Genomic DNA, 1,087,383 nt, shown 5'->3' with positions numbered 1-1,087,383 from the left:
TTTAAAAAAACTTGGCTTTATAATAGACATAAATAAAATGTTGCATATTTTCTCATATGTCAGTATTTCCTGAGTGTTTTCCTGTGCAGTACATGTTCTTTGAACATGTCCTATTATATATTCCTTCATTATGAATGACTCATAATGATTTAACACTGCACCTATTATTGGGTGTTCGGCTTGTATTTATCTTTTATTGTTAATGGTAGGCATACTTATATCTTTATTTTCTTATCCAATAATCTACTTAGGATTAATTCCTTGAAGAGGAATTGCAGAGTTAAAAGCTTTGATTGTTTTTATCTTTAATGTTCTTGATATACACTAACAGATCGCCCTCCAGGAAGGTCTTGTCAATTTAAATACCGGCTCTTAGGCCTGCTTCTTTGAAAATTCTCCCAAAAATGAACGATATTTTTACTAATTTTTTTTTTTTTACTATATGATGGGTGAAAATGTTATTTACTCTTCTTTTCCATTTTGTTTCTTTGGATAATAAGAAGTTGAACATTGACTTTCTTGTGTTTTTTTTCTTATTTACATCTATTTTGTATGTTAATTCTTTATATTCTGTTCTTTTTTTTCTATTAGATTCTTAAGGCTTTTCTTTCTTTTCATTTTTGTTAGACCTCAGCTACAGAGGATTGAGTTAAATAATATCCTCTTTTCATGGAAATTATCAGCATCATTCCCTTTTATCCTGATTCCTGATTCCCATTTTCCTCTCCCGCTGCCCCACGACACACAAATGCAAGCTTCCAAGCTTCCTAGTGTGTTCAGTGAATACTCTTTCAGTTATACGAGTTCTTGTTAAGTGTGTGTTATTGTAAACATGCATTTTCAATTTATATAAATCAAATGGTACTGTGTATTACATTTAATTCTTCTTATTTTCATTTAGTGCTCAATAGCCACATGTGGTTAGTGGCTACCATATTGGACTGTGTAGATTTAGAACATATTCATTATTGCAGAAAGTTCCATTGGAGAAAACTATTCTAGATATTAGATGCAGATCAATTTTAGACCTTGAGATGTCTTCTCCTATTCTGTCATGTGTCTGCTAAATTTGCTGATTATTCCTGTATTGTATAGAAATCTCCAAGTTTGATGTAAATACATTTATTGTTTGCCTTATGATTTGTGCTTTGCAAATTTTGTTTAAGAAGTCTTTTCCCACCCTAGATCACCAGTATACTCTGTTATGTTACCTTCCATTAATTTTTATAGTTTCTTCCCTTTTACATTTAGGTTTTTGGTCTGTTGAAGTTCACCTTTGTTATTTGGTGTTAGGTAGAAATCTAGTTTTATTTTTTTCCATACGTGAATAAGTTTCACTAACATTGTCTGTTTTAAAATCTATGTCTTTTCTTCATTGATTAGTGGTGCTATTTTTATTATGTATAAGTTCCCATGAGTGTATGGATCTGTTTCTAAACTCTCTCTTCTGTTTCATTGGTCTAGTTATTTGTTCTTCACAATTCATACTTTTTATTATTGACATTGTTCTATGTCTTAGTATCTGACAGGACACGTCCTGTTTTTATACTCTTCTTTTTAAAGGGTTGACCTATCTATGGACATTTATTCTTCCAGATAAATTTTAGAATAAATTTATTTAGTTTATCTAAAAGAAAACTGGACGTTTGAATGAGATTTAATTGGATTTAGGTGAATTAAGTCTAACTCAAAAAACTTTGACATCTTGGAAAATTAAATCAGCCTGTTTTAAACCATATATTTATATAATCATCTGTGTCCTTTACTGGCATTTAGAAGCTTCCCCCACCCCAGAGATATTGTATATTCTGGTTCAGTTAGTCCCCATATATTTTATTGTTTTATTTCCGTAGATTGTATCTCCTTTTAAATTTTTCTAGTTGATTATTGCTGCTACAGAGAAATGCTATGGCTTTTGTAAGTTGATCTTATAAGTGGAAACCATGCAAAAGCTTATCCATTCTTATAGTTTGTTGATTTGTAAAAACTCTTAATTTATTAAAAGTGTTTTGCTATCTGTAGGTCATATTTATTAGAAGTGTTTTCCAGTTTGTTATTTGACTTAGAATTTTATTTATGATGTATTTTTACACTTCTAAGTTTTAAATTTATCAGGTAGCAAATTCTGTTAATGCTATTTTGTCATTTTTATCAATTAATTTATGCTATTTGTCAAAAGGAAGTGTATTTTCCTTTTTTTCTTCAGTACTAGCAATCTGTTTTATTGTTTCCCCAAAATATAGAGTTCTTCACGGAATGCCAAAGTAGACAGAAAGTGTGTAGCACTTTTGATCCACTAGAGGCCAACACTTGCTTGAAAGAAACTGGCATGCTTTCCTAAATCTCCTATTTTTTTCCTCTCTGAATGGGAAGAAACTGGCTGAAAAAAAGCCTTACAGAAAATAACTAATTTCTATTTAAATTAGATGTCTAGAAATGCTATAGAAAGAAGAATCTGGACAAAAAGAAAAGGCTATTTTCAAAGACAATAAGTTATATAAAGAGGATTCAAAGCAACAAAGCTGTTTTTAGTGGAAAAAAAATGAAAGCAGAAAATCCAAATAAAACAGTTTAAAATGTTTTAAAAATTTAACTTAGAAGAAAGAGAAAACTAAAATAGAAATAAAAAAGGTCCAGCTTCTACTCAAAATACACATTTAGTGTCATTAAATAAGAAGTAGGTGACAAGAGGCTGGGCGCGGTGGCTCACACCTGTAATCCCAACACTTTGGGTGGCCAAGGCAGATGGATCACAAGGTTAAGAGATCGAGACCATCCTGGCCAACATGGTGAAACCCTGTCTCCACTAAAAATACAAACAATTAGCAGGGCGTGGTGGCGGGCGCCTGTAGTCCCAGCTACTCGGGAGGCTGAGGCAGGAGAATCACTTGAACCTGGGAAGTGGAGGTTGCAGTGAGCCGAGATTGTGCCACTGCACTCCAGCCTGGGTGACAGAGCGAGACTCCATAAAAAAACAAACAAACAAACAAAAAGTAGGTGACAAGAAACAGCAGACAATAGTGGCTTTTTCTCCCTTTTCCTCTTTGCTCTGAAAAACCAGGAGATGGGGCTAACCTGCCTCCCATTCTGTAGGGTTCCTGCACAGATAACTGGGTGAAAAACAATTCCCAAACTGAAAAAAATCCATTGTTTTAATTCCAGTGAGGTGATCTGTAGGAAATAACCACGCTGGCTTACAAGCAGACATTGAAAGGTGGTTCTTCTCTGAGGCTTATTCTTAAAATCATGTTTATCACTCAAAAGCAGACATATCTACAGAGGGAGGGATGAAGAGGAGGGAAAGAAGGAAGGAGGGAAGGAGGAAGGGTGGGCCAATACCAAGACTGCAATTCTCTTATCTATGAAAACATAAAGAATTGCGAAAAACGGTTCTTTACATATAGACAGAGGTGCTTATAATTTAGAGCTGGAAAAAAATGATCAAGATTAAATGACAGCCCACATGCAAAACACTATAAAAAGCAAGGTACTATTATTATTATTACAAAGGTGCATCTGCCAGCGGGGATCTTGGCTTCTGGGTGCCCTTTCATAAGTAGGGCAGCTACGTCATATCATATATGAAAGCCTATGCTATACAAAGAAGTTATTTTTACATCAATCGAAATAAATGCATAAAAGATTTACGTTTGCATTGAAGACAAGGTAAAATTTTTAAAAATCAATGGGAACGCATCTTAGACATGCCAAGTTATATTATAAAGAACTTCCAAATGAATATGTTTTCTGCTGGCTTTTGATTTAATACCTATAAAAACTGAGTACATACAGTAGGAAGGGCACATTTACAAGGATGGACTGAAAAATACCATATGTTATTTCACAAAGTTTCGTTAACTTTTAATGAATTAAATTTATTTTCATTTATAAGAAGTATGTGCACAAGATAGAAAATGCACACACAGCTAAGGGGTTTCATTGGAAAGCACTCTGCTCTCCTAAACCCATTCCCATTCCCTCATCTACCAGTGTCACCATCCACAGTTAATTGTCATTGCCACTTTCTTACCATCGGTATGTCTGAATTTTTTTTTTTTTTTACAGAAATGCTAGTATGCCATACAAATTGTTCCACATCTTGCCTTAAAATGCCACACCATCACCAATAACCACTTAACATAATATGGTTTGCTCTTCATCTCAGGTCAGTTAGGTCAGAAGGAGGTATGCTTTATTCTAAGTTACACAGTATTCCACCAGATGAATGTATCATCGTTGATTTGTCTAGTCTCCTACTGAAAGACATTTAGATTATTTTCAGCCCTTGGCTATAAAAAACAATAATCCAGTGATTTTCTGTGTACTTCTATTTTCTTTGTGGAAATATGATTTAGGAATGGAAACCTAGAAGAGAAATTGATGGGTCAAAGGTATGAGTGTTTTTTTGTTTGTTTGCCTGTTTTTGTTTGTTTTTTTGTAGTCAGCTATTTAATTAGGTTCTTAAGGCATTTAGAATGCCAATTTGTGAGGATAAATTCCATTTGTCCGGGCAAACACAGATGGCAGGTAGACCTGATGCTGAGGAATAGCTTTGGTTTTTCGTAAAATGTGTGAGTCCACAGCTTTCTGATCAATCTTGCACTGCTCTGTAATCTTGTATTTCTCTTTTTCTGTGTTGAAGATCTCACCTTCCTGGTCTGAACTTCCACAGCTTCTTCTTGAAGTAAGCATCACTAAGATGTTCTGGGATTTTTACATTGCTGATATCAATTTTGGTTGAAGTCGCAATGACAAATTTCTGGTATTTTCTTCATAGAGGAACTCGATTGAGGGCCAGAGGTCCAGTCACAAGTAATAAGCCACTAGCCAGCTGCTTCAGGAAAACCACCCTCTTGCCCCTGTGGCCTCCAGTGAGGAGGATCAGAATGGTCCCCGGGGTAATGCTGGCTCGCAGTTTTCTCACGTGCTGACTGAAGGGTTTGTTGCCATGGCTCAGCAGCTTTCCAGGCACATCTTCAGTAGGATAATATCTAGGCATTTTGCGAAGTTTAACCACCCGGGTACCACCGTTCTTGTCACCACCAACTGGTTTTGTAACAGTTGCAAAAACCTTCTCCTTCTTTTTCTTTTCAACCTTGGATTTAGCGGCTGAGTACTTCCTCTTATACGTGGCCTTTCTGGAATACACGGCAGGTCAGGAATACCTGCCAATTCCTCTGACAAGGACAGGATTGCACTGCAATGGGGCTTCCCCTTCTTGGGCTTTTTAGTCTTGAGGTGACCCTTTTTCACCACCAGCATCAGCCTTCTTGGCTTTGGGTTTCTTCTCTTTGGTATCTGGCTTCTCAATTGTTTCACCTGCTGTCTTGTAAGATGGGAAAGAGAGTTTGTGTGTGTGTGTGTGTGTGTGTGTGTGTGTGTGTGTCTGGCTTCTCAATTGTTTCATCTGCTGTCTTGTAAGATGGGAAAGAGAGGGGTGTGTGTGTGTGTGATGGAGTTTTGCTCTTGTTGCCCAGGCTGGAGTGCAATGACATGATCTCGGCTCACTGCAACCTCTGCCTCCAACCGATTCTCCTGCCTCAGCCTCCTGAGTAGCTGGGATTACAGGCGCCCACAACTATGCCCAGCTAATTTTTGTATTTTCAGTAGAGACGGGGTTTCACCATCTTGGCCAGGCTGGTCTCAAACTCCTGACCTCAGGTAATCTGCCCGCCTCGGCCTCCCAAAGTGCTGGGATTACAGGCATGAGCCACCACGCCTGGCCTGGTATGAGCATTTTAATGTGTATAGATACTGCCAAAATGGCCCTTCCCTGGGATAGTACCAGTCTGTATTCCCAAGGGGAATGCCTTTCCCACCACATTCTCCCCAAGATTGCTTTTAATCAAATATTTTGTTCTTTTCCAATCTGATAGGAGAAAAAAAAAGAATCTTGTGGTTTTAATTTGCATTTCTCCTATTGTGGGTAAAAGTTTGACATCTTTCTGTTTTAAAACTATTTGTATTTTCTGTGAATGGATTATCGTGCTTTTGCCCATTTTCCTGTTTACCTATTTTGATTGTAAAACTTACAAAAAGTATTTGTAGATCCTTATGTAACATAGAAATTAGCCCATTGTCTGTTTTATGTGGTATAAAAATTATTTTCCTGAGTTTATTAGCAGGAATTTAAACATTTTAAGTAGCCAATTTTTATTTTACTTTTAAATCTTTGATGCAGCTAAAATTCATTTTGATGTAAGAAATGATGAATTTCTTGATATGTATGAGGTTGATATCTAGAATTATTTTCCTTCTCCAGATGGTTCCTCAATAATATCCAATTTAGGTCTTGACAGTTCTTCTTTCCCATTGATTTGAAGGGGCCATTTCTGATAATCTGCCTTCCTATATGCATGTACGTCTGTCTAGACTCTTTTGTTAATTGGTTGTTTTTTTTTTTGGCGATGGAGTCTCACTCTGTTGCCCAGGCTGGAGTGCAGTTGCACGATCTTGGCCCATTGCAGCCTCAGCCTGCGGGGCTCAAGTGATCCTCCTGCCTCAGCACTTCCCAATAGCTGGGATTACAGACACGCAACACCACGCCCAGCTAATTTTTTTTGTATTTTTAGTTGGCCAGGCTGGTCTTGAACTCCTGGCCTCAGGTGATCTGCCTGCATAGGCCTCCCAAAGTGCTGGGATTACAGGTGTGAGCCACTGTGTCCAGCCTGTTGATTGGTCTTTATATCTATTGATACACTAGACATTTTGGCTACTATTGCTTTATAATATGTTTAACTTTCGAGAGGACTAGTACCCCCTTTTTTAGAATATTTTTTTCTGAAAATCATAAATATTATTATTATTCTCCTATGAACTTTAAAACAGCTTACATTAAAAGGTTTGTTCTTATTTTTAGTGATCACTTAAAATGTATATATTAGTTTAGGGAGGATGTTTGTCATTATATAATAATACTAAGACTCCTGCATCAAAACCCAATTAAGTTCTTTTTAAGTCTTGTTTATCTCTGTTTACATTTTTATTTTATTTCGAGACGGAGTCTTGCTCTGATGTCTGAAGTGCAGTGACACGATCTCAGCTCACTGTAACCTCTGCCTCCCGGGTTCAAGTGATTCTCTTGCCTTAGCCTCTGAGTAGCTGGGACTACAGTCCTGTGCCACCATGCCGGGCTAATTTTTGTATTTTTAGTAGAGATGGGGTTTCACCATGTCGACCAGGCTGGTCTTGAACACCTGACCTCAGGTGATCCCCTTGACTCAGCCTCCCAAAGTGCTGGGATTATAGGCATGAGCCACCGTACCCAGACTCTCACTTTACCTTTTTAAATTAAAAAAACAAAATTATGAAGATTTTAAAATTTTATACAGGATTAAAATTATTTAATACAGATCTTGCATGTTTATTGTTAAATATATTCCTAAGAATATTTTAATCACTGTTATGTACATCTTTTGTTAAATTATATTTATCATTTGATTGTTGTTTGTATATTGGAAAGCTACTACTTTATTTTACACTAACTTTTTACCTAGCCAGTTTACTGATTTTTTTTTCTTGTTTATAATGCTTTTGAGTTACTTCTCTTGGGATTTCCAGGTATTACAGTCACATCATGTGATAATAATAGCATTTAAAACTTTTTCTGTCTTCATTTTTAGGAAGTAAGAATATACTAAGAGTAAAGTTGCAAAACTTATCTTTGTTGTACATAGAACCATTATTTACAGAGTAAAGTTGCAAAACTTATCTTTGTTGTACATAGAACCATTATTTACAGAATAAACATCTGGAATACAGAGTAAAGGTTGGGTATATATTAAAATAGTAAGGGTTGGGGGTGAGGAAAAGAGGGGAGAGAGAGAGAGAGAGAGAGAGAGAGGGAGATTATCAGAAAAAAAGAATAATGAGCTCTTGGCAGTTATTAAGAAAATTACCTGGGTGATAAAATAATCTGTACAACAAACCTCCATGACACAAGTTTACCTATGTAACAAACTTGCACTTCTACCCCTAAACTTAAAAGTTAAAAAAAACCAAGAGATTAATATCTAGAATACGTTAAAAAGGAAAATTAGAAAACCTAGTTAAGAGTCAAATACATATAATGAACATGAACGTTATGGATATTAACATCTGTTAAATCTTTCATATGATGGCACCTACATTGAACTTCCAGGCTAAAATCTTAAAATTGTGACTGAGATGATCAATCAAGTTATGTGGGCACGTCCTTTAAGCCCACGGCTGCAGCAGCTCAGGAGAACAGAGGACCCCTTCCCCCTCTTGCTGCCAGCAAATGCTGCTGCTAATGGACAGTGATCACGCTTGCCTGCTTCTGATTTCTCCTCAGCCGGAGATGAAAGAACTCTCACTGTCTCTTAATAAAAGGAAGGGAAAAAAAGGTATGAGAGCACCACTGGATTTAATAGAATATGACTCAGTAATGAACTGACTGTCAGCAAAAGATGACAAACCTTCTGCTATTGTCAAGGTGGAGAACGCTGAGCATGTCATCACTGTTGGGAAGAGTCACCTTCTAATGGGCCAGGCAGTTTGCCTCACTCTGTTGGAGGCCCCTCCTAACTCAGCTGGCTTGCTTTACACTGGTATTGCATTGGCAGGCTGCCTGCTCCCCCCATCCAAAAGTGTTTTACATTCCATTCATGTTTTGCTTCCAAATTTATTTTTACATTTCTAAAAAATTGGATGCTAAATATGTCTATTTATGTGCTAAATTCATTTTATGTGCATTTAAGCTTTTCTGTTAGTCAGTCCAATAAATTCTCCTGCCCTCTTTTTATTCATTTTGAAGTAGAAATAGAGATAACCAACCAGACAGAAGACAGACAGATACCAGTGATAGAGTTTTAGTTACATAAATTATCCTTGTTTGCAGATAACATGGTCTTATATATAGAAAGCTCCAAAGATTCCACTAAAAAAATGAGTTAAAACTAATATACAAATTCAACCAAGTTGCAGGATATAAAATTTACATACAAAATCAGTGACATTTCTATACACTAATATCTAAGAAAGAAATCAAGAAAACTACCCCATTTACAATAGACTTGTCCTTTTCACTTTAACAACCCATCTTGACTTTTGATGTCAGTACATGTAAATGGAACTCACTCTTTTTTTTTCTTTATTTCTTTTTTATTTCAGGATCAACCAGGTATGGAACTCACTCTTTTAATGACTTACAGTGTCTGCATTATGTACCATAATTTAATTAACCACTCCCTTACTGATGAAAATTAGGGTTGTTCTGGCAAAAATTTATTGCACTATATTTAACTCCCTTTATTTATTAATTTTTTTTTTTTGGAGATGAGTTCTGCTCTTGTTATCCAGGCCAGAGTGCGGGGCGAGGTCTTGGCTCACTGCAACTTCCACCTCCCAGGTTCAAGCGATTCTCCTGCCTCAGCCTCCCAAGTAGCTGGGATTACAGGCACCCACCACCATGCCTGGCTAATTTTGTATTTTAGTAGAGTTAGGGTTTCATCATGTAGGCCAGGCTGGTCTCGAACTCCTTACCTCAGGGGATCAACCTGCCTCGGCCTCCCGAAGTGCTGGGATTACAGGTGTGAACCACAGCGCCCAGCCTTAACTCCCTTTAACTTAGGAAAGTAACCAGAATTGAGAATGAGGACAGTAATGCCAGAATTTGAATTTCCCCCAGCCAGAGCAAGAACATGTCACAGTAGAGCAGGATTCACCCTGTGGCAGTTGGATTGGGAGCTCTGGTAAGGGCCATGCGTGTTTGGCTTTGACAGCTTTGGTGACTGGTTTGACACAAGAGGCCTGGAGAGAAGCCACAGTACTTGGTTTGGAACTTCAAGCTGTCAGGTTTCGTAGCTGCAACACTGGAACAAGATGACAAAACTGGTCACATTTATTTTCATAACCCTGAAATACTGGCACTAATGCTGACATGACTAGCAGTATTTTATGAAAAGATACCATCAGCATGGTGCCATCATTTTCCACACTTTGTTCTGAGAAAATAATGAACCTGAGAGACAGCCAGACCAAGGACTGTTGTTCTTCTGCCCTGCCAGCCTAAATCTCTCTAAAAAGGATAAATTGGTGAATAAGTTAAAATAAATTATCTTAGGAGAGAACAGTCTATCTTTAAGAAAATGAATTTGGTGCTCTCAGGAAATAAGAGAAGAACCAGTAATCTGGAAATTTCTTCGTCTTTTCTTCCCCTCTTCTCCCTAATACTTCTGTCCTTCTACATTTTCCTTAAGGCCTTTTCCTCACCCACTACCCCCACAACAGTCAAATTGCATTTGAGATTTCTGGAAATTGATTAGACTAAAACTGACTCTGGGGAAAATAAAAATACTATAAATAAAAAAAGAGGCCAGGTGCAGTGGCTCACGCTTGTAATCCCAGCACTTTGGGAGGCCGAGATGGGCAGATCACCTGAGGTCAGGAGTTCAAAACCACCCTAGCCACCGTGGTGAAACCCCGTCTCTACTGAAAATACTAAATTTAGCCAGGCGCAGCGGTGGGTGCCTGTAACCCCAGCTACTCAGGAGGCTGAGGCAGGAGAATCACTTGAATCCAGAGGCGGAGTTTTCAGTGAGCCGAGATCGCATCACTGCACTCCAACCTGGATGACAGAGCAAGACTCCATCTCAAAAGAAAAAAAAAAAAAACACAAATGCTCAGTGATATGGTTTGGCTGTCCCTTCTGAATCTTATGTTGAAATGTGATCCCCAGTGTTGGAGGTGGGACTTCAGTGTTTGGGTCACGGAGGCAGATCCTTCATGAGTGGCTTGGTGGCATCCCCATGGTAATGAGTGGGTTCTTGCTCTGGTAGTTCACCTGAGACCTGATTGTTTAAAAGAGCCCAGAACCTCCCTCCCTCGCTTGCTCTCTCAGCATTTAATATGCCTGCTCTCCCTTCACCTTCCACCATGATTGGAAGCTTCCGGAGGCCCACTAGAAGCAGATGCTGGCACCCTTCTTCCTATATAGTCTTCAAAACTGTGAGCCAAAATAAACCTCTCTTCTTTATAAATCACCTAGTCTCAGGTATTCCTTTATAACAAAGAAAATGGACTAACACACTCAGTCTTACTAGTCATTTAGGAAACTGGAATTAATGCCAGATAACATTTTGAACAAGTTTTAAAAGGGAAGTGGTGTAGTCAGAATGCTTTCTATTTAAAAGCAGCTTAATTTGATATGAAATTTAAATGTGGTATATAACTCTCTGAATATATATCATAATGCACATAATTCAGAGTTTAGATTTTTAAATACCAAAATAATGGCACTACATCAAGAAAAATACCAAAAGAATACTTGGTTCTTTAAAAATAGCATCATATTCTGGAATACCAGAATACCACAAGACTACATTTCAATCATTTGTTAAGTCAAGGTTGCAAAGACTAACAGGCAGATTAGCAGTGTGAAACACCAAGCTGGCAACTGGAGGAAACCCAGGAGATGGGACTAAGTTGCCCAGGATAGTGAAAAGGGCCTGGGTTTGGAGTCAGAAGACCTGGGTTTGAAGTTCTGAGTTTCACTTTCTTTTACTCACTATGGCCATTGGATTTTGGCCAGGTTCTTCCAATCTCATGTGGCCTTATTTTCTTCAATACAATGAGCATAGTAGTATTGCTCTGCTTATCCCCCAGGGCTGTTGTAAGATAATATAAATAAAATATTGCTAATAAAAGCTATAAAGAGGAGATCCTAGGGTCTAAGGATAGAATTATCCTTTATTTAAACATGTTAATGTTGGAAAAGAAACATCATTTGATTTTGCTCTCAAACACTGCATAAAGGATGCTCTGCTACCACATCGCTCTTTCTTGAATATTCCCTTACTTCTATTTAGATATAAATTGAGAGAAAATTTTGAGCTACAGAATGAGAAGTGTCCTCCTTCACTAACCGTGCTAACTGGTATGTTTCATGAATATCATTTTCAATTTCTAGCCATTGTCATCTCCATTTAGAAGGAAGTGTTCTGAATTTTTTCTAAAAAAATAGCTTTTTTTTTTTTTTTTTTTTTGAGACAGTCTTGCTCTTGTCACCCAGGCTGGAGTGCAATGGCACGATCTTGGCTTACTGCAACCTCCGCCTCCCATGTTCAAGCAATTCTCCTGCCTCAGCCTCCCATGTAGCTGGGATTACAGGCGCCTGCCACCATGCCTGGCTAAAAAATAGCTTTTTATACCAGTGTTTGAAGTTAAAGGTCTAGTTTTGTTTAATATATACACTGTGGGTTCTCCTTCCATTATTTCGAAGCAAACCTCATACATCATCTCAATGCAACCTTTGAATGTGATGTTTGATTTGAATTGTCATGGATTCCTGGGTATCTGTTGGCTTTATACCCTGTGGCTGATCCTAGGTCCTTACCCCTCTCCCACATCCCCACCTCCTGTCCCTTCCCTTCATCTTGAAGTTTCACTGGGCATAGAAGCCTTGTGTGGTTTGTTTGCTTGGAAAGGGAGGTGGGCTATTTTCTAGCTGTCACCCTGCCTCATTCTTGTTTGGTCCTGCCTTGTTTTGCCCTCTCCCTCCATCTTTGAGCTGTGGCTCCAGGAGTGCCTCTACCCCTTGCTGGTATTTATCTTCCCTGAGCTGGATTCTCACCCTCTTGAAGGGACAGTGGCTTGGACTTGACCTTCTAAGCTTTCCTGACTTTTGCTTCTTCAGGCCGGTCACAACCTAGTTCCAGCCCCTCAAATCCCAGCTCCTGGTGCCACTGGTTTACTGTCGCCTCAGTAAAGAGGAGAAAAGTACATGTGAATATGTGACTGCTTTCTCCCGCGCTGGGCCATCACTTCTCTTTCACTGGCTTCTTGACGTGTCCTCTGATGGCGTGCTTCCGGGCAGACTCACTCAGTCCAAAACTTCATGTCGAAGTCATAGTTTGAGCCAGGAAAAAGGCAGGAAGTATCCTTTTCTATCTGTGTTAAATGCTGCCATCCTTTCATTTAGCCTTTGCTCTCAGTTTTCTACAGTACTTTTAGGTCAGCAGCTCTTCCTCTTGACTTGCTTTTCAGAATCCATGCAGCCTCCTTTACCCAGCAACTGTAAGGAGGAACTGAGGGAGCATGACTCCCTGGGGCTAGGGTGGGAGACAATTTGAGTGACACTGGGTGTGTAGCATTAAAAAATGTCTCTCACAGATCCGCTGGCCTCTCCATTCCTGGAATGCCCTAGACCCTCTTTCACCTGGGTGAGTGGCTTCCTGATACACTATACAGTGTTAAGGGGAGGAAGGACTGTTATTTCCCAACTGTCCTGGAAGGGCTGTTTTGCCTTTAGAACCAGCCATTAGCCCCAAGACATCCAATCCTTGTCTTATTTTTGAGGCTAGGCCAATAAGCAAACAAAAGGGCCACCAGGCCTATCCCCACTTACCGCATCACATTACAGGCCCTGCCTTGCTAAGGGTCTTCAGCCGTACTGTGGACTTTGATGATCCAGAAGTGGCTACAGTGAAGATTGAGTGAACTGAATGCAAATTTAGGAGGCCTAAGATGTAGCTCCATTTTTGCCTTTCCCATTCAGCTAGTAATGGTTCTTTTCATTTAAACTCTGATAGAGAGGTAGTGATTCTTTCCTAGGAAGGTATCAGCATACACATAAGAGTAAATTTTATTTTTATTTTTATTTTTATTTATTATTTATTTTGAGACAAAGTCTCTGTTACTCAGGTTGGAATGTAGTGGCATGATCATGGCTCACTGCAGCCTCCATCTCCCAGGCTCAAGTGATCCTCTCATCTCAGCCTCCCAAGTAGCTGACACTATAGGCACACCACCACGCCTGCCTAATTGATTTACTTTTATTTTTTGTAGAGATAGATTCTCACTTTGTTGCCCAGACTGCTCTCGAACTCCTCAGCTCAAGCGATCCTCTTGCCTTGGCCTCCCAAAGTTCTGGGATTACAGGCATGAGCTACCACACCTGGCCCAGAATAAATTTTCTATGTGTGACTATTTTCCTTCCCCCTCTCAATTCTGTGTTTAGATTCTCTTCGAATAAACTTTTCATCTTATTCTATTATGGATTACAGTTAGGTGTGCCTTTGAACTGAATCAGTATTCATGGGAGAAATGATTTTCTCCCCAGGCAGAGTGCTATGTGGGTTTGTTTCTGTTTTTCAAAACACATCTGAAGCTGTTCCTACCTTATGACTTAGAGTCTCAGAATTCTAATTGGTGATGCAAAAAGAATATTATCAGTTGCCCAACCTGTTTTTAATTTTCTCTTTGCTATTGCAAGAGTGGAAGAAATGTGAGAAGAATGAATATGGGCAAAAAATTGACAGTTGCTGGGATGTGAGGTTTGTTTTTTTCTCTCTTTCTGGTTAGGCTAGTTGTGTTCACTTGGCAAAGGGCAGCATAGAATGGAGAAGAAGGATGGGGAAAATGTTAGAATATATTTTGTATATAACATTTGCAAGGTAAGAACAAAGTCGTGTGAATGCCTATGTGCAAAGAAGGTGAAAGATACAAATGCAGATATGTATGTATATATTTATATTTATTTAGACACATAAATATACATTAAACAAATATTTATACATATATTGCTAAGCATTTCTACATGCACTATTTAATCTGATCTTCATTGAAAACCCTAAGATGCAGGTATTAGTATAATTTTCATATTGTAGGTGAGTCAACTTGTGCACAGAGAACTTAAATAACTTTCCAAAAACCAGGTATGGTCAGAGCCAGAATTTATTTATTTTTTTTTTTTTGAGACAGAGTCTCGAAAAGGCTGGAGTGCAGTGGCATGATCTTGGCTCACTGCAACCTCTGCCTCCCGGGTTCAAGCAATTCTCCTGCCTCAGCCTCCTGAATAGTTGGGACTACAGGTGTGCGCCACCATACCTGTCTAATTTTTGTATCTTTTAGTAGAGACGGGGTTTCACCATATTGGCTGGGCTGGTCTCAAACTCCTGACCATGTGACCCGCCTGCCTCAGCCTCCCAAAGTGCTGGGATTACAGGCATGACCCACTGCACCCGGCCCGGAGCCAGAATTGTAATCTGGAGAGGCTAATTCTAGACCTTGTGTTCTTTACCACAAAGAAAGTCTGATTTAGCTCTGTGGATGGTGAGGATTGAGAGGTCAGGGAATTTCCTTGAGGATTCAGCACCACTTGAAGTAAGTGTGGGTGGCTAGTATGGTCTTCAGATGAGAGTAGATCCACTTGGTCAGTCCCCTCTAGAAAAACCTATGGAAGAACCAGAGACAGTCCTGGAAACTCAGATCTAAAACAAATTCTGGTTCTCACTTGAATTGGCCTGGCCATTTGAACAGAAGAGAGAGTCTATCAATTGGACTGTTTTGTGGACACCATAAAATCGTCACATGGCACTGGTAAGTATGAAGCATGTATTTTTTCTATTGGTCTGATTTCTGATCCAGTTTTACAAATAACCACTGGCAGTATTCCTTACCATTCTGCTCTTCACAAGAACATAAAGTAGTAAAATTAATAAACCCCTTTATTTTAACTCTTGCTTCAGCATATAATTTTCCCCATATGCGGCCAGCTATCTATAAGATGCGCCTAATATCAAGATCCTTTATTTCACATTGTAAAAATCTTTCGTTTTTGCCTTCTTCCAAATGTGTATCTCTTTTTATCTAGGAATAATTAAGTCAGGATGGCAGAACAATAATATTTACAGGCAGTGAACAGAAATGCAGAAGTGGAATTTACTAGCCAAACACTGCATCTGAGTCATTATGCCACAAATAAATTATGTGCATGCATGAGCAATACATAAACTTATTCGTTCAATTTGTTCTGACATCATAAGACATTTTAAGGAAATGTTAGAGACTTTTAGCTCATTTCTATTCATTGAAAAATTGTATTTAGCCACCTGTGCCTCTGTGCTTTCTTCCAGTCTATGGCCTTTTTTTGTAGAAAAAAAAAATTCTAAAAATAGATATGGCATTCCTTTTAAAATCAAATGCCTTCTTCAAAGAAGTTGCCGTAATAGAAATAGTAAGTAGTACAGATGGTATAGCTGTAAATTAAAGTTTATTCTGACTTAGATACCACATGCAATCATCTATTATTTAATAATAGAAAAATGGGGACTGGGACTGGTTATATAAACATGAATCCTTTTAGTTGATCCCTTTCATCTCTACCTATCTGTATTTCTAAATCTTGCAGACCCTGTATGCGTTGTTTTTGTCTTCCTGTTTTTAATGTCATGTGAATTTCCTATAAAAATTGCAGAATTGTTTTCATTCAGCTTAAGACAAATATTTTTTTCTTTCTGAATCCTATACAGATGATGCCTGTAACTGGCAAGAAGAGGCATATATTTGTTACAGGTGGAACGTTTCCCATGCCCATGTGGTACTTGTACTGACTTCCATCATCGCACCTCTAACATGTTGTTGCCCATATCTGATTCTATCTTTGTTTCCTTTCTCAGGCAATAAGTACCTGAAGGGCAGAGACCATCTTTTTTGTTTTTTCCTGTGTATTTCTAGTTTTTCATGCAATATTTCTCGAGAAAATTAATGTCCCATCCCATTCCTTACCTAGTTATTTATACATTGAGAAAAAAACTGATGTCTCTAAGAAAAATATAAATGTAAGCAACTCATAAATAGGTAAGTTAACATTTTGGGGCATCCACAGTATATTACTACTGATAGTTAAAGGAGGTATAAAGAAAACACTAGACATGGTCCCTTTCTTTATGGTACTTCTAGACTATGAAAAGAGAGGGCTCAAAAGCACATGTGTACACAATGTACGAGTATCTATTTACCAAAATAAGTACAGTCATCCTGTACACAAATACAAGCCATACAAATGCAGTCTATTTCACGATTAAGTAGGCAATATTTGTATCATGTGTTATTCCTGAGATATTTTGAATCCCAGCTAGATTTTCTACTGCTACCTAGCAAACTTCTAGCCATTTTCCCCCAACTATCCAGCAGTTATATGTTTAGTAGATGAAACATATCTTCAGTGTTAACCTATAACATAATTCAGAAGGTGTATCCACTATAAAATATAATAAATATTTTCAGTGTCAAATAAAAATAATGTATGGGATATCAGATTCTCTCTACCCTACTTACTAAGATAGCTTGGCTAATTGCAATCTGACCTGAATTCAAAGCTTTTCCTTCCTTACCATTGCTCCCAAGAGCTTATAAATTATTCTGCTCTGTTCTTTCTGTGTTTTCTTTTTCAGCTCTTTCCTCAACACACACACACACACACACACACACACACACACACACTTCACTTACTTTCCCACTCCATTCTCTCACCTAACTTTACTGTGCCTTATCCTTTCTTTTCAGCCTTTTGAAGTATCAGATAGTCTGACAAACTAATCCTTCTGTATGTGTTCACAGGACAGGGATGAAGGTTCTATGTAAAGGCATGTATCAATTTCAACACTTAGGCATCCAGAAACAGCGTTTTCATTGGATGATCCAGTAGGGTGCTATTCAGGGATAATTTTTCAGGTAGCAGTCTGGTGGAGGAACCCCTCAAATGCCACTGTGGAAGATTATTTTCTTAACATATAGGTAGGGTTGAATATCTGGATTCAGGAATGACATGATTGATTTGATACTGGAAGACTTAACAGGCTGGAATAATACTGAACAGCTTTATAAATAGGAACATCCATTTATTTGATTGATGAGAACTGTGCTTACTGCAGACACCATTCACATGCATTGTGACTGAGGCCCTCTTGTCTTGACTGTATCCTGACAGGGTGTCTGACTAGTCATTTCAACAGGTGATTTTTTTGCTGACAAAGAGCACATTCTCAGTTATCCATGAGATGTCTGTCATCGGCTTTTCTTTTATGGTCAGGGAGGTCGAGTGAGGTCCAAATTCAGACCTCAAGGTCTGCCATGTCATAGAGCCTTAGGCTTGGAACTCACCTCACAGATCGTGCAATAAAACCGTAGTCCACGTGGGACCACCTCTACAACCCTTCTCCTTGAACACTAATAATCTGCCAACCAGAGACCAGAATATAACAGCAAGGAATATTTCCTCTCGGTTTCAGTAGAGCCTAATATGCTTCTTTGATCAAGATAAGTATTAACACATCATCTTTCACAAGATGATTTGTCTGTGTACTAATATGTCATGGAGAAGTTATGGTTGCATTATTTGTTCGTCAAATTTACAGTTACCTGTTATATATGTTTCTATTGTTTCATGTAGTTTTCTGAATATAACACTTATGGTTTTCAGTATTACATTTCAAATCTAAAATTATTGGTTTAGAATACATTTATTGGTTTGGTACCTGTGTAAATTTCAGTTGCCATATACGTATTTATTTCAAGGTAACTAAATACATGCTTCTATTAAATATTTTAAGATTTTCGCTTAGGTTGAAAGGAAAGGGAGAGAAACATCTCTAATTGGCTGGTACCATAGGCACTGTATGTACCTTAATTTATTTAATCTTCCCATAAACTTGGGAGGAATATTTTGTTCTGAGGATATCCACAGGGAAACTGACTCTTGCAAAGGCTGAGTAATGTGCTCAGTCACACGGCTAGCAAAGGAGCCACTCAGGATTTGAAGCCAGGTCGTTCCAACTTTGTTCTCTCTACTATCTGATGCTTCTTCTTTCAGTACTTTATGGTATTCGGCATCTCCACTGTGCACAGACTTTCTGGGAACCTCTGTTTAACAATTCTTTTGATGAGAAAAAGGAAGGCTGCCACCTCCACCTCTGTTCCAAAACAAAAGGAAGAAAAAAAGAACCCACTCTCTGCATCTTATCTGCCCATCACTCTTGCAATCCCGTATCTTTCTTTCTGTTTATGGTAGAACAGCTTGGAGGAGTTGATATCTCTGCTTCCTCACCTCCTGTTGCTCCTCCTGGGTCCCTGCAGCTTACTTTTGCTCCCACCACTCGCTTTTTAGGTCACTCCACTCCTCTTAGTTCTCAGAACTTAAAGGACAGCTTTCTGCTCTTACATATTTGACCTTGGAAAATTAACAAGTGTTAACCATTCATTCCTTCTTGAAACCCGCTCTTTCCTCATCCCTGTGAGTTATTGTCTCTCTGGTTCTCTTTTTGCCCAACACCTGTCTTGCCCACACTCATCCCCAGGCTTTTTCACTACCTCTTTTTGTTTCATCTTTTCCTTGCATGTCAGAAATTTCTTAGAGTTTTCTGCCCTATCACTTTCCCCACTTCTCTTTTTCTCATTTTATTCCATGTATGTCAGAAATTTCTTAGAGTTTTCTGCCCTATCACTTTCCCCACTTCTCTTTTTCTCATTTTATTCCATGTATTTTCTCTGTGTCAGAAATTTCTTTTCCTTGCATGTCAGAAATTTCTTAGAGTTTTCTGCCCTATCACTTTCCCCACTTCTCTTTTTCTCATTTTATTCCATGTATTTTCTCTATGACGTCCTGCCCTTGCCAGTCTCAACTCGCTAAATATATCTGCAGTTCCAGACTTCATTTGAAAGTACATCTCAGTGTGTGTCTCAAGACACCACATTCCCAACCCACTAGCCCCCTTCCCATTGCCTTGCTCAGTACCCATTGCCTTACTCAGCACCCTCCCCAAGCCCCCAAACAGTTGATTGCTGTGTATGAGGCAATAATATAATACTTTCAGATTCCTCCTTTATGACTTCATGTATTATGATGATTTATTTACACATCTTCACCTTCTGTGGTTGATTAGCTACAAAAAAGCTCATGTTCAATGTTTATAATAGTTTCTTCCACTTTAGCATAGTTTCTGGCCTAAAGTAGTTCAGTGAATGTTTATTGAATAAGTGACTAATACTGCAGATAGGTCTTTACAGAATCAGTTGAATCATCGTGGAACAAATCTGGAAGCACAATAATAAAGCTCTCCTTTCCAGCTCAGTTTTCTGTGATCCATGAAGATAACCTGAATTCCTGAGATGAAAATATGGGTCACCTTTGTTGAATATTTAAGTATGTCACTGAGGAACATTGCTCAGTTGTTGACAGAAGTTGGTCTCAAGATCTCATCCCAATGACAAAAGTTAAATAAGCTTAGCTTTGACCACAATGACTCCATACCAAAGCCCACCAGAACACAGTAGAACATTGTAACTCAGGTCCATTAGTTCAGTCCCAGTGCTCAAGCATACTGACGTAGAACTGTAAGGTTATGACAAATGTGATTCATTCCCCAAGTTCCCTTGTCGAGTTTTTTATTTTTTATTATTATTTTTTGATTTATCATGATTTTAGTAATAAGAAATGGAGTAAAGGCATTGCAGAAGCCTTCATTCCAGCTTTGCCATCCATGACACCCGCGTTTTCTCTTCTCAACCCTGAATTCATGCTTATAATTTATCCCCAGTAGATTTGACTCAGTCTATATGGCATCACTTTGGTGAGAAAGCTCTTAGACCTTAGGAGTAGCCTTAAAGATTTATATTTCTTTACAACCCCATTTGTCAAACAAAAGTCTGACTATTATAGAGACGTTTTTCTTAGTCCTTTTTTTTTTTTTTTTTTTGAGATGGAGTTTCACTCTTGTTGCCCAGGCTGGAGTGCAATGGCGTGATCTTGGCTCACTGCAACCTCCTCTTCCTGGGTTCAAGCAATTCTCCTGTCTCGGCCCCTTGAGTAGCTGGGATTATAGGTGCCTGCCATGACGCCCAGCTAATTTTTGTATTTTTGGTAGAGACAGGGTTTCACCATGTTGGTCAGGCTGATCTCAAACTCCTGATCTCAAGTGATCCACCCACCTCAGCCTCCCATAGTGCTAGGATTACAGGCGTGAGCCACAGCACCCGGCCTTCCTTAGTCTTTTACGCAATACAACTGAATTGGATAAGATATAATTGAGCGGGTATTTCTCGCTATAGTCAATCCGTCAATAAGCACAGATTAAGCTCTTAGAGTGAGCAAGGCATTACATTAACACAGTAGATAATCAAATGAAGAAAAAATGTGATTGTTGTTTTTTAGAACGTCTGCATGTTGACTCATTTAGAATTTGATCGCATGTTAGGTAATAAGCTAAGTTGGTCCTAACCACCTAAAGCTGTCTGCACATCATAACCCCCTTGATATCTTTAATGTAATAAAGATGCACTAGCACCACACCAGACACAGCTGAATCAGCGTTTTTAGAGGATTGGGCCTGAAAATACGTATTGTGTTTTTAAAAAACCCAGTTCTCAGCTGGTTCTAATGCAGCCAATGGAATCACTGGTTCAGATTTTATCTTGGTAAAATCCTGTTGAGATAGTTGGATACGGCAAAACCAAAAGAACCACGTTAATTTATGTCTACATTTTTAGTGACCCAATTTTTAGAAATTTAGGCAAATTTGTAGTTTATAATTTTGGAAAGTAAAACCTCAGAGAAAAGAAAAATGTAAGTGCATTTATTTTATCCTAAATGCAATGTCTGTTTTTTTCTTATGTGATTTATATACAATTTGCTTGTTATACTGGAGTCATTCATGATTCAGTTTTGCCAATGAGTGCTAATAGGAAGAGCATCTGGCATATTGGAATAGAATTAGTTATAGCAATCATGAAATTAAAATCAAATAACAAATATTATCAAGTGCCTACTGTGTACCAGGCATAGCGTACAAATCACAAAAAAATTTTTAAGCGGAAATGAGCCATTTAAAAAGTGACACCATGGAAAAGCAATGATTTATAAGTAGTAGCATAATATCGGAGTGATTATCATAATCCCTCTGATTCAATCAAGGGCAAATGGAATTAAGTCTGTAGTATTCAAGCTAATACCATTGATTTTGGTGTTATTAATTTTATTTCTTTACTATTCATCAAAATGAACTTCAAAGATCTTCTAGAGATGCATACATTTAGCACGGTGTTCATTAGTTTTCAGTACTCAGTGCGATGGTTAATTTTAATATGTCAACTGGACTGGACTAAGGGATACCCAGATAACTAGGAAACCATTATTTCTGGGTATATCTATGGGCGAGTTTTCTTAAGAAATTAGCATTTGAATCAGTAGACTAAGTAAAGATCACCCACACCAATGTGAATTGACATTTTTCAATCCTTTGAGGGCTGATATAGAACAAAAATGCAGAAGAAGGGCAATTCCCTCTCTGCTTGAACTGGGACATCAGCACTCCTAGCTCATGGACCTTTGGTCTCTTAATTGGGACTTATACCATTGCCCTTAGTGATCTCAGGCCTCCAAAGCTGGATGGGAACTACACCAGTAGCTTTCCTGGGTTTCCAGCTCACAGATGCAGATTCTCAGCTTCCATAATTGCATGAACCAATCTGTCATAATAAATCTCTTTCCATAGGACCTTTGGGATTCTGTTTCTCAGGAGAACCCTGGTTAATACACTTAGGAAAGTAAATTTACTGAGTTCCAAGGCAGCTAAGATAATATTGAGGTGGAATAGTAAAGAATTGAAGGTCAGAATGCTGATCCATGACAATTAACCCAGGAGCAAAATTTAAATTACTCCTTTGGCCAGAGATGAGGTATGGGGAGGGGTAGAGGAATAAGAGGAATAAATGAGTTGATTTTGGTATAAGTCATGCTGTGTGGGGGAAATAGAGGGAGTGTCTTTAAAGGAGGGTTAAAGAAAATGATATTTGGAATTCACGATGGCATTCTATACTGATGTTCTAGAATCTAGAAAGATATGGTACTCTTTGAAATAGATGGGGTAGGGGAAGAAATTGGAAAGGGGTGAGACTTTGATATTTTAAGTGTCTGAAAGCAGATTAACTTTCTCCCTCTTCAGTATCAATCAACAGACAATTTTGATATTTTAATTGAGAAAAATTTAGAAGTTTCATAACCCTTCCTATATTTTTAAAGAGTAGATAAATTGCATGGTTAGGTTTTCAACATAGCAGCCCAAACTCCAGAAAATTCTTATGTAATAACAAATATATCTAAAGGAAACTTACTCCTAGAAACATAATAAAATATTTATTTTGGGGTATTTTCTAATGGTTGCATATTTATTATAGCCCTCCTAAGTGACTTAGTAATAACACATTCTCCTTTATTGATTATATGTCTTTCAAAATAATTCAGGGGGATTGCATTAACAAAGAAGAATTCATTGTGTTATGACAAATGTTATTCATTCCCCAAGTTCTTTTTTTTTTTTTTTTGGCTTATCATATTAGTAATGAAAAGGTTTTGAAATCTTATCCGTTTACTCTGTATGCTTATTTATGTTGAAATATCTGAGTTTATTTTTGAAAACTCTTGAGGTTTTATGAGTCTCATTTTGTAAAGAGACTTCTTATTACTTCTTCAGTGGCAAGTAAACACTTGCCACTGAAATCTTTTTTTTTTTTCGGTTGAGACAGAGTTTCACTCTGTCACCCAGGCTGGAGTGCAATGGTGCGATCTCGGCTCGCTGCAACCTCCGCCTCCCGGGTTCAAGGGATTCTCACGTCCCAGCCTCCCAAGTAGCTGAGATTACAGGGTTATGTATGCCATCACACCTGGATATTTTTGTATTTTCAGTAGAGATGGGGTTTCACCATGTTGGTCAGACTGGTCTGGAACCCCTGACCTCAAGTGATCCGCTCTCCTTGGCCTCCAAAAGTGCTAGGATTACAGGCGTGAGCCACTGCACCCAGCCCTACCACTGAAATTTGGATTTTCAAGTAGACTTTCTTTTATTTTGGTTGTACTTTATAAAAAATGGGTCAGCTTTGAGAGAAGCTGACACAATCATTCATGAAAGGAAGCTTATTCAGACACGATCATTCATGAAAAGAAGCTGGAAACTTAGAATAAAATTTGGAAAAAAAATTGTGGTTTTTGGTGTAGTGGCTGGCATCTGTAATCCCAGCACTTTTGGATTCAGAGGCAGCAGGATTGCTTGAGGCCAAGAGTTCAAGACCAGACTGGGGGCAACACAGTGAGACCTTATCTCTAAAAAAAAAAAAAAAAAGAAGAAATCCAGATAATGTTTAGGGCAGTTAAACTACTCTGTATGATACTATAATGGTGGATACATGTTCTCATACATTGGTGCAAACCCATAGAATGTACAACACCAAGAGTGAACCCTAATGTATGCTGTGGACTCTGGGTGATAATGATGCATCAATATAGGTTCATCAGTCATAACAAATGTACACTCTGGTGGGGGATGTTTATGATAATGGGGGCTATGCATGTGTGGGGGTAGGAGTAAATGGAAAAATCTCTGTACTTCCTCTGCTCTATTTTGCTGTGAACCTATAACTGCTCTGAAAAATAAAGCCTATTAAAATGTGTGTATATATAAATATATACGTACTCATCCATCCATATAAACCTTATCCCCAAAAAACTATGTTAATTTACAAAAGTGCGTGTAATACAAAAGAATATAATAAATTACTTGTGCAATCTGGGCCAGAGGAATATCTGTGCAAGAATGTAAAACATAATCGTGTTCTAAAAGCATTGCTGAGGGGAAGATACGAATTTGGCTCTGCATTTTCTAAGTTTTCAGAGAAAAGAGGAAACAACATCCAGTTATAGTAATTATGGTGTCCACAAGATCAAAGCAGATTAGTTCTCTAGACAAAGCACAACATTTCTTAACCCTGAGACCCAAGGGAGGATTCTTGAGTTTTTGTGAAGACTCTGAGTTGGCCAGGTGGGGTGGCTCGTGTCTGTAATCCCAGCACTTTGGGAGGCCGAGGCAGCAGGGTCACTTGAGGACAGGCGTTTGAGACCACCCTCAGCAACAAAGTGAGATTCTGCTTCTACAAAATAAAAAAATTACCCAGGCATGGTAGCCCGTCCCCTTAGTCCCAGGCTTGGGAGCAGAGGCAGAAGGATTGTTTGAGCCCAGCAGGCTGCAGTAAGCTATGATGGTGCCACTGCACCCCAGGCTGAGCAACAAAGTGAGACCTTGTTTCAAAAAATAATAATAATAATTTTTAAAAAGACTGAGTGATCTAGGGATGGTGTAATCACCATTGTATCCCTGTATTAAGTAAAACAGCAGGTTCTGTTTGGCTGTTTATTACAATGTCCTTCAATTTAGGTTCAACAAAGCTGAAGTAAAATTTAGTAAATGTAGTTCAATGAGTTACCAAAATAAGATAATCCGAGTATTCAGCTTTCAAACAGAATAATATGATTCAAGAGACAAACCACACTGAATTGCCTTTCCCATATGTTGAATTGTTCTATTAAGGAATGAAATGAGAAAAATTGTTATAATAGAAAGCTACAAAGAAGAATAACATAAGAAATAGCCTCCTGTATGCTGTACAAAATTATAGCTTTGTTTCGTCCTTCTGTCACTGTAATAATAAATACCTCCCTGAAAGAAAGCAAAAGCCATTGAGAAGATAATGAATAAGGATGTTCTCCATAATATGGAGCTCACCACAGGCATCAAACTCCAAAGACCCAATATTGTACTTTTTTTCTATGTGTTATTTAACACTTGGTAATCAATTTGGCTGCTGATAACATAGCTTTTGAAGAGGTGACTGGTAGGCATATTCAGTTTTTGGTTAGCCTAGGAAAGGGGGAACAGGCAGGGGAGCTGAAGAGGCTGGGAGTTCTATAGCCCTCATTACAGGTGGTGGATGTGTTGCTGAGTTAAAAGACTGTCTACCGGGCGTGGTGGCTCATGCCTGTAATCCCAGTGCTTTGGTTGGCTGAGGCAGGTGGATCACCTGAGGTCAGGAGTTCAAGACCAGCCTGGCCAACATGGTGAAACCCCGTCTCCACTAAAAATACAAAAAATTAGCTGGGCATGGTGGTAGGCGCCTGTAATCCCAGCTACTCGGGAGGCTGAGGCAGGAGAATCACTTGAACCTGGGAGGTGGAGGTTGCAGTGAGCCAAGATCACACCATTTGCACTCCAGCCTGGGCAAAAAGGGTGAAACTCTGTCTCAAAAACAACGACAACAAAAAAAAGATGGTCATTAGTAACTCAGATTGTCTCTCTGTTCTTCCCTCTCCACTGCCTTTACTCACCACAAAAATACAGTGTAAATGGCTAACTAGTGACACACAAATAATTTCATTTCCCGTTTCTTCAACCGTAATGCAATGGTTATAGGACAAAAGTCATGCGACAGGACAGCTCTAAATGAGCAGCCACACCATACCACATACAAGAAAAAAACACATGAGATCAGTACATCACTTTGTGGTTTTTAAGACACTGAGGTAAACAGGGTGGGTGACACTCCTATTTCCAGATAAGAAAACTGAGGATCAGGAAGTTTAAGTAACTTCTCTGCTGTCACACAGCTTGCGAGTCAGAACAGGCTGGACAATGAACAGTGATGTCCTAATTCCAGGCCTGGTGATGTTCCCGCTACATCACGTATATCTAGCTGCCATTCTGCTGATAATTACAGGTGCCTACTCTATGCAGGCACTGTTCTAGACCTTGGAGACATAGCGCATGACCTAACTAGAGTTCCTACTCTCAGAGAGCTTGTCTTCTAGGGAGGAGTAACAGATAAGAAGAAAAATAAGTAAATGATGTTATGGACTGGTGCTAAGTACTATAAAGGACAAGTAAGAAGGACGGAAAGCTTATGGGTGCATGTGAAGAGGCAGGTGTGGAAGGTGCCGTTTCAAATAGAGATGGTCACATAAGGATTCTCTTATAAGGTGACATTTGAACAGAGATCTGAAGGAAGTGGAGAAGTGCCCTGGGGGAAAATGTTCTTGTTTTATACCAGATATGCCGGCCAAAGTATATAACTTGTCTTTTCTGATACCTGGCTTACATTGAAAGTACATGCTTTGTCCTATATAGTTTAGACTTTTTTTTGTCTCATGTAAAAATTATCATTGGTGATTATTATCAATTGGTAATTATTATGAACTGTTGCCAGCTTGGTGGGAGTAAAATCTGGTAGACTAAATCTAATTATGTCATCCTAAAATATAATAAGATATGGCAGAAAATATTGAGGCCACACACAGACAGGTGGGTGGGCTTGGCCTCAAAATTGGGCTGAATTAAATAGCAGATGGGGTTTCAGGATATTATAGAATAAAGATAGCCAGGGTTTTATGGCCAATATTGAATCCGCTGCTAGATTTAATTCAGTAACTCAATTTCATCAGATTTCTAAAAGTATACAATTTCCCTGCTTTCAAAAGGTTTATAATGTAGTTTCGCTGAAAACAAAAGAACAAAGCAAAGCACTCAAACATATAAATAAATTAAATAACACAAGGTGTATAGCCAAGGTTCATTGTCCAGCCTGTTCCAACTCACAAGCTGTGTGACAGCAGATAAATTACTTAATCTTCACTGGGAACTAGGAGACTCTTGGCCGCTCTGTTCAAGCACTCAGGGTCTGGTTAATATTTATTCCTTATTTCGCCCCAGTATTAAAAAATAATATCCCTTATTCTGTAGTCTTGAATTTCTCTGTTACACAGAGGTACCCAGTGATGACATGCACCTCCTTTGGTCTTAAAATATTTGACCCTCTCCTTCACCCTCCTAGTTCAGTACTTCTTAACCCTGGCAGTAAGTGAGGAGCCCTCACCTGGAGAGATTAAAACAGTAACAACAAAAATGATGCCTATACCTCTTCCCTGAGATTGAAATGTAACTCTAATCCCCGGCCCCCATTAGTTTTTTCCTGCTGCTATAAAAAATAACACAATCTTAATGGCTTAATAAAACATGAACTTATTATCCTAGAATTCTCGAGGCCAGAAGTCTGAAATGATTGTCCTGGGGCTAAACTCAGGGTATGGGCAGGACCACGTTCCTGCTGGAGGCTCCAGGGAGAATCTGTTTTCTTGCTTCTCCAGCTTTAGAGGGAGCCCACATTCCTGTGTGGTTTCTCCTAGCTTCAAAGCACCTCACTCCAACCCTTCCTTCTGTCACCAAATCTCTATTGATTGACTTTAACTCTCTCCTCCTTCTCAACACTTTTGGGATTACCTTGGGCTCACCTGACTAATCCAGGATAATCTCCCCACCTCAAAATGCTTAATTTAATCAATCTGCAAAGCCCCCTTTTCCGTGTGAGGTAAATGCACAGATTCTGGGGATTAGATGTAGACATATTTGGGAGAAATTATTCTGTACATCCCCTCACCCCCCCTCCCCCCAACACACAGGAAGTGTGATTTTGTGAAATTTCTCCTTGTGATTCCAGTGTTCAGCTATTTGAGAATCATTGCCTTCGTTGATATGCAGCATCTATACAATTTTTATGTTTTTCTTATCTATTGATGCGAGAGGACATAATACTAACAACAACATTAAGAATAATGATAATGGCAAGCACTTGACTACTGCTTCCTATGGGTAGGACATCTAGCATTTTTAATATATTAACTCATTTAATCTTCACAACAACTATGTGTATTAAGTACCACTCAAATGCCAAGAGGAATGAAATGTCACATGACATTTTTTGCCTGGCCCCAAACCAGTCCAGTTTAGGACATCACCAAGTAACTCTTTAGCAGCCTTCATCCTTCTCTCATAGCTCATTATTTAGAAATGAAACACAAAATTAATAGGAGAAACTAGTGTATTTTTTTAAAGGCACAACATGCAGTAATTCTAAACATCAGGTCATGAGAGCAGTTTTGTTCTATTTTTAATGCTTGTAACATGTAGTTTTGAGTTTTTTTTTTAACTTTCATTGGTAAATATAGCATAGCTACAGATAATTGAACAAAACACAGATGTAAAGCTTTATTTATCATCACCAAGGGAACATCACTGTAGCCATCAGCAAGTCAAGAAACAGAATGTTCCCAGTGGCCAGGAGGCCTCTTCCATGCCCCTTGTTTACCAATCAGTTTCCGTCAGAGGAAACAGTGAGGGCTGCTACAGAATGTGGGATTTCTTATGAGGGTTTCACCTTACACAATCGTGGTGGCTTGGTGAACAGTTTATATACAGCTGTTGCTTCTGGGTCTTATGCTGGCTCTGAAATGAGCAGGGCAGGCAATCTGGCCCAGAAGTTGGAAAAGCTGAAGAAGAAGGTCTTGGGTAGTTGTAAGAGCAGAGATTGCCTCATTCCCAAGTGATTCAGGAAATTGGGGACAACATCCACTAAATGCAACAGTACTTTGCACCTGCCTTTTGTGCACAAAAACACATGGCTGCTATTTCACTTCTGCCTTCTGTATTATACCGAGGTTCAGGTAGCCTATGCTAACTTAGAATTGCATGGAAGAAAATTCTGGATAAAATAGTTAGTTACAGCTAAGCTAAGTGGACACAGTACAAATCTACCATACCGCCTCCCAATAGCTACATTTTCCTTCTGCTGAAAAGATAACCACTATCCCAATTCTTATTTATTATTATATTTTTTGAGACAGAGTTTCAGTCTTGTCGCCCAGGCTGGAGTGCGGTGGTGCAATCTCGGCTCTCTGCAACCTCCGCCTCCCAGGTTCAGGCGATTCTCCTGCCTCAGCCTCCTGAGTAGCTGGGATTACAGGCACCTGACACCACGTCTGGCTAATTTTTGTGTTTTTAGTAGAGATGGGGTTTCACCACGTTGGCCAGGCTGGCCTCGAACTCCTGACCTCAGGTGATCCACCCACCTCAGCCTCCCAAAGTGCTGGGATTACAGGCATGAGCCACCATGCCCAGCCTTATCGCAATTCTTATGGAAACCACTTCCTTGTGGTTTCTTCCATCTCTTTCTTTCTTTCTTTCTTTTCTTTCTTTTCTTTTCTTTCTTTCTTTTTCTTTCTTTCTTTGTTTCTCTCTCTCTCTCCACCTCCCTCTCTCTCTCTTTCTTTCTCTCTCTCTCCCCCTCCCTCCCTCTCTCTTTCTCTCTCTCTCTTTCTCTTTCTTTCTTTCTTTTCTTTCTTATATAATGCGTAATTATTTATTCCTAAACACTTTAGTTTAGTTTTCTATTTTTTAAAAAATTTAAGTGGAATCCCTTAGTTTGGGATAATTTTTGTCTGGCTTCTGTTCAACACTGTATTTTTGAGATTCACCCATGTTTTATGCATAATTAATTTATTCATTTTTATTGTATTCTGTTATATGAATATACCAAGAGTTATTTAGCCATTCCACCACTGGTGGACATTGAGATTGTTTCCAGTTCTGAGCTGTTGTGAATAATGTGGCTAGAAACATTCTCTTACATGTCTCTTCGTATACATGTGCACATATTTCTGTTAGATATACACCAAGGAGTGGAACTGCTGAGTCACAGAATGTTTGTTTGTCAATGTTAGTAGATAATATCAAAGTGTTTCCCAAAATGACTCAACCAATTTACACGTCCACCAGAGGTCCACAAGAATTGCTGTTGTTGCACATCCTTGCTGACATTTGGTATTGTTGGTCCTTTTAATTTAAGTAATTCTGAGGGTTTTCTAGTGGTATAGTGTGTGTGTGTGTGTGTGTGTGTGTGTGTGTGTGTAATTTTTTTAACAGATTTTATTTTTTAGAACAATTTTAGTGCATAGCCTTTCCCAATATCAGCATCTCCTACCAGAGTGATATATTTGTTACAAGTGATGAACCTACACTGACACGTCTTTATTATCCAAAGTCCATAGTCTCTATGTTTAGGTTCACACTTGGTGTTGTACATTCTGAATTTGGACATGTATGAAATATATGTATTCACCATTGTAGTGTGATGTGGAGTAGTTTCACTGCCCTAAAAATCTGTGCTTCACCTATTCATCACTCCCTCACTCCCTAACTTCTGGCTACCATTGATCTTTTGACTGTTTCCATACCTTTTGCCTTTTCCAGAATGCCATATAGTTGGAATCATACAGTATGCAGCCTTTTCAGAGTGGCTTCTTTCACTTACTTATGTGCATTTACATTTCCTCCCATCTTTTTATGGCTTGATAGTTCATTTCTTTTTAGTGAAGAGTAATATTTCATTGTCTGGTTGTACTAGTTTATCTATTCACCTACTGAAGGACATTTTTGTTGCTTCCAAATTATGGCAGTTATGGATAAAGCTGCTATAAACATCAGCATGCAGGTTTTTGTGTGGACATAAGTTTTCAGCTCTTTTGGGTAAATAACAAGAAGTGTAATTGCTGTATCATATGGTAAGAGTATGTTTAGTTTTATTTAAAAAACTGCCAAGCTGTCTTCCAAAGTGGTTGTGCCATTTTGCATTCCCAGCAGCAATGAATGAGAGTTCTTGTTGCTTCACATCCCCACCAGCATTTGGTGGTATCCTCGTTCTGGATTTTGGTCCTTCTAATACATGTATAGTGGTTTCTCATTGTTTTAATTAGTATTTCATTGATGACATAGGATGTTGAGCATCTTTTCATATGCTTGTTTGCCAACTGTATATCTTCCTTGATGAGATGTCTGTTAAAGTCTTTGGCTCATTTTAAAATTGAGTTGTTTGTGTTCTTACTGTTGGGTTTTTTGTTTGTTTGTTTGCTTTGAAACAGAGTCACACTCTGTCATCCAGGCTGGAGTGCAGTGGTGCGATCTCAGCTCACTGCCACTGTAATTTTCACCTCCTACGTTCAAGTGATTCTCCTGCCTCAGCCTCCCAAGTAGCTGGGACTACAGGGACGCTCCACCATGCCCCGCTAATTTTTGTATTTTTAGTAGAGACGGGGTTTCACCATGTTGGCCAGGCTGGATTCGAATGCCTGACCTCAGGCAATCTGCCCAGCTTGGCCTCCCAAAGTGCTGAGATTACAGGTGTGAGCCACCACGCCTGGCCTACTGTCGAATTTTATTATTTATGTTTATTTATTTTGAGGCAGAGTCTTGCTCGGTTGCCCAGGCTGGAGTGTAGCGGTGCAATCTTGGCTCACTGTCACTGCAACCTCTGTCTTCCAGGTTCAAGCAGTTCTCCTGCCTCAGCCTCCCGAGTAGCTGGGACTACAGGCATGTGTCACCATGACTGATAATTTTTGTATTTTTAGTAGAGATGGGGTCACCATGTTGGCCAGGCTGGTCTGGAACTTCTGGCCTTAAGTGATCCACCCATCTTGGCCTCCTAAAGTGCTGGGATTACAGGCCTGAGCCACCATGCCTGGCACTGTAGAGTTTTAATAGTTCTTCTTATATATTAGATAACAGTTCTTTATCAGATGTGTCTTTTGCAAACATTTTCTCCCAGTCTTTGTCTTGTCTTTTCATTCTCTTGACAGTGTCTCTTACAGAGCAGATAATTTTAATCTTAATGAAGTGCAGTTTACAAAGCCAGGCATGGTGGCTTATGCCTATAATCTTAGCATTTTGGAAGGCTGAGGTGGACGGATTGCCTGAGCTCAGGAGTTTGAGACCAGCCTGGGCAACATGGCGAAACCCTGTCTCTACTAAAATGCAAACAAGTAGCAGGGTGTGGTGGCATGTGCCTGTAGTCCCAGCTACTTAGGAGGCTGAGGCACGAGAATTGCTTGAACCTAGGAAGTGGAGGTTGCAGTGAGCAGAGATTGTGCAATTGCACTCCAGCCAGGCGACACAGCAAGACTCTGTCTCCAAAAAAAAAAAAAAAAAAAAAGAGAGAGAGAGGCTCTATTTATGAGGTGAACTTTATCAATTCCTTATTTCATAGATTGTGTCTTTGGTGTTGTATCTAAAACATCATTACCAAATTGAAGGAAATTTAAAATTTCTCCTATGTTACCTTCTAGGAGTTTTACAGTTTTACATCATACATTTAGGCTTATAATCCATTTTGAGCTAATTTTTGGGAAGGATGTAAGGTTGCTTCTGAATTCATTTTTTGCACGTGGATGTCCAGTTGTTCCAGCAGCATGTGTGGAAGTGTATCTTTTTCTCCATTGTGTTATCTTTGCTCCTTTGTCAAAGATCAGTTGACTGTATTTATGTGGGTCTGGTGCTGGGCTCTCTATTCTGTCCCATTGATCTATTTCTTATGTCTGTTGCCAGTACCACACTGTCTTGATCACGATAGCTTTATACTAAGTCTTGATATCAGTCCCCCAACTTTATTCTTCTTCTTCAACATTGTGTTTGCTATTCTGTGTCTTTTGCTTCTCCATATTAGCTTTAGAATCAGTTCCTCAATATCCCCAAAGTAATTTTCTGGGGTTTTGGTTGGGATTGCATTGAATTTTTAGATCAAGTTGGGAAAAACTGACATCTTGATGATATTGAATCTTCTTACCCATGAACATGGAATATTTCTCCTTTATTTAGTTACTTGATTTCTTTCATCAGAGTTTTGGGGTTTTCCTCATATAGTTCTTCTACATATTTTGTTAGGTTTTTGCCTAAGTATTGTGTTTTTAATTTCAATTCCACGTGTTCATTGCTGGTAAATAGGGAAGCAATTGACTTTTGTGTATTAATCTTGCATTCAACAACCTTGGGTATAATTGATTATTAATCCCAGGAGGGTATTTTTTGTTTTTGGTTGAATCTTTCATCTAATATGGTTCTGATTAGCATTACCTTGATTACTATTAAGAAAGTTGAGCATTTTTTAATATATGTATTGACTATTTGCATAACCTCTTCTCTGAAGTGTTAGTTCATGGTTTTTTTTTTTTTTTTTTGCCTATCCTACTGGATTGCCTTGATTTTTCTTATTGATTTGTTGGAGTTCTTTATATATTTTAGATATAAGTCCTTTCTTAGTTACAGGTAATGAAAATCTCTGCCATTCTACAGCTTGCCTTTTTTCTTTCTTAATAGTCTCTCTTTGGTAAACAGGAATTTTAAACTGTAATATAATTCAATTTACCTATCTTTTCTTTTGTACTCAGTGCTTCAAGAGATCTTGTAGCTTCTGTTTTTGCCTTCTTGAAACCATCAGATCATTATGTGAAGAATTGTGGTCTCGCCTCTTTGTGTTTTTGTTTTGTTTTGTTTTGTGTTTGAGACAGGATTTCGCTCCCTCACTCAGGCTGGTGTGCAGCGGTGCGATCTCAGCTCACTGCAGCCTTGACACCCCAGGCCCAAGTGATCTTTCCACCTCAGCATCTCCAGTAGCTGGAACTACAGGCCTGTGCCACCACACCCAGCTAATTTGTGTATTTACTGTAGAGACAGAGTTTTGCTATGTTGCCTAGGCTGGTCTCAAACTTCTGCGCTCAAGTGATCCTTCCACCTCAGCCTCCCCAAGTTCTGGAATTACAGACTGTAATCTGGCCCCTTGGCTCTTTGGAGATGAGAGATCACACAGAAAGAGAAGTCCAGCCAGTAGTCAGCATCAAACACAAGGAGGCCGTCTTAGACCATTTAGACACTCACTGCAGTTGTGTGAGTGGCACCAGGTGAGACCAGAAGAAATGCCCCGGTGGAGCCAGCCCACATTGCTGACCCACAGAGTCATGAGCAAATACATGATTGCTGTTGCGAGCCACTCAATTTTTTTTCATTGTTTGTTATGCAGCAATAGATGACTAGTATAGAAAGAACTTACATCTTTACAATATTGAATCCTCAAAGCCATGAACATAAATATACCTTTGCATTTATACAGAGTTCCTCAAAGTTTTCTCTAAAATGTTATATTGATTTCTTCATTAAACTTTTTTCCCTCCTCTCTTTTAGTATGGAAAAAAATGAAAACACTCAGAGAATTTGAAAGAGTTCTTTAATGAATACCTGTATTCCTACCACCTAGATTCCATAATTAATGTGGTTTTAGATATGCTCTAACACATATCCATCTATCAGTCCATCCCTCTATCCATTAGTTCATCTTATTTTTTTGATTCATTTCAAAGTAAGTGGAAGACACTAGTAATCCTATTAGCATGCATATCAATGAGAATATTAGTTTACAATTCTTAATTTTTTGAAAAAATTCACATACAACGAAATGCAGAAATATCATCCAATAAATTTTGAAATGCACACCTAGCTGTATAACCCAAACTTTATTAAGATAACATTACCATTCACCCCAGAAAGTTCTTTCATACCCCTTCTAAATCTCTAAATCTCTCTGTGATATTTGCCCTCTCTTCCAGAGGCCACCATTGTTTTAATTTTTTAAACTGAGTGTTAGTCTTTCCTGTTGTAGAATTTTATAAACGTGGAATCATACAACATGTATTCTTTCTGTAAAGTTTTTTTGACTTAACATATTCTTGAGATTGGTCTATGTTAATGCATGCATTAGCATTTTATTCCCTTTAATTGCTGAGGATTCCATTGTCCTACCCTACCATAGTTTGTTTAGTCATTCTTCTGTTGTGGAAACTAGGCTTTTTCCTTTTTTGAGTTATTATTAATAACTTTATAAAACTTTTATAAAGATTCTTGTTTATTTTCTTAAAGTGTATTTTAATATTAATATGGCTATATTGATTTTCTTTAGGTTAGTTTTTGCATCATACATCTTTTTTCATTCTTTTATCTTTAAGAGTTTGGTGTCCTTGTATGTTAGATGTGTTTCTTGTAAACAACATATAGTTGGATTTTGTTTTTTTAATCCATTCTGACAACCTTTTAAACTTGCATACTTTAACCTATTAAAGGTTTCATAATTATTGATATATTTAAGGTTAAATCTACCATGTTACTATGCTTTTTCTATTTCTATGACCCATTTTTCTTCCTTTCTTTGCCGTCTTTTATATTTATCTGGAGTCAGGTCTGGACTACATAGAAATAATTTCTGACTTTGAGAAACTTAGGACATTTTCTTCCAGATAATATTTCTCTAAATGAAGAAGACAAACATCTAGAGATCTGACTGGTACATTTTTCTTTTTAATAATTCTTTTTGTACAACACATAGCATGACTTGAAAGTGCCTTTTACTGCACATGTTCTGACAGTCATTCTTGCTGTGGAGTAAGGTGACCAATGGGAGGAAGTGGAAAGCTAAACATTGATAACCATATTATTTTAGACCTACTAATGCTGTTGATTTCATTTGTTTTCTTATGTGTCAGTTTGCTGACAGTAAATAAGAAACACCGCCTAAACTTCTGGCTGCTTGCTGCTTGCTTGGTATTCAGAGTTAAGGTCACCAGAACTCCCTAAGCAATCTTTCCCATCAATAGGATGGCCTGACACCAGAGATGACTGATAGTGTCTGGTGGTTTCTCCCTCTCATCCTGAAATAAAGAGCAGGTATCATCCAAACGTTGCCATTTTATGTGCAGCAGCCATTTCTGATTTTTTCTCCTTACTTGGGTATAGCTGGGAAGAAGGAAGAAGCCAGATTTATTTGTGGGACTAAATTTTTTTTCAAACTTCTTCTTCGTGGTGCCTGTGAAATAAAGAGCATGTCAGTTAGTAACTGGCATTCTACTGACAAACACAATTTTCCAGAGTCAAGGTGTATTGCTAATTTACATAGAGATTTTAATCCTCCTAGAAAAAAAATGAATAGTTATTTACTTAACAATCCTATGTGACTTCAGGATAAAAGTATGTTAAATTAGGAGGTGGGGCTCCTGAAGGATGCGGTGGACAAGCAGAAGCTGAAGAGCTACTTAACTGGGCAGTTATCCATTCTAGGACTCAGCTGCACAGTGTGGAAAGGGTTGGGTCAAAACAAAACAAAACAAGACTTGGTTAATTAATAATTAATATTGTATATGTGCTGCTGAAGCGAGCACAATTAATAATTAATTAATATTGCAGATTAATAACATCAGAGTCGGTTGGCTCACAGGAAAATAAAATCAAGTGATTATCAGTCACACAAATGAGGAATAAAAGTTTGGTTTTTGTTGTGTTCTGCTTTGTTTTGAGACAGGGTCTTGCTCTGTCACCCAGGCTGGAGTGCAGTGGCACCATCACAGCCCACTGCAGCCTCAACCTCCTGGGCTCAAGCAATCCTCCCATCTTAGCCTCCCGAGTAACTGGGACCACAGGCATGTGTCACCACGTCCAGCTAATAAAAGTTTGTTTTGCATTGATTATTTTTGGAAGAAATAGGTATAAAAATTTAAACTAATTTGGTTTAAAAATTCATATCAGTTATGTTCAACCAATATTCACAATACATGTCAATTTGATTTTATGGTCTATTATGGGGATAAAGAAAGAAAGAAGAAAAAGGGAAGAGGAGATGTAGAGAGTTATAAGGAAAGGGAGAAGAGTGAGCTCCTAAGGTCAAGATTCAACCACTTACGGATCCTTTAAGCTTGGACATTAAGAGGTCACATGAGTACTCCTCTTTCTCCCACAGACAAGGTAGGAGGCTTAGCTCCCTGGATCAACCTGCTAAACCCCAGCAGAGGGAACTTTCCAAGCTGCACAGATCTTTCTTTTATTTTCTCTTTTTCTTTTTCCACTTGTTTTAAAGGCTAATTCACTATTTCATTCAGCAAATGTTTCTGCAGTGTCTCTTATGTTCCAGACATTGGCACTGCAGCAGAGAGTAAGTTAGGCAAAGTTTCTGCCTTCATGGATCTTACATTCTAGTGGGATAAAGGCAATAAAAATGACTTTTTAGGGGAAAAATTAAGCTATATGAAAAATAATTTTGGAAAAAATGGATTTTTATATGATACAATGTCATGTAGTGATCAGAGCTATGAAAAAAATTACATCAGTGAGGAGACTGAAAAAGATGGGAAGGGTGGGGCTCTCTAGTGTTCATTAATTGTTAATTCTCATAAGGTTATTCTGACCAGGAGAGACCTAGCAGCTCACCCATCACTGAATTATACCGCATTGCATTTAAGTGTCCAGGCTTTGAAGTTAAGTGACTGGATTTATCCCAGCTCTATGACTTGCTTTTTTGGAATCTCAGAGGAATTACTTATCCTCTGTGTTTCAGTTTTCTTAACTGTAACAGGAGGATGATCATTGCAACATATCTCAAAGTGTTGTTGCAAAGATGAAATGAAAGAGTACATAGCAAATGCACAATATCATACTGGGCAACATTGATTTGAAAATAAAGATTTGCTGTTGTCATTAGAAATATTACTGAGTTACAGTTTATATATTCTTTTCACCTAAAATAAAATTGTGATAATTTTTCTGTCATTAAATACTTTTTTTTTTTTTTGAGACAGAGTTTCATTCTGTCATCCAGGCTGAGATGCTTTGGCACGATCTTGGCTCACTGCAACGTCCACTTTCCAGGCTCAAGCGATCCTCCCACCTCTCCCAAGCAGCTGGGACTACAGGTGTGCACCACCACACCCGGCTAATTTTTGTATTTTTTTTTTTTTTTTTTTTTGGAGAGACAAAGTCTCACTGTGTTTCCCAGACTGGTCTCAAACTCCTGGGTTCAATCAGTTCAACTGCCTCAGCCTCCCAAAGTGCTGGGATTACAGGCATGAGCCACTGAGCCTGGCCTGTCATTAAATACTTTGGAAAAACTATGGAGTATGTTTTCACATATACCATCTTTCACTTAGACATTTTTGCATGATTGGACATGTTTCCACAATTTTGAAAATGGGTTACACTTTCCAAAGTTCACTTTCTTCCCTTCTCTTCCTACATTTAAACTGAAAAGGAAATACAAACTCATGTTCTGATTTATCTTTTGTTGTACCATGGTTAATATTTTATAATGTGTTGTTTAATTCTAAAGAGACGTATAAATGATTTAAAGAAGTTCATATTCAGAATTAGCATTTCTATATTTAAAAATAGTAAGTCAAAATAGACTAAGATATCTGTTATTGAACCTTTTACTCAAAGGACTTTCTTCCAACTGTACTGTAAGTTCCTTAATCTATAAATGGATTCCTGGTGCCCAGAACAGTGCAGGGGACATGATGAATATTTTAAGGTATTCCATAAATATTTGTTTCATAAAAGTGAAATTTCTCCCCCTGAATTTCTGAGGTCGTTTTATGCCCACCATTTTGGAAGTATTTTTATGAAACGAGGCATTTGGTGTCTAACTACTGATTTTATGTGATCCACTGTTTTTCCATTTAGGCTCTTTGGAGTTCTAAAATTGTAGACAGTTAACATAGTGGTGCTTTAATCTATCCCAGTTTCCAGATTTTGTCATCTTACTAAGTGCACAATTGGTCTTAATTGTATATTGGAAACCAATTTTGACCTCCTGGCCACACTTAACTATTTCTTTTAGTAAACCAGAAGAGAGTTTTATGTGAGGATTTTTCAATTTAAGCAAATTAAGGCACCTATTTTCTATAAACAAATGAAGACATCTATTCTTTTTGTCTTTCTGGTGTGATCGACGATCTATCAGAGTGATTAAGAGAAAATAAAGGATTTGTCAGAACATCAGGTTATTTAGACATCTTAAAAATGTCTTTGTGTTTGGATAAATAATTTATCATTCTTTATGATCTCTAATAAAATTAATTATAGTAGAGTCAAATTCTGGTTATTGGAGTGTAGATTAGTCTTTATGTAGATTAACTGTGAATAATTTTTCATTCCATATTGTCTTCCCCCTGGTACCTAAGACATATTTGGCCATCTTCTTTCTGTCACTTAGTATTTACTTAAAGAATGCAAAGTATATTTAACATCAGATGAGATAAAATTTAAATAAGAGTGCAAATAGACATAAAATGCATGAATTATAAAACCTAATGCACAGAGTCGTGCAGAAAAAAATACAAATACTTTATTACCTTTAGTTTTGGATTTTTTTTTTCATTTCCAGGTCTCTAGACAAGGTTTTGGATTATTTATACAACTGTGTTTCATCAGTTACATAAAACAATTAAAAGTAAATGATATTTTTTAACAGAAAACTCTTCTAATGCCAAAAATTCTTAAATAATTGTCAGAGTTGATGATGAACAGAAATTATTCATATTCTCATTAAGTGCACAAGCTAACATTATTATGGCAAAGTTTTCAATATTAATTAAAGCAGCTTTGAATATTGTTGTTGTTGTCAGTATTTGTTATGTATTACTGAGTTAGGCACAATCAATAAACGCCAACTCCTTTTTAATTTTAATCTGACTTCATGGAAAGGAGACTTATAAAAAATTACCATGTGCTATATCTTCCTCCTAAATGTTTGATCTATTTTAATGACTGGATAAATGGCCACAGGTTAAGTTAGGCCCCTGAGAGCTTCTAGAACTAGTAGGAGAGTGATAGGTTATATAGTGATAGCTGTGTAGGCTATCATGGTTTCATTGAATGAGCTTGGAGTCAGAGTAGGTATCAGCTTATCACTTCATTTGTATGTGATCTTTGGTAAGCCACTTGACCTTACTTTAGACTCCATTTTTTCCCCAGCTCTAAGAGAGTCTAATATTTTCTTTGTTCTTATTGTGAAAATCAAATGAATCATTTATAAAATCACTGCAAACTCTAAAGCATTGCATGTTAGTTATTTTTATTAATACTGTAGAAAAATTCTTGCAGCTAAGACAGAAACTGACCTCATGGCTTTACTCTGTAGGTACAACCAAATTAAGACACAAGGATGGTTATACAGCCCTCCTCTATGTCGTGTCAAATCTCCTAGTTTCTAAAACAGCTCAGTGAATTTCAGTCATAAAGGTCTAGATAAGCTTCATTAGCTCAGGCTTATTGATCTTATTTGATTTTTCTCTTTCTCTGTCCAGCAAATTCATGATTTTCATCTCACTGAGCTAAAACACACACATCTGGAATATTCATAAAAAATATGAACTGAGGCCGGGCACAGTGGCTTATGCCTGTAATCCTAACACTTTGGGAGGCCGAGGTGGGTGGATCACCTGAGGTCAGGAGTTCGAGACCAGCCTGGCCAACAAGGCGAAACCCCATCTCTACTAAAAAAATACAAAATTAGCTGGACACAGTGGCGCATGCCTGTAATCCCAGCTACTTAGGAGGCTGAGGCAGAAGAATCATTTGAACCTGGTAGGCGGAGGTTGCAGTGAGCTGAGATCGTGCCATTGCACTCCAGCCTGGGCAACAAGAGGGAAACTCCGCCTCAAGAAAAAAAAAAAAAAGTATGAACTGAAATGATTTTAGGTTCAGAATGTTTCTGAAAGCAGAGACATATTTTTAAAAAAACAAACAGAAATAGGATACACTGAAATTGGAGTTAACGGTGGAATTAGTACTAACTTACTTTTTCACGTTGAACATGACCTCCCTTCTTCTTTCCTGTAATGCCATCTGAAGAGTCCTTTTGGGCTTCTACGCCAATCAGTGGAAGAAATCTTAGACTAGTGGGGCTTGATATCTGGAAGCCATAAATTAGTCAGTGAGACACACTCAAAGTGATTACTTCTGTAATATGAATTCAGGAGTTGGGATGAGGAGTGAGAAGGCCCAGCTGCTTCAAAATACACACCCCCCTTCTTCCCAGTTGCTCAGCATTAAATCTTTATTTTATTTTATTTTTTATTTTTAAAATAGAGACAGGGCCCCATTATGTTGCCCAGGCTGGTCTCAAATTTCTGGGCTCAAGCAGTCCCCTTGCCTCTGCCTCCCAAAATCCCAGGGTTACAGGTGTGAGACACTGCATTCCGTCTACCTCTTAGAAATTCACTACTAAATCTTGATAGTTCACCCTTTAGCATCATCTGTTAGCTTAAGTATTTGATACCTGTTACAACATGTTCTTAGGAAAGATAACATCTAAGATATAAGTTAATTTGAAATATTTGGTCTCTGGCTTATTATTTCTTGGGTTAATTAATTAGTTGTCTAACAAAGGTTACCTGGGGTGGAGACTTGAAGGATGAGTAGGGATTTTGAGGGAAACAAGAAATGAATGAATTCTGGGCAGGGGGGCAGCACGGGCACAGTTTCAGAGGTATTAGAGAGACCAGTGATGCTTAGGGCACGGAAAGTAATTTCATGTGGTTGGAATATAGGCAGAGTATGAGGAAAAGGTGGTGAAAAAAGAGGGTGGATCCTGGAGGTTTTATAAGCCAAGCAAGGGCATTTGGATTTTACCCTGTAGTTGACAAGCCAACAGAGTAACGTTCAAAATAACCACCACGTGGTATGGCAGAGACAAGGGACCCGGTCATTGACACACACAGTCCAAGACTTTTCTGGGACTGCACATGATACGTTTTTGGAAGCAACGGTCCAACTGACTGTATGATTTTCTCCAACCTTGCTTGGTAGCCCAGGGTCAGGAATGAGATGGCAGATTCTCTACTGTTCTGTGACCCCTCTACTCCTAGAAACTCCAACTCACACTGTATATAGGCAGAGAGCCGAAAACAATCCCTGCCTCTCTGTTTTCAGTCACGAAACCTTCCAAGGGATATCTTCGAATCTGCAAAACAAAGGGATGAATGTTTAATGAAAGGGGCACATCCTATCACTGGTAAAATACCTGGGTTCAAATCCTGACTCTGTCACTTATTAGATGTGTGATCTTAAGGGACTTCCCTGTTACCTAGTTATGAGAATCAAATAAATAATATGTATAGCAAGGTGCTATTCAATTGTAAGATTTAGTACCACTGTGTCATCATTCATGGTCACAATACATCAAAAAAGAAATTAACAGAAGAGGTGAATAGATAAATATTACATAATTGAAAATGAAAAGGAATGGACAAAACAAGACTGCTGGTGAAAATCAGAGTCCTAAGGGAAAGGCATTTTAATTTAACTTTAGCATTCAACCTTTGTTGTTTTACCAACCAACTGAGGTAAAAAGAGAATAAAGCGGCCGGGCACGGTGGCTCATGCCTGTAATCCCAGCACTTTCAGAGGCCGAGGCGGGCAGATCACGAGGTCAAAAGATTGAGACCATCCTGGCCAACATGGTGAAACCCCGTCTCTACTAAAAATATAAAAATTAGCTGGGCGTGGTGGCAGGTGCCTGTAGTCCCAGCTACTTGGGAGGCTGAGGCAGAAGAATCACTTGAACCTAGGAGGCGGAGGTTGCAATGAGCCGAGATCACAGCACTGCACTCCAGCCTGGATGACAGAGCAAGACTCTGTCTCAAAAAAAAAAAAAAAAAAAAAACAGTAAAGCTTAAAATATGTGGGGCATTCAATTATTTCATTTCAAGGGCTCTAAAACTCATTCTAAAGATTTCTCCAAATTTACTTAGTGTTTCAGTTAAGTTACTTAAAAAATGATTTCTTATCTCTAAATTGAAAGAGAATGTTAAAAGTGAATTCCAATCTTTATTTCTAGGTTGTACTATTTTAGTCCTATTCAACAAAATTGAGTATCTGTTACAGGTTATGCATGTATCTTTGCTCATAAAGAGCTTATGATTTAGTGATAGGGATGGGAAGTAGAGGTAAATATACAAATAATTCTTTTTTTCTTTTTTTTTTTTTGAGACAGAGTTTTGCTCTTGTTGCCCAGGCTGGAGTGCAATGGCGTGATCTCAGCTCACTGCAACCTCTGCCTCCTGAGTTCAAGGGATTCTCCTGCCTCAGCCTCCCAAGTAGCTGGGATTACAGGCGCCTGCCACCATGCCCAGCTAATTTTTGTATTTTTAATAGAGACAGGTTTCACCATGATGGCCAGGCTGGTCTCGAACTCCTGACTTCAGGTGATCCACCCGCCTCAGCCTCCCAAAGTGTTGAGATTATAGGCGTGAGCCACCACACCCAGCTGAATAATTCTATTTTAATGTAGAACACGATAATATAACATGTTATGAGACATGAAGCAGGGAGACATGGAGCCTTTGGCGAAAGTGGAGCTAATGTTTATTGAGAAACTAAAATGTACCTGGTATGTATTTTCTCATTTAATTCTCACAAAAACCCTTTGAAGGATTTTCAAATGAGGAAAGAAAGAACGAACTTATCTAAAATTAAACCTAAGTCTGTTAGGCTCCACACCCTGTGGCTTCCCTCCTTAGCACCCTGTCTTCAGGGAAAAGAAGGTACCTGAGCTCCATTTGGACAGAAAGGTAAAGTTTTTGAAAATTGTTTCATTTGAAAAGAATTGAAGATTAAATATTTATTAAATATGAGGTAGATACTGTTAAAGAATAATGATATACTGAACATTCAGGACATACTGGACATTTGTGGATCTTCTGCCTGTTTTACAAATTGGAACAACACCCCCAACTTTGAAGGTAGATACTGTTAAAGAATAATGACATACTGAACATTCAGTGGACACTTGTGGATCTGCTGCCGTGTTTTACAAACTGGAACAACACCCCCAACTTTGAGCTCTGTATGTGAAGCTCTCCCTCACCTCACTCCTGCTCATCTACCCTCAGACATAAATAGCAATCCAGAATTTTGTGTTTTTAATTCTCTTGCTTTTGTTTATATAATTTTACCTTATACATGTTTCTTGCTCAAACAACATTTTGTTTTGTTTTGCCTATTTTTGACTGTTACATAAATGAAATTGTTATGGATATACTTATGCAAAATTGTTCTCATTCAATAGTTGCTTCAAACCATCATTCCTGTAGATGAGCGTTTCTCTCATTCATTTATTTTCACAGGTCTATAGTATTCCAGTTTATGAATATGTCATAATTGATTTGCCCATTATCCTGTTGATGAGCACTTAGGCTGCTTTCAGGGATTTGCTATTGCAAACTGCACTTCTCTGAGCATTCTCGTACCTGTCTCCTAAGGAGATGTTCAAGTTTCCCTAAGGTATACATTTAATAGGATAGGCCTATTTTCATCTTTACTAGATAATGCCACATTACTTTCCACAGTGGTTCTACCAATTTACACCACTACCATCAGCAGATTAGTGTTCTGATTGTGCCACAAAACACCAACCCTTGATATTTTCAGACTTTTTGGTATTTGTCAATCTGGCTTCTGTGGAGGAAGGGCTCCTATGGAGTCCTCCTCTGCCATCTTGCTCAGCCACTTTATTTTAAACCATTTTGTGGAATCGTCTCTTTTTTCCTCACTGATTTTAGGAGTTCTTTCCATATCCTGTATACTGACCTTTGTTAATTTTTATTTTATTTTTATTTATTTATTTATTTTTTGAGACAGAGTCTCACTCTGTCGCCAAGGTTGGAGTGCAGTGGCACGATCTCAGCTTACTGCAACCTCCATCTCCTGGGTTCAAGAGATTCTCCTGCCTCAGCCTCCTGAGTAGCTGGGACTACAGGTGCACACCACCACGTCCCACTGATTTTTTGTATTTTTAGTAGAGACAGGGTTTCACCATGTTAGTCAGGATGGTCTCGATCTCCTGACCTCGTGATCTGCCCACCTCGGCCTCCCACAATGCTGGGATTACAGGCGTGAGCCACCGCACCCGGCCCCTGTATACTAACCTTCCTATGTATTACAAAGGTAGGGTGGACTTGGACAGATGGAAGAGGTTATAGATATGGCAAGGACATCCCGGGGAACTAAATTGTAGGGCAGAAGACAGACAGGAATGCTCAGGAAACAGTAATTAGTGTGATTTGTAGAGGGTGGGGTAACTGTAGGTTGGTAATGGGAGATACATTTAGAAAGGTTCTTTTGGTTTATTTTGTGGAAAACCTTGAGGAAATCAATTTTATTAATGCTAGACCTTAGCTTAAAGAATCATTTTATATCTGTTCTCTAGAAGTGTTAAAATTAGAAATAGAATGAACAGCAGTACACTTTTCTCTCTTAATTCTGCACTGAAGAAAAACATGTCTGTCTGTGAAAGGTAGAAGAACAGCTACCAAAGATGTCCACATCCTTTTCTCCTACTTCCTAACTTGTGAATATATTGCTTTACTTGGCGAAAGAGACTTTGCAGATATGATTCATGTTAAGAACCTTGAGACAAGCATATTATGCTGTGTTATCTAGATAAGCCAAGTCTAATCACTTTAATCTTTCGTTGTTTTTTCTTTTTTTTTTTCCCCCAGACAGGGTCTCACTCTTTCGCCCAAGCTAGAGTGAAGTGGTGGGATCATAGCTCACTGTAACCTCAAATTCCTGGGCTCAAGGGGTCCTCCCACCTCAGCCTCCCAACTAGCTAGGACGACAGGTGGACTGTCACCATGCCCCGCTACTTTTAAAACAATTTTTTAATAGAGACATAGTCTCACTATGTTGCCTAGACTGGTCTTGAACTCCTGGACTCTAGGGATCTTTCCACCTTGATCTCCCAATGTGATGGGTTTACAGGCCACTGTGCCCGGCCCACATAAATATTTAAAAGCAGATAATTTTTCATGCTGGGTCAGAGGGCTGTGTGACCACATGGTCAGAGAGGGGACAAATTTCTGGCTTTTTGTTTGTTTTTTTTGAGAGGGAGTCTCGCTATGTTGCCAAGGCTGGAGTGCAGCGGCACGATCTCAGCTCACTGCAACCCCTGCCTCCTGGGTTCAAGCGATTCTCATGCCTCAGCCTCCTGAGTAGCTGGGACTACAGGCGCTTATCACCATGCCTGGCAGATTTTTTACTTTTAATAGAGATGGAGTTTCGCCATGTTGATCAGGCTGGTCTCAAACTCCTGACCTCAGGTGATCCACACACCTCGGCCTCCCAAAAGTTCTGAGATTACAGAGGTAAGCCACCATGTCTGGCCCATTGCTGGCTTTGAAGATGAAGGAAGGGAGCCACAAAGCTAAGGAATACGGTCTTCTCTCTTACAACCTTCAGAAAGAAACTCAGCTCAGGTGACACCTCAGTATAGCCCCCATGTAGAACTTTTGGCCTCCAAAATTGGGAGATAATTAATTTGTATTGTTTAAGCCACCAAGTTTATAGTAATTTGTAATACCATCAATAAAAAATTAATATGTTATATTACTGGACATATTTGAATTCAGAAAAACAAAAGCAAAGGTTTTGTTGTTGTTGCCATTTCTTTTTTTTTTTTTTTTTTAAGCTACCTTAGGAGAAGAAAGAGACTTGAAAAACTTGAAATCCTGTTCCACTTCAAAGGCCTTGGGAGGTGTGCGTTTGAAAAGTAGAGACACTGAGCTCATTTTTCTCCATCTGCATATAAAGATACAAGAATAAGTACATACCCATACCTTTTATTCTCTGCCAACTAAACAAAGATCCATTATGTCCTTCTCTGGTGCCCACATTTCTTGGTTCCTATGGCATCAGTCCCAATGACAGTATCTCTACACTCAACTCTTATACCAGTTGGTTTCCCAAATATTCCTCTATAGAAACCACAGCAACTCCTACTCAACCAGAACATTCCATTTATTTATTTTTATATTTTTTGAGACAGGGTCTCGCTCTGTCACCCAGTATGGAGTGTAGTAGTGCAATCTCGGCTCACTGCAACCTCTGCCTCCCAGGTTCAAGCAATTCTTGTGCCTCAGCCTCCCAAGTAGCTGGGATTACAGGTGCACGTCACCACGCCCGGCTAATTTTTATATTTTTAGTAAAGATGGGGTTTCGCCATGTTGGCCAGGCTGGTCTCGAACTCCTGACCTCAAGTGATCTGCCTGCCTCAGCCTCCTAAAGTGCTGGGATTACAGGCCTGAGCCACCATGACCGGCCATTTCATGTATTTAAATTCACTAATAGCCCTTGGGGAGTGGGAGGGGAAACTCTATATTAGGAACTAGGAAACCGCTTTTACAAGACCAGTGCTTGACTTCCATATGATTCAAGGAGGCTTCCCTTATAGTCAAAACTTAATTATGTATATATTTAGAAAGTCATAACTATTTTTTTTAACTTTTATTTAAGTTCAGTGGTACATGTGCAGGTTTGTTATTTCGGTAAACTTGTGTCATGGGGGTTTGTTACACAGATATTTCATCACCCAGGTATTAAGTCTAGTACCCATTAATTATTTTTCCTGATCCTCTCCCTCCTCCCACCCTCCACCCTCAAGTAGGCCCCAGTGTAGTGTATGTTGTTCCCCTCTGTGTGTCCACTTGTTCTCATCATTTAGCTCCCACTTATAAGTGAGAACATGCAGTATTAGGTTTTCTGTTCCTGCATTAGTTTGCTAAGGATAATAGCCTCCAGCTCCATTCATGTTCCTGCAAAGGATATGATCTCATTCTTTTTTATGGGTGCATAGTATTTCGTGGTGTATATGTACCACACTTTCTTTATCCAGTCTACCACTGATGCATACCTAGGTTGATTCCATGTCTTTGCTATTGTGAATAGTGCTGCAATGAACATACACATGCATGTATCTTTTTAGTAGAATGATTTATATTCCTTTGGATACATACCAAGTAATGAGATTGCTGGGTTGAATGATATTTCTGTTTAACATTTTCAAAAGACAAGAAATACTATGTCCTGAGATGAAGTCATTCTACAGAAGAAGGCCCATTTTGCTACAGATAAGCCATAATTATTGAGCAATAACAACATAACATGAGCACGTGTCCTACGCTAAAGCTGTCCTGTATGTACCATGCCCTTTCATGCTTCTGTGTCTACCATTCACATCTGCTCCCTCTGCTTGTGATATTCTCCATTAGTCATTCTTTATTAGTTCCATAAATATCTTTTGAGTGCCTGCTGTGTGGTGAGCACTGAGCTATGAACTGTTTTATACAAAGATGTATAAAACAAGGTCCTGGTCTTCAAGGAACTCACAGTATAGAGAAGAAGATGCATATGGACAAATTAGAATCCTGTCTTAAGTACTAGGATATATGAACATTCAAGGCTAAGCAATTGCCCAAAGTAAAACTGAGAAACTTTGCTTGGTAAACTTTACTGCATCTTGAAGCTTGGCTTACTACACCACCTCTTCCATCTCAGCCAGCCTCTTCTCCAGTGCTCCTTACTGGCCAGCCAAAGTAGTCCTTGAACACTCTGATGGGGTCACCTGGAACCCTTCTTGATTGTTTTCAAATTGTTCCTGCTTTGATCCAAATCCTGTGTGGCTTCTGATTTTTAGCTTCAATTCCTATTTAGAACCCTTCTACCATCTTTTGAATTAGGTAATGACATTGGGTCTTTCCAGCCTTGAGTGCACTTGGGATTTCCCTGAAGGACTTTACTTTTGATATCCCTCTCTGATTCTTTCCATTTGGACTCATCTTCCGTGGCTCCCTTAGTGCTGGTCTGTGAGATGTAACCAGTCCAGGCAGGTCTGGTCCCCTGAAGGCTGGACATTTTGACATTCACCATCTAGGGTTGAGCTGCACTGATATTGAAAACTCAAGAGTACTGATCTTTTCCATTATGACAAAGGATGTCTAAAACCAGGATTGAAGATTGTAAAAGTGGAAAATAGCTTCTCTCTCACATTCTGTACTCTATCCTTCCTCCCCTATGCCTTTAAGCATGGTCAAATTTCCCCCACTAACAAGTTATTGCACCTTTGGTCTTCTTTGGTTAAATCCTATTTGCCCTTCTGTTACTGTCTTAAGAATCAGATGTTCCCAGAAGTACTACCAATTATAGCTTTGTTTACATACATTTCCCTTCCACTGGATTACAAAATTATTGAAAAGTTCTGGACCTCTTGCCTTGAATTCTCCATCTCAAGGACAGTGCCACAGCATCTCAACAGTTTGATTCTTGTATGCTTATCTAAAGAAGAGCTAATGGTCTTACTTTTCCCGGTCAAATATCAGAGGATATTCATATTTTTGCTTCTCTGTGAACTTGCTTTCTTCTTTTATTTCTATGGGATATTCAGTAACATCACAAGGCAAAATGAAATCTCTTGTCTGTGATAATTCAAAGAGCCTTCGCTGTCCAAAATATCCACAATAATGTCCATTGAGGGCATGCCAGAGCCTGAGGGAAGGAAAAGGAAGGGAGGAAAAAGTAACTGGAAAATTTGGTCAAAGTTATTCTGTTCATTAGATCGTTTATGTAAATTAGCGCTGGTCCATCAAGGATTTTTTTACTTGGGTTCAAGACCCTTTCTATGAAATACTGTGGAGCTAATCATAATGTAAACTTTTTTTTTTTTTTTTTGAGATGGAGTTTTGCTCTTGTTGCCCAGGCTAGAGTGCAATGGCATGATCTCGACTCACTGCAACCTCTGCCTCCTAGGTTCAAGTGATTCTCCTGCCTCAGCTTCCCGAGTAGCTGAGATTACAGAAGCCCACCACCATACTTGGCTAATTCTTGTATTTTTAGTAGAGACGGGGTTTCACCACTTTGGCCAGGCTGGTCTTGAACTCCTGACCTTATGTGATCTGCCCGCCTTGGCCTCCCAAACTGCTGGGATTATAGGCATGAGCCACCATGTCCGGCCAACATTTTTTTTTTTTTTTTTTGAGGAGTCTCGCTCTGTCGCCCAGGCTGTAGTGCAGTGGTGCCATCTCGGCTCACTGCAAGCTCCGCCTCCTGGGTTCATGCCATTCTCCTGCCTCAGCCTCCCGAGTAGCTGGGACTACAGGCGTCCACCACCATGCCCAGCTACTTTTTTTTTTTTTTTTGTATTTTTAGTAGAGATGGGGTTTCACCGTGTTAGCCAGGATGGTCTCAATCTCCTGACCTCGTGATCCACCCGCCTCGGGCTCCCAAAGTGCTGGGATTACAGGTGTGAGCCACCGTGCCTGGCCTCCAGCCAACATTTTTATCAGTTAGACTGTAGTCTGCAAACTTTTTGGGAAATATTAGTTTGAATCTGTACTTATGACACCCATTTGTCAAAGCCAGAAAACAAATGGGCAGTGTTATTTCAGGATAATAAAACTGCATTTGGTTGCTAAGGGTAATGGCCTCTAGCTCCATCCATGTCCCTGCAAGAGACATGATCTTGTTCTTTTTTATGGCTGCTTAGTATTCCATGTTGTGTGTATACCACATTTGCTTTCTTTCTATTTTCTTTTGGGAAAATAACACTGCCCGTTCAAGCTAATCAGAACACTTGTTAACTAACAGTGTATTCATTGAATTAGGCCTTAGAATGGGCTGTATCTCAGCTGGCTACTTTTCAAATCAGCATCAACCAAACTTAAGGGAGGAGGGATCTCATGCTGCTTTTACTATTATCAAATTCTCCTCAACCTCCATCCACAGCTGCTACTATTGTGCAAATACCCTGCTAATTTTTACAACTGAGTTCTGAAAGAGGATGGCAAGAGAAGGGACTCGTTATCCATATGCCTTGTTTCACTATCACTTCACTCCAAGAGGTCCCTCTAAATAGCCCATGTGGTTTAAAGTAATACAGAGTATTATTAGCAGGAGTGTGTGCCCTAGGCCATATGGGAACATAAAATAGTATTTGGAAGATCTTCCTTTTATTTATTGATTTCAACCTCAGAGTGGCAAATGATGGCAATCATCATCATGAGCCCTGCAGCAATGACCTAAAAGGAGGAGGGCAAGCAAGCTAAAGAAACTAAGAGTAGATTCTGCAAAGTCTGAATAGCCTCCCACCTCAGAGAGGTAGATGTTGAGAAGGAGGCAGAAACAGAGGTATCTATTTGGGACTTCTCCCACTTGACAGTGTCCTGGGGAATTAACATGAGCATCTTCTATCCCTTCCATGTATTAATTCTCCAGCATTATAAAAATGTCATGGCCTGGCCAGAACCTTTACCAAAGAGAAATAGACCAGCCCTTTAATAGTAAAATTTAGAAGGGTGAGGGGCTAACTTCGGAACAATTCTAAATTTATTCTGCTTTAGGCAGGACTGAAGAGACTGTAGTCTCCTTGTTTCCTGCTATGCATGGAGCTCTCCCAAATAACTAATCCTGCTTCCCAGCTTGATTTCCTGGGCCTCAGATACAGAACCTTAGCTACCTTGAGCCCCACTTTGCCTCCCTGAACTTCTGTCTACAGACTGATCACCTGTCCTGCATCCCAGAGTTCAGCCTCAATTATGTTTGTTTCATATTTAAAAATCTCATCTTTTTGACAAGCAAGATTTAGAACGTTGAAACTGCCTAACTCTTTAGAGAGTGGCAGTGAGTATTAGCAAAGGGACATGGCTTGGTTATGAAGACAGTTGTGTTCTGAGGTAGCTATTAATAGATGTAAGCACTTTGAACTGAGTATCTAGGGAGATTTTCACTGTAAGAAATCATAAAATTAATTTCTCCATGCCAAGGATAACTGGAGTGAGCAGTGCTATGGCGTGAATGTTTTTGTCCACCTGCCAAATTCATATGTTGAAACTTAATCCCCGAAGTGGTGATATTGATGTGAAATGGGACATGCTTAGGTCACAAGGGCTCAGTCTTCATGAATGGAATTAGTGTCTTTTAAAAAGAGGCCCGAGGGAGCTTGTTTGCCTCTTTCACCATGTAAGGACACAGCTAGAGGGCATCATTTATGAAGCAGAGAGCAAGACCTCAGTAGACGCTGAATCTGCCAGCGCCTTGATCTTGCACATCCCAGACTTCAGAACAGTGAGCAATAAATTTCTGTTGTTTATAAATTACCCAGTCTAAGGTATTTTGTTACAGCTGCCTGAACAGACCAAGACAAGCAAGGAATACCTTACAACAACAGTGGCATGTACATATGTGGTTGTGCCATGTGTGTGCGTCTGTGTGTGTGTTACAAACTCAAATGAACACTTCTGCTCATAGGTAGCTGAAAATAAGCTGGAGCAGAGACCAAGGGACTGAGTTGTTAAAAACATCTATAATAATGACATTTAATGTTCTTACTCTTTCCTGCAAATAAAACAGCAGATGTCCTTTCTTTTTTTTTTTTTTTTTTTTTTTCAGACAGAGTCTCACTCTGTCGCCCAGGCTGGAGTGCAGTGGCGTGATCTCGGCTCACTACAATCTCCGCCTCCCAGGTTCAAGTGATTCTTTTGCCTCAGCCTCCCAAGTAGCTGGGATTACAGGCTCATGCCACCACGCCCGGCTAATTTTTGTATTCGCAGTAGAGACAGGGTTTCACCATGTTGGTTAGGCTGGTCTCCAACTCCTGACCTCGTGATCCACCCGCCTCGGCCTCCCAAAGTGCTGGGATTACAGGCGTGAGCCACCACACCCAGCCCAGATGTCCTTTCTTACAGAGGAAGTAACTCTGACCTTTTGCCTCCAAATAGGACCTTACTCCCAAAGATTCATCTTGAATTCAACGTTCTAAAGCTCTTTATCCTTCCACATTCTAAACATTTTCCTCTTTTAGAGCCCTGTATCTTAATGAGTGGTTCTAACATTCACCTAGTTGCATAAACCAGGTGTCATTCTTGACATTTATCACTTACCTCCCCTTTGAGTTAAAGTTCACGTCTTCTTGATTTTGCCTTCTGGATAGCTATCATCAAATCTAAACCACTTATTTCCAGGCTGTTACCACTCCTCTAATCCAAGCCACTACATTCACCCTGGACTTCAAACCGGTCTCTTTGCTCCCACTTTTGCTGCCCTGCAATCTATTCCCCACCCATTACCTTCCAAAAATATAAATCAGGTCATATTACTCCCCCACGTAAAATTCTGTGCAGTGGCTATTTCTTTCAGGGGAAGGATCCAAATTCTTACCAGTGCCTCCTGGACACTGTGTGGCTTTGGTCTGTCTAACTCACTAGCCTCAAGCCCACACAGTTAGCTAGGCTGTCTTGAATTTCAGTCCAGCAACTTTTATGCAGCATAAAATATTCCTTCCTTTTGGTTTTGATTCCATTGAAATTCCCTAATATACTTCAAAGCCTCTCTACCTCTCTTAATCTTACCTAACTTCATTCTTTTAAGCGGATAATTCATTACCATGATTTTAAGACATTTCAATATGCAGAAATTTGTTTCTAGAAATGCCATGACATTTCCTTTCTTTCTCTTTATATGTGTATGTGTCTTTAGCATTTTGTGTATAGGTACTTAGCATTATCTAGGTAATTGATAACAATAGGCTTTGCAAAATCCATCACAGAGTCAATGACATAATTAGCTTACCCACTTTTCTCAGCATCAATTGCTCTTTTCTATTACTTTTCTATGACTTCTGATTCTGAGCCCCCCTCTATGACTTGGGTCTAACTCTCCGAGATAGCTATCTTGCTTAATTCTTTGAAGTAATTCTACAAAAAAAACTTCACTTTTATCAAAAGCATTTGTGATACCTTTTAATATAGATGAATGTGACATCTCATGTCCTTGGTCATGAAAGAGAACTCCAAATCAGTGGCCATCTTTTCAAAGTCCTTTTGTGTCATCTATTTACTTATTTATTTAAATCAGTTTACCAAGATTGCATTTGAACTATATACTTCAACTTTAGCTTAAAATCCTTTACCTCTCATGCTCACAGTACTGAATTCACAGTATGATGCCATCTTGGCCTACCTTACTGAGCCATCGATGGAGGCAGTAAGTACCACTTGTTTTTCTTCTACATAGATTACTTGAATAATTTCCAAAGAATGAGCACGCCAGGAAAGCAGCTGCTTGAATTTCTAGATAGCAAAAACAAGGCATATTCCTCGGAATAACTATATGCTAGTAAAAATGTAATCTTCAACAAAATCATTTCTCATTGAGCCAAGCTTATGAGTGGAAGATGTAGACATCTGTGCTAGATGATTAAGTCCTTGCCCCCAATTAGCTCTTCTCTTGCTTGTTGGGGTACAAGAAGTCCTGTTTTTAAAGACTTATTAATTCATACATCTCCCTGGGAGAGGAAGTATCTTATGTCTCTGGCAATTTATCATGTAACTGAGAATTAGCGATTCATTTAATTGATGATTAGCAGATGACTAGAGGAAAGAGATGCTTTAGGAGAAGGTTGGAGGGGGACTGAAAGTAAATATAATCAAGAATAGAAGGAAACAGAGCTGGAAGGTAAAAGCTAAAGGGGAGATTGGCAAAAAGACTTTTCCTGTGTTCAGATTTTATCTAGAGATAGAACTGGCTGTTTTGTTCTTTTGGGGGGAGTATGGGGTGGGAGATACATGCTATAAGTAGTTGATGAAAAGAATAAAACTCAGCTTCATTCTCTTTCAAAAACATCATGAATCATCTGTCACAGGAGTAGAAAAGAAAAAAATCATGAGGCTTCATTGTTTATGTTTCTTCAGGGTGTGGCTATCCTCAAGTTTAGGGCCTCTCGTGGGCCTCGGGAGACCTTCCTGAATTGTGTGAACTAGAGTTGTTAAGTGGAGAGCTTGCTCTGCACTCACACCCCCTGTGAGTATATTCCCTCTTTATCACTGATAAACCCGGACTGACACCTTACTTTGTCCTGGGTCATTTACCTAGAAGTGTAATGTGATGACAGTCCTGGCAGTTTAGAGTTCTCCTGCGAGTCTTCTATTTATTTAGGCTTTAACAAAGGGTAGGCGCAATTCCGCCTAAATTTGTTGGCCTTCTGACTCAATTCCCTCTGGTTATTTTTAGAGAGCCAAAGTAAAATCTGGACTCCTAGTTCTTTTTTCTTCTTTTGAGACAGAGTCTCGCTCTGTTGCCAGGCTGCAGTGCGGTGGCGCGATCTCGGCTCACTGCAACCTCTGCCTCCTGGCTTCAGGTGATTCTCCTGCCTCAGCCTCCCGAGTAGCTGTGACTACCGGCACGTGCCGCCACGCCCAGCTAATTTTTTTTGTATTTTTAGTAGAGACGGGGTTTCACCATGTTGGCCAGGATGGTCTTAATTTCTTGACCTCGTGATCTGCCTGCCTCAGCCTCCCAAAGTGCTGGGATTACAGGCGTGAGCCACCGTGTCTGGCCTACTTCTTATTGTCTCAAAGCTATTCAAGAATATCTGGTCATCCAAGGTTTCTTTCTCTGCCTTAGGATGGCATTCTCTAACACTGACTGTATTTATAGTAAGATATACATTTTGCTTCATGACTCCATGAACATATACATATACTTGCACATGTGTCTGAAACAAGTTTCACAAAAGGATACTTCACCTATGTGAAATGTACATCAATATGATCTATTCTGTTCTACTGCATTGCATTCCATTCTCTTCTATTTTTATAAAAATACTGGTTACAACTAATTTAATTGATTTCATGACCCCTTAATGGATTGAAATCCGCAATTAGAAACTAAGATTGTCCTTTCTGTATGTGTGTATATGTAATTATATGTGTGGTCTCTCTTTCTGTGGAGAGGTTTCGACTTATCTTTCAGAATGTCTGTATACCATGGAACTTCTTTTTTATCAGTAATATCGGGAGAGAACAAGATTAACCTTTTTTTCTAGACTGACCTATTAGGTATTCATTGCAGTTGTAATCTATAGCCGGACCTGGTTTAAGCATTGGTATTTGTTGATCTATGTAATAATGAGGCATTTTATAGCCAGGTTCTATGGTTCTGTTGTATATTTATAAATAGGCAGCCATGTACAAATGGTATGATTCCATTGTCTGAGTACAGAAAAGGTTGAAATGAAGTTGAATATGAAAGAATTTAAAATAAGTTACTAAAGATTCTCTAATTTTAAATTTGTGAAAATGCTTTAAAATTATTTCTACTAATTTTGTAACTCAATATTATTCTATAACTTTGTTTTGAAGATTTTCTCTAAAGTTTGAAAGATCTCAGTTGTTAGTTTATAGCAATTCCATTTGCGAAACTGTAGGCTTTGAATGACATTTTATCTGTTAAAATTAATAATACAATATAATAATCATCAGCAGTAGGATAAAACAATTACATAACTTTTCACCTATATATGGTTCAAGCATACGGTTTGTTTTTGTTCAGCTTGCAGCATGTCTTCGTTACAAGCAATTTATAGTTACTGGTAAATGAAACTTCGTGTTTCTCAAGTTGTTTGAACCTTGCTGTTTTTCATTTGTTAGCATAAGTATTATATACGGAAAGAGTATTGGATTAGCAATCAGAACCCCGACCCTGGCCCTGACTTCATCACTGTCTATGTGCTCCTTGGCAAGCTATTCTCTGATTTACCCTCTGCAGGTGGAGATAGTCAAACTAAAGTTGAATACCGAAACCTTAAAAGAGTTAGAATAGATTCTCTGAAACAAAAAGAAAACTCCACTAATCAAATGAAACAATATTTGAAACAATAACTATTCTGAGACACTCTGCAAGGAATCAAATCCTAATCAACATAAACCCCTTGTTAATACTTGTGATCCAAAAAAAAGTATCTATTTAAGCTAATATTTAGCTTTTGATTTGATGTGTTAAAGAAAAATAGGGCTATGCTAAAATAGCTGTTCCTTGGTATAATATTTTAAAAAATAGAATAAAATGTGCTTTAATGTTAGGAAGAATTTAGACTAGAAATAAGAAAAAAATTCTTAAATGGTTCTGCACTAGGTTTGCAAGGAAGGTTATGGAATATCTTATAAAGGATAAGATATAGAAACTGACTGTGGAGGACTGTATAATCTATGAACTTTTTCTAACTCTGGGTTGCTATATGAATTCTCACAAATAAGTCAAAACATGAAGACGATGCAAAGTGACCAGTGGCTGGCATACTTACTCCCTCTCCCTCACTTACTTCTTGATCCCTTTTCACCAGCAGACCACTGCAATTTGTCATGTAGCTCAAATTTCAATAGTATATGTGCCTTGACAACAGAGAGTCTTGTATTTCTATCCTTTATGGTGTCTAGCACAGAGAAATGCTCAATAAATATATGCTGACTCATAAATTAAAGTGGAAAACTGAAGTTCTTACCTTTTCATCATGAGGTGGATCCAGGAAAGAGCTAATATTGCAAAGGATAACATGTCCTTCTGTATAAAATTTAAACATTGGAATCTTTAATTAGATATCATGTTATCTAAATCAATACTATCCAAAAGTTATTTTGATTTAGGTATTTATAATGCTGAATAAAACAGAACCTGAGAAAACAGAAATGAAAGCAGAAATTTCATATTCATTTTTATTTATTTATTTATTTATTTGAGATGGAGTCTCGCTTTGTAGCCCAGAATGGAGTGCAAAGGCATGATCTCAGCTCACTGCAACCTCTGCCTCCTGGGTTCAAGCAATTCTTCTGCCTCAGCCTCCTGAGTAGCTGGGATTACAGGTGCCTGCCACCACGCCCGGCTAATTTTTTTTTGTATTTTTAGTAGAGACAGGGTTTCACCATGTTGGACAAGCTGGTCTTGAACTCCTGACCTCAGATGATCCACCCGCCTTGGCCTCCTAAAGTGCTGGGATTACAGGCATGGGCCTCCACACCTGGCCCATATTCATTTTTATGTGTAGAAATTATTTTGTTTCTGTCTTGGTAAGTCTTAATGAGATTGCTTCACCCACTTAGAGTTCTTTTAGAGATCAGGGTAGTGGAAATGAATATACCACCAAACAGAGTCCAAACTCTTACAGAGATACTCAGCCTACAATTTAAATGATAGTTACAAAAACTACATATCAAAGAGCAACAATGACTACACCTCAACTTTTAAACTATTTAAACTGCAGGAAAACAAAGGTATAAAAAAGAGTCTTGAAAGAAGCCAGATGGAGGAAAAAAAAATGAACACAAACATAAGAATGACATCAAACTTCTTATCAAAAGCAACGCAAGCAAGAAGAGTGGAGTGAAATATTTAACATGTTGAGAGAAAAAACCGACCAACCTAGAATTCTGTACTTTGCAAAATTAACCTTCAAAAGTAAAGGAGAAATAAAGACTTTCTCAGACAAACAAAAATTGAGATAATTTGTCACTAATAGGCCTGCCTTTCAAGAAATGTTAAAAGAAGTTCAGAAAAAAGAAAAATGATATAGGTTTAAAAAAACTCATATCTACATAAGGAAACTAAGAAGACAAGGAATAAGCAAAGATAAAATAAAAACTTTATTTTTGTTAATTGATCTACCGGATAATGGTTTGTTAAAAATAATGATAGCAACAATGTATTTGATAATTATAACTCATAAATACTTGAAATGAATGATAGTAATTATACAGGAGATAAAAGAGAGACATTAGGAATACTTTGGTATTATAAGATACAAAGTGGCATAATATTACTTGAAAATAGGCACAGGCTAATTGTGAATATATATTATTAACTCTAGGGCAACCACTAAAAAATGTTTAAAAGGAAGTATAATAAATATGCTAAGAAAGGAGAGAAGATAGAATCACACAAAATGCTCAATTAAAATTGCAAAAGGCAGAAAAAGACTGGAAGACAAAAACAGGAATAAAGAGCCAGGGCAACAAATTAAGAATAGTAACAAATATGGTAGATACTAATTCAACTATGTCAATAATCAATTACTTTAGATGCCAACAATCTAAATACACCAGTTAAAACAAAGAGAGTGTCAGAGTGAATTTAAAAACATGAGCCACTGTATGTTGTGTATAAAAACCTACTTTAAATATAGATACATATAGATTAAAAGCAAAGGAGTAGAAAAAGATATACCACGCTAACACTAATCAAAAGAAAGCAAGTGTAGCTGTATTAATTTCAGACAGAGCAGACTTCAGAGTGATAAAACTTATCAGGGATAAACAGAGGGCATTACCTAATGATAAAAGGGTCAATTCTCCAAGAAGATTTGACCATCCTTAATGTGTATGTCCCTAATAACAGATATCAAAATACTTATAGGACAGCAAGTTGAAATAGATGAATCCATTATTATAGTTATAGACTTCAACACCCCTCTATGAAAAATGGGCAGACCAAGCAGGCAGAAAATCATTAAGGATATAGTTCAGATCAATGGCACCATCAATAAACTGAATATAATTCACATCTATAGATTACTTCATACACACACATTCAGAACACACATTCCTCTGAAGATCATGTAGACATTCCCCAAGATAGATCATGTTCTGGGCCACAGAACGCACCTGAACAACTTTAAGAGACATCATACAATGTATGTTTTCAGACCACAATGGAATTAAAGTAGAAACCAGTAACAGAAAGACAACTGGAAAATCCCCAAGTACTTGGAGATTAGGTAGAATATTTATAAATTCTTTGGGTCAAAGAATAAATCTCAAGGGAAATTTAAAAGTATTTTGTATTAAATAAAGGTGAGGCCAAGCATGGTGGCTCATTCCTGTAATCCCAGCATGTTGGGAGGCTGAGGTGGGTGGATCACCTGAGGTCAGGAGTTCGAAACCAGCCTGGCCAACATGGTGAAACCCTGCCTCTAGTAAAAATACAAAAATTAGCTGGCCGTGGTGTCAGGTGCCTGTAATCCCAGCTACTTGGGAGGCTGAGGTGGGAAAATTGCTTGAACCTGGGAGGCGAAGATTGGGGTGAGCTGAGATTGTGCCACTGCACTCCAACCTGAGCAATAGAGCGAGACTCTGTTTTAATTAAAAAAAAAAAAAAGGTGAAATTACAACTTATCAAAATTTGTGGTATGCAGCGAGAGCATTGCTCACATGGAAACTTATAGCATTCAATGCATACATTAGAAAGGAAGAAAGATCTAAAATCAACAATCTAAGCTTCTACTTTAGGAAAATAGAAAAAGAAGTAAGACCTGTCTCTACAGGAAAAAAAAAGCATACACCTGTAGTCTTAGCTACTCAGGAGGCTGAGGTGGAAGGATCACTTGCAGGAGTTGGAGATTACAGTGAGCTATGAGCACACCACTGCACTCCAGCCTGGGCCACAGAGTCAGACCTTGTCTCTCTTCTTTCTTTCTAAAGGCAACAACTAATGATGTAATGATGCCTGAGGGTGTCTGATTTAATCTAGTGAATAGATAGCAGCCCTCAAAGAAGTTCTTTTAACATCTACTGAGGCAGAGAAAAAGGAAGCCTAATAGAATCTAGGAGCAGTCCACTTTAGTTATAATGTAGATGAGGATAGATTGGATCCCAAACCCACTCTATTTTCTGGATCACAAACAGAAACCACAAATTTCAGGATGAGAATGGGCTATATGATAGTAAAGTATTCTAGGCATAGGCAAAGAGAGGACTAACCCTAATAGAGGTCGGTGCTGGGAATTCTATAGTTTCAAATTTTAGTTCTCTGTATTTGTCAGAAAAGGCTTGCCACATACTAGGCAAAGTTAATGCAAGAATAAGCAGGCTATTTTTAGAAAGCAACAAAATTTGACTGATCTTAACTTTCTCTACAAGTTTTCTGTAAAAAGAATTAGTGTCTATATAAATTATACAGATTGATAGATAAGCGAAAATCAGAAGTATAAGAATATCCTAATGTAAAAGGATTGGTGGTAAGCAAAAAACAAACAAAACCCAAAAAACTCCAGGAAAAACAGGGATAACCTTAAATAAATGTAAATTTATTTATAATGCTATATACAAATATAGACAATTATTATCAATAAGGTCCAGACGACTCAATTGACAGTACGAAATGGTTTGTTGTAACTTTTTTATAAAATAAATTTTGAGGCTGGGCATGGTGGCTCATGCCTGTAATCCCAGTGCTTTGGGAAGCTGAGGTGGGCAGATCACACGAGGTCAGGAGTTCAAGACCAGCCTGGCCAACATAGCAAAACCCCATCTCTACTAAAAATACAAAAATTAGCTGGGCGTGGTGGTGCATGCCTGTAGTCCCAGCTACTCGGGAGGCTGAGGCAGAAGAATTGCTTGAACCTAGGAGGCAGAGGTTGCAGTGAGCCAGGATTGCACTACTGCACTCCAGCCTGGGCAACAGGGATAGACTCTGTCTCAAATTTAAAAAAGAAAAAAAAATTAAAACAAATTTTGAAATGAGAAAAATGTTTATAAAAGAGAATATGAAAACTTAAGTATGAAAATTAAGTAAATTTGAAATGTAAGCATTTAAGCAGATTTAATCTAGATGCAAATCTTACAGTTGCATTAGCAAAACAACAACAAGCAAAGGGGTAGATATGGAGAAAAGAGAAAGTGAAAGGGGGCTAAGCTTTTTGTTTTAACTGAAAATATGCTGTTTTATTCTAATTCTAACTAATTGTTTTGACAAACTTGAAGATAAACACTAGTAAAATAAAACTTTTTACACATGCATGTGCATTCACATACACACATAATCTTTCAAAGTATAGGAGAAAGGAAAGCAAAGAAAATTTAGGATTAATTCAGACGACAGAAGAGAAGCATAAAGGAAGAATGGAAGAAAGAATTTTGTTAGAAAGACTGACCATATTAATTATAATAAATATAAAAAATAAAGTCCCCTACTGAGAAAAAATCATTCATTTTTTTTCTCTAATTTATGGCATGATTTCCTTTAATAATTAAGATTAATGCAACATACACTTTCAATGTGAAAAATTAAAACTATATTTTTTCCAAAAAAGTAAGATACACAGATGGGTAGACACATACACATTTTAAAGACAGAAGGAGGGCAATGCCTTGCCCTAAGTGAAGAGCTAGGAATGAAGCAGGTTCTCCTGACACTCATTTATTCTGTTTATTCAGCAGGCTATTTATAACACTTTCTCAGGCTTGAGCATACCTCTTAGTCTCTCTTTTGTTTCACCATATACCATGTATTTTTCCTAAAGCCATTTTTATATCAGGTAAGCTATTAAGACACCTGTCACTGAATGTCTAAGAGTAATGACTCACCCACATTTCCAGCCAGTAGTATCCTCGTACATGAATCAGTATACAGCGATGTCAGAGAAATGGCAGAATGTTTTGTGAAAGGTAGCATATCTTTCAGTAGTCTTCCCTAAATAAAGTATAATGCAAATAAAACTTTTTCTTTGCTAGTAAGTCTTATAAAATCTTAATATTGAAATTGATTTTTCTATGTAAATAATGCATCTCAAGAATTATCTCTACTACTGAACCACGATTCCCCTGTTTGTAATGAAAATAATTTTAAACTATCCATAGGGACTTATTTCCTTGAAATTAAATATACTAAAGGTATGGACAACTGTTAATTAGAAGCATCTAGACTCTTGAGTATTATATACTGTTCTACACTTGGGATTGTTTTTGCATATCCCATGACCCTTTTCATGCAATTCCTCAGACTTTCTTTCCGATTACATATTTTCTTTTTATTTCTTTTTTTTAATTTAACTCAAACAGGCATTGACATATTTTCTTTTTAAACAAACATTTTTTTCAGAAGGGAGACACACTTTTAAGTGTATGTCAGTTGTTTTAAACAGAAATATTTGCCTCTTCAGAAATATTTATTTTTTAATACTGGTGCAAGACAAAGAATTGTTAAGAGATTTAAATTCAAACAGGTTGTTTTTCAGCGCTCAGTATAAGCCAGCACTGGGAAAGACTTTAACACGTATTATCTTGCTTAGAGAATAAACATCATCAACATCAAAGCTTGTGAAGAGTTTGAATTTGCTACTCCTTTCCTTAGACTGCTTGGACATAATCTCTTCTCCTCCTATTTCTTTTACTCTTTCATTTCTGTATTAGAAAGAAAAAGGGCATTGTTCTAATACCAAGATTATCTCAAGGAAAGTTATTATTAGAATACTTTGTATTTTCAAACCAGGGTTGTTTTCACGAATAAGCTAGGATCTACTGGTACACTTAGAGTTTTATCTGGCAGAAAGCCATGCGGTTCCGTGTTGTTGGATCCCATTATCTGCCACACAAAACTGTTTTGTGTTCTGAGTTTCTGTGTAGGAAGGAGCCTTATCACAAGCGAGGTCACCTCCTCTGTTTTTCTAAGGATTTCATTTTCTTCACCCTCAGGCTACTCAAGATCCTTCCTTTCATCATCTTCTGTCCTCTTAATTCCACCCTAAATCATTTTAAATCTTCTGGTAAATGAAAGTTGTGTTTTTCTTTGTGAAATATTGAAGAACACTCAATACGATGCAATACCTTCTTTCAACTGTTTGGTAAACTAACAATTTATTGTATACTCAACATTTCAGTGTTCTCACATTCTTTTACTCTAATACACCATTAATATCCTTTAATATTATTTAAATATCCAGTAAGATATTTAGTGGCATATATTTGTAGCTCAATTTAAAAGAAAGATTTGAATATTTTGAATGTATGAACCCATCAAAACTAATGCCCTCGGTCGGGCACAGTGGCTCACGCCTGTAATCGCAGCACTTTGGGAGGCCGAGGCTGGCGGATCACGAGGTCAGGAGTTTGAGACCAGCCTGGCCAACATGGTGAAACCCCGTCTCTACTAAAAATACAAAAATTAGCTGGGTGTGCTGGCACACGCCTATAGCCTCAGCTACTCGAAGGCCGAGGCAGAAGAATCGCTTGAACCGAGGGGTGGAGGTTGCGGTGAGCTGAGATCACGCCACTGCACTCCAGCCTGGGTGACAGAGAGAGACTCCATCTTAAAAAAACAAACAAACAAACAACTAATGCCCTCCTCTCCCCAAATAAAAGAATTATAAGCAGGCTCAATAGATTTTTCTAGTAAATCTTCATGCCGGATTCACCTTTCCTGCTTCTATTAGGGACATAAGGGATGAGACTGAAGCAGTGTGCCAAAGGTGAAGACCTTCCCAGAAATTCCAACTGTGAGGCTTGCATGACCAGTTGAACATTCTTTTCTCAATACGGGTATCTATCTGTATGCAGGTATCTATCCCAGTATGGGTATCTGTCTGTAATGTGTTTGATAGAAAAGTAGAAGAGCTTCCAAAAAGAGAGACATATTTGAAATAGCTAAGTTAGCAGTTTTGATGATTTGATCTTTTGAATTACAAAACCCTTCTCTCGTAAAGTTTGGATAGCGTTATCAATAAACAGGCTGCAAGATCAGCAATTTGGCTAGAAAGTTGAAAAAATATTATAATTGGATGCCATATGGAAGAACACTAAGATTCATTTAATGATTCTTTTTATCTTTCCCATTCTTTCCTATTCCCAGACTTGCTGGGTTCCATTACCTCCAGAGTCCACAAGCGGAGGTGTCCATCCTCATGAGCAGTGACAAGGATAGGTGGCTGGGCTTCTGGTAAATTGGCAATTCCAGGGTGTTTTTTGTCCATTGGCTGTTGCTTTCCCACCATTACATCTGTTTGTTCACCTATTCGAGAAATTAATGAACTATCATGAGGCCAGGCGTGGTGGCTCACACCTGTAATCCCAGCACTTTGGGAGGCCAAGGCAGGTGGATCACTTGAGGTCAGGAGTTCCAGATCAGCCTGGCCAACATGGTGAAACCCCGTCTCTACTAAAAATACAAAAATTAGCCAGGTGTGGTGGTGGGCGCCTGTAATCCCAGCTACTTGGGAGGCTGAGGCAGGAGAATTGCTTGAACCCAGGAGGCAGAGGTTGCAGTGAGCTGAGATGGCACTACTACACTCCAGCCTGGGGGACAGAGTGAAACTCTGTCTCAAAAAAAAAAAAAAAAAAAAAAAAAAAAAGGATCTATCTTGGAATTTGCAATACTTGGAATTCCAAATTTTTATGGAATGTAAAACACAAGGCAGACAAGAAAATAGCAAAAGCCACACATTATTTTTTCCTTTTCTTTTTTTTTTTTTTCACCCAGAGAATTTCAGTCAGGGCAAAGGACAGAAAAAACATTAAAAAATTGAATCCTGGATCACTGAAAAAATATAAAACGTTTATTTTGATCATATTGCAAAAGCTTCTATACTATACATAACAGCTCACACAAGGTATTTATTCATAAATCTTATACATACAGAATGGTGTATAAATGCAGTATAAGTTTTAGAAAAATGGCTAGAGACTAAGAAGTTCAGTAATATTCTGGATTCTTAAAACCTAGAATTAGTATTTAAGAAGGCATCATCATAATGAAAATTCTGCCATTTAGACTACTGAATCCCATAGCACCTCAATGTTTGGTTCCAAAAAGAATATATATATATATATATATATATATATATATATATATATATATGTATGTATGTATGTATATGTATGTATATATGTATATGTGTGTATGTATGTATATATGTATATGTGTGTGGGTATGTGTGTGTATATTATATATACGTATATAATGAATATATATGAATGTATATGAATATATATAATGAATTTATATATTAAGGAATATATATATTCATTAAGAATACTCTGTCACCTAAATGCCCTCTTGCAAAGGAGTTGCTTTATTATAAAGAAGAGAGGTGATTTCATACTGACCTTTAACCTCACTGTCATGTATGCTTTGCTTGCTTCCCTGAATTATGGGAGGAAAAGAGAAAAGACTTCCATGACATTGTAAGAAAATGAGATATACTGGGTGATTAAATTCTCCAGATAGTTGAATTTTCATTTCTAAGCATTACTTTTAAAATTATACTTTAATTTTTTTTTGAAAAAAATGTATTGCAGAGATTTTCATGTCCAGAAATAGAGAATTTATAACACAACATTCTTCTAGCAGTTGAGGTACCAGCATAATAACGAGAGTAATTAAAAATGCCTGATGCATGCTCGGTTCCTGGTTGACATGATCTCTAATTGTATTCACAACCATGCAACTTCATCTTTATTATTCCCTTTTTACTGAAACAGAAACAGAAACTCAGATTAAGTGGCAGCTCTAAAGCTAATCAGATAATAAAAGAAGGACTTGGGTTCAAGTACAATCTGTCTGGCTTTTGCTTCCATGTAAGTTTATTCTTTCCAGTATGCTGGTGATTTAAAAACAATTTTTGCAGTGACAACTTTCCTTCAAACACAGTTCTAACTAGAAATGTAAAGCATAAAAATATATAAAATTGGAACTGAGAACAGTTTGAAAACCACTGCATTACAGTACCTGCTGTCTCTTCTCCCTGTGACATATGTACTTTTTAGCAAAAGAGTACTTACATTTTAGCAAAAGAGATGGTCTAAAATTACTTACTTTTTAAGTATCAAAATAACATGCATAATTTATTTTATTTGTGATTGTATATTGATTATTCACAAATGCAAAAACTTTGAAAAAATATATAAAAATTGAAAAATATATAAAATTGAAAAAACAATTTAGACATTGCATTTTTTGCAAAACAATGCGTTTTTACATATAAGCATGCACACACAGAATTCTTCCACTGTTACCTTCTATCAAAGGAGGGGCTCAAATGTGCTCAATAGCACTATTTTTGAACCAACATTGAGTATGACAGGAAGACAGACCCTGTCTGTGTCTTGCTTACCTTACTGCTCTGTGGACCTTTGCTGGATTCACACTGGGATGAAGAACATATGGAATCCTGACTTGATCTCCTATAAGGGGAGTGGGGAAGCCCACAGGTAAAACTTTAAGATATGCTACCATACTCAAAGGGTGTGCTTCTCTGCTTTAATTTCAGCTGATTGCTTCTTTCATCATCTGTGGATACTGAGCCACTCAGGAAACAAATCATGCCTTATATTCTGTGTAATAAATGTTGACCAGTATGATATTGGTGGAGACTCTTGGGGAGCCTCAGCAAATAAGGTTTATTGCTCCCTTTGTCAGAAAATAAAAGTCTTGCCTATCCCACTGCAAAGGCTAGATTTAGTCCCAGAGGCTCTTACACTGAAATGGCAAGGGGTGGGGTGGTGGTGGGGGGACCTTACAAGCCTGTCTAACTTCCTGCTTGACAATGTCTAGTTCTCACCAGATCCTAGTCTGTGGCACTCCACTGAAACCGGCTGAAAAGTGGCTTAAGGTCTGGTGCAGATGTCTACAGAATAAGTCCTCAAAATATTCTCAGAACAGTTTTGATGAAATTTCATGCCAAGGGGTAGGGAAGGGGTTACATTCTGGCTCACCTCTGGGTGACCCCAAACCAGCACAGAAGCTTCTGATTTCTCTCCAAAGCTATGTGTGGCATTATCTATTGCCTGCAAACCAGAGCTCTTATGCAAATATAAATAGGAAAAAAGGGATTTTTTCTTAAATCCCTTGCTCTTTCAGAAATGGATGACAATTGCTCAGTTATAGTGGATGGTGGATGAAACCTCCTGCCATATGACCTTCCATACTTGCCTTGCAAGTCCTTCCTTCTGTTTCACACCTGTGTCAGATTTTGGCGAAAAGTAAAGCCAAGTGATCATTTTCCATCTCTGCTATGTGATAAAGGGTGCTGTGAGGCTGACATGGTGAGGGGACCACACAGCACTTTAAATCCCTGAGGAGAACCTCACCTCCAAAATGACAGTTATGGGAAGAAAGCGGAAGCCACGTGTCAACCCAACTGATGTCTTTTTTCAGTGGTCCCTTCTTTAATGCTGGGATGAAGTAAACTCTTTCTATTACTTTCAATGGCAAAAACCACAATTAATTTTGCATCAACCTAATGTATCAGCCACCTAAGTCCCAGACAGTATTACTGGTTCAGTAAGTAACGAGTTACCTTGCACATTCAGGGGTACGAAAGAGGAACAGTATGTCATTAATTTTAAAGTGCTTGGGATGCAAGTCAGGGTTTACAGTGAAGCAATCTTCAGGTCGGTACCTAGAAGTAAGTATACATTTATATGAGAAAAAATTCACAAATTATGGAGCTTACAGTACTAAGATTGTATATCCTCTGCAGAGCTAGGCAATTCCTCAAATGCTAATATTATTGAACATGAAAAGAAAATGCAAGGAAGTAGAGTTTGAACATAGCTTTTTTAGCAAGGTTCTGTTAAATCATGATCCTCAACGGTTTAAAAGTCTTTTAATTCAACTAACCTGTCTAATCTTCCTACCTTTAGATCAGAGAATGGACTTCTACAAAATCCTATGGAAAAAACTCTATTTTATTTTACTTTTAGAGATGGGGGCCAACTATGTTGCCCAGACTGGTCTTGAACTCCTGGGCTCAAGCGATCCTCCTGCCTCAGCCTCCCAAAGTGCTGGGATTACTGATGGGAGCCACCACGCCGGGCTGGTTTCATACAGTTTAAATAATAGAGTTCTAATATTTTTTAAATAAGTGGAGTAATAAATTTGAATAAAATATTATTACCCTTAAAGAGCTTATAATGGAGTGGAGAAGAACAGGTAGTCCAGTGAGGACCCTGCTCTTGCTGCTCCAGTCTCCTGTTGACCCAGATTCCAAGGTCAACACTGAACTTTGTAGGCACCATCCTAGGAACAGGGGAATAGTCCCTAAATGCCTGCACTGAAACATCATGCCTGGCTCTTAAAGCTGCATTTAACATTCATTATAGCAAATAGACCTTACAGCAAAATTTCCCCTGTTTCTTCAGTGGAAATTACTTCTGCAAGAGATGAAGGGGCCTCCTGGAAAGTGAACCCAAGCTCAAAAGAGAAGTCTACAAGCTTGATGACTTGTTGAACTCAAATTTTTTAAGAGATTTCTGTTGTGCAGATGAGCTGAATCATGAAGTGGATTATTAATTAGCAAGAATAATATTAAGTCTGGGCTCAAAAAGCCTGAGGCTTAGAGTGGGAAGAGAAGAGTTATTTCCTCTGACTGGTGAAGGGGTCTTAGGTGAAGTTTGTGGTAGACAAAGAGATGGACTCTACTGCAAATATGGAAACCATTTTCAGTTTCAGAACTTTTAAACCTGGGCCTAAATGACCTTCCACAGATCTGTGCTAAATCATATGTTTTGCAAAATACTGCACTGATTATAAATCAATTGTCTTATATAATCATCTGCCTATAGGAAAGGGACACTGTGTATGACCCACACTATACTTGGTTGTTTTCCTCTGATTGGATGTTGGATATGCATGCATCCCTTGGCAAAATAACAAGGCACTTTAACAAGGAGGATCTTCACCTTTAAAGTGGGATTATTATCACGGGTGTTGCCCCCCTCTTTAGGCTGTGGCATCAAGATAATGGTCTTCTTAGTCTATCTGATTTCCCTTCTTAGGAAAGAGTCATACACAAGCTGACACAGCGTGAAAGCATTAGCAAGAAGGAGGGGAAGTTTGCAGTGCAGACAGGTGTAGGTATCAAGTGGCAGGTAGACAATGTGTGAGAAAAGGCTGGGGGCATGGGCTGAAGTGAAGGAACAGAAGGATGACAGGAATTCCAGGGGCAGGATCCAGGAGTATGTGGACTGAGGTGCAGAAAGGGGGGTCTGCAGAAACAGCTATTTCAATTAAAGGTTCAAAGAGAAGAAATCCATAGTCCAAGCAATAAATGATTATTTCCTTTCAAAAACTGGCTAAAAGAAATGACTCAGGCTTGGATGGGAAGGAGCAGGCAGACCAGCAGTATGTTAAGAAGTGTAAAGAGAGAGGCAGACATTTCTTTTGTATTTTCCTCTCCTTTTCTCCTGTCCTTTCCAATTCTCCCTTCTCTCCTCTTTTATATCTCTTCCCGTCCCCCAAATGCTTAGATAAACTTGATTTTATTTTCATTTATTATTAAGGTTCTTGGCCATCTTGTATCTGTAAGTAAAATTTTCCAAACCCCCTTGCCATAGGGTGGCCACACATGGCCCTTGCACACGTTCCAATTACACAGCTGGGGAGAACTTATTACTTACAATCCATCCAAACAAATCATTCAGTGTTACTTTAGTTCCTTCTCAACAAATGCAAAAAAAAAAAAACATTGAGAAGTGGATGGTATGGGGAGGGTAAGATCTTGGCCATAGTCCAGGGTAAATCTAATTGGTTGAGAGGAATAATTGCATCTACAACATTGGCCCTTGTTAGCCCCAATCTGTAATAAATCAGACGTGTTGAGGTGGTGAATGAGAAGGATATGCTACCCAGGAGTCTTCTCACCATGTGACTTTGGTGGCTGAGTAGATGGTGGTGGCACTGGGGATACAGGAAGGGGAGAAGTTTGGGAGCGGGGAGTAGGTTGGGAAGATGTTTCAGGCATGTAGGGCTTTGAGGGTCTTGGTAACAATCAGATGAAAATTGCCAATAGGCAATTGGTTATGTGTGTTTGAAGCTCTAGAGAGATTAGTTTGAAGTTGTTATGTATTTTAATTATTTGTTGAGGTCATAAATTTGGGCAAGATCACACATGAAAAGCATATACTAGTTGAGAATAGTAAAGATCAAAGCTCTTGGGAATATAGATGCTTACAGTTCACCTTACTTATATCATCCTGGGATTTAGACACTTAGAACACAGTCCATTCATGAATATAACTTCCAGGAACGCCTGCCTTGAAAGTTATCACCATTTTTATGTATTGCTTTTTTGTCCCCTGAGGTTTTTTTTTTTTTTTTTATACTGAGTTTCACTCACTCTGTCACCCAGGATGTAGTGCGGTGGTGTGATCTCAGCTCACTGCTACCTCCACCTCCCAGGTTCAAGCAATTCTCATGCCTCACCCTCTCCATTAGATAGGATTACAGGCAGGCGCCACTGCGCCCTGCTACTTTTTGTATTTTTAGTAGAGACAGGGTTTCACCATGTTGGTAAGGCTGATCTCGAACTCCTGGCCTTAAGTGATCCTCCTCCCAAAGTTCTGGGTTTACAGACCTGAGCCACCGCGCCCAGCCCTTCCCTGAGTGTTGCATGCTACTGAGCCCTTCTGCAGTAAAGCTTTTACATTGTTTAAGGATAATACACAACTTACACTTTTTTGACAGTAGACGTCACAAAATTCCATAAGATGATCACACCATTTAAGGTTCCAGCTGCTATCAAATTATATCCTTCTACTTGTAGTAAATCAATGCAGTTCACTCGTAATAAATCCATGGTGGGATTCTGAAGAACGAAGGAAACAGAACACCATAAATATAGTATTCATGATTCGCGGTGCAAACGCCATGTGTACACTTTGTAATTGTCATCAACTTAAAACAAAATGCCTTATTATATATATTTTTAATATCAGAGCATGAAATTTAGTAAAATCTTATTTTTCTTGCACTAAAATTTTTAACTGGCAGAATTCATTAGATCAACAAATATATACTCTTCCTGTTTACTGGCTGCTTTTTCTCAGCCTTATTTATTCTTTCTTCCCAACTTTCTTCCCGTCTTCCTCTTCCCTTCAAACTTGTTGAAAGAATATTCTACGTTCGTCGTTTCCACTTACCAACTTTTCTTTCACTCAGCAAATTTCATTGGCTTCTGCTTCATAACACCCTGTGATAGCTATTTATCATTAAGATCTTTTTCAATTGTCTTGCCTCAAATATTTGTTAGATATCTACTATGTTAGATATTTGGAATACAAAGTCAAGTAGGACATCTGTGATCTGGAGAAACATAATACTTTAAAGTACTCAAAGTGTTGATTACAGTGCAATGTGAAAGTGCTGTATCGGAGGGAGGCACGCATGTAACTTGACAGGATCATAGAAGAGTGACATTTAAATAAGAGGAGAGGTCTATTACCACTGTCAATTACCACTCTCAGTTGCTCTCCCCTTCCTGAAACTCCTTACTCTCCTGACGTCCTTGACTCCAGGCTTTGCTGGTTTTGCTGTGTCTCTGCGACTTTTCTTTTTCTGTTTCCTACTTGGTACCCTCTTGCTCTGCCAGTCTTTTAAATATTAATATTTTTGGGGTTTATCTCAAATACATTTTTTTTCAACTGTTTCTGAGGAATCTCAGATTATGTTTCAAATATCTCAATGCTAGTGACCTAATTATCTAGTCCAGTCCTCTCCTACAAGCTTCAGGCTTATATATTTAATTACTTAGACATTTTACAGGTATCTCAATGTTAATATATGTAACTTATCACCTCCTTTAGGCATGTTTCTTTGCTCTATTCTTTTTTTTTTTTCAGAGACAGATCTCCCTCTGTTGCCCAGACTGGAGTACAGTGGAATGATCACAGCTTACTGCAGCCTCGACTTCCTGGGCTCAAGCGATCCTCCCACCTTGGGCTCTGGAGTAGCTGGGACCACAGGTGGGTGCTACCATGCCTGGCTAATGTTTTGATTTTTTTTGTAGAGACAAGGTCTCACTATGTTGCCAGGCTGGTCTCAAATTCCTGAGCTCAAGTAATCCACCTACTTCAGCCTCCCAAAGTTCTGGGATTATAGGCATGAGCCATAGTGCCCAGTCCTCTATTCTTTATTTCATTGGTTAGCGCTATTTTTCAGTTCATCATTCAAGTTAGAAATCCTGGAACTGTCCTTCTTTCCTTCCTTTCTTTCAGTGCCCTCCTCTCCCAACTGCATGGTGTAATTGCAAGTTATGCTACTTTTACTGCCTAGATATTTTCTGAAACCAGAACATTTTCTTCTGCACCATCTCCATTGTCATGACCTTATATCTTTTATTATTTTATCATTGTAAATTTCTTTAGAGACAGAATCTTGATCTGTCACTCAAGCTGGTCTGCAGTGGTGCAATCATAGCTCACTACAACCTCGAACTCCTGGGCTCAAGCACTCCTCCCACCACAGCCTCCCAAATAGCTTGACTGAAGGTGCACGCCGCTGCACCCAAATAATTTTTTTAAATTTTTAAAAATTTTTTTGTAGAGATGGGGCCTATGTTGCCCAGGCTGGCCTCGAACTCCTGGCCTCAAGTGATCCTCTCACCTTGGCCTCCCAAAATGCTGAGATTACAGGTGTGAGCCACTGAGCCTGGTCATCCTTATATCTTTTAACTAAAACAGGAAGTAGCCTGTTGCCTGAATCTTCTGCCTTTAGTCCTGTCCCTGTCAAATCTGTCATCCAGGCAGCATCAAAGATGAGCTGCCCACAGCACAAATCTGATCGTGTCATTTCTCATTTAAAGCCCTTCCATGGCCTTCCATTTGTTATAGGATGCTCAAGCTCCTTATTCTTGTAAGCATGGTCTGGTCCCTACCTATTTGTTTGTCTTCATTTTTAACTACTCCCAGTATTACTCCAGCCACACTGAGATACTTGTAGTTATCCTTCACAAACCATGCAATATTTTACCTCCATTATTTCGTTCACATTACCTCTTCCACTTGAGATTCACTGTCTTTTCACTATCCTCTAGAAACTGCCTATCTGAGCCAAGCTAACTCCTGATAGTTCTTTAGCTATAATTCAGCAATTATCCTCTTCAAAAACCTCCCCGTCTCCCCAGCCCTCCAGGATCTCTGCTGTACTTCTACAGTGCAGGTACTATACCTCATTAATCTTGACATTCCCAGTGCTAAGAACAGTGCATGATACGGTGGCAGGTATTCAATAAAAAGTGCTTCTAAATAAAAGAGTTTTAGGGAGAGGATTTCCATGCACAATCAAATTTTTTTCCTAATTGACTTTTGCAAACTTTTCTTTGAGACTGAGTCTTGCTCTGTTGCCAAGGCTGGAGTGCAATGGCATGATCTCAGCTCACTGCATCCTCCACCTTCCAGGTTCAAGTGATTCTCATGCCTCAGCCTCCCCCGTAGCTAGGATTACAGGCGTACGCCACCATACCTGGCTAACTTTTGTATTTTTATTAAGGATGAGGTTTCGCTGGCCAGGCTGGTCTGGAACTCCTGACCTCAAGTTATCTGCCCGCCTTGGCCTCCCAAAGTGCCGGGATTACAGGTGTGAGCCACTGTGCCTGGCCGACTTTTGCAAACTTTCAATCTATAATTTTAAAGTCTGTTGCAAAAAGGAAGTGCTATAATGATAATTATGATAACTACAAAAAATAAAGATTCAAAATTGGAGATAATTTACATTTACATTAAAAGCCTACAAGGCACTTTATTGTGTTTCAATAGTTTATAATTTATCACCATAGTTTTTCTTTTTTTTTTAAGCAATCATTTTTTGGTACCTACACAATTATTTGTTAACTGCCTGGTTCTGACTCACTGTGCAGTCATCTTCTTTCTGTTTTTATTAGCTATAAATAAGATTTCATATATCAAATACATATAATTGAACCTAGTGTTTCCAATTATATGTAGAGTTGAAAAGGGAAGTAGGCTAGAATTGGTCTACGAGGACATGCATTTTGTTCTGTCTTTTGTGCATATTACATGATAACGTTATTATGACATAGTCACTGTGTATATTGATTTTAAAGGGCTTTTAGCTAAGAATAAAACCTACTTATCATTTAAACTAGCAATGAATGACATTCAAATTGCAGTTCCAAACTGACATTTGTTTCAATATGAGGAAAACTAATACAGTATGTTTCCGTTCTATGACAAAATAATTGTTTCCAAATTCCATAAACCAGCTATATTATTATTCTATTTTTTTTTTTTTGCAAGGAAGCTTTATGGTTAATAATAATAAAAAAGGAAATAAATTATATTATGGTTGTTTTGCTAATGTCAGGGAGAAAAAAACTGAAGACTTTTCTCAATTGCTCCTGCTGTAACTTGCAGTTTTCTTCCATTCTTTAGTGTCTGACCACTTATCTCTCTAAAAGCTGAAAAGTGCAAAAGGTTTGATTAGAGTACTATAATATTAGAGTAAATCAAAAAAGTTAGTGAAGATCCTCGTTAAAAAAACAATTGGTTTAAATTTTTATGGGAACAAAAAGGTACAGTTTTCTTATTCTCTATTCTTCAGCCTCAAACATATGCCCCAAACACTTCATCCCTCAGACATGCACACATGCGCCTGCCTTGTTGAGGAGGTGTAAGCATATCACAAAAATAGCTTTCTGAAGAGATGTTAAATTAAGTTGTTGAATTCAACATATACAGCTACTTTACTCAGAAAAAAAAAAGATTCCTTTCAAAATATTACTGCTCATTGAAAATGCACCCAGGAGCTCTGATGGAGATGTACAACGTGAATGTTGTTTTCATGCCGGTGAATACAGTATTCCTTCTGCAGCCCGTGGATCAAGGGGAAATTTTGACCTTCAAGTCTTATTATTTAAGAAATACATTTTGTAAGGCTATAGCTGCCATAGATAGTGGTTCCTATGATAAATCTGGTTGCTCAAAGTAAATTGAAAACTTTCCAGAAAGAATTCACTATTCTAGATGCCATTAAGACATTTGTGATTCATGGGAGGAGGTCAAAATAGCAACATGGACAGGAATTTGGAAGAAGAGGATTCTAACCCTCAAAGATATTTGGAAGGGTTCAAGACTTCAGTGGAGAAAGTGACTGAAGATGTAGAAATAGCAAGAGAACTAGAATTAGAAGCGAAGCGTAACTTGCTGCAATCTCACGATAAAACTTGAATGGATGAGGAGTTGCTTCTCATGGATGAGCAAAGAAAGTTGTTTCTTGAGATGGAATCTGCTGTGAACATTGCTGAAATGACAACAAAGGACTTAGGATATTACCTAAACTTAGATGATTGGGCAGAGGCAGGGTTTAAGAGAATTAACACCAATTTTTGAAAGAAATTTTACTGTGGGTAAAATGCTATCAGCATCACATGCTACCGAGAAATTTTTCAAAAAGGACTAATATCCATAATATATCTTCCTAATTATCTATATATACATATATATATATTTCTAATGTATCTAATATACAACAAACTTTTAAAACATTAGAAGGAAAAGAACAACAACATAGATAGAAAAATTGACAAAAAATATGAACAAATAGTCCATATGTGTATTAAAAAGATGCTCCACTCACTCATTATAAGATAAATGCAAATTAAAGTATACCAAATTATATTTTAACAAGAAGGGTAAGTTTGGGGCTATATTAAAGGTCATAGAATGGTTGTTCATTTTTTTCTGGCCAATTATTATTTCACTATTTTTACATCATGTAATTTTAACTAGATTTTTCAATGTCAGTTAATAAAATTCCAACTTTCTCTTTTCATAGGTTTTTATCTTTTTAAAAGTCTTCTCATTTTGCTCTCACTTGTTCAAGTATAAAGGCACTTGTTTTGATTTCTCATCTACATTTGAAAAAGTTCAAAAGTTTTGACTATAATATACACTGCTGGCAAGGCTGTGGGGAAATAGGCAGTCTCACATATTAGTGGCAGTGCAGAGCTGTGTAACTTCTGTGAAGGGGAGTTTGATAATGTCTAGGATGATTGTATTAGCATTTACTTTTTGACCCAGCAACCAATCCCTCTTCTTGGAATCTATCCCAAAGACACACTGTCAAAAATGGAAACTAGCCGGGCGTGGTGGTGGGCGCCTGTAATCCCAGCTACTCGGGAGGCTGAGGCAGGAGAATGGCATGAACCCAAGAGGCGGAGCTTGCAGTGAGCCGGGATAGCGCCACTGCAGTCCAGCTTGGGCGAAAGAGTGAGACTCCGTCTCAAAAAAAAAAAAAAAAAAAAAAAATGGAAACCCACTATATATATATATAAAATAAAGTATATATATATTTTGTAAAGTATATGTATATACTTTAATTTGCATTTATCTTATAATGAGTGAGTGGAGCATCTTGCTAATACATGCTTGGACTATTTCTTCATATCTTTTGTCAATTTTCTATCTAAGTTGTTCTTTTCCTTCTAATGTTTTAAAAGTTTGCTGTATATTAGATATTAGGAAGATATATTATGGATATTAGTCCTTTTGTGATATAAGTTCCACATATTTTTTCCAGCTTCTTATTAGTGTTTTCATTTTGTGTATGGCCTTCTTTGCCATGGCAATGCTAAGTTCTGGGAAGCTGGGTGTAGATGAGGCTTCCGGTTATCAGGAACTACTTCTTGGAATAATCGTAAGTCTTTTTCATATAAATATAAATATATATATATATATGGCTATTTGTTGCAGCACTACTTTTAATTGGAAAAGATTAAAAACAACCCAAATGGCCACCTACAGGGGACTAGTTGAATAAACAATGGTACATCTATTCACATGAAATACTATAGCATTTTCAAAAAGAAAAATGAAATACATGTACACCCATGTTCATGGCAGCATTCTATTAATAGCAAAAAAGTGAAAGCAACCCAAGTATCCATTGATGGATGAATGGGTAAACAACATGTGTTCTATGCAAACAATGGAATAATGTTCAGCCTTTAAAAGGAAGGACGCTGTGACATACGCTACACATAGATGAATCTTCAGGACATCACGCTAAGTGAAACAAACCAGTCACAAAAGAGAAATACCATATGTTTCTGCTTATATGAGATCCTCAGTGTAAGTTCGTAGAGATGGAAATTAGAATGCTGGTTGCCAGGAGCTGGAGAGAAGGGGAAATAGGGAGTTATTGTTTAATAAATAGAGATTCAGTTTTGCAAGATGAAAGCATCTGGAGATGGATGGTGATGAAGGTTGTGCAACAATGTGAATATACTTAATGTCCCTAACTGTGCACCTAAAAATAGTCTAAGTGGTAAATATTACTTTACGTGTATGTTACCACAATTTAAAAAAAAAGAAAGGTGAAGATCTCTATATACTGCTTATAATGGTCTCCAGAATAGATTATTAAATAAAGCAAGGAATACAAGGATGTAAATAATATTCTATCATTTGCTTAAGAAGGTAGAGAGGGAGCCAAGTATTTGATTATATTTTTTAAAAAGAGCATGGAAACATAAACCAAAAACTTAAAAACAAAAAGAACTATAGGTTAAGAAGGGAACAAGGTGGAAAGGACAGGAATACAATAGACTTTGTTCTGTAGCTCAGAATAGAACTTGTTTTGTAATTTGATCTTAGAAATATATAAATGTTTTACACAACAATAAAACAAAACTGAATTTTAAGAACACAATACATTTTAAAAATGAAGCAAACTTAACTGTATATAGAGTTGGTGGTACAAGGAATTATTTTAAGCAATTTTAAAGCACAGTAATTTGACAGTACATTCCACATGCTATATACCCTAAGGACAAAAAGAACTGCAAAAAAAGGAAGATTTTGAGCTGTGTCAGGTATCATGTTCCTAGTAATTTTATTGTTTTCTGAAACTAGAATATAATGTAATGTACAATGATAGCACATAAAATGACATAACCTGTATATTATATAGAAGAATACATTATATAAATAATAGCATAAAGCAAATAAGTAATGATGCTTGTATCATTAGAAATCAAAATTTTCCGAGAGAAAGATATAAAATAAAATAAAATTAGTAAAAGCCATATAACCTTACATTTGAATTGGGAATATCAGTGCAAAATAGTAGTGCATTTTCTCTTAATGTTTTTTCTTAGCTGTCTATTGAAAAAGTCTAAAAATAAGAACCAACCTACTGGTAGTGGTTTTTTAAAATACTATTTCCCACTAAAAAGAAGTAGAATATATTGGAGAAACAGTGGATTTTAGATCTGGAAAGAAATGTACAAGATGAGCCTGGATCATCTTGTCATACCTGGAAGCTATCCAGAATGTCTGAGGTCACATCAGAGGAACTCAGGAGCCTGAAGAGGCTCCAACCAGTTTCAGATGGGACAGTTTGGGCATCAATAATAATAGTAGCAAATTAAATTGACTGAAACACATCAAGAGCATTTAAATTTGTGAGTCAATAATGATATTAAGTAAACAAAATTCACAGACCACCTTTGGAAGATGCTAGGAAACCTATTCTTCACTTTAAAATTGATAAATATAAGGAGCAAATCATCAATTAGTTTGCTTTTCTATATAAACTGTACCTCAGTGTAACCAAATATTTGGTAAAGGAGAGGTTTTCTTTACACACGTTCCAGTAATAAATGAAGCAGAAAGGCAGTATGGTGACTTTGAATGAAAATAATAGGCCTAGGTAGTGATCATCAATGGCTGCTGAGATACAAAAAAAAAAAAGACAACTGGTCATTATGAGAATCTTGATGGAATACAGGACAGCACCTATGAAGGTGTCTTGCTAAAGAAAAAAAAAAATCAATGTTGTAGTCAATTAAGCCACCAGATTTAACTACCAGATTGCAGGAAGTACAGCGGAACTTCTTAAATAACACCATGAGGGTGCAATCAGCAAAATCCAGAAAGTGGAAAACTATGGCGTCAACTGTCCAGTTTCTTCAGGACATAAATTGCAAGGAGAGAAAAAAAAGATATTTAACAGGTTTTTCCAACCAAATGCAACAAATAAACCTTGTTTGGATCTTGGTTGTTGAAACCAACCATAAGAAAGAAATTATAAGGATATCTGGAAAATTTGAACACTGAATGAATATGTGATGAGATTAACAACTTCTTACAAATTATTTTTAATATATTTTAGAAAATAATGGTATTATTTTTGAAATAGTCATTATTGTTTAGAGATATATACTGAAATATAAAGGGATGAAATGACACAATGTTTGAGATTTGCTTCAAAATCCATTGGTGGGCCAGGCACGGTGTCTTATGCCTGTAATTCCAGCGTTCTGGGGGGCTGAGGCAGGAGGGTCACTTGAGCCCAGGTGTTGGTAGCATGGGCAACAGAGCAGAACCCTGTCTCAAAAAAAAAAAAAAAAAAAAAACAAATCCATTGGTGGTGGTCGTGGTGAAGAGGTGGAAATAAGGAGTAAGTTTGGTCATATACAGAAAGTTCTCGAAGCTGAGTGATAACACATAGAAGCTCTTTGTATTATTTTCTGTACCTTTATATATGTTTGTAAATTTCCATAACAAAAAGCAAAAGTTAAAAAGAAACCAAGAGAGGAAACTTACATCAGTAGGTTGAGAAAAGTTCCTCTCAACTATCAACTCGACATCTGGGAAAGGAATAGCCATGTTCCTGTCTCTAGTAGACATTCTCAGATGCACAGCATGTTTCCCATCTTGTAGGAAAGGCACAACATCAGGCAGCTCCCAGATCACCATGAGGTAGATATCATCTTCCTTACCCTTTAACAGAAATCCAGTGAGTGCATGAAAAGTTCAATTATTTTATTTTGAACTGTTTTAAAGAGATAGAGAAAATAGAACCTACAATGATGTATCTACCATCTAGCTTTACCAAATCTTCAGCCCCATCTATTCCTTGCTTATTAATATAATTCCTCTTTCTTCCCTCCCTAGAGTAACCAGTAATGTGAATATGATGTTAGTCATGAAAGTTTTAATATTTCTACATATACATACATATACTTTCTACATATATATATGATAGTGCTTTCAGACTTTAAGCCATTTTATGAATGCTGTCCAACTGTATGGATTCTTCTTCAACTTTCTTATTTCACTCAATAGGATGTTTTTGAGATTTATACAAGTTATTTCATGGAACTCCAGTTCATTTATTTTTAACTGCTTTATCGTGTAATATAAACATACTACAATTTATTTGTCCATTCCCCTACTGACGGATGTTCAGGATGCCAATTTGGTACTGCTTTCCTTTACAGACAGGTGGCACAGTTTCTAGAGCATGTATCTGGGGTAAAATGACCTAACTATAAGATATGCATATCTTCAACTTTTCTAGCTATCACCAAACCACTTCTCTAGGTAGTGTTTAGCTATGTTCACTCTCACCAGGAGTAGAGGAGAGTTTCCCTTTCTTCATATTCTTGCTAACACTTGGTATTATTTTATTTTCTTAGTTGTTTTGCCCGATGAATATGAAATGGGACCCTTTAATTTTTAATACCCTTTCAAATAGGAAGACAGGAAGTCAAATTGTCTCTGTTTGCAGATGACACGATTCTATATTTAGAAAACCCCATCATTTCAGCCCAAAATCTCCTTAAGCAACTTCAGCAAAGTCTCAGGATACAAAATAAATGTGCAAAAATCACAAGCATTCCTATACACCAGCAATAGACAAACAGAGAACCAAATCATGAGTGAAGTCCCATTCACAGTTACTACGAAGAGAATAAAATATGTAGGAATACAACTTACAAGGGATGTGAAGGACCTCTTCAAGGAGAACTATAAACCACTGCTCAAGGAAATAAGAGAGGACACAAACAAATGGAAAAACATCCCATGCTCATGGATAGGAAGATCAATATCGTGAAAATGGCCATACTAACCAAAATAATTTATAGATTCAATGTTATCCCCATCAAACTACCATTGACTTTCTTCACAGAATTAGAAACAACTACTTTAAATTTCATATGGAACCAAAAAAGAGCCCGTATAGCCATGAAAATCCTAAGCAAAAAGAACAAAGCTGGAGGCATCACACTCCCTGACTTTGAACTATACTACAAGGCTACAGTAACTAAAACAGCATGGTACTAGTACCAAAACAGACATATAGACCAATGGATCAGAACAGAGGCCTCAGGAATAATGCCACACATCTACAACCATCTGATCTTTGACAAACCTGACAAAAACAAGCAATGGGGAAAGGATTCCCTATTTAATAAATGGTGCTGGGAAAACTGGCTAGCCATATATGCAGAAAACTGAAACTGGACCCCTTCCTTACACCTTATACAAAAATTAATTCAAGATGGATTAAAGACTTAAATGTAAGACCTAAAACCATAAAAACCCTAGAAGAAAACCTAGGCAATACCATTCAGGACATAGGCATGGGCAAAGACTTCATGACTAAAACACCAAAAGCAATGGCAACAAAAGCCAAAATTGACAAATAAGATCTAATTAAACTAAAGAGCTTCTGCACAGCAAAAGAAACTATCATCAGAGTGAACAGGCAATCTACAGAATGGGAGAAAATTTTGCAATCTATCTGACAAAGGGGTAATATGCAGAATCTACAAAGAACTTAAACAAATTTACAAGAAAAAAACAACCCCATTAACAAGTGGGTGAAGGATATGAACAGACACTTCTCAAAAGAAGACATTTATGCAGCCAACAAACATGAAAAAAAGCTCATCATCACTGGTCGTTAGAGAAATGCAAATCAAAACCAAAAAGAGACACCATCTCATGCCAGTTAGATGGCAATCATTAAAAAGTCAGGAAACAACAGATGCTGGAGAGGATATGGAGAAATAGGAATGCTTTTACACTGTTGGTGGGAGTGTAAACTAGTTCAACCATTGTGGAAGACAGTGTGGCAATTCCTCAGGGATCTAGAACCAGAAATACCATTAGACCCAGCAATCCTATTACTTGGTATATACCCAAAGGATTATAAATCATTCTACCATAAAGACACATGCACACCTATCTTTATTGCAGCACTATTCACAATAGCAAAGACTTGGAACCAACCTAAATGCCCATCAATGATAGACTGGATAAAGAAACTGTGGCACATATACAACATGGAATACTGTGCAGCCATAAAAAAAGAATGAGTTCATGTCCTTTGCAGGGTTATGGATGAAGCTGGAAACCATTATTCTCAGCAAACAACACAGGAACAGAAAACCAAACACCGCATGTTCCCACTCATAAGTGGGAGTTGAACAATGAGAACACACAGACACAGGGAGGGGAACATCACACACTGGGGCCTGTCAGGGGGTGGGGGGCTAGGGGAGCAATGGTGTTAGGAGAAATGGCTAATGTAGATGACGGGTTGATGGGTGCAGCAAACCACCATGGCACGTGTATACCTGTGTAACAAACCTGCACGGGCCAGGCAAGGTGGCTGACGCCTGTAATTCCAGCACTTTGGGAGGCTGAGGCCAGCAGATCACGAGGTCAAGAGATTGAGACTATCCTGGCCAACATGGTGAAACCCTGTCTCTACTAAAAATACAAAAATTAGCTGGGCATGGTAGCATGTGCCTGTAGTCCCAGCTACTCGGGAGGCTGAGGCAGGAGAATCGCTTGAACCCAGGAGGCAGAGATTGCAATGAGCCATGATCATGCCACTGCACTCCAGCCTGGTGACAGAGCGAGACTCCATCTCAAAAAAAAAAAAAAAAAAGAAAAAGAAAAAAAGGAAAAAAAACCCTGCACGTTCTGCACATGTATCCCAGACCTCAAAGTATATAAAAAAAGATACTAAATATGAAAACTATTTACCACTATTAAAAAAATTTAAAAAACAATAAAACTAATTTTTAAACATATTAGTTAAATTAATCATATTTCCCTGAGTGTTGTGAGTTGAACATTTTTTCATGTGTCTGCGAGCCATCTGGATTTCCTTACCTGTCCTTTGTTCATTTTTCTAATCTGTGGAGTTTTTTTTCTGCATTTTGGGGGTTTCTTTATATATCCTGGTTCCTAACCCTTCTTCAGTTAGCTAGAGTGCAATGGTCTTTTCACGGTCTGTGACTTGTCTTTTCACTTTGTTTTTTTAGACAAGCTTTTATTTTTAATTTGAATGTAATAATGATACCTTTGCCATATCCCATCTGTGGATGTGGTATATCTCTCCATTTATTCAGATTTTTTTCACATCCTTTAAGATTTATTTCCACAAAACTTTTGCATGGTTCTTGCTACGTTTATTTTAGGTACCTTATACTTTTGTTTGCTATTGTGATGTGATCATTTATTCCACCTGTACTATCTTTATGTTTTCTTTCGTGAGTGTGTGTGACAGTGCCTTGCTCTGTCGCCCAGTCGGGAGTGTAGTGGTGCTATTTTGGCTCACTGCAATCTCTGCCTTCCAGGCTCAGGTGATCCTCCCACCTCAGTCTCCCAGGTAGGTGGGACTACAGGCATGCACCACTACACCCGGCTAATTTTTGTATTTTTTGTAGAGATGGAGTTTTGCCATATTGGCCAGGATGGTCTTGAACTCCTGGCCTCAAGCAATCTGCCTGCCTTGGCCTTCCAAACTGCTGAGATTACAGGCGTGAGCCACCATGCTGGGCCATATTTATATTTTCTAACTGGTTATTATTGATGAGAGGCCATTAATTTTTAATTTTTGAATTGTTATATGAGAATAAAAGTCAAAATTTTAAGGTCAATTATTTTGCTTGCAGAACAGGACTCTTTCTATGTTGAAAAGCAGCTATGGAAAAGTGGAGAGAATATTGGTCTAGGAGTGAAGACAGCCAGTTTCTAGTCTTAGTTCTTGTGGGACCTCGGGCAAGGTACATACCTTCTTTGGCCCTATTTTTCTTATTTGCAAAATGAGGGCTTTAGCTAGTTGATGGATAAAAGTCCTTCCATTTTTTAAAGCTTTGATTTTAGGTGTTGCCCTAAGGCCTCTGTTACTTCATATCCATGTTAATTTAAAAGTATGGGCCCATAGTACTCCTACGTACTGGTGGATTCTTTGTTTACAGTTTGTGCCATTGTGGGATAGAAGGAATGAATCTCAGCAATATCTCAAGAGTGACCAGATATTGACACTGAGTAATAGCTTAGTTAGATTTATGTGCCCACCTGGTGGTATGAGTTATTGACAGTGGTTTGTTTTTTGTGTGTGTGTCTTTTTGAGACAGAGTCTTGCTCTGTCGCCCAGGCTGGAGTGCAGTGGTGCAATTTTGGCTCACTGCAGCCTTGACTTCCCAGGATCAAGCAATTCTCCCACCTCAGCTCCCCAAGTAGCTGAGACTACAGGTGTGTGACACCATGCCTGGCTAATTTTTACATTTTTTGGTAGAGATGGTGTCTCACTATGTTGCCCAGGCTGGTCTCAAACTCCTAACCTCAAGCTATCCTCCTGCCTTGGCCTCCCAAAGTGCTGAGATCACAGGCATGAGCCACTATATCCAGCCCAACAGTGGTTTTTAATAGGTTTAACCGGTTTCAATGGAACCTCCTATGACAGTGGCTCTCAGACTTTCTGAATTCACAGAGCAGCAGAATTTACAAAACACCTTTTGAAGATTGACCTAGAGTTACCAACATTCAATTTTACCAAGTGAGGACATGAGGGAGAAGGAGATGGGAAACTCTACTACCATTATTTTATGAAAAGAAAGGCTATAGTAATATAAAACAGTAGGAAAGATATAATCTTAAAATTTAAATGAAGTAAAAGTAGCTTTGTGAAAAGTTACCCTTATTTTCTACATTTCATCTCTAATTGGTGAAATCTTTTATGTTATATTGGAATTGGCTGGTAGGTCTTTAGGAATTGATTAGGAAAACAGCAGTTCATATAATGCTAAGAGCATTATTATGTTAATTGCTTCATAAAGAAAGATCATTTACTTTAAAGGACACAGAAATACAGCTATATGAGTAGATTCATAAAGCACTGTGGTTAAAAGGAAGGGAAGTAAGTGGGTCTTTAGAATTTGAATGATTTTGGGGTCAATTAATCATCTTCCTGGAACCCCCATAGTGCTTTGTTTATCATGTTAGAACAGTAATCTCTCACCAACCTATGGTTTTGTCAACAATGGCTTGGGGGCAAATTTTTCTCAAATTTGCCAAAGGTTTCATATAGGCAGAATGCAATTCTATCCCCTTAAAACTGAGATTATGAGAAGAATTGTTGTTTTCTTCTCTTGTTTTCTATGAAGTTGTATTAATAGACCAGTCAATTTACGGTCTGCCCTCTTGTTACGTGGCTAGGAAATCATGCCCAGAATATTCAGCACAGTGATGATTTGTGCCCAGAGCGGGCAGTTGCACAAGGGTTTTTCTGAGACTTGAGAAAATAAAACCAAGAACAGAAGCATAAGAGAGATATTATATTTAAGCCGTTAAGGACTGTCTGAACACATTTAAAAGTACATGATACTTTGGAGACCCTTCTCAGCTCATAATGCATCAGCGATGTTTCCTGAATAACTGAATGTGATCACTGAAGCAGGTTTTGGCTTTTTGGTTTTGTGGAGCCGGGATGGGGGTGTTTGTTTTTTTGTTTTTGTTTTTGTTTTTAAGGCAGCTGGGAATCTAGGAAGATAGAGAGATAGAGGTTGGGTTTATCTTTCCTCCATTCCACTCTCAGCTCCAACTTCCACCTGCCCACCTTCCAGTTTCTGGGCAAACAGAGAAATGGGGTTTGGAATTTAGGGAAAGAAATTTATTATAAAGCTTGTTCCCTTTTTAGTTGGAAAAAAAATGGCCTGGCTACCAGATTAGTCTGACAACCATCCCACCATACAAGCTTCTGAGACACTTTGTGAAAGCACTCACAACACTTGTAGTAGGTGGATCACTGCCCCCTTATTAAATTATGCATTTCATGGTGAAAGGGAATATCCTTCTGGAACATGGCAAATATTTGGTAACTGGTCATTGAAAAAAATGAATGAATGAAAGTATTCTAGAAAATAAGTATGTAAATCAAATTATTTTATTTCAAATAGGCAGATATAATAATAAAGTAAATAATAGTAATACACTAATAATAATAAGTAAATAAGGATACTTTCAACATTATATTATAAAGCTGCCCGCTCCAACATTAATAAAAGTTCTCCAAATACCCCTCATAAATGTACTATTGTCTACTTTAGAAGAGGTTCTTTCTCTATTTATTTTTAAAATTATTTTAATCCTTAATGAGCACCTACTCTGGGCATGGCCAAGAATACAAATATAAATAAGAGAGGTTTTCAGTTCCTACCAAGATCAATCTGCAGGTTCTAAATGCAGAACCAGAATAATCAATGTGAAAAATGCTACAGTAGAACTAAAAACAATTTTGGTGAGTGAATAGTTCCATGCTACTTTTTGCAGCCCTTAAAAAAGGAGCATTTGTGACAACAGACATTGTCTGGTAGGAAGGGCATCCTGATGAACAATGGCACTTTGTAAAGCAAAAGTCAACATTTCGTTCATTGTAGAGTGTATTATTACTAAGAAATTCCTTTCTACAGTGCCATTTTGGATTACTCAGACAAGAGAAGAGTATATTACATCAGGCAGGTTTTTCACTCCTTTTTCCCCATTCTTAGGTCATCAGTTATCTTAAGCTGGTGCTTCATGATTGCTGTGCTATACAAGACTTTTCTTTTCTGATCTTAGCTTTCAAAAGGGTAAAGGCAATGAGTTCTTGAGTTCGAGGTGATGGGGTGAGATCCGCTCAATAGCCAGGATAAATGATCTAGTCTTCATTATAAATTTGAAGAGGGCATTAGCATTCCCAGGTGGTAATAGAGTCATAGGAAAAATAAATTAGCCTACCTCAATCCTCCCCAAACAGCCCTGAGCAGATTGCGTCATTAACCTTAAAATAAACAAAGCGATTTTGGTGACAAACTGGAAAAGTGACTTGAGCATTCCTGAATGCATTATGGGTTATAAGGGACAGAGCCTGCTGGAAAGCAGTTCTGCCAGTGAATTATTCCCATATGAGCGTATAAAGCATGTCAGAGGTGGCAGCTGAGTATAAATTTAGCCTTCCTGACACCTGCCTTAGGAGACCCTGACTAACCCTTCAGCGGAAGCTTGATGGGCAGCATGCCGTGGCTGGGCAGCGATTGTTTTTTGCTCTTTGCCTAAACCTGGGCAAAGTTAATGAGGAGCATCACGGGAAGGCTGAGGATAAATACCATCTTCAGCTGGCTACCAAGAGCGGGGTTACATGGTGGGGATTATCCACTGACTCATTTGATTTTCCCAAAAAGGGCACCTGCAGTACGAGTATGAAGTGGGATTGTAAACCTGGATCATTTTGATAGTCCCGTTGCGCTCCAAGGCCAGGACCAGCTGCTGGTGTTTTTCTTGGGCTTTGAGGAAAATGAGGCGTCGTAGGCAGTGCTCGTCCTCCTTCCAGTCTTTCCCCTCCGGCAACACCTTCATCTCCTGCCCACTGCCAAAGTCCCAGATTCTGACTGTTCCTGAGCATACAGAGAAAAAGACTATGTGGGTAAAAATGACTTAGAGAAAGCTTGGCTTTTCGCTCAGAGAAAATTCATCCGATCGAAAGCTTTCTGCCAACAATTTATCCTATATTTATTCCCTACTCAGATGGGTGAGTCTTCCCAGGCTTGCTGTGCATGAAATTTATTCCTTTATGCCTTGATTTGTCACAGGCTGAAAAAAATAAATAAATAAACAGGACCAGGCAACGCCTTGAAATCTACCCTCAGGCTCTCCTACTAAGCTTTTGCTCTAAAGTGAGTCTCTTCTGTTGTTATTCTCCCAACGCTTCTCAGTGTGCTAAACACCCAGTCCCGAACATGGGAATATTCGCTACCATGCCACGACTATTATTCACAGTGAAAGATCATTCCAGTAATCTGTCACATTTCCTAATGTGCTGACATGTTTTAGGACTTTAGCTCTTATTAGATAATAAAAAGTTGGAGGGAATCCCAGCCGGTAAGAAACTGCCAAGCTTGGAGTGGTTTTGTTGGTTACGTGGGAGGAAAGTGAAAGAAAAGTGTCGAGTGTTTTTCTTTTCTTTTCTTTTCTTTTTCTTTCTTTCTTTCTTTTTTTTTTTTTTAAGACAAGAGTCTCACTCTGTCACCCAGGCTGGAGTGCAGTGGCGATCTCGGCTCACTGCAAGCTCCGCCTCCTGGGTTCACACCATTCTCCTGCCTCAGCCTCCAGAGTAGCTGGGACTGCAGGCGCCCACCACCACACCCGGCTAATTTTTCTGTATTTCCAGTAGATACGAGGTTTCACCATGTTAGCCAGGATGGTCTCGATCTCCTGACCTCATGATCTGCCCTCCTCGGCCTCCCAAAGTGCTGGGATTACAGGCAGGAGCCACCGTGCCCGGCCAAGTGTTTTTCTTACACTTAAAATTATACTTTCTGTTTGAAACCTAAACCTCAACGTGATGGTGTTTGGAGATCATTAGGTCATGGGGGTAGAACCCTCATGAATGGGATTAGTGCCTTTATAAAAAAGGCCCCAAATTGAGATCTGCTGTGGCTCAGACAAAAAAAGAAAAGTAAGTAACAAAATGGGCCCCAAGGATCTGCCTTGCCCCTTTGTCATGTGAGAACACAATGAGAAGGCACCATCTATAAACCAGGAGGCGGGCCCTTGCCAGACACCAGATCTGCCAGCGCCTTGATCTCGAACTTCCCAGCCTCCGGAACTGAGAGAAATCAATTTCTGTTGTTGAAAAACCCCCAGTCCTCCTGCCCTGAGTGGTAAGGCATGTCAAATGGTCTGAGCCCAGGAGGTTTTCCTATCTCCCCTCAAGAGGTAGAGAAGAATTTGCTCAGCTTTTTCTCCCTTACAATAGGTCTTCATCTACAGTATCAGCAGGAGGGTTTGCTGCCCTTCCCTCAGTGGCTTAGGCTTTTGCTTTGTCGGTAAGACGGATGCTGGTGGGACTTTCTGTGGCTCCACAGTGTTGGCTGTTCCTCTCCCCAACATCTGCACCATGAGGGAGGCCAGCACTGTGTGACATGTGACGAGCTCTGTGAGGAGCATGGGAATGGACGCACAGTCCCTTTGTGTTTCTGGCTTTTAGAAGCGCTGTACTCTCATGCTATCCTACACTCAGATCTCAGCAATTCTTACAAATTTGACTACATTCTCACCCACCTGAATGCCAGCCCAATTTCCTTCTCATCACTGCCCTAGGTAAGACAGTAATTGTGTCCTGCCTTCCGCGGAAGTGCCTGTCTTTCCCAGGAAGTCTTTCCTTCCTGTGTCTTTCCTTCGATTTCAGGCTATTTGCCTGCAACATCGATTCTCGCATAGGTTCAAGAAAAGTTCTGATTTCATAGATCAGCTTGCTTTTTTTCTAGATGTCAGTATGGGCCCAACACTCTTTCCATCTTATTACATACCAAGGAGACACTGTCAGCTCCAATTCTGATAGTGCTTAAAGCATTTTAATTAATCTGATACACGACATTTGAGACCTCAACTAATGTACAAATTTAAAGATTTGTATCAGTGTTTCAGTGTTTGGCAAAATTTGTTAACTTTCTACATTATTTTGAACTTTGAAAAATAAAAAGAAACAGAAAGTTGCAAAAATAGTAGAGTCCTGTGTACCTTTTCCCAACTTCCCCCATTGCTTACAGCCCATGTGACTACGGTATAATCCTAAAACAAGCAAATTGACATTAGAAAATCCCATTAACTAGACTACAGACCTTGTCCAGATTTTACCAGTTTTTTACGTGCACTCGTGTGTGTATGCGTTTAGTTCTTCACAATTTTACCGTATGTATAAATTTGCACAACCAATATACAGAAATGTTCCATCAATCCACAGGAACTTCCTTGTGCTAACCTTCATAGTCACCACCACCCCCGCCGTCACTATTTGGTAATCACTAAGCTGTTCTGTTTTACTTATCTAAAAGTTTGTCATTTTGAAGACATCTTACTTTGTTATTTTAAGAATGTTATTGGCTGGGTGCGGTGGCTCACGCCTGTAATCCCAGCACTTTGGGATGCCAAAGCGGGCAGATCATTTGAGGTCAGGAGTTCCGAGACCAGCCTGGGCAACATAGCAAAACCCTGTCTCTACTAAAAATACAAAAATTAGCTGGGCATGGTGGCAGGCATCTGTAGTCCCAGCTACTCAGAAGGCTGAGGCAGGAGAATCACTTGAACCCAGGAGGCGGAGGTTGCAGTGAGCCGAGACCCTGCGCCCCTGCACTCCAGCCTGGGTGACAAAGCAAGACTCCATCACAAAAAAAAAAAAAAGAACTGAAATGGAATACGTGACCTTTTAAGATTGGCTTTTGTCTTTTGTTAGTGCCTTTCAGATTCATTCAAACTGATGCAAATATAACTAGCTTGTTTCTTTGTATTACTTGTAATAACTACAGTATTCCACTGTATTGTTCTACTGCAGTTTGTCTAACCAGTCATCTGTTGAAAATTTTTTTTTTTTCAGTTTTTGGTTATTATCAATAAATCTGCTATAAACTTTTTTTTTTAAAACACCACCCACTCTATGGTATTCCGTTGTAGCAGCTCAAATGGATGGAGACACTTTCTTTATTGTTAACTTCATTCATTTGCTTTGGGGGACCTGGAAGAAGGGGCCAGAGGGATGATAAACAGTACAGTTGTGGAATGCCTATTTCTAGGTCATTGCTCAGAGTAGAGAATTCTCTTCTCACATGAGCTTTTATAGTGGTCACCTCAGATTCAGACTCCAGTGAACCACAGGTCTTTTCCTCTCCTCCTTTAACCCTACCCCATTTCTTATCCCTCAGCTCGAATCCTGCTCGACACCCAGAGTGTTTTCACTGCACTATTTTCCTTCCCCTACACCAGGTTCTCCCCATCAGCAACACTCACACCCCCAGTATTTGTTGGAACATCATTAAACATTGATTAAATACTCCCTATATACCCAGCACTGTGGTAGGAGCTGGGGATATTTAATGAATAATCATAGTGCCTACCCTCAAGGACTCTGTGGCATTATAGGAAAACAGTCACACAAACAATTAAAAGACATTATCGTGTTCTCATACATTGCTGGGTTATGCAGAGGACAATCTCCTTGTCCAGATTTCCTGCTACCTTGGGACTTGGGCAGTCAGATTTAGTGGAGCTGAGAGCAGAGAGACGTACTCCTCAGCTTTTCCCAGGTGATGGGTGGGTAGTAATGCGAGGAGACCAGTGGCTTGTGGTTTGAACTTCTCTGGGAGTCAGAATCTCACTTCCCAGGGTGTCCTGGATCTCTGTCAATTTAACAGAGAGGGCTTGGCACAGTGGCTCACTCCTGTAATCCCAGCAACTCGGGAGGCCAAGGAGGGAGGATCACTTGAAGCCAGGACTTTAAGACCAGCCTGGGCAACACAGTGAGACTCTGACTCCAAATAAATAAACACAATAAAATAAATTTAACGTATGTACCTTTGAGGAGGACAAACTCAATATCTGAAAGAATTCTAGGTTCTAGAACTAACAATGTAAAATATGGCTTGCTTGCATATAAACAATACTATTGTCAGTCATATATTGAATTGCTTAATGCTTCTGCCTGATAATAATTGTGTACATTGCTCAGAATCTCAACAACCACATTTCATGTCTATGCAGGGTGTGCTTATGGAACAGTTAAGACTGCTTTCTCAAGAACCGATCCACGTGAAGGGCAGTTGCATTTATTCATACCCCATCAACTCAGCATTCATGATTTTATTTCACGTGCTGTTGTCATCTGCTCACACTTTTAAAAGTGAGACTTTCACACATCAGGATGCTCACTCGAGTCATCAACTGGCTTATGCGTATAGGCCTAGGGTAAATATATTCAGAGTAGCTCATGCAATCGGTCATATGGTCTAGATAAAGCAGTTCTTTCATTTAGTATGTCGTGAGTGGGGTGAAAGGCAGGGCAGTCTGTAGCTCTTCAGTTCCTGGAAGTCCTACCAGTGCTCCATAGCGTAAGGCACACCAAACGGCCTAGCCCAACCTGGGCCTGGCATCCTCTCAAGTTTGGCATGGAACATGCCCTCACGAAGGCTAGACATATGAACAATGCCAATATAGAATTCCAATATAGGAGTAATGTGACAAAGTTGGCTGGATGTTTTGTCTGGTCCAGAAATCTACTGTCGGTAAAATTATTGTTAGCAAGCACTGAATCTGATGTCTGTCTCTTGGCTGATGGTACCCAAAAGTGGAAAGATAGGATGAGTCAGTGCAACACAGATTAGATGAGATGTCATATGCAAAAGACTTCTGCAAACTGTTAAAGCAACTATGTAAATGCAATGTGAGGAATTATTTTTAACATCATATCAAGACATTGATGCCTGTTAGATAAGGGACTCTACCACTATTCACCCAGGCACAGGAATTTCACTGGCACCCAGACATAGTCCAGCCTGCTTCATGCTCTCCTTCTACCCTAAAGAACGAAAGAGTTTTTGGCGGAAATTCTCAGGACACTAAAGCAGGGACGCCACATTCTGGATGTTAGTCTGACCATTATACGCTCCTGTGGCAAAAAGAAATCCACTTTCATCGACAGCTGCAGAAGTCACTTCAGTATTGAAACCATGAGGTTCTAAAATCTGGTATACTTGGAGCCCAGTCTCGAGTTCCCATACCTATGGGAAAGAACGAAAATATCAAGTAATCCGTTTGAAGAAGCCCTTCAATTCTCATCAGAATTACACCATATTCAAAACAGCCTCAAAAATGGAACTCTGTACATCTAACACATTTCCTAGCGCTCTGCCCTGAATGTTGGTTTTATCAAAGAAAGTTCTAAAAGATAAAGTGCATTTAATAGTTACTGTGTCTGCTGCAAATGTAGGGGCTGAGACAGGCAGGGACTCTATTCCAGGCAGCCCCTGGCCATGGAAGAAGTGGTCAGTTGGTACTGTAAGCCTGAAGCAAGGTTAGAAATGGAACAATTGCAAGCTCAGCAGACAAAAGAAATATGAACTGGATTTATTCCCTGGTGACACTCATCCTAGTTATCCAGGGATCATGGGACAGGATCTGTGGTTAATAGCATGGGACCTGAGAGAAGAACCCTGAGGAAAGAGCTCACCGACCTTTCCTAGGAATGTTCTGACTAGAGACATGGGCCCAGTGAGAGAGAGAATGGGAGGGAGAGACACATACACAAAGAGAAAGAGAGAGACAGAGAGAAAGAGACTGACCTCAGAGGAGGCCATCTGTGTAATTAGGATGGGTGTAATCAGAAATTCTAGAGACATGTCAAGACTCAAGAGTCATCATTATCTCTCTCTGGAAACACAGTAGAGGCCTTAGACCTGCAGATTTTCTGTCTAAGTCTCTCCTTCATGGAGTTGCCATGTTCAGATGTAAATTGCACTGCCAGTTAGTGACAGCACTGAACTGGCAACACAGAATGATTGCACTCTAGGTATTGTGGCGGAGAGGACAGCATATGCAAAGTGCCAGGGGTGAGAAAGTTCATCTTTCCTCCAGGAAATGGAAAGCAAGCCACTTTAGCTGGGTAAGAGGGGGAGTGCGGAGGGGATGGAGCTGATGAGATAGTCTGGGGGCCTGATAATGAAGGGCCACTTGCCGGGAAGTGGTAGAGCTGGGATTTGAGTGAAGTCAGTCTGGCCCTAGAGTCCGTACTTTTAACCTCTGCGTGTCCCTGATTATAGACAGGGTTCTTAAGGGAGAAAGAGAAATGTGGGTCATTGCATGAATGGGTCTCAGGGGTCACCCATCTCCTGGCCTGCAGTGTGATCCCTCTCCAACCAACCTGGCATGAAAACTCACCTTCATGTGGTCCTCCCACTCTTTTTTCCCACACAGGGATGACATTTTCCCCATAAGAGGTGACTGCACAAAATACTGATTGCACAAAAGCAGGACAGGTTTCAGCTTTCGTTTTCCTCTACCTCTCTCTTTAGGCATTACCAGAAATGCACTAATACAATGAACTCAGGAGATTCTCACTTGAGAAAATCTCCAGCAAACGATCACAGAAGTCAGAGACTGAGAGGTAATTTGAAGGGTCCCCAGAGGAATGCTGTCTGCTAGTCCACACGTCTCCTTTTGGAGGGCATGCATGAAATGAAAGGACCAACACCTGAAGCAAACACCTCCAGCCATCACTGCCGGATGACTTCAGTGGCCGTAATGATGGACACGGTTAGCATGGCCAGGACCCCTGGCCTCTAGGAAATGCTGTGATGGCCGTGTTATGGGAAAGGGGTCCTGATCCAGACTCCCAAGAGAGGGTTCTTGGATCTCACACAAGAAAGAATTCAAGGCAAGTCCACAGAGTAAAGCGAAAGCAAGTTTATGAAGAAAGGAAAGGAACAAAGAATGGCTACTCCATAAACAACCCCTTAGGGCTGCTGGTTGCCCATTTTTATGGTTACTTCTTGATGACATGCTAAACAAGGGGTGAATTATTCATGCCTCCCCTATTTAGACAATGTAGGGTAACTTCCCGACGTTGCCATGACATTTGTAAACTGTCATGGTGCTGGTGGGAGTGTAGCAGTGAGGATGACCAGAGGTCACTCTCGTCGCCATCTTGGTTTTGGTGGGTTTTGGCTGGCTTCTTTACTGCAACTCGTTTTATCAGCAAGGTCTTTATGACCTGTATCTTGTGCCAACCTCCTGTCTCACTCTGTGACTTAGAATGCCTAACCATCTGGGAATGCAGCCCAGTAGCTCTCAGCCTCATTTTACCCAGCCTCATTCAAGATGGAGTTGCTGTGGTTCAAATGCCTCTGGCAGCTGGGCTGGAGGAAATGCAGCAGAAAGGGCATGGGTGCTTACATCAGAAAAACTTGGGTTCATATTCCAGCCGTCATGCTTATGCCAGCTATGTTGCTTGATCTCTCTAAGCCCTGATTTCCTCATCTTTAAAATAAAAACTCTTTATCTGTTCACAGAGAACTGTTGTGAAGATTAAAGCAGATCACAGAGACTTAAAGCTCTTGGTACGTATTCTGAATCTACAGGGGTTACAGTAAACACCTATAAATTTATTCCCCTTCCTTCTTAACATAAATCCTCTTCCCGTACTCCTTTAAAAAAATCAAAATGCAGACTAGTTCTGTCTTCTTGATATATTTCCTTTAAAATTCCTATTTTGATTGTGAAAACTAGCTGTGTTTATTCAATTGAGCATGTGGGTTGATGGCAAGCAGTCTGAACTGGCTTAATTAAAACGCTTGTTTTTCACGTACTCATGGAAGCTTAAAAATCATTCTAATGTATGGTCTCATCGTATGTGCCGCTACATTTGCTTAATCACTCAATGATTTATTTTAAGAACAGAAAATTATATCTGCATTGCCTTTTTTTCTGTTTGAAAAGCCAATAGGTACTTACCCTAATTATGGATTCAGAGCAGATAGTGAGTACTTGATGAAAATATTTGTTGTAAAGCATGACATTGATTTCTCGTTCATGAGTGTGAGGAACCTGTTTTGTATCTTGTATCATCCTAGTCAAAGGATACATGTCCATAACACTAGATCCTGGAACAGAAGTAAGAATCTCATAAATATGCAATATTAGAAGTTTCTAATCACAAAGGGTTTCAGCCAAGCAGTTGGGTTTGGAAACAGCCAAACAGTGAGATTAGCAATATCAATCAATGCCTAGGAAATGTAATGAGGTGAGAATATTTTCATTTATTCTAGAACATTTTTGACAGATAAAGCACATACGATTCAGCCACAGAAAAGCATTCATTTTGGACTGGATTATTTTTCAAGTGCAGGCCATTTGGACTTCATTGATATCCTTTTTAGTGAACCTCATTTTCCTATATTTCATAGTCCACTTCTCTCTTTTATTGTGCCTGCAGCATGCCTCTCCATCTGTTGCACAGCAATAGTGGTGATGACCAGCTTTCTGCTGAAGGTTAGCCTCCTCTTAGTGGTGGAAATTTATTGTTAGAGAGCCCCTTTCAACCAATAAATTGATAAAGCACTCTGTAAACATGGTCTTATTAAATGTAACAAATGAGAATGATCACAAGCCAGTGCTTGCAACATCAATATAAAAATAAGATTAATTTCTAAATCACCACTGTAAAGTAGAAGTAGATGAGGAGCAGGTATGCTTTACTTGCATTTTTCTAAGTATGATATAAGTATCAAAATTAACTGCAGCTCTGTTTTAGTGTAATGTCTAGAAATATTAATAAGAATCTCAATTAGCCGGGCATGGTGGTGGGTGCCTGTAATCCCAGCTACTCGAGAGGCTGAGGCAGGAGAATCACTTGAACCCCGGAGGGAGGTTGCAGTGAGCCGAGGTCATGCCATTGCACTCTAGCCTGGGCGACAGAGCGAGACTCCTTCTCAAAAAAATAAAAATTAAGATTAAAAAAAAAAAAAGAATCTCAGAGCATTCCTGTGGCTCAAGCAAAACTGAAATTTCTTCCTGATTTTATCGATGTAAAGATTAAGTTAATAAGGCAGATTTTGCATTGAGTTTCTCAAGTTTCTCCAAAGAATTCTCAACTTTAGGAGAAGTTTCTACAGGAGTTACTAAACACTCTCTGAAGTGTTTAAATTTTAAGATAAAACCTGTTCATGTGTAAATACGGACTGAGATGGCTCATCTGGTTGTATTTCTCAGTTCAGATACCTTAACATGGAAATGTGAGCAGAATATGGTAACCAGATAGTCAAATCATACTTGGACCTTTTGGTAGATCCTTTTCATTACAGTGACAGTAACTGACTTCATTCAGAATGGACGTCAACAAATCTTGATATGCTTATGGAAAACTGGCAATCTTCTACTTTTTGGCTAGTTACACTGCTGCTATAGAAATGATGCAGTGCTGAGAAAGAATGTGGAGTCCAGAGTTAGAAGCTCTGATATTGAATCTCAGTTCTATGTTTTAACCTTGTGTCCTGCCACTAGTCAGCTGGGCTGTTTGAGATTCAGTTTCTCCATTTATAAAATAGAAAAAATAATTACTACCTCATATGGTGGCTGTGCAGATCAAATGAAAAAAATAGATGATTGTAATGGTAGTTGTCTTAATAAAAGTAATAATGATAACAACAGTGACAGCAGCAACAAAATACAAAGCATTTCTAGAACGTGGTGCTACTGTCATTGGGATTTAGAGGACTGATGGTTGCTTCATTTGAATCAAAGAATGAATTAAAATCCTAGACATAAGCTTCATGTAATTCTGATGTCAAGTTCATGGTTGCAGTAAGTGTCTGCAGTTTTGGTGATTGAACAATACACAGAGCTTTATATTTTTGCAAACAGAGGTGCTATCAGAATGATACAAAATTGGGAAGAAATCTTGATTTTTCTGTCTTCTTTTTCTTTTTCTTCTTTGCCTTACTATTTGAGTCCTTAGTGACTATGATGATAAATGGGATGGAAATGCTAAGCCTAGTAATCAAATATGCAAATTGGGGCACTGAGAGAAAATTTGCTTATAGTCATTATTATGTTCCTTTTAGAGGAGGTAAAACAGAGAATAGGTGTTTACAACTAAAACTAAGTCCTGTTTTATAATGTGGAAAGTTCTTTATCAAGTATGAAGTGCTAGTTCACTCCTAATCCAGGAAATAAAAACACTGAATGTCAAAAATAATTACATTCTCCACCAGCAGAGATAGCACCAACCTCTTCCCTGCCTTAATTAATCCCACAGGAACTCAGAGCAGCTGGCCAGTGGGAAAATGCTTAGGAAATTCACTCATTTTGGCTTCTAGAAGGAGGACCTACTATTAATATAATGCATTTTTATCCTGAAGCCTAAAGGTATGCATATAAAAAGTGCTCAACCTAGATGTCTAGCAGGGCCCCTTGTTTCTTTAGTAGGCATGTCTTTCTAAGAGGCCACAAGAAAAATCAGCAACAAATCTGTTGGCATCAGCACTGGGACTCTATCCTCACTCTCCATTGGTCTTCGTCGAGAGGCAAAGGCTGGTGAAGGTGTCAGCACTTTTCCTACTGAGTAGTGACTCGTTATCAGAATGGCATGGGCCCAAATTTCCTCACTGCAGAAAAGGGGCATTGACTCGGTACGCTGGTGCAGCCGCTGTAAAATAGGATCATATTCCTGCTCCAGAGTCAAAACAGAGCTGTGTGTGGGAGCTGGATTTGCCCTATACATAGCAACAAGTTACATACATCCCACTTCTTTGCTTAGCCCAGGCATTTCTTCCTAGGTCCAAGAACTTAAAGCAATAACCTGGTGTTTTCAGATTATTAAAACTATCCTTTCAGGGAGGAATGATAACTATAGAATTACTCAAATAGAACTTTCTTCCTAGGTTCAAGAACTTAAAGCAATAACCAACCTGGTATTTTCAGAAAAGTGCAGTTACACATTTCAATCATCCAGCCACAGAAATATATAGGAAAGAGCAGAATTGAATTAAATATCTACTGTCACGAATCATGGTTTGATAAATTACCCTTCTAGTTTTGTTTTCCTTGTAGTTAGTGCTCAAGTGCTAGTTTAAAAAAAGGTTAAAAATCAAGACATGAGTTTCGTTTGACATTAATTGGGTACACTTACCCGTAATAAGCATGCCATGATTGGCATCATATATCATAGAGTAAATCTGCATGTCTCCTGGTCCTCCCTGGCTGTCATGGAAGACTTGTAATAGTGAAAGAGTTTGTATATCCCACACCCGGAAAACCTGGAAGAATAACAAACACAGTTTACCACTATTTATACTCACCTTTCTCACCCAAGATATTTAGGTGAAGCATTTTCAGTTTGAAATACACTCTTATAAACTTATACCAAAGTATTACTTATATGATAAGCATGCATTTGCTAAGCTCCAATTTAGTTCTGGGTTGGATTATTGTTCATTAATATCAGAGGAAAATAGCAGCAGTGATTACTTTGCTTAAAGGTATACCTTTAGGAATTGGATTTTTTCTATCATTATAGGGAAGGAACATAGTATTTATTACTCTTTAAGAATGTGGAGGAATAATAAAAGATCATGACTTACTGTTGAATTAAAGTCACATTTCTCTTTGTATTATGGATGAGAAAATAGGGAGAAGACATATTTTACGTGGAAGCTTTCAAATTGCTCTCTTATGACGATGGGAACATCTTACTAAGTGAAGTTACTAAAAACCTCCCTCTCCATTTGCCCAGATATGTAAGAATTATAAAAGCAGTTTTTAGGGATGGTATAGACACACTAGGAGTATGAGAATATAGGTTTTTCAAACTATCCTTTGAGGGAGGAAAGATAACTATATAATTACTCAAATAGAACTTAAGTTGATATCAGAGAATAGAAAGAACAATGAAGTACAAATTCTGCAAAACTAGGTTAAGTCTGTGATCTGAAAGAACTGGTCTTAGCCTCTTCACTATTCTGCTTTTTTAGTAGGTTAGTGGTGTTATTGAATTTCAGAAATAAGTGTTGATTGATCAATAATTACATTTCTTCAGTTGTAGAAGCTGGGGGGAAATTACATTTTCTAGCTCTACGTCAGCCCTTAAATAATATTTTCATGTTATAGTAAATTTATTAACCTATTAATTTGGAGTATTTGTTGAGTAAATGGGTGACCATTAACAGAACTACATGTAAAACTTCAGTAAGTAGTTTAGTTAAGAGAGCTACTAACTTCTAATTTGAGGCACTTATAATTGAGTTCATTATAAGTTAATTAGGTTCAAATCTTCACTATTGCTAAGGCAAGTTAGTCCTCATATGTAAGAACACAAAGTTGTCTGGGTCCCGTGACTTGGAGAACATTGGTGAGGAGCTTTTGCTCAAATGTAAACCCTCTGTAGGCTAGTATTATCAGAACTTGTACCATTGAAATTTATTTTCTTTGTTCTAGTGAAAATGCCAATTTTGGAGGAGTAGATAGAACATTGAGCCTTTTCAGCCTTTTGTATCATAAAGTAAACAAGTATAATGGATTATATGAATTTCAATCCAGAGCATAGAATGAGAGACAAGTAGAGGAAGAGACACAAAAGTGGATTCAAGGAATTCACCAAAAAATGTGTTTCTATGCAAACTGTTTTTTATTTTATTGCCTTGGCTAAGGTATGTTCATGGTGGGCAGTCTTTCTGCTGTATGTATATACACTCTGAATTGTAACTGACAAAAAGAACAAGAGACTAGGCAAAGGAGGATTAGGGTTTCAATTCTAGTTCATCACTTAAACTCCTTGAGTCTCAGTTTTCTTGTTTCTTGAATGGCCATGATGACATCAGCACCATTCACCTTATTTAATTGATGTGATTATGTTTTGAAATCTGTGATGTTCTCTATAGAGTTATTATGTTTGCTTTTGCCTTCTTTCTCTTCTTCATTGTGCAGTTCTTCGGGTCTTTCCTGTATGTTTTAGAGAAGTGGCAGTTGCTGGGCTGTGGGAGGCACAAAAACCTTCTGCGTCATACTGCTCCTACCCTCTAGGGTTTTTTGCTGCCCCTCTCCCTATATGCCTTCTTTGCTACTGTCATACCGAAGTGTTTTGCATTTCCAAAAACCTTCTTATTCTGGTCTCTGTGCATTCACACAAACTCTTCCTTTCATCTGCAATTTCCTCTCAAAGGCCTTCTCTATCTAGCTAACTCCTACTCTTTTTTTTTTTTTTTTTTAAACTCTTCCATAAAGAGAACTAAAGAGTTCAGGTCAGAATAGTGCTAAAAGTTTTTGCTTTGATGAACTATTTCTTCTCCAAACACACAGAAAATATATCTTCAAAAAAGCAAAAAGAAACAGCAGGGCTCCAAAGCAAGATATATATCTCCCTAGATCCAAACAAGAGAGAAGCATAAAGCAATGAATGGGCTGAAGCCTGAGACCTGGGTGCTTGGTCTGGAGCAGGCAGTGGCAGCAGAGCAGCTTCTGCAGACAGACAGGACCAGAAGACCTCCATGCCTGGGCTCCACAGCAGAGGTAGCAGCATGTCCTCCAATTCAGAAAAGCAACAGGCTGTGCTCTGTCCTTATGTGGATGTGTAGCTTTTTCAAAGATATGAGACCAGTGAGGGTAGGGCACATCACTTTTTGACCAGGAACTAAAGCAAGGTAACCTCTGGCTCAGGGACGAGAACTATTTCTGAACTGGGACCTGAAGAACCAGGTAGAGGAAAGTGTAGATTGGAAGGAGTGAGCATATAGACACACACACACACACACACACACACACACACACAGAGAGAGAGAGAGAGAGAGAGAGAGAGAGAGATAGAAAGAGAAGGACAGGCTGGGAGCAGTGGCTCACCGAGGCAGGCGGATCACTTGAGGTCAGGAGTTGGAGACCAGCCTGGCCAACATGGTAAAACTCTGTTTCTACTAAAAATACAAAAATTAGTCGAGCATGATGGTGCACGCCTGTAATCCCAGCTACTCAGGAGGCTGAGACAGGAGAATCGCTTGAACCCAGGAGGTGGAAGTTGCAGTGAGCCAAGATCGCACTACAGCACTCTAGCCTGGATGACAAAGCGAGATTCCGTATCAAAAAAAAAAAAAAAAAAAGAGAGAGAGAGAGAGAGACAGAGAACTAAATATTAAAAGGAGACTATACTTTTTAGAAAAATATAGGAGAGGAGGGTATCTTCAAGAACTTCGGAGTTGGAAGAGATTTCTTAAATAAGCACAAAAAGCATAAGCCATAAAAACTTTAAAAATTAAAATTAAAAACTTCCGTTCAACCAAAGCAACAACACAAAGACACAAAGTGTAGAAACTACTCAAATGTTCATTGGCCAAGTTAGACAAATAATATGCGCTGCGTTCATACAACAGGATTCCATCAGCATTTAAAACAAATGAACTAGAGCTATATGTAACAACATGAATAAATATCAAAACAGAGTGTTGAGGGAAAAACTGCAGTGGGGTATATTCATTGTAATATTTACACTATAAATATTATATAAAACATGCAAAATAAAACTATATCAGGGACACTTGCACTAATGCTGTAAAAACATGGTGCTGGTTAAAAATTAACAAAAACTCAAAAAAATTAATCTTTAAACAACTTTCGTTGCACTCCCTTCCAATTAGATGCTCTTTCTCTAGATGCCCATGATATAGACATGTGCTGCTTAAGGACAGGGGTATGTTCTGAGAAATGTGTCCTTAGGTGATTTTGTCATTGTGTGAACATCATAGAGTATACTTACACAAACCTAGCTGGTATAGCTTACCATACACCTAGGCTATATGGTATAGTTATATGATCACCATCATATATGCAGTCCATCGTTGACAGAAACGTGGTTATGCAGCATATGACAGTATCTGTCTATATTAATAGCAATTAGCAATTATAATATGATGACTCATTCGGTGGCCTTCTCTACTAGACTATAACTCTCGGGGGAAGAACCACAGCCTATTTGACTCTTTTTTTTCCCAATGTCTTATGTATTCTGTTTAGCTTGATTGGTTAGTCAGTTTTTGGTCATATTCTCTGTCTTGGTCAAATAGGAATTTATATGGCTTCGCATTGTACAGACAATACATTTTAAATTTAATAAATCAATTAATAAATAGGACAGCCTCAGAAAACTAATCTATTTACTTTATTCTTAGGTGTTCACAATATATTAGTTGCTTTGGGGAAAGACAGTAGTGATATTTGTGAAGCCCAAATATCTGAGAGAGGTTAATTCAGAAAGTTTATTTTGCCAAGGTTGAGGACACACGCCCATGACATAGCCTCACTCAGGGGGTCCTCACGACATGTACCCAAGGTGGTCGGGGCACAGCTTGGTTTTATACATTTTAGGGAGACATGAGATATCAATTAATATATGTAAGATGTACATTGGTTAAGTCCGGAAAGGCAGGACAGCTCAAGCAGGAAGGAGGCTTCCAGGACACAGGTAGGTAAGAGACACAGGTTGCATTCTTTTAAGTTTCTGATGAGCCTTTCCTGGGAGGGCAATCAGATATGCATTTATCTCAGTGAGCAGAGGGATGACTTTGCATAGAATGGGAGGCAAGTTTGCCCTAAGCAGTTCCCAGATTGACTTTTCCCTTTAGCTTAGTGATTTTCAGCCCCCCAAGGCTTACTTTCCCTTCACGTATTAATTAAGCTCTAGTCTTCTTTCACTTATTCCCCTAGAGGTTGTCAGTGTTCTTATGACAGGTATTAGTGATGCAAAGCTTGGGAGGACAGAAGTGGAGCCAGGTCAGCACTGAGGGGGTTTAGGAAGAAAACAAAGGGCAGAACATGGCAGAAGCAGACTAAGTTGGTATAAAAGGAGACTGAGTGGCTTTACGACAGAGATATGTTGTTAAGACTTGTAGAGAAAATCAAGGAGGACAGGTGGCTTCTACTAAAGAGGCCAGGGCAGAATGGAACATTCATAAGTTATAAATTAAATATTATATACATATATGTATATAAGTAATAAATTAAATATTATATTCATATAATATGTGCATATATGTATATATGCATTATGTATAATATATGAATTATATGCATATAAACTGAAATTATTTTAAAAATTTATCTTCTAGTAGCAGTAAAAATAATAATGATGATTCTCTTCTCTTCTCTTTTCTTTTCTTTTTTTTGAGACAGAGTTTTGCTCTTGTCGCCCAGGCTGGAGTGCAATGGCATGATCTCGGCTCACTGCAACCTCCATCTCCCGGGTTCAAGCAATTCTCCAGCCTGAGCTTCCCGAGTAGCTGGTATTACAGGCACCTGCCACCACACCCAGCTAATTTTTGTAGTTTTAGTAGAGACGAGGTTTCACCATGTTGGCCAGGCTAGTCTTAAACTCCTGACTTCAGGTGATCCATCCACCTTGGCCCCCCAAAGTGCTGGGATTACAGGTGTGAGCCACCGTGCCTGGCCAATAATGATTTTCAGATAAATTGGGAATGGAGTGAGATGGAGGGATTTTTTTAACAATGGGAAAAACATTCAACTATAAGGTTGATTAAGTGTTTTGAGGGTAATTTGTAATTGAAGTCACTTATCACAAAATATCAAAGAAAAGGACAAGAGAAAGACTTCTGGAGCCTTTTGTAAGAATTAATAAATAATGATGAAGTAGAAGAAGTTTGAAAATATATACATGTGTGTACCCGAAGTGAGGGTTGTTTTGATTCAACTGTATTTCCCGGCATTTCTTCCTGCAAACTTTATGCCAATTATTATTGTCCAAATGTATTAATAAAGTATCTGGGTTTTGTTTTTTGTTTTTTTGTTTTTTTGGTTTTTTTTTTGACAGAGTTTCACTCTTGTTGCCCAGGCTGGAGTGCAATGGCACCATTTCAGCTCACTGCAACCTCTGCCTCTCAGGTTCAAGTGATTCTCCTGCCTCAGCCTCCCAAGTAGCTGGGATTACAGGAGCCCGCCACCACGCCTGGCTAATTTTTGTATTTTTAGTAGAGACGGGGTTTCACCATGTTGGCCAGGCTGGTCTCAAACTCCTGACTTCAAGTTATCCACCCACCTCAGCCTCCCAAAGTGTTGGGATTACAGGTGTGAGCCACTGCGCCCAGCCAGGTATCTGTTTTTTGATGGGTGTTTATTATAGAGTGACTAGAGCAGAATGTCTGATTTATAAGAAGATACAACATTAACAAGCCATACAAAATTCATTATACATCAAATAATTACAAAATTCTAGCCTAGGTGTTACAGATACAAAGATTAATAGAAGCCCTGTTGTTCTTGAGTAGATCTAAGTCTTGCCAGGAGAGTAGATAGATGACAAATAGATAGATAGATAGATAGATACTGCATTGTAAGAAACACTTGAATAGAAGTTTGAGCATTATTCCATAATGAAAATTGTACCAGTAGAAATCTTTAGAATTAGAATCACAGTATCATTTAGATAGAGCAAGGGGTCTGGGGAATTCACCATTTTCTGATTGTAAAGGAAAGTCAGAATTTGGCCTGCCTTTCTAATTTTACCCAACGGCTACAAGAGGCTAATGAGATTTTTAGTCCCCAAATAAATCAAATCAGGGTCACTCAATTGATTACATGATTTTACCTTAAGGAGCCTGAAGATATATGAGATTATGAAACTCTTTTGAGTGTTAACATAGTACTACATACAAATGGTACATTTGAAAATCAGGGTATGTATGACAGTATGACAGTACAGTATAAATGGCAGGCACTCAACACTGTTTAGGAAATTCAATGCTAAATGTATTTATTAAGTTCTTACACATTACTTAATAAGAAAAAATATTTTTAGCACTGTATGTAGAACTAAACCTATTAATTTTATCATCTTGTTTTCACATTTTTCCTGTGTGATAACTGGCAAATAGAAAATGAAGACATCCAGCATGTCTTTAAAAATTAACTTTTTAATTACCAAACTAATGTACCTAGTACACAGATTCAAACAGTACAAAAACGAAAGTCCTCCTCCCCACCTACCACTTAACTCTGGACTCCTCAGTCCCACTCCTTAGGTAATAATTGTTGGAAGATACCACCTCAGGAGGCAGACTATCTCAGTTGAATCCTGATTCACGTCCAATAACTGTGTGCACTTGGGCAAATCTCTTGACTTCTCTGAGCCTTAGTTATCACACTTGTAGTTATCACACAGTACCTATCTCAACCTATCTCATAGGGTCGTTATGAACGTTAAATGAGTTCATACATATAAAGAGCTTACATCTATGTTAGGACATATTTATGTACTTAGATTTATCTCATTTTTTTTTTTTTAAGAGACGAGGTATCTCTATGTTGCCCAGGTTGGTCTTGAACTCCTGAGCTCAAGTGATCCTCCCGCTTCAGCCTCCTGCATAGCTGGGACTGCAGGCATGCACCACTGTACCTGGCTTTGTCTCATTTTTTAATGGCTGAATAGTATTCTGTTTGTGAATGCTCCATAATTTATTGTAATTAGTTCCCTGTTCATATGTATTATATTTCTTTATTTTCTTTTATTAAAGCAGTAGTGAACCTCTTTGCACATATATTTTTGTAAAGTACACTGGCTTTGTAAAGCAATATAGATATAACTGAATGATAAATTCCTACAAATAGAATGTTTGTGTCAAAGGTTGTGAATATTTTGAGTTTTGAGAGATATACCAGATCAACCTTGCCTTTTGAGAAGATTACAGGCAGTTTGATAACTTCCTGATTTCAAGTTGCACAATCAAGTTCAATTTTCCCAGTCCAATTTACCAGGAAAATTGAACTTGATGTCTATGTCATTCCTAGGTTTGGTCATCAAAGATTTGGGGCAGCTATGCTTTATTTACTCAACTAGATTTTTAGCTTCTTTTTGACAAAGATTACATCAAAATATAAATAGGCACAGAGCCTAATGCACTCTCAAGCATTTAGCAGGGGGTCATATATTGGTTGACATATTAATGCAGTAGAAAGTTGGGATTCCTAGTTGTACAGCCCTGAGACACAGTTTACCAGCCAAGAAACAATGCAAGGGAACCACATTTTGTGAGAGATAAAAGGTTAATGTCAATAGAATACCCAGATAGTTACCTTAGGGAGGCTGTAGTGAATATGTGTATGTGTGTGTGCAAGGGGTCTGAAAGCTGGTAGAGGTGTCTAGAGAAAGTCTAGAGGATAAAATAAAGACACTCAGAAACGCAATAAAAATTACAAAGGAAAGAGTCCCAAAGGGCAACAATCACAAACAGCCTGCCTCATCTTAAGCAAATGTGCAATCATAGCTAAGAGCTCCTGGTTATAGAAGTGTGATAGCCACACTCAGAAGGAAGCCTTATATAGGGACTGCTTCCTGGTCTTGGTAGGCATGTTTGCTCCCAGGACTCAGAGCTATCCACAGGGTCTTCCTTTGAAGGTTGTCAAGGAGCTGTCCTGGGTGATGAACTAAAGAAAAAGCAACAAGACCTGCACATAAGCAAAAAGTATTGCAAGTTGAGAACTGAATTCCAAAGCATGTGCCCTCACCCCTTTTTTCTTAGTTTTTATTTTTTCTTCCTAGATGGCCACTCACATTTTATGTTTTATAATACATAGTATATTTGTCTTCCCCAGAAAATTTTCCTACAGTCACTCAGGAAAGTTTTGAAACAAGTCTTACTCTTAAGAATGTTGCAAACAGTTTACTCAAAAGGGAATGTTCCAAGCCACAGAATGAGGACAAAAGGTAGTAAAATATGAAGGCAGTGAAACCAGGTTCTCAATCATGGATGTTTCCAATTATCAAAGAAACAAGAAAAGTATTTGAACTTGCATCATTTATGATAATCCCATACAAACAGAAAGCACAAGGAACTAAAGCAAGGAAAGATTTCAAATTTTTAAAACTTGAAGGTAACATTTTAAAAGGTTAGTTTTTCTATCTCCAGGTTTATTTCAAATTTACACATTTCTCACTCACCAAAAGGAAAAAAAACTCAATTTTTATCTTAGTGAAGGCTTTGGGCATGACATGATATTTCACTTAGATGTAAAGGATATATAGGATGTCTGGGAATGGGAGGAGAATTGTTTCAGACAAAGACGGGAATGCACAAAGCCTTTGGAGAAGAATTTGGTAAGGCTTGGAATTTCTGAAGCCAAACAAAGCTGAAAAGATATTCTTGTTCCAGACCCTAGAGAACCTTAAGAACTAGAAAAAATAATCTGAACTTTATTTGTAAGGCATGAGGGGCCTTTGAATATATGTGAGAAGGCAATGACAAGGTTATAAATGGGTTGGAGGAGGATCAACATGGCAGTACAATATCTGGATGGTTTGGGGAGAGAAGAAACTGAAGATAAGAGGTCTACAAGTGCTTTCTAATGGGCCACCTGCAACTGGGAGCCCCTTGGTGGATGGGTCTGAACTAAGGCCATGACTCTGGGAAGAAGAATGAGGTAATTTACAGGAGACACATTTCAGAGACTTCAAACTGACCAGTGGCAAGGCTTACAGAGATAGAAGGATCAAAGGTGACTTTGAAGTTGGATTATGGCTCTCTGGGAAACAAATGATACCATTAACAGTTAGAGGAAAATCAGAAGTAAGGAAGAGAAGACTTGAAGTAGAAAATAAATTCAGTTTTAGGTAGGCAGAATTTTTTTTAAAGATAACTGCCTTTGAAGATATGCACACTCACAATCTAGTCAAACTGCCTTTTCTCAGGTTTCTACATACCACTTCCAAAGTGAAAATGTACGAAAATTAGCAACTTTTACATACATTTGTAATCTGTTATAAATCATCAAAGTATGTAAATTTCTCCCCTTCATAGAAAAAAAAAAAGAAGAAGAGAATCAGCCTTTTGGTCAATAGAACTGTGCTTGAGAAGGTTTCCAACCATTGCTCCCATTGGTTTTGCTGATGAAATGAAAGTAAGTGAAGATTATATTTGTCTCTGCATTTTTCAACATTCGTCAGTTCTTCTTCAGGTGTAATAGATGTGGCACATCTGTTCAATACTTGGGCTCTGTGACTAGACATACAATTTTAGCAGTTGGGGAAGAAAGTAATATCCTGGTGGAAAGACTGCAAAATTAGGAGAAAGAATAAAAATCTTGCTATTTTAAGAGCTTAGGAAAAGGCATGTAGTGGGCACACAACTATGCATGGCGATTTATATGCTTTCTGCTTAATGTGATGAAAGCTAATTTATATGAAAGAGTTTGAAGGGATGTTGTCTGTTCCCTTTTCTGTAAATAATAATATAGCTTCAATAAAAAAACCAAAAACATGTATGTGCCTAGTTTGCTTTTTTTTTCTTCTTCTTCTTTTCTGAGACTGAGTCTCGCTCTATTGCCCAGGCTGGAGTGCAGTGGTGCAATCTCGGCTCTCTGCAACCTCCACCTCCCAGGTTCAAGCGATTCTCCTGCCTCAGCCTCCCAAGTAGCTGGGGTTACAGGTGCCTACCACCATGCCAGGCTAATTTTTGTAGTTTTAGTAGTGACAGGGTTCCACCATGTTGGCCAGGCTGATCTCGAACTCCTAACCTCAAATAATCCACCCACCTCAGCCTCCCAAAGTGCTGGGATTACAGGCATGAACTGCGGCACCCAGCCCAGTTTGCTCTTCTTTCTGCCTAAATTGCCCTTTTCCTTTTCCTAGATCTTCACGGGGCTGGTTCCCCTGATCATTCAGGCTTCAGCTTTTATGTCACCTCCTCAGAGGTGAGATTCAATCACACTGCACCACTATGTTTTCTATTTCTTTTCTTCTTCTTTTTCTTTGTTTTTGTAGAGATGGGGTCTTGCTATTTTGCCTAGGCTGGTTTTGAACTCCTGGCCTCAAGCAATCCTCCTGGCTCAACCTCCCAAAGTGCTGGGATTACAGGTTTGAGCCATTACACCCAGCCCTGTGTTTCCTATTTCTTACCATACTTATCATACTGTTTTCTTATGTACTTGTTACTTTGCTTGTTTGTCTGTCTCTTCCCCTAGCATGTCAACTTTCTCATTGCAGGGCCCTGGTCCTCCTTGTTCAATGCTTTGTCCCTAGAACTCAGAACTCAGAACAGTATCTAACACAATAGACACTCAATAAATAAATAAGTATTTGTTAAATAACCAAATGAATGACCTCCTTTCATCTTTATAATGGCCCTCTGGGCTAAACATTCCTACATTTACAGATGAAGAAACCAAATGGAAAGATATTAAGTAATTTTCCCAAGTGGTGCTACTGAGATGCATGAATGAGTATCATCTTAATACACTCATTACATTTAAAAGAAATAGGAAAGATTCTCTCTTCTGTCTCTTCATCTCTGAGCATGAATGATCTCAACTTTTGCTAGAAAGATATCTTATTTCTCTTTAAATTATCTGTAGGAGACTCCAGGTCTCAATCGTAACATGTTTTTAGTTTTAGTGTCTCAAAACCTTCACTGTCTTTCCAGTACTACTTAAAAAAATTAAAATTTCCTAAGCTGGGCACGGTGGCTCACACCTGTAATCCCAGCACTTTGGGAGGCTGAGGCAGGTGGATAACCTGAGGTCAGGAGTTCAAGACCAGCCTGGACAACATGACGAAACCCTGTCTCTACTAAAAATACAAAAATGAGCTGGGCATGGTGGCAGGAGCCTGTAATCCCAGCTACTTGGGAGGCTGAGGCAGGAGAATAGCTTGAACCTGGGAGGCAGAGGTTGCAGTGAGCTGAGATGGTGCCATTGCACTCCAGCCTGGACAACAAGAATGAAACTTCGTCTCAAAAAAAAAAACTTTGTCCTTATTACAAAGTAATGTATATTTACTATTTAAAAAAACAAAGAGAAAACAAAAGAAAAAAATCCATCCATGTATATCCACAATCTTGTTAGCCTCACTAAAACATCTTGCTATTAATCATTTCCAATAACATATGATAGACACGTTATGTTTTAAAATTGATTTAAAATTGATTACTTACATATTATTGTATTTTATATATTATTTAGATATTTTCATATGACTATTCATTTACATAATGTTGAATGTCTATGTGATATTTCTATTGTATATGAGGATACAGCATAATTTACTTAATCAAAGCCTTTTTTTCCTCTTGAATTTTACTTTATTGGTACATCACCCTAATTATCTCTCTTTTTCAACTGCAATATTGAAGTGTAATCTACTTACCTTAAAACTCACCCGCTTTTAGTGTAAGGTTCTGTGAGTTTTAGTCAATTTAAATAGTTGTGCAACCATTATCATAATCTCTTTTTTTAAAGATGGTGTCTCACTATGTTGCCCAGGCTGGTCTTGAACTCCTGGGCTCAAGCGATCCTCCCACCTTGACCTCCCAAAGTGCCAGGATTACAAGCATGAGCCACTACATGCAGTCCCTTGCTCTTTTTTTAAAAATTAATTTTATTAATGTATTTTTTAACCCTATATAGCCAAATTATTATCACCTCAATATATAATCAATATAAAAACGATTGGCCCAGTGCCATGGCTCAGGCCTATACTAGTGCTTTGAGGCAGGAGGCTCACTTGAGCCCAGAAGTTCGGGCAACATAGCAAGACCCCATCTCTACCAAAAATTTAAAAATTAGCAAATTAGACAGACCTAAAAAAAAAAAAAGAGAGCTCTCTACAAAAAATAAAAATAATTAGCTTCGTACGGTGGCCCCCACCTGTAGTCCCAGCTACTGGGGAGGCTGAGGTGGGAGGATCCCTCGAGCCCAGTAGGTCAAGACAGCAGAGAGCCCCGAGGCTGCAATGAGCCCCATTGCACCATGCCATTGTACTCTAGCCCGGACGACAGAGCAAGATCCTGTCTCAAAAAATTGAGAGTTTTTTTTTTGGAGTGGGGGGATAGTGAATCTTTGGAGTCTTGTGTATTTTACACTCACAGCGGACCTCAATTCGGACTAGCCATGTTTTAAAAATTTGTGGCTACCATATTGGCAGGTGAGGGCTGCTGGCCTGCTGGGGAATCCTGCAGGTCAGGTCACGTCCTCAGTTGTGAACTGGAGGAGGCAGGTGCCGGGTGCATTTTCCTCTCTAGCCTGGGAGGAACCCCTCAAAGGTCCTTAGAGTCTTTCCCTTGTGGTTGCACATGGCAAGCATGGGCTCCAGGGAGATTCGCATAGTTCCGTGAGCATGGAGGGAACGACTGGGCCTTGGAGATCCCGATTGCTTCCATCGAAGGGTTTTGCATCGGGTAGAGGGTGTATGAGGGGTAGGGGGTGTACGAGGAGGGAGGTGCGGGGCTGGGGGACGTGGAGGGAAAGCAACCGGGTTTTTTTCTTTCCCTTCCCTTCCCTCTTTCATTTCCTTTCTGTATTTCCTGTTTCCTCCCTATTTTCTTGTTTTTCTTTTTTCCTTCTTAAATCAATATAAGCAATAGTGCATTGAGCATCCTTTAATACAGATCTTTGCACACTCATCTAGCTATTTTATTAGAACAAATACGCAGGAAGTTTTTGCCAGTTTTATTTCCACCCAGCAGTATGTAAACCTGTCTGTGTTCTTAAACCTTTGCCCTTCACTCCACTTTCTTTCCCCTACTGACTTGCTAAAGATTTTTGGTATTTGTTCAAGGATATTTTTCCAATTTCTCTGCTTTTTATTGCATTTTTGCCCCCTGCCCCTGCTGTCTGCCTTTAACTTTGTTTATGAGTATAGGGAGGCAGGCTGAGGAAGGGCAAATATGGGATTGACCACACTTCGGCACTAGATAGCTCTGTGACCTTGTGTAAGTGATTTAGATGTCATTTTCCCTGACGTGTGTAAAATGGGGAGAATTACTTTATAGGGTTGTTATTAGCATCAATGAGTTGCATATGTAAAATACTTAGCACAGCGCCTGGCACTTAAGCACTCAATAAATGGTAGTTATTATAATTTACAGAAAGTTTGAATGTTTATTTAGTCATATTTACTTTCTCCTTAGTCATAGGTGCTATGCTTAGGAATTACCCAAAAGTTATAAGACTATTCACCTATATTTTCTTCTGGAAATCTAGAATTTCTATGGTTTTGTATTTTAAATTTAAAATCTTTAATTCATATGTAATGTATTGTGCTGTATATTATGAAATCATGATCTGATTACATCTTTCTTTCTTTATGGCTAATCAGTTTTCCCAACACTTATTGAACAAACCATCCTTTGCTCACATATTTGAAACATTATTTCTGTCCTATACAAAATTCCCACATAGACATAAACTAATTCCTGCATTTTCTCCTTTGCTTCATAGATGTGATTATTTCTGCATTGACTATTGCTCTGTTTTATTTATTTTGGCTTTATGATATGCTTTAATATTGGACAGGGAAAGTGCCATCTCATAATTATATCTTCCAAAGTTTCTAGGATATTCCTATATACCAGTATTTTTACATTAACTTTAAACTTGGCAAGCTGACACTTAAGTAATTCTGACTAGCAATAAATAAATATATTAAACTGATGGAGAATATCTTACAGCACAATATTTCCATGTAGGAACATAGTATGTCCCTTAATTTGTGTTCTTAAACACAGTAAAACTTCATAGTTATCTTAATGTTAGTAGTGAATATTGCCTGTTAAGTTTATTCCTAATATTGCATATTTTTTACTCTTGTGAATGCTATCTCTTTGACCTTTTTTCCTCACTAATTATTGTTCTTATATAGACATTTATTTATTTATTTCCTTATTTATTTTTTAGAAATTTTTATTTTATCTTATTTTTAGGTTGCCATTGCAACTAGCCACCTTATGGAATTTATCTATTCCTACACTGAAAGTTGATTGTATTGATCTCTTTTCAAGCAGGTAATCCCATTATTTGCAAATATAATTCAGTCTCTGAATTCTAATATTTATAACTTTTTTTTTGTTTTATTACATTGGTTAGAATGTTTCAAACACTGTTTAATAACAGAAATCCTCATTTTTTTCCTAATGTTCCTATCTATTGAAAGGCCCCTTATGTTTTACTTTTGAGGGTAAAATTTGCCATCTTTTCAATATTGTTTTTCTTTTACACTTGTTTTTAAACGTGTTCTTACTTATGCTATAATCAATAGAAAGAGAGAACATTGGCTTATCATTTCCTTTTCCATACTGACAATATTTTTCTCAATGATTCAATGACTATCATTTATTTCAGTCAAAAATTGTATCATCCCTATGCCTTCCAACAGATAATTTTCCGGAAAAAACTAGTTTTGTTTTGTTATTTTCTTTTTGTTACCTTTGCAGAGGAAAGGCTGACGACATGTTGATCTTTTTCATTGGTTACGATCTCGGCGATACTGAACATGTGTCCTACAAGTTTCCCTACTGGCTTGGTGCTGATATTGGGGTGCCACAACCGGATGACCTTATCATCTCCTGAAAAGGAGGACAGGGAAAGATTGTTGGTTTTCTGAGGTGGTCAGAGTTTCAAATGTATCTCTCACTGTATCATACCCGTATCTTTCTTCGAACAGCAAATCACAGTCCGTTTCTGGCAGGATGCATTATTCTGTGATTGATGTGCTAAGGGGCTGGCCTTGGTTTGGATCTGCTGCTTCTTGTGAAGGCTGTTTTGTAAAGACTGTATTTACATACACAAATGTGAATTCTCATAAATATTTTATGAGTTCTTTTCTTGACTCAATCCTTTCCTATACTTTGATGCATTAATGTATTATTTATACTTTATTTACTTCCAAAGATATTTAAGGCAGCTGTTCTTTTGTTTTCATTCTTAAATTATGCAAACATTATAATAATGAAAGAAATCAAGGACAGAGGAAACTGCACTTAATCTTCACCATTATAACAAATCAACTGTTGTCATTTTTCCGTCTTCCCTTCTAGCATGTATTCATAGGCATATATAATTTATGTGTAGTTACTACCATAGAATAAATATGGTTTTTTAATTGCTAAAAATCATAGAAGGGCATAATTTTTATAAAAATGTCTTTTCCTCCATAATCTCTAACTCCCTGTGGGAAATCACTGTTAACTTTTTAAAAATATAAATTAGATATATTTCTAGATACATATTTATACCCACTACTTTTTTTTATTTAGGAAAGGCCACGAGCTCATGCCCGCATAATTATCCTTTTAGTTACTATTTCAGAATTTCTTAACCCCTTGTCCATTGATTAGTCCACTAATTCTAGTTTTTTACTTTATTCAGCAATACTGCAACGAATGGTTATTGTACTTCTGTGGTCTTTTTTTCCTTTTGGATTATTTACTGTGGATAAAGTCCCAAGTGTGGTATCATTATGTTACAGGCTATATACATTTTTATCACTTTTAAACATATTGCTAGCTTACTTTCCAAAATGGCTGTACTAAATCCCAAGGCCATCAATGATATATTCTGTCAGTTTCATTAAATTCTGGCCAGCACATGAATATTGTCATGATTTAAAATGTTTGCTATGTTAATAGTTCTAAATGATACCTTATTTTTAATTACATTTTATGATAGCTAATGCCGTTGGGTATTTTTTCCCAAATATATCTGCTAATTGTATCTTCTTCGTCTGTAAATTTTTTGACTATATCCTTTAGCCATGATCTATTGGAATTTTGACAGCACTGAAAATAAAAGTTGAACCAAGAATGTATTATCATATGTACACACACACACACACACAGTTTTATGAAAAAACTGGCTGCATTTTCACCAAAACCATATCCTCTCTTCCTGGATACACATTTCCAGGCTCCTTTGCAGTTAGGCGTGGTCAGATTACTGAGTTTTCGCCAGTGAATTCTGAGAGCTGATTTTAAACTTTACATTTTCATTGTGTCTGACCCATTCACATTTTGGGAGTTATTTTTTACAGTAGCCAGCATTACTTAAACAAATGTGCAGCTGTAATCTAATTATGTTTCCAAAAAGAATAAAAACTGTAATCATTTACAAAACATAGAATATTTTTAAGATATTAAATTTTATATTTCACAAATAGTTCTTTAAATGTCATCCTGGAAACTGAGTCATAAAAACATCAAAGAACTTCAAACTGGGATCCTAGAAGTTGCATAATCCAACTTTCTTATCTCACAAAAGAAAGAAACTAACTCCCAAAGATTAAGTAATTTTAATTGAATGATTTAATTTAATTATTTAAATGTGATTTGTACATCTGAGAAAATGGAATTGAGTTAGTAATACAACAAAGCATGCCTAAGCACCTTACATATTACCAAGGACCTTTAGGCTACTAGACAAAAAGGCTGTATAAAGGCGTTATAACCTAAGTTATAATTTATGTATAACCTAAATTATTAACAGTCATAATTTACATATAAAAAGCCTAAAATTCAAAATAGTCATTTTACATTCTTCACAGAATTAGAAGAAACTATTTTAAAATTTAAGTGGAACCAAAAAAGAGCCTGAACAGCAAAGACAGTCCTAAGCAAAAAGAACGAAGCTGACGGCATCACACTATCCCACTTCAAACTATACTACAAAGCTCCTGTGACCAAAACAGCATGGTACTGGTACGAAAAGAGACACATAGACCAATGGAACATAATAGAGATCTCAGAAATAAAACCACACATCTACAACCAGCTGATTGTCAACAAACCTGACCAAAACAAGCAATGGGGAAAGGATTCCCTATTTAATAAATGGTGCTGGGAGAACTGGCTAGCCACATGCAGAAAACTGAAATTGGTCTCTTTTCTTACACCTTATACAAAAATTAACTCAAGATGGTTTAAAGACTTGAATGTAAACCCCAAAACCATAAAAGACCTAGAAGAAAATCTAGGCAATACCATTCAGGACATAGGCATGGGCAAAGACTTCATGACAAAAACACCAAAGGCAATGGCAACAAAAGCAAAAATTGACAAATGGGATCTAATTAAGGAGCTTCTGCACAGCAAAAGAAACTATCATCAGAGTGGACAGACAACCTACAGAATGGGAGAAAATTTTTGCAATCTATCCATCTGACTAACATCTAATATCCAGAGTCTATAGGAACTTAAACAAATTTACTAGAACAAAAACTACCCCATTAAAAAGTGAACAAAAGACATGAACAGATACTCCTGAAAAGAAGACATTTATGCGGCCAAAAAACATATTAAAAAAACTCAACATCGTTGGTCATTGGAGAAATGCAAATCAAAACCACAATGAGATACCATCTCATGCCAGTGAGAATGGTGATTATTAAAAAGTCCAGAAACAAGAGATGCTGGCAAAGTTGCGGAGAAAAAGAAATGCTTTTACAGTGTTGGTGGGAGTGTAAATTAGTTCAACCACTGTGGAAGGCAGTGTAGCGATTCCTCAAATATCTAGGGACAGAAATACCATTTGACCCAGCAATCCCATTACTGGGTATATACCCAAAGGAATACAAATCATTCTATTATAAAGATACATGGCTGCGTATCTTAATTGCAACACTATTCACAATAGCAAAGACATGGAATCAACCCAAACACCCATCGATGATAGATGGGATAAAGAAAATATGGTACATATACACCATGAAATACTGTGCAGCCATAAAAAGGAACAAGATCATGTCCTTTGCAAGGATGTGGATGGAGCTGGAAGCCGTTATCCTCAGCAAACTAACACAGGAACAGAAAACCAAACACTGTATGTTCTCACTTATAAGTGGGAGCTGAACCTTGAGAATGGACACATGGACTCACGGTGGGGAACAACTCACATTCACTGGGTGGTGAGGAAGAGAGAGGATCAGGAAGAATAGCTAATGGATGCTGGACTTAATATCCAGGTGATAGGTTGATCTGTACAGCAAACCACCATGGCACATGTTTACCTATGTAACAAACCTGCACATCCTTCACATGTACCCTGGAACTTAAAATAAATTTGAAGGAAAAAAAGAAAATAAATAAATTTTTAAAACCCAAAATAGTAATTCTAGTTAATCTGATATTATATATTGGGCCACCCATTAGGATGTATTTCCTGATGTATATTGGATTTTTATTTTGATAGATTATCCACACTGAAAGGGCATGTCAGGTATGGAGGGATAATTAGGTGACTTGTTAGTTGGGTATTTATAAACCAGGCAAATTTGATAGATGCTTCCATAATTCTATGATTATTTTATTGGGCCTCATGAAAAAGCATAGTATTTTTCTCTACCTTTTTTCTCTTCTTCGAGTATCCCAATCCATCCATCAAGTCTCAGCATAGCTTTTCCTCCAGTAATATTCCAGAATACTTCCATATTCTTCAAACCTGAGTGCCCTACCTATGTGCCTCCTTCATCCCCATCATCCTTCATAGTTAATTATTTGTCTGGACCACTATTAGACTCCAGGTGCCTTGAGGACAGGACTTGTTGTTGTTTACTGTCACATATAATCTATAGTAAGAATTCAAAAGATATTTTTTGAACCACTTCAATAACTTCATTGTTGGGATGATGAATCACAGCTCAGAGGTTTAACTATCAAGTCCCCAAAGAGGGGAAAAACATGTATTCAAACAAAAAAATGGATCTTCATTGAATGTTCATCTAATTTTTTTGGAAGGTCATTTGTTCATTTCAGAGGCTCTCACTTCTTGGAGTGTTATTAAAGGCAGGCTGAAAAAAACTCATTGCATAGCTGATGGTTTCCATTTCTTAAGAATTGCAATTGAGTGAATTCATTCCCTCCCAAATTTATATATTGAAGCCCTAGCCCCAACACGATGGTGTTTGGAAATGGGGGGCCTTTGGGAGATAATTAGGTTCCAATGAGGTAATGAAGGCGGGCCCTCATGATGGGATTAATGTCCTTATTAGAAGAGACACCAGCTCCTGCTGCCCCAACCCACCCTCTCTCCCCTCTCTCTCCCTGCCATTTGAGAACATGGAGAGAAGGCAGATGTCTACAAGCCAGGAAGAGAGCTCTCGCCAGAAACTGACAATGCTGGCACCTTGATCCTGCACTTCTAGCCTCCAGAAAATTTCTGTTGCTTAAACCTTTCTGCTTATGGTATTTTGTTAAGGCAGCTCAAGTTGGCTAAAACATCAAACAAGATATTGGAGGGGTTGTGGTTAATGAGGAAATGGAATATTTTCTTAAATTTCAAACTTTCATGCTGCCCTTATTAACAGCAAGAGAGAAAAATCTCTTGAGAAGCTAACTGTGCACTTAGAAATTTTTTTAAATCTATGCTCCCCCTTCTCTTCTGATACCTTTGTGCCCTTAGTATTTTGCAAGATGTGAAGGATACAAAGAAATTCTAGATATTGTTCCTGCCCAAGGTCTACTTTTTCAGAAGACCCAGGTTTACACCCTTTTAGACTTAGTTTGGTTATTACTCTCCGCAGCGCCTTCCCTAATCACCTTCCTCTGCCCTAAACGGAGTTCAGACTCCTTCTTCTGTGTTTTTACTGTGCTTTCTTCAGCTTTCTTTTACAGCACTCATAATTGTCTGTTTACCTATCTGTTTACCCATTATCTGGTGAGCCTAGTAGTTCTCATTGATAGCAGTGTTTGGCAAGTAGTAAGTGCTTAATACATGTTTGCTAAGTAAATGAGTTGGCTTGTAGAGTCACTCATGAAGTGGTTAAGGACACGTATTTTGAGCGAATCATATTTGATTTGAAACCTGGCTCTACCCCTTAACTAGCTTTATGACTTTGAGTAAGTTGCTTTGCCTCTCTGCATCTGAGTTTTCTTACCTATAAAATGAGGATAAATGGAAGTTAACATCATAGTTTTATTGTGAAGATTGAGTGGAGTTGTAAATGTGTAACTGAACAGTTTCTGGACCGTAAACTAACAATTACTATTACTATTATTCTAAGTTCCTACAATGCATTTAGATTATATTTAGGGGAGAGGAACTGATACACAGATATATGAAATATGATCCCTGCTCTTGAGAGTTCACAATCTAGTAGTAGCAATAAGGTAAGGAGATATAGAGGGTAAACAACTATTTGTAAAGAGTATGTCAAATCTGAAGATAGGTCTTTATACTATAAATATTATGGCTCATAAAGAGTTAATTCCCTGTTTTTTTGTTGCTTTCTATTTTTTCTTTCTTTTTTTTTTCTTTTCTGCGTGTGTGAAGCCAGAATTTAGATAAAAGTCACATATCAAAGAGAGGATTTTCTTTCCTTTAGCAGATTCTTCTCTCAGTTGGGTGAGTCACTTCATCTAAGTGCATCACTCTTGATGAGATGAGCGGGCTTAGTTCACACAAAAAAGCAGGAGAGAGATAGCATCTAGTAAACCAGATTTCTGTGGTCCAGGAAGAACACAGGGCTGAGTGGGTGCAAAGAGAACTGATTCAGTCTCAGCTCTGCCAGCTAACTAGTTGTGCGACTTGTCTGGGGTCTCGATTTCCTCATGTAAAATTATAATCTTCAAGGCTCCATCCAGCTCTAAAATTTCATGATTATGTGCTCCGGAGGGAGACATCACTACAGTGAAAGCAGAGGGCAATCTGGAATTTTCATAGGTAGTAAGAAACTCACCAGATATTCAGTTACATGATTCAAACTGACTAATTCCAATAATGCAGTATCTTGACTGCATTTGCTTTTCATTGGGAATTGTCAAGATGTGTCATGCTATTCAGACATGTTCAGAACCTAAGCCTTGCACCCATAGGTGATCTTACATCATGTTGGTGGGACATCCCCTGAAATGGGCATTATCATTCCTGGATGATGAGGCTGGCAATAGGCTATATCCCCAGAAGAAAATCTATGACTTGTATATCACACGAAGAAGAATGCAATAGAGATCTGCCACCTGAGAAATATCTAGGCCTCTTAAACTAATGGCTTTGTCCGTTATTCGTTGTGAAGAAAATCCAATCTTTTGGAGGTTCCCTATTGCCTACTCCACAGATGTCCTCCAGCTCTGCTTGCTTTCGTTGCTTGGAATGGAATCATATGTGGTGGCTTTGTGGAGGCAGAATTAGCAGAAAGGGACAGATGCGAAGCTCTCAAAGCCTATACTATTTCATCTGTATTATTATCACCATCGCCATCATCATCATCATCATCATCATCATATGTTGATTCATGCTATACTTTGTAGTTACCTATAAACTTGTCTTACACTATTAGGCTTTAAATGTTCGCAGGTTAGGAATACAACCTGACCTTTATAAGGTTAATAGCCTAGTCTATAGCAATTGTGCAGAAAATATTTGTTGAACAAAACATGAAAAAAATGCATGCAGAGCCCCCAAAATATCTTTTTGGGAGGTAATTGTGTTCCTACTCTGAATCTTCCATACTAAGAACTTAATTCCTAAAAGGCTAGTGCAAACACTGTTCAGCAAAAATATTCTTGATGGTCACCAAAATAATGCTCAGGAAATTTTTAGGTTTTCTTGGTAAACACTCTGTCCTGGTTTGGCTTTTTTTTTTTTCCTGCAAAAGCTTGTGCTTTTTTGAAGCTCATCAAATGTCCCTGCACATTTAACACATTCAGCTATGCCTAGCAAAGCTGCTTTTATTGTATATTTTGAGTCGTCAGCGGGTACATACCGTACATTTAGCAATGGTGCTTGGCTGAGTCACTAATCAACAAGAGTACTCTCCTGAGAAAAATGTGTTTTCAGTTACTGGGAATTTGCATTTTCTACTAATAGAGGCTCCATAACTGTGACAATTCAATAAATTATGCATGATGAAAAGTATTAGTTGCTTGTCGGTCATACTACTAAGTGTTTTCTTCCCTTGGTGAGAGAGCTAGAAAACCTATAATAAACACGTTTTCAAGCTGTAGATGAGGGTCTTATAATATAATGAACACTGAGGTTAATGAGAGTCAAATGACTTAATCCAAAAACACTGAAGTGGTTTAAGTCCTAAAACTTTACCAAACACATTTTTCCCCCAGAAATGATTAAAATACTAAGATTACAAAGCCTATAAAAACTGGTCAGTTCTTAACATTTTGTATTCTTTTGTGTGTGAGGGCAAAGAGCTGTGAAGAGGAGTTGGTTAAGATTAATGTGACAGCATAATGTGACAATCAGATTTTAGAATCAAATTTCACATTAGCCATATATTTACGTACTGCTTTTTCAAAGGGTTTCATGTGCAGGGTTTGCATTGAAAGAGGAAGAGGGCTAATATTTTTGCCTAACTAAAGACATGCAACGGCGACAGGAGGATTCATTGCAGTTTGATTCTCAAACATGTTTGCTGCTTTATCTCTCACACCAAGGGGCTCTCCCTCCCTCATCTCTTGCATCCTCCTTCTGATGTGTGATCCAAACCAAAAACTGTGCCCATTTCCGTTGGAAGTAATAAGCCAAGACAGTCATTAACTCAGGAAGGAGCAATGGGGATCAAGCAGTTGGGATATAAGTAACCCACGTCTTTTTCTGAAAGTATCCCACTTCTTTTTCTGATTCTAGCATTTGTTTCTTGATGTCTTCTAGACTTCAGTATGGAGATCTTTAAATAACTGTAATTAGTTTGGTTGAGAGACTTGGATTCCTGTTTTTCTTAGAATCATCACTACCAAGTATCAAGAAACTTGCTCCCTACCCAAGCCATGACTCCCACACACTTCTTTACAGACTTCTTATCCATATGCCTTCCTTTCTTTTCTTCATGTCCTCACTTGAGTCTTAGAGGTTTGTGGACAATTAATGTTTTGGTATTTCTGAGTGCACAAAGCTGTAATTATATATTGAGTAGCATCTAATTGGCAAACTGGGTTCCAAATTTTCCAAAGGACATTTTTAGTTTATCTCCCTGTGAACAGGCAGTTCTTTAAAAAATAGAATCACAGTATTTTAGGCTCAGAGGGATCTTGAAATGTATTTAGTCCCACTTCCTCATTTTCACCAGATAAGGAAAATGAGCAAAAGGGAGCAATTAAGTGATTGCTGAAAAATCAGAGTTGGTGATTGGCCAGGCGATGGCTAAACCCAGCTATTCTAACTTCTAGTGCATTGTTTTTATTTGTTGTGCTTGCCAATAGGCTACTATATTATCTTTGTAATACTGTTGGAACCATAAGCTAATTTCAGTTTAGTGTTATAGAAGGCCCAGAGCTGAGCATAGATTTAAATATAAATTTTGAATGCACAGTGTACTTGAAAAAAAAATTAACTTTATGCCCTTAGGGGAGATTCCCCAGCCATGAAATAGGAGCTCAGCTGTCTTTATATTTAGCAATATAGGCACTTCAGGGATTAGGCAGGACACTTTAGATAGGAAACCAAACCGCCTGCTGTGTATGTTTGAGAGTGAGAAATTTGAAAAAATCTTATGATAGACAGAGCCAATAGCACTTACTCATTAAACATCATGGCTCCTTTAATAGATATTTTTGCTGTAAACTCTTTTGCCAATGATGTATTTATTGATTTTTTTCTTGATGACAGAGTTTTCTTCTTTTTTAAAAAAATATTTATTGTTTCTTCCCTTTTTAAAGTTTGGGTTTGCAATGTAGGCCACTTTCTTGATGTTTGTTTGTGTTTCTGTTTTGCTCATTTAAGTCTTGCAAGCCTACATGCCTTCTGTCTTTTACAAGGCCACCCTGGCCTCCTTGAGGAACCTCTGGGAGCTCATCTTCTCCCAGATCCAGGTAGCCTAGGGAGCCCTGACATCATTCATCTCCAACCAGATCTTTTCCTGTCACCAAAAGGAATCTTCTCTTGAATGTCCAATCAACACTTGACATTTAAGTTCACAATTGAGCTTTCTTTTGTTCTTCTTCCCCAGGTAAGCACCCACTTCCTAATTTCTGTACAACTATCAACACAATTGCTACTCTTTCATTTCTCCCACCATACAAACGTGGAGCTGGTTGATTTCTCTTACTAATCCCCAAAAGCATTGCATCTCCAAGTCTTATGAATAATTAATTTCCCATGTCTTTGAGGTCGAGTCTTTCTTTTTTTAAATAATAGCACCTACAGTAATTCAGACCCTCTCCATCTGACTCATGTCTTCTCTAACAGTCTCCTAACTAGAATCGCAAATTTCATTTTATCCCAACAAAACCTCCACCTTTGCCAAAGTGATTTTGCCAATGTGTTTAAACAGAGAGGATTAATATTTATTGAGAACCTATTATGCACCAAGCATAAATTATCTCAATCAATCTCAAACACCATCCTATGAAGTAGGCATCCTTCCTCCCTCCCTCCCTCCCTCCCTTCCTTGCTTTTTCTCTTTCTTTCTTTCTTTTTTCTTTCCGTTCCTTCTTTCTTTCCCTTCCTTTCTTTCCTTCCTTCCTTTCCTTCCTTTCTTTCCTTCCCTTCCTTCCTTCCCTTCCTTCCCTTCCTCCCTCCCTCCCTTCCTTCCTTCCTTTCCTTCCCTTCCTCCCTCCCTCTGTCCCTCCCTCCCTCCCTCCCTTCCTTCCTTCCTTCGTCCTTTCTTTTTGAGACAGGGTCTTGCTCTGTCATCCAGGATGGAGTGCAGTGGCACAGTCACGGCTCACTGCAGCCTCAACATCCTGGGTTCCAGCAATACTCACACCTCAGCCTCTCTAGTAGCTAGGGCTACAGGTACACACCAAATGCTCAGCTAATTTTTAATTTTTTTTTTTTGTAGAGACAAGGTCTTACTGTATTGCCCAGGCTAGTCTTGAGCTCCTGGGCTCAAGCGATCCTCCTGTCTCAGCCTCCCAAAGTGCCGGGATTATTGGTGCGAGCCACTGCGCCTGTCCAGGTGTTATTTTCTTATTGTTTGTATTATTAATAACAAATTTGTATTGAGGACTTTGAATTAGTTTAGTTTTGTTGCTATTGTTGTTGTTGTTGTTTTGAGACAGGCTCTTGCTGTTGCCTAGGCTGGAGTGCAGTAGCACAAACATGGCTCACTGCAGCCTCAACCTCCTGGGCTCACGTGATCCTCTGCCTCAGCCTCTTGAGTAGCTGAGACTAGCAGTCTTTTCATGTTGCCTAGGGCAGTCTTGAACTCCTAGGCTCAAGCAATCCTCCTGCCTCGGCCTCCCAAAGTGCTGAGATTACAGGTGTAAACCATGGAGCCCAGTCAGTTTAATTCCTATAATAACATTATGGGTAGGTACTATTATCAACTCCACTTACAAATGAGATTGGAGCTTAAAGGAATGAATAGCCTGCCCACCACACAGCTCGCAAGTGAGAGAGCCAGGAGTTGTACCCATACAGTCTGACTCCAGGGCCCAGGCTCAAGGCCATCCTATGGATATTAAAACCCCAGTATTATAAATAAGGAGTCTGAGTCTCAAAGATCATTTCAGTCCCCTACCTTCCCCCGACAAAACTTATTGTGTTACCTTTTTCCTTCCTCTTAGCAGATAACCTTTTTTGTTATTTTCTACCTAACCTATCCCTTAAATGTTGGTATTCTTCAAGATTGTCTTCCTGGTCTTCTCATCTGTTAACTCTAAACCATTGGCTCTTGACCTTTTTGGTCATGATCTCCTCTGGAGGATTTGATGAAATTTTGAAATTTTTCTCCAGAAAAAGGCACACGCACACACATAAGTGCCGGGGGCTCCAGGTCTCCTGGGAGACCTAGGAACTCATGCTCTCACACATAAAATAAGCTCCAGATGGATTAAAGCTCTAAAGGTAAAACAGAAAACAAAACAGTAAGAACAAATTCTAGTAAAATACAGGAAAATTTCTCTCACACACTCTTGGGCTGAAGAAGGCTTTTCTAAGTATGTTATCAAATCCAGACGCCAGAAAGAAAAAGACAAACAGATTTGACTTGATACAAATTTGTAAATTCCCTAATGTGTTCTTCCTAGCACCAAAACTCGAAGAGAACGATGTTTGCAAAGTAGAAAACCCCTATGTAATGTGAACCGCCCTCTCACCTCCAGTGACAATCACATTTGCCTTAACACAGTAGCAAAAAGTGTTGGCTCCTCTTGGCATGGAAAACTCTCTGACAGGCCTGGAAAACACAAATTAGATGGAAAACATATATATTTTTCTTTATCAAGTTAATTCTGACTTATAAATAGATTATGTTTGATAGGCTCATTTCTAAGTTGGTTGTAAATCCATTTGCCCCCAGGCCGTATTACAAGTAATGATTAAGTCGTAATTAACAGTAAGAATCTACTTACTCCATTATGTGGTGATATTCGCGTAGTACTTTGTATTGTTCCTGTTTAAAAGAAAATCCAGCCCTCCATGCTGGGTTTGTGGTTTTGCTTGTGGTGAGGATGGGCCGACCTGTTATAAGGTCTTAATCCGGAAAGGGTATTGGGTGGTTAAGTGAGTCTGTTGGGTAGCACATAATGCCAGGAACCCTTTTGGACACTTCTCCTTTGCTCACCAGCCACATCCAATCTGCTGTCAAGTCCTGTTAATTTTTCCTCTGAAATATACCTGAAATCTGACCACTTCTTCCCACTCCCACTGCAGTATCTTGGTTGAACTCTCCATCCTCTCTCACCAGAACTACTGCAATAAACTGGTAATTTCTCTGCTTCTACTATTTTTTTTTTTTTTTTGAGACAAGGTCTCGTTTTGTCACCCAGGCTGGAGTGCAGTGGCACAATCTTGGCTCACTGTAACCTCTGTCTCCCAGGTTCAAGCAATTTTCCTGCCTCAGCCTCCTGAGTAGCTGGGATTACAGGCATGTGCCACCACACCCAGGTAATTTTTGTATTTTTAGCAGAGATAGTGTTTAACCATGTTGGACAGGCTGGTCTCAAACTCCCGACCTCAGGTGATCCACCTGCTTCAGCCTCCCAAAGTGCAGGGACTACAGGCGTGAGCCACGCGCCTGGCCTGCTTCCACTATTGCCCATTCTTCTTTCCTCATTCCCAACCCAAATCCCATTGTCGTGCTGCAGACAGAGTGACCCTTGTAAAATATGAATTAGATCACATCACTTCTCTCCTGTGGCTCCCTGGTGCTCTAAGAAGACTTCATTTCTTTTACCTGGCTGGCCTGGCCCTGAGTGATCCCTATCGCCCTTCCAGGCTCACCCCATGCCCTCCTCTTGCCCCTGTGCTGGATTCTACTCCAGCTATACTCTCTCATCAGCCTCCCTTCTGGACATACTGAGCTCTTTCTGTCCTCAAGAGCTTTTGCACAGGCCAAAGATGTTTGTCTCCCAGACCCCAGCCCCACTAACAACCATCCTCCTTTGGGTGTCAGCTTAAATGTAACTTTCTTAGGCCTTTCTGGGACATCACCCTCCCACCCTCCCACCCATCTCCACCAGTGAAACTCTGTCTTTTGTCTTATTCTCCCTTAAAGCATGTAGCATCTACCATATATTCATATGTATGTTTCGGGTGTTAGTATCTGTGAATGGTATTGTGCCATGGTTAAAAAAGCTCAAGCTTGAGTGACAACGTGTGGGCTTCCATCCTGGCTCCATCACCGTGCTTCAATTTCCTCACTTAGTAGACGAGACAATGGACAATAATAATACCAACCTCAGAGATTAGCAACAACTGAAAGCTGTTACTTCCATTGATCAGATGGGGTAACAGGAAGAAACAGGGTTATTGGAAAACAGGGGCCACCCAGAAGAAGCCTAGACAAGAAGCCCAGACAAGGAGGTCTGGGAGGAGGCACTTGCAGAACTGAGACACACAAGCAGGGAAGGGGCAGGGAAGGAGAAACCTGGCCTTGTTGCTGTGTATGTACATGTTTTTCTTTTTTTTTTTCTTTTCTTTTTTAAAAATACAAAGGGTAGCATATACCATTCTGTTCATTGCTTTTTCACTTAATAACGTATTTTGAAGAGCTGTCTAAATCGTATTTTAAAACTGTTCTTTTTTTTTATTGCCACCAAATACTCCTTTGTATTACTAAATTAGCACTTATTTAATTTCTGAGGGGAACCCGCCTGTCTCAAATTTCCTGTGATTACAAATAATATTGTAATAAACAGTATCTTGTGAAAGGGCTATTTTTGTATATATAAGTATTTCCATTTTAGTATATATATGAATTTCTAGAAATAGTATTGCAAGTCAAAAGGTATGTGTATTTATAATTTTGAAAGATACTGCAGTTCCTTTTTATTTCTCTTTACCCTCTGGACTATACTTTTTACAGTGTATCTCTTTACAAAAACTGGGGCTCACAAAGCCTAACTTTCTTTCTTTCTTTAGTAGAGACAGAGTCTCACTCTGTTACCCAGGCTGGAGTGCAATGGCATGACCATAGCTCACTGCAGCCTCAAACTGTTGGACTCAAGCGATCCTCCTGCCTCAACCTCCCAAGTAGCTGGAACCATAGTATGAGCCCCTGCACCTGGCCAAAGCCTAACTTTAAGGTAGTTTATATTTTGGAGTTGTGTTTGAGATATTGAACCTAAGGGGTAATAACCAGAAATATCTTGCATTGCAATTATTACCCTAGACCTCGGGCAAGAATGAATTCTTGCCACAGCTGCCCAACTATTGAACTTTCATATTTCTCAATATGAAGGAAATGGATGCAAATTAAACAAAAGCCCATAGAGTGCTCAGAGCACAGTCACAAAATCAATGAGACAGCATGGAAATAAAGTCTGAACTGCAAACTTTAGGAGGATGCAGATTTATGATTTAGCTGAAACATATCTTATTAGTTTAATGTCAGAAAAAGATGTGAAAAAAAGAGTTTGCTCAACTAAATTTGAGCATCACAAAGGAGAGATCCATACTCAGCAGTTCAGGCATTCATCTGAGTCTATACTGGATACCATGGGTCATATGTAGCTTTTCCAATTAAATTACTTTATTCTTCCTTAAGCCTAAAGTAAATAGTTATCCTTAGACCTGTATATACAACTTTATCAACATCTTAACTTTACCTAGGTCAGAATGCTCAAGACCTTAGTGCAGTCGTTCCAAAATCTGATTGTGCATCAGAATCACTTTGGATATTAAAAAAGAAATTCCTAGGCTGGGTGCAGTGGCTCACGCTTGTCATCCAAATACTTTGGGAGGCCGAGGTAGGAGGATCGCTTGAGCCTGGGAATTCCAGACCAGCCTGGGCAAATGGTGAAACCCAATCCTTAAAAAAAAAAACAAAAAAACAAAAAAAAAAACCATGGACCTCAGCCCTAACTTGATAAATCAGACTCTCCAAGGGTGGAGTCATAAATGTCTATTAAATTATTTCTTAAAGGCTGGGTGCAGTGGCTCATGCCTGTAATCCCAGCACTTTGGGAGGCCAAGGCGGGCGGATCATGTGAGGTCAGGAGGTCGAGACCAGCCTGGCCAACATGGTGAAACCCTGTCTCTAGTAAAAACACAAAAATTAGCCAGGCATGGTGGTGTATGCGTGTCATCCCAGCTACTCAGAAGGCTGAGACAGGAGCTGCTGGACCCTTGAAGGGGAAGTTCCAGTGAGCTGAAATTGTGCCACTGCACTCTGGCCTGGGGAAGTCTGTCTCAAAAAATAAAAAATTCTTACAATTATTTTTCATGCACACCACTGACATTTATTTGTAAATTATGTTCATATATTACTGAATTAAAATTATATAAACATCATAAAACAGACAACAATAAAATAATGAGATAATAATTTAAAGGAAAGAAAACTTCTAGAGTTTTCTACCCCCATTTGATGGATCATCTTGCATACCCCCTGGAGTATATTCGCCCTGCTTTGCAGACCTCACAGGACATGGGCTGTCTCCTGATACAGTTTCAAGAAAGAACAAGCACTCTTTGGCTCTTCTTATGAGAGCCCCAGTAAAAAGAAGAGGTGGGATGGGCAGACTTCTATAGGGCCCTGCCATAAAGTGGATGGAGCAGGACAGGGCCGACTGGTAAAGTTGACTTAGAATATACTGTGGACGTGAGGTCAGGAGACCTAGATTCTGGCTGTGTTCTGTTGCTAAATATATGACTTTAGAAAAGTCACTTAATCTTGCTGAGCTACAGTGTCTCCACTTATGAAATCAAGGGTTGACTATGACCTAAATAGTTTCTTCCATTCTTAAAATCTTAGATATTGTCCTTCCCCTATACCTGCAGCTGGGGCAGGGGTCATGCAGGGCAACTGTGCAGCCTTTGTGGATGGCGTCCCAGAGCTGTGGGGGGCACAGCCTGCACAGCCTATCGCAGTGGTCCCTGGTTGGGGTAGACATACATGAATAAGCACTCTCATAATTCATCATACTTTCTGAGCAGCAATGCACCTAGATGAGGAGGAAGAACCAAAATCAGAACAGGCTGGTGGGTGGTGAGAGATCTTGATTTCTGGATTCTTTGAAGGTTGCTGGCTATAAAATTTTGTATTGGAAAGGCTTAGGCTTGTAATATGTTTGAAAAGTTCTGCTGTGTCTAAGATTGCTAAAAAAATTAGTTTTTCATATCAAAGAATGTCTAGGGCTCATAAGGGAGTTAAGGAGAGAGGACAGTTGACTCTAAGTGTACTCCAAAAGGGAAATACTCAAGGTAGGAAAGTTGCCAGGGGCAGCAAAGCCTATGAAGGAAGTAGAGTTTTTAGGGCTTACTCAGTGGGTCCTCAGTCAGTGAGTCAACAACATTTATGAGTGCCAGCTGTACGCCCAACACTGCCCTAGGGGATAGATACATCAGTGAACTACAAGAACAGAGGTGAGAGTGTCCATCAGTTGAGGGTCACAAACTCAAAGTCTGCAGCAGCCAGGCAGGTAAACTAGCTGGGAGAAGGGGTTGGGTATGACACCACAGGGAGAAGGGGGGCTGTGGTGAACTGAGAGTGCATGCCTGTGAAAAGGGGGAGCCCGGGCCCAGAGCCAGCCAACATGCACAACAGGAAAGGCAGGTTCACCACAACAAGCAAAGATCAAAAAAATAAGTGATCCCCCAAACACATTTTGTAGCTGCATTTGGCTAACAGGCTACCAGTTTGCAGGAATAGCTCTCATATTTTTTGAAATAGACACTACAATTAAAAATCAATTATTTAAATAAAATTTGTTAAAATACCTTGATGAGTGAGAACAATCACCTGAAAAAATTTGATTTTTAAAAATTTAATAAAAAATAATGCAAAATAACCAAATTCACTGCTAGATAGAAAGCTTTACTAAATGGAAGAGCAGGTAGTATTATCTCTATGTGAAAGAATACTTCTAAAATATTTAAAACAGTTTTTTGAACTAATTTAAATCTACTTTGTAAGTAGTTATCCTTCTATCAAATGCAAAGTTCATAAAAGGAGTCTCAATTTAGTAACATAAATCAAAAGTCAGTATTTAGGCTTTTGAAAATGCTTAAATGTCCCAGATGAGAAGTAGTTAAGTTCTAACTGATGACTCATTTACAGGTTTGCCAGTGACATACTTTGTCACCATAGCTGCTTGGCTGAATGAACTGAACTGGATGTAGTACAAACCAGGAAGGGCATTATTTTCTTTTACCCTGTCTTATCTTGTCACCTCGCCCCAACAGCAAATCTTCTTGGGCCAATTCCCATTAGGATGGCTCCAGCGAAGCTACCTTCTGTGGCCCAAAGGGAATTCACAGGATGCTGGACAGTATCAGTGTGAATGCAGCCTTGCCACTCTGTGGCGGGTTCCTCCAGCCAGGGTCGACCTGATCCTTAGGCACAGCTGGCACAAGGCCTGGAGCCCAAAGTACTTTTAGGGGCCCGTGGAAATATTCTAGTTGCACTTAAAATCAGAAGGCAAAAATAAAAGCTTAGGGTCATAGGACATTAGAATTTTTAGGGCCCATGAAAACATACTAAATTTTTCCTAAGACAGAAGAAAAATGTTGAAGACATAAAAGTATATGAAAAATAATGTGTAAGATTGATAGTATTATGGTGGGAGGGACCTATAAAGGCAAAAATGCCCAGGGCCGGGAAAGTCAGACTGTGGCCCAGCCTGCAGCCTTCAGAATTCTCCATGAGGGCCAGGCATGGTGGCTCGCACCTGTAATCTCAGCACTTTGGGAGGCCAAGGTGGGAGGATCATTTGAAGCCAAGAGTCTGAGACCAGTCTGGGCAACATAACAAGACCCCATCTCTACCAAAATTAAGAAAAATTAGCCGGGCGTGTTGGCACACATCTGTATCTGCAGCCACTCAGGAGGCTGAGGCAGGAGGATTGCTTGATCCCAGGAACTCGAAGGTGCAATGAGCTATAATCATGCCCCTGCCCTCCAGTCCAGGTGACGGGGTAACATTAAGACCTTGTATCTTTTATTATTATTATTATTATTATTATTATTATTATTATTTATTTATTTATTTTTTTAGAGACAGAGTCTTGCTCTATCGCCCAGGCTGGAGTGCAGTGGCGCGATCTCGGCTCACTGCAAGCTCCGCCTCCCGGGTTCACGCCATTCTCCTGCCTCAGCCTCCCGAGTAGCTGGGACTACAGGCGCCCGCCACCATGCCCTGCTATTTTTTTTGTATTTTCAGTAGAGACGGGGTTTCACCGTGTTAGCCGGGATGGTCTCGATCTCCTGACCTCATGATCCGCCCTCCTTGGCCTCCCAAAGTGCTGGGATTACAGGCGTGAGCCACCCCGCCCGGCCAAGACCTTGTCTCTAAAAAGAAAAAAAATAAATTCTCCATGAGGAAGCGAGTAGTGGTCATCGCGTACATGTGTCACATGTCAAGCTTGCCCAAGGTGAGCCTGTGAGTTCTGAGCCTCAGCAACTAGCTACTGGGGAGCTAGATGCGTTTCCCCACTTTAGGCTCTTCTGGAGTAGATCTTCCTGGACCTGTCAGCACTTGCTTTGTAGCACCAGAAGCTCTCGCCCCAACCGCCACTCCCATTTTGGGGAAGGCAGACAAAATAACCCTGCATTCCCCCATTGGCCCACAACCAGGTACCTTAATCCCTCTTTTCAATTATTTTTGAATTGCTGGTTGTATCATATTCACATTTGCTGGCAAGGGATGATGGTGTAAAGGTCATGGGTCTAGAGCAATCCTCTCCAGTAATTCTTGAGGATGGTCTACTATACCTCTCTTTAGAATGGCATTAGCTGAAATTCTAAGACAGCAGGAAAAGAGCCATTTAATACCCTATTAACTGATTATGAGCAAATCTAACAACCTTTTTACTTAAATTTCTCAGCATGTGGAATTGTGTTCATACTTCCCATTTTAAAAATTTCAGTTTCTTAAGGATATTTGCCCTTTAGATGTAATTACTCTATTTTCCTATAAAAAATAATGATAGGAGCCCACATAATTAAATGAATTACAAATGAGTGAACTGTGCCTTTAAATAAAACTTCTTTCAAGTAGAAAGGCTCATATAATTGATGTCAATTTGGAAAATGAAAGATGGCCTGCTTTCCAGTATTTCATGTTCATATTCAGCTGCATATCCTTTGAAAAATTGCTTTTTCATTCTGTTATTAGAAGTATCTTACTCTAACCAGCATGCATAAAAAATCAAACATTTTGTGAGAAATCTATCATGATAATATTAACCAGCATTTCGATAGCACTTTAAGAGTGAAGAGCGTTTTTTCATATACTTTCCAGTGCATTGAGATATCAGTTTGGTGTTTGGACTTGAGCCCAGGTCCACCACACTATGCTCCCTTCTCAGGATGGCAGGGGTGAGGTTGGGAAGGAAGGAGACTGTCCTCTTGGCCAGGACACCTTAGTGAGCCCCACCTGTAAACACCACCCATAGCAGAGTGGCACCAGACTCACAGTTTCGTGTACAATGTGGGCCCATGATGTTCATTAATAACAAGATAAAATGTAGATACCATGTGATATGGTTAGGCTTTGTGTCCCCACCCAAATCTCATCTTGAATTGTAATCCCCAAGTATTGAGGAAGGAACCTAGTGGGAGGTGATTGGTTCATGGGGGCGGCTTCTCCCGTGTTGTTCTTGTGTTAGTGAGTGAGTTCTCATGAGATCTGATGATTTTATAAGTGTTTGGCAAGTTCCTCTTTTGCTCACTTTTCTCTCTCCTGCCATCATGTGAAGAAGGTCCTTGCTTCCCTTTCACCTTCCGCCATGATTGTAAGTTTCCTGAAGCCTCCCCAGCCATGTGGAACTGTGAGTCAATTAACCTCTTTCCTTTACAAATTATTGAGTCTCAGATAGTATCTTTATAGCAGTGTGAAAATGGATTAATACACAACGGTTCTTTGAATATAGAAGGCTCCCAATAAATAATTGTTTGAATATCCTTAAGGGACAAATACCTGATTAACAATAACCACTTCCCGGAGTCACACAGAATAGAAATGTATTGATTCTGGGAAGTTCATTCTGACTTTTTCCCTGATCCCCCTGAAATGATAGCAATTTTAAAGAGAAACATTTTCTGACAGTTTCTTCAAAACAGAAAAAAAAAAAAAACTTTTTGATAGAGTCCCCTATCAAAAGTCCCTGGCTGAATTACCACATGCTTCATCTCAGACTTTTCTCCTGTTGTTCCATGAATTAATGAGCGTGATGCAGGGAGAGAAGCAGAGTCATCAGGTAGAAGGTAAAGGGGTGACTTTTTTCAGGGGGCATGTGTTACACGATAGGGGTTGTTCACTGAATGGAAGGCAATGCTGCAGACGGGAAGCATCCCAGGGGAACTGTGTGATTGCTAAAGAAGCAGGGCTACTGAGTCAGCAGAGTCCCTCGATATTTTCTCCCGGTGACGGTGAGGTAGTTGGTGGGGAATGAGGGCAGGAAACAAGGAATAAGGCATTTCTCTTTTCTCCTTTATGATATAAGAGGAAAGAAATTTCAGAATGCCTCAGGTAAGGCATTTTTAAAAAGTGGCCCTAACTCTGTATTACTGCCTCTTATTGATCCATATTGTGCCCATTCCCAAGGGGCAAGGGAGGGTGCAATAGAAAATTCTACATCAGACATTGGCAAAATTTTTCCATAAAGAATAAGATAACAAATATTGTAGATTTTGCCATAAAGTCTCTGTTGTCAGAACTACTCAACTCTGCCACTGTAGCATGAAAACAATCATAGATAACACAAATAAGTATGGCTGTGATTCCCTTACAGCTCTATTCATGACCAGTGAAATTTAAATTTCATATCAATTTTATGGGTCATAAGATATTATTCTTTTTTAAAACTTTTGTTTCAGTCATTGAACAATGTAAAAACCATTCTTAGTTTGCAGATGTTATAAAAACAGGTGACTCATTGGATCTGGCCTTGGGCTACAGTTTGCTAATCCCTGCTCTAGATGCAGGAACAGGAAGCTTAAACCAGTGCACAAACTAATCTATGATAGTTTCATCTCTTCTCCTTTGTATTCAAGTTCTTTCTTTTTTTTTTTTTCCTTTAAATTTTTTCAGTATCTTTCTTAGGGGAACAAGAAAAGGAGCCAACATTTATTGAGTACTTTGTGTCAGGCATTAAACAAGGCACTTTACGTGAGTTAACTTAAGTAATTTTTATAAGACTATCATGTAGGTATATTCATTACCATTTAAAGATGGGGAAACTGAGGTAAGAAGAACTAATGGTAAAGTGTTCAATGGTCACAGGGTTAGTGAGTGCTAGGACAGAAACCAGTTCTGTCTCCACAGCAACCTTACCAAGGGCAACTATACTCTTTCTAATATGATAATCTGCCTCTGAGTTGGGTAAATAATAAAAAGTAATGCTGAGTAGTTAGTTGCATATCTCTTGGAAACTGTCAAGCTATCAAAGGGTTTGAAGGTTCAGCTTATGTCTTGCAACAGGCAACATGCTTTACATGGCATAATTAATTGCAGATGTTTATTTTCTTGCTAGTACAGAACTCCATTTGTGAAATTACCATACAAAATTACAAACAGAATGGTAATCACTTCTGAATGGAAATTTTTTTGAGAGGATTTTTTTCCTGTCTTCTTGGGAGCTATTGGCTCCCAATTTAACAGCTGGCCAATTATGTATTGTATAAATGCAGCTTTATCTGGCTCAACTTAAGATTCATTATAGGAAATTACAAAAATAGAAACATGTTGAGTCTAGAGATGGAATGGACCCAATTCTCAGTCTATTGAGATGACTCTACAATGGCAGTGGCTGCTCAGGAAAACATGATTACACTACCTCACTTGAGAAACCTCTTCAGCTTCTAGATTTAGGAGTGTGGCCCAAGTGAGGAAGTAGTTGAAAAGCTCATCTAGATGAACAGATCAATGACCACTGTTTGCTGAGGTTGTCATTACTACTCAACTGACTTCCTGACTTCTTCTCAGACGAATACATTACCAACCAAATTCCAGGAAGCCCAGAACTGGGCTCAAAGACAAACTCCTGACTATTGCAAAGTAGATGTTGTTCAGAGCAAAGATCAGATTGCACTGGTTAATCAGAAAAGTAAAACCTTCTAGATAATCTAAGTGTTCACAATGACTGAGTACCAAACCTGTGGAACACGATGGAGAGTAGGAACTTAATGCCCCTACAATACCATTACGTAACTTACAAATATTTACAAATATGCATTTTGAAAAAAACATATAAACAACAAAAAATTGCTTTAAACCCAAAGAATGGCTCTGTGTGTGTGAGTGTGTGTGTGTGTGTGCGCGCATGTGCACGCATGTGTATGTGTGTGTAAATGGAATGGCGTGAATTAAGAGAAGGAGATTGTGAAAATGTGCGTAACTCAACTTTGCTCTTGAGGTTACTCCCCGCAAAAGGTATTATATTTGATTAAATCATGCTAGTTGAAGGGCATATTTTTCTTGTCAAAAAGAAGACGATGTCCAGTCTTTATATAAAAAAATATTACTATCTCATTTAAAACCTAACACAAACTTCACAACCTGATTGACAGATCCTAATGCTTGAACAAAGGGAATGTTGGCATCATCATAATTGGTTCCCAGAGGAAAATATGAGTGCCTTTCCTTTTCTCTGGTGTTGGGGTATTTATTATTTTCATGGATTTTGACAGCACACGGAAATCAAAGTCTTCTTTAAAAGTCCATTCTTCAGGAAAGCTTAAATGACTGTAAGCAAATAATAATACTTTCCATTTGTATAGCATTTTACAATTTCCAGAGCACCTTCACCATCTCAGCTTATTTGACCATCACAAAAATCCTGTGAGATAAGAAAGTTAGTGCTATTTCCATTCATAAAGGAGGTTATTGAGGTTCAAATAACTTCAGTAACATGCCCAAGACCACATGGCCAACAAATAAGTTGGCAAAGGTTACATTAGAATTCTTTTGCTCCCTTGAAGCAAGTGAGCAAAGTGCTCCCTTACTCACTTATATTCTATTATAGTAAATAGTGCCATGTAAACTGTCCTCCCAGCCAGAAGCCTGACAGTCACCTGTTCTCAAACATTCTTCCTCTAGATATTTGTATGATTTGATCTTCACCACATTCATATCTCTGCTCAAATGTTGTCTCTTCAGAGCAGTCTCTCCTGACCATCCTGTCAAATGGTCAAGGGCAAGCTCAAAGGAGGGAGACCAATTGAGGAAGATATGACAATACTACTTTAGAAGAGAAATGGTGAGCGCTTGGGCTTAACCAGTGGAAGTAGGGACAGAGAGAGAACAGATATTCTTGCACAACTTACAAGAATTGGTGGCCTACTGGATGAGAAGAATAAAGGAGAGGGAGGAATCTGTTTTTGGTCTAAAATAGGTACGCAATAAATATGTTAAGGATAAAAAAAAAAGAAACAGATTCCTCCCTCTCCTTTATTCTTCTCATCCACTAGGCCACCAATTCTTGTAAGTTGTGCAAGAATATCTGTTCTCTCTCTGTCCCTACTTCCACTGGTTAAGCCCAAGCGCTCATCATTTCTCTTCTAAAGTAGTATTGTCATATCTTCATCAATTGGTCTCCCTCCTTTGAGCTTGCCCTTCCCCAATCCATTCTCCGCTCTGCTGTTAGGGTGATCTGCTGTCAAAAACATTTTTTTACTCTCTTGTTTAAAGCATTCGATGGCTTCCGATAGCTTTCAGGTTAAAATCCCAACTCTTTAGCATGGTATGCAGGTCTTTTCATGCTTGGATTGTCTAGCCTCATCTTTCCCAACTCTTCTCTCACTCAGTTCTCCAATTATATTGAACCATTTGCAATTTTGAGAACTCACCATCTTCTCTTTCTCTTCCATATCTTTGTGAATACCACTTCTGTATTGTGTCTATTTATCCACTCTGCTACCTCTCAGTTGTTTTGCCTGACTAAGTTTTACCAATTCTTCAAAACTCGGCATTTGTGACATCTTCAGGAAGCCTTCCTCAGTTCCCCCCACCCACCCCTACAATCCTATCCTAAGATGTTCTAAGCACTCCTGTCATACCCCTCTCTTACATCTGTATCATGGCACTTATCACCCTCTGTGGGAATTCATTCATTTGTTTTCTCCTTCATTACATATGAGGTCGACAACCTAGTCTTATTCATCTTTAAATTCCTAGCACCTAGTACAGTGTCTTAAATTTAGTAATTCATCAATAAGTATTTGCTAAGTAAATACATATTCAGATGGCTGCTGTAGAGTTTCTTCTGGAATTATTTCTGTAGTTTTGCCCAAATAATGGAGTAATCAGAAAGTGAATGTTGCATGTATTGGTAACCCTCACCAATCTTAGTGTCTTATAAAGACACATCTTTCAACATAATTAAGATGCAATAAATAAAAATTGAGGCATGTGATATGGTTTGGCTGTGTCCCCACCCAAATCTCATCTTGAATTGTAGCTCCCATAATCCTCACATGTCATAGGAGGGACCCTGTGGGAGATAATTGAATCATGGGGGCAGTTACCCTCATGCTGTTCTTGGGATAGTGCATGAGTTCTCATGAGATTTGATGGTTTCATAAAGGCCTTTTCCCTCAGTTTTCTCATTCTTCTCTTTCCTGCCACCAAGTGAAGAAGGACGTGTTTGCTTCCCCTTCCACCACGATGGTATGTTTCCTGAACCCTTTGCAGCCCTGCAGAACTGTGAGTCAATTAAACCTCTTTCCTTTATAAATTACCCAGTCTTGGGTATGTCCTTGTAGCAGCGGGAGAATGGACTAATACAGCATGAAAAGGGTATCTAACCTATCTTGGAAGAAAGGTGCTGAGGAGTGGTCAGGAAAATTCCCTGGAGTAGGTACCATCTGATCCTTAAAGATTTCTGGAGGTTGGGGGACAGAAAGAAGAGGAAGAATGGGGAGGGTATTTCAGGCTCAAAATATGTACAAAGTTCCAGCATGGGGGTTTCAAGGAAGCAGCAAGCAGTTCAGATTTACAGGAAGCTAAGTACAAGGCAGTGAAGGGCACTGAAGGGGATGAGGTGAGGAGTATGCTGGGCGCCAGATCATGGAAGTGCTGTGGGGAGGGGACAGAGAACTGTGAAAAGTATTGAGATGTTTGGATGTCATCTTCAGGAGAATACCCTGGAAGATTAATGAACAATCGTTTTGACAGGGATAATATTGAGGCAAGAGGGCAGTTGGAGATAAGGGCCAGGAGAGTGAAAGGAATAGAGATAAAGAAGACAGGACAGATGCCATGAGTGGTTATGAGGCAATATGGACAAATTTGGTGATTACTGGTTTGTGGGAATCAAGGAAGAAAAGAGAATCATGTGAGGTGACAGGTTTCCAGCTAGAGTGATGGATGGACCATAGTGCCACCAAGCAAAATACAAAATGCTATAGAAGGTATATATTTTAAAGTGGGGGAAGTTAAGCTCAGATATGATCATATGAGTCTGAGGGACTATGAGATATCCAAGTGCAGATATTGAGCAAGAAGAAGTCCCAAATTCAAGATAGCTTGGGTTTCATTAGTACATAGGTATCAGTGTATTGAAGAATACAACTATCACCCAAGAAGAGGATAGAATGTAAGAAGAAAAGTTGGCTAAGGACCTGATGCTAGAGAATGCCACCATTAAGAGAAGGCATGAAAAGAAGAATCACAAGAAAAAAGAACCAACAGTAAGATACTGGGAGACAACTCTGGCTTCCCAGAAACCAGGCGAATAGTTTCAGGGTGGGTGAGATCAGTAAGGCTGAATGTCCTGAGGCTTTCTGATTCCACAGAGTAGATAGGGAAGAAGCTACATTAGAGAGAATTATGGAGGGAATGAATAACATCAAGGAACTGGAGGCAGTGAATGCAGAGTACTCTTCTCGGAAGTTAAAATAAGAAGGAAAGAAAATGTATAGTGTGATTGTTAGGAGGAAAATGTAGGTCAAAGGAAGGGTTACTCATATCGACAGAGACTTGAGCATTATAGTTTGAAAATAAGAGTTTTAAGCTGGGCATGGTGGCTCCTGCCTGTAGTTCCAGCTAGCCTGTTCGACGCTGGGGGAGTGAGCTATGATTGCACCACTGCACTCCAGTCAGGGTGACACAGTGAGACCCTGTGTCTAAAAATAGAGAAAGAAAATAAGGAGACAGTGGAAGAGCTGAGACAGCAAGATCCTGGAGAAGATGGAAGGAGTTGAGCATAAGGTCACCAATGGAAGGTTTGATACTTTAACCTCTGAAACAAAAAGAAAAGAAGAATAGGTACGGCCAGAGATAATTTTGAAAGGTATGATGTGTTGAAGAATTCCCCTTGAGGCTCCAGGTTTTTCATCATGTAGGAGGACAGGATATCAGTGAAGAGTGAAAGGGGCAGAAGTCTGGAATAGTCACTGGAGAAAATGAGACAGGAAGTAGAGCAAAGGCATGTAAAGGGATTAGGAGTCTAGGCTAAGGGCTCTGCTAACAGAAGGGTTGGGGTTCTGCAATCAGATGCAGTGAGCAGATAGGGTGTAAGGCCAAGAAAATGCTGGTGAGATATTATCTCAGATGAATAACCTGGGGTCTAGGTCAATAGGAAGGGAAGAAAGTAGAGGAGAGGGCTGACAAAATTTGAGATAATGAAGAGATCAAGGTGTCAGAGGCATTTGAACCAGAGCAAATCCATCTTGAATAGGGGCTGGGTAAAATAAGGCTGAGTCCTGCTGGGCTACATTTACAGAAGCTTAGGCATTCTTAGTCACAGGATGAGATAGAAGGTCAACACAAGATACAGGTCCCAAAGACCTTGCTCATAAAACAGGTTGCAGTAAAGAAGCCGGCCAAATCCCACCAAACCCAAGATGGCCATGAGAGTGACCTCTGGTCATCCTCACTGCTCATTATACGCAAATTATAATGCAGTAGCAGGCTAAGAGACACTCCCACCAGTGCCATGACGGTTTGCAAACACCAGGACAATGTCAGGAAGTTACCCTCTATGGTCTAAAAAAGGGAGAAACCCTCAGTTCCAGGAATTGCTCACCCCTCTCCCAGAAAACTCAGAAATAATCCACCCTTTGTTTACCATATAATTAAGGAGTAACTATACGTGTATTCAGTCAAGCAGCCCATGTCACTGCCTGGCTTATGGAGTAGCCATTCTTTTATTCCTTTACTTTCTTAATAAATTTGCTTTGACTTTACTCTATGGACTCGCCCCCAAATTCTTTTTTGCGTGAGGTCCAAGAACCTTTTTTGGGGGTCAGGATCAGGATCCCTTTCCAATAACAAAGATATCTGAGACTTCAGTGAGGTCATTGAGTAGCTGTAGTGGGAGTTAGAGTGTTCAAGAGCTGATAAGATAAAAGAGGAGGTCAGAGAAAGGAACTTTCTCTGAAGAGAACTTTTTCTGAAAGAAAAAAATCCAGGTGCTGTAAGTTAGGGTCTTATCAGTGTTATTCAGACTAATGCTTTTTTTTTTTTTTTTTTTTTTTTTTTTGATACTGGGTCTCATTCCATTCCACAGGCTGGAGTACAGTGGTGTGCTCATCACTCACTGCAGCCTCGACCTCCCAGGCTAAAGTGATCCTCCCATCTCAGCCTCCCAAGTAGCTGGGACCACAGGCGCATGCCACCATACCTGGCTAATTTTTAACTTATTTGTAGCGACAGGATCTCCCTATGTTGCCCAGGCTGGTCTTGAACTCCTGGGCTCGAGTGATTCTCCCACCTTGGCCTCCCAAAGTGCTGGGATTACAGGCTTAGCCACTATGTCTGGTCTCAGAATAATGCCTTGATTTCTATTTTATAATCTTAGCATTGGCAATAGGCAATTAAATGCACCAGTATAAAGATACTCTTTAAGAAAGTAGAAATAAGCCACTTCATCCCTCCAAATGCAGACTTGGTATGTTTATTGTGGCTGTTATAACATTTCTCGTTGATGAAATCACTGCCAAGTTTATTTTTATAGTCCTCTAAGTAAGATTTCTTGTTCTTATCTTTTTAGGCTTGCTGAGAACTATCGTTTATTACTCCCTTTTCTTAACTTCTACTGTGCCTATAATTCTAAACCATTCAACTGATCTTTGATATATCGTGCTTTGCATTGATAATTATCATCCCATGTAATGATGTGCTGGTAAATGTGTAATATTCAGCTGCAGCCAGGGAAAGCAGGGTGGGTCGACTGATTTTTAGAGTTTGCTGTTTTCCATGCTATAAATATGGTAGCATGGCTGCTTCCAAATTACCAATGTGACATCTCTAAACATGGAGTTAGGAAAAAAAACATATAGTTGTGCGCCATTGTACTGTGTAGTATTTTCTGAGGATATTTTTTTAAAAACCCTCAAGAACACAGACAATGGTAAATTGTAATAAATAAAAAAGAAGTGACGTATTTTGAGTATTTACTGCCTTTGTTCTTTATATAATTGAACTACTAGCTTATATAATTCAATTTTGAATGATGTCAGTGATTGTTTGTTTGTTTGTTTGATTGTTTTTGGCTTAGGTTTGACATCCCAAGATGACAATGTTTAACAACAGGCTTGCCTAATTCCTGAAATTTTAACAATCAACTCTCATAAGCTAATATGAACTGACTTCAACATACCACTGACTTTATGTCTGTATGTTTTATCTTACCACTTAAATTTTAAGCATGTAGAGGCAGGGGTCGTGGCTTAGATATATTTGTATTGTCCATAGTGCTTATCCCATAGTGACTTACTAAATATTTGTTGGATAACAGATATATTTCTGGACTAAAAGCTATATATGACCTGTATAAGTTTCTGGTTGCTACATTAGTTGCTGTAATCACCCTGGTAAATGTGCTGGAAATGTTTGCCCTGGTAAAATGGAGGCTATAGATTTGTGTATCTTGGAAATGAACATGTTTTCTCTGGATGTTGAAGTAGAATATGTCTTCTGTAGGACTACAAGGGCATATCAATCTGCATACGTTTTCACAGTGTTCCTTTATGGTTATGAATGTATCACGAATTGCCAGCATAGTATATAATCAAATTGGATATAAACTTGCATCTATTTCTTAATTAAATGTTTCAGAAATGCACTCCTTTAAAATGCAAGAGTATAATCACTAGCAGTTAATTATATTACAGAAACTAAATGAAACTATGCAATTAATTATGCCATATAAATGATATTTGTGGAATCCAATCTGGTGTCAAGAAATGAAACTGTTTTTAATGTGCTGTGAAGGGTTTTTAATTTGTCTTTCAGTGCAATATGTTATACAGCAAAATAAACATTTCGTCCTTTCTAAATGAGTGAAAAAAAAGTATCTTTCATGAAGTCTACAATTTTCAAGAAAATCACATCTTAGAAAAAGTCACATCTTAGAGATGTGATATGCTGTTCTTCCATTAAATTTCTAATTCTGTTATTTCATTGCTTAAATTTAAAACCTCAGAATTTAAAGGAATTCTAAGTCTGTATATGCAGAGGCTATTTTTTGTGACTCTTTTTTTTTTGTATGAATTTCATTTAAACAGCTCAAGAGCACCTAAAGGACATCATGCATTTTGTTAGGGGGACAGGCTACTCACCATTTTTCCTAGTACTACTTTTAGTTGTTCTCTAAATGTAAAGGTGGGGAAGGAGACCAAGTTCTATAGCTAACAATCAATCTCCTTTCGACTCACCCATTTTTTAGATTAAAAAGCTGAAATTCAGAAAAATTTATTAGGGTTTTGAAAATAAATTTTTAAGAATGGAATTAAATCACCAGAGAAGGGTTATATGTTTTAACCAATCTTTTTTTTAGATAGGTTTATGCTCATCCTTAAGGCTAAATCCGAATAATATGGCTGTTGTTGTTGCAACAAGTCAGATTCTTGTTTGTAGCTCAGCACATTTTTAAACTAGATTTTATTTTTCAGAACAGTTTTAGATTCACAGCAGAACTGAGGGGAAGGCACAGAGATTTCCCACATACTCCCTGTCCCCACACATGCACAGTCTCTCCCGAAATCAAAATCCCACACCACAGTGCTACATTGGTTATAATAATGGACACAAGATTATAAACCAAAGTCCATAGTTTACATTAGGGTTCACAATTGGTGTTGTACACTCCATAGGTTTTGATACATGTGTAATGACATTATCCCCCATTACAGTATCATACAAAGTAGTTTCAGTGCCCTAAAATTCTCTATGCTCCCTCCCTCCCCTCAAAGCCCTGGAAACCACTGATCTTTTTACTGTCTCCACAGTTTTACATTTTCCAGAATGTCGTATAATTGGAATCATACAGTATGTAGCCTTTTCAGTTTGGCTTCTTTAACTTAGTAATATGCATTTAAGGGTCCTCCATGTCTTTTTATGGCTTGATAGCTCATTTCCTTTTAGCACTGACTAATATTCCATCATCTGGATTACCAGAGTCTGTGTATCCATTCAGCTACTGAAGATTTCTTTGTTGCCCCCAAGTTTTGGCAATAATGAATAAAGCTGCTATGAACATCCATGTACAGATTTTTGTGTGAATATACGTTTTCAACTTCTTTGGGTAAATACCAAGTAGTATGACTGCTGGATCATGTAGTAAGGGTATGTTTCATTTTCTTAAGAAACGGTCAAGCGGAATTCTAAAGTCACTGCACCATTTTGCATTCCCATCAGCAATGAATGAGAGTCCCTTTTGCTCCACACCCCACCAGCATTTGGTGGTGTTAGTGTTCTGGATTTTGACCACTCTAATATGTATGTACTGGTATCTTATTTTAATTTACATTTCCTTCATGACTTAAAGTGTTTTGCATCCTTTCTTATGCTTATTTCCCATCTGTGTATCTTAGTATTTATTCAGATCTTTTGTTTATTTTTCAATTGGGTTGTTGGTTTACTTATTATAAAGTTGAAATAATTTTTTGTATATTTTGGATAACAGTCCTTTATCAGATATGTCTTTTGCAAATACTTCCTTCCAGTCTGTGTCTTGTCTTCTCATTCTCTTGGCAGAGTCTTTTGCAGAGCAGAAGGTTTCAATTTTAATGAAGTACAGCTCATCAATTATTTCTTTGTTCTAGAACCATTTGTTAAAAAGAATATCTTGCTCCATTGTATTCCCTTTGCTCCTTTGTCAAAGATCTGTTGACTATATTTATGTGGGTCTATTTCTGCTTTGTTGATCTATTTTTTCCATTGTTTTACAATACCGCACTATCTTTATTACTATAGCTTTATGTCTTGACTTGTCAGTCCTATGATTTGTTTCTTCCTCTTCATTATTGTGATGAATACTCAAGACCTTTTGCTTTTCCATATAAATGTTAAAATGAACTTGTCAAGATTCACAAAATAACTTCCTGAATTTTGGGTGAGATCGCATTGACTCTACATATCAAGTTGGGAAAAACTGGTATCTTGACAATAGTGAGTCTTCTATTCATGAACGTGGAATATCTCTTCATTTAATTCCTTGATTTCTTTAATTGGAGTTTTGTGGTTGTCCTCATTTGGATCTTGCATATTTTGTTAGACTTATACCTAAGTATTTCATTCTCAAATGCGAATGTAGATGGCATTGTGTTTCTTTTTTTTTTTTTTATTTTTTTATTTTTTTGAGATGGAGTCTTGCTCTGTTGCCCAGGCTGGAATGCAATGGCACAATCTCGGCTTACGGCAACCTCTGCCTCCTGGGTTCAAGCAATTCTCCCACCTCAGTCTCCCAAGTAGCTGAGATTATAGGCACCCACCATCATGCCTGGCTAATTTCTGTATTTTTGTAGAGACAGGGTTTCACCATGTTGGCCAGGCTGGTCTTGAACTCCTGAGCACAGGTGATCTGCCCGCCTTGGCCCCCCAAAGTGCTGGGATTACAGGCATGAGCCACTGTGCCCAGCCTATGTTTTTAATTTAAAATGCCACTTGTTAATTGTTAGGATATAGGAAAGTTATTGACTTGTATATAATAACCTTGTATTGTGCAAACATGCTATACCTGATCTTAGTGGGAAAACTGTCCAGTACTATAGATGATGTTAACTGGAGGTTTTTTGTAGATGTTTTTTACAAGTTGATGATGTTCCCTCTATTCCTACTTTGCTAAGTGTTTTTATAGTAACTCCTGTTTTCTTTTGATAAGTGTTAGCATGGTATATCTTACCCTATCCCTGTACTTTTAATCTATATGTGCCATTATATTTAAAGTGGGTTTCTTATAGACAACATAGAGTTAGGTCTTGTTTTGTGATCACTCTGACAATCTCTGTCTCTTAACTACTGTATTTAGACCATTGACTTTTAAAGTAATTATTGACATAGTTGGATTAATATCTACTATATTTGTTATTGTTTTCTATTAATTGCTGCTTTTCTTTGTTTCTATTTTTGTCTTTTACTCTTTTTCTGCCTTTTGTGTTTTAAAATAAACACTTTACATGATTTCATTTTCTCTATTTTCTTAGAATATAAGTTACACATTTTTTAAAAAACAATTTTTCGTGGTTGACCTATCATTTGCAATATACATTTACAACTAATCCAAGTCCACTTTCAAGTAACACTGTACTACACAGGCAGTACAAGTATATTAAAATAAACAAAAATCCTAATTCCTTCCATTATTTGTATTATTGCTGTCATTTATTTTGCTTACACATAGCAAATATACCATATATACATACATATATGTTTATATGTGTATATATTGTGTATATAATTGAATACATTGCTGTCATTATTATTTGAACAAATTATCTGTTAGAAAAGTTAAGAATAACAAAAATAACAATTTTTATTTTACCTTTACTTTTTCTTCCTCTGATGCTGTTCTTTTCTTTATATAGATGCAAGTTTCTGACTTACGGCTTTTCTTTCTCTCTGAAGAACTTCTTTTACCCTTTCTTGAAAAGCAGGTATACTGATAGCATATTTCCTCAATTTCTGTTTGTCCGAGAAAGTTTTATTTCTCCTTCACTTTTAAAGGCTAATTTCACGGTATACAGAATTCTAGGCTGGTAGGTCTTCTAACACTTTAAATATTTCACTCAACTGTTCTTGCTTATGATTTCTGAGGAAAAATCACAAGTAATTCTTGTCTTTGCTTTTCTACAGATAAGTTGTTTTTTTCCCCTCTGGCTCATTTCAAGTTTTTGTTTTTTTTTTGACAGAGTCTCCCTCTGTCGCCCAGGGTGGAGTGCAGTGGTGTGATCTCGGCTCACTACAACCTCCGCCTCCCAGGTTTAAGCAATTCTCCTGCCTCAGCCTCCTGAGTAGCTGGGATTACAGGTGTGCGCCACCATGCCCAGCTAATTTTTGTATTTTTAGTAGAGACGGGGTTTTACCATGTTGGTCAGGCTGATCTCTAACTCCTGACCTTGTGATGCACCCACCTTGGCCTCCCAAAGTCCTGGGATTACAGGTGTGAGCCACTGCGCCCAGCCAGTTTTTTTCTTTATGTTTACTTTTCTGCTGTTTGAACATGATATGCCTAGGTATAGTTATTTTTTGGCATTTATCCTTCTTGGTGCTTTCTGATATTACTGGATCTGGGGTTTGGTGTCTCATTTTAATTTGTGGACATTCTTAGTCATTACTTCAAATGTACCTTTTCTTCCTTTCTCCCTTTCTTCTTCTGGTGTTCTCATCACACATATGTTACACTTTTCACAGTTGCCCACAGTTTTTGGATATCCTATGGTTTTTTTTGTTTTGTTTTGTTTTTTCAGTTTTTTTCCTCTTTGCTTTCTGTTTTTGAATCTTCTATAAATTCTTTCCTCAGCTACGTCCGGTATACTAATGAGCCCATCAAAGGCGTTACTCATTTCTATCAGTGTTTTTGATCTTTAGAACTTTTTATTCTTAGAATTTTCATCTCTCTGTTTACAATGCCCGTCTGTTCTTGTCTGCTGCCTGCTTTATCCGAGCCCTTAGCCTGTTAATTGTAGTTGTCTTACATTCCCATTCTGATAATTCCAACCTCCTTGCCATGTCTGCATCTGATTCTGATGCTTGTTCTGTCTCTTGGAGTTGTAGTTTTTGCCTCATTAATTTTGATGCTCTGTTGTTAGGTGCATCTGCATTAAGGATTGTCAGAGCATCTTTAAGAATTGACCCCTTTATCATTATGTAATGCCCTTCTTTATCCCTGACAATTTTCCTTGCACTGATATCTGTTCTATATAAAACTAGCATAGCTTCTTCTGCTTTCTTTTGATAAGTTTTAGCATAGTATATCTTTCTGCATCTTTTTATTTTTAGCCTATATGTGTCTTTATATTTAAAGTGTGTTTCTCATAGACAGCATATAGTTGGGTCTTGTTTTTTTGATCACTCTGACAATCTGTTTTGTGCCTTTTAGTATGCCTTGTAATTTTTTTCTTGATAGCTGGACATGATTTACTGGGTAAAGGGAACTGCTATAAATAGGCCATTAGTAACATGTCAGTAAGCTGTGGGGGAAGGTGAATCCTGTGAGTAAGTCTCCTTCTTTTGATGAGCCTGTGTGTCTGGATTGCGAATTTCACAAGTGCTTGTCAGTCTTCCTCACCCTCCCTCTTAGGTGCGACCAGAGGTTAGAGTGGATGTTTTCCTTCCCTCTGTGAGTTATTCCCTGACAAAGTTCCAATAGCTTAGACTCTGATAACATAGTTTCTCTTGAGGGCATACCTTGGAAAGAACAACATGTTCTGGCACGTTTCAAAATGGTGCCTTTTCCTTCCCCTCCGCCAGAAGTAAGAGAGAATTTTTCACTGATACTCACTTTAAGAATCTGTTGAACTCCTGGAAGTAAAACTCACAAAAGCATAGGGGCCCCTATGACTGGGCACCCCTGGAATTTTTAACTCTAAAATTGTCCATGCTGAGCACTTGTCCATTACAATTTAGGTTTTCCTGCCCTATACTGGTTATTCAGGGGGTTCCTGCCCATGAATTTCTGCTCCAGTAAGTTGTGATTCCCAGTGTTTGCCCCTCTGTCTCTCCAATGTGGGGGCAACAAAACTGCCTTGTGACCTTACTTCTCTGATGGATCTAAGAAAAATTATTTATTTTTTAGTTTGTTACATTTTTACTTGTTAGGATGGAATGGCAACTTCCAAGCTCTTTACATGCCAGACTGGAAGGCAGCCAGGAGTCTCGATGAGCTTTTCTGAGACATCTTTATTAGGGTATGTAATACCCCAATAGGTATCATAACATTTGCATATCATAAAATTCACTCATTGTAAGCGTACAACTCAATAATTTTTAGTAAATTTAGAGAATTGTGTAACAATCAACAGTCGCCACAATAAGTTTAGAACATTTTCATCACCCAAGAAAGTCCCCTTGTGCCCATGTGGGATCCCTGCTTCTACCACCAGTCCTAGGCAACCACTGATGTACTTTCTGTGTCTATAAATGTGCCCTTTTTTTGATATTACATATAGATGGAATCATACCATATGCAGTCTTTTTGTCTGGCGTCTGTTATTCAGCTTAATGTTTTTGATATTCATTCATGTTGTAGCATACATCTCAATGCAATTTTAAAACCCCAAATTAAGATACAATATCGGTTTTCTAGTTATTAATACATATTTAACCAGATTGAAAATAAGACAATATTCAAATGAACCTTTCTATGAGGATGCCAACTTGTATATTACACATGAAACATGATTACTGGTCTACAGATCATACTCACAAGCTCTTGGTTAGCCAACTGACCTGTAAGAATGATTTTAAAATTATAAAATTTTACCAACAGAACTATATTTTGAAATATGTTATAGATGCACTCGTATTGATTAATTTCAGTAGATGATAGAAATAAACAACAAATGGGCACAGTTGATGTTAGGACACGTCATGTTCAAATTTGCATAAGTGGCTTCAATTTCTTCCTGAGAAATCTAATTAACCTTCCCAAACAAATGGAATAGTTAATGTCCGATTTTTTTAAAGCCAGTTTGAAAGTTTCAAAGCTGTCATGGTTTTATCATTGTAAAAAGCTTGAAATTCACAGACTGTTCATGTATATAAATTACTATACTTACAAATTATCCTCGAGTCTCTTCAAGGATTCCAAAACTAATGAATGATTACTGTCTAAGGAGCAGGATCCAAAACAATTTAGGGCTGAAATATATCTAATTTTCATAACCCAGTCATTATGTAGCTTCCTTTTAACACTGGGGATTAAGAAAAGGCAGGGGAGATTTATGTTAGACACACAAACGTATAATATGTTTCTATTCAGCAATTTACTTTGACTGTAACTGAATTGTACTAAACCCAAATGTAGAATACAGCCCAATGCATTATAACACCTTTTTTTTTTTTTTTTTAGATGGAGTCTTGCTCTCTCGCCTAGGCTGGAGTGTGCAGTGGTGCGATCTCGGCTCACTGCAACCTCTGCCTCCTGGGTTCAAGCAATTCTCTTGCCTCAGCCTCCCGAGTAACTGGGATTACAGGTGTGCACCTCCATGCCCAGCTAATTTTGTATTTTTAGTAGAGACGGGGTTTCATAATGTTGGCTAGGCTGGTCTCGAACTCCTGACCTCAGGTGATCTGCCTGCCTCGGCCTCCCAAAGTACTGGGGTTACAGGCATGAGCCATTGCACCTGGCCCACTTTTAACTGTTTATTTATAATCAAGCATACTTAAAATGGAAAAGTAACTTTAAAAGACTCTTCAAAATTTGAGCTGTGAATTCAGAATTAAAAGAACAATCTAGAAGAATCCCAATTCAATAATGGCACTATTGATTTTATTTTACTAGAAAATTTCTAATGATCCAAATGGAGCAGTATGCTTCATATTCTTTTATATCTTATTTGAATCAATCCATCTGAAAATATATTTTCCATTAGTACTTTTCAAACTGAAGTACTGGGCAATGTAAAATCTGAGATCACTGGTGAAGCTGAGTGGGGGATAGTGATAATATTCCTTGTCAGAGTGTTGGCCATCAGTTCACAAAACATTTGAATGTGGGGCTTAAGGTTACAGACAAAACCTCTGCCTCAAAATTCTGTCTTCATGGTGTTATATTTACCAATATTTAATGGCTTATTTGTCTCCTCATTCACATCTATTGAACACCTACTGCATCCCAGGTACTAAGGACACAAGGATGATTAAGGTAAAAATTCTTGTCACCAAGTTGCTTAAATTCTAGTTGAGGAATAGAAATGTTTACAGCTCAAGGCATGAAAGTTCTACAATATGACATTAAACAGAGTGGGGAGGGAGCTTTCTATTCTCATGCCAGATATGTTTGAACTCTGGATCCTGGCTACTTCTTTCTTTAATTTGTATAATGGTTTGCATATCAGTGTTTACTACCCCCATATCCACCCATTCAACAAGAATGAATTCTGTGGATGTCAGCTGCAGGAAAACTTGTATGATAGCTCCAGAATTTAATTAACTCTTTGGCCTTAATACTTGTCATTCTGGTGAGGTTTGAAGATCTCTTGGTGTAAGAAAATGCCGCAACACTCAGCCTATATATACACCGTAGTCTTGAATGATTTAAATCATCTGCATGATTAAATCATCTACATGAATATAATAACCACAAGAACCAACATGAATTAGCATTCATTTAACTGTACCCAGATTCCTTAACTTCCTCAGACTTCTAAATCTCATTTTTCACATATCTATCTAATGAAAACAGGGATTGGGATTGAAAAATGAGCCATGGAATTTTCTGACAGGTGGCACACATATTAATAAAAAGCAGATTCATGTCTCAGCATCTATTCTAAAAGCCTAGCATAACTAGAATGAAATGCTTAATAGTATATAGAGCAGCACATCACAGATTGGGGAAGTCCTCCATCAGGTCTAATTCTTTGTTGGGACTAAGTAATACTGCTTATATGTGAAGGATGGAAAATGGAGCCAGTAAATTTTATTGTACCATTCTTAGGGCTCCAGCAATGGGACTAGTCTTAATTCCACGTAGTATCAGTTGTAATGAGCTTTTAATTGCATATTCTAACTCTGGGATAAAGTATTTGTTACATAATAACAAAGTATAATCCATTTTTTAATGTCTTTATAAGGAAAAAATGTTCATTGTACAAAATTTAGAAAACAAATAAAATTTTAAAAATCACCTCTTTGAAGTCCTATAGAAATTATTTATTAAAGTTTTGGATACTTATACTCAATATTTTTCTAAGTAGAAATACACACACATATACACATTTATAAGACTGGATTCATATATACATAAAAAATTAATTAAATTAAAATTTTTTTATCCCCCAAATTCATCTGTTGAAAGATAAATAATTTTTACTTGACATTATGTCATAAACACTTTTCATGCCATTAAATATTTTTTAAAACAATTAAATGGGTGCATGACATATGGTTATACTATGATTTACTGAACATCCTTGAAATCTGAATGTATTTTAGGTGTCAGACAAAAAATGTATTTTATATATAAATATATATCATTTATGTTTATATTATATATTTATATATCTGAATTATTTATGTAAATGATTAATATCTAAAGTAACCATTCCCCTTTTATTGGACACTAGATAATTTACCATCAGAAATAATGCTGTGGGCCAGGCACGGTGGCTCAAGCCTATAATACCAGCACTTTGGGAGGCCGAGGCGGGCAGATCACAAAGTCAGGAGTTTGAGACCAGCCTGACCAACATGGTGAAACCCCGTTGCTACTAAAAATACAAAAATTAGCCTGGCGTTGGTGGCACGTGCCTGTAATCTCAGCTACTCAGGAGGCTGAGGCAGGAGAATCGCTTGAACCCGGGAGGCGGAGGTTGCAGGGAGCCGAGACTGCGCCACTGAACTCCAGCCTGGGCGACAGAGTGAGACTCTGTCAAAACAGGAAAGAAAGGCAAGGCAAGGCGAAGCTGTGATAACCATACTGATATTTTTGAAGATAGGGATACCAAGTCCCAATGTATTAATGGTTATGAAGGCACTTGATGCAGCTTCCGAAATTCTTTCCAGAAAGGTGGATCCAACTCATACTTTTACCACCAACTAATGTGAGAATGCCCAGCTCACAGCGTCTTCCCCATTTTTAATCATTTCTGATTTTATAAGTGAAAAATTGTATCTGATTTTAACTTGTACTTCTATGATAAATAAGGAAGACCATTTAATATAAAATTTAGGTTTTTCGGCTAATAAAAGTAATACATACCTTTCTCAAAAACTTTAAAGACATTGCAATTATAAGGAAGATGATAATTATCAGTTGGGGATAACTATTGTTAGCATTTTTTTCTGATGATCACTTTGAAATGTTTGTTGACCATTTGTACTGTGTGCACATGTTTGTGAATTACATGTTCATGACCTTTGCTCATTTTTCTCTTGGAGGATTATATCTTTTAATTGAACTCTAAGACCTGTTAAAAATATCAACCCATTGTCTGTCATATTTGTCACAAATATTTATTCCAGTTTGCTTTTAAAATACTAGCTTTTGATGTCCAGAGGTTTTATTTTGTATATAGTCAAATCTATCAAACTTTTTCTTTGAATTCTATATCCATTGCTTTTATATTTAGAACTTTTCCTATCTTCAAGTGCTAGTAACTAGTCACATGTATCTTTTATAGTTTTTTTCACGATTTAATTTTTTCATTTAACTTTTCAATCTACTCAAGTACCTGTAAGTTTTAGTTGTCAATAGCACTTAAATTAGGAGCTATTACACTGATGGTTTCTTGAGGCCAGAAGCATTTCACTCTGTGTGTGTGTGTGTGTGTGTGTGTGTGTGTGTATACATGAACAATGACTATAATTAATTGTTTATATTACTTTAATTTTGTCTTAATTTCTTATTTTCTGTAATTTAAATCTCATTTTTCACTTTGTACCATAAAGCTTACTTGCAAAAGACTATAATTATTAAAAGAATTAAATTAACTGTATGATACTCTTACCTTTTAAAGTTCTTTGAGTCTAAGACCTGATTTTGTAATTTTCTTTTGGATTTTGCCTGCTTTATTCCAAAGTCATCACTGTTGACTGTGAATCTGTTCACAAAACCCCCATCATCCCCCAAGAGGATGTCATCTCGGCAGAGATGGTCAGGCAAAGGCACCACACACACACACAGGAGGCAGTGATCCATTGGTTTTATGACAAAATAATTTTCCTAGAAACAGAAAAATGACTTTAATGAATTATTACTTTGCTCTGTTCAATAAATATTTCCCCTATTATTTGACAAAAATTTCACTTTCCGCTGTTTCTTATTGTAGATACACCTATCTTATAAGATAATTTGAGAAAAAAACCAGTTAACCAAATAAAAGTTACAGAACACTCGCTGTGAGCCCAACATTGTTATTTTGGGTGTTTTGTGGAGAAAGGAGTAGAGTGCCTACCCCTGGGCCAATAAGTAATGAGATTTTTCTGATGCGTGACTGTAAATGGCCTTTTTTTGGATTTATAAGAAAACATTAAAGTAAGCATAACAAGGTTCAGGTGTTACCAGACTGTTGACATTAAACTGGGTGGCAAACAGGAAAATCAAATATCAAAGTCCCAAGGAGTCACCAGAAGAAAAAATATCCTACCATCCAAGTTTATTCAGAAATATTTAGCATTTGTCAAGCTTATTTTGTACTATTGAATGGGGCCACTAAGCTATACAGCTATTGCTCTTCCAGGATTCAGTCTCTATAAATTTGTTCAGTCAACAAACATTTATCTATATATTTCCTTCTGTGTGCCAAGAACTATTGCAGCACGACTGTGCAATGATGTACAAGACAGTTTCTGACTTTGTAGAGCTACTATTCTGGTAGAAGTGCATTTAAGGAAATAAATTATAGTGCTCTGATACACAGTGACTGAAAAGGCCACATCAGGTCCCATGGCCAGAGAAAGTAACATTTGATCTGGGACCTGAATTGATTGAGAGGAAGATTAAGAGGAGGTTGAGAGGAAGGAGTCTAGCAGGAGAGTGAAATCATTCTTCACTGAACTAGAAAAAAAATCCTAAAATTCATATGGAGCCAAAAGAGAGCCTGCATAGGCAAAGCAAGACTAAGCAAAAAGAACAAATCTGGAGGCATCACACTATCTGATTTCAAACTATACTATAAGGCCATAGTCACCAAAATAGCATGGTACTGGTATAAAAATAGGCACATAGACCAATGGAACAGAATAGAGAACTCAGAAATAAATCCAAATACTTAACAGCCAACTTATCTTCAACAACGCAGACAAAAACATTAAGTGGGAAAAGGACACCCTATTCAACAAATGGTGCTGGGATAATTGGCTAGCCACATGTAGGAGAATGAAACTGGATCCTCATCCCTCACCTTATACAAAAATCAACTCAAGATGGATCAAGGACTTAAATCTAAGACCTGAAACTATAAAAATTCTAGAAGATAACATTGGAAAAACCTTTCTAGACATTGGCTTAGGCAAGGATTTCATGACCAAGAATCCAAGAGCAAATGCAATAAAAAGAAAGATAAATAGCTGGGACTTAATTAAGCTAAAGAGCTTTTGCACGGCAAAAAGAAGCCAGCAGAGTAAACAGACAACCCACAGAGTGGGAGAAAATCTTCACAATCTACATCTGACAAAGGACTAATATCCAGAATCTACAAGGAACTCAAACAAATTAGCGAGAAAAAAAACAAACAATCTCATCAAAAAGTGGGCTAAGGACATGAGTAGACAGTTCTCAAAAGAAGATATACAAATGGCCAACAAAAATATGGAAAAAAATGATCAGCGTCAAATTAATGATCAGGAAAATGCAAATCAAAACCACAATATGATACCATCTTACTCCTGAAAGAATGGCCATAATCAAAAACCCAAAAAATAATAGACGTTGGTGTGGATGCAGTGAAAAGGGAACACTTCTACACTGCTGGTGGGAATGTAAACTAGTACAACCACTGTGGAAAACAGTATGGAGATTCCTTAAAGAACTAAAAGTAGAACTACCATTTGATCCAGCATTCCCACTACTGGATATCTACCCAGAGGAAAAGAACTCCTTATATATAAAAGCTACTCGCTCACTCATGTTTATAGCAGCACAATTCGCAATTGCAAAAATGTGAAACCAACCCAAATGCCCATCAATCAATGAGTGGATAAAGAAACTGTGGTATATACATATACAATGGAATACTACTTAGCCATAAAAAGGGATGAATTAATGGCATTCACAGCAACCTGGATGGGATTGGAGACTATTATTGTAAGTGAAGTAACTCAGGAATGGAAAACCAAACATCATATATTCTCACTCATAAGAGGGAGCTAAGCTTTGAGGATGCAAAGGCATAAAAATGACACAATGGACTTTGGGGACTCTGGGGAAAAGGGTGGGAAGGGGGTAAGGGATAAATGACTACAAATTGGGTTCAGTACATACTGCTTGGGAGATGGGTGCACCAAAATCTCACAAATCGCCACTAAAGAGCTTACTCATGTAACCAAATACCACCTGTTCCCCCCAAACCTATGGAAATAAAAAAATTTAAACAATTTTTAAAGAGAGAGAGAGAGAGAGAGAAGAGGCTGTAGAGCCTTGTCCTGGCCAAGACAGGAGGGGAGGGGGTGTCAAATGCAAGGATATTTTGCCTTCAGAGAGAGGACGAAAGTAAGGATGTGGTTTCCAGTTAAATCTGTAGGTGACAGCACTGGAATTTGAAAGAGGACAAGTCTGATAGTAGACTCAGTTTTTGCAGGAAAATAGAGTGCAAGTCCATCTACTAGAGGGAGAAGCCTGAGAAGAATACTGAAATTGTGGATGACTTACAAGAAATGGGCCAGTGAGCTGGTTAGAGCCAGAAAGAGATTGATGGAAGCTACTGCAGACCCGAAGTTCATAATTGTGCCAAATAGCACTGTTTAGTTTTTTTCAGCAGTGCTTAGCCACTGTGAAGGAGCAGAGAAGGGCTAGGGCATCCCTCCAGGTTGAAGGACAAAGATCGAAGAGAATGAAGGGTGAGGCTGACCAGTTCAGATGATACCCCCAGAGGGTGTAGGCAAGAAGGGAAGAAGAGAAGAGTTGACGGAGAGTGAAGACTGGAACATGATGTTTTCAAGGAACTAAAGGCTTCTATGGGATTGAAAAGCAAGAGTGAAAACAGAACAGCATGAGGAGAAGAGGTAATGATCAAAGTTCAGGATCTTGGAGTTTAGGGGTTTGGAAATTAATAAAACCTGGTCTATAACACAGCACATAATAAAGTACGTTGACCAACAAGCTGCTGTCTTTAAAATTATTCTGGCATCACTAGTTGGTTACAACATTATGAACAAATAGCAAAAGAAGGTTAGTTTTTTACCAAGGCTAGGAACAAGAAAGGCATGAAGGAAGGTTAATTTATTTCTTAATCCTCCATGTCCTTCAAAGTCAGTCTGCTTCCTGAAGACATTTTTAAATAACCTCGGTGCTCAGTGATCTCACCCTCCCTGAGTCCCCGTTGCACCATATAATTTGCTGTATCATCATATTATATATTATGTTTATTCATGAGGAACTTCAAGACTGAGTTTTGTTTGAGTGCAGAGAACATAATCCTTACTTCTAAGTGTCTGCAAATGCCCAATAAATACTGTAGATTGGTTAAGCAGTAACATCTCAGCCACTGAAGGGCTGCCTCATTAGATGTTTTTGCCGGACTTAGACATTTGATTTTAGTAATTTTCTTACCTAATGAAGCTGGACTCGGGAGAAAAGACTTGAACTTGATAACATGAGTATACCCAAAGAAAGATAATACTTGGATTCAGAGAAGGGTATAAAAGAAGAAAGGAATTACCCCCTCTCTCAAAAACAACCCAACCGCCACTGAACTAAATATACACTAAATGAAAAGAATAGTCCCTTTTAATTAGAGAGTATACATGCTGAACTTGATCTAAGAGATTACTTACTTAAATCCTCTCATTTTATAGATGAAGAAACTGATGTTCAATAGAGAAAGTGGATTGCTCATATCGTACCACTACTGAAAAGACAATCTCATTTCTTTGAGTATTTCTCTTGGCACAATACCTGGCTGCTCCCTTGAGCTTTATAATCCCAGACAATAATGGTCCTTTCGGTTGTGGCTACGATTCGTTTCAGCTGCAAGAGGTAATCACACCCTGTAATCCAGGAGGTGTCCTGATAGAAAAGCAGAGAATTGGGGGATATAATGCATTTCCTTCAATGACCTGGTGATGGTCACCAAAGAGCAGGTTAGTCACACTAAAAGCTCCATTTTGCTGCCTTATTACAGAGAAGCCTTGCAGTACATCCTGTCTGAGTGTCTGGGATACAGGCTCCCATCTTTTCCCCTTTCACCCTTACCCTGAGTTTCTCAGTACTATCAGCTGGAGAATGATTCAGTTAGCGATAGGATTGCTCCCTGGAAGCACACAGCAGTTGGTGGAGCATCTTTGTGCACTATTCACTGCTGTGAGACTGCTTCTTCACATGGGCAGTAGGAGACTAGATTTAGGGCACTGATTAAGCGAGCTCTCGAGCCCTGTCCCCATGCTAGAAAACAAAGACCTTAGTAATTACCTGGTCCATGATAAGTGGAGCCCAAGGAGAATTTCTTGTGTCCTACCTAAAGACACCAAGCTGGCATGGCTAGGATTTGTAATATCAACAACACACTCCTGAACAGAAACAGAAGCTTCCATTTATGACTGCTGCATGCATTTCAGGCATGGCCTCTAACTTTCTGTAAAACCTGTTAGAAATTCCAGTGTTGGCTTTTTTTTTTTTTTTTTTTTTTTTTTTCAGTTTAAGAAATGGAGGTTCAGAAGTTTACAGAGAATCCAGACTCCTTTGCCAGGCAGCATGGCACCCTTCTTTGTAGTTCAGGGTATTCAGTGCATGCAAGCAATGAAAAAGTCCAGCATTCTCCCAGCTCTCGTAAATCCATAATGAGATTCTGCAAGCAAGTCACTGTAGCTTTACAACATCTGCTGCAATTACTATTCCGATTAATGATGTGGATTAAATAAATCACAAAATTGTACTCAAACTTTTAATGTTATTTTCAACTTTAAAATAAAAATATTTTCTAACTATTTCCATGGGCCACCTCCTTATTCTTACAACTTAGGTTGTGTCCATTCTTTACATTCTCCAACAGCAGATGCTCAGAAAAACTCAGAAGCTTTTAAATTGAAGCTTCCAAGGAGTAACCAGTTTCCAAGCAATTCTCTGCAGTCAGTTTAACTCCGGAAAGCAAGACCTGGGTCCTCTTTGCTGTTGCTCAAGGCTTAGGTTTGATCCTAGTCAGTAAACATAAATTTATAATATATGAAACATATACCCAGAGCCTATTCAGTACTTCATTGAGATTTTAATTAATTGTGAAGGAAACATCATCATAGCCCTAACTTTGACTTAATTAGGAATTTTTAAAGTGTACTTACTGTAACATTGGTGCTGGTCTGAACTCTCATCTATGAACAAAGGAAGAGAATAATGAAACCTAGTTGGCACTACCATTAAAGATGAGAATGCTGACTCTAAAACAACACAGTATCTTCTTGGTTTAATCTCAGTTGTCATTCTGCCTTCCATAAGTCTCCTCCCTGTTTCTCCTTCTGAAACATCTAGCTCTGTGGAATAATGCACACTGTTTGCTGTGAGCAAGGCTTATACCTCTGTGGCTCATTGTTAAACCTGGTGACTGTGCTGTTAACACTTCACTAATCATTGTCTTCCTTCTTTATGCAAACTACATCATATTTTTTTTAGTTGTTTGGAGCAACATTTGATGCCAAAAAAATAGGAATGCAAAATAATCTAACAGCAATGGCAAGAGTAGTTACATGAATGCTAAATAGATCAATATTTAATAGAGTGATGGAGAAAAACTACCATTGTTTTGTTTAAAGTTATCTCTCCAAGTTGAGACTTAAAAGAACATTTTACCCAGTGGGCCTCCTCTTTTATTCAGTAAGCACCTATTGAGTGAATATCATGCATTGGGTACTATACCAGTTAAGAACCACAGATTTATCCCATGCAGAGAGCTACTGTATATATGAGCAGCCTTTCATACTCTTGTGGCATGGAAATTGCTCCCAAGATGAAGGCAAGTAGTTGAAGTATTTCACTGACCTTGTTTCTTTTACATGCTCAGATGGCCTTGAGAAGTATCTAGGAAACAGCGGCCCAGAAGAAACGGATTATGTGAAATAGAGAAAGTAGATCAGAGAGATCACTAAAGCTGTTAGTCATGGCTACCCACAGACTGTCTTTCATCTGAAGAGTTCAAAAAGGCTTTTCTAACCCGGGACTGACTTCTAGGTGGAAAAAATACATCGCTGTAAGAAAACCGGTGAGTAGCAGAACAGAACACCTGTGGTTTCTGTTTCTCTTTCTCTATATATATCTTTAATGGAAGTCACCTGTTTAAAGTCCTCTCAGCTTCTTTAAAAGTTTCATAATCCTTACAGATATATTTTGAATTTTTAATTTCTTACTTTGGTAAGATACTAAAAATTTACTTTTATTAATAGCATTTAATGTTTATATCACCAAGAAAATCCTGAACTATATTTATTGTACTTCAGATAGAGCCTAAATTATGAATTAATCCAAGATATTTTGAGTTGTTAATGGCTACCTTTGAATAAATTACTCCTGTGACCTACACTTCCAGCTTAACTTTTTTCACATGATGTGTCATATTTGTAAGGCTTGCAACAATCAAAACAATATTATTCCTGCTGTATTAAATCTTAAAATAATTAATTTTGGGCTGGGCATGGCTCACTCCTGTAATCCCAGCAATTTGGGAGGCCATGAGGTGGGAGGATGGCTTGAGACCATGAGTTCAAGACTAGTCTGGACAACACAGCGAGACCCTGTTTCTACAAAAAAAAAAAAAAAAAACCATTAATTTTTTAGCCATTTTTTCCTCCAGTTACATTATCTTATAAAAAACATATGTGTTTGCACGTTTGTGAGTATACACGTGCCCATCTGTAAGCTTTTGTGTGTATGTGCATGTTTGTAAAGCATCTCTGGAAATGTGATAATGCCGCCTGACTTATTTCACATCATTCTGAATGTTTTAGTATGCACATAATTATTTTCCTTCTCCTATTATTTTCTAGATACCATCTTAGTTCTGTTTTTGAGGTAATAAAGGTAACAAAAGAGAAGGGGAATAATGCACCAAGAGAAAAAGATCAAGAAGGTTTTTATATATAAATGAGGCAAATTCATTTTTGTTTTCACATTATTTGTTTATTATAGCAATGGCCAATATTTGCTGAGGAACTCTAATGATGCTAAGCACTTCATGAGTATTAACTCACTTAAACAGCAAGAAAGAAGGTCTATGATTCGGGATGAGGAACCAGGGCATGCAGATATTAAATAACACGCACAGCTGTAAGTGTTAGTGCGAGGCTGGAGCCCAGACTCCACGCCCACACTCTGCATCCCTCACTGCACCACCTCCAGGGCCCACACAGCCCCCTCCTCTGACAGAATCTGGCTGTCTGTGACTTCAACTTCTGAAAGATTTCCTGAGCTGGAGATTACTGAAGAACTGAAAATTATGATAAAATTTTAATCACATAATGATTATTTCAAAGGTATTTTACTTGCATAAAGCTTGTTTCTAGTTGGAAATGAACTAATCATTAGGATTTTTAAAATAATTAACACCAAAGATTCATCTTTTATTTTCATAGCAAAATATTATGTAGGGTATATTGTAACATATTCCATTAAAGTGAAAGTCCAAAATTACAAATTTAGAAATGACATTGATAACAGCAAAGCCTTACATTCATGTAGGAATTTATTGCTCATAAAGTGTTTCTACACTCATTCTCTCATTTGACCCTCACTACAATCCTTTGAGGGAGGACAGGTTTTATTGTCCTCATTCTACAGATGTAAAAAAAGAGATGTGAAAGATATGTAAGTGGCTCACTAAGCTCCCTACTTAATGACATAATTAGTAAAACAGTAGGGCGAGAATTTGAGCAATTCATTTTTATTTCAAGTCCAAAGTTCCTGATGGGACCTTTTATTAATCACTTGGCTTGTCAGTGTTTCTGATTTTAACTGAGATATTATCCAGGATCATCTTTTAATTGTGTTGATGCCACATGGTTCCATATGACACCCTGAGGAACAATGCCAAATGCAGTCACCAGTTTCAAAGAATTGCCACAGAGCACAGCAATCTCCTCATTACTAAATATTTGGATTTATTTTTTGGAATAACTCTAAAATATAATTTATGGTTTCCGCTGTACCTGATACATATGCATAATGCAGAGACAAACCAAAAAAGAGAAAAGGAAGGGAGGAGGGAAGAAGAGAGGAGGGGAGGAGGAGAGAGAGGAAGGGAGGAAGGGAGGGAGGAAGGAAGGAGGGAGGAAGGAGGGAGGAAGGAAGAAGGGAGGGAGGAAGGGAGGGAAGTTGGGAGGAAGGAAAGAAGGAAGGAGGGTGGGAGGTAGGGAAGAAGGAAGGAAGAAGGGAGGGAAGGAGGGAAGGAGGGAGGGAGGAAGGAAGGAGGGAGGGAGGAAGGATGAAGGGAGGGAGGCAGGAAGGAGGAAGGGAGAAAAGGAAGGAAAGAAGAAGGAGGGAGGGAAGGAAGAAGAAAGGAAGGAAGAGAGGGAGGGAGAAAGGGAGGAAAGAAGGAAAGAAAAAGAAGGGAGGAGAGAGGAAGGAAGGAGGGAGGGAGGAAGGAAAGAAGGAAGGAAGGAATAAGAGGAAGGAAATAAAAGCAAGAAGGAAAGAAAGAAAGGAGGGAGGGAGGAAGGAAAGAAGGAAGGAAGGGAGGGAGGGAGGGGGGGAGAAATCCAAGCTTTTAAATTACCTGGTTATTGTAAAATGAGTCATTCAGTTAAAAAAAGAAAAAGAAATTACCTGGTTATTAAAAACTGTTATTAATCCTTTCTGAGTAGCTGTTATTAGTAAATCCAGGTGAGGTATCTTGACAATGCTCTTAATCACATCTCGTCTTCTACTACCTGTCAACAGCATAATATTCATTTCAACTTTCAGCAGTAAAGGTGCTGAAACTCATTTGTTAGATTTGTTTTTTTAAAAAATGATATGGCCAGGGCACAAGTGGCTCACTCCTGTAATCCCAGAATTTTGAGAGGCTAAGGAAGGTGGATTGCTCAAGTCCAGGAGTTCAAGACCAGCCTGGGCAGCATGACAAAGTCCATCTCTACCAAAAACACAAAATTAGCTGAATGTGATGGGTCATGCCTATAGTCCCAGTTCCTCGGGAGGCTGAGGTGGGAGGATCTCTGGAGCCAGGAGGTTGAGGTGCAGTGAGTTGTGATTGCACCACTGCACTCCAGCCTGGGTGACAGAGCGAGACCCTGTCTCAAAAAAAAAAAAAAAGAAAAGAAAAAAAAAGATAAACAGCCAGCTTTTTTGCTAGAAAGCCCCAAGTTACTTAAAAATTAAAGTAGAATAAAACCTAAAACCCGGCAACCATTGTGTTTTAATGATCCTCAGAGATACTAATTTGCATATATAGAGCTTTCTAACTAAATGTGGTACATTAATTCCCAGAGAAAAGGCAAGACACACACCCACCCACCCCCTACACACACACGTGCATGTGCATATTTCACAGAGAACACGTTTTCTAAACATCGTTTGGAGTCATTTCTTTTTTGAGATATTTCACATCTTTTAGGACTCCTTTCTTTGAATTCTCACCATTGTGGTTTACGCATGATAAAAACTTAATACCATCTCAGGCTTTTCAATATAAAAGAATGAAACTAGGACTGTCATTAAGACTTAAAAAAATGTGCATTTTGAAAAAAAAAGACTAGCTAGACACTTTTATGTTTCTATGGCCATGCACTGAATGATAAAGCCATATATATAGAATTTCTTCCAGGGCACTTAATTTTTATAATTGCAAACTCTTAGGAAAGAAAGGCAAGTGAACAGGTGTCATACCCTAGTATTACCACCCTCATCCGTGTATCTCAACAGAGAAGATATTGCCCCCCAAAGGGGTACAAATTAGTTCTTGGAGGGAACATGAATCCATTTTACTCTTTTTGTGCAGAAAGCACAGATACGCATGTAGTATATAATTGGATACACTTAGTAATTAATACCTGAGGCATTAAAATGGCATGGAGCAGGATAAGGCAGAGGGGAAGGCAATTAGGAACAGAAAGTCTAAAAAGGCTCCTTAGGGTTCAGTAATTTAAAAAAAAAGATGGAGAAACACTGCCCTATTGCAAGCCACCATCATTCTCTCTGCTTCCACCCCTTCCACACTACAGACTATTTTTTTTTAAATTTTATTACTATACTTTAAGTTTTAGGGTACATGTGCACAATGTGCAGGTTTGTTACGTATGTATACATGTGCCATGTTGGTGTGCTGCACCCATTAACTCGTCATTTAGCATTAGGTGTATCTCCTAATGCTATCCCTCCCCCCACCCCACAACAGTCCCTGGTGTGTGATGTTCCCCTTCCTGTGTCCATGTGTCCTCATTGTTCAGTTCCCACCTATGAGTGAGAACATGCGGTGTTTGGTTTTTTGTCCTTGCGATAGTTTGCTGAGAATGATGGTTTCCAGCTTCATCCACGTCCCTACAAAGGACATGAACTAGTACAGACTATTTTAAATGCAGAAGCTGGAAAAGAATATAAAGGATAACTCAGGTGACTCCCTCCTCTATCCACAGCCCCCTTGTAGCTTTGTGCCTCATTCAGAAGTCTTCAGCATGTCATACAAGTCCCAGTACACCTGTCCCCACTCCCATCGTTGCTTCTCCAACCTTAGCTCCCACCACTCTCCCCACTACCTGAAATGCATGGTTTGCTCTCTCACTTTCTACAGATCTTTTTCACCTTCCCAGTGGGGACTTCCCTGACCACCCCATCAACCACCATGCTCCCATCCTCAAACCACCTTCTCCTTCCCACATTCCTGCTTTATTTTCCCCACAACCTGCTTTTTGTCCTATAGTGTGTATTACCATCTGACATACTGTATATTTTACTTGTTTAATTTTTGCTATTGTCTGCCTCTCCCTATTGGAATGTAAACTCCATGAGGTCAGGGATTTGTGTCTGTTTGTTCACCGCTCTGTCTCTAGCATTTAGAAAGGTGTCTGGCCTACATAGTAGACTTTAGCAAATATTTGTTGAGTGATAAATGAATTACAGAATGCAACTGCCATCTAGAAAAATACTTGCAAAGCCCTAACATAGACTGCCAGCCACACTTCTCCCCTGCTCTGGGGCCCCTCCTTAGCTCAGTGTGGTGGCAGCAGGGACAGCCCTTTTGTGTCTGTGTGTGTGTGTGTGTTTTCTTTTTCTTTTTCTTTTTTTTTCTAGTTCCCATGGCCAGAAGCCAGGCTCTGTTGAGGTCAGTGGTTGGACTAAGAAAGAGTCAAGGATGAAGGTGGGTTTGGCTCACAAAGCCTTCCAGGTGCTTTGTTTGTTTGTTTGTTTGAGACAGAGTCTCTGTCACCCAGGCTGGAGTGCAGTGGTGGCATCTAAGCTCACTGCAATCTCCACCTCTGGAGTTCAAGTGATTCTTCTGCCTCAGCCTCCCGAGTAGCTGGGACTACAGGTGCACACCACCATGGCTGGCTAATTTTTGTATTTTTAGTAGAGACAGGGTTTCATTATGTTGGCCAGGCTGGTCTCGAACTCCTGACCTCAGGTGATCCATCCCCCCTTGACCTCCTCAAAGTGCCAGGATTACAGGCATGACCCACTGTGCCCAGACTCCCGGTACTTTTTTAAGAGACATCACATTTGACCTTCATCTCAGAATATGAGAGGAAATGCTGGAAGACAGGAGTAGGTTTGAAAGTTTGTCTTCCCTCTTCCTGACCTCCTCCCACCATGGAGGGAAGAAGGAGAAGAAACCCCAAGGTGTTAAGAGTGGAGAGGGATGGGAGGTCCTGGGTCCCAGGCTCAAAGTTGAAAATGAAGAACACATACATTAGAGACTTCCCAGACTGGGACAGTGCCCATCCATGACTGGCCCAAGCTCTCAAGAGATGTCAGGTTAAACATCTTTAAGATAATCCCGGGTAGATGAGAGTGAATAGAAGAGTCATGTTTAGTGAAAACTCAAAAAGTTAATTTTAAGAATAGTTTAAAAGAAACATGACTTCTTTTACTGGAGCATGCATTATTGTGACATCATTGCAGAGAGGTTTAACTGGAAGTCTGAGCCTTTTCAGGAAAATGTGAATTTTCTTCCATCACATTCTCTATTTAGTGTCCTTCAAAGAAATTATAATATTTCCATTTCAACAGTAGTAGAGTTTCTTCTGATACTGCATATGAAACTCTCACCACCCCCGACACCTAGTGATAAAGTATTGAACAAATACATAAAATGAAAAGTGATTCTATGGAAAATATAGTTCCAGTATTCTTGAGGAAAATATTAAAACTCATACTAATTTGGAAGAGAAAATTAAAATGTCACCTGAAATTAAAATTCGCCTTTTTCTAGACACAAAGAAAACCAAATTTTCTTCATCCAACTGGGAAGCAATAGGATCTTCTTCAGAGGAGAAGTATCCAAAGATCTGAAATCCCAAACAGCACATATAAATATGCAGCATGCCTCAGAATTAGCTATAAAGTAGCAGATCTCATGTTGGCTGAATTTAAAGCTAGTTAGGATTAACAGCCAGCACCCTGCTTTGTGAATGTCAGGGGGTTCCCTATACCAGGAGACAGTTTAATACAGCAGTCCCCAACCTTCTTGACACCAGGCACCAGTTTCATGGAAGACACTTTTTCCACGGACCAGGGCAGGGGATGCTTTCGGGATGAAACTCTTCCACCTCAGATCATCAGGCACTAGATTCTCATAAGGAGCATGCAATCTAGATCCCTTGCATACACAGTTCACAACAGGGCTGACGCTTCTGTGAGGATCTAGTGCCACTGCTGATCTGAGAGGAGGCGGAGCTCAGGCAGTGATGCTCTCTCCCCCACTGATCACCTCCTGCTGTGCGGCCCAGTTCCTAACAGTCCATGGACTGGTGGGGTTGAGGACCCCTGGTTTAATATATTCAACAAACTGTATACTGATAATGCATGATTTTTGAGCGGTTACTGATTTTTCTTTTCAATAGAACTGACACTCAGACTGATAGATCTATTCGGAGCTGGCACTTACTTGGAAATCAAATCAGTCCTCATCATGCAGGGCCCCAGCTAAGAACTTTGACACTGACTTTGGCCACTCTCAAATGACTGTCTTACCCATTTTCCATGAATTTTTCAGGGCTAGATTTTTTTTTTCTTTATCCCTGTTGGGGGAGTTTTTATGCCTGTTGGTGGGAACTTAAGAGTTGCTTTAAGTGTTCCAAATCCTACTCTGTAGGCATTGCGTGAGAATAAATTACCATGAAAAAAAAATTGTGAGGAAGAAAAGAGTTCTTATTTGTGAATAAACTGTCGAATTATATAACTCTGAAAAATGAAGAAAATAAGATAGCTGTTCTTTGTCTTATTAACCAACAGAAATAAAATTCTTATAAATTAATGAGCGAACTTAAAAATAATTATGTATTTAAATTTTGAAATTAATAAAATGCTTATAAAAGTTATATAATTAGTATATCAGTATTTCTCATAAAGTTGAATGCACGAAATGAACTGAGGAATCCTTTTGAAATTTCACTGTGCATACTAGCCACCCGGATATCTTGTTAAAATGCAGATTTGGCTTCAGTAGGTCTGGAGTGGGTCTGAGAATCTGCATTTCTAACAAGCTTTTCATGAGAGACTACTTTGAGTTTAAAGGAACTAGTGACTAAATGACTGAACTGGAAATAAATCAAAACCAGCAATGTGCCATTTTGTTTTAATAATATTGATTTAGATGCTAGATGATGGCTTAACATTATATTAATATTTTAATATATGTCCTGTCATCAGTTGCTTCACAAATGTTACTACTTCTTCATGTACATTCCCCCACATTCAAACCTCCCAACATACAATTGCCCTAATTATTCCCCACAGTTAGATTCCCTTCTGTGGGAAAATCAGGCTCATCGAGACTTGCTTGTATTTTCCCTTTTTCCCACCAGCAAAATTAGCACTCAATAAAAGCTTATTATCTTCTCAGAAATCATTGCTCATTTTTTATGGGTACAAAACCCTCTAGGTTTAATATCTAATTCCCTCTGAAGGACTGAGAAAAGAAAAGGAAAATTAATAGATCTATGTTGGAGTGGACAGGAAGGTTTTGTTACTGCAATCTTTGTCATCATTAATTTATGCATTATTCAGTTAACAATTATGTATCAATCTGTACCTCAGCCCTATATCATTCGAACCCACAATACCGCTTCATGGCAAAGAGCATGTGCTGTGGAGTCAGGTGGTCCAGGGTCAGGGTTCAGACTGTACAATGAATTGATAGTCATTACTTGGAAAAATACCTTCACCTTCTGAAGTCTTAACTTCCTCATCAGTAGAATAAAAGAACAAACCTTTGAATTTTGTTTTCGTTTTGTTTTGTTGAGGTTTAAATGACATAATGGATGGCATCAGGTCATGTCAAAATGAGCATTTTGCAGTGTGCCCGGCATATAGTAATCGTTTTAAAACATTAGCTATTGTTATCGTTGGAAAGCCTACATTGAGAAGGCCTCATGGGAGAGAAAAATAAATGATATGTTAATCCAGACCACAGCCTCTAATGAGAACAGTAGGCTGTCTTTAAGGGTATTTTTTTTTTTTTTTGACGGAGTCTTGCCCTGTCACCCAGGCTGGAGTGCAGTGGTGTGATCTCGACTCACTGCAACCTCCGCCTCCTGTGTTCAAGCAATTCTCCTGCCCGAGTAGCTGGAACCATAGGCCTGTGCCATCATGCCTGGCTAATTTTTGTATTTTTAGTAGAGATGGAGTTTCACCATATTGGCCATGCTGGTCTTGACCTCCTGACCCTGTGATCTGCCCACCTCAGCCTCCCAAAGTGCTGGGATTACAGGTGTGAGCCACCACACCTGGCCAAGGGTAGTATTTTAAAACCATCAGTCCACTAAAGGATGAGACTGTTTTTTTCTAAGATTAGTCAGGTGGGCACTTCGGTAAATTGATAGTGTATGAAACTTTGCTGGGAAAGTTATATGACTCCTACAGACAATCAGACCCTGAGAGGGAAATTCCTTCCTAACCTGTCATTTCCCTGTGGTTAGTGCTTCCTTTCTCACCCAGTTTAGAATTGGTGGTCTGTCACCTCAATCATATATTTCCACAATCCTGCCACCACACCCAGCTAATTTTTGTATTTTTAGTAGAGATGAGGTTTCACCCTATTGGCCAGGCTGGTCTCGAACTCCTGACCTCGTGATCCGCCCCCCTCGGCCTCCCAAAGTGCTGGGATTACAGGCGTGAGCTGCCGCGCCCAGCTCAAAGGGTGTCTTCTTTTACTTTCCCCAGAATCTTCAACATCTTTCTTTCTACTGACTTTTCCTTTCAGCATTCAGACAAGTACAGATCTCTCCCATCTTAAAAACAAAAATACAAAAACACCTTCCGAAGTCAATTACAGATAATACAGTAAACCTGCGTCCTATTTTTGCTTTTGTCTTCTCTAGCTTCCTTCTCCAAGTGCTGCACCTCCTTACATTGCTGTTGAGTTTGAATTCCTCTTCTAGCTACATTTTGTTTTCTGTTGGTTGTAACAACAGACATACGTTTATTGAACTTTGACACTTTTCCTCTATGAATTAGTTTTCTATTGCTGCTGAAACAAATTACAACAGTAGCAATTTAAAACAACAATGGTTTCCACTTATTGGCTGTCAGTTCAGTAGGTTTGAAGTCCAGTATGGCTCTCATTTTCCTAATATGAAGGTGTCAGTAGAGATGCATTCTTTGCTGGAGACTTTCAGGAAAGAATCTACTTCCAAGCTCATTGGGATTGTTGGTCTGAAGGCCTGTTCTGAGCTGGCTGTCAGCTTGTACTGCCCTTAGCTCCTAGAGGTCTCTATCTAGTCCTAGTACATGGGCCCTCCTATGTCTCAGCAACAGCAATGGAACTTCAAGTCCCCCATCATGCTTGGAATCTCTTCTTTCTTCCTCTTCTGTTTCTAAGGACTCATATGAGGAGTTTGAACCCACCTAGATAATCCAGGATAATTTTCTTATATTAAGGTTAACTGATTAGTACCTTAATTCCATCTCCAAAGCTCCTTCCCAGCAGTGTCTATGTTCATGTTTGATGGAATAACCAGGGGACAGGAATCTTGGGGAAGACGGGCACCTTCAGAATTCCGCCAGTCACACCCTCATTTTATAAACACAACTTGGTACAATTTAAAGGACTTACGCAAAGTAGACAATTGATAAACATTGGCAGCAAATTTAACCTCAGAGAATAGTGTGAAATAATAATTTTCAGAGAATGTGTAATGATAATGGTGATGATGATTCTTTGTTTCTACATTAATGAATTCCAATGTTTATCAGAGATGGGAGAACTCCACACCATACATGCTATCATCTAATTTGAAATTATGTCTCCTACGTCAATGATACCCATACTCAAAGAGCAATTTACAGACAGTCGTTTAACTTTATTTTAATTTTTGTGGGGATAGTGCCAAGGCATCAGGTGTCTAAGAACAGATGTGAAGAAATTCAGGAGCAATGTCCTATGCAAGGAAGTATTCAGTGCTTCAGGAATTGGTCATGGGTCCAAATCTTGGTTCTACTGTCTACTAGTCACATGACCTCAAGCAAGATCCTTAGTTTCTCTGTACTTGAGTCTTTCCCGTGTGTAAAATAAGGATAATCAGTAATAATCCCCATGTTATGCTCTGTTGTAAGGATTAACTGAGGAAGTGCATGATTAGATTGCTTAGTAATGAGAAAGATTAGCAAGTACTTAGATTGCACCAAGTCCCCAGTAGGAGCTCAATCAATGTCAACATTTCAGTAACTGTAATTCCTGATTTTTCCAGAGACAGTACAGGAAACAGAATTCAAGTATCTTCCTCGCTAATTTAAAACTGTGCACTAAGCATTTTTGTTACTTACCCAAACAACACATCAGCTATGCATTTTAGCATGCATATATTTGATAACCACATCTACATGTAGGTAGATGGCAGACTGTGGACATATGCTCTTACGACAATAATAAATTTTGTTACTTTCACTTGTAAATAACACACTATTACAATGCTTACCAAAAAATAACTTCCAAAGGATACGAAAAATATCAAATTACTTGAATTTATTGAGAAAAATTTGGGTATTATACCAGATAAACTCCTTCAGAAGCAACAGTGAAAGTTTTGCATTTTGAAAGGAAATGTCTCAAGCAAATAATGCTGTTAAAGAGCAGCAAATACCCGTTTCTCCTGTGATGAGCCATAGCCTCTACGATCTCAAATTTCTCTTTCGACCTTTTCAGTTTCAGTGTAGTAATGTTGCCTGTGACAAGATTTGAGTATTTTATCACTTATATATATATTATGACTATTAGAGTGTTAATTTTATTTTAACTATGCTATTTAAAAGTCTTGCTCCATGCTTTAAGTGATTCATTTTTAACTTCATTTTTATCTGATTATATAAGGAACATATGTTCATTGTAGAACATATGGAGAAAATAAAAAAGCCAATAGAAGAAAATAAAAACCTGCATGCAGCTTATTTTTTAACCTATCCTGGAACATTCTTTTAACATTTTTGAAGTTAGCAAATATAATTTTAGATTTATAATAATACACTTTAAATTCACTTTTGGGAGGGAACATAATTATAGGCATTCCATATGGTGTGGTATGCCTCTTCTTTGGATTAATTTGTAGTGTGCTCCTAAAAAAATGTGTTTATAAGTTGCCCACTGGAAACCCAGACTAACATGACATTGTAAGAAAAGTAGACTGTGTCTGCACCAGACTTTTCCATTAACTAGCTTTATAAACTTAAGGCAGTCATATTTCTTTTGATCTCTTTACATTAAATTTTTTTCATTATAAATTGAAGGAGCAGGTCTAGATAATGTTTAGGTGAGTTATAAGATTTCATTATTCTATGAATTTCAAATTCTCCGAGTGTCTTTGCATCAAAAAATCTTGAAAAAGAAGGTGAAACTTTTGTGGCATTGCTACCACAAAGAGATTTATATTTGGAACAAGATTGGTATGTCTGTGCCTGAGTTTAAAAGAATAAATCGTGTTTTTATTACCTGATAAGATTAATATCAACTGATTAAGAAAACACTAGGTAATCCATACTGAAATGAAGTTAGTCTCCTCGAATTGAATTTCCATTTTACAGATGATGGATCTGAAGCCCAGAAAGTTTAGCTCACATGGCTTGAAATAGAAATGCCCCTTAGGAGCACTGACACAAATAATTTGTGAGAAAAATGACAGGACAATAAAAGAAGAACATTCCTGCCCCATTTTTTTTTAAATCTCAAGTCATTCTTTATATACATACAGTGTGCCAGAAGCTGGCCATGAGTTTTTCTATTAAACTTGCATACGATTTATAGGAACCCAAGTGATGTAACAGAATAATGTCATATGTTTTGTTTTTTTAAAGTCTTCTTCTTCTCTCTCCTTCTCCTTCTCCTTCTTCTTCTTCATAGAGACAGGGTCTTACCATGTTGCCCAGCCTGGTCTCAAACTCCTGGGCTCAAGCAATCCTCCTGCCTTGGCCTCTCAAAGTGCTGGGATTATAGGCATTAGACACCGCACCTGGCCCCAGGATAATGTCACATGAACTTACTACATAAAGAGGGAGAAAAATCTCAGTCCCAAGACCAAAACAGACTTTCTGTCCAGCTTTAGATAAGTCAATTAACCTTTTTGTGATTTTTCTCATCTTTATCATTTCAATAATGTATCCTCCATAATCTACATTGCGTGGCTATTGTGAAGATTAAATGAGAACCTGAAAAGAACGTGCTTGAATAAAAGAAGACATTTTACAAATGAAGGAAGATTATGATGTTCTAGCTAGAAAGGGAAAGAGGAGCAGATGTCAGAGACAATGAGGCTTGATTTCCTCATCTGTAAAACAAACAAAAAAAAATCTGATTTACTTTAGTATTTCATTCAGAGACCAAATTCTCAGTTACTGTAGAATTCCATGTAAATGGATTTATCACAGAGTGCTTTGTCTCATTTGTTGGCATTTATGGGCTATCTTTAGAGCGTTGCTTTTCTGAATCTAAGTGTGTAATAAAATATGAACAGACTTTTCTAATTTCCAAATGTTCATAATTTTTTTATATTGACGTGAAACATTGGTTAGACACACATTTTCATATTTTAAGTGGCCCAAAATGATTGCATTAGAAATTCATGCATATAAACCACTGAGTGTTTGAGAAATATTCATAAGAAAATAGAGAACAGTGAGAAAACCTGATTCTCAAAATCACATCTATCCCAAGTTTAATGACATTGCATTCAAGTTACCGATCTATGGGGGAATATCCGCAGGGTTTACAAAGTGTGATAGAGATTAGATCCTGGAACAAAAAACAAAACAATGCATTCATGTTGTACACTTACACAATTTAGGAAAAAAACAATCATTTCTGTGTGGCTGCAGAGTAGCTGACTGTTTCACCCTTCATTTGATTTCTCAAAAATCTTTGGGTGGCTAAGAGCTCTTGTTAAATACATTTATGTCTTCTACTTTATTGAATCAGTATATCTAGAAAAAAAAACAAAAACAAAAAGCAACAAAAAAAATAGCTATGATTCCATCTGCAGTGTTGCTTTTAGGCCCAGGCCAAGGGGCCTATGTCTTCAGAGTGGTGCTGTCCAGTTGAACTTTCTGCAATGATGGACATATTCTGTAATCTGTCCTGTATAATACAATAGCCCCTAGCCACATGTGAACATCAAGCACTTGAAATGTAACTAGTGCAACTGTGGAGCTGAATTTCTAATTTAATTTAAATGTAAATAGCACATGTGGCTAGTGGCCACTTTGTCGGACAGCACAGCTTTGGAAGGCCCCACTCTAGTTTTTTCTGTGGAAGCTAATGGGCCATCGTCTACCAGGGGTCCATAACAATGCTTTTAAACTATGCCCTAGATTCTTCGAACCCCAGAATTCTCTCCCCAAAGGGGCCAAGTCTACTTTCAGGCCTGTGAAGCCTCTTATCCACCATATGAGGGTGGGTTGCACACCACTGGTGTGTACACCTCTAGTTCTGAGGGGGTGGCCAAGGGATAGTGTTTGTGGAGGTGAAGGTATGGAAGAGCTTAGACATGTGGGCCGGGGTGCCCATATGTGAGCACATGGCCCCTCATGATGTAAGATGGAGCCAGTAATGGCAAAAGAAGGGACGGGGGTCAGGGCCAGCTCTCCCCTTGTCTTCACATTTCCGTGTGAAACAGCAAGGAGCCTGAGATTAAACTTTAAGTCAATTCGGGAACAGTTGGTATCTTTACAAACTAAGCCTCTCAATTATTATTCTGCTGTCTTTTTTCAATAGAGTTATCCCATGATACTTTCTCCTATTTGTTGCTTTTGTGAGTGGAATCTTTTTATTTCCTAGTTAGTTTTGGTGAGAGAGAGGGGTGGTTATTGCTGGTGTTCATGGAAATTATTGATTCTTCCATGTATCTTTTATGAACTCTTTTGAACCCTCTCAGTTCTAATAGTTTGCCATATAATTCTATTGGATATTCTTGGTAGAATATCCACAAATAATGAGAATTTTGTATTTTTAAATAATTGATTACATATCAATTCCATTTCTTGCCCTTTTCCCTTCTGTTTGCATTGCTTACAACCTCCAATAAAGTGTCGAAGATTAGTGGTGAATAGGCATCCTTTTCTCGTTCTTGATTTTAATGGGGTTGTGTCCAGTATTTCAGCAATAAATATGATCCTTGCTCAAATATGTTTCTGGTAAGTCTCTATGGTGGACCTATTCTAAAATGTCCTCCTCTTCCCTCCCAGACACACAAGTCACACTTTTGTATAATCTCTATCCCTTAAATATGGTGGAAACTGTGACTTACTTCTAACTAAGAGAATATGACAAATATGATGAGCTGTTTCTCCCATGATTATGTTACATTATATAAAATTTCCTCTTATCAGACTATGGAGGGAAAAATTCTCCTGCTGGCCTTGAAAATGCAAAGTTGTGAACTGCCAGTATAGAGGGCCACACGGTGGGGGCTGCAGGCAGCTTCTAGGACAAGAGGGACGCTTGCAGCCTCCAGTCAACAAGAAGCTGAGGCCTTGAGACTTACAACGGCAAGGCATTGAATTCTGCCAACAACCTGAATGAGCTTAGGAGCAGATTCTTCCCTAGCAGAGCTTCCAAATGAGAACCCAGCTTTGCCAACACCTTGATTGCAGCTTTATGATACCCCGAGCAGAGGGACCCAGTGAAGCTGTCCCAGACTCCTGATCCATGCAAACTATGATATATATTTCTTCTCATTGCTAAATTTATGATAATTTAGTACAGTAGCAGTAGAATCCTAATGCAGTCAGTTTCCTTTCTCAAATTAATGGAATTTTCTATTATTTCTATTCCGCTAGATTGTTTTTCTTTTTAAAGCAAGGATGGCTATTGAATTCTTATTAGACATCTTTTTTTACTTTTAATTTTACTTTAAGGTTGGAAGTCTGCAAACATTTTTCGAAAAGGGCTAGGTAGTAAATATTTTAGGCCTGCAGGCCATTCAGCCTCTATCAAAACTATGTAATTCTCCTATTGTAGCACAGAAGCAACCGTGGCCAGTTTGTGAATGAGTGAGCATTGCTGTGTTCCAGTAAACTTTATTCACAACAAAGGTGGCTGTCTATCCAGATTTGGCCCATAGGCCTTAGTTTGCTGACCTTGGATTGACATTAGCATATTATTTTTTCTCCCCTGACTTGTTAAATGAAGTACGTTTCTGGCTTTTCTAATATTGAACCACCTTTACTTTGCTGGGGTAAATTGTACTTGAATCCTGCACTGCAGGATTCAACTTGTTAACATTTTATTTAGGAGTTTAGAATTTATATTTATGAGTAAAATTGTCTTATAGTTCCCTGACATTTTGTCTATGTTCAATTCAGTGTTATTTTAGCTTCATAAAGTGAGCTGGATAGCTTTTCAGCTTTTCCTACATTATAGAAACATGCATACAACATGGGAATTAAATATTCCTCAAAGACTTTGTAGAAACTTTTTTCATTTGCAATTTTTTCCTAAAATTAATTAATTTGTTTTTTATTTGGGTGATGTGGGGGATTTGGCTATCTTTTATTTTAGGCTTCTAATTTATTATATCATAATTTATTAATATTTTCTTTTTAGCCTAATGTGGTCAATTTTGAGATGGCTCCATATATATTTGAGAGAGATGTATTTTTCCTGTGTCTTAGGTTTAAATTCTCCTTATACATATCCATCGGCTTATAAAATGTGGTATTCAAATCCCTTAGATTCTTACTTTTTCTTTTGTCTACTATTTCTATTTTTTTTTTAAAGAACCAGATAATTTATAAAAATTATTTAATTTCTCTGTATGGATATGTGTAATTTTTTTAAGAATAAATACCATGGTGATCAGAAAACAACTCAGGGAATATAACAGGTAGTCAATTGTAGCCTCTTCTCTTATATTAATAATTTGGATGCACTGAAAATTTGTGTACATTGAACCCATTGAAAAGAAATATCTCATATAAAGTGAAATGACGACCATTAAAATCTTGGTTGTTGTTAGAGGCATGTATAGCTCTTCCTACTGGCAGCTTGGTCTGAAAGGATTTAAGAGTTGTTTATTAATAATACAGCTAAATAGTTACCTACTTTACCCACTTTCATTTGTGGGCAGTGGCCATGTCCTAATGGGTGTAGGTATTGAAACTGACACATGCACGTTGTGGTTCAACCCCTGTGGCAGTAACACTTTGTTTTAATTATTTATTCCAAACTTAGAAAAATAATACCTGGATTTCATATTATGAACATGAAATGAGTCTACCTCACACCAGTCTGCAGATGCATCCGTGTTGTTGCACAGTTTCCTGTAAAAGCGTTTCACATCTTGATTCTTCACATCTGGACCAAAGAGCTTCTGTACCGATGCATAAAACTTGTCATAACCAATTGCATCTGCATTGAAAAAAGTACAGTCCATTTTCATCAAATTCCAAGGACTACCTTTTGTATTTCAGCTACATTTTTTATTTCCTCACCTTGTATTTTCTTTTCTCAATCTATAAAAACCAGATATATTTGCATTTTAAAGACCTTGTCTTTGCACAATCCTAAGCAAAAAGAACAAAGCTGGAGGCATCACACTACCTGACTTCAAACTATACTATAAGGCTGGAGTAACCCAAAGCATGGTACTGGTAGAAGAACACACACTCAGACCAATGGAACAGAATAGAGAACCCAAAAATAAGACTGCACACCTACAACGATCTGATTTTCTACAAACCTGACAAAAACAAGCAATGGGGAAAGGATTCCCTATTTAACAAATGGTGCTGGGAGGAGAGGACTGGATAGCCACGTGTAGGAAATTGAAACTGGACCCCTTCCTTATACCATTTACAAAAATCAACTCAGGATGGATTAAAGACTTAAATGTAAAACCCAAAACTATAAAAACTCTAGAAGAAAATCTAGGCAATTCCATTCAGGACAGAGTCACAGACAAAGATTTCATGATGAAGATACCAAAAGCAATTGCAACAAAAGCAAAAATTGACAAATGGGATCTAATTAAACTTAAGAGCTTCTGCACAGCAAAAGAAACTATCATCGGAGTGAACAGACAACCTACAGAAGGGAGAAAATTTTTGCAATCTATCCATCTGACAAAGGTCTAATATCCAGCATCTACAAGGAACTTAAGCAAATTTACAAGAAAAAAATGAACAACCTCATTAAAAGTGGGCAAAGGACATGAACGAACACTTCTCAGAGAAGACATTCATGTGGCCAACAAATATATGAAAAAAAGCTCATCATCACTGGTCATTACACAAATGCAAATCAAAATCACAATGAGATAATATCTTATACCAGTCAGAATGGCTACTATTGAAAAGTCAAAATACAACAGATGCTGGCGAGGTTGGGGAGAAAAAGGAAGGCTTTTACACTGTTGATGGAAGTGTAAATTAGTTCAACGATTGTGGAAGACAGTGTGGTGATTCCTCAAAGACCTAGAGGCAGAAATACCATTTGACCCAGCAATCCCATTACTGAGTATATACCCAAAGGAATAAAAATCATTCTATTATAAAGATACATGCATGCATATGCTCATTGCAGCACTGTTCCCAATAGCAAAGATATGGAATCAATACAAATGCCCATCAATGATAGACTGGATAAAGAAAATGTGGTATATATACACCATGGAATACTATGCAGCCATAAAAAGGAATGAGATCATGTCCTTTGCAGGGACATGCGTGGATCTGGAGGCCATTATCTTTAGCAAACTAACGCAGGAACAGAAAACCAAATACCACATGTTCTCACTTGTATGTAGGAGCTGAATGATGAGAACACAAGGACACATGGTGGCTAAAAACACCCAGTGGGGCCTGTCATAGGGTTGTGGGGGTGTGGAGGGAGAGCATGAGGAAGAATAGCTAATGGATATTGGGCTTGATACCTGGTGATGGGATGATCTGTGCAGCAAACTACCATGGCACATGTTTACCTATGTAACAGACCTGCACATCCTGCACACGTACCCCTGAACTTAAAAAAAAAAAAAAGATCTTGTGTTTACAAACATAATCAGTCCTTTGGCTAAAATATTACTAAATAAGAAGAAAATATTTTACTGTGGTGTTTGATACATTCTCTGTGGTTTCTGTTTAAGATATTTTAGGAGTTTTGTTCAGGAATGCAAAAATTCAAGAATGAATTGCCTTTTTCCTGTTGTAAAAAGTTTCACCATTGGAGTCTTTGGTAGAATTCATCTTGAGCGGAAGGTGGAAGTGAGCAAACAGCAATTCTTTTTTTTTTTTTTTTTTTTGAGACAGGATCTTGCTCTGTCACTCAGGCTGGAGTGCAGTGGCACAATCATGACTCACTGCAGCTTTTACCTCCCAGGATCAAGTGATCCTCCCAGCTCAACCCCCCAAGTAGCTGGGACTACAGGCACCCACCACCACACCCACCTAATATTTTATTTTTTGCAGAGACAGGGTCTCACTATGTTACAGCCCAGGCTGGTCTCAGACTCCTAGCTTCAAGCGATCCTCCCACTTCAGCCTCCCAAAGTGCTGGGATTACAGATGTGAGCCACTGTGCCTGGTGAGCAATTCTTAACTGGTTCTTAAACTCTATGTAAACACATACACACACACACACACACACACACACACACCATTGCTTGAATCTTGATTTTGTCAAATTTCGTAATTCCCTGGGGTAAGACTATTGAATCTAAGGACAAGAAGGAATTAGATGTGAGGCTTTCTCAAACTGTATAGACAAGATCAGATGGTTTTATTTAGTTAAAAATATGAGTATCTGTTATGTGTAAGAACTGAGCCAGACATTGGGCTTAGAATAGAAAATTAGATAAGCAAGATCCCTGCCCTCAGGGAGCTTATATTATAGCAGGAAATCAGAAAAGTATCAAGTGAACAAACTATTTACAGATTGTGACAGGCAAGGCTAATTAATAAAGATAGACATTACATCAGTGGTTACCTGTGTATAAGGTGAAAAGCAGTATTGCTGCAAAAGGCATGAGGGAACTTTCTGGGATGCTAGAAATGTTCCCTGTCTTGATCTGGATGGTGGCTAAAGGTGTGTTTACCAAGGTTCAAGTTTACAGAGCTACCTCCTTCAGAAGAGTACATTTTATGGGCTTTATTATATGTATGTCAAGCTCAGTAACGAAGTTAAAATAAACAAGTTGTTGTAGAATAAGCACAAAAAAGGAAAGCAGTAGGGAGCTGTGATAAAATTGTATGGTGGTGGCAGGTAGGGGTAGACCTCAGGGAAGGCCTCTTTAAGGAGGTGGGTAAAAGAATTAAGCTGAGACCTGATGAGCAAAAAAAGGGTCAGCCACATAGAAAGCTAGACAAGAGCCTTTTAGGCAGAGGCTGATCAACACGAAGGCCTGTGGCTGCACAGGCTTGGCATGTTCCAAGAAGGTCAGTAGGTATGAGGTACCTACAGTGAGGACTGCGGAAAATGCTGTGAGGTGAGACCAGGGGCGAAGGAGGGCAGAGCTAGAGTCAGAAGCGGGTATTTTATTTTAAGCATGATGGTAAGATGTCTTTGGGGTGTTTTATGGGGTGAAATGATATAATATGCCCTTAAAAAATTTTAAAGCACACTTGCTGCTGCTAGGAGGCCAGATGGAAAGACGTAAAACTAGTGGAGGGCAATTGCACTAGTGTAGGCTTCAGAAAATGGAGGTTTGGGCCAGGGTAACACTGAGGGTGACTGCACATCCTGGGCTGCCATGGAAAGTCTCGTTTATGCCTCTTTTTAAAATTATTAATAACATTCCCTTTCAGTCTTGAAAGTGTCCCCAGTTGGATGGTAAGTGGCACCCTAGAATACAGGCACCCTAGAGATAGTAGTGGAGATGGTAATATATGGTTGGAAGTAGTAGAATTGTAAAGATATGCTAGTGGGTTGGAAGTTTTGGGGGCAGAAGTGGTAAGCAAAGGAAAGGCAGGAATCTAGAGCAGTGGTTCTTATGCAGGGGAGATTTTGCACCTCACCTCCATCCCCAGACAGACACACACACACACACACACACACACACACACACACACACAACATTTGGCAAAGACTTGAGACATTTTTGACTGTCACAACTAGGAGTAGGTGTGCTACTGGCATCTAGTGAGTAGAGGCCAAGGACGCTGCTTAACATCCTACAATGCACAAGACAGCCCCCACCCTAGGCCCCCAACTCCACACACGCACACATATACAAATAATTATTTAGCCAAAACATCAGTAGTGCCAAGGTTAAGATACCTGGTTCTAGAATGACACTCAGGTTTCCAGTTTCAAAACTCAGCAAATGTTGATCTATTTACCAAAAGCAAGGCAATGGGAAGAAGATTGTTGGGGAAAATAAAGCACTCTATTTTGGTAATATTGAGTCAGAAATTCTCATGAGGCATCTGAACAGTTCCTTAGCTGTTTTATATTTATTTACACCAACTGCTACAAGATATGAGTTTCATTGTAAATATCACTGGATGAGGATAATGAGACTTTCTTTGTCCTGGGATAAAATTAATTCCCCCAGGTCACTCACAAGATCTAAGAGCATTACTTTTGAACAAATTCCTTCAATCTACTTGATATCATTTCTGAGGCAGACCCTGTTCCATTAAAAACATTCTCTCTAGTTCTTAGTTCCTTGCCTGTAATAGTGAGAGGGAGACCTTATTTTCCAATATTGGTTAATAAATATGAATTTGTGCCAGACATTATTAACAGCCTGACAAAAGTGAAGATGACATTTCTGCCTTCTCCTCACTCTTTCTTAGGCCGCCCCGTGATAGAAGGTAACTTGTCTAGCAGTATGCAGTTTTCATCAAATCTTGAAAACTATAGAGAAAGGAAATTTTCAGTGTGGCTTTGTGATTGCAAGTTTCTTAATGAGAGCAAGGTCAACTTGTGCATTTAGAACACATTGAAGGAGTACCTTCTGGACACCAGGCCCTGTGCCAGCCTGAGGTTCACAAAGCCTTCAAAACAACCACAGGCCAATGGTGGAGGATAAGGGGCAGGAACGAATGAACACATTAATATCAACTTTAGCAGGTTAAATGAAGCAGGTAAATTCCCCGAGATGGCAATAAAGTGCATGAACAGTGCTGAGGATGGCTTTGCTTAGGGAAAGTTCAGAAGTTTTTACAAAGAGGTGACATTTGATTTGGGTCTTGAAAGATGAGGAAGAGTTTACAGGCATCAAAAAAAAAAAAAGAAAAGAAAAAAAGGCACTCCATATTGGGGAATGACATGCGCAAAATCAGAGTCATTAAGAGCATGTTTGGAAATGCCAAGAAGTTTGTTTTAGGGCAGAAGGTGCATGAAGGGAAATGCCAGGAGTTGAGACTGAAAAGCTGGGCTGAGGCAAGCTGTGAATGACCTTGCATGCTTTGTTAGTATATGTGGATTTTAGAGGTGAGCTAATAAACCAGGAATATGGCACATTGATAATTTTTAAAATGAAAAACTCTTGGCAGAAGTATAGAGAAATGATTAACTTGGCAAAAAGACTATTTTTTGGGGGGTGAGGGGGGACAGAGTCTCTCTCTGTAGCCCAGGCTGGAGTGCAGTGGTGCGATCTTGGCTCACTGCAACCTCTGCCTCCCGGGTCCTGGTTCAAGCAATTCTCCTGGCTTAGCCTCCCGAGTAGCTGGGACTACAGGCACACGTCACCATGCCCAGCTAATTTTTGTATTTTTAGTAGAGACAGGGTTTCATCATGTTGGCAAGGCTGGTCTTGAACTCCTGACTTCGTGATCCGCCCACCTTGGCCTCCCAAAGTGCTGAGATTATAGGCGTGAGCCACCGCGCCTGGCCAAGAAGACTATTACAGTAATAGGCTGTTGTAATAAGCCAAGAGATAGATACCATGACATAGTGAAAGGTTACAGAGTTTGAGTATCCATTATCCAAAATACTTCGAACTAGAAGTGTTTCAGATTATGGATTTTTTTCAGATTTTGGGATATTTACATATACTGTACATAGTGAGATATCTTGGGAATAGGACACAAGTTTAAACACAAAATTTATTTACACTTAATATACACCCCTTATACATATAGCCTGGAGGTAATTTTATACAATAGTTTTAATAATTCTGTGCATGAAACAAAGTTTGTATGCATTGAATCATCAGAAAGCAAATATTAATATGCCCCTATCTCATGTCAGCTCTCAAAAAGTTTTGAATTTTGGAGCATTTTAGATTTTGGATTTTGGGATCAGGGATGCTCAGCCTATACAGCCTATACCAAGATATCTGGCTTAGGAAACTAGTTAGATGGTAGCTATGCTCTAAGACTGAGAGAGAACACAGTAGGCAAAGCTCAAGGAGAAAAAGAAGCAAAGAAAGAATTGAGATGGGAAAAATAAGAATGATGTGATGAAAGACGCAGGATAAGGAAGTTTCTTGAAGCAGAGGCAGCTAACAGTGTTAATCTAGTGCAATGGCCAAGTAGGCTGGAAAATGAAAACAATTTATTGAATTTGGCAACTATATTAGCTTATCACATAGCTTGGTTAGAGCATTTTCAGCAAAGTGATCAGAGAAGCCAGACCTGAGTAGATTGAAAGTTAAGTGGTGATATTGTCAGGAAATTCAGTGGAGAAGGAAAGGAGAGGCATACAGTGGTAGCTTAAAGAAAAGAGAAAGTCAAGGTCATGATGCTTGAGTATATTTTTAGACTGAGAGGACAAATCCAGTAGAAAAGGAGATTTTGAAGCTGCTGCAGCAAACTGATAGCTTTGAAGGGGAGGAGAAATAGAAAGGACAGCTGCTGCTTTCAGTGATTCAGAAGTGGAAAAGGGGGGTTTGAGAGAATTCTTGTCTTTTGACCTTGCTTTCTTTTATGACGTAGAAAACTTGGCTGAGAGAAGCAGACATCCCATAGAGAATTCAGAAAAAGTGTCAAGGGTTTGAAAAACCAATTAGAGAGAGGTAAAACAAACTGACTAGGAAAAAATGCAAGTTTTGTTGAGTAGTTTAGAAGGCCCAGTCAAGTTCCCAATCACCGAAAAAGCATATCCAAAAGGTCCAAGTCTTAGCTTTAACACTTAGAAGTTGGGTGACTTTGGCCGGGCACGGTGGCTCACACCTGTAATCCCAGCACTTTGGGAGGCCATGGCAGGTGGATCACCTGAGGTCAAGAGTTCAAGACCAGCCTGGCCAACATGGTGAAACCCCGTCTCTACTAAAAATACAAAAAATTAGCCGGGTGTGGTGGTGGGTGCCTGTAATCCCAGCTACTTGGGAGGCTGAGGCAGGAGAATCACTTGAACCTGGGAGGCAGAGGTTGCAGAGAGCCGAGATCGCACCATTTCACTCCAGCCTGGGCAATAGGAATGAAACTCCGTCTCAGAAAAAAAAAAAAAAAGAAAAGAAAAGAAAAGAATTTGGGTAACTTGGGCAAATGATTTATCTTCAGCTCCCATTTTTTCCACAAATAAAATGAACATAATGACATTGATTAACATGACTATAAATTATTAAATACTATTCAATTAATACCAGCTTGGGTTTGAACACCCAAAGTCAAGATTTTCACTTACAAATTACTATGCAGCCTGGCACACTCAGAGGCTGGCTATACTATCCCTTTAGCAATTATATGGGCTCTGCTCCTTTCATTGCAACAGCAGGGTTTGTTCTGTTAGTCTTTCACTCTGCCATGTAGCTTTATTTTTCACAGCTGTCCTCAATACGCCAAAGCTGTACACTACACCACTCCCCTTGAATCTTGTCTATGCACTGGCATCTCTGCTGCAAATCCTCCTGTAAGACCACTGTCCACCATATTCTCCTTAGCTTGCATCCTCAAGATCATTCCTGCCTAGAGATATGGAGAGTGGCCAAGACAATGGAATCATGGTGAGGCAGGAAGCTGCACTTCTTATGAAAGTCTTTATGGTCTCATGATATCTTTAGGCTAAGAAAAAGCAGTGCTATACATTACTGAGCATCCCAGGTCAACCAGTGAGCCATCAAATGGCAGCGTCTACAGAAGAACACTGGACGTCATTTAATCCAATCCCATAGTTTTACAATTGAAGCAACTTCGGTTCAGAGAAGTAAAAAAAAAAAACAAAAACAAAAACAAAACAAAACAAAAGCTTCCTCATGTCCGCTTTGTTATTTAGGGACAGAGAAAGAACAAGAACTGAGGTCTTCATCCCCTTTCAGCACCCATTCTTTCACATTAAGCTCTGATGCTTCTCTCTGATGGCTTAAAACATTTTCCAGTTCTAACCAACAGACCCAATTGGACTATCGTGTAATCACTGATCTTACCTTCTTTATGGATAAATAAGCCTGCTCTTTCATCTCTTTTCTGGGCTGCTGTTTGTTCAACCAATTTTTCAAACCTGTTCAAAGCCTTTTTGAAATTGCTCATCTGAAGTGCCATGTTGAGACGCTTTTCCTTCCTGATATCCATAGGGACATAGGGGATCTTTTACTTCTGTACAGAAAGAATACTGCAAGTTTACCAATTTGGAAAACTTTCCAGTTGTTACAGTGCCTCCCTGCTGTCTCAGTTTTTGCCCTAGGTCTAATTCCTTTGATCTTAAAATCCCATAGTGCGGGTAGGAGTAAGAGTTGCCACTAGGATGTTAGCAGGGAGGAAAGCTGATTTAGGTCTGATGCATTTCATACAGACAAACATTTCAGTAAAAATCCTGACCTCACAATGTCATCAGTGTCCTTCATAGGGTCCTCATTGCATCATAATATCTCTGTAACATCCTACTTCCTTCATAAGGAGGAGATTGAGATATTTTTTTCCCCACAGACTGTGTGTGTGTGTGCGCGTGCACATGTGTGTGTTGTGTATACTGCTTGAGAGGGAAAAGGAATGAGTAAATAACAAGTAAGAAAACTGGGTAATACTTTCTCCCTCGTGTATCTCTTCTCACCTCAAACCTTTTGCCTTCCTCACAATACCGCGGAAAGTAAAGTTTGGCCAGGCACGGCGGCTCATTCTTGTAATCCCAGCACTTTGGGAGGCCGAGGTGGGTGGACCACCTGAGGTCAGGAGTTCAAGACCAGCCTGGCCAACATGGTGAAACCCCCGTCTCTACTAAAAATACAAAAATTAGCTGGATGTGGTGGCGGGCACCTGTGATCTCAGCTACTCAGGAGGCTGAGGCAAGAGAATCACTTGAACCTGGGAGTCAGAGGTTACAGTGAGTTGAGATCACACCACTGCACTCCAACCTGGGTGACAGAGTGAGACTTCCTCTCAAAAAAAAAAAAAAGTAATATTCACACTTATTCTTGCCACTGTACTGGATATGGAAATTCGAACTTCTAAAGATGAAATGTATTTCAGCACCTGTCATTTCTACCACAAACATTTTTAGAGGTCATAGGGAATACAAATGCTCTTCTTCCTTTGTGCATTGTCCTTCGATTGAAATAATAAAGTGAGCCAAGGATAAGGAAGGAGTGGCTTCTGATTATGAGGACAGCTTTTCAAGGTAAGAGGTCAGATGAATTAGAAGAGGCCTTTCTGCACATCTCCTTCCCAGTCATTGCAATCTCCAATCCGACTTAGTCCAAATGCTATTGACTCCGGTTTTCCAATTTTCAACTTTTTATGGGAAGGAGAAGTTGTTTAATGTTTCTCAACAATTAGTTAACTTCCTATGGCTTAGGTGAGTTAGATAAATTTCCTACCCCTTGGTAGTCCATCTTTTAAAACATTCTTCAAGAACTTGCATTCAGAGATGAAGCAGATGGCATTTCAGAGCACCTCCAATTCCAGTACTGTCTTCTTGGTGTCCACCTCTAACTATCTGTTAGGAGAGCGCAGTAAGATTTTATTTAAAGAAAAATCCCCCAACCCCATTTGTTTCTCCTCCTTTTTCCTTTAAAGCTTTCAAACCACTGTACAGTGATGTCTGGAGAACCACTCTTCCTACAATTCTAATGCATTCACCATTAATTCATCTAGGAAATATTTACTGAATACACACTTCATGCTAGAGGCTGTTTTAGACACTAAGGATACAGCAGTGAATAAAATAGCTTCTCAAGTTTATAGACTAATGCAGAAGACAGACAAACAAATAAATAATGTATCAGTGAGCAATTGTGCTACGAAGAGAGAGGAATTTTGTGTGTATTAGGGTGGGGGTAAAAATCAAAGTAAAAGAGGTAGGGAGATCAGGGAATTCCCCATTAATAGAAAGATTTCTGGGCAGAAACCTGAAAGAAGTGAGGTAGCAAGTCATGTGGATAAATGGTAGAAGGATGTTCTAGGGACAGCAGGCGTAAAGTCCTGAGATTGGTGTGTGCTTCACATATCTGAGAAACGACAGAGGCCAGTGTGACTGAGGTGGTGTGGGATGAGAGAGAGAGGTAGAGAGAGAAGGCAAGAGAGTCAGGGGGTGGCATCCAGATCACGTAGGATCTTATTGGCTGTTTTAGGACTTTGGCTTTTACTCTGAGATGGGATGTTTTTGAGCAGAACAGTGACATGATCTGACGTGCATTTGAAAAGAATCATTCCAGCTGCTTTGCGGAGAATAAACTGAAAGGGAGAGAGGGTAGAAGCCGGGAAGGCAGTTAAGTGGAAATTTCAGTAATGCAAGTAAGAGATGACAGTGGTTGAGATTAGGGCACTAGTGACGGAGGTTGTGCGAAGTGGTCAGATTGTGTGAAGGTAGATGTGACAGGTGTGCTAATAGATCAGATGGGGGTATGAGAGCAAGAGAAGGATCAGGGACAACTCCAGGGATCCTGGCCCTAAGAAATCAAAAGGATGGAATTATAATTTCCTATGTTTGGGAGGGAGGAATCCAATAGAAGGAGCAGATTGTGGGGAGTGGGGGAAATTAGGATTCAGTTCAGGATATGTTAAGTTTGAGAATTCTATTAGATAAACAATTGTGGATGTTGAATAACCAGACGTAAGAATCCAGGGTTCAGGGGAGAGCTTGGGAGTCATCAGCATTCAGACGGCATTGTATTTAAAGCCATTAGGCTGGATGAGATCACCTGGGAATCAATGCAGATAAAGAAGAAGGCAAGGTGAGGATCAAACCCTGAGCATGCCAGTGTTGGGAGGGCAGAGTGATCAAGAAGAACCACTGAGTAAATAGGAGTGGCTAGTGAGGTACAAGGAGAACCAAGAGAAAGGATCATCCTAGAAGCCAAGAAGAAAAGCTGTTTTGAAAAGGAAAGAGCCACTGGATGGATAATCCAGTTTATTCAATAAAGAAATTGCATAGGAAGACAAAAGGAAGGAGGAGGGGAGCTATAGATTAAAAAGGACTTTAAAGAAACACCATCCAACCACAGTGTGTGGACTGTATTTAGATCTTGACTCAACAACCAAACTTAAAAAGAGTTTAAAATACATGAGACAATTGGAAATTGGAACGCCAAGTAGATATTTGATGATAATAATAAATTATTGTTCATTGTTTAGATTTAATAATTATATTTTATGTTATATTGTTTGTCTTAGTCCATTCCTGCTGCTATAACAAAATGCCTTGGACTGGATAATTTATCAACAACAGAAATTTCTCCCAGTTCTGAAGGCTGGGAAGTCCAAAATCAAGGCTCCAGCAGATTCTGTATCTAGTGAGGGCCTGTTCCTCATAGATGGTGCCTTTTAGGTGTCCTCATATGGTGGAAGGGACAAACAGGTCCCCTCAAGCCCTGTCATGAAGGCACTAATCCCATTTATGGGGGTGAAACCCTCATGACCTAATGACCTCCGAAAGGTTCCAACTCTTAGTACCATCACCTTGGAGTTAGGTTTCAACATATGAATTTCGGGGGGACATAAACGTTTGGACCATAGCACTGTTATTTATGTGATGTTGTATTTTAGAACCAGATACTGAAATATCTATGGATAAGCATTAAAGTATGAAGGAGCAGTCAACCTTGCCAAGTACTGCTGAGGGCCTACGTAAGATGAGGACTGAAAATTAACCATTGGAACGTGGATGCTAGTGACCTTGAGAAAGCCTACCTCAGTGGAATGGTGGGCTAAACAGAGTAGGAGGAGGAGACGTGTTGATAGTAGGTATAAATGCACATTATGGCAGAAGCTTTTGGGAACATCTTTGCTGTTATATGCAGGAGCAAGTCACAGCTATTATGGTCATTTATAGAGCTACCGGATGCATTTGTGCTTATATTTTCTCGGTTGCGGAAATGATGTGGCCACAGATTTAAAGAACATTGAAAATCACTCATGTTCCTACACTCTTACAAAACTATTAATTTTAGAAAATTGCCTTCTAAGCCCAGACCACATACTTTGATAATTTTAGTTTCAACAGAACTATGCACATTATTTAAATTTTAATGTACAACTTCATAAACCTGTCCCTGTGTTTCTAATGTCCTTCATAAGTGTATATTTTTCTTTAATACCTATTTTTCTCAATGAAGTATTTTGCTATTTTATTATTTTTTACATATAAATGACCATGAAAGGCAGTCATTTTAAAGAGCCAGAGGCAAACACACACCTAGCTGTGTAAACAAAGAAATGATATTGGCACTGTCAGAAAAAGACTCTAGAAAAAAGCAGGTGGAATAATTGCTGTGAGTTAGTTTGGCTTCAGCTTCCATGAATGTTATAAGGGCCCGTATGAGGAAGGAGTGCTACCATGACACAAGGCCCATGGTTGGGTCCTCAGCTGGTCTGTTGTGTAGGCCTGGTACCAGTCATCTGGCAGAAATGCTATTGGAGCAATAGGTTGCTCTGGATTTTCTGCTTCTGGGTTCATGATGGCCAACTCCAGTTTCCAGGATAAATCAATGAAGAACTCCTTTGCGGTGAAATGAGTATACTCAGCTAATGCCTATGGCAGGGGACAAAGAGGTAGGCAGGAGCTTCAACAGTACATGGCCCTTGGTGACCAGGTACTGTTAAGAATCTGGGCAAGGCTCACCCTTACATTTTCAGAATAAAAAGATGACACAAGAGCAGAAGCCATCTTGGTGACCACACTCCTCAACACGGCTGTCTCTTGAGTCATATCCCTGCAGTCTGGACTGATGCCTTATACACACAGGGGCATGGCTGTCCTGCTACCATCCCCCTTCATCATCATTTTGAGAATTCCCTCATCCTCAAGCTTATATACTATGTCTTTCCTCACCATGATTTATTCCCTCATTTTGGTGACTCATATTCAGAAATAGGGCCTGGAAGATAGATATGTTTTTGATAGTTGCATATCTGAAAACATCCTGATCTTTCCTTGCACTTTGTTGATATTTGGTTGGGTACAGAATTTTAGGTTGGAAATTATTTTCTTTAAATATTTTGAAGATATTACTCCATTGTCTTTTTGCTTCTAGTGTTGCTGTTAGAAGGACTGTATTCTGATCAGCTTCCGTTGCTGATTATAAGCTATTCTGATCCCTGATGCTTTGTCCATAGCTTGTTTTAATCTTCCTCCCTCAGGAAACTTATAAATGTTCTCTTTGACCCCAGTGTACCAAACTTCCACTATAATGGGTGTTGGTGTGGAGATATATATATATATGTAAATTAATCATAACTTCACTAACCAGTTTCTTCTGGAAATTGTTTACTCTTCCCTACCTCCTCTGTCATGTAAACTGCATTTTTTTTTTTTAAGACGGAGTCCTGCTCTGTCACCCAGGCTGGAGTGCAGTGGCGCGATCTCGGCTCACTGCAAGCTCCACCTCCTGGGTTCACGCCATTCTCCCGCCTCAGCCTCCTGAGTAGCTGGGACTACAGGTGCCTGCTACCACGCCCGGCTAATTTTTTCTGTAGAGACGGGGTTTCACCATGTTAGCCAGGATGGTCTCGATCTCCTGACCTCGTGATCCGTCCGCCTCAGCCTCCCAAAGTGCTGGGATTACAGGTATGAGTCACTGTGCCCAGCCATAAACTCCATTTTTTAACAGCAATGTAACAAGTGAGATTTTATTTTAAAAACAAATGTATGTATTTGGGGGTTGAGTGGATGTGGACAGATACACAGTTTATGTATTAAGCTGATCCCTACATCTCACCCATCTGAGGAGCTGTATGCACCAGGAGCATTGACATTCAGAAACTTAAGGCATGCTAGATTCTCCTTTTTTTAAAAAAAAGTTCAAGCACATCCACTAAATTGCATTTCCTAAGGTAGGAAAAGTGCATACATGTTTCACAAGATTTTCAGTAAGGGCTCTTCTGCTGCTCACCAGAGACCAAGGTTAGAGGGGCCAGGGAAGAATGTGTCTCAACCCTGGGAAAAGGAATGCTTGATGGAAGTTCCCTCTCTGTTGTCCCCTTATGATGCAGAAGGCTAGGGGTTATCAGTTTCCAAACAAGAATGTCAAATGAAACGTGTCTCCATTCCTCGCTCCCCTATACTTTGCAAAGGACTTCCTTGGAATATAGGTATTGTGATAATTTAATGTTCCAATGTAAGAGGGTGTTTAGAGGGTTTTAAATGAACCTCTTTCTGTCTAAAGGACAGGCTAGACGGCCCACGCGGGAGGATGTGTGCAGTCACTGGGAACCAGTTCCGCAAGCATTAGCTCCTGCTCACCTTCAAACTATTTAAGAGAAGGCAACGAGTTCATTAGGAGCTCAAGGATATCCTTAATGAGCACTTCCACAGAGAGAGTGTTCAGCATGGAGGAGCCATGACATCTCCCCATTTCTTTCCATCCCAGGGGCACTGACAGGGAGAGTCTGGGGCTGGCCAGCTCTCTGCAGCAGACCACTTCCAGAATTTGGCAGGGCAAAAGATGCATACATATGTACAGAGGAACAGACGCTAGACTCTCAGTAGAGGGGCCAGACTGGGTCAGCTTGGGAGGGTCCCCAAGCAGGGTCAGAGAGTGAGATCCCAGCAGACAGCTACTAAAGGCATTGCCTCTGTCGAGAGAGTTGTGTGAGAAAGATGCCAGAGATCTCAATTTCTCTAGAGAACCTGAAAATCATCCTAGAAGAGAAAAACCCAACATTTAAAACTTGCTACAACCAGAGAGCACTAATATCAATTATTTTTAAAAGACAAAGTTGCAATCTGTTGCCCAGGCTGGATTGCTGTCTCCTGGGTTCAAGTGATTCTTCTGACTCAGCCTCCTGAGTAGCTGGGATTACAGGTGCATGCCACCTCACCTGGCTAATTTTCATATTTTTAGTAGAGATAGGATTTCACCATGTTGGCCAGGCTGGTCTCGAACTCCTGACCTCAAGTGATCTGCCCATCTCGGCCTCCCAAAGTGCTGGGATTACAGGCGTGAGCCACCGTGCCTGGCAGAGAGCACCAATATCAGACTACAACTTAACCAATCAAGGAAGATTTTTTTTCCCTCACAATCTCAAAGGGGCCCAGAGCAGCATCTACAGGTAGCGAGCGGATCAAGAAAATGGGGGAAGCTAAAGTTGTTTTCCTTCTCACCTCCACCCTCACAGAAGTTCTCCAGGCCTGAGGCTGGCTGTATCTTGGAGGGTGTGGACAAGCGAGTTTTCCGTGAGTTTTAGCTTTTCAGCATTACAATGTGCTGGCCTTGATGTCAACTGCAAGGGAGCAGAAAAGCTTTGGAAGCTGCCAAAATTCCATCTAAGGGCAGGAAGGAGCAAATGGTCAGAAAACATTTGAAATGAGTAGGGAGAACAAGCTGCTTTTTGGTTGCAGCATACTGAGTTCAGCTTGCTTCCTCAACTGGTTATAGTAGTTTATTTCTCCCACTCTGAGAGAGTGAAATGCAGGCACAATTTGCACATGCTTTTTTCTTTTTTTAAAAAAAAAAGTGGTAAAATATACATAACATAAAATTTTCCTTTCTAACCATTTTTAAGTATACCATTCAGTGGCATTGTGTACATTTACAATCTTGTGCAACCATTACTACTATTCGTCTCCAGAATTTTTTCGTCATCTTAAACAGAAACTCTCTACCCATTAAACACTAACTTCTTATTCTTCCCTCTTCTCAGCTTCTGGTAACCACCATTCTACTTTCTGTCTCTGTGAATTTGCCTGTTATAGGTACCTCATATCATTGGGATCATATAATATTTGTCCTTTTGTGTTTGGCTTATTTCCCTTATCGTAATGTTTTCAAGGTTCATCCATGTTGTAGCATGTACTAGAATTTCATTTCTTTTAAAATATGGCTGTATAATATTCCATTGTATGTATATATCACATTCCATGTATCATTCATCTGTTGATGGGCATTTGAGTTGTTTCTATTTTTTGGCTATTTTGAATAATCCTATTATGAACATAAGTATACAAATACCTGTTTGAGTCCCTGCTTTCAATTCTTTTGTGTATATACCTAGGAATAGGATTGCTAGATCATATGGCAATTTTTTTTGTTTTGAGACAGGGTCTCACTCTCTTGCCCAGGGTGGAGCGCAGTGACACGATCACAGCTCACTGCAACCTCAAACTCCTGGGCTCAAGGGATCCTTCTGCCTCAGCCTCCTGAATAGTTGGGTGAGACTACAGGTATGTGCCACCACACCCAGCTAATTTTTTATTTTTTTCTGAAGAGATGGGGTCTTACTATGTTGCCCAGGCTGGTCATTGTACTCTTGGCCTCAAGTGATCATCCTGCTTAAGCTTCCCAAAGCACTGGGATTACAGGAATGAGCTCACAATAATTCTATGTTTAACTTTTTGTGGAACTACCAAATTGTCTTCCACAGGAGCCACACCATTTCACATTCCCATCAGCAGTACGACAGGGTTCTAATTTCTACACATCTCCACACAAAAACCAACACTTGTTTTTGTGTTTTGTTTTGTTTTTTGATGATAGCCCTTCTAGTAGGTGTGAAGTGGTATGTCATTGTGGCTTTGATTTGCATTTCCCTAATGACTAATCACAGTAAGTTTCCTTCCATGTGCTTTTAGGCCATTAGTATATTTTTGGAGTAATGTCTACTCAGATCCTTTGCCTATTTCTGAATTGGGTTGTGTGGAGTTTTTTGTTGTTGAGTTGTAGGGGGTCTTTATAATATTGATGCCTTATCAGATATATGACTTGCAAGTATTTCTCCCATTTGCTGTGCTGTCTTTTCACTCTTTTGATAGTGCCCTTTGATGCATAACAGTTTTTAATTTTGATAAAGTCCAATTTAGCTATTTTTCTCCTGTTGCCTGTGCTTTTGGTGTCATACCCAAGAAGTTTTCTTCTAAAAGTTTTATAGTTTTAGCTTTTACATATAGGTCTCCAATCAATTTTGAGTTAATTTTTATATATGATATAATGTAAGGCTCCAACTTCATTCATTTGCACATGGATATGCAGTTTTCCCAGCATCATTTGTTGAAAAGACTGTCCTTTCCTCCTTTCCCCATTGAATGGCCTTGGCATCCTTGTCAAAAATCAATGGACCATATATGTAAGAGTTTATATCTTGGCTCTCTATTCTATTCCATTGGTCTACATGTTTGTCCTTATGCTGTGTATTAGGCTGTTCTTGCACTGCTGTAAATACCTGAGACTGGGTAATTTATAAAGAAAAGCGATTTAATTGGCTCACAGTTCTGCAGGCTGTACAGGAAGCATGGTGTTGGCATCTACTCAGCTTCTGGGGAGGCCTCAGGGAGCTTTTACTCATGGTGGAAGGCAAAGTGAGAGCAGGCATCTCACATGGCGACAACCAGATAGGGAGAGAGAGAGAGAGAGAGTGGGATGGCGGAGTTGCCACACACTTTTAGATGACCAGAGCTCACTTATCACAAAGGGGATGGCCCAGGCCATTCATGAGGGATCCGCCCCCTATGACCAAAACACCTACCACTAGGACCCACCTCTAATATTGGGGATTATATTTCAACATGAGATTTGGGTGGGGACAAACATCCAAACTATATCATGCTGGTGTTTTTCATTTGTTTGTTTTTTGTTTTTTTTTTTAATAAAAGATTGTAGTGTTCTGCCATTATCCTGTCATTACATAATTCTAAAATTAAAAAAGAAACATATATCCTTATCATTGCCTGTTTCTGTCAAGCTCAATAAATGTCCTTAATGGTTCATAGTATTGTAAAATTACTGTGTCAAAAATGCTTAAGCATTTGTCAAAGGCCTCTTACTCCTCCTTTGCATTCACTGCTAGTAGGCATTGCCCTGGACTTTACTCTGATTGAGTAAAAGCCAAAGTCCTTTTATTGAAATGGCCAAGGTCCTGCATATTCTGGCCATTCACTGCACACCCACCTGACTGGCTGCATTTCCCGATTCTCATTCTTGCTTCCTTATTGTTCCTCCAACATACCAATACAGTACTCCTGCCCATAACCACCTTGTCTAAATAACAACCTTGACAGAGCAGGTGCATCACCATCATGGACAAGCACTGCCATTTTAAAGTTCCCCTTGATCAAAAACCACCTAAATCCAAACAGCATCAGCCTAATGGCTAAGGTCAGCATGACCATACACCACAAATGACATCTCCGACCAGAAACATTCCAACCCTAAGATAAACCCCTCCCTGACCAGAGACATGCGAGCCCCGAGATAACCTCCCCTCCGACAGAGACATTCCAACTTGGCAATAAACTTCTTCTCCAAACAGAAACATTCCACGCCTGTGATAAGCTCTCTCACTCTAAAATCCTTAAATACTCTTAGTCTGTAAGAGAGTGCTCCTGACCGAAATCGGCCAGAAGCCCCTCTTAGGTTTATTCTTCCAAATAACACTGTCTGACTGTTGAGCTGCTATTAGTGTTTCTTTCCTCTTTCTTTAACTCTTACAAACTCCTTGCCCCATCTCCCATAGCTCCTGGCTCAACCTCCTGAGTAGCTGGGACCACAGACATGTACCATCTTGCCTGGCTAATTTTCTATTTTTTGAAGAGTTAGGGGGCAGTTCTCACTTTGTTGCCCAGGCTGGTCTTGAACTCCTGGGCTTAAGAAATCCTACTGCCTCGGCCTCCCAAAGTGCTGGGGTTACAGGAATGAGCCACCACGCCTGACCCCTATTTCTTCATGGCATTTGTCAGTGGCTGACACCCTACGTATTTATCTAATTTTTGTTTGTTCTCCCAACACGACTGGAATGTGAGCTTTATAAGGGCAATGACTCAGCAATGAAGAATGAATAGGAAAAAATATAGCGAGTTCTTTATTCATTCATTCAAATTACTATTTATTGAGAACTTACTGTAGACTAGACACAGAAAACACTTTCGACATTAAACATATAGAACTTGTTAAATAGTTATGTTTTGTTCAGTGGTTGTACAAATCTAAAATTAACAATTAAAAGTGTGTGTGTGTTTTTTAAGGGGTGGGTGGGTAGGAAGTCTCACAGATGGCGAGTCCAGAGCAGAAGCCTTGAAGGAAAATCAAGGTGTCAAAGGCAGAGCACACTGCCCCTTAGCTATTGCTCAGTGCACCAGGGTGGAGAGCTGCTGCCAGCCTATTAGATCCTCTCTCCAGGGAATTCAGAATGTGGATTGATCCAAGCTAGTCATTCCCTACTGATCTTTCAAACAGAGGTGAGGCACGCCCGTATGGAGAGCAGTTTCTTTAGCTTGCACAAACCCTGTGTTCGTCACCAGTGTCCAGGACAGGCTGCAGGTGTGGCTGGGGACTGTGATCTTCTTGTAGGGCCTCCTTAGGGATTGTGCAACCACAAAGGCAGAAGCAGCTCTTGCAGAGTGTGATGACGTTCACAACCTATATTTGACTTGTACTATATTCTCATCACTACAGGAGAAGAGGCCCAATGGGAAATGTGTGCTGTTCTAAATATAGCACCTGCCTCCTATACCTGCTAGATTTAGGTTGAATCTTTCACTGCCTGTGAAGGACTTTAGCAGGCCTCAGTGACCGGAAAGATCTACCCACGCTTTCAAGCACAGGAAGGACGGTATTGGAAGGCCTTGGGGTCCAGCCCAGGGCTTAAAGTCAGTTCCATTGGAATGCCATTTTCAGAGAGTTTTCATCCCAGACTCTCCAAGGGTGGCAGGCTCTTGTATCAGCCCTGGGACATGTGTCCTCTAGCAGTCAGGTAGTTAGGCAGGCACCTGTCTATCAATTTGTTGTTTTTCTTCTCAGTTTTCCGGTAAGACTACCCCGAGCTCTTCAATGTTTTCTTTGCTTTTGTTTACATTGAGTGTATGACGCGGGATGGGCTTCGTAGGCTGGTTGTGGGTTATTACAGCTTCCCAGGAAGGGGAGAAACCCAATTCTTGCCAGCACGTGGTGGGCGCAGGCGCTCATAAATACTTAGGAATAAATGAATGTATAAGTGAGTGCATGAATGGGTGAGTGGACACGAAGCTTTCAAGGTGGGTGCAGGGAGGTGGGGGTGTGAAGAGCCATCGAGGCTACCCTGCGGCCCTGGCCCCCAGGCTATCCCGCGACGCGCGTCCACGCCGACCAGCGGAAGGTGCCCAGCCAGTGGGGGCGGGGCGAGCTAGCCGCGAGGACGCGCCCGCGGGGGGGCGGGGCTAAGAGGACGCGCCGGGAGCAGCGGAGCGACGAGGACAGGCCGCGGGGAGGGGCGGGGCCACGGGGGGTGCGCCGGGCGGAAGGGGCGGGAAGAGGGCGGGCCCGGCGCGCGGTAGCGCGGGCCCCTCAGTGCACAATGGCTAGAGCAGGCGGCGGAGCCCCAACCCCACCCAGTGCGGAGCGCGCCGCGAGCCCCGCCGCAAGCTGAGCGCCTCCGCCCGCCAGGCGCGCCGGCGCCGGGCCATGTACTCGGGGAACCGCAGCGGCGGCCACGGCTACTGGGACGGCGGCGGGGCCGCGGGCGCTGAGGGGCCGGCGCCGGCGGGGACACTGAGCCCCGCGCCCCTCTTCAGCCCCGGCACCTACGAGCGCCTGGCGCTGCTGCTGGGCTCCATTGGGCTGCTGGGCGTCGGCAACAACCTGCTGGTGCTCGTCCTCTACTACAAGTTCCAGCGGCTCCGCACTCCCACTCACCTCCTCCTGGTCAACATCAGCCTCAGCGACCTGCTGGTGTCCCTCTTCGGGGTCACCTTTACCTTCGTGTCCTGCCTGAGGAACGGCTGGGTGTGGGACACCGTGGGCTGCGTGTGGGACGGGTTTAGCGGCAGCCTCTTCGGTGAGTTGGACTGGGAGAAGGCAGCCTCCCCTCTGCAAACTTCCACTCCCCACCCCGCTGCCCGCTCCGTGCGTCCGCCCCCCAGCCCGCCCCGCACCGCTTCCCGCTCGGCCCCGCGCCCCCCGCCCTACACCGCCCCGCTCCCCGCTCGCCTCCTCAACGCTGCCCGACCCCAGCCGCATGGCGGGTGCCTTCCTCTTCCTCCGTCCCCTCCCGCCCCACGCTGTCCAGGACTCCATTCCTGTGGTCTCTCATCTGCCCCCCACGTTGACCCCAAACCCCGGCCCGCCTCCTTTCTTATTTGTTTTTACCTCCTAAGATCACTCAACAAGGCACGAAACCACGGCTTTTTACACTTTGAGGAAAGAGACGAGGGCCTGTAGAGTCAAGAGATTCAAGAAAAAAAGTGATTAACTCGTGAAAGTTGGAGGGAGTGATGAGATTAGATTCATGTACTACTATTTGTTTCCTAAAATGAGAGTAGAAAACCAAAATAACAATGTGTAAAAAAAAATTCTCATTAGTACTTGTAAACCTTTGAATGCTTTCTAGGGAATGAGACAGTTTCATTCAGGTCCTCAGAATGCAAATTGGCATGTGCCCTGTAAGCTGTTTTTACTATTTTCCGTCTTATAGATGGGTTCCAGCACACCAGAATCTTGGGTGAGATTACAAATGGCTCAGCCAATACCATCTCAGGTGAACAAATACTGTAATTAGCTCTGCAATCGGTAGATTTCATTAAAGTAGAACTTCATTGTTGAAGATGTATTTCGACAGTACTCTTATTATGGAAGATTTAAGTTTCACTGAGACATGATGTTTTGAAGGATGATCAACAACTCAGCAAATCATTGAAGGAAGCGTAGAAAGGAAATTATTTTTTTGTGTGCCTCAGGAATTTCATTTGTAGGGAGATTTGAAATAGAAATGTGTATTTCTCAAGGCTTAAAGTTCCTTTTTTAAATCCTGAAATCCATTGATACTTTATTGCTTTAATCTTGGTAGGTTTGGGAGAACAAAAATCTTTGTAGAATTATCAAAAATATTTTCTTATTCAGTAACCTCTATGCTATGACAAACCCAAATATTATATTTGTAATGATTCATTTTTTGGCGTTTTGAAGGAAATAAGAAAATAGATTTTATTTGATTGCTTCAGAGGTTATAATATTTTCCTCCCCGCCCCTCATAAGCTTTAATCTGATAATTTCATTTGAACAAACATTTGAAATTTAGGGAGGGGACTGCAAGTGTATGTAGGCTGTGGTATGGACGACTATGGGATTACACTCCTTATATTAATTGTAAAATACCTATCAGGCAGTTTCTTCGGCAATGCTAAGAAGGTTATTCAAGCCCAAGCCTAAAGTATCATCAGTAGTGTTCTCCAGGGTAGTCAACAGGTGTTTGTTCACAGACATCAAAGTTCTTTTTTCCTTGAAGTGCCTTTTCTGTGCTGGAAAATTCTGTTTTCGTGCCCGGGAGTTTGAACACAAGGGTGTACTGAGTTCTTTATAAGTGCTAGCTGTCATCCACCCTCTTCCTCACCTCTTTCCTCTGCTGATCCCACCCTCCTGTGTCTCCTGGTCACTTCTCCCTTCCTGTTTTTCTTCTTCACCATCCCTCCTAGGGTCCCAGCCCAGTGATTTTCTAAGTTCACTTAGATTTTTGCCTGAGGGCTGCCCTATTTTTCAGGGCATTTAGTGCTTTCAACCATGACTTTCTCCCTGTTTTTAATGTAGAGGTGGAAACCCTGAGATAAGAGATTCCGAGACTTAAGCCCTGGGGGGCAAGTTAGTAGTGAAGTTACTATAGAGTTTAAAAAGTTTTTAGCGAAGATGATTTCTTTGCCTGGAGTAAATTCCGGAGTTTGTGCTTCTAGATCCAGGTTAAGGATGAAGAAAAGGAGGGCACTTCCTGAGTTATCCCTGAGCAAGAACTACCTAACAGTGGAGTATTGAAGGGGAGGAAGTTAAAAATGAGGGAAGTAGCTTCTTGATGCAGAGGCTTTTGGAGAGGCTTGCCCTATCTGTTGGAAAGACCATTGGTCTGATGGCACAAGAGTGGATCCTGTTCCTTATCCTGCGACTCATGCATTGTGCGGGCTTTCTCAAGTCACTTAATCTCTCCAGCTATCAGTTCTCTCATCTCTATTATTGGGTAATTCAGCTTAATGCTCTGTAAGGCCATCCTACTTGCTTTGCATTTTGATGACCCCTTTGATATCTGTAGGTTAGAACGTGCCTGATCTTAGCGCTTATTGATTGTGTCTTCTGCTCCTACTCCTACCCTGAGCCCTGTCTTTCTAAGCCAAGAAGCAGCATGTACTATGGTTACACCTCTTCAGATACCATCATAGATTCAGTCTCCATCTTCACACCCTGCTGGAAGAAGCAGAATAAGTAATTCAGACATACTTATATTTATACTTGAGTGGGCCAGGCAACTGCTGCATTCTGTACTTAGTTCCTGGCTTCTTAGGGAATGCCAAAAATGAGTGGAATCCTTGATATTTTTGAGACAGAGGCTTTGACTAGACAGGACTGTTAGGATTGCCATTTTAGTTAAACTAAAGGTGTGTGCCCTATGCAATTTAATCTAAGTTCCAATTGAATGGCTTGTTTTTCCAGTATCCAGGATTATTAGTCATCTTGGGCTAGACAGGTACAGCTTGTACTGATTTATATTTCAGTAGGTTTAACAGTAGTGAAAACCAGAGCTCAAAACTGTGCAATGATGAATATTAGAAAGTTTAGCAGTATTGTTGCTTTAGCCTAAAGACTTTCAGGTGAGTATGCTCTTCAGCACCTTGGCCTTTCTACCTCTGGCCACACAGGGCATCACACAGATGTCTTCCGCACATGGAATGTAACCAGCATTATGCTCAAAGTTAACAGGAGAACCTTATTATTTTTTTTTTTTTAAACTTCCCCTTCAAAAATAAGAACAAACAGTGTTAGTCTTGGCAGAGGATGTTTAGATAGACCTTTTGCTTGGGATGCAGAGATTCAGGGTTGCAGAGACAGTGGCGAAATGCAAACATCACTGTATTCAAATGTTAGAAGTAGGTATTATTTATGTTAAGATATTTTAATATGAAATCAGAAGTTTTCCTTTTTTACTTACACTTACACACTTTTTTCCTTTATTACTTATATGCATGTGTACATTCATATAATATTTTTAATACATTTTCCTCCTCAGGGCTATTATGAGCCTAAATATTTTTAAATGGCCAGTTGTTTTACTGAATTAATCCTTTTGTAATAATCTGACTAGTAATTGAGTAGAAATAGTCTCATGTTGCTACCATGAGATCCTAAGGGTGGTTGTGGCATGGAAAGGTCTTATATTCAGCTGTTCTGGAATCACACATAGACTGTAATGGCCACAGAAATATTTTGAATCATGGCAGTATGCACATAGTTTATAATCTGTTTCTATAAACAGTGGAGCCATGCGTTCCTTTTAGTCTAAGCTCACAGCTGTGTATAGATTTATTCACATGATAGTTTTCTTAAAAGCTAAAGTTAGAGAATTGTATTATGTTATTTCTTCTTTATTTTTGTGGAACATTATGTTCATTCTCTATTACTATGTTGCCTGATTCTTGGGAGGGCTGTTATATCTCTATTGTCCATTCTCAAGAAATTAGAAAATATGTGAGAAAGCATTTAAGACATGCTTTAGTAGAGGTTTATGTCCAAATAAGATGTCACACTCCAATGGATTGTCATTGTTGCATGAAATTATTTTTCTCTTATATTGTTTACAATGTATTCTTTCTTGAATTTTCTTCTTTCAGAGAAGAGTTCCAGTCACAAATGCATATATGATGCATTTTGACATTTACTGCTAAGATGAAATGCAGAAATGAAACCACACATCCATTTTAGTATTCTCAGATGTGATTAGATGTACTTGCTCATGTTTTTATGCTACTGACTTATAAGAAAAAAAATATTTTAAAAGGGTAACCGTTAAACAGCTAGGACCTGCAACTTCAGTGCTTCTGGGATAACTGGAACATCAGAAGGACAGATTTTATTACAGCATAATCACACCTCATTTCTTTCATCAGCAGTTGTCACCAGACGCTGTTACTTCCTAAAATGGCGGACAATCTTCCCACAGAGTTTGATGTGGTTATAATAGGGACAGGTTTGCCCGAATCCATCCTTGCAGCTGCATGTTCAAGAAGTGGTCAGAGGGTTCTGCATATTGATTCAAGAAGCTACTATGGAGGAAACTGGGCTAGTTTCAGCTTTTCAGGATTGCTATCCTGGTTGAAGGAGTATCAGCAAAACAATGACATTGGGGAAGAAAGTACTGTTGTATGGCAGGACCTGATCCATGAAACAGAAGAAGCCATCACTCTTCGCAAGAAGGATGAAACTATTCAACACACAGAAGCTTTTTGCTACGCCAGTCAGGATATGGAGGACAACGTTGAAGAGATTGGTGCTCTGCAGAAAAATCCTTCTTTGGGGGTGTCTAATACCTTCACTGAAGTTCTGGATTCTGCATTACCTGAAGAAAGCCAGTTATCGTATTTTAATAGCGACGAAATGCCTGCAAAACACACTCAGAAAAGTGATACAGAGATTTCACTAGAAGTAACTGATGTAGAGGAATCAGTGGAGAAGGAAAAGTATTGTGGAGATAAAACTTGTATGCACACAGTTTCAGATAAAGATGGAGATAAAGATGAAAGCAAATCTACAGTAGAAGATAAGGCCGATGAACCAATTAGAAATAGGATTACTTACTCTCAAATAGTTAAAGAAGGCAGGAGGTTTAATATTGATTTGGTGTCAAAACTGCTGTATTCTCAAGGATTGCTAATTGATCTTTTAATCAAATCAGATGTTAGTCGTTATGTAGAATTTAAAAATGTCACTAGGATTCTTGCATTTCGGGAAGGAAAGGTAGAACAAGTTCCTTGTTCCAGAGCAGATGTCTTTAATAGCAAGGAACTCACCATGGTTGAAAAGAGGATGCTAATGAAATTTCTCACATTTTGTTTAGAGTATGAACAACATCCTGATGAATACCAAGCTTTCAGGCAGTGTTCATTTTCAGAATACTTAAAAACTAAAAAACTAACTCCCAACCTTCAACATTTTGTACTGCACTCAATTGCAATGACATCAGAATCATCTTGCACTACAATAGATGGTCTTAACGCAACTAAAAACTTCCTTCAGTGTCTCGGACGGTTTGGCAACACCCCCTTTTTATTTCCCTTGTATGGCCAAGGAGAAATTCCCCAGGGTTTCTGTAGGATGTGTGCAGTTTTTGGTGGAATCTATTGTCTTCGTCATAAAGTACAATGCTTTGTAGTCGACAAAGAATCTGGACGATGTAAAGCAATTATAGATCACTTTGGTCAAAGAATAAATGCTAAATATTTTATTGTGGAAGACAGTTACCTTTCTGAGGAAACATGCTCAAATGTGCAGTATAAGCAGATCTCTAGGGCAGTACTCATTACAGATCAGTCTATACTAAAGACAGATTTAGATCAGCAGACTTCCATTCTGATAGTTCCTCCAGCAGAGCCAGGAGCTTGTGCTGTACGGGTCACAGAATTATGTTCTTCAACCATGACATGCATGAAGGACACCTATCTGGTACATTTGACATGTTCATCTTCTAAAACAGCAAGAGAAGACTTAGAATCAGTGGTGAAGAAATTATTCACTCCGTATACTGAAACAGAAATAAACGAGGAAGAACTTACAAAGCCAAGACTCTTGTGGGCTCTTTATTTTAATATGAGAGATTCCTCGGGAATCAGCAGAAGCTCGTATAATGGCTTGCCTTCCAATGTTTATGTCTGCTCTGGGCCTGACTGTGGCCTGGGAAATGAGCATGCTGTCAAGCAAGCTGAAACACTTTTCCAGGAGATCTTTCCAACTGAAGAATTCTGCCCTCCACCTCCAAATCCAGAAGACATTATCTTTGATGGTGATGATAAGCAGCCAGAGGCTCCTGGAACCAATAATGTAGTAATGGCCAAACTAGAATCCTCTGAGGAAAGCAAAAACCTAGAAAGCCCAGAGAAGCACCTTCAAAATTAGAAAAGAGCAATCTCGAAATGCTGTTTTGGACCTCCTTCATGGCATCAGAATTTTCTCATTTAAAGGACAGTTTCCCATATGAGTAATTAGAAGTGGTTATATATGATGAATGCTATGCAGATGTTGTCTTTAACTCTCAGACATTCAGCATTGAATATCTTTGTTAACCTATCAATGAGTGATTTATTGATTATTGAACATTTTGTTTAGAATGGGCTATATGACCCAGAATCTTAAAACAGAGTTAGCTTTATTTTAGTATTGGGTATATATGTAAGGGTTCCATATTAGCAACTCAGCTTAAAGGTAATGTATTTGCTAATGATCTTCAGATTTTATCTTTGTCTACAGAACAATTAGTAATACCCAAGTAATATTTTAATTACTTTTGCAGCTGTTACAGTTGCTGCGGCCTGTTCGAATAGTGAAACATACACAAATGGTAAATTATGTGGATCTTTTGCATATAATATAAATGTATAGACATGGTGGTAGGAATAGCAACTAATACAAATGCCAATATGATAATAAAATACATTTGTCTATAATCGTTTAAAGATTAGCTTTGCATGATCCTTTATGCACTGTGAAGGTCTGAAGTTTATAATACTCACTTGACCCTTGTAACTGATGAGGCAATGATGCCACCACAGTATTCTAATTTACAAAAAGAATTGGAGTTCAATTAGTGGTTGTAAAGCTCATTTTGGGGAGGTTGATTGCAAAGGAAATTTGAAAGATAAGATTTATTCTTATTTAATACTTCAGAAAATTTCTGCAGAGCCCTGCCCTGGCACTTAAAATAGCTTCCAATAAGTAACTTAGACCAAAAGGAAAAATGAAGTGCCCCAGGAGAAGATACTTCAGAAGGGCTGTTCTGAAATTCCTAAGGAGGAATTCTTAGGAATTCCTAAGGAGAAACAGAGTGAGGCCTTTTTAACCTGAGATTACAGATACTTATAAAACCCTCTATAAATAGATTACCCAAGGTTTTTCAGTGAGAATGAAACATACCACCTTGTTGGCTCTACCACTTTAATTAATATCACTATAACATAACTGATAGGAATGAATCAAAGGAGGATTTACCATGCCCTTTCGGTTGTGTCCCACTTAACAAATTGTGAAGTAACAATTTTCTGTAATCTCTCTTGCCTCTTAGCTGTTATCCAGAGTATAGAAACTTTTTTTCTCCCAGAGCCACCCAACGTCATAAAACTGGTAGTACTCTAATGGTGAAAACCTGTGGAGCTGTCAGAAGACATGAACTTGCTTTTCCTCTAGTCCAGTTTCCATTCTTCAGTCAGAGTATGATGATCCCTGTGACAGTTTTTGCTCTGAAATAGTATTTATCATGTGTTTGGTACCTAGTATTATGCTTTCTCATGACAGTTTCTCAACAATCCTGTGAGGCAAATTCGCATGTACCCTCTGTATTAGTGTGTTCTCATGCTGTTGATAAAGACACACCTGAGATGGTAATTTGTAAAGAAAAAGGTTTAATGGACTCACAGTTCCATGTGGCTGGGGAGGCCTCACAATCATGGTGGAAGGTGAAAGGCACGTCTTACATGGCGGTGGACAAGAGAGAATGAGAACTAAGTGAAAAGGGAAACCCTTTTAAAACCATCAGATATCGTGAGACTTATTTACTACCATGAGAACAGTATGGGGGAAACAACTCCATGATTCAGTTATCTCCCACCAGGTTCCTCCCACAACACGTGGGAATTATAGGAGCTACAATTCAAGATGAGATTTGAGTGGGAACACAGCCAAACCATATCACCTTCAAAGAAGAAATAAGAGAATTATTAGTAATTTGCTCAGAATCTGGTATGTGGAAGAGCCAACATGGGGACCCAGCCTTTTGTGATTCTAAAACCTTTGATCTTTCTACTAACATTCACTGTTAGAGAGTGTAGGCGCTGCAGGAGAAAGAGAAAGTGCCCACGAAAATTAGTCTAGCATTGCCGGGGGTAAAAAGCACACACTGGTCCTGCAGCTTATTGAATCAGAGAAATGTGAAGATAAGATGAACTAAACAAACATATTTTAGAGCATGGATCTCGAAGCAGAATTTGGCTAAATTTTAACAAAATGTTCTTCAGTAACACATCTCATGATCTGAAGATTGTGTTACAAAAAATATTATCAGGCCAAAATTTGTTCGGAATACACTAATTTTTGCTCCTCTATATGTGAGGAAAATGAGACTAGACAGATTTAAGTAATTGACAACTTACTTAAAGTAGCAAAGTCATGGATTGTATTGACTTTTAAAAATATAGTAAAAGTCATATTTAAACTTTATCCTAAAGTTTAAATCTAACAGAACAACTGAAATACTTGAAATAGACCTATAAAATAGTAATTAAAATGAGAAATACATAAGATGATAAATAAAATGAAGGTGAAGGTATTCCAGATCTACCGAAAAGATTTTCAGTATCACAGATTATTCATAAGAAATTGAGAAAAGGAACAATCAGAAGTTGCAAAAGATGGTATAGCCGAATATAATGGAAATAGGAAAAATTAGTCGAAAATAAAGGTTGATTTAGAAATGAAGAAAATGAATATATTTCTTAATACAAAATAAGTGGGAAATGAGAAGTTATACCAATAAAAAGCATTTAAAAATTTAGGGGATATTGTAACCCAGTATAATTTTCTGACAGGTTGGACTTTGACCCTAATGGACTTACTGGTGAACTTTTTCAAATGTTTAAATAATGTCTATCCATGTATCATGAAGGACAGTATGCTTCAAATTGTCTTTTGAGGCAGACATGTTCTCAGTACTAAAAGACATTTTTAGAAGGATTTTATTCTCAACAGATGCAAAATGCAAAATAAAATATTGGCAAACAATACAGCAACAAATAATTTACTATCACTCAGGATTATAAGGCTGGTGTTAAGCAGAACAGCCATTAAATCAGCATCAAAAGAACAAATAGTAAAATCCAAAGTATTAATTACAGATAACTTTTCAAAAATTCATCATTCACCCTTGATTTAATTATTTCTCTGGCAATGATTTAATAGACTTCTCGGAGTCTGTTAAGTACTTAAACCAAGAACTACCATTATTCCTACTGGGAAAACATAAACATTTCTCAAGTGGAAAGTAAACAGTGTTGGCACTATTTTTATATATGGTTAAAGAGACCTGTCATTGCAATAAAAGCCAGCATTCACAAAATGAGGAAGATAAGGAAAGTAGCATAAATATTTTCTATTAACATGGCTTTACAACTGCTAAAACTTATAGTATAAAAATGTACTAACAAAGACTAATTCAAGAAGTTGCAGGATACACAATTTTTAAAAATCTCATTTCTACATCTTAGCAGTGACAAACTGCAATTTAAAAAGTGTGTTTGGTTATTAATATATATGAGACTTTTAAAGAAAGTTATATAACTACATAGAGATAAATTAAGAAAGATGCCTAAATAGAAGCAAGTTTAAAGAGCTATATTTTTAAACATGAACAAACTCCCATGGGAGCCATGCCAGTGTAGTGGAAAAGTAGTACATGGGGAGATGGGGAGTTTTTTTGAAAACCAGAATTACAGTTCTCATTTCACTACTTACCAGTTGTATACTCTTGGGAAAGTCACTCCTAGTATCTATTTCACCATCTACAGAAGAGAAATACTTCACAGAATTATTGTGGGGATTAAGTTAGATAATGTGTTTTAAAATATAAAGCTACATCCAAAGAAATGCCAATATGTGACATTAGTATGAAATTTACTACAGTTCCATTTAACATTCCAACTGGTTGCTGTGTGGAATATGGCATAATTGTAATAAATTATTTAGGAAAGCAAGCAAAGATGTAAGTTTTTTTAATTTAGGGGGAAAAAATGGGAGCCTTGCTCTCCAAATCCTTAAAACATGCTATTAAGCAACCTTTCTGAATATTCTGTGGTGCCAAGTAGAAAGTTTAACTGAAATTAATAAGCCAATGGAAAGAAAGAAATATTAATAACTGCTGGTGGAAAGACTAGCTAGATGTCAGTGTGGAAAGATTAGATCCACTTTACATGTGATATTCCAAATGAATTAAAATGTTAAGTATAAAAAGAAAAATACTACAAGTCTCACACCAATAGTGGTATAAAGGAACTTCATGGCAATTGGCAAGGTAGATCAACTAAGAGAAAAAGTTTTAAATGTGTAGTAAATAGGAAAAAGACAAAACAAGATGGAATTTAAAAGAAGCTATTTGCATTACACATGGATGCACTCAGTTTTTGTAAAACTATATGCATATCCATAAGGGTTTGTACTCTTAGGCAAATTTATAAAGCGATCGTGTATAAATGATATAAAAAATCAATTTGAATGGTATTCAAATTTCCTAATATTAAAAATGCAACTTTGACTTAGTTCATGCTATTGTATTAGCAAAACTGTTTTAATTGCATGTGTCCTTATAGCAGCAGCATTGTGTATTAGTAGCCTTTTAAGAGAACTGTGTAGAAGACTATAAAAAGGGCTTTATAACTGATCTTTTGACATACTCACTTTGAGTGGCATATGCCCAGGAAAATATTTAAAAGAAAGAAAAGCTATTTGTACAAAGTTTTCTAGCAGTTCCACTCAGATAACTTTAAGGGGGAAAAAAGCCCAACGATTGGAAATGGTTAAGTAAATTTTGGTGTATTGCTAGTGCTATCACAGAATGTTATATAGCCATTCAATAATATTGATATATGTCAAATTGTATGCAAAAAAGTGAGATTCAAAAATGTTAATAAGAACATAAATTGTGTTTACTGATACATGTGAAAATTTAGGTCTACATTGAAAAGAATCAGAAGATAACATGTAATTCAGTTTAACATTAGGGGTTCTTTATTTTTCTTCTGTTAAATATTGATGTATGCAATAAAAAATAAAAGATTAATTGGTAAAGTGGTTTACTGAACTGGTGAGAAAATTACTGATTTCTTAGAAGTTTCTAAAATTCTATTTTAAATTAAAATATACATTTCTAGGTGTTAAAGTCAAAAAAGATCATCTTCAGATATGTGTGGCAGAAAGTTTTACAAATCTTGGTGGGGAGGAATTCTTGGTCAAGATGGACTTCATAATTTATTTTTTCTTAGTTGATCACCATTAAGGAATAGTAATAGAAATATTAGTAATACATTCTAGGACATCAGCATGAAGACGTCATATACTAATTAAAGTATGCCCCTAAATGCAAACATGTCACTTGGGAATCTTAAAAACCGTGGAGATGAAAGTTGGATTCATAGATGTGACCGAACCTGGTTTGCAGAGAGACCTGTGCGAAGGCCAGATCTTGGGGGACTGAGGATGCGACAGACCCTTTCTTCCAGTCAGCGTGAGAGATCCAAATCAAGGTGATTTAATTTAATAAGCATCCATTGAACACCTACTGTGGGTTATGAATTGGCATTATTCTGGGAAATTAGAGATACAAAAATAAGTGCTCTGTACCTGACAAACATTCTGTTGGAATGTTTTCCTTAAGGTAAGGTACCTTTTACCTTAATGAGCATTTAAAACATTTTTTACCCGTCTCACTCCCCACTGTAACTAGCACTTCCTGTTTCCTGGCAAAAGAAAAAACAAAACAGAAGTCTCTGCCTTGTGCACGGCATCCCTTTTAAAAGGTGCCAAAACTCACTACACAGTTGAAAACAGGTGGCTTAAAGGTTAAAAGCCGAATCGTTTAACACTCTCCGAAGTCTATTTCGGATGACATTCAGTGAGTTAAGTTTTTCACATTAATCAGAAACTTTTTCTTTTGCCTGGGGAAGGAGCCAAGAGGAGCTCTAGGGGATTGGGTCTAGAAGCCCAGGACATCAAGGGCTTAGGGAGAGGAAGTATAAAGAAATTCGATCATAAAGTTTCAATACCAAGAAATTCTGATTAAGATTAATTTTATTTGCCTTCATCTTGATGGATCAAGTGAAAGTCATGCTCCTGTTGCGTAAAGGTGGCTGCTTCCTCTGAAAATTTTCAGATTTTTATTTTAGTATTTTTACCTTCATTATAAAGAGGTATTTGTAGTGTAGTTCATTTCCTTTTAACCAGCAACCAAATGTATTCACATTTCAACAGCAGGGGGCACAGTACTTCCAGCTTTCTGTAAGGCACGAACAGTACAAAAGCTGAGTGATTCACCTGAAAGAATTTGGCTATAACAAAAATATATGACAACAGTTCTGCTCCAGCACTTGTAGGAATACTTTTCTCTTGACAACTACATTTTCTTATGTGATCCTCAGGACAACTGTGTAAGGTAAGAAAGGGCAGGTATTTATACCAGTTTCTTTGTAGATAAAACCTGGAGGAGTTAAGTGACTTGCCTGGACTCTCCTACTTTGTATTGAGACCCATTAATGAGAAATGAAATGCTACTGTTTCGCTTTGCTTGCATCTCAAGAGTGATTTATTACATGTAAGAATATGTAACACATAAAGCACTATTTAAAAAGTGGTGGCTTCTGGAACTTTAGATTGGCTTTTCAACAAATAGCGAAATAATCCTATAAATTACAGTTTTTATAATTATAATAAAATGGGCCAACTCCGATTGAAAGAGAAGGGAGTTAAGTTCACTCCTGAAATCAGAAAAACGATCTCTTTATTCTGATATGTCGAGCTTAAAATCTTTATATATAATACCTTCATTGGTCCCTGCTGATGTCCTATGATTCTTGGCATTTGCTTGTTGCTAAATATATATTTAATTCTAATACACTCTGGACAACTATTTAATATTAAGGCATACACATCAGAGGAATGACTGGATTCAGAGGTGCAGGGTTGACAAAGTGTAGCAGGAAGATGAATACCTGATTATAATTCAGTCAGAATGAGATACATATTTAGGCATTTTATAGTTTAATCCTTGAGGATACTAGTACAGTGTGTTTTATGCCATTTCTTTTTATTATACATCATATAATTAAAGCCCTTGAGTTCTCTATTGCTGCTCATTTGAGACTCTTACTTGTTCCGTATTCATCTCTGACATAAAAGTAAATATTACCCAGTATGGGGAAACTTTATTTTTTATCATTACTATAAGTTAATTTTACTATATTTGTAAGTTAAGTTTACAGTTAAAGCTTGTGTAACCATTGCAGTATTTTACCAGCTTTAAAGGAAAAATTTGGGGGAATGTATGGCTGAGGAGGTGCTTGGAGTCTTGTTTTTAGGCAATTAATAATACAGTTAATTTCCTAAAATGATTTAAGTGAAGTATTATGGAGAAATGAGCTGTACATTGTTCTGTTCTCATTTTATAAATACATAACATTGGTAATGACCCCTGCTGTTGAAACATAAGTACCAACCAGATAGAAAAGTAAAAAGCAAAAGATGAGAATTGCACTGGAAATAGTTTGTCAGGAGATTGTAATCTCCTTTCAAACAAAGACTATGTGTATGGTACCTCTGCATTCCCTGGAATTGCTTACATTTCACAGGTACCCCCCCGCAACGATTTGCTAATTGAAAGACCAGCTAGCAGTTTCCAGTGGCTCTTTTCTTCCATGTCATCCTCTTGCCTTCACACTGTTCTAGGTTCCAACCTGAGGAACAGAGGACCACTAGGACCCATCTCTGGTAAAATATATCGCAATCATAGTCCTGGCTTCTTGTATTATTAGTACAGATCATTAGTTTTAGGGTAAGCCTATATGAGTCAATAAAGCTACTTAAAAATAGTACACATTTAGATATAAGAGGTTCCATCTAAATAATTTTGCTAATTTTCTCCCATTAAGGCAGTGATTTTTAAACCAGAGTGTTTGGCCTTTTATTGGCAAAGTCTGGAGACATTCTGGTTTTCACATCTGGGAATCAGATGCTACTGTCATTCAGTGGGTAGAGGGCTGGGGTGTTGTTCAACATTCTGCAATGCAGGTCAGCTCCCTCATAACAAAGAATTATCCAGCCCCAAATATCGATAAGCGCCAAGTTGAGAAAAACTGCACTAGAGCAAGTGTTGAATATTCATAAGGAGTCTGCTTTCTTCCTCAGGTTTTCTGACCCCTATCAGTGCTTCTTCAACAGGGTCATTGTTGATAGGAACTGCTGTCTTTGCTGCTCCCATATAGATCCCCCAGTTCCCCGCTACCTTCCCTCGCCAATCTTCACAGTGGCTTCCTTCTGGTGGTTTATTATAACACAGATTCCAAAACAAAAGTTTTGAATATGAGAGAATATTTTTCATCCTGCCCCAGTTTGGTATAGGTTTGAAATTTGCAATTTTTGGTATTTTTAAAATAATTTTATCCAGAAATACCGTTCCTCTGCAAAGCAATTATATTAATAGAAATGAGAGGTAATCTTTCTATGCATGGCAACTACCTCAAAATCAATGTAAAAACATTTTAGCATACTGTTTTTGGAAGGGGTGCTATTCACTTGACAGACTATTGGCAAATTAATCAAATTACACATATATAACAATAGTATGGCTTCGGAGAAGCCTATTCAAGACTAAATAAACCATCCATAATTGTACACACATTTGCACTCACTGGTGGTTCACCAAGCAATGAGATAGGCAGCAGCTTGGCATTTTATAGATGGGTGTTAACTATAGAAAATACTTAATTGCAATGGAATGAGTCAGTATGCTTAATGCAGATAAGAACTTTAACTAGACACTGCCAAGTGAAGCATAGGGTTCATTACAATGTAATATTTATTGAGCATGAACCGTGTCCCAGTTTCTGTGCTAGACTCTGGGATACAGAGATGAAATTGTAACTAACACTTAGCACTAACTGGATGCCAATGGTTGCTATATTTATTTTATGTTATCCTCATAAAAACCTAGTTGGGTAGGTATTTTATTATCCCCATTTGCAGATGGGTAAATAGACAATGTGAAGACAAAGAGCTTGACCAAGATCACACAGCTGGTAAGTGGTAGAAGTGGGCTTCAAACCCAGGCAGTTTGATTCCATAACCCCCAAGCTTGGTGCACATGCTATAGTGAGATGTGATGTGGTGCCTTCAGAGGTGTCCAGTGAAGTCCAGGAACACTGGTAACTGCTTCTGTGCCATGAACTGTTCTGATTTCTTCACACGTTTTATCTCAATTTTTAAAGCAGCTCTGTGAGGTAGGTATTAATGTTTCCATATGTAGATGAGAAATAAGGCTCAGTAACTCTCTGAAAGTCAGAATCTGTAAGTACTGGAACGCTCAAGCCATTGGGCCTGACATTGATGCACAATTAACCACCATATTAATCAGGCTGTGATCATTTCTGCAGTATATAAACAGAGTAGTCCTGCTAGGGAAATCTAGGAATGCTTCAAAAAAGAAAAGGTGTTTCTGCTTGGCCCTTATGGTTGAGAAGGATTTCCATGGGCTGATATGAGGAACAACACCCCATGTAGGAAGAATAGCAGAAACAGGCATGGAGGCATTGACACAGTCTGCATGGCTGGAGCATGGAGTGCCTGACCTGGCATCGGGAGGCAGGACAGGTGAAAGAGGGTCCACAGTGTCTGGAGCGTAGAGTGCCTGGCCTGGCGTGGAGAGGCAGGACAGGTGAAAGAGGGTCCACAGTGTCTGGAGCATAGAGTGCCTGGCCTGGCGTGGAGAGGCAGGACAGGTGGAAGAGGGTCCACAGTGTCTGGAGCATAGAGTGCCTGGCCTGGCGTGGGGAGGCAGGACAGGTGGAAGAGGGTCCACAGTGCCTGGAGCATAGAGTGCCTGGCCTGGCATGGAGAGGCAGGACAGGTGGAAGAGGGTCCACAGTGCCTGGAGCATAGAGTGCCTGGCCTGGCGTGGAGAGGCAGGACAGGTGGAAGAGGGTCCAGTGTCTGTAACCTTGAATAGCTTGCTAAGATTTGGGGGCTTTTATTCAGCGGATGAGGTACTGTGGAAAGTTTTTCTTGATAAGACTTATGTTTCAAAGGTTAGCCTGGTGACAGTGGAGAGGAGGCTGGGAAAAAGATGTGGATACTGGAGGCAAGGAGAAAGAATGTGATAAGGCCTGGATAGGGCAGAGCAAAGGGAATGAAAGAGGCAGAGAACAATTTGAAGACAGAAATACAGGATTTGGAAAATGTCTACATTACAAGTTAGGTAGAGAGGGAAAGAAATCGAGAATGTCTAAAATTTCAGTTTTGGTGTCTGAATGTATGTAATTCATTTAACTGGAAACAGGGTTTGAGGAAAAGCAAATGGATTTAGTTTTGGTCATACAGGGTGATCAGTAGATGGCTCTGGAAGGTCTTGGAGGGCTTTGTATGCCATTCTAAGGAATTCTGACTACTTTATCCTAGTGGAGAAGCACCTAATGGTATTAAATAAGGAAACAGATTGCATTTGCTTATCTTTGTGTCCATATGGAAGATGAATCGAGGAGAGGCAAGAATGGAGAAGGGTGATCAGACAGAAAGCTATTAAAACAGTTTGGCAAGAGCTGGTGAGAGTCTGAATTAGGGCAATAGTAGTCAGGACAACAAAGGACAGATTTGAGAACTGTTGAGATAAATTAGCCTGACTTAGTGATTGAGTGAATGAGAGTACTGCAAAAATGGAAGAGAAATCAGAAGAAAATTAATAGCTGTGGACTTGGTAATGCAAACATGGTGCCCTGCCTGATTTGGCATAGTAACTCCCACCCCTGGATTAGTCCTGAGCCAGAAAGAGTTTTTTTTGTTTGTTTTTTTTGTTTTTTGTTTTTTGTTTTTTTAAGATTTCTAGGTATAGACTCTTTAAAAAAAACAAACTTCCTGGGCTTCTGAAAGCTCAGGGATTTGAGTCAGAGCGTGCCAGTACTTTGATTGCCAGGGAGTCTGTCCAAATACAAAGAAACTAAGCCAGTGATGGGAGGAGAGAGCCAAAGCCCTGATGACATTGCTTCAGGCCTCTGGATGATGCGGCCCATATATTTCTACTGGACACTATGCTCGAAGCCAGTGCCACTTTGGACTTACCAGTTACATAAGATTACCCACTTACTTGCTCCTTAAAGGGAAAAAACATGCGGTATAGAAATAGCACATGATGCAGAAGAGAGAAGTGTTATAGAAGCCAAGAGGAATTTCAACAAGAGCGTGGGCCAAAGTGTTACCATTGCAAAGAGGCTGGGTGAAACCAATGTTTTAGCAATTGATTTATCAATTGTTGAAATTCTAGAACAATGGTTTTAAACTAAAGAGTGCTAATGAATTGAATGGGCACCTCTTTAAAATGTGGATCACCAGGCAGCACTCCTGCATTCTGGGCCAGTAGGTACACAGAGGACTATTGTAATCGATTGTTGGGTGGGTGGTGGGTTGTCATGCATTGTGACATAAATAAGAGGGAATCAAACAAGTATCAGATGATATGGTAGTGAGATTTAATTTCTCTTCTGGTGAGTATTTTGGCAAGTTATAAGAAAGCATTAAAATTTTGCACACCTTCTTACCTAACAATTATATTGTCAAGAATTTAACCTAAGGAGATAATCATGAATGCATATAAATATATAGCTACACTGATTATAATGTCCATAGCTAACACTTAGTGTGTAACATATGCCAAGTACTGTGATAAGAGCTTTATGCATATTAATGAACTCTATTTTTGTCTCAACTCCATGAGGTAGTTAGATATATCAGTACTCCATTTTACATTTAGAAAATTAAAGCACCAGGAGATTAATTTGTTCAAGGTCACACAAAAAGTGGAGGATATGAAACCTAAACCAGTGCCCTTGATCACTATGTCTCACTCTCTCTCCCCACAGCACTGTTAGGAGAGTGAAACATTGAAAGAAATTCAAAAGTCCACAGTTTGAAGCCTGAGAGAGCACATATTCCAGAAATCAACATACCACCAAGCAAATCATTCAGGACCTACACCCTGGAAACACTCTTTACCCTGCCTCTCCCCAGAAGTTGATCAGAACTGATCCCATAGTACCTCACATCCCTGCGAAAATCAGTTGATGCCAGAAGGGAAAACCTTTCCAGTTGGCCATGCCTGGGCTCACATCTCTTTATGACCCATTATACTTATTGATCTGTTCCAATCCTGAGCTTCCACTGGATCCTCCCTTCATGAGCCGTACACTCCCCTATAACTTCAACATCTTTGAACATTTCTCTACCTCCTTCCTTTAACTTAACCCTGGCTGCCCCCAAGAACCCTACTTTCCCACCTGTCCCAGCTGTGTTTTCCTTAACACCAGGTATACCCCAGTACCAGGTAGTAGAATAGGTGACTCATTAAATATCACTGCTGCTTCTGAGGCATTACTCCCTCATTCTATAAAACCCTTTGCTTCATCAACACTCTCCCAAGGTGAGGTTGCAAAATTGAACTCACATTTGTCACACAGATGTGCAGGGAATATAAAACTTTAGCTGTCACCTCTTGTTCACAGCCTTAACTCTCCTTTCTGGATCATTCCCATCAGTTGACAAGTCGAGTCACCATCCCCAGTTGTCCCTTGACTTATGACTGTCTGTATTCTTTCTTCAAAGAGCCAGTCTTCTGATTGTCTACTACTTGCACCTCCATATCCTCAGTGAATTTTATTTTGTAATTTACTTAAAAGCTTTTAAATACAGAAAAATGCAAATAATAATACAATAAGGGTCCATGTATCTACTACCCATTGAGCAAAGACTGGTATTTCTATATTTGTTTTTATCTAAAGAATTAAAATATTGCAGATAAAATTCACACTTATGTATTTCCTCCATTCCATTTTACCTCCTTTCCCCAGAGGTCACCAACAGGGATTTAAGGTGAATCCAAGCAGTGCTTCCATCCTTTTGTTCACAGTTTATTTACACATTTTTCCCTTTTGATGGAGGTCCATTTCCTGTTTTTCACTATAATATAATAAACAATGCTTCAGAGTATATCTTTATAACATTTCTTCCTGCCCAATATGCACAGAGTTTCTCTAGGGTCATGCTGTCTAATATGATAACTACTAGTCACATGTGTCTCTTGAGCTCTTGAAATGTAGCTAGTTTATACTGAGATGTAAGTGTAAAATATTAATTATATTTCCAAGACTTCGTATGAGAAAAATATAAAATATCTCAATAATTTTATATTGATTAAAAATTGAAATAATATTTTGCATATATTAATGTGTTAGTTCAAGCTGCTATAACAAAATACCCTAAAGTGGGTGGCTTGTAAACACAGAAATTTATATTTCACAGTTCCAGAGGTTGGAAGTCTGAGATCAGGGTACCAGCAGGTTGGGTTCTGGTGAGGGCCCTCTTCCAGGTTAGTGTGCTTACTTGTGTTATCCTCACATGGCAGAAAGAGAACCAGAGTTAGCTCTGTGGCCTCTTACAACAGCACTAATTCCATTCACCAGGGCTCTGCCTTCATGGCCTAATCACCTTCCAAAGATGTCACCTCATACCATCACTCTGAGGGTTAGGGTTTCAGCACATGCATTTGGGGGGCCACAAACATCCAGTCCATACCAGTTGGGTAAAATAAAATATGTTATTAAAGTTAATTGCATCTGTTTCTTTTTACCTTTTAAAAATTTAAATGTTTGTGGCTCACATTATATTTCTACTGAACAATGCTGCTCTAGGGTTTATAATTAAACCTGAAATTGCTAGGCATGTACATGCTGGGCAAATTTTCAGATTGATTATTTTCAACTTCCCTCAGTCCCTCCCCTTTATTTAACACCCCCACCCCCAACCCTGCCCCACCCTGTATTCCCCAGTACTTGGTGAACTTTCCTCTGTCTGGGCTCCTCTGGCACTTAACATCTGTATGTCTCATTTGGCATTTCAAATACGCAATTTTGTATTTTACTTTGTTCTTTCATATTGCGTTTTCCCCTTTACATCAAGGACCATATTTTATGACTTTGCTTCTCCAGAACTAAACTCAGGGCCCTATACGTTAGAGCAACTCAAACATTTAAAGAAGATTTAGACACACCGGCCTGGTGACTGTCTGCTGTTAGGCTGTGATTTGTCCTGGAACACTTTTATCTGATTTACTTAGAATATGCCACAAGTTTCTTGTACAGCCAGGCTTCTGCTTTCCATAATGTGAGAGAATTCCCTAAGAAGTAACATCAGTCTGTTTCATGATGAAACTGCCCATGTCTCCCCAACAAGCTTCTCACTTCGTGATGGGTCTGGAGTCTAGGGAACTGGTGAGGCCAGGGTGAACCTCAAGGGCATTTAGTTAGATTTTCAAGAGCTTTTCATATGACATCACTTTCAGCCATTTTATGATATGCTGTGTCAGGTTCTATAAAATATGGCATTATTATAGTTTATTGGACTATAAGAAGCAGCAGAATTGCAAAAGACAAGGAGATAGGTAAAGAGGGATAAAAGCTAGAAATGAGTAAAGTACAGAAATCAGAACTGCCTGTATAAGCTAGAAAAGATGCCCTTTCCTCAGGGCTGGCTCAGCCTGGCACCCGGACATCGGTACTGACTCTCTCAACTAGGGAGCCTTGTGCATAGTATTACCTTTAGTGTCCCGTGCAGTACTGTTTTGTGAAATGTTAACGCAAATGAATGGTTCAGTTCTTATGTTGGGGCAATTTCCAAATTCCTAATATGCAGCCACTGAGCAGCAGATGGGGACAAAGGCAAGCAAGTTTTAGAGCCCAGTATGAAACAACCAGAAGGTTTTCCTGAAAGTTCTCAAGTTCCAAAGGATGAAGGAGTGTTGATGTAGAAAGATCCGTGAAGAATGAAGGGTTTCACACATAAAAGGCACCATAGCACTGAATTGTAAGTATGTACTGTCTCCTTGCCTGGAGTGATCCTTAATTATATCTGAAATATATATATATATATATAAACTAGCCTGCCCACTGGAGGCTTGAGGCATATCTCTTTATTCTCTATTTCTTAAAGATGTAGAAGAATTCTTAGATAAGATGAAATAAGCAAAAATAAATAAATACAAAAGTGGGTGTGCCAAAAAAAAAAAAAAGATACAATGAGAAAAGAAGAAAGCCTTAAACCTGGCATATACATGAAAGTCTTCTCATTGAACAGAACCATTCCATAGAACATTAAGGTCCTTAAATATATTCCCAATTCTGTGCTGCTGCCTGCACAAAGAGACACAGAACGATGGCGGTGTTGCTCTGCTGAAAACGATGGAGGTCAGCACGGACCAGAAATGGGCTGGCTGCGGAATCCATCAGAGACAGGAGAGAGGGCCACCCCTCTGCGCTGCACCTCTTGGTGTGGGATTGAGACTGAAGGCTTCAGAGGCATCTGGAGTGGTTTCTTGTGCTCCTGCACCAGTGATGGGAATTGAGGAAAACCTGGGAATTGAGCAAATAGTGATAGAGATTATATTAAAGGAAATCTGATTTTAATCTTGACCCATCGTTCTGAAAGTCAGGATCATCAGTGGTAACTTTGAAACTTACAGATATTCACGTTCTGTCCTAAGCCTACTGGATCAAGTATTTTCAAGGGCAGAGCCTAGGAATCAGCATTTTAAACCATCTCCTCAGGAGTTTCGTATGTAGCTATTTCAAAAGCTGGCATTTGGAAACAGCATTCTTATTAAAGGAAAGAGACATGCTGCTCTGATCCAGAAGGTGTTAAATTGAACATCAAAGAGATGAGTTAAATTCATGTTAACCCCAATTTGACAGTGTGGAAGAGAAGCTTGAAATAGTAGAATGTGAATGGGTCTGGGAACTAGCCTTGTTCTAACACCTACTTTGTGGTCTTGGGGAAAATATCTCATATTTCTAAAGTTTCCTTCTCCCACCTTCTTTTTTTTATTTTTATTTATTTATTTTTTTTAGTTCTTCATTACTTGACATTCTCAGATCAGGATGACTAAGACTTCCAAGGAAATGAGATTTTTCTTGCCTGTCCAGATTGTTCCACACTGGTCACCAATATGGGTTTTGCTTTATACTCCAACGCCTCCACCTCACAAGTTTGTTTACAACTTAAAGCATTTTGCCCAAACATAGAACTGCACAGGCTATATAGCAATTATGTTTTTCCTTAGCACGTTATATATGACAAGCTTCTTCTCTCATTCTTCTCATATGGTCCTGAGGTATCACATCACATTTTCTGGTTGATTAATTACTCACACACAATTACAGTGGAGCGTGTGATATTCATTCTTGAGAGAAGAGTCGCACTCGCCCTCTGTGTTTCCGTGCTCTCCATTTGCATCAGCAGCAGGGTAATAGAAAATGACTTAAATGGAATCAGTGTTGTTATCACCCGCTCTAAAACCTAAACCCTGAGCTCCCTTGAGAGCTTTGTAAATTATAAATGATGGAATGAAGATTTAATTCAGTGCCTCTGAGATTCCCTCATATTTTTCATTTGCTCTTCTGGGATATCGGATTTTTTTCATTTGCTGTCAGGTTAATAATCTAGGAAGGAACACTTAGAAACTAGACTCATCATTGCAGGTCACAGAGCTATTCCACAATTTATTCATGTGTTGAATGTTTTCATAGAATTAAAAAGACCTCAAGCTTCGCCATTGCTGAGAAACAACTTGCTTTGTGTAATCTTTTTGGGGAAAATCCAAATAGAGCTCCACACTAGCAGTCAGAAGGTCTGGGTTCTCATTCAAATAGAACCTTCCTAGTCTTGTGACCTTAGGCTAGTCACGGATATCAGCCCCTTTTCTCACACTCTCATCAAATGGGGACGATGAGACTTTCCTGCCTGACATGTCTGGAAAGATCTAATTAGAAAAATACATTAAAAAGTACTTTGAAAATTATAAAATATCATATGAAATAAAGTTATTATAATGTATTATTTTGATTAGAGAATAAGAGATGATAAATCCAACAGGATTGTCATTTGACTTTATAACACTCATAAAAATGAATATTTTATAGATTTTTTAATAGCCAAAAATTATCATGTAAGGACTGTCAAATCATATTTTGAGTTGAAAAAGTGATCCTTTAGGTAAAAAACAGCAGGGAGTTGGCCTTGTTTTACATTCTTCTGACCTGTGTATTGCTAGTTCCCTGAGGGAAAAAAAAATTTTTCATTGAAATGTCAACTGTGGCTATTTCTAAGCAACATTTCACCTGAGTGTTTGGTTAATTACAGGGATGACCATGTTTACTCCAGGATTTTTCCTTGTTATTTGGAAAGAAACATGGTCATGTGTATATAACTTTTATCAGCAGCAAATACATAATAATCCCTTGTACTATTCTCGGTGCCAAAATGATGTCAAAATACAAAGACATACTTAAGTATGTCATACTTAAGTTTACAATTTAATTGGAGAGGTAAGACATAAGTACACAGAATTGTACCAAAATATAGTAAGTAGGAAATAGCAGCCATGAAGATAGTCTGTTTGTGTTGTGGACGGACAGAGTGAGGTATGCACTAAGGAAGTTATAAATGGTGAAAGAGAAGGTTGACTAGGTAGTGCAAGAAATACACAGAGTTTCTTAATAGCCAGCATGCTATGCGAAGGGAGCTTTGCAGGTCATTATTCCAGAAAGGGCTTTGTGAAAGTAATAAGATGATTATCTTAGCACACGTTCCCCGCATATAAAGCCTAAGGCAAAGCATATATGCTAATGCTTTATTGGGGATCATAATCCCAGGGAATCAAAAGTAAGGGAATAGAGGAAGAGGCAGGGAAAGGAGGAGGCCAAATCTTAGAGAGAGGATGCACCACCGAGTTGGCCACGATTGGTCACTGGGTCTTGCAGGACATCTTCAGAGAGACCACCTGATACTAACGCAGCTTGAAACAACCCATGGCATGACAGGAGAGTGCAAGCAATCTAATCTCTGGCTTCTTCCTGTCTCTTGGCCATTGGTCCAACTCTGCTCCATGAGATGTTAATGTCCGTTTGCCTCTAGGTTGGATCAGCCAGCTTCAGGCAGCCACTAGGGAAGCCAGAGCCTCCATGGGTCCAGTGCAGCAAGGCACTATCTGCATGCAGGTATGCAATGGTGGTGACAGTGGCAGCAGCTGAAGCTTTGTAACTATAGTCATAGAGCCACCGCTGCTGGGAAGCAAGGCAAATAGGGCACACAGTTGGGAGTAGGAGCTTGTGAGTGGAGTCACGGAGATCTGGGATGGCACACGAATAGAGTCCAGTCAATGATTAATCTGGTATGTGGTGCCCAGGAGGATGACAAAGGCTGTACAAACAAAAGAAATTTAGTCATAGATGGCTGACAGCAGTCATTTACGGAATATGAACCTGCACTAGAATAGTGGGAATGGTATGAGGCACAGAAATGAATTTAGAAATGTTTCCTAAGAAAGGCTTTCTGTTGGTTTTAAAAGCAAATACGAGATAGGGGATAGAGGAATGGGAAAACTAAGCAAAACAATGTGTTCCTAAAGTGGATCAGAGTCTGATGCAGTTTTCTTGAGCATACTGTGGTAGGTTATCATAAAACCTAGATTGCTGTGTTCACGAAATAATTTTAAGTGTTGGAAACAAAGCGTATGCCTCCCATTTTATCTGTGGTACCACACTTCACACTTTTATTCTATGAGTGCAGTTGATTTAGGATTAGAATTTAGAATTCTCAGTTCCTGTTAAGTGCTTTCATCCAACTGTTTTTTTTTTTTTTTTTTTAGACTTTGGCCCCACTGTGCTTATGTTTGTTATTCTTCTGAACCTTAATTAATTCCACAGAGAAGTTACTTTATATTCAAACTTTTTTCCCACTCAGCCCATAGACTCTGGTCATACTGGATATTTCTTGGGTCTCTTAGTGTAATAATGATCCTTTTTTGCATTGTTAACCATCTTGTTCAATATCCTTTCCTGACGAGCAGAGGCATAAGTGTGGAAAAAGTTCTAATGAGGTCCTATTCCAAGATAGGGCTCTCCTTTTCCTTGGTTATGGTTTGTGGAGTTTAAGCAATTACTGGGGGGAAACAAACGCCTAAAGCTTTGTCAAATCAGAGGCAAGTCAAAAAGTCTAAGGCTAGGATATCTGTCCAAACGGGACTATAGGCAGAAAAGCCTAAGGCTAGGATATCTGTCCAAATGGGACTATGGGCAGAAAAGCCTAAGGCTAGGATATCTGTCCGAATGGGACTGTAGGCAGAAAAGCCTAAGGCTAGGATATCTGTCCAAATGGGACTATAGGCAGAAAAGAAGCCAAGTTTGAAGCCAGAATGGTCAGAGAACAAGGGGAGCTGATATTAAAAGAACCAAAGATAACAGAGGGGAGGTAAGCCTGGCACGATTTCCAAGCTACTGCACAGGTGCCCAGCGTAGCCTAGGAGGAGATGCTTATGGTGAAAAATGTCCGTATGTTTTAACAACTATGGCAACTATTTGCCCCGTGTACCCTATTTTTTAAAAAGTCACTAAATTTAATAGAAAAAAAATGCAATGCATGTGAAATACCAGTGAAGGATAGCATGAGTGAGCACAATGGAAACAACAGTGCAGCATTTTAAACTGTGAGCAGCTAGCCACAGACCACAGCATGTGGCCTGCCTCATTCAATCGTTCTCTTCTGGTAGTTCACTGGCCCTCTCTTAAGGGGCCTCTCAGTTTTAAATGCACTGCAAGCATTTGGGTAGCTATGACACACAATGGTCAGAAATACATTTCTATATAAGTTGATTACCTGAAATCATAATTTTTTTTTTTAATTTTGAGACGGAGTCTCACTCTGTTGCCCAGGCTGGAGTGCATTGGCATGATCTCGGCTGACTGCAACCTCCACCTCATGGATTCCAGCGATTCTCCTGCTTCAGCCTCCCAAGTAGCTGGGACTACAGGTGCGCACCACCAAGCCTGGCTAATTTTTGTATTTTTAGTAGAAACAGGGTTTCACCATGTTGGCCAGGCTGGTCTCAAACTCCTGACCTCAGGTGATCTGCCTGCCTTGGCCTCCCAAAGTGCTGGGATTACAGGCATGAGCCACCACACCGGACCTGAAATCTTAATTTTTTAACCCACAGAAAGGGTTTTAATTTTGATGTTGTGCTGGGTTTCCTTTGAAACTGAGTCATTGTGCACGAAATATGAAGACTACTGAACATGAAAATTTAATAGAATGCAGTTTCCACATCCTGATGTGGAAAACATGTATAATAAAAACCAACTACCACTTTGGTTGTTCTAGCAAACTGCTTTTATTGGTCAAATGGAAATCACTCATTCTAACAGCTGAGAGATATTATTCAAATGAAGGTAGTCTTTCATTTTCTCTAAAATTCTTCAATTTAAGAATATTGAGTTTAAAAAAATGACTTCTTCTGATATCAAAGTTAGACATGGTTACAGAACATACGTAGCAGACAATGGATTAAATATGCTTTCTATAGAGACTCTACATCACTAATATAAAATTTTTGATAATTCTCAAAGAAGAATTAGAAAACAAGTATAGCACAGCATGGACTTTGGAAGCAGACTGTGTGATTCGAGTCTTGGCTCTTTTATTTTTTAGCTTGTGACCTTGGCAAATGACTAAACCATTATTGCCTCAGTTTCTTCATCTGTAAAATGGGAATCGTAATTATAATTCCTACATGTCTCACAGAGTTGTTATGAAGATTAAGTGAGATAACACAGGCAAACTGCTTAGAACAGTCCCTGACTCATAGTAAGTACTCTCTATAAGTGTTAGTGGGCTGAAATTACTATTGTTAATTAAATAAAAAGGAGGAAGGAAACTTTCTCAACAAATAAGCAATATAAACAAGATTTCAAAGAAGAATTGGTTACTTGCTTAAAAGAACAAACTTTTTCAAGCATATTAAATGTACTGGTTTTCTTTAATATTGTTTCATATGACTAGATATTATAGGAGCAACAGGATGGTATGCCCGCTGCACGGTAACAGCCATGATTGAGTGGGTGCTGAGCGATGAGATGGAGGAGACCCTAAAATTCATCTCCCTGAGGAGATCTGGGTTGGGATTTTTAAGGGGACCATGAGGAGAAAGAGGATGGGAATTGGGGTCATTGATTGGTTGGGTTACGGAGGATGAAATCATCAGGATGTGGAAACTGCATTCTTTGGTGAGTCAGCTTCTCGTGGGATCCTTCAGGCAAGCTGATGTCAGTAGTTTCACTGGTACGTAGGACCTGAAAGAATATCTCAAATGGAAAACTTAACATTATATAATGTTCAAGCTGTTATCCATAGAGCAGTTAAGGGGAACTATAATTTTGTCACAGGGTCTACGTGATTCTGGGACAAGAGGCAAACAGCTATGAGGAAGCAGGTCAGAGAGCAAGCTGACCTCATAATCCATGCTGAATGTACCACAGGCTTGGTTTATTTTACATTCCCCTTGTCCTTTTTTCCTTGATTAATTTTATAAAGCTTCTAGGGATGGTCTCATAAAGACCACTACTTAGTAAAGTAGTATCTTTATTAAGCAATCTTCGTAGAGTTTTGTTTCCATTACTATCTGTGAACAAAAATAGTTAAACTGCATCTTTTTAAATTTCTACAAATTGATATATTTTTGAGTGAGCAAAATTTTCATTAATTTGAGAAAAATGCATCCACTTAGTTTGGAAGATTTTACTGTGTGCTCATTCACCCAGCCAACTCTGAAGACCACAAGACAGGTATTTACAGTTGCCCCATTTTATAGGTAGAGAATTTGAAACACAGTCCATCCAGATATTGTTCAAAATGATCCAGAGAATCTATGATGACATAAGTTATCCCCTAATCATCTTCACTTCCAAATTTACTTCTCTCCCATTTCTTTTCTAAGTCAATGCAACATCAGCTATTAATTATAACAAACCAGTAACCCAAGACTTGCTTTGATTCTTCTTCATTCATTCCCACAGCCAACAAAGATTAACTTCCTTAAATATGGTGGACCTTCCTCGTCTCTCCTTCCCTAGTGCCACTGCATCAGTTTCATTCCTTATCACAGTAACCATATTTCTCCACTAGGTTTCCCTAGAACCAGGCTTGGCTCACAATCCATTTTCCTCATTGCAGCCCAAGGGAACTTCCCATAAGGAAAACCTCCAAAAGCAAAATCAAAAGAAAATAAAATTCTCTAGAATTGTATTGTAATGGAAGTGAACAAAAACAGCTTAATGGCTCCTCAGAGCCCTCGGGACACATTCCAAGCTCCACGCATGGCATTTAAGGGTTTTCTAGGAGAGTCCTTAGTCTTTTCATTCTCTGTTTAGAACTCCGTCCTACCATTTTGAATTATTTGCAGGCACCTAAATGGTGCAAGCTCTGTCAGATCTCCATGTATTTACATAAGCTGTTTTCTCTTCCTGGAATAGGATAAGAGGATTGGCTGTCACTTCACTTCCCCATCATTTTTTTTTTTTTTTTTTTGGCCTTGTTAAAGTGTGCTTAATCTTTAAGACTCACTCAGGTGGTACCTGCTTCCCACAGAAAATACCCTGAGTTGGGTGTTCCTCCTCCCACTATAGGCAGAGTTTCTCCTTCTACCTCCTTCTCTGGATTATGTGCTCCTTGAAGGCATGGGTTTCGTCATAGTAACCTTTTCATACAACAGATAAGGATTGACAGGTCTCGGTCATGGCCTTTTTTGAAGCACGCTCTTCTGTTTAGTGTGAACTTGCTTACCCCAGTCTAGATACTTGAACTATAAATAAGCTATTCAATGTGGCCATCTAGTGGCCAAAGTGAGAAAATAACTGTATTATTGGGTAGTTGTATATTGATAAACACACCTTGTATTAATATTTAAGCTCCAGAGTTGTATTGATATTTAACCTCCAGAGCCCTGTCCACTCCCATGCCTTCCACCCACTTTCTACTACTTAAAGCAATTTAGCTCCAAGATATTCAACTATTCAGTAATAATAATAATACCTTACGCATTACCACTTTACTAAACATGTATATTCTCATTTAATACAGCCACACACCCACACGATGAGACAGCATTTTGGTACTATTATCTCAGTTTTACTGGTGAGCAAATTGAGATTCTGGGATGTTAATTAATTTTCCCATGGTCACAGAGTAATTATGTGAAAAAAAATGAAATTGATCTGAAGTCAGACGACATTCATTAGGTAATATGGAGAAAACTGGAATTGAATACAGGACTTTTGGCCTCAAACATATGTCTCTATTACTGAATTTATCACATTGTTTTATAGTAGTTTACTTCTCTGTTTATAATTCATCTTTTTTTCTTATTGTCTAGCACAGTGCCTGACACACAGTATGTGTATGACATGTGTTTGTTGATAAATATTGCAAATGAGTGTATAATCATTAAGTTATACCGGAAAGAACTATTTGACTCAAACTGATGCACAGAGTAGACATTTAAATATATATTTTCACTTCTGTGCTTTTATACATACTGTATCCTTGGCCTTGAAATATCCTCACTCTTGTCAACTTGATAAAATTCTCCTGTTCATCAATTCAAATGTTGCTTTCCCTTAAAACCTTCCCCAGTGTTTCCCCAGGCAGAGATAAGTACTTCCTCCATTGCATTCTCCAGCTCCCCGACACAGCTTTGTTTAACTCTTATCACATTCCTGTAATTGTTTGTTTACACATCTGTCTTCTCCAGACTGTGAGATCTTTGGCAGCAATTCAGGCAGAAGGAACAGCAGTATCAAAGCTGCCAGCTCTGAGTGAACATGCCGGGCAGTTTGCAGCCTGGGCATGGTGTGTATCCCGTTGCAGCAAGCTTAGGCAAAGCCTAATGATATGCCAACGAGATTTGATTTTACAGACCGCTGTCTTCAAAACCGCTGGGGGGTACATAAGCCCTTTCCAATGGTTCCAATTTTGAAATGTTTATATTACACAATTCTTTAAACTTAAGACAAAAAATGTAGATGTCACAGTTTAAATATGGTTGTATACATAGTTTTTCAAAATTCTATTAGGGAAAACAGTAAGAAAAAGATGGACTATCCCTGCTGTGGACCATGGACAGCCATGGAAGGCAGATCAGCTTTGCGCCATCCCCTGTAGTGACTGACCTTCCCACCTCTTGGTCCTGGCTCCACACCCCAGAGTCCAAGGCACTCTTGCAATAATTCAAGGAGGCTTCAGCTAGAAATGCCCATTTCATTCCTTTCTGTTCCTTAACACCTATTCCATCTTTTATGACCCAACTTAAGCTTTATCTCTGAATGAAGCCAGTAGTCCACTGGGATTTTACTTTTTCTGGTTTGTTTTTGCACCATAACTTTGACATATGATCACATATCATCTTACATTGTTCTGTAATGTTGTGTGTGATATAAAAATACAGTATTGCAGTCTTCTTGAGGGTAGGACCACATGTCTCTGGTTTCTCCAAAAGACCTACTCAGCACAGTGATAGGCACATACCTGATCCATCTGCAGCTTTGCAGCGAAGGCACAGACATCACTTTACCACTGGTAGAATTTGTGGAGAGGTAGAAGTCACCCTTTAGTGGCGGCAGGTGGTATTAAGACAAAATCACAGGATTTGGAGTAAGTCTTGGGTTCTCAAAACTGTCTCCACCACCTGTTGGTGGAGACATCAATTCCTTAACCCTTGGAGCCACAGACCTTCTTTCCAAAAGAGTGCATATCATATGTGGAGTGATGATCATGGGACCTGGTGCATAACCGGCACCCAGTTTGCAGCACTCATCATTCCCATTGCTTTTCAGTGTTCACGGAAATGGATGCACCATTTGAAGTAGAATTTGGTTGTCTTCCTCATATCTGCTCATGTACCATGTAGTTTTTATTTGCGTTAATAAGGCTCAACATCAGTTAAAGGTCTAAAGTAGTTGTAAGACAGTCCTTTCATTCTTATCCTCCTGGTGGAGTGTTGTGGGAATCAAATAAAATACAGCAATTAATTCCAACTCAAGACCAAAATTTGTTAGTAAATAAAGCATTGATGGGAGAAGGGCTGCATATTTTGCAAGGAAGATGTAGATTAGATCATTTCAGTTGGGTTACCCTCGAAGACTAAGTCAGTCTGACTCATGCTGCCACTCAGTTATATGCTCATGCTATCAGGGAGGACTTGGGAAATACAAGGTTTGCTAGATCTGTACTAACATGTCATGGTACATAACAGCTGAAATCAGGCACCTGAAACTCATTGTGCTTGCTAAGACACAGGCTTGATCAAAAACGATATTAGTAAATGTTAAAGTCTCTTTGACCAAAATAACCAGAAGGAAAGTGTTACTAACCTCTTGCACCCTGACTTATCACAAGGCTGGGATTTTTCATACTTCAGCTCTGAGTGCAATGGGTCTTTTCCTGACAGCCTGCCAATAGCAGCTGCGTCCCTTTCTGTGTCCTTCCCACCATGCCTCACATTATCCTCTATCCCTGCACTCTCTATTCTTCATAGCACTGCACTGATTTGCTTGTTTGATTTGTTTTTTTATTGTCTCTCTTACCCACTGGACCTTAAGGCCATGAGGGTTGGTTTCACTCACCTCTTTATATTTATTTTCTAGCACAGTGACTGAAACATCACAAGCAATAAGTAATGACTAAATGAATGAATGAATATATGAACATGATATGCTCATACCAGCTTATTTTACCAGCTTATTGCTTTCACCATAAGAACTCATTTATTCCTCTCTAAGGTACATTGAAATTTACTAATTTACAACAGTGCAATTATTTGTACTGAGTTTTCTTGCCTATGAAAGACTAAATCGTATTCAATGTAAATCAACTAAAAGTTGAGTGCCAAACTATGTTTTAACACATAAAGGCAGTTATAAAAGTAAATACCATTATACTTAATAAGAAAGTTTGTAAACTACGTAAAACCAACAGTATTTCATTAGCGTCAACTTATGTCATTTTCTTTAGGTTTTTAGATTTTTTTTTCTAGGAATCTAATCAGGTAAAGAAAGGATAATATCACTTTTTAGATAAAAATTTAATAAGGTAAAAATAGACTTCTGAATATGAAAGTCATCTACCTTGATACTTTCATTGTCCCAATAATCACTACTGTGATTTGAATTAAATCCATTATTTGCTATATTTGCTATTATATCATTACTTTCTTTCTTTTTCTTTCCTTTTCCCTTCCTTCCTTTCTTCCTTCCTTCCCTCCTTTCTCTTTCTTTCTTCCTTCCTTCCTTCCCTCCTTTCTCTTCCTCTTTCTTTCTCTTCCTTCCTTCCTTCCCTCCTTTCTCTCTTTCTTCCTTTTTCTTTCTTTCTTTCTTCTTTCTTCTTTCTTCCTTTTTCTTTTTCTTCCTTCCTTCCCTCCTTTCTCTCTTTCTTCCTTTCTTTCTTTCTTTTCTTTCTTTCTTTCTTCCTTCCTTCCTTCCTTCTTGCTCTCTGTCTGTCTGTCTGTCTGTCTTTTGATGGAGTCTTGCTCCATCGCCCAGGCTGGAGTGCAGTGGCACAATCTCAGCTCACTGCAACCTCTGTCTCCGAGGTTCAAGCAGTTCTCCTGTCTCAGCCTCCGAGTAGCTGGGATTACAGATGCATGCCACCATGCCTGTCTAATTTTTGTATTTTTAGTAGAGACAGGTTTTCACCACGTTGGCCAGGCTGGTCTTGAACTCCTGACCTCAGGTGGTCTGCCCACCTCAGCCTCCCAAAGTGTTGAGATTATAGGTGTGAGCCACCACGCCCAGCCTTATACCATTATTCTCTGAAGTATTTTCTTCCACTTGATTCCAAAACCCAATCTTCTTCCGGTCACTTGAGTATTTAGTAAATTTCGCTTATTAATTCAAAGAACATTTATTGGATGCCATGTGTGTGAGACACTGGGAATAATATTGCTCCCCACCCTCCAACTCCCACAGAAGAACAAACCTGTCATGGTATAAATGAATATTAACTATGTTATACCAATTGCTTTCTGAGTCCAGCACCTCTGTATTTCATTCTTATTAATTGCAGAATCGTGAAATGTTAAAATATGAAGGGATTTTCAATTTTATGAAAACAAAAAGAGATTGTTTGATTTGCTGAAAGTTACAGAGCTATTTCGTGGGGAGCTGGGACTTGCCTCCAGGCCTCTTAACCCGTTTGCCACCCACACCCTTTTCTCCCTTACTTCTCAGGAGACCAGTCTTATTTTCATTCTTCATTTGAACTGCTTTTCTTTCAGTCTCTCTGCGTCCACTCATTCAACAAATATTTATGCTCCAGGAAGCTCACGATTTTATTGTCTTCCCCACATCTGTTCATACACCTTGTGGTTTTTACTTCAGTTCATGTAATCACTCGCTATTCCTTAGGCAGGTTAGAAACCTCCAAGTTATTTTATTTATTTTATTTATTTATTTATTTATTTATTTATTTATTTATTTATTTTGAATCAGAGTCTCACTCTTGTTGCCCAGGCTGGAGTGCAATGGCACGAACTCGGCTCACTGCAACCTCCACCTCCCTGGTTCATACAATTTTCCTGCCTCAGCCTCCCAAGTAGCCAGGATTACAGGCTTCTGCCACCGCGCCCAGCTAATATTTTGTATTTTTAGTAGAGACAGGGTTTCGCCATGTTGGCCAGGCTGGTCTTAAACCCCTGACCTCAGGTGATCCACCCGCCTCGGCCTCTCAAAGTGCTGAGATTACAGGTATAAGCCACCGTGCCCAGCCAAAAACCTCAAAGTTACTTTTAACTCCTCTCGCCCCTCACGCCTCACATTCGATAAGCAGATAGATTCTGTTGATACCAGTTGCTAAATGTTTCTGGAATCCAGACTTTGTTGTTCATGCCTTTTAATGTCATCCTAGCTGAGGTCCCATCATGTCTTGCCTGCTGTTGCAATAGCCTTCAAGTTGGTTTCCATGGCCTCCAATCGTGTTTTACATTCTCTACTACTGCCAGAATGAGCATTCACTACTGAAGAAAAAGGAGGAGGAGGAAAAGGGGAATCTAATGATGTAAAAGGACAAGAGAGTAACAGATTCATAATTTACTATTTCATAGAGGAAAAGGTTAAAAAATAAAAAAAATTAAAATAACACAAACGTTAGCTAGAAGTTAAAAGCCTTTGTCAATGTGGCTCTCTCTAAATTTCTCTTTCCATCTCCTGTGAGCCCTGACATCTTTGAATCATCGTTTATAGACCCCTTGGTGTCCTTTTACGTCTCCATGCTCTGGTACATATTTCTTCACTCTTCCTGGAATGTGTTTCTGCCTTGTGTGCAAATGCTTCCCTTTCTGTGTCTCCAATCCATTGTGTGGCAGTGGGAGCATTCACACATTGCATGGTCATTGTCAGTGTTTACACACGTACATTCCCTTCAGACATCTAGAGTTCTGTCTCTTAGTCACCATGGGCCATCCACTGCACAGTGCCTGGCACATAGTAGGTGCTTGTTAAGTGAGTACCTTACTCTCTGAAGGTGACAGAGAAATATACAAACAGTATCATTAAAGCGGACTTGTTGCAAAATAGCGGTACACGTGAAGACCATGCAAGCCCAGAAGACCCCCTGACCCCTGTCAGCAATCCTTGTGTGTGAACAGTTTGTATGCTGACATCTGCTGGTAGTACGCAGGTTACGGCAGTCCTCTGCATCATTTTACTGCTACTTCATTCAGCTTGAGCTTTTGCAACCCCCTTTGACTTTACCTCTAATAGCTGAGTCAGAGACAGCCAAGAGAAGGTAAACTAAAAGAGACACTTGCTCTAGTGACTCTCCCTTACTCGTTCTGGAATTTCTCTTCAGGAGAAAGTTTAATACAATAGGGGCATCTTTGGGGTGGGGCTGATTTAGGGCTTTTAATTTTTGTCTAATCTTTTTTTAATCTGCATGGCATTTTCCATTTTATTTTATTTTATTTTTTTTTTTTTTGAGATAAGGTCTGGCTCTGTTGCCCAGGCTGGTGTGCAGTGGCGCAATCTCAGCTCACTGCAACCTCGACCTCTCTGGGCTCAAGCAACCCTCCTGCCTCAGCCTCCTGAGTAGCTGGGACCACAGGCGTATGGCACCACATCTGGCTAATTTTTGTATCTTTTGTAAAGACAGGGCTTGCCATGTTGTCCAGGCTGGTCTTGAACTCCTAGGCTCAAGCAATCCTCCCACCTCAGCCTCCCAAAGTGTTAGGATTACAGGCGTGAGCCACTGACTGCCCTTCTGTGGTTCCTTTTATGGATAACTATTTTCAGTATAATTTCCTTGGGACTATAGACACTATTACTCTTGGCTTTGAGAGCACTCTATCGATCTCAGATACTCTGTAAGGTATTTCCAGTGGAGAATGTATCACGTCTCTTATGCCCGGTTTCCCCCTGCACCATGCTATACTTTTCCACTTTCTCTTCTTGCAGGGATTGTTTCCATTGCCACCCTAACCGTGCTGGCCTATGAACGTTACATTCGCGTGGTCCATGCCAGAGTGATCAATTTTTCCTGGGCCTGGAGGGCCATTACCTACATCTGGCTCTACTCACTGGCGTGGGCAGGAGCACCTCTCCTGGGATGGAACAGGTACATCCTGGACGTACACGGACTAGGCTGCACTGTGGACTGGAAATCCAAGGATGCCAACGATTCCTCCTTTGTGCTTTTCTTATTTCTTGGCTGCCTGGTGGTGCCCCTGGGTGTCATAGCCCATTGCTATGGCCATATTCTATATTCCATTCGAATGGTGAGTTGAAGACTACAGATGCCCCCCTCCCAAACCACATCCAGGGTAGAAAATTTTGTCTGGAAAATAATGAAAGTCTTCCTATGTCATCAGTAGTTGCCCAGAGGTAGAGCAGTTCTAGGGGACTTCCCATCTGGTTGAATTTTATGCTATGAGTCACTCTCTGGAAAGATCAATGCGGAATAGCATTTACTCTCTCTACATCCCTCTCTCAACCAAAAGAAGGAAAGAAAAATCTTCTGACTGACAAAATCAGCAACCAAAAAACCCTACATTATCCAACACTCTTAAAATTTAAGAATTTAAAAGAGGGAACTCCACACTTCCCATAACTTTGTTTATTCAGAGGTCATATGAATTTGACTAGAGAACAGCACAGATGTTTTGTTTGGCGATCACACCAGAGTCATAAAGGGTAAGAACTGACCACAAACAATTTCACGTTGGGTGCCAACAAGAACTTTCCAGTTTGAACTCAAACCCAGTGTGGAACAGGCTCCACTTCCCAGTCTCTAGCTTTGGCCATGGATGTTTCCTTCCTCATTCACTGATTCTTCCAACTCTATTCTCTGCTTCTGTCTCTAGTCTCTTGCTCACTCCGTCAAACCCTTCTAACTTTCACCTTTTTAAAAAATCGGACTTAGCTACATGCATCACTTTAAATCATTTGTTTCTACATTCTTTACATATGCCAACTTTGTTAAAGACAAAATCCCTAGATCAGTTCAATCATCTATTTTCTCTATGCCTGTAGTCAAACTGCAAGGAGGAGCTGGAAAAAAAAAAACAAAACACATCTGTCTACACTTAGATGTCCTCTCAGCCTTGTTCTACCAACCTTTCTATCCCTGTATGTGTGGTCTACTGTCTCCACACTGTGACTATTACACAGACTCATTTCTCATTTTAATTTCTCACCCTACTGTCTCCTCTCATTCTTATCAAGTAAGTCTGCTTCTGATTTATCGGACCAAACAAAGCCATTATCAAGGGTTCCTTTGACTCCTTACCTCTCTTTACACAAACCACTGATTCTTAGGACTCTCTCTTCAGTTACAGGGCGACAGGAGAGGTCTCCCAGGACCAACTCGATTCTGTATTCTGATTGCTCCCCCACCCCCTTCCATGCCCCAGAGACACTTCTTAATAATTTTCTCTTTCCCTTGTATCTTCACACTCTCCCTTACCACTGGCCCTTTCCCTTTAGCATATTACCAGGCTATTTTGTTTTTAATCACAATCTACTCTCAGCTCCCTCTAGCTATCACTTTATTTTTCTCCATTTTGTCACTGCTAACTCAAAGAACCATTGGTGACTCTTGGTGCCACAATGTCACTCACTAAGCATTCATTTACCTGATATTTATTGAGCATATCAAATATGCCAATTTCTTGCTGTTATAGACTGAATGTTTGTGTCCCTCTCAGATTCCTACGTGGAATCTCTAACCACCGATGTGACAGTATTTGGGGATGGGGCCTTGGGAGGTAATTAGGGTCAGAGGAGGTCATGAGGATGGGGCTCTGGTCTGATGGGATTAGGGGATTAGTGTCCTTGTAAGAAGAGACACCAGAAAGCTTGCTCTTTCTCTCTCTCTCTCTATCTCTATCTCTCTCTCTCTGTCTCTCTTTCTGTCTTCCCACGAGTGCATAAATAAGAGAACATGGAAGCACACAGTGAGATAACAGTCAAGAGAGGAGGCCTCAGAATGATACCTACCTTGCCAGCTACTCTACCTGGGACTTCCCAGCCTCCAGAACTGTGAGAAATACATTTCTGTTGTAGTTCAGGGAGTTGGTAGTTTAGTAAGTTTATCTAGCATTCATTCCTCAACTTAAGGCAAACTTGTGACTCCTTCCTCTACCGCACTGCCACTAATACAGCCCTCATTTCAGGTCATTGATGAGCTCCCAGATATGTGATCCCATGGACACATTTTTATTCCTTTCTAGCATCCTCAGCGTTTGAGACTATTGCCAACTTCTACTTTCTTGTGGTGGTCTCCTGCCATCGATTCTAGGGCGCCTTTCTCTGCTGTCTTTGTTGCTGACTCTCTGGCGCCATCTTCTTATCTCTTCCAAGGGCTTCTCTTCTTTGGGCCTCCCCAGCATCCTATGTTTAGCTCTTGTCCCATGCTACACACTGGCCTTGGGTGGTCTTTCATACTGCCAGGATTTCTCCTTCTGACACAAGCTTGATAACATCTCCATTTCCAGTTCAGGTCTTTCTTCCAGCCTCTAACAGATCCTCGTAGTCAATTGCCTCTTGAACACCTCCACTTGGATGGTCCACAGACTCATCAAATTTAACAAATATAAAGATTAATTTGTCATATTTTCCCTAAAATCTTCTGCTCGTCTATTTGCTTTCTCATTGAATAGTCATCATTCCTAGATACCAAGACCAGAAATTAGGGAGTAATCTTTGACTATGTGTCATCCATGTCTCCCCCAACACACAACTATTGATCAGTTCTTATCCATGCCACTTACATGTTTTTTTGTTTCGTTTTGTTTCTGTTTGTTTGTTTGTTTTGTTTTGTTTTGTTTTTTGAGACGAAGTTTTACTCTTATTGCCCAGGCTGGAGTGCAATGGCAGAATCTCGGCTCACTGCAACCTCCGCCTCACAGGTTCAAGCAATTCTCCTGCCTCAGCCTCCTGAGTAGCTGGGATTACAGGTGCCCACCACCATGCCTGGCTAATTTTTAAAATATTTTTAGTAGAGATGGGGTTTCACCATGTTGGCCAGGCTGGTTTCGAACTCCTGACCTCATGATCTGCCCGCCTTGGCCTCCCAAAGTGCTAGGATTACAGGTGTGAGCCACTGCTCCTAGCCCTATATTTTTTGGTATATCCATTTTTTCCTCTCCCACTGCCACAGACTCAGTTAAAAAAAAAAAACTTAGTTCTCCTTTTTAAAATTTTTGCTTTCCTCTATTCCATTCTTTACACACTGCCATCAGAGTAGTTGTTCTCAAGTATTACCTTCAGAAGTTCCACTGTCTTTGTGACTCAAAATAAAGCCCCTGGGTGTGGCCGGCAGGTCCTGTATGGCATCTCCTGTCTACCTGTCCAGCCTCATTTCTTGACACTCCTGTCTTCTTGCCACCTCATGATGCGGCCAATGGTAATATTTCTTGTTTTCAGAAACTGACTTTTTATTTTGCCTCTTGTCTTAGCACACTTTCTTTCTCTGGAACATTCTGTCTCTCCTCCTTACTTGACTAATTCCTCCTTCCCTCACAAGGCTAACAGCACGATTTTCTTGCTCTAACCCACCCTCAGAACCAGTTTCCCATCCTGTGTACTACCATATCCTCCCTGTTTACCTCCCTCATGGCTTCTACCCGCTCAGTGTGCATCATCCTCACCAAATAGTGAATTCCTCAAGAGCAGAGACTGGGTCTTATGTATTTTCTCACCTGTGACTGGAACAGTGTCTGCATGTAGTAGGTAATCAGTGACTATTTTTGGAATGAGTTACAAGCAGAGGGCATAGAAAGGGGAAGACAGGAGAAGGGGTGAAAGTGTGAAGAGATTTGACTTTAGCTGCTATCTAAACAGAGAGCTCACTGCAAGTAATTTGCCTCCGTTTCCTTATTCAGAGAGAGGTGACTCATAACAACGATGGAGACATAGCTACACACTTGAGAATGAAGATTCACAGTGAAATTCTTTGAAAATCTACAGATGTCTTGGATTAAGGAGCACTAGGCACCAGCCATTTATACAGCCAGAGAACAATCTGATAGAGAATTCTGAAGAATTTGTCTTAGCTGGTTCATTCTTTAGGACAAATTTGTGCCTGTGCCAATCATTTCAAAATTGCTTCATCCATAGCAATTTTGAAAACTATCCTCAAATGATTGAATAAAGAGGGTAAGACATGAAATCGAGTTTTTTATTTGGAAAATATTTAATGAGCAGAATGAAGGAATAGAAAGTAATGAAAGAAAGAGGCCTGAAAAAGATAAATAAAAAATAATCATGAAAACTTCACATATATAAACCCAAATAATCTAAAACATTAGTCAATATCTTCTCCTTATCCCAAAGAGGAACTGGGGATGTATAGACAAACATTTATTTAAATTAATTTCCCCAGCATGCATGTAATTCCAAGATGGATAAATGAGTGTTCTCCTTTGATAAATGGCGAGAGGGGATAAAGACTGACCTGCCCAGAAAATGGTACAGATAAAACGATTGGACCTAAATACTGGAGGTTTGGGAGGCAGATAACTGAGATGTGGTTATGTTGCTTGTTAATTGAAACTCTGAAGAGTCAATAATGATTCCAGATATCCTATAGTATCATAAATGTACATATACATACAAGTGTGTTAGTCTCATATCTAGTTCAAATATAAATAAGTATTTAACCTCAAAAACAACCCCACAAAGTCATACGTGTGGAAATGGAACTCAAGTTCTGTTAATTCTCATAGGTTTTTTTGCTTTACCTCCTTTCTTGTTTACTCTTAGAGGAGGTTGTTGACTTGCTCAATATCACACTGCGAGCAAAAGTGGTTAATCTGGGATATAAACTTAGATCTTCTAATTCCAAATCTAGACCTTTTATCAAAACCCCACAGCCTTCCTATAAACTAGGGAAGCTCCCCCAAAATGATGTTTTGAAAATAGAAAAATATTCTATCCCATTAAATAAAACAGTTTCTTTTAAAATAGAATTGCACACACAGAATAGTAGTATTCGGTTGGTGCAAAAGTAATTGCGGTTTTTGCCGTTAAAGGTAAACCTTTAAAGGTAACCTTTTTTAAAGGTAAATTATTTACCTTTCTGCACACCAAAAATATGTTCCTAAATAAAAATAGTTATCTCTGAACATTGTAATAAGTTATATGAATTTTACTACAAAAATACAAATACTTTATATATTGATTTTTTAAAGTAATTGGCATAGTGGTAAAGGAATATTATTTACCTTTAAATAAGGTGACCTTCAAAGGTTTACCTTTAATGGCAAAAACCACAATTACTTTTGCACCAAACTAATACCAGAAATTTAATACCCACTTTTCCCTGCACATAGTCTCTCTACCCTAAAAAAATCAATGATTTAAATTTTTCCTATTTCTCTCTATTCTTTGCTAATCTGAATACATGATTTTGATAAGAATATAATTTCTTAAATATAATTTTGGATATCAGTAATTTGAGAATTTTAATTAAAATATATTTCTAAATAATCTAAGCACATGTTCTAAATGATTTCTTTGGAAATTCTTTCTCTTAATTTTTATGATAATGCTAGAACCAAAAGGTACACTTAGAGTTCATTGAAATGCAGTAAATTTCCAGGCATAAAGTAATCAATACTAAGTATTAACTATATGCTAACTACTTAAAAAATCAATATATAGAGTATTTGTATTTTTGTAGTATAATTCATATAACTTATTACAATGTTTAGAGAGAACTATTTTGATTTAGGAACACATTTTTGGTGTGCAGAAATATTCTTTGCCTGTGTATTATTATGACACATATATAATAATAGGAGAAACAGCAAAAAGAAACATATTCAAGAAACTCAAAGAACTTTCAGGCTGTACATCATTACTCCTCCATCCCTTTAATGGGAACAGACTGCGAGTAGACAGGCTGGTTTTAGAGGAAGGAGTTGTTTTACCAAGTGCTGTTCTCTGCAAGTGATCCCCTAATGAAGCCAATCACAAACAAATTTCTCCTGAAATTCTACTTTACAGTCATTAGCAGTGAATTGAAAAGCTGGTTTTCAGTAAGAATTCACTTGGGAATTAAGTGCTCATCAAGGCCAGCTGCAGGCTTAATCATGCAGAACACCTGACATGACATGGGTGTGCAGTCTGATTTGAGAACTGGAGGACTAACACTCTATAGAGTTTCCAGGATCACAGGGAAATTCTTTGCATTTTATCGTGACTCTCTCAGGCTGTCTTTTAGAGACTTGAAGATCTAGGCAAAATAATGTTATTCTTATTAAGTAAATAAGAGAACGTCAAAAAAAACACTGAAGGATGTAGGAGGCTCTGTAGCTCAACCACCCTATGTTGTAAGTGGGGAGACTGAGGCCCGGCAAGGTTAAAGCTGGACTCAGCTATGAGTCTTGGATCAGAAGTCAGCCTGCCAAGGTGCCATTCAGTTCTCTTTCCATTTAGGTGGGGCCAAGAATGGTGTCTGAATATCTGTTATAAAAACAACAAAAGAAACCCTTCTTTTGTTTTTTAAGCCCTTTCCTTTCTTTCTCCTTTCTGCAGCTTCGTTGTGTGGAAGATCTTCAGACAATTCAAGTGATCAAGATTTTAAAATATGAAAAGAAACTGGCCAAAATGTGCTTTTTAATGATATTCACCTTCCTGGTCTGTTGGATGCCTTATATCGTGATCTGCTTCTTGGTGGTTAATGGTCATGGTCACCTGGTCACTCCAACAATATCTATTGTTTCGTACCTCTTTGCTAAATCGAACACTGTATACAATCCAGTGATTTATGTCTTCATGATCAGAAAGGTAAGCTTTGCAATTAACTGATTGTTTTCACCCTGGGCATAGAGTTGGAAATGACAGTGTAATACTTTTACAGAGGTGATTCAGAGTCGCTTCAATTAAAAAAAAAACAAGAATTTTTTAGGAATTAAAGGGATCTGGAAGAAATGTAGAATATTTCCAAAGAAAATCATAACAATTCTAAGAACTACCCATAGGGATTCACACTTGTTAGGTAGAATTCTAGTAAAACTAATATTTAATTCATCAGAAAATAGTTTATGCCTAGTAATAACAGCTACAATGTTAATAATACATTTAAAATTCCTACTGTACCAAGCAAGTTACAAGCAAGTCACAAACAAGTTACAAGCCAGTTTACAAAACTCCACAAAATAGGCACTAATATTATTCCTTGTTTTATTTATGGGTTATGAATAAGTTCAGAGAAGTTAAATAACTTGCCCAATCCAGGAAGTATTGGTGCCAGGATTTGAACCTAGTTTGCTCAAATCCCCAAATCCAGTGCTTATAACTCCTCACTTGGGGTTATAGATACTTGTAGCAATTGGCCTGGGTTGTTATTCACATGCCACAGCAAATGTCTAGCCTAAATTAATTTGGTTCAAGAAACTTCCTGGGCCTGGTGTGGTGGCTCAAGCCAGTAAACCCAGCACTTGGGCATGCTGAGGCAGAAGGATTGCTTGAGCTAAGAGTTCAAGACCAACCTGGGCAACATAATGAGATGCCCCGCTCTCTCAAAAAAAAAAAAGAAAAAATTAGCTGGGCATGGTGGCATGTGCCTTAGTCGCAGCTACTCAGGGGCCTGAGATGAAAGGATCTCTTGAGCCCAGGAGGTCAAGGCTGCAGTGACCCACTATCGCACCAGTGCATTCCAGCCTGGGCGACAGAGCGAGACCCTGTCTCAAAAAGAAGAGGAACTTCCTTATCATCTGTTTCTGTAGTTGAAAGGTTTTGACTTGATGGCTATGAGTCATGGCTAGGAGAGCCCACAAAATGATTATTATAAAGCTGAGCCTCTACGTTTCAGAGAATTTAAAAGTTAAAGATAATGCTTAATTACTCCATTGGAATTTTAAAGATAACAGGTCATAATAATAACAGGCAATAATAATCACTGTGACTTCTAATGCTCAAGAATGTGGAAGAAGAGGGCACTTTTGTAATAACCTTATTATGTTCAGTGCTAAATCTCTCTGCCTCTTATTTTGCCTTTCCTTCTCTTTGAGTATTATTGGCTTACACTCTCCATAAACTCACTTTCACCTGCCTTAATCTCCTCTCACTGACAGTGTTTCTTTCCCTGTTTTGTTGCCTTCAATTGGTCTATTTCCTTTAACCCAGAGATTTTAAACTTGGAGTCCATAGGACCTAAACATTCCTTGAGTTGGCCTCAGAAGAGCCACTGAAACCCTGGAAATTGTTTATAACAATTTTTTAGTATGCACACATATGAATTTTTCTAGTGAGATGGTTTATAACTTTAATTTTCTATCAGAGGTTAAGATATTTTAGGGACCACCCTCTCAACAGACAAAATTAAAATACATTAACTAACAATTATTTGTTGCACTCTTTCTCTCAGCCAATGGGCTATAAATTAGTGCTTCTAGAACTTTAATGTGCATACACCACACCTGGAAATCTTGTAATAAATGAATATTCTCCTTCAGTATGTATGGTTGCCCAATATTCTGCATGTCTAACAAGCTCCCACATGGTCCTGATGTTTCTGGTTCCTAAGGGCATACTTTAAACAGGAAGTCTAAAAGATACAAACAAAAACAAATAAATAAAAACAACGGTCCTTGTCCTCAAAGAGCTTACCATTTATATGGAAAAACGTTTTTTGGCATACATACTCTATTTAACCTTTACAGTAATGTATCTTTAACACTTAACCAAACAATGGTTTAGTGAATAAAGTCTCAAACAAATATTTTTATTTTTTAAATTTTTGAATCAGATAGAAAAAATAAATATTTTTAAATGTGAGTATAAACTGAATGCTAACTTGCATAAGATTGGAGCTCAAGACATTATCAGGCAGTGTTTGCTGTAAAACAAAACAAAACAAAAAACAAACAAAAAAGACAGAAATCAATGTAGCTATTTATTATATTTTTAATTGGTATTTCCTAATCTGAGAAAGTCCATATATTCAACATTTATTTCGCTCTAAATAATGGGATAACAATTACATTAACTTTTGATTTATGTTTTACTGGTCATGATGGACCGACTACTATAACAAGCAACCCCAACATTTCAGTGAATTAATACAGAGTTTATTGCTCATTTCAGGTCACAGTTCAGTCTAATAATGTATTGGGTGGAGGAGATGGGATCTGTCCTATGCAGTCATTTAGGAATCTAGGTTCCTTCCATTGTGTGATATTATGATCTTTAGGCGTTGGCCTCCCAGGTTCTTGTAGAGAGGAACAGCAGAGAGGAGAAGCGGAAAGGAGGCCAAGAAATATTATTCGATGTTGTACCCAGGACACGGAGAAGAACAATGTTTGTTGATGACATTAGTGCTGTCTGCTATAGTATTTTTTTCCCCAACTGATTAGTAATTTCGATAGAAAAAAAAAATTCTTCACCTAATTAAAGAGACATTAGCAAGTACACCAGGCTGTAAACTCTGCCAGGAAGAGCCTTATCTGTTTTTGATGCTTATAGTAAAAAGTCTCTAATTATAGCACAGTGGCTGTCACCTAGTAGATGCCCACTGAATATTTGTGGACTAACTTAATGTTCAAAATCTCTTAATAGTTGTACCTGCCCTCATAGAAAGTGTGTGCAGATTGAAGCTTGGAGGATTACAAGGTATTGAAATGGTCCTACATATTCCGGTTAATAAGAATTAGAATGAATAAAAGACATAAAGCTCTGGGGTGATTTAGGTAGATCTGAGCATGACCACATAACCCCACATCCACACCTGCTAACAAACAAAAAACAACTTAAATTCAGCTCAACTGATTTCCTCGAATGTTAATCCAGATTAGTGCCCAACTTTTACTTAATATTCCACTTTATTTTTTCTCTGCCCAGTTTCGAAGATCCCTTTTGCAGCTTCTGTGCCTCCGACTGCTGAGGTGCCAGAGGCCTGCTAAAGACCTACCAGCAGCTGGAAGTGAAATGCAGATCAGACCCATTGTGATGTCACAGAAAGATGGGGACAGGCCAAAGAAAAAAGTGACTTTCAACTCTTCTTCCATCATTTTTATCATCACCAGTGATGAATCACTGTCAGTTGACGACAGCGACAAAACCAATGGGTCCAAAGTTGATGTAATCCAAGTTCGTCCTTTGTAGGAATGAAGAATGGCAACGAAAGATGGGGCCTTAAATTGGATGCCACTTTTGGACTTTCATCATAAGAAGTGTCTGGAATACCCGTTCTATGTAATATCAACAGAACCTTGTGGTCCAGCAGGAAATCCGAATTGCCCATATGCTCTTGGGCCTCAGGAAGAGGTTGAACAAAAACAAATTCTTTTAATTCAACGGGTGCTTTACATAATGAAAAAACCACTTGTGGCACACGATGGGCATCTAACATCATCATCTTCTAATGTGTTGGAGATTTTCATTTCAAATATATTTTTTAAATTACTCTATTTTCCAAAACACGTAATGCATTTTTCTCGAAAATACCTTACTGTAAAAATAACTGTCGCGTACACATGTGTGAAGTAGCTAGAACATACTGAATTTTTTTTGTACTGTTGGACTCTATTCAGTGTCATGTCCTATATCTGATCAAGTTATCAAGGAGATAATTCTAGAATGAAAAAGAAAATCCTCTTGTTGGAAACAAAAGACGTTTTATATGTGCAGTATGACAAAGAGGAGTTTCAGAGACAACTTTGAATCCTTGTCAGCCTGGAGACCAGCACCAGAGGAATCTACAAGGCAAACTCCCATATATTTGCTTCCCCCAAATTGCTGCCCCTACAGACTCAAAGCTCTTTTTCTTTGTTTTGTTGTTTCTCTAAAAATTTACTGTTCTTTGTCGATGCTATATAAGCCAGGGAGTTCTAAGACGCCAGCTCTTTGAGATTTGCTCATTCCCCTGTATTTCCCACATATATATTACATATACCCGCTAATAAATTTATGTTTGTTTTTCTCTTGTCAATCTGTCTTTTGTTATAGGGGCCCCAGCCAAGGAACCTAAAGTGGGTAGAAGGAAAAATTATTTTTTCTTTCCCTACAAACTGAACATGGATTATTAGAACTCAAGGTTTTCATTGACAATATAGAAAAGAAACACTGAATCATTTTATTTTATTGCCCAATTTTTATTTCTTATATGACTCTAGTGTTTCATCTTCATAATTAATCATGTTTGAAGGATTTCTGAGTGACTCAGCAGCCTGTTAAAGAAGGATGAACCAAAGAAAACATTTCACTAAATGTGCTTTTAAAAATCAAGTGTATTGCTGGTTCTGCTGCAGTATGTAGTCGAAGAATAAATTAGTAAATTGCTTCTGAGGGTCTGAAATTGAATAAAGTAATGGCTTTGTATTTCTATAAAAGTTGTCTCCCCTTGTTTCCTTTCCATTCTGGCACATGTAGACATTTAATTTATGAATAAAACCCTTTCCTGTCCTTCACTTAGTATGATATTAATAGCCTTTTTCTTATCTTTAGAGGGTAACTCTGGGCTGGCAGCGGTGGCTCACAACTCTAATCCCTGTACTTTGGGAGGCTGAGGTGGGCAGATCACATGAGGCCAGGAGTTTGAGACTGGCCTGGGCAGCATGGCAAGACCCGGTCTCTACTGAAAAATACCATGGTAGCCCCAGCTATTTGGGAGGCTGAAGTGGGAGGATTGCTTGAGCCCAGGAGGCAGAGGTTGCAGTGAACCCAGATCTCACCACTGCACTCCAGCCTGGTCAACAGAGTGAGACCTGATCTCTAAATACATAAATAAATAGAGATAGATAGATAGATAGATAGATAGATAGATAGATAGATAGATGATAGATAGATAGATAGATGATAGATAGATAGACGATAAACAGATAGATGATAATACTTATATTTGAAGGTGGGAAAATAAAATGAGTTCATTTTGTAAGTCTCTGGAACTCCCCTGAATTCCTTATTTCCATTTCTGGTTTTATCTAGTAAGTCTGAGCCCTGTGGTTAGGTAAGTTCCATTCACGTAATGAAAAGTGCAGTTAACATGCTAGTTAAGTTGTGATTTTTAGTCCTAGGTGTTGAGTCAATGCTGTTGCGAGTCCTATTGTGTCTTTTAAAGAAAAGGCATGATTACTGTCTTCCCTGAGGCATCTAGGGCCTTACTTTCAGAGAAGTGAAGGATCTTAGTCATTGCACTTTTATAGTTAGAATGACTCAACCTGAGTGTGTGTAATGTAGGGAAGCTGCATGTTTCATCTTTTAAAATGCACCCCCCAACCAGTAATTGCAATTAACATACAGAGATACTCTACATTCAGTTTAATTATAAGCAGAACACTATCTTCCACTAGTGAATCAAATATGGCAATGGAAACATTTTTTTCATGCTTAATTTTGGTCACAGAGAAATCATGCATTTGCTACCACAAAACCTTTCTATCACCTGCTAATGAGATTGGAAATTTGTTCTAGGGAGTCCACGGCCTTTGCGGGGAAACATGTTGTATTCCGGAAGTGAGCTATCCAGTTCCATGGTCTTCTCAAGCGGAGGAAAGATCGTGGTGACATGTAGTGTATAAGTAGGTAGGTACTGCTGATGGCTATCAGTGATCCCAAGAAAAAGAGTCCTTTGTTTATCACCTGTAAGACAGCAAGAACTCTCATTTCATTTGTCCAGAGATTAAAATCTGAAAATAGACTTCATTTTTTAACAACAAAGGGGTAAACAATGTCCTCTTTGTTCTTTAACCTGAAACAACAATTTACTTGCATGACCACCAGATCAGGAACTGATAAGATCAAGATAAAGTCAAGGATTGGGAGCCTCCCTTCTCCCTCTCTCCCAGGAAACTCATGAATCCAGGTCTTCTGTATGAAAAAAATTTAGCAGTCAGCTTTTGTCCAGCCATTAAAAAACCTTTGCAGTTTAGAAAAAGAGCTGTGAATTCTTAGAAGAGTACTGCTGTGCTGGGGCCACACATCATTCATTCCTTCTCAGAAGCTTCCCAAAAGTCTCCAGGAGAAGAGTGGTGGCCTGGTGGCCTCTGTGACTAAGACTTATGTGGAGACTAAACACCAGCTGTAAACAGTGGCCTGAGGCTCATTCCAGCCTGAGTCAGGTGCTTTCCCATGGCATCCTGGCCTATTTCTTTTCTTTTTTTTTTTTTGACAGAGAAATCTACTTGAATACTCACATGTAAAAGTTACACATCACAAGAGATTGGACAGTAGCTTAGCATAACTAACATAGCTATAGTGAAAATCATTTTTATAAAAAATAATCTAGATGTGGTCATCAGAATTTTTGGTCTGCTTAAGTTAATGTTTGAAGATTGACTTTTATCCCTCCTTGAAGGATTTGCCTGGCCTATTTCTATCCCCGCACTTACTGTCCTGCATTCTAACTGCCTGCTGGTATCTTTTCCCCTTTTAGACTTTCAGCTCCTTAAGGGTGGGGGCCCTGTTTTATTCATCTTGCACAGATAAACCTTGATTTCTTCCAATCCATTCTCCATATAGACATCTTTCTAAAATCCATACCTGAGTCTGCTGGCCTCCCTGGGCTCCCTGTTTCTCTCAAGATAATACTCCAGGTGTTTAAAGCCCCGCCTCCACCCTCTGACCATTCTCACACACTGTGCTGCCTTCCAGCTCCACTGAAATATGTTTCTCATGTGTCTTCCGCCTTCCCCTGTCCTGGCCCCTCCTGTTCTCCTCGGGGGCAGTTTATCTCTCTCCAGTGCCACTGTCTGTATCCCCTACTAGCCTCTGAGCTTTGTGAAAGGTGTGAACTGGTCATGTTCATCACCATGCCAGCTCAGTGCTATCTATGTACCAAATAAAACTGTCTGTTGAATAAATGACGTTGTAAAATCCCCAAAGTGGAAGACTAGGGAATCAGAATTCCTTCCATTTAATGGCTTCTCTAGGCCAACTGCCCAAAATGGATGTATTATAGCATTCCATTGGAATAGATCTTTTAAAAGTGATTCAGTTCTGTCTAATTTTACAAATTAAACTCATAAGAATATTGCATGAAGCAAAAATCAAGAACAGTACATCTTGCTAAAATAAAGTAAAAAGTTGAGAAATATTAGCATCAGTTTCTATCTTGAGATTCTTCCCTTCAAAAGCTCTCTTTGCCACCTCCTTGTAATGTTTTTCAGTAAGCACTGTTCCCTCTCTGTACTCAGGACAGTTTCTGTTTGGAAGGCAAACAGTTGGTGTCTGTCCCATTATTTCTGTATTTGTTGGAAACAAACATAATCATAATACTATGACATTTCAAAACACCACATTAAAAAATAAATAAAATGTAACTGTTCCAACCTTTTTTTGCCAATGCCAACGCTGCACAGCCTCATGGTATCTTATTCTGGAAAAAGTGACCTGCAGGGAAGTTTAAAAAGTATTCTTGTGTATTCTTTAACAGCTAAACAGAAAATCAAAATGAGGAAAAGTCTTCAGTCCAGACCTTACCATTGTATAGAGAGGGATAAAGGTCGATGGCATAATCGCATGAAGAAATCTCTCCATGTTCTTCTGAAAAATGAACCAGCTTGAGTTGACATGTGCTCGCATCTGCAATAATGACAGTCTTAAAGAACGCTTTTGAACAAATACAGCTATTTCTCACTGCGACTTAGTATTATTCTTCATTCCCACTCATCGCAATGCCAAACACAAAGTAGTCAAATAATTTTTTGTTTCCATAATGTCATTCCCAATCCATTTTGGTAAATGTCGGTCATATAGGACGTTGCCTCGAAAATGTACAGCAATTACACGAAACCTGCTAGGGAAGTTTATTTTGCTCAGGGTTCAATAGAGGAAGTCAATTTCAGCAGAGGGTTTGTTTAACCAGAACTGCAGGCAATCTGTGAGCTCAAAGATTTGTCTAATTTTCTGTTGCTTCCTGGTTGTTTTGTAATATTGCTTACGGCAAAAAGAGATTGTTTAAAGCTATGTTTGTCTGGACCTACTCTTTCTTTTAGGACAGATACTGTGTCGTAGCCATCCCGTTTTTAAAGGAGAAGACAAGATACATCAATAAAGCCTACAATATCTTGTAGGTTATCCTCTACCACATCTGATGCAATTTTGCTCAAGCTGAAGTCCAGTTTCTTTCTGTCTTCAGGAGAGATGGCAAATAGCTGGTCACTCTGCTTTAAATTTATCTTGTAAATCCTTTCATTTTATTATTTTAAAACTATAATCACAATCACTTACCATGAGCTTTACATGTGACTGGTTCAAAATGGAATTAATATGTTTTTTTTTCAAAGTACTAATCTTCCTGAACATGAATTTCTTTTTGGTATTATGCATTTTTTTTTAGTGCATAAGTTTCCAAAGGATAATCAATGCTACTCTAAATATGCAAGTTATAATGTTATGAGTGAAAAGGCCATTCAACATTTCTTAGATTTTCTAAATATGTTGACACATCTGAAAGTTGTATTTTCATTAAAGTAACATATTGCTAAATGTCTAAGATAAAAGCATGTGAATTATCAGAGGTTTTGTTACCTCCTAAACGTCCTTAAAGTGTAGATAGAGATAATGTGTATTGGTCATTGCCACTGGCCAGAGTCACAATCCACCCAAGTCTAAGGAATGCTATGTGTGTGTGTGTTTTCTTATCTGTAGGTATTCTTATATAGCATGCATGAGATGGGGGCTGAAGCAAAGAAAAAGAAAAGAACACTTGTTAGAATATCAGTGAACCATCTCATGGAATAAAGCCAAACCTTCTCACTCACCTCTATGTAATTGTACATGGATAGGTCTGAAATCGCGTGATCATCTGGGATTCTCAATCTTGAGAACACAGGAAGACACAAACCTGTAAGTTAAATAATACATCTTTCCAAAACCTTCTATAAAAATGTGCTGAACTCTACACAGGTCAAATTAAATGGTACGTTCACTACCAATGCTCTCGCTAATTTTTTTAAACTATAAATAACCATTCTGTATAACCAACAATCTATGACTATTGACAATACACAGAGCATTTCCTGTTGTGATTAAATAAAAATTACAACAAAATTAATCTATATTATTGCTTTATCTTTGTTCTCTAGTGCCCCAAACCAGCGTTGACAGTGTGTTCTTATGCATAAACCCTCTATCAACCTCCAACGTCATGTGTAAACCAGTCACGCGAGCACAAGGAAAGGAGGAAACAAAATATCTCTGGCTCCTGAGCATCTGAGAGAGATGACTGGGAAATAACCAAAAAAAAAAAAAAAAAAAAAAAAGAAAAAAAAGATGAGAAAATTTGTCCTGGAATTCTATGATCTCTTCAGACCCAGGCACCAGTATTCTTGGACTTTCTAAAACACCACAGCAAACATATACTATGAACTTACTTTACGGTAGGCTTTTTTTTTCTTTTTAAAACTTTATAGAAATTATTCAGTGTTCACAACTCTGAAGTTGAGAGTATCATCCCCACTTTATAGATGAAAAAGAACGGAGGCTTTAGAAAGATGAAGTGATTTGCTCAAGATCACACAGTTAATAAGTTGGCAAGTCAGGACTTGAAACTGGGTGTAAGTTTAAGGCCAGTTCTCTAGTCTATCCTTTACCTGAAACAAGTGTAAAATCAGAGGTGGCCTTTGAAAGCACGTGATGCTGGGAAGTAGGAAAAGGTTATCCAGTTCTTAGGCTGTTGTTTGTGCCTTCTTTTATATATGTAATATACAAACCCTCCATCCACCTCCATGGTCATGTGCAAACCAATCACATCAGGACTAGGAAGGAAGGGCGGGAACAAAATGCCTCTGGCTCCTCAGTATTTGACAGAGATAACTGAAAAATAATGAAAAAAAAAAAAGGAATTTATGCCGGGCATGGTGGCTCACGCCTATAATCCCAGCACTTTGGGAGGCAGAGGTGGGTGGATCACTTGAGGTCAGGAGTTCGAGACCAGCCTGGCCAACATGACGAAACCCCGTCTCTACTAAAAATACAAAAATTAGCTGGGTGTGGTGGTGTATGCCTGTAATCCCAGCTACTCTGGAGGCTGAGGCAGGAGAGGAGGCGGAGGTTGCAGTGAGCCAAGACTGAGGCCACTGAACTTCAGCCTGGGCGATGGAGTGACTCCATCTCAAAAAAAAAAGTATTAGATGCAATCTTTGATAGGGCAAAAAACACTGGAGCTTCTAAGTGTTTCTGAGGATGTGTTGTAGGGTGACTGTCCCCAACCCTCGGTCCATGGCCTGTTAGGAACTGGGCCGCACAGCAGGATGTGAGTGGCAGTTGAGATGGCATTACCGCCCAAGCTCCGCCTCCTGTCAGATCAGCAGTGGCATTAGTTTCTCATAGGAGCGTGAACCCTATTGTGAACTGCACAGGCGAGACATCTAGCTTGCACGCTCCTTATGAGAATCCAACTAACGCCTGAAGATCAGAGCAGGAACAGTTTCATCCTGAAACCATCTCCCCCCACCCCCTGTCTGTGGAAACACTGTCTTCCGTGAAACCCGTCCCTGGTGCCAAAACGTTGGGACTGTTGCTAGGAGGCGCAGGCAGAGGGTGTTACCTAGGCTGAAAAGGGAGAGAAAGCAGCCTATTTCTGCCAAGCACGGGTACTCTGAGCTTTAATCTCTGAGTGAATCACTTCATGGACCTCCACATAGAAACTTCAAAAGAAACTATGTTTCTTTTTCTGGGTGTTAGTTGTTGCTATGGGAAAACGGTGGCATAGACTATTAGTAGAAAAATATGTAATCCTGGGGAGATAATATACATTATACATCACAGGTTTGTGATCATTGAGGATCAGAAATAAGCCCACAATTAGTCAGAAGAGCTAGTACATGTCCAGTTGAGAAATTGACCTTACTTACTAAGGTCGTTACTGAATTTATCCATTAACTCATCAAATACCAAGCAGTCTTCAAAGCCCTGAAACAAGAAAAAAAAAGAGAAATAAGAAACTAGAAATAATAAAAAAGAAACCCTTATTATTGATTTTGAATAGATATTCCATTGGTGAAGATAATTCATACACTGTTTATTCTCAACTAGTACATAGCAGTTGAGTTGTCACATGGTATTGAATTATGGTTAAAAATGACCATCGGGCCTGGACGTGATGGCTCACACCTGTAATCCCAGCACTTTGGGAGGCCGAGGTGAGCGGATCGCTTGAGCTCAGGAGTTTGAGATCAGCCTGGGCAACATGATGAGACCCCATATCTACTAAAAATACAAAATAATAGCTGGATGTGGTGGTGTGTGCCTGTGGTCCCAGCTACTCGGGAGGCTGAGGTGAGAGGACCACTTGAACCTGGGAGATGGAGGTTGCAGTGAGCCGAGATCGCTCCACTGCACTCCAGCCTGGGTGACAGAGCGAGACCCTGTCTCAAAAAAAAAAAAAAAAAAAAAAAAAGACCATAGACTTCATGCTTGGCAGTGTTATCTTTGTCCAATTTACATATATATGATACAGTGATCTGAAATTCGACCAAGATTTTACATTACTGTTTTAATTTTGATAGATTCCATTACTTCTTTGAGAAGAAGAAATCATTATATTGCTCTACCATAAGTTTTAGAATTATATTTAAACTCATTCAAGTCTTTAAGATTCATATTTAGAGCAATTTAATGATAGGATAAAACTACTTATTAATTTAGTTCCTATAACTCAAGATTAAAGCAATATTAAGAAGTCCACAAAATTAGTAATGTACTATACTAAATACAGAGAGGATGGAGAATTGAAAACAATGTTTCCTGTTTCCTAGGAATTCAAGCTACAGCTTTAGAGGTAGTATAAAGATTTTTTTTCTTTTTGGTTTTTTTTTTTGTTCTTTTTTTTTTATTTTAGATGGAGTCTTGCTCTGTTGTTCAGGTTGGAGTGCAGCACAATCTCGGCTCACTTCAATCTCCACCTGTTAGGTTCAAATGATTCTCCTTCCTCAGCCTCCCAAGTAGCCAGGATTACAGGCGTGCACCACCACGCCCAGCTAATTTTTGTATTTTTATAGAGATGGCATTTCACCACATTGGCCAGACTGGTCTCAAACTCTTGACCTCAAGTGATCTGCCTGGCTTGGCCTCCCAAAGTGCTGGGATTACAAGCGTGAGCCACTGTGCCCGGCCTTAAGATATTTTTTAAATAAAATATTTTTCACATCAATTATAAAGATTACATCTGAAACAAGCAGATTTATTTGTCAAATCAATTATATAGTCTCAATACTATAGAAGTGAGAGATACCATATGGGGCTGAGATAATAGTTTTATATTCTTTTGTTTAAGTTAATTCATTTACTCTTCACAACTCTCTGAGGTAGACATTATTAAAATTCCAATTTAATTTAATTTAATTATTAATTAATTAATTTTGAAATGCAGTCTCGGTCTGTCACCCAGGCAGGAGTGCAGTGGCACAATCTCGGCTCACTGCAACCTCCACCTGCCAGGTTCAAGCGATTCTCCTGCCTTAGCCTCCCAAGTAGTTGGGACTACAGGAACCCACCACCACACCTAGCTAATTTTTTTTGTATTTTCAGTAGAGACGGGGTTTCACCATGTTGACCAGGCTGGCCTCAACCTCCTGACCTCAAGTGATCCACCTGTCTCGGTCTCCCAAAGTGCTGGGATTACAGGCGTGAGCCACCACACCTGGCCTAAAATTCCAGTTTTATGGATAAGAAAGTAAAGATAAGGTAAGTAAATTGCACAAGAATATATTTGCAGTAAATTCTGGAGCCAGGATTTAAAACTAAGTATTCTAATGTCAGGTCCTGGGCACTTATCCACTGTGCTACAGTTAATGTCTTATGTTTTTATAAAACAATATGTTTACCACTGCTTCATGGAGAATATAATTGATTAGATTCAAAAGCTATTTTTACTTGGAATATATGCCAATGACCAAAATAATATATGATTAATGATTATGAAGCTATTAGTGCACACACACACACAAATTAGGATTCCTTGAAATGAATGTTCAACTTTTAAACGCTATTTCTTTTCTGAATTCTTTTTCTGGCCAAAATAGTAACATTTCCATGAAGGCAGTAGTGTTCAACATCTAATCAGCTCATAGTTTTACTCAACCTTGTCAATCAGGTTTTGCTTTCCTTTGGAAAGAAAAAGTAGAAAAGAAAGAGATCCTTGAGGAATCGCCACACTGTCTTCCACAATGGTTGAACTAGTTTACACTCCCACCAACAGTGTGAAAGTGTTCCTATTTCTCCACATCTTCTCCAGCACCTGTTGTTTCCTGACTTTTTAACAATCACCTTTCTAACTGGTGTGAGATGGTATCTCATTGTGGTTTTGATTTGCATTTCTCTGATGACCAGTGATGATGAGTTGCAAGGACAGAAAACCAAACACCTCATGTTCTCACTCATAGGTGGGAATTGAACAATGAGAACACATGGACACAGGAAGGGGAACATCACACACCGGGGGCTGTCATGGGGTTGGGGGATGGGGGAGGGATAGCATTAGGAGAAATACCTAATGTAAATTACTAGTTAATGGGTGCAGCACACCAACATGGCCCATGTATACATATGTAACAAACCTGCACATTGTGCACCTGTACCCTAGAACTTAAAGTATAATAAAAAAAGAAAAATAAATAAGTAAATGAGATAAATGTTTATTATTTTCTTTCTTTGAGGCTAATGTTACATATTTATGCATAGTGCCTAGAAAAAATATATTTAAAAAATTAAGTCTTGAATTGCTGATAGCCAAGTTTCCAAATTTTGAGCTATTGGTACATTTTTTCTAACTGAACAGAATACTATATGGTCAGCCACATATACCCAAGTTCTGGATATATGGACTCAGTCAAGTTTTGATTGGAAGTATTTTTTAAAAAACAATAAAAATAATGCAACAAAAAAGAATACAAATAAAAATACAGTATAACAATTATATACATGACATTTATATTGTATTAGGTATATGTATTATAAGTAATCTATAGATGATTTTAAGTACCTGAGACCCTCTTCTTCAACTCCAGGCAGTGCAGCTTGGGGAAAAACTCCCTTCACTTGGGGAAAGGAGAAGAAAAAGTATAGAGGTCTTTGTCTTACTAGTTAGTTAGGTACCAGCTAAGCCACAATAAAATAAAGCACCAAGTAGTTTCCTGAAGCCCCTGATTCCAGGTCTTAGCTCCTGGATGGCATTTCTATACCCACCCTGGGGCAGAAGGGAATTTTCTGCCTTGAAGGCAATGACTGAGTCCTGGCAGGGTTCACCACCTGCTAACTAAAGAGCCCTTGGGCCTTGAATAAACATCAGTGGTAGCCAGGCAGTAGTCACCATGGGCATTAGGCAAGACACAGTACTGTGTTAGCTTCAGGTATGACCCAGCACAGTGCCAGCTGTGGTGGCCACAGGAGTGCTTGTGTCACTCCTCCCCCAACTCCAGGCAGCCTAGCATGGGGAGAAAAACTCCTTGTGGTTCAAGGAACAAAAGAGAAGAGACTGAGATACTTTGCCTAGTAACCCAAGGAATTCTCCCTTTAGGACAATGCTTCATTTAGAAGCACCATTGTGCCTCTAGGACTTGGCAAGAGTTGTAGCATTCCTGGGCTTAGGGCACCTCCTAGTACTGATACAGCTGCAGTGACCATAAACTTAGACCGCAACACTCATTCCCCTTGGAATACCTGGAAAGCTATTTCAAGAAGGACAGGTACAAACAAGCCAAGAATGTGAAGACAAAATAGACAAAATAGACACCTAATTCTTCAACACCCAGATATCAACAAACATCCACAAGCATCAAGAACACCCAAGGAACATGACCTTACCAAACGAACTAAATAAGGCACCAGTGACCAATCCTGGAGTGACAAAGATATATGACCTTTCAAATAGAGAATTCAAAATACTCGTCTTGCAGAAGTTCAACAAACATCAAGATAATACAGAGAAGGAATTCAGAATTGTATCAGATAAATTTAACAAAGAGATTGAAATAATTTTTAAAAATCAAGCAGACATTTTGGAGCTGAAAAATTCAATTGAAAAATGCATCAGAGTCTCTCAACAGCAGAATTGATCAAACAGAAGAAAAAATTAGTGAGCTGGAAGACAGGCTATATAAAAATACAGTCAGAGGGAAACAATAAGAATAAAAAAGAATTAAGCATACATATAAGATCCAGGAAATAGCCTGACAAGGGCAAATCTAATAGTTGTTGGCCTTAAAGAGAACATATATAGAGAGAGACATAAGGGTAGAAAGTTTATTCAAAGAAATAATAATGAAAACTTCCCAAACCTAGAGAAAGATATGAATATCCAGCTACAAGAAGATCATAAAACACTAAACAGATTCAAGCCAAATAAGGCTACATCAAAGCATATATTAATGGAACTCTCAAAGGTCAAGGATAAAGAAAGGATCCTGAAAGCAACAAGTAAAAATAAGCAAATAACATAAAAGGAGCTCCAATATGTCTGGCAGCAGACTTTGCAGCAGAAACCTTTAGGACAAAAGAGAATGGATTGGCATATTCAAAGTGCTAAAGGAATAAAAGCTTCCAATTTAGAATATTGTATGCAGCAAAATTATTCTACAAACATGAAGGAGAAATATGTTCACAGACAAACAAAACCTGAGAGATTTCATCAACACCAGATCCGTCTTACAAGAAATACTCAAGGGAGATCTTCAATATGAAAGAAAAGGATGTTAACAAATGAGAAAAAAAATCACCTGAAGGTATCTAATTCACTGGTAATAGTAAGTATACAGACAAATACAGTATACTATTAACACTGTAACTGCAGTATGTACATATCTTTAGTAGAAGGACCAAAAGACACATTTATCAAAAATAATAATTACAAGAACTTTTTAGAGACAGTATAAAAAGATATATATAGAGACAACAAAATGTCAAAATGCCAGGGGGATGGAGTTAAAGTGTAGAGTTGTTTAGTTTTCTCTTTGCTTGTTTGTCTTTTCTTTTCTTTTCTCTTTTTTTCTTCTTTCTTTCTTTTTCTTTGTAATCCGGGTTAAGTTGTCATCAGTTTAAAATACTTGGTTGTAAGATGTTATTTGCAAGCCTCATGGTAACCACAAAACAAAAACCTATGATAGGTACACAAAAAATAATAAGCAAAAACTTAAAACATACTACCAGAGAATATCACTTTTACACAAAGGAAAACAAGAAGGAAGAAAGAAGAAGAGGACCAACAAAACAACCAGAAAAGAAGTAACTGTATGGCAGCAGTAAGTCCATACCTATCATTAGTAATACTGAAACTAAATGGAATAAATTCCCTAATAAAAATACATAGAGCAGTTGGATGTATAAAAAGATAAGACTCAACTATATGCTGCCTACAAGAAATTCACATCACCTATAAAGACACACATCGACTGAAAATAAAAGGATGGAAAAAGATATTCCAAGCAAATGGAAATCATAAAAGAGCAGGAGTTGCTATACTTATATGAGACAAAATGGATTTCAAGACAAAAACTCTAAAGACAAACAAATGAGTTCATTATATAATGACAAAAAGGTCAATTTGGTAAGAGAATATAATAGTAAATATCTATGCATCCAACACAGGAGCACCCAGATATAGAAAGCAAATATTATTAGAACTAAAGACAGTGATAGACCCCAATACAATAATAGCTGGGTACTTAACACCCCAGTTTCACCTTTGGACAGATCATCAAGACATAAAATAAAGAAAAAGTATGTAAGAAATGGACCTAATATGTATTTACAGAACATATTATCCAAAAAAGGCAGAATACATGTTCTTTTCCTTAGCACATGAAACATCCTCAAAGATAGGTTGTATGTTAGGTCACAAAAAAAATCTCAAAAAATTTTTAAAAATTGAAATCACATCAAGTATCTTTTCTGACCACAGTGAGATGAAACTAGAAATAAATAACAAGAGAAACTTTGTAAATTATACAAACACATGGAAATTAAACAATATGCTCCTGAATGACCACTGGGTCAATGAAGAAATTGACCAATAAGGGAATTTAAAGATTTCTTGAAACAAATGAAAATGGAAACAGAACATACCAAAACCTGTGGGACACAGCCAAAGCAGTACTAAAGTTGAAGTGTATAGCAATAAATACCTACATCAAAAAAGTAGAAAAACTTCAAATAAACAACCTAACAATTGTATCCTAAAGAGCTATAAAAGCAAGAGCAAACTGAATCCAAAATTAGTTGAAGAAAGAAAAAATCTTTCCCCCTAAGACAGTGAATTGGAGGCAATGTTAGCATGCCTCTCCCACTTGGGAAGATAAAATGTGGTGTAGAGATATGTAGAGATATATGTAGAGACTATGTAGAGATACACACTGTGAACTTTTTTCCAGGAGGCAACACAGGAACTTAACAGGAAAACGGAAGGAAACCATAAGACCCTTTAAAAGAAGAGATAGGCTGCTGCAACCTATACTATAAGCCATGTGAAAAATTGTTAAGTCCTCAAAGTGTGAGAGGGTGAGAGCCTGCCTCCAGGATATAAATCCCCACTGGGGAACCTGGCAATCCAGTCCATGGGGGAAGGCGTTAACCCTACCAAGCACTGGAACTGATTTAGTGAGCAGTGGGAAATATAAAAGCAGGAGCAGCAGCTGGAAGAGACTTTTGGACATTCCCGGTCTCCAGTACAAACCAAGGGAGGTTATTCCTGATTCTACATTACTGGGAACCTCATGGAAGTCTGCAAGCTAACTCAGGCAGCAGTCACAGGTTGAGAGAAGCTCCCAACTAAAATCTGTGATATAATCTCGAGCAGGGTTGAACTCTCTTGGCCAGAACTGGGAGGTGAATGGGAAGTGTGCTACAGCCACGAGTGCAGAAGCTGGGTGCCCTGGATTTGTGGGTGGACTGGGAGGGGAGTGGCCTGAAAGTCACCAGTTGCTGTCTCTGAGGAGAAGGCTTATGGCCTAGGACAGTTTTGAGTGTAGACTTCCTGGAGCTTAGCTAGCTGTTGCTAGCAGAACACTGTGGGTGTAAGACCTGCCTTGCCAAGTGCATGGAAGCTGGGTGGAGCTTACTGCCGCCTGCTACTCCCTAATTGCTGGGCAAACTCTTCAGTGAAGCAGAGGCAGTTGTCCTCATCCCTGAAGCGTTACCTTAGTGGCCAGAAAACTGTCTCCTGGCCCCCACAGGGAATGCTGCTTGCATGGACCTGCCCAGCACAACTCTGACCTGGCTTCACCCCTCCACCTACCCTGGTAGCTTAACACAAAAGACAGAAACTTTTGGGAGCTTTATAACCCTGCCCATCACGTAAGAAACCAGAGTACCTCCCCTAGGTAACATAAGGCAAGCAGAAATCCCACTGCTACCACCAAACCTGGTGCTCTTTTGCAAGTACAACCACCTGGCAGAAGCCAACTGACACAGTCCATTACAGACAGCATCTGCAGGTAGAATAACCTGCACTCAGGAAGGAGAAAATTTGTGTATGACCTCAGCTATCACTGTGATATGGTTTGGCTGTGTCCCCACCCAAATCTCATCTTGAATTGTATCTCCCATAATTCCCATGTGTTGTGGGAGGGACCTGGTGGGACATAATTGAATCATGGGGGCAATTTCCCTCATACAATTCTCGTGGTAGTGAATAAGTCTCATGAGATCTGATGGTTTTATAAGGGAAAACCCTTTCACTTGGCTCTCACTCTTCTCTTGTCTGCTACCATGTGAGAAGGGCCTTTCACCTTCCACCATAATTGTGAGGCCTCCCTAGCCACATGAAACTGTGCATCCATCAAACCTCTCTTTCTTTATAAATTACCCAATCTTGGGTATGTCTTTATCAGCAGCATGAAAACAGATTAATACACACCATTACCTACACCACCCTGGCTAACCAGGAAGTTCTAAGTCTGTCCACATAACCAGTTAATTACTCCTACAACCAGCATTTGAAATAGCCAACACACTAAGCCTATTTATAGCCAAGGAATCACAGAGTCTATGTCACTCCCCTCCATCTGAGCTGGTACTGGTACCCACTGCTGGAAGACTTAAGGGCAGGTCACATTACTGGATCCCTTGCAGACATTCCCCACAGTGGCCTCAAGTGTGGCAGCTCCACTGTGTTGCTGGACCTAGAGGAGCAACAGCATTCACAGTAGTCTAGCTCTCAGGGACTCCTATTCCCAGGGGAAAGAGGAGTGTACCACATCAATGAAACATGCCATGGGACAAAAGAATCTGGAGAGCAGGACTTGAGTCCCACATCTTTCTGCTGGTGGGAAGTTTATTTCATCAGAGTCATGTTTGCAGTGCTGGGCTCAGCAAGAAAAGTCTGCAGTTCTAACCCAATAGTCAAGCAGCGCTGGTGCTCATGAAGAGTCTTGGAGAAGAGGACTTGTTTTCCTCCTCATCCACCACTGCAAACACAGTGGGAATGGGGCTTCTCCCATGGAAGTTTGGTAAGGGTGGCCTATAGACAGCCATTCAGGAACACTTCAGGGTGACTGCCGCCCCACATGAGGGAGCACCCCTCAGGCTCAGGCTTGCACAAGAGGGAGAGTCACAACTCCTCTCTACTTGGAACATCAACATTCCTGCAGATGGAAAGAGGTGCCTGTCTGATCTGAATAGCCAGAACACTGGGTCAGGGATGTATCTGGGAGGTGGATCACTTTCCAGTTGGCCTGGCAGGGGAGGCCAGAAGGAAAAGGGGAGAGGTGGCTCCCACCGTTTCCCCTGAAAAGACTTCAGTGTGTTTCACTGAGAGCTCCCCCAACCACCTCTGTCAAGGCTGGGGCCTCTGACCAACATTTCATATTGCATTTACCCACCTGCTTTAGCCATAAATAGTTTCTGCCCAGGGATACCTTCTCTACTGGCCTGAAACCTGAGCTATTCAACTCAGTAAATAAAATACTGGGGAAAAAATAAATAAATAAAAAAGTGCACATCATGGGAAACGAGATGAGCCTCAAAATATCTCTACCATTCCAACCCCATAGGAGACCGTGAACTTGTACACACACCAAGCACATTGCTACTACAACCAGCATCTGAGAAAGCCAGTCATCAAACAAAGACTCTCCATAACCAAGGAACCCACAGAGTCTTCAACTCTGAAAGCACCAAGAGCCGAATTAGGCTACAATAAACTATAAACATTAAAATCACATCCTTAACAGGGTAAAAAGGAAATTAAAGAAAAACACAGTTGAATCAAAAATAAATTTAAAAATAATTAGAAGAAATAGCCTACCCAAATTAGAAGGAACCAGAAAAATAATTCCGGTAATATGACAAAACAGGGTTCTATAACAACCCCAAAAGATCACACTGGCTTTCCAGCAATGGATCCATACCAAGATGAAATCTTTGAAATACCAGATAAAGATGTCAAAACATTATTAAGTTACTCAAGAACATGCCAGAGAAAGGTGAAAAACAACATGAAGAAATTTAAAACATTCAGAATATGAATGAAAAATTTCCTAAAGAGATAGATATTTTACAGAAAAAACAATCAGAATTTCTAGAAATGGAAGACACATTTAAGGAATTACAAAATGCAGTGGAACATTTTAACAACAGGCTAGAGAAAGCAGAAGAAAGAATTTCAGAGCTCAAAGACAAGGCTTTTGAATTAACCCAATCAGACAAAATAAAGAAAATATAATCAAAAGAAATGAACAAAGCCTCAAAGAAATATGGGATTATGTAAAATGGCCAAATCTAAGAATAATTGATGTTCCTGAGGGAGAAAAGAAAGTAAAAAGTTTGGAAACTAATTTGAGGGAATACTTTTCTGACCCTGCTACAGATTGAGATATGCAAATACAAGAAGCTCAAAGAAGTCCTGGGAGATTCATTACAAAAAGAACATCACCAAGGTGTATGTTATCAAGCTATCTAAAGTCAACATGAAGGAAATAATTCTAAGAGCAGTGAGACAAAAGCATCAGGTAACTTATAAAGGAAAACTAATGCAGACTTCTCAGCAGAAATCTTACAAGTCAGCAAGGACTGGGGTCCTGTCTTCAGCCTCCTTAAACAGAATAACTGTCACCCAAGAATTTTATATCCAGCAAAACTTAGTTTCATAAATGAAGGAGAGATAAAGGCATTTTCAGACAAATGCTGAGGGAATTTTTTACTACCTAATGAGCCTTACAAGAAATGCTAAAAGGAGCTCTAAATCTTGAAACAAAAGGTTGATATGCACAAGTATAGAAACTCTTGAAAATGTAAAACTCACAGAGCCTACAAAACATAACACAATGAAGAAAACAAAGTATCTAGGTAACAATTAACATGATGACTGAAACAGCACCTCACATCTCAATACTAATGCTGAACGTAAATTGTCGAAATGCTCCTCTTAAAAAATATAGATTGTCAGAATGGATAAAAACATCAGAAACCAAGTGTCTGCTGTCTTCAAGAGACTCACCTAACACATAGGACTCACACAAACTCAAGGTAGAGGGGTGTAAAAAGATACTCCATGCAAATGGAAACTGAAAGCAAGCAGGGGTAGCTATTATATCAGATAAAACAGACTTTAAAACAACAGTTAAAAAAAAAAAAAGACAAAGAAGGCCATTACAAAATGATAAAAGGATTGATCCCACAAGTAGATATTACAATCCTAAACTTATAGGCACCTAACACTGGAGCTCTTAAATTTATAAAACAATTAGTACCAAATCTAAGAAATTAGGTAGAAAGCAACACAGTAATAGTGGGGACTTTAACACTCCATTGAGACAGAAGTCTCAATGATCTGTCTAGTGCTGTCAATGGAATTAACCACATTCTAGAAAATATAGATCTAACAGATATTTACAGAACATTCTATCCAAGAACTGCAGAATGTACATTCTTCTCATCAGCACATGGAACATTCTTCAAGATAAACCATATGGTAGGTCATAAAACAAGTCTCAATAAATTTTAAAACATCAAAATCATATCCAGTTATCTTCTCAGCCCACAGTGGAAAATTAAACTCAAGATTAATTCCAAAAGGAAATCTCTAAACTATACAAATACATGGAAATTAAACAATCTTCTCTTGAATGATTTTGGGGTTAACAATGAAATCAAGATGGAAATTTCAAAATCCTTTGAAATGAATGATAATAGTGACACAACATATCAAAACCTCTGGGTTACAGCAAAAACAATCCTAAAAGGAAAGTTTATAGCATTAAATGCCTACATCAAAAAGTTCAAAAACATCACAAATTGACAACATCATGTGACACCTCAAGGAACTAGAGACACAAGAACAAACTAAACCCAAAGTCAGCAGAAGAAAAGAAATAAACAAAGATCGGAGGAGAACTAAATGAATTTGAAACAAAAAATACAAAAGATCAACAAGACAAAAAGTTGATTCTTTGAAAAGACAATCAAAATCAATAGATCATTAGCTAGTTTAACCAAGAAAATATAAGAGAAGATTCAAACAAGCTCAATTAGAAATGAAACTGGAGACATTACAATGGACACCACAAAAATACAAAAGATCTTTTGAGACTACTAGGAACACCTTTTTGCATACATACTGGAAAACCTAGAGGAAATGGATAAATTTCTAGACATGTACAAAACTTCTAGATTAAATAAGGAAGAAATAGAAACCTTGAATGGACCAATAACAAGCAGTGAGATTAAATCAGTAATCGAAACAATTGTCAACAAAAAATAAAAGCCCAGGACCAGAAGGACTCACAGTTGCATTTTACCAGACATTCAAAGAATTGGTGCCAATCCTACTGAAACTATTCCAAAAGATTGAGACAGAGGGAATTCTCCCTAACTCATTCTATGAAGCCAGTATCATCCTGATACCAAAACAAGGAGAAGACATAACAAAGAAAGAAAACTACCAACAAACATCCCTGATGAACATCAGTGCAAAATCCTCAGCAACATACTAGCTAACCAAATCCAACAGCACATCAAAAAGATAATACACTATGTTCAAGTGGATTTCATCCTAGGGATACAGGAATGGTTTAACATATGTAAGTCAATAAATGTGATACATCACATAAACAGAATTAAAAAAAAAACCATATGATCATCTCTACAGTTGCAGAAAAAGCATTCTATAAAATCCAGAATCACTTTATGATGAAAACCTTCAACAAACTAGGCATAGAAGGGACTAACCTCAAAATAATAAAAGCCATATATGATGAATCCACAGCCAACATCATACTGAATGGGGAAAATCTGAAGAATTCCCCTTCAGAACTGAAACAAGGCAAGGATGCCCATTTTCATCACTTTTATTCAACATAGTTCTGGAAGTCCTAGAGAAAGTAATCAGGCAGGAGAAGGAAATGAAGGACATCCAAATTGACAAAAAGGAAGTCCAAAGATCAATGTTTGCTGATGATATGTTTGTATACTTAGAAAACCCTAAAGACTCATTCAAAAGACTCCCAGATTTTATAAATGAATTCATTAAAGACTCAGGTTATAAAATCAATGTACAAAAATCAGTAGCGTTGCTATACACTGACAACAACCAAACTGAGAATCAAATGAAGAGCTTACTCCCTTTTATCACAGCTGCAAAATAAAATAAAATACCTAGGAATATACTTAACCAAGGAGGTGAAAGATCCCTAAAAAGAGAGCTACAAAACACTGCTGAAAGAAATCATAGATGACACAAACAAATGGAAACCCATTCCAAGTTCATGGATTGGAAGATACAATATTGTTAATATGACCATACTACCCAAAAGCAATATACAGATTCAATGTAATTCCTATCAAAATACCAACATCGCTTTTCACAGAATTAGAAAAAAACAAAAACAATTCTAAGGCTCATAGGGGACAAAAAATGAGCCCAAATAGCAAAAAGAACAAATCTGGAGGCATCACATTACTGGACCTTAAATTATACTACAAGGCTATAGTTACTAAAATAGGATGGTATTGATATACAAGTAGACAGATAGACCAATGGAACAGAATAGATAACCCAGAAATAAAGCCAAGTACGTACAACCAACTGATCTTCAATAAAGCATACAAAAACATAAATTGAGGCAAGGACACCCTATTTAATAAATGGTGCTGGGAAAACTGGATAGCCACATGTAGAAGAATGAAACTGAATCCCTGTCTCTCACTTTACACAAAAATAAACTCAAGATGGATAAAAGACTTAAACCTAAGACCTGAAACCATAAAAATTCTAGAATATAACCTAGGAGAAACTCCTCTGGACATTGGCCTAGGCAAAGAATTCATGGCTAAGACTCCTAAAGCAAATGCAACTAAAACAGAAATAAATAAATGGGTTGGGCGCAGTAGCTCAGGCCTGTAATCCTAGGACTTTGGGAGGCCAAGGTGGGCAGATCCCTTGAGCACAGCAGGTCGAAACCAGCCTGGGCAACAGGGCAAAACGTCTCTACAAAAATTAGCAAAAAATACAAACTGTACAAAAATACAAACAATACCAATACCAAAAAAGACACTTGCATGTGTATATTTATTGTAGGACAATTCTCTATTGTAAAGATATGGAACCAACCTAAGTGTCCCTTGACCAATGAGTGCATAAAGAAAATGTGGTATATATACACCATGGAATACTACTCAACCGTAAAAAAGTATGAAATAATATTTTTGCAGCAACTTGGATGGAGCTGGAGCCCAATATTTTAAGTGAAATGACTCAAGAATAGAAAATCAAATACTGTATGTTCTCACTTATAAGTGGGAGCTAAATTATGAGTACAGAAACGCAGAGTAATATAATGGGCTTTGGTGACTCAGAATGGTGAACGAGAGGGGAGTGAGTGACAAAAAACTATATTGGGTACAGTGTACTCTACTCAGGTCACAGATGCACTAAAATCTCAGACTTCACCACTATATAATTTGTTAATGTAACCAAAAAACACTTGTACCCCAAAAGCTATTGAAATAAAATATATACATTAATTTAAAAAGAAAATAATCTCAATAGGAATTTTTTAAAGTTTCTTTAAAAAATAATAAAGATCAGAGCAAAAATGAACTTGAGGCTAAAATATAATACAAAAGATCAATGAAACAAAAAGTTGGTTTTTTAAAAAATAAACAAAATCAACAAACCTTTAGCTAGACACAGAAAAGGGAGAGAAGACTCAAATAAATAAAATCAGAGGTCAAAATGGAGACACTGATACCACAGAAACTCAAAGGATCATTAGAGACTATTATGAGCAACTACATGCTAATACATTTGAAAATCTAGAAGAAATGAATAAAGTCCTAGACACATACCAACTTACCAAGATTGAATCATAAAGAAATTCCACCATTAACAAGTAACAAGATAGAAGCAGTAACAAAAAGTTTCCCATCAAAGAAAAGCCCAGGACCTGATGGGTTCATTGCTGAATTCTACAAAACATTTAAAAAGGAACTAATATTGCCCGGGCGTGGTGGCTCATGCCTGTAATCTCAGCACTTTGGAAGGCTGAGGTGGGCAGATCACAAGGTCAAGTGATCGAGACCATCCTGGCCAACATGGTGAAACCACATCTCTACTAAAAATCCAAAAATAAGCTGGGCATAGTGGCACGTGCCTGTAGTCCCAGCTACTGGGGAGGCTGTGGCAGGAAAATCGCTTAAACCCGGGAGGTGGAGGTTGCAGTCGGCAGAGATTGCACCACTGCACTCCAGCCTGGCAACAGAGCGAGACTCCATCTCAAAAAAAAAAAAAAAAAAAAAGGAACTAATATAAATCCTACTCAAATTATTCCAAAACATTGAGGAGGAATACTTCCAAACTAATTCTAAGAGGCCAGCCTTACCATAATACCAAAACTAGACAAAGACGTAACAAAAAAAGGAAACTGCATGCCAATATCTCTGATAAACATAGATGCAAAGATTATCAACAAAATGCAAGCAAACCAAATTCAATAACACATTAAAAATCAGTCATTATGATTAAGCAGGATTCATCCCAGGGTAGCAAGGATGGTTCAACAAATACAAATCAATAAAAGTGATACCTCATATCAACAGAATGAAAGACAAAAACCATATGATCATTTCAATTGATGCTGAAAAAGCATTCTGTAGAATTCAACATCCCTTCATGATAAAAATTCTCAAAAAACTGGGTATAGAAGGAATATATCTCAACATGATAAAAGCTGTATATGACAACACCACAGCTAGTATCATACAAAATGAGGAAAAACTGAAAATCTTTCCTTTCCTCTAAAATATGGAACAAGACAAGAACAACCATTTTCACCATTTTTATGCAATGTAGTACTGGAAGTCCTAGCCAGAGCATTTAGACAAGAGAAAGAAATAAAGAACATCCAAATTGGAAAGGAAGAAGTCAAATTATCCTAGTTTGCAGAAAATATGACCTTATGTTTTACAAAAACCTAAAGACTCCACCAAAAACACTATTAGAACTGATAAACAAATTTAGTAAAGTTACAGGATACAAAATCAACATACAAAAATAAATAGCAATTCTATATGCCAAGAGTAAACAATCTGAAAAAGAAACCAGGAAGGTAATCTCATTTACAATAATTACAAATAAAGTAAGATATCTGGGAATTAACCAGAGAAGTGAAAGATCTCTACAATGAAAACTATAAAACGTTGATGAAAGAAATTGAAGAGGACACAAAAAAAGGAAAGATATTCCATGCTCATGGATTAGAAGGATCAATATTGTTAAAATGTCCATATTACCCAAGGCAATCTACAGACTTAATGCAATACCTATAAAAATACCAGTGTCATTCTTCACAGAAATAGAAAGAATAATCCTAAAATGTATATGAAATCACCAAAGACACAGAATAGCCAAAGCCATCCTGAGCAAAAAGAACAAAACTGGAGGCATCACATTACCTGACTTCAAATTATACTACAAAACTAAAGTAACCAAAACATCATGGTACGGGCATAGAGACAGACACATTGACCAATGGAACAGAATAGAGAACCCAGTAATATATCCACATTCAATTTTAGCATTGACTCAATTTTAGCAAAGGTGCCAAGAACATACACATTGGGGAAAAGACAGTCTCTTCAATAAATGGTGCTGGGAAAACTAGATATCCATATGCTGAAGAATGAAACTAGACCACTATCTTTCACCATATACAAAAATAAAATGAAAGTGGATTAAAGACAAATCTAAGAGTGGAAACTATGAAACTAGCAGAGGAAAACATTGAAGAAACAGTCCAAGACAGTGGTCTGGGCAAAAATTTTCTAAGTAAGACCTCAAAAACACAGGCAGCCAAAGCAAAAAACAGACACATAGACCTTTGGAACAGAATAGAGAACTCAGAAATAAATAGGACAAATGGGATCATATCAAGCTAAAAAAAAGTTTCTGCAAAGCAAAAGAAACAATTAACAAAGTGAAGAGACAACCCACAGAACAAAGTAAAATATTTGCAAACTACCCATCTGACAAGGGATTAATAATCAGAATATATAAGAAGCTCAAACTCAGTCAGAAGATAACGAATAATCCAATTTAAAAATGGATGTTTTAAAATTGATAATATCTGAGTCGGCATTTCTCAAAGAAGATAATACCTGATTATTAAAATAATAAAATAATAAAAATAATATCTGAGTAGGCATTTCTCAAAAGAAGACATACAAATGGCCAGTGGGTATATGAAAAATTGCTAAACTTCACTAATTATCAGAGAAATGCAAATCAAATATACAATGATATTATCTCACTTCAGTTATAATGGCTTTGATCTGAAAGACAAGTGATAACGAATGCTGGTGAGAATGTGGACAGAGGGGAACTCTCGTTTGGTGGGAGTATAAATTAGTACAACCACTATGGAAAACAGCATGGAGGTTCCTCAACAAACTAAAAATAAAACTGCCATATATGGCAGCAATCCCACTGCTGGGTAAATATGCAAAAAGAAAGAACATCAGTATATTGAAGAGATATCTGCACTCCCATGTTTATTGCAGCACTATTCACAATAGCAAAGATATGGAATCAACCTAAGTGTCCATCAATGGATGAATGGATAAGGAAAATGTAGTACATATTCACAATGGAATATTATTCAGCTATAAAAAAAGAATGAAATGCCATCATTTGCAACAACATGGATGGAACCAGAAGACGTTAGTGAAATAAACCAGGCACATAAAGAAAATTATCACATTCTTTTTTACTCATATGAGGGAGCTATAAAAATTAAACTTATGGAGATAGAATGATGCTCCCCAGAGACTGGGAATGGTAGTAGGGTGGAAGTGTAAAGTGGAGATAGTTAATGGATACAAAAATAGTTAGATAGAATGAATAAGATCTAGTATTTGGCATCACAATAGGGTGAATGTGGTTAACAATAATTTATTATATATTTTAAAATCACTAAAAGAGAGGAATTTGGGGTGTTTCTAATACAAAGAAATGATAAATGCTTGAGGTGACAGATACCCTAATTACCCTGATATGGTCATATACATTGTATTCCTGAATCAAAATATTGCATGTATCACATAAATATATAAAACTAGTATATATCCATAATAATTAAAAAATTTTAAAAAATTAGATGTAAAAATGGATACGGGAGATTCTCTGTAGGTTATATACAAAAACTATGCCATTTTACAACAGGGACATGAGCATCCATGGATTTTTGTATCCACAGGGGTCCTGGAGCTGATCCCTTGGTGATACCAAGGGATGAGTGCGCTATGCTTTCTGCTTTTTTCTACTATGGATTACTGGATTGATTAAACCAAATTCTGATTAGAGTGATCAATCTAGCTACACAGCTGGTATGATTGCTGAATTGATTGTGCTTTCAGGGATTATGTGGGGATAGTCTTAGACATATTTTTTACGTAAGACTTGTTAGCTGAGACTGACCCAGAAGTATTTGAGGGACTTACCTAGGGAAAAAGAACTTACCGCATTCATTCCTTGCCCAAAAAACGGCACTATAGCATGAGCTGCATCTCCCAGCAGTACACAGTGAGATTTAAAGTGAAATGAAGAGCACTTTACAGATATCATGGGCTGGGCAGGCAACAGGAAGAAATCTTGCACTAGGAGTTTCCTTCAAAGGAAAATAATCCGAATATAAAGACATCAAATTAGGTATTAAATCCTGCTAAATTCTTTCAGGTTTACTAAATTAACTATCACGAAGTTTTGTTGAAAAACAAGAATGCCAAGAAGAAAACAGAAAAGGGAAAAACTGAAGTTTTTCCAGTCCTAAAATTCCATTATTCTAATTACCTTCTTGGTCTGCAACAATGTTAATCACATTAAAAATAAAAGTTTGGCTGCATTTGAATAATTTAAGTATTTCTGTATCATATATTATTAAAACTTTGTTATCATGCACCTGGGCCATGAGATTTTCAAATGCAGCAGTGTATTTTAGGTTTCCATAAAAAATTGAGCAAATGCTACTGTGCATTTGATTAGAAGACAATAAACCAAAATTGAAATTAATGTGAATCTTTATGTATTTGGAAATAGATAACAGTAATAAAACTAGCATTTGGGGGATGGGAATAATTTGTTCAAGTGGTACAAACTTTAAGTTAGACAGGAAGAATAAATTCAAGAGATTTATTGTACAACATGGTGCTTATAATAAAAAACAAACAAAAACCCTAATATTTGTAAAGCATCTGTAGAAGAGTTGAGGAAGCTCTAAGTAGACAAATGGTACCTAGCCTCAAGAATCTTAAATCTGGCTGGAAAGGCAAAAGATAGCCATGAAACCAGTTTGAAAGTACACAAGGTCTAATTCTGGTGTGCAGAGATTTATCTTCACAGCTGGAGAAGGTGGGATCCATAGAGACTAAATTAGTCTTCAGGGAAGGAAGTGACTAGCAATTTTTAAAAGACCTGCTATGGGCCAGCAGTGGGTTATCCCTTTTACATAATTAGCTCATTTAATTTTCACAAATGCCCCATGGTAGATACCCATTTTAAAGGTGAAACTCAGGGAGGTAAGGGGAAGAAGCAGTGTGAAAATCTTGCTCTGCTATAGACTGAATGTTTATGCTCCCCTAACATTCCTATATTGGAATCCTAATCTCCAATGTGATGGTATTTGGAGATGGGGCCTTTGGGTGGTGATTAGGTCTTGGGAGTGGACCCCCCATTAGTGGGATTAGTGCTTTTATAAAAGGGACCCCAGAGAGATCCCATGCCCCTTCCAGCATGTGAAGACACAGTAAAAAGACTGTCATCTATGAACCAAGAAGTGGGGCGTCACCAGACACCGAATCTGCTAGTGCCTTGATCTTACACTTCTCAGCCTTTAGAACTGCGAGCAATACATTTCTGTCATGTATAAGCCACCGAGTCTATGGTAGTTTTATTATGGCTCACTGAACTGACTAAGGCATGCTCTCTGTAGCATTGCGCTGCCTTCATGAAGACATCATTGGAGGTGTCTAGAGAGACAACTTAATATGCGCTAAGCCTTGTGCTGAATGATTTATAGACACGATCTCATTTAGTCCTCATGACAACCCTTTGGGATAGGTTCTATTATTTATCAACCTTTTCCCACGAGTGGAATATGGGAAAGCTTACGTGTCTAGTAAGTGTAGGATCCAAGATCTGAGGCTGCCGGATGTATCTGCTGTGCCAAAGATTTGTGTATCTACCAGTAGAAAAAAGTTCAGCCAGTTCCTGTGGCACGCCAAGCCCCAAGGAGCCTGAGGAGCCTGCATAAGATGCCCAAAAGCCTCGGGACATTGGTGGCTCATCTTTCCCGGAGGAACTGGCCACGTCAAGGGTGTTTTTCAGAATTCCTGCTCACAGCACAATATCCACTTAGACTTTTGCTCTAATGTAGGTTTCTGTCCAGGTTACTGCATGATCCATCGTGTTTAACCCAAACTGAAATCAGGTGCATAACCTTTATTTGAATTTGGAATAATTAAAACAAATGGAGCAAAAGGCACATCTTGCAACTTACTCTCCAATTAGAGGGATGGCATCCGGAAAGTATTTCTGGAAGAAATCTACCACATCATTACTGGTTAGAAGTTTTTCAAACTCTTCAAAGGGCATGAACAAAGTACATGTGAATGATTTGTTCTGTGAGAAGAAGAGAAACAGAGTGAAAGGGGATGGGGGCCAAGTGACGCTGGCACTAGGTGGCTCCTGAAATCACAAGACTTCTTGCTGTGACCAGGGAGCTTTTGGAAGGAATGTCCAAGCAGACAGGAAAGGCACTGTCACTTTGTTCCCCTGCTCCCAAAGAAAAGCTCTGCAAAGTCCCAGGGGTGCTCTCCAGCTTCTTTGATTATTCGGACAATTTCTATATTGTAAACTCTCCATTTTCACACAGCAAATACTACACTCTTTTTTCTTTTTCTTTTTGAGATAGAGTCTCACTCTGTTGCCCAGGCCGGAGTGCTGTGGGGCAATCTCAGCTCACCGCAACCTCTGCCTCCCAGGTTCAAGCGATTCTCCTGCCTTAGCCTCCTGAGTAGCTGGGACTACAGGCACCCACCACCACACCCGGCTAATTTTTTGTATTTTTAGTAAAGACAGAGTTTCTCCATGTTGGGCAGGTTGGTCTGGAACTCCTGACCTCAGGTGATCCACCCACCTCGGCCTCCCAAAGTGCTGGGATTACAGGCATGAGCCACCACGCCCAGCCTACAGTCTTTAAATTACTAATAGGTTGGTTAGATTTGACATCTCTTTTTCTTCCTTTTAGGATTGTATTACTAGGCCCTGGACCCCAGGACAGATACCAACAGAAACAAAAAAGACCCCAACCAGAGAAACAGCTATATCTACCTAGGAAAAAAGTCTCTAGGGTCTAATGAAAGAAAAGCCATGCTCTCTTTTTTTTTGAAACAGGGTCTTGCTTTGTTGTCCAGGCTGGAATGCAATGGGATGATCACGGCTTACTGCAGCCTCCATCTTCGGGGCTCAAGCAATCCTCCCACCTCAGCCTCCTGAGTAGTTGGGGATGCACGTGTCACCATGCCTGGCATTTTTTTTTTTTTTTTTTTTTTAGTAGAGGCAAGGTCTTGCTATGTTGGCCACATCAGTCTTGAACTCCTGAGCTCAAGCAATCCTCCCGCTTTGGCCTCCCAAAGTGCTGGTATTACAGGTGTGAGCCGCTGCGCCCATCCCCATGCTCTCTTTTGATAATGCGTATTCCAATGTACTACAGACCTTAAAGGCTGAATCACTTCCTGATAGATAACCTAAATCTCTTTGGCTTTACTGGAAGGGCTGTTTCCTCCTAAATTGTCTTTAGTGGAGATGACAGGCACCACCACACATAAACTCTTGTTATCCATTCATGTAAGTTAAATCTCCTTTCCAAAGTAAATAATTGGAAATCCTTCAGATTTTTCCTCAGTAATCCCAAAGTTTCAAAGCTATAATCACTAAATGGATTAAACAATGAAGAGATCAATTAGGTAGATACATTCTAAGTACAAATGTAAGTAATAAACAACATTAATTACAAATGCAAAATTACAGTTGATAAAAAATTCTATACTACCATGTTAGGAAGTGCAATCATCATAAAGGTATTTCTAGGCCAAATATGCAGATAATTAGGTTCCATGGCATACTGCAGAAAAAAGAATATATGATTGATTAGTGCATTCATATAGCAAACCTATAAAACGGACTCAGCTTTATAATAGTTTCCACAGTAATTAAAACCAGTAGCATCTACACGATGATACGCACATCTATTGCTACATAAAATAGAAGTTGTCTTAGAAAACACTTTGTGTTCTGTCTTTATAAACTCAACCTTAGGTAGGTTTTTGATACCAGGTATATTTCAAGATTTCAGAATACGTGCGTGTGTGTGTATATGTAAGGAAAAAGACAGAGAGAACATCTTATGTTCTCAAATCTTGAATCATAGCTGGTATAATTATACCTGGTATATATGTACACACACATGCACATATCTAGATGTGTACATGTGTGTATATGCACACATATATAATGTATGCACATACATTATATATTTATATATATATTTTTTACTTTATCTTTTGCCTTATTTCAGAACTTATCTATACTGGACAAAAAGGTCTTACATTTAAATTTCATGAGCCAAACCAAAATTTTAGAAACAAGCTTCTTATCGTTTGTTTCCTATAACATAAATAATAGAGAAGAGTCTTATCTCTTTAGTGGGTCCTCTGTAATTACTATTAATACAATAACAGCCTGAATAAGTATTAATTGCTTGGGTAGATCAATTGACCCAAAGACCCAAGTGACGCACATTTTTGAAGGTTCCCAGGGGTATTATATACATAGAAATATGCAATCAACTTTCCAATTATTTCATATTTGTATTATTTTCTACAGATGTTTTGAGAGCACCTTCCATGTATAGCTTACAGAGTAAGAATACCAAAAAAACAGCATAGTCTTGGAGCTAACATTTTTACACTGTATCATAGTTATTTGTGTCTTAGGTGAAGGGACTGTGTCTTCCTTGTTTTTTTAGCCTCAGACTCCCAAAGAAAGCCCAACACACAGACACAGAAATGAGTACGTGCATAACTCTTGACCTTACAGTGCAGTCCAATAGGCAAGAGGAATACATATGAAAAGCAATTACTTCGCTTTAACAGTAATACTAGTGGTAGAAAGCCATTTACCCAATCTCTTGCCCCCAACTCCAACCATCAGAAGAGTGCAAGTGTCTATTTCACACATTACATGAAGAACAAAAGAAAAAAAAGACACAAAGAAAAATAGAGAAAGTCTCATAAGCTTGTTTTTGGACCATGTCAAAATGCTCCCATGTCTGAGTCACATTGCCATGCCTAAACAATGTTCTTAAAAGAGTGGAGACATTTTTTAAAACCATCAATTATTACTATTTATTATGTATACCTAGAAAATAAAGGGCTTTCTTAAATCTACTTTAGCAAGCACAGTTCTTCTTAAGTCTGGAACAATTTTTCAACAGAATTCTGTTATCCTATATCCAGAGTTATCAGATTCTGGGCCATGAGAGCAGAAGCTATCTGAAAACCAGTACAATAAGCACTAAAAAATTAGCGAATACATTTTGACCATGAGGATGAAACAGAAAGGTAATGAAATGTGAAAATATGGATTTTACTGGCTGATATTTAGTATTTAACAACACTATCCCATATTGACTAGCTGTTTTACCCTTGTCTGGATTTAAGAGGATAGATTAAATCAGCATCTTAAAAATGTATGCTTTATATGCAAATCAAGTATTTAATGTTGTTTGCATATCCATACTTATAAGCCAATATCCTTATTGTTTCTGTTAGCAATTTTTTCTTAACAAGTTCCTACACTTATTTGCTTATGACAACATGAAAACATTACATACCACTTATTTGCCTCCAGTCACATATGGTTTAACCAGGAAATGAGAAAAACACAATAGAAATCACTTTACAACAATTTTCTAGTCATTTTATTTAATAACTATTATTTGATTTAATCATGGTTATAAGAACTCTGGATTGTCAGTATACTGAAGGATTCATCATCAACCTGTTTTTTTCTCCCAAGAGAACATAGACAAACGATATTATTTAAATCCTTTATGTGTTTCCAGTAAGAGGGTTGTAACTTCTCCCTTCCCTTCCCTTCCCTTCCCGTCTCCTTCCTTCCTTCCTTCCTTCTTTCCTTCCTTCCTTCCTTCCTTCCTTCCTTCCTTCCTTCCTTCCTTCCTTCCTTCTTTCCTTCCTTCCTTCCTTCTTTCAAGACAGGATTGGGCTATGTTGCTCAGGATAGAGTGCATTGGCATGATCTCGGCTCACTGCAGCCTTGACCTCCTGGGCTCAAGCAATCCTTCCACCTCAGCCTCACGAGTAGCTGGGACCACAGGCGTGTGCCACATCCCTGGCTAATTTTTGTATTTTTTACAGAGACAGAGTCTCCCTATGTGGCCCAGGTTGGTCTTGATATCTTGGGTTCAAGCGATCCTCCTGCCTTGGCCTCCCAAATTGCTGGGATTACAGGCATGAGCCACTGTGCCCAGACTGCTCCTTTCTTTTTCACTCCAGAAAGCATATCAAACAAGGAAGGACTGAGAATCGTGCTGTTAAAAAGATACCCATGCATCCCATTTATTCTTCATTACAAAGTTCTTGTGATAGGCCTCAAAATGGATCAAGACATGCTGCTGAGAACCACTGCACTAGAATACGCATTCGCGCTCATGGAGCAAGGGTTGTGGGAAGGGGTTGAAAAAGGGCAAGGACTTACATCTCCGTTCTTAGGTGGAATAGTCAACTCCATGTACCCATGAGGAATGTACTGCTGACTGTAATCAAAGCGAGGTTTCTTCATCAGGTGAGATCTGACAGTTGAATAGGCTCCATCACATCCTACAATGAGGTCACAAGTGACATCTTTGGGAACTTTGTCAGATCTGAAAAATAGAACAAAACATCCAAAAGAAAAATATGTCTAGTGGTGAAAATGATGATGTACCTCTGGGTATGAGAAGTAGTGGCTCCATAGATAACTTAGAAAGCTCACTTTCACATGTTTGACTTGGAGCTTTGAGTTAATAGATGTAACATTTAGATGAAAACACTTGTCCCAGTCATAAGTTTGCTTATGAGAATAGCACAACACCATATTGATTAATAAAGACTTGGTAGGCCACAGAAGTGTGACAGGATTTGAGATTTCTGCATGAAGGAGGAGAATCTTGAAAACAGGGCAAGTGTTCCAAGTGTACGAATGAATGTATGAACAACCACAGGATTTTCTAAGAACAATACATTTGTCTTGAGCACAGGTATTAGAAGAAAAGCTTAAGAAAAGAATACAAGGTAGGGAGAGAAAGGAAGGGGAAAAGAAGAGAATCTTGAATGTCAAGATAAAAGATTTTAAAACATTATTCTGGCAAAAGGGAAACTGAAATTATCTATTAGGGGAATGATGTATGAAGAGTTGCAATTTAAGAAAACTTCCTTGGCAGTTTGAAGAGAAGGCCGAATGCCAAAGGGAGCAGAAAACAGGGATGAGGTGATGGCAACACATTATATTACATGTGCAGGAATGAGAGCCGGAAGTACTGTCCTGCAGCTAGAAGGAGGAAGACAGACTCTGAAGCCAGTAGAAAGTAGGATAGACTGGGGAGTGTTATAGATTTAATGGGAGAGGACAGGGGAAAGAACACATCATGAATGATTCAAATTATTCAGGCATTAGTTCTGGGGAAGTCAGGAATGGGATGTGATTTGGGAGAAGTAGGTGATCAAGGTTTTAGATATGTTTGAGATAATGGCAAGATGTTCCAGCAAGGATGTTTGATGAGAAGTTAACATAAATTGATTTGAGCTTCTATAAGGATTTAGAATGAAGAAAGAGGCTTGGACTGGAAATGTTCATCTTAGAGATGTGGTTGTTGAACCCATGAGCGTGGATCCATAGCATATCGCAAGAGTGGGATATGAGGCTTGGAACCTTAGAGGAAATAGAATCATCCAAGGAAAGGCAGAGAAATAGCACCTGGAAAGAGAACAGGAGGAGAGCAGTGGAGGGTCACGTATATTTGAGAGAGGAGAGAGTTTGAAGCACATTAGAGTCACCAGTGTGGAATACAGTACAGTAGGAAGGTGAGCAAGTGTGAGAATTAAGAATTATTGGCATTGGTGTTCAGATGGCCATCAGGGCCTATTTGCAATCTAAAATTCCTTGAATCTAGAAACTATTTGGATGATCCTTTCAATAATCTTTTAACTCTTTCAAAAGAGCCAAAGAACAAAGTTTGCAGATACAATTCTCCACTCCCAGCTTTCACCTCTGAAGTCCAAAACCTGACCCGTAGTTACCCAAGCACTGTGATCATTCCTTCCTCTGGATTACATTTCAACAGCCTGTGGTTAAAGTGCATTTTCACATTGGGGTATTTCTCAGCAGCTGAGGAAATGGAGAAAGAGGCAAACAGAAATGAAATCTCAATTCTTACTTCACTTAATCAAATTGAAATAGTAATTGTTTTCTGGGAACAGTATGGTAGAGAATTTTATTCATAACAATGTAAAAATAAGTTCACTTAAATGGTAATTTGACAACTGTTTGGTAACTATTTCAGTATAATTTGGTAGTAAAACAGATGAATAAAAATCAATTATCCTCATCTCAAAAAGAAAACATCCAACTGATTCCATTGTGCAAACTCTTGCATTGCTGTAATTATTAGCACCCTGGGAAAGAAGCAAGCATCACATATTTCAGAAGTCGCCTCTAATCCGAGGCTTTGTTGTGACTGGAAATATTCAGTCAAACTCCTTTCCTCATATTACGCATGTCTCTATATCTCTTTTTAGCTAGTTTTCTGGAATTCTGATTGAAGTTGTCACAAATAGAGATTGTTGATTTTAAATCTCTTTGAAATCAAACACTGGAATAGTTAGGGGGAAAATGAGTAAGAAGCTTTGAAACCTCTCAATAAACTGAAACAAATTATTTTCGTAATTTTCTGTTTTGCCTGCTAGCACTCTAGAGAATTGAGTGAATTTCAATTTATGAACTATTAATTATGCCCTTGTTACAACAGTAAAATGTGATTTTGTCCCTATTAATGCTCATGTATTCATCTATAAATATAGCCTATTTATTGTTCTTAAAGGTATAAATCAGAATACAGGTGTTAGAGCTGGAATAGACTTCAGAGATGATTTAGTTCAAAATCCTTCATCTTAAAAAAGGAGTAACTAAGATTCTGGAAGTAAAGGTAAAATGCCTGAGATCACACAAAGTGAAAAAATTAAGGACCAAACTCATCAAGTTGTACACATTAATTATGTACAGTTTTTATATGTCAAAAACGTAAATAAAAAGAATGTTGAATTTGAAAAAAATGGGGAAAATAAGGCAGGAGTTCTATTCCTGCCTGTACTTATCTCCTCTCTTCATCTCAATCTTGTCTTATTTTACTCTTTTTTGTTTCAGTTTGATTTGGGGTTTGAAGATTTTAACTTTCTTGCAAAATCTGAGAGACCCTAAACCAAAGAAATTCATCTATGTAGAAGAAGTAGTTTGGCAAATAACTTTGAAGTAATCAGAATTGACCTGATATACTAAGGATATATTTTAGAAACATAACATGTGTTTGTGAAAAAAACTTTTAAAAAATTATGTTTATTTTTTACATAAGTATATAGTATTTTGCATCCTAAATAATTTTTTGTAGAACGTTACTCCTGGGATATACTCCCTAAAAAAACTGTTCCATTGCCAAAGACTAGAGTAATGCTGAATACTCTGTCTTGGGCTATGCTGCCCTGGTGTCCAGCCACAGGTAGTGTTTGAGTACTTGGAGTGTGGCTATCCTAAATTGAGATGTGTTGCCTGTATGGGATTTTGGCAAATTAGAACAAGTATATATAAAAAGAATGACAGTGAATAACTTTCTGATATTGATTACATATTGAAATAATATTTTGGATATATTAGGTTAAAATATCTTTTTTTTTTTTTTGAGACAGAGTTTCACTCTTGTCGCCCAGGATGGAGTGCAATGGCATGATCTCAGCTCACTGCAGCCTCCGCCTCCAGGATTCCAGAGATTCTCCTGAGTAACTGGGATTACAGGCGCCCACCAACACGCCCAGCTAATTTTTATATTTTTAGTAGAGATAGGGTTTCACCATGTTCACCAGGCTGGTCTCCAACTCCTGGCCTCAGGTGATCCACCCCCTTCGGCCTCCCAAAGTGCTGGGATTACAGGTGTGAGCCACTGCGCCTGGCCTAGGTTAAAATATCTTATTAAACATAACACCACCTGCTGCTTTTTTTTTTTTTTAACATGGTTAGCATAAATTGGAAAAGTATACACGTGCCTGGTATTTGTGGCCACATGTTGGACTGTGCTGCTCTGGAAGATCCACAATGCAGACCAAGAATATAATAAAAGCCCTGAGAAGTACTATAAGAAAAAAGACTGAAAACTTGTTTGATGCAAGGTTTGTCAGACTTATTTGGCCACACATCCTTTGTCTGTTTGCTTTGGCTTAATAATTATTAACATCTCACAGAATAGCAGATGAACCGTGAAACAATCCCGCATGAAATGCCGACGTAGGGAAATCATGTAGCAACAATGTTTTCAGAGAGGAGTTTGTGCAGTTAGGGAGAAATGAGAATTTACAATTGATTAAATGTGTGGAATGAAAACCTCCCACATTTGATGCCTCGTAAAGAAAGAATGAACTTTATATGCCCAACAAAGTTTAAGAGTGAAGAGATTCAGCGTTCATTTTATTGATGTATTTATGGCATTTATGAAATTGTGTGCCATGCAGCACATTCCTAGTGAAAGACAATTTGGGGAACTTCTGGTGTGTACACCAAGATTGTACCTTTCCCATGTTTTAAGTTCCTTAGTATTAGCAGATGTTTTATATATAATATTGGAGGCAGAAGTCATAATAATTAAAAGCATGGGCTTTGGAATAAACAGACTCAGATTTAAATCCAGATTCTACCACTTACTAACAGTGTGATCCAAGCTCTCTAAGCCTCCATTTCACCATCTATAAAACGGAAATAAAAGTAATTTCCCCCTCATAGAGTTGTTGAAAGGGTTATGCAAATCTATGCATGTAAAACACTTAAGATACAGCTTGGTGCTTCGATGAATGTTTGCTATTAGTTTTATCTTGATAGATTGAGAGGATTTTTGAAAGACAGTGTCATAGGTCTGCTGTACTGCTTTTTGTAAAAGCTGTTTTGTGGAGTTTTCTTGTTGTTGTTTTGTTTTGATTTTTTAGAGTTGATGTCTTGCTCTGTGGACCAGGGCTGGAATGCAGTGATGCAATTATACTCCTGGGCTCGAGCCATCCTCCCTCCTCAGCCTACCAAGGTGCTGGGATTACAGATGTGAGCCACCGCACCCGGCTGGTTCATTTGCTTTCTTGAGATCAACCTGAATATACCTAGCAAACTGGCTCCACTCCACCCATCTATCCATCCAAAAGGCAGTCTGACAAATATAACTAAGGAAATACAATTAATAATAATACTAAACCCTCTTTCTTGTATCTGGTGAATCAACTAAAGTGAAATTCCTCATAGGCCTCCTCCTCCCAGTTGAATCCCATTACGTTCAATTACATTCAGTAGATATATTGAGGAGATTGTGGAGAAACAAAGATAAATCATGTACAGTCTCTGTTTAAAAATCAGAGTCTACTGGGCTCCATCACGAGGGACTAGTTTAAAAGATAGTAGAAATATTAAGTGGCATGCTTTGCTGGGAATAAATCCGTTGAATGCAAATGCTGAAGGGAGGAAAAGCAACTACAGTGTAGGCTTAGACTTAGTAAGGGATACATGGTGTGTGACTGGATCAACTACGCAAACCACAAATTTAATTTGTAATCCAGTGGCTTTTCCATGAACACGTAGGCTTTTTTTAGTTACACAAATTCACAACTTCAGGGTTCTATTTACACCTTTCTCTTTCTCAACTTTCTATATCCCCTATCTCTCGATTTGTTCTCTTACAAATATCATGAATCTACACTCTACTCTCCAGCCACATTACTATAGCTTTATTCTTGGGCCCTTCTGTGCCCAGAGATTATGGAAATGCCTTGAAGATTGCAACCCTTTCTCAGTCTTCACACTATGGCTTTTCATCTCTCTAAAAGACAAATCTTTATTATTATTATTATTATTATTATTTTATTGGGACTGAGTCTCGCTCTGTCAGCCAGGCTGGAGGGCAGTGGCATGATCTCGGCTCACTGCAACCTCCGCCTCCTGGGTTCAAGCAATTCTCCTGCCTCAGCCTCCCGAGTAGCTGGGATTACCGGCATGTGCCACCACGCTCAGCTAATTTTTTTTTTCTTTTTGTATTTTTAGTAGATACAGGGTTTCACCATATTGGCCAGGCTGGTCTCAAACTCCTGACCTTGTGATCCGCCTGCCTCGGCCTCCCAATGTGCTGGGATTACAGGCGTGAGCCACCACGCCTGGCCCAAAAGGCAAATCTAATTGTGTCACTTTGCAAATTGTTTGAGTTTATCTGTCGTTCCATTAGAGTGTGAGTTCTTCATCAGCGTGAACACTCATTCACTCAGTGCCTAGGAGACCATAGGGATTCAGTATATGTTGAACAAATGATTTCAATTCAGAGAATTGTCAGTGAAGTGGGTGCTAGCACCTGTAATCCCAGCTACTCTGGAGTCTGAGGTGGGAGAATCACTTGAGCCAGGAGTTCAAGACCAACCTGGACAACATAGAAAGACTCTGCCTTTAAAAAAAATGTAAAAAAATTGGTCGTATGTGGTAGCATGTGCCTGTAGTCCCAGCTTCTCGGGTGGCCAAGGTGGGAAGATAGCTTGAGCACAGGATTTCGAAGTTACAGTGAGCCATGATTGCACCATGGCACATCAGTCTGGGTGACAGCAAGACTTCGTCTCTAAAAACTTTAGGCAATTGATATTTTCAAGAAGGACTTCATTTATTTATTTCTTTTTTTGAGACAGGGTCTCACTCTGTTGCCCAGGCTGGGAGTGCAGTGGCACAATCACATCACTCATATCTCACTGTAGCCTCGACCTCCCTGGCTCAAGTGATCCTTCCACCTCAGGCTCTTGAGTAGCTGGGACTATAGGTACACGCTTCTACACCCAGCTAATTTTTTATTCTTTGTAGTGATAGCGTCTCTCCATGTTGCCCAGGCGGGTCTCAAATTCCTGGACTCAAGCGATCCTGGCCTCAGCCTTTCAGAGTGCTGGGATTACAGGCATGAGCTATCAGACCTAGCTTCAAGAAGGACTTTGTAGTGTACATAGTCTTGCTCTTCATAACCCATAAAAAGGAGCAGCAAACAAATCCAATAAATCATATGACAAGATTAGTGTCATGTGCTTTACTCAAAATGACAACTGATGAATCAAACATTAGACTTACCAGTCAATAGATCCTTGTTTAGATTTTCTCTGCTTACAGAAAGAATATACTGCAAGAAAAGTAGAGTAGATACTGTTTGTTTCTGGTGAATGGACAAATATAATTCTAAGTTATTCACTCAGCAATAAAACATATTTATTATTTAGCAGAGGGTTGCAAGCTTAGTTTTATAACCATTTCGCTAAGTGACCTTTGATTTTTTTGTTAAAAAAGATCACTTTAAACAAACACATATAATACAATATCCAAGTTTACACTTAGGCTTTTTCAAAGTTTAATACTTTAAAAATCAAATCCTTCTCTTGTAGCTAAAATATAATTTTCATCAAGAGAGTTCTGTTTTAAAAACAAATCATAAATGTAATATTTTCAGCTTAGGTCTCCAAATTTAGCTCTTAGAAAAACTTCAGTCATGACAGTATCACTAGAATCAAAGTGCTATTTCCTGAAGAGACAACTTTGAAGGATTTCATTTCAATGTAAAAAGTGTGTGTGTGTGCACGCGTGTGTGTGTGTGTTGGTTGTGGCAGGGATGAAGATTGATAGGAATAGGACCAGTCCTTGCATGGAACATGTGTTGGTTGTTTCTGACTTTATAGGACAATTCAGCAAAGCTGACCCTCCCTTGAGGCAAGGTAGACACAGCGCCTATGGGCGTACAATACTTTTTTTTTTTTTTGAAACAGAGTCTTGCTCTGTTGCCCAGGTTGGAGTGCAATGGTGAGATCTCAGCTCACTGCAACCTCCACCTTCCAGGTTCAAGTGATTCTCCTGCCTCAGCTTCCCAACTAGCTGGGATTACAGGTGCCTGCCACCACACTCAGCTAATTTTTTTTTTTTTTTTGTATTTTTAGTAGAAATGGGGTTTTGCCATGTTGGCCAGCCTGGTCTCGAACTTCTAACCTCAGGTGATCCACCGACCTTGGCCACCCAAAGTGCTGGGATTACAGGGATGAGCCACAGCGCCCGGCCACTTTTTTCCTCCTGACTTAAAAATAAACTAAAATCAAAACATTTTTATGGACTCTTAAACGTATTGTAAAAATGTTTTGATTTTAGTTTATTTTTAAATCAGGAGGAAAAAAGTGGCCAGGCATGGTGGCTTATCCCTGTAATCCCAGCACTTTGTGAGGCTGAGGCAAGCTGATCACTTGAGGTCAGGAGTTTAAGACCAGCCTGGCCAACATGGCGAAACCCCGTCTCTACTAAAAATACAAAAACAAGCCGGGTCTGGTGGCGCGTGCCTGTAGTCACAGGAAGCTGAGGCAGGACTGCTTGAACCCGAGAGGCCTAAGTTGCAGTGAGCCGAGATCACATTACTGCACTTCAGCCTGGATGACAGAGTGAGTGAGACTCTGTCTAGAAAGAAAGAAGGGAGGAAGGAAGGAAGGAAGGAAGGAAGGAAGGAAGGAAGGAAGGAAGGAAGGAAGGAAAGAAAAGTATTATGTAATAAAAAATATGTAATAATAAATCTGGCCTGGATTTTATTAATCTTTATACCAATGAACCCATAAAATCTAATTTTTAATATTTATCCTTTTTCTAGAAAAGGAGCCCATGGAGGCCAAAGTGCCCACCTGGGGCCCATTAAAGTCATAATGCAAGCTGGTAATTCAGGGTGAATCTATTCTTTAAAACTTTAAAGCATATAATTTTCCAAATTATGGGACATAACAAATATTTTTAACACATATACACTAATTTATAAATCTTCACCTCATCCAAAAGTAGAAGTATACATTGGCAGCTAAATCTATACTTGGTGTAAAAATAACTTGGTCAGTGGCAATGACTGAAGAGGAAATTCTGGTCTTTGTATAATTTAAAATGAACAGAAACATCTTCATTCTCTGCCTCAAAGCTAGGTTATTAATAGACTGTATTTCAACAGAAATCAAACTTGCTATTTAAATTATGTTAGGAAACATTCAAATTATAAAGCTTTTTTAATTTTTAATTTTTTAAAAAATTTTTGAGACAGGGTCTTGCTGTTCCCCAGGCTGGAGTGTAGTGGTGTGATCATGGCTCACTGCAGCCTCAACCTCCCGGGCTCAAGCGATCTTCCCACCTTAAGTCTCCCAAGTTGCTGGGAGTACAGGCCCATGCCACCATGCCCGGCTAATTTTTAAATTTTTTTATAGAAACAGGGTCTTGCCATGTTGCCCAGGCTGGTTTTGAACTCCTGGGCTCAAGCAATCCACCTACCTTGGCCTCCCAAAGTTCTGGGATTACAGGTGTCAGCCACTGTGCTTGGCCCAAATTATGAAGATTAATTTACATGGGGAAAATATTTTCTTTCCACATCAGTCATCTGGGAACTGATAGACTTGTCATCCCTGCAGGAACACCAGAATGTCCCTTTCTAGTCTACTCCATATCTTTGGACAGTATTATATCATAACCAAATATTTGAGTCGTTCCCATCAAGTCTTACTTCTCCAATATTTAATTCTACAAGATTGATCTGATGAAGAATAAATAAGAATAAACAAGTCAAGCGCTATAAAGTGGCCTCTGTAACCAAAAAGATAATAGTAAAACCTAAAAAAGGTTAGATATATCCTTTGGAGATCTGTAAGACATTAGTTGTAGTACTGACTACCTCAGACATATTAGAAAAAAAGTTTATTTTATCTATTCTCAATACCTTCAAATGAGAATGTTTTCTACTAAGGGGGAGCCATTTCTCTATTTTGAGCATAAGAGGTTAGGTTAGGATTAAGAACTGAGGAGCTCTGACCTGCTCTGTATATTAGAGAATATTTTGACAGTTTCCAGGGCAATTTGGGGAGAAGATGGGAGGACCCAGCAAGACAAGAAGAATCTGGACATCACATTGGAGAAAGTTCAAAAGAAAAAACAGCTGAAGGAGGGAGGCCAGGGAAGGGAGTCAGAAAGGATTTTGGAGGTCAAAATTTGCAGATTAGAGATTTCTAAATTATCGCCCGTGCCATCCACAACGAGGTCTCTTCATGACCCGTAGGTCTTCAGCAGACCCATGCATCTTTTGAGTGAGTGTTGTCTGTGGGAATTGGTGGAGGAGATATATTTCAAATCCGGACCACCATGGTACACGGCCAATACCAGGTGAGAGGGAGTGGGGTACCAAGAGGCAAAGGAGGCCAAGAGAAGGTGGGCTCCCGGGGATGTGAAGAAATCCCGGAGTCATGGGAATGGCTTTGTGCTCCCACAGGCTGTGGAACTGACCAGGTAAAGCAATTTTATGCAGTTCTTAAAGGGCAAGGAGGCCGCCATATTTGACTGAGATATAAAAGTGACGATAAAGAAAAACTGAAGTATGTGGGGCCCCTATAAATTTTGCATAAACTGAGTTCTTAAGAATTGAGAAGTAGCAGGAATGATGCGGGAGGGGCCGTTTCCTCCTTGTAATGCATTGAAGGCCGCAAAAAGGGAACTCACACCAACGCTTTCACTCTCTTGGGGAATGTATGCACGCTCTTTCTCTCTCTCTCTCTCTCTCTCTCACACACACTCACACTCACACACACACAGACAAGGTGGTGGGGTGATGGTGTCATCTCCAAGTCCCTCTCCTCATTTAGCTTTTCTGATATTTGAACCGTATCTTATCTATGGATACATTACTGGTTCAGTCTCTGAAGCGGGGGCGGCTATGATGACTTGGCCTTCCTCAGGACATTCCTTGTTAATACAAGTGAACAGTGAGACGATTACGTTGATTTCACTCTCAACTCAGTGAAAGAAGTAAACACCCGGAAGCTCGTTAGAAACGTAGAACCTCCGCCTCCACCCCAGTCCTAATGAATCAGACTGCATTTTAACAGGATCCCGGGTGAGTATGAGAAGCACAGGTCTAGTTTCAATGAGAGCTCTGCTGAGGGTCAGAGACTTAGAAGAATATGAATTCTCACTCAGACGCTGCACTTCATAAAAGGAGGCATGGCTGGATAAAAATAAAGGAAGTTGGAGTTTTTCTGTTGTCGATGGATGTTTGGTGCATTCATTCTCTCTCAAGAAACAGAATCAGAAGGTCTAATTAGATAAAATACAAATACATATTTCCCCCTGTTCTGTGTGTTACTGTGTGAAAGATAGGGAAAGCACAGAGCAGGATAATGAGTCTCCTTTCATAAACTCTCCATCTTCATCTGGCCTCTGTTCTTTTAGAAATCATGTAGTACTCAAAGCATTTCTGGATCATTCCATACATTCTATTATAAGCCCAATTTTGAGCAAGAGGGTGAGTTAGGGAAGGGCAACAACATCATGAAACCTTCTAGATTGTTCTTGTACATTATGCTTGACGACAAATAAGATAGTCATCTTCTCTACCTAATTGAAAAGGAGAAAAGAAGGAAAGGCTGTCCCAGGTAGCAGGGCAGCGCAAAGGCAAGAAATGACACAATAAGAGCAGTAACAGCTAATTCTTCCTGAATGTTTATTCTGGGCTGGGGCTTGTTTTGAGCATCTCCTCTGAATAAACTTGCCAACTAGTATCTGTATTCCTGGGGTCTAGACTGAGCCAAGCAATGTCAGAGATAGGGCTGGAGAGAGAGGGGCCATCAAACAAGAGGCAAGTTCCAGACTTTGACTTCCTTATAATCAATGCACAATGATCTCCGGGGTAAACCTACCTGAGACTTTGTCCCATAGGGAATTGCAGACTTTTTTCCTGAAAGAGAGTGGATCATTCTTGCTCTCATGGGAATACCTTGGGATACAATCTGAAATGAAACCAGAAATATTGACTTCAATGACAGTAACATGGCATTATGCAAGAAAGATAGAAGTTGATTTTTAAATGTAATTTCATATATTCTCCAAGAAATTTTAAAAATTGTGAAAGACCATAGAAGCCCAACGTGGTAGAAACTCCTTCAATGAAAATGGTGATCCTGAAGCTTTTAGTTTGTTTTTTTAATCTTAGATCTTAGAACCGGCTTAAAATTTATCTGATCTAAATCGAATATCACAGATTGAGGGAAGTGATTTGTTGTTACAGAGGTTAAGTGATTTTCTCATCATGACAAAAAGGGAGATTATGAGGAGTAAAACCCAGGGTTCCTAACATTCAATGCAAAGTGTTTTCTTACACATGACTGCTGCTATCTGGGAGAAAATAATAGGAATGCAAATAGCACTCATATTTGCTAGTACTGTCAGCTCAAAGACACATTGTCACTGAAAGTAGTATCAAGAAAAATACATCTATCATGTCTGTTTATATTACCAAGCTAACATAGACAGTGAAAAGTTCTACAACATTAAGCTCACATGATGAAAATCTACTACAGGCCCACCATTCTTTATCCAAACCCATGGGGCCTGATGGTTTCAGAATTCAGAATTTTTCAATTTTAGAAAGTAGTGTAGTACACATATGCTGGATATCACATAAACCCGCCCCATAATCAAACACAAAATTTCTGTAGCAAAACATATTTATGCTAAATGAGATTTTTAAAAGACTACAAAGAGTCTCATGTCAAGTCAGATTTTGCTACTCAATGAGTGATGAGAAGCTTTCTATTTTCAGAGTCTTTTTGGAGTATAGAATTGTAGATAAGATATTACGGGCCTGTGCAATTGAAAAAAAAAAGGAATCTGGCTCCTTTTATCCTGGATGCCATCTTGACTCTCACTTTCTACAGGCAGTGACGCACCATCCTGTTGAGAACCCAATATCAGAAGCAATCATCCGGTTGCAGGGTCCTCCTCGGGTGCCTCGAGTGTCCAATGTTCACCCTCTTGCCAAATTTCGAATTTTAAAAGCTTTAGTAGAATGAGTTTTCATGCAGAGATTCTTGGTATTAAATGGTACTTTTTAAGCCAGGATGAAATCAAACCATGCAATTGTTGAAAAATACCAGGTATTATCTTCTGTAAGAAAGATACATTAAGTACCTGATCTTCCAGGCCAACAGCTTTCAAGGCTTGTCGTCCTCTATGAGAAAGGGCTAAGTTAATGCTTCTTCCACGTGTGAAGGTAGCCACTCGAGTATCTGAGACATTGGAAGCAGACTCCATGTTACGCACACTTTATATCCTAGCTCAGGATGAGCAAAATTACTGCATCTGAACAACTGGTTCATTCGGAACCACATTAAAGAACTTCTTAACTCTTCTAAAGAAAATGCTAATAGCAGTAACTTTATATTAAATTAAATTTAGATAGTTGGTGTTTTTTTTTAAACAAAACTAGTTTTTTTAAGAAAAGCGTTTTATTAAAGAAACTTTTTAAGTTCAGAAAATCTAAAGAAAAGTCAAAGAATTAGAACCACATCCTGCAATTCTTTTTCTTTCTTTCTATCTTTCTTTCCTTCTATCTTTCTTTCTTTCTTTTCATCTTTCTTTCTTGCTCTTTCTCTCTTTCTTTCTTGCTCTTTCTCCTTTCTTTCTTTCTTCCTTCCTTTCTTTCTTTCTTTCTTTCTTTCTTTCTTTCTTTCTTTCTTTCTTTCTTTCTTTCTTTCTTTCTTCCTTTTCTTTCTCTCTCTCTCTCTTTCTCTCTCTTTCTTTGGGTCTTGCCCTTTCACCCAGGCTGGAGCACAGTGGCATGATCTCGCCTCACTGCAACCTCCGCCTCCTGGGTCCAAGCAATCCTCCTACCACACACCACCACACCAGGCTAATTTTTGTATTTTTTGTAGAGATGGGGTTTTGCCATGTTGCCCAGGCTGGTCTCAAACTCCCGGCCTCAAGCGATCCATGTGCCCTGGCCTCCCAAAGTGCCAGGAGCCACCGTGCCCAGCGTTCATCCTGCTTTTTTCACCATGGACGTACCTTCCCTAGCTTCATATACATCAATCTGGAAATTCCTCTTTGCAAGAAAGCATGCTTGTAATGAGCCAACCTAGAAATTAAAAAAAAATTAAATATTTATCTGATTCCACAAATATAGGGAATTTTTAGCAGCAAAATGAAACATCATGTGAGGCTATGTTTTACTAGCCTCACATTGTGTGTGGTCATATTTTACCAGCCTCATTTATCACATTGATTTACTCAATTTCTGCTGAAAAGTATCAGTGGCAAAAATAGCAATATTTATTCAAGATTAAGTAATATGATTTTAGAAGTAGTTTTTTTTTTTTTTACTTTTTTATAGTGAGGTAATTTTCAAACAGAAAGAACATAAAACATATATATCTTACAGAATAATTAGAAAGCAATTCTTTATAGCCTTATATCCCTTATAACCACTACTTTGGTCAAAAAGTAGAATAGCGTCATTCCTCCAAAACTCCCCCCACCTCCTCCCCAGTTACAGTCCTCTTCCTCTCACATAGACGTAAACATTATTCTGACTTCTGTGATAACCCATTCTTGCTTTTTTACATTTTAGCCTTTAGGTATACATATTTCTAAGCAATATACTTTAATTTTACCCATTAAAAATTTTTTAAGTTTTTTTGTAGAGATGGGGTCTCACTATGTTGCCCAGTCTGGTCTCAAACTCCTGGGCTCAAGTGATTCTCCCACCTTGGCCTCTCAAAGTGCTAGAATTATAGGCATGAGCCACTGTGCCCCGCCATTTACCCATTTTTTAAAACCCTATAGTTAGAATCACACTGTGTGTGTGTGTGTGTGTGTTTTGTTTGTTTTTGCATCTTGCTTCTCTAAGGCAACATTGTGGGATTCATTTATATGGTTACATGTAAACTTAAGGTCATCTTTTTTTTTGTTTCTATATGATTCTTCATTAAATGAAAGATCACAGATTATCTGCCCTACTGTCAAAGGACACTTGAGTTGTTTCTGGTCTGGGAATATGTTAACAATGCTTCAAATAACATTTGTGTGTGTGTGCAGGAATTCTGGTACATATATGATAACTTTTTTTCAAGGGTTCTATACATGGAAGTGGAATATCTGGTCAAAAGTTTATGTACCGTCACTTTTCTGATGCCAAACTGTTTCAAGAGTTGGTTGTAACACCAGCAGCTTCTGAAAATTTATCTTTGCCAGCACTTGATGTTCTCAAACTTTTCATTATTGTGGAGTGGGAGGGTGGGAGCTGGTAAGTTGGAGAGGAATGTAGTTTTACTTTGCATATGCTTAATTACTAAAGAAGTTGAGCACTTTTTTTTTTTTTTTTGAGACAGAGTCTCGCTCTGTCACCCAGGCTGGAGTGCAGTGAGCACTTTTTCATATATTGATTGGCTGTTTGGATCTCCTCTTTCACCAAGTGTCTGTTTAGATCTTTTGCCCATTTTCTATTGGGTTGCCTATCTTTTTTCTTTTCTTTCTTTTTCTTTTGTTTAGTTGTTCATAGAGTCTGAATATAGAGTCTTTGTCATTTTTAAACATTAAAAATATCTTCCATTCTGTGTCTTGCTTCTTAAATGCTATAGTCTATTTTGAGTATGAGAAGCTGTTTATTTTAATGTAACCATATTCACCAATCTTTTATTTTATTATTAATGCAATTACAATAGTCATTTTATTTTTAATGCAATTACAAATGTCTTGTTCAAGAGATCTTTGCCTATTCTGAGATCATGAAGAATTTTTTCTGATCTCTTGTCTTTTTAAAGCTTTAGAGTGTTGCCCTACCAGTAGCTTTATATAGGCTGTGGTAGTTTACTACCTCATCACTGGCAACCTGTATTTGGTAAAGTCATCTGTATATAATTATCACACTTGAATTTTCAACAATAGTCAATACCGTTAACTAAACCTTCTGGAAACATTAACCTTCTCTCATTTTCTGGTTTTCTTCATACGTCTCTGGCCAGTCCCACTTTTCCTCTTTCACCATTGCAAAGACGGACAAATATTGGAGTTTCTCAAATCTCCATCCAAGTCTGTCTTCTCCATCCATGATGATGTGAAAATGTATATTTCCTATCCAGATCTGTTTTTTGAGCTCATGCATGCAAATGTTTAAGTGATACAGCTTCTTGTATGTCTCAAAGCACCTCAAAATCAACAGATCCGAATTGAAACTTGCGATCATCGCCTCCCATCTCATCAATTCTCTCCACATATTCCCTATGTAAGTGAATGATATGCCATCCATCCAGTTGCTCAAACTAGAAAGCTAGGAGTCACCGTCTCTCCTTGATACTCCATTCCCAGTTCTGCCAGTTCTACCTTACAATGTTTTTCCATCTACCCATCTCTTTTCATTTTCACCTTTCTGCCTCTAGTTATTGGAATCATTATGCTTAACTAATATCAAATTTTCTGTGTATTCTACCAGCATTCATTTTGCCTCTTTCCAATTTATTTTCCACAAGCAGTAATTTAGGGTGATGGTGTAATAGGTCATTTGAACTAATACCTCTACTGAGAGGAAAAGGAGACGCAGAGAGATGACCTGGCATTTGGAGCCATGCCTACAGGCATCTACAAATGCAAGAGAGGCTGAGGACTTCAGTAGAATTTTTGACAGACTCATGAAACTAGAAGTACAAAATTTGGAGTCTGGGACACTCCCGCACCCCTTGCTCAGGAGGGCAGGTTCTGATAAACCCCTTATGTTTTAGATCAGGACCCTAAACAGGTACATCCCAGGAGAAGGGCAAACTGGAAGGAAACCAATGATCCAAGGGCCTGTCTGGAAATCATCTCTAGTCCTGATCAGATTGCATTAATTTTTGATTGCTGGTAATCACAGCCACCCAACAGAAACAAACATAAATCCTCTCTGGAAAAAAAATGACATCACCATAAGCCTCAGATTTTCCCCACATTTTAAAATATACAAATCTGATCATGTCACCCTTCTGCCCCAGCCTTGCTATCCTTCTTTTAGCCATTGTATTTGCCATGCTGCCCCTTGCTGAGGGGTTTAGCGTGTATTATATCCATGGCCAGAAGTGTTATCTTTCTTCTTTACATAGTAAACTTCCTTTCATCCTCCAGGTCTCCACTCAGCTTCACTCTCTAAAAAAAGATTTCCTGGGCCACCCTACCTCAAATCCTGCAATTATGAGTTCTCACAGTGCTTTGAACTTTATCTTTGGGGTAAATTGCATCCTTCCAACTTCATATGTTCAAGTCCTAACCCCCAGTACTGTAAGAATGTGACATTATTTGGAGATAGGATCTTAATATAGGTAATCAAGTTAAGATGATATCATTAGGGTGGGCCTTAGTCCAATATGACTTGTGTCTTTATAAAAAGGGGAATCAGACACGCATTGAGGAAAGATGATGTGAAGAGACACAGAGAGAAGACTTCCATCTACAAGCCATGGAGAGGGACCCGGAACAGATCTTTCCCTCACAGCTCTCGGAAGGAACCAACCCTGCCGACACCTTGATTTTGGACTTCTAGCACCAGAACTGTGAGACAAGACATTTCTGTTTCTTAAGCTACCTGGTTTGTGGTGATTTATTTATTTTGGCAAGCCTAGCAAACTAATACAAAGAGCTTACAACAACAGAAAATTTACATCTTTAGAGTGATTCTATAATCAATATCTGTCTGTCCTTCTAAGCTATCAACAGGTTTTGCTCACCATTTTATTCCTAGCATCTACCATTGTGTTTGTAACATAGTAAGTGCTTCATATATATTTGTTCAGTGTATAAATAATGGTAGAGATTACATTTTTAAGTAAAGTTTGTAACCAAGTGAAGCCAAAATTTATTGAGCCCCTACTAAATATAACTTAATCTGCTAAATTTTAGGGACTCAAAGGTTACCAAGATAAGTCCTTGTGCCCAGTAAACACCCTATTTAGTAAAAAGAGACAAAGGTATAAATGTATCAATGTTTAATGAACCACTTTTGAGTATGGAGGCCCACTTCTTACATTAAAAATTTGCAGATTCTTTTATATTATTTGAATTTCTAACATGGATTGTTTAAAAATATATAATAAATTTAGTCACAAATCATCTACATATACTTTAAAAATAATTATGTGTTTAAGTCATATAATTTTATCCTACTTACTCAAAATTTTGTATGCATGTTATTTCACAGACCCCTTGCAAAATAGCCCTGGGCTCACAGGTAAAAATCAATGTAAAAAACAAAAAGAATAAGTCAAGTTCTAGAAAACACACATGAAAAAGATTAATTTTTTCTTGACAAATGTGGCAAATTGTATTTTTCAAAGATGGTCATGATGATATCCTTTATCCTACATGCTCTTCTCCAGTGTGATCTTGATACTCCTTCATCAACACATGGGGTTTATTTCTACAATCTCTTAAATCTAGAAGGGCCTGTGGTAGCTTTGACCAAAAAAATGCAGTAGAAGTTACCCTTGAGCCATTTCCAAGCGTAGTCCTTAACTTGTCCAGAAGCTTCTGCTTCTTTCTTTTAGGAAGTCAATTATCACAAAAGACAACAGGTCGTGAGAGTTGGAATGAAGACACAGGAGGTTCATTTATTAGATTGGTGCAAAAGGAATCACGGTTTTTACCGTTAACCACAATTACTTTTGCATCAACCTAATAGAAATGAGTCTCTCTTACTGAGAAAACAGGTAGGGAGAAAGGCAAGTAGGACACTAAAGCCACAATCTAAACAACAAGTGATCAGTGAAAATCTAATGTAGGGAAATGGCCTAAAAGGAGAGATCCTGGGATTCAGAAGCAAGAAATCCATTCATCCATCTCCTAAAAATTCAACCACAGTAAAGGAGCTACAATATATAATGCTGCAAACAAAGCTCTCAGTGACTGTGTTGGAATAGGATCAGCTCTAAGCCAATGATGGGCCAATGGTCTGGTTGCATGGGTTTGTTACGTTCTTTTTCTTTGATGAAAATTGATTCCAGGATCTCAGAGGAGGAGGGCTGACCAAGGTGGAGATTCTGCCTCAATACTTCTAAGGTTGGCAGATGCCAATTCATACCTTTCCAACGCTTACGTGTTTGCCAACTGAACATGTATTAATTGTTTTTATGGGAGAATAAGGGATCTCGGGTAGTGTGGGCACATTAAGATTAAATCTAACTTAGGCTCATGAAAATATTAAGTGCTAGAGAAGATGAGGCCTAATGGGATCTCCTACACATTGCTTGTAATTATCTTTTCAAGTTGGATATTCACATATTGAACAAACCAGCAATTCCTCTTAAAGGCATATACACAGGAGAAACTTTTGCTATATGTATATTGGGTGACATGTGCCAGGTTGTTCAGTGTAGTGCCTTTCATAACTAAAATAGACAAACAAAAAAGCGGGGAATAGCCCGAATGACTATCAGAGTGGAATGAACGAACACATTATGGCATATTCACACAGTGAGATATGATATGAATATATTAGCAAGACTATAAGTGAAAAAATAAGACTCAGATAATTTTATACTGCATGATACAAAATGAAAACAATCAGAACTAAACTATAGACATATGCAAATACATAGTTTTTGAAACACATAAGTAGTATTCATATGTACGTGTATACATGAGATAAATATGTAAATAATATAGGATAAAACTATATATAAAGAGGCAAGGGAGTGACAAATAAGACTTGGCATAATGCTTCTAATGGGTGGGGGACGAGTACAGAGTTGATGAAGTCACTGGCACTCTGTCACTTCTTGTGTTGAGTAGTAGATTCATGGCCGCTTATTGTTATTATTATTAATAAACAAACAAACAAGGAAGTAAAAGTGTTTTCTCCAAGACCAGTCATAATACTGTGTAAGGAAATAGATCTCGTATAAATATGACCGCAATTCTGTGTAACGGAGGTTCAAATAAATTTAAAGAAAAAATACAATAGTAGGTGTTACGTCGGTTCAGCCAGAAGGGGTAGTAATGGGCGTGGCTAACAATATAGCTTTCAGACTGTAATTTTCTTTCCCCTCTCACTTTCTGTAAAAAGTGCTTAATTGGGAATAACTGCCAGTGCCATCTTGAGTTGTTAAGCTGGCAGGAAGGACTAAGACAGAAATATATAAGTGGAAAGAAAATGTGGTGTGTAAAGCATGCTAAGCGCACCACACACTCTTGGTTAAGGCACAGCTGGGTTCCTGAGCATAAATAGTGAAGGAGGACAGCACAGGAGAGAAGAAATTGGGCAGGGTTAGACAGCTGGGAGAAACAAAACTATTTTTTGATTCTGGTTCTGAGGGTAAAGCCTTAATAGAGACAGGACTGTTCCCAGTAAGGACATGAACAATTATGAAAAGTTTCTGTATTTGTTTCGAAGCACCAAACGTTCACGATAGTGAGATGTTTGCTCACAAAATAATTTTGCAAATTAAACATTTTTATGAATAACCAGTCTAACCTGTTTGTGTGTACAAGACTTTGAGGACATTCCTTGGTTACATAATTATGGATTTACCCAATGTATCATTATCTCGCTTCTCCACTTTCTTCTGTCTCGTCATACTTCCTTATTTACAGGTCATGTGCTGTATAGGGATGCCTAACCTACCACTTAAAAATATTATTTGAATATTTCCTTTCTATAAATGTTGAGGTATGCTTCTCCAGTCTTCCGTTGCTGAGCTTTTCTGTCAGTTCCCATGTGACCCCTCTAACAGCAATTGTTCAAGTAGCCAATGATCATGAGAAAACTGTAAACCATTTAAATTTATAAATGTTGACCCTTGAATCTTACATTGAACTGATAAGCAACAAAAAAATAAAAAGAAAGAAGGAAAGGGAAAAACTGTGATCCTATTAGGAAGAGGAAACAGGATTATAAAAATTCCGTACATTTTATGTCTTTTGATATAATATATTTGAAATTAATCTGATAGTGCAATATTAAACATTTGTCAACTACTTTTGACTTAATGAAGCGTATAACACCTTCCCTAATCCTTAAGAATCATGAATGTTTCTGAGTTTTCTGTCTATCTAACTTTTAAAAAGCTTGTTAATAGTGTTGAAATCCATATTTGGTCATGAAACTATAGTTTGACGTCTCAAGATTTTGATCTTTGGGTATATCAATGCAATGAGAAGAATCAGACTGTTAACTCTACTTACAATGCAATAAGCACATCAGTGTCTTCATACTTTGTTAGTAAATATTACATCTTCCAGAATTGCATATGTTATGCCAAATATTGTTTTATTATTTAATCCTTACCCTGAGTTCTCTAATCTGTGTCATCTGGAATTGATCTCTAAAGCCAAGCAGTGGTCTTGATTTTCCCTCTTATGAGAAGGTGAATGATGCACATTCCTGAGTGCTCTTAAGAAAATTTATGACTTTTACTCTAGTCTTGATCTTCGTCCTGAACTCCATCTGTGACTACTGAACCTGTCTATAGGCATCTCCCTCTCAACATAGCTAAAAGTTGACTTATTCCCATTCCTCAGCCCTCTCATTCTCCTTCTTCTGTATTCTGTATTCCATAAACTTTCTTCCTCCTTATATATTTCATATCTTAGAGAATAGCAATTGCATTCACTAATTCACCCAACCAGGGTAGCTCGGTGAATATTTAACACCCCTCTCTACCTACCAGTATACATGAAGCTAGGCAATACGTCCTATTGATTGTTCCTCTTCAGTCTCTCTCACAGCAGATCTTCTGCTACCCACAGCTCTGTCCTTACATGGGGCCCTCATTAGCTTTTACCAGGCTACTGCAACCGTTTTCTAATAACCCTCTTTCCCCAGTCTGTATGCATTCAATCTGTACTCTGCACTAGAACTAGTCATCTTCTTTTTATTTTCTTTTTAGACAGGGTCTTGTTCTGTCACCCAGGCAGGCATGCAAGGCTGAGATCATAGTTCACTGCAACCTTGAACTCCTGGGTTCAAGTGATCTCCTGCCTTGGCCTCCCAAGTAGCTGTGATTACAGGTGTGCTGCTATGCCTGGCTAATTTTTTTAATTTTTGTAGAGACAGGATCTTGCTATGTTGCCAAGGCTGGTCTCAAACCCCTGGGTTCATGTGATCCTTCTGCCTCGGCCCCCCAAACAGCTGAGATTATAGGCATGAACCATCATGCCCAATCACTAATTATCTTCTAAATAAGATGTTGAATGATTATTTTTGTCTTACAGTTGTTTATTAGCTCCTTATCTTTTCAGGAAAAAATTCCAAATTTTCAATATGACATAATGGATTCTTACATGTGATCCCAACCTCTTTCTCCAGTTCATTATGCACTATTCTCATGCACTATCTCATGCACTATTCTCTTGCACCATCTGTAATAGGCATACTAAATTTACTATATGTTTTCTGAATATGCCATGCACTTTTATTCTTCCATGCCTTTGAATACTATCCTTCCCTGCCTTATATTCAGTTTTTGGAAAATGCCTACCTTTCCTTTAAGACTCATATCCTCAGTGTAGTTTTTCCTGATACCTCTACTCCTCCAAAAGACTTGTTTGCCTTTTCTTCTGTAATTATATATATATATGTATATAGATGTGTTTTAATGTCTCAAGTACATTGAATTATTTATTTATAGTCTTGTCTGACTTCCACCAGGCAGTAAATTCCCAGAGAGGAATAATATTTGCATGGCTTGTATTTTGTCTTTTTATCTCTGATATAAACCACAAATTCTAATGAATTAGAAAATACAGGTAAATGTGAAGAAAAAAATAATTCCTCACAATTTTACCACCAATGGCAACCAATATTAACATTTTCTATGTATATAAAATACATGATATTTCTTTTCAAAATGGTAACAGGTTGTATATTTTCTTTCATAATTTCTTTCAAAAAATGAAAAGTGTACTCTAAATACATTTCCACGTCAAAAGATGTCTGAAGTAAAAGCATTTAATACTTGCATTACATTTGATTGTAGGCAGTGTGCTTATATTTGGATATTCAAGTTATTTTAATTCTTTAGCATTATAGACAATTGTATGACGCATACACGTTTCTTTTGATAAAATCTCACTAATGAAATGGCCCACCAAAGGGCAATTTTGAATAAAAGGGATTGAAACACTGGCCAATTCCGAGCTCCACACCCTCCTTCTACCTGCCCCGTTGGCTCCTGGGCCTTATTACTAGTGGGGGAATGGAGTAAGGATAACAGGGGAATGAGAAAACAAAGAGGGAAAGAAGAGAGTCTGAAGTGAGCTGCGGAGAGAATATTGATGGTCTAGAGCGTAAGAGGAGCCTGCTCAATCTTCCTTTGTCTTGCTTTTGGAATAACTGCAAAGCACACGAAAGAGATTCAGATTGACTGGGGCAATATCATTTCAGAAGGTTTTGTTGGGAGTTTTGAATACACTCCAGATTTGATGTTTTTGAGAGCCTACATTAGATTCTATTTGCTTTTAATTTCTCATTGGCTGAAGGACAGTTGTTACTCTGAATGCAATGCCATGCTTAGGCCAACTTCAAGGGTGAAGTAGCTATTGCTGCTTTCTGGAATTTTTTTGAGACGGAGTCTCACTCCGTTGCCCAGACTGGAATGCAGTGGCACGATCTCAGCTCACTGAAACCTTTGCCTCCCAGGTTCAAGCAATTCTCCTGCCTCAGCCTCCCGAATAACTGGGACTACAGGCACACACTGCCATGCCTGGCTAATTTTTTTGTGTTTCAGTAGAGATGGGGTTTCACTGTGTTACCCAGACTGGTCTCGAACTCTTGAGCTCAGGCAATCCACCCACCTCGGACTCCCAAAGTGCTAGGATTACAGGCCTGAGCCACCGTGCCCAGCCAAATCCCCACTATTTTTAAGACTACAGATGTGTATATTTTCAAGTTGTTTTCCAGGAAAAAAATACCGGCTTAGATTACCATCAACAGTGTATGAGGGTGCTCTTTTTCTTTGAGTAGACAGATAGAGGACTAGACGAATGCATGAGTGAATATGGACAGAAGGGAAATAATCTGAGAGTATTTGGGAGGAGGATGCGCCAAATGAGAAGGAATGAAAGACACACTCTTTGTAGGCACTTAACAAAGTCTGGAGCTGTCTAAAGTTGTTGGTTCCATTCCAGATACTTCCCACCAGATAGCAAATGAAGGAATCTCTGAGGGATGAATTCCCTGAGGTGAGAGTGGGATTTATGAGGCACAGCCACAAAGAAATCCATTCCACCTCTGTTTTTAGAAGGTGCTAGATATGGGCCACTAATGAGAGTTTTTCATATTTAAGAAGGCTCAGAGCCTATGAAATAGAAAACTGAAACCCAGGTCTAACATGGTGAGGCCCACCAAACAGCCTGCCTTGCTTGCTTTTTATTGCTTACTTCTAGTTGATCTCAAAGCCCATATAGCTAAAAGTCATGTAGCCAAACAATATACATCTAATCTGTCACTAGCTTCCTTATAGACAACGTCTCTGGCATGTATGTCACTATGGTAATAGTTGCTTAAAGTTTTTGTTTTTGTTTTTGTTTTCAGGAACTAGGTGTTCTTACCCAAGTTAAACTACTTGAAAGAGACCACCAACCCTCTTTCTACCTTGCCCATTGACTCCTGGGCCTTATTACTATGGAGTAAGGATAATAGGAGAATGAGAAAGCAGATAGAAGAAGGAAAGAAGAGAGTTGCAGGCCCTTCAACTGGGCCTGCACAAATGCCCAAGAAGTGACTTTCTGATACCAGAAGGCCAAAAACCTCACCTTCACAGCATGCTAATGCCACCATTTTCTGAACATGTGTCCTATGAAGAGTCATGAACCTTGATTATGCATGCTCAGACCACCTATTCATTTTTCCCCACTGCTAATCACCTTCCCCACACCTTAGACCACCCTGCTTCTTTACCCCATAAATATCTCTAAGCCCTATCTTTGGAGAGGTGGATTTGAAAGCTGTTCTTCCATCTCCTTGCTGGGCTGTCCTGTGAATAAAATCTTCTCTTTACTGCAAAACTTGTTGATATGGTTTGGTTGTGTCCCCACCCAAATCTCATCTTGAATTGTAGCTTCCATAATCCTCATGTGTTGTGGGAGGGACCCAGCGGTAGGTAATTGAATCATGGGATTGGGTCTTTCCCATGCTGTTCTCGTGATAGTGAATGAGTCTCATGAAATCTGATGATTTTATAAAGGAGAGTTCCCCTGCATGCCGTCTCTTGCCTGCCACCATGTAAGACATGCCTTTTGCCTTTCACCATCATCATGAGACCTCCCCAGTCACGTGGAACTGAGTCCATTAAACCTCTTTTTCTTTATAAATTGCCCAGTCTCAGGTAGGTCTTTATCAGCAACATGAAAACGGATTAATACACTTGTTATCTCAGTAACTGACTTACTGCATGCTGGGCAGAACAAGCCTAGTTTGGTATCAAAACAAGAGTAGAGCAAATAGAGCTTAGTTTATTTTCACATTGATAAAATAATAACAATAAAGGTTAACAGTAATTATGTCTTTTTCATGGTATAGCTCATTAATATTTGCAAAAAATATAAAGTATGCACTTGAATCAAATTCTGTGTAGACCTCAACCCAGGATTATAAGCCATTTGATGGTTCATATGCACTGAGGACGTTTACTTCAGGGAAAGTGAAAATTCTGGGTGACATTTGATTTCTTTTTTTAGAAAGGAGTAGGTTGAGAACAAAGCTAGAGATCTGTGAGCGAGAAAGTGTGAAAAAGAAGCAGTAGAATTTTAGTGTTAAAAGACTAGCAATCTAGTTTTAGTCCAAGAGGAAGAAACTGAGACCCATAGGGTAAGATTTCCTGAGTGTCCAGCTGGTTGCAAACTCTGCTATTCCCAGTCCCCTCAATGAATAATGTTTTTTCCATCCCATGAAGCTGAGTGAAGAGTAAGTGGTGAGGTGGAAAAATCCTAAGAAGAACAGAACAGAAACACCATTTGGGGACAGTTTGGCATCAAGACCATTTTGAGCCTATAAATCCATGACAGGATTTAACATCTATAGCTGTGAGACATAAACTCTCATAGAGTCAAGGTCAAGTTGCCTCAAAAGCAATTTCATCAGCAGAGGCCACTGACTTGACTTGAATTCCAGGGGGCAGGGCACAATTATCAACAATAAGTCAAAATACGTACAAATCTCCTCACCCTCTAAATACTACTAAATGGAGAACTTTCCTGGGTCAAACATAGGGAGAGTAGATCACAAAGCTCTCTACAGTGGGGTTTCTTTTTTGCAGAAAGGAACAGAAGAAATATTTGAATGATATCCTAAAATACATCTCCAAAATACATGCTAGAATAGTGGACATACATTGCAACAGCAGGAGTCAGCTGAGACTGGAATGCTTAATAGCCCTCTTACCAAGGCTCTTGGCTTCAGTCAAAAAATGGTGTCTTGAGTAGCTTTAGCTGTCACTGAAATGGTGCCTTTTTGCTCTGATCACTTTCGTCATACCTGTAAACACTGAAAACAGTTATCAAAAGCAGTATTTTCTGAGTCTTAAGGACTGAATTCAGATGTGGATTAAGGACACTTGTTTAGCTTAGATGGCCTTTGTTTACTTCTCTGGCTTGTCTACTTCTCTCTCACTTCATAAAGAAAAGAAAACATATCACTCTAACATGAAGTAAGGCAGTTTGTATGGCAGTTTTTTTGTAATGCAGGTTTTTTTTGAAATGATGTGCTAGAATTGAAAAGCTACACTGTAGAACTCCTTCCAGCATGCAAAATTGAGATTATTTTCCAAATCCTTTTTTAAGTTACTCATTGAAAGGACTACATTCCTCATGACATAATTGTGTTAAAAAAAAAACTCTTTAAAAATTTCCCATAACTTCTAAAGGAGTGATTCTCCACTTTGTTCTGAAATCAAACTCATGCACAGAAAATATTTTAGTGTGGCTCACATTATAAGGCACTGGGAAACCTTTATAAAGGTAGCAGGAGCCAAAGATAAAATAATCTTTAGATCTACGAAGTAAAAAGCTTCTATGGGGAATAAACTATGCATAACAAAATTTTAATAGAAGGCAGCATTTGATAATGACAAACAAAGCCCTGTGGGCATTTAAAGAGAGGAGAAGCCTTCACAGGTTGATTGTCCTGCAGTTACCTTCTGGAACTAGCAGGAGGTAATCCCATTGGCTGGAGAAGGGATGGGGGAGTTGTAATTCACACAAGGAGGAAAATATCAGTCAATACAGGGGTCTTTCTAAATATTTAGGTCAATGTTCTTGAAATGCTATTTTAACATCTTTTCCCACTTGTTTTTCAATATTTAAACTTTACCTGGTTTATGATTATGGTTTAGTTTCTTTTACCTTTTGTTTCTCATTAGGAGTTTTTTTACTGGTTTGTTGATCTCTTTGACTGAACATGTCTTCAAAGAAAGGAAATCAACTGGTTTAACCCAATATCAGATGATCACTACATCAGAGCAAGAATAACTTCTCAGGGTGACTTTTCATTAGGCAAGTTTACTAGACATGGTAAGCTACCACTGATAAGAATTGAGGGAAGTTCACTATATTTTTTGGATGTCTAAGTAAAGGTTCTCAACTCTCATTTTTTTTTCTAGGGGCCAGGGGAGAGCCTTTAATGTGTTAGACAGTATAAGGTACTGGGATATGGTTTATGGAAAGGAGGAGGTAGGAAGGGAGGGTGGAAAAAAAAACAGAAGAAGATGGGCAAAAATGTAATCTTGTCCTCTATGTAAAGACATTAACCTTCTTGAATTGCTCTATTTAGTCAATACTTTTAAAAATAATTTTCTCAATATTCAAACATGCATCTGTTATTATTTTTTCACCTTTATATCATTAAGTTTTCTCATTCCTCTCATTTATTCATCCACCCAATACATAATGTTAGGCATAATTACAGCCTCTGGAATACATTGGTTAATAAGAGTTTATATCCTAGTTGGAGTAGATATCTAAGAAACAGGTTAAAAAAAAAAACCCAAAGTGTGTAATTTCCGATACTGGTAGATAAGATTAACAAATAAAAAGGGAAAGGGGTGAAGCCAGAAAGGCAGATAGGCTTAGTTCAGACAAGACCTTTGGTAAAGAGTTTGGGTTTTATTTTATTTGTAATGGGAGATCATTGGAAGATTTTAAGCAGGGGATGATAATGATCAGACTCATGTTTTAGAAGGGTGTTTCTGGCTGTGGTGTGTAGTATGGACTATAAGGGAAAAGGAGTTAAAGCTGGGAGACTAATTTGGAGCTTGTTGCAGGAATAAGGATGGCGGATGATAATGGCTTGGGCCAGGATGGTTGTAATGGCTAGAATTTAAATGTATTTTGGATATAGAGCCTCAAGGCTTACTGATGGAGTGAAAGAAGAATAAGCGTTTGCACAAAATGACAATAGGAATCAAACATGATGCGTAAGCATGGACTTGAACAATAGGATGGATAGAATTCTTTTGCAGAGGAATTTTAGTTGCTCCCTAATACGCAAGTAGTAATTTTTGTCTCCTATTTTCCAGCATATGTATGACGTGGTTACATGATGACAATCTCATGTTATTCAGGGAGAAATCCATGGATGACACCCACATTTTTATGCCCCCCAAAACCATATATACAATCACATATTTGTTATCTCTCCCTTGGATTTCTAAGAGACAATTTTTAAAATGAGACATCACTGCTGCCACCTTAGTCCAAGTCTTGAGCTAACGTAACAGCCTCCTAACTGGTCTATCTTGTCATCTTAAAATGTTCCTAGTCATTCTCCACATAATGGTCCAAGGGACCTTTTAAAATCACAACTTAATTTCCTGCCTAAAATCCTCCAATAGTTTCCCATTGTAATTTGAACAAAATCTGATCTTCTTGCCTGGACCTCTAAGATCCTACAAGATCTGGTCTGTCAGCTTTTCTGGCCTCATCAGCTACTCTTCTCTGGCCTCAGGCAGTTCCTGCCTTTCTTTCTGCTCCTTGAACTTGGGCAGCTCATTATTGCCTGAGGGTTTCTCTTCCTGCTGTTCCCTCTGCCTGAAATGCTCTTTCTCAAGATCTTCACGTAGTTAGTTCTATCTGATCATTCAGGTCTCTGGTCACATGTCCCTTCAGCAGAGCAGCTGTCCCTGACCACATTCTAAACAGGTACTCCCAAAGATACTCTCTACAGCACTACCCTGTTTTCGTTTCTTTCATAGTGCTTCTCTTTAACTGAAATTGTCTTATTTGTTTTCTTCTTCCTTGTCTTTTTCTTCTCTGGAATTCTCACCCTCGCATCCCTACTACCTAAAACAATATTGGTACATAGTAATCAGATTTTGTTGAACACATGAATTCTCATTTTGTGCAACATTTTGATAGGACAGATTGGACACAAGCCTAGTATGAAGCAGTGACGACACATGTCCCAACCAGTGACCAACACATCATGTGATAGCATTTCTAAATGAAAATTTAGAATCAGAAATATTAAAAGAACTGTTCTAGCACTTTGGGGAAAAGACACTAAGGAAGGCAGAACAAAAGACAGCATATACTGTATAAATACATGTGTGGCATAAAATATACCATCTATATTCAGCCTAGAACAGTGTTACGCCCTCAATAAATTTTTTGTTGAGTGGATATATGAATAATTAATGAAAAGTCTCCAAATGATTTGACCAAAGGTGATAGGGAAATGATTTAACCTTGACTAACTGGGATGTTTGTATTCTGAAACAGAAATTCTGCTGAGATGGGAAAAAGCAAAGTTGAATCGGAGCAGACCCATGTTAAACAGAACTACCTTTGGCACCATAACTATGAAAGCAGAGAGTGACCTCTCCTTCCGTCTTGTTAGGTATGGGGGAAGCCCCAGCACCTTTACGTCACGTGCTCAGTGAGAGGTGAACACCTCACTCCACTGTCTTAGGTGCTCCACTGGAAGAGTCAAGTAAGTCAGGCGACCACATAAATCTTATTCCCAATTACTCATATAACTAGTGAACATTCAACATGATACTTTGACGTTAGCTTCATGTTTCTTGACCCTTTTATTCTCATTAGACAGCATTAACTGAGTTATTAAACAAAGCGGAACAAATGTTTTTATTAAAATGAATATTGAGACTAATTCCTGTTCCTAAAAACATAGCCAATTTGGGGATAAAATCAAATTCAATTTGCATTATTTTTGCTTTTTAACAAATCCTAAACCAAAATGATGAGGGAAAACAGAAACCTTTGTATTTAATGGCTATAAAATACCTTTCCTGAAAAAGAACAGATTAAAACTCATACTATATTAAATCTATGAAAATAAAAATATTAAAAAAATAAACAAAATAGCTGTATTTAAATATCAGAGTTTTCACAAGAAAATTAACAATTTGCAGAAGTGACGAATAATAATCATTACGAGTAATAATAGTTAATATAATACCACCAACAATAGTAATCCATCTGAAAATTCTTACCAAGCCACCACCAATGACAGCTACTTTTTTCCTTTGAATGACAGATGAGTCCATAACTGCTGAAGTATTTTTCACAATTATTGTTGCTTCTGTCACTGAGTGACACTGATTTCTGTGTCTCCTACACACTGATTTCTCTGAGTTTTTATACTGCCCCAAGCCTAGTGCATTCATGAGCCAGCGGCAATGTTTAGTCAGGGCTAATTTCCCTTGACAGTATTAACCCATTAGTTGGCCAAAGTACAATCAGCTCAGCTCTAAGAAAAAATAAATCCATTACAATAACCAAATTTTTTAAAAAATCCATCCAATTGGAGACACTCTATTTTTTCTATCTTCTGTGTAAGACACAGAAATTTTTAAGCAGTCTTGTGGCTTTTCTTCTTCTTTTTCTACAGCATATATTCTTAGTTTCGTTTTCATTCATGATTAACCATGAATGGAGCCCTTCTCATCTGAAGTCCAAAAACATCTTATACCTCCCTTAGAGAGTAAGATGACATGGTTTCATAATTCATCTGTGGATCATTTTTGTGGTTAAGACCAATCAAAAATTTCATCTAAAGGGTCCTCATGGATTGTTTTTAACAGGCTCTACCAGGGAAAATTCTCTGCAAGGTCTTAATATTCTCCCGATCAACATTTTGAATTGTGTAACTGACCATACTTCCCCTTTTTTTTTTCAGCCCAGATGCTAGAAAATTTAGAATCTAATTTTAGAATCGAAAATTTAGAGTCTAATTACCACTAGGGGAGATGACTGACACAACGCTTCTGTAAACTCATTCCCGACTTCATATTATCTATTCACTTTTTTGTCTTTTTCACTCCGTTTTAAATGTTATACTTTTGTGCATGATTTGCGAATGGCAATTGTTTTCTGGAACATGATGTGGTGTAATGTAAAATAAGAACATAAATGAAGTTGTTTCTTCACTTCCTGTTAAGCACATAAAGAATTCAGAACGTTTTTTTCCCTGGTTAGGAACTAGAGTTAAATGGCATTCAATAGTGACCCCTTGTGGATAAGCATGATTAGGTATTTTATTTATTTTGAATAGGTAATACATTAACATGGCATGAAATTAAAGACACAAAAGAGTACACGGTGAATAGTAATCCTGCTAACCTTGACCCTTGGCCACCTATTCCTCCTGCCCAAAGACAACAACTGTTTTGGTGTGTGGGTTACCGTATTCTTCTACACGTTGATTATGTCTTTCTTGTTCTTCCTCTCTCTCCTTTTCTCTCTCTCTTTCTCTCACTCTCTCATTCCCTTCCTTCCTTTCTTTTTAAACATACATTTAAAAACTTTTTCCACATCATATTTCTCACTTTACAACATATAGCTTGAGAATTCTTCAATATCAATATGTAGAGAATATGTATCAATTCCTCAGTATCAATATGTATCATTGTTAAAAAATCTTTTAAAAATTATGAACTATAACACAAATGAACAGTATAATAAGTTACTGTAAAGCAAGTATCCATGTAACTACCATTTAGGTGCAGAGAGAGAATATTGCCAGAATCCCAGAAGTCTAACGTGCCCCCTGTTAATCACCCCTCCTTCGTAGAGGTAACTGCCATACCAACTTTCTTTGCTTTTATGTATAATTGTACCATGATAGATGCATCCCTAAAATAGTTTAGTGTTGACTTTTTTGAACTTTCCTATAAATGAACTTATACTGTTTATTTTTTTACAACTTGCTTCTTTTTCTCAATATTATATCTCTTAAGATCCATTTGTGTTGTTGCATGTTTTTCCAGTTCATTCATTTTTATCGTCATTTATTATTTGTCCATTGTGCTGTTGATGGACATTTGGGGTGTTTCCAAATTTTTAATATCATGAATAATGGTGTTGCCATAAACACTCTTGTGTATACAATGTCATGTACATATGTATGAGTATCTCTAGGTTTCATATGCTGTTTATGCTTTTTTGTTTGTTTTTTGTTTTTTGGGTTTTTTTGAGATGGAGTCTCACTCTGTCACCCAGGCTGGAGTGCAATGGTGCAATCTCGGCTCACTGCAACCTCTGCCTCCCAGGTTCAACTGATTCTCCTGCCTCAGCCTCCCGAGTAGCTGGGATTACAGGTGCCTGCTACCACGCCTAGCTAATTTTTGTATTTTTTCAGTAGAGATGGGGTTTCACCATGTTGACTAGGCTGGTCTTGAACTCGGCCTCAAGTGGTCCACCCGCCTCAGCCTCCCAAAGTGCTGGAATTACAGATGTGAGTGACTGCGCCCAGCCATGTTTATGCATATTTTTAACCTTTCTGAATAAACGAAAGTTACATTCCAAAGTAGTGCATTAGCTTTTACTTAACACAATGTGTAAAATTTGTCTTCTGCTGTATCCTCACCAATGTATGTATTGCCAAGAATTTTTAATTTTTGCCAGTCTGGTAGATGTGCTTTATATTTCAGTGTTCTTTTAATTTGCAGTCCTTTGATTATCAGTGAAGTTGAGCACATTTTTACCTGTTCATTCACAACTTCTTTTTCTTCTTCTGTATAGGTAGTGTTAATTTTTGGGGGGGGAGGGTGGGAATTTTTTTTTCCTTTTTTGAGTCCCATTGCATATGAACTTTAGTACTTAGATATGTCACAAATAACATTTCATTCACTCTGTGGCTTGCCTTTTTGCTTTCCTAGTGGTGTCTTTTGATGAAAGAATATTCTTCATTTAATACATTCTTTTCCCTTGTGGTTAGAGTTTTTCATGTCATGTTTTATCACTTTTTTTGTATAATCTTGAGGTCATGAGGATATTCTTCCATGTTGACTTCTAAAATAGTTATAATTTACCTTTCATTTTTAGGTCTATGATCAACATGGAGTTAGTTTTTTTGTTTTTGGAATGCTGTGATATAGATGTCAAAATTTTATTTGTTTTCCAAATGAATACCCAATATTCCCTGTACCAATAAATGAAAAGACTTTCCTTTTCCCGCATTGCCTTTGGTGTAGGTCCAGTGTTCATATATGTGTGGGTCTCGTTCCAGGTTTCTATTCTATTTCATTCCATATAGTCTATACTGCCCATACTATACCTACTAATGCCAGTTCCAAAGCCAAATTACAATAGCTTTAATACAATCCTTAATATCTTCATCAATTCACCCACCTTGTCCTTCATTAATAATGTATTGACTATTCTTGGTGCTTTGTATTTCCATCTGTTTTAGAATCAGCCTGTTAATTCCATTTTAAAAATCCCTAAAATAAAAATATGGTTGGGATTTTTGACTGGGATTGCTTCGAAGTTATACATCTATCTGGAAAGAATAACTATTTTGACTACTGCGTCTTTCCATTCAGAATATGATATGCCCCTCCCCACCATCTGTTTGTCATCTCCAAGGCTTACAAAGTTATATTCTTTCCCTGTAGAGGTTTGATCCCCTATTATTATGTTTAGGTAATTGATTTTTTAAATTTTATTGTAAATAATATCTTTCATTTCATTTTCTACTATTAATAGTATTTAGAAACACATTATTTTCCATTTTGTGAGCTTGTATGCAGCAGCATTGCAAAAGTTATTAATTCTATTGATTTTGTCTGTAGATTTTTTGATTTTTCTTTTCACCCAATCGCAATGACAGTCCCTTCCTTCCTTCTTTCCTTCCTTCCTTCATTCCTTTTTGTCTTTCTTTCCTGTTGACTGAATGGTGGATTTTTCTCTTCACCACAATCATGGTAGTTTCTCTCTCTCTCTCTCTCTCTCTCTCTCTCTCTCTCTCTCTCTCTCTCTCTCTCTCTCCCCCTGCTACTGACTGATTGAATGATTCTTTCCATGCTGGCTAGTACCTCCAGTACAGGGTGGAATACAGGTTTATTTCTTAAGTTCCAAATGCATGGCACATCCTAGTTTTCTTATTGTTATTGGTTTTTAGCAAAATTCCAGTGAGGCCAGCTAATATGTGCTATAGATTTTCAAACATGTGAAACGGGTTAAGACTCATTGTATGGCCATAAAGTGGTAAATTTGTGTAAATGCTTTGTGTGTACTTGAAATATATATATATTCAAGTATTTCAGAATATATATATATTATATATATATATATTCTGAAATTAATGTATATATTTTCCTATACATATCCATTAGGTCAAGTTTATTAATCATGTGTTCAAAACTTTTGTATTCTCGCTAACTTTTGGTATGCTTGTTTTGTCAATTACTGAAAAAGGTTATGTTAAATAATCTCACGCTGTGATTGGTATTTGTCTGTTTCTTCAGCATTTCTATCTATATGGAACAATCCACATTTAAAGCTGCTATCCATTACTGGTAAACTAAAGCTTTTATTATTATGAAGCAAATAATTATTTTTGCCTTAAACTTTATTTGATAGTACTATTAGCTTTTATATTTAGGTTAGCATTTACATATTATATCATTTCCAACCTTTTGGTTTCAACTTTCTTTTATTCTTATGTGGCCTTTGTAAACAGCATTCTGTTGAACGTTTTAAAATCCAGTCTAGTCTTTAATCTTTATCTTTTAACTTGAGTCTTCGGCTTTCTGTCGTTTCACTAAGATGTATCTACATAAAAATTTATTTTTATAGATCCTAGCAGGAAATCATTGGGTTGCTTAATAGAGATTGGTTTCTTCCCTTGTCTCTTATCCTTTAATCTGTATTTTCATTGCTTGTCCTTTTGTGCTTCGCTATGGATAGTTATGTTAATGCATTATGTATTTTAATGTATTATTGAATTTCCCAATTCTTTTTTCTACTGTCTAGTCAGCTGATAAACTCATCCATTATGCTCTTAACTTTGATTATTGCAATTTTTTAGTTCTGGAATTTTTATTTTATTTTTCATATGTACCACAATATTTTTAGTTTCCAGCACCCTTGCCAAAATCCTCAAGTTTATGTTTATTACTTAACATAATAAACATGAATGTCTTACGGTCTGTGTCTGATAATTTCTACTGTGGCTTTGTTTTGATGGTTATTTATCGTTTGTAGACACTTATGTTATCTAATTTCCCTGTGAGCATTTTAAGCTTTGAGTGCTCAAAATGGTAGTTGAAAAAAAAAAAAAACCTACTTGTAAGTAGTTTGAGGCTTCAGGCATCAGTGTATTGCTTTAGAGAAGATTAATTTTGCTTCTGCCTTGTGCTTATGGGTGATTCAGCACTCACTCCGTATGCAATATCAGTGAGGTCTGTCTTAGGAATAGCTGTTCCTTTGGTATCTACATAGCCCATATGGGATAAAACTAGAGATCGTTGTGCTACTTGCTCTCTTTAAGCCTAGAAGTTCAAAACCCTTTTCCACAACACATGACACATTTCATTTTCAATGTTATTCATCTAAAAGATGAACTCTCATGGAAGTACTAATATTAGCAGTTTGGGCACAGATAAGATAGCCTGAAGTTTACATACAATTCTCTGCTTAATAGCTAGAAACTTACCCTTTTTCTTTGACTCAAAGAAGCACACATATTAATACTATATTATCTGAGTAAAAACGTATTGCACCTGCTTTACTTATTTTTAAAATAATTTTCAAATTTTGATACTTTAACTCCTATGTATAACAAATTGTGACCCACCTCACAAATAATCTGGCTAAAACAGTGTTTTATGACATTAAAACTGACTATAAAGATGCTGATAACTATTGTTCTATGATGTTTCTACATCTCTTATTAGGCGGGTCAAATAACTCTCCACTTATGGGCCAAAAAATTATGTCAAGTCAATAGTTGAGATAAAAGAAATTAATTATTAATCATGAAGTCTGTGCAGCATGTAAACAACATGCTAATAGACTGATAAGTAATGATTATTATTACTTTTATAGTAAGTCCCAGTTTTCTCAGTTCATTCTTAGAATAGATAATTTTGTTATTACCTCTCAGAAATGTCCTCAATTTCTGTTATAGGGAGAGTCAGTAATAAATGACTGTTTCTCCAAAAAAGTGACAATTTTCATATCTCATGTTGCTTTTATTTTTTTTGACAATCCAAACTAAATGAAACTTAAATTGATAGATATATTTTATTTTTTAACTTTATTTTATCTTAATTTAACTTTTAGGTTCAAGGATACATCTGCAGGTTTGCTATTTGGGTAAACTTGTGTCACAGGGGTTTGTTGTACAGATTATTTCATCACTCAGGTACTAAACCTAGTACCCAATAGCTATTTTTTCTGAACCTCTCCCTCCTCCCATCCTCCACGTTCAAGTAGGCCTCAGTGTCTGTTGTCCCCTTCTTTGTATCCGTGTGTTCTCATAATTTAGGTCCCACTTATAAGTGAGAACATGCAGTATTTGATTTTCTGTTCCTACGTTAGTTTGCTAAGGATAATGGCCTCCAGCTCTATCCATGTTCCTGCAAAGGACATGAGCTCATGCTTTTTTATGGATGCACCGTATTCCATGGTGTACATGCACCATATTTTCTTTATCCAATCTGCCACTGATGGGTTGATTCCATGTCTCTGGATAGCTACATTTTATAATAACATCTGAATAATTTGGATTTGATGATCTTTGAGTTGGAAGAGGAAGGAAGAGGTAATAAACTTTTGTATAAGATTAGGCAGGAGAAAACAGATCTGAGTAGAATGATCCAGTTGATGACTTTTAGAAATTGTAGGATAACATGAGAGTCCAGAGTGCCTGAAAGAGAAAGGGCAGCAAAAGCTTGAAAAAAGCTTAACTATTATAAACTTACAATTTTGACCATGGCTACTTATCCCTCTGTTCTTCCTAAAAGTCAGGTAGAAAGCATTGTGTTGGAGGAGCCTCAGGAAGGTTCAAGATCACAATCACTCCTTTCTCTGGATGATGTCCTTGAGGGAGAGAAGAACTGATAGACTAGCTTCCCCCATTCTCTGAGCCTGAAGAACTTGAGACTGTAGGATAAGTAGGGATTTATAGAGCAATTTGTGTCAATAGCAGTAAGCAATTCATCCTTGTTGGGATTCAGCTATTTGTTAATCCCTAAAACTGGTACTTTTACAATAGAATGACTCCAAGAGGAGAATACCTTACATCAGACACTGAATATTTCCACTTTACACATATTTATATATTTAACAAATCAGCATTATTGGAAATAATAAACATTTATGAAAAGAAATTAAAATTTAGCAAAGGATTAATTAAAACAATATTTACTCCGATGTTTTCATCATTCTCAGACTGTTGAAATTGACAGAATTATCTCCCTTTGACGACATCAGCTTGCTCAACAATTGTTTATTCGTTTAACCAAGCCCTTTGTACTTGCAGCTGTCTGCCTAGAATACTCTTCTATCATTGTATAGCTGGCTCTCATTGCTTAGTTCTCAGCTCAGATACAATATCCTTAGCTTGATCACCTTATCTAAAAGAAGCAACCTCTCAATCATTCTCTAAACATCTTGTTTCCTTTATTGTGTTCACTATTCTAGGAAACTACCAGGCTTATTAGTTTACTTGTTTTATTAAACAAATATATATTGGTGAAAGTAAAAAGAGAGGAAAGTGAATGGATTCAAGATATAAGTTTGTGTTAAATGACCAGGATCTGCTGGTAAATTTGGCATAGTGTACGCATATGTTTGGGAAATGGAGGCAGAGTTCAGGAATCAAGGAAGACTTGCAGGTTTCTAGCTTGACTAACTGGTAGTAGTTTACTGAGCATGAAAGACTAGGGCGGGGTGCCAACTAAGATTTATCATTTAGGTATATTAAGTTTGAGATGTGAGTATTGAGTTAGATAGAGATACTAAGCACACAGTTGGAAATGTAAATCTGGAGCTTGGAGAAACCTAGGTTGGAAAAATAAGTTTGGCACCATCAGTATATCAACATAAAGATGGTACTGAAAATCATGGGAATGAAGATTTCACCTATGGAAAGATAACTGATTGAGAAGATAGTTAAGAAAGGGAATAGCATGCATAATTCAATAACATTTACATAAAAATTTAAACTGCACAAAACAACTGTACAAATTTTACAAGAATACATCTAAACAAAAGGATACAAAATAAACACATTATAATAGTTTTCTAGGGGTTTGAAAGGAGAAAGGGTATAGGAGAATAAGAAGCTAAGTGAAGCTAAGCTATGAGGACTCAAAGTCATAAGAACCATATAATGGACTTTGGGGACTCAGGGGGAAGGATGGGAGGGGGTGAAGGATGAAAAACTTAAACATTGGGTACAGTGTACACTGCTTAGGTGATGGGTGCAACAAAATCTCAGAAATCACCACTAAAAAACTTATCCATGTAGTCAAAAGCCACCTGTTTCCCCAAAACTATTGAAATCAAAAAAGAGAGTAAAAATATGAATAGAAAATAGGAATAGAAATGAAATATTTAAATAAAATAAGAATGGATCTTATACTCCATAACATGTCATAAGGTCAGTGTATTTACTCAACACTCTGTACCTGAGGTCCCACTATATTTTTAAAAATGAATTAAAGAGGAAAGACTATTTAGGAGTGAGCCCTGAGGCCCTTCCCTATTTATAAGTGAAAATCTGTCAAAGAACAGTGTGAAGGAATAGGTAGTGAAACAAAGTGGAAGTTTGGGAGAGGGAAATACGGAGACTTTGATATTTCAAAGAGCGAGAAAGAGGTATTTCCAAGGAGAAGGGGTGTCAATTGTGTCAATGCTGCTGCAAACATAGGAAACTAATTGTTCATTGTATTTGCACCTTGCAGGTCACTGGTGACCCTGGAAAGGGCAGTATGAATGGAGTGACATGTACTGAAGGCAGATTGTAATAGGATGAAGAAAGAATGAGAAGTGAAGTGAAGATGGTGATCAAATATGTCCTGGAAATGAGGAGGGAGTTGAAGTGGGATGCAAAGTCAGAGCAGCTTTTGTTTGTTTTTAACATGAGAGCTGAGACAGCAAAGTTACAGTATTAACTTATTCTATGGGTCAATTAAGAGAAATAACCAGACAAAGTAAGAAAAAGAGTGGGTAGTGTCTCTGAGGGGTAATGGAATCCAGCACATTGAGGAATTGAAGTTTTTCTGGAGAATGGAGAGAGAGGTTGGTTAACTTTCTGAGTTGGTAATTTTAGTGTTTTGCAAAGTTTCTGTACGTGCACTTAGTCTTAGGAATAAAAAAGTTCTGCAAGACATCCAACCTAAACAGTCATCACCCTTGCTACCTCTCCGCCACTTATCCTTGCACAGAGGCATCCCTTCCAGTTCCTGGGTATATACTTCCACATCTCTAAAGATTACCTCTTGGTTTTTATTTCTGTCTGTCCAGTTTATGGTTTTAGGTATTAGATCATGACTTCTCACTACTGAAGACGAAGATTAATGTTTTTTTTTTCACCGTGTCTGAATCTCTCCAAACTTCTACATTCTTTCCATCTCCCCATCCTTTCAGTATAGTTACATCAACATTTCAGTTAGATCAATATTCAACGTTTGATTTATTATAACTATGGCCATTCAAATTTGATAATGATTATTTTCCCTTTTCTGCAAAATACAACTATCTTTATTTGTCAGTTTAATAACTGTCATGCTTTTTCCCTTTGGTTACTTTTCTAAGACTTATAAATGTAACCCTCAAACTCTCCCCCAATCAGCTAAATTCCTTCTCAGTATATTCAAGGCATTAGCAATTTTATCTTTTTGAGTAAATCTATTCCAGAGGCTGTGACCTGCTTCCATCTGAGATGGTTGCTCTCTAAGGTAAGTGCACAGCTGTCATAGCCTCCTCCAGGCAATATGCCACATCTGTCTCTTGTGTCGAAGACCCTATTTTCTAAGTCCATAATTTCCTCTTCCTTTGTTTACTCCTAGTTACGGTGGAGCACTTACTTGAGGCGTTTTCTTGAAAAGTGTAGATAAGAAGTAAATTTTTTGACATCTTGATCATGTGAAAACATTTTAATTCTCTTCACACACTTGATTTCTCTGGGTATAGAATATAAAGTTGGAAATAATTTTCCGTTAACAATTTGAAGACATCATTCAACTGCTGTCTGGCTTCCGATATTGTTGTTGTGAAGTCTAAGGATTTCTAATCCTTTGCTTATTTATTTTTCTCTCTGAAAGATTCCAGTCTCTTCTCTTTGCCCTTGGTATTCTAACATTTCTTGTTGACATAACTCATTCTGGCTAGTTCATATCTGCTAGTTCTACAATATATTTTTCTGAATTTATTTTTTTAAGGTTTATTCCATTTTTTCCTAATGTTTCCCCTACATTATTCACATGTTGGACATACTGAACTGTTTCTCTAATTTTATTTACTTCTTTTATTTTCCTTCTCTTTGAATATTTGCTCTACTTTCTGGGAGACTTTTATGGGTGTATCTTGCAAATTTTCTGTTAAGCTTCCTCTAGGAAACCCACTGGTAATCTCCCAGGCTGGGAGGTATCCTAAATTAGAATTTGCAAAAGTCTTTAGTTTGAATAAGGAGAACATTTTGATTGATACAATTTGAACCTCGCAATCAATTTTGTCAGCCAGGTGTTGAGATTTAGAACACAGGCAAGAGAAAACCATTGCACTTTTCCCTTGTCCCTCAGCAGGACACCAATCACATCCCCTACCTTAAACAGAAAGCAAAGTAAAACAAACAAGAACAAACCAGGCAAGCATCAACAAGAAGAAAGCAGGTCAATATTATTATCAGACAAGTCCAAAGTTAAAAAAAAAAAACCCAAACTCTAAGCAAAGTAAAAACATTATTTCAAATAGATAACATAAGTCATTCTAAAATGAAGATATCTAGCCTTTATTAAAGGCTTTATGTACGTTTTATTACGAATTAATAAAAATAAATTAGCTAAGTTAATATTTCCTAAATTTTAGTCATTTATATAGCATCTTCATATTATACTGAATATTTTACTTCAAATAAAATGAATAATTAAAAATGGAACTTCATATTACTACTGCAGATAGAAAATCAGTTTCACTAATAAATCGAAGTAAAACACACAAATAAATATGTGGATGTTCCTGGGCATCAATTTTTCTCTTCTATGTACAGGAATAATAATAGGACCTATCTCATAGGGTTGTTTTTGAGTGTTCCAAGAATTAATACATATAAAGTGCTTTGAAAAATTCTAGAACATAATATGTGTCATAGGTAATTTTTAAAAGGGATTAAAATAACCTATTTATAAAAAGGCTATTAATTTGGGTTTTGAAAAGTTAAACTGTATGGTAGAAATAAGAGACATGCTCGAAACAAAAATGAAACAAAAAATAAAATAAAATGAGAAATATACAGCAGGCAAATAATAGCCAATATGAAATTGGTAGAGAAATATCAATATTAAAAAAAGTTTAAAAGGACAAGCAACAATAACAATAAAGAGGGGCACCACACAATGAAGAAAGAGATGATCTATGAAGAAATGATAAACATATGTTCATTAAATAATTTTGTGTAATAGCAAAGAAAAATGTTCTTTATTAAGAAACTGGATAAATAAAATATTTCATATTCATGTGATCCAATATGATTAATTTTAAAAGATCATGGCTATATCTTAAAAGCATAGAGTTCAATTATGCAACAGTAAAACTTTAAAGTAAAATATTAAAACCATTGTTTGTATATTAGTGTATGAAGCAAAAAATACACAGAACTGAAAGGATGCATCAAAATAATGATATACACAATAATGATACCTGCTGGGAAGGAGGAGAACAAAAACAAAACGTCATTCCATTATTAGCAATGTTTTAAAGAATTTGCATTCAGTTTTCTAGTGTGTTTTGATTGTAGTTCAACTATTACAATCTCATTTGAATTTTTATATTTTAAATATGTGTCAAATTTATAAGTCACAAAATAACATAATGTTACCAAAAGGTTTGGCAAGTTTGTAAGTTTGACTCATAAATTTGGCTTTGCAGGTTCTGGACTTTTGATTTTAAGAACATCCGATCGCTCTCTCTTTACTGTCATCTGGTTCCAAGCAATAGAAAAGAGAAAAGATAAAACTGTGGTTCAGATGCAATTTTATATCAATTCCTGCTTTTCTGTAATCAACTATTATATTAAAACAATATGCCTTTAATTTGAAAATGTATAAATTAGCTATGCAAAAAACTGGGAGAACGATATACAAATAATAAAAATTCCGAGGTTCCCTATAATTGTGTACGTCTTCCACAATACATTAAAAAAAAAAAAAGAGTTCTGAGGGTATAGGCTAAGAAGAGAAAGGAAACGGTAGCGATCTCAAAATGATAAGTTAAAAGAAATAAGTAAGTAGCTTATTTTTCAGTTGTGGGATTATGAATAATTACTATTTCATTATCTACACTTTGCTGCACTTCCCAAAATTTCTACACAGAAGATACAATCTGGAAGAAATGAAGAAAGATTTCAGTAGTAAGAACGTGTAATGAGTGATTACATGATAAATAAAACAATAAATATTTCTTTCTAGGATATTTCACCAACCAAACACGACCTGATTCACCAACTAATACTCCCGCCTTCTAACAGCCACACGTAAAAATCAGACCGGCTCCAAGAATAACCTGAGCCTCCTTTCCCATAATTCCCTTCTTTCTAGTTTCCCATGAATCCGAAGGCCTTACACCCCACACTACTACTAGAAAGTTAACCCGCCCCCTCATTCTTTACTGGTCATTCACGATTGGTCCTGCCCCACCTGTCGGTGTGAGGCTGTTGATTGGATAAGAGCGGAGGCCGGTGGGCGGAACGGTTTCTGACAACCGGCGTGGAGGCGTGGCCACAGCCGCCCAGAAATTCTACCCAAGCTCCCTCAGCACCATGTACCGAGCACTTCGGCTCCTCGCGCGCTCGCGTCCCCTCGTGCGGGCTCCAGCCGCAGCCTTAGCTTCGGCTCCCGGCTTGGGTGGCGCGGCCGTGCCCTCGTTTTGGCCTCCGAACGCGGCTCGAATGGTGAGCGCAGGCCGCCATCCCCCGGCCTCCCCGCAGTGACCTTCAGCCCTCCTGCCTGCCGGCCTGGGCGCCCGCGACTTGGCGGGAGAGATTCCCCGGGCGTCCGGGCCGCGCCAGACTCTGGGCTTAGCGCCCGTGCCGGCGTGGCGGGCCTCCCGGCCTCGGGACGCCTCTTCCGGCGCAGGGATGGAGCCGCAGCCCGGGAGAGCGCTTGGGGAGGGACGGGGGCTGTCAGAGAGGGTCCTACTGGGCCCGCTCCCGGCGCCTCCTCGGAGCCGTCCGTGGCGGGCCGAGGCCGGGGCGTTTTGAGGTAACTTCGCTGCTGCTGGCGCGCAGGCCCCCAGCCCCGGGGCGCTGCCCTCAAGGACAGTGCCGGCGTGGGCGGAGGGTGCTGGGAGAGGGGCAGCTCCCGCACCGTCCTGCCCCATAGCTGGGCCTTGCTGGCCGGACACTGGCCGCCTGTGCATCTAGTGGTTTCTGAACTGTGGTTTGTTTCGCCAAGGGGCACTGCACTGCTTTCAGGCCCTCCAGGTGGGGTAGAAGGTTCTTCGAAGATTTTACTTCCTTTGAAATTGCATGCTCAGTTTGTTAGGCTGACTATGGTTTCCCCCGTAATTGTTGTAAAACTCTTCAATTCCGAATACCGCGGGCATAGTGTTCTGAAGCATGTTTGAGCAGATTGGCTAGGAGCTGAATCGGTACTTTTTATTCAGAAAGCCAGCTAAGAACTTAAAGATCCAAGTTCAGGTTATGACATGCTTACGTAAGTCATTTTGCTCTTTAGAGTGTCATCTTTAGGAATGCAGGCTTTTAAAAAGCTTTAAATACATATGTATATTGTTAGGAAACGTTTGAGAAATGATAGTTGAAGAGTTACAGTTCTGCACTGGTGTAGCATGAGGTTTGCAATCTAAGAGATGTGATTTCAAATCCGTATGCAAAGTTGAAATACTTACAGCTACTCAGCAAAACTGCACATGTGAAAATACCATGTAGCGAGTGCTCATTAAATAAGTGCCCCATCTAGGGTATTTCAAAGGGCCAGTACTTTTTCTGGACTCTAAACTTCAAGATAATTTGATTGGGTCACTATACCTACGATATACAACTATACTACAGAATCAGAGATGTTTTGTATTCCTCGAACTCCCTGCTCGAATAATTTTAGGGCATTTTAAAACCTTTACATATTTTTAAATTTATTTATTGTTTATTTAGTGTTTTGTAAAGGGAAGCAGACTGGAGAACTTCTGAATCTATCCTGTTGATGCAAATGTCAAAAAATAGCAGCACTACTTTGCTCTTAGAATTGTAATGTTAGCTAAAATCAGATGGAGGTAGTTTTTGTTTTTTCTAGTTCTGGTACTTTTTGCCCTCTAACCATTCTCAGGTCCAAAATCTCTGTTGGTTTTGTTAAAAGTTCTTCCTGTTGCTAATGTTGAGAATTTCACATAACCCTTGATGCCCTAAGGTACCTTTTATTTAAAAGAACACATACAAATTCATTCAATAGAAAGATACTGTTTATTGAGTGCCTTCCACTTACCAGGCCCTGTAAATAAGACAGTCCCTATGGGGATAGGGTTTTACAGGCAGTGTTTTATTCTTGTCTTTAGTGGAGATTAAATAAGCAAAGCAGTTAAATAAGCAAATAAATCACACATGAATAATTAGTGTGATCATTGATTATTAAAAATGCATTAAAAAGTGCATTGAGAATGAGAATATTTAACAGGCAGACCAACTGTGATACTGACTTGGTAGCATGATGGCATATATATAGTGTTTATATATGTAAATAATGTTTATACATTTCTTATATAAATGAATATACATATGTAATATATGTGAATAATGTTTATATATAAATAATGTTTATAAATTTCAAATAATCATTCTTAGACCGTTTTCAAAAGTTCCCAGTAAAATAAGCATTAAACTAAGTACATTGAATTGGCCAAATCTTGACCAGTAATAAGCATACTCTTGAAATGGAAAAGATTACTATTTGTATTTCAAAGTCTTTATGTTTATCACCAGCATAGTATATTAGTTCTACAGTCTGTCTTTAAAGCCTGAATTAATAAGTTTGTGTGACAAAGAGCTCTCAAGGAAAGACCTGAAAGTGAGGAAGAGAATGAGAATCCAAATAGTATTTTTTTGTCTTTGTGATACTTATTCAGGTTTCTTTCTCTTTAACAGCTGATAAGATGCGATTACTTTTGATCCTGGGTTTCTTTTCAACTTGTAATAGTGTTGTATTCTTGTCTTTAGGCAAGCCAAAATTCCTTCCGGATAGAATATGATACCTTTGGTGAACTAAAGGTGCCAAATGATAAGTATTATGGCGCCCAGACCGTGAGATCTACGATGAACTTTAAGATTGGAGGTGTGACAGAACGCATGCCAGTAAGTGGCATTTGTGGAAATGTTGGCTATTTTGGATGAAGTAGGCTGTATTCATGAGTCACTTTACTTTATAAATATTTTTCAGAGTTAAAATGTAAAGTTATTAGAAAAGATGGCTTCGTGAGTAATAAGAGGTTCTCTTTCACTAAAATGTTAAAGAACTTTTTGAAGTTTTAGCATGCTATTATTTTGAGCCATCGCTTTGAATATTTTGGATTTTTTAAAATTTAAGGCCGGGCACGGTGGCTTATGCCTGTAATCCCAGAACTTTGGGAGGCCAAGGTGGGCAGATCACGAGGTCAAGAGATCGAGACCATCCTGGCCAACATGGTGAAACTCTGTCTCTACTAAAAATACAAAAATTAGCCGGGCACGGTGGCGCGCGCCTGTAGTCCCAATTACTCTGGAGGCTGAGACAGGAGAATTGCTTGAACCCGGGAGGCGGAGGTTGCAGTGAGCTGAGATCGCACCACTGCACTCCAGCCTGGCGACAGAGTGAGACTCCGTCTCAAAAAAAAAAAAATTAATTTAATTTTAAGTTCCGGGATACACATGCAGGATATGCAGTTTTGTTGCATAGGTAAATGTGTGCCATGGTGGTTTGCTGCACCTCTCAACCCATCACCTAGATATTAAAACCCGGCATTAGCTATTTTTTCTGCTGCTCCCCCTCCGCCCACAGGCCCCTGTGTGCTTTGTTCCCCTCCTTGTGTCCATATGTTCTCATTGTTCAGCTCCCACTTACAAGTGAGAACATGCGGGTTTGGTTTTCTGTTCCTCTGTTAGTATGCTGAGGGTCACAGCTTCTAGCTCCATCCATATCTCTGCAAAGGACATGATCTCATTCTTTTTTATGGTTGCATAATATTCCATGGTGGATATATACAACTTTTTCTTTATCCTTTATTGATGGACATTTGGGTTGATTTCATGTCTTTGCTATTGTGAATAGTTATTTTGGATTTTTATTTGGCAGAACTAAATGATTGTCTTTTCACTCTTGCTGGGTATTTACAGATTTTTACTAGGGTTCTACAGTTTGTAAATATTTTTATTTCAATACTCATTCTTTTTTCCCCCACTAATTTAAAACTGAGATTTTTTAAAATTACACTTTGTATTTTGGTTTCAGTTTCCTAAAAAGTGTATAGTACACAAACACATCAAAGTATTACTCTTAACCATGTCTGACATATAATAGATAATATATAAGTATTTATTCAATTCCATATGAATGATTAAATGATGAGAAAACTTTCTACCACATTCAATTAAATTTAAGATGCCATTAATTAGAAGATGCACCAATAGGCACCACTAAGAAAGAAAAATGCTACCAATTAAGGTTGTGACTTACCATTGATTACAAGATACATCTTGATTTCAGAGATGTTAAAGTGTGAAAAGAATTGAGAAATGCATAACATATTCTACGGGAGCCCAACCGGAGTATGAAAAATAGTCAATGCAGGATAGGCTAGTAAGCCTAGAAGTAGATAGGCTTCATCCTGTGAGATATTGTTTAACACTTATCTTATAAATATGCTTTTATTTTCAATAATTTTAAGTCATTCCTAAGCCTTCAAGACTGCCTCTTGACAGGTATATAGAACTTTACAACAGGCAGCTGAATCTTTGATGAGAATATCTTTGTCATTGCCATCTACAGCCTTCTTGGTGGTGAGGTAAACATAGTTTGACTACGTGGTTAGGTGAAAAAGGGTAGTGACCAATCCTAAAATAATCTCATATTATTCAACTCCAGAGACTAAGGAGGAGGTCAGCCCCAGCTAGTGTTGGTGGGAGTGAGCATGGCTGCCGTTTTCATTGATCTGTGTCACCAGCATGTTTTGTGGTTCTGGTGGGGCATGGTTCCTGCTGCTGCTGCTCCAGAGACAGCACAGCCATTGGGATTGCACACCTGTGAAAGGCAGACACCTGGGGTCTCGATTTTGTCATACTTTCTGAACTTTATTATGTGTAAAACAGTCTGTATGTACTCTAAACTGAGTAGTATGATTAAACTCAACCCTTTTTACTTGAGGTCCAGAGGAAAACAAAGCTAAAAAGATTATGAACATCTAATGTGAATAAATTAAGAATAAAGTGACCTGTCTTTTCTCTCTAGTGATACATTTTGCCATTTTATGGTGTTCGTTGAACCTCTTTCTGCTGTGAATGACCCTTTTTTATTTTTATGGTCCATAAACACTGGGGGTCATTCACTCCATTCAGATGGCCAGCGTTGATTGGCATTCACCTTTGCCCTTGGTAGTGGTTCAGCCCACTACCTCAGTGTTTGTTACTGTGGAGATTTAAATTCCCATTTGTTTTTGTGTTTAAAGTTTTTAAGTTTCTAATCCTGTGTGCCATCTGTCCTCATTTCGTTTGAGTCAAACGTTTCTAATGTTTTAATTTTAGTTACTTAAAATTGAAATTTCAAATTTTCTGGTTTTCCTTTTCTATTTGACCCTCAGCTTATACTTACTCTGGTCCAGGTTTATGTTTTTAATGTGTCTTATTTCTTACTTTTCTTGGCTTTTTCTACTTTGATTCCAGAGATAGCAGGTTCTCTCTTATACATTCATCATTCTCTTCCTTTCTTCCCTTTCTCCCTTCTACTCTTTCCCCATTCAAACCTGGTGTGGGATCTATACAACAATCTGTATTATTAATTTTGACAAGAACTCACAATTCACTTGTCTTATAAAAACTAGGTTTTCATTTCAGTTTATCCTTTTCAAGCTTGGTGAGGTGATTTGGGATAGACAATGAAAATATCTGCATTAATGGGGTTTTATATATATCGGAAGCTGTCACCTTTAGGTCTGGAGAATCTTGGGTTTAAAAAAATAATTCTTCTGAGAGAAATGTCCAGGGAGTTACTGAGTATTAAGGCTTTACTAGCTAAGTAGAATAGATTGCTTTTTGGCCTTGGGGTGAAATGATAACCCAGTCAGTCACTGGTAGTCTCATACTGATTGGCAGTTAAATATATCCCTTATTTATTTATTTTTTTAAGAGGGGAAGGAAACAATTATAATGTAACGTGGGATCCAGTAAGAGAAAATAATGGTTCTTGCTGGTGAAAAGATTGAGTACTAAATTTGTTTTTATTTATAGTATATGAAATAAACACATATAATTTATTGTGTGTATTTGTGCATAGGATTGTATTCGTGTGAATATGTGTGTATATGTATGTGGGAGACGTACACACATATATATATGAAGAGTCAATGTATTTGTTTTTATTTGGTTCCTTAAACAAATAGATCTATGATAATGTTGATTCTTGGTTCATGAATTCCTGTCTATAATCTTTCTCTATAACCGAAACATTTTAGAGCTATAGTGTTACTGTTTTATTGTTATTGTTTTATGTATAGCTTTTGCATCTGCCAAAATAATAAACTTCCATGCTTAAGTAAAATTGTAAATTTGAAATATTTTTCTGATTAATTTTAGACCCCAGTTATTAAAGCTTTTGGCATCTTGAAGCGAGCGGCCGCTGAAGTAAACCAGGATTATGGTCTTGATCCAAAGATTGCTAATGCAATAATGAAGGCAGCAGATGAGGTAGGAGGTGATAAGTGTGTTTGCTTAATAACCTCAGACCCATGCCATACTCTGGATGACGATATGCTCTGGCAGAAGGAAAGGGGAACTGTGAATTCTTGAATTAATGAATTTCAGGGGAGGGTGGTAGCATTATTTTTAGTGGTGATATTAATATGGTGCTTAAAACGTTACATTGTGACAAAATTTCTGGATGATTTTATACCTTTTGTTTTTAAGCCTTTTGACTTTCCTTAATTTATATAGTTTTAAGAAAATTTTTTGAAAAGATATCATTTGAACTTTACTTGATTTTTTATTTTATATATAAATCTTTTTAAAACCAGTTGATTATTTGATAATGCATATTGAGAATGTAATTTTACTAATATGCTAATAACATTGTCTTAAAGAAGCAATCAGAGGTAACAGAACTGTATATATAGTGTTGTTAATTACAGCACTATTTATAATAATGAAAACAAATTAGACAATGCGTAACTATAACAGCTACTTATATAAATTATATTTATATGGTAAATTATAGAAAATTACTTTTTTGAAGATTGGCATGCACAAAGCCTAGCCTATGAGAAATAGGGAGGAAAGTTTGCAAAAATATATGTATTTTACGATCCTAATTTTGTTTAGGAAAAAATGAACAGAAAGTGTGTGTTTCTCATATACACACACACACACACACACACACACACCCTCATTGCATGAGATAGAGACTGGGGATGCCAACATGCTAATAGTCATAATTACTGAGCAATAGAACTATAGTGACTGTTTTACTTTTCTCAGTTCTCAAAATTTTCTACACTAATCACATATTTTTATATAACCAGAAAAAAGTTTTATTTTAAAGTGGACCAGTTGTTCAAGGTAATAGATTTCTCAAGTGCATTCTGATTTTTTAAGCTAAAATCATTCCAGAAGATTGTTAACCACCCATATTTTACAAAGCACACCATCCAAAAACTAACACATAAGCTGGATGTATAAAAATACAACAAAAATAGGGGCAAATCTGGGCAGCGTTTATTTCTACATTTGGTGATTACTGCTCATTGGACATCTGTGCAATGAAGTAGCTATTAGTGAACTCACATTTTCAAGTTACTAGCTCATTAGCATGCTGACTCTGGCAATAACATCTGTTGGATATTCCTGCTGAGCACCAGCAACAAATATATCTAGAGACTAAACGTATTTGCCAGCCTTAACAGGTGGTCCTCTGTTAGAGGAGGCTGTGGGAGAGAGATAAGAAAGATACCTTTGATTCCCTTTTCATTTGAAACCAGTGAATTGTCATACCATTCACTATAGATAATATTTCACTTTTTAAAGTATCTGTGGTTGGAGCAAGTGATGCTTCAGAAGCTTAGATATGTGGGTCAACTGTATTCAAACTCTGTGGCATAATCAGCATTATTATTTCCTTTTTTAAAATACATTTTTAACATTTTTTCTGCAGGTAGCTGAAGGTAAATTAAATGATCATTTTCCTCTCGTGGTATGGCAGACTGGATCAGGAACTCAGACAAATATGAATGTAAATGAAGTCATTAGCAATAGAGCAATTGAAATGTTAGGAGGTGAACTTGGCAGCAAGATACCTGTGCATCCCAACGATCATGTTAATAAAAGCCAGGTCAGTATGTGAGCTTTGCTGTTTTTTGGTTATAAATTGAAAAGCATACCTGAGATTGTTCTTGTAAAACAAGCATTCACTTTTTGACAAGAAGTGTTCATTATTTAATGGATAAGGCTTCTTATGGTTCTTATTTCTTGAAGGAATCTTGGTTTTATGTTTCAATCCTTATAAAAATTATTTTTAGGACACCTGAATTTAGTGTATGTATTTTTTTATTGTTTAAAACTCTATTTTGAAATAATTTTAGATTTATAAGAGAATTGCAAAGATAGTTCAAATAGTTTCTATATCCCTTCACTCAGCTTCCCTTATTGTTAACATCTTATGTAACCATGGTACATTTATCAAAACTAAGAAATTAACATAGATACAGTACTCTTAGCTAAACAACAGACTTTAAAAAAAAAACAAAAAACTGAGGCTTTCCTCAGTTTTTCCACTCATGTTCTTTTTCAGGATCCAATCAATGCTATACATTACATTTAGTCACATGTCCCCTTGGTTTCTTCTAATCTGTGACAGTTTCTTGGTCTTTTGCGATTGTCTCAGTCCTTTGGGGCTGCAGTAATAAAATACAATAGACTGACTGGCTTATAAACAATAGAAGAAGTTAATTTGTCACAGTTCTGGCAGCTAGAAGTCCGAGGTCAGGCCACTGGCCAATTCATTGGCTTGGTGGGGGCCCACTTTTTGGTTTGTAGATGGCCATCTTTTCTGTGTCCTCACATGGTAGAAGGGACAAGGGAGCTCTCTGGGGTCTCTTCGTAAGGACACTAATTCCGTTCATGAGAGCTTTGCCCTATGAACTAATCACCTTGCAAAGGCCGCATCTCCTAATACTATTACCCTAGGGGTTAGGATTTCACATAGCAGTGACCTTGACACTTTGAAAGCAGTGGTCAGGTATTTTGTAGAATGTCCCTCAATTCTGGTGTGTCTGACGTTTTCTCATTAGATTGAGACTTTTGAATTTTTGAGAAAACTATCACAGAAATAAAGGGCCCTTCTCATTGCATCATATCAGGGGTTCATGATAGCAACATGACTTTTACTGGTGATGTTAACCTTAATCACTTGGTTAAGCTGGTACTTGCCAGGTTTCTCCATGGTAAAATTATAATTTTTCCTCTTCTATACCCTGTTCATTAGAAATAGGTCACTAAACCCTGCCTGCATTCCAGGCACTGTATTTCAGTTTCTAGAGGGAGGAGTATCAAAAAGTTTTTGGGCTTACATTAAAATCACTGTAGTAATTAATAGCGCGCTACCTTGAGGCTAGGCAAACATCTTCTTTTTCCTTAAACTTTTTCCTACTATTTTTAGCATTCATCAGGGAATCTTATCTACAGCAATTACTTCCATGGTGTTTTAATAGTGATTTTCAGTTTTCTTTATTCATTCTACACTTGTTAGTTGAATTTTTCTGCAAGGAAGATTTGTTCTCTCTGTCCCATTTATTTATTTATTCAGTTATTTGGGTATATCAGTATGGACTGATGGTTATTTATTTTATTCTTCAGGTTATGATCCCATACTTTTGTTTATATTGTTGCTTAAATTCTTTCAGCTCTGGGAACCCAATTCATTTGGCTCTTGTGTCCTTTTAGGCATGCCACCATCCTTTTACTTTTCTGAAGTGTGTTCCGACTTCCTGGTACTTTAAGATGCTCCAAGCTCATTGTCTTGTATTGTTTCTGCCCCAGCCCTAGAAACAGCCATTTTTCAAGGAACTGTTGGAGAATTCTTATTGGAAAATGATATTTAGAAACTGAGATCTGGGTGCTAAGTATAATTTAATATATTTTTAAGTAGTAAGGAAGAAGTGTTTTTAATACACGTTCATTGTATAAGGGATTTTCCCAATCTAATACTTGCCTTTATGAATTTATGTTCTATATATACTGAAGTCTGAAGTCTGCCTCAGAAAGGTAGAGTTATAGATGAAACGTGATTGGCTACATGTTGATAATTATGTAAACTATTTGAATTCAGGTGACAGGTACATAAGTGTTTATTATACCATTCATCCTACTTCTTTCGTAAGTACTTTATATTTTGCATAGTAAACGTCAAAATATATAAATAATGTATCTTTTTAAATGACAGTATACTTTTATATATATCTGTGTGTGTGCATGCGTGTGTGTGTGTGTGTGTGTGTGTGTGTGTGTGTGTGTGTGTGTGTTTAGAGATTGTGCTTCACTCTGTCACCCAGGCTGGAGTGCAGTAGAGTGAGCATAGCTCACTGCAGCCTGGAAATGCTGAGCTCCAGGGATCCTCATGCCTTAGCTTCCTGAGCAAGTGGGACCATAGGCATGCACCGCCATGCCTGGCTAACTTTAAAAATGTTTTCAGAGACAGGGTATTGCTCTGTGTTGCCCAGGCTGGTCTTAAACTCCTGGCCTCAATTGATCCTCCTGCCTCAGCCTCTGAAAGTGCTGAGGTTATAGGCATGAGCCACTGCACCCAGCTTGATATTATGTTTTAAAAGTACAGGGTCAACAGTTGAGGAAAGAGCACTGAGTATATACTACCTGGCTAGGTCTCAGGTTTGCCAGTTGCTAAATATTTTGGCATTTATACAGTCTCTTTGAGGGCTTGGCTTTCCTATTTTTAAAGTGGTAATCTACCTCACAGAATTTTTCTAAACTTAATAAAGAGCTGTTTATGAAAGACTGTATGCACTGTATAATTGTAAGATATTCAATTATAAGATTTTATAAGAATATATAATTCAATAATTGATGTAATTTGATATAATTATAAGATATTCAACTACATTGAAGATACTACTGCTGTCTTCAAGTGCAGTTGTTAACTATACTTCTCTGTATTTTGCTGTCATTTATTAGCAGGCAGATATAATACGTAATACATAATATAATACATAATATATTATATAATACATAATATAATATAATACGTAATACATATATAATACATAATACATTCAGTATACTTAATGTGTATAATACAGTTCTGAGTATGTGTTAGAAACCAGGATGCTGCTTATTTGATTCTATAATAACTCACCTATGACATGCCACACATACATGTAACTGAGCTGGGTTTTGAGTAGTTAGTTGGAGAGTTTTTTAATTGAGAAGTTTAATTCAGAAGTTTGTTTTTGTTGCCTCTGATTTAACATTTTATATTTCTTTTGAAAAATTTCCAACAGAGCTCAAATGATACTTTTCCCACAGCAATGCACATTGCTGCTGCAATAGAAGTTCATGAAGTACTGTTACCAGGACTACAGAAGTTACATGATGCTCTTGATGCAAAATCCAAAGAGTTTGCACAGATCATCAAGATTGGACGTACTCATACTCAGGATGCTGTTCCACTTACTCTTGGGCAGGTATAGGAGTTTGACTAATTTGATTCAATTTAGAGCTTGGTACAAATGGCCAATGTGTCATCCTTGAAATCTGACTAGCTTAAAAGGCCAAATTTGTAACCGGAAACTTCAGTGACAGAGGTTGTTCTGTTCAACCAATCAGTAATTTTCATTGACATCCACTTAGAAGAAAAGCAGAGTATACTGGCTATAAGTCAGATTCAGTCAGACTGCTCGGGTTCAAATCTTAGCTTTGCTGTGTACAAGCTATGGGACCATAGGAAAGTCATTTAGCCTTTCTGTGCCTCAGTTTTCTGAGCTACAAAATGAGGAAAATAATTTCCCTTTCATAGGATAGTTGTGAAGCTCTAGTAAGTTGATTTATGTAGAGTGCTTAGAAGCATGCCTGGCACACAGTAAGTACCCATTCATGTTAGCTACCATCATCACCACCGTCATCGCTGTCATCTCCATCAGTATCATCATGGTTTTTCTTTTGTCTTTCTTACCTAAATTAGTAGGTTATTTAAAATTTAATCTCAAAGTGATTAAATAAGGTAGATCTTTTTAAGATGGATCTGGCCGCATGTGAAGGAGATACTACTCTCTTCTCCAAGATATTAGAAAGTATTTTCATGTTTCTTTTTCAATGCCTTAAGGAATATCTAATAGTATACATTGTGAAGGAAATGTAAGGAAATACAGGGAATGACTTTTGTCTTAGTAAACTCACACTCCAATTGGGGTAGCTTAATTTCCTTATGGAAGGAATGAGGAAAACTTGAAATGAGTAATTGAAAAACAAATGATGGGACTAAATTGAACTCACTGGATTGAGTTGCTTCTTAAGGCTGTGTCTCATTTCTCTTTGCATCATTAGTACTTAGGACCATGCATAATTTCTAAGGAGGAACAGTATGTATGTTTTGAAACTTTTGAATATTTCTCAAGTTTCTAATTTTAACCTTTTTTTGGTGTTGAAAACTACAATACTAAATACCATTTGGGCCATGACTCAGCCTCCTGTGTAAAATCATCATTCTTCCTGTTAAGACAGAAAATTACATTTTTCTGTTTGACTTTATCAGAAGCATTTATACTTGCTTTTATTGGGATTGTCTTTTGAGTTCGTGCATTGTTCCCTGTCAAAGTGTATTTTATAAGTGAATCTATCTAGTGTGTTTGTGTGTGTGTGTATACATACAGTCATGTGTTGCTTAGCAATGGGGGTATGTTCTGAAAAATGCATCCTTAGGCAATTTCATAGTTATGTGAACATCACAGAGTATACTCACACAAACCTAGATGGTATAGCCTTCTATACACCTAGGCTATATGGCATAGCCTTTTCCTCCTAGGCTACAAATCTGTGCAGCATGTTACTGCATTGGATACAATAGGCAATCGTAACACAATGGTAAGTATTTGTGTATCTAAACATATCTAAATGTAGAAAAGGTACAGTAAAAATACGGTTTTATAATCTTAGGGTCCCACTGTTTATGTGATCTTTCGTTGGCTGAAACATCATTATGTGGTGCGTGACTGTATATGAGTGATGTTATATCAGATGCATCAGGTCTACCTATAATGAGTTATATCTTTTGAAATGTTTTCTTTAGAACAGTATGGCATCCTGTCACTTATGGTTTTTTAGTGTTTTCAGGCAGGAAAAAAGGATAGATTTAGTGTAACCATGTATCTTGGTTTGTCCAGTTAACTCCCAGTGTATGCCTTTTGTTTCTGCATGACTATTAATAGAGCCCTTTCTGTGTTCAAAACATAAATTCTGTGGTTGCTTTAATTAAGGCATGTCAAAATTTGGAACCAGTGTTGACATTGGCACATTGATGCTATGATCTGACTCTACCGTTACCTCCTATTCTTTTTGGAAGGTCCTTCAATGCAAACTGTTACCTTCCTGTGCTATTCAGTGAGTCATTAGCTTCCCAAGTCTCTGTAGAATGTCTTCATATTTCCTGGTAGGTTTATACACTGAAATTGTATGGAGAATATTTCTATGTTTGCATTTTTTTGGGGGAGATGAGTTACTATTTTTTCTTACACCAAAGTTGTCTGAGGCATCCCAAAAAATAAGAAATCACTTCAGTTTCTTTAGTAGACTGCAAGTAAACCAATAATTTAGTGTAGTAAAGTTGTTCTTTTTAAAGTGTATTTCCTGTGCTGTTTTTCTTTGCTTCCTATTAAAAGACTAGATTATAATAAATAGGCTGCATGTTATCAGTGGCATTGTCGTACCTTATGGTTCTATAAACCCTCATCCTTCCCTATACTTTGCTCATCATAAGATTTGAAGTAGTATAAATAAAACTTGATTAGCTTGTAATTTAGTATTCTGAAAGGTATTTTTAAAAATTTCTATTTAATGCAGTTAGAGTAACTTGTAAGCTATTAGGAATTACTTATTCTTACCTTAATTTTCTTTTCTTTTCAGGAATTTAGTGGTTATGTTCAACAAGTAAAATATGCAATGACAAGAATAAAAGCTGCCATGCCAAGAATCTATGAGCTCGCAGCTGGAGGCACTGCTGTTGGTACAGGTTTAAATACTAGAATTGGCTTTGCAGAAAAGGTTGCTGCAAAAGTGGCTGCACTTACAGGTTAGTGATCACGTGAATTATTTCTCATTTTCATTTCTCATTATACGTGGTCTGTACATTTTCTGAGTGTTCCTGTCTTGAATTCTTGTGAATTTAAAGTTAGAAATGATATTTTTCCATCAAACATGTGTTTTAAGTATATTTCTGAAGTTATAATGTTAATTATTTGCCTTTTAAAAAATGTTCCATGTAGGAGTTTATACAGCATGCCATTAAAATCTACCAGTGTTAGCTTTGTTTACTAGTTAGTTTTCAATTAATTTCCCTTTAAAGTTTTGAATAGCAGTTTTCAAAATAGGCAGAAAAAACTGAGTGTTGAGTAAGTTATTTGAATAGTAAATATGTTGTAGACAGACTTAATTTCTTTTTTTTCCTATTATGTCATGCTGTGATAATTCTTTGAATTATTGACCTTTTTGAACCATGTCTTTCCTTTAGTAGAGAGAGTATTATACTTTAGATAATGATAACTATTATTAGGGCCAAGTTGTCATCTTCAGAAAACTCTCATTAAGATGTAGATGTTACCAGACGGTTAGGGTAGAGATAATTATACACTGCACATGATAGCTTACCAGCTGATTTGTCTTTAAACCATATTTTAATAGAAAAGAACTCTACTTTTAGGGTTTGGCAAATGTAGATTTATAAAATTTTTAACATGGGGGTTAACTGAGAACATCTAACTCATTTTAGCACACTGTTTTTATAGGGGATCTTGTGGGCTCCTGGCTAGGGGAGAGGATGAAGCACAGTAAAGTGGACAAAGAAACTTTAAAAAATTGTATTAGGGGCCGGACATGGGGGCTCACACCTGTAATCCTAGCACTTTGGGAGGCCAAGATGGGCAGATCACTTGAGGTCAGGAGTTCGAGACCAGCCTGGTCAACATGGCGAAACCCTGTCTCTAGTAAAAATTTAAAAAAATTAGCCGGGCATGGTGGCGGGCGCCTGTAACCCCAGCTACTTGGGAGGCTGAGGCAGGAGAATTGCTGGAACCCTGGAGGAGGAGGTTGCAATGAGCCAAGATCGTACCACTGCCCTCCAGCCTGGCTAAAAAAGCAAGACTCTGTCTCAAAAAAAAAAAAAAGAAAAAAGGTATTAGGAAAGGAGTGTGGTATAAACCAGAATGAATTCCCATATACTTTTTACTCAAGCATAGTCAGGCATCATATACGTGTGTTTGCAGTAGGATTGTGTTTTTTCTTTCAGTACATTTATCATACTTGTTATTTCATCTTTTTAAAATGTAGTGCCTGGCTAAGCACAGTGGAATTACACTCCTGTAATTCCAGCACTTCAGGAGACCAAGGTGGGTGGATCGCTAGAGCCTAGGAGTTTGAGACCAGCCTGGGCAACATGGCGAAACCCCATCTCTACTAAAAATTAAAGAATTAGCTGGGCGTGGTGGTGTGCACCTGTAGTCTTAGCTACTCTGGAGGCTGAGGTGGGAGGATTGCCTGAGCCATGGAGGTTGAGGCTACAGTGAGCTGTGATTGAGCCACACTGCACTCCAGCCTGGGCAGCAGAGTGAGACCCTGTCTGAAAAAACTTAAAAAATGTAATACCAGATTCTTTCTACTCCTTTAGGACTTCTTTTAAAAATGTAGACAAAATTTGAGTCTTAAGTAAACATTTTTTTCTGAAGTAAAATTTTTATTTTTTCGTATATTGGAACTTTCTGTTTCACTTGCTAATGGTAGAAAAATGTTTAGTTTAACTTGTTCACCCATCTAGGATATTTTTCTTTTCTTTAGGCTTGCCTTTTGTCACTGCTCCGAATAAATTTGAAGCTCTGGCTGCTCATGACGCTCTGGTTGAGCTCAGTGGAGCCATGAACACTACTGCCTGCAGTCTGATGAAGATAGCAAATGATATTCGATTTTTGGGTTCTGGTCCTCGGTCAGGTCTGGGAGAATTGATCTTGCCTGAAAATGAACCAGGAAGCAGTATCATGCCAGGTAATCACATAGCTAGTAAATGTTGGAGCTAAAACTTGACTAGGTCCTAGGCATTCTTAGCTATGGACCATGTCTCTCTTTGTTTAAAGTTATCCCGCAGCTGGATGCGCAAGGCGCACTGTTCCAGCATGTCTGTGGTCCTCTGGTCAGGACTGCTGGGCACGTCACCTGACAAGATAGGAAGAAAGAATCTGACTTAGCAGCAAGTATTTCGAATCCCACATTAGAAAATGTAGAGCAGGCTGTTAAAGTGATCAGCGCGGGTTGAATAAAAAGAAGTCATACCAAACTTCACTTATTTCATTTTTTGCATTCCGTTATATGCCTGTTAGATATAGCAAGTGACACAACAGTGTATGTCTGGATTTCAGCAAGTCATTTGATAGATTCGCATGATAGTCATTGATTCCAGTGGAGAAGCGTGGGCAGTGCTGGCAGATGAATGTAGCTGGGTGAACAGTGACATTTCAGAAGTGACTAATGAAGTGACTTCAGTCTAGAAGAATATATTGGTAACAAGCTGAAGGGCTCTGCCCTTCAACACTTTACTGGTGACTGAGGGTGAAGGAAGAGAATACATGCTAATCATATTAACAGTTAACAAAGTTGGGATAGCAATACTATGGATGACAGAACTGAGATCCATAAAGGCCACTGTAGCTTGGGCTAAAACTGACAATGTAACTTTTAATAGTGAGAAAGGCCTGACTCTAGATTTTTATGGAAATTATGGATCTGTAGAATAAGAAGAGATGAAATTTTGTTTTAAAGTACTTCATGTTGAAGAATGACATAAAGGTTTAGTTGATTGCAAATCCAGGGTGATTGCCAAAAGAAAGAGAACTGGGGGAGTCACAGATAAAGGCAATAATCCACCCAATAATCTTTCCAGTGTGTTAACTTGTACTGGTCAGAGGAATCTGGGTTGTTTGATTCAAACTTGGAGCTTGTCCAAGGAGTGTGAGCAGGGTAGTGGGGTTCCAGAGACTCGTGATAAATAGGAAAATTTTAGCTTAGCATCACCTTCCCCTAGGAAGCCTCCCATGTGTTAGTGAAGGGTCGCTTTTATAAGTGTTCTGATAGCAGCATACACTACTCTGTATTTACCCCTTATAATTGCCAGCTCTTTCTCCCTAGCCTCCAAGTTCTGCGAGGGCAGGGCCTGCATCTTTCTTATTCAGTGTTGTATATTGAGTGCCTGGCTCCATAAATATGTATAGAATGAATGAAAATCATGAAGGTGGAGAACTATATTTAATGTGTAGTTGTGGCTACTCGTTAGCCTTTGAATGATTCATTTTGTGGCTACCCATCCCACCTTCCTTGGTTGGTTTGTTTCATTAAATTACACTGATGGTTGGGCCTTGCTTTATTGTATATCTTACTCTATTTAGTGAAATTAGATTTCTTTATTCTCCTGATTATTTGCATAAATTTAGTCTTTACTCTGTCATTGGTGGTTTTCTTGAAGGCAAGGTGAACCCTACTCAGTGTGAAGCAATGACCATGGTTGCAGCCCAAGTCATGGGGAACCATGTTGCTGTCACTGTCGGAGGCAGCAATGGACATTTTGAGTTGAATGTTTTCAAGCCAATGATGGTAAGCTTTAAATCTGATTTTTAATGTTTTTTGACCAAAGGCTTATTATCTTGGTTTTGTATTTCATAAAGACTTCTAGTGATTCCACATTGGGTAGTTGGGTGACATAAGTAGCAGTTGGAAGTCAAGCATTTATTAAGTTACCAGAATAATCCTAGATAATAGAAATTAGTTGACTTTTAACCTAAGCAATTTGATGTTTTTTTTAATAGCCCGTTTAAGAAAAATAAAATGCCTCCCTACAAGCCTGTCTCCTTCTCATGCTGCTGCTTTCTTCTTCAAATTCAGTCTTCTTGGAAGGATAGCACATACTCACTTTCATTTATGCTGTAGTCACCACAGCCCAGCATGGCCCCCTCCACGCTTGAATTATTCTCCCATTCATTGGTGACTACCTCAGTCCAGCTGGCATTGCGCAGTTAGTTCTTCCCTTACTAATAGTTGATGTTGACTGTCCCTCCTTGAAACATTCTTCATCCCTGCTTTCTTGAACATTTTTTCACCAGTTCTTCTTCTGCCCCCTGTCAGACTTCGTTTCATTGTCTGGCTTTACCTTTCCACATACTTGAAAACATTGTGTCCACCCAAACCGTTCTTTTTCTTTCGTCTTTACGAAGATCGATAGATGCATCGCGCCATTTCTCATCAGTTTCCTCAGCTGCAGATAGTGGAGCTGTTGCCATAATTTAGAGTCCTTCATTTGGACAAAGTGTTATAGCTAAAGTAGAGTAGGGGCTTACTTTCTCTTGGAATCTCTTCTAAATTCTAATTTTAATTTTATAAGAATATGCAAATGACAAATATGGAGTATATTTAATATATTCACTAAATATTTATTGAGTACCATTTTCTATCAGGCACTGTACTGGATGCATAATAGAGATAGAGCAATGAAAAGACAGATTTCTTGCTCTCATGGAATGTATATCCTAGTGGTAAATAAAAACACAGGCCAGAGCAGAACTCAGACTGTTAAAATTTTGCTCTCAGGTCAGATTCCAAACAGTTAACACGAGATACCCAGCATTTATAGGTGCATAACAATAAATGCCTTGTTAATCTTTTTAAAATTTTATTTTTAATGTAAAATAAAGATAATCAATATTTGCCTTATTACAAGGTCATTAGTAGCAAATTAAAACTTAGATTATATGTCTTAGAGTCCATTGTTGGAAGTCTAGTTTTCAGACCGGAGTTTTAGACCAGAGGATATTAGGATTTGGATATATCTTAATAAATATTGGAAATGTTGCCAACAAAGCCAAAACAAACTAATTGATTTTATACTGTTTTTTAATATTATATGAAAAGTTATTTTACAGTGACTGGAGTATTCGTTAAAGCATAGAAAACCTAGAAATTTGGTGATCATTAGATTTTGCCCTGACTTTACTAATTGCCTCACACTCATACTGAACTTTCGAACCTCTGCATCTTTGCTCCTCTTCCTTCTGCGTGGAAGATTCTTTTTCCTTCTCTGGCCAAGTCCTCTCCATAAAATAGGATTTCACCAGTTCCGACAACTGGAGTTAATTTCTCTTTCTCTATGGTCTCTAACACTTCAGACCTCTGTTTTAAATACTTGCTATGGGCTATTTTGTGTTTTAGTCATTTGTATTTATGTCTTTTTCACCTTTTTTAGATTTCTGTGCCTTCAAATGTTCATGCTTTCTTTCACATTTGTTTCCTTGGTTATAGTGCCTTAAAATTTGTAGAAGATCTATATGTTTATTGAATTGTATATTTACTGTCAACCAGAAAATAATATGTTATTGGACAAAAAACATGTTGCCTTAGTAATGTCTCTCTCTCTCTCTCTCTCTCTCTCTCTCTCTCTCTCACTCACTCAAAGATTAAAAATGTGTTACACTCAGCCAGGCTGCTGGGGGATGCTTCAGTTTCCTTTACAGAAAACTGCGTGGTGGGAATCCAGGCCAATACAGAAAGGATCAACAAGCTGATGAATGAGTCTCTAATGTTGGTGACAGCTCTCAATCCTCATATAGGTAAGTGTTTAAGGAATAATAATATCATTTTGAATGCAAAATTAAAAAGCTAAACCATTTTTAAGAGACAAGTGGATCAGTGTTTGAGAACAGCAAATTTCTTTTGAATATGGTTTTAGTAAAATCTCAAAATATTTGAAATTGTGTGGAAAGGTACTATATAACTTGTATGGTGTCATAGTTCTTTCAAAACTAGATCTATTATGCCTCATTTTATTTGAAATGTATCGAGAAGTAGTAGTTCAAACTTATTTTGATTTTAATGGAATTCAGACGCCAAATATTCTATGCAGACCATTGGGGAAGGTTATTTGTAAGACCTTCAGTGGGTAATGTCACTAGGTGGCACTGCTGATTAGCAACATTGAATGAACTCATTTTTCTACCTTCCCTAGATCTCTACAATGCTTTAATTTTGTTGTTTTATTCAATTCAGAAATGGAAAGTTACAATTAAAAGAAAAAGTTTATGTATTCATTGCTTATAGTGAAAGGGAGGAAGGAAAATGCAAATATTTTGTCTAAAACCATGCTATTGTATTATAAGTCTTTTTTGGAACTGTAAATATTTCATTATGTAGAATCAAACATACAGATTTGGGTAGTAGACTGACCATAGAGATCTCCATTAAATAAACTGTTTACACTTTTGTAGATTTTGAGGCATTATGTTGCATTATATTATGATGTGTTAAAAGCCTTTTACCCATTCTTCCTTTCTGCTAAGCAGAGGTTAATATATTTTCTGCCTTTCTGTTATAGAACAAGTTATGATTCACTTATTTGGCATAATATGGCTACTGCTTCTTCTATAATCTTGAACTTTCAAGGCAAATTTTATATTCCTGGTTTCACATCAAGCTATAATTACAGTTTTTTAAAATTAGAGCTCATTTGACTCTTTTAGGTAGCTCTGAGCCCAGTATGATATCAGTTTTTTGGTGTGGCATTGAGATTGGTAATAATGTTTGATCCATTTAAAATTATGGTACATCAACTACATCTGGAAAAACACAAAGGGGAACCCAGAGGCTCGTGTGAGCAGTTTTCATCAGATCTTTACTTCAGAATGTGTTACCAAAACTTTAAATTAGAGGTGTCTCCTAAAGTTGAATGATTGGCAAATCTTTATTGGAATCAACTTATTGTGACATAAAAAGAATTGTTAGAGGCCATATGAGAATGAGATGGGTCAACACCACCTCACTAGTTGACTTGGTGTGAGCCTTACAACCCTCTGAATCATGGGTTCCCTATATTCTCATTATGTACCAGGCTGGTTGCCAATAGTGTCTTGTTGGACTTGACAGCTGAAATGCTTAGACTTTAAAGCCATTATTAAAATAAAAGTACTGGATATATATTGATCTCAAGAGTTTAACATGCAAATTCTTTCTCAAAGCATTTCTGCTTTAAGAAAGATGCCCTTTTCAGTAAATGGCATCAATAAATGCCCTTTCAGATCAATAAATGCCCTTTTCAACATATTTAGCATTCACAAATTCAGTTAAGTAATAAAAGTAACTATGCCCATGCTTTCTTTTATAGCTGATTAATAATTGCATATTGACACATGCCATCTTATTGATGATGTATACTGCCTCAGCAAGCTTCTTCCTTTTGGTCATATTTCTCTGATCTTGTTTTTTTTCTCCCGCATTGGTTTCATTTTCATTCCTGCTTTTTCTTCTTGACATATATATATATATATATATATATATATATATATATATATATATATATGTTAAGACAGCTTGCAGAACTGCCCTGCCCCCACTTTTATTAATTTGAAAAGCAAATAACTCTGAAGTAAACAGTATGCCTGTGATCTTTTGTGCAGTCTGTATTTCTGCCCAGACTCCCTATTTGTGTCCCTGTAATGTCTGGGAGGAGGCCAGGGTATAGAAGCCATTGCAGTGGAGAGCCACATAGAGAAGAGCCATTGGAAGCAGCTCTGGAGGCACCCCTCCCCAGGCCCTGCCTGCGCCTGCCTCACTGCGAGGACTTCTCCCCTCTCAGAGCCACTCACCACAGTTGCCAGACGTGCAGTGCTTTATTTTCTGCTGGACTGGAGCATTTAGCTTGTTAATGTTTCTTTAGAAAGATAATTGTTTCTAGTTAAACATGTTGTTTGAAAAATATACCCAGATGTATATTTTTATGTCGTGGTGCTATAATTTCTACTTTTTTCCCCTTCAAAATATCTAAGTTACTGGAAAATTTCAACTTAGGAACAAATCTGTTGGAGAAAGTGAGGTATGTTTAAGTGTTTATTTCTTAAGGAAAGTAAATGTTCTACATAAAAAATGATTATTGAGATAATCACTGTTAACTAATTTAAAAACAAAAAATGTCATTTAAGAGGCCCATATAGCATCAATATCAAGTAAACAATTATGTCACCTTTTGCTTTAGGAAACCAAATATCACTGCTAACCCATATGTCGTCTTTTTATTTTTTCTTCAGGGTATGACAAGGCAGCAAAGATTGCTAAGACAGCACACAAAAATGGATCAACCTTAAAGGAAACTGCTATCGAACTTGGCTATCTCACAGCAGAGCAGTTTGACGAATGGGTAAAACCTAAGGACATGCTGGGTCCAAAGTGATTTACATAAATTTATAATGAAAATAAACATGTATAAAATTTAAAAAAACAGACTCCCATTTCTTAAAAACGGATAAGTTTGAAAGGAAACTGCTATTGAACTTAAGCATCTCTAGCAGAGCAATTTGATCAGTATATAAAACCCTAGGATGTGCTAGGTCTAAGATGGATTAAACAAGTATAAAATAAAATACATTTATAAAATAAAAAGGAAAACAGACTTAAATTTTCTCCTATGTTAATTGACTTGTATTATAGTTGAATCTATGATATTTGTGCATGTTGTCTTTGTGACTTCATAAGTTACCAATTTCTAAAGGGTTTTAATTTTGGAGGTTATTGGTGGTTTAAAAAATTGCCCGATTATATCTTATTATCTCATTCCCAAACTATGTCCTTAGCCATCTTTTATTTTCCTTTGATTTGGAGACACAGTGACCAAGCCCTTTTGAGTGGGGATGTGTATATGTGTGTGTGTGTGTGCACGCACGTGTGTGTGTGTGATAGAATAGGTTAAGAAAATTGGGACATACATATCCTGTGTGTTAAACACACACCTATCCCTCCAACCTTGTTTCTGTTACCACAGAGGGACCAGATCAAGGCCAGGCATGGTGGGTCAGGGACACCGACTTTAGGAGACTGCGCTTTGGGAAACTGAGGCAGAAAGATCATTTGAGCCTAGGAGTTTGAGACCAGCCTGGGCAGCATAATGAGATCCCTATCTCTACAAAAAATAAAACAAAAATTAGGCAGGCTTGGTAGTGTGTGCCTGTAATCCCAGCTACTCAGGAAGCTAAGGTGGTAGGATTCCTTGAGCCCAGGAAGTTGAGGCTGCAGTGAGCCAAGATTGCACCCCTACACTCCAGCCTAGGTGACAGAGTGAGACCCTGTCTCAAAAGAAAAAAAACAACAAAAAGACTGGGTTAAGAATTACAGGACAAGGGTTAGAAAGATAAAGGGAGCAGGCAGGAAGATGGGAAGGAAAGGAAAGATGTCCTGAAAGTGAGTCTTGTTCATCATCTCAAGTGCTGAGATTCTTCAGCAGAAATTCATTTGAAACAACCTTAGGGGATTTTGAATTAGCAGTTATAGGGAGATGCAGAATAGGGTGACCCAAATCCAAAGCTAAGGAATGTATTTAAAATAGAGCCAACCTCTACTATGCAGGGAGTCGGAACAGGCATTTGTTCTATTTTTTCTTCTACCTCGTGTAATAAATAACAGGATCATAAGAGGAACTCTCATTAACTAAAACATCTCATCTGTAAGTATTACTCTATCAGGTACATTTTAAAAAATGGGATATTTACCCCCTAATATTCTTGGGAAATCAGTCACATTAACACCAACTCCTCTGTCGTAGTTTGAAGTAGTTGCTTTATATAGAATTTAAAAGCGTAATTTAAAAAGTTCTAGAAACATTGTGATGAAAGATGAAATTTATATTTTTCTAATTTCTTAAGCGTGAATGGTCACTATTAAAAGGCTGTTCAAACTTTAAAAACTGAACTATAGAGAACCTATAGGATCTACTTTTTAGCTCATGCAATACTGTTTCTGCCAGTGTTTTTCAGAGGGCGATGCGATGATGCTTGTGTAGCTTGCTTTAAAACAAAGCATGCTTTCCGTTGGCACATTCTGTTTGGTTTTTTTTAGAAAAAGATTTTTATTGGAAAATAAAATCAATTAGACTGCATAGCTATGCCTGGACCCCGACAACCAAACTGGCAACTGATCTGTAGTTGTGAAACAGTTTATCCACTATGATGCTGAATGTTTTGCCTTAGCAGGCATTCTCAGTCTAAATAGGCTGTCATTTGAGGGTCACGAGAGACACAGTGACTTATGTAATAAAGATTATGGCAGATCAAGTTCCTAGCCTCAGACAGTCTTTGCACAGCTGTCTGATGTATCCCAGCATATTATAGGGCATCATGGAATCCTTTGAGTTGGCAGTCATCTTTGTGTGATGTTAGTGAAGTGAAACCGCTTTATGATGCAATCTAAATAAGGCTTGTAGAATTCCCTGTTGGAGGGTTGTTCCGAAAGTCAACTTCCATGTTTTTTCGCTAGGGGCAATTTTGTCTCCCAGGGGACATTTGGCAATGTCTGGAGACATGTTTGGTTGTCATCACAGAGGAGGGGGGTGCTACTGGCTCTAATTGGGCAGAAGCCAGAGATGCCGCTAAATGTTAATGCACAGGAGAGCCCCTCCGCCCACAACAAAGACTTTTCTGGCTCAAGATGTCAATAATGCCAAGATTGAGAAACTTAGAACCAAAAAGTATGTCTCTGTAAATGCTCGCCATTCAGTTAGGCTTCACTCCTTGTAGGGAGAGTAGGGACAGGGGGAGTGTCCTGGAGTTGCTGTGACTTTATTCATTGAAATTCTAAGGTGTCTTAGAAATGAGCAAGAACAAGAAAGTGAAGTATTAGCTGATCATGGTGCTCATGTCTTAGAATGACTTACTCCCAGCAGGTTTGTGCCAGATCAACTCCATGGGGGTCAACGCCTTGCAAAAATGTCATGCTAGAGATGGAGACAAAGATAATTCATGCATCCCTGTAAGCAAACCTGAAGGACCAGGGGCTTTCTTGAGCAGACAGATTTCAAAGGGGGAAAGTCCTGGGATTTATGAATGAACTGCTTGGTCTGGGACTACACCCAACTCAACACACAAGTAGCAGGGAATTCATAGAAAGCCACCAGTCAAATTTACTCTTTCTTTTAATGGTTCAGTTTGGTAACAAAAAAAAAAAGAAGGAAAAAACATACATACATATATACATACACACAAAATTTTTTGAGAATATTTCATTCTCAAGATTATGCTTTTGTGCATGGCTATGTTTTACTTTTCTCTTCTTCCTCCTCAGTGTCCTTTTGGTCTTTGCAGCAGAAAGAAATCTGGGAGAGACAAATGTAATAATAGAAAAAGGGTGGTATTATAAAGACGAGATTAAAACTGGTAAAGTGAATTATTTTTCTTTTTGGAGTAAATTTATTGAATTGGCCACTCAGCAATTAATTTTTGAGCAATTGATGTAGAGCTTCCACATGCAATCTGGGTCAGGAGAAAGAAACTGCTAATTATCGTCTGCCATTTATGATGTTAAGAAGCAGAGCGCTGAGGTCATCTGTGTCAAGCCAGGTAGGTGAGAGACCCTTGTATTGGTATCTTCTGATCATCCTGGAGATACCTGCTGACATTTCACCTTGCTTTTCAGGGCTTTCCCCAAAAGACTAACATTAGGCTCCCAGCCACAGGCCAGGGTGCTCAGACAGGTACCACAACAGCTCGTTCCATCCCCGCTGTTGTTTCAGCATCAAATGTAAGCTTACGGAACCAGAGCATGAGAAGCCCTGGGTCCTTACGGTTAAGAGATAGAAGAGAATGAGATATGGCTCCTATAGCAAACATTGCTCTGTCATAGATGAGCCTTCTCTTAAGAACTTGGGGTCATGCATGCTTAATTGGGCCTTAATCAGGTGAGGAAGTGACTTTAGAAAGCCGAGTTCTTGATGAGAGCTGCATGTTTTCATCAGTAACCCAGGGCGATTCATTATATCAAGACTTTTAGACACAGGTGAGATTTGAAGGTGAAAAGAATGGCCAAGGAAGAGGCAGAAGGGAGATGAGAGATAACCACTGAAGGAGAAAGACGTGGCCATGGAGGTTAAATTGGAGTGGCTCATATTCTAGATGCTAAGGGAAGACAGGGAAAAAGCTGGTTGATTGGCTAATCCCAGCACTTTGGGAGGCTGAGGTGGGAGAATCGCTTGAGCCTAGGAGTTCAAGACCAGCCTGGGCAACATCTCCATTTGTAGAGACCCCATCTCTACAAATTATTTTAAAAATTAGCCGGGCATGGTGGCTCATGCCTGTGGTCCCAGCCACTTGGGAAGCTGAGGCAGGAGGATTGCCTGAGCCTGGGAGGTCAAGGCTGTAGAGAGGCATGATCATAACACTGCACCGCAACCCAGGCAACAGAATGAGTGAGACTGTCTCAGAAAATAAAAACAAAAGCTGGTAGACCCAGTGGACTTAAATTCCACCTCTGCTGCCTACTAGTTATGATTTGGGGCACCACTTTAGGCCTATAAACCTGTTTCCTTGTCCTCACAACAGAGCTATGGGTACATATTTCATACTCATATTCCTAAGTTCCTATGTATATCTAAAGTACCCAGCACAATGCCTGCCCCAGTTAGCTTTCTAATTCCCTGGAGACAGTGGGCAAAATTGCTAAATGCTAAATTGATTTTAAGAGGGTGAAACAGGTAAAATGGGATTAGGCCATTTTTTTTTTCTTCAAGAAGAGACTATATAATTCTTCAAGAATTATATTACTTAACGATATAATTTATCATCCAACCTTGAAGCCTTTGAAGAATAAAAAAGAATAAAATAATTCAAGTTGTATAATTTTTGAAACTTACTGACCAAAAAATTGGTTTTATCACATTAGTGGTGCTCTAAATAGTGCTACTCAAAAGCTAATTTCAAAAATAATTATCTCCAGGTTGAGGTGGGAGGGTTGCTTGAGCCCAGGAGTTGGAGGCTGCAGTGAGCTATGATCATGTCACTGCACTCCAACCTGGGTGACAGAGGGAGACCTTGTCTCTAACAACAAAAAACACCAGTTTTCTCTCCAGTAGGGTCTTAATATTTTCACTTCTTCCATAAAACTGCCTACAATCTTCTTTAAGTTGCCTTTATGGTTAATAAATGTAAAATGTTGATATTTTCAGTGAACTCCTCTGTAGACTACAATATTTTTAATTGGGCAATTAGTCTCTCTACAGTTGCTGATGTACCGGAAAACCTCAGAGAAAATTCTACTAAATGAAAGATACTTTCAATACCATTTTTTGTACTGAAATGTATTAATAACTTAATATTTTCTTTTTGCTTCCACTCAGACTAACTTAATTTGATGACTAAAAAAAAAAAAAAAAAAAAAACCCAGAACTTGTTAAATAAAGTGTTCCTATTTACGGTTAATTTGCCATATTGAAATGCTGCAAAATTGTAAGGCTTCTCAAGTGATTCTATTCCAATAGAGAATACAAATTTGCACAACATTGTAAGTCAGAATTTCATCAAATAATTTTTCTCAAATGTGGAGATTTTTCAAGTTAAATCTCATGCATGATTTGACCTCTCACCATTTACTTTGTTCGGTTCTTGTTTTTGTTGAGACAGATTTCAATGTCTTCCTGTTGGCAAGCTTTTTCTCAATCATTGCAATTGAAATTTAAGAGACAAAAAACCCTGAAATTTTGGTGCTACACTTGTTAAATACCTAGATTAAAGATTTCCAACTGTATTAGTTTCCTGTGGCTACCATACACATCACCACAAATTTGATGGCTTAAAACAACAGAAATTTATTATCTCACAGTCCCGGAGGCCAAAAGGCTGAAATCAGTTGCACAGGGCTGGTGCTTGCGGCAGTCCTTCACCCATGGGTATATCACTCCAGTCTCTGATCTCATGGTCACATTGCCTCCTCCTCTTCTGCTTGTGTCAGATTTTCCTCTGTCTCCCTTATAAGAACAAGGACACATGTGATGGCATTTAGGGTCCACTAGGATAATATAGGACAATTGCCCAGTCTCAAGATCCTTAATCACATCTGTGAAGCCCTTTTTGGCCATATAAAGTAACGTTCACAATTTTTAGGAGTTACGACTTATATATCTTTGACAGCCATTATTTGGTCTGATACACTAAATATTAAACAAATTACTGCTGGGCACAGTGGCTCACGTCTGTAATCCTAGCACTTTGGAAGGCCGAGGCGGGTGGATTGCCTGAGTTCAGGAGTTCGAGACCAGCCTGGGCAACATGGTGAAACCCCATCTCTACTAAAATACAAAAAATTACTTGGGCAAGGTGGTGTGCACCTGTAGTCAGCTACTTGGGAGGCTGAGACACAAGAATTGCTTGAACCCAGGAGGCAGAAGTTGCAGTGAGCCGAGATTGCACCACTGTACTCCAGTCTGGGCAACAGAGCGAGACTCTGTCTCAAAAAAAAAAAAAAAAAAAAAAAAAACCCACAAAACGAAAGTTTAGAAGATACATTCACAAAACGAAAGTTTAGAAGATACATTCACGAAACTATTCCACTGTAGGATGCTTAAGATGATTTATGAAGTAATTCTAAAAGCTGGAGGAAATGTGTGTACCACCAACCTATTTTGTTTTTGACATCAGCTTTATCACAAAGCTTTTTGATTCAGTTACTCTAAAATTGTATATAAAAATAGTGATACACGTTGACAAAGACAGTCTCTATTTCAATTGGGAAAATATCACAGCTTGTTTGAATTGTGTTTGGACCACAACCAGTTCCAAATACACTTTTGTTCCACCGGCTTCTTAATTTAGTAAAAACATTGCTTTTACAACAACTGTGTGCTCCACCAAAATAAGTCTCTGTATTACTTCTATATCAAATTACTTTATCTTCAGTATCTTCAGTGTTGAAGTTTTTAATAGAACTTAACAATAACATGCACGATATTGTTTCACCTTCAACACCTCAACAAAAATAACTTCCAGATATTACTGGAAATAATTGACTTTCTATTTGAAACGTGATGACTGATATAAAGATGGCATTATTTAACTCTTCTACTGATGAGTAAAACATGAATTAGACCATGAACAGGACATGTATTTATAGTCTAAAAGCTGACATAAAAAGCCAGAGCCTCGCCTTGTTTGACCCTGGCTGGGAATGTGCACATCAAATGGCCCACATTTTTTGCCACTCTGTGCATGTTCACAAATGACTGCAAAAGCACCAGAAGTACTGATTTTGGGGTAACATTTTTGTGAGTAAGTGAATTAGCAAATATGGAATCTGCGAATTTTGATGATTGATTGTATTACTGAGCTCTTTTCGAAGAAACAGGTATAAATTGATGGTGCTACTAGCAATTGTATGAGGATTCTTTTTCAGCCAACAATTATCATTGTCATTTCAAAAAATTGCTGAACTAAAATTTTAAGTACCTTATGGTTTTATTTGAATTTCTTTGATTAATATCATAGTGACAAATTATTTACATATTTATCAGTCATTTGTTTTTCTATAAATTTCCTGTTCCTTAACTTTATTTTTCTCTTAGGATGTTAGTGTTTTTATATGCATTTGAATGAATTTCGTATGTATGAAGTTCATAGACCCTATGACATATTTCATGTAAATATTTTTTTCCCAGTTTTCTGTTTGCCTTATAACTGGGTGTGCAGAATGTTTTGGCATGCAGAAAATTTGCATTTTTCGTAGCATTCTCAAATCCATCAAATTTTTCCTTCAGCTCTTTCATGATATTTGGAAAGAAAGGAAAGAGGCAGGTCTTTAGCTTGAAGGACTAGGAAAGTCCAGGAAAGTTTTACTCCTGCTTATTTTCCCTCTTCCTTTCCTTTCTTCCTTCCTTTCTTCCTTCTCTTCCTTTTTTAAAAAGATACTAAACCCTGAACTTTTTACTGATAAAGAGACTTGAAGTGAAAATACACCGAAGATAGAAGAGAAGGGATGTTTGATGGAGTATGTCCCAGAAGAAACAAGAATGATTACCACAGAGAGCTTAACTTCAATTCAGCAAGAAGAGCTTAACTTCAATTCAGCAAGAAGCATGACTTTTATTTTAAACTGGGGATGCTGAAGTAAGGAGCAATGAAGTGACCTAAGGATAGGTATTTTATTATCTTCTGTGCCTCAGAGGGCCTGGAGTGTGGAGGGTGCTCAACAGTTCTTCAGTAGCTGACATTTGGAGGCATAGCTGGGATCATAATCAAGAACTCTTCTTGGGAGGCTGAGGCAGGAGAATCGCTTGAACCTGGGAGGGGGAGGTTGCAGTGAGCTGAGATCGTGCCACTGCACTCCAGCCTGGGTGACAGAGTAAGACTCTGTCTCAAAACAAACAAAAAACCTCTCTTATTACACCTTTTTTTCTTTTTTTTTTAATGTACTACAATGAACTTTTAGCTTATTTGAGTACCATGCCTTACCAGTATACATTTGAAAGAGTATTTTTCTGATTGAAACAACATAATAATAGATAGGTACACCTTTAGCCCAGTGATATGAAGAGTCTTGGTCTCTATTGTTATCTCCTAAAATTTTCTTTGGAAATCAAGAATGAAAGGAGAACACTTCTATTTAGGCCATGTCTGCTCAATGGCAGAAAGTTAACTGCCTTTCCTGTCAGAAACTAACTTAAAGGACTTTAATTTTGTGCTGAAAACTGTATTGAAGAATGAATTGCCGAGAAAACCGCAACCCAGAATTCTTGTGGATCAAGCCAGATTGACTTATCATACCACCCAACGCTTTGTGGTGTACAGGGAGGATACTTGTTTGAATAAAACTTGTATGTTCTTGTGATTGTCAAACCAACCAGCGAAGGTGATAGAAATGGTCGCCTTCTCACAATAGTAGCTAAAGATGTGTTAATTTTTTTTTTTTTTTGAGACGGAGTCTCGCTCTGTCGCTCAGGCTAGAGTGTAGTGGCGTGATCTCGGCTCACTGCAACTCCGCCTCCCAGGTTCAAGCAATTCCCCTGCCTCAGCCTCCCAAGTAGCTGGGATTACAGGTGCATGCCACCATGCCCAGCTAATTTTTATGTTTTTAGTACAGATGGGGTTTCACCATGTTGGTCATGCTGGTCTTGCACTCCTGACCTCGTGATCCAAGATGTGTTAATTTTAGTTAGAACTACTTCAAATACATTTCACAGTTTTTACAAGATGGAAAGTGCTTTACCAGAAAGTATCTCAATAGAGGATTGGTTTTTGTTTGCTTTTTAAAACATTGATGCATTAATCAAGAAAATTGTCAGGGTAACTTACAAATTTTTGATTTTTGATGATACAGCTATATATGGTTTCATTTGGTATGTGAGTAGACACACAAAACAAAAATACAGGTTTAGAGTTACACCTTGTAGTCATCTTTTTAGGGGGAAGGAAAAATTAAACCAAGAACATTTCTTACACCAAAATAATCTCAAATGAAATTAGATGAATTTTCATTATACTTGGGATGAGATGACAATAAACTAAATCCTTCTGATTTTGTTATTTTTGGTTATATTTATAATTATCATTAGTTAGATTCAATTTATTCAGCGTATTTTCTGGCATCCATTTCTATTAAAGATTAAGAATGCTGCTTCAAGGACTGAATTATGTATCTTGCCAAAATGTAATTTTGATTATAATATTTATCTTGTATATCCAATGACAGATATATTTGAATAAAAAGCACCTGTAACAGTAATTCTCACCCTAGTTGTTGGAGAGCAACACACTAGAATCTCTTTGGGAACTTTTAAAACGTTGATGCTCAGCTTCACTTGTCATGAATTAAGTCAGAATTTCTGAGGGGAGGGACCAGCTACTGGCATTTTTATAAAAAGCTCCCCAAGTGATTTTTATGTGGTGTAGCCAGGACTGGGAACCAGAAATCTGTGTAACACAATGGTAATTTTTTAATACATAAATTAGCAGTTCACTATATTCAAGATAAAATGGTAACCATTTTTGGTACATCTCATAAATGTACATCGTATCATTCTTGTTATGAAGCTATTTAGATCATCTGGGCAGAATTTCACATCATCAGTCTCTTCTGTTCTTTTAAGCTCTCTAGTTATTTCTCCATTATTTCCTTGAAGTCTTAAAAAAACTTTGATTATTAAGAAGGAAAAACTTCATTGCCATTTTATCTTAATAATCAAACATTTGTTTCAAAAGTGATTTTCCTGTATCACTAACAGTCTTGTGGTGAGAATAGTAAGATCATAATTTCCTGGAGTTTTGTGTTATTTTCCCCAAAATAATAAAGCCCTCCTTCAACATACATACTGTTAGCAAATATTCTCTACTAACATTCTGATTTTAATGTAAGCAATATTTGACTTTATACTTTCATAATCATTAGATGTAATTTTATTGATTATTCATCAGTATCCCTTTCAACATTCCCCAATCCTAAATAAGCATGCATTTCAGAAAATTATCCTAACTGTATAAGTTCAAAGACTAAACTACAATAAATATATCACATAAGATTTCCTATTCTGTATAACTGTCCTTGGCATTGAACTTCCTGCCTATGACTTTAGGATATACTAAGAAGTCTAGGAAGACAACCTGAGCTGAAAACTAGGGTGTGTGTTTGTGTCTGGGTTGCTTTCATTAAATTATGGAACATTTCTCTTTCTCAATTTGTTTGAACTGAAAAACTGGATTAAAGACTTCCCATCACCTAACTTCAGGTTTTTTTTCCCAGCCAAAAGACTAGTACCTTAGTGTTTGCCTCACTGACCAACCACTTTTTAAATTTTGATTCATTTTATTAAACTTTTTATTTTGACCTATTTTCGACATACAGAAAAGTTGGAAAAATTGTATGAAAAATTCGTTTATGTCTCACCAGCTTACTTACCCTTATATGAACATCTTACATAACGATAGCACAATGGTCAAGAACAGAAAACTAACATCAGTATAATATTAATTATAGATGTTTTTCCAAATTTCACCAATTTTTCCATTATCCTTTCTCTGTTGCAAGATCCCACCTGGGATCCCACATTGCATTTAGTTAATTCTCCTTAGTCTCTTCCTGTCTGTAACAGTTTTTCAGCCCTTGGTTATCTTTTATCACTTGACACTTATGAAGAGTATTGATCTGTTGTTTTGTTTTAGAGATGAGGTCTTGCTGTGGTGCCCAGGCTGGAGTTCAGTGACCAGTCACAGGTGTGATCATAGCTCACTGCAGCCTCAAACTCCTGGCCTCAAGACATCTTCCTGCCTCAGCCTCCCAAGTGGCTGGGACCACAGAGTGCAACATGCCTGGCTGGATCATTTGTTCTATAGAATGTCTGCCAATTTGAATTATTCTGATACTTTCTCATAATTGGAATGAAGTTATGGATTTTTGGCAAGAATACCACAGAAATGATGTTGTGGTGTCCTCAGGGCATCATACTAAGGGGTTGATAATCTCTGTGTCTTATTATTGATATTTACTTTGATTGCTTTGGTTAAGTGGGTGTCTGCCATGTTTTTTACTATAAAGTTACCATTTTTCCCTTTGTAGTTAGTATGTATCTTAGGGAAATATGTTGAAACTATGCAAAATCTATTCTCAAACTTTCAGCCACAAATTTTTGCATCCATGAGAGTACCTTATCTGTCTGTGACAGTTACTATTGTGGTGGTTGCCTAATGGCGATTATGGTTTTTTATCTAATACATTTATTTAAATTCTACTATGAGGAAGAGCCATTTCTTTCCCTGTTTGTTCACTTATTTTATTATTTATAACAATTTGGAACCATAGATATTTATTTTATTCTATGTGTTCAGTACTACCATTATTTACTTTGTGACTCAATTTGCTCTAACATTAGCCAGTCAAGTGGGTCCTTGTGCTTAAACAAGCCTTAATTATTTTTTGTTTTTATTGATTTATTTTTTAGTGTTTCCTTTATTTTCTGGGACCACAAGATGTTCTTTACTTTCTACTCCTATGACCTCCAAACATTTCCAAAATAGGACTGATCCCATGAGGCACTCTATTAACTTTGAAGTGGTAAGCTAATGAGTTCATGTGACTGGTAGTATCTACTCTGTGAATTAGTTCTCTTCTGTGTAGCAAGCTACACAATTGTCAAATAAGAATCACCTGTGCCTATTACTGTTACATACTAGTCGTGGCTGAATATTTGCCAAATACCACGCACAAATGAAAAACAATAAGCTGACTTCATGCTTTTGCTTGGGGAATTGTATGTATGTTGTGTGTGTCTTCAAACGAATCAAGGAAATTTTAGATTGTTGTAGATGCTTCGAGGGATATGGGGGCTGATTTTTTAAAAAGCAATACATGACCACAAGGTGGCAATAGCACAGATGAGCTTTATTTGCCTTTGACAGGTTTGCATGCAGGAGAAGTCCCTCAGAGCAGGAGAAGTCCCTCAGAGCATGAGGTCTTCCGGAGTTTAAAGTACGGGAAGCCACCACTCAGAAAGAGTGGAGGGCAAGGGGACTTCCAGGGAAGAGGGAAATTTGATAGAGGGCTATGTGTCTAGGTAACATCATTAGCAGCATGGCAAGAGTGACTCAGACAGCTCCAAAGGGCAGCAGCAGCTTGGGGTCTTTAGGGCCCAGAACTTATCTATTGCTAGCAGATGTTTGGTGCAGTTTTACTGAGTACACAATACAGACAGGCTCTAAGTGGCTACAAATATGCTTATTTAGACTATCTGCTTGTTTGGACCGATCTAACAATTGGATGTGTAAAAATTTGAGTTTGGAGCTGTCAGATTTTTGAGTTAGCGGGTCTCTGCCTGCAGTGAAGAAATAAACAATCTAGGGCCCCATACACAGATGCCATTGTTGACTCATTTATATAACATTCATAAAGTAGCACTATGATTTTTCATGCTACATCAACTCTCAGTTTCAGGAATGTAATGAATGATTATTAAAGGTGAGCTGCATGGCTGAGCAGCTTGTCAATCTTGATTTACACAGTAAGAATGATACATTATTAGCATAGGACTATTATAGAAGTAAGAACTTAAAACCTGCGTTACAATTCTATTCCTCCCACCATTTGGGCATCCAGTGAGAAGCTGAAGATGGCATGCAAATCCTGATAATCTACTCACTCCATATCCAAGGGGACTTGGGGAGAATCTGAGGTGGCACCTGTGGTGGAGTGGACAATGTTGGACTTGGAGTTCAAAGTCATCTCCAGATCCTGATACTGTTGTTTGCTTGTCCCATGACCCATAGGTAGAGGATTTAATTCTGTAAAAGCAGTCTTCTCTGCAAAATGGGAATAGAACTGTCTAACTCACATGGTTATTGTTGGTGCTAGAACAACACCAACAACATTACATCCTGAGTCCCAGAACATAAATGCTACCCCGAATGAACTTTTATAGACTGTTTATAGTCCATGTGATGACATAATAGATGATCTCCCTACCTGATGTGACTGGAATGGTATGGAGACAGCCACTCTGCAATGTTGACTCAAAGATCCACTACATTATAATGCTCCAAGAAGATAAGGAACACATGTATTTTGTCTACTTCTGAATATCCAAGATTTTACCGGGTACCTGACATACAGTAAGTACTATATAAAGACATTATTTGAACAACTTCTTTGAGAAAACCTCAATTGAATGCATTTATGGAAAATAAGTTCTAGATATCTATGTACAACATTGTGCCTAGAGTCAGCAATGCTATGCTGTGCACTTGAAAATTTGTTAAGAGGATAGATCTCATGTTAAGTGTTCTCATGAAACAATCCCTGATAAATGCAAATATCTATTAAATAATTAATGTCTTGGTTCATAATAATCAATCAAATTAACTTCACTTAGCAGTATCCTAAGGGAATGGGGCATAATTTTGATGAAAGGAGGTTTAGAGCATGGGATATTGTTGAGTAAGGAGAGCATGGCTAAAGTGCTGGGGCAGGTGGTCGCCAAACAGCCAGTAGGGAGTCAGAAGAGGTTAAATGCACTGGGAGGGAAACACTCAAACCTAAGAGAGGGCTTATGAATATGGTCACTTAAAACAAACACGGACAACTTCCTAAGGATGAGTTCTGTGCCTATACAACTTTTCATGTAAATGAAGCTCTATCTTGCTGGGGATAATATATGATGGAATTAATTGTATCTTGGACATGGTTCGTGTTTCCTAGAGGTGCTATAGAAAAGGATAGACACGTCCAGGCGCAGTGGCTCACGGCTGTAATCCCAGCACTTTGGGAGGCCGAGGGGGGCGGATCACGAGGTCAGGAGATCGAGACCATCCTGGCTAACATGGTGAAAGCCCGTCTCTACTAAAAAAATACAAAAAATTAGCTGGGCGTGGTGGCAGGCGCCTGTAATCCCAGCTACATGGGAGGCTGAGGCAGGAGAATGGCGTGAACCCGGGAGGCGGAGCTTGCAGTGAGCCGAGATCGTGCCACTGCACTCCAGTCTGGGCGACAGAGCCAGACTCCGTCTCAAAGGAAAAAAAAAAAATGAGAAAGGGATAGACACCCATTTTTGCAGACTCCACAAGCCAGTTATCTCTGAAGGCTGGACAGTCTGTGGACAGCTGCTGTGTGCAGACAGCAGCACAGGAAAAGGAAGACAGAGGAGAGGGAGTAGAGGATGGTAAGTGACAGACACATGGATCCAGGGAAGAAGAAGAGAAGCAGTGAAAAGAGAGATAAAGAGGAAAATGAGACATCCGCAATGCTGAGAGTTGATGTCATTTGTTTCCAGAGCTCCTAATCGACTCAAAAACTTCTCGGTATAGGCCAAAATCCTCATGACACTTTTTTTTCCCCTATCTTTCCTACTCACAAATCTCAACATTTGTCTTTGAAAGGTACTCATCTACTTCTCAAATATTGTACTTACAGATAGAAGTCTTCAGAACCTGCATACTATTTTGTGTCTCAGCCACCAAAAAAAAAAAAAAAAAAAATTATGGAGAGTAATTGGGCAAATTGAGGGTATGAACGCCAGAAGAAACAATGTATTTTGACAAGAAAAATTGGTTGGCAAACGTTAAGGTTTTTATGAGTAATCACAATGATTCTTTAAGTAATTATAATTTGTTCCACACTCTGTCACAGTTGTTTTGATTGTGGCTTTTTATTAGTGAATAAAGTTATTTAGTTGTCCTTATTTTTAGGAATAGATTCACAGTATTGAAATATTTCAAATACCAATGATGTTAAATTTCTTGAATATTTTCCCTTTCTACTGTCTGATGAGTCATTGGACTATCATTCTGTCCCAAGAACATTATAGTGACACCAGTCTTAGTCACAAAATCATTACTGTCATAAAGTGGGGGGGCAGGATATGGGAAGAAATCTACACAATGAGACAAACCTGGCTTAATCTTACAGTTGCAATTATTACCCACATTTTTAAAGCAAACTTATCTTGAAGTAAATTTTCAAATTTCCCAATACTAAATTGCCCTGTCATTAGCCTGTCTCCAGATGAATGAAGTCTTGGGGCTGCAGGGATAAGTAGTTTAGATGCTGTGGTTTCATAATTGAATTTTCTTTTTATAAGCATGGAGAATGAGGATTAGGAGTATTATTCTGCAGGAACTGAGTGCAGCCATTGATGTAAACCCAGATGTGCTCTGTTGTACCATAGAAACATAAAGATAGAGCACCTCTGCAGTCTATGTGGTTAAATCCCTAGCTGAAGTATAAAACTCATAATAATAATGCTCTTATAAACTTTCATATGGAGGAGACAGACACTGAATATTTGTTGATTAGTAAGGCATTTGCATTGGTAAAGCGTTGCATACTGTTGAAAAGTCTAAATAAAAGATCTGTTTTCAAATATAAATAAATAAAATAGTTCATGTGTAAGAAGATAGGATAGGTAAGAAATGATATATGTAAGAAATACGATAAATAATCAAAAGTTCTTGTGTAAGAATTAAAGCAGGTAGCTTTCCTAGTGATATTACAACACATCAAACTATAATACAATACTGTGACTTTCACTTTTCAGTGTGACAACGAATTACAGGTGGAACAACACATAGAACTGACTGTTTTTTTCACTATTTCACAGAACTGGGATGGCCGAGGATTTGATAATGGGTAAGAAAGATGACCTGAATGGTCAATGCTGTAAACTTGTCTCCTTTACTAATAAACAAATTCAAACTCAGAGAAACTGGTGAATAATATCTATGCTATTTAACAAACATTCTTTCAACAATTAGTATTTAGTCTTTACTTTGTCTTTGGCTTTCCATTAGGCCTAAGGTTCAAAAGATAAAAGAGACAGCCTCGATGTAAAGTCTAAATGATTGATCAGGGAATTATGGGACACAAAAACAGTGATGGGAAAATATTCTTGGCAAAGAATACACTAATAGTCATTTTCACAGTTCCCTGCAGCATCTCTATTTACTCATAGGTAAAATTGTTGTTTGGAAAAATCCTCAAATAGATCATCCTTCTGCTGGACCCACATTTAACTGTTCAAAATAACTAATCTTTGTTGGCTTTATTAAACTATCAAGTATCAAAATTCCACAACTTTTCAGCAGAGCCTGTTGCTTCCATCTTTTTTGTACAGGGATTATTTTCTTATTTCTCTCTGAATTGTTTTGGTGATCTAAGGTCATTTACTCTGACTTTGTCACTAGGCAATATCTTCTGCTGGCACAGAAAATCATTCTTAAGGAAACTTCTCTTTCTTCTTATCAGTCAAAATGTGCTTCCTTTAATCTTTTACTTCAGGCCTATTTTTCATCATGCTGTCTTTCCCTGGAAATTTTCCTTTATTTGAGCGGGGCAGGTGGTAGGCACAGAAGCCAGTCATACTTGCTTTAAAATTGACCCAACCATTACTAAGAATAGCATTCATTGATGAACAACAACTATTAAATGCCTGTTCTGTGGCAGGCACTGTGCTAGGGACTGGGTCTGCACACACAAATTATATATGATCCCTGTTCTTGGGTCTAGTGGTCTAGAAAAGGTGACCAATAATCAGAAAAACGTGCAAAAGAAGTGTGATAAGGCATTGTTGAGTGTCATAAAGAATATGGAAGGTTGAAGGTAGGCACACATCGAGGGGCCAATTTTGGGTGGTGTTTATCAGGGCTTCATGGGAGTAGTGACTCTTGGGCTTATTGGAGTTTGAAAAGGTGGGCAGAAAATGAGTGGGACAAAGTATCACCTGTCCATATCTCGCTATCCATTTGTAGAACTTTTTAGATATGCATAGAAGACAAGACAAGTTTATTTTCCCCTCAATTGTTCGAAATTTATTGCCTTATCTATGTGCAATTTGGTGAACGTCCACGTGCACTTGAAAAAAAAAAGCAGTGTGGTGATTCCTCAAAGAATGAAAAACAGAATTACCATTTGACCCAGCAATCCCATTATTGGATACATATCCCCTAAAATACAAATCATTCTACCAGAAAGCCACTTGCATGAGTATGTTCATGGTAGCACTATTCATAATAGCAAAGACCTAGAATCAACCTAAATTCCTATCAATGATACACTGGATAAAGAAAATGTGGTACATAAACACCATGGAATATTATGCGGCCATAAAAAAGAATGAGATCATCCATCTCTATCCTTTGCAACAAATGGAGCTGGAGGCCATTATCCTAAGTAAACTAATGCAGGAACAGAAAACAAAATATTGCACGTTCTGACTTATAAATGGGAGCTAAACGACAAGAACACATAGACACAGAGGGGAACAACAGATGCTAGGGTCTATTTGAGGGTGGAGGGTGTGAGGAGAAACAGGATCAGATGAAATGCCTATCAGGTACTATGCTTAGTACGTGGATGAGGAAATAATCTATATATCAAACCCCCATAATGCAAGTTTACCTATATACCATACCTAAGGCACATGTACCCCTGAACCTTAAGTAAAAGTTAAAAGAAAAAAAAACTTTAAAAAGTGTATTCTACTGTAATCGGATGTAGTGTTCTGGAAATGTTAGTCAGGTCAAGTTGGTTAATAACAGTATTCGGACCTTTTATAGCCTTACAAATACTTTCATCTATTCTTGTCTACTTTATTTGTTCAAGATTTTAGTTTCCAACTTTGATTATGAATTTATTTCTTCCTTTAGTTTTCTCAATTTTTTTCCTCATAAGTGTTTAAACTATATTATTATGTGCATTAGAGTTGTATGTCTGCTTGATGAATTTCTCCTTTGCTTATTATCAAACATCCCATTTATCTCCTGTAATATTCTTTGTCTTGAAGTCTATTCCAGCTTTCTTATTTTCTGCATGGTATATTTTTTTCCATTCTTATACCTTCTAACTTATTTGTATTATTTGATTCAAAGAGCATCTCTTGTAGGCAACATATAGATGCATCATCCTTTTTTGAATTAGATGCTCTCTGCCTTTACATTAGTGTTTTAGTTCACTTATACGCATTGTAACTTTTGATATGGCATGGTTTAATTCTTCCATCTCACTGTTTTTTAAATTTCTCTTTTCTGTTTCTTGTTCCTCTGTTTTTCATTTCTCGTGTGCTTTTGGATTGTTTGGATATTTTAGCATCTCATGGTATTTCTTCTGCTGACTTGTTACCTATGTCTCTTCCTGTGTTTGTAATGGCTGCTCTGGGGCTAATAATATGCATCTTTAATCTATCAAAGTCTCTTTAGAATCAATATCTAACACTTCACACTTCACACCTGACACTTCCTACTTCATATTGCTCATTTCTAACCTCACTTCTATCACTATGCACTTCCCATTTTTCACTTCCCAAATAAAGCAACCTTAGAAGAGTGTAACTCAATGTAATTTCCCTATGCTTCATGCTGTGTCTTAAATTTTCCTTCTACATATATTATAAATCTCACCTGGATATAAACAGTGAATTGCCTTTTAAGAAATTGTCTTTTAAGAGAATAAGGAAACAGCTTTTTGTGATATTAATCAATCTATTGACTATGACTGGCACTTTCCTTTATTTCCTGTAGATTTAACTTTTTAATCTTCTATCATTTCTTTTCAGTCTCAAGAACATTCTTTAGCATTTCTTGTAAGTCTCTTGGTGATGAATTTTTTCAGCATTTGTTTATCTGAAAATGTGTTTATTTTACCTTCAATTTTGAGGTTTTTTTTTTGACAGAGTCTTGCTCTGTTACCCAGGCTGGAGTGGAGGGGTGCAATCATGGTTCACTGCAGGCTTGACCTCCTGGGCTCAAGTGATCCCCCCACCTCACCCTCCCAAGTAGCTGGGACTACAGGCGCATGCCACCACGCTTGGCTAATTTTTCTTTTCTTTTCTTTTTTCTTTGCTTTTTGTAAAGATGAGGTTTCATTCTGTTGCCCAGGCTGGTCTTGAACTCCTGGGCTCAAGAGATCTGCCTGTCTCTGCCTCCCAAAGTGCTGCAATTACAGGCATGAGCTACCACACCTGGCCAATATTTTTTATGGTTATAGAATTCTGAGTTAGCATCTATTTCTTCTGGTACCTATTTAAAGTGTACAATTGAATAGTTTCCTCCTTCCTGATGCCTAGTCCTTTTTTGTATATGTGGTTAGCAAATATTTTTTCCCAATGTGTAGCGTATCTTCTCATCCTCTAAATATGGTCTTTAGCACAGCAAAAGTTTTAACTTTTGATGAAGCCCAATTTATAAAGGATTCTTTTTATGAGTTGTGCTTCTTTATGAGTTGTGCTTGTGTCAAATCCAAGCACACTTTGCCTAGCGCTAGATCCCAATTCCAATGATATTCTCTTATTTTTAAAATATTTTTATCGTTTATGTTTTACATTTAAATCTATGGTTTATTTTGAGTTAATTTTTTTTTTTTTTTTTTTTTGGAGATGGAGTCTCGCTGTGTCGCCCATGCTGGAGTGCAGTGGCATGATCTCGGCTCACTGCAAGCTCCTCCTCCCGGGTTCACATCATTCTCCTGCCTCAGCCTCCTGAGTAGCTGGGACTACAGGCACCCACCACCACGCCCAGCTAATTTTTTTTGTATTTTTAGAACTGACGGGGTTTCACCATGTTAGCCAGGATGGTCTCGATCTCCTGACCTCGTGATCTGCCCGCCTGGGCCTCCCAAAGTACTGGGATTACAGGCGTGAGCCACCGTGCCTGGTCGAGTTAATTTTTGTACAAGTTGTGAGGTTTAGCTTAAGGTTCTTATTTTTGCTTATATATGTTCAATGTTCAATTGCTTTAGCACCATTTGTAGGACAGACTGTCCATTTGAACTGCCTTAACACCTTTGTCAAAAATCAGTTGAGCTTGTTTTCATGGGTCTATTTATGGGTTCTCTATTCTGTTCCATTGATCTATGTGTCTTTCCTTCCATGAATACCATACTGCCTTGTTTACTGTAGGTATCTTGTAAGGTTTAATATCAGGTAGAATGGCTCCTCCTACCTTACTCTTCTTTGTCTAGATTGTTTTAGCTACTCCAGAGTGTGTGACCTCTCATATAAATTTTATTTTATTTTGTTTTATATATTTATTAATTAATTTATTTGAGATAGAGTTTCACTCTTGCTGCCCAGTCAGGAGTGCAATGACGCGATCTTGGCTCACTGCAACCTCCACTTCCAGGGTTCAAGCGATTCTCTTGCCTCAGCCTCCTGAGTAGCTGGGACTACAGGCGCCCCCCACCACACCCAGCTAATTTTTTTGTATTTTTAGTAGAGACAGGGTTTCACCATGTTGGCCAGACTGGTCTTGAACTCCTGATCTCAGGTGATCTGCCCACTTCAGCCTCCCAAATTGCTGGGATTACAGGAATGAGCCACTGTGCCAAACCTCATATAAATTTTAGAATAAATTTTTCTCTGTGCACAAAAAACTTTACTGGGATTTTATAAAAATTGCATTAAATCTATAGATAAATTTAGGCAGAATTGATATATTTACTGTTTTCTTCTAATGCTTGGAGTTGGTATATCTCTACATTTATTAAAGTGTTCTTTGATGTCTTTCATCAACATCTTTACATCATGAGATCCTGCACATGTTTTGGTAAATGTAAACTTAAGTATTTCATTTTCGTTGGAATCAATTGTAAATAGTATTTTGTTTGTAGTTTCAGTTTCTGCATGTTCATTGTTAGCATGTAAAATGTGATTGATATTTGTGTGTGTATGTGTTGATCTTGTCTTCTGTAACCTTGCTGAACGTGTTCTATTTTGAACATGATGAGTATAAGGGTTTTGGGGAAATTCAGGTGTAGACGTTTTACAGAAAATTAGATATGTGTAAGCTTGATGCTTGGTCAGGGTTGGGGAGAGAGATTTGAGGATCAGTCATGTGTAGGTGGTAACAAAAAACAAAAAAAGTGGAAGAGGTTGCCGGGAGATTGCACCAGGAGAAAAGAGAAGCCCAGAGCTTCCTGGGAGCACAGGCATCAGAGAGGCAGGTCAGAGGAGCCAGCAAAGGAGCTGATAGAGACCAGAGAGGAGTGGAAGAACACTGAGAAAAAGTGGCATCTTAGAAAGCAAATGGAAAGAGGGTTTTAAGAGAAAGGAATTTTCAACAGTATTGGATTCGTCAGAAAGTATATGTATTAGTCTGTTCTCACACTGCTAATAAAGACATACCTGAGACTGGGTAATTTATAAAGGAAAGACATTTCATGGACTCACAGTTCCACATGGCTGGGGAGGCCTCACAATCAAGGCAGAAGTCAAAGGAGGAGCAAAGTCACGTCTTGCATGGAAACAGGCAAGAGAGAGAGCATGTGCAGGGGAACTCTCCTTTATAAAACCATCAGATCTCGTGAGACTTATTCATTATCATGAGAACAACATGGTAAAGACCCCACCCTCATGATTCAGTTACCTCCCACCAGGTCCCTTCCACGACACGTGGGTATTACAGGAGCTACAATATGAGATTTGGGTGGGGACACAGCCAAACCTTATCAGTGTAGACTTAAAATATTAGCACTTAATATAGTTTATTGAATTTGACAAATATGACCTTAAATGACCCCAGAAAACGCAGTTTCAGTGTGCATGTGAGTGTGGCAGATGTGGGTAGAGTAGAAACAATAAGCCATTATTTTGAGGACCTTAGTTGCCAAAGGAAGGAAAGTGATAGGGCAGGAACACAATTTAGCATGGGCTAAAAAGAGAATATGGTGAGACGTGAGCATAGTGTTCTTACAGGGAAGGAACCAACCAGTGGATACTGAATGGATAAATACAGAAAGATGGGAGTCAGATAGGGAGGGAAATGGGAGAAGGAGGACTGTTATGGGGAGACAGGCAGGAAATATGAGGGCAAAGATCAAGAAGGAGGAAGGAGACAGGAAGGAGAGGAGGAAGAGGTGGAGAAAGTAAAGGGAGATGGCAGGCAGAGTAACTGATGACTAATGGAGATGCAAGGGTGACTGTTCAAAAGCTCAGCAGAGGAATAACCCTTGGAAAAACCCTTTCTCTGTGATTAGTGCAAAAGTGGTTGGGCTGGATGCAGAATAGGCAAATTTGTTTCGATGAGTATGAAAAACTGTGGAATTTCTCACCTGCTAAAGTGAAAGAATTATCTCTGTGAAAGAGGCATCTTGGTCATGAGGCTCTGGGGCTGCCCTGGGGAAATTGGTTTGAGAAGAGTGGCAAAATTTTAGAAAACTTGCTGAGGAGGATGGGAAAAGGACAAAATAGGAGAAGCCAAATATTTCGGAGGAGTAATGACAGCCCAAGTGAGGTTGAGTTCCATGATTCTACTGTGGCACTGATATGAACGATGCACAGTGCAGTGAAGGAGATGCTTTTCTTGAGCCGAGGTTGTAAGATAGGGTAACATCGTGGGGCTGGGTGATTCAGCCATGTGAGTGGTGATCGTGGTGGTTGGGGTGGTGGTGATGGGTTGTTGGTTGTTGGTGGTGATGGTGGTGTTTTTCATTTTTAAAGAAATTTTGTTGGTGGTATTAGACAACAGTTGCCAGTTATTGGTAGTAATGATCATAAAAGAGTTGCTGATTACACAAAATGTGTAAGGTGGTTGGAGTCAACAAGATTAATGAATTCAGTTAGATAATAAGGTGACTAAGTAAACCAATTGCATCCGTTCTGCACAGCTAATAAAGAATAGCCAGGCTTTGTGCTCTCAATTTCTAGGCTAACTTTGATCCCAGAGAGCTAAAACAGTCTTTCTGTGGACAAAAGCCTAACAAAGAAAAGCAGAGAGGTGGGACTAAACCATCCTAAAGATGAATCTTATACAGATCCTTGTTTTCCAAGATCTAGACCTCTTAAAGAATTAATATAGTTTGTCCCAGAGGAGAGGGGTTCGAGGCTTGCTTCTTAGGGGGAAGAAGATGGAAGGGCCCCCACCAACTCAGAGATTGCCAGATCTGAAGACTTAGGTCAAAGAGAAGGGTGACAGGACCCAGAAAGTACATAGGCAACTCGGTCAGCTTAGCTATAGTCTCTGGAGCTCTGGTAAGAATTCCAGTGGCTGAGCTTGGCACAGGGAAATGAAGCCAGAGGGGCAAGGAAGAGGCAACTGCCTTAGGATGAAGGCCAGTGCACGCCATCATTTTTCTGAGCTTCACTTTAAAAAAAGAAAATTAAATAGTAAAATATCTACTATAATTTCTGTTGTTTTACTTGCTTTTAATTACCTTTCATAAATAATTGAAATAATCTCAGACAATATTACTCACATAGTCATATTTGATACATAATATTTTGATTCATGGGTATTCGAAGCTGCCTAAGAAATAAGCCATATGTCCTTAGTTTTATTTTATAACCAAGAAATATGTGTAAAATGAAACCCCAGCTCATCCCTGACCTCCATCTGCATCTGCAGGGTTGGTGGTGGGAAGGAGGTGATATATGCACTTTCACTTTGCTCCATCAAACAGGAGGTCCACATTCCCACCCCCGTATCTGCAGACTGGTGGTGTCAGATGTCTAGGTTAACATTACTTTGGGCTTTGAAATAATCTTATTTTTGGTATTATATTGTTGCAATATTTTAGTTTTAGGTGGATTAAGAAGTATGGCCTGTGTTATTAAGAAATTTATGTATGTAGATTTTTCTATTTTATTAGAATTAACATTTTAATTTACTAATGAGCTTTAGAAACTGTTAAAATAAAAGTCTTCATCAAAACGCTACAAAGAACAGTTAGTGCTATTCTATGTAAATTGCACATAGAGAGATTGAAAAAGACCCCCAAAGACAGGCTATCTAGAAAAAAACTCGCCATTTAATCCAATTAAACAATTAGTTCACTTGATCAGTTTTCATTGTTTTTCAGGAAATTGGCTGAACCTGACAACTGCTTTGGCCTTTTTGTAGATATACCATTATGACGTATAAGATGGAACTTTCTACCTGTTTATCTGCATGCACATCTCAAAATTCTTTCCATTTTTGTGTAGAGATAAATTGTTAATGAGCAAGTATTGTTTTACTTAGTTCTGATTATTAAGGTTAGCAGATAAAGTTGGAGGGAGGAAAATAAGTTATCTGACCGGTTAAGTCTCTACTTAATATTATAAGAAGTTTTTTGATGCTTGAGAAAATCTTATCTAAATCAATATAATTTTACAGTAGAGAAAACAGAAATTTTTAAAATTTAGATATTTTTATTTGTAATGGAAATTTCTGATTCTGATAAAAATTATTTACAGATTTTTATTTGTGAGTGATTTATACCATTTTGTGAATTATTTAAAATGTTTTTACTTACCCTGAAAAATTTGAAAATTAAAAATATATAGAACTGTAAACATTCAACCATAAGAAAACAAACAACCCAACTAAAAAGTGGGCAAAGGCCTGGACAGACACCTCAACAAAGAAGATACACGGATGGAAAGTTATGAAAAGATGCTCAACATCATATAGTACCATCATTAGGGAATCACAAACTGAAACAACAATGAGATACCACTGCATACCTATTAGAATGGTGGAAATACAAAACATTGACACAACAGATGCTGGTAAGGATGTGGAGCAACAGGAACTCTGATTCATTGCTGGTGGAAATGCAGAATGGCACAGCCACTTTGGAAGACAGTTTGCCAGTTTCTTACAAAGCTAAACATAACTATTTCCACGTGGTCCACTAATTGCACTCTTTCATGTTTATCCAAATCAATTGAAAACTTATGTCTACACAAAAGTCTGCACACAAATGTACACAGCAGCTTTATTCCTAATTTCCAAAAATTGGAAACAACCAAGATGTCCTTCAATAGGATACACAAACTCTGGTACATCTATGCAATGGAATATTATTTAATGACAAAAAGAAATGAGCTATCAAGGGATGCAAAGAGGCGGGACAATCTTAAGTGCACATTGCTAAGTAAAAGAAGCCAGTCTGAAAATACCACATACTATATGAATCCAACTATATGTCATTCTGGAAAAGGCTGAACTATGAAGACAGTAAAAGGATCAGTGGTTTCCCAGGATTTGTGGGGAGGAAGGGACAAATAGGCTGAGCACAAGTGTATTTTTATGGAGTGAGACTACTGTATATGACACTGTAGTGGTGGATACAGGACATCTTTAAAAACCCATAGAATGTATAGCACCAAGAGTGAACTGTAATGTAAACTATGGACTTTAATGATAATATATCAACATTAGCTCATCAATTGTAACAAATATACCACACTAATGCACCATGTTAATTAGGGCAAACAATGGGCATGGGAGAGAGGGGTATATGGAAACTCTGTACTTTCTGCTTATTTTTTCTGTAAAATTAAAATTGCTCTAAAAATAGAGCAGTTTAATATTTTAATTAAAAATATAGATAAATTCATGGAATATAAATGGATTATATTAATGGATTTTCACAAAGTAAATACTATAGAATCATTAACTATAGACTAAGCTTAATATAGAAGACTTACTATAGAATAAGCAACTAATTAAAGGAGGTGATCAAAGCTATTGAGCTTGGCATGGTTCTTGATATCCACGGAGAGTAAGAATAAAATATCTTGGCCAGGCGCAGTGGCTCACCCCTGTAATCCCAGCACTTTGGGAGGCCGAGGTGAGTGGATCACCTGAGATCAGGAGTTTGAGACCAGCCTGACCAATATGGTGAAACCCCATCTCTACTAAAAATACAAAAATTAGCCGGGTGTGGTGGCGGGTGCCTGTAATCCCAGCTACTCTGGAAGCTGAGACAGGAGAATCACTTGAACCTGGGAGGCGGAGGTTGCAGTGAGCCGAGACTGTGCCACTGCACTCCAGCCTGGGTGACAGAGGGAGACTCCGTCTGGGGAGAAAAAAAAAAAAAAAAGAATAAAATACCTTGCCTGGATAAGCTTCCAATTTATTTAGGAACAATGAAAATTTTTATTACCACATCTTCTCAATTCTAAGATTTAAAAATATATTTTTTAAGATTAAAAGTATATACATTTACAATTAAAAATATATTATTTAGCATGTCTACAATCGTATGCATTTTACAATCAATGGCATTTTATAATTGGCAACTTTTTTTTCTTAGTGGTACATAAAATATATGACATCCTGGAATTCAATAAAATATGTCTGCTTCTTGTAGTCTCTTAGAAGCGAGCTTTCTCTTCCAACTTAAAGAGAGCTGTTCAAAGATCTGGGAGAGCAGGCTCCTAGTCTTGGCTCTCTCATTAACTGGGTATTGACCCTGGCCATGGCCATTAACTGTTCTGATTCCAAGTTTCATTATCTGTAAAATGGTAGAAGTTAAAAAATCCCTTAGGTTCTCACTAACTCAACATTTGAATCTAGGCCACCTTGGTAGAATAGGGCAGGGAAGGTACTGGGGTAATACAAATGAAATTGAATTGCTCTTCTCTCTCTGTGAAGCACCTGGGCTGTTTCCAAATAGAAAATGCAGCTTAGTGATTGTTGTGAGCAAGAAATGTCCCAGCCAAGCTTAGTGAGGAAATAGCAGCAGAATTGCAGGACTTGGGCTCTGCAATCGCACATTTTATATATTTGGCACCACCTCGGACTTTCATATGAATAGAAACCAAAGACTTTTTAGTTTTTGAAAGTAAAATGCTTCAGATTTGATTTGCCTCTGAATTATACTTAGGAATATGGGAAAATTAGCTAAATCTCCAAGACACCCTCCAACCCTCCATCTGCCTGCTCACCCCCGTGCCTCCTCAACACCTTCTGTGCGCCTATTCCAGCAGCAGTGCCCACTGGCTTTTGTTCTATGGGCATCTCCCCAAGGCTCCAGTCTCTGCATACAGGTCTGTAAGCCACAAACTACCTTCACCACGCAAAGCCACTGTAGACTTTATCCTTCTGAATACTCCATGTAAGCTTGTGAATTACACTCCAAACACAACACAGTAGCTAATGTCATAAGCCAGTGAGCCACATTTAGGGCTGATTTTGAAAGCCTGGGTTTTATGTTTCCAATAGTTGTGATTCGTGAGCAAATTAATAGACCCAGAAGGGCTGCTAATCTTTGCTTCTTGCCTGTATGAGCATGTTGTTAATAACGTAACTATATTATTTGTTAATGATAATCATGTATTTTGTTATGGTAATGAACGATTGTTCTTTCAGATGAACTCCACAAGGTCATTAGTTTAGTCTTTAATTTTGCCTAAATCTGTTCATTAAGTGGCCAGAGTTATCTCTACAAATCAATCAGTTCACCCATCACTGAAACCTAACAGCTGTCTCTGTGACACAGAACTGTTGTTTACTTTGCTGAGATGCTGTCTCCCCACAGTTCTGGCCAGAAATGAAGATGAGTAACATAATGAATAGGCATCAAAAGAGGAAATTTAGGACAATTTAAATTATACCATTTTTGCTTTGCTGAATTGCCCACGTATTGTGTGACACAAAAATTAATACGTGATTTAAAATACCAAAGACATGAAAGCCTGCCATTTGCTTTCTTATCGGAACTTGAGGATAGATACACAGATTTGCCTTCTTCTTCAGCTTATTATTATTATTTTTATAAATCTCATGCTTATGACTATCTTGGTTTTTGGAGGACAATAGATATTGAGGAAAGCTATTTATTTATTATTTCTACTTTCAGATCTCCCACACTCCTAGCCCTTGACAGTTTAAACAGATAAAATATGATCACTCACTTCTCTCTAATTTTCATTCTTTCTTTCCCATCATCTGGTCCATATCCATAATTACTCCCTTAGAATCAGATAATTACAGAGATTTCAATAAGCATGTCATGATATTTGTGCATTCACAACAACCCAAATCAATTTGATAACAGCATGCAATAAATAGGTTAAGCATCAACTAGTAAACTGACTACCAGAATTGCTTCTCCAAGTTTTTTTTCTAGCATGCTTGCACTGAGTAAAATACATAGAAATTACTTTTCAGCAAGGTGGTGGCATGAGGGAAAAAATATTCTTGTTTCTCCTCTCAAATTTTCCCTTAAATGACCAGTAAAATATGCAAATATATTTTTAAAACAGCTGAAAACTAGAGATGAATATCATCCATGCACTATACATTTTGGTTTGGAGGAAAGCTAACCTGATTGTCTGCTTTTCAGAGATCAGAATGTTAAGGAAGTCAGTGAGAAGAAAGCCTTGAAGAGTTCCCTGACAAGTTAGAAAGTTCAAGAACTGGAGGCAGAATTGGGCCCTGAGGCTTTAAGCTCCCTCTTAACATTTCCCACCAACAATATTTGGACTCCACTAGTAAGCCCATAGGTCCCTCATTTACTGCTGTTTTATGGGGCCTAGGAAGTAGAGAGCAGATATAGTTCAAATTTGCTCCTTAAAACTCAGGAGACTACGAGGAGAAAAATGGCAGGGACTTCTCTCTAGTGACCTGAGAATATTGGTGGCATAGACAAATGTGCACTAAAGGAGAATCTATCATTAATGTTCTCTATTCCATGCCGCAGGCTATTAGATAATGAAAATGGTTTGAGTCTGTAGACTGTCCAGTAAATAGTTTGGACTGGGACTGAAATAATTCATCCTAATTCCTGTTTGACTCAAAATTTCACCATGAGATGAGTTAAACTGAAATATTGTAGGATCTATGAAAATATGCAGTTCACATAAAATGGATCACTGAAAAATAATTATATCCACTGCCTTCTTCTGAAGAAGAGTGTCTGCCTGATTGAGAAAAGAAATTCTGACTCCTAACAAAATGATGAACTCATTGCATGTATGGTTTTACAATAAGTATTGGTGGAGTGAAGATGTGTTTAGGACAGGAAGGATTACATGGAGATGAAAAACACAAATATTGAAAAACAAAAGGTGGTTAGAACATAGGCAAACTAAAAACTATGAATTTATTAATTATAGATAATAGGGAGAGAAACCAAGTTAGTCTTCCATCTCTGATGTAAGAATTAGGAAAAAAAAAAACTATAGAACCTCTGAGGCAGAAACAGTTTCCAAATCACAGTCTATATAGCAGTATGTGAAAAAGACAAGAGCATAGACATTGTTTTCAAAGAGAAAGGAGGCAAAATGTATGATAACTGGCCTAACTTAAACATATCATTTTGACAGTGTAAATGGATTACATTCCATGACTACAGAAAAATTTTCAAATTGGTTAAAAACAAAACCAAATAGCCCCAAATCCCATACTATATTGCTTATAAGAAATAAACCTAAAATAAGGAAAATGAGCTGTTAAAGAAGGTCACAGATTTATTAGATGAACACAACATTTTAAACAGCAGGGACTTTGATATTAGTATACCTATATTCATCCTTTTTAGTACTATTCATTCATTTTCATTATTACGTACCTCCTATGTGCCAGGCAATTTTCTAGGTGCTGGGGATATAACTGAATGAAACAGAGCAAGTTGCAACTCTAATTGAGCTTGCTTTAATGGAGAGATATTAAACAAATAATTACATAATATAAAGTTAAATAATGATACATGCTACAAAGAAAACTAAAAGAGAGAGGGACTGAAGCCAGCTGTTTCAGAAGTGTATGCTTCTCTGAGGACATGACATTTGTTCAGGGACCTGAATGGAATGAAGAAGAGCCGTGTAGTTACTTGGGGTTGCTTCAGCGATGCTCTAGAATTTTACTTCTCAAAGTATGGTCTGTGGTATGTTTGTTCCAGTTAGTGGTGAGGAGGTTGCAATTTCCTCAGAACGCAAACCAGCTCCATCATGAAGGACACTGTTCACTGCAGCTGACATTTTTCTCTTTTATTGCAAGACTTTCTTGACGAAGGAAGCACTGTGTTCATTTGCACTCTGGCTCTTGCTCTTTTTTTGTTTGTTTGTTTGTTTGTTTGTTTTTTGAGACAAAGTCTCGCTCTGTCACCCAGGCTGGAGTGCAGTGGCGCGATCTCGGCTCACTGCAACCTCCGCCTCCTGGGTTCAAGCGATTCTCCTGCCTCCGCCTCCCGAGTAGCTGGGACTACAGGCATGTGCCACCATGCGCGACTAATTTTTTTTTGTATTTTTAGTAGAGACGGGGTTTCACCACATTGGCCACGCTGCTCTTGAACTCCTGACCTCGTGATCCTCCCACCTCGGCTTCCCAAAATACTGGGATTACAGGCATGAGCCACCATGCACGGCCTGGCTCTTGCTTTTCATCTGGTTGCACTTTGAGTAACTCTGATAGACAGAGGGAACAAAGCGCAAAAGCTTGAGGCAAAAGCATAGTCAGCATATCAGGCAAAACAGATCAAGTAGACAAAGTTAATAATATTTGGCTTAACAATAGTCAATCATTAATGAAATAATCGTTTGACTTAGTTAATTGTCTTAATTGTGTAAATAATTAGAAAGAGTCCTTTCAGAGATATTAACATCAAAAATCTGTAAAGATCTCCCTCCCAAAGTCACAACTTCTCTCTCTCTCTCACCTCTCTAATTTCCAACTAGAAATCTCCACTTTGATGTGTAATAAACATGAAAAGCATAATGTGCTCCAAACTCAAGTCCTGATTCTGACCTCCACACCCTGCCCTTCCACACGGTCCTGGTCACCATCTTGGTCCTGGTCACCATCTTCCCTTGCACATATTGTTGCCGTAGATTCCCAAATGGACTCTGTGCTTCTGTCCTTGGTCTTTCCCTAGCCTATTCTCCACACAGAATCAAGAGTAGATCTTTTAAAATGTTATTCAGATCATAGCACTACTACTTAAAACGCTTGTTAGTTTTCCATCTCATTCAGAGTAAAAGCTGAAGTCTTTACGATAGCCCACAAGCCCTGCGTGACCTAGAACACACTGCCTCTCTGATTTTATCTCATATCCCGTGCTTACTATCTTCCAGCCACATCGGCCTCTTTGCTCTTTTGTGAACACCCTGAACGCACATCTCAGGGGCTTTGCGCTTGTTAGTGGTCTCCATGACTGCTTTTAGGTCTGATATGTTTTGGATCTGTGTCCCTGCCCAAATCTCATGTCGAATTGTAATCTCCAACGTTGGAGGTAGGGCCTGGTGGAAGATGATTATCCAATCATGGGGGCAGTTTCTCCTGAATGGTTTAACACCTTCCCCCTTGGTGCTGTTCCTATGATAGTGAGTGAATTCCTGTGAAAGCTGGTTGTTTAAAAGTGTGTAGCACTTCTCCCTCCCTCTCTCTCTTCCTTCTGCTCTGGCCATGTAAGATGTGCCTGCTTCCCCTTTGCTTTCCACCATGATTGTAAGTTTCCTGAGGCCTCCCCAGAAGCAAAAGCCACCATGCTTCCTGTACAGCCTGCAGAACTGTGAGCCAATTAAACCTCTTTTCTTTATAAATTGCCCAGTCTCAGGTATTTCTTTATAGCAGTGCAAGAACAGACTAATACAAGGTCTATGGTGTTCACGAAATCTTATCTGATTACCATATTTACAATACCAACTCATCCCCAAGCCCAGATACCTCTTCTTACAGTGGTGCCCCCTTACCCACTAAGGGTTTTGGTTTCCATAATTTCAGTTACCTGCAGTCAACTGTGGTCTGAAAATAGTAAATGAAAAATTTTAGAAATAAATAATTCAGGCCAGGCGCAGTGGCTCACACCTGTAATCCCAGTACTTTGGGAGGCCAAGGCAGGTAGATTGCTTGAGCTCATGATTTCGAGACCAGCTTGGGCAACATGGCAAAACCCTGTCTCTACAAAAAATACAAAAATTAGCCTTGTGTGGTGGCATGCACCTGTAGTCCCACCTACTTGGGCCAGGTCTGAGGTGGGAGGATTGCTTGAGCCTGGAAGGTTGACGCTGCAGTGAGCCGAGATTATGCCAGTGTACTCCAGCCTGGGCAACAGAGCAAGACCCTGTCACAACAAAGAAAGAAGAAATAAACAATGCATAAGTTTTAAATTTTGTGCCGTTCTGTGCAGCATGATGAAACTCACACTTTTCTGCTTTGTCCCCCCAGGATGTGAATCATCCCTTTGTCCAGCGTGTTCATGATGTCTATGTTACCTGTCCATTAGTCACTTCATCGTTGTCCGGGTTGTCAGACTGATTTCACCTTATTGTAGTGATTGTGGTAAGTTATCCTTATTTTACTTCATGATGTCCCCAAATGCAACAGTAGTGATGCTGACAATCAGGACATGCCAAAGAGAAGCCATACGTTGCTTCCATTAAGTGAAAAAGTGAAAGTCTTCGACTTAAGGAAAGAAAATAAATTGTGGCTGGGCATGGTGGCTCACGCCTGTAATCCCACCACTTTGGGAGGCCTAGGCGGGTGGATCACTTGAGGTCAGGAGTTCGAGACCAGCCTGACCAACATGGAGAAACCCCGTCTCTACTAAAAATACAAAATTAGCCAGGCGTGGTGGTGCATGCCTGTAATCCCAGCTACTCGGGTGGCTGAGGCAGGAGAATCACTTTAGCCCGGGAGGTGGAGGTTGCAGTGAGCCAAGATCGCGCCATTGCACTCCAGCCTGGCAACAAAAGTGAAACTCCATCTCAAAAAAAAAAAAAAAAAGAAGAAAAGAGAAAAAGGTAATTGTATGGTAAATCTTATCAAGTTTATCATATATTAAACTTATCACAGGTACATATGTGTAGGAGAAAACAGAATATATATATATAGGGCTCAACACTATCCACAGTTTCGGGCATCCACTGTGGGTCTTGGAATGTATCCACCGTGGATAGGGGGCACTAGTGTACTTTGCTTTACTTTTCTCCAAAGCACTTCATATAATTTGACATTTATTTTCTCCTTATCTGTCTCCCACCCACTCCCCTAATAGGGTAATGGTTCATGGAAGAGAAAGCTTGTTCTTATTTTATCTCCAGCACGAAGAGTGAGTTCGATATATATTGATATGTGGGTATTTGTTTAATAGATGAATACAAGAATAAAATCATACTTAGAATTCTAAGACTAAAGATAGAATAAAATGTGTAGCTTTCCTCTGTCAAGTGAAGAAACAAATCTGGACTTAAGTCAAGAGACAGTCCATTCATAAATTCTATTGCAAAAGGAAGAGGGTCACTATTGCCTTAAGGAGAATGCTCTGACCATAGCCTCCGCAGGTGTCTCAAAGCTCAGGCAGGAAAGGGATTCTCTTTTTTTTTTTTTTTTTTTTTGAGACAGAGTCCTACTCTGTCGCCCAGGCTGGAGTGCAGTGGCGCAATCTTGGCTCACTGCAACCTCTGACTCCCACATTCAAGTGATTCTCCTGCCTCAGTCTCCCAGCTAGCTGGGTTTACAGGCACACACAACCACGCCTGGCTAAATTTTTTTGTATTTTTAGTAGAAACGGGGTTTCGCCATGTTAGCCAGGTTGGTCTTGAACTCCTGACCTCAGGTGATCCACCCACCTGGGCCTCCCAAAGTGTTGAGAGTACAGGCATGAGCCACTGCACCCGGCTAAGGGCTTCTCTTTTTATGTGAAGGAGTAGAGAATACTAGAGAGGAGTGGCTGTGCGGGAGTGGGATGAGCAGGTGGTGTGAACAGACAATTTGAACAGGGAAGGATCACTGAGGAGAGATGTTCTGTGTTTTAGTGCTTGCTTAAGCTCAGGGGCCAGCCAAAGTTCAAAGGCCTGGGGAGGGAGAGAAGCCTCATTAAGTTTGAACAAGTTAAGTTGATGAGCAGTTTGTTCAGATTAGTCAGTGAGGACCAAAGAATGAAAATTTGGAGGGTTGGCTTAGTCTGTTCAAGCTGCCATAACAAAATACCATAGACTAGGTGGCTTATAAACAACAAAAACTCATTGCTCACAGTGCTGGAGGCTGTGAAGTCCAAGATCAAGGCATCTGTAGGATTGGTTTCTGGTGAGGGCCAGCTTTCTCATGGACAGCACCTTCTTGCTGTATCCTCACATGTCTTAAGGAGCAAGGCAGCTCTCTGGGGCCTTTTTAAATCACTGATTCCATACATAAGAGCTCCAATCTTATGACCTAACCACCTCCCAAGGCCCCACTTCCTGATACCATCACCTCGGGGGTTAGGATTTCAACATATGAATTTGGAAGGACACAAACTTTCAGACCCTAGGAGGGGTTGTGTCTGGCTTCGTCATAGGTTCTCAAGGAGCTCATCCATGAGTCTTCCCCAAGTCACATGGGGAAGGGTGGCTCTCTGCCTGGAACACAAAAGGACAGGGAGGATTTCTTGACCATTACTGTTTTCCACATTGTCAGCCCATAGGGGGTCGGTCACAGTGAGGTCATACACCAACTTCAAGACTGGAGAATGGCAGCTGTGGGGACCATCACTGAGCTGTTTCTTCTGCCGCAATGTGTTGCCAACAACAGACTTCACAAAGAGATCATTCCCCATCAACCCATTCACATGTCTCTTAACTGTCAGCTTTATGTCCTCCATCTGCTGTCAGTGTGCCTCCATCTGCTGTCCAGCTCACAGAATCTTGAATCTCATGTTTTCACTGTTCCTCTGGGTCATTGAAACAGAGAGAGATTAAAGGTGGTTCAATAGGGAAAGTCAGAATGTATGGTTCTTACTTTATTCACTGTTCTGCCAACCAACATAATATGATATTACTAGACATGAAACAGAAATGATTTCAGTTATAAATAATTTACTATCCTCAAAGAAGGTTAGAATTAAGTTGGTTATATTTTCTTTCATTTAAATAGCTTGCTCTGGGAGCCTGTTATGTTTCCTAGACTTACTCTGGTACTGAATTCCAGTATTCCGTAGATCTTATTAAATACATAAATCTTGTTTATTCTAAGGCACTGCTTTATATGAACAAACCACCTCAAGTTCTTACTCTGATTTTAAAGGACAAGAACTTTGGGGAATACTAGAATATATTGGTCTTACCTGGAAAATGCTAACATTTGTAGCAGAAGGGCCTCAGAGAGCCCACACTCAGCAACCCAGATAATGTCCAAGTTCTCTGTTTATAGAGAAAAATCTCAGGGTACTAGCCCTAGGAACATTTTTTCCCAGGTGTCCCTGTGATAATCCTAAGGTATGAAGAAATGTAAGGTAGTCCCACAAAACAAAGGTTAAATTGAAATGGTTTCATACTCTAGCACTGAAAATAACTGTTTTTCAACAAACTGTAAGAAATAGTGCCTTACATTTGTCTGGAACTTATACTTTACAATATGCTTTTAAATATACCATGTCATTAAATTTCACAACAATTTGGCAAGAAAGAAATGATAATCTCCATTTTGTTGATGAGTAATAAAAGCTATTATCTATTTCACACTTACTTCTTGCCAGGCACCATGGTGAGCACTCATTTGATCCTTGCAACACTCTTATGACGTATGTGCTATCATTGTCCTTGTAATACATACATTGAAAGTGAGGCTCAGGAAATTTGAAGATTTTGCCTAAGGTTAGGCAATAAGTAAGTAACAGAGTAGAAATTTGAACACGTTTTTCCAACTCATAATGCTCTAAACCAGTGGTCTTCACACTATTTTGGCCACACAATTTTTAAATTATCTATGTACCACTGTATTACCATGTACATTAACATATATAGAAAAATAGCATTAAAAAAGAGAACAAGATAAAAATGCAAATAGAAATATAAGTTATTTCTTCTCATACTCTAATAGAATATCTTCTACATCCAATAAACTTAATCTTGCTGATGACTCTTCAAAGTTATTACCCTCTATGGACTGTGCAAATGGCAACCAAATTTCAACTTGAGTTTTGGAGGGAACATTCAAACCATAGCACTCTTCACAGTCTGAGGATGATATTATTGTTGAGAGGGGTAGGTCTTTGAAACCAGGCTTGGGATTCTAGCCAAGCGCGTGATATGGAATGTGATATAGAATGTGGTGGTTTGAGGCTGACCAAGAGGCAGTAGAATGGCATTGGAAAGGACCTGGAGTTATCAGAGGAGAGTGGAGGGTCTCACTGAATCGTTTATTGATTGTGTGATTATGGACAAGTTGCCAAGACACAATGGGCTTTGGTGTCCTAATCTGTACCACGTTAAGAGGTGAGACCATAAAGAGGTGATTAGGCAGATCCCCTCAAGAATGAATTAATGCCATTATTATGGGAGCAGGTTAATTGTCATGGGAGTGGGTTCCCCATAAATGGGTGAGTTGGCCCAATTTTCTCTCTCTTGCAAGTCTTGCAAGCTTGCTTCTTCCTTCCATTCTTCTGGTATAGGATGACACTTGACAGATGTCAGCATCATGCTCTTGGACTTCTAGCCTCCAGAACTGTGAGCCAAATACACTTTTTTTTTAATTACTCAGTCTGTGGTATTCTGTTATAGCAGTAGAAAATGGACTAAGAAAGAGTATGAGAAATGAGTGCTCTAGCTATTGTAATTGTTTGGATGAATCAGGTCCAAATCCTCTTTAATCTCAATTTTTCTTGACAGAGAACATCTGCTCTTATTGGACAATTTTTACCACCCCCGGCTCACTTGGTGCCATAGAGGGCTGCCTGTTTTGAACAATTCAACTTAGATGTATTTTCTTTTCTCTTTTTCTTTCTTTCTTTCTTTCTTTTTTTTTTTTTTTTTTTGAGACAGAGTTTCACTCTTGTCATACATGCTGGAGTGCAATGGTGAGATCTTGGCTCACTGCAACCTCCACCTCCCGGGTTCAAGAGATTCTCCTGCCTCAGCCTCCTGAGTAGCTGGGATTACCAGTGCCTGCCACCATGCTCAGTTAATTTTTGTATTTTTAGTAGAGACAGAGTTTCACCACTTTGCCCAGGCTGGTCTTGAACTCCTGATCTCAGGTTATCTTCCTGCCTCAGCCTCCAAAGTGTTGGGATTACAGTTGTGAGCCACCATGCCCAGCCTATTTTCTTTACTAGAGTTTGCATTTGACTGTACTCACATTTGGTGTCTGGACACTCCAAAATTTAATATTTATCACTTTACTTGGGGTTTGTTTTATTTTTTGCTAACTTCCAATGATTCTGTGAGTTCACTTTAATATGAACAATACAAACTGCTGCTCTAATCATTTATAAATTCAAACAATGTGATTGTGCCAGACATCGTAGATATCCTCACCATACAAGATTTATTATGTCTGGCCCTGAGTGCTTACCTGTTTTGTGGTCAAAGGTAGCACAGTAAGGTTGCCAGGATGGTGAAGTCTCCGTGTGTGGGATGAGATGGAGTTGGAAGCCTGGTATAGTGTTTCTCCCAGAAGGGAATATGAGCCTGAACAAGTAATGTCTTATCACTAAGTGTCCTCAGCAAGAGTCCTCCAGGGACTACTGTGCAAACACAGAAAAGGGAAAGTGAATCCCAAAGGTACAGGACTCTGGAAAGCCACCAAGGGGAGTAATAGCTTTATTGAGCGTTTCATTCCAGGGACGCAAAACCTTTACCTTTAAGAGTTATATCGAAACTCCCCAACCCTAGCCATTTATTTTATAAAAAGCAGTTCACTTTCACCAAATAGAGTACGAGACAGTTTACAACAGAAATCATATCACCATTTCTTCCACTTTGTTTGCTTCAAAGAGAAGCCTATCAAGGACAAGGAAGTCAGTGCTGTTACTAAATAATTTGATTTGATTTGATCTTACTTGTTAAGCAGACATGTATGAAGCAGGCATGCATGAAATCAGCTGCATTACAACCCCAGAAGTGGTTTTGCATTCACTGTATTGAAGTTCACACAAAGCACAGCATTGAACTCCCTGATCTCATCTACTTGAGACTGATACTGAGACTTCAGGTGGACCAGACACATCATATAAGGATAAAAATAAGTATCTGGCATCAATCTGGAATAGGACTGGGGTCTCTGGGTGGCTAGACTGATGCTCTCCCCATTTGGCAGCACTGCCCTCCTGTAGGGCATTATGACTGGATCACTTTTGAAAGATGTGTCAGGGGTCCTTCGGTGATGAAGGATCTTTAATAGGAATGACAAAGACTAGATACCTCATTTAGCTTCTTTAAGTGATCTCTGAGGGAAGCTAGAGAAAAGGTTCTTAAAAGCTGCCACACCTCTGTAGCCCAGAAAGGAAATTTTCATATTTACTTCTTTAGAGAAACCAACTCCAGTCATCTACAGTGCTTTCTTTCTTTCTGACCCTTGGAAAAAATGTTATTTGCCACGTTTTAGCTCATACTGCTGGCCTAAGTGATAATGAACACAAGATAATATGTGATCTCCCTGAACAGTGTCTGAGATAGTATCCACCCTCCCTTGCTTTATTTCCCCCTGAACTTTGCAGCTGATATATTGTCTTTATATGCCTCTGCTTGTTTTCTGTCTCCCAGTGGGATATAAGTGCCTCAACAGCAGGGCCCTGGTCTAGCTTATCAGCTGTTGTGTTCTCAGCATAGAACCCTGCATGGCCTGGAAATTGTTGGTTGGTTGAACAAATAAGCAAAGCAACAGACGAACAGATGAATACCTTGCACAAAGGCTAATTCTATTAAATTCTTACCAAGGAGGTCTTACCAACAACATATAGCCAAGGTCATCACATGTCATTTTGCTTAGAGTTGCAGATTCCAAGAATCTTACAAAACAAAAAACAACAACACAAAAAAACCCTTTGTTTAAGACAATCAAAGATTGCCTTTCACAAACCAGAGCTAGTATAAATGTCCTTCCTGCACCTGAGGACATTTATTTGCATGCATATAACACTGTGTAGGCCCTTTTTAGTATTGTCAGAGTGATCCTGAATCCACAGAATGACCTTCCCATGTTCTGGATTTCAAGGCTCCCCAGGAAGAGTCACTTTTATCTGGATGACAGTGTGTTCAGCGCAGTAGCATCCCAGGTTTTCCAGAAAGCCCTTCAGGAAAAACTGTTTCCATCATGTTTTAAGCAAGTGCTTTTTTAGCCATGAAATGAAGACCTACCTCATGCTCCTTCAAGTAATTGCATGTATATGGAGGAAGGAGTGGTGGTTGTTGTGATAATATATACACAGGGGAGCTCAGGGGTATCTGGACAGCCAAGCCTGGAAAGCGGTGGTTCCGTGTTGAAGGCAACTGCAACAGCAAAGTGGTGAATTTGCTCAGATAGTCTCAGTGGCTTGGCACATGCCTGCTTCTCATGCATCTCTATTAGCACTCTCTCAATTATAGATCTTTATATGGATCTTGAGATAGGTGTCTTCTATCTACCTTATAGTTTCTGCTTATTCGTTGTTTGTGTTACCACGTAACTCCAGCTCACACAGGTTTCTCATGACCCCTCCAGCCTCTACAACAGAACCTTTTCATGAAAATGCAGCGGCTCCTAGCATAACTTTGTTTCATTTTAACATTGGAAGAAAAAAATAGATTCCCATCTGGGGCCACTCTCTGTGGAGTTTACACATTCTCCGCTTGTCTGTATGGGTTTGCTCTGGATACTCGCATTTCCTCTCACATCGTGGAGTGGAACGGTGTGTTTATGTGGTCCCAGTGTGAGTGAGAGTGGGTGTGTGTGTGTGACTGTACCCTGCAATGGGATGGTGTCCTGTCCTGAGCTGGTTCTGGCCTTGAGTCCTGAGCTGCTGGGATGGGCTTCACAGCCACCCATGACCCTGAACTGGAATGAATGGGTTGGAAAATGAGTAAATGAGTAAACATAAGTCATTGCCAAAGAAAAATGTGTAAAGTATACAATAATCATACAAAGGCACAACAATAAAGGATGCAGCAATAAAGCACTCAGTGAGCCGCCATATGTGATTGTTGGTTTTTTAAGCCACGTGGTGACTGGGGGTGCTCCTTATGATTTCAGCTGTGAAAACATTTATTCCTTGATTGAAACTACCTATGGTTGCCTTCACTCACTGATTCCAGAAATTGGGTAAATAATTATCTTACCTGTTTTTATTGATCTTTCTTAAATGTATGTGTAGCTCTCATTTATTTCAAGGTTTAATATTAGAAGTATTTTCAGTCTTTTGTTAGAGGTTTGGTAATGTTTTTGTGACCAGAAAAGTCACAGAAACTTAACTCTTTTTTTATATTAATTAGCCTATGGTAAAATTGGTTTCATTATCATTTTGCTTAAAGTCAGTTTCCAAGAACCTATCCACTACATTAATTGAGGACTTACTATGTACAAACTAAAATTAAAAGGCTTAATTATTCCTCTTGAAAATAAGAAAAGAGATTTTCCTCTCTTCCTTTTTCTTTAAGCATTTACCTTAGAAAACTTCTAGTTGTAAGTATTTTCTTCTCCCTTTGAAATGTATTTAAATCCTTTTGAAGATTAGGTAGGACTTTCCTCAGCTTTGTTATCCTGGAATGTCTTTCCCAAGGACCTGGCAGCCATCTCTTTGAAATGTAAACATCAAAGGACTTAGCACCCCCATCTCCCAGTTTCTGTGTCAGGGTAGAAGTCTGACTTCAGTGAGTATCTTGCTCCAAGTTGCAAAACTGCCTCCCAATATAAGACATGAGAAGTTGGTTTCTTCCTTTGGATAAAGCCAATTAGCTAATACAGGTGGTCAGCCCCATGCCTAGGTAAAGTTAGGATGAACTTTGTGTGACAGTTGGTGCTGTCAAGTCCTCTTATTTGAAGACTAGTTATTGCTTACCTTGAAAACACATACGTAATGGCTATATAAAAATGTGAGATTTCTTTCTGTCTTTGCAATCTCCTAGTGGTGCACATTACATTCTGGTTTAATGCTATTAAATAAAATTTATGGAAGGCTGTAGGTTTAGATTGAGCTTCTGCACTGGGCCTCAACAGACCAAACCAAAATGGAGTCATTCACGCTAAGTGCCACATAATCAAACAAGAGATTCACAGCAACCAGTCAGAAAGGGCTCAGCCAACCTGAGCCAGCACTATAGGAAAGAATGAAAGTAACCTAAAGTAACCTGATGTTAACCAATCCACTTTTCTGTATTATTGTTTCCTTATTCTGCAAGATAGCACCTTACAAAAACCAACTGTTCCACCTTACCCAACAGAGCTTCCTCTATTTTTAGATAGGATGCTGCCTGATTCATGAATTGCTAATAAAAGCCAATTCAATCTTTAAACTAAATTTGTTGAAGTTCTGTTTTTTGCCAATACTTATTCAATAATAAAAGTGCTATTTTTTCCCCCTTCAACTATCTTTAGGGAGAAGATTTCTCGGTAGGGAGAAAGTTTTCTTTTTAATTACATTTTCCCAAATACCTATCACATTTATTTTCTGTGGCTACCTGACTGTTTCCTTTTTCTTCATTCAGATTCTGTGGAGAAAGACTCTTATTGGACAGCTCTCCTTTTTGAGCAAGGTTTTCAATCTATAAACTGGCTGCCAGTGGATGAAGTACCCTGTCCCTCTCCCTGTCCAATGTGTGAGGCCAGAGGTGAAGCAGGATCTTCTGTATTGTACATGGTGCTAAAGACTACTCACTAGTAGGTATTGTGTTGTGAGCTAAGTGACTCTCTATATGATACTTTTGAACATTTATGGAAAAATAAGGAATATAGTGATGCTGGTTGGTTGCTCCTAATGTTACTGGATATGTGGTGGAAAAAAAAGAAATGAGTTCAGTTCAGGGAGTTGAATTCCCAGGTGAAGAATCACAAATGACCTAAGAGCTTCCAGGTGTGCCCTGAAGGACAACCTTATCTCCAATAGTTACAGGGCTGAAAATGCTGAAAGCTGAATGCAGAACCTCATCTGATGATTGGCTAAATTACAGCACAAGTTGAAATCCCAGCTTCCCAGGGTGTCTACTGTTAAAGTGAGGGCATTGATTGCGAAAGAATGGGATCCATAATTTGAGATGGGGCCATGTGGGAAGACCCTGATGAACCTGGAGTTACTGAGCCCCTAAATTCTGATGAACCTTCTTTGCCAGAGGGAGATGTCTCCCCAGCCCCAGTAGAAGAGGCCTCCCCAGCCCTACTGACAGCAGCCTCCCCAGTGTCAGAGGTATTGGCCTGTCCACCTCTGTCTGAGGGGTTTAACCCTGCATTGCTTGAGAAAATGGTAAGGGCCTCCCCTGAGAGAACTGCCATGCAAGACAATTCTGATTCTCCGCAGGACTCACCATGACCACTCCTCTTTGCTTCTAGACCTATGACTGGACTCAAGTCCCAGCAGGGCCCTAAAGGTGAGGTACAAAGTATGACCCATAACAGGGCGCACTGAATTCCAAAACAACTACTTGAGGTTATTAGTTCATACAAGCAGAAATCCAGGAAACATGTATGGGAATTATGGATGTGGAACATATGTGGGAATTAAGGGTGTGGAAAAATGGTAGAAGGAACATAAAATTGGATCAGGCTGAATTTATTGATATGGGCTCAGTAAGCAGAGATTCTGCATTCAATATTGTGGCTTGGCAGAAAGGGCTCTAACTGGTAGGGTGAAGCAAAGATGAAAAGATGGTCCACCATAAATGAATTGGAAATGCCTGACCTCCCTTAGTTTAATAGAGAGGAAGAAATTCAAAGGCTTAAGGAGATTGGAAGATTGGAGTGGATTTGTCATTTACCTTACTCACCTATGCTGAAAGGGTCCAGAAGACATACCTTTCACCAATACTTTGAGAAATACTTTGAATAAATAAATAAATAAATGTTGAGGAGATACCCAGCATCTTTGTCAAGCTTTGTGGTTGCTCTTTTTTGTAGGCTCCACCTCACAATAGGAACCACAGTCATTCGACTGGAAAACCTAAATGCAATGGGATTTTCTAGATCCCATTTTTTTTCTCCAGTTCTGGAATGCATAATTAAAATAGACATATTTAGCAGGCAGAAGTCCTCTATTCATCCCCTGACCTGTGAAGTGAGGGCTATTATGATAGAAAAAGCCAAATGGAAGTCATTAGAACTACCTCTACTTAGAAAAATAACAAATCAGAAGCAATTCTAGATCCCAGAATATGGCAGGAATCAAGTGATGGTAGTGGCACTTAACCACCAAAGGCAAAGTGGGCATGGTTATTATAATGAACAGCAGAGTCAAAGCAGCAACCAGAATAGTCTGACTCCAGGAGACGTATGGTGTTGGCTAGTTAATCATGATGTTTCTCAAAGTGAAATAGATAGGAAGCCTACCAAATTCTTAATTGATCTGTATAAGCAGAACATTTCTAGGCCAAAAAACAAAAGTCTAACTCAAATCATAAAAACAGAGAGATGTGGCCCCTCAATCAATTCCCAGATGAGCCAGTTTACAGACCTGGAACCTTATGAGTGAAGGGGATGTTAGGACCCCTGGAAGAACCACAGCATAATACTAAAAATTTATACTGTTAAATCTTTCTCCTATCCTTCTTCAAAGGGACCTATGGCCTTTTACAAGGATAACTGTACACTGGGGAAAAGCAAATAATCAGACCTTTTGGGTCTACTGGACGCTGGATTTGTCTATCCACTGATTACAGGAGACCTAAAACATCACAGTGGTCTTCTCATTAGAGTAGGGGCTTGTGGAAGTCAGATGATCAATAAAGTTTTAGCTCAGATTTGTCTCACAGTGAGTCCAATGGGTCCTTGAACCTATCCTGTGTTTTTCTTTTTCTCCAGTTCTGGAATGCATAATTAAAATAGACATATTTAGTAGCAGGCAGAATTCCTCCATTCAGTCTCTGACCTGTGAAGTGAGGGCTATTATGATAGAAAAGGCCAAATTGAAGTCATTAGAACTACCTCTACTTAGAAAAATAGCAAATCAGAAGCAATTCTACATGCAGAAATTAGTGCTACTCTCAGAAACTTAAAAGATGCAGGCATGGTGATTTCCACCATATCTCCATTCAACTATCCTGTTTGGCCCATGATAGACAGGTCTTGGAGAAAGACAGTGGATTATCATAAACCTAACCAAGTGGTGACTCCAATTGCAGATTCTGTACCAGATATGGTTCCATTTATTGAGAAAATCAACTATCTCCTGGCACTGATATGCAGCTATTGATCTGGGAAATGGCTTTTTCATCATCCCTGTCCATGGGAACTAGCAGAAGGGACCAGAAAAGCAGTTTGCTTTTAGTTGGCAAGGCCAGCAACATACTTTCACTCTCCTACCTCAAGGGTATGTCAACTCTACAGTTCTATGTCATAATTTAGTTTTCATGGATCTTGATCACCTTTCTCTCCCACAAGATATCACACTGGCCCATTACATTAATCACATTTTGCTGATTGGACCTGGTGAATGAGAATTAGCAACCACTCTAGACTTAACGATAAGACCTTTAAGTGTCAGAAGTTGGGAAATAAATCTGACAAAAATTCAAGGGCTTTCTAACTCAATGCAATTTCTATGTGTCCAATGGTGTGGGGCATGTGGAGATATCCTTTCTAAGGTGAAGGTTAAATTGTTGCATCTGGCACCACCTGCAACCAAGGAAGAGACACAGCACATATTGGGCCTCTTTGGATTTTGGAGGCATCATATTCCACATTTGGGTGTGTTTTGCTGAGCCGTTTACAAAACGACCTGAAAAGCTTCTAGTTTTGACTGCAGCCTAGAACAAAGCAAGGCTCTGCAATAGGTCCAGGTTACTGTGCAAGTTGCTCTGTTACTTGAGTCATAAGATTTAACATATCCAATAGTGCTTGATATATTAGTGGTGAACTGAGATGCTGTTTGAAGCCTTTGGCAGGTCCATATAAGTGTATTGGAGTGCAGGCCTTTAGGATTTTGGAGCAAGTCCCTGCTATCTTCTGCAAATAACTACTTCTTTTTTTCTTGAGAGACAGTTCTTGGCCTGCTACTGGGCATCAGTAGAATCTGAATGTTCAACAGTGTGGCACCAAGTTACCATGTGACCTGAGCTGCCCATAATAAACTGGGTGTTATCTGACCACCAAGCTGTAAAGTTAGGCATGCACGCAGCACTTCATCATCAATGGAAGTGGTATATATGTGATCCAGCTCTAACAGTCTCTGAAGGCATAAGTAACTTACATGAAGAAGTTGCCCAATTGCCCATGGTCCTCCCTTCTGCTACACTGCTTTCTCTCTCCCAGACTGTACCTATGGCTTCATGGAGAGTTCCCTATGATCAGTTGGCAGAGGAAGAGAAGAATTAGGCCTGGTTTACAGATGTTTCTGCATGATATGCAGCACCACTCAGAAGTGTACAGCTGTAGCACTACAACCACTCTCTGGGACATCCCTGAAAGACAGTCATGAAGGGAACTCCCCACAGTGGACAAAAATTCGGTCAGTGTACCTGGTTTTTCCCTTTGCTTAGAGGGAGAAATGGCAAGATGTGTGATTAAATACTTATGTATAGGCTGTAGCCAATGGTTGTTTGGCCGGATGGTCAGGAACTCGGAAGGAAAGTAATTGGAAAATTGGTGACAAATAAATTTAGGAGACAGAAATGTGGATAGACATCTCCAAATCAGCAAAACTTGTGAAGATATTTATGTTTCATGTGAATGATCACCAAAAGGTGACCACAGCAGAGGAGAACTTTAATAATCAAGTAGATATGATGACCCTTTCTGTGAATGCCACTCAGCCTCTTTCCCCAGCCACTCCTGTCATTGCCCAATGGGTTCATGACCAAAGTTTCCGTGGTGGCAGACATGGAGGTTTTTTACAGGATCAGAAACATGGACTTTCACTCACCAAGGCTGACCTAGCTATGGTCACTGCTAAAGGTCCAATCTGCCAGTAGCAGAGACCAACACTGAGCCTCCAATATGGCACCATCCCTAGGTGATCAGCCAGCTACCTGGAGTCATGTTTATTACATTGCTGGCCTGCTTCCATTATGAAAGGGCCAGTGTTTTTTTCGGAAATAGATACTTCTCTTTGCCTTCCCTGTACACAGTGCTTTTGCCAAAACTACCATCTGTGGACTTACAGAATGCTTTATCCACTATCATGGCATTCCACACAGCGTTGCGTGTGATTAAGGAACTCACTCCACAGCAAAAGAAGTGCAGCAATAAATGCACGCTCATGTAATTCACTAGTTTAACCATGTTCTCCACTATTCTGAAGCAGATGGCTTGATAAAATGCTGCAATACCTTTGTGAAGAGTCAGTTATAGTGCCAGTTAGGTGGCAATACCTTGAGTGCTGGGGCAAGGTTCTCTGTGCTCTAAGTCAGTGTCCAATATTTGGTGTTGTCTCTTCCATAGACTGGATTCATGGGTCAAAGAATCAAAGGGTGGAAATGGAAGTAAAACCACCCACCATTACCCTTAGTGACCAGCTAGCAAAATTGTTGCTTCCCATTCCTATGACTTTATACTGTGCCGGCCTAAAGGTCTCTAGTTGTGAGGGAGAAATGCTTTCACCAGGAGACATTATGATGATTCCATTGAACTGAAAGTTAAGACTGCTGCCCAGTCAGTTTGGGCTCCTTCTGGTTTTGAGTCAACAGGTAAAGAATGGAAGTATGGTATTGACTGAGGTGATTGATTCAGACCACCAAGAGGAATTGGACTATTATTCCATAATGGAGACAGAGAAGAGTATGTCCAGAAAACAGGAGATCCTTCAGGTATCTTTTAGTGTCACCATGCGCTGCGATTATGGTTAATATAAAACTATAACAACTCAATGACCAGGACTCAAGGGCTACTAATGACCAGGCCCTTCAGATTTGGATCACCCTGCCAGGTGAAAAACCATGACCAGCTGAGGTGTTTGCTGAAGGCAAAGGGAATACAGAATGAATAGTAGAAGAAGGTATTTATAAATACCAGCTAAGAATAAGTGACCAGTTACAAAAATGAGGGCTATAACTGCCATGAGTATTTTCTCCTTGTTTTGTAATGAATATATTTGTGTGGATATATACATGTATATATATATATAATATTTGAATATATATGGAATATATATTATATATTTATAAATCAATTTATATATAAGCAAATATTTTTCACTCTCTTATTCCCTTATGTAACATAAGATGCATTGACTTTATATCATAGTATTTAAGTATTATTAATCTTACATAGAAGTAAAGTTATAAGATATCAAGGGGAAGAGTTAACATCACTCAAATACTTTACCTCCTCTTCTGGGGAAGGGATTAGTGTGTTTTCAGTTGTATGCAGGATAGTTGTATCACGTTAGGCAAAATTATGACCCTGTTAGTGTCTTTAATTGAAGATTAAGTATGGTTTAAAAAGATGTGTATGAGTTGATTGATAAGAGGTGGAATTGTGGTGGTCATTTTATGTGTCAACTTGACTGGACTAGGGGATGCCCAGGTAGCTGGTAGAACATAATTTCTAGGTGTGTTTGTGAAGGTGTTTCCAGAAAAGATTAGCATTTGAATCAGACTGAGTATAGAAGATCACCCTCACCAATGTGAGTAGGTACCATCCAATTTATTGAGAACACAAATAGAACAAAACTTCAGAAGAATGCATTTTCTCTTTCCTTATGGAGCCGAGACATTAATCTCTCTTCTTTTTTTCTTCTTGCTCTGTCACCCAGACTGGAGTGCAGTGGCGCAACCTCAGTTCACTGCAACCTCTGCCTCTTGGGTTCATTCTTGTGGCTCATCCTCCCAAGTAGCTGGGACTACAGGCACACACCACCATATCTAGCTAATTTTTGTATTTTTAGTAGAGACAGGGTTTCACCATGTTGGTCAGGCTGGTCTCAAACTCCTGACCTCGATGGATCTGCCGGCCTCAGCCACCCAAAGTGCTGGGATTACAGGTGTGAGCCACTGCACCTGGCCTATTCATTTTCTGTTAACATGAGTGTTCCTGGTTCTTGGGCCTTTAGACTCAGATCAGGAATTATACCATCAGTACCTCCATTCTTGGGCCTTTGAACTCAGACTAAATTACATTATTGGCTTTGTTTGCTGGCTTGCAGACATCAGATTCTGGAACTTCTTGGCCTCCATTGTCCCATGAGCCAATTCCTATATTAACTCTCTCTCTCTCTCAACTCTAGAGAGAGAGTCTGTTTCTGTGGAGAATTCTTGCTAATGCAGCATTTTAAGAATTTAAACACGATCATGCTTCTGTAGCAGAAAATCCTGAGATTCTTTCCTTTGATGGCAGAGATTCAAAGTAGTTCGGTTCCACTGCACAGCTGTGACCACTGGGCTTTGTGAAGTCTCTCTCTCTAGAGAAACTTCATGCAGTTTCACAAAATTACTTTTGTCCTCAGGATGGAGGTTTATTGGTTCTCTGCACAACTGAGAAATCATCCCTTTTGGACTATGGAGAGTCTTGATTAGCCCTTCCAAATTAGTTTTTCCTTCTTCTGTTCAAAGTTTTAATCAGTACAGTTTGCCAGACATAAGGCAATATATCCAGAAAGTAGAATGCCACAAGTCTTTGCAGATAGCCATTTCCCAGAGAGCATATAATTTCTCACTTCATCTTATAAAGGAAAATGGTGGAGGAATGGAAACAAACATGTATTTAGACTTACTATGTTCCTGGTCCTTTGTGAGGGGTTTCATATGGAATATTTCACTGAATATCAGCAACACTTTTATGATGTAGATGACATTTTGGAAAGGCCACTTGAAGCCCAAAGAGACAGAATAACTTGCCCAAAGGTAACATTGTATGAAGTGATGAGACCTGGATTTGAATCTAGCTCTGATTCCAAATGGTTGCTTTTTGTATTACAGCTGGTTGCTGTCTACTCTCCTCCAATTAGGCTTGAGCTAAAACCAGGACTGGAATGATGCTAAATTCATGAGATTAATGTTAATGCAGTAGAATCACTCCTTTGCTATCTACAGGAGGAGATAGTATTAGTCTGTTCTCACACTGCTAATAAAGACATACCTGAGACTAGGTAATTTATACAGGAAGGAGGTTTGATTGACTCACAGTTCCACATGGCTGGGGAAGCCTCACAGTCATGGCAGAAGGTGAATGAGGAGCAAAGTCACATCTTACATGACAGCAGGCAAGACAGCTTGTGCAGGGGAACTCCCATTTATAAAACCATCAGATCTCATGAGACTTATTCATTACCGTGAGAACGGTATGGGGAAAACCACCCCCATGATTCAATTATCTCTACCTGGTCCCACACTTGACACATGGGAATTATTACAATTCAAGGTGAGATTTGGGTAGGGACACAGCCAAACTATATCACCCAGTATAAACCACCCAGCTCTAGTTTTGCTTCTGTGATGGAGAAACTATTTTCAAAAATTCCTCTGGGTGTATATTCTCCCATATTAATACATTTTTTATTTTTACTCTCTCTCTCTGTAGTCTTTTCTACCATTAAAGCAAATCAGTGACATTTATTGTCATAGTGAAAGGCAGATAGATATATCTGAAGTCCATAGGGCAGGAGAGAAAAAGGTGATACCTGGGAATATCACTTCTGGACAGGAAGGGGAAGTAGAAATTCTTCCTCGGTTATAGGGCAGGGACTGGATCCTTCAGCAACCAGGTATTCAGCCCTCAGGAGTTATATACCAAGCTGAGGAGGACAGGAACCAGTGAGAAGAAACAGAGGCTCTTCTACAATGCTGAGAGACTCCATAAATTTCCATGTGCACTCACATCTATAGGGAAAGATAAGGAAGACAGACAGTTTGGAGGAAAGAAACACTATAGGTAAGAAGTTAAAACTTAGATTGTGAGATATGAAATGCTATTTACCAGAAAAAATAAAATTACCTTATACAGGAAAATTCCAAGATTTCTTACCAGCTGCTATAAGTGAGGATAGAGCCTCCAGATTAGGACGAGAGAAATTATAGAAAGAGGAAAAGTCTACATTTGTAACACATCCTTCATTTATAGTGTATTAATTTTAGATAATGCTGTGCTTTCATAACTCATTCTTTTGAGTTATTAATAATGGCTCCTCTTAAAATACAAAGAGATTTTATGGGAGGCATTGAATGTAAAGCTATGCTAAGTATCAAGACCATGATATGAATCAGGTTATTGTGGCTCATTTCATGTACCTAGAAAGACCTGCAAGGATACGGAAGATACTGATATCATAGTGTCATGGTCTGTGGGGTAAATCCCTGATGAGAGAAGACAGGACTAGGAAAAACTCTGTTTTATAGAAACCTAAGTCAAGGCCCAAAAAGTGGACACCTGGGCCTTGGGTGCTTGGGAAAGGCTGCAGAGAGGACAAGGAAAGGTGTGCCAGGAGGTGGGGTTTGGGGAGGGACCCGCGAGCAAAATTCTCCTTAGCTCATCATGATATTGCAAAAATGTGTGAATTTTGGCTCCAGACAAATCTGAGATTAGATTCTCCCTGGCCACTGGTGCCTGGTGCCTTTGGACAAACTCATCTGCATAAAGGGACAGCATTGCTGGAGGATGTTGTGAGAATTAAATGAGAAAACATTTGTTAAATGCCCAACACTATGCTTGTCACATGGTAGCTACTGTGCCCATAACTGTAGATTTAATGTCTGAAAGTGAGGGCTACACTAATTTGCTCTGGAGGTTTCCCTGAGCAGATGGCAAATAAGAAGTGTCAGAAAATGAATGATATACTCTATGTCACGGGTGGCCCAGAAGCATGTGGTGGCACGTGTGGTTTATATCTCTTTATGAGTGTTCTGAGTCACTCTGAACCCAAGTGACAGCTGTGTGTAAGCAATTACTGCTGGCAGGCTTACTGGTCTAGAAAGCCAAACAGCAACAACAATGCCCACCCCCCAACTAAAAAAAAAAAACTTCCCAAATCTCATTACCATTAGGACTTGTTAGCTGTGTACCTTTCTGTAAAGATGATTTGATTTGTGGCTCCTCCAGCTGATTTAACTATGGCTTTGCCAGTCTGTCATTTCTATTAAGTTAGAGCAAAAATCTTTCAAGTGTCAGCCAGGGGAATCCATCTGGAGTTCTGCAGGTCCTGGCAGCACTAAGAGGGAGAAAAGAGGAATGCATGCTTTCTTCCTGAGACTGTGACTTAGTCCACTGGTGTTGCTGTAACAAAATACCTGAGACTGGGTAAGTTATAAAGAACAGAAATTGATTTCTCACAGTTCTGGAGGCTGGGAAGTTCAAGGTCACGGTGCCTGCATTCAGTTCTGGTGAGGGTGGCTCTCTGCTTCCAAGATGGTGCTTTGTTGCTGCGTATGGCAGAAGGAAAAAAGAGACCTAAGTTAGTTTCCTCCATCCCGGTTACAAGGCACTAATCCGTCCGTGAGAGCAGATCCTTCATGACTCAATCACTTCCCCATAGGCCCCATCTTTTAATACTACAACAACGAGGACTACATTTTACCACAAATTTTGAAAGACAGGCAAATTCAAACCATAGCATTCTGCCCCAGTCTCCCCTAAATTTGTGTCCTTCTCACATGTGAAATACATTCATTCCATTCCAATAGCCCCCCAAATCTTTACTTATTCCAGCATCAACTTAAAACTCTATGTCCAAATTCTAAACTAAATATCATCTAAAATATCATCCAAAATATCATCTAAATCAGGTACAGATGAAACTTGTGGTATGATTTCTTTAATTCAAATTCCTTCTCCAGCTGTGAGCCTGTGAAATAAAGCAAGGTACTTTTAATATACAGTAGCGGGACAGGCATCAGATAGACATTCCCATTCTAAGAAAAAGTAACAGAAAGGCAGAAAGGGGTAATAGGTCCTGAGTAAGTCTAAAACGCAACAAGGCAAACAACATTCAATCTTGAGGCCTGAGAATAATATTCTTTGACTCCACGTCCCTTATTCCAGACACACTGGGGCAGGGGTTGGGTCCCCAAGACTCCAGGGGATCCTACTCCCGTGGATTGTCTGAGCTCAGCTCATGCTGAAGCTGTTATGGGTTAGAGTCAAGTGGCTGTGGCTCCCCAAGGCTGTCACTGAACACTGGTGGCCCTACATGTCTCAGATGTCACAGGTCACTCCAACCTCATGCCTCTGCTGGGCATTGCTCTGGTGGGAATTTTCAGTGGCAGTCTTCTCCTGGTAGAAGTTCTCTGCCTATTCTCCAAGGCTCTCCAAGGCATCTTTTGAAACCTAGATGGAGGTAGCCATGCTTCCACAGCTCATGAACTCTGTGTGCCTGCAGAGTTAGCATCTCATGGATGCCACCATGTAATACAGCTTGTACCCTCCTGAGTGGCTTGAGCAACAGCTAGGGCAGCCAAGAAATGCTGCACCAGAATGCAGGGAGCAGAGATTTGAGGTGGCCCTGGGCAGTGAGGCCACAGGCACCTTGGTCCCTCTTTTGAAACTGTTCTGCCCACAAGGCCATGGCACTTTGGGCCTGTGACAGTAGGGTATCCACAAAGATTTCAGAAATGCCTTTGGGATCATTCTTTCATTGTCTCGGTGAATAGCGCCTGGCTTCCTTCTATCCATACTAACCTCCATTTCAAACAGTTGCTTAGCCACATCCTTAATATTCACTCCAAAACACACTTTCTCATTCTTTACGTGGCCAGGCTGAGAATTTTCCAAATCTTTAAGTTGTGTTTCCATTTTGATAATAAATTCCATCTTTAATTAAGTTCTCTCTTTTTACATTTTTCTATAAGTAGTCAAGAGAAGCCATGCAGCACTCAGAGTGGTTTGTTGAGAGACTTTTCATCAAATATTCCAGTTCATTGTCCTCAGGTTCTGCCTTCCACAGAGTACCAGGACATGGATAAAATTCAGCCAGGTTATTTGCCACTTTATAACAAGAATGGCCTTTCCTTCAGTTTCCTATAAGATATTCCTCATTTTCAAATAAAACCTCAGCAGAATGGACTTTACAGTCCATATTTCTACCAACATTCTGATCATGACCACTTAGAAAATCTCTAAGAAGATTTAGGCTCTTCCTACAGCTCTCTTCTTCTAAGCCATCATTAGAATTGCCCTTCATTCACAACAATCTAGGCTTTTTCTAGCACGCACCTCCAAACTCTTTCAGCCTGTAGGCATTACCCACTTTCAAAGCTGCTCCTCATTTCCAGGTGTTTGCTAGATAACACCCCACTTCTGGTACGAGTATCTGTCTTGGTCACACATTCAAACCACAGAACTGTGATTTACTCTTCTATCAGAACCCTTTGTTCTACCACTTATTTCCTGTTTAGAAGTGAAAGAAATAGACCAGACTGGAATGTAAACTTCGAGTTTATGAGAAAGGGTGATTTGGATTTTCTTCTTGTGCATATGTAACCCAAATATCTCTGACTCTCTGTGCATTTACATTTGCTGTTGCTCTTGCCAGCACCTGATTTAGGTAAAGTTTTAGCTGTTGTCCCAGCCTAACTGCCCATCTCTTCTGTCCACTGCATACTCCCCCACCCCCTACCCCTATTTATGTCTCAAAGCAGTCAGAGTACTGGAATTTTTTTTTTTAAGTTCGAAGGAGGAAATTGAAGAGGACATTGCACACAATATTCCGCTTTTGCTCTTTATTTAAAGGTGTTTTCCACATGGCAGTTGCACTATTTCTTTCTCTTTTCATTGTTCCTCTTCCTTACCATAAACCTCCTACTCATTCACTTGAGACCATGAACTCCAAGTTTTCCTCTCTCTTCTACATCAAACTCCCCAAGTACTAGCATGTACACCTAGAAAAGAGCACTTCTAGCATGCCTTGGTTTCTCTTATAAGTGTATTTTAAATTTTTTATTTATATTATTCTATGTAATAAATGCTAATCAAATTAGAAAGAGAAAATAGGCAGCTATGTGATAAATACAGACCAATATAAACTGCTGGAAAAGCCTACCATCTATGTTAGAAAAGTGCTTGCAAAAATAAATGCTGTTTTGAGTGGAAAATGCAGCTCTATAAAGGAATCACTTCTCAGTTAAAGGATCAGAGTTGAACGTTGCCAAGGTTGGGTCTTGGGATGAATACACCCAGAGGAGAAGCCTGTCCTTCAGGCCAAGGCATGCACACATTTCAACTTCCAGGAGAATTGACTGATTGATATGGTGAGGGGACAGGAATAGAAGCTTGATACTATTGCCTCAAGTCTGGACAACTCTGTGGTGCCATTCATATGCCTGTCTGCCCATGGCATCAGGCTGGGTTTACACTTTAGGTGAAACTACAACTTTACTGAACTTCTTTCCTCTGCCCAATCCTTTGTCTCTCATTTCTTTAGAGGGTCCTTTTGAGGAGGATCCCACAATAAATCACAGCACAAGAGTCCCCATCTCAGACTTTTGGGAAACACAATGTAAGACACTCGCTGTGGTATATGCAGAGTGATGGAGTGGTCAGCCAGCTGGGCTGTGACTTATTGGTCAGTGGTCAGATCCTTGCAATTTTTCCCTGTGGTTGTGGTTTTTACTACTAGATTGATGGTTATATGTGGTATATTGCAAAAATGACCACCACTTTCTCTCTTTACTTCATGAGATGGCATCTACTTGTCTATTTATTGAGTTTGGACTGGCCAAGTGACTTGTTTTAACTAATGAGACATTAGCAAACAAGGAAGTTGGGAAAAGCATGCGCACATCGAGCTTGCTCTTTTGCTGTTCTTGGAATCCAGAGCTACTATGTGAGGCTAACCTGCTGGATGAGAGGCACAAGCCCATTATCCCCATTGTCTCCAGAAGCAAAGCTGTTCAACTAAACAGCACTGTACCTTAGATACATGAGGAAGCTGATATCAGCAGAACCATGCAGTCCAAATTGCTGACCCATAGAATCATGAGCTAAATGAATGTTTATTATATTAAACCACTAAATTTTGTTTGTTAGGTAGAATATGCTGATTGATACAGTATAATAAATTGTGATGGATCATATTGTTTTATGCATTTTTGCAGATAGCTACTTTAGGCTCAAATTGCTGCCATGCAAATATATGGAGCATGATGTATGCATTAAAAATATAAGTGTGCACACACACACACACACACACATATATGCTGCAAAAATGTCTTTTTAAATCAATGTGTTTTCTTGATATTTAGACAGATAAATGTTGGAATTACCACTAACTTACCTACTTAGGTAAACAACTTATACGGCAGAATGAAGGAAAAAAATCTTACATTTATTGAGTGCTTTCTGAGTGTTAGGAGTCCCCATCTTAGACTTCTGGGAAACACAGTCTAAGACACTTGCTGTGGCATATGCATAGTGATTGAGTGGTCAGCTGGGCTGTGACTTACGGGTCAGTGGTCACATTCATGTAATCCTTCCTTTGTGGTTGTGGTTTTTACTACTAGATTGATGGTTACATATGGTGTATTGCAAAAATGACCACCACTTTTCGAGACACCATCACTTGTGATGGTGAATGACTTCTTGCGAGATCTGGATGTTTAAAAGTGTGAAGCACCTTGCTCTCTCTTGCTCCTGCTTTTGCCATGTGGCATGCCTGCTCCCCCTTATCCTTCTGCCATGATATGATTTGGATCTGAGTCCCCGTCCAAATCTCATGTCAAATTGGAATCCCCAATGTTGGAGGTGGGGCCTGGTGGGAGGCGATTAGATCATTGGGGCAGTTTCTCATGGTTTAACACCATTTTCCTTGGTGCTGTCATCATGATAGTGATGAAATTTGGCTGTTTAGAAGTGTGTACCACCACACACCCCCTTCCTTCTGCTCCAGTCATGTGAAGTGCTGGCTCTCCCTTTGCCTTCACCATGATTGTAAGTTTCCTGAGGCCTCCCCAGAAGCCAAGCAGATGCTGCCATGCTTCATGGACAGCCTGCAGAACTGTGAGCCAATGAAACCTCTTTTCTTTATAAATTATTCAGTTTCAGGTATTTTTTACAGCAATGTGAGAACAGAATAATATATGCCATGACTGTAAATTTCCTGACGCCTCCTCAGAAGCCAAGCAGATGTCAGCATTATGCTTCCTGTATAGTCTACAGAACCACGAGTCAATTAAAACTCTTTTTTTAATAAATTACTCAGTCTCAGGTATTTCTTTATAGCAATGCAAGAATGGCTTAATACACATGGTCAGTGAGTTATATCTATTTTTACAAAAGAGGAAACTAATGCTCAGAGAAGGAATGTAATTTGCCCAAGGTGTAGATAGCAGATGGATTTGAAGGTAAGTTTGCTTGAATTCAAAGACTATCATCAGGTACCTCCTGGAAATGTAGGCTTCTTGTCACACTATGTACCTTTCAAAACACTATGGTTGGACAAATCTATGCATACGATTTAATATTCTTTTAATCTTGGCCTCCAAGTCTTATATGGAGCTTCAGATCCATAAGAAATTTCTGAGCAATTATTATTTCCACATTTCAGTTTAGAACAGCATTTCCCAGTCTTTATATTAGGGGACAGACTTCTAAATTTTCAAATATGCCTTTCAGTCCTCTGTCTTCTAAACTATATCCTCCAGCATAAACTACATCCTCAATAAAACCTATTACATTTTATACAAATATTTCTTCTGCACCTCTTTGTGTCAGTCTGTGTCCTAAGCTCTGGAGAGGCGAAGAAGAATAAAATAGTCTATTCTTTCAAGGAGCTCACATTTTAGTGAAGACAAAAAATATACACGTAATTTTTTAAAACCACACACAACTCATAAATGAAATATGGAAGTGTTAAATGGAATACTAAAACTAGTCTGGTGAATGAAGGGGTAAAGTGATCAGAAAGTTTTCTTGGAGGAGGCAATATCTAAACTAAGTCTCAAAGGAGTTCACCTGGCTGGGTGGGGTTGAGTGGGGTTGAGTGAGTACAGTAGACAAGGGTCAATAAATACTATAATGTATAACCTCTCAAAGTTCAGTAGCCAACATAGTAAAAGTTTATTTGTTGTTCATGTTAGAGTTTGATGCAGAGGTTTCTGTTGAGAGGATGGGTGTGAGACTCTGTCCCTAAAGTCATCAAGAGATCAAGGCTGACAGTTGGTCTGCATCTTCGACACAGACACCTTCTGATGTCTCATTGACATCCAGTAGGGAGAGAAGACAGGATGTAGAGGGCACATGTGCATCTTAACCTCTTCCCTATGCATCACTTCCTTGAAGGCTGCATTGGTGAGCCTAACCACATGGCCTGACCGTGAGGATGGGGACTTTGTTTTGCTAACTGCTATATTCCCCACAAAAGGAGCAGTAAACACATTAAGTGCACAAGAAATGTTTGTCAAATTTATCTGTGATTGAATGTATCTTCACACTGTCAGTACAGCGCCCACCACACAGTGCCATTCTATAAATTTTCGTAGAAATATAGTTTTCTATCTTTTCTTTTTACCTATGTTAAATCTTATTAAATTGTACTAAAAATCTAACACACTGGAATATATGAACTTCTCAGTTATGAACCCAAGAACTATGACAGCTTAGAAAAATTCTGGGAAATATTTGTTTGTATGGGCACCAAAGTGGAACTGTAGCTCTATCAGCAATAGAATCCTTCCTTCTCTCTCTTCCTCCCTCCCTCCCTCCCCACCGTTCTTTCTCTCTCTTCCTCCTTTCCTTTCTTCCATTTCTATAGACCTGAACATATTCCATAGTGCTTCTGTCCTATGTGTTTGGGGGAATACAGAGATTTGCTGGACACAACTTTTGCTTTACAGAAGGAATCTAGACACATCACCGAGAACAAGAACACAAGGCAAGCAGTGACAAACACCACATTAGAGACACAGATAGAACCACCTGCTTGCCTAGTCTATGTGGCTGAAGAGGGGCTGGCTCTAAAACACCTCCCACATCAGCTGTACCTTTTCCCCATCTGGAGTATCGGGTACACCTACAGTTCAGGTGCCACACTCCACTTCTAGTTCCAGTGAGAAGAAAGTGGCAGAGGAGATGACTGGGTGAAAGCCTTCTACAGGCAAAGCCATAATTTTCACATCAACATCATATGCTTCCCAAGGGATGTTTCTTGTCATCAATATGTATCTGAAAGCAATACTTCTCATGAACCACCTTCTTGGTTGCCAGGCCCAAGGATTAGAATTGCACATATCAGAAGGACAATTTTCACTCCCTTTAAAAAGCAAATTAACTATAATGCATATAAATAGCTGTTCCCACAGAGGCAGCTGAGTTTGGAGGACATAGTACCAGCAGGGGTTATTGATATTTTTATGTGATCAGGAAAACTGCCTTAAACAAACATTGCTTCCTAGTGAGATATTCATCAGTAAAGCCGTCATGTCAAAAAGGCCCAAGTTCTCAAGAACCTTGTATTACATGTTTCATGCGCGTCCATGTGAAGAGACCACCAAACAGGCTTTGTGTGAGCAGTAAACCTTTTAATCACCTGGGCGCAGGCGGGCTGAGTCTGAAAAGAGAGTCAGCAAAGGGAGATAGGGGTGGGGCCGTTTTATAGGATTTGGGTAGGTAAAGGAAAAAGGGGGGTTGTTCTCTGGCGGGCAGGAGTGGGGGGTCACAAGGTACTCAGTGGGAGAGGTTTTGAGCCAGGATGAGCCAGGAGAAGGAATTTCACAAGACAATGCCATCAGTTAAGGCAGGAACAGGCCATTTTCACTTCTTTTGTGGTGGAATGTCATCAGTTAAGGCAGGAACCGGCCATCTGGATGTGTACGTGCAGGTCATAGGGGATATGATGGCTTAACTTGGACTCAGAGGCCTGACATTCCTGTCTTCTTATATTAATAAGAAAAATAAAATGAGATAGTGGTAAAGTGTTGGGACGGCAAAAATTTGGGGGGATGGTATGGAGAGATAATGGGCGATGTTTCTCAGGACTGCTTCGAGCAGGATTAGGGGCAGCATGGGAACCTAGAGTGGGAGAGATTAAGCTGAAGGAAGATTTTGTGGAAAGGGGTGATATTGTGGGACTGTTAGAAGAAACATTTGTCATTTAGAATTATTGGTGATGGCCTGGATACAGTTTTGTATGAAATGAAAAACTAAACAGAATAAGAGAAGGAGAAAAACAGGTATTAAAGGACTAAGAATTGGGAGGAACCAGGACATCTAATTAGAGAGTGCCTAAGGAGGTTCAGCATAGCCTTGCCAGCAAAGATTATTTATTTACTTTAAGAGTTAAGAGTGGTGGTTTGGGGATAGCACCAGGAGATATCAGCTGTGACAGCTTGGAGAAACAGTGTAAACTGGCAGTGTAAACAAGAGCAGGGCATGTATGAGTAGTTGAGAATGGTGAATAGGAGTATGACTAGACAGAAGACAGTAGGGATGACAAGTTTTTTGGGACAAAGTCCAAGTTGGTCTGGTGTCTGGAAAGAGACTACGACCTAAGAAAAAGGAGCATCTATACGGGAGCTCAAGTGGGCTGTACCTTGTAGCATTCTGAGGACAGGCCTGAATTCTGAGAAGGGAAAGTGGTAAAAATATTGTCCATTCCTTTTTAAGTTGGTGGCTGAGCTTGGTGAGGTGTGTTTTTAAAAGACCTTTAGTCTGTTCTACTTTTCCTGAAGACCGAGGACTGTAAGGGATATAAAGGTTTCAGTGAATACCAAGAGCCTGAAAAACTGCTGGGCTGATTTGACTAATAAAGGCTGGTCTGTTGTCAGACTGTATAGAGGTGGGAAGGCTAAACTGAGGAATTATGTCTGACAGAAGGGAAGAAATGACTGCGGTGGCCTTCTCAGACCCTGTAGAAAAGGCCTCTACCTATCCAGTGAAAGTGTCTACTTAGACTAAGAGGTATTTTAGTTTTTCTGACTCAGGGCATGTTGAGTAAAGCTAATTTGCCAGTCCTGGGCGGGGGCAAATCCCCGAGCTTGATGTGTAGGGAAGGGAGGGGGCCTGAATAATCCCTGAGGAGTAGTAGAATAGCAGATGGAACACTGAGAAGTTATTTCCTTGAGGATAGATTTCTACGATGGAAAGGAAATGAGAGGTTTTAAGAGGCGGGCTAGTGACTTGTACTATAGCATAGCTTGCCTTTGCTGGTGTGTGGCGATTAGGCCTGGTGGAACTGCCATCAATAAATCAAGCGTGATCAGGGTGAAGAACAGGGAAGAAGGAAATGTGGGGAAATGGGGTGAACGTCAGGTGGATCAGAGAGATGCAGTCATGAGGGTCAGGTGTGGTATCAGGAATAATGTGGGAGGCCGGATTGAAGTCCGGGCCAGGAGCAATGGTAATTGTGGGAGACTCAACAAAGAGTGGGTACAGCTGAAGGAGCCAGGAAGCAGAAAGTATATGCATCAGGTGTGAGGAAGAAAATAGATTAAGGAAATTACGAGAGCTGTAGAGAGTGAGTTGAGCATAGTTTGTGATTTTAAGGGCCTCTAGAAGTATTAGGGCGGCAGCAGCCACTGCACGGAGACATAATGGCCAGCTTAAAACAGTAAGGTCAAGTTGTTTGGACAAAAAGGCTACAGGACGTGATCCCGGTCCTTGTGTAAGAATTCCGACTGCACAACCCTGCACTTCAGCTGTGTGTAATGGAAAGGGTTGGGATGAGTTAGGGAGAGCTAGGATGGGGGCAGTCTCTAAAGCTGTCTTCAAGGAACGGAAAGAGGAGTGGGGAAAGGATTTAGGATCTATGGGGTCAGCTAAGTTTCCTTTTGTGAGTTTACATAATGGTTTTTTTAGGATGGCAAAACCAGGTATCCAAAGGTGAAAGTATCCAACCATGCCCAGGAAGGAAAGGAGTTGTTGTTTTGTAGAAGGGATTGGGGTTTGAGAGATTAGTCGGACATGATCAGCAGGGAGAGCACGTGTGTTTTTATGAGAATTATGCTGAGATAGGTAACAGATAAGGAAGAAATTTCGGCTTGACTGAAGTAATGGGGGCTGTCTGTGAAGCTTTGTGGCAGTACAGCCCAGGTAATTTGCTGAGCCTGATGGGTGTCAGGGTCAGTCCAAGTGAAAGTGAAGAGAGGCTGGGATGAAGGGTGCAAAGGAATAGTAAAGAAAGCAGGTTTGAGATCCAGAATAGAATAATGGATTGTGGAGGGAGGTATTGAGGATAGGGCAATATATGGGTTTGGCACCATGGGGTGGATAGGCAAAACAATTTGGTTGATAAGGCATAGATCCTGAACTCACTTGTAAGGTTTGTCTGGTTTCAGGACAGGTAAAATGGGGGAATTGTAAGGAGAGTTTATAGGCTTTAAAAGGCCATGCTGTAGCAGGTGAGTGATAACAGGCTTTAATCCTTTCAAAGCATGCTGTGGGATGGGATATTGGCATTGAGCGGGGGTAAGGGTGATTAGGTTTTAATGAGATGGTAAGGGGTGCATGATCAGTAGCCAAGGAGGGAGTAGGGTATCCTATACTTGTGGGTTAAGGTGGGGGGATACAAGAGGAGGACGCAAAGGAGGCTTTGGATTGGGAAGAAGGGCGGCAATGAGATGTAGCTGTAATCCAGGAATAGTCAGGGAAGCAGATAATTTAGTTAAAGTGTCTCGGCCTAATAAGGGAACTGGGCAGGTGGGGATAACTAAAAGGAGTGCTTAAAAGAGTATTGTCTAAGTTGGCACCAGAGTTGGGGAGTTTTAAGAGGTTTAGAAGCCTGGCTGTCAATACCCACAACAGTTATGGAGGCAAGGGAAACAGGCCCTTGAAAAGAAGGTAATGTGGAGTGAGTAGCCTCTGTATTAAGAAGGGGATGGACTTACCCTCCACTGTGAGAGTTACCTAAAGCTCGGCGTCCATGATGGTCTACGGGGCTTCTGAGGCAATCGGGCAGCGTCAGTCTTCAGCTGCTAAGCCGAGAAGATCTGGGAAGAAGTCAGTCAGAGAGCCTTGGGCCAGAGTTCCAGGGGCTCTGGGAGTGGATGCCAGGTGAGTTGAACAGTCCGATTTCCAGTGGGGTCCTGCACAGATGGGACATGGCTTAGGAGCAATCCTGGGCTGCGGGCATTCCTTGGCCTGGTGGCCAGATTTCTGGCACTTGTAGCGGCGTTCTGGGGGAACGCCTGGCCACTGCGGTTTAGGCGTTTGGAAGTTCTTGTGTGCTGGAGATGTGGCTGGGGTTTGTCTCACAGTGGAGGCAAGGAATTGCAACTCAGAAATATGTTGCTACTTGGCTGCCTCTACTCTATTATTGCACACCTTGAAGGCGAGGTTAATTAAGTCCTGTTGTGGGGTTTGAGGGCTGGAATTTAATTTTTGGAGTTTTATTTAATGTCGGGAGCAGATTGGGTAATAAAATGTATATTGAGAATAAGACGGCCTTTTGAGTTTTTAGGGTCTAGGGCTATAAAGCATCTCAGGGTTGCTGCCAAACAAGCCATGAACTGGGCTGGATTTTTATATTTGATGAAAAAGAGCCTAAACGCTGTCTGATTTGGGATAAAGAAAAAGGAGCATTAACCTTGACTATGCCTTTAGCTCCAGCCACCTTTTTAAGAGTAAATTGCTGGGCAGGTGGGGGAGGGCTAGTCATGGAATGAAACTGTAAGCCGGACCGGGTATGAGGAGGGGAGATGATAAAAGGATTATAGAGTGGAGGAGTGGAGGCTGAGGAAAAATTGGGACCTGGCTCGGCCTGGCGAGGAGGGGAGAGGTCAGATGGGTGTGTAGAAAAGGAAGATTAGAAAGACTCGGCGATGCTTGGGGTTGGGACTGAGGGGACAGGCGGGAGGGAAAGAAGGAAGATTTGGGACAAGTTGCATTGGGAACAGAGACTAGGGAGGGACTGATGTGTAAAAGAATGCCTGGACGTCAGGCACCTCAGACCATTTGCCCATTTTACAACAAGAATTATTTAGATCTTGTAGGATGGAAAAAATGGAAGTGCCGTTTTCTGGCTATTTGAAACCACTGTTGAGTTTGTATTGGGGTCAAGCAGCATTGTAGAAGAAAATAAGGCATTTAGGCTTTAGGTCAGGTGTGAGTTGAAGAGGTTTTAAGTTCTTGAGAACACAGGCTAAGGGAGAAGAAGGAGGAATGGAGGGTGGAAGGTTGCCCATAGTGAAGGAAGCAAGCCCAGAGAAAAGAGAGAGTAGAGACACGGAGGGAAGGGGTTCGGGGGTTCTTACCCTCCAGAAAAGTGGGAAAGGGGTCGGGGTGTGGAAATAACGTGTTGGGGCACAGAGATAGGATGTCAGGGCATGGAAATAAGGGATTGGGGCACAGAGATAAGAGATTGGGGTGTGGAAATTAGGGATCGGGGTGCAGAGATAGGAGGTTGGGGCATGGAAATAAGGGATTGGGGTACAGAGATAAGAGGTTGGGGCATGGAATAAGGGATTGGGGCACAGAGATAAGAGATTGGGGTGCAGAAATAAGGGATTGGGGGTTCTTGCCCCCTAGAAAAGCGGGACTTGCTGCTAAGGGTGAAGGAGAAGGGGTTGAGGGGTTCTTGTCCCTCCCCCAGAAAAGCAGAGAAGGGGTAGAGACACGGAGAGAAGGGGTTGGGGTACTTGCCCCTCCTCCAGAAAAGCGGGTCTTGCCGCTAAGGGTGAAGGACCAAGGCAGGCATCCCTGTGTGGTCTGACACCTCTGAAACATGGGTGAATAATCAGAGAGGCGTCCCTGCAATGATTAAACACCAAGGGAAGGCTGCCTTCCCAGTCCGTGACCAGCACCGGGGTTTTGGGTCCATGGATAAAATGTGTCTCCTTTGTCTCTACCAGAAAATGAAAGGAATTGAAATTAAGAGAAGGGAGAGATTGAAGTGTGGCACCAAGATTGAAAAGAGAAAGCAGTTGAGGGATAGTGAGGGAGGTTGGAGAGGAGAGTAAAAAGAGGCCGCTTACCAGATTTGAAATTGGTGAGATGTTTCTTGGGCTGGTCGGTCTGAGGACCTGAGGTTGTAGGTGGATCTTTCTCACAGAGCAAAGAGAAGGAGGACAGGGGATTGATCTCCCATGGGAGGTCCCCTGATCCGAGTCACGGTACCAAATTTCATGTGGGTCTGTGTGAAGAGACCACCAAACAGGCTTTGTGTGAGCAATAAAGCTTTTAATCACCTGGGTGCAAGTGGGCTGAGTCCGAAAAGAGAGTCAGCAAAGGGAGATAGGGGTGGCGCTGTTTTATAGGACTTGGGTAGGTAAAGGAAAAAGGGGGGTGGCTCTCTGGCGGGCAGGAGTTGGGGGTCACAAGGTATTCAGTGGGGGAGCTTTTGAGCCAGGATGAGCCAGGAGAAGGAATTTCACAAGACAATGTCATCAGTTAAGGCAGGAACAGGCCATTTTCACTTCTTTTGTGGTGGAATGTCATCAGTTAAGGCAGGAACCGGCCATCTGGATGTATACGTGCAGGTCACAGGGGATATGATGACTTAGCTTGGGCTCAGAGGCCTGACACATGGATCATGAAATTCTTCAGTAACTTGAGGAATATGATGTACTTGTAGTTCTGGGAATTTATACTCTGTAACAAGTAGTACAGGGCCCATTTATGGTTCCCAAGAGCACCAAGGTTAATGTCAAGTTAATGTCATTAGAAATAAATAAACAAGACTCCCACATTTATTTTTTATGAATAAAGGCAATTTCATCAGTAAGGCAATAAGGACAGAAAACGTATCTCGCTGACGTATTAGTTGAGTGGTTGTCTGCATTTTTAATTTCAAAGAAACTCAGAAAGAACATGGAATATCTTGAATTTTGATTATTCAGATAGCTGTAGAGGAGCCAAAACTCCACCTCCATCCTCTTTGGGTTCTGACTGGACCCTAAAGTTCAATCGATATAGACAGATTAACAGGAGAAAAGCATACAAATTTATTTAATACAAGTTTTACATGGCACAGAAGCCCTCATAAGGAAACGAAGACCCCAAAAAGCATCCAGAGTCACTCACTTGTATACTGAATTGGACAACGAACACTGTTGCAAAATGTAATAAGGCAAAGGGGCTTCGGCTAGGGTAGTTAATTGGGTAAAGAAGCGACTAAGAAGATAAGGGTTAGTTTAACAAGGTCAGCTTGTGGAGCTCTCTCTTGGCTTCAACTTTCTGTTCTCGATGATAAGAGCGTTGCTTTTATAGGGAGCTCATCTTTCACATGGGAATGCTTCCTCCTGCTTTTAAGAAACACAAAAATGGTCAGAGAGATTTTTTTGCACCTACTGTTTTTTAAATACCTTGAACAGCAATAATCATGATGCCAGAGCAGCATATTTTGGGGATGGCATATTCTTAACTCCTTCATCACCAAGAACTACATTGCAAGCATTTCAAAGAGGATCTTCATTGTTTTCATCTCTAGCCTCTGTCTACTCTTCCAACTGAGTTGTTTGACTTCTATTTTTATGATGTTGTTGTTTTCACTACGTGAGTCAAATTATTGGTGTCACTCATGAAAAGCCATCTAAATGGCATTTATTTACTTTAATGCTGATAGGAAATACAAATAGTAATCTGGCTGAAAAGAAATGTGTCTGTTTTCCTGCAAACTGCTGTATAATAATGGTCAGTTGGGAGGCAATGGGTAAACTGCAGTCATTCCTTCAAGAAACCCAACCTGCCTTCCATGGACCTACTTAGCAAAAGCAGTAAGAGCTGCCCATTCCTTGAACCTGTGTCTCCTGTGACTCTAAGATAATTCTTCCTGGAACTTGTTTCTCGGTTGTACTCTAATCCGGGGTACTGTTGAGATGCCCCTGAAGGTTCCTTAATAAACAGTCCAAAGGGACTCATTTTATTAGGATTAGAAAGTGAATCTACATTTAGGAGCCAGGCTAAATAATGACAAACATTCAGAGTCATATTTTTCATTTATTAGAATGACAACATTCTAGGTTATGTGGTGATTCAGAGATCTGAATCTGAATTTCCATTCTGCCACTTAACAGCTGTCTGACTTTGGACGTCTTGCTAAACTGCTCTGGGTTTCATTCAGGTGCTGACTTTTAAAGTAAAAATAAGAATGTTTTCCTTTTTGACTTCAAAGTATTTTTTATGATAAGAAATAAGATAACGAATGTAAAAATGACATTTAAGCTATAAAAAGCTATAAACTATTATTAAGATAATCCAATAAATAGGGTGCATGTATTATTGCTTATGTTTACATCTGTGTGGTGATAAATCCTATCTGCTCTATATTTTTAAAATAACTAAGACTAGAGAAAACAAACAACAATAACTTTTTGTCCCCATTATTTTTAGCTCCAGAAGTATGTTGATTTGGAAGCAAATCAACTTGATGCTTATTAGATCTCAATGACTGCTTGCTGTGTTAAAGTGGCTTGGGATAAAACTTGAGTTAATACTACTCAAGATTTCTCTTCCTCTCAAGAAAGAGAAGATGATCATTTTCAGAGACTGCACATTTGGAGACAATGTCTTGCCTCTTCATTAAAAGTTTGGACAAAATTTTCATGGACTTTGTGTTCAGAAAGCACAGACGTACAGACATTATGAGGGCAAATAAGTGTCTTTCACTGAAGAGAGCCTTTAGTGTGTCTCAATAAACTTCCTCAGTAAATTAATTTATTAACATTAATATTTAGATTCCTACATGAGATCAACAAACTGACTTTTTAAAAAATGAAAAGAATCAAATTTGGTCTACATTCCTCCAAATGATGAATTTTACTAGCTTTTAGTTACTGAAGTAACCAGTTTTGGGGTATCAGATAACTTCAGTCAGAATATAAATTTGGTAGAGCAAAGATCTGGCTCTTGATAAAGTAGGATAAACAAAGATACAAGCTCTTTAAAAAGAGGTCATTATATCCAGAGGATACTTGCATTCATATGTTTCTCACAGTGCTATTTACAATATCAAAAATATAGAATCAACCTAAGGGTTCATCAACCATCAACGGATGACTGGGAAAAAAATGTCATATAGGTGGCTGACAAGATGGCCGTATAGGAACAGATCTGGTCTGCAGCTCCCAGCAAGATCAACGCAGAAGGCAGATGATTTCTGCATTTCCAACTGAGGTACCTGGCTCATTTAATCAGGACTCGTTAGACAGTGGGTGCAGCCCCCAGAGGGTGAGCCAAAGCAAACCCAGGAAGTGCAAGGGGTTGGGGAACTCCCTCCCCTGGCCAAGGGAAGCCATGAGGGACTGTGCCATGAGGAACAATGCATTCCAGCCCAGATACTATGCTTTTGCCATGGTCTTTGCAACCTGCAGACCAGCAGATTCCCTCGGGTGCCTACACCACCAGAGCCCTGGGTTTCAAGCACAAAACTGGGCAGCCGTTTGGGCAGACACCAAGCTAGCTGCAGGAGTTTTTTTTTCATACCTCAGTGGCACCTGGAATGGGAGACAGAACCATTCACTGCCTTGGAAAGGGGATTGAAGCCTGGGAGCCAAGTGGTCTAGCTCAATGGATCCCACCCTGATGGAGCCCAGCAAACTAAGATCCACTGGCTTGAAATTCTCGCTGCCAGCATAGCAGTCTGAAGTTGACCTGGGACACTTGAGCTAGGTGGGGGGAGGGGCATCTGCCATTACTGAAGCTTGAATAGGCGGTTTTCCCCTCACAGTGTAAACAAAGCTGCCAGGAGGTTCAAACTGGGTGGAGCCCACCAGCTCAGCAAAGCTGCTGTAGCCAGACTGGCTTTCTAGGTTCCTCCTCTCTGGGAAGAGCATCTCTGAAAGAAAGACAGCAGCCCCAGTCAGGGGCTTATAGATAAAACTTCCATCTTCCTGGGACAGAGCACCTGGCGGCTGTGGGCACAACTTCAGCAGACTTAAAGGCTCCTGCCTGCTGGCTCTGAAGAGAGCAGCAGATCTCCCAGCACAGCGCTCGAGCTCTGCTAAGGGACAGACTGCCTCCTCAAGTGGGACCCTGACCCCCATGCCTCCTGACTGGGAGACAACTCCCAGCAGGAGTCGACAGACACCTCATACAGGAGAGCTCTGGCTGGTATCTGGCAGGTGCCCTTCTGGAACGAAGTTTCCAGAGGAAGGAACAGGCAGCAATCTTTGCTGTTCTGCAGCCTCCGCTGGTGATACCCAGGCAAACAGGGTCTGGAATGGACCTCCAGCAAACTCCAGCAGGCCTGCAGCAGAGAGGCCTGACTGTTAGAAGGAAAACTAACAAACAGAAAGGAATAGCATCAACATCAACAAAAAGGACGTTCACACAAAAACACCATCTGAAGATCACCAACATCAAAGACCAAAGGTAGATAAATCCATGAAGATGAGGAAAACCCAGCTCAAAAAGGCTGAAAATTCCAAAAACCGAACGCCTCTTCTACTCCAAAGGATTACAACTCATTGCCAGCAAGGGAACAAAACTGGATGGAGAATGAGTTTGACGAATTGACAGAAGTAGGCTTCAGCAGGTGGGTAATCAGAAACTCCTCTGAGCTAAAGGAGCATGTTCTAACCCAATGCAAGGAAGCTAGGAACCTTGAAAAAAGGTTAGAGAAATTGCTAACTAGAATAACCAGAATAGAGAAGAACATAAATAACCTGATGGAGCTGAAAAACACAGCACGAGAACTTCGTGAAGTATGCACAAGTATCAATAGCTGAATTGATCAAGTGGAAGAAAGAATATCAGAGATTGAAGATCAACTGAATGAAATAAAGTGTGAAGGTAAGATTAGAGAAAAAAGTGAAAAAGAACAAACAAAACCTCCAAGAAATATGGGAACTATGTGAAAAGGAGAACCTATGTTTGGTTGGTGTAACTTAAAGTGATGGGGAGAATGGAACCAAGTTGGAAAACAGTCTTCAAGATATTATCCAGGAGAACTTCCCCAACCTAGCAAGACAGGCCAACATTCAATTCGGGAAATACAAAGAACACCACAAAGATACTTCTTGAGAGGAGCAACCCCAAGACACATAATCATCAGATTCGCCAAGGTTGAAATGAAGGAAAAAATGTTAAGGGCAGCCAGAGAGAAAGGTCAGGTTACCCACAAAGGGAAGCCCATCAGACTAACAGTGGATCTCTCTGCAGAAACCCTACAAGCCAGAAGAGAGTGGGGGCCAATATTCAACATTCTTAAAGAAAATAATTTTCAACTCAGAATTTCATATCCTGCCAAACTAAGCTTAGTAAGCAAAGGAGAAATAAAATCCTTTACAGACAAGCAAATGCTGAGAGATTTTGTCACCACCAGGCCTGCCTTACAAGAGCACCCAAAGGAAGCACTAAATACAGAAAGGAAAAACTGGTACCAGCCACTGTAAAAACATAACAAATTGTAAAGACCATTGACACTATGAAGAAACTGCAACAACTAATGGGCAAAATAACCAGCTAGCATCATAATGAAAGGATCAAATTCACACATAACAATACTAACCTTAAATGTAAACAGACTAAATGCCCCAAGTAAAAGACACAGACTGGCAAATGGGATAAAGAGTCAAGACCCATCAGTGTGTTGTATTCAGGAGACCCATTTCATGTGCAAAGACACACATTGGTTCAAAATAAATGGATGGAGGAAGATTTACCAAGCAAATGAAAAAAAAAAAAAAAAAAAAGCAGGGGTTGCAATCCTAATCTCTGATAAAACAGACTTTAAACCAACAAAGGTCAAAAAAGACAAAGAAGGCCATTACATAATGGTAAAGGGATCAATGCAACAAGAAGAGCTACCTATCCTAAATATATATGCACCCAACACAGGAGCACCCAGATTCATAAAGCAAGTTCTTAGAGACCTACAAAGAGACCAAGACTCCCACACAATAAAAGTGGGAGATTTTAACACCCCACTGTCAACATTAGACAGATAAACAAGTCAAAAAATTAACAAGGATATTCAGGACCTGAACTCAGCTCTGGACCAAGCAGACCTAAGAGACATCTACAGAACTCTCCACCCTAAATCAACAGAATATACATTCTTCTCAGCACCACATCACACTTATTCTAAAATTGACCACATAATTGGAAGTAAAACACTCCTCAGCAAATGAAAAGAGGGGAAACCATAACAAAGTCTCTCAGATCACAGTGCAATCAAATTAGAACTCAGTATTAACTCACCCAAAACCTCACAACTACGTGGAAACTGAACAACCTGCTCCTGAATGACTACTGGGTAAATAACGAAATTAAGGCAGGAATAAGTAAGTTCTTTGAAACCAATGAGAACAAAGACACAACATACAAGAATCTCTGGGACACAGCTAAAGCAGTGTTTAGAGGGAAATTTATAGAACTAAATGCCCACGGGAGAAAGTGAGAAAGATCTAAAATTGACACCCTAACATCACAATTAAAAGAACTAGAGAAGCAAGAGCAAACTAATTCAAAAACTAGCAGAAGACAAGAAATAACTAAGATCAGAGCAGAACTGAAGGAGATAGAGACACAAAAAATGCTTCAAAAAAATCAATGAATCCAGGAGCTGTTTTTTTGAAAAGATTAACAAAATAGATAGACCACTAGCCAGACTAATAAAGAAGAAAAGAGGGAAGAATCAAATAGATGCAATAAAAAATAAAGGGGATATCACCATTGATCCCACAGAAATACAAACTACCATCAGAGAATACTATAAACCCCCCTACACAAATAAACTAGAAAATCTAGAAGAAATGGATAAATTCCTGGACACCTACAGCCTCCCAAGACTAAACCAGGAAGAAGTCGGATCCCCAAATAGACTAATAACAGTTCTGAAATTGAGGCAGTAATTAATAGCCTACCAACAAGCCCAGGACCAGATGGATTTACAGCCGAATTCTACTGTAGGTAAAAAGAGGAGCTGGTACCATTCCTTCTGAAACTATTCCAAACAATAGAAAAAGAGAGACTCCTCCCTAACTCATTTTATGAGACCAGCATTATCCTGACACTAAAACCTGGCAGAGACACAACAAAAAAAGAAAATATCCAGCCAATATCCCTGAAGAACATCAATGCGAAAATCCTCAGTAAAATACTGGCAAACAGAATCCAGGAGCACATCAAAAAGCTTATCTATCACGATCAAGTCAGCTTCATCCCTTGGATGCAAGGCTGGTTCAACCTACACAAATCAATAAATCACATAAACAGAACCAATGACAAAACCACATGATTATCTCAATAGATACAGAAAAGGCCTTCAATAAAATTCAACATCCCTTTATGCTAGAAACTCTCAATAAACTAGGTATTGATGGGACGTATCTCAAAATAATAAGAGCTATTTATGACAAAACCACAACGAATATCATACTGAATGGGCAAAACCTGGAAGCATTCCATTTGAAAACCAGTACAAGGCAAGGATGCCCTCTCTCACCACTCCTATTTAACATAGTATTGGAAGTTCTGGCCAGAGCAATCAGGCAAGATAAAGAAATAAAGCATATTCAAATAGGAAGAGAGGAAGTCAAATTGTCTCTGTTTGCAGATGACATGATTGTATATTTAGAAAACCCCATTGTCTCAGCCCCAAATCCCCTTAAGCTGGCAAGCAACTTTGGAACAGTCTCAGGATACAAAATCAATGTGCAAAAATCACAAACATTCCTTTACACCAATAATAGACAAACAGAGAGCCAAATCATGAGTGAACTCCCATTCACAATTGCTACAAAGAGAACAAAATACCTAGGAATAAAACTTACAAGGGATGTGAAGGACCTCTTCAAGGAGAACTACAAACAACTGCTCATGGAAATAAGAGAGGACACAAACAAATGGAAATACATTCCATGCTTATGGAAAGGAAGAATCAATATCCTGAAAATGGCCATACTGTTCAAAGTAATTTATAGATTCAATGCTATCCCCATCAAGCTACTATTGACTTCTTCACAGAATTAGAAAAAACTACTTTAAATTTCACACGGAACCAAAAAAGAGCCTGTATAGCCAAGACAGTCCTAAGCAAAAAGAATAAAGCTGGAGGCATCACACTACTTGACTTCAAACTCTACTACAAGGCTACAGTAACCAAAACAGCATGGTACTGGTACCAAAACAGAGATATAGACCAATGGAATAGAACAGAGGCCTCAGAAATAATGCCACACATCTACGACCATCTGATCTTTGACAAACCTGACAAAAACAAGCAATGGGGAAAGGTTTCCCTATTTAATAAATGGTGCTGGGAAGACTGGCTAGCCATATGCAGACAACTGAAACTGGATCCCTTCGTTACACCTTATACAAAAATTAACTCAAGATGGATTAAAGACTTAAATGTAAGACCTAAAACCATAAAAACCCTAGAAGAAAACCTAGGCAATACCATTCAGGACATAGGTCCTGGCAAAGACTTCATGACTAATTCACCAAAAGCAATGGCAACAAAAACCAAAATTGACAAATTGTATCTAATTAAGCTAAAGAGCTTCTGCACAGCAAAAGAAACTATCATCAGAGTGAACAGGCAACCTACAGAATGGGAGAAGATTTTTGCAATCTATCCATCTGACAAAGGGCTAATATGCAGAATCTACAAGAAACTTAAACAAATTTACAAGAAGAAAACCCCGTCAAAAAGTGGGTGAAGGATATGAACAGACACTTCTCTAAAGAAGATATTTATGTGGCCAAGAAACATATGAAAAAAAAGCTCATCATCACTGGTCATTACAGAAATGCAAATCAAATCCACTATGAGATACTATCTCATTTCAATTAGAATGGTGATCATTAAAAGGTCAGGAAACAACAGATACTGGAGAGGATGTGGAGAAATAGGTAAGTTTGTACACTGTTGGTGGGAGTGTAAATTAGTTCAACCATTGTGGAAGACAGTGTGGCAATTCCTCAAGGATCTAGAATCAGAAATACCATTTGACCTAACAATTCCATTACTGGGTATATACCCAAAGGATTATAAATCATTCTACTATAAAGACACATGCACGTGTATGTTTATTGCAGCACTATTCACAATAGCAAAGACTTGGAACCAACCCAAATGCCCATCAATGATAGACTGGATAAAGAAAATGTGGCACATATATCCCATGGAATACTATGCAGCCATAAAAAAGGATGGGTTCATATCCTTTGCGGGGACATGGATGAAGCTGGAAACCATCATTCTCAGCAAACTAACATAGGAACAGAAAACCAAACACTGCATGTTCTCAGTCATAAGCGGGAGTTGAACATTGAGAACACATGGACACAGGGAAGGGAACATCACACACCGGGGCCTGTCAGGGGATGGTGGGCTAGAGGAGGGATAACATTAGGAGAAATACCTGATGTAGATGACGGGTTGATGGGTGCAGCAAACCACCATGGCACGTGTATACCTATGTAACAAACCTGCACGTTCTGCACATGTATCCCATAACTTAAAGTATATTTTTAAAAAGTGCTTTTTGGTGCCCAAGGTCCGGAGGCGGCCGAGGTGGCAGGTGACTGGCATATCAGCACTGCCCCGTGTGTGCACACACCTGGCCGGGCTGTCAGTGCTGGGGCACGGCCCCAACCCTGCTCCGAGATCCAGGCAGGCGCCGGCAGTGGGGAGAGGCTAGGCAGCAGGAGCAGATACAAGCCTGCAAGGGCAAGGGGGTCCCCTGGGCCCCCGAGGGTGCAGAGTGCAGAGACTCCCGGGTCCTGCACCTGGGAGGGTGGGCTCCCACCTGCTCCGTGGAGCATTCAGGCAGCTCTGGTCAAGTCTCCTCACAGCCTGGGGCAGGGGCTCCAGGTCCTCACTGCACCCGGGTGGCACCTGGGGAAGGGATGATGTCGCCACAAATTCTTCCTGTGGCCCCGGCACTCGGGGATGGCCCGGGGCTTTCTCTCACCCTGCTAGCGACCCTGCCCAGTGGGAAAGCCTCCGGAGTAGATTGCGGGCCCCAGGCCCAGCCTTCGAGAGCGTCAGGCTCAGCGATCACTCCGATGCGGGGCAGAACCTGCAGTCCCGCGCAGAGCCTCCTCCCTCCCGAGGCGCAGGAACACGGTGCCATCGGCCGGGTGGGCGCGGTGGCCTGGCCGCCGGCTGGGTCCCCGAAGCGGGTGCCGCTTCCTCTTCCTGCCTCTGCGCCGAAGCCCGGCCCCAGCTCCTGGTCCCAGGCCTGGCCCCCCACACTCCGTGTGCAAGTGCGGCACCGCCCCAGGCCCGGCTCCCGCTGAAGTCCCCTGGAGGCCCGCCCCTCCCTCCGTGCTCGACTGCCCTGCTACCCCGCCGGCAGGTGCCTCAGCCCGGCCCCATCACTGCAGCCCCCAGGGCGGCGGGCTCCGGAGACGGTCTGCTCCCTCCGTGCACCCTCCCTGCAGCGGCGGCGGGCGACAACGGTGGCAAGTGGCCAGAGTCCGGAGTGGAGAAGGCCTGGAGGGGTGGGTGGGGAGTCCCGCTAGGTGGGATCCACCCTGCTGCAGGAGGGTGGGGGAGGTGTAGTCAGCTGCCTTGGGGACACGGCGCACAGGGGACGCGTGGCACAGGGCTCCCACTGCCGCCACTGCTGCTCCCACAGCGGCTCCTGCCGCCACCGCTTGTACCTTTCCGCTGCAGCCGGCGCGATGGCAGCGGCCGCTCAGGACTGCCTGCTGCTGCCGTATCAATATGACCCAGTCATTTCACTTCTAGGTGTCTAGAAGGGAAACGAAAGTACTTTTTCACAAAAAGACATTAATGTTTCTAGCAGCATTATTCATAATAGCCAAAAACTGGAAACAAATGTACAGTAGTGGTTAACTAGATAAACAAATCGAGCATAATTTTACAATGAGAGATTATTTGGCAATGACAGAACAACTAATACATGCCATGAAAATGATGAGCCTCAGATACAGGCTAAATTAAAAAGGCATGTGGAAAATGGGAACTATTGCATGATTGCGTTCATATAAAATGTCCCCCAAAGGCAAATATATAGAGACGGAAGGCAGATCAGTGGTTACCTGGGTATGTAGTCAAAAGGGGTATTGACTCCAAATGAACACAGGGAACTTTTAGGTAGATGATACAAACGTTCTAAAATCAGATTTTTGTGATGGCTGTACAACTATACATTTACTAAAAATCGTTAAATTCTGCAGTGCAGTGGGTGAATTTTATGGTACGTAAATTCTGCCTCAATAAAGTTATATATACATTAAAAAAACAGTAAGGGTAGTGGGTGAGGCAGAATAGATGGAACAAAATTGACATTGTATTTGCAGTTGCTGAAGCTGGCTGATTTATGACAGGGCCCATCCTACTAATTCTCCTACATTTATGCATGCCTGAATATTTTCATAATGAAAAAGTTTATTAGAATTTAATGCTAAAACAAAATCGATAAAACAAAAGCATTGGGCTTGGTGGCTCACACCTGTAATCTCAGCACTTTGGTAAATTAAGGCAGAGGAATCGCTTGAGCCCAGGAGTTTGCCACCAGCCTGGCAATACAGTGAAACCCCATCTCTATATTAAAAAAAAAAATTAGCCGGGTATCATGGCACGCACCTATGATCCCAGCTACTCTGGAGGCTGAGGCAGAAGGATCAGTGAGCTCAGGTGTTAGAGGCTGCAGTGAGCTGTGATCGCACTACTGCACTCCAGCCTAGGTGACAGAGTAAGACCCTGTCTCAAAACCAAACAACAACAACAGCAAAACAACCACATGAGCCTGACTTTCCACACTGCTGCTGTCTGAAGCGTAACTACCTCTCTTTAAAGAGACGCAATAGCAGCCCTCGAGTGTCTCATGAGATAAATCAACCATGAATTAACAAAGCCAATTCAATTTCACGGATTTTGATTGAGCATCAGCGATAGGCAGGGTTTTGTCTTGATGCTTTACATGTTTTTATTTCTTCATTTCTTCATTGGTTGAAGCAGATATTCATGTTGTGTTTAAAATTTGGTGATTTTTGCTCTTTTTCTCTGAACTTTTATTATTGTCAATAGCATAAATTTAGAAACACTCTGTTCTCTCTCTCTCTCTAGATTATCTACCCTTCCCGTATTTTGTCTGTAAATAATAGAAAATTTCACCTCTGTAATTCAAAACATCTAATGACTAAGTAAAATACTTTGTGATGTGGTAAGATAATTAGGTTTTGGAAAAAGTAATGAGTCCCATGAAGTGATGTCCAGTAGAGGCAGTAATTCATTGCTACCCTCTAACAACAAGGTCTCACTTTGTAAAGCTGATTTACTCTATCTTAAGAGGACCTGGGTGAATTCTGCCCATCAAAGGGCAATATACTCACTGAAGTAGCCAGTCCTAATTCTTGCTTCACCTATTTGAAAATCTTGAATGGAATAGAAAGAATGAGAAACAGTTTTAGAATGTTTTATATTACCTGCTGCCTGTGAAAATAGAATCACCTATAATAAGACACTTGGGATATTGCATGCATAGACTTCATAGAGATAATGTATTTGGGGAAGGTGGTTAGAACCAAGGGAAGGCTAAATTATTTCTCTTGACAGTCCCTATTGATTACCTGGCCCCAAATGGTAGTAACTTCTGGAATTTAGGAAAAATGTCAGAAAAATTAACATAAATTAAACATACTAACTCTGTATAACCAAACATAAAAGATAAAATTATGAAAGCTTCCAAAAGCTTATAAAAGGCATGGGAGAATCTCTGAAACATTTATCAAAAAAAGCTCAGGTGTTCCTGAAATTTCCACCCCTCTTACAGTACCTGTCAAAGAACAGGAGATTAGAACTGAATGTTGAATTTATCAGCATTAACAAAGACTAATGTAAGATAAACTGTTAGCCTATTAATGATGTTATGCCTCAGGCTATAACAATATACAAGTATTGTGATATGTTTAATCAAGGACAAAGAAAATTAAAGAGTGTGTGTGTGTGTGCGTATGTGTGTGTGTGTGTGTGTGTGTGTATCTAGTGACTAAAAAAAAGACACCATCCCTAAGAGATATGAGAATTTATGTTACTAGAAAAGTGGACTACATAGTAAAGTAGGAAAAATATTCAGGTTACCTCACAACCTACATGAAATGTCCTCCAAGACTCTCTTAATCTCTTTGCTTTATTTCGCCAAATAACCATCTGATTATTTAATCTGTATGGAAAAATCTTCTAACTTAGAAGGTACCAGGCAACACATACAAGCACATTGGTCATTGAAAAGACAACTTCCATTAAAAATTAAAATTGAAATTCTGCTTTGTAGATCAGTGTTTGTTCTCAATTTAGCCAGCATTAGTTGTGTGACCTTGAGAAAACCAATTCCCTGTGAAGAAAATCAATTTTTTCCCTTGTACAATTACAACATGAAATTCAGTCAGTATTCCCCCAACAGTCCCTCTCAGAACAAAAGTCTTAGCAAAGTGCCCAATCTATTAGAACAACTGGACATCCACCTGCAGTAGTGTGACTATTCTGTAACTATTCTATATGATATTGTAATGGTAAATACATGTTATTATGTAACTGACAGAACCCATAGAATGTACAACCCAAAGAGTGAACCCTAAACTATGAAATTTTAGTTAATAATAATGCATCAATCTTGGCTCATCAATTGTAACAAATGTACCACACTAATGCAAAATGTTAATAATAGGGGGAAGCTAGCGGTGGTGGAATGTGAAGAAGATATATGAGGCTGGGTGCGGTAGCTCACGCCTGTAATCCCAGTACTTTGGGAGGCTGAGGCGGGCAGATCATTTGAGGTCAGGAGTTTGAGACCAGCCTGGCCAACATAGTGAAACCCCATCTCTACTAAAAATACAAAAATTAGCCTGGCAGTAGTGGCACGCACCTGTAATCCCAGCTACTCAGGAGGCTGAGGCAGGAGAATCACTTGAGCCTGGGAGGTGGAGGTTGCAGTGAACGGAGATCGCACCACTGCACTCCAGTTGGGGGTGACAGAGTGAGACCTGCCTCAAAAAAAAAAAAAAGAAGAAGAAGAAGATATATGAGAACTCTGTTTTGTCCAAACTTTCTGTAAATCTAAAACTCCACATACACACACTATTAATTTTTTTTAAAGGTGCTCAATGTAAAAAGGATTTTATGGCCAAGTAATTTTTGGAGACGCTTCCTATAGTTTGTGATTTTCTTTGTGATTCATAGAGAATAGTAGTTATGACTGGAAAATTCTGCAGTAAAAAAGTATGCTTAATATTATTTATTCTAGCATTTCCTAAACTTATCTGGTCATGGACATTTTTCCCCCAAGGGAAAATGATTAACATCCTGGGGAACCAGTGTTTCAGGAGCATTCTTAAGATTCTTTCCAAATCTGGAAGTCTGGTTTTGTCTGTATCATGAACTTCTTTAGTAGAAATCAGACATCTCCAAATGATTCTATGGAATCAAAATGAGAGCCAGACTGTAGGCCCCAGTGGCTCCAGGAGAGCATAGTGGTGCCGTGTGAACTGTATTAGTCTGTTTTCACGCTGCTGATAAAGACGTACCTGAGACTGGGCAATTTAAAAAAGAAAGAGGTTTAATGGACTCACAGTTCCACGTGGCTGGGGAGGCCTCACAATCATGGCAGAAAGTGAAAGACACGTCTCACATGGTGGCAACCAAAAGAAGAGAGCTTGCATGGGGAAACTCCCCTTTATAAAACCATCAGATCTCGTGAGACTTATTCACTAACCTGAGAACAACATGGGAAAGACCTACCCCTATGATTCAATTACCTTTCACTGGCTCCCTTCCACAACAATGGGAATTGTTGGAACTACAATTCAGGATGAGATTTGGGTGGGGACACAGCCAAACCGTATCGTGAGCCCTACCTTTTCAGCTTGTCAGTGTCTAGTTTTACCACCTTTGAGAGCAAATTTCATAAATGCCTTTAAGAGAACTTAACAGGTCAGTTACTTATTAAAATATGAAAGATGTCATATTCATATCTAAGGTAAAGAAATCTAGTAGCAGTCCACATATCCCATTGGTTTTTTAAAAATTTCAGGGAATTTCTCAGTCAAAATCACTCCTAATGGGGAAGTTGAGAGGTCAAAGTTGGTGCTGCTGCTTGCATGAAAGGTGGGCAGCACGGCTGTGCCTCTTGAGAGCATTTGCTCAATAAACACTCATTTACTGACTTGCTGTTGATTGTTCATTGTGTTCATGTAAACAGTGAAGGGCTGGATTAAACTTACGCTAACACATTTTTTCACTTCAATGTTTATTCTGGCTTCAGAGTATGTAGTAATACTCCCTCTGACTCGAGGAAGAGGAGAAGTAATATTCCCCAGTCCTGCCTCTTCCCCTCCGCCACCCCCGCCCACAATTTTCCCAAGCTGAAAGCTTCCTTTAGAAATATCAGAAGAGTGTCAGTCAAGGCAAAAGTCCCCAGGTGTCCAGAGAAGGCCCTGGCATGACCACGGTGGCTTCTGTTCATTCTGTGCAGGACTTTTTTTTTTTTTTTTTTTTTTGAGACGGAGTCTTGCTCTGTCACCCAGGCTAGAGTGCAGTGGTGCGATCTCAGTTCACTGCAACCTCCGCCTCCCGGGTTCAAGCGATTCTCCTGCCTCAGCCTCCCGAGTAGCTGGGATTACAGGTGCCTGCCACTGCGCCTGGCTAATTTTTGTATTTTTAGTAGAGATGGAGTTTCACCATGTTGGCCAGGCTGGTCTCAAACTCCTGACCTCAGGTAATCCGTCCACCTCAGCCTCCCAAAGTGCCAGGATTACAGGTGTGAGCCACTGCAGCCAGCCTCTGTGCAGGACTTTTAAGGGACTTCCAGAAGCACCTTATGGCATCCTATCCTTTCAGTCCAGCTGCAGGACATAGCCACTTGGCCACTGGCAATGGCCTTCACCAAGTCCATGTTCCCTCTAGCCATTTCCAACCTTCTTGTGCTTGATCTCTTTATCTTGCTAATCCTTTGATTTAGTACTTGGCTTTTGACTCCAGGTTCAGGCTGTTTTCGCTTTGATGACATGTTGACTTAGGTGTCCATGGTTCTCACCCTCCAGCACTCTCCACTGGCATCTTGTCCATGCCTGGTCTTGACTCCATCCACCATAATCATGGGTAAGAGGTGCTCTTTTCGTTTATCCTCATTCTAAAGTATGCCCACTGGCCAGGGCCTCCGGCAAAGAACTAGAAAATATTTGATACCTGCCTCGTCACCTTTCCCCCAGTCTCCTGCACAATTTCCTGTGTGGAGAGGTTTAGGGATCCACTATGGAGCTTTGCAAATTGAAGCCTGACAGGGGCTGAGAGACAAAAGGAGAAACTCACAGTTATCATGTGCCTGTTGCACCAAAAGCTGTGCTTGTTTTTCATTGAATACTTATAACACCGCCGTTTCACAAAGGAGATAACTGAAGCTCACAGAAATTGACTTAAGTCTTCCATAGCTAGCAAGGGGCAGGACTACAATTTGAACATCACTGTAGTTGATTCCCAAGCCTATTTCTTCTCTCTCTATCTCAGTGCCTCGTTAGAATGCTTAATTCTAACATATAGACATGTGGTCCAAAGTATAGAGAAGCAAATATAATTAAACTTACGTTTCACATTATTTTTGTTACCACTTAATAAATGATCATGAATATTGGGCATATTCTTTCCTTTCCTCATTCATTCACTCAACAAATATCTATTGAGTAACTACTAACTATACGTCAGGCACTGTTCTAAGACCTTAGAATACCTCAATGAAAAGCATGGCAGAAATGCCTGCAAAGCTCCCATTCTAGTGTGTGAGGAATAGAAAATAAGCAATAAACACAATAATAAAAAAGAAAATTGTATAGTATATTGAAAGGTGATAAATGGACTGGAGAGAAGAAATAGGGCAGAGAAGGGTGTGGGTTAGGAGGTGATTCTATTTCTAAACAGAGTGGTGATTGAGAAGATGTCATTTGAACAAAGACTTGGTGGAAGACTTCCCAAGGACATTGGTGTGACTGGAGGAGAGTGAGCCATGTGTGCTAGGGGGAGGGACGGGGAGTAATACAGAGACACCAGCCTGTGAAGGCCATTGAAAGGGCTTTTTCTTTTACTTTACTAAAATAGGGAGCCATGAAGTGTGCTTGAGCAAAAGAGTGATGGATGTAATTTAAAAGGATTGCTGCACTGAGAACAAACTGAGATTGTCTGAACATCTAATTTATGGTTGCACATTCACTGTATCTCATTAGGTTAAGATTAGAGAGAATTTAACAAGATCAAGATAATGGCAAAAGTTCATTATGCTGAGATGGGCCACGGAGAAGAGCTGGCTGTAAGTTAAGCCTGGAATTAATGTAGTGATGGATGTAGGATCCAAGGAAAAGAACAGTAATTAGGAAAGAAAAGTATGGCCTCTGATTGGGGAATCTCAATTTATAAGCTCAGCCTGTCTTTTCAGTTTGATTTCCCGGATGCACATCTCTCTTTTCTCCAACTTGTGGAAAGATTTCAGCTTAAGAAATGAAATTTTCTCTAAAGATTTCATTTTTAGTTACACATTTAAATTCCAATATAAGTGACCAAAAAGAATACCACTTTGGGCCCAATTCATATTTTCTAAGCAGATGCCATTAGTTACATGAAAGTCTTTCAATATCTGCTGATTGATTCTCTTGTAGTCACTGTTTTCCTTCTCTTTTCACTTAACTAGTTTCACTTAAAGAATCCGACATAAGATGAATAGAATCGCTTTCCAAATAAATCTGAGAATTTTCTCTCTTGTCCTCTTTCGATCATACCGGTTCCCTTTCCTCCAACTTAGAATTCAGAGAGTGAAATAAGAGATGTTTCTCTCTTGAATAGCCAGACGTGTTGCTTTGATGCTAGTTTCCCTCTTATTTAAATGATGAATCTTGTTTATATTTATTAAATATAAATTAAAATATATTTAATGAGCACCCATTACATTTAAATCACCACGCTGAAGATTGAAGTATGAACATGAGCCAGGGATTGTGACACGCGTTATAGTCCCAGCTACTTGTGAGGCTGAGGGAAGAGGATTGCTTCAGCTCAGGAGTTCAAGGCCAGCCTGAGCAACAGAGAAAAAAGCCATCAAAAAAAAAAAAAGAAAAGAAAAAGAAAAGAAATATGAACATTGGCAGGCATACCCTCTGAGTTCAAAGAGCTCAAAAGCCAGTAGTAATCTCACGCCAGTGGGAACTTTGTCACTGGACTCTAGTTAAAGGGATTTTCTTTTTTTTTTTTTTTTTTTTTTTTAAATTTATTTTTTTATTGATAATTCTTGGGTGTTTCTCACAGAGGGGGATTTGGCAGGGTCATGGGACAATAGTGGAGGGAAGGTCAGCAGATAAACAAGTGAACAAAGGTCTCTGGTTTTCCTAGGCAGAGGACCCTGCGGCCTTCCGCAGTGTTTGTGTCCCTGATTACTTGAGATTAGGGATTGGTGATGACTCTTAACGAGCATGCTGCCTTCAAGCATCTGTTTAACAAAGCACATCTTGCACCGCCCTTAATCCATTTAACCCTGAGTGGACACAGCACATGTTTCAGAGAGCACAGGGTTGGGGGTAAGGTCACAGATCAACAGGATCCCAAGGCAGAAGAATTTTTCTTAGTGCAGAACAAAATGAAAAGTCTCCCATGTCTACTTCTTTCTACACAGACACGGCAACCATCCGATTTCTCAATCTTTTCCCCACCTTTCCCGCCTTTCTATTCCACAAAGCCGCCATTGTCATCCTGGCCCGTTCTCAATGAGCTGTTGGGCACACCTCCCAGACGGGGTGGTGGCCGGGCAGAGGCGCTCCTCACTTCCCAGTAGTTAAAGGGATTTTCTAATTATTCAACCTATAGCACGGTCCTGCAGAATTAACTGAATATGAAAGGAGCATTAACCACCTCTCCTTATTGCACTGGTATTAAGGAATAGGTGAAATAAGACTTTTGAAATATTTCCATGTCTAGATACATTATTGCTTGGAGTCACCTTTCACTCTTGGTGACTTTTCGTGACTTTTTTTTAACAAGATCATCCTGATCTTGTAAAATCCTACTAGAGTTTCAACTTGCAGGACTATCTTATATATTTGAATGATTTACGAATAAACCCAGTACATACAAATCCATATTTAAGTAATAATTCAATAACTAATCATTCATTTTTCCAAAAGATTCATAAATGAATACTCTGAGACAAGATCTTCTTAAGCATTAAAAAATACGATTCAACCCTTTAAATATTCATAGTGGACACACTCCTCTCTAGGGATACAGGTATTAGAGAGAGGTATAGTTATACCTGGGATATAGTATTAACTCCTATTAGCTCTGCAAGGTGAAAAGATAACAGCATTAAAATTGAAGATTCTATGAATATAAAATCTGTATCACAGAGACTGAAGGCAGTGCATTGTATCATATAGAGGAAGACAAGGAGAAATTCATTGTCCTTCCTCAAGGGCACACTGCGAAGAAAAAGGAGCTGTACTTTTCCACTTCCTCCAACAAAAGGGACAGCTTTTAGATGATACTGTATTTTCTTAAGGTCTCTCCTATTTTCTGTGATTGTGTTCATTTTTGTGTGTGAAATAGTTAAACATACTTGTGGTAAATGTTACTTATACATAATTTTATCTATTTGCATCTATTTTCTCTCTGTCTTTTTCTATAGATATCTCTTTGTGTATATATACAGCATAAAAACTCTGTTCAAGATATGTATTTTACCCAAAAATCTATCCATTTCTAATTCTAGCCCGCTCTGCAATCTAGTGTTGTAACGCATAAATCACTTCAAAAGTGAAAGAGGATTATGGGTCTCTTCCACTTTTCCATATATCATATTTTAGGCCACTTCAACAAATGAAATGGCAAAGTCACTGTTGCTGTCCTAGAGACTGCAGGAAATAAACACACCATGTACGGGCATGCACACACACACACACATGCACACACACACACACACACACACACACCCCTCTGCCTTCTTCAAGTTTATCATCAATTGATGAGACAAAAACTAAATACGTGATCTAATCACTTGACAAGGCCAGATTCAGATAAAGCTGCTCTGTCTGCAAAAAAAAACAGAAGACACAGGGCACAGCAGGTGAGAGCAGGTGCCTGGATGTCTTGGTATTTCCAAGTAGCAACACCCTCAAACCAATTTTATCACTAGTGTCCAGAAGCAGACACTTCCCTTTCTTCTTTTTCATGCTTTTACTTCATTTGGAAGGAAAGAACCCTGCCTAGCTCCTCCTCTGAAAGATCCACCGGCAAGTCCAGGTGTCTGCGGAGCTAGTGCCCCTCAGGTGTCTGTGTCTTCAACACACTTGGCTCTAGGGCCCTTGCAAACAACATGACTCAGCCCTGAATAAAGGTATGCCTCCCTGCAGACTTCCAGCCCCACTTGGACCCCTCAGGGTGTGAGAGGTCACGAAATGCTCACAATGCATCAACTTCATTTATCCCATGAATGCCATACATCATCTTTTAATTGAAGGGAATTGTAGGGGAAAAACATTAACAAAATATTTAAACTGAGAGAGTGCCTCATTTTCAAAGAGAGCAGGTGTCACAATTTTAGAGGACCTGGTCTCTCAGCCTCCACCAACGGCACTGCTGAATGGGTCCCCAAGGTGATGCAAGTGAAAAAACCCATTTGACTTACCTGTAAGAATCCCATCAACCACCTCAGTCAGTCATCTCTTTCCCATCCCCAGGAGCTACTTAGGTCCTGAAGCTATGATCTTACTGTGGTGATTTAGTGGCCTGAAGGAGCATTTGACAGTGATGACACAGCCTTGGCTCTGAGATGAAGCATATGGCTCGGGAGAGCCTGACTCATTATTTTCTGATAATGTTTACATGTTAAACTGTCAACTCAGATCTAAAATATCACATGTTCTGTGGTGGCATCTGCATGTGGCTGTGACTCAGTACTGGAGCTGTGGCTCCGTACCAAGACAACCAGAAGGACACATCTGGTTACCACATTGGAACAACTATGCCACAGCTGTGCCATGGCTACAGGCACCTGGACTTGCACTGTAGTTCTCCTTTTGGTCCTCTGTGGTGCAGTTTTACCTCAATAATAGATTAAATGATTAAAGTGATTAAATAATAAAAAGAACCAACTTCTGTGTCACTCGGATCTAGGTTCAAATCTCAGCTCCACAACTTAGCAAATGTGAGAACCTGAGCAAAGTACCTAGGCTCTGAGCCTCAATTTACTCATCAGTAAAATGGGGATGATAATATACCCATATCTTATCATATACCCATGTATATCATAGTTGTGTCCCATATCAATATTGTGAGGAATAAATTAGATCATGTACCCAAGCTATTCTTCATGGACAATATCATGATTGGAGTGTAAGAAATGATGGAATTATCAGTGGCAAATCTGCATTCAAACACCTTTCTGTGAGCTGCGTTATAGGGCACTGTATTCCGGCAGATTTACTTAGTAGCTGCAGCTGAATGCATTATACCTGAAGTGGACTTTCTACCTGAAAGAGGATGCAGCAAATAAGATTCAAAAATGTGGAATTGGCTGAGTGGAAGAGGTGGGGCTTTGGATAGTGAGGTCTCAGGTATTTCAGGCTGCAAATCTGGTGACCCTTCTTATGTGGTGGCCGAACATTTGGTCAGATTGTCACCCGCTGTTCTTTGGGATACAGACCATGTGCCGTGGCAGCTTTGCTATTAGGATAAATAGTGGAAAAAAATTCAGAACCCTGGCATATGGCTATAGATTTTTTTTTTTTTTTCTGAAGGAGTGGTCTGTACTTCGATCCAAGTTAGCCAGTCTGCAAGAGGAAATGAGAGATCAATGCTTTACCTGTGGCCTGCATTCTAAATTCACTGACAATCCTATATTTTGGGTACTGCTGAGTTTTAAAAAAGAAATTTATTCCTACTAAACTGAGCAGGCAAGGACAGTGACAGGAAGCCTGGAGCCTTCATAGATTGGTAACTTAAGACTTTTCCATCCAGGCTCTTTGGATTTCTTTAGACAAATGCACAGTGGTATTACACTTGCTATCTCTCCATCATTATTTTGAATGACCTCAAGGCATTGGCCATTAAGCTATGGAACAGAGGACCGGGAACAACCCAGAGATCAGTAGGTGTATTAGTTTGTTCTCACGCTGCTAATAAAGACATACCCAGGACTGGGTAATTTATAAATAAAGGAGATTTAATGGATTCACACAGTTCTACATGGCTGGGGAGGCCTCACAATCATGGCAGAAGGCAAAGGAGAAGCAAAGTCACATCTTAAATGGTGGCAGGAAAGAGAGCGTGTGCAGGGGAACTCCCACTTATAAAACCACCAGATCTCGTGAGACTTATTCACTATCACGAGAACAACAAGGGAAATCCTGCCCTCATGATTCAGTTACCTCCCACCGGGTCCCTCCCACAACGTGTGGGGATTATGGGAGCTACAGTATAAGATGACATTTGGATGGGGACACAGCCAAACCATATCAGAAGGTAAAGGAAAGGAATCTTCTAGCTAAATACCATATCTAAGTGAAATCTTTGTCTGTGGTTATTCACATATGGAATTAATTGAGAAATTATTCCAACACTGGAAATTCTGTAAACTTTTGAGGACATTGTATTGCCGGAGGCTAATAAGAGCCTGTCATTGTTAAACCTCTAAGGTTATTCCTTTCCTCAAATTAAGACCAATAGGAAGTGGGCCAAAAATATCTGTGGCTTCAAAGGAAGTGATCTTCTATAATACCCATTTCATATGTGGCCATGGATGAAAAGAGACAAGGAATAATCTCCCCAGAAGCAGGACGGGAGGATGCCAGAATGGGTAACCGAGGACAGCACCTCTGACAGAACACAGGAGTCCTGAGTTTTCCTGCCTGGCGGTGTTTGGTGTTGACTTTGGCACTGTCTCTCCTATGTGACTTCCATTGTTCTCCTTTCTGAATAGGGGTTAGTATTGCTCCTGATTAAATATTAAATAATGGTTGAAAAGGAGCAGGGTAAGTGCATTATTAGTAGGTGCAGCCAGGTAGCCAGGTAGCATTTGCTTCATTTACCTGTCCTTCATCCTTTCTCTCTTCTTTTCCTTCTTTTTTTTTCTGTTCTGGAATTAAAATTTGCTTGGGTGCAGAGTAGTCATCCTGGAGATCATTAAAACAGAAACCACAAGCTAAGGATGATGGAGGAGAAGCAAGCTAGAAAGAATCTGGTTCCAGATGACTTCCTTGAGCAGTTTCATCAGCTCTGGACTGACTCGCAACTTCTAGATTCCTTGCCATCTAAAACATGTTTAGTTCCCTGAAGTTGAATTTTTGTGTAAATACTTGTTCGTGACCAAATTCTAACAAACCGTGGCTTGGTTGCCAAGTAAAATCAGAGGTCGTGGAAAAGAGAAGAAGGTCAAATATTCTTATTTTGGGAAGCAGTAACTGAATTGGTGGAGATGGCAGTGTGGTAGTCCAGGAGGCAAATGTGAGGTTTAGAAGGTAGAGGGTATGGTGCCTAGACAAGTTGAGGAGGCAGAAGAATGTGACCGTGTCTGGGGTCAAAATGGCAATTCAGAGGCAGGAACAATGGTCAAAAGGATAGATAAGGCAAAGGAGGGGGCAGCAATGCTCTCTTAGCTAAAAGACCCTCAGGGCAGACTAGGACCTGTCTCCAGCAAGACACACTCTACTTTAGCTCAGCTTCATTCTAGCAAACATCCCTTAGTGCAGGTTGGCAACCGTAGATGGAAGAAGCAGAAGTACAACTCCCTCACCTTCCTGGTATCCTGTGTAGAAGCATGTCTGAGTTGATGTGCAGCTGATCATATCACGGGCCTCGTGTTCTGTCTTTTTACTGAACAAGCACGAGAACAGTCATTCATAGTGATGAACCATCTGGGTTTAGGCTTGGGTGCCTGCTGTTGAGAGGAGCCGTCTGGGTATGCATTTGTTTCTCACTTCTGGTAAATTAGAGAAAAGTTAGGCTTAGGGATTCAGGGAAGCCACTATCCAGGCCTCCAAAATCACCCACAGTTAAACCTGTTTGGCTCTTCTCAGCCTGGGAAGCCATTTATTTGTCTTTCATACATTTTTTGATTTGCTAGTTGCATTTCTGTTGATCAGATGCACTATTAGGAATAGAGTCTCTTTGCCTAATGAAGCTATAATGAAATTCTAGTCAAGAAAAGCAACAGCATCTTAGTTACCTACATAAATATCTGAATCATTTTGTTGGTCTCTCTAATGTTTCCTGATTTCTGTTCTTGCATTTTAAGAAGCTGCAGAGAAAGAAGCCCTCTCAGACATAGCAGTCATCCCAGCCTCAAGTGGACCTAAATTTGGAATGCCTGAAATTGAAAGCTCCGATAATGGATTTGCTCAAATCAAGGAGAATAAAGTCCTTCCTCCTGGCACGAATAAAAATGGTCGCAACTTTAATTTAAGTGGCATGCACTGGATTTTGTAATTTTCCACCCCTCTTTAATCTACTGGAAAGAAAACACAAAATGATGTAAGAAAATGGGAAAATCTGCCCATTGATATTACATCACCCTTTTGCTTCTGTATTAGCCACAGTTCTCTAGAGAAACAGAACCGATAGGATATAGACATATAGGGAGACATATATATATATATAGAGAGAGATAATGTAGACATATAGATGTCATATATGTCATAAATATATAAATACATATGAATATTTTTAAATTTGATGAACATATTAATTAAAATATTTTAAATTTTAGATACATATATATATATAGAGAGAGAGAGAGAGAGAGAGATTGAGATTTATTGTAGAAAATTGGCTCACACAATTAAGCTGGAGGGCGAAGAGAGCCAATGACATAGTTCCGTCTGAAATCCAAGTCTCAAAACCCAGGAAGAGCCAATGTTTTAATTCAAGTCCAAAAAACAGGAGGAAATCAATGTCCCAGCTTGAAGGCAGTTAGTCAGAAGGAGTTCCCCCATACTCAACTTTCTCGTTCTATTCAAACCTTCAACTAACTGGATGAGGCCCATTCACGTAAGGGAGGGCTGTCTGCTTTACTCGGTCCACTGTAAACGTTCACTGCATGCAGAAACAGCCTCACAGACACACCCAGAATAAAGTTCAACTAAATATCTGGCCACCTCATGGCCCAGTCAAGTTGATACATAAAATTAACCATCACACCTTAAGTGAGATTAAAAGGTAGATGTTTATAGCCTAGATCTAGCTCAGAGGTCAGTGTTTTCAAAAATTTTTTTAAATTACTTGTTGTCAAACCAGTGGATCAGAGACTACCAGGAACACATCTGTAGTGAAAAAAAAAAATAGTTTTACTTATATTGTTTCAGAAAGAGTGGTCTCACTTTGGGGAAACCCCAGGAGCATTTCAGGAGGGAGTTGTTAAAGGGGTCTTTTAGCGTTGGGGCTTATGTTAGATGATTTGAGGAGGGATTAGGACACGGAGACTAGTATTAGATTTCAGACCGCTAAGAAGGTAGGAGGTGAATCAGACCACCTCCTTCCCATAGCAAGTCTGGGATCATATATGTACTGATTCTTAATTTTTCTACTCACTTTATCTATTATTTCTTGTTAATCAGCCCAAACTTCTATCTTTACAAAACGTTTTTGGCCGGGCGCGGTGGCTCACGCCTGTAATTCCAGCACTTTGGGAGGCCGAGGCGGGTGGATTACGAGATCAGGAGATGGAGACCATCCTGGCTAACACGGTGAAACCCCGTCTCTACTAAAAATACAAAAAATTAGCCGGGCGAGGTGGCGGGTGCCTGTAGTCCCAGCTACTCAAGAGGCTGAGGCAGGAGAATGGCGTGAACCCGGGAGGCGGAGCTTGCAGTGAGCCGAGATCGCGCCACTACACTCCAGCCTGGGCGACAGAGCGAGACTCAGTCAAAAAAAAAAAAAAAAAAAAAAAGTTTTTAGGACAAACCCTTCTATACTTTCCAAGATACATTGTATCTTCCTTTACTTATACTAAGAAGGTAGGTCAATGCAGAGATAGGGTATCTGAATGAGTTTTATCTAAGAGGCGAGAGTATTAAAGTGGGTTTAGAGGTATTGTTATAGAAGCAGTATCCACTCACACTGGTGATGTTAGTCAGAAGAGGGGGATATTGAGTCATGTTTGTGTCACAGGGTGGCCTTATCTGTCTTTCTCTAAACGTAACTATGGAGTGAACTTATCTTTGTGTTGTTTTGAGCATTATTTGTGATCTTTTGGGAACATTGTTATCTGGTTGTCAGCAGAGCCACTTTTCACTTTCTCATTACCAACATTTAAAAATCGAGAGAATTTTGCCTAAAATATGGACTTGTCTTCTCTTGAAAACATTTAAAATATTGGGCTATGTTGGGCTTTTATTTCCAGATGATTCTAATAGGCTATCTCATCTCCAGTTTGTCCTAGATCTTACCCACTTATTATTATTTGATACCAGACGTACTCTGTTCTTTTATGATATCTTCCTGGCATTTGTAGACATACGCATTTTCAATCTCTGGTGTAGCTGATGAGTTAATCATAGATTTGGAATGGCCTGGGCCTTTCCAATTATTAAAAATGTTCACTTTTCATAATTTCTTCACAGTTATTGAAATGAAAGCATTTACCATCATTTAACTAAATCATTATACATTAAATTTTGGTCTATCTTACTTGGGGAAAGTAAAATGAAACCTCAAAACATCATATATCATATTTCAATTGACCGATCAGTCTATAAGTGGCTCAGCTGATTTACGTTAAATTTAAACGATAGTAAACTAAAATACTCCTTGTCTCTTTCTAGCTAAACCTCATAGAATGTCTATAACTTGTCTATCAGTGGGACTCTTTAGTATGAGTGACAGAATAATCTCACTCAAACTAGCTTAAACCAAAATAATTTATTCACTTTCATAACTGGAAAGCTAAGGGTAAGATTCATCTGTACAATTTGATTCAGGCACATAAATAGAGCCATCTCTGAATGTGATCTTTTCTATCTCTTATCTGGTCTCTATTATGTTGGTTTTAGTCTCAAGCTTTGCATGGAAGTGGCATGGCTCCCAAAATCTACATTCTTACATGCTTAACAGCCGTGGAAAGAAAGACTTCTCTTTTACGAAGTGAGTGAAGGAATGTTCTTGGTCTGAATATTATTGGTCCAATTTGGCTAAGATGTTCATCCTTGAAGTAATCATCTTGCAAATAATAGAATATAACAATTGTCTCAGCTCTGTTTCTTACACCTGGTCCTGGAACTGCAGGTGGTCAGCCCCACCCACTGATACAGCAGTGGATCTCAAAACAAAAGCTAGAGTACTAGTAATGGAAAAAGGTGAATGGCAGGAGAGAACTTCAAACAATAAATATTCGGAAGTCTCATGCAATAAATATCTATTGAAACTTGATAAGGTCACCACCTTTTAAGGATCTGATCTTCATTTTGATAGGTTCAGAAACAGTATTTGCAGAGATGATCACGCCGTTGGTTCTAAATCCCTGTAAACCTATTGGAAACTGATTTGTATATTTGCCTCAGGCTTCCTAGGAAGCAGACTCTGAAATAGAGACTTGTGTGCAAGAAATTTATTGAAGAGTTCTCTCAACACATTTGCAGAGGAGTGAAGAAAGTAAGAGTGGGAAGAAAAAAAGTTTGAATGTAATGAAGTCACCAAAAAAGGTCTTTAGCTGGTGTTACAGGAAGCTCTGGAGCAAGGATGCTCTTTTATATATGGGGGCTAAGCAATTATATTCTTCTCTTAGCTGTAGGTTTCCCAGAAAAGAGGTGGGAAGGGTGACTCTCTTCCGATAAAAGAAAATCCCAAAGAATGACTTAGCTGGGAGATGCCAGCTGTCAACATTCCTGGCAACTGGGAGAATGATTGCTTTGGTTTTGCTGTGGAGGGCAGGTCTTGGTAGCATGCCATAGCATCCACTGCAATAATGTGTGACTCCATCCCAGACATGTAACTGGTAAGGGAAAACAAATACTGCTGGGTGCAGTTGCTCACGCCTATAATCTTAGCACTTTGGGAGGCCAAGGTGGGAGGATCGCTTGAGCCCTGGAGTTTGAGATCAGCCTGGGCAACACAGTAAGACCCCATCTCTAAAAAAAAAAAAAAAAATAGCCAAGTGTGGTGGCGCATGCCTGTAGTCCCAGCTACTCGAAAGATGGAGAGGTGGGAGGATCACTTGAGCCTAGGAGGTCGAGGCTACAGTGAGCCGTGATTGGTCCACTGCACTCCAGCCTGAGTGACAGAGAAAGACCTTGTCTCAAAAGAAACAAAGAAAAGAAAAGAAATACTTATGTCAGTTCATCAGATAATGCTATTCAAAGAATGAAAGTCTTTCCTGGAGAATAAAATAACTATCAAAAACTCACTTGGTGAGTAAGGCAGTAGAATAGAGTGGAGCATGTGCTTTAAAGGAGCTATCTCCCTATAGTCGTGGAATGTCTTTGCCTCCACCACATAAATACACCTGGCCATTAGGCAGAGCAGAAAGCTCACATCATGTGGAGGTGAATCAGACCACCTTCATCCCACAGCAAGTCTGGGATCACGTATGTACTGATTCTTAATTTTTCTACTCACTTTATCTAGTACTTCTTGTTAATCACCTGAAACTTCTATCTTTACAAAATGTTCTCGTGACAAACCTTCTATACTTTACAAGATACATCTTATCTTCCTTTACTTATACTAATGGAATGCCTTTCTCTTTAGGAAGGCAACTGAGGGGTTTCTCACAAAGCTTTAAGAAGCACCCCCTTCTCATCAGCCACACTGACAAATTAAGTCTCACTTTGTCTAGCTAATTCATCTGTTTATGTGAATTCCTTTTAGTCCAGCCAAAGACTCATTGCAACCCTGTCTTCCCACTCATGTGATCTCATGAAATTATCCAACCTTTCAAATTTCAATGTTCTCATCTGTAAAATGAAGTTTTATAGAACATAGTCTTTAAGACGGCTTCTAGAATTCTAGGATCCTAACGTTCTACGATCCTTTCTCTTTCATTTATTTGTGATAAAAATGAAACAAATCCAGTGATTCATATGATCACTGGATCCATATAATCACAGTATTCAAATGTTCTGTCAGTCAGGGGCTCTTCAGGAGACAGAACAGAAAATTCAAATCTCTGCTAGCACACAGATATCAGTGGTAATGTACAAATACAGAGTCCCAACAACATAGTTATAACTGGATCAATTACCCTGTTTACAAATTTCAGGTAGATAAACCACTTGTGTATTTCTTATAAAATCTGTAAATTCTATTGGAAAATTAATTTGATCCTCCAAACTGAGGCCATTTCTTAATGCCAACAATACGTCACATGTCTTTCATGTCACAGGCAAAGTAATTTATGATTTATAGAAATAGGTTGTTGGCTGTTATGAATCAGAGACTCAAGTGCTAACTCTATCTGGCCCTGTTCTAAATGTTTTATGTGTATAATCTTACTTAACCCTTATAACAACTCTAAATTTACAAATGAGTAAACTAAAGCACAGATTAAATGATTTTCCCAAGATCCTAAGCGGTAGAGTTGGAATTCAAACCCAGGAATTCCAACTCCAGAAACTATTTGCTAAACTTCTTCATAGAGCTACGCCAAAATTGAGTCATGAAACTATTTATTTCTCTTCCTAAATAAGAGACAAAAAGAGAATGATAGTATATATTGTTAGAATACCAGAAATATATTTTCACACTCATTATATGTAAATGAAAATTTATCTTGTAATTTTCTTTTTGTAAACAATTTTCATCTTTCTAATATGTATACACTCAAACCTTATGATATATACATTACAAAGATAGTTTGATGTCTGGGTATCTCTTCACTTTTTGAAAGTTGCACAATCTTTAGTTTTTAAGTTCTCAATTCAATTTACCCATCTCATCACTTCTATGAATGTATTAATGAACTTGCCAAAAATCAGCAGTATCTGCAATATATTAGACACTGCTGAATGGTAGAAATACAAAAGCAAACATAACACATCCTCTTCCATCAAAGAGCTCATCGTTCAGTAGAGGATGCAGACAAATAAGTAATTACAATCTAATGGGATGAACACTATTATATTATAGCTGTATGTACATGTTGCTATGAGACCACAACTATTAGATCTAACTCTGCTTGAAGTGGGATGTAGGCAGACAGAAAAGATTTCACACAGTAAATATTTAGTGGGTACCTACTGTGTTCCAGATACTATGCAGAGGGCTGTAAGTACAGTAAAGATGAGATGGCCCTGAGAGAGCTTATCATCCATAAAAGATAAGGAGGGGTTTGTTAGATAGACTTTGGCTAGTGACATTCCTAGCAATGGAATAATAATGTGCTGAGATAGGAGACATGAATTTGTTCAGAAAACTCCAATAATTTCAGTGCACCTGGGAGAGGGGCAGAAGGTGAAAATAAAAAGATAGGAGGAGGCTAAATTACAAAAATTCCTGAATGAGTGAATGAGGTACTATAAGAGATAAAGAGCATTTGAAGTATTTTATTTTGGGTTGTAATGTAATCAAATTTTTATTTTATGAAGATAATTCTAGCATCTGTGGAAACGGATTACAGACAAATTAGAAACTATTATATATGTTAATTTTTGAGTTAAGAATTTGGACTAAGGCATGAGCAGTGGAGGGAAATTTCAAGAGATCTTCTAGAAGTAGAATTAAAGAGACTTGGTGTCCAACATATGGGAGGAGATCACAAATGAAGGCTGAAGGTGATTCTTGGGGTTTCTAGGTAATTAGTGGTACCACTAATAAAGACAATGGAATTAATTAAAGACAAGAGAATACAGGACCAGGTAGGTTTGGTGTGGAGGAGAAAACAATTATGTTTTGTACATATCAAACTTGAAGTACCTGCTAGATATTATAATGCCAGAAAGTAGTTGGATGCATGGATCTGAAACTCAGGAAGCTGGAGCTGAGATATATAGATTTATAACACATCAACAAGAAGACTGAAGAAAGGAGGAGATTGGGATTACTCAGGGAGAGTGTTTAGAAATTTTAGAGGGAGACTAGCATGGTGCCTGGGGTACACCAACATTTTGAACGTTATTGGGCAAAGCAGACCAATGGGAAAGACAGGCAGGTAAAAAGAGTAGCATTTTAAAGACAAGAGGAGGAAGTGTTTTAGACAGGAGAGTGTGGGACAATAATGTCAACAGTTGCAGAGAAGTGAAGTAAAATAAAAACAAGAAGTAGTTTTTAGATTCAGTACCTTGATGATTGAAATAGTTTTCAGCATGGATAGGAAGATACATTTTAAAAGCCAGGTGGATTGAGGAATGAATAAAAGATGAACAAAGGGTGTGTGTAGGTTGACTTTTCCAGAAGCTTGGTGTCTTAGTCCCTTTTGTGCTGCTATAACAGAATATCACAGACTGGGTAATTTATAGTGAACAAAATCTTGTTGGCTTACAGTTCTGGAGGCTGGGAAGTCTGAGATCAAGGCACCAGCAGGTCTGCCAACTCTGATTCCAAGATAGTGCCTCCAATGCTACATCCTCCAGAGGGGAGGAAAGCTTCGCTTTCACATGGCAGAAGATGAAAATGCAAACAGAGAAAGGGGGCTAAACTCACAGGGCTGAACTCACACTTTTTAAAGGGTATTAAGACAGCAGAGCCCTCATGGGCTGATCACTTAAAGGTTCCACCTTTTAATACTGTTGGAATGAAAACTAAATTTCTACTTGAGTTTTGGAGGGGAGAAACATTCAAGCCAAAGCACTTGGCTATTAAGAATAAAGACAGGCTAGCTAGAGGCGCTCTCACGGCAGAAGGCTAACATTTTTTTAGTTTGTTTGTTTGCTTTGTTAATTTTGTTACAGGTGGGGAAGAAGTGAGCATGTTTGTATACAGACAGGGTAAAGCCATGGAGAGCAAGTTCCTAAGAGTTTGTGAGAAGATTTACGGAGCAGAAACAAAATGGAGACAGGAGATACTGAAATGTAAAGAATAGCCGGAGGAAATAGCTCTCTGGTTCTCAAGCCTGGCTGTGCATTAGATGCATTTGGAAAACTTTCACGGAACAACAATGCTGAGACCCTGCTCTCGGCCAATGAAATCAAAATTGTTGTGAATGGGACCCAGGCATGAATATTCTCTAAAAGTTCTCCAGATGACTTCAGTATATAGCTAGAACTTCCTCAAACAAATAAGACGTATCTAACCTTATCAGCAATGTTGATGGGTGAGGAATATTTTCGAGGCTAGAATATCAGGAAAGGAGATTGAGATGACCCACTTCCAATTCTGGGCCTTTATTTTTATATTTCTTCCTGGCATCTGACAAATTACAGAAGTAAGATGCAGTGAACTTGAAATGAGTCCAGAGAGGTACAACAGTGGTGACCAAAAAGGTGCAAGTGTTAGTCCGTTAGGGTCCAGATTTCAAGAAATTGAATTAATTTGTCCAGATGAGAAGACTGAAGAGGCATTTAATTACAGCCATTGAGGAGTGAAAAGATTTTGTCAAGGGAAGTAGAACATCTGTTCACCCTATTCAATGAGGCCAGGACAAAGGGGAAATGACTTATAATTCAGCAAGATGCTAATTAAATACTAAAAATCTCTGGTCATGTATATGAGCTTTGAAGTGATGGGAAGTATGTCTGAAGATATTTTCTTTAGAAAATACAGACAATGTAGATATGGAAATGGATTAAGTGAATTCTAGAAATCTTTTTGATCCTTTGGAAAGCTTTTATATTGACATTATCTCACAAACTTCCTATCTTTTCTGTGAGAAAAATGACAGGCTCTAATTCCTTCAACACATTCCACCAACACACACACACACACACACACACACACACACACAGAAAGGAAGCTAAAACCAAACCAAATGACTGATATTTAAGATTTATATCAGTTATGAATATATTTGCTTATAGGGCAGCAAAATATGTGACTCCAGTTGATATGGTTTGGATTTGTGTCCTCACCCAAATCTTATGTCTAATTGTAATCCCCAATATCGGAGGAGGGGCCTGGTGGGGGGTGATGGATTTCTCTCTTGCTGTTGTCATAATAGTGAGTGAGTTCTCATGAGATCTGCTTGTTTAAAAGTGTGTAGCTCCTCCCGCTTCGCTCTCTTCCTCCTGCTCCACCCACGGAGGATGAATCTCCTTCCCCTTGGCCTTCCGCCATGCCTCCTCAGCCATGCTTCCTGTACAGCCTGCAGAACCGTGAGCCAATTAAACCTCTTTTCTTTGTAAATTACCCAGTCTCAGGTAGTTCTTTGTAGCAATGCAAGAATGGACTAATACACCAGTGAATTAACACATAAAAGTTTTTCACACAATAAGATCATTGAAGGTAAGTAGCTGTTAGTGTTGGCTCAATGGCTCAGCAATGGCAAGACCAGAAACCTCTGTGACTTATTTGGCATTTATCCTTCCTCCCCATGTTCATTTCTGGGTTGCAAGATGGCCATTCCACCTCTTGGTGTCAACCCACTTTCAAAGCTAGGAGAGAAAAGGACAAGGGCCTCTCTTCAGGCTGCAACTTTTCTCCTTTAGGAGAAAAACAAAAGCCTCTCAAAACCTCCCTCAGGCTTCCGCTAAGGGCTCCCTGGCAGAGACTTATGGTTGCTTATGCAACATTTATTTTCCCACAGTCTCCAATAAGAACCCAAGTTTATTTGGGGTGTCACTGTGCTTAACATAGTGACTACATTTTCAGCTATCTTTGTGTCTAGGGGTTGTCAATGACATGGCATGGAACTTCTTGAGTGTGGCTCTCAGGAAAGTTCCTTAGGAGCTGGCTGGAACACAGCTTTCTTGTCCTTCAGTTGTTATTCCCTGTCCCAGTCCCCGAGTCCTTCCTGTAATGTGGTATCATGGCTGGGGCCCCAGCTGACTTCCTTTTTTTTTTTTTGAGACAGTTTTGCACTTGTTGCCCAGGCTGGAGTACAGTGGCGTGATCTCCACTCACTGCAACCTCTGCCTCCTGGGTTCAAGTGATTCTCTAGCCTCAGCCTCCCGAGTAGCTAGGATTACAAGCGCCCACCACCACACCCGGGTAATTTTGTATTTTTAGTAGAGATAGGATTTCACTATGTTGGCCAGGCTGGTCTCAAACTCCTGACCTCAGGTGATCAGCCTGCCTTGGCCTCCCAAAATGTTGGGATTACAGGTGTGAGCCACTGCTCCCAGCCGAGATTTTCTTACTCAGTCACAGGAAGTGGGGGATCACCAGAGTGGTCTCTTTCACTTTCTGGCAGAATATTGAGCAGAAATGGCTCCTCGGGCAACCCCATTCCAAAGAGAAATAGATAAGCAGGTGTCTGGATGGCACATTCACAGTTTTTTATCCCATGCTCACCACCCTTGGTTGGCGAGTGAGAGGCCAGAGGTGACTCACTGCAGAGCTCCCTTCACAAGGAGGGAGGCACCAAGAGCAGGGGAGAAGCATTCGTTCACTAACCTCTCGAGTTTTTTATTTTCTAAACCCACAAGGCTTAAAAACTCAGTGCATGAATGACCATCTCCAGGAAGAAAATCAGTGGCTTTTTAGGACACTTGTGTTCTCAGCACTGTCCCTTTGTGCATCCTCTTAGGATCATGGGTGGACAGTTTATTATTTAACTTCAAAGGAGTTTGAAATGAACCAGAACAAATCGTTAATCAAATTAGTTCTAAACCCACATTCTAAGGCAGAAAATCCATTCCCTATTCTGTATTCTATTTCCTGCTCTACTTGCTACTCCAAACCATGCCCAGCCATATCTTCAAACAGACTTTCGAAGTTCTGCAGTAAGACTGGATGACAACATTATCACACTTTAATGACAAAATGTCAACAAAGGGATGTCTTACGTATGGATATAACTTCCCTTCCATTATCACATTTGCAGGGCATAGTTAAAGCTGATAGATTCCTTTCCCTTGCCCTGATAAGTGAAAAACCAAGAAAATAAAAGCCAAAAGTCCCTTTTCCCCAACCACTTATGCTGCTCTGCCTCAGCTAGATGGGCTTCAGGCGAGGTTGGGACAGCCGCGGCAGCTGTAAGCCAACTTGTCTCTTACTGAACTCAGTCCTTTAAAGCCTCAGAAACTACATTAGTTTTACATCAGTTCTTCGATGTACCTACTTATTAAAGAGGACAAAAAGCTAATAATAATAGTAATATCTAGTCACTAATTCTGTTCTAGACATTTTTCTATGTATTATGCTATTTAGCTATAACTACATTAACTCTTTATGTAGTGTTATTCTCATTTTTGATGAAAAAAAAATTGAAGCCTGGAAATTAAGGAACTTGCCCAAGATGCTTCAGCTGGTTTAGGAACAAGCCAAGACATAAGTGCAGGAAGTTCCGAAGTCCACTCTTCTGCTGCCCATCTCCAAATTTAGAAACAAGAATCCCCAATTCGGAGAAGAGTTAATCCAGACAAAATTATTTTCTGAGAACTCCATTCTCAGCATTGTCTAAGACCAGGGAAAATGCTCAACAGTTTCTAAAGAAAAGCAGGTAGGTGGAGGAAACAATTTCAAATTTTGCCCTTTTCATACATCCCAGTTGTTTAGAGCCCAAACTGGTAAATTTAAACTGAGTTGGAAGAAATTACCCATCAAGTGTTTAATTTTGGTCCAAGGCATTTACCATGACTGAAGTTGGGACAGATAGACCTCCGTGCATGCCATTTTTCTCTCTCAGGGGGAGTAGCATTTGAGGCATTGCTACATTTATGCAAAGTTGAGCAATTTGCCAGGGTGACCGTCAAGTAACCAGGTCTTATCTGAAGTGCTTTTATTACTATTTTGCCTATTCCCTAGGTCTTCATTTTCATTTCATTTTGGAAGCCCATGGTTTTGAGCATAATGCTGACCTAGGGGTGGGCTCTTCTCAGTGGTCTGGCCTCATTGGGGTGTCTCTGGTCACTCATCACATGCTGCTGCCACTCCTCTCTCTATGGAGTTAAGTCTGTGAATCCCACCTGCCGTGCAACAGTTTTTCCTCATCCCCTGTCTTTCATTTCCACTGGAGAATAAATGGCTCAGCAGCTGCTGTAGATGATTTCAAAGTTCTGGAGTGTAACAAGGACCAAATTTTCTGCTGTGTTGCTTCAATAACCCAGGCTCTAAGTAGCACTTCCTTCTGCTATGCCTTTTCTTGCAGGAGTGGGAGACAGCTCTGGCATTTCTCGTTTCTTTTTACAACCAATCCACTGTTTCTGTAATGGTTTAACTTACTGCTTTAATCTGTCCCTTTCTTTCTCTAAAACTCACAGGCCCCTCTTAGCATAGAAAGTACCTGAATGCCCCTCAGATAACTACACCTCCTTGAAATTCATTCAGCAACTCTTCAAGTATTTTAAAACTTTAGCCTTTGGACAAGCTACATGTATTCAAGGCTATCCATTCCTGCTTTAATGGAGATAGAATTTATCGGTTATTTTAGTGCAGTAATGCAGAACTAGGAAGGTACTAATTATCTCAAACAGTGTGTGACATTCTTAAAAAACACTCACAGCCCCCTTTTAGCATAGAAAGTATCTGAATGCCCCCAAGATGACTACACCTCCTTGAAATTCATTCAGCAACTCTTCAAGTATTTCAAAACATTAGCCTTTGGACAAGCTAAGTATATTCAAGGCTATCCAATGAGCAAAATCATTCAAGTTTGCTCCTTGGTCCAGAAAACAGGTTAGAATATGGGCAGCCAGATCTTGCATTTTTCACCTAGGTTTGACATTCATCATTTAAAGGCAAGTTCTCCCTCATGTCTTGAGCATACCTGGAGTGCAGCTGCCTCAAAATTTAAAAAAACAATCATTATCATTTTTTTGCCTACCAATGCCTTAACAGGCTGAGTATGTAAAGGTTCTCTTTATCCTAAAATGGAATCCTTACCTCAGCTACAACTGCTTAGAAAAATCATACCTTCTAGTTTAAGGTCAAGCTGCGGTGACTAACACCCCACAGCACACAGTATTTTTCCTGAGGCATTTGTACTGTTTTTCCAAAGCTCTCGTACTTGCAGCTCTGTCTCTATAGAGACAGCCGCTCACTGTGGACAAAGTTGCCATAAGCTGATGTGAACCACCAAGGTGAAAAGTCCCATATGGCTGTGCCTGAAGCCTAAAGCTTCTACTTTGGTAAGGTCAGCTGAAAGCTAAATAAATACCGAGTTGTAGGCAAGAGCTGTGCGGCTCAAGGTAGCCTCTCTAGGTTGTCAACGTCAAAGCTATGTGCTTACTGAAGTCTAAATTCCTGTATCCTGGCCTAAAGTAAAGACTCACCATGTGGTATTTCAGTCTCAGTCTCAGATTTCTGGCCCAGCATGATGGATACTGAACACAGTATTTTCTCTCCTGTCCAATTGAGAACCAATTAAACCAATTGAGAGGGGAAAAAATAGGGTCTATGGGAAACACATATCAGTTTTGTGAAGCTATTATTTATAATATGGCATAAACCTGTGGCCTTCTAATAATGAGTTACAGCAACTTTTGCCTTTACAAACCATGCTGGTCCACTGCAGTTCCCACCCATAAATCAAAACAGACAGACCTCTGTCACCATGTGGCAGGAAGTAGTGGAAATTCCTGGCTCCTACAAACAGTCAGAACTCAAAGAAAAAGGAAAGAGGGAGGGGCTGGTGCAAACAGCTTCCTTATGTCCCAAACTCACCAATTAAATGAAGGGACTTTTCCTTTTTTGGGAAGGAGTGAGTGTTACACCAAGGAAACCCCTTCCCAGGGGAAGGAAATATTAGGCTCAGACAATTAGGTAACATGTGCAAGATCGTAGCATTAGGTAGTATTAATGCTGGAATCTGAATCTGGGCTGAACAACTCCAAAGCCACTGCACACTGAGGCCTCTAAGAAATAGCTAATCACCATCTCCTTTGTACAGCTCTGTTTCTTGCAGATACCACTCTTACTACACCTGTTATGGCACTCTGCTATAGTTGTTCCTGACATGGCTCACTATCCTACCAGGAAGAGACTGTGACTTTATCATCTTGGTATCTCCAATCCTGCAATAGTGCATGACACGTAGTAAGAATTCAATACAGGCTTGTTGAGCCCAACTAGAGTGAACTATTGTCTTTAGAAGAAACTCATGATTGTTCTGTTCTTGGAATCACTGAATAACAAATTATCCCCCAAAGTAGAAGCTTAAAATAACCATTCTATTTTCCTTATGATTTTGTGAGTCAATAATTCTGGAAGAGTGAGGTGAGGCTGTTCTTGCTTGAAGTCTCTTTTTTTTTTTTTTTTTTGAGACGGAGTCTCGATCTGTTACCCAGCCTGGAGTGCAGTGGTGAGATCTCGGCTCACTGCAAGCTCTGCCTCCCGGATTCATGCTTTTCTCCTGCCTCAGCCTCCCGAGTAGCTGGGACTACAGGCACCCGCTGCCACGCCCGGCTAATTTTTTGTATTTTTAGTACAGACAGGGTTTCGCCGTGTTAGTCAGGATGGTCTCGATCTCCTGACCTTGGGATCCACCCACCTCGGCCTCCCAAAGTGCTGGGATTACAGGTGTGAGCCACCGCACCTGGCCTGAAGTCTCTTGGGTAATTGTAGTCCGATGTTGACTACGGTCATCTGAGGGCTTGACTGGGATGGCCATCCAAGATGGTGCTCTCACGTGGCTGGCAGTTGATACTCTGTAGGATGGATGGAATCAGCTGGAACTGTCAACAGATTGCTGCCTCTTCAGCCTGGTGTTCTCCACGTAGCCAGACATCATCCGTGGTGGCTGGTGTTCCCCAGCAAGCATCTCAAGAGAACCAGGAGGAAACTGCAAGGCTTTTTCTGGCCTGGCACTAAAGGTCACACAACCTTGGAAGTCACTTCCACTGCATTTTATTGATATGAGTTAGTCACTAAGATCAGCCCAGATTCAAGATGAGAAGAGATAGCCCCTACCTTTCGATTAGAGCAATGTCAACAAATCTGTGGACAAGGTTTGAAATTCCCACATGACCTTTCCCATCAATTTTACTGCCTTCTCTCTCCCTTGCCCCCTTATAGGCAATCCATAATTTATACCCCTTGTGTTCCATTCCTCTTTTAACTGATAAATGAACTTTTTCTTAACTAATTCAGTGAATGCTGACGAACGAATATGTTGCTTCTCTAAAGCAAAATGTTAGAGAGGACTTTCAGAACTCAAAGAACAGCTTGAATAGTTCTTAATTTTTAAGAACAATGCTTTGTGAATAACATGTGTTTGAAAAGACAAGCTGACAGAACTGAAATCACACAGGATGTAGCTAACTACATGTAGAAATATCAAAATATGGGGATTATGTCCTAAGTACACAGAATTATACAAAGTTGGGCCCTAGAATATCAAATGCAATTGAACAATTGCCAGCTTTAATGGAGATAGAATTTATGGGTTATTTTAATGCAGTAATGCAGACCCAGGAAGGTACTAATGATCTCAAACAGTGTGTGACATTCTCAAAAAACATATTTTAACTTGAAAAATATATGCCCTGTGATACTCTTCAGAAGAGAAAACTCTGGCGGGGGGGCGCACAGAAAGAGAATGATATTTGAGATCACTATGATGGTTTGTTTAGGTTGTTTGCTGATCAGGAGCAAAGGAGACTAGGACTGAGATCATACTCAGTGAAAGGAGCAAGATGCTATTTTGGAAAGTGGAAAAAGTAACATATTTTAATGTAAAATGGGTGTCTATAAACGTTCCATTTTCGGCAATGTATCAGAGACTATCTCTATATAAAACTTCCTAGTAGAAAACTAATAAAAGTATACAAAACATCTGTTTCAGGGAATTTTTTTTTTTTTTTTAGACAGAGTCTCTCTCTGTCTACCAGGCTGGAGTGCAGTGGCGAGATCTCAGCTCACTACAACCTCCACCTCCCAGGTTCAAGTGATTCTGATGCCTCAGCCTCCCAAGTAGCTGGGATTACAGGCATGTGCCACCACGCCCCGCTACTTTTTGTATTTTTAGTAGAGATGAGGTTTCACCATCTTGGCCAGGCTGGTCTCGAACTCCTGGTCTTGAGTGATCTGCCCACGGTGGCCTCCCAAAGTGCTGGGATTACAGGCGTGATCCACCATGCCCAGCCTTGTTTTGGGGAAACGTTTTTGGTTGAAATATTATCTATATGCAAAAAAGTTCAACAACTGTAAATCTATTGCTCTAAAACTTTTACAATTGGTATTTTGAATATAATACCATGATCAAGAATATGATTGACATCCTTGAAGGCTCTCTCGTGCCTCTTTCAAGCTACTGTTCCCCCAAAAGTTTGCTACCATTCTGACTCCTATAGCCAGAAGTCAGTTTAACTTGCTTTTGATCTTTATATGTGAGAATGTTGTAGTATGAGCCCTACTGTGTTTGGCTTCTTTTGTACATGTTGTGAAGTACAACGTTAATGTATTTATTTTCACTGTTGTATAATATTGTAATGAATGAACATGCTTCCCATTATTTTTTCGTACTATTGTTGATAGGTTTTTTGGATTCTTTCGAATTTAGGACAGTGGTTTTCTTTTCAATTTAGGACAGTGGGATGATTTTCCTGCCCCAAGGGGATATTTGGCAATGTCTGGAAACAAGTTTGGTTGTAATGACTGGGGGAGGCTACTGGAATCTAGTGAATAGAGGCCAACGATGATGCCAATCATCCTATAAAGCACAGGAAATCCCCCACAACAAAAATTATTCAATCCAATGTGTCAATAGTGCTGTGGTTGAGAAACCTAGTTTAGGACAATTCCAGCAATCCTACCACAAACACCGTTGTATGTGTTTTTTGGTGAATTATATGTGCATTTCTCTTGGATGCATACTTAGAAATATAATTTCTGGGTAATAGAATAGGCACATGTTCAGCTTTAGAATATATGGCCAAACAGTTTTCCCAAAAGATTTTACCATTTTACACTCACCACCACTGGTATAGGAGGGTTTCAGTTGCCCTACATCCATCCAACCCAACTTATGAATTTTGGCACTCTGGTGGTTGTATAGTCATATCTCTTTGTGATTTAATTTTCATTTTCATGATGACAAATGATGATGAACACTTTTTCATATGATTACTGGCCATTTAAATATCTCCTTTTGTGAAATGCCTATTCAAGTATTTAGCCCAATTTTCTGCAGGGTTGTTTGATGTTTGCTTATTAATTTGCAGGATTTATTTATACATTTTTTATGTGTCCAGACCCAAGACTTCTCTCTCCACGTCACAATGTGCCCATAGATATGCAACCTGGAAGTGCAAGGAGCTGCCACCTTTTTGGGTAAAAATTTGACCACTGGGGGACAGGAATTGATGGATTAATAGTTACCCTTTTTATCCCACCCTGGACAAACATTCTGAAAGCCTGTTATATGTTTACACAGCCAGTCCTATTGAATTGAGCAACCAGTCACCCATATCAGAGGCCAATTCAATAATTTATCCTTAAACTTCAAAATGAAACATCTTTCTAGACTTTCCTGATAAATGATCTGTTCAGATTCAGAGTTTGGGATACCACAAAACTACAGGTGCTGTTTTAAGCTGATCTTGATGGATCATTTAAACAACAAAGTTCTTGTCTCTCTGAGAAGAGGTCTCAAGAAATCCAACTATGTCACAACCTTTGAGGGAATATAATGTTAATATTTGGAAGGAATGGATGCTAGTGATTATCTTGCCTGCCTGCAATGTTCATGTCAGAAGCTCTCTTACACCTGTCTGCCTCTGGAACTCAGCTTATCCCAGGTTGAATTGCTCTAAACAACATACAATATTTCGTAAATAAAGAGCCCAACTTCGTTCACCTCTAATTTCCATGCATTAACAGATAACTTTAAGTATGTATTTGCTATATTTATAACACTGTGCTAAAACCTTTATATATAGATCAGCAAATCCTCACACACAAAATAGTAAGTCTATTATTAGCTCCATTTGACAGGTGAGAAAATTGCACATAGCAGTTTAGTAACTCACCCAAGATTACGTAGCTCAAGTGTGTTGAAACACATTTGTGGGTTTTTGGTTCAAAATTCCTGTTTGATTAACTGCAAAGTTCCACTGCTTCACTTTGATCATAGTTCTCAATCCAAACATCATATATTGGTTGCCGATAGCACGTGACATAATTTCAAGTCCCTTGATATCACCACTGTGTTGTTCCTTAAGGCTGCTTCTCAGTGTTTTCCTATTGATGAGGAGGAGGAGGAGGAAGAAGAAGAGGAGGAGAAGGACAATGAATCACCTAGTTTGGCTTCCCTTATAAAATACAAAGTAGGTAAACTCTGGGGAAAAAAATGTCATCCTGTCCACTTCGAGAGGAACAGATGGCTCAAGCTTATAAGGAGCTAGGCAAACACAACTAGGAAACTGGAGCCTGGTCCTAAGCATACAGTGGGCTAATAAAAGAAAACAAACATTTAGTAACCAGCGCTGAATGAGATAACAAGAAAAATAACCACAACTATAATCACAGGGCTTTAAGCAAGCCAGGGGGAGCACAAAGGGAATGTCATCCATATAACACAGTGGTTGCCTTCCTATTTTCTCATCCTGAGAATGTTTAATTTCTGCTTTATTCTTAGTGACTGACTCAATGAAGGCAGAGATTAAAGTGGAAAGACCATGGGCTTTGGGGCTGCACATACTTGAGTTTAAAATCAGAATTTGCCACTTACCAGCTGTATGTCTTTGGGGACATTGCTTGATCTCTGAGGCTCAATTTTCTCATCAGGAAAATGAGATTGATAGAACAGCGTCTTTCAGGGATTTTGTGAATGTAGGTGTCTGGGATGGGTTTTCTGAGAAACATGATGAGATGGCAATTTGCATGTAAGAGTTTTATTGAGCTGTTCTCAATATTGACACCTTCAAGGGGAGGGGAAAATTAAGACTTGTTATGCAGTGACAGTGGAAACCTCCTCTGACGCTGTAAGAGCTCTGGAGATTAGATGAGTCCTCAGGATAATCCTGCCTATGGCCAAGCCTTTATGCTTTTCCACCATGGACCAGACATTGGATGTGAGCTGCTTCCAGGGAGGCCGTGTGACCTTGGGCTGGGTGGCTCTCCTTAGCTTAAGCAGATTCCCTGAGAGCTGATTCCCCAAGGGCTTGGAGAATGAGTGCTTCAGTTGTGAAGGTGGATCTGGGCAGTGCCCCACAGTGTCCACTAGAGCAGGTATGCCCCCCACCGCATGATTCAATAGATAACTCCTTACCTTACCTCTCCTTCCCACAGCCTTGTGCTTTTCCTTAAGATGTTGCAATTGGACTTCAAGCTGCCACTGTCAGGGTCCACCCTTGGCTTCCTCTGTCTTCCTGGTCCCAGTCCCAGCTCCCTTTTCTGCTAGTCTTTCAGGCAAGACCCAGCCAGTCAGTTCAGAGACTTTGAGAGTTTCCTGAAAGCTACCAGCTTTTTGAGCTCAGGTTCTAGAGTTATTTATCTTGGACATCTCTGTCCATTACTATGCATCTCTGCTTAGTCTAGATACTGGAGCTTAATCTCCAAATGTGAATCTGGCTCAGATCTGAAAAATTGCGAATCGCCAGACAGCTCAGGTAGAAGCCGACAAAGGAAGCCCCATTGAAATTGTTGGTATGGAGGTCAGGGCTTTTCCCATGATGGGTGGGTGGGAATAATTAGCTAGCTGCCATACAGTGCTTCCCACGTAGCCTGGAGGATGATTGAATTTTATTTTGTATGATATGCAAACCCTTCCAAAGCATCAGTGCTGGCTTTGATTGGTAGCAGCTAATATTTATTGAGCCCTAGTCATGGGTCACATGCTGGGCTAAGTGGTCCATGTGGATTATGCCACCTTGTTCTCGCTGCAACCTGATGAGGCTCCCACATGGAGGGCTGTATTTTCTCCATTTTGTAACTGAGAAAACTGAAGCTTTGAAATGATTTATTTATTAAGGGTCAATGTACTTTGAATCCAGGCAGTATGACTCTCAACATCTATGCATAAATTATGGTCTAAGGCATTGGGAGAGGTGCAGAATCCATACCTGCTCCCTTAGATCCAGGAATGACCCCTTTGTGTTAAGGAGGAGCCATGGGGTTTGTAGTGGATTGAATAGTGTACACCCAAATTTATGTCCATCTGAAACCTTAGAGTGTGATCTAATTGGAAATAGGGTATTTGCAGATATGATTTAAGATGAAGTCATCCAGGATGTAGGGTGAGCCCCAAATCCAGTGACTGGTGCTCTTAAAAGATTCGTGGAGGACACAGAGAAATAGACAGGAGGGAAGGTCATGTGACGATAAAGGCAGAGGCTGGAGTGATGCAGCCACAAGCTAAGAGAGGCCTGGGACCACCAGAAGCTGAAAACAGAGTTCTTCCCTAAAGACCAGAAAACGTATGGCCCTGCTTAGCCTTGGATTTCAGACTTCTATGTTCCAGAACTGTGCAAGAATAAGTTTCTGTGGGCTTAAACCACCATATTTGCAGTCATTTGTTATGGCAGACTTCGGAAATGAATAATAAGGTAAATAGAAATGGCTAAACTGGGAACCATTGGCTTTCTGGTTCTCAGGGCCAATTTTTTTCTATAAAATGAAGCTTTCAGTCTACATGACCTCGAGGAGCCCTTCACCTTTGATCCTAAATCATGCCATTCCCTAATACAATCTTGGTGACAGCTATTCTGTTTGTCACATTCATTAAGACCAGGCAGTTACCCAGCTCCTACATATGCCTTTTTAAAATGGCTTTTCTGCCACAAAAATCTTAAATAAAATGCAGTATAAAGTGACTTCAATTTTGAAAGTACCCTTCATTTGTTCTTGCCGTTTGTTCACCTCCTGAGCCAGGCACTTGGAGCACAAATGACAGCATCAGAGGTTAATGCGAGCATTTATATTTGCCTGAATTAGTCATTTTTTCCCCAATGGCCTGTGTCAGTAATGTCTAGGCCCTAGAGAGAACGTGTCTCTCAGAAGTGGAGGATCACATTAATCACCTGAAAAAGGCTGAAAAAGTGCAGCACTTTTTACAGCAGAGACAATGCCTGTGTGATTGGTTTCCTTTAAACTTTCAAAAGACAAGGCTGGGACTAACATCTTCTCATCATGGAAACAGCAAGTTGAAACAATATAAAGTAGATTTTTACCCCTAAAATTCTTTGCTCCTCGGTCATTTCAAAACTGGATCTAGTCATGGATCATGTTCCTTCCCTTTGGAGAGCCTTTCAAGATGCCCATGGCGGAATCCTAAAGACAACAGGAAGTTGAAGCCAAGAAAGGTTAATTAACTTGCTCAAGTTCACCCAGACAAAAAGTAAAGGAGCTAGATCCAAACTTAATGAGGTCTGACTCCAAATCTCTGTCTCCCAGGCTGGAGTGCCGTGGCGCGATCTCAGCTCACTGCAAGCTCCGCCTCCCGGGTTCACGCCATTCTCCTGTCTCAGCCTCCGGAGTAGCTGGGATTACAGGTGCCCGCCACCAAGCCCGGCTAATTTTTTGTATTTTTAGTAGAGACAGGGTTTCACTGTGTTAGCCAGGCTGGTTTTGATCTCCTGACCTTGTGATCCTCCCGCCTCGGCCTCCCAAAGTGCTGGGATTTCAGGCGTGAGCCACCGCACCCGGCCCAAAGTGTGGGTTCTTAATCCCTACCCTACTTCCACGGTGTCTCCATTCACAGAATGGAGTAGCTGGAAGTAAGAACAAAGAAAATGAAACCAGTCAAGAGACTGTTGTAATTGTTATATTGTTTATTGCAAAAAAATTCACACTGGATTAAGGTAGGAGTAGCACTGTAGAGGCAGTGGATTGCAAAATTAGGAAGACAGAAGTTAGATATGGAAATGAATTTGATGTAGAAGATGCAGGAGATAGAGGGCTGAGATAGATGACACCTACATCGTGTCTTGGTAAATGAGTATATGATGGTGGTAGTCACTTAGATAAGGAACACAGGAGGAGGGATATGTTTGGGTACAGATGGTGGATTCAGTTTTGGACATGCCAATTGTATCTCTATTCCTGTGGAGGTGTTCGGTAGACAGTTGTCTAAATGGTAAATGTATTAATCCCTCCTGTTTTTGCATTTCTTCAGATTTGCTTGGTTACTCCCACCTTCCAAGCACTTGGCCACTTGCTTGGTGGACAGCCGCAACTGTTGCCACCCTGACTGTCAACAATACTTGCAGCCTCAGCTACTTCTAGAGAAGACCAGGCTCTCGCATGTTCCATCATCCCCAGCACAGAGAAAGTCACTGCAGTTCTAGCCTCCAGATCTGGCCTAAATGGAACCAGTGGCTCTGGCCCCTCCCATCACTTCTGGTCTCATAAAGAGCCACCCTGGGAGATAAGCTGTCCAGTCTCCCAAATCCTGGAACACAGTGAAGTAAACATTCTATGTGGTGAAATTTCACTGATAAAAGACAAAAGATGGAGAGAGGCAGTAGATCTATTTTCCTTTCTTCTTCACTATTGACTGTTTCACAGCACAGTGATGCCAGCATTCTGCCTGGAGACATCCTGTGTGAGAGAACAAAAGAGCTGCCCTTTCCTGGAGGCTGTAGCCAACTTCGATGTGTAAAACTTAATATTTGTTTCCCCTATTTTTCTTTTCCTTTCATTCTAGATTCCTGGATCGTGCCTCCTACCTAAACAAAGCATTAGCTTACAGCTTTTTCCTTTGATTCTGTTTTCCAGGGAACTTAGGTTATGACAATTTGTACAAGGAGTGGCTCCAGAAAGCAGATTCTCAGCATGGGGTTTTGAGAGTGGTTTTCCTATCTGTCTAAAGGGAATAAAAAGCTGGAGTAAGTGTGATGGCAAAACCCCTCTGGCATAGAGAACATGATACATACTAAAGCTTTCACATTTGTTTAATTGGGCAAGGTGCAGGTGAAAGGGAAGGAGATGAGAGATCAAGTGGGCACCACACTAGATTGATATAAGGGCAGGAATAATGGTAAGAGTTGTGGTATGGGGTGAGTATTTTTGACAGTACTGAAGATCTTACAAAAATATAAAAAACAGTAAGTCTAGAGTAGTTAACTGCCAACTTAAGGAATACTGTACAGTTAGAGATTTCTGTGGCAGCTTTAAAGGAAAATATTGTCATCTGCAGCCTGAGGGCATGCTCTGTTGAAATTTCAGATTTATGATCTGATTATAAGTGTGGCTGAATTGCAAAGGAGGCTGAATGCATAGCTTTGACACTTTACTATGTCAAAGTCAAGGCCCTGATGGGAAAATAGTAGACCCCAAGACCTGGCATGGAGACACTGGGAAGTGTCTCCTATACCATACCTATAATCTCATACCTATAAATTAACTCCAAGTCGTTCTGGCAGGAAAAGCAACTTTCTTCCCCTTGCCAAAGAAGAATAGATTTTCCTTGACTGGAAACTGTACAAAACCTGATATAAATGAGGTCACTTGCAATATGATGTTAGGTCCCAAGCTCCACTCTCTCGACATCTCATTGACTTCAGGCCAATAAACGGGGTCAGACTTTAGCACAGCCTGAGCAAGGAAATACAACCTCTGTTTCAGGAAAAAAAGTAGCCAAAATATGCCAAAGGAATTGCAGGGCAAGACTAACATGGACCAGTAGAAAGTGGGAGAATATGTGTGAAAGGGAATACTGAGAGTGTTAGACTTGGGTGGTGAGCATGCTGGAGCATGATGAATAGAGATGAGTTTATTGACACGGGAAGGACTCACCCATGGCTTGGGATTTAATATTTTGCTCTGGAAAGACACGTGTGTAGGATATAAACCTGGTGAAGATTCATGAGCCTGGCATATTTATGAAATTAAGCTAGAACACCTGCCTGAAACTGGGTCTTAAATTTTGTTGGAACAACTTGAAGCATGGACATGGCAATGGGCTAGAATTAATAGGATGGAGATGCCAGAATCTCCTTGGCCTAAGATTGAGGAAAGAGTCAGATGGCTCATGAATGTGGAGTGTTAGGATGGATTTGTATGTAAAACCCAAAACCTACCACTTGGCAGTTTCCCAAGGAAAGTCTGGAGGCTCCTTTCACCAAGGCAATCAAGAATGTGCTGGCGAAGGAGGGGAGGAACCAGGGTCTTTCCAAACCTTGGTGGTGCTTTCTTCTGAGGCCAGGCTTGAGAGTGGAAGATGCTGGCATGGAACTGGCTTCCTTTCTATCAATGGGTGTGATAGGTTTCTGGAAAGTCAGAGACCATGTTTAGCATTTAACTCCCAGAAGTGAAGTAAATATATGTATTAATTATATATTGCTAAATGCATTTATTCTAATGGTTTGTGAATTCATTTGTATTTACATATATAATCACATTGTCTGTACATAATGAGAGGCATATTCCTTCCTTTCTCATCCTTATGTATATATTTTTTCTTTTTGTTGCCTTATTGCTTTGACTTGGACCTTTCTTACAAGGGTAATGTCTTCATCTCACTTGTGATCTTAGAAGAAAATATTTTGATATTTCATAATTAACTATGATGTTTGCTGTAGATTTTTTGTAGGTGTATCTTTTCAGGTTGAAGGAAGTTCCTTCTCTTCCTAGTTCGCTGAGTTCTTCTTATTATTATTACTATTATCATCATTATTATTCATGGATGTTGGCATTTTAATTAGTTTTCTGACTTTACCAAAATCATTTAATTTTTCTTTTTTCTGTTAATGTAGTGAATTATCTTGATTGCTTTTTGAATTTCAAAACACCTTTACATTCCTGTAATAAACCCAATGTTTTTGTGATATATTTTTGTTTCGTATCACTGGACTTTATTTTCCTATTTTGTTTAAGATTTGATATCTAGGCCAGGCATGGTGACTCACGGCTCTAATCCCAGCACTTTGAGAGGCCAGCACGGGTGGGTCACCTGAGGCCAGGAGTTCAAAATCATCCTGGCCAACATGGTGAAACCCTGTCTCTACTAAAAATACAAAAAAATTAGCCAGGTGTGGTGGCAGGTGCCTGTAATCCCAGCTACTCAGGAGGCTGAGGCAGGAGAATCGCTTGAACCTGGGAGGCAGAGGTTGCAGTAAGCTGAGATTGTACTACCACACTCCAGCCTGGATGAGAGAGCGAGAGTCCGTCTCAAAAAAAAAAAAAAAAAAAAAAAAAAGATTTGTTATCTATCCATGAGAAACACTGACCCTAACTTTCCTTTCTAGTAATGTCTTTGTCAGATTTTGGTATTCAGTTAATGCTGACCTCAAAAAAGTGGGGGGGAGGGGGTATTTTCCTTTTATTCTAATCTCTGAAAGGTTTGGTGTGAGATTGGCATTATTATGGCAATCCATATTTATGCCTTAAATATGGCATATCCATATTTGATGAAGTTTGGCTGTGTCCCCACCCAAATTTTATCTTGAATTCCCACATGTTGCGGGAAGGACCCCTTGGGAAGTAATTGAATATGGGGTCAGGTCTTTCCCATGCTGTTCTCATGATAGTGAATAAGTCTCACGAGATCTGTTGATTTTTAAAAATGGAGGTATCCCTGCACAAGCTACCATCCATGTATATGTGACTTGCTCTCCTTGTCTTCTGCCATAATTGTGAGGATTCCCCAGCCACATGGAACTGTAAGTCCAGTTAAACCTTTTTCCCCAGCCACATGGAACTGTACATCCAGTTAAATCTTTTTCCTTTGTAAATTGCTCAGTCTCAGGTATCAGCAGTGTGAAAATGGACTAATAGAATAAGGATATTTGAAAAACATCATCAATAAAACCATCTACATCTGTGTATTTCTTCTGAGAAAAATTTTAATAACGAGTTCAATTTTAGTAATGGTTTTATGATTGTGGCTGTTATTTTCCAAGGACTGTTTTCAATTCATTGTCAAATTTATTAGGTTTAAACTGTTAATAATATACTATTATTTTATTGTCTATAAGATCTTTAGTAATGTTTTCTTTTTTATTCCTGATATTGGTAATTCATGTTTTGTCTCCTTTTTCTTTTTTCCTTTTGCATCGGTCTTACTAGAGGCTCTCCAGGTTTTTTGTTTTGTTTTGTTTTGTTTTGTTTCCAAGACAGAGTGTCATTCTGTCACCAAGGCTGGAGTGCAGTGGCAGGATCTTGGCTCACTGCAACCTTCACCTCCCGGGTTCAAGTGATTCTCCTACCTCAGCCTCCTGAGTAGCTGGGACTACAGGTGTGCACAACCACGCCTGACTAATTTTTGTATTTTTGGTAGAGATGGGGTTTTGCCATGTTGGCCAGGCTGGTCTCAAACTCCTGGCCTCAAGCCAATCCTCCTGCCTCAGCCTCTCAAAGTGCTGGGATTACACGCACGAGCCACCATGCCTGGCCAGACCCTGTAGTTTGAATTGTATTTTCTTTCTGTTGTACATTGGATTTCATTTTATCGATTTTAGCTCTTAAATTAATTAATTAATTTTGAGACAGGGTCTCTTTCTGTCACCCAGGCTGGAGTGCAGTGGTGAAATCATGGCTCACTGCAGCCTCAACCTTCCAGATCAAGTGATCCTCCCACCCCAGCCTCCCAAGTCGCTGGGACCACAGGAGCATGCCACCATGCCTAGCTAACTTTTTGTATTTTTTTTTAGAGATGGGTTTTTGTCATATTGCCCAGGCTGGTCTTGAACTCCTGGGCTCAAGTCATCCTCCTGCCTTGACCTCCCAAAGTATTGGGATTACAGGCTTGAGCCACCACACCCAGCCTATTTATTATTTATTTGTTTTGATTTGTTATTTTTTCTATTTATTGTAATAAATTCTTAGATTGTTTTCTGGCTTTGTTTTTTGGTATATTTAAATACACATGTATTTAATGTATATTTAAATACATATATTTAGATCTACATATTTTCCTTCTGCAGGCACTGTTTCTGCTTTATCTCACAAGTTTTGTCGTGTTCTATTTTCATTGAAGTTAAATTCAGAATATTTTCTGATATTCATTTTAATTTCTTTTTTGAATTATATGTTATTTAGAAGTATGTTGATTGATAGTCTTAATATTTGGAGATTTCCAGCTGTCTTTTTAAAAATGACTTTTATCTTTATTGTATAATTACAGAAATAATCTCAATTATTTCAGTTTTTTTGAAATGTGCCAAGACTTGCTTTCTGATGCAGCATATGAAGAGTTTTGGTAAATGCATATGTGTATTCTCTCATTCTTGAGTATGGTGTTATCTGTATGTGAAGCATGTAATGTTCACATTTTCCATATTGTTAATATTATTTTATTTCTTAATTCTAGCACTTATAAAAAGGAATGTGTTAAAATCTCCCAATTTGATTAAGGATTTCCATATTTAGTTTAACTGTCCTTTATTGTAATGTGTTTGTGTGGTTTTGATGTTAGAGTAATGCTGGTCTCATAGAATGAGTTAGGAAGTATTCCTCTGCTTCTATTTTTTTGGGCTATATTGTAGATAATCAATAGCACCTATTTTTTAAATATATTGTAGAATTTACTGGTCAAACTATAGGGGCTTGGTTGCACTCTATTTGGAGGGTTATATATTGTTGATTCAACTTCATTAATAAATACAAGCCTATTCTGCCTGTAATCCCAGCACTTTGGGAGGCCAAGGCAGGCAGATCATGAGGTCAGGAGACTGAGACCATACTGGCTAACACAGTGAAACCCTGTCTCTACTAAAAATACAAAAAATTAGCTGGGTGTGGTGGCAGGCGCCTGTAGTCCCAGCTGCTCGGGAGGCTGAGGCAGGAGAATGGTGTTAACCTGGGAGGCAGAGCTTGCAGTGAGCCGAGATCGTGCCACTACACTTCAGCCTGGGTGACAGAGCGAGACTCCATCTCAAAAAAATAATAAATAAATAAATAAATAAATAAATAAATAAATAAAATAAATACAGGCCTATTCAGATGATCTATTTCTTCTTGTATGAGTTTTAGTAAATTGTTTCTTTCAAATAATTGTTTCATTTGTGGGCTTTGAATTGTTCATAATATTCCTTTATTATCTTTTTAAAATATTTGTGGCATCAGTAGTGATGGTCCCCCTTTCATTTCTGATATTAGAAATTTGTGTCCTCTCTTTTTGTGGTTAGCTTGGTTAGAAGTTTTTCAATTTTACTGATCTTTTCAAAGAACCAGCTTTGGTTTTGTTGTTTTTCTCTATTAATTTCCCATTTTCGATTTCACTGATTTCTGCTTTGATACTTACTATTTTTCTTCTGCTTACTTTGGATTTAATATGCTCTCCTTTTTCTTATTTCCCAAAGTGAAAACTTAGATAATGATTTTTAGATCTTCTTTTCTAGTACGTACATTCAGTGCTATAAATTTTCCTCTAATCCCTGCTTTTACTGCATTCCACAAATGGTGATGATTTGCATTCTCATTCTCGCTTAGTCCAAAATACCTTTAAACTTCTCTTGAGGGATTTTCTTTGGCCTGTGTGTTATTTATAAGCGGGTTGTTTAACTTCCAAATATTTTGGGATTTTCTAGCTCCCATTCTGTTATTTTCATTGTGGTCTGAAAGAATACTTTGGGTAATTTCTATTCTTTTAAATTTGGGAAGGTGTGTTTTATGGACCAGGATGTGATCTACTTTGGTGAATGTCCCACATGAGCTTGAAAAGAATGTGTATCTGCTGTTGTTGGATGAAATATTCTGTAAACATCAATTAGATCCAGTTGATTGATGATGTTGTTTGGTTCAACTCCATTCTTATTAATTTTCTGCCTGCTGGATCTGTTATTTATGGGTAGAAGGGTAGAAAAGTTGCAACTATAATAATGGACTTTTCTATTTCTCCTTGCTATTCTATCAGTTTTTGTTTTATGCTGTTTGATGCTGTCTTGATAGGTGCATATATATTAAGAATTTTTATGTCTTCTTGGAGAAGAGAAGAAAACATAAGAGTATCATTATGTGATGCTTCCCTTTATCCCTGATAATTTTCCTTGCTCTGAAAACTACTTTGTCTGAAATTAATATAGCTACTCCAGTTTTTTTGATTTGTGTTAATACAGTATATCTTTTTCCATCCCTTTTTCATTGTACTCTACAAGTATCTTCCATCCTTTTCTGTATTTCCTATTCATTTTCATCTCAGTGTTTTTATTTGATTATTTTCTGTAGATATGTCTTTCAGTTCAGTAATCTTGCCTTCTGCCATGTTAAAACTGCTGTTAACACCCCTGTTAAAATTCTTAATTTTATTTTATTGATCTGTTATAAAATGTAATTTTTAAATAAACTACAATTCTCTGAAAGAAGTCTTCATCTTTTAATCCATTTTCTCCATATGCCTATGTTCTTGCACATGCTAGTTACTTTCAAATCCTTGTTTGCTAATTTACTATCTCGATGGCTTTTGGATCTGTTTATTGTCTTTTTTACCTCTCTTGGCTTACAATCATATGTTCTTGTCTCTTGGCATGCTTAGTAAATGTTTTTACTTAAAGGTAGACGTTATATATATAAAAAAAAATTATAGAGGCTCCAGTTAATAATATTTCTCCAGAGGCATTATCTTTTCTCTCTGCTGGGCATATACAGAGGGGCTTGTAATTTAACCCCAGAAGCTGTGCTGAATCAAAATATGTTTTATTTATTTATTTTTCCCACATATGCATGTTTTACTTTTTGAAAGGTTCTGTCTTCCTTTGGTTCATCTACAATCCTGGGATATATTGTTAGTGTTTTCTTCTGTTCACTGAGGGTCTTACCCTCGGCAAATCCTGAACTCAAATTTTTATATCAATATCACAGTAGGACTGCAGAAAGCAATGCTTTGCATTTAGGATGACTTCTGCTGAGTTGTATAGCCTCCCAAGTCATGCAGCTTCAGAAATAGGCAGATTCTTTAGAGAGAACAATGGCTCTCCCCCAGGATCAACCCTCTACTCTTCCTTTTTCACTGGAATGTTGCCTCCTTAAATTTCCAATTATATCTCTTCAGTCCTGTGAGACTTTCACACTCTCTGGTTTCTGTCCTCCAGCTGTGGCCCTCCGCCTGGGAAAAGTTCACATTCTCAGCCTCTTAGTTTGCAAGTAGAGTTGACAAACATCCTCAGTTGCAAAGTAAAGCTGCCAAACATCAGCTTACCTTTCTGCAGTTTTTTTACTTTCCAGAATCTTGGTTTCTTTAATGTCTGCTCGTTTTGTTACTGGAAAGGGCTCCCAATCCAGACCCTGAGACAGGGTTCTTGGATCTTATGCAAGAAAAAATTTGAGGCGAGTCCACAGAGTAAAGTGAAAGCAAGTTTATTAAGAAAGTAAATGAATATCCTGGCTAACATGGTGGAACCCCGTCTCTACTAAAAATACAAAAAAATTAGCCAGGCCTGGTGGCGGAAGCCTGTAGTCCCAGCTACTCGGGAGGCTGAGGCAGTAGAATGGAGTGAACCCAGGAGGCGGAGCTTGCAATCAGCCAAGATGGCGCCACTGCACTCCAGTCTGGGTGACAGAGCGAGACTCCGTCTCCAAAAACAAAGAGACAAACAAACAAAAGAAAATAAATGAATAAAAGAATGGCTACTCCATAGGCAGAGCAGCCTCAAAGGCTGCTGGCTGTCCATTTTTGTGATTGTTTCTTGATTATATACAAGAAATAAAAATAATAAATAATAAACAAGGTGTGGATTATTCATGATTCCCCTTTTTAGACCATATAGGGTAACTTCCTGACGTTGCCATGGCAGTTACCATGGCGTTACCATGGCAGTTGCCATGGTAAACTGTCATGGCACTGGTAGGAGTGTAGCAGTGAGGATGACCAGAGGTCACTCTCGTCACCATCTTGGTTTTGGTGGATTTTGGCGGGCTTCTTTCCTGCAACCTGTTTTATCAGCAAGGTCTTTATGAGCTGTTATCTTGTGGCAACCTCCTGTCTCATCCTGTGACTTAGAATGCCTTAACCATCTGGGAATGCAGCCCAGTAGGTCTCAGCCTTATTTTATCCAGCCCCTATTCAAGATGGAGTTCTTCCTCTTCTAACGCCTCTGACACTTTGGCAACTAGACAGTTGCCATTAAGTATTTTGAAAATTTTATTGCATTTTTCTAGTAATTCTCATAGGTACTATGAGTCTGCTGCAAACTGCTCTATCTAATGTGGCAACAGAAATCCAGGTTATCCTTGTTTGAAGTGAAAAATGTCCATCTAGGATGTTTTCAAGAAGAACTTTGTGTTTCATAAGGACCAAGAAAGCACACTTGAGCATGAAAATGGTGAAGTAGTTCACTTAAGAAAGGAAAGTGATCTCAGACTCTGAGTCCAAGGAAAACTGTTTTGAGTGAAAAGAGAAAGAGCTACATAACCCATGGACTAGATATTAAAATACTGTAAATTTTAATAACACCAAATGAATGACATGAAACTTCAAAACTTGTAATAGCCTCATTATTTTTGCTTGTATTATGAAACCCCTTTGAAATATAAGAATAAGTGTTGTTTAAATGTGTAGAACTCCTTTGGACTATCGATAAAGGAGGGGATCCCACAAGACAGGGTGAAGGATCAGGCAGGAAATATTAATGATCTCATCCTATTGAGTCCTTTGGGACATGGGGGTAGCAGTAGAATGTTACTTCAGAGAAGTGGCAAGAATCCAACTGGAGAAGCCTCCCATTAGGAGAGCTCACTTAGGTTTCCTGCTGCTCCATAGGTAATGCCTTTTAAGAGTGTTTATCTTATAAAGACATTTACAGGTAAGGTAGTGCAAAGGAAAACTTCTGTGATGATGGAATTTTTGGTACTCTGTAGCCCTTCAAATTTCTCTTGGTATATGTAAGGCTAGCTTTGCTCACTGGTCTTGAGAATTTGTGTTTTTGGTTACATATGGGAGTGGGAGATGGATCTGATTTGATGCCATGACTGACACCTGCTCTTCTCCTAGATGGAAAGAAGTGAATTTATGGTCCCTTGCTTCTCTTCCATTTCCCTTCACCAGTGGAAACTCTCTTTTCTGGTTTCCTTCACCAGGAAAAAGTATAGTCCTAAATGACCGAAATAGCTCTCAGTGTCAGATTAATGGATGATTTTAATGCCATTGCCTTGAGAAAAACAATTTCCAGCTTTTAAGATATGAGTAAATGAGAGAGCTACTGGAGATTGGTGTTGGGGTTGGGGGGTAGGTGGAGGGGAAACTCAGCATGATTGAAGTCCATTTGTAGATTTAAAATTCTTGTTGCTGAATGTATAAGCCTAAAAGTTACTCAGAAGCAATCCCAGGCCGGGCGTGGTGGCTCACGCCTGTAGTCCCAGCACTTGGGGAGGCTGAGGTAGGCAGATCATAAGGTCAGGAGTTCAAGATCAGCCTGACCAACATGGTGAAACCCTGTCTCTACTAAAAATACAAACATTAGCCAGGCATGGTGGCATGCATCTGTAATCCCAGCTACTCAGGGGCTGAGGCAGGAGAATAGCTTGAACCCGGGAGGCAGAGGTTGCGGTGAACTAAGATCGTGCCACTGCACTCCAGCCTGGGAAACAGAGCAAGACTCCGTCAAAAAAAAGAGACAATCCCAATATTCAGAATTCATTATCAGCTGCTGCCTAGCGTATCAAATGCATACATTCCACTGGTTTCCATTGGTTCCATTGTTTTCCACTGAATTTTTGTTAATGATTTTATGGTAGTTTCTGGGAAACCTGAAGGCAAAAAAAATTGTGAGGCAAACTCATTATTACTCCAAGAAAAATACCTCAACATTCTCATCTTGTGAAAGTAGCTTAGTGAAATTATCTTCTTACAACTAGACCACAGGATAAATACTTCTGAAATTTTGTAGGTTGACTTCAGCTCTCTGTACCTTAGTTAAAATAAATTTTGTGGTAATTTATTTCCAATCACTTAGTTATCAATAGAATTTTAAAAATGATTTGAGATGACTACTTTCTTAAAATTTATCTAAAACTCCCATTTATTTAACAATTGAAGATAGTAGGCCAAAAATAGTTAAACGGCTTACCAAAAGATACACAGCTGGTTTGTGATTGGTGGAGAGGCTGGGAACCAGAAAGCTGTGTTTGGGGTTTTCCACTCTATATCACCTGGCCTGTGACACCAGCTCTCGGGTGGCTACATAAGTTTCTACCTCTTCTGTCAGCTTTTTGTTATTCCCTAATGTTATGTTCTTAATAGCCTCTTGGACTAATTCTGCCATATGCTGTAAGTGACTCAAATTGATAACACTATTTTATTCAGAAGAATTCCTAGAGATGATACCTTGTTGTATAATTTTTTGAAGAAATAATCTGCTCTCATATTTAATAATTTGCAACAAAACACGTGGAAAACTGTCCTGTGAAGATATTCCATGCCACCCTGTCACTCGCTGAGCTACCCAATTCACTTCCCTATGGGCTACCTGTGTTATTAGATTCTCATGTAGCTTTGCAAAGGTATTTTACGAATATACAAGGAAAAAAATTTTATAAATTCTTTTAATGCCCTTTTTAGTAACAACTTTTATTGTGACAATAAAGACCTCCAATGTCAATGTCTGATACCAAGGTACTTTTGCTCATGGGTCTGTGGATTGACTGTGGCTCTGCTGGGTCCAGTGGGAATCAGCTGGGCTCAGTTGTGTTCAAGTCAGGTCTACTCCACCTGTTTTTTCTGGGATCCAAACTGAAGGAGCAACAGCTACGTGGTCATGCTCATCTCATAACAGATGGTGAGAGTGCCCTAGGGACTAGCAAACACACATGCTGCTTCTAAATTCTTTCCTTGCAATTAGCACACTCTCATTTCTACTTGCATGTCATTGCTTAAAGCAGATCACATGGCCCAGTCAAGAGTTAATGGGGTAGAGAAGCATATTCCTCCCACAGCGTAGTTGGAGGAGTGACTATTTGATGGCTAATGATGCTGATTATTAACCTAGTATGGGCTTACAAACTATATACTCTGTACTTTTATTTAACATATCTTGGAGATAGTTGTCTGTTAGTACATAAACACTTAAAATTTTTAAATAACTGTACAGTATTTCATTTTATGGATGTCTATGATGTAACTAATCAGTTCTCTATTGACGGACATTTTGATCATATCTAGCACTTCGCTATTACAAATATTACTGCAATGAGTAATATCATACACATATCATTTTGCATAAATGCAAGTTCTATCTGCAAAATAAATTCCTTGAAGTTGAATTGTTGGCTCCAAAGACAAATATTTAATTTTGCTAAATATTGCAAATTTCTTCTCTATAGACATTGTATCCTTACACATCTCCAATAGCAGTATGGGAAAGGGCTTATATCACCACATTTTTGCCAACTCTCTGTGTTACCCAGCTTTGAATCTTTTCCAATCTGGTGGAAAATAACATAGTGTTGATGTTGTCACTCTTATTATTTTGTTTTGTTTTTTAACCACAGTTATGTTGGCATATAATTCACTTATCATAAAATTTACCCTTTCTAACACGTACATCTCAGTAGGTCTTAGAATATCCACAGTATGGGCAACCATCACCACAATAAATTACACAGCACTTTCATCACCCCAGAAGTAATCCTGTACTCATATTAGTCATTTTTCCTTCTCGCTCCCCCTATCCCTCAGCAGCCATGAATCTACTTTTGTCTCTAAGAATTTGCAGAGTCTGGAGATGTCATCATAATTGGAATGAAATATCATGGGTTTTTTCACTTTGCATACTGTTTTCAAGGTTCATCTATTGAATCTCATCGTGGCATGTATCAGTACTTTATTCCTTTATGTTACTAATTTTTCATTATATGAACATAGAGCATTTTATTTCTTCATTCATCAATTGGTGGACACAGGTTGTTTCCACTTTTTGGCTATTATGGATAATGCTTCTCTGAACATCTGTAAACAAGTTTATGTGGACATACACTTTCATTTCTCTTGGATAGATACCTAGATGTGGAATTCTGGGTCATTTGTTAATTCCATGTCCAACAATTTGAAGAACCAATGCACCGTATTCCAGAGTGGAAACACAATTTTACAATCGCTCAGCAATATATTAAGGTTCCAGTTTTTTCACATCTTCACCAATACTTTTTAATTTCAGACATCCTAGATGATGCAAAGTTATCTCACAGTGGCTTTGATTTGCATTTCTCTAGACCTAACCATTTTCATATCTTTCCACGTGCTTATTGGCCATTGACATAGCTTCTTTGGCAAATACCTACTCCTCACTTTTTAGTTGAATTATTTGTCTTTTCATTGTTTAATTGTAAAAGTTGTCTTATATTCTTTTTTGTTTGTTTGTTTGAGATGGAGTCTCGCTCTGTTGCCCAGGCTGGAGTGTAGTGGCACCATTTCAGCTCACTGCAACCTCTGCCTCCCAGGTTCAAGCAATTCTTGTGCCTCAGCCTCCCAAGTAGCTGGGATTACAGGCATGCGCCCCCACACCTGGCTAACTTTTGTACTTTTAGTAGAGACGGGGTTTCGCCATGTTGACCAGGCTAGTCTCAAACTCCTGACCTCAAGTGATCCTCCTGCCTTGGCCTCCCCAAGTGCTGGGAGTACAGGTGTAAGCCACCACACCTGGCCTGTTTATCTATTGTTGATAGCAATCCCTTATCAGATACATGATTTTGAAACATTGTCTTTCATTGTGTGAGTTGTCTTTGTTGAAGAAACCGTTTTTTTCCCAGTGAATGGTCTTGGTTCCCTGGCCAAAAATCAATTGGCCATAGGGATATAGGTTTTGTTTTGGACTCTCAACTCTAATTCCTTCATCTATGTGTTTATCCTTATGCCCTTGCCATGCTGTCTTCATTTCTGTAGCTTTGTAGGAAGGTTAAAATACAGAAGTGTGAGTCCTCCAACTTTGTTTCTCTTTTTCAAGATTGTTTTGGATATTCTGGGCCCCTTGAATTTCAATATGAATTTTAAGATCAACTTGTAAATTTCTCCACAAAAGGCAGCTGGGATTTTGATAGGAATTGTGTTGAATCTATAGTCAGTGTAGTTTTAAACTGTATCTATTTATGAATTAGGTAGAACACATTTTTAAGGCCATTTGCTTTTCTTTTTCTAAACTAAGAACTTATATATATTTGGCTCTTTTCTTGTGGGTGTCAGTTCCAGTTCTGTTCTTGTACCACTCAAATTATGTTTGGAAACAAGACTAGAGGGATGGGCATGTTTCATAATTATATTGGAATATTGACTCATATACACTTTTCTCCACGATCCCCTCAAAAGGATTGGGTGCACTGGTGTTATGATAGAGAATATTTGAAACAACCAGACCTAAGCAATTAACCTGAATTAACAGGAAAAAGAAATTCTAAACTCTTTTTTTCCCTCTCCTCAGAAGACAAAGTGGTATTTATTGAAATCTCCATCGATTGAAAAATGTTCCAAAATAAGTTTCCTTAAAATAGCCAGACAACTCATCCTTGAAAGAAAGTCATTTCACAAGATTTACCAATTTATTCTTAATGTATATTTTTCTATCAGTATTTTTTTTCTTCAGATGTTTTATTTCCCTGTTCTTCATGCAGATAATTTGTAGAATTCTTGTCTTCCCTGTTTTGAAAGAATTTTCTTTAGTTTTGTGTGTGTTGTCTCTCTCTTTCTCTTATATAATATAAGCTTACAATTATTTATGCTTCTCTTGTATTATCCAATTTTCTACCTCTAATTTATAGGTCTTAAATTTAGCCCGGTCATGTCGCTTGGAAGAAAATAGCTTAGGTATATAGCCATGCCTTGGTTAGAGAAACAAATAGCTTCTGGATGTGTCAATGCCAGCAAATGAAGTGTCACCACAAGGGCATCCAATGACAGACAGGGACCACTTTCTTAATCCATTTTGTGTTGCTATAAAGGAATACCTGAGACTGGATCATTTATTTTAAAAAAGAAGTTTATTTGGCTCATGGTTCTGCAGACTATGCAGGAAGCATGGCATAGGAATCTGCTTCTGGGGAGGGCCTCAGGCTTCTTTCACTCATGGCAGGAGGTGGTGAGCTGGTGTGTGCAGAGATCACATGACAAGAGGGGAAGCAAGAGAGAAGGAGGAGGTCCAGGCTCTTCTTAACAACTACCTCTCTGGGGGAACTAATAGTGAATTCGTTCATCCCCATAACCCAGGGAAGGCATTAATCTTTCATGAGGGATTCATACCCAGGACCCAAACACCTCCCATTAAGCCCCACCTGTAACACTGGGGATGAAATTTCAACATGAGGTTTGGGAGTGACAAATAGCCAAGTTATAGCAGCCATCTTGCATACTGATCAAGGGTCAGTGGTCAGTGATTTTGCTGCTCTCTCATCTATGGTAGGAATAAGATTATAAATACAGGCCTTTGAGGGTTTTTGTTCAAAATATGAAGACCTCTTATTCTATTCACCTGGGGTGCTGAAAGGGCCCATTTTCATTCACTCCAAATTGGCTCTCCATGCCAGTGGCCATTATTCAATTCTTGATCACTGAAGGGCTCTGTAGATTGCTAAATGGCTCTGACTGTCCTTGATAATGCATTAGAGAAATGAAAAAGGCAGTGGCATTACAGCATAATTAAATTCAACTCATGAGCAAGGTAAGATGACCATGCTTTTTAAGCAAGTTTGCTCTAAGAGCCTGCTGCTGTCTCTTCAAATCTGTCCCTGGGAGCAGCTCATGTTTTACATCTGTCCAGTCTCTCTTACCTCTTTAACATGTGTTGTCCTGGATGGTGTCCCATCATGATTTTTGGTGACAGGCACAGTCTTGCGGAACATGGCTAAAGACCCACCCCTTGGGATATGCCATAAGGAAAAAAGTCATACATTACAGAGCTTAAATGTGGCATTTCTGCTGGAGAATGGTATGAATGAAATTTTGTTCATTTTTATTTAACATCTTTCTTCTAAAGAGGCCAAAGGAGGCCAGCTTTATACATGTCACTGTGAATCATCTCAGCATCACTCAGAAGTGGTACCGAATTCAGAAAAGCATTTTAATGGTGCTCTTGGCACCACTGGCAGAGAGTACTGATATTTGGCATTTCTGGGTAACCATGTTCTCTAGGCATTTTCCGTTTAATAGTTTCAGAGAAAAAGAGTTACTTCAGGTATGGCTGCAGCTATTTTTTCAAGAAATTGAGGAAAGAGAGGAACTAACCTCTGCATAGGTCCTCTCGTGTGCCAGACACTGTGCTAGATGATCAACAGGTATTATCGCATTTGATCCCATGACAGTCCTGTGAGGTAGGTTTTATTATTCCCCCCTATTTAAAATAAGAAAACTGAGGGTCAGTGAGATTAAGATCACACAGCTCTGACACGATGACAGAAGTGGGCTCTGAGTCCTGGTCCAACTCACAGGCTGAACCCCCTCTTCCACACTCACTATCCCACCCTCATGGAGGCTGAATGAAGAGTCTAACTCAGGATACCCAAAAGGTGGCATAAGGTTTGGCTGGCCCAAGAGACTCCTGTTCCGTACAATCACACTTCTATTATATGCCAAAGGGCCTGTTTTCCCCTGTAAGGTTTTAGAAAATGCTTTTCAATAACTTTATGTTTTCTAGAACAAAGGCTATTTATTTCTCACACTCCTAGCCAAGTTCACAGGAAATGGGTCTTTTGTCAGAAGAGGCTAACCATGACAGAAGCCCCTGTTATAAGTGAGATTGCCATGGATCACTTGCGGATGGTATTTTTGAGCCATTTCACTTTTTACAAATGGATCCCAGACTAGAATGTTCATTCAAGGACAAGCTGTGCTTTCTGCTGCTCTGTAAGCATGAGCAGAGAATGGGAGTAGGAGAGAGCAATACAGGAGTAGCTGAGGTCAAAACAGAAGACAGAAAGTCAAGGGTGTCTTGGAAATTGTCTTGGAAATTGATGGCTGTAGCACGTCAGCTTCATTGATGGTGCTGGGACTGAGCCATCACAGCTGCCAGAGCTGGAAGAGAGCTCAGAGATCACCCCGCATAATCTATTCATTTCTCAGATGGAAAAATTGAGCCATTGGAGATAAAGTGACTTGCCCAAAGTTAGGCAATTAAGACTCCCCACTTCTAGTCCAATGCCCTTTTCATGACACCACAATTATTTCAAGGTTGTGGAATGGTAAATGGCTTATAATTTTTCTATTTTCAATCTAATATATGATCTATTTTACATATATCATTTTTACTAATGTGAAATTTTCTTGAGCAAGAAATAAATTCTTTTATTTTAAGCCAGTGAGATTTTGAGGTTTGTCTGTCATCATAACATTACCTGCCTGTCCTAAATAATGCATGTGCCTATTGAGATGATTATGTACTTTTTCCTCCCTTAATGTATTTATTATATTACAATATAAGATTTTCTGATGTTGAGTTATCCTTGCATTCTTGAGATAGCCTTTATATTATGGCGTAGGAATATATATATATGATGTATTTGATATATATATGTATATATGTTACACTTAATTAACTAATATTTCATCTATTTTTGACTCTAAGATTACAAGTGAGGTTGGTCTATCATTTGCTTTTTTGTCCTGTTCTTGTCCCGTTTTGATATTCTGATATTCTAGATTCATAAATTGGCTAATTTTTCCTCATTTTCTATTCTCTGAAACAGATTGCTTAAGATAGAGATGGCGTATTCCTTGAGTTTTGAGCAAAGGGGAATTGTAGCATAGAATGAAGTTGGAGAGGTGAGGAGAAGCCAGATAATTTAGGGTCTTGAAGGCCACCATAAAAATTTCAGATTTTATTCTAAGGTCATTGGGAATCTATTGAAGGATTTAAGCCGCTGAACAGCATTATGCTCTTTTATGTACTTTAAATACAGTCATACATTGCTTAATGATAGTGATATGTTCTGAGAAATGCATTGTTAGGTGATTTTGTCGTTGTGCAAGCATCATAGAATGTACTTACGCAAACCTAAATGGTACAGTCTACTACACACCTAGGCTTTATGGAATAGCCTATTGCTCCTAGGCTACAAACCTGTACAGCATGTTACTCTCCTGAATACTGTAGGCAATTGTAACACAACAGTAAGTTTTTGTGTATCTAATCATAGAAAAGTTACAGTAAAACTATGGTATTATAATCTAATGGGACCACTGTCATACATGCAGTCTGTCGTTGACCAAAATATCATTGTATCACTGTGTCCATTACCTGAAGAATGCATTAAGGTGTTTAACAATGAAAGCAGAAATATTTAGAAGACTACTTAAGCAGTCAAGTTAAGAGATGACAGTGGCTTGGGCTAAGAGGTGACGGAGGAGGTAGGAGAATTGAATTGTCTTGATGTGATATTTATTTAAATATATATTGACAAGATTTGTTAATGGATTATATAAAAGAGTAAGGAAAAGGGAGAGATTACAGTTTGCTGGAATGAAACCTAGGCTTTCACCTGTGTAACTGGGTAGAGAATGTCCTAATTGCTTATGTGGAGAATTCTAGAAAAGGAATAATTTTGGGAGTGTAGGTAGATAAACCAGTAGTTCTATTTCGGAACTGAATAAATAGAAATGGCTATTAAAGGAAATTTGAGTTTGGAGCTCAGGAGAGAAATCAGGATATCATAGGTCTATTGATGGCATTGAAAGCCATGGAAGTGGATGAGATCACCAAAGGAGAGAGGTGAGACAGAGAAGAGGTCCCTGGGGCAGGAAAAGAAGTGAGCCAACAAGAGATAGAGCTTATCCTCCACAGGACTTGAGTTGTTCTCTGGTGTTCCTATTTGGAGTCTGGATGATTCTCCACGTACTTGGGCTGTGAGCATTCAGAAACTTGTTAATTTTGTTAGGCACAATGTTGGTGCTTAATAAGTAAAGGTTTGATTGATTCATAAAAAATACTGTTATTTCTGGGGCACATGCTTTGGAATCAGCAGGAGCTCTTATAGACAACTTCCCTGGCCTCTCTCTCTCTCTCTGCAGTGGCTCAACGGGGAGATGTCAGGTCCTCTTCCCTTAAGTATATCCTGGCCTAAATGTTCTGCTTGTGGTCAAGGTAGAATTGTGTCATCCATGTTTGGGAGTCCATATCATGCTTGTAAGGGGTGGGGAATTGGGTATTCAACAGGACTGCATCTGGTACACATCACATACAAGTCCCATGAGGGAGAGGCAGCCTCAGGCCAGGACAAATCTGAAGGCCTTGAATATCATATCCCTCGCCCAGGGCAGGGATTGTTAATCAGTCTCAATATTCCTTCTGCTGATCTTTCGGGTGCTTTCAGCTCTTTCTCAACACAAAGTATTCTGGTTGGCTGAACCAAAACAAAAGCAAAAGCTTTTTTGTCAATCAGGGAATAGACAGATGTTGGATTTAAGAGCTGGGGTGTTTGGGAGAGTTCAGTGGTATGTGTTTAGCTGCTCAAAATGATCAAAAGATATACCTCCAGGGTTTTGGTGTGCTGCAGGGTTGAATCCCAGGCTAGCCTAAGAACCTTGAAAAAATCTTGAGAAGATATCTTGTCTTCCAAATGTCTTGTTAATGGGTTGGTTCTATTGGTCAAAGATAAATAACACTGATTTTTATACCTTGAAAAATTAGCCCTGGAATTACTCATGATAAGAAAAAAAAGTATTTTCTGAAAGTCTAATATTTAAGGATATTGGAAAACACCACCTGTGTCAAGAAGATTGAAAGCTGCAGAATGGTTGGATAAAGTACAATAAGAGAAAACTTACACAGTGCAGATAGAAACTCAAGTTCCTAAGCTCTTTACCACAGATTGTGTGTAGCCTTTCAATTACAGAGTTACGTGTTGGTGGTGACTTCTTATAAAATGCAAAGTTGATGGACATAATTAACTAATTCAAGAACGAGTTCCTAAATGTTTTTCTATAAATTTCAGAATTCTACAAATTAAGTAATTTAAATAAACATTTTCATTCCTTCCTCTTTTTTTCTTTTTGCTATTTGTTTCTTTTTAAAAGCAAGTGTTAGGTTTGTAGAAATTCGGTAGTGCTAATTCTTGATTAACTGGAAGAGCTCAGAAATATTTATAAGTAGAAATGATGGAGAATCAAATACATGGAGAATAAAATAACTATAAATGAGTTCTTGTCTTGGCATGAACAGACACCCTCTTACCCTAAACAAGACAGACTTTGCATCTTCTGAGGAACTTCAAGGTGCTGACCAGCAGATACATTTAAGACACCATGTGACAAAGACCTACCTCGTGATAGGTAATCCATGATAACACATACTAAATGTTTCTTGGTGTGCAGTGAAGGCTAAAGCAGCTTTTCTCATAGTCACACTTCAGCAATGACCACCATAGCCCCTTCTGTCTCTCCAATGTTCCAAGCTCAATAAGTCCCCTCTGCAACAGAGGTCTTCCCTGATACTACCATAACTCAAAATGAACTCAATGAGGGAATTTATTCTTGGTATCAGTTATCTGTCATTTTTCCTACTTCACGCCAATCTTGTCCCAATTTACATTAAAATCATATTCTAAGTCCTCTTGGGAAAATGGTAGCATTCAGTTTTCTTTTTCTTTTTTGTTTGAGACAGAGTCTCTCTCTGCAGCCCAGGCTGGAGTGCAGTGGTGCGATCTCGTTCACTGCTACCTCTGCCTCCTGGGTCCTGGTTCAAGCAATTCTCCTGCCTCAGCCTCATGAGTAGCTGGGATTACAGGCACACGCCACCATGCCCAGCTAATTTTTGTATTTTTAGTAGAGGCGGGGTTTCACCATGTTGGCCAGGCTGGTCTTGAACTCCTGACCTCGTGATCCACCTGCCTTGGCCTCCCAAAGTGCTGGGATTACAGGTATGAGCCACCGCGCCCGGCTGGTAGCATTCAGTTTTCAAATGATTTCCTCGTATGTCATCTCATTTTGTAGTCAAAGAATATAAGAATTGGAAGTAACTTTTGTGGGCACCTAGACAAGCATCATTAGTGTAAGAACATCCCCTATGCAACTTTTCAAACTGGGGCCATTCAACTTCCCTCAGACACCTTCACCGATGTGCAGTTCACTCTTCAACTAAGGCCACTTTGAACTGCCCTAATTGTTAGAAAGTACTTCCTTCTGTTGAACTGAAATCTGTCTGCCTTAAACTTTTATCTATTAAATTTAAATTTGTCCTGTGGGGCTTGGCTGTTATGTTTGATTCTTTTCCCACAGAAGAGTCTTTTAATGTTTTAAGAAAATGATTGCAAATCACCCAAGTCTTCTCTTTCAGGGACAAAATGTCTTTTATTTCTTCCAGTCATCAGAGTGACTTTGAGCACCTTTGCCATCCTTATTGCTTTCCTTCAGCTTCATCAAGACACTCTTTCAGTGAATACCTACTTTGCTCCTGCTGTGTGCCTGGCACTGATCTAGGCACTGAGTGTACAAGAAAGGTGCAATAAGTAGTGGAAACAGGACAAAATCTCTATGCTCCTGGATCTTACATCACCGAGGTGGGGTCAGAGCATACATGAAGGATTTATAACCTTGGCATGTGCCATCCAGGATGTTCTAGACATGTCTGCACAAAGCATTGATGGGCCCATTTTCTAACACCTCCATTCATTTCGTCGGTACTTCTCCATCACTATATTTCTAGAAATGCAATTTGTGCTTATATTATCTTTTTTTGGTAGATGTGTGCTCTTTTTGAACAATATAGAGTTTGCTCTCAACCACAAACAAAAACCCAGTATCTTTTGTCATTCAAACTGATGTTCAGTTATATTTTCTCCATGCTGTTTAGTGCTAACCCAGCCCTCTCTGTTTGTCTTAGTTCCAGCTGCTATAACAAAATACCATAGAGTGGGTGGTTTATAGACAACAAATATTTATTTATCACAATTCTCGGGGCTGGGAAGTCCAAGATCAGGCTGATAGCATATCCAGTGACTGGTGAGGGCCCAATGCCTGGTTCATAGATGACCATCTTTTTGCTATGTTGTCATGTGGTAGAAAGGTTGCAAGGGAGCTCTCTGGGGTCTGTTTTATAAGAGCACTAATCTCATTCATGAAGTTACCACCCTCATGACCTACTTACCTCCCAAAGGCCCCATCTCCTAATACCATCACTTTGGGAATTAAGATTTCAACATATACTTTCTGTAAGGATACAACATTCAGACCATTGCACCCACCGAAGTATAAGTCTTAATATTTATTCTTGCTAAATTTCATCTTACTTGTTTCAGCTCATCTTTTCAGCCTGCGCAGATCTTCCTGGGTCCCCATGCCATTAGCTCTTCCTCATAGCTTTGTGCCACTTATACATCTGATTGACCACGTGAGTTCACTGTGCCCAGGCCCAGATAGGACAGGGGCATTCTGAGGGCAGTGCTTCGAGTCCTCCTCATGGACCTGCCTTTCTAGTGTGTCCTGCTCAGTTCATCAGTGCTCTTTTTGCCAGTCTCACTCAGCCTGTTATGAGTCCAATGAACTGTTACTCAACCCTGTTTTACCAGTATATTTTCAAAGCTAAAGCAAAATGTCCTGTCAAGTGCCTTGCTGAATAATATGTATTGCCTTAATATAACCCTCATTTGACAGTTTAGAGACCATATTTAAAGAGGAAACGAGGCTAGTCTGAGATGAGGTGTGACTGGTGAACATTCAGAGTGGCTCATTGTTCACCACTTTTCTGTTTAAGGGTTTAAAACTCATCCAATTACTGATTGGTTAAAGCTCATACTTCCTGGCTGGGCACAGTGGCTCATGCCTGTAATCCTATCACTTTGGGAGGCCAAAGCAGGTGGATCGCCTGAGCTCAGGAGTTTGAGACCAGCCAGGGCAACACGGCAAAACTCTGTCTCTACTAAAATACAAAAAATTAGCTGGGCATGGCAGCATGTGCCTGTAATCCCAGCTACTAGGGAGGCTGAGGCAGGAGAATTGCTAGAACCTGCGAGGTGGAGGTTGCAGTGAGCCAGGATTGCGCCACTGCACTCCAGCTTGGGTGACAGAATGAGAGTCAGCCTCAAAAAAAAAAAAAAAAAAAGAGGCTCAAACTTCCCAGCATAGGCTGTAGGTTCTGCATAATCTGTCCACAAGCTATAGACCACCTTCATTTCCATCCTCCAATCCCCATATGTCACTTCTTCTCTTTGAAATCAGCCATGCCAAAATTTTGCAGTCCATCAAGCCTTTGCCTTTATTCATGCTTCTGTGATTTGGCACATGTTATTCCACCTACCTGAAATGCTGCTGTGCTCTTCCTCCTTGTAGTCCATCTGGAAGATCCCTGATCAATTTTTAAAGACCCTGCCAAAATGTCCCCTTTTCATGGAAAATGTGCTTTCCTAACACTTTGTATGCACCTGAACTTAACACATTGCACTACAGTGATTTATAGATCTGTCTCTCCTACCTGCCTCTGCCATGGGAAAGGTCCATTCATTCATCATCAAAGACTACCATGATGCTTGGTGTGGTGCGGGAGCTCAGTAAACATTTGTTGAATTTTATTATAGAATTTTCCCATGGATAGGTTCTGGGCACCAATCCAGTTTGTGCATTCATGTTCTCCCTCATTTCAGGCAAATTGACTCTATTTTGCTATCTTTTTTCTCCACCATGCTTTAAAAATTGCTTAGGATTTCATTTCCAAATTCTCTCAGTGCCAATGGCTGGGACTGCTCTGATTCTGGTGATGAACACCATCGAGCACCCTTTTACAATTTCTTCCCTTATTTGGGGTCTCAGTTGCCTCTGAGAGAGTTGCCTCTTCTCACATAATGTGAAGAGCACCATATCTCAATATAAAGACTAGGGTTTTAGGTCCTGGCTCTAATTCTGTCTCAGTGTGTAACCTGGAGGAAGTAAATTCACTTCACTAAAGCCCAATTTCTTCATTGTAATTTGAGGGTAATCCCCTTCATTTTTATATTTTATTATTCTAATTATGTCTTCTATCATCTTCAATTTAGACTGTCCTCCTTGGCTAGGAATTTGGAAACCAAATAGGAGATTAGTTCCTCTGCGGTTTTTCACGTCAGGGGAAATGACTCCTGTCGTCCAGCTGCTGGAGCTCTGCTCCCATAAGCTGCCTGGTAAGAGCCCCAGGTATGGCCTGTTCTGCTATGCCTTGCCCTCCTATGGGGACACTGCTTCTCTCATCTCTCATGGTGTCATTCGGATCCAGTCATCTGGCCTGTTTCTACACTCTGGACACCAAACACGACTTGCTGGATGGACTGTTTTCCATCATTGTAGCTACAGCTGCTCCCAATATCTGCTCCACAGAATTGGTGGTTAATTTCTAGGCCACTGCATCTCTCGATATGGGCAACATGACTACTGCCAGACCGTCTTTCCAAATATTTAATTTGCCTTGGAATAAAAAGATTTTCACAGCAGAGCAAGACAAGGCAGATAATACAAATTTTGTTTTATGGCTAAGGAAACAGGCTTCAAGTGGTCAAATTACTCGCCCAATGCTACCTCGATTTTAAGCAGTGGAGACAGGTTAAAGCTCAGACATTTTGACACCTTCTCTAGTGGTGTTCCATCATGTCAAAAGGGCAGGAACAAAGTTTCAACATTTTCGGTATTCCTTCACAAACATTATACCACAACTCATTCATAATATGTGCTCAATTAGGCCGGGCACGGTGGCTCACACCTGTAATCCCAGCACTTTGGGAGGCCAAGGTGGGCGGATCACCTGAGGTTGGGAGTTCGAGGCCAGCCTGACCAACATGGAGAAACCCCCATCTCTACTAAAAATACGGAAGTAGCCAGCGTGGTGGCGCATGCCTGTAATCCCAGCTACTCAGGAGGCTGAAGCAGGAGAATTGCTTGAACCTGGGAGGCAGAGGTTGCGTTGAGCCAAGATCATGCCATTGCACTCCAGCCTGGGCAACAAGAGTGAAACTCTGTCTCAAAAAAAAAAAATAAGAAAGAAAGAAAGAAAGAAAGAAAGAAAGAAAGAAAGAAAGAAAGAAAGAAAGAAAGAAAGAAAGAAAATGTGCTCAATTAATTTGCCAGTTAATTAAAAAGAATATGACATTTTAAAATTGGGTAATTTTGGAAATACTCCAGATCAGAATTTAAACATGTCAACTGGAATGAGCGAGGAATAAACTCATGAAGAAGACAAATCTTAATTTTTACTTCTTTTTTCTTTATCAACTCTCTGACATTAGTATGGAATTTCTAATTAGAAGAAAAATGGCCACGAACTGGACAAAAGGATAGTAAAAGCGAAGAATAATTCATTAATGAGGATATTGTGCTGTAAATAATTGAGAGTTGATTACAAAAAAGAAGCTATTTCTTTAAAACTTGTCATTTGGGGTAAGATTTCCCAAACTATTTTGCTTTATTCCATGCTGCTTATATCAATCTTAACTCAATTATCTCATACAATTCCAATGTAGTATTGTGAACACTATAATCCCTTTAACATTGTTCTCATCTCTGTACTTGCCCCTGTGTCACTTATAATTCTTTCGCACAATAAAACCTCAAATTAATAAAGTGCTTCTCTTAGAAAATCAAAATGCTTTCTCCACGTTACCATTTAATTACGTCTCAAAGCATTCCTCTGTGAAGTGGGTGTGTGTTAGGAAGAGGAATTAGTCTTTCTCATTATGACACATAGGAAACAGCTTGGAAGAGCAGATCATTTCCATCCACAGGGAAACCTGACGCTAATTCAGTTCAGTTCGAGGTTGTTGACTGGGTTCTTCCAGTATACCCAGTTTTCAAACAGAATCATGCTAATGGACTCAATCACCCAGTAACTCAGCACATAATTACTGGATACCTATATATCAGAATTTATATATATTCTGATATATACTATATATCAGAGTTTGTTCTAGACGTTGAGGATATAGCAGTGTGAACAGAAGAAGAAAAATCTATGACCTTATGGAACTCAAATTTTTCTAGGAGACAGACATCAAACATAGATAAATTGTACAGTATGTTAGAAGGAGACACATGCTCTGAAAGGCAAGTAAATCAGTGTAAGGAGGAAGCAGAGTACAGGGAAGGTACATGGTTTTCTATAAAGTGGATAGAGTAGCCCTCACTGAGAGGATGCCATTGGAGTAAAGCAAGAGCATTCAAAGCAGAGGGATCAGCCAGTGCAAATGCCTGGAGGTGGCAGCATGCTTGGAATGTTTACAGAATCCAGGAGGGCAGTGTGGCTGGAACAGAGTAAATAAGACGGAAAGGGGCACAAATTGAGGTCAGATGTGGCAGAGAGTGCTCCAGAAGTGCCTCTTTCGCATTTTAAAGACATCTTGCCCTTTATGCAACATGGAGTGTTTTGGAGGATTTTAAGTAGAGAAGGGCCGTGATCACGCTGGCAGCTATGTTGAGAACAGACATAGGTGGGAAGGGATGCAAGCGGAGACCAGTTAGAAGGTTACTGCCTTCAACCAAGAGAGATTCAATGGTGCCTCAAAGCAGGGAGGAAGCAGAGGAGATGTTGTGCAGTGACCAGATTCTGGATACAGCTTCTAGGTAGACCCGGTGGGACTCACTGATGGAACTCCATGTGAGCTGTGAGAGAAAGGAAGGACTCTCATCTTCTGAATGAGACTGGTTGCTCCTTGAGGACAAAAATCACCTGTTATATTTCTTTATGATCTTTGTAGAAACCTAAGAAGGCTTCATGCACAATAAATCCATGACTAAGTTTTTGTTAAATGAAAAAAGGAGGGAAAAAGCAGGTCTATATCAATAGATTTGGGGTTCCTATATCCATAATGATTTGCAAAAATAGACACTATTTCCTGTATTTCCACAAAATCTTAAAAACTGACTATTTTTCCCAAGGTAACGCTACTGAAGCTAAAAAAAATCTTGAAATGTCTTTGTTTGGGCTGGAATTCATTACCTTGATGAGGTAACAGGTCTTTTATCTGCTATTTAGAAGTTCTGCCTGGCATGTAAAATGGATGTATTATTACCATTTAATTTGTTTGACAAAAATATTAATAAAATACAAGGCTTACAAGAAAAATAGTAAAATGTTTTGGATATAATGATTGAGAACCACATATTCACACGGTTTTTAAAGAAAGGACCCCCCCCCCACAAAAAAACTACTCCACAATATCTATACTTTCTTTTTTATTCTTGTTTACAACATAAAGGACTCCATTATCTAGAAAGAAAGCACAAAAGAGAACATGTTGAATCTTATGATGGGTTTTTGGAGACGACCTAGTCTAATTCACTAAGTTTATATTTGAAAAATACAAGTCGTAGAAACGTTAAGGTGATAGACATAATTTTGTTTCCAATATACAGTAACACAAATTCTGAGTAGTCTAATGAGGACTAACAAATAACAGTAGAAAAATTGTGAAATATGCTATTTCTTGAACCTTCCTTCTTCATGTTTGCTTGGCAACAGTAATTAGACACGAACAATCTTGAGTCATAACTGCCCAGAGAGCACGGTGAGAGGTAGGTGTGTGGAAGGATGGCAGATGAGGGAGAAAATAGAATGAGAGGCACCTTGATGGGAGAACTCTAGCTTTTTTAAACTCATACTGTTGCTAGGAGGCATTTGTGCATAATTTTTCACAGGGCTTTACAGTCAGACACAGGCATATTTGAGTCAAGACTCTGATATTTAGAAGGTGTGCGATCATGGCCAAGTTTCCTAACTAGGACATTGGTGTCTTACATACCTTATAGGGAAGTTTTGTCAGCTATGGTAAGACTATTTTTAATATGGTTAGAGACAGCAGGAATTCAATACATGATGTTTTTATTACTAGTAATTTTCCTAATGGGTTTCAGCATTTCTTCCCTTTGTGTCTGAATAGAAACTCCTTCACCCTTCATATAGTAGATATCCTGCTAGTCCTTGAAGAGCCCGGTTTGAATGTCAATCTCTCCTTCAGTAGTTCATACACTGTCATTCAGTTTTTCACTTACATGCAGCTATTTGTCTCAAGATCTTATCTACCTAAGTTGGATTTCTTGTAGAATAGTGAAAAGAACCCAGAAGTCTTGGATTTGAGCTCTGCCAGCCACTCTTTCATGAAAGTGGAACCATTATGAATATAATGGAATCAGGGATGTATTATGAGAACTTACACAATTGTTGAGAAGGTTATTTTCCAGAAGAAGGAATTCACAGATCTGAGGAAAGTCACTATTGGGTTTCCTGAGGTCCTTGTGTGTATGGGCAAGTCAGAACTTCCAGGGGAATCTGGGAGGCCTGCCACATCCAGGAGGGGGACCCTGAAAGAAAGCTGGAAGAATACTCGGTGAAAAGCTTTTGTCTTTGCCTGGCTACTGCCTCTTTGGATCCATGTTAAGGCCCTTGTGATGGGTGTGTGGCTACTGTTGATCAGCTGTGCTGGAAATTTGGAAGATCTGGGTGTGAAGTGGGGGAGGGCCAGGACATGCTAGAACCCTCCAGGTGTCTGCATGTGTTGTCACAGCAAACTACAAAGACCTTGAGAGAGGAATAGATACTGTTTCACTCTGTTTCCCAAATCTTGCAAGAATTCGTCTTTGGGCCAACCGTACTTACATGCATACACTTACATGCATACGGGCAAGAGGATCCTGAGAAACATTGTTCCAGCTAATGCAGTCGATAGAGTACAAACCACCACTGCCACTTCTTGGCTATGTTGGTTGTATTGGGAAGTTGACCCAACCTTTCTGATCCTCTCCTTCCTCATTGTTGTATTGATGTAAATGAGATAACTATTATAACTATAGGGTCATTAGTAAGAATTAAATAAGATAATGCAAAAAAATCCATTACAAAATACATAGCTGGATGCAGTGGCTCATGCCTGTAATCCCAGCATTTTGGGAGGCCAAGGTGGGCGAATGACCTGGGATCACGAGTTCGAGACCAGCCTGGCCAACATCTCTACTAAAAATACAAAAATTGGCCAGGCATGGTGGCACGTGCCTGTAATCCCAGCTATTCAGGAGGCTGAGGCAGGAGAATCACTTGAACCTGGGAGGCAGAGGTTGCAGTGAGCAGAGACTGCACCACTGCCCTCCAGCCTGGGTGACAGAGCAAGACTTCATCTCAAAAAAAAATACAATTGCAAAATACAAAAGAACCTATCAGATTACTGTTACTAGATACATCCATTCATTTCATTAATGTATGTTTATTGTGCATCTACTATGCACCAGCAACTATACTATGCCTAGGATCTGAGGCAGTGACAATATCCTTGCTATCTTCAAGCTGAATCAGGCATAATTAGATATTCAAGTGGAGATGTAAAGTGAGCATTTGACAGACTGGATTTCAGGGGATAGATCCTGGTTAAAAATATACACTTGGAAGTTATTAGTGTTTAATAATGAAATACTAAAATGTATGAGCCTGAATTGGGTCACTTTAGGTACAGTGCATGTAAATTGAGAGGAGAAGAGGCTTAATGACTAAGATCCAAGATGCTTCAGAATTTGGGGGTCAAAAAGACAAAGAGGAACAAGCAATGAGAGTGAGAAAAAGCAGCCAGTAATGCAGAAAGAGAAATAATAGAGAGTGGTGTCCGGGTTAATTTATGCTGAAAAGTCAATTCATATGACAATTGAGAATTGACCATCAGCTTAGCACCATGGAGGTCATTTGCCAAAGTGGAACAGGTTCAACATGGAATGGAAAGATTTTGGCATAAAGGGAAGAAGGAAAATAGGGTGGCAATAAGTGGAAAGGGTGTCAAGAGATATTATATATATGTATGTTTATGTGTGTGTATAATTTATATATATAAATTAAATAGAGCCAATTATATATATGATAAATAGAGCTATATATATATATAGGCTCTCTATATATAGAGCTTGGGTACAGCTTCCTATGAGGATGGAAACTTTACCCAGAGATGCAAAGGAGGAGGAAGACTGCTTCCTTCAGGCGGTTCTCTCTTAAGAGGAAAATGGTCAAACTGAGTGAGCATACCCAGTTGTATTTGCAAATTTATTAATCCAAGTCATGCAAGTCACATCAACTTCTCAGGAGCAGACTGAACAAGAGGGAAGAGAGAGGGGTTAAAGGAGGGATAAGTAGATTTCAGCGAGAGCAAAAACGTTAAAGAAATATTTCGAGAAGTCGAAAACGAAGAGAATTTTGCTGAAGAAGATTCTAAGTTCCAGAGGCTACAGTGGAAAGATGTGGGGAGTTGGAGTGGGAGACAGGTCAGACTAGAGTGTGTGTAGTTTGGGACAATGATATTTCTCCTGTAGTACTTGGAACAGGGGCTAGGTTAGATAAATATTTGTTCCTTGAGAGAAACCTGACAAGACCTGCATGGGGCTGGGGTAATACATTGGTCCACATGGACCCCTGTTTGAGTAGAAGTGTTATCTCCAATAAGGTCTAGTCTGCTTAGACCAAGGGGTCAGGAAAGGCTGACCTTGATTATCTTCTCCTTCTGTCCCTCCCTCTCCTCCACACCTGGCCCAGTAGAGGAAGGAAAACTAGATTTACAGCTGATCTTGATTATCTTCTCCTTCTCTCCCTCCCTCTCCTCCACAGCTGGCCCAGGAGAGGAAGGAAAACTAGATTTACAGCGGCCCAGCCCTTCCCCCTGAAAGCCAGAGGCACAGGTTGCTTTACTACCACCGAGACAAAAGTGATCTGTCTCCTTTATGTCATTCTAATCCTTACAGAAGAATTTGTGGCAGCAGTACGAAGACTATAGCTAGGAGGATCAGCACCTCAGAAGCTCTTTGAAAATTGCTAGAGGATGAGGGCAGTGGGCAAGAGGAAAGTTCCTCTGAGCACCTTCTGTTAAAAGGAGAAGCCAGGCCTTGGGGATGTTCCTTCAGTTTCACAAGTGGCAAGATTTTCACCTCCGGTTGGCAGCTTTCAAATCGTTTCCCATTTCTCCAACTTAGGAAGAAGCTGTGAAAACCGCAGGCAAACGGGGATGAATGATTCATTTGGTCCTGGCCATTTCCTTCATTCCTAGGGTGTCTCAATATCTCTCTACTCTGTTATTTAAGCATAATAATAATAATAATAATAATAATAATAATAATAATAATAATAATAATAAATCATCTGCTTCCCTGGGACTTTCAGCGGAGTCGTTAGGCACGTGATGAAACCTTGGTTTGCACGGGGCTCCATCCATCCATTCATCCGTGCATCCGTCCGTCCATCTGTCCATCCATTCACTAGACCACCCACCCACCTACCACCCACCCACCCATCGCACAGCCTTCCTCCCTTTCCGGCTTACACTGGGCGTTAAACTCCGGTCTCTCCAGGCCTCCGGCGCACGTACACACGCGCGGGCGAGCGGGCGGGGTGTGCGGGAGCGCGGGCTGGCCGCGCCGGGGGCAGGACTACAGCCTCCCGAGGGGCGCGAGGGCGGGAGGCCGGGGAGGCCCGGGAGGCCCGGGCGGTGTGGCGGCGGCCGAGCCGAGCCCATCCGAGCCGGCACCTTCGGACGCCCCTGTCCCACGTGACTGTCCCCTCCTCCCTCCTCCCAGTCGCGCGCACGGGCCGGGCGTCTCGACTCCCGCGCGCGCTCGGCTGGTCCCAGTCCCCGGGAGAAGAAGCGGAGGAGGGAGAGAGCCAGCGAGGCGGCCCAGGGGAGCGGGCGCGAGTGGCGGCTGCCGGAGCCGCCTGTGCACGGGCGGCGGCGAGGCGAGGGTGGCGGTCGCCTGAGCAGCTAGAGCCGGGGCGGCGCGGAATCCGCATCCGCCGCGAGTGTGATGAAGCTACCCTGCCTCGCTGCTCCGCTTGCCGCCAGCTGACACCGCCTGCACCCAGCCCGCCCGGGAGGGGAGACGCCGCGGGGCCGTGACCTTGGCGGAGGAGGTAAATAGGGAAGGCGGGCGGGGAGGAGGCAGCGCCACCCAGAGCCCTCCCGGCCCCCGGCCCGCACCCAGCCCTCGCTCTGCGCAGCGGGAGCGTCCGCGGGCGCAGGGCGGCCGCCCCCGGGAGCCCCGCGCCGGGGCTGGGCTACGGGCGCCGCGCGCACCCCGCGGTCCACGGTGCTGAAACTGCTGCCCGGCTCCGGCGGCCGCCGCGGCGCGGGGCACAGGCTCGCCTGCCATTTGCTGCTGCCGTGAGAGCGAGCAAGGGGAGCAGGGGCTTGCCTGTTTTCTCCTCTTTGGCTGGTTGCTCTGGAGGCTTCTGCAGTTAGGCTTTTACCCACGGTGACCCGGGTAAAATGGCCTGAAGGCTTGACCTCCCACTAGTTCTTGTTGCCGGGACATATTCTGGTGTCTTCTTGCAAAAATTAGGCAGGATTACCTCCGGACTTCCGAAGCGAAGTGGGGAGAAAGGAGAGCAGCCGGTGGCTGGCAGCGCAGGCAGGTGAAAGTAGGCGAAGCATATACTCCGGCTCTGTGTGGGAGACCCGGGGGAATAGAGAGGAAGCCCGTGCGCTGGAGAATGACACCGGGAATGGGCCTCTCTGATGGGCTGCAGGTGGGGACACTAGACAGATACCTAGGAGAAAGTGTGCTAACCCGCCCCCCACTCCCCCACCGCATCCCCCAGGTGTTGCCTTTCCACCCTTTGGGGAAAACATCACCAAGTTCAGATGCAAGTATTGGGAGAGAAGAGAACTCTGTACTAGGAAAATGCTACCCACGAGTTTTTAGGGTGAGCATCAAACACTTCTCAAAATGAGTATCCAGAAAATGAAGTCAGCTAAAACAATAACCAAATGGCTATTTCTACCTGGAAGATTGTAATTTCTTACAATTCCTTGAGGTTATTGTAGGTGTCAACTCACTTTTTAAAAAATCCATGTCCTGTGTCACTTTCTCCAGCCAGCCCCAGTTTGTAAGAACGCGCCATGTGGGGTGGGTGCTGTGAATGATGATGATGAATCAGGGGAGTCCCACTGGGATCTCACTGAAGTCTCTCTGACCCTTTGCAGGGCACACTGATAATTCTTGTATCTTGAGAGTGGACCAAGTTTTGGGTGACATGGCCCAGGGGAATAATTATGGGCAGACCAGCAACGGGGTGGCCGATGAATCACCCAACATGCTGGTGTACAGAAAGGTAAGAATGTCTTCAGTTTCTTGGAAAACGGGAAACTTCCGGCTTTCTCGATTTTTTTCCCCCTCTAGATCAGAGTATGTATCAACTTTGTGGCCTTGTGGATTTCCCAGATCATCAGTGATTATGTACTATATACGTGAAAGTGATCTGACATTCTCAAATGATGCATATGTGGGGAAACACACTGAAGTAAATGAGGCCTCCTCACGTGTTCCCTGCTGGTTTTGAATAGATTATTCTGTCCTGAGCAATGACAGCACGTTTGGGCATTCCAGATATTTTGGTTGTTATACACATGATTTAGTAGCATCCGTAATAATTTTAGAAGCTTTTTCTTATACCCCCTTTAAACATTTAGGTTATAATAATGATATAAGCATATCACATTTTAGAAATAAAAGTAGACCACTTTGCAATTTTGTGGCAAGAGAGACTGTGTCTGTGTAAATGTATGTGGTTTACTAATTTCGTTCTTGACTAAACAATTCTAGTCTTTTTTTGTCTTAGCCTAAATTATTTTTTACTTTCTGTTACTTTTATGACTTGGGGTATTTATGGGTATTTATATTCTAGTGCCGTATGCCTATTAAATCATTAAATAATATTTATCTTGCAGAGTTGCTTTTTTTTGGCCACAAATAGATTTGACAGCCTTATACATTTAATAGCAATGCTACTGGCAACAAACTTTTAGACACTGAGCAACCATAATAAAGATGCGTTTAACTATTACATGTGCTTTTGAGTGATTGCTTAGGCAGCTTCACTCTGGTTATCATCAACAATCTTACTAAAATTAAGGATGCAGTGTTCTTCTGCCCCAATCATTTTTATTGCATTTTATAGATGATTTTTTGAGTATATTATCTGGAGTGCTTATTGGGCAATATTTCTTTAGTTAACACTAACAATGGTAAAAAGGAAGTCATGCTTTGAAACACCCCAAAATTGTTAAAGGCTTTAATTAGAGAAAAGCCCATTGAAGAGTTCAAGATGTTTGCATTTCTTTCTTTTTCAGCAAGGGGATCAGAGCTGATTATGAATAAAGATGAAAGACTATGTGCTACTTTAACCTGCACTAAATCAAAACTTTTCATCCGTGTAGCCCAGAATCATTAAAAGGTAGTGATGAATATGTGTTTGAGGGAATATTGCTATGGCTTTAATGGAAAGATGCACAGGCGTCCTGGTACAATGCTAGCTGTTTTATTCTCTAGCCTGGGCGAACAGTACTATACTGTGTACCTATGAATGCATTTATATGTGTCTGAGATAAAACAGTATGATGGGAAAGATAAATCAGAACTTAGCTTTCTATGTTAGTCTTAAAGCATTCCAACTGCATAAATCAGGAAAATAATCTACTTGAGTTTAAATTATTAGTATTGTATTTTTAAGTTAATTGAAATAACTGGATACCTGTCTATTCTATTTAGAGTTGGTTTTGAGAAGAAATATTTTGGGGGGAGTTCGGTGGTTTCAAATAAGTCATAATATTTTGTGTTTGGTAAGACTCTGAGTATTGTAATATGCAAGCTGTGAGAATTTTGAATTCTATCTTATGGGTGTATACAATGTGAAGAGTTAGACTTTTGGTTGGAAAATTATAGTAGTAAGCTATTTCCGTTAGGCTAAACAATTGTATTCCCTCTCTGTTTCCCTTTAAAAGATTAAGGACTGAGTAGATTGGACACCTAATAGTTATCTTCATTAGAAATAAACTAAATATGCAGCAACTAGTGTGTGTCATTCAGTCAGTTATTATGAGAACAAAAAAAGAAAAAATAAGAAGACAGGGCTTTCAGAAATAGTTATTTGACTGTTTAGTGTACCTGAGCCTCATATTGGTAATTTTGGGTTTACTCTACACAGTGTTGTATAGCATCGAATCGCCATTAATTTTACTTTTAAGTTAACAGACTGTAATGATTTCAGGAAGAGAATGTACTACCTCATTTTTTAAAGCATGATTATTTTGTTGATTAAGCTGGGAACTGCTTGTGCTACTCATTTTTCCCTTCTTTTATTAGCTTTTTGCTTATTATTAGTGACCACATATAACTTACTTGTCAAAGAAAGATTTTCTTGATAAGGCATTATTGGAAAAAGTAACTCCTTTCAGTACATTTTACTCTTAATGCTTACCTATGGATTGTCTGTCTATTCTTGTATTCTCTGAGCATATGTTTTTTGTTTTTCTTTGTGATAGAAATAACAATATATAAATAATATCAGATAATGTATAAAGAGACACAGCGTCCTTGCTTATCATTTGCTAGTTATCAGGTCAAATGGTCTTTATCTGTGTGTAGACATAGATCGTGACATCACATATTTCGTGTGTCCATTATGCTTCTATTTTTTCTATCTTATATGGGCTTTCCATTCAATATCTTCTCAGTAGAGGCCAAATTTCAATGTGAAGAACAACACAATAATTGGAGAGGGGTGTTGGTTGAATATGTGTGTTAGGATATTTCAACTGCTCTGCCTTCATAAAGGAATAAACACTAGATTACAATGCTTATTAATTAGGAAGTCAATCGAAGACTTAGAAAAAAAGTTCAGTTCCAATAGGACATTGCTTAGTAACAGTGGAGAGAAAGGATAGAGAAATTGCTGTTCTATTGACTCATGCCCATTTCCCCTTCTACTTCACTATTGAAGCATCGTTCTTGAAAGTGTGTTCTGAACTGGGAATATTCGTGGTGTTTTCCCTCCTCATGACACCTCCTGTTTACTTATTGCATATGACTCTGATGATTTACACACACTCAAGATATGTATGTGCTGTTTCCATTTTATCTTCATAGGCTATTGGTTTCCAAAGTGGAATACACAGAAAAGCTGGGATGTGTAAATTTCTTGTGTGTGTTTGATGTTTCTCTCGTTATCACTATCCTCATACAAATTACAGGAGTTCCTCCAAATCACAGAAAGATTCCAGGGATCTGTTTTCCATGGAGAAGTCCATAGGAATCTTATGGAAAAAATGTACAGCGGATAAAACTCTGATTGTTAAGGTAGAGTGGATATCACCCTATTGAAGGGTACAGGTGATGGTAATGTTGCTTCATGATCCGGATTAGGGTTGGTACTTGCAAGTCAGTCTTGGATGTTGGCCAGTAGGTTTTTGGCATAATACAGGGAATCTCAGTAGAGTTCATTTGATGTCAGAGACACATTTTAAAAATCCTTATAGGCAAATTATTTGCCTTATCAGTTCTTCTGTTTAGAGTGCTGTCTTTTTCATAAGCAGATGATTAAATTACAATGGCTGTGGTGTTTTATGTACTTGAGGGTGTCTTGTTTAAAAACACATAAAATTATGAGGCTTGACTGCTTTTATTCCTGGCACTTTTTAGGCCTCCTTCAGTCAGGCCCCTAACTAGATTAGAACTAGTAGTAATCAACTGCCTTAGGAAGAAGAGACCCAACTAACTCCAAGAGGTGTTGGATTCAGATCAGCTTCTTGAAGAATCTGTAGAGGTGACAAGTCAAAACTCAGTGTTATTTGGTGTTGATGGATCTTAAACACTACCCCCGTTTTTGGTCGGCTTTAGACAAAACTCTCCTTTGTGGGGGCAGCACTGGCCGTAAAGAACAACTGAGTACAGGGAGAGACACTCCAAATTTGGTGTCTGGCCAGCATGCTGTCCACTAGACAGTATACATCACTTTCAGTCCAGCAGCTGACATTCCTGCATTTGAAAAACAAAATTTCTAGGTCACCTTGGGGCCAGAGCTTCAAATTGGCTGGAATGCTGGCTTCTCACTAGCAAGACTCCTCAAAATGCCCAATAATTTCTGATATTATTGCAGCTATCATTTATGCTCAAGCTGTCAGAAAAGAAAATGAAAATGTTTTCCTCATTCATTATCTTACTGCAGTAAACATGGTTTTGGAAATAGCAGACTTACCAAGTTCACTGTTCCTCACCCCTCTCCCCCTTCCCCTCACCTTTCTCCTATGCCCATTCTCTCCTCCATTCTCCTGTGCTGTCCCTTCATCCTTATATAGTCTCTTGCTTTGCATTCGTTTGTTTTTATTTTTTCTTTTCAAACCTGACTTAAAGTTGAGGACATAATTTGCACTGTTTATTTAGTTGTAAAGGAGGAAACAATGCCTTTTGGAGAAGAGAATAGATGCCAGCCTTGTTACTTGTGAAGCTCAGGTACCTGAATAAATCTTTCACATATGGTATCATATGGTGGTACTGGCAAAAGGTTGTTATTTTAGGGTTAAGATTGCTCCATTCTATTTTTTTTTTTTTTAAATAAAGTCAGGGTATTGCTCTGTTGACCAGGCTGGAGTGCAGTGGTGCAATCATAGCTCACTTTAACCTTGAACTCCTAGGCTCAAGCTATCCTCCCACCTCAGCCTCCCAAGTAGCTGGGACTACAGGTGGGTGCCATGATGCCTGTATAATTTTTTTGTTTTTTCTAGAGATGGGGTCTCACTATGTTGCCCAGGGTGGTCTTGAATTCCTAGGCTCAAGCCATCCTTCCGCCTCAGCCTCCCATACTGCTGAGATTACAGGGGTGAGCCACAGTGCCCAGCCGTGACTGCTCCATTCTTGAAGAGCAAGACAAGACCACTGGCTTTTCTTATATGAAGTCACAGTGAGAGCTATCACCCAACCAGGAAGAGTACTTACGCTGATTGGCTTGATCTAAGCATTGTCTTTGAAAGCTACTTCTGAAGTCAGCCTGTTTTATGAGAGGAGACATACTTGCCAGAGAGAGGAGTGGCTTGATTTCTTCTCTGGAAGAGACTGGGCCACAGATATTACTGGTCTCTTAGCATTGAGCTAGCTGACATATTCTACATTAACTCAGTGGGTTTGTCAGTGCAGGACTGCCCATCTGGTCAACGCTGAGGGTGTCGATGTTTCTCGCCGAAATCCCCGTCGTGAAAAATAATCTTTGGCTTTTTTTTTTTTTTTTTTTTTTTTTTGAGATGGGGTCTCATTGTATTGGCCAGACTGGTCTTGAACTCTTGGGCTCAAGTGAACCTCCTGCTTTAGCCTTCTGAGTAGCTGGGAGTATAGGTATGCACCACCGTGCCCAGTTGATCTTTAACATTTTTGAACCTTAGTTTTCTTAATCCGTCTGGGTTTACTACATGTTAGCAGAGTGAGGAATATATACAAGGGACAACAAGACAAAGACGCACTAGAAAAGGAAGGAATGTTTGTAAAAGATCATTATGAAAGGCATGGTCCTTTTAAGCCCTCAGATTTCTAAATTAAGGGCTCAGATGGGAGGCAGGCACTGAGAGAAGGATCTTGCCATTTCTGAAAAATTTTTAAATGGAGTGTCTTTTGTAAATCAGATTATTTGAAAGAAACTTTCTGGACCAAAGGATGTTGTCTACCCTAAACATATTCAGATCTGTTTTTATCTCAGTGATACTAATACTGACATGTACCCTGAGATAAGATAGGACCATCATTGATATTTCCATGATGATATTTCTTGATGAGAAGTAGATAGAAGGATTTTATGAGTAATCATTTAATGATGAATTTTGGATAATAATTGAGTTTAGAGCAGGAGAGTCTTCCAGGGTTGAGCTCTTTCCTTGCCAGTTGTTGTTTGTCAGTGCTACTTGTGGGATTATGAGAAGGATTTGTGGCCTGAATTTTATTTCTTTTATTTCCCACTTCCAATCTCCCTGAATCTAATTGATCAGAGGAAAGTGCAAATGTGCAAAAGAGAAGCCCTCGAGGGATTTTATTACCTTCTAATAGCCTCTGTGGTTCTAGTGAGTGATGGAAAGCAGGGTATTTTTAGGAAGTGTGGGTGACAGAATGTGATCACTGCAGAGAATGTGGAAATACTTTGAATTTGGACAGTTTAGTGACTTTAATGTTAAGTCTCTTTGAAAACAAGATTGTGGAAAACGAGCAACACAAATAATTGGCCCTTGCTTTCCACTTCATGACAGTGATAAGGAGGCATATGGATGTCAGGGTTACTCAGGCTTCTATCCTACAAAATATCAACCCAATTATAAAATAATTGTAGATGATAGAGTGGGTGCCCAGTTCCGTAGGAAACAAAGGCCCACTTCTTTCTGCCATTTGCCCACAGCCATGCAAATTTAACTTGGCTTCTTTTTAATGCCCTTTGTCTTGTGTCTAATTAACAAAAGTCTCAGGACATTGGAACACTAACAGGCAATCATGAACTCAATTCCAGCTCCACTGAAATTGCCACCTGGTCTAGACTAGAAAATATTTTGGCTGAGTGGCCTATCTGGAAAGATACATTGTTGTTTTGTCGTCTGGAAAAATATATAGGAAATGGCAGTTTTGTGAAATTAGCTGGGTTCCTAAAAAGTTTGAGAGTCTTCTTTGGTCCTTTCTGGTGATTGACAAGTAAAAGTTTTCTTAAGGAGACAATGGGTGGAAATGGAGGAAGCATGTGCACTAGAATTGGGAAGTCTTGGTTTTAAATCTCAGCTCTGCCACTGTTTAGTTGTGTGGCTGTGGTTTGGTGACCTAACTTCTTTCACTGCAGTTTTTTAATCTATAAAGTGATAAAAAAATAAAAAATGTTTTAATGTTTTCTTCATAGAGCTGTTTGATGCTAGAATGGGATAGCCTGGGGAAAATGTCTTGCATAGAACCTAGTATATATTAGGTTTCCAATACATGCCTGCTAGTATAATTAATATTATTATCATTTTATCTTATTACTATTCTTCAACAAAAATTATTAAACACCCGATATATGCCAGGTGGGGTACCCTATGTTACCATATTTTTTGATAATGAAAGAAAAGTGAATGTTTCCACTACCTCCAGTCATATTTTTCTGGTAAGATAAAGAGGAGGCTTCTGTAGGATGCATTGGTAATACCATTTTTATGATACTTAAAATGTCCCGTCTTACATTGTTTAGCCCTATCTAGACAGCTTCCTCTACTCATTAATGGGAAAGTCTTTGGCATCTTGTCTTATATATCTTGGCAGTCTGCACAGTTCCTTGGGTATTATGCAAACTATATAAAGCCTTAGAATCCAGGAATTTCAGAGGTGAAAGGAAACTCAGAGTTAATCTACTTTTTCATTTTGCAGATTATGAAATTTAGGATCAGAGAAGTAACACAATTTGCCTGAAGTCACGCAGCTTGAATTCAGGTCTTTATTTATTTGTCTTTCTATGGCCTCTCTTTCTTTCTCTGTCAATAAATCCACTAAGACTTTGTGTTTGTAATTTAGTGTCAGTGAATAATCAGCATCCTGGTTGCTTCATGGGCATCGTGGATTATACCAGGATATCTAGTCAACCCCTCTAAATAGATTAGATGCTTTTTTTTCTCTGACCTGTAGTTTAGCTCTTGGAACCCCAGGAACGATAAGATTGGGAACTTAGTCTGACCTATTCTGGTGGTCGTTCTGTTCATATCTGATCTTAGCTGGAAGTCCTGGATTTGATGCTCTATGGCGATGCTGTCCAATAGAACTTTCTATCATGACCGAAATGTTCTATATGCTCACTGCCTGATATAGTAGCCACTAGCCACGTGAGGTAACTGAACACCTGAAATGTGGTGAGTGTTATTGAGGACCTGGATTTTAAATTGTAATTAATTTTAATTAATTCAAATTTAACTTTAAATGGTCTTGGTGGCTAGTGTCCATTGGATTGGACAGCACAGTGGCAGGAAGTAAAGGACTTTGAACAAATAGCATCAAGTCCAAGACAAGAGATAAAACAATATGCTATACTTAAACAGTTGCATACAGTGCTTAAAACAAAGTAGAGTTCAACAAATTATTTTTTTTTCAAGAGAATACAACAGAACTTTTAAAGGAAGACCATAGACCATGGCCTCGTAAGGGAATGGTAGATATAATGGTAAATGACACTGATTATTTACTTGGTTTATGACTTTTTTTCTCTTTTTTTGAAACTTTCAGTGGTCTGAAGTGAGTGACTCTCCTAACATCAGATGACATAGGTTGTCTTTCAGTAAGACAAAGGCCTGCATGTACCATGAATGTACTGTGCAGGGTGTTTATGGGGCCTCAGATGATTTGCTGATGTTGAAAGTATTTCAATTCATCTCTATTTCATAGCATCTCAGAGATGTATCACAGCCACTCCAATTCCTAACAAGACTGAGCAAAAACCAGAAGCTTCTGGGTAAAAGGGATTTAAAGTGTTTAGAACCCTTTCTGAGAATTTTAAATTGAGGTATAAAAGGTATAAAAGGAATCTATTTTTTATAATCTCTCTTCTCTTGTCTAAGTCTCTGAACTTTTAAAGGAGGGTGATAGCCCATGCAGAGTAGTAGTCATGAAGGGTCAAAGGACCGCGAGTCAGAAGAGCTGGATGTGAATTCTCACCCCACCCCTGAGTAGCTATGCAAGCTTGGGCAAGTGTCTCAACTTCCCTTAGTGTCCTTGCAAAAGCCATCTTTGCAAAACACTTCCTGACCAAGTCTTCCTCTGCTTGCTGTGTGTCCCCAAGGCTGTAGATCATTTAGAAGCCCAGTTGACATGATTTCCTCCATTTACTCATTGGTAGAAGATGTCAAGAACAATACAAATCTACATGACCTTCATTGTCCACACAAAGCTCTCCATGTCAGCCAAACTGGTTTCATAGAAATTTTTTCCTCTAGTACAGAAATCTGTGGACATTTTTTCATTGTTAATGCTTAAGATGGTGTATGCCAAGGGATTTTGAAGAAAATTTGGTACCATGTAGAGAGAATAGATTCATACTAATATGGCTATTAACACATAATTAATATTATTACAATGTTTTTTCTCTTTGAACTTTTCTAGGTGCATTCGCTCTGGAAATCAATGTCATTTGTCACTGGTTCTAAATTTTATATTTGGTATTTTGTTTTTAGGCTTTTGGTTGATTGTTAATTATTGAGTGTTTACTTACTGTGTGCCAGGTCCATTATGTATATGACTTGTTTTCTTTAAAATAATCTTCCATATTGGTTATTAGTATTCTATTTTTCTAAAAATAAAAAGCTGAAAGGCAACTTACGCAGACTGAGTGACCTCCCAAGACTAGTGGCAGAACTGTCGAGCTCTGTGAGGCTGGAAACACCTGTTTTTCACTGCAGTGTCTCAGGACCTAGAACAATGGCACAAAATAGGTGTCCTCGAATATTGGTTGCATAGATGCATGAATGAATGAATAAAATAGTGAATGAATGCCTGGTCCAAAGTCCCTACTCTTGCCTCTTTACTGTGTTGCTCTCTAGATAAATGAGTGAATGGACAGGACATTCGAATTCAAGTCCATTCATTACATATGCATTGGCCTTGGCTGTGTATGGGGCAGCTATGTGTATGGTAAGTGCTGAAGATAGAGTTTTGGACAGTGCAGATAGGTCTGAACCATCGCGGAGCTTATTTACCATGGCAAACACAGATGCCAAGCACCTCATCATAGGATGATTAATACCATGAAAGAGGAAGAACTGACTGATATAAATTATTTATTTTTGGTTTTCTGGTTTCTAAAATAAATACTATGTTAACCTCTATTTTCTGTTGACAGTTTTTTTTATCAAATTTTATTTTTATTGCTCTCTGATAGCAAATAATGTAATAGAAACACCTATTTTAAGTATGTTTTACATTTGTATTGAAACTCTGCAAGTTGAAAAATAGAAACATTTAAGTATTTATTTTATTTTATTTTTGAGACGGACTCTCGCTCCATCACCAGACTGGAGTGCAGTGGCGTGATCTCGGCTCACTGCAATCTCTGCCTCCTGGGTCAAGTGATTCTCCTGCCTCAGCCTCCCGAGTAGCTGGGGTTACAGGCGCGCACCACCATGCCTGGCTTATTTTTTGTATTTTAGTAGAGGTGGGGTTTCACCGTGTTGGCCAGGATGGTCTCAATCTCCTGGCCTTGTGATCCACCCACCTCGGCCTCCCAAAGTGCTGGGATTACAGGTGCGCCTGGCCTTAAGTATTAAATTTTTTATTGTGATTTGTTGCTTCTTTGATTTGGAAATTGGAATTTGTGATTTTTTCTTCTCCAAGATGCCATACCAGGCCTTGCAGTTTATATTGCAATAGTCTCTAATTCAATGTATCTTTTAAGTAGGAGCAATATTCATTTTACTCACTTTTATAATAGAAAAATAGGCGTTGAGAAATGTAGTTATTTCCAGATAAATATACAATCATGTTAATATGTTGGTTTTTACCTTTATAAAAACTCTTCTCAGGGAATTCTAGTATTCCACCTTCATGATTACATTTTAGTTTTCAATACAGTATCATGTCGTAGTTCACTGACTACCTTTTTAAACTTTTATTTTAGGTTCTGGGGTACATGTGCAGGTTTGATATATAGGTAAACCCATATCATGGGGGTTTGTTGTACAGATTATTTCTTCACTCGGGTATTAAGCATAGTTATAACCCAATAGTTATTTTTCCTGATCCTCTCCTCTCTCCCATCCTCCACCCTCCGATAGGCCTCAATGTGTGTTGTTCCCTTCTATGTGTCCATGTGTTCTCATCATTTAGCTCCTACTTATAAGTAAGAACATGCAGTGTTTGGTTTTCTGTTGCTGCATTAGTGTGCTGAGGATCATGGCCTCCAGCTACTTCCATGTTCCCACAAAAGACATGATCTTGTTCTTTGTTGTGGCTGCATAGCATTCCATGATGTGTATGTACCACATTTTTCTTTATCCAGTCTGTTATTAATGGGCATTTATGTTAATTCCATGTCTTTGTTATTGTGAACAGTGCTGCAATGAGCATTCGCATGCATCTGTCTTCATAATCGAATAATTTATATTCCTCTGCGAATCTGAGTGCCTAGCACAGTGCCCAAGGTTTAACAGCCTCTGACACTTAGTAGGTGCTCAGTAAATGAACTAAATTGACCTAAGCTAATGTTGAAACTCCTCAGGGATTTACTGTGACAGATGAGGCAAAGGTATTGATCATATCCCTTAAAAAACAAAATACCTCTTTTCATAGGTTCTCAATCAGGCTTTTCTAATTCTGGCAACTCAGGATTGTTGAGGCTGTCTAAATTGGCTAGCAGGAAAGAAGAAAAAAATACCCTCGTAATTCAAGAAATGTACTTGTTAAGCTGAAGGGCTTGTAGCCAGACTGTCTGGGTTAAAATGCACTTAACGTGAATCCAGTTACTTTACCTCTGTGAGTCTGAATTTCCACATCTGTAAAGTGGTATATTGTTAGTATTATGTGAACAGTGCATGTAAAGCTTGTATAAATAACAGTTCTTCAGTGTATGTGAACTGTTCATTGTAATTGTCCAGAAAAGGGACATGGATTTTCCTACCAATGGAAGTGATGACATCTAAGGAATATTTTCTTTTAAAAATTTTCTTTACCTTATTTTAGAATTCACTGCTCTTCAGTGGCTTGATATTTTGTTTAAAACTGTTGTATATGGTAAATATAAAGCAACATTTACAATTTTTCATTGTGGCATAGTTCAAACGAATACAAGAGTGGAGGAAATAATATAAAGAACCTTCATGCACACATCACATAGTGTCAACAATGATTCACCACAGGTAAATCTTGTTTCATTTCTACTTCCCCACTTCCTCTATGCCCCAGTTGATTATTTTGAAGCAAATCCCGTATATCATTTAGGATATAAATTTTTTTAGTTTGTACATAAGGCACTTTTAAAGAAGATAAAGGTATATAAAAAGGTAAATAAAATTACTCTGTTATTTGTCTTGGATCCTTAGGTAAGGGACACCTCTTACTCAACGTGCTTTAATTTCTTTTCATATTTACACAAAGAAGTCTTCTTTACTTTTTCTTTTTTTTGTTTTTCTATTGTGGTAAAAATATATATCATAAAATGTACCATTTTAGCTATATTTAAGTGCACAGTTTAATGACAGTAAGTACACTTCACATTGTTGTGCGACCATTATCACCATCCATCTCTAGAACTTAATCTTCCCAATCTGAAACTCCGCACCTGTTGGACAATAATTTCCCATTCCCCTACCAGTCCCATTGCAATCACCATTTGACTTTCTGTCCCTATGAAATAAACTGCTCTAGGTACCTCATATAAGCAGAAACATGTAGTATTTATTCTTTTTTGACTGGCTTATTTCACTTGTATTATATGTGACTGGCTTATTTCCATAGCATAACGTCCTCAAGGTTCATCCATGTTGTAACATGTGCCAGAATTTTCTCCTTTTTAAAGGCTGAATAATATTCCTTTGAATGTATTTACTGCATTTTGTTTATTCATTCATTTAACAATGGGCAGTTGGGTTACTGCTACCTTTGACTATTGTATATAATAGTGCAGTGAACATGGATATACAAATATCTGTGTGGAGTCTCTGCTGTCAGTTCTTTTGGTATACACCCAAAAGTGGGATTGCTGGATCACCTGGTAATTGTACTTTTAATTTTTTTTTTTTTTTTGAGACACAGTCTCGCTCTGTCGCCCAGGCTGGAGTGCAGTGGTGCAATCTCAGCTCACTGCAAGCTCCACCTCCCGGGTTCACGCCATTCTCCTGCCTCAGCCTCCCGAGTAGCTGGGGCTACAGGTGCGCACCACCATGCCTGACTAATTTTTTGTATTTTTAGTAGAGACGGGGTTTCACCGTGTTAGCCAGGATGGTCTCGATCTCCTGACCTCGTCATCCTCCTGCCTCTGCCTCCGAAAGTGCTGAGATTCCAGGTGTGAGCCACCGCACCTGGCCTATACTTTTAATTTTTTGAGGAACTGCCATACCGTGTTCTCTAGTGGCTGCACCATTTGACATCTCCACCAGCAGGACACAGAGGTTCCAATTTCTCCACATGCTCACCAACACTTGTTATTTTCCATTTCTTTGGTAATAGTCATCCTAATGGGTGTGAAGTGGTATCTCATTGTGATTTTGATTCACATTTCCCTAATGATGGAGCATCTTTTCAAGTGCTCACTGGCATTTATATATATTCTTCGGACAATCTATCAGCTTTAAAAGGCAGGTCGGATTGTCCGCACTTTAGGAAGGGCTTTGGCCTATGGACTATACAACCACTAAGATTTCTGTCTAACCAAAACTCTGTTGTTTTTGTTGAAACTTCTGAGCTAGCTTTTTGATCATGGGGAGGTTTTTAAAGTCTGTGTAAATTTTGTAATTGCTTTTTACATTTACTTATTAGCTCACTATCCGCTGAGGAAAGATGAACTGAGCTCCAAAGGCTAATTTGTAATTTCATTAGCAATTGAAATAATCTCATGGAGGTTTTTTCTCTTCTTGTAGCACCATTTGACCTTATTAGAGTGACTGATGTTACTTTCATTTACTGAGATCTCCTTCATTCCACTGGACGTTAAAATAGCACGTGCTAAATCTCTGCCTGGGGGTAATATTTTTAGCTGCTGGTGTGCTGATGGGCCTAATATTTTCCTATTCCTGCCTTTATAGTGAGATTTTTATGATATTCGCTCTTTCTCATAGGACTGTTATTTCTAGCTGACTAATATCCAGGCAGTATAAGACTTGAAGAGTACCAGAGACCAGGTGTGGTGGTTCATGCCTGTAATCCCAGCACTTTGGAAGGCTGAGGTGGACAGATTTCTTGAGGTCAGGAGTTTGAGACCAGCCTGGCCAACATGGTGAAACCCCATCTTTACTAAAAATACAAAATTAGACAGGTGTGGTGGTACGGGCCTGTAATTTCAGCCACTCCGGAGGGTGAAGCAGAAGAACTGCTTGAACCAGGGTGGCAGAGGTTGCAGTGAGCTGAGATTGCACCACTGCACTCCAGCCTGGGTGACAGTGAGACCCTGTCTCAAAAAAAAAAAAAAAAAAAAAAAAGAGTTGAAGAGTGTCTACTTGTACCTGTGTGGATTTGAATCCAGGCTCTCTCGCTAACCAGCTGTATAAATTGGTCAAGTTACTAAACCTCTTCAAGGCTCACGTTCCCTGTCTGCAAACTGGGGTAATAATAGTACCTGCGTCTTAGAGTTGCTATGGTGATTAAATGAGCAAAGACTTAGTACAGGGCCTGGCACACAATAATGCACAGTGTTAGCCGTTGTTACTGGGTTGGTCTGTTTCCTTGTCTTCCTCTCTTTCTCTCTTTCCCTCTCTCCTTCCTTCCTTTTTACTTCCTTTCTTCCTTCCTTTTCCTTCTTCTCCTTCTCCTTTTCCATCATTTTCAATCCTAATAGTTTAAAGGACTAGCAGCATGTAACTCCCTGTAGCCTTTTACACTGAACATTTTAGTTTTAGTAAATATGACAAATTATGTTTTTCATTTTACCAAGTATTTTTACATGTACGTATATATATTCCCATTTATATGTGAAAACCTGTGGACTTGTTATTAATTATTTTCACTTTACAGATGATTTTTATGGAGGCTAAGTGACTTTTCCACAACACACCGAGTAAGTTGCAGACCTGGGACTCACATTGTTCAAGATAATCTTGGACAAGTCAGTTTCTCTCTCTGAGCCTCCATGGGAAGTAGGGATAATAATTTCTGCTTCACGATGGTGTTGTAAGGATCAAATTCAATGACAGAAGAAACCAAACCATTTCTACGATTTCGTGATTGTGTAAATGGGGTGGAATATCTCCATGAGCTTCTGTGTTTTAATGTGGAAAATCAGGATCACACAAAAATAGGGCTTGATGTCCTCCAAACGATGGTTAAATTTGAACAGTTTCTCCTACTGAATAATGCTGCCTAGATGGTGCCTCCCGTTTCAGAGATTTCCCTGGCAGTCCCATCCTGTAAGAGGATTTCTATCTCCCTGCTAAAATATCCTCTTTGCCTTTTGTTTTCTTTGTGTGTAACTCCTTCTGTCACTAGTGTTTTTGCTCTTGCCTTCATCTCTCTCTCCTTTACTTTCTTACTTCTCCTATTTTCCTCCAAATTCAGCCTCTACTTCTCTGAGTCACTATCTAGTATTTTCTTTTTCTTCTAATTTATTTTTCTTTTATCTTCTTTCCATTTGAATGTTTCTCTTATCTTTTGCTTATTCTTATCTTTCCATCCTTAGTTTTCAGGGTTTTAGTTTGAATGAAACCTCAATAATTGACCCTTTTGGGTGATGATAGTGATGAAGCGTAATTAAGAAAAATACTAAGATAATAGTACAGTGAAAATAAATTCAGTTTTAGTTGTTTTAGACCTATGAAATAACTGTTTTTGGAGTTTTCGGATGGGGCAAGCTACCCATATCTCCTGAAGAATCTTATAAATTCTTTAAGGAATATCCCAGATGCTCTCAGAATTATTTTATTATTATTATTTTATTTCTTTGGCTTTGTTTAGTCTCCCCATCCTTTTATTCCCAATGCACTTAAGTTTGGACAGCATTAGTGACTATACAGCATTCCCTCTATTCTGAGGGTAAGAAGAGAGATGTATTTGATTATAACCAAAAAAGTTACCATTCACTTGGTTTTGTGTGAAAAGATTATTACAACCAGCTCTCTCCTTTCACCTGATATCTTAGTCTCAGGCAATTATGCATTCTTTTCATAATATTTCTTTTAATCGATGTGGTGTGGCTTAGTATTAAGTTTTAGTATAGATCATTAGGGATGGGAATTTGAATGGATTCCAACAAAAGAAGTTTATCTGTTGGAAATAGGTTCTAACTCTCCTCATTAACTAGAATTATCTACATCCTTAAAACACATGTGATGGTCTTGCCCTGAAAGTTTATCAGAAACAAATTAATTTACTTGCTCTGTATTGATTTGACTCAAAGCTCACTGTCAATTTATGAAACTGTGATAAACCTTTCTGTCCTTGGTATTTTTTCCCTCTTTTTCTGTAGTAATGGCACTAACCATTTATCTAGGAACATGGCCATCAGAATAAAGATTATAGCTCCCAGGCTCCTACACTGCTAGGCATGGCAAGATAATATATTCCAGCCAATGGGATGCAAACAGCTGGGATGTAATATTCAGAAAGCGCTCTTAAAAAAAGGGCATGCACCTTTCTTGTTTTTCTTTTGTTTTTCTTGCAGGCCAGAATGCAATCATCTTGGCCAGGAGATACAAGCTGAGAGTTTATGACGGTAGAACAACAATGGTCCCTGATGATTACAGGGTCACCATACCTGACCTGCCTACATAAACTTCTTTGCTACAGAAAAATTAGCTTATACTTTCTTTAAGATATTACAATCTGTGTTTTCTGTCACTTGCATCCAAACTGAATTTTAACCAATTCAACAGCCATAGCCAGTGCCTTTTAAGAACAATCTATTTGCTCTCTAGGAATAAATCTAGTCCTTTAAACAACTTAACAGCGAGACTCTGACTTTGATTATGCATATGGTTCAATTTAATGTAGCAAACATTTATTGAATAATTATTATATGCAAGGCCTATTCACAGTAGCAAAGACATGGAATCAACCCAAATGCCCATCAGTGATAGACTGGATAAAGAAAGTGTGGTGTGTATACACCATGGAATACTACGCAGCCTTAAAAAGGAAAGAGATCATGTCGTTTGCAGGGGCATGGATAGAGCTGGAAGCCATCAATCTCAGCAGACTAACATAGGAACAGAAAACTAAACACTGCATGTTCTCACTTATAAGTGGGACTGAACAATGAGAACAGATGGACACAGGGAGGGGAACGACACGCACTGGGGCCTGTTGGGGTTGGGGGGCAGAGAGCATCAGGATAAATAGCTAATGCATGTTGGGCTTAATACCTAGGTGATGAGTTGATAGGTGCGGCAAACCACCATGACACACGTTCACCTATGTAACAAATCTGCACATCCTGCATGTGTATCACAGAACTTAAAAAAAATTAATATGTGCAAGGCAATTTGCTAAAAGTGGCTGGGGATAAGGAATCAGTGATGATGATAATATGTTCTTTATCAGAGTACTGTACAGTCTCAAGATTGAAGGGTAAACAGATTTACAAGTAATTTCCAGTATACATATATATATTTAATATATAAGATATAAACATATATTTGTATATAATATACTATATATTATCTCTTATAACAACTTCATAAAATTAATAGGATAGTTATTCAAGTTTTTAAAATTGCCATTTTCCTACAGTGAAAGCCTGGAAAGGTTGTCATTTGCCCATGTCAAAGAATAAATGCAAATGAAAATGTTCTGATTCATTATACTGCCAGCTCAGTATGCTAGGGGTAAGAAGAAACATTTTTTTAAAATATTTGAGCTTATTTTCTTACCCTGGAAATTGGTTCCTCATGTGACAGGTTCTGTAGCTGAAGAATCTTTTCTTGTAATGTCTTTGCTTGCTTGGAAGTTTAGCTGATTTAAAAATGGAATGCTTTTACATAATAAAGCAAAAGCTGCTTAAAGTTGTAGAGATAGGCCAGTACTGGATAGATTTATTTCAATGCTATATTGGATACACTATTTTATGTTTAGAATCATTTGGTTTAGCATATTTATGAAAAGTAGTATGAATTTCCCCCCTCGGTACTATCTTTGGTGGAAATTGTACATTCTTAACCATGGAGATGAGTTCCTCCTGAGTTGGATTTTAACAGAGTCAAATAAGCACATCAATTTGTGGCACCTCAATATATAAAAAATAGCTACACAACAAAGCAAAATATGAGCATTCTTGCCATCACATAATGCATGTATTCCTTTTAAAAATCTCACATTCTGAAAAATCACTCACTAAAAATAACTGACGTTTTGAGGAAAATAGAATTGGAACAGATTACTCAAAACATTTTAAACACTCAAAACATTTAATGTTATAATTAAACACTAACCAAAACAATAGTGAGCTTATGGAAAATACTAGCACAATTATAAGAACATGTTAATGTCCCTGCAAATAAATAATCCAGTAAATAAAAGAGTTTACCTTTCAAATTGAAGGGGAAGGTAGGTTGGTGGAAGAGTATGTACGGAAGTACTGAGTTGCCTGAGTTATGAAAATGAAGTCAGAGGAGCATTGGCACCAGAATTTGCAGGTGGAGGAGCAGTGACAGGCTTAGTATAAAACGGTTCTGGCTCCTTCTTGAGTGTTTGCTTGTGTGTTTTGTGCATTGAAGTGTGCAATAAATACTTTGGAAACCGTGCATTTAGTGAGATGGAGCCAAGAGGAAGAGCGTGGTATAATGGGCCGCACATTCAGTACTGTATCTCTGCATGACTTGTCCATCCTCCTAGCTGTGTGTACTTTGTGTTGAGCTGCTGTGTCTTGGTGGCACAACATACAGTATGCTAAGAAAAATTGTGCAGGAACCAGTGGGGCTTCCATGTTAGACTGCAGTGATTCCCTGATTTCCCAATTGTGTGGGGTCTAATTCTTGCTACAGCAATATACTCTGGTAGAACACACTGTCCATTAAATGATTGTTCAACTTCTGGTTGTTCAACTGGAGAGGCCGTTTGAGTCAGGGCAAGAAACAAAATGAGTATGTTTGAACTAAGGATGATACAAGGACAAGAGGCATGAACAATGGAGTACAGAATGGTGGAAAAGAGAAAAGAAATGTTTTGAGAACCCATCTTATGCCAAATTTTATTTTGTTTGATTTTCCTAACAGTCCAGTAAGGTGAGTGTCATCTCTCCATGCTACAAATGAGGAAAATGAGGCCTAGAAAGTGTAAGGATTTTACCCAAGATCACACAGATGGAAAATGGTGGTGTCAAGATTTGAAATCTAGCCTGCCTAACTCCACATCTTGTTTTTCTCTAAACTATACCAAGCTACTTCCCTACTGGGTTGGAATATGGATTCTGAAGCCCATGTGTTTAAGGCAGTGAGAGACCACTCTGTGGCTTTGTGAACTTGAGTGAGTCTTTTAAACTCTCTGAGCCTCTTTATCTTCACATATGAAGGTGCCAGGAATATCCTATTCCAGAGGATTATTGTGATAACTGTGATAAGTTACATGCAATTGTTTCATAAATGTTAAAATGTTATGCAAGCAATAAGGCGTTTTATTTTCCCTCCACAAAACTTCCACTTCTTCACATTAAAAATGATAATAAATAACCTTGAAGATTACAGGGTTAATCATTCATATAGTCCTAAGAAAGAAAAGAGTTTCTGGAATGGGACAAAGATGTTTGGTTCCAAAACAGAGTGCATCTGTGTGTTAAGAAAGCCGAAGGAGGAAGCATGAGTTACAGCTGCAGACACTGTTGAAATGTAACCATAAAACCAAACAGGTGGTGAGTCATTCAATCCTGTCCTAGGGTTTCTGCAGAAGCAATAATATTTCTGTCTGGATTCCTATGTTTTAGGGATTATCCTTCTCTTAGTTTCTACTTCCTCCCCTTCTTTCACATACATCCTATGATTGAATATTTCAAAATCTTAAGAATGTGTGGAGGTGGCATGCTCTGCAAATATATTTTGTAAGATCTAGGTGGTCATATGGTCACATAGGTGGGGCTCAGGAAGACTTAGTGCTAAATGAAGTCTGATGATGCCTCTTAGAAGTTGGACACTCTCTGCAGCATTTCCTTTCTTAGTTCTACTGGGACATGTGGCTCTAAAGCGAATCTGATGTGCCATCAAAATATTTTAGCCTCTCTACTCCTCAGATAATTTTGGTTATACCAAGGCTATGTAGAAAAAGTGGTCTGGGATAAGAATCTTGCTACTAGTACTTATCTTTAAAAAAAGTCTTCTTCATAAAAAATGTTGGATGCTATAAAAAAAAGGAAAAAGAAGAAGAAGAAGCAATCATAATCACACTACTCTAACATAACAACTCTAAAATATTTGATTAGTTCTTTTATATAGTGAAACACACACTCATATCAGCAGTGTATCAGTAGTGGTGCACTAGAGCCAGTTTAGACAGTTTTTAATATCTCCCTGAATCCACAACCCCATATTGATGTTGAAAAATTGAAATTAGCCATGGTTGGAGTATTTGTATCATGGGAAGTGGCAAATGCTGTAAATCAAGGCTTCTCCTGCAGCCCCTGGAAAACTGGTTGATGAAGAGCATCTACCAGCACATCACTCTGCGTGTGTGTGTGTGTGTGTGTTTTAAAATCTTTTGAGCTCTTTAAGAACAGGATCTTTTTGTGATTTTTGTGTGTTCCAATAGGACCTAACACATCACTTGATAAATTTAGTGGATATTTATTAAATGCCTGACAGATTAAAGAATGTATGAAGGAAGAAAGGGTTAGAATTCTGGATAACATTTTAACAACAGATTTGATACATTGGTTGACTAATATTTTATGAATAAGTAGTTCCTCAAACCCAGAGAAAAGTGGCAGTTTTGCAGTTTGCTGTGGAACTTGTTGAATTAATAGAAATTGTTTTTTCTCCAATTCCAGAATCATTAAACATCCATTGAATTGCCCACAGAGTGGAAAGTACATAGAACTAATCCAAAGATCCTGGTCCCGACATTATTACTAGGGGCTTGATTTGGACAATCTGTTGAATCTTAATTCTTACATTTGTGAAATGTGCATGTATCTCTGTGTGTGAAAGGGGTATAGTGGATGTAAGGATCATGCTAGCTCCTCAAGATACCATTTAGGGTGCTGGAATAACTTCCTCCTCTCCCCCTATAACTTAGGAAATACAATTCATCTGTCAAGGTTACAGACTCCCCTTTACAAGTGGGATCAGTCTGCAGTTTTTTGCTGTGCTGTTTTGATTTTACTTGGTTTAGCCCCACTTATTAGTGTGGAGATTGGAATAATCAATGTGCAGGAAATTAATTGCCCCATGGATATTATTTTTGATTGTTCAGAACATTAAACTGGCAGAACCCAGTGCCCTTGCCTGCTGATTGTTAATGACTTCTAATATGTCATAATTTAATGATGCTTGCAGAAATAAATATTTGGTTTATTCTGTAGTGTAACACAATTAATGATTCTTGAAGGGATTCTATAACTAGAATTACTGATGGGACCTTTTGCCAAGAGATGCTCTTTTTTTTCTATTTTTTTTCTTGCAATTTCTTTGGTAAAGGTAAGGAATGGTCACCGCATTCAAAGGAAAGTGAAAAATCCATGGATATTTTTATGTTACTTTAGAAAACTGCAGTATAGAAAGAGAACTTCATGAATTGAGTGGTTACTACTGTTTTGGAGGAGTTTTACTGGATAGTCCCTTCCCACTGTATTGCCCTGCAAGGTAAAAAGAACTTTCCAACTAACAGCCTTTCACTGTGGAATGGGCCCCTGCGGGATATTAGGTTTCCTCTTCTGAGAGGTGGACTGGCTCAGAGGCCCTGAGCATTTGAGGCTGGGGGGAGTATCACTGAGATGATCAAAGAATCCCATGTTGTGGAATGATCTTTATGACCCAGCCAATCCCAGGACCGTGGTACCGAGAGTTTCCCCATCCCCATTGCTCTCCAGCAACAAGAAAGTGCAAGCCTGAGGATGAATCTTGCTATTTCAACCACCGGCCTTGTGATTAGTGGAAATCTTGATTACTCTTTATGGGAAAAAGATTTTTAACTTTTTAGTTAACCACGATCTTCATAACTTCAGTGCAGAAGCTAAGAATTGTGAAAAAGCTTTTACTCTTCTTGTCCATTATCTGTTTATCCTAGGTAGAGTTTTAATATCTAGTTTACCTTTTTGGGGAAGCGACGGAGTACTAAAATACTTTCAAGAGTATACATATATACATATACATATACATATATGTATGTATATACTATATATATGTATATACAGATCAATATATTAATCTGGTTTGACATCACAGCACCAATGTTTATAAAACTATAATATTATAATTGCTATTACAATAATATTAATTACTATTTGTAAGGAAGTCATCTAACTTTCACAGAAACTTATTAACATACGGAAATACAAAGGATCATTTTTCTGTTAAGAAGAGACAACTAAGATGCAAAAATAAAGAGAAAAGCTTTGTACTGGAGAAGATATCTAAAGCTAAAAATTGCTTTTTAATAATCTTGCTAATAGAGTATATTATCTATATAAATAGTTTTAATATCCTTAATGAAAATAAGAAAATACAGTGAATTCCCTTAATTCGCTGTAAAATTGTTGAGATTTCAGTCAAACCATGACCATTATGTGTAGTAAAAGAGTGCCGTATCTAAGACTTACACAGTGTTTTGGATTTTACATAGTGTTTCCAGAGATATTATTTCCTTTTAGTCCTCACAGCAGTCCTCATTGTATATGGTAGATGAGGAATATCAGTTACAGACTTAGCCAAGATTATAAACATGGAAACATGAACCCAATTTTCTAACTCACAAAGTAGTTCTTGTCCCAGCTGAAGTCTCTTCTTATCCGCCTGGCCTTATCTAGATGTCATTTTGAATACATCTGTTCTAACAGACTTGAAATAAAAATTGGAATGACCCAAATGGGACATATCTAGTTACTGCTAGATTCCCCATGGCAGATTTCCACATGTGAACTTTCTCTCATTTAAACAATCCCATCTCACAACAGAGTGTTACTCTATCAAAACCAGTAGTCTAGCAGGGCTTGAGAGGAAAGTGGTAGAGAAAGCTAAGGGAGGCAAATGACAATATTGTAGCAGTCGATGCCTTTAAGGAGCACCTGGGTCTGGCTCTCTATTGATCTGCTTTTGAAGTCTGTTCTAAACTACAACAGCTGCTTTTCCTGTCCCTGAAAGACCCTTCAAAAACAAAATAAGACCTTGTATTTGTTATCCCTTTCCCTCCAGGTGGGGAGTGAATTGAGACAGAGTGGAGGGCTCAGCCCGACATCACTGTTCATCATTGTGAAATAAAACTGTCCATCCCTTGCAGGTGGCAGGGAAAACAAAGGCTGCTGGGGAAATGGTCCTGTTCATTGTTCATTACCTGTTCAATGTCAGACACCCTCCTAGGTGGTTCTGAAGGTGGAATTCTAATTTTTTTTCTTCCTTCTGTTCATGTCAAATTGCATGCAGAATTGAGAGGCTTTACTGTATTGACAATACTAAACTCGCCAAAGAAGGTGAAGCTGCCAGTAAGTTTCTGCTTTTGGTTTGCTTACAGATATGCAGATGGGAGATATAAAACACAATCAAGTTTTCCTAACAGCTTTCCACAATTAATTAGGTTTTCTCTAAAAAGGAAATGTTTCGTTGTGTTAGATACTTCATGGACTCTTAGATGGTGAAGGGGCCGCGGAAGTTGTCTCATTCAGTCCTCCCTCTCCCGCATGCCAGAATTTTCTCCCTCTCTATGACTTCTTTTAGTGGGAAGGAGTCCACATCTTCAGGAGGAAGTCTTGGTTGGACACCTCAAACGATTATAAATTAGTTCCTTACATTAATATAAAATCTATTTTTCTGGCATTCTTTCCCATGGTTCTAATGTACATTTCTGGATTTACATAGGATATCTAATCTCCTTTCACACAAGATCACGTCACCTACACCAAAACATCAATCATGGCCTCCCTAAGCCTTCTCTTTTCCAGGATTAATGTTTCTGTTTCATTTAATCATATGTCACATGATGTGGTTTGCAGATCCATTATCCTTCCTGTGGGCCTCCTCTAGACAGCCCCTAACTGGCTGATGCTTCACTTAACTCCAGTCCTGTGCTTACGATTTCCATTACTGTTCCTTGCATGATTACTTTTAAAAACTACACGGTGCTCTTTGGAATAAATGTTTGAAAGTCAACCTCATAAAAATGTAAAGACTGTAACAGAGGTCGAGGGGGCAGTGGCTGGAAAGGAAATTCAGCAATGGAAGTAGCCAAAGTACAATTTTGGAAACTCGATTGTTCTCTTAGTCCATTACAAATTAAACATTCCCAGGCCAGCAGGTTTCCTCCTGTATCTGCTGAAATCCCTCAGCATGTTATTGATGCTTCTCTAGTGACACTGATATTTTTCGTCTCTGCATTACCATACATCTTTCTGCTGTGAATGAATGAATAATCACCTTACGCCTCCCTAACTCTGGATATCTGAATAGAAGCTGTATTGCTCATTTTGCTTCTCTCTGAAACATTCCTGGTCAAATTTCCAGCTGACAGTAAAATTGTCAAGAGCTCTACCCCTGAAGAGTGGCTTATTTACATTCCTCCTGTTAGAAATACTGCATTAGGTGTAACTAGTAAGTAAATACAGAACTAGAGTAACAAACACAATTGCTAAATCTCAAGTCTAAACTTTGTCTCACAGTATGCAAGTGAATAAGTAATAATAATAATATAATATCAATGGCAGCAACATAATAGTGAAACTATATTGTACCTTTATCATATGTGAGTCACTATGCTAAGCACTTTACATATACTATATATTAATAACTTAATCCTTAAACTACTCACAGATTTGGAGAAGTTAAGGAACATGCCAAAGCTAAGTTGCATGTAGCAGAGCCAGGATTCAAACCTAGATTTTTTTTAAGTCCATTCTTTCAATCATTATATTATAATACTTTAAATTTAATAGATTCTAAGTAAATTTTGACTAGCATTTCTTCTTCCTCAAAATGAAGTTCAGAGGTTTTGCAGACCTTGTGGTTACTTCCAGTTCAATAATCAGCAGCACAATGGGTGAGTGGAAATACCCTCTTTCTTAAATTAGACTTTCTTCCATTTTTGATAGAGAGGATCTGAAGTTGGCAGCATCTTTAAAGTGCCTCTTTAGTTGGCTTTTGACATTTGCTGGAACAAAGAGTTTAAATAAATAGAAGGAAAATTCTACTGAAGAACACATTTAATATAGGAATCATGGAAAAGTCAAGCTAAATAGAGATGTACTAATGGACCAATGAAAATCAATGTTACATGTAAATACAAACAGGGTTTTTAAAAATAGATTTAGGGGGTATGTGTGCAGGTTTGTTACATGAGTATATTGCATAATGCTGTGGTTTGGACTTTTATTGAAAGCATCACTCAAATAGTGAACATAGTACCCAATAGGTAGTTTTTCAACCCTTGCCCCTGACACCTCCCTCCCTGCTGTTGGAGTCCCCAGAGTCTGTTGAGAAACAGCGTTTTATTTTGCTGTGTGGTGTGGAAGAATATATGCCTTTAGATTCTAGGGTGGAAGAGAGTTTCCATAAACAAATATAGCTATAGGGGTAGCTTGACTAATAGAGTGTACAGTGGAACTTTTACAACCCACTTTCTGGATACTCTAATTCTGTTAATGCATGAGTGTTTTCAAGAGCTTCATTGTTTTATTGTCCCCGTTACACTTTCAGGTCACACTGAGCTTGCAGTCAAAGGGAGACTTCAGGTTTGTTTCAGATAAGCTTCTGTATAACTGGTATGTCTTCAAGTGATGGGTTATTTAAACCCACACACTGGCTTTATACATAAATCTACTTAATTACATGTTATTAAATTCAATTTGGCTTTTCATCATGTTGTTTTTTGAATCTGATAGATCATGTGGTATATTCCCTTTCACCCTCAGATGTGTGACATCTACCACTAATAGCAGGTCATATCAGATGAGAGAGTTATGGGCCCTCACTTGAGTTAGCAATTGCCATCAAGGGCCGGGCGGGGTGGCTCACGCCTGTAATCCCAGCACTTTGGGAGGCTGAGGCGGGTGGATCACGAGGTCAGGAGATCGAGACCATCCTGGCTAACACAGTGAAACCCCGTCTCTGCTAAAAATACAAAAAATTATCCGAGTGTGGTGCCGGGCACCTGTAGTCCCAGCTACTCGAGAGGCTGAGGCAGGAGAATGGCTTGAACCTAGGAGGCAGAGCTTGCAGTGAGCCAAGATTGCGCCACCCACTCCAGCCTGGGCGATAGAGCGAGACTCCATCTCAAAAACAAAAAACAAAAAACAAACAAACAAAAAAAAAACAAAGAAAAATTGCCATCAAGTTTTTATTGACTTATTGATTAGCACTTGCTGCTATACAATGGGAAAGCCTAGTTATAAACCATCATGTATGTTTTATATCTATGATCCATCCACCAGCAGCACACAAGAAACATTGTCAAATGTTTCCAGGATTTCACCTAAGTTCCTAGAGCTAAAAAAAATCTTCCTTTTACCTGGTACTGAGGACAGCACCACATTATCCAGCACTTAAGGACCCAAGAGAACCTGTTTCTTAAGTGGTTATTGACAATTAGGCACTTTATGGTCATTATGGAATAACATTAAAGGGAACGTATGGTATTCTGATATCACCGAGCCCTTTGTAGAGGATTAGCGCTTCATTGCATTATCACAAGAAGAACTCTTTTGTGTAGGGTAATGCTGGAAGGAGACAGGTTTTATTACCATCAATATTAATATTAGTGATGGGTATCCCATCTCTGAAGACTCCCAGGCAGTATAACTGGGCTCTAAAGCATTTGGAAATTTTAAACTCCGTAAGCAACCAACTGACTATTGTACATGTTCTGATCTTATTGACAGAATGCTTTTCTTCCCACTCAAACAGACTTTTCTCACTTTTCTAATGATAGTATCTTTGTATCCTGTCAAAGTAAATATGCAAAATTTCTGTAATTCTCTTAATACTTATTGGTTGTAACTCACTAGTATCTTGGGCATGGAAGGTTTTGGTGTGGATACAAGTTCAGTCAACCCCTGAAAACAGTAGGGGATAAATGAGATCTCGAAGTTGGAAATGAGGAAGGATAGACTGAATGTTATTGGCATTTTACAGATATGAAGCTTTTTATTAGATGGAAACCTACCAAGTGCATAACAGCAATGGTTATTTTCACTCCTTTATGTTGCCCATATGGAAAATGAAAGAAAACATTATTTGTGACGGTGAGTGGTAATGACTTCCATTTCACATTTATTGTTGATTTCTAGATACAAGTTTGTGCATAGGTATTGCAGAGAAGAAAAAAAAAATCATGCTATCCCTGGTAGACCAGTTGCCTGAGCATCAACTTTGTTTCCAGAGTATTTTCATAAATGAAATGACCCCACTGTAGATTTATTTGGGGGTAGGGATAATAAGATAGCATTTTCTGACATGTTTCTATAGAGACACAAGCCTTAAGAAACTGTGTTACAAGAAGACAGTGTAAGGTATTAGAGCAAGCATCCCAGATAGTAGCCATGCCTAGGAGATAAAAAACCATGCTGGAGTCCCTAGCTGTCAGTCACCAAAACAGACAGCCATGATACCAGCTGGTCATGGGAAGGTGAAAATTAGAGGAGTGAGCAGGCAGAAGGTGAAAATTTAGACAGGTTAAATTAACCTGGTCAAAGTGCTGGCCATCAGAGTATGGTTATGTGAGTTTGCATTGGCACAAAGACTTGATTTCCAGTCCACTAGGACAGATATGAATCCCATGTTAGGAGTGGAGCTGGGCCTGTAGTTTCTTGTAGCTAAGCAGCTGTACTGTGGCTGAAAGTGGACAAGTGAGCAGTGTTCTTCTCAAAAGTCCACAGCATCACAAAAGTGTAAGGCATGCAGTGGACCAGGTCTTCCTTTATTTTACATATGTGGAGATAAAACTTTCTAGAAGCTAAATGATTGGAACAAGGTTACTAGCCAGTGGCAAAGCCCTGACTCCAAATACAATCCCTTACCACATATCAAAAAAATGTGAACAGGAATAGATTCCTATGAAAAACTTGGGTGAGACCTTTTTTTTAAACAGTCCTTAAGAGCATCCACCTCTAGCAAAATCTACATTCCAAATTTTCCTGTAACAATCCTGACTTCATAAAAATTTTCCAAAAAGCCATTAAATCTAAAATCAAATGTAATTTAATATGTACATAAATTGTACTCTTTTATAAAAACAAACTTCCAAATTCATATATTATTTTTCAAGCCATATGTTATTTCTGCTTTGAAAATATGGTTACTTTATTTTACAGTCTGTACTAGAATGTGGTAGCTGTACTCTAAGAAGCCTTTTTCTATCAAAAATTGAGTTTTAAGCATAATTATTGTATTGGGAAAAAGGATAATTTAGATCTGTAATTATAGCTATTTTTCCTGTAGGAATTTCAATAATAAGAGTTTAAAAAACATCTGTAAATGTATAGTCATAAAACCTTAACATACCTACATACGTTTATTCTTGATTATTTCTAACTTTTGCTCTGGATTAATGGCTTTTCTTTTCTTTCCACCATGAAAACTATTATCAGTGTAGCATTCTTTCACATTCTTATCACATTTGGCAATGAATGATACAGGCTCTCAGACAGATGTATTGTGGGGATCTAGTTCTTGATGCTGCTACTTCTGTCATTATAATAATGACACATGATGGAGCTCAAGTAACAACTGATGTCCCTATACTTGGTTGAATTATGAAAACTTATGCTGTTGGCTTTTCTTCTTGCCTGTTATGTATTATTTAATAAGGAATCCCATAATAACATGTTTTTACTCTTTAGGCTATTTAGTTCATTGCCTTCATCATTGCAATATGAAAACATTCATAATAAACAGTTTTATGAAGTTTATTTCAGGTGCTATATTTCCTATAGGCATGTGTCCTTAAACACCAGGAGGTTCAGAAGTTGATATCTATGGCCTGCCTCTAACAGAGTATAAGGGCCTACATGGCAGGTATTCTAATTTCTAATTACCTACCTGTACCTATGGCTTGATCTTAGTCTGTGTGTTTCTTTCTTTCTTTCTTTCCTTTCTTTCTTTCTTTCTTTCTTTCTTTCTTTCTTTCTTTCTTTCTTTCTTTCTTTCTTTCTTTCTCTTCCTTCCTTCCTTCCTTCTTCCTTCCTTTCCCCTCCCTCCCTTCCTTCCTTCCTTCCTTCCTTCCTTCCTTCCTTCCTTCCTTCTTCCTGCCTTTCTTCTCTCTCTCTCTCTCTCTTCCTTCCTTCCTGCTTATTTCTCTCTCTCTTTCTTAATTTTTTTTCTCTTTTTTTGACAGTGTCTCACTCTGTCACCCAGGCTGGGGAGCTGTTCCATGATCTCAGCTCACCGCAGCCTCAACCTCCTGGGCTCAAGTGATCCTCTCACGTCAGGCTCCTGAGTAGTTGGGACTACAGGTGTGTGCCAGATGGGTTTCAACATGTTGCCCAGGCTGGCCTTGAGCTCCAGAGCTCAAGCGACCTGCCCACCTTTGCCTCCCAAAGTGCTAGGACTACAGGTGTGATCCATCACACCTGGCTTAATCCTACTTTTTCTACTGTTATTTTTGATTCTCTGAAATTTACTAATTGTTGACATTTAATGTGTCTTTCTAATTGGTGTTCCATGTTTTTAAAAGATAAAACATAGGGCAAATAATAATGTAGGTAAATATTAAACACAGTTTTTAAAGAACAAGGTGAAGTACAGACAATAAATAGACACACAATTTGGTAATGCTGTTGTAGACAGGCCTACTGATACACGGAGAAACAAAGAAAGCAGGTGGTATAGCTGGAGGATTCTCTACCTTTAATAAGCTGATGTGAAAATTGAAGAGGAGGTTATTTAGAGCAAGAAGGTAGCCTATGGTTTATCCAATTCTTTCTGGAGGATCTTGAGAGGAAGCCAGGTTAACAGTGGTCATCCTTTGCATCTCACTAAGGAGCTGGTGTACGTACGCAACCAGGGTCCCAGGAGGAAACTGCTGAGGGATTTCTTCTGTCCCTCAGTATTTTCCAATTAGTAGTGAAACCGGAGATGAAGTTCCTAGAGACACCTCTGTTTGAGTACACATCCTAGGCGGGGGAATGTGAGTGCTTTGGAAAGTATTATGACTTTCCTGGGGAAGCTGAAAGCCACTGGGAAAGTGACCTTTGCTGGGTGAAGCAACAAAGAGCTTACTTTGTTTTATCAGTAGATCCGATCACTCTGTATTTTAGTTTATTTAACAGGGTAGCCTCTTGAGTAGAGAGCAGAGGAGCATAGTGAAAAAAAAGAAAAAATGTAACGGTTGTTCCAAGTCATCCTGTTTGCCTGGAGAAGTGAGAAAAATTACATTTTCCTGTAAGAGACTTACAGATATTTTATTCTATTTCCTCCTCCTCTTCCTCCTCCCTTCCCCTCTGTATGTGTCTCAATATTTGATGATAACTGAAAAAAAGGAGAATAGTTTGTGATCAGAATGTTGTCCTAAAACATGAGAGATGCATGCACAACAAGTATCAGATCTAAAATCCCTGCATGATGTCATGGAGTCTGCCAAATGGTCTCTGTATAAAAGTTGCCAATAACCCAAATGGAGTGAGAACCTCTTGCCAACAGACACGTTTCTCCTTTCCTAGTGAAAGTCAGTAGAGATTTATTTGAAAGCAGGTTTAAGTGTGTGCACCTGTGACTGGCAGTGTGTTAGGCATACATGAAAGATGCCTCTCATATCATCAATATGAGTACCCTTTTTACCGTCCTATGGTCATTTTTCATTTTTATGTTTATAGCTTAGCGTGAGTAACTGTGGAGAGCCAAACTGCAGATTCAATAGCAAAATAGTACCTGGCCTATGAGTTCTGTGTAACTAATAGGCACAAGGATCCTCTGCTAGTTTGGATCACTGTGATCGCTCAATAAGAATTCATTGAAAAGGGTTTCAGTGCCTCCCCCTTATATCTAATTTCATCTTTTTGTGCTCAAGAGCACCAACTTATTAGGAAAGTTTTTCACCTTGAACTAGAGAAAATCTTTGTTGTTTAAATAATTGGGTTTCCCCCGTAGCAACAGGATTCTATTTTATCTCCTTAGAGTCAGGTCGTGGATGGGAACATGGAGGAATTAAAATACATCCTATGGAATAGTTTCAAATGTGTTTACCAACAATTTTCCCATATCAGGGTTACCTTGTTTATGAACTTCACAATTATTTTTTATCACTGTTTATTTAAAATATAGCTACTGCTTTTTTGGAAAGATGTGTCCATAGCTTTATAGTAGAATGTGATGTCTTTTAATAGAAATACAGAATACTCTATGACCAAGGAAAAGAAAATCATTAGGTCAGAGTATAAAGATAAGAGGCATTTTATTAAGAAAGAGCTTTTGAACTGAACCTTAAGACTTAGGCCAAAAACTTGTGTCTTTATCCAGACCTGTAAGTCAGAAAAAGATCCTGGGCAAGGAAAAAAGCCAGAGAAAATGAATAGATATGAGGAAGGACCATGAAAAGCTGGTAGGGATGAGTAGGGGATGAATTGAGGAACTGAGATCAGACTGTAAAAAGTTGCCATGGTCATTCTAAGGAAATCTGGTCTTTATTCAGCAGACAGTGGTGTGTTCCAGAAGAGTATTTAATTAGAGGTGACTGTGAATTAGAAGTTTTTCTTCTGATGCAATGCAAAAAGGGTACACGTATTAGAAGACAGAAAGTTCAATGATGAGGCCCTCATAAAGTCTCCATGAAGGGAATGAGTGCATGAGTTATACTTTTTGCAGAGAAAATGGATTATACATGAGATTTAGAATCAATTGTGGTGGTAGGAAGAAAAATAAAGAATCTAGGTTTTAAGTAAAAAGTTGCTTTTTTTTTTGTTTTTTTTGCTTTTATATATTTTTCTTTCATCCCAAACTGTCTCCAAGGCAAAACATCTAAGGTTTAAAATCTTAACTATAATAGTCTACCTATTTCTTAAGTGAACAAGCTGGTAATAAGTAAATAGAGTTAGTTTAAATTTAAAGCTAATTTATTTCTCTATTGAGCTACTATGCCCGTGTGGAAAAGGAAATTATCATCATTGTTGTCACCATCATGCTCCTGATCATCGTCTAACATTGGAGCCGTCTGTGCTAACCACTACACATTCATCATCTCACGCATTTCTCATAACAACCCTTTGAGGCATTGCTATTATATCCATTTTAAACATGATAAATTGGAGACTAAGAGAGACTAAATAACTTGCTTAGGGCCACAGAGGTAATAAATGACAGAGCTGGGCTTCAGTCTCAGGCAGACTGGGCTTTTAAAAATTACCATTTGCCTAGGCCTTTTTGTCACAGGGCCTATCAGTAGGTTAAATTATATTATTATGACTTCTGTGTCTGTCCAAATAATTTAGGTACATTGTGACTCTGTGGAATTGGAGTTGGGTTGCATTTCAGGATAGATGTGAGTCTGCAGGTTGACTGGAATCAGAACCTCAGGGTATCAGGACCTCGGACAGCTCTCGCGTCTGTTCTCCGTTGGCAGCTCTGCTTCTCTCCAGGCATCTTCATCTGCCTGTTTTCTACTGATTAGCTTTCCCCCTCTACTTTGTCTCTTGGACTCGTTCATATCATTGACTTACAGTAGTTCATTCTTCTGATTTCCTAGTCCAGAGTTTTGAGATTCAAATCTGATTGCCCAGTTTATCCTTTAATACTTGGGCAGAGGTTTGCCACTGGCTTGTGTGTGCATGGGCTGATTCTGACTGAAGATTTACTTCTTATTCCTACAACGGGGTCAGGGAGGAAGGAGAAGACTGCAGTTGTAAGCCTCCTCCTCTTAGGCCTCCACAGGCGCTGACAGGCGCCTCTCTAGCTTAAAGGAAGTAGACTGTATCTTGCAAACATACATCACAATTTAAATGAAAAAAATTGTCACAACATTCATTGGTATTTAAAACATTGCATATTATTTAGAACTTGATATATTCATTGGCACTTATAGCCACAAAAACATATTATCAAGAAATTTTCTATTATCACAAAATCAGATGCCTTCATGTTTTCTCTCTTATTTTTAAGGGAAAATATCAAAGCAGTTTGGGGAGTTTGCAGTGTATGATAATAAATATGATATTTAAACGATGAAACTAAATGGTGAAAATCTCTTGTTTTTTATTTTCTGCCTTAATAAGATTTATATTTGTGTTTTTTACTGTTAGTAGAATTTAGAAATTATTTTATTTCCTGGCCCTACCAATTTGATTTGTGTCCTTCAGAGTATTCTTAGATTACAGTATAAAAATTCAAAGTCTGAGCAATATTCATGATCCTATTTTTATTTGTCCTTTATGTGAGAATTCATGAATTACAGTACCTGTATTTTACATTTTGTTAAAAAAAATCTTGTGGAAAAGGTAAGGCTATTGGTGATATGACTGTATAGCACTTAAGCACTCCATGATCTAAAAGTATTTCCAAACTAACATCTTCAGTAGTAACCATGTTGGTACTTATCATTCTATGCCATAGGACCCTCAAATTTTCTGACATTGGAACTTAAAGAATCTCTGAGGGGTGGCTTAGCATCAAGGCCCAGGTTACACATGAGAGACAACACATGCAGTAGATAATTGAATTCAGGGTGGCAGATATGCTAAACCCCTGCTTTTCTTGAATTTATGTAAGTAGGATATTCAAACATCAGATTTTTAATACTCTTTCTTTATATGAGAATCAAATAAGTGGCAGATAAGCTGCTATTAGAGATTAACTGGCTAAAACAACTTTTAGTATCAGTTAAAGAGTGAATATATAGTCAACCAATATCTTGCAACCTCTGAATCTATCAAATAATGGTAGTCGATATGTGTGATTATGTGGAGAAATGAAATAATCCTGAGATGCCTTCTGAATCATTTTGTAAAAAGATTCAGCCACTCACTTATAGGTGTGGTGTTGTACACCTAGTATGTGCTAACAACAGTTACTTATAAAGGTGAGCAAGGTGAGGTTTACTTACAAAGGTGAGCAAGATGTGGTAGAGGTGGCAAGAGACATGTATGCCAGCAGAGTGAGAACGTAGAGGACAGAGACATTGCTCTCAGGTGGGATAATCTAGACAGGCTTCAGAGAGGAGGGCTTCTGATGAGTTAGGTTTGAATAGGTGAAATGGGAGGAAGGTTAGTCAAGTGGGAAAAACCGTGAGAGGGCAGACATGGAGGTGGAAGAGTTCTCTGAATGCTCAGAGAACAACACAGAGTCTCTTGGGGATGGAGCGTAGATTTTGCAAGGGACATGTGGTTAATCAACAATGAAGGCAGATTGGAGCCAGTTTGTGAGGAGCTTGAATTCTAGAACGGCGGTTTGGACTTTATTCCACAACTAATGAGTGAGAATTATACACTGTCAATCAGTGCCACATTTTTGAGCGCTGATTGAGCTATGTTTTTAGAAGTCTATCTGGCTACTATGTATATAATAGATTATAGAAGGTTATTTAGAATTATGGTTATTAGATCTAGGTGCAGTTTATTCTTTAAGGTTCATAGTAAATATATAACATATGTCTTAATTCTCAGACATAATTGAAGGAACCATAACCTCCCATCTTCATGTTGTTCTGCACAAATGATAGTGTTCTATGGTTTGAGAAAGAGAAGTTTGGAAGATGTGGAAGCTGAAATAGTTAAAAAAATCTTTTAATCTGCATGAAGATTTTTCAGTGTGCCTTTGGAAAGTGAATCTGATGTGCTCACCCAATCTCGTTATCTGTGGGAGTGCATAGAGCCCGAGTGAGGTGGAAGGGGGATCGAGTTTGAATCCGCCTGGGGACTCCAAATTGCTTGAAAACAGAAAGCTGTGAGGATAAAAAAAACTGCTTGTGCTTTTTGGTTCTTCTGTAGAGAGACCATTTTATTTTTCAGTGCATTTCTTTGGAAGATAGGAAGAGCAATAAAGTTCAAATTTGAGATATCTAAAAGTGACTTTGTTAGTCCACAACAATGGAATCCTAAAGAACACTTCTCTGTCATGATACAATTTAAGAAGAAATTTATACTACCTACTCGCCCCACCCCAGCTACAAACTGAATTTGGGAAATAATACTTTCACACCAGTTTTAAAAGTTTATAAATCTTCATAAAATTATCTTTTCCAATTCTATACTTTCTGTAGTGAGTGATAGTCAGTGTGTCTTCCAATATTCCAGTGGGAATCATTGTTAATAACAGCAGATTTTGTTATTTTTTATGCCCATTCTAATCACATAACATTGGGTATTTACATTGATGATATTAGGCAATTGTCCAGTGCAGCCTTTATTAAGCTTTGTATTGTAAATACAACTACATTTTAGTTTAACACAGTGTTGGAACCAAGAAGGCTTGTCCCCACACCCCACAGCACCCCTTTTTGTTCCTGCTACAGAAAGTGCATGCTTCAACACTGCACTTAATAACACTACTGCAACTGTGGATTTGCCTGACTATTCCTGTTAGTCTCAGTTTGTTGAGGAAAGAAGCACTGTTCCTCCTTTCCATGTTCTAGTGCCTAACACCAAACCTGGCACTTACAATGCCATCAGTTAATGCTTATTGAATGATACTATTTAATTAAATGTATAGATTGAATTTATGTAGATAACATTCACCCTTTTTAGGGTGTCAAGACACCTAGTTTGTTTTTACTACTCGAGTCAAACAGCCAGTCACTTAAGTGAGAGAAAACAAAAAGGTCAACCATTTGTTTAAGTTATGGGAGTGTCAAAGTTGCTTATCCATTCATTCATTTCTTTATTCAGAAGGCACTGTGCTTTGTTAAATCACTTTCCACAGTTATTATAGTGTGATAGTGCTTACTGTTGATAAATTCATTGAGGGATCTCTCCGAAGGATGAGCATTTATATTGTAGTGGAGAACTCAGAAAGTGTTCCTGGGGAAGGTTTTGAAGGAAAACTCATAGTTACATGAGGAACATAGAGCAAGGGGCCTAATATATCAGCAACAGCACCTATTAGGGCACAGAGTTGGAATTAGCATGATGCTTCAGGGAACTACAAGTAATTCAGCATGGCTGGGAAAACACAGGGAGAGTAGTTAGCTTCTTTGGGACATTTTCAAACTTTTTTTCTTTTCTTTACGTGGAGTCTCGCTCTGTTGCCCAGGCTGGAGTGCAGTGGCACAATCTCAGCTCACTGCAACCTCCGCCTCCCGGGTTCAAGTGATTCTCCTGCCTCAGCCTCCTGAGTAGCTGGGATTAAAGGCGCACACCACCAGGCCCAGCTAATTTTTGCATTTTTAGTAGAGACGGGGTTTCATCATGTTGGTCAGGCTGGTCTCGAACTCCTGACCTCGTGATCTGCCCGCCTCAGCCTCCCAAAGTGCTGGGATTACAGGCGAGAGCCACTGCGCCCGGCCTTCGAACTTTTTAAAAACAAAAATTAAATTATAAAACATTTTCTAGAATATGTTTAATGAGTGAAGTGAGATATGATTATGTTATCTTTTTAAAATTTATGTTTTTAAAAATAAACTTTTGGGTCAGGCATGGTGGTTCATGCCTGTAATCCCAGCATTTTGGGACGCTGAGGCAGGAGGATCACTTAAGGCCAGGAATTTGACGTTACGGTGAACTATGATGGTGCCACTGAACTCCAGCCTGGGTGACAAAGTAAGACCCTGACTCTAAACATAATAATATTTTTAATAAAATTTTATTTCTCTATCCCAGGAGTATTTCACAATCATTATGTAAACTTGGAAACATCACCTTTAATCCCTCCAGTTAAAGGCACTACCACCATTAATATTTTGTTGCATTTTCTTAGGGTATTTTTATACCAACATTTAATAGGCACCATTAACAGTAAAATCTATATTCTTGTATTTTTCTTTTATATTAGCATTTCATGTTTACATTTCATGGATGTATAACATGGGAAAATCAGTCAAGTCACATTTTTGTAATAAATCATGATTTAATGGCTTTTATTGTAGAAAGGGAGTAGAAAGCTAACATTTATTGACACCCCATGAAGATTTTTATATTAAATATTATCAGCCAACCAAGTTAAAGATGCCAGAGGCAACCATACTACAGTGTCCAGAGGGTAAGAAATGGTTATGGTGCTATCACATCTGTATGGATTTCAAGTTGAGCTTAGGTTGTTCATTTAATCATTTTAACAATCTGGTGAAACATTTGAAAAATCACACATGATCCACCTGTCTTCCTGAGGAGTAATTGATGGATCAGTATCCTTCGTTTGATCATCTTTTTCTGCTTTTTTGTTAAAAAAAAATTAAGTGTCGTGCATTTTTAAAGGGCTAAGTCCAGGAAGCCTTTTGTAAATGAAGCAAATCGAATATGTATTGCTTTATAATGATTAAAATATAAATGTTGATCATTTTTGCTTATAAAACAATAGCTCTACATTGAAAATTCTCAGGATAGTCTGGGCATGGTGGATTATGCCTGTAATCCCAGTACTTTGGGAAGCCGAGGCAGGTGGATCACCTGAGGTCGGGAGTTCGAGACCAGCCTGACCAACATGGAGAAGCCCTGTCTCTACTAAAAATACAACAACAACAACAAAAATAAGAAATTAGCCAGGTATGGTGGCACATGCCTGTAATCCCAGCTACTCGGGAGGCTGAGGCGGGAGAATCGCTTGAACCCAGGAGGCAGAGGTTGTGGTGAGCCAAGATTGCACCATTGCACTCCAGCCTGGGCAACAAGAGTGAAACTCTGTCTGGGAAAAAAAAAAAGAAAAAAGAAAGAAATTTCTCAGGATAGAAGCCTTTTAGATGCTGGCAAGGGCATATATGCACATAGAATACTTTAAAATGATGTCAAATATAAGAAATGACTTTTTACAGTGGAGAGCTCTTTGATGTCATCTACGTGATAGATTCCAACCAAGTCTCATTTTATATTTAATGTGAAATATTATAGATGTCTATAATTTTACCATTATCTTAAAAACTGAGATACTTCCATTAGTGTGTGATTGCTGGATTCCAGTATTGACCAAACAATTTTAATCTTTTGTCTATATATGTCTTTACTTGCCCATTTCTATCAGAATGATTACTCTCTGGTTAGGACCTCCTGAGTGACAGGGGATATGTCTGTAACACGTAGACAAATGTATTATTCAAGGAGTAAGTATTATGCTCAGCCTCTCAGTTGAGAAGGTGAAGTGAGTGAGGGGCACCAAGATGGCAGGAGATGGTTTTCCTGTGGAAAACCCAAGACAGGATATTGTTTATGTGGAAAAGCCAAGGCCTTGAAAGGAAATCTCGGAAGAACTGGGAAGGCGTATGATTCAGTGTTTACTGCCAAATGTTATCTTCTGCTTTGGCAAAGGAGATGATGATATTATTGTCCCTGTAAGATATATTTAGAACCTAAAAATATATCCAACAGCAGCAACTGATGAGTGGCCAAGAAGCTGAAGTCTGAAACCTTGATAATCCAAAAAGATACATCTAATGATGTCAGCAACAGAGATGTTTATTCCATGATATTTTCAAAGGGTGCATACTTTTGATGTGCAGATAACCACTGATGATCTTTCCTCCCCAAATTCATTACTGGAATCCCGGGTGGCTGGGAGTGGAGTCCTGATTGCCATGGGTTCTCAGTGAGACCTTGAGAAGCCTGCCTCAGGATTTGGGGTTTGATTCAGCTGAAGAGTTGACAGTAGCTTCCTTTGTGCACATAGGGAGACGTAAGAAAAGAGGAATGCAGAAAGTAAGGGTAAGGTCCTTTCCCCATATTTGGCTCCAAATAATTCTAACAAGTTGTTTTCTGGAGACCAAGCTACAATGGTGTGCTGGAGCTGGCTTGTAGTATTTCACAGGAGCCAATTGCTAAATTCTCAGGAATTCACATGTTGGCTGTTAAACAGTATATATTAACTATTCAATTATATAAACTTATAGTTCATTAAATTATATTAAATGGAAGCAATACTCAAAACTTGTAACTTTCTAGTTTTTTACTCCATTTACAATTATCTGTGCTTTTGAGGTTGTTTACATCTTGTAAATAAACTGCTCATTTCTTCCCATCTCTGGGCTCCATATCAAACATTGGAAGCTTGAAATCAGCTTCCAAACGTGCAAATACTTTTGTTTGTATTTACCCCAGGGAAATCAGCAAACACTACAAATCAGTGCTTGATTGATTATTTTATTAGCTGTCAAGACTTCAGAAAGTGATGGAGAAAATGTTAACATTGCAAATATAAACTTAAAAGTGCATTAATGCCTTTCACTATTACATATTACTTTACATAATAGTAAACACATATATTATTCTGTATCTGAAAACTATTAAATGATCTGATTCAGCAACAAAAAAGTGGCTCACATCATTGATAAACAAATGGAATTTTGACATTCATCTTCTGAAAAATTGAAGAAAAGGGGACACTTCTAAACTCAGTTTATGAGGCCAGCATTAACCCAATACAAAAACTAGATAAAGATATAACAAAAAAAGAAAACTACAGGCCAATATCTATGATAAATATGGATGCAAAAATTCTCAAAACAATACTAGTAAACCGTCTTCACCAGGTCATTAAAAGGATCATACACCAGGACCAAGTGGGATTTGTCGTTGGGATGCAAGAATGCCTCACCACATGTTTGGTATTGTGAAATACTTACATTTGGTCTTCCATCAGTCTCCTGAATACAGCTCCTCAAATCCGGGAATCTCCAAAGTATTAAGTATCTCTTTATGCTAATGAGTTGACTGATTACTGGCTACCCTATGTAGCTTCAGGATGTGGGGACTGGTCACTGGAAAGACCAAGGCATGATTAGAAGGTAGGGACTTTCAGCCCCATCCTTGCTCCCCCACCTCCAGGGAGAGGAGAAGGGCTAAAGGTTGAGCTGGTCTTCAGTGGCCGGTGATTTAGTCAATCATGACTGTGTAACAGCACTCTCCCCAAACCCCCAAAACCTGGGTTCAGAGAGAGGTGAACACTTGGAGGTTCCTGGAGGGTGGCATGCCTGCAGAGGGCATGGAAACACTATCTCTAGGTAGATAGTGGCAGGACTGTACTGGAGGACAGCTAGTGTCTGCTCAAGAATTGATTGCTTGCTTGATGTGTGGGGAAGAACCCCCCGCAATGAGTGTCAGAAGCATGTTATGAAAGTAGAGTAGGAGAAACTAAGTTTGTTTTTCTACTTCTGTACCACGTGCAGATCAATTAATGTGATTCAGTATATCAACAAATGAAGGAAAAAAATCACACAGTCATCTCAAAAGATACAGAGAAAGCATTTTACAAAATGTAACAACCTTTATTGATAAAAATGCCTAATAATATATGTGTAGAAAGAATTTACTTCAACATAATGAAGGCTGTATATGAAAAGGGCACAGCTGACATCACACTCAATGGTAAAAAACTGAAAGCTTTTTCTCTAAGATCAGAAAAAAAGACGAGGATGCCTACTGTTGACACTTCTATTCAGCATAGCACTAGAAGTCCTAGCCAGGGCAGTTAGGCTAGAAAAGGAAATACGATGCATCCAAATCAGAAAACAAGGAGTAAAATTCTCTCTTTTCACAGATGACATGACCTTATATGTAGAAGATCCCAGAGACTTCACAAAAATTGTTAGAACTTGGAGCAGGAAAATCAGTAAGTGGGAGTTGTTGGTTTTATGGAATGTATTTAGCTAAAATTAGTAAAAAGTAATAACATTAGAGACTACATTCAAATGTTTAGTACCACAAGAAAGTGGCTTGGTTATCACTATCTTTTTTTAATCATCAAATTTTTTAAATGTATTTTCCCCCTATTCTGAAATTGCAAGGCTATAGGGATTAGCTATTATCAGATATCAGACAGTTGTTGACAGGAGAGCACGGCTGGGGAAGATGCAAGGTGTAGGAGGTCCACTTTAATTACAAAAAACAAAAACTGACCACTATTCAACTTCAAATAATTCAAGCTGAAGCTTCCCTTTTCATTCTTAGGTTGATCTTTGGCTGTTATTAAGACTGTCTTGATTTCTGGCACTCCTCTCTCCCTCAGCCCCAAGTCAGTTCTTGCCATTTTCTGCATCTCAAAAAAAAAAAAAAAAAAAAAAAAAAAGAAGAAGAAGAAAAAAAAAAAGCTTCTACTGTTTCATTGTTTGAATAAAACACCTTGAAGCTATTCTTGATGCCATCCTTTTTCTTACTCTGTCTTCAACATCAATAAGTTCCCCGGGCTCTAACTTTAAAATATATCTTGACTCTACTCACTTTAAACCATTTCTACTGCTACTACTATCAGTTTTTGCACAGACTATTGCAAAGGGCTCCCAAGTGGCTCTCATAGTTCCTACCTTCTATCTATTCCCTACAGTACAGTGAAAATAATCTTTTAAACATTTGAGTTAGCTCATGCTACAGCCTACACAAAATTATCAGTGAATTCCCCTTCCTTTGGCCTACAAATTCCGATGGTGTCTGGGCCCGACCACAGCTCTACTTCTTTTACCAAATCCCCTGCAAGAAAGGGAATTTATATATTTCTGATTCCCACTGCGCTCTACTTTTGTTCATAACATTTATTACTTTCTAACATTATATATAATTTATGTATTATAGGCATAGCTTGGATATATTGCAGGTTTGGTTCCAGATCACCTTGATAAATGAATATGACAATAAAGCGAGCCACACAAATTCTTTGGTTTCTGAGTGCATATAAAAGTTAAGTTTATACCACACTGTAGTCTAATAAGTGTCAAAGAACATTATGGCTAAAAAAACAAGGTACATACCTTAACTTAGAAATTCTTTATTGCTAAAAATTGTTCACAATTGTCTGTGCCTTCAGCAAATCTTTTTCCTTGGGGAGGATCTTGCCTCAATGTTGATGGCTGTTGACTGATGAGGGTGGTAGTTGCTGAAGGTTGGAGTGGCTGTGGCAATTTCTTCAAATAAACGACAGTGAAGTGAGCCGCATTGATTGACTCTTTCTTTCACGAAAGATTTCTCCATTGCATGTTATGCTGTTTGAGAGCATTTTATCCACAGAAGGACTTCGAAGATTGAAGTCAATTCTGTCAGGCCCTACTACGCTTTATTAACTATGCTTATGTAATATTTTAAATCCTTTCTTGTCATTTCAAAAATGTTCATAGCGTCTTCACTAGGAGTAGATTCCATCTCAAAAAACCACTTTTTTTTGCACATTCATAAGAAGCAAGTCCTCATCTGTTCAAGTTTTTTCATGAGATTACAACAATTTAGTCACATCTTCAGCCTCCACTTAAAATCCAAGTTCTCTTGCTATTTCTACCACATCTGCAGTGACTTCCACCGCTGAAGGCTTGAACTCCTTTAAGTCACCCATGAGGGTTGGAATCAACTTCATGCAAACTTCTGTTAATATTGTTATTTTGACCTCTTCCTATGAATTATGAAAGTTCTTAATGACATCTAGAATGGTGAATCCTTTCCAGAAGGTTTTCAATTTTTTTTGCTAGATCCATCAGAGAAATCACTATCTACATGGATAGATGTTATTATACATCTGTCTAGGTATAGACTTACAAAATGTATTTTGTTTTTAACTTGTAAGACTTAAAGTAGAAACTACTCCTCGATCCATGGGCTGCAGAATAGATGTTGTGTTAGCATGAAAACAACGTTAATCTTTTCATAGATCTTCATCAGAGCTCTTGGGTGACTGTGAGCATTGCCTGGGCCTTGTTGCTCCATTGATAGAGCACAGGCAGAGTGGATTTAGCATAATTCTTAAGAGTCCTAGGATTTTTGGAATGGTCAATGAGCATTGGCATAAACTTAAAGTCACCAGCGGCATTAGCCTCTACCAAGAGAGTCAGCCTGTCCTTTGAAGCTTTGAAGCCAGGCAATGACATCTCCTCTCTAGCTATGAAAGTCCTAAATGGCATCTTTTTCCAACAGAAGGCTGTTTCATCTACAAGGAAAATCTATTATTTAGTGTAACTACCTTCATCAATTCTCTTGGCTAGATCTTTTGGAAAACTTACTGCAGCTTCTTCATCAGCATTTGCTGCTTCACTTTGTACTTTTATGTTACGGAGATGGCTTCTTTCCTTAAACCTCATGAACCAACCTCTGCTAGCTATCAAATTTTCTCCTGTGACTTCCTCACCTCTCAGCCTTCATAGGATTGAAGAGAGTTAGGGCCTTGTTCTGGATTAGGGTTTGGCTTATGAGAATGTTGTGGCGGGTTTGATCATCTATCCAGACCACAAAAACTTTCTCCATATCAGCAATAAGGCCGTTTCACTCTCTTATCATTCGTGTGTTCACTGGAGTAGCACTTTTAATTTTCTTCAATAACTTTTCCTTTGCGTTTGCAACTTGGCTGACTGTTTGGCTTATCTTAGCTTTCTACATGCCTCTCTCATGAAGCTTCATGCTTCTGGCTTTTGATTCCAAGTGAGAAATGTGTGACTCTTCCTTTTACTTAACACTTAGAGGCCATGGTAGCATTATTAATTGGCCTAAATTTAATGTTGTTGTGTCTCAGGGAATAGAGGGGCCCGAGGAGTGGGAGAGACACAGGGCAACGGCTGGTTGGTGGAGCAGTCAGAACACATACAACATTCATGGATGAAGTTCACCATTTTAAAGGGGTGTGGGTTTTGGTACCCTAAAACAATTACAATAGTAACATCAAAGATCACTGATCACAGATCACCATCACAGATATCATAATAATGCAAACAAGTTTGAAACACTGTGGGAAGAATTACCAAAATTTGACACAGAGACACAGAGTGAGCACCTGTTGTTGGGAAAATGGCACTGATGGCCTTGCTCAGTGCGGAGTTGTCACAAACTTTCAGTTTATAAAAAATGCAATATCTACAAAGTGCATTAAAGCAAGCACAAGGCCTGTATATGTATCAATGTGCCATTGTTTGTAGTCTGTTTCTCTCACTAGAATGTAAGTTGCGTGAAGACAGTGACCTTTTTGTGTTTTGTTCACCAGTGCATCTCCAGTGCCTAGAATGGGGCCTGACACATTACAAATGTGCAATAAATATTTACTGAGTGAATCAAGATTGGAAATGAAAATCTGATGAATGATTGGAGAATGAAAGTAAAATCTCCCTGTATTTGGTAATCTACTGGTTATTGATCTTAATTTCCTAATCAAATGTCCTTTGTGAGGTTCAAATAATATGCTGAGGAAGACAGAGGTGTGATGAAATTCATGTCTGAAGTCATTGATTTTTCAAACCATCAAATGTTCATCTATTTGCTGATAAAAGGAGAGAAGCTCAGAGCTGCGCTGAGGTGTTTCTTCCGTGTATATACTCCTTTTAAGTAGCAGGAACAAAGAGAACCAGTTGATTTTCATGTAATTATTTTGGGGTTTTGTTTTCCAATTTGGGGACACATATCATGATACAGTCAGTTCTGCTATAATGCTCATTTGAAAACACAAATTTGTTCCAACACAATTGATATCTTAGGGAGCAATTCTCATGCAATGTGAATTTCGTGATTGTTTATGCATAGTTTCATTTGTGAGTGAATGAAAAAAACTGCACCCAGCTGAATTGAGCCCTATAGAAATATATAAAACGCCCATTTCTCAAACATCTACCAGCTACCTCACAGTTCAGGCCTTGGATATGAGCATAACACCTCCTACTGGCATGACAGCTCTCCAGCTTCAGACAATCCTCTTTCTACCACTTTCCAATAACTCACAAGCTTTAGCTCTTCCGGTGCTCACTTCCATGAGCCAACTTTCAGGTCTTTGTCAGGATAGAAACAATGTATTGTCTTGAAAATACAAAACTATTGTAGTATGTATGTATTTCTTAGCCAATTAACTAGTGAAACACTGTGCTGCCGTTTTTATTAGGTTCCTATCTTTGTTTTTTATGTGGCACAGATAAAATTTTTAGAGCGTTGCACCCTGTTTCTTTTCTCTTAAGCTCTGTGGTTTTTATTGCTCAATTTTCTGTGGTGTGTGATTTTCAGGAATGCCTAAGTTGTTATAGAAAAACAAATTGTGTTTTCAAAAGGTGCTAACAAAATATCTAACAGTAGCAATACTTTTAATTGTCTTATGCTTTTCAACCTATAGTTTCAGTTTTATCTCATTTTAAATTTTTATAACTGCTTTGAGGAAGATATTTTATAAGCGAGGAATCAAAAGATGACAAAAGATGAAAACCTTGTTGGTCAAAAATTAGTCCGTGTCAGAACCATAGTCAGATCCAGTCCTCTGTCTTCCATTGCATTCCACCAACTCCAGGGATCGAGATGAAAGGATCCTGGCTAATTTCTTTGACCACTGTCTTGCAAATGTGCATTGTGTAGCCTTCTTTGGGGAAAAATATTCCTGATAGCCAAGTGAACCCCTTTGATTGAATAGTGAATTTTAAAAAGCAAGGCAAGGATCTTAAATTAAGAATTTAAAAATTGCTGGTTAACAACACATTTAACAGGAAGTAGGACAGTTCTGAATTGGGTAAGAGAAGCATTTAAGGCTGAGAATGATTCACTCATCAGTCACTGCTATAAGCTCCTTTACATGGGCAGTCATTGACTCCCTGGTAATTTTATGATACCCATCATATTGTTCTGGATTTTCATCACTTCCGTGACTGTCGTGGGCAGTACATTGTTTAAAAAAAAAAAAAAAGACATAGTCCTGTCTTCTTGTGTTGCATATATTTTCTTCCTCTGTCTCACCACACACGCTCACTCACACACAGACACACAGACACACACACTCTCACACACACACACTCACACACACAGACACACATACACTCTCACACACACAGACACACAAACACACTCACACGCACACTCATACACACACACACACTCTCACACCTTCGTCTCTAGGTCTTCATATACACTGTTTCCTGAGATAAATGTACGTAACAGAACATGGTAGACTTGACTACATTAGAAGACAGGGTGCTACTTCAGTCAATTTCTCAAGTTCTTGACTTTTTTTCATAAAGAGAAAGATGACCACAAATATTGGTTTATTGTCTTCTTGTAATGAAAGTTTGACTGGAGAAAATGACCTTTTAGACATCTAGAAGTAGCAAACATGTTGTCTTCCTGGGCAGTATACCTTATTGTAATGGAATATTGCTTACGAAACAGGATTAATGTCGTTTTTGAGCTGACACATTTCTTATCCTGCTCTGGAATGCTGTCTTGTGAATAGCACCGACCATAGTGTTCCAATGCCACTCACTAGGGTTATTCAGGATACTCTGCCAGTTTGACACATTGATTCTTTTACATGAAATTAAAAGGAATCTGGGCACTGTGTCATAAGCTGTTGAACGAAGGCAATCATGGTGATTCTTGAATCTGTGCTACTTCAACGCGTGTGTTAAGTGCAATGCTGTAAAGTGAGATTAATTCTAACATTTGCATTTTGCCTTGCCTCCTATGCCAGAGAAGCAAATGTCACAATCTGCATTCCTTTCCTAAATTTTCAGTAAACCAGGACTCCTTTACAGGAAAAGGTACTGCAAAGTATAACATTATAACACAATGTTCCTCAGACCTTTACATTCTACCAAGTTTACACAGAGCATTCTAGTAACACCTTAAAGGATGACTTTATTGTCTATATCTTTCCTGTCGAGTGGCAAATGTCAGATGCCTGGAATCTTAACACCAGATGCCACGGCACTTGAAGAATTTCTTTTGGTAGTGAACTTTCTTTACAGCAGCCTACAATATGGCCAGGGCAATTGGGTGATTTCTGTTTCTCATAGACACCTTATGTTGTTTATTCTTGTCATTTTCTTTTTCTTTTTCCTTTTTTTTTTTTTTTTTTGAGTTGGAGTTTCGCTCTTGTTGCCCAGGCTGGAGTGCAATGGTGTGATCTCTGCTCACTGCTACCTCTGCCTCCCGGGTTCAAGCAATTCTCATGCCTCAGCCTCCCGGGTAGCTGGGATTACAAGCGCCTGCCACCACGCCCGGCTAATTTTGTATTTTTAGTAGAGACAGGGTTTCACCACATTGACCAGATTGGTCTCGAACTCCTGACCTCAGGTGATCCACCCACCTCGGCCTCCCAAAGTGCTGGGATTACAGGTGTGAGCCACCGCGCCTGGACTTATTCTTGTCATTTTCTAAAGATGACTTGCATTCCTTGAAAATTAAAGGAGAGGTTATTGTGAGAGATGCAAAGAAAATACCATGACCAGTTTGTGTGTTCCTCTTTTGGCCATGTGTTCACTCATGAATACCACTCTCACGTAGCTGATCGCTGTCCTCGGTTTAGAGAAGATGACAGAGGGCAAAAAGACAAGGGAGACCTGATGTGCTAAGAAGTGAGTTCCTGCAATTTTTTAAAAAATTCAAACATTTTGGGGGGAAAAACTGTGCATTAGCTGGCTTTCTATTAATGAATCCTCCTTTCTTTTCTTTGCTGAACCAAGTGTCTTTTCTGTGTATATTAAGCTAAGAGGGCCCCCCGCACAGTAGACTCACTGTAAGTACTTGCAGCATGAATCAATGAACAGGCCTGGAGAGCGTGCTGGAAAAAGCAGCCAGACTCATGGTAAAATCTACTAGATTAAGAGCACTTGTATCCAGGCCATGACAGAAACTGCGAAGAACACTCAGCAGCTGTCTAGCCCAAGCCTGCTGAAGTATTCACACAGCTGGGCACAGTCTTCTCTGGGTCTCTCAGGTAATAGACCAGCTGATAAAAGACTGTTTGCTCTGGTTCTCTGTCAGGCTTGTTGCTGTCACCTTGCAGAGCAGATGCTTCTCCCAGGTGCTTAATCCATATCCGTGTCAAAACACAAAATTGCCCCCATGCTTCCTAACAATTGACAACTTAAATAACATGGCAGTATTTGGAATAGAATTGTTTTAGGCTGATATTTTTGGTGGTTCTAGGCTAAATACCAAAACGTAATCATGACTACTTCTATTCTCAATGGACTGTACGGGATTTGATTGAGAGAACAGGCTGGCCCTATTTCTCCATTCTGGTCACTGTGCCCTGGCCTGCAGGCTAAAGAAAACACTCAATGTCCCCCTCATTCCCCCCACATTCTCTCTATCTCCCTAGCAACAGCAAAGCCTGGCATCATTGCCTGAAACGGGCCCTTAAAAAAGAATAAAGATCATTGTCTCCAGAGTTATACCTAATTTCCCCTTGGTAAGGCTGTTTGCATCCAAATGCACAAACATTTTAAGTATAAAATCATAAGAATGAAGTCAGTCGATGGAGTGAGGTGAAGAGCTGAGTATCAACACATGACCGAAATCCTCATTAAACACATTTCCTTATTGTCTTCTATTTCTGTACCCTGAGGCGATGTGACTTTGGCTGAGGACACCCACCCAATGTTATGGAGCTTGGGACTAACCACTTCTCTGGGAAGACATCTCATTCATTCATTCATTCATTCAGTCATTCATTCAAAAGTATTGACTTAGCATCTGTTGTGTGTCAGATACTGCAGGTGCTGGGCGATACATCAGAGAAACAATGCTCTTACTCCTGTCAAATTTCTATTTAATGGTGGAGACGTTCGTGTGTTGACCTGATTTATAAATAGGGCCTATTAAAAGGCCCGTCGTAGAATGGGTGATCAATAATCAGTATCCTCTTTTTATCTTCTCTTTACCTAGATTTTAATTTTCTAAAGGATACCTGTGTATTTTAGTTGGTTTGAATGAATACCTAAAGCTTTTTTAACAGTTTGTTGAGATCGCTCAGTGAATTAATAAATAGATTTAAAGGGCCTACTCACTGCTTTTACTAAGTGGGAAGTACCAGGATAATTGATGCACTCAAAAAAGCCTGATTTTAAAAAATATAATATGCATTTGTTATTTCTCTGCCATGACAGTGGTTACATTGAACTCCTGTTAGATTCTTCTTCATTGTGGAACTATTAATAGGCGCATGAATTTAGTAAGTTTTTCTTCAAACACTTAAATTCATTAGGAGGGAGTAGAAAGAGAGCATTTTCAGGGCCCACTCATAGTATTTTAGATGGTCTCAGGATCCTCTCTGTAAATGACTCATTCAGTAAATTGCAAATAGAGATTGGGCGGGAACAAGAGCATTTTGTATGGTCATATTTATACAAAAGCTGGAAAAATATCTAAACCATGGGAAATACAATAGAATCTTTCAATAAAAATCTATTCAAACAAAACACATTCAACAGGTGAACAAATACTGATTTGCCTGCAAGTACTTTTCTTTCATTTTTACACTCTTTCTCCCTTGCAAACTATCTCATTACCTGGTTGTTAGTGTGATTTGAAAGAAAATACTGGGACGCCATTCACATAACATGTTTTGCCAGTTAACCGCTTCTGTTCCAAACTAGGCATCTAGGGTGTTGTGTGTATGTGAGTGGATAGATGTGTGTATGTGTGTGCACACAGGAGGGTGTGTTCATGTGTGAGGATGTGTGTGTAAAGGTGTGTGCGTATGTGTGCGAGTGTGGGGACGTGTGCATAAGTGTGTGAGGGTATGTGTATAAGGGTGTATGTGTGTGTAAGAGTGTGTGCATGTGTTGGGTGGACATGTATTTGTGTGTGAAAGGGTACGTGCATGTGTGTGGACATGTGCGTATATATGCCTGTGAAGGTGTGTGTGTAAGGGTTTGTACGTGTGTGGACATATGTGTATGTGTGTAAGGGTGTGTGCATGTGTGTGGACGTGTGTACATGGCCATGTGAGGGTGTTTGTGTAACAATGTGTGCGTGTGTGTGTGAGTGGACGTGTGCATATGTGCCTGTGTGGGGGTGTGTGTAAAGGGTGTATGGACGTGTGTGCATGTGAGGGTGTGTGTAAGGGTGTAAGGGTGTGTGCGTGTGTGTGGACATGTGTGTATATGTACATGTGAGGATGTGTGTAAGGGTGTGGACATGGGTATATATGTACATGTGAGGGTATGTGTGTAAGGGTGTGTGTGTATGTGTGTGGACATGTGTGCTTATGTGTGTGAGGGTGTGTAGTAGTGTGTGCTTGTGTTGTGTGGACCTGTGTGTGTATTTGTGCATGGGAGGGTGTGTGAATGTGTGTGGACGTGTGTGAGTGTGTGTGTGTGTGTGTGTGAAAAAGAGATGAGAGAAAGAATATAGCTACTCATGGTTTCTTGGAAAATATATTAACCATTAACCTCTCTTCTCGTTATTCTGATGTGAATTCCATGCTTCAGCCCCCATAAACCTTTCCAAATTCATGTCTACTGGCTACTCTCTACTTTAGAGAAAGTCACTTCCCCTTTCTACACCTTTTTCCTTCTACAAAAGAGAAGGTGGGTCCTCTGCGGCGGCCCTCGGAGAGCAACAGCCATGGTCCTGCACTACCCCATGGCCGTGGGCCTCAACAAAGGCCACAAGGTGACCAAGAACGTGAGGAAACCAAGGCACAGCCAAGCGGGCGCCTCAGCAAACACCAAAATCGCGCAAGACATGCCCCGAGAGGTGTGTGGCTTTGTCCCATAGAGCGGTGTGCTGTGGAGTTGCTCAAGCTCTCCCAGGACAAACAGGCCCTCAAGTTCATCAGGAAAAGGGTGGGGGGCACACTTCCCCCCCAAGAGAAAGTGAGAGAGCCTGTGCAATGTCCCGGCCCCGCCCTGAGGAAAGCAGCTGCCAGGGACTGAGCCCCTTCCCCCTTGCATAAGAAAACCTTTGCAGAAAAAAAAAAAAAAAAGATGGGAAGAGTAGTTTGTTGGAAAACCTTCATGGCCCACCCAGCTGTAAGATTATGCTCTTCTTTTTATAAGTGTCTCAGGGGAAACGTGTCCTCCGATTCTCTGCATCCCTTCCCTAAGAAGCTGACATGCTTATTAGCAACAGTGGCGTCGCTGATGCCTGAACCCACGAGGGCATGGGTGACCGACGACATTAAACTCCATCTAGAAACTGGAGATTCAATATGATGTGGAGTTCAGAATTTGTGTTTTTCTGAATGTGTTTCTCCATCGACTTGTTTTCTATTCAAAAGTTAGAGAAAACTAATCAGTGGCGTTAGAAGCACTGGAAAAGAAAATACATTTGTAAATTATTTCATAAAAACTTGGGAACGGAAATTAGCCAGTGAAAGCAGTTAAAAACTCGTAAAAGAATCTACCTGAGAAAATATGAGATGTCTTCAAAGAAATGAAGCATGTACCATTTAAAAACAGATGGTCTGAAAATTTTAAAACCTTGAAATAATATAGTAGCTGAAGTTTCTTGTCAAATTAGGTTGTTAAATAATACAACAGCTTTTTTTGACAGCTCAAGAGAGGGTTACAACAGATTATAATTACTACAATTAGTAATTGTGATTTAATCATGAACAACCTAAATATAGGCAATAATAGAGTGCTGATGAAAATGTGTTAAGTAGGTCTTTAACATGATAATCTCATGACTTCCTCAAACATCACATATGTGCAAATATATTTTTTCTTAGACTTCTTTACTTTTTCTTTATTTTTAAGCCAGCGCAGTAACTATCATTAATGTCCACTGCTGTCTTTCAAAAGTACATAACTGGAATTTTAAACTAACTGCCTATTTAGCATTAAGTATATAACTCAGAGCTTTGTTAAGACAAGAAACCTGTATGATCAGTTCTCTTCACAACACCCGCTCCCGGCCCCTACCTCACCCTCCTGCTGAGTGATTTGCTTTTATACCCAGCTGTAGCACCCAGAGCCCAAATTCCCATCTCAGCTATGATAAAACCTATTAACCATCAGGAACCTACTGAGCCACTTGCAAGTGGAAAAATCTATAACTCCAGTACACTCACAACTGCTGTTGGCTGTGCGTCAACTCAGTCCTTGGACTTCCCTACTTGCTTCTCTCTACTTCCAGAGTTATACTCTGGTTTTAGCCGTGACCATGGCTCTCCCAGGTAGCCATAACACCCTCCTAGATTATTTCTCTATTTTCACACTTGCGAACTTGCCTCTAGAGTCTTTTCTACCACAGCAATCAGAGTGATCCTGTTAAAATATAAATTAGGCACAGGCTTGTAGTCCTAGTTACTCGGGAGTCTGAGCCAGGGAGAATAGAGAATGACTTAAGCTCAGAAGTTTGAGCCCGGGCTGGGCAACGTAGCAAAATCTCATCTCTCAAAAAATTAATAAAATAAAGTGTAAATTAGCCAAATGATTGATTAATATAAATTTCTCTTATAGATGTATTTAAAATAGTAAATGAAGAATAAGTGATAGAATGCAAAATATTATCATTTTGAAAGAATCATCAGTAGGCTATTATTACTACAAAAATGAAACACAACCAGCATGACAGTTCCTTCTGATGGACGTGCACCACCTGCACCTATGAAGAAGTCTTGCCCCCCAAAATAAATCCTGCATCTTAGCAAGCCACTAAATCTAATGACCAATTTATAGGAAACAGAGGAACATGTTAAATGAAACCATAGGCATACAATTAGCAATTGCAGACTGTGAAGAACTCCACAGGGCAAACAACCCAGTTCCCTTAACAACAATAAAAACAAATGCCAGAAAAAAGAGAGATGTTGGGGATCCTATGGATTCAAAGAGATTTAAGGGATATCAAACAGTCACAGAGTATAGATTTTATTTTGATCACTATTCAGACATACAAACTGAAAAAAAGGTTTACCAAAGAAATATGACCATTGTGTAGAGTAGACATCTAATGGTATTAAGTAAGCATTGTTAATCTTCTACGTGTGAGTCAGAGGTGTGATGGTGCATTAGTCCATTCTTGCAGTGCTGTAAAGAACTACTTGAGACTGGGTAATTCACCTAGAAAAAGAGGTTTAATTGACTCACAGTTCTGCAGACTATACAGGAAGTATGGCTAGGGAGGCCTCAGGAAACTTACAATCATGGCCGAAGGGGAAGGAGGAGCAGGCACATCTTACATGGCTGGAGAAGGAGGAAGAGAGAGCAGTGGGAGGTGCTGCACATTTTTAAACTACCAGATTTCATGGGGACTCACTCATTATCACAAGAACAGCAAGGGGGAAATCCACCCCCATGGACCAATCACCTCCCACCAGGCTCCTTTTACAACACTGGGGATTACAATTTGACATGAACTTTGGGCAGGGACGCAAATCCAAACCATATCAGATAGTAAAGAATTAACAATTTTATTACTAGAAATAAAAGCCCTGCTGTTAGTATTTGTGGATTTTCATGGTGTATACACTCCCTTCATGGTTAATTTCAAGCCACGTTCATGAAGTCATGGGTCCGTGAGTGGGAAGAGTGGCATACACAGTTTCTCTTTGGCTGAGCAGGTATGAGCTGATTTAACCGCTACCGGACGTGATAATAGTATTACAGTGGTGTTAAAAAAGAAAGAAAGAAAGAAAGAAAAGAATGCCTGTCTTTTAGAGATCCCTACTGAAATACTTATGGTTGAAAAGACATGACGTCAGAAGATTTCTTCAAAATGATTTGGGGTGAGGGTAGGGTAGAGAGTGTAAATGAAACAGTAATGACCATGAATCAGTAATTTTGAGACTGAATCATACGTACACTAGAGTATACTATCATTTTTCTCTACTTTGCTCATGTTTAAAATTTTGTATGATAAGAAAAATTTTTCAAAGTAATTTGTTTTACTGAAAATTCCCAAGGTGCTCCCTATCTGAGTAGAAGCCAAAGTTTTTTGTTTGTTTGTTTGTTTGTTTTGAGACAGAGTCTCGCTCTGTTGCCCAGGCTGGAGTGCAGTGGCGTGATCTTGGCTCACTGCAAGCTCCGCCTCCCGGGTTCAGGCCATTCTCCTGCCTCAGCCTCCCAAGTAGCTGGGACTACAGGCGCCTGCAACCATGCCTGGCTAATTTTTTGTATTTTTAGTAGAAACGGGGTTTCACTGTGTTACCCAGGATGGTCTCGATCTCCTGACCTCATGATCCACCCACCTCGGCCTCCCAAAGTGCTGGGATTACAGGCGTAAGCCACCGCGCCCGGCCGGCCGAAGCCAAAGTTTTAAGATGCCTGCAGCTGATCCTCCCCCTTCACTTTGTTCCACTCACCCTCCTGCTGTTCCTGCAATGTGCTAGGCCTGCTCTCACCTCAGGGCCTCTACGCTGGCTGCTGTCTCTGCTCAGAATACTTTCCCCCAGATAAACCATGAATATTACTTCCTCACTTTCTTCAAGTCTTTGCTCAGATGTCAACTTCCTAATAAGGGCCCCATTTAATGTCCCATTCTGCCCACAGCTCTGGCCCAGAACTCCTGATCCACAGTGCTGATGATTTTCTAACATATTTGACATCTATGAATGTCATAGTATTTTTCTTCTTTACTCGATACTTCTGATATATCATTTGCACTAACTACTACATTTAAAGTATATTTTTGGAAGACTGAGCTGTTGGAAATGCCTTTTAGAATTGATAAAGGTAATGCACATTGCTTTAGATTCTATTCAAAAGGTCAGCATAAGCTTGTTTCTACACTTAAGTGCAGAGGTAGAAAACTTTTAAGAGATTACACTATTGTAAGTATCTTAAAATTGATAAGTTTCAAGAGGAAAAAGAATTATAGTTAGATCAGTTTACTTCCAAAATAACTTTGCCATTATTTTAATAAATTCACAATTTTTAATGAGGATGCTGGTTCTTTTGAATTGTGGCACACTTGCAGAATGTCTCTCACTCCATTTCCCCATTGTCCTTCAGCAAACACTTACACAACTTAACATGCTGCTCTCTCTACCAGTTCATCTTGACCTCCATAACCCTTAACCATCATCCCTAAATATTCAGGGTAACATGCTGTGAAAACTTCAATCAAGAATAAATCTCCTTACTTTGTGGACTTTCAAGCAAACACTGATGATTCTATTTGAACCCCTCAGTGTCATGACCTAAGCAGGGAATTTGAGAACTCGTTTGATGCTTTTACATATATGTAGTTAAGGTGCATGGGTGTAAATGCTGATTAAATTATCCAGTCATTGCATTACTTTACATTTCCACACAGCTTTCTTTGCTCTAGCATGTATTTGCTATGAGCTATTTCAGTGACCCAGGAATAGTAGCTCTGCAGGGTAGAATGTGAAAACCATGGCTGGTTCATTGATTAAATCAAATCACAACTAACTCATCATTGAAGACCTTGTTTTTATTCTGTTGTGCAAGATTCAGTGGGACTTGGGCTTTGGCATAGATATGGCTAAAAGGAAAGGCCTGGCAAATAAGAATATGAAAAGGTGCTTGACATATATCTCACTAGGGAATTACAAATTAAACTAACAATGAAATACCATTAACACCTATTAGAATGGCCAAACTCCAAAACACTGACAACGCTGAATGTTGGCAAGAATGTAGAGTAACAGTAACTCTCATTCATTGTTGGTGGAAATGCAAAATGGTACAGCCACTTTGGAAGAAAACTTGGCAGTTTCTTACAAAAGTAAACATACTCTTACTGTACAGTCAAGACATTACAATCCTTGGTATAACCCACATGAGCTGGAAACATGTCCACACAAAAACCTGTGCACAAGTGTTTATAGCAGCTTTGTTCATAATTGCTAAAACTTGGAAGTAACCAAAATGTCTTTTAGTGGGTGAATAGATAAACTGTGGTACCTCCAGACAATGGAATATTATTCAATGCTAAAATGAAATGAGCTGTCAAGCTATGGAAAGACGTGGAAGAACCTTAAATGCATGCTAAGTGAAAGAAGTCTATCTGAAAAGTCTACATACTATGTGATTCCAACTATTTGACATTCTGGAAAAGGCAAAACTATGGAGATGGTGAAAAGATTAGTGGTTGCTAAGGCTTAAGAAGAGTGGGAGGGATAAATAGATGGAACACAGGATTTGATTTTTGATATTTGATACCCTAATGGTGGATATATGTCATTATAAATTTGTCCAAACCCATAGAATATATAACACCAAGAGTGAACCCTAGCGTAAACTATGAACTTCGGGTGATTATGATGTAGCGATGTAGGTTTGTTGATTGTAATAAATGTACCACTTAGATGCAGGGTGTTGATAGTGGGGTAGGTTGGGGAGGGGACAAGGATTATATGGAAACTGTACTTTCCACTTAATTTTGCTGTGAACCTAAAACTGCCCAAAAAATTGTCTTTTTTTTTTTGAGACATGGTCTTGCTCTATCACCCAGGTTGGAGTGCAGTGGCGTGATCACGGCTCACTGCAACTTTGAAAACCTGGGTTCAGGCGATCTTCCCACCCCAGCCTCCCGAGTGGCTGGTATTACAAGTGTGTACCATCACTCCTGGCTAATTTTTACTTTTTTTTTTTTTTTTTTTTTTTGGAGAAACGAGGTATCTGTGTGTTACCTAGGCTCCTGGACTCAAGCAGTCTTCCCACCATGACCTCCCAAAGGATTACAGACATGAGCAACTGTGCCCAGCCTTTTTTTTTTTTTAAAGGCCTAATAAAACTGGGACGAGAGTACCTAAATGATGCTTTAATGTGACAGTTAAGGACTAAAATGAAAGACTTCTCCATCGTGCTCATATGTAATCGTACCAGGTTGTTATCTATTGATTTGCAAATAGAAGCATAAATAGATTTCAAAAATGAAAATTAACACTATATTTTGAAATTTACAGTGGATTAGATTTCATAGTCTTTTCTGTTTCTTGCAAAAGATGCTGGATATGTAGTGATACTCATTTCAAATCATTTCTGAAATATCTAGTTGCCATAGCAGCCAAAGCTGATGATGAAATTTCTATACAAAGCTCTCAGAAATGAGATTTGCTAAGAAAGTCTTTTGAATTGTTCAAGATAGTTGGCTTTTTCCTATCTCACCTTCAAAACATTTTTTTACTTCTAAGTTCTCTACATTTATTCTAGCACTAAAACTGTAGTATTTTTAGAGCTAAGAAAATGTATGAATCATCTAGGAGGCACACAAGATATGGTCAGTGTATGATAACAGGAGGGAATAATGGAAACACGGATCTTCCTGGACATTGTGAGGACTATTAGCAAGCCTAGAAATGTCAGAGTGAGAAAGGGAAACTTGAAAGTTTTCAGAATTGTACTGGCTCAGATTCGTTAGCCCTGTGTCTGCTTAAATATGTATTATTTCTTTGTGATTGATTCTATATTTAAGCTTGTACATAGTAGCGTTAAAATTAAAGTGGGTGAGCAGAGTTCCTCATGTCTGCAGAGATTACTTTGCCAGCTCTGGGCTTCCCTGGGGATGCAGTTTTGCAGCCTCTTGTTCTTTAGGTGCTAAATTATGTGACGGCACATGTGTTTCCAGACATAGCACGCGCAGCTCAATTGACCTTGTTACATTTGTTTTTGTATTTTTTTTCTCTAGAAGCTTATCTTGAGATAGTCAAAATACTGTGGAAAAAAATAAAATAAAAACACTGGACACTGATCTTAGTCCAGGAGATGCTGGAAGAGCGTTGACTTTACTGATATTGCCACTGCCGATTAATGGCCAGCATGGATCGCCTGTGACTTGTGCTGCTCAAGTGTTTACTTAATGCTTGACATATATAGAAAGAATAAGACTTATTTGGGGAGGATTCATTGTGAGATGCTTCTCTGGTCTACTCTGTAGGCTCCAGAATTTTCTCTAAAGTTGTATCTTGGTTTGCATTTAGACTAAGCATCTCTATAATCATACCCGAGGGTACAGATAATTCTTTTAGTTCAATGAAGCAATGGTAGAAGGTGTCGTCAGGGAATGTAGTGTCAGAAGGCGTGATTTAGTTGAAAAGATAAAGTAGAGAAGGGCTTCCTGAAGTGGTTATGTGTAGGCTGGGGACCTGAAGAACTAGTAGATGTCAGTCAGGAAAATCCCAGTTTGGATTAAGGCACTTTATTTCAATCTTTCAGACATAATACAAGTTCCAGCAAAGTCTTCACACAGATTACTACTTTGGCTTGGAATACTGGTCTCCTCCTAGCTTCTAATTAATTCTTTCTGTGATTAGTTAATATCTGTCTTCTCTGGTGACCCTCAATCAAGGGATTCATTTTTTAAAAAACCATCCTGGGTTTTAGTAGTTGGGCGTTGTGATTCTTCTTTTGTATCTCACTGGTCACTGTCCAACTAACTTTTTCTTTGAGGGGAGCAGTTTAAGGTTCTTGTAGCAGATTTAATGGGAAATGAATGGGACTTGGCTTGAAGATCTTCCTGTGCCACTTGAGTTCCCTTTAATAAATGATTTTGGTGGTTTTCTCACTGACTTTTAAAAAAAGTATTAATATATTGATTTGCCAATTTGAATGATGCACACCTGTGTTCTGGTATTTAGTTTCGATCTAGTGGTGATTAAACTTTGCAACATACTAGAGGATGCCCAGGTCATTTGGTGCCTTCAGACCGAAGCCAGTGTGTGGACATGCTGCCATTTTGAGGCAGGTTGTTTGATTTTACTTTCTTTGCTGCGTTTCTTTAGAAAACGATTGAATACTTAGCTCTCAGGATTAAGATTTTAAAAAATACTGTAACTACTTAAATCATCCAGTTATTGAAGACTGGATTAATGGGAGACTTGAGGGTTTATAAACTCAAGAGCTACCTATGGTTCAGCACAGAAATTGTTTTCATGTAGATCTCATGGCAACCCCAAGCTTCGTTATGTCATTCTTCCGAGCATTGGCCAATTACACTGTTGGGTTTTTGCCTGATGCCGATCCGCTGGTGACATGGCCTGTCTTATTTGCTTAATAAATTTCTAACTTTCTGAAATGAAATTTGTAGGATCACAGAGCTTATTATGGATTTTCCCCGCCCCATCCCCTTACAGTAATGCTGAAGAATCAAAGCTGCATCCAATCTGGATATAAAGAAAGCCAATTAATTATATTCCTATATCTCATTACAGCAATTCACATCTTCTCCCCACATAGGTGGGACACTCATCATATCTTCTTCATATTCAGTCTACTCACCTTCACCTGATTCTGTAATGGTGCTGCTATCCTTCTGAGGATTTATTCTTATAATGTATGTTTTCTTTCCATCCATTCTTCCATAAATTCATTCCACCAGCATCCATTGAGCTCATTCTATGGGCCAGACCCTGATTTAAGTTCTGGGGATACAGCAGTTCATTACATGCACAAAAATCACTTTCTTTATGGAGTTCACATTGGAAAGACATGAGGCAATGGATGAGACAAATAAGTAAAATATACTTAGGGGCCAACAGGGACATGAACAAGACCCAGCAAGTTTGTCTTTACAGGAATATTTTAGGTGTGAAAAGTTTCCTCTTTAGTATTAAGGAAGAGTCAGTTTGATAAAGGAGCTGCGAAAATTGTGACTTAAAAAAAAAAAACCCAGCTAATTAAAACAAATTCAATTGGACTTGATAACCATTTATTTTTAATTCAGGAAGCTAGGAATGAATTTGTGTCTCCTGCCTGCTACCTTACTGCATGACAGATTTCATCATTCCAGTAATTATAGAAAATATCTCAAATCAGACAGTGCTTGCAGGCACCTGCAGCCAGACTGAGTCCCACACAGCAGTGTCTGAAAGAACAACTTCATTTCCATGCAGGCCACAGACTAGAATGTAGTTAGTGCTGGGCAGAGTTAAAGTACAACAGTTGCTCTGTTGGTTGCTGTGGTGGTGGCCTCAAACCATTAGCACTCAAGAGATGAACGTCTTCCGTCCATGTGGACAAAGGAGGAATGACTTGACACTTAGGATATTGGACTCCAGATGTGTTTTTAAAATGGTAGTTCCCACAGGAAAGTGTCTATTGCAATGACATTGGACATGTTGATTTTATTTCTTATTTTTTACTTAAAATTTTTTTATGTCACTTGAGCGCCTAATCACTATTTCCAGTAGCGACTTGTCAGTGTGCAGCCTCTTTGAACTTTGCATAACATTTCACATCAAGGGTGACTCTCTTGTTGGTGTTTGTTTCCTACTCTGCAGTGTTGAAATATGCACTCCTCTTTCTGTTTGCTGCTTCTGGCTGTGTCAGCGGCTACTTCTTTTCTGTAGTGTGGTCCTCTGGTATCTTCTCCTATCTTCTCTTTCTGTCTTATGTGCATCCCTTCTTCCCCTTCTTCCTCCTCCTCCCTCTCCTGCTCTTCCTTTCCTGGTCTCCTCCTTTATTATCTGACCACCTCTCCTGTCTATACAGATAATTCCCAAATCCACACCACCAGCCCAGGCTTCTCTCTTAAGTTGCAACTTCTCAGAATCTTCTCAAGATACTCCATGGACACTTTAAGCTCAACATGTTCGAAATAAGCTGCACATATTCTTCCTCCAACTTTTGTGACTAATATTGATCTCTGATTCATCACCCAGAATCTAGCCTTCAAAGCCTTCTTCAGTCCTGTCTTCTCCCAGGCGGTTTATACCCAACCATTGGCTGAGTCTTGTACTCAACACTCACATCTACCATGTCCTCTCTTTTGTCACTGAGACCACATAGTCAGGCTGACACTGCTTGACACTTGGACTATCACAATAGCCACTCACCTCTAATCCATTTAATTTTAGATGCCATTTGCCGACTCCGGAATCTCTAGAAAGACAGCTCCAACAACAGCCCTTTCTAATTCAAAATATGTGCTACAGACAGAAGAAAATCTCTGCCCCTAAACATGGCATTCAAGGCCCTTTCTTTGCTCTCACACATCCCAGTTCTCCAACGCCTTTAGGACGTGGCCTGTGTTTTCTTACCGACTTGTCTTTTGGGACATTTCACCTTTGCTTTGAAGGCTCTTATCCTCAGACTCCATTATTAATGTCTGTATATTTGTAAACATATCTTTTTTTTTTCTTCTTTTTTTGAGACAGAGTCTTGCTCTGTCACCCAGGCTGGAGTGCAGAGGCCCGATCTCGGCTCACTGCAACCTCCACCTCTCAGGTTCAAATGATTCTCCTGCCTCATCCTCCCAAGTAGCTGGGATTTCAGGCATGCACCACCATGCCTGGCTAATTTTTGTATTTTTTTTTTTAGTAGAGACGGGGTTTCATCATGTTCGTCAGGCTGGTCTTGAACTCCTGACCTTGTGATCCGCCCGCCTTGGCCTCCCAAAGTGCTGGGATTACAGGCGTGAGCCACCGCACCCGGCCGCAAACATATCTATTTTTAATAAAACATTACAAGTTTTAAATTATGAAAGTAACTTCACAGAAAGGTTGGAAGAAAATAGAAAAATAGTAGGAAGGAACTAAAATTCTTACATAATCACATCACTCAGTTAGAGGAACTATTATTTCACCTCCGTTTATTTTTGCTGATTTATAGTCATACATTGCTGAAAACCAGAGTATGTTCTGAGAAGTGCACCTATAGGTGATTTCTCTTCTCTCACCACTATTTGTTTCTTTAGTTGACTAACACCATAGCGTGTACTTACACAAACCTAGATGGTGTAGCCTCCTACACACCTGGACTTTATGGTATAGCCTGCTCCTAGGCTACAAACCTGGAAGCGTATTGCTCTCTTGAATACTATAGGCAGTTGTAACACCATGGTAAGTATTTGTGTATCCAAACATAGAAAAGGTACAGTAAAAATATGGTATAGAAGAGGAAAAAAATGGTACACCCATATAGGGCACTTGCCATGAATGGAGCTTGCAGGCCTGGGAGTTGCTCTGGGTGAGTCAGTGAGTGAGTAGTGAGTGAATGTGAAGGTCTAGGACATTACTGTACCCTAGGGTAGACTTTATAAACCCTGCACTTAGGCGATACTAAATTTATTTTTAAAATTTCCTTTTCTTCAATAATAAATTAACCTTAGCTTACTGTAGCTTTTGACTTTTACATTTTTTAAAATTATTTTATTGTATGTTTTATTTTACTTTAAGTTCTGGGATACATGTGCAGAATGTGCAGGTTTGTTACATAAGTATACATGTGCCATGGTGGTTTGCTGCACCTGTCAACCCATCGTCTAGGTTTTAAGCCCCCATGCATTAGGTATTTGTTCTTGCCCCCCACCCCCGACAGGTCCCAGTGTGTGATGTTCCCCTCCCTGTGTCCATGTGTTCTCATTGTTCAACTCCTACTTATGAGTGAGAACATGTGGTGTTTGGTTTTCTGTTCCTGTGGTAGTTTGCTGAGAATGATGGCTTCCAGCTTCATCCGTGTCCCAGCAAAGGACATGAACTCATTCTTTTTTATGTCTGCATAGTATTCCATGGTGTGTATGTGCCACATTTTCTTTATCCAGTCTATCACCGATGGGGATTTGGGTTGCTTCCAAGTGTTTGCTATGGTAAATAGTGCTGCAATAAACATACAAGTGCATGTGTCTTTATAGTAGAATGATTTATATCCTTTAGGTATATATCCAGCAATGGGATTGCTGGGTCAAATGGTATTTCTGGTTCTAGATCCTTGAGGAATCGCCACACTGTCTTCCACAATGGTTGAACTAATTTACACTCCCACCAACACTGTAAACGTGTTCCTATTTCTCCACAGCCTTGCCAGCATCTGTTGTTACCAGACTTTTTAATGATGGCCATTCTAACTGGTGTGAGACGGTGTCTCATTGTGGTTTTGATGTGCATTTCTCTAATGACCAGTGATGATGAGCATTTTTAAATTTCTTAACTTTTTGACTCTTCTTTACAAAAATATTTTCTTTTTTATATTCTTATTCTATAAGCCTTTTTGTGCTTTAATTTTTTTTACTTTAAAAACTTTTTTTATTAAAAACTAAGACACAAATGCAGCCTTAGCCTCAGCGTACACAGGGTCAGGATCATCCATATCACTGTTTCCACCTCCACAAAGGTCTTCAGAGGCAGTAATAGGCATGGAGCTGTCATCTCCTATGACAACAATGCCTTCTGGAATACCTCCTGAAGGAACTTCCCGAAGCTGTTTTATAATTAACTTATTATATACTTCTACTTACGTAAGTAAAAATACACTCTAAATAATGATAAAAAGTATAGTATAGTAAATACATAAACCAGTAACATAGTCATTATCATTAGTAAGTATTATGTACTGTATGTAATTGTATGTGCTACACTTTTTCAACTAGCAGCTTAGTGTGTTTGTTTACAACAATGAGTAATGCATTGTGCTACAACTTTATGACTGCTACAGTGTTGCTAGGCGATAGGAAATTTTCAGCTCCATTATAATCTCATGAAACCATTGTCATATCTGCAGTCCACCGTTGACTGAAATGTTGTTAAGCAATTGATGACTTTATATGTACCGCATGTGCAAAGTTTTGTAAAGTTGATATATACAGCTTTTGCACCCAGCTCTTTTCACTTCATATTACATTCTACAAATTTTCTGATGCGTTTAATGGTATTTGAGAACATGAGTGAACATCTGCAAAATATATGAATGCATTGTAATTTATTTGAACTCTTCTGATTTGTGTCGTAAATAATTTTAAAGAGCTATACTTTTCCTCTACATTTTCAGAATAATTGTTTCTGTGCTATCTTTTTAAGACTCATGGTTTCCTTCTTCCCTCCCTTTCTCCCTTCTCTTTATTTCCTCTTTATTTTTGGGGGGAAGAGGAATGTTCACGACAGATTAGGCTGCTTGGCCATAGTAGAGTAAATGGCTTGTGCACAGATCTACCTACTGTTAACCTGAGTGCTCACAGTGTTTTCCTAGGAGGTGGTGCTGTGAACAGCCTAAGCTCTGTGTTCTGTACTCTTCTGTTGGATTTATGAGATCCTCTTTTATCCCAACTATTTGTCTCTCTGGTTGACTAAATGACTAAGTACGTGAAAACCACAACTCCCAATCTCCACTGCTACCAGGGATCTTCTCCAAAGCCCACTACACTACACAAGCCGCCCTATTGCTTGTTGAGATTGTGTCCCTTTCCCGGGAGTAGTTTATTTCCTAAATGATCCCCTTTGAGTCCTCTCTTTTTATTTTGCACTAAGCTGCTAGTTGAATAAAAGTGTAGCACATACAATTACATACAGTACATAATACTTAATAATGATAATGACTATGTTACTGGTTTATGTATTTACTATACTATAGTTTTTATCATTATTTAGAGTGTATTTTTACTTATGTAAGTAGAAGTATGTAATAAGTTAGTTATAAAACAGCGTCAGGAAGGTCCTTCAGGAGGTATTCCAGAAGAAGGTATTGTTGTCACAGGAGACGACAGCTCCATGCATATTACCGCCTCTGAAGACCTTCCAGTAGGACAAGACATGGAGGTGGAAACAGTGATATGGATGATCTGGACCCTGTGTAGGCCGAGGCTAAGGCTGCATCTGTCTCTTAGTTTTTAAGGGAATTAGTCTCTGTAGAAGGAATAGTATGGATTAAAGAGGCCATGACACAGTTTCTGGCTTGTTCGGTGATTGTACTACAGATGGAAAGCTCCTAGTGCTTTGGTTAAAATGTTGGGAATTCTGGCTGGGCATGGTGGCTCACGCCTGTAATCCCAGCACTTTGAGGCTGAGGCGGGTGGATCACCTGAGGTCAGGAGTTCGAGACCAGCCTGCCCAACATGGCAAAACCCTGTCTCTACAAAAAATACAAAAAGCCGGGCGTGGTGGCAGGCACCTGTAGTCTCAGCTACTCGGGAGGCTGAGGCAGGAGAATCACTTGAACCTGGGACACAGAGGTTTCAGTGAGCCGAGATCATGCCACTGCACTCCAGCCTGGGCAACAAGAGCAAAACTCCATCTCAAAAAAGCAAAAAAAAAAAAAAAAAGCTGGGAATTCTCTGAGCCAGAAAGGGAAAGATAAGGCTTGCCCCTACCTTCCCTTCAGTAGGCAACATTGCCCCATTTTATATTAATAGTATATCTGGACAATATACTGTTTTCCACCCTAGTTGTCATCCTCAATGTAGCTCTAAAAGTTGGTGACCAGTGAAAATTCCTCTAAGGATTTTTAAACCAGAGTATCATCTGCCTTAACTTCTGTCTTCTCCTGTGTTTACATGTGTATTGTAACTGTGAGTCTTACTTAGGAAATAAAAACCACACATTGACAAGGTCCCTACCAATTCTCTGAGACCCATTTAAAATGGTCTCTTCATGAAGTTGATCCTGATGTCCTCAGGGAACTTGGCACATGGTCTTCCTCCTTTGTGTTCTTATATCACCTGGATTCATTCTGCTCTCAAAATGTATATCCTGCCTGGCTTTGTCTGTGTTTATTTTATCCTCTTTACCAGTCTAAGTTCCTTAAGGACAGAAAAGTGTCTTGTTTCTCTTATCATTTGCCCAGTAGAAATCCTTTAAATCAAGAAAAGAGGTGGGGCACGTGGAAACAAAATGTGAGTGTTCACTCTGCAATAGGCTGTGTGCCTGACACTTTACCGGTGCCATTTTATGCTGCCATTGTATCATGGTTAATTGCATACATACATACAAATCTTGTAAGTTGTAATGCCATATTAAAAAGTAGAGTTCGTATTTACAGGTGTTTGTAAATGACAAGTTTGAAATCTGTCTCGCCATTTCATGAGATATTTGCTGTCAACTCTGTTGACAGTTGAGAAAATTGAGATTTGGAGAGTTTATGGTAATTTGTCCAAACTTACATAGCTACAGAGTGACAAAACTAATATCCAAACCCATGCCAAACTAATTTTAGTCTTTTAGCTATACTTCCACCTGATCTCTCTGCTTTGTTAATTTATGCTAGAGTGTTCAGTTAACGTGCAGTTGAGAGGATCATTTATTATTCTAGGCGAGTTCATTCTCTTATTTAATCAAGAAGCAACCTAACTTGAAATGAGAACAGGACACAATTTCCTTTCTACTTAGCATAAAGAAAAATGAAACGAATGATTTTTATTTTGTACTCTGAGATAGTGGGATGATGGGAGAGATAAACGGATCACATATAACCATGCTAAATTTCTAAGTCATTGCTGTATTTTGGTAAGCTTTTGTCAGAAAAGTTATTCATATATTTTAAAAATTCAATCTGTTAGCTAGTAGACTATGTCTGAAGGAAATATGCACACGTTCTTTGGAATGTCTCTTAATTTCCAAATCATCTGAATCACACATTTTGGCATCAGCTGCTGCTGTTTTTCCTCCTGATCATCTTGCCTATAGCAGTTCTGGGTGAGGCACTATTAAATATGTACTCCCTAAATTACAAACTTCTCATTTACAAACACCTGTACATATAAACCCTACTTTCTAACATGACATTTGAATTTAAAGGGAGATTTGCATGCATGTATACCACTAACCAGTATATAAAAATACTGACATAGAAAGTGTAGTACTGCTTTAGCCTTTGCCTCAATTCTGATGATCTCTGTCTTAGAGCAATAAGAAAGTTTGCAACAGAAGATTCACTCTAAGCTAGAATGAGTGATGGAACCAAGACTTTCCTCTTCCGCACTAGGCACTAGGTGATGCTGTGGACCACATGCTTCTGCTTGCCCTCATCTCCATCTTTCCTCTTCTCACTCAGGTAGCAGCAGGCAGTCATGCTCTCCCTCCATCTTCCCTCGTACCACTTCCCACCTCTCTTCAAGCACCAATTGTTTGAGAGTCTGTGAGGAGACCTCTCATGTGCCCAAGAGATTGAGGTGAGGAGGGTTTCTTCAACTTAGGATCAGTGCTCAGGAACTCATGTGCTTTCTAAATATACCTTGTAGTTCCTTTGTAAATATTTGTTTGGTGAGTGAACCAAGTGTACCTTTTCGTTAAGCATTTATTTAACAACTATGTTATAGAATTGGAAGTTCCGTAAATTCTCATACAAAATTGAATGAGAAAACTTCCTCAAGATATGTAGAACCTGATTTTTGGTTGGGGCACACAAGTAGATACATCAGCTGTTACTATAAAATGTGGTGAGCACTATCGGAGAAGCATGGACATGCTATTCAGGGAGCACAAAGGGGAGACCACTAAATCAAGGTTGTGGATCAAGGGGAGTTTCCCAGATGACTGGATAATTGCACTAAATTTGAATAATGAGTGGGCATTTGCTAGATAAAGCAGGTCTGCAGGGCAGAAAGAGGGGAAACTGTGCTTAGGGACCTACAAATAGTTTGAATTGACTGAAGAAGAGAGAGTGTTGGACACTGAGGCATGATGGAGAGGCAGGAGCTGGATCACAGAAGGCTTGTGTGCTAAGCATCTCATTGAAAGGCTGACTTGCATTGTCCCAGGTATGGGGGCTGCTCCAAGAAGAGCATTCCTTACTGGAGGCAAAGGTTAGTATCGTGACTTACTTTGCATTTTAAGCCTTGTACAGCCAAAACAGCAGTAGTGGTAACAAAAGCCTGGGCATTTGCAGAGACTGAATGGATTTATATAATCACTGAGCAGGCGAGTCGTTTTGGTTTAGGCTGATGTCAGAAAATGTGGTCACTGGGAGGGATCCTTGTGATAATCATGTTCCAGGAAGGCTTAGTTCCTGCTGGAGCAGGTAGGGAACATTTCTGTGGCCAGAATCTCTCATTGAACATGGAACACAAAAGCTTGAGTTTGAGGAGGAGTCCTATTCTGCAAGTCCTCAATTTCTTGACCAGAGGCTTTGGGCAGGGCACGATGAAGACAATTTCCAACTTTCCAGAAATGAATTTATTTCTTTACAGGATTGCAATTGTTAGGCGCCCTCAGTTTGAAAATGGAAGTAGACCTTGTGGCCTCCCTTACTTTTGCTTCCAGACAGATAACCGTGGGCTCTGCAGCAAAGCACCTTTTTCCATCTGGGGTGTCTGGGGATCAGAGAGAAGGTTCCCTTTACTCACCATGTTGTATAGTAACAGCGCCCCGTACTTCAGCACATTTATCAGATTTGGGTGGAACTTGGAGGACTTGCTGAACTCTTCAGACTACTCATGTCCTCCAGAAATCCTTCTCTGAGGAACAATAACAGGCATACTTGGTCTCCATACCCACTCGGAGATGAAGGAGCCTGAACTAGATATGTGAGAAAGAACGGAAGCTCTGGAGTAGCACAGAGCTGGAGTCGAATCCTGAATCTTCTCATCACAAGCCACGTGATCTCAGGCAACTTGCTTTACCTCACTTAGCCCATGTTTCACGTGTGTAAAATAGAGACACTACCAGCCTCATGGCTGATGAAACATCAAGTTCTTGGCCACGTGAAACATATCTGCCAATGTTCATTTCTTATGCATTGCCAAAAACTTCACAATTTTTGTGTTGTGGAAATTCTCACTATTTGTCGTAAGGTTCTACATCAAATAAAATGTTAATTGATTTGCTACAAGGTGTCCCCAATTTTCTAGGACACCTTGAAAGAAAAAGAATCTTCTGTCTGATCCCCAGTTAGTCCAGATGGGAAAATTACTTTGTGGCAGAGCCCAAGGTTACCTGTCAGCAAGCTAAAGTAAGGGAAGTTATAATGTATACCTCCATTTTCAATAATTTGTCCAGTGTCATATATTTTTATTTTTTCATTAGAAAATATGGCCCCTGCATTTGCCCAAGCCTGACAGTTATTTGCTTTAGAAAAGGGCAAGATCTTGATTCCTCATAATGTATATGATATTTACTTAGAAGTCCCTCTGTCGTGTGTGTGTGTGTGTATGTGTGTGTTTGAATGTGTGTGTGTGAAGTAGGTATCTATAGAATTAAGGATAACCAGAGAGGTCTTCCTTTGCCTAAGACCATTACACGAGGCAGGACAGCTTGTGGGTTACAAAAAAATAAAACCGGGAAAAGTAGATCCAGGGCGTGTTAGTCTGTTTTCACACTGCTAATAAAGACATACCTGAGGCTGGGTAATTTATAAAGGAAAGAGGTTTAATTGACTCACAGTTCCACATGGCTGGGGAAGCCTCATAATCATGGCAGAAGACAAAGGAGGAGCAAAGTCACGTCTTAAGTGACAGCAGGCAAGAGAGAGCTTGTGTAGGGGAACTCCGCTTTATAAAACCATCAGATCTCGTGAGACTTATTCACTATCACAAGAACAGCACAGGAAAGACCCGCCTCCATGATTCAATCACCTCCCACTGGGTCCCTCCCACAACACATGGGAATTATGGGAGCTACAATTCAAGATGAGATTTGGGTGGGGACACAGCCAAACCATATCACAGGGATTTAAATGTCATAAACTCTACTGATGACCTCATTGCCACTTGTCAATTACACCCTCAGAAATGGTTTCTACTTTTACTGAAGTTCATTATGTTAAAGGGCAGACTGCCTTTGGAGCTGAGACTCCTGACACATCATGACTTTTCTCAGCATTGATCAGTTTAGAATAATTTTGTGATGTCTATATTTGTCATTGTCCATGGGCTTTTTAAATACTGCAGCTAGTTGTACTTTGAGATTTAAGGACCGATTATTTCCTTATGACACACAGAAATCTATATTCTGCAGGCTTTCACAAAAGTATGTTCAGACAGAGTCTTTGCAGGGATTTGGCCCTGAAATCTAGATGTCCCTTGTTGATTGTAGTGTGTGGTGTAGGCCACCAGACAGAATAAGAGGGCTGCAAGTGGCATGTTTATGGGGCTGTGAAGTCACTTTAATGATATTCCTCTTCCTTGAGCAGTGTGGCATAACCAGAGACTTCTGGAAAATTACTATAGTTGGGCTGGCAGCAGCAAGCCACAGGGTGCTGGCACTTGTTCAGAAAGCCCAAAAGACCTGAGAGAAAAACCCTAGTTTGGGCCAAATGGAAAGGAGAAGGAGGAGTTCCGAGGTTGAATCAGACTGATTCCTGGGGAGGTAGGTTTGATATAATCTCTTTGTTATGGAACAGGCAGATAGTTTGTGCAGTCAGGCTTGTTGGTGGGATGACACCACTGTTCACTTCCTTCTCTTCCCCCATCCCCATTTTTTTGGGGGTGGGAATTCTTAGCGGTGTTTCTGAACTAGGTTTAGATGGAAGGAACGGAAGTGGCGTGTATGTGTAATAATAAGAAACGATCTCTCATCCCTTTATCAGACAGAGCTGAAGAAGGGAGTCAGTGTGTAGGATGTCATATGTAGTAGTTTTCTAGTCTCAGGTTTGTCACGAAGAAGCAGTGTAACATTGTCCAAGTCACTTAGTTCTCTTATCACCAGCAAAATGGTCCCTAAAGGCTCTTTCCATCTCAATGCTTCTGTGGCTTTTGATGTAGTAGAACATTACAGAATTGGTGAAGTCTTATTGAAAGTGATGGAGGTGACTTGGGCTAAAGGCTGAGAGAATGGAAGAGACTTAAAGAAGATCCCTTGAAAGAATGATTACCTTGTAGATAATGCAGCAAGAAGTTGGCAGAAAATAAAAAGTGTTGAATTCAAAAGGATGTGATTAATAAACACAGGGACGATGATTACATTCATGGCTCTCATTTTGAGGTTATTATGCGCACTCATGATGGATTTTCAAAAATAAGGGATGTGATTGATCATGACTGATCATTTTTATGCTTATAACCCTGCACCTTTAAAACTAGGTATATACTTGTGGGTAAGAAGTGGGGAAAAGATGGGGCGTGTAACCTGAGGACTATGTTCCACAGAGGGCACTCTCAACTATTGTACAATAATCGGGAGTCCAGCCCTGCAGGGAGAGACCAACCAAGACAAATGAGGAGCTTCGTTGTGAACATTTATTACTTGAAAACAGTTCTAGTATACTGTTTGAAAGCACTGACTCTGGAGGCTGACTTCTTGGGTTTGAAACCTGGCTTTGCTGCTGTTAGCATGTCACCATAGACAAGCTACTTAACTTCTCTGTAACTCAGTTTCCTCAAATGTAAAATTGAGACCTTAATAATACTACTTTAAAAGGTTATTGTGAGAATTAAATGAGTAAGTGTAAAATATCTAAGACAGACTCTTGTTTCCAAGAAGATGGAGTAGGAATAGCGTCCTCTATTAGATCCTCTAATTACAATAAAAAACTGTATATATTGCATAAAACAAATGTAGGGAGGCCATGAAAGAAGAAGAGAACAAGGCAGATTAGCTGGGGACTCAGGACATGAGGAATAACATGCTAATGAGTTCCCTGTGTTTTTTTCCACTCATATCCCATATTTGGAGTAGAAGAAACCCACAACCCAGCAATGCCAATGGGCACAGACAAGACAAGTCCCCAACAAAAGCCTGGTCTCTCTAGTCAAAGCCCTGGAAAAAGGGCAGCATAGAAAGACAGATACTTGGCCGGGCGCGGTGGCTCACACCTGTAATCCCAGCACTTTGGGAGGCTGAGGCGGGTGGATCACGAAGTCAGGAGATCGAGACCATCCTGGCAAATATGGTGAAACCCCGTCTCTACTAAAAATATAAAAAATTAGCTGGGCATTGTGGTGGGTGCCTGTAGTCTCAGCTACTTGGGAGGCTGAGGCAGGAGAATGATGTGAACCCGGGAGGCGGAGCTTGCACTGAGCTGAGATCGTGCCACTGCACTCCAGCCTGGGCGACAGAGGGAGACTCCATCTCAAAAACAAAAACAAACAAACAAAAAAAAACAAAGAAAGACAGAAACTTTTGGATAATAACCACTTTACTCCAGCCAAACACTACAGAAAAAACTGTAGCATCACTCCCACCCATATCAGCAAAGGCTGAGTGGGGAGGCTAGACTTCTACCTTCACAAGCTATAATGGGGTTCCCCAGCACTCTCACTAGGGTGATGTCAGAGAGGCCAAGTAGGGAGCTGGGACTTTTGTTCCTGTCACTGGCATTGAGACTTCCTTCACTTTCCACCACAATGTCAGTAGAGACCATGTGGATAGCTGGACTTGAATCTCCACCTGACAGTAGCAAGGTGCCCCATTCTCTCTCCTTGTCAGAGAAAAGTCAGGACTTTCACCATTGTTCCTGGGGTGTTACTTAGTGGAGAGTCAGGACTTTATTGCCAGGTTAAGGAGGACATCACCACTCTGGTATCATTGAACACCAGGTAGGGAACCAGAACAACCCCCCCTGCCAAACACTCCCCCCACCCCTAGGTGGCATTGGAGGCCATGTTGCAAAACTAGACTTCTACCTCCAACTGGTAGTCATGGGGTGGTTCCTCTTCTCTTCCCTGCCAAAGAAGTATTAGAAAAGCCAACTAATACATAAGGTTCAAATAAGTTTCAAAGTTTCATAACATATGACCAGAAAAATTCTGGGTTTCAACTGAAAATCACTTATATGGAGGACAAGAAAGATCTCAAAAAGAATGAGAAAAGACCATCAATAGATGCCAACACCAAGGTAACAAAGATGCTAAAATTATCTGACAAAGATTTTAAAGGAGCCATGAAAAAAATGATTCAATAAGCAATGCAAACACACTTGAAACAAATGAGAAAATAGAAAGCCTCAGTAAATAAATACAAAGTCTTATCAAAGAAATATAAGGTACAAAAAAGAACCAAATGTAAGTCTAAGGACTAAAAAATACAATAACCAAAGAAAAGCTCAGTGGATTGGCTCATCAGTGGAATGAAGAAGGCACAGGAAAGAATTGGTGAACTGGAAGATAGAACAATAGAAGTTACCCAATCTGAAAAATAGGAAATAGACTGAAATTAAATAGGAAGACTTAGAGATCTGTGGGACTACAATTAAAGATCTAACATTTATGTCATTAGAGTCCTGTAAGGAGGAAAATAAAGAGGTTGGATAGAAAAACACTCAAAGAAATAATGACTGAAAAATTCACGAATTTGGCAAAAGACTTAAACCTACAGATTCAAGAAGCTGAGTGAACTTCACACAGAAGAAACCCAAAGAAATTGATGTCAAACAAACCATAATTAAACTTATGAATATTAAAGAAAAAATCTTAAAAATTTTCATTAAAAAGTGACATCTTACCTACTGGGGGAAAAATTAGATTTTTCATCAGAAACATTGGAAGCCAGAAGGAAATGACACATTTTTTAAGTGCTAAAAGAAAAGAATTGACAACTCAGAACACTATATCCAGCAAAAATATTATTCAGGAATGAAGGAGGAATCAAGACATTCTCAAATGGAGGAAAACTAATAGAATATACTGCCAGCAGACCTGCTGTAAGAGAATGGCTGAATGAAATTCTCTAAACAGAAAGGAAGTGATAGAAGACAGAACCTTGGAACATGAAAAAGGAGCAAAGACTATAGTAAGTGAAAGTATTGTTAAATACAATAACCTTTCCTTCTCCTCTTGAGTTTTCTACATATGTTTGACAGTTGAAGCAAAAACTACAGCACTGTCTGATGTGGCTCTAAATATATATAAAGGACATATTTAAGACAGCTTTTTATAAAAAGGACAGGATAAAAGGACATGAAGGGAGGTAAGATTTCTGTACTTCACTCAAACTGGTAAAATGATGACACTAGTAGATTGTCATAAATTATGTACATATAATGTAAAAACTAAAGCAACAGTATTACTTCTATAAAGAACCGACTTCAAATATAATGATAAGCAGATAGGAGGTGAAGGATGGAAAATGAAATTTTATACACATATTAGTTAAAGGAAACAAAGGAGTTGTTTAGAAAGCTAAAGAGGAAAAAGCTCGTGATTCTATCAATCTATACAAAAGAAGCATGTGACAAAATTTAACACCCATTTATGATAAAAAACTCTCAAGAAACTAGGAATAGAAGTGAACTTCTTCAACTTAATAAAGGACATTTACAGAAACCCTACAGCTAGCATTATTATTAATGGTGAAAGACTGAATGCTTTTCCCCTAATGTTGGGAACAAGGCAACTATGTCTATCCTTACCACTTTTATTCAACAGAGTGCTTGAGGTTTTAGCCAGTGCAATAAGATAAGAAAAAGAAAGGACATTTCGATCAGAAAGGAAGAGATCCTTATTTGCAGATGACGTGATTGTCTATGTAGAAAATTCCAAGAAATATACATAAAAACTCTTAGAACTAACGAATGAGTCCAGCAAGGTCACGGAACCCAAAGAAGAAACCCAAGATACACATCCAAAAATCAATTTTATTTCTATATTATAGTAATGAATGTGAGGACACCAAAATTAAAGATACATACCACTTACAATTGTCTTTTTTAGCAACATGGATGCAGCTGGAGGCCATTATCCTAAGCAAATTAATACAGGAACAGAAAAGAAAATACTGCATATTCTCCTTTATAAGTGGGAGCTAAACATGGTGTATGCATGGGCATAAAGATGGGAATGATAGACACTGGGCACTGGGGACTCCTAGGGGAGGAGGATGGGAGAGAGACAAGGACTGAAAACCTACTTACAGGGTACTGTGCTCACTACTCGGGTGACAGGATCATTTGTACACCAAACCTCAGCACACATAATTTATCGATGTAACAGACTTGCACATGTACTCCTTGAGGGAAAACAAAAGAAAATATGAGTACAGCTATTGACTCTCACAAAACTTAACTACTAATAGACCAGAAGTTTTACTGATAACATAAGTAGTTGAACGTTTAACTAAATATATGGAGAGACATGCCATGTTCGTGGATTGGTTGAGAACATAGTAACGATGTCAATTCTTGCCAAGCTGACATGTAAGTTGAATGCAATTCATAACATAAATAGTTGATTAAAGCATATTTTGTATATATAATACATATTATATTCTTATGATAAAGTAAGCTAGAGAAAAGGAAATGTTACTAAGAAAATCTTAAGAAAAAGTACATTTACAGTGCCATGCTGTATATATCAATGCCTTAAGTTTATGTTGTCTGTTTACAAGATGAATTGTCTGTTTGAAATGGTTGGCAACTGCAGCTGCAGGCCTCAATCTATGGTACATATCAAGCAACTCACATGACTTTTCTCTGCTTCTTGGGAGCACTTCTGGCATCACTAGTGATATTTCATGTGGGTCCCATGGTGTTATTCAGCGTTTACGGTTTGCACTAAACATGATGAAAAATACCCAAGAACCAGAAACTATCACTTTTTGCTGTGATAGGCAATTTACTGGAGAGACGAACTGGCTGTGTGGGGACAAAGAGCGTTTTAAGTGGATACTCACAACACTTGAGCTCACCACAATAGCAACAGAAGGTGGCTACAAAATTATCACAGCAGTACAGTATGGAGTACAGTTGATTTTATGCAATTATAATTTAATACTGCATCTTTAAGTTTGTTTACATTTCTTTTGACTGAAAATGGTGCCACGTACCATCTGTAAGTGTTTGTGTGGGCAAATTTTGATAAATTTCAACTTTTTAATAGACTTGTGTATATTTTATGGTAGTAAGTGTTAAAGTAGACTAGTATCTACATATATTTTATGCATTTATGGCATACCTAACTTTTTCTTATTTTTTTTTATATTTCTAGACTATGTGGTTCATCTGTGAGCTTTGAAATTGTCACAGATCTCTAACAAACTTTGTAGTATATTTATTGAAAAAATCTGCATATAAATGGACCTGAATAGTTAAAAACCTTGTGTTTCAAGAGTCAGCTGTAGTTTGGCAGTTTCTTACAAAAGTAAACTTGCAACTATCATTTTGTCCTTTAGGCATTTAGCCCAGAGAACTGAAGACATATATCCACAAAAAGTCTTGCACACATGCCAGGTGCAGTGGCTTATGCTTGTAATCCCTCCCAGCACTTTGGGAAGCTGAGGCAGGAAGATTCCTTGAGCCCAGGAGTTCCAGACCAGCCTGGGCAACACAGTGAAATCCTGTCTCTATCAAACAAACAAACAAAAATAGCCGAGCATGGTGATGTACACCTGTAGTCCCAGCTACTCAGGAGGCTGAGGCAGGAGGATTGCTTTAGCATGGGAGGTCCAGGCTGCAGTGAGCTGTGATTGCACCACTGCACTGCAGTCTACGTGACAGAGCAAGACCCTGTCTCAAAAAACAAAGACCAAAAACTTGTACACAAATGTGTGGCAGCTTTACTGGCAGTAGTTCTGTGTTCATTTGCTAGAACTACTTAAACAAAGTACAGCAGACTGGGTGGCTTAATTAACAGAAATGTATTGCCTCATAGTTTTGGAGACTAGAAACCTGAGATTGAGGTATCAGCAGGCCATGAGGAAGAATGTGTTCCATTCCCCTCTTCTGGCCTCTGGAGGGATCCGGCAATCACGGGCATTCCTTGGCTTGTAGGTGCATCACCATGATCTCTGCCTTCATTTTCATATGACATTTTCCCTGTGTGCCCACCTGTGTCCAAATTTCCCCTTTTTATATGGACACCAGTCACATTGGATTAGAGGCCCACCCAACTACAGTATGACATTATCTCAACTAATGATACAAGCAACAACTCTATTTCCAAGTAAGATCTTGTTCTGAGGTGATCTCTCAGAGAAACTGGGAATCAGAACTTCACCGTGTAAATTCTTGGTGCACAACTCAACCCACAAAAAACCCCAAACTGGAAAGAATTAAGATGTTCTTCCACAGGGGATTGGTTAAATACACTGTGGTACCTCCTTCCCATAGAATACCACTAGCTATAAAAAGGGATAAACTGTTGATACACACAGCAGCCTGGGTGAATCTCTAGAAAGTTGGGCTGAGTGAAAAAACTAATCTCAGAAGTTTACATATCATATAATTCTATATTTGTGTAAAATTCCTGAAATTTCAAAATTATAGAAACAGAAAGCAGATTAGTGGTTTTTAGGACTGATGTAGGGGATGAAGTAGAGGAAGGTGAGTAAGGTGATAAAAAAGGCAATAAATGGGATCTTTGTAGTAATGGAAAAATTCTCTTCACTATGCCAATTTCAGCATCCTGGTTGTGATATTTTACTATACTTTTGCAAGATGTTAGCATTGGAAGAGGTTGGCTAGAGTACAAATGCTCCCTCTGTATCATATCTTATAGCTGCATGCCAATCTATGGTTATGTCACAATAAAGTTTTAATACAAAAAATATATAGGACATAGGTACATGATACATAGCTAAGTGCTCAGCAGATGTTATTATTATCTTTGTTAGAAGACTATTTTTGTCATACAATTTCAACACTGAGCATGTTTACACAAAATACGTTTGTTCTTTACTTTCCCTCAAAGAACATAGAAACAGTAGGAAAATCAAGGGGAACCCATTCTTCACTGTAACTGAGCTCTGCCCCTCTTTCTGAGTCCTGAATGATGCTCTGTGAGCTCTCTTGGATACTGAAAGGAGTAAAATCTTTTTTCCTAATTCTTTTCCGTGTTCTCCAGTGTATTACTATGTAATTATATTATGTTACATTATAAAGTTATATGTTATATTATATATATTATATATGTTATGAAGAATTTATGAGATCTTGCTGCCTTTCACACTGCCTTTCACATTGTCTTCAATGGCGAAGGAACCACTTAAAGTGGCACTTAACTATGGGGAAGGTGTGTATATGGTTGGAAGTCCCCAAATGAATAGTTGTGGGTATGTGTTCCTTTTATGGTGGAGTAAAGGGATCCTGCTTCCATTCTTTTCTCCAGAAAATAAGGAGATTAGAAACAGGAAACATAAGATTTATTTTCAGTGGAACTAGAAGGTGTGTGCCATCCTAAATGTCAGTGTCTGAACAGGAGTGGACAAGTGCAGTGAAAGAAGTCAAAAGGAGGTGTGCAGAGATGCCGAGTCAGGATGCGCCACGTGGCAGTTCGTAGACAAAGCCAACAGAACGTAGATCTTCAATGCTAGCGGCGCAACAGGAGGGGCAAAACAACCACCCATTGTTGGGAGCAGTGGTGAGGTGTGTGGGCTGGTGGAAAAGGGATACTCAGTGGGTTTGGGTGAATGAGAAAGGACACAGCCATTGCCATAGTTGTGAGCTCTGTGGTGAAGGAGGATCTGCCCTTGAGCCTCCTGTAGCTGCCTTCACCCAACTCTGCACCGCAAAGAACCTCACTAACAACAACAATGGCTGCGCCTGAAACAACTCACTTCGTGCAAAGACAAGTGATAAATTGAGTGGTGGGGTAGGGTGAGGAGAACAAAGAACAGGTCCTGCAGGGAAGTAATGTAGAATAGATTAGAAAAAACAAAAATAAATGGCAGATAGAAAACGTGCATCTAAAAAATCTTCCCAATGCAAAATATCTGTGTTTAAAATACTGGCTTATGTTCATTTTTTAAAGAAAGCAATAATTTCCAGAAAACAAAAACTTAAGCCATGAATATAAGAGGTCATGAAAAATGTGGTGAAGCAATGGAAGAAGATTAAACATGAGCTGATCAAGCTCAGGCAATAAGTAGAAGAAAAAAATACGAACATCAAATATAAAGTCCTGTTTGGAAATAACCCAAGGGAAATTAAAGATTATTGAAAATATGGCAGGAAGCATCGCTGTGACGGCACTGAGAACAGCGGGCAAAACAAAGACAACATGAGCAAAGAGTTAAAATGAGTTTTTCAATGGTAAATATGGAAGACAAAGTGAATCGACAAACAGATATTTGCTATTCCTGAAGAAGAGAATCAAATAACAAAATGGAGAAAAACTAAAGATGCAACTCAGTAAAACTTTACAGAACCAGAAGATTCATAAAAGGTTTCAAATAAATGACTAAGTCTCTTTCAGAATTATTGGTAGGTTTTGCCTCAGCTACTAGACCTCTACTAAACAAATGCATCTTTCTTCTACTGGTTTGATTTCTTCTGTTGCTGTATCTCTTTGAGTAATGTACGCACAAGTGATGGTTAGAGACGAGTGAAAAGTCACAGCTAAAATATCCCCTGGGATGGCAATGCTTACACCCTGGCTTGTTCAAAGTGCATGCTTGATTTTTTTTTTTTTTTGAGATGGAGTCTCGTTTTATCGCCCAGGCTGGAGTGCAGTGGCGTGATCTCGGCTGACTGCAAGCTCCACCTCCTGGGTTCACACCATTCTCCTGCCACAGCCTCCTGAGTAGCTGGGACTACAGGCGCCCATCACTACGCCCGGCTAATTTTTTGTATTTTTAGTAGAGACAGGGTTTCACCATGTTAGCCAGGATGGTCTCGATCTCCTGACCACGTGATCCGCCCGCCTCGGCCTCCCAAAGTGCTGGGATTACAGGCGTGAGCCACCACGCCTGGCCTGCATGCTTGATTGTGAGTGCCAAACTAATGTTTACATAAAGATCAAAATACAGATATATATTGCGGTAAACTTATTTGACTTCAAAAATTGAAAAAATAATTCATTGGGCATAACAAGACGAAAAAGATGAGCCCAGCCTTTGGTCTTTCAAGAGAATTATGTAGAGCAGAAATAGAAGAAATTGGAGCAATGCATACAATAGGAGAGTACATAGCTATTTTAAAAATGTAGCAACGCTAACAGGAGTGATCTGGAATGTATTTTAAGTAAAGATATATTTTAAGTAAAAAACAGTAGGATGCTATTTTGTATGCACATCTTAGGATGCATTTTAAAAGCTGACGATGGACATTGTCTCTGGGCAGAGGTACGAAGGATACCTGAATCAATCAATCCATTTTTTTCTCTCTTCCTTTCTCTCTCTCTTTTATTTTTAACTGTCGCCTGTACTATTAAAATTAAAAAGAACGAAAAGAAATAAAATAGACTTGTTTATTCAAGAAAAATTCTTTACTGGAGGCTGGAAATTCACCATTAGTTTTGGTCTATGATTTTATTCACTGCTTTTCATTTTAAGATGTAAATACTTGTATGCCAGGTAGTACATTTTAAGTCCCTTGGGAGAGAAGGAACATTCCATTCTTTTGTTTTTCTTCAAAATACTTTTATCAGAGAAGATGCTCAATACACCCTGATTGTCTGGACGTTGACTAAGCTAAAATGAAGCAACAAAAGAGGATGCTTGCAGTGATTCATAGTGTTGCTTGAGTATGCAAATCGTAGCAGATTGTCATCGTTGCTCCTTAAACCCATTTAGCAAAATGAGACAGGGAATTGAGAATTGGAAATAAAACTATCACTTCTAAGCCATTTCCTACTCTTCTTTAAGAACTATATTTTTTCTTTTTGGCTAGGAAGATATATCTCTGCCTATGAATGGTTGTCTAGAATCATATTAACCTCTCAGGCTTTATCGAGAGCTAAATATACTAATGGCAAGAGTTGCTCCATGTTAATTGTGTTTAGGCTGAACCCTTGATAGACTGTTTTGATCGTTGATCTGTATTAGGACATTGGACGAATGAGGTCCCAAGGTTCCTCTGAGCTCTGATCCATTCTGAGCTGATCTCCTAAAGTCTGACTCATACTTCAGTTATTTCCAGGTTCTTTAGGACAAAGCTCACTGTAACCTCTATGTTGCCACTACCAACACAAACGTTAAGAACAGAAAAAAGCTTTAATAGGAGGCAGGTGATAAATATAATTGGATGCCCTAGTATCTCTGATACAATCACATACTCTCTCATCTGTTAGCATGGCACTTTACAGCTGTGATTTAACCCACGCAAGCCTGTATAAGGTACCTAGTTAGATTCATTAGAAGCTCCAAATAAATGACTGAGTCTTCATCAGAATTATTGTTAGGTTTTGCCTCAGCTGCCAGACCTCTATTAAACAAATAAACCTTTCTTTTACTGGTTTGATTTCTTTGGTTGCTGTATCTCTTTGAGTAATGTTCACGCAAGTGATGGTTAGAGATGAGTGAATAGTTGCATCTAAACTGTCTCCTGGAATGGCAATGCTTGCAGCCTGCCTTGTTAAAAGAGCTTGCTTGATTCTCTCCCAGCTGTTGTTCAAAATAGGGCTCTGTGGAATCATTAGAAAAAGAAGTTCCTTGACATGCTTATATGAATAAATATCCTGCCTGCCCTTAACTCCTGTTTTCCCATCTGAGTCCACTAGTAAAGATCTACCAGTTGATCTTAATTGCTATGAGAGAGAGAAGGACGGCCTCAAGGGTCACCAACGTTTCCTACCATAGAGGATTCTAAAGAATCAAGTCATAGGATCCTACCATAGGATGCCAAAAGGAAGCCAAGGCGACCAAGTCTAAGAACGTCTAAACAAGTATCCTGTTAGGGGTGTGCTATAGTGTATATTTTTATGGATGAAAATGACTCATTGCACAAACTGTTCCTACTAAATATTACCTTTCCTCGGAGTGAAAAAATAGACAACTTTCTTAGCTCATAATCTAAATTAGTAGGTACTCCACCATGTTTTATCAGCCTCAGGTCAAAGCATTATTGCTGGACTGTGGCTATTAATATGTGGCTGTGGCCACATCTGAAGTGTTTTCTTAATAATCCACTTTTCCCCCAACCAGAGCTGAACAGGGGCCAGCTATATTCAGGCTTTATGGGGAGGGATGTCTCCAAAATTGCTTTGCTGAACCAGCCTTGGCTTGCTTGTGGTATTTGATGCCATAAGTGCACTTATAGTACACTGACTGTTCTGACCCTGTTCCTCATTTCTGTCAGTTAAACCAAGTAGCTATTCAGATAATATAGAATCATGTTTACTCTACCAAAGTTAATTTGAATAATCAGTCCGTCCTGGATAAGGAAATATCTCGTCAGTACTCTGGTCGTGATGTTATCTGAAAGCACATGTTTAAAAGGGAGATGTTACAGATAATTCAGTCTAATTTCTCAGGCTGATATGAACCAGGGAAAACCTAGATTTGCAGTTTTCCATAGTCAATCATGAGATTGGGAGGAAACACTGAGTGTAACCACAGGGCATTTCCATGGGCCGTAATGAGGTTTTACTAGTAATATAATTGTATTCATTTTAAACCTGGAAAAGTCGTGAATAGTGAACCAGTTCTACTCTTCCATTAAAAATTTGTTTTAACTTAATTTGTGTGTTTTCCACTTAAATACATTAGAGTTTACTTTTCCTGCCTCAGCTAATGTCATAATTATATCTGCATAGATTATATTATTTTTCTTCATCTGCACAATTCAGATAGGCATCAGTGTTATAAGATCGTAATAAATAATATTAGTTCCATGTACATAGTTGTGTTAGAGTGGCAGCATTACTATAAATTACTTTAAAAATTCTTTTATTTGTATAATCTTTGCCTCTTCAAAAAATTCTGGGCATATTTAGGTTTAACTAATCTTTTACCAGTTAGGTGTCTGGTTAATACTACCAATTAGGTGTCTAGTTAATATCACTGTTCTCTTTTTACATATCCAACAAAAAATTTATTGAGTGACTACCAAGTACTAGTACCAGTACAAATGCTGAAAATATAAAGATGACAAAGATGTGGTGGGAACTTTTCTATCTGGATAGATGTAGGAAGTACAAGAGACTATCACTTCCACTCTAACCTTAATATCAAGCCAGACACTCTACAGCATTGTAACATCTCAAACCCATCAGAGCTGAGTATGCAAAAAGAGACAATTAACTAATTTCCAGAAAGTGGCAAGACATTTCCATGAGAGAAGAGATCCACAGTTGCTTTTATTCTTGGTGGACTAATAGGAGAAGAGAAACCAGCCCAACTTTTGGTGGCTGCATATGAGCTGGCAGGAAGGATTAGAATCTCAAGGAGCTCCAGACACAAAAGTCTGCATCTGTCTGCCCACTCTTTTCCAGGGACCTTCACTAAATGCACAGGGTACAGTGCCAAATGATGGAATCAGAGCAGCTTTGCTGAACTAATTTACCCTGAGATATGAGGGACTTTTTTTAAGGACAAGGCAGAGGGCTGCTGAAGTCTAGGGGTAGAGCAGGAGAGAGGAAAGAAATCCCTTTGAGGCACTTTAGGCCTCACCAAGTACACTGCAGAAGTCCTATGAGGGCTAGAGTTGGGCAGGAAAGCTGAGAATAATTCCACCAAAGTAATATTGGTCTTCACAGAACACACCATAGAGACCCTAAAGGCTGGCAGTCAGACAGTAATGCTAAGAGAGAGCACTACTTGGAGGCACACAAAGCTAGAAGTGGTACTAGACCAAAACCAAGCAAACAAACAAAACAAACAAATGAACAAAAAACAATTCCCTGAGAACTCCATCTCCCTCAAAAAAAAAAGCTAACAGATGGACTGACAAGTAGATAGAGATTTCCAGAGCTTAGAAGTTTGGTGGCTGGGCTGTTAAGGAGAACAATATTTTCAGAGTCTTGACAATGTGCAGATACCCAATCTTGCTAAAGAGAAAGTCCTATCATGTCTTCAAACTTATAGTTAGTGGTCAACTGAATCTAACTAAAGCTAGACTAAGTTCAGACACATCTCAGCTGCAGATTAGCTAACTCAGCCTTGAGAGAAGAAGGAGTGTATCCTTTGGGGGGGGGGGTTCATTATTATTTACTTTAGTCTGTAATAATACTTTACCTATAATATCTGAACCACAATAAAAATTGATGAATTATGTGAAGAAACATAAAGTCAAGAGAGAAAATAGTCAACAGAAGCAGACCAAGGAATGGACCAGATGGAATTATTGGACAGATTACACACACACAGACACACACACATACATATGTATATATGTTAAAGATCAGCAGAAAAATGGACAATGAAAAAGTGAAAAAGTAAAGGAAATCTTAGAGAGATAGAAATGATAGAGAATCAAACAGCTGTGCTGGAAAAAAAAGTACAATATCAGAAATGGAGAATTTTTTTGATGGGTTTAATAGCAAACATGGCATAGCAGAGGAAGGGATTAGTAAATTTGAACAAGTGAATAGAAATTATCCAATTTGCAAAATAGAGAGGAAAAGAGTGAAAAAATGAAAAAGGCTACTTGAGACCTGTGGATAATATCAAATTATCTAATCACAGGTAACTGGAGTCTAGAAGAGAGGAAAATGGGAGTTGAGAAGAAAGAAATATTTGGAGAGATATTAAACTTAAAGACCTCAACCACTGGAAAAACAGCTAGAGGGAGCCTGGATACAGATGGGGCTAGGAACTTCTTTTCAGATTGGCTGTTCAAGGAAAGCACATATGAGATGCCATAATTTGAGCAGAAATCAAAAGCCATGACAAAATATAGTTGAAGGCACTCTAGGCTTAAGAAACAAGTGTAAAAGCCCTAAATTGGTAGTAATCCTGGCATGTTTGAGGACAGCAGGAAGCTGGGGAGGGGGAAGCTGTAGGAAATAATTTGGGGAGGTCTGCAGGAGTGAGATCATATGTGACCTTGGGTAGGCCATTATAAGAAATTCTAGTAGTCAGGCCGGGCACAGTGGCTCACGCCTGTAATCCCAGCACTTTGGGAGGCCGAGGTGGGTGGATCACGAGGTCAGGAGATCAAGACCACCCTGGCTAACACGGTGAAACCCCATCTCTACTAAAAATACAAAAAATTAGCCAGGCGTGGTGGCGGGTGCCTGTAGTCCCAGCTACTTGGAAGGCTGAGGCAGGAGAATGGCGTGAACCCGGGAGGCGGAGGTTGCAGTGAGCTGAGATTGCGCCACTGCACTCCAGCCTGTGCGACAGAGTGAGACTCCATCTCAAAAAATAAAAATAAAAAAAAAAAAAAAGAAATTCTAGTAGTCAGGGTTCTCCAGAGAAACAGAACCAATAGTGTGTCTACACACACACACACACACACACACACACACACACACACACACACACACGTTATAAAGATTTGGCTTGTGTGATTGTGGAGGTTAAGTCCCATAATCTGCTATCTGCAAGCTGGAGGCCAGGGAAGTTGGTGGTGTAATTAGTCTGATTCCAGAGTCCTGAGAACCAGAAATGATGCTGGTGTAAATCCCACTCCAAGGCCAATGTCCTAGCTCAAGCACTCCAGCAGAGAGAGAATCCTTACTTCTTCCACCTTTCTGTTCTGTTCAGGCCCTCAACAGGTTGGATAAGCCACACCCACAGTGGGATGGGCAGTCTGCTTTACTCAGTCCACCATTCAAATGCTAATTTCTTCCAGAAAGCCTCTCACAGACACACCCAAAAATAATGTTTAACCAGATACCTGGGCACTCCTGTGAAACAGTCAAGTTGACATGTAAAATGAACCGTCACAGAAGTGTTGGAGGAATCCTGCTATGGGAGGCCACTGGAAAGCCTTAATGCATTTAATGGGAATTGTTTGAAGTATGGAGCATCCAGATAAATTTTCACATTTGATTTCCTTTTGTAAAAAAATGTTGAGGCATAAAAATTTCAGTTCAGTACAGATTTTTTACTGGTCCTCATGTGACACCAGTCTCCCCCGTCAAGTATGTCAGGAAACTTGGAGGTCATTCTTGGGTGAGGATCATATTACATAATACTTTAAGGGTGATAAGATCTGTTCAAGATTTTGAACTGTTTAGCTCCACATTATAAAGGAGACGTTTTAGCCACGTAAGTTCCCGCCAATAGAAAATACTCAGGTTCACATTCCACACAGGTCGGCAATGATGAATGCTTTCGCCACTGCAGCGATACTTAAAGTAGGGCCCGTGCAGAAATTAAAAGGGATGGGACCTGGAATCCCAGCACTTTGGGAGGCTGAGACGGGCGGATCACGAGGTCAGGAGATTGAGACCATCCTGGCTAACACGGTGAAACCCCATCTCTACTAAAAATACAAAAAATTAGCGGGCGTGGTGGTGGGCTCCTGTAGCCCCAGCTACTGGGGAGGCTGAGGCAGGAGAATGGTGTGAACCCGGGAGGCGGAACTTGCAGTGAACCAAGATGGCGCCAACTGGACTCCAGCCTGGGCGACAGAGCGAGACTCCGTCTCAAGAAAAAAAAAAAGGGGGGGGGGTTTATTTCTATGAACACTGCTTCATAGTCATTCTACATGTCAGGTCCTCTGTGTTTCTCATGACATAGGGCAACAACCTCCCCTGGAGAGAGAAAAGAAAACTTACTAGAGCTCCAGTTGGTGCTTATTTTCTTTAAACGAAGACAGATACTTGATCTCTGAATTACAAGTACAATTTCCAAGGACATCAGGATGGAGAAAACCGCTTCAGTTTTTGTGTCAGCCATGGGAATATGGCTTAAATTTTGTCTTGTTAAAAAAAGAAGTTTAAGTAAGTAGATTTAAGATAAAAGTTTTATCCTTGTAGGATTTGCAATGCAAGGAACAAAATGACCTCAAGATCATTAAAAGAGAGTATTTCTGCATCCCAAGGTAAATGGAAGGAATGTATTTCTATTGGTTCTTGGGTCCAATTTTAAAATATAGTGTTAGTCAGACCAAGGGCATGAGCTTGCTTGTATCCTAGACCGAGAGCCCCACTCCACCTGGACTAACTGAAGTTCAATAGGAATTGGCCCCATGGGAGAGGAAAAGCCACTCTAAGCTTAGGATTAGTGAGAGGATCAGGGATGCAGGGGCCAGCATTGATAAATGGAGCCAGTGGAGGCGGGCAGAGCTGGCACCAGGTCTTTCAGAGGGGTGAGGCTGAAGCAGAGTTCTAAAGGAAAAGAGGTGGATTAACTAAGATTTTGTGATACTCAAGGTCCCTGAGTTTATTCTTAAAAACATATATCTGCTCCTGTGCTATCCAACTCATTTCACTTACCAGTAGAGGCACTGCCAAAAGTAATGAGGTTCAGGAAGAGTGAGCTACAGTTATTTCAGCCTCATAATGCCCTATGTTTGCCAACCAATTTTGAGTGCACAGTCCTAAATGGCTACACTATGTACAATGCTGAAGGACTTGCTCTTGTGTTGTTCAGACAGCAGTGTACAATTACACTTGAAAATTCATAGATTAGGTTGTGGAAAACCAATACATCGAATTGAGAATACCTATGATGCATTTAGTTAGAGGAAATGTATTTATGGTTCAAAGAGTAGCAGATCGCCCACTCATCAGTGGAATCACCTTTCTTTCTTTTTCGATTTCTTCCCTTTTCAATTTGTCTCCTTCTTTTTCAATTTTCCTGACTTAATCTTTTCTCATCCCTTTTCCCTGCTTTCTAAATCTTACCAGGAGCATATGGACACACAAGCTGAATGCACACTTCTGGCAGTTATTCTTGGAAAATGCTTTGGCAAACTGTGTGATGATTGTATTACTGCTCTTACCACCTGGAAGAATCTATTATGATAAAAACATGTGATTGGGCAGGAGGCCTTGCTCGAGGGCCCTCTGGGATGGACGGAACGTGGGCTTGAACCCAGTGCTCTTCCAGGTTTATTTTTACTTGCTGGCATGCTCCAGGTATTGCTGTAGGCATCCGCCAGGAGGCGTCTACCCACGTTTCCACAAAAGGGAGCCTTGGACTAGAGCTTATGCCACCTCCACAGCCCTCCTATCGTGTTCAGCCAAGGCGTCTAGGCTGGTTACAAAAGAGATTTTTTTAAAAAGAGACCCACGAGTCTGTCAACTCTTCCATACTTCTTAAACTGTTAAAACTAATCTGGGAGCATGAGATAGTTGATCTGAGTTGGGAAAAGAAAAAATGATATAAGTGATCAATATCACTCTGTATAATTAATCAGAATCTCTAGAATAACTACTGAAGAAATTCATTATGCACGTACTAAACCAATAAATGAGGAATCACATTTGTAAAGTAACAGTACAGGTTTCTAGTTAAACATGGGGCATTGGGCATGTGGCTTCTCTCTGCCCCCTTCCACAAGTCCATGTAAATGCCAGTAAAAGACAGAAAAGACAAGGTCAATAGTGAAGAGGTGAGGAGTCAGGAGTGGGCTAGAGGTGTCCACACATTTTTGGAATATGTAGGGGTTGGAGGAGTGGAGACTGATCCAGCGGAGGGACAAAGCTGAACTCAGTGTCTGCAGGTATCATTGAGCAGCAACTGTTAGAGTCCCATAATGACACATGACTGGGGGCTCTAGATACCACAGAGAGCAAGGATAACACGAGGCAAAATTGCAAGAAAATCTTCACATGTGGCATTTACATCCCCACTTTCCCTCTCGTATCTCCTAGCTTCAGGAAACCACACCTACCCTTTGCTTCTAGAAGAGTTTAGAACTTTGTAACTGGAGAAACAGTTGGAAGAACTCAGACCTCAGGGAGCCCAAGCACCCTGCAGGGCAGTAGCCCACCCCAGGGAACATTGGCCCATATCTAGAGACATTTTTCATTGGCACAACTTGGGGGGTGCTCCTGGCGTGTAGTGGGTAGAGGCCAGAGATCTGCTAAACGTCCTACGATGCACCGAACAGTCTCCCACAGGGCTAGAGCCCAGGATGCCAATAGTGCCGAGGTTGAGAAACCCTGTTCTAGGGTGAAGAGACAGACAGGGCTGAATGCAGGAGAGGAAGCTGAAGTCTACGCACTGAATTATGGAAGCCTCAGCTCTCTTCCTGGCTCTGCTCCCAGAATGCTGAATGGCAGGTGGGCTTGGGCAGTTCTTTTCCACCAGAAAGCAGAAAAGTCCTCTAGACAGTGACTTTGGGTGTGTCCCAATAAAAAAGCTCTCACTGCCCAGTCATCCAACCTTAAGGTCCACCAGCTAGCAAGACCCCTAGTGTGCTCAACGGTCCGGTCAGCTTTTTAATGGCTTTGTTTTAAACACGAATGACAAGAAATACAAATGTTTTAGAAACATTCTAGAATCAGACATTTTAGAACAACCTCTAAAAGGAAAGGCATATTCTAAAATAAACCAACTGAAGTTAAATTTTCAGAAGTGTAAACAGGGAAATTAAAAAGTATAGAAAAAAAGAATGCTTCAAAAACCTCGTAGTTAATATCCTTGGAGAGATAACGGAAGATTCCATTGATTCTATGCTAAAGAGAGAAATCAGAGGACAGGATAGTGCTATGTGAAATTAAAAATATGTGTGCTAAAAAAATACATAGAAGAATTTAACAATAAAGTTGAAATTGCCTGGAGAGTAAAATAAAAGGCAAAGAAATTGATGAGAGTAGAGAAAAGATGTGAAAATGGGGGGCTCTAGCATGTGATCACTGGAAGTTCTACGTATAGAGAGAGATAATAAGGGGGAGAAATCAGTGGAAACAATGCAAGAATAATTCCTCAAACCAAAGAATATGCACTTCCAGAGGGAAAGGTCTGCCAAGTAGCCAGCCCCAAAAATTGAAAGAGAGAGAAAAAAAGGCAAATTATTGTGAATTTTTAGAACATCGAAGAGAAAAAATAAGTCCAAACAAAGCACTGGAAATAGGAATGGGCTCCAGCTTCTCTGCAGCATCCTGGTACCCTAGAAGGCAACGGAGTAGTCCCTTCGGAGTCCTGAAGAGCAAAGGAGTAATCAGGTGCAGTCATCTAAAGTAGGATTCTACACTTACTCAGACCCCTCCATGCAAGGTGAGGAAGGAACAAAGACATCTCAGGCAGCCAGGAGCACCTAAATCTACCTTGTATGCATCCTTTTTTGAGGAAGACGCTGGGAAGTGGGAGAAACTGAGAGAGACGGAGCTAGGATCCTGAAGTAAGACACCCAATCTCACGGCACATCTGAGGACAGGTACAGACCACCTGTGGTTAGAAGGCAGAGGTCTCCAGGAAAGAAAAATGAATCTGAATGATTTCCGGATTTGTAGGACTAGTAAAGCACTGGTTTTAACTCGGGCAGACCCAGACTTTACTTGCTTAATCACGGTACATACAGAGGCCAAATGTCTGAATTATAGGATTGGTCTTGTAAGTACAATCCTAGATCCAGAATCCGAGGAGGTTTTAGGGAAAGGAAGAAAAAGAATTTGCCTTGATTTTTTTGTCACATTTTTGTATCCAAAAGGAAAATTTACACTCTGTAAAATAAAACTGCATTCTTCACTAGGTTCCTGAAGTTTCTATCCAATGCTTAGCAAGTTTTAGGTGTGCCACAAGTAAATGTTAGTTGAATGAATGAATATTTCAAATATGGATCTTAGTCCTACAAAGTGTGGAAGACTACGGAAGACCTCCCAGAAATCTTTATAAAATACATTGAGGAAAGGTAATACAAGTGGAATAGGCCTGGCCCCAAATGGAAAAGCTCAAGCAGTGAATGTGTTCTATAGAGACTAAGAACTGGATAGAGATTTTAAATTAAAGGAAATAGAATGGAGAGATTTAGCCAATTATGGAACCAAGATAATCCTGATAAAAGCCACTTTCAAAAATTAAAGAATGGAATAAGTGTGTGATCTTGGCAATACCGAACTCCATGATCTTAGGGGGGTTAGCTAACAGATTTAATGAGGCACCCAATTATTTTGAAAATCACAAAAACCTGGCATGATGCCAGAGCTACACATAGAAGCTGCAAAATAGTTTTAAAAATAGGTGAATAACAGTCTTGAAAATTTGGTGTTAATCCTTGGAAAAATAACATGATTAAAATGAGATGAAAATGGCAAGTGGCCCTCGTTCTGATTTTTTTGTGACTCACAATTCCCCTTGAGCTCTTCTAAAACTTCCTGGACAGATCAGCTCTATTCAGCCTCTGGAAACAAGTCTGTCTTGAATGCTAAAAAGCAGGGAGGCCAGGCGCGGTGGCTTATGCCTGTAATCCCAGCACTTTGGGAGGCCGAGGTAGGTGGATCACCTGAGGTCGGGAGTTCGAGACCAGCCTGACCAACATGGAGAAACCCCATCTCTACTAAAAATACAAAATTAGCTGGGCATGGTGGTATATGCCTGTAATCCCAGCTACTCGGGAGGCTGAGGCAGGAGAATTGCTTGAACCCGGGAGGCGGAGGTTGCGTTGAGCCGAGATTGCGCCGTTGCATTCCAGCCTGGGCAACAAGAGCAAAACTCTGTCTAAAAAAAAAAAAAAAAAAAAAAAAAAGGACGAGGAAAAGGGCAGTAACTTGAGATCAGGGTGACTTGGCTGCTAATATTTTATCCCATGATTCAATCTGAGTAATCAAAGTTCTGTTTTTTTCCTTAGATTGAGCATCTATTGACTCATTTGTATCTGCCCTCTGTGGCTCAGTCTTTGTCTGGATAATTGGTCCAACTCCTTCCTTTAGTTTGCTTGTCTGACCTATGTAAACTTTGGAGCCCTGTCCCCAGCCCCAGCCGTCTTGCCTGGAGGCTGCATCCTGTGGTTAGATGTGGATCTCATAAGACTGCCTCTGGCTACCTACACCTCCTGTGGCTGTCCTCCACCTGCCTACAGAAAAACCTTCCTCTGTATCTTCTTGGTCTCTCTGTTGCCTTGCACTCACTTGGAGGCCATTTACCTTATTATTTTCTATATACTCAGAATCAACTGCGTGTGTCAAGTTGACCCATGAACAAGTTTGTTTTGATTGCCTTCTCTGCATCCCATTGGTTGAAGGAGGGAGGGATTATGGAGATGGCCGAGTAAATGGCACCTGCCGCTGGACAGATAACATTGACAGCAGTTTATTAATCACATACATTCACAGCCTACAGGAGGAGGCCACTGCAGGAACAGCCACACAAAGGCTGCACTTGGGAACACGGTGAACAATCAGGGGATGTGGGAGGTAGGCTTTGTAGTAACAAGAGGTTGAACCCTGGTTCCATGGGAGAATGTGACTGGCTTATTTGAATAACTCCATGGGCTGGAAGGGAACTGAAGGCCGCCACTCAGAGAAAAGCAGAAACTGGGCCTGCACTTCTTAATAAGGAGGGTTGTTTGGCTCCAGGATCTATGGGAGCCCCATGGAGGGGGAAACTTGCAGTTAGGCCGCTGGAGGATCTCCTGTTTTTTCCAAGATGTCAAGGCACATATCATATTGAGGCTTCATTTTAGGCCTTCATACCACAGGTCCTCCCTCTATCTCCTGACCTGTTGGTGTGTTTATGTCTGTCTCTTCCTTTTCTGCTCCAACCACTGCATTTAGCCTTCTATCTCTTACTGCATCATGGGGCAGAGTCAATCCACACCAACTGCACTGATCTATTTAGCATTAAAAGATCATGTAGCTTACTGGAGACTTCATAATTATTCACCTGAATACATTCATTTCATAGCTGAGGAAGCTGAGGTTATTGAATGCCCTGAGCCCAGTCACATAGCTAGTTATGAGCAGAAAGAGTGTTCTTGAAAACATGACGTTCAGGGTTTTTTATCAATACATAGAATTAATGTCTTTTTTTTTTCTTTGAGACAGGGTCTCACTCTGTTGCCCAGGCTGGAGTGCAGAGGCACTGTCTCAGCTCACTGCAACCTCCGCCTCCCAGGTTCAAGTGATCCTCCTGTTTCAGCCTCCAAGTAGCTGGGATTGCAGGTGCACGCCACCACAGCCAGCTAATTTTTGTATCTTTAGTAGAGATGGGCTTTCACCATGTTGGCCAGGCTGGTCTTGAACTCCTGACCTCAAATTATCTGCCCACCTTGGCCTCCCAAAGTGCTGGAATTACAGGCATGAGTCACTGCGCCTGGCCTAATGTCATATTTTTAAAAGGAGATATGTTCTTGTGAGAAATTTGTTCAAATTATTTGGAAATTTAAAAAATACTCAAACATAAGTTAGAATATTAATTGCTCAGTGAATAGTGCTATATACTGGATGAGGTTTTAAGAGCTCTAGTAAGTCAGGGTGGTGCACGGTGGTTACTATTAAGCAACATGAACAACTTCTGGATTATCAATTATTTCTTATAATTTGGAAATGACAGTGATTTCCCTACCTTCTATTTAAAACCACAGAGGCGCCATTTATTTGAATAATCACTGGCATGAAGTTCTGTGACTTCTGAGTAGTTCCTGCTGTGTTTCCAGGGATATAAGAGCACCCAGGCCTGGTTCCCTCTTTCTGGTCCCCAGAGTTTGCAATGTCAGGATATGCAACAATTTGGTAAATGTAAGGTTCATGAGGCCGGCATTTTGGACTCTTTTTTAAAAATTTGATTATTTTTAAAGTTGACACATTGTAATTGTACATATTTATGGGATCCAATTTGATGTTTTCATGCATATAAATTGTGTATAATGATCAAGTCAGGGTACTTAGCATGTCTGTCACCTCATACATTTATCATTTATTATCTGCTATAACCTTAGTACTTTGCATATGCCAGGCACCCTGTAAATAAATGCCTGCTGAATAATGAATGCAATAAGTACTGGTTTCCACACAGGTCCACCTGTTGCCAAAATAAGCCAGAGAAGCTCCAGAGACGAGCCCTGTTGGTTTTATCCACCATGCTATAGTTGTACCCTTTGGAGCGACTGCAGTTCAAAATATAAGTTCCTAACCGGGCACTACATGTTCCCCAGAGACAGGGCTGTTGGCTGAAAGCAGATTGATGGAGTTGTAGGAAGTGTGCCCATTATAAGCTATTGATAATATTTTATTTTATATATATATATATTTTTCTTTTGAGATGGAGTCTGGCTCTGTCACCCAGGCTGGGGTGCAGTGGCGAGATCTCGGGTCACTGCAACCTCTACCTTCCGGTTTCAAGCAATTCTCCTGCCTCAGCCTCCTGAGTAGCTGGGATTACAGGTACATGCCACCATGCCCGGCTAATTTTTGTTTTTGTTTGTTTGTTTTGTTTTGAGACAGAGTTTTGCTCTTTCGCCCAGGCTGGAGTGCAGTGGTGTGATCTCGGCTCACTGCAACCTCAGCCTTCTGGTTTGAAGGGATTCTCTTGCCCTAGCCTCCAGAGTAGCTGGGATTACAGGTGTCCGCCACCATGCCTGGCTAATTTTTGTATTTTTAGTAGAGACGGCGTTTCACCATGTTGGCCAGGCTGCTCTCGAACTCCTGACCTCGTGATCCACCCGCCTCGGCCTCCCAAAGTGCTGGAATTACAGGCATGAATCACCACGCCTGGCTGATAATATTTTAAATAGATGAGGTATTGTGATATTTTCTTAGTGAAATGCAGGTAGAAACACCAAAAGCAGAGACTACCCGTAACCATGACTCTTTTGAAGAAGTGCAGTATCTCTGTTTAGAAATTGGGAAATAAACACTTAGGGAGTCTTCACAAAATTTTAAACTCTGCGATTTTATAATTATGTTGCTACGAACAATAGTAACAATGTGAGATGTGGCCACAATTCTGAACTATTGATGCAGAGGTTAAGCTAATTTTCCATTTTGCTTCAAAGCTCACAAACAAATCTCTCTTCCCACATAACTGTGCATTAAGGACAGGTGAAACAACTTTCTCATGAGGCTTATTGAGATTGTTGATAGTGCCCATGAACTTCTGGCATCTTTTTTCTTGAAAGCTGTTGCTGCCTTGGATATGATGCTATGAAGATGAAATATTCCTTTACTTGATTGACAGTGAGATACTTTGCAATTCTCATCCAAATGTCACAGAATGCCTTGGTCCCCACCAGCTGAAATGGGACCCTACCTATTTTAAGAACTGCAACAATGGCGTATTAGCTGTAGAGACATGGATCTCTTCTGTAGCCTCTGCAGTATTTGGGACCCATACAGAGAGGCCTTCTTCTCTTCCTTGCCTGGCACACTGTGAATCGCCAAGACCTTGCAAGGGGGAATGGGGAATGGGGTAGGGTGGAACAGTCCCAGCCTTTCATGTGAGGGTCTGAAATTGAGACTTTGAGGACATACATATGAGTTGTGTCTTCCTGTTGATAAAAATTTCATTTCACTTAAAAAAATCCTTTTTTCTACCTGTTCTTAAAAAATGAACAAACAAAAAATCTGTTTTTCCTGGGCCACTCACAAAGTATATATGTAATACATATTTATTATTATTTTAATCTCAATCAGCAAATTTCCCCCATTTTTCTATCTACAACCAACCATAAAAAATCCGGGGAAATACATTTTTTATTTCTTGCTTTACTAATCATCATGGTTTTCTTCAGCTCTAGTATCACCAGATGAATATATATGGGTTTTTTGGTTAAAATTAACATTATGGCTCCTGATCCTTATTTAGCATCTGTCTTCTTGGTATGAAGGGGTAGAATATGATAGTAGGGCTGGAATGATTGGGGTGACTATCTAAATCATTGCCCTCATTTTTTTTTTTTTTTTTTTTTGAGACAGAGTCTCACCCTGTCGCCCAGGCTGGAGTGCAATGGCACGATCTCGGCTCACTGCAACCTCCACCTCCCGAGTTCAAGTGATTCCCCTGCCTCAGCCTCCCGAGTAGCTGAGACTACAGGCACGTGCCACCACACCGGGCTAATTTTCTTTTTTTTTTATTTTTTAGTAGAGACTGGGTTTCTCCCATGTTGGCCAGGATGGTCTCAGTCTCCTGACCTTGTGATCTACCTGCCTCGGCCTCCCAAAGTGTCATTGCCCTCATTTTTAAGAAGAGCAACTTAAAATGTAGCAAGAGCTGAAACTAGAGCACAGGGCTTCTAGTCCCAGCTGCATGCACTTCTGTTCCCAGCCGCATCCACTTACCAAGACACTCCGAGGCTACTGCTTCTGGGGATGACTTGAGGCACCAGCAGGGCCCTCTTCCCCAGTGCCTGTCCTAATCTGTGAGAACAGCAATCCTTTGAGGTTCGAAGAAGCCTTTTGTTAAAAACACTGCCTTTTGTTTGTTTTTTTTTGTTTGTTTTGTTTTGTTTTAATTTTTTTTTAATTATTATACTTTAAGTTTTAGGGTACATGTGCACATTGTGCAGGTTAGTTACATACGTATACATGTGCCATGCTGGTGTGCTGCACCCACTAACTCGTCATCTAGCATTAGGTATATCTCCCAATGCTATCCCTTCCCCCTCCCCCCACCCCACAACAGTCCCCAGAGTGTGATGTTCCTCTTCCTGTGTCCATGAAAAAACTGTCTTAGGGAGGAGTCTCACCTTAAGTCTGTTTTAACCAACTCCTTAGATATCTGCTAGCACCTTCCCAGGATTTAGCAGAATGAGACAAAGGATGGATTTGGGTTTTAGAGGCTAGAGCAGTAGGATGGAAAACATGGGCATTAGTGTGATATGCTCTTGCCATTCACAATTTTCTTTAATCTTCACAATAAGCATGTGTACTTGTAAAGTAGATAATATTACCCTTATAGTAAAGGTGAGTTCAAGATTCAGTGAAGGTAAATGCCTTATCCAAGGTCTACACACAAAAACTGAGAAACAAATATGTGAAAAAAAGCAACTGAATCACACCTTACTCTTTTTCCTTATCTTCACCTGAGCTAAATTTATTTAGAATTTTAAAGCACAAATTGGCTGCCCTGTGTAAAGCAGGTGTGCCAGTTTGAAGACAGGTATGGCTTTTTCATGTAATAGCAAGTATTTGATATACCCAATATAGTAAATGGAGGTGAGGTTACATTAAATGATGATTCAGCCACTGAGCAGGTATTTAGGGCTGCCTTGACTGTGCCCGACAGAAGCTAGGATCACAAGAATACTATTGAGGATCAGTCTCTATCTTCAAGTGACCTACTGTGTACTTGGGAGAGTTCCCTACGAGAAGCAATAAAGTAATTGATAGGACAATTGTGGCTTAGCCTGTGAGTGTTGTAGGAGCTCAAAGAAGAGTGAGATCAATAGAGACAGTGGTTAGAAGAGTTCCATGGTGAAGGCAAGACTTTCTGAGACGAAGCAGTAAGAATTTGGGTGGGTATAGGACAAATTCCATATGGATGGCAGACAGTGTGGTGTAGCTAAAGAATATAGGACTGGAAGGTAAATGACTTTCATTCATTCTGGTCTTGACGATTCAACAAATTAATTATGGGGATAAAAACCAACATTTTAATCTCTAGGCTAGATTCTGAAATGAAGAAATAAGCCTAGATGGTCACTAAGGTCCCTTTTACTACTAATATTTTATAATTTTAAACTGTGCCAATTAAGTATAGTGGCATCAGTTGAGGCTGGAACATGTCATGAGAACCAATGATGCAGTGACAGATGCAGGTGGCACAGGGACCTTGTGTCCTGCAGGCTTTGTCCTGGACATGTTCTTGAGCATCAAAACATATTGTTGTTGCTGTTAGATTGGTATTTTAATTATATATATATATATATATTTTTTTTTTTTTTTTTTGAGACGGAGTTTCGCTCTTGTTGTCCAGGCTGGAGTGCGATGGCGCAATCTCAGCTCACCGCAATCTCCATCTCCCAGGTTCTAGTGATTCTCCTGCCTTAGCCTCCCGAGTAGCTGAGATTACAGGCATGCACCACCACGCTTGACTAATTTTGTATTTTTAGTAGAGGGTTTCTCCATGTTGGTCAGGCTGGTCTCGAACTACCGATCTCAGGTGATCCACCCGCCTCAGCCTCCCAAAGTGCTGGGATTACAGGTGTGAGCCACTGCGCCTGGCCAGTAATACATAATTTGTTCCTAATTTTGTTCTTTGTGGTGTCTTTTTGGCCCTTATACTTATCATACCTTTATATGCCACACCCAAAGGTCCATTAACTAGTGAACTTCTTGAAGATAGGATAATGCCTAATCAATACCACGGCTAGTATAGTGCCACATTATTTGCTGCTTGATAAATATTTGCCAGAGAAAATTGAACGGATGTTCATGTGCTTGTCAATTTTTTGGAACATGAGAAAGTTGTAGTAGTATTTGAAATTGATGCTATTAACTGGAAGTATGGGGAGTGAGCGAAGAAGTGAAAGGTGGTCTTTCCATTGTGGGAAAGGGAGGGGCAGGAACTGGGGCGCATACCTGTATCTCTCTACAATTTTCCTGCTTGTGAAGTATGGCCCCCTGCTGTAATTGACATTGTTACACCAGTATTCCTAGTTATATGAAGAAATTTAAAAGCAAAGGTGTAACTTTTAGGCTGATTGTCTGTTGTCTTTGAAGCCTGCAGGATAATACTCTGTGAATTATCACGTTGCTAGGCAAAGTTCGTTGGCGTAGAAAAGTTTCCTTGTATTTTGCCTCCCGTAGAAGACCATCTGAATAGTTTTTCCCTCCTGAATTTTTGCTTGTTAAAATTCAGGCTTCAGTGATGTTCACAGAGTTTCTAGCCCAAATCAGTTCAATTAGAACCTGCAAGGGTGTCTGTTCCTTGTTAGGACTCTAAGTGGTCTGACTTGTGTGACCTTGGTCTTTACTAATAGAAGCATAGAATAAGAACAAGCTGTGGCCACCTGGGAAAGGATGTTACATTTTATGATTTCCTCCTTTTATCTACTTAATTCTGTTCCTTTAAAGACCTTGGTATGCGTGCATGACTCCTGAAAGCTTGATGTAGCTCCCAATAAATATGTAACCGAATTAATTGCTTTTGAAAAGGTCACCAGTAGCTTTAAACATTATAAATTATGAGATTCAATAAGTTCTGCCAATAAAAATCCCTCTATTACTTCTCGTTCCTGAAATGTGTAAGACCTTTAGTCTAGAATGGTTTTCTCATTTCTCTCCCATTCACGTCCCATGTCAATTTGTTTTATCTACATTAAGTCTAGGTCTCTTTCCTCATTTCCCCAGGGGAAATGGGTTTCACTGAGATTATTGAAGTGCTGCAATTAATTCCATTTCCATAAGAGAAGGGAAATCTTTCCAGCTTCCATAAATCTAAATGAATGTGATGAAATAAAAAAAGAAATAAACTTCTTGCCAATCCAGAATACTATATATAAGAATTATCAGAGATAGTCTCATTACATAGTCAATAGACTTTTCTTTACTCTGAGGTTTTCAGGAGAGCTAAGTTTTTAGGAGGTTGGAATTCATAGTGTCTACATACTATATTATAATACCTTTATACTATATGAGTATCTTTACATAATTTACATCATTCTACCTGCATTGTGTTATAGATTTTAAATCTTCAATGACAATAAAGGAACTATATAGTCTATGTCGTGTTTGGTCTTGTAGAGTGAAAAGTGAATTCTAATTCTAGCAAACACTTTCTGCATGAAATACAGTGAAGCATTTCAGTTCTCTGTGCCTCTGGTTCCTTATCTATGAGGCAATGTAGACCACATTTTTTTTCCTTTGTGTGTGCTTGCAAGGAGGGTAGGAGAATGAGAGGTGAGAAAAGAGAAGGTGGAGAAAGAATCTCCTTACCATTGGCCTTCTGAATTAAAACTTGATGTTTTACTCACACTTTGGACAGAATTTAATTCCCCAAAGGGAAATGTATTGTTTCCCCTTAAATTAGATAAAAACATTTTGGGCACAGTGTTGCAAATTTTTTCAAATTTTTATTTCATTGACTGGTTAATTTTGGCACAATCTAGGTTGGTTTAAGTTTTTTGGAAAGTATTCCTAAGTGTCTGTTAGGAGACAGTGATTTCTATGGTTTAAATGTTTATGTCCCTCCAAAATTTATGTTGAAACTTGATCCCCAATATGATAATATTAAGAAGTAGGGCCTTTAGGTGGTGAGTAGATCATGAAGGCCCTACCCTTATGAATGGCATTAATTTTCTTATAAAAGGGTTTGGGGGACTCTGTCAGAGAATACAGAAAGAGGTGACATCTATGAAGTAGAGATCATACCCTCAACAGACACTGAATCTGCTGGCACCTTGATCTCGGACTTCCCACCATCCAGGACTATGAGAAATAAGTTCCTGTTGCTTATAAATTATCCGGTTTCAGATACTTTGTTATAGCAGCCCAAATGGACTAAGACAGTAGTCTTAGAAAAGCAATGTGTGTGTGTATATATGTACACTGTATATATACACAATATATATAGTGTATACACACACACACATATATACACATATATATACAATATGTATATATAGATACACACACGTGTGTGTGTGTGTGTGTGTGTGTGTGTGTGTGTGTATTTCTAGTGGTAGTTTAAGAATAACTGGGGTCTTGGCCTACGGGAGAAGTTGACAAATATCCTTGCTATGGACTGAACATTTGTGCCTCCCCAAAACTCATGTGTTAAAATGAGATGATATTAAGAAGTAGGGTCTTTGGGAGGTAAATTGATCATGAGTGTGAAGCCCTCCTGGTTGGGATTAGTGCCCCTATAAGAAGAGACACAAGACCTTGTTCTCACTCCCTGTGCTCTCCACCACGTGAAGACACAGCGAGAATGCAGTCATTGGCCAGCTAGGAAGGGGCCCCTCACCACACACCAGATATGGCAACACCTTGATCTTGGATTTCCAGCCTTCAAAACTGTGAGACATAAATTTCTGTTGTGTCAGCCACCCAGTCTATGGTATTCTTGTTATGGCAACCTGACCTGAGTATGACAGTTGCTTGAAGAAATTGTAAATAAGTGACCAACAGGAATACCTCACAGTTATGGTGGATCCTCATCCTCAATGATTGACAGTGAAGTGTTTCTGTGGATATCAGCTGGTTGGTACTTTTCTGTGCAGGATCACTCTTTGAAATCATGCCAGGTGTTGACAAACATTTTTTTCAGAGCATAGTCTTTTTAATAATTTCCAAAAAGATCTTTTGAGAGGGAATTTAAATTTTTACAACCACCCAGAGCCTTTTAAAAAATGTATAATTTTAAATTATGCATAAATTTTAAAATATTGACACCCTAATTTTCTATATCCTCTTACATAAATAAGAAATTGATGGTTCAGTCTTGCTGAAATGAATTTGTTTTATTGGGGGAGGTGTGGCTAGAGAATTACAGAACAGGGATTCCCAATTAGTTAACTGGTATCTTAAAAGATCTTGAAACTTTCCCTCATCTATGTGCAGTTTTATTATTGTTCCAGATCTCTCTTCTTTTTAGTTTGTCATTTTCAAGGACTTCTCAGTCTTATTTCTTTCTTTACCGCTGGTGTCCCAAAATTTCCGGAAACATAGATTATTTTCATAAACATATTGTGGAGCCCCAGTCAGAATTTCTGGTTTCTCTTGCTAAGGGAATTACCTAAGTTCTCTTTGAAATGCATGTTTACTTAGTGAACACCCATTTGGGAGTTTTAGAAAAGCACATCGCGGTAGGAACCACCATATTTCCAGTCGAATATGAATTCAGAATTCTCTGAATTCCAGTTGAATACGAATGCAGAATTCAGAATTCCAGTTGCATATGAATGCAGAATTCTCTCCACATTTATCTAAAGAAGGAAGCACATTGCAGATCTCTCAGGAATCAAGCCCTGTCTGCTTCAACCAGGATGGTGGGCTCCCTAAATGCTGACAGCAGTTTCTCTTTACCCCCCTCACTTGGTTTAAATGTAGCAATTGTTGTCATTCTTGTGTTCCCTCAAGTTCAGGCCTGCTCATTTTTCTGTGTGAGCTTAGAATGCCTTTTGTTTAGGTAGGATTTCCTGTCATGGACAATCAGTTCCTAGAATTCTATTTGGTCCTGGTTAAACAACATTGTGTAAAAGCCATGGGTATCACTAACTACACCTGTCAATGATGAGTTGGAAGGATTTTAGGTGATGATTAATGCCAGTCTCTCTTCTATAAAACCTGGTTTCAGGATTGAAACATTATAGATAGGCTCTCATTCCCAGGAGAAGCTCAAAATACATTTATTTATACCTCATAAATTAGGACTCAGCTGATTCAGAACTGGCGATAGTCTGCTTGTACTATTTCACATTTATCACTCAGATGAATTAAAAAACAATAGTTGCCCACTAGTAATGACATAATCAGGATCAGAGAATGGTGTTCACTTATTTAAAAGAATAGTATGAACTTTAGCAAGCTAGTTTCTGAGATTATATATCTTCAGGGTTAGAAAGGACTTCAACAGTCATCTTCTATTCTCCATGAGGCCTATGTTTCTCCATCTGTAGAAGGATAGTTGGTTGGATGGGATACTTGCCCAGTTCTGAAATTCTGTGATGCTATGTAGTGGGTGTTTCAGCATAGAGTTGGTGACTTTTGGCATCAGCCTCAGGAATAAATTAAATATTTCTTGGGAAATGTCAGAAGTGTTGATATCTAGCACTTTCCAGGTGGTAAAATCCCAGACAATGTGGTTTTTACTATATCATTATAGATTTGCAATTTACTCAGTTAAACATTATTCTGAGAATAAATAGTTGACATCTTGTAACTTATTCATAAGAATTATACAATTGAAACCTCAAAAAAAATCTTTCTATGGACTGAATGTTTGTGTCTCCTCCAAAATTTATATGTTGAAACCGTTATCCCCGAGGTGATGTTATTTGGAGGTAAGACCTTTGGAAGGTAATTGAGTTTGGATGAGGTCATGGGATTAGTATCCTTAGAAGATGAAGGAACCAGAGCTCTTTGTCTGTCCAGCATGTGAGGGCACCACAAGAAGACGCCATTTGCAAACCAGGAAGAGCCATGATGGCACCTTGACCTTGGACTTTCCAGCCTCCAGAACCGTGAAAAATAAATTTTGTTGTTTAAGCCACCCAGTCTGTGGTATTCTAGCATCCCAATCTGACTAAATCACAGCTCAAGAAAATTTCTTCTCTGTGAATTCCATTGTTCACAAACATGACCTTGCCACATCTTCAAACTACTCCCATATTCTTCTAACCCCTTTACAGCATGGCTTCACCACTAATTTCTTTCTTTCTTTTTTTTTTTTTTTTTTGAGATGGAGTCTTGCTCTGTTGCCCAGGCTGGGTGCAGTGGCGCCATCTTGGCTCACTGCAAGCCCCACCTCCCGGGTTTGTGCCATTCTCCTGCCTCAGTCTTCCCAGTAGCTGGGACTACAGGCGCCCACCACTACATCCAACTAATTTTTTGTATTTTTAGTGGAGATGGTGTTTCATCGTGTTAGCCAGGATTTTACCACTAATTTCTTAACAGAATCTATCACCATCAAAACCAATAACCTCTGCCTACTGCTCTCCTCCTCAATTTCTTCACCACATTGAACACTGTCCTTCTAGAATGGGACATTCCATTCCTAGAATCATGATTTCTTAGTCTGTCTCTGACTGCTCTTTTTCTGTCTCTTTGACAGAAATAAGAAGAGCCTCCTCTACTTCCAGCTTCTAAATCATTAGTTGAATACCAGGGAAAAGGGAGGGGACTGTAAATCAGAAACCCTGGGGGAACTTTTCAACATTGTTCTCAAGCCCATGCAGCATGAGTCAGAATTATGGAAGGAGAGAAATGTGTGGTTGGCCCATGTGTACAGCTGACACAACGGTGGGCATAAAGTACCAAATAATAATTCTACTGCCTGCTGTCATTTAATGGAGGGTCAGAGGGAGAGCTATTTCATCGTTGCCTCTTGCACAGTTAGGGATCCATTTTCATTTCCACTTCAAGGAGGGAGTGACTCTTCCTGTCAAATGGAATTGAAATTCTCCCTTTTATCATCAGAATACTCCAAAGAAGCTTCATGTCACAGAGATCTATGGCCACCTGGGAGCCCTCAAGAAGGAAGAAGTGGGCACACGTTTACAGCAAACTACGTAGAATAAAACCCCACAGTATGGAGGTTTAAGCCAGACCAAAACCAGTCTTCTATCCCCACTGGCTTTTATTTCTCACCTCTCTTAGTGAGAAGACACATAAACAGACTGACATCATAATCTACTGCTTGTCTCCTACTAATAGCATGCTACATGTCGATAATCTGGGGAAATGATAATGGTTCTCATCCAATCTGTCAACAGTATTATGTGTCTTCATAAATTCTGGAGTTAAACTGCATAGGCATAGCATCAAGAATAGGGTAGAAACCTTCTTGATAGTTGATATGTGGCTGCTCAGACTAGGAAGAAAATATGTAATCACTGTAGAACTCTGTCTCAAGGCACACTTCTGACCTAGGGTGCTATGTATTACATTGGCTTTCCCCAAATATCTGGAAAGTCTAGCATCTTCAGAGGATGAGTACTGCTAACTTCTCAGCAAGACAGCAAATCTTAGAAGCAAGTCCGAGGATAAGGGGGGCAGTGTGCTTTGGGGAGATATGGATGACTAGATCTTCTGCCTCCAGGCCTGTGCAAAGCAACCTCCCCTTCCTTAAAAATGCACCACACTACTTCTGCCTAGAGGAGGTGAAAATGCCATAATACCTACCCGCAAAAGACTTACTCTTAATTTATTTGTAAAAGCTATGTGTGGTTGCATGTGGGTGGAGGGAGTCCTGAGGCTTAGCAACATTCAGGCAGGAGACCTGAGGATGGTCTCAAGGCCTCCTCTCCCTCTGAATTCTATGGTCCTCCAGGAAAAAGGGCATCACATCATAGAATTTCTCTACAGGTTACTTGGGAAACCGAGAATACACTGGGCTGTGTGTGACATGTTGCCCAAATATAGTGATGTTTCTCAAAGAAAGAAAACCACATGTATTTGTTGCAGGGTGTGGGAGGGTGTCAGCTCAGGGGCAAGGTGAGTTATTGAGAACTATGGGCTCTGGCTCATGGTAGTGAGTTCTTCTTTCATCATCTGTTTCAGTTGCTTTTACAGTTATCAAGAAAGAAAGTCAAGGTCCGGCGCTGTGGCTCACGCCTGTAATCCCAACACTTTGGGAGGCCAAGGCAGGTAGATCACCTGAGGTCAAGAGTTCAAGACCAGCCTGGTCAACATGGCGAAACCCCATCTCTACTAAAAATACAAACATTAGCCAGGAGTGGTGGTGGGCGCCTGTAATCCCAGCTACTTGGGAGGCTGAGGCAGGAGAATTGCTTGAACCTGGGAGGTGGAGGTTGCAGTGAGCCGAGGTCACACCATTGCACTCCAGCCTGGGTGACAGAGTGAGACTCTGTCTCAAAAAAAAAAAAGAAAAAGAAAGAAAGAAAAAGCCAAAAGCTGGCCTCTTCTTGGCCTCTGCTTATGAGGGACTATAAGTCACGCTTGGACTCCGAGGCTCCGCAGCCCCACCATGCAAATCTGTGTGTGGCTGCGGAGGGCTGTTTTACTCTTTACAGAGCTCCAAAGTGATTTACCTGAGAGTGGCAAAAGGATTTCCTTCAAATGATCTAAAAGTTTGGACCTTGAGTACACATTCTTGAAAAAATCCCAGCCAGGCGTGGTGGCTCACACCTGTAATCTCAGCAATTTGGGAGGCTGAGGTGGGCAGATCACCTGAGGTCAGGAGTTCAAGACCAGCCTGGTGAAGGTGATGAAACCCCGTCTCTACTAAAAGTACAAAAATTAGCTGGGCGTGGTGGCAAGCGCTTGTAATCCCAGCTGCTCGGGAGGTTGAGGCAGGAGAATTGCTTGAACCTGGGAGAAGGAGGTTGCAGTGAGCCAAGCTCGCGCCATTGCACTCCAGCCTGGGCAATCGAGCAGGACTCCATCTGGAAAAAAAAAAGAAAAGAAAGAAAGAAAAGAAAAAAGAAAAAATCCAAAGCACTTAACTGGTAGGACCTTCTTCACTCCAGGCAAACTTCAAGTGCTTAACTCTCACACTGCTTTCCTTCTTTACTTTTCTTCCTCACAATCATATTTTCTCTACAGTGAGTACATAATAGTAAGACATTTTGGGAGAGTTTCTTGTCTTGCTAAACTGCAACAATAAAGCAAGACATCTGAGCAATCATGTCTTTGAAGCCCGGGCTTCAAAGTTAAAGGCTTCAGGTACTTTTTCATTAGCACCAAACACAAAAATTAGTTAAAAGCATCCAGGAGTTAATTTGTATCTATGCCACTGGTAGTATTTTCTCAGTATCAAAATAGTTATTTGAATAATGCCTCCAAAATATTTTAAAAGTGTGTAGATACTTTCAAAAGGTTCACGATTTAATGCGAAAACAGAAGGTTTGAAAATATGCCGTGAAAGATGGCTTTGACCTGTTTTTATTTGGGATCAACAGATATCAGTTTCCATCAATTAAGGACACTTACTGAGCACCAATGCTAAGTGTTAGGGATTTAAAGATGAGCAAGGCATAGTCCCTACTTTTTAAATGAGCAGAGGAGACAAACACATAAATAACAAATACAGCAGAACCACTCACTATTCGGAGGGGCTTCCAGAGAGCCACAGGGCTTAGCCTTATCATCTGTTGAACTTCTTATGGTACCAATATTTCTTGGTTTATACAGGTTTTCTCCTGTTTAGTTATCAGATTTTATATTTGTTACTTGACAAATGACAGGAACCATTGACAGGTGTGCAAACACTCCTTAAACAGTCATTTGTCAAGAGGCCTAGTGCAATAAAGAATAAAGGCACAGTGCTTACCTGAGTATGGATGACTCATGCAAGCGAAAGGCCTGCAGACCCAATAGGAGGAGTAAGAGAGAAAGGCATGGCCTGTGCTATTTTCCCTGGTATTCTTCTGCAATCAACAACATTTATTCTCACATTTTAAAGTGCTTTTGTTACTTTGCAGAAGGTGAGTGTCCAAAAAAAAAAAAATCCCACAATATTAACAGGTTTACATTGGCGACTCCTAGTATTTATTCAGGATGCTGTTTTGCAGTTCATAAGCTGCAAATGGAATAGTATAAATGAAGAATCGATTACACAATTGAACCATAAATGCTTGTGCCCTGTTTCACTAGTGTAAGATTTAAGTTTACTCTGATTCCTCCCCCTCGATAAAATTCTCTGTCTTTCCTTTTAAAAATGATTTAGATATTAAATATTAAATAGAAAAGGATATACTAAAATACATATATGCTGTATAGAATAACACTTTGATAACATTCTGTGTACTCACCATCAAGATTAAGAAATACAACTTTGTGGCCCTCCCAAGGTTATTGCTTTCCCCATCCTGTAAAAAGCTCATTATGAATTTTATTATGAACTTTGTATTTATAATTTCCTAATTCTTCTGTATAGTCTTAACACATATATTTGCTTTCTCAAACAACATGTGATTGGTTTTACATATTTCTTAATGTAATATTGATAGGATAATACTATATATATTCCTTTTTTAAAATGTAACTGTTATGTTTATGAGTCAATTCATTGTTAACTGCCACATGAAATTCCAAAATTTTTTTCTGTATAAATATGCCACCATTTTTCTATCTTCTCAAGTGATAAGGAAAATGTTCTGGTGTCTTTCTGTTACAAGCAGCAGTACTAGAAGCATCCTTGTGTATATTTCCTTGTTCACTTGTCCAAGAGTTTCTAAGACATACTTAGAAAGAGATTGCTAGATCATAATGAATGCATATGTTCAGAAGAGGTGATATGATTAGTATGTCAGTGCTCCCCCAAAAGATCTATAGATTCATTGCAATCTCAATTGAAATCTCAGCAGGCTTTTTCGTAGAACCTGACAAATTGATTATAAAATTTATATGGAAATGAAAAAGGTCTGGAATTGCCAAAATAATTTTGAAAACAGACGTCAAAGTTAAGGAATTTATACTACTGATTTCAGGACTTATTGTAAAGTAAGCAAAACAGTGTAGTATTGGCATAAAAATAGACCAATATTTCAAGGGAACAGTAGTCTAGAAATAGATGACATATATGAGCAATGACTTTTGACAAAATGCTAGGACAATTCAATGGGGAAAGGATAAATTAGGTATAGTCAAATGCCAAAAAAAAAAAAATCTTGACCTTTACCATAAACCACATACAAAAATTGACTCAAAGTGAATCATATAGTGAAAATCGAAACCTGAAACTATAAAACTATAGAAGAAAATCTTAGAGTCCTTAGGTTTCACAAAGTTTTCCTGCATGCAACATGAAAAGCACAATCTATAAACCAAAAAAAATCAATAAGTTATACCTCACGAAAATTAGAAACTTTTGCTCTGTGGAAGACCCTGTGAAGAGGATGAAAAGACAAGATATAGATTGGGAGAAAATCTTTTCAAAATACATATCCAACAAAGCACTTGTATATAGACTATACAAATGACAACACAATTTAGTTAAAAACAGGGCGAAATGTTTTCAGACAAATATGAAATCCAGTGAGCGAAGAGGAAAAAATAATCTGTACAACCAAGAAATACTGGTAGCAAGTTCGTCGAATGATAAGCTTGAGCCTTGTGGCCATGTTAAAGGTCCTCTGAATAGTGAGAGGTTTTGCTGTATTTATTACTTACATGTCTGCCTTCTCCACTCATCCGAAAAGGAGGGATATGCCTTGCTCGTGTTTGAATCCCTAACATTTAGTATTGGTGCTCAAAGTAGATTGTGACACTTTAAGGATGCATATGTTCACTCTAGGAATGAATTTAAAAATACAAAGAGATGTAGCTTAAAATGCAGTGGAGGAGATAGAAGAAATTTTAAAAAAAATACTGCTTCACACAAAAGAACACAGGAAATGAGGAAGAGATAAGGGACAAAGTAACGAAGATCAGAGATGCCAAATATTAAAAAAGCCAGCAAGATGGGAGACTGAACCACAGTCATATCAATACTTACATTAAATGTAAACGACCAAAATATATTTTTCCAAAAGGCAGAGATTATTTGATTATATATATATGTATATATATATACATATGTATGTATGTATATATACATATATATACGTATATATATATATGTATATATATCTACAACAGGACCCAGCCATAGGATTCTGCACATATATAATTTAAATATAAAGATGCACAGCAATTAAAAAATTGAAAGTAAATTCATGGAAAAATACACATCATTGCAAACACTAACCACAAGAAGGTGCACATGGTTGTATAAATATCAAAATAGGCTTCAAGACAAGAAGTCTTATTAGACATAAAAAGGGTAAAATCATAATGATTCGCAATCCTAAATGTTTATGCACCTAATAACATACCTTCAGTATCCATGAAGCAAAAAGTGACAGAAAGGGAGAAAGATATACCTTCACAAAGATATTTGGACATTTTAACATTCTTCTCTCAGTAATTTACAGAACAAGTGATGGACCATTAGTGAAGATACAGAAAACTCAAGAAACACTATCCATCAGCTTGACCATATAGAGAGTTATTTACATCATCCAATTACTGCAGATTACATACTCATTTTATGTGTACGTGAAGCATTTATCAGGAAAGCCTACATGCTGGGTCATAAAACAAATCTACCAATACAAGACATTAATACATTCATTTTTAATTCCATCATGAGGACATATATCTTATAATTATTTTCTTAATCTTTCTAAGAGTATTTAGAGATTTAGCATCACTATACCTATTTTTTTTTTTAGTTGAGAAAAGGAACCTTGGTTAGTCCCCAGGTTATTCTAGTTAAATCCAATCTGCATCTCCTTGGTGGCCATGCATACCACCTGTATGATTGCATTGCATTAAGAAAGTTGTTACAAAGCCTTACTACCCTTTGACCCTCCGTGGCTAGTTATCCCTGGCATTATTGGTAAAGAACAACAGCATGCAACCATCTCTTTCAACCTGTGGGGGAAAGAGAGATCAGACTCCCCTCAGTCTCTCGTCTCCACCTTGCAAGAAATACCCACAGGTGTGGAGCGGCAGGCCCCCTTCATCAACCAAATAATTTACATACACAGAACTACTTTCTTCCTACGATTTCAACTCCAGGCTCATTTAAAAGCCATTACTTCCAAATAATAATAGCATTGTAATTCACAATGTGTAAATGAGGAAGTAGAACTTGGTGCTACTGTAAAACCAATCGAGTTATTCAAATTAAAGGCTTGATTCAAGGATACCCTTATTCTTTCGTTTGTAAATAATTATTAAGTCTTTCTGACATGATAGGTCCTTGTTTTGAAAGAGCTTATAGCCTACAGAAGGAGACAGACAAATGTGCCAGGTGTGTCTCATTTTTAGATAAAATGAGAACATATTCCCTTTTAAAGAACATATGTACAATGGTCCCAGCCTCCCTCCTGCTTGAATGCAGTAATTTTAGTCTTTTGCAAAATTTTCTTTCTGTGTATTTCTGGGAGTTTCTAGGAGATGGTAACTGTTAAACTAATTCCTTCCCTTGCTGCTGTGTTCCTCAGCTAGCCAGCACTCTCAGTTCTGCGCAAGGGCCACAGCTGACGTTCATGTATCCCCTACTTCCTGAAATGGCTCCCTTTGGACTGCTACTGCTCTCCCCCATGATGTTTCATCCAAGCATGGGCCTCTAATTCTACAAGATTTACAGTGTGTTCAATAATAGAAAAAAAAACAACAAAGAGGACAATTTATAATAGCAACTAGATATGGTAACTATTAAAGCCAACATACCCAGACCCTTAGCTTCTGGCCTAATGCCTTATTGCAGAATCCACTTTGCCTACCCCCGAAGGACTACTCACAGGTAGATAGTACTCAATCGAAATCCAGAGCCATGCTTCCTCTAAGTCTCTTAGGAGGAAGCTGTGTTCTTTTCATCTTCAGTTTTTTCTAGTTTAACACATGCCTTCTTAAACTTCGTATTAGTACTGGAATGGATCTCTCCATTGGAACACAGACAGTAAAAATATCTACTTCCTTTGGAAGGAATTTTACCTTCTACCCGCAGGGACATGGTCTGGTCCCAGGATTTCAATTTCACAACCATGCTCTATCACGGTTCACTACCTTAGTAGTGAAGCATTGGTATATATATGACAAGTGGAAAAAGACAGATAGATTTATCAGTCCAGGTTTCCTTCCCTTCTATAATTATATCTCACCCTCAAGCAGACTCTGTGGCCTACATACCTTTCCTGCTATTTTTGGATTTTGGGGGGAATGTCAATTTCTGATTGCCTTTGAGATAGCTTGCCCAGTCTTCATCCACACCCCATCATCACAGACACACACACGTTTCGGTTTTTTATTTATTTATTTTTGAGACAGAGTCTCGCTCTGTCCCCCAGGCTGGAGGGCAGTGGCGTGGTCTCAGCTCATTGCAAGCTCCACCTCCCAGGTTCACGCCATTCTCCTGCCTCAGCCTTCCGAGTAGCTGGGACTACAGGCGCCCGCCACCACGCCTGGCTAATTTTTTGTGTTTTTAGTAGAGACGGGGTTTCACCATGTTAGCCAGGATGGTCTTGATCTCCTGACCTCATGATCCACCCACCTCGGCCTCCCAAAGTGCTGGGATTACAGGCATGAGCCACCGCGTCCTGCCTGTTTGTTTGTTTTTTGAGGTGGAGTCTCGCTGTGTTGCCCAGGCTGGAGTGCAGTGGCACCATCTCAGCTTACCGCAACCTCTGCCTCCCAGATTCAAGTAATTCTCCTGCCTCAGCCTCCCGAGTAGCTAGGATTACAGGCACTTGCCACTACGCCTGGCTAATTTTTGTATTTTTAGTCGAGATGGGGTTTCACCATGTTGGTCAGGCTGGTCTTGAACTCCTGACCTCATGATCTGCCCACCTCGACCTCCCAAAGTGCTGGGATTATAGGCGTGAGCCACTGTGCCAGGCCTGAACACACACACGTTTTCTTTTTTTTTTTTTTTATAAGGAAAAGAGGTTTAATTGGCATATGGTTCTGCAGGCTGTGCAAGCTTCTGCTTCTGGGGAGGCATCACCAAAACTTACAATCATGGTGGAAGGCGAAGGGGAAGTGAGCACACTTACACGGCAGGAGCAAGAGGAGGGGGGTGTGGGGAGGTGCTATACACTTTTAAACAAGCAGATCTCTTGAGAACTCTGTCATAAGACAGCACTAGGGGGATAGTGCGAAACCATAAGAAAGCATCCTCATGATCCAATCACCTCCCACCAGGCCCCTCCTCCAATACTGGGGATTATAATTTGATGTGAGATTTGGGTGGGGACACAAATCCAAATTATATCACCTTGCATTTTTACAGTTCTTAAGTCCAACTTTCTTTCTTTTTTATTATTATTTAAGTTTTAGGGTACATGTGCACAACGTGCAGGTTAGTTACATATGTATACATGTGCCATGCTGGTGTGCTGCACCCATTAACTCGTCATTTAACATTAGGTATATCTCCTAATGCTATCCCTCCCCCCTCCCCCCAACCTACAACAGGCCCTGGTGTGTGATGTTCCCCTTCCTGTGTCCATATGTTCTCATTGTTCAATTCCCACCTATGAGTGAGAACATGCGGTGCTTGGTTTTTTTGTCCTTGCGATAGTTTGCTGAGAATAATGGTTTCCAGCTTCATCCATGTCCCTACAAAGGACATGAACTCATCATTTTTTATGGCTGCATAGTATTCCATGGTGTATATGTGCCACATTTTCTTAATCCAGTCTATCATTGTTGGACATTTGGCTTGGTTCCAAGTCTTTGCTATTGTGAATAGTGCCACAATAAACATATGTGTGCGTGTGTCTTTAGAGCAGCATGATTTATAATCCTTTGCGTATATACCCAGTAATGGGATTTCTGGGTCAAATGGTATTTCTAGTTCTAGATCCTTGAGGAATCGCCACACTGACTTCCACAATGGTTGAACTAGTTTACAGTCCCACCAATAGTGTAAAAGTGTTCCTATTTCTCCACATCCTCTCCAGCACCTGTTGTTTCCTGACTTTTTAATGATCGCCATTCTAACTGGTGAGATGATATCTCACTGTGGTTTTGATTTGCATTTCTCTGATGGCCAGTGGTGATGAGCATTTTTTCATGTGTCTTTTGGCTGCATAAATGTCTTCTTTTGAGAAGTGCCTGTTCATATCCTTTGCCCACTTTTTGGTGGGGTTGTTTGTTTTTTTCTTGTAAATTTGTTTGAGTTCATTGTAGATTCTGGATATTAGCCCTTTGTCAGATGAGTAGATTGCAAAAATTTTCTCCCATTCTGTAGGTTGCCTGTTCACTCTGATGGTAGTTTCTTTTGCTGTGTACACACACACACACATTTTCTAAGAAAATAATAATATGTACCTGGATAGGTCAGTTTAAGTTCATACTTGGAAAGGGAATCTTGCTCTAAAGAAAATAATATATAGGCATTTCACTGCCCGCTAGAAAGGATCTCTTTTTTGTCACCTTGCTCCACTACTTTTAGCTTCTAACACCTGTGTACCCTGAAAAATCTCTGCTATATATTTGCATATCTCATGGTCCTTCTGAAAAAAAATGTTCTTTGAATAATGAAATGATCTGTCTGGAAGGCAAAATCAAGTGTTTACTTCTTGCAATAGAAATTTTCTCTGCTGGATGCTCCAGGATGACTAGGTTTTCAGGTTGCTGCCTTCCCATTAAAATAAGGTGACCACTTTCCTTCGTTTCTATTTGTGTGTTTAGTAGGTATCTGAAACATAATGTGGCCAAAATAGAACTTTTTATTCCTTCTCTCTCCAAATTTCCTTTATCCCTCTGTACCCTATTTTGTTAAAGGGCAGCTGCAAGGATTTAGTTGCTCAAGTAAAAGCCTATGAATCTTCTTTGATCCATCTCTTTCCCTTCATGCCTCTTTTCCCCTCCTTGCAAGCATTAATTTTTGTCTTGTTGGCTGCACACAAAATATATCCCAAATTCATCCATTTCTCTCCCCCATAGTCATGTGATCCTTTCATTCTTGCAATAAATCCTCTTACTGGTCTCTTTGCTTTCATTCTTCTATTTCCCAGCCTGAGTTTTTAAGTAGAATTCAAATCATATCACTTTCCTGCTCAAAACTCAAACACAGTTTTCTATAGCACTTAGAATAATGTCTAGATTGCTTTCCATGGCCTACAAAATTCTATATGATGAAGAAAGAATTCTTCATTCCTGGTGACTTTTTGGCTCTGGACGGAGAGGAGGTGTCAAGATTAAATATCTGACATGCAATGTGACATGAAATGTTCAAGATAGTTCAGGTGACACTCATCAATTCTGCTTCTTCAGTTAAATGTGAAATGCAGGCTGCTGGTTAATTCACGTTCTAGAGAATAAAGAGAGAAATCAAAGTTGGGTTGGGGATAAGAGTGGGAGAGGAGAAAAACAAAAGACACACACAAAAACAAAAGCAAATGCAATAAAAACAGAGATAAATAGATGGGACTTAATTAAACTAAAAAAATCTGCCCAGCAGAAGAAATAATCAGCAGTATAAACAGACAACCCACAGAGTGGGAGAAAATCTTCATAATCTATACATCTGACAAAGGACTAATATCCAGAATGTACAAGGAACTCCAAAAATCAGGAAGAAAAAACAAACAATCTCATCAAAAAGTGAACTAAGGACATGAATAGACAATTCTCAAAAGAAGATGTGAAAATGGCCAAGAAACATATGAAAAAAATCCTCAACATCACTAATGATCAGGGAAATACAAATCAGAGCCACCGTGTGATACCACCTTACTCCTTCTGCAAGAATGGCCATAATCAGAAAATCAAAAAATAATAGATGTTGGCAGGGATGTGGTAAAAAGGGAAACCTTCTACACTACTGGTGGGAATGTAAACCAGTACAACCACTATGGAAAACAGTGTGGAGATTCCTTAAAGAACTAAAAGTAGAACTACCATTGAATCCAGCAATCCTACTACTGCTTATCTACCCAGAGGAAAAGAAGTCATTATACGAGAAAGATACTTGTACACACATGTTTATAGCAGCACAGTTCACAACTGCAAAAAATGTGGAACCAACCCAAATGCCTATCAATCAACAAGTGGATAAAGAAATTGTATCTATCTATCTATCTATCTATCTATCTATCTATCTATCTATCTACTCATCCATAGAAAGGAACGGAATAATGGCATTTGCAGCAGCAGCAACCTGGATGGTATTGGAGACCATATTCTAAATAAAGTAACTGAGGGATGGAAAGCCGAACATTGTGTGTTCTTACTTATAAGTGGGAGCTAAGCTATAAGGACGCAAAGGCCTAAGAATGATACAGTGGACTTTGGGGACTCAGGGGAAAGGGTGGGGGGCAGTAGGGGATAAAAGACTACAAATTGGGTTCAGTGTATACTGCTTGGGTGATGGGTGCACCAAAATGTCATGAATCACCACTAAAGAACTTACTCATGTAACCAAATACCACCTGTTTCCCAAAACCTATGAAAATCAAAATTAAAAATTAAAAAAAAAAACACAAAAAGAGAGTGAAAGAGTAGCAAATGGTTTTACTAAAGTTCAGAAAAGAAATTTCAAAAAGCGAACACAGTATTACTTGTAAGAAAACAAAATAGGTTAGATTCACCTGCTGCTTCTTAAATGGTAATCATGTAAAAGAAAAGGCCTCATAGAAACATGGCCAGTGCTGGTCCATTAATGTGCACAGACACATGTATACATGTGTCCCTCTATCTGAGTCATTGGTAGCAAAGTTGGGAGTGTCGGGATCTCCCATGGCTCATGCCACCTGCCAGGTGAAGAGAATACTTTGAGGTCACAAAATCCCCAAGGTGTTTTGTGAAGTGTGACACAGCTCTGGTTACTATTCCATGTGATCATCACACACTACCAGGAGGCAGAAGGTGAAGGTCAAAGCAGCTTCCTTGGAAAGGGGGCAGCTCCACAGACACGTGCTGCCTTTGCTCTGTGGTGTTTAAGCCCGTGGAACATGGAGATGAAACGGAAAACAGCACAAAACAATTTATGCCCCAAGAAATCTTGAGCCCAATTTATTTTTTAAGGCATTGCTAGCACTAGTTGGTGCAAAAGTAATTGTGGTTTTTGTCATTACTTTTCATTGCAAAAACCACAATTACATTTGCACCAACCTAATAGTAGTCATAGAAAAATGACAACTTCTACTTAGAATCAGAAGGCCAGAAGTTGGGCAAGAGGTCCAAGAAGGCCTGCTTCTTGTAGTGGAATTGTCAAATGGAAACATTCTGCTCCTGTTGGGTAAATATGTCTGTGTTGAGACCCCACCCCTCTAGTGGTGGTTTCCTCACTCTCTGGAGAAAAGCAGGGGGTCTCACTGCAGAAGACCTGGAGGGCAGCAAACAGGCAGTTCTAGCCGATGAGGAGGGTTGGGAGGGTGAACCTGGGCTGTTCTCTTCTTAATTAGCTCTGGCCTGCCGAGGAGAGCAAATGAACTCTCTGTGATGAAGAAGCAGCAGCAGCTGTCAGAAAGAACCTAAAGGCATCTTGATGTCAGGTTGTCCTGAAGCCTGGGAGGCCAACATCAGTCCTCAGAAGAGTGCAAAATATGAGCAGAAAGGGCTCAGGGAGTAGGGCAGGGATTTATTTACTTTAATATTTGCTCCCCGATCCTAGCCGTTTACCTATATTTTTAATGTTATAATTTAAAACTATATGTCATAAAACACTGTAGTTTAATTGCTCCATGTTATGATTAACATTATGATGTAATAATTTCACTGTTTAATGTTATGATTGAATGATTATATTTTTAATTATACATACAATTTCTAACTATATGTATATGATGAAGTATATGCACACAACACCAACATGTACACATGCATTGGGCAGCCTCATGTTTCTATGAGGTTTACTCTTTTACACGTTCACTACCTTAGAAGCGGCAACCTAGTTTGATCTAATCTAACAGGTTTCATTTTTTACAAGTAATGTTTCTACACCCACACACATACATATTTATAAGTGTAATATTTGTGGCCATTTTTAAAGGATAAACTTTCCAGCTCCATCAAACCTATCTACTGCTGACGTCCAGTGCTGGACAGATCCACGTGAGTCTAACTGAGTCGTTGCTTCTTCCCGTCAGCAGGGTGCCTAGACTGCAGGATCAGCCCACTGAGTTATTAAGAACAAACATGTCATGCTTCTCATTCTGCCTGGGTGCCCACCGAGGGACTTGCCTGTGTCAGTGTCCATCAGATGACTCAGCTGTTTTTACCATGCAGCTTTTTCCTTCTAAAACACTTTGGTTTCAGTGTTCTCTTGGCCATCTGTCTCACACTGAGTAAGTCATTTCACCTTTCCAGGACTCCTGTTTATCCTCTGTGACATGATGAGACTGGACTATTTGACCTCCTGGACCCCTGGGACACTGACAGTCTCTGTTTCTATAATGTCTATCTGACTCCTCAAGCTACAGGGGTCCCTGCGTATAATCCATTTATTCTCCTTGAGCCACTTCTGTTTTATGAATAGCTTGACCAAGTGACCTAGTGGTCTTCACTTCTGCTGTGTATTTGCTGAACTGCAGGCAAAGAAGTCATCGATGGCCCTCTAGTTCTCTGCACGCTGCCTAGCTTTTCTGTGGTATAAGATCTTCTATAGTCCTTATTTGCAGATTGCTGGTCCATTCTCCAGAATTTCTGACTCAGGAGATCTGAGATGAAGCCTGATCATTTGCATTTCTGACATGTCCCGTTTGCTGCTGTCGCCACTGTTCCCTTGAGAACCTTGAGAACCACGGATCTAGACTGAGAATGGGAGGCAGTTCATCCCTGGTAAGGAGTGGAGAGTAAAAAAGATGAAGGCACACAAGACCATGGCGTGCTTGGGGTATGACACAGTTCATTTGTCCAGAGTACATGTCCCAAATTGAGCAAGTAACAAGAAAAGAGTCAGATTATAGACGGCTAAAAAGTTTGGACTTTATCCTGAAAGGCTGTATCTAAGCATTTGAGTGAAGGGGGGACATGATGAGATTTGTGATTTACAAAGACTGCTCTGCATGTAAGGTGGAGAGCATGCTGGATGGGATCCACATTGGACCAGGACACTGACCAGCAGATGCCATCATCTAGATTAGAACCAAAGAGGTTAATAGCAGGGAACCAATGCATGGCAATGTGGATTAAGAGTTAGAGAGAGGGATGGCCGGGCGCGGTGGCTCACACCTGTAATCCCAGCACTTTGTGAGGCCGTGGGAGGCAGGTCACGAGGTCCGGAGATCGAGAACATCCTGGCTAACATGATGAAACCCGTCTCTACTAAAAATACACAAAATTAGCCGGGCGTGGTGGCACACACCTGTAGTCCCAGCTGCTCAGAAGGCTGAGGCAGGAGAATAGCTTGAACCCGGGAGGCGGAGGTTGCAGTGAGCCGAGATCGCACCAGGGCACTCCAGCCTGGGCAACAGAGCGAGACTGTATCTCAAAAAAAAAAAAAAAAAAAAGAGAGAGAGGCAATAGCTATTTGGAGACTCATTGGCCAATTAAATATTGAAGGAAAATTTTTAAATGTTTTATAACAAATCAAAAAGTTCATCAGGCTCTTTAGTGTCATATTACCATATTATCTTTCCATCTTTGATTCTTCTAGACATTATACATATATTTGCTTTGTGAAATTCTTAATTATCTTTTTATTTTTCATATTGTTTCTTCCCGGATCATTCAATAGATTTAGTAGCTTGTATTTAAGAGAGGGTTAGTAGCTTAGTAGCCGGGCCTGGTGACACACATGTGTAATCCTAGCCACTCAGGAGGCCGAGGCAGGAGGATCACTTGACCCCAGGAGTTCGAGGCTACGGTGAGCTATAATTGTACCACTGCACTCCAGCCCTGGGTGACAGAGTGAAACTCCTCTAAAAATTTTAAAAGAAAAAAGAGAGAGAGGGTGAGTAAAGTTGCTGCAAAGGAAAATAGTATATATAAAAATTCTTGGGGCAATTGTGTATGTAATAAAGGTGTTGTTGATGTCTGTTTTGGTGGCACAGTGTAGCTTGTTCCTAAATAGTTGGTCCTCGGTTAGCAGGACTCAGATGGTGGGTTGCAAGCAAGGCCAAGTCATAGTCACAAAAGCATTATCTATACAAGGTCATAGTATCTGTAGGCAGAAGTTGCAGCCACTATTACTTCCTTTTATTTCTTTTTCTTCTCCTCCCCAAATTTCTATATGCATGTACACACACACATGCCCAGTATAAAAGACTGTCTGGGTCGGTCAGCCCTAGGCACTCCCAATCTGAGCTTCTACAATACCTGCACAACACTTCCTCACAGCACTTTGCATGCTTCACTGTTGTTTCTCTGGTGTGTCTGCCTCCCTATCTAGCCTGTGAGGCCTTTGAGGGAAGGAATTCTTACGAGAGAGGAGCAGAGGAAGCAAGTGATCACTCAGCTTCAGGGCTTAGTCCCAGCGACGGTCTTGGCGGATGGAGTTTTAGACTCACGCTGAGAGACGGTTTGTTTCAGGATATCTGCAAAATCCCTGATAAATCTGGTTTTGCCTCAGTCGGAATTCTCAGAGGAACCCAAGAAAAGATTTCTTTCCCAAAGGATTCTACAACACAGTAAAAAGCTGCACTGACAGCTTTCCTGGCTCAAATTATACTCGAACGGTGGTGTCTGGAGGCTTTATCCTGTCCTAACCTTTCCTCGAAGGCAATATTCAGAAGTGCACTGCATAAACCAGGTACAGGCGGAACTGCTCTGCTTCCCTGGCCACGCCCCTTTCTTCTTCTGGTGAAGGGTGTGTTTCTCAACATTGTTTTAAAAGTCTTATTTTTTTAAATTAAATGGCTTAATTTTAAAAATTAAGTCCTTCAGTAAAACTTTTACAATTTATCTTCCTATCAAGGAAGTCTGGTGGAATCTCAGTTTCTGTGGTTAATTTTTTTTTTAAGTGTAAAATATGCTTGTTAATATACGTGCTCCTCTAGACATTCTGGTGCGGACTCCTAAGGAGTTTCTGGCCCCATAGCTGGAGTTTGAAATAACTCACTGCTCATGGTATATGGTCCAGTGCACAAAGTCCTCAGCCAGCCAGACCCTGTGGCCTTGCCTAGGACCATTTTTATGATCATTCATCTGAGCAAGGGTGGATGTGAGCTGAGACCCTACATTTTATTATTTCTCAGATATGTTCCCTGAAAACAAATTAGTTTTGAATTAACTATTCTGACCTGGGATTAAGAATTTTGTGTTCCAGAAGTCACGTGTAATTCTTACATGTTTTAGTAATATGGCAAAAAGTCATTAAGCTTCTATTGTTTGTTGTCCTTATAAATGGATTATTGGCTAATTTTAAAAAATATTTTCTTTTCTTCCTTCTCTGGCTTGCACAATCACCTTTGACTCAGCATTTGTCTGTGCAATTAAACCATTTTCTCCGAAGACCATTAACAAGGGCTCGCTGTACATTTCCCTTGTCGTGCTCTTCATGGATAATGCTACATAACAGACTAAAATGGGCAAAGCAATGCTGTTGGGAAGAAAGAAGATTGCTTTACTTTGTAATATTAACAAAGCATAGGTTTTACTCCTAGAATGTACACACATTGAAGATCAGATGGATATTTTTTTTATAGATCCTAGAATTATGTTGAGTCCTTGATCCATGGAAAGTTTTCTTTCTGCTCAATACTATATTCAAGTTGTAACCTTTCTCGGCTGCAAGTTTAATTCAAGCTCATATTGCTTCTTTATCGAACTTGGGTGTGGCAATAAAACTGGAAACTTTCACTTGGGTTTGATTTGTCCTAGAATCTTTATATTCTGTCAGATTAAACCATGCTTAGCACAAGTTTGACTTAGCTTGTGGTTTCGAGGCAAATCATGTGAGTCATTTAATAAGACAGAAGGTCTTTCCTGTCCATAACCAATGTGTTTATATATTAAAAATATAAAATCAAGAAATAAACACCATACTATACATGTGATGGGTGCGCGGAAGTCCTTAGGGTCAAGCTGCAGGGTGTTAACAGGAGATATTAGCATCCGTGGAAGATTTAACTAGGTCATTCAGTATCTGTCAATTTGCTTTATGGCTAACTCTACACACTGAAAGAGAAAAACCTTGAATTGCGAAATTGCATGTCGTATAATATTCCTGGATGCATTTTGCTTTTTATTAGTTTCCAGATAAAAATACAAGGTGGTTTCTCATTTCTCTAAGTGCTTACATGTATGTACTCATCTTCCTTTACGGTATTCATGCATTCAGTTATTTGTTTCTAAAATATGGGGGGCGGAGGTCGTCATTTGCTCAGTGATATCATAGAAGACTCAGGCACTTGGTAACTTTCTCTTAAGTATTCTCAAAAGTTTGGCTTTCAGTTCTCTCCTTGTCATCTCATGGTCTCAAACTGCAGACTTTAAAAACATGTGAACAAATAAAATGCATATAAAAACAGAAAATGAGAGGAAGCCAGGAAAGCCAGAGAGCTAACTCTTACTCTCTCCTCTCCTCTGTCTCTGTCTGTCTTTCTCTCTCTCTCTCTCTCTCTCTCAAAGTGCATCTCCTAGGGGTTCACCCTTGTATCTCACTCCCTATATTAGGTTGAGGGAAATGGGAATGAGAAAATTGGTGCCTAGGCTTCTCATCAGCCACTGTTCTGGGAAGCAGATTCAGTAAGCAAAAATAATGGTGGAAAGGAGTGAAGAGAGAGAGAGAGAGAGAAAGAGAAGGAAAGGAAAGGAAGGGAGAGAGAGAAGGAAAGAGAGAAAGAGAGAGAGAAAGAAAGAGAGAGAGAAAGAGAAAGAAAGAGAGAATGAGAAAAAAGAAAAAAGAGAGAAAAGGGAAAGGAAGAAAGAAAAATAAAGGAAGAAAGAAAGAGAAAGAAAAGAAAAGAAAAAGAAGCATTCTACAATCAGAATGAAAAACAGAACAATAACCGTTGTTGGAGTTTATTCATTCATTCCGTCAGCTAAATCAGTATGAGCTCTGTAGCTGATGTTGCCATGGAAACCAGGCAGGAACAGAGCTGCCTGGTTCCTGCCTGTTCCAGGCTTTGGATCCTGTAAATTCTAAGATTTTAAAAGGATTTTTGCTTATGTTAGTTAGTCTGCTCTTGACAACCAAAGGCACTCTAACTGATTCTGAGAGTACCAAGTTGGAAGTTAGATTATCTGGGTTCTGACATCAGATCTGCCATTCAATGTTTGTGTGGCCTGGAATTAGTTGTGTCACCTCTCTGAACATCAGCTTTTTCATCTGTGGAATCAAAATTGTTTAATTGCTTGAACCCCATTGTTACTATCAGTTTTATGATTTTGTGAGATCTATTATTATAGTCAATTACAGGCCTTCTGTCTCTTGACTATCCATGGAATCATTGTATAAATTTGCTTTTCCTTCTACATGAAAAACCAAACATCTTATTAACATCATGATGAATAAATTAGAATAGAAATTAGATTTAAAAAGCTGAGAGGCCTTTGAAGGCCAAATTGTATGCCTAAAATGTTAAGATTTTATTATCCTGGAAAGAGATTTGGTAACCATGTGGAGCAGGATGGATTTGAAGGTAATATTCCATAAAGCTTTTTTTCCTTTTTTTTTTTAACTTTTGCTATCCTTTTGCAGTAAATTAGCAAACATTAATTAAGTAACTACTATGTGTTTGGCACAGCACCAGGTACTGAAGATGCAATAGGATGTGGTATAAACCTCTTTCGACTAAGTCTGGCAACAGTTAAGAGAGACCCAAGGAAATAACAGCCTAAAGCAGGGAGAATTGTGTGTCTTTCTCATGGAAAGCCCAGAAGTAGGCAGACCAGGGTGGGATATGGAGACCCAGGCTCCCCTCCTATTGTTGCTTTGCCCCATGTGGGTCTCTGTTCCCACAGTCACTTCACTTCATCCACTCAGGGTGGCTGGTCTAGCCTCATTTAGCAGATCTGGTTTAACTGGCAAGAAGGAGAAAAAAAAAAAGAAAAAAAGAAAAAGAAAAACAAGATATGCATTGGCTGTTTTTGAGGGAAGGTTTCTGGGAGCTGCCCGATGAGCTTCTCTCACTGGATGCAAGATAATCGTACCACTGCATTTAATGGCAAGCGGGGCCAGAAATATGGTCTTTATTTCTTTTGCTTTATGCCTAGCAAAAAATTAGGGGTTCTATTGTTTTGGAAAGAGAAGATGGATATCGATAAACAACTGGCAGGTTTTGCTATACATGGTGACACAGGTTTCTCAAGATGAACATGTAAGTAGTTAGTTAAAATTTAGTATAGTTTAAAATTTGGTATAGAAATGACAGTGTCCATGCACACATGCGTTCCCCAGTGTATGCAGCGTAGCGCAAGTAGAGAGAAAACGGGAAAGGCTTCTAGGATGAGGTAATGCATAAACTGAGACTTGAGGTTGAAATTAAATTTAAGTAAAAACATCATAAGGTTGCAGGGTACTGTCGAAAGTTCAGTGCTCACGATTAAAGAAATGCAAATCAAAGCCAAAGTGAGATATAATCTTATCCCAGTTAAAATAAAAAGATAGGGAATGACAGATGGTGGTGAGGATGTGGAGAAAGGGGAACCCTCATACGTTGCTAGTAGGAATGTAAATTAGTACAGCCACTGTGGAAAACAGTATGGAGTTTCCTTAAAAAAAAAAAAAAAAACTAAACTAAAAAATAGAACTACCGTATGATCCAGCAATCCCACTACTAAGTATATATCCAAAAGAAATGACATCAGTATATTGAAGCGATATCCTCACTCACATGTACTTTGCAGCAGTGCTCACAATAGCCAAAATGTGGAGTCAATCTAAGTGTTCATCAATGGGTGAAAGGATAAGAAAAATGTGGTAGATGTACACAATGGAATATTACCCAACCATAAAAAAAGCATGAAATCCTGTCCTTTGCAGCAACTTGGATAGAACTAGAGGTCATTATGTTAAGGGAAGTGAGTCAGGCACAGAAAGACAAATATCCCATGATTTCAGTCATATGTGAGACTGTGAGAGCTAGCGAGTGGATCTCATGAAGATAGAGAGTAGTGTGGTGGCTACCAGAGGCTGCGAATGGCAGTGTGGAGGAGGGAAGAGAAGTTGATTAATGGGTACAGATACACAGCTTGAAAGAAGACATAACACCTGGTGTTCCGTAGATCAGTAAATTTACTAGAGTTAATATTAGCTGATTGGACATTTCAAAATAACTAGAAGATAATAATTTGAATGTCCCTAGCATAAAGAAATGATAAATAATTAAGGTGACGGATATCCAAGTTACCTTGATTTGATTATGTAAATGTATGAAATTATCACATGGACATCTAACATGTATCAATTTTTAGAAGTTCAGTGCTAGGGAAACATACATTCTGACTTACGGGTGCTGGGGAGTGATGCTGGAGTAGCAGGTGGGGACTATATTATGGAACCCTTTTCATGTCACCATATGATTCCTGTAAAAAGATTATAAGATTTTTTTTATATAAGCCAATGACCTACAAAACTACAATAATTTAATCCTGTATGCTAGCAATGGACAATATAACAATAAAAATAGCATCAAAAAGTACAAAGCACTTAGGAATAAATGTAAGAAAAGAAGTGCAAGAAGTACACACTGAAAACTACAAACATGGATGTGAAAAATTAAAGATCTACAGAAATGGAGAGACATTACGTGTTCACAGATAGGAAGATTCTATGTAGTTAAGACTGTCGTTCTGCAGTGGATCTGCAGATTCAACCCAATCCCTATCTAAGCTCCCCCCAGGCCTTTTTTTTTTTTTCCAGAAATTGACAAACTGCTCCTAAAATATATATGGAAATGGAAATGACCTAGAACAGCCAAGCAACTTTGAAAAAGAAGAAAGTTAGCGGATTTACACCACTCATTTCAAAATTTATGACCAGCCTACATTTATCAGGCAATGTGGTTTTGGCTTAATAGACATATAAGCCCAGTGCAGTGGCTCACACCAGTAATCCCAACACTTTGTGAGGCTGAGACAGGAGGATTGCTTGAAGCCAGGAGTTTGAGACCAGCCTGGGCAATAAAATGAGATCCCTTCTCTCCAAAAAAAAATATATGTATTTAAAAATTAGCTGAATTAGCTGAGTACAGTGTCTCAAGCCTGTGGTCCCAGCTACTCAGGAGGCTGAAGTGGGAGGATCACTTAAGCCCAGGAGTCCAAGGGTGCAGTGAGCTATTGTCTCACCACTGCACTCTGGCATCTCAAAAGAGAGAGAGAAAGAGAGAGAGAGAGAGAGAATAGACATATACAACAATGGAACAGAATTAAGAGATCCCAAAATAAGCCTTTATATGTATGGTCAGTTGGTTTTCAACATAGGTGTAAAGGCAATTCAAAGGGGGTAAGCATTGTTTTCTAAACAAATAGTGCTGGGACAATTATATATCCATACAAAAAGCAGCGAATTTAAATCCTTACCTTACACTATACATAAAATTACCTCAAAATGAATAATAGAACTAAACAGAGGAGCAAAAGTTATAAAACGTCTAAAAGAAAACATGGTAGAAAATTTTTCTGATCTTGAGTTAGGCAATGAGTTTTTAGATGTAACACCAAAACCACAATCTATAAAAGAAACATTGATAAACTGAACTTTGTCAAAATTAAAACCTTTTGCTTTTCAAAAGATACTGTTAAGAAAACAGCCAAGCCATATCTTGAGAGGAAATATTTGCAAATCATTTATCTGATAAAGACATGTATTCAGAATGCACAGAGGGATCTTACAACTCAATAAGACAAATGATTAATTAGAAAATGGGAAAAGAGGCCAGGCATGGTGGCTCACGCCTGTAATCCCAGCACTTTGAGAGACCAAGGTGGGTGGATCGCTTGAGGTCAGGAGTTCGAGACCAGCCTGCCCAACATGGCAAAACCCTGTCTCTACTAAAAATACAAAAATTAGCCAGGCGTGGTGGTGCGTGCCTATAGAGTTTGAGACCAGCCTGCCCAACATGGCAAAACCCTGTCTCCTAAAAATACAAAAATTAGCCAGGCATGGTTAATCAAAATGTGATCTTACCACTAGAGTTCCAGAAAATCATTAAGAGGAAGACACTCCACATTTATAAAGATATTGTTATAATAAATAAATTTTTTATTAGAACTAGAGGGGGTACTATTAATTTTTATCAAATAGACTATTCTATGTCATCAAAAGCCATAAATAGAGGCTCTTTCATTTGTAAAATGAAAAAACAGTGGCAGAGTCCTCCCCAGCTAGCTTCAAGGAGTGTTTATATCATCTCTTGCCCAGTTTCACAGTATATTGTATGAACAAATTAATCAACTAGAAGTCATTTCAGATCTAGTTTCATCAAAGGCAACTTGAGAACATTTTGGCCTGAAGAAAAGGAGAAAAGGGTGGAGAACTTAGGGAGGAGGGATTTCTAGACTAGTCAAGGGAAACAGGAGGGAGTACGACCAACAACCAAAAGAGTTATCATGATCAGAGGTAAAACTTGAAAAGATGAGGAAATATAAATTTATAAAGCACTAACTTGCATCTTGATGTCCACTACAATGTCCCTCTCAGTAGACAAATTTGCTCTCTCCTTCTTAGAGCACCATGAGGGGTCCAGAAGCAATATGGGGACAACCAAAGTGTCTGTTTCCTTCCCAAGCTTCCTGCCTCCTCCCGATCTACAAGCACACCTAAGACTGCAGCTGTACTCACGGTCCTAGGACAGAACACTAGGGTGAAGGGGGCCTGGTCCCAGCCTTCTTCCTGTCCTCTCTTTCCCTGCGTCATTGTACTTAATGATTCAGAAAATGCTCAGGCATTGTACAGGCCTTGAGGTTAATGTTTTTGCTCACTCAGAGCACAGAACTGTGAGTCAAAGTGGGCTCCATTGTTGATGGGCCCCATGGCATACCCAGCAACTGTTAGTAGAAAAATTAGTTTTTGTGCCCTGGCCGGGTGCGGTGGCTCATGATAGTAATCCCAGAACTTTGGGAGGCTAAGGTGGGCAGATCAGTTGAGGTCAGGAGTTCAGGACCAGACTGACTAACATGGCGAAACCCTCTCTCTACTAAAAATACAAAAATTAGTCAGGCGTGGTGGCACACACCTGTAGTCCCAGCTACTCAGGAGGCTGAGGCACAAGAATCACTTGAACCTGGGAGGCGGAGTTTTCAGTGAGCCGAGATCACACCACTGCACTTCAGCCTGGGCTATGGAGTAAGACTCTGTCTCAAATAAATAAATAAATAAATAAAAATTAGTTTTTGTGCCCCAAATTCATCATGTTTTCTGATTATATGGACTCATATTAAGTAGGAATTTCCAAGAAGTATAAGGCAAGGTTAGAAAAGTCAGATTTATATTAGAAGGACAGAATTATTCAGTGAAAAAAAAAAACTTAAATATAAATTGATGGAAGTCATTGGTTTTGTGAACTGATGGACTCCTCCTCTTGTAGCCAGAAGCTGACTGTGGTGCAGTAGCCCTTCACGCTGAACTTCCGAGGTTATCTGTTTCCTGTTACAGATCCTCAACAATATATTTTAACACAGTCAATCTCTATGGTTTTAAGGTAGGAGGCCAAGCCCATTGCTATTCTTTATGTTCAGTCTTTATCTTCATAGATAAGTTTTATGAATGTTCAAGATTTGCACTAGCAAAATGATTTTAAAATAGTTCTGATCATTTCCCGGAAGTTTCTCCTTCACTCTCCCCTGACGGTGTGGCCGATTTCCCAGACCAGTCAAGTTCATTTCGGATGATAAACTGATAAGATGCATATTTCCCTGGGGGAGGAAAGAAGGAAGTGGACTACTACACCGTTAGAAAAAAGCTCTTTCAATATTTTATTAAACCATCTCTGGTATAACCCCATTTCTGTCTCTTCAAATATTTAGAGCAGCTCAATTAGCTTGAGAAGGCGGTTTCGGAGAGCTTTCAGCTAATTCATGGCCACAGACAGATGGCACCGGATGACTGGAGTGTGGAGGAAGTCTACCCTCTAAATGAGGGCGAGGAGATGTGGAAGCTACACGCGTGAGGACTCTTGGCAAGAACGTAGCTTGTGGCTGCCAAGAATTCAAAGGTCAGAGAAGAGGTTTAGAGATTTCACTACCGTGGGAAGTTTCCCATCGTCTGCTTCCTCGATTCATTTTCTGAGAGGTGTTCTAGCTGCAAAGTGCTGGCATATACCTGCAGTATGAGGGGACTTTTTCTTGGGGAGCAAGGTCTGAACCAGAAGTCCGTGGGCCATCTGTTCTGGCTTTATCAGAAAGTTGGAATGAGGGAAGCAGAGGAGAATTATATCTGAAATCTTTTTAAAGTACCAGGCATTGCATTTTCCAAATTTGTTTTTTAAAACCCCACAAGTTAGGTATGGTTTTTCCTTCTTTTTTTTTTTTTTAATTTTTTATTTTGATCTAATTTTAGACTTACAAAAAGTTGCAAAAATAGTGCAGAGGTTTCCTATTTACCCCTCACTCAGCTGCTGCTGCTATTAGCATTTTATGTAATCATAGTTGAATAATCAAAACCAGGTAATTAACGTTAGTACGATCCTATTAAACTACAAGCCTGTTCCAAATTTCATTGTTTTATTCATATTTTTCTTTCTCTGTTTTCTTTCTATTTAAAGATAGGGGCAACCAGGCATAAAGTAAACTTACCTCAGGGATATAATCAGCCCAGATCTGATGCCAAAGCATGTGATTTTTTTTTTTAACTACCCCGTGCTTGATCTAATATTTTGGAAAGAGCTTCAGACTCCAGCACTCTTCAGGAAATCTAAGTTCTTTTCCTGGATCTGCCTTTATTAACTGTGCATCTGGATCCAAGTCATTTTTCTATGAAACTCAGTGTCCTCACATGTACTTTTATGATCATTTTATTGCTGCATTTATAAGATTCTACTTATGATTCTATCATCTAGTTGGGTTTATCTCTCTGTACCTTGGGTTTCTTATCTGTTCAGCGGGCTCAATGCCCATAGTAGTCTTTATAGATAGATAATATAACATTTATTTCAGTCATTTTTTTTATGTGTAACAAACTCCTTTTAACCTAGTGGATTTTATCTATATTTATGTGATTTTGTTGTGCGTACCGTTTCTGTGTGTTAGCAATTTAGACAGGGCATGTTATTTCAGCTCCATGATTTCTAGGGGCTCAGGTGGAAACGTAAATGGCTGGGAGGAGATCACTTCTACAATGATTTCCTCATTCACGTGTTTTGGCATTGTGGCCGGGGTGGACAGAACGCTGGGCTCACCTGATACTCTATTGACTAGAGCATCAACATGTGGCCTTTTCAAAATAGCAGCGTCAGGCTAGTCAGTCACCTCCATGGTCAGTGGCTTCCCCAGAGCCAGTGTCCCAAGAGAATCAAGCACAAGCCCCATGGCTTTTCTGGCATAGCCTGAGAAGTCACTCAGTGTCACTTTCACCACCACCTCCTGTTGGCTACCAGCAACTCATAAGGTAGCCTAGATCTGAAGAGGGAGGCAAGTTAGAGTTCCCTTCTTGATGGAGGAATGGCAAGGTCACATTGGAGAAGGGCCGGTGGGATGAGAAAGATTGAGGGGGAACACCTACCTTCAGAAAACACAATATGCTGCAACACTAAGTAAAATCATGATAAGGAGTCCCCAGCCAAATAGAATATTCCCTCAGGGTACCTTCACTTCTGTTTGTTAAGGCTTTTTCTTTTTTTCTGGAGGTGACACAAGGTCTTGCTGTGTTACCTAGGAGTACGGTGTAATGTAGTGGAGCAATCATGGCTCACTCTCTGCAGCCTCAGCCTCCTGGGCTCAAGCAAACCTCCCATCTCAGCTTCTAGGACTACAGGTGCACACCACCATGCCCAGCTAATTGTTCTATTTTTTTTTTTTTTTTTTTGGTAGAGACAGAGTCTCACTGTGTGTCCCAGGCTGGCTTTGAACTTCTGAATTCAAACCATCCTCCCATCTGAGCCTCTCAAAGCGCTAGGATTATAGGTGTGAGCCTATTCGCTCTTGAAAGCAAATAAAACTTTGTCCTGGGCTTTCAGGCTCCGTACCAATTGCCTGCCGCCTCAGAGACTTTACCTCTCCCTCTAATTGTTGCCATAGGCTTTTTACCTGTAGATGGATTCCATTACATTCCAGTATTCAGCACTCCCAGCCTTTGTCACTTCCAAGCTGGACAACCTGAGCAATCTCTTTAATCTCTATGAACCTCTCACTGTAGGCATGAGACAGTCAGGATCCTACAGCCCCCTACAACTCTCATTTTCTCTCAGTGCACGTGTGCACGTGGGTGTATCCTGTACAAGGGTCTTATTTTGCTATGGTAGATTCCTCCTTTTCCCCTCTTGACATAAGTGAATTTTAAGGTCCTTGGAGTTCCTCATCAGAGCCAGCCAACCTTCGTATTGTCAGTTCATAATTATTGCTGCTTCAGATCCCAAGTGTGCCTTCTGAAAGCAAAAACCACACATATTTTTATACATTTTAAGGTCCGAATAAGTAACATAAAAAGATGATGAGAATTTTTAATGAAAGCATCAGAGAAAAAAAGAGGGGAGTACCTATTTTCAATTACAATGTAGTTTCTGAAACTTCAGACTTCAGAATTTAAAAAAGCAAAGCCAAAACACCTGTGTGGAGAATAATTTGATAACATAAAGAATTTGGGAAATAGTTATTTCTTATTCCTATCAATGGTGGCAATGGCTTCCTTTTGTCAGTTTCTGCTTATGCATCAATGTTCAGCTCGGTGTCACCTGCTCATGGAATGAAGTAGGTCAGATTTCACCACTATGTAAATTCCTAGTACTATTTCTTCTTCTAACACCATCATTGTAATGGAATCAGTCCATTGTTGATTGTCTTTTACCTCTGTTTTTGTATAAGATCCATGAGTGCAGGGGTGGTCTGGCTAACTGATTATCTCCTCATTCCTACTACACTGCCTGGCTGCTAACAGGTGCTCAGAAAAGGTGGACTGTATGAAGGAAGAATGTGTAGTACTTCCAATCCTTTAGACTGAGATAGAGATATCACTCTATCCAATCATCCTAACTACCAGACCCTTTGAGATTTGCCTTCTCTCCAGCATGGCAGAAGCAGGTGCCCATAGACAAGAATGCTCCTTCTTCCAGCCTCCTCTCAAACGTTGCACACCAGGACAGTAGGAAGCTTATTGTTTTGCACATTTTGGAAAAGCATTTAATATTCCCGCGGACATTTTATTTGTGTTTTTCACCTAGAGGGTAAGATGGATTTCCTTTTTTTCTTTTCCTTTTTCTAGGAGAACATCTTTCTTTGGCCAATGTTGTTTTCTTCTTTTACAAATGAACATATTAGGGAATTTTTATGAACTTGGGTGCTCTCATCTCCATCACTCTTGGTTTACGATCTAGCTACAGGAAACTGCTTTTGCAGATGCAGCAGTGCCCTCTTGATTGTGTGTAAACTTTCTCCTGGCTCCAAGCCCAAGTTTCAAGTGGTGTTGAAAATGTCAGCTCCCTTGAGTAGGTCTCAACTGTTTAGTACCAAAGGATCAACTTTTTCTTACTCTCACCACTGCTAAATGGCACTCTATTCAGTGGCAGCAAAACAGAGCCAGCTTATCATGGAAACTGCAATTTGAAAGCTGGCATACAGTTCTTGTTTATATCTAGCTCAGGCTGGACTGTTATCACTGTTGATAACTGTACCTAACAAGTTAGAAATAACCAAGCTCAAGAAAGTATTCATACTTTCACCCTCTCTGTCAACATGAACTTTAAGATACTTACTAAGTTATATGCTCAAAAGAGAAGCTTGGTGGAAATATCATAGTCACTCAAAGGCCTGTAATATCTCTCTAAAAGGCATATCAAACATTTCACATCCATAGCCTCCCCATTCATTCATTCATTCACTGATTCATCCAGCCAGTATTTGTGATGCAAACACTATGTACCAAGTGCTGAGGATACAGCAGTGAACGTGAGAAGCGTCCTCTCTACCCTAGTATATCTTGTTCCATTTTATGAGAGAAAAAGCTAAGTATTGAATAAGTATTTGTTTAAAGCTCTTATGCTATCAGCAATGAGGTCAGGTATATTATACCTAAAGAGAGTTGATATATTTGCCACATGTGGGAGAAATGCATAAATTATTTCAGTAGTTTAAGACTGATTCTTTTACTTTTCCTTTCATTACAGAGATATATCTAACATGTATTTTGCTTACCACATGTTCTCACTTATAAGTGGGAGTGAAATAATGTGTACATATGGATTCAGAGAGTGGAATAATAGTCATTGGAGACTTGGAAAAGTGGGAGGGTACAAGGGGGATGAGGAATGAGAAATTACTTAACGGATACAATGTCCACTATTTGGGAGATGGGTATACTGACAGCCCAGGCTTCATCACTAGGCAATATATCCATGTAACAGAACTACACTTGTATCCCTTACATTTATATAAAATTTTTTTAAAAGAAAAAAAAAACACATTTTTCCTTGTACATTATCCCTCAGTTATCATGCTGTGAGTGCAGGACCACAGACAACTTTTGTAGGGTCTAGGTCATCTCCAAATCAAACTTTTGTTGAGCATCTGTGGTGTGGCAATCACTGAGCTATACTGTGGAGAGAATACCAAAGCGTAGTGGACCTGTTCAGAAAAGCTTGCCATGGAGAAGATGAGACAATGCAGACTGAACAACTCAACACAATGATTGACTATGGGAGGAGCTAAAGGGGACAGACATGGGCCTTCGTGCTGTCTCAGGAAGTACTCTATCCACTATATGTACTTCGTGATATTTATATTCAAGTAAAGTGAATATCTCAAAGTTAGCCTCCTAGTAAGTTTTCAGTAAACCACAATTGACCAAATTATTGCTGTAGATTTTCTTTAACTTTTATGGTGGGAAGAAATAGACTGCATATCCTGCGAAATGGCTTGGGAAAATATATGTTATATAAATGTCCATCAATAATAGACTGGATAAAGAAAATGTACCACATATACACCTTGGAATACTATGCAGCCATCAAAAAGGATGAGTTCATGTCCTTTGCAGGGACATGGATGCATCTGGAAGCCATCATTCTCAGCAAACTATCACAAGAACAGAAAACCAAACACTACATGTTCTCACCCATAAGTGGGAGTTGAACAATGAGAACACGTGGACATAGGGAGGGGAACATCACACACCAGGGCCTGTTGAGGGGTGGGGGGCTGGGAGGTGGGATAGCATTGGAGAATTATTTAATGTAGGTGACGAGTTGATGGGTGTAGCAAACCACCAAGGCACGTGTATAACTATGTAACAAAACTGCATGTTCTGCACATGTACCCCAGAACTTAAAGTATAATTAAAAAATAAATTAAAGAAATATATATATGGTATATATATATATATTGGTCACCAGTCAACCAGTCATTAGACAAGACATTTTATAAAACACTTTTTTTTTTTTTTGGAGGGACCCAAGATATGTGAGGATAAAATCTTAGGATTAGAATGGACCTTAATGACCATCTAACTTATTCCTATCTTGTGCAGAACCACCATTTCAGTATGTACCTGCACATTTCAATGAATGGAACACTCACCTACATGATAATAGCAACAAAAATACTCAGTGTTTTATACGCATTTACAGAACATATTTTCTCATTAAATCCTAGCAACCCTGCTAGTTTTCAGAAAAGCTCTAATTATTAGAAGGTCTTCTTTATACCAAACAGAATTTTCTTTCTTTTTTTTTTTTTGCAATGTCTAATTTATGATCCTGATTTAACCCTCTGGACAAAGGGAGAACAGGCTAATTCCTCTTTCACGTGACAAACTTTACAATATTTGAATGCGCTATTATGTTCTCTTTCTTTAATCATTCCTTCTTTTTTAGCATTGCCTTTCTGGGATCTAACCCTTCCTTTCTCTTCCACTTATTCGTGCTTGCCAGGCTTTCCAACAACCTACTTGCTCCTCTCTGAACACAATTTTACTATCTTCTTCTTTAAACTGGGACTCTGGGAATTGAATGCAATATTTCAGGTATCTGAGCAGCAAGTTGCACAGTGTGATTCTTACTTATTTTGATCAGGACATTTTCTTTATCAGGACAAATCTTGGCAAATCAGGACATTTGCCAACCAGGGACATCCACATGGCCTTAGCATGAATGGGAAATAAACTTCCATTGTGTTAAGCTACTGAAATTTGTGGTTGTGACTGTTATAGCTGCCAGCATTACTTGATGTAACTAACATAGCAGACGTTGAATGAGATGGTTGTTAATTTCCCTTTATCGTTGACATTCTAAAGCAGTGGTTCTCAATTATAGTGGTTCTCGATCTATAGCAGGTTCTCCTGCTAAATGGCTTGGGAAACTATATGTTATTTAAATGTCCATCAATAATAGACTGGATAAAGAAAATGTGCCACATATACACCTTGGAATACTATGCAGCCATCAAAAAGGATGAGTTCATGTCCTTTGCAGGGACATGAATGAAGCTGGAAACCGTCATTCTCAGCAAACTATTGCAAGAACAGAAAACCAAACACTGCATGTTCTCACCCATAAGTGGGAGTTAAACAATGAGAACACATGGACATAGGGAGGGGAACATCACACACCAGGGCCTGTCAGGGGGTGGGGGGCTGGGGGTGGGATAGCATTTTCTTTAGGATAATGGGAGGTATTACAGGTTAGAGTTGGGAGCATGGGCTCTACTCCTTAGCTGTGTGACTTTGAGCAAGTTACCTTAATCTCTGTTTGAGCTTTGCTTCTCTCATTTAAAATGTGAGAATCATAATATTTATGGAAGAGTTTTATTGTGAGAATTTAGCAAGGTAGTAAGATAATGCATGTATCCTCTTGGTACTATTAATAATAACGATAATTATATAGCTCAAGAGCTCTGCTTTGAGGCCAGAAAATCATACCATTCATCCAGATGAAGCCTTTCACCAACAGAACCCTCTTGGTTTCTCTTATCCATGAACTTTTAACTCTGGTCTCAGTCATCCTGTATAACAGTAGTTCTTCAAATTATTGACATATTAGAATCACCTGGAGAGAATTTAGAAATTCCAGTGCCTGGGCTATACCTCAGAAACCAAAGAAATCGTAATTTCGGGGTAAAGACCAAGTATGAGTACTTTCTCAAAGCTTTAAGATTTTTTTATGCACAGCTGAGTTTGAGAACCACTGCTTTAGAATGTCAGCGATAAAGGGAAATTAACAACCATCTCATTCACCATCTGCTATATTAGTTAGATCAAGTAATGCTGGCAGCTATAACAATCACAACCACAAATTTCAGTAGCTTAACACAATGAAAGTTTATTTCCCATTCATGCTAAGTCCATGTGGATGTCCCTGGTTGGCAAGAGGACTTCCAACAAAGAAACCCAAATTCTTTCTTCATTCTTAAGAGTTCTTCCTAGAAATTCATTGTATTAGTCAGGGTTCTCCAGAAAAACAGAACCAATAGAATACGGGTATGTCTATGTGTGTGTGTATAAAGTGTATATGTGTGAGTATAAAATGTATGTGTGTGTGTATAAAGAGAGAGAGAGAGAGAAAGGAAAGAAAGATTTATTTTAAGGAATTGGCTTATGTTTATGGAGGCTAGCAAGTCTATAATTTATAGAATAGGCCAGAACTTTGGAAACCCAGAGAAGAGTAGATGTTTCCATTCAAGTTCGAAGGCCATCTCCTACAGAATTCTTTTTTCAGTTGGGGGTGGTCAGTCTTTTGTTATATACAGGCCTTTAACTGATTGGATGAGGCACATTCTTGTAGGCAATCTGTTTTATTCAAAGCCCACTGATGTGAATGTTAATCTCATTCAAAAGTACCTTCACAGAAACGTCCAGAATAATGTTTAACTACTTATCTGGGCGTTGTCGCCCAGCCAAGCTGACACATAAAAGTAACTATCACAGTCATGTATGGGTAGGCTTCATTGACCAGCTCTGGATGTGATATTTACATCTGCCCGTATTCCACTGACTATTCTCAGTCACGTCACTATATCCATGGACAAAGGAAGCTGGGAAATGTTCAGGCACATGCTCAGGAAGAAAGGAAACAGGTGGGTGAGCATCTCGCCAGTCTATGCCACATCTGCATTTTTAAGACATGGAGACATAAATATTTGCTCTCATTAAATGATAGATTTGCGTACTTATTTCTTCTTTTTTAAACTGAAGTGCAGAACCTAATCTTTGTCTAATTTTTTAGCTTAGATTCATGTCTCTTTTTCTTTCTTTCTCTTTCTTTCTCTCTTTCTTTTTTCCCCTTCCTTCCTTCTTTTGTTTTCTTTTTTCTTTTCTTTCTTTCTTTCTTTCCCTCCCTTCCTTCCTTCCTTCCTTCCTTTCTTCCTTCCTTCCTTCCTTTCTCTCTCTCTCTCTTTCTTTCTTTCTTTCTTTTCCTTCCTTCCTTCCTTCCTTCCTTCCTTCCTTTCTCTCTCTCTTCCTTCCTTCCTTCCTTCCTTCCTTCCTTCCTTCCTTCCTTCCTTGCTTCTTCCTTCCTTCCTTTCTTCCTTTCTTCCTTTCCTTTCTTCCTTTCATCTCTCTCTCTCTGTCTGTCACCCAGGCTGGAGTGCAGTGGTGCAAACATAGCTCACTGCGGCCTCAAACTTCTTAGCTCAAGCCAGTCTTCCTGCATCAGCCTCCCAAAGTGCTGGGATTATAGGCATGAGCCAACCTGCCTGGCCCATGTCTCTTTTTTATTGCAAAAGAACCTTAATTATTAATATGATTGCAAAAGTATTAATAATACTAATAATTACATGTCATTATAGGAAGAGTCCACCTGCCCCAAGGTTAGAGCAGTTCTTCTGATAACCCAGGAGTGTTTGTAAAGAAAGCTGTAACCAACCCACATAATTACAGCCTAGGATTTCTTTCCCAGTATTTTCTTTCTTAAAAAAAAGGAGAAGGGGAGGAAGGGTGACAGGAAGGAAAAATAATTTTCTCTCAGTGATAGACTTTAGTTTCAAAAGTTCTTAACGCTGGCTCTACATTAGAATTATCTGGGGAGCTTTAAGAACATTCTGTGCCTGGACCCTATCTCTCTAGACATTGTGATTTAATTGGCCTGCAGTATGGTTCAGGCGTCAGTATTTTTAAAAAGATCTTTAAGTGAATGCAACCAGGGCTAATAATTACTTCTTTAGATCTCTAGGTTTATGTAACAAGGGTAAGAATTCCTTACTTAGGCCAAGATTGTTTCTTTTAAAAGTTTCTTTTATTAGCAGAGTTAAGATCTGGAGTTGCAAATTTGGGTATTTATTTAAATAACAAATACATTTTCTCCATGGTCTTTTCAAGTAAGCAACATAACAAAATGAAGCAGACCATATAGCAGTCAGGTGAAGAAAAACTAGATGATAGAAGCTCTGAAGTAGAAATTTACTTCCTATTTACAAATTAGGTTAGAGATTAGCAAATCCTGTGGTATCATGTGCAACAGAAACAGACAATATGGATTGTCACAGAAACAGCAATTTAGGATCTAGGTGATTTTGTTGAAGAAGCCCAAAGCAAGCCATCTGCTTCCTTGATTGGCATGATCCTTCCAACTGGTGGCTTTGAGATTCAGCTAAACCAAGAATGAAAAATTTTTGACATAATGTTTACATTTCTTAAGCTTTTAAAATAGGGGCATAATGTGAGTAAAGATATGTACCTTGTGAATAAAGGCTTAACAAAGGAATGCTTTCTTTCCCCTTCTGCATGAAAATTTGATCTTATCTTTCTAGCTCTGTTTCTCTGCAAACATACAAAGGTGGTATGTTTCAACTTTGTCACTAGGCAACATTGTAAAGTGATCCCTGATTGGTACTAATGGGTGTCATTCCTGTACTGGGTGACCTGTAAATACCTGAAAGGAAGCCATAACTCTGACCATCTCAGACTGTGACTCGGGTAACTGGCACATCTCTAGTGGGGTCCCTGCAAGCTCTGTGTATTCGTCTGTTTTCATGCTGCTGATAAAGACACACCTGAGGCTGGGCAATTTACAAAAGAAAGAGGTTTAATTGGACTTACAGTTCCATGTGACTGGGAAATCCTCACAATCATGGCAGAAGGCAAGGAGGATCACGTCACGTCTTATATGGATGGCAGCAGGCAAAGAGAGAGAGCTCGTGCAGGGAAACTCCTCTTTTTAAAACCATCAGATCTAATGAGACTTATTCACTACCACAGGAACAGCATGGGAAAAACTTGCCCTCATGATTCAGTTACCTCCCACTGAGTCCCTCCCACAACATGTGGAAATCCAAGATGAGATTTGGGTGGGGACACAGCCAAACCGCATCACTATGTCTATGAAGTTATTACAAGAGATGTGAGGCATGTAGCTTTTAAGTCATGATGCCCTCACACCAGCTGGATGTGAGCCTTGTAGCTCCTGACAGTGGGTGAACTACTGCAAAACTCCCCCAGAAAGCAGAGCACTTAATGCCTTTCCTGCTGGCAAGCTGCCTCTCTTGTCCTATAGCTTCTTAGCCAATGGTTCTCAAAGTGTGGTTCCCCAGTCCAGCAGCAGCAGCATCCCCAGAAAACTTGTTAAACATTCTAATTATGGGAGTTCAAGACCAGTCTTGCCAGCATAGTGAAACCCCATCTCTACTAAAAATACAAAAAAAAAATTAGCCAGGTGTGGTGGTGTGTGCCTGTAATCCCAGCTACTCGGGAGACTGAGACAGGAGAATCACGTGAACCTGGGAGGTGGAGGTTGCGGTGAGCCGAGATTGCGCCATTGCACTCCAGCCTGGGTGACAGTGTGAGACTCCGTCTCAAAAAACAAACAAACAAAAATTGTAATTCTGGGACCCCCCCACTTAAGTCTAAGGAGTCAGAAACCCAGGGGAAGGGGAAAGGACCCAGAGCAGCAGTCTGTTTCAACAGCCCCTCTAGGTGATTCTGACACAGGCTCAAGTGTGAGAGCCATTTCTCCGAGTGAACCCGATATCAAATGCAACTTATGTGGAGTTGAGTGTTTAGCTGAACACACAAAAATGATTTTCTCTGTTAGGCACTGTGTGTTAATTATACTCTAAAATACGTTAGGGAAATGCACTCACCTTCCCAATGGATGTGAAGTGCTTTCAGCATTTACTGGGGGCTCCGTTTGACAGGTATTGTACAGATAATAATAATATAAGGTTAGAGATATGGTTCCTATTTTGGTGAAACTCACTGAGAATAAATTTTACATATTAAATTCCATTTCCCCTAAAACAAAGATTCTCATCTGGACAAAGGGAAGGAAGGGAGGTGAAAAAAGATACTCGGGGCTCTTTTGCAGGAAACACATCTGTGCCCTTCCTCCTTAGAATCTGTCAGAATTTGAAGGTGAGGAAGAACATCATGCAATTATACACACACACACATATCCACATGCACACACATGAACACAGACACACAAATATATCTATTTATGTATAGTTTCACCAGATATTTGATTCTCAGATGAGTCCATCTTTTTATTAATGCTTCAAGATCTAGAAAGAAATACACCAGCTACATAGTTAGCTTTGCTTCTTTGAGTTTTGGAACTTGCAAAAATTGATTGAAAGCCTCCTGAAAGGTTCTCCTGCAAGAGAGAATTCTTTATTGTCAGTTTTCAGTGCTACCCTCTTGTGCCAAGTTTAAATGCTCTTGAATGGCCTGATCTGAACTGGCTCTGGTTTGAGAGAAAGGCAATTAGCTTATGCTTAACACATACATAGTTAAATGAGTAATTGGTGCCAACCGTGTGATTGGATAGCCCTTTAGATTTAATTAGAACCTTGATTTTTGCCAGTGAGCCACTTGAAAAGGTAAAAGGAAAGTCTAAAACGTGCATTTAGAAGGCTTTTGTTGGCACAGTGGATTTTCAGTCTTGGTGGAGTCTCTTGCTGATCCTATTATGGGGTGTTTTGAAATCATTTGGGTTTTAATTGAGGGAAATTTTTGCCAGTAGAATGAATTGCCATGACAGGGTCACAGTACAAATCTGCCTTTGCACCCCTACTTCCTGGATGACTGGAGACTCATAGTTTTAAGTGACCCCAACTGAATTAGTCTGCTCAGCTGCCACAGCAAAAACCACAGGTTGGGTAGCTTCAACAACAGACATTTATTTTCTCACAGTTCTGAAACCTAGAAGTCCATAATCAAGGAGCCAGAAAATTCTGTTTCTGGTGAGGGGGTCCCTTCCTGGCTCATAGCAGGTGGCCTGCTCACTATATCCTCACATGGCCTTTCCTCAATATGTGCACCTGGAGAGAGAAAGCAAGCTCAGTGGCTCTTCCTATAAGGACACCAATCCTATTGGATCAGGGCCCCACCCCTATGACCTCATTTAACCTCCATTACTTCCCTAAAGGCCCTGTGTCCAAATACAGCCACACTGGAGGTTAGAACTTCAACATATGAATTTGTGGTAGGACACAAATGTTCATTCTACAACACCAACTCAGCTGAAAATGCTGTAAGGGCAATTAACAATAATGAAATGGCTCAAATAACTAAGCAATCAGGGATAGCTATCAGAGTTGCTGGATTCAGGTTTAACTGACATTGTCAGGACTCTGTCCTATATTTCTCAGCATTGATTTTCATTCTTAGGCAGGCTGTCTTCAAGAGATGACAAGATGGCCATACCAGTTCCAAGTTTATATTCTACTGTCTACCTCAGTGAAAAGAAAACTTTATCTTACCAATTATTTCATTCAGATTCCCAGGATTATATCTCTTTCCATTTGTTTGGGCCACAAACTCATTCCTAAATCAATTACATTGAGAAGAAGAAGGCCAAGTGGTCAGACCTGGATTATGTGACCAGAAAAAAGGGTTGGGATAGACATGTTCAATAGCGTGAATAGGGAATAAAGAAGGAAAAGTAATGCAAAGAAAACCATATATTTTCTTAGAAGAGTGGGCCTTTCCCCAGAAAACTCTATCTCTCTTCCCACAAATATAACTGGTGTTGAGTAGGATACTGTTTGGGTTGGTAAAAACGTTTTTCTAAAAGTGAGCTGGGTTTACAGTCACGCCATGAACACTGTTTAAAAACTTAGTTACAATCATTCAGTACCAAATCAGGTATATTTTAAATTTATAAGATGAAACGCCATGTTTTACCTCTTTTTATTCTCATTTTTCTTCCTTTTTTTATTTTTATTTTATTTATTTATTTTTTTCTGAGACAGGGTCTCGCTTTGTCACCCAGGCTGGAGTGCAGTGGCACCATCTCGGCTCACTACAACCTCTACCTCCCAGGTTCAGCCTGTTCCCCTGCCTCAGCCTCCCAGGTAGCTGGGATGACAGGCACATGCCACCACGCCCGGCTACGTTTTTTTATATTTTAATAGAGATGGGGTTTCACCATATTGGCCAGGATGGTCTCGATCTCCTAACCTCGTGATCTTCCTGCCTCGGCCTCCCAAAGTGCTGGGATGACAGGCGTGAGCCACCGCGCCCGGCCTTTATTCTTACTTTTCAGTGTTCATTGAGGTTCAGTGAGGTTTGTCTATTTTTTGAAAACAATTTTGTTCACTCATGGTTACACATTAAACCAATGGAGCACTCTGGTCTTGGAGATGGTAGAAGTGCTTGTATAAGATTAAGCCTTCTACTGATAGCAATTATAAACTCTGGGGAAAAATAGAAAGAGAATTTTCAAGTTAATGAAAGCAACCAAATGCAGATGGAATTAGAGGGCATTTAACGCTTCAAACAAGGGAATGACATTGGTTAAGATACACACTGTTTTTTTCCCCTACGAGGACTTCCCGAATAATATCTCTTGGGTGGCTAGAACTGAGGCCAAAAAAAATTTTTGAAGTCCTATTTGCCTGAGGAGTCAGAAAGGAAGTTTAGAACAGCCAGAGCAGCTGGAAACTGGGGGAGGAAATACTAGAAAAGAGAGAGACATAGAAGGAGGGGTTGCACAATATGAACGTAAACTCCTCTCAAGTCCTTGGTTGACTCCTGACCTGCTCATTTATTCGGGAAATAGTCAAGGAGCCCTAGAGGAAACCAACAGTCAGAAGGCTGAAAGAGCCTAACAGAGATTTCAACTACTTCCTGTTGCTAAGAGCCAGCGTTTGAAGTATGAGTCCCGTGAAGTTAGAGGGCATTGATAACTATGTTGAACTTTTCACTGAAAACCTATAAGGGCCACTCCTAGTAATAAATACCATGTATCAAGACTGAGAGATGGCATAACTAAAATAGACATATCCTCATGAAACACATCAAGTCTCAGCATAGTCAGGGTGATTCATTAGTAATTTAATTGCCTGCTAGTACAAGACTCAATACTCTTCAAAGAGAGATAATGGATTCTAAAATTTTACAATGAATCATCCACAGTGCCACTATACAATCAAAAGTTATTTTGACCAGGGCACTCTAAAAATTATTAGACATAGTCAAGAAAAAATAATTTTACAGAAATATTTCTGATATTGGAGTTAGCAGACAAGTACTCTAAATTAACTATGATAAGCACATAAAGAATCCATAGGAAAAAATAGATATAATGGTTAAAGTTATAGTATCCATAGTTAGGATAAAGAATTGGGGAACTTCAAGAAAAATAAGAAAAATTTAAAAATAAAGCAAATGTAAATCTAAGAACTGAAATATATAATAGATGAAGCTTTAAAAAACGTACTGGATGAGATTAACAGCAGACCAGACACAACAAAAGAAGCAGTTTATTTGGTCACGAATCAATAGAAATTACCTAAAATGAGTCACAAATTTAAAAAAAGATTTTAAGAATGAACACATTCTCAATGATCTGAGGGACAGTATAGAGTGATCTGATATACTTTTATCTGTAGTCCTTGATGAAGAGAAGAGAGAAAATGAAGAAGAAAAAAATAGTTGAAGAAATTCTGGCTGAAAATTTTCCAAATTTGGCCTAAAACAGTCGCCCACAGATTCAAGAATCTCAGTCAATAAAGAAAACCACACCTTAAGCAGATCTGCTGAAGTCCAAAGGTTGAAAGAAAAATTTAAAAGTCAGCCAAAGAAAAAAAAAACATTATATATTGAATAAAAATGACAAGAATTGTTTAAACTAGCTTATACAATTGACATGTCATTGGATAATTGAGACCAGGCAACATGGAATGATAAGTTTCTAGGGCTGAAAATACCTTGTCAGTCTAGAATTCTATATTAAAGAAAATAATGTTTTTAAAATGAAGGCATAATAAAAAAAATTAAGATAAATAAAAACCGAGAGAATTTGTTGCTGACAGGTCTATAACATGAGAAATGCTCAAGGAGGGGGTCTTCAGGCTGAAAGGAAATGATACCAGATAGAAAATTAGATCTACTGGAGAGGCAAGTAAAAGACATTGTTAATACATAGATAAATATAAAGGCTATTTTTCTTGCTGGGCATGGTGGCTCGTGCCTGTAATTCCAGCACTTTGGGAGGCCCGGGGGGAGGATTACTTGAGTCCAGGAGTTTGAGACCAGCCTGAGCAACATAGTGAGACCCTGTCTTTACTAAAAGTAGAAAAAATTACCCAGGCATGGTGGCACACACCTGTAGTCCCAGCTAATTGGGAGGCTGAGGTGGGAGGATCGCTTAAGCTTGGGAAGTCAAAGCTGCAGTGAGCAGTGATTGCACTGCTACACTCCAGCCTGGGCATCAGAGTGAAAAAGAGTATTTTTCTTTTTAAAAAATTATTTAAAATTAACTGAATCTTCATACCTGATAAAGTACATTAATGACAAAGTATTGTGGAGTTTATAATCTAGGTAGAAGTAAACTTTAGCTACAACAAAAGGATTGTGAAGTCTGTACATGAAATTACACTGTAAGAAGTTCTTACATTATATATCAAGTGGTCTAATGTTAATTCAAAGTAAACTGATAAGTTAGGAATGCATATCAGAGTCACTAGGGTAACGACTAAAAGACTAATACAAAAAAGAGCACTAAAAATTCCACAGAGATGTTGAGTGTGACTGTGAGCAAGCAGGTGGGATGCTGACTAGTTCTTAGGCAGACTTCAATGACGTTCTGCCGTTTCCAGTTCTACGGCCAGCTTTCACCTCCTGTCATATTTGGTTCGCTTTTACATGAGTTCCGACAGCCTGAGTCAGCTAACTTGAAAGGAGATTCGCATTCAGAATTTGTTCTGATTTGTTTGTGATGAACATAAAGTAATGACTAGAGCAGAAGGTGTTTCATATGCTGTGCTACTGCCAGTGAGATTTACGGTCAGTCATGACACTACAAAGTCTCATACCCAAGGACATGCTTGTAAACAAAACATTATCTATCAGTGAGTCGTCATCCTTTGGAAGCATTCTAATAGACAGATGACACAACACCCCAAATGTGTTCTGAATCAGCACCATCAATGCAGAGCCCACTGCGTTTGTCTGAAGGTTATTCTCAGGTACATCTCACAAGCAGGTTGGCAATCATTGAGGATGAATAGAAAGCAAAATGAAACACACGCACAAGGACACTCAGATTGATGTAAAGGATCAGTCCATTTTCTCTGTGACTGATTTCAGGGACTTTGAGAAAAAGTCAAAGAGTTATCATCTAACCGGAGCTGTGGCCCACACAGCAGTGGGAGGAGGTGTGGCTTATGAAAGAGACATCTGTGATCTGGAACACAAAGCTGTCCTACAACAACGCGGAAGCCCTACTTATGTTCCAGGGCAGGCCATTCATTCATTAGACAGAATGTAGAGGACACCCTGCTGGTGAGGTGGGCACCTCGGGCAAATGGCCGAAAATCTGGGACTCTTGATTTCTTCAATTGAAATGAGAGATGGGTCTGAATGATATCCAAGGTCCCTGAGATTCTTATTCAGTGCTGCAGTCAGATGCAACTGAGTACTACCCTCCTGTGCAGACAGCTAGGAGCTTCCTCCTGTAAGCCCACCTTTTCCTCCAACTCTCCTACCCTGGCAGCTTCAGATTCAGCTTTTATTCACACCACAGGACTGGCTACATAATTTATGAGGTCCAGCACAAAATAAAAATGCATACGCTAATAAGAATTTCAGGATGGAAACAGCAGAGCATTAAACCAAGCACAAGGCCCTTTAAGCTTGGAACCGTGTGTCACCTCTCAGGTGACACACCCACGAAGTCGACCCTGTTCCTGGGTTTTGGATACAAACACTTGACTAGTGATACAGATTATTCTAAATGACAAAGAGGCAAATATTACATATCTGATGTTGGAATGTTTATAAACCATAAGTGAATACACTTCCTTCAGTGTATCCAGTTATTACATGTGTATTTGTTATTATTACTCAATTAGTACATGTATTCAATTATTACACATGTAATAATTAACTATTATTTATTAATTATAATTGAATAATTTATTACTCAATTATTACATGTATAATAAATGAATACATATAATAATTGAATAATAATCATTAATAATACACATGTAATAATGGATTGGTAATGATTAATGGGTGAATACACTCATTCAATTAATAATAATGTAATTGTTAGTAATGATATTGATTATTTATACTTGTATAACTTGTCACCGTACACAGAATGCTTTTCACCTAACGCAATTATATTGGATTTTTAGAATCTTGTGAAAAATAAAATTGTTTTCCACATTAGGAAACTGAGGCATCGAGACAGACCATGATTCAAATCCGTTTTTGTTTTAACTCTTTGTCCAGTTTCCTTTCTATGACACCATAACGCCTTGCTACATCAATGCCTTGGACTGTTTTTTAAGCTTGATGAAACATACAGACTTCCATTTAGAAACTTCAAAGTGCTCGAAGTTCAATTCCTTGTAGAAGATTGATTTGACCGGTTTTTATAAACAGGACTGGTGCTGCAGCTAGAAAATTAGCCTCAATTCAGCCAACCTTTATGAGTACCAACTGTATGCTAGGTCTTTGGTGATGTCCTCTTTTGTCAGGTACAGAGGACACTTAAAGGAATGGCTTTTGTCCCACCACCTCGTGTTGCTCACTACTCCAGCTACGGTGACGGTGACAGGTCTTCAGTTGCCACAAAGCTCAGGGATTTCTAAGCCTCACAATGAAGTTGCTGTTTCAGAAATAAAATGGCATGGTTCCCACATAATATGAGACTCTTATCTGACTAATATTGTGCTATGCCTGCCTTTCATTTCATGATGGAGTCTGGGTGGGCAGGGGATAGCCTAGTGAATAAACACACAGGGTCTGGAGTGCAATGGCGCCATCTCAGCTCACTGCAACCTCCCCCTCCCGGGTTCAAGTGATTCTCCTGACTCAGCCTCCCGAGTAGCTGGGATTACAGGCAAGCGCCACCACACCCAGCTAATTTTTGTATTTTTAGTAGAGATGGGGTTTTACCATGTTGGCCAGGCTGGTTTTGAACTCCCCACCTCAGGTGATCCATCCTTCTCGTCCTCCCAAAGTGCTGGGATTACAGGCATGAGCCCCACACCTGGCCAATATTTACTAAATTTTATGGAAACACTTAGAAGTACAGGTGGAGGCCTTTTCAGAGGACATTTAGTTTGGTTACCACAATTGACCTCTAGCCTTAAATTTTCTTATGTTGATCTATTACCAAAATAGTGTCTGCAGTTTATTCTTTATAGACTCACAGAGTAGAGATCCGGGGAGGTCCCTTCGCCCTGTGTCATCTGATTTCAGCCACTGCCTGCACATCCTCAGTGAGGCATGATTCCCATCTCACAAAGCAATCCCACTAGAAAGCTTTGCTTTTTATTGAGCTTCTATTTATTCTTTTCCACATCTAATCCTTGTACTTTGTAATCTGGGAAAGTCATAGTAAATATTCCATGGAATGTGTTTGCTATTATTTTCATGGCCACACTCCAAAGCAGCAGGGCATATGTTTCATGCTATTTAAACTGAACTTTACGAAGGGTTTGAAGTCCTCACTCAAACTCTCATGTTCTACCCTTCTTTCTGTTATTTAGCCATAAATCCATCAGACTTTTCTATTCATTGTTCCTCTTTAAAAATGGTTGCATTCCTGGAGCCGGGCGTGGTGGCTCACGCCTGTAATCCCAGCACTTTGGGAGGCCGAGGTGGGTGGATCACGAGGTCCGGAGTTTGAGACCAGCCTGGCCAACTTGGTGAAACCCCATCTCTACTAAAAATACAAAAATTACCGGGGCATAGTGGTATAAGCCTGTAAGCCCAGCTAGTCAGGAGACTGAGGCAGGAGAATCACTTGAACCTGGCAGGCAGAGGTTGCAGTGAACCAAGATAGCACCACTGCACTCCAGCCTGGGCAACAGGGCGAGACTCCATCTCAAAAAGAAAAAATATATATATATATGGTTGCATTCCTGGTCATGCTAACCTTTTTCCTCAAGGCTCCATTTTGCCCAAAACAGAATACAATAATTTAAGTGCAGTTAGAGAAGCTTTATCAATTCTCATGTTCTGGACCCTATTCTCTAAGATCACATTAATACTTTTTGACAATGACATTACATTATTGATTCATTTTAAGTTACTTTACATCTGTTCTTCACCTATAGAATGGAGATACCAATAAGGTACTCTAAAGATTCTGTCAAGATTAAATGAGTTAATAATATATTTTATTTTAATTTTCTTTATTTTATTATTTTATATTTTGGAGACAGGGTCTGGCTCTGACACCCACGCTGCAGTGCAGTGGCATGAACACAGCTCACTGCAGCCTCAGTCTCCCAGGCTCAAGCAATCCTCCCACCTCAGCCTCCTGAGTAGCTGGGACTACAGGTGCATGCCAGGCTGCCCAGCTAATTTTTAAAATTTTTCATACTTACATGGTTTTGCTATGTTGCCCAGGCTGGTCTCAAACTCCTGGGTTCAAGTGATCCTCCTGCCTCAGCCTCCCAAAGTGCTGGGATTACAGATGTGAGCCACCATGCCCAGCCTCTAATGATAAGTTTTAAATTATTAGAACAGTGCTTGGTACATGATAAACTCTTGATAAGTGCTACCTACTATTATCATTATTACAATTACTATTATTAATGGTAAATTAAAACTCCTAAGTCTTATTTGTACTAATGTTTATTACATTCTCCCCATCCATTCTCATGGGGATTTCATTTTTATTTTTAAGGTAAGCTCGCGGTTTGTTAAATATCACCTTGCTAAATTTCCATTATGCCCACTTATCTGAATCAGATCCCTTTATTCAATACATTCTGTGTTCCTCTAGGCTGAGCGTTATCACACATAGATAAGTGTGTCATCTGTGTGCCCCAGGCCATCAAAGCACTGTTAAAAGTGGCAGAGTGGACAGTGCCTCAGACAGTGCCCCAGACAGTGCCCTGCGGCAGACCACTAGAGACATCTCTCTAAGTTGACACTGATTTAATAATTAATTTTCTTTGGGAACAGACACTCCACCAGTAAATAGCCCACCAGAATTTACTATCATCAGCCTGTATCCATGAGAACATAGTTTCTGCATGGACAGATGCAGGCGCAGTCCTTGCCTCCACTGGAGCACCTGTTCTGCCTGAGCGCTGATAGGTTTCTGTCCGTCCCTCTGACATCTCTTAGGTAAGCTGTTACAGCACAGGATAAGCAGTTAAAACAGTCAAGCATTCTCTTACCTTGCCTGGCTATCTCTCTATTAATTGTATTTATCATCTCTTAAGGTTTCTCTTACGAAACCTTTGTTTCTTAGAGAAACAAAGAAATCTCTTTGTTTGCCAGACCACGTCGGCAAATTGGAAAGAACACAGGGATTGTTTGAACAGCTTCTGTAGTGTTGCCGAGGATGTTTGGACTCTTGTTTCTGATGCTGGCATGAAGATGGGGAGGGGGACACAGGTGAAATAGGGAAACTGTGCTAGATTTGCACCTGGGATGTTCCTCTTTGTCATGACGGAGGTAACTACATGGGGGCGGGGCTGACTGGGAAGGGCTGAGGATTAAAATTAGACCAGCTCATTGAAGTGCTTATTTTCACCTAGACAACACATCTGAGGTAGGTGTTGGGAGGAAATTCAATCAGCCAGGTAGAACACACACACAAAGCACAGCAGACAGAATTGCTGCCGTTTTCCCATCTTTCTTGCCAGCAGTGTCGTGGTGTGGTTCCGAAATGCCTCCTGTCCCTGTGCATTACTAAGCCTGGCGTAGTCATCCCAACCCTATCGTCAGGGCGTGGCTTAGACATGGCCATGAGACTCATGGTTTGGGGTTGGGATTATGTCATATTCTCAATGCAAGAATTACTACTCTTTCTATTTTCAAAAAAGGCAAAGATGGTCCAGGCGCGGTGGCTCACGCCTGTAATCCCAGCACTTTGGGAGGATGAGGCAGGTGGATCACAAGGTCAGGAGTTCAAGACCACCTGGCCAGGATGGTGAAACTCCCATCTCTACTAAAACTACAAAAATTAGCCAGGCACAGTGGCGGGCGCCTGTATTCCCAGCTATTCAGGAGGCTGAGGAAGGAGAATCGCTTGAACCTGGGCAGCAGAGGTTGCAGTGAGCGGAGATCGTACCATTGCACTCCAGCCTGGGTGACAGAGGGAGATTCCATCTCAAAGAAAAAAGGCAAAGATGTCAGCATTTCTCCACACAACCCCAAAACAAGTAAAGCAGAAAGTGTCAGCCTGCATTTTAATCTTGAGCATTGAGCCAGTCTTTTCTTTTTCTAGTGGCAGTAATTTAGTGGATGTTTCATTCGAAGGTAGTTTATGGACAACTGCTTCCAAACGTGTGGAAGATTTTGGAGAATAAGATATTTAAAAATTGCAAAATGTCTTCTACTTGAACATTTCAATTGATTCTTTTGGTGCGTTTGGTTAATGAAGCTTTTTGAACAAGTCCATTATAACTTTCTTTGATATTACCTTTTTAATTTTATTCCTAGCAGTTATTACAGCCTGAAATTTTCTTTTGTTTGTTCATTTGTTTGTTAGTTCTCTGTCTCCCTGAGCTAAATGTGGGCTGCATGAAGACAGTAGTCTTGTCTGTCTCATATTCCAGTGCCTGGAATATATAGGTGTTTAGTAAACCTTCACTGAATGAATAATCAGATTTCATAGCTATCGGTCTGCATGATATCAAAATGTAAACTATATGTACATAGCTGTATATTTACGCATATATATATATGCATTTTAAAGTGCATACTCCATACCTGGCACAGTGATGAACAAAGCATGCATAATTCTTGATCTTTAGAAGGGAAAGGGGAAAGAAAGAGAGAGAGAGAAAGAAAGAAACAAAGAGACTTTGGGAGGCCGAGGCGGGCAGATCACGAGGTCGGGAGATTGAGACCAACCTGGCTAACACGGTGAAACCCCGTCTCTACTAAAAATACAAAAATTAGCCGGGCGTGGTGGTGGGCACCTGTAGTCCCAGCTACTCGGGAGGCTGAGGCAGGAGAATGGCGTGAACCCGGGAGGCGGAGCTTGCAGGGAGCCCAGATCGCACCACTGCACTCCAGCCTGGGCAACAGAGCGAGACTCCATCTCAAAAAAAAAAAAAAAAAAAAAAAAAACCAGAGAGAGAAAGAAGGAAGAAAAGGAGAGAGAGAGGGAGGGAGGGAGAAAGAAAGAAGGTAAATTGAGACAGCACTAAGTGCTATGGAGAGAATTAAAGGTGAGCCATGTAATGTGGCTGAAGAATTAGGTTAAATTGGGTGTTCCCATGGCCTAAGGGGGTGACATTTAAGTTAGGGTTAACATGGAGAGGTGAGCAGGAAGAGAGTTTCAAATCATGTGAGAGCTAGTCCCAATGCCGTAAGGAGGAAATGGGATTGGTGTGTTTGAGGAACTGAGGAAGGGCAGCTGGGAGTATGGTACATGAAAAAGACCGTGACAAAGAATAAGATTGGGCACATAGATGGCAGTTCCATCTTCTCACGTTGTATGCCAAAGTAAGAAGTTCCTAATTTACTGATAGCAATGTGAACCCAATGAGAAACTTTTAAAAGAAGAATGAAGCCATCTGGTTAAGTATTTAAAAGTTCATTCTTTGGGAGGCTGAGGTGGGCAGATCACGAGGTCAAGAGATTGATACCATCCTGGCCAACATGGTGAAACCCCATCTTTACTAAAAATACAAAAATTAACCAGGTGTGGTGGTGGGCACCTGTAATCCCAGCTACTCAGGAGACGGAGGGAGGAGAATAGCTTGAACCCAGGAAGGGGAGGCTGCAGTGAGCCGAGCGCCACTGCACCCCAGCCTGGTGACAGAGCGAAACTCTGTCTCAAAAAAAAAAAAAAAAAGTTCATTCTTTAAGTCATGGGGCAAATGGATCGTAACTGGGTAAGAATGGCAACAGCAAAACCAATTAAGAAGCTGTTGCATTAGTTCAGGCCAGAAATAATGGTCCATGGGACCAGGGTGATTATAATGGGGATGCCTAGAAATAGATTATCTCAGGTGTGTTTTGGGGGCTGAGTCAACTGAATTTGCTAGTGGGTTAAACATGGGGGCATAAATGTAAAAAAAAAAAACACTTACGAAATTACTGTCTAGAAATTACTGCCAAATTTTTGGCTTCAGTAACAAACTGCACAGTTCTAACAAGTCAGCTGTCTTGTACCTCTCCATAGGTCTATTAATATTTGTCTAGCCTGGGAATTACCAAGACTCTTTACCCTTTGTTCTCTCTCATTACCTGGGACCTTATTAGTATTATTCATAGGAGCATCTTTAAAGTTAAGATTAGGAAAAAATCAAGATAGTATATCCTGGCCAGGTGCAGTGGCTCACGCCTGTAATCCCAACACTTTGGGAGGCTGAGGTGGGTGGATCACCTGAGGTCTAGAGTTCGAGACTGGACTGGGCAAGATGGTGAAACTCTGTCTCTACTAAAAATACAAAAATACAAAAATTAGCTGGGTGTGGTGGTTGCATGCCTGTAGTTCAGGAGGCTGAGGTAGGAGAATCACTTGAACCTGGGGGGTGGAGGCTGAAGTGAGCCAAGGTCGTGTCAGTGCACTCCAGCCTAGACAACAGAACAAGACTCTGTCTCAAAAAAAAAAAAAGTATATCCTACAAATGCTAATTAATTTTTTCCCACTAGCTAATTGGTTTATGAATAAGAAAGATGTTAAAAAATGATGACAAATGCAGTCGGTTACAGTGGCTCATGCCTGTAATCCCAGCACTTTGGGAGGCCGAGGCGGGTGGATCATGAGGTCAAGAGATCGAGACCATCCTGGCCAACATGGTGAAACCCCGTCTCTACTGAAAAAAAAAAAAAAAATTAGCTGGGCGTGGTGTGCATAGTGGTGTAATTCCAGCTACTCTGGAGGCTGAGGCAGGAGAATCGCTTGAACCCAGGAGGCAGAGGTTGCAGTGAGCCAGGATGGTGCCACTGCACTCTAGCCTGTTGACAGAGTGAGACTCCATCTCAAAAAAAAAAAAAAAAAAATCACAAATGAATTTAGGGGATCTATGGATTCTATTACTGATCCTTGAATTTTATGACCATAGATAAAAAGGGATGAATCTATTAATAAATAAATTTACTTTTGTGTAACTGTGTTTATATAATATATGAGTATACATATACATATGTGTATATTATTTTAAACTCAACAGTTCTGATAGCAAGATGTTCTAATATGAATTAGTCCAAAGTATTTTGAGGTGCTCAAATGGAATATTTTATTATCGATACTGTTTAACTATATCATCTCACATAATTGCTGCTCTATGTAAAGCCTATTTAAAACATTAGTGAAAACCCCAGAGTGTGCCATCATTAACATTGCTTTTCATAGGCTCATTCTTTTTTTTTTTTGCAGAAAATAAGAAGAATAAAGAAACAACAAAAAGACACTTGAGACAATGGTTTCTTCTCTTTTGTTGATAAATTTGTCTGACTTTTAAGGAGAACTCTCTAAGTTTAATTCTTTTGTTTTTAAACATTTCTATTATAAATTGGCAGATATCACAATTATTACCTTTTCAGAGAGAAAGGAAAAAGAATGCTAGAGTTACCTTAATTTTGATTTTTGCTAAATGAATTTCCTCTTTATTCACTAAGAAAATTGTCCAATACCCACCTAAAATGTATGATATGCAGTACATATTTTAAGAACTTGCACACCACATCTTATCTATCCACCCCCTGCAGCCCATCTCTGTGACCTAGAGGATAAAATAATTCTCTAGAACTTGGTGAGCAAATGCAATAGTTTGGTCTTTTCTTCTACAACTTTTTATTCCTCTGGGATCCTTTCAATCCAATGAATTACCCTCCTCCTTGGGTGTTGACTGTGATTCTTGAGCTCCTTTCTTTGTGCCATTTCTGAGAAAATTTCACCATAAATGGTTCCATCCCTCCTTCTCTATACACACCTGTGTTCCTCCCATCATTTCAGGCTCATTCTTTCTAAAGTTTCCTTTAAACTCTCACCTAACAAACTGGGCAACTCCTATAGTATTTACTTTTGGTAATATTTGGCATTTAGTTGATATCTTCAGATTGTTGGCCATTTGAAAGGGCAAGAGTAGCTCCTGTTGTATTTGACCTTCAGGTTATCATTTCGGGAAGATAAGTTTTTACTGTTTCTGATTAACTTCCTTGTCTGGACTGTGCATGTTATACCCTTTGGTTGCCAATAACAAAGATATGAAAATTGTAAAATCCATCAAAATTTATAACTGTATCTTCATTATCTAGAAATGTACCTGCCATGAACGAACGAATAAATGAAAAGAGAGGGGATTTATTATATTTTAATTTTTAAAAATTGAGTTGTGGAGTTATGGCACTGGTTTGGTGATTGCCTGTTTGTGTTTATCAAGAGACAGGGATTATGTCAGGCAAGATTCTTAATTTCAAGCCATAGGATCTTACTTTGATTGGTTTAAACAGAAAACTGTTTGTTGAAATGATATTCTTTGGAGTACCTGGTGCTCACAGAATCAACAGAAAACCAGAGGATCTATCTTGGAAAGAAGCAGAACTCAGGCCGGGCACGGTGGCTCACACCTGTAATCCCAGCACTTTGGGAGCCCGAGGTGGGCAGATCACAAGGTCAGGAGATCGAGACCATCCTGACCAACACAGTGAAACCCGTCTCTACTAAAAATACAAAAATTAGCCAGGCATGGTGGTGGGCACCTGTAGTCCCAGCTACTTGGGAGGCTGAGACAGGAGAATCGCTTGAACCTGGGAGGTGGAAGTTGCAGTGAGCCGAGATCACGCTGCTGCACTCCAGCCTGGTGACAGAGCGAGACTCCATCTCAAAAATAAAAATAAAAAAAGAAGCAGAACTCAAGGTAAGTCTCGTGGCAGCCAAAAAATGCAAATGTGATCGAGTGGAAGGAAGGTAGTGCAGGATGGAATTTATGGCCTGGGTTTCAATGAGAAAAACCACAGGTAAAATAATTTTCTAGGTAGCAAGATCACATGCTAAGTGATCAGAACAAAGCAACTCAGGATGGACCCCTCAAGAGCTGCTAGATTCCTTCTATTTTTAGTGCTGCACCTCAAATTAGTTGTCATTATTCTTACAGAAATGTTAAAGCTCAGAAAATGATATCCCAATATGAGGGACTCAGAAGCATGTTTCTCTGACCTCGTTCCCTCCTGTCTCTGGCCTCTTACTCTCCCCCAAGGTTAGGCATAGAAACTAGAATTCCCCTTCCTGAAGGCGGGTCATAGAAGCCAGAACCCCTTTCCCCTAAAGCCAGCCATAAAACCTAAAAATACTACTCTAACTGCCCCCTACACTCCTCCCCACTTCTGTATAAAAACTAGCCGTAAAGAACTTATCTGACTTGTTTGACTGTAGGTCATAACACCTGCATTCCAGAGAGGGGCCTGCCTCATACCCAGAAGGAAGGAAAGCTTCAGAGAGGCCCAGAAATCTAAACAGACAGGCGTTGCTGAGCTTCCCCACTCAGTCTGTTACCATTAGATCATTCCCTTTTTGCCCAATCGTGTTTCAACACAGCTGTTCATCCTTTGTTGAATCTAAGCATAAAAATGGACAATTTCTCCTGTCTCTTTGGCTCTTCATTCTGAAGGCTCCCGTGTCATGCAAAACTATGACCAAATGAATTTGTATGCCTTTTCTCTTGTTAATCTGCCTTTTGTCAGTGATTTTCAGTGAACCTTCAGAGTGTGACAGGGAAGTTTTCCCTTGGCCCCCACAGAAAGAACTATTTTCCTATTAGGGGATGGGGAAAATGAATTAAAATTGTGTTTGTTTCATAGGTGAGCTATTTCTGGACTAGTAAATGCTACAACTGATGTTATTTTGTTATTGTTCTTTTCTGTGTTTGCAAGTTCCACAGAGACAGGTACAGAAATACCTCTTTTGTCATTAATATCTATCATAAGATCTGAGTAGGTATTAATGTAAGAACCTTGATAATTTATTCATTCACCTCCTCAACAGTTACAGAGTCAAACTGTTGTGGAAGTAACCCAATTAGGGTGTCTCTGTGTGTGTGTGTGTGTGTGTGTGTGTGTGTGTGTGTCTGTGTGTGTCTGTGTGTTTGCAGGGTTGAGGTAGTGGGCTGAAATAGATTATTCACATTCTCAGCTGAGAGCTTGCAGTCTTTTAGGGAGACACATATAAACAATTAGCTGTAGAAATTATTTTGCGAAGTATAAAGAAAATTGACTTTGGAATCCCAAAGTCTTGGATTCTGATCCTGGCTCCTACGTTTACTTCACTTTAGTAAGACCTCGGGTGAACCATTCAGCCTTAATTAGACCAAGTTTCTCATCTCTAAAATGTAAAGTTGCTGTGAAGATTCAACTAATGAGGATTAAATGAATTATAGCATATAAAGTACCTATTCAAATGCTTGACACAAAGTAGACAAAAGTAGTTTTATTTTTAAGTTCTTATATATGTATTAAAAAAAAGTGGTGTTGGTTCTGAAATGAAGGGCTAATTTATTCTGATTGTGAAGGCCAGGGAAGAAATTTAAGGATACATATCACTTTGGTGAGTACAGAAGAGGCAAAAAGTTAGAAAATCATGGGTTTATGGAAATGCAGGAACAGTGCACACTCTGGTGAGGCTCCAGTGTAATTTGTATGATGCTATTTCATGGTGGATGGTTCTGGAAAGGAACCGTCCTTTTAGGTTGACAGGCCAAGGAGTTTGTTCTTTATTCTGCTTTTATGTAGGATGACTAAAGGCAGGAAATTTTCATGATCTGACACACCTTTAGGAAAAGAAGTCCATTAGAGAATGAAAGATGCATTGCAGAAATTAGATCCATGAGTAGCAGATCAGTCAGGAAACTCTTGAAATCCCTCAGGCAGATGAACTGAATTAGAGAAGTGGGGTAGGCATAGTGACAAAGGGACATTTCAAAGGATATTGGGGTGGTAGAATTAACAAGATTTGGCAAGTGAACCAGAGAAAGCTGATGATTCCCAGGTGTCTTACAGAGGTGACCAGAAGTGGTAATCAAAGTAAAGAATATAACATAGGGAGAAGGTATGGGGAGGAAAGATGATTTCTCTTTTGATAGATTGGGACTGATGTATCAACAGGACTTGAAGATATCAGCAGGTAGTTGAAAATCTTGGACTGGAGTTGGGGAGAAAAATTAGGGTTGGATTTTGCACTTGGAAGTCTGGACATGGAGGTGATCAGATGAAACTAACCAGGAATTGAATGAGAAAGTGCAGTGAGAAATTTAATGAGAAACTGAGGAGAGTTGGGGGCAGAACAGAATCTTGGGAAATGTCTTCATTCAAAGATGAACAGAAACTAAACTAAGCAATAATCCGGGGGCAGTGGATGAAATTCAGGAAGGTCTAGACTCATGGAAGCTAAAGGAGAGGGAGCTTTAGGAAGACGGTTTTGGTTGCCTGCAGTTATGGTCCTGGAACTCCACTGTGAAACAAGAGGTTGGAGGGGCAGGGGAATGTGTTGCTCTTAGTTTCCACATGAGAAAAATTAGGATGCAAAGGATGTAGGGAAGGAGCTAATTTAAGTCAACCAGTGCATCCCTATTAGAGCCAGAATTAGCATCTGGGTTGTCTGACTCCAGCTTGAGTTTGTCAACCTCTTTGTCAAAGATTTTCTGAATGATCAAATCATGGGAAGAATTTGATCTGGGTGTTGGTTACATGGACGTGTTTAGTTTGTGAAAATTCATTGAGCAGTACCTTTAAGATATAAATAAGTATTTTTCTGCCGGTTTGCAGCAATTAAAAGCTTTTTTTAAAAAAATCATGGGAAAGAGAGAGAAAAGGAACACTTTTTGAAAAAAGTAAGGTAATATTTAAATATCTCATTAATGTAAGCTTCATTAATTTTTTGTTATTATTTTCAGTTCCAGATCACCTGTTATAGTTGTTTGTGTTAAATTTGGGGTATAATTTATTTTCACATGAGATTAACTTCAGTGGTCGCCTTAACTGAAGGAACCAAGGCTTTGGAGTTGTTACTAATAATTTCAGTAAAATTCATCTAACGTTTATTTTGTATTTATATGTTAGGGTTATTACATTGTATAATTTTATTTAATCTTCATACAGGCAGAGGAAGCAAGTACTTCTGCCACCCACATTTTGCAGATGAAGGATCTAAATGCTAGACATGCTATATGACCTGTCAAAGGTCCTACAGCTAGCAGGCAGTACAGCTTGAATTCTAACCCCTTCTGTGTGATGATAGCAGTAGTTTTTCTGATTGACGGACTGAGGTTCATCAATATCCTGACACTGACTAGTTGTCAGCTAAAAACAGAGTAACTATATTTATTTTCATCTAGAGAAACATAGTAGATATCTGCTGTTGTTTTCATTCCCATCATCCTTTCTCTTTTTTTTTTTTTTCTGGAAGCCACAGCTTATTTTGAAAGGGAAGAGGACTAGACTTCTGTCATTCATTCCATTAAAATCCTCACATGTTTTGGCTTTTTCTTGCCTTATTGCATTGACTAGGACCTCTTGTACATGTCAAATGTAAGTAACACTGGCATTTTTTACTTTGTTCTTGATTTTAGAGGAAAAATTTTTAATATTTTACCATTCTGTATAATGTTTGCTGGAAGTTATTTCTAGATACTGTTTACTAAATAAATAAAGTCCTTTTTTTTTTGAGACAGTCTCACTCTGTCACCAGGCTGGAGTGCAGTGGCGCAATCTCAGCTCAGTGCAACCTCAGCCTCCCAAGCAGCTGAGACTATAGGCATGCCACCACACCCAGCTAATTTTTGTATTTTTTTTAGTACAGATGAGGTTTCACCATGTTGGCTGGGATGGTCTTGATCTCTTGACTTCATGATCCGCCCGCCTCGGCCTCCCGAAGTGCTGGGATTACAGGCGTGAGACCGGCCAATAAAGTCTTTTTTTTTTATTCTTTGTTTGCTAAGGGCTTTTATTATAAATAAATCAGATAAATAATCAGATGACTTCTTTTTTTTACATTTCTTGAGATGATTGTTTCCTTTTATTCTCTTCATATGGTGAATTACATTAACTGATTTTACATGTTATGCCAATTTTCCATTCTTGGAATAAACCGAACTAGGCTGTTTGGTTGTATATTATCTTTTTTCTATATTAATGGATTTGGTTAGCACAAATTTGTAATATTTTTGCATACGGGTTTATGACAATGATTGGTGTTTGATTTTTCTTGTAAAGTCCTTGTCAGGTTTGATATGAAGATTATGGTAACCTCAAAAAAACAGCTGGAAAATGTTCCACGTTTTTTCTGTTTCCTGAAAGAACTTAACGTAAGATTGGTATTTTGTTTTTCCAAATGTGTTTGGTAAAATTTACCAGTAACAACACTGAGGTTATAGATTTTCCTATGAAAAGTTTTAAAATTATAAATGTATTTTCTTTCACAAATATAGAAATATTCATATTTTTAGAAATGATACGTTTTCTTGTGTCAGTTTAGTTAGCTTGTGTTTTTTCAGAAATTTGTTCATTTTATGTCAATTTTCAAATGCATTGGCATACAGCTATTCAAAATATTCTATTACCTTTTTAATGCCTATGTGAGCTGTAATAATCTCATTGTTCATTATGGATTTTTTTCTGCCTTTTTTATGATCAGGGTATTGACAAGTTATCATCAACTATATTAGCCTTTTCAAAGAACCACCTTTTTTCTTAGTTATTCTTCTATTATGTGTTTGCTTCAGTTATATTGATTTCCACTCTTATTTTTTATTGTTTTCTAGTTTTCACTTTATTTGCATTTAATTTGCTCTTTGTTGATTTTTTGAGTTTAGTGCTTAATCGTTGATTTTTCAGCCTTTGTCTCATGTATATATTAAATATAAATTTCTTTCTAAGCATGACTTTACCTGAACCTTACAAGTATTGAGATGTTACATTATCATTATTATTTCAAACTATTTTTAAATTTCTCTTGTAATTTCTTCTCTTGCTCATGAATTATTGAAAAATAGTCTATGTTCCAAGTCCATGATATTTTCTACTTATTTTTCTTACCCATTTCTAGGTTAACTCCATTTAGGTTGGAAAATATACTTCACATTTCCAAACCTTTGAAACTAGGTAGGTAGGTAGGTAGGTAGACAGATAGATAGATAGATAGATAGATAATGTTTAATTTTGGTAAATTATGCATTTGGGAAGAATATTATTATACAGTAGTAATGTTTTGAATATTTCAACTAGATCAAGTTTGCAATCTTTTTTTTTTTTTTTGGTCTTTTATCTCTTTACTGATTGTTTTTTTCTGCCTGGTCCATCAGTTAATAAGTATATGTATGGAAATCTCTCACTACAATTTTGAATTTTTATATATCTCCTTTTACTTCTAATAATTTACCTTTGTATATTCTGACACTATTTATTAACTGTGCACAAGTTTTAAAATGTGTCTTCCTCATGGATTGACTGTTCTATCATTATGGAAAGTGATCTTTATCTCTAGTGGTGCTTCTTGCTATACCATCTACTTTGAGATTAAGATACTTTGATTAGGCCGGGCGCGGTGGCTCACGCCTGTAATCCCAGCACTTTGGGAGGCCGAGGCGGGCGGATCACGAGGTCAGGAGATCGAGACCATCCCGGCTAAAACGGTGAAACCCCGTCTCTACTAAAAATACAAAAAATTAGCCGGGCGTAGTGGCGGGCGCCTGTAGTCCCAGCTACTTGGGAGGCTGAGGCAGGAGAATGGCGTGAACCCGGGAGGCGGAGCTTGCAGTGAGCCGAGATCCCGCCACTGCACTCCAGCCTGGGCGACAGAGCGAGACTCCGTCTCAAAAAAAAAAAAAAAAAAAAAGATACTTTGATTAGTATTTTTATGGTATATATATTTTCTATTTTTAGTTTCAACTTTTTTATATTCTTATATTTAAGGTGAGTCTCTTGTGTCATATAATTATTTTTTAAATCCAGCCTGAAAATGTTTGTTATTTAATTGGAGTGTTTAGTCCATTTACATTTAATGTTATTGATATATTAAGTTTAAAATCTAGAACTTTACATTTATTTTCTAATTAACCCAGCATATTCCTTATTTGTTCTTTTTTTTTTTTTTTTACATTCTTTTGGATGGATTCAGTATTATTTATTTTTCCCTTTCTCCCCAGTACTAGCTGGTCAGATACACATTCTTTTACCATTGTATTAGTGCTTACCCTAGCTTATGAAATATAATACATCCCTGAAATTCAAGTCTAACATAAATTACTATTTTTACCAACACCAACTCAATGCAAAAGTTAGAATACACTTTAGCCTCATTTACCCATACTCTAATTTATGTTCTCATGTGTTACAATTTTCTAAATACTTAAGAATCCATAAGACTTTAGTATTATTGTTTTATAGTCAATATTCACTTGTGTTTATCCACATATTTACTCCTTTTAGTTACTCTTCATTCCTTTCTGCATCGCCAAATTTTTGTTCTTCAATAAATTGTATCACCTTATTTAATCTTTTAAATATTTTAATCACTGTTATCTTAAAGTTCCTATCAGATAAATACAATAACTGCATTTCTCATGGATATTTGTGTGCACTGTCTGGTTTTTCTTTCCCTCTTGTTAGCTGGTCAAATATTTTTAATATGCTATTTTGAGGCTTAAATGAATGTTTTTCTCCATGCTCTCTGATGACTTCAAACAGATGGGGTTTTTTTTTACACATTTTTTAGTACAAATTTACTTCTTCTTGAATATCCTTTAGTATTTTCTCTGTTCATCTGCTGCTGGTGCATTCAGTTCTTATTTGTGTGAAAATGCTTTTATTTTGTGAATTTTTGTATTGCACTTAATACTGATACATAATTACAGGTTGACCTCTGCCCCCACCCCTTTCTAAAGATATCTTTCTACTGTCTTCTGGCTTCCATTGTTTCAATTAAGAAGTCAGCTATTAGCTGTCATTCTTATTGTCCCCCCTTTGAAGTTAATACACTTTTTTCTCTATCTCTTTCTTTTTTTAAGATTTCTCTTTGACTTTGGTTTTCAGAAATTTAACTATGATGCATCTAGCTATGTGGTTTTCTTTGTATTCTTTCTTCTTAAGGCTCATAGCATTTCTTGAATAAAGTATTTGATCAGTTTGGAAAAATCCTCAGCAACTATCTTTTCAAATATTGCTTGTGCCCCATTTTTCTTTTCATTGTCTTACTGAAATTTCAGTTACATGTGTATTAGATCTTTTCATTGTACCTGTCCCATAAATTTTGCATGCTCTTTTCTTTATTTTCTGTAATTTTTTCTCCCTCTTTTGTTCTCAATATTTATTTCTGACCTATCTTCCAATTCACTATTTTTTCAATAGTCCTGTATGTCTTATTGTTACATCTATCTGTAAAGTTCTTAATTTCAGTTCTAGAATTTATATTTTCTTTGTTTTTATAATTTTTTGTTCTTCACTGAATTGTATTGCCTTATTTAATCTTTTAAACATTTTAATCACTGTTATCTTAAGTCCTATCAGATAAATACAACAACTGCATTTCTCATGGATAATTTTGCACTGTCTGGTTTTCTTTCCCTCTTGTTAGCTGGTCAAATCTTTATTTATTTATTTATTTATTTATTTTAGATGGAGTCTTGCTCTTTTCACCCAGGCTGGAGTGCAATGGCGCGATCTCGGCTCACTGCACCCTCTGCCTCCCGGGTTCGAGTGATTCTTCTGCCTCAGCTTCCTGAGTAGCTGGGATTACAGGTGCCCGCCACCATGCCCAGCTAATTTTTGTATTTTTAGTAGAGACGGGGTTTCACCACATTGGCCAGGCTGGTCTCGAACTCCTGACCTCAGGTGATCCGCCCACCTGAGCTTTCCAAAGTGCTGGCATTACAGGCGTGAGCTACCACGCCCCGCTGGTCAAATCTATTTAATATGCTATTAATTTTTCATTGAGTGTCATACATTTTAGATGAAAACTTGCAAGGCATTTTGAGGCTTCAGTGAATGTTTTTCTCCAGGTGGGACTTCAACTTGCTTCTACCAGGCAGCTAAGTGAGATGCCAATCACCTTAATCCTTTAGGACTTGAGCTGACCTAAAACTTTTCTTAAACCTTTATAAGGCTTGTTCTATTTTCTGTTTACACTCACTTGCAGGGTGAAGCCCTGTAGATTGCAGAGTGATATCCTAAGTCTTTATCCAAGGATTTTTCATTCCTGGAAGGCACTAAACTCAAATTTGTGTTGTCCTTCTCAGTGCGACTTTTAAATACTCCTGTCAACCTCCAAGCCTTTAGTAACTGCTTTGGGGGGTGAACATCTCTTGGCTTGCCTCTGTCAGATTATTTGCCCTGAAGCCCCTCTTTACCTTGATGGCTCTCTGATGACTTCAAACAGATGGGTTTTGGACATTTTGTTCAGCCTTTATAGTTATTTTCAGTAGGAAATTGGTGCAAAATAAACTGATCTCCATTGCCATAAGCAGAAGTTAGCTTCATTTCTTTTTTTAAAGAACAAAAGCCTTGCCTTTGCAGTTTTTTTAGATTATTCATTTTCTGAAAGTCAGTGGCTTTACTGAGTTTAGGGAATAAATTCCATCCAGAGGCATGAGAAAGTTGGAGGCTCCATCGCCGACTTGTTAGAATATAGCTTTTAGTTAGAGCTACACTGCAGACATTTCTTCACAATTTCATCTGATTTAGCACCAGTTGTTAGGCTTCATAATTCAAGTCCAAGAGTCTATTATACTGATAAAATTCTTTAAAAAATTATATTTCAGTTGAATGTCCATTGGTGCCCAGAGGTAGCAAGCTGTAGAATATGGGATGTGAAATTTTGTCTTTTCTCAATATAATTTTTGCTTTTATTGGGTTTCAAGGAAAGCTGAACAAAAATCTAAGAGAAAATGATGACAAAAATGTAGACAAAATTAAGTAAAGAAAATTAGGACATAAAGTTAGAAGAAGAAAAAATTTAGGTTTGGTGTAGGTGAAATAAATTAAAGACTAATATGTATTGTGCTGTCTAACGAATATAGACAGTGCTTATGTTCATCCAGAACTAGAGATTTCTACAGAAGAGCAGAAAATCAACAATTTAAATGGTGATGAGGGAATTCCTAAGAGAGTATTGCTGGAGTGTTGTGTTTGTCTTCCATATCAACTAGCATGATTTATTCCCATGTTCCAAGCATATTCCAGGAACATTCATTCAGATGCTTCATCTCCTAGAGTGAAAATTAATAGTGAATTATATCAAAGGAAATCTGAGTTTCTGGGAAAGAAGGTGTTATTTTGTGGCAGAGGGAATCCTTCTTTGCTGATCTCACCTGAAAGTCACATTCTTTCCTCTGACTTTCTGTAGCAGAAGTCTCAGTCTTAACATACATTCAAGTGTTTGTGTACTGCCTGTTTCCAGACCCTGTCCCTACTTGGTATGAAACTCAATCTTCTCAAATTGTATAAGTACTCTAGATCCTTCCGGAGAAGCATGATGAAGACTGCTCTAGACCATTTGTCTATATGTATTTAATTTATGCTTATTGAACATATGTTAAGCAACTAAACACTATATCCAAATGTGGTGTTATAAATTCAGGCAGGATGAATTGATTGATAATATCAGCTAGATGAGACACAGTAGTTGGAAATCACATTAGCTAATTTTCAGGATCCATGATGTTAGAAGTTATCATTCTAAGAGACCTGACCAAACATGGCGGGGACCAACTCCATGTGGTAACACAGGAGAGTGGCAAAGACAGTCTGAGGCCCAGATCCAGGGGGATACTCAAGACCATCTTCAGGAGCAGTGAGCAATGGATGAGGTCTTGCGGGAGAATTAGGTTTGAATAATTCTTGGCTTAGCCATGTGATTATGGGCTTAGGGAGGACAAATGATTCAAAATTAGCTTAGGAGTTTACTTAAGTCTGATCTTATAGGTTGTAAGAAAGGGAAGGAAGAAGGCTGTAGACAAGGACAATTTAGAGTTCCCAATACAAACATTTGTGTTATATTTAAATGACATTTTAAATCCTATCCTAGAGATGTGTGGCCCATTCTATGTCATTCTTCAGAACCTGCCCATTATTATAGTTCTTTGGATACAGGTTTTATGGATTTTCTGAAAGAGGCTATGCCTTTGTACCTTAATTTTCTCCATTGTGTTTAGCATAAGAGTACTTAAAAAGTAGGTGCTGAAAATATTTTTTCAAGTCAGTATAATATGTGTGATTTTTAAAATATCTCTACTGGCTAGATGGATGTTGAATTCAGCCCTTGGATTTTCCTGAACTCTTGGTACTGTGGGGCTCTGAACTTGCCTTGGGAGTGAGGCAGGAATGAAGTGAGGAGTGAGAAAGAGAAAGTCCTCCTGATTTTCTGTTTTCTTCTATTTTCTTCTTCTCTCACCTGGGCTCTTTTCTGATGGGGAATAGCAGATTGGCCCACCAAGGAAAAATGTCACGAAAAGGAATTTGTTTCATGGATAAATTATTCATGTTTTGACTAGGCCTATTTTATGTACCAGAAATTCATCTTGACCAATTCATTTAAAACTAAATCCTGGATGACTTCTGTTTCTAGAAGCTGAAGTAGGCATTCTTTGCCTTTTCATCCCACTAAGTAAAAATTCTGAACATTATACATAAAATATACATAAAGGACTCTGAAAAGTGGAGAAAAGAAACATTTGAGCTGGGGCCTTTGGGACCTGAAAAACCACATGGCAGTGAGTTCTTAATGCTAAAGAACTAGAATCCTGGAAATGCGGACAGGTGCAGACAGAAAATAAAACCAAGCCAAATCAAAATCAAAGCAAACCAAACACACACACACACACACACACACACACACACACGTGCAGACAGAAAATAAAACCAAGCCAAATCAAAATCAAAGCAAAACACACACACACACACACACACACACACACACACACACACACACACACCTGTTTTCTCTAGCCAAATGATCAGGAAAGGGCCAGGCTGGCAAGATATGGAGCTTTTAGATAATAACCTTTCTATTCCAGCCAAACACCACAGAAAGAAGTTTGGCCCCGCCTCTGCTCATGTTAGCAAAGCCTGAGTAGAAAACGTAGACTTTGACCTTTGTGAGGCTCTGTTGAGACCAAACACCCTCACCTGGGTGATAACAGAGGCAGCCCAGGAAGGAGCCTGAATTTACATCTCTGTTAGATGGTAGTGAGGCACCCCTGCCCGCATATGAACAACTCTATACACATGAATTTGACAACTTAGATGAAGCAGGCCAATTCCAAACAAATTACAAGTAAACCAACATGAAATCGAGAATTTGAATGGCCCTATGACTATTAAGGAACTTAAATTTATAATCTAAAACTCCCCAAAAAGAAATATCTAGGTCCAGATGATTTCACCAGAGAATTCAACCAAAAGCTTAAAGAAAAATTAACACCAATTCACAATCTCTTCCAGACAAAAGAGTAGAAGATACCTCTCAAATCATTTTATGAAGTAGTATTACCTTGAACCAAAACCAAAGGCAGTTCAAAAAAGGAAACTAAAGAGCGATGTATCTCCTAAATATAAATAAAAATGTCTTTAACAAAATATTAGCACATAGAATTCAGCAACATATAAAGAGTTATACATCATAATCAAAGTGGGATTTCTTCTAGAAATGCAAGGATGATTCATTGTTTGAAAATCAGTCAATGTGTTTAATTGTATTAACAGGCTAAAGAAAAAAAGGCTCACATGATCATATCAACTAATTCAGAAAAAGCATTTAAAAAAATTAAATACTCATTTATGATAAAAAAATTCTCATAAAAATAACAATAGTGGAGGCCGGGCACGGTGGCTCACTCCTGTAATCCCTCCCTTTGGGAGGCTAAGGAGGGTGGATCACAAGGTCAAGAGATCGAGACCATCCTGGCCAACATGGTGAAATCCCATCTCTACCAAAAATACAAAAATTAGCTGAATGTGGTGGCGTGCACCTGTAGTCCCAGCTACTTGGGAGGCTGAGGCAGGAGAATGGCATAAACCCAGGAGGCGGAGGTTGCAGTGAGCCAAGATCGCACCACTGCACTCCAGCCTGGCGACAGAGCAAGACTCCGTCGCAAAAAAAAAAAATGGCAATAGCGGAGAATTTTCACAACGTGATAAAGAACATCTATCCCCTCTGCAAGAAAACTACAGCTAACATTACACTTAATGGCTAGAACCTGAAAGCTTTTTCCCTTCAATTAGAAACAGGTTCCACCACTTTTATTCAACATAGTGCTGGAAGGTATTGCTAATGCAATAAGATGGGGCTGGGGGAAGGCATACAAACCAGGAAGGAAAAAAAACAGTCACCATTTTCAGATGGAATAATTGTCTATATAGAAAATGAAAAAAATCTACAAAAACATCCACAGAACTGATAAATAAGTTCAGCAAATTCATAAGATAGAAGATAAACATACAAAAATCTGTTGTATTTATCATAGCAATGAACACATGAAAATCAAAATTTAAATTATAACACCATTTACAATAATCAGAAACATTTTAAAGTAAATATTTAGGTGTAAATCTTACAAAATGTACAGAGCTTGTGTGCTGAAAACTACAGTACTAATCAAAGGAAGCACACAAAATGTAAATTAATGGACATAAATGCAATTTTTACTGATTGGAAAACTCGACATAGTAAAGTCTCAGTTCTTCACAAACTGACATACAGATTTAACATAATTCTTATCAAAATATGAGCAAAATTTTTATAAATATTGAGATTATTTTAAAATTCATATGAAAATTCAAAGGAACTAAAATAGCTAAAACAATTTTGAAAAGAAAAATAATGTGATAAAAATAAATCTGCCTCATTTCAAGACTTACTATGTCACTATAGTATCAAGATTATCAGTGGAACAGACACATAAATCCACTAGCAATCAGAATAGATAGTTTGGAACACAATAGATGGTGTGGAAGTATACCCATACAGATAGGACCAGTTGATTTTTTTTTTTGAGACGGAGTCTGCTCTGTCGCCCAGGCTGGAGTGCAGTGGCGCCATCTCGGCTCACTGCAAGCTCCGCCTCCCAGGTTCACGCCATTCTCCTGCCTCAGCCTCCCGAGTAGCTGGGACTACAGGTGCCCACCACCGCGCCCGGCTAAATTTTTGTATTTTTAGTAGAGACGGGGTTTCACCGTGGGCTCGATCTCCTGACCTTGTGATCCGCCCGCCTTGGCCTCCCAAAGTGCTGGGATTACAGACGTGAGCCACCGCGCCCAGCCTGACCAATTGATTTTTTGGACAAAGATTCAAAAGCAATTCAATGAAGGAAACATCACCTTTCAACAAATGATACTAGAGCGATTAAATGTCCATAGACTAAAATAAATGAACCTCAAGTCTCACACCTTGTACAAACTTTAAATATATTAACTCAAAATGGAGCATGGACTTAAATGTAAAATGTAAAACTTTATAAAAAGTGTAAAGAAAAAGCAAAAAATATTCAGAATCTAGTCCTAGGCAAATAGCTCTAAGACTTGATACCGAAAGCATGATTTATAAAAGAAAAAGTGAATAAATTGGACTTTATCAAAATTAAAACCTTTTGCCCTGTGAAAGACTTTGTTAAGTAAGGATGAAAAGCCAAGCTAGAGACCGGAAGAAAATAATGGTAAACCCCATATCTAACAAAGGACTAGTATCTAGAATATAGACTATAGAACTTCTAACACAACAGTAAGAATGCAAACAATTAGACCAAGGGCAAAGATATAAATAAACATTTTACCAAAGTTATACAGATAGCAAATAAGCACATAAAAAGATGTCCAACACCTAGGGAAATAACAATTAAAATCACAATGATATATCACTACATACCTACCTATCAGAACAGTAAAATAAAAATAGTTCAGCCTGGGCAATGTAGCGAGACTCTTGTCTGTACAAAAAAATAAACAAATAAATAAAATTAGCTAGGTGTGGTGGCATGTGTCTGGAGTCCCAGTTACTTGGGAGGCTGAGGTGGGAGGATCGCTTGAGCCCAGGAATTTGAGACCACAGTGAGCTATGACTGCACCACTGAACACCAGCCTGAGCAACAGAGTGAGACCCTGTCTCAAAAAAAAATTCAAAAGTGACAACACCAAATGTTGGTGAGAATGTAGAGGAACTGGAGCACTCGTATATTGTTTGGTTGATAGTTTGAAGTTCTGCTGAATTTCGAAGCCTTCAAAGTATTTTGGTGTGTATTTCCTCATATAATTTGGCAATAATTATTTGAGGTGGTAATAGGAAAGGAATTCTTACTACTTCTCTTCCTAAATAAGTAAACAAATTTGTGGAGTGGCTAATTTACTACCTAAGGTCACACAATAATGTCAGAGAACCATTGACCATAGAAGTCAATTAATATTAGTCTTAGGACTTTTTCTTAGTGTTCCAAGACTATCATGAGGTGGTTTTATTTGTTTCTGTCGTGGTTTATAATCTCAAGCATTTTTTGTAGTAAAACGTCTGAGGATCATTAATAAACCTATGATCATAAGATTTTGTAAATAAAATGTCCATGGATTAAAAGAAAAAAATATATTTTTTCTATTACCAGAGTTTAACACTCTGCTGAAAAGAAATACATAATTATAATTAAGGTTCTCTTTTTATTCTTGCACATATTTCCTGTTTATTGAATACTTTTTTTTCTGAAAACCCACTCAACTATTTAAAAAGTAGATTGGTTATTACTCTTAACATCCTTGTAGACAACTTTCTGTATAATTGTTTAAGGTCTGTCTCTTTTTGTGTGTGTGTGTGTGTGTGTGTGTGTGAGGATAAAAGAAAAGGACTATAATAGAAGTTATATAAAACTCTAACTTTTTTTCATTATTGACACATAATAATTGTATATATTTATGGGGTACCTGTGGTATTTTGATGGCATGCATACAATGTGTAATGATCAAGTTATGGTAATTTGGATATCCATCTCCCAAAACATTTATCATTTCTTTGTGTTGGGAACATTAAATATCTTCTAGATATTTTGAAATATACAGTAAATTATTTTTAACTATCATTACCCTACTCTGCTGACACTACAACTTATTCCTTCTATTTAGTTTTATGTTTGTACCCATTTACCATCCTCTCTTCATCTCTCCCTTCTCCTTCCCTTCCTACCCCACTTTTATTTTCAGATAATGTTGCAATGCAATCAGTGAAGTAGATCTTTGTTAGCTTATATCGTGTGATCTGACACCAAAATCAGTAATGGAATTAAGCTAAACAGTTCCTTTATTAGATAAAACAAACATGCTTCAAGGTGAAGCTAGCCATAGAAAGTAACTTTCAGGTTTCTTTATTGAGAAATGAGGCAAGAGAGATAAGTGGCAGTATATACTTGGTTAATGTTAATTTCTTTATAAAGCCATTCTGTGTCCCTTAAGTGGGACAACAGCCATGAGGCTAAAAGATGAGAACTTTGGCATTCCACCTTTATTGAGCTGTACTGCATATTAGAGCTTTATTGAGCTGTACTGCATATAGAGCTGAGACTGAAACGAGACTGCAATTATTCCAAACAACTGGAGTACCTTTTTAAGGAGCCTTCTTTCCTCAAAATAATACTTTTATACTGATATTTAATCATTTTTTCTCCCAAAAGTGGCACTTGAAAAAAAGTGTATAATCTCTAATTCTTAGTGTAAATCTTACCTCCTTCACTTAACTAGCAATGTAGCATTGAATAAGTCATTTATCACTCTAAACTGAATTTTCCTCATCTATAAATGGAGAGCTATTACCTACTTCACAGGATTCCTAGGGAAATGAAATGAGAGTAAAATGCTTGATTTCCAGTAGAATCTTGGTGGATGTTCAGCCTAAATTGAGATTTTATGTAACACTACACTCTCCCTTTTTCTCTTTTCACTCCTTCACAACATCTGCCTTTCCTTTTTTGCCTTCTTTAAAAAAAAATCACAGAGGTTTATACTGGGTCCTTTCCTCTGATTATAACCTTTTCAGTACTTCAAAAATTGTCACAATTTTCTCATTTCTAAACTAGAAAATCTATTCTCGTTTGGCATTCTGGAGAAGTATGTAGGATTTGTTATTAAGGGAGCTTAAGTTTCTATGAGAATAATATGAGTGAATCATGTTACTTGGCAAATGAACAGTTGACGCAAAAGACCTCAAGACCCATCATCTGCTTACATTTCTGTCTTATCCAACATTGAATCCATTGTCATAGCCATATGCTAGTACTGGATAAGAATTATGTTAGATGGCCGGGCGCGGTGGCTCACGCCTGTAATCTCAGCACTTTGGGAGGCCGAGGTAGGTGGATCACCTGAGTTTGGGAGTTCGAGACCAGCCTGACCAACATGGAGAAACCCCGTCTCTACTAAAAATAAAAAAAAAATTAGCCGGGTGTAGTGGTGCATGCCTGTAATCCCAGCTACTTGGGAGGCTGAGGCAGGAGAATTGTTTGAACCTGGGAGGCGGAGGTTGTGGTGAGCCGAGATCACACCATTGCAGTCCAGCCTGGCAACAAGAGCAAAACTCCGTCTCAAAAAAAAAAAAAAAAAATATATATATATATGGTTAGGAAATGTAATTTGAGGGAAAAGAAGTTTGAAGAAGAGCCATAGCAATCAGGTAAAAATGCTAGAAAAAAAACAATCTTAGATGTTGTTTCTTGTGGTCTTTTGCATCAGTTGATAAATTGGACTTAATCAAAATGTGAAACTATGTTACTTTATGAATGTACCAGTATTTGTTTATCTGTTTGCCAGGTGAAGGATATTTGGATTGTTTTCAGATTTGGGAAATTATGAATAAATCCTCTATAAACTTTCATAAGCAGGTTTTTGAGTGAGCATAAAATGTTTTTGAGTGAGTCAGAGTGTGGTTAAGTATCTAGTTTGTGACATTCCTTTATTATTCCTTAAATATTGATGCTGTCTTTGTGATGTTTCCCATTTTTTCCCTGATATTGATAATTTGTAACTTCTCTCTGTTTATCTTGGTCAATCTGGCTAGAAATTTGTCAGTTTTATTCATTTGTTTCTCAGAACCAGATTTTGATTTTCCCGTTGGTTTTGTTTGTTTTCTTGCTTTCAATTTTACTGATATCTTCAGTTAACTTCGTTATTTCTTTCCTTCTGTTTGTTTTGGGTTTAATTTGTTTTTCTTTCTCTAGTTTATTAAGATGGAAACTTAGATGCTCTTTTAAAAATTTAGGCATTTGGTGGTATTAATTTTCATTTAAGCTGTGTCTTGAATGCATACCACAATACTTAATATGTTGTGGTTTTGTGTTTATTTAATTCAAAATATTTTCTAATTTTTTCATTACTTCTTCTTTGGCTTATGGTTATTTAGAAACATGTTTTTAAATTTCACAACATTTGAGGACCTTCCAGCTATTGTTCTGTAATTGAGCTCTATTTTGATCTTTCAGGCAGGAAACATAATTAGTATGATTTTTAGTTTTCATGATTTGTTAAAGTTTGTTTTATAGCTCAGAATACGGTCTAATTTGGTGAAAGTTCTAAAAGCACTTGAAAAAAATGTATATTCTGTTCTTGTTGAGTAGAATATTCTATAGACATTAGATCCACTTGATTGGTACTGTTGTTCATGTCTTCTATATCCTTACCTATTTTTTATTTGTTCTATTAACTGCAGAGAAATTGTGGTTGAAATTGAAATCTCCAGTCATCACTTTGGATTTTTCTATTTCTCTTTTCAGTTCTATCAGTTTTTGCTTCATGAATTTTGAACCTCTGTTGTTAGGTGGTCATAGAGATTTCATATTAAAATAAAATAGAGTAAACCCTTCAGACAAATAGAAACAATAGAAATTTCTGTTTATTTCTTGTTAAGAAGTTATCTTAAAAGCAGAATGATCTTTATACGTAGACCATGTGGACAGTTTCTTGTGATGTCCTTAGACCTGACTAGTGGTTCTCAAAGTTTAATGTTAAAAATGCTATAAGGTTATACACACAAATTCATGTATATTTCATGGATGATTTAAGGAATGTACAAGAATAAACTTTACCTGATTTTTCTGTTGTGGACATACTTTAGAATATTACCTCCTGCAAAAGTCCACTTCCATAATATTTTCTTTTGCCTTCATTCTGCTTAAGAATGTCCAATTCAAAGGTTACTTCCTCAGTCAAACTTCTATGAACTGCTGTTTTCCTCAGTAGATTAATTCAAGCTTTTATAGCTCTTCAAATATATTTCTGTCATGGAACCTGAAATTCTATTGTACAGGTTGCCTATCTGTTATCCAAAATGCTTCAGACCAAAAGTGTTTTGAATTCGGGGTTTTTTTTTGGATTTTGGAATGTTTGCACGTTCATAATGAGATTTCTTGGGGGATGGGGCCTAAATCCAAACACAAAATTTGTTGATGTTTTGTATACACCTTACCCACATAGCCAGAAAATAATTTTATACAATATTTTAAATAAATGGAAATGAAGTTTGTGTTACATCCTTATGAAACAAAGTTTGTGTTAAGTACTTATGTGTGAAACAGGAAATAAAGTGGAACCTTCTACTTGTGTCCTCATGTCAGCACTCAAAAAGTTTTGGATTTTGGAGCATTTCCGATTTGGGAATTTCAAATTAGGGATGCTCAACCTGCATATCATTACCTATGAGATGCCTTTGGAGAATAACTTAATCATCTGTTTCCACATTGTTTGTCATACCAACCTGATGTGTGGTTAGGTACTTACAGGTTATTTTTAAATGATGAATAGATGAATACATGAATATAATTTTTCTGCTGTCGTCAACAGAGTGGCTAGGTAATCATGTTTTTATTGGCTCTTGAGCTCAATGAATAATTGTGGAGTCATGATCCCTAGACTACTTCACTCAATACATTTTTTTTTCTGCTGATCAATTAGGCAGGATGTTTATTATCACTGAGTGCAATAATAATCCAGTCACTGAATAAATGACATTCATTATTTCTCTACTTTTCCTGGTATAAGCTTCCTTTCTCTGTTGTTGATGGGTGCAAAGTTGCATGAAAATGCCTCGCCTTTGCTTCCAGGATCCACAGGTGAGCTACTCTCAGAGGGTAGTTCTGACTCCCATCGACTCCTGTTCTGTCCATCTGCCCAACAGGGTGTTGCTGTCACTTCCTTTAGCTGCTGCTGTCTCTTTCCTGACGATAATGCCACCAATGTGCTTTGAATGCCTAAGAGATGCCAGGTTCTCTGATGTCCTTCGTGTGCCAAGGCGGTACAGAAGTAGAGGGAATACCCCTCTCTCCTTACTGTTTACTTTTCCAAATGTTTCCCATGTGGCCCTACAGTGCATTCCACTGTTTTACTACATAGAGCCTCTTTCTCTTACTCTCTTACTAGAATTCAGGTGGGAATATGTGGGAGGCCTAGACTGGAAAACAGATTTGAACTCATAGAAGCATGTCTCTTCTCTATAGTATAAGTTTTGTACTTGACCCAGTTTGACTCCTTTTTCTCTGAGAGTGACTTTTCCGCACAGGAGACTTTTCAATACCATGTGTATGTAGATAGACTTCTTGTAGACCTGACCCACCCATCTACTTGATATATCTAGACTGTTGAATTCCAGGGGAAATGTCAGCTGCGAGACAGAGCATGATTTATTGTACTTTGGGTATCTACAGGGCCTGTTTAGTTATTTGCAATAGTATGGGCCAGGCCAGAAAGGTTCTAGTCCTGCCTATTCAGATGGAGCACGTGGTGACTGAGCTGAGCCTTTTGCAGGTGCTGATAGTGGGAATTGAGTGCCATAGATAGGCACGCAACCAAATCATACTGCAATCATTTATGCGGGGAAACAATTAGTAATGGAAATTTTCAGAAGAAATAGTGTAATAGGGTATCTTACCACATGAACGAAGTTCAAGGATTGAGAGGTGGGACATGGTCTACTTGTATGTCCAAGCAATGAGAGTGGTATTTGGGCGATCTCTAATGAGGAGAAGAACCCAGCCAGCAGACTGTGTTCTGAGTCTGGGCTTCAGGCTCTGGATAAGGGACTAGCAAGCACACAGCAGGACCCAGAGGATTACCAAAATGAAAGCAAATAAATGTGGACCAGAGCACGGTATGTATGCATTTTTCCATTCTTTCTTTAAGAAAAAAAAAAAAAGAAAAACGTTTGGGAGGCTGAGGCGGGTGGATCACCTGAGGTCAGGAGTTTGAGACCAGCCTGGCCAACATGGTGAAACCCTGTCTCTACTAAAACAAACAAACAAACAAACAAACAAAAACCGAAAAATTAACCCGGTATGGTAGCATGTGCCTGTAATCCCAGCTACTCGGGAGGCTGAGGCAGGAGAATCACTGGAACCCGCAAGGCGGAGGTTGCACTGAGCCGAGATCACATCACTGCACTCCAGCCTGGTGACAGAGCGAGACTCTGTCTCAAAAAAAAAAAAAAAAAAAGCGTGAGATGCCGGGTTAGGAAGAAGCCAGTTCATAAGACCTGGAAAAACTAAGGCTCAGGAACGGGATGAATACTCAATTTTCAAAACGGAGGCACAATACCCAGGTCAGAATAGTAGCAAGTATAGCTCTATGCTGGCACCTGAGCGTGTGAATTATCATTTAGAAAACATTCATAGCCACACTAACATTGACGGAGCTGGGGGTTGTGTGTCCCAAATGCTTTGTAAGCCATGACTTCATTCAATTCTCTCAGTTGCCTGGTGAGGTGCATACTGTCTCCATTTTTAGAGCAAAAGTGAGTGATTATCACAGCTGTGACAAATGGAGTATGATTTTTTATTCTTTGGAGTCCTATGGGGCATGCTTTGTTATTTACAACAAGATGGGCTGGGCCAGAAAGGTCCTAGTCCTGTCTGCTGAGGTAGAGCGGACAGTAGCTGAGCTGTGCCTATTGCGCATGGTGATGGCAGGGATCCAGTTCAGGGACGTGAATGGACTTAGTCAAGGACCCAGAATTAGCACGGGACCAACAGAGAGCAAGAATTCCAACCCAGCCCTTCTTAGGCAAATGTTCCTGCTTTTCTTACATCACAATGCTATAGGTTGTGACTCTGCACGGTACTGATGCTTCCTGATCTGTTAAGATAGAGAGCAGGCCAGGAATGGCTCACATCTGTAATTCCAGCACTTTGGGGGGCAGGAGGATTGTTTGATGCCAGGAATTTGAGACTAGCCTGGGCAACAAAGCAAGACCCTGTCTCTACAGAAAAATTTTAAAAATTAGCTCAGCATAGTGGTTTGCACCTGTAGTCCCAGCTACTTGGGAGGCTGAGGTGGGAGGATTGTTAGAGCCCAGGAGGTGGAGGTTGCAGTGAGTCATAATCATGCCACTGCACTCCAGCCCCAGTGACAGAGCCAGACCCAGTGTCTAAAACAAAAAACAAAGAGACCATTATTTGCTCCCTCCCTGTATAGCCTTGGAAGAAATGTTTCCTGAGTTCTGATGCTTCCTTCCTAGCATTCTTCTGTATCCTCCTGTAACATCTGGCCACCATCAGTATAACTTCTAGCAGCTCTGACCTTTAATTCCAGTCAGCAGCTTTTGATCTGCTGTATGCTAAGAAACAGGATCAGAGTAATAGCTGGCATTTATTGAACATTGACTATTTAGGAAGCTCTGTGCTGTCCTTTACATATTTATCGCATTTAATTATTACTACTCTATGGCCGAAGTACTGTTCTTTTATGATTGTTTTAAATGTATTTTATTTTTTAGAGCAATTTTAAGATCACGATAAAATTCAGGAGAAGCTATAAAGACTTCTCCTATACCCCGTATCCGTATATGTACATAATCTCCCCCATTAGCAACATACTCCACCAGAGAGGTACACTTTTTTCAATTAATGAACCTACATAGAGGCATCATTATCACCCAAGGTCCATGGTTTACATTAGGGTTCCCTCTTGGTGTTGTACATTCTATAGTTTGGGCAAATTTACACTGACGTGTGTCCACCGTTATAGAATCATACGAGGTAGTTTCATTGCCTTAAAAATCCTCTGTGCTCTGCCGATTCATCCATCCCTCTCCTCTAACCCCTGACAACCACTAATCATTTTATTGTCTCCATATTTTTGCCTTTATCCAGAATGTTATGTAGTTGGAATCATACAGTAGGTAGCCTTTTTGGATTGGCTTCCTTCACTTACTAACATGCATTGGAGTTTCCGGAGACACTGTTCTTCCCAATTTATAGATGATGAAATAAAGTCTGAGAAAGCTGAAATGCCTTGCCTACAATCACACAAATAGTGAATGACAGGTATGTCTGGAGAGCTCTTGACTCCCGTGCGCTGCTGTCCTATCCATGGCAAGGACACACATCAAATTCACAGCAGAGTCAGGAGTTCTGAAACCCTTTGACTCTTGATCTAGTGCTCCTCTACAACGCCATTCTGTGTGTCAAAGGACATCTTATTATAATAGAAGAGTAATTACAGGGATAGAAAATGTATTCTCTGTTTGGAAACACTGTCCCACATGGAAGCTGTTCTCTAGAGATGCACTGTTCAGCATTATACTTCTTTGTAGTTGCCATACAATGAGAAACAGGTGTCAAGGTGGGTTTCTCACATAAAATAGTCTAGGACTGATAATTTTTTATTTTGAGGAAGAACAAAACACACACATACTTTATGTTACTCTGTTTATCCTTCACTTTCTGTGTTTTTTGTTGTTGTTGTTGTTTTGTTTTTTTGGTTTTTTTTGAGATGGAGTCTCGCTCTGTTGCCCAGGCTGGAGTGCAGTGGCGCCATCTCAGCTCACTGCAATCTCCGCCTCCCGGGTTCACGCCATTCTCCTGCCTCAGCCTCCCGAGTAGCTGAGACTACAGGCACCCGCCACCAGGCCCGGCTAATTTTTTGTATTTTTAGTAGAGAGAGACAGGGTTTCACTGTGTTAACCATGATGGTCTCGATCTGACCTCGTGATCCGCCTGCCTCGGCTTCCCAAAGTGCTGGGATGACAGGTGTGAGCCACCGCGCCCGGCCCACTTTCTGTGTTTATCAGAGATTCCACTGAAGATTCATATCCATCTCATACCTGGCCCACATCAATAGCTGTCAATTCTATAGAACCTCATAACATTTCGTTTTTCTCATTTCAATGTCTAACTATTAGTTAGCTTTTCATGTTATGAAAAGCATCTACCCAACTAGATTTTAGGACTCTTTAAGATCAGGAAGTATGTCTTTTATTTTTCAGTGCCTATCAAAGTGCCTCATGTGTGTATGATTTTATGTATATTTGCCAAGTACCCTATCACTAAAACTAAAATGTACTAATGTTTATGGCAACTCTTGGTAAACTATTTCTTGGAAGTCAACAGGCTGTGATGTTATATTTTCATGGAATTTTGTGGAGAATTGGACTAATAGGCTTTTTAGACTGACTGGGTATTATTACATTTCCCTCTACAATTACTGTGCAGAGGGAAACTGTAGGTCACATGTTGTCCATCCGAATCTGTGCAGTAATTAATCATGAGCTTGTGGGGACTAAATATGCAGTAAATATTATGAATAACAAGGGGTCCTTGGAGCTAGACTGTGATTTAGTGGAGATGTTCTGCCTGTGAGACTTCACTTAGTCGCCAGCTGCCTGTTTTCAGCATGTCCAATGGGAGGGCTAATCTCTTAACACTGACTGATTAATGATTAAATCACTTTATCAGCCAAAGTTTAAAAAATCTGCCTGGTGGCTCACACCTGGAATCCCAGCACTTTGGGGGCCGAGGCGGAAGGATCACTTGAGGTCAGGAGTTCGAGACCAGCCTGGCCAACATGGTGAAACCCCGTCTCTATTTAAAATGCACAAAAAAATTAGCTGGGCATGGTGGTGCATGCCTGTAATCCCAGTTACTTGGAAGGCTGAAGCAGGAGAATTGCTTGAACCCGGGAGGTGGAGGTTGTAGGTAGTCGATATTGTGCCACTGCACTCCAATCTGGGCCACAGAGTGAGACTCTGTCTCAAAACAAACAAACAAACATACTAAACATTAAACTATTGTTTGATTGAACATATCAGGCACGTGCCCACCATGATAGAGCTTACAATTCAGTAGAAGTACAGCCAGTGCAGGCACCATGATGGAAGATAATTAGCATGTGTCTTTAGGCTGGGCTACAGTGTAATAAGCCCTTTAGTATCTTACACAGTGAACACTGAAAGTATATAGCACAGTTTGGCTGCATATCAATCTTACAATAGGATCTATAACTGATGCACAAGTTATAAATGGAAATGGTAATTGATAAAATGTTTCTATAATCCCACACATCTTGAGTAAATAAACTGATTACATTTTAACTGCATTCTGGTATCGTATCAAACCTGATATGTAGTTTTTGGAAACAATATCAAAACAAAGGAAACAGATACCTTTGAAGGAGCTCAAAACTGCCTTTATCTTAGGCAACATGTCACCTAGTAATTGGCTTTAATCACTCTCTCTATCCTGTTGACCATGTCCTCCTTCCTGAAACAACACTTTCTTTTCTTGGCTTCTGTGTTCTTGTACCCTTTTGGTTTTCCTTCTACTTTCTTGGTCCTTGCTGACTGTTCACCTTCTACGAACCTACAGGTGCTGAATGAACTCCCTGGGTTTACTCTTGGGCCCTGGTTGTTTCTCTATGTTTAATCTCTCCCTGAGTGATCACAGCTGGTTCTATGGCTTCAAATGCATCCAAATTTTTACGATTCCCAAATTTATGTCTCTAACCCTCAGCGATCTCAACTGTCTCCTAGAATCTTTTCTTTTTCTTTTTTCTTTTTTACTTTTTCATTTTTTTAGAGACAGGGTCTTGCTTTGTTGCCCAGGCTGGAGTGCAGTGGCACCATCCTAGCTTATTGCAATCTCAAATGCCTGGGCTCAAGTTATCCTCCTACCTCAGTCTCTCAAATAGCTGGGACTACAGATGCCTGTCACTGCACCCAACTAATTTTTTTTCTATCTTTTTTGTAGAGACAGGGTCTCACTATATTGCCCAGGCTTTTCTTGAACTCCTGGCCTCGAGCAAACCTCCTGCCTTGGCCTTCCAAAGTGCTGGGCTTACAGGAATGAGCCACTGTGCCTTTCCTGTCCTAGACTCCTGACTTATGTATCCAACTACCTAATTCACATATCTGTCTTTTTACCAGTAAGCATCTCAAACATAAGGCAACTCAGTTGGACCTCTGGATTCTTCTCGACCCTCCTTTTCCTCCCCACTTTTCCCTGACTCAGCAAATGACACTTTCCAATCAGTTGTTTAAGCTTAAGACTAAGACCTAGTAATTATCTTTAATCACTCTCTCTTTCTCCATTCCCACCTCCCTTTCAGTCAACTAGGAAGTCTTGTTGTCTTTGTCTCCAAAAATGTATCTTGAATCTGCTCATTCCTCTACCTCCCCATTGCCACCTTTAGTCAAAACCACCAGGCTTTTTCACCTAAACTTCTGCAGTACCCAATTGAGTGTTCTCTCTGTCTCCACATTTGCTTCTGTGCTATTCATTCTGCACTCAACATGCACAGTCCTATTTTAATACTATTAATATCACTAGTCGCATCACTGTTTATAACCCTCAAGGGGCTTCTTATATTTACAATAAAACCCAAATTTATAAATACGGCCCTAGATGATCTGGCCAGTGGGGCCCCCTTTACTTCCATTTTCTGTTGTACATGCCATCCCTGTCTACGCTCCAGGCTCCTGTTCCTTATTTTCCTTGAACATGGGAAACACATTCCCTGCCTTGAGGCTTTTATACTTGCTGAACTCTCTCCATCAGATGTGCTTGCCTGGCCCTTTGCACGCTGGCTTCTTCTCGTCACTCCAGTGTCTGCTCACACATCACCTCTTCAGGGAGGCCTTCCTTGGCAAGCTCTGTGGAGTAGCCTACTGCTCTGTTACTTTATGACCTGATCTGATTTTACTTTCACAGACATTTTATTATCTCTTGATTGTTACAGGTGTCTTTCCTCCTGCCCTAGAATGTAAGACTCTTGAGGGCAGGGCACTTGTTCATATTGTTCATGGTTCTCATCCAAGTCAATCAAGCAGAGCACACAGCAGGTGCTCAGTAAATGCTTCTTGCATAAACAGTTTTGCTCCATGCGTGGCCTTAGGAGTCCGCTTCAGTTTTTCACTTTGGTGAGACGGTGACATATCAATTTTACTCATGGCCATTTTAGTGCTGGAAAGGCAGAAATGTCCTTTTGCTGAAGAGTGCCTCACGTCCAACCTCAGTATTTCTGAGGAGGAAAGCAGCACAGGAGGCTATCAGAGGAGCCCACCATGAGGCCTTGGTCTTCTGTTTGTCCATCTTTCCCTCAGGTCATAAGTCTTCAGAGCAGAGTCTGTTTCCTCATAAAGTTAATATTACAGTCAGCCATATCCAAGGCCCACCATTTCCTGTAATGGGGGTGACTGCAGAATGTGTGAGCTTTGACTACCCCAAATGCAGCATCTTTATGTAAAAATATAAGCCCCAGTGCCTTCTTTCCTGTGACATTGATTGAGCCCAAATCTCAGACTTTCATTTATTGTTTCCGGGTTTAGGATCCTCAGCCAATTAGAAAACTTTGTAAGACTCTTCTAGGCAACTAAAATGAGTGTAGAGGGAGTGGGGAAATGCACTTGAGGATTCTGGCTCAGAAGACACTGACCCAGAAATAACTATCAGCACTTTTCCCTTCATCCTTGAAGTGGGGGCTTAAGCAAGCAAGCAAACTAGTAACTCAGTTTTTAAAATAATGTCCTGGATAGCTTCGGTCTTTCCAAAGCTCAGCTCTGATCATATCTAACTCCTGTTGAACATTTTCAAGGCTTTCTATGCTTCTCGATCCTATCTTAGGATAATGTTCCAGGACTCTTGACTTCTGGCCACAACTCCCCTTCACAACCTTATCTCCCATATTGTACTTAAAAGGAAGTCATAATAACAAAGGGGACCTGGGAGCAGGCTGCATCTGCTCTGTTACTGTCTAGGCAGATTAGCCAGTTGACTTAAGTGTTCATCATACACTCACAGGACCTCCTCTCATAGAAAGGTGGTAAGTCCGAGGTCCTATTTGTAAAGTGGCTATAGTGATAGTTCTTGCCTTATACTGATAGCACCTACTTTATAGCAGACCAAATAAGATGCTACATGTAAATTACTTGCAAAAAGAATCACTGCTCTTTAAATGTTTAGCTGTTCTTATTCGTTCACTATTCTTCTTAGCTAAATGGGCCTCTGCACTTGTCCCATACATTCCGTCTTGATGTGTTTGATTGTAGCTGTTCCTTTTTCCTGCAATGGTTTTTCCTCCTCTCCAACTATTGCTGCTCCCATCGCTAAATAAAGTTCAGTCTTCGTAGACATCTGATTTTTCCAGGTTTAACTCTGAGTGACAGCTGAAGCCCCTCTCCCTGCTCTGTGGTGGATTTCCCTCCACCATGGCTCTGCACACTCCTTTCTGTGAATGCTTGTATTTTCCTAGTGCCCTCTTATGGTATTTATCATGGTCTGGCTAGCATTCTGGCATTGACACAGATGTCCACTTCCCTTCCTAGTCTCCAAGCATCTTGAGGCCTGCAACAACTCATAAACCTTGGAATAAAGCCTGGTCTTCCCTCTGCAGTGGTTGACCTCTTCTGTATGTGTGGAGTCCTGGGAGACCATTCATGGAGCCTTGACCAAGGAAGCTGGCACTCAGAGAACCAGACAAGTCCCATCCAAATCTGTGATGGCTGAAGTACCTACACTGTAGCAGCGAACTCATCTCCCACCACTGACTTCTAAGCTTTGCTTTCAGTTATGTTATAAAAATGCTAGAGAATGTTATAGCTTCCAATGTGTAATAGGAGACAATGATCCCTTCTCTTTTCTCATATATCTCCCTTCTAAGATTTTCTGTGAGCCAGGAATAGTGGCTCATACCTGTAATCCCAGCACTTTGAGAGGCCAAGGCCAGTGGATCACGAGGTCAGGCATTCGAGACCAGCCTGGCCAACATAGTGAAACCCTGTCTATACAAAAAATACAAAAAATTAGCCAAGCATGGTAGTGGGCGCCTGTAATCCCAGCTACTTAGGAGGCTGAGGCGGGAGAATCACTTGAACCTGGGAGGCGGAGGTTGTAGTGAGCCGAGATTGCGCCACTGCACTCCAGCTCAGGTGACAGTTCGGGACTCCGTCTCAAAAAAAAAAAAAAAAAAAAAAAAACAAAATTCTGTGAATTGGAGTCTAGTAACACATAGAAAACATTTTCGCTTCTGAACACACTAAAAGGAGCTTTATAGTTTGTTTTTAAGTGTTCATCATACACTCACAGGACCACCTCTCATAGAAATACTCCTTCTGATCACAAAGGCATAGGGGAGAAGGAAGCAGTTGTCCCCAGATACGTACTTTTTGCTAACTTTTTGCAAATAGCCCAGTGTTGGGGTGTGTTCTAGCTTTGGATCCACTAGCTGTTTCCTCATGTGTAAAATGATAGCCCCCACATAAAAAGTGTTTGTTAAGGATTAATTAAAATACTTCATAGAAAGCTCACAGCCCAGTGCCTGGCAAACAGAATGATTGAGTTGAGATCTTTAAAAATAAATGTGTGCTTTAGGTGTGACATGCAATGCACTGAGTTCTCAGCAGCATCAGTGCCTCCTCATTCTCATTCTGTGGATCTGAACCAATCAATTTCTTACTTGGTATTGGGAACAGAAGCATTAATCTCTGACAAAATCACACTTTGGACAAAGTCAAGTTTTCTTGTCCTGAAGTTTCTTGCATCCTGATTCTGGTTGTAACACATAGAAACTGCATTTGTGAATCAAGGTGGTGGGGTGCTTCAGTATCTGACTTTTAATTTTTTCAACCTGGGACCTCAAACAAGGCTGCAAGTAGAAAATTGGGTCTTGTCCTAGAACTGCTAAGAATTATTGGGCAAGTTTTCAACCTATTCATGAAAAAGAGCTGTTGCTCATATTTTTCTTTGGTTTATCTCCAGCAGACCTCAAGGTGGATAGCAAGTCCTATAATTCTCATTAAACACAGGAACCCAGCACATTTGGGAATGATTTGCATCTTTGACTGGTCAAACTCTGTATATCATGAGTGTTAGGTTAAAATGCAATCAGAAGCATGAATGGTGCTTTCACACTCATCCTTCTTCCAGGTAAAGTATGGGTAGGTGTGGTAGCTGAGTGTGTCCTGGAAGAATGGGAATATGGGGAAGATTTACTATAAATCTCTGGAATTCTCCAGCTTGACTATGGGAGGGTAGTAAGTGGTGGTAGGGGCAGGAAGCAAAGGTTAGTAATTTTCTTTTTATTTTTTATTTTAGAGACAAGGTCTTGCTCCTTGCCCAGGCTAGAGTACAATGGTGCTATCATGGCTGATTGCAGCCTCAAATTCCTAGGCTCAAGTGATCCTCTTGCCTCAGCTTCCTGAGTAGCTGGGACTACAGACACACAGCACCATGCCCAGCTAATTGTTTTTTGTAAAGACCAGGGTCTCACTGTGTTGCACAGGCTGGTCTTGAACTCCTGGGCTCAAGTAATCCTCCTGCCTTGATCTCCCAAAATTGTAGGATTACAGGTATGAGCCACCGTGTTTGGCAGGTAGTTTTCAGATTACCACTAAAATAGCTGCTCTAAATCCAAACAACCAGTTTCAGACTAATCAATCATGCTTTCTATATGCATTAAAATAAAAACTCTTCACTATTAAATTCCTAAACCATGTTTACATACATTGTGATATTTGATATTTATAACAACTCCATGACCTGAGTAAGACAGGCAAGCCATCTTTATTTGTATAGGAAAAGAAAGTACAATGCAGGCAATCAAAGTATGAAGATTCACTGGAAGAAGTGAGCTAGAGTAGAGGTCAGAGGATGGAGTTCACAGAGTCACAGAGTAGGGCTCAGATCCTAGACCTTCACCTTGGAAACCAGTCACTTTGTTGAGCGATATAAAAACCTATGGGCCTCAGTTTATGCACCTGAAAAATTAGGATAATAATACTGATCATGAATTATTTATTACAAGGAAAATAATTTGGAAACTGTATTGAAGATACCAAGGTGGTCTAATCATGTCTTTAAAAAAAATTGCAATAGCTGCTCTATGCTTTCCTTTATAGTTATGCCAAGCAAATTCCTCGGCTTTCTCTTGTTGCAAAAATTTGAGAGAAAGAAAACCTGACTTCTACAATTATTCTTAAAATTGTTTGCTTTTTGTGTTCCTTAAGAGAGTATTTCAAACTCTTGAGAAAAACAATAGCACAGTTACTGGTAAATCATCTCCACTACTTATTGCATTCTCTTTGAACTTTGAAAATAAAATTTTCTTTCTTGCTGATTTTGTCCTTTTCTACTTTACAGAAACAGATGACTCATTTCTCAAGGGTTAAAGATGGCAACAATTTAAAGTTTTCAAAGTCACAAGCAAATTAACTGACATCAAAATCAAGGCTGACTTTAGACACACAGCCAGATTTGTTTTGTCTTTGGGCTATCAATTCAAAGCCTGGACAATTCTTTCTAATGTGAGGCCAATTTGCTATCCCCCTAGCCTTAAACTATGAATGGTATCTTGGTTTAGTCTGTGAGTTTAAAAAAAAGGTATAAATTCCAATAGCTGTTTCATGCTGTTCTTTGCCCTCCTAGTCCTGTTAGCTAATGGATTTTAAGATGCTCTTATTTTTTTCCTGAGTGACTGTAATTATTTCAAATATTGAACATAATACTTCTCTTATTTTACTATTTTACTATTTTTCTTTTGCATTTTCCTCATCCAAGTCGGTGTGTTCATTCATCCAAAAGCATAATCAGTGATGCCAAGAAAAACTCTGGATTTTAGATTGCCACGTGTGCTGTGCCTTTTTTAAAAAAAGAATAACTTGGCAGAATTAGGAAACAGAAGACAAAAATCAAAAAGTGCCTTGACAACACAGAATGACTGCATAAACAATGGGAATCATGGAAAGGCAGCTTCTCATGTAATCTCTGGCAGAGAAATGCTATGTTGCTAAGGACTTGTCTGAGCATAATCAGCTCACTTAACCTTTCTATTCCACAGTTTTCCATTTATTAAATTGTGAAAGTAATGCTCTTCTTTTTGGGTCGTTAAGTGGAATTTTTTAAGAAGAGCACAGACACTAAATCTACACAATATCAAACAGCCCATTGAAGAAAGAAACAGAGTCAGTCCTTTTGTTTCTCCACAGGATGCGTTAGCTCTGACTGATTTGATTTTTTTGTTTTGTTTTGTTTTTTCACCTGCTGAACTGAGAGATGAACAAAAAATTACAAAGTCATTTAAAGTATCTGGTTATGTGAGGAACATACAGAGAAAGCTGGAGTTCTTCCCATTCGTGGACCTGTGTCACTCACGGATAGGGTACCGACTTAATCCATCTATCTCTCAAAATACCCGAAGTATTCCCTGGTGTAATTAAATGGCAGGTAGTATTTCATTGTAAAGTGAGTTAAAGTCCTCTAGGAATCACTTGTTACTAGAAAATCCACCTCCAGAAAAATTTTGAATCATGTTATAATTGTAGATTTACAGGATTACCTAAACTGTCTGCCATTTTATTTTATGAAACGTGGGTCATATGAATGCTCAATAAATGAGTCTATTGAATTAATAGATGGATAAATGAAAGAGCATTTATAGGAGTTAAAAGAACTGGGTGACTTACATGACTAAGGTTAAGTGACTGTGTCAGTTGCTTCAGTGGCACAATGGAAACAATGTCTGCCTTATGGAATTATGCTGAGAAATTAGGAAAAAACTTTAGAGACCACTATCAACTATTTAAATGTAATGTGATTTTTTTTTAGTATGTTGGCATTTTATTTTTCCAACATTATGAACAAATGACATATTTGATGAATGAAATTTTGAAACGGTCACCTATTTAGGTAGTATTTAAAGATAACTCATTGGACAGAAAGATTTCTAAATATGGTATGTTTCTTTCCGTTTTAAATAGAACATAATGAACATAATTGAACCTTACTTTAATGACTCATGGCTATTATCACAAAGTGTGCAGCAAAGCAATAATTTTTTTCCTGATGATTAAAGTTTATAGGACTGATAGCTCCTACACTGAAATATTAAATGACTCCAGAGTGTTTTGCTTGTCTAATTAGATTACTCCTATCACCAATCACGTCTCACTATCCTAAAATGATGATATTATTGCTTCTACTATTGAGTCCTCTGTAGGCTTGGATGCAGTAGAGTTTAAAGAAGAAAACAGAAATTAAAGACTGTTAAGAATACTATTGGTTTACCTAAAATGCAACATAAATAATTTTTACCCCAGGAATTGGGGTGATTTTGTGTTTGTGCTACAAAAATAGAGTGAAATCTTTCCTACTGCCCAGCAAGTCACTTTCCGCACTGCTCCCTCCAGATCTCCATCAGCCTTTTGCACATCAGCTCTTATTTGTAATTGCATCATTGCTCTGCCAGTCTGCCTCTTCCATGACAACATGGTAGCCTTGAGGTCATAGACTATACACCCCACCACGGTGCCTCAGATACATAGTAAGTTTATAATATATGTTTATAAAAATAAATGCGTAAGAGATTTGCAGGCCTTCTTTCTCTGTTTCTGTCTCCGTATAAGGCTAATGTGTATCTCTTTAGGATGATTGAGAAGTTGTCTAGAATCTAAACACATTAAATCATGATTGCACCTAATTATAAAACTCAAGGTTGATTCATGCAGATTTTACTTGTAAAATATGTATTTTTTTAATTTTAAAGAGTTATCATACATTTGACAAATAAAAGGAAGTAGGCAGTAGAGAAAGGCATATAAATGAAAATTAAGTTTATCTGTTATTTCAAATCTTTGGGAAATAATTGAAAGCAAAAGTCGGAGTGGTGACTGGAACACATTGTACAGAAAAGTCTAAATGATACCCGTGATATATTTGATAATATGGAATTAGCATGTCAAGAGAATTCCAAAAGCAGAATATGAGATTGCTGCTGTCTCTGTTAGTCAATGGCCATAGTGATCCCCCACCATGCTGATGGACGGTGGCCCTTCTGAAAAGGGAGCCCAGGGTAGCTATCCCAGAGTCATTGTGAGATTTCATCAGGGATGTCTCTAAGATACCCACCGAGATCTGAGTATATTCTTTTATTGCTGCAGCTATCTGTTCTCAGTTGAGGTAATGTGAGAAATTGGCTGGTTGAGAACCCTCCTAAGCATTGAGGATGCTTGTTATAAATGCACTCACACACGCATACGAACATACATAGGAAGAAACATAATCGATTTCTTACACAGAAACAAGTACATATATGAAACACAATTGAATTTCTTCTGTTTAATAGGTAAATTCCTAATTTTATAACTAAGAAATGACCTCATCTTATACTAGCCATCAGTAAAGTCAAAGTAGCAATATTCTGTTTTCAATTATAGCCTAAAGAAACACATATACAGGCCAGGTGCGGGTGGTTCACGCCTGTAATCCCAGCACTTTGGGAGGCCGAGGCAGGTGGATCACAAGGTCAGGAGTTCAAGACCAGCCTGGCCAAGATGGTGAAACCCCGTCTCTACTAAAAATACAAAAAAATTAGCCGGGTGTGGTGGTGGGTGCCTGTAATCCCAGCTACTTGGGAGGCTGAGGCAGAGAATTGCTTGCACCCAGGAGGGAGTGGTTGCAGTGACCCAAGATCGCGCCACTGCACTCCAGCCTGGGAGACAGAGTGAGACTCTGTCTCAAAAAAAAAAAAAAAAAAAAAAAAAGAAACACACATACATAGACATACATTGTCACATTCACAGGCATTTGTGGATGAAAAAAGGACTTGATTTTCTTAAGGAGGATAAACTTAAGGAACATACACATATAGATACATGTATATCATTTTCTACATTGACATGTTAATGTATATAACATATATATTACATGTGTGTATAAATGTATGTATGTATAGTATCCTATTGCTGCAGAACAAATTACTACAAACTTTTTAGTGACTTAAAAAAACACCCATTTATTACTTCACAGTTTTTGTGAGTCAGGAGGTCAGGAGTCTGGGGACAGTTTATGTCCTCTGTTTAGGGTCTCACAAGGCTGAAATGAAGATGTCAACCAGGTGGCATTCTTATGTGAAGGCTCTGAGAGGAACGATCCACTTCCTAGCTTCTTCAGGTTATGGGCACAGTTCATCTCCTTGCAGCTGTAGAAGTCATGGTGGCCTGCTTCCTCCAAACCAGCAATGGAGAGAGAGTAATTGCTGCCTGCAGTCTCTGACTTCTACCTCTGCTCATTGGGCTCTTGGCCTAGTTCTCTCTCTCTCGCTCTCTCTATGTGTGTGTGTTGGGGAGGTGGGGAGGTGGGGGGAGAGAGAGAGAGAGACAGAGAGAGAGAGAAAGATGCTTTTTAAAGGGCCTGATTAGGTCAGACCCATGCAGTATATATATTCCTTTTTATTAACTCTATAGGGGCTCGAACAAAATCTGCAAAATCCCCCAACCTTTGTGATATAACATAACGTAGTCAGGGGAGTGATAACCCCATCAAGTTTGCCATATTCTCTTGTTGAAAGCAGGCCACAGGTCCAGCACACACTCGAGGGGAGGAGATTGCACAAAGATACTGATGCTGGGGCGGGAATCATGGGAGCCACCCTAGTGAGTATCTGCCATGCATATATTTCCAATTTCCCAGAGAAATTTCTATTTGTCAACTAACTTGATAAAAATAAGTATCACTTGTATTATCCATGAGATATAGATAATATTTTATTTTTCTCTTCAATCTCATCAAATTTATCAAAAAATACTATGTTACCTCTAAAACCTATCAAAAATGTCCCCCCTTTATCCCTCCTGAATCCACCATATTTGCTGGTGCCATTTTCCACATGGCCTATACCCCCATCCTCTTTCTCATCATTCCTTGCAGAGTTAAAAGTATTGTAACACAGCAGAGCCTATTGTGCTCAATGCTTGAAACCCTCTCATGGGTTGCTAGTGCATTTGGAGTAAAATTTAAGCTACTTTTAGTGGCCAAGAGTCCATATTGGTTAAGATAAGTTCATTTGCAAATAACAGAAATTCCAAATAAACAGTTTTCATTTTTTTCACAAGAGTCTTGAAGACATGCAGTCTGAAGGCTTTGCTCCAAGATGTTTTCAGTTGCCCCTTCCAGCTTCCATGACCACACCACCCCAGGAGTACAGACCTGGCTCTTTGTCCGAGGTAATATTTGGGTAACTGACAGCAGGAAAGAGGAAGGGGAAATATAAAAGAAGGATCAGGCCGGGCGTGGTGGTTCATCCCTGTAATCCCAGTACTTTGGGAGGCTGAGGCGGGAGGATCATGAGGTCAGGAGATTGAGACAAGCCTGGCCAACATGATGAAACCCCGTCTCTACTAAAAATGCAAAAAATTAGCCGGGCGTGGTGGTGTGCACCTGTAATCCCAGCTACTCATGAGGCTGAGGCATGAGAATCGCTTGAACCAAGGAGGTGGAGGTTGCAGTGAGCCGAGATTGCGCCATTGCCCTCCAGCCTGGGTGACAGGGCGAGACTCGTCTCAAGAAAAAAAAAAAAAGAGGAGGACCAAAGAGTACAGCTGTCCCTGTGGAAATCTCCTGGTTGATGCCACATGACACATTCGTTTTTACCACATTGGCCAGATCTTAGTCACATGACCCCACCGGATCTCAAGGCAGGCTGGGAAATTTGGCATTTATCCCAGGTGGCGTATGCTCAGTCAGAAGTTGGTGACTTTATTTACATTGAAAGATGAGAAGAACGAATACTGGAGGAAATCCAACAATCTGCTTCAGTCTGCCCCCGGCCAAACACGTATTTGTATGTATTCTTCACCCCACACATAACACACTCACCTGCTCCCAAAAGGAGGCAAGCCCGAAGATCTAACCAGTTACTGCATCTGAACTGAAGTCCAGAATGCCTGTGTCATTCACGTCCTCTCCCCCGGGTCTGTGTATTGCTTTTCTTATTTTGGTGACTGACAAACTAAAAGACAGGTTATCCATGCCCTGTATTACCCCATATTCAATGGAGCAGTGGCACAGGAAACTGTAATAAAAACTCTCATTTGGAGAGGAAGAGGATGGGAAACACAGGCCAGAAAGTATTTCATAGCAATTAACACATTTTACTGGTCAAGAATAACAGATTCCCATCGCTGGCAGTAGAGAATATGGGGTTTACTCCATGGGGCCTGATTCTGCCTTCTGGAAGGAATTCCATTGTTCACTCTCTTTGTGCCCTCTGTCTCATCCCTTCAAGAGATTGTTCTTAGCACATTATTCATGACCTTACCCAAAAAAGGACATTGCAGAATATGCTGCTTTTGGCACTGCATAGTCAGCATAAGCTTTGGGGCCCAGGGTTCTCTTGCAATCTGAAGACTGGCAGGGGCTTGAAGCTTGGAAATGTGGTTTATTGGATAGTACAGTCTTTCAAAAACTCAGAAGTCTTCTGATTACTTATTCACGATAATTCTGTCTGCAAATAATTATCGCTAAAGGCACTTTCTAGGAAGTTTTTACACCCAAAATCTCTGGCCCTGCCTATCTCAGCCTTGGTCAGCTACAGAGTGACTCCCTCCCTTCTGAAATCATAAACTTTTCCCCATTCTCAGCCCCAGCTCTTGTCCGTCAGGGTCATCCTTTCGCTTCCTGCCATCTCTGCACCTCAGATCTACTCCGGAGTCATTGATTCAATCTTATCTTATTACATTCTCTTCTCATTTGCTGGGCTCCAGCCAGAGGGTCTTTTGATCAGTTCTTTGCATACGCTGACTTCTTTGTCTGCACAAGGTCACTGCTGTGTGCCGCTTCTCCCTAAAATGTTTTCCCCACTCATCCTGTTTTCTTCTTCCTATCCTTCAAGGACTGACTCCATTTCATTTTTCAGGTTCAACTGTCATCTATTAAGAGATGCTTTTCTGGCCACTATGTGTAAATCAGTCTCCTGTGTTTTTTATTTGAATTCTACCCCTGTTCCCCACCCCCAGATGTTCTCCAGACATGAGCTTCTCAGACATGAGCTTGCATCGGAATCACCTGGAGGGCTTATTACAACGCAGATTGCTGAGCCTGGTTCCCAGACTCTCAGATTCAGTAGATCTGAGGTTCTGAGGCGGGGCCTACGAATTTGTGTTGCTAACAATTTCTCAGTGGCCGATGCAGATGCTTCTGATCTGGGGGCCAAATTTTGAGAACTACTGCTGTTGGGTAAAAGCATTTGAGGTTTGGTACCAGGTTGTCTTTTTCTTTCTTTTTTTTTTTCAGGGCTGGTTTTTTTTTTTTTTTATTATTATTATACTTTAAGTTTTAGGGTACATGTGCACAATGTTCAGGTTAGTTACATATGTATACATGTGCCATGCTGATGTGCTGCACCCACTAACTCGTCATCTAGCATTAGGTATATCTCCCAATGCTATCCCTCCCCCCTCCCCCTACCCCACAACAATCGCCAGAGTGTGATGTTCCCCTTCCTGTGTCCATGTGTTCTCATTGTTCAATTCCCACCTATGAGTGAGAATATGCGGTGTTTGGTTTTTTGTTCTTGCGATAGTTTACTGAGAATGATGATTTCCAATTTCATCCATGTCCCTACAAAGGACATGAACTCATCATTTTTTATGGCTGCATAGTATTCCATGTGTATATGTGCCACATTTTCTTAATCCAGTCTATCATTGTTGGACATTTGGGTTGGTTCCAAGTCTTTGCTATTGTGAATAGTGCTGCAATAAACATACGTGTGCATGTGTCTAAATATTGTGTGCTCGACCCCTAGCATAGATTCTGTAACATGGTATGCAATCATTAAGTATTTGGGGAATGAATTATTAAATCGGTAGTTTAAGAAATGCATATGTGTGTATGCTACTTATCTTATGTAGTCTACTTCTGGAATGAGTGTTGGTTAAAAACATAAACTGCTGTGCCCAAGAATCAAGTCATATACCAATTTAGTTCCCATCTCATGCTGTGGTGTCAAGAGCTAAGTCTTCTAGCTCCTTGCCAAAGTTAAGTTCATCAAATGATGAGAACGCACATAGGGAAGGAGTGAGCCCTTACACAGGATCAGCTGAGGATTTGCTTGGAATGAGTTGGAAATGTGATGGATATGACAGCATGTGAATGACACAGTTCAGTTCTACGATTATGGTTATAGTCATTTGAGTTCTCTTGTGATGTTCAGATTATATAAGACCTATGGGCAATTCTGAGAATAGTTCCCTAAATTTAGATTACTGAGAAAAAAGTTGCCTCGGTATTAGAATGTATTGATCTGAAGTACATATGAGCACATGCCACTTGCAAATCGGTGGCCCATGCGCAGAATCTGAGTAGGGGATGTGTTTTGTTGGCCTGCGCAGTATTTTTTAAACATGGAAAATTTCACATTAATGTTCAGATATCTGACTTCTCTAGAAAAATTGAAAGATGAGGTAAAGCTAGCAACAGTCTGCCAGACCTGGCCTATCTAGTTTGGTCAAGGACTCCTGTGATATTGTAGAATATATATTTGGTCTTTGATCCCATTTCCTAACATACAACTCCTAAAATCCTTAGAATCTCCGAAGTGATGTCTTTTTGTATGCTAATGAGTTGGCTGATGGCTGGCAGTCCCTAGGTGGCTTCAGGATGGGGACCGGACGCTGAAAAGACCAATGCATGATTGGAGGGCTGGGACTTTCAGCCCTACCCCTCAACTTCCAAGGAGGGGAAAGGGGCTGAAGGTTAAGTTGACCACCAATGGCCAAAGGTTTAGTCAATCATGCTTACATAATGAAGCTTAAAAAAAAAAAAAAGAGGATAGGGTTCTGAGAGCTTCTGGATAGCTGAACATGTGGCAGTTCCTGGAGGGTGGAGCCATTCAGGAAGGTCATGGAAGCTCCACAACCCTTCCTCCATACCTCACCCTATGCATCTCTTCACCTGTATCCTTTGTAATATCCTTTATAATAAACCAGTAAGCATAAGTGTTCCCTAGGTTCAGAAAGCCACTCTAGCAAATTAATTGAACTCAAGCAGGGGATCATGGGATCTCTAATTTCCAGCTGGTCTGTCAGAAGCACAGGTGAAATAAACTGGGACTTGTAATTCGCGTCAGAAGCAAGGGGCATTCTTGGGGACTGAGCCCTCAACCTGTGGGATCTGACGCTATCTCCAGGAAGAGAGTGTCAGAGTGGAACTGAATTAGAGGACTTCCAGCTTCAGTCTGCTGCAAAATTGATGGCTTGCTTGTTGGTGAGGTGTGGGTTGTGAGGAGAGGGTAACTAACTTGTCCTTCTGTTCATAGATAACATGTGCATGGGGGAAAACTGCAGAGTGATTATCCCAACTCCCCAGTGGGGTTCAGAAGCTTATGTACCATCTTGAGGTTGCAGAAAGAATGGGGGCTTGGATTGTGGCAAAACAGGTTGTGATTATGGGAGGGAGAGAAGAGGAGCCCTGGCTAGCAAAGATCACTTGTTATGTAGATGAAATCTCACAGGTAGCCGCCCTCAGAGAGAATAGATGGTAAATGTTTCTTTCAGACCTTCAAAGGTGTCGACAGTCGGTTAATCTTTCCTAGATCTGGAAGAGGACAGGGGAGGCCCTTGGAGAAAGCCTGGCTACATCAATGCAGATTTTCTCTGCAGATGTGTATCTCCCCGACAAAAGACAGCTTTGCATGGCTACTTCTATCTGCTGGCCCTCTGAACATCCATCTCAAAATATGTCCGAGAAGGATGTTTTGAGATATTTTGATTTCCTCCACCCTGTATTTGAAAAGAGGGGTGCTATGCAGTCATCTCCACAAAAAGCTACTGAGCCCTAGGACTGAGCAGGCTGAGTGAAATCACCTTCTTTTCACTGATAAAGTTAGGAGGTCACTGCCAAGTCTTGCTTCAGGCCCCGTTTCCTGGCTCCCTCGAATGAACCCCCTTTCTGACCTTTTGGCTGTGTTAAGCCGCAAATGGTTATGCCTTCCTGGCCACGGAGCCTGTCTCTGCTTAATCTGACACTGCTCATATCTGCCCCTATTATATAGTTTATGTAGTGGCAAATTCCAAAACAATTTAACTCCCATCTTCAACACATTTTTTAAAGTAATATTGTCATTTCCAATGTGCCAACTCTGGAACTATATTCTAAATATGACATGGGCTTTAACAATGGCAACAGCTATCAATAGACTATAAACTTGGTTTAGAACCAGAGTCAGACTGCCTTACTTCAAATTCTCCTCTTGTATTTATTAGCTGTGTGAACTCGGGGAAGAAAGCTTATAACTTTAAGACTCAGTTTTCCCTTCTGTAAAATGGGAATAATAATGATAATGCTTACTTGATGGTGTGACCAGTGGAGAACCTGTATGGGTCTGCAGAAACTCGATCCTTGCCTCTTCAAAGGAAAGAATTTGGCCAAGGGGTAGAAGTGGGTTTAAGGCAGCGGGAGAGATACAGGCAAGTTTTAGAGCAGGAGTCAGAGTTGTTTAAAAAGCTTTAGGGCAGGAACAAAAGGAAGCAAAATACACTTGCCAGAGGACCAAGTGGGTGACTTGAGAGATCCAGTGCCCCATCCGGTCCTTGACTGGGGTTTTATACCTTGGCAGGGTTTTTGGGCTTGCATTTCTTCTCCCCTGATTCTTCCTTCGGAGCGGGCTGTCCGCATGTACAGTGGCCTGTCAGCACTTGGAAGGGGCTGCGTGCGCAGTGTGTTTACTGAAGTTGTGTGCATGCTCACTTGAGGCGTTTTTCCCTTACCAGCAGAGCGTTCCTGGAGGAAGCTCATATACCAGTTAAACGCCGCCATTTTGCCTCTTAGTGCACATGCTTAGCGTGCTCGCCCAACTTCTGAGATCTTATTTGGAAGCTGATCACCAGTTTCAGGTGTTTTATATCTATTGGGAGACGGTCTTTCTTTGGTACCAGCTGCAATCAATTATTATTTTAGAGAAATAGTTTAACAACCTCCTGACCATTACCTAGTGGTCAGCTGACATTCCTGGGGAGGGGTTGGGGGTCCTCTCCTGACCTGCTCACGTCTGCCTAGCTACCTGCTTTAACAATAGAACAGTTGGCCGGGCACGGTGGCTCAAGCCTGTAATCCCAGCACTTTGGGAGGCCGAGGCAGGTGGATCACCTGAGGTCAGGAGTTCGAGACCAGCCTGACCAAGGTGATGAAACTCATCTCTACTAAAAATACAAAAATTAGCCAGGCGTGGTAGCAGGCGCCTGTAATCCCAGCTACTCGGGTGGCTGAGGCAGGAGAATCGCTTGAACCTGGGAGGTGGAGGTTGCAGTGAGCCGAGGTGGTGCCATTGCACTCCAGCCTGAGCAACAGAGTGAGACTCTGTCTCAAAAAAAAAAAAAAAAGCAATAAAACAGTTATGATTACATGAGATGTAATGTACATGTATTACATGTATACATACAATGTTAGCAAATTTCCTGGCACTTATAGAAATGAGAATTAAATTGAATATTAGTTATTATTATTAATATTAGTTATTATTAATGTGTCATGGTCACATTATTAGTTACTATCATTAATATAATTCGTTATATTAGTTATTATTAGTTATTAGTTATAATAATATAATTATTATATATTAGTTATTATTAATGTGTCATGGACTGTGCCATTAGTTATTATTAGTTATTATTATTAATGTGTTATTAGTTATTATTATTAATGTGTCATGGACTGTGCCATTGTGCAAACAGTTTTAATTATCTCTTAAAAACACCAGTTAGGTGAAGAGTGCTGACCAGATCTGAATGGAAATTTTGCATCTGTCAAACACAGTGGTCTTCCTGTGTCAGTGTAAGAACTCACGGATTCTCTGATGGCTACTTTTGGATACATTCATCACTATGGCCCTTTCTCCTGGCTTAGTTCCCTCAAAAATTACATTTAAGTTTTTTGATACAACTGCATATGCAGACACAACCTTGGAATGATGTAATTTCTATTTTAAAACTCCTCCTGAAAGAAGGCATTTGAGTTGAAGATTTCTTAAATCATTTCTACAGGTGGTTTGGGTGTTATTAGGTTGGGGCAAAAGTGATCATGGTTTTTTAATGGCAAAAAAAACTATCACTTTTGCCCCAACCTAATAATTAATGTCTAACCGGATTCAAAATGCATTATCCACCATACTCCTTCTGATTTCACACCAGTAAAATGCAGCAAGCGACAGGAGTCCACTTTGCAAAGTCCTGCTGTAGATGACAAGGCCGGGATGGTTTGATAAGGTCAGGAAAAGATGAATCAAATTTCAATAAAAAGATTTAATAAGCTGGAACAGTACCCCAAAATTTGCAGCTTCTTCCATAACCCCAGGGCAACGTAGATATCAAACTGGCGAATCGCCATTTGAATTCTGAATTGATTGGTTGCCATTAGGAAACAGTTGTTATGTGAAGGGTACAATTGATAATACAGGGAAAGAGCCAATGTAGAAAAATGACTCTGAGTTTTGGGAGCATGAAAGTTACAAAATCCAAACATATATTCTGCAGCCAGTTCTAGACTGCTACGTGTTTCACCTTATTCCACACACCGTTCAGGGGATGAGTCCAGTTCTTGATTGCTACGTGTTTCACCTTATTCCACACACCGTTCAGGGGATGAGTCCAGTTTCTTGATTGCTACATGTTTCACCTTATTCCACACACCGTTCAGGGGATGAGCCACTCATTGTCTCTCACTTGGAAGAGGAACAGAATAATGTCTATTATTCAACATCTGACATGAATTTTGTAAGGAAGGTGAGATCCTACCCAGAGCTCTTTGGACTGTTGAGAATGAAGGCATTTTGTTGATCCATGGGCTGAGTCTGTATCACAAGATGACAAAGCAAGTGTAATGGAATATTTCTTTTCCAAAGTTCCTTTCAGGACAACACTTAGCCCCAAATATTTCCAGATGAAAACCCTATTTCTTTTTCTTTTTCTTTTTCTTTTTTTTTTTTTTTTTTTTGAGATGGAGTCTCGCTCTGTCACCCAGGCTATAGTGCCGTGGTGCTATCTTGGCTCACTGCAAGCTTCACCTCCCAGGGATTAAAACCCTATTTCTGACAGGTAATAAAAGGTAGAAGAACCTCAAGTCCATATTATCTAAAGCAGAACCTCAAGCCCATATTACTTAATATAAAGTTGTAAGTGCTCTACCAAACGCATGATGAAATGACCCAAGGAGCAGGTTTTCTTTCTGCCATATTGATTTAACTTTCCTAGTGGTGACTCAGTTTCTTACCTGCTGTGTTTTTGGCTTAGAACACCCTCTCCCTTTCTCCTCTTCCCATCCCTCATCCACCTGGCTGCATAATTCTTGTCCTGTGTATACTTAACTCAGTATCACCTCTTCTGGGAAATGCTTTCCAAACTGTCCTACTTCCAGTTTGACTTTGATGTCTTTCTTCTATTTTCTTCTTCTTCGGTCCCATAACACTTTGCTGATATCTCAGTGTCCTTATAAACCAAGCAGAAATAGCTTATTTGTTATACATTTTTGAGCATCTAATAGATGCTCAGTATGTTTGTTCAGTAAGGGATAAATTAGTGAGTAGGTGAGTGGGTGGGTGGATGGATGGATGGAAGGAAGGAAGGGCTATATTTCCCTGGAGAATTTGGAAAGTTCCTACATTTAGGTTGTTCTAGAAGGATAAGTAGGTGTTTTTCAAAAAGAGGAGAAAAGGGGTTTCTTTGTAGAAAGAACAACACATAAAAGGGACATGGAGATAATGAAAACATGGCGATTAGGAGGAGTAAGGGCTTTAGTGTGTAGGAAGACAGGTGGGTGAGATACAGTGAAATTGGGTGTGTAATGTAGAATGTAATATTGAACAGATCAGGTAAGATTCAATTCTGAAAGGCTTGTAAGCCAGAATAAGCAGAAAAGGAAGCATTGTAACTTCTTAGGCAAGCAATTGATATAGTAAAAATGAATTATGTGTTCATAAACAATGTAAAAGATAAAAAACATTTATTATTCCTTTGTGAACACCATATGGAGTTTGTGAAGTTTATGGAGCTTGTGAACTTGAAAAAGCTCATATATCTTGAAAAATAAGAATTGGCACAAACTCTTGGGTGCTATTTTGAGACATATTGCAGAAATAAATTGATGGATGGAGAGACAGATAGACGGTTTCATGGGTAGATTTGTAATAAAATTGATTTTTATGATTTTCAGTGCATATGAAAACCCCAGGCATTTTTGTTTAATTGAACTTCAATGTGGCTTTTGGGATTGAAAATCACATTTCTAATCTTTTGATATTTTTGACCATAAAATTTTAGGCATCTGAAGAGTAAGTGCTATTGTGTCAAAGCCACTGACTCTCTGGGATGAATTAAAATTCTAAACTGGTAGGGAAAAGGTCAGGGAAACTTTTTCTACCTGAGTTTGGGGCAGATCTAAAATACCCTTCACACTAACACAAGTATTATCATTGCTGGCATATCTTCTCCATTGCTTGTATGTTAAAAGATCCATCCATGCATTCATCTATTTAACATTAACACGGCTGCACTTACTTGACAAATGTTGTTTTTCCAGTTCTGTTTTAAGGCAGATATTTTGAACTAAAAAGATGTGAAGAAAGATAGCGCTTGGGTTTGAGCATAACGTGGGGTCTCTACATCATTGTGCACTTCTGTGGAAGGTGTTTAGTGTTTTATGAGAGGCCAGATACTTACAGACATGTACAGGTAACAAGTCTATATCTGTGTGAATATCCACCCATTGGATGTTCACCAATAAGCAAATGTGTGATATTGTGTTGTATAATCCTAAATCGCATAGCTCTGTGGTTGGCAAAGTTTTTCTGCAAAGGGCCAGATAGTAAACATATTTGGCTTTCAGGTATCTGTCACAACTTCCCAACTATGCTATTGTGGATCAAAAGCAGCTATAGACAATATGTAAATGAATTAGCATGGCTGTGTCCTAATAAAAGTTTATTTATGGGGACAGGCGTGGTGGCTCACACCTGTAATTCCAGCACTTTGGGAGACTGAGGCGGGCGGATCATAAGGTCAGGAGATGAGACCATCCTGGCTAACACGGTGAAACCCTGTCTCTACTAAAAATTAAAAAAAAAAATTAGCCAGGCGTGGTGGCGGGCGCCTGTAGTCACACCTACTCGGGAGGCTGAGGCAGGAGAATGGCGTGACCGGGAGGTGGAGCTTGCAGTGAGCCCAGATCGCACCACTGCACTCCAGCCTGGGCAACAGAGCGAGACTCAGTATCAAAAAAAAAAAAAAAGAAAAGAAAAGAAAAGAAAAAAGTTTATTTATGGACACTACAAATTAGATTTTATATAATTTTCACATATTATGAAATATTATGCTTTTTATTTTATTTTTTTCAACCACTGAAAAGCCTGAAAACATTCTTCACTCCCGGGCCCAACAAAATCTGATGGCAGGCCAGATTTGAGCCATGGTCAGTGTTTGCTGACCCCTAGCAGATATGATGGTCTCTGCATCTAGAACAGCTGTCTGAATTTGCCTGATAGATCTATATTCAGGTTGCATGGAAGAGAAGCATCTGTTCCTTTGATACACATTTTTACTTGAGTGTAGGTGACAATGATTCTCACACCAGCAGTGAACGACTTTTTGCAGCAGGTGGTTGACCACAGGGAGCGAACCAAGGAACACACTATGAGTCATGGAGGGAAGCCTATGTAGGGGGACCCCTTGCCTATTCCAAAGGTTTCCCAGCCTCAAGTCCTCTCCCCGTTCACTGAAACAGGTCAGAGCATCAGCCTTTTCAGGAGCTGACAATGGCCAGCACTTCTGGAGGTAGGTAGAAGCAAAGGAGAAGGGCATTCAGCAGGAGCAGAGTGGAACTTGTCTCCAGGTTCCATATTAGCTCTCTCTTCCTTCTCTTCCAAGAGCTACCAGTGGCACACTGATATGAATTGCACTAATAAAAGTGAAAGTCTTTTTTTTTTTTTAATTCCACCAGACAACTGGAGAAAGTGGAAGTTTTAACAGCTGACTGACCAAATAACGTACTTACTCTTGCTAGGGATTTTTAAAACATATATGTACACTCACACATATGTATGTAATGAATATATGCAAGTACAGGAAGCAGACTGTGGTTAGAGTTTGGAATATAGGATGCTAATTAAAAAGGATCCTTGGTAATGACATCTGGAAGGGAAGAGAGGAGACAGTAGTGAGGAGGGGGAGAAATTGAGCTACAATGCAGGCCCAGCCACACAGACCTCACAGGGAACTCCACAATCAGAATGGATCTTCAGAGTTGTGCCAACTTGGCTCAAGACAGACAGGTTTTATTGATTGTGTCAGTTGATTGTGAGTCACCCAGGAAGGGGTGTGACCTTGTGTGAGGCAGTTCTCTGCAGCTGGGTCAATCCCTGATGTAGTTGACAGCTGAAGGCTGTCTGCTGGCTGCTCTTTGAGACCTGACCTACAAGTCTTCGGTGAAGGGATTTCCCCTCCCCTCCCCTCCCCTCGTCTCCCCTCCCCTCCTCTCCCCTTTCCCTTTCCTTCCCCTTTCCATCTATCATCTATCTAGCATCTATCTTTCTTTTTTTTCTTTTTTTTGAGACAGAGTCTCTCTCTGTTGCCCAGGCTGGAGTGCAGTGGCACAATCATGGCTCACTGCAGCCTTGACCTCCTGGGCTCCTGTGATCCTCTTGCCTCAGCCTTCCTAGTATCTGGGAGCACAAGTGTGCGTTACCATGTCCAGCTAATTTTTTGTTTGTTTGTGTTTCATAGAGACAGAGCCTTGCTTTGTTGCCCAGGTGGTCTTGAACTCCTGAACTCCTGGGCTCAAGCAATCCTCCAGCTTCAGGCTCCTAAAGGACTGAAATTACAAGTGTGAGCCACCACTCCCAGCCTAGCATCTATCTTTCTGTCTGTCTGTCTATGTATATGTATCTATCTATCTATCTATCTATCTATCTATCTATCTATCATCATTTATCTTTCTATCCTCTATCTCAGGTGTGTGTGTGTGTGTGTGTGTGCGTGCGTGTGTAAATTTAGGAACTCTAATATTATAGAACCTAGACAGTGCCTAGCACTTGACATCATTTGTGTGTAGGACTATGATTGATGTTTGACTAGGAATCATAATCCCTGTGGTAGTTACTATAATTTTATCTAGTCATGAAGAAAGGACTAAGAAGTACTTGAGGCTTACGGAGAAGAGACAACCCAAAAGAAGGATTTCTGATTCTCAGCCTATGATCCATTTGGCCTATTTTTAAAACCAGACAGTATCTAAATATGAGATTTTTAAAAATCACTCTACTTGAAACCCAGTGTTCAGTTGTAAAATGCAGTTTCTCCATGTATGTTTGTTTTCCATATTTTTTTTTTCTAAAGTCTACTGGAAATTTCATTTTGAGACTGGGGAAATAATTTTACCTCAAACATACTTAACCTTTGACAACCTTATTTAAAAGGTGCTCAATTTGGGTTTAACTTTTGTAACAGCCTAGGTCATTTCCTTTTTTTTTTTTTTTTTCTTTTTTTCAAGTGAGCATAAATTTTGAACAATGTGCTTCTCAGGGCTTTCTTACAGTTCTCAAATCTCTTGGCCTTTCATTGATCCCTAAAAAAGATAAAAGGTGTCGTATCTCTTTTTTCCTTCTACTATACTAATTTATGCATGTCTTCATTTTTATTTTTTAAAGACACATAATCTGGCCAGGTGAGGTGGCTCACGCCTGTAATCCCAACACTTTGGGAGGCAGAGGAGGGGAGATCACTTGAGGTCAGGAGTTCACCAGCCTGGCCAACATGGTGAAACCCATATCTACCAAAAAATACAAAAATTAGCTGGGCCTCGGGGTATGCACCTGTAATCCCAGCTACTTGGGAAGCTGAGGTGGGAGAATTGCTTGGACTGGGAGGCAGAGGTTGCCACTGCACTCCAGCATAGGCAAGACAGTGAGACCCTGACTGAAAAAATAACAAATAAAATAAAGACACATAATCAAAATGATTGTATTGCAATATTAATCAATTGAAAGTGTTTATTTTGTTCTCATTACTAAGTATGAAATTTGCCTTTTTCAGTTTATCTTGAGAATAGTGAGTTTGTAATACAATCCCTTTTCTTGATTTTATTTTGATTTTCTTTTTCAGTCTGCGTGACATTCTTTTTTTAAAAAATGGCTCTTGGAACAGTATTTTTATTTTTTATTTTTTTGCAGGTTGCTCTCACCGTTGACTACATAAGCCCTAGACGTGAGCATTTGTTAGATGGCCTCCCCTCCCACGTCTGCCATCACTGACAGTGAAAGTCAGCCAGTGACCCTGAATTGTCTGCCATTTCTCTCTCCTCTTTGCCCTTGTCATCCAATAAGTCTCCCAGCTCTGCCAATTTTCCTCAGTTTGAGTTTTCAGATTTTAGCACCTGTAATAACTGCCCAAGGCTAGGTTCTAATTATCTCGCACCTGCAATATTTTAATGACCTCTGGCCAGTTTTCCCGACATTCGGGGAGACACCCTAACCCAGTAGCAGATTCATTTTCAAGAGTGTTCTAATCACTTCGCCTTCTCTGGGCACAGTCCTGGCTTTCACTGGCCTTTTCTTTCATTTCAGGGCCCCTGACCTTGGACATTGGGGTCCTCCTCCAGCTGCTACTTGCATGTTATGGCTTTCTTCCCCTGGACTCACCCCTCCTGATCCCCTAGGGCCACACTGGCCTCCTCCACAGCCAAACACGTTTCCCCTCAGGGTCTGTACTATTGCCTTTCTTGCTGCCTGAGATTCTTCCCTTCCTGTTTCTCCTTGGGGCTCTTTGTCTCCTTGCAGTTAGGACTCTGATCAAAGACCCATCTTCACAGACCAGACCTAACCAACTGCCCAGAAGAGCGAGCCTCCACTATCCTGTCTCCTTACCCTCCCTTATTTTCATTCATGGCACTAATCAGTATCTGAAAATACTTTATATACGTACTACTTGCTTCCTGTCTAACTTCACCACTAGAATCTCGCCACAAAAACAGGACACATGTCTGTCTCCTTCACTAGGAGTCCAGGGCTGCCAGTGTTTGGATACAGAAGAGAGCACAGGATTTACACTGACCATCAGTGCCATTACACATTTTTATCATGTATGTGAAAGCACTTTACAGAACTCAAAAAATAGACAGATAAGCATTTAGTCCTTGATTTTGTGCCATAGTACTGTATCCTGGAATACTTCCCATCCTCCTCACGTTCAAACCCCATTTCTTCCTTCCTTCCCATCTCAGCCTAAGACTGGCTTCTCCATTAGGACTTTCCCTTGCTGTATTTGAAGAGACCAATCAACAGCACTTGCTTCTCTGTCCCTATTCTGGACAAATTGAAACATAGAACAAAGTAGTAAGGCCAAGGAGATCAGGTTTCCACCATTATTACTGAAAAAGTCTACACTGCGGGATGTGGTTTAGATCTGCAGGTAAATGTGTTATCCAATGCTGAACACCCAAAGAGGTGGGCTTACCTGCCCCAACACAGGTGGTACCGCACTGGGGCAAGCCCCCCTCTGTTGGGGAATGTCTTTCTGGAGGAGCAGCACAGAGTATTTCCCTTTACACATTTTCCTTCCTTGCCTTTTGTAAATCTAACCACTTTTTTTTTTTCAAATCATCTGAACTCATCGATATAACTTGTATAACTCTCTTCTTCACCAAATTGTTCAGCGCCTCATAATATGTGTTATAATATGATTCTCATGTTAAATGCTCAGCAATGATTACTCATGTTAAAGTGGATTGATTACATTGCATCCAGCTTGAAGGCAGTGCATTTGGTCTCACAGTACCTGCACAAATGCTGTGCCCTCATGGCAGGTGTCACCACTTCTAATGTGACTCTCCATGATGCTCCCACCCTCAGTCATCAGCCTGACAAATGCATCTAATTTCTATCTTACAAAATGAACAAAATCTACCTGTGGGTTTATGTGCAAATCAACAATGACTATTCATTGTCAGTCAATGTTTACTCTTAGTGATGCTCGTATGGGAAATGTATTATTTGTATTACCCCAAGTTCCAATCATAAAACAACTCATCGATCTTTAAAATAAAAATGGGCACTGAGTTGCAGTCCAGGCATATTCAGTAAGTGACCTGATCAGTCAATATCAGTAAGGAGGTAGACAATAAGACCTTTGTATCAGTCAGGGGAGGTTAACAGGTAGTAACAAATAACCCCTGAATCTCATGGGCTTAAGACAAAGTTTTCTTCCTCACTCATACTACATGGCTGACTCTGGCAAATGGGGGCATTGCTTCTCAGGGGGCTCAGCCCCTGGAACGTTGCTGGCCACCATGGGAGGAGAAGGAGAGTATACTCACACCCACACATATACGAAATGCTCGGCAGAAGCGGCAGGTCTCTTCCACTCACAGCTCATTGGCCAGAACCAACCACATTGCTCCATTGAACACAGGGGTCCAAATGACATCCTCCTACCATTTCTCCACATCATAGAGAGCCAGAAGTACCTGACGAGGAGCATGACTAAATATTGCTGGCTACAACTGAGTCAGCAAGACCTACGCCTGCACAATATTCTGGAGTGTTCAATGGGCTTCAGGAATGAGTTGCATTCAGTGATGGAAAATAGCAATTGCTATTGATGAAGCTCCCAATTATTGTTGAATAACTTGAAAGAGTTTTAACTAGGATACCACTGCTCTGTCTTCAATGAATGATCGTATTTTCAACAGTGATGCAAAAGACACACTATCTGCATTTTCCTACTTTAAAATAATAAACATGAGATTATATTATAATATGGTGTTTTACACATATTTTTAAACCTGGATGGGGTTTTTGTTGTTGTTGTTCCAGAGTTACAGTTAAGAGTATCAAACATACGTGGCACTGGTCTTTAGGTCGTTATTCCCCCTTTCCCCTTAGAACTTTGGCTTGCCCAAAGATCTTTTTTTTTTTTTTTGGCTGCTAATGAGCTGGAATTATTGGCTTATTTTGTCCTCTTTTTTTCATTTTCACTCATTGGAAGCATTGAGAATGCTGCTTAAGTGGCCAAGAATCAGGTTATAAGAAGCAAATGCATAGAATGTTCTGGACTAGCTTTGTTGATGAAGTGAATATACCATGGGCATAGTTTGCCAAGGTGGCTCAGTCCATATCCTACAAGAGAGGAAGCACATGGTACCATGGAGCTTGTATTCCATTCATGATATCGATGGGTGCCAATGTGAACATTTATTTCTCCCTCTGTGATTAAGTTCTTTAACATTAATTAAAGAGGAATTCTACTTCATATTTTCCTGGCTCTTCTAATGCAAACTTTATCCTATAGTGTGTCTTCTCACTAACCAGAATAGCAATACAATGGAAATGGAGTCACCTCATTAGGTGTAACCCAAGTGTTGTGGCAGCCTGGTGTTGCAGGTGATGGGTTGATGGGTGCAGCAAACCCATGGCATGTGTATACCTATGTAACAAAACTGCACGTTCTGCACATGTAACCCAGAACTTAAAGTAAAAAAAAAAAAAAAAAAAAAAGAGTTCCTAATCCATCCTGTCAGTTCACTTGACATCTCCTATCTGCAGTGTCTTTGACAGAGTTGAGTGTTTCTCCTCTCCTGGTTGTTTAGGATCCCTTCTTCAGCCCTTCACCCGCTGCATGCAGGTGGCACCCCTTCATTTTCCTTCTGCTGGAGTCTTCTTGCATGGCTGGACAGGCTTCCTGAGCAGAGTCTAAGGAACTTGGGCTTTCTTTGCTCTGACTCTCTGTGGGGACAGGTTGTTGCCCTCTCTTCAGGCCACAATCAGAACTGCGTATCCGCTACCGTCTCTCTTTCCATAGATGTTATAGCACAAATCAGACATCAGTCTGCGTGATAGCTAATTTTAGGTGTCAACTTGACTAGATTGAGGGATGCCTAGATGGCTGGTGAAACATTGTTTCTGGGCACGACTGTTAGGGTGTGTATGCAGGAGACTAGCATGTGCGCCAGTGGACTGAGTGGGGAAGATCCACCCTGATGTTGACAGACACCGTGCAAACAGCTAGGGGCCCAGATAGAAAAAGAATGGTGGAAGGAGGGGGCAGACTCTTGCTCACCTTCTCTTTTGGAGCTGGGATGCCCTTCTTCTCCTGGCCTTGGACATCCGGATTCCAGGTTTTCCCGCCTTTGGACTCCAGGGCTTGCAACAGTGGCCCTCTGGGTTCTTGTGCCTTTGGCCTCAGACAGAGCTACACCATTAACTTCCTTGATTCTCAGGCCTTCGGACTTGGACTGAGCCACTCTCCTGGCTTCTCTGGTTCTCCAGTTTGCAGAAGGCCTATGTGGGATGTCTCAGCCTCCATAATTGTGTGACTCCATTCCCCTAATAAATTCCCTCACATCTATCTGTATCTACATCTATATCTGTATTCTATTGATTCAGTCTCTTTGGAGAACACTGACTAATACAGTTTCCAAACCCCAGGGGCTACATATCAAGATGTCTAAAACCTTTCTCTTGGATTGAGGTGAGAGGCAAACTCCCCCACACTCCCTATGGGAGGGGGTTTATAGAACAATTTATCCAAATAAGCCTTATTTTAATTTCTAATCCTACCATTTTGAACCCTTAATATACATATCAGATTTATATCCTCAAGATGACTGAGGGACTCAGAGTCATAAAGTTTTTTTTTCTGGTTATCTTGTTTTCAAATCCTGATAAACAAGGACTTGGGGCCTTAGGCAAAACTGAGATTGAAATATTTCTATTTTAATGTTTTTATTATACAGACATTTCCTCTCAAATGTCCCTGCAAATTAACATAGAGTGAAAATATACATCTCTATAAATGGGTTAAATACCGCACCAAATGTGATTTTATTGATCACTATAGTTTATATTCTCAAATAAGTCACAACCATTTCATCATCTCTCTTCATTGTATAATACAAATGATTATTATTTTTTTGCTCAAATACGTTGCAGCCAGGATCTCTTTAGCTCATACGCATTGTACCCTTGGTCTGTGTATGCCCCAGGTACAGGGAGGACAGGTTGTATGATTCTTATGAAATGCCTATCTTGGGAAGCCGAGGCAGGCAGTTCACTTGAGGTCAGGAGTTCAAGACCAGCCTAGCCAACATGGTGAAACCCTGTCTCTACTAATACAAAAAATTAGCCGGGCATGGTGGCACACACCCGTAATCCCAGCTACTCGGGAGGCTGAGGCAGGAGAATCATGTGAACCCTGGAGGTGGAGGTTGCAGTGAGCTGAGATCCCACCACTACACTCCAGCCTGGGCGACAGAGCAAGATTCCATCTCAAAATATAAAAATAAAAGAAATGCCCACCACTCCCTCCTCTCCACTGTCAGTCACTATTGAACATGCAGCAAATGTTTCCAGCAGCCTCTTTAGTTATCTCCCAAAAACATTTATTGCTTGACATTGTGGGTATGGGGTGTGGTTAACCAAGAGTTAACAGCTACTGCTGGTTTAAAGGACATGGCCCAGCCATTTACTGGACAAAGGGAAAAGGGTCATTTATGTGTAGAACTTACTCTGGAGAGCAGGACCATGCCAGTGTACCTTGGGGACAGGGGAGGGGGAGTGGCATGATAAAGCCAGTCATGGCAGCAGCTTTAGTAAAAAAGAAAATGAGGCTGGGTGCAGTGGCTCATGCCTGTAATCCCAGCACTTTGGGAGGTCAAGGTGGGTAGATCACCTGAGCTCAGGAGTTTGAGACCAGCCCGTCTCTACAAAAAATACAAAAATGCAAAAACATTATCTGGGCGTGGTGGCACATGCCTGTAATCTCAACTATTCGGGATACTGGGGCAGGAGAATCACCTGAACCTGAGAGGTGGAGGTTGCAGTGAGCCGAGATTGCGCCACTGCACTCCAGCCTGGGCAACAAGAGCAAGACTTCATCTCAAAAAAAAAGAGAAAATGCTCACATTTTCTACTTGTAGAGTTCATTGGCTGTATTTTCTGCTTTCCACTTGGTTGTTTGCTGTGTATATAGCTAACACTTGAGAAATATTTTCTGCTTTCTGTTGAATTGGAACCACAGATATTTGTGCTAGATAGGACATTGAAGATCATTTAATCCAGTGATGCCCTGTTGGAGTGTGAAGGTGTTTTAGAATGTCAAAATGGTTGTAATTTTACATTTTTGTATGTGCTCATTAACGAAATACATAGTAGCCAAAAGATGTTATAAACTCTACAGTGCTTTTAAATGATACTGGTTTTCTTAGACACAGTAATCTACATGCATGTAAAACTGTTATTTGTTTTATGTGTGGTGTGCATACGCACATACATATATATATGACAAATAGTATATTCTGTTTTTATGTAGGACTTATTATAGAATGTATATGCATTTTCACATCTTTACAATAACACCAGTCTTGACCCAGCTGGTTAGCAACCACCAGCCTTGTCTATTATTTTATGAATGAAGAGAGCATCAGATGCAGTGACTTGCCCGAGGTCACCCAGTAGTAGAAGGGCTGTTTGTCATTTAGCATTATGATCATTATTTATATTTCAACTAATTATTATTTGAGCCTATTTTGTGTCAGGCACTGGGGCACTGAGCTGAGGTCTGGGAATAAGGTATTAAGATGTAGCTCAGCAGAAATTTAGAAAGACATACATAAGGAAACAAAAGGGTTTCTAACTTATCCTGACCACAGTTTTCAGCAGAACCAATTCATTACTGTCTGGCTATATAGAAATGAAGTCAATAGAAAATCTGAGGCCAGTCATGGTGGCTCATGCCTGTAATCCCAGCACTTTGGAAGGCCGAGGTGGGTGGATCACTTGAGGTCAGTAGTTCAAGACTGGCCTGGCCAACATGACAAAATTTTGTCTTTTCTAAAATTATAAAAATTAGCTGGGCATTGTAGCACACACCTGTAATCTCAGCTACTTGGGAGGCTGAGGCAGGAGAATGACTTGTATCCGGGAGGCAGATACTGCAATGAGCCAAGATAGCACACTATACTCCAGCCTGGGCAACAGGGTGAGACTCCGTCTCAAAAAAAAAAAAAAAAAAGAAAAAGAAAAGAAAGAAAATTTGAAAACACCATATAGTCAAGGCAAAGCTATCCTGTCACCAGGCATATAGATAAAATGAGAGCCTGTGATGCCTAACATACTTCTTGGAATATAGTAGCCACTCAATTAATATTTGTTAAGTGAAAAAAATGACTTAATGAGAAGAATGTAAAGAAGGAGTAAGAAAATAACGTATTTTGAGACCTATATGATATTGCATTGATTCTTACATATATATATATATATATATATATATATATATATATATAAAACTTAATCTAGATGGGATATTTAATCCGCACCTAAAAAGGGGAAAAAAATCAAAATTCTGTTACCTTGTGAATTGATTGAAAGTGATTTAAAGATGTGCTTTACTGATAACCTGCATAGAAATTATATGTTGAAATGTGATTTCCTGGTACTTTTGGCATGATTGCATGAATCATGTGTTCCTATTATTTTCTAACCATCTTCTATTTTTTCTTAATCATAAAATATGGAGAAGGAAAAACTATACTATATTTTACAGATGGTAAAAGACCAAGACAAAGAAGGTAAAGTGAGTTACCCAAGGTCATATAGCAAGTACATTCATACAAAACTGTGAAAATAGTCATACTTCTACATGAAGGCACTAGGTTAAGGTTTGCTAATCACAGCAAACTGTAATGGTGGTGAAACTCTACAACACATTGGAATTAATTTAGATTATGCAGTTTAGGTGCATAAGGAATGATCACACTGGCTACAAATAAGTGTGGGAGGAAAAGAACTTGGGACACTGAATTTCTTCATATTATTCATTGCCTCTCCTGATTTTTATAATAATCTCTGCACCTTTCTCTGAGTAGTCAAAGAGTAATTTCTTTCTGGAAGGTGGCCTTGATGAAAAATGGAGTCGTGTGTGTGTGTTATTAATTTCACGTGACAGGCTGGAGGTGATTATTAAAAACACCAGGGATGCTTCAAGTGTGAAATAAATGTGCACACAGAGTGACCTTAGCTATCAGTAAGGCAAAATAAAAAGAGCACTGCTATAAGCCGAGTGTTTCTACGTCCCCAAAATTCACATGTTGAAATCCTCACCCCCAATACGATGGTATTAGGAGGCTGGGGCTTGGGGAGGTGATTAGGCCCTGAAGGTAGAGCCTTTATGAATGAGATTAGTGCCCACACAGCAAGAAAGCATCATCTATGAATCAGAAAGTGGGTCCTCAGCAGACACTAAATCCACTGTCACCTTGATCTTGGACTTCCCAGCCTCCAGAACTGTGAGCAATACATTCCTGTTGTGTATAAGACACTCAGTCTATGGTATTTTGTTATAGCCGCTGAATGAACTAAGACAAGCATATTTTGGAGAGGAAAAGCAATGAGTGACCTCTGGGGAGAAAGAAGATAACATTTTATTTTCTTCCTTTGCCATATAGAGTAGGTTGGGAATCTTGTCCCTAAATCCTTTATAGTCAGAGGTCAGCTCTTGTGAAAGAATCAGGTTTTTCCATTGTTTCTTCTGATGCTGGCATTTTGTTGAGCAAGGATAGGGGAACAATCGTGTGGCTCTTCTGGAAGTACTTCTGCCCAGAGCATAGCGTTGTTTCTCAGTATCTGCAGGGAATTGGTTCCAGGATTCCCCTCAGATACCAAAATCTGGAGATGCTCAAGTCTCTTATATAAAACGGCATAGGATTTGCCATTGTGTATATGGGCACATACTCCCATATACTTTAAATCATCTCTAGATTACTTATAATACCTCATACAATGTAAATGTTATTGAAATAGTTGTTGTGCTCTATTGTCTTATTAGATTGTATTTTTTTTTCATTGTACTGTCATTTTAATTTTTCTTCTTATTTTTGGGATATTTTGGTCCTTGGTTAGTTGAATCCGTGGATGCATGGATGCCAGTGTGGAGGGAGGGCTGACTGTGTTTGCTTTTCCTTCCTTCACCTTCCCATCTGCCACCCCCACTCTCCACAGAGCTGAGCTGTGGTTACTTCTTCACTTTGCCTTCAGCCAAGAGATAAAAAACGGTTTATTTTTTCCAAACTTTGAGATTCAGATGCCATTGCTTCTCCCCTTAAAGGAGAACTTTCAGTGAGAAGTATCTTATCTTGTATCTTCCTCAAAATGGAAAAAGCATCTTGGGAAATATGCAAAGTAGGAAAATATTCAAGGAAACTATGAGTTTCACTCTAAACATCACCATCAGAACTGTTCATTAAACTGGGAGTAAGATCATGGCATCACAGAATATTTATTTTTGTATTTATTATTTAATTTATTTATTTGTTTGTTTATTTTGGACAGAGTCTCACTCTGTCGCCCAGGCTAGAATGCAGGAGCATGATCTCGGCTCACTGCAACCTCCACCTCCCAGGTTCAAGTGATTCTTGTGCCTCAGCCTCAAAGTAGCTGGGATTGCAGGCATGTGCCACAACCTTGGCCAAACTGGCTTTGAAATCCTGACCTCAGGTGATCTTCCTGCCTCTGTCTCCCAAAGTGCTGGGATTACAGACGTGAACCATCACGTCTGGCCCATAGAATTTTTAAATGGCAGAGGATCTTCAAAGTTATCGGATCCAACCTTTATCCTAAAGTGGAAATCTCATGTTTAAAATCTGGCTTGAATACTTCCAGTGTTGGTGGGAATGCTTTTGTTCATGTCACCTCACTGGCTTTTATGGATCTCTAATTGATATAAGTCTCTGCCTTCAAACTCTGCCTGGAGCAAATAGGTATATAAAACATTTCTGTAATCTCAGCACTTTGGGTGGCTGAAGCGGGAGAATCACAGGGGCAGGAGGTCGAGACCAGCCTGGCCAACATGGTGAAACCCCGTCTCTACTAAAAATACAAAAAATTAGCTGGGCATGGTGGCAGGCACCTGTAATCCCAGCCACTCGGGAGGCTGAGGCAGGAGAATCGCTTGAACTGAGGAGGCGGAAGTGGAAGTGAGCCGAGATCGTGCCACTGCATTCCAGCCTGGGCGACAGTGCGAGACTCCATCTCAAAAAAAAAAAAAGTTTCATCGACACCCAAGGCTGAGGTGGGAAAACAGGAACAGGAAGAATGAACACGAACACACACACACACACACACACACACACACACACACACCATCCTGCCCTGCCAACACATACTGACTCACATCAGTTGTTCCTTTGGGACGTTAAGATTTTAAGAAAGAAAAGGCAGCAAGAAAATGAAAGAGGAGAAATGATCTTCTGTATGTTCCTGCAACCTCAACGAGTTCCAGGGTTCCTTTGCCCAACAGGCGGCTGTGGGGTTGGCTAGCTGGCTGGTAGCGCTGTGCTGCAGGCTTGTTGCTGCCGTGAGGAAAAACAGATTTCAAATACCAAGTTTAGCATCCCTCCATGCTATCTTGAAAATACAGCCACATAAACAGCACTTATCGAAGCAGGCCCAGGACAGCACATCCACAGAGATGATTAGGCTTCTGCTGAGGAGTGCTGGCTCTTTGAAAGCAGTCACACAGCAGGTTAACACCCTGCCTCCATGCTGCTCAGTGAAACGTTGCATTTATGGCTTCCCAAGGAAGGGGGAATCTTTATGTAGGTTTACAAAGCTGCTTCCGTGAACCGCAGTAAGTAATAATGGATCAGGTTTTTGGCCCAACATCACTGTGAAACTGTGAGACTAGTAGTAGTGGGTCTTACCTGCAGTGTATTTGGATGTGTGTGCCTGTGCGTATCCACATGTGTGTGTGATGGATGCGTTTGCAGGAAAAGTTTGGTATAAACAGCAGAGAAATAAACAACATATGCGCCAGCACATGTATGTCAATTTGGATGAGGATTTGAATTTTTTAACAGGAGACACTGTTGTTCAGCTTCCAGAAGTACTCTGTTTGAAAATGCTCATATATATATATATATGAAGAACAAACTAGAAAAGCTAGATTTTTACTATAAAAGCTAGTAAAATCTTTACATTACTGCCTTAGTCCACTCAGGCGGCTATAAGAAAATATCATGGGCTGAGTGGCTTATACACAATAGAAATGTATTTCTCAGAGTTCTGGAGGCTGGCAAGTACTAAGATCAAGGCACTGGCAGATTTAGTCACCAGTGAGGTTTCATTCTCTGGTTCACAGATGGTTCCTTCTCGCTGTATTTTCACATGGCAGAAAGGACAAGCAATCTCCCTCAGGCCTCCTTTATAAGGGCACTAATCTCATTCATGAGGCTTTGCCCTCATGATCTAATCAACTCTTGAAGCCCCCACCTCTAAATACAGTGGTGATTTCATTTCAACATATGAATTTCTAGGGGGGACACAAACATTCAGACCATAGCAGTGGTAGTATTTCACATAAATAAGTGGTTTAATTCTACTAAAGGTACATCCCTCCTTGCTTGCAGATATGGTTTGGCTGTGTCTTCACCCAGATCTCATCTTGAATTCCCACATGTTGTGAGAGGGACCTGGTGGGAAGTGATTGAATCATGGGGGCAGGTCTTTCCCATGCTGTTCTTGTGATAGTGGATGAGTCTCATGAGATCTGATGGTTTTAAAAAGAGGAGTTCCCCTCCACAAGCTCTCTTTTTGCCTGCCACCATCCATGTAAGACATGACTTGCTCCTCCTTGCCTTCTGCCATGATTGTGAGGCTTCCCTAGCCACATGGAACTGCAAGTCCAATTAAACCTCTTTCTTTTGTAAATTGGCAAGTCTCAGGTATGTCATTATCGGCAGCATGAAAATGGACTAATACAGTAAATTGACCAGTAGAGTGGGGTATTGCTGAAAAGATACCCAAACATGTGGAAATGACTTTGGAACTGGGTAACAGGCAGAGGTTGGAATAGTTTGGAGGGCTCAGAAGAAGACAGTAAAATGTGAGAAAATTTGGAACTCCCTAGAGACTTGTTGAATGGCTCTGACAAAAACGCTGATAGTGATAGGAACAATAAGATCCAGGCTGAGGTGGTCTCAGATGGAGATGAGGAACTTGTTGGGAACTGGAGCAAAGATGACCCTTGTTATGTTTTAGCAAAGAGACTGGCAGCATTTTGCTCCTGCCTGAGATATTTGTGGAACTTTGAACTTGAGAGAGATGATTTAGGGTATCTGGCGGAAGAAATTTCTAAGTAGCAAACCATTCAAGAGATGACTCAGGTGCTGTTAAAAGCATTGGGTTTTATGATGGAAGTAGAGCATAAAAGTTTGGAAAATTCGCAGCTTGACAACATGATAGAAAAGAAAATCCCGTTTTCTGAGGAGAAAATCAAGCTGGCTGCATAAATTTGCATATGTAAGGAGGAGCTGAATGTTAATTACCAAGACAATGGGTAAAATGCCTCCAGGGCATGTCTGAGGTCTTCACGGCAGCCCTTCCCATCACAGGCCTGGAGGCCTAGGAGGAAAAGTGGTTTCATTGGCCAGGCCCAGGATTCCCATGCTGTCTGCAGCCTAGGGACTTGTCCTTCATCCCAGCCACTCCAGCCATGGCTGAAAGGGGTCAACGTAGAGCTCAGTCCATTGCTTTACAGGGTTAAAGCCTCAACCTTTGGCAGCTTCCACATGGTGTTCAGCCTGAGAGTGCACAGAAGTCAAGAATTGAGGTTTGGGAAACTCTGCGTGGATTTCAGAAGATGTATGGAAATGCCTGGATGTCCAGGCAGAAGTCTGCTACAGGGGCAGGGCTTTCATGGAGAAGCCCTGCTAGGGTAGCGCAAAAGGGAAACGTAGGTTCAGAGCCCCCACACAGAGTCCCTACTGGGGCCTTGCCTAGTGGAGCTTTGAGAAGGCCACCATCCTTCAGACCTCAGAATGGTAGATCCACTGACAGCTTGCACTGTGCACCTGGAAAACCTGTAGGCACTCAGTGCCAGCCCACGAAAGCAGCCAGGAGGGAGGTTGTACCCTGCAGAGCCACAGGGGTGGAGCTGCCCAAGACCATGGGGACCCACGTCTTGCATCAGCATGACCTAGATGTGAGACATGGAGTCAAAGGAGATCATTTTGGAGCTTTAAGATTTGACTGCCCTGCTGGATTTTGGACTAGCATGGGGCCTGCAGCCCCTTTGTTTTGGCCAATTTCTCCCACTTGGAACAGCTGTCTTTACTCAATGCGTGTACCATCACGGTGTCTAGGAAGTAACTAACCTGCTTTTGATTTTACAGGCTCATAGGTGGAAGAGACCTGCCTTATCTCAGATGAGACTTTGGACTGTGGACTTCTGAGTTAATGCTGAAGGCATGATTGGTTTTGAAATGTGGGTACATGAGATTTTCCAGGGGCCAGGGGCATAATGATATGGTTTGTCTGTATCCCCACCCAAATCTCATCTTGAATTGTAGTTCCCATAATTCCCACGTGGTGTGAGGGACCCTATGGGAGGTAATTGAATCATAGGGGTGGTTACCCCCATGCTGTTCTTGTGATACTGAGTTCTCAAGAGATTTGATGGTCTGTAAGGGACTTTTCCGCCTTTGCTTGACACTCACTCCGTCCTGCCACCCTATGAGGAAGATGCCTTCTTCTCCTTTGTCTTCCACCATGACTGTAAGTTTCCTGAGGCCTCCCAAGCAATGCAGAACCATGAATCAATTAAACCTCTTTCCTTTATAAGTTACCCAGTCTCAGGGTTTCTTCATAGCAGTGTGAGAATGGATTAATACAGTGAATCTGTAGTGGCCCAGGGATCTGCATTTGAGTGTGGCATTTGTGACAGTTACAGCACGTGGGGATTCCCAGCTCCTTGTCCCTGGCTTGGCTAGGCAGATTTGAACTGCCTCATGGCTGTTTTCTCCTGGGCTGGCCCTCTTAGGAAGCTTCAGATGAGTCTTTATTCCTTTCTTCCCCTCACTCCTCATCTCATTCTCCCAATCAGTAGAGAATTTAGACGGTTAGCAATTCATAACTCCAATCTGAGTAAAGAACATCTACTAAAAAACGCCTGTATGGACAGGTTCTTAGAGTAATTGCACTCCTCTGGGTTAGGGAGAGCTGCTCAGATGACTTTAGGGAAACTGGAAAAAACTTTTACATTTTTATGCTGTTTGGGGTGAAGGTGGTGGGAATTGTCTCCTACTGCAAGTGAGTACAAAGCAAGGTAGAGGGTGACAAGTCCTTGTGAAAAGCCCAAAGTGCTACAAGATCAGAGGTGAACAGGCACTAGTGGGTAATGTTGTGTCAAATATGTCTGAAGAAACTACTTTAAGTTAATCATTAGCACTAACCATTTGTTTTATGCATAAAAGTGCTGGTCTTAGGTTTCACAAAGGAGTTTTGCTTATCTCCTGTATCAGAGTCCCAGCAAAAAGGAGAAGACACACTTGAAAAATGAGAGTTAAAGATGCTCTGTCCAGATTGGGCATAGTGGCTCATACCTGTATTCTCAGCATTTTGAGAGGCCAAGGCAGGAGGATTGCTTGAGCCCAAGAGTTCAAGACCAGCCTAGGTCACATAGGAAGTAGGAAGACCCTGTCTCCACAAAAAATTTAAAAATTAGCCAAGCATGGTGGCACTTGCCCGTAGTCCTAGCTACTCAGCAGGCCAAGGCGGAAGCATCACTTGAGTCCAGGAGTTCGAGATCAGCCTGGGCAACAAAGTGAGATGCTATCTCTATTCTATTTAAATAAATAAATAGTTAAAAAGAAGCTCTCTCCAGAAGGGTTGACAAGGTTAAGGGACCCATCAGTGGGTGGAGAAGAATAAGGGACCAGTCACCCAAAACAGCCCTTACCATCTCTAACCCTGAAGGTATGAGAGGAGGGAGCTCCTGGTAGGAGCTTTCAAGTGTATTCAGCCCCTGGAAAGGGTCTGCTTGGCCAGAATTAAAAACTAGGCAGGGAAAGGCAGTGGCTACTTCCAAACTGCAGCCCACAGTGAGGGAGCAGAGGAAAAATGCTCTTCAATGTTGCTCTCTACCTGCCTGTGTCTCCATCCGAAGCCAGACACAAGGGATCCTGGTACAAAGTCAGCCTCCAGAGCACAGATGAGGGGAGACAAGAGAGAAGAGCAGGTCTGGAGGGCCATCAGGAACATCCAGCAGGCTCTTCCTCTGCAGGGCTGTTCACATAAAGGGGTAGCACACAGAAACAGGACAATTATTGGGTGCCATTCTCTAAAAGAATCCATGCAGGCTGACACCTAGGTGATGGTTATAAACACCAAGACAATACTCTTAAGATCAGAAGAGTTTTTTTCTAAGTTGGGGATTTATAGTGACAAGAAAAGATCAGTTGCGAATAGTCAAATGAATGTATTTTGAAATGAATGCTTTATTAGAAAGCATGGCATAAATGCATGAAAAGACGATGAACATCAGTCGTTGTTAGGGAAATGCAAATCAAAACAGTGAGATACCACTAAACACTCAGAACAATGGTTATAATAAAAAAGACAGACAACAAGGAATGTTGGCCAGGATGTGAATAAGACCCCCTCACACTTGCTGATGGGAATATAAGGTGGTGCAGCCATTTTGGAGAATGGTTTGGCAGTTTCTTAAAAATGTCAACCTAAGTTGACCATTTGATCCAATGATTCCACTTTCAAATATCCACTATTTACCCAAAGGAAATAAAAACATATTTCTATCCAAAGAATAGCACATTAATGTTGGCTGAAGCATGATTCACAGTTATTTCTAAAGTGGAAACAACCCTAACTTGTGTCACAACTGGTAAATGGATAAACAAAATGTAGTACATTAGTACAATGGAATGCTATCTGGGAAAGAAATAGAGGAAGAATAGAAGGAAGGAAGGAAGGAAGGAAAGAAGGAAGGAAAGATGGGGAGGAAAGGAGAGTGGGAGGAAGAAAAGAAGGAAAGAGAAGGGAGGGAGAGAGGAAGGAAGGGAGGAAGAAAGGAAGGAAAGAGAGAAGAAGGGAGGGAGAGAGGAAGGAAGGGAGGAAGATGGGTGTGAATGAGGAAGGGAACAATCTACTGACGCATGCTACAACATAGATGAACCTAAAAAAAAAATCTGCCAAGTAAAAGAAACCAGACACATATTGTGTGGTTCCATTTATATGAAATGTTCAGAAAAGGCCAATCTGTAGTGACAGAATTTTGAGACATTTTAAATTTTTTATAATGTCTCCCTTCTCGTTGGTCCTGGAATTGAGTGTTACTGATTGTTTTGTATCATGTATTACAGAAAAAAGCCTGGAGTTTGTGATTTGCTTAATGCCTGGTGCGTTTGTTTAGCTTTAATCTGGATTATGGGGATTTGTTATATTTTTTAAAAAAAGCATATATTATGAGGAAAACCATGGAAAGCTGTTAACAAAAATGAAGATAGCAAAAAATGGAAATAGCCCTCAAAGCTTTTAAAGAAATATTTTTGAAGAGAACTTCTAATCATAAATGGAAAGGGTCGAGATGAGGATTAAACAGAGGATATAGACAATAAGCAAGACAGGTGAAATAGAGGAGGCACCGGCTACGCAATCACCTTAATTCTCAAACTCTTAAGTATCCATGGCTCTGCTACAGCTGGACCAAGACAACAGATGTGGTACTTCCAGTAACCAAGTTCCACAGAAGCCAGGCGTGTGTGCAGTGGACTCCCCCTGAGGGCTGCATGCTGTGTGGCATTCGTGTTGCCCTCTTTACTCTCCCCTATACACATGTGAGGTGCTTGGCTCCATGTGTTCAGCTGTGTTCAGCTGGTTCCTGATCCTGAAGATATTCCTCTCCTCTCTTTCCTGCATCCTTTCCAACTCCTCACTGAAGATCCCCCCACAATTTTGGTTGACTGTGACATCTCCCATTTCTGATACCTGTATCACTTACCTGTGTTATAACTTTTGGTTCTTGATTATATTAAATTTAGGGCTTGATTATGGTTTAGTTTGTTATTCCCTAATTTCCTCTTTTTTTTTTTTTTTTTGTTTTTGAGATGGAGTCTTGCTCTGTTACCCAGGCTGGAGTGCAGTGGCATGATCTCAACTTACCGCAACCTCCACCTCCCGGGTTCAAGTGATTCTCCTGTCTCAGCCTCCCAAGTAGGCTGGGATTACAGGCACCTGCCACCACACCCGGCTAATTTTTGTATTTTTTGTAGAGATGGGGTTTCACCATGTTGGCCAGGCTAACCTTGAACTCCCGACCTCAGGTGATCTGCCCGCCTCAGCCTTCCAAAGTGCTGGGATTACAGGCGTGAGCCACGGTGCCCGGCCATTATTCCCTAATTTCTTTGTGTTTATTCATATGATCTTTTCACATGAAGGCCTTCAAGTTCCTTTTGGGTAGCATGTAAGCACACACCTTTGTAACTCATTAGAAGCAGTGATATGATTTGTAGTATTTGCCAGTTGCTTTGGTATAGATACTCCTGCCATTGCCAATTTCAAGCTATCCATTGTTTAACAGCTTCTCACATAATTCCTGAAAATTTAAGGATCAGCTCCTTTGAGCAGGTGTGTGCCAGCTCCAGCACATACTGCATCCTGAATTGAGCCTAATGTGACTGGCATCCAGCAGCCTGCTAGGACAGCCTGAGTTGGCCTGTGATGGAAGTTGTGGCAGTTGAACATTCAGGATCTGATAATGAATATAAAATTTGGGGGCTCAAAGTCATAAAACACCACAAGTAAGCGCTTACATATTTATATTCCCTAAAACAACAATAAAAGGAACACAATGAATAAAGATATCAATAACATTCTACATATCTTAAATCATTAATAATAGGTTCAGTGTTGTTAATTTGGTTATAATTCATAATTATAATTCATTAAAGTTTTTTAATGTAGACTTTGTGTCACTTTCTGATTGTAGCCTTAGAAATGCAAAGACCTGGGAAACATAAATTTCCCTCAAGGAGCTCACAGCAGGAGAGAAAGAAAAGGAAAAAAAAATGCCAATAAAATACGGTCTTTGATAGTACAACATTGAACAACATAGATCCCAGAGTTGAGGGGAGAGAGGAAGGAGTAGGAATGAATAAGGATAAACTTCCTGATGATATGATGCCTAAACAGAGCCCTCAGGGACCATACATCCCTTAGAAATGTCTTCCTCAGCTAAGGTGGCCACAGCAGCTGAATGTAATGCACATTGTTTAAGAATTAGCTTTATAATAGAATTTTGCGTTTGCTTCAGTAGGCATCATCCAATGATGATGCAAGCCACCAACAGATTAACAGAAAGCTCATCTTCATGGCTTCTTTGGTGCCCTTCTAGCTCTAACATATGAAAATTACACATTTTTTAATGCAAAGGAAGGGGAACATAGCCTGGACGCCAAAGCATTGTGAACACTAAGCAAGAATAATATGATGCTCATTTGTAATTTTTTTTACATGTGAAATCACAAATGCACTTGAGCTGAACTAAGGCAGTGTCCAAAAGAACTGAAAATGAAATCAAGGTAGGAACAAAACACGTAATCTTCTTTGTTCTCTGCAAAAGAGAAGATAGCCATCTTCAGGTTTCCAGATGGTTTTGTTCTGCCATCACCCGGCCTTTCGTGGGTGGTGCCTAGGAGCTTTGTGACTATAGCTCAAGATCGGTGCGCAGTGCCACGTGGCCCCTCACTGTGGGACTGTGCTGTGGCCACACAAGGCAGGAGAGTGCTCCAGAGTGACACTCCCCTCTACCCCATGAACATCCCCCCCCTTATCTCCAAAACACTAGGGCAGGTTTTCACAAGGTGCCATCCAATGAAAGTCTCCACTGTGATTCCTTGTGGAAAGGGTGAAGACCAATGTTCAAAGATGAGGATTCCTGGACCCCACCTTAGAAAAAGACTCAGTCAGAATCTCTGGGAGCTGGGCCTTGAAATCAGTATTTTTATCAAGCTCCTGAAGTAATGAGGAGCTTAGCACAGTGTCTGACACTGCAGACTGTCTATACATGTTTTTTAATTGAACAAAACTTATCTTTCCTCCACCATCTACCCTCACCCACTTGAAAGAGCTTCACCTACCGGCTAGTGAAGGAGGGATGTGGTGGACGATAGATCTGATTTGATACATTTTATTTCCTCTTAAAAAGACTCATATATTGTTTGTAACACTGTCTTTTATTGTCCACAGTCAACAAATTTTCTCATTTTTCAAATATGTCTTTCTTAGAATAACAAACTAGTTTTTTTTTTTTTTTTGTCATTATCATGTAACCACCCAAGGGATTCGTCCTGTCACTGCATAAAGAAAGGCTACTGGTCAGGTGGCTGAGGCAGGACAATTGCTTGAACCCGGGAGGCGGAGGTTGTGGTGAGCTGAGATCCCGCCATTGCACTCTAGCCTGGGCAACTCTGTCTCAAAAAAAAATAATAAAAAAAGGCCACTGACATTGTAGTAGAGAGTTTAATAGACACGAGGCCGGCCACACCACGTGGGAGAAGGAGTTCCCACTCAGATCATCTTGTTCAAAGCTCTTTGGTTAGGGGTTTTTCAAGGGCAGGTTTTTTTCCACAAGAGCCTGCCAAACCTGGGAGCCCCAGAGTTTAGTATCCTTTCTCCCTAGGTAAACCCAGTGCCATTATTCCCTCAAAAAAGAGTTGCAAAAAGATAGGGGAGGCATCCCGGAAGTGGTGAGTGTAAGGTTCTCAGCTCGAACCCAAGAGCACGCCAACAGACAACACGAGGCCGTGTGGAGCAACATGCTGCTTTTTTTGTTTTTTGTTGTTGTTGTTCAGACGGAGTCTCGCTCTGTCGCCCAGGCTGGAGTGCAGGGGCGCGATCTCGGCTCACTGCAAGCTCCGCCTCCCGGGTTCACGCCATTCTCCTGCCTCAGCCTCCCGAGTAGCTGGGACTACAGGTGCCCGCCACTACATCCGGCTAATTATTTTATATTTTTAGTAGAGACAGGGTTTCACCGTGTTAGCCAGGATGGTCTCCATCTCCTGACCTCGTGATCTGCCCGTCTTGGCTTCCCAAAGTGCTGGGATTACAGGCATGAGCCACCGCGCCCGGCCGCAACATGCTGTTTTAATGAGCGCCTGGGCACAGGCGGTCTGATGCCTAAAATGGCGTCAGCCCCAAATGAGGACAGGACAGGGGTTTTATAGTCCTCTGTAAACAGGAAATGTCCCAGACTGACCTGACTGCTACGTAGTACCCGGACGGCCTCCTTCTCCATCTTCAGAGGTAGGTGTCTTCCGGCCAGGGTAGGTGTCTTCCGGCCGGGGTAGGTGTCTTCCGGCCGGCTGTCGTCCTGCTTCCGCTGTCTTGCTGACCCACGCTGCTGATTACTGTAAGTGGCCTTGCGCCTTGGGACTGGGCCTGAAAGGGGAGGAGTTTCTCATCTCTTCAAGCTTTCAGGCCCCGGGGACAATCTTTCAGTGAGGAACTAGTAAAACTCCTTTTCCTTTCCAGTTATGGTAAATCTTTCCCTCTTCTCAGCACTCTGCTTCAACTCTCTCCCATTCATTTCCCGCAAGCCCCTCCCCTCTCTGGGAAAAAGTAGGGCACTTTCCCTCGTGGGCCTTTTATAAACAACAAGAGTGACTTCCGCTTCTATGGCGTAGGTGTGGGGATAGTCATCTAATATCCATTCTATTCTCAGATTTCTCCAGATTTCCTTCTAATTCAGTATTCAGTCCAGATTCACGCATTACATTTGGTTGTTACCTCTCTTACATCTTTGTAGTATACAATAATAATTGCATTTTATATACATATGTAGGTGTTCAAACACCACACACACACAAACACAATTTACTTTTGGAAGAGTTCAGGCTAATAGTCTAGTAGAAGTCCCACGGCATTCTGTCAGTCTGGATTTGTCATATGGTTTCCCCGTAGTGTCATTTAACTTGGTTTCTTGGTTTCCATATAATTTGGAAGATAGGTCTGGAGCAGCACTGCCCGACAGATCTTGCTGTGAGGATGGCTGTTCTTCGTTGGTGCTACCCAATACAGTAGCCACCAGCCATATGTGAGAGGGCTAGGATGATAGAGGAAAAGAAATTCTAACTTGTTTAACTTAAATTATTCTAAATTTAAATCTAAACAGTCACATGTGGCTAATGGCTACCATATTGGGCAGTGCAGGATGGGATGCTTTATTAGATCCAGGATAGACATTTTGGCAAGGATAGATGATGTCGTGGACTTACTGCTTTCCTTTGCTGGAGGGCATCTCATTCATTCTCTGTCTCCCTTTCTCTCTCTCTTTCTCTCCCTCTGCCTCTCTCTCTCCCTGTTTCTTATTGTGAACTCATGAATGCTTTTTGAAGCTAGTTTTTGAATTCTTTCACATAGTTTGATTTAAATTAGTGTTTGGCACAACAAATTGTCACCAGTTCACCTTGACCAAACCTAAACTTGGTATTAACTGGTTTGTTTTTTGTTTGTTTGTTGTTTCTGTAAGGAATGGTATTTAGAAACCAGGATCAGGGAACTAAATTTGCTTGTTGCTACTGTGTCAATGTTTCTAAACCCTTTCAGTAGAAACCCTAAGGGAAATTACGTTTATAATCTTTGGTTCACACTATATTTTTCAATTCAAATTTAGTATTACAGAAAAATTAAGTGGGAGAAAATTAATATTATGAGTGTTCTTTTTCTTGGTTTCTTTTTTTTTATATTTGTATCTCCTTTCCCTTAGAAAAAAAATTATGGTGGCTAATATTATCAACCTATCTCTTTAGTTTTCTACAATATTGTCTCAAAATTAGAATATCACTACTAACAAACCCATTAATAAATTTAAGGTATGCTTTCAGACCTTTTCTTTTTTTTTTGCCCTTAGACTTATACATCCCATTAAAATGGGTCAAAGAACTATTTTCAAAAATTATTTGAAATAATTATTTTTTTCTCTGTGGTTTATCAAATTGATATATAGTCGATTTCATTTATTGCTGTTTATATTCAATTTTATGTAAAAATGGTTTTTCTCTTATTTCTTATGATTACATTTTCTATTCTTTATAAATGTAAATAAAAAGCATTTCACTTGTATTGTAATTTTTACAATGTACTACAATACAATTATATCACAATTTTTCACAACTTTTTCTGTAGAAAATGTATTCTAGTATTAATAAGTTGAATTGCCGGGCGCAGTGGCTCAGGCCCGTAATCCCAGCACTTTGGGAGGCTGAGGCAGGCGGATTACGAGGTCAGGAGATCGAGACCATCCTGGCTAACACGGTGAAACCCCATCTCTACTAAAAATACAAAAAATTAGCCGGGCTTGGTGGTGGGCACCTGTAATCCCAGCTACTTGGGAGGCTGAGGCAGGAGAATGGCGTGAACCCAGGAGGCAGAGCTTGCAGTGAGCCGAGATTGTGCCACTGCACTCCAGCCTGGGCGACAGAGCTAGACTCCGTCTAAAACAAACAAACAAACAAACAAACAAACAAACAAACAAATAATAAGTTGAATTATTGACAGACCTTAACAGTAAAACCCATTTTTTAACTTTGAGATTGCATGTATTCTGTGAAATTTGAGGCTAATGTACCTCCCCCACCAAAAAAAATGGAAGTACCTCTTCTCCAAAATATGTGTCATGGGCTTTCATGCTGTCCTGTGCACTTGTGACAACTGTATTGATTATTTCGTTGTGGGGTTTGTTTTTTTCCTTTAATTTAAACAAACATTGATGGAAGCATTCCTCTTTGCCAAGTATTTTAGTTCTTGTTAATTACTGATATAGCCTGTAAACTGCATGGGGACAGGGGTCCTGTCTGTCACATCCATCCTGTCATCCCCACTCATAGTACCTCTGGCCCAGCATAGGTGCTCCATAAATGAATATTGAATCATGGATACATGATTAAACAATTCTCTGGGCTCCACTCTCCATGTGGAAATGGGAGAATCATTCAATCAAATCCATGTTACATTCTAACAAAATTCTGATGCATGGCCACCTGGAAAAAAATTGGGCCTCCCTGCACAGTTCTTTTACATTTTAATGATCTCTGTGTATGCCACTTAAACACAAAATAGCCCTCAGGTTTTCAAAGAGGATTAAATTGTGTTTATGGGAGCCTCTCATTAAGGAAAAAGTGATCAGAATACTTGGCTCTTGGAGCCTGGCGGTCCTTTGCGAGACATACCACATGAATAGACTACCACTCTTTCTATTAAGGACAATCCATCACATTTTCCAGTTGGGATGGATGATAATGCCACATTTAGTTTTCTGTATTTTTAAGCATCATCTCTTCTTAACGGGATGTGTAATGTGATTCAAACTGATGTGATGAGGCAGACCATTAACGAAATGTCTTTCAGTCTTTGCTTGATTAATAAATATTTCCTCTGCATTTTATTATGGGCAGCTTGCAGAGGGAGCCAAAGTTTATTGCTTTTTTGTTTTTAATCAGTGAAGTAACATCAGCTATTATGCATAATCAGTTCCAGCTTGTACATTTGTAATGTTTTGATTTAGAATAGTAAAAAGGAAAGAGGACAGTGAAGGCTGCCACGTTATGAGAGAAAATTCTGGTAAATGCATGACAGTTCAGGTGTCTCTCATTTTTGCTTTTTAAATGCTTTTCTACTTTGCCCCCAGCTCCCAGACATATATCTAAAAAGAATATCTTTCTTACACCTACCAATTTTTACCAGTCTTCTACAAACAGTAGTTCTCAAAGTGTGGTTCCCAACCAGCAACATCAGCCAGTGTAGCCTGAGAAATTGTTAAAAATGCAAATTTTCAGGCCCTACATAGTCCCACTGACTTGGCAACTCTGGAAGTTGGGTCCAGCTGTCTGTTTTTACTGGTCCTGTTGGTGATTCTGATGCAAACTCAAGTTGGAAAACTATTGTTCTAGAAAGAGTGAAATAACATCCTCATCTTAATGATTAGATTCAAGTAAATGAGTAGACATTCAAATTCCCTTACATTTCTAAATTGTCATTTGGCTTTTTTTTCCTATGTGCTATGGGTGTTTAGTTTAATTTGAGAATCAATATGACTCATGCATGACACTGGAAAGGTATTTTTATTTTCAAGGTACAGAGAGTAAAGTCTAATGGAGAAAAACACATTTTACTCATTAAAAAAAAATGAATCATGTCATCGGCATAAAGACGTCATTCTTCAAACTGGCGTTAAATAAATCTCTGTAACAAAGTTAATGTGGCTTTCTAAATTGCTGCCATCATCATGATGTTACAGCCAGTTCTTCCAGAGTAGAATTATCTGGCCTCTTGGTTTTTTTTTTTTTTTTTTGTAATTAAGCCTTTTATCCTATTATTTTGCATTTAACTGTTATTAACACATATCATCAAAGATGGATAGGACAGAGAAAGGAGATGTCACCTTTGGATTATATCTGAAAGGGATGTTATAAAAATAAAAAAGAAACCAAACACCAAATCCAATCCTTAGAGGTTCAGATAAGAAAGCAATGCTCAGGGAAGTTAAATGACCTGTAAAATTCAGATATTTTGTGTTTTAGTTCAGTATGTTTTCCACTGTTTGTTATTAGTAATTCTTGTCCCTACTTAGAAAAAGATTTTAGAGTTATCAACTCAGAAATACCTTTTTTTTGGCATGAAGTCATGAGTGAATTTGACCTTAGCATTTTTCTTACTGTCCCTCTTCTCACTAACAGACATGGACAATTGAAAGCTACCTAAAGGATTTGTAGCAGTATTTACTTCCTCAAATGTTGCCAAGCAGAATAGCAAATTCATTCCAGGACATTTTTTAATGTGTCAAAATCATCCTAGTTCTTAAAAGTATCGGAAATGAACAATGGTCCATCATACAGTTAAAAGCATTGGTTCAGAGCCTAGTGTTTTTTTTTTTTAATTTATGTTAATCACTTAAAATAGGTAATTGACTCTCAAATTAATCCCTGGAAAATTAAAGGAACATCTGGTGAAGTATATTATTTTTGGGCTTTTTATCTAAAAGTGGTTACCAAGTGGGTTCTTGCTGGGCTAGAAAAATTCTAACCTCCACTTCCATTTTTTTCTCCTTTTTAAAGTTAGCCAAACAATTTTCATGCCACATAGAAGTTTAATAGCTCCAACTACAATGACACATTGGCAATCTGAAGGATGCACTTGCTTAGCAGTGACAGAAACTTTCTCACTATATCCTTGCCCTAGTAATGGCTTCAGAGAGGTGGAGCATAGTGATGGTAGAATATCAAAATTTGCAATTCTAAAATACTCAGAAGACACTCAGTTACATCTTTAATTTGAAGTAATAGGAATTCTTGAAAAGCAATTTTAAAATAATATTAGATCTCAGATGCACTTTGGTTGATTACCTGAGCCACCTCCCCCACCCCTTTGCTAAGATGCTCCCACGTGCTTTAGGGCAGTGCAGGGGGTTTGTAGAAGGACCAGCAGCATCAGTAACACCTGGAAGTTTTTTGGAAATACAGACTCGTGGGCCCCACCCTATACCTACTGATTTCTGGGCTCCACCCAGAAATCTCGTTTAATAAACTCTCCAAGTAACTGTGGTGCTCACTCAAGTTTGAGAACTGCTGCTCTTTAGGGGGTTGATTATGTCTGTTTTATTCTCTCTGCCGGTGATTATTGGCTTATAAAATATACTTAATGCAATTCTAGCTGTTGTGACCTAAAGAGATTTCTTCTGTGAGGGTGCTGGCGATGCTTTTTTGCTAGTTAGAGGAAGGAAAAGTAAGAGGTTGACGCTATTTTTGCCTTTGGGCACAGGCATGTAAAAATGTGATAATGTCGTGGCTGGGAAGGTCCCATGCTGATGAATGTAGAGTCAGAATACGGAAAGAATCTGACTTAACCAAATCTGAAATCATCCTGCCTCGGGACTTTACTTCATTTTGTGAAATTTAAAAACAAACAAAAAACCTTTTACTGCTTGAAGTGTTTTGAGTTCCGTTTTTTTTTTGTTTGTTTGTTTGTTTCTAGTAGCCAATATCCCCTCAGTGGTACACTTAAACACGCAAGGTCATTTATGGCATTTTGCAAGAAAATCTTATGGTGAATTTCAGTGTTACTTATAGCATGGAGGCTGAGGGTAAGAAGCTCACCTGTTTTTATATCACTTCTGTTTTAAAAACTTTTTCAAAATGTTAGAGGAGTATAATTTGGAGAAATTATCTAAAGTTATGTTTAATTACGTCTCTCCTCCATGCTAATTGTGTATAAATAGTAGTTGTCCTTCCGTTAACATTTTGAAGAAGGGATATCAATATAATAATCAATTTAGTTGTTCAACTGGTATTTAATTTGCTTTCTTTCTAGCCCCAAGGGAGCATATCATTACGGGGTAGGGAAATGTAAATTAATCCAAAGCTAAAATATCTTAAGAGTTATCACCCCTTTGTATGAAATTCCCTACTTATTCCTCTGAAGAGTTTTTTTTTTTTTTTTTTTTTTGCCTATTATTCTGCATGTCCAAATAGCATTTAAATACTCAATTTCTGGGAAGTTGCTTTATAAAATAATTTTGAAATATTTTATAGAGATGTAAATTATTTGTATATATTTACATATATACATATACTGTGTAATTTATATTTTTGACATTATAAAATATTTTCTGAACTTTTTAAATTTATTTATTTATTTTGAGACGGAGTCTCGTTCTTTTACCCAGGCTGGAGTGCAGTGGCACAATCTCGGCTCACTGTAACCTCCGCCCCGGGTTCAAGCGTTTCTCGAGCCTCAGCCTCCCTGGTAGCTAGGACTACATGCTTGCACCGCCACCATGCCAGGTAAATTTTTGTATTTTTAGTAGAGACAGGGTTTTACCATGTTGGCCAGGCTGGTCGCAAACTCCTGATGTCAAGTGATCTGCCTGCCTTGGCCTCCCAAAGTGCTGGGATTACAAGCGTGAGCCACCGCACCTGGCCATTTTTTGAACTTTTTTTTTTTTTTGAGACGGAGTCTTGCTCTGTGGCCCAGGCTGGAGTGCAGTGGCGCAATCTCGGCTCACTGCAACCTCCACTTTCCCGGTTCACGTCATTCTCCTGCCTCAGCCTCCCTAGTAGCTGGGACTAAAGGCGCCCGCCACACGCCCGGCTAATTTTTTGTATTTTTAATGGAGACGGGGTTTCACCATGTTAGTCAGGATGGTCTCGGTCTCCTGACCTCGTGATCCACCCACCTCAGCCTCCCAAAGTGCTGGAATTACAGGCGTGAGCCACCACACCCGACCCATTTTCTGAACTTTTTAGATAACATACTGCTCTATATTTCCTCTTCAAATCTATGCAACTGTACTTTTTTTTCAAGTATACTTTTAAAAGCTCAGTGTTATTATTTTTGGTTGAAATTTATCATCCTCTTATCTTTCTGAAATATACTAAATCATTTGAAGAGAATAATCTCCAAAACTATGTTTTTACATCAAATACATACATCTATATACTAATATTTGTAGTCAACACTATTTAAACTTTTACTTCTATTAATTTCAATTGATAAAATGGAAAGTTATTCTTTTTTTAAATTTTATTATTATTATACTTTAAGTTTTAGGGTACATGTGCACAACGTGCAGGTTTGTTACATATGTATACATGTGCCATGTTGGTGTGCTGCACCCATTAACTCGTCATTTAGCATTAGGTATATCTCCTAACGCTATCCCTCCCCGCTCCCCCCACGCCACAACAGTCCCCGGTGTGTGATGTTCCCCTTCCTGTGTCCATGTGTTCTCATTGTTCGATTCCCACCTATGAGTGAGAACATGCGGTGTTTGGTTTTTTGTCCTTGCGATAGTTTGCTGAGAATGATGGCTGTCGAGTAGGGATTATTGACGGATTTAGTAATTTATTCTTAGCTTCATAGAATTGTGCTTTCTGTATGACTTCAATCCTTAAAATGTGTTGAGACGTGCTTTATCACTAATATATGGTTACTTTTTATATTGTTGTATGTGAGCTTAAAAAATATGTATTCTGAACAAATTGCCCAAACATTTCAAGGATTTTTTATTTGTCAGAATAACTCCTATTTCTACTTCAAGACTCAGTTACCTCCTCAGGTAAGGCTTTCCTGATAGTATCAAGCAGAATTAGATGTTGCTTCTTCTGGATTCTCTCTATGATATTACCTTGACATTGAGTTGAAATTTAAATGTTTATGTGCATATTCTCCTTAGACCATAAGATGCTAAGGCCAAATTTATCTTCTAAATTACCTTTACTACTGTACCTAATCTAATACCGTACCTTTCACATAGTGGGCACTTGGAAAGTGTTTCTGGAATGAAGGAAGGAAGGAAAGAAAGAAGTGAACAATAGTATGGTGATATATTAGGTTTAATTATATGCCTAGGACTCTACAAGGTTGGTTTCTATAGTTAGGCAATGCTGTCACCTAGACCAAAAAAAAAAAAAATCAACTTAAGGTTGCTAAATAAAGAATGCACAATTCGAAAAGGAGAAATAATTATAGCTAACATTTATGTAGCATTTCTCTGTACCGGGCACTTTCCTAACCTCTCTAGTGGGTGTATGGGGGGCTGGAGGTAGGAGGGGTAAACTCATTTGATCCTCATAATAACTCCGTGAGAAGGATATTGTTGTATTTAGCACATCTGTTTTTCAGATGCTGAAGCTGAGGCAACAAAATGCTGAGTAACTTTCCCAAGGTCAGTAACTAGAGAGTAGCAGAGCTGCGCATTTGACCCAAGCAGGCTTGATCTAGAGCCCGTTGCATGAACTCCCATGCCCCATTACAGAGCAAAAAATATAAATGGGGCCAGGCACTGTGGCTTGTACCTGTAATCCCAGCACTTTGGGAGGCCAAGGCGGGCGGATCACCTGAGGTCGGGAGTTCGAGACCAGCCTAACCAACATGGAGAAACCCCATCTCTACTAAAAATACAAAATTAGCCGGGTGTGGTTGCGCATGCCTGTAATCCCAGCTACTCAGGAGGCTGAGGCAGGAGAATTCCTTGAACCCGGGAGGCGGAGGTTGCATTGAGCCGAGATTGCACCACTGCACTCCAGCCTGGCAACAAGAGCGAAACTCTGCCTCAAAATAATAATAATAATAATAAATAAATAAATAAATATAAATGGGAAACCTCAATTATTCCCATTTCAAAGAGCAAAAGCTGCCACATTTGAAAACTCTTTGTAAGGCAACGTTATCTTCTAACTCTAGAACGGGGTCACCAAGACTCCAGGTCGCAGCTTAGCTTCTTCTCTGTGCTCCCTGTGGGCAACCTTGGGAGTCACTTAACTTCCATCTCTCTGGGCTCCATCTGCGCACTGGAGATAAGGGCATTTTTTCCTCTCATTGGGGGAAGCTGCAAGGATTACTGAAATAATGTCTGAAAGCACTTTCAGTTCCTAAGAGGAAATAAGATCGAGGTAGAAAAAAGGATTTAATGTATGCCTGCCCTGATCCTTTATAAATTAGATAGGGAGTATCTCAGCCCCAGGCTGCTTCTGTACAGGGTCACCCTGAAGAGGACCTTACTTAGAGTAATAAATATTTACACACTTATTATTTTCTAAGCACCTACTATGCATCTAAATTAGTTTAGAAAAAGAGAGTGTTTTTTTTGTTTTAGCAACTGGCATGATAATTTTTTTCTAACTAGAGAAGTGCCTTTGTTGGGCAAATTCCTTGCAGAGCATATTTAGGATAGAAGCTGAAAGCTGAGTGGGAGGGATGCTGTTCTGTGGGAGAGCAGAGGAGGAACCCTTGGTTTTCTGTGGATCAAAGGGAGGATGAATTCAGCGTGTGTGTGTGTGTGTGTGTGTGTGTGTCCATGTCTTTGTGCATGTCGGGTATCTAGATGATTGGAGGAAAAAGGGTCAAAGACCTAGAGAAATTGGAATACTGTGCAGTGAGATATAGCCCTCTCATTGTTATCCCCTTAAATATTACATGAATTCTAGGAAACCTCATAAAATGCTTAGAGCGAGTAGCATTGTTATGGAGACTGGTGGAAGAACTGAGTTTGGACTCTGCATGGTGCAGGCCCAGAAAATGACCGCCTGTGTGGATAGAGCTAAGCCATGAAAAGAATGACCACAAATCTCCAGTTGGCTTAAGACTTCTTCACACTGTCCAATGGGAGGGTCAAAGCAATCCTACATATACCATGAGGACACAGAGTCCCCAGCTGACATCTAGATTATAGCTCATGAAGTAAAAGGGCATGACCGTGCAAAACAACCTGCCATCCCAAGTAGTATTTTCTGCCTAATGTCTTGGGAGGGAGCAAATGCTTTAGTCTCCAAGGGAGGCCTCACACTTCTGTATATAACCAAGTTTCTTCAGGCCTCAGCAGTTAGTACAGAGAGAATCCATTGATGAGTAACAAGTTCGCTGGCTTTTGCCTCTGCCTACCTGCAGCGCCTACAGTGTCCTATCACTACTTCCATAGCTCTCCTGGGAGGTCCCGAGATATGTCTCACATGTCCACACAATTGGCTCAGCTCCCAGGGGGCCCTTCCTGTTTCTGCTGGTGACCAAATGGGCCCCGTGCACTGGGCATCTCCTGCCACGATTCAGGTCCCAGCAGACACCACTCTGCAGGAAGCCCAGAATGGTTCTAAAGCATTACTGCTGGCTTCCATCTAATGCCTCCACAGTTTTAATAGAACCGCCTTGTACTAAAGGTAGACGTTTTCCTTTGAATGCCATCCCTAACCCTCTATCCCAGCCTTAAGAGGGAATAGGGCTATCCTCAAAACCACTCTTCCATCTGTTGACCAATGCTTTTATAAAGCTTGATAGAAGAAAACAAAAATGCATTTTCTGGTTCTTGTTTTCTTTCTTTTTTATTTTTTTCAAAGAGACAGGGTCTCTCTCTGTCACCCAGGCTGGAGTGCAGTGGTGCAATGGAGTTCACTGCAGCCTCAACCTCCTGGGCTCAAGCGATCCTCCCACTTTAGCCTCCCAGGTAGCTGGGACTATAGGCGTGCAGCACTATGTCTGGCTAATTTTTTTTTTTTTTCTAGAGACGAGGTCTCACTAATGTTGCCCAGGCTGATCTTGAACTCCTGGTCTCAAGCAGTCCTCCCGCCTCGGCCTCCCAAAGAGCTGGAATTAGAGGCTTGAGCTACCATGCCCATCCTGGTTCTTCTTAAGAGGGATACTCTCTAAGCACATCCCTGGCTTTTCCCCACCCCTTTATTAATGCTTGACCTAAGAAATTGGAGTGATTCATTTCATCAGTAACTTTCAGAAAAATATCTGAGTATGTTTGGTTCATTTTTCTTCCTCTTTTGGTCAAACTTTCGCCAAAGGGAACACATTCTCCTGCTTCTCCAGGGGCAGGCCCTCTTCTAAGGTGAGGGTGGACAGCATGGCGGGGATACCCAGTCCCATGCTACCATGACTAGGACATAGGTCTGCATCATTCTGGGTTGAGCATTATTCTGGGCTTATTTGATACCAAAACCTAAAGCCATGTTCTCTTTTCTTTTCTTTTTTTGAAATGGAGTTTCACTCTCGTTGCTCAGGCTGGAGTGCAATGGTGCAATCTCAGCTCACCACCACCTCCGCCTCCCGGGTTCAAGTGATTCTCCTCCTTCAGCCTCCCGAGTAGCTGTGATTACAGGCATGTGCCACCACAGCTGGCTAATTTTTGTATTTTTAGTAGAGACGGGGTTTCTCCATGTTGGTCAGGCTGGTCTCAAACTCCCGACCTCAGGTGATCCACCCGCCTTGGCATCCCAAAGTGCTGGGATTACAGGCGTGAGCCACCGTGTCCGGCCCATGTTCTCTTTTCTTGCCCCTGAGCCTTTGAGTGATTGTATCTTAGGGAGAATCCACTTGCCAGGATGTGGGTCATAATTAGAATGGTGGGAATAGTGGCATTGTCTCTGCTTCACCCAGCCATAACTGCCTGAACTAAGGCAGTTATTTTATGGACAGAAAGGAGCAGCTGGGTTGGGGAGGCCTTGGTGAGGTAGATAGGCTGATTAAATAATGAATGAGTGATGAAAAAGAGGGAGCTGCTGGTCCAGCCACACTGAAGTCCTCAGAGCCAAGGGTGTTGCTGAGGCTAAGGACCTGGGGTCTGCAGCAGGGCAGGCTCTGGGGCAAGTCATCAAAAAGCCCTGATTGACACCACCCCTGTTGATGTCCTCTAGGGTTCCTGAGCACTTGTGAGAGTAGCTATGTTGAATTCCAGAGGTCTCTGTGATTGCACAAGAGCAGGAAATTTCCCTCATTTATTCATGTGTCTGACAATCACTTATCAAGCACCTATGTTTACAGATGGTCCCCAACTTAATGTGGTTCGACTTAGGATTTTTCAACTATACCGTGGTGTGAAAGAGATACACATTCAGTAGAAACCGTATTTTGACTACCCATATGATCACTGTGTTTTTCACTTTCAGCATAGGAGTCAACAAATCAAGTGGGACATTCAACACTTTATTATAAAATAGGCTTTGTCTTAGATTCTTTTGTCAAACTGTAGGCCAATGTAAGTGCTCTGAGCACAGTTAAGGTAAGACTAGACTAAGCTATGATGTTCGGTAGGTTAGGTGTTTTTTTTTTTTTTTTCTTTTTGTGATGGAGTTTCTCTCTTGCTGGCCAGGCTGGAGTGCAATGGCGCGATCTCAGCTCACTGCAATCTCTGCCTCTCGGGGTTCAAGTGATTCTCCTGCGTCAGCCTCCCAAGTAGCTAGGGTTACAGGCATGCACCACCGTGCCTGGCTAATTTTTTATATTTAGTAGAGATGGGGTTTCACCATGTTAGTCAAGCTGGTCTCAAACCCCTGATCTCAGGTGATCCACCAGCTTGAGCATCCCAAAGTTCTGGGATTACAGGCATCAGACACCATGCCCAGACAGTTAGGTGTATTAAATGCATTTTTACTTACAATATTTTCAACTTATGATGAGTTTATCAGGACATAACCCTGTGGTATCTGTGGTACACACTAGGCATCCAGATTGGGGAGAGTAACGAGAATGCTAAATAGAAGGTATAGGTACTAACTACAGATCACATATTCATTTAATTTTTCACTCTCTACTCCTTCAGCTTGCCAACAGGATGAATGAAGTGCCAAGGGTTGAATTACTTTTGCGTGAACTTACTGAACAATGTCACTGAAGATAGCAGCTGCATTTGCATAACAAAAGCAATGTATAAGTGATTTTTCAAAAAAGTAATAAAGCAGTCTTGGAAAAGAACTTAATAATTACCTTCAGAAAAAGAATTAAGCCTGGGCACAGTGGCTCATGCCTGTAATCCCAGCATTTTGGGAGGCTAAGACGGGAGAAATGCGTAAGCTCGGGAATTTGAAACCAGCCTGCACAGCAAAGACCTCATCTCTACAAAAAATTTAAAAGTTAGCCAGGTGTGGTATCACGCACCTGAGGTCCCAGCTACTAGGGAGGAGAATCTGCTTGAGCTAGGAGGTTGAGGCTGCAGTAAGCCATGGTCTTGCCACTGTACTCTAGACTGGGTACCAGAGTGAAACCCTGTCTCAAAAAAAAAAAAAAAAAAAAAAAAAGAACAATTGCAACACAGGTGGATAGACTAGCATATATATAAACTCTTTCTTCTCTAAACTTCAAAGTTCCAAGTTTATCATGATAAGAAATTTAGAGCAGTATATTCTCCTATAAGCTTCCAAACAACCCTCTCTGTCATCCACCCTCACTCCCAGACATATTATCCTGGAACCATAGCTTGTCACCTTTTATGTGAGGCTGCATCAATTATAACATACATATTCAAACAAGTTTTCAAGTGATGATTTTATTGTTGCTGCTCTTTAGAGACTTTGTTTTTGTTTCTTTTCCTTTTGTTGTCCTTTCATCGCTCAACCTAGATGCATACATACCTCAAGGTCTCTCCCAGGTGTATTGCACTAAACCTTAGCCCTTGAAATTCTCCTGCAAAACAAGGTTCTGCAGCTATGCTCTTTTGGAAGCACTGCAAACCATAATTCCTTTTTAGAGATATTTGGAGCAAGTTAGAAAAGTAAAATCTCTGAAAGGTTTTTGACATCTGTCCAGTACTTTTTTTCACCCAATATTTTACAATTTGGCCTCTGAATTCTTTTTCCTGATATCATCTATTTACTGTTGAAATCTGTGAAGCAATCTTCAGAGTCAGGAGCCCAGGCAAGGGGAGTAATGGAGTAAGGAGTAAGTGAGATCATAATCCAGAGAGAAGTGGAGGCTATCTCATGGAGAGATAACCTGTTAGACCTGGAGCAAAGCTTTCTTCTGGGGTCTAAATATAGGTACGGTGTCCTCGCCTTGAGTCTTTCTCCAAAGTTCAAATTGTAGTGTGAAGCAGGCTTACTTAACCTATTTAAAATGCACCTCACTCGTGCACCTCCACTCTAAACCCTCTATCCTCCATTTCTTAAACTGTGGACACCAAACTCCATAGCCTGCTGCTGTGCTATCAGGAGTGACCCTTTACTTGTCAGCTAGTTTCCCTATTTTCCTCTCTATCTAGAGGCCGTGGCTTTTCTAGGCCTGAGATCATTTTGGACACATATGTGTACTGGTAAAAAGATCTCTGTACAGTACAAAATTTCCCCCTGTAAGAATTTCACAGTTTAGGCCAGGCGCGGTGGCTCATGCCTGTAATTCCCACACTTTGGGAAGATGAGACAGGTGGACCACCTGAGTCCAGGAGTTCGAGACCAGCTTGGGCAACATAGCAAGACTCCATCTCTACAACAGATAAAAATTAGCCAGGCGTGGTGGTGCAGATCTGTAGTCCCAGCTACTTGAGAGGCTGAGGCGTGAAGATTGCTTGAACCCTGGAGTTCCAGGCGGTAGTGAACTGTGATAGTGCCACTGCACTCCAGCCTGGGCAACAGAGCAAGACCCTGTCTCTAAAACAAAACAAAAAAAATTACAAATACAACATTAATTGATAAGTAGACCTATGATGATAGTGGTATGTAGAGAGCAAGGTGTATGAGAAAAGGCTTCTCAAAGCCCCTGAACTTGAGCAGAATCTTGGAAGGTAAGCCCATTTTAACCAGGTAGGCAGGCAATGCCTTAGAGGCCTGAGGATGGCTCACCTGGGAAAATGATTAAAAACTCCAGTGTGGGAAGGATGGGGATTGCATTGAGGATGGGCAGGGCCTCATAATATGCCAAGTACTTTGAGCTTTATCCTAAAGTCAAAAGAGAAAACCAATGTATTTTCAATAAGAGAGAAAAATGAGGAGATTTACTTACAACACGCCACTCGGACCACAGTGTGGAAGATGGCTTTGAAGAGATCAAGGCGCTGCATACAAAAGTGTGATGTGCTATTATTTGAGTTGCAAACTGAGCTAGTCATTGTTACTTGAAAGAATAACTGAAAGACAAGCTCTGCTGTTTCAGACATGAATATTTGGCACACCTTTTTTTAATGGAAAAAAATAAGACCGTCATTTCAAGGAAAACAACTGACAGTATTAGTTGCCAATAACAAACTTGTGAGTGAAAGTTATAATTTTGGAAAACTTGTGATTGTCACGATGAGCCTGGGAGCTTTCCAATAGTAAAAGGCTTTTCTCATTGTATCAGTGGTGATATTAACAAATGTCATTTTGGATATTGTATGATGAATTGTGTCAGCATTTAAGAGATCTGCATAACTCAGTGCATCAGTATTTTCCAAGTCATCAGTACATGCCATTCCTGGGTAAAAAGATCCATTCAAAGTCCAAAATAGGAGAATGAATTTTAGTACAGTAGGAGTATGAAAAGTTCATTGTTAAAAGTTTCAGATTCTACATCTCAGGTAATCACTGACTACTACCTGTGGAGTTTTGGTATAGTAGCAGAGAAGAGTATCATTCATTGTTTGATAAGGCTACTAAAAATCCCTTCCTATTCAAAGCATTTTCTGTGCAAGGATGGATTTTCTTCAACTAAAACAACATATTGCAACTGATTGAATGCAGAAATAGATGTGAAAATCCAGCTGTCTTCCAAGCCAAACATGGAAGAGACTTGCAAAACTGTAAAATAACGTCATTCCTCTTACCAAATATGTTTTGAGAAATATAGTTAGTTGTGATAGATATTCATGTTACCATGTAATGTACTTATTATTATCATTTTAATGAAGTAATTAATATATATTTTTACTGATTATTTTAATTTTTTATTTCATAGCTGGTAAATTTTTAATTTTTAATTGTTTTGTTTTATTTTATTTTACATTTTGGGTGAGCAGGGGAGCATGTGCATGTTTGTTAAATGGGTATATTGCATACTGATGAAAGTAGGCTTCTAGTATACCCGTGGCTCAAAGAGTGATTATTGTATTCAACTGGTAATTTTTCAACCCTCAGCCTCCTTGCCTCCTTTTGGAGTCCTCAGTATCTATTATATTTTCATCTTTATGTCTATGTGTACCCATTGTTGTGCTCTCACTTATAAGTGAGAACAAAAGGTATTTGGTTTTCTGTTTCTAAGTTAGTTCACTTAGGATAATGGCCCCCTCTCCTCCATGTTGCTGGGAAGGACATAATTTCATTCTTTTTTAAGACTGTGTAGTATTCCATGGTGTTTATATACCATGTTTTCTTTATTCTGTCAACTGTTGATGAACATTTAAGTTAGTTCCATGACTTTGCTATTGTAAATAGTGCTGTGATGAACCTATGAGTGCAAGTGTCTTTTTTATATTATAAAATGATTTCCTTGGGTAAATACCCAGTAGTAGGATTGCAGGGTCAAATGATAGTTTTGTTTTTAGTCAAAATTGGTAAATATTAATAGGTACAGCCTATTTGATTTTTTAAAAAAAATCTCTTTGGGATTCTCAATAATTTTTAAAAGTGTAAAGTTGTCCTGAGACGAAAAAGTTTTAAAACTATGAGGTTAGACAGCTCTTTGCGGAAGGCAAGAGGTTTGGCATTAAATAAAATGAGATAAGATGGTTGCCAGAGGAGGACTGTGATTGGTTGGTTTGTTTAATTGTTTAATTGGGTGGAAACTTGTTTAAGGATGGAAACTTCTTGCGTATGTTTATTTCCTCATGGAATGTACCCAATAGTCTCTTATGAACTGCTGGTTGAATCATGTTCCAGTTGTGGGTTGTAAAAACATTTAAGAAGGTTGTAAAATCTATTTTAATTTTTATTCAGTGGAATAGAATAAAAATAGTAGGCTTCACTACCATAGAAAGAATAGCTATTGTTTTGTAAAACTTTTGTTTCAATTAAATCTATGTATGTTGGAATACACATGTATGTGCTGGGTCATGATGAAAAATGTTTATTTTAGTGCAGATTGCTATCAAAAGTTTTACAGATTTTGCAGGTAAGGATTGTGTTAGTCCAGCCTATGCCTGGATTCTGACTTCATGCTTATCTTGCTTGATTCTCTGCATTACCGGCTATTGTCCCCAGTGCCATTGTCTGATTTCTTACACGAGGTCCTTTATGTCTCTGTTGGCTTCTCCACACTGATCTTAGATTAATCCGATAAGAAATATATTGCAGCTTTACTTTTTCCTAGGGTTGTTTCTTCTTTGTTATCCATGTTCTATTTCCACTCAAGCCTGTACATTACACTCTTCCACTTTATCCCACAGATACCGCTCTGCAAACAATCTTTTCCTGTCAAATTAACCAGGAGTTTTCTCATTGCTGCAGTTCTGCTTAAGTCCCTCCACTCAGTTTATCTGATTTGCACTCAGTGTTCAAAGCACAAATCAAAGATCCCTCCCAGAGGAAGTCATTTCTTACCTCCTTTCCTGTCACCATCCACAATCCACAACAGGCATTCAGCACTTCTACATGGTAGATTCACAATAAGTACTAGCTACTTTAGTGAGGTATTTAGAATCACTAAACGTTTATTTCAACAACTGCCATATAGAATGAATGATGTAGGTTCTGCATAGTTTAAAAAATCCTGTACATCCAGGCAGCAGTTCCCAGAGAATGCATGTGAACAATCAGAACTTGAAGTAGGAGCATTTCAATGTCTTGGTTGAAATGTAAAGGATTGTATCACTGTGTGCAATCAAATGGAATATAGTCAGTATGATATGTCTTTTCCTCAAATTTCCCCTGAGAGTGGACTGTGTTCAAGGACATTTATATTTTATTTGAAAAGAAAGCTGACATGCATTTTTGCCGTGTTTTTTTTGAAATATAATCTTCCATTGTAATGCTTTGCAAATGTGCCCCCATATACTACCTCGTAGAGGGCCCCCTTCTTACCAACTGTGTAACCTTACATCTATCGGTTTAATTCTCAGAACCCTAGCTCTCTTATCTCTAAAAAGGAATGATTAACATGATTGCATTATCTATATTACATGGTGGTTAGGAGTAAATTAAATAATGTGTATTAGAAGAAATAAGTTACAGTGTTCTATACCACTGTCAGATGACTATAGTTAACAATAACATATATCATATAATTTCAAATAGCTGGAAGGAGGATACTGAACATTTCCAACACAAAAAAACTGACAAATGTTTTAGATGATGGATATGCTAATTACCCTGATCACTATACATTACATGTATTGAAACATCACTATGTACCCCATGACTATGTACAATTATTATATGTCAACTAAAAAAAATTTACAGAATGTATATAAAAATAGAGGTCAAATTTTACTTTATTAGTATATGAACTGTTGTCTGTCACCCTCTTTTTTTCATAAGTTTGGAGTCTTATAGGAAATAAAGAAGTTAGATAGGCATTAAGGAAAGCCAGGTCTTGTGTCACAGGTATCCACAGCATTAAGGGAGGCCGGGAAGCCAGCAGCCAGAGCCTGCTAGGAGAGAGCAACCACTTTATGCATGGGAAATTCACACTAATAGAAAAACCTATATACGGTACCTTTTCCTAAGTCATACTTTTCATAGAGAGAGTTGGTATTCCTTTTAAAACATAAATTGGCATAATAAACTGAAGATTTTTACAGGTGGGTGATGAGTACCTGTGGCTCACTGTATTCTATTTATTTTTGTATCTGTTTAAGATTTTCCACAATAAAAATTTCTAAAATTACATGTATAATGCAAGTTTTAGAGTAGTGTAAATATAGGTGTATTAGTCCATTCTCATACTGCTATAAAGAACTACCTGCGACTGGGTAATTTATGAAGAAAAGAGATTTAGTTGACTCACAGTTCCACAGGCTTAACAGGAAGTATGACTGGGAGGCCTCAGGAAAGTTACAGTCATGGCAGAAGGCAAAGAGGAAGCACACGTGGTGGCAAGAGAGAGCGAGAGTGTTGGAGGAAGTGCCACACACTTTTAATCCATGAGATATTGCGACAACTCACTCATTAACATAAGAACAGCAAGGGGGAAATCCCTTCCCATGATCCAATCACCTCCCACCAGGCCCCTCCTCCAGTTCGACATGAGATTTGAGTGGGGACACAAATCTAAACCATATCAATAGGTCACATAAGATTTGGTTTCATATGACTACTTACTCAGTTCACAGATTTCCTACATAGGTCATAGTCATTGTCGTCCATGTCAGTTCATTCCTAACATCAACTAGAAAGACAAGGATGGCCTTTCAAGAAGTGGGATAAAGAATGTTTATATTCTCCAAGGGAAACGGATCCCAAAACAAGGGACCAGGGTTGGCAAGAAGAGAAGGAGAAGCCAGGCTCAAACCATTCGCCCCACGTTATGTTACAAATCAATACACATACAATGGGGGAGACAATTGTTTCTTCCCCTATTGAGAATTCTTAGTGTTCAGTTCCCACAAAGCTGGACGAGTGGATTTTTGAAAAAATGAACTGATATTTAGTAGAAGGATAAATGCCTCCTGAAAGAAATCATGTAATTTTATACCCATGGCTCTTAACTGGGCAGTATAATATTGCTGGGTATGATGTGGTGGGAGGTTAATTTGGTCTTTTAGAACTTGCATAAAAATTTAAACCAACAACTTAATTCGGAGGTTCAGCATGAACCATTCTGTCAACCTGAAATAACTGCAAGGATCAGATCTAGTTTTAAAGAGTTTATTCCAGTGCAAAGGTGGGAATGGCCATCAGAAAATAGACTCCAGAGAAATGGGGTCAGTGCTCAGAAGTAAAAAGTTAAGGTCTTGCTTATGTAAGCAGAAAACAAATTTAACAGGATTACAGCATTTTCTATACAAGGCTGGTTTATGGGTTACAGCAATGTAATGATTGGTTACAGTTTGTTTTCTTTTCTGTAAAGCTTGTTTTCATTTCCTTTCCAATTTAAAAGTATGTTTGGCATTCCATCTTAGACAATGTGATAGTCAAGTAAAGTCCTTGTGTGAGAAAGGAAAGAAGAAAGTCAATCTGTAATGAAGATCAGCAGCGTAGAGGGAAAGGGTCTTCCCTGGTGCCCTTCAGTCATTTGCAACATTTTACAAAACAATATAGGAAGAAGGCTAATCTATAATCACAAAAACAAAGGTTACAGCTGCCTAGGTTACAGCTGCCTGTCACATGACTCAGGCCCCATAATCATATTCTTTTAGGGCTCAAAATAAGGGAAAGTTTCAACAGTTTAGATTTTGAATTACTTATTTTGACAATTCTTATACACAGGAATAATCTATTTCTGAAAAGTTGTTCAACAAATCAGCATTTTATTCGACCTCAACATCTATTAGTCACAGAATATTAGAACTGGAAGGAGACTTTGCTTCTATAAAAGACATAATTCTGGACAAGGATTTACCCCAGATTCTTCTTGGGAATGCAGTGAGATGTACATGAATTTTTTTTTTAATGTGGAAGTAAATGAAGGTCACCAAAATGAAAACAAAGAAAGGCTATGTATTCAGCACTTGCTGTAGCAAGGTAATCGTCCACCACCACTTGTGTCTGGCAAAGACTCAAAGGCAGGCAGAGGAGTGGGAAAGCTTTATAATAAAAAGAGAGAGAAAGAGAGAGAGAGAGAAAGAGCGAGCTCTGACTGGAGGTTGTTGCATGGGGAAGCTGAAAGTGGGTATCTAATATAACTAGATTGAGGAGTGTCTAGCTTTCTCTGGTTTGTCCAGAGTTATAGGCAGAGGCAAAAATTAGGGAAGCTGGTTGTCATTGCCTGAGTCTTGACCATTTTGGACTTACTACTGCTGAGCTTGTGGTTTGGCTTCCCAGGCTGGTTGCAGGGGCTGTGGGTCAGAATTCTGTGCTCATATGTGGTCTAGCCATTGTCTCTGTATACTCAGTTTCCCAAAAGATACTATTCAGGATACAGTGATTAAACCAGTGTAATTAAACTAATATTTATCCTGAAGAAACTTTCAGTAAAAGAGAACAAAAGAAATAAGACATGTACACATATGACTATAATGTAATACAGAGTGTGTCATAAGTAGGGAATAAAGAAAGTCTTAATAGCTCCAGAGAAAAGAAGACACCTCATTTCCAAGTGTTGCACTCTTAGAAATAGCGTCATCTCAGAGTTTGCACAGAAAGAAGGAAGGGGAACTTATGCTGTAAAGTACATGTTTTATCAAGGAAGTAGCATTCTCATTTTATAGGGAAGGAGTACAAAGACCTAGCCCAGAGAGGCTAAATTATTTTCCTAACATCATTCATCAAATGACGGACCTGAGATTTGCACATGGCTCTGCTAAGCAACAAAGGCCACGTTCTTTACACCAGAGGTTATCAAAGTTGTTTATCCATGCGAGTATCAAAACGTTAAGGGAGCAGGTGCAGTTTTAAAAATATAGTCAGTATTTTAATTTTTTCTTTAAAACAATAAAAAACCTATTGTTTTTCATTATTCCAGCTATAGAAAGTAAAGCTCTACAGGGTCCTCTTGGCTGGTGGAGACACATAGAAATTGCTGGCTTTCAATGGAGGGCATTTCAAACTACCTAGGTGTCTCTATGACTTTAACAATTACCAAATGGGGAAATAGTTTTAAATAATTCAACATCACTGCCATGACCTTCTGATGTTCGTGTTCTAGCCATAAGATAATAGTCACAGATATCTAGTAATAAGTGAGGTACCTTTTTATTTTTTATTCATTTCTTCATAGGATCATTGAGAATCGTTGTCAGGAAGAAGGCAACTAGACATTCTGATTTTCTTGGCACTCGTGGGGAAAACAAAATTGTGGTGGATATAAAAGAGCCAGTTATTGGACTAGAAGTTATATGTTTGTGTGCCAAGGCTTGGACCTACTTTGCCTTGGGATTTTGTATGAATTCGTCCACCATTCATCCTAATTTCTCTCTTGAGAACAGTGTGGAATGAAGGAGTAGTTGAAACTAGGTCCTGTGCAGAACCTTCTTTCATAGATGGACTAGCCAGAAGGAGGTGTTTTTTCCAAATCCCCATATAAAAGGCAAGTCAGAAAAGTCACATTGAATTTTCTCTGCTTTAAAACTAATTGTTCGGTGGGTTAGAAAGATCGACATCACTGTTCAAATACTTCTGAAAAATAAAATCCATCTTAACGTTGTAGTGCCTTGAATCGGCAACACTAGCAAGGGTACAATTAAAGTAGAAATCTTTTCCTTTTGCCCTTCTACAGTTTACTCATTGATCTTAAAAGAATTCTAGGAACTGGAAATTTAAAAATCGTTGTACAAAATAAGTAAACCAAGAGTGTTACACAGAGAAAAAGGTCAGATTCAGCAGCTGCAGAAACCACTTTAAAACTTTGAAAACCATGAAACACCTAAGACAAATAAATCACCATACTTATATTTAGTTTTAGTGTGTACACCTGAAATAAATCTTCTTCATTGGCATGAGGATGCTTTTGTCCTTTTAAAGTGCTTTTGCCCTACCTTCAGGTTATAATCCCTTTTTAATTTCATTTTGAAAATGGTAGTTAGAAACATGGTATTGTTTCATGGACTAAGCCAGCTGGATGGACCCAGGCAAAGCACTATCATATATACGGTGGTGATGGCTGTGAGGTCATCCCTTTAATTACTCTTGGAAGAACTCTACTAAGACCATCCCAGAGACATCTCTGGGCTGCATTTTATAAGTATGTTACCATAAAAATAAATTACTTAAGTAACATTTCTTGATATCACATCATTAAAAATATATATTTTTAGCCCTTCTGCCTACACTTAATCCAAAGTCCTCATGTTTCATCTCAGTGGAAGCAGAGTAGTGCTTTCTCTTGTGGCTTCAGATGGAGCATTTCATACTCTGACAGGTCCTGCCCAGGTTTCATAAGAATATTAAGCTCGAATGACCTGAGGCATCTATTGTGTGTAATAAATAAACTTCTCTCCTATGTGTTTGGAATGCCACTAGTCCTGTACCAGCCTTGAAAGAATTGAGAGAAGAATCACCTACATGATACTCTGAAATGTTCTAGGCTCTGCGTCACTGAACACATGATGACAGAGCCTTATTTTCAACAATGGGTACATTTATTGTTTTCAGTCAGTTTATGGGAATAACAGAGATGCTTTTAGTCCACAGTGCACATTCAGTCTTATTTCCTGGTTTGCAGTGTAGGATTAGGATGGAAGTAAGCATGCATAAGGCTGTTCTTCCCACCATCAGTCCTGGAGTTGTGTGAAGGTGTTGGAGGGAGAATATCTGGAAACGAGTCTGTGATGCCCAGTGGCCATCAATAGACTGGATTGTTTTTACACTTGTCTTTTCATTTTTTTTTTTACTTGTAGAGAGGGGGGGTCTTGCTATGTTGTCCAGGCTGGTCTCAAACTCCTGGCCTCAAGCAATCCTTCTCCCTCAGCTTTCCAAAGCACTGAGATTACATGAACCATGGTATCTGGCCTCGGCCAGGTTTCCCTCACAAATATCAAGCGGGGCAGACAATTGTAGAAGGATGTGCTCCATACAGAACTATGAGAATGACTGGGTCTGTTGCTCACGAAAAGGAGGAGGAGATAGTGTGGATCAACATTTATGGATGTACGAATACCATGAATAGGATAAACAAGGTGTTAGTCACTAAATTCTCATACTGTAAAATGGTGGGGCTTCTTTTGAGCTTGAATGAGGCAAGAATTAAATAATAGGAACTAGATATGAATTCAACTAGCAGATAATTTACATACAGAATTTATTACCCAAGGAGGTGGGAAACTTAAGTGGCTTCCGAAATATTTGTATGAATTTATAAACAACAAAGACATAAATGGCTACAAAGAGAAGCTGGGATTTAAATCAAAGAATTGAAACATTAGAGTAATTCTTATGTTCCAAAGCTATTTTAAATCTATTATACTCCGTGGAGGTATTGTGAGACCCCTTTCCTTTAGTAAGAATGTTTTAAAATGGCAAGCTTGGCCAAGCACGGTGGCTCACTCCCATAATCCCAGAGCTTTGGGAGGCTGGGGCGGGTGGATCACTTGAGGTCAGGAATTTGAGACCAGCCTGGATAACATGGTGAAACCCCATCTCTACTAAAAATACAAAAATTAGCTGGGCATGATGGCGGGCACTTGTAAGCTATTTGAGAGGCTGAGACAGGAGAATCACTTGAACCTGGGAGGTGGAGGCTGCAGTGAGCCAAGATCGCACCATCATACTCCAGCCTGGGCAATAGAGTGAGACTCTGTCTCAAAAAAAAAAAAAGAGTGAGTGAGACCCTGTCTCAATAATAAAATAAAATAAAATAAAATAAAATAAAAATGAAATAATAAAATAAAATGGCAAACTCAGCCAAGAGCCCTTTGACTTTTTTTATGTCCTTCCTGCCGGAATCTCAGAGATTAGCTAAATCCCAGGCATCTTCTGCATTCTCTGCCTTTTTCACTCATCCAAATCAATGGTTGTCTTTAGGTATTTTGTTTGCTAAATATCATTGTTCATTTATTTTTTAGAGGAATGATTCGTCCATTTTTGTTACACATAGAGGTTGCTGAATTTCAAGTTGATTCCAGAAGCTAGAATAGAAGGGCTTGTCTGAAATCAAGCACCTGCGTCAATTAAAAAAAGTCCCAAGAGAAGCCTTTCATCTGTCAGGAACTGTGGTCTCTCCATCTGAAAGGGGGCCGATGATAAGACTATTGATTCGGACTTCCAGGGTTATTGGAGATGTGACTAAGAAAAAAGGGAATGTAAACAATTTCGTTCATTAACTCTGAATTTAAAAGGTTGTAAAAAGAGATAATTTGGAGGTAGACTAGTTTAGTTGTTGAAAGTCAATAGCAATTATACAGAATGTTTACAGAGAGTATATTGTAAAGAGCAGTTGGCGATATTTAACCCTCAAATGTGTTACAACAGACATTTGAATAAAGAACTTAACGTTTAATATTTTAATACTATTAAAGTGGGAATTCTTAATTATTATTATTATTATTTTTTTGAGATGGAGTTTAGCTCTTGTTGCCCAGACTGGAGTGCAGTGGCATAATCTCGGCTCACTGCAACCTCTGCCTCCTGGGTTCAAGCGATTCTCCTGCCTCAGCCTCCTGAGTAGCTGGGATTACAGGCACCCAACACTAAGCCCGGCTAATTTTTGTATTTTTAGTAGAGAGACGGTTTCACCATGTTCGTCAGGCTGGTCTCAAATTCCTGAACTAAGGCGATCCACCTGCCTCAGCCTCCCAAAGTGCTGGAATTACAGGTGTGAGCCACTGCGCCCGGCCAGAATTCTTAATTATTTCAAATAGAAAATAATATTAATTATAAAAGTAATACGTCCTGTTGGTGAACATACAAACACAGCAAAGAAGTATGTAAAGTAAAAAATGGGGGGTGATAATTCCTCATGGACCATGCCACAGATAGCAAAACTAATGCAAATTACCAAAGCTTTTATAATCTAAAGAGAATGATATTTATGTTAATAAATAACTTACATGTAAGTCATGTAAAGTAAGGTAGGGTAAAAAAAATTTAAACTAAAAATAAAGATCTCAAGTAGTTTAACAGAGAATATGATCATATTCTGTTGGGATGAGAGAGGTAGGGGGAGGGATAAAGACGGACGTCAGTAGGAAATTACAATTTGGAATGATCCTAGAAGTATAGCTGAATTTCCACAGGCACAGATGGAAAAGGGAAGGGCGCAGCTGGCATGAGGAAGTGTATGTGAGAAGGTGAGGCAGGCAGGAGCAATTGCTGAGCATGTGGGAAGCAAGTTATAACGCTAGAATGACAGTTGGGCGTCATATCGTGGATAAATTTGGGTGGTCATTTCGCTTACAGAAAATTCATGGGGTTGTCAGGCCAATGGAAGTTTTAAACAAGAGATGAAATATTTAAACTTGTTCCCAGGTTAATTCTGGGGTTTGCTACTTGAGCGAACTGATGTGAGCTCAAGTGGGATCAGGAGGTAAGGAGTTCGTATAAGAGAGAATTTCAAGCAGGCAGTATGTGAACTAAGTTGATAGCAAAGGTGGAATTGTGTTTGAAAATGACTACAGAGACACCTTCCAGAAAGGTTAAAATTGTCAAGTTGGAGAGGCAGAAGGAGAAGGATTCTGACAGAATTCATTATTCTGTGCAGGAGTCTTACTCATTCCCATCTTGACGCCGAAGATGAAGCAATTGATTAAAGTATTCGTGTGCTCTGCCTCCTCCTTTCCTTTATAGCTCTCTATCCTGCCTACCCTCTAGGATCAGCTTAATCTTACTTTTCCCATGAAGTCTTTCCCAAATAGTTCAGGGGACATTGACAACTCTCCTATTTGAACTTTGACTGCAATAAAAATTAGCCACGAGGCTCCTTTTGAGAGTTAAAGAAGTGATACCTCCTAGGAACAAAAAAGAAATCTGGAAACCTAAGTTACTCTTTCACATACATTTAGCATCGTTGGTATTTTCTACCTCGGGGCAAATACTTACCATGCCGAAGAGTGCAATGTAATTAACCACTTGGCCTATTTGGTCATGCTACTTCCGTCTTTCTGTCTTTCATAGCTGTGAAATCTCATTCAGTTGTTTGACTTGTCTGTCCAACGTTCTTTTCTGCATCAATTTTTGTCTTTCTTTGGCGCTTTTTTTTTTTTTTTTTTTTGAGACGGAGTCTCGCTCTGTCGCCCTGGCTGGAGTGCAGTGGTGTGTTCTCGGCTCACTGCAGCCTCTGCCTCCCGGGTTCAAGCGATTCTTCTGCCTCAGCCTCCCGATAGCTGGGATTACAGGCGCGCGTCACTACGCCCAGCTACTTTTTGTATTTTTAGTAGAGACCGGCTTTCACCATGTTGGCCAAGCTTTCACCATGTTGGTCTCAAACTCCTGACCTTGTGATCCACCCGCCTCGGCATCCCAAAGTGCTGGGATTACAGGTGTGAGCCACCGCACCTGGCCCTTGGGCTCTTTCTCATTATTCAGCAACCACCCACTCTTATTTTTTTGAGACTGCTTTTCTTACACTTTTTTCTGCTATATAACTTTATCCATGTATCGTTCAATGGGTTTTTATATTGAATAAGGTGATAACGAATGCCTTTAGTTTCTCTGCCCAGCACCCCTTCCAACTCCACCTCCAGTGTTATAAATCAAAGTTTTTGCCCCAAAATTCAGGTATGGAAATTAGAGAAGGAATTTCTCCTTGGGTTCATATAAACTTGTCAGCATTAAATAATGAGATTCAGAAAATATGATTAAGTGTAGAATTTATTTGAGCACAACGTTTGAGGCTGTCACCACCTGGGTAACACAGACTCCAAAAGAATGGGGTTAGTGCATCCAAGTGTGGAGGTAAGGTTTCACTTATATAGGTAGAGACAGAAATGTTAACAGAGTTGCAACATTTTTCATGCAAGACCAATTCTTAGATTATGTTACAGGAGTTTGATTAGTTATAGTTTACTACATTCCAAGGAAGACTGATTCGACATTTTATAAGGAGGAGTAATAGACTCTTATTTATGGCACCTTTCAGCCTTTCCTAATCATCCACAGCACAAGAGTAACATACTGTAATCTGTAATCGGAGAAGCAGGAATTGCAGCTGCATGCTATGTGCTCAGGCCATATAGTCACATTTTTCTCAAAGCTCAAATAATTTAAAGTTCCAACAGCTTTAAATTGGAATTATTTAATTTCACAAACTGTAAAACTCAAGCAGTAAGGGCAGCCATTTTTGCTGTTCTGTGCATTGAAGAACTAAGAGAGGACTCTAGGCCGAGAAGAAAAAGTGGGCTCACCACAAGGAGCAGAGTGGAGGGGGCAGTAAGCATGCCCTAAAGGCGGGCTGCTTATGAGACCCACTTATGTGCCCGTCTTCGAGTTCCAGAAGACATCCCACAGTACTTACAACACATTTCTTTGTTCATGACAATTGAATTTGGGATTCTGTCAACCCAAGTAATCCCAACAAACACAGTGAGCATAATTGTTTATTTATCTGTTTATTTATTTTCAGTGGAGGTTATATTCCTTGAGATGAATGAGAGAAATGATTTATTTAAAAAAAAAAAAGCAGAAACGTCTATAAATTAGAAAAAAAACCTCTACTTTATTTCTGCAAAATCACAAAAGGATAAAATTTCTAAGTTTCTAAGCTTCTAAGCTTTCAAATGAGTTATGTTATCGTGTGTGTGTGTGTGTGTGTGTGTGTGTGTGGTGGTGGTGTTGGTTTTTTTTTTTTTTTTTTTTTTTGGAGACGGAGTCTCGCTCTGTCACCCAGGCTGGAGTTCAGTTGCGCGATCTCGGCTCACTGCAACCTCCGCCTCCCAGGTTCAAGGGATTCTCCTGCCTCAGACTCCTGATTAGCTGGGACTACAGGCACCTGCCACCACACATGACTAATTTTTTTGTATTTTTAGTAGAGACAGAATTTCGCCATGTTGGCCAGGCTGGTCTCAAACTCCGGACCTCAGGTGATCCGTTGGCCTCGGCTTCCCAAGTGCTGGGATTATAGGCATGAGCCACCATGCCTCACTGAGTTACTGTTTTTTAAATAAATAAATCTATATTTAAGTTAAACTAGGACAGATTTACATGCAATAAGATTTTACTAGTTTCTATTTTTAGTCGATTATTCATGAAAATGGCAGTTTTTTAATATGAAAAGAGTAATTAATTCTGAGTTAAGATACTGACTGCAATAAACTATAACATGGGGAAAAATCATATCAATTAGAAGCAGCTTTAATTGAATTATTACAGCAGAAAACAGTTTGTCTTGCAAATTTTAATCTCATTATTCTTAATTTAACTTTCATTAGAGACTGACTCTACTTTCTCTGTTTTCACTGATGAATTCAGAAGTGTAAATGATTTTCTGCATTCGAAAGGCTTTCTGAAGTAAAAAGAGTTATAGGCGAATTTAAATTATGAAAACCTGCCACCACCTAACTGCCCAAGAAATCCAAGAAGCGCTTCAGTGATCATTTCTCCCATTTTCATAGCTAGCACTTAAAATGACAGTACACACCATAATTTGAAAGTATGTGCACATAGAAAAAAGCCATTCAATCTGCCCACTTAGTCTCCCATTTATATCTCCAAATGCCTGTGCTTAATGGTGGTTGTAAGGCAGAGTTGGAAAACTTCTTCTGAAATTTTGATTGATTCATTTCTTTTTCAGAATTACAGAGTACAAAACGTTTTAGCTTTACTTCATAACAAATGTTTTGCCTACAGTCATGGTGTCTCTGTAAAGCGATTGGCTTAATGAAATCAATAATAATGATATTGTGGTAAAGTTCCGGCAAATATAGCTACAAGTTAATTTAATTAAACTCCCATAATTGTTTAGAACATTAGAGAACTGGAAAGGTTTCAAGGCAGTGATTTTGTTTTCATCAATATGTGGGAGCCCTGTCTGGCAGCCCCTCTTGAATAATTAGTAACTCTCTTCAAAGAAGATGGACCTGTGTAATATGCTCCTTCTTTCATTCCGCCAAGTGTTCGGGCGGGAACTGTTTAACCTGAGCCTTTTTGAAATACATCACAAGCTTGAAGTGACATCTAAACTATTCCAAAGGAAATGCTAATTATGAATTCCTGAGAAAAGAGCAGGGTGTTGAAGTTCAATAGTGCCTTTCATCTTGAGGGCTTACACATGGCAATGAACTTGAGTGTCACATCTACAAGCAAGAAGACAGCCTCATCAACAGCCACTGATTTACTCTCTTGCATTAAAGGAAGAAATTCCTCTAACAAGTAAGCTGAAGTATCTCTGCATTAGATAGAGCATAAAGGAAGAAATTCCTCTAACAAGTAAGCTGGAGTATCTGCATTAGATAGAGCAGAAAAAATAAGAGGGATAAGAGTGTTTTAACCTGCCCTACGCTGAGCTACTCTGTGTCACTATTTCTGATGCTGATAATGTATTTTTCACAAAAGTTACATACAAAGAAAAAAACATATCAAACATCTCAAGACCAAATCTTAAATTAACTTCCACTTTTGTTTTGAGGCTCTCAGAAAATGCAAACATATGCCTTAAACAAAAATACATCAATCCCCTCTTCTCTTTTTAAAGTGAGCCTCCATTATGGACCAGACACTTTATATATTAACAATGCAAAGATGAGTAAGGTAAGAATTTTTTCCTCCAGAAGTTTACATCTAAGGGAAAACAGATAGTTTTACTAGTTAATGAAATATGGAGGGTTCTGTAACAGAAGCATAAAAAGTTTTGAATGAGTTCAGCAATACATATTCTCAAAATTACTTTGTAAAATACACTTGTTTAACTTTTACTTTTATCACGCATAGTGAATCAGTTTGCATTAAAAAATTAAGTCTTGCAAACAGCACTCAATTTAATTTAATTTTTAATCTAAATAACTTCAAGAGGCAAATTTGTCAAGAAAAGATGACAGCAAAGACGTTTTCATTTTGTTAAAAGTGAATGCCATCTCATTTCCCTTTCTAAATATGATTTTTTTCATAGCTTACATAGCCTTTGCTTATATGCACAAATATTTCCCCTGACATTTCTTCAAATCAAATCTCCTGTCTTGCAGGGGCCAACATGAACTCAGTTTTTTACAGGAAATCAAAGACAGAGCTTATGTATAGGCATCTCTGACTACTTATTGCTTGACAATTTATTGCGTCTAACAAATATTTGCACTTAACTACAGCATCTTTGCCGGCTGAATTATAAAAGAAAAAGGATCCGTATCTTCCTAGTACAACGATGAAGGAAGAAAATTATGTTGATGATGATGATGATGATGGTGTTGGTGGTGGCATCATAGTAAGCATTTAATTAGCATTGTTTCACTAATTCTCACCCTTGATAAGATGTATACAATTTATGATTATCTCCATTTTACAGATGAGATAACCGAATCTTTGAGTGTTAAATTAACTCACCTGTTCAGATGGCTTGTAAGTAGTACAGTCAGGATTCAAACTCAGGTCTAACCGGCCTAAATGCATGCTTTTAATAACTACGTCTTGCATTGAAACTAAAATGTGCTGACAATTGGAAGCAAATACATTTGTATAAGGTCTTGTTTGATTATTTTATTTTATTTATTTTTGAGACAGAGTCTCATTCTGTAGCGCAAGCTGGAGTGCAGTGGCAGGACCACAGCTCACTGCAGCCTTGACCTTCCAGGCTCAAGAGATCCTCTCACTTCAGCCTCCTGGGTAGCTGGGATCACAGGTGCTTGCCACCATGCCCAGTTCATTTTCATATTTTTTTTTAAGAGATAGAGTTTTGCCATGTTGCCCAAGCTGGTCTCAAACTCCTGAGCTCAAGTCATCCTCCTGTGTTGGCCTCCCAAAGTGCTGAGATTACTGGCGTGAGCCACCGAGCCTGGCCTGGTTTTATTTAATTTAATAGCTTCATCTATTTGTCTGTAACAGGGAATTGGCTCTTTGACCTAGTGTGGAAACTTACCTCCTTCTGAATGCTGATGATTATTTCCAGACTTCAATCATTTTGTAGCTAGGAGAAGTCTTACAGATCATCTACTTTGAACTTCTTAAGAGTAAAGAAAATAGCCTTCAGAAAAATCCTCGGTGACCCAAGGCATGCCAGCTCTCCTGCCCATGCCCATCGTCTAGTGTTCTCTTCTCCCATGCCCAGTTTCCTCACCCTCAGAAACAGGCTTATGGAAGTGAAAACACACAACTCAATGGCATTTTAATGAATATATGCATGTGCATATATGTGTGTGCATACACATGTATACATGCATATATATGCGTGTGTGTAAGTATATATATATACACACATATATATACACACACATACATATATATATGGGATACTTGAGGTACCTGAGTCTTTTGGCCTTAGACTAAATTGCCCCAAATATTTTCATATTTATTGGAGTTGCTTTTTACTATCCCTCATACCTCTTACTGTCTAACTAACTTGCTCTGTTTTTTTTTTTTTGCTTGCTTGTAGCATTTTTCTTCTCATCCAATTGCTGTTGCTAATAGTGGGAAAACAGACCATCAAGCATGTTCAAGTCATGCTTAATATAAAAATTAATAGACTCTGAGTGAATGCTCGAGGGAACATCAACAGATAAGATGCATGTGTTTTTTTATGTGGACTTGGTGACTGTGACAACCAAAATGAGTGATTGAGACATAAATCTCAATCACTGAAGCTTGTTGAGCCAGCTTGAGGACAAGTTATGGATGCCTGTTTGGCTGTTTTTCCCAGAGGTTCTTAGGAGGTTTAGTATTTATACATTTTCCTTAAAAAAGAGGAGGCAACAGTGAGAGGAATGATTACATACTTGCGAGACTTTAATTAGTGCCCTGTAAGTTTACTTTTTACATAAGATAAGGTGAACATTTGAAAAAAAAGGGAATGGAGGGAGCAGACATCCCAGAGAGGAGTGAAGGAATGACTGATCTCATTTTAGCTTTGTTCTGTCCTGGGAAGATAAGTCATTAATCAACATTATCAATGTGGAGTCTTTCAAAAGGGTCAGTTTCTGTTTGCCCCTTAGGGAAGAAAGGCTGATAGTGGTTAGTGAGGAAGGGGTACAACGAGGTGTGTCCCACCCCCCATCCCATCATGGCCATGAACTTAGCTTCCAGGGTTTCCCTGGGGTCCCGTTAGCCAAGAGGGGGTCCCTTCAGTCATTTGAGGGCTAGAATTTTCTTTTTCTTTTTAATTGATTTTAGTTTTTAGAAAGCAGGGGTTTTTTTTATGTGTCTTTGTTCTTCATTTTGTTGTTGTTGTTTTCTTTTGTTTGTTTTTGTCTCATTCTAGGCCATGAGAAGGTTCACGGATAAATTATGTCTGGATAAAGATAAAAACAGCTGAATGCATGTACATGATCACGTTTTCAGTCTAGAACACCAATCCTATTTTTACTTGGAGTTAAAATTTTTTTCTCTTGTGGAAATGATGACTCAGAAAAATGGAATATTTTGGAATACAACCACAGAAGTCACTTTTACTTTCCAGCCTCCTATTCTCACTCCTTTGGGATCCCATGAACTGAGAGGGGATGAGACTATACAAAGAAAACACTGCCACTCATAGCTACGCACCTAAATTCAGCCCGAAGCAGAGGTGACTGCTGCCACATCTCTAGGTGCTGAGATGAAAGTGTGAGTCAGAGAGGTTTCCATGTCCCTCTAATCCAGCCTGCTTTAAACCGTTAAGCAGATAATACAAGGGTTTAGAGGCTGATATGAGGCAGGACAAAGCAGCTTATTCTGCATTTCTGAACATTGTGGCAGGTCAGTCATGAACAAATAGTAACAAAATAAAAAGTCATCAGAGTATGTCTATTTTCATGTTTCTATACTTAGAGATCTTTATTACAGATCTTTATTACAAAAGAAGTGGGGTATTTGGTATTTGGTTATTGTTGGGGTCTTTTACAGGCCTGATAAAATCATTTTTTTTCTTTCTTTTTTATTTATTTATTTATTTTTTGTTTTTGAGGTGAAGTCTCACTCTGTCTCCCAGGCTGGAGGGCAGTGGTATGATCTCGGCTCACTGCAAGCTCTGCCTCTGGGGTTCAGGTGATTCTCCTGCCTCAGCCTCCCGAGTAGCTGGGATTACAGGCGCCTGTCACCATGCCCAGCTAATTTTTGTATTTTTAGTAGAGACAGGGTTGCGCCATGTTGGCCAGGCTGGTCTGGAACTCTTGACCTCAGGTGATCTGCCTGCCTTGGTCTCCCAAAGTGCTGGGATTACAGGCGTGAGCCACCGTGCCCAGCATCATGTTCTTTTTATACTTGATTTCTGAGCCAACTGAGAACTATAACCATAAAGACAGGCACGTAGGGGTCACAACATCACCCTGATTGCTGATAAAGGTATTATGGAAGAATGTTTGTGCACAAGTCACTGTTAATCCTGAAACACAATCCTGAATAGACTTGCTTACCCACTAGGGCAGGCATCTCTACATCAGCAGAGTTAGATGTGGGCTTCTAGCCAAGAGAAAAAGAGTGGGCCCTGCAGGCCAGTTTCTCATTCCCAGCTCTTCTGTCTGATAAGTCAGCTCAGCTCCCCTGGAGTAAATTAGGGGGCAGAGACAAGGCAAGGGGATTAGGGTAATGGCGCTCCTTCCACATGGAAAGAAACATGAAGGTGGAGAATAAGCATCCCCAGATATCGTGGGTGTGCATGGACATTTGGTCTAATATTTGTTGTTCTATATATGTACCAGGCTTTATATATGTTGTATCATTTGCCCTTAAAATACTTTACCCCACCCTAGGCCCAATGCAATCCCATGAAGAACGCTATGAAGAAATTATTACAAGTATTATTATCACCATTTTATGGATCAGAAAACTGAGTCTTAGAGAGGTTATTTAACTTACTCAAAGAACATAGATAATAATTACAAGAGCTAAGAGTCAAATACAAACCTGTGTTTCATTAAAACCCATTCTTTCCACATCTCCAGTTATTTGTCATAGTAATACATCTGTTCATAGTGTGATTACAACATAGTAATACATCCGTTGATACCAAGAACATTAGATTTCTTAGCTGAAAACCATTCTAAAGCTATGTTGATGGAAATTTTTTTTTTTTTTTTTTTTTTTGAAATGGAGTCTTGCTCTTTTGCCCAGGCTGGAGTGCAGTGGCGCCATCTCGGCTCACTGCAAGCTCTGCCTCCTGGGTTCACTCCATTCTCCTGCCTCAGCCTCCCGAGTACCTGGGACTACAGGCGCCTGCCACCGCGCCCGGCTAATTTTTTGTATTTTTAGTAGAGATGGGGTTTCACCGTGTTAGCCAGGATGGTCTCGATCTCCTGACCTCATGATCCGCCCGCCTCGGCCTCCCAAAGTGCTGGGATTACAGGTGTGAGCCACCGCGCCCGGCCAATGGAAATTTGATAATTCATTAATATAAAGTTTAGACTGTGTTTTTTTTAACTGTTTACTTTGAAATAATTTTAGGCTTATAGATAAAAAGAAAAGATAACAGAATTCCCATACACTCTTTACTCAGCTTCCCTTAATGTTAATATCTTACATAACCATGGCATAATTATCAAAACAAGAAATTAACATTAGTACAACACTATTAGCTAAACTACATACTTTACTCAGATTTCACCTTGGTTGTCACTATTGACTGAATTTTTTGAGGGTAGGAACTGTATTGTATGCATTTTCATATCCACGGTGCCCAGTCATATGTCTGGTGTAGAGTTAGTGATAAGTGGTTGTGGAATGAGTAAATGGATGAATGGATTTTAAGTCCCATACTACCACTTGGGTATGTTTGTGTGTCTCTGCATCTCCCAGGTTTAGAAGCACATGAGTAATGTCTGTGGCTATGATTTGAATGAATGAATGTTCTTCAAAACTAAATTCCACATTGACTTTGTGAAGCACAGCCCTTTAGAATTACCAGCAATTTGTAAAAGTAAAAGAGAGTGTACTAATGAGATTGAAACAAAGATAAAGGGGAATCTAGTAAACGGACAGAAGGCTGTGGTGTTACATTCATTTTATTGTATACATATGTGTGTGTGTGCATGTGTGTGTACATGCACGTGTATGTGTACTTGTGTGCATATATGTGTGTGTGTACATGTGCATGTGTGGAGTGTATGTGCACATGCATGAGTGTATGTGCATGAGAGTGTGTATGTGTGTGTATTTGTTTCATAACACACTTCAGTAAGTACCCGGGCAAGAGATGTAATAGTAGTTGGCAATCAGTCCTGGATTTCTAGGCAGGTTTTAGAACTTTATTGTAAAACAAAATCACGGAAATTCTCTTGCTTGAAGAAGCAATTCAAGCAGATGCTTTTAAGGCTCTACTTGCTTTTGCACTGATTTCAGTAGAGGTAACATTAATGAAGCATGAATGTGCTATGACAATGGTTTCTAAAACCTTGTGAAATAAACACTCTTTGATCTTAACCTTTATAACCAAGGTACATGAAATCAGGAGAAAGGCAATATTCAAAGCACAAAATTCCTATTGGTAGCTTAATGGGCCCTAACATGGCTGTTTTTCTTGCTGTTTCCTCCATCTCTTTTTAACAGTATTTAAACTATTAATGTGGCAAAAACTAGAAAGGCAAGAATACGGCATTGTTCTTAGTTGGGCAAAACAGGAATACAAAATTGTTATGAGAGCTGATTTTTTTTCAAAAAAGTTCAACTTTATAAAGGTTTTAATTATGTTATTATTGTTTAGATGGAAGACGTCATAGCACGGATGCAAGATGAAAAAAATGGAATTCCTATTCGTACGGTCAAAAGCTTTCTTTCCAAGATACCTAGCGTCTTCTCTGGTAAGTCTGCATGGAGCACAGTTCTGTTTTCTCCTGTACCTCTTAGATAACTCTTTAAAACTGATTCCAGCTGTTCACTATTGAAACTCTGTCTCTAATCCATTATTCAGTAACTACTTATAAAATGCCTGTGGTATATTTATCATGTGAAACACTTGAAATGATAGTAAAACAAAACGCCAAAAATCATGACCCTGCTCTAGGTTAGTTTGTAAAGACCGAATGAACAAATGCGAAGTAAAACAATATTAAAATAAATAAAGACGTATAAAAAACAATGTTATGAAGGTTGTATATGGAAATTAGGAGGGTGAAAAAAATCAGTGATTTCTTTTTCCTGACTGATGGGGAGTAAGGAAAGGGTTTCTGCAGAGCAGTGGTGAGCTGTTTGAAAGATGAGGAAGAGCCATACTCGCTCAAGACCGCTGTCACCACCAACTGTGCTCACCGAACTCGACAGTGACCAAACTGTAGAGAACTTGGGTCAGGTTATGAGGGTCTGTGAAAGCTAGCCAAAGAATCTAATTCTGATAAAAGGGGAAATATGGAGACATTTAAAATGTTTGGCAGAGGATATTGTGATGAAAGTGCTCGGGATAAATTGGCATTCAGTAAGGGCAATAGCACTGTGACAAGGGTAAGGCTGTTGCAGGAACAGGTTTGGGTGCCCAGGTCCTGATATCCAAGGGCTGAAGGAATAGAGAGGAAAGAGCGTGAGGGTTTAGTGAATAACTAGGCATGCAGAATAAAAGACATAGCCCAATGGATTTCATTTTTTTGTTGTTGGTGTTTTATTTTAAAATGAGGAGACTGAGAGAGGAAAGAATCATTATCCAAAATGAGGAACCCCCGCGGGTTTGATTGGCAATGACTGGAGAAACCCAAGACACAAGGAAGAGTAATAAGATAAGCCTCTGTGCTCTGACTCCAGGGGGCAGTGAAAGTGCCAGTTTTGGGGCCTGGGATGTGCTGGGGCATGGCCTGGCACAGCTTAGGAAAGAGGTGAGATCAGACAGCCCGAAGCCTCAGCAGCGAGGAGGGAGAAGAAGGCGGCTGATGCTGAGTGTGGCTGGGAAGGGTGCTTCATGGGATTCCTGTACAGGGGTTGCAGGCTGCTTCCTCATGACCAGGATCAAGAGAATATTCATGATCAGGAAGCTGTCAAGCCTAGGAAGAGGGTAGAGATCAGGACAGGAATAATAGGGAAGCGGCCTCCGTGTCGGGGTTTGATACCTGTGTTGCTGTCAGAGAGAAGAGAGGGAGCTTGGAGCTGAGGAGAGCTACTGTGGAATGACATTTTGCTCTAACAAAATGTGTCTTCTTTTTTCCCTGTTACTCCCTCTTATGCCCACTTCGTTCTAGTTTCTTGCTTTTTCTCAATGATGCCTTGCACTTTTTACATCTGTGGCTTCACTCCATTTCTCCTCTCCTCACCGTCCCACTTACAGGCCATTCTGCTTGTTAAATTCCATCCATTCTTCAGTAGTCAGTTCAGAGAGCTCATTGGTGAAAACTCTCCTGAAGCTTTTGCCTCTGTGCTCTCAAAGGCCTTGGTTTTTGCATCTCTTGTACGCTCCACTTTGTCTTAGAGTTATTTTGCACATGTCCCTAGCTAAACCTTAAGCTCCATTTGGTCAAGGATTCAGAGTTAACTCCACATCTAAACACGCATATAAAAATGTTACTCATATATATATTGATGAGCTAATGAAAGGGGTGAACTTATCTCCTTTAGAATTCAGGCAGATAAATGCACTACGTTGCCATCCTGCACTGGGAACTGGTCAGTTCCACTGTGTATGGCCTGCTTAGAGGCATTCTAATTCAGGAATTATGAAAATACATAGGCTAAACAAAAAACTTTGCTCATCTGATTAAGTTTGGCTGCAATTTTGTGATACCCACTCTAGTGGAGTCTAAAATTTTTGATTGAGTTCTTCAGATAGCAAATATCTCAACAGCAAGCTGTTGGAAGAATTCTTGGTTGACAACATTAAGATTTTAATTGAAAAATAAGATTGGACATATAGATTGAGAATTAACCTGGGAATCTCTAATAATTGTTTTAATGTTCACTGCTGTAAAATAACAGTGGTAGCTATTCAATAAAGAGAATATCAATGACATTTTTCACGTTAATGTAATTAGGTCCAAGTAATCATTTTATATTCCCTGGAAACTTTGCAGGCGTGCTCTGCCTCGTAGGTTCAATTAGATGCTTTGTCGTGGATTTAGTTGGTATATCTAGTATTATGTCTAGCACTTATCAGCTTCTTTATATTAATATTCCCAAATTATAATGTTCTCAAGCTCCATTCACTTTACTAGAAGTTTTCAGTCTTTTCTAGTTAGTATCCCTCCCCAGATTTTTCTTATAATCTGTGGGGATTGTTAATTCCTCTATTCTTTTGTGGCCCAACTCGCAACGGACTGCTGGCTTTCCCAGCTCTTTCAGCTTCCCCCTTCTCTCCCTGAGCATGTTTCATGGTCTACTGCAGAGCTTCTAATGAAACAAGGAATCCGCTGACTTTATTGCCCTTAGTAGAACCAGAAACCATTGTGATGAAGTCCTGCCATATGTGAAAGGAGGGTAGTGCAGTTGTTGCAGACTGGAGTCAATCTTTGCTATGGACTGTTCCACACGGAAGGAAGGATCGCAAATGTTGTAAATCTAACTTTCTCAAGTTACCAATTTGTGCTCCTTAAAGCCTCATTACTTCCATGGACCATTAGTATCAGAATCACTTGGAAACTTACAGGGAGAGATGTGTTAAAGAATGCGAAATTACAGCCACATAGTTCCAGTGTTCTATGCCACCGTAGAATGACTATAGTTAACAATAATATGTTGTGTAGCTTCAAATAGCTAGGAGGACATTGAGCCGTCCTGACAGAAAGAAATGATAAATATTTAAGATAATGGATATGTTAATTACTCAAAAAGGATAAATGTTTATCATTTCTCACTTTTCATTATTTATCACCATACATTATTTGTTTCTTGTTTTGTTTTGTTTTTTGATACAGTCTTGCTCTGTCACCCAGGCTGGAGTGCAGTGGTGCAAACATGGCAGCCTCACCCTCCTGAGCTCAAGCAATCCTCCTGCCTCAGCATCCCAAGTAGCTGGGACCACAGGCACCTGCCACCATGCCTGGTTGATTTTTAATTTTTTGTTTGTTTGTTTTGGTAGAGACAAGATCTCACCATGTTGCCTAGGCTAGTCTCAAATTCCTGGGCTCCAGTGATCTTCCTGCCTTGGCCTCCCAAAGTGCTGGGATTATAGGAATGAGCCCAGCCATCATATATTATTTGTATCAAAACATCACTATGTATCCCATGAATATGTACAATTATTATTTGTTAATTTTAAAAGAAAATATAGTATCTGGACCCACCCCCAGATGTACTAAATTAGAACCTCAATTTGTGCACTAAAGTTTAAGACATATTGCCTTAAAATGCACCCAGAGAAGCTGGGCAGCTCCGGGGAGCATGCTTGTTTTATTGAGAGCTCTGGGATCAGTGGCCACCTTGCTTGTGCCAATCTTTTTCTTTGAAGGGCTCTAATCATCTCTGCAGTCTGGCCTCAATCAAGGCCACCCCAGCCTATCTAATGACTTTTTAAAAAAAATTTTACTTGGGGAAGGAAAAAGCAGTTAGGAAGAATAATCTAGTTCTTTCTCCTTCCTTTACTCCCAAGCTGAGAGTCTCTGTTGCCCCTAAGATTGATAGCTGTCAACAGCTTTGTGGGAGAATGAACACTACCCAACTCCACCAGACAACTCCCATGCTTCAAAGGAAAACATAGGTCATGGTGGCCAAGTAATGCCCATATCCACCTCAAGTGAAAACAGCTGTGTTGAGAAAGTGATGCTATAATCCAATTCCCCCTGCAACATCTGCAATCCAGACCCAGATCATGTCAAAGAATGCAATGACAAATATAATCTACCTAATAATAGGGTTTGTGTTTTGTTTTTGTTTTTCCTGCTAAATGCATTTTGTCCAGTGAAACATCTAAGACTTTTCTTTGTTTTTGTTTTTGTTTTTGTTTTGGTTTTAGAGTTGTTGATTTCAACCTCCTGGTTTCCATAGTCCCAAGACCATAGGACAGTATCTTTGGATAATTCCTCTATGCCATTTCCTTGAACTCTGAGATGAGAAATGTCCTTGAGTGCATCCAGTCACAGCATTACCTTCTTCTCCAGAAGTGCCTTCTCAGCTGCAGAGATAGCTCAGGCAGCTGCACAGGTTGTATGTGACCTGGTGTCTCAGGGCCAGGGAATGAGATCAGTGGTGTATGTACATTATAGAATTTGACTAACAGCTCTCTCCCCTGGGCTTCTGTTGAGATTCCCAGAACTTTGGTGAAGTGTGTGTGTGACTCTGTGTGTGTGTGTGTGTGTGTGTGTGTGTGTGTGTGTGTTTATGTATGTCTGGCACTGAGGCAATGTAACCTAGGGGCTGGGTAATGCCCCTGTGCAGAGAGCAGCAAAGGAAGCCTGTCTGCAGTTGAGAACAGTGAAGCATGTAAGGAAGGAGAAGCAGAGAAGATAAGGCAGAGAGTACTGGGTTACTGGTAGCTTTGCAGCTCTTGCCCCAGTCCTCAGGCACAGTCCAGCAGTCTGCACAAACTTCCTTCTGGTTTCTTCATCTCCTTCAATCCTCCACAGTAAAACATCTACCTTTTGTTTCACTATGTTTTCGACTTCGACTTCCCTTTTCTAGCTTAAACTTTTCCCATCTCAATATTTCTTCTAATTATACCTAGGAGTCATCCCCCATAGCACATGTATTGGACACAAAGTATTTATGGTTGCAAAAAAAAAAGGAGTGTACATGAAAAATGTTATAAAAGGAGAATATTTGGGATTGATGAAATGCCACTCTGGAGTATGGCTGCAATAAATTCTCTGGAGAAGGTCTTAGGAATGCAGATTTCAAATGCAAACCACAGATATTCTAATTCATTAGTGCTGAGATGGAACCAGGGAATCTATAATTTTTGTTTTTATTTTACTTTATTTTATTTATTTTTTCCCCTAGATTAAATATTAAGCTCAGGTTATAGAAATATGTATTTTTAAGCTGATTTTAAAAATATGGGATTGGTGTCTGCTGGTCTTAGATGCATGCTAACTACGTTTTTCTTTATATTTTTAATTCAATGCAATGAACATTGATCAAATACTCACTATGTTCCAGTAACTATACTGGGTTTTGTGGGCTAGTATTTTACCGTTGCTGGGGAAATAGATTACATATACATTAGCAATAAACGTGTAACTAACTTGTACGAGGAACCAAGGTAAGTTCCTTTAGCAGAGGTTTAAAAAGTCAGGTGTAGGAACAGAACTGTTTAAAGGCTATAACTTTGTAATCTCATCTTCAACAAAGAACTTGAATTGTCTGTCCTTAACTACAAAAAAAAACCTTTAAGAAGTTTGAGTATAATAGTATCAAAGCCTTTAGAGCAGGCAGATAGATGATTATTTGTATCTTATTTTGTGATTTCTGCGAAATTGTACTAAAAGACATTTCCTTCATGTTCTCTAAGTTTCTAATGAAAAAAACAATAAAATAAATGTATTTTATAATAAACTACTAAAAAATTGTGTCTTTGAAGATAAACTTTACTTTTTCCTTTTTAAAAACAATAATGTATAATTTGTATTTTCCTTTTCCTTTTTTCTGTAGTTGCCAAGAAGTTCACTGCTAAATTTAATGTTCCATTCTTTCTTTTTCTCATGTGATTCATCCCTGACATATCTGCCTTTCTTTGTCTTCTAATTGTTTTTTTTTTCTATCTTTTATTGTTGTTCTTTTAAGTTTGTTGGGGGCTATATTGTAAATTGCTTCAAATCATATTTTGAAGGCAGGTAAGGAATAAATCCTGAAGAGGCATCTGAGAAGTGTCTGCTTTGTGGTAAGGAGTGGTTTTGCCCGGAATCTGCCCCATACAAGTGGGGATATACATCTTGGCTTTGAACAAGTGCTCTACCACAATAGAAAAAGATGAAGTTCAAATATTATTCCATGAGAGTTTCATAAAAGTGCTCAGTCACTGTTAACACCATTATGTCTTCAAATTGAAAAAATAACTATATAGCTAAAAATATATTTGTAGATTTTGCTGAAGATTTTCTGTAAATGAAATCCATAAGTCTTATTCTTGCATGATAGCTCTTTCCCTGGAATTCATATCCTGTAACTTACAATGTTTATTCATTCTCTCATCTGAAAATCTTTGGTAAAGCAAACTATAACACTCATACCAGCTAAAAAATCCTTTGTACTTAAAACTCTAAATTTTAGAAGAATAGAGATCCAAATCCAGATGAAGCATAAAAGTTTATGAATAAAAGAGGAAATGATTAATTTTAAATTTGTAAGATAGTTGCTTCATTTGTGGTACTATTTTAAACTATACCATTTACCTTGGCTACAGGCATATTTGAGTGAATTAAAACTGACAACATAGGTTTTCACTTGCTTAACAAGATATTGAAATAGCACGTGGTTTCTTGTGTGCTGTATTCTAGAAAATACATTACAGTATAATAATATCAAATACTATTTGGATATAGATGTTTTGATTCATAATCATGGGTGCTTTATAAATTTTAGGTGCATTATATAATAAATAGGCTTTAAACCCTGATGACCGGAATAATTGCTTTTTTAATATTTTAAAAAATATTTTAATGTTTCCAAATAATTTCAATGAGCCCTTGAGATTTTTTTAAATAATAAAGTTGGTTTTTTGGTTTGTTTGTTTGAGGCAGAGTCTCATTCTGTCATTCAGGCTGGAGCACAGTGGCACAGTCATGGCTCACTCCAGCCTCAAATTCCTGGGCTCAAGCAATCTTCCTGCCTTAGCCTCCCAAGTAGCTGGGACTACAGGCATGCACCAACACATCTGGCTAATTTTTTAAACTTTTTGTAGTGATAGGGTCTCACTGCATTACCCAGGCTAGTCTCAAACTCCTGGACTCAAGAGATCCTCATGTCTCTTCCTCCCAAAGTGTTAAGATTACAGATGCGAGCCATTGCATCCGGCCAGCTTTTTTATTTATTTATTTATTTATTTATTTATTTATTTATTTATTTATTTATTGAGACAGAGTCTCGCTCTGTCGCCCAGGCTGGAGTGCAGTGGCGTGATCTCAGCTCACTGCAAGCTCCGCCTCCTGGGTTCACGCCATTCTCCTGCCTCAGCCTCCCGAGTAGCTGGGACTACAGGTGCCTGCCACCACATTTGGCTAATTTTTTGTATTTTTAATAGAGACGGGGTTTCACCGTGTTAGCCAAGATGGTCTCGATCTCCCTACCTCGTGATCCACCTGCCTCGGCCTCCCAAAGTGTTAAGATTACAGGCGTGAGCCACAGTGCCCGGCCAGCTTTATTATTTTGATGACATCTGTTTTTTTTCTTTACTTTGGAGGAAAATATTAGTTAGTAATTTGGAAACCTTCTATGTGGTTAGTGGCTTTAAATACATTCGTTTTATTCCTTTCAACACTTCAAGGTAATGATTGCTTTTCTCCATTTCCTAGAGAAGGAAATAGAGGGTCAGAGAGTTCAAGCTTTTGGCCCCATTTTGAACAGTTTACTAATGTGTAAACCACAGTGGGTTTGAGGCAAAATCCCATTCTGTTTCTCACCACCTCATGGGTAACCCCACGTTAGTTGTCCTTCACATGATGTCCTGTGTTGTTTCATTATGACAAGCACACGCATGTCAGAATTGGTAGGATTCTGGGTACCTGGGACTCTTACATTCATCTCCCAACATGCTCCTGTTCCAGATGTAGTCCTGTGGAGTACTCATCAAAAACACCTGAGCTTTTGTCTTCATTTTTACCTCTAAGGAGCAGTGTGATCCTGAGTAACCCACTATAGTTTTTTCACCTGTAAAATTTGGAGATTATATCTGATGATCTCCAAGTTTGTTTTCTGCATAAATTCTATAATTCAGAGAACCCAGTGAAGGAGAAAGAGTGGAAGAACAATTAATAGGATAAGATAATAATAAACTAGACTATTTACAAGGTAATTGAAATAGCAACACATCAATGGAAATCTCACTCTACTTTTTTTTTCTCAAGGCAATGCCATCCGTCTCATGGCTTAAATTAAATATTTCTAAATGTATGTTTCTAATTCAGACCTTTTCTCTGAACTCCAGTAAATTCAACTGTGTATACAGTATTTTCGCTTGGGTATGTCAAAGAAGTCTCAAACTGCACATGTCCAAGATGAGAGTCATTGTCTTACCCTCAGCCCCTTCCCTGGTTTCTGCCTCAGTAAAAATTGCACATGCCAGAAATGCCGGGGTCGCCTTGACTCTTCTTATCCCCCTCTTCTCATATCTGTTGCATCCACAAGTGCTGTCAGCTTAGCTTGGACCATGTATGCTTGTATTTCTCTACTGCAAAATCTTATCTCCGCTTACCTGAACTATCTCATTGATTCCTAACTAGTCTCCACATGCACCTGCACCTCATCCTGCCTTTCTCCAAAGGGCAGCCACACTACTATTTTCAAATTGCAAACCTGTCCAATTAAAATCCATCTTTGATTTTAGGATTAAGACCGAAATTCCAAACAAGATCCCTATGGAAGAAAAAAAGTTTTCCTGTTCTCTCTCTCTTTTTTTTTTTTTTTTTTTGAGATGGAGTCTCACTCTGCCGCCCAGGCTGGAGTGCAGTGGCGCGATCTCGGCTCACTTCAAGCTCCACCTCCCAGGTTCACGCCATTCTCCTGCCTCAGCCTCCCGAGTAGCTGGGACTACAGGCGCCCGGCTAATTTTTTTGTATTTTTAGTAGAGACGGGGTTTCACCGTGTTAGCCGGGATGGTCTCGATCTCCTGACCTCGTGATCTGCCCACCTCTTCCTCCCAAAGTGCTCCTGTTCTCTCTTATGGTCTGTTTATGGTTCTTACTAATTACGATAACAAAAGACAGATTAACAGGAGAAACATACACATTTTCAGAGGGATATGCTGAAGGTATTAGTATTAGGGTGGAAGTTTAGTTATTATATTTGTTATACAAAAATGGAGGATTAGTTGGAGGGTCTTAGATTTTTAGGAAAATTACATCAATCGAGGGGTAACTGTTGGGGTGTTCATGGTTAAAATATGATTTCTGGGCTCTGACTGTATTTCATTTTAGTCTCTGGTTTTTGGGGTTTGGCAAGGGTACGTTTACCTATGTCCTGCTTTTAGGCAGAAAAGGGAAAGGTGGAGAGCCCTTCATGCACTTTCTGTTTCTCAATTGCCTTTACCTCAGAATAATCAATATGCCAAAATGGTATGTTTTTTGGTGGTGTGCTGATCCTCTTCACCCTTAAGCAGCATCCTGGATCAGTCCCTCCCTGCCTCTCAGACCTCATCTGGTATCACTTCCTCTCTTGCTCTCTTGATTCTAGCTATAGAGGTCACTTTTCCATGGCAACTCTGGTCATGGAGACTTATCCCTGCTCTGCTTTTTCCTCCATCTAAAATGCTTTCCCTCCTTTTCCCCTATGCCCAGTTGAGACCCACTCACCTTAGGTCTAAGCCAGTATATATATATATATATATATATATATATATATAGAGAGAGAGAGAGAGAGAGAGAGAGAGAGAGAGAGAGAGAGATGGAGTCTTGCTCTGTGGCCCAGGCTGGAGTGCAGTCGCGCAGTCTCAACTCGCGCCATCTCAACTCACTGCAACTTCCGCCTGCCAGGTTCAAGCGATTCTCCTGCCTCAGCCTCCCGAGTAGCTGGGACTACAGGCACCTGCCACCACGCCCGGCTAATTTTTTGTATTTTTAGTAGAGACGGGGTTTCACTGTGTTAGCCAGGATGGTCTCGATCTCCTGACCTCGTGATCTGCCCACCTCTTCCTCCCAAAGTGCTCCTGTTCTCTCTTATGGTCTGTTTATGGTTCTTACTAATTAAGATAACAAAAGACAGATTAACAGGAGAAACATACACATTTTCAGAGGGATATGCTGAAGGTATTAGTATTACGGTGGAAGTTTAGTTTTTATATTTGTTATACAAAATGGAGGATTAATTTAGTTGGAGGGGCTTAAGATTTTTAGGAAAATTACGTCAATCAGGGGGTAATTGTTGGGGTGTTCATGGTTAAAATATGATTTCTGGGCTCTGACTGTGTTTCATTTTAGTCTCTGGTTTTTGGGGTTTGGCAAGGGTACGTTTACCTATGTCCTGCTTTTAGGCAGAAAAGGGAAAGGTGGAGAGCCCTTCATGCATTTTCTGTTTCTCAATTGCCTTTACCTCAGAATAATCAGTATGCCAAAATGGTATGTTTTTTGGTGGCGTGTTCTGATCCTCTTCACCCTTAAGCAGCATCCTGGATCAGTCCCTCCCTGCCTCTCAGACCTCATCTGGTATCACTTCCTCTCTCACTCTCTTGATTCTAGTTATAGAGGTGACTTTTCCATGGCCACTCTGGTCTTGAAGATTTATCCCTGCCCTGTTTTTTCCTCCATCTAAAATGCTTTCCCTCCTTTTCCCCTATGCCCAGTTGAGACCCACTCACCTTAGGTCTAAGCCAGTTTCTATATATATATGTATATATATATATGTGTGTGTGTGTATATATATATATGTGTGTATATATATATGTGTGTGTGTATATATATATGTGTGTGTGTGTATATATATATATATATATAGAGAGAGAGAGAGAGAGAGAGAGAGAGAGAGATGGAGTCTTGCTCTGTGGCTCAGGCTGGAGTGCAGTTGCATGATCTCAGCTCACTGCAACTTCTGCCTTCTGGGTTCAAGCGATTCTCCTGCCTCAGCCTCCCGAGTAGCTGGGATTACAGGCATGCACTGCCACGCCCAGCTAATTTTTGTAGTTTTAGTAGAGACGGGCTTTTGCCATGTTGCCTGGGCTGATCTCAAACTGCTGACCTCAAGTGATCTGCCCACCTCGGCCTCCCAAAGTGCTGGGGTTACAGGCCTGAGCCACCGCACCCAGCCTCTTATATGGTTTTATAAAACCACACTCTTCTCTTTCAGAGTATTTCCCTCCATTTTATAATTATAAACTCATGAACAGTAAGTAGTATTTGATTAATCGCCTTCCAGATGATAGTGTAAACTACAGGAAGCTTCCATGTACCCACTCTGCTAACCCCTGTACCATAAAGAGCATCTAACATCAGAGGGGTTCATTAATATTTGTTAGATGGGTGAATAATAATTATACTTTTTAGAAGGAATATTTGCATTCATATGGTCACTTTTGTGATTGTATGGCTTTATCAACAAATGTAAATTATTTGCATTTTTAAAAAGACCTTTTGTTAATTTTTTTTGCCCTTTAAATATTGTTCAAGTGAATAAAGGAACTTCTCTGAAATTATTTTATTCACAGTATAAATCATAGGAACAAGAACCTAGGCATTACTCCCTTGTTTTCTTTGAAGTGGGTATCTGAAGTCTGCTGTACCTCAGGATCTGTGGAATCCTATGTGTTAACAATAAATTAAACATCGTTCAGGAGCCTACTGTGTGTGAGCGTTTTGTCAGGCCTAGCGATACAGAGAATTAAGCCATGCTGTCTGTCCTCGAGGGGATCACAGTCTAGGGAGGAGAAGGACAAATCAAGAAAGTGAGATAATTTCCACAATAGAGGTAAACCCAGAGGGCTGCAGGAGTGTGTGGAATTTCACTCAGGTTCCTGGGGTCAGAGGCTTTTCTTGGAGATGGTGATGTCAGAGCTTCATTGTAAAGCCTGAGTCAGACTTAGCCAGGGAAAAGAGGAGCGCCTGTGCAACAGCTCGAAGGTGTGAAAGGGTCTGGCGAGCTCTGGGAACTCCAAATATTGTCGCGTGACCTTTGCACAGGATGAGGTGTTTGGAAAGTGCAGAGGGATGACTCCAGAGAGGAAGGCAGAAGACAACAGTTAGAATCTGGAGGAGTTCAAATTTCATCCTGAAAAGAGTAAAGAGCCATTGAAAATTTTGAGCAGGGAAATAGCAGTATTTGTTTTTCTTTTTTTTTTTCCAAACATATTCCTCTGGGTGGGGGGAAATGTAGAGAATAAACATCAGATGGTAGAAAAGGGAGACAAGGCTGGGTACTGTGGCTGTAGTCTAGAGCAGAGATGATGAAGGCTTGACCCAAGGCAGGCCAGTGAGATTTAAGAAAAAATAGGATGCACGGGAGACTTTCAGGACATAGGAAGGACTTCATTACTAACTCAATGGGAGGATTAGGGGTGGTGGTGCGGGAAGTGAGGGGGGCAGGTGAGTTAAGGGAGAAGGCCCTACCAACAGTGATGTCACCCATATGTATGACTTTGACAATGAATGCACCACTATGCCTTTCACATTGGGAAACACAAGAGATTCTCTCTTCCTTTCTTTCTTCATGGAGAGAATGACGAAGGCATGATATGTTTTGGCTATATTCACTTTCAGGCAACGTATGTAGAACAACCAGATGAGATGCCCTGGAAACTGTTGGATATACAGGTCTGAAATTTAGAGGGATTTATTCACACACATATTTGAAACCAATGAATACATGAGATACCTGTTGGAGTTGTGTGTGGAATGAGAAAATCAAGTCGCTAAAGATGATGGGCCTCTATGGAACAGAAACACCGAGGGGAGCACAGAGCCCACAGTTCCTGTGTGCTTGCTGTTAGTTTCTGGCCTTAGTTCACTTGGAGCAGCAAGGGAAGCAGGCTCAAGGGAAGATGTTCTGGGGAACCATAAAGACCGCTTGTAAGTAACCAGGAATCCCATTGTGCTATGTCTTGAGATCTAGCATTCAGTGGATAGGACTCCAGTGGTTTTATTTGAGTCTTAACAAAGAGAACCAGTCAGCACATGAAGTCCAAACCTTCCACCACTCTGCCTCTTTCAAAATGGGTCATGATTGGTGCATAAGAAAGTATGAGGGAGGCCAGGTGTGGTGGCTCACGCCTGTAATCCCAGCACTTTGGGAGGCCGAGGTGGGCAGATCACCTGAGGTCAGGAGTTCGAGACCAGCCTAGCCTGGCCAACATGGCAAAACCCCATATCTACTAAAAAAAATATAAAAAATTAGCCGGGCATGATGGTGCGGGCCTATAATCCCAGCTACCCGGGAGGCTGAGTCAGGAGAATTGCTTGACCCTGGGAGGCGGAGGTTGCAGTGAGCCAAGATCACGCCACTGCAGTCCAGTCTGGATGACAGAGAGACTCTGTCTCAAAAATAAATAAATAAATAGAGTGTGAGAGAGAAGCTGTCCCCGAGTTCATGATGTACAAGCTTAAAACCAATGTTTTGTTAAACTTCAGGTAATATCTCTGGAAATATCCACCACCACTGCCCCCAGCCTATCCATATTAACCTAGCTAGGAATGAAACATACTTAACCAGCAGGATGTTACAAAATGTTCTCGTGTTCTTGATATTCATTAATTCTACCATTCTACCATAGAGAAAAATGAGGCTTTCCCTATTGGATGAATTCCATTCTCCTGCATGGATTCATTGGAAAGTTACTATGCTTCCAGTGTAAGCCATAGCAGAAAAGAAACCAGAATTCCCTTCTCAATTCCTTGTAATGATGTAGGTTTTCATTAAACTGGAATTTGACTTGCCTGTAAAGCAGCCCACTGTGATTATAAAAGTCTGTAGGACTGCCTGTTGGCGGCGATCAAATAAAAAGGCCCCTATTAAATCAGGTCACTGAATGTGTTTGAAGATGGAACTTCCTGAACTAATTGGCAGGAGCCAAAAAGGCAGGTATTCACTCCAGATCATCAAGCACTGTTAATAGGGAAGAAAATGGTCAGAAATTAATAGGGAGTTCTTTTCAGCCATTTCTGTGTTTCATCTGTTTCTGTCTTGTATTTTTCATTAGTTTAGGAAGGTTCTTCATCATAAAAATGTTGATAATTAAGGCACGGAGTCTCATTGCCCTCTTCTGTTGAAATTTGACTTCTAGTCCTTATCTGATTTGGTTACTTTTAACATGCTCTCTTACCAAAGGATTATCACCAACTGGTAAGAGCAAAATTTGAGGTCAGAAGAGTTGTCTAATAGTCCAAATGTCATATGAGTGTGACTGACCTTAAGTCTTAAGGTTCATAAGAATGTCTTTAATTCTGTACAGCTCAATTCCTGCTATTTTTTCCTCACTGTTCTATCTTCTCAGCAAGTTTGATAACAAAGGAAGCCCTAATTAGTGACATGTTGACTTCAATTGCATAGACATAGGACCTGTTATATTTAATATCATTAAATATGGAAGAATTGTTCATATTTTACTATTTTGGTCCTCTAACAGTGTGACCAGTTCTCTGTGATGACTTGTTTTCAGCCACGTATATGAAAACTGAGCAGTATATGAGTTTTAAAGTCAAGTTGACCTTAAATGTCACAATTTGAATATATCTTGCCTGTTACCCCTTATCCCTCTCAGGGTTGGATGAATATGTCTCAGTGTTATGGAAAGATGATTAATTAACGTAGGCTTAAACTTGTCACAGGGGCAGTCGTACATGTAAGAAGGAGCAAACTTGGTAAAATGGACTGGGCCAATGCAAGTTTTACTGAGGACAGTCTGCATTTAATTGTTTTTGAGAACAACTTTTAAGGAACCTTATATAACTTAAGCCTGCTTATTATATTTGGAGTCAGTTTGAAGAAGATAAGAATAAGTAAGGTGGAATATTTTTCTGTGACGCCTATAAGACCGCCTAGGTGGTTCTAAGATGCTTCTGAGACTCCTTTCTGAAACTGACAACTAATTGTGAGTTTTTTTTCATTCATCATAGGAATGACTAAAATGGGTTCTATAGAAATTAAGAGAGAAATAGATTGCTTTTGAAAACAGTTATAAAACATTGTGTCAGAAATTATGCTTGTAATATTTTTCTTTTATAACATCCCAGAGAAAATTCAAGGATACAAACAGATAATGTACAAATAAATAAGAAAGAAAGAGTATACTAAAAATATTGGTAGTTCTTAAAGTTCATTAGGAAAAAAATTAATTCTTGCAGAAAACAGGAAATGTTAACTAGATCCGCAAGAGACATGACCAATTTGCAAAAAGCTAGTCCTTTCTTTTTCATCTTCTTCACACATCCTCTCTGACAGAACTGAGTAACTATGCAACTTGCACATAATAACTACATAGCCAATCGAGCTGCGGAACAAGAGGGGAAAGTGAGATGTCACATAGTCAAATGGACACTTCAATTAACCTTGCTATGAAAGAGTCTATATTCCCCTAATGGTTGTTACTCTTTCCTTATTGTAAATTAGCACCTTGAAGTGGTTAGAAATAGTAAAGAATGTTAATCTCAACCACTTGGGCTCTGACATAAAACTTTCTTTTCTTTTCTTTTTTTTTGTCTTGTTTTGTTTTGTTTTGTTTTGTTTTGTTTCTTTTTCTTTTTCTTTTTTTTTTTTTTTTGAGACAGAGTCTCGCTCTGTCGCCCAGGCTGGAGTGCAGTGTCATGATCTTGGCTCACTACAACCTCTTGCCTCCCAGATTCAAGCAAGCCTTCTGCCTCAGCCTCCCAAATAGCTGGGATTACAAGCAGGTACCACCACACCTGACTAATTTTTGTATTTTTAGTAGAGACAGGGTTTCACCATGTTGGCCAGGCTGGTCTTGAACTCCTGACCTCAAGTGACCCGTGTGCCTTGGCCTCCCAAAGTGCTGGGATTACAGGCATGAGCCACTGCACCCAGCCTAATATAATTCTTTTTCTAATAGCTAAATCCTGCTGGGCAATGACAAAGTTCTCATTGTATTTGTAGAGAAATAATTTATCTTATCTTATATCATAGTTGTACATATTTTGGCAGTACATGTGATATATTGATACATATATAAAGTGGGTAATGATCAAGTCAGGGTAATTGGGATATCCATCACTTTAAATATTTATCTTTTCTTTGTGTCAGGAACATTACAATTCTTCTCTTCTAACTATTTTGAAATACACAACAATTATTGTTAACTGTAATTTCGATAATGTACTATTGAATACTAGAACTTACTCCTTCTATCAGACTGTATTTTTGTACCTGTTAACCAACTTCGCTTTATCACCCCTCACCCTTCCCAGCCTCTAGTAACCATCACAGTAATTAGAGAAATGATTTGTTTTTAAATGTGGTTGGATCCATCTGATACGACCAAGATGAAAGACAAGCTCTGACTTATTTTCACCAGAATGTTCGAAGGAACAGTACAAAATTGGCAATATCTAAATGCTTTGATTTTAGCTTTGGTTTTCTTTGTAGCCATATATTCTAGTCTCAGGGACTGTTTTCTTTTCCTAGATAGCTGTCGCTTGTGGTGCTGCTTCTGTGTAGTGCCTTCTGAACATGTGAATTTGCCATTTTATATTTGGAGTGAATATTATTGGGACTGGAGGTGATTTTGGATTGGGAAAATAAAACCTTCACAGCTTCCATTGACTTACAATATCTCAAGGGAATTACAATAATTACATAATTACAATAATTCCTTTGAGATATTTCTGTGCAAGTAACTCAGGTGTATCGACTTATTCCCAAACTTAGCTGGACCCTTTGTCTTCTGAATAACTCTATTCCATAAAGGGAAAATTCTTTCCAAATACATAAATATGTCTATCAACATCTACAAAGAAGCCTTCTCTCTGACTACCAACTGTGTTGATTGACTGAAATGGTTCTATTATGCTATCCTTTACCTGGAACACCATACCTTCTCCCTGTGATGGCCTTGGTAAAGGGAAATTCTTCTCAGTACAACCAAATCATTTTATTGCTGTGTGGCCAAAAGCAGTAAATAAATCTCTGGAGATGAATTATTTTACTTAAGATTGTAAACTGTACTCAACAGTAAATCATTAATGATGGACCAAAATGCACATTTTTCTGCAACATATATCACTGTGCCTACAGAATACTGTTTGCCTATCCTTAAGTACTCTCTGAAAAAGACTCCAAGAATCATAGGAATGAACTTCCTGTTCTCTCATCCCTACATGGGAACCTGACGTGATCCATTCATTGTGCAGGCACAAGGCCAAGAGTCTATGAAGAAATATTGAACTTCACTAAGATTGTAACTTTGTTTCTTGACTTTGAGGAAAGGGGAAATCGATGTACTTTATTTAGTGTTTCCCCAAACCTCTAATACATTTCTACCCCAAATAGGCCTCTCCATGGCAGTGTTTGGGACTGTTTTGGCAGGTTAAGGAGTGGCATAAAAGGCAGCAAACATAGTGCAGGCATAAACAAACAACTTTCTGGAAGTTTGGGGGATCCCAGCTGGTGTTGAGTTTTATCTTAGCTAGCATTTAAATGTTATCTTTATAGGCATCTGGAATTTTCAAACTTGCAGATTATGTCAGACTGTACTAAAAAGTGGGCATCTAAGCCAAGAAAGAAAAAAAGATGAGAACATTGAGATATGTGAAGAACAGAAAGTTATCAAGAGAGATCCAGTTGACCCACATAGAAAATAATACATTTATGAAAAATAATGCAAAGGTGACTTTTGGGAGGGCAGGTTCAGCACTAACAGTTAAGGCCCATTAAAGGGACCCAAGGGTCACGGATAGCCTAGTTCATAAAGTCACCGCTCCAGTGTGCTCCCGTGATCAATAAGACCACGTAAGGTCTTGAGTGAGGTGGGAGGATATTGGACAGAAAAAGAAAACAATCCTACCCATATTCGAAACCACGTGAATATGGGCTCCTCAGGCCATAAATTAAATTAGGACCATTTTATGCTATTTTTAAATCCAGTCTTCAGGCAGACTTCACAGAGCTTGAGAGGTTCCATAAGAAGGCATTCCTTGAAAAGGAAGCTTTCAGACATAAAAGAGATGTTAGTAATTTACTTAGCCTATGTAATTAAAAGGTAGAACTTGTTACCAGTCATGTGTTAAAAATATATATGGTTCTAAAAGAGTGACTCTGGATAACGCATACACAACAGATGAACAAGAAAAAAATGGTATATTTGGACTTTATCCTTATTTTTTATGGTGATGTCACTGGACAATTCAGTATTTCTAACTGGTGTATGGAACACATAGAAGGTGAGCAAAAACTGAAAAGATTATTATAGTTTTTACCATTATTATTAATGACTTTATTACCACCTCCAGAGGCTTGGATTAAGCCCAGATTTAGACATTTTCTTACGTCCTAGGTAGTTAATCTATTGCAAGGCCAAAAAATTACTTATGTTAGATTTGCTATAGTATCGGCATAGGTTTTCTTATCAGATAGCCAAAGGGTATTTTTTGAATTCTTAGCTATCACTTTCATTAAATAATAATTATTTTCTACATTCTCAAGGTACCTTATAGCCTTTTACACTCTTTAATGTGTCTTTTTTTTTTTCTATTCCTCACAACAAATGACTATACATATCAAATGGAAATCTTCCAGGAAGATAAAAGGTTTATTAATTGTTTTTTTCATGCCTCATCCTTTAAATTTAAGATCATTATCTATTGATATTAATTTTTGTCCTAAATAAATCCCATTTTGACTTTCTTAGCCTTTTTTTATGATGATGATGTCAATACTCATTGGATGCCATCTGGACTGTTACTGAAAGAATAAAATCGTCAAAGTCAGAGGCAATATTGCAAATTTGTTTTGGGAGATTTAACTGATGCAGACATATTACATTTTCATTTTGTAGTAATCTTCTCTTGAAATTGTTTCTCACAAATATTGGCTATTCTTTAAAGCAACAGACCTGAGAAGTTTAATTCTGTTCATTGGTGAGTTATTTTTTTAAATCCTAGAGATTATAGGCTGCTAAAATAAATAAATAAATAAATAAATAAAAGCCTATGGGGTGAGGGTGGGGATGGCTTGCTCTCTTTGAATTAATGCATTAACATTGCTTTCTTCTGAATTGCTAGTCCGGATGTGTTTTTGTAAAATGCTGATTTATCAGACAGCACATTCAAGGTGCATGTATAATCTACTGTTTTGCAGTGCCTTTTTATTCTGATGACATCATTTGGTTTTCTCCTCATGCCTCTTTCTGTTTAATCATAAGTAGAAGAGCTCCAAATTTTTACCTCCTAATAATTCTAGGAGAGAGAACTGTCCCTGTCTCACTGTCCCTGTCCTTAGCCTTTCTCTCATCATAGCCCCCTCCCCAAGCTAGCTGGCATTAATCATTCCTTTTCTTGCATTTTCCTAGCACTCTGTTCTTCTTCATGGAATTTTTCTTACCTGACATTTTATTCTCGATGGACATGTGATATGATCCTTAATAACGGCTTTAAGCACCTGGAGTACAAGAATAATCTCTCATTTCAATTTGCGTCCTCTTTAGTAATCAGTGTTTGGCACACAGTAGACATTCAGAAAATGTTAATGACTTCTCATAGGACAGCTGATGTCCCCAGCACTCAGGTGCATCCACAAAAATTTCACTTTCCGATTCATTGGCTGTGGAAAGAGCACTCAGTGTAATTATTTGCTCTGTTGGCATCCGGTGCTGCACATCGCTTTTATCTCAGCAGGGAACACTAGAGAGATAGGAACTCGGTTTTGCTGTCTGTTACTAGCTTAGACGCATTTCAGGATGAAGAGCCAGGAAATTAAATACAAGTTTCAAATTCCTCCAGAGCCCCCCAAACACTCTCCATTTAAATTTTGTCGTTTGGTTTACAGTTAATTTTTAGAAGATTGGATATTCTCATTCAAATGTAAGTATTCCTCTGTCTGAGTAGTGGAAAGAGTACATACCGGTGGTAGAGGGGCCTGGATTTTCGTGCCATTTCTCCCGTTGCAAATGAGAACATTATATTTTAAACGGCAGCCCTGGCTCTGATGCATATATGATTGTGAAAGTGTTTTGGTCATAAGTGCTGTCAGCAACTACTAGCATTTATTAAGTGCTCATACTCTACCAGCATTCAGTAAGTATTCCTTAAATGTATTAATTTATATATTTATGGTCTTATAAGTAAACAGAAGTTAAATAACTTGGTCCAGGTGTTACTGTTAGTAATAGAGCTGATATTTAAATCTTGGTTAATCTAATATATATGGAACAAGGAAGAATAAATAATACAGATCACCTGCACATGTACCCCCTGAATCTAAACAACAACAACAAAAGTGCTACCAGATTAGGATATGTATATGTATGTGTATATACACACACACACACACATAACTTACGTGTGTGTGTGCATTATGTGTGTATAGATATCTAGGACCACAGACCACATATTATATAATACATAATATGCTGTATATATATTTTATATATACTATTTTGGTGATCTGTGCTTTTGTAGTATCAGTTTATGCCACACACACACACACACACACACACACACACACACACACACACAGAGACCAGAAGCACATATCACAGGAAAAATATGTTATATGTTTTTATATATATTGTATATTATCTATATTTCCATGGTCAGTGCTCCTCTGATCTCTCTCCATCTAAACAACATATATATTATTTATATATTAATATATAATATTTCTGTATATGCCCATAGATGCATACACAACAATTTGATTCCATAGAAGCACAGGCCATGGAGATCTATAAATATATATTATATGTAATTAAATATATTTTATATGACATATAATATTACGTATACATGGTATATATATCTCTCTCTCTCCAATAAGTCAGTGGTCTGTGTTTCTGTTTCTTTCCACCCTGTAATTCAGCATCATGTGACGTCATAAAATAATCTGAGTTCTTTCCTGTTTTTTGCTTCATTCTGCACTTAGTTTGGAAAATGCTTTCTTTGAAGAAAAGTCACCCCGGTAAGAGACTTCTCAGGGTAGGGGTGACACGGATAGTGATCCAGACGCTTTCTTTTTCTTTTTTTGGAGACTCAATTATTTTACAAGCAACGTCTTTTTCACTTTACCCAGTGAACAAGTGGCATGCTTATTTAGCAGAGAGCAGCCACCAGTGGAGGAGAGGCAAACAGCGCACAGAGCTGTGCTGAAGGATAACAGTGTGAAAACAGAACAGAAACAGAGAGCAATCGCTGGAGGGCTGAAGAAGTGTGACTATCGCTGGTCCCTGTGGCTTCCAGAGGCCCAGTCCCTGAGCCACGTACACTGGACCACGATCCCTTTTTCCTCCCCTTCCACTGTCCCTGAACAGCAGAGAGAGGAACAAAGAGATCCAGTGTTCCCAGAACCCAGGCCAGATCTTGACACATCCAGAATTCCACAGTAGTATGCCCATCCCTTCTCTCCAAGTACTGTGATTTGGAGACTTATTATTAATCACACAGAACATATTTTTATCCAGTTAGCCATTTTTGTGTCATCCGTTCATTCTTTATTCTTTGGGTCAAATTTCTGTGAACCCTTATCCATTTTCATGACAGCCCAGCTTGTTTACAGGGAAACAGTTTTACTTTCTGTGTAAATTAAGATTTTGTTCTAACTTCCTTTTGTCACATTTTGTTATGGAGGAATATTTGGGCTAGCTGTTTATTTTTAAAAGTATTATCATGAACCCTTTTCTTACAAAAATTATGTGTGAAATTATTATTCTGAGGTAATCCTACTTTTACCCTGTACATAGCACTCAAGTGATAAAAAAGAATAGTTGGTATAAGAGGGTTTGTTTTGACCAGGGAGAGGCAGAAAAGCGAAGTTATAAGGTTGGACTTTTAGTTTTGTCTCTAGCTTGTCATCTGTAATTAATGTAGAGCATGACCTCTTTCCTCAACTGAAGATTTGGGGAATGATTGACACAAAGTCAGATTTTTACCATGAGAACAAAAATGACAGTTTTGAAAGTTACACTCTTTCTTTTGAGGCGTTGGAGTTTCTCACCGACTAAAATTTTTCCCACTGCTTATTGCAGAGGGCTTGATTCTCATGTGAAATGATCTGATAAGCAAAGAATTATCAGAATGTAAACAGAAATCAATTGGCCATTGGGTGCACCGGTGATCACGGACAAAATACTCTTCCTTTAAACAGAAACTATACACTCAGTTTGTATCTAAATGAATGAACACTAAATTAAGTCCAAAGATCACTAGTGTGATTTTAGGTCTAATTCTTATTGATATGAGCAACAAATTCTCACCTCTTTCATTAATATCACTGGGAATTTAAACTTTGATATTGATTCACACTGAACACTATATGAGAATGTTGTATATCTAGCTTCAGATCGTCTGTTCAGAGATTGCTCCGAGTGAGGAGCCCACAAGTATTTATCATAGCCATACTAAAATTCCAAATGTGAGAGCAAACTTTCAATTTGAACTAATTAGGGAGGAATGTAAGACAGTTTATCATTAAATGTAGAGTTGTTCCTGTCTGTGGATTTCAAAGTGAAGGGAAGCCATCAGGAGGGCTGGGTTAACCCGGGAAGGACTCAACCAGGAAAAGGCAAAGAGAGAGAGAGATGGGGAGGTAAATGGATAGCAACCTAGAAGAGGCTCCATTCGAGAAACGTAAAACCTGAATCAAAGAGAATAAGCCACGTTGCATACATCATGCCAGGTACAGCTCACTCTCATGCTCCATGGCCTCTCTGTGGGGTCCTCCAGGAGGGCTGCCCTATGTTCAGTGCCATCTTAGGGAGGCCTGGAGTGTTAAGCCATCGCAAGTTGGAACCTGAAAATTGCCAATTTCAAATGAATTTGGAGTAGAATGGGGTGATGGATGTATCACTCCAAGAGCCAACCTAGAAGATATGTTCAAAAGGAGTTGTACTGACAGTTTAAAAAGTTTGGAAAGTAAAGCTTGGTGTAAACTTGATGTAAAGCACCTGGTCACTTTCACTCCACAGTACCTCAAGGTGATGAGCTATTTTGGTAGCTCTTCCTAGTAGGACAATTCTCATAACCCAGACATCTTCATGAAATTGTGTAAAGGTATACTGACTACTGTCTTTCAGAACAAATTTCCTTTTAGAAAAATCATCTAGGGCAAGCTTGTCCAACCCATGGCCCACAGGCTGCATGTGGCCCAGAATGACTTTGAATGTGGCCCAACACACATTTGTAAACTTTCTTAAAACATGATGAGACGTTTTTGCATTTTTTTTTCTTATCAGGTATCGTTAGTGTTAGTGTGATTTATGTATGGCCCAAGACAATTCTTCTTCTTCCAATGTGGCTCAGGGAAGCCAAAATACTGGACACCCCTGATCTAGGGCCTGTATATGGAAAATTCTGAGATGACTGAACCCTGAATTGCACATAGAAGGGTCTCCTTTCTCTCTCTTTTTCTCCTCGTCAAAAGGGGGTTAGGGTTAGGGTTAATAAAAGGTTAATTCCCAAGTATAAAATCTTTTGGTTTTCAAGTTTTTGTTGCTCGACCTATTTCTTCTTATGTTAGTCTTAAGCCTTAGACAACCCAAAAGTGAGTTAAAAATAGAACTAACATTTTCTTTAAAAGTTTAAAGAATCTTCCACTTTTGGATGTGAGTGAGATTTTCTTTAATATTCGACTTTTCCCCCTTCTTTTTTTGGCAGCCTTTAAATGTACAAATCTCATTGAAGTCATTCCAGGCTGAAAAGCATTTAAGAACAAATATCATAAAGCTAAAAATAAATATTCTACTCTTTCTGTAGAGGCTATTGGATATTTCTCTTAACATTCTGGTCAGGTGGCCTTTTAGCAAGAGATGGATGCTAAGAGTTGTGGGGGGCAAATGCAGTGGGAAGCTCAGTAAATAATTCAAAAATAGCTACACTCCAAACCAGCCTTCTGTGCTAAGCAATTTGGCTTAATTCAAAACTTAAATTTTTTTTTAAGTGGTGATGCAGCCAAAACTCCAGGGCCAGTATTATCTTACACTAATTGTAGCTACCGCATATACTGGCTTAAAAGCCTTCTCCCCTTTTCCTGGCAACATTTCCTTGGATTTCCTTTGTGTAACAACCTGACCTGACTCTCGGTTCATATGGTTTGAGCAGGGCAACCCAGTCCTCTGGAGTGAGGGTGAGGAGGAGGAATGTGACTCAGGTTTGGCAAGTCAGAGACTTGTGGCCAGTACTTTCGCTAGAACTGTTGGGGAAAGAGAATATTTCTGCACTGATTGCTAAGCTGTTAGGTGTAAACACGAGAATGAAATCTGTCTGAACGTGAAGCCAGTACAGAAGAGGGAAGAACCTAACAATTGCGTTTGAATACCTGGCTCCAGCTGTACCTGAAGCTTTGCAGCTACTGAGACATTAAATTCCCACTTCCTTTAGTTTAACTTGGGTTTCTGGTAATTGAGTTTTGAATAATAGATCCCTCTTCAGTATCCTTCTCTATTCCTCAATCCTCACCAATTTTCAAGGGATTCTTTGCATCTGACACCAATTTGGTTATTTTTATTTTTATGTTTTTACCCTTGGCTGAAAATTTTCTTTTAAAGTTGCATACTTCTATTTCTTTGGGTGGCATAAACCAAAACAAAGCACCATTGTTCCTCTTAAAATTAAAACAAACTAAGAGACAGGAGGGCATGATGGCTCAAGCCTGTAATCCCAGCACTTTGAGGGGCTGAGATGGGTGGGTCACTTCAGGTCAGGAGTTTGCCAGCCTGGCCAACATGGCAAAACCCCATCTCTACTAAAAATACAAAAATTAGCCAGGCCTGGTGGCACATGCCTGTAATCTCAGCTACTCGAGAGTCTGAGGCACGAGAATCACTTGAACCTGGGAGGCGGAGGTTACGGTGAGCTGAGATCGTGCCACTGCACTCCAGCCTGGGCAACAAAGCAAGACTCTATCAAAAAAAAAAAAAAAGGAACGAAGAGACAAAGACAGAAAGACAGTTAATCATCTCTACTTTTATCGCTAAGGTACGGCATAAACTTGGCTTGCCACAATTGCAGAGATTCAAAGAAGGAAGACGGCATTTATAATGAATATTGAAAGGTGAATTAATTCCACAGGGTGTTGTCTGTTAACTTATTAACTGTATGACTGTAATCAGGTTTCTGTATCTTTTTCTTACTCCCAGACCCTGGAAAGACTAGGACATAAGCCTGGGTGGTGCATGCTCTTGTTCCCACTGAAATTTTGCAGATTCACCCGATTCCAAGGGACTTTCACCACATTACTGACAATAAAGAATAAGAATTGTGTTTTATCTGCCCTGGCATCCAGTGTCAAGGGTCCTAGTATAGAATACTATACTCTGAAAATGTTTGCTGAACAAGCTAGTTTATCTAACTTTGTAGCCAAAGTGTACATTTGTTGTATGTAGCCACCTCTTCAATACTGATTTTTTTTTGAGCACCTTCTGTAGTCAGGTTCTGTGAAATGCACTAAGAATACAAGAAGGATGCATATTCCACCCACCTGTGCTGGGAATTTATCATTACAGATGGAAAACTGGCCAGTAGAGTTAGTCTCCCGTTCTTCCCCAAACCAATAGAAGCTGCAATAAAGAAATGTTCGAAAGGTGGTAATCCACAAGGACAAGGAGAACAGGACAGAAGGAAATAATGAATGAAAGATGTGGGGTTTTTTTTGGAATAAAGGAAGGGAAGTGATGGAAGAGCAGTAATTGCCTTAGCAGAAAGGATAGAGCTACAACCCAGCTCTCAACATGGAGATACCTGTGATTAATGAACCAGTTTGCCCCATGGAACTCAGCACCATGAGAAATGAGATTGAGGAACAGGGCTGGAAAGAGATGGATTTATTGTAAGAATGGATCTAGAGGAAGCTAGATCTCCAGGGTCTTCCCCTACTCCATGCAGCCTCCCAGGGAGGCCACAGAGGTTTATTATTTGAAAATACTGAGAAGCTCCTGACTTGAGAACACCAGACAGTGGCAAGACCTGGGATAGAAAAGGCATGTAAATACATGCCTATATTACTGAACTTGGAGAGCTTGACCTCCTTTCTCCATCCTGCCTCTGGTGCTATCGTGTGCATATTACCTGGCTGGGAGCTTAGGGAGTCCCCTCGAGAAAAGACAGGTGCATAAATACACACACCTGGAGAAAAGCATTGATTCAGCTTCAGTAACCCAGCATATACTTCTTCAGGGTCTCATCCCTGTCCCCACAGGACACCATCAACCTGGAGGGACCGGAAAACACGCATCACAGGGAGTGAGCCACTCTGTAGTTGAGAAGTCAATTTCATACTAGAGCTGAATGGTTTTACGGTCCGCAGCTGTATCCAAGAAGGGCGAGGGGGAAAATTCCATGCCTCACTGGTACCAGGTAGGTTGATGGGAAAGAGCCTCATGACAACCTTCGGCAGGACACAGAGCCTCCTGCAAGATAGGGAGGTGGATGTGAAATGGCCTGCGACAGCCGTGGATAGCTTGCTCATCATGCCATGTTCCAGAAAGGAAAACAGAGCATTCTGCCCAGACACGGTTCCAACGCCATTGAGTCTTGCCTACATGGCTTTTGTGGGAGCATGCAACGCCACAGGCCACTTTGGCCAGGGCATCCCCTACAACTATCACCACTCAAGGTCTTTTAGAAATTTCCAGCACTGTGGTATTTTAATGAAAAATGTAGCTTTTACCTCCACCTGGCTTAACTCATCAGGTGTGCTCTGTGTTTATCAGATGTCTTTCAAGGTATATGTACCAGTTAGATCACTTGGTGGTTGGTCTGTAATGAGGGATGTCATAAAGATGGCTTTCCAGCTCTCTCTGTTTCTGAAAAACTAATAATTCCAACTTACTCTAGTAAATTTCAAAGTGAGAAGAAATTTTTCAATAAGACAAAATAAAATTCTAATTAACAACTATCACATAGTATATTCTTTCCTCTTCTTTCTTTCTTGTTTTTTTTTTTTTTTTTTTTTGACAGGGTCTCACTCTGTCATCTGTCAGGCTGGAGTGCAATAGTGTGATCATAGCTCACTACAGCCTTGAACTCCTGGGCCCAAGGGATCCTCCCATCTCAGCCTCCCAAGTAGCTGGGTCTACAGGCACATACCACCATGCCCAGCTAATTTTTTTTAAATTTTTTTGTAGAGATAGTAAAATTATACCTTAAAATTAACTGAACACCTAAGGCTTAACGAAGATTCTACACAGTGTTTTATTGGAGTCTTTCAAAAGACTTGTGAGATAAGCAGAGCTGACTTCATCTTCATTTTACAGTAAAGTGACTAAAGATCAGAGAATAAAAATGTTTTGACAAAAACATCACTGCTAGTAAATACAAAAAAAAAAAAAACACTTAAACATAGGCCTGACATATTTTTACTTATTTGTAATTATATTTGAACTCATACATGTTCTCTAAGGCATAAAAACAGAAACTAAGGAGTTTTGTAAACCAGATTCTACATTTTTTTATTTTTTTAGGCTAATCTAGCTTTCTATTCGGGTCAGTTCCTAATAGAGACCACAGAATGTCTACTAAATCACTGCCATGAAAGGTGAATGGATTTCTTTTCATTTTTTCTTTTTATTTTCCATGAATCCCAAAATACCCAGCAAGACATGCTGTCTCTGAGAAATATCCTGTTACCTAAAATGTAATCAGTTCAGTCCAAAACCACCTGCCCAGCAAGGCAGATAGGAAAATTAAATGAAGAGTATGTTCCTCCAGCTATAAACTAAGGTGAAATTTCTATAGAGGCAGAAAAAAAGTAAAAGTACCAGAGAAAGCTAGGTTTTTATAGAAAATGCTACCTGCCACCAATATAGTTAGAAAATAGAGGTTTAGTAAACATCAGAAAAAGGAGGACAATCTAGTTCTTCTTATTCTGTTTCTTGGTGCTTGCTGGTATTAGAAATCCAGTCCTCTTGGCAAGATTTCTGAGAAGCAATGGACATATTTTTATGCCCATCACTGACCTCTTTGAGTCATGTTCTTATGGTGGATTCTTTCCCATTTTCTCTTCCAGACAGGGCGCCTCCCACATTGCACTTGACGACGGCTGGCTACCCAAACGTGGCCTTCTGTTGGGCTGTTGTATTTTTATGTAGTGGCTTGCCAAATCCTGTGCCTAATTTAAACTTGACCCATTCCCAGCCTCCCTGCACTGTCTCTGGGTTTGCTGTTGTGCCCATGGGCAGGGCAGCTGGGCCTGCAGTGTAGTGTAGCCATCATCTGTTTCAGGCTTAGCTCCACCCAGCTCTAATCAAGGCCTCAAGAAGCTCTTTCTATTCACAACCATGTGGAATGCAACATTTCCACAACTTTGCAAAGCATTTTGTAAGGTTGCCTTTAGGTCAAGGTGAACTTAAAAAGCAGTCGTGCAATGAGGCTAGAAAACAATTGCTGGATGAACGTTAAGAAACCACTCATTCCCCACCTTACGAAAGTGAAAAGTCATAAATGAATTGATTTTGTTTAGCATAATCGAATGACTTCTTGGCTAGTGCTTTTTTTTTTTTTTTTCCATTTCTCCTCAGCTGTGGAGAATTCCACAAGTTATTTGGGTTACCAGCCTATCTGGAATAGCACTGCAAGCTATCAGCAAGCAACCCATCAATTTATCTTTCACGAAAATAACCAGCTCTGCTGCTCCTGGTGAGCTTTCTTCTACTCATGTTTCCAGATGTTATGTCTCTTCACCTCTGTCCACCTGACACTTGGCATCAGAGCACAAGTGTGGATCACCTCCCTGTGAGCAGGTGACTGCTGTCCTTCTTAGATGAGGTGTCATCCTAGGCAGAGGCTTTGTCATCTGAACCTCTTTGAAACCTGCCTAACTTGTGTGTGACATTGAGCACCTACAGTATCTGAAACCCAATTTTCTCATCAGTAAAATGAGGATACCAATACCTTTCTCACAACATTGTTGCAAGTATTAAATGATCAAATAAGGTACCCAGTAAAATAGAAGGAATTCATGACATATAAATTCTTCTTTAATAGAGACTCCGATTGTTTTTCTTCTTTCATTTACTTTTGTTTCAATTGAATTTTCTATTATCCTGTTCCAATCAACAGCGGTTTTGATTAGAATATTTTCTGATGTTTCGGAAATATGTCAGTGAAGGACTAGGGGTGTGCTTCTCCTGCATTTTTGTACATAAACTAAACATCCCTTTCAGCCACACCCTCATGGATGGTTTACCATTTCAGTAGTACAAAAAGCCACATATGAAAAATTAAATAAATGAGAAGCGTGTTATACTACTATCCACCCTCCCCAAGGAAATTGATATCACTGTATAATTTCTTCTCATTATGATTATTATTAATATAATGCTTTTATTTTTCTTTTATTGACATATAGGGAAGATTTACCAAGATGTAAATGGTTCCACTTAAAATTTATGTTAGCAAATTTTCCCCCGTTCTTCTTTATTGCTCTGAGCTATTGGAGTATCTGGCAGTTTCTCAAGGTACCCACCACTAGGTGGTAAAATGCTTTTAAATTCGGGATGTGTCAGCATTGTATCTCTGGAGAAATGGAATAAGTGAGAATCAATTGCTAATTTCTTATTTATACAAAAATACACTACTGGTTTGAAAACACACCTATATATCTCTGATAACTTAAAGGACATGATAGTGGCCAAGATTGGGGGAAAAAAGTATCCACATCTCTATAGGACATTCTTGCTGTAAAGAAATACCTGAGACTGAGTAATTTGTAAAGAAAAGAGATTTAATTGGCTCACGGTTCTGCAGGCTGTAGAGGAAGCATGGAGGCATCTGCTTCTGGGGAGTCTTCAGGGAGCTTCCAGTCATGGCAGAAGGCAAAAGGGGAACAGACACACACAGGTGAAAAGCAGGAGCAAGAGGAGGGGGAGGTGCTACACACTTTTAAACAAACAACCAAATCTCATGAGAACTCCCTTCCTATTGCAACAACAGTACCAAGGGGATGATACTAAGCCACTCACGAGAAATCCACCCTCATGATCCGGTCACCTCCCAACAGGCCCCGCCTCCAACACTGGAGAGCACATTTCATCATGAGATTTGGGCAGGGACAACATCCAAACTATATCAACGTCTAAGCTGCATCCATATTTTAAACATCTTTCTCCCACTCACCAAGACTAAAATAAACTACACTGCTTCCCTCTGTCTTCCATTTCCAAGTCTGTCTCGAGAAAAGATGATGTGAGACAGGGATCAGGATTCAGACTCAGATGCCACACTCCCTTGATCAAGCTCAGCTCCTCCACTCATAAACTTTTTGACCTTGGACTGGTTCCCCAGTTTTATGGTGCTTCTGTTTCCTCATCTGCAGTAAAGAGAGTAATAATAGTTGTTGTAAATCTTAAATGAGTGAATATAGGTAATGTATTACTGTAGTACCTGACTGCTGATAGAAGATGCTCAGGATGTTTTAGCTATGGTTGTGAGCTATCATAGAGCAGAATAAGGAGAAGAAGCTAGAGGAAATTCACAAGATCCAGATTTCCTTAGCTTTGATTATTTAGTGCAACTAAATATAGGTCTTTAAAACATGATTATACACGTAATATTATATATACACAATATTTTATATATATATATATATATACACACACACACACAATTTATGGATAGAACCCAAAAGCAAAGTAAAGTTTACTCTCTCTGATAAAAATACTGACCCACTGAATTAATGCAGCTGAGTATTGTGTTATTAGCTTTCATCCCACTTCTGACTGCTAGGGTGCTTGTGGTCAGCAGGAAAACTCATGTGTTTCAGTCGCTGTCTTCCATTCTGTCTTGCTGCTTTTTAAAATTTTAAATGTAGGACTTTGGTTTTATGGTTTCATTTTCTTGGACTCAGCCCATCACATACTCTCTGTCTACATTCAGATGGGAGCAATTCCTTATGCATCTAAACTATTAGGCCCGAAACTAGTTAGAAAACATAAATTTTTATTGTTCTGATTAAAATTATGCCTATAATAATTAATCTACTTGCAGGTATTATTCTTAGAAAATATCTCATTGTAGGCCGGGTGCAGTGGCTCATGCCTGTAATCCCAGCACTTTGGGAGGCCGAGGCAGGTGGATCACCTGAGGTCAGGAGTTCGAGACCAGCCTGGCCAACATGGTGAAACCCCATCTCTATTAAAAATAAAAAATTAGCTGGGGTGGCACACACCTGTAGTCCCAGCTAGTCAGGAGGCTGAGGCAGGAGAATCACTGGAACACGGGAGGCAGAGGTTGCAGTGAGCCGAGATCGTGCCAGTGCATTCCAGCCTGGGCAACAGATTGAGACTCCATCTCAAAAAAAAAAAAATCTCATTATTCAGTAGGTTTCTGTATTTTACTTGAATGTTCTACTAGCTGAGTATAGAGGTGTTTAAAGCCCTGGAAGGATAGCTCTCGGTGGTCTTCATACTAGCCCACTTATCTGAAAAACACTGATTATTGATTGAATGCCTACTACATGTCAAGCTAGGATCATGGAATACAGAGCCTACTAAATGTCAGGCTAGGAGCATGGAATACAGAGCCTACTAAATGTCAAGCTAGGAGCATGGAATACAGAGTTAAGTCAGACACAATCCTTATACTTCGAAAGCTTCCATTGTAGTGGGGAAGAGAGAGTTGATCTTCATAGTACTGTGTCGTAAGTGTTGTAATAGAAGTAAAAAGGAGGCCACAAGAAAGACAAACCCCAAACACATAGTAGAGATAATTTCTTTTGCTTCATGTAACTATTACAGCTTTTTATGAGAAATGGGAATGTTTAGTCTTAAGGACACACTATGGGCAACTTCACACAGCTAATTAGCCACTAAGCCCTTTGGAAAATTCAAACCTCCCGATGTTAACTTATGCAAAGTAGAGCACACTGTATTTCAGGCCCAGAGGGAAACATTTCTTGTCCTCTCTTTCCACTATAAGTTAATTATTTGTTTCACTGGTCCCAGAGGCTTCTTGACAACCAAACTTCTTTGAAGATTCTATCTTATTTCCTCACATAGCGAGCTAAAGGGCCTAGTAGGTCAGTGTCACCTGAACATTTAGGAATGTTCTGCACAAATGCATGTAAATAGATTTGTTTTGTGATTCCTATTTCTAAGTCATTCAAGTACCTTAATTTAAAAGCTTCAGTGAGTGCCTTTTAGTGGGTCTTTGATGTGACGGTGATTATAATTTGAGGAGCGAGAGGAAAGAGTGTGAATAGTTGGGCTCATCTAAAGAGATGGGGTTTCTTAGGAGAAAAGAAAGAAGTCTGCAAGAACTTAAGAAAGACACGTTGAGCACACAGTGTTGCTAATTGTATATATTAAGATTACATGTTGTTTTATTTTTAATGGTAATGAACTTGGAATATGGCTAAGGAGAAGCAAACAGAAATTGAGATCTTCAACTAAGCATTTAACGAAAGTCCTATGACTATAGTTTCTTTATTTGTGTTGCTTATGCTACGGAGATCAGAGCAAACCTGAGCTGGAAGGGTCACCTTTCTTCAGCATGATCCCTTTGAGCAGGGACCATCTTAGAATGGGGTAGATGCTTCAGAGGTCTATATCCACATATCAGTGAGCACACATTTCTGATTGCTCATCCATTCTTGCATATAGACAGACTCAAGGAGGGAAAATGAGGAACACCTTCAGGGAGAGTGAAAATAGAGTTAGGAGTGATATCAAATCAAAATTCCATAATGTTGGTAGTTGAGTTTTCTTGCATTAGATGAGATGAATAAGAATTTCATTTACTCCATTATTCATTTATAAGATATACTTTATGCTACACTTAACTTCCACTTAGGTAAGTTTATATACTCTTTTTACCTTTTTAAGATGCTTTTTTACTGTGTATCTTCAGTAACTATTCTTTGGTAAATAATACTAAATAACATTGCTATAGTGCATGCCAAATGCCAGGTATTGTTCTAAGTACATGATTTATGTAATCCCCGCAACAATCTTGCGAGATACTATTATTAGCCTAATTTAACATTTGAGGAGTTTGAGGCTAAGAAATAGCTTGTCCATCATCACTCAGTTAATAAATAAAGTGTATTACATGCAGGCATAAGACTTAGCTCTTCCTCTTGAGGATATACCCTCTCAATAAATTTATTGGATGGCCAAAATGATTTGTTGAATAAGTAAATGGGTGATTTGTTTTTAAGAATAACCATAAGTAATATAGAGAGGAGAAACACTTTTTTATTTTGAGCATTAATTTCACATCTAAATTTTCTGATAATTTAAGCTGAAAAGAAATATGGTGGTTTAAATAACTCCCATTGATATAAAATAGAAAGATAATGTGTTAACGTAAGTATTGAACTTCAACCTGGCATCGAGGTGTTTCCTACAACATAAGGGCCAATGTCTTAAGAAGAGCATTTAAGAAAACACATAAAAATAATTTTTATATAGCTACTCTATAAAATTTGGCAGAATTTGGAAGGGGTGGGGGTAAATTTTGGGGAGTACCCAGTGTAAGCCCACTCATTTGCCAGGTGTTTGTCTATAATATATCTGTCATATATCTATTATATCTATATCTATAATATATCTGTAATATCTCTATTACAGATATATCTTTTAATATATCTTTTAATATATATTAAAAGATAATATATATATATCTCTATGATATATCTTTTAATCTGATTATCTTATCATTATTTTTTGCTATTGTCCCCATTTTATAGCTGAGAAAATCAAGACTCACACAGACAAATTAGCTTGTTAAATTTACATAACTAATAAGTGGTGGAGGTGTATCTTCCCGATTCTAAAATCCATGGTTTCTCTGTGAGGCCACATTTAAAATACAATGATGAGGCAGCTAAAGAGTCTCATAGGTGTGACTTTCTAATGTGCTACACTTAAAAGAAGTGATATTTTTCTTGCATCCTTTTTTTTTGAAGACGTCATACAGGAAACCCAATAAATAAAAGACATGAATGTGGAGGTGTTTCTATTGGAGAGAATGTGTGCCTCTTTTCTCCTCCTTCATGACAGGGATGGATATGGCACTACGGATGCACAAAGAACATCCAGAGTACTGCTAAAAATCCAGATTCCTGGATTCTGACTTTTTTTTCTTTCTTTGTCTCTTTTTTTTTTAAATGAGGTCTTATGTTGCCCGACTGGTCTGGAACTTCTGGGTTCAAGCCATCCTACTGCCTTGGCCTCCCAAAGTGCTGGGATTACAGGCATGAGCCACCTCACCTGGCCAAATGTTTGGTATTTTTTGTTGTTGTTGTTTTTGAGTCAGGGTCTTGCTCTGTTGCCAGGTATGAATGCAGTGGTGCAACCACTACAGCCTTGACCTCCCTGGCTCAAGCAGATCCTCCCACTTCAACCTCCTGTGTAGCTGGGACTGCAGGTGTGAGCATGCCTGGCTGATTTTTTTTTTTTTTTTTTTGGTAGAGACTGGGTCTCTCTATCTTGCCCAGGCTGTTCTCCAATTCCTGGGCTCAAGCAATCCTCCCACCTCGGCCTCCCAAAGTGCTGGGATTACCGATGGGAGCTGCCACACCCAGCAGAATCTGCATTTTAAATAGGTACTTCCAGGGATTTCAATATCGGTGTCTTGTGAAAAACACTGACCTACAAAAAGCACAGCACCTTTCTCTTATTTGATTTTTTTTTTTTTTTTTTTTTTGAAACTGAGTTTCACTCTTGTTGCCCAGGCTGGAGTGCAATGGCATGATCTTGGCTCACCACAACCTCCACCTCCCAGGTTCAAGCGATTCTCCTGCCTCAGCCTCCCTCGTAGCTGGGATTACAGGCATGTGCCACCATGCCCGGCTAATTTTGTATTTTTAGTAGAGAGGGGGTTTCTCCATGTTGGTCAGACTGGTCTCGAACTCCCAGCCTCAGGTGATCCGCCCACCTTGGCCTCCCAAAGTGCTGGGATTACAGGCGTGAGCCACCGCGCCCGGCTTTATTTGATTTCCTTCATGTGGCAGTGTCGTTAGTTTCCTGACAAGATCCTCTACATTCTTCAATACAGGTAAATTTTACTTGGATTGCAAAAACAAATGCTTATTTCATTCATTATAATATCACCATCATTTTTACATGCAATAAAAAAAAAACAGAGCAGTGCTTGGTACATAATAGGTTGTCAATAATGTTAGCCAAATGGATGGATGGGTGAATATTATAATTGTAAGGAATTGTTACATGTTGGAAAATAGGACAAGATATAATACCTGAGTCCAGATCAAAAGCCGGTGAAAGCAGGAAATTTTAAATGGCCCACAAATAAATAAATCCTGTACCTTTAAAGAGAACAGGCCCTGTGTTTAAAATAGCTGCTCTGGGGCCTATTGACTAAATCACCTGCCTCTTGGGATTCACATGCTGAGCGGCTGTAGTGCTGCTCTGAATCTCTGTGTGGAAGCCTGCACTTCTGACGGTTGATAGGCCTTCATCTGAGCCAAAAACAAGACATTTACTGCCTTTTTTAGAGGAGACTATTGAGTAAGTGTGTGTAGTGATTGAACCTCCACTTCGTATTCACCATCGACCCAGTAATGGAATGCCTGCTTAGACTGCAGCATTATAGTGCAATGCTAATACTCCTGCCCCTTAGAACTCCTATTTTTCTTTTTGCTTCTTTTGCATCCCAGTGGTAACTACTGTCATTATAAAAGTTGGGATAATCCATACTAGCTTTATGCAAGTAAAGAACTGTCATTGAAGAACTGTCTACCCTGAGCTTATTTTCTGCAACCAAACAAAGCAAACATCAAAAAGCTGTTTGCTACTTTGAATTACTATCCAGGGTTGAAATGAACACCTCAGACTACACAAGACTTATATCCGTGTGTGTGTGAATTCAGTGGAGGAGTAACATGGCTGTTTCCAACTCTCCTTTGTATGGAGTGGTGTTGATAATATTGCGGGAAGGGGAAACTTGATCTGTGCCCAAATACACTTGTGAAAGGAAGAGTTAACGAAGTAAAACTAGGCTATTTACAGAAGTAATAGGGTCTTTAACACGTTAGTGTTCATAGTGAATTTTCAAACCAGGGCTATACTCTACGGTGTTTCCTGAAGTTATTTCATCCAAGAGGCCATTTTTAGGCATCTCACAGGATAAGTGGGTTAAGGAGCACACTTTAGTATTTATAGGGAAGCAAAGACCTTTGGGGAAAAAAAGGGGTATTGCATTTGTATATTTTTCTTTTCAGAAATAGCCGGAAAATATGAGCAGCCTGGGGAGTCAATTCAGTAACTGCAGAGTCTGGGGAAAACTACTTCAGTTCTAGGTCACCTATTTTGACATTGCTCCCATATGAAATGCTCTAATTCTTCAAAACTATTAACTTCCATTGAGAGATTTAAATAATTTGAGTCTCTCTTACCTCAGTCTCTCTGATCAAATTTTCACCGGTAATCTGATGTTGGTGAGAAATTGTGATGGAATAAGGTTGAATAAAAACTAAGTGAGGACTTGATGAATCTTTTTGACTGTACAGTATGGTTGTTGGCCGGCCAAGCATTTGAGGGGCTAGCAGGATGATGTGAAGCAAAGAGAGATGGGATGTGGTCAGCTGAGGAGTTTGCAGTCTTGGTTAAATCATCCTTGTGGGACTTGCCATACAGATGCCTGTTTTTAATGGATAAATATTTATGAATACACAATGCTAAACAAAGTGCATTGGTTGCTTTTCATGAGAAGGAAGCCCTTTCCATGTGGGTATCTAACCACTCGAAAGATTTCCTATAGAAGATCACTTTTGAATAAGGTTTTGAAAGTTGGCGATGATGCCAGCTGCCATTTGTTTAATGACTAACAGAAGTGTAGGTGATCACTGAAGGAAAAACAAAAATAGAAACCATGAGCAAATTAGCCTTATTGGAATGGAATAAATATGTTGTGATTCTTGAGTGTTGAGATACGACCAAGCATGGAGCTTGCAGCTAGGTAGACCTCTTGGGAGGTACAGACTCAGAATTTCACAGAGTCAAGGTTCAATGGGGCAGATGTAATAGATAATAGGGAGCTAACAGATGATGGTCTAGGCTAGCAGGAAGTATTGGGAGGTCTAGCTCAGAGGGGTGAGTGGGTCCCACCAGAGGAACAGTATACCTCTCCTAGCTTCCCAAACCTTCACCTGGTTAATTTGCCCCTTTAGACTTAGCTCAGGCATCCCTCCTTTTGACGCTGCCTTCTCCTCGCCTGTTCCCTACTCTCCCCTGCCTTAGCCTATTTAATTGTCCTCCTGCGTGCTCCCAAGCACCCTATTTATGTATCTATTTTAGCACTTATTAGGAATAGATTAAGATTTAAGAGGTCCCTTTTATTGGGGAGACCAAACTATTGTGTAACCCCACATAATAAAAATCATATTAAATTATAACATAAGGGTAAGGAGATCGTAAAGCTCTGAACTTGTCCATTGGTGATTGCTTTGGTTTTTTATATCAATTCTGTCGAACTCTTCTAAATTTTTCTTGATGTCCTCAGTGTCCTGCTATGCTGATATCCTAAATATGAGTTTACTCTGCCTGTTGGATAACACAGCTTCAACATTTATTTACTTAAATGACTCAAACGCATGTTTATTTCCACCAAAATACAGTGACCTTTACAAGAGAAAGAGGGTATGACTCATTCATCATTATAATTGCTAAAGATTGTCAATGAACATTTGTTGAGCTGGACTGTCAGTCTTGGGGGTCTTGGGTGACTCTAGGTAACCAGCTTTTCTAGGGGAAACTTCTTTCCATTGGTTTGATTCCCATCAAAGCTGAGTCTTAGGCAGCATCTGATGCTCACGCAGTTTATTCTGGCAGAACCCTTAAAAGACAGGTAGCGGGAGCAGGTGGTGGCATGGGCCTGGCACAGCCTGAGGGGCAGGTGACCCATTGACCAGGAGAGTTTCCATCCAGAGACCATTCTTAGAGTTTTGGGGATTCTTCCCCTTTCCTTATACCTGTATTCCTTCTGGGTCAGTTACAAGGTGTTTCTTTCACAAAGGGAGTTTAAGCTATTCTTGTAACGCTAAGCTTTGTTTTAAGGTTTATGAGAACTGCATCTGTGCTGAGGTAGTCTTGTCTCCTGGAAATTCCCAGGCCAAGGTTGCAAATCCCTGGGCCAAGATGCATCATACTGCTAAGTGACACAGAATATAGGCCCTGTGAGATGTTTGACTGGGCCCTATAACTATCATTAACCTTATAGCAATGATACGTCTCATAGAGTATACTATGTGGAGTTAACTAAACCCTGGTAGAAAATCAAGAAGTCAGTTGCTTCCAAGTCCAGGGTACCAATCAATAGGATTTAGGGAAACTTCTCAGTTTCTTGGTTTGAGGCATACTCCTTCCTTAAGAGGAAAACTGGGAGTGGAAGTTGGGGGGAGAAAAAAAAGGTTGATTGATTGAATGTTTTCCCATTCATGTTCTTTCATTTTTTTCAGTAAGAGCCTGCTGTCTGTCAAGCATTACTTGGCATAGAGGAAACAAAGGTTAACAGTGATATGCCCAATCTACAACATAACAAAGTTAGGATAATTGCAGCAATAACCTGGCTTGTTTAACGTGTTGTTTTCTAACTATTTTTCACTGTAAGTGGTTTGGCATTTCTTTTGACTTGTTGCTACCTATACTATTTAATAGTTGTTAGATATTTTCTCTATCAGCCTTTTTTTTCCTATAAGTAACTACAATATATTAATTAAACTACAGATTTCCATTTCCTGAGTCACTCTGGCTGATGTATAAAGAATAGAGTAGAAGGGGTCCAGCTGGGGACAGGAGAGAGGAACTGGTGCCCTAGGTTTGGGAGGTGCCTGTGGAGTGGGAGAGAAATGGGTGAATTTGAGAATGACTTAGGTGATGATGTTGATGGAATTTGGTAATTGACTGACTGTGGATATGATGAGAATGGGAGAAGTTAAGACTAATGTCCAGATTTCTGGCTTGGCCCATTGAGTGAGTGTAGATCCATTTACTGTATAAAAGAACATAGAAGGAGGATCAATTTTGTGCAAAGAGGATCAGTTCCATTTTGGACCTGTTGAACTTGATGTGTAAGGTGCTATCCAATAGATGTTCAAGATACAGTGAGCCTTGAGCTTTGCGTGTGGTGGGACCAATCAACCACAGGTAGCAGAGTTCTTTGTGAAGAGAGAGACACAGAATCAGGAAGCCAGGCGCTGAGTGGTGCTTCAAAGGCATAGGCTGCTGGGCTTCCTGGGTCTTTACACCCCCTTCCTATAGCCAAACATATAGTTCATGTATCACTCATCCACAAACGAAAAATTATGTCTAAAATTGCTGTCTAATTTGGCCTTCTGGGAGAGACTATTAACACAGTATGAAGCAGTTTTGAAGCCATCTCTGAATATGGATCCCTGATTAGGTACTGCAAATTCCTATCCATTCCTAGAGTGTGGATTCCAGATTTAGATATTTCAAATGCTGACTAATATACTCTACATATATATACTGTTCATATGGAAGTATTTTAAAGTAAGTTATCACTTTTTACCACTATACCAAGTCTGAAGCTCAACAGAAAGATCTGGGCTGGAGCTATAGATTCAAAAATCCTTAGCATATGTGTGGGAAAGCCCAAGGAGTATAGTGTGGAAAGCGAGAAGAGAAGGACCAGTGACAGACCCTTGGGAGATCCCAACATTGTAGATCTAGGTAAGGAAAGCAGATCCTAAAATGAAGACAAAGCATAGCACCCTGAGAGGTGGATGGAGAGAAGTCAGCAGCACTGTGTTATCCAGTTCAAGGGAAATGAGCGCTTTAAGGAAGAGGGGATAGTTAACAATATTAGATGTTCTCAGGAGATGCAATAGGTTAGGACAAGAAATGCCTTTCGAAGTGTGTTGTTGACTTTGGCAAGCAGAGATTCAGTGGCATCAGTGGGGCTGAAAACCAGATTGCATTAAGTTGAGGAGCAAATCAGAGGTGAATCTGTGCAGACACAGCCAACTCCTTCAAGAAGAGTATTCAGTCAATGCCTGAATCACACACTCTCAGAAAGGACCTTAGATTTCACCTGGTTAATGTCAAAATTGTTGCATGAATCCATCCCAACTCCTCATCATTTTAAAAGTAAATATTGAATGCCTACTGCATGCAAGGCCTGGAGCTAATTGTCTCAGGTTATTCAAAGATGAACATCGTCTTTACACTTAAGTAGTTTCCAGCCTGCTGGTGAAATAAGATACAGACAAGCTAACATTGCTATAGGTTGAAGTTATTGGAGTCACATGGCAACAAAATATGTTAGCTGTGGCGGGTACCCAAGTTACCGGCTGTGAATCCTTACGGGTTTTCAGCAACCTCGATTCTTCCCTCTTCAGAAGAAAGAATTCAAATAAAGCAAATGAATTCAAAGAAAGCAAAGTACCCTTGGAAGAGGGCCAAGAGGGCATCTCAGAGGACAAGTGCCCTATTTGACCTTGGACTTAGGGTTTTCTATGCTGGCATGTTTCTGGTGTCTTACATCCCTTTTCCCTTGCTTCTTCCCTTGGGGTGAGCTGCGCACATACACAATGGCCTGCTAGCACTTGGGAGGTGAGCATGGGCAGTGTGTTTACTAGAGTTGTACTTATGCTCACCTGACTCATTCTTCCCTTTACTGGTGGAACGCCCCCAGATGGACATACCAGTGAAACTCTGCCATTTTGCCTCTTAATGCACATGTTTGAGCCCATTTGCCCAAATCCTGAGATCTCATCAGGAGACTGATGATAACCAGTTTCAGGTGCTTTTTCTATCTATATGGAACCTGCCTTTCCTGGTGCTGGCTGCGACCAATTATTATTTTAGAGAGGCAGCGTGACAACTGCATGACCATCACCTGATGGTTGCCTGACATTCCTAGTGGGATGAGGGGAAGCCTCACCTCCCCTACTCATGCCTGACTATCTACCTACTATAACAACATGAGATCCAAGGATTCACAACCTATAAATTTAACTCTTTTTTAAATTATTATTACTATTTTTGAGATAGAGTCTCGCTTTGTCGCCCAGGCTGGAGTGCAGCGGTGTGATCCCGGCTCACTGTAGCTGGGACTACAGGCGCATGCCACTGTGCCTAGCTAATTTCTTTGTATTTTTAGTAGAGACGGGGTTTCACCATATTAGGCTGGTCTCGAACTCCTGACCTCAAGGGATCCACCCACCTCGGCCTCCCAAAGTGCTGGGATTACAGACATGAGCCACCATGCCCAGCTATAAATTTAACTCTCAGAGATAAATAGGAACAGAGATCCTACAGTAAGAAGAATAAGAGTTTGAATTCTGGCTTTAGACTACCTAGATTCAAACCATCTCCACCACTTAAAATGTGTATTATTTATTCTCTCTGCCTCATTCTCCTCATATGTAAAATAGGAGAAATAATAGTACCGACTTTGTAAGTTTTTTGCAAAGATTAACTGATAATTTATAATAGTTCTTTGAATGTAATAAGTCTGAATACATAACAGGAATTTTTAAAGCCTAAACTGGCCCTCTTATTGTACAAATGAGAAACCCAAGGCTCAGGGAATTTAAATGACTTATCCAAATATTTCAGCTGGTTAAGGTGAGAGGTGGGACTGGAACGTTAAATAACTGACTTCTAGTCTGGTGTTCCTATTTCTTACCAATGTTCTGTCTGTCTATCTGCAGTGAAAATTCAGGGAAAGCCATACTCATACGACATACATAATATAAAATTATCAATTTGGCTATCTCTCCCCAGCCAAAAAAAATTACTTTGTGTTTTAAATACTATTAACTAAATCAGTAACCCCAGAAAAAAAAAAAGTCTTGGAAATAAATTACCATGAATAAATAGTCATATATCAACGGTGTACATATTGGCAAGAGCTAGGAAATAAAGTGAGAGGAAGGACAAAAAAGGACTGTGTATTCCAAGCAGGTAGTACCCAGGACAGTAAGAAAAGTGGAATCCATTAAGTCAGTCTGTCCTAATTTTAAGTAAATGGCTTTATTTATGTACATGTTTGTGCAATTTTAATAATGGTTGCCCTGAAAGAAACCACTGCCTATTAAATGACTATTTAGTAATAACTATTTATTCTTTCCACATAAAGAAAGGAGAAGCCAGACTCCATAATTAACAGTTTAATGTGCTGAAATGAATGGTCTCTTGGACTGAACACAAAGCCAAAGGGAGGAGTTTTGAATACTAATTCTACAGCCTTGACTTTTCTACACGGGGCCCTGAGAAGCCCAGGAGAGACCAAAGGTTTCCCATTATACCTTAACAGAGGGGAATTATGTCTTCAGTTTTCTTTATTCATTCAACAAATACTTACTGAGCACCTGTTGTGTGATAAACATTATTCTTTGCACTAAAGATAGAGTAGTAAACCAGAGAAATGTGGTCCCTGAACTCGTGGAGGTTTACATTCTAAGAGAAATACGTAGAAAATAAAGGCACACACAAAAACGTAAATGAATGAGATGAGATGGGTACAGTGCTAAGAAGAAGCTGAAACAGGGTGATAAGATAGCTGTGGTGAGATGAACAGTACGGAAGGTGTTACTTTAGAGATAAGATGCCTAGCAGGAGGTAATACTTGAATTGAGATATGAATGGTAAGAAAGAAGCATACATACAAAATGTCTAAGGATAAATTATTCCAAGTAGAGAGAATAATGTATGCAAAGGTCCTGAGGCAGGGGTGAGCTTGCCTGCCTGAGGGCTAGAGTGAATGTTAGTGAGGTTGTAGCACAGTGAACAAGGTATAGTGTGGTTTTAGAAAAGATCAGAGAGGTAGTCATGGGCCAGATCATACAGGTCAGGGGCTTGCAAACATTTTTTGAATGTAACTCATATTAAGAAAAATGTTTTGTGTTGCAAACAAATACACACATAGCCTAACTTAATATGGTGATTTATAATAAGATAAATACATTTGGCATTCCTCTTGTTTTCTAGCACATAGCTCCTAAAACTCTTGGAATCTCCAAAGTGACAAGTGTCTTTTTGTATGCAAAGGAAATGACTGGTGGCTGGGGGCTCCTGGGTAGCCTCAGGATGGGGGCTGGTTTCCAGGGAAACTGAAGAAGTAATTAAAGAGTTAGAACTTTCATCTCCACTCCCCACTTATGGGGGATGTAATCAATCAAGCCCATGTAATGATGCCTCCATAAAAATCCAAAATGATTGGGTAGCTCCTGGATAGCTGAATATGCAGAGGTTTCTGGATGGTGGCATGCTTGGGGAGGCCACGGAAGCTCCATGCCCCTTCCTGCCTGTCTCACCCTATGCATCTCTTACCTCAGGCTGTTCATCTGTATCCTTTGTAATATCCTTTATAATAAATGACCATAAGTGAAAGTGTTTCCCTGAATTCTGTGTCACCCTATGCATCTCTTACCTCAGGCTGTTCATCTGTATCCTTTGTAATATCCTTTATAATAATGAATGACCATAAGTGAAAGTGTTTCCCTGAATTCTGTGAGCTGTGCTAGCAAGTTAATCAAACCTAAGAAGAATGTTGTAGGAACTCCAATTTATAGCCCATTAGTCAGAAGCCCAAGTCACAACCTGATGCTTGTGATTACCATCAGAATTGGGAGGCAGTCTTGTGGGCTGAGCCGTTAACCTGTGGGATCTGAGGCTACCACCGGGTAGATAGTGTCCGAATTGAAAGGACATCCAACTGATGTCTGCTGGAGAATCTGGTGTCAGTAGTCCTGTGTTGAGTGGTGTTGGTTTTTCCTATCTTTTATACCTTAATATTTAAAATTAAAAAGCATCACAAAATACTTTCCCTTACTACATATGGTGCACTGTGGCATTTTTATTCCACTCTATTTTTTTAATGTTGTCATGATTTACCAAACTGCATGATTAATAGTTCTTGATTTACTAGACTGGGGTCTTTCAGACCATAGTTAGAAAGTTTGGATTTTATTCCATTAGCATTGAAAAACCACTGGAAGACCACTGGAGTGTTTTAAGTAGAGTAGTGATATAAGTTTTAGGAAGATAACTCTACTTGTTGGTCAGGAGAAAGAGGATGTTGGCTTATACAAAGGTGGAAACAGTGGAAAGGATAAGACATGATTGGATTTGCTGACAAATCAGATATGGGCAAGAAAGAAAATAGAAGAGTCAAGGTTGATTCTTGGGATTTGGTCCAAGCACCTGAGTGAATATTGGCACTCTTAATAGATGTGTGGTTGATTGAGGAAGTAGCAGGTCAGGAAGTAGGGTATAAAAGTTCTATTTTGGACATGTTATACGTTTGAATTACCTATTACATATGGAAGTTGAGTTGTCAAGTAAGTGGTTGGATCTTTATATCAGGTGCTCAAATGGGAGATTAGTATCCATGACATTAACTGAGAATCATTCATTCTATGAGCTCCATGGAGCTGGATAACATCACCTGAGGAGACAGTGGAGATGGAGATGAAAAGAGAAATGAGAATCAAACCCTGGGAAACTCCAGCCTTTAAAGTATTTAAAGTCTGTCTGAGGAGGAAGGAGGTACGCAGGAGTTTGGCTGCCTTCTGTGTTATGAGATTTGCATTTTGGACAAAGCCATCTCTCAGTGTAGCTCCCTCTGACTCTTCTGTTGCACACTGGTCTTCTCCTCTGCTGAACTATCATAGTTTAACACGTAGTTGTCTTTAATACTGTTCTGGGGTTGTTTATGAATTCTCAGTGTTATATGTTCTTTCCTTAACTTCATCATAAATCTAGTGAGATCAAGGACTCTATTCTACTTATTTTATTACTGTCAGGCCATTAATTCATGCATATTTATTGGGTGTGACACCCATAGGTCATAGAGCGCTTCTGACCACAGAAGAATAGATGTTATATTAGTGCATTCTTACACTGCTGATAAAGACGTACCCGAGACTGGATAATTTATAAAGAAAAAGAGGTTTAAGGGACTCTAGTTCCACATGGCTGAGGAGGCCTCACAATCACGGCAGAAGGTGAAAGACATGTCTTACATGGTAGCGGACAAGAAAGAATGAGAACGAAGCAAAAAGAAAACCCCTTTTAAAATCATCAGATCTTGTGAGACTTATTCACTACCATGAGAACAGTTTGGGAGAAACTGCCCCCCTTGATTCAGTTATCTCCCACCGGGCTTCTCCCACAACATGTGGGAATTACGGGAGCTACAATTCAAGATGAGATTTGGGTGGGGACACAGCCAAACCATATCAGATGTCTAGTATATACTTTTTGCACCAAAAATCTTACGATGATAATAGTGAGCACCTTATTGCTAAGTAAGATCTATGAAAGTAGAATCATTTAAATATATTTGCCATCTAGAGTTAACAGGTGGTCAAATGACACAGTGTCATATTATTAAAATTTGCTATATTCTTCGTTGATAGTGATGAAAATTTTGTTTTCAAATTGCCAAAATTAGCTTTATGACTTTCCCCCTCCACAGGAGAAACTCTAGGAAAAGTCTCCTACTTTGAGGGTCAGTATTTAGAATATTTACTAAAGCAAATTAAGCAAAGATCTACAAGGCCACGATAAAGAGTGCAAGGCCTGTAAGGGCCTGCTTGCCCTACAGCATGGGTGTCTGTTCAGAATAACCTCTGTTCAGATATTTGAGATAACAGTTGAGATTTTGTTTAGCATGGCCAAGAAATGAGGAGGGACATCTAAGAACAAGAAGAGCTGGATAGGCTTTTTTGATTGCAAAGTTTCCTTAGCCCCAAGTTTTACTGGATTCTGGTGAACCACTTCACTGTGACATCAATCTTCATTTTATTCCTGAAAGTCTAAATGTATGTCAAGAGATATTTTCAGTGTGATTGCTTTAGGATAAGGGATTCCCCTTCCAAATTCATATTCCTTTAGGAAGAAACAGTATACATTTTTGAAGCACCCAGAACTTAGTCAAGTATATGTAGGTGTCTTTCAAATCAAGCAGAGGATGATGGGAATTAGGGTGGAAAAATTATCTTGTTCTGGCACACGGATGACATGATTGGGCTACATTTAAGCTCAGCTATACAGCTGCTTTCTATTCATTTTCAGAAATCAGTGTTCTGTCAAAAAAAAAAAGCATCCACGCTATGCAGAAAAATTCTAAGATCATTTCCTCCGAGAAAATTGCTTTGCGTCAGGGAATAGCTATTAGTTCAATACTTTGGGGGGGAATTGTTAAGAATTATATCAGGCTTATTAGAGAATCCTTAAGGCCAAATCAACTCAGAAAATTTTGAAATACAGTAGATGGTTTTTCAACCTTGACATGGGTCATCAGAGGGAGGAGTGATTTCGCTTTTTATAGAAATAGAGAAGGTCAAGCTAAGGCATACAGCATTCCAGAGTGTATTATGGCAAAGAGTTCAGAGTAGTAGTGTGTGGTGTAAATAGGTACATGACACTGTGCATGGGCCGTGCCTTCCCATACTGCTCGGCCTTCACGTTGCTCTTATCCCTGACTGGAAATACCTTCCCTACCCTCTTCATCTGGCTTATTTGTATTCATCTGTTAACGTCCACCTCAAATGTTTTAATCCTCCCCTCCTAGCCTGTTTCTTTTCTCCTTAACAACCTTGATCGCTTGCAGCCTTCTGCTGGGCTTCTGTAATGCCTTCTACCATAGCACTTCACTTGCTGCGTTGACATTTCCTATTTCCATTTTCCCCAGGAAGCTGAGGTTCTGAAGGGCATGGGCATTTTGTTACTTATATTTGTATCCCTAGCATTGAACACGGGACCCAATACATGTTAGGCTCTTGGAAAATGTTCTACTGATTTGAACAAGCTGTGGTCATGTCTGCTGTATATAACATGTTTATGGAAGGTGTTCACATCTCTGGGGAAGCTTAGCAAGGATTCCTAGATACAGTCATGGTGGTGAAGGGGCTCAGTGCAAAACTATAGAGGCTGGGTTTGAGGACTGACTGCGCCACATGATACGTGTACGGTTGTGGACAAGTTCTTTAACCTCTTCAAGCTTCAGTGTTTTCATCTGTGAAATGAGATAGTAATAATTATAGCACCTACTGAATAAGGCAGTTAGAAGGAGTGAATAAGATAACACATGTCAAGTGCTTAGTATAGTATCTCAGACAGAGAAACACTCAATGCAAGTTAGCCGTTATCTGTTGATGCAAGCAAATGCATGCATCTTGGTTCTCAGATTTTTTGTGTGACTTAGAAAATCTATTTAGTTTTTGTACTTCAAGTTCTCTCTACCCACGGAAGTTATTTAAACAGTGTGAATCAGTTGTTAAGCAAGAGAAGGAGAGGAAAGGCAGAGGAGAAGAGGAGTGATGGGGTGGGTTGGGGGGTGCGGGGAGAGAGAGAAAGAGAGAGAGATTCTTTGACCAAATAAAGAAGTCAAGGCAAAAAGCTAGGACGTGAAGTCTGTGCTTTGCTATATTGGTTGGCTTCTGCAATCCCTTTTTCAGGGGTTCCTTTCAAGGTAACTACAGAGTGTAATTCATTTGAATCACTGCTACCTGATAAAGCATCTAAACGAGTTTTTATAACCAAGTTGCAGGTGATTAAAGCCTGTAGCAGAGAGAATAACAGCCCTCCAAAATGTCTGTTTCCTTATCTCCAGAACCTGTGAATATGCCAGTTTCCATGACAAGGCAGAATTAAGGTTTCAGACAGATAAGTGACATAACTTCATTGAGCTTCCACTGTCTCATCTTGGCTGCTTATCTACTATTTTTCTCTGTGCTTCCTTGGATCTGCAGCTACTGCCTCCCTCCCACCTGGCCTCTGGAAATATACTTTGATGGACAGGCACCCAGACCCACCCCTAACATTTGTAGGGCAAGAGTACAAGTAGAGACCCTCATAACCTAGGATTTTACAGTTGACCTTTGAACAATGTGGGGGTTAGAAGTGCCAATCTCCCTCACCATCAAAAATCTGCAAATAAATTTTGACTCCCCAAAAGCTTGGCTGCTAATAACTTACTGTTGACCAGAAGCCTTACCAATCATATAAACATTTGATTGACACGTATTTTATATGTTATATGTATCATATACTATATTCTCCCAATAAAGTAAACTAGAAAAAATAAAATTAAGAAAGTCATAAGGAAGAGAAGATATACTTACTATCCATTAAGTAGAAGTGGATCATCATAACAGTTTTAATCCTTTTCATTTTCATGTTGAGTAGGCTGTGGAGGAGGAGGAAGAGAAAGAGGAGGAGGAGGCGTTGGTGTTGCTGTCTCAGGAGTGGCAGAGGTGGGAGAAAATCCAGGGATAAGCAGACCTGTGCAGTTCAAACCCATGTGGTTCAAGGGTCACTTGTACTTCAAAGTTATGAATCAAGCTAAGAAAATGTTCAATAATATATGTACTATCTTCCCTCTTTGACAAGCCTACCTTCATAATTACAAGAAAGACCACATTCATATTTGGAATTCTTGGACTCCTCAGTGTCCCATGATGGAACATAGTGACCTGGGAGAGCCAGCCTCCAGTACCTAACCCCAGCCTCTAGCCTACTCCTGTTTCCCTTTCCACCTGAGGATTTTCCTTGTGTGCCCAGCAGCCTCTTGGATAAGTGTATGGATGCTCCAGTCTGCATGCCCAAGCTCTATTCACACCATCCCCACTAATAGCCACCCCTCAGGCACCCCTTGAGCCTGATCTACACATACTGGCTGTGCCATCTATCTTCAGGATAAAAAACCTGGGGAAGGGACCTGGAGATTCTTGATAATGGGATCACGTTCTTTAGGGAAGGAAATTTCTGGATTCTAACAGTGTGTGCGAGAATTGGGGGCAAAGATGCTTGGTGGACACAGCCCCTTAGCTATGTAGAACTTTTAACCTCTGGAGAAGGCTATAACTAGAGGAAGCTAGAAAAGGCCCTACAAAGTGTAGGTCTTGGCCAGGTGTGAGAAAAGTACCGAGGGCACTCAAATAATAGTACTTTCTATGTTTTATTGTCTTGTCAAGCATCTCTTGGTGTTTATAAAATAGCTGTAACCTTTTTGGGTTAGTACAGTGTGACCCATCCTGACTACCACAGATTTCATGCGTCTGTCCCAAGGGCCTGGAGACAAACCAGATACATTAAACTTATTGAGATGTTCAGCAGCTCCTCAGCTTTTACATGACCAAAGCCTGATATCTGTAGAAGTCCATTATGCCAAATTCCATCTTTCCTTGCAAGAACTTCTTACAGGAAGATCCCTTAGTTCCTGGTGGGTCTGCACCAACAGTTCGTCCAACATACCCATTAGCATCTTCTTTATGGTCAAGCTGAGACTCCTACAACATTGGGATATATTACAAAAGTTGTCCACAGACAATTGTGATTAAAGGTAGGGGAAAGCCCTTTCTCCTGACTACCCACTGTAGCAAAGTCATGAGGAAAGTTTAACAAAAGGATGAGGACTACAGGGTCTCTAGAGATTTGAGTTGACTACATAGTTCTTTTCATCTTTAAATGTATTCCAAAGGTCAAGGATTTTCAAACAAAATAAAGTTTTTGTGTGTGTGTCTAATGCATCTATGTTGTAAATAAGAATTCACGAAGACAACTCAGAACTCTGTAAAGAGGGGTATGAGATAACACCAGTAATGTCCAGTTGAATGTAAAAGGCACCAAAACCAGGTTTGCACTAACACACTCAAATATATTTAAGTCGATGTTGCCAGGTTTTCAATCTTAGTGTTATGGGTTGAACTGGTCCCCAAAAAAGATATGTTAAAGATCTACCCCCTAGTACTTGTGAGTGTGGCCTTGCTTGGAAATAGGGTCTTTGAAGATGTAACGAAGTTAAGATGAGATCACCGGGGTGGATCATAATACAATAAGCTAGGTGTCCTTATTCAAACAGGAGATGAAGACACAGACAGAAGAGGGGAGAACACTGTGTGACAATGAAGGGAGACACTGAAGTGCCGCAGCTGCAAGCCGAGGAGTGTCAACAATTGTCAGCAAACCCAATGAATCTAGGAAGAGGCAGGGAGATCGCCCTTGCAGATTTCAGAGGCAGTGTGGTCCCGTTAACACATCAGTCTCAGACCTGTAGCTTCCAGAACCATGAGACAATAAATGTCTGTTGTTTTAAGCCACCCAGTTGGTGGCACATTGTCATGACAACCCTAGAAAGCTCATATGATGCATAAGAATGGGATGAAAAGACCAGGGAAACAGAAAACTTTACATATGCCATCCTCAGGAGGCACAGAGGAACCTCAGAAGGAGAGTGTCAGTATTTTCCCTGGGCTTCTTAATTGGTTGGTGAGAACATCGCAGCCCTGATTTATCTATTAAATAAAACAGACTTATTTAATATCTTCCAGAGAGTTTGAATAGAAAAATGAGCCGCCATATAGTATTATTAGTAAAACTATAGTCACAGTGACACCATGGCCTGTGGGTGAGAGGCTGGAAGGCCCAGCACTCATGGAGGGCTTCTCTCCCCAGATTTATGCTGGCTTCTACTAAAGGTTAGGGGTGGGGGAGATATGAAGAAAACAGATTCATTTCACTCTTTATAAAAGAGTATTTATTTTTTCCAACTCTTACTATTTCTTAGGAGGGTATAAGATTTGGTATTGAACTTACTTTTATATTTTATTTCTGTGCCTCATTAGGCTCACCAGGGGGAGGCTGAGCCTGGTTTACAGATCATTGATCCTGTCCCAGGGTTACGAACATAGACGGATCTAAAGTGGAAATAAGGTGACAACACAGGGACACTTTCCTCCTGAGTCATGGGAACTATTTTTAGACTCTTTCCTTTTAAACTTGGTAATAATGCCCGTGACCCCGCCATACATACATACACATCTACACCACTGACAGGCAATTAAGAATTGTAAACAGGCCAGGTGCAGTGGCTCACTCCTATAATCCCAGCACTTTGGGAGGCTGGGGCAGGTGGGTTGCCTGAGGTCAGGAGTTCAAGATCAGCCTGACTAACATGGTGAAACCCCATCTCTACTAAAAATACAAAAATTAGCCAGGCGTGGTGGTGCACGCTTGTAATCCCAGCTACTAGGGGGGCTGAGACAGGAGAATTGCTTGAACCTGGGAGGCGGAGGTTGCAGTGAGCTGAGATCACGCCACTGCACTCCAGCCTGGGCAACAGAGCAAGAGTCCATCTCAAAAAAAAAAAAAAAAAAAAAAAAGGATTGTAAACAATTATTTGACAGAGAAGATTTGAATAGTGCATGGTTGCAATGGCATGAATATTCAAGTGTATCGTGTTTACTTGCTGATAGGAGAACATTTCCTTTCAATTTAGTAAGTACTAATAGTGACATTTGAAAGTCAAGTTCCCTGTTGAAGTATGTTATGTTGTATTTCATAATGCTGAAGTACATTAGAGAGTATAATAAAGGTTATAATGTAGATATGGGAAGCATTTGAACTGTATTATCATAAAAGCATGTTTAAACGTGTTTAACAGGTAATCCTTCAGTTCTAACCCCAAGTGAGAGAGAGAAGAAAGGTGGGAGGGAAAGAAAGATACCAGGAAGCCGGGAAAGACAAAGAAAGAGGAAAAGAAAGGGAGTTGGATCAAGTATTTTAGATTTGTGCACAGCTCCAGGAAAACTTCAGCAAGGCTGTGGGGAAACTATGAAGCTAAAATCACCATGGGAGCATCCTATGTTTCCCAGAAATAGCCCATTTTAGTCACTGGGCTGTGCTTCATCATTGGTTGGGAGCAACTACGGAGATACGTGGATTCAGTGCAAACCTCAAAGCAACTGGTTGTCTATATAACATCTCCTTTTGCCCTGGCCAAAAGGTAATTAAGATAATAAATACAGGCTTTAAGTCTCTACAGCCCCCTGCAATTAGATAGATCTGAGACTGATCTCTCAGACTTGGGGTTCATGGACTGCTCACAAAATTTGCTGCTGTTGGAGGAACAAGCCTTTGGAGGAGGTCCACTGGCATTTCGCTTCACTCTAAGTTCCTCATGAGCTCATTTGGGGATCTATGGGCAGTAGAACGTAACATTTATGAATTGAAATTGCACTACTGGCTGGTGTACATTTCATATATAGGAAATTGCCAGATTGAAGAAGAAGAGACAAAACCTAAGTGGCTAAGGACAAGCAGAAAAATCATCTGTCTACAGATGATATATATGGCATTCAAATTACCCTTTAAGGGAGAATTTATCTGTATGCATAGCACCTGGGCACCAAGTGTACAAAGATTAGTAGGGTGTTTTCCTGCCCATGAGAGAGTCACATATATTCAGATACTCATCATCGCTGACTGGTATCCTCAAAATTTGTTAAGACCAAGAATGGAGGTGTCGGCCGTTGAAGAAAAGATGTAGAATAACCCACTTGCAGTTCTTTTTCCCCACTGAAGACAAATGGTTTTTCAAGGCCTTCACTTGAATGATATCAAAAGTTTGGCCACTTTTCCCCTTTGGCTAACTAAGGAAACAGACAAATCTTTGAGGATCAATGGCTCTACTCAGTTATAAGTGAGAACATGTAGTATTTGGTTTTCTGGAAGTGGGAGCTATACATTAAGTACACATGGACATAAAGATGGGAACAACAGACATTGGGGATGACTAGAAAAGGGGGGGGGGGTCAGGGCTGAAAAACTACCCATTAGGTATTGTGTTTACTCCCTGGTTGATGGGATCATTTGTACCCCAAACCTCAGTGTTATGCAATATACCCACGTAACAAACCTGCACATGTACTACTGAACCTGAAATAAAGTTGAAATTTTTTGAAAAATGGATCTACCCCAAATCTCAGCAGAAAACAAAATGCTTGGTAGGAAATATGAAAAACAAAACAAACAAACAAAAAAACCCTAAACTCATAAACCACAAGGATCTCACAGGAAGCATAACAGCCCTACTCCAAAGAGAAAAAAAGTCTAAATGCCAAAGGTACTTTCCATAGACCAGGGCACACCTTCAATTGTGTGAAGCTGGCCCATATTACTGGGGATTCAGACCAACTGATGGAGGGGAGAGAAGAGAGGAATCCCCTGAATAGAACTCCAGGGCCCCTTTGCCTTCCCTGAAAACCTCTCTCTTGAAATACTTTAAAGAGAATAGAAACCACAGGGAGACTTCCTGGTCCTTTTCAAATGAGATTTTTCAAGCAAGGTACAGGAAAACAAGGAGGAGTTGCAATGAGAATCCACCCATTTTATGTTTGGGCAAAAGGCAAGCCTGCGTAGAATAGCGTTCACTGTTCAGTGATACCTAGACAGGCCAGGCGCGGTGGCTCATGCCTGTAATCCCAGCAGTTTGGGAGGCTGAGACAGGAGGATCACATGAGATCAGGAATTCAAGACCAGCCTGGCCAACATAGTAAAACCCTGTCTCCACTAAAAATACAAAAATTAGCCTGGCATGGTTGTGGGCACCTGTAATCCCAGCTACTTGAGAGGCTGAGGCAGGAGAATCTCTTGAATCTGGGAGGCGGAGGTTGCAGTGAGCCAAGATCGCACCACTGCACTCCAGCCTGGGCGACACAGTGAGACTCTGTCTCAAAAATAAATAAATAAATAAGTAAGTAAATACAAAGACACCTAGACATAAAATATCTTGCCTATGTTAAATTTATGCAAAAGAGAAGGTAGCCAAAGGGTAAAAGAAAAAAAGTCTAGCATGCAGAAGATTAATTCAGGAACACATTTTGGAGGAAAGCACACTCAAGGAATTAGAAGAAAATTTTAGACAAGTGTTTTCCAACATGGAGGAATTTAATAAAATTTAAGGTATATCATCTACTGTTCTGAATGAAGAGATCAAAGATGAGACGATAATTTAAGTGAATTCACTTTAAGGGCAGCTAGCCATATTAAGGAAAGAAACTGAAGAGAAAGTAATTGCCATCATGGAAATTAAAAGCTCTTTAGAAACTCGAAGTACAGAATCAGCACTACAGAGCTGAGTCAGTGATAGGAAGGAGAAGACTGAGAAAATCAGCCAGAGTTTAGGGAAAAAAGAGTTAAAACAATTAATCAGTTATAATAATTTATATTTTGAACATATATTCTGTGTAAAGCATTGCTCTAAATTCTTGTGTTAACTTATTTAATAAGGGAGAAGATTATAGATATGGAGGCACGAAATAAATATCAAGCTTATGGATCATTGTTATACCTGAAGATAATATCAAAACAACAACAGAAACAAGTCAGGTGTGGTGGCTTACCACCTGTACTCCCAGAACCTTGGGTGGCTGAGGTGGGAAGACTGCTTGAGGCCAGTAGTTCAAGATCAACCTTAGCAATATAGCGAGACTCTATCTCTACAAAAAAAATAAATAAATTTTAAAATTAGCTGAGCATGGTGGCATAACCTGTAGTCTCACTTACTCAAAAGGATGAGATGGGAGGATTGCCTGAGCCTAGGAATTTGAGGTTACAGTGAGCTATGATTGTGCCACTGCACTCCAGCCAGGGAAACAAAATGAGACTTTGTCTTAAAAACCAAACAAACAAACGAATGAATTCAGGGCAGGGCACGGTAGCTCATGCCTGTATTCCCAACACTTTGAGAGGCCAAGGCGGGCAGATCACTTGAGGTCGGGAGTTTGAGACCAGCCTGGCCAATTTGGTGAAACCCCGTTTCTAAAAATACAAAAATTAGGCGGGCGTGGTTGTGTGCACTTGTAATCCCAGCTATTTGGGAGGCTGAGGCACAAGAATCGCTTGAACCCAGGAGGCGGGGTTGCAGTGAGCCCAGATCATGCCACTGCACTCCACCCTGGGCAACAGAGTAAGACTCCATCTCAAACCAAAAAAAAAAAAAACAAAAAAAACAAAAAGAAAGAAATTAATTCAAACCCAAATCTGCAGATCAAGATGAGGCAAGATGTTCTAAGCATGTGTATCACAAAGCAAGTAGCACAAAGATTGTAGTAGGTTGTTGAAATGCAAGGATTTAGAAATATTTCTACAAGCATACATGCAAAAGAATATACATCATCCCTCAGTATCTGCACAGGATTGGTTCTAGGACCCTGGTCGATACCAATATCCGTGGATGCTCAAGTCCTTTTTATAAAATGGCATAATATATGTGGATAACCTACACACATCCTCCCTTATACATTAAAACATCTCTAGATTACTTATAATGCCTAACACAATGTAAATACTACATAAATAGTTGTTATACTCTACTGGGTTTTTGTATTTATATTTTTTAATTGTTCTTGTTTTTTGCTTTTTCTCATATCTATATATAGATATAACATAATATTATATAAATATAACTATGTATTATAATATGTATTATATAAAATATAACTATATAATATTATAATATATAAAATATAACTAATATAATATATAAAATATAACTATATAATATTATATATGATATATCTATATATGTATTAATATCATATCATAGTTGACCCTCCATATTAGCGGGTTTCAACCAACCATAGATTGAAAATATTGGGGAAAAAATAAGAACACAACAACGAAAAATGCAAATAACAAAAATACAAAGTAACAATATAGGGTCAACAATATCATAGAGAAAAAAATTAGCCTGGATCCAGACTTTTTCCTTAGCAGCATTGTGTCCCAAAGACAATGAAGCAACAGCTACACAATTTGAGACAAAATAGTGTAACAAAAGTATTATATAACCAGTTAAGTTATAGCTCATATAAAAAGAAAATAGAAATATATGAATAAATATTCAAAGATTCAGAACATTTTAAAGACTCAGGAAATAGATCAGATATACCCTACTGAACTGGAAAGTGATAATAATTTCAAAAACTCGTGTAGAATGAGTGGACTAGTAATGAGATTAAAGTCATTTGAGCAAACAATTATTCACAATATCTATTGGAAATATTGGCTGTACAAAAGAAAGCAAGTATACCATACAATATAAAGTAATAATAATTACACTAGGATAAAGGGACATAATCCTTTTTTTTTTTTTTTTGAGACGGAGTATCGCTTTGTCACCCAGGCTGGAGTGCAATGGTGCAATCTCGGCTCACTGTGATCTCGGCTCACTGCAACCTCCGCCTCCCAGGTTCAAAAGATTCTCCTGCCTCAGCCTCCCAAGTAGCTGGGATTACAGGCATGTGCTACCATGCCCGGCTAATTTTTGTATTTTTAGTAGAGACACGGTTTCACCATCTTGGCCAAGCTAGACTCAAACTCCTGACCACAGGTGATCTGCCTGCCCTGGCCTCCCAAAGTGCTGGGATTACAGGTGTGAGCCACTACGCCCGGCCAAGCCCGGCCCGGCCAAGGGACATAATCTTGAAGCATGCTCCAATAAAATGAAGATGAGAGAAAGTAAGCTATTCCTGGTCTTTTATGTGCCTTTTTTTCTGTATGTATTATTTTATGTCTGTACTTAATATATTAAGAACTTTGTTAAAATATGCTATTTAAAGTTATAAAAGTGACTACTAGTAAAATAAAAAAGAGACATATCTCCATCATGTCATAAAGGGTGAGAAGCAGAAGTGATACAGCAAAAACATAAATCAAAATAAATTATAGGAAGCATAAACACAGACATACCCAGAAAGATTGACCTTGGGTGATCCCCATACAAATGTTGATGGGAGAGTTCTTCTGAGTGGTGAACTTTTAGGGGATTTTAGCTTTATTATAATCCCTTTTTATATGACCTGAATTTTCTACAGCATGCATGAAATATCTCTGTAAACAAACTACATGCATAGATTGTAGTTAAGAGATGATACATATGTACAGCGCCCCCACACATGTGACAGCGTTCTTTTGGAAGGAATCGCAGCCATTATCCCCTTCTTCCTTAGAGTTATTCTTTCTCTATATACTATGGGAGATCCATATTTACTTAGTTAACTAGGAACAGCAGGTGTTCCACTGCAGTATCTTAGTCACTATGGTTGGTCAAGGATGTCTCGCCTTCCTCATTTACTAAGTCATCCCACAGACATTTACAGCCAGCCCACGATGCTCTAGTACTTGGTAGGTTCCAGGGACACAACAACAAATAAGATGTGCCCCCAATCCTCAAGAAATTCAAAGTCTAGCAGGGAACCTAGTTCTCAAAGGTAGTACTACCAAAGGTAGTACTGAGTTAGTTCATTGTAAGTGTCCTGAGTTAAAACCCTGAGCCTGGGTGCTAAGAGCCCCAAGTCCTAAATGTAATGGGTAACTTGAGTCTGTCTTTATCCTGCTTGTGATAGAAAATGTGTAAATGCGACCTAAGTCTGCTTTGGGGTCTGATGCCTGATGGCTTCATTTCTGCAGACAACATCTGCATGGGAAGATTGGGGGAAGTGGGAGTTTTGGGGTCAAAGGAATGGGGGCACCTTTGCCACTAGACAGGGAGAATTTTTACTTCAGCAAATGTCAGCATTTGGAGCTTACTGTCAAGGTAGAGACAGGGCCACATCTCTTCTCTGGATCATTCCTATGTAAAATACTCATGAGAGAAAGTGCCTGTACTCCTGCCCAGGGCCATAAGTACAGACAAGCTTTTGCGAGTATTTTTTTCAAGCCTCAGCTTATCAAGTAAATAATATACAAAATGAACTGACAAGGAAGACAAAAATATGGAACACCAAACTCTGAATTTTGAAATGATTAGAATGAATTAGACTTTAGTGAAAGATCACCGCAGTAAAACTTAACTTTCCAGTAATATGTTGTGGTGGAGAGTAATTCATAAAACTAAAAATTGAAGCAATAAAAATAATAAGCCGCTTATCAATATCTCAGAAGTATTTCTGTTTCCTAAGTAGGTCTTTTTTCAGTTCATTTTCAAAAGGTAATAATCAGAATAAATATATACATTTAAAAGCATTTTACATTTTCTGAGAGTCTCAGTATTTAAACTTTGAATTCATGAACCTTAGCACAATCTTATATTTACTTTTGCTTCTGAACTACATATTTAATTGAATTATGCACCCGTACACACTCTTCTTGGATAATATGGCAATTTTTACATGAGAGGGAGTTGCACGTGCATGTTCCCAGGGAAGAGTAATACATTCTGTTGGTTAGATAGAACAGGGAAAATTTATAATAGCCAGGGCAAGAACACTTCTGAGAATAGAAAGCTTTTCGTTTGTTTGTTTGTTTGTTTTTAAGTAAAGAAGCCTGGGTGCAGTGGCTCCCGCCTGTAATCCCAGCACCTTGGGAGGCCGAGGTGGGCGGATCACCTGAGGTTGGGAGTTCAAGACCAGCACGGCCAAGATGGTAAAACCCTGTCTCTACTAAAAATACAAAATTAGCCGGGTATGGTGTAATCCCAGCTACTTGGGAGGCTGAGGCAGGAGAATCACTTGAACCTGGGAGGCAGAGGTTGCAGTGAGCCGAGATCGCGCCACTGCACTCCAGCCTGGGCAACAAGAGCGAAACTCAGTCTTAAATAAATAAATAAATAAGTAAATAAATAAATAAATAAAAAGAAAAGTAAAAAGTGAGTCTACATATATTCTCATAATCATCTACACATGTCAAGCTCCTTGTAAGAGAACCTTGGAAAAAATGACGTTTAGCAGAAAAAGCTGTTCATTAAACACCCGATGCCTATGTATGTCAAATATATTTAGAAGTACATTTATCAAAATCGACAAACCTCTTTGGAAAAGAACCTTGGTCTAGTGGTTACAGCATACATGATTTTTCTTTTCTGGTGGCTCTATCTCATCAAAGTTTAGTTGAAAGTTTTCTGAAGAATGGACTTTATTTACAGAAAACGCTGAAAGGCTGAGAGGGGTCTAAAGGAGATGTGGCCACCTCAGGTGATACTCTTCACAGTTTTCCTGCAGGGAAAAACTGTCTTAAAGAGTCCATATGACTGATTTCTGTCATTCCTAGTGTATCATCATGATGAGACTTAGGATAGCATATTAAGAAATTCAGCCGTTGGGCACTTGAAATCATTTTACATTCAATCTTCTATTAAACCAGTTGTGGGTGTGTGGTTAAGGTAATCCCATCAACTCTAACAGCAAAGTCCCTGAATCTTAGTGTCTTAACACAGGTTTATTTATTGAACATGTAATTTCCAAAGCGGGTGTTCCTGAACAGCAAGTCGGTTCTCCAAGTGGCGATTCATAGATCAAACATCCTTCCATGTTATGGCTCTGCCATCGTCACCAGCTAGCCTTCAAGGTCTCTGGCTTGTTTGCATCAAGCTAAATGGGGAAAGAGCATGGAGAATCGTGGGCAGGGGATTTTCCTATCCAGGCCTAGAAAGCAGCCCATTTCATTTCACTTACTTCCAAGTGTTGAAACTCGGTTGTACATCACAACTAACTGTGAAGGAGCATGAGAAATTCTGTCTTGCTGCATGCCAAGGGGGAAAAAAAAAAAAGAAATGAGTTCAGTGATCAACTGACCAATCTCTTCTAAATCTACCTTCTGGTTTCCATATATCTGTTTCATTTTTCTTCTCACACATAGAACACACCTATAAACCACCCATGTGCCAAAGACAACCCCAAATCCCATTCTGCTTCTGTGTCTGATTCAACGAATAAGATCCTTCCAGTGATGTGCAGCCATCTGTCAGAACGAGATATGGCGCCTTGTGGTTTATCTATGAACAGAAGGACCAGTTAGTTACCCTCTCCTCACAACCCACACCTCATGCCCAGTGTTTGATCCCACAGTAGAGAAAGGTTAAGCACACTAATAAATTCCAATTAGGAAAAGTGAAGAATGGGAGGCAGACAGCATTCCCTGGACCAATGCAACTACAGATTCTTGCTGGGCAGGTGTCCTGAATGTGTCAACTTCAGAAATGGGGGAAATCTGTTGATTAGATCTTCACACACAGATGTATTCTTTTGTCTGTCCTTCTCTGTGGTCACAACATCGGAAGTGGGCATTGTGGTACATTCTCTCCTTGACGAGCTGCCTGACTTTCATTCTTTTTTCTTTTCCTTTTCTTTTTTTTCTTTCTATTTCTTTTCAACAGGATCTTGCTCTGTCTCCCAGGCTGAAGTGCAATGGTGCGATCACAGCTCACTGCACCCTTAAACTCCTGAGCTCAAGTGATTCTCCTGCCTCAGCCTTCTGGGTAGCTAGGACTACAAATGCATGCCCTACTAATTTTTTATTTTTGTAGAAACAGGTTCTCGCTGTATTGCCCAGGCTGGTCTTAAGCAGTCCTCCCACCTTGGCTTCCCAAAGTGCTAGGATCACAGGCATGAGTGGATCAGGCTGGCTACCCTACGTTCATTGCCCACTTCTCAGGCTGGTACAAATTGGCAGACCTAAGTGTTGTCTTAGAGTTCAAGAAGTCAACTGCTTTGGCAAAATCCAGGCTCAGGGATTTTCTGACAGCATAATTGTCTCAAGAACTTAGGAATTTCTGATGTTTGTTCTTTCAGTCAGCTCCCTATGTCAGCAATTATACCCAAACTTTCTATTAACTATACTTGTCAAATCTGCTTTCATTGCTTCTTTTGCCCAGTGCTTCTTTCTCAACATAATTATGGATATGTTGTGGCCTTGTGAAAGTACAAGCTTGAGTGGGAAGGTAACGTTTTTAAATGAGTCTTTGTTGCAGGGCTGAATCATTTCTTTCAACTGAAATATCTTTTTACTCCAAGATACTATTTGCTATTTGATATATATAAACAGTCTGGATTTTCTAACCCTACAAGGGGCTTGATCTCCAATCACTTCTAACTCAGCTAGAGAAGTAGCCAATTCTTTCCTAAGAACATCTTTATTTTTCGTTTATCTATTTTTATGGCAATAACATACCAACAGCAGCCAACTGTAACAAATACACACTGATTTTTTTAAAAAAGATTTTAATAGTTTTTGGGAAGCAGGTGGTTATTACATTTTATTACATTAATATGTTCTTTAGTTGTGATTTCTGAGATTTTGGTATACCCATTATACCTGAGCAGTATACACTGTACCCAAAATGCTGTCTTTTATCCTTCAATCCCACCTCCTCCCATGTCCCCAAAGTCCACTGTATTATTCTTATGCTTTTGTGTGCTCATAACTTAGCCCTTACTTATAAGTGAGAACATACAATATTTGGTTTTCCATTCTTGAGTTACTTCACTTAAAATAATGGCCTCTGACTCCATCCAATTTGCTGCAAAAGTCATTATTTCGTTCTGTTTTATGGCTGAGTAGTGTTCCACGGTGTACATATACCACATTTTCTGTATCCACTTTTTTTTTTTTTTTTGAGATGGAGTCTCACTCTATTGCCCAGGCTGAAGTGCAATGGCGTGATCTCGGCTCACTGCAACCTCCACGTCCTGGGCTCAGGAGATTCTCCTGCCTCAGCCACCCAATTAGATGGGATTGCAAGGGCCTGCCACCACACCTGGCTAATTTTTTTGTATTTTTAGTAGAGATGGGGTTTCACCATGTTGGTCAGGCTGCTCTCGAACTCCTGACCTTGTGATCTGCCCGCCTCGGCCTCCCAAAGTGCTGGGATTACAGGCATGAGCCACTGGGCCCGGCCTCCATTTGTTGATTGATGGGCATTTTAGGTTGTTTCCATATTTTTGCAATTGTGAATTATGCTGTTATAAATATGCATACAAACAGATATTCTAACTTTCCCTACCTACTTCTCCCAGAGTTAGAGGCTAATTGAAGATTTAGTTGGTCAATACATGTAGGAACATGTATTGCAGATGATAGACTTAACAAATGTTTTGTCTCCAAATAACACATCTCTATCTTACCAGCTTCTGATACGTATTTCCTAGCCGTGTACTCCATAACGACTAAGCCTATTGAAGGCTTTTATTAGAGCAACATTCCACTTCAAGATAATAATGTCCATGTTAGTTAATATACCTTAGCTACTTTAACAGATAAATCCTCAAATCATAATGATTTATTATGACAGAAGCATATTTCTTACTCATATAAAGTCTTAAACCTATGTCCCTAGTCAGTTCTCTTCCAGGTTGTGACTCAGGGGCTCAAGCTTTTTTCATCTTGTGGGTCCTTTCAACTTAAGTATGTAGCTCCCACAATCACCATTCTTGTTAGTGGAGTGCAACAGGCAAAAATAACTGGAGGTTGACACCTTGGAGGTTTTTTATAGAGAAGGACTAAACATTTCTGTTCACCTTACATTGGCTGGTACTCAGTCATGTGGCCCCATCTAACTGCACGGCAAGCTAGGCATATGCAGCCTATGCATCCAAGAAGATAGTTTCAGCTAGTCTCTACTACAACATACTTAGGCAAACCATCTAATCCTTGTTCCTAACTATCCCTTTGTAAGGTGAAGCAATGGATTACTTATCATGTAATTTAACAAGATTATTAGAAAAACTCTGCTGGTTTCTCAAACAGCACTGGACAAAGGTATTTTTAGAATGAGAAGCATGCTAATTGTGTAAGCATGGGACTTAGACAGATCTTGGCGCTGCTCTATATTTTGGATGTAATAAATGTAGCTAAGGCCAACAACCACCACCACAGCAAGCAACCAACAACTGCAGCCGAAATATTTCCTACATGATATTTCTTTGCCTTTATACCAGCAGTGGCAGGACTTATGAATAAAATCTGTTATAAATCAATAATATTTTGTAGAAATATTTGATAATGCAACTATTCTATACTTGTGTTTCTTTCAATGTGTAAATGATCATCTGATATTTTTGCATCACAACTGACATAAGGTTTATGTGTAACTTGTCTTTCTTTTATTTTCTGTGAATTTTAAAGACATAGTTTGACATGGATGAAGGTAACTAAACTCTTGCTTTGTATACAATGTCATGTTTGTATTCCAAAATGAGAGTCAATCTTAAAAATATTGTATCCGTAGGAATTATCTTTTTATTTGTTCCTTAACACAAATAAGTTTATTGAGCAATTAGTAGTAAGGAGTGGGCTGGGTACTTTGAGAGGCTTGAAGTGGAATCAGGCATAATCTGTCCTTAAAGAAGGGAAATAAGTAACTTACATCTATAGTATAATGTGGAAAGTGATTTTTCCATTAAAGAACTTTACAGAGAAAGAGAAAATTTCATTGAAGGGAAGATAATTCAACGAAGTGGGGCATATCCAGAGAAAATAGCATTTCACCTGGAATTTTGAAGAAAGCTTACATTTGCTTATTCATGTAAAGGGGTTAGAATGGTGTTAAGCATACAGTAAGCATTCGATAACTGTTAGCTGTAATGATGATGATAATGATGGTCATGGTGATGGAGGTGGTGGTGCTGGAGATAATGGTGATAGTGGTGCTGATAAGGGTGGAAGTGGTGGTAGTAATGATGGTGATAGCAGTGTTGGGGTGGTAATGGTGATGCTGATGGCAATGGCAGTATTGGTGATCAAATAAGTTGATTTGGCCATAAATTTTAGTACAGAATTTTGACACACCTTAGAATTCTCAGCCACTCTGAGAGATGTCATCGAGAAAGCCCACCACATAATTATTTTGAGTGTATTTTGAGCTATATCCCAGTTCCGAAATGTTTCATAATTATCCCAACCAGAAATGATGTTCCCTTCTCCGAATTCCTATAGATGTTTCCTTGAAATTATCTCAGAGTACTATATTTTTTTTTTACTTCCTTATGCTGTTTATATACCTGGAGAAATTTTGCATCCCTGCATTCTTCCATATTTTAACAAACTATCTGGCCTAGAAATTATAGAAATGAACTTAGATATTCCCTTTACATCACTTCACTTGATTTCAGAGCATTTTCGAGCTTCAGACTTTCTGATCCCTGTATTCTTGCTGTTAATCTTGCTACCCTTAATGTTGCTATTCTAGCTCTATACTGCCAAATGTTACCCCAGAAAGGATGATGCCTCTTCTCATTGTATCCTGAGAGTTACAGCCCCTCTTGCATCCTGAGTCCACAGCATGAAAAAACCTTCACAATCTCTCCTGTTCAGTGCTTTCTCTTTTAAAGAGCATCCATTCTACCCTAATTATCTATTAATCTTAAATACGAGAAGAAGTGGAGGGTTGGAAGAAGAGAATAGGAGAGATGCCTCTAACTTCCTAAATAAGTTTTGCTCCACTCTCTCAAAATCGTTTTCTATCAACAATGTGATATTCATCAACTGATTCATCCTTGTGCTGGTTGTAAATTTCCCATTGTTCAGTCTATTTAACATTAGTATGATGGCGCTCTCACTTCCTATGGCCTCGATAACTTCTATCTGAATGAATAGCCATCAGAACCTCTTTTGCCCCTCCATGCATGACACAGTATAAGACATCTATAAACAAGTGCTAATTATAAATCTACTTGCATTCTGTTATATAACCAGCATACTTTTAGAGCAAGAAGTGTAATGTTATTTGGTATTTTTAAAAGTTTTTATTGTTTCCTTTTGAAGAGGAGCTGTGTAGCTGTCTCATGACTCTTTGTCATCAAATGGACCTTGTTACCTTTTATTTACAGGTACAGGAACAATAGCTTTGTAACATCGTGTTCCATCGCACATTTCTAAGCCTCTTGCTTTATTCAGTGCTTGATAAATGAAAGGATATTTTTCTGCCTTCCCCTGCCCTGTGATACTTGTTAGTTACTCCGGCAACAGTAACATAACTTCAGTAAAGGTCTAAAGATGCCGTTTCAAATTCATACAATGGCTTGACATTTCAAAGTCATTTGGGAAAATATAAGCGTATGAATGGGGCTTATTCTTTCACAAATATGCAGACCAAGCTAAGAAACCAGTAAGTTGAAAATACTAAGGCTGTAGTCGAGGATGACATGGCACAAATCTCTGAATTCTCATCTTAATTTCTTTTATGTCCCTTGGATTCCTCTTTCTATAGAAGTGTCATTATGCATTTCTATTTGCCAGCCAATATTCAATATTTGTTGAAGTATTTTGTGAGTCTCTAGATTAACACTTTCCAGGACAAGTCTCTAAGATGCTTCTTCGTGCAAGAGTTCCTTGGTCAAATAATTGTGGGATATGCTGTATACTGTATCTTCATTTTGGGGATTCACCATCTACATCAGCATGTTTAAGGCTGTGAGAAGTTCTGTGGTAAGGTTCCTTTTTTTTTTAAGTTTCTTATCTCAGCATCCTGAGTATATTCGACAGTAAACTTCTCCCACCCTTCTTTCTTGCAAGCAATTCCAACTGCAATTTAGGTGGCACTTTGGTAAAATGTGCTCTAGATTAAGGATTCCCAAAGGTTTGGATATTGTGAACAAATAAATTTAAACAATATATTAGGAAACCGTCATAGAGTTGTTAACCTAACTTTGCCAAGTAAAGACATAAAAAGATAACTGTAAACTGATATCACCATAACATATTAAATGAAAGGACATTTTATCACCAAAACTAAAAAAGAATAGTAAAGGGCAGTAAAAAATAAATATTTAAAAATTAACCCTATTTAGCCTCATAAAAATTTTCAAAATATCATTTTTATATAAAATATAAAAACTCATAATGAATTGTATAAAAATTTTAATATATCATTTTTATATTTTTCATTTCATTTTGGACCAATGAGAATTTCATCATGAATATATAATAGAGACTTATTGTTTTTGCCTATGGAACTTTCCTCCCCCGCTCCCCCAGCCAGCTTTTTTTTAGATGGACTCTCGCTCTGTCACCCAGGCTGGAGTGCAGTGGGGCAATCTTGGCTCACTGCAACCTCCACCTCCTGGGTTCAAGAGATTCTCCTGCCTCAGCCTCCTGGGTAGGTGGGACCACAGGTGTGCACCATCACGCCCAGTTAATTTTTGTATTTTTAGTAGAGATGGGGTTTCACCATGTTGGCCAGGCTGGTCTCGAACTCCTGACCTCAAATGATCTGTCCAGCCTTCCAAAGTGCTGGGGTTGCAGGCGTGAGCTACCGCACCCAGCCCCCTTTTCTTTTTGATATAGCAGAACTTCCACTTTTCCGTAAGAAGAATTCATCAATACAATACTGCAAGTCCTAGCCAGAGCAGTCAGTCAAGAGAAAAAAAATAAAACGCATCCAAATTGGAAAAGAGGAAATCAAATTATCTCTGCTTGCTGACAATATGATCTTATACCTATAAAATCCTAAAGACTCCTCCAAAAGACTATTTGATTGTATCAATGAATTAAGTAAAGTTGCAGAACACAAAATCAACATGCAAAAATCAGTAGCATTTGTATACACAAATAATGATGAAGTTGAGAACCCATGAAGAAGTCAATCTGATTTACAATAACTACAAAATAAAATAAATAGGAATATATGTAACGAAGGACGTGAAAGATCTCTGAGAGGGAAATTACAAAACACTGATGAAAGAAATTGACACAAGTAAATGACACAAACAAATGAAAAACTATCCCATGCTCATAGATCGGAAGAATCAATATTGTTTAAATGACCATACTTAACAAAGCAATCTACAGATTCAATGCAATTCCTATCAAAATCCCAACATTATTTTCCACAGAATTAGAAAAAACAATTCTAAAATTCATATGGAACCAAAAAAGAACCCAAATAGCCAAATTTAATCCTAAGCAAAAAGAACAAAGCTGGAGGCATCACTGTTACCTGATTTCAAATTATACTGCAAGGATACAATAATCAAAACAGCACGGTACTGGTATAAAAATAGACACATAGGTCAATGGAACAGAGTAGAGAACCCAGAAATAAAGCTACATACATGCAGTCAACTGATCTTAGACTAAGTTGACAAACTTATGCACTGGAGAAAGGACACCCTATTCAATAAATGGTGCTAGAAAATTTGGTTGCCAAATGCAAGAGGATGAAACTGGATCTCTATCTTTCACCATATACAAAAGTCACTTCAAGATAGATTAAAGACTTAAATGTAAGACCTGAAACTATAGAAATACTAGAAGTAAACCTGGGGAAAACTCTTCTGGATATTGCCGTAGGCAAAGAATTCATGACTGAGACCTCAAAAGCACAAGTAACAAAAACTATTTTGGACAAATGAGATTCATTTAAACTAAGAAACTTCTGCATAGAAAAAGAGATAATCAACAGAGTGAACAGACAGCCTGAAGAATAGAAGAAAGTATTTGCAAACTATGTGACAAAGCACTAATATCTAGAATCTACGAGGAACTTAAATAATCAACGATGACAAAGAAAACAAATAACCCCATTAAAAAGTGGGCAGAGGGCACAAACAGACATTTTTCAAAAGAAGACATAAAAATGGCCAACAAGCATGTGAAAAAATGCTAGACATCACCAATTATCAGATAAATGCAAATGAAAACCACAATAAGATATCATCTTACACCAGTCTGAATGGCTATTATAAAAAGTCAAAAAAATAAGAGATGTTGGCGAGGATGTGGAGAAAAAGGAACGTTTATACAATGTGGGTGGAAATGCAAATTAGTACTTCTATGGAAAACAGTATGGAGATTTTTCAAAGTACTAAAAAATAAAACTACCATTTGATCCAGCAATCCCAATACTGAGCATCTACCCAAAGGAAAAGAAATCACTATATAAAAACGATACCTGCACTTGTATGTTTATCACAGCACAATTCACAACAGCAAAGATATGTAATCAACCTAAGCATCTATCAAGGAATGACTGGAGAAAGAAAATATGGTATACTATAATATATACAACAGAATACTACTGGTCCATAAAAATATATAATAAAATAATGTCTTTTACAGCAGCACAGATGGAACTGGAGGCCATTGTCTTAAGTGAAATAACTCAGAAATAGGAAGTCAAATGCCACATGTTCTCACTTGTAAGTAGGAGCAAAACAGTGTGAAGACAAGACTATAGAATTCATAGACATTGAAGACTCGGAAGGGTGGGAGGAAGCAGGAAGGGGAGTGAAGGATGAGAAATTACTTAATGAGTACAATGTACCTAATTTGAGTGATGGTTCTACTAAAAGCCGGGGCTTCACCACTATGCAATATATCCATGTAACAAAACTGCACTTGTACTCCCTAAATTTATACAAATAATTTTTAAAAGAAGTTGCTGAATGTTTTGTGTTGGGGGGTGTTTTGGGGCAGGGCACTCCCTATGCTCCTTTCAAAGGGATGTCACTTGGACTGGCCCAGTTGAGCCTACCATCGCCTGATCACAGCCTTGGACTGTCAGTTTCCATGTGTAATACCATGTGGGGAGGATTTTTTTAAGAGGAGTATTTTTAAATGATTACTTCAGCTGCTATACAGAGAAAAGCTTGAGGAGGAAGAATGGAAGCCAGGAAACCCACTGGTTCCCAGATTGCAGTGGTATAGTCCAGGGGAGAGATGATAGTGGCTGAGACTAGAATGGTCGACAGGAGAGATGAGAATGAGCCAAGTTTTAAGATTTCTTTGAGTAACAGAGGAAAAGAGAGATAGGTCAAGGCAATTCCAGATTTGGGATTGAGCAATTGGATGGGAAGTGGAGCCATCAAAGAAGGATGTGTGTGTGTGTGTGTGTGTGTGTGTGTGTACATCTATATACATACCATGCATATATGTTTGTATATGTGTATATATATTGCACATATATATTTATATATTTTATAAATATATGTGTATATAGTGTGTGTGTGTATGTATGTGTGTATGTATATATATATATGCTATAAGTTCTGGAAAAAACAAAGCAACTCAATCATTATTCCAAGCCCTGTGGGAGGGTAGAAATCCATATTTATCAGTCAGTTTTGGCTGCACCTATTGTATCTCAACAGCCCACGGCTGATGTAAAAGAAAAAGGAAACCACGTCTAAGCCTTACTTACTACCAATCAATATTTGCCATTGTCTTGATAGAGCAAGGGGTGCAAACCTACACCTAGCTTATTCCCTTAAGTAAATTGCCAAGCATCAGTGAGAAAGTGACAACCTAAAAAGAGTAATCTTTACTCTCAGTGTAATAGTTTAATCAAATAATCTTGAGCAAACACGGAAGCTATAATGTGTTGTGCGTCATTCTAGAAAGACTTTAGGAAAAACTGCAGAACCGTCATTGGTGTAATGGAGGTGCCTGTTATCTGTGCCTCTCCGCTTCACGTATTGCCACAACTGATTATTTTTAAAAAGGCAAATATCACTGAAAAGAAATGAAATAAGAAGAGAAATGAAATAAGATCAGGCTAATTCAGTCTTTTTGGCAGCTGTTGTTTACATCAGATCTAATGCACATAAGCAACCATTTCTATATTGTATATTTGTGTACTGATGTTGTGAAATCTGGGAGTTTAGGGACAAGCTGTCAGTAAGAGTATGTTATCTCCTTTAGGCGGAATTATTCAATTTAGCAGTAAATAGATCGGCATGCTGAGAAAGCTGATGGTAAATAAGACCCTGGGATGCAAGGTAATTGAATAAGCATGGCATTTATTCTTGTTCAGATGTTGTAACATTCATCTTGAAGGCTTAAAAATATTAAATTTCTTATTTTGCACATGTCACTACACCCAGAATATTCTGCTCAAAGGGCAACAAAAGGTTCTTTAGCAGATGTGTGGAAACTCATTTCCAAAATGTTTGACTTGTCACCAAATTCATCTATAACCATGATTCCAAACCCCACGTCAGATTTTCTTTTTAAATACAAAGCTAGATTTCGAGGGGTTATGTTTAAAATGAATGAATATAATTACATGGGGTTTTAAATTTTTATAAAAGGGTGCTGAAAATAAGTATTGGTGGCTGTGCCTGAAGCTAAAAGAAAGTGGGTGTAATGTATTTTGCTAGATGGCTACTTCCCTCCCCCTCCCCCCATGGTAATTTTGTGTCAGGAAATTCTTGGATTTGTTCTGCTTTATAGAGTGACTTCCTCTAGTTTCTGTTTTTGTTTTGTTTTTCTTTTTTACATCAACAGCCTCAACCTACAACCCTACCGAGCCAGCCTCCAGAAATCTCTTTGTCCCTTTGATTTTCGCCTCTTCAATCGTATTGATTTCTCCCGCCTGCCCACGTTGGTCCAATCTCTTGGCTGGAACATCCTTTCTTCCTCTCACCATTCATCTTATTCTTAGTTTCTTCGAAATAGGAACACAGTATCTTTTGAAGCCCTTTCTGGCTGCCCCAGTTCGCATTCCCTTTGGGTCTTCTGTGTCAACAGGTGGCCTTGGTAGTCATCGTCGCATCGGTTTTATGATTTATGTCATTATGATGTAGCTCATCCTGCCTCACTACCCAGATGGTGATCCTCTCAAGCATAAGAATATTGTTGCTGATTATTTTGTGTCTCGACTTGTCCTTTGCTTTTCAACTTATCCTAAGGGTGTCTGTGCCCTCAGCTCCAGTCCCTGCGCCTCCCTGGGCCCTCGCTGATCTCCATTGCTCTGCCTGCATCTTGCCTGCCTCTTCAGCAGCATCTTTCAGCTGAAACACGTTCTTTGATGGGCTTCTTTCATCCCGTGCTCTCCTGGCTCTCCTCCTCCCTGTTTCACCGGCATCTCAGTCTCTTTCTCCAACAAAAACTAATGATGAAGTGAACCCAGTGGCCTGGGGCTGTGTACTGTGCGTCTTGTCTCTACCTCTGTGTCCTCCCTCACTGCATAATACCATTGCAACAGTAAAGCTTTGGATAGGCACAAGCTATAATTGTATGTATTTCTACAAACTGAATATGAGTTCCAAACTCTTTCCTAGCAGACAACTTAATGTTGACACTGTCAGGTAAATTCAATTCACAAGCAGATTTCTTGTACTTTTGATTTGGATTCCCAATCCAATTCAAAACTCTATCCATCGGCATCCTCTTGAGAACTCTATGGTTGAGTCTATGTGGCCAGGAATTTATGTAACTACAACATCCAAACGTTGAAAGGGAGGGAAGGCTGGTGCCTGCTTAGTGAACATCACTGGCTTCTTGGTCCTCTGCTGTCCCGATCTTCATTTTCTGAAGTCCAGCACTCAACATGGCTGATGCCCAGTAATCATGCTCATAGAGCTGATACACGTTTCTCTCCAGTGGTTCCACAAGGTAAAGCTATTTCCTCTCATCTTAATTCAAAACGAGCCAGCTAGCCTACACTTGCACTAAATTAATAAATCACATATTTCCTGTCACAGGTAGTATAATCCTGTAGCTTCAAATGCCATCTAGATGCTAGTTACTTCAGTATTTCTATATTCTCCTACACACTAGACATTTCTACTTGGTTATCTAATATGTGTTTCAAATTTAAGTTCCACAAAACCCAATTCTTGATTCCCATTCTCTCCACCTGTTTTTCCTCCATACTTCTCCTTCTCAACTGCCGGCTCCTCCTCTCATGCAGTTGTAAAAATACAAACCTAGGCTCTCCTCCATCTGTCTCTCTTTCCCTCGCTTCACCCATCATCAAGTCCTATTGGTTCTGTCACTAGAAGAATCTCAAAACCAGGCTCATTCTCATCTCCCTTTTCATCACGCTAGGCTAAGCCACCAGCATCTTTCCCCTGGAGTACATATACCACGCACCCTGGGCAGCAGTGGGTCTCCTGGCTTTCATTCTTCTTCCTCAAGCCATTCTCCACACAGCAGCCAAAGTCATCTTTTAAAAATGCAAATCACATCACATTATTCCCCTACTTAAGATCACTCACCAACTTCCTACTGCAGTTAGAATTAAAACGAATTTCTTATTATGAATCTTTCTTATTATAGGATCTTATTACAGGATCTTATTACAGAATCTCTGCTCACTTCCCAAGTTTCTCCTCCAGTTTCCCTCCCCACTCCCTGCCACCACACTCCACATGAACCTTCTTTTTTTTTTTCTTCTTTTCTTTTGTATTTGTTTGAGACAGGGTCTCATTCTGCCACCCAGGCTGGAGTACAATGACATAATCATAGCTAACTGCAGACTGGAACTTCTGGGCTCAAGTGATCTTCCTGCCTCAGCCTCCTGAGCATCTGGAACTACAGGCACGTACCACCCCGCCTGGCTAATTTTTTTTTTTTTTTTTAATTTCTGGTAGAGATGGGGTCTTTTTATGTTGCTGAGGCTGGAACCTTGTTTTTTCTTAAAACATGCCAAGCTCATTCTAGCCTCAGTACCTCTCCTCTTACCATTTCTTACGCGTACAAAACCCTTTCCTTTGATTCCTTTGAAGACATCATGGATGTCTTATGATCACTCAGAGAGATCCTCTAAGCCCACTTAGTTTAACATTGGATGCCCCAAACCCCGCTCACCAAGTAGTCCCTCTCACTCACCAGACTCTTTGATTTTCACACAGTACTTAACAATATCTAGAATGATTTTATTTATGCATTGCTCAAGGTTGTGTCTCTCTCTTACTGTAATGTAAGTACCCCCAGAGCATGGCCCTTCCTGCCTGGCTCACTGTTAGCTGTCCAGTGCCCAGTGTAGTGCCTGGCAGATAAACAGCACTCAATAATTTTTTTTTTTTTGAGACAGAGTCTCACTCTGTCACACAGACTGGAGTGCAGTGGCGCGATCTCGGCTCACTGCAACGTCCGCCTCCCAGGTTCAAGCGATTCTTGTGCCTCAGCCTCCCGAGTAGCTGGAATTACAGGCATGTGCAACCATGTCTGGCTAATTTTTGTATTTTTAGTAGAGACAGGGTTTCACCATGTTGGACCAGGCTGGTCTCTAACCCCTGACCTCAGGTGATCCACCCGCCTCGGCTTCCCAAAGTTCTGGAAATACAGGCAGGAGTCACCGCACCCGGCAATAAATTATTAATAGCAGAATAAATTAACAAGTCTGCATTATGTAGAAAATACCTTACATTTATTCAGTCAACAAATGTTACCGAGTTCCCTCTGTGTGTGAGGCACACCACTAGACACTGGGAAGGCAAAATATAATAAGAAAAATGTGTAGTTGCTGACCATGCAGAGCTTGTATTCCAGTGCTGGAAGCAGGCACTAAATAAATAATTGCTCAGTTAATTATACACATTGTGTTGAGTGCTATGGAGAAGTTAAACAATATATTAAAGAGACAATTTGCCAATATACATTTGTATTGCTGCTTTAGAAAGTATGTCCACATTACTATGTTCTATTAATGCTATGTGCTGCACGAACAGCATGAAGATTTAGACTGTATTTCACCTGAGGGAATATATCATTCCATTATGATTCAGTTTAGCACCAGCCTGCTCTAACTTCCAGAAAGTGAGTCCACTGTCAATCATATTTTGTGAATTATCTGTTAGATAATTTGGATTCTGCATTTCCCTTCAGTACCTTCATCAGGTAACTGAATCCATTGAAAATGATTCCTGTGATAGCTTTGTTCTTATGAACTGTAATATCCTTCATTAAAAAAAAAAAGCTTCTAGAATTTCCCATTTTTGTACATGTTTCATCTCTGTGGTTCTTGAGGCATAGATAAAGCAAAAAGACAATCTTCCCTCCCCCATATTTAGTTTCATCAGTTCTCAGCAATGTGGAATATGAAAAGCTCCCTGCACAGCCCCTAGGCAGTAGGCATGCCAAGTAGTTAGAGCTTGAATCTGGAGGTGGTGGTCACAATGTGGCTTCAGATCTCAGCTTCTCAGCTCTGTGACCTTGGACAAATGACTGAACTTCTCTTTGTTTTATATTCCCTGGCTGTAGACCAGAGATAATGATAATATCTAAAATAATTTTTGTAAGGATTAAAATGCCTAATACATATAAAGCCCATGGATCTGTGATAAGAACTTAATAAGCATTCAGTAAAGCTTAGATAGCACTATCTAATTACCACACTACCCCTCTACTGATGTTGCTGCCACTACTTCTGCTAACCACTGACCTGTCCTGTTCAACACCATTGTGTATTTTGTACTTTCCTTGAAAGCTAGTATCCTCAACTCCTTGTTTGCACTGGAGAGCATATTACATAACCTAAAATACTTTGCCTTTCATAAATTGAAATTTGTCTCTCTACCAAGGGTGGCTTTTGCGCTTCCTGATAGCATTTAATATTTCTTCATAATGGAGGCAGAAAGCAATTGGCCCCAAAGGCAAATTCCCAGGGACTCAATAGACTGAAAGCTATTACGGTACTTGAAAGTTTCTAAAATTAGTAGCTCTCAATAAGAATTTATCAAAAATTAAAATGGATAGAAATTAACATTTTAATTTGCAATCAGCAATCTCTTTGACTTACTCTCGTTCTTGATAAAGGGGTGGGAGAATCACATCTGCTTTTCTAATCTGGGTACAATACAAAACAGGCCTGAATTATCCCCAGTTAATATTAATACATAAGCATTTCAAATCAATGATCTGCAGTGTCTTTTTGAGCATCAATATACATCTCTCTCCACAATTTCCTTTGTTCTCCCTATGTTTGTTAGTTTCTGTGACTAACCTTGACTTTCTGCTCCATAATTTATTCTTCCATTCGGCGTCCTTAAGTCTATTTAATGACATTTATATTTGATTTGATTGTCTTTAAAAGAGTCAATTCACATTTCTTTCTTGCCCTTAATAATAATATAATGAGATATTATTCCAGAATGTCACTGGTATACTAGCTCATCATCCTTCAAAGATGTTTGTGCTTCCTGCTGGATAATCAAGAGTGGGTGCAAAACCCACCTAGGCAATGAGAACACTTGTACTTCCATTCAGCTGCAGGGAAATAGCATAAGCACAAATCTCAGGTACTATTACTGTGATCTCCCAAGGATACAGGATTACTAAGAGGTATTGCCTGGATCCAAAATAGATCTGCTTGTCCTGAGTCCTGTTTTCCTCCTTCCTCTCCATTATCACAGCTTCCAGCTTTTGAGCACCTGTTAAGTGAAGGTGCTAGGCTTCACATGCCTCCTTATCACTGTGTGAATATATTATTTCCCTTTGAAGTATGATGATTCAGACATGACCGCCAAAGCTAGGTGGCCTGGGTTACAGTCCTGGATAAATTAGCTTATTTCTTTGTTCTTCTGTTTTCTCATCTTTGAAACAGTTATTAAAAAGCATTGTCAGCCGGATGTGTTGGCTCATGCCTGTAATCCCAACAATTTTGGGAGGCCAAGGCAGGCAGGAGGTCGACCACACCTGAGTCAGGAGTTCGAGACCAACCTGACCAACATGGAGAAACCCCTCTCTACTAAAAATACAAAATTAGCCGGGCATGGTGGCGCATGCCTGTAATCCCAACTACTCGGGAGGTGGAGGCAGGAGAATCTCTTGAACCCAGGAGGCTGAGGTTGCAGTGAGCCAAGATCGCGCCATTGCACTGCAGCCTGGGCAACAAGAGTGAAACTACATCTTGATCAATCAATCAATCAATCAATCAATATGAAAAGCATTGTAAAAACAAAAATGGCACTCGACAATGTAAACAGGCAAGGAAGATGTTATTTAAGGCTATTGCATTAGGGAAGATAAATCAGAATTAAGACAGAGCTCAAGGAATAAAGGATGGTAGAGTTTTTAGAGTTTCAAGAACTGGAGTGGGGCGTATCACAGGGCATCCATGTTTGCCAATTGGCGTGATCCCAAAACAAAGTTAATTTTCTCATATCTTTGTGACAGGAGGTAGTTTTACAACTAGGACAATTTAAGCCTGTGCCCTCCCTGGGAGACTGGGAAGCACTGTCTTCATTGATGATGACTTTTCAAAGGAATGGTTCTCAGGTCCTTGAGAAGGACAGTGCTGGGTTACAAAACTGGCAAGAGGCTTTTAAAAAGATTTACACCTAAAGGAGCAGAGAGAAAATGTACATCTACGAGTTTTCTAAAGTAAGCGCTCTAAAACAAGGGAGTTCAGGGGCCTGAGTCCAGAAGAAGCTGAACTAAAGTTTAGTCAAACTGAGGAAAATGTTAAGGCTGTTTTGGTCAGCATTTTACACGATTTTACCCATTTAATCATTATGACAACTATATCTCATAGTTGTTATTTTACACGATTGTAAATTTTACATGATTTTATTCATTTAACTATAACAACTATATCTGTAGTTGTTATTCTACACAATTTTACCTATTTAATCATTATAACAACTATATCTCATAGTTGTTATTTTACATGATTTTACCCAGTATCATTTTAACAACAATAGTTGTTATTAGTTATTATTAATTATTAGTAGTGGTATCTCCATGGTAGGGAGCATGGAGTTAGTGAGGTTTAGTGAGGCCACCAGCAAGTTACCTAACCTTTTAAGCCTCACTTTGATCATATTGCAACTACCCAATGGGTTCTTCCTGCCCACTGCACAAACAAAATCAGCTCACTAAGACCATGGCATTACAGTAAAGGAAGAGCTTAAGTGTCACGATGCTGGCCACGCCATGTTGGAGATGGAGTTAATATTCTAATCAATTTTCCTGAAAACTCAGGGATCAGGGTTTTTAAGGATAATTTGGTGGGTAGGGTGTCAGAAAGTCGGGAGTGCTGATTGGACAGGTCAAAGATGAGATCATAGGGAGTCAAAGCTGTCTTCTTGCGCTGAGTCAGTTCCTGGATGGGGGCCATAAGACCAGATGAGGCAGTTTATAGATCTGGGTGGCATCAGCTGGTGCATTAGAATGTAGACTCTGCAAAGTATCTCAAACACTAATCTCAGGTTTTACAACAGTGACTCCTAAACTATAATTTCTAGTCTTCTGGCTAATTTGTTAGTACTGCAAAGGCAGTCTAACAAAGGCAAGAAGAGGGTTGGTTGCGGGAAAGGACTGTTATTTTATGTTTCAAAGTTAAACTCTAAACTGCGTTGCTCCCAAAGTTAGTTCACTCTACACCCAGGAATGAACAAGGACAGCTTGGAGGTTAAAAGCAAGACCAAGTTGGTTAGGTCAGACCTCTTTCACTGTAATAATTTTATCAGTTATAATTTTTGCAAAGGTGGTTTTAATACATGATGTGAGATTGAAAAGGCCTACCTAATAGGGCTATTATAAGGAATAATGAGGTTTTGAATAGTAACCCCCTTGTATATAATCAGTTTTCAATCAATGGCAGATAATATTGTCATCGTAGGACCCTGTATTGCGTTTAAATCTGCTGTCTTAACCGCACAGCTAAACATGCAGTGATCAGAGAACCCAGGAGGCAACTGGTCACCTTCCTTTATCATTCTTACCATCCTCACTTTAGATGGGCCAGGTGTTCAACTGCTGGTCCTCTCCCACCATTTTTCTCAGGTTGAACAGAACACATTCTCCTATATTGGTAAGTAAGCCAGGGCTATCAAGATAGGACCCCGAGTGGTTAGTGCTTCAAATCTCAGCTTGTAAACTGAGTAAACTAAGTAAATAGGTTTTTATAAGGTACGAAAGTGGTATATTACCATACCCATTAGGAATGTTTTCACATAGATTTTTAATAGTAAAGGAAAGGCATTAGATTCCAGCCAACAGTCTACCCTTCCACCTCCTCCCCTTGACCGCCCCCCAGAGTAGGTTTGAAAGTTATGGATAGGGAGTTTAAAACAGTCCACATGACACTCAGTCAGCAAATACTTGGTTCTTATTCTGAAACTGGATACGTATTCTTGTGAATCCGTGTTTCCAGTAAGCTGTGCCATATGCCCATAGCTGTGCACCAATCGGAGATGTGTTCACTGTCTAAATGTCATGTAAATGCTCAGAAGCAAAGCCAAAGGGTTATGTCCAAACATTTTGAAAATGAATTACAGACTGAAAATAAAAACAGTAAGCTGGATTTTTGAAACAACCTTTGTTGTTTGTTTGGAAATGATAAATTATTGTCTCCTTGCTGTCCTCTGTACCCAGCCCTCCACCCCACCCCTTGCATATGCACTGAATAAGAGAGGAATAAAACAGCAAACCTGCTTCTCACAGTAGAATGAGGACTCACAGACAGCTGCTGTTGTGTGACAGAGGAGGATCGCTAAGTGTAAATTGCTCATTGTTACTGATGCATGCAAAATAGAGCTTCTTTGGTTCTGGAGATTGAAATTTGAGAAAGAAAATAAGAAGATGAGGCAGTACAGCTATGTTGACAACACTAATAAGAAGTTCTACCAATGTCGTGAGTCTTTCTGTCAGCATTTTTAATTAAACCATAAACATTAACTGGATTACCCTTCTGTCTTAATTTCCCATTTACAACATAAGAACCATATTATTTGCTTCCTCTCTATTCAAAGGAATGATCCCAAATTGCTTTTGTGGATAAAATATTGTGATCCCCTTGAAGGAAAAACAGTAAGTTGATACAGTAGATCATGTTTTCTTGACTGTCTGGCACTGATGGTTGTATTGTGGAATCTATTCTATTGGACAAAGAAATTAAAACACTACTCTCTATTCTTCTAGGGCAATATAGAAGTTTATATGGAACTTTAAGATTAATTGTTTGGCCAAACTGATAGTTTGGTTCAGTCAACAGCTGACTTAACTAATACATTATAGAAGATTGAATGGTCTTTCCCTCAAAAAAGAAAAAAATATGTTCATGTCCTAATTTTGAGAACCTGTGAATGTGACCTATTTGGAAAATTCTATCTTTGCAGATGGAATTAAGTTAAGGATCTCAAGATGAGATCTTCCTAGATTATCTGGGTGGGCCATAAATCTTAGAAGGAGAAGACAGAGAAAGCCATGTGAAGACTGAGGCAGAGATGGGAGTTATGTAGCCATAGGGAATGTCTGCAGCCACTAGAAGCTGGAAAAGGCAAGGAGGGTATTCCCAAGAGCTTTTGAAGGGAGTATGACCCTGTCAACATCTTGATTTTGGACTACTAGACTCCAGAATTCTGAGAGAATAAACTCCTGTTTATTAATCCACCAAGTTTGCAATAATTTTTATGACAGCCCTAGGAAATGAATACATGCGTGTTTTATTAGACAAATAGCACTGACTGAGCCCCTACTTCATACCAGACTTTGCAGTAGATGTTTTTTAGAAGTTATCCCCTGTAGCAACTTCATTAGGTAAGGCATCTTATACCCATTTTTTCAGATGATAAAAACTAATGCACATAGAGATTTAGTAACTTGCTAACATTCTCACAGATTAGAAGAGCTGAGACTTCCACTTTTATTTCCAATATGCAAAGAACTTAGAAGTCATCACTCTTTTGAAGTCATCACTCTTTTTAAGTCATCACTTGGAAATCTTTGTTACAGCAAGAAAAATCTGGACAAACCAAAATTCAATGACTTTTCTTCTACCCATCAGAGAACTGAAGTCATAGGTCAACATATCATTTTCAAATCTGTAGCAACACTATAGACACATGCACATGCATGTTTATTGTGGCACTATTCACAATAGCAAAGACTTGGAACCGACCCAAATGTCCATCAATAATAGACTGGATAAAGAAAATGTGGCACATATATACCATAGAATAGTATGCAGCCATAAAACAAGGATGAGTTCATGTCCTTTTCAGGGACATGGATGAAGCTGGAAACCATCATTCTCAGCAAACTATCACAAGGACAGAAAACCAAACACCGCATGTTTTCACTCATAAGTGGGAGTTGAACAATGAGAACACATGGACACAGGGAGGGGACCATCACACACTGGGGCCTGTTGCGGGGTGGGGAGCTGGGGGAGGGATAGCATTAGGAGAAATACCTAATGTAGGTGACAGGTTGATGGATGCAGCAAACCAACATGGCACATGTATACCTATGCAACAAACCTGCATGTTGCGCACATGTACCCTAGAACTTAAAGTATAATTTAAAAAAATAAATAAATAAAATAAAGTTATAATTCTTCTAAAAAAAGAAAAAAGTCTGCAGCAACAGACTCCTTCAGAGAGATACAGTACAGAAAGAATTGTTTACTTGGAGCAGAAGATGCTAGACACCATAAGTTAGTAAGAACATTTAAATGAAGATGCTAGACACCGTAAGTTAGCAGGAACATTTAAATAGTAAATGTGATGAATTTCTGGAAACTGAGGGCAGACCAGCATTAGAGTGAGTCACTCCTGGGGGCCCTGGTCATGGGATAGCCTCACATATTGTAGGCTTTCCCTTTAAAAACAGCACCAGATTTTCATGGTTAGGCTCTGAGAAAAATCCCCTCATGGCCTTCGCAGGGGAAAGGAAAGAGAATGTGTCCTATACTTTGTGCCTAACAAAGGCCTAGTCCCCAGGGGAATAAATTTTCCTGAGGGCAATTTTGAAACCTTATCCCAGCTTGTGAAGTGGAATTCTGCCCCACTTGAGCATATCTCACCTAAAGAAAAAGGAAAAATCCTAATTATCAGGGTATATGACATCCAGGAAATGGATTGAGAACACTGAAGCGATGAATGGAAGTAGGGAAAGTAGAGGAAAAACCTCTACCCCTTGAGGAGGGAGGGACAGAAACACCTGTGAAGGCCACAGCCCCAAGAAAAAGTCTCACTAAATGAGACTTATGCAGAAGTTTATAGAATGCCCCCCACCTCCGCTCCACCTTACCGTCACACCAATAAGCCTCCAGTATAGTAACAATGTATTACAGCTGAAAGACCTGCAAGACACATTCTTGAAGACTTGTACCAAGAATATCCCCCAAATCAAGAAAAAAGACAAAAAAATAGAAACAAAAACAAAAACAAAACAAACACTAGAGGAATTTAAAGCCTCTGGTATCTATAGCTGCAACAAACATTAGACATGACCCAACTGCTAGCCAGATAAATAAAGGTAATCTCATACTAAAGGTATATTTACCTGAGTCCCTTTTACCTGATATGATATACCTGGCTTTCAACAAAAAATTACAAGGCATGCGAAAACATGAGGAAAAAACACAGTCTAAAGAGACAAGGCGAGGCAGGGTATGGTGGCTCATGCCTGTAATGCCAGCACTTTGGTAGGCCGAGGCGGGCAGATCACTTGAGTCAGGAGTTTGAGACCAGCCTGGCCACGTGATAAAACACCGTGTCTACTAAAAATACAAAAAAAAAAAAAAAAAAAAAAATTAGCTGGGCATGGTGGTGCATGCCTGTAATCCCAGCTACTCCAGAGGCTAAGGTAGGAGAATCACTTGAACCTGAGAGATGGAAGTTGCAGTGAGCTGAGATCATGCCACTGCACCCCAGCCTGGGCAACAGAGTGAGACTCCACCTCAAAAAAATAAAGAAAGAAATAGAGAGACAAAGCAGTCATCAGAACCCGACTAACATATGAAACAGATGTTGGAATTAACAGACAGGAAACTTAAAATAACTATGATTACCATGTTAAAGCCTCTGATGAAAAAAATAGACAACATAAAATACCAAAAGGGTAAATAGGATTAACAGCAAAACAAAACCAAAAACCTTAGGCTTATCCTATTCAAGCTACAGTATAACATATCAAGAAAAGGATAAAATCTTGCAGAAAACCAGAGGGGGATAGAAATCACTTAAACTATAGAAGAACATCCATAAGAATTACAGAAGACTTTTCACCAGAAACTATGCAATCAAGAAGAGAATGGAGAAAAATCTTTGAAGTATTCAAAGAAAAATCTGCCAACCTATAATTCTATGTCTGGCTAACATGTTTCAAAGGTGACAGAGAAATAAAGACTAAACTCGTATATACACAAAGAAGCAACATAAAAAAAAGGCATAATTGAAGGTAAAGTTAAATATTTTCTTTTTCTCACTTTTTTTTTTTTTTTTTTTGAGACAGAGTGTTGCTCTGTCACCCAGGCTAGAGTGCAGTGGTGTGATCTTGTCTCACTGCAACTCCACCTCCTGAGTTCAAGCAATTCTCCTGCCTCAGCCTCCCTGGTAGCTGGAATTACAGGCGTGCGCCACCACGCCCAGCTAATTTTTGTATTTTAGTAGAGACGGGGTTTCACCGTGTTGACCAGGCTGGTCTCAGACTCCTAACCTCAAGCAATCCACTTAATTAATCTAAAATATAACTTCATTTAAAGCAATAGTAGTAGCAATGTATCGGGTGAACTGAATGACAGCAATGCTGCAAGGGAAGGGAGGAATTAGGAAGTCTTTGTTATTAGGTACCTGCACTTGTAATAAACGAGTACAGAGTTATTTGAGGATAGATTTAGATCATTTAAAAATATCTATTGTTGATCTATGGCAACTCCTTAAAAAGTTATAAAAATCAGCATAAATTATACACCAAAAGAGGAGATAAAATAGAATCATATAAAATGCTCAGGTAAATCAATGGAAGGCAGTAAAAGAAGAGGAAAATGCACAACAAATGCAATGAGTAGAAAACAAGTGGACAGATGATAGATTTTTATCTGAATATAGCAATAATCAATTTAAATGTGAATAGTATAAGCATGCCACATAAAGGTAGAGATTGGCAGATTGCACTAAAAAATTAGACCACAATATGCTGTCTCCAAAAAAACCCACTTCAAATTTAGACTCTGATAAATGCTACATGACAGAAGTATTACAGTAGAGACATTAGTACTCTAGTCCCAGGTCTCTCCCTAAATTGATATAGATTACACGGTCACTTTTCTGGTACTTGTTTTCTTTTGTTCTCACGTTGTTATGGGGTTTTTTTTTTGTTTGTTTGGTTGGTTTTTGTTGTTGTTGATTTTTGTTTTTTGTGTTTTTTTGAGATTGAGTCTCACTCTTTCACCAGGTTAGAGTGCAGTGGCACAATCTTGGCTCACTGCAACCTCCGCCTCCTGGGTTCAAGTGATTCTTCTGCCTCAGCCTCCCAAATAGCTGAGACTACAGGTGCATGCCGCCACACCCAGCTAATTTTTGTATTTTTAGTAGAGACAGGGTCTCACGATGTTGGCCAGGATGGTCTTGTTCTCTTGACCTCATAATCAGACCACCTTGGCCTCCCAAAGTGCTAGGATTACAGGCGTGAGCCACCGCACCCAGACATGAGTTTTTATGTAAAATTTTTTCTAAGGAATTTAAACCTGGTTTGGTGTGAGGCAGGCTCCAAATCTTCATAATTTTTCACATCCATGTTATCCCATCGTACCTCACACCCCACACAGGATTTCTGCCAATATTCTTATAAGGTAAGTTTGCCAGATTCTAGGTTAATTATTTTTAGGTGAGCATTTTTCTAGTAACCTCTGAATTAAACAATAAATTAAGACCTGGTTGCAAACTGAACAAATAGCTTGATTAAATTACACACTAAAGTGAATTTGTTTAATGGGAGTTATCTTAATGTAGTGCAGTTCTGCAGTGCAAGCCACAGAACTTGGTAAATATTCAATTTAGGCAACTAAAATGTGGGAGATCAGAAAAAAGTCAATGCCTTACTTTGATCTGACTTGATTCTTATAATAGATATTATCTTATATTGATCACTGGAAAGAGAATATACTTAGTTTTTAAAAGAATAAAATATCTAAATGAAATTATCCTAAAATATCATTGCCATTTCTTAGATTAACTTACATAAATTCACTTGATAGTAATGGTAAAAGCAATGTACCAAAATTTTGTTAAAATTGGAATACAAAATTGAGGTTGACATTTATTTGTTACCATCAATCAGTACAAGACCAATCATTTACTCTAAAATGCACAAGACTGTAAACTTTTGGGGGAGCAAATTCAGCTTCTAGTATGTACTTTGTTTATAAATGCTTCTATGAAATGAAGCTATAATGGTCAATAGGTTAAAGGTTTATATATTAGATGTTTAAGTTACGCAAATTACTAACAAATTGCAAATTTAAACAAATGGCCAAATTGAAAACATTAGCAACCAAGAAAAAATGGTAAGAACCCTAACTGTGAAAATGAGAGGTTTTATTGAATAGTTTCTGCATTATATTTTTTGTTCTAAGCTACAGCAGAACAATTAGCCCAGAAAGTACACGACAGATGAACATAATGAAACTTGAAATTTCGGGTACAATAAAAATCTGTCATTGGAAGTTATAGCTATTTCTCAGCTTCCAAAGGATTATCTTAGAAGATCTTGGACTTTCTTTGACAGCCTGGAGATGAAAACTAAAGCTTTTTGAAACTGTGCAACTTTAGATTTAGAAGTACCTTAATTGTGAATATGAAATGGGAGAATTTTTCAATTTGTGATTCAATGCCCATAAACACACTGGAGACTGAAGGGGTTTTCTGAAACCTGGCAACTTTTTTAGTGTTACCTCACGCTATTTCCCTGTATCTAGGCTGAACTGGATGACTTGTCAATCCCATGAAAAATTTTTCCTTTGATGTAAGTGATGGAGAATCCTTTTCTCTATGTAAGAGTCTCGTCTCTCAGTCTGACGGAAACCAACCTATTCTTCATGGCCAGCTGAAATGCCTTTTCCGATCACCAGATCCAGGAATGATGTATTCGTCCTCAAGATTTTCATAGTTGTTTCTACCACTTATATGGAAACTTTTAACTGTAGATATTTATGGAAATATTTTACTTCCCTCTTGGTAAGGATCATGGTGCTTCCTGGAACATAATACATATTCAAAGGATGATAATAAATGAGTTGAGCAGTTTCCATGTTTAGGGAATGACTGGTTAGTTACATGACTGATCCAGTGATTTCTGTTGTCTCAACAGTCCTGTGACATCATTGGGCCACAGTCGAAATGACTGGAGAGAGCTTGCAAAAGTTTAGTTCTGTAGATACCTGTAGACAAGTAACATTGAGTGCCTCAGTCCAGTGGATTTAAAACTGGTGAAGTGCTGTCTGAACTATTAATGTTTAAAATTTGGCCTTTAAGTAACATTGCATAAAAGAATAATATTGTAAATACATAGAGATACTATCTAACCAATGCCACCTGGTTGTTGGACAGTCTCATGTTTTATGTATTGAAGGCTGGTTGTAGACATAAAGCATCCAATGAAGGAGATGATTTGGATTTTATAGAATCGACCATGGGACTCTCTAGTCTTTGCATTTCAAGACTTCAAATTCAATAAAATGTAGAAAATGAAAGGTTGTGAAAGAAAGGAGAAATTATTTTCATCAAGAGAAGAAGATGAAAACATAGGCTTGGTCATGTGAATCTGATATTTGGCAGCTCAGACCTTTTTAGAAACAGTGTTTTAAAGTCTTTTATCAGGAATTGACCATCACCACCATTTCTCAAGTGAATGCCCTGATGCTAGTAAGGTTACTTGAAAAGGACATTATTCTTGTAGCTTCTGCTCCTTGGAATTTTACTGAGAGTAGGATTTAAGAAGGTTAATTACATTATCAAACTGAAAGGCCCCATTAATATGCTGACTCTTGGGAGCGACATTACCTTGCTCTGTCCCCTCCTGTCATTATGTCTTTTACGAACATGATATGGTGGAGTCATTTTAATTATGTAGCCTAACACTAAGACAATGGAGATAGGTAATGTCCTCATTGTGCCCCTTTTAGGTAACAGCTTTTTAAATTCCTTGACAGGGGTCATTTCTTTTTGCTTTGCCTGAGTGGGAAGAGACATATTTGCTGAGCTAATTTTCTCACCAGCAGAGTGAAGGCAACAGTCAAGCTTTCTGAGCTATGAAATGGAGGAGGGGCCCTTTCAGATCCCTAGTGCAGCTTGTTTAAAATTGACCACAACAACACCACGACACTAGCAGAGGGTACATCTTTTTATTTCTGTTGAAGGGGAGAAAAAATACATAATTTATTTTCTTAACCCTCGCAAGTTCTTAGCTGGGACACCTTTGGAAGAAAAGACATAGTCACAGGAAGAAAAAGGTATTCAAATGTGTGAACATTCATGTGGACACAGGAGCCATACACAAAGTGTGAGACTCGAAGCAGGGATCAGGGCCAGGTGCGGTGGCTCATGCCTGTAATCCCAGCACTTTGGGAGGCTAAGGTGGGCAGATCACTTGGGGTCAGGAGTTCAAGACCAGCCTGGCCAACAGGGTGAAACCCCATCTCTAGAAAAAATACAAATATTAGTTGAGCATGGTGGTGCACACCTGTAATCCTAGCTACTGGGAAGGCTGAGGCACGAGAATCGCTTGAACCCGGGAGGTGGAGGTTGCGGTGAGCCGAGATCACACCACTGCATTCCAGCCTGGGCAACAGAGTGGGACTCCGTTTCACAAAAAAAAAAAAAAAAAAAAAAAAAGGAGGGGTCAGATGGCTGACATTTTTATACCAGCCTGAAGTTACAGAAGAGTAGGGGCTTAGGGCTTCTGGGAGGAGGTAGCATCACAGGTTATGTAAGAGTGAGAGAGGAATGCATTGCAAGCAAAGGCTATCTTGTTATGCAGATGAAACCTCACGGGTAGCAGCCCAGCCATTAGAAAGAACAGTTAGTAGCCAGTGGTAAAAGTTTCTCTGCTAGACCTTTAAAAGTCCCAGACTTTTAGTCTCCTTTTACTGTGAGTTAATCTTTCCTAGAGCTGGTTAAGGGGGACTCAGAGAGAGCCTGGGTGTTTATTTCACCAATGTAGATTTTCTCTACAGATGCAAATCTCGCAGCACAAAAGGCAGCTTTGCAAGACTATTTCTGTCTGCAGCCTTTCGGAATAGCCATCTTGAAATATGCCAAAGAAGTATATTTGGGTGACATATTTTGGTCCCCTTCACTGTATAACTGACCCGAATGTCCTCATGAGCCCTATTTTATTGACTGATGAAGGGTCAGGAAGGGGGATAATGAGAGATTTTGGAAATGTGGTTTAATCTTGCCTATTATGTATAACTGAACACTTCCTGGTTATCCTGCCACTGTCTGGTGACTTACTGTCATCTGGGGAAAGTTTCTTCCCAGATCTACTTTCCCTCTGCCTTCCTTTTCTTGCACAGCACTCTGGTGTAAGGCAAGTAGGTTGTGTGCCCTCGTGCCTTTGCATGAGGGACCTTGGACTTTTCCCTGGCTTCTGGTCCTCATTTGGTCCTCCGGTCTCACCTATCTTCATTGAGATGTCATGTCCTATTGTGTATCTGCGTGTTGCCCTCTGCCCTATTTGCATTCACTCTTCAATATTCCTGCATTGATATAGCTCACGGTCTGTTCTCTGGGTATAGTCAATGTAAGGTCTCCCTTCCTCCACACCACCCCATTACTACTGTTGTCTATAACTGGCTAGTGATGTTACCAGAAAGGGGTCCCAGTCCAGACCCCAAGAAAGGGTTCTTGGATCTCACATAAGAAAGAATTCAGGGCAAGACCACAGCGCAAAGCAAAAGCAAGTTTATTAAGAAAGAACAGCTTTATTAATAAAGAACAGCTACTCCATAGACAGAGTAGGGCGTTGCCAAAAGTAAGGGGAGGAATGCATCCACCTTAGGTACAATACTAGTTTATAGATAGATATATATATATATCAAAAGATCATGTGTTGTGCTACATGGGTTTGTGATATAGGATTAATTTTCTTAATTACTATGTTTTGTAAGAATCGATATTATTACCTTTAAAGCAAAATTAAGAATGCTTCTGTTCTCAAGGTATGGGGATATCAGGACACTCCTAAGTCTGGGTCTGTTTAGTAAATGTTATCAATCTGTTTTCTTAACAGTAAGCACCTAGAGGCTAGGAATACCTAACTTTGTGAGAACACAGCCCAACAAGTCCCAGCCTCATTTTTTCCCTAGCCCTTACTCAAGATGGAGTCACTCTGGTTCGAATGCCTTTGACACCATCATCTAAAGGTCCCTCAATCCACACTGTGGAGAGCCCCCAGCAGACAACTTAATTCTTACTTTTTACTTGGTTTTCATTTCTAACACTCAAGGGGCCACAGGAACTTTCTGGATCTCTTTCATCTTCTCCAGCAAGCATGTCAGCATCCATGGCCTCTTTCATGAGGCTGCTCTACTTTGCTCTCTGCCATTCTATGAGGCCGTTTCCTCCCCTGCTGCCAGGAAGGAAGGGGCACGTATGTCCTTCTGCCTTTCAGTCCCCAAGCCCATCCTGGAAGAATATGCACTGTCCATTTGAGGCAGTCAACAGTACATTTTGTTGGATATTGCAACCACAAGAACTTTTTTAAAAATGTGAAAAACAAAATCATTTTATTTCTTATCCTAACCCAGACAGATTAGCTCCCTGGGGAAGCATACTCCTGCAGCCATCTTTTGAAGACTTTTCTCTGCTTGAGACAAACTTTCTTTTTATTTCACTAGAGTTATGTATTCAGTCTAGTTAAAACACATATAGTCTTGGTTAGAGGTCCAAAAAAATCTGTGTGTTGATTGCACGTGATTTATGAAAACCATCTCATTATGCAGATTTACCAGGCACGGGGCCATATTGACAGAGGGGAAAACCCATGTGGGACGAAAAATGGTGATAGCCTTTCTGATGAGAGGATCAAGACTTTGATGGAGCTTATCACCTCTTCCACCAGAGACATCTGCATATTCTCCCTGTTGACATTGTAGGTGCTGTGATTCCCAGACGCGACCCATTGATAGGATCAGCAGGAAATTAGTGCATTGGCTGAGAAGACATTAACTTGAAAGTCACAAAACCGCAAAGGGCCTGGTCTTCTGAATGTTAACTAATGTGTAGCTGCATTTTTAGCTGAGAAGTTATGCTTTTGATCTATGGACTTTAATTTAATTTCTCTCTTGGCCTCTAAGGAGGAGAGCAAAATAAAGTATCCCAAAATGCAGTTTCATTCTTGGCATGTTACAAACGATCAGCAATGATTCCTTTCTGTGTGCTGAATGTGTCAGGGAGAGATCATCACAGAGCAGAGTTCTTGATCCACTTGGGGTTTTTTCCTGGTGGATTTAGGTTAGTGACATGAAAGCATATGTTGCTAAACACTTTTGCCTTAACTGTTTAAATCCATGTGTATTATGTTGGAAACGTCAATCCATAGAGAAATTCTAATTCTTTGGCTCTACCACAAGCATCCAGACTGTGGACTGGTACCATGATCAGGTGTTCATTCACAGCACCAGCACAGCCATCACTTCAGAGCCATTTCCTTCAGATACACAAGCCCAGAAAGTCATACCATGTTTCTTTTCTTTTTTTTAATTATACTTTAAGTTGTAGGGTACATGTGCACAACGTGCAGGTTTGTTACATAGGTATACATATGCCATGTTGGTTTTCTGCACCCGTCAACTAGTCATTTACATTAGGTGTTTCTCCTAATGCCATCCCTCCCCCAGCCCCACACCCGCTGACAGGCCCCGGTGTATGATGTTCCCCTCCCTGTGTCCATGTGTTCTCATTGTTCAACTCCCACCTATGAGTGAGAACATGCGGTGTTTGGTTTTCTGTCCTTGTGATAGTTTACTGAGAATGATGGTTTCCAGCTTCATCCATGTTTCTTAAGTCGTCTTACTAGGTACTACCCCAAATACCATCTCAACTTAATGCTTTGTTATTGAACTTTCATCTGACCTATTTCTTCCACTTTCTAGTTTGTCCCTCATTGTTGACTCTCCTTCCAACAATTTGCAGTATGCCTTCTAACATGCCCATTCAAGTATAACAGTGAGAGAAGTGTTCACTTCCAATTTCTGGGTTTACAGTCGTGTGTCAGTTTATCTACAGGGTGCCAGTTGATGCCACCAGTTTTCAACTCAGTAATGGCTGGGAAATCTGAATGGTACCTCCTATTTGAACTCTAACCTCCAAGGCTATGGGGCAGTTTCATAATTCAGGTCACTATAGACTCCTTCACCACAGGGACCCAAAGGACCTTCTCTCTTCCTTTTGCTGTTTATCTGAGATCTGCCAGATTCTCTTCCTACATTCTGTCAACCTGAAATAAATGAAAGAGTCAGAATCCAGGTTAAAAGTGTTTATTCATGTGCAAAGCTGAGAATGGTCATGTAAGTAACCCAGATTCCAAAGGAATGGGGTCAGTGCTCCCAAGCTGAAAAGTTAAGGTCTTGCTTATACAGGCAGAAAACAAAGAAATTTAACCGGATTATAATATTTTCCATACAAGGCTGGTTTATGAGTTACAGCAATTTGATTAGTTACAGCTTGTTTTATTTCCCTTTTCCAGTTTAGAAGGGTATATTTAATGTTTCAGACTGTGTGATAGTCATGAGGTCTTTGTATAAAAGAAGTAAAAGGGAAGTTAATCTATAATGAAGATCCAACAATGAAGAGGCAAGGGGTCTTCTCTGGTGCCCTTTAATCCTTTATTACATTTTACGAAACAATGTAAGTAAAGTAAAGGCCAATCTATAATCAGAGAAACAAAGGTTACAGCTGCCTAGGTTATAGCTGTCTGTCTTATGACTGAATGTCATAATCACATTTCTTTTTTTTTTTTTTTTTTTTTTTTGGAGACAGAGTCTTGCTCTGTTGCCCAGGCTGGAGTGCAATGGTACAATCTCGGCTCACTGTAACCTCTGCCTCCCAGGTTCAAGCAATTCTCCTGCCTCAACGTACTAAGTAGGTGGGATTACAAACATGTGCGACCATGCCCAGCTAATTTTTGTATTTTTAGTAGAGATGGGTTTCACCATGTTGACCATGCTGGTCTCGACCTCCTGGCCTCAAGTGATGGGCCCACCTCAGCCTCCCAAAGTGCTGGGTTTACAGATGTGAGCCTCTGCACACGGCCACATTCCATTAAGGCTGAAAAAAATTTACAGTTTCAACAGCTTTGGTTTTGAATTATTTATTTTTACAATTTTCAAACACAGAAGCCCCATTGAGTCACTCAGAGTTGATTTACACTCCTCAGGTGATCTAAATCCTTGCTACTCAATGAGGACCAGCAGCAGCAACATTACCCGGGAGCTTGTTAAAAAGCAGAATCTCAGGCTCCCAACCCAGGTTTACTGAATCAGAATCTGCATCTGAACAAGATTTTAACAACGTGATTTATACGCACATTGAAATGTGAGAAGTTCATGTCTAGGTAATGTTCTGGCATCTCCATTTTTTTAAGAGGAGAAAAAATAGAGTTTTATCTCAGTTGCTGAATCTTTGCTATATATAGAAACTCTTTTACAGGCTCAGTCTCTTTAGAATTTTTTTTTAGATTTTTGGCCTTAAAAGAAACTTGGTCTTTTTTGAAGGACAGTTTTTGTTATTGTTTTTTTGTTTGTTTTGTTTGTTTGTTTGTTTGTCTTTTGTTGCCATATAAAGTAGGGACGGATCTTTGCATACAGGTCCCATATCTGTATATTTGAGGTGTGGAGGCAGAAAAGGCAGAATTTGCCTAACTTTATTTTCGCTTCAAGACTTTTAAATGTCCTCATTCTTTTAACAATTTTCTTACTTCCTCCTCCCATTGAATAGCCTCCAGGGCCTTTGCCAGACACACCTTAAAACCACCTGTTGTCCCTGTGCGCATGTGCCCGCACAGTTGGGTGTTGCAGGTACAAGATGCAGCGCCTTAATCACAGGTGCTTTCCACCCTCACCTGGGCCCTCAGGACCTCTCAGCAAACCTTTTACTAATTCCTTGCCAGCAGCCTCTCTCATTTCTTATAGTAGCACTTCTAACTTCTCACCACTTCCTTCAAATTTCAAGTATCATCCTCAGCTCCCTCAAAAGATTGTCAGGCCTTCTGGTTCATAGGAAAAATAAGGAATACACATACTCATACCACGCTTTTAAACTGATTTCACTTTCTAGTCAAATTCTTTCTTTCTATCTCAGAAAAAGGGTTTTGACTCTGTTTCTACCTAAATCAAATTCCTTACACCGTTGAGTCTTGAGCAACGTAGAGTTTAGGGGCACCAACTCCCATGCAGTCAAAAACCCATCTGTAACTTTTGACTTCCCCAAAAACTTAACTACTAATGACCTATTGTTGACCAAAAGCTTTACTAATAACATAAATAGTTGATGAACATATATTTGTACATTATATATATTATGCCCTATTATTATATATCCAAGAATAAAAGAGCATTCAACATACTTGAAGTGGTAGTAAAGTACCACTGTGTTCTTACGATAATGTGTTCTTATAATAAAGTAAGCTAGAGAAAAGAAAATAGTGTTAAGAAAATCTAAAGAAAGAAGGCTGGGCGCAGTGGCTCACACCTGTAATCCCAGCACTTTGGGATGCTGAGATGGGTGGATCACTTGAGGTCAGGAGTTCAAGACTGGCCTGGCCAACATGGTGAAACCCTGTCTCTACTAAAAATACAAAAAATAGCTGGGCATGGTGGCATGTGTCTATAATCCCAACTACTCAGGAGGCTGAGACAGGAGAATCGCTTGATCCCAGGAAACGTGGGTTGCAGTGAGCCAAGATCACACCACTGCACTCCAGCCTGAACAACAGAGCAAGACTCCATCTCAAAAATAATAAGAAGAAGAAGAAGAAAGAGAAAGTGCATTTCCTATGCATTAAGTAGGAGCTGATCATCATAAAGGGCTTCATTATTATTTTCAGGTTGAGTAGGCTGAGGAGGAGGATGAAGAGGAGGGGTTGGTCTTGCTATCTTTCGTGGCAGAGGTGGAAGAAAGTCCACCTATAAGGGAACCCGTGTAGTTCAAACCTGTGTTGTTCAAGCATCAACTGTACTTTGATTCTAATTCTGTCCTATCTCCTGAAGTACTTTCCTTATTTATAATTCTCTCTCATCTGTAGTTTCAACGTTTTCTATCCAAGTGTTCAGAGAAGTCTCTTGAGCTTCCAAACTAAATCAGGATCTGTTGTTTTAATCTTTCATTGTTCCCTCTAGTTTTCCTTTACAGAACTTTTCACTTTATGTAACTGTTTGTAGGATTATTTATATATATTTCTTGTTTGCCAGACTGTGTGTGCCATGTTCTTGTCTAGCGAGCTTGATATAGACATTTTTTTAATATGAAAAAGACTTGAGGGCAAAGTACAGTAAAGCTCCTGAGGAGATGGTAGAAAATAAGATGAAGAGGGATTTGCCTTGGACAGGAAAACAGAAACCTTTTCCTCAAAGTCCAACAGAAAACAGGAGAAAGGAGCTATAAAGACAGATAAATGTGTATGGAGGCTGTATATTGATGGCATTAATATTTGCTAACCTTCATTTTCTAATTGAAGTGAGAGACAAGGGAAGATTATAACTGAGGCCACTTAAAAATCAGATTGAGAATTATTGATACAGTTTTACCACTGGGTTTTTTTTTATCCTAACCTTCTAACTTTTAAGACTCAGAATACTACGTTATATGTCTACCAAAGGCAGAGGGAAGGGATTTACCAAAATAAACGAAAATATATGTCTACAATAAGCTCTGTGCAAGAATGTTCATAGCATTTTTTATAAGAGCCATAAACTGGAAAAAATTTGAAGGTCTATATACAAATTGTAGTAGATTCATACAGTGGAAGTGACTCAGCAACTTGGAACACGAATACAGGTAATGACATGGATGACAATCAAAAGCAGTATGTTGAGCAAAAGATGCCAGACGTGGCCGGGCGCGGTGGCTCACGCCTGTAATCTCAGCACTTTGGGAGGCCAAGGCGGGTGGATCACGAGGTCAGGAGTTTGAGACCAGCCTGGCCAACGTAAGTGAAACCCCATCTCTACTAAAAATACAAAAAATTAGGTGGGTGTGGTGATGGATGCCTGTAATCCCAGCTACTCGGGAGGCTGAGGCAGGAGAATTGCTTGAACCTGGGAGGCAGAGTTGCAGCGAGCCGAGATCACACCACTGCAATCCAGCCTGGGCGACAGTGTGAGACTCCATTTCAAAAAATAAAAAGTAAATAAAAAGAAGCCAGACGCTAGCAAGTGCATAGTGTGAGATTTCATTTCATAAAAGCAAAACTAAAACGTGGTGACAGAAATGAGAATCCTAGTTTTTTTTTGTCAGGGCATGGGGTGATCTTGGTGTGAAAGATCAGGAGGGCATTTAAATTTTTACCACAATGGAAATGTTTTATACCTTAATCGACGTGGTGCATACATTTGTCAGAACTTTGCAAGTTTTGGACTAAAATTCTGTGCATATAATCTGTGCAAAACTGTATGTATAAATTATCCCTCTGTCAAATAGGGCTATACCTTTTAGTTAAACTTCTGTATATTGCTTTTGTTTTGAGCAACTTCATAGAAGTGATTGAGAAATTGAACCATGGTGAAAGATTGGAACAGTCACCATAAAGAATGGGGGAGGAAGCTGACCATAAACTCAAGTTCCTGAGTGTTTCCTCCCTTTCCTTCTCTCTCAGTCTGTGTTGGGCACCTCATGTATGTGAGCCTGTAGGCGGCTGTTCTTAAGTCTGTCCTAGCACTTACCACGTTGGAATTGTTGGGACTAAGAATGCAATACCCTGAAGCAGCCTCAGAAGCAAACTTTTTCTCTGACCTTCTCCTGACCTGTTCCATTCTCCCCAGAGACTAGAATCCCTCTGGCCCGAGGCGGGTCATGGAAATCAGAACCCCTTCTCCTCAAAGCCAGCCGTAAAAGTAGTCATAAAGAAGTTATCTGACCTGCCTTGTTGGACTGTAGGTCCTAAGACCCCCAGTCCAGAGAGAGCTCTGCCCCATACCCAGAAGGAAGGAATGCTGCTCAGAGAGGCCAGAAGAATCTAGAGGGACAGGCGTTGCTGGGCTTCCCCACTCAGTCTAGTAGCATTAGATCATTCCCTTTCTGTCCAGTCATATTCCAGACTTTGTTGACTCGAAGCATAAAAATGGACAATTTCCTCTATATCTTTGGGTCTTCATCCAGAAGGCTTCCATATACACATTAAGTTCGTGTGCTTTTTCTCCTATTAATCTGCCTCTTGTCAATGATTTTCAATGAACCTTCAGAGGGCAAAGGAGAGGCTTTTCCTTCATGCCTATATGATCTATTTATCTGTTTCCTCACTTCAGATACTGTTCAAATAGGTTTCTTAAGAGTGACCCCTCCATTCTTTTTACCATGTCTCTCCACAGTGCCAGTATCCCCATTATTACACGATGTATACTCATTATTGTGGAATGAACAAAAGGAGAGAACAAATTGGTGGAAAATGAATTACCAAGCAGCAGTAAGAAAGGCTGGGGATGGCAACTGCAAGTTTATAATGGAGGTCTAAGCATTTTGTAAATTCTTCAGGATTTCAGGCCTTAGTCTTGGATTAAAGGCAGTAGTCAGAATGATTTAACTTTCTCCTCTATACACAGCTTGCCTTAGTAGGCGGTGAAGTCCTTCTGGGTAGAAATGATGCTTCTGTTATGTTATTCCCTCGCAGTGCCCAGCAGAGTCCTAAATGAATCTGGTTTAATAATCAGGTGAGTGGCCGGGCACGGTGGCTCAGGCCTGTAATCCTAGCACTTTGGGAGGCCGAGACCAGCCTGACCAACATGGTGAAACCCTGTTTCTACTAAAAATGCAAAATTGGCTGGGCATGGTGGCACATGCCTGTAATCCCAGCTACTTGGGAGGCTGAGGCAGGAGAATCACTTGAACCCAGGAGGCGGAGGTTGCAGTGAGCCGAGATTGTGCTACTGCACTCCAGCCTGGTGACAGAGCGAGACTCCATCTCAAAAAATAAATAAATAAATAATCTGGTGAGTGGATCCCAGTAGTGCTTTGCTGGAGGCAGATACAGGAGTGGGAGAGCCCCTTCATGAGGGTTTGGAAATGGGTCCTGATGCTTTTTTGCAGTAATTAGGTTTTGATGCAAACTCAAAATCCTTAGTGAAGATAAAACACTTGATGGAATTCCATTATCCTTCCCAACCAAGTCCTCTTCTGATAGTAAGGTTGGCACTTAGGGAAGTGCTCACATCATCAGAATAGCATGATATCCATTGTATTGGCACAGTACTTTTTTTTTTTTTTTTTTTTTTGAGACGGAGTCTCGCTCTGTCACCCAGGCTGGAGTGCAGTGGCGCGATCTCGGTTCACTGCAAGCTCTGCCTCCTGGGTTCACGCCATTCTCCTGCCTCAGCCTCCCGAGTAGCTGGGACTACAGGCACCTGCCACGACGCCCGGCTAATTTTTTGTATTTTTAGTAGAGACAGGGTTTCGCTGTGCTAGCCAGGATGGTCTTGATCTCCTGAACTCATGATCCGCCTGCCTTGGCCTCCCAAAGTGCTGGGATTACAGGCGTGAGCCACTGCGCCCGGCTGGCACAGCACTTTTTTTGTTGTCATTATAAGCAATGATAAAATAAGTATCTTTGTGTATGTGTGTGAGTATATATCTTTGTGCACATTTATTTGCGAGTATACCAATAGTGTAAATTTTTAAAATAGTGCATGTGCTGAGTTATAAAAGTAATAACTATAAATTTATAAGTATTGTAAAAGTATCCTACAAAGAAACTAACAAGTGTATGAAAACTCTTGCTGCCTATCTCTTCTTCAAAGTGGTGTATTATAAATTTTTTGTTTTCATGTTACGAATGTATTGAGTGAAAACTTGTATTCATATGTTTTAATTAGAATTTATTGAAGTATGAATGAGATTATTCATCATTTAATATGAATCATTTGTATTTGACTTTTACGTGAACATCCTGTTTACATTTCTGCCTGCTTTGCTATTGGTTTTCTGGTCTCTTTGTCAATTTCTCAAAGTTTTTCCATTCATTCACCAACCACTTATCATATGCCAAGCACTACTTTGGACACTGAAGATACAGGCATAAGCAAGACAAATAAAATCACTGCTCTCATGAACTGTGTCTAAGTGGGCAATTAAAACAAAGATACATAAAATCTAATATCAGTAAATATAAAATGTGACAGCAAAATGATGAGTGCTGGGGAGACAACATGGAAGAATACACTTTCCATTTTCAGTTGATTGCAAAAATGTCTTCACAGTGTGGTACCATTTTTTTTTTTTTTTTGAGACAGAGTTTCACTCTTGCTGCCCAGGCTGGAGTGCAAAGGCTCGATCTTGGCTCAGTGCAACCTACGCCTCCCGGGTTCAAGCCATTCCCATGCCTCAGCCTCCCAAGTAGCTGGGATTATAGGCATGAGCCACCAAGCTCGGCTAATTTTTTTTTTTGCATTTTTAGTAGAGATGGGGTTTCACCATCTTGGTCAGGCTGGTCTGAAACTCCTGACCTCAGGTGATCCACCCGCCTCGGCCTCCCAAAGTGCTGGGATTACCAGCATGAGCCATCCCGCCGGGCCTATTTTTTTAAGACTATGCTTTTCAGAGGAGTTTTAGGTTCAGAGGAAAATGAAAGAAAGGTAAAGAGATTTCCTGTATACCTCTTACTCTCATATACCTCAGTCTTTTCCACTACCAACAAGTCCCAACCAGAGTAGTACATTTGTTACGGTTCAGTGAACCTCCACTGATGCATCATTATCGCACAGGGGCCATCATTATCGCACTGACGCGTCATTATCACACAGGGTTCATCATTATCACACAGGGGCCATAGTATACATTAGGGTTTATCATTGGTGTTGTGCATTCTATGGGTTATAATGACAAGAATCCACTACTGGAATATCATATAGAGTCATTTCAGTGCCCTAACAATCCTCTATGCTCTACCTGTTCATCTCTTCCACCCCTGACAACCAGTGATCTTTTTACTCTCTCCATAGTTTTGCCTTTTCCACAAAGTCGCATTGTTGGAGTCATACAGTGTGTGGCCTTTTCAGATTGACTTCTTTCACTTAGTAATATGCACTTAAGGTTCTGCCATGACTCCTCATGGCTTGGTAGTTCATTTCTTTTTAGAACTCAATGATGTTTTGTTGTCTGGGTATACCAGTCATTTATTTATTTATTTTTATTTTGTTTATAGTGCCTTTTCTTCTTTTCTGTATAGAAATTTTTAAATTTATGTGAATTCATATTTATCAGCCATTTGTTTTATGGCTGCTAGGTTTTGTATCTTAATTAGAAAGCCTTACTATTTTACTATTTATCCTTACTATCTTACTTTTAAAATTGTTGCCTTTTTTATACCGTACAGTTCATTTAAACCTCAATCTTTTGTTTTTGCTTTGGGGCACCTTTTGGAATTCTCTCAATTGACTTCTTACTCTTATTTCAAATAAAAGATTTTCCAAACTGGATGGAAGAGATGCTAACATTTTTATTGTTGTTGTATAGCTATATTGTGTTAGGTCCTGTACTATTCACTTTCACATTCATAATTTCATTTTGAAAAAGTAAAAATTAGCCTATGAAAACACACACACACATGAACACACACACATATCCAGATAATTATTCCCATAATATTGTAATACCTGAACCAATGCTGTCCAAGAGTTTCTTAATGATGTAAGGGTTCTATATCTGCAGTGTCCAGTAAGGTGGTCACTAGCTGCATGTGGGTAATGAGCACTTGAAGTGTAGCTAGTGAAAATGAGGAACTAGTCAGGCACGGTGGCTCACACCTGTAACCCCAACACTTTGGAAGGCTGAGGCAGGTGGATCACCTGAGGTCAGGAGTTCGAGACCAGCCTGGCCAACATGGTGAAACACTGTTTCTACTAAAAAAAAAAAAAAAAAAAAAATTAGCTGGGTGTGGTGGCACGCACCTGTAATCCCAGCTACTCGGGAGGCTGAGGCATGAGAATCACTTAAACCCAGGAGGCAGAGGTTTGCAGTGAGCTGAGATTGCGCCATTAAACTCCAGCCTAGGTGACAGAGGGAGACTCTGTATAAAAAAAAGAAAAGAAAAGAAAAGAAAAGAAATAAATGAGGAATTAATTAGCTACATATGGCTAGTGGCTAACATATTGAACAGTACAGTTCTGGACCATTCAGTGCTGAAAAAAAGAAAGTCTTACCATCTTACAACCTAATTCACATTGAAGACATGAGTAAGGAGACTTAAAATATTTCCTTCTTTGTTTTCAGATGTTTTGAGTTTTATACCTATTAAGGGATAATTAATACACAACCTGGATAGCTGTAAAGTATAAAATTTTGATGCATTTGGACACATGAATATATCCCTAAAACCACAGCCATAATCAAAATAGTAGAAATTTTTATTCTCCCCAAAAGTTTCCTTGTGCCTTTTTGAAACCCATTTTTCTTCATTTTCCCTCACCCCGCCCCATCCCTAGTCACCACTGGTCTGCTTCTTGTCAGGAATGAGACCTCCTTTCCCCCATCCACATTTCAGTGAAGATCACGAGAGGAGACTGGATATCCCACACCAACCTGGTAGTAATAACACCCCACTTCTCCACCCTGGAGTGGTGTCAGAAGAAGCCTAAGGGAGCATCGAGACTTCTGCCATCAAACAGTGGTGACCAGGCCACCCTCACTGCAGTGTCAAATTTCTACCCTCAGCAGGTGGTCATGAAACAGCATTTCCCTCTTCCGGAGGAGTGGTGTCATCAAAAGCCAACGACAACCCAGAATCGCATAACAAAATACAAAGATGTCCAGCTTTCAATTTTAAAAAACATTCATCAGGCCAGGCTCAGTGGCTCACGCCTGTAGTCGCAGCACTTTGATAGGCCGAGGTGGGTGGATTGTTTGAGGCCAAGAGTTTGGGAACAGCCTGGCCGACATGGCGAAACCCCGTCTCTACTGGGAAAAAAAAAAAATTAGCCGAGCGTGGTGGCACATGCTTGTAGTCCCAGCTACTTGGTAGGCTGAGACACGAGAATCATTTGAGCCTGGGAGGTAGATGTTGCACTGAGACAAGATCACACCACTGCACTCCAGCCTGGGTGACAGAGTGAGACGCTGTATTAACAACAACAACAACAAAATACTCATCGTACCAAGAACCAGGAAGACCTCTAACTAAATGGAAAAAATATATATATCAATAGTGGTCAAGATTGAGATGACAGAGTTAATAGATTAGCTTACAAAGATTTTGAAGTATCCATGACAAACTTGTCCAACTTGTGGCCCAGGACATCTTTGAATATGGCCCAAAAGCAATTCGTAAACTTTCTTAAGACATTATGAGGTTGGTTGTTTTTTTTGTGATTCTTAAAAATCTCATCAGCTATCATTAGTGTTAGTGTATTTTATGTGTAATTCTTCTTCCAGTGTGGCCAGGGAAGCCAAAAAAGATTGGACACCCCTGATCTATGATAAAAATTATTTAATAATAATAATAATAATATGCTTTAAGCATATTACAAACTAGAAGGCCTCAGGAAATAAACTGAAATTCTCAGCAAAGAAATAGAAGTTATAAAAAAATGGAAACTTTAGGACTGAAAAGGACAACATCAAAAAGGAAAACTCAGTGGATGGGCTCAATGGCAAAATCGATAAGATGGAAGAAACCACTAAGTCAGTGAAATAGAAGACAGAACAACAGAAATTACCTAATCTGAACAGCGGAGAGAAAACAGACTGACAAAAAGGAGCACGGCCTCTGGGATGGAGATCTTTTGTGGGTTTATAACAAAAGATCTAACATTGGTGCCATTGGAGTTATGAAAGGATAGGAAAAAGATAAGGGGACTAAAAAAGTGCTTGAAGAACCTTTCCTCAGCTGCCACCAAGGTGCTCGGTCCATCCGCGTCCGGCAGCGCCAGCCCCACACTCACCCGTGCCATGGCCTTCGTCTCCCAGCTCGCCTGCATCTACCTGGCCCTCATTCCGCACGATGATGAGGTGACCGTCACGGAGAATAAGATCAATGCCCTCATTAAAGCAGCCGGTGTAAATGTTGAACCCTTTTGGCCTGGCTTGTTTGCAAAGGCCTGGCCAAAGTCAACATGGGGAGCCTCCTCTGCAATGTAGGGGCTGGTGGACCTGGTCCAGCAGCTGGCTCTATCTGTACCAGCAGGAGCTTCTGCCCGCCTCTGCTGCTGCTGCTCCAGCTGAGGAGAAGAAAGTGGAAGCAAAGAAAGAAGAATCCGAGAAGTCTGATGGTGACATGGGCTTTGGTCTTTTTGACGAAACCTCTTTTATAATGTGTTCAATAAAAAGCTGAACTTAAAAAAAAAAAGTACTTGAAGAAATAATGGCTTAAAAACATCACAAGCATAGCAAAGATATAAACCTTCAGTTGAAGAAGCTGAGAGAAGCCCAAATAGGATAAATAAGCCCAACGAAATGCATACCAAGCCACTTAATAAACATTTGAAAACTGCAGACAACCACAAAACAAACATCTTGAAAGCAGTCAGGGAAAAATGACACATTAACTAGAAGAGAAAAATGATTCAAACCACAGCAGCGTTCTCATGAGAAAAACCGTGGATGCCAGAAGAAAGTGCCACAAAATTTTTCCTTTCCTGCTGAAAAGAAAGAACTGTCAATCCGTAATCCTCTGCCCAGCAAACATTTTTCCTGAGGCATAACGGGGAAATGAAAACATTCTCAGATGAAGGAAAACTGAGAGAATTTGTCACCAGCTGACGAACTCTAACAGAATGATTAAAAGGAATTTTCTAAATAAAAGGGAAACGATAAGAAAAGGAACCTTGGAATATCAGATAAGAACAAAACGTGGTAAGCAAACATGTAAGAAATACAATAGACTTATCTTCTCTGATTTTCTGAAAATTTTGTTTTTTCCTGAGACAAAGTCTTGCTCTGTTGCCCAGGCTGGAGTGCAGTGGCACGATCTCCGCTCACTGCAACCTCTGTCTCCTGGATTCACGTGATTCTCCTGCCTCAGCCTCCTGAGTAGCTGGGATTACAGGCATGTGCCCCCTTCTCGACTAATTTTTGTATTTTTAGTAGAGATGGGGTTTCCCCATGTTGGTCAGGCTGGTCTCGAACTCCTGACCTCAAATGATCTGCCCACCTCGGTCCCCCAAAGTGCTGAGATTACAGGTGTGAGCCACTGCACCCATCCTTCTGAATTTTTTTGATTGTTTTGATTGTTGAAGAAAAAAATGTAACAACGTCTGATATGATTCTAAATGTACATAGAGGAATTAGCTAAAAAACATTAAAAATTGGGGAGAGTAAAGGAACATGAAGAGACATAGGGTTCCATACTTCACTTTACTCAAATTGGTAAAGTGATTACACCGGAAGGCTATAATAAGTTGTGTGAATATAATTTTATCATCAACTAAAAAGAGCTGCACAATAATGCATTCAAAAATATTTAGAGCTAGGTGCGGTGGCTGACACCTGTAATCATACTTAGCAGTTTGGGAGGCTGAAATAGGAAAATTACTTGAGCCCAGGAGTTTGAGACCAGCCTGGGCAACATAACAAGACCCTGTCTCTAAATAATAACAGCAATAATAATAATAATGATAATAATAATAAAAACATAGTCGGGCATAGTAGCATGTATCTGTGTTCCCTCTTCAGGAGGCTGAGCTGGGAGGATCACTTAAGCCCAGGAGGCTGAGGCTGCAGTGAACCATTTTCATGCCACTGCATTCCAGACTGGGTGACAAAGCAAGACTGTAAAAACAAGCAAACAAACAAACAAACTTAGAAAATTGAAATGGATTTTAAAAAATATTAATGCAATCCACTGGAAGGCAGGAACAAGAAAAAAAACCCACAAAAAATAAAATGGCATACTTAAGCCCTATCAGTAATTACATTAAATATACCATCACATATCGGTAATTACATTTAATACAAGTAATTACTTAAATATACTATTTAAAAGACAGAGGCCAGCAGAGTGGATAAAATCATGGCTCAACTACATGCTATCCCCAAGAAACTTGCTTCAAATATAACAACATAGTCAGGTTGTAAGTAAAAGAATAGAAAAAAGATGTGTTGTGCAAAATTGATTAAAGGAAACCTGGAATAGGTATATTAATTTCATATGAAGCAGACGTCACCACAAGGAAAAGTGGAAGCAATAAAGGGGGTCATTAGATAATAATGAGGAGCTCATTTTTCCAAGAAGACGTAGCAAACTTAAATGTGTATGTATCTAACAAGAGAGATTCAGAATACATGAGGCAAATGGATAGAACTGAAAGAAGAACTAGACTATTCCATTATTAGAGCTGAGACTTTAACACTCCTTTATCAGTAACTGATAGATCCATAGATCAAGCAGGCAGAAAAATCAGTAAGGATGTAGATGACCTGAACAACATGATCAATCAGCTTGACCTGATTACAGGATATTCCAACTAACAGCAAAAAGCATGGTGTTTTGCTTTTCATGGTCTCAAGTTCCCATGAAACATTCCCTAAGACCATATTTTGGGCCATTAAACACATCATAATAAGTTTTAAAAAACAGACATTATACCAAGTATGTTCTCTGATCATAATGGAATCAAATTAGAAATCAATGAGAAAAAACTAAAAGGAAAATCTCCAAACATTTGGAAATTAAACAACACACTTTAAATAATATCATTGAAGGATCTTCTGGAAAATAAAAAAAAAACAATAAAAATAAAATGTAACATGTCAATTTGTGGAACACTGCTAAAGCAGGGCTGAGAGAAATATTTATAACATAAATGTATACATTAGAAAAGATGAAAATTTCCAAATCAATCATCTAAACTCCAAACTCTAGAACATAGAAGAAGAGCAAAATAAACCCAAAGCAAGCAAGCGTAAGAAAATAATAAAGAGCATAAATCAATGGAATTGAAAACATTCAAATAATTTAAAAACCAATGAAACAAAGAGCTGGTTCTTTATAAAAATTGATAAATTGACAGTTCTGTAACAAGACAAAAAAAAAAAAAGAAAAGACACAAATTGCCATTTTCGGGAATGAAGCAGGGGAAATGACTACAAAACCTGCAGACATCTAAAGGATAAAAGAATACCATAAACTTAAACACATAATTTGACATCTTATACAAAACTGATCAGTGTCTCAAAAACCACAGACTATTACAACTCACCCTGTATGAAATGGATAATTTGAATAGCGCAATCAATGACTATTAAGAAAATTAAATTCATAATTTAGAAATCTCTAAAAACAAAATCTCCAGGTTCATGGTTTCACTGGAAAAGTCTACCAGACTTTAAAAAAATTCAATTATACACAGTCTCTTCCAGAAAACAGAAGAGGAGAGAATATCTCTCAATTCATTTTATGAAGCTATTATTACCCTGATGTCAAAACTAGAAAAATAACGTAGAGAAAAGAACACAACAAACCAGTATCCTTCATTAAGATGTAAAACTCCTTAGCAAAATATAACAAATAGAATTTAGCAATATATAAAAATAATTATACACCATAACCAAGTGGGTTTATTTCAGAGATGCAGGCTGGTTAAATATTCAAAAATTAACCCTGTAATCCAGCAAATTAACTGGATAAAATAGAAAAATCACATGATCATATTAGCCAATATAGAAAAGCTAGTAGACAAAATTCAAAACTTATTCATAATAAAAACTTTCAAAAAACAGGAATGGAAGAGAAATTCCTCAACTTGATAAAGAACATCTACAAAAACTTTAGGCCAGGTGCTGTGGTTCATGCCTTTAATCTCAGCACTTTGGGAGGCTGAGGTGCAAGGATCACTTGGAGACCAGGAGTTTGAGATCATTGGCTGGACAACATAGTGAGACACTATTTCTACAAAAATTTAAAAAATTAGCCAAGCATGGACAATAGAGGGAGACACAGTCTCAAATAATAATAGTAATAATAATAAGTTTACTTTATATGTAGTTGTAAAAGAGTGAATGTTTTCCTCTAAAATTGAGAACAAGGTGAGGATTTATTTAACATAATGTTGAAATTTCTAGTCAGGGCAATAAAGCAAGAAAAGGAAATAAGAGATACACAGATCAGAAAGGAAGAAATTAAAGCTTCCCCTCTTTGCAGATGGTATTATATTTACCTGTTAAATCCCAAAATATCTGCAAAAAAACCTTCTAGAACTAAGAATCGAGTCCAGAAAGATTACAGGATATGCAATAAATATACAAAAGTAAATTACATTTTTATATACTAACAGTGAACATGTGGATGCTGAAATCAAAAACACAATACTGTTTAAAATTGCCCAAAAATTAAATAGGTGTTAATCAAATAAAGTTTGTTCAGGACTTGTATGCTGAAAACTGCAAAATGCTGGTGAAAGAAATAAAAGAAGATGTAAATAAATGGAGAGACATACTTCAAATCCATGAAGAATAACCTTGTATAAAAGCCAGTTCTCCCCAAATTGATACACAAGTTTAATGAAATTCCTTTCAAAACCCCAGCAAGATTTTTTTGTAGATATAGAGATAATTCTAAGATTTATAGGTAAAGCAAATGAAGTAGAACAGGTAAAACAATTTTGAAAGAAAAATAATGTGGGAGGAATTTATTTTATGTTTATATTATATATTCAAGACATTATATAACTGTGGTAAACAGAACTGTGTGGTGTTGGTAGAAGGATAGACATGTAGATCAATAAAACAGAATAGAGAATCCAGAAATAGATCCACACAAATAGACACAATGGATTTTTGACAAACATGGAAAAGCAATTCAACTGAGGAAAGATAGCTTTGTCAAGAAATGGTGCTAGAGCTATTGGACATTCACGGGCAAAAAGGAAGTTCCACCTAAGTCTCACAACTTATACAAACACTAATACAAAATGGAAAATTAAAACAAAAAAAATTTAGGAAAATAGTAGGAGAAATTATTGGATATCTTGGTCTAGGCAAAGAGTTCTTAGATTTAATACTATAATCTATAAAAAGTTGATAAATTGGACCTCATCCAAATTAAAAACTTTTTTTTTTTCTGAAAAAGACCTTGTGAAGAGGGTGGAACAACAAGGTACAGAGTAAAAGAAATTATCTGTAAACCACATATCCAAGAGAGGACTAGTATGTAGAATATAAAAAGAACTGAAAAAACAATAGCAAAAAAAATTAATTAGAAAATGGTCAAAAGACATGAAGAGACGTTTCACAGAAAAGGATGTACCTACACCAAAAAAGCATATGAAAACATGTTCAATACCATTAGCCACCAGGCAGACACAAATGAAAATCAACACATACTATCAGAAAGGTTGAACTAAAAAATAGGAACACTAATGTTAGCAAGGATGGGAAGAAACTGAATCACTCCTACATCGCTGGTAGGAATGTAAAATGGCTCAGGCCCTCTGGAAAATAGTTTGGCTCTTTCTTTCTCTCTCTCTCTCTTTCTTTCTTTTTCTTTCTTTCTTTCTTTCCTCTCTTTCTTTCTCCTTCTTTCCTTCCTTCCTTTCTTTTCTCTCCTTCTTTCCTCTTTCTTTCTTTCCTTCTTTCTTTCCCTCCCTTCCTTCCTCCTTTCCTTTCCTTTCCTCCTTCCTTCCTTCCTTCCTTCCCTCCCTCCCTCCCTCCCTCCTTCCTTCCTTCCTTCTGTTTCTTTCCTTCCTCCTCTCGCTCTCCCTCTTTCTTTCTTTTTAAATTTCATTTTAATTTTTGAGATGGAGTTTCACTCTTTCACCCAGGCTGGAATGCAGTCATGCAATCTCGACTCGCTACAACCTCTGCCTCCTGGGTTCAAGTGATTCTCCTGCCTCAGGTTCCTGAGTAGCTGGGCCTACAGGTGCACGCCACCATGCCCGGCTAATATTTTTTTTTTTTTTTGTATTTTTAGTAGAGACAAGGTTTCAGCACCTTGGCCAGGTTGGTCTTGAACTCCTGACCTCGTGATCATTCAATACCTCATGGTATTGAAATTACATCTTCAATAATAGAAAACATTTTAAATAGAACCCCAAAAATGGCATCATTAATTGGTATTTTCAATATTTTGTCACAGCAGGAAATATTCAGGGTTATTTTTAAAAAGATTCACTCTTTTCAATCTGGGCCTTGGTCTATACATAGCACTATATAGAGCACGTTCAGTGCCAAAATAATTAGGATTGGCACAAAAGCACTTGGCCTTAGCTGTAGTTCTGTTTTTGTTTTTGTTTTTGTTTATTTTGTGAGACGGAGTCTTGCTCTGTCGCCCAGGCTGGAGTGCAGTGGCGTGATCTTGGCTCACTGCAACCTCTGCCTCCCAGGTTCAAGTGATTCTCCTGCCTCAGCTTCCTGAGTAGCTGGGACTACAGGCGCACGCCACCACGCCTGGCTAATTTTTTTCATATTTATAGTAGAGACGAGGTTCAGCATCTTGGCCACACTGGTCTTGAACTCCTGGCCTCATGATCCACCCATCTCAGCCTTCCAAAGTGCTGGGATTACAGGCATGAGCCAACGCGCCCGGCCTGAGCTGTAGTTTTGACTATGCATAAGTGCATTCATTTTGTCAATCTTTAATGAACTGGGAAATTTCCGGAATTGGAATCCTCTTTGATCTACTTGTACCTTCTGCCTCATCCACCTCTTGACCAATGCTGGTACTCTCTGCTAATAAAGAATAAAAAGTATTATCTCTACCTGTCAACAGATACAGCAACTGTGTCTGGACTAGATTGATGAGGTCTGTGCCTATCCAGTCAAGAGCAAGTTTTTAATTTATCGATCAATAAACATTTTCTTTATCTCCTATGTCCTTCATAGAGGCAGTTAGACAGTTAGACATGGCCTGTGTGTAGCTGGAAAAAAATATATGTGTTGAGGGCAAGAATGATCCACTAGGATTTTCTTTATGCCTACCAGCTAGCATATGGAATTGATTAATCGATTAATAAATAATTTATTCTAATGTGTTCCAATATGGTAGCTGACCCAAAATTCATAGTTATATCTGAACATTTTACACACTTATTACTTGTTTTATTTTCTTTGAGTCTAAAGAACCATAGAACTAAAACATAAAAATATAAAATGGTCTTTAAAAAGGGATCCAATATCCCCATCCTAAGGAAACACTGCGGACTTAGTCTTCTCTTGATTTTTCTACAACTTGCTTTATCAAAATAAAGGCTGCACATCAAGGAACCCTATTTTCCTTCCTTCTCTTAACTCCGCATTTCCCACACTTACTGTCACCATCCCACACAAGAGGCAGACGTGATGTTTCTCTGAATGCGACTTGGGAAAAGCTTCTCTGGTTGATAAGGAATCCTCCTGAGCTCCAGTAGAGGGCAGGAAATAATCCTGAGGGTGGTCTCCATTACCTTTTATCTCCTCATTATTGTCATCTTTGCTGCCTTGCTGTTTTTGCTGCCTAGGTTTAAAGCTTCTTGGGCTTTGAAGAGAGACAAAATGCCTGCTTTGCGTCTGAAGAGATATTTTTATGATTTCTGGAACTTACACAACAAAGATTAAAAATCTAGTTAAATCCCCATGATCTTGAGAAAATGTCTGCTCAAGGAACAGCCAAGGAGCTCTACCACAGAACTCTAATTTGTTTTCATTGTACCTTGCCAGAGGGTAGGGAAATATATTTTTACTTTTCCTATCCTCAGAACACAGTAGTAGTAATTACAGTGAATATCGGGCTTCTATCCTGTTGATTTGAAGATTCAAGTTATATCAACAAAACCCAACATTTTCTGTGACTCTGCTCTTAGGGCAAGGGGCAGAGAACTCTAAAGAGCAACAACCTAGAAAGAAAATGTAATCAACCAGATAATTTGCTTTTTGCCATGACATCTGCAAATGCATTTAAATGACTGCTGAACAACATTTTTAAAGTCTCGTAGGCAAATGCTTCAAATGTATCTGAGGTTTACTGAAAGGAAACATATCTGTTTTGATTATTTTGTTTCCATTGACCTTTGAGATTTCATAGGTGTTATTAGCTATGGAATATTGGAAGAAGGGCTTTATATCATAAGTTTGATCCAGTTTCAAACTGTGAGCAGAAGTTAATCTTTTTAATTCTATGAAAACTGAATAATTTTCTCTAGATATACCTGATGTATAAAAATCCAGAAGTAACAATACTCAATTACATGTTATTCATTTTAGAAAGTGAATTATTTACTTAAAAATATGCCCACTCATAAAAACACAAAATCATATACACATCACGAAGTTTCTTTGAGTAGCTGTTTTAGTGCACATAAAGTGTGGTTTCATTCACATACACAAAAACAATGTATTCCTACTCTGCTTTACGGGACTATAATAAGTTCATAGAACAAAACACATTTATATTCATAGCAAGGCAGAATAACATATTCGTTTCATTCAAAATTTGACATTTTGCTTTTGAATTCCACTTTTCCTCTCTTTTCTGCATTTTTTTTTATGATGAAACATAAAAGCTTTACAAACTGGAAGGAAGCTGTAGTTTACACCCATTGTTATGTCTGCAAAGCACTCATTCTTTCTGGAAAATGCCTCCATCGATACCTCTCGCCAGCATGACCATTTTTATGCACAGTGATCCATCTTTTCTTGCCACAGTTGGCTGATACAGGAATGGGCACCTCCCTGCAGCTGAGACCCTTCATCAGGAATTAAGACTTAGGACTAAAAGATTTCAGCCTCAAATGTCTTGCCGTCTTCAGTGGCAGAGATTTTAACCCAGGAGCTGTGAGCCTTCATGACCCACTTTGTGGATGGAAAATAGCAAAGGTTGTTTCCTAGAGAGAAATGAAGATGTCCAGAAAGGAGCAAGGATGACAGTCTCTGCCTCCATGAGTCCTTGAGGCCTAAATACATCCTTTCCCTTTAGTTCTGGGTACCTTTTTGCAAATTCCTTCTTTGATAAGTTTATGTTTTTATACTTCCCTCAAAGATCACTCTTTACAACCAAAAGCGCCCTGATGAAGTAACTTAAATTTTGTTGTTGTTGTTATATTAATCTTAATAGATATTAGCAATTTTTTTAAATTAAAAAAATGTCGATGCCTCTAGCCCAAAACCACCAGGAACACGCCTATAGTCGAACAAGTCAACTTTATTCTTTCTTGAGGGTAGGGAGAATGCACGCCATCGGGAACCATGGGGTGTCTCAGTAATAGGGTTTTAGGAAGAATCTATTACAGGATTTTGGCATTGGTAGTCATGGAGAGGATCTGAGGAAGTGGGCCTTTGCTCTAGATTGGGTGCTGTCAGGAAGTAGGGACAATTCCATTATCTGGTATCTTTTTTTTTTTTGAGACAGTGTCTCACTCTGTCGCCAGGCTGGAGTGCAGTGGCGCCATCTCAGTTTACTGCAACCTCGAGCTCCCTGGTTTGATTCTCCTGCCTCAGCCTCCCGAGTAGCTGGGATTACAGGCACGCAACATCATGCCCAGCTAATTTTTTTTTTTTTTTAGTAGAGACAGGGTGTCACCATGTTGGCCAGGATGGTCTCCATCTCCTGACCTCATGATCCACCTGCCTCGGCCCCCCAACATGCTGGGATTACAAGCGTGAGCCACCGTGGCCGGCCTGATTGGGTATCTTAATACATTTTTTCTACAGGAGGACAGATTAGACAAGACTAAATATGGCATTGATAAAGAAGCAGCAGTCGCTCATGTTATCCAGGATGGAATTTGATATTTTATGGCTCAGCCCATGTTCATGTTTTGTTTGTGTTCAGATCTGATTACAGAGTGGTCTTGTTTTTATCTTGACCTATGAGGGTTCTAGAGTGGCCTTGTCCGGTGTTAATGTTCTTCTAAGAAATTGTTCATATTTACCAAGGAAGCACCAAGACATAGCTGTGAGTGCCCAGCCAGTTCCTGGAAGCCAGTGGCTGCTTTTCTCTTTTTTCAGTACCCGCTTTTGGCCAAAGGCAGACAGAACTAGGACACCGGCCATTAATTGGTGATATCCAGATTTTTGCCATTGCTGAGATTTCTTAGATCAAGGGGTTAGAGAACATAGTCTGTAGCTGGGCTGGAGTTCATCTCTCCTGCTCCTTTGGTTGAAGGTTGCTTTGTTGAACCCTCAGATGTGACAATGGCTGTGCAATCATATTTAAGGCTCTGGACAGGACACAAGTACTCAAATAAACAAAATGTTATTCTTAGATATTAGCAATTACTTATTGGAAAGATTGTGGAGAAATTTAGTTCATTAATTCAGCTTTACAAAAGGGTAATATGCTAGCTTTAAGCAAATCACTTCATTTCTCAAACAGAAAGTCTGCAGTGTTTTAACTTAAACTGAAATTCTGCAGTGTTTTAAATTACAGAAATTCTGCAGTGTTTTAAACTGAGTTTAATTTAAAAATTAAAGAAATTCAATTGAGTTTAATTTAAAGAAATTCTGCCGTGTTTTAAATTAAATTGAGTTAAAATTATAATTGCATGAAGAACTTTTTAAATTATGATAATGAGAGATACACTGTGGTGTCATAACATACTAGATGGAGTCACCATTAGAGCTGACTTTTTCAGCATTTGGAGTCTTTTCTGTATAGAGTAGATGTCCATAAATAGTGACTCATGCCTTCAGTAAACATTTAACGATGATCTGTGTTGAAGCACTTTGAAGAGAATGGTGGAAACGTGATGAGTATGATGTCGTTTCTTCTCTCAAGGGACTGACAGATCAGTTAATTTGCTTCGCTAGACATTCTTTCTTTCTTGTTCCTTAAAGTGCAGATCCTCAGCCAAACTTCTACAGAAACGCAATAGATGTTTATTACATGCTATTTGATGATAATAAACATTTATTGTGCCTACTTCAAGGAACAAAGAATAATGTTGGAAAAATGATTTTTAGTATATAGAAAGTCTTCTATTTAGTGAGAGGTTCTAAGAATAGTTGGCTGAGCCTGGTGGCTCATGCCATGTAATCTCAGTGCTTTGGGAGGCTGAAGCAGGAGGATCACTTAAGGCCAGGATTTCAAGACAAGTCTGGGCAACATAGCGAGACCCCATCCTCCAAAAAATAATAATTAAAAAAAATTGCCGGGCATGGTGGCTCACACCTGTAATCCCAGCTACTTGGGAGGCTGGGACAGGGGGAATTGCTTGAGCCCAGGAAGTTGAGGCTGCGATGAGGTGATTGTTGCACTGTCTTGCAGCCTGAGTGAGACCCTGTCTTCAAAGGAAAAAAAAAAAAAAAGAAGAATAGTTATAACATCAAAAATCATGGATTAAGGATTATTTATGATATTCACTAAATAAAAATATTTGTATTGTCAGCACTGTGTCTATGTGGTTCTGAGGCTTCAGCAAAGGTATTTGGGCAGTACAAAGAGCTTTTCCATTTCCCTGAAAGAGAAACATTGCAAAGGTCAGCGTCTTTGCCTCAGGAATAATTTGCGCACCTTCTATGGTGATTAAGAGCTCAAGTTTTCACTAATGTCTTTAGCTGAAAATTATGAAAATACTTGAGTTTTGTAAAGGATGCAAATCAAATGTGTTCTATTTTGCTTGCTTACAGAGTCCTCATATCTTATATTTACAAATATTTTGCAATTTTTTTCATGAATGCTTAATATTTTTGTGCACCTCTAATTCAGATTTAGTTTGTGGATAGCTGTAGGTGACACTTGTAGCTGAGGATGTGCTCTAATCCTGGGGAGGGGTGCAGACGTGGACCGTAATGGAAGTAATACAGGCTTAGGACAGAGCCTGGTCCAGGCCTTTGCACTCTGCAGGGGGCACAGGTAAGGAAGCTCGTTTGCCGTTCAGATCCGTGGCATGGGTGAAAAAATAATGTTGAAGTTTAAGATCAATTTAACATCATGTTTAATAATAGTGGTGTTTAGGCCGGGCGCGGTGGCTCACGCCTGTAATCCCAGCACTTTGGGAGGCCGAGGCGGGCGGATCACGAGGTCAGGAGATCGAGACCATCCTGGCTAACACGGTGAAACCCTGTCTCTACTAAAAATACAAAAAATTAGCCGGGCGAGGTGGCGGGCGCCTGTAGTCCCAGCTACTCCGGAGGCTGAGGCAGGAGAATGGCGTGAACCCCAGGGGGCGGAGCCTGCAGTGAGCCGAGATTGCGCCACTGCACTCCAGCCTGGGCGACAGCGAGACTCCGTCTCAAAAAAAAAAAAAAAAAAAAAAAAAAAAAATAATAGTGGTGTTTAAATTACATGCCAGTAGAATATTCTTTGCATGAAGGATACTATTCTTTTTAAACTCTGTGAAAATAGAATTTGGGGAGGGGAGTCTTGCTATTTATTCATTCAATCTTTTGTTGAGGGGTGGGCACAACAGGCTTCCTGGAGTAGATAATGTTTGAATTGAACTTTATGGCCTCAGTTGGGATTCACCACAGGAAAAAGAGATGAAGATAGAAGAGCATTAGCAAAATCATGGAAGGAAGAAACAGTATAGCAGGTAGAAAACTATGAGCAGTGTGATGAGGAAGAATTCTGCTTGTTTGTTTTTGCTTGTTTTCATTTTAAATAATATACTGCTAGGATTCGACAGTAATAAAACCTCTACTGCTTCTGCTGAGCAGACGGAGCACAAAGCTCTGCAACTCTAAAAGTGACATATGCCTGTATAAACTTTCCATAGGCTACAGTGAAAGTGTGATTTCAAAAAATTCCACAGGTTACTTTGAGGGCTCCAAAATCAAGGTAAATAGAATGCTACAATTTTCTACATATACATTATATGTGAAAAACTTCAGCAGACCCAGCCATTTATTTATTTATTTATTTATTTATTTATTTATTTATTTATTTAATATAAAGCTGGAAAATTGCTGTAAAGGTGGCATTCCTACTACACTTCTCTGGACTGTAATGCTCCATTTTAAATTTGAGTCATGCTTCTCAAGATGACTCTATAGGAGCACGTTTCTCTTTCAGTCTTCTGGTTCCAATAAGATACTGGATTTTTTTCCTCTTTCTCTCTCTACCTATCTCTTCAAGGAGTTGAGGTCTTACTCTTACAGATGGAGCATAGGTTAACATGGTGAGTCTGGGTAAGAATTTAACAATTTAAAAATCCATAACCTAAAACCATAAATATGCTGGGGCGATCACACAATAAAAAAACTACTACAGCATCTGCTAAGTGGCACTAGCAGTTGGTCAAGTCCAATTAAATTGACTCCTTCAGAGCTGAACTGAGAATACACTTGTGACAGAAATACTCAAAAGTAGGCTAAGAAAGAAAGTTTCCTATTCTCTGAATTAAACATACTTTTAAATTAGGCTTCTTTGTATTTCTTTCTGCCCAGAAAAAAAAAGAAAAGGAAAGAAAGCGTAACAGAACAGAATATTTTTAAAAACTTAGTCTCTAAGAGCATTTTTCAAGTCATTTTTCACAATAAAAAATATGTATAGTCCTGGAATGAATGTTTGGCTGTCTTCAAAAGAATGGAAAATTTCCAGTGGCTGCTCACATATGTTCCACAAATAGATGCTCAACTCTGAAAAATGAGCAGGGTGCTTGGGGCTTGTGCGGAAGATTTGTGTATCTGGGAATCGACATTGGTCAAGGATCACTACATGTATATGTGAAAAGCTGAGTTCTCCTTTTCTTTTTCAATGGGAAGATCGTGCTTCCAGATAACCTAAGACTATAAGGTTGAACACAACACCGGGACACGGTCAACTGCCTTCTGGAGAATGATCTCCTTTCCATTTGACCCTTAGAGCTGTTTTAGTAAAACTTCCTTTAGGATCTGGATGAGTCTGTCTTCCCAAATGATTTAAATCCATGGCAGCTGTAAAAGGAACACAAGTTCAAGTCAATACTTGGAGTTATTTTTTTAAATGCATGCATGCTGAAATTGACATTGAGTATGAATGTTCTCATAACTTTTGGGACTTTATTGTCAAGTTTAGTAATCAAATTTATTCTTAAATTGATTTTGAACTGGTTTAATTCAAGCAGCTAGAATTATTTTGCCAATGTTAATGTAATTAATTTGCCAAATCTCCGAGGTGGGTAGACAGCAACTCTAGCCAGCCTCCAGGAGAGGCTGAAATGGAATCTTGGTTCACACTGAAGTTTGATTCAATTCACGCAGGCATAACACAGTTTACTATGTATGCAAACAATTCACATACATATTTTTCCTATTTTGTGTAGAAAAGAGTTATGCAGAAAACCAATTTTAAATACAAATGAATGTCTCAAGCAAATCAGTTGCTAAATCTCCCATTTCTGCTCTTATTTTCATCATTCTATTCATCTATGCTTCCGGGCTAGAAACCTTGACTTCTTTTTTAATCTCTCCTACTTATAACCTTTATACCTAATTAGTCGTAAAGTCCTGAAAGAAGTCTGTAATTTTTTAAGAAATTCCTTTGTACACTGAACTAAGACCTTTTCCCTTCATCCTTGGATTGCAACTAGTAGACATGTCGACTGCCTTGCCTTCTTTTTGACTACAAGGCATTTCATATATATTGCCAGTCATACTCCTCAAACTTACTTTGATAATGTCATTCTTCTGCTCAAAAATATTGCATGTCTCTTTCTCTGCTTTCCTTATGGGAAAAAGAAAATTTAATTCTTTAGCCTAGAATTCAAGACCTGCTGAATATACTGTGCACTCCATTATTACTTTCAATTTTCTATTATTCCCAGCACTTACATATAGACAGTGTGCAGTAAATTATTTCTGTTGACTGCTTTTCCACCTTTTAGTTTTTACGTAGGCCCCTTCAGCAACTAAATTTCTCTCTTATTCATAGATAAAAATACATCCTTCAAAATCTAGCTCAAACATTGTTTTCTGCAGACCTCTCTTGTCTCTTCTGTGTGAAGTAGAAACATATTTGCTCATACTTTGTATTCATCACACATTGTTAAGCACTTACTATGCTCCAAATAATCAAAGATGAATATGACACCCTGCTTCAAGGTTCTTACTTTGGGGCATTCATCAAATAAACAGCTGGGGCAATGGTGTGTGATCAACACGACAATAAAAGACTGCATGGGTTCCAATGAGGTTTCATGGACAGTACTGTGAACTCAGTGGACGAGGGGAAGGGCCAAGGCAAGTTCTGTCATATCAGTGAATCTTGAGTGTCTTAAAAATAGTGGGAAGACATTTCGGTCAGGGAGAGTACTGCTGTGGAGACACAGAGACTTGAAATACGTAAGAGGGTTCGAAAACCAAAAACAAATTTGGTTTGACTTGAGAGGGGATACAAGGATGAGGTGGGTACAACCAAAAATGAGACAGGAACTACCTTATAAAATACTGGTTATGCTGTGCTAAGACTTGTACCTGAAATATAGGAGATGCTTAATAAACACTTATTTAGTAAACAAATCACTTTCTACTAGTACAGTAAATTTTATTTCCATTTACATATTTCATATTTAATAATTTACTAGTTTACACCTTGGTTTATTGATGGACAGCTAAGTATCCATACTTTGTGTTTTCAGCATTCCATCTGGGGTAGATCCTTAATCTGTCATTGTAACAATTAGAAAAGTTCCTTCTAATATGAGCACCAAAGGTGGAGAATTCTTAAAGTTAATATGTATAAACAAAATGTTCACATCTGTTTGTGTTTTTCTTTTTTCTTTTTCTAGGTTCAGACATTGTTCAATGGTTGATAAAGAACTTAACTATAGAAGATCCAGGTAAATAAATCATTTTCCCATTGCAAGAACTTTTTTCTTAGTGGTTTTAAGAAATATGTTTCATCAGGGATATTTTAATATGGCACGCAAGCAAACCTCCTGAAAAATTATAATTCAGTTTGAACTGTGCTTTTAACATTTATATAAATTTTATGGTAGTCAAAACATATTTCACTGAAAGTTAGCATATTTGTACAATTTTTCACATCCTTAATTCTGCCATATTATTTGATTCAGGTCATCGGTGATCGTTAGACTGGATCAGCTGTATACATGTCCATAAAATAATTGTACATATAATTTATGGCAAGTGATTATGAATTAATGAACTTTCCTTCTATAAGACACATACATCTCATTAACTTATAATTTTGCCTTAACTACATCTTTAAATACAGTTTGAAATCAGTATTTTATTTGTAATTCTGATTTTTTTTCTCGTGCCTACATGGTGTGTGTGTGTGAGAGAGAGAGAAACGCTCTATTTAAGTCATAAACCTGTTCACCATGTTGGACATTGTGTCTATTCTGTAGCAGAAAACTAATTTCCAAAGTAAGGGAACAATTTTTATGAGTTCACACTTTGCATTGCCTGGAACAAGATCCTACATATGCAAAGCATTTAATGACTTTTTTTTTTTTTTTTTTTTTTTTTTGAGGCAGAGTTTCACTCTTGTTGCCCAGGCTGGAGTGCAGTGGTGCAATCTCGGCTCACTGCAACCTCTGCCTCCTAGGTTCAAGCAATTCTTCTGCCTCAGCCTCCCGAGTAGCTGGGATTATGGGCGCGTGCCACCACATCAGGCTAATTTTTTTGTATTTTTAGTAGAGTCGGGGTTTCACCATGTTGGCCAGGCTGGTCTCGAACTTCTGACCTCAGGTGATCCACCCACTTGGCCTCCCAAAGTGCTGGGAATACAGATGTGAGCCACCATGCCCAGCTACATTTAGTGGCTTTTTTAAAATATGTAAAACCTTTCACACGTGGCAAACAATTCACATCACTGAAAGAAAATAAGATGCATATTGTTCAGAGAAGATTCTGAGAAAACAGAAAACAATAGTTATGAAAAGCTGGCATTACAGTGACTGCAGAAAAGGTCAGTGATATGCCAACCTATGTAACACACCCTTCTATCGATAGAGAGGAACTCGGCATAGCTGTGGTTCCTGCCTCTGGTAATTATTGCCTTAAAATGGTTTAGAATTAACAGTATACGAAGATGCAAGGTTTTAATTTTTTCTCATTTTAAGCTAGCTTTATAAAGCAATACCATCAAAAGATGCAGCTCAAATTCTGTCCATAAAGGCCTGTGTACACCCCCAGCTCATTTGCTACATGAGCTTTTAAAATACTCATTGTTGAAGATTAAGTGGTATTAAAACAATTAGGTAAAGACAAAGCAGCTATTGCCAGCATCATATTATCACCAGGTGAAAGGGGAGATAATTAATAGGAAGGGAAGCTACAGTCTTACCAAGTTCACATTTCAGCCTCACTTCAGTGGCATGCCTGTTTTTTTAAAACTATAGGACCAGACAAATAATCCCAGTGCTAAAAAATAGATTGACACAGTCATGGCTAATCAGGAAACTACTGATTGGCAAAGACTATTAAGGATCAGAGGTGAAGTAGATTTAAAAGAGTATTATTTCTGTAAGGTAAAGACTGGGTCAGGCGCGGTGACTCATGCCTATAATCCCAGCACTTTGGGAGGCTGAGGTGGGTGGATCACGAGCTCAGGAGTTCGAGACCAGCCTGGCCAATACGGTGAAAAACCCTGCCTCTACTAAAAATACAAAAATTAGCTGGGTGTGGTGGCACACACATGTAGTCCCAGTTACTTGGGAGGCTGAGACAGAAGAATCACTTGAACCCAGGAGGCGGAGGTTGCAGTGAGCCAAAATCACACCACTGCACTCCAGCCTGGGTGACAGAGCGTGACTCTGTCTCGAAACAAACAAACAAACAAACAAAAAAAACCTGAAGGTGTAGTTCAGTAAAAATCTAAGAAACAGGAAAAATCTTCACAGATATCATAAGCTAGTAAGAAACAATCATTGTTTATAATTTACAGGTAGGATCTTGTTTTAGCTATAATGTGCATGGAAAACTGATTTTATTTGCTTGCTGAACACTTTGAGGAAGTTTTTAAGATTCATTAGAAGCTGTTATGACAAGATGAAGTCAAATGTATCCAGGAAGGAACATACATGTTCTGTAGTCATATTTATGACAGGCTGAAAAATTAGTTTCTGATTTGTTGGTTTGTTTTTTTGAATGAAGTAATTCACCCTAGACAAAATCCAAGGCTCTGTACTGGTTTCAAGAAGAGTTAAGAAACATTAATGATTGTTCTGAATATGTAACAGATTGTGCACATGGAAAATGAATCAATCTGGTGGCTATTCTGATCCCAATTTGATGTGGTTAATAATGTAGCTGATATTATGAAAGTTACTTTGGTGGCTGCCTATATGAAACCAATCATGCCTTTTGAAACTGGTCATGAAGGGAGACTAAGTGGTTATAATGCCAAGTCTAGTTTTAACTCTATCAAAAACTCCCTGAAGATGTTTTAAAATAAGAAAGAAACCCATGCCTAGTTTCTGTCTTGTGTGCTCTCTGGTAGCCAAGTGGTCGTTTGAAGATCTCTAGGGATGGTTTGATGTTCTAGAAGTCAATAATTTGCTGAAAGAGGGTTTTGTGGCAAGATGGAAGAAGAGACTAATTCTGGGTATGGGAGCAGGTTCTGATGGCCCATTTGAAGACAGGAGGAGAAGGCTGAATGATCTTCAGGACCATACTTAAGACCAATGAGTCTATATTATTTGCAGACTTAGTGTTCAGTATTTTATCAATGAGCACTTAATAACTCATTTCTATTACAGCAATCCAGGACACATTTGGCTGAATATTTTATCAGAGATTTTGGTACCATTAGACATGTAGTCATATTTTGTTATTATTTTAGAATACAGATGGATTTGAACTTTTTGTTAAAATTTTGGATTTTTTTTAGTTTACATATATGTATAATACACATATATGGAATTAGTCTAAAATGTTTTTCTTCTGCTTTGTGAGTACACTTTTATAAAATATATCTTTCTAGGAAAATTCCATTTCTTCTTTCACACTTTCATTCATCTAACAAATATTTATTGAGTTCTTACCATGGGCCAGGCACTGGGAATACAGAATGAATATTCTCTCTTTGAACAAATTGATTGTCCTTTGCTTCCAGAATTTCACACTCATACTCTTCCATCCTTTTCACTGGCCATTTGGTTTGGTCTCAGTCTTCTGTGGTGGCTTTTCACTCTCAGCTAATCCATAAATGTTGGAAGGTTCAGGTTTCTGTCCTAGGTTCCTCTCCTTTCTGCATCTACACGCTGTTGCTAAGTGACATATGTTGAGAATGCTCCAATTCATAACTTTCATGCTGACCTCTCCACAGTGCTCCACACTCACTTCTCCAGTGCCTAAGGCCTCTCCCCGAAACGTCAAACTCAACACAACCAAAATGGAACCCCGATTTTTCCACTTCTCAAACCTACTCCTTATTGTAATCCCAAGCTCAGTTACAGAGTTGTCTTCTAACCAAGAATATACTCTATCTTTTCATGTCTTCAATTTTGATATGTGGTCTTTCAGGAGTGCTTTAAAGTTTTTAAAATATAGACTTTGCACTTTTCTTACTAAGCTTATTTCGGTTATTTTATTATGTGTTATTATTATATGTGGGTCTTTTCTTCCTATATATACTTTTTATTGTTTACATATATGAAAATGATTGATTTATATATGCTAATTTAATGTGTCATCTCTTTGCTACACTATCTTTTTTTAAAAGAAATCTTAACTAACTTATTGGAAAACTACAATACTTTTCCCAGCAGTTTATTAGGATTATATGTAGTTGTTCAAAGCCTTTAATTATTTGGCAGAATGTTTTGTTGCCTGTGCATATGCTGTTTTTTAAAACTGATTTTTTATCCTGCCTAGATACCTGTAATGCCTTTTCTTTCCTTGAAATTCAAAATATAAATGGGCCATTGCCATTTCGTTGCTTGTTCTGTGATGTATTTACAAATTTGGTGACTGATTTAAGTCTGTTGATTCAGGTTTTTCCTAGTTGAAGAAAATTTTTTTCTGTTTTGTTATTTAAGCTCATTTTCTACATTTATAAAATGCATATAATAATAACATCTACTACTTAGTGCTTTCCTGAGGGTTTAATAAGTATTACATACAGTGTAAAGCAGTTATTACCACATCTCTTACATAATAGTTCAGAAAATGTTGATTGGCAATTGTAGGTATTTTTGTATTTTTTATAATAATTGTAACTAACTATATGCCTGCTTATTCGTTCTCATTTCCTGTTTTGAAACAACATTTACTGATATGCTTCACTCTTTTCTACATCTCGATTATTATTTTCTCTGTTTTAAAATTCATTTTTTAGCTTTCTCTCTCCCTTCTCTCTTCCAGATTAAGTTTTTAAGTTTCTACATCATAACATTAATTCTAATTCTCTTCACTGCCGATTCAGCCCTTTACAGATGCTAATAGAGAATATATCTATTATCGCATGTTTAACTTTTCATCATTTTCTTATTTTTTTCTAGTTCTCTATTTCTACCTTCCTTTAGAAAGTTCTCTTCTAATCATAGACTCTAAGCATAAAATTCTCTTGTAAGTTATGTTTCATTGATTGCTTTATTACATCATGCCATTTAAGTTGAGTATTTTAGGTATATATAGATACTATTATAATCTTTATGCCATTGCATGTCTTAGAAATATTTGTGAATTTGTTTTGTGAATTTTTCTCATTTACTTTGTCTCTGGCATGAAGGACTCTACATGGAACTGATCTTCAGTTATTGACAGGGTGGATGGATTCTCCTTAGATTACTTAATGTATGTATATGTCAGTGGGATCGTCTCCACTTTGCAGCTGGAGTTGGCATTCTGGTTAATGTAAATTTGCATTAATAAGTTAGCTTTTTGACAGACTAAGTATGGTGGGGAGCGAGCTGGACCTGGGAGTAATCCTTGCCTCAGGATGTCACCATGATATCATGTTGTCACTGAGTGTGATGGACTTACTTCGTTGGAACACATTTCTGTCCTATATTCAACATTGTCCATTGCCAAGCTGCCTCCAAGACATGGCCATGGCTGATTTCTTCTGTGGTGTTTGCCCTCCACTGCGGGGAGAGAAGCTGTCCATATTTGCAGTGGTTTGATTAGTGCAGCCCCACTGCAGCTGTTTTTGGTACTGTTGATGTACTACAGTGAATGGGATTCAAAGTGTTGTGCCGCCTTCTCACATATATTCTGCTGTTTCCACTCCGGCATTGAGGGTTTTATGAGTAATCTCCTAGAGTCTTCTCTACTTAGTACTGTGGTGCTGTCTCAGGAGAATGTTGCAATCTGGTCTTATATATGGAATATTGGTTAGACTTTCAGACCACGTGCTGCCCTAATTTATAGTGCCAATGCAGATTTTTATTTGTGTCAATTATTTGTTTGTGGCATTGATAGTTAAACTTCATGTTGCCATCATGTCAAAAGTTTATATTTTGATTTGTACCTTTCAATCATATCAGTAAGAATCTAAAAGATATGTATTTACGTGTGTGTGTTTGTGTTATATAAATACACACACACACATATGTGTGTATATATATATAATTCACATGCAAATGCAAAACACAGAATAAATTGCATTAGTCTTACAATTGGACTGTGGCGGAAAGATTAAATAAAATGGCTACTTTGATTTCATAGGGAGGAAAATTAATGTGCAGCAATCATTGGATAAGGGCAGGGGGATTGGAAGGAAGAATTTAGTCCTTGGTGAACATACGTCTACATTGTTGAAATTTAGTACTCATCAAGGTTCTCCAGAGAAACAGGACAAAGCAATGTGTGTGTGTGTGTGTGTGTGTGTGTGTGTGTGTGTGTGTGTGTGTGTACAGATGGATAGATAGATGATAGATGATGGATAGATATAAATAGATAAATGATAGATGATAGATAGATAAATGATAGAGATAAATGATAGATGATAGATAAATGATAGATGATAGATAAATGATAGATGATAGAAGATATAGATATATAGATAGATAGATGATAGATGGATGATAGAAAGATAATAGATGGATGATAGATGATAAAGAGATAGACAGATAGATGATGGATGGTAGATAGATAGATGATAGATAAATGATAGGTAGATGATAGAAAATATAGATAGATGATAGATAGATGGATAATAGATGATAGATCGATGATAGATAGATAGATAGATAGATAGATAGATAGATAGATAGATAGAGATTTTGAGGAATTTGCTCACACAATTTTGAGAACTGGTACTTCTGAAATTCATAGAGCAGGACAGCAGGCTGGAGACCTAGGCATGAATTCATGTTTAAGGAGGTCTGGTGGCAGAATTCCCTCTTCCTTGGAGAAAATCTGTTTCTTTTCTCTTAAGGCCTTCAGCTGATGGGATGAAGCCCACCCACATTACGAAGAGTAATCTGCTTTACTCAAAGTCTACTAATTCAAATATTAATCTCATCCAAAAATACCTTCACAACAACATCTAGACTGGTGTTTGGCCAAATATCAGGGTACAGTGTCCTAGCCAGGTTGACGTATAAAGTTATTCATCACAGCACCCATTAAGAAGCATAGCATCCACCACTAATGTCTTCTGTTGACAGTCCACCCCATTGCTTCCATGTTGTTACATGTTCCCATTGGCAGAGCCCCTTCCTAGCTATTGACACTCTTTGCTTTAGCCAGGCTCACTCTGGGGGCACAGCAACTAATCAGACCTCAAAGTAGGAAACTGTGCTGTGCTTCTGAAAGCCCTGTGCTATTTTGCTATTTTACTCTCAGTTACATGAAAGTAACTCCATTGCTCCCTTAGATTTTTGGCATATCTGGCACTTGGTAAGCTGTCAGCTAAATATTTTTCATTCTCTTGCCCTTCAGCCTCTAGCACTGGCTTCTTACAATGGTATTCTCAGGGTTACAAGCACAACGTGAGTTTCTGTTTGTGTCACATTTGCTATTGCCTCATCCACTAAGACAAATCCCCTGGACAAGTCCAAAGCCACTGTAAGGAAGGACTATACAATGCACAGACGCAGGACTGTGTGAGCAAATTGGGGCCATTACTGGCAACGTTCTTCCACGTTCGTGTTTCCTCTGCCTTTTAAACCTGCCCTTCTGTGATAAGTCCTACTATCCTTCGGGTTGAGTTTGCAAAATTTATCTTCCAGAACAGATTTATTGTTTTCTTAGTAAACATGCTTTATGACTAATATCATGTCATATTAATTATGGATAATATTTTGAGCAAATTTATCAAAATAAAAAGCTTCAAGAAAGTCTGGATCCTTCACAAAATTATTGACAGATATCAGTAATTCCTTGACATGACCTTGCTCATTTGTGCCCCTTGCTGCCTCTCACTGTAAGAGTCATCCTGACTAAGCTCATCTAGTGATGCTGACCAGGGAGAATAGTACTTTAAGACCCTCAATCTAATGAGTAGGCTAAGATTTGAAATGAGTCTTGCTGTCACTCCTGGGTATCAAGGAACGTTATGCATTTCTGTGTTTTTTTGTTTGTTTGTTTGTTTGTTTGTTTAGACGAAGTCTTGCTCTGTTGCCCAGGCTGGAGTGAAGTGGCATGATCTTGGCTTGCTGCAACCTCTGCCTCCCAGGTTCAAGCTATTCTCCTGCCTCAGCCTCCTGAGTAGCTGAGACTACAGGCGCACACCAGCACGCCCAGCTAATTTTTATATTTTTAGTAGAGATGGGGTTTCACCATGTTGGCCAGGATGGTCTCGATCTCTTGACTTCATGATCCGCCTGCCTCGGCCTCCCAAAATGCTGGGATTACAGGTGTGAGCCACCGCACCCGGCCGCATTTCTGTGTTCTTTGAGTGGCAGCTATTTGCTCCATCTTTTTTCCTTCTCTCCATCATCCCATGCTTCTTGAGTTTTCAGCATTCCTTGAGAGGAATCCTGGCATTGAAGAGGGTCATGAGCTTTGCAGACATGCTTGAGCTTCAATCCTGTTTCAAGCACTTACTGGTTACAGGCATTGGGCAAATTAATTTCTCTGGTTTTTTTTTTTTCCCTTCCTCTGAAAAGTGCTTTTAATACCATGTTTTGTGATACTTAAAAGAATCAACATGCAAGTGGGCCAGAATCTTAATTGTATTTTTATGTAGGCCAAATTTTTAAAACTCTGAATATGTGCAAGCACATTTAACTGAATTGAATTTTTTAGAAATGCATACAACTTTTATACTAGTCTTCAAATACAGCCTATTCCATGAGCCTTTCTTCCATAATTCAGCCCCCATTGGCTTTTCTTTGCCATGAGCTGAAAGAATATTTCCATTTGATACTACTTTATCTGTTGCTTAGTTTAATTATCTTATATTTTTTATTTTATGTATGTTGGTCTCATCACTTCAGTTGAATCTAAGCAACATAATGGCAGAGGACACATACCCTCTCCAGCCATCAAATGAAGTGCCACGGTCAATCAATTCTCAATAATCACTTGTTTTTTTGACTGATGGGAATTCACTGAAGTGGCATCGGATTTATGGTAACTGATGATTCAGTTTGTGCTCTCTTAAATGGATGTGAGAACGTGAACAGAAAGAAATTTTAAATGAATTGTTTTTTATCTAAACAAAACCCAGTGTAAACAAAATGGCTTAAAATGCAGATAGAAGAATAAGATTAAGGATAAATATAATTTATCTAGGATAAAAACTTAATGACAAATACCTGCAAAGTTTCTTCCTCTAGAAGCAATATCTGTTGTAAAAATACCAGTGAAAATCAAGATTCAGGCAAATCAACCAGATGTTTTGCTTACACACCATCAAACAACTGGATCAAGTAACTTAATTATCACCGAATGAATTAAATCAATCCATTGTGCACACCATTATAGAGTCTGTCATCTGCCTCCCAAGCCTGCCACAAGTCTTCTGAAGAAGAAAGTGCTCTAAATCTTGTTAATTAATTTAATAAAACTCCATTACAAATGGCCTTTGTATTCCACGAATTTAGTTAAACTGCCAATGAAATTACAGCCCTAGGAACATGAGGGTGCATCAGAACTGAGAAAGTAAAGAATGTCTCTGGCCGGGCGCAGTGGCTCACGCCTGTAATCCCAGCACTTTGGGAGGCCGAGGCGGATGGATCACAAGGTCAGGAGATCGAGACCACGGTGAAACCCCGTCTCTACTGAAAATAGAAAAAAAAATTAGCCGGGCGCGGTGGTGGGCCCCTGTAGTCCCAGCTACTCAGGAGGCTGAGGCAGGAGAATGGCGTGAACCCAGAAGGCGGAGCTTGCAGTGAGCTGAGATGGCACCACTGCACTCCAGCCTGGGCAACAGAGCGAGACTCCATCTCCAAAAAAAAGAATGTCTCTGTTATCTTTGATAATGTTTTGGACTTATAAAGTGTTTTATGCTTTTCCAAATCATTTAATTAGATTTTTTTTTTTCTTTGAGAGTCAGTCTTGCTCTGTCACCCAGGCTAGAGTGCAGTGGCGTGATCTCGGCTCACTGTAACCTCAGCCTCCCGGGTTCAAGTGATTCTCCTGCCTCAGCCTCCTGAGTAGCTGGGATTAGCCACCACGCCCCGCTAATTTTTGTATTTTTAGTAGAGACAGGGTTTCACCATGTTGGCCAAGTTGGTCTCAAACTCCTGACCTCAGGTGATCTGCCCTCCTCAGCCTCCCAAAGCGCTGGAATACAGGCGTGAGCCATGGCCCCCAGCCTTAATTAAATTATTTTACTTGATTATCATATCAATATCATGAAGTAGCCAGGCAGATATCTCATCAATTTACAACCAGAAAATTAACAGGAGAGAAACTTGTGAATATCTAAAGTCACACAAAAACCTTGAAATAAAAGCACAGTAGGTACAACCTGTACCCTGTGTGCCTGCTCCTTTTTTTTTTTTTAATTGGAGTCTTTCTCCTGTTGTCCAGGCTGGAGTGCAGTGGCACAATCACGGCCCGCTGCACCCTTGACCTCCCAGGCCCAGGTGATCCTCCCGCTTAAGCTTCCTGAATAGCTGGGACCACAGGCATGTATCACCACACTCAGCTGATATTTATTCATTTAGTTAGTTGATTTTAATTTTTTTTTTTTTTTTTTTTTTGAGAGGCGGGGTTGTTGCCCAGGCTGGCCTCAAACTCTGGTCTCAAGGGATCTCCCTGCCTTGGCCTCTCAAGGTGCTGGGATTACAGGTATAAGCCACTGCACCAGACTCCTGCACCTTTTTGGGTTTTTTTTTTTGTTTTTTTTTTTTTTATTATACTTTAAGTTTTAGGGTACATGTGCACATTGTGCAGGTTAGTTACATATGTATACATGTGCCATGCTGGTGCGCTGCACCCACTAATGCGTCATCTAGCATTAGGTATATCTCCCAATGCTATCCCTCCCCCCTCCCCCCACCCCACCACAGTCCCCAGAGTGTGATATTCCCCTTCCTGTGTCCATGTGATCTCATTGTTCAATTCCCACCTATGAGTGAGAATATGCGGTGTTTGGTTTTTTGTTCTTGCGATAGTTTACTGAGAATGATGATTTCCAATTTCATCCATGTCCCTACAAAGGACATGAACTCATCATTTTTTATGGCTGCATAGTATTCCATGGTGTATATGTGCCACATTTTCTTAATCCAGTCTATCATTGTTGGACATTTGGCTTGGTTCCAAGTCTTTGCTATTGTGAATAATGCCGCAATAAACATACGTGTCCTGCACCTTTTTGAACAACTATTTCAGACCTGGATTCTGCTTTTGCATAAATGGCGGGCAACCATAAGAGAGGCATGGACCCAACTGACCCAAAGGTACATTACATAATGTCTTTTGGAATAAAGTAATGTATTTCCTTGGATTTGATGTTATATTTACCTGTTGCATTCTGGATACTCCATTTTGTTAGAGCAATTTCCTATGTATTTCAACTCGTATATTACAGGTCAATAAAAACAGATCTTTTCTGTATGCTCTTCAAATTGTTTCAAACAACAATCTTGCTTCAGTAGAGGGAAGCGGTAGAAGCATTTAAAATATCCCTTGCAAATAACCATTAAGACCCTTACAAACCTATAAACCTACAAAATATATATTTTATTGTCCACTGAGCAAGCTGTCATGTCCATAGGAGATCAATAAAAATGACCGCTTTATTATCGTTCCAGTGCTAGTAGACCACTATATAAAAACATTCTAGGTTTCTGAGATATATTTAACACTCTGATGATAATATGCAAGAAGTCATAGTTTGGAGCCATTAAGTATAAATCTAACAAGATTGATTGATTTGACCTAGTTTCAAGATAATAGATATTACCCAAACATTCATCTTGCAAACGTGCATTTTATATTATAAATAATGCTTAAGGAACAAACAAAGTCCTCATATCTTTGGGTACCTGCTCTCATCCCACACCCTGGCTACTGCAGCTGGAGCTTCCTAGTTGTGTACACAGGGAATCTTATATGTAGTTCTACTTATTTCATGTGAGATGAGCAAGAACTATAGTTTTCTTTGTGTATTCATTTCAGCGTATTAGGAGCTTTTCTTTAGAAGGGAGGAATTTATTTTTGCCTATATTCTGTTGGTACCCTATCTATGTTCATTCAGGGTGCTATAACAGAATGCAATAGACTGAGTGGCTCAAACAACAGAAAGATTTATTTCTCACAGTTTGGGAAACTGGGAAGTCCAAGGTCAAGGTGCTGGTGGCCTTTGTGTCTGCTGAGGGTCTGCGTTCTGGTTCATGGATGGCTGTCTTCTCGCTGTGGCCTCACATGGTAGAAGGGGAGAGCGAGCTCTCTGGAGCCTCTTTTATAAAAGCACTAATTCCATTCATAAGGGCTGTGCCCTCATTACCTAATCACCTCCCGTATGAATTTGGGGGTGATACAGACATTCAGTCTACAGCAGAGCCACCAAAATTATGGTATCTTGTACATTTATTTTTATTTTATTTATTTATTTTATTTTGTTTTGAGACGGAATCTCCCTGTATCATGCAGGCTGGAGTGCAGCGGTGCAATATCAGCTCACTGCAACCTCTGCCCCCCGGGTTCAAGGAATTCTCCTGTCTCAGCTCCCTGTGTAGCTGGGATTACAAGGGCACACCACCACGCTAATTTTTGTATTTTAGTAGAGATGGGGTTTCACCATGTTGGCCAGGCTGGTCTTGAACTCCTGATCTCGAGTAATCCACCTGCCATGGCCTCCCAAAGTGCTGGGATTACAGGTGTAAGCCACTCTGCCTGGCATATTTTACACATTTAACAACACCAAGAATCTCTCTTTTGGTGGCCTCTTGCCTCTTGGGAATGCTCTAGTGTACAGAAAGTGAGAAGTCTGCACATGTTGCTCTGTGATGTCTGCCATTCAAAGTGATCAGTGCCATCCAGTGCAGTCCCGTCACATCCAACCTGTTGGGACCAACTGTCTTATTTAACCTAGAAGCTAGCCACACTCTTTTCTTTTACTCCCCACCTTATTTGTTTTTGGTGTTGCGTTTGCATTTAAATACTGCATTCTGTAATGCAACGAGTGACTGTTGTTTCCATTGACTTGTATAATTATCCAATTGCTCTGCACAACAAAGTCCCCAAACCTAGAATGTACTGAAAGGTCTTCATGAAGGCCATACGTTGAAGTTTTCATTGCCAAAGTAGGGGGTATTTCCCCCAGGATGTCTGCCATTATTTCAGACCATCTTTCCCGTTGATAAAGGCTTTTTCAGGTTTGAGTTTCTGGCTGCCTTCACTTCCCACCTCTATCACTATATTGCAGTTCCAGCAAAAAAGAACTATCACACATGAGCATTAATCAATTGGGTCTCCCCAGGTACCATGCTGGATGTTGTCCTTTCATTTAGTTCTTGTAAGTAGGAAGGGGGCAAGAAAGCTCACATTTACTGAGCATCAACTATGTGCTGAACATCATGTTGAGAACTTGATATATATTATTCTGAACTCCAAGAGAAAAGAAAGAAAATTTGAAGAAATATTTAAAAATGTAAGTCTCAGATCATGAAGCGAATAGGAGAGATAACCAGTATTCAAACCCAGATACATTTGATTTAAAAGCATGAACACTGCTCCAGGCGAGGGATGTCACCTTCACTTCACAGATGAAGCCCCTGAGACTCCCAGCAGAACCGAGGAGCAGAGCTGGGATTCATACCTGGTGTGTCGGCATCATGCCAACACAGTACGTTTGTTAGAGACCAGCAGGTGATCTGTCTGTCCTAATTCCATTTTTGGTTTTTGCTGGACAGCACATGCATCTATAAATGCCAGTCCCAGAGTTTTGTGACCTCTCTCATTTTTATCTGATTGGTTTTTTAAATATATATTGTTTATTAGAGTTGTCAGCTATTAAGGAAAATACAAAAGGCAGCTGGAAATCTAATTAGAATTTCTGTCTTTTATCTTGTAGAACTTGAACAAACATAATGAGGCCAGGGTTCAATGGACATTTGGAGATGTGTTTAATTACACACAGGAACATCTCCTATTACAGCAGAGCTTGATATTTCTACACTGTCCACTAGAAAAAACAAAAATGAACATGGCTACACAGACCAAATGGACGATGCACAATTGTCCTGTGGCATTGTCTGATTCTTCCAGTAGCTGGCTGGCCTCTTTGCTTTCTTCTTCTTTTTAGAGCCTCACTTTCCTTTCTGCATATATGTGTTCCTTTTATAAGCCGACTTGAATTTCCTTTGGCAAAGAAATAAGACATAAGCAACTTTCCTTAAAAAGGAAGAAGGGAAGAAGAATAGACGAAAAGAAAAGAAAAGAAAAGTAAAAAGCACTGGATAAAGCTAATAAGGCCTAGAGCAGAAGATATCATCTAAGGATGTGCCTATTCATCAGGGTAGCCACTCAGAAAATGACAGAGAAATGTACGATTATATCTGTTACCCAGAAGCGGCCATAGATAGTTGTGTAAGAGCTGTCTGAAAAGTCAGGTCCCTTTATCTTTTATTAAAGATAATGCGGTATTTCTTATTTCCCAGATGAGGAATGAGTTAGGTTTTCCCCCTCCTGTATTTCAGTTGAGAACAATGCTGCTTATTCTATTTCTATGTCATATTTCATGAAACATTTTCTTTTATCACAGCTAATAATGATAGGAGATGCTAACTACAGCAGTACAAAAAGTGTGATAAGGGCACTGATAGATGTTTTATAGCCTAAATATGATCCTAGGAACATATCCATCTCTTCATTGTCATTTGTCTCAAACCACACAAGACAGGTTCCTGCTGTACAGTAAAAGGTCACCCTTTTAAAAATAATGAGTCTAAAAACCTCAATTGTAACATCTGATACGATTTTCAAATTTTGAAAATTCCCCTTTAAGTGAGGGAGGCTGCAAGTCTAATGAGACTAAAATGCTTTTTTTTTTTAATTTTGCAGTTATATTAAATTCAAGTGATTGGGGCCTCTTGAATTATCCAGAATTCCTGCTTCCTGCCGTGCTCACTAATACCTGGGCTTTGAGGCCCATTACAGTACATTATACGCACCATGTTGAATTCTGATTATCTCCATTTCACAGGAGGCACATGCTCAGATTGTGATTTGTGTTATTTTCGGGTAATAACTGCTGTTTTGATTTAAACCAAATTTTGGAAGGGATCTGCCAGGCATCAGTAGCATTTTGCTTCTACTGAATGCCCGTAGGAAGAGGGAGTGTCTGGTTTTCAAAGGCCTGAGGCTTACTCATTTGTTTTAGCAAACATGACATTCACCTCTTCCTCTGCTGGGGTTCATCCATGAACACGGGTATGTGTGGATAGTCATGGGCTTCCTGTGTGAGAAGTGATGGGTGCACCCCATCTTTATTCTTACTTTTGGCAGCACCATCAGTGAACCCTTGGCCCTCACGAACTGATCTGCCAAGTCTTCCTGGGATATTGGATATTGGTTGTTTGGATATTGGATGTTTGGATATGGATATTGGTTGGTAGATGTTTCAGCAGCCCCTGCCTAGGGACAGGAGTCAAATGTCACATGTAGTTACTTATAATGTATACATTTTTCTTAAAACATTTTGGATTCTTTAAAAGCAATAACTCTAATTTGCTTTTTGTAATTTCGAATTTGGGAAACATGAAAAAAATAAAAAGAAGAAAATAAAAAGCACTCACGAAAAGCTCCCTGAGATAGCCATAGCTAAAATTCTAGCACATCTGTCTGTCCAGTCTTCTTTGAAGGCCTGAGCCCACTCTGGCTTTATCATTGGAACGAGCCCCACTCAGTGTCTTTCCTACTCCCCATATGTGGTCATTTTCTCGGGCCTCTCGTGAACCAGTATCTCATGTCTCTTTGCCCTCAGCGGCCTGTGAAGCCCATACTCTTGCTACAGCCTTTTCCCCCCCCCCCCCACTTCTTGGCACAATCACTTTGACCCTAGCCAAGGGCACTGCTTGTGCCCGGGGTATTACGCAGCCTGTACCACTTCACAGACTTCCTCCGTGATCTCTCAGACTCTAACTTTTCACAAGGTTTTGTTGAGCTCCAGGGATAGAAGAAGAAAAACACAGCACACAGGGTAACTACGACCCTTTCCCAGCCCAGATCTATCCTTGTGTCTTTTAGAAGCTACTTCTCTGAGGCTCTTCTCATGTCTCAGGACAGTGGCCAATATCACTAAAATCTTGTAGGTATATTTAGGCCCAGAGTCTGGGCTCAAGTGACTCCTAGTGGAAGAAAAAGAGTAAACAGTTTCTTCATTTTACTCTTAGCCACGCTTTCTAAAGTCTCATATCCGACTGTCAGATTGACCTCAAGAACAATTTAAGATTGACCACTTCCAAGGATATCTTGACATGACAAACACCACCCCTGTTGACAGGGGCATGGGCTGTCCCACACTGACACATCATGGTCTGACTTAGGACATTTCCCGAAGTCTGAGCCACATATTCACTAGAATATGAGCTTTATAAGTAGAAGGACTTTGTTCTTTGTGTTGTCCCTAACCCCTACATAGTGTTTCACACATGTTGGGTAACCAGTAAACATTGTTGAATTGAATGCACTTAACAGAGAATATTAACATTAAAAAAATAGATTGTTTTATCTTGCATATTTTACTTAACAATATAGGAGACATTTCCACGTTCATAGTTTAAGCTGTAACTGGAGGTTTACCTTAAAGTGAAAAACCCTAGGTTCCCTTGACCCTTCATGACATAGAAAATGTTTAGTTACAAATAGAAAATGAAACTTCCCAAAGCTATTATCCATAGGTTTCGATTAATCAATTTTTTCTCTAAGTAAAAGCAAGGAGAGCGGTTGCCCAACTACAGGAAAATGTTCTACAGGTTCTGAATCAGCCTAAACAGGCTGCTTTTATTCCATAGAAAATGAGTTTTATGAGCAAATAGTAGCTCCTCTTAGAAACAAACCATTATTTGTGGACTGAAATGGTGTGGCGTTCTGGAAAACTCAAGCAAAGGAACAGCAAGGCCATAACAAGAATTCGTACAAATCATAAAGAGAAAACCCAAGCAGAGGAACAGCAAGGCCATAGCAAGAATTCATACAAATCATAAAGAGACAAATTCTTCTGCTGGAAATTTATCTCTAAACCTAAAATAATGTCATATTAACTGAAACAACTGCTTTCGGTTATACTTTGATTTTTTTTTCCTAAGTTTTTCAAAAATTTAAGCCATTGTAAAGTGTCATGACATCCTGCAAATAATCTTTTTTTAATCACAATTCAAGGTCGGATCATTTACTTCCAGCTTAGAAAAATAGCATATCCAGACTTTTTTTTTATATAGTTTAGGGAGAATGAGTAGGTTAGTGTTTCTAGAATGACAGGTTCATGCCTGTGAAAAGTAAGAGATAAGACAAAGATGGTAGGTGGTTGCATCACATAAATCCCAGAATTGCTCCACTGAGATATTTCTGCTCAGTCGGGTATACGACGAAGAGCTATTAAGCACAGAGAGCACCTCCTCCCTCTACAATAGGTAAATTTCCACTGCCTTGCCTTTTCGTGAACATTGGCTGCATTTTATTAATGCTTTCCAGCTCCCATCTGGGGCCTCACATTTGATGAATGTGCCCGATTTACTAACAGATGTCCAAGAGCAGCCTAATAAATTTGTGGTCACTGACGTGGTACTGTAAACGGAAACAAATTATTAAAAGAATTTTTATCCAGTTTCTTGTCTGTCCAGCTTAGAGCCAACAGGAGCCAAGATTTCTGTCACTGGGAATCATGTCATCACACCCCTGCTGTCCCACCCAGCCCTTTACAAGAGAAACGGGAGCAAACAGTGGAGTGTGAAGTGTCTGGCAGCTGACGGCCCCTCCACACTGCTGCCGGGAAGGAAGGGCTGATGGCAGCCACTTGTGAGCCTCGTTCACTCTCCACCTGTGTCTCCTGCAGATTTTGTCAAATATTCGTCTGCTTTACGTGAGCACTTGCTGTAAGGAAATACTGGGGACATGTCTTAAGGAACTACTACTAAAAGTCAAATAATGTTGTGTGGTTGGGGACACTTCTGTACCTGGAAGGTGAGGCATTTTACCAAATAATCGATTTCAAGCATGCAAAGTCAGAGAAAAAGATGCAAGCAAACTGGCAGGGAGGTGCAAAATTTCAAAGTAAAGAGTGGGACAGAAACATAGGTATTACTTAGACTCTATCATACAAATTATGTGAAAATTCTCCAGCATCATAAAGGGGCTTCTGTGGAATTATATTCTGCAATTAATGAGGACAGTAGAGGCCTAGGAGAGAGTTGATTGAGAGGCAGTGACATCATTAAACAGTTAAGAAGCAAACATATGAGAATAAGAAAATAGGGCCATAAACATTTTCTTGAGAGAAGCAAAGGTAAAGAGTACAGTTCAATGCAATAATCTTTTCAACTTGAAGTTGAAACATTAACTTGTTTGAAGTTGAAACATCTAATTAGTCACCATCAACGTATCTGATAAAGTTCCACAAAGAAGGAAGAGCCCTGAGTTTAAACCACACATGACACTTACCCAAGAGAACAGAACAGAACAAGTGTCCGAAAGGAAAATGTATGTAATATAAATGGAGTGTCGGGAAAGACAAAGGGATGTTCTTTTCATGACCTCTTTAAAAAATAGATTTGATGTCTCTTCATCTCTGATGTCAAAATGTTTTGCCTTAAGTTCGAATAAAATACACTTTTGGTTGGTCACAAGGTAAAAAATCTCTGCAATATGATAGGGTGATAAAATAGTAACCAAATAAATCAGGTTTGCAGGTAGGACTGTGATGCGTTTAATAAATTGTTAATGCACACACAAAATGTCCCCATCCTTGCACTGGAGGTACAGTGATGATTAATAAACACATCACTGCCCCTCTTACAGGCAAGAGTGACATTAAAGAAATCATTACACCAACAGCAAAAACGATCAGACACTACAACTCACAAATGCTCTCAACTTCCTCCAGTCTTGGTTTCCCAGTGCATCCACCAAGAGAGTTTCTGATCCTGGATCAATCTTGTTGTATTCCCGTGTCTATCTGAAATTCTGCACGTCGCTGTTGAAAAGTCACTCAATCCTATAAATTATTGCTACCAAGATGTCATGGTTCCCAACCTCAATCAGGCCTTCCTGACTTCCTGGCAATCCTTTCTGTAATCGGATCGATCTCCTATTTAGTGGGATGATTATTCAAAGCTTTCTCCACTTCCTCTACTGGCATGCTACATTCTCAGTCATTCTCAATATCAGACCATAATCTTTCAGGGTAAATAGAAAGCAAGGAGGAAATGTCTCTAATGTTTTAACTCGCTCTGCTTTACAAATACACTTTGACTCTGTGTGCACCCATTCTTGCTTCTCTTGCTGTCTGTGTTGAGCTTCCCTGTGCTTCTTACCCCATCCTCTCTCACCACCTCAGTGTTGTTTCATCCCTTTTTATTTTTATTTTCATTTTGAGACAGGGTCTCACTCTATAACCTAGGCTGAAGTACAGTGGCACAATCACAGCTCACTGCAGCCCCAAACTCCTGGCTTCAAGTGATCCACCCGCTTCGGCCTCCCAAAGTGCTGGGATTACAGGCGTGGGCCACCATGCCCAACATTTCATTCTTATATTTCACTTTTATATCTTAACCAGCCATATCTGTATAGGCTTACTCACCACAGTTCTCTCCCATCATAATACACTCTTACATTGATTCATGGTCCACGCTAGCTATTCTCCTATGTCTCTCCTATTTTCACAAACTCAGCTGCATTTACTGTCTCTTAATTCCTCTCTCTCAAGTTTATTTCTCAGTTCACTGGAATCTGGTGTGTATCCCCCACTTATACACTGAAACCTTATTTGCTGTGATCACTGATATTTTTCTTGTTGCAAAATTCAATGATTACTTCTCAGTCCTCAATTTGGCCTCACTGCAGCATTTTTCACTCCTTTTTAGCTTCCATTACTCTCTTCTTTGTTGTGCCATAACTTCATCACCCTCCATCTTAGTACCTTTCACAGATTTCTCTATTTGCCTCTTAACTTTCAGGGTTTTGGAGACCCAGGCATGAGATTTCTTATTTCTTGGCTCTTCACAGTTTATGCACTTCCTTATTTTGCCCATTGTTGGTATGATAACCACTACAAATATACCTCTGGACTCTCTTCTGAGCTCCTGGCCAACTGTCTTGTCTGCTATAGATCTCTACTTGGACGTTTCATGGGCATCTCATAGACTGAACAAATCTAAATGGACGAAATTCTTCTATCCCCAAATCTGTGCAGACTTTGCCTCCTAAATATCAGATCTGTCCACCTCTCTCTACTCCCACTATCTCACTCCTCATTCCAACCATCAACACATCTCACTAGGAACTGCCACTGTTTTCTACCTCATATTCCTTTTCCTCTTTTCCCACACCAGTCAATTCATTTCACTGCATCTATAATGATCTTTCCAAAACTCAGATCTAATCATGTCTCTTCTGAAGTTCAATAACTAATAGATCCCCCCATTTTCCTCAGGATAATGTTCAAACAAGCGTTTTAGCTTATATTTAAAACCCTTTTTGATATAGCCATATTTATATCATTGCATCTGCTCAGATCACTTTTCAACCCATGCTGTGTCTTCAAGCCACCCAACTGATAGTGGTTTCTCAAATGACATTATATCCCTAATCACAATAATTTGCATATGCTGCTTTCTTTGCTTGGAACCTTCTCTTGCTTCATACTCCTGTCTTTTTACTTAGAACTTGAATTAAATATCAACTCCTCCAGGAAATCTCCCTGAGCTCCCAAGATTAGATTGGATCTTCCTTTAATGTTTTTCCAGAACACACTGCATTTTTTCCCTGTTGAAATTATTAGACTGTGTAGTTAAGTGTCTGTTGATTTGCCAGTTTCACCTATTAAATAGACTACTGACTTCCTATAGACAGAGCTGGCACCTTGTCTAGTGGGTTTTGTTCTCCTACATTGAATAAATGATGACTGAGGTACACATTTGGTAAGCAGACCTTTTAAATTAGATGAGCTTGCCAAGGAAGAAAGAATATAGAGAGAAACAAAGGAAAGGGGAAGCTACAGCAGAGATAGATTTTTAAGAGACTTTTAACCATAGAGAGCAGGAGTCAGAAGGTAGGGAAAACTAGGTCAGGAGCCGGAGAGAAAGATAGCAGAGTAGACAGAGCGTGACAGCAGCCACATAGAGGGCTCCAGGAAGGGAGATTCACCAGAGCTTAAGCAGAGAAGACTGGGAGAGAGTGGGGAAGTGGTAGAACTTTTCTACTAGGAAGTCATTGGTGACCTTTGAGAGAACAGATTCAGTAGACTTCTGCCGGAAGAAGACAAGTACGGTGAGCTAAGGAAGGGGTTGGGAGTTGAAAGTAAGGAACATACGTGTGTAATACTCTTTCATGAGGCATGAACTCAAAAGGAAGGGGAGCAAATTGCAATAAGGTCGCACTTAGGAAGGTAGCAAAATTAAGGGCAGATTCTTTTCTTCTCTCTCTCTCTTTCTTCTCTCTCTTTTTATTTTCCTTCCTCCCTTCCTTCCTCTCTGCCTTCTTCCCTCCCTTACTCACTTTCTTCTCTCTTTTTCTCTCTGAGCTTGCATAAAGTGAAAAGTTTTGGACAATATAATCATCAATTAAAGATAGAATGTGGAATCTCAGAATCAATGTTGATAAAACTTCTGAATTTGCAACTCTCTGCTGCCTCTTAATGTCCTTGAAACTGTTCTTCCCCCTATAAACTGTTGTCCTCAGAAAGGTACCAGTTCAATGCCAAATGCCATTTAAGCCATTTTGCATTCCCCATTGCGCATTGCCATTGTAGACCTCACAGGGGTTGTTAGAAATTTAAAGTTAGCTAGAGTATGACAATAGGTAGCAAATTGCTACACATTTCTGGTCTATATCTGGTATATTTTGGCATCTCAATAGTTTGAAAAAGCAATTTTCATTTGAAGTAAGTGAAAATAAACATGCACATATTAATAGTAAATTTCTAAAGACCCCAATAAAGCTAAATTGAGCTCCCTGATAATAGATTATTTTATATAAGGTGGATACATTGATGTTATTCATCCATATGTACAAACTGTCACCCCTGCATGACATCACTTTGGATTATCTGATGAGGAGGAGATGGCAGAGGAGATTAAAAAAGGAAGTAAAATATTGATATGAAACTCATTTCTCTGTTATAGTATGTTTTTCTACCATTGCATAATCTTTAGCTGAAGGAAATGGTGATATTTTAATTTTTTTGATGCCATTATTTCTTCCAGCAACTTTGCTCTTTTTTTTTCTAATTGGCTATATTTATATACATTACTTTACAGATAATTTTTATTACTTTTACCATTTTAATCAATAACTAAATGATCCAAATAATTAGCTGTCTTATTCATTATCTGAATAAAAATTTCTGGAATCAACCATTTGTTTTTCAGAGCTTTTGTCCTTTTATCCCACTTTCATAATTTTACTTAATTAAAACAGATTCTGGTATCCAACTTACCTATATTCATAATTGCACTTGGCATGCTATTTCCTTCAGATAGCTTTGTAATCAGACTAAAGTTCATTAGTAACATTTTTAATGTGAAAAAAGATACCTGCATTGTTTTCCCACAAAGTTAGGTCTCAAGCTTCATTGCTTTTATAAATTAAGTTTCCACTTTCAGAATTTATTATAGTTACTTTCTTTTAAAAGTATTTTCAGCTGTGAGGAAATGCAACATTGCTTTTCATGGGCAGAATTAAGTGACTGTACATAGGTTAAGGAATGTCTTCTAAATAGGTCGGGTAAGGAATCAAGTTCCATGAGTCTCATCTCAGGCTTCATTTGTTTTCTGAGGTTTTCACTTGGCTTTTAAAGTTGGATTCAAAGACTTCTGGGAAAAAAAAAAAAAAAAAAAAAGAACAGCCCAGGCACAGTGGCTCACGCCTGTAATCCTAGCACTTTGGAAGGCTGAGGCGGGAAGATCACTTGAGCTCAGGACTTCAAGACCAGCCTGTGACATGGTGAAACCCTATGTCTACAAAAAATACAAAAATTAGCTGGGCATGGTGCTGTGCCCCTGTAGACCCAGCTACTTGGGAGGCTGAGGTGAGAGGATGGCTTGAGCCCAGGAGGTTGAGACTGAAGTGAGCCATGATTGTACCACTGAACTCCAGCCTGGGTGACAAAGCAAGACCCTGTCTCAAAAAAAACCCCAACAACAACAACAACAAAAAAAAAAAAAAAAAGAAGAAGAAGAGGAAGAAGAAGAAAAGCAAATCAATATTTTAGACTTTTTTTTTTTTGGTGTTGGGGGATGGAGTCTCACTCACTCTTTCACCCAGGCAGGAGGGCTGTGATGTGATCTCGGCTCACTGCAATCTTCACCTCCCAGGCTCAAGCCACAGCCTCCATAGAGGCTGGGACTGCAGGCACACGCCACCACACCTGGCTAATTTTTGTATTTTTAGTAGAGATGAGGTTTCACCATGTTGGCCAGGCTGGTCTCAAACTCCTGACCTCAGGTGAACCACCCACCTCAGCCTCCCAAAGTGCTGGGATTACAGGCGTGAGCCACCATGCCTAGGATGTTTTAGACATTTTTCACTCCAAATGTATTTAAGCGTGAACTTGTATTTTAAAATATGGACTGGTAGGTTGAAATAATGTTTATGCTCTCACTAGGCATTAATTAAAAATAGAGAAGATGACATTTGAAATTTTTTATCATCTTATGTATTTGCAATTTAATAAATTATCAAGATGTTATGGTGAAGTGTCCTTTTTAAAATAAAAAATAAATGTAAAATTCTTACATAAAAATTATATATAGTCATATATCCCATAACAACGTTTCGGTCAGCAAAGGACAGCATGTATGACAATGGTCCCATGAGATTATAATGGAGCTGAAAGTTTCCTAGTGCCTAGTGATACTGTAGCTATCATAATGGTATAGAGTAATGCATTGCATTTTCTATGTTTAGATATGTTGAGATATGCAAATACCATTGTGTTACAGTTGCCTACAGTATTCGGTACAGTCACATGCTGCACAGCTTTGTAGCCTTGGAGCAATAGGCTATACCATATAGTCTAGGTGTGTAGTAGGCTGTGCCATCTAGGTTTGTGTAAGTATACTCCATGAAGTTCGCACAATGATGAAATCACCGAAGATGCATCTCTCATGCATGAGATACATGGCTGTATTTTCCTCTTGTTTATTCTCAGAGCTACTGTTAGCTGCACAGCTTAAATCAAGGCATTGATTCTTTTAATTCAGCAGTCAAAGGTAATATATCCGTCCAAATAAAGTAAACTTTAGTCATATCCAGTATCAAAGCAAAGTGAGCATTTATTATAAGTATCAAAGAACCACTCTGAAATAAGTGTTTTATTTTAAAGTTAAATTTACTTTTTCTTACTTTATTTTCAGTTCAAATGATACGTTCTGCTTATACCAGGTGTAAAGTGTGCACGGCCAGGCAAACAGAGTTTAAGCAGCGTGCCTGCCTGTCTTTCAAGATCTTTATGAAAAGTATAGGAAAGGCTAATAACAGCACACAATTAGCTACAGTAAAAGATATCAGGCATTTAGGGCTCATTGGAGGGATAGATTGCTCTAGGAGGTCAGAAAAGGTCTCATGAGGGAGGGCTGTATTTGGGTGGACCCAGGGAATTGGACAGAATTATACCCAGTGAAGAAAAGCAAGAAGGAAGCTTTTTGACATATACATAAATGTTAAAGGAGAGGTACGGAGGAGAGTGCCACCTGCTCCAAGTCACTAAGTGATCCAGTTTGACTGGAAGAACTCGTATACATAATGTAAAGGCAGGGCTTGGGCAGGGTGAGTTCAGAGGAGCAGTTTCTTTATAGAGAAAGAATAAAAGTCGTCCTGCAGAGCATCACTAAGGAGTGAGTTGGGTGAAGGCAAGAAAGCAGAAACTGTAATCAAAGCATATCTAATTCCATGACATGAAACAGCTGAAATTATTTTCAAGCACACTGACAAAAGCCAACAGACAAGAAGTGATGAAAAGATGTGTCAGTTACTTCCGCAAAGAGCCTCCAGCCTTGCTACCTTTCAATCTAGTCTCCAGATTTGGAGAATGATCTCCTAAAGAACAAACTCTAACCTTGTAAATACAAGGATCCTTTGTAATGATCAAAGATAACGAAGCTGAAAAATCTGACATCGTATCTGGAACACAGCAGAAATGAATGAGGCTCTTATTGTTTTGCCACTTTCCCACTTAAACCTGTGCAAAGATTTCGCCTTCTCAGAGGAACAAATGCCAATAAGGACTTTCAGGAAGGACACAGCCTTGCATCCTTCTCCGGCCTGAGGCTTTCTCAACTTGTAGTTCTGCCAGATGAACTGCACTTTATCAGGGGTGCCCAGCCACCACATGCCTAGGGGCCTTTTTGTGCCTTCTTCTGCCTTTCAGTGCCTTCTTCCTCATTGGACTCCTACTAATTCTTCAAGTCTCCGTGAGAAGAAGGGTCACTGGGTCTGTAAAATCGTCTCTGGCTTCTTCATCCTATGTGTTTCTTTGAGATGCTGCACAGACCTTCACTACAGGTTATGCAGTAGAGTGATTTTTTAATTGTAATTTGCTCTTAAAAAATCTTATTTTAGAATAGGTTTAGATTTACAGAAAAATCACAAAATAGTACAAAAAGTTTCTATATATCCCACCCCCCAGTTTCCCTCATTATTGGACATCTTACATTAGTACGATATACTTGTCACAACCAATGAACCAATATTGGTACTGGTTAATATTAGCTAAGTCAGTTAATATTAAAGAAGTTAACATACATTAATATTAACTGAAGTCAATACTTTCTGATTTCCTTTATTTTTCCTGTCCCAGGGTTCCATCCAAGACATCACATTAGATTTAGTTGTCATGCCTCTTGTATTAGCCAGGGTTCTCTAGAGGGACAGGACTAATAGAAAGATGTATATGTGAAGGGGAGTTTATTAAGGAGAATTGACTCACACGGTCACAAGGTGAAGTCCCATGATAGGCCATCTGCAAGGTGAGGAGCAAGGAAGCCAGTAGTGGCTCAGTCGGAGTCACAAAGCCTCAAAAGGAGGGAAGCTGACAGTGCAGCCTTCAGTGTGTGGCCGAAGACCTGAGAGCCCCTGGCAAAGCACTGGTGTAAGTCCAAGAGTCCAAAAGCTGAAGAACCTGGAGTCTGAGGTTCGAGGGCAGGAAGCATCCAGCGTGGGAGAAAGATGGAGGCCGGAAGACTCAGCAAGTCTGCTCTTCCACCTTCTTCCACCTGCTTTTCCTAGCAGCACTAGCAGCCGATTGGATGGTGCCCACCCAGATTGAGGGTGGTCTGCCTCTGCCAGTCCACTGCCTCAAATGTTAATCTCCTCTGGCAACACCCTCACAGACGCACGCAGGAACAATACTTTGCATCCTTCAATCCAATCAAGTTGACACTTATTATCAACCATCACACCTCTTCTGGTCCTCTAGACTATGACAGTTTCTCAAACTTTTCTTGTTTTTGACGGCCTTAACCGTTTTGAGGAGTACTACTTGGTTATTTTGTAAAATGCCCCTGAATTAGGATTTGTTTAACGTTTTTTTTTTTCTCCTGATTAGTCTGAGGTTATGGGTTTGGGGGAGGAAAATCACAAAGGGAAAGTGCTGTTGTCATCACGTCAGAAAACCATGGATCCTTTTACCATCTCTTTTTACCTTTTTCAGAGTGTCATGTAAATGGAGTCATACACTCCATAGGCTTTTTAGAGTGGCTTCTTTCAGTTAATAATATACATTTAAGTGTGTACACTATAAACATGACATCACTGCTGATGTAAAATATATTGTAAAGTGACTCATATTTTTCCCTTTGTCATTGTATACTTTTTGGAAAAACAGTTACTAAATGTACTAAATGTGGCCCCCACTGAAGGAGTGGAGTGTTATGCTCCACCTCATTCAGGCTAAAGTATCTACGTAAATTATTTGGAATTCTTGGCAGGGAAGATGTTTCTATTTATTTATTCAATTATTTATTTACATCAGCATGAACCCATAGTGGGTTTTTTTTTTGTTTTTTTGTTTTTTGTTTTTGGTACTTTGGGATATAATCTCAAAATATAAAATTACTTAATTCAATTTTTTTTTTTCTGAAATGGTTTTATCTTTGGCCATTGGGAACTCTTGGAGTTGGCTCCTGCTTCTCTTCCACAGGAAAGGCAGATAGGGCAACCCATTGTTGCTTTTGTTCCCAGCCCTTGCTTACTCATCAGGGAGCCAAAGGTAGAGAGTGTGTGCATCAAGTGAAATGAAGACAATTGCGTTAGCTTTGTGCAAGTGTTTCCACTGTTCTGGTAAGAATGAAATACGTATGTATAAAGGTTCATTTTGTAATACTGGTAATTCTAAATTTTAGTGCTATCTCTACAAACTCATCCTGGTATGTAAGGTCATGTTGCACTAGTGATTTTAGTGCTATACCTGACAACCCATCGTGGGCTACAAGTTCAGACAGATTCCCTCCTATGTTTTCTTCTAGTAGGTTTCTGATTTTGCATTTTGCATTTAGGTCTATAATACAATTTGAGTTAATTATTGTGAAAACTAATAAGACCTGCGTGTAGTGTCAGGCCTTTCTTTTTTACATAACAATTGGTTGTGTTGTGTTAAAACAACAAATAAGGATGAAAAACACTATTCTTTTTCTACTGAATTGTTTCTGCTCCTTTGTCTAAAATCAATTGACTCTGTGGGTCTATACCTGGACTCTCTTTTCTGTTTTACTTATATATTTCTCTGTTCTTTTTCCAGTACTCACTGTCTTGATTACTACAGCCTGAAACTAAGTTTTGAAATCAGTGTGGATATTCCAAATCGGTTTTTTTTTTTTTTTTTTTTTTTTTTTTTTTTGAGACAGAGTCTTGCTCTGCCGCCCAGGCTGGAGTGCAGTGGCATGATCTCGGCTCACTGCAAGCTCCGCCTCCCAGGTTCATGCCATTCTCCTGCCACAGACTCCCAAGTAGCTGAGACTACAGGCGCCCACCACCATGTCTGGCTAATTTTTTGTATTTTTAGTAGAGACAGGGTTTCACCGTGTTAACCAGGATGGTCTAGATCTCCTGACCTTGTGATCCGCCCGCCTCGGCCTCCTAAAGCCAACTTTGTTTTTATCCTTCATTATTATGTCGGTTATTCTGGATCTTTTTCCTTTTATATGCACTCCACAGTCATTTTTTCAGTATCTTTAAAATAGCTTTCTGTGATTTTGACTGGTATAGCATTGAATCTTTAGTTCAGTTTTTCAGTTGTGATGAATTGGCATCTTTAAAACATTGAGCATTCCAGTCCATGAACATGGACTCTCTCCATTTTTAAATCTTTTATTTCTTTAATTAGTGTTATGTAGTTTTTCTCACAGATTTTGTATATATTTTGTTAGATTTATCACTATTTCCAATTTTGCTGCTATTGTGAATGGCATTGTTAAATTCAAGTTCCAATTGTTGATTTTTGGTAAATAAGAGAGCAATTAACTTTTATTTATGGAGCTTGTATCCTATAAACTTGATATTCTACCTTTTAAATTTCAGGAGTGTTTTTGTAGATTCTTTGGGATTTTCTACGTAGACAATTATAATCATCTGCAAACAAAGGCAATTTTAACTATTTCTTCTTTTCCAATGTGTATAACATTTTTTCTTTGCCTTATTGAACTAGCTAGAGTTTCCAATACAATGTTGAAATGAAGTGTGAAAGAGGACACTCTTGCCTTATTTCTGATGTTAGAGAGAAACTGTCCAGTTTCTACCATTAGTAATGATGTTAGCTGTAGTATTTTTGTAGATGTTTTCATCAAGTTGAGAAAGTTCTCCTCTGATCCTAGATTGCTAAGAGTTTTTTTTTCTTTTACATGGATAAGTTTTGGATTCTGTCTAATGATTTCTTGTCACAAATTGATATGATCGTATAAGTTTTCACCTTTAGCTTGTCCTATGGTGAATTACATTAATTGATTTTCAAATGCTGTATCAGGCTTGCATATGTGCAATAAGTCCCTTTGGTTGTGGTGTATAATTCTTTTTATTAACTGTTAAATTCCATTTGATAATATGTTAAGGACTTTTGTTTCTATGTCAATAAGAGAAAATGGTCTGTCGTTTTTCTTTCCTGTATTTATCTGACTTTAGTATTAAGTTAATGCTGGCTTTACAATTAGCTAGGAAGGGATACCTGTGCTTTAATTTTCTGGTAGACATTGTGGAGAAATGGAATCATCTCTTCCCTAAATGTTTGATAGAATTCACCAGTAAAATTATCTAGGCCCATTGCTTTTTTGAGGGGGAAGTTATTAATTATTGATTCAATCAATAATTTACTAGAAATAGAGCTATTCAGGCTACCCATTTCATCTTATGCAAGTTTTGATGGTTTGTGTCTTTGAAGTAATTTGTTCATTTTTTATCTAAGTTATCAAATTTGTGGGCATAGTATTGCTCATAGTGTTCCTTTATTATCTTTTAATTCTATGGATCCTTAATGATGACCACTCTCTGATTTCTGATATTGGTAATTTGAGTCTTCTTTCTTTTTCACACGGTTTGCCTGGGCAGAGATTTGTCAATTTTGTTGACCTTTTACAAGAACCAGCTTTTAATTTTGTTGATTTTTCTCTGTTGTTTTCCTGTTCTCAATTTTATTGATTTCTGATGTAATTTTATTATTTCTTTTGTTCTGATTACTCTAGGTTTAAATTGCTCTTCTTTCTCTAGGTTCTAATATTGCTAGCGTATAATCTTAGGTTATTAATTTTGTATCTTTCTTGTAATAAATGCATTAATGCTTAATAATGATATGAATTCCCTTTAACCACTGCCTTTGCTGCAGTCCACCTGTTTTGATCAACTGCATTTACATATTAATTTAGTTAAAAATAATTTTCAGTTTCTCTTTAGACATTTTCTTTGACCTATGGGTTACTAAAGATTATGTTGTTTAATTTCCAAATAGTTGGAGACTTTCCAACTACCTTTCTTTTATTGATTTCTAGTTTAATTCCTTTGCATCTGAGAATATACTTTGTATGATTTCTGTTCTTTTAGATTTAAGATCTATTTTATGACACAAGATGTGTTTGATCTTGATGAATATTTCATGTATGCTTTAGAATAATTTACTCTGCTGTTGTTGGATAGAACATTATATAAATGTCAATTTATATCATTGATATACTATCAATTTATATATTGATAGTACTTTTCAGGTCAACTATATTCTGACTGCTTGATTTTCTGCTGCTTATTTGGTCTGTCAATTAATGAAAAAGTGGTGTTGAAGTTTGTAACTGTAATAATGAGTTTATTTTTCCTTTCAGTTCTCTCTAGTTTTGCCTTATGTATTTTAACATTCTGTTGTTAAGTGCTTACACATTTAGGATTGTAATAGAAAAGTGATCTTCATAATCAATTTATTGTTGTTGAAGAATTGATCTCTTTAGATAATGCTTTCCATTATCCCTGATAAACTTGCTTGTTATGAAGTCTGCCTTGCCTAAACTTAATATTGCTTCTGTATTAGATACTATTTCAAAAGATTTTGATTAGTGTGAACATGGTATCTCTTTTCCCCCCTTTTAACATATATGAGTCTTTATATTTAAAATTAGTTTATTATATACATGTATAGTCAGGTCTTTTTCCTTGTAATCCACTTAGATAATCTCTGCTTTTTAGTTGGTGTATTTAGACCATTATATTTAAGGTGATTATTGATATATGTGGATTCTTCTTACATATTTGTATGTATTTTGTTCATTGTATTGCAATGCATTTGGACAAAACATGCATTTTCTCCATTGCATTTGTTCATTTGTGTCTTTTCCCCCCTTCTTTTTCAGCCAACTCTGGTTTTAATTGAGCAGTTTAAATAATTCCATTTTGTCTCTTCTCTTAGCATATCAATTGTACTTATTTGTTAAAGTTTTTAGCAGCTGTTCTAGAGTTTACGATATACATTTTAATTAATCTAACTCCATGTTCAAATTACACTATACTGTTTCATATACCATGAAGGTACCTTGTAACAGAATATTCCCAATTCATCCCTTTCTTCCTTTACGACACTGCTGTTGTTCATTTCACTTATCCATATTTTATAATCACCTAATACTGTTACTATTATTTTAAACAAATAGTTATATTTTAGATAAACTAAGAATAAGAAAAATAAGAGATTTTGTTTTACCTTTATTTCTTCCCTGATGTTCTTTCTTTCTTTATGTATGTAGAAGTTTCTGGTCTATATTATTATTTGTTCTCTGTGAAGAACTTCTTTGTAACCTTTCTGGCAAGGCAAGCCCACTAGTAATGTATTCTTTCAGTTGTTTGTCTGAGAAAATATTTATTTCTCCTCTACTTTTGAAGGGTAATTTCACTTGATGTAAAATTCTAGGTTAGTGGGTTTTCTTCCTTCAACACTTTACATATTTCACTGTATTCTCTTTTTTGCCCACATAGTTTCTGATGAGAAGCGCACTGTCATTCATATTTTTGTTTCTCTATAGGTAAGGATATTTTTCTCGCTTTTTTCAAGATTATTTTCTTTGATTTTCTGCAGTTAGAATAAGATATGTGTAGATTTAGATTTTTTTGTTATTTACTTTTCTTTCTCTCTGAGTGTAGTGTGGCATTTGTTATTAATTTTGGAGAGTCTTCAGCCATTATCATTTCAATATTTCTTCTGCTGCACTGTCTTTGCTCTCCTCCTGGTATTCCAATTATGTTATGCTACACTTTTAGATATTGTCCCACAGTTTTTGGATGCTTTTGTTATTGTTGTTCTTTTTGTTTTCCTTGTTATTTTTTTCTTCGAATTTCAGTTTTTGAGGTTTCTGTTGGTTAATCTTCAAGCTCACTGATTCTTTCCTTAGAGTTGTGTAGCCTGCTAATGAGCCCAGCAAGATATTCTTTATTTCTTTTTTAGTATTATTTCTAACATTTCATTTTGATTCTTTCTTCGAATATCTTTCTTAGAATCTTTCTGCTTACATTATTCATCTACTCTTCCATGTTTTGCACTTTTTCTATTAGAGTCCCTAACATATTAATTACAATTTAAACTTCCTGTCTGATAATTCCAATTTCTGTGTCATATTCGAATTTGGTTCTCATTGTTGTTTTGCCTCTTCACACTGTGTTTTTCTTACTTTTTTGCCTGCCTTGTAATTTTACATTCAAAGCTGAACATGGCTGGGTAGGGTGGCTCATGCCTATAATCCCAGCACTTTGGTAGGCCAAGGCAGGCAGATAGCTTAAGCCCAGGAGTTCAAGACCAGACTGGGCAATGTGGTGAGACCCCATCTCCGCAAATAAAAAAAATTAGCCCGGTGTGGTTGCACGTGCCTGTGGTCTCAGCTACTTGGAAGGCTGAGTTGGGAGGATTGCTTGAGCCTGGGAGGTCGAGGCTGCAATGAGCCATGATCACACTACTACACTCCAGCTGGACAACAAAGTGAAACTCCCATCTCAAAAAAAAAAAAGAGAGAGAGAAAGGAAAGAAAGCTGCACATCTTGTATTAGGTAATGGGAACTCAGGCCTTTAGTGTGCTAATTTATGGTTTAGTACTTGGACCGTGCTTAATGTTTGCTGTGGTTATAAATGACAGAAGCTTCAAATTCCTCTAGTGCTTTTATTTTTATTCTTCTGTGACTTTGAGCTCCTCTAAGTATTTCACCTCAGAGAATGTTTGTGTCTTAACAGCTCTTTCAGCTGTAATCTGATATTATACCATAGCCTATAGGTATGGTGGATAGTTGTTAGGGAATGAGAGAATTATATAATATTTCAATGAAATCTCAGCATTTCAGAGTCTGTCCCTTGGAGCTGTGACCTTTGCAAGTGTTCTCCAGAAGTATAGATCCCCTGTCTCCCACCACTATCTTCCTTTCCCAGCTGTAGCTTTCCCAAACTATTTTGTAGAAGCTCTGCCCCTGTTAATGTTGTTTGCTTTTATTCCTCCCTTCGGTGAGAGACAAAGTCTAGAGGGGACTGTAGTTGGAGAAATGCCCTTTCCCTGGTGAGAATAATGTCTGACAATGTCTTTCCTTTGGGGTAGAGGCCTTTGTTATAGAGAGGGCTCTGGGCATTTTTCGCAATGATTACTTTTCCCTCTTCTGCCAGAGCCATGAGGGATCTTTCTTGGATCTTCACCATGAGAATCTGGTGGGATTTCTGGAAGTGTAGCTCATGAAGGCATGTGCTCCATTCCCCACCAACACTATGAGCCCCTCGAGTTCCTTATTGTCAAGCTAGTTCACACTGAGTCTCAAGTTCTTTGTCAGAAGAGCTATTTTCATGTTTCTGTCAGTTTATGGATCCAAAAGCTTCTGCTCCAAGTAAGTAGATCTTGGTCATGTCTCTGGATGAGCCTGTCTATGCAGATTTTGGAATGGAGGTTTGTCCTACAACTTTACTTCTCTGAATGGTCCAGGAAAAATAGTTGATTTTCAGCTTGTTTGGTTTTCTTTTGTCGAAAGGATGAGAGTGACAGCTTCTAAGCTCTTTAAATGTCTCAGTTAAAACCAGAAGTCATCGTTGGCTTTTTTTTTTTTTTTTTTTTGAGTCAGAGTCTTGTTCTGTCACCCAGTCTGGAGTGCAGTGGCCCTATCTTGGCTCACTGCAACCTCCGTCTCCTGGGTTCAAGCCATTCTCCTGCCCCAGCCTCCCGAGCAGCTGGTACTACAGGCATGCACCACCACGCCCTGCTAATTTTTGTATTTTTAGTACAGATGGGGTTTCACCATGTTGGCCAGGCTCATCTCAAACTCCTGACCTCGGGTGATCTGCCCACCTTGGCCTCCCAAAATGCTGGGATTACAGGCGTGAGCCACCACACCCGGCCCATCCTTGGCTTTTTAAAGCACAGGATACTCCATGTCACTGTGAGTCTCTTGAGGGTAGAGAGAGGGAGAGTGTCACCTTCACTTTTATATCTGTGGCTTGTAGTTAAGCACCTAAAACCAAGCAGACAGTGAATAATTATCTGTTAGATGGACAGCAGATGGGTGAATGGATGGTGGATGAGTGGATAGCAGATGGGTGGATGGATGACAGGTGAATGGCTGAAGAAATGAAGTCTAATAGGGTAAATTAATAAAACCTGGTATGAGTAAATAATGGAGCAAAGAATTTGAAAAATAAAAAGGGAATGCATTTTTATTAATTAATTACATAAGATAAGCCTAGGAAACAAATCAAAATTGAAAGGTGAGAAAATAAGAAAAGAGAGCATTTTTAGGAGAACTGGGGAGAAATTGAAGGACCTCCCTCTTGACCAACAGTCTAAAATCCTTCCATTCCTAGTCTAACCTACCCTTTTGTGAAACCTTCCCTGTCAACTTGAAATGTCTTTTCTTTCACTCATACTGTGTATTAAAAGACTGTGCATTTTAGCTAAAATTCAATATAACTCCAGTTAAGTCAAATTAAAGCAAAATGCCATTTCTTCCCAGCAAATGAAGAACGAGAAAATAAATAATAATTCCAAGTGGTTAACTACTTTACAGGGATACCAACACATTTATACCCTTTTGGTGAGAATTTAAATTATATATATATAATATATATGTATGTTATACTATATATGTATTATTGCTAATAATGCCATCTCCAGATGCCATCTGGAGATGGAACAATATTACGTTTAAAAAACATAGACATACATAGCCTGGGCATGGTGGCTAATGCCTGTAATCCCAGCACTTTGGGAGACTGAGGCAGGCGGATCACCTGAGGTCAGGAGTTTGAGACCAGCCTGGCCAACATGGTGAAACCCAGTCTCTACTAAAATTATAAAAATTAGCCAGGCTTGGTGGCACGTGCCTGTAATCCTAGCTACTCAGGAGGCTGAGGCCAGAGAATCACTTGAACCAGGGAGGGGTGGTTGCAATGAGCCCAGATCACGCCAATGCACTCCAGCCTGGGCAACACAGACTCCGTCTCAAAAAAATAAATAAATAAATAAAATAGCAACACTTAAAAAATATGTGCGTCTTTTGGCTCCCCTATTTTATTTCTAAGAATTTGTGCTATGAACTAATGTAAGATCCTTTTATCCATTTCCGCTCTCATATTTTTTAGTTGGTTGCAATATCTCAGAAATTAAGTCACTGTCAGAGAGTAGATCAAGCAAACAAACCACTAAAACCAACCAAGCAAACAGACAAAAATGTCCATACTTACCTAGAGCTTAAAATATTCACTAGACAAGATAATAATCAATAAAAAAATAGGTAAATATGTTATATGGTAAGTGGTGATGAGTACTAAATAAAAATGGTTTTTATGAAAGCCAACTAAAAGATACGCGGTCTTCTACACCAGTGTAGTCAGGGCTGGTGTCTCTGATGTAGTGGCTTTGGCTAGAATCCAACTGAAGGAAGGAAGTGGGGTGTTCTGCTCTCTGGAGGAAGGGTTCTGAGCATTCCAGGCAGAGAGCCTAGCAAAGCCTAAGGCCTGCGCATGCTTGGTATGTTTGAGGAGCAACAAGGAGGTCTGTGAACTAGAGGAGGATATGTAAAGATGGGCAAGGAAATAGGAAAGGAAGACAGAGAAGTAACTGGGGTGGCCAGATCATATAAGATCTTGTAAAGCCTATGACAAGGAATTTTATTTCGATCCTGAGAAATAGGGGAAATTGTTGAGGGCTTGCACAGGAGCGACTTGATCTAATATATGTTTTAAGATAATCATCATAGCAAAGGGCAAAGTGTGAATGAAATTAGTTTGAATGTTGTTGCAGTGACTCAGCCACAGGATGATATGAGGTTGGACTGGGGTGGTGGAGGTGGTGGATGTGGGTGGCTGATAAGAGGGCAGATTCTAAGAACATACAGCAAAACAGGATCATCAGAAGGTGCTTCTGGACTGGAGTCGGTGAATGGGAGAAAGACATCAGACGATCCAAGCTTTTTGGTCCGAGCAGTGGAATGAAAGTCACTGATATTAACTCAGGTGAGAAGAACTGCGAGAAGAGTGGGTTTCAGATGAAAGCCAACAATTCAATTTTGACATGATGAATTTGAGATGTTTATTCAATATTCACGTGGAGATGTCACAAAGGCTGTTCAGAATACCATACAGGAATTTAGGAGAGAAGCCAGTCTGAAGATACGTGTTCTAAGAATGATGATCACATTTATAGGAAAGCTTATTACATAATGAAAATGGTAAAAATTTGAATTTTGAAGACTAAAGAACTGCTAAGATGCAACGGGGCCAGGGCAGTCTGGCTCAAAGGCCAGCCTCATAACCATTGCCCCATATAATGCAGTACTCTTCCCACCAGGGGGCATGTGTGTGTTGTCCACCAAGATTACTGATCCACTGAGGCTCCAGACATTTCTTCTTGTTAATATCACCTACAGCATCTAGAATTTATTTTCCTATTTATAATTGGCACCTTATAGTTGTATATATTTATAAGGTATGATGTGATGTTTCAATGCATGTATATATAATATAATGAACAAATCAGGGCAATTACCGTATCCATCACTTTAAACATTTATCATGTCTTTGCGGTAACGGCATTCAAAATCTCCTCTTCTAGCTATCCTGAAATATACACTACATTGTTATTTGCTATAGTCACCCTACTGTGTAATAGAGCACCAAAACTTATTCTTCCTGCCTAAGTGTAATTTTGTACCCATTGACCAGCCTGTCCCAGTCCCCCACCTCCCCTAGAATTTATTTGAATTCTGGAAATAAAGCTGTCTCACTATGTACTTTATTAAAAGAACCTTATGAAACCATATTTTCTTGGAGGCTAATTGATTTTAATTCTTTTTTAATTTTTGTTTTTTAAAGAGGGGGTCTTACTCTGTCACCCAGTGCAGTGGCATGATCATGGCTAATGGCAACCTCAAATTCCTGGGCTCAAGCAATTCTCCCACCTCAGCCTCCCAAGTACCTGGGACCACAGGTGTGCACCACCATGCCCTGCTAATTTTTTAAGAAACTTTTTGTAGAGATGGAGTCTCACTATGATGTCCAGGCTGGTCTCGAACTCCTAGTCTCAAGCAATCCTCTCAGTTTGGCCTCCCAAAATGCTGGGATTACAGGTGTGAGCCACCATGCCCAGCCTGATTTTAATTCTTTAAAAACATCTGATGTTTAAATTCTGGCTAATTACAAAAAATAGTGAAATTAGCAAGCAGAATGGTGAAGAAAAGAGGGGGGGATTTTTGAGGGGAGTTGTTAATACTTTAAATAACTCATCTGAATTTACTCATTATGGATTCTGAACCTGCCTCATTGTTATTGTTAGGCAGTAGTTATAATTTTAATTGTGGTATTTAAAATTACAATCAAATTGTTTATGAAAGACTGTGCTGGTTTTAAAACAGCAAACAGAAAAAATGTTTTAATACATCTTATTTAACAAATTTACCCATATCTAGTTTCCAAACTAATTTTGAGAAAGATGATCTCTATCCAGTAGGTTCATGGAAAGCTTGTGTATTAGATTTTAGGTATTCTAAAATCTAAAATTCTTATTTTCAGATTATTTTAGTTACTAAAACTCATACACCAACATATACACACAGAGATTTTAAAAATAAAAATTGATAAATACATGTGCTTTTATAAACTAGGATTTTTAAAATGATACTTTGCTGTAAAGATTATTCAAAAGTTGCAAACATCAGTCCTGACGTCCTACACACTTTTCTCAATTCAAGCATTTGTTTCTGCAAAATACAGATAAAAGTGCATTCCACTGATTTTGTTTTGAAATTTCATAAAAACTGTGACTGTTTCAGTGACCAAGCCTGTGGCTTTGAAATTAGACTTATCATTCATTATGGTTCAAATATTAAGGAATAGTGATTTTTAAAAGAGATACCATTAACAGGTATTATGAGAAGACTATATTGCTTATTCCTTAGGAGTGATATTTGATTTTCAAACAAAATGCATTCAGGATATTTTGGCACATGGGATGTGTTATTGGCTAATCCCAAGACATGTGTGCGTTTTTACAACTAGTTTTTGAAAATGTGTAAATAGAACACACTCATAAAACCAGTTCCTATTTGGAATAAGCATTCATTTGCTCTGTGTACAAAAACTCTATACTATAGCAGCCCTTGAGAATCATCAGGATTGAGTTATAAGCAACTGAAATTAAAATCAGCTTTTATATTTCGTATTGGGCTATTTTTCTCTTTCGTGTTAGAGTATTGGGACATGGGCAATGGCAAGAATGTCTGAGAAATAAAGAAAAATCCATTTCCCTTTGACACAAGGAGGCAAAAATAAGGATGGCGGCTGCTCTGCCACAACTTCTAGCTAGTGTTTTGACTGCACATCTTGTCATGGACTCAGAACTAAAAAGTCTTTAGTGATCCCCGCTGCATTTACAGATGCCAGCTCTAAGAAAGGAAGTGACTTGGCTGGATGCGTGGCACACGCCTGTAATCCCAATGCTTGGGAAGGCCGAGGCAGGCAGATCACGAGGTCAAGAGATAGAGACCATCCTGCCCAACATGGTGAAACCCTGTCTCTACTAAAATACAAAAATTAGCCGGGCGTGGTGGCGCATGCCTGTAGTCCCAGCTACTTGAGAGGCGGAGGCAGGAGAATCGCTTGAACCTGGAAGGCGGAGGTTGCAGTGAGCGAAGATCGCGCCACTGCACTCCAGACTGGTGACAAAGTGAGACTCCATCTCAAAACAAAAGAAAGGAAGTGACTTACTCCTGACATGCAGTTACAGGCACTAGGATTAGAATTTAAGCCCCATGACTTGCAGTTGAGCCTTTTTTTCCCATGATTTCCACATGTGCTTGTTTGGCAGTGTGTGCTCTCTCTGATTTGAAGAAATACATGCTGTAGAAACTCCTCTGCCTACTAAAAAGTTAATTCAGTGCCCTACTTTCTTCCAGCTCATTCAGCCAGATTAACTAATGGAAATTTTGCAGAATGTATACTGAATTTTAGATGGAATGTTGTTTTCCACTGTAATTTATTACTGCCCTGGCCCTTGCCATTGTGATGGTTTCCTCACACTGTACTTAGATGAAGTAAGCATGATTTTTATCTCATCTGAATACTATTCTATGCACCTAACATATATATATATATATATATATATATATATATATATATATATATATATATACACACACACACACACACACACATATAATATAACAGAATCTTGTTAAAGGATTGGCTGATGGAACTACCTATCTAAATCTGGGGAATGAACATGCTAATATCATATAGGCTGTATAATGTAGATCTGAAACCAGTTATTCACACCAGTATTACATGGATCATTTTTTCAAATTTCAGCATGATTTTTCATCTATGCAGAATGCCTAAGATGTCATAACTGCCATTAGACATCTAGACTGGTCTACTCTGTGTGTGTAAAAAAGATCGTTGACTTATGATTATCTGTTGCTCTCACTGCCAATTGCTTTATTATTTTAATGTCGATTTTCTTTTTTTAGTCCTAGGCAAATATTATGCTTCCCTAAGAATTCATCTCCCATTCTGATTGCTGTCCCCGTGCTCTCTCTGTCCCTGTTATTCTTCTACTGTCAGGTTCAGGGTGTCCTCACATCAGTCCTCCTCTAAAGCAGGCAGGTCTCTCATTGGCATCTGGTATTCACAGTATGGTTTTGTAAACCTAGCGTGTGGAGCATGCCGCCTTTGGAAATCTGTGGCTATCCCTGTGATATATAATAAGTTTGTCCCTAATTTCTTTTTGGGATTTTGTTAGTGTTCTTTGCTGTAGGGAAAAACATAGGCATATTTCAGCCCACAAAACACTCTGGTTTGATCACCTGGGGCGTTTAAAATAGAGTTGAATTGGAAGTGTTTAACATGACTGGGAAACCCAGAGCAACACTAGCTACTAATGTTTCCCATCGCCCCTTAAACTAGATTAAGTGCTCCTGAATGTGACACTTCATAAGTATCAACTGATAATAACTCTCATCTCAGGAGCATGTCTGTGTGGTAGACTGTGTTTTAAGTGCATTGTGCATATTATCTCAATGGATCCTTACTGCTAATCTTTGGCATTATTATTTTGTCAACTTCTTACAGATGATTACAGATGAGGGCACCAAGGCCCAGAGAATCCAAGTCTCTTGCTCAGGTCACACAGCCAGCAAATGAGGGACCCGGGATGTGAACCTAGGCAGGGGACTGGCATAGCCTTTGTACTCTGCTCCTTTTTTGGAAATAGCGTTTACTTATATTAATTTCTTATTGCATTCCTCAATGTTGATATAAATTATGATTCTGTTTTTATTTCTCCCAAATAGAATCTCTTTTAGCTTATCTATTCTATGTCACCTTATTATTCACTTCTCTATCCCGAATTATGATTGCTGTTGAGAAAGCGGCACTTGATTTTTCTTACATGCAAATGATGTTTTTTTTAAAAAGATGAAAGCTGAGGTACTTCTTTTACTAACTCCTACTGTTGAGAAAATAAACTTACTTCAGAAATTTCTAAATATGGTAATAGTCCATTTTTACTTGGTTTTGTTGGAGAATAAAATGTTCCGCATATGAGATTTTTCTACATGAATAATCTTACCTTTCCAAATGCCAGTTCTAAAAAATAAAGCATAATATTTTGAAGGATTTCTAAAATGACCACTTCCATGTCTTCTTAAACAGAAAGTAACAAGTCTAACATATCTTCTTTTTATGGCTCAGAATTGTCCTGATGAATACCTGTTATTTTATCATTAAGTAACTTACCTTTGTCTTCATTTTAGCATCTCTGTTTCCTTAATATAATCAGCTGCCATCTTTTTTCTTTTTAGATTTTCTTTTAAAATATTTCTCCCCACACACTACTGATACTTATACTGTGTTGGAAATGAAAAAAATGTTAATACATGCACATAAATAAGAGTAAATAACATGATAGTGATAAAAATACAGGATTCAGTGAAGTTTTTAAATTACTTTCTTGACTCAGAGGCATTTTATTAATCGTTGCAAAATTATGAGCTGTATTTAAAAGAAGAGGAGGCTGCAAGAAGTTGAGCCTCTGGGTAAGAAAAATATTACTGAGTTTTAAAATTACATTGTAAATATAGAGTACTTTACACTCAAGTACTCAAGCCTCTTTTATAAGCACCGTGAGCTAACCGATTGCACCCCTGGAGTTCCACAAGCCTCTTTTATACTGTGGTTTTCATCCTGTTAACTTTTTGAAATCGTTGTGGTCAAAAGCAAATTATGCTGTGGAGAATTCTCTTCGCTATCCGAGGATGTTGATAATACCATTCCTTTAGAGTTTGGGGTGAAATCATCCTATGTTGGTATCAGGCTTAACAAAGCTGTTCTAGGCTGTTCACTTAATCAGAGGTGTTTGGAGATTGATTTTTGTTTCTCAGCTTGCTCATGGCTTGAATATCCAAACAAAAAAATAAGCTGGAATTTTTTAGTAGGTTTATTGTTGAACTTTAGCTGTGTGGGTGAAGAGAATAACACATGTACGAGAAGATTAATTAGCGATTATTTTGCCGTGAAGCGTGATGCTGCTGGGCCATCTGGTGTGCCGTTATTGGGAGAGTGATCTTGACAGATTACTCAGTAAACTCTTTCAACACTTTGTTCCAAGATTGTCAGCGGTCTTATGGATTCTTATTAGATTAAGATGGTGCTAAGATTTCGGAGCAGTGGGACCACAGGGAACTGTGGCACCATGTTTGTCCCTAACAATAAACAAGTCTGTCTTGAGAATACTGCCCCAAGTCCATTCTTACTGGCATTTATCTTGTTAATATCACTATTATATTTTCTCACAACAAAATAGCTACAATAGCCCCACCTCAACAGCTTATAACACACAATAATTAGCCTGGTGTTTTTCTATGCAGTGTTAGGTTTTTAATATTCTTGGTGTGTCATTTACTCATAAATGTCCTTGTTCATTGATTTAGCAAATATTGATTCACTTGCTACTTTTGCCATGGATATGCTGAGTGCTAAACTTGTCATCCTAAATGAAGCAAAAAATTCACCCCAACTTTCTGATTTTTCATCTAGGCATTTATCCTGCTCTGGAGCTATATTTTCTGGAGATCCTGTAATGAACACAAAATATCTATTATTATTTCAGTACCTCTAGATTACTATTTGACCAAAAATCTTAAAACCATTTGTAAGCATTGTGAGAAGATCAGTCCTCTTAACTATTAAGTCAAAAGGTTTGATTTCACCTTGACATATGAAATGTGTGTGACTCACATAGAAATTAAATCTAGGTCTTACCTGTATCACCACCAGTATATTTCTACTAAATTCATGACATGATGCAAAAGTATCAAAACAAATTTTCCTTAATTGTAAAATTATGGAACATAAGTATCACTCAGAAGAGAAGTAAAATGAGAATGCATATCATCAAATCAAATGAAAATATTGTACCTCAAAAAAGGAAGGAGAATTTTACTAATTCACTCATACTCATTTGCAAGCATTTATTAATGACTAATTATGGTAGTATTACATGAAGAAGAACCTGCCAACATACACTTTGCACTCTATAAGTATATAACTTGTAAATTAGTAGTTAATGAGATGCAGGAGTCAAGAATAGTCTTATGATCACTCACTTCTGTTTTTCTTTTTTGTAGCATCTCTATATTTACTTTCACTCTATTTTTCTAATCCTCATCAACACTTTAACACCCAATTGCTTTTTGTTGTTCCTTGGCTTGGTTTTAGTCACACTCTTTCCTATGCTTAGAACTCAGAAGCTCCTCTTACTGTCTATCTTCCTGGGCATCTCAGTTTTCCCTTCTTGTATCTATACTCCGCAGATTTCCTTATGTGCCGTAACTTAATTTTTCTTCCGGGAAAGTGTGCTAACACTATCTTCCCAGGCCACAGACTGCTGGGACTAAAATAATAAAGATGGCTATACGAAGACAGATGGGCCACCTACAAAGGATGTTACATGTTGCCCCACCCTATATTCCCTAACAGGTGTAAGGAAGTCAGAGATCATCTGCAACCCCCCTAAGCTCTTCTGTGGATCTGGAGACCAGGTGGATACCAGGCAGATTAATAGAGAAAATCATACACATTTTATTAGTTTTACATGTACATGGGGATCTTCACAAGAGTGTGAAGTCTGAAGAAATGGCCAAAGCAAGACACTTCTATACTTTTTAGACAAACAATAATAAATTTAAGAAAAAAATGACAGAACAAAGAAAATCTGGCTGAAGGCAGTAAATTTTCTAGCAGAATCACTAGGGAATATATTGGGGGCATAAAACTAGTGGAAAGTAGGGGTTACTTGATTAAGTTTATTTCTTAATTTAATTTAATTTAATTTTTTGAGATAGAGTGTTGTTCTGTCGCCCAGGCTGGAGTGCAGTGGCGTGATCTCTGCTAACTACAACCTCCACCTCCCGAATTCAGGTGGTTCTCATGCCTCAGCCTCCCAAGTAGCTGGGATTACAGATGCCTGCCACCATGCCCAGCTAAGTTTTTTATTTTTTATTTTTTTTAGTAGAGACGGGGTTCACCAGGTTGGCCATGGTGGTCTTGAACTCCTGGCCTCAATTGATCCATCCGTCTTGGCCTCCCGAAGTGCTGGGATTACAGGCATGAGCCACCGCATCCAGCCCTTTATTCAGGTTCATTGCAGCCCCCAACTCCCAGTCTCTGGTGATAAGAGCTATTTTCTTGCCCTGGCAAAAGCAAGATACCCCTCCCAGAGGAATCTTTATGGCTTGCTGCATATAGGAAGAGATAGGCCAGCTAGCCCTTTCTGAAACTACAATTCATCCAGTGTTTTCAACTTGAAACAATCTGGGGTATTTTGGGATGGCATATTCTTCACTCGTCCACAGGGGTACTTAGGGATTCAGAATTTAACCAGGACTATAACCACCTGCTCATTTGTTATGGGCCAACTATCTTTCTAGATCCTCTTACCATTTTAATTTTACAGACAGTCAAAAAAAAAGAGAATAAGATGATGTTGATGAACGTGGCTGCTTAGGACTGTCAGGATTCCTCACTCAGCCTAGCTTTTTAAAACTTTTGTTAGATATTTATAGGGTACAGAGTAATATTTCAATACATGAAATGTGCAATGATCAAATCAGAATAATTAACATATCTATCACTTCAAAGTTTTATGTTTTTTTTGTGTTGGAAATATTCACTCAACCTAGCAGAAGGCAAATGTATGGAAGTAGATTCTCTGAAAGTGGTTTGTAGAAAAGTAAAAATTATTTTGTGTGTAAATAATGAAGCACAGTAGCTACCATATACATAGTACCTACTAGGCTGGAAGCATGATTCCAATTTCATTACAAGTGTGCTTATGTCATTCTCACGTCAATCCTGCCAGGTAGGTTTATGACCTTTATTAATAGATGGGGGAGGCACAGAGAATGAAAGTAACAGAAGACAGTGGGTGTCTCCAAAGTTCTTGTTCTTTCCACAATGACACCCTGGCACTAAAGTTTTAACAAGGATAGGTAGGCATGTTGCTATGAGCAATGCATGCTTTGAGAAGGCCTTGACTTTGAACTGAAAGGATGTTGAAATGATGGAAATACACACACACACACACACACACACACGCACAAAATTGATGAAAAAAAAATGCTCCTCTGTACAAAAAACAACATTCTATACAGAGAGACTTGACTGCGAGTTTGGAGATGATGGCTGGAGCAGTTAGTAACAGTCTTCCAAAGCCAGGGCAAAGAATGAAGAATAATTGGCAGTTGTTCTTTATTATCGGCAAGAACAATGCAGGGAGAGATCAGAGGTAGAAGTTATCAATTGAAATGTTTGCAAAATGCTAGATAACAATTTCAAGGGGCATCATAGTACCCCAAAACAGATAAAAATTTAACAACAAATTGTTTATTTATGTAGGTGTAAGGGGTAAAAGGATGGGATTCTTATGCTTTGCTGTACCATAGCTAGCTACTTAGTTACTCAGTTCTTAACTGAGGTGTAAAAGCTCCCCATGGTTGATGGCTGGAGATATAGATAGATCCATGTTGTCCTAGAACTGCTGTAAGAATCCTAGCTTCTTGACTAAGAAACAGAAATAAATTTATAAATGAATTATACATAAAGATACATAAACAGATAAATAAATCTAACTTTTCTGGTATTTTCTACATACAGTAGGCCCTCTCTATTTATGACTTCCACATCTGTGGATTCAACCACCCATGATCAAAAATCCACAGATGTGGGAGGGCAAAGTGGGGAACTTGAGCATCCTTGATGTTTGGTATCTGTGCAGGTCCTCAAACCAATCCCCTGAGGATACCAAGGGACAACTGTACATATATTTTTTTTGTTGGGGTAGAAAACTATTTTGCATAATTTCATATTTTCTAGCCTTTAAGTTAGAAAACTTTATGTCATCTCTGCACAAACGCAGTAATAACTATTGACCAAATTTTACTAACCCTTTTGTTGGAAGAAATTGTTGGCAGCTATAAACAGTATGAGTATTACAGCCTTAGTTTCAGACTATATGTTTACATTGTCCAATAAATCTCTTCCTACTCCATATTTAGAACACTGTATAGAATAGTAAAAGCTAGAACAATCTTTACAATCACCAGTCTGTAGATTCAATAGTGCAGCATACATGGTCCTTGATGCCTTAACATTCCCTCATAGCATCACAAAATAATGGTCCATATCATTAGAAACATTACTGATGGTACTAGATTGCTATGATATTGAGAATGAGGTGATGCAAGTGAAAACTTTTAAAAGTTTAAAGTGCTATAAATGCCAAATGCAACTGCCTGTGAGAGAACATTATCACATGGGCCAACACACATCTATAAAATGAGGGAGACATACTCTACAGATTGAGAAGAGCCTTCCCATTTTAATGTTTCTTAACTTTATCTTCTCATGGACTTGTTGTCATTGGATGAGGTTGGTCATGGCAGTTGCTACCAGGAACTAGAACCATCTTAGTGTCTTGTGAGAAAGAGCTGAAAAAAGAAGAAAAAGCACAAAGCCAGGTTTTCAGAATGCCAAGAATGTACTCTAAAGTGTTAGAAACAAGAGCTGGGAGTCGCAAGGAAAACGAGCACTCAAACAAAGGATTTCTCAGCAAGGCAAATTTACTTCTGCAGAAGGGTGCCACTCGCACTTCTGGCCACTGCGAGAGCACACCGAACAAAGGAGGGAAGGGGTTTTTATCCCTAACGCTATTAGTCCCTGCTTCTGTGTCCTGTCCCCATTGGCTGGAGTCGTACCACACAATCTAAACTGACCCGATTGGCTACTGTTTAAAATTGAATATGGCTAATTAGGTGGGAAGGGAGAGGCTGTCCGTTTCGGTACAAGGCATGTTTGGGCATGTCAGGGCACGGCAAAGGCAGGAAGTGTAGTTTTGGCTGGAAGACCTGTTTCAGTGGGAGGGGCAGTTTACAGAATGGGTAGCCAGGAGTAAAGGAGGACTGTTTCCAAATAAGGAAGAGATGTGAGTTACAGACTGGGACTGGTAGGAGAAGTTGTTTACAGAGCAGGTAGCTTAGGAGAAGGGACAAGGAAGTTTATCTCGAGAGCAAAGAACAAGGAAGTCAGAAATTAAATCTTTCAAGAGGAACTTACTGTATCTGACAAAAGGAACCACACAAAAACGTTACATTCCTATAAAAGAATACATTTAAAAGGCTTTTTTATGTTCTTTGTTTGTTTTCATAAAACAGTGGAGGCGCTCCATTTGGGAACATTAATGGCTGCCCACGGCTACTTCTTTCCAATCTCAGATCATGTCCTCACACTCAAGGATGATGGCACCTTTTACCGGTTTCAAGTAAGTTTATTAGAAATGTTCTTTAACAGTAAACTAGAAGCCCGCATTTCGTTTGTTAGTTAGGTTTCTTTTGAACAGAACTTTTAAAAACTATGACTTATTTTACTTTGACTTAGGCTAGTTAGAAACTGATTAACATTAAACTAAAGACATAAAAAGCAATAAACACAGAGAAAGATAAAGTATGCTTAGTCAAGATGATGTGTGAAAGCTAAATTGTGTGATGATTGAATTTCTATTTTATATGAAAAGCTTAAGGGAAATTCATAAAGTGACTTAATGGCATTCGGAAGGACCGGAGAGTCTTCCTCTGTCTGACCCTTGCCTGTGATCCAGACCATCTTCAGCCCAAGTAAATTTTAACAGGAATGCTTGAAACTCCAGATAGGATTCAGCTAATTAATAAACTCTCAGCATCCTAGGCTCTTCTACAAATCTGTAAAGACTGACATGATGATATATTGTGTGTGTGCACTCAACTGCAACAGGACACCTCAGATAACTTGCAAACTGATAAGAGTCATTCTAGGTCATTTGCAAATGACACAGATGCTATTATTCTTTCTGGCAATGATTGTGGACTCTGATTTCAGTCATTGTAAGTATATTTGACACTTGAGTTCACATTGATTTACCTAAAGTATATTCTACATTTCAGTAGACATTATGGCTCATTAATAACTGATTAGCAGATTCTAGCCTGTAAAATTAAGGCACATAAAATGCTGGATGTCAAACTCTAATCCATTTCCAAGAGGTATTTGCTGGAGGGTTCTCCCCACAGTCCAACTTTCAGACTTTGGAGCCTTCTTCTCACTTGTTCTAAGTATTATTAAATGCTCTATGTCTACATAAATGACTGAATAGTAATCAGAGTACCTAAAATTTGTTTGGGAAAACTGAGAACAAAGAGGAAATATGCTTTAAAAATCACTTTAATCATTTGCTTTAAAAAATCATTTTAAAGATTATTGTCCTCATAGAACAGTCTCACTGCCCCTTCCTTGGACTCATTTCTTCCAAGGCAAATAATCGTAGGACAGTTTTGGACTTAAGAGCTAGGAGGAAATAAAGCTGTATCCTGAAACTGTGATACTGACCTAAGTATTCAAGCACTTAGTTAAATTACGTAACTTAAAAAAGCTTTACATTAATGGAGCTTTATTCTTTATACAGCAAAACTTACACTAATGGTAGCTTAAAATAGCATATTATTAAAGTAACTTCTGGCCCCAAGATTAAATTTTTAATAACTAGGAATTATTGGTGATCAGCAAATAAATTGTTTTTATGTGACTAATGCTTCCTGATTTTTTTAAAGAAATCTCTATTCCCAGAAAATGTAGTAGACAGACAAGGTTTACATGTCTTAGTCATGCTCATGGGTCTAAAAGGGCACCGAGGCCGGGCACAGTGGCTCATGCCTGTAGTCCCAGCACTTTGGGAGGCCAGGGCGGGCTATCACTTGAGGTTAGGAGTTTGAGACCAGCCTGGCCAACATGGTGAAACCTCATCTCTACTAAAAAAAAAACAAACAAAAAAAATTAGCTGGGTGTTGTGGCATGTGCCTGTAATTCCAGCTACTTGGTAGGCTGAGGCAGGAGAATAGCTTGAACCTGGGAGATGGAGGTTGCAGTGAGCCGAGATTGTGCCACTGCACTCCAGCCTGGGCGACAGAGCGAGACTCAGTCTCAAAAAAAAAAAAAAAAAAAAAAAAAAAAAAGCCATGTGAAGGAAGGGATCACCATACACACAGGAGAAAAGGAGAGAATTTTTAAAAGAGCTTTAGAACAAAGCAAGGGAATGGGTACAAATGACATATGAATTATGTAACTACTAGGGATAGACAGAGAGTTGTCAAGTTCAGTGTGCTGAGATAGATAGGCAGATATAAAATAAACTATCTATACATATACACATTAAAATTACATTAGTGCTAAATAGTAAATGTTACATATTTTAATGATGCATCCATATTTGAAATAGTATCTAAATATAACAAACACATTTGTAAATCTAATAATATTAGAGTTCTGAAACCAAGATTTTAAAAAACACCAGAAAACTCAGAGGTAACTGAATTTCTACTATAATGTCTACCAAGTCATTAACCAGTCCATATTTGAAGAGTTCCAATAATAGAAAACAAATTATTATTCAAGGTCTTCACTTCTGTTTTTACGTTGGTTCCAAGCAGCGAAAGTTCTTTATTACACCGAAGTGAAATTCAACTCCTTGGAAGGATATTTTAAAATCATAAATTAAAGTAGAAAAGTTGGGATGCCGTGTTTACAAATCCTCCAGTGAATGATTGGGAGTCTAACCATCATTAAGAATCTAGGCTGGGCGCAGTGGCTCACGCCTGTGATCCCAGCACTTTGAGAGGCAGAGGTGGGCAGATCATGAGGTCGAGATTGAGACCATCCTGGCCAACATGGTGAAACGTCATCTCTACTAAAAATACAAAAATTAGCTGGATGTGATGGTGCGTGCCTGTAGTCCCAGCTACTTGGGAGGCTGAGGCAGGAGAATTGCTTGAACCCAGGAGGCGAAGGTTGCAGTGAGCCAAGATGGTGCCACTGCACTCCAGCCTGGGTGACAGAGCGAGACTCCATCTCAAAATAATAATAATAAAAAAATCTAAAGAGTCTTCAAAGCATTAATTTGAGATAAACAGAAATCTTTATTTCATTGGCATGACAGTTTATATATTTGTCTCAAATTTGTAGTACATGTCTTAATCATGTGATTTTTTAAATTTACCGTAAAGTCACAATTGTCTAATCATCCTCTCTTAGCTAACTGAAAATGAGATCTGATGTAATTCTTTAGCTCTCTTTCATGACTTTCAATACATTAGTATATGCTCCAACAGTTATTGAACAACAGTTGAACAGTTTTGGATGAGTTTCATCCTAGCTAAGGAAGCCAATATTGAAAAATCAAGAAACTCATGCATTAAAATGTCCTAATGTATGGTAGAACTATGAAAGTATGTATTTAAATTCCAAAAAAAACTGTAAGAGTTTGTTGTTCTCCTATATTATCGTTTACTACAGATCAAAACACTACTTCTTAGAAAAAATCTTCCATATTAGTGAAGAACATTGGTTTAGTGGCATTTCCACATAATATCACAAGAAAAAATTACTTTATGCTTTAATTTTACAGTCATTAAATTCTCACTAAAGTAAATGATGGAGAATGAAGAAAAATATAAGAATGCAGTTGAGAATATTTTTTGTGCTTTTGTGGGAAAAAAGTATATGTCTTGTCTGAGTAGAATAGGTATTTTAAGGTTAGATAAATAGATATGCCTGCACACACACCTATACATACACATATATACTCCCCAAAATATAGAAACTACCCAGAGGGAACAATGCACTCCGTAAGAAGCATCTCAGAAAGTAACACCGGCCGGGCGCGGTGGCTCACACCTGTAATCCCAGCACTTTGTGGGGCCGAGGGGGGCAGATCACGAGGTCAGGAGATGGAGACCATCCTGGCTAACACGGTGAAACCCCGTCTCTACTGAAAATACAAAAAATTAGCCGGGCGTGGTGCGGGCGCCTGTAGTCCCAGCTACTCGGGAGGCTGAGGCAGGAGAATGGCGTGAACCCGGGAGGCGGAGCTTGCAGTGAGCCGAGATCGCGCCACTGCAGTCCAGCCTGGGCGACAGAGCGAGACTCTGTCTCAAAAAAAAAAAAAAAAAAAAAAAAAGAAAGATACCAAAGTAGAAATATATCTCTTATAAAACCTAAGAAATAGCATATCAGAAAATCGTTTTTAGGCCGGGCACAGTGGCTCACACCTGTAATCCCAGCACTTTGGGAGGCCGAGGCAGGCGGATCACGAGGTCAGGAGATCGAGACCATCCTGGCTAACACGGTGAAACCCCGTCTCTACTAAAAATACAAAAACTCAGCTGGGCGTGGTGGCGGGCACCTGTAGTCCCAGCTACTTGGGAGGCTGAGGCAGGAGAATGGCGTGAACCCGGGAGGCGGAGCTTGCAGCGAGCTGAGACCGCACCACTGCACTCCAGCCTGGGCAACAGAGTGAGACCCTGTCTCAAAAAAAAAAAAAGTGACACCCTACATGAAAGCAAAGTTTTAACTACTTTGTCCCCCTAGGGCTATCCTAGAATCCTGATTCAATTTTATTTTTAAGAAATCGAATTCTCAAAGCTTCATCTCCTATGGAGTCAAGTGAGATTGGGGTGATAAGGGTGACCCACATAAAGTCTTACTATCCTCTTTTGTCTAGCAGTTTAGTCTTTTTTTCTTTCTTCAGAATTCCTACGATGATTTTGTTCTCATGTTCACAAAACTACTGTTAGTAGCCTTCTTTATTTTACTACTGTAATTCCCAAGAAAGAACGGAGGGTAAGTTGAAATCCCTGGGTGATGGTAGTCGGGGGGGCCTCTGAGACAGTTTGGAAAGACTTTTCTGTAGAGATTCAAACAGTTCTCCCTATCTACCCATTTTCCCTTCTTTAGAGTCTCTCTTCTAGAGGGGAAAATGATCAGATAATCAGAGATGACTCCAAATATGCTTATTGCACATGGTAGTTAGTGTAATTAGCTAACAGATAGAATTAAGCCCACAGTACTGATATTTGCCATCACTGTTACAGTGAGTCCTGCAGGCCTCATCATTCCAGGGACTAGGGGTTGATAAGGAGACAGGTGATCATCAGGTTTCTTCGTGGTCAGGAGCCAAGCATGTTCAGCTAGCAGGGCTAGGAAAGTCCTTTTAGAAAATATAAATGTTAATGATAATAATAAAGTTTCTCTCGGTCAGACATTTTCTTTGTAGTTTAGTCAGTCAGTTTCTAGATTCTACAGAATCTGGATTCTGCCTATTGCAGATTGTATCACTCAATTAAGACACTATTCCTTTAAAAAAAATCTCTGATTTGTGCAGTTTAAAACTTTAGAGAAACAAGTGTCTTTGTAAGGAAATGTTTCTATTTTTATTTATTTTTTGTAGGTTTTTTTAATTTAAATTTTATAATTTTAATTTTTGTGGGTACATAATAGGTGTTTATACGTATGGAATACATGAGGTGTTTGGATACAAGGATGCAATGTGGAGTCATCACATCATGGAGAATGGGATCTCCATTCCCTCAAGCATTTATTCTTTGTGTTACAAACAATCCAGTTACACTCTTAGTTATTTTTAAATGTATAATTAAGTTACTATTGACTCGAGTCACCCTGTTGCACGACTAAATGGTAGAAATTAGTTACAAGAGGAATTTAGGAAATGTCTTTAAAAGTGAGAGTAAAAAGTTGCTTTAATCTCATTGGACAATGCTGAGAACTGAATTATATGACTAATGGAGCCAGGCAAATCATTGTCAGATCTCAGAGAAAGAGTCTATCGGTTGGTTGAGCTTTTTGGAGCTACCAAAAGCAGTGTTGAAATACATGATTCATAGAAAACAATTTGTTATATTTAAATATATTTCATCCTGAGTCTTGCCGAACATACTCTTTCAGTCCTCTCTGTGGATGAATACTTTTTGCTTGAATATACAATCAGACCTTTTTGCCTTTATGTCAGTTGGTGTAAAATTACAGCAAAGGGATGACATTCTAAATACCTGCTTGCTGGTACTACACATGTTTAGAAGCTGAGCAATTGGTCAGCAAAGTACATGTAGACAAAGAGTTTTCAATGTCTCTCTTGGAACATGTTCTGTATTATAAAACATATAGCAAACTAATATAGAGAATTGTGGAAGATAAATGTAATTCACTGGCCAGAAACTCCACTAATTTTTTATTTGTCTAATCTGGGTTCCACTTCTTTTCATTCCGCAGACCCCCTATTTTTGGCCATCAAATTGTTGGGAGCCGGAAAACACAGATTATGGTCAGTGCCATCTCTCATTATTTTATTATTGACAGCCTGTATGTGTAGATGGATGTGTACTTGCGTTTTATTGCTTTTTTCATTAAGAAAAGGAAACCACAGTTCTCAGGATGGGACCAATATTTTTAACATTGAATTGATAAGCGGCTTTGTTTGGAAAGTCACCAGACCTCGTGACAACTTTCTCTGTGGTATGGTGCCCTCTGCAACTATTAAAGAAAGCCTTCTGATTAGGTTAAAGAGCTGTAAATAAGCTTAAAGGGGTTATTGTTTTGTCATAGCAACCTGGCCTACTAGAAAGAATAAAAAATAGACCCATAGAACCAGAGTTCTAGTTCAACTCTCCCACTTAGCTGTGTGCTTTTTAGTAAGTCCCTTGACGTCCCAAGGGTCCGCTTTTCTCACTGTTCTGTGAAGTATCCTATGATTTTTATAGGTGGAGGGTTGTGTTAAACATGAAGAGGCCAATTACAAGCAAAAAAAAAAAAAAAAAAGCTAAAAAAGAAAATTCAATGCTAATAAATCAAGTTCAGTGAACTTAGAACAAACTTGGTTCAACAGCCATTATTTCACTCAAGCTCTTCAAGGAGAAAAAGAGCCCCTAGTAAGTATTCATCTTCTTAGATCTTCCTGAACAGTACAGTTTTCAAAGACAAGATTGCATGGTTTTTAAATGTCATTTCTGCAAGTGTTTATTGAGTATTTTTCTTCCTATGCCAGTGCAGTAGAAGATGCTAGGTTCGCAAAGGGGACTGAGTTCATTGACACCATTGGGTAGCTCACAGGCTAGATGGGAAAATAGGATTATACAGAAGGAGTTACTGTAGAGTGTCAAGTGAATAGGAGAGTGATATATGCAAAATTATGTGAATGTTTAAAAGAATGAGAAATTGACTTTCCCTGGGGTCTTCCAGAATGATTTTGCGAGAGAACTGGTACCATTTGAGCTGGATCTTAAGAGGAAAGATTTTTCAGATGAGAAGGCAGGGCAAGCGTTTGAGGTAGAGGAGCTGGCATAATATACAAAGGCAGTGAGAAGCTTTGCAGCAGCTTGGCTTTCTTTGGTGTTGCTCCTGGAGAGACATTTTTATAAGAAGAAAAAATAAGAAAATTCATAGAAAATCAATAAAGCTATCTCTCATGTGTGTCATTTCAGAAACTTGAATTTAGTCGATCATCCAAGAATGGTCAGGCTCTAGTCAAAAGAGTCGAAACTAACATAACTCATGAAAAAAAAATCTAAAAACCAGAATACCGAAAAATTAATACGGAGACAAAATTATTTCTTTCCAGTAGTGAGAATGCCAGTTTCTTCATCCAGGGCACACATTCCTCAAAACTGAGGTCCTTGGAGAAAGAAGTTATTTTACAAAACGACTACTGATTTGTAGATTTGAGTTGGAGAACTTTCTGGAGCATTTTATTCAAGCTAGGATAATGCCTGGAGATTGTCTCACTAAAGAATATGAAATTCTAGTGGAGGAACACTGGAACAGCTAAGAGGGAGCTCATAGAGAAAAACCCAGGCATTGGAGGCAGACAGACCTGAACATAAATACTGTCATAACCACATACCAACTGTGTGACTTTAGGCGTGCAATATCTCTGAGCCTAAGTTTGCTCACTTTTCAAACAGAAATCATATTGACTTCCTAAAGTTGTTAAAATAATTCAAATTAATACAGCTAAGGAAACTAGTATTGGTCCTCTCACATACTCAATACATTGAAATTAGTGTTTTGTGCTTGTCATCATTATTGCCTGGCAGATACACTGCCTCTTTTCCCTGTTGAAAAGCAAATTCCCAGCCGGGCACAGTGGTTCACGCCTATAATCCCAGCACTTTGGGAGGCTGAGGCGGGCAGATCACCTGAGATCAAGAGTTTGAGACCAGCCTGGCCAACATGACGAAACCCCATCTCTACTAAAAATACAAAAATTAGCCAGGGTGTGGTAGGGCGTGCCTGTAATCCCAGCTTACCTGGGAGGCTGAGGCAGGAGAATCGCTTGAACCTGAGAAATGGAGGTTGCAGTCAGCCAAGATCGTGCTACTGCACTCTAGCCTGGATGACAGAGTGAGACTCCGTCTAAAAAAAAAAAAAAAAAAAAAAATTATAAAGAAAATAAAATTCCCATTCTCAGTGTTTCTTTCTGCCCATCTGTTGTGTCATCTTTCATAAATATGTTAGAGTGCTCACATTTAAAGCACATGTTTTATCATTTTATAGTAGGTTGATGTTTCAGTGGTGAGCCTGAGGAAATGTCATGGCCTACACAGCAGATCATTTACAGAACATCTCTTAAAGTAGATCGTCCCAAAATGCTGCATGTTTAAGTTTCACATTGTTCCGTGAAAGGGTCATATATGCGAAGTGTCCACCAAATACAGAAGGAGCCAAGAAACCAAAGAACAGAGCAGAAAAATCCAGTGTGTTGGAAAAGGGTGATTTATTGGGGAACTTACAGACAGAAGCGTGGTCTTGGGTGGCCACAAGAAAGGTAGGCCTTCGCACTACAACCTTCCAGACCCAGGGTTTATATATCCTGGAGGAAAAGTATATTTGCTCTGGAAGGAATGAGTGGGTGGCCGAGAGAATGCTATGGGTGTTACAGCTACGGGTAATGTATGCAACAAGATCAAGGGTTGTTGTGGAGGAAAGGTGTAACTCAGAGTAAATAAGTGTTTCTACATAGAGAGTAAATCATCAACTAGACACCTTGGAGGCATTCCCAGACTCAGGGTTAATCAGGAGCCAACATGGCAGATTAGCATCCAAGATGGAATCACTCTTGTTCCCACACATGTTACCATCCACTGGTGTCCATTTCTGAGGGGATCATCTCCTACACTTTCTCCCCAAACCTGGAATACTTGCTACTTACAGTAACTAATTTATTCTTTAATTATTATGTTTGGGTTTTTTTCCTCTGAAGAAACATATTATTGGTTGTGCTTAGCTTGCCTGAATTATATACAAGTAAATTACAATAATGTAATTATTCCATTAAGAGGATATGGGAGAAAAATGAGAGGAAGAGAATAACAATGATCTCAGACACCATACGTGTCTGTACCTGCAGGCAATGATGCTTCATTTTCTACGATTTTTCTTTTTAGGTGCAAACAAATTATAGCAGCAATATGAATTACCCAACTTTGAATTTCCTGCTGCCATTTGTTTAAAGCATACTTTTATAAAACCTCACTCCCGGCTTTTAAAGAGGATATTGATGGTGTGATGTACTTGGGCTGTGAAGTCCAAAGCACAGTAACTACTTAGGCTGTCTTTTCTAAGACAACTTTGGGGCACAGGGACTTTATTGCATAAGGCAGGTTAAAGAAGAGTTTATTGGCTGTGCGCGGTGGCTCACGCCTGTAATCCCAACACATTGGTAGGCTGAGGTGGGCGTATCACAAGGTCAAGAGATCAAGACCATCCTGGCCAACATGGTGAAACCCCGTCTCTACTAAAAATACAAAAATTAGCTGGGCATGGTGGCGCACGTCTGTAGTCCCAGCTACTTGGGAGGCCGAGTCAGGAGAATCGCTTGAACCTGGGAGGCAGAGGTTGCAGTGAGCTGAGATTGCACCACTGCACTCCAGCCTGGTGACTGAGACTCCATCTCAAAAAACAAACAAACAAAACAAAACAAAACAAAAAAAACCAGTTTATTTCATTTTGTTAGTATCCTGACCTGTTTCCATCCCCAGTTTAAACTTACCAAGTAGGTTCTGCTGAACATAAGCCTCAATAGATCAGTTGATATGAAAAACTACTTTTTCATAATTATCTTGGTTTTATAGAAAAATGGAATGTTTTGATTCTGTTCAATAACTAAGACAAGCCAATACGGACTAAAAGGCCTATATCTTTATAAACTCCATTCTTCGAAAATCAAGTTGGATAAGATTTCTGGTATTTTGTGTGCAAGTACAAAAAGCATTCTAATTCAAGCCAGTTAAAGTGGAGTCAGAAATGGGCTTTCCCAGATGTATTTGCTCATCAAGAGAGATCCAGCACTAAGGACTTGCAGTGTGGGCTCGAGACAAAGGCACAGGAAAACTCAAGAGAGCTTTGGTAAGAAGTAGAGACAGTGTCAGTTGTAGCAAACTGAAACAGAAGCCGAGGCAGGGTTTTTACTGGTACCTCTGGACACACACATTGCACACAAAGGGTCCTAGAAATGACCATTTTATACACATCACAAAACAGATACATAAACTAATGAAACAGAATTGAGAGCCCAAAAGTAAAGCCGCACATCTATAACCATATGATCTTTGGCCAAGTCAACAAAAATAAGCAATGGAGAAAGGATTCCTTATTTAATAATGATTCTGGAATAACTGGCTAGCCACATGCAGAAGAATGAAGCTGGACCGCTACCTTGTACCATATACAAAAACTAACTCAAGATCGATTAAAGATTAATATAAGACCTCAAAATATAAAAACCCTAGAAGAAAACCTAGGATATACCATTCTGGACAATGGCCTTGGTAAATAATTCATCACTAAGTCCTCAAAAGCAATTGCAAGAGAAACCAAAATTGACAAGTGGGACCTAAACTAAATAAAACTAATTAATTAAACTGAAGAGTTTCTGCACAGCAAAAGAAACTATCAACAGAATTAACAGACAACCTAGAGGATGGCAGAAAATATTTGCAAACTATGCATCTGACAAAGGTCTAATATCAAAAATCTATAAGGAACTTAAACAATACAACAAGCAAGAAACAATCCCGTTAAAAAGTGGGCAAGGGACATGAGCAGACACTTCTCAAAAAAAGACATACAAGCAGCCAGCAAACATACAAGAAAATGCTCAACATTACAGATCATCAGAGAACTGTAAATCAAAGCCACAATGATATACGATCTCACACCAGTCAGAATGGCTGTTACTAAAAAATCAATAAATAACAAATTCTGACAAGGCTATGGAGAAAACAGAATGTTTATACTCTGTTGGTGGGAATGTAAATTAGTTCAGTCATTGTGGAAAGTTGTCTGGAGATTTCTCAAAGAACTAAAACTAGAACTATATTCATCCCAGCAATCCCATTACTGGATATATATTCAAAGGAAAATAAATTATTCTACCAGAAAGACATGTGCACTTATGTGTTCATCACAGCGATATTCACAACAGCGAAGACATGAAATCAACATAGGTGCCCATCAATAGTGTACTGGATAAAGAAAATGTAATATATATACACCGTGGAATACTACACAGCCATGAAAAAGAATAAAAGTATGTCCTTTGCAGCAACATGGATACAGCTGGAGGCTGTTATCCCAAGCAAATTAACACAGGAAAAGAAAACCAAATACCACATGTTCTCACTTATAAGAGGGAGCTAAACATTGGGTATACATGGGCATAAAGATGAGAACAATAGACGCTGGCAGGTACTGGTGGGGGGAATGATGGAGGGGTGCAAGGGCTGAAAAAGTACCTACTAGGGACTATGCTCACTACCTGGGTGTTGGGATCAGTCATACCCCAAAGCTCAGTATCATGCAATATACCCATGTAACAAACCTGCACATGTACCCCCTGAATCTAAACTAAAAATTAAAATTATTATTGAAAAAAAGAAATGAGTACAAATGGAACAATGTCTTTAGGCTGGCTCCTTTCAAGGGTTGAATCTCTAATATCCAAATAGGATTTTAACTCCAAGAAATTGAAATGTCCAAAAAAGACAGGAGCCTCCCCTGTACTTACTTGTATGACTCATCTCACCCATCACACCCAAATCCTTGTCCATTTGAACTTTTTGCATTAATTTTTATTTTTTTCAAATACTGCACTAAAATATTATTTTGATTAATGTTATTTTTGCAAATATTGCATTAAAATATTATTTATTTTGATTACCGAGTTTTTTGACACTCCCTTAGATTTTGCACCTGAGGTGACTGCATCACTCACGCCATCCTAGTGGTAATACAATTAATATTACATTTGGTTCTTGGGCTATCTTAAAAGACCTTAATTACAATGTAGATTTTGTCAAGATCATGGTAACCACATTAATTTTTGAATTGGATTAAATTTTGAATTTGAAGGACAAGGAATATTTAGCCAGAAAAAATACATATTTAGTATGGAAGGGAGAGATGTGTGTGGGAGAGATACAGACTTTCTGGTGTGTATGGCAAAACCAACATATGACAGTTGCAGAAGGAAAAATTTGTTCCCCACATAAGAACCTCCCAATTTAAACAATTAAAGTTGTTCAAAACATCGCATTATCTTGTAGGGTGATGATTTATGCCTCAGTAAATGTTCAATGGAAGGCCTGTCTTTTCTCCAGTATGTTGTGAAGGTTTTCAGACCCATGGAGAAAGACTGTAGCTAGTGCTCCCAAACAACTAGACAAGATGAAGTTCCACTTGCCAAAACCATACTAAAGTAATAATAAAAGGATGTTGAGAATCAATACATCTTTCATACATGATAATAAGAGGCCAGCAAAAAGAAAGTATTCTAGTTGGCCAACCACAGCAATTGTAGGCTGACATAAAATAATTATAGCAGATTTGAGATAAATAGTAATTTTTCCTTCAGGGACAGATTTTAAGTTGGTCAGTTACCATTGGTAGAAAGCTTGCCATATCCAAAGTTTTGTTTTGGGGAAGAGATGACAAGGGATTTATGACCAACTAAAGAGATCAAATACATGGTGAACTAATTTAAAAGAATTTTGAAATAAACACATAAAACCAAATTAATAGCCTATATGACTTTAGAACTGTGTCTTGAACCTTGAATAGCTGATAAAATAACAGTGCCTTAAATATCTGCATAATCCATTAATAATTCCATTATCTATAATATTAGAAAACTGAGAATTTAAGATATTGGGGAAAGTGAAAGAAATTCATTTTTCTAAAAGTAGACATTATTTATTTCTTTATCTAAAACATTGCAGTGCTTTCAAATATATCCATTCCGTTAAGACAAATTGTGTGTGTTTTTTTTTTTTCATCTGGATTCCATTTGGCATTTAATTTACACAGTTGCTTGTTTTATAAGAGCTGTAAGAGGGCCTCTACAGTTCTATTTTATTGTCCTCTGAAGAACTTTCCAAGCCTTTGTCATTCACTTTTAATGAATCCATCCCTGCATGTCTGTTTTTGAAGCCAGGTGTTAGTGGCTCCTAAAATCATGTTCTAGGGAGCAGAGTTTTAAAAATTAATGGACTTCATTTTTTTCAGAGAATCTCAAAGTTTACAGAAAATTAAACAAAATATGCAGAGAGTTCCAACAAAATGCCTCAGTACCACCTATACGTTCCCCTATAATTAAAAACTTACCATAATATAGTATGTTTGTTACAATTAATGAGCCAAGATTAATACATAATTGTTAACAAAAGTCCATAGTTTATATTAGGGTTAATTCTTTGTGTTATACATTCTGTGGGTTTTCAGAAATGTATAACATTTATCCACCATTTAGTTTCACTGCCCTAAAGATTCTCTGTGTTCTGCCTATTTATCCATACCCCTACCCTAACCCCTGGCACACACTTATCTTTTCACTGTCTCCATAGTTTTACCTTTTACAGAATGTCATAGGGTTGGAATTACACAGTGTAGAGCCTTTTCTTCTTTCACTTAACAAGATTTGTTATAGTTTCTCCATGTCTTTGCATGGCAGGATATTTCATTGCTTTTTATCACTGAATATTCCATTTTATGAATATACCATAGTTTATCCAGTCACCCATTGAAGAACATCTTAATCAATTCCACATATGGCAATTACGAGTTGAGCTGCTATAAACCTTCATGTACAGAATTTTTTTGAAGACATAAGTTTCCAATTCATTTGAGCAAATACCTAGGAAAGTGGATCATATGGTAAGAGTATATTTAGCTTTGTAAGAAACTTCCAGTCTTCCAAAGTGGCTACACTATTTTGCATTCCCACCAGCAATGAATGCAAGTTCCTGTTGCTCCACATCCTTACCAGCATTTAGTGTTTTCAATGTTTTGGATTTTAGTCATTTAATAGATGTGGTATCTCATTGTTTTTTAAATTTACAGTTCTCTAATAACATATGATATTGAGCACCTCTTCACATGCATATTTGCCAAGTGTTCGTCTTCTTTGTTGAGTTTTCTGTTCAGATATTATATTTTGCCGATTTTTTAATTGTGTTGTTTTCTTATTGTTGAATTGTAAGAGTTCCTTGTATATTGTGGATACCAGTGCTTTATCAGATACGTTTTGCAAAGATTTTCCCCCAGTCTGTAGTTTGTCTTTCAGTGTCTTAATGGTGTATTTAAAAGAATCAAAGTTTTAAATTTTAATAAATTCCAACTTACAATTTTTTCTCATAGATTGTGCTTTTGATGTTGTGTCTAAAAAGTCATTGCCAAACTCAAGGTCACCTAGATTTTCTCCTATGTTATATTCTAAAGGTTTTATAGTTTTACAGTTTATTTTTAGTTGTATAATTTATTTTAAGTTAATTTTTGTGAAATTAGTAAAATCTGGAGTCTATATTTATTTTTTTTGCATGTAGAGGTCTAGTTGTTCCAGCACCATTTTTTGAAAATAGGATCTTCTCTCCATTCGATTACCTTTTCTACCTTGTCTAAGTCTCTTCCTGAAATCTCTATTCTTTTTCCTTGATTTATTTTTTTTCTTCTTTTGCCAATACCACACTGCCTCGATTACTATAGGTTTATAGTAAGTTTTGAAGTTTGGTAGTGTCAACTCTCTGTCATTGCATTCCTTCAGTATTGTGTTGTGTAATTTGGGTCTTTTGCTTTCCACTTCAACTTTGGAATCGGTTTGTCAATATCCTCAAAGTATGCTAGGATTTATATGGAGATTGCATTGAATTCACAGGTCAAGTTGGAAAGAACTCACATCTTAATAATATTGAGTCTTCTTATCCACATATTTGGTATGTCTTTCCATTGATTTTGATCTTTGATTTCTTTTAAAAGAATTTTGTACTCTTATTAATATATATCTTCTATATACTTTGTTAGATGTATGCCTAAGTTTTGCTGCTTACATAAATAGTATTGTGTTTTGAAATTCATATTTCAATTTTTCATTGCTGGTACATAGGAAAACCGCTGACTTTTTTTGTACCCTGCAACTTTGCTATGATCACTTAGTTCTAAGAGTTTTTGTTGTTGTTGTTTCTTTGAGATTGTCTACCTAGACAAACATGTCTTCCTGAACAAAGATTTATTTCATCCTTATCAAACTATATACCCTTTTTTTCTTTTTCTTGTCTTATTCCATTACCTAGGACTCCAGTACAATGGCAAATAGGAGTAGCGAGAGGGGACATTCTTGCATTTTTCCTTATTTTAGTGGGAAAGCATCTAGTTTTTTTTTTCTTCAAGAGAATTAAATCATTTATTGATTACACATGATAATAGATGTTACACAATCTTCATTCCCATCTATAGTTTTTTCTGGTACCATTATTCAATTTAGTATATTGCATAAGATGTGCCAACACTCATTTTTATAACCAATAATTTTATGATTTTGCTTGGCTATTTCCTTTTAATGGTGAACTTCAGGTCACAACAGTAACTATCAGTTCAACTATAGCAAGGTTTCTGAAGACAACGGCTTCTCCACCCAAGCAGGTTGTGTATAAATTCCAAATAGAACCTGGCATCACCCTGAAGGAATTCTAACTTCCCACTGTTGGGGGAAATTTACCAAGATGGCTTCAGAGCAGACTAACTTTATACAGTACATTAAAAAAAAAAGACATTTATTCAGCATCACAATCAAACTATTACATTTAGCAATCAACAGCATGGGTGAAAAAAAAAAATCTACATTAAGACCCTTTGTTGGAATGCTTGGAATGCTTTACACTTTCCACAGAACAGAAACTAAAATAACCTGTCATACAATTAGTCACAAATACAGTCCTCAAGTTTTTTGCCCATACACGTGAGTATTTGTCTAAAACATGTCTTCTTTGTAGCAGCTAGGCCCTGCCACCACTGTGCTTGGCTGAGTTCACAAATCTGTGGTAACCTGTAGCTTCCCTGTCACTTCTCTGGCTCTCCTCTTCCGCTAAGCTTTGTTTCCTAATTAAAATCTTCTGCCACTGCCGTAGCTACTGCTGTTACTGCAACCACCATAGCCACCTTAGTTTCATGGTTTGACAAAGTATTGGCCTCCATCACCATAGAGGCCAGAGCTTCTGCCTCCAAAGTTTCCTCGCTTCATGGGTCCAAAATGTGAAGATTGATTGTTGTAATTGCCAAAATCATTGTAGCTTCCACCACCTCCAAAATTGCTGGCATCATTACCAAATCCATTATAGCCATCCCCACTGCCACCATATCCACCACCACAACAGCTGCCACCAAAGCCACCATGACCACTGAAGTTTCCTCCACGACCAAAGTTGTCATTCCCACCAAAACCACCACCACGATCACCACCAAAGTTTCCAGAACCACTTCGACCTCTTTGGCTGCATGAAGCACTAGCTATCTCTTGCTTTGACAGGGCTTTCCTAACTTCACAGTTGTGGCCATTCACAGTGTGGTATTTCTGAATGACCGTCTTATCCACGGAGTCATAGTCATCAAAGATTACAAAGGCAAAGCCTCTTTTCTTGCCATTGCCTCAATCAGTCATGATTTCAATCCCTTCAATTTTTCCAAACTGTTCAAAATAATCTCTTAGGTGATGTTCTTCTGTGTCTTCTTTAATGCCACCAACAAATATGTTTTTCACAGTTAAGTGGGCACCTGGTCTTTGAGAATCTTCTCTTGAGACAGCTCTCTTTGGTTCCACAACTCTCCCATCCACCTTGTGTGGCCTTCCATTCATGGCCACATCCCCATTCTCCACAGTGGCCTATGTGACAAACCCAAAGCCCATGGAGCTCTTGATGTTTGAATCTCTCATTACCACACAGTCCATGAGCATTCCCCATTGCTGAAAATGGCCCCTCAGGCTCTCACCTTGTTTCAAAGCTCAGCCCTCCAATGAAGAGCTTCCTCAGCTGTTCGGTTCTTTAGGAGACTCTGACTTAGGCATGAGGGCAGGGAGAAGAGAGACTTTTCATTTGTACTATATTAGCTGTAGGTTTTTTGTAGGCATTTTTTTTTATCAAGTTGGGAGCATTCCTCTATATTTCTAGTTTGCTAAGGGTTTTTATCATGACTGGTGCTAGATTTTGGCAAATGATTTCTCTGCATGTATTGATATGATTGCATGATTTTTCTTTAGCCTGTTGATGTGATGGGTTACATTAATTAATGTATAAATTGTCAACCATTCTTGCATATATGGAATAAATATCACCTGGTCATGATGTATAATATTTTATACATTGTTGGATATAATATGCTAATATTTTGTTGGTGGTTTTTGCATCTATGTTTATGAGAAGTATTGGTCTGTAGTCTTCCTTTTTGGTAATTTTTTAATGACTTTGGTATTAGAGTAATGCTGGCCTTGTAGAATTAGTTAGAAAATATTCCTCTGCTTCTATTTTCTGGAAGAGATTGTACGGAGTATTATTTCTTCCTCAAATGTTTGGTAGAATTCCCCAGTGAAGTTATCTGGGCTTGGTGGCTTTCTGTTTTGGTAAGTTGTTATTGTTGATTCAATTTCTTCAATAAGTATAAGCCTATTTAGATTATCTATTTCTCCTAGTGTGAGTTTCAGTAGATTGTATCTTTCAAAAACTTGGTTCAAATTTTTGAACCAAAAATTTGTTATCAAATTTGTGGGGTTGAGTTGTTCATAATATTCTTTTACTATTTTTAGGATAAAGGGGATCAGCAGTGATGGCCTCCTTTTCAGTTATTATACCAGTAATTGGTGTCTTCTTTTTTTTTTCTTAATTAGCCTGGCTAGAGGCTCATCAATATTAATTGTTTTAAGCACCCAGATTTTGGTTTCGTTGAATTTCTCTATTGATTTTCAATTTTATTGATTTCTGCTCTGATTTTTATTATTTGTTTTCTTCTGTTTGGCTTAGATTTAATTTGCTTTTGTTCTTCTAGTTTTCTAAGATGGGAATTTAGATTATTGATTTTAGATCTTTCTTTATTCTAATATATGCATTCAACTTCCTTCTAGGCACTGCTTTCACTACATCCTGTGAATTTTGATAACATGTATTTTCATTTTCATTTAGCTTGAAATACTTTAAAATTTCTCCCGAGACTTCTTCTTTGGCCCGTGTGTTGTTTAGAAGTGTACTGTTTAATTTTTAGGTACTTTGAGATTTTCCAGCTTCTTTCTGTTGTTGATTTCTAGTTTAATTCTATTGTTTGAGATCATACTTTGAAAGACTTCTATTCTTTTACATTTTTAAGGTGTGTCTTATGACCTAGAATGTGGTCTATCTTGGTGCATGTCATGAGAACTTGAGATGACTATAGATTCTGTTGCTGTTGCATTAATTATTCTATAAATGGCCATTAAATTCAGCTGATTGATGGTGCTGCTTAGTTTGATTCTGTCCTTCCTGATTTTCTGCCTGCTAGATCTGTCAACCACAGATATATGTGTGTGGAAGCCTCCAGTGATAGTAATTGTTCATCCATTTCTCTTTGTAATCTGTCAGTTTTTACCTCAAGTATTTTGATGCTCTGTCGTTAAGCACATACACATTAAGGTTGTTATGTCTTTGTGGAGAATTGAACCTTCTGTTGTTATGCAATAAAAGAAATTTATCCCTGAAAAATGTTTTTTCTAGAGTCTTTGTCTGAAATTAATTTATCTAATTTAGCTTTATTTTGATTAGTTTTAGCATGGCATATCTTTCCTCATCCTTTAACTTTTAATCTGTGTCTTTGTATTTAAAGCAAGTTTCTTCTAAACAGAATATAGTTGGTTCTGTTTTATATCCACTCTGATAGTCCCTGTCTTTTACTTGATGTATATCATTCACATTTAAAGTGGTTATTAATATTGTTGGTTTAATATCTATAACTGTTACATTAATGTTTATAACTGTTTTATATTAGTTTCCTTTTGTCTTCCTGTCTCTTTCTGCCTTCTCTGATTTTAAATGAACATTTTATATAATTCTGTTTTCCCTTTTTGCCCAGTATCAATTATAATTCCTTTTAAATGTCTTACAGTTTTTCTAGAGTTAGCAATATACATTTACAACGAATCCAAGTCCATTTTTAGGTAACACTGTACACTTAACATGTAATGCAACTATCCCATAACAGAGTATTCCTACTTTCTCCTTCTTATCTCTTATAATATTGCTGTCATTCCTTTCCTTTAGGCTATAACCACCAATTGCATTGTTGCTGGTATCATTTTGAACACTTTTTTATCCATCAGATCAATTAAGAAACTTTCTATAAAGAGATTTTGTTTGACGTACATTTACTCCTTCTCTAATAGTCTTCCTTTCTTTATGTAGTTTCAACCTATATCATTCTCCCTTTTTCTGAAGAACTGTTTTTAAACATTCTTTTCAAGGCAGGTCTTTTGTCAACAAATTCTCTCAGTTTTTGTTTTTCTAAGAAAGTCTTTGTTTTTCCTTCACTTTTGATAATTCCACAAGATACAGAATTCTAGGTTAATGGGTTTTTTCTTTAGAGACTTTAAATCTATCACCCCACTCTCTTCTTGCTTGCATGGTTTCTGATGAGAAATTCAAAGCAGTTATTTTATTTTTTCTCTCCAGGTAAGGTTTCCCTCATCCCATCCACCCTCGCTCCTTTCAAAATTTCTCTTCATGTTTGGTTCTCTGAAGTCAAAATGTGATATGTCTGTGGTTGCTCTGATAGTTATTGTGCTTGGTGTTGTTTGAGTTTCCTTGTTGTGTGGCTTGGTGGATTCCTTTACTAGAGCCACCATAACAAAATATAACAGACTGTATGGCTTAGACAATAGAAATTTATTATCTCATCAATAAATATGAGGGTAGAAGTGCTCTGGCTACTGGAAGTCCAAGAACAAGGTGCTGGCAGGATTGATTTCTCTTGAGGCTCTCTCCTTGGCTTTCAGAAGGCCACCTTCCCGTGTCCTCACATGGCCTTTTCCCTGTATAGGCCCATCTCCTGAGTCTCTTCCTCTTAGAACAACACCAGTCATATTGGATTGGGACCTCACCCTTATGATCTCATGTGACCTTCATTACCTCTTTAATGGCTTTATCTCTAAATACAGCCACATTCTGAGGTTACTGGGAGTTAGGGCTTTGACATAAGTTGAGGCTGGGGGAACAGGAGGACATAATTAAGCTCATAACAATATCTGTCATTAACTTGGGGAAAATCTCAGTTATTATTGCTTCAAATATGTCTTCTGTTCTTTTCTTTCTTCTCTGATTTTCCCATTACATGTATGTTATGCCTTTTATATTATAATTACCCCCACAGTTTTTAGACATTCTGTTCTGTCCTCTCTTTCTCTCTCTATTTTTTTTTTTTTTTTTTTGACAGTGTCTCACTCTGTCACCCAGGCTGAAGTGCAATGGCATGATCTTGGCTCACTGCAACCTCTGCCTCCTGAGTTCAAGCAATTCTCATGCTCAGCCTCCTTAATAGCTGGCATTACAAGCATGAGCCACCATGTGCTAATTTTTTTTTTTTTTTTTTTTTTGGTATTTTTAGTAGACACAGGGTTTCACCATGTTGGCCAGGCTGGTCTTGAACTCCTGGCCTCAAGTGATCAGACTGCCTTGGCCTCCCAAAGTGCTGGGATTACAGCATGAGCCACTGCGCCTGACATTTCCTGTCTTTTTTATACTTTTTTTTCTCTTTGTATTTCAGTTTGGAGGTTTCTTTTGACACATGTCCAAACTCTACTGATTCTTTCCTCAATCATGTCCAGTCTATTGATGAACTAATTTTTCATTCTTCATTTCTATTATGTTTTTTATTTCTTGAATTTCATCATAGTTCCTTTTAATTTCATACCTGATGATTCCCATATATTTTCCATATTTAGTCTGGTTCTCATGCTTGCTCTGACTCTTCAAACTGTGTTTTTTGTCTTTTAGTGTGCCTTGGAATTTTTTTTGTTGTTGACAGTAGGATGTGATGTACTAAATAAATGAGGCATACAGGCCATTACTGTGAGGTTTTATGTTTATCTGGCTAGTAATTGAGCTGTGTTTACTGTTTGCTGTAGCTAGAGGCTTTAGAGGCTAACATCTCCTCTGATGTCCTTGTTTTTATTCCCCGCTGTTGTCTTTGGGTTTTCCTAGAAACTTCTTCTTAAATAAGGCATGGGTCATACAGTTCTTTCCGTTGCGTTCATCTGTTATTATACAGGAGCCCTACTGGTATTGTGGTAAGGTGCAGGGGAAGGGGGATGCTTTGTATAATCTGATGATTAGGACCCAGTCCCACAGTGAGCCTCTACCCCTGGGCCATGATCTCCACATGTGCTCCTTGGGTTTTGGGGGTTTTTCCTCTTTAGGTGCAATGGGAAGGATAGAGGGGCTGGAGTTGGATATTTCCCTACTCCCCGGTGGTTTAGGCTCTGCTATAATCTCAGTCTGTTGGGCTCTGGGTAATACAGTTTCTTTTGAGACAGGCCATAAGAAGAACAGAGTGACCTGGGTGTATTTCGGAATGGTTACTTTTTCCCTGTTCCTTGTTGGAAGCATTAGGAAATTTCTCCCTGACCCTCATTGTGCAAACCTAGTAGGGCTCCTGGAAGTAAAAGTCACAAATGTGTGGTAGCCCCCTTAAAACTGCTCCCTGATCCTCAAAGGAGTTTTTAATGCTCAAATTAATCCACATTGAGCCTCGAACAACTAATCAGTTGCAGTTTAAGTTTTTCTATCCCAATGTTGGTTTTCCCAAAGGTTTCTGTTACTCTAGGTCATGATTCTCTGTACATTTCTGTCTTTGTCTCCAATCATGGGGTCAATGGTTTGCCCTCTGACATCAATCCTCTGAGGGATTTCAGAGGAATTGTTGGTTTTTACTTCTTCAGCTTTTTTTTTCTTTGTGAGATTGGATGGGAGGGATGACTTCCAAGCTCCTTAAATGCCAGAGCAGACTCCAGAGAGCAGATGTTTGCAAGGGAAAGAAGGATAAACAAAGCATGACTATGTTGTTTTTATTTATTTATTTTGTTTCTGCTTTTCGTTCTTTTTTACACCCTCTTCAGTATTTCTACATGGAATAGGCTCTGAGTCAACCTCTGAGAGTAATGGGATACTTAAAGTTGGTTGTTTCTTCTCCATGAGTTCTCCCTTTCCAATGAGCTTTGGAAAGTATCTGAAATCCAGCCATTAGTGTCATGGAAAATGTCTCTTTTGGGGTAATTATTTTCCACCTTGGTTTCCCTTTAGCTTTGGAGCTGCTGTGAAACAGAAAAGGAGAGAAACCTGGCACTCTCAATTGGCAGGGCATGAATAAAAGGAGAGAGAAATAAAATAAGATTGTATTTATCTAAGCAGAATGCTAATAAGACTTGCATGTTTTTAAACTTTATACATTTTCTACCATCAACCTGTAAAGAACAAAATTAGCATGTTAATGTTCCAATGTTTGTTCTCAAAGCTATCATAATCGATGAGTGTTTCTAAATTGATGTGCCCTGGAACAAGATCAGAGATAGATCCAGGAAGAAAAATAAAACATTACATCTTACCAGGAATATCTCATCATCATTCTGTTGTGGGGTGGGGGGAGGGGGGAGGGATAGCATTGGGAGATATACCTAATGCTAGATGACGAGTTAATGGGTGCAGCGCACCAGCATGGCACATGTATACATATGTAACTAACCTGCACAATGTGCACATGTACCCTAAAACTTAAAGTATAATAATAATAAAAAAAAGAAAATTAAAAAAACAAAAAAAACAAAAGGAAGAATTTTGAAGAATGAATAAACATAGATAAAATAACATTTTTCTTATTGTTAATTTAACAGATAACAGTTTGTTCAAAATAAAAAAAAAACAAAATTACAGATGCTCTGGGATAACTGCAATTTTAAAGCACAAAATAAGCAACATTAAAAATATCCACTGATTCAGCCAAATTGCAGTAGTGTAGCCTCCTAATTTGTGGAAGTGATGGACTTTCATATAACTTCCTTAATAAAAAGGAAGTTTTTTCGTTTTAGCAAAAACAAAAAACAACAAAACCCATTTTAGCAAAAACGAACAACAACAAAACCCATTTACCTAATACGACAGTGAGAACCAACTCATTGTGTAAGATTATTTATTAAAAGGAACTAAAACATTTAAGGCATCTTAAAAATGAAAATTATGGCCGAAAGTATTCTACTCCTTTCGAAAATATTCCAAGTTTTTGTCATTTCAAAACACAAAACTTCCTGATCAAATGTGTAAGTCATTAAAAGGTCTGGCTTTTACCTTATATATACAAGGACTAAAACATCTGATTTACTCTCTTACCCAGATTTTTACATGTAGGTATGCATGTATATGAATAATGCTCGTGCATATAAATGTACTGTATGCATACTTACATCATGCATACATACAAAATAAAAACAATTATTCACATGGAGATTAAAATATTCTGAAACATGGTATCTGTAAAATAAAATTAAAACCATATTAATATGTTTGGGATGTATCCCTGGTTTATAATCTCAATCTCTAGAAATGCTCTCTGTTGTACTAAAAATAGCTTCACATATTAACTGAGCCACCAGCTTGGAAGTGTTTTGCTGGTTGTGTCTCCGAATGCTGAAGCGAGCCTGCTGAGATTAATTCCTACCGACCTGTGCTACTGGTTTTCCAGTTTGGCTCCTTCCTCCCTGTAAGTATGCAGGCTTGTAGTCTTTTCATCTAAACCCATCAGCAGAGATATGAAAAGAGAAATAGAAAATGTTTGGTAGCAACAGATGTTCAAACATGCCTAATTAGTGTCTGTTTTATTTCGTGTCTTTACATTATTACTCATGTAGTATACAGGAAAAAAATTCCATTAATGAAAACAGAATATGCAAATGTAAATATATATATTTATTTATATATTAAAAATTATGTGTTTGTGTTGGGAGTGAGGAAGGAATGATTGCTTTATGTAAGAAGCCCAGAATTGGAAGCCTTGAAATTCATTACAATTTGAACTCAGCAAAAGAAGCAATGTGCTTCTCAAGAAGGAACTAGTTCTGAAGCCTTTACAAGTCTTTAGAATATTTTGAGGATTGACCATCCCTCAAGTGCATTATATTTCACTATTTCTTGAAGTGTGGCCCTGACTTGCCTGTGACAATTGGAATGATTTTGAAGTAAAGATTACTGACCTCTTTCCCAACCAATTAAATCTGGGCTGTAGCTCAAGCATTGACATTATTAATAAGCTCTTTCAGATGTACATTAAAGTGTAAAAACTATTTATATTTAGTTTACTGGGACAAATTAATTTGATATTTGCATTTCTGGTGGCTTGTACTTTTTGTCTCATTTTAAATGTTACTCCTGCTTGTCCAACTACATTTTAAATAATAGCATATCAGAAATTGGAATAACACTTACCAGCTTACATCACACCTTTACATACATTATCTGATTTAATCCCTCACAGAAAATCTTTTTTTTTTTTTTTTTTTTTTTTTTTGAGACAGAATCTCGCTGTGTCGCCCAGGCTGGAGTGCAGTGGCACGATCTCAGCTCACTGCAAGCTCCGCCTCATGGGTTCACGCCATTCTCTTGCCTCACCCTCCCGAGTAGCTGGAACTACAGGCCCCTGCCACTTCGCCTGGCTAATTTTTTTTTTTTTTTGGTATTTTTAGTAGAGACCAGGTTTCACCGTGTTAGCCAGGATAGTCTCCATCTCCTAACCTCATGATCCGCCCACCTCAGCCTCCCAAAGTGCTGGGATTACAGGCGTGAGCCACTGCGCCCGGCCAGAAAATCTTTAAAGTACAGTAAGCCATACTCTACAAGTGAAAAATCACAGTCAGATAGATAGAGGACCTGCCCTATGACTAAAAACAATTGAGCTGGGATTGGAACCCAAGGTTTCTGACTGGGTTTTATGCTTTTCTCACACCATCAGACTTGCCTTAAATTCATGGTCCACTGGGCATGAGTGTTTTTCAGTTGGATTTCCATACCGTTGTTGTGTTTACAAGACTTACAGATAGCTGGATGTTTAGCTATAGGCACCCAGTATGCAGTGGCTATCCAATTCTAAAGTAAAGACAAGAGATTGGTGTTGGACAGAAAGATTTTTGAATCACTAGAGTCAGGTTATAGTTAAAGCCATGGTCGTGGATGAGATCATTCAGAGAGGACATGTAGACTAAGACAAAAAGAGGGCCCAAGTTGGAACCTAGAGAACATTAACATTTAAGAAGAAATCACCAGAAGAAGAATCAAGAGAGAAAATGAGAGATGTAGGGAGATCAGATTTCAGGGAGAGGATGAGAGGTGAAGAAGCAAAGGCAGCAGTAACCTTGGACTGCTTTCCCAAATATTTGGCAATGAAATGAGAGAAAGAGATGGATGGATGGATGAATAGATAAGGGGAAAAAGACAGAGAAAGAACCTCCCTGCAAGATGTAAATGATGCTGAGTCAGTGGTATGGTGTTCAATATGGAAGGGAGTTGGATTTATTTGGGAATTAAAGGGAAGCTTCAATGAAAGGAGAGAGATTGAGAGAGAGAAAGACAATAAATGCGTCTGGCACAGATGTTTAGCTTTTGCCCAGAATATAGTAGGAATGAACTAGAGAATTCTTTAAAAAAAATTTTTTTTTAATTGGCCAGGTATGATGGCTCAGGCCTGTAATCCCAGCACTTTGGGAGGCCGAGGCAGGTGGATCATTGCCTGGCCTGACCAACATGGAGAAACCCCATCTCTACTAAAAATAAAAAAAATTAGTTGGGCGTTGTGGCACACACCTTTAATTCCAGGAACTTGGGAGGCTGAGGCATGAGAATCCCCTTGAACCTGGGAGGCGGAGGTTGCAGTGAGCTGAGATGACACCACTGCACTCCAGCCTGGGCCACAGAGTGAGACTCTGTCTCAAAAAAAAATTAATTGACACATAATAGTTGTATGTATTTATAGGGTACATAGTGATGTTGCAATACATATAATATACGGTGATTAGATCAGGGTAATTAGCATATTCATTATCTCAAACACTATTATTTCTTTGTGCTGGGAACATTCAGTATCCTCTTTCTAGCTCTTTGAAACCATGCATTATTGTTAACTATAGTCATGTTACAGTGCTACAGAACACTAGAATTTATTCCTCCTCTCTAGCTCTAAATTTCTATCCTTTAACCAATTTCTCCCTAACCCCTCTTCCTCCTGCCTATCCCAGCCTCTAGTTTCCTCTGTTCTACTTTTTGCTTCTGTAAGATCAACTATTTTTTAGCTTCCACATATGAATGAGCACATGCGTTATTTAACTTTCTGTTTCTGGCTTATTTCACCTACCGTAATGTCTTCCGGTTTCAAGGGCCAAACGCCCCACATTTATTTACATACAAACCGTGTTCCACAGAACTTTGATGGTTGGAGTACATCACACCTGACAGCTCCAAGACCTTTTGAGGAACCGAAACTTGATGACAGTATATCATGCAAGTATCTATATATACACAAAAGAATTTCTTTCCTTAAAAAAATGTTCGAAATATGTTCAGGGATAAATACAAGATATAAAAACACGAAAGCAAGCACAAAACAAAAGCAAATATCAGAACTTTCCCAAAGAACCACAAACAGAAGGGACAGAAGGGACAGAAGAGCACGTCTGCTGCACTTTAATAAAGCAGGGCTACCAATGCTAAATACACTTATGGAAGTGACCGAACTAAACCCAGGTGGCTCGGTGTTTAATTTAATGGCCAGTTGCAATACACAGGTGGCTGCACTGATAAGTCAGTGGTTGAAGCTGTGCATCCCGACTTCAAGTACTAGAACATTTGCCAGTAGCACCCAGAACAGGAAAGCCTCAGTTCCTTAGACAGCAAAAGGTTAAGTCAACTGTGTCAAGAGCCAGAGAAATACTTGATATTCTTAAATGCATTTGTGTCATAGTTAATAAATTACATGACAAAAAGCTGACTATATAGATCTATTGGCCTACTACTTCTGTCGTAGTCCAGCCCTTTCATAACTGTATCTCCTTGTGCTCTGTAAGCCAGCCTTGCAAATGGAACCATAGTTTTCCATCCATGCTAGCATTTAGAGCTGAGTTTCAAAGACATCTTGTTATGACACATTTAGGTAGGGTAAAAGATTCCATGGCTGTGTTATCTTACTCTAGGTAAGTTATAGGTAGAAAAATAACTTAGCGATAATAATAAAGTGACACTATATAGGCAAAATTGTAGACTAGGGGTGGGAATATACAAGGAAAACAGACATATTTGTTTCAGAAGATGGGGTATGGATAACTCGCATTTGTACTGTAAAGTATACATATTTTATTGGTGAAATAATTGGAAGTTTATAGTCTAGAAATGTCATTGATGCAAATATGCTTCATTGCACTGTATGGGATTCACCAAACAACTTATAACAAACTAAATTGATGAGGATAACATAAACATAAATTTTCAACTTAAATTCATAAACATCAGTCTCTGAAAATCATGACCAACTCAGAACACTGAGGAGCAGTAATAAAACATCCTCTTGGAATGGAAAATTACTGGAATCCCAATTATCCAAGGACGTGTGCATTCACAACTTTGTGATTCTGCTGCGTATGATGTGACAGGCAGACTTTCTAGGAAAGTCCGAATTAGAGGTCTCAGGAAATTTTATTAACAAGCAAATTTAGTTCGTGCGTTCCAAATGTTAGCATAACCTTTTTGCATGTTGTTTCCCTGCAACCTGAAGGAAACACTTGCAGCCCTGGGCTGTTTTCTAGTCCTCAGAGCAATGGAATTCAGGTCTTTCTTTGAGAATCACAGATTTAGGTGGCTTGTTCACATTAACAAACTTTCCTAGTCCCAATTCCTTGGGTAAACCAAGCGGTCCTCCTAGTTTTCTTGTGAATTAATTGAATCAGGTAAGCAGGTACCTTTTTCAAGTGACAATAGAAGCACTTAGAGGATAATAATTCTGGTCATTCACAGGTGAGGGAGGAATTACTTTGGAACCTGGGTTGCCTTCTATCTTAGGTGGAGCTTTTACCTGGCAGGGAGGGAGTGGAAGGGAGGTAGAGGGTTTTGACAGTGTCAGTGTAAGAGCAACTCCCCTTTACGTAAATGTAGGCTTAACAACTATAGGAAAGACGTTGATTGATTGATTCATTCATTCATTTGTTCATGTGGGCTTAAGAACTACAGGAAAGACATTCGTTCATTCATTCATTTGTGTAGGCTTAGTAACTTCAGGAAGTGCATTTGTTTCATTGAAAATTTTTCTTTTTTTAATTTAATTTAATTTTTATTATGCTTTAAGTTCTAAGGTACTTGTGCACAATGTGCAGGTTTGTTACATATGTATACATGTGCCATGTTGGTTCACTGCACCCATTAACTCGTCGTTTACATTAGGTATCTCTCCTAATGCTATCCCTCCCCCCTCCCCCCACCCCACGACAGGCCCCGGTGTGTGATGTTCCTCGCCCTGTGTCCAGGTGTTCTCATTGTTCAGTTCCCACCTACGAGTGAGAACATGTGGTGTTTGGTTTTCTGCCCTTGGATATCACTGAACATTTTTCTAAAGAAAAAGTTAACCATGGTGGCTATGGTAAAAACAAAAACTGTTCTGACTTTGTAAGGAGACTCCTTAAAAATCAAAGAATGGAAGGGAAAATTAAAAAATAAAAATAAAAGAAGACCATGGATAAGATTGTTTATAATTTAAATCAAAACGAATGGCATGTATTTTATGGATCGGCACTCTTATTTCATGAAAATTCCATTCTCTCAAGTCTAGCGGTTAAGGCCGACAAGACGCCATGTTTCACTTGGTTGGTAAATGTGTCTACAGGAGAGGACTTATCTTGTCATTGCTTCAATATTGAGGGGTGAGGGGAAACAGAACGTTGCTCACTTATTACGGGATAAGATTTACTTTTTGATCAAACATTGAAGTTATCTCAACGTGGGATGTTTAGAGACAGGGCCTTTCACTAACACCCTAGGTGGTAAACATTCTGCCTCTGCTGCATCCCTTGTTGGGGAACAGCTTTTTGTGCTATTTCTGAAACAACAATACTCCTTTTAAGCTCAAGTGATCTGCCAAAAAAAATTCTTTCATGAAAACCTCCTTAAAAGGAAACACATATCTAACTTCATCTTTTCCTTGAGCAAACTTTAGTATTTTATTATTTTAGTATTTAGTATTTTATTTCTACGATTTAGTATTTTATTTATTTTATTTCTATTTACTATACTAATACTATTTAGTATTTAGTATTTTATTTATTTTATTTCTACATTCTCTTAACAGAAGGGAGATTTATACTATTTTATTTATAAGATTTATACTAGCATATTTAAAATATACTATTTTATTCTCCTGAACAAGGAGAGGAACCCTAACCATGTTTTGACATTTTTTCAGGCATGACAATTGCATACACTAAAACTCTCCATTGCCCCAGGATGTCAAGGTCAGTGTTAAACCTTGACTTTCTTTAGTCATGGAATGTCAGAGCTGGAGGGAATCTAGCATCCCATTCAACAGTTTCAGGTAAAGGTGAGGCAGCCAAAGTCCGGAGATCTACAGGAATCACCAAGCCAAGATCACACCTCTCCTTCCTGGCCAAGTTTAGAATACACTAAAAAGTTAGATAAGTAGGAAGATGCCTGAATCCTTCCCTAGAGTATTTAACAAAGATTTTCTATAACTTATTCTTAAGCAGCTGTACCTTTTCTCAGGCTCTTAGGTATACCAAATTTATTACACCATTGTATTTCTAGCTTTGTTATGGGACAGATTTTGTGAAGCTGTGTTTTATGTGATTGACCTGAGCTATGCTTTTTTGCTAGGTTTGAGGTGTTGGGTTCTTGTTAAAGAGGCTCCTCTTTGAGCCAAGAAATGTTTTTCTAAGGCAGCCCAGTGCCCTGCTGTTGCTTTCTGGTTTCTTTGCAAAGCTTTGGCCAGCTGCCAGCTGTTATAATAAAAGCAACAGTGATAACACATTGTACTCCTAGTAGATCACTGTGCTATTTGTCCAGGTCCAGTGCTATACCACAGGTTGGATTCCCCAGAGGGAGGTAGAAATGGTAAGGCTTGCAAAGACTGCTTATACTTATTTCTGTTTTAGGCATGTTTTTCTAGCTTGGAAAAGAAAAATGTCTTTGCTTAGGTTATACGGAGGACCTAGAATCCCTCTGCCCAAGTGACTGTTCCAATTCTTGGTTCATACCACGAGATGAAACACTCTAGAGTTCAGTGTGTCAAGAGGGACGTCTGGGAATGGAGTCACCAGCACACTACTTTGCAATTGCTGAGTGCACTCTGAAGGTTAAATCCTGCTCAAAGGCTGGTGCAGTACCCTGGGAGGGCATTTAATGATGTACCTGTGTGGGCTATCCAAAGCACAGATACGCAGACACAGGAGGAGTCATCAAAGAGAATCGTTTCACCACCTCTTTCCAGAGTGATCAACACAGCCTTGTTGTGAACTTTATAGATATTTGCTTAGAGTTCCTAGTCTCCATCTAGTATTACTATGCCTCAAGCCACTGTAGCAAAAATACTTTCAGAGGATTGCCCTGCTAAAACCAGTGTGGCAATATGGGTGGTAGGACTATGCCGGGCAGATGGTATGAGATGGAACCTGGGAAATTAGTAGCTCCAGGTTCAAAGCCCCAGCTAGCATTTTCACTGGTGAATTTCACATCGTAACTGACATGACCAATTTTTAAGATGCACATTTACAAATACTTGTTGAGCATCTAGTCATGTGCAAGGCATTCTCTTCATGCAATGGCGGGATTAGAGGTGAGATCCCTGGTGCATGTCATCTTAGAGCCAAGGAGAGGAAACAGGTAGAGTCCAAAAACAAACTTTACCCTTCAGCGTAGCTCCAGCATGACCTTCCCCTGATGACTAATTCTTTATCCAGGAATACATTCGCTCAGGACTTGAACTCCACACTCCAACGCTTCCACTGAGCACCCTGAGTGCATTGCATTTTCCCATTCCTTCTGTCTGATCCACCAGGAAGAATATAAGTTTTGGAATCAGACTAACTGGGCTTCATATCCTGACTCAGCAATTAATAGTCAACACCTTGTGTCAATGACTTCACTTTTTTGAGCCTCAGTTTTCTCAGTTGTGGTTGGGTGCAAAATGGAATCTGATTTTGAGATCCCATTTTATTCCCAATCATACATGGTTACTCAGTCAGTAGTTTCCTCCCTTCCTCTCTCCGCCTACCTGTCGCTGCTTCTTTCTGGTTCTTCTATTCTCTGTATTGAAGATATTGCAAAATCTTTGTTGGTAACAAGGGTTCTTTTACATATTCTTCATTATGTTTGACATATATCATGTTAACAAGGCAGACGGGTAAGAAAATCAGGGTTGCAGTCTTAGTTATTGCTGGATTCATGGAACATAAGATTTTTTTTTCTGACTTCCTAAAAAAATATGGCAAGCACCAATCAACACATAGTGCTGTGGCAACAGTCTTAAATGGATTTTGATTTGCAAATCATATTATTCTTGTCTTAAAATATATTCATTGGTTTCCTTGGAAACTTTGATTTTAAGGTGTGCATTGTAAGTTTCAAAGTTTATAACCATAGTGATATGGATCATTTTAGCATCTCCTGGTCTTTATTTTTTTTGTACCCTGAACTGGCAAAAGTGTTAGCTACTGGTAATTTTTAAGGGCAAGCACCCTATCATGCTTTAGAATCATTTATGATGTTTGTGTATTTAGCCATGCATGGAGCATTGAAAATACCATGCATTATGAACTGAAATTGAAAAAGATCTGAACTGTCCCTTATTCAACATTTTAAAAATATGTTTATATCCATATACCTATATTATTCTTCTGTGGACTAAGTATAATGTCCAGTATCATCCAGCTTGATTGGCTAATGATCAATATTCCATGCTTGGCAATTCATATAAACTTTTCCAGACCTTCTTTGCCAACACCCATTGAAAGAACAGTTTCATTTGTCCCATAAACTCAAAATAGAGAACAAGTACTCTTTTAAAGCAGGTTTTCTAAAATTTAGATTTCTGTTGATTAATCCCTCTGGGCAATTTGAGAGAGACAGAGGAAGGAAGAGAGAGAGAATAAATGCTATCCTTTTACAAAACTGCAGGTAACAAGCATATATTTCAATAAAAATACAAAACATATGACTCTAAATAAACTTACTCCAAAATTACATAAGAAAATAAGTTAATTTTATTCTCACACTTGAGTGTGTGTTTGTATGTGTGTGTTGAAGATGAGCTATTACACATAGACCACACACAAAATGCAGCAGAGTGCACTTTAAGAAATGTCAAAGCTTTGTAACACTCCCGTCCTGATCTTTTCTGGGAGAAGGTATTATATTACTCACTTTTAGTTCACATAGTTAATTATCTTAATTTTAAATTTTCAATAAATTTTATTCTTTTCTCCATCCTGACTCTCTCCTCCCAAAAACAGGGAATGACTTATGTTGTGTCTTGGAACTAAGAGAAGCCAAAACTTAAAATTTACTTACCTGGAATGAAGATGAGAATGCAGAGTAGTAACAGATGCCACCGTTGTAATTAAAAGCTATCTTAGTTCATTTAGTGTTGCTAGGAAGGAATAGCGGACTCTGGGTAATTTATAAACAAAAGAGGTTTATTTGGCTCACAGTTCTGCAGACTGTACAAGAAGCATGGCACCAGCACCTGCTTCTGGTGAGGCCCTCAGGCTGCTTCCTCTCATGGGAGAAGGTGAAGGAGAGCTGACGTGCAGAGATCACATTGCAAGAGAGGAAGCACAAGTGAGGTGGGAAAGTGCAAGGCTCTTTTTAACAACCAGCTCTTATGGTTGCTAAAAAGAGAATTCACTCATTACCACTAGGATGGCACCAAGCCATTCGTGAGGGATCTGTACCCATGACCCAAACACCTCCCATTAGGCCCCACCACCATCATGGGGATCAGATTTCAACATGAGGCTTGGAGGGGTCAGATATCCAAACCATAGCAAAAGCCAAATGTTGCAAAATCTTGGACTCATCATAGGAAGATCAGCATTGTTGTGGGGAAAATAACTAGGCCAGTTCTGCCAACTATAATTATCTATAATTATTTATTTTTAATATATAATTAACATATCATTGATATAAATATATTATTCTTCCCACTAATGAATAGGCAATAACCCTTAAGTGACGAAGGAGATTTGTGCTGTCCAACATGGAAGCCATTAATTACATATGACTATTTAAATTAAAAAATTTAAATATCACTTAAATTAAATTAAAAATTCTGTTCCTTCATCTCCTAGTCACATTTCAAGTGCTCTGTAGCCACATGTGGCTAATGGCTATCATATTGGACAGCACAGACATACCACATTTCTGTTATCACAGAAAGTTCTAGCAGACAGCACTGATGAGCAAATTTTCTGGCCTACTTTGATATATTTGTTTCCTCTTCTTTTTGACAGCTGATTCTTTGTGGCATAACCCATGTTGTTGTCACTCATAATTCTGTGCAGCATGGTCTTGAAAAGTCTGAACTCTGCCTTCATGATTATTTAAACTTTGCTATCAGAACACCAATATGTTTTTCTTGGATTTTTATTATAAAAGTAATTTTTATTCCCTGTAGAAAACTTTCAAAGTATGGAAAGAAAATACAAGATAACACAAGGCAACCTAAAATGACCTAGGAATTATTAGCATTTCTAAAATTATACTATGTTGCATTTTGCTACTTTTAAACACATATACATATTCTTCAAAATACAATTGTATGTCCTATTATTTGCTTGATATTATGTTATGATAAGTTACTAATATCATTTAATTCTCTACAAAAACATTGTTTTAATAGTTGCATAACGTTCTGTCATTTAGATGTCCCATAGTTGTTTAAATATTTAGTTTTGTTTCCTAGTTTCTCTCTATTGTAAACAAACCAGTAATCTACCATCTTGGAATCAAGTAATTGCATTTGTCTGACTTAAAGACCAGCCTGGGCAACATAGTGGAAGTTTGTCTCTATTTTTAAAAAATTAAAATATATGAGCATATATGGCAGTTGAATAGAAGGGACAGCATCAAACATTAGAAACATCTTGTCTTTCTGGTTTTGTGGCTTAAAATGTGACCCAGGGCTCATGCATATAATCATGTCCTAAAATTTCCCTGTTAAAGGTGCAAAGAAATGTAATGATAGTGTACTCCAGAAAAAAAGAGAAATAACAATGGTAGCCAAATAAAATATATTTATTTTAAGTTAACATTTTATTTCATCATCTTGGCAAAATATTACCATGAGATTAGCTCTTCACAGCAAAGGTTCTATAGTAAGTAGAGATATGTCTAAATAGTTGTAATGCTTCTTATTTGTAGTTTTTTGTAGTTTAAACTCAACCAATTGTTTACAAAAACATATTTTTCTATATAGTTGACAAGAAACATTAGATTTTTACCTCCCTGATGGTTTTAGTAGTTTGCATTTGAAATAGTTTTCAACTGAGACCTTCTGTCTTACCAATTGATTGAATTTATGGAAACCATTTTGTGGGACAACTTCCTAAAGGAAAGCAGCCTTTCTGATGAATAAAATCTGGAGAGAAAAACATTTCGATGGCTCTATTGACCCTTAACATAAAGGGTTGTCAGAACTAAAACAAATGCCCTATTTCTTTAGACACAAAGAAATGGTAGCTAAAAATGTAACAATACATTACTAGGTGTATCAGAGAAAATATATAACTAGATGTGAGAAACGAAGAATGAATTTAAATGAAGAGTGATAAGTTTGAAAGCCTGCAGAGGTCTGGGAGAATACTGGATTTAATATTCCACTAGGAGTGGGAATGAGGAGTAATGCTCCCAAAGTGACAGTGAACATGACTTGGAGACCATACGTAGTGAGGAGTAGTGACTGAGACCCCAGAAGAAAGACAGGACCTCAACGTCAAGCCATTATAACTATGCCAACCAACCCAGGGAAGCAATAAGGAAGTGGAAAGAGAAACAAGTTAGTATCTTAGAAGAAGTAAAACCCCAAGCCTGTGCTATGCGTAAGTATGATGTCAGGAATCACCAAGCCAATAAATAAACATAAAAACTGGGTTCAGGCTTTCGAGCCCTTGGAATACGTGGTGTGGTAGGTTATTCTTGCATTGCTGTAAATACCTGAGACTGGGTAATTTATAAAGAAAAGAGTTTTGGTTCTTGTTCCAAGATGGCTGAATAGGAACAGCTCCAGTCTACAGCTCCCAGCATGAGCGACGCAGAAGACGGGTGATTTCTGCATTTCCAACTGAGGTACCAGGTTCATCTCACTGGGGCTTGTCAGACAGTGGGAGCAGCCCACGGACCATGAGCTGAAGCAGGGTGGGGCATCGCCTCACCTGGGAAGCACAAGGGGTCGGGGAATTCCCTTTCCTAGCCAAGGGAAGCTGTGATAGACAGTACCTGGAAAATCGGGACACTCCCACCCTAATACTGCACTTTTCCAATGGTCTTAGCAAACGGCACACCAGGAGATTATATCCCATGCCTGGCTCGGAGGGTCCCACACCCACGGAGCCTCGCTCACTGCTAGCACAGCAGTCTGAGATCGAACTGCAAGGCAGCAGCGAGGCTGGGGGAGGGGTGTCTGCCACTGCTGAGGCTTGAGTAGGTAAACAAATCGGCCAGGAAGCTCGAACTGGGTGGAGCCCACCGCAGCTCAAGAAGGCCTGCCTGCCTCTGTAGACTCCACCTCTGGTGGCAGGGCATAGCTGAACAAAAGGCAGCAGAAACTTCTGCAGACTTAAACGCCCCTGTCTGACAGCTTTGAAGAGAGTAGTGCTTCTCCCAGCACAGAGTTGGAGATCTGAGAATGGACAGACCGCCTCCTCAAGTGGGTCCCTGACCCCCGAGTAGCCTAACTGGGAGGCACATCCCAGTAGGGGTCAACTGACACCTCATATGACTGGGTGCCCCTCTGAGATGAAGCTTCCAGAGGAAGGATCAGACAGCAACATTTGCTGTTCTGAAATATTTGTTGTTGTGTAGCCTCAGCTGGTGATACCCAGGCAAACAGGGTCTGGAGTGGACCTCCAGCAAACTCCAACAAACCTGCAGCTGAGGGTCCTGACCGTTAGAGGGAAAACTAACAAACAGAAAGGACATCCACACCAAAACCCCATCTGTACGTCACCATCATCAAAGACCAAAGGTAGATAAAACCACAAAGATGGGGAGTAACCAGAGCAGAAAAGCTGAAAATTCTAAAAATCAGAGTGCCTCTTCTCCTCCAAAGGAATGCAGCTCCTCGCCAGCAACGGAACAAAGCTGGATGGAGAATGACTTTGAGGAGTTGGGAGAAGAAGGCTTCAGACGATCGGTAATAACAAACTTCTCTGAGCTAAAGGAGGATGTTCAAACCCATTTCAAAGAAGCTAAAAACCTTGAAAAAAGATTAGACGAATGGCTAACTAGAATAAACAGCGTAGAGAAGACCTTAAATGACCTGATGTAGCTGAAAACCGTGGCATGAGAACTACGTGACACATACACAAGCTTCAATAGCCGATTCGATCAAGTGGAAGAAAGGGTATCAGTGATTGAAGATCAAATGAATGAAATGGAGCGAGAAGAGAAGTTTAGAGAAAAAAGAGTATAAAGAAATGAACAAAGCCTCAAGAAATATGGAACTATGTGAAAAGACCAAATCTTCATCTGATTGGTGTATCTGAAATTGACAGGGAGAATGGAACCAAGTTGGAAAACACTCTTCAGGATATTTTCCAGGAGAACTTCACCTACCTAGCAAGGCAGGCCAACATTCAAATTCAGGAAATACAGAGAACGCCACAAAGATACACCTCGAGAAGAGCAACTCTAAGACACATAATTGTCAGATTCACCAAAGTTGAAATGAAGGAAAAAAATGTTAAGGGCAGCCAGAGAGAAAGGTCAGGTTACCCACAAAGGGAAGCCCATCAGACTAACAGCTGATCTCTCAGCAGAAACTCTACAAGCCAGAAGAGAGTAGGGGCCAACATTCAACATTCTTAAAGAAAAGAATTTTCAACCCAGAATTTCATATGCAGCCAAACTAAGCTTCCTAAGTGAAGGAGAAATAAAATCCTTTACGGACAAGCAATTGCTGAGAGATTTTGTCACCACCAGGCCTGCCTTATAAGAGCTCCTGAAGGAAGCACTAAACATGGAAAGGAACAACTGGTACCAGCCATTGCTAAAACATGCCAAATTGTAAAGACCATCGATGCTAGGAAGAAACCACATCAACTAATGAGCAAAATAACCATCGAACATCATAATGACAGGATCAAATTCACACATAACAATATTAACCTTAAATGTAAATGGGCTAAATGCTTCAATTAAAAGACACAGGCTGGCAAATTGGATAAAGAGTCAAGACCCATCAGTGTGCTGTATTCAGGAGACCCGTCTCATGTACAGAGACAACACATAGGCTCAAAATAAAGGGATGGAGGAAGATCTACCAAGCAAATGGAAAACAAAAAAAAGCAAGGATTGCAATCCTAGTCTCTGGTAAAACAGATTTTAAACTAACAAAGATCAGAAGAGACAAAGAAGGCCATTACATAATGGTAAAGGGATCAATTCAATAAGAAGAGCTAACTATCCTAAATATATATGCACCCAATACAGGAGCACCCAGATTCATAAAGCAAGTCCTTAGAGACCTACAAAGAGACTTAGACTCCCACACAGTAATAATGGGAGATTTTAACATCCCACTGTCAACATTAGACAGATCAACGAGACAGAAAGTTAACAAGGATATCCAGGAATTGAACTCAGCTCTGCACCAAGCAGACCTAATAGACATCTACGGAATTCTCCACCCCAAATCAACAGAATATACATTCTTCTCAGGACCACATCACACTTATTCCAAAATTGACCACATAGTTGGAAGTAAAGCACTCCTCAGCAAATGTAAAAGAACAGAAATTATAACAAACTGTCTCTCAGACCACAGTGCAATCAAACTAGAAGTCAGGATTAAGAAACTCACTCAAAAGCGCTCAACTACATGGAAACTGAACAACCTGCTCCTGAATGACTACTGGGTACATAACAAAATGAAGGCAGAAATAAAGATGTTCTTTGAAACCAATGAGAACAAAGACACAACATACCAGAATCTCTGGGACACATTTAAAGCAGTGTGTAGAGGGAAATTTATACCACTAAATGACCACAAGAGAAAGCAGGAAAGATGTAAAATTGACACCGTAACATCACAATTAAAAGAACTAGAGAAGCAAGAGCAAACACATTCAAAAGCTTGCAGAAGGCAAGAAATAACTAAGATCCGAGCAGAACTGAAGGAAATAGAGACACAAAAAACCCTTCAAAAAATCAATGAATCCAGGAGCTGGTTTTTTGAAAAGATCAACAAAATTGACAGACCACTAGCAAGACTAATCAAGAAGAAGAGAGAGAAGAATCAAATAGATGCAATAAAAAATGATAAAGGGTATATCACCACCAATCCCACAGAAATACAAACTACCATCAGAGAATACTATAAACACCTCTACGCAAATAAACTAGAAAATCTAGAAGAAATGGATAAATTTCTGGACACATACACACTCCCAAGGCTAAACCAGGAAGAAGTGGAATCCCTGAATAGACCAATAACAGGCTTTGAAATTGAGGCAATAATTAATAGCCTACCAACCGAAAAACGTCCGGTACCAGACGGATTCACAGCCAAATTCTACCACAGGTAAAAAGAGGAGCTGGTACCATTCCTTGTGAAACTATTCCAATCAATAGAAAAAGAAGGAATCCTCCCTAACTCATTTTATGAGGCCAGCGTCATCCTGATACCAAAGCCTGGCAGAAACTCAACAAAAAAAGAGAATTTTAGACCAATATCCCTGATGAACATTGATGCAAAAATCCTCAATAAAATACGGGCAAACCGAATCCAGCAGCACATCAAAAAGCTTATCCACCATGGTCAAGTTGGCTTTATCCCTGGGATGCAAGGCTGGTTCAACATAAGCAAATCAATAAAAGTAATCCATCATATAAACAGAAACAAAGACAAAAACCACATGATTATCTCAATAGATGCAGAAAAGGCCTTTGACAAAATTCAGCGGCACTTCATGCTAAAAATTCTCAATAAACTAGGTATTGATGGGATGTATCTCAAAATAATAAGAGCTATTTATGACAGACCCACAGCCAATATCATACTGAATGGGCAAAAACTGGAAGCATTCCCTTTGAAAACTGGCACAAGACAGGGATGCCCTCTCTCACCATTCCTATTCAACATAGTGTTGGAAGTTCTGGCTAGGGCACTCAGGCAGGAGAAAGAAATAAAGGATATTCAATTAGGAAAAGAGGAAGTCAAATTGTCCCTATTTGCAGATGACATGATTGTATTATTTAGAAAACCCCATCATCTCAGCACAAAATCTCCTTAAGCTGATAAGCAAATTGAGCAAAGTCTCAGGATATAAAATCAATGTACAAAAATCACAAGCATTCCTGTACACCAATAACAGACAAACAGCCAAATCATGAGTGAACTCCCATTCACAATTGCTTCAAAGAGAATAAAATACCTAGGAGTCCAACTTACAAGGGATGTGAAGGACCTCTTCAAGGAGAACTACAAACCACTGCTCAACGAAATAAAAGAAGACACAAACAAATGGAATAACATTCCATGCTCATGGATAGGAAGAATCAATATCATGAAAATGGCCATAGTGCCCAAGGTAATTTATAGATGCAATGCTATCCCCATCAAGCTGCCAATGACTTTCTTCACAGAACTGGAAAAAACTACTTTAAAGTTCATATGGAACCAAAAAAGAGCCCACATTGCCAAAACAATCCTAAGCCAAAAGAACAAAGCTGGAGGCATCACGCTAACCTGACTTCAAACTATACTACAAGGCTGCAGTAACCAAACCGCATGGTACTGGTACCAAAACAGAGATATAGACCAGTGGAACAGAACGGAGCCCTCAGAAATAATACCACACATCTACAACCATCTGATCTTTGACAAACCTGACAAAAACAAGAAATGGGGAAAGGATTCCCTATTTAATAAATGGTGCTGGGAAAACTGGCTAGCCATAGGTAGAAAGCTGAAACTGGATCCCTTCCTTACACCTTATACAAAAATTATTTCAAGATGGATTAAAGACTTAAATGTTAGACCTAAAACCATACAAACCCTAAAAGTAATCCTGGGCAATACCATTCAGGACATAGGCGTGGGCGAGGACTTCATGTCTAAAACACCAAAAGCAATGGCAACAAAAGACAAAATTGACAAATGGGATCTAATTAAACTAAAGAGCTTCTGCACAGCAAAAGAAACTACCATCAGAGTGAACAGGCAACCTACAGAATGGGAGAAAATGTTTACAATCTACCCATCTGACAAAGGGCTAATATCCAGAATCTATGAAGAACTTAAACAAACTTACAAGAAAAAATCAACCCCATCAAAAAGTGGGCAAAGGATATGAACAGACACTTCTCAAAAGAAGACATTTATGCAGCCAAAAGACACATGAAAAAATCTCATCATCACTGGCCATCAGAGAAATGCAAATCAAAACCATAATGACATACCATCTCATACCAGTTAGAATGGCGATCATTAAGAAGTCAGGAAACAACAGTTGCTGGAGAGGATGTGGAGAAATAGAAACACTTTTACACTGTTGGTGGGACTGTAAACTAGGTCAACCATTGTGGAAGACAGCGCAGTGATTCCTCAAGGATCTAGAACTAGAAATACCATTTGACCCAGCAATCCCATTACTGGGTATATACCTAAAGGATTATAAATCATGCTGCTATAAAGACACATGCACATGTACGTTTATTGCGGCACTATTCACAATAGCAAAGACTTGGAACCAAGCCAAATGTCCATCAATGATAGACTGGATTAAGAAAATGTGGCACATATACACCATGGAATACTATGCAGCCATAAAAAAGGATGAGTTCATGTCCTTTGTAGGGACATGGATGAAGCTGGTAACCATCATTCTGAGCAAACTATGGCAAGGACAGAAAACCAAGCACCGCATGTTCTCACTCATAGGTGGGAATTGAACAATGAGAACACATGGACACAGGATGGGGAACATCACACACCGGGGCCTGTCATGGGGTGGAGGAGGGGGGAGGGATAGCATTAGGAGATATACCTAATGTAAATGACACGTTAATGGGTGCAGCACACCAACATGGCACATGTATATGTATGTAACAAACCTGCACATTGTGCACCTGTACCCTAGAACTTAAAGTATAACTAAAAAGAAAGAAAAAAGAAAGAAAGAAAGAAAGAAAAAGAAAGAAAAAAGAGGTTTAATTGGCTCATGGTTCTGCAGGCTGTTCAGGAAGCATCGTGCTGGCATCTTCTTGGCTTCTGGTGAAGCCTCAGGGAGCTTTCAATCATGGTGGAAGGTGAAAAGAGAACAAGCATGTCACATAGTGCAGGAGCAAGAGGGAGAGAGTGAGGGGGAAGGGCCACACACTTTTAGATGACCAGATCTCACGAGAACTCACTATCATGGGACAGCCCCAAGCCATGACGGACTGTTCCATCCTCATGGTCCAAACACCTCCCACCAGGCCCCATCACTGGCATTGGGGATTACAATTCAACATGAAATTTGGGTGGGGACAAATATCCAAACTATATCACCTGGAAAAAGTAAAGCTAAAATTGCTATAGAATATTGTTTCCTAGTCCATTGCACATGGAATTCCCATAAGAAAACCTATTCTTCTGAAGGTGAGCTAGCAACGAAAATGAGAAACCACCCAAGAAAACACTGTATCATAAAGAAAAGTAAACAGATTGACAAGAAATTTATATTAGAATAATCTAAATAATATTTTTAGACCATTAAAATTATATAAAATTACCCGCAAAAAATGATATGAGAGCTAGATAATATTAGAAAAAAAAATCAGGAAAAATTCCAGGAAGATTTGATAAACAACCAAAGAGGCTTTGTAATAATACAAATATTATACAAATAAATATGGTCGTTATAATTAAAACCTCAGTGCACAAGTAAATTGGAAGAAAGATCTAGAATGCTGCACAGTTGCATAAGGAGATGGAAAATATGGAAGAGAGGTTAAAACACATAGAGTAAAGGATGTTAGACCCAGAAGAGAACACATGAGAGGGGTTTCAGTAGGAGAGCACAAGAAACAAGCAGTATTTACTGAAATCATAGTTGAGGTAGTTTTTAGAACTGAACAAGGACATAAATCCTCAAATTTTGAAAGACACTGAGCGCTAGTTACAGTTGGTGAAAATGTAAAGTCTGCCAATAGATGCACCTCCCCAAACTTGAAGAAACTCAAGGAAAAAGAGACTTTACTTTTATAAAGGAGGATTTTAAAGCAGCAAAAGAATAAATACGTAGCCTATCTCCAAAATTGTATAAGCACTCATGAAGGTCAGAAATGAAGAATAGTTTCAAGGCACTGAGAGAAAATATCAGGTAACCTATATTTGTATAGCCAGATATGATATTATTTAAATTTGACAACCAATATTGAAAGAGTTTTCCATTCACAGACCATCACTAAGAGATCTACTAAAAATAGCCTTCTATAAGCAGGAAATTAAACCAAGAAAAAAGGAATGAGATTCGAGAAGCAGTTTGGATAAAAGAAATTGATCAATGCCCAAATAAGCACTGATTGTTTTACAATGATTAATTTTGAAGTTCAAGTCAAAGTGGAATTAAAATGACACATAACAATAATATATCAGTTATGAAAAACTCTTCAATCTCATATGCTTAGTAACTTTTAATCTCACTCAAAATAATTAAAAATTTCAAGGAAGAAATTGCAATGGAAGTTGCAAAATAGAACTGGGTTTCCTTTTCCTCTGTGGGTATTCACAGAACTTTTTAGGTTGTTCAGTGGAACTGCAGATTTAAAGGACTATATATTCTCAAGTTTTGGAGTTTTGTTTTTTTTTAATGCAGTCTTTCTAAGCATCATGAAGATTTTTCTAATAAGGGAAGGCTCTCATTTCAAATAGAAGGATATTAAGACCTATTCCTAAATAATTTTCAGAGAAATGTGGTTAAATATTTGTTTTTAAATACTATGGGAGAAATATGCCTGGTTTAACATAAGCTAAATGAATCAGGGAAGAGAAAGAAAATTAACTCCTGACGAGCTCTTACATATAAAAACTCACCTGCTGCTTTACTTAAAAGCAAAATCGTTTTCTTAAAGATGTCTTTACTGCAACTATTCATTATTAATGGATTTATCTTAATAATGCAATGGATAAGTTAATCAAAGAAAAACTGAGTCACGTAGAAAGTTTATGGCTATGTTAACACTCTAGGTCCTTTAAGACTCAACAACCGTATTGCCAGTTTAGGAAAGCCTTCTTCGATTTTCACTGGCCCCACAGTAGATGGTGGTCATGAGGACTGGGTCAGTCAGCTGTCTATTTCACTGGATTGATCCTCTTGGGAGTTCAAGAACTACATCTTATTTATCTTAGCGTTCCTAGTTCCTAGGACAGTATTTATCACTTAACTAGATATTCAAAAAGATGTATTGAGTGAATGAATAAATAAGTGTTCTTGATTCTTGAAATTTATTATGTGATCTAGTTGCAACACATTTAGCTCTAAAGACACTAAGTATCTATACTCAGATTGATAGTTAAAAGAAAAATCTTAGAGAAATAGTTCAACAGAGTTTAATTGAGCAAAGAATGATTTCCAAATCAGGCAGCCCCAAATCAGAATAGGTTCAGAGAGACTGTGGTTGAAAAAGATTTATGGACAGAAAACAGAACACGGCTCATGGAAAATAGAAGTGAGGAAAAGAAACAGCCAGATTGGTTCAGCTTGACATTTTCCTTATTTGACACAGTTTCAACAGTGAGCTGCCTTTTGTTGACCAAAACTCAGTGATTGGTACAAGAGTAGGTTGTTTACACATACAGTTAGGTTCCAGTTTATTATGTATGGAGAAACCCCTAGGCCCAACTTAAAATATGTAAGAAGACAGCTTTAGGCTCAACTTAACAGCAGTAAGAAAGAAAAATGTAGGGCTGTGAAAAGCAACGTTTTAGATGACCATTTCTGAATTTCACTGAGGAGCTTTATGGTTGTCCTACGGGGCTTTTGGCTTGGGAGAATATTGATCACTTATTTCCATAGCTTGAAATTGCAGTCAAGTGAGCATACAAAAAAATAGCCCTTGTTCTAGAACCTCTAGAGAAATTTTAAGGGACATAATTGTAAGATGTCAAAAATACATCAAAATTTCCAGATGATGAAAGCAATTTAGAATACTTGGTTTTAATTTCATATTCTAAAAGGACACGTCATTACTAGGGGCCTCAGAAGAGAATGCAAGCAAAGTACATAAGAGAAACATAAGATATACTAAGGGAACCATTAGCATAGAGTTATATGATGCATTATACATACTCTGATTTAATTAACTTACATGCTCACTAAATAAGGAAGCAGTGTGAGGAATAAAAACCATAAACTACCACCCCTGGGGCAGTATCTTGCTCAGTGATGATAAGATCCTCCCGTCCTCTCAGAGTCTCTGGGGTCTTCTCAGAACTTCTTGCCCTAAAGCCTCTATTCCAGCCCTGGCTCTGTCACTTCTAGCTCTGAAAACTTTCGCCAACCCTTTTCCATTCTGAGCCATCTAATAAGAAAGCAACAAATTAAATGTGTGGTTCTTTTAACTCACACAGCTACCCTGAACTTCACAGGAGATAACATATATGGAAGTGTCTGACACACTAAATTTGAATTGCAAAGTCATGGGGGTTATCCACTTACCTGTGAAATGTATAGCAAAATATTAAAATTAATTATTGTTTACCTACTTATTTGTTTCCTCCATTTAACACAAGGAATTAGGAGACTAAGAATGTTGGTCTGAATTATATATCTCTATCTTAGTGCCTGGAATATTGCCTGGCACATTAAACAAATTAATCACTGAATGAATGCATTTAGCTTTAAAATTTAATATAAAATTACATTGTACGTTTGAAAAAAATGACTTCATTTTAATTTCTTACTTAATATATTTTAAATATAGCTTGAAGAAATAGATGCATTATAGAGAGATTCTGAATATAAATATATGGTTGGTTATTATAAAAAAGAAAGTTATGGCCAAGGTCGTGAGGCCAAATTCTAGTTTATTTCTAAAATTATATGTTCATTTGAATCTGAAGTAACACTTAGAATTATCATTACACTTCACTAAAGAACTGATAATCAGTTGCATTGCAGATATAGTTAATCTTACATTTGCATAATATGTTACAAGCTTTCAGAAAGCTTTTACATTGATAATTTCCTTCAATTTTCATAACCACCCCCCCAGTGATGCTGGAAAAAAATAATTAAATTACCTGTTTTTCAGGAATCTGGCTCAGAGAGGACAGATGACTTACTTGTTACTCAACTAAGAGCAGGTAGCAAATTTGATGAAGTTAAAGCCACTGTTTCTTAAGAGTCTTGCAAAGTTTTGTCTCACTATAATCCTTTCTTTCTGCATTGATCAGGTGATGTCACTATCCTTTCCTTGCACTCTCAAGAATATCGTAGGCCTCTTTTTTTCAGCAGGAGTATGCATTAGGTTGGTGCAAAATGAATGGCGGTTCTTGCCATTGGATATTAAACTGCTCTCCAAGCTACATTTTAGGATTTGTCCTTGATCAGAGATTGTACTAAATATTTCTCCAAATTAGAATGGCTCTTCCCAGACAACTGGGTTCAAATTCCAATGCAGCCATTTATTAGCTGTGCAACAAGAACAAATCCTGTAAACTCTCTGTGCCTCAGTTTCCTTTTCTGAAAAATAGAAGTAACAATAATACACCCACTGCACAGGGTTGTTTGGAGAAATAATTAATCTATAAAGCACAATCACAGTGCCTGGCACATGGCAAATGCTAGTGAAATGTTAACTATTATTATTATTGTTGCTGTTACTATTTTCATTATCATTCTCTTCAAGCATTATTTATTTTCATTATTTTTAACTTTAAGCAATACTTATTTTCATTATTCTCATTATTATCTTCAAGCTATTGTTAGTATTATCATAATCTTCTTCTAAAAAGGAGGCAAGGCTGGGTATGGTGGCTCACCCCTGTAATCCCAGCACTTTAGGAGGCCAAGGTGGGCGGATCACAAGGTCAAGAGATCGAGACCATTTGGGCCAACATAGTGAAACCCCATCTCTACTAAAAACACAAAAATTAGCTGGGTGTGGTGGCGCACGCCTGTAGGCCCAGCTACTCAGGAGGCTGAGGCAGGAGAATCACTTGAACCCAGAAGGCAGAGGTTGCAGTGAGCCGAGATTGCGCCACTGCCCTCCAGCCTGGTGACAGAGCGAGACTCCGTCTCAAAAAAAAAAGAAGGGCAGAAGCCCCAGAGATCAAGGAAGTATGTCCACCAGGAAACGGAGATTGTTTCATTTGACACAAGCTCCGTTTTGCAGGACTGAGTACGGGAGGGCAGAGTGTGGGGAGGGAAGTCTCTGCAAACCAGTGACTGTTTTGGCAAATAGGAGGAGTGAAGAAACAAAAGGTGGAAACTCTGAGAGATAATTGTACACGGGTCAGACAAATCCCTGTAAAATCAGCTTTTTGTACCTTCTTGGTAGCATCCGCGAACCACCATCAGCCTCTAGTGTGCGCATGCGATGGAGGAGGGGACACTACAAGAACAGGGCCAGGGCTCTTTTCAGATCACCGTCATCTCAGGGATGTTCTGTGCTGGTATTTCAAAATCACCATGCGTCATATCAGACTGATCTCTAGTTAGATAAGTAACAGAACCAAGTGGGCTGATTTGGAACAACAACAAAAAACTAATGTATTTCACCGATCAAGATAACACCAATGCTGTGTTGTTTTCCTATTGTATCATTACCACGATTATTATTGTTATTTAAAAGTCTGCTACCTGCTCTTGCTTTTACCATCCAGTCGCCTCCTAGAAGCGGAGAAATAATTACGTGTAAATCCCATCATATCACTGCTCTCACAGCTCCCAGGAGTTTCCATTGCGATAGCGAACCTGAGCCCCTAGCCAGGGCTCCGTAGGCTCCCGGCTCAGCCCTGACATAACCTCTCCCTTCCCTCCAGCTCTAGCCACCCTGCTGCTGGTGTCCCATTCCTGGACTTTTTCTGAAACGTTCCCTGCTTATTTTCTGCTCAGGGCAGTCCCCCTTGCTGTACCGATGGTGCTCTCTGCCTCTAGATATTCCTGGAGTTGATTCCCTCTTACAATTTAGATTTCAATTCAAAAGTTACCTCTCGCCAGGTGCAGTGGCTCACGTCTGTAATCCCAGCACTTTGGGAGGCCAAGGCGGGCAGATCACCTGAGGTCAGGAGTTCAAGACCAGCCTGGCCGACGTGGTGAAACCCCATCTCTACCAAAAATACAAAAATTACCCGGGCGTGGTGGCGGGCGCCTGTAGTCCCAGCTGCTTGGGACGCTGAGGCAAGGAGAATCGCTTGAACCCGGGAGGTGGAGGTTGCAGTGAGCCGCGATCGCACCACTGCACTACAGCCTGGGCAATAGAGTGGGACTCCGTCTCAAAAACAAAACAAAAACAAATGTTACCTCTTTCTTCATTGAGGCCTTTGACCGTCATAAAATCCGAAGTAGCTCTGCCCTTTGCACCCGCTGCTTCCCTCTCTCTGCCTCCGCGTTCCCTAACCTCCAGCTGTCACACACAGCCTAGTGGTTAACTGAGTCGATTCCGGTCTAATGCCTGGCTTTGACTGTCGCCTCCACCAAGAAAGTAGTACTCAGTCTCGTCCTCTCATCCAGCCTAAATTGCCTCATCAGCAAAATGGGAAAGTTGATAGCACCTCTTCTCAACGCGCGGCTGTGCAGTTTAAACAAGATAATGTATGTGAAATTCTTGAATAGTTCTTGGCTCATGGAAAGCATTCAATAAATTTTGGACATTGTTATTACTTTATTCACATTATTCTACATTGTCACACCACAGACCAGTACAAAGTAAGCCCTCTGAGAGCAATGATAGCCAACTGCGTTCATCGCCGGGTCTCCAGGCCTTAGGAAAAGCCGGGCACAAGGTGAAACAAATGAATACATCCAGTATCCACACACACCTGTCTCACTTTTCCTCCATTTTCTCCCCTTAAACGCAGAATTTCTGCTTTTCTCCAGCAACTGAAGATACTTAAGTTCAGCACCTCATGCAATTAGCCCACATAAGACCCCTTTACTGTTTTAGGATTCTTGAAATTCTTTGTAAAGCTGCCATCTTCTAGTTTTACCAGGTGAGACTGAAAGCGTACCTGGTGCAATGGCGCCCTCTGCAGGTAGACAGAAGAATTAACGTGGTCCCAGCTCCAGGAACTGCGTTCTTGAGGGACATCACCTGTGCGGGTGCAACTGCAGTGCTGTCTTTTCTGCCCTGTCCAAGACATTTTTTGCTTAGTATTTCTCTATAATGTAACCTCATTGAGGATAGAAGCTTTGTCTATACTCCCAATCCCATCACCAATATAGTAGGCACCCAGTGCATGTTTGTTGAATAAATATGTGAATAGAAAAAGAGTAGTTTTCAATCTTTTGTATCCCCAAGTGGCCCAGCAACATGGGGAAGCTACTGATAGAAAATAGTGATCAGCTGATTAATTGTATGCAACGTTTGGGTAGCAAGATAAGTGATAACACAAATAAAAGGAATGAGGGAACAGAAAGAATTAATAATTAAATAGAAAATTAAAAATATAGTTTAATGACACTGAGGTATCCATTAAACACTTAATAAAACTAGTTACATGTTTTAAATTGAAATATATTTTGAGATAATTTAAAAAAATATTTAAAAATCATTGGCAGTATATTCAAGATGCAACAGACACATGTAATTAATCGATATTGTTTACAAATCTTGGCAGTGCAAATTCATTGCAGTTCTACAAGGAAGAGACACTTGTCAAATGAGACACTAAGATAACTCTAGGTCCAACCCTGTGGTATCTCACTTAAAAAAGAACTCTATATAAAACTATATACTCTCACGCCTGTAATCCCAGGACTTTGGGAGGCCGAGGCGGGCAGATCACGAAGTCAGGAGATTGAGACCATCCTGGCTAACACGGTGAAACCCCATCTCTACTAAAAATACAAAAAATGAGCCGGGCGTGGTGGCAGGGGCCTGCAGTCCCAGCTACTCGGGAGGCTGAGGCAGGAGAATGGCGTGAACCCAGGAGGCAGAGCTTGCAGTGAGCCAAGATCGCGCCACTGCACTCCGGCCTGGGCAAAAGAGCAAGACTCCATCTCAAAAAAAAAAAAAAAAAAAACCTATATACTCAAAATGATCTTCAAAAGGATATTTCATTTATAAAAGAACTTGCTATAATTTTCTTTTGAGTAGAAACTTATGCAGTGACCTGAAAGTACAATATATCTAGTAATTCCATACATTACTTTCCGTCTGTAGTTAACACAGAACTCTCCAACACATCATCTCCAAGAATTCTTACCTCAGTCCTATGGAATAGACACACCAAGTATCTTTATTCTCATTACACAGGTGAGCAAATCAGGATGGTCTAGAGACTCATCCAATATCATAGTTAACAGGAAGGCCAGAACCCAAGGTCTTCAAACTCATGGGCCATTGTTCCTTCTATTATACCACATGGCATGTTCTAGAATATCTGTGAATGTGTCTTTCCATATTAGTGATCAGAGGATCAGACAATTAAGCAAATGATCACTATTTTCTTCCCCATGTTGCTGGGCCTTTTGGGGAGAAAAAGATTGAAAATTGCCCTTTTTCTATTCTAGGCATAGTCTGACTCTAATGTCCTGAGTAATTTAGCAGCAGTTTGGGACTCTCAGTCTCGTATTGGTTAGATCATCCTTTATTTTTAACACTCTGCTTATGTCTCTCTCTTTTTATTTGAGAAAGAAGAAAAAGAAAGAGAAAGGGAGAGAGCGGTGAGGAGTGGGAATGGGAAGGAATCAAGTGGAAACAGGTTCAGATATTCAATGAAATATGTGTTTGAAGATCATTTGGGGTTTACATTTTTATAGACAGTTATTTTATTAAGCAAGATGCCACAGGGTTGGATACAGTTATTTTAGTGTCTCATTTACCAAAATATTCAACGAATAATTCAACCATGATTCTTTTAGTCCAGATTCAATGAGCACAGATTTGAATGACAGAACTTTCCTTTGAAAGTCACACGGCTCCTCTGGGCTTATCCATTGGGTGTCATGTTCCACTGGATGGATTATTGTGGTACTTTAAAAAGGTGCAAACTCTCAGAACCTGTCACTTTGGTTGATATGTTTAAATAAGAGACAGAGAAATTAAGAACCCTTGACCTAGTATTATGGGAGATTTACATGAAAGTATTACATGAACATTTACATGGAAATATTTTAACCATTTTGCTTGGAACAGTGGCTCAGAATTATAATTATCATAACAGTTAAAGTATGGTATTTCTTACTTTATTACATTTTTTAAAATAGATATTGCATTGGTTTAAAAATAATACGATAAGCAAAAGAGCAAATAATGTTACCTATGAAAGAATGAAGTTAGGAGGTATAGAATATGAGAGTTTTGTATGTGTTATTGTTACAGAAAACGTCCTGTTTTAAAACTTTTATCTTAGGTTTGGGAGTATGTGCGCAGGTTTGTTATACAGATAAACTCGTGTCACAGGGGTTTGGTGTACAGATTATTTCATTACCCAGGTATTAAGCCTGGTACCCAATACTTAATGTTTTTCTGCTCCTCTTCCTCCTCCCACCCTCCACTCTCAAGTAGATCCCAGTGTCTGTTGCTCCCCTCTTCGTGTCCATGAGTTCTCATCATTTAGCTCCCACTTATAAGTGAGAACATGTGGCATTTGGTTTTCTGTTCCTGCATGAGTTTACTAAGGATAATGGCCTCCAGCTCCATCCATGTTCCCTCAAAAGACATGATCTCATTCTTTCTCATGGCTGCATCGTATCCCATGATGTAGCTGCACCACATTTTCTTTATCCAATCTGTCCTTGATGTGTATTTAGGCTGATTCCATGTCTTTGCTATTGTGAATAGTGCTACAGTGAACATTGGCATGTGTCTTTATGGGAGAATGATTTCTGTTCCTCTCAGTATAGTCCCAGTAATGGGATTGCTGGGTCCAATGGTAGTTCTGTTTTTAGCTCTTTGAGAAGTTGCCATACTGCTTTCCACAATGGTTGAACAATTTACACTCCCACCAAGAGTGTGCAAGTGTTCTCTTTTCTCTGCAACCTCGCCAGCATCTGTTGTTTTTTGACTTTTTAGTAATAGCCATTCTGAATGGTGTGAGATGGTATGTCATTGTGGTTTTGATTTGCATTTCTCTAATGATCAGTGACATTGAACCTTTTTATCATGTGATTGTTGGCCACATACATGTCTTGTTTGGAAAAGTGTCTGTTCATGTCCTTTGCCCACTTTTAATGCAGTTGTTTGTTTTGCTCTTGTAAATTTAAGTTCCTTATAGATGCTGGATAGTAGACCTTTGTCAGATGCATAGTTTGCAAATATTTTCTCCTATTCTATAGGTTGTCTCTTTACTCTGTTGGTAATTTCTTCTGCTGTGCAGAAGCTCTTAAGTTTAATTAGATACTATTTGTCAATTTTCGCTTTTGTTGCAGTTGCTTTTGGTGTCTTTGTCATAAAATCTTTGCCCGTTCCTGTGTCCAGGATGGTATTGCCTAGGTCATCTTCCAGAGTTTATAGTTTTGGGTTTGACATTTAAGTATTTAATCCATCTTAAGTTGAATTTTGTATATGGTGTAAAGAAGGGATCTAGCTTCAATCTTCTGCATATGGCTAGCCAGTTATCCCGCACCATTTATTGAATAGGGAATCTTTTCCCCATTGCTTGTTTTTGTCAGCTTTGTGGAAGATCAAATGGTTGCAGGAATGTTCCCTCATTTCTGGGCTCTCTATTCTGTTCCATTGCTCTATGTGCCTGTTTTTGTACCAATACCATGCTGTTTTGGTTACTGTAGCCCTGCAGTATACAAAAACATTCATCAGTGTTCTCCAGCAGAGGGAATAAGACACAAACACATGTGTGATTCTTCTTATCCAGAGTAGCAATGTTTTATAAAGTTACCTTGAACGCTGAATTAGGGGATACTGAATCATTGATCCTGGGGGAAATACAGGATAAGTTTCCTGCAAGCCCCTGGTCACATTTTTTTGTCAATGGATCAACCCACAATCTTCATGCATATGTGTTTCTGTTTAAAGACATCTTATTTAATGTATATTTTTAATTCATACTGAGCTCACAGGCAACAGCACTATAACTCATGCCTGAATGAAGCTTATCTAACACGTTAATTTTTCCGTAAGGCACGCCACAGCCTTCCCTGATTGAGAAACACTAGACAGCACTTCAATACTACTCTTGGGGCCTTTTTTTTTTTTTTTTTTTTTTTTTTTGAGATGGAGTTTTTGCTCTTGTCGCCCAGGCTGGAGTGCAATGGCGTGATCTCAGCTCACTACAACCTCTGCCTCCCAGGTTCGAGCGATTCTCCTGCCTCAGCCTCCCGAGTAGCTGGGATTATAGACGTGTGCCACCACGCCTGGCTAATTTTTGTATTTTTAGTAGAGACGGGGTTTCACCATGTTGGCCAGGCTGGTCTTGAACTCCTGACCTCAGGTGATCCACCCGCCTCAGCCTCCCAAAGTGCTGGGATTATAGGCATGAGCCACCATGCCCAGGGGCCATTTTAAATAGCAAGATTGTCAACCAAAAGCATAAATGCAAAAAATGTGGCACCACATGTCCCACAAAAAGGATGTTTGTTTACAGTATGAGAGCTGGAACAGGAGGCCGAGCATTGTCTTGGTTGACATCAGCTGGTCATGTGACTGTTAGGTGACTTGAGAATTTGCCACTCTGTGAATGGCCATGAATAACCGTGAAAGCTCCATGAGTTATTGATTTGAGGGCTACAAACAAATTTTAGTAAGTAGGCAATTTCCAGGCAGGGAATCAGCAAATAATGAGGATTTAATGTGAGGTTTAAAGGAGATGAAGAAAGTACATTTGGGAAGAAGAGAGTATCCGTCACACCTTAAGGAACTACAAGTTGCCAAAACGCATGAACGTGAGAAAAGCAGCCACACCTTTCAGATTTGTTATAGTGACATTGTTTTTTGTTTTTTTAAAAAATTTTTATTATTATTATACTTTAAGTTTTAGGGTACATGTGCACAACGTACAGGTTTGTTACATATGTATACATGTGCCATGTTGGTGTGCTGCACCCATTAACTCGTCATTTAGCAGTAGGTTTATCTCCTAATGCTATCCCTCCCCCATCCCCCCACCCCACAACAGCAAAGACTTGGAACCAACCCAAATGTCCAACAACGATAGACTGGATTAAGAAAATGTGGCACATACACACCATGGAATACTATGCAGCCATAAAAAATGATGAGTTCATGTCCTTTGTAGGGACATGGATGAAACTGGAAACCATCATTCTCAGCAAACTGTTGCAAGGACAAAAAACCAAACACCACATGTTCTCACTCATAGGTGGGAATTGAACAATGAGAGCACATGGACACAGGAAGGGGAACATCAGACACCGGTGACATTGTTATATTTAAAACGAAAGGGTAAATTAAATGGCTCTATTTTGTTTCATCAGCAATTTCCGCAGTGAGAGTAAGGGTAACATACAATCTGTAATGTAGTTTAGGGATGAATGCAGAGGGAGCTGAATTCAATCAGTAAACCTTTAGAATGACAATAACAGTTCTTAAAGGAGAAGCCATATTCTCAGAAATGAAAAAAAATGGACCCCAAGAAAAATGGACACTTCAAAGAACAGAAGCATATTTCTCCCTTTTCAGCACTGAGAGCCAGAGTGGAATTGTCTCCTTCATTGCCACTGCCTTCACGTTTTGTGTGTCGTATCTGTTTTGTGATCACTGAGACCCAAGAACCCCCGACTTGCCGACATACTATGTGGCCCCGAGAGAGGACTTGAGCTCTCTGGGTTTCATCATTACCATCAATTAAATAAACAGGACAGTAGCTTCTTCCTTGGATTGTTAATTTAAGGCTCTGGATAATACATGTAACCGCCTTATGATAGAGCAGAATTGTAAGTAGGCTCATGGTAGAATCGTTCAATGACATTTCCCTTTCCTTTGGGAGAAACAGAAATTCACAGGTCTAATTCTTTTCCTATTAATAGTTCCTGGCCATTATTCCAGAACTGTCCTAAAGGAATTCTTTCTCCTTAAGGACACCACCTCCCAGGAGGGTATTTAAAGATTTGCACAGGCCGGGCACGGTGGCTCATGCTTGTAATCCCAGCAGTTTGGGAGGCCAAGGCGGGTGGATCACTTGTGCTCAGGGGTTCAAGACCGGCCTGGCCAACATGGTGAAACCCTATCTCTACTAAAAACACAAAAGTTAGCTGGGCCTGGCTATGCATGCCTGTAATTCCAGCTACTCGGGAGGCTGAGGCTGGAGAATAGCTTGAACCAGGGAGGTGGAGATAACAGTGAGCTGAGATGCCACTATGACACTCCAGCCTGGGTGACAGAGCAAGACTCTCTCTCAAAAAAAAAAAAAGATTTTTATAGTCCAGTATTCAACGTTCATAGTACACCTTTCTTATCCTAGTAAATCTTCTTTTATCAAGGTATATGATCCCATATAGTAGTTAACTCTTACTCTTACTTTATGACAACACAGTCTTTATTACTATGTATCAGAAAATTAAATAATTAAAAACAAATTTTATAATATTATTGCTAGTTGTTTTTATTAAGATTCAATTTCCCTTGCACTTAATAAATGTTTCAGTTGCTGTTGAGTCATAAATTTTAAAAATAAAATTCTCCAAATTATTCTTTAACTTTTCATTCTTATAAGTGCATTGCTAATGTCTAAATCTTTAAATTAATGCTAGATTTTAAAGTACTCTACTAACAGTAAATTTAAAATACCTTTATTTGAAGAATTATTTTGAAAACCCTGCTTTTTTTTATTATTATACTTTAAGTTCTAGGGTACATGTGCACAACGTGCAGGTTTGTTTCATATGTATACATGTGCCATGTTGGTTTGCTGCACCCATTAACTCGTCATTTACATTAGGTATTTCTCCTAATACTATCCTTCCCCTAGCCCCCCACCCCACGACAGGCCCCCCGTGTGTGATGTTCCCCTCCCTGTGTCCAAGTGTTCTCATTGTTCAATTCCCACCTATGAGTGAGAACATGCTGTGTTTGGTTTTCTGACCTTGCGATAGTTTGCTCAGAATGATGATTTCCAGCTTCATCCATGTCCCTACAAAGGACATGAACTCATCCTTTTTTATGGCTGCATCATATTCCATGAAAATGCTGTTTTTAAAGAACATAATTATCTTTTTCTTTAGCATGAAAATAAGAATAATTGCAGTATGTGTTTTTTTAAATCCAAAAATCACTGTGGTTCTAAATATATGTGTATTCAGCATAAATATAATTACAAAATATATTTGAGTCTTGGGGTTGATGTTACAAGTAACAATTGGCTAATACACCATACTTTCCAGAAGTTTACCAAAATTTTTCCCTCCCTCTTCCTGCAAAGAATAAAAAGAAAGCAAAACCAGAGGAAAAGGAATTATTAGCACAGAGTGGAAATTAGAATGGTACCACACACTACTCATTTGAAAAATTAACATTTTTCTGGAATCAATAAAATTTAGCCAAATGGAAGGGACATGGTGGTGTCAGACTTTCTCGAGAAATTAGCATTGGATGGAATTCTGACCAACCCCAGTAGGAATTCCCCATATTGATGCATGAGGGCTGGAAATAAGTGGGTCCTGGGAGGGCAGAAAGGCTTTCCCCATCTTGGAGCAAGGTTTCTTAGGCATGAGCGTGGCACCAGAGGAGAAAGCTTTGTCCGTGACCTCAGTTTATAGAGCAGCACAGGCTCTCTCAGACACTGGGGAGCAAGCTCGAGGGTAGAGGGGAGACACTGGGAGGAGAGCAATGCAGTGGCCTTGAAGGATTGCTGCAGTGGCTGGTCAACAGCCGTGATGGGAAACCCAAGATTAATAGCATTAGTCTCTATTTGAACTTCACCAGTGTAGCAGCCTCACTTATAAATGAGCAAGCAAACTCCAAAGACCAGAAATAAGAGTAACTTAACACAGGGCCAGGAGCGATGGCCCACGCCTGAATCCCAGCACTGTGGGAGGCCAGAGCGGGAGAACTGCTGGAGCCCGGGACTTCAAGATCAACCTGGGCAATATGGGGAGACCCCATCTCTACAAAAAATTTAAAATTAGCCAGGCATGGTGGCATGTGCCTGTGAGTCTCAGCTATTCAGGAGGCTGAGGCAGGAGGATTACTTAAGCCCAGGAGGTCAAGGCTATGGTGAACAATGGTTGTACCACTGCACTCCAGTCTGGGTGACAGAGGGAGGCCCTGTCTCAAATAGAATAATAAAATAAGATAGGAAGTGCCCAATTTTGGAGCATCTGAGATTTGATAAAATAATTTCAGCAAATATAGACTTTTTAAAAAAACCACTGTTCCAAGACAAAATTTTCAGCCTTAATTTTCCAAGACACCAGCTTTCTCTGCATGCCCTGCAGAATCTAAATAATTGTGATAAAAATATTTTCTGAATGGAATGTGAATGCTATAATTATTTTTTAAAACTATGACAGAGTTTATGATAAATTCTAGTAATTAAAAAAGTTGGAAAGACTGGAGGGAGTGAAGATATGCTAATTTCTCCATCATTTATGGAGGGAAGCAATAATAAGCAGTGTTCAGTTTCTGAGATTAAAATTCAAGAAATACATATTTAAGCATTTGTACAAAGATATGAGCATGGCCACTAACGGAGTGGTAACAAGTTTTGTCACTTTCCAGTTATAAACGTAGGAATGAAAGAAAACTCACTCCATCTAACAAAAGGTAGAAAACAAAAGAAATACCATCAGAGAGAGGGAGAGTGATGAAGACTTGAGAAAAGGAATACAAACAGCTTTCAAAAATGAATGGGGATTTTTAAATTCATCTGTAAAAAGAACAAGTATCTTTAGATTAGATCCTAAATAAAATCTACAAATATCTTTCCAGAGGAAAGAGAAGTAAGACACACTGACTCGTTTAAAATAAATGGTGAGGCAAAGATATACCAGGCAAATACATGTAGAAAATAAAATTTGAACTTGCAATATTGGTCAAGTAAAAAATAATCCAAGGTAAAAAGTATTAAATTGAGCCACATTAGTGAAGGGGACAATCGATTCGTAGACATTTTTGAAATTAAAATCTGTGATATGAAAACTGTTGGAGATACAAGAAAACAGACACAGAAATCTACTGAAAGGGTTAGACTTTAATGCACCTCTCTCAAGCCGGATTGGCAAAAATTCAAGTCTGGAATGAAGGTAGGAATATTTGTACATTACTGGACAAGTATTATGGGACAATTTTGGCAGTGTCATAAAATTCAAACTGTGCCTATCGCCACAACCCTTTGATACCATTTCTAGGAATATATGCTTAGAGAAACTTTCACTGGATTGTTCTTTGTAATAGAAAAAGGAAAAAATAAAAAGAAAAAAAACTTGTGTATTTAGTAATAGGGATATGACTAATCAATGTGAGCTACATTCATAGGATAGACTACAGCAGTTAAGGGAAATAAGCTACATCTATTGAAAACAGCCTGGGTAAATCTCAGTAATGTTATTTTAAGTGAAAAAAAGCAGATTGCAGACCATGTACTGTTGATCCTCTGTGTGTGTGTGTGTATACACCAAATCAGTATTCTCTTAAGTATGCTGAATATTTTCTGCATTGTTTAGTAAACTTTTCCCCCAAAACCTGGGGAAAAAACATATTTCCTCATATATACCTAACATTAGTTTTTATCTCTAATGTATTAATGGGCCTTAAGTCTAATTTAAAAATGTTAAATACCCAATAGAAAAATCAGCAAATTATAGTTAATTAGTTAATTCATCAAAGCAAAAAAAAAAAAAAAAGAAAGAAAAAAGAAAAGAAAGAAAAGAAAACACAAAACCTCGAATGAACACTAGGCAAATGTTTTCACTCCCCAACTATGTTTTGAGCATCTACTATGTGCCAGGTACTCTTCTAGCCATGCGGATTGATTGGTGAACAGAATAGGCAAACCTCTGTCCTGGTGGAGGTGACATTCTGGTGGGTCGGTGGAGGGAAGAAGAATAGGGGGAGAAAAACTAAGAAGTTAACTACATAAATGAATGCATAAGTTGTACATTAGGACATGAAAAGTTGTGTGGAGAAAAACTGGGAAAGGGGCTTGGTGGAGAAGGGGGAAGATATTCTGGAGAGAATTCAGTTCAGCTCTGGGGTAGGGCTCTCCAGAGACGGAAAGGAGAGAAGACATAGGGGACATCTGGTGTGAGGCTCAGGCAGGGTGGAAGGTGAATGGGAGATAAATCCAGAGGGTCACTTAATGGGGCAGTAAGGACTGTGGCTTTTCCTAGAGAGAGATGAGATGGGAAGTAGTAGATAAAAGGGAGGGTTTTGAGTACACTGACTATCTGACTTATGTCTTAACAGAATAACTCTGATGGCTTTGCTGAAAATAGACTCTCCAGAGTTGAAAAGCATCTGATATATGCTCATGTCTAAACTTTCTGAAATTTGGTTATAAAGATCACAGGTCTTGAAAGGTGCATGGGCCCTGACTCAGCAATAACCCTTTCAGGAAACTGGCAATTTCAAAAACAAATAAAGATGCATACATAAAGACACATATATATACATGCGTGTATGTTCACACAACTGTTAGCATATAATAGCAAAATAATAGCTATCACCCAAATGTCCAATAATAAGAACTCATTAAAATAAATTACATTACATCTCAGCACTGGATTACCATGAAATAATTTTTTAAAAAATATTATAGACCAGCACTTATTGATATGAAAAGTTAGCCACAACAGACTATTAAAGAAGAAAGTTTATAATACAGCATGTGTGGTACAGTTTTGAGCACACTTAAAATAAATATATGCATATAGATTTTGTATATAAACAGATATTCATATGTGTATTAGCAGATGTATATATAAAAGAAAATCAAACTATATACCAAATAATGACAGAAATGGTATTATAATGATTTTTTACTTTATATATTTTTTCTGTATATATTTTACTTTATATATTTATATAAATACTTTACATATATAAATATATAAATACTTTAGACATATATATTTACTGTATATTTTTTACTTTATATATTTTTCTGGACTTTTACAATGAGGAGGAATTAAGGGTTTTACAAATCAAGTTATTTCAGCTTTTTAGGTAGAACAATTTGTACACATCATTTTGAATGATGATCTAGTATCTTGTTGAACAGATATTCATGATTTTCTTGCAATTTCCTTTGTGTTTCCATATTTAATATAGTGTATTCTTAGCCCTCTAGCTTTCCTGTTATTCCCTTGGGTAATAGTCCTAGAAAAGCAAGTCCTAGAATTATGGCCATGAATTTTTTGGGGGTTTTTTGGAAACAAAGTCTCATTCAACTGTTGCCCAGGCTGGAGTGCAGTGGCCTGATCTCGGCTCACTGCAACCTCTGCCTCCTGGGTTTAAGCAATTCTCCTGCTTCAGCCTCCCAAGGAGCTGGGATTACAGGTGTGCACCACCAAGCCCAGCTAATTTTTTGTATTTTAGTAGAGATTGGGTTTCACCATGTTATCCAGGCTGGTCTTAAACTCCTGAGCTCAAGCAATCTGCCTGCCTCAGCTCCCAAAATGCTAGGATTACAGGTGTGAGCCACTACACCCAGCCTATGGCCATGAATGTTTTAAGGCTTTATTACTCACTCTCACGTCCTTTCCAAGGAGACTTTCCCCTGTTTATTTGCCCACCAGCAGCTCTCTTTCACTCTTCTTTTGCCAGAATGGATTATTCCCCTTTAAACTCTCTGCTGTTTTGCTGAGTGGAAAATGGTTTCTGTAACAGGATGTTAACATGGAAACCCAGCCAAAGTGTTAAGTGGGTCAAGATCAGGTGTAAAGGGGCTGTGTTCCACTAACATATGCATGATCCCAGTAATTGCTTTCTGCTCACATCAAGGGTCTAAGGGCAAGGCATTGTCTTGAAGACCGAGTCTGGAATCCATAGGATGTTGGGAGCCATTGCTTCCACCAGCCCTGAGTGGATGGAGCCAGGGGTGACCGCGCCTTATCTCACTCCTGATAAGAGACTTCAAGGGGCTGCTGAGAGTGCTAGATGAGAGTCACGCACCCCTGGGAACACAATAGGCCACAGACTTGTAGGCCATGGGATTCTGAAGGGCAAGAGGCAGGCTGTCTAGCTATGGGTGGAAGAGTTGAAAGGGAGGTGGCTCTGTTCTGCAGCCTTCTATTAAGGCAAAAAATAAAATGTGTGAATGTTTCTCTTAGGCATCATCTAAACCCTGTGTGAGACAGTCCTGTCCTACATGGCAGACTGGAGGGGCAAACAGCATCATAGAGAGAGGCTAAAGGTACCGTAAAAATCATAAGGAGCTTTAAACTTTTGCCAAGTCTAGAGAGTGGCAAGCTAGATCACCCTGGTGGTATCAATGAAGCAGGAAGACGAATAAGCCAATTAAATAATGAGCAAGAAACCTAAATAGACATTTTTCAAAAGAAGACCTACAAATGGCCAACAGGTATGTGAAAAGGTGGTCCCCGTCACTAATCATCAGGGAAATGCAAATCAGAACCACAGTGAGATATTGCCTCACACTTGTAAGAATGGCTTTGATTGAAAAGATGAAAGGTAACAAGCGTTGGGGAGAATGTGGAGAAAAGAGAACCCTGATACACTGTTGCTGGTGGGAATGTAAATTAGTACGGCCATTATGGAAAACTGTACAGAAGTTCCTCAAATAATGAACCTAGAACTACCATAGGATCCAGCAATTCCAATTCTGGGGATCTACCCAAAGAAAATAAAATCAGTATTTGGAAGTGATACCTGAACTTCCACGTTCATTACAACATTATTCACAATAGCCAAGATACAGAATCAACCTAAGTGTCCAGCAACAGGCGAATGGGTAAAGAAAATGTGGGATAGATACACAATGAAATACTATTCAGCCTTTAAAAATACAAAAAATCTTGTATTTGCAGCAACATGATGCGCCTGGAGGACATTATGTTAAGTGAAATAAGTCAGGCACTGAAACACAAATACTGCGTGATGTCACTCGTGTGGAATCTGAAAAAAGTTTATCTCATAGAAGCAAAAAGTAGAATGGTGATTACCAGGGCCTGGGGGCAGTGGGGGCAGATATTGGTTAAAGAGCGCAAAGTTTCAGTTAGAGGACTAAGTTCTGGAAGACTGTTGTATAGCGGGATGATGATAGTTACCATTAATACTTGAAAATTGCCAAGAGAGTAGTTTTTTGTTTTTTGTTTTTTGTTTTTTGTTTTGAGATGGAGTTTCGCTCTTGTCACCCAGGCTGGAGTGCAATGGTGGGATCTCAGCTCACTGCAACCCCCGCCTCCCGGGTTCAAGCAATTCTCCTGCCTCAGCCTCCCGAGTAGCTGAGATTACAGGCACCCGCCACAACACGCAGCTAAATTTTGGTATTTTTAGTAGAGATAGGGTTTCACCATATTGGCCAGGTTGGTCTCGAGCTCCTGAGCTCAAGTGATCTGCCCACCTCAGCCTCCCAAACTGCTGAGATTACAGGCATGATCCACTGCACCCGGCCGAGAGTAGATTTTCAAAGTTCTCATCACAAAAAGTGGTAAGAATGTGAAGTGACGGAAATGTTAATTAGCTTGATTTAGTCATAGCAAAGCGTATAACCTATATTAAAACATCACGTAGCACAATATAAATATATGCAATTTCTCATTTATCAACTAAAATATTTTAAAAATTTTTAATGTTAAAATAATAAAGGAAAGCTCCTGTGAAGCACATATTTATTTTTGTTACATACCAGATTTAATTTTTTATCTCAGCAATAAAATTCAAAATCTCCATCAAATATAATAAAGTTCTATTCCAATGAAAAATGTAATAAAAATGTCAGTCTTCCCCTTTCCTCTCCTACACTCCAGCCCCAGGAGGATCAGAGGCCTCAGTTCATGGTTCTTGGTGAGAGTCACAAAAGGGAGTTGGGGAGGGGAGAAAGAAGCCACTCACACTTCTTCTCACCCACAATTTGCATGATTATTTGATCATTACTTGAGATGAACATTCTCATTAATAACTTGGTACCCTTTTGTTTTGTTTTGTTTATAAACAGCAAACGTTTATTTCTCACAATGCTGGAGGTTGAGAAGTCCAGGATTAAAGTGCCAACTGATTTGATGTCTGGGGAGGGCCCACTTTCTGGTTCATAGTCGGCACTGTCTTGCTGTGTCCCCACATGGTAGAAGGGTGAACCACCTCCTTCGAGTCTATTAATAAAAGCACTAATCTCATTAAGGAAGGTTCCATCCTCATGACCCAATCATCTCTCAAATAACTTGGGACTCTTTGAATTACTCAAGCATGAGAAGGAAGATTGTACAAACTGCCTGACTGTTTAAAATTCAGGAACAAGAGAAGAATTAGCCACAAACTAAACATTAAAAGAGAAAAAAAAAAGAATAGCATGACAATGTAAGTTAATTTGCATTACCTGGGTTGTAAGCTGGGTAATTTTAAAATATTTATTGGACTTTTGTAGTTCTAGTCTTGGTGAATGATATATTCCTACTCTTTCCACATTTTGATACTGGGGTCTTAGTGATTTTCTCGCTGACCTGTGTGATGTGCTTTCATACCTTTGTCATGGGCATCAGTGTTGTCTGAGAGACCACTCCAGCTTCTCTAGAGCTTTATAAATTAAAGGGGAAGACCTGACGTCAGCACTCACTTTCTATTCTGTTTCTACTCAAAGATGGGATCCAGAAACTTTGACTTTTCCATCTAAGTTCTAAGTTGCATTTGGGCCAAAATCTATGCCTTATCTATGGAGCTTTCTTAGCCAGAGTAGCACTTCAGGCCTGCCCAAACTTTCTCCCACTTAGTGGCATAGCCTCCTGTTAAATTACTTGTTTGACCTCCCAAGTCTTCCAAATTGTCTCCTGATGATCTCCCAGAAAACTACTGCAGGGAGATATATTTAAACTTGGTATTGAAATTACATCTTTAATAATAGAAAATATTTTAAATAGAACCCCAAAAATGGCATCATTAGTTGATATTTTCAATATTTCATCACAGCAGGAAATATTCGGGGTTATGTTATAAAAGATTCACTCTTTTGGGTCTGGGCCTAGGTCTATACCTAGCACCATATAGAGCATGTTCAGTGCCAAAATAATTAGGATTGGCACAAAAGCACCTTGCCTTAGCTGAAGTTTTTTGTTTGTTTGTTTTTGTTTTTGTTTTTTTTTAGACGGAGTCTTGCTCTGTCACCCAGGCTGGAGTGCAGTGGCATGATCTTGGCTCACTGCAACCTCTGTCTCCTGGGTTCATGTGATTCTCCTGACTCAGCTTCCCCAGTAGCTGGGACTACAGGCGCCTGCCACCATGCTTGGCTAATTTTTTTGTATTTTTAGTAGAGACGAGGTTTCAGCATCTTGGCCACACTGGTCTTGAACTCCTGACCTTGTGATCCACCCATCTCGGCCTCCCAACCTGCTGGGATTACAGGCATGAGCCAATGTGCCCAGCCTGAGCTGTAGTTTTGACTATGCATGAGTGCATTCATTTTGTCAGTCTTCAATGAATTGGGAAATTTCCTGAATTGGAATCATCTTTGATCTACTTGGACCTTCTGCCTCATCCACATCTTGACCAATGCTGATACTCTCTGCTAATAAAGAATAAAAAGTATTATCTGTACCTGTCATCATACAGCAACTGTGTCTGGACTAGACTGATGAGGTCTGGGCCTATCCGGTCAAGAGCATATTTGCTGTATCTTCAACAGTTACCAGATTATTCTGTACACTGCTAACTCAGACTTGTACCTTTTGCCTCTTTCTTTCTTATTTTATTTTATTTTTTTAAGAGACAGAGTCTTGCTCTGTTGCCCAGTCTGGAGTGCAGTGGTGCAATCATAGCTCACTGCAGCCTCAAACTACTAGTCTCAAATGATCCTCCTTCCTCAGCCTCCCAAGTGTAGCTAAGACCACAGAAATAAGCCACCATGCCCTGCTTCCTGTCTTTCTTTATACCAAAGAATCAAGTAGACATTTAGGGAGATTTTATCACTTAAGTTGATTTGACCTCGAAATAGCTCCTTCTGAAGATATCCTATTCATTCATTTGTTAATTCACTCATTCAACAAATATTTGTGATACCAATATTTTATGCCTGGCACTGTCTGCCCGCACCTTCATTTTTTTCCCTAGAGAATTAAAGAAAAATCACATCATAGGACACCTGTATTACAAGATACATAATGTCTTTGTGAGCAGTCATGTAAAAAATAAAATCATCCCACTCTTGCTTTAAGGCATTAGGGTACCTAATGGTGAGAAACATTTCCCCAAAGGGAGCTGATTTTGCAAATAATAAAGATTAGATGGGCAAAACCAATAAAGCAAGGAGAAGCTGATGCAGGAGGACACAGGAGGTGTGACTGATGGAGGGCATAGCTGGGGCTTGAAATTTCATCAGAGGTAATTCCACAGGAAAGCTGAAATTATTCAATTAGATATTTAAGAAAATTTGATCTTTCTCTCATGAAGAGACACCCTCAGGGGTATTTCACTTACGCTTCAATTTCTTTTACAACTGCTTAGAACATTTTAGATATTTTATTCAAGTCACAGTGGCGTCTATAGTAAGAGATCCTTCGGGAGTGAGCATCAGTTATGATGAATTAGGAAATGAACACATCATGTCACTTTTGTTTATGAAGTCTGACTTTTAAAAATTACTAATATTAGTAGAACAATAAAATTATTATGGTAGATTGTACAAAGATGTGTTCTAATACTATATACTGGGTTCTTAGCATTTGTAGGAATGTCAGCATCATTCTGTGGTTGGCTCTCTCCTTCGTCTTGACTTTCATACAGGAAACCTTACAGAAATTGAGTAAATAGTATTCCTGTTTGCACCGGTCTTAAATTTTCTGTGTAGTGTGTTTCCTTAGTGATACCAGCTGGACGTCGTTATCCAAAACTTGGGGTGGTAAGTGTAGTGCAAAGGTGATATTTCCAAGGCAAACTCACAGAGGTAGACTTACAATAAGTAATATTTGACAGTCCTCATCCAATGCATTTACTCAGCATCTAGAACAGATACAATGTATCTTGAGTTTCATGAGACTCAAATATCATGCATATTTAGTGAAAAACAATGACAAAAATGTTCTGGCAATTGGGACTCTACCAGAGGGCTGTGAATGCCTTGAGTTTGTCATGAGAGTCACTGGAATACCCTGAAATAATTGAAGAAATTTGCTCAATTGCAACACTGCTGTCACCACCTTCTCCTATAAATCTGCTGCCCAGATGGACTTTCCATGGTAGCCCAGGCCATCGACTCCTCAGGAAAATGGAAATACTGTGGAAGGTAGGTAAGATGTGATACCCTTCTCCTAGTGACAAAACGATGGAAGATTGGCTCTTGTGAAATGAAGCCAAGAAGATGCAAGAAGTCTTCAGTGTACATGAACAGATTGTTTCAGTTGACAGTAGAATCTGGACATCGTTGAATGTGCCACTAATTCATAATTTCCTTTTCACAAAATGATTTTATTTGGATATATAGATTTTTAAGTTCATTTGGTGACCCTTTTAGGAGGTTTTGTTTTCTCCTCTTATTTGTTGAAGATGCTAAAAACTGTGATGACCATTTAATAAAAATTTTTAAATGATTATGTCTCATGCCTATAATCTCAGCACTTTGAGAGGCCGAGGTGGAAGGATCACTTGAGCCCAGGAGTTCAAGACCAGCCTGGGCAACAAAGCGAGAAGCTGCTCTACAAATAATAATAATAACGATAAAATTAGCTAGGCTTGGTGGCTCACGCCTATAGTCCCAGCTACTCGGGAGGCTGAGGCGAAAGGATCAATTGAGCCTAGGAGTGTGTGGCTGCAGTGAACAAGGATCTTACCACTACACTTGCTTCAGCCAGGGTGACAGAGTAAGACCATCTCTGAAAAAAAAAAGTTACCAAGTTTCTTAGCATATTTATTTTATTAGGGTATCATAAATACTATGATGCTTGAATTTCAGTAATAATGTTATTACATAATTATTTTTTGTCTAAGAAAATGATCAAAAATTACAACTTGGGAAAAAAGTGCAATGCCCTTGATTTGTAATGTTGTACTTTTACTTATAGTGCCATGGTGTTGATAAGCAGGCAAGAAATGATTGATTTTTTTTTCAGCCGTTTACCTCTGCAAGAGAACAATGCAAAACAAGGCACGACTGGAGCTCGCAGACTATGAGGCTGTAAGTACCAAGGACCTTCTGGCAAAGATAGTCATAGAATGCACAGCAGTAAGGCCCACAGCCTTTTCTGGGCAGGATGTTAACTCTTCATTCATGGATCTTTTTCTTTTTTTTGAGATGGAGTTTCACTCTTGTCACCCAGGCTAGAGTGCAGTGGCACGATCTTGGCTCACTGCAACCTCTGCCTCCCAGGTTCAAGTGATTCTCCTGCTTCAGCCTCTGGAGTAGCTGGGATTATAGGCGTGCACCACCACGCCCAGATAATTTTTGTATTTTTAGTAGAGACTGGGTTTCGTCATGTTGGCCAGGCTGGTCTTGAACTCCTGACCTCAGGTGATCTACCCGCCTCAGCCTCCTAAAGTGTTGGGATTACAGGCACGAGCCACCACGCCCAGCCTCATTCATGGATCTGAAGGGTCAGATTTCTAGGGATCTGGCATCACAGTGGGTGCATGAATCCCTGTTTGCTTACTTCCTCTCTTCATTCACATTGCATATGGCAAAACTCTAAATACATAAACTCAAAGTATAAAAGGGAAGCATATCTTATTTTCTAAAATCGACTTAACTGTCGAAATGTCAGATACATCCTACATAGTGAAGATATCCAAACTCTGAGGATTAAAGACCATTTACCCTGGGAAAGAGTGGGTTTTGCCAAAATTGTCTCTGCTGACAGTGATCTTCAGCAGATAAAAGTCATCTGCTGTCATTTGTGCAGATGGTTGCTATGTTAGATTTTCTGAATTCAAAGCACTGTGTAGGAATAGGTTGTGGGCCGCCAGGGTGTGCCATGTATTGTCAGGAACTGAATAGGCTGATTGCATGCGTAGTAGGAATGTACTGATGTTCTGTTCCTCTATAAAGTGGGTACCGAAAAATCCAGTGGGTTCATCTGAGCACCTCCTTATGTACTAGGTAATTTTAGTATTTTTCAGATACATATTGGGTTTGTAGTCCTGTTCTCCAAAGTCAGTAATTCAAAAAATCGATATTTGTAACAGGTTTTTCTGCTTCCTTTAAGACTGCCAATATGAAGATGAGCTGAATTCAGGGAGCATGACTTATCATTGAGAACCACAGTACACTTAGGGCTTTAGAAACTCTCTATTTGTTTCCTTGACAAATACAAGTGGTAACTAAGCTAGAAGAGAGCAGTGACAATGAACACCAAATGTCTTCACCTGGGGTATGTTTTTCAGGAGAGCCTGGCCAGGCTGCAGAGAGCATTTGCCCGGAAGTGGGAGTTCATTTTCATGCAAGCAGAAGCACAAGCAAAGTGAGTCCTTGTGAGTCGTTTGGAAGATTTGTTCCAGTTGTGGCCTTTTTGTTCAGAGAGGCACTACAATTAATACTAAATGTTATCTATTGTTACTGTGTTGACAGAGTGGACAAGAAGAGAGACAAGATTGAAAGGAAGATCCTTGACAGCCAAGAGAGAGCGTTCTGGGACGTGCACAGGCCCGTGGTAAGCAAGCGTCGCACTCTCGTCTTGAATCCATCTTCTCCGTCTGTGGGAAGTGAGGGGTGCCCTGCCAAAGTAAGTGAAAGACTGTAGTGACCCCATGCACGCTCCATGGTATCTTGGTGAATTCATTAAGAAAAGATCACCACTTTTGTGTAGGATGACTAGACCTCAATAGCATCGTATTTAATTTATAAAACCATGCATTTTCCCACCATGATATCGCTTGCTTACTCTCTTGCTATTTGAAGGTATCTGATGCTTCTGTATACATTTGAAAGAAAAACTACTGCAACAAAACAGTTTTTCATGTTTTATTGTTTACATTTTTCTGGCTTCATAGTACAAGTGTTATTCCTGCCCTGATTTTCCTTCCCTCCCTTCGTTCCTTCGTTCCTTCCTTCCTTCCTTCGTCCTTCCCTCCCTCCGTCCTTTCTTTCTTTCTTTCTTTCTTTCTTTCTTTCTTTCTTTCCTTTTCTTTTCTTTCTTTTTCTTTTCTTTCTTTTTCTTTCTTTCTTTTCTCTTCTTTTCTTTCTTTCTTTCTTTCTTTTCTCTTCTTTTCTTTTCTTTCTTTCTCTCTCTCTCTTTTTTTATGGGATCTGGCTCTGTGGCCCAGGCTGGAGTACAGTGGCATGATCTTGGCTCACTGTAACCTCTGCCTCCCAGTTCAAGCCGTCCTCCCACCTCAGCCTCCCAAGTATCTGGGACAACAGGCATGTGCCACCAAGCCTGGCTAATTTTTTGTATTTTTGATAGAGATGGAGTTTTGCCATGGTGCCCAGGCTGGTCTTGAACTCCGGAGCTCAAGCAGTCTGTCTGCCTCAGCCTCCCAAAGTTCTGGGATTGCAGGCATGAGCCACCGTGCCCAGCCTGATTTTCTTTCTTAAAACCTATTAGTAGCCTGCTTTGGTTGTTGACTTTCACAGACTTTCATTTCCTGTGGCTCAAATTCAAATCAGCTCACACTTTTAATGACATAACATTGGATCTCTAATAACTTAGCTGGCTTTCTTCCTTATTAATGTTAAACTACGTGCCTCAGAGTAATATTAATGAATATCCTTAATTAATACCAGAAAACTTTATGGATGAAATTAAACAGTGGTTACCAGCAACTATAAGACAACCTCGTATATTTCCTTCTATTTTGATGCTGTATCATTTTCTTCTGTAGATTTATTTAAATACAGACAAGGCAGTAGAGAATAATATTTATATAAGTATTATTAGAATAAATAATAGGTTCATAGCATGAAAGACAAATCAAGATTGATAAGAATACCTTACAATTTTCTCCCAACTACCTTCAGAGTCAGACCAAAATAGAAAGTCTCCAAAGGTTTGTTTATATATGTACATATTTCAGCTTCAGATAGCAATGTAATTGTTAAATGCTATATTGAATTTGTTCTCTCTTTTGAATTCTGGAAAGATTCAAAGAGAATCAACTGAGAATTAACTGGCTTTGCTACTGAAAATTCAGTGTGAGTTTTATTGTTCATGAAGAAAAAGGATTATGAGGTCAGGTGCATAGCTATTGCAAGGACATTAAGTAGGATTTTTATTTTTTTTGTTTGTTTTAAGCAACCTCTAGAAACCAGTCAATGTGTTATGTTCCTGTGCTTATCCACTTTGTCCCCTGGACATCTGGTGGCTCATCTCTAGCCTCGTTTAGCTTCCATGACCTGGATCCTCCTGGCAACCCAAAAGGACTCACACCATGCCAGCTCCCCTGCACTGCCCACGTCTATTTCATGCTCTGAGACTCTCATGCTCACAGAGATGACACATGATCCCACCTCAAACACTCCCCTGCTCCATTGCCTTAGCCCTTTGTGTGCCTCTGTTGGAGGCAGAATCTGATCAAAGTTGTCTTTCCCTCTATCCAGTGCAAGTCGGGCGCTAGTCTTTCGTGTCTCCCACCAGCAAGGAGCACATATGAGTGTTATCCAAGAGGCCTCCACCACATCCTTCACTAGGCTTCCAACTAGAAAGTCATCCCAAGGAGGATCTGGAGGCAGAAACCACCCAGAAGCCACTGGCTCCATCTCCCTTGTTGAACTTTTTTTTTTTTTTTTTGAGACGGAGTCTCGCTCTGTTGCCCAGGCTGGAGTGCAGTGGCTCAATCTCAGCTCACTGCAAGCTCCGCCTCCCGGGTTCAGGCCATTCTCCTGCCTCAGCCTCCTGAGTAGCTGGGACTACAGGTGCCCACCGCCATGCCTGGCTAATTTTTTGTATTTTTAGTAGAGACGGGGTTTCACCGTGTTAGCAAGGATGATCTCGATCTCCTGACCTCGTGATCCACGCGCCTCAGCCTCCCAAAGTGCTGGGATTACAGGCGTGAGCAACCGCGCCCGGCCATCATCCCTTATTTTCTAGAGGAAAATAGAGCTTCGGGTTGTCATGAGCCTCTGAGAATGGCGTTCGCCTAAAACCAATCCTACCTTCAACCATTTCTTTTTCTTAACATTATAACTTCCTGTATTACTTTAGAGGTAATCCCTCTTGGCATTTTAAAAATTTAAACATTTTGAAGTGATCTCAGGCACTTGCGAAATGCTGACACTTGTCCAAAGGCTGTGTCTGCCATACAGGTACTGGTGTTTATCTTGTTTTTAGTCTTTTGGGTCCTTACTGTGAGTTAATAGACAAAGATGATGATGACAGGGACATTAACAGAAAGGTTCTCCTAAGAGAGCTCCTATGTTATTTTCTCAGCCAAACACATAAGCTCTATCTCTATTTGCTGGCTGTAGTGTTAGCTAAGCAATGACAAGAACTTTCTAAGGTAACTAGGCCCCCTCAAGAAAAAGTGGCATAGGGGAAAACAGCAATATTGTGATAATTTCTAAGAATGTCTACACTTTTACATTTGTCCCTAGAAATGAATTCTGCAGTTGTCATAATCAATCCTAATATATTTAGACCCTAAATCCTATATCCCAGAGTTAAAGTGAATAGGTATTTCTATAGCTCAGTTTCTTCTTCATAGTCTGTCCTGACTGTGGCTGTAATGAAAGACTCTTTGTACCTTGTAGTATTCACTGTAAAATTTAAGTGTCTTCTAGACAGGATCTGTGAAGCTAGGAAGCTAGGTCTTCCATGTTAACACCAAATTATTGCCTCCTGAGCAACGTAGAATCCCAGACCACGTGTAGGAAAATACCAGAGAGTATCTCAAACTGTCCAGAGGCTTAATCTGGTATGGCCTGGGGCCTGATATTGCATACCGCCCCTCACCAGAAGATGTCCATATCTAAGAGACTGTCCTATTGTGTACACTTCCAGTTTTTATTATGTCAGCCAACAACCAGTAAAAAAGGGAATAGGGAGACCTGGGGCAGAGTGGGAAGCAGGTGGGCTTTGGAATCAGATAGACATGAGTCCATTATTTACGAGGCCCACCTTGCACAGTGATTTGCCCTTTCTAAGATTCAGCAGTCTTACTTATAAAATGGAAATATATCTACCTACCTTGCAGTGTTAGTTGAACATTAAATGAGATTATATGGGTAAAAGCAGCTAGCAGATCACTTTAGCATCTCACTTGACAGGTGAAAGACAATAAATTTTCAGCTTTCTTCGTGAAAAGAAACAGAGAGTAGCAAAAAAAAAGGAAAAAGCAAAAAAAAAATGGAATATGGAAACAGATAATGCAAATGCAGCTCCTGTACTTCATGGTTTTAATGACATCTATGAATCTCACAGAGGACAATCAAGGAGCATCACAACCTTTGTCTTCAGTTCTGAGGTCCCAACCAGAATAACTCTGAAGACCACTCCCATAGCCATCTCTTTTTTCCTCCAGCCTTATCATTCCACTCTTCCATTTAGGGATAACTTGCATGAAATAGTCTGACCTTGACTTAAGGCTGATGTGGTCACCATGGTGTTAATGCTAATCTATGACCCCTCTCTCTTAGTACCCTTTATTTTTGAACTCTTTTATTTCCTGTATGCTTGCATTTTTATTTAAGCCTTTATTCTGGAATGTGGGATCTGTCCTCTAGGTGCAGGAACGCAAGACTTAGAACAAAGCAGCCTTTCTTTGTCTTTATCAACCTGTTTACCTGAAATAAGTCAGACTGTTGACTTTCCTCTTCAAAGGGATGGTTCCTTTACCCACCTATGAAACTTTTTGAACTGTTTGGGGAATACTTTTATCCCCAACATTTTTGTTATTTAAATATGTAAGTCCTGGAGCCATCTGCCAATGCAATGACTAAAACATGTTTCCTTCAAAAGTTGAATCTGAAACTCGTGAAACAGGGCGTTGCCACCCTTCCATAATATGGAACATGGATCATGGGATACATGTGGATATAATATAGAAAGGTATCATGTAATGATACCTTTTATTCTATATCAGTATGTGCCAGATATTATACTAAGGCCAGTCATAAAGAGTGGACTAAAACACACTCCTTGATTCCTAAAACTCGTAGTCCAGTGTCGCATTTTATGAACATAGTCATTAACACAGCAGGATGAGTATGACTGCACCATTTGTTTTCTGAAGGGAGATACAGATGCTCATGTTGTTTATAGGACGTACTCAGGTTCAGAGCTAGCGGTGGGAGAGCCAGGCCTGGAACTAGGGGGTGGTGTGGGTCCAGGCAGGTAAGTAGCTCCAGCAAGAATGAGATCCTGACTTTATGTATCTATCCTGCAAAAAGAAAGAATAAATAGAATGCAATAGTCCGCAGAGGATATAGCTGTATTTATAGGTGTCTTATTATATTTTACTCATGGTTTTCATATGTCCTTTTGCTTTTGAAAAAATAGCTGTATTTATAGGTGTCTTGTTGTATTTTAAAATGGTATTTTAAAACGGTTTTCACATATCCTTTTGCTGTTTTTAAAAGTCCAGAGTTCAGGGCATTTTTCATATATTATAGACCACACACCCCTGACCTAGGGGAATCCAACTAACATGTGTAGAATACCCCTGCCAGGGATGTTTATACAATATACACCCTAGAGGGCTATTGCCAACAGGGCTGCCTGATAAGTCCTATCTTCAATATTTAGATATGATAATATTGTGTAACAACCTACATACGTTATTATTTCAAAAAGGATCTACATTTTTATTTTTATTTATTTATGTTTTTTAAAACAGAATCTCACGTTGTCGCCCAGGCTGGAGTGCAGTGGTGCGATCTTACCTCACTGCAACCTCCACCTCCCCGGTTCAAGCAATTCTCCTGCCTCAGCCTCCTGAATGGCTGGAATTACAGGCGCATGCCACCACGCCCAGCTAATTTTTTGTATTTTTAGTAGAGACGGGGTTTCACCATGTTGGCCAGGCTGGTCTCAAACTCCAGGCCTCAAGTGATCCTCCCGCCTCAGCCTCCCAAAGTGCTGGGATTATAGGCATGAGCCACCGTGCCCGGCCTAAAATTTTTAAAATATATAAACTATATTTAAGCCTGGGCGACATAGTGAGATTCCATCTCTACAAAACATTAGCCAGGTATGATGGTGCATGCCTATAATCCTAGCTACTCAGGAGGCTGAGGCTAAGAGGATTCCTTGCGGCCAGGAGTTCGAGGTTGCAGTGAGCTATATCATGCCACTGCACTCCAGCCTAGGTAGCAGAGTGAAACCCTGTCTCTAAAATACACACACAAACACACACACACACACACACACACACACACATATTTAGTTTACAGAAATTATTCGTAAAAAAAAAGAGATAAGAAAGTAGGGTCTTATTTTTGTTATGGTTTTTCAGAAGGTTAATTGAAAAACTATGAAGCAATCACTATCAATTTTAAAAGTCTTGAGATTGATATTCCCATTAGAATAAAAAGCTTAAATATCACAGATCTGTGACACGATCTAACTGAAAGACTTTTAAGTTATGTCATTATATTTTCCTGAATCGATTTGCCTTCATAAATATATAAAGTATCTTTATTTTCAAAAGCCAGAAATGGAGTTATCCTAACAGCATTTTTGTTGAATGTTTTTCATTTTGTTTTCCCTTTCACAGTTCTGCTATTACACCTTTCAATAAAAAAAAACCAGGTAACACCTGATCCTTCTAAAGCTTTTAATTCAAGTAAAGGTGATATGCTACCTTGCCTTTTGAATACTTTTATTTGATCCGATTTGACACGAGCATTTATTATTCCAACCTCAAGAATGGATTGGAAGCCATTAGCCAGAAATGTAGTGAGGAAAGGGAAATTTGAAATAACAGTTCAGAATCTTTAAAATATACTTAAAGTCAATTTAATGTAAAATATGATATATTATGTGCATTTTACCTAGAGTGTAGAAAATATACATAATATGATTTTTTACCTTTCAAAAAACCATGAGGTCACTTTTAGGTCGGATTGACACAGAATAATCATTCTAGTACTTAATATCTCTATAAAATAAAGTTAGCCTCCTAAGTATGTCAACATTTACTCCAGAAAAAAAAATTAAGGTCATAACACTAAAAAGGACTCTTAACTTACTAAGGACTCCAGACAGAATTGCCAGAAACTAACTACTGAAGAATATAGTGGGAGAAATACACCAAATTGTAGGATGACAAAGATAATATAGTATTTGGGTTGACTTGTGTATTTAATGTTTCAATAATTTAATGAAGCCCCACACATATACACACACAAAGAATAATGCGTTAGTAGCTTGTATTAACAGGATTTTAACATCTAGCTAAATTGCAGTGAAACTTCTACTTGTCAAAGTGCTGAAGAAACTCAATTTTAGCATTTTGTGCCCAATCCTCTGCACCATACTTTAAAAAGAATGTGGATGAGCTGGAGTTAAGAGGTGAATGGATGGACGGTAAGGAGGCAAACTAAAAAAAAGCAAGAACAAAAAAAAATTGTGAAATTATTAATAAGATTAGTGACCCTAGGAATGAGAATTCCCATGGAAAGTGTCTTCCTATTTTGAAATGTTATTAAACAGAGTTGGAATAAAGTTTATTGGTTTACCACACATTGGGTTCTGTATGACTACTATGAAAATGACTGGAAAATAAAATATCAATATAAAAGCTTCCTAATACTCAAAGCTATCTAAAGGTCATTGCCAACTTCTAATGATGCAAATGATAAATTCAAGTAGATTAGAAGTCATGAGCCAGAAACAGAATGGAGAAAAGGCAATCACTGGATAGAAAATGAGATTCATAATTTTAGAGTTCTTTCCAGCACTGAAGCAATAAGAATTAGATCACCTTCTTTGCTTCCCCAGTCTATTAGTTTAGGGTTGAATGCATGCCAAGCATTCAACAAAGACGTCACGGATAAAAATGCTTAAGCAGAGAAATGGAAATGTACTTCATCAGAATGTTCAATATAGAAACAATAATCATTGAATTCTTCCTGACTTCAATTTAAGCAAATCCTAATCACAAAGTAGTGAGAATAGTTGATTTATTTATGCTTTTTAAAACCAATATATAATCAGCATTTTGTAGCATTTTCGTTGACCCTGACCAGATCACTTGTTTTAACATCTGTCAGACCATGATCTCTTGAAGAGCAGAAAGTCTGTCTTCAATTCCCTATCCTAAACCTAACATTTTGTAGCATACAACTTAATGCAAAATATTGAGTCTGAGTAGTTGAGAAAATGGTGGACATATGAAATTTACAAAGGATTTTGCTAAGGGTTCGTAGCAGATTTGGAACAGTGAGTTTGTTTTAGGGCATGCTGAGTGTGATGACATGACATTCAGATGGAGCGAGATCTTGTCAATAGTTGTAGACATGAGACCAAAATTTGAGGGATGTTTTGGGATATAGAATTGATTCTGAAACTCATTAAGCTAAAGGTAATAGTTAAACCCTGATACAAGGTCAGTTTGTTAGAGGAAGGCATAGAGAGTGAAAGAGGATTTGTTATTCATTTGGAAGGTCTCTTGTCTTTCTTCTATCTTGCCTGTAGTCCCATAAATGTCCCTACGTATCTATTTTTCTTCAAATAAATTTGTATAGAATAGCCTGGCGAAGCAAGCGTGTGTGTGCCTGTGTGTGTACAAATCCATTAAAATATGAAGTTAAATGTTAACAGTGATCAAAAGAAAGCTGGAGTAGCTAGATTAATTTCAGACAAAGCCAACATCAGAGCAAGGAAAATTATCAGAGATAAAGAGGAATATTACATAATGATAAAAAGATCAATTCTTCATAAAGACATAATAATATTTGATGTCTATGCATTTAACAACAGAACATCAAAGTATGAGGCAAACACTGAAAGAAGTACAAGGAGAAATGGATAAATACGCTATTTTATTTTGAGACTGTAATACCCCTCTATCAGTAATTTACAGTTCAAGCAGGCAGAAAATCAGTAAGGAACTAAGAACAAGGTTTAACTGAAGTTCACCGTCAATCAACTGGATCTAACTGACATCTATAGAATACTTAATACAACAGCAGCAGAATACACGTTCTTCTCAAGCTTCCATGGAGCACTCACTAGAAGAGATTGCACTCTGTGTCAAAAAACACACCTTAACAAATTTAGAATAGAAATCACACAAAGTATGTTCTCAGACCAAAATGATATAAAACTAGAAATCAGAACAGCTAGAATATCTCAAAATACTAGTAGATTAAACAACACACTTCTAAATAACACATGGGTCATAGAAGCAGTCTCAAGAGAAATATAAAAATATTTCAAACTAGCTTAAAATAAAAATATGCTTTATCAAAATTTTTAGGATCCAGTGAAAGCAGTGCTTAGAGAGAAATTTATAGCATTGAGTACATGTACTAGAAGAAAGAAAGATCTAAAATTAGTAATCTAAACTTCCACATTTGGAAACTAGGAATAGGAGAACAAGTTAAATCCAAAGTAAGTAGAAGAGAAGAAATGATAAAAATTAAAGCAGGTATCAATGAGAATGGCAAGAGAATATAGAGAAAATCAATAAAATCAAAACTTTTTTTGGAAAAAACCAGTAAAGTCAATAATCCTCTAGCCAGGTTAACTAAGGAATAAAGGGAGAAGACACAAATTACTAATATCAGAAATATAAAAGGGTCTATATCTACTGATTCTGTGACACTAAAAGCATAATAATGAAATATTCTAAACAACTCTATGCCCAGAAATTTGAAGGCCTAGATGAAATGGACCAAAAGAAAAAAAAAAAAAAAAAACAGGAAAGAAAGAAAGAAAAACACAATGTACTAAAACTTACCAAGAAAATAGATAATATATATGGGCCTATATATATTAATGAGAAGGCCTACATCTTAACATCTATTATTAAAGATTAACCTATTCAATTAAAGAAATTAGGCCAGGAGTGATGGCTCATGCCTGTAATCCCAGCACTTTGGGAGGCCGAGACAGGAGGATCAGTTGAGCCCAGTTGTTCAAGACCAGTCTGGGCAACACAGCAAGACCCTGTCTCAAAAATTTAAAAAACAGTAAATTAAATGAAGAAATTGAATCAATAATTAATAACCTTCTAAGACAGGAAGCACCAGCCCAGATGGGTTCACTGATGAATTCTAGCAAAGAGGGACAAATTATATCAATTCTTTACAATCTTTTCCAGAAAATAGCAGAGTGGCTACCTCCTAACTCATTCTATGAGGCTAGCATTACCCCAATACCCAAAGCAAACAAAGTCATTGCAAGGAAGGAAAACTACACACCAATGTCTCTCATGAACAAAGATGCAAAAATCCTCAACAAAATATTAGGATATCATGTCCAGCGTTGTACAAGAAGAATTTTACACCACAGTGAAGTGGGAATTATTCCAGGTATTCAAGACTGGTTCAACATTTGAAAATCAATTGATATAATTGATTACTTCTACAGGCTAAAAAGAAAAAAATCATATATCCATATTATAAAGACTAATGAATTAGACTTCATTAAAATTAAAATCTTTTACTCTATAAAAGATGTTATGAGAATTCAAGCCACAGACTGGGACAATATTAGCAAAACAACTGATATTTTGGACTGGTATTCAAAATATACAAATAACTCTTAAAACTCAACAATAGTAATAAAACAGCCAATTAAAAATGGACAAAGGATCTGAACAGACACTGCACCAAAAAACATACACAGAGGGCAAAAAGATGCTCAACATCACGTCATTAGGGCTAAATTAAAACAACAATTGCATACCACTGCACACCTATTAGCATGACTAAAATCCAAAACACTAGCAACATCCAATGCTGGTGAGGATGTGGAACATCAGGAACTCTCATTCTCTGCTGGTGGAAATGCAAAATGGTACAGCTACTTTGAAAGACAATTTGGGAGTTTCCTATAAAACTAAATGAATTGTTACTATACAATATAGCATTCCCACTCCTTCGTATTTACCCAAATGAATAGGAAAGTTCTGTTCACACAAAAACCTACAAATGTTTATGGCAACTTTATTCATAATTGCCAAACCATGGAAACAATCAAGATGTCCTTCAAAAAATAACTATGGTATATTCATACAATGGAAGGTGTATTAGTTCATTCTCATGCTGCTAATAAAGACATACCCAAGACTGGGTAATTTATAAAAGAAACAGGTTTAATTGACTCAGTTCAGCATGGTTGGGGAGGTCTCAGGAAACTTACAATCATGGCAGAAGGGGAAGCAAACATGTCCTTGTTCACATGGTGGTAGCACGGAGAAGGGCAGAACAAAGCGGGAGAAGCCCCTTATAAAACCGTCAGATCTCCTGAGAACTCACTCACTATCATGAGAACAACGTGGGGGTAACCACCCCCATGATTCAATTACCTCCCACCAGGTCCCTCCCACAACACATGGGGATTACGGGAACTACAATTCAGATGAGATTTGGGCAGGGACACAGCCAAACCATATCAGAATGTTTTTCAATGATAGAATGGGATGAGCTATCAAGCCACAAAAAGACATGGAAGGACTTTAAATGCATCGTACAAATGAAAGAAACCAGTCTTAGAAGGCCAGTTATCATATGATTCCAACTCTATGACATTGTGGAAAAGGCAAAACCACAGAGACAGGAAAAAGATGAAGGGTTGAAGGGAAAGCAGGGATGATGAAGAGGAAGAGCACAGATTTTTAGGACAGTGAAAATATTTTGTAAGATACCTTAATGGTGGATACATATTGTTATACATTTATCACAGCCTATACAGTGTATGTAGCACCAAGAGTGAACCCCAATGCAAGCTCTGGACTTTAATTACTATTAATGTATCAATATTGGCTCAACAACTGAAACAATGTACCACATCAATATAAGATGTTAATAATACAGGGGACTTTGGGGTGGGATGAGGGGACATACGGGAATTCTCTGTTCTCTGTACTCAATTTTCTGTAAACCTAAACTACTCAAAAATAAAGTCCATGACATAACAAAAAAAAATAGAGATATAACTTTTTTACAAAGTGAAACAGAGGGCACATCATAGGAGAGTATAATGAACTCAACAAAATATCCGACCACAAGAACAAAACAGCGTCATGTGGTGATATCAGCAGATAAAGTGAATTTTACTTGCCTAACATCAGGTCCACCTATATAGAAAAGCTGATGGTTGTTCCACTGTGTGTCTTTGTATGCCATATAGACAAGACCTTGAAGTAAAATACAAAGCCCATGTATTGGTTCTCTACTTTACTCAGTGTGCTTGGCTTTGTTTGTCTTATTTGGTAGATTCATTCTTGACATGATCAATGTGATTTAAAAAGAAGCAGAGTCCCACAAAAATGACTCAGATATTTTTTCTCTGAAAAATCACACTAATCATAAGAGAAATATTTTTCTCCTTATGATTATTGTGAGAAATCCTGCCATTGATTTCTCCTGGATGAGAATTGATACATGCAAAATATTTCTTCAGAGAATGCTAAAAATTCAAAATTATCTTTTGAAGGATTAGTTGCACCACGGTTGTATGGACACCCCACATGTTGTTCTGAGGCATGATTGTATATTAATTGTGTACTTTAAACAAACAAGTATATGATAAAATATCGTTATTCCTGTGGAATACATTTTTCTAACTATACTATTCATACAATAGTTTGGCAAGAAAAAAAGGAATAAGAGAAGTAAAGTGGTACATTTCTTTGATTTTCACTGAAAAAAATCTGTGCATTACACAGTTGATTCATTCATTTAGTATGTCTTTCAACCAACATTTATAGTTTCCCACACTAAAGGCTAAAGAGAAGAGGATGAAAAATACTGCCCCAGTGACTGAGATACTCAGAGTCCAGAATAAGTAGAACGGGGGTGTAAATGAATAATTATTATGCAAATACTATAATGAGATCTATAGTAGAGCTATGAATATAGCTGTTTTGAAACAGAGGTTTACGTTGAGCTAATGTTAGGATCTAGAGAACTTTTCACGCATAAAGACAGCAGAATAAATCACAAAATAAGCGGGCTAATACATTTTATTAAAAACTTGATTTTGTGTTTAAAAATATAATTGAAAGGCATAGAGATAATCTGAAAATACTTGGAGCAAGATAAATAAATTTTGATATTCTGAATGTATAAAATAATTAAACAATTCAGAAATATCATGATTTCACATAAACTAGATAAAGGGCTTAAACTGACCATGTATAAAAGAAAATATATAAATGGCTATTAAAAATTGGGAAAAGAGTTTAACCTTTCTAGTCATAAATTAAGACAAAGAGATGACAATTTTTTTCAATATATTTTATTTTAAAATTTCAAATTAATTGTATGCAATCCTGGCAAGAGCAATAGAAAGACAAGTGTTTCTAAATGCTATGGTGGGTGTGTGCATTGGTATTATCTGTATAAAAATTAATTTGACAATATGAATTAAAAAGATAAAATCTTTTTCACAAGTAGATTAACTTGTCCAGAGCTATACAATAAAATTAGAGTGGTTAAACATAGGGTAGCTAACATTTGAAATCGCATAGCTATTCAACTTACCGGGGTGGTTAAATAAGATATATCCACAAGACAGTATATTGTATAACTCAAAATGAGAATTTTAAAGACTTGGAAAGATGTGGAGAAAAACTATGCTGAAATGTGAAATAAAATCACTCGAGCCCGGGAGGTCAAGGCCACAGTGAGCCGTGACCATGCCGTTGCATTCCAGCCTGGGCGACACAGTGAGACCATGTCTCAAAAAAAAAGGAAGAAACAAAGAAGAAAAGGAAGACATTATCTAAATATAAGAAATTATCTAAATATAAGAAATTGGATAAGAAATTTAGATAATTTCTTCCTTTTCTTCTTTGTTTCTCCTTTTTTTTTTTTTTTTTTTGAGACATGGTCTCACTCTGTCGCCCAGGCTGGAATGCAACAGCATGTGTAATCTATGGACGCGCTTGTTAAATAAACGAGTGAATAAATAAATATTATATTGTTTGCAATGATTCTACCATCCAAAAAAAGGTTATATGTAATATGATCCCAATTTTGTTTATAAAAATAGATACCTAGAGAAACAGTTAAGAGACAATATACTGAATATTGATTGTAACTATTCTGGGATATTTGATATCATAGGCAATTTTAATTTTCTATAAAGAGATGTCACATTTATACTCTGAAAAATTGTGGATAAAGTATCCTTAAATCCTCCTGTTTGGCCTGTAACGTCCGAGATGAAGGTAGGCATGCTTCTGCCATGCCTGGAAATAGTCAGAACACACAGAGTGTATGGTATCCCATCCCAAGCACTGCATACTTAGGGGACAACATGTAGAAACTCTGCCCATCTTTTGAGCAGAGTGAACAGAACAACCCGTGTAGGCCGGGGAGGGGATGTGAAGTACTAAAGTAAGTGAGAGGACATGAAAAATTAAGCTTAAGGCAGAGAAGTTAGATGCTGTTACTCATCTGTCTTCAAGTATTTAAGCAGCTGTCATTGGAAAAAGGAGTAAGATTAGCCTGCTTTGCTTTGGATAAAAGGAGGCAGATTTTGTCTGAATGAAAACTGTTTTCATCCTTCTAATTGTCCAGTGGATGGCATCACATGGCAGGGAGATCTCTGCCGTCTGAAAAGTCCAGACGAGGCGTAGCGTCTCCTTTCCTGAGTCATTACTTGGATCTTCTCCCCTACTATTCAGTGCTTTGCATTAGGAGAGGGTGAAATTGGAGTGTTATTGAGTAAAGGAACTCGGATTGAAATTTGAGAGCATCATATTCCAGCCAATTTAATAAAAAGAGATGGTGCATAACGCTTTTTTCTGAATTCAAATTTTTAAATTGGATACATTACAGATTTGTATGACATTAAGCAAACTGGGAATAGATGACCAAGAGGGGAGAAAAAAAGTTTGAGATTTAAATTCCAGTTGTATTATCAAGAGTGAAGCTTGCTCCTTGGTAGACCGTCTTTTCCCATGATCAAAGTCCGTGATCTTGCACGTGCAATTAATGCCTGATTCTCTTTTAGCCAGTGATGTGGTATTTAAGACCAGGGTGTGATTGTCACACAGTGAAAGCAATCATCTAAATTGTCTCTATCAATTATTATCTTTGTTCAGCCTCAAAAATGTATATGTGACATTTCTCTTAAATAGCTCCAGAAAGGGGGTTCCAGAAGTGTTCCCAAGAGAACATTCCTGAATGTTTTTTGTATGTTTCGTAATCAGCATGGATTTTCATATATTTGCCATTTCTAAAATGAAGAACATGCTTTTTTTTTTTTTTTTTTTTTTTTTTTTGAGACGGAGTCTTGCTCTGTCGCCCAGGCTGGAGTGCAGTGGCCTGATCTCGGCTCACTGCAAGCTCCGCCTCCCGGGTTCACGCCATTCTCCTGCCTCAGCCTCCTGAGTAGCTGGGACTACAGGTGCCCGCACCACGCCCGGCTAATTTTTTGTATTTTTAGTAGAGACGGGGTTTCACCGTGTTAGCCCGTATGGTCTCCTCCTGCCCTCGTGATCAGCCCGCCTCGGCCTCCCAAAGTGCTGGGGTTTCAGGCGTGAGTCACTGCGCCCGGCCAGAACATGCTTTGAAATCTGGTAGTACATGTAATGAATGACTGCTGCCTTTTATCAGTTCACAGATTGAACCAATTTTTGCAAGTGATATTGTCTGTTCTTCTGACTATTGTTACTGTGAGGAGTGTTGTTAAATTTTCAAATGATTCCCATCATTGGCTTCATTATCTCAAATGTTGGGAATGTAGCTTTCGTATTAATCTGGACCAAGAAGTTGTATCTTACGCTGTCGTTGAGAGAGTGTTATCATAATGTAAATAATATAATTTTTGCTATAATTATTTCATGTTGCTAACATGCTTGGTTATCTTGAAGAAGCAATTCCTCTAAAAATGTCTGTATTCCCCTGTAGTCGTTTCTGATAAAACTATTCTTTATTTACTACTTTAAGAGAAGTGATTGCAACTGATACATTCTCCAAGACAGACAATATTTTCCCTGGGAAATACTATACTTATTTTTTTCTAAGAAAATCAGGCCTAGAAATCTCTTTAAACATGCATGTGGTTGCATTACCTTAGTTATTCATATGATGTCCTACATTTTACCTCATTATTTAAAAATACTCAAAAATGCACTTGAAAAGATTTATGTAATTGTGTGGTTACTTAGCAACCTTCATTAATACTTGATATTTCACCACCAGTTCTTAACACACACTGACAAGGGTAATCACAGACAATGTTGGTTGTGATCCAGATGACTTAAAATTGGTCTTTTCCTTCATCAAGTTTCACTGTTCAGAAAAGTGCCACTTAGAGCAACACAAAACCCCCAGGAATCCCTTAGCTTGAGTTGCTGCTTGTGTGCCTTAGAGCCAGGGGAAAGTAATGTTTATGTTGATAATTTCCTTTTTGTCTTGTTTGGCTCTTACTTACCTTTGATTGTGAGAGGAAAGGGTGAGGTTCTATATTCTTGGGTCCCTGAAGTTCTTTTCCACAGAGCAGAGGCAACATTGGAGAATCAATACCTCTGTCTTCATCAAGTTGGGGAAAAAGATGGGCAGTAGATAATAACAGTTAGTTTATTAGTGCCTAGAGAACATTCACCAGGTACCAGGTTTTATTCCTGGTACTTTATATAAATTACCATATAATAATCACAACAACTACAGGTAGTAGAGGCATACCTTGGAGATATTTGGGGTTAAATTCCAGATGACAGAAATAAAGCAAATATCACAATAAAGTAAATCACACACATTTTTTGGTTTCCTAGTGCATATAAAAGTTATGTTTACACTATACTGTAGTCTATTAAGTGTGCAATAGCATTATGTCTAAAAAACAATGCACATACCTTAATTTAAACATACTTTATTACTGAAAAATGATAACAATCATCTGAGCCTTTAGCAAAAGTTGTAACCTTTTTGTTTGTGGGAGATCTTGCCTCAGTGCTGATAGCTGCTGACTGATCTGGGCGGTGGTTGCTAAAGGTTGGAGAAGCTGTAGCAACTTCTTAAAATAAAACAACAATAAAGTTTGCCACATCAATTGACTCTTTTTTTTGCAAAAGATTTCTCTGTAACATGTGATGCTGCTTGATAGCATTTTACCCGCAGTAGAACTTCTTTGAAAATTGGAATACATCCTTTCAAACCCTGTCCTCGTTTTATCAACTAAGTTTATATAATATTCTAAATTCTTTGTTGTTATTTCAACAATGTTCACACCATCTTCACCGGAAGTAGATTTCATCTTAAGAAACAACTTTATTTGCTCCATAAGAAGCAACTCCCCCTTTGTTCGAGTTTTATCATGAGGTTCAACAATTCAGTCAAATCTGTAGGCTCCACTTCTAATTCTAGTTCTCTCGCTATTTCCACCACATCTGCGATTACTTCTTCCAAACTCTTGAATCCCTTAATCATCCCTAAGGGCTGGGATCAACTTCTTCCAAACTCCTGTTAATGTTAAGATTTTGACTCCTCCCATGAATCATAAATGTTCCTAATGGTATCTAGAATGATGACCCCTTTGCAGAAAGTTGTCAATTTACTTTGCCCCATTCCATCAGAGGAATCTGATCATCTACAATAGCTGTAGCCTTACAAATGCATTTCTTAAGTAATAAGACTTGAAAGTCAAAATTACTCTTTCATCCATTGACTACAGATTAAATGTTGTGTTAGCAGGTATGAAAACAACATTATCTCCTTGTACATCTCCATCAGAGCTCTTGGGTGACCAGGTGCATTGTCAGTGAGTGGGTATATTTTGAAAGGAATCCTTTTCTCTGAGCAGTAGGTCTCAACACTGGGCTTTAAATATTCAGTAAATGACGATGTAAACAGATCTGCTGTCATCCAGGATTTGTTGTTTCATTTGTAGAACACAGGCACAGTAGATTTAGCATAATTCTTATGGGCCCTAGAATTTTCGGAATGATCAATGAACATTAGCCTCAACTTACAATCACCAGCATCATTACCTGATAACAAGAGAGTCAGCCTGTCCTTCCAAGCTTTGAAGCCTGGCACTGACTTCTCCTGTCTAGCTATGAAAGTCTTAGATGGCATCTTCTTCCTGTAGAAAGCTCTTTTGTCTACATCGAAAATCAACTATCTTAGCTAGATCTGGATAACTTGCTGCAGCTTCTCCATCAACACTTGCTGCTTCCATCTTGCACTTTTATGTTATGGAGATGGCTCCTTTTCTTAAACTTCATGAACCAACCTCTGCTAGTTTCCAACTTTTTTTCTTCAGCTTCCTTATTTCTTTCAGTCTTCATAGAATTGATGACTTAGGGCCTTGCTGTAGATTAGGGTTTGGTTTAAGGGAATGTTTTGGCTGCTTTGGTCTTCTATGTAGACCACTCAAACCTCTTCCTATCAACAGTAAGGCTGTTTTGCTTTCTTATCATTTGTGTGTTCACTAGAGTAGCACTTTTCAAGTGCTTTTGAAGAACTTTTTCTTTGCATTCACAACTTGGCTGTTTGGCTCAAAAGTCTTAGCTCTCATCCTATCTCAGCTTCCAACATGCTTTCCCTCACTAAGCTTAATATTTTCTAGTTTTTTGCTTAAATTGAGAGACTTGGGACTCTTCCTTTCACTTGAACACTTAGAAGTCATTGTAGGGTTATTATTGGCCTGATGTTGATATTGTTGTAGCTCAGAAAATAGGGAAGCCTGAAGAGTGGAAGATGCAGCAGTCAGATCACACACAATATTTATCAATTAGGTTTGCCATCTTAAATGGGAAATGGCCTGTGGCATCCCAAAACGATCACGACAATAACATCAAGCATCACTGATCACAGGTCACCATGGCAGATACGATAATAATGAAAAGGTCTGAAATATTACTAGAATTGCCAAAATCTGACTCAAGGATACAAAGCAAGCAAGCACATGCTATTGGAAAAATGGCACCAGTAAACTTGCTGGACACAGGGTTGTCACAAACCTTCAATCTGCAAAAAGAACAAAACAAAAACAAAAACCCACAATATTTGTGAAGAACAATAAATCAGAGCACAATAAAATGAGATATGCCTTTACTGTTATCTTTTCTCTTTACAGATAAGGAATCTCAGACATGGGACATTTAAGTTGTGCAAAGTTCCACAAGTACTAAATGAGGAAGCTGTTACTGAAGGCAGGTGTTCTGGTCCCAGGACCCATACTCTTTATCACAACACCTTCCTGCCTCTTGGTAAATCCAGTACGGGTGCGGAATGTGATCATATATAAACTTTCTTCTTAATTTCACATTACTCTGTTAGGTTGGTGTGTTCGACCATTCTTGCATTGCTATAAAGGAATACATGAAACTGGATACTTTATAAAGAAAAGAGGTTTAATTGGCTCATCGTTCTACAGGCTGTGGCAGCATGGCTCCAGTATCTGCGTCTGGTGAGGCCTCAGGTAGCTTACAATCAGAGTGGAAGGCGAAGGGGTGAGCAGGCACATCACACAGTGAGAGCAGGAGCAAGAGAGAGGAGGGGAGGCACCACACACTTTTAAACAACCAGATCTCTCGGGAACTTACTCATCACCAAGGGGAGGGTGCTAAGCCATTCATGAGGGATCCACCCCCATGATCCAAACACCTCCCACCAGACCCCACCTCCAACACTGGGGATTCCCTTTCAACATGAGATTTGGAGGAGACAAATATCTAAACCATATCAGTTGGCATTAATTTTGTCCTCATTTCATAAATAAGGAAACTGAAGTGTAGAGAGACTGAGTTTTGTTTTATTTCCCCCAGGACTTCTTTTTCTTTGAGAGGAGCCAGGAATGAATCCAGGTGTTCTGAATTGCAGCTCAGGATTCCTTCCACTAACTCAGGATGCTGCTCAAAGCCAGGCCCTGAGGTTAACATAACAGATCACAGAGGAAAGCCATTAGGATGAGTAAGGTAGAACTTACAATAAACCAAGAAAAACGAAGGGGGTAACTTGTTGAATGAAACATGTAATTAAAGGCAAAGTAGAATAGATCTGTTTAAGAGATACACCTCTCTGGAAATCTCACACCACATGATAGAATTATTCTGGAAAAAATTAGGATGAAAGAAAGGAGGGAAGACTTAGGGAATTATCATTGAAATATGCTAGCGAGGCCTGTACTAGGAAATGGATGATGAGTTCCTTACACAGGCAACAAAATGGTTAAAAGGCATCATCTGGGTTGGAGATATCACATTCTGCCCATCACTGTTTGGATTTTAGTGTTTTATGTCTCATAAGTCTAGACCCTCTCAATCCCAATACACCTTTTACTTGTTGCTCTTCATTTTAGGTTTTTCCTAGTTATTTTGCTATGTGATCTTTGGAATCAATTGTCTAGCACCAGAAAAGAACCCTTTTTGGCATTCAAATGTTATACATTTATAGAAAACTTGGGAGAATTGAGTTTTTTTCTGAAGCTGAGTCATCCTAAGCATTTGTTCTTACCAACTTCTGTGTTATTCAGGAGCATCTTAGATTTTTCTTGTGCATGTCTCATGCATTTCTTGTTAGGTTTCTTTCTTAAAAAAAAAAACCTCTCGTTATAAATGAGATTTCCTTTTCTGCTGTATCTTTTATAAAGGAACTATGTATAGAATTAAGAAACTGGACCTTACATTTGTATCTTACACAGCTATCATTTTCAAATTCTGAAAATTTGAAAATGGTCTTATTATTTTTTGGTCTTATTATTCCTTTTCACTCCTAAAAATTATTGTGTGTCCTGAAGTGTCTTTGCTTATACAAGTTTTATCTATTAGCATTTATCAGACTCAACAGTAAAACCAAGGACTGTTTAAATATTTATTTTTTCATGTAAGATAACAATAGGACACCAATCACTTAATAAAATAATCAGTGTAATTTTAATGAAAAATTGGCACATTTTCCAAAGGAAAATTAGCAGGAAGAGTGGAACTGTTTTATACTTTTGCAAATCACTTTAATCATAAGCTTACTAGAAGGCAGCTCCATTCACCTATCTCTTTCTCCATTCAATTCCTTTGCTATATACATGTCATCACAATATCTGGGAAAATCTACTGTATATTTCTGAGAACAAGGCAGTGATGGCTTCCGATCTTTATGGAAATAATTTTGATCTTGCAGAACCCCTGAATAAGAACCCCTATTTTAGTGTATTTGTTTTTACAAGTAGAAATGATTGATAAAACTATTTTCTAAAGCTTTTTATACATTTTTGTCCTTATATCTGTTAGTAATATGTGAATTCTATGAATAGATGTTCTAATGTTGAGTGATCCTTGAAATCCCAGAATAAATAAACCCTACTTGGTCATGTCGTGTTATTTTCTTAATGTGATATTGGATTTTGTTTGTATGTTGATTTAGAATTTTGACATGCATATTCAAAGGTGAAATTGGCGTGTACTAGGCTTCTTATTGATTTCTATAATAAAAACCTGACTATAAAGAATGGTAATGTTATGGATTTTTGGCATACTCTTCCATGATTTCGAAAAGTCTCATGCAAAATTTATGTTATTTCTTTAATCTAAAGATATCCAGTGAGACAGAAGTTGGGGAGGGCAACATTGTGTCAAGAGCTAAATGCCCGAATGATGGATTACATAAAAATTCTCACTTCTCTTCCCACTCCTGCCACTGTGCTTAGGCTCTCTCCATTTATATTTTCCCTGCCTCAGATACAAAGACTTCAAGATAACTCACACAGCTATGACAGTTTTATGTGATGTAGTGTTCAAGGGATGCAACTGCAGCTAAAAAGATTTGGCTCAAACACCAACTTCCTTCTTGAGTGAGATTTTACTAAATGCCTCCAAGTCTCAAACTTCTCATTTGAAATGGGAAAAATAAATACTTACCCTACACGACCCTTGAGAACACATGGAAATAATATTTGTACATTGCTTAGGACAGTACCTGGCACACAACCCTTGTTCAGTAATTGGTAGCTGAAGTTATTTTAGCAATCATGCTTTTAAAAGGAGATGAGGAGGTGGGTAAAAAGGTTAGCAGATAGCTATGAACTGGTATAATCAGGAAAAATACTTTTGGGGATCAGAAGAGTTGGAGTTGAAGTTTGAAGGTTAAGTATATTAGTTATCTATTGCCGTATAACAAATTATCCCAAAATTTAGCGGAATAAAACAACAAATATTCACTATTTTACACAGCTACTGAGAGTCAGGAATCCAGGAGTGGTTTTCCTGGTGATGCAGGCTCAGGTTCTTTCATGAGGCATCAGTCAAGCTGTTGGCCAAGGCTATGGTCATCTGAAGGGGCTGATGGTTCACTTCATTCACATGGTGGTTTGCAGGCAGCTTCAGTTCCTGGCCACATGCACCTCTCCATAAGGATGTCCAAGACAGTTTCCGCCATGTCATCCCAAAATAGAAAGATAGCCCCATGTCAAAACCTCATGTTTGTATATCCTAATCTCATAAGTGGTATGTCATCTCTTCTGTCATAGTTTATTGGTTACACAAACCAACCCTGGTGCAGTGTGGGAGGGGACCACACAGAGTGAGAATACCAGCAGAAGGAGGTCAATAGGGACTGTTATGGAGGGTACTCACCACAGTAGAATCTGGGAAAATAGAATTTGGAAAGGGTGGTGGAAAAAATAAAACTAGGTTAAGCCCTAGCATGAATGAAACCCTTCCCAGTGAAGAGGGTGACCTATGCAGATGCTGCTGGAACCACCTTACAGTAACCTGTAAGCAGGAGGAAGAGAACAAAGCCCTAGATCAAGAGGGGAATAAGGGGATAATCCTGTATACTCCTCACAGCTGTGGCGCATGAGTTCTTTGCCAAATCTCCCTCCTAAACTAAAGAATGTCTCTCACCACTCACTTATATTTTAGGTTAACTTCCACAATATTTAAGCAGAGCAAATCATCTCTTTCATAATATTAAGGAAAAAAACTTTTGAGATGAACATGAAAGTACTTTTTATGAATGATTTTTATACTGGGAATGACATGGTAAATATGAGGTAGTAACTGTTCCCCATAAGAAGACAGAGACTAGGCTTCACTTGTCCCTGACTCTGTATTTAGGCCTCAGTCAAGTACCAGGAACACAGCAGACACTCAATGGATAGATTTTGAATTCATGAATAAATTAATAATTCTTGATTTCCCTCATCCTATCTACATCCTTTTGGATGACATTAAATACATACTGACTTAGTTTCAAAAGCACACAGATTTTTCTTTTCCACGGGGCTCCAATATTTGAACCAACCAAGGCAGCAGTGGCCAGAGATGAGGCAACAGGACTTTGTCAGTTATCGAGAAGCTTGTCAATTTCCAGCATTGTCCCTTTTACTGTTCGAGCTACTTCTCTCTTCAGGATACATTACTCTAAAACACATGTTAAATGCATGCCACCTGGATTTCTTTCTACAAAATGTAAGAGAACAATAATGCATGTGGATTACTATCGATGACAATAACATTGATTGCCTGTGTAGCAGTTTCTGGTGGCAAAAGCCTTTTAGATTTATCATACCACTTATTCTTTACAATGACTTCGTGGGGTGGGTAACTATTTTCCTTAATTAACAAATAAGAGAAAGCAAGACTCTGAAGAGTTGGGTTTTGTTGGTTTTGATATGGTTAAGAGTCAAATCCCTAATGATGACTGAAAACCTAGCATTTTCTCCAAAACCCCATGTGATCTCTATTGCATAGGATGCAAACTTTGTCAATTCATAAGACACAGCAGGATATTATATCGCACCAGGACCGGCTTTGTGCATGTTAACTAGTTTTTATTTCTTATTAGTGAAATGATTAATTGAGTTTTTTATGTATTAAATGGTCTATTGCACCTTGCATGTCTACTTGAACTCTGAGGCAAAGGGCAGTATATGTCCATTGTCCCAACATCTCTGAGAGGCGGCTACATATTATCAGCCATGCTAGGCTGCTGGAAAGGAGTCACAGCATGGATTGTGTCAAGTAAATGCAACAGGTATAAATATCCCTTAGAAATGTTCATGTCTACCTCTGGGTTTGAGCCAGCAGGTATAGTATTCTATAGATTTCAGGGAGGTTGCTTTTTAATTTTGTAACTGATGTGCAATCCACATGCATAATTTCATGTGCTCATCTGGAGCTTAAGCTGTAGGAGAACCCTAATATTTTCCCTAATATTTCCCTTGGAAGATATCAGTTACATACCTATTTTAATCTTTGGCATTGTCAGTTTTGTGGTGTTCATGAGAAACAAATTAGGTTGAAATCAATAGGAACTGTGCAAGCTTTTTGTTCTTAAGTTCAAATCAGCCCATACTCATGATGCTGTCTTTCCTATCAATAGTCCATGATCTCATTACTGATACCTTGAGCTGTTTTAGAAAATCCAAAATGTGTTCATCCAAATTTAAATATTTCTTTTGTGCTCTGAAAATGGAACAGCATTTCTGTCTATTATTCCCATCTGTTCCTTTGGATTGAAAAATATTTTGACAATCTGGCTATCACAAGCCGCTATGAGTGAAACTGTTCTTTTTTGCTTCCTGGCTATATCTTTCATCTTCTGTCTGCTCTTTCTATCCCTGAATAGATTTGTAGATACAGTGTCCTATTATTATGTAATATCTGATGCTATTTATGTGAGCCATGGGTAGAATGAGAATAAAAACTGCTTCCCCTATTATTAAGTTGGTGCTTTTATCCCTTGTGGATTGGCGACTTTTCAAAATCATGAGCCCAGATTTCTGTCCTGTTTCTTCTGAAATGATGAGGATGTGGATAGGGGTTGGGGTGATGATAGCAGGAAGGTCTTAAGAGCCAACAGCTAACTCTCAGGGAAGTGGATAGAGGATAGTATTGATCTCAAGTACTGATGGTATCTTGCATAGTTGTGGGTGTCTGGGCAGGTGTCGGGGAGGGAAGGGGAGCATCTAACCCTGATACTCTATTGAGAAGCCAGCCTCTTGGGCCATTCCTACTATAGCTGAATTTCTGTTTGCCAGTAGTTTAAATATAGACAAGGAAGGGGAGAAAATGGGGCCAAATGTTAACAATAGGAGAACCTGGGTAAAGAGTCTATGGGAGTTCTTTAAACCACTCTTGCAATCCTTGTAGGTTTGAAATCATATCAAAGCGAAACTAAGATTTAAAATGTGTACAAACACACTCAGGCATGCACGTGCACACAGGCTTTGAGGGGCTGGCTGAGCTAACAACATGGGCTCAGTCTGCCAGAACCCTGACGGGACCAGCATGGACTCTGATTTCACAGAGAGCAGTCATTATTTGAGCTTGTTTTTTTTCCCTGTTCATTTGCTTTTCCCCAGATGCACAAATTGTATTTTTAAAAAAGAAAGAAAGAAAAGATAGGCTGTCTTCCCTTAATAGGACATCAGCTATCTTCTTCAAATGAATTTTCTCTTTCCTGAGAAAGACAATTAAATTAAAATTAAAAGCAATCTGGATTAATTTAAAAGATAGCAAATCCTCTCTCAAATACAAAAAACTCTAGATTTCTCCTCAGCTCTGCTATTTCCCTCACAATAATTGCATATACCTCCTCACAATCAATAACTGGATTTTTTCAAAACAAATTACATTTCATTAAGAGAAAACTCAACATAAAGATATGTGTCAGGCCGGGCATAGTGGCTCATGCCTGTAATCCTGACACCTTGGGAGGCCAAGGCAGGAGGATCACTTGAGGTCAGGAGTTGAAGACCAGCCTGGGCAACATAGCAAAACCTCATCCCTACAAAAAATACAAAAATCAGCCAGCCATGGTGATACACACCTGTAGTCTCAGCTACTTAGGAGGCTGAGGCAGGAGAATCACCTGAGCCTAGGAAATTGAAGTTACAGTGAGCTGAGATCACACCACTGCATTGCAGCCTGGGCAACAGAGCAAGACCCTGTCCCAAAAAAAAAGAAAAAAGAAAAAAAGATATTTGTCCTTACATATGTTCATTCTTTCTTTCTTCTTTCTTTTTCTTTCTTTCTCTTTCTTTTTTTATTTTTATTTTTATTTTATTTTTTTGAGATAGAGTTTCGCTCTTGTGCCCGAGGCTGGAGTGCAGCGGCATGATCTCAGCTCACTGCAACCTCTGCCTCCTGGGTTCAAGCAATTCTCCTGCCTCAGCCTCCCAAGTAGCTGGGATTAAAGGCACCCGCCACCATGCCTAGCTAATTTTTGTATTTTTTTAGTAGAGATGGGGTTTCACCATATTGGCCAGGCTGGTCTAGAACTCCTGACCTCAGGTGATCCACCCGCCTAGGCCTCCCAAAGTGCTGAGATCACAGGCATGAGCCACCACGCTTGGCCACATATTTTCAAATGTTAGCAGTTACCCCTTATGAGAAAAAGAAAAAAGAAAAAAAGAAAACTGCCATTAAGAAAATGGAACTCCAAAAAAGAAAGAAAGAAAGAAAAAGGAAGGAAGGAAGGAAGGAAGAAAGAAAGAAAGGAAATGCAACTCCAACGTATTGGTCTGGCTTGATATATCAGAAGAACTTTGAAGTGAACTGAGTTTTACACTCTTGCCTCCACACTTACCCTATATTTATTCCCCCCCCAAAATGCTTACCTTTTTAAAAATTAAATCTGATATTTGGCCTAAAATTACTAAAATTTATTAGCTTTTTGCTTTTCCTCCATTCAGTATAGTTCAACTTGTTTACTTTCATAAGCAACTTCCTCAAATACTGACAAACAGCCAGGCGCAGTGGCTCACACCTGTAATCCCAGCACTTTGGGAGGCCAAGGCAGGTGGATCACCTGAGGTCAGGAGTTTGAGACCAACCTGACCAACATGGTGGTCTCTACTAAAAATATAAAAATTAGCTGGGCATGGTGATGCATGCCTGTAATCCCAGCTACTCGGGAGGCTGAGGCATGAGAATCGCTTGAAACCGGGAGGCGGGGGTTGCAGTGAGCCAAGATCTTGCCACTGCACTCCAGCCTGGGTGACAGAGTGAGACTCTGTCTCAAAAAAAAAAAAAAAAATTCCTGACAAACATAATCTGAAATCATAGAAGAACCAGTCCCTTGCTTCTATGGGATTATTTTATTGATGTCAAATTATACTGCTAATAATACTAATACTAAGGGAAACTAATATGTGCTTTGCATATTCTGTGTGTCAAGAACTGTGCTGACCCCTTTTACGTGCAGTATTTCATACACTGAGGAGGTTGGAACAATTTTTATTGCACTCGCTCTGAAAGAAGAGACACCAAGGCTTAAAGAAGTTTCTACTTTTCCAAGAATCTTAACTAGTTTGTCATCATGTTATTTGTCTTTTTTAGGTATGATTATTAACATGTTTTAAAAGTGGCATGGTCCTTTAAATAAATGACTTATTCAAAAATTTTCTTTCAAGTGTGATGCAGATGGAGGTATTTTAGGGGAAAGGAGGCAACAAGCATTCGAGCTAAGGTTGAATGACTCTTGTCGTAGAAGTTGCCAGAAGAAATCATGAATTGGATGCTAAGTTAGACCAGATAATATTTATATTCTCTTCCAAGGTTTGAATCTTTGATATGCTTCAGTGAAAATTAGGTTCATAGTGACTAATCTATATAGTTTAGAGAATGCTTATGAAACTCATATTAGATGATGGTTATAGTTGAAAAATGTCAAAGTACTGCACAATAGAAGAGGCGTTATTAGCTTTATCTTTTCTTAGTTTATATCTTGAATCCAGGTTTTTCTCATATGGGGTTTTAATCTTCAGCTCCATAATACAGCCCAGTGGAGATGTGCTGGTTGTATAATATGGCTCAGTTGTGTTGTCTGAACTCCGCTGTGCCATTGCACACCCGGGTAAAGAAATGCATAGGGGCACAGATTTTGTTTGTCCTTGGATATTTGTAGGTCAAGATGGGAACCGCTTTAAACAAAGTTATAAAGGCAGGGACAGAGAGGCCTGCTCTATTCTCATCTTGACTTCTCTAAAACTGAGGCTTTGTAAGTTCCCAGTGTCTTCCTGCTTTTTAACTACTTAACCCCCATCAAATCTGGAAGCAATCTGCTATTTACACTTATCAACTGATGGGCTAATCACATTGCACAGGAAAAGAACATTTGAGCTAAATTTTTCTGCACTAGAAATGTTTCTTTTAAGGCTAACTGAAGAATTGGAGTATTTGTTTCCTGTTAAATAAATGTATGATAATAATGAGAGGTGATGATCAGTCGGCCAAGAGGTTAAGTTATAGGTACCAACATTCTCAAGCACACACAAATGCACACACACACACATACACACAAGCAAACAGAAAATAAAACTCATTTTGTATTTTTAATAGATGGGTATGTTCAAAAAGTCTTTCACATTCATTCATTCAATAAACATTCATTGAGCACCTACTAGGTACCAGGAAATTTCAGACTCCAGTGACAGATACTAAACAAGACATAGGAAGTCCCTGTATTTGAGGAATTTACCCCTCAGTGGTGAAAGACAGAGAAAACAAACAAGTGTAATGTGCAAAAACCCTCCAGGTGGAGGTAAGTGATATGATAAAAATAAAAGCAAGGTGATGTGATCGAGAGGGACTACATAGTATTTGGAGAAAGAAGTAGCATCTAGTACAGAGAAAAGGGCCTGGTACACAAAGAAGGCCAGTGAGGCCGGGCGCAGTGGGTCACGCCTGAAATCCCAGCACTTTGTGCAGCCAAGGTGGGTGGATGATGAGGTCAGGAGTTCAAGACCAGCCTGGCCAACATGGTGAAACCCTGTCTCTCTACTAAAACTACAAAAATTAGCTGGCATGGTGGCGCATGCCTGTAGTCCCAGCTACTCGGGAGGCTGAGGCAGGAGAATCGCTTGAACCCAGGAGGCGGAAGTTGCAGTGAGCTGAGTTCATGCTATTGCACTCCACCCTGGGCAATGGAGCGAGACTCCATCTCAAAAAAAAAAAAGAAAAGAAAAGTGTAACACCTCGTAGAGCATGGCAAGGTGTTTGCCTTTTATCCTGAGCATGACGAGAGCCCTTTGGAGGTTTGACGAGGAGACCGATGTGATGTCGCTGTAGTTTAAAAAGGTGACTCTGGCTACTGTGTGGAGAATAACTTGGGGAAAGGGAGGACAAAGCAAGAGAGGAATTAGAACAAATAAGAAGGCTGTTGTGATAGTCCAGATGGGAGATCATGGCAGCTTGGAGCAGGGTGGTAACAGTGAGGGTGGAGGGAAGCCAGTAGGTTCGGGGTGTATTTGGAGGTAAAGTTTGCATGATGCGCTGATGAATCAAGTGTGGGAAGTAAGGGGAAAAGAGGGCTTAGTGATGCCTCCTTGGTGATGGCTTGAGTCTCTTGATGGATGGTTGGAGGCACTCACTGAAAGGCAGAAAACCAAGAAAAGAATAGGTAGGAGGGGAGAGAAACTGAGAGTTCTGGCTTGGACACTTTATCCTTTTTGGGAAACTAAACCAAAATTAGCAATGAATCTGGCAGGCTTTTTCCAAAAGAATCTGGGTGTAGACAAGAGAGTGCATCATTGTTCACTCAGGATCTGGGGAGATGCAACCCAAGAATGCTGCCCTTCACCTCAGTTAACTTTTCTCCCCACCCCTCGGAGCACAGAACAAATTTCTAGCTCTCAGTATGCCATCCTCTTTCTTAGAACTCCAGATAAATGTTTGATGTCATCTACTTCTGACCCCCTTTAATTGGCTTCTATGATATGTATGTACTGATAAGTTTTCCTAAATATATCATGAGAACTTGTCCACATTTTATTTGTTACAGTTTTGAGACTTTTTCTTACCTCTCATATCTTCAAGTCTAATTCTATCCAAAACTCAGCCAAGAAATAAACTCAAAAAGTCTTAACCGAAGTAGCTGTTTAAACTCTCACACTCTAACCGTGTGCTTTGATCGGTTCATTCGCTAAAATGTGAGACCCTGTGGCAAAGGAGCATTTGTATAGTTTTCTGATCCACATCAGAACCAAGCAACGAATTAGAGAATAATGAGATGCGCTGGAGTCAAGGATGCTGAGAGCAGCAAAAAGTGACAGCTAACTGGGATAAGGCAGAGGAACTAAAAATGGCATAAAATCACATAAAAGCTCAAAAGGCATTAGGAGTTGGGATCATCTAGCCTCATAGGCATTGCTGTCTTAAAGACAGCAAAATAGGCCGGGCACAGTGGCTTACGCCTGTCATCCCAGCACTTTGGGAGGCCAAGGCAGGCGGATCACGAGGTCAGGAGATGGAGACCATCTTGGCCAACATGGTGAAACCCCGTCTCTACTAAAAATACAAAAAAAATTAGCCTGTAATCCTAATCCTGTAATCCTAAAGCTAATTAGGAGGCTGAGGCAGGAGAATGGCGTGAACCTAGGAGGCGGAGCTTGCGGTGAGCCGAGATGGCGCCACTGCACTCCAGCCTGGGCGACAGAGCAAGACTCTGTCTCAAAAAAAAAAAAAATAATAAAAAATAAGCATTGTCCTCAAATAATCACGACCTCAAATCATCAAGAAAGACTCTGTTGTTTTGGATATGATTAAGTAAGAATGCGAGGATGCATGGGAATTATTTTAAAAGATTTTTTTTCCCTAGCACTGAAAATAAAATTTTGGCTCTTAGCAATAAATATGAAATCTAGAAAAGAACTTTATGTAAAAATCTCTTTTCTAACACCACTACATCTTTTTCTCTTTTTGGAAATCAAGTTGAATGCAACAGAGTATATCTTTGAAATTAATCTTCTTTACAGAGATTTTGCTAAACCGAGGTATGTGTTATGGCCTTTCTCTGTATGTGTGTCCTGTAAAGGGAGGGCTCTGGTCTGAACATTTGTGTCCTCCCCAAATTCATGTGTTGAATTCCTAACCTCCAAGGTGGTGGTATTAGGAGCTAAGATCTTTGGAAGGTGATTAGGTCATGAAGGTTCTTTCCTCTTGAATGGGATTAGTGCCCTTACAGAAGAGGCCAAGAGAGAACTATTATGCCTTCCACCATGTGAGGAAACAGCAAGAAGGAACCTTCTATGAACTGAAAAGTGACCCTCACCCAACACAAAATCTTTCACTGCCTTGATCTTGAACTTCCCAGCCTCCAGAACCGTGAGAAATAAATGTCTATTGTTTATAAGCCACCTGGTTTATGGTATTTTGTTATAGAAGTCTGAAGAGACTAAGACAGGGAGATGCACCCCTTTTCTATTTGGGAACTTATGATTTAGGAGCCCCCCATATCCTTTGTGATTCAAAGCTATTGAATTCAAGGCAGCTATTGTAATTCAAGGTTAATTCCAATATGTGATGATTTTCACAAACTTATTTCCTAGTTGTCCCATTGCTATCTGTTGTAAAAATTATTATAAGCCCTTGAATTTACTGTGAGTTATTGATGCTATATGAAATTTTATTTGGTTCTCTTTAGCCTTTACAGCATACCATGTAAGTCACCAGTACTAACAATAGCACTGTGTAAAAAAATAAAGATTGTTTTCTCCAGTTCAGTAGCTAGTTCATTTTCCTACTTTTTGGCACCTTACCTTTACATTGGGGAAATTTATGTTGTCACCAGAGACATAGCCTAGATTTCATGTCTTAATTTCTGCATTCAAGAAACATGTTAAGTGTTAAAGTAAAAATGTTTAAGGTGTTTGATGACCCATTTAAGCCCACAGACCAGGAATCCTAAAATTCTGTGTTGCTACTCACCCTCCCACCAGTGAAATACCAGAGGAACAGTATAATGCAAATCAAAATGCCAGTTCAATTATGGGTATAAAAGTACCCAATATGCCAACCCAGGATATAGAACAAGTTGGAGCACACATGTTCAGTCTCAAATCTAAGAGAGACTTTTTTTCTCATCCAATTGAAACTCTTTGCATGTCCTCACACTGCAGCCAGCTTTTTGTAGGGAAATAATCATAGAAAGGGAAGGACATCAATCGCTCATGTGCGCACAGCAGGCCAGGTGTCACAGGAAAGTGTCCACGCTTACTTGCCTCAGGCCTTTTGTTTCTTCCTGCAGGAGCCCCTATTTTAAAGATAATTATGACAACTTAGCTTCTGCCCAGTGATTTTTTAAATTTCAAAGCAGTTCTAACTGGGAACATTTTAGGTAATTTAAAGCTGAACATTAAACATGGGTAATCCCAGTGACCACAAAGAAGCTATAGCAAATGTACTGGTTAGAGTCCTCTTGGTTGCTCTTTGAGAATGGTACCTGCAAGGCAATTCCTAGTCTATAAAAAGGGAATGTCATTGAAGGATGCACAGATAGTTGCTAGATGTGAGGCTGAAGTGGTCTGATTTCAATTAGAGCAGATTAATAGAATGTGGTAGGACTACAGAAAATTTAGGAAAGTGTAGCAGAGACTCTGAGTAATGAGAGACAGCTCCACCAAATTCTCAGGAATTGATCATCATGTTTTAATGTTGCAGATTCAATGATATGTTCATACCACCAGTGATAATGCAAAAACGCAATGGCACAAAAGGACAGGCCAAGGGCAAATGATTATACAGGCATTTGTGTTGGAAATGCTCTGATTCGTGATCTTCATAGAGACTGCATAAAGAGTTGCATTCCCTTTGGAGACTTCAGCAAATACAAACATTGTATGTAAATACAACCCAGGGATCATTTTGGATTCCTCTCTTCTTTTCACAGGCTTTCCCATCTCAGCAGATGGCATGGGAGTCATCCTTGATATTCTGTTTCCTTCAGCATGCCCACAGACAAAACCCATCAGCAAGTTTTGTTGATTATAGCTTCAAAATGCATCCCAGATGCAACCACTTCACATCATCTCTAGTGCTGGCAGGCAAACCCACGTCACCATAATCTCTTGCCTGAATAATTGCAGTAACCTTCAAACTGGGCCCCTTGCTTCTGCTTTGCCCTGTTCCCACCCTGATAATCCACTCTCAAAGTGCTCAATATTCTTGAATGAGTTGTTTGTTTGGTTGCTTTTTAATCAATTTTATTTTTTAGAGCAGTTTTGGTTCACAGCAAAATTAAGTGGAAAGTACTGAATTCCCCAGCAACCTCTCCCCGGCCCACAGCCGCCCCCATTATCAACCCCCCACCCCCAACCCCACCAGAGCGGTACATTTGTTGTAATCGATTAACCGACACTGATATATCATTATCACCTGCACTCTGTAGTTTACATTAGAGTTCACTGTTGATGTTGTACATTCTATGGTTTTGACAAATGTATAATGACATGTATTCACTATTGTAGTGTCATACAGTTTCACTACCCTAAAATTTCTCCGTGCTGGGCCTATTTATTCCCAACCCTTGGCAACCACTGATCTGGAAAAGGCAAAACTATTTGTCTCCATCGTTTCGCCTTTTCCAGAATGTCATATGATTGGAATCGTACAATCTGTGGCTTTTTCAGATTGGCTTCTTTCACTTAGTAATACGCACGTAAGGTTCCTCCTTGTCTTTTTGTGGCTTAATGGCTCATTTCTTTTTAATGCTGAATAATATTCCATTGTCTGGGTGTACCACAGTTTATACATTCACCTACTAAAGGACATCTTGGTTGCTTTGAAGTTTCGGCAATTATGAAGAACAAGCTGCTAGAAACATCCGTGTACAGGTTTTTTTGTGAACATAAGTTTTCGACTCAATTTGGGTAAATGCCAATGAGGATGATTGCTGGATCGAATGGTTAGAGTGTTTTGTAAGAAACTGCCAAACCGTCTTGCAAAGTGGCTGAACCATTTTGCATTCCCACTGGCAATGAATGAGAATCTCTGTGGCTCCACATTCTTGCCAGCAATTGGTGTTTTCAGCGTTCTGGATTTTGGCAATTCTAATAGGTGTGTAGTGGTATCTCGTTATTTCAATTTGCGTTTTCCCAATGACATACGATGTGGAGCATCTTTGTATAAATGTATTTGCCATCTGTATATTTTCTTTGGTGAGGTGCCTGTTCAGATCATCTGTCCATATGTTAATTGGGTTGTGGTATCTTCTTATTGTTGGGTTTTAAGAGTTCTTTACTTATTTTGGATAATAACCTTGCCTATTTTTTTTCCAGTTTGTGGCCTGTCTTCTCATTCTCTTGACAGTATCTTTCACAGAACAGAAGTTTTTAATTTTAATGAAATCCAAGTTACCAATTATTTCTTTCATGGATTGTGCCTTCGATAGGGTATCTAAAAAGTCATCACCCAACTCAAGGTCACCTAGATGTTCTCCTGTTATTTTCTAAAAATTTTATAATTTAGCATTTTACATTTAGGTTTATGATTCATTTTGAGTTTGTGTGTGTGTGTGTGTGTGTGTGTGTGTGTGTGTGTGTGGAGTGTAAGGTCTGAATGAGTTTTGAAAAATAAATCATATGAAGTCACTCTCCTGTTTAAAACTCTCCAGTGGCTTCCAATTATGTTTAGAATTAAGCCAAAGTCGGGCTGGGCGCGGTGGCTCAAGCCTGTAATCTCAGCATTTTGGGAGGCCGAGGCGGGCGGATCACGAGGTCAGGAGATGGAGACCATCCTGGCTAACACGGTGAAACCCCGTCTCTACTAAAAATACAAAAAAATTAGCTGGGCGTGGTGGCGGACACCTGTAGTCCCAGCTACTCGGGAGGCTGAGGCAGGAGAATGGCGTGAACCCGGGAGGCGGAGCTTGCAGTGAGCCGAGGTCACGCCCCTGCACTCCAGTCTGGGCGGTGGAGCGAGACTCCATCTCAAAACAAACAAACAAAAAAAACCTTAAAAATAAAAATAAAGAATTAAACCAAAGTCCTTACCACCTTATCATGGTCTGTGACTTCTACTCAACCTGCCCACTTTCCACAGCTTCAGGCTGACTTCGTATGATTCTGTTTCCTTCTGCCTCTTGGATGTGTGGAGTTCATTCACAGCATACACTGAAGCAAGATATCATACCCAAGAGTCTGTAGCTAGCAAATGAGGCCTAATAGGAATCAAATGAGTAAATACTATAGAGAAGAGTGAATGGAAGAAATTTGGAGCAATTTCCTCAAACAACTTTCTTCAGTTTGTGCGTAGGACTTAGTAAGTAGATGGGTCGGGAGGAGGAGGGCTGAAAGGATCAGAGGCTGAATCAACTGACAACTGCCTAAGAAAATGAAGAAAAGCTTGAATTGGATCTTTAAAAAAAGAATCCTGGCTAGGCACAGTGCTTCGCACCTGTAATACCAGAGCTTTAGGAGGCTGAGATGGGAGGACTGCTTGAGGCCAGGAGTTGGAGACCAGCCTGGGCAACGGAGCAAGACCCTGTCTCTACTAAAAATTAAAAATAAAATATTAGCCAGACATGGTGGCACTCACCTGTAGTACCAGCTACTCAAGAGGCTGAGACAAGAGGATTGCTTGAGCCCAGGAAGTCAAGGCTATAGTGAGCTGTGATTGCACCACTGCATTCCAGCCTGGGCCAAAAAAAAAAAAGTCCTGAGACTGAACACTTTAAAATCTATAGTTACTTCATGTAAGTGAACACTTTAAAATCTATAATTACTTCATGTAAGAATAAGGGATCATTCTTACTGGGGTACTATGGATCATGCATGCAGTTTTTATAACTTGTACTGTATTACAAAGCGGTGACTCTTTTTCATTAATTTACTTCTATTTGAATTAATATATATACAGATGCTCCTTGACCTACAATGGGGTTATGTCCCAATAAAGCCACTGTAAGCCAAAAATATAGTAAGTCAAAAATGCATTTAATACTCTAATAAACTCACAGTAAGGGTGAAAAATTTTAAGTTGAGCCATAGTAAGTCAGGGACCATCTAAATACAGTAGCTCCCCCTTATCTATGGTTGCACTCTGTGGTTTCAGTTACCCACAGTCAACTGCAGTCCAAAAATATTAAATGGAAAATTCAAGAAACAATGCATAAGTTTGTAATTTCGTGCCATTCTGAGTAGCATGATGAAATCTCGTCTATCCCATTCTGCCCCACCTGGAACATGAGTCACCCCTTTGTCCAGCAGATCCACGCTGTCTGTGGTACCCACCTGTTAGGCACTTAGTAGTCTTCTAGGTTATCAGATCGACTGTCCTGGTATTGCAGTGCTTGTGTTCGAGTCACCCTTACTTTACTTCAGAATGACCCCAAAGCCCAAGCGCAGTGAGGCTGGCATATTTTATTATTTTATTATTACTTATTGTTGTTTTCTATTTTATTATTAGTTATTGTTGTTAATTTCTTATTGTTCCTAATTTATAAGTTAAACTTTATGATAAGCATGTGTATATATAAGAAAAACAGCATATATAGGGTTTGGTACTATCCGTGGTTTCAGGCATCTCTTTTGTGGGGGTGGGCAGTAGTAAAACATATCCCCCCAGGATAAGGGGGGACTATGCATATTTGAAACCTGAATTTTCCCAGAATCATGATTTTTTAAAACTTTCTAGGGTGTACTTGATGTCTTGCTATCAGCTCTATTTGATGGTGCATTTCTAATCCTCCACTCACCTGTCGTTTAGGACACTGTTCTCCCAGGTACACATCAGCTGCAGTGATGGAACTTAAACACAGCTGTTCTGTATTCCTCTCTCTCACTGTCGCTCTTCACCACAGGCTTTGCCGAGTTGTCTTGAACACAAGTGTACCTTCTGCTATAACTAACAAAAATGTACTATCGCATGAAAGGAACTAAATGGCATTTAGATGCTTTTACTTAAAATATCAATAATGAAACCAAAAACTCCAGCTTCTCTTTTGCACCTCATGAGGACACTCACGTAAATGTTATGACAGTAGTATTTCTCAATGATATGCTCCGTTTACTCCCTCAGGAGTGGCTTCCACAATGTTAAATCCTACTTTATAATAAATAACGTTATAATAATGTTGCAACCCAGCTTAGTTCGGTTGAAAAGAAATTCATCTTTGAATCACTAGAAATAACACAATTCTCTTCCAGGCTGATGTAAATAGCATTTCATTATTCCTTACATCCAACAATACTATGTGCTTAATACTGTATCCAGCAAATAGTATATATTTGAAGATTTTAATGGAATGTCTACTTGGTAATGGTAATGTTATTTATATCTTATTGGGAAGATAGATTTGTTTAGCTCTGCAGAAACCAATTTTACGAATTTCACGAAGGTCTGGTGCCAGCTAGTGGTACCTATTATATATGCATCAAAAAGATGATTGACTTTTTTTTAAATAACCAAAGACAACATGGTCTCATCGAGATTGAAAAATTGCTTAAAAATAACTTTTAAAGGAATAGTGTTTGCCATGTTGAGGAGAACCAACAGACTGTGCATAAAAATGGATGTCTGTCTTGGCCATGCACAGTGACTCATGCCTGTAATTCCAGCACTTCGGGAGGCCAAGGCGGGTGGATCACCTGAGGTCAGGAGTTCGAGACCAGCCTGGCCAACATGGCAAAACCTTGTCTCTACTAAAAATACAAAAAATTAGCTGGGTGTGGTGGCACCCGCCTGTAATCCCAGCTACTCAGAAGGCTGAGACAGGAGAATCACTTGAACCCAGGAGGCAGCGGTTGCAGTGAGCCGAGATTGCGCCATTGCACTCCAGCCTGGGCAACAAGAGTGAAACTCCGTCTCAGGAAAAAAAAAAAAAAAAAAAGGATGTCTGGAATGTTCTGTTGTCATGTAATGCTCTGTGCCAACTTCCACTTAGTCATTATGCTCCCATATTCTGATTATTCATGTGTCTGTCGTTTTTATTGTATCAGGAAGTTACTGGGATAGGGCTCGTGCCTTCATTTCTGTAACTCACCATTTGTCACAAGATCCGACAATTAGATGCAGAAAGAAATATTTATTGAATACATAAGAGAATTCAAGAAAAATTATTGCCATATTTCACTTACCACAGTGCATGACTTCTGAAAGCAGTTATTCAGGGGTTATCAGCACTGGGTCATGACCTTAATTATTCAGAAGTATTCCAGGCAACTTTGGGCCTCTAAGCTTTTTTAATCTTCAAGAATTTCCTAGTTGACTTAGATATCATAGATCTGTTGAACCATTAGCTGTCCCATGAGGCCTCATTAGAAATTACAGGGCCTCCGAGACAAGCATCCCAGATCCAGCTTACTATTTTAACCATTTAGTCATTAGTAACAAACTTTGAACTGGCAGATTTCATTTTCCTGGGATGGGAGCCGGGTTATAAAACATATCTTACCGTTCAGTCTCTAATGACATTTACTTTTAAAATCAATGCTTTCTTATTAATTTGCTGATTAGTGGTGTTAATAATTGGCTCAAGTGGGAATTTCAGATGTAAGCTAATGGTTCATTAATCAAATTTAAAAGGCCATCATCTTTTAAATATGAGGATGAAACTTCTAATTTCCTTCAGGACTGACAGTCAGATATGTTCCTCTGGGGAGGGGAATCTTTCCACTTTATGCCTTCAATGGTTGACACGATTTCCAGGGCCATTTGTTAATTATGACCCCTGGTATGAAGTAAAATTGATTTGGAATCCTAGCTCTTTATGGAAGGAGTTTAGAGTTCAAATTAGTTCAGCTTCCTCAGATGTATAAAGAAAATACAGTTTCTTTATTTTCTATAATTGACATAGTTTTCTCAGAAACCTATTTGAAGGGTAGGTTTCAACGCATGTGCTCTGCATGCCACCATAATTGAAATAGTTGGTTTAGATGACTCGGTCATTTGTGGATAAATGATTACATTTTCAGTTTTCTCGGCCTTTCTCTGCTGCTATCCAGGATTGGTTTGGAAGAGAGTTTGGGGTCTAGAGGTTTTGTTTTTACAGTCTTGTGCAGTGGGGCCAGAGGGCCAAGCACCCCCAGAACATCTTCCAGATCCTTGTCGATTTCTGCTATAGACAGGTTTGCATGTTGCAACAGGTACCATCTCATCACCTGGAACTCACTGCTGAAGTTTGTGTTTCAGACATCTGCTTCCAGCATAAAATCCCTGCACACTGCAGCCTTTGTCCCAACTTCAGGCTCCCATCCACCCACTATTCTTAGATCTTCTGTGCCTTTTACTACTGTGGCATGCAAGAAACTCCGGATGGCTTGACTGCCACATAAGAGGCTTGGGAAGCATTTTCTTAAGCTCATCTTTCTTGCTAACACCCATATGATATAAAATTCATGTTGGCTCGGATTGCATGTGGGGCTTCTTCTATGGGAATGGGACTGACTACTTCACAGGCTTCCTCATACTTGTCTGGGACTTTTTATTCCTCCCTATCACCTCTTCTTCTTCGAGTTTCTTCCACAGAGGAGAAAAATGAAACACCTGCTGAGCTCAGTATCTTACCTTTATCTTTCTTTGCCTCCAGGTCATGAAGAAACATGCTTTCCTTTTCCTGGATATTATATCCTAATTTTTCCCACCCCTTAACATATGGAAGAAAATCTCTATGACACATCTTATCATACTTGGCTCTTTAAAAAAAAGAAAAAGAAAGACAGAGAGAGACAGAATCTCACCCTATCACCCAGGCTGGAGTGTGGTGGCTCAGTCACAGCTCACTGCAGCCTCAAACTCCTCAAAGCAAGTGATCCTCCCACCTCAGCCTCTCCAAATGCTGAGATTACAGGCATAAGCCACTGCACCTGGCACTGTGCTTGGCTCCTGATATGTTGATAGGAGTTTAAAGAATTTTACTGCCTTCCCTTCCGTTATGGCTCAGGCTTAGGGATGGAAGGCTGCAAAGAAATAGAAATCGAATGGAAAGTGAAAACTCGATCCTTTAATGTTTTAAAAACCTTGTCTTTGTTACACCTACATCAGTGGTTGTGAACTCCGGCTGCAGATTAAAATCCCCGGGGGTCTTTTTAAAAAACAAATGCTTAGACCAACCATAAAAAAAAATCAAACCACAATATCACATACTCAGCAACCAGATGCTGGGAGAGTTTAGTGAATTGCTCAGTGTCACTTAGGAAATTAGTCCCACCCAGCTGGGTGCCCTTCCTCCCTCCTACACTGCCAAGCTGACCACTGTGCTGAACCAGTGATTTCTATTCCTAAATAGATATGCAAACCAAACTCATAATTTATTTAATGTTTGTAGTACAGTGTGTGTGTGTGTATCTGTAGTATATACATATTCTACAAAAAAAAATGTTTTCCTCATTTACTTCCTTATCTATTATAATATTATGGCGGAGTTTTGGCCCAATGGCTATACTAGCAGGAGATGGTTCTTTAAGGAAAGTGTCCTCTGTCCTCATTACACAATGAACTGATTCCCGTTACTGTAGTGAACAGCTGAGTCTGCCAATCACATCAGCTCTGCCTTTTTGCCCTTTCTTCCCAACCCCACCCCAACTCCACGGAAGACTTTTCCGTATTCACAGTTTCTCTGGAGTCACTTCTAAGGACATCTAATGCTTTAATTTCTTGCAGTCTGTGGGAAGAAATAGAGAAATTGAGCAGAGACATGCAACTTGATGGTTTGTTTGTTTGTTTGTCTGTTTTGAGATGGAGTTTCTCTCTTGTTGCCCAGGCTAGCGTGCATTGGCGCAATCTTGGCTCACTGCAACCTCCACCTCCTGGGCTCAAGCCATTATCCTGCCTCAGCCTCCAGAGAAGCTGGGACTACAGGCGCCTGCCACCATGTCCTGCTAATTTTTGTATTTTCAGTAGAGATGGGGTTTCACCATGTTGGCCAGGCTGGTCTTGAACTCCTGACCTCATGATCCATCCACCTTGGCTTCCCAAAGTGCTGGGGTTACAGGCGTGAGCCACCGCACCTGGCCGATGTTTTTTACTAATACCAGAGATCGTTAAATCCTGCACCAAAAGTAAAGGAAACACAGTCCATGTAGCCATTAACTTCTCATCACTTCTAAAGGATGTGTGATGTCTAAGCCCTTTCTACATTTAAGCTACTATGTATTTTTGAATCTCCTGTCTTCTCTGTTTCGTGATTCATGTTCTCTCCCTTCCCCTCTTCTTCCTCCCTCCTCCCCTCTCCTCCTCCAAATATACAAGGAGCTTGCATCTATTTGTTTCTGTACAACAGAACAATAAATCTGACAAATGAGACACCTGAGGTTGTCAGGAAGCTAACAGCAGGCTGCCTATACTTCATCAACCCCTCTGTTTTAAAGGGGTTCACCTGCCCTTAAGGAAAAGGAAGGTCAGGAATTTATCAGAAGAAGCATGGCATCTTATTTACCAGTTTCTTTCTCCATCTTTCACATTTTAACCATGAACTCCATTGCACATTCTGTCTATGGCAAACAAGGATTCCTAGTTGCTGGGTTTCACAATCCTTGTAAGACAGTTCATTCTGGGATGTGAGCTGGCTCAACTAAATGCCATTTTAGTCTTCCAGCCTGGGAAAAGCAAGGCACCCATCTAATAACAGCCTGTTTTTTTTTTTTTTTTTTTTTTTTGCAATGGAGTTTTGCTCTTGTTGCCCAGGCTGGAGTGCAATGGTGTGATCTTGACTCACTGCAACCTCCACCTCCCGGGTTCAAGTGATTCTCCTGCCTCAGCCTCCTAAGTATCTGGGATTACAGGCACCCGCCACCACGCCCAGCTAATTTTTTGTATTTTTAGTAGAGACAGGGTTTCACCATATTGGTCAGGCTGGTCTCGAACTCCTTACCTCAGGTGATCCACCCACCTCAGCTTCCCAAAGTGCTGGGATTACAGGCATGAGTCACTGCGCCCGGCCCAGCCTCACTTTTTATAAAGAGAGATCTCTGCGAGAGGCTGTCTGCAGAAAACCAGCAAGGGGTATCTCTTTGTCCAGGAGTGCCCTCACTCTGTCTGTCGGGTTTGTCGCTATACGTATTGACACCACTTTCACATGTGCAGTCCGAGTATTTCTTTTTCCTGTTTCTCTGGGAGTTATTTGAGGATAGCATCTGAAGGCTTTTAAGTGTGAAGAGTTAAGAAGTATCATGTCTTTTATGACTGGCTACTGCTGATGGGACTGGCTGTGGCCATCTAGAAAACACCTCCCTTGATTTGTGTCATTGGGGCATTTGCTCGGGCTCTGGAGAGCGAGCCATTCATGATTGTCCTGGTCAGAAATTTCACACCCAAAGATTCATTTGTCTCTCTGTTTTTCCATTCCCAGCCTGGATGTGTAAATACAACTGAAGTGGACATTAAGAAGTCATCCAGAATGAGAAACCCCCACAAAACACGGAAGGTAAAACTGTCATTTGTTGTGCTGATCTTGGTGATGGATTGCATTGTTTACAGGACGTCAGCCATAAAAACACTTTCTTCTCATGTCATGCAGTATCTTTCCCACTCTTCCCAGCCTTCCACAGCCCTCCCTTCCTCAAGAATAGCCCCACCCTAATGCTCAAGCACACCAGGGTCCCAAGACAGAGCGGTGGTCATGACTGACTGAGACGAGAGGAACAGGATTTCTAAGGAAATCATCTTTAGAAAACCTGATACTGATGAGAGAAGGGCATTTTAAAACCTGAGGAAAGGGGGACATCTAAAAGATATTTAATTCCAGAAAGAGTGCAGGGGCCCCTCTTAACACTAGAATTTTGTGATACAACCATAAGACAGTGGTTGTATTTCAGTGTTTGTTATCTGAGAGAATATCGGTGTGCAGGGTGTGGGGGAAGCTATTCTGAGTCCAGTGACATTTTAAATAACCCTTTGAAAATGCACAGCAATAGTTTCTACATATTTTTTAAAGCAACACGTACAACTAGAAGGCATTTTTATTCATTCTATAAAACACGCTTGATGTACACAAGAATTTCTGGCCTGTAGCAGTCGCTTTGAGAACACAGCTTATAGATTGGTGCTGCTGGATTAATACATTCCACAAAGTTCAAGGTCTTTTTTCTGTGGCCATTTCCTTAGTATTTCGTTAGCCATCGTGTTTTCCAGAGTCTGTGTCCCTGTAGTAAGCACTCAATATTTTTTTCTAGTCTTATTTTGTGTTGCCATTTTCTCCCATCCCTAGAAACATACCATCATGTTCAAAGGCCCCAATATGGTCCAAGTACCTTTTCTTTCTTTTAAGGCAGTTTACCTTGATGTTAGGATAAAGAAGCTGAAGCAAAGCACCACAAAACCAATTCGGATGCGGTGCTCAAATGCTTCTGCCCGTAGGAACTCTCCAAGAGAGAGGCGAAGCCAGACCAAAGCAAGCCTGTCTGGTCTGTCTCTCTGGTGGCTGGCCCAACTTAATTGCTTTCATCCTCTGCTCACAGCACATCCTGAGGGCACCAAGAACTATTTTTGCAGAACAAGATTCAAAAATGCTATCGGCTCTCCAAAAAGTGCATTAAGCCACCTCTCTCCACTTTCTGAATAGTGAAATTACTCTTCGAAATACTTTATTGGGTGTCCTGTTTCCCCCAACAGACCCTAACACAGACATGCTGTGATTCAGAAGAGAATGCATATGGATTAACAAGATAGCACCTAGACACAATAAAGTCATCATTTATACTCTCTCTTCGGCACCATATTCAGTATAGATCATCTTTCTCGTGTTTCACATGGCACCCTTCTTTTTGAACACTTGAGAAGCATTAGTTTACAATGTCGTTCTTTACATACCATCAGCCCTCATTTAATGATGAAAAGCCCATGAGGCATTGCAAGGTGAAATATTGTAAAGAAACAGAGTCATTGAGATCTAGCTCTCTTTGTCTCGATAACATCTAATTTCTTGTGAATCAGTAACAACAGAATGACAGGGCCTCACTCCAGAGCTGTCTAGCGCTAACATTTGCCAGAAGAAAACAAAAGTCCTGAAAAATCTGACAGCAAATAACAGGTATACCCTTATTTTCCACAGTTGGAGAAAACGGATTTTTCTCACCTTTTGATAAATGTAGCTTCTCACAGTCAGAAGTGTTCAATTTGCTAGAATCTTCGCAGATGATAATGTTATTTTACATGGAAGGTTATCCGACTCCAAGCCACATACTAATATTTTTTAGAAGTATCACCACTGATACTTTAGCTCATAGTTGTTTAGGAACTGTAATGATCCACTGAATTAGCAAAATTAAGGAGTCTGTACTCTATGCCAGACATGTCCTGGGCTTTAGGTACTCCACAGTAAATGGGACAGTCAGGGCCTTGCTCCCCTAATTCATGGTCTCATAAGGGTGCAGGTGTTGAGCAAGGAGATAAATGTCTGTACATGGATATAAGTATATGATTTTGTTAAGCTTCATGTAGTCTGCCGGGGCCGCCTTAACAAAATGCCACAAACTAGGTGGTTTAAACAGTAGGAATTTGTTACCTCATAGTTACGGAAACTAGAAGTTCGAGATCAGGGTGGTGGCAAGTTCAGTTCCTGTGGAGTGTCTCTTCCTGCTTGGGGATGGCTGCCTTCTTCTCGTGTCCTCAGTGGCTTTTCCTGTGTGTGCATAGAGACAGAGAGAAAAACAAAACAAAACAACCAACTCTGGGGTCTCTTCCTCTTCTTAAAAGGACACCAGTTCTATTGTATTAGTTCCCACCCTATAACCCACCTAACCTTTATTTCCTCTTCACAGGCCTGATCTCCAAATATAGCTATGTTGGGGGATAGGGCTGCAACATAAGAATTTAGGGGAGGGGACACAACTCCGTCCATGACATATGACAAAGGGAGTGTACGTGATTCGTGCTTGTGATTGCCACTGCATTTTGTCAGTGAATACCTTGACAGCAATCAGCAAGCTGTTTCACCACCCTCTGAGGGGTCCACAGCTCTGTATCTGCGGAGCAGGTGACGCTGTGAGATCACAAACCACAGACAGAAATGGCAGAGGCCAGCCAGTTGCCCCTGGAAGCCACCCTTCCCTTCCGCCATAATTGAGCCGTCTCTGTAGCGCCTCCTCCTGGCTGTGTGGTCGGCCTCCATCTTTATACTGTGGCTGCTCAGGAAGTGGAAGCTATGGAACATGCTTAAACTTTGAAAGCAGATAATGCTCGTAGCAAGGAGAGCTGCTGTTCATTTCTTTGGGAGTGAGCTATAATAATTTTTCCTGTAATTACGTGCCGTGACAAGAATAAAGGACCCAGTAAATCCCTAAAGTAACAATCTAGCATAGGTGCCTGAAGAATATCAGAATCATTTCACATTTCATTTGGGAATGTTGTATCTAATTGTTGAATGTTTGACATGTTTATCAAATATAGGAAGCGAAGGCTTTGCTGTATGCATGATTTGAGATATGTTAAGAATCTAAAATTAGTCTATTTTCAAGTCTTTCTTTTTAATTAGAATATACTTTACTACAATATAAGGAAATAGGTAAAAATGTATTATCTCAAGGATCTGTGAAAGAATGATAATGTAGCATAGCCAGAAAGAAATCAGCCTAATCTAAGTAAGTTTGAAGGGGAACTGTCGGTCTGATGTTCTTGAGTCCGATACTAAAATTTTTACTGTAATAGATTCTGTATTAGCCAGAGTTCTCCAGAGAAACCGAACCAGAGACAGAGTGGGGGGCGGGAGGGGGGAGAGAGACAGAGACAGAGATTTATATTAAGGCATTGACTCCCAGGATTACTGAGGCTTGGCGAGTTCAAAATCTCATGGGGGAGGCCACCAGGCTGGAGACCTAGGGAAGAGTGGCAGTTCAAATCCAAAGGCAGTCTGGGGAGACACAGCTCTTGAGTCGCCGGGAAGCTTTTGTTGGGTTGGTTGCCTCAGGGACCCACCGCGGCGTGTCGTCTTGTCGCCAGGCCCCTGGTGCGCCCCCGCGGCAGGCAGAGCTCACGGCCATGTCCCCACCCCACCCCTTGCTGATCCAGGGTCCGGGCACCGCGTCGATGGCGGCTCCGTAGAACGCGCGGACCCGGCCGCAGCCCGTGTCCTGAGCGGACTGGACTATAACGTGAGGCATCTGCCCTGCCTCTGCCGGGCCCAAGTGGTGCGGGGCTTCGGCCGTGGCTCCAGGCCGCTGGGCATCTCCGCAGCTAATTTTCCAGAACAAGTAGTAGCTAATCTTCCAGTTGATGTATCCATTGGCATTTATTATGGTTGGGCCAGTGTCGGAAGTGGAGATGGCCTTTAGGTGGTGGTGAGCATAGGATGGACCCTCTACCACAAGAATACGAAGAAGTCCATGGACACGCTTATCCTGCATACCTTCAAAGAGGACTTCTATGGGGAAATCCCCAATGTGGCCATTGTTGGCTACCTCAGACCAGAAAAGAACTTTGATTCTTTAGACTCACTTATTTCAGCAATTCCAGGTGACATTGAGGAGGCTAAGAAACGACTAGATTTACCAGAACATTTGAAACTCAAGACAATTTCTTCCAGGTTTCTAAAAACAAAATGATGAATAGCCCCTGATGAAAAAAAATGTATTATTTATTCGTTCACTGTTTTCTAGTATTTCGGTGTTTATTACTATCCAGCCTCATCTTGGTTATATTTTAAAACTCAAATGTTTTCCTACAGCTGAAAATTAAACAGTACAGTGTAGTTACCATATCATGCTTCAGCTGTTAAATTAAGGCCATCGTATCATAGCACTAAAAAGATTCTTTTAAAAATCAATATTTAAAAAATATATATTGATTAAAATGTACCACTAGAAATGTATTACATGTCTTATGATGGAAGTGAAATGTATATAAGTATGGGTAAGAAGACAAATCACTAGTTTGAGATGAAAAGTGAAATTTTCATGGTAAAATACCAGCATGTATGTACTTGTATAGCTTGTACTTCTAAACAAAGAAGGCTTATGAAAGTAAATGCATTAAATAGAAGTTTAATAGTTTATCATAAACCTACAGGGAAGAAACCCAGACTTTGTATTTTTGATATTTTGTGCATTATTATTAGAAACGTGAAGATGTTTGTGAAATTTTGTTTTAGTCATTTTCTTTGAAGTCACATCATCGTACCATCTTCATTTTCGTACAGAGCTGCTTCAATTCTGCCATCTAGACATCCCCTGCCTGTTTTTCTGTTGTTGTTGTTTTTTAATACAGTAAAATAAGTGTTTTTCAAATCTGTACATCTTTTTGTGGGACAGCGCTTCTTTTTTAAGAGTAAATATCCTTGTTCTTCAAAACAACAAACAACAACAAAAAAGGCAGTCTGGAGACAGAATCCCTTCTTGCTCAGGGGAGGTCAGCCTTTGTTCTATTAAGGACTTCAACTGATTGGATGAGGCCCACCCGCATTGTGAAGGGCAAACTGCTTTACTCAAAGTCCATTGATTTAAATGTTAATCCCATCCAATAAACACCATCAAAGAAACATCCACAGTAATGTTTGTCCACATATCTGAGTACTATGAGCCAGCCAAGTTGACACAAAATTCACCACCACAGGCTGTATCCTTCTGTAGGACAATAGCTAGAGGGGTCCTAGGTCACAAAACCTGAGGGAAATGATAAGAGCATCTGCATGTATGTGTGATTGGACCCACACTTTGGGCTCCCTCCTGTAACTTAGCACCCATATTTCAAAATAACAGTAAGCTATTTCCTATCCTGTTCTCTTTTTCCTCTGTCACCTTCATTTGGACATCATGGCACTAAATATTACAGTTAACAGCATCAGTGAAAAGCTAATGTGCACATCCTAGAAAAACAACAGCAAATGTATAATTAGCTGTCTGGTTTTCCTGCTATTAATAATCCAGTGGTTCTAGCTGTTTCTGCATAAAATATGGACATGTCTTCAACTCCATATACAGCATGTGTACATTTAAATTTTAATGTGTTACTGAACAGAATAAACTACTCTTGTCTTAGAACAACACAAAAGTGTGTCAAGTAAAGGGTATAGTAAAGGTGCAGGCAATAGAAACTGCTCAAATGAAAATGAATAAAGAGGGGAGTTTTCTTTTTTTGAAATGGAGTCTCACTCTGTCTTGCCCAGGCTGGGGTGCAGTGGCGGGATCTCGGCTCACTGCAGCCTCTGCCTCGCAGGTTCAAGTGATTCTCCTGTCTCAGCCTCCCAAGTAGCTGGGACTACAGGCATGTGCCACCACACCCTGCTCATTTTGTATTTTTAGTAGAGATGGGGTTTCACCATGTTGCCTAGACTGGTCTCGAACTCCTGACCTCAGGTGATCCACTTGCTTCAGCCTCCCTAAGTGCTGGGATTACAGACATGAGCCACCACACCCGGCCAAGAGGGGACTTTTCTGATTCATGGTCTGAAACCTTGTGGCAGGCAGTGGTCAAGCTTGCCCAGAGGTGTGAGTCGACCCAGCTCTCTCATGATTTCTCTCTCTGGTTGCCTTCTCTCTGCTTCTTTCTGTGTACTGACTTCCTCCATATTGTGTCAGATATGGTCACAATCTGTTCTCTAGCTCAGCTGAGCAACCGTGAAAGAAAGAGAAATACTACCACACCAGTCAGTCAGAAAAGCCCCAGAGATTACATTTCACATAGAAACACAGAAAGGCTTCTTGTACTTTGTGGTTTCTATTTTACTGTCTCTGACTTAGTTCTTGGTCTGTTTGAGTTGCTGTGACAAAATATCTTAGACTGGGTAATTTATAAACAACAGAAATGTATTGCTCACAATTCTGGAGTCTGAGAAGTCCAAGATCAAGGCACCAGCAGATTTAATATCTTTCGCGAGCTCACTCTGTGCTTCAAAGATGGTGCCTTCTCGCTGTGTCCTCACATCGTGGAATCGGCAAACGAGCTCCCTCAGGCCTCTTTATAAGGGCACTAATCCCATTCACAAGGGCTTCACCCTCATACCTAGTCACCTCCCAAAGTCCCCACCTTTTAATACCATCACATTAGGGGTTGAGGATTTCAACATAAGAATTTTGGAGAGACACAAACATTCAGACCATAGCAAACCCCCACCCCCTGCCTAAAAAAAAAAACGGGATAATTTTTCTAGTTCTCTTCTAAAATGTCAAGGGAAATCACACATGAACAGATTTATGTAGGAGGCCGAATCTATTTTATTTAATGAATAAATAGATGGCACTGCATATGAAAAAGTGCTTGTCTTAGCACCATAGGAATAAAGGAACGTGTTAATCAAGCCAAAGCATTGCAAATAAATGATCTTGCTATTAAAACTAAAAATGGATCTCAATTAGTTAATTTGATTTTCCCCAGCTGCAAATATTAAGACATTAAGAGATTTTATTTCTCTTCCTCTCTAACCTTACCTGTTTCTAGTTCTATGCCACCCCACCCTGTACCACGATTTGAATACATTTTTTTTCTAAAACATGCAAAGCCTTTTACATTGCAAATAATTTTCATAATTTGTCTGCCAAAATAGGATTAATCTCTTTGCCTCCTTTGTCCATAAAATAATCCCCATATGTAAAATTATATTCTTCTCGGCTGTTTTCATTGTAGCCAACAATCAAAGTTAAACGCTATCACTATCCCCAGGAAATGAACAGTACTCAGATTGGTGAAAGGGAGACTTCCTGATGTTGACTTTTACGTAAGACAAGAAATGGAAACTCTGCAGTAACTTCAGAGCAAGTAGCCAGGCTCCTGGAAGATGTTTTAAGCAACACCTCCCAATGGTTTGGGTCATGGTCTCTTATGGGACCTTTGTGTTTTTGTTTTGTTTTTTTTGTGGAGATGGAGTCTCACTCTGTTGCCAGACTGGAATGCAATGGTGCGATCTTGGCTCACTGCAGCCTCTGCCTCCTGGGTCCACGTGATTCTCCTGCCTCAGCCTCCCAAGTAGCTGGGACCACAGGCACATGCCGCCATGCCTGGCTAATTTTGTATTTTCAGTAGAGATGGGGTTTCACCATGTTGGCCAGAGTGGTTTCTATCTCCTGATCTCATGATATGCCTGCCTCAGCCTCCCAAAGTACTGGGATTACAGGCATGAGCCACCACGCCCGGCCTCGTATCGGACCTCTATGAAGTTTACAGGAAATGCATAAATGTTGAAATCATTATAGAAATGTAGAGATAAAAGATAACTTATAGATCATTTTACTTTCATGATACCACAAATTGCTGTGTTTTTCTAGCAGTCTTTTATGTTATTTTTTTAATCTTCGCCTAAAAACTTACTGTTAAAACCATCAGCTATTTTTTATAAGCACTGTTTATATGACCTGTAGATTATTATTTAAAAACTTTAAATAATTAAACCAAGTTAAAAAAGAATGGAAACTTCAAGTCTCAGAGTCTTTTTATTTTTCTTCTCAAAAATTAAGGTGATACAGTTGAAAAACTAGCAGATACTGAAAGGTAGAACTATTATATAATTGGTGATCTTTCTGTTGCCTAATTTTAATTGACAAATAATAATTGCACATATTTATCGGGTAATATTCAATAAACATATATACCATGGAATGAACAAATCAGAGTAATCAACATATTCGTCACCTCAAATATTTATCCTTTTTGTGGCAAGAACATTTAAAATCCTCTCTTTTAGTTACTTTGAAATATGGAATACATTATTATTAACAATAGTCACCTTGCTGTCCAATAGAACACCAGAGCTTATTCCTCCTAACTAACTAACTTTGTACCCGTTGACCAAGAGCTTTCTTTTCCTCACCCCCTATCCCAGCCTCTGGTAACTGTCACTCTACTCTCTACTTTAGCTTTTTTATATTCCACATATAAGTGTAATTCTATGGTAAAGACCTCTCTGCCTAGCATATTTCACTAAACATAATGTCCTCTAGGCTCATCCATGTTATTGCAAATGACAGAATTTCTTGTTCTATAAAGGCTGAATAGTGTTCCATTATGTATATAACACATAATTTTTAAGAAATCAACCTCTACTGTTATTTCAGAATTCAGAAGGTTGTTTTATTTAATCATGTTCAAATATGGCTAGTATCAGTTTGGGCCATTTCCATTCCTTCAGTGTAAATTAAATCACTTTATATTCCAGGCCCTATGCTTGTTATTCTTTTTTGTTTCATAATACTGCTCCCTTTTTTAGTCATATGTTTATTTGTGTAATTACCTGTGTAACTTCTTTCCCTTCCACTGGATTGTGAGTCCCAGTGCAGAAAGAAGCACATCTATTTTGTTTATTTGTATTTCCCTAATGCTTAGTACTATATCTAGTATATAGTAAGTGTTCAATAAATGTTGAATGAATGAATGAATGAGTGAAAAAATAAATGAAATAAAAGGGCTAGTTTAAGACATTCAGCTCCGTCCTGTTCAGAGTAAATTCAAAGCATATGAGCAAATCCTTGTGTTGAAATGGATGGCCATTTCCTGCCTCTTGTTTGGCATTATAAAAAAAGAAAAAAAAGAAATGGATATCCTCAGTGATGGGAATTGGGTTCCAAGGTTCTGGTGGTAGGGCAAGAAAGGACACTGAAGAGGCCTACCCAAGATAGTCTGGGAATAGATTATTCCAATGATTAAGTCCAAGTTAAAATCTATAAAGAAAGGATAAGAGCACCAAAAAAAGGACGGAGGCCAGGCGCGGTGGCTCACGCCTGTAATCCCAGCATTTTGGGAGGCCAAGGCGGATGGGTCGCCTGAGGTCAGGAGTTCAAGACCAGCCTGGCCAACATGGTGAAACCCCATCTCTACTAAAAATACAAAAATTAGCCGGGTGTGGTGGCACGTGCCTGTAATCTCAGCTACTTGGGAGGCTGAGGCAAGAGAGTCACTTGAACCCAGGAGACGGAGGTTGCGGTGAGCCAAGATTACGCCACTGCACTCCAGCCTGAATGACAGAATGAGACTCTGTCTCAAAAAAATAAAAATAAAAAGGACGGAGGGCGGGAGACACAAGGGCAAAACCACATCCAAAAGGTGCAGATACAGAGTCAAGACAGATACAGAGTCAAGACGTAGTGTTAAGTGGATTTAAGGTCCAAGTGAAAGCAGTTCAGGAATAAAAACACATTGAATTTAGAGATATTGGCAAGCTTGGTGACGGGCCTGAAAATTGGCATCATTAGGCATCTGGATCTAACCTCATCTAATTTCAAAAGTGTCTTTGTAAACTTTATCTGGTACTAATTTTGTGGAGCTCATGCAGTTTTATTATGCCCTCATCCTTCTTGCTCATATCCAAAGAAAAAGTGCTCAATAACACACATTAAATTCTTTATTTTAAAGGAATAATACTTTGATATCCAAGAAGAAATAATTTGGCTTCTTCCTTGAGTTGACACGTGAGATGTCTCATAGTCAGTTACAGATAGTTTTTTATCCCTTTAGTCACCAGATCTTTATTTATACTTACTAAGCAATGGGCCTTTCTCAAAAAAGAGTCTTCCTAAGTAGTAGGTCTGACCTTTTGACAAGTTAATTAAAAAATACAAGGGTATTGAGAATTCCGAAGATGCATGACGCCTCTGGGGTCACTGATGTTTGCAAATGGCACCCAATGGCAAGGCTAGTGTTGTGAAGTAAATAACCCACTGTTGATATGGAGAGTAGGAGTACCCTGGTGTCTTCTATTGCACCATCAGAAATCAAATCAGCAATAGAATTCTTGACTTGTCACTCTCCTCAGTGCCCCATTTAATTCCTATGTAAAATATCGAGTTATTTTTAAATCTTCTTTTGAGTTATTGCATTCCTATTCTATTCTTCATCCACCTCTCTATTTTCTTAAATCAATGCTTATGAAATGTTAGTTAGTGTTGACATTCTCCAACTTGGTATTCCCAGCTTGCTCTCAAATTTTATCACATGCACCTTGCTCTCTACATATAACCAATTATTCTGTCAAAGTTAATAATCTAACTACACATTTTTTCCGAGCTGTGCTTCTATTTTATATGCATTTGATTTTTATCTTAGCAGTGCCTTTTGAATTTTGTTAAGAAGCTTAATCAAATAAGCTTTGAGAGACCTTACTGAATTTATGCTAGAGTTACTTTTTAGAAAGTCTGTGACTGTAAACGGTATTTTGTCCTAAAATGTTTATTTTTTATTTTAATATAGTCTGTCTATGGTTTACAAAATGATATTAGAAGTCACAGTCCTACCCACACACCCACACCAGAAACTAAACCTCCAACAGAAGATGAGTTACAACAACAGGTGAGTCAACCTATGAGATGACCTGTTAAAGGTTTACAGAGTAACAGCTATGAAAACCAGAGGGTAAATGTTAATAGTGGGTATTTTTATAGGTTATTTGTATGACTGACTGTTTCATGTGGAAGATTTGCAGTTAAAAGATAATAAAATGTTGTAATTTTAAGTATTGTAATTACTTGAAAATGTATCAATATATGGTAATGGTTTTCAAAACCCCTCACTCTTTATTTACCCAAATCCTTGTTCCTCTAACCAATTGTAAAAATCACATATGCTGATTTGTAAGTGACTCCATCATCAATAGTTACTTTGTACTCCAAAGCTCTCTTTTAAAGAGTAAGAGGACAAGAGGTTGAGAACATTGTCACACTTCCCACATCCAATGATAGGACATTTTCTTCACAAGAGTGCTTACTCTCGCTTTCTGCAGTGCTGATTTCTCTCTACCTCTTGAAGTTTTTTCTTATCACCACTGGCGTACAGCCATGGAGTCATGCTATACACTACCTCTTTTTTTTAGCATTTGATCAATGGTGTTGACTCCAAGTAATATTTCAAAGCAAACTCCAGTGTCTGAAATCAAATAATCTCATGATTGGTTCAGTTATGGGGCTTTATTCTCATTTTGACTCTTTTCCTCTGATATTTTATTATAATATAGTTTATCAAGAGTGTAAAATATACTTTTCTAGTATATTTACAATAATCAGGAAGGAAAAGTCATTCAGAGCGTTTTTAATTAAAGTTTTCTGTGTGTGATTATTCCATGTGAGCATTTGTCATGAATTGTTGATAAAATTATTCTCAAAACACATATCATTGATACTTTCTTGGTATTAGGAGATAGGATTTATTTTGAAATTATAGTAATAAATACATTTATTTTCTAAATTTGGAGGGAAGTATGATTCTGGATTTAGGTATTCACCATGAATGAACGTTTAAAATCTCTACAATTTTATTTTTTATTTTTTTGAGACAGAATCTTGTTCTGTCACCCAGGCTGGAGTGCAGTGGTGTGATCTCAGCTCACTGCAACCTCTGCTTCAGAGTCCCAGGTGATCCTCCTGCCTCAGCCCCCAGAGTAGCTGGGACTATAGTACCTGCACCACTACACCTGGCTACTTTTTGTATATATTTTTTTACAGACAGGGTCTCACTATGTTGGCCAGGCTGGTCTCGAATTCCTGGGCTCAAGTGATCCACCCACCTTGACCTCCCAAAGTGCTAGGATTACAGGCATGAGCCACTGCACCCAGCAAAATCTCTACAATTTTAAAATAAAATCACATTTTGTTAAAGTAGGCAGAATGGTCAAACTCATTGCTCTTCTAAAGTGATATCAATTGTGTTCAAATTCCAACATTTCATTTTGTTAACTCTTTAAGAGCCCTCTGCTTCTATTTTTTTAACCAACTTTGAAATTGTACTGACGTAGACTATACTCTTGTTCAGAATTGCCCAGCTGATCATGATTTAGAGTGGAAAATTGTGAAAATGTCATTACTTATGTAACTCCTTCTCTAACCCTCTTTTCAGATAAAATATTGGCAAATACAGTTAGATAGACATCGGTTAAAAATGTCAAAAGTCGCTGACAGGTGAGTATTTCAAAGTGTCTGTATAAATTTTAAAATTTCATATGACAATTACATGTGTTTAAAAATGAAAGAGAACTGTGGGGACAGGAGTTGGGACAGATAATTGGAATCCTGTAAGTAATGTGATTTTGTTTTCCTTTTTGCACATAGAAAAACTTTCAAAGAACTCTTTTGATGTAGTTTAAATGACAGAATGATTATAATTGTCTTAAATGTCTAGACATCCAGTCCTTGTTCCACTAAGAATCAGATATAGAGGATAATTCTGCAGAGTCTAGCCTTTTCACTCCTGCTGGAAGACATGAAACTTTCCATTTATTGATGACCTTTGGGCAAACTGGAGCCTCTCTATAAACTTATTTTAACAATGACAATTGACACTGTTCCTGCCTGACTTCAGAATATGAATGAAACTCAAATTTCAGATATTTTCCTTTGCTTCATTTAAATCTGTTCTTAATGCCATTCATATTCTTCACTTTTGGGCATTGCCAAATCCTACCTCCCCAACTTCTTTCCCTTCTCCCTTTTTAAAATTTTTATATACATTTAAAAAACTTGTCAGTGGCTCCCATTTTACTTAATTCCTGTAAATACTTTTGACAAAATTTCCCTTTTAAGCCCTTCTCTCAGTTGTATAAAATCTGTTCTGCTGTGGGTGGACTGATTAACCAAAGATTGGAACTGACTCTTAGCGGTGCCCTTCACACACTGACCTCTTCCATAGTGCTTCATGTTAACCAAGGGATACTGATTTACATGGCTTAGGCATGGGTAGAGATGGAATCTTTAGCCACAGTTGTCTGCCAAGAAGCACAATAAGTTGTTGCATGAAAGTTACTGAAGCGTGAAGATTGCCATTGGATTTCATGCTTTAAGTGAACAAGGATTCCTTGGTCCCACATTTTTATATTGTTTTCCCTGCTTTGGACTGGCTGCAACCCCAGTCAGAAAACTAAAGAAACTGGAAATGTTTTTTCTCCTTAGTCTACTAAGTTACACGGAACAGTATTTAGAATACGACCCGTTTCTTTTGCCACCTGACCCTTCTAACCCATGGCTGTCCGATGACACCACTTTCTGGGAACTTGAGGCAAGGTAGGTGGCATTTTATCTTTCTCGCCCATATGTTGCTTTATTTCAGGGTCTGAGTGAAATGGGAAGGATTTTATTGTTGGCTAATTGTGAATGTAATTTTGTTCTTTATCTACATTGGCCTATATCTAACATTCTTGTTCGAGATCATGGCTTTTGAAACTTAGACATTTGCATTTGCATTAAGATTTGCATTTGCATTAAGATTTGCATTGCTGGAAAGACCGTCCCAAAATTAGAGGTGCAATTAGTCAGAGTTAGGATCTTCAGCTCTTGAAATTTAGCTCATTGCTATTATCTTCCTGGAAAATTCACGTAGCCACAAAGTCTCATGTAGTCAAGTAAAGTGAATGCTAAAGCCATACATACTTAAGCCCAACACAAGTATGTCTTTATAAATTCAATTTTAAGACAGAATGAGCTTACCATAGACACTGTAAGAGAAACTGGCAAGACACTTCCTAAGAAAAGCAAAGCACCACTTAGGACTCCATAGTTTCTTTCATGAGCTATCTAGGGAAAGAACTACATCATCAGTCTTAACAGACTCATAAGAGGATCATGGCGTATCACTTTACAAAGAAAAGATGGGTGCTCTGTCACACTTCTAGCAGTTCTCTAGATTGCATTTCTGGTCTCTCTCACTTTTGCATCCAGCCATGAATCTTAAACACTGGACATGCCCAGAACTCTTCCTCCACAAGCTAAAGATTTTATAGATGAGAAAGCTGGAACCCCAAAATGTTGTGACTCAGTTGGGATTAGGTCACAGATTTAATTGACACCAGAATCATTAGCTAGTATTGAGATCTTTTGGTTACCAATGCATTTTCCCCAGTTCAATATACCTGCATGACCCTGTGTGGCGTAGTGGTTAAGAAATGTGTGCCTGGCATGGTGGCGCACACCTGTAATCCCAACACTTTGGGACGCTTTGGTGGGTGGATCACCTGAGGTCAGGAGTTCGAGACCAGCCTGACCAAAGTGGTGAAACCCCATCTCTACTAAAAATACAAAAAGTAGCCGGGCATAGTGGCAGGTGCCTGTAATACCAGCTACCCGGGAGGCTGAAGCAGGAGACTCTCTTGAACCCGGGAGGTGGAGGTTGCAGTGAGCCGAGATCACGCCATTGCACTCCAACCTGGGTGACAAGAGCAAAACTCCATCTCAAAAAAAAAAAAAAGAAAAAAGAAATGTGGCACTGGGGTCAGAATATCTGGATCTTTACCCCTTATTACTTGCCTGACATTGGCAAGTGATAATACTGTGCCTCACTGTCCTCATCTGGAAAATAATAAGATTAATAGTGGCTATCTCATAAAGTGGTTGGCAAAAACAAAAAGAGACCATTTATGTAAAGTGCCTGGCACATAATGCTCAATAAATGTTAGACTTTATTATTAATACTAATGTACACGATGATTTCATGCAGAGCCGTTAATCGGATATATATATTTTTAAAGAAAAGGTAAAGATGGGAACTTCGAGGCACACATGATTTTGAAGGGGAATGTAATAACAAAAAAATGGGAATTCTAATGAAAGGAATGTATTTGCCTTTGTTTTATCTTCTATAGCAAAGAACCGAGCCAGCAGAGGGTAAAACGATGGGGTTTTGGCATGGACGAGGCATTGAAAGACCCAGTTGGGAGAGAACAGTTCCTTAAATTTCTAGAGTCAGAATTCAGCTCGGAAAATTTAAGGTAAAACACATTGCTTGGATCTTATAAGCCAGAGAAATACTGTCTGTGATGTGTCTGGTTATTTTGGAGGTAATAGATCAATTATTCTTCCACTAACATCATAATGATGTCATGAACCCATTGAATTTCTGCCACCTAATGAAGGGAAAAGAGATAGCAAGGCAAAGGCTGTCCAACGTATCAATTTCTTATAACTTATTTTTACGCCGTCTCTGTATCTCCAGATGTTTTAACTATACAAATTTGGTGGCTTTGAAATGGACTCTGTAAAGAAATGCAGTACAGAGAACAATGTTTGGCAAAGTGGAGATTGGCCAATAACATTTATGAAGTTCAATTAAAATATCACCTATTTGTCATTGTTGACTATCTTTGCGTATCACTTCTCAAGCAAGTTAGAGAAGAAGAGACTGGGCAGCTATATCAAATAACTTGAAACCAAACTATTGGGCTGTCTCATTCTCTTTGCATGTTTAAATAATAGCCACAGGGCAATTGAGAGCAGCACAGCATTGAGCTGTTCGTGAGAGAGTGACACCCATTCTGCCCATCTGTTGTAAACATCATCTTTATATATTTTTAAAACTTGCTAACATAAGGAGGATCTGAAAATTGCATTTTTAAATATAAGACATTAGAGTGGATTTTAATAGCTCTATTTAACATCATTGAAGGGAGTGATAACTTTCCACTATATAAGACTGTTGTTTCATGAGTTCTTTCATTCATTATTCTTTTGAAAGCTGATGCCCAATTTTTACTTTTCCATGACTTATGCAGTCCTGTAAAATTCATTTACTGAAAGTTCTCTGCATTCATTTATTTTCATTGGAACGAAGTAGTGCCAGGCATGGTCACGTTCTTTTCAGGAGATTTAACAGGTAGGAATCCCAAACCATTCAGAAAGATGTAGGACGCTGACACATGTCGCATGGATGAAGCAAAATGACCACAGACAGAACCCGGAGGAATGTAACTCTCTGTGTGTGCCTGGCATGGATTGCTGGCATGCAGCTTCCTATTCTCCTTCCAGTTTATGGGAACCCTTCATGCTTGGGCTTTTGCAAGATCTTGCTGCTAAAGTTGCTAAAGTTCTGTATTGAGACTACTAATAACATTTTCTATATTAGGTCACATTGTCAATAATTGAGTGCAAGAATTCATTAAAAGGCTAGGTGCGAGGGCTCACGCCTATAATCCCAGCACTTTGGGAGCCGAGGCAGGTGGCTCTCTTGAGGCCAGGAATTTGAGAGCAGCCTGGCCAACATGGCAAACTCCATCTCTACAAAAAATTAAAATTAAAATTAACCGGGCATGGTGGCACATGCCTGTAGTGCCAGCTACTGGGGAGGCTGAGGAATGAGAATCGCTTAAACCCAGGAGGTGGAGGTTGCAGTGAGCTGAGATTGCACCACTGCACTCCAGCCTGGGCAACAGAGCAAGACTCTGTCTCAAAAAAAAAAAAAAAAAAAGAATGCATTAAAAATAAAGCAGAGATAAAGGATCCTTGAGGCATTTTAGTGGCTAGGGAGATGGACATTCCTCTCATTCTCTAAGTTTTTGAAAACATGCTGATATCATTTGTATCATCATGAGTAAATAAATAAGTAATAAGCCTTACCAGCCTCACCTAGCCAAATAAAAACATCGCCTTCTCTCATTAAAATTACAGTCTATTGGTAGATACAGACAAGAAAACAAATCACAGCACAAAATCATGGGTGTTTAGTTGGGAGAAGCAGAGAGGGATGCCTAGCCCAGAGTTAGAGATCAGCGAAGGGATACTAGGGGAAATCGCTTCTAGGCTAAGAGCTGGACAATGGGGAGGAGATAAACCATCAAAACAGGAAGAGAGAAGATGCCTTTGGAAAAAGAGGATAGCATGTGCATACTAGGTTTCAGGCATGAATTGAATTCCTGCCAATTTCTTAGTTCAAGCTTTAATCATTTCATATCTTAATCATTCTATGCCGTACTAGACTCTAGGCTAAGTGATTATATCTAAGAAATATTAGATTATCTTATATATATACACACACATTATATACATACACACATATACATATATTTCTTGAGTATCTACTATATTGCCTATCATATGTTTCCTTAGTAAGTATAGATCAGTAGATAAATGAAAGATGTAGATTAATTCTTGAATACCTACAAGACACCAGAATATATTTTATATCTACTACTTTTATAAGTATGCTGTTATATTTTGCATTCATTATTTCTGATCATCACACATCCAACCACCAAAACAACATAAAATGTAAATATTGCCTCATTTTATAGATGAGAAAAGCGTGGCTGAGGAAGGTTAAGCCGAGAAAGTGTGGCTAAGGAGGTCAGATTGCATGTAAGTGGCATTCTTGGTTTCCTACAAACCAGTACCAAGCTACTGTCCACTGCTCCCCAAATCTGAGCCCTACTCTGCTTCCACTGACATATCTGTGTCACACACTGAAGGAGACAAAATGGTCCAGTGGTCAACAGGGCTGTGAATTGCACTTAAAATAAAATAACTCTCCGTGCATCTTACCTAAACAGCTGCCCTCCTGCTATCAGTGAGTGTGTCACTCGTCTGAGCATTTTTTTTCAAATATTAGGACAGGAAAAAAATAAGAAGCACTGTTTCTCGATAACTACTTATGCTTCAAATATACCCTCTGCTCTCCCTAATAGAGAGCAGAAACTTGAAATTTTATGATGTATTTCCCTCATTCTTTTTTTTGAGCAAAACACATAGCATAGAGCAAGTGCTAAGAAAACATAGTAATATCATGAGTTTTTATCTTTGAGTGACTAAAAATATGCCAAGTACTTTTCAGTGCCTTCTATATAATTTATATCATTAGTATACATTAACGGAATTAATTTAATCAACTAATCCAATGGAAACCAATTAATCCAGTGGAAACCCAGTGAAATAGGCGTTATCATCCCATTTTACTGATGAGGAAATCAAGAATCAAAGACATTAAAAATACTTACTTAGCTTCCACCTATATAAAGGATATAGGATTTTTTTTTTTTTTTAAGAGAGATGGGATCTTTCTCTGACACCCAGGCTGCAGTTCAGAGACACTGTCATAGCTCATAGCAGCCTTGAAATCCTGGGCTCAACTGATCCTCCCACCTCAGCCTCCTGAGTAGCTAGGACCACAGGTGCAAGCCATTGCACCTGGCTCCTCCATGCTATTAAGCTATTACAATAATTACAGTAATGGTGAGAATAAGAAAGGCAATGATGCTGTTAGAAAGACCGTGTGAGGGAGTGGTTGTGAGCATGTCATCTGCTGCAGATCTTCTGGGAGCAAACCTCAGCTGTGACAGTAATAGTGAGCAACCTTAAATAAGCAACTTAATCTTCATATGCTTAGTTTCCTCTTCTCTAAAATGAGGGAAATAATAGAACTTGCCTAATAGAATTACTGTGGGAATTAAATGAGTTAATATAGGTGAATCACTTAGAGCAGTGCCTGCACTTACATAACAGTGTAGGTGTGGTTATTAACTTCTCAACCCCTTTATATTTTATGCTTATTTCCAGGCCCATTTCAGATGTCACTGGATTTAGAATAGCTTTGTCTAGATCCCCCTTTTCCAATCCAGCACTTGCCCCAGCAGAGGGGCTCTTTCCTGCTTGCCTTTCCCAGACCGTCTAGTTCGTTCTCTTCCTAGAGAGCCATTCATGTACTTCCTGGTGTTACGGCCAATTAAATGGTTTATCTTTTTCTCTACTCATTCTTTGAGGACAGAGACTGTTTTGATTGATGTGTTCAGAGTGTGCTGGCATGAACTTGCCTGAGCATATGTTAATTTCAACACTTCTGCTCCCTCGGATTATGCGTAGTATTCCCTTTTTTTTTTTTTTTTTTTGAGATGAAGTTTTGCTCTTGTTGCCCAGGCTAGAGTGCAATGGCATGATCTCTGCTCACTGCAACCTCCACTTTCCGGGTTCAAGCGATTCTCGTGCCTCAGCCTCCCGAGTAGCTGGGATTATGGGCATTCGCCACCACACCCAGCTAATTTTTGTATTATTAGTAGAGATGGGGTTTCACCATGTTGGCCAGGCTGATCTCAAACTCCCGACCTCAGGTTATCTGCCCGCCTCAGCCTCCCAAAGTGCTGGGATTACAGACGTGAGCCACCATGCCCAGCCTCGCATAGTATTCCTATTAGAGTGCACAGTGTCTAAATCTGTGTTTTAAGAGGGAAAGGTCTTGAGCCTTCCTTTCTAAAAGTCATGGTGGTAGTTTCCTGTTTGAGGCGTTGTCAAACTTAGATTATCCTCTGCTACATATATCTATAAAAAAACAAAATCTGGAAATGAAAACTCAAAAATCACTAGACTGAGTAGTAGTTGATATTCTAATTCTAGCTCATGCACTTCATTACTGATTTCTGATTATTTATTAATGGTCAAGTTAAAGCTTAGTAGTTACGAAGGTACTGCTGATCACCTGTGCCTCTCTTAAGACTCTGTAGCCTGAAGTTTGCTGTCTCTGTGGCCCTCTTTGCCTTTCTTTGACTTCGTCTACTATTAGAGCAGTAAGAGTGTTTATGGAGGATAACACAGTCCTAGCAGCTCCTTTTTCTAGTAGAGTGTTTGTTTCTATTAACAAATTATGATATACTCATTTATCTTTTAAACATTATTTCTAGAGATCTAACCAGCAAGCTCTAGCCTAGAGCAAAATATTGAAGAAATGCAACCGATTAATACAATGTGGCCCCTTCTCACTAGACTTTACCACTTGCTATTATCAACCAAAACACACTCCCAGGTTCTTTCAGTATACATATGGTATAAATAAGTCTATCTTCAGAAGTAAGTCAGTATATATTATTCCGTGGCTTCTGAATTGCAATGATGCCTCTACACATTTCAACTTTTCAAATAATTCCATGTGAAAGCTTGCTGCTTTGGTCATTCCATAACTCTCTCAATTAAATTACCTTAACATTAGTTAATTGTTTTTATTTTTCCAGCCAGAGCATTTTCTGATCTTATGTCCAGGCCTCTTTTAACTCCAGCAAAGCTTCTTTGTAATTCCCTTACCACCTAGAACAGAAAAGGCTCTCCATACTAGCCCCCATTGCTGAAATGGACAGAACATCCAAAGAACACAGTGTAATGCACAGCTTTATCTCCCAATTGGAGGCTCCATGTCCCACACCTTTAATTCCCTTCAAACTCCTCTTTGTTTTCAATCAACAGTCAGAAGTGCTACTTTCCTTAGGTAAAATCAGTGTTATACGGGGCTCTGACAGATCTGCTTTTAACAACAAACACTTAGAAGAGAGAGTTTTTCATGTTTCTTTATATTTTTATTAATATTTTTTATTTATATTTTTAAAATATTTTTATTAATATTTTTATATTTTTATTAATAATTATTTTTCATAATAATCTTCCAAAGAAGATTATCCTTTGAACACAGTCAGTACCACCCTGATACTGGAAGCCCTCAGAGAAAGTGAGCTGGCTGTGAGTCGTCATGATGAACTGCATGATCCGTAAATGTCACAAGAATTTTCAGATGATGGGCCATCAGAGTAAACACCCGATCTCACATTCTGCATAGATTCTGGCTGGCAGTGGAGGACCTGAAAAAGAGGCCTATTAAAGAAGTACCCTCAAGAGTTCAGGAAATATGGCAAGAGTTTCTGGCTCCCGGAGCCCCCAGTGCTATTAACTTGGATTCCAAGAGTTATGACAAAACCACACAGAACGTGAAGGAACCTGGACGATACACATTTGAAGATGCTCAGGTGGGTGTACGGTGAGCCTCACACCACAAACGTGCTTCCGAGAAGTTGAGCGTTAGATGTATTCATTTTATTTTCATTCTAAATGGCAGCTATTTCTAACATTTTCAATTTAGATAACTGTAAAATAACTCTAACTGATCTAGGAAGGAACAAAGACACATTAAACTGAATAGTTTTTTTAAAACCTGGGAATATTTTCTAAGTTTGAATATTTTTATATGAAGGGGCATATTTGAAATATTTTACAACTTTTACTTCATTTTCTACTCTGTTTGTCCCCCCAGTAAGTGAGCAAACACCATCTAATGATGACCCCACCTCAGTAAAAGATTTTTTAAAACATTTTTTTAAAAAGATTTAAAATCTTTAAGGCATCTTCAATGTAGACATTCTAAGACTCTGACATTCCTGAATTATTCATTATTATAAATTATTCAAACTGAATTAGCTTAAAGTTATGTCAAACTCAAACCAGTTTTATCTCTGGTGAAAAAAAAAATCAAACATTAGATTCTGACATTTCTTAAATTTTCAAGTTAATTTTTTAGCCTACAGAAAGAAAAAATAAGGAAAACTGATTCTAACTTCCTAAGGCAAATTTTCAGTCATCTTTTCTCAAACTGGATCTTAATTCCCTTTGTAGAAACAACTTGAATTTCTGCCTTCTCTCAAAAAATGTTGAAACTTAAGAAGAAAAATAAACTTGTAATGAGGGGATAGTGTTTCCTAATAATGTGGTATTTTATTTTATTTTATTTTATTTTTGGAAACAAGTTCTCTCTCTGTTACCTACAGTGGCATGATCATGGCTCGCTATAGCCTTGGCCTCCCAGGCTTAAGCAATCCTCCTACCTCAGCCTCCCAAGTAGCTGGGACCATAGGCATGCACCACCATGCCTGGCTAATTTTTTTTTATTTTTTTTTGTAGAGACAGGGTGGGTCTCCCTATGTTGCCCAGGCTGGTCTCCAACTCCTGGGCTCAAGCAATCCTCCCACCTTAGCCTCTCAGAGTGCTGGGATTACAGGCATAAGCCACTGCACCCACTCCCTAATGATGTGTTGAAGTTGGTTTTTAAATCAGAACGTGCATACTTCATAACTTCTTAAACTTCTTTTGGAGAAGAATATTAATTCTAAAAAGTACCTTTTAAAAAACACACATTACTAAAATAAAATATAGAAGATGAAGAATGAGATACACGAATATCCTTCCTTATTTCCACTCTCTATAGAAAATATATTTCTCCTTGGCTTTCATTTAAAGAAATCAGCAACTGTGTAGTAAACTAACATGAATTTTAACAGCTAACTGGATACCTATCCCATGTGGTTCAGCCATGGTCTCCAATGTAGAAATAATTACACTCTAGAGAGACACAGGACAGAGAGCAGGCCAGAAACTCTGGCCCTGCTGCTCACTTCTCTGCTGATTTTTCTTTCTTTCAGTCCAAGATAAAATGCCGAGCATCTTTCTAGAGCCAACAATGTGGAAAATGTTTGGAATGCCCTTCCTGAGGTTTAAAATAGAATTTTTTTTAGTTATCGGTGTCATTTAAAAATATTCTTGCCTAAGAGGATCCTCTTTTCTTACAGAAAAAAAAATTCTATAGAAAACAATACCACTTGGCCCTAGATTTCTTTTTCAGTTAAGCTCAGATATTTAATTCTAGTTTTTTTTGTGGTTTTTAAAAAAAATCTGATCGTAAGGTAAATTGCCTGGGTTCTGATTTCAGCTCTGCTCTGTGACCACTTCTCCACGCCTCAGTTTCTTCACCTGTAAAATGGACATAATGGTTACCAACCCCATAGGGGTTTTGTAAGGCTTATATTAACTAATACAGGAAAGCACTTAAAAGAGTACCTGCCATATACCCAAGTATATTTGAGCACTTACTATCCACACCCCATGCTTTGCTACACATTTATTATTCCTTTAATCATCACAACAATGCTATTTTATAGATGAGAAAATTAAGGATCAGAGAGATGAAAAAGTTGGCCTATATTTATCCCATTTGTAAGTGGTAGTTCTTGAGCAAGGTAGAATGTGAATCTCAAAATGCTTAACTCCAAAACCAGCCATTGCTCTACTTTTCAAACAAATTCCCATACAGTTCCAAACTTAACATCCTTTGAAGATCACCATTGGGCTAAGTCTTGAGATTTAATCCTGAATGTCTTTAAATGAATTTAAAGTAACTTCAAATTATTGCTGTTGTGTTTAAGACCAGAGAACTGGAGTCATTTCTTGAAACATCTATTTTCTTCAAGAAAAAAAAAAAGAAAGAAAAGAAAACTGGAACATTCAGAATGCTCTCCAATAGTTCCAAGCTCTACACCTAACTGATATTTCACTAGAGTTGGAAGATCAAGGCACATGTTAGCTCCCTGAGCTGCGGTAGACCAGAGTGGAACCTCCCTAGATTGGGTCTAGATTGAATTGAATGAGTACCTTTTTCCTTTTTTTTTTTTGACTTGTCTATCAAAATTCATCATCAAAACAGAATATTGCAAACTTCTTAGGGGCAAATGATCAACTATTTACCTAATCTGTCACTGGGTAAGTAATAAGAAAGAGCACACAAATTTGGAGATTTAGCAATTAAATATCACAAAATTTATTTTTGGACTTGTGCTCTGACCCAAAGTGGGTATGGAAGACAATTTTCCATGCAATTTGTACCAAAGAGATGATTTGATTCTTCTGGGTAGTTGGCACCCTCCCAGTAAATGTAGAGGCCAAAGGTATCCAGGATGATTACTCAGTCTGAGTCAACATTACCCACTTCAGGCCTGGAGTAGTTTTAAGAGACAGCAAATTTAGTTATATTCTCTAGTGATCTATATAAGTCAACAACTTGATTTGAGGTAATTTTATGACATTTTATTAATCAAATTCCATTTTTGTAATGACTGGATGTGATTTGCCTCCTCAGTAGCTCCTAAACCAATTTAAACAATGATCTATGAATGAGATAATGAATTTGAAGATCTAAATATCCTGTAAATAGAAGGTATTCTAATCAGCATTGTTATTACTATTTTTCGCTGCTACTAGATTTGTTCTTTAGCCATGTGTGACATCATGATATTTTACTTTTCCCAAGAAATCATAAAGAAGCACCTCAACCATTATTTCTTTTTAGGAGCACATTTACAAACTGATGAAAAGTGATTCATACCCACGTTTTATAAGATCCAGTGCCTATCAGGAGCTTCTACAGGCAAAGAAAAAGGTACTGGTTTTTTGTGAGTTGTTTTTTCTTGGCCTAGTTCTCAGTTATAATTATTTGGAGTAATTACCTCTGCTGAATCCAGGGTATTGGACTAATGGTAAGTGAACATACTCCAAGACCCTCCCCCAAACCTTTGCATTTTATAAGGGCCATTTAAGTTGTTTCTGTTTGTTTATTGCTTATTGTATTACTTTCTGTTTGTTTGTTTCTGCAGATGTTCATGCTTTGCAAAATTTATTAGAAGCTGTTTTCATGTTTCATGTTAGTCTTCTGTATGCCTAGTTTCATGGAATCAAAATTACAATAAAGAAAAGAAAGTAACAAAGTCATTAGGTCAAAAACTTGAAGAGAGGTTTCTTTGTTTAGTAAGCTAGAATGTATGTTTTGAACCACAGGCCTCATAACTGAAAGTAGACTCACCTTTTTCAATAATAGATGACAAAATGTCGGAATGTTTGCTTCCGAATATTTTTATTTGGCATTTATCCTGAATCACTTAATATCCCTGTGATGAATTTTATACACCTAGCATGGTAGCCAAGCACATTATGGGGGTATTGTAGTAGACCTCATTATTCAACAATGTTAATAATCAATGTCTCTCTGTTCATAACTCCTTATGTAATCAATATAACAGGGAAGAGAAAATCTGGACATAAACATCAACGTCATTCATTCTTTTTAATGTTAAAATAGTTCATAGCTTCTTGAAACTCTGAGTTTAAATTATAATTTTGTGTAGTTCATGATCGTCATGTAGGCTAATAAGATTTTTAAAAGTCCATTGCCTTTACAACTAGAAATGGATACTTTGTAGTAACACTATCCAGTACAGCAGTCACTAGCCACGTGGGACTGTTTAAATATTAGTTAATTAAAATTATATAACATTCTAGCCAAATTTCAAGTGCTCAGTAACCACAGCTAGGGGCTTCTGTATTGGACAGCATAGAATGAGATTTCCATCCTTTTGGAAAGTTCTATTAGACATTAATGCTCTATGGAATTAATGATGTTGTCAATAGGAATTTTTTCTCATAAAAGTTTTGAGGAAATTCTGAGGATATGCTGCTAGATTTTTAAATATTTAGGCTCTGCAAATGTCAGTATAAAGGCTTCACATATCCACTTTATTTTGGCTGAATTTGATTTTGCTTGAATCACACCATTTTGTTTGTACAAGGAAAGTTTTTGGTGTAAGCAGAGCCCATGTCCTGTGAGAAGAAGCCTCCCTTGGCGGCTCTCCAACCTCTATGGGCCTTCTGATTTAGAACATGGATTTGGTGTTGCATCATTTCATTATCCTGTCTTTTTCTGCTCTGTTTTCCTTGCTTTCTTTCTTTTTTTTAATCTTCCCTTATTTCCCTTCATCCTATCCTACCCCACATACGTAAGTCTGGAAACTCAATGGATCGCAGAACATCTTTTGAAAAATTTGCACAGAATGTGGTAAGTTTAATTTTTTGAGGAATTATGAATCATTAAGTCCAATGAAATTTTTCCAATTTCCCTATTTCTAGCCCTGTTACCCACCTTGCATTCTTGATATAACAGCAAAAGTGTTTCTTTTATTCAAATTCAGAACTTCATGTTTTCTGCTTATCTTTCTGTCCCATCCCTTTCCAAAGTAGAAAAAGATGTTATATATGAACAAGTTATCTGTACAGAATTAAAGTTTGGAAAGAAGTTTATATTACAACATATAAAAGGAAGGAATAATAATTATTCTTTATATTTTATTTTTATTCCTTGTATTCCTTTCTTTATTAAAGATAGTGCATGTATTTCTATGCTCTTTCCCTTAGCCCTTCCTGAGGCTTAAAATGTTAAGAACAATGAGGGTTCTATGCGTTTTACTTCTGCAGAGAGAAAATGATCTACTGAGCAGTTTAAAATTAAAGATTTTATATGAGTGGTGGTTGGTGACAAGATATGCCCCACCAGAGACCCACTAGCCTGCCTTTCTTATTCCTTATTTTTCAGGAAGGTGTTGAAAACTGTTGCATAAATCACCTGAGAAACCAGTAGTTTTCCTACCAGTGTTTTCTTAGTATCTTGCCATGTGTTTTGATGATATATATTTGTTTGTAAGATTCTTTTTTTTGTATTGTGCCAGTGCCTTTGGAACTTTCTGACATTGTGTAAGCTCAAACTAAAGCCTTCAACACATTTATTTTTATAGGGCAGAAACATCCCTATTTTCCCATGCCATAAAAACTGTACACCAACACTGAGGGCCAGCACTAACCTGTTATGAAAAGAGGTAGAAAAATCTTGGTTTATACTCAAGTTTGTCTGCATTGTCTGTTGAGTTGTGTGGTTTAGCTCCATGCTGCTGTGTGTGTGTGTGTTGTGGCTTTTGCTGTGATGGCCAGTTCAGTGGAGTTATGTGTGTTGAAATGTGAGCAAACTGGATTCAACAAAGATAATGGCTTTTGTTTTCAGTTTCCTTCAAGGATCCTTGTGGTGGGGAATGTTACTCATTTCTACTTGTGAATTACCATTGCAACGGTACACAGAGTATTTGAAAGAATTTGAACAGTAATATATACTGTGAACATTCAATGTGATTGCATGAATTAAAGGGATGGAGAATGATGGACTCCAGGAATTAATCACATTGTAAATAAATTTTATGAAATTTTGGCTGGCACTATTGGAACCTCTGTTCTTTAATACAGAATTTTCTGAAGCATGCCTCATAAGTCACCATGGGGCAATAAAGACAATGTCAAACAATTCTCCAAGATTTTGCTGGAGAAAGTGACTATCAGATAATGTGAGGTACTCTGTGTATTGTTTAAGAAGCATTTCAAGTTAATCCTTTTCAAACGTAATGCTGACAGAATATACTGTTCTTGAAATTACAATGGAAATTTCTGTGATATAATTTAAAATAGTGATGTAACCTGGGGAAGATGGAAAGGGGAAGTCAAATGGTTGTCCTTCTTCCAACATCATATCTAACCCACTTCTCAAACTCTTAAAATAGTACCATATGGTCACACACTGCAAACTTTAAGAAAGGGCCAACAGGAAACAAGGGGAAGGGAGGACTGATCATCCACACCTTCAATCAAAATTCACACAATTGCCACCTCTATTCTAAACCATGTGCTATGTCTTGGGACCATGTAGAAAGTATAGACTTGCAGCCATGTCCAACCCTTTGAATGCAAGGACATTTTTGCTTATCTGTGGTGGTAGATGTTATAAAAATTATGCACAGACCTTTTTTTTAAGATTATTCGTCATTAGTGTTAGTGTATTTTATGTGTGGCCCAAGATAATTCTTCTTGCAATGTGGCCTAGGGAAGCCAAAAGGTTGGATATCCATGGTAGAGCTTGATCTCAAAGGTACCCAATGGTATAGACAAAATGTTAGGATGTACAAGGGAAAGATAAACAATTTCTACTGGGTGTTAGGGTGAGGAGGGAGGGCCCATATGTAATCTGAGAAATCCCAGAAGTTACATTTAACTGAATTTGCAGGATTTCACTAGACCAAGAAGAGCAACCACCTTCTTAAAGAGAAGTGGAAAAAAAAAAAACAACTGGAATTACTGAAGGAAAAGAAGTTGAATACCATCCACACACACACACACACACACACACAAACATAGACACACACACACACACACACACACACAAACCATAATAATAACTTTCAGACACTGTTGCTTAGTGTTAATCCTTTTCCATCCAGGAAAATAAAATGCAATCTTTTTTATTTAATACCTTTATTTGGGTGTTATTCTGAAGAAATGGAGTAAGGAAATTAAAAGGTTCTCTGAATTTCCCCTTGGTTTAGTGTTCCGTATTTTATAACTTCATGGTCGGCAGCTGTATCAAGCATCTTAGATCTTTACATACTAAATTTTATGAGACACCTTTATAGGATCAATAAAATAATTTAATGGAAGATAAAGAATGAGTGATTTTATTATAATCAGATAGACTTACTGGAGTAAAGATGGAATTTATGTAAATATTTTAAAGGAATCCTCTACACAGGTTGCTCTGGTACATACAGGGAGGCTACAAGGTCAACAGTATCCAAGAAAGAAATGGAATAGGGGAAAATAGTAAACAAATATGTAGTCTAGGAAAATAATGGGGAAAAACTCACATTCATTGAATATCTGCCATGTACCAGGCTCTGCACTGGGCGCTTTATAATATTATCTAATTTAATCCATATGCTGGCCCTGTAAGGTAGATATTATTATAGCCATTATTTTACCCATTTTGTAGGTAAGAAATTTAAAGGGTCAAAGGAGGTGCATAATTTGCCCAGAGTCACATAGTTAGGGAAGGAGCTGGGACTGACTCCAAATGTATTTTGTTCCCCAGTGCTATTTCCACGGATCCACCCTGCTCTTTGACATTCTCCCAACTGACAAAAAATAAATAAACCTTGCCACCTGATGATACCCACCTCCCCAGTCTGAGTCCATTTCCAATGCGTGCCTATTTTTGTAAGTTGATTTACATGTTCCAGCCTAGGGTTTTTATAACCAAGGTTAGAAAAATGGCATTGTTGTTTTTGTTTCACCCCAGAGACAAAAATATTTTGCTAGCCAGCTTTTGCAGGGGAGTTTTTGTTAGTTACCCAGATTCATAAATACTTACTAGCACTTTAGAGAAAAATTATAATAAACAGCTGAGGATTGCATTGCACTTTCAATTTTCCAAAAAATATAGACTCCTTTTTGTGTGTTTTGTTGTTGTTTTGGTCATTGTTTGCATGCACAACAATCCTGGGAGGTAGTCAGGCAGGTATCACCTTTTTTCACAGACAAAAAAATGGGGAAATAGTGAGGTGAGGGCACCTTCACCAATATCTTCCAGCTGTTGAGCATTAGAGCTGGAACTCGAAGCAAGCTTTTTCTTTTACTTTAAATTCATTACTCTTCATAGATTATTCTTATTCTTTTCATTAATCCCAAAATGGGTAGGAGAAAAATAACTCACATTTGTGTAATGCCCGCATTGGGGTTTGTTGTCTCAAGAAAGCTCCTTTTCATGTCTTGTTTACTCTTTTATTTCTTTATTTTTCTTGCTATCAGAGAAGTCTCTTAAGGTTGGTCTTCCAAGGGTTACTATGTCCTCTCATACCTTTAAATGTTATTAAGTTGACTTTATTCTCTTTCAAAAAGGTTCATATGCTTTAAGAATTATGAAAATTATTTTCTTCATCACCATCATCAAATCTGACACCACTTTTTCAGCCATTAAAATATCATAGCATCTGCTGGGCATGGTGGCTCATGCCTGTAATCCCAGCACTTTGAGAGGCCGAGGCGGGTGGATCACCTGAGGTCAGGAGTTCAAGACCAGCCTGGCCAACATGGTGAAAGCCTGTCTCTACTAAAAATACAAAAATTAGCCGGGCGTGGTGGTGCACACCTGTAATCCCAGCTACTTGGGATACTGAGGCAGGAAAATTGCTTGAACTCAGGAGGCAGATGTTGCAGTGAGCAGAGATCATGCCATTGCACTCCAACCTGGGTGACAAAAGAGAAACTCTGTCTGAAAAAATAAGAAAAGATAACATGATAAGATAAGAAAAACCATAGCATCTGTCTGCTATGCAAACATTAAGGAGGGACAGATAGAAAACAAAGGAAAAACAGGGTAGGATGACTGATCAGCCACACCTTCAATCAAGATTCATAATCAAGTGCCAGCTGTGTGACTCACCTTCTGTCTTGTCTTTGTGTGAACAATATCAGTTTCCCGGAAAGTAGCTACAGTTCTTCACTGACTGAAGACTAATTGGTTGTGGAGGTCTGTCATTAATGTGTAACACACTGGTTTTGTCTTTGTGTGAAGTGGAAATTAAATCAGCCTGGCTCTGGGCTACAAAAGTAGAAAAGTAAAAATGAATATTAGAAAGTATTGATGTTGAACACCCAGGGAGTCACCTAATCTTATCTCTTTTTGAAAATATTTTCACTCTATCTTAATGAAGACAATTATCTGTAGAGACTTTAAAAGAATCAATAGAAAAAAGATGATGCCTCCTTGGCTATCCCGTTCTCTCTGTCCTGGTGTATTTGTGCTGGTGGATTGAGCTCCTAACTGTGCTCTGGGGACTGCAAGGAATGACCAGAAGTTGTGGAGACTCCGTGAGAGAAATTTAACAGGAGTGGGTTGGCCCTGAAATCAGTTGATCTTTAGGATCAAATCTGTTTGTTGTTATTGTTGTTGTTGTTGAGACACAATTTCACTCTGTCACCCAAGCTGCAGTGCAGTGGCACGATCTCGGCTCACTGCAACCTCTACCTCCATGGTTCAAACAATTCTCCTGCCTCAACCTCCTAAGTAGCTGGGACTACAGGCACCCGCCAACACTCCCGGCTAATTTTTTGTATTTTAGTAGAGATGGGGTTTCACCATGTTGGGCAGGCTGGTCTTGGACTCCTGACCTCAAGTGATCTGCCCACCTCAGCTTCCCAAACTACTGGGATTACAGGTGTGAGCCACTGTGCCCAGCCGAAATCTGTTTTTAACTCTGTAACTCAATTGTTTAAATGTTGATAGGAGCAAATGTAAATGTAAATCCTCTTATTTGAAATAGAAAACAAAGAAGATACAACACTTAGTTCCTTTAGAATGTTATTTTGATTAAATAAAATTAAATGATTTATCTAAGCCCACTGTGGAATTACTGGTTAATACAGCCTTATGCAGATTATATATAAGTGGTAACATGGTAAAAAGAGCCTGGGCCAAGGAATTTGATGTGTTTCTATTTAGGTTTGAAACCTAGTCCTATATATTCTAGCCATGTGAATTTTAAAAAATCATTTAAGGCCGGGTGCAGTGGCTCATGCCTGTAATCTCAGCACTTTGTGGGGCTGAGGCGGGAACGTGGCTCTAGGCCAAGAGTTCAAGAACCACCTGGGCAACATGGCAAGACCCCGTCTCTGCAAAAATAATAATAATTATAATAACAATAAAAGAAAAAATCATTTAAACTGCTGAACCTCAGTTTCTTCACCTCTAGATGACCCTCTCTACCCAGACACAGCTCCAATTAGCATTTTGCACAAATAAATATAAATACTTAAGAATTTGAATTATATTTAAATATTCTTTTGAAACATTCTTTATTCACTTAAAATGCATTGTAAATGTCTTCCAAATAATTGACTATTTTTCTACATGATTCTATTTATTAACCATGCAAAATTCTTTTGAATGGATATGCCCTGTAATTTTTCTGATCATCTATTAATGGACGTTTGGGTTGTTGCTTATTTATTATTCATTGCTTTTATAGGTCAAAGTACAATAAAATCAAAGTTATATATTGATTTTCTTTTCATAAAAAATTGAACTGCTTGGTTAAATGGAATGTAAATTTACAAGGGAAGAGGTATCCATTTATCTCTTTTTATCTCTTTTGTATCTTTATTTTTTCCTTCATGCAAGAGCATACACTAGAGGGAAAAATAACTTATTCTGGAAGGTGGGAATCAGATGTTGTATTCCTGATTTCCAAAACCAGTGTGTTACACATTAATGACAGACCTCCACCACCAATTAGTCTTCAGTCAGTGAAGAACTGTAGCTACTTTCCGGGAAACATATTGTTTTTTTTAAGACACTGTTGAAAACTTGAAGGATACTTTTTAGTCCCTGGTCAAATGATTTTTAACTTGGTTTGATTTTTGTTGGTGGTGGTGGGTTTTTTTGTTTATTTGTTTGTTTGAGACAGAGTTTTGCTCTTGTTGTCCAGGCTGGAGGGCAATGGTGTGATCTCGGCTCACTGCAACCTCCGCCTCCCAGGTTCAAGCGATTCTCCTGCCTCAGCCTCCAAATAACTGGGATTACAGGCATGTGCCACCAGGCCCAGCTAATTTTTTTGTATTTTTAGTAGAGACGGGGTTTCTCCATGGTGGTCAGGCTGGTCTCGAACTCCCGACCTCAGGTGATCCGCCTGCCTCGGCCTCCCAAAGTGCTGGGATTACAAGCATGAGCCACCACGCCCAGCCTTACCTGGATTTTATTAAATGTAAAATCTAGTGTGAGATTTCCCTCCATATTCTAATAACCTATAAAACGTATAAAACTATAATCTGGGAACTCCCCTCTGCATACAGTGTAAACCTGTGAATAATACAGGTGCCACGTCTGGGAATCACAGCCCCAGCCCAGCTATGGAGCCAGGGTAGGAGCAGTGCAGTACAGTGTCAAATCTACTTGGGCAGTCCCTCAGCTGCCCATTCCTGGCACGTTTGGGATGGACCTTGGTTCTGTTCGGGATTGAGTCATGTCCCTCCTGGCTGAACACTCTGGACTTTACTGATTGGACCTACATGCACATTAGTGTAAATAGGCTATTTTGGAAAGGGTCCTAGGACAAATAAAAAGAAAACATATAAACTTGCCATTGGATTTGTTCCCCATAAATAATCCCAACAGAGAAAATTGACCTGGTGGCCTGGGATCCACGCATCTGCTACATTGATATCATTGTTTTTATATACCATTATTCTAGTTTCTAAATCATTCATTCATCAACAGGTAGTAAGTTTTGACTAAGTGTCAGGTTATGTGATACTCTTTGTGGTTAAAAAAGACAGCTTGGCTGTCCTTACTTTCACTTCCCTTGATATCAATCTCTACCACAATAAAGTAGAGACAAGCCTTAGAGTATTCAGAAAGTTCTTTTTCTAGATTATATATATATTAATGAAGTTGTAGGCATGGTAAGAGCTCCACAGAGTGAGTCAGATCCTCAACTGACACAAACACCCATCATAATGAGGCAGATTATCTGCTTCACAAAACACTCATCATAGGACACAAGCAGACTTGGAACCTACGAGAAGGAAGGTTTTGATTTTACATCTCTGCCCTGTGAATTTACCTTAAAGAAAGCCTTTGTGCATATTATTTTAGGGTTGAGTGCTATGGATTCTGTTGCTTGGGATTATAGATACACTAATATAGGTAAACTACGCTTAAAAATTCCTACTATGGCTGGGCACGGTGGCTCACGCCTGTAATCCCAGCACTTTGGGAGGCTGAGGCGGACTGATCACAAGGTCAGGAGATCGAGACCATCCTGGCTAACACGGTGAAACCCCGTCTCTACTAACAATACAAAAAAAAATTAACTGGCCATGGTGGCGGACACCTGTAGTCCCAGCTACTCGGGAGGCTGAGGCAGGAGAATGGCGTGAACCGGGAAGGTGGAGCTTGCAGTGAGCCAAGATCATGCCACTGCCCTCCAGCCTGGGCGACAGTGCAAGACTCTGTCTCAAAAAAAAAAAAAAAATATATATATATATATATATATATATTCCTACTACACCTTCAGTGAAAATAATTTATAAACTGACCATTGAGTTTCCCCACCATAGATATTACCAGCAAGCATATGAAATGTGTCTGCTCAAAGATGAACTATTTTCTCGTCTTTCTTCTGCTGTGGACCTGAAACCATCTCATTTGTCATTTTGTAGTTGGCAGATATGGCTATCCATCTTATTTTATTGAAACTGGCGGTGATGATAACTTGCCTGAGAAAACAATTTTAGTTTCCCTGCAGCATGATGTAAATCGATTGGTGTGCAATGTATCAGACCTTGTAGCCTAATTGAGTTCAGACAATATATCTTCATTTTCCCCTGGCAGCATCGTTAGTTCTTAAGTTGCTGCTCAAGTTCTGTGAGCTCTGAATTGTATCATGGGTTTTTGTCAGAGTGTCCGATACAGCCCTGGGGGTTCCTAAGGAATGCTGTGGGGCTGCTGAGTAGACACTCCCCACAGTGGGAAATGTCACCCCTGCTGCTACATATGCCAGGGGCAGAAGTTTCTACAGCATTTCCCAAAGTATTGTGTTCCAATGAATATGAAGTCTTGGGTTTATGCCAGTAGCTATGAGGCTTCAGCCAGAGACCATCCTGGGGGCTCTGTATGATAAGTTTACAAACCAAGAGCACCCATGTATTCAAGCACTACTAGATTCTTATATCCAACAACAACAACAAAACAGTTATTGGGAACCTACTGTGGGCCAGGCAATTTGTTCTGAGAATGGATAGATAAGACAAAGCCTCTGCTCATAGGAAGCTTATACTTTGCAAAAGGACAGATATGAACACAAATTACTACTTTGGAGATACTACTAACAGTTGCACCTGAGTTGGTTCATTCTGCTCATGCAAGTTAACTGTTCAGTGAACAGATTTGGCTTTCCACGAACTTCCTTAATATAAATCATGATAGCTTCTCTTAAAACAGTGCAGAGTAGGCAGGGAGAGGAAGAGTTAAGGCCTAGCAAGAGACCTGCCTGCTAAACAGTGGGGCCCTGCAGGAGAGAGAGAGACAGAGCAAAGGTGGCACAAGAAAGAGGGTCTGAAGAAGGCAAATTCGGGCAGGGACTACTGTGGAGGTTTCCAGTGAGAGAAGCAGAGTACAGAAGAAGGTAATCAAGAACATATCCTGTGCTCTGGATCTACACGTGGGCCATCATCATCTACACAGCAGATGAGGGCAAGCTAGGAGAATCTAGAGATAGGAGGATGTGTTTGCAGCATCAGCAGCTACTGTAGTCATCTGCACATTAGATGATAACAAAAACTTGGGTGGCAAAATAGAAGAAATGAAGGAAGAAGAAGACTTGTAGCACCAATAAACTTTTTAGAACATTTTTGAACCAAGTTTACTGGAAGACTTGACAGCAGAAAAATAAATGTCACACTGTCTCACTTTAAAATCATGTTATATATGACCATTAGCTCATTATGTTGCATTATCACTTTTATTTTATTTGGTGATATTTGAACTTGAATTATTATTCAAAATGATCTGAATCTCATATTATGGTACAAAATTGTAGCTCAGTAAAGCAAGGAGATATAGGACTTATATCTTCTATGTAATGTAATCTTAGCATTTCAACATTTGGCACAGTACCTTGCAGATGGTCAACTCTCAATCTCAATTTATGTCATTGAATTAAACAGCATCAAATAGAATGAAAAAGAGTTAAGCAGAATTCCATCAACGGTCTAAAGGGTAATATTTGCACATTATTTTTATAAATTTGTTTTAAGTATCTAGGAAAAAGATGAATGGAAGTTGTTGATGTAAAGTTTGGGTTTATTATGGTGTCCAAATTTAATTTCCACCAAAAGTGGAGTCATATGTTAATTATTTCTAGTTGTGAGGCCACTTACTAGACAGCCCTGGGTCATCAACAAGTCATCTCTTTCAAAATCCTTTTCTCTTGCTTAGTCTAAAGACACATGTAGCTTCATATATACTCATTAGCATTCTTTTATGAAACCTCTTTCAGAAAAGAAAGCCATTTTTATACTGATGACAAGCTGTGGTTGTAATTTTTTCTTTTCCATAATTTTTGCTAGTACCCAGAAAGCAATGACACTAAAATAGACAATTTAAAATAGCAATACATTAGACATCTTTATCTAAATTGCATCCATCTATAAGCATGGATATATTATGTGTATATCTACAGACACCTTGGTAAATTTTTCGTATGTTTTTGGCTGATACTGTACACAAGCCCAGATTGGGCAAAATCTCCTGCCCTCTTCATTGTGCACCATATTTTGATGGCTGTTGTCATTGTTTTTGTCAATGGCCAGTACCTAATAATAATAGGAACACACATTGGACAATCCTAAATACACCACTTATTCCTGTAATTTCAACCAGCAGAAGCCATTACTAAAATAGGCTGTGGCAGTTGTTGGAAATTTAAAGCACATTCTCTAGAATGCTCTATTATTCCTGGGGGAAAAAAAGTTCATCATCAGTTTTTTGCCTCTTTGAGTCATGCAGATTTTATTTTGGTATTAAAGAAGTTTTTCATCTATTTCATCAGCCAAATTACCCAATAGACATGGGCTCAGTTACTACAAAGGAGAAAAACAAGTCCCTATTATCAACACTGTTCACCTGAAATAGGCATATTAATATCTAACAAGAATATATTCCTAACATGAGATAGAAAAGATTATTGGGAGAGCTTTCTCTTTTCTGATTATAAAATGTAAATCTTCAAGGTACTTTCAGGAGATCTGGGGAATGATAAAATTTTTGCAGTTTCAGAATTGAAAGGAACTTAGAGGTCCCTATTTCCCTGGGTCCAATCCCCAGCCCATTGCAAGAATCTTTTCTGTAGGCTCAGTGACAAATGGGTATTCAGCATTTGGCAGCTCCTGAGTATCTGAGATGTGGTACCCGTAGACAGCAGACCATTCCATCTCTTAGAAATCCCTTCCCTAATCCACTTTTCTGTAACTTCCAGCTATTAATCCTAGTTCTATTTCCTGAAGCCACTGCAGAGTAATACAAGCACTTCCTCTAGATGACAACTAGTGAATTGCTTGAAGGTGTGATTTACATCACCTCCCTCAAGTTTTCTTTTTCTTTCCCTTAGTTAAAATCTCTACATTGGCTGGGCACAGTGGCTTGTGCCTGTAATCCCAGCACTTTGGGAGGCTGAGGCAAGGGGTTGTGGGGATCACTTAAGGCCAGGAGTTCAAGATCAGCCTGGGCAACAAAATAGATCTGGTCTCTATAAAAAACAAATTTATAAATTAAAAAAAGAAAACTCTACTTCATTTTATTTTTTTATTTCTTTCCTTTTTGTTTTTGTTTTGTTTTGTTTTGTTTTTGTTTTTTGAGACAGAGTCTCAGTCTGTTACCCAGGATGGAGTGCAGTGGCGTGATTTCGGCTCCCTGCAACTTCCACCTCCCCAGCTGAAGTGATTCTCCTGCTTCAGCCTCCCAAATAGCTTGGATTACAGGCATGCGCTATTGGGCGAAATTCACCCCCGATATTTCACATAGGTTCTTTTCTATTTTCCCTAAGTGTCAGCTGGTCTGAGAAATAAAGGGACAGAGTACAAAAGAGAGAAATTTTAAAGCTGGGTGACTGGGGGAGATATCACATGTCGGCAGGTTCCGTGATGCCCCACAAGCCGCAAAACCAGCAAGTTTTTATTAGTGATTTTCAAAAGGGGAGGGAGTGTATGAATAGGGTGTGGGTCACAGAGATCACATGCTTCACAAGGTAATAAGATATCACAAGGTAAATGGAGGCAGGGCGAGATCACAGGACCACAGGACCGGGGTGAAATTAAAATTGCTAATGAAGTTTTGGGCAGGCATTGTCACTGATAACATCTTATCAGGAAACAGGGTTTGAGAGCAGACAACTGGTCTGACCAAAATTTATTAGGCAGTAATTTCCTCATCCTAATAAGCCTGGGAGCGCTACAGGAGACCAGGGCTTATTTCATCCCACAGCTACGACCGTAAAAGATAGCCATCCCCAAAGCGGCCATTTCAGAGGCCTCCCCTCAGGGACACATTCTGTTTCTCAGGGATGTTCCTTGCTGAGAAAAAGAATTCAGCGATATTTCTCCCATTTGCTTTTGAAAGAAGAGAAATATGGCTCTGTTCTGCCTGGCTCACCAGCAGTCAGAGTTTAAGGTGATCTCTCTTGTTCCCTGAACATTGCTGTTATCCTGTTCTTTTCTCAAGGTGCCCAGATTTCATATTGTTCAAACACACATGCTCTACAACAATTTGTACAGTTAACGCAATCATCACATGGTCCTGAGGCGACATACATCCTCCTCAGCTTATGAAGATGACGGGATTAAGAGATTAAAGTAAAGACAGGCATAGGAAATCACAAGGGTATTGATTGGGGAAGTGGTAAGTGTCCATGAAATCTTCACAATTTATGTTCAGAGATTGCAGTAAAGACAGGCATAAGAAATTATAAAAGTATTAATTTGGGGAACTAATAAATGTCCATGAAATCTTCACAATTTATGTTCTTCTGCCATGGCTTCAGCCGGTCCCTCCATTCAGGGTCCCTGATTTCCCACAACAATGCGCCACCACACTTGGCTAATTTTTGTATTTTTAGTAGAGAGGAGGTTTCACCATGTTGGCAAGGCTGGTCTCAAATGCCTGACCTCAAGTGATCCACCCACCTTGGCCTCCCAAAGTGCTGGGATTACAGGCGTGAACCACCACACCCTGCCTACTTCATTATTTTTCTAAGTGTAGTCCAACTATCCATACCTCAAAAATCACCAGGGGCTTGGCAAATGCAGATTTGTAACCTCATCTCTGATTACATTAGAATTATTCTGTCTTTGTCTCTGCTCCGCATTGGTTACAAGCATCCCAAAACCATACAGTTTAAAAATCATCACACAAATAGAAGTATTCCCAGCTGATCTCTCCTTACTAAACATCCGCAGTTCTCACTTGAGACGCATCAGAATCACCTGGAGTGCTCATGATAACACAGATTGCTGGACTCCATCTTTCAGAAAGTCTACGTAAGTCATTTTCTGATGGATCCAATTCAAGTGTTTTCATGTTTAACCAATTCTCAGTGATGCTGATGCTGCTGATTTTAAGACCACACTTTGAAAACCACTGCCCTAGATGTACCAATGCTCTTCACTTTCTCCACAGTGAATGTCAAGAGCCACAAATGTCACAGCTGAGATGCTGCTGTCCAATTAGGTCCTCACATTTCTGCAACCACCCATTGAACTGTATAGTATAAGAGTCCATTTTTGTTTGTTTTGTTCCATTTGTTCCCATAGCTGTTTATAATTAAATATATGGCATACTGCATTTAAGTACTTTATTAAAATAAACCTGTCGAAATTTGAGTATAAAAAGAAAAAGATACTTCTGTGAAAATTAAGCTGAACACAAAAACACTTGATAAAGATGTCTTAAATGTTGCTAGCAAATTAAATCTGAGTGACACTTAAAATGGGAAAGTGAGCTTCTAATGTTGTCCCATTTAATAATTTCCTGTTCTTTCATCCTGCTGTTTGCTCACTTTGTACATGTGTTCCAGTTCATCAATAGGCCTCGTAATCGTAACCAAACACAATATTTGAGATATGGCCCAGCCAGCATATATTATAACTTTTAAAATCTAACCTGAAAATTGCATCAACTTCCCCCAACCAGAGCAACATGTAATGTCATTTGGGGCTTAAAATAAAATACTTTAAAAATTGGATTTTTTTTCTCATGTGCTGAGATTACATGTCCCTAATTTTGTGTTTTGCTGCTAGGTTTCTTCGTTCATTGTTTACTTATTCACTTTAGTGTATGTTGGCTCTTTACCCTTCTTTCCACTAAATTTATCTTGTGAGTTATAGCTCATTTTTAAAGCTTTACATAATTTTTTGAAGTATTTCTTTGTTACTCAGTCTTTAAACCAAGGTTATCATATGTAGATCATACATACATTTTATCAGAATTTCATCAGTTTAATCTTTCAAATTACTGATTAAAATACCATAAGGAACAGGGAGGAAGACAGAATTCCACTGCCCTAATAGCACACTTTGAAGGTCATTGTTTGTTTAGTTATGAAGCACATCTTTCTCTTTTTCAATCACAGAGATACTGCAAATCCTGCTGCGTGCCTTACGTAGCCGAAGGTCTTTTGTTTAAAGCAAGTTCCTGTGCTCAAATCTGGTAAACTCCTTTTTAAAATGAATAAAGGAGCATCTCTATGACAGACCAAAATGTAATACAGGGTCTACAGGGAGCTCCTTGCAAACATATAATGTCGTAAGAGCAACACACCATTAGAAGAATGAGGGAGGGACTTAGGCAATTTTAACAAAAGAAATACAAACAGTACATTGATATGTGAGAAAACAAAAAAGAAAACCTATTGTTATTAATACCCAAGTAAAATTCAGAAAGCAGCACAATCACTTTTTCCTCCAAATAGATGTGTTTTGTTAATATGATAACATCTAGTATCAGAAAGGGGTTAAGAAAATAGGTGATCTCATACAGTGCTCATAAAAGTCTGAATTGCTATCACTTTTGTCGAATAGAATTTGACAGAATGTGCCAGAAGGTCAAAAATCTCTCACTTTGAATCAGTAATTCAAGTTCTAGTAGTTTAATCCTAAAAAAAACCCAGGTGTTCCCACATATAAAAAATATTTGTTGCATTATATAATTGTCAAATATAGAACACAATCTGAAAGTACAACAATTGTGAATTTCTTAACTGTATCAAGACATATCTACTGTTGGAATGTTATACGAATGTTAAAAATTATATTTTAAAGCATTGGCTTTTGTTTCTTTTAATGATACCCATATTTGACACATTTTTTAAAAAATATTAATTTTTCTATTGTTCCTTGCAGAGCAGGGCTAATCCATAGGCAGTGTGCCCAGAGTAGCCACATTTGATCGACACATACATGTGTTTGTGCGTATTTGTATATGTGTGTGTGTACATATATATGGTTACTGTATAAACTGTATTTGTGTGTGTTTATATGTACATAGAACTGAAATAACAATACATTCCCTTATGTGCAATGCAATCTGATTTTTAAAATGTATTCTGTACTTAATTTTTTTCTAAATGTTGGTTGCATCTCTCTAAATTGATTTCCTTACCAACTAATGCATTTAGTTGGTAAAACAACATTATTTTTGAAGAAACATCCATAACATGGGTAATTGAACAAAATGTAATCTCTTTAATACACACGTTATTCAGAATATGACATAGTACCATGCACAGTATAATTTCAGTTTTGTAAAAAAAATTTTAAACATGTATCTGTGTATAAAAAGGTAGAAGGACATAATAGAATGTAAATGATCATATTTCAAGTAATATTTATTTCTTCTCTTTTTTCTATGTTTTCTTCATTTTCTTTAGTGAACACATACTGGTTTTATTATGGAAAAATATTTTAAGAAAATGAAAGTATTTGGCTATACTTATTCTTTCTCAATTCTCTTAGGAAGCTAGTGACCAGTACTTAAATGTATATGTGTTCATAAGCTATCTCTTTTTAGTACGTAGTACTAGAATATTTTTCAGCATTCAACATTAAATATGACAGTTTCAAAACTAACTACAGAATCCTCTTCCTCTTGTCCTTGCCATCTTAATTCTCAAGAATTCGAGCTTATCTTTAACATTCTAGGAACTCACCCACCTCCACAGTTTTATAAAAATTATTCACTATGTTTCAGCAAACTCACTTGTAAGTTTACCTGGAAGAACTGATTTCATTTAAATTGTGCAAGAGCTTCCCTAACACCTAGCCTAGCTTGAATTCCTTCTTAGCACCTGCCTACTTGAAAATATTCTGATTCTATTAGTCAATCTGTTAACATTTAGGGTGTGACCAGTGACCCCCATCCCTCTCTCCACCATGTCTCTCCTCCCCCAAATTAAAAGTTAATTTTCCCAAGACCTTGGAATCTCATTACCCTGATTTCTAGAAGTTTATTCCCTTAATGAGATTTGCAGCCAAGGAGCTCAGCTCTTGCAAATAATCAACTACTTATTTGGAGACTGCTATAATATTAATGTTTAACAGCTGTCCGTTATCACTTCATCAGGCCAGATGACTTACAAAATCACGTAAGAAGGCATATAAAAGTGCTAATGCAGGTTCTACCAGCAAGAAGAATTCAAAGAGGGAACCGGAGGAGTTTAGGGATAGTTAGAAAGCTTTAGCAAGGACATAGATAGGAAGTTCATCTTTGAAGAGTGGATAGGGTCTGAACAGGTACATGCACAAACAGGTGACCAGCGGAGAGAGCAGCAGGCACAAGGGCCAGCCAAAGAACCACTTCGTGGGTAACAGTAAAGAGTCTGAAAGGCCACGGAACCCAGGTAGTGAAGGATTTGGAAATCCAGGCAAAGATGTTTATATTTATAAGTGAAACGGGAATTTTCAACATGAGAGTAAAATAACAAACATCTAGCATCCCTTAGTTTAGACTCTGCTAAGAGCACTGCCTATCCCTGGTTCAATAAGTGGAAAAGGCATTTTTCAACATGAGAGTAAAATAATAAACAGATAACATCCTTTAGCTCAGACTCTCCTAAAAACATTCCCTATCTCTGGTCCAATAGCATCTCATTTTACCACCATATGGTCAGTTCTTTTTATTAACATAGCTGTGGGGTTGAGCATCTGGTGAGACAGTTGGATCACATAAACCAGTGGAAGGGCAACGATAAGATTTTACCTTTCTTATCCCCAGTGCCTCTCCATAGTCTCTGCAGCCTACAAGGCACTCAAGAATATCCATCCCAGTCTACAGCAACATATGGGAGAGACTCGGAGGCAGTGGCTGGAGACAAACAAGCAGGAATTGCAAAAGGATAGCGAAAATGGAGGTTAAATTTTTTTTCAAAAAAAAAAAAATCTTTTTTTTTTTGAGGCGGAGTCTTATTCTGTTGCCCAGGCTGGAGCGCAGTGGAGCAATCTTGGTTCACTGCAAGCTCCGCCTCCCGGGTTCACGCCATTCTCCTGCCTCAGCCTCCTGAGTAGCTGGGACTACAGGCGCCCGCCACCACGCCCGGCTAATTCTTTTTGTATTTTTTTTTTGTAGAGACGAGGTTTCACTGTGTTAGCCAGGATGGTCTCAATCTCCTGACCTCGTGATCTGCCCGCCTCTACCTCCCAGAGTGCTGGGATTACAGGCGTGAGACATCGTACCCGGCCTCAAAAAAAATCTAAAAGATGTTGATAACTTTCTACTCTTCTCTGTAATCTGTTTCATAGCCACCCTTTAAAAATCTGCCCCTTTATTTCTGCTCAATCTCTTCAGTGTCCTGTATACTAGAAAAGACTACTGTGTTTTTTTGTTTTGTTTTGTTTTTTTGTTTTTTTTTCGAGACAGAGTTTCGCTTTTGTAGCCCAGGCTGCAGTGCAATGGCACAATCTTGGCTCACTGCAACCTCCACCTCCCGGGTTCAAGTGATTATCTTGCCTCAGCCTCCCGAGTAGCTGGGATTACAGGCACCTGCCACGATACTCGGCTATTTTTTTTTTTTTTTTTTTTTTTTTAGTAGAGACAGGGTTTCACCATGTTGGCCAGGCTGGTCTTAAACTCCTGACCTCAGGTGATCCGCCCACCTCGGCCTCCCAAAGTGCTGAGATTACAGGCATGAATCACCGCACCTGGCCATTCTGTGTGTTTTTATGACAGCAATAAAATAAGTGGGCTTAGTAACTAAAGCAAACATAGCTTCTCTCTATTTCCTTTGTGAAGAAGGGATTGCAGGAGAAGAATGTAGGAAGTTGCTTCCATCTCCCTAATGCCCCAGGCTCTCAGGCTATAGCTAAGAGCCTGGCCTTCATCAATTCCTACTGACTCAGGGCTCCTTACCATCAACTTTCTGTTATTACTTTAAGACCAAGAACGATTTTTTTTTATTTTTTATTTTTTATTTTTTTTGAGACAGAGTCTCGCTCCGTCACCCAGACTGGAGTGCAGTGGCGCAATCTCGGCTCACTGCAACCTCTGTCTCCTGGGTTCAAACAATTCTCCTGTCTCAGCCTCCTGGGTAGCTGGGATTACAGGCACGCACCACCATGCCCTGCTTTTTTTTTTTTTTTAAAGTAGAGATGGGGTTTTGCCATGTTGGCCGTGCTGGTCTCAAACTCATGACTGCAAGTGATCCATCCACCTCAGTCTCCCAAGGTACTATGTTTACAAGCATGAGCCACTGTGCCCAGGCCAAGAATGATGTTTTTAAAGTCAGTTAAAATTTATACCTTTGATAGCTCACTTGGAAAAGTTAAGGACAAATACATAGGTTGTTATTTTTGTTTTGAGAGTGTTGTCCCTAATTATAACAAAATCTCTGCAAACCATTTAGGACAGAAAGGAATTGGTTTGGTTGAGGGGAAGTTTTATTGTGACACACTAGAGAACTCTCTTTGTTTATGTAATTATTGTATTATAGACTAGGATGATGCTCTCTGTTCACTTACGTGCCAGCTGAAGTCTCAGGTTTATTTTGTCCTGAAACTGATTATATGCTGCTTTTTCTAGCATATTTCCATTAACCAGATATTACAAAATCTCACAGGATCTTGAGTTTTTGTTATGTTCTGAGTATATTTGTCTTTCTCTATAGATTTGTTTCCACTATAATCTGTTTCCTTTAGAATCTGACAGGAAGAGTTTAAATCACATAACACATATGTAATCATTGGGTTAAAAATAAGTATTATTCGCATAGAATTATTGTAAGCAATTTCGTTTTTTAAAAGTGCCATTGATAGGGTTTGTTAGCCCTTTTCATTTCTGGAATTAAGACTTTAAAACTTAGCTATAAAAATGTCTCATATTTGGTCGGGCACAGTGTCTCATACCTGTAATCCTAGCACTTTGGGAGACTGAGCTGGGAGGATCGCTTGAGCCCAGGAGTTTGAGATCAGACTGGATGACATAATGAGACCTCATCTCTACTAAAAATAAAAAATCAGCGAGGTGTGGTGGTGCACACCTGTGGTCTCACCTACTCGGGAGGCTGAGGCAGGAGGATCGCTTGAGCCTGGGAGGTCGAAGCTGCAGTGTGTCATGGTCACACCACTGCACTCTGACCTGGGTGATAGAGCAAGACCCTGTCTCGAAAAATTTAAAAAATAGTTTTTAAAAACCATTTCTCAGATTCTTCAATTTGGAAAAATTGGGAAAAGATCATTGGCAGGAGCTGGTTCCATACAGCATCCAAGGAACTGCACTGAAAATGATTGTTCCAAAATGGCTGACATGCAAATACCGTACCACGTGTACTTCCCTGGAAGTGATCGTGTTCTTTTTAACTTAATACATTGCAGTGGAGGAGTGAGCAACCAAAAGTATACACACAATCATTTCTTTGTGCACTAGAGTAGGGCTTATGCATTTTCCTTTCCACTATGTGAATAAGGCAGGATTTGCACATGGTTTACAAATAGATCCAAGTGTAAATCTTCCAATCCAGATGGCCTATTGGGCATCCATGCTGTCTGCTTTGACCTCAGTGCTGCACTTAAGATCTCTTTTTTTTTTTTTGAGACGGAGTCTCACTCTATTGCCCAGGCTGGAGTACAATGGCGCGATCTCAGCTCACTGCAACCTCCTCCTCCCAGGTTCAGGTGATTCTCCTGCCTCAGCCTCCCGAGTAGCTGGGATTACAGGTGACCGCCACCATGCCCAGCTAATTTTTGTATATTTAGTAGAGACAGGGTTTCACTATGTTAACCAGGCTGGTCTTGAACTTCTGACCTCAAGTGATCCACCTGCCTCGGCCTCCCAAAGTGCTGGGATTACAGGCGTGGGCCACCACACCCAGCCCAAGATCTGTTAACTGTTAGTTGTACCCAAGTTTGCCTTTTAGTTGTCTCAATATACAAAACAAATATCCTTATTGCACATTTGATAAATCTATACCACACACAGAGGTTTTGTTTGTTTGTTTGTTGAGACAGAGTCTCGCTCTGTCACCCAGGATGAGTGCAGTGGCGCAATCTCACCTCACTGCAACCTCCGCCTCCTGGGTTCAAGCGATTCTCCCTGCCTCAGCCTCCTGAGTAGTTGAGATTGCAGGCACCTGCCACCACACCTGGCTAATTTTTGTATCTTTAGTAGAGATGGGGTTTCACCATGTTGGCCAGACTGGTCTCGAACTCCTGACCTCAGGTGATCCGCCAGCCTTGGCCTCCCAAAGTGCGGGGGTTACAGGCCTGAGCCACCTCGCCTGGTCCACACAGAGTTTTGTTGTTAAAATACACCTGTATGTTTTCTCATTTTTGCCCATTGTTATGCTAATATCACAAAGCCCCAGGTTTACTGTGGGCCTGTATTTCTCTCTGGGCTGCTATGAAAAAGTATTTTTTAATTATTTCCTGGGACAAGAGTTTGTCGGGCTTAACTTGTATCATCCAATTTTTAATGAAGTCCATATCAGGCCAAGTACTAGTAGCTTTGAGGATTTGAGGATATTTGAAAAAATAAAAACAAAACCATAGAAAGAGAACCATGTTTTTTTTTTTTTATAAATTGATAAAGACAACAGTAGATGTCATTGTTCAAATAAAAAAATGACTGTATCTGAGTTTCAAATGGCTTCCAATTTCAATGTAACTATTTCACTCTTTTTTTTTTTTTTTTTTTGAGACAGAGTCTCGCTCTGTCACCCAGGTTGGAGTGCAGTGGTGCGATCTCGACTCACTGCAACCTCCACCTCCCGGATTCAAGCGATTCTCCTGCCTCGGCCTCCTTAGTAGCTGGGACTACAGGCACGCACCACCACGCCCAGCTAATTTTTGTATTTTTAGTAGAGATGGGGTTTCAACATGTTGGCCAGGATAGTCTCGATCTCTTGACCTCATGATCCACCTGCCTTGCTCTCCCAAAGTGCTGAGATTACAGGCGTCAGCCACCGCGCCCGGCCCATTCTTCTTCCCAGAATTTTGAACCAAATCACATTAATCTGTAGTTTTAAAAGAAACAGTTTTATATCAGCATCTTTCCCCAGTCTTCTACTATATAAGAATTCATTCCTGTGCCTCAACAACGTGTACTGATGTGTACCTTCCTTCATCCCACAAAGAGGAAGCACTTTTTTTTTTTTTTTTTTTTTTTTTTGAGACAGAGTCTCACTCTGTAGCCCAGGCTGGAGTACAGTGGCCTATCTTGGCTCACTGCAACCTCCGCCTCCCAGATTCAAATGATTCTCCCACCTCCCGAGTAGCTGGGACTACAGGTGTGCCCCGCCACACCCAGCTGATTTTTGTATTTTTAGAAGAGATGGGGTTTCACCATGTTGGCCAGGCTGGTCTTGAACTCCTGGCCTCAAGTGATCCACCCGCCTCGGCCTCCCAAAGAGCTGGGATTACAAGCATGAGCCACCATGCCCAGCCAAGTAAGCACTTTTTAAATATAAATTGTTCAGTCTCAGAATAGGTATATATGCACATGTGTATACAATTCTATTCATAGCACAGAGACTACAGTAGTAAACACAGGAAATGGCATTGTATTTAAGAACTGAATCTTTTTTATTTCAACATCATTTGATTAGCTTATTGCCCAGGATTGGGGTGGAAAAGCAGTATGATTTTAGCTTTTAATTTATAACTTTCTGTCCTTTTAGAGTCAGAATAGTGACTCTGGGTTTGGGTATCTTAATGAAGAGAGCATATAATGATAGTGTTAATAATTATAATGATAGTATAATGAGGTAATAGCCAACGTAAACTGAGTGCACAAAATGATCCATAAATAATTTTAAGCAATTTACTTGTATCATTCTTCACAACAAAATTTGAAAATAAGTACTATTATTATCCTCATTTTACAGATGAGGAAATAGGCATAGAAGTGGAGGCAGCATTTCAGTCCGTTATAGTCAGCTATAACAAAATGCCACAAACTGGGTGGGTAGCTTATAAGCAAAATAAATTTATCTCTCACAGTTCTAGAAGCTGAGAAGTCCAAGATCAAGATGCTGGCAGATTCAGTGTCCGATGAGGGCCCCCTTCCTGGTTCATAGACAGCCATCTTCCTACTGTGTCCTCACCTGGTGGGAGGGGCAAACAAGCTTCCTTCGGCCTCTTTTATAAGAGCACTAGGCCTGACGCAGTGGTTCATGCCTCTTATCCCAGCACTTTGGGAGGCCAAGGCAGGTGGATCACCTGAGGTCAGGAGTTTGGGACCAGGCTGGCCAAAATGGCAAAAGCTGGCCCTACTAAAAGTACAAAATTAGCCGGGCGTGGTGGTGCATGCCTGTAATCCCAGCTACTCAGGAGGCTGAGGTAGGAGAATCGCTTGAACCCAGCAACTCAAGCAATTTGAGGCCCTCCAAAGGTAGGGGCCTTTGGAGGCGGAGGTTGCAGTGACCCGAGATTGCGCCATTGCACTCCAGTCTGGGCAACAGAGTGAGACTGTCACACACACACACACACACACACACACACACACACACAAAGAACACTAATCCCATTAATGAGAGCTTCACCCTCATACATGGTCACTTCGCAAAGCCCCCACCTCCTAATAGCATCACACTGGGGAGTAAGCTTTCAACATGTGAGCTTTGAGGGGGACAGACAGACCAGAGCAGGCAGGAGTGCATATTTTATTTATAAAGCAGGGTCTGTTGTTAATAAACTGTTTTCTCTTTTATTGTTGTTTCTCCCATAAAGTGAATAAACATAAGCCTAGTGGGAAATGCCAGCATTAAACTTTGATATCAGCCGGGCGCAGTGGCTTGTGCCTGTAATCCCAGCACTTTGGGAGGCCAAGGCGGGTGGATCACAAGGTCAAGAGATCGAGACCATCCTGGCCAACATGGTGAAACCCCATCTCTACTAAAAATAACAAAAATTAGCCAGGCGTGGTGGCAGGTGCCTGTAGTTACAGCTACTCTGGAGGCTGAGGCAGGAGGATTGCTTGAATCCGGGAGGTGCAGGTTGCAGTGAGCCGAGATTTCGCCACTGCACTTCAGCCTGACGACGGAGTGAGACTCCGTCTCAAAAAAACAAAACAAAACAAAAACCACTTTAATATCTTCTACTCTCAGATGCTGAAAGCTAAGTTGTGGACCCTTTTTCCCAATTAAGAAAAAATTAAGAGAAAATGGTGCATGATTTTCATTGCTGCTGTTCATATCAGCAAAAGGGCCCTTATCAGTAATTATATGGTGTGTAAAGACAGGTTGATTATGGAATTATTAATCTTTTCTTAAACATATTGTCTTTTTCCAAAAATGTGGCTGCTATGAACTGAATATTTGTGATCCCTTCCCGCTCAAGTTCACATGTTAAATCCTAATCTCAAGGGTGATGGTATCAGGAGCCAGGGCCTTTGGAAGGTCATTAGATCATGAAGGTGATGGTATTAGGAGCCAGGGCCTTTGGAAGGTCATTAGATCATGAAGGTGATGGTATTAGGAGCCAGGGCCTTTGGAAGGTCATTAGATCATGAAGGTGATGGTATTAGGAGTCAGGGCCTTTGGAAGGTCATTAGATCATGAAGGTGATGGTATTAGGAGCCAGGGCCTTTGGAAGGTCATTAGATCATGAAGGTGATGGTATTAGGAGTCAGGGCCTTTGGAAGGTCATTAGATCATGAAGGTGATGGTATTAGGAGTCAGGGCCTTTGGAAGGTCATTAGATCATGAAGGTGATGGTATTAGGAGTCAGGGCCTTTGGAAGGTCATTAGATCATGAAGGTGATGGTATTAGGAGTTAGGGCCTTTGGAAGGTCATTAGATCATGAAGGTGAAGCCCTTATGAACAGGAGCCTTTATCAGATAGGTCCCAGGGAGCTTATTTCCTTCTTCCATTATCTGAGGACACAACGAGAATGCACCATTGATGAACCAAGGAGAAGGCCCTCACTAGACAAAGAATCTATAAGTGTCTAGATCTTGGACTTCCCAGTCCTATAAGAAATAAATTTCTGTTGTTTATAAGCCACTTAGTCTATCGTTTTCTGTTATAGCAGCCCAAACAGACTAAGGCAATGGCCATGAGTGATGATGTATCTCCCATCACCGCTGACCCCTTTCTAAAACTGAGCCACATTAGGTAGCAAATCAAGAGTATTGCTATGACTGTGATTTATTACTAAAATATATGTTTCCAATTTTTTAATTTTTACTTATCTTCTGAGATGTACAAAAATTCATTAAATAACTGGCCCACATAATTTTATAATAGAACATATAAAATAAGACATGAAATGAAAACCAGCAGTTTTGCATTCCGATCAAACGTTTCAAATTTCTATTTTTTTTTTTGAGACAGAGTCTCGCTCTTGTCACCCAGGCTGGAGTGTAGTGGCGCGATCTCAGCCCACTGCAACCTCCGCGTCCTGGGTTCAAGTGATTCTCCTGAGTAGCTGGGATTACAGGTGCCCGCCACCACGCCTGGCTTATTTTTGTACTTTTAGTAGAGACGGAGTTTCACCATGTTGGCCAGGCTGGTCTCGAACTCCTGACCTCAGGTGATCTGCCCACCTCAGCCTCCCAAAATGCTGGGATTACAGGCGTGAGCCACTGCGCCCGGTCTCAAATTTCTTATCTCTCTAGAGTACTTGTGATTAACAGCAACACTGTTGACTTACAAGATTTCTAAAACATAAGTATGTGCTTTATGTAATCATATGATTTGTGGAATCAGAATAGAACAGATTTTTTCTTGTATTAGGGTTGGAAGAAGTCAGGTAGGAAAGAACAGGAAGACATCAACAGCTAGAAACAGGGAACAAGTAGACTTTTATCTTCAGATATATAATTGGCACCTTTTTATCCATTATTATGTAAGATAGGGAACAGACTCAATCTTGAGTTTCATGAATCACACCCTCAAAAACTGCATTTTATTTAATTAAATCGTATCCTCTACATTTCTAGATATTTATAAATGTGACATTAATTTCAGCCATTGAACAAGAATGCACTCACATTATCTTTCAGAGCAGCTTACTAAGATTTGTTGTAACATGTTTATAATCAGTTGGGAACCTAGGTGTTGCTTCATTGCTAAGCCTTGATGGAGCATTTATGGATATGTTTTATGATTTGCTAATCTGTGCTGTGAAACCATCAGTCTGTTTGCAGTGGGGAGGAAGGATTTGGGAGGGGTAGGAGGGTGGAGGGAGGGAGGATAGTTTTGTTTGACGTGTCAGTGGAGGGAGGGAGGGGGGAAGGCAGGTTGGTCATGAGGTTTGAACTAAGATGGACTTAAAGGGTTCAGTGTTGACCTTGCACAAAAATCAGCTACAGTAAATAGTTGCTACTACTAAGCAGGTTTTCAGTGATCGTACTTGATTTTCTTTCTTTTCTCTTGTTTTATATATTTTCTCAGGGGAAATCTCTCACGTCCAAGAGGTTAACAAGCCTTGCTCAGTCTTACTAAACGGATCATCTTGTAGCATGAATGCAGACTGGAGTCACTGCACACACTTTGTAGCTCAATGTTGTGACCTGGAGCAGAGGACATTAGAACAAGATGTTGCATGAGCAAAGGACCTAAATTGTTATTTTTGTGTGTACATTCCATCTCCAATGGACTCTTCCGTCTCAATGCCTCCATTCCAAACTGTTGTCTGCTTTCTTTCTCCTTCTACTATGCTGGATCTGTGTCTCTTCCTTTTTAACAAGTTCAAGTGAAGTAAAACCTTTTCTTTTTTTCCTTCTTTCTCTCTCTCTCTCTCTCAAAGCTTCAGTTAGACACACAGTTCACTGAAAATTCAGTCAGTCAAAAACTGGAAGAACTGTAAAAGAAAAAAGTATATATCAATAAGTATACATGTGGCTTCACATTTATTAAACAATAAATTCCGCACAGAAAGTTTCATTTCACCAATGTGTCACAGTCAGAAACAAACTCATGTCTTCGTCTGTTGTCTGTACATTCTCCGTTAATGTTTCTCGCATTTATTTTTATACCATATTTAAAGAAGAAACACCTTTTACTCCAAATGTATTAAAGTTGATCCCTTCTCTGTAAATTTGTGTATGTTTATATTGTTGTTTTATCTTTCATTAAAAGATGCAGAATCTCATTGCTTTTGTAACTTTTGACTTCCATGCTAACTAAAAAGGAAAATGCTGAGAAATCCACAACCCACTACCGCAGAGTTAAATTTAGGTTGTCACCTTGAAATTTATTTCAAGGTTTCAAGACAAGCTTGGATAGTACGGAAGCCAGGGGCAGATGGAAATATTTTTTGGAGGCTTACCTGAGACTTAGTAATCCTTTTTCTCCCATGGAAGAACAACACAAATTGATGTTCCACATTTTCAAAGCTATTTAAAAGGCCTTTCTGCCTCATGATGAATATGCATCTGTATATTTTGCAAATTAATATTTCTGTTTGAATTAAGCTTGAGTGTGACTTATTAAATCAGGTACTGATTTGTTCTTTAAAACACAATTCTAAAAATATCATAGCTCAGTGTCTCTTAACTTTTTGGAGGTTACAGATTATTTTGAGAATACAGTCACCTCTTGGCATCCCTGGGAAATAATTGGTTCCTGGACCTCCTCAGATACCAAAATCCACAGATGCTCAAGTCACTAATATAAAATGGTGTAGTGTTTGCATATAAACTACGTAAATCCTCCCACATACTAAGTCATCTCTAGATTATTGTAATATCTGATACAATGTAAATGCTATTAGTTGTTATACCGTATTTTTAATTAATACAACTTTAATTGTTGCATTATTATTTTTATTGTTGGAAGGTTGCTTGAATCTAAAGCTATGGAACCTGTGGACGAGGAGGGCCGACTGTGTGATGTAATTAGTAAAATTTAGTGACGCTTACTAAGTACCTGCCACTTCATTAAGAGTTTTCTGTGCCCTCAAAATTCTCACATTTAACCATCACAGCAGTCCTATAAGATCGTTTCTGCAATTTTGAGAACACTGAAGCAGAGAGAGGTTAAGTAACTTGTTTGAAGTCACCTACCTAAGTAGTGGATTGGGATTATACAGGAGGAAAAAAATCTTTTGCTTCTACCCTTCTAGGTTCTTAGCTGTGGCTCTGTAACAACAGAAAAGCATACAAATTTACGTAACAGAAGTATTTTGTGCCAGGTGCGGTGGCTCACGCCTCTAATCCCAGCACTTTGGGAGGCTGAGGCGGGTGGATCATCTGAGGTCGGGAGTTTAAGACCAGCCTGGCCAACATGGTGAAACCCTGTCTCTACTAAAAATACAAAAATTAGCTGGGCGTGGTTGCTGGCACCCGTAATCCCAGCTACTTGGGAGTCTGAGGCATGAGAATCACTTGAACCCAGGAGGCAGAGATTGCAGTGAGCTGAGATCGTGCCATTGCACTCCAGCCTGTGCTACAAGAGCAAAACTCCGTCTCAAAAAAAAAAGTATTATGTGACATGGGAGACTTCATTAAGAAATGAATACCTTAAAAAATGATTAAACCTGAGTGTTTTCTTATACTAGGTTTGATGAAGAGTTGTGGGAAAATGTGACAGGGCAGAGGCGTAGGTGCTAAGGGCAGTAAACTGGGGGAAACTGAGCAACGCCTGTTAATTCAGATTCCCTTCAGCGCCCCTCCATCTTCAGGGAGAAGAATGCTCCATTTCTCTGGGTATAGGGAGAGCATCTCTCACAGGAGGGTCTTATGACCTGCTTCAAGGGAAGGCCAGAGAGTCCTTCCTGAACCTGCCATTTCTCAAATTTCTTCAGCTTAAAATACTCAATATGCCAAGGTACCGTATTTTGGAATAGAACTCACAAAGCCCATCATCATATAAATCTAGGCAGTCTGACTGCAGGGTACACTATAGTGCCCACCTATCCATTATACCACAAACTTCTTTTGATAAAAATTATGTGAAAATTTACGTAAACTCACAGTTGTACTGAATTTTAGGATATTCACAGACTAATCTCTGTAGCTCATCCATGGACCCCCAAGTAAACAACTTGACTCACTTTAAGGGCTGGATCAGTGGCAAAAAAAGGTTACCCAGCCAGGAGATGGGCCTGACCTGTCTGCTTTTGCATAAACCAAGGCATTGCAGACTCTGGTTATTTAAAAAAGAAACCAAGTTATTAATGCCTGTTACTTACTGTAGATAAATTTAAATTCTGAAAAAATTTATTATCATTGGTGATAAATCAGCAGTGGAGTCTGTTGGTTATTTAATCAAACTGTCACAAAACGGAAGAGACTTCATAGGAGAAATTTGTATATAAGCTATAATCTAAACTGTAAACATTTTTTTAATAAAAAAGAAGAATCCATAAAATGCAAATAAATTAAATTGATAGACTTTATCCCTTAAAATCACTTAATTCAGGACAGTCTTGGACAGACAGCACTGAAGTTAGATTAAAAGTCTAGTTAGTAGAAACATTCTTTTAAGGAAAACAATAATCCTATAAGACGAATATGGCGTTAAAACAATGAGCCTTGCACAAATACGATTGGTTATTTCAGTGGTTATCTTTCACAAGCTATCAGTCCTTAGAAGTCCATCCTTCCTGGTAATTCCAAATCATGGAAAAATTCGTCCTTATTGCCATTTTCAATCGTAGAAAAAGACGGCAGAAAAGAGAAACCCCAAGTCAAGAATTCCTAATTTAAAAAGTTACTCAAGTTACTCAAGCCTAATGACTCCATTTAATGTGGCCTAGACACGACTCACATACAAAGCAAGAGTATTTCAGGAGAAGCACAGAAAAGTTTTGGAGTTGCTTGCAGTTCACTCCAGTAAGCCCTTGGCATCTGCCTCGCACCCCATGCTAAAATCATTTGATCTATAAGGCATAGAATAAAAATCTCTCAAGTTTCTATTTAATAAAATTGTTTTTAAGTTTTTTTTTAACTTTGAGACCATCAAAAAAGTTATCCTCCAATAAACCAGAGTTTCTACACCACGTTGCAGAGCTATTTTCATCCTCTAAATTGCATTGGCCCAATTCTCCTCTGAGCGATGTTACAATAATGTGTTCCGTGGATCTGCACAGGATTTTCTGCTTGAATCAAAATAACAGAAATATGGCCAGCAACCTTAGCTAAGCTGTGTCCAAAAATAAATGAAGGCACAAACCCTCCCTCTTCGTAATGAGTGTGTGAGATTTGATCTTGCTACTCAGGACTCACAGCTGTGCCCTTGGTTCTCCTGGTTGACTGCTCACTTCTCTTTACATGATGGTTTATGAATAATTCTGGTCTACTGAGAGAGGCAAGTCTTGGCTGCTAGCACGCATTTAGTCTAGCTGCATGCACAGATTGTCTCCACACAGAAGATTCTGTGTCCTTAAATACACATTTGAAAGGGCACATTGAATATTTAGTTGTTTTACTGTTGTCTGTAACTACCTCTTTGCACATTTTAGTAGCCCTCTAAAACGTCAGCAGGAAACAGCCAAAGCTACCAATCCATTCCCTAGGCCATTTTAAGAAATAGTGCATAATAATGAAGAATTTAAAGAGCATAAAGAATAGAGAGGAACTACATTCATGTATTACACACACACAAAAAAGGTATCTTATACATTTTATTGTACAACCATACATTTGTACTTTTTATTGAAAATGTTGTGCTCTAGAACTCATTTTTTAAAAGACATCAAATTTTGTATCAAACATAAGATGCTTCCATTTAAAAATCAGATTAGAAGAAAAACTTGCAGACGCCCTTAGATATTTTGAGGAGTTTTTGGAGCTGATATGTGCTTTGTGTTTGTAACTTCATTTTCAAAAAAGTCATTAGAGGCTGGGTAGACATGAATACTTCTTGATTAAAAAATTGATCAACAGGCATTGTGGAAAGGAGGCGGCAGCATCCCGGGCGGGTGGGAGATGCCCCAGAGGCAGCGGTGGTGGCGGTAAGTCCTCCCGGCCACTCACAGCGCTGTGGAGCAGCGTTCCCAGCCCAGCCTCGGACCGGGGTGCCCCTCCTCGAGGCTTCCCGTCAGCCTCCTCCAGGCTTCTCCTCCGCCCGCCCCTGCCCTGCGCGCTGGCTGGCCTGGCTGCCCTCCCCAGCCCCAGGGATGATCAGCTAAACATGATCAATGAGGTGCCAAACATTTTGAGACATCTGGGGTCTGTAGAACTAGTCCTTATAGGACAGTTCTATGAGATAATGCAATACCAACAATATTTGCTCTTACTGGTCATTTGAACAACCCACCTAGTAGACCCAGAAAACGAATAAAAGAATTGTTGATGAAACTTCTGAACAGGAACAAAAACATAAAGAAACCAACAACAGCAATGCTCCGAACCCCAGTAAAGAAGGGAGTGAAGGGCCAGATGAGGACATTTTACCTCTAACCCTTGAAAAGAAGGAAAACAAAGGATACCTAAAATCTCTGTTTGAAATCTTGATTCTGATGGGAAAGCAAAACATACCTCTTGATGGACAGGAGGCTGATGAAATCCCAGAAGGTCTCTTTACTCCAGATAACGTGCAAGCCGTGCTGGAGTGCTGGATAAATTCTGGTCAAGAGGTCCTGAGAAAGCAGTTTGAGACAACAGCAGTTAACATGTTGTTTTATTAAAAACACAGCAGAGGCAGATGCTAGAGATCTGTGAGAGCTGCATTCGGGAAGAATGCAGGGAAGTGAGAGACTCACACTTCTTTTCCATTATAACTGACGATGTAGCGGACATGGCAGGGGAAGGGCACCTACCTATGTTGGTGAGATTTGTTGATGAGTCTCGGTGAGGTTTGTTGATGAGTCTCAAAACATAAGAGGGGAATTTGTAGGCTTCCTGCCTTATGAAGCTGATGCAGAAGTTTTGGCTGTGAAATTTCACACTATGATAGCTGAGAAATGGGGATTAAATATGGAGTACTGTCATGACCAAGCTTACATTTTGTCTACTGGATTTTCTTCCAAAATGAAAGTTGTTGCTTCTAGACTTTTAGAGAAATATCCCCAAGCTATCTACCCACTCTGCTCTTCCTGCGTCTTAAATATGTGGTTGGTAAAATCAGTACCTGTTATGGGAGTATCTGTTGCATCAGGAACAATTGACGGAGTTTGTTCTTTTTTTCCATCAATCACCACAACTGCTTTTAGAATTTGACAATGTAATTTCTGTTCTTTTTCAGAACAGTAAAGAAAGGGACAAAGAACTGAAGGAACTCTGCCATTCTCAGTGGACAGGCAGGCATGATGTTTTTGAAATTGTAGTGGAACTTCTGCAAGCATTTGTTTTATGTTTAGATGATATAAATAGTGACACAAATATTAGATGGAATAACTGTAGCTGGCTGAGCATTTGTACTCTGCAGTGCAGTAACAGATTTTGACTTCATTGTTACTATTGTTGTTCTTAAAAATGTCCTATCTTTTACCAGAGCCTTTGGGAAAAATCTCCAGGGGCAAACCTTTGATGTCTTCTTTGCAGCCAGTAGCTTGACTGCAGCACTGCGTTCACTCAGTGAAGTGACGGAGAATATTGAAGTTTATCAGGAATTTTGATTTGAGGAAGCCACAAATTTGGCAACCAAACTTGATATTCAAATGAAACTCCCTGGGAAATATTGCAGAGCTTACCAGCGTAACTTGGAATCTCAGCTAACCTCTGAGAGTTACTATAAAGAAATCCTAAGTGTCCCAACAGTGGAGCACATTATTCAGGAACTTAAAGATATAATCGCAGAACAGCACCTCCAAGCTCGTAAATGCTTATCTCTGGTACCCTCAGTCATGGGACAACTCAAATTCAATACATCGGAGGAACACCATGCTGACATGTATAGAAATGACTTACCCAATCCCGACATGCTCTCAGCCGAGCTTCATTGTTGGAGAATCAAATGGAAATGGGGAAAGACACAGAGCTTCTGTCCACCATTTATGAAGCCCTCCATCTGCCTGACATCAAGTTTTTTCCTAATGTGTATGCTAAATGACCTATTGCCAAAGGTCCTGTGTATTTCTCCTGTGATGAAGGTTGAGAATGAGCAGTATGAAAATGGACGAAAGCATCTTAAAGCATACTTGAGGAACACTTTGACAGACCAAAGGTCAAGTAACTTGGCTTAGATTAACATAAATTTTGATATAAAACATGACCTGGATTTATTGGTGGACACATATATTAAACTCTGTAACAGTAAGTCAGAGCTTCCCACAGATAATTCAGAAACCATGGAAAATACCTGAGACTTTTAAAAATAGTCTTTCTTATATTCGATATTTGGAAGGAAAGCCATAAGGTGTATGTAGGCCTTAATCACTTAATATCTTTGCCTGTAGGCCTCCATTGAATACATTAGCCATTGATAATCTACCTGTTTAAATGGCCCGTTTGAACCCGCATGCTTTGAAGACCTGTCTGTTCTTCCAGAACAGAACATTGAAAGTGTCATCTTTCACTTCCGCATGATCTCTGTGGGTGGCACTCTGCAATTGTTTAAGTCATTTGAGACACCGCATTTATTATCACTGTGGATCTCTGCTCCTTGGGTGTTGAGTTACCAATTCTTTGAAGAAACATATTTTGAAGAGGTATGAGAGGAAGGAATACATTTTATAAAATGTTACAGTGAAGCCCACAATTGACCTTTCACTAATAGGAGTTTTAAGTATGTTAAAAATCTATATTGGACAGTTACAAGAAATTACCAGAGAAAGAGACGCTTGTGAGCTTGCCAAACAAGGATTTCAGGGTAGATTTTTATCTTTCACAAATGAACTTAAAGGAACAAATGACAGTTAAAGTTTGAATGGAAGAGCCTGCTGTCGTTCCACATCTAGTTGTTGCTGTTTATATTCCTTTGTGGAGCCTACATTTTCCTAAGCTTTTTTAGTAAGTATATGTTGACCACTTCTGTTTCACGGCTAAGACAGAATCAGAGGCTATGGATACTGACAACTGATTTATCTTTTTTTTCTGTCTTTTTTCATGACTCTTACCTATTGCCTCATCTTGATTTATAAGAAAAACCCGGAAAACCTACAAATATAAGTGTATTGGCTTATCTAGAAAAATACGGAAAATATTGCAGTTATTTTTTGGTGAAGAAAATAAACTATAATTTATATCAATCTAAATAAAATGCGAATTTTGTTTAAAAAATTTGATTAATCTTGATATCTTAATCAGATTATAGGACCTTAATCATTTCACATTTATTGGGAAATAAAGCTGAGCATGTTTGATATATTTTAAAGATGAATATCATCTTCCTCCAGTATTGGTTGAAAGGATGAAGATAATGTAAATCATCAAGCACAGTGCTTGATACATAATGGATAAAGCAATGTTTATCTTACCTGCTTCCTTTCTTTTTCTCCAAAAGGTCATCGTTGCAGAAAGATAAAAGAAATATCCACACATCCTTCCTACCTGGGGTGGGGTCAAGGATGAAGTTTAGGAGGCCAAAGTTGAGTGGTGCGGATCAGGATCCCAGAGATCACAGGAAACACCTAGAGCACAGTCAGATATGGTGGTGGGTTGGAAACCGATCAATTAGAGTCCATAAAGCACCAGGATGAAAAAGGTGACCAAAAGGTGATAATGAGCTAAGTCAAGGACACAGCATCCTTGAACAAGTAGAGTCTGGAAACTCCACTTCTAGAAGACAAAGGCAGAGGTTGTTTTGAAGACATCTACAGCCTCATGCTATGGTGTGAATGTCTGCGTCCTCCAAGACTCATGTTGAAGATGGGGTATTTCAGAGGTGGCTGGGTTATATTTGCTCTTCTGTCTTGAAAGGAATAACCCATTCACGGATTAGTAGACTAATGGGTTATCACAGGAGTGTGTCTGTTATAAAAGCCAGTTTGGCATTTTCTTGTCCTCTTGCCATGTGACACCCTGAGCTGCCTTAGGACCCTGCAGAGAGTCCCCACCGGCAAGAAGGCCCCCATCAGATGCAACCCCTCAACCTTGGACTTCCTAACCTCCAAAACTGTGAGAAATAAATGTCTTTTCTTTGTAAATAACCCAGTCTCGTGCATTCAGTTACAGCAACACAAAACAGACTAAGACATGTGTAGAATGGAAAATCCTATGGGAACCTAGCCATTATGAGCTGGAGGTGAAGAAGAGAGTAGATGACAGAGAGTGATAATGTAGCAGGGATGGAATCATCCCATCTTTCCCAGTCCAGGGTGTCCAAAGCTATTTTTGTCTGGCTCCAAAAGTATTTTTGTCCTACAAGTATAGGAACTTCTCTCGCCACCCTCTGCACCCACACACACACCAAGTTTCCAGCAGTCTCCTGGACTACACAGGGAAGGGGTACTCATAACCCCACAGAAAGACTGAATGATTTGGCATAGGAGGTCTTGGAGACCCTGTAACCTATTGATTCCATGATATAATGGCTGGAGAAATTGCCAGGTGAGCTCTCAAATCCAGGCTGGTGATGGTCCCACTCAAGTGGTAGCAGACATTTGGTAGGTGAGGTTGCAATTCACAGGTTGAGGGAGACTGAATTCAGGAAATAAAGAATAAACTCAGAATTGTTGCCTTCAGGCCAGAGTCTGAATTGCCTGTGTGGAATGATGTTGCTATGAGGAATGTATTCATATACCTAGTTACCATATCATTCCACACAAACTATATCACTCCACTCCATATAAACTAGGATAGCAGTTCCTATCCTAGTTTATGTGCCCTGGAACCTTCTGCCCTGCAGACTTATTACAGGACTAAGTTCAGGAGCAACTTGCTATGCTCATTCTCCATCCTATCCCCTGAACTTCTTCCTGCCTTTGGCCTTTGCAATCCTCTTCAGTGTTCAGGCACAGGAGCATGTCTTTCTGCTTCTTTTTCATAGTAAACTTTAATAGCCACAGCAGAAGATTCACTGGAAAGAATTTCAGCTTCATCTAGGCTAAAGACATTTTACAATAATATTTATAAAGGCAGGCCAGGTGTGGTGGCTCACACCTGTAATCCTAACACTTAGGGAGGCCAAAGTGGGAAGATCACTTGAACTCAGGAGTTTCGAGACCAGCCTGGGCAACATAGAGAGACCTCATCTCTATAAAATAATAATAATAATAATAAAACAAAAATATATAATTATAAAGCCAGATGAAACATATTCTAAACCCTCCACTCTCTCCAAATGGGAATGATTTCTAAAATTTCAAGACTAGCAAACACATAGTTCCTTAGGAAAAGAAGAAAAGTGACTATTTTCTAACAAGAACATAACCAAAGGGGGTATTTGGTAATTGTCAAAGACTAAAATCACTTCTCCTGGGAGAACAGGGCATGGATCTCAAGCAGAAAGTTCAGAAGCCGGAGGCAGGATCTCTTAGATCTCTTTGAATGCAGTCCCAATAAACACTATCTTCCTGGAGCTCAGGGTGGGAAACACAGAACTCCCATAAACAGAGACTAACTGGACACCCTTGCACCATTCCCAAGGCCACTAAGGAACTACAGTGACCATGGTTTGCAGTGGCCATGGTTTCTGGTATGATCCCCTGTACATGAAGGTGAGTGAGGTCATGCCATTAGCAGACACGGGGAGGAAATATATCACTATGCAGGGCATATTCTGAGCATAAATATATCACTATGCAGGAGCATTTCTGAGGATAAATATATGAACACTATGCAGGAGCATTTCTGAGCAAATGCAGCCTGGCGTGGACCTGGGAAACAGGCTGCGGCTTTCCATGAAAGAGAACAACAGGAGGAATGTACAGAATGTGAGCTCACAAAACAAAAATCCTAAAAATGTTTCAGAAGATAAACATTATGAATAACAGCGAATGGAAGAGTTTACACCAAAGGAAATAGATGAAGTCAACCTGAAAAGTATCCCAAGATAAGTATCTTTAAAATTCTTAAAGTGTTTAGGAATGGAAATATAAAACAAGATGCAGGAAAAATATTTTAGGTTCACACCTACGCAGAGTGAAACTTCCGAAATTAATGGTAGAGAATAGAGAAAAGATCCCAAAAGTTATTAGAGAACACACACAAAAAACATAAATCTGATTGAGATTACATGTACCTTTGGAAATGTGGAATGTTGGAAGTCAATACACGGTTACTCTGATTTTAGAATTTTATAGCCAGCTGAAGAATCATCCAAGTGTCAGAGCCGATTCCTGACAACTTCATACAAGCCATGTTTTAAACAGAGTTTCACTGACAGAACAACTTAGAATGGACTCTATCAAGAGAAAAAAAAAGAAGTCTAAAGAATGAATTAATATGTGGTAGCTGGGCATGGGGGCTCACACCTGTAATCCCAGCACTTTGGCAGGCAGAGGCAGGTGGATCTCTTTGAGCCCAGGAGTTTGAGACCAGCCTGGCCAACAAGATGAAACCCCATCTCTACCAAAAATACAAAAATTAGCCAGGCATGGTGATGCACACCTCTAGTCTCAGCCACTGGGATGGCTGAGGTGGGAGAATCGCCGGAGCCCGTGAGGTGAACGCTGCAGTGAGCTGAGATCACGCCACTGCACTCCAGCGTGGGCAAAAGAACGAGACCCTGTGTCAAAATAAATAAAGAGTGTGTGTGTGTGTGTGTGTGTGTGTAAAGAATTAATGGTAAGCAAAGAAATTAGTAAACAAATATTAGTGAATCTAAATGTGTATCGTTATTAAAAATTATTACAAAATTGAGTATCATCAGTTATGAGCTGGAAAATAAACTTGGAAGTTAGAAGGTAAGATGAGAGTGAAAAGAAAAAGTATTTCAACTATTTTGTCATATTTGTGAGGAAGATTGAGGTACAGAATAGCTTTATGTTTAACTAGAAAAAAATCTTAAATTTTCATTAACTGTAATTATAGAACATAGGATATAAATATAGAAATGGAAAATTATAATATAGATTATATATTATATCATATTATATATTATATTTATATTATGTATATACTATATATATTATAATTATTATATGTTATTATATATTATAAATATAGAAATGGAAAATTTTTGAGACACAGTCTTCTGTCTCCCAGGCTGGAGGGCAGTGGCATCGCCTCACTGCAATCTCTTCCTCCTGGGTTCAAGTGATTCTCATGCCTCAGCCTAAAGGGGTAGCTGGGATTAGAGGTGTTCGCCACCATGCCCAGCTAATTCTTATATTTTTAGTAAAGACAGTGTTTCACCACATTGGCCAGGCTGATCTCAAACTCCTGACCTCGGGTGATCTGCCTGCCTCGGCGTCCCAAAGTGCTGAGATTACACAGGTGAGCCACCGCACCAGGCCAGAAAATACAACTTTTTAAACAAACAGAGGGAAATGAAACAAAGAAAACTTCACCTACACAATTGGATATAAGAAGAGAAACAAAGATAATATTAAATTGCAAACACAAAATAATATAAAAGAAATAAATTCAAGTATATTTGCAGTTGTAGTACAGGTAACGGTTTTAAACTGCCTCTTAAAAAATTCTCAGAGTAAAGATATATCTAGATATAGTATGTAAGAGACACTTAAAACAATACTACCCCAAAAATTGGAACATAAAGAATTTGGAAAAAGAGATATAAGACAAATACTGACCAAAATAAATTTATATATCTCTCCAAAAAACAACTTAACATGAAAAGAATTGGAAGCTGCAAAGATGGTGGAATAAGGCCTGCCGCTGGAAACCGGCCTCTGGGCCGGGGGCGAGCAGCCCCCGGGAAGCCAAGTGCCAGGAGTGTCTGTTGGACCGTGCCAGAAGAAAAAAAAGAGATCGGCCGGAGGAAAGGAACTAACCGAACATTCTTCCTCCCTACCTTACAGAGGGGAGTGGTCATCTACACTAAAGCGAAGTGTCATGCGCTTCCGTGTGAAGAGACCACCAAACAGGCTTTGTGTTCCTTATCACAGGAAGAACATCTTCCTTGACCTTTAGGTGCTTTTATGTTCATCTCAAAAACAAAATTCTGAACTCAGGACTTGGTGTGTCCGGAATTGGTGGGTTCTTGGTCTCACTGACTTGAAGAATGAAGCCGCAGACCCTCGCGGTGAGTGTTACAGCTCTTAAGGTGGCGCGTCTGGAGTTTGTTCCTTCTGATGTTGGGATGTGTTCTGAGTTTCTTCCTTCTGGTGGGTTCCTGGTCTCGCTGGCTCAGGAGGGAAGCTGCGGACCTTCACAGTGAGTGTTACAGCTCATAAAGGCAGTGTGGACCCAAAGAGTGAGCAGCAGCAGGATTCATTGCAAAGAGCGAAAGAACAAAGCTTCCACAGCGTGGTAAGAGACCTGAGCATGTTGCCACTGCTAGCTCGGGCAGCCTGCTTTTGTTCTCCTATCTGGCCCCACCCACATCCTGCTGATTGGTAGAGCCCAGTGGACTGTTTTGACAGGGCACTGATTGGTGCGTTTACAACCCCTGAGCTAGACACAAAGGTTCTCCAAGGCCCCACCAGAGTAGCTAGATACACTGTCGATTGGTGCACTCACAAACCCTGAGCTAAACACAGGGTGCTGATTGGTGTGTTTACAAACCTTGAGCTAGATACGGAGTGCCCATTGGTGTATTTACAATCCCTGAGCTAGACGTAAAGGTTCTCCAAGGCCCCACCGGAGTAGCTAGATACAGAGCGTCGATTGGTGCATTCACACTGAGCTAGCCACAGGGTGCTGACTGGTGTATTTACAAACCTTGAGCTAGACACAAAGGTTCCCCACATCCTCACCAGACTCAGGAGCCCAGCTGGCTTCACCCAGTGGATCCCGCACCGGGGCTGCAGGTGGAGCTGCCTGCCAGTCCCGCGGCGTGCGTCCGCACTCCTCAGCCCTTGGGTGGTGATGGGACTGGGCGCCGTGGAGCAGGGGGCGGCGCTCCTCGGGGAGGCTTGGGCTGCACAGGAGCCCACGGAGGTCGGGGAAGGCTGAGGCATGGCGGGCTGCAGGTCCCGAGCCCTGCCCCGCGGGAAGGCAGCTAAGGCCCGGCGAGAAATAGAGCACAGCGCCGGTGGGCCGGCACTGCTGGGGGACCCAGTACATCCTCCGCAGCCGCCGGCCCGGGTGCTAAGCCCTCATTGCCTGGGGCCGACAGGGCCGGCCAGCTGCTCTGAGTGCGGGGCCGCCAAGCCCACGCCCACCCGGAACTCCAGCTGGCCCGCAAGCGCCGCGCGCAGCCCCGGTTCCCGCTCGCGCCTCTCCCTCCACACCTCCCTGTAAGCTGAGGGAGCCGGCTCCGGCCTTGGCCAGCCCAGAAAGGGGCTCCCACAGAGCAGCGGTGGGCTGAAGGGCCCCTCAAGTGCCGCCAAAGTGGGAGCCCAGGCAGAGGAGGCGCCGAGAGCGAGCGAGGGCTGTGCGGACTGCCAGCACGCTGTCACCTCTCATTGGCAAGTGTCTCTATGTTGTCTCCTAGAGTGGGTAGTCCTGCTTCTTTTACCAAGTTACTTTCCCTATGCTTGAAATGTGGCTATCACTTCTCTACACATTACCTCCGTGATTTGGAATGGAAAAGGCCACTTTCCTTTTTGTTCTGCCTCTGAAGTTGAACACAGAGGAGCTCCTAGGATTCCAGTTATCCTGCCAACATCTCCAGGGAGAAAGAAGCAACTCGCATGGGTCTTCTGCTGTTTGCTTAATTATAAAGACATCATTTTTCAAGCTGAGGGCTGAGTTTCATTTGAAACAGGTGCTTAGGTGGTGGTATTTGTGAATACTTTTCATTCCAAGCAAGAAGACTAAAGAAGTAGCAAGTATGGATGACTTCAGGGTTTAAAAAAAAGTCTTCCACTTTCAGCCACTACCATGATAAGCACAGCTGAGGCTGCAGCAGTAAATTCCAAATATGTGTTTCTAATTTAACGTGAAAGATACTAAAAATTTATATTTGTATATTTAAATCCTGGTTCATCCTGTGACATAGATTTACTGAATAAGAACAAAGACCCAATTTTAAACAAAAACCTAGGCCGGGTGCAGTGGCTCACACCTGTAATCCCAACAGTTTGGGAGGCCGAGGCAGGCGAATCACCTGAGGCTGGGAGTTCGAGACCAGCCTGACCAACATGGAGAAACCCCATCTCTACTAAAAATAGAAAATTAGCCGGAGGTGGTGGTGCATGCCTGTAATCCCAGCTACTCAGGAGGCTGAGGCGGGAGAATCGCTTGAACCCGGGAGGCGGAGGTTGCAGTGAACCCAGATTGCACCGCTGCACTCCAGCCTGGGCGACAGAGTGAGACTCCGTCTCAGAAAAATAAATAAAAAAAAAAACTTTGGACATAGAGGAGTCGGGGGCAGAGAGGGGAGGATGAGAGAATTTTCCATATAACTTCTTTTCCTTAAAAAAAAGAAGCAAAAATGCCTCATGCAGTGCCATCTGACTTTATGGTGTTTCATACTATACAGTTACATTTTTTTGTAAACGCATAAGATTAACTCTTCCTGCAACCCAAGGTGGATACTTGGATGTTTGATTTTTTTTTATTTTATTTATTTATTTTTTGAGGCAGAGTCTCGCTCTGTTGCCCAGGCTGCAGTGACTGGTGTGGTCTCTGCTCACTGCAGTCTCTCCCACCCGGGTTCAAGCGATTCTCCTGCCTCAGCCTCCCAAGTAGCTGGGATTACAGGCACGCACCACCACGCCCAGCCTGATTTCTTACTCTAGATATTAGGTATAATGTTAGGCTGAAAAGGCTGGGACTCAGGTACTGTCCCCAGTTGGGACTGGACTTTCTCATCAGAGCATGGGCCTCAGAAGCAATGTTCCCAAACTTGCGGTTGGGTCATCGTGGAAAAGAAACTTCAAACAAGAAAAATAATTACAATAAGAAATTGATTTTTTTTCCCACAACAGTTATAAAGAACAGACTGTCGTAGAAAACTGTCCTTGCTTCCAAATCAGCAGAGGACCATTGTGTGTACTGTCAGGTCTTTATGTAAGAGTGAAACCTTTATGCTTCTTTGTGAGTAGAGAATAAATTTTGAAACTAGATGAAATTAAGAACAGAGAGTTTTGGAACATCTCTGTGTTTTCCGGAATGTTTACTCAGGTCCATCAATGCTATGATGCTAGGAATAGCGAAGATTCACCAAAATTTGAGAGTGATAAAAATGGCCCAAAATTGGAAATGTTGAGCACTCTTACTATTAGTGAGATTGGTCAATCAACCCATTTGAAATGGGTAAAAAATACTTTTAGTAAAATAATTACATATTATATATAAAATATTTCTTTTTTTGAGGGCAACTACTGAGTGAGTGATAAAAGCACAGTAAAAATCTTTGCTTAAAAGTAACTCAAATTTTTCTCTAAGTAATCTACCTACTTCCTGATGTTTTTCTTTAATATTTTGGAATTGTTCAAGACAGAATGGAGCCTACATATATGGGTTCCACTAGTATGTTGAAAATGTCATATCATGGAGAATTTGTACCTTCCAGGTGTCTGTTAACCCATCTTCTGTGTGTACTTCTGGCATCTTTTTTGGTAGGATCATTTGACGGGTGGTAGAGTACCTGTACTTTTGGCACCATTGAAACCGGCTCTGGCCCACTTGTTTAAATAGCTATCAGACTCAGTGTATATACTTTATATTTTTTTCATTCCACAGTTGAGAGAACCAGTGTTTAATGCTCTTGAAATTGTTTCTGTATCTTCCATGGTTCAGATCAGATGCCTTTAACAAAATGGATATATTGCAGCTGTAGTTGCCCAGTGTTTACTTAATACATCTACATTTTTTTCTTGTCTATTTTGGTCCCTTTGATAGGAAAAGCTATAATTTTAGGCAGGACTGTACGTCGATTTGTAGCCATGCTTCCTTCCCTTCCCTTGCTCATCCATGTTAGCTGGCAGTTTTTCTTTTGAAAAGTTAAACAAAAACAGGATATGTGCAATAGAAATGTATATATATATGTGTATTTTAATACTTGTGGACAAATGTTAAAAGTTGTTTAAGAACAACAAAATCACCAATGTCTTCCACTTTAAGATATGTATAGTTTTGTAAGCATTAGTGCTTGGTAGCATATTGTAGTGCCATGTTAGGGGTTAGTGCATGAGCCTAGTGATTTTAAACTTCAGGATGAATTATTGATAATAACAGTGTAAAAAGAGTGGAAAATCTAAAACTTTTCTTTTTCCATAATGTCTAAATATGTTATATTCTCCCTGGGGAAAAGAGGTTAAGGCCCAAAAGACTCATTTATGAATAGAAATATGGGGTCAAAATCTGAGATACTATGTTTGAGGACATTTCAGCTTTCCATAAGGTGTCTGGAAACCAGCTGTCTTTGTGTCTTATGAAACCTCAAGTCAAAATGAGACCCCATTTAATTATTCTGCTTTGCTCTTTTTTCGGGGGTGGGGAGATGGAGTCTCACTCTCTCACCCAGGCTGGAGTGCAGTGGCACAGTCTCGGCTTACTGCAACCTCTGCCTCTTGGGTTCAGGCGATTCTCGTCCCTCGGCCTCCCGAGTAGGTGGGACTGCAGGCATGCGCCACCATGCCCAGCTAATTTTTGTATTTTTATTGGAGATGGGGTTTCACCGTGTTGGTCAGGCTGGTCTCAAACTCCTGACCTCAAGTAATCCACCCGGCCTGCTCTTTTCATGTCTTAACATGACACGTCTTCTAGGTTCATTCTTTTCCTACTCCTTGTATGTCAAGAAATTACATTTTGCATGTCTTATGGAGATGCTGTTAATTGCTTCAGTGAGTGCTTTTCTAATCTGCAAACCATTTACATTTCCTGTTTGCAGCATGCTGTGTGCAAACACTCAGTAATTTGGAGTATTCGATTATTTGTTAGGGCTCTTCCTGTTTCCAAATGCGCCGAATTGTCTATTGATGGGATTTTCAGACCTTTTCATGAGAACTGGAAATGTAGCTGGGTGGCACCTACCTAGGTTGCTACATAATAAGTAGACTCTTTCTCTTGGGTATAGTAAGCCTCGGACAGCTTTCACTTTTATCTACTTTACTTGTGGAAATGAAACAGTTGTTTTGCTCTGAAAGAATAAGATAGCTTTCTGTAGAGAAGGAATTCCTACCTCTAAAAGCTGCCTTGAGAACTCAGAAGTGGCAGTTTTCTGAGGTGATTTTTAAATTTCAGTATTAGATAGAGTCCAGCATTTGCTGACACAGATTCTACATAACTGATGCATGATAGCACATGCAAAACTATTATAATGTGATGTATCTTGTGCATACACAGGTTAGAACAAGTAGACTCTGGCAGCAGGTCTCCAGAGACTCAAGTTTAGATTCTCGTAGTGTATTTGGTGTAGTTATACTCTTGGCTTATGTAGTTTAGTTCCTGGGAGAATCCATTACTGAAAAGCATTTAAATTAAAAAAATTAAAAAAAAAAAACTGAAAAGCTAATGAATACAGAATAGCACAGTATATAGGAAAGGATATTTCCTGTTGCAAAAAAAAAAAAAAAGCCATAAAATGAATAGTAATTTTCAAGAGGTAGAATTTTAGTAGCAATAAGTTTGTGCATGTATAGTAATCTGCATTAGCAAGGTTGTACAATAGAATAAGTGATACTACTTGAGTTTGTAGGGCTCTGCAATCAAGACTTGCACAAAGGCCAGGTGTGATGGCTCATGCCTGTAATCCCAGCACTTTGGGAGGCCGAGGTGGGCAGATCACAAGGTCAAGAGATCAAGACCATCCTGGCCGGCATGGTGAAGCGCCGTCTCTACTAAAGGTACAAGGGTTGGCTGGGTGTGATGGCACATGCCTGTAGTCCCAGCTACTCGGGAGGCTGAGGCAGGAGAATCGCTTGGACCTGGGAGGCGGAGTTGCAGTGATCCGGATCACACCACTGTACTCCAGCCTCAAAAAAAAAGCTGCACAAAAGGAAAAAATGTTCTGGTTAAAGAGCGTATGAAAGGTACTTTCTTTTAGAACAGTATGAATGTATATGAATTTATCTTTGTGTGAGAAATAATCAACTTTTATGTAAGTTAAAGGTTAAAGGTCCTGTTTGTTTCCTAAATCAGAGGGTTAGAGCTGTTGAAATTAAACCTTTATAGTGCTTAACCTGGGAACAAATGTACCAAGGCCCCACTGAAGCTGCTCTGTGGGTTTTTTGCTTACAATGTTTCAGCAACAGGCATTTATTTTGTAGAACGCTGTACTTTCTGCTTTGTCTCCTCATCTTTCTCCATTGGTTTCCTGGGTACATTTTTTTTTTAAAGGGAGAGAAGTTTGTGAGTTTAATGTTTTAAAAAAACTCCCAAGAACATGGATAAGCCGGATTTCTCTCATGCTTATGATTAGGGAGTTAAGATTTAAAGATGCAAAGCAGAAGGATTGAAAGGAATAGCCAGTGAATATGTTTGGGTGGGCGGGGTGTGAAACCTTGTTTAACATAGACGTGTCTATGCCCTGTGACCGCTTATTCTTTATCAAGGAGAACCCAGCAAACTAGTTTCTTTCTTGATCTGAGGAATCACACAGCTCACATCAGAATATAATAGTGGAACTAGGGTGACTTCACTCCCTTTCACCTGATGTCTATCTTGGCCTGTTAGCACCTTGACTATCCCTGAAAAGACTGGATCTACATTTCCTTGTTTTCCCAGGGAAAAAACAAAAAGATAAGTGATGTAGATCTAAGAAATAGTGCCTCTTGAATATTTAATTCTTACATGACAACTGACACACAGGGAAAAGGCTGTGTTAAGTTGATTATAGCTCCTCTCGAAATGTCCTATGCTGTCAGTTGGTCTTAGAGACATTGGAATAACCAAGCAATATTCAGACATCTGCGCTATCTGGGGACAGCACTACATATTACAATGATGTCAGCAGTTCAGTTACTTGGAACAATTAAAGATTACCCTTAACAGCCATGTTAATACGTCTAAATGCTAAAATATACTATGAGTTTTTCATAGTCTTGAAAGTATACAGTTAATTACTTTTCAAAGTTACTGTGGTCTCATGTTGACTCTTCATGTGTCTGTGATATGCAAAAATATGAAGAGATTCTTGGCCTCCAGGAGCTTACATTCTCACGGTGCTGTTGGTTCAAGCAGATTTCTTCTAGTTTATTAATGAACATTGTTGGCTATTAATTATATCCTATTTGGAAGGATCCCTTGGTGAACAGTTTTAAAAAGCAGAGGGCTGTGCTAAATTTGAGGTTATTGATAGCTTGAGTTTACATTGTATTAGCCCTGCTCTTTATCATTTTTTCCCTAGGGAGCTATGCAGGTAATGCTTATTAGCATGAATCAGAAAAGAAACCATTCTGCCTAAGAGCATCTTAACCATCCCCCTAAACCACCTATGCTCTCCTGTTATAGTTGTCAGTAAATCACCAAGAAAATTAACAGCTCCTTAAGACTGTACATCCCTCAATTCTCTTTCTTTTCCCAGAGTTTGTACATCATTCTCTAATCAGATGGACCAGGATTTGCATATAAGCCTTTTAAAACTGATTAATGGTCCTAATTTTAACATTTTTGTGTATGACTCTTATCCCTGTTCTGAAGCAGCATTGTGATAGATGTGGAGTTTCTGCCTGCATTTCTAAGCAATTATTAACCCAACTTTTGAGTTGAAACTTGCATGGATCCTTGTTATTTCCCAGAATTCCTCTGAATCAAGGAGTTTATTTTACATGCTTATTAAATTCAAACTGGGTCTGATTGAAAGTGCAAGCAATAGTGGCAGGCCCTTAACTCTGATTTTAGAGTACAAACATTCTAATGCATGATTCAAAATGTCCAGTGTTGTGGTTACTAGGTATTTTATATATGCATTTGTTAATAATGAAGCAATAGAGACTAAAACCAATAGCTTGAATTTATTCAGATTATTTTCATGTTTTAATAAAGGATTTTTCTAAAAAGAAAAGAATTAATTGAACTCAAATGGGTCATTCATATGGATAAAATGACAAAAAAAACCATCAAGAATCTAAAACAATTATAAATCTAGTAATATAGCCTCAAAATATAAAGTTTTCAAATTTGACATAATTACAGTGGGAAACTAATATATTAATACAAAACTTGTATTAACTAAAACTTTCCAAAACTAATACAAAACTTGTTAAAGCTATAGAATATGTGAATAACATGATGAACAAGACATGTTCATCACGTTATTCACACGTTTATGTTACACACACGTTTGTGACCACATAGACAAATATACCCAATAGAGAGAGAATAAACTCTGTTTTCAAACACTTGCAAAATATGGGAGTTTTCTTGTTTGTTTTTTGAGATGGAATCTTGCTCTGTTGCCCAGGCTGGAGTGCAATGACACAGTCTCGGCTCACTGCAACCTCCATCTGTCAGGTTCAAGCGATTCTCCTGCCTCAGCCTCTTGAGTAGCTGGGATTACATGCCACGCCCGGCTATTTTTGTATTTTTAGTAGAGATGGGGTTTCACCATGTTGGCCAGGCTGGTCTTGAACTCCTGGCCTCAAGTGATCTGCCTGCCTCAGCCTCACAAAGTGCTAGGATTACAGGCGTGAGCCACCACGCCCAGTTAAAATATGTTTTAAAATAGTGGTCAAATACTATATGAAAAACTAGGCTTAATAAATTATGAAAACTAGTATCCTATGGATTACACTGTTTGCCAAAATACAATAAAAGTAGAAATCAACAATAAAATGATACATAAGTAACATTTCTCCATTATAAAAGGAATGTAAAAAGGAAACTGTTGTACTACTTATGGGCTAAAAAGGAAATCAAAATGATAATATTTGATACCAAATGTCAACAAAAGTCTTATCCATTAAACTTATGGAATTACGCTAAAGTGGTACATAAAGGAAAATTTATAAACTTAAATTCATTCATTACAAACAAAAAAGTGTTCAATTGAAATCTAAATAGAGGATAACAAAGTAAATGCAAAGAATGCAAGAACAAGGGAAAATAAAGATCAAAGAAGAAATGAATTAACTTGCAGGGAAAACAGATCTAATCAACAAACCAAATCTGTTACTCTTACAAAGGCCAAATAAAATAGAAATCTTGACATAAGCCATAAAAAGGAAAAATGTAGAAAATAATTAAAATTAAAGAACGGCTCTTTCTTTTCTATGTTATTTTCTTCTTCCTTTTTCTTTTTCTTTCCTTCTTGAATAATTCAAACCACAAGCCGGTAGCTGGGGCTGAACAAGGCAGGTGTTGCGGGGAGAGCCACAGAGGCTGCATGAGGTGTCAGAGACCACGAAGGGTGAGGAGGTGTCCCCATAGGGAGGCAGCCTGATATGGCCTATCGAAGGCTGAGCAGGGCAAGAAGAGGGTCCACAAGGAGGCTCACCTTCTGCAATAACCCAGAGACAGCTAGGGCATCAGAAACCAAGCAGACTGAGGAGGACATTGCCAGAGCCTGAGGTACAGGTTTCTGGAGACTGAGCAGAGGGAAGAGGGCCTCCATCCAGGGGACATCCCAGAGGAGGGGGCACAGGGTGTCAGAGCCAGAGGAGGTTGGTGGTGGGGGCCGGGCACGGTGACTCACGCCTGTAATCCCAGCACTTTGGGAGGCCAAGGCGGGCAGATCATGAGGTCAAGAGATCGAGACCATACCAGCCAACATTGTGACACCCCGTCTCTACTAAAAATACAAAAATTAGTTGGGCGTGGTGGCGGGCGCCTGTAGTCCCAGCTACTTGGGAGGCTGAGGCAGGAGAATTGCTTGGACCCCGGGGGCAGAGGTTGCAGTAAGCCGAGATCGTGCCACTGCACTCCAGCCTGGCAGCAGAATGAGACACCGTCTCAAATTAAAAAAAAAATTAATTAATTAAAAAAAAAGAAAACTGGTAGCGGGGGCAGGGGGTGTCTGTTTAGGAGGAAGGCCCATCAGGGGGTCTAGAGGCCTGAGCAGGTTAAAGATAGTATCTACTCAGTGAGAGGGCTGGCATGAGATATCACAGCCCAAGACGGGAGAAGAGAGCTTCCACGTAGGAAATGACCCAGCTCAAGGCAGGTGAGGAGGACATTCATGCCGAGGGAGAGGGGTAAGCAGGGTGGCGTAGCCCAAAAGAGGTGAGAAAGACATCAACACAGGTTAAAGGAGGGAGGAGAAAAGAAAGGAAAGGGCAAAGGCAGTGAAAAGAGTACCGTGCAGGATTCAGTCAGTAAATATATTAAGGGTAATGGCAGCCAGCCTTCTCCCTGTTGGAGAAGGAGTTTAGAAATATGGAGAGGGGCCAGGTGCGGTGGCTCACACTCTAATCCCAACTCTTTAGGAGGTTGAGAGGGGCGGATCACATGAGTTCGAGACCAGCCTGGCCAACATGGCGAAACCCTGTCTCTACTAAAAATACAAAAATTAGCTGGTCGTGGTAGTGTGTACCTGTAATTCCTACCACTTGGGAGGCTGAGCTACTAGAATCATTTGAACCAGAGAAGCGGAGGTTGCAGTGAGCCAACATTGCACCACTGCACTCCAGCCTGGATGACAGAGCAAGACTCCGTCATAGAAAGAAAGAGAGAGAGAGAGAGAGAGACAGAAGGGAGGGAGGGAAGGAGGGATGGAGGGAGGGAGGCAGGGAGGGAAAGAAGAAAGGAAGGGGAAGGGAAGGAAGAAAGAGAGAGACTGATAGAGACAGAGAGAGAGGGAGGGAGGGACGGAGGAAGGGGAAAGAACAGAGAAGGAGAAAACTAGAAAGAATCCTGGAACATTTCATTAGAATTGGAGATATCAGTATGAACTTGTATATTTTTAATATATAGAGATGGATTAGAAATATAGATGTAATGTGTAAATACACACACTTAATCAAATTCTCTCACTATGTCCACTGAGAAAGCCACATCCCAGTAGTAATGAAAAAAACAAGGACCAAAGTCATGGATTCTAAACGGCACTACTCACCAAAAGGATCCAGGGCTACCTATAGAAAATGGTCAGTTCCAGGACTGGGGCAGGAAAGATGAAGCTGAAACATCTGACTGTACCAGAAAGTAAGGACATAACACAGAATTTTGGGGTCATGTAAAAAGGACACAGAACTGAGCTTAAAGGCAGTCTCACTGGCCAGTTTGAGCATCAAAATTAATAGTAATAACAGATTCCCTAATGAACAAATAAAAACCTAGTGAATGAAATAGCAATCATTGAGGCTGAGTCTGGTGGCTCACACCTGTAATCCTAGCACTTTGGGAGGCCGAGGCTGGAGGATCATCTGAGGTCAGGAGTTCAAGACCAGCCTGGCCTACATGGAGAAACCCTGTCTCTACTAAAAACACAAAAATTAGCCAAGCATGGTGGCAGGAGCCTGTAATCCCAGCTACTCGGGAGGCTGAGGCAGGAGAATCGCTTGAACCCAGGGGACAGAGGTTGCAGTGAGCCAAGATCACCCCACTTCACTCCAGCCTGGGCGAAAGAGCAAAACTCCGTCTCAAAACAAACCAATAGCAATCATTGAGTATAAATTAATACAAATTGAATGAATCCATAAAGGGAAAGTTTGATAAGGAATGCAATATTTACATGTTCTCTGTATTTGTCCATTAGTCCATTTTCACACTGCTATAAAGATACTACCTGAGACTGGGTAATTTATAAACAAAGGACATTGAGTTGACTCACAGTTCCACATGGCTGGGGAGGCCTCAGGAAACTTACCATCATGGAAGAAGGGGAACCAGGCACCTTCTTCACAAGGAGGCAGGAGAGAAGTGAGCAGGCATAACTGCCATTTAGAAAACCATTAGATCTCATGAGAATTCACTCACTATCACGAGAACAGCATGGGGGAACCACCCCTATGATCCAGTTACCGCCCACCAGGACCCACCCTCAACACCTGGGAATTACAGTTTGAATTACAATTCAAGATGAGTTTTGGGTGGGGACACAGAGCCAAACCATATCACTCTCAAAGCACCTCCCCACAAAATAGTATTAATTACAAAAAGAAAATTAATTACTTTACAATGTATAAGCCTGGCAGACACCACCCACATTAGTCTCACATATCTAGACATCCTATTGGGCTGTTTCTCTGGCAGACATCACCCGCATTAGTCTCACATATCTAGACATCCTACTGGGCTGTTTCTCTGGAGAACCCATATATCTCAATATAGGAGAGGAGATCTATTACAGCAATTGGCTCATGAGCTAACAGAGGCCAAGAAGTCCTATGCTATATGCCATTGCAAGCTGGAGAATCAGGAAGGTCAGTGCTGTAATCCATTCTGAGCTTGAAGGCCTGAGAACCAGAGGAGCCAACAATTCAAGGCTGAAGACCTGGAAACCAGCAGGTGAGAGTGGAAGCATGCTAGTGAAAGCCCCAGAGTCCAAGGCCCTGAGAACCAGGAGCTCCAGTATCGAGGGTAAGAGAAAATGAATGTCTCATCTCAGGAAGGAAGAGAGCATTCACCCTTCCTTGGTATATCTGTTCTATTCCAGTCCTCAATGGATTGGATAAGGACCACCCACATTGGTGAAAGTGGATTCTCCTTACTCAGTCCACTGATTCAAATGCTAATGTCTTCTAGAAACATCGTCAGAGACACACTCAGAAATAATGTTTTACCAGCTATTGGGGCATCCCTTAGCCCAGCCAAGTTGACACATAAAATTGACCATCACACTCCCTTAATCAAATCCCAACAGGACAAATCAAAATGAAGTGCCCATCTGTTAGGTTGCAATAGAAGAACACAGCATCATTTCTATGATATTCCTGAGAAAGATGCACCCCTGAATCTAATCATGTGGAAACATCAAACTCAAATTGAAGAACAGTCTACAAATTACTGACCTGTAACCTTCAAATATATCAAGGTCCAAAAACATCAAGAGAATGCTGAGGAACTGTTCCAAATTGAAGGAGACCAAAGCAACACAACTCAATGCAATGCATGATTCTGGACTGGATCCTTTTTCTATAAAGCACATTGAGGGGCAGTTTGCAAAGGTTGATGGGTGTTGTGGAATAGATTGTAATAACAAATCAGTGATAATGTCCTAATGTTTATGGTTTGATTGTTGATATGTAAAAGAATGTTCTTGTTTGTAAGAAATACATACTAAATTATTTGGGAGTAATGAAGTTTCATGTCAACAAATTACCCTCAGATGATGGAGAAAAAGTTCTTTGTGTTTATTTGCGACAATTTGAGTTTGTTTCCAACAAAAACAGGAAAAGAGAGATGATTGTTTTAAATAGAGATAAATAAGGTTTGGGAGTATTTTTTAGAAAAAGAGAAACAACAATTCTAATATCTGGGCAAAATGAATAAATTTCTGGAATGTAATTCAGAGCATTCAGGTAGAGCACATAACTACAACTTCTTCTGAAGTACCTAGAAATGCTGGGTAACATTTTTTAAAAGTGTTTTAAATGCGTAACTCAATTCACAAGAATGTAGAATATCCTCAGAAGAAAGAAAACATAGAAATACAAAGTAGGGAGGGACTGTTAGCACTTTCACATAGAAAATTTAAAAATGTCAATGAGCAAATTATTAGAACTCATAAGAGATTTCAGCAGGTAACACATATTTATCTTAGATACATTGCTGATGGGAGGATCCACATACAAAACTGAACGCATTTCTAAATAACACAATGATTTATAAGAAAAATGAGGTACAAAACATGCCATTGAAATTAGTTTCAAAAATTGAAAAGTAGTTAAGAATAAAGTTAGAAAAAGTGGAAGAACTTCATAAAGAAAACAAGGAATCTTGTTGGAGGGCATAAATAATAAATAGTGGGAATTTTCAATATTATATACATATTGATTATTTATAAATGAATTTATAAATTCAATGCAGTATCAAAATCTTAAAATTATCTGTAGAACTTTTCAAATTGAT

At 39.1% G+C, this 1,087,383-nt stretch overlaps 6 protein-coding genes, 4 long non-coding RNA genes, 1 other non-coding gene and 6 pseudogenes across 45 annotated transcripts, besides 27 other annotated features; 9 read left to right on the top strand and 8 right to left on the bottom strand.

The window, feature by feature from the left end:
- On the bottom strand, positions 4,437-5,349 carry RPL6P3 (ribosomal protein L6 pseudogene 3; annotated as a pseudogene).
- LOC105373231 (uncharacterized) lies at positions 18,626-19,368 on the bottom strand. The gene is made up of 3 exons (XR_949325.3): positions 19,111-19,368; positions 18,848-18,970; positions 18,626-18,713 (listed from the first exon to the last, which is right to left on the bottom strand). It is a non-coding gene; the product is annotated as an uncharacterized LOC105373231 (long non-coding RNA).
- Positions 29,982-30,337: a transcriptional cis regulatory region, noted in NCBI's record as "candidate enhancer chr1.12743 targeted for multiplex CRISPR interference". NCBI's record gives its function as "positively regulates EXO1 gene expression in K562 cells {active_cell/tissue: K562}" and the evidence as "EXISTENCE:mutant phenotype evidence [ECO:0000015][PMID:30612741]".
- Positions 34,481-184,977, bottom strand: WDR64 (WD repeat domain 64). Of its 7 annotated transcripts, none has more exons than NM_001367482.1 (28): positions 184,629-184,977; positions 176,598-176,728; positions 166,082-166,184; positions 162,511-162,614; positions 159,042-159,071; positions 157,663-157,773; positions 153,557-153,771; positions 149,663-149,797; positions 125,377-125,456; positions 113,822-113,961; positions 98,769-98,895; positions 95,594-95,742; positions 92,742-92,865; positions 87,536-87,711; positions 79,799-79,975; positions 70,907-71,040; positions 67,753-67,854; positions 66,568-66,637; positions 65,561-65,597; positions 64,327-64,466; positions 62,048-62,153; positions 57,196-57,254; positions 53,877-53,986; positions 49,224-49,409; positions 46,562-46,667; positions 41,971-42,051; positions 40,888-41,001; positions 34,481-36,126 (listed from the first exon to the last, which is right to left on the bottom strand). In NM_001367482.1, the coding sequence occupies exons 1-28, from the start codon at positions 184,771-184,773 to the stop codon at positions 36,043-36,045; spliced, it is 3,276 nt and encodes a 1,091-aa protein (NP_001354411.1). In that variant the 5' UTR covers positions 184,774-184,977; the 3' UTR covers positions 34,481-36,042. The 7 variants fall into 7 exon arrangements, with proteins under 7 accessions (NP_001354411.1, XP_016855804.1, XP_011542388.1 ...); XM_017000315.2 differs by lacking the exon at positions 184,629-184,977 and adding an exon at positions 173,160-173,304 and having other exon boundaries at positions 176,598-176,670; XM_011544086.4 differs by lacking the exons at positions 166,082-166,184; positions 176,598-176,728; positions 184,629-184,977 and adding an exon at positions 159,736-159,774 and having other exon boundaries at positions 162,511-162,580.
- LOC124904603 (uncharacterized) lies at positions 95,011-176,634 on the top strand. Of its 2 annotated transcripts, XR_007067054.1 has the most exons (4): positions 95,011-95,199; positions 108,424-108,523; positions 113,320-113,400; positions 113,830-117,491. It is a non-coding gene; the product is annotated as an uncharacterized LOC124904603 (long non-coding RNA). The 2 variants fall into 2 exon arrangements; XR_007067055.1 differs by lacking the exons at positions 108,424-108,523; positions 113,320-113,400; positions 113,830-117,491 and adding exons at positions 159,758-159,955; positions 176,552-176,634.
- Positions 196,560-197,139: a silencer, noted in NCBI's record as "silent region_2010". NCBI's record gives its function as "represses an Ori minimal core promoter by ATAC-STARR-seq in GM12878 lymphoblastoid cells {active_cell/tissue: GM12878}" and the evidence as "EXISTENCE:reporter gene assay evidence [ECO:0000049][PMID:35858748]".
- Positions 196,560-197,191: a biological region, named in NCBI's record as "H3K27ac hESC enhancer GRCh37_chr1:241803369-241803938".
- Positions 196,622-197,191: an enhancer, noted in NCBI's record as "H3K27ac hESC enhancer chr1:241803369-241803938 (GRCh37/hg19 assembly coordinates)". NCBI's record gives its function as "activates a minimal SCP1, AML or CMV promoter by ChIP-STARR-seq in primed H9 embryonic stem cells {active_cell/tissue: H9 hESC(primed)}" and the evidence as "EXISTENCE:reporter gene assay evidence [ECO:0000049][PMID:30033119]".
- On the top strand, positions 196,889-208,407 carry CHML (CHM like Rab escort protein). 3 transcript variants are annotated; one of them, NM_001381854.1, is made up of 2 exons: positions 196,889-197,376; positions 201,461-208,407. In NM_001381854.1, exon 2 carries the CDS (start codon positions 201,492-201,494, stop codon positions 203,460-203,462), a length of 1,971 nt encoding a protein of 656 aa, NP_001368783.1. In that variant the 5' UTR covers positions 196,889-197,376; positions 201,461-201,491; the 3' UTR covers positions 203,463-208,407. The 3 variants fall into 3 exon arrangements, with proteins under 3 accessions (NP_001368783.1, NP_001368782.1, NP_001812.2); NM_001381853.1 differs by having other exon boundaries at positions 201,185-208,407; NM_001821.4 differs by lacking the exon at positions 196,889-197,376 and having other exon boundaries at positions 201,064-208,407.
- On the top strand, positions 196,889-244,134 carry OPN3 (opsin 3). 3 transcript variants are annotated; one of them, NM_014322.3, is made up of 4 exons: positions 196,889-197,376; positions 232,679-232,998; positions 239,261-239,512; positions 242,567-244,134. In NM_014322.3, the coding sequence occupies exons 1-4, from the start codon at positions 197,004-197,006 to the stop codon at positions 242,828-242,830; spliced, it is 1,209 nt and encodes a 402-aa protein (NP_055137.2). In that variant the 5' UTR covers positions 196,889-197,003; the 3' UTR covers positions 242,831-244,134. The 3 variants fall into 3 exon arrangements, with proteins under 3 accessions (NP_055137.2, NP_001368784.1, NP_001368785.1); NM_001381855.1 differs by lacking the exons at positions 232,679-232,998; positions 239,261-239,512; positions 242,567-244,134 and adding an exon at positions 201,461-208,407; NM_001381856.1 differs by lacking the exons at positions 232,679-232,998; positions 239,261-239,512; positions 242,567-244,134 and adding an exon at positions 201,185-208,407.
- Positions 197,192-197,762: an enhancer, noted in NCBI's record as "H3K27ac hESC enhancer chr1:241802798-241803368 (GRCh37/hg19 assembly coordinates)". NCBI's record gives its function as "activates a minimal SCP1, AML or CMV promoter by ChIP-STARR-seq in primed H9 embryonic stem cells {active_cell/tissue: H9 hESC(primed)}" and the evidence as "EXISTENCE:reporter gene assay evidence [ECO:0000049][PMID:30033119]".
- Positions 197,470-197,519: a silencer, noted in NCBI's record as "silent region_2009". NCBI's record gives its function as "represses an Ori minimal core promoter by ATAC-STARR-seq in GM12878 lymphoblastoid cells {active_cell/tissue: GM12878}" and the evidence as "EXISTENCE:reporter gene assay evidence [ECO:0000049][PMID:35858748]".
- Positions 241,616-304,880, bottom strand: KMO (kynurenine 3-monooxygenase). 2 transcript variants are annotated; one of them, NM_003679.5, is made up of 15 exons: positions 304,760-304,880; positions 288,360-288,429; positions 287,484-287,581; positions 286,214-286,303; positions 281,598-281,646; positions 276,506-276,593; positions 274,926-275,091; positions 272,200-272,271; positions 270,646-270,767; positions 268,611-268,758; positions 250,522-250,579; positions 248,428-248,510; positions 247,145-247,246; positions 246,995-247,054; positions 241,616-245,305 (listed from the first exon to the last, which is right to left on the bottom strand). In NM_003679.5, the coding sequence occupies exons 1-15, from the start codon at positions 304,811-304,813 to the stop codon at positions 245,105-245,107; spliced, it is 1,461 nt and encodes a 486-aa protein (NP_003670.2). In that variant the 5' UTR covers positions 304,814-304,880; the 3' UTR covers positions 241,616-245,104. The 2 variants fall into 2 exon arrangements, with proteins under 2 accessions (NP_003670.2, NP_001397873.1); NM_001410944.1 differs by having other exon boundaries at positions 247,145-247,207.
- Positions 305,148-305,297: an enhancer, noted in NCBI's record as "active region_2828". NCBI's record gives its function as "activates an Ori minimal core promoter by ATAC-STARR-seq in GM12878 lymphoblastoid cells {active_cell/tissue: GM12878}" and the evidence as "EXISTENCE:reporter gene assay evidence [ECO:0000049][PMID:35858748]".
- Positions 317,129-317,725: an enhancer, noted in NCBI's record as "NANOG-H3K27ac hESC enhancer chr1:241682833-241683429 (GRCh37/hg19 assembly coordinates)". NCBI's record gives its function as "activates a minimal SCP1, AML or CMV promoter by ChIP-STARR-seq in primed H9 embryonic stem cells {active_cell/tissue: H9 hESC(primed)}" and the evidence as "EXISTENCE:reporter gene assay evidence [ECO:0000049][PMID:30033119]".
- Positions 317,341-317,623: a silencer, noted in NCBI's record as "fragment chr1:241682935-241683217 (GRCh37/hg19 assembly coordinates)". NCBI's record gives its function as "represses an EF-1alpha promoter that drives an FKBP-Casp9 reporter gene in an ReSE screen in HepG2 liver carcinoma cells {active_cell/tissue: HepG2}" and the evidence as "EXISTENCE:reporter gene assay evidence [ECO:0000049][PMID:32094911]".
- Positions 317,389-317,518: a silencer, noted in NCBI's record as "silent region_2008". NCBI's record gives its function as "represses an Ori minimal core promoter by ATAC-STARR-seq in GM12878 lymphoblastoid cells {active_cell/tissue: GM12878}" and the evidence as "EXISTENCE:reporter gene assay evidence [ECO:0000049][PMID:35858748]".
- FH (fumarate hydratase) lies at positions 317,503-339,655 on the top strand. The gene is made up of 10 exons (NM_000143.4): positions 317,503-317,667; positions 319,942-320,076; positions 323,545-323,655; positions 325,115-325,291; positions 328,473-328,655; positions 331,090-331,255; positions 333,013-333,216; positions 334,688-334,815; positions 336,668-336,821; positions 339,288-339,655. The coding sequence occupies exons 1-10, from the start codon at positions 317,536-317,538 to the stop codon at positions 339,428-339,430; spliced, it is 1,533 nt and encodes a 510-aa protein (NP_000134.2). The 5' UTR covers positions 317,503-317,535; the 3' UTR covers positions 339,431-339,655.
- Positions 317,799-318,068: a silencer, noted in NCBI's record as "silent region_2007". NCBI's record gives its function as "represses an Ori minimal core promoter by ATAC-STARR-seq in GM12878 lymphoblastoid cells {active_cell/tissue: GM12878}" and the evidence as "EXISTENCE:reporter gene assay evidence [ECO:0000049][PMID:35858748]".
- Positions 397,385-397,972: an enhancer, noted in NCBI's record as "OCT4-NANOG hESC enhancer chr1:241602586-241603173 (GRCh37/hg19 assembly coordinates)". NCBI's record gives its function as "activates a minimal SCP1, AML or CMV promoter by ChIP-STARR-seq in primed H9 embryonic stem cells {active_cell/tissue: H9 hESC(primed)}" and the evidence as "EXISTENCE:reporter gene assay evidence [ECO:0000049][PMID:30033119]".
- Positions 418,484-418,985: an enhancer, noted in NCBI's record as "NANOG hESC enhancer chr1:241581573-241582074 (GRCh37/hg19 assembly coordinates)". NCBI's record gives its function as "activates a minimal SCP1, AML or CMV promoter by ChIP-STARR-seq in primed H9 embryonic stem cells {active_cell/tissue: H9 hESC(primed)}" and the evidence as "EXISTENCE:reporter gene assay evidence [ECO:0000049][PMID:30033119]".
- On the bottom strand, positions 475,652-480,006 carry LOC124904601 (uncharacterized). Of its 2 annotated transcripts, XR_007067051.1 has the most exons (3): positions 479,776-480,006; positions 479,316-479,435; positions 475,652-476,802 (listed from the first exon to the last, which is right to left on the bottom strand). It is a non-coding gene; the product is annotated as an uncharacterized LOC124904601 (long non-coding RNA). The 2 variants fall into 2 exon arrangements; XR_007067052.1 differs by having other exon boundaries at positions 475,652-479,435.
- A 21-nt stretch (positions 480,007-480,027) lies between these two features.
- Positions 480,028-1,062,516, top strand: RGS7 (regulator of G protein signaling 7). 22 transcript variants are annotated; one of them, NM_001374810.1, is made up of 19 exons: positions 480,053-480,359; positions 481,432-481,559; positions 738,496-738,592; positions 854,129-854,179; positions 900,552-900,658; positions 906,490-906,541; positions 967,139-967,203; positions 968,406-968,492; positions 968,590-968,671; positions 1,010,086-1,010,160; positions 1,020,843-1,020,941; positions 1,022,481-1,022,542; positions 1,023,530-1,023,640; positions 1,025,215-1,025,340; positions 1,030,932-1,031,118; positions 1,034,265-1,034,354; positions 1,035,750-1,035,803; positions 1,036,537-1,036,617; positions 1,061,045-1,062,516. In NM_001374810.1, exons 5-18 carry the CDS (start codon positions 900,615-900,617, stop codon positions 1,036,609-1,036,611), a joined length of 1,209 nt encoding a protein of 402 aa, NP_001361739.1. In that variant the 5' UTR covers positions 480,053-480,359; positions 481,432-481,559; positions 738,496-738,592; positions 854,129-854,179; positions 900,552-900,614; the 3' UTR covers positions 1,036,612-1,036,617; positions 1,061,045-1,062,516. The 22 variants fall into 22 exon arrangements, with proteins under 22 accessions (NP_001269704.1, NP_002915.3, NP_001269707.1 ...); NM_001374808.1 differs by lacking the exon at positions 1,035,750-1,035,803 and adding an exon at positions 735,280-735,425 and having other exon boundaries at positions 968,406-968,482; NM_001364886.1 differs by having other exon boundaries at positions 968,406-968,482; positions 1,061,045-1,061,744.
- Positions 480,152-480,201: a silencer, noted in NCBI's record as "silent region_2006". NCBI's record gives its function as "represses an Ori minimal core promoter by ATAC-STARR-seq in GM12878 lymphoblastoid cells {active_cell/tissue: GM12878}" and the evidence as "EXISTENCE:reporter gene assay evidence [ECO:0000049][PMID:35858748]".
- Positions 513,452-513,652: a silencer, noted in NCBI's record as "peak795 fragment used in MPRA reporter construct". NCBI's record gives its function as "represses an SCP1 promoter by STARR-seq MPRAs in K562 erythroleukemia cells {active_cell/tissue: K562}" and the evidence as "EXISTENCE:reporter gene assay evidence [ECO:0000049][PMID:32103011]".
- RPL36P6 (ribosomal protein L36 pseudogene 6) lies at positions 531,369-531,655 on the top strand (annotated as a pseudogene).
- Positions 645,055-645,349: an enhancer, noted in NCBI's record as "tiled region #3307; HepG2 Activating DNase matched - State 9:DNaseU". NCBI's record gives its function as "activates a minimal TATA promoter and a strong SV40 promoter by Sharpr-MPRA in HepG2 cells {active_cell/tissue: HepG2}" and the evidence as "EXISTENCE:reporter gene assay evidence [ECO:0000049][PMID:27701403]".
- Positions 694,197-694,849: an enhancer, noted in NCBI's record as "OCT4-NANOG-H3K27ac hESC enhancer chr1:241305709-241306361 (GRCh37/hg19 assembly coordinates)". NCBI's record gives its function as "activates a minimal SCP1, AML or CMV promoter by ChIP-STARR-seq in primed H9 embryonic stem cells {active_cell/tissue: H9 hESC(primed)}" and the evidence as "EXISTENCE:reporter gene assay evidence [ECO:0000049][PMID:30033119]".
- Positions 704,912-704,986, bottom strand: MIR3123 (microRNA 3123). Its single transcript, NR_036069.1, has one exon. It is a non-coding gene; the product is annotated as a microRNA 3123 (primary transcript).
- Positions 747,905-748,076: a silencer, noted in NCBI's record as "fragment chr1:241252482-241252653 (GRCh37/hg19 assembly coordinates)". NCBI's record gives its function as "represses an EF-1alpha promoter that drives an FKBP-Casp9 reporter gene in an ReSE screen in phorbol 12-myristate 13-acetate-treated (for megakaryocytic differentiation) K562 erythroleukemia cells {active_cell/tissue: K562(+PMA)}" and the evidence as "EXISTENCE:reporter gene assay evidence [ECO:0000049][PMID:32094911]".
- Positions 770,232-770,822: an enhancer, noted in NCBI's record as "NANOG hESC enhancer chr1:241229736-241230326 (GRCh37/hg19 assembly coordinates)". NCBI's record gives its function as "activates a minimal SCP1, AML or CMV promoter by ChIP-STARR-seq in primed H9 embryonic stem cells {active_cell/tissue: H9 hESC(primed)}" and the evidence as "EXISTENCE:reporter gene assay evidence [ECO:0000049][PMID:30033119]".
- Positions 791,125-791,683: an enhancer, noted in NCBI's record as "OCT4-NANOG-H3K27ac hESC enhancer chr1:241208875-241209433 (GRCh37/hg19 assembly coordinates)". NCBI's record gives its function as "activates a minimal SCP1, AML or CMV promoter by ChIP-STARR-seq in primed H9 embryonic stem cells {active_cell/tissue: H9 hESC(primed)}" and the evidence as "EXISTENCE:reporter gene assay evidence [ECO:0000049][PMID:30033119]".
- Positions 791,684-792,242: an enhancer, noted in NCBI's record as "H3K27ac hESC enhancer chr1:241208316-241208874 (GRCh37/hg19 assembly coordinates)". NCBI's record gives its function as "activates a minimal SCP1, AML or CMV promoter by ChIP-STARR-seq in primed H9 embryonic stem cells {active_cell/tissue: H9 hESC(primed)}" and the evidence as "EXISTENCE:reporter gene assay evidence [ECO:0000049][PMID:30033119]".
- Positions 824,472-824,983: an enhancer, noted in NCBI's record as "OCT4-NANOG-H3K27ac hESC enhancer chr1:241175575-241176086 (GRCh37/hg19 assembly coordinates)". NCBI's record gives its function as "activates a minimal SCP1, AML or CMV promoter by ChIP-STARR-seq in primed H9 embryonic stem cells {active_cell/tissue: H9 hESC(primed)}" and the evidence as "EXISTENCE:reporter gene assay evidence [ECO:0000049][PMID:30033119]".
- Positions 838,391-838,849, top strand: RPLP1P2 (ribosomal protein lateral stalk subunit P1 pseudogene 2; annotated as a pseudogene).
- Positions 853,071-853,240: an enhancer, noted in NCBI's record as "experimental_6394 CRE fragment used in MPRA reporter constructs". NCBI's record gives its function as "activates a minimal promoter by MPRAs in K562 erythroleukemia cells, with activity observed for both the introgressed and non-introgressed 1:241147403 variant alleles {active_cell/tissue: K562}" and the evidence as "EXISTENCE:reporter gene assay evidence [ECO:0000049][PMID:34662402]".
- Positions 866,573-867,143: an enhancer, noted in NCBI's record as "NANOG hESC enhancer chr1:241133415-241133985 (GRCh37/hg19 assembly coordinates)". NCBI's record gives its function as "activates a minimal SCP1, AML or CMV promoter by ChIP-STARR-seq in naive H9 embryonic stem cells {active_cell/tissue: H9 hESC(naive)}" and the evidence as "EXISTENCE:reporter gene assay evidence [ECO:0000049][PMID:30033119]".
- Positions 899,719-900,918: an enhancer, noted in NCBI's record as "MED14-independent group 3 enhancer chr1:241099640-241100839 (GRCh37/hg19 assembly coordinates)". NCBI's record gives its function as "activates an origin of replication core promoter dependent on BRD2, BRD4, P300/CBP and CDK7 cofactors, and independent of MED14, by STARR-seq in HCT116 cells {active_cell/tissue: HCT116}" and the evidence as "EXISTENCE:reporter gene assay evidence [ECO:0000049][PMID:35650434]".
- HNRNPA1P42 (heterogeneous nuclear ribonucleoprotein A1 pseudogene 42) lies at positions 916,449-917,629 on the bottom strand (annotated as a pseudogene).
- Positions 919,403-919,572: an enhancer, noted in NCBI's record as "experimental_6389 CRE fragment used in MPRA reporter constructs". NCBI's record gives its function as "activates a minimal promoter by MPRAs in K562 erythroleukemia cells, with activity observed for both the introgressed and non-introgressed 1:241081071 variant alleles {active_cell/tissue: K562}" and the evidence as "EXISTENCE:reporter gene assay evidence [ECO:0000049][PMID:34662402]".
- Positions 948,621-949,148: an enhancer, noted in NCBI's record as "OCT4-NANOG hESC enhancer chr1:241051410-241051937 (GRCh37/hg19 assembly coordinates)". NCBI's record gives its function as "activates a minimal SCP1, AML or CMV promoter by ChIP-STARR-seq in primed H9 embryonic stem cells {active_cell/tissue: H9 hESC(primed)}" and the evidence as "EXISTENCE:reporter gene assay evidence [ECO:0000049][PMID:30033119]".
- On the bottom strand, positions 1,004,569-1,013,686 carry LOC124904602 (uncharacterized). The gene is made up of 3 exons (XR_007067053.1): positions 1,013,649-1,013,686; positions 1,012,240-1,012,356; positions 1,004,569-1,004,642 (listed from the first exon to the last, which is right to left on the bottom strand). It is a non-coding gene; the product is annotated as an uncharacterized LOC124904602 (long non-coding RNA).
- On the top strand, positions 1,013,586-1,014,704 carry RFKP1 (riboflavin kinase pseudogene 1; annotated as a pseudogene).
- On the top strand, positions 1,065,717-1,068,137 carry THAP12P8 (THAP domain containing 12 pseudogene 8; annotated as a pseudogene).
- The last annotated feature ends 19,246 nt before the right edge of the window (positions 1,068,138-1,087,383 follow it).

The sequence above is a fragment of the Homo sapiens genome, chromosome 1 (assembly GCF_000001405.40).
Source record: "Homo sapiens chromosome 1, GRCh38.p14 Primary Assembly".
Classification (NCBI taxonomy): Eukaryota; Metazoa; Chordata; class Mammalia; order Primates; family Hominidae; genus Homo; species Homo sapiens.
Note: the sequence above shows the minus strand (reverse complement) of the source record. Positions and strands in the feature narration are given on the sequence as shown.

Coding starts and splice junctions, on each gene's coding strand:
- FH (NM_000143.4), top strand. CDS start 317,536: ATGTACCGAGCACTTCGGCTCCTCGCGCGCTCGCGTCCCCTCGTGCGG. Junction 331,256..333,012: donor AAAAGTGGCTGCACTTACAG/GTTAGTGATCAC, acceptor TCTTTTCTTTAG/GCTTGCCTTTTGTCACTGCT. Junction 336,822..339,287: donor AGCTCTCAATCCTCATATAG/GTAAGTGTTTAA, acceptor TTTTTTCTTCAG/GGTATGACAAGGCAGCAAAG.
- KMO (NM_003679.5), bottom strand. CDS start 304,813: ATGGACTCATCTGTCATTCAAAGGAAAAAAGTAGCTGTCATTGGTGGT. Junction 275,092..276,505: donor GGAATGATCACAGTGCTTGG/GTAACTACGGGT, acceptor TCTATTTTTCAG/ATCTGACAAAGTTCCCAAAG. Junction 270,768..272,199: donor TGATTGCACTTCCTAACATG/GTAGTATAGAAT, acceptor TTCTTCTCACAG/AACAAATCATTCACATGTAC.
- WDR64 (NM_001367482.1), bottom strand. CDS start 184,773: ATGGATATCAGGAAGGAAAAGCGTCTCAACATGGCACTTCAGATGAGC. Junction 149,798..153,556: donor GACTCAAAGAACTTTAAAAG/GTAAGAGTATCA, acceptor CTTAATCCCCAG/TGTTAAAAGGAAGCTACATA. Junction 95,743..98,768: donor TCATGGCATGCTTATTACGG/GTAAGTGTACCC, acceptor CTTCTGTTCCAG/GATCTAGTGTTATGGACATG.
- RGS7 (NM_001364886.1), top strand. CDS start 481,482: ATGGCCCAGGGGAATAATTATGGGCAGACCAGCAACGGGGTGGCCGAT. Junction 738,593..854,128: donor GATACCTAGCGTCTTCTCTG/GTAAGTCTGCAT, acceptor TTCTTTTTCTAG/GTTCAGACATTGTTCAATGG. Junction 968,672..1,010,085: donor GGGACGTGCACAGGCCCGTG/GTAAGCAAGCGT, acceptor TTCCATTCCCAG/CCTGGATGTGTAAATACAAC.